Source organism: Bemisia tabaci, chromosome 5 (assembly GCF_918797505.1).
Source record: "Bemisia tabaci chromosome 5, PGI_BMITA_v3".
Lineage (NCBI taxonomy): Eukaryota > Metazoa > Arthropoda > Insecta > Hemiptera > Aleyrodidae > Bemisia > Bemisia tabaci.
Genome location: NC_092797.1, coordinates 47489605 through 48379875, shown reverse-complemented (window position 1 = coordinate 48379875; position 890271 = coordinate 47489605). Strand labels below are relative to the sequence as shown.

Here is an 890271-nt window from a genome sequence, read left to right as displayed (position 1 = left end):
TCGGACGATCCGTGATTCGTCGTTCCCCGACGAAGGAACGTAACACCATTCCGAGGTTGCAAAATTAGCTCGATTAATTCAATGTTTTAGGAGGCAGTACCCGAGCAATTTTTGTCCAAGTATGAGAACCGCAGAAAACTCCGTGAAAATTCCGGTCGGAATTGCCAAAAATCTACTGGTGACAATGTAATATGCGAGGGCAAAATTGGCAACATTGAAATTTGAAGTTCGGACGATCCGTGATTCGTCGTTCCCCGGCGAAGGAACGTGACCCAATTCCGAGGTTGCAAAATTAGCTCGATTAATTCAATGTTTTAGGAAACAGTACCCAAGCGATTTTTGTCCAAGTATGAGAACCACAGAAAACTCCGTGAAAATTCCGGTTGGAATTGCCAAAAATCTATGGTGACAATGTAATATGCGAGGGTAAACTTGGCAACATTGAAATTTACTTACGTTCTTTTGTGAGGAGTTCAACAACAGTATCCGCAGCACCGCAAGTCGGGAAATTGTTGCACGGTTGGATTACATTTTGCAATAAGGAACCACTATCTCTGGCTCTCCCATAAAAGCACTTTTCTGCATGGGGAAACCAATGGCATCTATGCTGTTGCTAAAATGAGCCAGAAATAGTGGTATCTCATTGCAAAATAAGGCCCAGTTAGAAATCTTGCGGTGAAATTCGGAGTTGCTGAAAAAATGGTTAAAAAACATTTTTCTTATTTGATTTTTAAAAGGAAATTGCGTTTTATTTAAGGACAAATTTTGTGCAGGTCAGCTCACGCAGCTTTTCCGCTAGATGCGCCGCGACCATAATCAGCGCTTTATCGCGGTTTTGCCACTTCGCATAGCACTTATCGAGTTCGTCCCTAAAATTGGCCTTTGCGGTGTCTTAAATCATTTATGGAAATACATACGAGTACATACAGCGCTCTCTGACAATTTGCAACACACATCCGCCAAGCCATCCTCCCAAAGCTCTCCAGGGAGTTAGCACTCCCTCATATCTTCACTCACGGAAATCACTCTTTAAAATCTCATGGAATAGGATGTGAACCATACCGTTACTTTATTTGCTAACAGGGAACGTGAATTTGAATTTTAAGCCTCAACTTTGACAAACTGAAACTTCAAATGGTCGTTCCTTAAAACGCAGCTTTTGAAACCGCAAATTCCAAATCGCCCTATACCTCTTCAAGAATTGGTACAAATGGACCGCGTTAGGCAGAACGGAAGCAAGCCACTCAACTATTGCCAAACTTAATTAGATCATTTACTTTTTTACAAGAAAACGGTCGTGCGGGTATTTGTGCAAATTTCAGTGAATTTTCTGCAAAGCACGAAGCAAATTCCTCAACATTTTCGAGGGAATCCGCTCTAACGTTCTCTTGTAAAAAAAAAAAATTCAGTTAAATTTGGCAATAGCTGATGTGGCTTGGTTCCTTTCTGTTGCACGCGGTCCAAAATGTCTCACCTCAGAGATTTCAGCGAATAGAGATCCTTTTTTCACGGGCATTCACGTTTAGCTTTTACCCTTATTGCCTAATATTTGGACTTCAATGGGCAATAGGGAACTATGATTTCTGGCTCATTTCAGAAACAAGCTATGCACCATTAGTTTCCCTATGCAGATAGCTGCTTTCGTGGGTGAGTCAGAAATTGTGGTTATCCGAATGGCCCGAGTCAGCCCTTTTAGAGATCCAAGAAACTTAAAGTTTCACTTTAGCGATCTCCAGTCATTATTACACTCCCAGAAAATTCACCGGCATGCACTGATACGAGCGGCAAACACGTTCTGAGATCTGAGATAGGTGTTGTAACCCATACGGTGCATTGCACATCTATGTGGGAGGACATCAATCATCACAGAAACGTGGCTACATTATTGACTGTTGTAACGGCACGTCTCTAGTGGGTGCATGCAGGGAAAATATGAGCGAACATGAAACCCGTTGTGGATGCAATAGTTATCGAATCCATGTTTTTTGGGTGAGAACTACAACTATACTCCATTTCCGTGTTTGAATACTTGTGTGGATTCAATGTTTAATTTATTAATCGCTCTGTTTTTGCGAAACTTGTTTCAAAATTACTGAGATTATTTTTTAAAAAATCGGGGGAAATTACGGGGTTTCAAACAATTTGTGTCGTGGAAGCTTTGAGAAATCCCATTCTCAAACACAGAATCAGGATTCTTGTTGAGTCTGCTGTAAAATTTTATTTTTTCGAACAGAAACAATTCCTTAAATCAGTAAAAAAAAAAAAAAAAAAAAATCACGATAAATGAATTGGAATGCTTTCACATTTTCCTATTTTAATGTAAGGCTGCGCCCTGTTTGATTCCGTTCCGGAAGACTCGCCTTTTTTTATCAGCGGTTGTACATAGTCCTAGCATCAAAATAATCGTCACTCTCAAATTATATAGTCGAGGAAATTCTTCTCAGTTCGATTCTGGACAATTTTAAAGTAGTGCCATGGGTTTCTACAGAAGTTCCAGATTATTGTTGTCGCCGTGACAAACATCGATAAAAGCACGGTTTATTTATCGTGCTATAAGCTCTGAGAGTTTCGACGATTATAATTACGGTTCTACCACTTCTTAGGATTCTACCAAAAGTCCAAAACTCTAAAATTCTGTAAAGCTTCATTTTTTTCCTGTTACTCGGAATATATCTATCAATGAAGAAAATCAAAAGAAAGGCTGACTAAAGCACAATAATTATGAACTATACGCCGTTCTTATGCTAAAGCACTTATAGCAAGTCAGAACTCTCGATCCAGATTTTCCAAAATTTGTCATTTTTCTCACGAAGAAACGTAACCGCATTTCAATGTCGCCAACTTTCCTCTCGCACATTGCATTTTTACCATGCAAATCTTAGACATTTGTGACCGAAAATTTTACCGTTTTTTCCTCTGATATCATGCAAGAACCAGAGAAATTTCGGAGACAAATTGCACGGGTATATTCTTGTAAAAAATTGAATAGTTTTCATCAATTTTGCAACTCTAGAATGCAGTTGTGTTTATTCGTGCTGGAAACGATGAATCATACGGTTTTATCGGCTAAACAAATCCTGGGCCCATCGGCTCTCCACACTTCTGGAGAGGTAAAAGGAATCCGTCCGTCTCGACGAGAGCGCCATAAATAAAAAACAATTATCAGAACATGTGTTCCCACTGCTTTGATCATCGCTAATCGATCGGAGGAACATACGCAAATGCCTCAAATTACCGGGCAAATTACGCACACCGGACACCGGCGTCTGGTAAACTTCGTCGTCTCAGACTGGACCGTTCCTTCCCTGCTGTCGCCCAATTATTCCCCTCCATAGCCTCCCCCTATCTCCTGCAACTGGCCATCAGTTTATGATTATCCTCGTCTTTTACCTAGAATGCACGTTTAATAAAGTCTCAGATTTTTAGGGCTCACTCTGCTGTCAGATTTTGCCTCTGTGTCAAAAGTTTCCGAGCATTTCTGAAAAACCGGGAAAGACCGTAATTGAAGAGCGTCGTGGATTAAACAGTTGAGTAACAATTGATATTTTGAAGTATATATGAATTGATGATTTAGGATGATTCTCATCCTAGAATAAAATTCGAGGAGAAAGTAACTCTAGAGCTCATTTATTCAACCGTGATATTCACACTTCTAGATCATTTGTGTCCGAAAAGATTCCGTGCAATCTTCCAATTTTCAACACGTTAGAAAGTTCCATCATGGGCTGCGTCGAAAATACAAATCAATTCGCGAACAAGGTCAGGTCTTAAATCTCCACAGATTTCTGAAAGTAATAGCTGTATTCATAGTCGTTTCATAATTTTCTATATGTGTTCTATTATTTCGCGTGCGGGAAGTTTAAATGTCCTTTTTATGTCAACTGCTATAACATTTACTTCTCACCATGGGTTATTATTGAAAATTCCCGACAATTACAACGCGTCCTGTGTGAAATTTTAATGAGAATGCATGTGCGGTAGTTCTTGAATTCTTGTCATGTCGTGTTGTACATTTCTTACCATATATTTTTTTAAAGTTCAAAACGCGTGATAGGACTGTATCAAGTTCGAAGTGGCTGAAATTGATCATCTCATGATCAGAAGGAGCACCTAATTTTCCACTATGGATTCAAAACACGCGATGCAACTATATCAACTCCAAAATGGCTCATATTGCATAGCTGCTGAATTGAAGGAGCACTCAATTTTCCACTATGGATTCAAAACACGCGATGCAACTATATCAACTCCAAAATGGCTCATATTGCATAGCTGCTGAATTGAAGGAGCACTCAATTTTCCACTATGGATTCAAAACCTGCGATGCAACTATATCAACTCCAAAATGGCTCATATTGCATAGCTGCTGAATTGAAGGAGCACTCAGTTTTTTACTCGGGCTTTCACCCGTATTGATCTCCAAGCAGCTCCTTTCCTTACGATGGTATGCTTAGTCGTTCTTTGTATGTTACGGCTTTCTTAATCAATGCAATTCTTCATTCGTCAAATTCATCAATCAATTCATTCATCAAATGATCTATTTAGATCGAAATTGGTTCGGAATTTGATCGTCTATTGAGGCTTTATGATACTATGTTTGGAGTCTTCTTAAAACCTCCAGTCATAACAACCATACAGAGCCTTCTAAGGGTAGTTGTTGTTTAAGGGACAACAGGCTGCGGATACAGCCCTGAAACTTCTCGAGCGTAACAGTGTTTTCTCTATTAAAGCAATAAAAATCTTCTCTGCGGCGCCTTCCTCAAATTTTCAGGGCTCCGGGCCCAATTTTGCAGCGGGGATCCGCTCCAAATCCGCGGTCGCGAGCCCTCCGCAACGCGCCACCGAGGACGTCGCGCCGGCCGGCACACGGGGCGCCAGGACCGCGCGGCTATTATTTAATTATGTTTTGCATACTTAATGTACTCGACATTAGCTCCGTGGCGCCCCGACAACCCCCCCCCCCTTCCCCGGCCACACCACCCCGCGAAAATTGTCCGCGCCGATTTTTATCGGCTACAAGGCGTCCGTCTTCTTAATGAGGACAACGTATAGAAAAAAAAGAAAAGGATTGAAACATTCTGAAAACTTCCTCCGGGCGCCGCTTATTATCCGACTAATCATTGTTATTAATCGTCGTTTGCCGTGTTTTTGTTTGGATACGATGTTGGGCGAGGATGAAGAAGCGTAAAAATTGATGGATTTTTTAGGGTTTTTTCACCATAACGGATCTGGTAAGTCACCGTTGTGGATTGAACTGTATCTTGCAAAAAGGAACTGATAAAATCCAAATGATACTAAAATTGTACTATATTTTCAACTGTGGAGCTACTATTTCCGACTCATTTTAGAAACGATAATAATTGGATTACATTTTGCAATATGGAACCACTATCTCTGGCTCTGCAAAAGCAACTTCCTGCATAGGGCAAGTAATGGCATATATGTTGTTTCTAAAATGAGCCTGCGAAATAATGGTTCCTTACTGCAAAACGTGGTCCAATCGTGCTAGTAGTTTCCCTACACGGATAATTCCTTACTGCAAAATGTAGGGCAATTAATTCTGCAAATTCTATGTCCATGTGATAAGTTACAACTCTTTTGGCGAATCAGAGCTGATATCACCATACAATGCTGCTAAGATTAGGCAACAAACATTGAACCATTATCATCAAAGAAAGACTCAAAGTTTGACAGCTTGTATTTTTGCGACTTTTTAGTCAAAATCTCTGTCTTGGCATATTCAACAGAAATTTCTGTTGATCCAACGGGAACTTTTACTCAGAGCTTTCATGTTTGTAGGACACGCTAGTATCAGTGACATGACGTTCTTTGCGCTATATCCCCATATAAAAATGTTCCGTTCTATTGTTATGCGTGAAAGCAGATAAAGCTCAAAGCGGAGTCGCAGTTACGATGAGATATGAATATTGTACTTTTTTATGACGTTGGGTAGGAGATATAGACGAAAAGTCAACGGTGGGAAAACTGAGGCTCTCTTTGAATGAAGAGGGTGAGTCATTTTTGAAAAAAAGGGAGACCAGTGGTATATGCGTGACTTTGAACCAAAAATGACAGCAAAAACATGGACCTTACATATTCAATGTCCAGCTTTGGTTCTCATTAGAAATGTCCTATTTCGGAGATCCAATGTATGAATCGTCAAAATCTCTGTCTCGGTATATTTAACAGAAATTCCTGTTGATCCGACGGGAACTTTTACTCACTGCTTTCATGTTTGTAGGGCACGCAAGAAATCGTGGCGTGGCGTGGCGAGCTTTGCGATACATCGATTGAACTGCCATTTAAACCCATGGGAAATGATCGATAAAGAGAGTGTTCGTTGCGAACACCCTAATAATCGATTTTTCACCACAGCTTCAAATAGAAAAGTATATTGATGGTCGATCATTCACTCCTCACCACTGGCTAGAATGTTTCTTCCTTTCAAAATTCCTCGATAATTTTGATCTTCCAACATCTAATTTTTTCCTAGTGTAAAAAAACACAAATATGACGTCTCGAATGCAGAGCAGGGCAGAAAAAATACGCGTCGGGGAACCCGTTCGGGATGGTTGGAAACCAGTTGCGAAACTGCCGCGCTTCCACAATTAATGACGTCATCCGATGCGGACCATTAAAACGCACTTAGTCGCCGTCCGAGACTAACCGCGACGCATCGATCAGCCGCGAATTACCTTCAGGTCTGCTCGCACAAAAATAAAATATAAATCGGTTTTCTTCTCGATGTGAGGGATGGATATGGATGAAAAATACAGTCTCACTTTTTGTAGGTCGGGAAGGGATTCGGACGCTCGTTTGTCCTTTTCTGTTGCGCAGTGGATAGATGGTTGGATCCTTGTCGAATGGCTTTGAGTCGGTAAATTTCTATCTTAGCAATGCTATGTATCGATGAAAATTATCGCTCAATTGTTATCAAATGATTTTAATCGACAAATCCCTTTAAAAGCAATGTTACTTATCGATCACTCGATAACAAGTTGATACAAATTTAAAAATCGAGGCGCAGGAAGAAAGAAAGTTACCACAACTTTGCGCTTAAACGGAATAAACCTTCGTTCTCATTACATTATTTTTGCACCTTAATTTTTAAAAATGAACATATTTATGCTAAAAGGAACTACAGTGGAAATCGGATATTACGACATAGCTTATAACGACATATCGGTTATAACGACCTGCGATTTGGACAGGCCCGCGACTGAGATCCCATTTATTCAATGTGCTTCAGTATCAGTTATAGCGACAATCGGATATAACGACCTTTGGTCGGTCCCTAAAAGGTCGTTGTATCCGATTTCCACTGTATGTGCATAGGGATTGCGTGTAACATAGTTCTTTTTAGCATAAATACGTCCATATTTGGATCGCGTTTAGCAGAAAGGGACCAGGCCACATAATTTTGCCAAATTTAACTGGCCAATTTGATTTTTTACAGGAGAACCAAGCTGTAGATTCTTTTGAACATTCCAAGGAATTTGCTTCGTACCATGCAGAATTTTCACTTAAATTTGCACAAAAAAACTAAACTGCCCGGTTAAATTTAGCAAAAGCAGATGTGGCTTCGTCCCTTTCTGCTTGACGCGGTCGACATTTTCCAGGAAATCCGCGATTTGTAGAATCGAAGGAGATTTGGATTGCAATTTGCAAAAAGGAACCAAGAGCATAGCAATGTTCCTAAGATTGTGCAACTTCTTTTGTCTAGGAAGAAAAACCTGATTGTCCATAACAATTTCTTTTTTACTTGCTGAGAACTGTACATTTAAGACAAAAATCACCATGTAAATTACATATTTTTTCATGATTTCAGTACTTTTATCGCAAAGGATGAAGTTGCACAGTTTTAGCATCGCACAGTGGATCGATTCCATTATAGAGGTCGGACATGAAATTTTTGACAAAAACTGCGAATTTTAATGTTCACTGCGTCAAATTTTGAAGTTCAAGGGGTGCTACTGAAAGAAAATTTTACGAGGAAACCAATGGAAGCGCATATATATATATATAGTCGCTTTATAACGCACTCTAGCGTTCTACGACACCCAAGCGCCACATATGCCTGTCTTCCCAGAGGTTATCGGGCAACTGACACCGCAACATCTCTTTGTCAACGCCCTGCCGCCAACCCTTTACGGGACGTCCCCGTCGCCTCTTCCCAGGTGGTACCCAATCCAAAACTTGTTTGGGCAACCTCTCCTCCGACATTCTTTGCACATGTCCATACCAGCATAACTGCCTGGACATGACGTCGTGCACGATATCTTTCTCAACCTTCATCACCTGGCGAATTCTCTCATTACGGACACGGTCCCGTCTCGAAATGCCGGCAGATCGCCGCCAAAAATCCATTTCAGTTGCCCTCAACATTTCTTGCGTTCTTTTCGTCAAAGGCCACACTTCACTACCATAGAGCACGATACTTTTAACGATGGCGTCATATATCCGGTGCTTGTTTGCCTTTGAGATGCTCTGATAGGAAGCACTTTTAGCACCTCCAAATTTGGCATAAACGGAGTTATGAGCGTTTAAAATTTCCAAATTTTGTCCGACCTCTCCTATTGACTCGATCCACTGTGCATCGTTGCAATGCTTCTGGTTCTTTTTCGCAAAATGCAATCCATCTAACAACGTATGAAGGCTAATACGGCGTCCTTCCTTAGCACGACAGAGTACAGCATCCTGACAAATGGAGCGAGAATCGCGGAAGGGCGGAACGGATGCAAATCGATAGATCGACGGGATCGGAAGGGACGAGCGTATATTAAGACATAATTTGACATTGTTAAAAGGTGCAAAATTACCTCGGAAGTCACTCGAGTGTAAAATCAAACAAAATAAAAAGATTAATGGACGGAAGGAGGGCGACCCCGTTGGGGTTTCGGTAGCACCGCCGTCTGACAGGTTATGGTTTAATTGAAAGCAGGAGTGTACTCAGCACCACCTCGCGCTCTTGTTTGGATTACCGCAGGGCTATTATCCCGCCAGGAGGGACGGCAGGGAGGCGGGGGGACGCGCAACTGTTGCCTGGAGGGTGCCTAGGGATATCCGATCTTAACCCTTTCCCTCTGCGTCTCGGCTATTAGCCGATGAAGAAACCGCGTGTCGTTCTCAAGAAAAACACCGTATGTACATTTGAATATTGCGAAATTTTCTCCCGATAGAATGTTTATTTTTGAGAGAAAATGAGGATATTTTCCCGATGATTTCAAAATACTTTAGATTAAATTGAGAATAAAATTTTCTAAAAAAATGGAATAAAAAAATTCACAAGATTCTTGGAAACTTTGTGTTTTATAAAAGGAAAATTGGCAACGCCTGAAGGATCTTACGGTGTTTTCCCTTAGCACGGTAGAATGGGCCCATAGTGTTTCGGCTGTCTCGTCTTTTTTTCTCGCGGTCTAATTGCGGCTGATGCTTTGGAGTGTCGATTTTTTTCCTCGTTTGTGTAAGTGAGGCTCATGTCATAATGTCTACGATTGAAGGAAGAGCGATTTTTTTTTCTTTGGATGTATGCGCTGGATATTTCGTTTCGACTTCAACTTTCTCTATGGTTATGAACTTACTCTCAAGTGCATTACACCTTGATAGTGTTTTACGATTGTTTGAGACATAAAAAGTCCTCAGTGAGCTAGTGAGCTAAAAAAGGTAGTTCCTCAAAGAAAATATAGTCCAATTGCCAAAATTTAAGATCATCTTCCTTGTGGTTCCTTATCGCAAAATATAAATGGTCTATACACAATTTCGGCCCAACAGAGCCGCGCACCTGCCATTTGGTCTTTACGGAGACTTTTGCGCTTTTTCCCAAAACAGAGGCTATTCGAAGCCGAGACTAGGCATTCCTTCAACAGCTTCCTTTTTGCATTTCGTTATCCATTTGAGTCAATAATGTCCAGGGCTGTATCCTAGTCCAACTGTACCGCGTTCAGCAGAAAGGAACCAAGCCTCATCAGCTATTGCCAAATTGAACGGTGCATTTCGACCGAATTTATAAGAAAGGCACCAACCCACATTTTCGAAAAAATGGTTTGAGTTCCACTAGTCGTATATTTCTTCCTGCCAAAAACTCAAAGTCGAGAAAAAAAATTAGTTTGTGAAAAGAGGGGTTCAAGTTTTTTTTACATTGAGCCTTATGGAGAAATAAAACTTCAAACCTCTTTTCCTCAGTTTCAATTTTATGAGGGATGGTTCCTTTCTGATAAATTCGGTCCATTTAATTTCTTACTCGAGAATGTGTTGTGCGGATGCTTTGGAAAATTTTGCGGCATTCGCATCGTAGTATGCAGAGATTTCAATAAAATTTGCACAAAAATCCGCACAATCGTTTTCATATAAAAAAGTAAATTACTCAATTGAATTTGGTAATAGCTGATGTGGCTTGGTTCCTCTCTGCATAACGCGATTCAACCGACAGTCAATCACAGAGACCATTGCGATTAAAATAACGCTTTTCAATATGCGCGATGAGTGGTGAGCCAGTACCATGTCGTCGTCAGGCGTAATTAAGCCGCGAATGTCAATTCCATTGGTGGCCGAGCCAAGCGCCACGAGGGGTCTCCTCGTTCCGGGGGGGGGGGTAGAGGGGGGGGATGGGGCGCATCACTCGGAACTTAATGACCGCGGAGTGGAGAGTGCGTTATCCGCGGGCCCGGGCAGGGCATCATCAGATGTGTTTTATTGCGCATTCGGTGGGGGCGCGGGGCGGGGGAAGGTGTAATAGCTCACCGATGTGCTCTCCACTCCGGGATTAATCACCGTTATTGAGTTATCGGCCCTCCACGCAGGAATTTCCCGGCCGCGCCGCGGTACCATCCCTTTCTGCGACCTTGTCGAGAACTGTGATCGTGTCATTTGATGCAAAGAGAGGCTGAGTGGTACGGAGCTATCTACATGGGTGTTAGAGAAAAAGATATGCGTGCAAGAAATCGCACACATAGTAAGAAAAAGTAACCAAAATCTTGTATTAATGTAGGAAGTAAAACGCGATGTACAAGCTGTTGGTTCATTTTTCTGGTGTTGGTTTTTCCTGTGTCAAATCGACAAAATGTGTGGGTTGAAGGGGCCAAATGCATGTTGAAATTTTCAACACGCAGATTTTCAACTTGAAAACCTGCGACCTCGTTCATATAATTGGACCGCGTTAAATAGAAAGGAACCAGGTCACATCAGCTATTGCCAAATTTAATAAGGCAATGTAATTTTTTACATGAAAACAGTTGTGCGGATTTTCGTGCAAATTTCAGTGAATTGTCTCCAGAGTGCGAAGCAAATTCCTTAAAATTTTCAATTGAATCCGCACAAACGTTCCCTCGTAGAAAATTAAATTGCCCAGTTAAATTTGGCAATAGCTGATACGACTTGGTTCCTTTTTGTTAGACACGGTCAAATTAATTGCTTGCCTCCAGGATCAAACCTAGAACACATCGGCGATAGTCCAATGCGCTAGCCACTCGCAAGTCTACACCTATGATCCTGGTGAGGAAAACAAGTGCATATAAGTTCGGTAGGACACTCTCTTCGTGATCCGATGTCTCAGAGTAGCCTACTGTTTGGGTCAATTCAACACAAAACTGTGTTGAGCAACCTAGTCCTTTGGGTCGACTTGACAAAAAAAGTAACACAAAGTAACACAGGGTTACATTAAACACGGAAAGTTTTAACTGGGCGCACAGTTAAAAATTCCCGCGTTTTGTGTTATTTTGTGTTACTTTTTTGTGTCAGATCAACACAAAGGACTTGGTTGCTCAACACAATTTTGTGTTAAATCGACCCAAACCGTATAGGTTACTCCGAGACATCGGATCACCGGAAAAAAGTGTCCTGCCGAACTTGTGAACTCCTGTTTTCCTCCCTATATTCAAAGTTCGCTATACTTGCGAGTATCAAGCGCGTTGGATTACAATGCATGCACCAATGTGATCCAGATCCAATCCTGGTGGCTGGCGACTAAATTTTGATGAGGTAGCAGCTTTTTAACAGTAAGATTTGTTCACCTCAACCCAAAGATTTGGTCGATTGTGGCCCACAGGGAAAACTGATACACAAAAAATCAGCCAACAGCGTGTGTTACTTCGCGTTTTACTTCTCATATTAACACAAGATTTTGATCACTTTTTTTTACTGTGATGAATGGTACCTTGATGGTACTTTTCGACTGGTGCTCTCGAATTGGACGTCAGAGAATGCGGTATGAAACGATATCTACAGGGGATTTTTTGAAAAAAGATGTGCGCGCAATAGTTTAGACGGGGTTTTCCGAATTGCATGTAAGAAGTGAACTGTCTGCATGGAATTTTTTTAGAAAAAAACCTATGTTACCGTCCCCGGGGAATAACAACTTAGTATTTAAAATTGAGCTCTTGGTCTTAAAGAATACAAGTGTGCTGTACAAAAAATTTGAGACGACAAACATCTCGAAATGTCAGACCAGACTGGAGCTATAGCCAGGGTCGGACTGACTCGCATCTGAGGGCGTAGACCCTTGGCTGGTTAAAGGGTCGTAATGTGATATTTCCTAATAGGGAATTCCCTACGTGGAGAGAGGTTCAGAAAGTTTTGGGAAAGCAGCACAAGTTTACGCTATTTTCAGGTTCAAAGTTTTTTAATCGTACAGAGTAAAAATTGCAAAATTGAAGTAACGAACAGACTTCTGAAATTAAAGACAGCATAAAAAATTAAAGCCACCAGACACATCGAGGCACCATTATTTCCAATAGAACCGAGCCAGTGTTGCGGTTTACCTGAGCTTGACTCGGGTCTGCAAATCCATCCTAAAAAGAATCGGACAAGAGCCTTAAAAAGAAGACAGGACGAGTATCAACACAGCCGAAGGTAGGAGGGATGTGTTCACGCCTCTTTTTTGACTTTTCTACCGAAGCTGAGCGATACCTCATTAACAGCATATAGCAGAGCATTGAGAGCTCACGCCTCGCCTCATTGCGCCTTCAATTTTCCAGACGCAGCACGGACGTCCATCAAGTACGAATAGTTGTATCTCTGCGCCGTCGTAAACGCGCATCTTTTCCCTGGCTTTATTTCCATATTGTGTTTGTTTCCGTTTGTCTTATTCGTAATGGTGCTTCAAGTGACTCTGTAAGTAACACAGCCGAAGGTAGGAGAGATGTGTTCGGGCCTCTTTTTTAACTTTTCTCCCGAATCTGAGCGACACCTCATTGACAGCATATAACAGAGCATTGAGAGCTCACGCTTCGCGTCAACGCGCTTTCAATTTTTCAGATACAGCACGGACGTCCATCAAGTACGAATAGTTGTATCTCTGCGCCGTCGTAAACGCACATCCTTTCCCTTGCTTTTATTTTTTCCATATTGTGTTTGTTTGCGTTTGTCTTATTCGTAATGGTGCTTCAAACTAGTAGCATAGAGCAGAGCACTATGCGAGTTCACGACTCACGCCATCGCGTCTTACATTTTTCACTTACACACACACACTATCACAATAGCAGGCCTCGCGCAAAAAAGTCAAAGTAATATAAAGAGTAGGAAGAAACGTTATTTTACTAATATAGTTCAAAAATATACGCATTTTCTTTCTTCCTTCCTTTTTCTAAAGTTCCAAGCATTGCTATGAAAAATGTTAAAACGGAGAAAAAACTTCGCCCTTGAAAAAGTAATGGCTATATATGGCTACGCAGCCGTGCATTGCCAAGGTAGAGAGGGGGTTTTCTCCTTCCTTAAAATGCACCTGCAGCATTAAAATTTTCAATTATTTCTACCACTTTGAGCTGATGGTTCCAAAATATGCGAGAGTCGCACCCTCTGGAGGAGAAGTCTCTTACGAAAACCTCCAGGGACTGGCGTTAACACTCGACTTGAACGGAGGCCCTCGGGCCGTTTCGCTCGGGTGCTACGAGGGTAAATGGGTTAGGAAAGGGGGGGGGAGTCTTCCGTGCTTCGACGCCAAATCACAATACAAGCAAAATGCTTTTGCTTGCTCCCTCTCCTGTCGACTAAAAACGTGGTTACTCACTCATGAAATCCACTATTCGGCTGCTACCATTGAGGCATTTTAACTGTGCTCCTCAGAGTGCTTTAATTTTAAGCAGCGTCGCCGCGTTGATAATGAAAATAGAGGAACTTAAATCGACTCGAATTTTCTCATCAATCCGATCGATCGCCTTGGATCCAATGGAATGGACCACTAGACAAGGTACGAATTTCAGCATTCTGATACATGTCTCTTTACCAAAATTTTACGTAAAATACGATGCACACAACGAAAATTACCGAAATTAACTCCTTCCGAAGATATTTAATGATTCTTGGTGCGTGAATTGAAACCACCCGCTCATGAAAACTCAATGCTCTACGTGATTCACATCGCGCGCTAAACGTTATCATGACAGTCTCTGCGATATAAAAATCTGGCAACCTCAACCTTGACGCTTTGGCTCAGCTGTGGCAAATTACTTATAGTTTGAAAAACACATGGTGGGAAATGAACATCGCTCGATTGAGAAGTTTGCTGAAACCGTTGTAGTGCGCAATTTGACTCACGTAGAGCTTTGAGTTTCTTGTGAGCGGGCAGTTCAAATTCCTCGTAACCAATATGAAATAAAAATGTTAATATCTCCGTTAGGAATTGGTTTCAGTAATTTTCGTTGCGCGAATCGTGTTTTACGTGAAATTCTGGTTAAGAAGCATATATCAGAATGCTTAAATTCGCACCTTGTCTAGTGGTCCATTGCTGACAGAAGTGCCACCAAAGGAACGACAGACCCATTCATCAGTACGGACCAATCATGGAGCTTTCCGCCGTATCCACAAATAAATCCGCCCCTAGAATAGACAAATTTTCACAAGTGGACTTGTTTGAAGTTTTTAACTTACTGCCAACCTCCTTTACAACAAAACTAGATTCCCTCCTGCCGCGCGCTCACAACCATTGTTTTTTTTCACGCTGCCAGCGGTGACGACTGCATCCAAAATTCTTGACTCGTAAAAAAGTGGATGGATGCAAACGTTGGCCAAAATTCATCGATCAACTAAATTCACTTATTGATATCAAAAATACACAAAAATAACCCGAATAATTAACTAAAAAATACAAGAAAAACAAGTAATCAAAGCTGAGAAACACAGAAACATAAAACGTAAAACTTTTGGGGTTGGTTTCGACCCTCCGTTCGACCAGGAAACAAAAATGTATAAAAAATTATTTACAAATTAAATACCTAGATCCTGATTTCGTGATAACGTGATTTCGTCACCTTCCAGGCAAAGTATCACAAGCGCCATGCGACGTTTAAAAATTTCCGCCGCCATTATATTTTTTTACAGAGAAATTGTTCAACGAAGCTGCCCGAAAATTACACCGAATTTTCTTTGTGCTGCCGATAAAATTTAGTGAAATTTTCGAACAGATTCAACCAACAATTTCTCAGTAAAAAAATAAAATGGCGGCGGAAATTTTTAAACGTCGCATGGCGCTTGTGATACTTTGCCTGGAAGGTGACGATTTGTTATCACGAAGTGGGCGTCTAGGTATTTGGTTGTTATATATTTTTTATATATTTAGGTTTTCTGGTAGATTTAAGGATTCGGGCCCATATAGGCGCAGTCTGTGTGTCGCATTCGCTGATTGTAGGTTAGAGAAACGGGCGAAAATCGAGCGAGTGCAATCGGGCAACAGCGACAGGGGTTCGAAACATTCAAACCCGAAATTTCCGCGGCATTTGAATAAACGCCTTCATTTGAATCACCCTTGCGTGAAACAGGAGCAACACTCCTATTGTCAGGTATCGGTTCTTAAAACGCCGAATCCTTAGCCTATCGGGATTATTGATCCTCTATTCAAATGACGTCACCGATCGTTATGCTTGGAGAGAGAGGACGAATATCGTCACCTCCCGGCCAAAGTATCAAAAGCGGCATTTTACCTTAATTTAATTATGAATGGTCTCTAAATAGCGAGATGCATTTACTTACGAATATATTAATTTTTTTTTTTAGAAGAAAAGTGTAGAAATATGAATAAAATGCAATGGACCACTAGACAAGGTACGAATTTAAGCAATCTGATACATGTTTCTTAACCAGAATGTTACGTAAAACACGATTCTTACAACGAAAATTACTGAAACCAACTTTTAACGAAGATATGAACGTTTTTATTACACATTGGTTACGAGGAATTTGAACTGCCCGCTCACAAGAAACTCAAAGCTCTATACGTGAGTCAAATCGCACACTACAACGGTTTCAGCGACCTTCTCAATCGAGCAATGTTCATTTCCCACCATGTGTTGTTCAAACTATAAGCAATTTGCTATAGCTGAGCCAAAGTGTCAAGATTGATCGAGGTTGCCAGATTTTTATATCGCAGAGACTGTCATGATAACGTTTAGCGCTCAATGTGAATCACGTAGAGCATTGAGTTTTCATGAGCGGGTGGTTTGAATTCACGCATTAAGAATCATTAAATATCTGCGTAAGGTATTGATTTCGGTAATTTTCGTTGTAAGAATCGTGTTTTACGTACAATTTTGGTTTAGAAACATGTATCAGAATGCTGAAATTCGTACCTTGTCCAGTGGTCCATTAAAGCTGATGCACTGTCGTATAACAATCGCCAAAGTTCGGCAACCGCCCTTCTTTCTGATTGTTTACAATTTTTGTTACAGCTACCCTCGGAACGACTTGCAGCTAAAATATTTTCGTTAGTAAATGCATATATCTAGTAAACGAACACCTTAATAATCGCTTTTTTACCATAGCTTCAAATGCGGAGATATCGATGATCAATCATTCACGCTTCGCCACTGTTGACGATATCACACAGCCGCACGGCAATTGAATCGAATTTCGTTGCGTTTAACTTTTTGTCCAACTTTTCGTCCGCTTTTGTCGGATGAAAAGTTGAATCATGTGAATTGGGTTTTACTCCGGTTGGTAATGTCTATCATCCTTGATCGTGAAAATTCGCCTATCTGGTTATGATCGCGAAAATTTGACTATTTTATTATGATTGCGAAAATTCGCTAATTTGAGTCTGATCGCAAAAATTTGCCCATTTGGTTCTCATGCGGTTTCATCATTAAAACTCATCAAGCGGCTAAAATTCAACATCGATAATCATTAATGAGCTCGAAGGATTAAATTCCCTCCATAATCCTTGCGTTGATTTGATCGAAAGTCAAAGCTTTTAGTCCGGAAATTCGTTATGCACTCGTCATTGAAGAGGCATCAATAACTTTCGAAGCCCGCTTTTTTTAAAACCTTTTATTCCTAACCTTACACTTAACCATGCACTTGATCATAACATATTCTCATATTACTGCTTTGCATTCATGTATTCATGGCGTGTCTATGAAAAAAGTGCTATTAAGAGCATTCTAATGGTTGCACCGATGACTTTTATGAGTTGAGTAGATAGTGAGAAAGGGGATAGCACGAGACATTTTCCTGAATTTGATGATCCTGCATACCCTCCGACCTTTTCATTTCCACATTCCTTCGGTTTCATACTCTTGCGCACTTATTTACTTCCTGCGACTGAAATGCATTTTGCGATCATATATTCTGAAGCACAAAACTCAACAAGTGCAGTGAGAGCCCAGATCACAATAAGGACGGGTCTTTTTTATTTAAGTGGGTCAAAGTCGGGAAGAACACTGTTTTCCTGAGGAAGAACGCCGTATAAACATCCGAGTTGCCAAATTTTGTCTCATAAAAGGTTTATTATTGAGGGAAGTTACGAACATTTTTACTCGAAATTCGGAGGAACTATAGGTGAGATCAAGGACAAAATTATCTTTAAAATTGGAAGGAAAATATTCATAAGTTCACTATGGATTTGTTTTGAATAAAAGGAAATTTGACAATGCCTCAAGGTTCATACGGCGTTTTCCCTTAGCTTATCGCCATGGGCAATCGCACAAGATTCCACTCGTATGCTGCCGTAGTGAGGAAGAACGCCGTATAAGCAGGGGTTGCCTAATTTTCCACGATAAAATCATAATTTTGAAGGGAAATTTTGGATATCTTTCGTACAATTTGTCAGAAAATTTCAATCGTAATTTGATCTAAAGTATGTGAAAATTTTCAGGAAAAATATTCATACTTGCTCTAAAAAATTAATGTTCTGGGAGGGGAACTTAGGCAACTCCTGAGGGTTCATAAGCCGTTTTCTTCTAGCACGGCATGGTGCTCCTTCAGGGTTACCATAATTTCCATAACCTCAAATTTCTTGACCTTTCCTAACTCCAAAATTGTCTAATTCTCTAACTTTTCCTGACCTTTAAACAATAGTTCCACCTAGTTTTTTCCTTTTTATTTTTTTTTATTTTTTATTTATCTATTTATTTATTTATTTTTGTACGTTTACTTTTGCTGAACCTTTGACAAAATTTTCTCGCTCGAGATGAAATTAGGGGAGAAAGGCATTCAGCAGTTGTTTTAAAAAATGACAAGCCTCAAAATGACCATACAGGGTACATAGAAGGGAAAACAGTTCGAACATCAGTGAAATGCTTTAGTAATTAGTAGATGTGCCAGAAATTGCCTTTTCGCACGAATTCCCTGAATTTTCCCTGAATTTCTCGATTTTCCAGACGGCCGGCAACCCGGTTCTGCTCATCGGAGCAACATTTTTCTATCGAAATCCAACGAGATGAGCATCGTTCCTCTATGCCGGAGCCTCCCTCTTATGAGCGATAGCGGTAAAAACAATTCGATGTGAGCCTTGAGACCCATAAGGTTACGTACTAATCACGTATCTAATTGAAATTTACATACGGCTGTCTCCCGTCGTATGCCTTTGCCTGGTTCTCAATACAAATTGAGCGCTTAAGCGAGAAGCCACGGGAGTCAAAGATAAATTATTTGCGTTGCCGAACAGGGTCGCATTCTATTTTCTACGGGGTGATTCAAAGTCAAACCTCCAAACTGCCCTATGGGTCAAAATTTGAATTTTTCCTTCAATGTTTTTTCGAAAAATGGTTTTTCAGGGGCTGCGGTTTCCCTCCCCCCCCCCCTTCCACCAAAGTTCTGGGAATTAAATATTTTTTCCTGCATGAATCAATATTCATGCAGGAAAAAATATTTAATTCCCAGAACTTTGGTGGAAGGGGGGGGGAGGGCTAAAGTAATGCACCAAATTTCATGAAAATGAATATGCATCCATATTTCGGTATGCTGAATGAGCCTGTTGTGGGGGGGGGCTAAAGTAATGCACCAAATTTCATGAAAATGAATATGCATCCATATTTCGGTATGCTGAATGAGCCTGTTGTAAACTTCAGCCGGAGCAAAAAGAAGTATTATTTCTCTTAGAAAATGGCTCAAGAATCACGATGAGCGAATCGAGAAAGTCTGCGAAAAATTATACACTGGGAAAATTATACACTCCTAACTTCATAATGTGCGTAAGAAATGTAGGTACGTTTCTTTTAAACTTCCAGCTTCAGAGACGATACTACGGCACAAGTGAACATTTCGAAAGAACAGTAGTTCTATCCACCCCTCACGCACTAGGGTGCCACACAATATTCAACATGCCTGACGCTTCCGCGCGCAAATCGTGAAAGAGCACCATGATCTTTACGCAAGGAAAATGTAAATATAAACATTCTTGTCACTTGTATTTTGACGAGTTGACGCTGTCCTGGAAGGAACGACTCCGCTTAAGAAATGCTCACATGGGCAGTGGTGTCAATTTGAAGCGGGAGGCTTAAAAAAAGCAGATGTTTTAAGTAGATTGTGGCATTAGAGGTGCTTTTCAGACGTTACCGATGCTCTCATCGTGAATTTTGAGCCATTTTCTAAAATCACTAACCATTATTTAGCCATTATTTTAGCATTATTCACTAACCATGTTTTAGCTGAAATTTACAATGGGTTCATTTGTTAGTGACATATGGGAAGTCAAAATATCAGTTAAAAGTGGGGGTTTTGGGGGTTACGTCTGGAGTCTTAGAATTAAAAATGCCAATAACTTGTGTTTTTGTTGTTGTTTTTTTTTTTGAGGAAGATGATTATTTACGAGCCTCATGAAACCGCAATTTTAACTGAGATTAAGTTTTGTCTAATGTCACACATTAATTCAGTGCTCACATCAACGAAATTCGGGGCAATGCATGTGCGAAAAATTCAGGAAAAACTATTTATTTCCCAAACTTGGGAAAGTGGAGAGCGCTAAAGCTCCCTTAAAAAGCACTTTTGGAAAAAAGTTCATGAAAGATAAAAGGCCTACTTTGATCAACAGAACACGTTCCTGCAGTTTGGCGGTTGGATCACCCTGTATAGCTCGACTGTATCGCGATGAACAACTATCGCACCACAGCACCACAGCTACACCCCCTCCCTCTCTTTCCTGCGGGAATGGTGCATATTGTAGGTACATACTTCTGAGTATGTACTAACTTGCACTGGACCCGATTCACTGACTTTCGAACGAAGATCCTCGTGTTAAATGCGTGTAAAGTCGACAAATAAATCCGCTCGGACCCGTATTGACTTGTTTGTGGTCAGATAGCGTGGTAGCGGGGTACGATCGGTTCATGATGAGAGGCATTTTTGCAAGTGGACACAGAATAAATGGACTGCATTTTGCAATTTGGAACTATAAATTCTGGCTCTTCTGGAAAAACACTTATGTGCATAGGGAAACTGATGGCACATACGTTGTTTTCCAACCTAGCTAGAATTTATGGTTCCAAATTGTAAAATGTAGTCCTAATAAAAGTCACGTTACGCGTGAGCTTCAAAGTTTTACGTGGAAAAAGTTTCTTGCAAGAAAAAATTTGAACATTTACCGTGTGTCGAGCAGTGAACGTTCAGATTTATCATTGCTTGCGAGTACGAAACGCTGAAAAAATACGGCATCATACGTTGAATCCACTTTATAAATTGCTATCATTCCATTCAGAATTTTATTTCGATGCTACCATCGTTTTCACATGAAAGGACGGGTGCCCATTAGGAAAATTCAAATGGCTTAAAAGAGGTTTTTATGGCTACGTGGTACTTTTTACTATGAGTACTTCAAGATCCTTGCTTTATTTGAAGATTGATATAGGAGGTATTAGGCTAATTTTTCGACATATTTGCGTAGTTTAGCTGTGAGCGAAATTGTGCTTGTTTTTTCCCGTCTGGCTACGTGATTACATTGAGCATACGAAATACCACGCAGAGAAACTTTCTTCAAAGAAACTTACAGAGTCATTACTTTCCTCATAGATCAATGTTTTATCAGGGGAAATTTTGCAACTCCTGCACTGAAAAAAGATTGGTAGAATTTACCATTCCCTCACGCTGTATTTCACACAAAGTGAAGGAATGGTAACTTCTACCAATCTTCAAGTCGATTTCGCCAGAGGAATGGTTACCTATACCACCAGCATATAGTAACGATTACCTTTCTTCTGGCAGAATTGACTCCAAATTGACGCCGTGAAAACAGCTTGAAGGAATGGTAAATTGTACCAATCTTCTTTTTCAGTGTGAAGGCACATACGACGTTTTTCCAAGCCCGGCAGAAAAGCCCGGCGCGGCAGCATTGACGGCTACGCGAGAAAGCTCCCCCCTTGGCAACAATGGCGTCGAAAAGACTTGGAAACAACTCGGAATAATTGTTTTGATTGATTGTAATGACACTCAGCGCGGCCGCTGAGAGGCGGCTCAGGGAACAGGTGTCTCAAAGACGAGTGCGTGGCCCGCTCGGAAACCATGCATTATATCGACGTCCCTCCCAAAGGCTGAAATCCTTACTCCATTGCAACTTGAGCCTTGGAGACCGTAGAGCCTTACGGAGGGCAGGGCTCAACTCCGAGTGGGGTTACGTCTTTCTGCCGTATGGCGCGGATAACCCGCGGCACGTAGGCCTCTAATGACAGCGCGGGCCGCTGGTCAGCGCGGAACCCATAGGCCACGGCCCGCGCACGTAGAGCGTGATCCCTATGAACCTTGGGTCTTGTGCTCTTGTGTCGGATCGCTGATGATAGCTTCCAACGGCCGGGGCCGGGCCCGCCCTCTCTTCTCGCCCGCCCGCTCCGCGGATTTCGTTCGGACGCCGCGGTGCTCGCCCCTCGCCGAATTGGCTTTCACCGGCGGGCAGGTCGGGACCGGGGTAGAGGATCTATGTGCGGAAATCATGGGCCGGATTCATAGTCGCTCTTTAAGGGGAGCCAGACACCCTATCTTCCCAATGTTAACGTTTGTACCATTTTTCTCAGGATCTACTGAACAAAAATTACTTCTCTTTTTTTTGTTTTGAACTTTGAGCCCTCCTGAACATTTTAACACGGGCTTTTTTTAAAATTTATAAATTTGAAATTTTGGTGAATTTTTGAAATTTTTTCGTTAGAAATCAAAGAATTTGGACATTTGAAATCAAATTTAAAAAAATGCAGCTCGAAATTTTGGAAAAGCTCGTGTTAAAATGTGCAGGAGAGTGCAAGGATTAGAACAAAACAAAGTTTTTGGAAATCGGTTCAGTAGATCCTGAGAAAAAGTTACATGAGTGCTGAAAAAATGTAGTTTTCGGGAAATGAGGAATTAAAAAAAAAACAGCAAAATCAGTTTTAATGTAATTAGTAGTGTATTTAGTAAACCTTCCCTCACTAAACAGCGCGTAACTTCAAAACTACTCATCAGATCAAGTAAAACTTGGTCTGAAATTAAACGTGAGGAGTAGGAGATTAAGATTAGCCAGAAAATAAAAAAAAACATTTTTTTTCAATTTTCAAGTGGCTGGCTCCCCTTAAACAGCTCCTTTCCCCAGAGGAGGCCCCAAATAGTTAACATTGTGACTGTGTGAGTTTTAGGAGATCGGTGGGCTGGCGTTTCCGCGCAAAATTTCCAATTTTGACATTTCCACGCAAAAACCTGATTGACATTTCCGCACAAGATCAGACGGTAAATTTTTTTGTCACGATTTGGCAACAGTGCGCAGATATTGAATCGTGTTTCTCTCAATCCACTTTAAAAAAAGTTTAGAAGAATTAGAGGGAAACATTTTACTAACCTATTGTTCATCGGAGATCGCTACATATCGATATATCGTTCTATTTCCCACAAACAGGACAAAATCTGTGGGGGCTTTACACCAAACACTTCAAACACCTTTTAAAAAAAAATAAGAAAGGTTTCGTTTACGTAGGTATAGTCCGGGTTTCTCTTTGTTGCGTTGCCAGGTCATTCACTCCTAGCTCTCGCCTCCGCGCTCCCGACGAAGTCGTAAAAATTTCTCAGGTCACCTCCCGATATTTTTGAAGCCTCATGAAATCCACTGGAGGCTCCAATAAGTAGTTTCCTTTTAATAGGGAGAGAGTCCTCAGGCTTTTGGCTTAACAAAATTTTAGGTAATATTTTTTCTAAGGGTTGTTTGGGAACACACATACCTACCTGAATAAAGACATATATTTAAAAAAAAAAAAAAAAAAAAAAAAAAAAAAAAAAACAGAGAAGAAACATTCACCAGATTTTTTTCAACGCTTTGAATGAGATTTTATGTGAGCCAACAGAGGCTGGCTTCCTTTCATCAATATTATCATTTATTCGTTTTTTATCAGTTCAATCCACCAGTGATCCGATTCGATGATCCTGCAGCAATCATTTACGTAAGGCGTATTTTCTGCAAACTTTGGGTCCTGGCTTCTGTTTTAACGTGTTTATAATGGACCGTAGGTTGATTTAACTTTCTGACCGAACTGTTTTCTAACGCTTCGTTCAAATAAATCACAAATTTATTGAGTTGCATTTGCTCGTAATATCTGTCATTCTATTGATTTTGTGCTCCGAATTTCTTGCGAAACTACAAACCTGATATCGAAACTTGGCTGTTTTAAAAACGCCTTCAATTGCGGTGTGATACCTCACGCATTCCGGAGAGTTCAAATAGTTGTATCATCGCGCCTTAGGAATGCGACGGAAGATTACAATTAAAATAGCCTTCATGCACGCTGGCCTTTTCGATTTCCGTTAACATTTTTGCAGTCGTCAATGCATAGCTAAAGTGCGCTTTAGCTAGAATTGTATTTAGCAAATGGGTAATTTTGATACCTAGGAAGATTATAAATAAACAAGTGGTAAAAAATGAAAACAAGACGACGGTTCGAACGTTTAGGCGTTCACCGTAGCACCTCGTCAATATGTAAAAGTGGTTTTCCGCGGACGGAAGAGAGCGGTGCAAGACGCTGTTGAACTAAACGTGGGGCGTAACTTAGGAAACATACATATATACAAGAAATTTCTTGTCATCATAGAGTAAAATATAGGGGTCATTAGTAAAGGGGTACTTTGTACCCAAAAATTTTTCTAGAACTACGACGACAAAAAATTTGAACGATTCTTGAAAGAATCATTAAATAAAAGTACTTTGCAGAGTTTTGAGACGAAAAGATATTAATTTCTCAAAGACAAGCCCACAGGCCTTACATAAAGTGGACAAAATGGGAGAGAAAAGGTAGAAATGGTGGTATTACATAAAGTGGACAAAATAGGAGAAAAAAGGTAGAAATGGTACATAAATAAAATTGAGAAACTAGGTATTGCTTCCCGCCACGAAGAATGGCGCCGATTCCCATGGAGCAGTGTGGGCCTTTATCAATGGATCCATTACTAACATGCCCGCTGCAAAACGACGGGAAAGAGCGTACGCTACTAACGTGGTGAACGCTCAACAAAATAATATGAGCTACGCAAAACGATTATCCGGATATCGGAACTTGGCTGTTTTGAAAACGCCTTCAAATGCAGCGTGATACCTCCCGCATTCCGGAGAGTTCAAATAGTCGTATCATTGCGCCTCAGAAATGCAACGGAAGATTACAATTAAAATAGCCTTCATGCACGCTGGCCTTTTCGATTTCCGTTAACATTTTTGCAGTCGTCAATGCATAGCTAAAGTGCGCATCAGCTAGAATTGTATATAGAAAATGGGTACTTTTTAAAGGAGGATTATAATTAAACAAGTGGTAAGAAATGAAAACAAAATAACATAAACTATGCAAAACGATTATCCGGATATCGGAACTTGGCTGTCTTGAAAACGCCTTCAAATACGGCGTGATACCTCACTCATTCCGGAGAGTTCAAATAGTCGTATCATTGCGCCTTAGGAATTCGACGGAAGATTAAAATGGAAATAGCCTCCATGCACGCTGGGCTTGTCGATTTCCGTTGACATTTTTGCAGTGGTGAATGCATAGCTGAAGTGCGCTCCAGCTATAATTATATTTAGCAAATGGGTGGTTTTAATACGTGAATTGAAAATAAACAAGTGGTAGGAAATAAAACATAATAATAGGAACTTTGGAAAACGATAATCCGAGTATCGGAACTCGGCTGTTTTGAAAACGCCTTCAAATGCGGTGTGATACCTCTCGCATTCTGGAGAGTTCAAATAGTCGTATCATTGCGCCTTAGAAATGCGACGGAAGATTACAATTAAAATAGCCCTCATGCACGCTGGCGTTTTCAATTTCCGTTAACATTTTTGCAGTCGTCAATGCATAGCTAAAGTGCGCTCCAGCTAGAATTATACATAGCACACGGGTAATTTTCACAGGAAGATTATAAATAAGCAAGTGCTTGAAATGCCTATAAACGCATGAAAAACCGTGAAAATACTTTACGCACTGCGCCAAACACAATGCGGTCGGCTCGTTCGGCTTGAAACGCATATTAGCGCCTTCAAGACCGTACGAATACTTCAAGCATCGCGCCAAACACAGTGCGGTCGGCGTAAAACGCAAATTAGCACATACAGGACTGTATGCGTACTTCACGCATTGCGCCTACACCGAGGTGGGCGCTTCATCGTCGAATACTCGTAATTTTTCGATGTTAGACCTACCACTCGCAATGTGCTTAATTTCTGACCAATCTACACCGCATGTGATATACACCAGTGTACACACAAATAAAATAAAAAATGAAAATTAGTGTTGAAAATAATGGTGTTTCCTCTCCTAAAAATAAAGGAACCTTGTCTTCATACCCTATCGCCAGAACAACTTTACTCTTTGATATTCGATTTCAGGTGAGAGCGTAAAAATCGAACTATCTGTTATGGCAACTTTCTATACTATAACGACCGAAAAAGACCGGGCACTTCAAGGTCTTTCTATTCGATTTCCACTGTATACGCGAAAGTATCACTATCGAATGGTTTCAATCGATAAATGGCATTGCTACAATATTGGTCGTCGAGGTCATTCGATAAAACGATTCGATAATACGGACGCTGAGGAGATGCGTAAATCAAAGGGACCGAGCCTGATGCGCATACGTTGGGCTCCGGAGCTGGTAATTAAGCATGTAGTGAGGATTTTGTCGTAAATAAATTGAGCTTCTCACCGGCATCGTACCGCATCCTGGGCTCCGCGGAAAGCATTGCCGTGATTATGCATGAAAATTTCATTTCGACGGTGAGCCCGTATTCAGAAACGCGTATCTTCGGTCGGCGGCGCACAATTGATCAGTCAACAGGAAAGTTCGGACAAAATTTGAAAATTTTAAATGGTTTTAACTCCGTTCATAAAAATATTTTAGGTTCGGGAAGTGATTCCATCGATTTCCTCGCGAAATTTTCTTCTCAAAAGGCACCTTGAAATTTAAAATGTGACGATACAAACATCGAAATTTGCCGTTTTAGTAAAAGATTTCATGACTCTCGAATTTACTCGATCCATTGTGCGGCGTTGCAGACTTCTGCCAAAGACCATTTTTTAAACCACGAACTCCTAAACGGACATGTCAAAATATGGAACTCTGAGGGCCCAAGAAGGCAGCCAACCTAACACGAAGAACACTGGAAATACCGGTGCCAAACTTCAGATTCCAGTATCGAACCAAAACGGCTAGAATGTTCACATATGAGCGTATTGAGCGTCTTTCCGCAAAAATGAGTAAATTGTATGCAGTCAACGCGAAGTTAAATTCACTGAAAAATAATTATCTTAAATTTGCCGCCAAAAAGTATTTGTTCTTAAATCAAGAATTTTGCTGCTTAGTTCAACTACTTTTTGGCTTAGACCAAGCATTCTTTATCTTGCACCAAGAAAAATTCACCTTGAATCAAGGTAAAAAAAATTCTTGGCAGCAAATTCAAGAATCATCATGCTTGAGCCAAGCACCTTTTTTTTCAGAATACGTGTTGAAACAAATGCGATAATGAATCATTCTGGTTATTTGCGGTGTTCATATGTCGGCTGCCTTTTTGGGCCCTGACAGCTCCATGGCCGAACCTCCAAAATGACCGAACTTTCCCCATAAAGGTACTCTGGTCATTTCTTGATAACTGCTCGGATTTTTCGTCTCCGTTTGAATGCTCCGTGAAAACCTTAACGCAAAACCACGTATCCCCGTCTGCGCCGTTGCAGACTTCTCGTCATAATTGAGGGGTTCGGAGGACAAGGCGCGTAAGTGCAATTTTTGACAAAATTGAGATATTAACGATTTCAAGTAAAACTAGTCTTAATGCATATTCTGTCTAAAATTTGCTCCCGAGGTCCAATTTTTAAGCGCACTGGGAAAAAAAAAACCACATTGGATCTAGAGTCCAGACTCTTGAAAACATTGACAAGAAAAAGGACTCTTGATTCAATCAGATTTAAGCTTAAATCAAAAGGAAATCCGCTCAAATTAAGAGGCTTGGTTCTTGATTCAAGCAAAAATCCGATTGAATCAAGAGTATTTTTTCTTGTCGATGTTTTCAAGAGTCTGGACTCTAGATCCAATGTGTTTTTTTTCCAGTGCGTCAAAAAGTCAGCTTGAACTTTCTTTCCGCCATAAGGTTCCATATAATTTCAAAACTTCAAACTGTCATTTCTCGAAACAGCAAAAACTACACTCATGCGCCTTTTCCTCTAAGCCCCTCAATTGGACCACATTTTGCAATTTGGAACTATAAATTCTAGCCCGGTTTAAAAACAACGTATGTGTCATTAGCTTCCCTGTGCACATAAGTGTTTTTTCCAGGAGAGCCAGACTTTACAGTTCCAAATTGCAAAATGTAGTCCAATTGATATATTTTCGGGAAAACTAGCGAATTTAATTTTTTGAGAACTTCCTTGATTTTTCTCCGACAACGTGAGAATGTTGATATGGGGGTTTTCCTGGAGTGGTCCCGGGAGCTGCGGATCCGCGGATCTGCGGCGAGTTCACACGGAGGCGAGGGGCCCAGCGGTCCCCCAGCGAGCGGGGTCGGCTCCCCCTACACAAATCACCCGGGCCCCTATTCGCGAGCGGGCCGGGGCCGGCGACTGAGCAACTGCCTTAATAGATTACCGGGCCCGTGATTTTTCACTGTTCTTAACTACCGCCTATCTTGATTTATCCCTGCCTCTATGCCTCCGCGGCTAATCAACAGATTTCTCATCGAACCGCCAAGCCACCCCGCACAGCCAGCTCATTATTGAAAATAAAAAATAAGGCTATAGCTGATGAAAGGAAAATTGGAGGAAAACAAGGGAGAGGGGAAACAAGGCTAAAACACTACAATGAAAACAGAAAAATTATGAGTGAAGTCACAAAAATGAGTTTCAGCGCAATATGGAAGCGGGAAAGGAAAGTGGTCAGCCCAGGCAGATACATTCTGTGACGCTTTTTTTATGATTTTTCATTTCTTATTGTTTTACTAATTTTATTATTTGTTATTCGTACTACACTTTATTGTTTAAGTTTTGAATATTCATTATAATGTTATGATTCGATTTTTCTGTAGAATAGTGTGGACTCTCTCCTGTTCTACCATACCGTTGCTTACAAAGTTCATGCAAAACGAAGAAGGTTAAAGATAATTCCACTGGTTTTCTCCAAGCATTTTTTTCAAGAAGCAACCCTTAAAACATTCTGATAAAATAAGCATTAGAATTTGCTGTTACAGTAAAAATTTAAAGTCCGACTTCTCCAAAAGTCTCGTTCCATTGTGCGCCGCGCCGATTCCCTCTCCACTGCGCGCAGTGCGCATGCACAGTCTAATTTTACTTACACTCTCCACGACCGTGGACCGATTCAATGGAGTGTACCATCACGTTACCGAAGAGAACAGACTTCCGAAAATCGACTTTCCTTCGAAATTTCTTCTTCTTCTTCTTCTGCCTTCTGACTAGGGCCGTGACCCTGTTTGTCTAGCCTCTAAAACAGTAATAACCAGTTGACCAATATAAATAAACCGTCGGGTTATTCCAATTTAAAAAAACCAGTAAGGGTGCAAAAATTGGCTTCATTTCAGACAGAACAACTCTTCAACAAAATTTCAAATGAGATTCCCTGAAAAATGGGAGTAAACATGAAAATACCCACAAGTTTTCAGGAAATTTCGTGTTTCGTCGAACAAACTTTTTGCAATGTCCGAAGGTTCATACAATTCATGTTGAGTTGGTGTCTGCACAGTAAAAAAGTACAATAATTTTGCACCCAAGTTGACTTTTGGGATCCCTTCGATCCCTTGCAATGGGCCCAGATAATCGATTCTTTAAATATCATATCAATTAGTAGCGAGGCGTGCTTTGTGATACATCGATTGATCTTCCTTTTAAACTTATTAAAAAGAATCGATAAACAGGGTGTTCGCGACGAACGCCTTAATAATCGATTCTTCACCATCGCACCAAATGGGGAAAAGTCGAAAATCGATCATTCACGTCTCGCCACCGGGATTCGATCGATCCATCGCACTTCGCAGAACGACACGCCACACTGGCAGGCGGTGGAAAGTGCGAAGTCGGAACGAAAAGAAATTACAGGTCTGGGCACCTCCATCCGCGGTATGAAACGCAGATTTACATCCAAATGGAATTGTTGAGATCAAAGGAATTTGGCATGGCAGCACCCACCGCCGGCGCAGCACGACGATTGTTGATCCAGTTCAATCTGAGCCCCCCCCCCCCCCCCCCCCCCCGTTCTTCTGTTATCCAGATTATTTGATCGTTTCACATTTGATGTGCAAATCACTGTCATTTGCTCAGATACTTGCGCGCTCAGGCAGGGTTGTCGAAAGCGCATCGAGGAAGTGTTCGTAAATTACGAAACGGCTTGTGGGGGGGAAGGGGGGCGCTAGCCTGCGTGACGCTGCGTTGCGACGGAGAGAGAGGGTCGCGTCGGTTCCAGCGTTAAATAAAAATTGAAATATGAGCCCTTTCGATGACAAAACTGTCAAAAAGGCAGGGTGAATAGGTGCATACGCTAACAGACCGAATGATGCATAACCAGATGAATGAATGAATATCACAAAGAATGAAATTTTGAAACTACTTTCGACTGGACATAATTTTTTAACTTCCGGATATTCAAAAATAATCACATGAATTAAATAAATTCTTTAATTCTTTCAACATCTCATGCTCAAAATTTGAAGGCACCATGCTCAAAACCGGAATAATTGATGGATTTCAACCATTAATCCTTCAATGACCTCATTTTTAGTTGCTTAGCAAAATTCAAAAACACATTCCTGTTATAATGCCTTTATTTTCAATTGGACTGCATTTTGCAGTAAGAAACTGCACTGTCGGGCTAATTATCATAAGACGCGTATGCCATTGGTTTCATTACACAGATACGTGATTTGACGAGCCAGAAATAGTACTCCCATATTGAAAAATGAAATGCAATTATCACTAGGTAAGTAATTAAAATTTTATCAGAAACTAATCGAACACTGTTTGATTTTCCTGACGAATTAATTCCTAGAAACTTCTTGAGCAATTAGTATCACTAAAACGACACGGTAAGTCAGTCGAAGATTTAAATCCATTACAAAGATCAATAAATGGGGAGGCAGTCTGTCTTGATTTTTTTTTTCTTTTGTGTGTTGCACTAGGTGGTTTTAAAACTTCCAGGGAAACACACAAATCAATTATTGTACATAGCTTTGAACTTGTAAGAGTCGGCTACCTGTGAGTTATCTTCTCGTCCTGGTTTTTCTTGAGTAATTCTTGTCATAAGCGATGTACATTTCGGAAAAATTACACCGCTTAAGACAAGAATTACTCAAGAAAAACCAGGACGAAGAGATAACTCGCAGGTAACCAATACCCAAACCTGGTAAAATGAAAAACCCATATAACTTGTGAGAGTCGCCTGAACCTTAAGTATCCTCAAAAAGACGCCCCACCAGCGCTGCACCGCACTACGCGCACTCCGTTTTGAGGAGCTCTCACTGTACACACGATATATGTAAAACAAATAGCAGGTCATCAAAAAATAAATGTAATGATGCAATATTACAGAATGAACTCCAAAGCGCTGAACCGCAATCAAAGTTGCCACTTTTCGTAAGAAATCACGCGAATTTACCCACTGTCCGTGGCAAGGGCATTGAATTCGTCATTTTCCGGAAAAAAGAATGTAATACTACACTTCAGTGGCGTAGAATTTCCTCATGTGAATTGTACTTTTACGAGGAAATAGGATGCACTTCCAACTGAAAATTTCACTGAATTTTCTTGAGATTACAGGAAAAAACAGCAACACTTGGAACAGAAATGACACGGTTACATTTCTGTAAATAATTAATTTTAAAAATGGAGGAAGCGGGAGAGGTGTTCCTCAAGTGCTTCAGAGAGGGGAGGGGTGGCAAGCAAAGTCGGCGAAAATACCTTCCCCAAACACAATCGTCATTTTCCCGGAAATTCTCAGGTTTTCTTTGACTTTTTAAAATTTTACAAACTGATTGCAGTAGACGCACGGGTCGTAAGACAGTATGTTGGAATTTTTTAGCCAACGTGTGATAAAAATCAGCATAAAGCCGAAATCTCAATACAGAGGGAAAGAGCTCGTACGAGCACAATTACCCTCAAAAAGATACGCTATTTTCAGCTTGATGCTGATTTTTAACGCACGTTGGCTAAAAAATTCCAACATACTGTTTTAAAGTTCCCTGACATATCCCGGTCTCCGCGGTATTCCCTGACCGTGGCAACCCTGATACTCCCGTAACGAATCCTGACCTCATCTTCAAGGGACCAGGAACCTCATCTTCAGGAACCTCATCTTCTTCTCAGTTCCTTCCCTGAACTCTCACAATCCGTACTTTTTCAGTGTCCTTGATATTTGCGAGCGATAGATACCATGGGAAGATAACTTTCCCTACATGGAAGATCAACATTCAGGGGCGAATTGGCAAGCGTGGAAAACCGGGAACCGGTTGGGGTGCTGCGTCCACGAAAGGTTTCTTCTCGTCGTGGAGAGCAGATTCGTCCGCTCTGTGGGGGTTGCAATCAATCTCGCTTTGCGTCGAGGGCAACCGGGTCTCCGGCTACTGACGGCCTCCTTTCGGTCGATAATCGAAAAACGAAAAAGAAAGAAGTTGCATTTCTCTTGGTCGTGGATTGATCGCCAGATATCAATCTCTACTTTCCGAATGCGAGCACACTGTATGGATTTACGCGGGGAAGAATTATTTACACAGAAAAAGACCTAAGTGCGGGCTTTGATTTACCGACAGGTTAGATCCTTGAATGATGCGGCGGATAGATCTTTCCCGTGGCGTTCGGTTGGTGAACTGTTGATTGCGTTTTTTTCTGCTTTAAAAAGAAAGAGGATGCAGCCAAACTGTTCTGGGTTGTTTGTGTGGATTGATTCAGTGACTATTCATCAATCCATGTAGTAGTTAGATAAAAATAAAACAGTAAAACCTATTGGCAAAGGTACCACTAAGTAGGTACTGATAGGTCTGTACTACACTGGAAAAAAAACACATTGGATCTAGAGTCCAGACTCTTGAAAAAATCGACAAGGAACAGGACTCTTGATTCAATCAGATTTAAGCTTAAATCAAAAGGAAATCTGCTCAAATTAAGAGGCTTGGTTCTTGATTTAAGCTTAAATCTGATTGAAGTCGAAGAAGTCGAGAAGTCGAGAAGTCGAGAAGTCGAAAGAGTTTTACCACGTGTTTCGCCCCATCCAACTTTTCTACTCTGTCTTAGAGTCTCCGAGTCGGCCGATGAGGGACCATGCTTTTTTCATTGTTGTGGCTGAGAGAGAGTTTTGAGGCTTCATGATTTGAGATTGGATCTGTGAAAAGGGACCTCATCTTCCGGAGAAACATTTCTGAAACTTTGAACTTTAAACGAAAAACGATCGCGGGAAGCGCCTGCAAAACTATTGATATACTCCAAGCACTGCACCGTCTCCCCGAGTCTGCGGCGGAATTTTATCGCTAGTCCCGCGCTCTCGGCTGTTGAGTCTTGACTCGCAAATCGTGCTAAGTTTCGAGGTGCGTAAGTAGACTGAAAAAAATTCTCTTGAGATATTATTTTGACGTAAAGCATCGTTTTTTGTCGAAAAAAATTGGGTTTTTCTTAGTTTAATCCGTGCGGATTCAACTCAACATCAGTTTTTTTAAGTTAAGAAAGCGTCGTTTTGCTATCGTTAAGTTTAAGTTAAAAAACTAAAACAAAACAACGTTTCTTTAACATAAAAAAAACTGACTAAAAGTGGAAAGCAGATTTTTTAAGCGAGATTGTGAAAAGCCCAAAGAATCACAGACGCAGATTGCGAGACGAGGGGAGAATTTTCGACTTTTTAATTTCCCACCTTAATTTTTAGCGATACCTCACACTTCTTCTTGTAGCAAACATTTTGCAATATCTTCCAAACGCTAACTTTTTAGGGATGAATAAAGTTTCAACTCACCGACGGTCTTCAGACGGTCGAAAAGCTCTCAGAATTCAAGAACTCCGATACATCCCTCTTCAAAAACGTCAGAACTCTCCTGCATTTCTCCCCAGATCACACGCCAGTCATAACGGAGATTTACCGAGTCGGATCCAGATCTCAGATAAGCCATGAAACCGAAAACAATGGCGCAATAACAGAAAACAAAGTTCAAGAAGACGATCCAAGTAACAGTAAATAACGAGTGTTAATGGGCGAGGGCACGGTCATTCGCAGGTGCTTAATAGCGGATTTATGGTTATTTTGAGGAGCTACTCTTTCCCGGCGCACAGTAGATCGAGTCAATTAGAGAGGTCGGTCACGAAATTTTTGACTAAAACTGCAAATTTTGATGTTTGATTCGTCACATTTTAAATTTTTTGGAGTGATTTGAGTAGCAAATTTCACGTGGGAGCCAATGGAACCATTTTTAAAATCTCAACTTTTTGATTTAACGGAGTTATAAGCGTTTAAAGTTTCCAAATTTTGTCCGACCTCTCCCATTGACTTGATCCACTGTGCGGCGCATCCCCATAACGTCAACAGCGGGAATAAACTTTAATGGGCCAGCGAGCTAATTGTAGGATCGCCGTCCATCATAAGGCAGATAGATGGTCGCGGAGATAGGTAGAACAATCAAGATATCCCGAATGGATGTCTCTATGGAGCTCGAAAATCTAGCGGGGAAGGAGCCACTAGTCGATGCTCCCTGATTCCGGCGCGAGAGCGCAGTGTATCAAGATACGAACTTGATAGTGTGCTCAACATGTCATTTTTAACAAGATGAAGTTATGTCTTTGGCATATAGTAACCGCCAATTAAAGGGTGCGCGGGGACATAAATAACGCTCCCGTTCTTTCTTCCTCCGGCGCGGGGGTTTTTCAATTTGATCCTAACCTCAAAACCGGCGGGAGGGGGGGGGGGGGAGACCTCCGGTCGTAAAGCCTCGCCCCCCCCCCCACCCGCCCCCGGGGGACAAATTTGAATAAGATTGTCGTACTTTGTGACACCGAAGTGCGCGCCGCGAAGCGTATAAATATTGTAGGTCGCTCGTAGCCTGATCCTATCTGCGGTGGCCGTTCCACTGTTGTGTTCTGCCGGGCTGAGGAAAAACGCCGTATGAGCCTTCAGGCGTTGCCAAATCTCCTTCGATAAATCACGAATTTCCGGGAGTATTTGTGAATATTTGTCTGCGAATTTTTCGGAGGGTTTCGCTCATAATTTGATGTAAAGCGCCTGAAAATTTCGAGGGAAAATATTCGTAATGTTTTTCAAAAATAAATATTTCCTGGGAGGCGATTTGGCAACATTCGAATGCTCATAGGCGTTTTTTCTCAGCACGGCAGTGTTGATGTCTCCGCTGGCTAATTGTCCGGTGAGTTATGGCGGAGCCGCCGGTTTCCCACACTCGGGCCCTGTGTTTTTCACACCAAATTTTCATATGCCTCCACATTTCGTGAGATTTACGGTCCCCCCCTCCTCCCCGTGCTGCCTTCCAGGAGTTTCCCTCGATCCGTTTATTAACCTAGGAAACACTTGTTCCCTTTTGTTTCCTCCCCCGATGACCCCCCCCCCTCCCGCGTGAATTATGGTCAGGAGCAACGAGAGGCTGTTAATGCTCGTACAGCTAGGTGGTACCGTGAGAGATGCGAGGTACCTTCTCGAAATTCGAGGTATCGATTTTCGACTTACGTGTGCTGTGTCTAACTGTATCGCATTCAGACGGAAACTTAAGTCATTTTGAGTTAAAGGAGAGAAAAAAGATGCTGGCAAATTCTCCCTTTTTTAAGTCCCAAGATCGGATATTTAAAAAAAAATAAAACAAAAAAGAAAGAAAGAAAAACAAGCAGGAAGCTCCAACGCATTCGCGTCGGAAAGCGGCTCTGGCGACGGTAGGTAGTTGTTACGCGTTTACGGTTTCCTTGGTAACCTTTGTTTGCTATCAGCTGATGTCGAGTAGTATGACTAGGAAGCTCCAACCACGGCATACTTCGAAAAAAGCGCGAAAACTTATAGATTTGAATTTTCAAATTTTAAACGTAAAGTACATTTTTTTCCAGTGCGAGATTAAAGCACAGACCCGTTTTGAATTATTGACAGTATCACCATGATTCCAAAAATACACTACACAACATAGCATTCGCTCACAGGAAAAAGATATCAATTAAAATAAAATCAGTCCCCCCTAAACAGCAGAAAATGGCGCCGATTCCCATCAACCAACACGCGGTCTCTCCAATGTAACATGGTCCGTTGATACTCCCCAGCTGGGACCGTCCGGAATAGCAGCTCTAGTGCAAGCACCAGAGCCGCTAAAAACCCTGGGCTTCAATTTCTTGGTGAAGGGAAGAAAATGGTCGAGTTCAAAATCCCTGTTTATGTTTTACGAAAAAGCATGATTAGGTGGAGCCCAAAAATCGTTCCCGAAAAGGTAAAGTCGGGAATTTTTTCACGGATATCAATTGAATCGGGACGTGCGAAAACCGCTAATGTCCATTTTTCCAGTCTCCGGTTTTTTTGAGTTGATAATACTTTTAAAGCGTCGATAAACCAAAGGGGTGATGAAAGGACTCGTTTTGGGGTTGAGGTAACCCGGAGACGAGTCTTAACGCCACTTTCGTGGTTGCATCCAACTTCAAAAAATATTAGTACCTAACTCAAAAAAACTGATGACTGGAAAAACGGACATTAGCGGTTACCGCACGTCCCGACTCAATTATATTTGTTGTAATTCATGACTAACCATGACTTCTGCTCGGGTTTACTTCGCGAGCACAAAAAAATGATATTTTTCCCAGGAGAACATTTTTTTTTCGAGATTGAAGTACTCAAAATGGAAAACCATAGTGCCACCATGTGAAAACCAAAGTCTATAGCTCCTCTTTTAGGCTGTTGATTTGATTTGGTGAACATTCTAATGTACCGCAGTTTTACTACGGAGACTTCCACTTTAAATGATGATTAACTCTAAATACAAGTCCTATTCCCTCGGATTTGATTTACTCATTGAAATCAAAATCGTCATAAATCATAAAAATCATCGTTGCGAACACAATGTTTATCGATATTTTTCCAAAGGTTTAAATGGCAGATCAATCGATACATTGCAAATCACGTTGCGACTTCAGACTTCCCTAAGGTTCGATATAAATCGAAGTTGGGCCGTGCGTCGATTTATTTCTGCGAGAAACGACTTCGGATTTCGATACATCGCGTGCTAAACTCGGAAGTCTGTTTTCTCCTTTAATCTTCAGGCAGATCTTCTCGCGTCACTTTCTCACCATCCCCCGTCGTCTACGTCTGAGTCGGTCTGCTTTTGCTCGGAACTCGGTTAATTTTGGCGGCACTTTTGCCAGATGGTGCTGAAAACTCGGCACTGTCCGCCACTTAAACCTATGTAAAATATCAAAATTTTATCACACAACCTAGCATTCTGGCAACCTTGTCCGGCATGTAACATGACGATCGTCTTTTGAGGCAGTATGGTCATGGGTACTTCGCATACGTAGTTGATGACTAGATTTCTGAACAGTGCAAAGGACGGACGCTTCTCACTACCGCAGTGAATGATCAATTGTCTATATTTTCCCATTTGAAGCTATAGTAAAGAATCGATCATAAAGGTGCTCGTTGCGAACACCCTGTTTATTGATCCTTTCCCATAGGTTTAAATGGCAGTTCAGTTGATATATGGATTGCATTTTGCAATAAGGAACCACTATTTCTAGCCCATTTTAGAAACAACAGACATGATATTGGTTTCCCTATACAGATATGTGCTTCTGTGGAAGAGCCAGAGATAGTGGTTCATTATTGCAAAATGTAGTCCATATCGCAGAGCACGCCACGCCACTGATTCTAGCGTGCCCTACAAACATGAAAGTAGTGAGAAAAAGCTCTCGTCGCATCAACAGGAATCTCTGTTAAATATGCCGAGACAGAGATTTGACGATTCATACAATGGATCTCCGACTTAGGACATTTCTATTGAGAACCAAAACTGGATATTGAACATGTAAGGTCCATGTTTTTGCTGTCATTTTTGGCTCAGTCACACATATACCACCGTTCTCCCTTTTTTTCAAAAATGACTTCCCTCTTCATTCAATGGGAGCTTCAGTTTTCCCACCGTTGACTTTTGGTCCATATTTCCTACCGAACGTCATAAAAAAGCACCATATTCATATCTCATCGCAACTGCGACTCCGCTTTGAGTTTTATCTGCTTTCACGCATAACAATGGGACGCAACATTTTTATACGGGGACATCTGCTAGTTTTAACATTCAAATCAGCTTCTGGCAGACGAGGAGACGACGTCTACAAGTCACGCATACGAAGCCATTTATGAAAGAACGACGAATGTGCAATGTGGACCGAGAGGGAGATCCGTCGCTTTTACGCAAAGGGTCTTGTACCCGAGGGAGTAGGCGTTCGCTAGGGTCAGTGCCAGGAGCCAATAACCGCAGGGCACTTCCACCGGAAAGGACCCAGAGGAAGTAAACAAATCATTGCGTTTGATCGATGCCTTTCCGGGATCCACCGTTCATCAGCTGCGGTCGGATGTCAGCGTCCATAGCGTTGATTGTTTCGTATGCGAAGAGCAATGGCCAACTCGGCGCGTGGAATCTTCAAATTGTCGCTCTCCCACGTTAGAACACATCTTAATTTCCTGGTGAGCCCCGTTTTATATGTAAATGCATGGTTTCCGCGGCTCATACGGAAAACGGGATACGCTCTTACGTTAAAGGGGCAAAGAAATGACAGGACGCAGCGTCTTCCTCTCTCCTCTTGATGGACTCTTATGGGAATCTTCGTCGAAGAAACTTGGGGATGCGTGGAAGTGAGTATCAAGATAACGTGACTTTCTTAAAGAGATGGTGCTCAATGGCGATATCTTATTTTAAATGTCCGATTAACCAAGGGTCTAATAAAAGCAAGGAGAAAAAAAGAGTAGCAGTTTGAAATGCGGGTCAAGTGGCAACCCCTACTTTTACGAGTCGTCTCCGATTGGCTGATCCGCCTGGTACCCTTTTTTTGAGGCCCTTGTGGAAAATAACGCGGGGTTCATTTTTCATCAAAATCTAACTCGAAAACGAGGGAAAATTATGCGTCGGAGATTTCAGAAATCAATTCTTCAGATTTTTCTGAAGAGATTGATGGGTAATACTAATACATGATACTTTTTTCTTAAAAAGGGACAAAGAATAAGTGTGGGTAGGAACCTTTGCACGAACAAGGGCGGATCAGAAATTAATAGGCCTCGCTGTGAACGGGCCCGAAATGTTCAAAAAATTCCAAAGCAAATTGATTGACAATACAACAGATAGGAGTGGATATTTTTAAACACCAGAAACGAGATATATGGTTAAAGAGTGCCATTGTTGATATGCGGATATGTGTCTAATTAACGAAAGCTTACGTGCACGTACACGGAAAAAACAAGACTAGTGTTGAGCACTACTGGCCGTTTAGTGGGGAGTAGTTGAGGGCTGGCGTCTAAGCGCTGTACAGCTCAACACCGGAAGGCAGTACAAGTGGGCACTGAACATGAGTAGTGCTAATCAGATGCCGCGAGACGTAGTTGCGCTTAACAGGTGTAAATTCACCCATGAGACGTCGGAGTCACGATAGCCTGGTGGTAACGCGCTGGTCTTCCACCGGCGCAACTCGAGTTCGATCCCAGGCGGAGGCGTTTCATATTTTACGCTCGCTCCAAAGTCACTTTAGGGCTTGACACTACTTCTTCCTTAGTGACCCAGCCTCGAGCTGTTTAGTGCCCAGCACTCCTCTGACTTGCTGGCTCCATTTGATCTAACCCTCGTTAGTGCCCAGCACTAACATGTAGGTCCCAACCCTAAGCTCGTTTTTTCCGTGTAGACTCGAATAAAACATTAAAATAATACTTCTCATCTTACCTAGGAAAAATCACGGCAGATTGTAAAAAAATTCACACTGAATCACACACATTAAATAATATAAGCAGTAAAAAACTTGCAACGTCACAAATTGAGGTGTGATTGTTTTTTTACCTCACCGTCGGCGAAGAGAAGATGTGTGCGTGCGCGCTCGAGTGTAATTTCATTTGTAATCGTCACCTTCTGCCATTAAGTCGAAGCGATGCTGTTCAAGGCGCTCTGAGCAACTATTCTGCCTCAGAAGTATTGCACAGTATCAGATGAAAATGAAGGCGCACTAACGTAATTTAATTGACTGATGTCGTCTCCAACTTTGTAGAGTCCTCCGGGGAATCTAAGGAAGCCGACTGGCAAAAAATCAACACTTTTTCAATGTTTTTATTAGACGATACATAATAAATTCGAAACTTCTAAAATTCGCGCGAATCGCGACACCAACTACGTAAGAAAATCGGAACTTTTTTTTAGCCCGAAGATCAACTCACCTCACCGCATGGCTGCACAATAGCGATTTAATGCGTAGATTAAGAACTTAAAAGACGAAACACCTTATTTTCACCTCAAAATCGCCGAAAAAAGGGAATTTTAATATCCATGAGACCGTGTATTTAATTTCAGTGACTTAGGATAATCGAGCACCGGAGGTTTTCCTTCAATTTCGCGTGATACCACAATCCTACTCCGGAGTTCGAATAGTTGCTCGCTTCATTTCCGCTCGTTAAAAAGTAAAAAATCGCACGAATTTCATACCCATATCGCGAAAAGTACGCAATATTTCCAGCAAATACCTTGAAATCTGAGAAATCGCCCGCTTTCCATCTCGGTATCGCATGAAATGCGATATTCGCTTGCTAGCGATTTTGTAAGAAAAATGAGTAGTTACGCGATCATCACCGTAAGATCGCGGCAAATACGCGGTTTTTCCAGTGGTTCAGTAAAGTCATTAAAAAATTACTCATTATTCACCTCACTATTGCGACATGTGGGAAAGTTTTCCAGCATTTAATTAAGAACTTAAAAGATCGCACAATTTTCACCTCAACATCGCGGAAGATAAACGATTAATAAACCGATGTAGTGATAATATTCATAAACGCTAGTAATTTTAGACAGGCCGAGAGCTATGATTATCCTTCAATTTCTCGTGATGCCACATTCCTACTCCGAAGTTCGAATAGTTGCTCGCTTCATTTTCGCTTGTTAAAAAATGAGAATTTTCCCGAATTTTATCTCCATATCTGGAGAGGTGGGTACACAATATTTCCAGTGGATTCCTTGAATCCTAAGAAATTATGCGTTATTCACCTCACTATCACGGCATGGACATGATTTTTCAGCGGTTGATTAAGGACGTTGAAGATCACACAATTTTCACCTCAATATCGCGGAGGATGGGCGATGCGACCATATATTTATAGAGTGATTTATAAATTTTTATTTTAATTTGAGGTAGGCGAAAAACTAAGCTTGTCTTTCAATTTCGCGTGATACCACATTCCTACTCCGGATTTCGAATAGTTGCTCGCTTCACTTTTTAATAAGCAGAAATGAAGCAAGCAACGCACATAACACAATACTGAAATATACTTCTCGCGATATGCAGATATTACTAGGAGCGGTAGCGACCCCGTCAAGCCTATAGAGATCTCCAACAACGAAAATGGGAGCCGCTACTGTATCTTACACGAACCCGTTCAACTTTTGCGTTATTTTGAGATATCTCCGCAAAAACTTAACGAAACTCAAAACCCTTTGCACTCTGGCAAGCATATTTTATTCCTCGCCTACAGGCGAAATTTGGAGCTGATTCATTACGCAGTTAATTACCTAATAATCCCTAATTGACTGCCGTTTTTTGGCCTAAAACTTACACCAATTCTCACTTTTTTATAAGCAGAAATGAAACAAGCAACGCACATAACACAATACTGAAATATACTTCTCGCGATATTCAGGTGAGACTCGCACAATTTCTCATTTTTTAACAAGCGGAAATGAAGCGAGCAACTATTCGAACTCCGGAGTAGGAACTTAGTATCACTCGAAATTGAAGGAAAATCTTAGCTTTCAACCTATTTGGAATTATGATGTTCAGGAATATTATGCTCGCCTCGATGTTGAGATCGCTTATTTTCCACTACGTTCAGCTAGAGCTAAGTGTCTTTGTAATTCCGTGGCTTGTATTTTGTCCACAGCACACGACACTTGGTTTTGGTTCTTTTTAGTTGCACGCGATTCTAAAGACAAATAAAGAGACTGCAGAATAAAATAAAATAAAAGAGAATAAATTGAATTGCTAATGAGGCACATGAAAATTTGAAAGCAATGGGCCTGTTGCATGCAAGAGATACAGCCGCGCGAATAGACTTTTTAGAGGTTAAATGACACGAAAATTACGATGGTCACATTAAAAAAGTCTGAAATACACTCCTTACTGCGCAATTTGCGTTGTTAGGAACGCGCTTTTTCAAATTTCCCGCGTCTGGGGGCAGTTTTCTAATCACCGGAAACGAGCAAACGGCAGGCTCGGTGATTTCCGGAAGATGCCGAGTCGTTGTTGTTGTTGTTGTTATTTTTTCCTTCAGTTTGTTTACAAACCCAACGTGATCTCTTATAGTGGTCCATATACGCTTTATGCGGTAACCAAATCGATCAACTTTTAAATATCCAACGCAATCCTTCTACATTTCATTTCACGATATCATGAGCTCCGATTTTTAGGTTATGTTGTCAGTTTTAGTTGACCGGAAATAGCCGCGAGTTGCCGTTAATTGTTTCCGTTAGAAAACTGCCCCCAGACGCGGGAAATTTGAAAAAGCGCGTTCCTAACAACACAAATTGCGCAGTAAGGAGTGTATTTCAGACTTTTTTAATGTGACCATCGTAATTTTCGTGTCATTTAACCTCTAAAAAGTCTATTCGCACGGCTGTATCTCTTGCATGCAACAGGCCCATTCACCAGAAACGGTGGTCCCAAAGACGAAGTTAAACCTGTAACAAAAAAAAGATGTTAGAATTAAAAATAAAATATTTTTTTAAAAAAATACATAATGTGCGTGTACACGGCTATGCGTTACTTTTAAGACTGAGCAAGCGTTCAGAATATTTTAAAGCTTGAGACACCACTATTTTAATATTTTAATGAAGACTACAGTCCCGCAGGATTGCCATCAATGCTCCCTCGCAGACTTCCTGTCATACTTCATTTTATTAAACAGAAAACTACTCAACGGCAATTCTTTAAAACTGCCGTGATTTTCCTTCTCTGTGCGAAGAAAATTCTGCAAAAACTTCAAGGAACGGTGTCAATTTGTTCTCCTTCAAAAAAATAACACAGAGGCAGAAATTTTCAGACACCGCAAACGAGATATGTGATTGCGGACTTACGCCGTCGATATGCAATACGGACATCCATCGAGTAGGAATAGCTATATGCGTGCGCCGTACCTTGATATCAACGCAAAATCGCCAGCGCCTCCAATTTCTTACCATGCAATACGGACATCCATCAAGTAGGTATAGTTGTATGCGTGCGCCGTACATTGACATCAACGCAAAGTCGCCAGCGCCTTCAATTTCTTACTATGCAATACGGACATCCATCAAGTAGGAATAGTTGTATGCGTGCGCCGTGCGTTCATGTCAACTGCGAACGTCGCGACAATGTCGTCCATTCAGTTTTTGAATATGCAATTCAGACATCCATAGAGCAGGAATAGTTGCATTTTTAGCGTGTAACAAGGTGCCTTTCAAAGTAAAAGCGCCACGCTTTCATGCAATTTTAGTGGTGAAAACATAAGGGAAAATGAAGTTCATATTGACGTTTCTATGATAAAAGAATTTAAATGCAGTTCAACTCTGCGAAATTTCCACCTGCAAATTGAACGTGCTTGTGCTAAAAAAAATATGTGCAATAGAGTTTGTGTACAGTATAAAATCTTTTAGCATGAATAAGTCCTATGGTTTTTCTAATGCGAAATTGTTGGGCGTTTTCAACTAGAAATTTCATCGATTTTCCACTGATTGTACGCCAAAAATAGCAGAATTTGGACGTAAATTGACTGTCATATTCGTTGAAGAAATTGAATCAATTTTGCAACGTTAGAATATGGTTACGTCCTTCCAGTGGCGAGGCGTGAATGATCGATTATCGATTTTACCTCATTTGAAGCAACGGTAAAAAATCGATTATTATGGTGCTCGTTGCGAACGCCCTGATAATCGATCTTTTTTCATATGATTAAACGGCATATCAATCGATTTATCGCAAAGCACGCCACGGCACTGGTCCTTTCACCTGAGAAGTATCAGAACCACCCACAAGAAAAAAATCCATCGGCGCATACGGAGGTTTGTTTTTCAGGAGAGCTCCTTTCGACAAGCTGTTATAATACTCTATAGGATTAATGGACTACATTTTGTATTTGGGAAATACAATATCTGGCTCATTTCAGAAACTACATTCGTGCTATTAGCTTCCTTATGGAGATAGGGGTTTTTGTGGGTAAGCAAAAATGTGTAGTTCCTGATTGCAAAATGCAGTTTAAATAATCTCGATCAGAGTTAACAACGAAAAACTGGAAAAAAAAAAAAAAAAAAAAAAAAAAAAAAAAAAATTGAAAAATAAATGAATAAAAAGATAAATAAAAAAAAGAAAATGAGAAAAAAAGGTTTACAAAAAACCCCTTTATATCACGAAAAGAAGAAAATTTACATTATAAAATCCCTTTAATGCGAGCCCCAGCGGTGATAGATTTAAACCTGTCACACTGCCGGTTTGGTTTGACGTTTTTGGGTGGGATTCACGCCAAAATTTAATAAATACGTCCTAATAATAGCTCAATCATCCAACAAAAGCGGGAAAAAGTTGGATGAAAAGTTGAACGCAAATAAATTTGATACAAATAGGTAGGTACCGTTGTCAGCAGGAGATATCGTTCTACGGATTGCGGGCTCGCGGAGAAACAGAGGAAAATGAAATCTCACATTTTTTCTCATTCTTCAACTTCTTAAAAATTCGAACTTGTCAGGTTTTGGGCAGCTTTAATTTGTTAATGGTAACCGTGCGTCTGGTTTAGCTTGACCAATGACCCTCTCTTCCACCAAATCTGGTATCAAACGCTACTGCGTCATGATCATCGCTCTCGTCGCAGTTTGTTCGAAGTTCGATCTGAAGAGTTCGTTGTTTTAAAACGCCTTCAAAAACGGCCACACGCAATAGATGTTACACCTAACCCGCAACGTCTACGAGGGAGGGTCCTACAAGGCTCCTCTTCAACTCAAAAATTCTTTCCTGCGCTGCGTATCTCCGTTTTTCCTGATGAGCACCGATTAGGGATCGAGACATCTAAACTGATCAAGAGTGTTAACGCATATGAATGCGACAAAACCTACAATGTGAAGCGTGACACGTACAAAAGATGCAACAACATATTGATTCCTGGCAACATATTTCCTTTTCGCCTCTGTACTTGAACGTTTCTGCCATGATTGTGAAGAGAGCAGTAAGTGCAAACATGTAGTTTTGAGAAAACGGGCTCAGAAGCTCCTGACCGGAAAATTTTATTGGAAGGAGCCTCTGTTCCCTGTCAAAATGCCACTAATCATCCAAAAGGCTCTTTTATTAAAAATCGTTTGGATGATCAAAAATCTACAGATTTTATTTCAATGGAGATGTTGCATGTGTGAGGGATTTGCGATTTGACCATTGATTCTTATGTAAAAGTTCGCGAGAAAGACGATGGTGCCACTGGTTTTCTCTGAAATTAACTCCCAAGCGCATAAAAGCTCTCAAGTTGAGGCCAAAATGGAGGGGATATCCCACGCTATCCTGAGAGTCCATATCTACATCAAGAAAAACTCTCCATGCAAAGATAGGAAGCAAATACATGGACAGGGCTGTCACTTTATTTGGGGACTCTAAAACTGGAAACACGACAACCCTGCTAATATATTTGCTCCCTATCTTTGCGTGGAGAGTTTGTTTTGATGTAGAGGTGGACTCTCACGGTAGGGTGGGATATCCCCTCCATTTTGGCCTCACTTTGAGAGCTTTTTTTGAGCTTGGGAGATGATTTCAGAGAAAACCAGTGGCACCATCGTGTTTCTCGTGAACTATTACCTACGTAAGAATCGATGGTCAAATCGCAAAGCCCTCACACATGCAACATCTCCATTACATAAAGAGGATATTACCTACTCATTTTCATGTTAGGCTAGTGCAAGATCCATGGATCTTGGGCTACTGTTAGGCAAGACAGCCGTAAAGGCTATCTTCTGCATACTTTCGTAGTTTCGTTCCGGATACACAACAAACACATTATCTGGTTAGAGTTTGGTAGAAGAAGGTGGCACTGTAGGTACATGAAAGCACTGTTTTCATTTGCTTTCTGATAATAAAAGGGCCGTATTAAGGGGGTGGCCACATGGGCTATGGCCCATGGCGGCAAATCTAAGGGGCGGCAAAAATTTGCAATTTTTCAAAGTGTAGGAATAAGTACATGGCTAAAGAGAGCAAAGTTAGAGTTTATAAAACGATTGTAAGACCTGTGCTGACTAACGCTGCGGAGACCCGGACAAACACGAAGCGCACTAAACAACAGTTCCTTTCCAGGAAGTCTGCAACGTAGCAATCCGAGGTACGCCTCGCGTTCCTTCTACTTCATTCTACCGTTAATATACTAGTGGATACAAAACTGCTCAGATCTACTTTATAATTTTTGAGGGGGGAAAAAATCGATTTTACTCTGCCATTTATTGTAATATCTACTCAAAGGACAAAAAACCTGCCGTGATAGCGGAGAGAGCAGTAGGTATGTGTCAAATTTTCGAAATCGAGTTTCCTTCTAAATTCGTCCAATCTCTTTTAGATGAAATCACTGAGGTAGCAAAATTCACCTTAATTGTATGAAAACAAGATATGAGAAAGCCGTAAGTGCACAAAAATGCATTAAGTGGCAGTAAGCAGCAGGCAGCAAGGCAGCAGTAAGTGGCATTATTCTTCATGGCCGGATTCACCTACTTGCCGCCCATGGGCCGCTTGTATTTTGCCGCCCCCTTCTCATTCGTTTTGAAACTCGATAAAAACCATCAAATGAATGTGTCAGCGGGGAAGGGGTGCATAAGACGCATTTACTCGTGATGAACACATTTTTTGGGAAATCCCTGTCAACACTACTAGCAAAAGTTCACGGAACTTAGCGCGAAAGTTAAGTTCCGTAAACCTATTGCATTGCCTATTGCCTCGTCCGATTTCTGTGTGGACAAGGCCTTCCATTCATAAGAAATGAACGAAAAAATAATGAAAGAACAAACATAAATGTGGATCAATGATTTTAACTTCCGCCGCCGCGCCGCGCAGACGGCACCGTGTTTGACGCAATGCGTGAAGTATTCATGCAGTCTTGTAGGCGCTATCCGTTTCACGCTGATGGCTTACCCTAGCCAATGATCAGACTAACAGAGCACGTTGAAAGTATTTGCTTAACTATGTTTGATCATGGAAAAAATTATCAGTTCGCAACATTAAATAACTTCTTCGAGGTTTTTAAAGACAAGGACAAAAGATAGAAGAAGAGAAAAAAATAAACAAATAAAATGGAACAGACTTTGCATTGTATTCACAAAAATTCCTACAATGTAGATAATACAAACCTCTTGAACTAAAGAGAAAAAAATGCAATAGTGTATTTCCTTCGGAAAATACACTAAAAGCTCAAAAAATGTGTGAGTGACCTTAGTTCACACAAAATGTTGTTAGAGGTACAAACTGCACGTCTTGAGATAAATAATTAGTATCCAAAGATAAAATGGATTACATTTTGCAATTGGGAACTCCGATTTTTGGCTCACTGTAGAAACAACCTATGTACCATAAATTTTCATATGCAGATAAGTGCTTTTAAAAATGAGTCAGAAATTGTAGTTCCTGATTGTAAAATGAAGGCCAAAAAGACGAATTTAACCAGAACTCTCCTTACTGGATTTCACGTTCTCTCCTGTTCAATTTTTCTACAAAAACTTTCGATGCATCTCTCTTAAATTATGAAGAATGTACTCGCAAGATTTGAAGTCTTGGCGTTGCTTGGTTTTTTGTTAAATAATAAATCATTAGAGAAAATTAGGCAATGTCTAATTTAGCTACCAATATCAGATATTGCCTAGCTACATTTCAGTCGACGTTTCTCTCACATTCTATTTTTTTTACAAAGATTTAAACTATACAACACTTTTAAACTTTCTAAGCATTTCTCCTAAATTATGAAGAATATACTCGCATAATGTCAAATCTTAGTGTTGCTTGGTTTTCTTTAAAAAATTAATAATAATAATTAGGACATTGTGGTTAGTTACATGTGACATTACCTAATTTGGTCTGATGATTAATTTTAAACAATACTGAGACTTGAGATTTTGTGAGTACATATTATCTTTACAATAAAAGAGATACTTATGCAAAAAATAGTTTCAATGGTGTCATGTAGTTTATTTCCCTGTAAAAAGAGTAGAAGGTAAGAAAACTGATCCGGTTAAGCCCGTCCAAATCATATTCATTTATGCGGTACATAACACAAAGTCAAAAAAAAAAAATTTTACACTAATTCTTGACTGAAAAAAGACAAGAAAGTTATAAGTTGAATTTAAAGCTTGACATGAACTGCCTTGCCTCAAACAGTATTTTAACCCTAAAACAATAAATAGAAAAGATAAAACTAAATTTAGTCAAAATGTTACTGTACGTCACATTTAAATGCAGTGTTCTAGTACGAATTTTAAAACATAGAGAGCATTCCAGTTATTAGACAAATAGCTAGAAAAATCTGGTCGCAGAGAATTTCTTGTAAGAAGACTTTGCAAACCATGCATTTCTATCCTTTTCGTGCCTTTGAAAGTTCTTATCAGCGTATGATTTCTTTGGAAAGCTATTTAAGATATAATTAGCAAGAAAATTCATGATATAAAAATCGTTAATCACTTATCTTTCTTTGGAATCGAAGCATGACTGCATCAAGTTATGCATTAACACAAAAAAAGGGTTTTCATAACACATCTTTAGAGAATTTTTTAGAGGGGGATAAGATGAGAAACACATTTAAAAAAGGAAGTAAAGGGATACATTTCAAGGCAGCGCACGTTTTCGAGTGGTGCAAACTTTGAATGAGTAACTGCAAGCAGAATTGAGATTTGAAACTGGCAAATCTGTTGAGTATGAGAAAGGGAGAACGAGGAGTGCAATCTCTTTGAATTGCATCTTCGGGTTACACTCCCTTGACATAGTAAAACGTTAAAAACGCTTTCATTTAAATGGGCTTATCAGCCACTGACAAATTTCAACGGTATAAAATTGATAAATAGAAATAGAACTATCAAATCATAAACTTTTGAAATAAAAAACAAGGCTGTACAAAATATTTACAGGGCTTCGGTGAAAATGAGCTGACTTGTCAACTTGAAAAAAAAAACCTAACATAAAAACAAAGATCAATTGTAAATTAATGATTTTATAAGAAAATTGTAGAAAAGTACGATTACATTGATTAAATTCATAGGTTTCGGCAACCAGGCAATTATAATCATTAATCTCCCTCCTCAAAAGAGAAATTTGAGGGCTCAACAATGATCAGATATTGCAGTGCTTTCTTCAGATGCACCCAAAAAGCCAACTACTTTCGACCTGCACAGCTAAAAAGCTAAGTACAGCAGAAATGGAAAACTTTAGACACCGGAAAAAACACAGGGGAAGCTAAAACTGATTCAATTTGAAAAATATAAACATTAATTGTCAACCAGGTCCAGCTGATCTAATCTCAAAAAAGTTTTTCAAAATACAGACAGGAAAATGAATTAATGGACATAGGATCTAAGAAAACTCTTATCTTAAAGCCTTAAATTTTTAAAATAAATAGAGCCTCCAAGAGGTAAAGGTAATAGAGTACGGCCCACCTCGGTTACTTTTAGACATGATAATTACAGATAAAAGAGGAACTGTTTAAATGCGCTCATTCTAACAAATCTGAAAAAAGAGCCATGGAGAGGTACTCATTATTATCACTTAGAGGAGAGTCGAGGGAGTCGTAGCCATGATCCGAATGAGAATCTGACATATCTTTACCAAACATATCTACTCCTAAGGTGTCCACGTCCATTTTCATGTCGGAACCCATCATTTCCATTTCAGCATCGTCTAGTTCAACTTTAAAGGTGGCATCAAAATTATTAACAACCTGATCACAGTATGCTTCGACACTACAATCTGAATAATCATGCTCCGCCTTAGGTGGCACAGTTTCTTCGGTACACGTCGAGACTTCTTCAACTAGACCAACATCTTCGACGATAATAACTGGAATGTCTACAATATTTTGCACCTCACTCAAGGAGCAATTTCTATCGATACTAATGACTGGTTTTGGTGAGGTAGGGGATAATTTTGGAAGTATCTTCGGTAGCCTTGCAACCACTTTCCTGGGTTTTGCTACAATTTTAGGCTCGGATACTTTTGGTGGCGCTTTTTCTATCCTCCTGAGTTGGATAGGATTCGTTTTGATTACATTATCTGCACCTATTTTAAAAGACTTACTTAAGGCATTGGATTTAAGGTTCGTTTTGTCTACATGAGGAACTGAACTATGTGAACTGCTATGTAAAATTTGATTGGAGGGAACAGTTGAGGTTTGATGCGGTGCATCAGGTGGTGGGTTTGCAGTTCGGGAATGCTTCGCCAAGTTCAAACAGGCTGTGGAACATCCGTCATTGCAACTGGGTTCCACGAGTTCTGATGTCGACCCCACCATTTCAGCTTTTTCGACTTCAGGAAGCTAGGGAAAAAAAGAACCAAAAATTATAAATAGGAACTTGTTAATAAGATAGAAGCTGTTGATTGTCTATCTCTTATGAAAAAGAGAGCCATTTTGAGGACATCAAAAGGGCATATAATTTTGTGACTCCAGGGGGAAAGAGCTATTAGGGAAGAAAATGTACAAATGGTATCTATGAAATCTTCACTTGAGCTTTAAAGTGACGAGGCAGCAAAATCTGCTTCAGTAAGTAAAAAAAATGGCTCAACCACTCCTCCAGCTACAGAAAAAATATTAAAAATTTCTTGAACACATGAGGAGTCTGACACAACTATCTCTAAAAATTCAGGAAACAGATGTTGGGAAAACATTTCTAAAGGGAGTTTAGTTACAACTATACCGAATCAAGTAATCTTGTAATCTCAAGAGTGGTACTAATAGGAAAAAAATATTATATTTGTCTCTCCTGAGAAATCTCAGCTTTGGTCAAAAACTGAAATTATTGCTGCTCCAGTAATTTATGAAAAAGCAATGCTGACGAATCAGGTTCCAATTCGTGCGATCATCTTCTTTAGAAAAGATCTAATGCAGATACAACGTAAGAAGAGTCTCATCCAAATTTCACAACCTTTCTCCAGCGTAATAATTGGGAAACATTTGATAACAGCTGGGAAAATTGAATTTTGGTCTGTCAATTAAAAACTTGTTAGTCTCTTATAAAATCAGTGTTGCCAAATCAATTTGGAATCTTGAGATTAAAGTGGTAACCTTAAATTCTGTAATTTATTTGACATAGATTGCTCTTCATCAACTTTTTTCTCAGGCAAGAATTACACGACTTCCATTTTCTGCGAAAGAATCCGATTTTCAGCATAGTATATTTTATGAGCAGTCCCAAACCCCAAATTGAGAATCACCAGAGACGCATCTCTAACACTATAAGGCTCCCTCATTCACTAAAATTTGGCGCAAATGATGCGGGAAAAGGATTGATTACCTGTTTCGATTCAGACGACATTGTAATAAGATCGTCTGCAAGGTTTTCAAGGAGGGTGAAGTCAATTGCGGGAGTGCTTTCGAGGAGCCAGTCCCATTCTTCTTTTGAGTTGACAATATCCAGGTCAGGTAGAGATAGAGGAGACAAAGGAGCCGACCTGCTTGAGACACCACGACTTCCTTCTGCGGAGGAGTGCTAGACACTGCGGGTCTTTGGGTGGTGTCACAAACAAGTTGGGGCGATGTCTCGCTCATCTCGAGCCTTTTATCACTCCCTGTTGCTTGATGTTTGCAGCTGCATTTGCTTTTTTCTGACTTCAGCTTCTCGATTTCTTTCAACAGCTCTCTGTTTCGAATTTTCGTTTTTTTAACATCACTTTCAAGCTCTTTATTCTGAAAACAAAAACCAGCAAATAAGGTCATAATTCTAACTTAAGGATCAACTCTTATCAGTGGCTGTGGAGAATAATTTTTATTTCTTTTCTGATGATTAAAAAAGTTGACGAGAGCCCTCAGAAAAAGGAAAGTTCAGACATGTTTCCGAGAGAAAATAATAAATGAGATCAAGCAGAATTAATAATAGGTAATCTTACTCATTTAGATTTGTTAAACACGCCACTAAGGACTTTTAAAATCCTTGATTTTTGCTCATTTCAGTTACCTCCTTTTTCTTTTCTTTTTATCATTTTTGTAATATTTTCAGTTTCAAATGTTTGTCATCTTCTTATTTTATCTTGTTTTCTTTTAATTAATGGATTGTTTCTGTGTAAAATGTAAATAAATAATTCACACTCATCAGCTTGAAAGCTTTGCATGAATGTGAAAAACTCCATTTTTCTGAAAACATCATGTAGGAAAAAAAATGGGAAAAAAAAACCTAAAAGACATACATAGAGGTTTAAATTGTCATTTGGCATTAAATGAAAGGGGGACAGAGGTAGAAGTTTTGGAGATATCCAAACATTTACAACAGCTTGGCAAGGCAAAGATTACCTTTTTAATTAGAAGGTCAACGGTATATTCTAACTGGTCCATCCTTGCTTTCTTCCGATCCCTTGAAACTTGAGCAGCTTCTCTATTCTTCAGTTTTCTGCAAGAATAAACGAAAGATCACAATTATTCACTGGCTCTGACATGAGAGTCCTCACTAGGTTTTAATAAAACAGACGTTTCTGGCAGAAATATCCATAATTATAGGCGAGTGCCATTTAGTTTCTTTTGGTAACTTCTTTTCTATCAGGACTATAATTAAATGTAGCCTCCCTAGGCAACCACTTTCATGACACAACTTTTAGAACTTCAATTCTGGAATTTACTACTTCAATCATGGCAAAATAAAAATTGCCATTGAGGTGATTTGTGCCAGGCACCAAAAACCAACTAGCAAGCAGTATATCCCATTAAAAGAGTAATTCAATCTGGGCAAATTACTACCTTTTCGGCAAAAAAAGAACAGTGGTTATTGCGGAGGTATAAGTCTGGGGACGAATCCTGTTTTCATTCCTCCGAATCCTCAATTTCTGTTTTGGAGAATAGATCTTCAGCCTTATGCGAGGGGCATCTAGTGAAATAATTATCGTAAATAGATACGAAGACAATAGATAAGTTGTAGCCTATAGGGAGTACCCTTCAAGGAGTGTATAACCAATACGTGAGGGGCGGAGCTTGTCTCGCCCTAACCCCCGAACTTGAGGATACAACTTAATACAGTAGTTTTTAAAATACAGGCTGTGATTAAGAAATATTTATTGTAGATCCACTGAGGGGGTGCCTCCGTTTGATGACTAGATGTCGTTGTTGGTTGATTGGCCTGATTAAATTTCCAAATAGTCCATGCTACTTAAATATGATGAAGCAGAGAGGAATCCTGTAAGGCACCATGGCGACCCCCAACTTGCCAACAATCTTTGTCCTAACCTGACCTTTACTCCTACTGGGGTATGAAACTTTTGGCAAAATGTAGGATTTACCAGTCTGAAATCTGCACATTATTGGTAAGAAATTACTTGGTGGCTCAAAAGTGACCAAACGTGAGGTCAAGCTGAATGTTGCGGCTAATATTCGGCCAATGTGCTATGAAGAGGACTGCGCAAAAGAGAAAATATATTCAAAGTGGAAACTCACTTCCGTAGGATTTTTTCTTCCAAAGATAAATGGTCCAAGCACCTTTTCCTGCCTCGCTTTTTAGGCTCTGAGCTTGACGACACACTGTCGTCATTGGAATATGTCGAAGCCGGAGACAGGATCATACTGGATCCGCTCGGGGAGCACAAGTAAATGGTCCCCTCGGACAATGTGCAAGCCATTGATTCGTCGATTCACCAAAACTGCATGAAAGAAAAGGGACAACACATAAAAAGGATTTCCGAATGGTAGATTATTCTAGAAAACCAATATGTGATCACACTCCAACTCACAGAACACTTCTAACATTGCACGGTATTTGTAAGACGGAGCACACTAATGAAAAATTTCACATGCAATCTTCACTGGTTCTTGAAAAAGAGTAAAGCAATCTGATGCAACAAGACGGGATTTCTTGCCAATACTTTCTCTATTCTCTGCCATTGTAAGTGGGACGTTCACATTCACGCTTGTCAAGTCGCAGGTTCAACGTAAGCAAATCGCCATCAGTTGACGTGGACAACACCCGCAGCGCCAACCTTGTCAGATAGTTACCTCGGTTTTCTTCAGGAAATGTTCAAACTTTTGACAAAGCTTACACTCAACATTATGCTTGAAATACACCTAAGCCTTAGTAATAAAAACCTCTCTGCAAAATAAAACTTTCAGGGCACATTTTTCAGTTTAATTAACGCTTAGTTTAATTTTGATCGTGAGATAGAATCTAAAGTGTTAAGTTTTTCTTAGCCGGTCTAACCTGATTCTATCGACCTTGAATCCTTGCTTGTGATTGGTCAGCCGTATTATCATTTATTTACAGAGATTGCATCATTCGCTAACTACTCTACCCCACTCGTTTTGATAAGAGGAAGGGGGTAGGGAGGGGGGAGGAGTACCGGGTATTTTAGAAAATTTCCTAGTTGAGAAGTCAACTCTTGTACGTAGGGAATTCTCAGATATGACGTCGATCATAGACGTTGATCGATCCAGTCCAGTGCTGCGCAGGTGAACATCTTTTCAAACATAAATGAGAGGAAGTTTAAGGAGAACGCAAAGCTGTGGAAATGACCGGTGGCAAAGTCAAGGAAGCGGGGGGTCGGAGCCCCGAAAACGTTATTTTTAGTGATTTTCAGGAATGTTTCACCCACAAACCCTAGAGATTGCATCATTCGCAACAAGACGGGAAGTTTGATTAGGAAAGGATCGAAGTTTGATTAGGAAAGGGCATGGGCGAAACTGGGAATTTTTTCGGAAGGGAGAGGGGCAGAGGGATTCTTGTGAAGAGAATCTAAGGGCACAGAGAGGCACCCTATCAAGGCGAGTCTAGGCATAAGCAAGTACAAGTATTGGGCGGGGGGGGGGGAGGAGGAGGAGGAGTACTTGCCTCTTCCCATGAAATTGGAGACTTAGCTGAATTTGTGTGTGAAATATTTGTAATGCGGTCTATTAGTTGATAAGAACAGCTTAAAATTCCTCCTAATGCGGCTCCATATCACAAAATTTTCCAGGAGAGTTCCCCGCTTACCCCTATGAAGCTAGAGAAGTCCCTCGAATCCCCTGCTTCCGGAGCTGAAAGGGTCCCGCAGATCCCTTAAGCAAGTTTCCCATGGATCTAAGGGGGGTTCCTCACAGGGCCGGATTTACCTACTTGCCGCCCATGGGCCGCCTATATTTTGCCGCCCCCTTCTCATTCGTTTTGAAACTCGACAAAAACCATCAAATGAACGTGCCAGCGGGGGAGGGGTGCATAAGACGCATTTACTCGTGTTGAACACATCTTTTGGGAAAGCCCTGTCAATACTACTAGCAAAAGTTTACGAAACTTTGCGCGAAAGTTAAGTTCCATAAACCTATCTCTGTGTGGACAATGCCTTCCATTCATAAGAAATGAACGAAAAAATTATGGAAGAACAAACATAAATGTGGTTCAATGATTTTAACTTCCGCCGCCGCGCCGAGCAGACCGCACCGTGTTGGACGCAATGCGTGAAGTATTCACGCAGTCTTGTAGGCGCTATGCGTTTCACGCTGACCGCACTGTGTTTGGCGCAATGCGTGAAGTATTCATGCATTCTTGTAGGCGCTATCCGTTTCACGCTGACCGCACTGTGTTTGATGCAATGCGTGAAGTATTCGTGCAGTCGTGTAGGCGCTAATATGTGTTACATGCCGATCGCCGCGCCGAGGGCTTCTCCTTTTCATCTCAAGTCCTCGTTATCATTTCTCTCTAGGTCGCGCCGTTCTAGGCCAAATTGCGTGTTTGGTTTTCCTCGTAACTCAACTTATTGAGGGTGCTGTCTCTTGTATCACTAAGAGACGACAAAATTAGAAATTACTATACTCTTAGGAAATAAGAGATTTTGTCGCCTTTTCTCGTTTGTAATTTTGTTTTTATAAATCCAATTTTTGTTTATACCTACACTTTCAAAATTTGCAAATTTCTGCCGCCCCTTAGACTTACCGCCATGGGCTGCGGCCCATGTGGCCACCCCCTTAATCCGGCCCTGGTTCCTCAACTTCAAGGGAATTGCCTCAGCTCAAAAAGAACGTGCTGATGGGCCTTCTTGAGAAAAGTTTAACTAAAATCATCCCTTATCCTGAAAATCTCCAGTCTATGGGGGGATGATTTTTCGAACTCGTCCGATCTTAGTCGGTGATGCCTCAAAGCACTCGTCTCGTCGTGGCCCTCAAAACGACCAACACTCACCTACCCGCTGAAACCACCCCTTATCTTGAGAAGCTCAAGTTCAAGGAGCGGATGATTTTTCGACCTGTCAGGCGCATTATAGGAACTGTTTTCGTTGAAGCGTTTTCGGTTTTCTGAAATTTCATGAAGTATTTCACGTGGAATATCAAAATTGTATTTTTCACGAGGCTTTGTCCACACGAGCGCGGTTCGCGGAACTTAGTTCGAGGAACTTGTTCCCGGAACAAGTTTTCAGCTGAACTAAAACTTATTCCTCCAAAACCCGGAACTTCCCCCGTACTCCGAGCTTCTACATAAGTTTCTTTAGATGTGAATTTGTTTGTTTTTGTTTATTACGTCCTTTACATGTCTTATTGACATTAATTTTTGTTACTTTGGCGGCCGTAATAATCTATTATTTTGCAATACTTGTACAGTTTTATTGAAGTTCCGGTTCCAGCTCCAGTTCGGGCGAACTCGTGTGGACAGCATGCCTCGTTAACAGGGTTGCCACAAAAATTTGGAAATGATTTTCCCTGACTTTTCCAGGTTTTCCCTGACGAAAAATGGAGAAATTGCCTGACTTTTGAGAACGCGCGCCATGATCGCACAGCCAAATTTACACCTTGCTAGCTACCATCGCACTAATATAGCGTCTCATTTGAAACACGCTTCAGCTAAGGAGTCAGAAATTAATTGTAGAACATTTGGAAATACTTAACTCTTGAATGCATTGCGAGATATGCCACTTCATCGCAATTTACATTGCGTTCAAAACCGAAATAAGAAAGATCTTAAGCAACTCGTGAAAATTGTCAATTTTTCCCTGACTTTTGGCTGTTTTTGGTCAAATTCCCTGACTTTTCCAGGTTTTCCAGAGCACTTTTTTTCCCCCTGACTTTTCCAGGTTTTCCCTGAATTCCCTGACCGTGGCAACCCTGTAAAAGGAATAAGTTCCGGGAACTAAGCAGTTCGAGGAATAAGTTCCGGGAACTAAACAGTTCGAGGAATAAGTTCCGCGAACTGCACTCGTGTGGACAGGGCCTGAGAGTTTGCCACCCTGATTCTGTGAGCGGCGCAACTGACAACTGACCCATGACAGGGAGGGCGGCGGGTCGGGCGATCAGTTGCGGAAACGACGCGCGGAGCAACTGACCCGGGCCAGGATTCTGTGAAATGCAACGCGAACGCGTCTCCCTCGTGAAAAAGATAAAGGCGTTTGTACTTTCCTCGGGGCGTCGCATCGGACGCAGCTTTTCCCCTACTCAACAAATTCAGGCGGCGATAAGGCTCCGATAACGGGCTGGCTCCGGCTGATTCTGATTCCGGCGTCGCGTCGAGTCCGGCGATCAGTTTTCGGCCCGCGTCCGGCGCCGCGCCCTAAAATGCCCGACAATGAGACCCTGTACTACAACGTCATCGACGCAGCGCGACGTCCCGGTCCCTTCCCGGTCCGCGCCATCCCGGTCCCTGTGGCGCCCCTCAAGAAGCGCAAGACCACCTTCCGCGAGTTCCTCCTGACCATCGTCATCCTCCTCACGTGCATCGCCAGCCTGGGGATCTGCGCCCAGCTCTACTGGGACGCCTACCTCCCGGTCCAGCGCCTCACCCATGACGTCAGGAAGCTCAGCGAGGAGCTCAGGAGGGCCCAGCAGCGCTCCGAGGAGAAGATCGCCGCCCTCCGCTCCGAGATACAGGTCCGTTTCAACTTCACCTCACCACCGGGCTCATTCTTGAAATTATTGGACGTATTTATGCTGAAAGGAACTGTGTGCAAGTGTAGGGCCTTGTCCACACGAGCGCGGTTCGCGGAACTCACAATCAGTTCGAGGAACTTGTTCTCGGAACAAGTTTTTAGCTGAGCTAAAATTTATTCCTCCCAAACCCGGAACTCCCCCCGTACGCCGAGCTTCTACATGTTTCTTTTGATGTGAATTTGCTTGTTTTTGTTTTTTACGTCCTTTACATATCTTGACATTTACTTATGTTTGTTACTTTGGCGGTCGTAATAATCTATTACTTTGCAATAATTATATAGTTTTACTGAAGTTCCGGTTCCAGTTCGGGCGAACTCGTGTGGACAGCATGCCTCGTTTCAAGGAATAAGTTTCGGGAACTCGAGCAGTTCGAGGAATAAGTTCCGTAAACTGCGGTCGTGTGGACAGGGCCTAGAGATGGGGTGTGCTCGTGCAAGCTGGATAAGAAACAATGTGAAAGTGTTCCTTTTAAGAAAATGGAAAAGAGGGATTTTCAATTAAATCCAAAGGAAGTGAGCGCTAACTCGTGAGCCGTGGGCATGTGACAAGGGCGTTGAGGACAGGGCTCATGAGTTAAAGACCGCCTCCCCGATCGTCGTCGCTCCTGTCGTTGCCGGTGACGTCACTGGCGCTTTATATTTCCCATTCATTCTTATGACCCGAGCACCAACGAGCACACCCCATCTTTCCACTTGCACACAGTTGCGTTTAGTATAAATACGTCCACTTGATAGACAACGCTATAAGCAGGGTTACCACAGTCAGGGAATGCCGGGGAAACCGGGAAATGTCAGGGAAAACGGCAGAATAGACATGCAAGATGTGATGCAGGAGGCAGGATACACGGTGAACCACAAGTTCGCCTTCAAATGCGAAATTGGCAACAATACTTGCAGGTAAAGGGAGCAGCGTCAGCGTCCAGGCGGCGTTAGACAAATTGCGTCGCACGTAATCGAAGGCACTTGAGATGGAACGCACTGATAATTGGTAACGTATTGCAAAAACAAGTAATCAACTTCGAGACGACCCTGATTAAATATGCACTTCGCTCTGAGAGCCTTGGAAACTCGATGCAATTTGACGTATTCACGTGCGGAGACTATTGCAAATGAACAGAATCAAAATGAATAACATAGCATGTAAACCCCACGCACATCTTTTTTTTATTTATTTATTTATTTCATTTTCACATGGTTCTTTTCACTTCCAACTCTCCTCGGCAAAAAAAAAGGGGCGACGGATGCAAACCCAAACGGTTGATTTCAAATTATTAAGTGCTAGACCTACTCAGTTAGAACTAGGATAGTGTACACAATTTGGGGGGCACGAAATAGTTCAGTTACTGACAACAGTAACAACACAGATTTGATATCTTAGATGTGTTGTAGGATTTTTTAAGTAAAGATTTGGATTGAACTACCTAACTCAGGATTTAGTCATCCCGTTTTTACTGATATTATTTAAGCTAAATCTTGGGCCGCCTCTCTGCTCCCCTTTAAAGAAGCCCCTGGTTATGAATATCAGACCAATTGAACGATAGCCTGGTTTCACTGGTGGACCTAATGCTCGTGGCATTAGTGAGATTTCATCATTAATTTTCCTCCATAAATAAATGAGTGACAAGAAAACCGCAACACCAAAAATTGAGATCCCTGAGTGTTCCTCCGGTTTCACCATCAAAATGCCCTCTTGTTAAAAAAAATTTTTAATGGGCACCTAAATATTTAAATTGTTTGCATTATAACAGAGTGAGCACTTTCCAAGCTAAAAGGCTAAAAATTTTGTTTTAAAATATTCTACTAACTACACACATAAATACATCCGTATTTTACTTGCTCTGGCTCCGTCAAGTAAGTAGTATGGCTGTATGTGTCAAAAACTAATTTTTTGAAGCGACGCCACATCAAAATCCCAATTTACCTGTGCTTACCCATGGTAAGGAACGAATTAATTAAAAAAGTATGTGTGATTTCAATTTTCAGAGGTTATCGAACAATAACAAAGAGGAAGAGATAGACGCTGAGTCAGAGGAGGTTGACCATAGTCTACCAATTGTGGAAGAGGACAGCAACTACAATGATCCTGTGGACTACGAGATTGAAGAAGTTGAGAATACAACTCAAAATGATCAAAGAATCCAGTTTCCAGAACAATTGTTGCCTAATTTTCCCCCGAAGACTCACAGGATTGTTGAAGTTGAGGAACTTTCTAATGAACGGAGACGTCGTTCAGCTCAATCAACGATGAGTAAAACAGAGAAACGAAGCCTGACTGGAAATAAAATGGACTCTGCATGCGAGAATAAAGATTGTGATGACTCCGAGATGGTAACAAAAATGAAGTTAGTAAAGTCTTTGAATACATACGTTTCAGGAACGGCTGCCTAAAGTATTGAATTACTTACTTAAAGGAGAGTGAAAGCATTATTGGGGACTTTTCTCTTTAAACCATGCTGAATTCTTACGGATAGACAGGGTATCAGTTTTACGATGAGATATTCTGAGGCTAAATTTCTGCCTCCAAGGCAATTTTTTCTTTTCATCGTTATTCCTAGGGCTGTTTAACAAGTATACAGGGTGAGCGAAAAGTCCCCGACCCCCCCTCTAACTTTTGAACGAATTGAGCTAGGGAAATGAAACTTTGGGAATGTTCCTATCTCAAAGGGGACCATCTTTTGGGGGGGTCAAAATTTTGGTCCCCCCCTCAGGGGGGGACGGGGGCCCCCCAACTTTTTTTTTTCAAATGGCAACCCCTATCTTGTGATACCTCATTCGAAAGAGCATAAAAAACTAAGAATTTTGGCGCAAACCGCAGATCAATATCTTAATTTTTGACCGAGTTATGGTAGGTCAAAGGTCAAATTTGACCTATTTTCAAAAAATCATAACTCCGGTTCAAATTATCGTAAAGAAAAAAATAAAACGGGAAAATTTACCAAATTGTGTCCGCTTTTAAGTAAAAATTGCAAAAATCAATTCGATTTAATTTTAAGGGGGGGCTCGGACCCCCAAATACGTCAATTCAAAGGTCATTCAATTCTCCCGCGAAATAAGCCAATTTCCCCTGGATTTGCCTCCACATTATCTCAGTAAGGTCAAAATCAGTTCAACATTACGTTGGCAAGTCCCCAAATTTCGGGAAAAGTTAAAAAAAACGAAATTTAAGGTAATTAAATTTGACCGTTTAAATATCATTTTTTTTGCCCCCCTGAGGGGGGGACCAAAATTTTGACCCCCCCAAAAGATGGTCCCCTTTGAGATAGGAACATTCCCAAAGTTTCATTTCCCTAGCTCAATTCGTTCAAAAGTTAGAGGGGGGGTCGGGGACTTTTCGCTCACCCTGTAGAATCCACAGGAAGTGGCAAAAAACATGTTGGAGAATTACACAGTTTTCAGAGTTTCCACATCATGCTTCATTTTTCAGAGGGGCAATTTTTACTTACTGAGGTCCTGATTTTCCACCTAGCTGGAACTCATAACTTTTCATAACTCTACATACGACCAATGTAAGTTGGAATTACCTACTAGATTCTATCTACAAAACTATCGAGTTAACTTTCTGGAAAAAGTTAGCAATTTCTTTCAATTGGTCATATAACCTTGAATCTTGTTTATTTTATGGAACAGACTTGCCAAAAAACAGGAATTAGACGATGGAAAGTTGACCAGTGACGATTCAAAAGGAGATGAAATGATGCTCCACAACTCAAATGAGCAAGAAAACTCAACTCATGAAAATTCAGAGCAGGTAAGGATTGAGCACCTTTTATTTTACTCTGAGGCGTAACTAACACGATCAAAATGACAGGAAATAAGTCCGAAGATAAAATTTATACTAATCTCATGATCCTCAAGTGATCATTGATTCAAAAACTATCCTATCAAGAAAAGAATTAGAACTCTACCAAGAACTTGATTCCCACTTAATCGATAATCAAATCTCATGCCTTTACTAAGCGGTGGCTGTTTGTCTAAAACGACTAAGGCCAAGTGACCTGCATCTAGAAAGCACAAGCTCTAAAAAAAAAAAATAATAATAATACTGCATCCTAATCATCCAAGTGTGAAATGATGTGAGCTAAGCTGAAGAATACCTTCAAAATCCATCACTTTTGCGTGAAAAGTCTCACAGTATATTTACTTCATTCCAGCAATCCTATCTTCCCTTTTCTTCATTTGTTTAGAGCATGAGCCCGCCGGTGAAGTTTACAAAAAGTAAGAAGGAGAAAGCAGGAAAGCGAAAACCAAAAGCTGAAATTGAAGACGAAGAGCTTCAAGAGGAGCCCCCAAAGGTCGATGAATCTGTTCTGGCCGCACACTTTGGTGGTCAAACATCCAAATATATTCATGGGAGGCATGGACATTATCTAGGTAGTGGTCTGATTATAATCTCTGAATATCTGAAAATATGAGACTTTATACCTCTAATGATTACATAATTTTACTTCAATCATAAGTAATAATCACATCAAATTTTTCTTCTTCTTTTTTTCATTTTCAATTTGATTGAAATCCAATCAAAGGAGTTCCAGATGTTTACTCTCATTTTCACTGAGAGAAGGAGTAGTTGTGAGTACAAAATAACTTCCTTGGCGATTTCCAGGCACAAGTTAGTTATATTTTGAAATTTTACAAATTTAAAGCAGCAATAACTTAAACAACTTAAGTAACTTTAACTTAAATAACTTAGGTAACAAACAGTAAAAGATCTCCATTGGTAACTTGTCATTTTAATCCACCATTTCATCACTATAACTGTTTTACACCGATTGATGAATTTTGATGGTCTTCTAATTAAATGAATGCATAATTTTGAAAAAATTTTCAGGGAATGGACACCTTTATCATCCAGGTGGTGTTTTTAGAGATTGGGAGCCAAGTCCATGGGTAAGGAGCTTATCGATGGACAAACATTTCCACTTAAAAGACAATGGAACGCTAATGGTTACTAAACCTGGCCTTTACTTCGTATACGCTCAGGTAAACTATTCAAAACAGCCAATTTGTTTCATACCTAGCCTACCCCCTAAACTCAATACTTTATGAAATATTTCTGTAATGGACTGAAATCAATTTGATTTAAAAGTTCAAGATTTTTCAAATTTCCAGACAAGTAAAGCTGAAAAACTCAGTCCAATTCTATGCTTAGTAAAGAAAGATAAAATCAAAGCATTTTCCCTTGTACTTCCATGCCAAGATTTTGATTACAAAAGATGTGACAAAAAACTTGAAAATCGAGCCTCACATTCATTGACCTTGAATATCAGGCCGATAAAGCCAAAAGGCGAGTAACCAGATCTTTGAATCACGAGAAATGATTAAATGAAATTTAACGCTTTTAAATGTTGTTTTATTTATGTTCTGTCTGGCAGATCTACTATTCAAATGCTCATAGCCTGAGTAGCTACCGCATGTACCGAAACAATGAACCAGTACTCCAATGCACGGTCGAGATGCACAACAAACCAGAAAAAACAAGGAATACATGTTTTGCTGCAGGCCTAGTGTATCTCAACGCTCGTGACCAGCTCTCACTGAGCGAAGTTGAAGGCGAAAGAGTAACTATTTTCGAGAAAACAAAGAGTTTTTTTGGCTTGTTCAGCATTAATCAAAATTAACACTATCAGCGAAATTGACAAAAATTATGCTACATATTTTTCAACAAAAAAATTGAGGGCGTAAAACTTAAATGGGCACAATGAAAAAAATTCACCAACACCTTAACATGTCAAATCATCTCTGCTTCCATATAGCTTACCTCAGAAATTACCAAACCTAGAATCATTAAAAGCGAACAACTGATTGCAGAGTGATGGAGATTTTGTGACTTTCATCTCCAGATAATCAGCGAGTTATCTTTGGACGCTGTGACTACTGAATCTCCGTAGTAAGAAAAGGCACATGAGAAGACTTCATCTGAGTGACCGTCCAGAATTTGAAGACAGTCATTTGTTGCTGTGTCCCAAAGACGGCAAGTGGTATCTTGAGATGCTGTTAGGACTAGACTACCGGCTGGATGAAAGCAAACCTATAGAAGATTAATACAAGTTAGTCAGCGCGTCTCTAGTCAAAGTAAAATTCTTAGAAGACTCAGAAAAAACAGGCATGACACAGACTTAAGCTAAAAGAGAGAACAAACAATCTTAAAAAATAAATTATTTGTTAGTTCAAATTTTTTGGGCTACTTTCTTGTATACAATTGGAATGGATTCACTCCAAATCAACCGCTTTATCAGACGTTCATTTAATTTCCTTTCATTTTCACTTCTTCAACGGATAAAATTAAAAACATCCTAACTTGAAAATGTTGTGAGTTTATTCTCGTTAATTGATGTTCTGATAATCACTGAAAGTTTCAAGGCATTACATTATTTAGATAGATTTTGAATACCAAAATAAAATATGTTCTTCATAGTGAGACACAGTACTAAAAGGATACGCTATTGAGAAAATTGTTTGTAAGACTTATCTTACCATTTTTCCTGCTCTTTTAATTTTTCTAAAGTTTTAAAAAAATTGTGTGCTTTGTTCATTTCTGGTTTTTCCCCATCTAAACGATCGAATAGGATATTGACGCAGATTTCAGCAGTCTCATGAAACTGCAGTTATTGTGAGACTACTCATTGTGAATTTCCGAAGAGCCAAATTTTCCGTGAAACTAATAATACTAATGTACAGAATACATACTGCACATGGGGCAACCTGTCTATTCAAATGACATGTGCATCCAACTGCAAGGGACAGTGTTGGTGGTTTATTGTTATTTATTATATTTTTCTGGTCATAACTAATGTTGTAGAAAACGGCAGCTCTCTCTGACAGAAAATTTTGGCAAAATTCAGTTTTTTTTTCTCTGTGTAGAAAAATTGTCAGATTAATCAGAAAATTAGTTTCCTTCAATAAAAAATGAATTTACTAGAAAAATTGTGAATATTTTTCTCTACATTTTTCACATAATACTATTGGCAATTTAATGTAAAATAGCTGCAAATTTCTAGGACAAATAGGCATAACTTTCCTCAAAGATACATGTTATATCCGGATAAATTTGGCAACTCTCAAATGTTCATACGGCATTCTTTCTTGGCACGGCAGGATAGATAGTTAGTAATAAATGAATAAATTTTATCTTAGCAAACTAATAATGCAACCTTTCCCAAAGTTTTTAGCAGTCACTATATACTCCCAAAGTTTAAAAAAAAATTTTGAAAAGGTCAGAGCTATTAAGAGCCGAAAATATAATACATACTTTTGACACCTCTCCCGAGTGACCACTGAAGACAGCCTCCTCTACAAAATCTCCGTTGGTCATATTGAAGATCCGAGCCGATGCATCACTGCTGGCTGTAGCTAAGTGAGTGCCTTTGGCATTGAAAGCAATATCCAGAACCTGAAAGGGAATTAAGGGATAAGTTAGGTTTCTCTGAGTTTTTGAGTTTTTAAGCCTGAAAAATGCTGTGCAAATGCAAAAAATAGCATAACCATAACATGAAAAAGGAAGTGTTGCATTCTCTGACAGTAGAGGGTGCTCACAAACATCATTGTGGAAGCTAATGAAAAAGTGAGGTATCAACTCACCTCGTCTGAGTGGGTGTTGATTGTATGAACGCAATTCATCATCCGTACATCCCAGAGTTTAACAGTCTTATCCATTGAGCTACTTGCAATCAGAGCTGCATTGAAGCTGAAAAGACAATTGCTAATTTCTTCGGAGTGGCCTTTGAAGGCTCCTTCGCACCTGAAAAACAAATGAAAATGGAATATCTCTAAATGAAAATTCTTTGATACACTGTAAAGCTAGATTAATCATTTTAAATACATCATCGACTGAATATACTAGAATTACTTTTTTTACAGCTATTTTTTAGTCATGTTTTATACACACAAAAAAAAAATATTTTAAGGAATTAAGAATACCTAAATTATTTCCCACTTGAGATGTATTTTCTTTTTCTCCTTTTTTTCTCTCTGTATTGTAGGTACATATCAAAGATGTCTATTTAAATCCTTAATTCTATTTTTTGGCTTTGATTTCCCTTTTGATTTGGAAATGTAAAAACGTCGACACGACACTAAACTATCATCTAGTTACTCGACTTATTCGCAGATAAAAGCCACACTTTAGTGTATTTATGGAGAATTATTTGAGGGAGAGGGTATACGAATCAATGGCCAAGGGGCAAGACCACGTAGATTCATTGCAGTATTTCAAAATTTCCACTCTTATTTTGTTTATTCAAAGAGAACCAGGCCATTTTTATGGCTTGAAATTTGTACAGAATATTCTGCTGACAGCAAAGAAAAAGTCACGGAAGTTTTCGAGAAATTCCATTGATTTATTCACTACAGAAAAAATAAGTTAAGCCGGGAAGTCTGCAATGTCAGAAACGAAGATATGTGGTTTTGGATTTTGGCGATCAAAATGTTAACAATTATTTTAGTGGAATTTACTTCCTCCAGGGATTGATGTTCTTTTTACAACTGGTTTGAAGAGTCACTGCTTGTAAGGTGAAAAGCAGACTACCAAAATTATTGACTTACTTTTTAGTTCGAGTATCCCATAGAAGAATTTTGCTATCAAAGGAGCCAGTTATGAGGTGTGAGCCACTACTGGAAAAGTCCAAAGCAACGACTTCACCATCATGTCCGAGCAGAGTTGCCAATTCCTGACCTGAAAAATACAATAAAAATTAAATGACGTGAGAAATTTTAAATTTTCCATTCTAATTGCAGGCGTTTTCACCAAATTCATCTGAGTCAAATACAAACTATGTAAATGCTAGCAGAGCTAGAATGCGTTTGTAGACTAAAATTCTGAATCATGCAACCCTAAATATTTTGAAAAGAAAAAATAAACTATGCAAATTTTCTTTGATGGTAGAAAAAGGTAGTGATACTTGATGTATTGCAAACAAGTTTATAATCAGTGAACAAAACAGCTGTGCACTTTTCATTTGATTTGTAAGAATGATGCAAGAATACATGGACCTACCAGTGATAACATCAAATACTCTTGCTGTTGAATCCATAGATATTGTTGCTACTGTTTCTTTTGAAGGGTTGAATTGTGCACCCACAACCTCCGCTGTATGTCCCCAAAAAGTGACTAAACAGTCGCCAGTAAATACGTTCCATAATTTGGCTGTCTTATCAAAAGACCCTGTTAGAGCTCGATCACTGTAATCAATTTCAAAAGCAAAGCCTGTTAAAAACCAGAACAATATGGAAGATAAAAAATCTACATGTTTCACTTTCAGATTTTTATGGCTTGTACCAATTTAACTGTTTTATAACATGTGAACTGGTAAAATTGATTTTGATAAAAAGCAAAATAATTCTCCCCACAAGAATTACCATCAAGTTTAAAAGAATAAAAAAAAAAATCCATGGCACTTGAGGACGGAAATAATACAGTAATTCAGGCGTCTCTCAAATAGTGCTAGTGAACCGATAGAAGTGAACCAAGTCTCAAATCGTAAGAAAAAAAATCCAAAATTTTGAAATTGAAGCAAACCTGAACCAACCATCCAGCTTGAGCCCCCAGAGGGTTTGCGCAGACTTGGTTGGTTGATAATTTGATATGTATCTTTTCAAAAAGAAAACTGACAAAAAATCTGCCTGAAATTTCTAGAGAATAGGTTTGAATGGGCAGAGACACATCACATGACCTTCACCGCATAAAAATAATTAGTTAATTGGTATTGAAAAAAAATGTGACAGGATTTGCTGTGTCTGTGTCGCTAACATATAAACAGAATTTGCCACATGCTACATAGAGCACATTTAAGTAAATGACACCTCATCTTTTCACTGAGCTAACTGAGCAGAATGAAGTCATACCTGAAAGGATTATTGAATGCTACAGAATAGACTACATTTTGATGTCCTTCCAAGGTAGTGATTACTTGCCCATCATCAACACTCCACACTTTGCAGAGTCGGTCATAACTTCCAGTCAGACACCTGCGGAGAAAAATACCGACTGGTAAAAAAAGACGATTATTATCAGCTATAACAAACATTATGCATCGGAAAAATGAAATGCAGAATTGGAGACAGGAGCAGTCTGACCCATGCTGCCAGTTGGTATTTGTTGGACCAAAAAGCTGAGCCAAAGAGCTCTTTTGATTAGAATTTTTTTACAACACAGAAACTAGCCAAAATTTTCAATTTTTCCTTCATCTATTGTTGAGAGGCTCCTGGTGGGCCACTTAAAATGCAAGACAATGATTCTCTGGGGACTCTTTAAGTCCTGAATATTGGGCAGACCATTCAGACCAAATTGCCTCTTTAAGCGGAACAACCTGATTGAACAGCCGGCTGATACTATTCCATTAATTGTTGAATTTACTGATTACATCCTTTATTATCTACTAATAAAGCCAAGGAGCCCCAGGAAATGTCAAAAAGGAAATTTCTTAATGGGCCTCAAAAAGCAAGATGAGTTATTTAGATCTACATAAGAACGACTGCAGTTTGTGTACGTATTCCAATGAGTTTCATAGGTAAATTCTCCATTGAATCACAGCTAATGTAAAACATCATGCACTCTTTGAGGACTGACTCAGGGGGAAAAATTTTGACAATGATGCTGTACCAGCTGTCTTGTAGGGGTGTTCAAACGAATTCTTGCCAGAACACTATTGATATCGTCTCTTATTGAAACTGGCAGCAGTACCGACAGTGGCGATGATATCGACAACAGCCGGCCTTATCGGATTTTTGAGAGCTCGCACTCAATGCATTGTTGCCCCGTGTGCCGGTTTATCAGATTGCCTGGCGCGGCGGCGCGTAAAATAGATGTACAAATGGCAACAGATTATTTTCGCCAGCTCCGAAAACTCTGATCGCAATCGGCAAGAGCGCTATTATTGTAACTTTTCCTTAACGGAACTGTTTCGGAAGCTTACCGACAACCGATGGAACAGCCCTAACTGTCTTGTATTAATTTGGGAAGCAAACTAAACACGTATCAACGGTGAAACTACCAAATCATGCATCTCGTTTGAGATGTTTTAGAATCTCCTCTCCCATTCTCTTTTTTTTTTTTTTTTTGAAGGGGAACAATTCCTCGAAATTTATCAGTGCTACTAATGAAGGGCCGCATTGCGTCTAGCACCACATTTTATTTTCTTGAGATAGTTTGAGTTTTTTAATTGATGAGACAGCCCCAATAAAGAGAAACTTACGTTTGATACCGAATTTAACACACAATCTCTCTTTTAAGGACTCAAGAGTCTAAAAATTGTGACTGTTTTAAAAAGCTTTCACTTACCTTCCACCTTCCTTGTCAAAACAAACATTGGTAAGAGGTAATAGATGAGCTTTGATGGTTTGGTGTTTAACAAAGGTTTTTTTGGTTGCGTCACATAGTCTCTGTTGTAGTTTGGATAAGGCTTTGATGAGAATTTCGGTGAGGTTTGGAGAGATGAGAGGCTCTTTCAGCATTATATTGCTTGCCAGTTCCTCCAGATTTGTCCTGAAGAGAAAGAAAGATCCAATGGTTAGAACGCTTTACATTTTCTCATTAATTCTGATATTTTCAACATTTTTACCTCAGCAAATGATAGGATTTATTAGAATGAGGAAAAATTTTTTTATGTAAACTCACTTTAAAAAACAAATTCACTAAGTCTAAGGTGACCTATAATTTGAAAAGAGACGTTTCTGGAGCTCCAAGTATTTTTTTCTTTTTATCAACTGCTCACTTGAAATGGAGCAATCTAAGTACCTCTATTGATAAAATACATATTTTTACTGACAATCCTCTCTGTTGAACTACAAATTTGAGCATTTCAAAGCGGCAAAAATGACCAATTGTAGAAATCAATGTTGTTGATTGAAAAATCAAACAAGCCATATTATTCTTACCGCACTGTTAAGTCAAGGAGATCAATCATTTTGGTTTTGTGCACACCACTTTGCAAATACTCGAGAGCTAATCCTGAAATCAATCAAAACTATTACAATTTGTCTTAAAAGAGAAAATATGAAAATGTGAATGAACTAAATTATCTCTCTCTCTCAAGACATGAGTATGTATTTTTTCCTTCTGCTACTAATCATCTAAGCTACATATTTTTGAAACAGGGATATTTTCCTCCGAGTCTTTTTGAGAAATTGAGGTCGAAAAAAAAGGATGCGGAATTAAAGCACATTTTGGCTATAATTTATCTCGTCAATTATGATTAAGAAAAAGCAGGTTTCGAACAGTAAATGTGAGAGCAAAATAGCATCATGATTTCAAGAGGTAAATCTGGGGAATAAAAAACCACGAACCACGGTTACATTCCTTATTGAAGGGTCTGAAGTGGTTTTTGTGCCTTCATTCAACATGCCCGGAGGCTTTTTGTGTTTTTTTTCTCCTTCTCTCAGAAAAAATTTAAAAGATAAAAACGGTATACGGGAAGTTACCTGGAGGATAGTAACGAAGGTTGAGTTTTTTCAGTTTCATTGATTCAAGTTATTTGGTAAAAAGTACATACGCTCTGTAAAGATGTTGCCACATGTTTCAAAAAGAAATGCACTGAAACAGTCTATTTAATTTCATTGAAATCAATGTGAAAGAGCTACATAAACAAAAATTGCATCAGAGGTCCATGAGGATAGTATATTGGAAACATGCCTCATTTAACAGATGGGTGATTCTGTGGTTACTTACTTCATCAACATGACCCATATCACCATGACGACGATCAGTTATTGAATTCAACAGGGCCATGACTTGATGCACTCTCTAAATTTCATCTTCTTTTAAATGTCACTTCAATAAATTGATTAACAGTAATGTTTCAAACTTTGGAATAATATCTGTGCTCATGAGAAAATGCTAAATGTTGTAAACTTAGAAAGAAAGTCAATTTGGAAAAGCAATGCACCATCGGTACTTCGTTGCTGAGGATTCCAATAAGTAAGATTGATTCTTATGTTATTATACTCATAGAACACATGAGGAATCTTTTGCGAGATGAATAAATTGGATGGAATTAGCCCAACTGCATTTCACAATGCCTGATTCTCTCTTGTGCTTTTAGGCAGAAAACTAAGCAACATTGAAATTTGAAATTTTGCGAGTACATTTCTCATAATCTAGAGTAAATTCACAGAAAATTTCAAGGCATTATGCATTTTAGCTCTTTGATAAAAAAAATAATATACATATATGAGAGAGCCGTTATAAATGCCGTTACACTGATTCTACTTGGTTTTGTCTGACTGTGATCAATATACACATACATATCGACTTTTCCTGCTTCGATTTTAGCCTTTTTTTTCCTCATGTTGTGTACATACGAACCTATACAAGGAGCAGCATATGTGCTTATAAAGAATCTGTAAAATTGCAATTTTTCATAGAAATTAACACATTTTTAAAAAAAAAAATGATTTGATTTGATTTACTGGACTTTGAATTACAAGTGAGTTCAAGGAAATAAGTCTTTAAACTGTTAAATATTTTTTACTTGTCTAATAGTATTTAACTATACTAGTGGTACTTCAATTCGGCAAGGAGGAGAGTAGTCAGAAAGTAGATCTTTCTACCAGAGACTTCAGAGGGCGTGGAACTGAGACATTAAAATGGACCGCCAGAGAGCTCTTTGTCACTATTCTCCCTCTTGAATTGTTTTCCCCTAGTCTCTTTGTTCTCTTTTTATTTTACTTTTTATTTAATTTAGCTTACTTTTTTGAATTTAACTTGTCTACACTTTCATTCTTTTCTGTCATGTATTAGGTCACTAGAGCTATTGTGAATTTGTTCTTTTTGATTAATTATTGCATAGGTTTTTGTTATCTATAAATGTGGACCATATGTTACTCAATGAATGAATTAATCAATTTTAACCAGAAAAATTGTGTGACCATAATTTTCTTGTATGTATTTATTTCCGTTTTTTTCTTCTTTTTTTGTGAAAATTAAAACTGCCCAATCAATGCTCTTTCTTCGTTTTTGCAAAATGCAATGCAAGTAACAGGGGTTCTATAAACATTCGTTCTTGACTTGAGTCAATTTTAAAAGCAATTTTTTATGTTTTTATGGACCTTGACCTCTTTTCTTTGCTTTAAAACCTTTTTCATAAGATCCAATAATTTGAGTAAATTATAGTAATAACTATTTATGAATGCATGGTAATGTCTTAAAAGGGTACCTGTTCTACGATGGATGAACAATATAAATTTGAAAAAAAAAACTCTTTTATAAATCGACTCAAAAGAACGGATGATTGAAGAACCATCCTGTTACCTGCGTTGCATTTTGCAAACATGAACAAAGAACATTAATTATGCTGTTTCAATTTTTACAAACAAAGTGAAAAAATACATTCACATGATTAAAAATAAAAATATTAAATTTAATTCCCAGTATTTTAGATACACAAACATTTGAAACTTGATTCATGAATTGAACAAACCTGAAGCGAATTCATTATGGAATATAACTTTATTGAAATAAAATCTGGAAGAACACACAAATAGAAAGAGACATAAAAACGATTATAAATGACAGATAAAGAAGGACGAACTCATCGGGGCAAAATGCCACACCTATTCATAACATTCGACATACCGAATTGAACGGCGATGCACTTATTTTCTCCCAAAATTTTGATCAATTCACACACAACAAATCGGATTTATTAAGCTCCCCATTTTAGAACTTTGTTTTGAACTAATTAAAAAAGATGCCATGATTAAGGATTTAAACATTGCACTTGGTGTTTTACTTTGGCTTTAAAAAATCCAAATTTATACTCAAGCATTTCCGCAGCAATATCTAGAAATACCAAATGTTTCCTTCACAAAACTCATCCTGTGGCTGCTGAGTAAATTCGAACTCTAGTCGAGACTCGTCCGATTAATAATTAAAATGTAAAAGTAAAAAATGAGATGATTTTGCCCTTGAAGAGCAAAAATCTATTCAAAATGTCAAAAGTAAATATCAAAAATGAAATAAATAGTGGATAAAAAAATTAAGAAAAGAGAAATCATCACTAAACGCGTAAATCTATTTCGACTTAAAAAAGAGAGAAAAGTGGAAGATCCACGATAAAAACATAAACTAAGTTTAGACTAAAGCTAATTTTAGACAAGAAAAAGTTGTATTGAGTAATTTTTTTCACTCCAAAATTTACCTACAGAGCTGAACTCGCGGAAAAAAAAAAAAAAAATACAGATGAGTTAAAAAAGTTGTCATCTTCACAATTGAGAGCCTATACTGGTATACATATTGATAAGTATATCATGCTTTAATTTCCTGCAACTTTGCTTGCGATTCTTGAGCTCAACAAGTTTTCATGCCTAGACGGCCGTTATAAAGGGACGTATCGGAGATTAGGACTTATTGAAGCACCAAAATATCGTACAAGGAAAAATTCAATAGATTTGTTTTAAAAAAGAAAGTGGATTTTGACTTCCTGATTCAGGACTAAATTGTAAAATACTAATCGAACAATGCTTTACTTACAAATTAAAGTCTGACATGGACTGATACACTATTGAATCAGCCTCAAAAATTACAGGAAACCAGTCATGGCATTTTAAAATGAACTTTTGAAATGTAACAGAGCAAGAAATGGAAGCTTTAACTTGAATAATCAAACAAATCTCAGGCTTCAGAAAAGAATATATTCTGTTTTACACATTGTTACATTCCTTTTTGTCGGCATGGTAATTACACCTAATTTAAAATAGGTTAAATGACTTCAATGGATAATTCAAAAAAATGCCGCAAAAAACTGTTTAAGGCTTAATTACCCTGCATCTACGGATCGCAAATACTTAAACTCTGTAAGAAGGGATGGATTGTAATTTGATTGCACTGCATAGGACTGAGGATATTTTTACAAAGAAAAATTTATCAGATGAGAAATACGTAAATGAATTACTATTTAGAGAGGCTGAGGAGGCTGGAAGAGAGGCTGCCAAAAAAGATGCTTGATTGGGTTCCTCCTGGGAGGAGACGTAGGGGACGCCCAGTGAGAGGTTGGCGACAGGGGGTGTTAAATGAGATAAGAGATTGTCAACTCCCTGATGACCTGTGGGAAGACCGAGCTTTGTGGCGATTAGGCGTCGCACAGCGCCAAAGAGCGCTATAAAAGCGACTCATATATATATATATAATTACTATTTAAAATTAGAACCGTACAGTTCAGCTTTAAAGAAAAATGGAATTTTTAAAAAACTGTAAATTTTTTTACCATCATTAATCAAGTGATATAGTTGTAAAATGCTAAACTCAAGCATAGTTTTCAAGGGTGAAAAACTGCCATGACAAGAAAAAATTAAAGAAAAATTGTTTAAACAGTTTATTTTTAGCGGAAGCTGAGGATACTTATTTGAGAACCAAAAAATTAATGATAAATAGGAATACCCAGCCTCAGTTTTTTTTTTTGGACACCAGCAGGTGGGTAATTTGATTTTTTCACCCAAACGAACACATTTAACGTGCCTAAAAAAATTATACCGATCAAAGTAGCAATGACCTTAGATGAAGGCATAATGCAATCTGCCCTGGTTCGTAACACATAGGAAAACCGGACATATTTTGAAGTCAGAAAAGTAAAAGCTTGGCTTCGATGATTAAAAAATTAATTTTTTTAATGAATTAGACTCCATTTCAAAGAAAAATTAGCTTCAAAATGTTGAAAACAAAGTATTTGTAGAGATGGTCTTGCCTGAGACGGCTACTCTCCATAAAGGAAGTTGGTTTCTGTTGATTGTACGCAAATGATTTTAATCAGTTTTCAACATGTGCGTATATTTGTACGTTGGGCGACAAAACTAAATGCTAAATGAAAATAAAGTAGACTGGTTTTCCTGAACTTGGATAATCTGATAATTCCTCATTGATTCAGTGCAGAATAAAAACAATACTTCCTCTACCCGCAAGGGGAGCGATAAAGTAAAAATATTTGACATTGGTAACAAGCACCTGCCGCTCAGTATCAACAAATTCTCTGAGATAACATAATCTTGTAATGAGGTAGGATTACTGACTTCGATCATTCTTAAAACGAAAAACTAGGCGATTATCCATGTTTCTTTTAGGTTTGCCAGGCTGTAGCAACTTTATAAGTTTAAGTCATGCAACAACAGTGGCGAAGTGTTAAAAAATTTCAGGAATCCAAATTTTCCTGACCAAAATGACAAAAATTTTTCTAGCTCATCCATAAAAAAACTACCAACAATTAAAACTAGAATAAAAGAGTAGCATTTCTTTTAAGATCGATTTCAAATGCTAGATTTTTCTTCTTCACTGCCAATAAAGCAAATTGCTTGCTTGCGATTTCAAAGATTGCACTAAAAAGTGATTAATGGAAATACTTTTTAAATATTTGACTGACATCTTTGTGTTGGAGATAAAATTATGACCTGACTTAGTCACATCTGTGCTGGCATTAGACTGACATCAATCATAACTGATCTTTCATGATTTCAATGACTTCAAGACAATGATTCCATGGTGAATATAAATTTTTATAATGATAGACAGAATTAACCTTGAAAGGTTAAGCAAGAATCGGGATTGATTTTTCAGGCAAAGTTTAAAAGTCAAACAATTTTTTAGATAAAAAATTGGTCTGAGTTTTTGCCCGTTAAACTTATCTCTTTTCCGCATCCACTTGATTCAAGTGATTAAGGAAACCAATATTTCAACGTCTAAAGTCAATACACGCATTACCTCAGATTGTGATTTGTAAATATCTGCTCATGTTTCAATTCTTTAAAAGAAATCTTACAACAGTTCCTATTGGAATTTTCTATGAAATTACTTCACTGTAAGAAAACATAGTGATTTGTTTTCCTTGAGGAAAATAAAACATAATCAGAGATTTTTAAACACTGCAATTGGACTGAGTTAAGCAGAAAGGAACCAACCCACATTTTGGAAAAAAATGAGTTATGAGTGGTTTTGAACTCAGCCACTGCTCTACTATCTATCGCCAAAAATTTAAAGTTTTTGTTGGAGCAAATTTTGCAGAAATTGAACTTGAAGTTTATGTTTTACATTGAGTCTTATGCAGGAGCCAAACTTTAAACCTCTTTTTCTCGGTTCGATCCCGATGTGGCTTGGTTCCTTTCTGTTTAACTCCGTCCAATTGAGATATGCATTTTCCGTACTTGGCCATTGATTTGGATAAAATTATTTTCTACTGTGGATTCAAAACCACTTTTGATTCAAAAGAAGAAATCGAATCTGTTCACTTTAATCGACTTTTCCTCAATCAACCCTATTCATTGAAAGTTTGCTCAACTGGTGGCAATACTAATATATGAATCTTGCCATTAACATTGCTCCAATCAACCCATATTTTACATGTTACTTTGCGTATATATTTTGACAAGTATTCTGATAACCCAGAATTGTCTATAACTGTAGGATTTTGGCCGCATTCTACATCACAGATGATCACTTTATCTGGCATGCGTATATTCAATGAATCATATTTACCAAGTCTTCAATAATCAAAGAAAATGTTTAACTTGAAACGGGAGCAATGCATTTAGGATGTAAGAAAAAGTAAGAGGAGTCTACTTGGTTTTAACAGCCCTTGATCGCAAGTTTTTCTTCGTATTCTGATCAACTTCGGGCAGCTCATTATCATCATCAGTGCCTCCGCGCTTTTCTGAAAATAAAAGATTATGAAATATTAGACAAAGAAAAAGAGAAAACAAAATTAAGTATTCTCGTGTAGTTTAGTTCACTTTAAGAGTGAAGCTGACTTAAAGAAATAAAAAATGCCTAACACAGCTCAAATATTTTGTGGATACTTGTTCAGTGTGACAGATAAGCTCAGACTTAATGCTTGTTACTTGAGTGGTTGTTAGGTTATAATAGTCATACAGGATTTCATTCCAGTATTGATGACTGAAAGCAAAAAATGCATACTTCCATTGCAATGCTTAAAAACCTCCGATCAAGTTTTATTTTCTTCAAGGAAAATTTAACTAAATACTTCCTTGCAATTTTGTGTGATTTTTGTTTTTAGAATGAGAGAAGAAAATTAACAGGACATTTCAATGAAGACTGTAGGTTAGTTTTTCTTCAAAGATATAAAACATCTGACAAAGTTCCAATCTGAGGTACACACTTTTTTACTTTAGATAGTCATCGATATTAATGGCCAGGGAAAATTACGGTCAAAAGACAGCAGCGTATTTGTAAAATATGAAAATACCTATGTGCGCCGGCAGTCTTTTAAACTAAAAAACAACTATTTTCCAGGGCTTCAAGAACCGTTTTTTTTTCCAGTTAAGAGTTTTTCCATTTGGGGTGCACAAGTTTAATTTTAAATTTACAAAAAGAGCATTAAAAAAAAGAGAATACATAATCTAGCAAAATACTTCAAATTAAAAAAATGTTTGCCGGATAAATATGATAAAAAAGAAATTATAGTTGATTTTACCATCCTTCTTCTTGGGCTTGCTGGCTTTCTTGGCAGGTGCTTTCTTGACAATAGTTGGTCTCCATTCTCTGAACTGCTTCAGCTGATCAGTGATGAAATGGAACATCAAGTATCCTTGCACGATACCGACAGACACAAGAGCTCCTAATCGCACTGGTGGGATATTGAAGTTACCGGAACCCAAATCCAAAACTTGGTTATCACTGAGAGCCAGTCCATACCAGAAGGTGAGGAATGACAGGATGAATGATCCAAGTCGCGCCAGGACGAAAACAACGTTTGAGACCAAGTAACCAACTGAAAAAACAAAGATACTCGACTTCAAGCTACTGTTTGAAAAATAAATATATGCACTGAGTCATAGTCATTGTGCAGTTTCCAGGACTTACTACAATTGAAAAAAGAAAAAAAAAGGAATTGTTGCAATGTTTATATGAAATACTTTTAGACACATGAGGAAGAATCAAAGCAGCTTAGAATCATAATAATCTCTGATTTCATTTCATTAATTTTAAAACTCTTTTGTGCTGCATAACCAATAATTCCATACAGTTTTCGTATCAAGTTCAACAACCCTCTTAGTTCCGAAATCCCAGCTGTTTCAACAAAAAATAGAAAAAAAGAGGTCATCTCTTTTTGTGAAGGAGGTCACGGAATTGTGAAAGCACATCTTTAATTTTTCTGTGGAAGGGGTAAAATTTTTCGCATGAAATTGTGGATAGCTTAGAAGAATGTGCACTCCTAGCTGCTTCTTACCTTTGCTTCCTTTTTCTTCTTTGTCACAGAAATCAATCAACCTCGCAACATGGAAGAAACCTTCAGACAAATGATGAAGCATTAGTAAGCAAATTCCAACGCGGTTGAAGCTGAAATCATATAGAAAAAGAATTGAATAAGAATTACAGGTTGACGAAGCTAAAAGTTACATTGACTAACAACCCTGACAAACTAATTAAATATTAGACAATATCCCCTCGACCCTCTAGATTTCTTTCCAACCTTGTCTATTAATTACTCATATTTCAGTTCTTCTTTACCCGAAGGTTTAGACCCTGAAAAAGGTTTGAAGGGAAGGAAAATAGCAGAACCTTCGCACTTCAATAACTCCTTGACGAAATGAGATTGGTGTCTTGATATTGAGATACAGTTTTCACTAAAAATCTTCTAAAATTGACAACTTTAAGATTTTGTAATTTAGAGGTTCAACTGTCAGGCGTGATTTCACGATTAATTAAGGAAATCATAGATGGAAATGTAAAAGTTTATAAATTCTTCTAGTGACTACTTATTTTTTATGATCCAAAAGTTGACAAACTAGATTCACTTGAAATGAAAAGTTCAGAGCTCTTATCTCACATTTTTTGTGTGAAATCTTGTTTACTTCATTGGAAAAAACATTTCTTATGAAAAATATAATTACTTTAGGAAATACGCAGCTGCAGAAAAGACTAAACCAGCTGTAGCATATCGAATTCGCTTGCCCATTTCTTCCCTTTTTGTCTTCTGGAAATAAAGTTCCGGGTAGCAGTGGAGCCAATACGCTATTTGAGACAGGAAGAAGAATTTTGTACTGAAACCCATACGAGAGTGTGGATATCCTTCCCATAGTGAAGAAATGTTGAAGATTAAATTTTCCCTGAAAACAAAATAAATTTATTAAATATCTCAAGAGAAAAAATATTAAAGCACACTAAAAAAAAACAATTAAAATGAATGATACAGCTGGATCAAAAAATTGCCGAGGGCTATTTACAACAAGAGATGGCAGTTTATTACAGAAAACTAGTAAGAGATCAATGAAATATATAAGTTATTATATTGTCTTTAGTCACAAAATTTTGCTTTAGCTTCAACATTAAAATTCGGAGAATACACAAGAAGAATGATAGCCACTTAGACAGTGATACAAAGGGTTATATTTCTATTCATGTATTGAATGAACTTACCACGATAATGATACTGAACTAAGTTCACAGTGATTTTGAAATGGTATGAGCTATACATTCACAGATTGAAATCCGTTAAAATTATGATTAATATAAAAACTTTCAAAATTACTTGAGCTGATTAGATACATTTTTCAGTTAAGTAGTCATTAATTTTCCTTTGTTCGTCGTTGCATTCTGGTAAAATTCAATGGGCCTGTTGCAAACTTTTGCTAGAGCAAAAAAAAGAGTTGTTACTCTCAGAAAGTGTCTCAAAAATCACGATGAGCGCATCGGCAAAGTCTGCAATGCACTCCTTACTTCACAATTTGTATGAGAAATTTGCGTTTTTTCGAGATTCCCGCCTCAAAAACAATACCACGGCAAAGGTGAACATTTCATTAGAAAAGTCATTCCATCCAACCCCTTCTCTAACAAAATGTTCACCTGTGCTGCAGTATCCTTTTTGAAGCTCAAAGCTTAAAAAAACGCAAAGCTCCTAAGCAAATTGCGAAGTTAGGAGTGCATTTCAGAGTTTACCGATGCGCTCATCGTGATTTTTGAGACATTATTTATAAGGAACGACTCTTACTTTTGCTCTAGCAAAAGTTTGCGACAGGCCCATTTGACAAGTTCTTTTTGTAACTCATCAAAATAAGAATCGCAATTGAATTTTGAGTTCTTGATACGTTTTGTAAATTGATCAAAGATACCTACTTCACAATGATATCAAGGCCCCAAAGGAATGATAGAAGGTAAAACACTGCAAGCTGGCCAGACTCATTGAATTTATTGTGTTTCAGTTTCGAAAGGTGGAGTTTCCTTGTTACTTTCTGAAATCATAAAAAAAAAAAAAAACAAAGTCATAAACAGAAGCTATCAAAATAAAACAGTTGGTGAGAGAAAAACTTGCATAGAGAGAGGACTTCGGTCATAAACAGCTTGCTGGGGTAAAGAAAAGTTCAGTGTGCGGAGCAAGGATTTTGTTACAGATGTCACAAATTCACTCTGAGACAAAGGGTAATTAAATCAATGTCTACAGAGCCTTGTGCAGCATATGTTGACAAAAATATCATCCGCTTGAAAATGGTAATTGACAGGAATATTGAATCATTTTTGTCCTGACATACTGGGCGTGATTCTAGAAAAGTTATTTTGCACTCTATCATTCACTGTGTGCTTTCTTCGGTGTAAGAAGCAATCCATGAAAGTTGCAAAAAAAATACATAAGTAATGGAAAAAACCACTAAGCAATAAATTGACAGGAATACCAAAATATCCACTGAAATAAAACCATATATGTATGTTAGAAAAAAAAAAGAAAATCAGGAACTTACATCCAAAATGTATTCTTGCCATATGGCATGAAGAATGATGATGATCAGGAAGTAGAAGAAAACAACACAAGCATCTTTCCAGCCATATGTGTACAAAATGGGTCCATTATCAAGGGGTTTAGCATCAGGTCCAACCTCCGCACTTGCATTGTGGCTTAGTCCAATAAACATGTAAGCCAATGGCGATGTAGCCTAGAATCACAGAGCAAAATTGAACATCCGTTGAGATTATACTTTCATCTAATGCGAAAGATTCAAAATTTTGCGAATGCTCCTCAAAAGATAAGGAGAGCATACCAAGAAAAGTTAACCATGGATGAATAAATTGGAAAAATGCATTGCCCACTTGAGGTAAAAGAAATTTTGATACATTTCCTCTAAAAACTAAGAGGCGATTCATTTCCTAGAGCAGAGGTTACATACACATCGAATACATGAGTGATCAAAGATTGTGGATCCAAATTTTTTCGACTAAATTTACAGTGTTACAAACTGCAATTTCATATTGGGATCGAGGTTCAACTTATTGAAGAGGTCCGAATAAGAGTTGGCGACGAAGCTGAGGAATATGGTACATTGCTTCATTTACTTGGTGAAAATTTCATCTCCACTCCTTCAAAAGTGGTAATTACTGTGCTCTCAGGATGACGAAAGGGGTGTATACTTTTACGTATGATGAAAACACTTTTACAGCTAAACAAATACTTAGTTTCTACGACAAAAAGTAAGCTGAGTTGTCGCTTCCTGATAGCACAGAACTTGTGATAGGTATGTTGATCTGATAGGACCCACAAAATAGTTGATAGACTACCCGTAAAGTGGCTCACTGACCGGCAGATCAAAAATGAGTAATTTTGTGTACTTAATTGCTAATTAAGACAATTTCTTGACTTGAGATAACACTTACTTGGACCATCAGACCTATGATAAACACCATAGCAACACACGAAAAAATGTCAGCATGATTTTGTATGACGAATTCGTGACTTAAAATAGGGGGATTTTTGGAAGTAGTTTTCCTTTTCAATCCCATTTTCACGGGAAAAGTTCAACTTTATGGATGAATTAAAAGAAACAGACACACGACACGAAAGTAAACCAACTCAATTCTGGCTACGTAGCCTGCAGATCCGGGTCCGTCCGGCCAACGTAACAAACGTAACGGCTGCAACGTCGCACAACGTTGAAGAACAAAGGATGCGCACCAAAAACCGGTGGTAGTTTTATGGCGCCAATTTTAAAATTCACAAACCCTTCCCGAGTATCGACATTCGACGGTGAGACTACCAGACCACGTACAGTATCTCGTTTGCGGTGTTTAAAGATTTCCGCTCCCATTTTATCTTTTTAAAGGAGAACAAATCAATATCATTTCTTGAAATTTTCACGGAGTTTTCTTTGCATAGAGAGAAAAAACCACAGACATTTTCAAGAATTAACGTTGAGTAGTTTTCCATTTAAAAAATAATGTAAGACAGGATGTCTACGACGTTGCAAATCGAGATACGTGGTCTGAAAGTTTCACAGTCAATATGTGGGCATCCTTTGAGTTAATTATTTTAAACCCTGTGCAAAATGAGTGGTGTCGTAGCAGGTAGAGTTCTCACATCATCTACTGATTTGGAATGAGACTGAAAATCTGCCGTTTTCATTTTTGCATTTAAATTGTGAGTGCAAGAGATAAATCGTGGAGTCTCTTTCTTTTCAGCTATGCTATTTTGGCGTTAATTCTCAAAGCTGGGTGGCTACCCACCTCTTTTAAGGGAGTTGCTACAGAGATACTGCTAGAGCTGACTCAGGGAATTTACTTTCTTTATGATGCTTGAAAGGAAATTCCATAATAAGTGATAGGTATCTTTTCTCTTTGCAGAAAAGAGAGAATAAGCAGTAACTAGATCACTTAGATTCCAAAATTTTCCCACAATTGAAATTTTAGGTAAAAGATCAATACTTAAACAGAATATCTCATGGTTTGGATTCACGACTTGAGGCTTTAAATTTTGAACAACTTTCAGCCAAGTTTGTAATTCCACTTTCATAGAACTTCCCTTACTGCTTTCTTTTTAACAAAGATGACTGAAAGTAATGCAGGGAATTTGAAAATATTGACCCTCTCAGAGTGACAGAACTTTACTTAAAAAGAAATTTCAGGAAGATTGAGCACTCCAGAATTTGTGTCTTCGCTTTATATATATGAAAAAAAATGTGCAGCTGCAATCCTACATTTCAAACTTTAACCTTTGTGAGTTCTAAAGCAATAAATATTTCTGAAAAAGCTTTTGGTGGTGATCACTGGATGTAGCGCTTAAAAAATGAATCGAACAATTAAAGAATTTCTCACACTTTTGCTTCATCCTTGCTGCCTTGCTGAAAAATCTATTAAAGTAATTTTTTGCACAACAGATGCAAAAAAAATTAAGAAAAGCTTGTTAGTGTCTGGTCGACCAACAGCACTTGTAAGAACTTATGTGTTCAATTGCTGATTTAGTGATTATCACCTGATCAAGTAATAAAGTTCTGCAGTAAATATAAAGTCAGATGAGGTCTACGAGGTCATAATAACTCATCAAGTCCAAAACATTAATTTGAAAATTCATGATTTAATTTTAACTAATGTCCACTTATTTAACAAAACTAATTTCAAAATTTACAAACAAGAAATTTACAATAAATAAAGTGCTTCATAAAAACTGTCCTCAATTTTGGCCACAAAAGGAGGCCATTAAACAATTATGACTACCGATATCTTTACAATTTATGTGACAGGACTAATACTCGGAGCCACATTAGATATGATAACCTGATAAAATGAGACAGTTGTTTTATCACTAGCACTAGGTGAAATATCAATTCCTAAAAATCTATAAATCAAATTTTATACAATATCTTGTTCGGATTATCTGATTCCAACAAATGACAAATGGTAATGAAAAACTATAGAGAAATTAAAGCCACTTCAAGTAGTTAGTGCAACTGATTTATCACTACTACGCAATGAGAAACAAAAAAATCATGAAAATCCTTGAAAACTTTTAAGTACGTTTTAAACACGGAAAACGCATGAAAAATCAATTTGATCTTACCTAACAAAGAACTCGAAAATAAATTGAAAGATGATCACAGCACAGCACAGCAGATAAACATTACAATCTAATTAAATAAAAAACAGTTCAGTCTCTCAAAGATGACCTAACCTGGACTAGAATCAAATGAGTCTTTTTTAGATGATACTGGAGAACTAAAAGAATCAGAGCTTGCCATTGGTCTATTTGTTCGCTGCACTTTAAAACCACGGGAGCCAAGATTCGCAGGTCCACCGGTTCGTAAACGCGGTCTCCCTGGGCCTCGTTTAACTACTATCATTCTAGCAGGCGGAATACCTGATTCGTTGACAGGATTTGGGAGAGATAAATCCAAGCCTCGATTTCTTTTTTGAGGAGGCCTTCCTCTTTTGCTACCTCTTTTAACAACAAGAGTGCTAGGATCAACGATGGTGTCTTCAAAATTGGGAACAATTGGACTTGCTGGGGACGAGTTGACTGATGTATCTAAATCGTTTTCGTCTCTGGATCCTTCTTTGCCAGCCTTCCTCTTTCTCTCTTTTTCCTTCAGCTGCTCTGCCTGCCTCCTCTCGGCCTGTTTCTGAAGGTATTTCTTCTCTAATTCTTCGTCGTCCAAAAGTAAAGAGACGACTTCTTTTGGTTTCAACGTGTCCGGCTTGAAGTTACCACCGCTGATGACCATCCTCTGGATTTCGCTTTTCTCTCTTGCGCGCTGCATGATTCTCTCCTCAATGGTCCCTTTGCAAATAAGTCTGTAGACAGTTACTTGTTTCGTCTGTCCGAGCCTGTGTGCTCGGTCCATGGCTTGTTGATCAACAGTTGGATTCCAGTCTGAGTCATAAAAAATGACCGTGTCAGCAGCTGTGAGGTTTATGCCAAGTCCACCTGCTCTTGTACTGAGCAGGAAAACAAAGATGTCGGAACGTGACTGAAAATCGGCAACCATGTCACGTCGTTCTGATATCTTTGACGAGCCATCCAACCGCATGTAGCTGTGTTTTCTAAACCACATGTATTCTTCAAGGAGGTCAATCATGCGGGTCATCTGCGAGTAGATCAAAACTCGATGACCTTGTTCCTTGAGTCGAGTTAGCAACTCGTTCAGGACAGTAAGTTTGCCTGCATCGGTGACAAGCGTTTGCTTGTTAGGAATTATGATATTGGACCAACCAGTATGTGGCGCGCTGCCAATGATACCTCCGATTTCAGTGTAGTGCAAGTTCATGTGTCTCTTCTTGAAGGCGTCCATAAGAGATGGACTTCCATACCACATGCATGCGTAACCTTCAGGAGTGTTGCAACGTTCATCCTGCAAACGGCACCAAGCAGCTGCTCTGCTACTGAAGTATAACGTCCATGGGGCTGTTTCAACCTAGAAATAAAAAAAATAAGGGACTAAAGTTATACCATAAAACATGATATAGTGCATTACTTTTGAAGCCTGGATTTAAGGAAAATGAATGGCTTGGAGGACAATTGCGATAAGTGTAGCTTTTGTTACTTCAAGAGATACGAGTTTAAAGTTTCGAAATTACGTGGAGCCTTATGGCGGAGAGAAAATTCAAACTCACTTTTTGATGCTTCAAAATTGGATTTTAGAGGTGAATTTCTCACAGAATTTATTTTAGCACTAGTTTTGGTTGAAATCATTAATACTTCAATTTTTTTTTAAAAACTGCACTTATCAAACTTGTCCTCCGGGCCCCTCAAATCAGTTAAAGACGAAAGGTGAAAGCGGAGTCTTATTACCTGCTTTTGCTTCCCTTCACTTTCAATAAATAGCAGAAAATTTTTTCTCAAAATTTTCGAGTGAATTTACCTTTAAAAATTCTTGCCACTCGGTTGTATCTCTTGCGTGCGACAAATCCATTGCAATCATATTATGTAAGAAAGAGTTGAAAACCGCTGTTGCTAAACAGCTGATGACGTAATTGTCTTCATTAAGAGCCATCAAGAAAAGAATGAGTTATCTTGTTTCATTTCTTCCTTTTTTTTCATTTTGGATTAAGCCAAGTATCAAAATAAATTTTCTCGATTTTATAATTCAATAATTAAGAATTGAACCTTTTCAGTCTCTTCTATCTGCGATATTGCTGCGATCTTTTGAATACCCTCTTTAAACCAATACCTGCGCAAATTTTACACCTGTTAAAATTATTTTAAAGATTTTGAAGTGTTAATATGGTTCACTAATTTTACCAATGGTGGGTTACATCGATTTTTTCTCTGTCGATGTTCATTTGATCTTGCAACTCAAAGTAGGTTGGCCAATTGGTAGTGGCAGTGTTAAACCTTGAGAAAGTCACTACTTTATTGACTGGAAATGATTTTAAAATTAACATCGCAACAGACCAGATATTAAGGTCTGAAATATTTGGTAATTGATTACCTTTATCACAGGTTCAAAGAGAAAAGCTGGTAGGTGAGTGGGGTGATCGGTGAGTATCTTCGGAGGGCGAGGATTGAAAGGAAACTCAGGCAGTAACTCCAGTTTTCCACTTTCAGGGACAGTCTGAAATAAGGTAAAATAAATTATTAGAGAGGAGATAATTGACCAAACTGCACGAGTTTTTAGGGCTGTGCGAGCCTGGTTTTTTGGATTCGAGCCGAGTTCGAGTATTTTTTCACTAAGTCGAGCCGAGTTCAAGCTTTTTCGAGCTTTGAAAATGACCTTCGAGCCGAGTCGAGCTCGAGTCGAGTTCGAGTAATTTCGAGTTTTAAAACGTGATTTAATCTATTTTCTACAACAAATAATTTCAAACAAGACTCATAATATGATATTAATAATTATTGACGATGACACACTAGGAAGGATTTACACTAAAATTACAAAATGTTTGGCAGTAACGCGTTAAAGTAACTTCCCGCGGTTTAATTTGAAAAGAGGACAAAACTTGGCAAGATGCGGCGTGGCGCGGCGTACATCAAAGGAACTTTGGGCGACACAAGTAAAGGCTTTAGAGCCCATTTATGCACGCAATTCGTGTCGCCGGCGGCAGTTGTTGCCGCGACGTTTTTTGGAATCGCGCGATTCCTATTTTTGTAGCCGCAGCACCTTTTTTCTGCCCTCGCGACACCGTTTTTCTGGAGCGCAAAAGGTCCAAAACACGTGCTCACTTTCAGTTTTCCAAGCGGCGGTCGCCGCCGCAGGTTGAAATTTGTCGCGCGCATAAATGCGCTCATATGACTCCGTGTAGTTACAAACCGCGCGCGCGGCAGGAAATCGCCGGGCGGTAGCGTGTTGGCGCTGCGGATGGTAGAAATTTGCCGACGAGACTCTGATGTTATTCAATCTTAAAATGATGGCAAAACTAACAATAGTTAAAGTATGATTGAAATGTTTGGAAGTTGGACTCTTTCGGCGTTTCCGGCTCAAAAAAACTCGAAATACTCGAAAAAACTCGTGTTGTTGACACTCGAGCCGAGTTCGAGTACTCGCTCGAACCTAACCTAACTTTCGAGCCGAGTCGAGTACTCGATACTCGGCTCGACTTGACTCGAAATTCGAGTACTCGCACAGCCCTAGTTTTTTTCCTTCCTAAATTTACAAAAGATAATCTAAGTCAAGCACCTAAAAAATCATATTTCTCATTAAAGTTTGAGAAAAATTAATGGAAAAATTGTTGGAAGAAAGAAAATATAATTAGTCGTACTGATATTTTCAAGATAAAGATCCAAATGGATAAAAGCATAATTCAATTTGAAAGCCATTAGGGATACTTATTTTTACGTATTTTTGAAAGAAAGGTGTTCAAAAGCTTCCAAAGGCTGGTTTAAAAACTATACACGTAGATTTATTACCGAATTAGGGTTGGCCTCTTGGAATTTTCGTGAACGTAAAACACGATGTTCCATTGTCTCAGGAATACAGTGGAGAGTTACGGTTTGGTGAGCAAAAACACATTTCCGCCCATTAGCTGCAGTAAATTGCAGCTCTGAAGCAAGATTTCTCTGTGGTAAAAGCGCAGACCACCTAGTCACAGCTTCTGGGTGCCAGTCATGTTGGAATTTTTGAAGAGTTTGAAAATTTCGCAAAATTTCAACAATGTGCAGCCACCTTTACAGAAAAATAATCAATTGATCAATATTTATGATGGAACAATGAACCCTTGACGTAGAAACAAGAAATCACTTGGCATGAAGTGTTAATCTCTATCATTGAGATCCTTTTTTTTCTTTTTCAAATAAATAATAATACAGGAATAATTTTGATAAAATCAAGAGGTACTTTACACTGAAATAATCTTCATTTGACCAAAATAATGAGTATACTTTAATGCTAACTCAGTCTAATCTCAAGATTTAAGGGTTGCAGTGTAAAAAAGTTGACAAAAAATTGAAACTGGCAATAAAAAGTGAAGTCACTGTATCAGCGAAAGCAATTTAGATACTAATTTTACTCTTCTTTAAAGTATTTCCAATTGGATACTGGAATTTTCTCCACAGTTGAACTGATATTTCTCTATAGGGTCCTGAATGCCAAAAACCATGAGTCAAGTAAAACAGGAAAAACTGTGCCGTTCAGCATCCGCTCAATCTTGAAAGCCCAAAAAGTGTATGGGTCTTAGAAATGGATATTAAAACTGGGCTCATAAGATTGAACGCCTGTTGAAAGGCACAATTTTTGTCCGTTTTTCTCCAGACTTAGATTTTAATGCTTCGGCCCTTGAGAAAAATATCAATTCGATTGCCATTGGAAATACCAAAGGTTAGTGCAATATCCTCCAACCGAAATATCCATTGACCAGATTCATCTTGAATAGACTGTAAACTTAATATTAATTATTAAGTGGCATAACAACCGGTTAGATATGCCCATTTTCCGTGAAGACAGACATGATGAGGGTTATCTGTGGACTCACCTGTATAGAATACCACCGACAGTGAGTTTATGCAATTCCATTGGTGAAATATCTATCAATCGACTGAATGCAGCAAAACTACTTTCGAATTGTTGCCTATCTGTACGCAAACGGATTAAACAAAAGATAAAAAATTAAAAATTTCATCAAATTTGAAAATAAAATCATAATTACGGAGCCAAAGGAATAAATACAGCTATGAATGCTGTAATGATAGAAACTGATGAAAAGATAAGGATTCTATGTGACTGTTGGAATTTTGTCATGAACCATCATAAGAAAAAAATTAAAGAGATTTTTTGGAAAATTGTTGCATGAATTTTGGAAGACTAGTACGTAATATTAGAATTTAAAATCTCGGTTTTTCTTTGCAAAGGGCAAGGGTGTAAAATTATCAAAGTTACAAACATAAATTGAAGACTTTAAATACCGTTAGGGGACTACACAAGTAAAATTATTTAAAAATTCTTTAAAAACACAAAGATAAAAACACACTCACTTGCGTAAAAATTGTTTAAAATAACCGAGACGCATTTCGGGACCTTAGCTCCCATCATCAGCCGCGACTCACGAGTCGCGGCGTCACGAGTCCGGAGTCGCGGCTGATGATGGGAGCTAAGGTCCCGAAACGCGTCCCGGTTATTTTAAACAATTTTTACGCAAGTGAGTGTGTTTTTATCTTTGTGTTTTTAAAGAATTTTTAAATAAATTGAAGAACCCCCCTATTTTGGTATATTTGTTACTGCTGCTAACAGCAAAATCATCACTGAATAATTGCATAGTCCGAACCTAGAGGCTGATTTGGGATGGAGATTAAGCGTGGTAAAGAGAAACACTGATTTACCTTCTTCAGAAAATATTGATTGATGCACATATTCCGGAGCGAAAATAGAAAGATGATTGAAGAGGAGATGCCTGAGACTGGGCACGGCTCGGATGAGTAAAGCTTCATCAAACACGATTTTTGGCACAACATAGTCTCCCACTCCAAATGATAGAGGAACTTTTGCTTCTCTGCGTTCAAAAAGTTCTGGATGATTACAGACCTGGGCAGATTTTGGAAGACATTATTATGTGCGAGTTTTGAGTTGGTCAGTTACACTAGGGAAACATTCATTTTTGGATATTTGCCTACACTATGTATTAAAAAAAAATAACCATGGCTGACCGATGGCTGAGTTTTTACATTTGATATTAATGGAAATATTGATCTTCGAAAAATGATTGATCAACGTCAGTATTGCATTCGATATATGATAATTTCCTTAAATAATGTTTGAGGTGCTCAAAGGTGGGAAGTTGATGTAAACTTTTCAACTGATAGTAGAATAGATAGGTGATAGGTCAAAAAAAAAAAAAAAAAAACAAATATGCAGTACTTTCAGATGAGCAAGCTAAAATCAATCTAATACCTCGTGATTTATTCACAAGAAAATTTGGGATTTACTTAAGTTTTTGGAGATAATGACTTTTTTTTTCCATTTTTTCTTTATTTTTTGTTACAACATTAAAGCAGTTCAAATAATTCTTTTGCGCTTGAAAAGCATCATAATCCACGTTGAATTATTTTCATTTCTTTCCTTCCAGACTGTCTTTTCTTAATGATGATGAAATTTGAAACACTCTTACACATAATTTGATTCATTCAAACAAACATATTTTTCACATTTTGTAGACCACTTCTCTAAATCCTTAACGCAAAATACATATTATTATCCTGATGCCCACAGGATGCAGAGTAGGGCTTTGCAAAATGAGTGCGTTCTGATACATTTTAATACCCATTGAAGTATTTTAAATATCATCATCTACAAAGTGTGCAATTTTTTGACCTTTAATTTGTACCTTATGTATCTTTTATAAATTCGAACTTTAATAAATATTTTTAATTTGCCAGATTCTGAAAGTGTTGGAATATCATTTACGAAATGGTATTAAGTTCTCCGTATTGACTTTTTAGGTACTTAAATGGGAGCACTGCGAACAGGCTAGTACAATTTAATTTACTTACTTTCCTAAATTGCATAACTAAATTCATCAGATTGGATGTGATGTTTTGAGACTGATAAGGTCCTGCCGAGTACAAAAGGTCCTCTATCCGAATTTTCTTCTTCAGTGCTGAAAATTCGGAAATAATTATTAGAATTTACGACAGGAACCAGGTAAATAAAATATTACAAAAATTATAATTTTTTGATGGATAGTTCCACAGTTTTTTTCATTTTCCTCGCTTGATCAGTGAAAAATTTGTGCCTTCGCTTTTAACATTTTTACGGAGGAAAATTTGATCGAGTAGGATACTAAAGTCACTTATTTCAAAAGAATAGTCTCCTTTTATTTCAATTTCTCTTTTTTTCTCTCTTTTTAATTTATTTGGAGAGTTTTAAAGTTAAATTCACTGTTAGACTTATTGCACAGATCCAAAATGTGCATATTAATCTCTAATTTGTATTTTTCAAACCATCCGATACAAAATTTCTGACTCTATATTTTCTACATTCAGAGGCCGGCCCAAACACCAAGGCTGCAGTAAAAGAGAGTAAGAGACATCCAAGGCCACACCCAGCTGACGGATTCCTTTCCCCATGTGCGCGTTTCTAGTGCCACAGCTAAATGCACCTGTATTTGTTGAAAATTTCCCCAAAATTCATTTTAAAAAATTTCATGTTTGGAGGCAGAATGAGTCGGTTGCGCTGATCACAAAATCGTGTTTTGATGCTTGATTCTTGTAGATTAGCAAAAAATAATAAGATCTACCCAAACCGCAACTTTCTACGTTCAATATTAACCGAGATATCGCCCTTTGAAAAGTCAGGTTTTTGACGTCATCCACCGCTGCTGTGATACCCTTAGTTTCTTCCTCTTTTGTTTGATTAGGGATGTAAAGGGTGCAATGCAAAACTTTAACGACGTTAAATGTAATCAAACTCAAGAAACAGGTGGATTTGCACTTTAAAGATCTTCTCATCAGGTAATAACGCTCTCGCCTTGAAGAGATTAGGCCGTCAGTTAGTCAGTTCACCTTAGTTTGTTTGCATTTAACGTCGTTGAAGTTTCGCTTTGCACCCTCTGCATCGCTGATTGAACAAAAAAGGAAGGAATCAAGGGTGTCACAGCAGCGGTGGATGATGTCAAAAACCTGACTTTTCAAAGGGCGATATCTCGGTTAATATTGAACATAGAAAGTTGCGGTTTGGACAGATCTTATTATTTTTAGCTAATCTACAAGAATCAAGCATCAAAACACGATTCTGTGACCAGTGCAACCAACCCATTACGACTAAAATGTGACATTTTATTAATTCTGAGCATGCAAAACTCTTCTGTAAATTTCAGAATGAAGAAAGTATGATAATAGTTTACAAACCATGATACAGCATTTTTTGTCTTGTTGTTAATGGACAATGGACCATAATCTCTATTTTGTCAGAAAGCTCATTTTCGACGTCCTTCTTAATCCGTCGCAACATGAAAGGTTTCAGTATTAAATGCAGCCTGGATAAGTGCTCTATAGAAAGAAAAGATAAAAATTAAAAAGTTACAGTACCACACGATCAAAAATCGGAATCATTTTTAATTTTGGTAGAAAATTTGTCCGTTATTAAAACGCTACAAAGGTCTTAAAGCAGGGCTGTTTTTTTTTTTTTTTTTTCAGAAAAAAGGTGGCAGTACATTATCTCAGACGCCATTTTCTTGTTCAACTTCTCTGCTGACTGAAAATTTGAAAAATCAGCATGGGACATGGCATACTAAAATGTAACAACAAAAATAAAAGCCTCTTCTTACGCAATTTTGACTTCCTGCGGGTTAATATATTTTATGTGTGTAAAAAAAGCCAATCGCCAATGTTTTATGAGAATTGGAGTGATTTTTCTTAGATTAACATAATTATTCTTTGAAGAATCATTTTGTAGTATCGCTTTATTTTCGAATTATCATTAATGTAACTAATAAAAATCTGAGACAATGCAATTTGCACTCAAGTTTCACCATCGGCACTAGTGGCAATTATGCAAATTTGCAACTTTGTTTTTCCTCCGTTTGAATCCATTGAAAATATCCATTTTAGGTGAGACAAGCTGCCTCACCGAGAAAGAAGGAAAAACAGTGCTGCTGACTTTCAAGGACCATCATCGATCGGCATATGCTTCCATATCTATGTATCACTCTAATTGCAAGTGAAGAAAAGAAAAAATATTTATAAGTTTTTCAAAATATAAATTTCAAGAAGTATGTTCCATACTTTCATCTATGCTGGCTTTGTTCTCTGCGTGGCTTTCGATATCCTTTGAGAACCACTCATTGAATTCATCATGAGAGTCAAACATGGTGGGCATGATGAAATGAAGGAGTGCCCACAATTCTGCCATACTGTTCTGGATTGGGGTGCCACTCAAAAGAAGCCGGTTTCGACAGCTGAACTCCAGAAGTAATTTCCACCGCATACTGAAATTGATATTGATTCATTGTAGAATATTTTAATGTTGAAGGGTGTCGTAGCGGAAGGAGATGCTGAGATCTCAAGAAAAGTGTTTCAAGTTGAAAAACTGCGACAGAGCTTTGGACACAAAGGAGCAATAATAATGGAAAAAGACCTCTAGTGATCAATTTTCTCTTGGAGTGAACCCTCCAGCTAGTTTTACAAAATGGGACTGATGCCTAAATTTCCTAAAGATGCCTCACAACTCCTTATATATCAATGGCTAATGTCAAGAAATAAGTGTCTTCATTCCAACAATTAAAAGTCTCCGATTAGGTATGCTTTAGTTTTTCAAAAGAGAACCAACCGAAGTATCTCCTGAATAAGATTGAAATACTCGTAGTTCAAGCTTTTCGGCGAGTGTGAGATGATTGTTAGGATCACAAAATAAGATTACAGTTCACACTCATTCAGAAACATAAGATGGTAATAGGGTTTTTGAAATCTTAGATGCTTTTGTTCTCTTACCTGCTGGAGCTTTTAATTGCTTGAGCTTCATCTAAGATTAAATATTGCCACTGAATTCGATTGAAATACTTGAAATCGGTGATGACTAGCTGGTAACTAGTTATGACTACATGGAAGCTTGCTTCCTGAGTGTGTAGATCTTTCTTGTCCCAAAACTGACGCAAGATTTTACGCTCCTGGAAAGAAAATACATGAGTAAAAAATCACCAGGAAATCGAATCAGAAATTACGAATGACTTTTGTTGAAATGACCATATGATCCTATTAATAATGTTATTGACTTCTAAGAGGCAATTTCAAATTGTTGCTTTCACTGCATTTAGTTGCAAATTTTGTATTATCAGCTATCAAGAAAAATGAACTTTAGAAACACACGGAATAAGCAATGTGTTGAAAAACAATCAATTGAGAAGAAAAAAAGAGTTGATATCTTAACATCTACACAGTACCATTGAACTGTTGGTTAAAAATTAATTTTTACTTCACTAAATGATGAAGTGCGAAGTGTGTTTTTCTACTGCCATTTGGTATCCAAAACTAGAAAGTGATGATGATCACCTTCCTTAAATACACTTCTCTAACTTGGAAGATCACCTCCGAAGTTAAGGATAGTTTTTAAAGAAGTTGCATAAATAAAAAAATGAAATTGTCATCTTTTTCTTCTTCTTCTTCTTCTAACTTATGAATAGGGCCATGACCCTGTTTGTCTAGCCTCTAAATTAGTAAATGAATATGATATGATGGCGATGAGAGAGATCACTTAATGCCCGGGGATGAAAGGCAGCTCTGTGCCCATCTCTTGGGCGGTCATCCGGGTTGCCTTTATAAAATTGTAAACATTAAAAATGAAAAGCCATACATTCAAAATTTTACGAGAATAATAATTGAACTTTAAAGGTCAGGCACATAGAGATGCTGAAATATACTTACTTGAGGACTACCCCAGTAAGGAACTACTTTAAAATCAGGTACAAAGCGTGACATCTCCTGCTGCCAATTGTGTAATGTTGATGCTGGGGAAATTATTAGAAATGGACCCCAGACAGCTGAAAAAAGGAAAAGAAATTTAAAAACTAGAGCTGTGCGATTAAGGATTTTTGAATTTGATTACAATTCAGTGGCGTGGCGTGCTTTGCGATTGATCAATTGATCTGCCATTAAAACCCATGAAAAAGGATGGAAATACAGGGCGTTCGCAACAAAAACCCTGATAATTGATTCTTTACCGCAGCTTCGAATGGGGAGATATCAATAATCAATCATTCACCAGAACACCAGAAATATCACTCATTGAGTGATTTAGCAGTTAAATTTTGAAAAATATGGAGTCATTTTAGAGCTGAGATTACACAAAGGCTAACGGTACATGTGATTGAATTCTTCATTATCTGACAGTTTGTGAGAAATGCAAGAGGAGACATTTCTTTTTGGATGACCCTCATAGTTGCAACAATTCAAAAAAATGGTCTAGACAAGGCACACAGCTGAGAGTTGCTAAACTTAACTTGTTAACTTTTCAGTCAAATTTTTCATGACTTGCTGCATTTTTTGACCATTTCGCATTTTCAAAAAATAATATAGCCTCTCACCGCAAATCATTATAAAATTGGAGTTTTAAGCGTAACAGACATACATAATTAGTTTAATAAGACAACCTATCATGAGATGCAATAGAACCTTTGATAGACGTAACTAAAGTCTATCCACTTACAGTATTTTTCAGCTATGTGACATAGAAAGGCAATGGACTGCACAGTTTTTCCTAGCCCCATCTCATCAGCAAGAATGCCGTTAATACCCTGAAACAGAACAAAAATCAGCATTAAACAAACAAAAAATATTTCACACTAGGACTAATTAGTTCAAGATTGCTATTAATAATAGAAAACTAATATCAGTTTGTTCAAATAGTCTTACTATCATGAATAGTACCGGAAAAAGAGGTTTCAAAAGGCGAATAGTGTTGAATCTTATACTTTCCGGCAATCTGACGGAGGGCTCACCTGGTCATAGAGATTAGCGATCCAATTCATTCCCTTCAACTGGTATCCTTTCAATGTGCCTTTGAACAGGGATGGCTGCGGCCTTTCTTCTTCTAGTTCTGGGTCAGGACGTGCATGTCCAAACTGGGCTGTCCTCTCCATTTCAGCTTTAACAACACCTTCTACATTTTCTTTGATTTTGGCCTTCAAGGTTTCGCTATAATCAAACATAAGAACTTCAATTAATGCAAGAAATTTTAAAAACAAATATGATCCAGTTATATACTTGACTACTTAGGTTAAAGAATGATTCCGTTGATTTTAGTAAATATAGGCACATGATAGATTCTCAGATCAGAAAGTATCGCATAGTTTTCACGGATAAAGTGAGAAAAGGCATAATTATACATTTTTTTAATGTTTCAATTCACAACAATTCATCTTCAAACAATTTTCCATGGAGAAGTTGAGTGTATTTAAATTTTGGATGAGTTACTCATTTTTCATAATTCCCAGTATCCAATCTGTAGTTCTGTTAAATCTTGTGTGCAAAAATCTGATCGACTGTGGCAAGTTCTGACATTGAGGAATTTTCTTAAAAGATGTCCTAAATTCTGAAATTATCAATTGATTGATCTACTGATGAATCATTCTCCTAAGAGCTATGAAACCACCTTAATGATATCATAGCAGTCACTTAACACTATAGAACAAACTGTCTGCGGGCTGAGCTTCATTTAATGCTTCACAAATGCATATTCATTCCTCAAAAGAATGAAACATGGATCAACAATTTAATTATAGGGGCCCATATTGAACACTGGAGATCAAAAGGAAATTGGTACAAAGTATGTGTACCTATCATAATCATCATATGCAGCTAAGCGTGGATTTTTCTCCTCGTCCAGCTGACTCAGGATACGAAGTTGCTCGTCTGAAGATGCACCCAACTTGCCGGACATAAAGTGGGCATACAATTCTGTTTGAGTGATTAAGAAGTTCAGTTTCCTCTGTTGCCTTTTAGCCTGGAAAAAAGCCAAATCAAATTGCAAGAAACATTATAATTTATACTACATTAACGGTAAATCTTCAATATTAAATGAACTAAAAGAAGCTAGAGAAAAATTAGTTTTGTTTTTAATTACTAAATTTCCTTTACATAAATGGACTGGATTTTACAATTCAGAACTAAAATTTTTAGCTCATCCGTAAAAACACTAAAAGACATAGGGAAACTAATGGTAGGTACATTGTTTCTAATCTGAGCCAAAAATTGTGGTTCTGAATGGCGATATCCAAAAATCCAAATATCCCCATCTTCAAAAAACTGTTAATACCTACCTCAGTATACTTCTTTTTACTTCTTCTGCAGGTATGGGAACTATTATCTATACATATATGATGATGATTATTTGAGAAGGATTGTGATAAAATTGTTTTAGTTTGATGGTAATTGAATGAACTCATAGATAAATTTCAATTTTCAAAGCATAAACCATACAAACAGAGTCGCAGTGATCTTATCCTTTATTTCAACAACTTGTCTCTTGTACTTATATTGTGTCATGTAGACACTATCATTTGTTCAAATATTAAGATAATGTCATCATGAGCACTTCCACTTTTAATAGCTGCCGTTCCATGTTCAATGTTCATTGCTGATATTCTATTTCCAACAAAAAGATTTCACACCTAATTTCTTGCTTCGACTGAATCAGACTTGAAAAGTTGAAGCAGATTCTTCAAATTTTGATAAAATGTAAGGAAAAGAGGGGCAAAAGGAGGAAGAAGCATTCTCAACCCACCTCCATTAATTCTACATCCATTTTCCTTTGTTCTTCAGCCTCTTTCTCCATTCGCTTCCTTGTTTCTCGTTCCACTCTATCATACCTTTTCCAGTAAGCTTGCATTTCTCTTGTCAAACGTTTAGTTCGCCAAATGATTTCTTTCATATTTTTCTGAGACTGAAAAGAAGACAAACAAAATAATGAATTCAAATTAAAGGTAGTATTTTTTAGACAACGAACAATTCATGAACACAGAGACGGAATAAAACAAATCTAGACGCTCAAAGTTTGCTCTAAAAAGACATGGCTGTTGCTAAATTTTATTGGATGGTAGTTATTTTTTCTAAGAGAATAATTTTATTGATTTGCATGAAAATTACAGGGAATTCTCTACAGACCACAGAGAAAATTCTCTGACAATTTTAAACAAGTTGGTGAAACTGTTCTCTTACTAACAAATCAATTTCACAATGAAATTCGGCAACAGGTAATGTTACTTGGTTCCATATCGGAAAACAAAGCTCAATATTATCCTCCAAACTTGGATCTTCTGCTGATTGCCCACTATCATGCAAATAATGGGTCGTTCATTAATAGAAGGCATTCAAACCTTGTGGTGACAGAAAAGCGCTTGGAATTGGATAAATCGCCAACACATTTGGTCAGTATGACAATGTTGTTACAAAAGAAAAAGGAAAAACTCCCTCTTTTCATAAGACCTTGGATCATTGTTGATAGATTTTTATTTTGCCTCATGACTTAGATCAGTAACATCTTGCGACCACTCTTCTGTCCGAGGTCAACTTTATAACATGTCTGTAGCAAAAAACATGCAAATAGTTTCTTTGAATTTCGAAGCTTAGATTTACTGAGATTATTTCAACGTATCTTAAATTCGTTATTTCAGAGGGAATAGTAACACTTACTTAAAATTTTTTGCAATTTTTTTTTTTCTAGTAGAGATTTGTTTATAATAGATGCATTTTTTGTGTTGTTGGTAAATATTGAAAACTAGATCAGAATATACAAAAATATTCTTTCACTTTTAAGTAACAGTGGCTTAAAAGCTTGATGTAATAAAAAAATTAAGTTGTGCTTTCACTTACTTGCATTGCTTTTTGCCGCCAATTCTTCATGCAGTACTGTGCAACTCTCCTGCAACTTGTCAGCATTTCTTTATGATTGTTCAAACGCGCTCTTTGGACCTAAAGAAAGAAAAGAAAGCGTAAAGAATAAAATAATAATATATATCAATACATTCTTAAAGTGTTCAGTGGATAGAGAAAAACCGAACAGTTTTATCGGAAAAATATTAATAAAAAGGTCTAAAGGATTTTAGATATGTTTGACCTGTGTCAAAATAAGATAAACTAAACCCAGGTTTAAGTCTGTTCCTGTGTCTTTGTTTTGTGAAACATTCCAGTGACTTTTCAATAATATTTTAGATTAAAAGTATTTGAATAAATCCTGAATGCGTAGAAAGTGTCTTGTTAAAATTAAAAGATAGATTTCTGAGGGCAAACATTATAAAAATGTCATAACAGAGAATTGATTAAGGCTCATCACATTATTAAGCTGATAGTTTATACAAAAAAATTTTCTTATTTCAAAATTATTGGATAACTTTCATTCAAAAAGTACGCATTCAAAAACCTCAAAAGAAAACTCATACTCGGTATTTAAATTTTGATAGGGGAGAATGCAATTACATTTGTTTAATTTAAAGTTCCTCTACTGTCTTAAAGTCATCAGTCTGAACTTATCTCTCCATACCTTTTCAAAAACCCGAATCAGTCATCAAAGTATAAAAAAAGTAGGAGTTCAGACGAGTAAACATCATTATTCATGACAGCGGATGAAAAAAGGGGAGAAAAACAGCTATTTACTCAAGATTTCCTTAATTTCACCCAAAAAGTAGAGACGACAGTTATTAGGTATCTTACCTTGCCAATCTCTTTTTTAGCCATTTGCGCCCAGATTTTCCTTCTCTTGATATTCATTGCTTCTGCTGTCTTGGCTGCTAAAAGTGCCTTTTTCTTCGATAATCTTGACTGTTTTGCTGCAGCAGCAAGAGCCTTTTTGGTTTTTGCATCTTTTCGCTTTTCCCTCATCTTTGCCTCCTGCAGAGCAATGTTTTAGAATTGGTACATAAATACATAGTGACAGAACAGAAAAATGGAAGGCTTCAGTTTCTCCGTATGATTGACAGGAAAATTATAATAAGAAAAACGACTGAAATGAAAAGTGTAGAGAGTTGTAAAAAGATAAAAAATGCACTAAAAATCTAGTCTTCAAGTAGTTTTTTGTTCAATTTTTTAAATTTTTAGATACTTTTTGAGCAGAAAAATTAATACCTTGAATTTTTTTTATTGCGCCGTTTTGTCAGTTGAGATGTGCAAATTTTAACCACGGCTGGACAAAAACTGTGTTAAAATTAAGTTATTCCAGAAATCTGTCTATATACTTACAAACACATGCTAAAAGCTTATTTGGTGTCAGGAAATAATATTATCACTCTTTGTTTAAATGCAATAGCAAAACCATTGTTACAAAGAACAAGTGCTTTTAAATTATTTGATTCTTGCAGGAGAGTTATTTGGTAAAATCCTACAACAAAATAATTAATTTGTCCTTCATAGACCAAAAAAAAGCAATAAAATAGCAATATAGCACTTCAGAGCTAATTTTTAGAAGCATGCAAAACGAAAACAGCATGAAACTGGTGGAAGCATGATCGTTTCCTGAGAATATGGAAGTTACTTGTAGTTTTGCAGCAAGTAATGTCAGAGAGGAAACAAAATTATACGTATAGAAATCAACTTGCTGAACTTACGTGAGCTGTTTCTTGTTTCTCATTGCCTTCTGATTTATTTGCTTTGTCTTTTTTGAAGCTCATTCTTTTTCGCTGCTTTTTCCCACTGGGAAATTCTGACTGGCGAGCTGGAAATTTATCATGATTAGCCAGAAAACCAGTGCTATAGTATTGGTAACGTAGCCGCTGAAATGAAACATTTCAAAATGAGGAAACAAATGATATAAAAACATATAAAAAAAGTTGTGGGACAAAGACCAATGCGATAAGCTTTGAGAACTGACTGGAATGCTAAGGAAAGCCCATTATAAATTTTATATGTATTTCATACTGTGAGCTCTCATCATTGAGGAAATGACTTTGAGTGCATGCACTTTCCATGAACTTCTGATTGCACAATAACATCTCCTGGTACAACAACTTGAACACAGATCTTAGTTTGAGGGTTTTCCATTTCAGATATCTGATTTTATATATTGTGGAAATAAATCATTTTAATACAAAAGACTTTCTTCTTAGAGCGAACAGTCATTACACCTACTCTGACATTCTATGGTTCACAAATTTCTTCTCATAAAATAGGAATCATTTGCAAAAATCGTTAAGTTTTCTTCTCGAATGATCTTGATCTAAGCATAGCATATAAGCACCAAGAAAAAATATATTTAGCTTTTCCTAAATAAAAATATTTCATTGAGGGAAAAAAAGGGGAAGTTAGCTTCACTTTAATGTTAATATTGGCTGTAATTTAAAATATGTAATTCAGATTGCCACACTATTAAGTCCACTTGGCATGTTTTATTTTTTTGAAGGAGAACTAACCATCAGTTTCTTTTGAAATCTTCTATGATTTTTTTTATTCTTTCTGACAAAAATCACCCAAGATTGGAGTGAAACATTTTAACTTTTGAAGAAAATGAAACATAACTAGTACATATGAATGTTGCAATCGACACACGCTTGATTTACATTTAGCCATAGATATGATGATTAGTCTTAGCATGGCAGTGCTAAATTACTCAATGATTCATTCATATATTGCTCAGAGAAAACCTCTCAGAAAAACCTTTCAACAGCTTCAAAAGCCCGCTCGTCAACTTGCCAGACAATTTTGAAGTGTAATAAAAGAGAATGTTTGATTGGCAGCACGAACAGAGATCTTGGATGGTAAGTAGGTAGTCTTGAAAGATTAAATAAGGGGAAAATATTTGTTTACTTTTGGATTTTTTTTGCGTTGAGCCAAAAGTTTTTTCTTGTATACGTGCATCTTCAACATCTCCTGCAAGTCCTCTTTTGTAATTGGGGTGTCTGAATCCGAATCTGAAGAATCAGATAATAGCACCGATCGTATCCAACTCCGTTCTTCGTCAACATTTGCTAAATTATACAGTCGTAACTTGTCACTGCGCTTCTCTGCAAACAAACCAGAAGGTAATCATTGAGTTTACAGGTGAGAAAAAGGAGGCTTTTAGGGTCGAGTAAACAAGTGAGGCGAAGGTAAAATCTTCACTTTGCAGATAGGCGGTATTTTTCCTTTCTATTATCTCTGATATCTTATTCTTACTTATTTTTCATTTATGGGCCATTTGCACAGTAATAGGATTATAAAATTGTCCCTTCTCTTTATATGTGAAAACAATAGACACAATTTAGGCTCGATTGCAGAAGACCCCGCACACCTCTTGTGGGAAAATGCACCACAATGGATTTTTAATTTTTTTATTGCATTCGATTCTCCTTAAGATGCTGATCAAAAATTTTCATTGCACCAACTTTCTGTGATGCACCGTTTTTGCAAAAAACGCCCGAGAATATTCAATTATTCGGCAGTAAAGAGTCAGATGGATTCCTCATTCCAGCACTCGAGTGAATGATCGGCTATGTGTCAACAAGGAAATCAGAGGAACTCCAGCACCGAGCGGCAGTCTCATCTTGGATTCCACAGGCCGTTTTGCTCGCCCATCCAAATCAGATTCTTGAGGAGCATAAGAACAGGAAAGTCGGAGAAAAACAGTGCACCTTAACCGGACGAGAGCGGGACGGAGATAGCCCCAGAGTCGGCGGGAACAGATACGAAGACAGACACGCGCTACGTTCTTAATAATTTACATCAGGCCTGTCCTCGGATGCTTTGTTCTTTTTGATTCTACATCGCCGAATAATTGAATCTTTTCGGGTGTTCTTTGCGAAAACGGTGCATCACAGAAAGTTGGCGCAATGATAACTTTTGATCAGCATCTTGAGGAAAATCGAATGCAATAAAATATTTAAAAATCCATCGTGGTGCACTTTCCCATAAAAGGTGTGCGGGGTCCTTTCCTCAATATTCTTTAGACTGAGGAGTAAAAAAGTGTAGTCAAACCTGATTTTGGGTAAAAATTCCCATTCCTAGCGCCATGAAGGACTTCCATTTCGATTGCTTTCCTGTCCACTTCAGAATCACTAGAGTCTCCATCGCTACTGTAAAGTCATCAAAATAAAATCAATCAAAATTTTTTCTCTTTTGAAGAGACTCTTTTTCCTCGACTCACAAGAGAGTCAGATTGTCAGATCGTGAGATTGGAGCAAAGGTACTAAGCTTGCTTTCAACTGAGAATCATTAGTATCACCTAAAATAATATCATCAACCTCAGTTTTTGGTTGAAGAGACAAGTTTCAGGATAAAGTTCCTTTGTTAAAGTTCAATTTTTATGCCAACATCTTACATTGATGATTCTTTTCAACGGAGTGCTGAATGCAGCTGCATTTGAGATTTGAGAGATAGAAATTTTGTGATAGGTACTCTTTTTATAAATCTCATCTTTGCATTACTCCGAGAACTTTTTCTGTAAAATTGAAGAGATCTCAGTGTAAGAAAAACTCAACAAGAAAAACTCTCAGTGTAAAAAGAGTACACTGTATCAAGGCAGGGTCCTGAGTTGAAGACCTTAAACCAATAACGGGCTAAGTACGAAAAAAATGAATATCGAGTTAGACCTCAAATAGCGGTCTGTACCATGGACAGCAACCCGTGAAGCGGACTGAGTGCCACGACAGAGGAGTGCAGAGTGCCCAATAGGTAGCTCTAGACGGTATGTGCCGGGCCATCTGAGGGAAATAAATGTTGAATAACTAAAACTTGACTTTTTGGCACTTAGCCCGTTATTGATTTAAGGTCTTCAGTTGAAGATTTGAAATACCAGCCGGATGCAGGAAATTTTTTCCCTCCAATTTTTTGTTTTTTTTTTAACTCTAAAAACAAGGCAAAGAAAAAAAGGTATCTACTGGAATTTGGCAAAATCTTAAGAGAAGAAAGAAGAGAAAAATGTAAGAACCAAAGCAAAAAGGGAAAGCTTTCCACCATCTTTTCCCTGTTCTGCAAAATGCTTTCCTCAATTCTCGTTCCTTAATTTCTTGCTTCTAGATGGGATACAGCTTGCTCTCCTCAAAGGGATCACTTCTTAAACCTCTACTTTCACTAACCTACAATTATGTACTTAACATATACTGGATTCCACTGCAAAAATCCTGCAGAACTTACTCGATTGGTTCATTGAAAATATTTTCCACATAGTTGAGGAATGGACCAACATCCAAGCTGTTGTGTAAATGCTGGAAGTGAAGGGGGGCTGCAGGTTCCGAATCATAATACATTTTACTGCCTTTAGTTACATATCAGTTCGATACAACCTAGAAACACAGAGAATACGCATTATCCAATGATCGTAGGCAGGTTTGGATAACCAAAAAGTTTTTCAGCAGGAATTGATGCAATTATCAGAGGAGAGGAATTCTTCAATGGACTTTGGTTTCGGAGAGTGTTTTCATGCTGCGACCTGTGTTCTTCTTAATTATTTTTTCTGTCAAGTTCTGTCGGACATTATAAAATTAATTCATATTGGCAGACATAACTTCCTCTGACATGTTTTAAAACCAATTTGGCAGACAAACCAGCTGATATATGATTGTTAAGTTCATGTGAGTACAAGTATTACAGAAATAATTTATTTAATGGTTATTAAACTGATATTTACATACGTGGAAACCCAAGCTTTTTAAATGCTGCTTCGAAAAATTCGAGCATGACCGGCAGTGTCAGAGGAAACTGCAATTTAGGGCCAGTTAGCTAGTAAGTAGTTATTGGATCCTCATCAGCAGGCATCATTCCAAACCCACTCAGTGATGCCTTGCATCTTTACGGGTGAATGCCTATCATTTCATTCAATAATCAGTGATCTTCACAGGTGGTTCAGACCATTACATTACGTTTAGAAGTCAAGGGAACTGAGCGGCATCAGATAAGTTTCCTGATGCTCCTTTTAAATTTGTGGTGTCTGCTCCTTGTAAATTACTGCTGAATCAATGACTGAAAATTAAACCCAATTTCGGATCAAGAATGTAGGAGTTTAAGCTTACTTACAAGCGAAATAGGTTTCCAGTTGATTTGAACTAAATGCTGCAGTGAATAGATTTGACCTAGGAGATCAGTCATGGATATGTGAATAAGAAAAAAATTACTGATCATAATATGAGGAATAAAACATAGCTAGACCGGAGGCACACCAAGTCAATGATCAAGAGGTTTATGCAGTCGAAACAATAAAATAAGGCTCCTTGAACATGAAACTTGCATGGAATGTAGAAATTAACTTACCACAAACATATGATAAATGAACCATAAAAAGAATGTCATAGGTTACTGAATGTCTAGTTGAAAGCAGCCTGCTGGAGTGCGTTAATTAAAAATTCAACCAAGGATTGGTCCATGACCAACGAAAAAAAAAAATTTTAGTAGCTCTAAATAGTAAACATAACCTGAAATTAATCCATAAACCGCAATTAAAAAAGTTGTAGTAAAGGGTGATCGCATTTGGATTTTGGCTGCTATCATGAAGATTTGTGACGTCAGGTGAGTACGGGTTTTGCCGTGCAATCAAACCGTAACGCGCGGCAGGTCGGGCGTACCCCTCCCCCCCCTCTCGATCTAAACGACGTCAAGGATTAAGCACTTTGAGAAGGAAAGAGGCGTTGAAAAGTTGCCACGAGCGCACCGGTAATCGACCGATGACCATTGACTATTCGGATGCTATCTCGTAGATTAGCGCGGGAATTTCGAAAAAAACAGTAGGATTGTAATTTTTAAAGTCGGAAATTAAAAAAATTTAAGTTGAGTGAAACATTAATTTTTTTTTTTTGTTGAAAAACATTAGTTGAACAGAATGCCACTAATTTATTAAAGAGCTGATGACCTAACCTAACCTAACCTAACCTAACCTAACCTAACCTAACCTAACCTAACCTAACCTAGCCTAACCTAACCTAACCTAACCTAACTTAACCTAACCTAACCTAACCTAACCTAACCTAACCGAACCTAACCGCTAAGTCAGTAAAAGTCGCTGATTTAGCTAACTATTTTCAATATTAAATTAATTGTTGTAAAAATGAGTTTTGACCTAACCGCTAAGTCAGTAAAAGTCGCTGATTGAGCTAACTATTTTCAATATTAAATTAATTGTTGTAAAAATGAGTTTTGTGACTTATTTGGACGAAGAATCATGATTGGGGGATTTTACAGATTGGAAAAAAAAAAAAAAAAAAATTTCCAGTGACGGGAAACGAACTCGGCATCCTCACTCTGGCAGGCGAGTGCTCTACCAATTGAGCCATCCGAAAGGTTGGATTAGCGCTGGAAATAAGTAGTATATAAGGGTAGCGTTATTGTTGTTGAAAAGAAGATGCATCGTTGACCGGTGACCGACGCGGATGGTTGCTGGGGATTCTGCAACTTTTCATGCCTCTTTCCTTCTCAAGAGTAAACATCGACGTGAAGAGGGTACGAAATGCGATATTTTTGCCTCTCTACAGTTTTCAACCAAATAGTTTGCGTTTTGGCTTTATTTGTTGTGTTCCCATAATCAAAATCTTTCAACCAGATTCCATGTGATGAGTGAAATACTTTGTGCCATTAAGTACTGAACTTCTTGTGAGTGGATTTTATTTGATTTTCGTCAGTGTTGAGGACAGAATCCAATAATTCAACCAAAACCGAATCTCATGTATGTATTTCTATGATCTCATCCACTTGTCTGCCATTCTCATTTGACTGGCAGCCTTTTACCAGTCAAAAGTTCTAAATATCTTCACTTGAAACCATTAAAGCCAGAACTCGCGGCGGTCTCTCTTAGGGCCGTTCCTGTCAAATCGGGTCTCAACTGCTAGTTGACGAACTACCAGTTAAAGGTAACTTCCAGTTCGACCTGAAGGAGAGTCTTGTCACTGATTTTCAACCTCTAGTTACTGAACAAAGACTACTTGCCAAATAGTGCATTAACATGATTTGTTCCCTCATATCCTTCATCAGGTTGTTTCTAATGTCTGGGAACCCTTGCCGAAAATTCAATTAGCAGTTGAACGAGAGGACAGAACAACCCCTGCAAAGAGGAGGGTGCGGGTGGCGGGGTCCGCAAACCGAGCCCAGGTAGTTAAATCAGGCTCTTTGTGAACCAGTGAAACGCGAAGAACCGGAACGAATGTTTTGTCTGAAGTCCTAGTTGAATCCTAACAGGCAGAAAAAGCACCAGTTGAAAATCAGCCCGTTAACAGCCTCTCAACCAGTAGTTGTAAATTGACAAGACACACCAACCTCTAGTTGAACCTTAACAGACAGTCAACTACTAGTTGAATGATTTGACAGGAACGGCCCTTACATGATTAGGTCGTAAGACAATATATACATAACCATCGCCTCCGTTCCAACAGTAAACTGGTTACAGTCAAAAAGTGCTGAGTAGGTATCCAACTTAATTCAATACGACAGTCTTAACATTTGAATCATTCCGTATCGATGCACTTCTTAAGCTGGTTCTGTCCAAATAATCTCTAGTATGTGTCTCAAACCCAGATAGGCGATTCTAAGACACATCTTAGTGTTCACAAGTAAAGTATGATGAGAGTACACAGGTGAATGTAGGCTACAGGTGAATTACATTTTGAAATCAGGTGTATGTCTGGTAGTCAAGATAAGACTAAGGTAGACTGGAGCAATCAGGTTGGTCAGCTGTGTTTAACAGATGACTGGTAACTGCATTGTAAGTTCTTCATCAGACTGAATATCTGATCAGTTATCAGCTAGCAAGGAGGTGCCTTTAGCCAATGAATTATTCGTCCGATGAAGGACTCGCGTCGTAGTTACAGGTCGCAATCTTATATCTCCCCTACTTCAGTCTATACTCACCTACCAGACAAGCACATAATCTCATTAGACGGCCTGCTGTTGTAGTGTTGTCCTTCTGTTTTTATAACTTGCACTCCTTCAGATGCCATTACCACAAGATAGATTGTGAAACTGTGTGTTAGGTTCATGGTCTGTGAGCTGGGTACTTTGCTTGGAGGGAGTAAACTTCTTTAAAACTAATCCTCCACCAAATCAAATTGGTTTCCAAGTAGATTCTGTTGCATAACATGGTAAAATTCGCCCAGGATGCCAATATCTGTTTCCTCTCAGTAGGTACAAGCTTTGAAAATTTATTTATTTTCCTCCTACATAGGTCTGAAAGATGCGGTGTTCAAACTTCAAACATCAGTGTTTATTGTTAACCATTCACAATGCACTGTACTTTAAAAATGTTACTATTTTAGCCCCAAATTAATTCATTGTAGTTAATTTATGTCGTTTATAGTTCTAATAGTTTATTACTTACTTTTCTGTTTCCAGTTCCAGCGCACTTCATCACCATGATGCCGAACCGGCCAAGTAAGTTTTATTTTTTTCAATCTCAAGTCATACTTATTAAAAATTTAATTTTGCTGTTTTGTGGTGTTTCTTCAGAAAAATTTCCTGGGTTTTCACTGTTACTATCGATCGGAAATAGCACAGACACCTTTTCTTCTAGCGGTAGTCTTATGTTTTCAAGCATCAGAGAAGTTTAGGGTCCCTTGATTTTTGATGGAATTAGCACCAAGGCGTTCTTAAAAATTACAGTTCTCCAAAATTTCCCAATAATCTATCATGATAGTTTTTTGGATAATTTTTGTTGTTTTTTTTCACTTCAAATATCTCATGAGAGATAATCTTGCGCTTTACCGTCCCTAAAGTCCCATCCCCCTTCCATCCGCAATCAAGTCTGCCCGAAAACAATCATTGTTTGAAACCATTAAACTTGGTCCATCTGGCCAGGGATCGAACCTGGGACCTCCGGATCATAGAGCAAGCGCTTCAATCACTACACCACAGGAGGCAGACAGTAATCTACATGTACTTTTATTTTTATTTGATTTATTTACCTTTTTTTTTTGCACTGAAAGTCATTAAAGTTACATCAATATCCCAACTCTGATCCTCAAAGGGGTAGGTACATAATTTCATAAGCTAACTTATCTAGGTACTTACGTATGCACTTCTGTAATGAAAAATACAATCCTTCTAAAAACTTTTAGTACGTTTTTATAAACAGAGTCAGATAAATTTTTTTAGATTATTTAAATGTTTTTTTAAAAAAAGGGAGACAGAAGATAGCAACGATCTTAAAAATGTAAGAAAAACACTGATTTATTTTAGCATGTCCTCCTGACTGCTATGTATTAAAAAATGTGCACTGTATACATGCTTGCGTTATCCTCTAAAAGATAAAGAGTACATAAAGTTCTAAAACGCTTACCGTTTGCCCCAATTTTGTGTTTTTGCCTCAAGGTGTTTGTCCAATTTTATGACATAATGTCTGATTTCCAAGAAAATGTGTAATTTCCCCCTCTTTTCCAAAATATTGAGCAAAAATAATTTTTAAAGAAATCATGTTCTACAAATGCTTCATTTTCCAAAAATTGTCTCATTTTCACCTCTGTTAAAGATTTTCCCCTTGTGTTTAGCTTAACTAACCGTTTTGTCCACTTATTTTTAGTGTATCAGGCTGGTAGAGACCCAGTCAAAGAAGAGCAGACCCTAATGTGGGCGCAAAACACCTACCTGAATGTTGAATCTGGGATCCATTCAGGAACAACAACTCAAGCCTCCTCGGTCATTGCTGGTAAAGAGATGGACACAGACCAACTCATGTTCGACTTAGATCATGAGTTCAATCAAGAAGGTAATCTCCAAAATGTTTCGTTACTACTGTTTTCTCCTGTAGTTTTCATCAAGGCTTTTGGGGAAAAGCAATGAAATTTTAATTTGGCAGAAAATCCAATGAAAAACTGAGAGTATTTTTATGAAAACTCAAATTAATGGGCCTGTTGCAAACTTTTGCTGGAGCAAAACTAAGAGTTGCTTCTTATAGATAATGCCTCAAAAATCACAATGAGCGCATCGGCAAAGTCTGAAATTCACTCATAACTTCACAATCTGCGCAAAAAATTTTCATTTTTTCAAGCTTCCTCCTTCAGAAAAGATACTTGCAGCACAGGTAATCATTTCGTCAGAGGAGTCGTTTCCAAGCGGGAAGCTAAAAAAACCGCAAATTTCTTACGCAGATTGTGAAGTTATGAGTGCATTTCAGACTTTGTCGATGCGCTCATCGTGATTTTTGAGGCATTATTTATAGGAAAAACTTTTATTTTTGCTCTACTCAGCGAAAGTTTGCAGCAGGCCCATTTGTCAAGCAACTACCATGAATAAGAATTGTAAGAGACTCGAATTACATTGTCAAGGCATGATGTACACTCAATCAGAAGCCAGAATTTAGTCGAGTGATTTTTCCAGAGACATTTGCTGGTCATTATGGTTTTTCACCATCTGAAACACTTGAATGTTTTTGAAGATGCGTTTTGTTAACGATACCTTCGATGTCTTATTTGATGCATTGATGATGTCATAAGTTAGATTAATTATTCTGATCAGAGCAATAAAAGTACAAGGGATGTCTCATAAATCTTGACAAATACATGTTTAAAAGTCTAAGGTACGAAATCTGGCACGCTTTTTAACTTCAAACTAAAAAAAATGCTTACTTCTGAAAATGAGTCTAAAAAATTATCTACAACATCTGATCTAATCTTTGTAATGTATAGTATGTCAGTTGGACCACAACCTTACACTGTGATAGATCACCTCAAGTCAACGAAATAGCTCCAAAAGAATAACAGCAAATAAAAGCCACACATATAGAACCACATCTGATAAGGGAAAGTGCATGTAATAAGTTCATGTTATTTGCAGTGTTTCCGAGCCAACCAACCAAGGAAGAGCAGACGCAAATGTGGGCGCAAAATTCCTACATGGTAGACTCGGGAATCCACTCAGGAGCGGCAACGCAGGCTCCATCCGTCGCAGCTGGAAAGGAAGGAGTCGACAATGATCAGCTTATGTTTGATCTTGATCTTGGGTTCACCCAAGACTTCACTCAGGATCAAGTCAATGGTAATTATTATTGCTTGAGTAATGCCTTCTGGCCAATTAATATAGTCATCCCTGATATCCTATCACAAGATGAACATTTTGAATCATCAGTTCAGCAATTAGGGGTCTACGTGTCGTTCCCTAATGCAGAATGAAAGTTGTTCGATTGTGCAAAAACTATTTACTTATTGCGAGGTCATTCCGAAGAGACAAGAAGTATTTTGGAAGTTTTATTTTTCTCAGTTTCTAGTAAATGCTCCCCTAATACAAAATCCATTATTCACCAAAAATTGATAATTTGGCCTCTAGTTTCTCATTGCATGAAGGTATGCAATTTTCAAAAATTGCTGAGATCCAGAAGCACTTTTTGTTTGAAAATGTTTCACAATTTTGCCTTTTAATAAGTGCAGTATACCGGACTCAATCTCTTTGTGAAAAATGAATGGTTCTCCATGGTTTAATGATGAAAATATTCCACAAAATGAACTAGACCACATTTTGTAATTAGGAACTACTATTTCTGGCTTAGTTTAGAAAAAACGTACATACCTTTTGTTTCTCTATGTACTTAGATGTTTTTACGATTAAGCCAGAATTTTTAGTCCCTAATCGTGGAATAAAGTCCAATTCATAGTTTTCAAGAAAGGAAGAATCTGCTTGTTAAGACTTGAAACATTTTAAACTAAAATTTATGTAAGAATATGTCGTCACCTTCCAGCCCAAGTATCACAAGTGCCATGCGACGTTTCAAAATTTCCGCCACTATTTTATTTTTTTATGGAGAAATTGTTCAATGAAGCTGTCTGAAAATCTCACTGAATTTTCTTTGTGCTGCCGATAAAATTCAGGAAAATTTTCCAACAGATTCAACCAACAATTTCTCTGCTAAAAAATAAAATGGTGGCGGAACTTTTGAAACATCGCATGATGCTTGTGATACTTTGGCCAGAAGGTGATGATGTGTCAATCCACTCTTTTCAATTGAAATATCATCAGCTGGAATTAAGTCATTGTGATTTTACTCAATAATTAAGATTTCAATTTTTTCCTAATTCGATTGAAATTTTTAGAAGTAAAACAACAGCTGAGTCAAACTGGCGGACAGCAGGTCAGAGGGGCCATGTTCCCTGAAACTTTGGAAGAAGGAATGCAGATTCCTTCCACGCAAATGGATCAAACGCGCCCAGCACCAGTTGAACACTCAGTTGGACCATCCCAAATGCTCAAGCATGCAATGAACAGCTTGATGAACAGTTATCAGGTATAGTTTGTCAGAGTGCATGTTATGTTTCGTTCACTAAATATTTTTGAACTTTCATCTCATGTCCTTTAATGAAAATGCAGCATCTGAGAACTTGATGTAACAGAGTTTCCCTCCAGCTAAAAAATTCTCCAGGTGTACGATGCCTCGCAAAGTCCTCAATTTTAGGTTCTCAAATCCTTTCAAGTTTTTGAGTTCTTGAACATTCGTTATTACCAATTGTTACCCTTTGAATATTTACCAATTTAACTGCAATGCTGAAATATACTTTAAAGTCCTAGAATTTTACAATATCTGCTTTAATCCATGACCTCTCCAAAAATTCATAATGTTATCTCTTTTTTTCGCAAAGAAAACATTTAGACTATCAAATAATGTGATATGTACATCATATGTATCAATGACTCAAGTCGATAAGTGCATATCTCAGATTACATCGTCGTAAGTCTACGCTCATGTTTTATTTTTTTAAAGGAATAACCAATGTATAGTTTCAACTGAAATTTGATATGACACTTCTCCACTCCTACGGAAAAATTACACAAAATTACAAAGAAGTATTTTGATTAGTTTTTTTATTGGTATATGGTTTTATAAAACCATTATTTGAGATTATTTAATATTGTATGTATCTTTCATACACGCTTCCTCTGACACAGGTTACAGAAAATTAAGTTGTAGGAAAAGGAAATCATTCCCAAGGTGCCTAATGTTTAAATTTTTTCAGCAAGTCCTTGAAAGTTGTCTATCATATCATATTAGATAAGGACATGCTGTCAAGGATTCGTTATCCTAGAAAAATAACCTATCTTCATATTATTTTTCCACTAATTGATGTATGTAGTTATTTTGATTCAGGTAAATTAAATTTAACAGAATTTGACTAATTTTAACTCAACTAGAATATGTTAAAACAAAGCAAAAAAGAAGCCCATCTTGTTAAATTGGAACCCATGAAAATGATCCTGAGTCTCACCAATCCCTATCATTCCTTATGAAAATGGCTTTGAAACCTCTATTGACATCCATAGAACATTAATAACAAGATTTTTGAAAGAAAGAATATACAGTCTCTGAAAGTGGAGGAAAAAAGAAGAATATTTGTAGTGATTTGATTTGGTTTCTTCCGCATATCCAATTGTATTATCATCCTCACCAAGCTATGCTGTTTTTTGTCCTCAGGATGACGCTGACGTAGCTACCCGTGCAATTCCTGAACTGACTAAGCTTTTGAATGATGAAGATCATGTTGTCGTTTCTCAGGCAGCTATCATGGTGCACCAGCTAACCAAGTCAGAAGCTTCAAAACATTCCGTCATGAATAATCCTCAGGTAGCTTCAGCTTTCAATATTTATTCATCACATAGAATTTCTCCGAAATGAAATTAGACATTAGCAAATAAACGCCAAGTTTTTTACGCTCAATACCAATTGAAATTTTGCCCTCAGGTAAACCTAATGATTGCAGGGTTGCCAGCAGTATGGAAAATTGGGAAAGTCAGGGAATTTACGGGGACTGGGAAAAGTCAGAGAATTTGCACAAAAAGTCAAGTAATTTAATGCGTTCGGCGTTTAGCAGAAGAGAGTGTAATTTAAAGGGGAAAAATTAAAGTGGAAATTGTATTCAAGTGTCCGGAAAGTCAAGGAATTCAAACATGTTGGAGTGGGGGAAAAGCAAAAATACTTGGGGGAAGTCAGAGAATTTGAAGATGAAGAAATTATGGCGACCTTGGATTGATATCATCCACAGCGGCAGTGGGCAAAATGGTTTCTTTTCTACAGCTTTAACGATCAGTGATGCACTCATGCACTGATTACTGGTGATGCTTGCAGGGTTACCACAGTCAGAGAATGCTGGGAAAACAGGCAAAGTTCAGGGAATTTTAAAGTCAGGAAAAATCGGGAAATGTCAGGGAAAAATTGTTTTGTCTACCTTATCCGCTTTTTAGAATGAGTTTGACATTCCAAACAATAGATTATGCATGAAAACTATTTCATATGATGTCTTTTTTACCATCTGCATTTTCTTCAATCATCAGAAAATTTTACCTAAATGTGGCAGGAAAATGCCAAGAAATATCATTCTCCAAATTCTGTGGCAACCTTGACAGTTGAATGTAAGGTAGAAGGAACCATGATATGTTTAGTATGAAATTAATGCATAAGTTTGAAATATCATACCATTGTACCGTAGTTAAAATATACTATATCATAATTTGAAATTTATACATAATATATTCAGCCAATAGAGCAAGAAAATCTAAGAAGTTTTCTAAAAATAATGTTAACCAGTTTTCCAAAAAAAAAAAAAAAAATGGAGTATGACATGAAGCTTGAAATATTGCAGATGAAGATACGCATTGTCGTTTTTTCAAATTCAGATTAGGAATAGATATTTAAACCATGAAAAGGTATATTCAGGATGTGGGAGTTAGTTTATTTGAGATTCTCTCTACAGTTTTCTGTCAGTTTCAAAGTTCCTTTTATCTATTTATTTATAATCATCTTAGTGTTAAATTTTTTGTGCTTTACTAAGATTATGTCACGATTTTCCCTTTTCAGATGGTGACAGCCCTTGTCCGAGCTGTATCCAACTCAAATGATTACGAAACCACCAAAGTTGCAGTTGGCGCTCTGCACAATCTGTCTCAACACCGCCAGGGTCTCTCAGCCATTTTTAAGAGTGGAGGGATCCCTGTGTTAGTCAAACTGTTGAGGTTTGTATATCAATTAATCTTTGTTAGTTTTTCCTTAATGCCTTGTCTCCATGGGACGTTTCATGTGATTTGTTCCAAGGAAAAATTTCACTTGCAAAGTTGGGAAAAATCTCACTTGCGAAGTTGGGAAAAATATTGAGGTAGTCAACACTTATGACAGTACCAAGCTGAGTCCTTGTGGGCTTCCAAGAGCAACCTAGGGAGAAGAAGAAGAAATTTTTAAACAGGAAAGAAGCCCAGGGATTTCATTCCTGCGATTTGAATTTTGGACAAATCCCATGAAACGTCCCTTATGGACAAGGTGTAAGCAAAGCAATGTAAGTTCTGATTCATCTCCTTTTGGCCACAACAGAAAGTCATCTCATCATTCCAAAATACGTAGTGTTGAGATCACTTGATCCATCAATAAATCATGGATAAAAAGAGAATGCTCATTGTAGATTGTTTCTTTTTTCTTTTCTTTTATTCAGAAATTTTATTTCCTTTTTTGGACGCTATTTTCATCACCCTCTTCTCTCTCATTGCTCTTCTTATACTTAAAAATAGTGGTTCAGTTCTCATAATATTTATTAACAATCACTCGAGAGTATTCTGCGCAGTATTTGAATATCTAGGAACTCCACAATTCTGTGAAGATTACTACTTGAGATGGAAACAAAATCCTGAAAATTGCGCTGTTGTAAGACCACATAACCTCTAAATGCATCTGCACTAGGCCTAGATCAGCGAGCTGATCGTTGTAATTGATAGACAAAACGAAACAAAGAAGACATATGGAGTATAAAGTGATCCTGATGGTTAAAATGGGCGGCTCTCATAGACTCAGGGAGAAAATAATGGACTAACTTTAGGGTCCCTCGTGGGTTGCTGTTAGTCTGTTACCTACCTCCTTTGTCCATTGCAACCCATTTATTGGATCCCTCCATATCCTGTATGTCTTCTTTGTCTATCAATTTCAACAATCAGCCCACAGATGTACATTCAGGCAGGGTGATGAATATGTACTTAGGTAGGAGTCACTTCAGCCACTGAAGTGAGCAAGATTTTTTCCTGTTCAAAACAGGATTTAATTCTCAAAAATTCTGAAAGATATTTTGATTCAATGAGGAACAGAATAACATGTGCAGCTTTGTTCCCTTTGGACTCCTGGGAAATAAATCAATACAGTAATGTATTTCATTCGGAAAATTCACTTAAAAAATATATTGCATTCATTGGATCTTGTGAGTCATCACTTCACGTGTTAGTAATTGAATTTCCCACTATTGCAGCGCTCCAGTAGAAAGTGTGCTGTTCTATGCCATCACAACCATTCACAACTTGCTTTTGCATCAAGAAGGATCAAAAATGGGTGTGCGACTCGCGGGTGGCATTCAGAAGATGGTCGCGCTCCTACAGCGGAACAATGTCAAGTTTTTGGCCATAGTCACGAATTGTTTGCAAATTCTAGCATGCGGGAATCAGGAAAGCAAGCTTATTATCTTTGCCTCAGGAGGACCCATCGAGTTGGTTCGGATAATGAGAAGTTACGACTATGAGAAGCTGCTTTGGATGACCTCTCGTGTATTGAAAGGTAAGAAATCATAAGAATAAATAACTTTAAATTTCGCATCGTCTGTGAGTGAATTTTTGTCAGGTCTTGGAAGAAGATAAATCCCATTATTTGGATTGTACTAGCCTAGCAATTAATATGCCAAAATTTTCCCTCTTTTTCAGTCCAATTCTTTTCTATTTTAATGTACTTACACGGTCGCCAGCAGTCTGGAAAACTGGTAAAATCGTTGAAAGTAAGGGAATTTGTGATTACTAAGAAAAGTCAGGGAATTCTTGGGGAATGCCAAGGATTTTCTGAAACATCTACTAATTACGAAAACATTCTGATCTTCCAACTTCGTACCCTTCTTGTCATTTTTAAGGCTTGTCATCTGTTAACCTGCTACTGAATGCCTTTATCCAACACTTGATCTTTAAATGAGGAAATTTTATCCGAAGTTTAGTGAAAAATAGCGCATTTCAAGAGAAAAAAAAGAAGGTGGAAATTTTGTTCCAGGTCAGGGAATTAGAATATTTTGGAGTCCAAGCAAAATAGTCAGGAAAAGTCAGGGAATTTGAAGATGAAAAAATTATGGCAACCTTGATTTATCGGAAGAGAAATCTCTGCAAAGTTTAAAATTTTCTAATGATTTCCTCCTGGAAATAGGTCCTGGAACAAGTTACCATCTCATCTCGCTAACTCCTCTCTTGTATTTTCTCAGTTTAAAAATTTTTTTAAAAGGGAAGGTGCTGAAATACTATGAAAATGTATTATATAGTACTTAGTTTTCTATTTTATCTTTACCTCTTACTTGTTGTTATTTTGTTTGTCTTCATTTAAGCTTTGTTTTTGTGCTATCTTATGTATTGTTCTCTTTTGTTTGGGCTTTAGCCCATTATGTGATAAATAAATAAATAAATTTCCCTGGCTTTGTTTCAGTTTTGTCTGTGTGTCCAACCAACAAACCGGCAATTGTGGAAGCTGGAGGCATGCAGGCTTTATCCATGCATCTCGGGCATCCCAGCATGAGGGTGGTCCAGGATTGTCTGTGGACACTACGGAATCTGTCAGACGCTGCCACAAATGTTGATGGCTTGCACGGGCTTCTCCAATCCCTTGTGCATCTCGTCGACAGCGATGATGTCAATGTTGTTACTTGTGCCGCTGGGATCCTGTCGAATCTTACCTGTAACAATCAGCGCAATAAGATGACTGTTTGTCAAGTTGGAGGAGTAGAGGCTCTAGTCCAAACAATCATGAATGCTGGGGACTGTGAAGATATCATTGACCCAGCGGTAAATTGATACAATTTTCTATTCTTAGTTGGTGCTGCCACCTATGTAAGAGGCTGCTGAGCCTTGTAATCTTTTGTTGCTGCAGCCCTTAGGTTGTAGTCCGTGGAAATTTCAGTAGCTTCTAAGCTTTTTTTTTCGGAGTTTGTGAGGAAGATCTGCTAAAAAATTGTGTCAAATCTCAGCCACAGCTGCAAATGTTTGTTCTATGAAATTTTCTTTTAGTCGGCTGAGGTGTAAAGTAAGCCAAAAAGTGCTTAAATTTTACAAGATAAAAGTGCGTGTTTTATTATTAGGGCATTTTTAGTTTACAATTTCTTTGATCTTGCTTTAAGAATCTTGCGGTATGAAATGATACACACCTGTACTGACTTGCAAGTAATCACTTGGCAAAGCTCATCAGTATTGATAAACCTTTTTCAGTTCTCTACCATGTTCTCTGTAGGTTTTGATATGAAAAACTTACTTGAGTTTTAATTTTTAACTCATTTTACTACTCATTTCAACAGTCCTGAATAATTCTGTCCTTCTTTTCTTGTCGTCTTCTTTAGTTCAGTTGTCAAACTTAATGAAATTCAAAGTTCGTTCAACACATATCTATTAAGTTATCTCGGAAAAATAAATGTCAAGCCGTCTCCAGTCTATGAAGATTAGAGCAGAGTTTTATTCATAGAAGAGATCAAGTGCTCATAGGTTAACATGTATTCTTCAGGAGACTTCTTTCAACTAATCAACCTGATAACCTATATTTTGAAGAAAAAAAATGCTCTGTGGTTTGTGAAAGTCAACCCATTTCATATCTCCGCTACTAAAGACCCACCTTAAATTTAGATTTTTGATATTAGAATTTCAATGGAGCTGTTATAGCAGATAATCTTTTCTTTTCACTAGATTTGTGCTTTACGGCATCTAACCTGCCGCCATGCAGATTGTGAGCTGGCCCAAAATGCTGTCCGCATGAACTATGGTATACCTGTCATAGTCAAGTTGTTGGAGCCAACTTCTAGTTGGTCATTGGTGAAAGCCGTTGTTGGACTGATTCGCAACTTAGCTCTCTGCCCAGCAAACCATGCAGCCCTTAAAGAGCATGGAACGCTGCAACAGTTGGCTCAGCTCCTCGTCCGTGCGCTAGAAGATAACCGTTATAGTGTAAGTTCTTATTTTAATCAAATATATTTGCCTGTATGTAAACGCCACTTTTTGCAGCGATAAATTGCTGGAAATCATCTTAGGGAGACAAGAACTTGCAAAACTCTCAGGACAATAGACAACTAATGAGAGTTAAAACTATGAAATGTCCTTTAAGTGTGCACCTGGAGGCAACTAACTTTTCGTCGCACAGATCATTAGTTGGTTCAAAATTCCCTCCTCATGAGCCAAGGTATTTGCGTCTTAGTCAAGTTTAACAATTAAAGTTGAGGATCTAATGTTTATCCCCTTTTTAACATGTCATATAAGTTTTTGTGATCTTTTTTTTCTTTTTTTCAGAGAGCTGAAATCGAAAATGTACAACGCACTGCTGCAGGAATTCTCTGTGACCTTACGACTGACAATGATGGTGCTGAAATGATCGAGCAGGAAGATGCCTCTGCTCTCCTTACCGAGTTGCTCCATTCATAATGGACCCCTAGATTGAGTACGAAATTAAACACCGCAAAATATGTTATCTTATCAAGATTTCATGAAGAACTTAATGGAACATGAACCATTTCCTAGTGCCACCCAAAAGTAAGAGACAAGCATTCTCCATGTACATCAATTCAAACTTCCTGCCCACTGGAAAAAAAGAGTTTACTTGAGTCAAATTAATCAAAAAATTAATATCAGCATATTTACGAGAAGAGACTTTTTTCCTTGTAGTGAATTAGTCTAGACAAATGTATGAGCTCTGTGATTTATAAAACAATCAAACGGTGACTAAATACAATCACTACCTCACAAAGAGGCTCTATATGAGTTAATTTTGGGAATTTTTTTTATGTTCTACTCCCTTTTATGTTCAATGCATGTTCTATGCTCCAATTTGTTCTGTTTGAAATATTCATGAGGAAATGTGTCTTGCGGAAGTCTAATTCTCTATCCTGTCTAATGGTTTACTGAGTTTTTCCTTAAGGTCAATGTCCTTCAAAAACTGAATAATGTGACTCTCAAGTGCCTTTCAAAGTATTAAAAATGTTATATACCTTAGATTAATTATAGGGTAAATTAGTAGAAATCGTTTATATTATTGATAAGTTTGCATAATCCGGTGAAAAAGAAGATGAAATTCCCTTTTGATTTGCATTTTTGTCTTGTGTAGTTATGATTTTGAAGTAAGACTTTTCGATTGCATTTTTTGCAATTATCGATTTGCCTGTTTACTTAGGCATCATTAAGTTATACTTAACATAAGTAATTATCTGTTTTATGATTCCTGAATGTTCAGTGAATTAATTGTTTCAGCATTTACTATACATTACTTTTTAGCAGAAGAAAGAAGTTTGATAACAATTGAACTACATTTTGCGAATTAGTAATTACAATTTTTGGCTCATTCCTTGAAACATTTAAGTGCATAGGGAAACTAATGGTATATACTTCATTTCAAAACTGAGCTCTAATTGTAGTTCCAAAAAGCAAATTGTAGTTCAATTGAGGCACAGGGTGCTAGAAGGACGCCTCTCAGTTTTGGTGTTTTTGGATCTCCATCGCTAATTTATGTCTCAGAGAAGAATCTATCGGGTGATTTTTCCAGAATTTTTTCTGTAGAATATTATAGAATCATGAAAAATATTCTGTCAAAACTTCATGAGTGGCATGCTTTCATTCACTTTCCTGACAGTGTACTTAAGCGGAGAAGCGTTCTTCTTGCACTCAGCACCTCAATTTTCAATTGATCATGGATTTTAGACTCTTTTGTAATCGAATAATTGAGAACCAGCATGAAGCATCAGTATAATTCAACTATAAAATATGAAAAAAGAAAAGATCTAAGTAATAAAAAATTTACCAACAGAAGTTAAATAACATCTCATATGACATGATCATGTTGACTGCCAGTGCTTTTATTTATTTTTTTGCAAATTCTGTGAGTTTTTGTAGGTCATTTTTTTGACTTGCCAGAATGAATATGATGACAAGGCAAATAACTGTTCTAGGAACATTTGCAAGACTTTGATATTTACTTGTTTTATTGTGTTTTTTCCGTTTTGCTGTATGGTCTCTGACAGCGTCCAAATCTAGTGACGTCAAGCAGAGACTCATATTTGGCTTTTACGCAATTGTTTTCAGGCATTACGACTGGTATCAGGCTGTCAAGTTCTTGATGAGTCTGAAAATTTTATTGTATCATAAATTGTTAAGAAAGTGTCAGAAATTCGCTGTTCAACTTTGAAATGAAACTTGTGATTCAGCCAAAATAAGACAGCAATTTTTTATCTATCATTTAGAGACTTCACGTCCTATTTTCGAGAAATCAGAAAATCTTTTACTCAAGAGCGTCAAAAAGTTGAAAGTTTTTGAATCATACAGAAATTTGTCACTCTGGGTGTGATGTTGTAAGAAGCAATTCTGGTATGTTGTAATGATCAAAAATACAGTCGCCGTATCTAGACTTTGTAAAGATCCTAGTAATTAAATTTCACACTTTTTCATTTGACTGCCTGTATATTTTTAGATTTACTGTCTAGAGGTAGGATTTCTGTGAGAATAAAAAAAGGAGCTTCTTTTTCCTGCTGAACGTGAAGAAAATTCAAGAAATTTATACATAATTCTCAAAGAATAACTGCAGGGAGGTATCTCATTATAAACCATTGAAAAATACTCGATTTTTTTCACACCTTAGTTTTAAATCATTTTGTTGGATTGGAAGCTAGAGAATCTGTGATAAATTTTATTCGCAAATTCTGAAAGAAAATATTCCAAGTGTAGTGATACGTTCAAGTGAGTCAAAATCTTATTCAACTTGTAGAACATATTATAGTGTTCCACTTAGATACCAGCCCCATGAAATCAAGAAATCAAATGTTTAGCAATATTAAGGAAATATTGACTGAAGGAAACTGGATTTCTCCCTCAATAATCTTAATAAATCAATCCCCGTGTTAACTCATCTTAAGGTTCTTTTTATGAAATTTTGATCTCAATTACTCATTTCTAAAATTTTATTTGTCAACAGTATTTTTGCATGGAAAGTTTAAGGAAAGGAGACGCTCTTAAAAATAAGGGACAAAATCAGGAGGGTAGTCAGGTCCTCTCTTGAAAAATTACACGTACTGATCCACTTCTAAATTATTTAGAATTTTCTCAGTGTTAATTTTTGTTTCAAGTCTTCATGAGAACTCATGGAACTTTCCCTTGTAAATTATATTCCCCCTCCATCCACATAGACTTTTCATGAGAGGGACAAATTCATGTTTTGACTGTTGTGAGAGCCAAACTTCCCTTATTTTCTGGCAGCCCCCAAGTCCATGGAGGAAGTTCCCTTCGTCAGATGAAATTTACAAAAATATCCTGAATTTTCTTTACGTTCTCAGATATTTTTTTCTGATTTTGTACTTATTTATTGTGTACCTAATACAGTTTTCAAACTTTTCTTTCAAGGAAAAGTTTGGATAAAGCTAGAATGGCATTGGAATGTTTGCCATTACTTCTTTGATGAGGAACTCTTTTACTGTGGATTCATCTTTTGTATTGTGAACCCAACAAGTAATTGAAGGCGATCAAAATTGTGCCAAAATTATGAATGACCGTACCCCTATTTTGGTAAGCAGGTCAGTGCTTCCTGAATGTTTTCGATCTCATTAAACCGGATCTTTCTTCTTCTCATCTAATTTTATCTCGTGCATTTTTTATGATAATTTCATCCTTTCATCTATTGTTAGGTATTTAATTCAATTTTATTTTTTAATAATAAAATATTATTGATAAGTATCTCTGATAGTACTTTTTTGTGAACCTCTCCTGTCTTGAATTGTATCACACAGTACTCAATGCTATATTTCGCTATGGAGTTTTTGATAATGAAAATACCCAAGTAGTATAGAATTAGATTGCAATTAATTTCAATTACATGGTATTGCTATTGTCCTGGAGTGCTGGTTGTTGCATGGGTGGGGTGGGGGATTCAAGAATCAATTGCATGGTAAAAGTAATTTATGTCACTGCCACGGAGTGTTATGTACATAACACAACATACCTATGTTTCCTATCTCGTAATTGAAGGGGCACCACTTACTGAAAATCGCAATGACATTGAAATAAATTGCTATTTTTCTGTTTTATGGAACTCGTTTTATTGATCGCTTAAATTCGGCGAATCGACGGTTTAAGTCCACAACTACGTAACTCGGTTTGAGACGTTGCAGACTCCCGGTCGTATTTCATTTTGTAAGTGGAAAACAATCCAACAGCAATTCTTAAAAACTGCCGTGATTTTTCTTCTCTCTGCGAAGGAAATGCTACGAATAAACCGTCAAGAAATGATGTCAATTTGTTCTCCTCAAAAAAAAAAAAATACGAGCGGCGATTTTCAAATACCGCAAACGAGGTACATGGTTGCGGACTTAAACCGTCGATATCACTGTTCAAGCGCTGATTAATTTTGCATCTTAAATTTTAATTTTATCCCCATATTTTCGTCGGATGACTTTCCAGGCAAAAAAACCAACGTTTGCTAGAGAAATCCTCACCCATGAAACCACAAGCTATTCCTCTATCTCTAAAAATACCTCAACTCACGAGCTAGTCCCCATGCGCATCGATTCCGCGCTGCGTCGCGCACACATTTCTCTATTTTTAAAACCGTGCCCCATCGTAGCCGGTCCATCCTCAAAAACTCACCGCCTCGTTACGTACAGAAATCAGAATTCCCAGCTAAATCTGACTCCGCTGCCTATGCAAACTGTCACTCCTTGGTCCGCCCGAGAAACTGGACCGGTAGTTTGTTGGGACACTAATCGCTAGATTCAACAGCAATGTAAGGGACTGTGTATTTATCCCTCCGGAGACCAGTGTAATATCCCTTAGGAGATGGACGGAAACCCTTCGCGAATCGTTGCTGCGGCTCGTGTGGGTGTGAATGGATCATCTTAAACTTCGGTGAAAGTAGGTGAATAACTAGGTGTCTTCTGCTACACCTCGCGCACCTCTGTTATCAATCGGTGCTCGGAAAAATGACGGTTCAGACTGCTTGGATAAGTGTTTTCCTACAGGTCATCGCTTCCGTTTCGGGGGTACCGGAGGTCATCAATTTAGGTGAGTGACCTAAATTAACCTCCCATTCACTGAACAAAATAGACGGTATATCTTGTACATGTATCATGTTTTTGTTTTGGTAATAGCCAGGTACGAGTATTGAGCGCGCCTGCGCACTAACAGGTTGCGCAAGTGAAATGAAGAATATGATGGATCTGAAATTTTGATGCGTTTCATGAGACTTTAAAATATTTCATTTTTTTAGGGGCCAGAGTATGCAACCTGCACTCGAAAACAATGCTAATGCCAAAAAGGTAGTAGTAGTCTAAATTTATCCTATTTTATGCTTGCAGGGGGACTATTTCATTCTACCGATGAAATTCAAAAAGTTGCATTCAAATGTGCGACCGAGATGGTTCAAAAGGATCCACATCTGCTGCCCAACACGACCATCCTGACACATATGTTGGACGTACCGCGGTATGACAGTTTCCAAGTCCAACTCAAAGGTAGGTATTAACAGCGAACTTTTTCGACGACTTTCGTACGTTTGTACAGCGTTTTTTCTCATAATTGGACCGAGTCCATCAGAAAGAAACCATAAACCCACGTTTTGAAAAAAAATTGAGTTAAGCATGTTTTTGAGTTTTACTAGTCGTATATATTCTCCTGCCAAAAACTCAAGTCGAAAAAAAGAATTAGTCTGTGTTATGAGGGGTTAAAATTTATTTTTTACATTGGGCCTCAGGGCCAGATTTAGGGGGTGGCCACATGGGCCGCGGCCCATGGCGGCAAATTTAGGGGGCGACAAATGTTGTAATTTTTTCATATGTAGGTATCAAGAAACAAATCTGAGTCAGAAAAAGAATTACAAGCGAGATAAGGCGAAAAAATCTCTCATTTCCTGACGGTTAAAGCATAGTAATTCCTAATTTGTTCGTCTTTCGGTGATACAAGAGACAGCGCCTTTCATCAGTCTAGTTGAGAGAGAATCCAAACACGCAAGTTGGCCTGAAGCGGCCGCGAACACATATTAGCGCCTACAAGACTCCATGAATACTTCACGCATTGCGTCAAACGTAATGCGGTCAGCAGCGGTTGGCGTGAAACGCAGAGCGCCTACAAGACCGTAGGGATACTTCACGCATTGCTCCAAACACTGTGCGGTTGGCGTGGTGGCGGTAATTAAAATCATTAAACCACATTCATGTTTACTCTTTCATAATTTGTTCGTTCATTTCTCAAATATGAAAGGCCTTGTCCACACAGGGATAGGTTTACGTGACTTAATTTTCGCGCAAAGTTCCGTGAACTTTTGCTAGTGTTGACAGGGCTTTCACAAAACGTGTGCCCAACACGAGTAAGCGCGTCTTATGCACCCCTCCTCCTCCGGCACGGTCACTTGATGGTTTGTATCGATGTTTCAAAGCGGATGAGAAGGGGCGGCAAAATACAGGCGGCCCATGGGCGGCAAGTCGGTAAAACCGGCCCTGTCGCGGGCCTTATGGAGAAATAAAACTTCAATCCTTTTTTTCTCAGTTTCAACTTTATGTGGGTTGGTTCCTTTCTGTTGAACTCTATCCAATGGTGTATGCTCCCCTCCTTTTTTGACAATCGGAAATGCCATTGGTTTTATGTGACCGGATAGGCGCCAAAATTATTTTCATGCCCTACGCACATCATTTTAAAATCGCGTGGGCTCCACTCATTTTTATTTCATAAATATTTCCTCCTCAAAATTTCACGAGAAAAACGACATCATATTCACAACTGGTATGTCTAGAAGTAAATTTTTTCACGAGATGTAAGTAAGTCTGCAGTCAACATTGGTCAAATCCTCAAATCGCAAAAATGAAAAAGACGTCAGTCGTATAGTCTAATATCCGTTTGATCTGCGTGATAAAAATACTTAAGGTATCTCGTTCAGGAGCTGATTTTTGATTTTCCTGTTGCAAGAAACGTTTTCTACGTAAGATTCTCGAGAGAAATCATGTGATGTCATTCACTAGTCCAGACCGTGTCAAATGACCGGCCTATTTGATTAATTTAATTCAATTTTTTGTAGTGTGCGAGCTGATGGGAAAAGGTATTTCGGCTGTTTTTGGACCACAGACAGGATCTACGTCATCAATCGTGCAATCCCTGTGTGACAACAAAGAAATCCCTCACGTTCAATCTCGATGGGACTACTATCAGCGACGCGGGTCCTGCCTAGTTAATCTTTACCCCCATCCATCTGTGCTCCTCAAGGTATGCAAAAAGAAATAATTCAATAACTCCATATCATGGGTATCCTTTCAATGGAGCCCTTGCAGGCGTGAGGGATTTGCGATTCAAGTACTTTTTCTTGCGTAAAAGTCTGCTAGAAACACGATGGCTTCCTTAGTTTTCTCTACAATCAACTCCGAAGCTCAGAAAAAGCTTTTAAAGTTGAGGCCGTAATGGAAGGGATATCCCACACTACTCTGAGAGTCCAGTCCACCTCCACGTCGAGACAAACTTTCCATGCAAAGATAAGGAGCAAATACATTAGCGGGGTTGCCATGTTTTCAGTTTTGGAATCCCCAAACCAGGAGGTGACCCTGAGCATGTATTTGCTCCCTATCTTTGCATGGAGAGTTTGACTTTATATAGAGGTGGACTCTCAAAGTAGCGTGGGTCCTTTACGGCCTCAATTTTGAGAGCTTTTTTTAAGCTTTGGAGTTGATTTCCGAAAAATCCCTTTGTGAAATCATCGTGCTCCTCGCGAAATTTTACATAGGAATCAGTACTCTAATCAAAATACTCTATGCAGTACTCTAATACAAATTCCTGCCACATGCAAGACTTTACTGAAAAAAATTCTTGAGATATTATTTTGACTCTAAGCGTAGTTTCTTGTCTACAAAATTTGTTGTTGTTTTGTTTTTTTAGTCAAATCTGTGTGGATTCAACTCAACATACTTTTTTTTTGAGTCCAAAAAGCGTCGTTTTTTATCGTTAAGTTTAAGTTAAAGAAACGAAAACAAAACAATTACGTTTCTTTAACTCAAAGAAACCAATTTTTGTCGACAAGTCGCTTTAAAGTCGAAATAATATCCTCCAGAAATTTTTTTTCAGTGCTTTATCATACAATAATCTAACAAAAAATAAGACTTTTAGCGGAAAATGTAAAAACAGCCACTTACTTCGTCTCAATACATTGGGTATGTACCTACTTTTGTATGGTACCTGTTCACTAGGTATTCATTTAAGTATCCACAGCTCGTGGCTTCACGCAACAAAACCGGTTCCATTTAACCATAAATTACAGGTGTTGTCTGGCTAAACCAGAAAAATTGGTGCGGCAAAATGCAAGAAATTTTACACTTTCCCTCCTATATTTATTTCAATTCAGTTTGAGCAATTTTAATGAAGAGTTGGCAAAGGTGAAAAATTTTGAGCCCGCATTCTCAGTAAAATTTGGGAGTGTTGCCATCCTGCGATACTGACCAACATTGAGGCCACTTTACGCTGAGTGAAAGGTAATTCAGTAGCCCGCTACTTACTGAAGATCTAACATTGAGGAAAAATTCTGAGTTTCCATTTTCAGTAAAATTTAGTATACTGGCCGACACCGACGGATGTTGAAGCTGCCTTACACTGAATGACATGAAAATCAGGCGATGTAACCAGTTACATTAATTTGTAAATAACCGTGCACGAAAGCAAATAATAAAATTAAGGCGAATAAGTTGCTTGCCTCAGAAATCGTAGCCACCCTCACAAAAGAGCCTTCTTAAAATTCATGGTTGCGAAATTTCCCCTCGCAAATTGCATTTTTACCAGGCAGGATCTGAATCTTTGGCATTGCTAACTGAAAATTTCACCGATTTTCCTCTGATCTCATGTAAAAATCAGAAAAAATTTAACAAAACTTACGCAGCTGTATAAAATTGAATTGCTTGAGTCAATTTGGCAACCTTGGAATGGAATTACGTTCCTTCATCAGGGAAACTACGAAATTAGAGCACTTCAGCGATATATCGAAATCTTAAGTATTGTCACACTATACCGTTCTGAAACAGGTAGACCAATTATTCATCAAATAGATCGTTTTTTAATTTTTTAGTTTAGAATTTTTCAACTCTGTCGCAACATTTCGTCACGTCATAATCTTTTGACAATCAGAACATGCTCCGAGTAAGTTCCAAAACAAGACTTTAATTGACTGATCTCAACTTATTTTTTGAGGTACCGGAGAATATTTGATTGTCCTGAATAATTTTGTATGATTTTTCGATCGGTTGGTTATAATCTCAGGATAGGTCGATTGTCTTTCAAATATTCGATTTTTTCACATTTTCAATTGCCATGACACTATCCTTTGAAGGCGGAAAGTGACTGTCCCTGTGGTTTTGGAACCCGTGAGGGCTGAGAGGTTACATGGAAATTGATAGAATTAAGAAAAACAGTCACATTTATATTATGGTGCTTCAAAGTGTCATCTTCTATTTTAATTTTTCGGAGGGAGGCCAACTAACATTATCGCTTATAATTAGGTACGTGGAAATAACCCTCAAATGGACAAGACAAATCGCAATGATTTTCGACTAGGGACGTTGGTTGGTTTCCTTCCAAAGAATTGAAATAAAAAATGAGGTTTTAAAACACCACAATTTGTATGAGACCGTTTTCCTTCACTCCGATATGACGATCAATTTTGAAGTCAGACTTGCGTGATGCGCAAAATATGATTAAATTTAGTACTTCTCCTTAAGAACTGCTGGCTAAAGAATTGGAATCGTAGTCACAGTTGGCGCCAGAATATTCACACCCAGCTTTGAAAACGCTGGAACTGAGACAAACTTTTTTCATGGACAGGGGATACATTCAGAATCTGTCTAGAAATGATCCATCCAGAGGATCTATAAATCTATTAGGGATCCTCACCTCTTCAGTAAGGATTCAATTGGGTAATGGGAAGCTGTGTGCTTAGGTAATCAGTTAGAAAAAGCGCGATTCCAAGCAGGCGCCAAAAGATATCCGATTCTAATCATAATTTAATTCCAAAGAAAACATTTTAACCTCTGAAAGAACACTGATGGCCCCTGAGTTTTGATCAAGCAGGTCAAAGTGGCCCCTACATTTGAGGGGCTCGGAGGACTCGGCGCATAAAAAGAAAAAAAGTTAAATTTAATTTTAATTTAGTTAATTTTTTAAAGTTAAAGTTTGCAGTTTTTGAAAAAAAATGAGATATTCGTCAACTCGACTAAAACTAGTTTGAAAGTATAGTCTACGAAAACTTCATGGCTAAAATCCAACTTTAATGCATCAAAAAGTGAGTTTAACTTCCTTTCTGCCACAAGGCTCTATGTACATTTACAACTTTAGTCGGGTTTTTTGAATTAGCAAAAACTGCATTTAAGCGCCTTGGCCTCCAAGCCCCTCATTTCTTCGTGGGCTTCGAATATTGATAACGACTTAAGTGCGTACCAAGATAATTTCGCGGATCGATTCGTACCATCATTCGCCACATCCACTAGTCCCAGAGTTATTTTAAAGCCAAGGCTGTTCACACTAGTTGGCAACACTCGGATTCGTCCTCCTCGATTTATTTAAACTTATCAGTGGCGTGGCGTATGAATTTCGATGTATCGATTGTTATGCCATTTAAACCTATGATAAAGAATCGATTATTAAGGTGTTCGCTGCAAACACCCTGTTTATCGATCCTTTTTCATAAGTTTAAATGGCATAACAATCGTTGTATCGCAAAGCACGCTACGCCACTGTAACTTATCGATATTTATCTAAACCGAATGCCACATCTTTTAGCATCCTCCGATACTGAAACCACCGTACACCGAAAGAAATGAACGGCGGCAGTAGCCCGCTACTTACTGAAGATCTGGCATTGTTGAAAAAAGGTGAACCCCTAATTTCAGTAAACTCTACTCACTTAACCACTCTTTTGATACTGAGCGACCCTCCACTATGCTGAATGACAAAAAAAATGGGGGAAAAGGGGGGGGGAATCAATGGCTCCTACATTCATACAGGGTGGGCCTAAAGTAACTGAAAAGTGTGTATAACTTTACAACAAAATGAGCTGAAGGGTTCCGGTTTGGACCATTGCTCATTGTGGCAAGGGGCTGATTTTTTCAGGGGGGCTCATTAATGTCCCCCCCCCCCCCTCGCGAACTGATGAGAAGCACATCCTCCGATTACTTAGCTATGAATGAAATAGTCGTGCTACGAATTTTAACCCGTAGATGGCCTCTTTGCGACTTTTCTAACAGGACTTATCAATTTTTGAAAATTGGTCCAATTGAACTTTAATCATGAATAACTCGGGAACAAAAAGTCGAATCGATCTCCGGTTTGCGCGGAAATTCTTGTTTTTTATCTTCTTTCTAACGACGTGTCACAAAGAGAGGGAGGTCACCATTTGAAAATCTCGAGTTGCCCCCCTGAAAAAATCAGCCCCTTGCCACAATGAGCAATGATCCAAACCGGGAGTGAATTATCTCATTTTGTTCTAAAGGTATAGACACTTCTCAGTTACTTTAGGCCCACCCTGTATATCAATTCATGGTAGCGAATAAGTAAATTAAAGCGCATGAGTAAGTTAAACCCAATATTTTGCTTGCCTCAGAAATGGAGGCGCTCCAATGATCCTTAGAAATCTTAGATATCCGGTGTGGTGTTGTCGCCTCACTACCACACTGCTCTATGCTCTAAGAGAGGCCGAACACTTGAGGAGGCGGTTGCAAGATCTGCTCATACGAGAAAATTCTGATTTTTAGAAACATGTATTTAGGGTTTTTTTTCGATAACTAGTTGCGTTTATAAAAGATGAGCGAATTTTCTCACGCTCTTGTATTACTTTTATTTGCTCTTGCTGTGCTCTACGGCACCCAACCGCGACTGATGGCGATCCCCTCCAATTAATTCATCTTATACTTTATTAATCTATACTAATAAAGCAGACTTCACGTTGATTGACTCACTCACTGACTGACTCACTCACTCACGTATCAGCGGATCTCGTGAACGGGAGGCCGTGTGACCCTGAGATTCCGCACTGGGATCCCTCTCTACCCCGAGGCGCCGGATAAGGGAGGATTTCGCGATCCGCCCGCCGGTTCGCGGGATATCGCGGTCCGCGTGGGTCGATTTTCCCGTAAGGACAACGGGTGCGAGAGAGAGTGCGAGCGAGATGGAGCGATTTCCGCGGCTCGCGCTCGAAGACAGCTGATTTTTATTACGTGTGTTCTTCTGGTGCGCGCAACGGGTGCGAGGAAGATGGAAGGAGTTCGGCGCCCAACGAGTGCGAGGAAGATGGAACGAGTTCTGCGTCGCGCTGTTGGAAACGCCGCGCCATGATTTTTGCGAGCTCCGACTCGTGCCTCCGTTGCCGGGCTACCCTCTCAGAGATGTGAAAATCTGGAAAATCTGTCTGTTCATTGGCATAGAATAAAGAGACTGACGTAGTCTTTTTATTCTATGGCATTGGTCTCCTCTGCGCACATTGCCGCTTGCTAGATTGAAGGCGTACTATACTGTGCTGACGGCTCGGTCACACTGCGCCTGTAGTCGCGGTGCTGACAGCGACAGCGGAGCAAACAGAACATCGCTCCGACATTCTTCACCTGCTTGAAATGAAGCGAGAAACTATTTGAACTCCGGAGTGGGTATGTGGTATCATACAAAATTGAAGGAAAATCATACGTTTTCGCCCATCCCAAGCAACAGATGTTTATGAGTTTTATGCGCACATTTACGTAGTCTTAATTGAGTCAGAAATTCGCGTGTATGCCACGATATTGATGTGAATAACTCGCAATTAATTATAATGATCTTAGAAATTCGCTAGGAACACGACGTATTTGCCGTGATATCGTGTAATTTCTAATTTGTTTTACAAAATCCCTGGAAAAATCAAGTTTTCTCCGCGATGTAGATGACAAACCCGCCATTGCTGAGAATTAAACGAAACCGCTGGTTAAATCCCGTAATTTTCGCGGCTGAAACTCACCAGCTAACTTCAATTAAACATTGAACTGACAAAAGTATCAAATCTTTATGAAAATAACCAACTTTTGATTGGGTATTTTTGATTATTACAATTATCATATGAGCTTACTGATGATCAGACCAAAATAGCAGCATACTACTAATTTTTACTTTTTTATCAAACCAGTGTGTCTCGCCAATTTTGAAATAGTAGACGATAATTCAGAAACACAATTAGTAACTGATCACTAATCACAGTGATTGCTGATGGTGGGGTTTTCCTGTGCGTAGCACGGGTTTCCTGCTAGTTTAAGAATATTTTCAAGAGATACACTTAATGCCTCTGGTTATAGACATATTTATAAAAAACGCATAGGACAATTTTGAAAGAATTTACATATGTTCTGAATAAAAAATAGACGATTTCGCAAAATCAATGTAATTTTCGCTCTGGCAAATAGGTACAAATTGCCGCTATTTTATTGAAGAAGTCCGGATTTAAGGCTTTCTTCTGTCACAACAGGAGAGCTGAATGTGGGAGCGTATCAAGAAGTGAGCCCCAAAAATAGGCTTTACATGATTTTTAAAACTGTCAATACCTGGGAAATATATCATTTATTAGAAAGTTGACATGCATACAGGGTGTCCCAAAAGTCCCTTCCACCCCCTCTAAAATTTTACCTAATTAATATTTTGAAACGAAACTTTGGGGATGTTCATCGATCGATGTAAGCTACTTTTGGGGCCCCCCAAAATTTTCGGGGCCCCCCGTGGGGAGGGGCTGCGGACCCCAACTTTTTTTTTCAAATGGCAACCCCTATCTTGTGATACCTCATTCGAAAGAGCATAAAAAACTAAGAATTTTGGCGCAAACCGCAGATCAATATCTTAATTTTTGACCGAGTTATGATAGGTCAAAGGTCAAATTTGACCTATTTTCAAAAAATCATAACTCCGGTTCAAATTATCGTAATGAAAAAAATAAAACGGGAAAATTTACCACATTGTAAGCACTTTTAAGGAAAAATCACAGAAATTACTTCAAACTAATTTTAAGGGGGGTTTCGGACCCCCAAATACGCCAATTCAAGGGTCATTCAATTTTCCCGCGAAATAAGCCAATTTCCCCCAGATTTGCCTCCACATTAGTTCAGTAAGGTCAAAATCAGTTCAACATTACGTTGGCAAGTCCCCAAATTTCGGGAAAAGTTAAAAAAAAAATTTAAACGGTCAAATTTAATCACCTTTAATTTCGTTTTTTTTTAACTTTTCCCAAAATTTGGGGACTTGCCAACGTAATGTTGAACTGATTTTGACCTTACTGAACTAATGTGGAGGCAAATCTGGGGGAAATTGGCTTATTTCGCGGGAAAATTGAATGACCCTTGAATTGGCGTATTTGGGGGTCCGAAACCCCCCTTAAAATTAGTTTGAAGTAATTTCTGTGATTTTTCCTTAAAAGTGCTTACAATGTGGTAAATTTTCCCGTTTTATTTTTTTCATTACGATAATTTGAACCGGAGTTATGATTTTTTGAAAATAGGTCAAATTTGACCTTTGACCTATCATAACTCGGTCAAAAATTAAGATATTGATCTGCGGTTTGCGCCAAAATTCTTAGTTTTTTATGCTCTTTCGAATGAGGTATCACAAGATAGGGGTTGCCATTTGAAAAAAAAAGTTGGGGTCCGCAGCCCCTCCCCACGGGGGGCCCCAAAAGTAGCTTACATCGATCGATGAACATCCCCAAAGTTTCGTTTCAAAATATTAATTAGGTAAAATTTTAGAGGGGGTGGAAGGGACTTTTGGGACACCCTGTATAACATGAAAAAGGAGAGAAACCATTTAATTGTAATTCGACAAACGGATGCAGACGTGACATTACATGAATTAAGTTTAATGAAATAACAAAATTGTACTTCAAATTGCGTTTATTTCATAGAATCTTTTTTTTTCTATTCCATATTTTTATACAATTCTATCATCAACAAATACTTTTTCATTCAAATTATACATTTTCTTCATTTTTTGAAAAAAAAAACAATTTTATTTCAACGGATTGCAATACTACAATTAACAATGTTTTGCACCCCTCTACATACAATAATATTTATACGCTAGGATTTATGTATAAACCAATAGTCGATAATCACTCAAGTTAAGAATGCACACAATTTAATACCCCCATTCATCTGTAATATATCTGTGTTTCATTATCATCAGTGCTAATTTTAAAATAGGTATCTTAAAGATAAGTACATACGAAAATTTTCTTTTATTAATAATGTCCAACAATCTTGTCAGAATTCTATAAAGTTTTATGCAAAGGAAAATTCTATAAAGTTTTATGCAAAGGAAAGCTCTGTAAGGCACAAAAAATTACAAAAATATGCTTGTATTTTAAATCGGATATTCAAGCAAGTTTGATAAGGAACGCAAAGCTTCTCCAAAATTATAGACATTTAAGTCATGGATTCAACGAGAAAAAGCGGCAGGGTTTTTCCGTGGGGTTGCCGGCAAGTGGGGGACGGTTCTTTTTGTAGTCCGCGCATTTACCGCGGCATGAGTGTATTTTCCGGAGGGTAGTGTCACATTGGGGAATGAAATCATTTACCCTACCCCTCTTGCCACAGATATGTTTCAAGAAACAGTTGCCCTTGGCTGCGCTATCCCCCCCCCCCCTCACCCGTAAAAACGGTAAATTGCAACTATAATGGAACGCGTTGGCCGATTTCGCTGAAATTCAATAGGCAACCAGTCTTAGTAGATATCTAACTACCATCACAACTTCAGCTCAAAATATTCATTTTTACTCGGAGTTATCGCGTGGACAAAATTAAACCTCCCCCCACTTTGACCCCTCGCTGTGCGAAAGTAATTAACGCATTCCGATTTTTTCTTCACAGTTTAAAAGTACTCTTATGGGACTATAAACCCCAGAAGTTTCGTTTCAAGAAACTTAAAAATTAACTGCCGCTCAACGCTTTGAAAACTGAAAAATCCTCACGCTGGCTGAAATACATACATACATACATACATACATACATACATACATACATATCGGCGAGAGAAGCCGCTTCATCTGCTGGCCCCTTCCTCCCCCTAACTGTCATAGCCGAGGACCTCAACAAGTACATCAAAAAAGAAATCGTCAAAAATTGGCAACAAGAGTGGACAGTGTATTGCCAACACAGAAATCCTCCAATGTCCGTATTCCCTCAACTTTCTGGTCTACCACGAGCAGATCAAGTAAAATTAACCCGGCTGTGCATTGGGCACACGTCTTTCACCCACCAATACATCATCAAGAAAGTCCAACCCCCGACCTGCATCTCTTGTAATGTCCCTCTCTCAGTTAAACATGTTTTAATAACTTGCCCCACATATCAACAATTAAGATCCAAAATTTTCCCTCCACTTTCTGACCTCCATACCATCCTTTCAAAGTATTTTCATGAAATCCCTCCCTTTTTTAAACGAATTAATCTCCAAATTTAATGTTTTCTTTCCTTGTCCATCTCCAAATTTAATGCATTCTTTCCTTGTCCTAAATTTTAATTTTCTACTACCCTTTTTGTGACTCCTACTTCTTAAATATTTAAATTATGTTTTTTTGACGATCTCTCCTCATCTACGGTGTTAATGGCTTCAATGTTAAAGCACCAAATAAATGTATTTACCAACCAACCATACATACACCCTTACATACATGCATACATACATACATACATACCAAAATTCTAAAACTCTTCACCTCTCTTAATTTAAAAATCTAAATTTTCGTTTATACTCCTATTTTCAAAATCATCTGTAAAGACGTTAATAGCCAGAAAATGAATGACATATATATTTGTGATCTACGACTCGAGATCGGTGCTCTTTACATGCTCCCCGGTCTAGGTCCCACCATGAGGGAGAACGCTATAGTGTATCTTTCCTTCAGAAAATACACTAAAAATGAAGGGATTGATATGGGATTTCCTTTAGAATTTATTTAAAAAAAGTGAAGCCTCAGGGCTTGATGTTTCTTTTCGTAAAGACATTTTTGCAAATGCGTTGCTTCTAGTTTCATGATTCAGTACTCCCGCAAAAATGAGCTAATTTTCGTTCGTGAAGATTAGGTAGGGATTAGATTATGGATAAACGAAAATGGGAGGAGCGGAAAAAAGAAGGACGCAGGTGAAGCTTTTCATTTCTTGCGTGAGAATCGTCAAAAACTATCAGTGTTTTATTCTTACATGAAACGTGCCAGGGAAAGGGGCAAGAGGCATTATATTTTGACTAAATTATTGACCCTTGTGTCTTACTACCAAAACCAGGACATATTTTGTCGGCGTTTAGCCGAGGGTAAAACCCTCGTTTCCACCGTCCACCACGAGGAGGAACCGACATCAGACGGCAACGCTTCCATCGTCCAACTTACAACTCCCATGGCATTACGTTAATTTGAAATTCAAAATTTTGAAGAAATTTTGAAGAAATTGAGAAGAAATTTTAAAAGACAAAGGCATGGGGCTCATGCCTTTGTTACACTCGAGACCGGATACCCTATAGCCGGTCCGGACCGACCAGTTTCCTCCTTAAGATCTCTTCTCCGTTCTGCTTTTTTCACACGGACCCCGCGCGAACGAAGCACAACGGATCTACTCAGTTCCTACGAGATCAGAGGTTTAGTCGAGTGAGATTTAGTAAGGATAACCAGTGACCTCTTCAAGATCTCATGCCATGAAGAGTTGGGTCGCCTCGAGGTCGCGCACCCTCACTCACAACAGTGAACAATTCGCCAATGACCGAATGCAGGGAACTCCTCTACCACCGTGCGATCCAGCAGTGAGACAACAAACTCGTAGCTGGATACTCTCTACAGAGATAGAGATTGCTGAAACTTTGTCCGGCTTGTTCGGCCCAGGAGAACAGAATACCCTAAGCCACGAGGCCCCGGAACCCTCGTGAAGTATTCGGCTCTCCTGCATCAAACCTACTTCATTCTGCAACATCGCCCCAACCACCAGCCCGTTTGAGAGGCGTCCGACCCTCCGGTTCCGACTTTGCCTGGTCTAAAGTGTCCCGGGGGGGATGACGGCTTTAGACTTAATGCGCAAGCATCGGCAGATACCGGAGGTTGACCAGAACAGGATTGCCAGGCTTCGATCGGTCACCCCTGCATTTGGTCGCTGACGAATCGCGCAAAGTCGGTCACAGATCGGGATTTTCAGACCACTGTGTACCGGTTGATCCTTGCACCTCGCGGTTCAAGGATATGGCCTAACTACTATCAGTGGTCCTCTGAAGATCATCATTCCCCTCAAGTTCCTCAGGTTCCGCTTGATCTCTTCCGTAAGCCAGGGATATGGGCTAAGAACCAAGGTAATAACGTACCAAGGTTCCGCTTGATCCAAGGCTGCAATGGATATGGCCTAACATCCAAGGTGTAAACAGCCTTGCTGCGCGCGGAGCAGGGCACCAAGGAAGCGGTTGATCCATGCCCGAGCGTATTAGGGATATGGGCTAACAACCAAGGTAATAACGTACCAAGGATGCGCTTGATCCTAAATTGCTCGTTACGATGTGTGAAGAGATATGGGCTAACAACCAGAGGCGAGGGAGGGTGCAGAATCACAACAGGTTTGCCGGCGTTTGGCACGGGTCGGAGACCCGCCCCAGGTCCACCACGAGGAGGCTCCGGCACCAGACCCTCCGCTCTCTCATTTTCAGTTCATCTCATCTCATTCTCATTTCATCTCGTTTCCACTTCATCTCGTTTCCACTTCATCTCGTTTTCACTTCATCTCGTTTTCAATTCATCTCGTTTTCAATTCATCTCATTTTCAACTCATCTCATTTTCAATTCATCTCATTTTCATATCATCACATTTTCATCTCTTTTTCATATCCTGTTCGTCTCTTTTTCATCTCATCTCATCTCCTTTTTGTCTCTTTTTCATCTCCTGTTCGTCTCCTTTTCGTCTCTTTTTCATCTCCTGTTCGTCTCCTTTTCGTATCCTTTCCGTCTCCTTTCCTTCTCCTTTCCGTCTCCTTTCCATCTCCTTTTCATCTCCTTTTCATCTCCTTTTCATCTCCTCTTCATCTCCTTTTCATCTCCTTTTCATCGCCTTTTCATCTCCTATTCATCCCCTTCTCATCTCCTTTTCATCCCCTTCTCATCTCCTTTTCGTCTCTTTTTCATCTCCTCTTCGTCTCCTGTTCGTCTCCTTTTCGTCTCCTTTCCGTCTCCTTTCCGTCTCCTTTCCGTCTCCTTTCCATCTCCTTTTCATCTCCTTTTCATCTCCTTTTCATCTCCTTTTCATCTCCTTTTCATCGCCTTTTCATCCCCTTCTCATCTCCTTTTCAGCCCCTTCTCATCTCCTTTTCATCTTCTTTTTATCTCCTTTTCATCTCCTTTTCGTATCCTTTCCATCTTCTTTTTATCTCCTTTTCATCTCCTTTTTATCTCCCACTCATCTCAATTCCATCCCCTTTTTACTTACTAATCATATCTTTTTCATTTTATCCCCTTTCCATCTCCTTCTAATCCCATTTTCCATTTCACCTCCTTTCCATCCCCTTTTCATCTCATTTTCCATATCAAATGCTTTGCTTCTCATATCCTTTCCATCTCCTTTTCATCTCCTTTTCATCCCTTTCTCATCTCCTTTTCGTCTCCTTTCCATCTTCTTTTTATCTCCTTTTCATCTCCTTTTTATCTCCTACTCATCTCAATTCCATTCCCTTTTTATTTACTAATCATATCTTTTTCATTTTATCCCCTTTCCATCTCCTTCTAATCCCATTTTCCATTTCACCTCGTTTCCATCCCCTTTTCATATCATTTTCCATATCAAATGCTTTGCTTCTCATCTCCTTTTCATCTCCTTTTCATCTCCTTATCATCTCCTTTTCGTATCCTTTCCATCTTCTTTTTATCTCCTTTTCATCTCCTTTTTATCTCCTACTCATCTCAATTCCATTCCCTTTTTATTTACTAATCATATCTTTTTCATTTTATCCCCTTTCCATCTCCTTCTAATCCCATTTTCCATTTCACCTCGTTTCCATCCCCTTTTCATATCATTTTCCATATCAAATGCTTTGCTTCTCATCTCCTTTTCATCTCCTTTTCATCTCCTTTTCATCTCCTTTTCATCTCCTTTTCATCTCCTTATCATCTCCTTTTCGTATCCTTTCCATCTTCTTTTTATCTCTTTTTCATCTCCTTTTTATCTCCTACTCATCTCAATTCCATCCCCTTTTTACTTACGAATCATATCTTTTTCATTTTATCCCCTTTCCATCTCCTTCTAATCCCATTTTCCATTTCACCTCCTTTCCATCCCCTTTTCATCTCATTTTCCATATCAAATGCTTTGCTTCTCATATCCTTTTCATCTCCTTTTCATCTCCTTTTCATCTCCTTTTCATCCCCTTTTCATCCCCTTCTCATCTCCTTTTCATCTCCTTTTCATCCCCTTTTCATCCCCTTTTCATCTCCTTTTCATCCCCTTTTCATCTCCTTTTCATCTCCTTTTCATCTCCTTTTCATCTCCTTTTCATCTCCTTTTCATCTCCTACTCATCTCAATTCCATCCCCTTTTTACTTACTAATCATACCTTTTTCATTTTATCCCTTTTTCATCTCCTTTTAATCTCATTTTTCATTCCACCTCCCTTCCATCCCCTTTCCATCTCATTTTCCATAGCACATGCTTTGCATCTCTTTTTCACTTGTCGGCGTTTAGCCGAGGGTAAAACCCTCGTTTCCACCGTCCACCACGAGGAGGAACCGACATCAGACGGCAACGCTTCCATCGTCCAACTTACAACTCCCATGGCATTACGTTAATTTGAAATTCAAAATTTTGAAGAAATTTTGAAGAAATTGAGAAGAAATTTTAAAAGACAAAGGCATGGGGCTCATGCCTTTGTTACACTCGAGATCGGATACCCTATAGCCGGTCCGGACCGACCAGTTTCCTCCTTAAGATCTCTTCTCCGTTCTGCTTTTTTCACACGGACCCCGCGCGAACGAAGCACAACGGATCTACTCAGTTCCTACGAGATCAGAGGTTTAGTCGAGTGAGATTTAGTAAGGATAACCAGTGACCTCTTCAAGATCTCATGCCATGAAGAGTTGGGTCGCCTCGAGGTCGCGCACCCTCACTCACAACAGTGAACAATTCGCCAATGACCGAATGCAGGGAACTCCTCTACCACCGTGCGATCCCGCAGCAGGACAACAAACTCGTAGCTGGATACTCTCTACAGAGATAGAGATTGCTGAAACTTTGTCCGGCTTGTTCGGCCCAGGAGAACAGAATACCCTGAGCCACGAGACCCCGGGACTCTCGTGAAGTATTCGGCTCGTCCTGCATCAAAACCTACTTCATTCTGCAACATCGCCCCAACCACCAGCCCGTTTGAGAGGCGTCCGACCCTCCGGTTCCGACTTTGCCTGGTCTAAAGTGTCCCGGGGGGATGACGGCTTTAGACTTAATGCGCAAGCATCGGCAGATACCGGAGGTTGACCGCAGAACAGGATTGCCAGGCTTCGATCGGTCACCCCTGCATTTGGTCACTGACGAATCGCGCAAAGTCGGTCACAGATCGGGATTTTCAGACCACTGTGTACCGGTTGATCCTTGCTCCTCGCGGTTCAAGGATATGGCCTAACTACTATCAGTGGTCCTCTGAAGATCATCATTCCCCTCAAGTTCCTCAGGTTCCGCTTGATCTCTTCCGTAAGCCAGGGATATGGGCTAAGAACCAAGGTAATAACGTACCAAGGTTCCGCTTGATCCAAGGCTGCAATGGATATGGCCTAACATCCAAGGTGTAAACAGCCTTGCTGCGCGCGGAGCAGGGCACCAAGGAAGCGGTTGATCCATGCCCGAGCGTATTAGGGATATGGGCTAACAACCAGGGTAATAACGTACCAAGGATGCGCTTGATCCTAAATTGCTCGTTACGATGTGTGAAGAGATATGGGCTAACAACCAGAGGCGAGGGAGGGTGCAGAATCACAACAGGTTTGCCGGCGTTTGGCACGGGTCGGAGACCCGCCCCAGGTCCACCACGAGGAGGCTCCGGCACCAGACCCTCAGCTCTCTCATTTTCATCTCATTTTCGTTTCATCTCATTTTCGTTTCATCTCATTATCGTTTCATCTCGTTTTCATCTCGTTTTCATCTCGTTTTCATCCCGTTTTCATCCCGTTTTCATCCCGTTTTCATCCCGTTTTCATCCCGTTTTCATCCCCTTTTCATCCCCTTTTCATCCCCTTTTCATCCCCTTTTCATCCCCTTTTCATCCCGTTTTCATCCCGTTTTCATCCCCTTTTTATCCCGTTTTCATCCCGTTTTCATCCCCTTTTCATCCCCTTTTCATCCCCTTTTCATCCCCTTTTCATCCCCTTTTCATCCCCTTTCCATCCCCTTTTCCATCTCATTATCATCTCATTCTCATTTCATCTCCTTTTCATCTCTTTTCCATCTCTTTTCCACCTCATCTCCTTTTCATCTCTTTTTTATCTCTATACCATCTATCCCTTTACCTATCTCTATACATATCTCTATACCCATCTCTACCTATCTCCCCTATCTCTATACCTTTTTATCTCATTTTCATTGCATTCCCTTTTATCTCATTTTCATCTCTTTTTCATCTCATCTTCTGTTCGTCTCCTTTTCATCTCTTTATTCGTGTCTTAGTGAGGGCATTTACATCCAAGTAATCACTTCCATTTTAGTTCGAATTCATACCAACAAGATGCAAATGATTCAATATTTATTTGAGCTACATTAAATAATTTTTCAATCAATTATAAATCTGCATACATATTAAATTTGGAAAGTCCTTTTTTTATTACCTCATCCATTTAAATAGGCAAAGAAAAATGTTGGCATTTGGAAATTTAATAAAATTGTATACGGTAAAGTAAAAACGTATGTGTACATGGGAGTAAAAGGGAGGTATAGATATTTTTATGAAGTTCAGATACTAGTTCAAATAAAGCACAGGCACCGATTAAATTTAATCAAATGCTTCAGTTTAAAGATGGCTCATTAACTTAGGCAAAAACGGTACCGCCACACAGTGGATCGAGTCTATTACAGCGGTCGGACATGAAATTTTTGACTAAACTGCAAATTTTGATGTTTGTATCGTCCCTTTTTAAATTTCAGGGGTGATTAAAGAAGATTTCACGAGAAAATCAATAGACCCACTTTTAGAGTCTCAAAGTTTTGTTTAAACAGAGTTATAAGCGTTTAAAGTTTCCAAATTTTGTCCGACCTCTCCTATTGACTCGATCCACTGTGCGCCATCTGCTGTAGGATTCGACGTGACATTATCAGGGGCTGCATTGATTGCAAATCAAATGAATTTCGAATGAAAATAACTTTAGATAATGGAGTCCGTCCTTTCTCATCCGTATATCCCCCATCATGTCTTACCCACAAGTATTCATAATTGAGTTGATATTGCTTTTGAGATGCTAAAAAGCGTAGCTTGCTCCGATGAGCAGTATGGCTAGGACATAGGTAAATAAGAGCACTGGACGTGCATTGCAACTCTAAATTGTACAGCTGAAATTGCTGTATATTTTCCTTTGATTCAAAAAATTGTTTCTATAAAATCTCCGGGCGAATTCAATAATTAATTTAGACGGTTTGCCATCTCTTCAATTTTTTGATCAGTAACAGTAATCTAATATACCCGGGGCAACACGAATATTGGCAGCACAGCCGACACGCATAACCATTTCACGGGTCTGCTCAGGCGACGCTACGGGGGCAAGCAAATGGACACCTTGGGTCTCAAGGGTATTACGACGAGAATATTGTTCAATTGCATCAAACTCTATTTTTAAACTTTCTCCTGCACTTTTAGTGTCTCAATTCCACTCTCTACGACGGAATCCCCCCCCCCCCCAGTAACTTTTTTCCTTATTCATCCTCTATTCTATGTAATAATTAATTTATGCTGGAGAAAGGGGCATTTTAACCCTAAAACAAAAATCGTATTGATGAAAAAGATAGGGGTAAGGAGCTGTAATTTATTGTTAGGAAAAATAACTACCAATTGTGCAACTATCATTACTAATTAAAAAGATGAGAAACGAAATGAAGATAATCATATGAAGTCACATGAATGGATGGGAGTTATTGGTGAAAGAGGAGGGTATAGAATTTTCGTGAGCATTGTGCGTTTGAATTATCAAGAAAAGTTAAGAAGAAAATAGTCCCATACCTACCCATTAGACCTAAACCCATCCACTCTTTAACAAAAACTAAACGGAAAAAAAACAGAGATGAGAAAGAGGTTTTAATTATTCGTCCCGACATCATGGACCCCTGCCAACTCAGACATATTTTATCTGCCGAAGGGGTTTCCTCTACCGCCCTCAGGCCTTGCCGTGCACCCGGGTCCTGGGTCATTGGTTTCGGCCTTCAACGGATGCCATGGCTGCCGACCGTCCAACGGAAGTGCAAGCACTACTGCGACCCCAAACCAAAAGCTGCGGTATCGTACGCCCCCGTTCTAATAATACTGGGCACTAGAATATTTAAAATCCCTGAGGGGGAGGGACTGAAAAGTAAAGTACGAAAGTTAATTGAATATTTGTTCTTTTCTACTTTCTCTCCATCCTGTTCTTCTTTCTTTTCTCCTTTTCTCTCGTTACTTCCTGCTCTTCTTCTCTCTTTTCTTCTCTCTTTTCATCTCTCTTTTCATCTCTCTTTTCATCTCTCTTTTCATCTCTCTTTTCATCTCTCTTTTCATCTCTCTTTTCATCTCTCTTTTCATCTCTCTTTTCATCTCTCTTTTCATCTCTCTTTTCATCTCTCTTTTCATCTCTCTTTTCATCTCTCTTTTCATCTCTCTTTTCATCTCTCTTTTCATCTCTCTTTTCATCTCTCTTTTCATCTCTCTTTTCATCTCTCTTTTCATCTCCCTTTTCATCTCTTTTATCATCTCTCTTTTCATCCCTCTTTTCATCTCTCCCCCTATCTTTTCTTCTCTCTTTTCATCTATACCCTTCTCTTTTTTCTCTCTTTTCTACTCTTTTTTTCTACCTCTTTTTCTTCTCTTTTTTTCTGCCTCTTTTTCTTCTCTTCTCTTCTCTTCTCTTCTCTTCTCTTCTCTTTTCTTCTCTTTTCTTCTCTTTTCTTCTCTTTTCTTCTCTTTTTTCTACCTCTTTTTCTTCTCTCGTCTTCTATCTCTTTTTCTTCCTCCTCTTCTCTAGCAGAATAAATCTCACTTAATTGAAAAAGTTTTTTGATGCAAGAGGCTACGCATGCAGAATCAATGGCAAATCTTGAGACGTCCAAGCGCTGCAAAATTTCTAAATTTATGTTCGAGAAAGGAGCATTGCAGCCCCAGAACGAAAATTGTATAAGTGAAATAATATATTGCTATGGAAATTATTTAACAAGGATGAAACTATCATTACTAATTTAAAAAAAGCGGAACGAAATGGAGATTGTCGATAGAATGTAGAATGAAGATAATAATATGACAAATTTCATTTTAAATTTTCTTTATTTTCCAAACGTAGAACACTCACGAAAACTTTAATCATCCCTCTTTCACCAATAACTCCCCTCCATTCAGATGACTTCGCACAATCGAAACGAGATACGCGGTCTAGTATAGGTTCACCTTCGTCGTTGGTTAGATTTATCCCTGCCGCTCAGGAATTTAAAACACTGAAATCTTTTTGATAACATTACTTTATTCCTAATTATGTAAAATTATATTTTGCAATGAGGAATTAATATTTTAGGCTCATTTTTAAAACAGCGCAAGTGTCATCAATGTTCTTATGTTCTTATGCAGAATGTGTGCTGCTTCTTCTTCTCTATCTTCCTTTTTGTCCAACCCTCCCTCTCCTTGCTATTTTTGTTCTTCATCGTTTCTCTCTTCTTCTAGTTCCTCTTACATCTTTACTTCTTCTCCCTCTTTTCTTTTTCTTGCTCTTGATCATCTTCTTTCTCTTTTCCTTCTTTTCCTTATTATCCTCTCTTTTATCTCTCTCTTTTCCTGTCTCTCTTTTCTCTCTTATTTACTCTCTTTGTCTTCCCTCTTTATTCTCTCCTTCCTCTTTTTCTTTGTAACTTTCCTCCTCTTTCTTTTCTTTTCTCTCTTATTCCCTTCCTTCTTTTCTCTCCCTTCCTTTCCCCCTCTTTCTCGCCCCCTCTCCTTTCATCGTTTTCTCTCACTTCGTCTTGCTCTCCTTTCTTTCCTCTCTTCTTCATGCTCCTCTCTCTCCTCTCTTGTCTTGCTTCTTCCTGATTTCCTTTCTCTTCTTTTCTTCCTATTCTTCACTCTCTTCTACCCATTCTTATCCCTTTCTTTTGTCTCTTTTTCTCCCTCCTCTTTCCATTCTTTTTCCTCTTCTTCTTCCTCTCTCAATTTAATTTTCTCTATACAGATAGGTGCATTTATGAATGATCCACAAATATTAGTTCCTTATTACATAATGTATATAGTCAATAGGATTCCCAGGAATAAAAACCCAGTAGCCAGTAATAAACTTCAGACACTAGTTATCACGCAGCCAATGAATGTAACCAAATGCATGATTCTCATTGAACGCTGTAGAAAAACAGGCAATCCATGCACGAGTCAAGAATTCGCCCGATTTAGTCGGCCATTAAATGTATGATTCAAAAATAATCAAGCTTATATTACAAAAAAAAAATAAAAAAAAAAAAAAATAATAAAAACTAATCAAGAATTAAAAAATCAACGAGTAACGAGAGCGTCAATTGAGGGGCTTGGAAGGCAAGTGGGATGTGTGCAGTTTTTGAAAAAATTGACATGTAAATGATTTCAACTAAAGCTAGTCTTGAAATGCACGGTGTGCAGATTTCACTCCTAAAATCCAATGTTTAAACAGAAAAAATTGAGTTCAAACTTTCTTGCCGCCATAAGGCTCCGTGTAATTTTGCACAATTAAACACGTATTCCTTGAAATAGTGAAAGCGGTTTTTTCGCAAGTGTCATCCAAGCCCCTTGCCTAAAAGAGGTCAATTTAATCAGTTTTTGAGATTCATGTGTTTACTGCTTTTTATCCCTCTTTTTTAAGTTTGCGTTCGCTGAATAATTGAGGCCTTAATTTTGATTTTTGTAAGTTCCAAAAATACCCTGCAATTTGGAGGGTATACAACCTGCACAGTTATTCATCAATGCAGTTTGTGTGAGCCTATTTGGGGAATGATGCTGAATATATTTGAATTTTTTCTTTCCTTTTGCCGCCATTGCGGAGAATTGGTTGACTTTGCTGAGGGAGGGTTTTTTTTTTTTAATTTTCCTCAGACTCGTTCATAGGTGAACAAAGTTAAAACAAAAGAAAATATATCGATTGTGACAAGAGCCCCGCCATGCTTTAATTCGTGTGGCTTGATGGAAGCCTTCAAGCTAAATTAGTCTAACTCCAAAATGTGGCCGATATAATAATATTTCTCTCACGATTCATTTCATTAGATAAAAAACATAAAAGTAAATGCTGCCGATGCAAAACTAACTATTGCTAAACTGAATGCTTCTGGGATTTAGTGAGTAAGTATTCGCTTTCGAAATCTTATGGATTTTGCGAGAAAATTGTGACATTGGCCCTCCTTCTTAGATTGGTCTCCGATGTGATATACGAAAATATTGAAATTTTTATGACGGGGGAATTTTTTTCCAAGTTTTAAACTTAAAAATTTAGGGTTTGGAGGTAGCACGATGGCATAAACCCATTTCTCGGTGAATTGATCTGCATTTTTAGTATGTTCTTCACCCGTCTGAACTGCGACTTTCCTAATATTTTCATGACCGAGAAAATTGTTTTGCTCCCGTTACGACTTTGCAAAGTTTTAAACTTCAAAATTAGAGATTTGACCATAAATGATTGCGTTTGGGCAAAAGATCTTGCAGAATTTTCTTCATTTGTGAGTAATTATACCAAATGTTTTAATGACTTATTCATTCGAAACTGTAAGGTTGCCTTGTTGCCGTTTTAATACATTTTTTTCCCAGATGAATGTACTTCATCCTGCTGCAACTGCAAATGCCAGTTTTTTCATTCGCTTTAGCAGCGTCTGGAGGATCATGGAGATAGGCTTGCGTAAACATGGAAAACTAAAACCCACCCATTCAAAGATGAATCGTAAATGAATGTATATTTTATCCAAAAAATCAGAATTGAAGGTCCGGGACTCGTCTTCCGTTCGCAGTGGGATTGGAGGCCCGAATCCAGGACTCTTCACCTTGAGAAAAACCTCAGAAATGTACATTTTACTGTACAGGAAAAACTAAAACCCACCTTTTCAAGGATAATTGGAGAGTAAACATGTGTATTTTACAGAAAAAAAGAAGAAGAAATCAGAATTGAAGGTTCGGGACTCGTCTTCCGTTCGCAGCGGGATTGGAGGCCCGAATCCAGGACTCTTCACCTTGAGAAAAACCTCAGAAATGTACATTTTACTGTACAGAAAAAACTAAAACCCACCTTTTCAAGGATAATTGGAGAGTAAACATGTGTATTTTACAGAAAAAAAGAAGAAGAAATCAGAATTGAAGGTCCGGGACTCGTCTCCCGTTCGCAGCGGGATTGGAGGCCCGTATCCAGGACTCTTCACCATGAGAAAAACCTCAGAGATGTACATTTTACTGCACAGGAAAAACTAAAACCCACCTTTTCAAGGATAATTAGAGAGTAAACATGTGTATTTTACAGAAAAAAAGAAGAAGAAATCAGAATTGAAGGTCCGGGACTCGTCTTCCGTTCGCAGCGGGATTGGAGGCCCAAATATCCAGGACTCTTCACCATGAGAAAAACCTCAGAAATGTACATTTTACTGTACAGGAAAAACTAAAACCCACCTTTTCAAGGATAATTGGAGAGTAAACATGTGTATTTTACAGAAAAAAAGAAGAAGAAATCAGAATTGAAGGTCCGGGACTCGTCTTCCGTTCGCAGCGGAATCGGAGGGCCCGAATCCAGGACGTTTCCTTCATAAGAGAATAATATTGTGATGAGAGAAAATGGACGTATATTTCGCGTGTTTCTGAGCAATGATTTAAAAATGAAAAACTTACATTTGAAATAAACATTCGATTCTGACAGCTCCATTTTCCAGAGAAAAAAACTGAGCACAACAAAAATTTAAGACAAGCTAATCTCCATGATCCGATCCCCCAGACGCTGCAAAAGCGAATGAAAAAACCGGCACTTGCAGTTGCAGCAGGATGAAGTACATTCATCCGGAAAAACATTATTAAAAAGGCAAGAAGGAAATCTTACAGTTTCGGATGGATAAATCAGTAAAATATTTGGTATAATTACTCATGAATAAAGAAAATTCTGTAAAATATCCCGCCCAAACGCCATCATTTATGGTCAAATCCCTAATTTTGATGTTTGAAACTTTGCAACGTCGTAACGGAGGCAAAACAATTTTCTCGGTCATGAAAATTATAGGATTGTCGTGCTTCAGACGCGAGAATTGCATACTAATAATGCAGATCAATTCACCGAGAAATGCGGGTCCATGCCATCGTGCTACCTCCAAACCCTAAGTTTTCAAGTTTAAAACTTGGCATCGTTGCAACGAAAGGTAAAACAATTTCCCGGTCATGAAAATTTCAATATTTACATATCTCATATCGGAGAATAACATACTAAACATTCAGACCAATCCAAGAAGCAGGGGGGCCAATGTCACAATTTTTTCGCAAAATCCATAATTATGAAGCGTAAAACTTTGCAACGTTGCAACGGGAGCAAAAGAATTTTCTCGGACATGAAAATTTCAGGACTGTCGTACCTCATACCGGAAAATAATGCTTTAAAAATTCAGATGAATCCAAAAAGAATTGGGGCAGGGGGGAATTTAATTGCCCAACATGAGCCTTTTTCCCCGAAAAAGACTAAAAACCCCCATGAAATCGCGATTATTTCTCCGGGAGCTCCAACAACCTGTTTCCAAATTGTGGTTTTTAGTATCTGGGAGATCTCCTCTTGACATTCCAGCTCAAATTTTTCGTTCATGACCAACTTCGTTTTAAACCCCCTTCAGGAGCACCGTGCCGAGTTTGGTAGTTTTCGAACTGAGAAATACAATTTTAGACAATGCGGGATGAAGTTAGACTGATTTTACTAAAATCCGCCCAAATGGCGATTGCTTGTATCGGTGGTGAGGAAGAATACTGTGCCAGCTCACTTTGAAAAATTTAGAGAATAGACAAATGGTCGATTCGTTCGCAATTAATTCTGAGAGCAGGAAGGAGTTGGAGAGATTTTACCGTGATGAAGCGATGATCCTTAAATTCAGGAACAGCTCTGATGCAAAATGAAACCTCTCAGTCCTCGCACACCGGCTTGACGAATGTTGGAGAGGCCACAAAATAATTACTGCAAAAGAAAGAAAAGAATGCTTTAATAGATAAATTCAACATAAAATTGTCCTAAATTTAATAATATCGTTCCCAAGGAGCATAGCGACGGTGAAACTACCAAACCACGTATCTCGTTTGCGGTGTTTAAAAATCTACGCTCGAATTTTACTTTTTTGAAGTAGACCAAATCAATATTATTCCTTGAAATTTTCACAGAATTTTCTCCGCATGAAGAGGAAAAATCACAGAAATTTTCAAAACTGGACGTTGAGTAGTTTTTCATTTAAAAAATAAAGTATGACAGGAAGTCTGCGACGTCGCAAACCGAGATACGTGGTTTGGTAGTTTCACCGTCGATAGAGCAACGGAACTTTGAAAGAATGGTACAAGTTAATGGAACAAACTGCAATTTTTTACAATTAGAATTGTACTATTTTTCCATCTTTTTGTTAATAAAGTCCCATTGTAAACTATCAAATATCTACGTGTAAGGCAGTTAGGCAATTTGCATAACAAAAAAAGTGCAACATGCCGCGATTTTATCCCACTAATTTCAATAAGAGAAGTCCTTTCAAATAGTGATTAGGCAACATAAGCAACACTCAGATCTGATAGCTGTAACTTCACCATGAAATTGCAATTTATTGGTACCTGTGCCGCTTCAATTGTAAATCACGCATTAACACTGCCCTCCTATTATGTATGCCCCTTGACGTCACGAAAATGTGTACGATCCCTATGACTCACAAAATAGAACTTTATACCGACCACAATGATGGCTCATCTTCGAACCGCAAAAAAATATGGGTCTCAACTTGGTCTCAACTAAGGTCTACTTTGTGGGAAAAAAATTGATTAGTTTTACAAATTCAATATAAAACTTGAGCAAACTTGTTAGATCTCCTTTCAGATCTCGCGTGCGAGGAAATATACGGACATTCACAAGCTGTGAATGATTGACCTGTTAAGAAAGAACCCAGTGTGTGGAAGGAAACGGGCTTTTACTACTGTGCGTCATTTAATTTTAAAATACTCCACGCGCGTCTAGAAGAACTTAACGTCGCAGGAAAAACTGAAAATATATAAATGTGTGAAAAATGAGGATGATTAATTATTACGGGACCGGTTTCTAAGTCCCATGTGCCCAGGCCATAATTTAAGGTGATTCGATGGACGCCATATTTTGTGTCAGAACGGCATGCGATATATCTTATCAATTGCGGTTCCATTTTTCAGCTATTCGTCATTTTTCTCCAATTTTGAGATCGCAATTCTGTTGTCAGGAGACTGAAGCACTCGCTTACCAATTTTAAGGAAGAAATTCAACGTAATATAGGCGTGGTTTTTTTAGAGAGAAAATATCGCATTCGAGGGCAGTTTCAATATCAGTATCGAATGCGATGTTTTCTCTCTAAAAAAACCACGCCTTTATTACGTTAAATTTCTTTGTTAAAATTGGTAAGTGAGTGCTTTAGTCTCCTGACAACAGAATTGCGATCTCAAAATTGGAGAAAAATGACGAGTAGCTGAAAAAATGGAACCAATTGATGCGATATATCGCATGCCGTTCTGACACAAAATATGGCGTCCATCGAATCACCTTAAACAGATTTTCTCTGAAATCCTGTTCTTCATCGACACTACATGCTTTCTATTTTCTAATACAAAGCATGGTTTGATTGATTTAAAGAATCCCTCTCTCATGAGGATCACAAGTATGTATTTCAAATTCCGAAAAATTGAACTATGCGTGTAAAACTATCGCGGGAAGTTTGCAAAACTGTAGTATACTTCAAGCATCGTGCCGCGCGACCCCCCCCCCCCCCCCCCCCGTGACAGTGGCACAAGGCGTGCGGCGCGCACAGTGGATCGAGTCAACTAGCAAGGTGAGACATGAAATTTTTTACTGAAACAGGAAATTTTGATGTTTATTCCGCCACATAGTAGATTGTAATGGTTGATTTAAGAAAAAAATTTCACGAGTAATGAAACTACTTTTAGAACCTCGAAGTTTTGCATAAACTGAGTTATAAGCGTTTTAAATTTCCTAATTTTTTCGATCTCGCCCATTGACTCGATCCACTGTGCGGCGGGACCCGATTTCTAGTCTCGATCTCGGCTCTTGACCCATCCAACTTTCCTACTCCTGCGTTAAAGTCTCTCAGTCAGCCGAAAAGAGATTCTCCTTTCTTTTGTGGATACGCAATTTTACCTATGTCAATGGGATTGCGTTTTGCAAAAAGGAACCACTAGCATTGCAATGTTGCTAAGATTGTGCAACTTCTTTTGTCTTGGAGGAAAAACCCGACTATCCATTAATAGTTTCTATTTTACTCGCTAAAAACTGTGAATTTAAGACAAAAATTACCATCTAAATTTCATAGTTTTTCACGATGTCCGCAATTTTACTGCAAAGGATGAAGTTGCACAATATTAGCATCATTGCAATGCTAGTGGTTCCTTTTTGCAAAATGCAGTCCAATGTATCACATAGTTTCGACCCATTCAACTTGATACTCCCGATTTGAAATCTGTGAGTCAGCGGAAAAGAGACCAAACTCTCTTTCATTGATGTGGATATGCGAGAAATTGTTGTTGCTTCATAATTGTGACCGGATCCGTGAGGGAGGATCTCATTTGTTGGAAGAAAATGTCCGAAAGTTAAAAAGCTTAAGGTTTGAACTTAGCGCGAAAAACGATCACTGGAAGCGCCTGCAAATCTGTAAGGATACTTCAAGCATCGCGAACTCTCTACCCGACCCGTTCCCTGTAGTCACGCTCTCGACTTTTGACTCCCGAATCGCGAATTGCGCCAAGTTCCGAAATACGCACGTCATTTGAAAATACGTAGGACAACGCGCAAACACAACATCGAACAGTGCACAAAAAAATGGTACAGGAAAAAAGTATTAAATTTTATATAATCTATGCAGTCGCTCATGATTTTGGCGTTTTATTAAGATAATTTGGCTTATAAGGTAGAATAAAACTTGCCCATAGCAAGGATTCCTTCCTTCCTCATGAGAGATACCAAACCTCCTAATGGACCACTAGACAAGGTACGAATTTCAGCATTCTGATACATGTTTCTCAACCAAAATTTCACGTAGAACACGATACGCACAACGAAAATTACCAAAATCAACTCCTGACGAAGATATTTAATGATTCTTGATGCGTGAATTCAAACCATCCGCTCATGAAAACTCAATGCTCTACGTGATTCACATCGCAGGCTAAATGTTTATCATGACAGTCTCTGCGATGTAAACATCTGCAACTTCAATCTTTATACTTTGGCTCAGCTATAGCAAATTACCAATAGTTTGAACAACACATGGTGGAAAATGAACATTGCTCGATTGAGAAGCTTGCTGAAACCGTTGTAGTGCGCGATTTGACTCACGTAGAGCTTTGAGTTTCTTGTGAGCGGGCAGTTCAAATTCCTCGTAATCAGTGCAAAATAAAAACGTTAATATCTTCGTTAGAAGTTGATTTCGGTAATTTTCGTAGTGTGAATCGTGTTCTACGTGAAATTCTGGTTAAGAAACATGTATCAGATTGCTTAAATTCGTACCTTGTCTAGTGGTCCATTCTTTGGATATTCGCCGGGGATTTAATTGGATCAAAACGGTTCATGCATGATAATTAGGGCATACTCGATTGGTTAATTTTGAAATTTTAGATTGGCAGGAGAAATTGAAATCATTAAATTGACCTCTCAGAAGATCGATGCGGTGAAGCTCTCTTTTTGATCTCAAGGAAATGTTTGGACATTTATGAGCTATGGGAGATGGCCAGAGTTTCACGGATGAAATGAAAGATATGAAATTTTCCGTGAAATATTTCATGAAATTTCACACAAAGTTGTGACAAATATGAAACATATTGGGGAGAGGCGGGCAACGTGGAACGGGCGGACAAAAGGGAATTTGGCCTTTTAAAAAAACCTGTCAGTCCTAAGGCGACTCTGGTGGTTGAAATTGAAACTAGAGAAGGTACCCATCTATTAGAAACTGTTTCTATGCAAAAAAACAACAACATAACCAATAAAAAATGACGGCAATAGAAAACCGGTCCTTCGAAATTTTTTTTCGCGCCCATGAAAACTTATGGGGCCAAGGGCAAAGTGGAATGGGCGGGTAAAGTGGAATATGGTCATTTTAAAAAATGTATTCATCCTGTGGTGCTTGAAATCGAAACTAGAGAGAACACTTATTCATTAGAAACTGTTTTTGTGCAAAAAGAAAAACATAAACAATAATGAATCACGAAAGTAACTAGCCGGCCCTTGCCAGATTTGGCCCGTGTTCGTGAGAGCTTGTTCGCATTTAGAAGTGTCAAATTGATAAATCCATGAATCTGACCTAATCAGTAATTGCTCTAGTTTCGATTTCAAAAACAAAATCTAACTAAATCGGCTTCTCCTTTTAATTATTAATACAATTTCAAGGGGCGGTGTCTCAAATTCCACTTTGCCCGACTTAAGTCGGGCAAAGTGGAATTTGGCCTCTTTTTTTTGTATCTAATTTTCTTGGCGCTTTTTGAAGACTCTTCCGGCTTCTTTTACCTTTTTTTGATAAAAAAGCGATGAAACTTCAATTATAAATAAACAGAATGTTTTAGGTAGTTGAGACAAATTTTCTGTAGCGCGTTAAAAAAAAGTGTTCCACTTTGCCCGGCTCTCCCCTTTTCAAGGGCTGAGTATGCAACACGCGCTAAAAATACCAAAAAGCAAAAAGCTGTCACCCTCTATTTAATTTTGCATTTCATTTCGAAAAATGTTAATCTTATCTTTCTGAAAAATCGTGGCATTTTTCCCATGAAATTTCAAGTTTTCATGAAAAATTGCAACCCTGGATGAACCCACCGAGAAAGAGCTCAGCTCAGCATGTGGGGGGGGGGGGGGGTTCTACCTTCCGTCACTTTATTTTAATTTTTTTCTCTTCGCGTTTAAAACAGTATACGTCATTAAAAAATCTCATAGTTATAAGAAAAATTGAAAATTTAAACATGTGAAAAATAATAATAAATAGGGGCCAGTCTCTAAGACGCCGACCGTGTGCTCAGGTCTAAGTTTTAAAGTCGATTCCCTTTGAAGGCCTGTTCTTCATCAACACTATGCTCTACTTGAAAAGGGCTTTTTAAAATCTCAAAACTGCTCTTTCTGAAAAGGGCTTGAGAGTAAATCAAAAGAAACAATCACCACCACCCCCCCCCACCTTTTCGGACCCATACGTCGTAAGCTATACGTGGCCACATCTCCTTCGAACATTTTTTTTCAATCTAGAGGCAAGTCAACTCAACATTCGTACAGTACGGTTCAGTACAGTACTCAACATGTATACATAAGGTAAAATGGCCTCCAAAACGATATAATCTAAATAGCTATCATGAAAGAATCAATGGAAAACAAAACTCGCACAATGACAACCGACACGAGTAACAAAATAGTAGCTCTCCACTGACTATGAAACTCACGGGATTAAAAAAATCTCTAGGGAACAAAAAGGATCCATCACCCTTCAGAGACTTTCAAGTCAGATACTGTTCCTACCGACGGTGAAACTACCAGATCACATATCTCGTTTCCTGCGTTTAAAGATCTCTGCTTCTATTTTATTGTTTTGAAGGAGAACAAATCAATATCATTTCTTGAAATTTTTGCAGCGTTTTCTCCGAACTGAGAAGAAAAAGCACGAAGTTTTCAAGAATTAACGTTAGTAGTTTTCCTTATAAAAAAAAGTATGAGAAGAAGTTTGCAACGTCGCAATTAAATGAAAGATGTAAGAGATCGATGTCTGGAAGTTTCATCGTCGATACGGAACAAAAGTAAAATCTTCGATGATTTGAGCAAGTGACTTACCAAATCAACACCACCGAAAGGTATCTGTAAGAGCAAAACGGTTTCCAGAACGACATCCTCAAACCAAATATCTCGTAAGTATCACGGAAAAAAGGGCTACCAAAAACTCATACAATGCCAACTGTCGCATAATAAAAAATAGTAATTCCACACATTATGAAACTTAGGCAATTACCGATTTTGACCACAAAAAAATAAAAAAATGAGTATCAAAATCGCATGCGCCTTTCCTAGCGGGACGAGGGACCACCGAACTTGACAAAAAATTAGATTAGGACTGAACCGTCACCTTCGATTTCACGCACTAGACTGTCGTCGTTCGTTTCACGTAATGTCTCCGACCAGTCTCTGGTGGGGTGGTAGGGGGCTGCCGACATCCGCTCGGCGAATCTCTGTCTGGCGACAGGACGGCGGGAAAATTCTCTCGTCGAGACTCGAATGAAATAGGAAATTGGTAGTGCAAAGAGGGCCGGGTGCAAAAGGGACAGAAACAGGAAAAACCCCAGCGCGGTTAGGTTCACTGCCGCGCCGAGCGGCAGTCTTATCTAGGATTCCCCGTGCCTTTTCGCTCGACCGTCCAAATCAGAGTCTTTCTCGCTCTCCCTCACGGAGATGGACGGAGTAGGGAGAGATGAACCGCGTCTAACAGAAAGGAGCCAAGCCACATCAGCTATTGCCAAATTTAACTGGGCGATTTAATTTTACACAAGAAAATGTTGGTGCGCATTCCTTCGAAAATTTTAAGGAATTTACTTCGCACTATGCAGAAATTCACGGAGTAAGGAGAGATGAATCGTTTCTAGCATAAAGGAACCAAGCCGCATCAGCTATTGCCAAATTTAACTGGTCGATTTAATTTTACACAAGAAAATGTTTGTGCGCATTCCTTCGAAATTTCTAGGAGTTCACAAAGCAGAAATTCACTGGCACCAAATCCGCACAGCCCTTTTCATGTAAAAAATGAAATTTCCCTAATTTCAGTTACTGATGTGCCTTGGTTCCTTTCTGCTTAAGGTGATTCGTCAAACTCAAAAGAAGTGGTCGAACTGGCATGCGATATATCGCATCTTTTAGGTCAAAAATCTCGGCAGATTTTGAATTTTCAGCAAAAAAAAGGACGATAGCCCCTGCGCATGAGCCTAAAGAATCATTCTAAACCCATAATCCTGCAAAATTCAGAGAAATAAAAGCAGGATATAGTGTTTGGAAGAAAACCTCGCCTTCAATTTAGCTATCGATTTCTGTATCGAATGCGAGGTTTTTTTTCCAAACACTATCCTGCTTTCATTTCTCTGAATTTTGCCGATTTTAGGGTTTAGAATGATTCTTTAGGCTCATGCGCAGGGGCTATCGTCCTTTTTTTTGCTGGAAATTCAAAATCTGCCGAGATTTTTGACCTAAAAGATGCGACATATCGCATGCCAGTTCGACCACTTCTTTTGAGTTTGTCAAATCACCTTAAGGTGATTCGATGGGCGCCATATTTTGTGTCAAAACGGCATGCGATATATCGCATCATTTGGCTCCATTTTTTTAGCTACTCGTCATTTTTCTCGAATTTTAAGATCGCAATATTCTGCTGTCAGGAGACTAAAGCACTCACTAACCAATTTCAACAAAGAAAGTCAACGTAATAAAGTCGTGGTTTTTTAGAGAGAAAATATCGCATTTGGGTGCAGTTTTGATATCAGTATCGAATAGCGATGTTTTCTCTCTAAAAATACCACGCCTTTGTTTTGTTGAATTTCTTTGTTAAAATTTGGTGAGTGCTTTAGTCTCCTGACAACAGAATTGCGATCTCAAAATTGTAGAAAAATGACGAGTAGCTGAAAAAATGGAACCAATCGATGCGATATATCGCATGCCGTTCTGACACAAAATATGGCGTCCGTCGAATCACCTTAAAAAAAATCGAGGAAAATCAAAGTGAACAATCGCCTCCCAGGTACTCTCAAATATGCTACACTCAACCACATCTCCCTCGATGAGCAAACATGTTTAGTGATACTGATACATAAGCAGCTGACTCACCAAATAAGAACTGCTGAAGGGTATGCATAGGCCAGAATGACTTCCAAAACGACATCCTCCGACCAAATATCACGAAAGTATCACTGGAAAAAAGGCCACCGAAAACTCAATTTAGAATTAGTCGGAAAAAAGCGTTTCAGAGTTATACGAGCGTTTTCACAGGAGCGGCGAAATACTACAGAGCTTGTCAGAAAAATCAGCTCCTCAAACTCACAAGCGTCGAATGAACTACCGTCTCTCTCGGTCTGCCGCCTCTGACTGATGCACGTCGCACGAAGCTTCACGTAGCGTCTCCAATCAGTCTGAGGGAGGGGACGATCAAAGGGGGGTGGTCACTGCGGATTCAGAATCATTTCAGATACGCCGACATCCGCTCGGCTGAATTTCGGGTGGCGACCGGCTGGCGGCAAGGCCCGAGTTGTCGGAGGAAATTCTCTTATCGAGGCTCGCAAAAGAAAGGGGAGTGGATAATACAAAAGAGGGAAACACATCGATGGTGAATCTACCGAGCCACGTGTCTCGCTTTGAGACGTTGAAGACTTCCTGTTATGCTTGATTTTTTAAATGGAAAACTACTCAACATCAATTCTTGATGTTTCCCGTGATTTTTCTTCTCCGTGCTATGAGAACTCTTTGAAAAATTCGAGAAATGATATTAATTTGTTCTCCTCCAAAAACATAAAATTGGAGCATTGGAAGCGGAGATTTTTGAACACTGCAAACGAGATATGTGGTCACTGGTGACTATGGTGGTTTCACCATCGACATGTATAACGTGGCGCAAGAACAGCAGACAAGGACGCTATTGCAACCTACACTGAAAAAAAAACACATTGGATCTAGAGTCCAGACTCTTAAAGACATCGACAAGAAGAAGTACTCCTGATTCAATCAGAATCTAGCTTAAATCAAGAACCAAGCCTCTTAATTTAAGCGGATTTCGTTTTGATTCGAGCAAAAATCCGATTGAATCAGGAGTATTTTTTCTTGTCAATGTTTTCAAGAGTCTGGATTCTAAATCCAATGTGTTTTTTTTTTTTTTTTTTTTTTTCAGTGTAATCCAAGAGGGTAGATAGAGTAAAATTGTGCGGAAGGGAGTAACTTTGCTGGAAAGGAAAATAAGGGAGCAGATCTATTACATGCAACAAATCTGCGAAATTTCTGTCAAACCATTGATAAATAGGCTTAAAAAAATTATGTTTTCAGTCTAATATGAGGGGACGGGGCGATCCGCCTCCGTTGCTCAAAAATGATTTGGAACGAAATTCAATGATTTTTTTTTCTTTTGGATTTTTACAAATACTCCAGATTAAGAATGTAGCTAAAATCATTCCCTACAATGTGAAAATCATAGAAGTTAAGCGTCACGCATAATAACTGAAGCGCGGAGCGCTGCGCTAGGGGGGGGGGGAGGGTGATTGGACCGCGAAGGAATCAAGAGGCGCAGCCCCCTCACTTTCAAAAGAATTGGAAAATCAAAGTCAGTTTGTCAACTTCCGAGGGTTCATACGGCGTTTTTCTTTAGCGAGACACGACGCCAACAAAGTCTTCAAGAAAAATTACTGTATTTTAATAGTTCTTAAGGAGATTCGATGGACGTCATTATTTTGTGTCAGAAAGGCATGCGATATATCGCATTCATTTGTTCCATTTTTTCAGCTACTCGTCATTTTTCTCCAATTTTGAGATCGCAGTTCTGTTGTCAGGAGACTAAAGCACTCACTTACCAATTTTTACATGCAACAATTTAAGGTGTGGTTTTTTAAGAGAGAAAACATCGCATTATACTGATATCGAAACTGCACTCGAATGCGATATTTCCTCTCTAAAACAAACCACGCCTTTATTTCGTTGAATATCTTTGTAAAAATTGGTAAGCGAGTGCTAAAGTCTCCTGACAACAGAGTTGCGATCTCAAAATTGGAGAAAAATGACGAGTAGCTGAAAAAATGGAACCAATTGATGCGATATATCACACGTCGTTCTGACACAAAATATGGCGTCCATCGAATCACCTTAAAATTCTAGAATTACAGATAACCCGTTGCCATGAGGATTCTGTAGGACAAAGTTAAGCTACAGTTCGATTGGGTATCGTCAGCCGACTGATTTTCTTTAAACTCCACCACGCGAAAAAAAGTAAACTTTGAAAAGTATCCGTGAGGGGTTTCTTGAAACAATTTCAACGGGTTTTGTAAGGACTCAAAGGGTTTTAAAGAGTCCTTTAAATAGTTATCAAAATAGAATCGTTATAGTCGGTGGAAATAAAGGTTAAACTGACTTTTTGAAGCTTAAAAATTGGAATTTGTGAGAGAATTTTTCACAGAATGTGCGTTAATATTAGTTTTACTTGAAATCATTAAAATCATTTTTTTCAAAAACCACACGTATGCGCCTTGTCCTCCGAGCCCTCAATTCCAAAACAGTGATGCAAAAATTAATTCTTACCATATAGACGCAATATCTTCATGTAGGGTATTCTCCAGCTCCGAGCGTTTGGTGTGAACTTTTGAAAGACAGAAAATTAGCAGAGGACAAGGTGGTTCAATTGATCACGTCACCGTTTTCATTCGCGGGAAAGTTTGATGAAAGGAATTTTTAAAATAACGCGCCGAACACACAACAAAACTGAATTCAATTACACGTTCTTCGCAGGCGGATTGGAGATATCATTTCCGTAGGCATAACACAGTACATTTCACAATGCTCTCATAATTTGAAGTTCAGAAATCTATATATTAGGTCTTCGAATTTCCTTATCCACTACAATCACTCTTACACCAACGGCTGCCAAATGACGACTGGTCGAACCGTAAGAAGCTCCAAGCACTCGAGTTTTTCGACCTGTTTTCTCCTGAGATAAGAATATGGCTTCAGTTTTGAATACATCCCTTCTTTTTGGGTTTCCCAGGTATAAGCGGCACAAGCACACAAAAGAAAATGCGCTTCCGCAAAGAGGATCATCGGTTTGCTAATAATATGAAGGGGCCTATCCTCCTATCTATCGCTCTCTACTCCTCTTATTCTCCCTTCAACTCTTACCTATTTCTGACCAAATGCCCGCTTGCCTGTCGTTATTTGTTTTCACCCGTGAAGGGGGTGAGGGGGTGGGGGTTCGTTCTCGAGTGCTAAGAGAAAGACGAATCTCTTCGGCTTATCTTCGCTGGGTTGACAACCTGATTGTTGAAACGTTGACTGGCTAGATCAAGGCTTTGTAAGACAAGACACAGCCGTATCTGCGCCGTGTAATATATCGATTTTCTATCTCGTCATGCCGATATTTTCAAAAATCAGGCTGCACGGAAAAAAAGTCGCTTGGATCTAGGGTTCAGACCCTTGAAAACAATGACGCAAGAAAAATACTCTTGATTATAATTCGAATTTTTGCTTGAATCAAAAGGAAAGTCGCTTAAATTAAGGGGCTTGGTTCTCGATTCAAGCGAAAATCCGATTGAATCAAGAGTCTTTTTTCTTGTCAATGTTTTTAAGAGTCCGTACTCTAGATCCAAGCGACTTTTTTCCCAGTGCGCTGGCTGGCACCATTTAATATGCAACTGTTCAAAAACTTCAACTGCAAACTGTGCGAAAACTGTGGTTTAAAGAAACTTTGCGCATATTTGACTTTTGAACAGGATCAATTAAAAATCGAGTTTAATGCAAGAAACTTATAAGTCTGTGTGGGCACCGAATACCATATGGAGTGTGCTTAATCCTTCGTTCACGTCAACCTTATTGCTCGAGAACTGATAGTTACTTACTCCATGTGTAATGATGAGGTAAAGAGATTTCATGATTTAATCTCTCTCTTTTTCACCTTTTCATCCATTTTTGTTCAAAAGCACTGGAAAAAAAACACATTGGATCTAGAGTCCAGAGTCTTGAATACGTTTACAAGAAAAAATACTCTTGATTCAATCAAATTTAAGCTTAAATCAAAAGGAAATCCGCTCAAATTAAGAGGCTGGGTTCTTGATTTAAGCTTAAATTTGATTAAATCAAGAGTATTGTTTCTTGTCGATGTTTTTAAGAGTCTGGACTCTAGATCCAATGTGTTTTTTTTCCAGTGAGTGGTATCTTTTAGAAATCTAGAGTAGGTATTTGATGTGCTATCACCTCGAAAACGAAGGAAAATCATTAGTTTTCACCGGTCTCAAAAATACTGACGTTTATGAATGTAGGTTTTATGCCTGCATCGTTAAATTCGAAAATCAAGCGCGCAACTATTCGAACTCTGCAGTAGGTTGGCAGTGGTATCACTTGAAAATGAAAGAAAATCTAAGCTTTTTACCGGTCTCAAAATACTAACGATTACGGGTTTTATGATCACATCAAATCAGAAATCAAGCGCGAAGCTTTTCAGACTCCGAAGTAGTATGAGATGTGGTATCACGCGACAATGAAGGAAACTCCTAGCTTTTCACCTTTCTAAAACTGACGTTTATGAATGTGCCCACTGCTCAGATCGTTGAATTCGGAAATCAAGCAAGCAACCATTCGAACTCCGAACTGGGTGGCTTCTAGGAAGCTTCCGTGCTTATCATTGGCGTGGCTGCTTTTCGATAAATCGATTTATCTGCAGTTAAGCCTAACAACTTAATAATCGATTCTTCACCATAGCTTCAAATGGGGAAATATCGATAATAGATCATTCACGCCTCGCCACTGGAACTCATTTTTCCTCATATTCCTCAGGCGCTGTTTGATGTTGTGGAGGCATGGAACTGGAAGAGTTTCACAATAATTTACGAGAACAATGACAGTATTTTGAAAGTGAGTGAGCTGTTAAAGATCCACGATAGCAAAGGCTATCCGGTCGTTCTCCGTCAACTGGACGCAGATGACAATCACAGGTATGTTTTTGAAGATATTGAGTCATCTATAATGCATGTATTTGCCTAATTTGTGGTAAATGTTCAATTTTAATTTAATGAACAGGGAAAGGAAGGGGACATTTCGTGTGAACAAGGGACATAGAAAGTTATGGCTAAAGTGCGAAATCACTCATCTCCGTTTGCTACGTTGCAGACTTCCTGTCATACTTTACATTTTCTTCAAAAAACTAATCAACGTAATTTGTTTTAAAGCTACCTAGATTAATTTGCTCTATGAGCAGAATATTCTGTATAATTTCAAATCCATTGAGTTGACTTGTTCCTCCTCGAAAAAATTAAATAGGAACGGAAATTTTGAAACCCTTTAATGCAGATACGTAGTTTCGCACCTTGGCCATCAAAAAGAACCATGGCATACCATTACTAAGACGTGATGACCTACCTATACCAGAGTATAGGGTCAAATGCGTCAACTTAAGCGGGCCGCGCACAGTACTGCCTGGAAGAAATACCCGAAACGCCTTCAAGTTTGTGTTTATGCAACATGGACATCCCTTGAGCACTAATAGTTACATCCAGGCATCAATATCATTGGTTCGGGACATTCATCGATCGAAATAAGAACTGGAGGCACCGTGCTTCCTTCCGTGTCCGTCCAACACGTAACGACTCAGTTTTTATGTTACAGTATACAGAAGGTGAGATCACAAAAGTATGAATCTCGTTTGCGGTGTTTAAACATCTTGGCTCGCATTTTATTTGAAGAGGAGAACAAGCCGACATCTGGGAGTTAGTTTTTTATTCCTGATTTGAGGAGCTTGGAGGACAAGTGGAATAAGTGCAGTTTTTGCTATTCTAAAAACTCCGTGTTTAAAGTTTCAAAATTACTTGGAGTCTCATTATGGGGGAAGGAAAGTTTAAACTCTCTTTTTGATGCTTAAAAATTGGATTTTAGTTATGAATTTTGCGCAAAGTATATACTTTTGGACTAATTTTTGTCGAAATCCCTTGTATTTTATTTTCTCAAAAATCGCTCTCATCCCGTTTGTCTTTCAATCCCCCCAAGTATGATGTTTCATATCATTCTTCAAGGCTCATTGTTTTCATTGTAGATTAAGTCCTCGTCTAATTTAGCATTTGAATTAACTTAAAATATCGATGTTCCCTGTGTTAATTCACTGATGTTGAATTTTTGTGCAGACCCGTATTGCGGCACGTTAAGGACTCGGGCGAGACTAACATAGTGCTTGACTGTTCGGACGAGAAGCTTCATGAAGTTCTGAAACAGGCGCAGCAAGTTGGACTCATGGGTTCAGAGCACAGTTTTATCGTTACATCTCTCGTGAGTATTTACCCCTCGCTACGAATAGTAATGTTGCCTTGGGTGTGAGGGTCTTCTCGGAGGGGGAGGAGGGCTTCAAATTTAGACCCGCACACCTAAATCACCCTTAAAGTAGTCTGTGGATGCTCTTCTTTGATATATGCTTCACTGGAAAAAAAAAACACATTGGATCTAGAGTCCAGACTCTCAAAATCATCGACAAGAAAAAATACTCTTGATTCAATCTGATTTAAGCTTAAATCAAGGACCAAGCCTCTTAATATGAGCGGATTTCCTTTTGATTTAAGCTTGAATCTGATTGAATCAAGAGTCCTTTTTCTTGTCAATGTTTTCAAGGTGGTTCCAGTGTTCCCCTTCTCTCCCAATCTCGGTTTTCTTCAATTATTTTTATTGAAATCAGTCTTGGCGGAAATTCGACTGTTTTTTCGTTTATACTAAATCATTTTCTCAATGTATCCAATGAAATATTCAAATTTTTTTTAAAAAAAAAACTGCAACAATTTTGCTCGAGGTTAAAATATTACAGAAGATGTATCGTAAAAATAGCTATATTTTTAGTTACTTTTACGGGAAAACACGAGAAACCCCATCTTGGAAACTGAGCCAAATTTTAAAGGAAAACGGTGTTAGAAAGTACAATTGGATTGCATTTTGCAAAAAGGAACCAAGAGCACTGCAGTGATGCAAAGATCGTGCAAATTCTTTTGCCTTGGAAGAAAAACCCGATTATCCATTAACGGTTTCTATTTTGCTCGCTAAAAACTGTAAATTTATGACAAAAATTCCGATGAGAAATTTCATATTTTTTCATGATTTCAGTATTTTTGTTTCGAAGGGTGAAGTTGCACAATCTTAGCATCATTGCTATGCTTCTGATTCCTTTTTACAAAATGCAATCGAATTATAAATACTATAATCGCACTTAAAGTTTTTAACTAATATTAGGGCGAAGAAAAGCCCTTGTGGGCTCACTGACCTTGTGATCAGCAAGCGTGTGTTCAAATGCTGAATTTCTAAGCCTGTCCAGCGGTCCTCTGATTTATTCTATGATTTCAGAATCTACACGCAATGGATCTGGAGCCTTTCCAGTACAGCGGAACCAACATCACTGGAATGCGGTTGTTCGACCCGGATGATCCCCAGGTTCAGAACGTGGTCAGATATTGGATCGATTCGGAGCTCAGCGAAGGCCGAATTTTGGACATGACCCCCGAGAAGCTCCCTGTACGTCCATAAAATAATTTTTATATTGTGTGAGTTTTCGTTTTTGCTTCAGCCTCTTACTTCGTTATTTTATACGGCCACTCGACTAGACCCCTTAATTTATTAGGAGAAAAGAACCAGTCCATTATTTGGACAACATTCTGAAATGGAGATGTTGCATGTGTGAGGGATTTGCGATTTGACCATTGATTCTTATGTAAAAATTCACGAGAAACACGATGTTGCCTCTGGTTTTCCCTGAAATCATCTCCCAAGCTCAAAAAAAAGCTCTCAAGTTGAGGCCAAAATGGAGGGGATATCCCACCCTACCCTGAGAGTCCAACTCTACATCAAAACAAACTCTCCATGCAAAGATAGAGAGCAAATACATCAGCAGTGATGCCGTGTTTTCAGTTTTGGAGTCCCCAAATAAAGTGGCAACCCTGCCAATGTATTTGCTCCCTATCTTTGCATGGAGAGTTTGTTTTGATGTAGAGGTGGACTCTCAGGGTAGGGTGGGATATCCCCTCCATTTTGGCCTCAACTTGTGAGCTTTTTTTGAGCTTGGGAGTTGATTTCAGAGAAAACCAGTGGCACCATCGGGTTTCTCGCGAACTTTTACATGAGAATCAATGGTCAAATCGCAAATCCCTCACACATGCAACATCTCCATTAGGAACTACCATTTTTGGCTCATTCGGTGAAACACATATTCGATGGAGAAATTAATGGTACATGTATTGTTTTTATTAGACTGAGCCAGAAATTATTGTTCCTTTTTGCAAACTGTCAACTACTTTGCCTATAACTCAGTTGTATCAACACCCCCCCCCCCCAAAAAAAAAAACTCACAGAATTCTTCAATAATGGATTAGCAGCCGTATTTAATTTTTAGTTTCGCATGCTTTTTTGTGCCCATCTAAAAATATTGAGCCAAAAATTAGTCACTCGTGTTGAGAGAAAAATTAAGAGCAAAAATTATGATATACTGCAATCGCGATACTAATCTTATTATTTTTAGCATGACACGTTGCTCATGATTTTTCTTTCATTGCCATCAATGAGTCGTGTACAGCCTCCTCCTCCCCCCCTTTTAATACTCACACCAGCTGCTCACAGTGTTTCTATTGTGGAAGCGGTATTTTCGTTGGTTTTAATTTTACTCTCCATCATAAGTTCTATGTTGAGAAGGTAAAAAAATCTTGAAATGATGCTGCTGATTTAGCATATGATATTTCTGAGGGGGGGGGGGGGGAGCAAGATAAATATCGTTCGGAGCCAGAAAAATGCGCCCTCTTTCTTCTTAGCATAGAAATAACTCATTTTCAGTAACTGATAAGATGCATCGCATTCTCTCGTGGCTCTCAATTCAACAACGTCACCAAAAATCTATCCCAGAAATCTTTTACGAACCAACTTTGTGTTTTTCGGAGAAAATTTTGTTCGTTGCAATGGGATGCACTGACATTAAAAGGAATGCGCTGTGCACCAGAATCTGCATTTTAGCACATGCGGTGGATGATGATTTTGCTTTACCCTTCAAATCCGCACTTTGGTTCATCCGGCGCACAGTGGATCATGGCAATTAGAGAAGTCGGACATGAAATTTTTGATTAAGGGGTGCTTCTTGAAGCTTTCACGAAAAAGCCGATGGAACCACTTGTAGAACTTCATAGTCTTGTATAACGGAGTTATAAGCGTTTAAAGTTTCCAAATTTTGTCCAACCTCTCTTATTGACTCGATCCACTGTGCTGCGACTGTACGCAGCTTATTCTTTCAGTACTTTCGCATATTCTTCCTCTTTTAGACAACATGCTCTCCTACGCTCCACTACATCCGATAGAGGCTAGAGCAAAGTTGACTTTATTTTTCTCCGTGACTATCCAACTGCTTTCTTCATCACCCCGCTGGTGTCATCTGCAAGGTATGCCATATTTGTATTAACACCTTTTTTCCAAGGTCGCTTCAAATTGGAACAGAGTATAGACACGAATCAGCAGAAAAGAACTATTCTGATAGAATTTTATTCTACCTACAGGTAGAGGCAGCGTTGATCCATGACGCGGTTCTCCTCTTCGCCAAGGCGTTTGAGCACTTGAACATGAGCGAGGAATTGGCGAGCGCACCGCTCCAGTGTGAGGAGGCCTCCAGCTGGGACCAAGGATACAGCGTTATCAACTATATGAAAGTTGTAAGTCCTTGAGCATTTCGTATATTTCAGCTACAGAAAAAGTAGAAAGTATTGAGAGGAGTTTGGCTGTTCTTCATCAAATAGGTACAACTCGCGGGCTTTAAACTTAAGGTGATTCGATGGACGCCATATTTTGTGTCAGAACGGCATGCGATATATCGCATCAATTGGTTCCATTTTTTCAGCTACTCGTTATTTTTCTCCAATTTTGAGATCGCAATTCTGTCGTCAGGAGACTAAAGCACTCACTCACCAATTTTAACGAAGAAATTCAACGTAATAAAGGCGTGGTTTTTTTAGAGAAAAAATATCGCATTCGAGTGCAGTTTCGTTATCAGTATCGAGTGCGATGTTTTCTCTCTGAAAAAACCACGCCTTCATTACGTTGAATTTATTTGTTAAAATTGGTAAGTGAGTGCTTTAGTCTCCTGACAACAGAATTGCGATCCCAAAATTGGGGGAAAATAACGAGTAGCTGAAAAAATGGAACCAATTGATGCGATATATCGCATGCCGTTCTGACACAAAATATGGCGTCCATCGAATCACCTTAACGTGCGCCTTCAATTTCGAAGGTGATGGAACTCGCACTACATTCGACGGGAATAAAGTTTGGTTGCAGGGGCTAAGCTTTGGCTCATGTTTATGAGCACATGCTAAACGTTTTCCGTTTAGATACAGCTATCTTCCGGTCATTGGATCCGAATTTCGTTTTTTTTACCGAAAACTTCGGATATCTGAACCAAAAACGCTCGGTGTTCAGTGATTACCTACTCAACTTTTGCCCGTGTTTGAGGCGAATTTGCGAAGTCATGGATTTGCACCTCGCAATATAACAAAGACACCATCCTTCAGAAAAGCGATCGGTGTTACGGAAAAGTTGTACGGAAAAGTACGCCATGGTGGTTTTTTGCATATTTTAACAATTTAAGCAGTTTTCTCTATCTTTCACTCGGTGTAAGGGTTTAACATGTAGTTTCCGAATCAGCTTAAGAATTATCTCTTTAAAACAGAACTGAGACACATAAAAACACGCATGTACGAAAAGTATTATGTAAACCTCAGGATGTCCAAAAGTCAGAACAAAGTGCTGATTTAAAACAGGATCCCTTCCCTTCAGCCCCAGTGGATCATGAAAGATCTATTAAAATTACCATGTACTCATAACAAAGTAATTGCACCTACAAGCACAGGGAATGAAATTAATAACAAAAATATAGTTTAGCGCACATCGTCATCTTCAAGCCGAAGTATGACAAGCGCCATGTGACGTTTTAAAACTTCCGCCACCATTTTATTTTTTTTTCCAGAGAAATTGTCGGTTGAATCCGTTTGAAAATTTCACTGAATTTTATCGGCAGCACAAAGAAAATCCGGTGAAATTTTCGGACAGCTTCGTTGAACAATTTCTCCGTGAAAAATTAAAATGGCGGCGGAAATTTTGAAAAGTCGCATGGCGTTTGTGATGCTTTGGCCGGATGGTGACGACATTATGAGAGAGAAAAAAGGGAGACGGCACCTAATTAACTTACTTAGGGGTAGCAACGGAAATACTTTGGTCTAAATTTTTTTTTTCTTTTTTCGTCCAGAACAAAGGGGGAAAAATCGGGGGCCTTAGGCGTGCGCCTAGCGCGCTTACATGGTAAATCCGGTCCTTGCTGGTCATGATGCTTGACTAATGGTCCATTAAACGTTGGGCGGACATTTGCGGTGGTGTGGGGGCGACAACGGAATGGAATTGAGATATGTTTGACAAGCACCCCGCGCCCCGTGCCCTGTCACGACGCACAGTGGATCGATTCAAGTAGAGACGTCGGACATGAAATTTTTTGACTAAAACTGAAAATTTTTATGTTTATTTCGTCAAATGTTGAATTTCGTGGGGTGCTTATAGGAGAAAATTTCACGAGAAAACCAATGGAGCCACTTTTAAAGCCTCAAAGTTTTGTATAAACGGAGTTACAAGCGTTTAAAGTTTCCAAATTTTGTCCGACGTCCCCTATTGGCTTGATCCACTGTGCGACGCAAACTAACGTGCTCGAGCCGGAGCAAATGCGCGACCGCGGAAACCGCAGTCAGGAAACTCGGAAACTTGCTTTCCGGCTCCCCGAACATCCCTCTCAGTTCATCCGCCCCAAGTCACGTTGCAGTCCCGGTTCTCCTCGAGTGGGGATCTTCGATTTTGACTAATCGATTTTCGTAATCGATAACCAGCCCAGTTTTGACGACCGATTGCCTCGATCAATCGAAATTTACTGATGAACAAATTTAATAATCAATTTTTATTTTATCTATTATTTGAGATCGGAAACTTCGTTTTTATTTTTAATTAATGCTCATGCAAAAGGTAAAGGACTTTCATCTCTACTTATGACTAGTATTATTTCAAAATTTTAATTTTTCGTGTAATTACATTTTTCAATAGTTAAACACTTAATTTATTACCTAATTTAATTGGTTATTTAATTCAAGGTACGAATTATAGCATTCTGATATAATGTTTCCTTCTCCAAATTTCATACAGAACACGATTTCTAGATCCAAAAGGGCCAATAGTAACTCCGAACCAAGATCATAATGTTTTAATTTAGCAACTCGTGAGAGTCGCCCTTAACTGGTCGCTGTCCTAAATGACAAGCCTTTTTTTACTCGTTTTTCCAGAGCGAGTTGATATGCAATTTGCGAGGGGTTTAGCAACATTGAAATGGAGTTACGTTTTTCGTGAGGAAAACAACAAATTGGACTGCATTTTGCACTTAGGAACTATAAAATCTAGCCCGGTTTAAAAACGACTTATGTGCCATTAGTTTCCCTATACACGTAAGCGTTTTTCCAGAAGAGCCAGAATTTATCGTTCCAAATTACAAAACGCAGTCCAATTGATCGATGGACCATTGAATCGCTCTCTGAAGTCGTCACCTTCCAGGCAAAGTATCACAAGCGCCATACGACGTTTAAAAATTTCCGCCGCCATTTTATTTCTTTACTGAGAAATTGTTGGTTGAATCTGTTTGGAAATTTCACTAAATTTTATCGGCAGCACATAGAAAATTCAGTGAAATTTTCGAACAGCTTCGTTGAACAATTTCTCTGTAAAAAAATAAAATGGCGGCGGAAATTTTTAAACGTCGCATGGCGCTTGTGATACTTTGCCTGGAAGGTGACGAAGTGCTGAAGATGCATGCTAAACGGAGAAAAAACAATATTGTCAACTAGTGAGAGCCGCTCCCGACTGATCGCCGGCCTAAATAACAAACTTTTCGTTCTGTTTTTTGCAGAGCGAGTTGAAAGGGTTGACCGGGCATATCGTGTTCGACCACGAGGGGTTCCGGACGAACATCCACCTGCAGCTGATCGAGCTGACGGACGAGGGGCTGATGCAGCTCGGGACGTGGAACACGAGCGAAGGTCTCCGCATCATCAAGGCCGAGGCAGATGAAGACGCCTCCGCAGCAGCCCAGACCGAGGATCTCCGCAACATGACCTTCATCGTCATCACTGCTCTCGTGAGTCCACAGTTGTTGAAAACACGCAGGACGTAATTCTAAAAGAGGGACGAGAGGTTGTCTCAGGGCTCATTGTAAGACCTCTGCGGGCCGATTATTGAAATTGATAGACAAAGCTATAGATGAAGAAGACATAAGAAGTATAGAGCGACCCAATCGGTTGTAACGGGTAGTTCTTATAGACTAAGGGAGAAAATGATGGACTAACTATCGGGTCTCTCGTGGGTTGCCGTTAGTTAGTCTATTACCCACGTCCTTTGTCCATTGCAATCACCCGCTTCCACCAATAGGATCCCTCCAAATCCCTTTTGTCGCCTTTGTCTATAGCTTTGTCTAAAAGTTTCAATAATCGGTCCGCTGGTCAGGTGCTTGTCAAACTGCAGCTTGATTGTTGAAATTGTGTGTTTGTCGGGTAGACATGGATGACATTGGTTAAAAGGCGGAGCGCGATTGGTCGGCAATGTCTTATCGCTGCTTTATCGTGCCTTTGTCAGGTGGAATGGACGACATACTGTCGGAAACTTAAGAGGTGCCGTTAGCTTGTCGTGAGTTCAACCCGACATAGGCACGACAAAGTAGTGATAAGACATAGCCGACCAATCACGCTCCACCTTTTAACCTATGTCATCTATGTCTACCCGATAAACACAAAATTTCAACAATCAGGCTGCTGGTGGTTTGAGCACCAGAGATATACGTGTGTACATGACTCCCGGTTTCCTTCAGGTCAAGTCCCGGTCAGCCTTTGTTCTGTCTCGCAAACCAGTAGTTAGGCTGATTAGCAGATTGACACCTGGTCAGAGTCTGACCACTGATTCGGTGACCAAAGGTTGACAAGAGATCTTACAAACGGTCCTTAAAGGTACCCCTTGCGGAGCGGAGCGGGGTCAAGAAACCGACTAAAATGTCATAGGTGATATTGGTCGGCCCTCAAGTCCACAGAGGGAACTTTTTCGGGGATGCAACTATTCATGTTCTGGGGAAGTCCGTGTTGCATCGATCAAATTGAAGGCGCTTTCGCTTTCTTTTTACCCTGTCAAAGATGCTGATGCGGAAGGCACGCCGTGCGTGGGTCATCAAATGACGAATGTTTTAAAGTACGAATTTGCCCTCACTTTAACAAATTTGAAAGAAAGCTTTGATGCCCTACTATTTCATACCGCATACTTAAATACACACCGGGGTATTTAGAATACTATCTTAACTCTGGTTTTTCGGCATTTTTACGTTTTTCTATGGTTGATAATGCCCAGGAAACTGGACGAAACATTCCGCATTTGTTTTTGATTTTTTGTTGTTCGGCCATGCGTAATTGCCTTATCTGTTCTGTGCTCTTCATTTAATATTTTTTTTTTTAATTTTTTTTTTTTTTTAACTTTTTGTTTTCGGTTCATTTCATAATACCATTAGATCTTTTTCAATCCGATGGAACGTCATTCACACTCCAACATCAACTCAACACATTGTTGGATTTGCTTACGTTACATGCAAATCTTGTGTCTATCCAATGAATTAAATTAAACTGTTTTTGCCGATAAATTTTGATGATGCATCCCTCGGTTAGGGTGCTGTAAAATTTTTCCTCCCTCTGTATTTTTACGATAGAATATACTTAACATTTTTGTGCGGGATTTTGACAATTAACGGTCAACCTTCCGAAAAGTAAAATAGGTTAAGACATGTGCAATGTAACAAATCTAGGTACAGAGTTTCATTGTTATACTATTCACGCACTTAATTTCTCGTGTGCATTGCATTAGATCTAGTCGAATGATTCACTTTAAACCTTGCCCTTATCTTTTGAAGCGCGATACGATTTTTCTTTCAACCCACTCACTTCATGCTGTTGTTGTTTCTTGGCGTAATTTACAGAAAACACCTAAGGAAAATATGGGGATTAAGAGAGGGATATCAGGATAAAATCCATTATTCATGTTAATTAAAAACTAGGATCGTTATATTTAAAATTACCGAAGCACCGCACCCGGTGTTGATTTTTACTGCCCTGTTCGGTCTCATTTTCATCCGTTATCGGGTTGCTGCAAAATAAGCGCAAAATTTTAATTGCAAGTGGGTGTCATGTTTATCTCCATCGCATTGGAACTTCATTTTTAGGGGGAAAAAACCAACGGTGAAGCTTCTTCAAGGGCTTTTTTGCAGGAGTGGATCTCGGAAGCTCTAATTTAATCTGATCTCTATTCTTACGGAATGGACCTTTCAAAACATCGAATTATTGCTTCCTTTGAAGGAAGGAAAGCTGGAAAATGGGTGTGAACAATCGAATGTCACGAAAACATGTTTTGACTAACAACATGAATTTGACCTCGTTTTGGACCGAGGGTACTATGCAATTTTTCAACTTGAAAATCAGTTTTTTCGCAGACATACGCTCAACATTATCATGCCCGTTTCAATTTAGGTACATCCTTGATTCTTAAATACAACACAAGAGCAGTGAAAATTTATGTTGGTAAAATAAAAATTTTAATGCATTTTGCCAGGAAAAATTATCTTTCCTTCCACTTTCGAGAAAACGCATAGAAAAGCGGAAAATATTTGATTTCACTTCCAAATGTTGTGGCTACCAGAAAATTTAGATATATACGCTCCCAACGAAAGCGAGTGAAGTTTCCTGTATTAGACTCATGATTCTGGCTTCTTCACCAAAACCGCTCACAATATGGACTTTTTTTTCCATTTTAGACGCCTCCGTACGGAATGCTGAAGGAGTCGAGCCACAAGCTGGAGGGCAACGATCGGTTCGAGGGCTACGGCATCGATTTGATCCACGAGCTGAGCCTCATGAGCGGTTTCAACTACACGTTCCGGATCCAGGCCGACAAGAGCAGCGGGAACCCGGACCCGCGGACCGGCCGATGGAGCGGTATGATCGGCGAAGTCCTCGAAGGGGTAACCGACTTTTATACCCACCAATTCACCATCCCTATTTGAGGGGCTTGGAGGAAAAGACGAATAAGTGCAGTTTTCGCTATCTCGAGACATACGTGTTTGGAGTTTTGAAATTACATGGATTCTTATTGCGGACGGAAAGTTCAAACTGGCTTTTTAATGCTTAAAAAACAGTTGGGATTCGGGAGCAAATTCTTTACAGAATATCCATTAGGACTAATTTTACTCGTAATCATTACTGTCTCAATTTTTCAAAAACTGCACTCATGCGCTTTGTCTTCCAAACCCCTCATTTTAGATCCCAAGTAGCGCTTTTCCAAGGAAAAGTTGCGATGAAGTTTCAATGGGACAGTTGCGCCGGTCACAGAATCGCGTTTTTAATCTTAATTCTTGCAGATCGGCTGGACATAACAAGATCTGTCCAGGCAGCACGCAGCAGCCCTTTACGTCCAATATTAACCGAGATATCAGACTTTGAAAAATGTATTTAATAACGTCATCCATCTCGGTAGTGTCGCCCTCGGTTCCTCCCACCTTGCTTTTATTTGCCAGGAAGACACATATTTTCACTGGTTACTCAACGCGAAAATCGGTCGAAAGCAAGGTAGAAGAAACCAAGGGTGCCATTACCGCGATGGATGACGTTAATAAACCAACTTTTTCAAAGCGTGATATCTTGGTTAATATAAGCTTGAAAAGTAGCTGTTTAACGGATCTTATTATTTCTTGCTGATATATTATATATCATATATAAGAATCAAGCATCAAAACACGATTCTGTGACTAGCGCAACCGACGCATTATTGAAACAATGTCACTGTGAAATTCGGACTTGAAAAACAAAAATTATGAGAAATCATTCTGAGCGTAAATAAAATGCCAATTTAGGCAAAACAGCAGTGATGCTAAGGACGGTCAAAATTTACTACATCAACATGCACGACGTTGTAACACCTTCGCTCGTAGCTTATTACTGTATGAAGAAAATTACCTTAATTCATTCTTAGCTATTGTAGAAAATTTTTCCGATTTGTGCACTGTTCATGACTCAAAAAATTTCATACTTGCTTATATTCGCTTGATTTTTGTGCTTCCAATCTTGATGTGTTTTTTCTTTCCATGTTTTTCAGCGAGCAGATTTGGCCATCGCTGATTTAACTATTACACGTGAGCGAGAGAGTGCAGCTGATTTTACGTTACCATTTATGAATCTAGGTATGTAATCCACTCATTTAAAAGTCAGTTTGTAAAATCCACTTTAAATATCCATCGAAAGATGTTTGTCAAAATATAGGATTTTATTTACAAGGTATGAGATTACCAAACCTTTTATGCCTGAAGTGGCTGAATATCACCGTGAAAAATCGCTGTAGACTTTGATTGAAGTTAAGACTTTTCGGTGAAATTTCATTCGTGAATTTTTACTCGATGACAGTTTCGGTACACGTTTGCAAATGATGGAAACGAGCATAACGAATTAGGATCGTAAAAACTAGTGTAGCGACATGTGTCGCAGGCAATTATCAACGGGTGGCTTTGCAATTGGTCATTGGCGCCTTCAATTTCGGTGATACTCTACGCTTTGCCGTGCAGTTAATTTAGTTGCCTATCCGATCTACATCCAACGAAGGACAGTGATTCCATACTACACGCTTATGCGAGTTTATAAGCTGCTGTCAGTTATTCGAGGAGCAAAAGGCGTCTACTTTAATTACAACATAATATTGATTATTTTCTATTTATTTTTTTACTCTAGAAGTCTATACTTATCCATTCATCACAGCTGCTTGTATATTGCGTACGATCGATTTTTGTTTACAGCACATGCATTGAAAGTTTACACGATAGAGATCTCGGTTAAGACTGTTTTTTCCTTTTCTTCCGTTTCAATTTTATTCACTCATGCATTCTTGAACTTCCACTCATTGTTCCCTCAGGAATCAGTATTCTGTATAAGAGTCCAACAAAATTGGCACCAAGCTTGTTCTCTTTCCTTTCACCATTCAGTAATGAAGTTTGGATTTACATGATAGCAGCATACGTTGGAGTTTCTGTTTTACTTTTTATCATGGCCAGGTATGTTTCCAAAAATTTCTCCTCTTCTCCCATTTATTTGATTGTGAACTTTTTTTCTCAAATACATAAGCTCTGGTTTTTCATGGCACAATCATCAAATAAGAGGAGTATAACAGAACTCCTATTTCCTACTCGTTAAACATGATCATTCCGAAACGAAATCCTTTAAACTCGGAAAATTCTGGGAAGAAAAGGTGGTGATAATTTGTCAACTTATGTGCAAATGTGTTGCTTCAAATAAGTGATAACTTATTTGAACCAACACATTTACTTTGAAGCAAGTTGCATTCAAAAGAATTGACGAAGGCGTGTTATTGTGGGTTCATCATTTTCCATGCTCGCTTGAAGTGAGTTACTATTAGTTTCTAGAATTGATGAGGAGAAAAAGTTCTCCAGTAAGAATAACACTTATTTTGCATTATTCAAGATTTTTACTTTCTCGCTCCCCTAGGGTAGAGAGGAAGTATTGTCATCCTCCAAGAAGAAGAAGAAAAAAAAAGTTGAAATTTCATCATTTTTTTTTACATTTAAAGAATAGATGCCGTTTGTATCAAATATAGTTTATTGATGTCTATTTTTCATTGGAAACTTTCAGGATCAGCCCTTATGAATGGAATAATCCTTACCCCTGTATCAAGGATCCCGAGGAACTAGAAAATCAATTCAGTCTTTTGAACTCATTCTGGTTCACTATTGGCTCTCTTATGCAACAAGGCTCTGAAATCGCGCCAATGTAAGTACATATTTTTTAAAGTCCTTGCAGTGAAGTTAAAATAGTTTATTGTACCCTTGATGTCGTCCCTTTTTTTTTAAAAAAAAAAAAATCAAAATTATTGATAATTACACAGAAAAAAATGTATCGCTGATTTAACAATTAAAATGTTAAAAAGTATGTCCGACATGTTTCAAATGGACATTTCTCATCAGTGGAAAGCTAACTTAACCACGGGGGCGGTTAAGTTAGCATTTTTTTATCGTAAAATCTACATTGAAACATGTCGGATACTTTTTTTAACTACAAAATTGTTTAATCAGTAATTTTATTTTTCCGTGTAATGTGTGTTTTTCCGCGTTTTTCCGCTCCGATTCGCCTGAAAAGCTCACGCTCCTTTTTATTGCAAAAAAATTTGAAAAATTAAATTTAAGTTTAATTTGTAATTATCCTCATTGCAGAGCTCCGTCAACGCGGATGGTGGCTGGCATCTGGTGGTTTTTCACGCTGATCATGGTTTCATCCTACACTGCTAACTTGGCCGCTTTCTTGACCGTGGAAGACTTGTCATTGCCCTTCAGGAATGTGGAGGAGCTCGCCAATCAAAATACGATAAAATACGGTGCTAAAGCTGGTGGATCAACAGCAAATTTTTTCCGGGTAAGTGCCCTCAAAATGACCCGTTCCACGACTTCTGACTTGCATTCAGTACAATATACACGGTGAGAACAGTCTAAAAGAGTCGAAAATTTACGCATTTCAAAACAACTAAACACGGTTCACCTCCAAAGGTTATCTTACAATTAAAGAATCGTGTTTTTTACATACGTGCTTACAGATTTTTTTAAAATTGACTTTTTTCTTCTATAAGGTTGTTTCCGAAAGTCTAAATTGTTTGTGCGAACTAAACTGTTTTTTCTTAGTTTTGATGCCGGCCATCGACCAAAATTCATGAAAACAGCTACCGGTTGCCCCCTTTAATTTTCAGCGCTAAATTTATCCATAGCCTAAAAAATATCGTGTTCTCAAGTTAAAGAAGGAATTCAGGGAGTTTTAGAGAGTCTTTGATCTGGAAGAGTAAAGACGATGGCGTTTCAGTCATTCTCTTGATAACTACAAACTGCGGGGGAAAAGATGCTAGTGGCAAGTTTCTAGATTTTTTTACACCCAATGCAATGGTGCTCGGAAAATAGAACCTCCATGGGCCAAGAAACCCATTTTCTACTCTGAGACATTCAAAATCCCTTGAAATCCCCTGAAATTCCCATTTAACTTGAGGTGTCGATGTTTTAGGGCCACGGGTAAATTTACAGCTAAACATCATGGAACCCAACTTTATCTAATGTTTTATTTATTTCAGCACCGTAAAAATATAGGGAGATTCGTGATTTTCCCTTAAATTTGAGTGGGGGGGGGGCGGGTGCAGTAACTCCAACTGAGAGTACTCTTGGGGGGGGGGGGGCTTCATAGAGATAAAAATTATTTTTTTGACAACGTATTTGTATAAAATAACTCCCACAATCTGACTGTTTACCGTAATTACTGGTTCTAAGAACCGGGACCCTTCGTCGCGTTACCGGGCAACTTGATCCTAAACACCACGTACGGTTTCCGCCTCCGGTCTTTGCCCAGCTCCCCTCGGCCCGGATACATCGACGGGAGGAAATTCAACTGATCGACCGTGAAGTACAAATAGCCGTCCTCCCCTACACTGAACCTCGACACGAAATTGATCCGTTTATCCCGAACGAGGAGCACCACCAAACCGGTTCGGGGGTCGTACACGAATATACCATCCTGCTCGAAGTTCCCGCCGTACACGAACCCCAGCGAGTCGGAGACTATAGCCGCCGACCATCCCTTCTCACCGAGGTTCCGTACCGAACCGACGATCTCGAGACCCGGCGTGAACCGGTTCCGGAGAAGATACGTTGGCACCGAGAAGAAGTAACGACCAGCCGGGGAGTAATAGAGCGTCTCAGTATCTGGTGACAACGCTAGGCCTCCGACTCCGATCGACACGAACTCCACGCCTACGATCTCCCCACTGGAGCTTCTACGTATCGTGTACACCGGGTCGCCGTAGATAAAGGGGACGAAGTAGGGGAACGCGGTGACCGAGAAATCTCGCTCCAGGACGCGCCAGGAATCGCCGGTCTCCAAGTCGATGACGACGAGGGCGTTGGCCCGGGTCCCGGGGCTCGCGTCGCCAATGTACGCGAAGCCGCGGGAGGTGTCGAAGCGCACGTCGGAGAAGTAGGAGATCGGCTTGGCCACGCTCGTCGGGAACGTGAAGACTCTGGTGATGGTGTCGTTGGTCAGGTCGATGGAGACGAGTTTCGGGCCGCCCGGTGAGGATTCTAGCATTACTCCGGCGTATGAGACTCGGCCGGTGTCCAGGACCCACAGGGTGTCTAGAAAGTCGATGACTATGGCCTGTACACCTGGGAACAGTGATCGAAAGGAGTAGAAATTGAACCATTGGTGAGAAGGAGCCAAGTGATTTGAGCTTAAACGGAGAAAAGATTCGACTTTTCTGCCCATCTCGAGTTTGTATCAAACGATTAAACCTTGCTATCAAAATATCAGTGTCAGGTGTTGTGATTGGCTGATTCGACGATGGACTAATCACAACATTTTAACTTGATATATCGATAGCGCGATTTGATCGTGTGACATTAGCTATGAAGAACAAAAGACGTACAAAGACATTGAAAAGGACAAACTGCAAGCTAGTCCAACTTTCTCGTTCTGAATTCTTTCTAATAATGTTTTTTTTTTTTTTTTTTAAGCTAAAACAAGTATAACTTCACTTAATTTTTGCCTAAATGTCACTTACAGGTACCTTTCGTTATATTGTTCAATCGACCCTTTACAAATACTAAACAAGCAGGAAGCTCCAACGCATTGGCGTCGGAGAGCGGCTCTGGGGGCAGTAGTTGTAGTCAAGAATGAGGGCCTAGACACATTTTGTCATTGATGTACAATCCGACAACTGTCGATTCAATCAACGAAAACGATTCAAACTGTCGAATCGCCCCAATGGCCACGATAGTTGTTAGACGTTTACGGTTTCCCTGGTAACCTTTGTTTGCTATCAGCTGATATCAAGTAACATGACTAGGAAGCTCCAACCCAGTGGTTAAAGCTTCCTTAACCGCGAAAACTTTAAAATTCAAATTTTCAAATTTTGAACGTAAAGTACATTTTTTCCATCACGAGATAAAAGCACAAACAAGTTTTGAATTGTTGACTGTATCACCATGATTCCAAAAATACAATACACAACATAGCATTGACTAACAATAAAACAGTATGCAATAAAATAAAGTCATGACAAGGAACATAGCCGAAAATGGCGCCGATTCCCATCAACCAACGCGCGGTCTCTACAATGTAACATGCTGCATTGATACTCCCCAGCTGGGACCGTCCGGAATAGCAGCTCTAGTGCAAGCACCAGAGCCGCTAAAAAAATGTTTTAACTTTTATTGATAAAACGAGACTATTAGGTATTAAACGTCAAAAATAATATGTAAAGTCGAATATTTTCAATATTCTCTATTGAACTATATAAACGTAAAAAAATAAAAGTATGAGGCCCGTTTACATCTCTTCTATCTTTGGTTGTATTGCTCACGCAGCCCTTGAGGCACCACCATCAATTAGACAAACGGAAACTAACACAGTATGTAAATATGTAGAGCAAGGGAAATGATGCGCTTTGATAACGGTGCAGAGATACAACTATTCGTACTTGACGGATGTCCGTGTCACATCTGCAAAATTGAAGGCGCGATGGTACAAGGCGTGAACACGGAATGCTCCGTTCTAAGATGCCAATGAGGTGTCATTCAGATTCGGGAGAAAAATTTAAAAATGAGTCCCTGTTACGTCTTTACTTTCTTCGCCTGTGTTAACACTCGATTGTTTCTTTTTTTCAATTTGATGTCTGATTCTTTTTTAGGATGTATTCGCAAAGCTCTATCTGAAGCTCGTATGCGCAAGCCCCATACTAGCCGCAAGGCATGTGTTTATAGTAAGCCTCTGGTCAATTGGACTGGTTTGGGCATTTAAGGGGTAACTTTCCATTTTCCATCTCATATAGTCATATATCCAGAAAACTGGGTCGAATTCCGTGATTTTTACATCGTCAGCACGTAACGATCTCGAAATGAGCCAGCTTTCTTCATTTAACCAAGGTTTCTCATTGATTAGAAACTTTAGATGGGTTTCGGCCTCATATTGCCCTGGAATCTACCCCTATTGATTCTGAAAATCATCTGTTCATCTTAACTTAAAATTGAAATAAATAAAATATAATAAAGTCAACAGGTGATGTGTGAAAATAATTATTTTGGAAAGATTTTCATGGTGGTATGTCAACATTTTTACCTAGAAAGTAGTTGGATAGACCCTTCGTTCGGGGGATTGGACCTGAGAAGTCTATGGAGCCGTTGGGTGGGTTGTTGATGGATGCGTTGGGGTAGGGCGTTTCGGAATCGAAAGTGGTGAGTTCTGAGACTTGGATTGCGTTGTTGGTTCCGTTGTTAGTATTCTGCGCGTCGAAGCCGGCCGGGTAGCAGGAGAACTTACGACCGGACGCGGATACGGCTATGCAAGCAGGGAACTGCCCGTAGAACAGGTGGACGATCTCCAAGCTGGAACTTTGCCCAAGGGGATCCTCAGGGATGTTGCATGTTGCCGTGGCGAAAAGTACGGCCAGGATGAGCATTATCGCGCGCACCGTCATTTTGTACAAAATCCCTGATATAACTTAAAAAAAAATTGTGTCTTGGAAAAATTCCACTCTCTAAAAAAACTAGAAAACTGAAGGAAGAAACTTAAGTTCACTTCGGCTTCTAAAATCGAATATGAGTACAGAAACTACAATGACTTCACCTCTAGACTTACAAGGAACACGCATCTAAACAAAGCGCTGAGTAAATTAAAAACGCTTCCAAGCTTCCAAGTTTTAAAACACGTTAAAAATAGTTTTCTGTGTTATCTTCTTTATTTTTCCTCCGAACAATGCACTCCACTATTCTTGCATCGTTTCCGAATTCCGATGACCGTGGCTTAGGTGACCAGGTCGTGTGTGGTTATGTAACAGTTTCCCTCTTCATATTTGGACTATTTCTACCAAACAGACCTATGTGGAGGTGAGAAATATGGGGTGTGCTCGTCGAAGCTGCATAAGAAGCAATGTAAAGTGGGCGTGATTCCTTTTGAAGAATTGGAAAAGCGGGATATTACATTCTATCAAAGAGACCTATGTGCCATCTGAATGCGGGATTCATGAGTCGCGGGCATGGCACGAGAGCGTTGTGAACAGGGCTCATGAGTTAATGCCCCCCGACGAAGATCGCGCCCCCGCTCGCGGGCTCGATCATTGCCGCTGACGTCACTGGCGCTTCATTATTCTCGTTCACTCTTACGGCCAGAGAACTATCGAGCACACCCCATATTTCTCACCTTCACATAGGTCTGTTTGGTAGAAATACGCCCATTTGTGAAATGTGCATGTCGTGACGGGAGGCGTTCTTCAACTTACATATTTGAGAGAAGTTTAAGTGGCAGCGTTACCTCTATCAGCAAAGCTTCAGGAAAAGCATTTAAAAATACATTGAAATTTATTTTTAAGGTGAGTCAAGAAATTGTTCAAAGGAAGTAATATTTGCACAATTCGTCATTGAAGTTTAATTTAGTTATATTAAATTTAGTTAAACTTAGTTTAACTCTTATCAGTTGATAGGTAATTAACATTTGTTCTGCCTTCACCTTCATATAAAGTCGTTTTGGAACTTCATAGGTACAAGAACCACTTCAATGATTGTTTAAAGGAAGTACACCTTTCTGTAAAAAACATAAGAAATTTTGATAGGTTACATAATAATTAAATAGAATTTCTCGTTAGGATGTACTTTTCTTAGTTGTATGCAAGAGTTAGGTAGACAATACTTATCAGGGTATCAGCACTATGTGTGAAAGAAAATGCCCAAGTTTTGATGGAGCTACGGCGTTGTTCCTGTGGACGACAGAACAGATCCACCAACCAGTGGCGTGGCGTGAATTGCGATATATCGATTGTTATGCCATTTAAACCTATGGAAAAAGATCGATTATCAGGGCGTTCGCAGCGAACACCTTAGTAATCGATTCTTTACCATAGCTTCAAATGGCGACATATCGATAATCGATCCTTCACGCCACGCCACTGCCACCAACTTATGAGAGTCCCTGCCGTCTTATGATGGAGATCATTATCTTCATCGTGAGACAGGAAAATGGACTTTTCCTGGTGGAAAATGGTCTCGGACGATGTAGAGTAGACATTATCTTCGCGATTCCTGCGAGAAAGAAAATGAATACGTGCGAGTGACCCACAACGTGTTGATCCCTGTTATGTGTTGTCTTTACTGTTTCCATGCTTGAACGTTCGCTGAAGCGTTTTTATTTTTATTTCATATACCAGTGGCGTGGCGTGCTTTGCGATATATCGATTGATCAGCCATATTTACCCATGAAAAAGCATCGATAAACAAGGTGTTTGCAACGAACATCTTAATGATCGATTCTTTACCATAGCTTCAAATGGCGAGATATCGATAATCGATTTTTCACGCCTTGCCGCTGTTTCATACCCTGGTATGTTTTCACATCTTTTGATTTTTTCTTTCGCATTGTAGTGCTGATTTGGACAATTTTGCTGCTGCCTAAGTTAAAAATATCATTGTATTCCACTTAGCACGTACATGTTCATACCCGTGGCGTGGCGTGAGTTGCGATGTATCGATTGTTCTACCATTTAAACCTATGGTAAAGAATCGATTATTAAGGTGTTCGCTGCGAACACCCTGTTTACCGATCCATTCCCATAGGTTTAAATGGCAGTACAATCGATATATCGCAAAGCACGCGACGCCACTGGTTCATACTTGAACGTGACGTACTTTTTGAATGAAGAATATATAGAAAAACTTCATTGGCAAGATTATGAAACTCTGCAATGAGTGGCAGCATTCAAATTATGTTGATCACTAGTTTATAAAAAAGCTGGCTCTGCGGTAAGTAAATTGTAATGAAGGAAAATAATTGTCAGGACGTGATGTATTCACTCAGTTTCATTTAAAACATTACACTGGAAAAAAAACACATTGGATCTAGAGTCCAGACTCTTGAAAACATTGACAAGAAAAAATACTCTTGATTCAATCAGAGTTTTGCTTAAATCAAAAGGAAATCCGCTCAAATTAAGAGGCTTGGTTCTTGATCTAAGCAAAAATCCGATTGAATCAAGAGTATTTTTTCTTGTCGATGTTTTTAAGAGTCTGGACTCTAGATCCAATGTGTTTTTTTTCCAGTGTACAGTTTGCAGCTAAAATGAAATGCAAAACTTTAATAACCTCCTTGAGAATCAAACGAAGTTGATGAATTGATAAAAATTTAGTTAAATTAAACTTTTAGTTAAAATGTTGCATTGATGTGTAATTTCTCTTGTTTGAATGAGTGAACTTTAACTTAGTAGTTCAAAGTTTGAGACATAGAATTGAATGGAAACAACATTAAAATTAAGGCGTGTTTCACTCTTCAACCAGGAAATTTTAAAAAATGTTTGGTTTCATTCCCATCACACGAGAATTAACATTTCGGTGTTCCGTCGTCATTCAGATGCTCTGAAAAAGAGTCAAATCCGTTTCTACAGTTTGAGCCGTCAAAGACGAAAGTATTGAAAGCAGCTACTACCGGATGAGAGACAGAAGAGGAACTCTGTTTTCTTCTCTTTCCAGGGTCCGTATTCAGAGAATTGAAAAGCCAAAAACTTACACGGAAATGCGCGTTTGTTACGGGAAACACAACTTCCTCTTTCAAGTGTGAGGCAGCAACTAAAGTTCTGCGATCCAGACCGGCCGACTACTCGACTTTTCTCTGCTACTTTCTCCCTGTCTATTTTTGTGCTCTTGGAAAAAACGTTCCATTATTTTCACACAGCATTCGTTTCATCATGACCCCTAGATATGTGATCTGTTCAGCTGTTCGCTTCCTCTCAAAACTTTGGTGTCATTGGGCGTTTCTACTGTCGTAAGGAAATGAAACAGTATGTTTTATGATAAATCAGGGAATTTTGCAATTATGAAAGACAGGGCTGAGTTCAGCGCCAAAAATTATGGGAGGCAGTTATTTTTCATACATTTTGGTCCATGAACGTCGACAAAATTGAGTAATTCAATGGTTTTCTCGAAAGCTTGGAGGCCCTGCGAGCTGATTATTGCCATTGATAGACAAAGCGATAGACCAAGGAGACACAGAGGAAAGGGAGCGACCCTGCCGATAAAAGCTGGCAGTTGCAATGGACAAAGGAGTTAAGTAATAGACTAACTATCGGCAACCCACGGGAGACCTTATAGTAGTCCATCATTTCCCCCTTAGTCTATAACAATCACTAATTTCAACCGATCGGATCACTTCATTTTTCCGTCGTCTTCTTTGTCTATTGCTTTGTCTAGCAATTTCAATAATCAGCCTGCTGGCCGTAACTCCCACTGAGGGCACCTTAGTAGAAAACTTCATGCAGAATTAGGTCGTATGTATTTAACTCTTACAACACGGCCCTGAGTCTTGGCGGTTTGACCGAGGGACCCTCTATACAGGGTGATCGAAAATTCCCGCACAACCAACACCTGCAGGCATCGCCCTTGTAACTTTGGATCTAATTGTGATAGAGACTTGCAATTTTGTGAGTATTCCTAGGTCAAAGGAAACAATGTTTGGGAAGCCCTAAAATGTTAAAGGTACCACCTTGAAAAGGGGCAAGAAACTCAGGAGTTACAGTGATGTTTTGGGACTTTTAGATCTCCCTGTACGTCATAAAACTTTGAAATTTTAATATAAAAATTACTGATGCAGGACTCAAACCACTCGACCTACCAGAGAATGTGGCAGTATATGGAGGCAAATCCAGAGGTCATGACTAACTCGAACCAAGAGGGCGTGGACAGAGTCGTGAACGAGGACTACGCTTTCCTGATGGAGTCGACCTCCATCGAATATGAGGTCGAGCGCAAGTGTCAACTGTCCCAAGTTGGAGGACTTCTCGATAACAAGGGCTATGGAATCGTCATGAGGAAAAGTAAGAACCAATTCTTTTGGAAATGGAATGCTTTTTAAAAAACTTCAATTGATAAGGAATGGGAAAACTCTGATAGCTGGACCGAGTTCTTCAGAAAGGAACCAACCCACATTTTCGAAAAAATTGAGTTAAGAATGCTTTTGAGTTCTACTCGTCATATATACTCTCCTGCCAAAAACTCTAATTCGAGAAAAAACAATTAGGCCGTCTTTAGGGGGGTTAAAGTTTATTTTCTACATTGATCCTACTGGAGAAATGAAATTTCGAACCTCTTTTTCTGAGTTTCAGTTTTATGTAAGTTGGTTCCTTTCTGTTAAACTCGGTCCAAATGTGATCATCTGGGAAAAAGAACTTTCGTTCCCGACGGCAAAGAGCCTCCTTCAGAACTAGGTCTTTTCTTTACCATTTTTCTGGAAACTTGAGAAAATTATCAACATCTGCGCGTCTTGGATGAAAACTTATCATGAGGAGATCTTCGAATGAAAGTTATTAACTTGAGCTCAAAACTGATTTTAGTACTGCAAAGTTACCTTTGCTGGTGTCTACATTATGCAGAATAGAAAAATCCCCTCTTACTTGTATTTAGAATATAAGCAATAAAAATAGAACGTATCTCTTAAAATTAGTCTCATGTATAAAGGGACTGTGTGTATAAGTAGCTTGCACAGTCGATATTTCAAAAGCTTGCCATTAATTTGATTCCATATGGTACTGAAGAAAGTTCTCCTCTAAAGAAGAAATTCCTTATTGTTGAGCTTAACAAGAAATTATTTTGGTCATAAAATTTAACTTTACCGATGCTCCTCCACGACCTTTCCAACGCTTTCAGTTTAATGTACTACAGTAAGTTTTAGATCCAGTAATAAAAAGCAAACGGACCACATTGAATTCAATTCGAATACATCTTTCAAATGACAACGAATAAAATATATTTGTGCATTCCAAATTAAATGCTCAGCTAATTAAATGCTTACATATTATGGTAACTTGAATGATACTAGGTTGATTTATGTGATTTTCTACTATCATAATATTTGAATTACAGATTCTTACTATCGAAATGTTTTGAGTTCCAACGTTTTGAGTCTGCAAGAAAAAGGAGTCTTGACGCAGCTGAAGAAAAAATGGTGGAAAGAGAAGCGAGGCGGTGGAGCTTGTCAGGTAAAGGAACCGAAGAAAATTTAATTTCTTGATTGAAAACTAATTTGAGATGCTTCTTACCTCAAAGTAAGTTTGCGACCAATCATTCCATTCGCCGCGCTATTAGTAGGTATGATCATTTCGATCTGAATCATTTCCGTCGATTGCGAGGTTTCTCGTTAATTGAGTGTAATTTCCAGGAAAACTGCTGGGTATTCATTGAAGAAAATCGAAGTAAATTAATTTCCCAGACTGGAGCAAAGACGCAGAAAAATCTTTGGCACGGTATTACATAGTTTACAGCAACTCTAATGAAAATTCATCGAGAAACGTCAAGCAATCTCTAATACAGTATTCTGACTATACTGATAGAAATCTTTGCTCCTCACAATCTTACGATTACTAACATTACCATTGAATATAGTAACAAAATTGAGCTCTCAAATGCAGATCCTCGTATCCGCAACTTATTTCTTCAGGTCTTCGACTTTAAGTACTATTCGTTTTAAGTAACGATTTGATCATGGAGATCTTTTGCTGCCGTCAACGTAGATAGCTCACACATAAATCGCCACATTTTTTGGGAAAATGAATGATTAGTCTGAAATTTGTATGCACCATGTTTTGGAAGCACTTGCAAGCAACTGTATGGACCAACATATTTAACAGGCCGCAAAAGTCATTGCAACTTTCCCCAAAAGTTTGATCGTTTCAACTAAGGCCACTAAGCGATTTGGTAGCACTAACTGAGGCAACTAAAATGTTGGCCATTCCGAATAAAGGGACTGGTTTGCTTAGTCTCCATTTTTATCAGGGATTAATATATACTGTGCGTATACTTTCTATTTAATGATCTCCGCTGTAACAGTTAAAAGTGGCCTCAATATGAAAATTCTCTCCGATCAATTTCCTAGACTTGGAAATAGATCTGAAAGTTCCAAACGTGGGAGTATACAGGTCGTATACCAACGCTCATTATTTTAGTCAGTGCGAATGTATAAACGAGGGATCAAAAGAGAAAGTGCGCAGTGTGCAAAGCTTTCACAAAAATCCAAGAGAGCTGACGCATTTTCAAAGCCTTTGTTTTGTTTTTCTGGGATCAAGAACACGAAATAATTGGGACCTTTATGTGGGTCACAGCATAACGTTCGCGAGACAAAAGACGTAATTTATCATCAGGTGACGCAACAAACTCCCTGAAAAAAGAATGTCAATAGGATCGGTAGAATAATAAGCGTATACTCATTCTTAAGGCTTGAAAACTCTTATTTGCATCATGCTTATGCATAATTCACGCTTAGGTACATGTGTACTTACCTCAAATTGTACTAACTATGAGACATTTAGTCACTTGCGCCTTTTAAAGAATGACAATGGGTCTCTTGCACTTAAGGGATATAGCTAACTAAGAAAACTCATTGTCGGTCAAATTTCACAAAAATCTCGTTAAGCACATTAAAAAGTTCTAAAATCCACTTTTTAACACACAATGTGCGTAGACTGTATTGTGATTTTTCAAATTTACCACATCCGCGGGTATTTTTTCTCATTGTTTCTGAATCCGCGAACTCATTATTGAAATTTATATACAGGGTGTCCCAGAACACCCGCACCAAGCCTTTTTTTCGGTCGGATTAGGTCGTAAAAAGTCAGGGACCGCGGGGCCGGAATAGGAAATCGACCCCTAGAAATCCGAATCTCATGGTCCCGAAACCCCCCAGCCCCCCTTGGGAGGTTAAAGGGGGTCACGATCCTAAAAGTCGGGGTTCCCGATAGAATTGCAATTCGTATGCATAATAATTGAAAATTAGGTACGGAAAATTTCACGTGAAATTGACCCCTAAAAATCCAAAATCGATCCACTTTAGGTCTAAAAATGATTCCTTACAGAGGGGAACAGTAGTTCCCTCCATTATTCCCTTTTGGTCGCGAAATTGACCTAGCTTCTCCGGAAAAAGATGGTACCACGGGTGATCGGGGAGGGGGGGGGGGCAGGGGAGCACTGAGACCATGAATTTCAGATTCCTTGATGTTAGTTCACTAGCATGCCATCGTTTTCCGCAGGATTTACGTCAGTTTAGCGATCGATGAGCAATTTATGGACGGGACACCGGCCCCCTCTTCAGGGGGAAACTTTTCGGCATTGAGTGGGTCAATTTGAACTGTCAGGCGTGTTTTAAAATTTAATTTTGTTGCTTTTCAATATGGATACCACGAATTCCCCCCCTGTACACGCCAAGGGGGGCTAGGGGGGCTTCGGGATTATGATAATTGGATTCCTTGTGGTTGATGCCCTGTTCAACACCGCGGTTCCTGACTTCGTGCGACCCAAACCAACGGAAAAAAGGCCTGGTACAGGTGGTCTGGGACACCCTGTATAATAACAGAAAGTAACCATTACTGGCCACAGTGTCAAACCATTTTAATGCGAATCAGTCACCCTTACAGCTGAATCACTAAATACAAAAAGGGCACATGTCCAGAAAACCAAATTGTTCAGGAGACATAAAAAACTGTTTATTTCGTGGTAGATATTTTTTTAAACATAACGACTTTCCAAAAATATCTACCACGAAATAAACAGTTTTTTGTGTCTCTTGAATAATTTGGTTTTCTGGACATGTGCCCTTTTTTTATGTAGTGATTCAGCTAGCATCGCTTTTTGTCAATAGCTGATAGGTCAAAAATATTTACGACATGAATCGATCGGAAACACGGAAACAACACAAGAATCACTCAGGTAACCTATCGCGCAGCAATTTCACCGAAATGAGAACTCTACGAGAATTTCAAATGCGGTGCAATCCCACTGTAAAAATGCAATTACTGAACATGAATATACAAATAAAACTTTCGACCTCGCTGTAACTATTAAGGTCACAAAACAACCTTTACAAAAACTCTTGTTGAAGATTTCCAAGACGGGTGACACGGTTATCAGGATAACTACGAAAAGAGTCTAAAATAAAAATTCAATCTTGTTAGAAGCTCAGATAGAACTGTGATACTCTTCCGAGGTTAAATTATTTTGTTTCTCAAGTGGAACATTCTAATGGTAAGCGATTAAATCTATACTTTTATTAAAGACAATCGGATCGAAAGCCACTGTATAAGGGTGCACAATACGTTTTTGAAAAACAAGCGTAAGGGAGCCAGAAGAACCTGATTCTTCCTATCTCCTAATTTCGCAGAGTGAGGAACAAGGGTTCGTATTTGCAAGCGAATCATGCATATATGTTCTTTTTTATATCATCTCCAAGTTGGTCTGATTTCCCTCGTTACGCAAACCATTCAGATTTTGGCGTTGTCTCCGGAGAGCGAAAGGGATCCTTTAACTTCAGTAGCTTTCAACGCATGTCGAGGCATAGTCGACGAATCAAAACAAGACTTATTTTACCTTTACGCGGTTGGACTGAATGCCGAACCCTCTTTCGAGGACTTTAATCAACGCTTGCATGAAGCTTCCATTAAAACCATTTTGATATCCCACCACACTCAACTGACCACTGCTGTCAATACCGATCATGGCAAAAATATCATATTCATTCTTAACGATATGAGAGAGCTGATGAGCTTAATTTTTTACTCAGTCTCCCAACCAGGACTCATGGAAGAAAACGGCGAAAACACGAAAAGTCTCAGATACAATAAAATGAGAACAGAACATCAGTCGAAAGGTACTTTACCTCTGTACTGCGTGACTGTAGATGGGCGTTCATTATGGACGGAAGGGGGAGAGCTAAGCAGTAAAGAGTTGAGACTATCATCAGCTGAATTGGAGCCCAATTCGCTTCTAAGCGATCGAGTGTTTAATGCAACTCGAGGTTTGTACATCAATAAAATTTGGAATTCTAGGAATTATCTAGTTTTCGTCTTGAAAAATTTCGACCCGATTCACAATCACGTGGCATATACAGCATTATTAAAAACGGGAAATGGAATGCAAAAGTACACTGTGGATACAGACCCGGTCGCTAGGCTGGTTTTCTGTTTCAAATTTTTTTGGCGCTTTTTTAAAGGACTAAGATCAGTCATTTGCCACTCGCAGGGTTGTGAAAGATATGATCCCTTCATGGAAAAACTCATCTCAACTGAAAGTGAGACCGATCAATATTTTTTCGACTTTTCTTGGAACGATATGCACGGAAAATCAATCAGCACATTCTACACTACATGTGAACGTAAAACTTGGATGCTTATTCCGTCTTCATCCTCAACCATTTTGGTTGGATCGGACGAAGCATTATTGAATGACTTAAATCGTACTATAAATTGCACATTGACGTACCCATCGTTTACGAATTACATGGAAGACCAATTCAAGCGTTACGGTACTGAGGCAGGCTTGAAATTCGACATAGACTTGCAGCCGTTTGAGTACGGACTAAGTTTAGAAGGAACTAATTACTCCAGGTATGATTTTTCAGTCAGCTTTGATACGAGATCTCTGTGCTTTGCAACTCCACATAGTGGTTTTATGTCACAAGGTCTAGTGATTTTCAAAAGCTTTTCGCCACTCGTATGGACTCTCATTTTCCTTACGATTCTTAGTTTCTGGATCATTCTGGGCACTTTCCATTACTTACAATGCAAAGTATTTTACTTCTTCTACCCAGACGCAGAAGTTGAAATTTACAGAAACTCATCTTCTCTGCTAACTGTTTACGCGTACGTCATGTGTGGTAGCCCAGCAAACCTACGCTTGGGCCATCTTTTGACGGAAAAAGCCCTCTTTATAATTTTCAGCTTTTCTGCATTCATCATAACTAATGCTTTCTTGGGTTGCATGACAACGCTTCTCAGTAAAAGAGTTCTGTATCCGGAATTAGATTCACTGAAAGCCTTGGAGGAATCAGAGCTGCTCATTCAAATAATGTATGGTGATGTTTCATTGGGAAAGGAAATGTTCTCTCTGCAAAACCAATCGGAGATTCTAAGTGCCAAATTGGTAGCTAATTTATACGCTTACGCTATAGCAGAATTCACGGAATTCATTCTTAATTATTTTAGTTTCATTGAGGATGATAGGTCCCATGCAGATTCTAATTTTACTAAAAATCGCATTGTGGAGATTGAGAAGAATATTCTCTCTATGGCTGCGATGGATGCTATGATGATCAGTGTACCATTCTCTTCCAACCGCAAAGAAAATGTCCTTGTAAAGCAAGGATTGCCCGTTAATATTGAGTATCATTTAATGCAAGAGTGCCTGATTACGTATCCGGTAATGATTCCATTCCTGAAAAATTCTTTCCTCTATGATAAATTGAATCGAATAATTTATCAAAATCTAGAAACTGGGCACACGAGAAGAATGATAGAGAAATTTGATACCTACGTAATGCCTTTTTCAGCTGAGGGTACAGGTGCAGAGGGTGGTGAGCCAAAGCCATATGATCTGAATGATTTACAGTCAGCTTTTATAGGGCTCATCCTTGGTTTATTTGCGAGTTTTCTCACCTTTGTAGGAGAAATTTTCACTGATATGTATCCAGACGCTGTCATTCTGAAATATGTAAAAACTTTAAAAGTTTTCTTGTTGCGCAAGGTGAAAATGGGCAGAGTGTAATCAATGTTAGGTATAGTAATGTATACATGAATGATAAAAAGCGGCTCATCTACTTTTGTAATAGTTCAAGGAAAAAACTCAGAAATGACCCAACATGTAAATAACAAGGTGGAAAAATGGTGCTGAGACCATACTATTTCGCGCGGCAAACAAAGCCAAGAAATTCCAAATATTTTTCAATTAGAGTGAAAAAAATTTTTCTCTAAGCGTATACCAGTACAAGACTGAGGGGGGTAAAAGACTAATTATTCTAGTTTCATTTATTAGAATGACTTCACTTCGGAATTCCATGCGGCAATCGGAACAGACATTGTCTTTGCGCCTAACTTTCGTGATCATGCCTATACAAATAGCTGCCGGGAAAATTATTGTAAACATTTGGGAACGTCAGAAGCTCGGAAAAAAGTTCAACACTTACAATGCAACACCATTCTGTGGGGAAAAATTGAGAAAAGTCTGTAGTTTTTCTGGTATTTAGGCAGAGGAATAAAATTGAGCCATCGTCTAGTACATATGGGGGTCCAAACTTGTAAAAAGGGACCCTAACTTTGCGGCTCCGGGCGCTGAGTTTTAACCATTCCAATACAGAACTTTAAAATCTCACCGCCAGGAGCCAAGATTCTCAGTTCTGGCTACCGAATTTCCACAATAATATCCAAAAATTGAGATATTGTAAAACTAATTTACGAAGGCTTTACCGGTGACTTTTCCAAGTATGGCGGAGGAGATATCGAGGCTTACAGAAATCGCTATGTTCAACTTCAAAAACTTTCAGGAAAATTCAGGTGAGCCGAATGTACTCTCTCCTCGTCAGAAAAGGAAGAATTAAAAATTACTGAACAAGTTCATTCATGCATGTTCGTTATGGAAGCGTACCAAGGAAGGAGCGCAATAAGACTTTCATGGCCATAATATGCCACTATTCTTCATGAGTGCAACCATGAAATTATTCCCGCAGCTGCTGAACGACCACGGAGGAAAATGCATGTCACACATATGTACAACGCGGTAGGAAAAGAAGACAAAGGGTACATGGAGCGATCCTATGAAAGCACGTTTTATAACGACACGCAAATTGGGAAGGTGCGAGATCTTACATGTGTCGCAATTAATTGTCCGTCGCGCGGAAAACCAGGGCGCCTTCACTTTTTTGTATATGCAACATCGACATCCATCGTGCAAGATTAGTGGTATTCTGACATCGTCGTGTATCTTTGCGTCGCATCATCTTCACACGGGTTGATCGAGGTACTAATAATGCTGATACGATTACTTTTATGCTTCATATAACATTGCTGCCATTTTACTGAGGAGAGAAGTAACGCCTTAATTTTCGGAGTCGAATTTCCTGCAAATTTCTACAGATTTAATTTAAATAAACTGACTGATTTAGCTACATCAACAAAAGTCACCTAATTTGTATAATGCATACAAAAGTTATAAGGAGTATTCAGTACGCTAAAATTGACGTCATTTCAGACAAAACCGTATTAAGTTCACATTGCCCGATGGCTGAAGTGCGAAACCACGTATTTCCGATTGTGACGTTGTAGAATTCCTGTCACTTATTTTTTTCTTTGAAAATCTAGTCAATGTAATTTTTTGAATCCTCTCTTGATTTTTCTTCGGAAATTCGCGGGAAATTCTATCTGAAATTGAAGCTAAAAAGTTATGGCTCGTTTCTTTTTGAACAAATGAAATAAAAACGGCAATTTTGAAACACCGCAATGGAGATACATTGTTTTTCACTTTGGCCATTGGCAACATGACACACTTTACACGGTAAATCAGAAATCATTGTAAGGTTACATACGTGAAGCAGCTTTCACAGGGCCAGAGGCAGATCCAGCAATTTGGCAACACCGGACTCCCTCCATTTACACCTATGTTAAATAATCGATTCTTGTCGGAGCACCTGGCCCTTCCAAGAATCGATACATTTTCATAGGCTTAAATGGAGAAAAACAATGTTGTCAATTCGCTGGATCCGGCAATGCACGGCGCAGCTGCTTCGCGCTCTGCGACGCCCAATCGCCATTATCACCCCCGATCCTCCCAGAGATCTTCAGGCAATTTGGCACCTCCTCATCTCCTCCTCCACCTTGTCGCCAACCTTTCGCAGGACGTCCACGCCGTCGCCTTTCGGGAGGAACCAAATCAAAAACCTGCTTGGGCAACCGATCGTCGATGATAAGGTTGCTGCAAGAAAAATTACTGTAAATTGGCTGCAAGGTTGACAACAATAAATATTTTTTACGCCTTATTTTAATGGTTCCATGGTGTGCTTTTCAGTCCAAAGATGGGGGAGAAGAAGATGCCACGGACGAAGGTTTGGACCTTGACAACGTCGGTGGAGTGTTCGTCGTCTTGGTGGCTGGTGTCGTCGTTGGAGTCGTCCTTGCACTTGTCGAGATGACGTGGCACTTATGGAGAGTCTCCGTCAACGAACATGTAAGAGAATCACTCATACGTAGTTAAAATTTCCGTCCTTATTGTAACTTTGCGTTACCTTTTTTTGAGGGGGGGGGGGGGGCGATCAACCAAAATGACTTGGTTGATCGACCTTTTTGGTTGAATCAACCGAGACCGACTACCACCGATGCGAGTCCAACAGCGATCCGATTATTGAATCTAAGTCGATACTTTTTTATTTTATTCTTTTCTTTTTCGTATTCATACATGAAGAGTCGAAAAAATTCGACCGTGGCACAGGTCAAGATGATACAAACAGGAATATCGACGGTGAAAGTCGGCATTCACATAACTCGGTTTGCGACGTCGCAGACTTCCTGTCATACTTTATTTTTTAAATGGAAAACTACTCAACGGCAATTCTTTAAAACTGTCATGATTTTTCTTCTCAATGCGAAGAAAATTCTGCAAAAACTTCAAGAAATAATATAAATTTGTTCTCCTTTAAAGAAATGACGTAGAGGCGGAGATTTTCAGACACCGCAAACGAGTTATGTGATTGCCGACTTGCACCGTCGATATATAAATTCGAACACTACAAATAGGATTGTATGATGACATATTTCAGTTTAGCACTATACTTCTGAGAATTCATTTACAGCAAGCCAAGATATAGCCCTAGCTTAACCATACAATATATCGCATTTCGGTGTCAGCGCGCGCTGATTTAAGCTTTCAATAATCGTCCCGCAGTGCAGGTTCAATCCTGGTGGATCGCTCCTGATTTTGAACGAGCAGGGTGCAAATTATCAACCTATAGATTTGGTCGATGTAACAAGAAAGAAATAATAAAAAAAAAAATTAATCGGTCTCTTAAGGTACTCAATTTTCTACTTTTGACACAAAATTTCGGTTTCTTTTTACTGCCAAGATAATGCAAGATTTACCGAAGATAATGCATAAAAAATAAGGTAAGTTTGAACCCATTTCGTGATGAATAATTACCCAATCAAAAGCATCCTTCCCTCTTCCCTCCGTTCCTTTATTTTTTCCCCTCTTCCTCCCGTATGCCCCGTATGCCCCCCGCTGGATCTTCATATGCCAGTACAAAGGACAATTTTGGTCAATATTGGTCGAAAGGTGAATGTTTACTTTATCTCGTCTTTTGATTATTTCATTGACTTTGTCTCCTTTATCACAGGTATCATTCAAGGATGAGATGATCGCTGAGTTGAAGTTTGTGGCCAAATTTCATGGATCCACAAAACCGGTTCGCCGGGCCATCAGAGGTAGCTCGCGAGCGTCCAGTGTCGATCACCCAAATTTTGAAAACGGCAACACTTATCAACATCATTTTGCCTTGGATGATTCTAAACAGCCTCTTGATTGAGGCTTCTCGCGTTGTGCAGCGAAGCCAGTGTTTGTAATTAATGATGTTGAAAATAAAATATGTTTGATTTTTTTTAATAACTTGCGGATTTCTCTCATTCTGCATTATCCAAAAAATCGTTGGTAGCAATTCAAAGTTTGAGAGCAAAAAGCGGGTAATGGTTCAATTGCGCTACTCATAGCATCGCGTTTATATTTAAGTATATACATCAGCGAAAAAGAATAAGATTTATTCGAACATCTATTTTCTCTGTAATATTAATGGAGATGTCGCCTTTAAAAAACACGACCTATGCCGTTAACCACCGCGGCTGTACCTACCATGGTTTCCTCCACCTTGGATTCATCATTTAATAATGCACAGGGTGTCCGGAATGGAAGTTACCGTGCTTAACTTTCAGGATCGATTTTTCGGCTCACAGTATGACTTTTTTCCTTACACATATGCCTGAAAACGCTTCATAAGTGAGCTATGCGCTTCCAAAGTTGCCATTTTTTTCCGAATTGATGAAACTCCTCGTGATTTTGTCGTAAGTCTCTGAAATTTTGTATGGAGTGGGGGGGGGGAGGTTAGCGTACTAATCATTTTTCGTATTTTCAAGGACGCACGTCTTTGAAAATTGACGTTACAAGCGTTCCCGAATTTTAATATTTTGATAAATTTGTTGGTAGATGATAGTTGTAAAAACAGATTACTGCACGTGAGAGAGCGAGAAAAATTAAGGGGAGGGGCACTGCACAAAATTGCTCACGAAGTTCCTTGCTGGGTAGGCAATTTTCACTGCAAGGACTGTAGAGAAGCATAGCGCATAGCAAAGGAAACCTATTGCTCACCTATCACGGTTCGTTTGAACCAAAGTTAAATGAAAAGTCGATGCACTCATGATTTCTCTTCAGAACCTTGAAGTATGATGTAAATACATTACTTTAAGACCAAAACGAAAATATTCTGTCGAGCTCTCGGAAAATAAGGCCGATTTAAAGGTTTTTAGCCCTGAATCGGCTGAAAATTGCTGATTACGGAGCAAATATCCAATAATTATGGCTGTACTCTTTGTTTTTTGAAGTTGCGGGGGCATCTAGGGTAGGAAAAGGCCTTTTTCTTCCTTCACCCCCCCCGCCCATCGCTCCCCCGCCCCCTTCCATAAAAAAACATTTACACCTATGCATATGCATTCGCTCAAATTGATATGAATGTCTTGCTAGTTTGAGTCGGTGGATTGAACACAAAGTAGAATACCGATGACCAAACTCGAAAATTGCACAATCGCTTATTGCAACGTTGCAGATTTCCTTCTATTATTTTTTACGGCCGAGAATTTTGCAGAATTTCAAGGAAAACTTCATTCGTTTTTTTTTTACAATGACATTAAAATTCAGTGGAAGTAATTCTCTCAAATCTTTCCTATGGTTCGTCTATAAATAAAGAAAGTAGAAAAATATACAAGCAGAAACTCTGAAACGTCGCAATAAAGATGCATTTAATATTTGAGTTTACCTTTCAATATTCCTTAAAATGTATTAAAAATACAGCACATATTTGAAGAAAAAATAGTCTTTTTCACGAAAATAGAGGGTTTATTATATTGAAAGCATTTGAATACTGTGAAAAGAAACAAAGGTCTCGGTTTTTATAGCGAGCAAGCCCCTGAGAGTGTCCATCAAGATTTTAAAGCCACATGGCTGAAATACGAAGTAGCAGAAACGAACCCTAACTACTTGACTCAATTGCTACGCGCAGTTTGCGAGTACAATTCACTGCATTTGTAATCTTGTGTGTATAATCATCTTTACTTAAAATTATACTAGTATGCATAATTATTTTTATAATTCCATCCTCAAATGATTTTATGCGATTTTTATATGATTTATGCTGCTTTGTCGTCCTGTATTCATTGTTTTCTTATATGCTTCCATTCACAGTAGATTTTATGCTTGATTGCTAAATTGCTTTTCTGCCATTCTAACGTGCGGTTTATGCTTTGCCATATTTTGTATTCAAATGCTTTCAATATAACTAACCCTCTATTTTCGTGAAAAAGACTATTTTTTCTTCAAATATGTGCTGTATTTTTAATACATTTTAAGGAATATTGAAAGGTAAACTCAAATATTAAATGCATCTTTATTGCGACGTTTCAGAGTTTCTGCTTGTATATTTTTCTACTTTCTTTATTTATAGACGAACCATAGGAAAGATTTGAGAGAATTACTTCCACTGAATTTTAATGTCATTGTAAAAAAAAAAAACGAATGAAGTTTTCCTTGAAATTCTGCAAAATTCTCGGCCGTAAAAAATAATAGAAGGAAATCTGCAACGTTGCAATAAGCGATTGTGCAATTTTCGAGTTTGGTCATCGGTATTCTACTTTGTGTTCAATCCACCGACTCAAACTAGCAAGACATTCATATCAATTTGAGCGAATGCATATGCATAGGTGTAAATGTTTTTTTATGGAAGGGGGCGGGGGAGCGATGGGCGGGGGGGGGGGTGAAGGAAGAAAAAGGCCTTTTCCTACCCTAGATGCCCCCGCAACTTCAAAAAACAAAGAGTACAGCCATAATTATTGGATATTTGCTCCGTAATCAGCAATTTTCAGCCGATTCAGGGCTAAAAACCTTTAAATCGGCCTTATTTTCCGAGAGCTCGACAGAATATTTTCGTTTTGGTCTTAAAGTAATGTATTTACATCATACTTCAAGGTTCTGAAGAGAAATCATGAGTGCATCGACTTTTCATTTAACTTTGGTTCAAACGAACCGTGCTATGAAGCGTTTTTGGGCACATGTGTATGGGGAAAAAAGTCATATTTAAAGCTGAAAAATCGATCCTGGAAGGTTAATACGTTCACTTCCGGATACCCTCTATAAATTGGCACTGAATGCTGCCCTTAAAACACTTCTTATACATAAATTTAATACATGAGCCATTGATATGAGAGCAGTTTTCAGGCAATTTCTGGCGAAAAACTCAGTTTCAAGCTCCGGATCGCAGCGAAAGTCGTGGCGACTTTCTTCTCAGAGAGATCGAAGTAAGTTACTTCGGCGGATTCATTTTCCATTTTTGTGGAAATTTCTGTGAGAGGATGAGGCTTCGTGGAAAAAGAGTACTACACCAAGCCAACACTACAGGTTGTTGCGAACTGGACGGCACGGATAGAAATCGATGGTACAGAATTGAATCCAATCAAAGCTAATTGGAAACTGATTGGCTTGATTAAATTATCTTTCCCCCGAGAGAGCTGTGTAATTAAAGTCGTCTGATCAGGGTTTTATTTGAATCCGATGGGCTTTATTTGCTTGTATCCTAAGCCTAAGATTGAAATTCATATTAAACAATAATTTGAGAAAAGCAACGAATCATCAAATAGGAAATAAAACTAAGGATGATACTTTTGTGTATGACGGATATATTTTCGTAGAATACGTCTGTGTAAGTTCTCGGCCAATTTCTTTAGATTAGTTGAATCAATCAGGCAAAAAACGTTCTTTCATCCGTAGGAAAGTTTTTCATGCGTTCATCGTGCTTTTAATGTGTTTATCGTGGAAGAAATGAATCTTTGCTGCTAATAGTAATTGCTGGTATGCCGCGCATTTTTGATACACTGTTAAAACTTTTGGAGTGAAAACCTGTGTTTGCAATTGTGTGGTCTATTAACTATTGTGTGATAGCGCCCAAAAACTCCGAATGAAACGAGTGGGGGGTAAAGTCTATTCTCTTTACGGAGTGACTTACACTATTACGGAGTGGAATCTACTCTTTTTGCGGAGTGTCATACGTTTTTATGGTTTTAATTTCGCTTTGGTCGCATTCATATCACTCTGGTTTTTTGGGCGCTCCATAGACTCAGGTGCCGAATTCCACTCCTCAATTTTTAACAGTTTACACATTCGCACATTCATTAAAACATCCAATATGTCTTATTTTAGTAATTTACGGAAAAACTCAAACTTTTATGAACACACAAGTATAACATACTTACAAGTAACGTACACATTCTATTAAACGTAAGATTACGCGGCTAAATCGAAAGAATACCTACTCTAAACAAGCAAATATTCCCTCGAGAATCCTAGTTTTAGAGCCTTGAGCCTTTGAATGTGCTTTTCGAAATGCACAAAAACATCGATGGCAACATCTCGTGCCCATATGCATTTTTCTCCGACACGTTAAAATAACGACAGCACGGTCGGTCATGATTCCGTGGCTTTCAGCTGCAGATTCTTGATCCCGAGGGTCCATTGCATACTATAGAGCATCCCGTACCGTCCCGTGCTATGACGTCACCGCACACTAGCCGATGATGCATGCATCTTGTTACCTTTACAGTATGTAGCGGTGGGGGCAAAAATGAAGTTTTGAGGAAATGAACCTGGTAGCATCCAAGCGGAAATTTCAACGGACGCACTCTCCATCTTCCGTGAAACCATCAATAATCCTCCGAAAGACTTTTGGAAGCGTGAACACGCTCTAATATGCAGTCACAACCGCAGAAATTTCAAAGGAAAACCGTCGAAACCAGCCGCCAGCATGAAGGCTACTTCAATTTTAATCCATCGTCGCAATGTAAGGCGCGACGATACAACTATTCGAACTCTCCGGAACGCGTGAGGTATCACGCTGTAATTGAAGGCGTTTTAAAAACTACCAACTTTCGATGTCGGTTTTGTCGTGTCTCGTGCTCTCGTGTCGCATAACGCTCAGTGCAAAATCAAGGGAACGGCTGATTTGACGCAATAATGCAATATTTTTGCACACATCGCCATTTTTTTATGTTTCATTTATAGCTTTTGTAATAGTTGAGAATGAGCAAGTTTGCGCAAAACGTCCTGAATGTATTTCCGTCCTGATCAAGCTTCTCAGACACATTATTTTCTGTATATTTTTACTGATATGAGTTCCTACTGTGTCGTTCTTATTTCTTATCACTTGTTTATTTTTAATCCTCATATGAAACTTACTTATTTGCTACATAAAATCCTAGCATGAACACTCTAGCTTTAATATGCAATCACAAATGCAGAAATATCAAAGGAAACCGTCTAAGCCAACCGTCAGAGCAGCGTGAAGGCTAGTTCAATTTTAATCTTTCGTCGCAATGGTAAGGCGCGACGATACAACTATTCGTACTCTCCGGAACGCGGGAGGTATCACGCCACAATTGAAGGCGTTTTCAAAACTGCCAAATTTCGATGTCGGGTTTGTCATGTCTCGTGTCGCATAAAACCTATAGAGCGCAAGATCAAGGGCACGACTGATTTTACGAGATAATGCAACTTTTTTGCGCACATCGCCATTTTTTAATGTTTTATTCATAGCTTTTGTTATAGTTAAGAATGAGCCAGTAATTTGCGCAAAACGCTCTGAATGCTTTTCAGTTCTAATCAAGCGTGTCGTTCTTATAGTCCTGGAATTGGATTGAAGATGCGAGATCGTGGAATTGAAGGCGCAATTCGACCACGGTAAGCCGAAAGGAATCAAGCCACACCAGCTATTGCCGCATTTAATTAGGCAATTCAAGTTTTTACATGCAAACGGTTGTACGGATTTTCGCGCAGATCTCCGTGAATTTTCTGCATAGTGCGAAGCAAATATCTTTTTTCAAAGGATTCCGCACAAACGTTCTCTTCTTACAAATTACATTGCCCAACTGAAAGAGATAGCTTAGGTGGCTTGGTTCCTTTCTGCTGAACGCAGTCCAATTGAAAACCGAATTTTCTCCAACAATCAGTAACCCACACGGAAAAAAAAGATTTCCTGAATTTAAGTAAACGCGTCTACTTGGATTTTTTACTTATTTCAAAACGGGTTTGACTTGGAAGAAACTAACGGGTTTCTTAATGTAAGACAACATGATTCGCTTGAAACAAGCGAATCGTGTTTTCTTAAGTAAAATAAACGTTGTTTTAAAATAAGCCAACTTTTGCTTGAATGAAGAAACCAGTTTCTTTAAAATTAGTAAACGGGGTGAACGCCTTCTGAGTCCGGCCGTTGCCTCTTTTTAAGTCAACAGCATGCTTGGTAGAAGAAAATCCGTTGTGTCGAAAGAAGAAACCGGTTTCCTCAAAATTAGTAAACGGGGCGAACGCCCTCAGCGGGGGAGGATGCAATAAGCCAGACGCTGTTGCCTTCTTTTAACCCAACAGCTTGCTTGGTAGAAGAAAACGGTTTCCTCAGAATTAGTAAACGGGGCGAACGCCCTCAGCGGGGGAGGATGCAATAAGCCAGACGCTGTTGCCTTCTTTTAACCCAACAGCTTGCTTGGTAGAAGAAAACGGTTTCCTCAGAATTAGTAAACGGGGCGAACGCCCTCAGCGGGGGAGGATGCAATAAGCCAGACGCTGTTGCCTTCTTTTAACCCAACAGCTTGCTTGGTAGAAGAAAACACGTTGTGTCGAAAGAAGAAAACGGTTACCTTAAAAGTAGTAAACGGAGTGAGTCCCTTCCGCGGGGAACGGATGCGGCATGGGACATGTGCGGTTGCCTACTTTCAATATAACATTTTGCTTCGAAGAAGAAACCAGTTTCCTTAAAATTAGTAAACCGGATGGTGACGCCTCCTATGAGAATGATACATGCAATTGCTACCAGATGCCGTTAGCATCTGCTTAAACCAACACCATTTATGACGGAATAAAAGGAGACGGAAGTTAAAAAATTAAGATGCCCATTATATTTGTCTACAAAATAATTGTTCTTTAGGGAGGAATTCATTTAATGTGTCCTTTGAGAAATCACTCATATGCTCGGCGTCGACAAAAAATTAAATAAATAAAGAAGTAAAGAAGGAGAGGAAGAGGAAATATTTGCGTTGTTTTAAATAGATCGGCACTGTGCATTTGAAGTTTTAATTTTTATTTTTAAATGAAGGGGGCCTCATAAAGAGGACTTAAATACTTAAGTAGATTGAAGCCGGGAGTTTTTTGCATTGCCTCAGTTCAGTTTCATCGGACAATGTATTTCCTCACACTAAAAAATCGCAATTTTTTTACTTATTTTCTTCCTTACTTTTCCTGTCCTGATGAATGAAAGATCCCTCGCAGATAGAATTAAAAAGGGTCAAATAAAATGCATGCTTATGCTAAGGGCCGAGGAAGAAATTAAAAAATGTGGAGAGAATCATACTTTTCAGCATGTCACCCACCAAGTTGGCAGATGAAGATAATCGAATAACTCTGCTGCTACGTAGTGTTTACATTGTTCAATATCGATTTTCCGGGTCCCTTTGATTTATGAACGCAACGATGGAGTGGATCGAAAACAAAATACAGTTTTTTCTGTATTTTCGAAAGGAATTTGCGATTGCAAAATTGTTGATATTTAAAACTTTGATTCATTTGTGTCCGGGGAAATTTTGGGTCGAAGGGCCTGTCGGGACCGATCTTTCCGCCCCCCCCCCCCTCCCTCCACAGTCTTGTACGGATACTCATAAGAGCTCAACATTTGTTACCGTAATTGAAGCATTTTACCCATTTACCTTGTTTCCCTGCAAAATAGGGTGGATCCAGCACTTCTTTACCACCTTCCTATCAACTTTATAGAGTGTAACGAAAATGAAGTGCAGCTATACAATAAAATATTAGAACGTCACGCGTGTGATTATGTAAACTGAGTAAAATATAAGAGTAATCGAAGATTGAACTTTTTTTATGAATAAATTGTGACTGTCCACGGAAAAAGATGCCTTAATCCAGAAAATCTCAAAGCTTATTTTTCAAATCTTATTTTTTAAAGTAAGGAATTAGAACTATTAATGTCTCTTTTATAGTGCTCACATTCTTCCTTTTCCGCCCGATGTGAATTAATTAGAACTATTGAATAGAACTATTAATATTCTAATTGAAATAGAAAAGTCTAATAAATGGTCCAGAATAGTCTTGAATATTATAATCGAATTGAATAGAACTAGTAATATTTAAAAAATGTAACAATCTCAGTCATCAAAAATAAAAAGTTATTGTGTTACAAACATTTTCGAAGAGTTTCATTCTTTATTCTTATTTTTTTAAAGTCAGCGATTCTTCAAGAAAAAATGAAGAGAGAAAATTTTAAAAAAGGCGCATTGCTTTAAATTCTTTTTAAAGAGATTAAAAATTAATATAAGATGGGAAAGAAACAAAAATAAACGTAAAAAAAGTGACAACAGTAACACGCGTATTTCTTTTTTGCTCCAAATTCATCTTTTCGGGTTCAAAAAATCTTAACCCATCAGGTCTCACGCATATTCACTATCACAATAATGGTGAGAGCCTAAGTCAATGACTTATATAGTGTAAATTCGGCCGACTTAGACATAAGCCCCGATGGCTAAGTAGGTAGGGTGTTAGGTTCGTAAACTGTAGGTCCCAGGTTCAAATCCCGATAGGTAGGCCAAAATTTGCAAGTCGGTACTTGCCATGTCGAGTCTTCGATACTTGCAGATATACAATTGAAAATTTTTTTCATCAAAAATTCGATAAATTAAACCATTTTTTGCTATTGTTGATCAATAATAATACATATGATATGGGTGCAGTGTGCATACCTGCAGTGACTATTTACTAAATTTAAAACAACAATTGGCTAGAAATAAGTAAACACGCCTGGGAGTTAGGCAACATCCATTCATGCCGGGCGTCCCCGTTTACTAATTCTAAGAAAACAGTTGGTTTCAATACAATAAACGCGCATTCCCGTCCAACACGCCGTTTACTAATTTTAAACAAACCATTAACTTGAAGCCAGTAAATGCACGTGGGAGTTACGCAACTGTTTCCTATTTCTAAGTAAACAGTTTACCTAGATCAATACGACGGATACTCACTTCAAACCAACGATAATTTCTTAAATTTAGGAAATATTTTCACGGCATGGGACGTTTCCTTTTTTTAAGTAAACGCTTTCTTCTTTTAAGGGGACGTGGAGCGTTGGATTGAGAAAACGCTATTTCTTGATCCAAGGTAACTCCGTTGTCTTAGTTCAAACCTCCGTTTCTTGTCGATACTTTTTAAGTATCCAGTTTACTTGGTCTAAGACGGCTTCGCCTTGTATTTAGGAAACATTTTTTTCAGTGCATTTGTAATTTCTTGAATGAGAACTGTTTTATTATTTCACCTTTTTCTCCCTCTTCTCTTTATCATCAGGCATTCAATATGAACCATAGTTTGACTGAGTTCATTAGAAAAGAATTAACCCACATTAGCTTGAAAATGAGAAAAATATGTTTGAAGTTCTATTCCTACATAAGACTCAATGTAGAAAATAAACTTTAACCCCTCTTTTTACAAACTAATTTTTTTTTCGAATTTGAGTTTTTGGCATGAGAAAATATACGGCTAGTGGAACTCAAAAACATTCTTATCTCAATTTTTTCGGAAATATGGGTTGGTTCGTTTCTGATGAACTTGGTCCAGTTGAGGATCGCCTGCCACCGAATTGTTTCCACACTGGGAAAAAAAAACACGTTGGATCTAGAGTCCAGCAGACTCCTGAAAACATCGACAAGAAAAAGTACTCTTGATTCAATCAGAATCTAGCTTAAATCAAGAACCAAGCCTCTTAATTTGAGCGGATTTCCTTTTGATCTAGGCAAAAATCTGATCGAATCAAGAGTATTTTTTCTTGTCAACGTTTTCAAGAGTCTAGACTCTAGATCCAATGTGTTTTTTTTTCTAGTGGCAGAATTGTTTCGAATGCAGTGTGGGCGCCACTAAAACATCGCAAGAGCAACGATTTTTTTCTCTATCCACGATCATGAGCCCTGGGCTTTAAGCTGCAGAACCCAGATCCCTAGGGTCCCTCGGAGCATCCCTTCCGGCCCTATGACGTCACGGGACGATGGTCGATGCACCCGGGCCGCGCGGGATTTCGAACTCCGCGGGACTCGACGCGGAGCGCATCGTGCAGTGCGGGTTGCCTAGCAACGCTTTTCGCGGCAACTCCGGATGCACCCCCGAGCGGCTGCGTGCGCCCTGCTCGGGGCAACCTACAACCTACTCCAAAGCGTCACGGGTTGAGCCTGATTTAGTGCCCCGCGTGACGTTCCGCCGAGCGTACCCCGTCACGTCGTCCTCCGCCGTTCCCGCCGACGCGACGCGACGTCCACGTGCTCGAGTGACCTCGCTGCCCGATGACCCCGCGACGCGAAACCACCGTCGCGATGACGTCATAGTTTACACTGATCCTTCCTAGCTGACCCTCATGAAATGACTTCGACTCATTCTTTAGATCAATGTTCATTTTTCTCGAGGACCATTTGACCCTTGATAATGGTCTCAAGAATGTGCGGCATGACGTTGTTTAGGTCGTTCTTCACGTCGGTGTCAAGATTGTGATTTCTACGGACCTTTTGAAAAATGTCGCCCCTTAAAATTGCATCGATTTATGACTAAAAGTGATTGATCTGAAATACAAAATGATTTAGAGTTTTTGTGGGGTTATTCGCGGAGTGATCATTGAACTCTTAATGTAGATTCTGATGATGTTATTTCTTGAGACCTACACCCACTACACCGTGCTTACGTGAAATTCCACCTTGAAAAAGGGCATTAACTTATGATTGAGGTTGATTGATCTGAGCACACGTTTTCTAAATGGGCCTAACTTTTGGGTTCTTGGATTCGCACGTTTTTCCCGAATTGACCCGTTAAAATTGACCTCATGATGGTAATAATAATATCATAACTATAACAGGACCTTCGCTGTATTATACTGAATTTGCAAATTTTGCGGTAAAAATTGCTTCAGATTATTTCAAAACCAATGTATGATTGTTTTGAGAAAAACTGTATCTTCCAGACGATTTTGGCTATTTTACCTTAAAATTCAGTTTTAAAACAACTATTCTCCTATTAATATCGGAATTTATCCATTTATCCATACTCCTTCCATTCTCAAACCGAATTTGAAATTTTTTTTATGAAAGTTGCACTAATTTGTGACCAATATCGATTGATATTCGCCACTGATTGATCCTTTCCAAAATGATTTAATTTATTGCTGTTTAGAATTCGTTTCAATAGTTCCCATAAACACTTCAATTCCGATTCAAATAATAGCAATACATATTGCAATAGTGCCAAGCACTCCAACAGTCCTCTCAAAAATGTCGCAAATTTAACCACAGATTTCATTGATTAAGGACCAAATATGATCTAACTGAAATTCTGGTCCTTCCAAAATAGTTTTAATCAACTCAAATTAAATTTAATTTGCGGATTGATATTTTGATATCGGCCTCAAAAATTGCACTCATCCGTGACAGTATTCACGTGATCATATATTTCGGTTGTGCGGTGCAGCCAGGAAAACTGCCAGGGTCTTAAGTACTTAGTGTTTTCCCATGAAATTTTAATATCCCAGCGTAACTGCACGCAATGCAGCCGTTTTTAGCTCGCGGTAAACTAATCGGTCGTTAAACATCAAATCCCTCGATCACATGCTTGCTTTTATTGGGTGTGAAACCGAGTCCCGCTTATTAAAGAGCGGCAGATTACCAGTCCAGGTGATAAACTTGACTCAATGGATCTTTTACAACTCGCAGCGTGTCCGAAGTAGTAATCCCCTCGCAAAGGTTCATCCTATTTGCGACGTAATTCACGGACGAAAGGTCTGCAGTCGCGCGTGAAAGTCTAATAGAGCGTAATTTTAGCGAGGGTTTTGATTCTTGTTTCGGTATTAGGTCACATAGGGGTTTCTGGCCAGCTCTGTTGATCGGCCGAAAATGCGATGGAGATCACAAAACGAGGTTCCCAGTTTTAATGAATGTTAATCTTCCAGCCCAGTCATCATTGATTAATTGAAACGAATAGGTTTTACGGGTGTGGTTATGCAATCCGGCATAAATATGCAGTTTTAAGCTGACCTATTTCCCTGAATTTAATATTTTGGATTTTTGCGTTACACAGTTTTTCATCGTATGTCGGTCGTTCATGTGAATTGTACAATTTTATTCAACTTTTATCACATGGATTCGAGGTGCGACTGGTTAACTCCTTCAAAATCATTTTTAGTGTCGCGCGTTCTTCATTGAAAACACGGCGGGGATACAGTTTTGTTAGCTCTTGAATTCATATACATCAGTAGGATTAATGGAGCATGCTGTGTCAAAGATCCACTAGTTGATTTCGGCGTGATTTGTGGTTCCGGTGTGATTTGTGGTTTCGGAGTGGTGGTGTTGCACACAAAAACATGAATTGCATTGCGTTAATCCTTGCACACTAATGCACTTATTGCCTTTTGAATATATTCTCTCGAGCTCTCTCTCGCCCACCTCATGCGATGATCTCCGACCTGAACAGCAGTTACCGCAAGCGGATTTATCGCTAACATCGTCTACAGGTAAATGAATTATTATTTATTTGCGCGTACTTTGTCCTCGAGGGGAAAAATACGTGATATAAAAACAATAGAGAGAACAAACTCAGTGAGCCAAAAATTACGTTATGATGGACTTGCTCGGCCAAGCATGACACGTGTTTATCCATACATGTACCATACTTCCGAGATCCATGCAGAGTTAATAAGACTGAAATCAACGGATTCAAACAGAACAGCCTAACTACACCAGGCGTTGCATAATGTTATTTTACGTGTTTTTGTATTTATGACCAGAAAGCGAAGCAACATTCTTACTTGAAAGTCATTTATCATATTGACACAATTATTATTATTGTTAAGTCTCAGAGAAGCAAAGTATATCAGCTTATTCTCATTTGTAGCATTGGAAGGTGTTATTGTTTGGATCCAGCTCAATATCGTGGAGAATCCCTAATGTGACGTTACCTAAATATCAGCCCTGTGAACCGAGAGGTTCAGTTGTACGAACCAATAAACTTTGGTTGACATCGAGGATGTTCCATGTTGACCAAAGTTTCTCGTCTCGTCGAAGTGAAGCACCGTAATGTCAACTAGAGTGGTCGGTTCGCTCGACTAAGAGCTCAGTTTTTTGGAACGAATAACGCTTTCTAAATCATTCGGTTCATAAAATTGAGGTTTCTTTCTTCGCGTGGTTACTTTTCCCTGAAAGCTGCCCAAAATTTGGAATATTTTCCACCCTTCCCTCTCAAAGCATGTGAAATACAAAATATCTGGCTTTGATGGATATCCAAGGAGTTTGGAGAACGTGTGATAAAATCTGACGGAGTTTCGCTGGATCTTGGAAAGTTTGAGGCAACTTTAACGATATTTCAAAGTTAAATCGTGAGAGGCAACTATAACGCTCCAGAGCTTTTTGCGTTCCTTCTGATGTAACCGCGGTTGCAATACGAGTGCAGCACGACTTTGCTCTCAGCGAAGAGGACACTGCATTAATCACTGAATACGATACAAGTTACTTTTAACACTTTCGTCGTACGGAAATATTCACAGGCGTTTTTTACCTAAGTTAAACTGTCTAGAAAATGTACTCGAACTTCACAGATTCTCAGAATTACATTTGTAATCTCTTCTAGGTCTAGAACAGTGGCGTGGCGTGCTTTGCGATATATCGAATGATCTGCCATTTAAAGCTATGGAAAATGATCGATAAATAGGGTGTTCGCATCGAACGCCGTAATAATCGATTATTTATCATAGCTTCGAATGGAGAAATGTCGATAATCGATCATTCACGCCTCGCCACTGGTGTAGAAGGCATCCTAAGCCGCTTTATTTCTAAAATGGACTCGTGTAATTGAATGAACGCCAGTTACACTGAAGAGAAAGTATAACGAATTTTACCAGAAGTATGATAAATTCTACCATGAGTCTACTTGATTTTTCACAGAGTAATACTGTAGGATGAGCTAACCAGTCATCTGGTACCACTCACCATACTTCTGGTGAATGCGAATTTACAGATACAGTATTTTCATGAAGTCTGTTGGTGATTTTCATACTCATATAGCTATAGTTAAAATAATTTGTTCTACTTTTGAATTTACTATAGTTGATCTAACCGAATTATCACTGTTCCTCAAACCATACTGCATGATGCAGGATGCATTTTGGATTTTGGATTTTACCTTTGTTTTTCTCCCGATCATGTTGTTGTAGATTTTAGTTGGCGATAGCTATTTCGATCATCAGAGCATCCTCAGGCCACATGGTAAACACTATTAAGTCACATGGTAGACACTGGTAAACTTATTAAAAACATATTAAAACTCATCAAAAACTTGTTAATTCTACGTTAATTTTTTTTTAAATGTGTTGTTTAATACGTTTTTTAACAAGTGTTTAATGAGTTTTAATATGTTTTTAATAAGTTTACCAGTTTCTACCGTAACTTAATAGTGTTTACCATGTGGCCTGAGGGTGATCTGATGATCGAAACAGCTATCGCCAACTAAAATCTACAACAACGTGATCGGGGGAAAAACAAAGTTAAAATCAAAAATCCAAAATGCATCCCGATAAAAAGAGCTTTAACTTCAAATTAAACAATAATTTATGGTAAGATGTTACAGAGCTTGCTATTTTCATTACTTATACTACTTTTTATTAATTTTTGTTACTCTGGATTATTTTAACCATGAGTCAGTGCACAATAGTAATAGACCGAGAGCTCATGACGATTCGTTCAACCGGAATAATATAAATTTGCCACCCACCTCATTCGAAGCGGATTTTGGTGTGTAAAAAGAAATGGGCGGTCTGGCAGGTCAAACCGGTTGCATTAAGAAAGTTTTAGGCCCCTAAAAAGCCCAAAAATTGCTCGGATTTTGACCGGAAACATATACACTTGAAATTGGGCTCATTTAACGCGGAAAACCTTCCTGATTAAGGATCAGTCGGTCTGGCAGCCGAAATCGGTTGCTTAAGGGCCGCCAGACCGGTTCAAAGTTGGAAAAAAAGTGCTCAAATTTCAACCGGAAACATATACATTTGATATTGGGCTCATTTAACGCGGAAAACCTTCCTGATTAAGGATCAGTCGGTCTGGCAGCCGAAATCGGTTGCTTAAGGACCGCCAGACCGAACTTTCTCCGGAAATTCTTGATTAGTTATATATATATAAGGTGGCTCAGACCTACTATTCCAGGCCTTTTTTCAAGGAAAACTGGTTTTGATGTTTTGAGAAGTGGTCAGTGGAATAGGGAATGGACCAAAAAGAATCCAAATTTCATATATTCAGGACCCCTCACGACCCTTTAGGGGGTATTTTTGGGGGGCCCCCCTTGTAACTAAAAATTGCGTTGAGAAACGTGGTCATTTAAGTTCAATGAGAATAGAGTCCACGCAAAAGTTCAATAAGTATGGAGTAAAAGAATATGCCGTCTCTCAATTTTCAATCAAATTAAAGACCCTCCAAAGAGAGGGGGGGGGGGGGGCTGCGGCTGGTGTTACCGTGCTTGAGCTCCCCACGATGAACACCAGTTTTCTTTCAAATGAACTAACATCCCTGGAAAAGCTGCAATTCTGAGCTATTATAGGGTAACTTTTCATGAAAAACACGATATTTTAGGTTTAAAAGACCTAAGAGGACTCCCCAAGGTCATGCGGGGAAAGGGCGCACTGCGCAAGCCCCGTTTGTCCTCTCCATGTCAAAAGCCTAACCTTAACTGTTCAAGAGAAACACGCATGTTGAGGTTTAAGATTCCCAAAGGGCTTTCCACAGTAGGATGTGTCTTTTTCGCAAAAGTTTCAAATAGTCCCGCTCCACCGGGTTTTCCCGGTGATGCCTGGCATTAGGATCGCCTACTAAAAATTGGAACTTGATTGGACAATTTTTGGACCTACCGATACACTTTAAATGCAAATTTGGATCCATAGGTCCAAAGATTTAAAAAAAAAAAATAGATAAATAAATTAATAAACCAAAAAACCAAAACTAGCTGAGTGAAAAACGTCGGTCATATGAACCAAACGTACGGTGTTCAATATCGGCCGTATTGTTCGGTGCTGTAGCCCTCCCGGTCCTGAGAACCGTATCCTCCGTTCATGTAACCGAGCACCCACACCGAACAGAACTAAGGAAAAAACTCGGTTGCATGAACTGAGGATGCGGTTCCCAGAACCAAGAGAGCGGTTACATGAACCGAAAAATACTGCCGGTGAACACGGTCGTGTGAACACCGTTCACACGACTGAACTTTTATTCTCAGCTGGTTCTGTACCGGTATGGCGGTGAAAATTGACGAAAATGGGGAGTTCTTGCGATTTTTTCTCTCTTCTCCAATCTCCTCTTCTTAATCGGAACGACTACAATAAGTATCTTATTATATTTTCCTAAGTTTGCAATAAAGCGAAGAATCGAAAACAAAGGGTTGTATTTAATCGTGGGTTTATGTGCCTCTCATGATATATGTATGAAGTTGACATATTGGTCTATATGACCAGCCTGAGATGACGTCCCTGCAGTAGGGTATGGCTCTTATCTAACAACAGCAGGGTGAATAATGGAATTTCCTAAGCAGCATCCCCTGGATCGGTATTATTTAATGTGAAGGACTGTAAAAAAATTGGAGTCCCTCACAGCAAGGTCACAATGATGCCGCAAACGGGGGAAAGTTCTCGCGCTTTAATTTGAGGAACCCGCATTCTTACGGTCTTTGCCGATTGGACAAGTGTTTACGTGGAAGCTGTAGATACTATCGACACCCATTATTTTTCATCATTTAACTCCGGTGCAGAGTAAAATATTTTAAGATACTCGTATCTGGTCTTGAATGATTACCTACCTCTCGAACGGCGGGATGAAATGACCTCAAAAACCGGATTTTAACAGCAGACATCCATTTTTTCGAAGTTTGCCCTCCCTATTGGCGAATTGAAAGTCTGAAGAAACATCATGGTCTTACACGTGCCACTAATTTTTGCGTAGCTTAAGAATATTGAAACAGATTTGGTCTCGGAATAGCAATTGCCCTCTCACGCGGTGGGCTGAGGCACACCTAAAATGCAATTGCCGCACTTAATACCACAAGAGTTGTCCTTAGTGTGAAACTTGTTATACATAATATAGAACAGAGCAGGAGCATGATATTATCATAATCTTTATCTCTTTAAGATAATACTTTTTATCAAAAAAGATGAGTTTACGGAAAGATTCGACACAATATCCTCCCCTAAGAGGTTCTTCCTCTCTCATCTTATGAGACATATTTAACACGTAAATACCAATGATACCAGCCCGTATGCTAGAGACTTTTGCTGCGGATTCACGTAAATAGAAAAAATGAACAGAACAAGCTGAAAAGTCTACAACGACCGATAAACTAACAATGATTAATGCTGTTTTTAGTGCAGAAATTGCGTTTTAAGTGTACCGATAGGTCCAAAAATTGTCCAATCAAGTTCCAATTTTTAGTAGGCGATCCTAATGCCAGGCATCACCGGGAAAACCCGGTGGAGCGGGACTATTTGAAACTTTTGCGAAAAAGACACATCCTACTGTGGAAAGCCCTTTGGGAATCTTAAACCTCAAAATGCGTGTTTCTCTTGAACAGTTAAGGTTAGGCTTTTGACATGGAGAGGACAAACGGGGCTTGCGCAGTGCGCCCTTTCCCCGCATGACCTTGGGGAGTCCTCTTAGGTCTTTTAAACCTAAAATATCGTGTTTTTCATGAAAAGTTACCTTATAATAGCTCAGAATTGCAGCTTTTCCAGGGATGTTAGTTCATTTGAAAGAAAACTGGTGTTCATCGTGGGGAGCTCAAGCACGGTAACACCAGCCGCAGCCCCCCCCCCCCCCTCTCTTTGGAGGGTCTTTAATTTGATTGAAAATTGAGAGACGGCATATTCTTTTACTCCATACTTATTGAACTTTTGCGTGGACTCTATTCTCATTGAACTTAAATGACCACGTTTCTCAACGCAATTTTTAGTTACAAGGGGGGCCCCCCAAAAATACCCCCTAAAGGGTCGTGAGGGGTCCTGAATATATGAAATTTGGATTCTTTTTGGTCCATTCCCTATTCCACTGACCACTTCTCAAAACATCAAAACCAGTTTTCCTTGAAAAAAGGCCTGGAATAGTAGGTCTGAGCCACCTTATATATATATAACTAATCAAGAATTTCCGGAGAAAGTTCGGTCTGGCGGTCCTTAAGCAACCGATTTCGGCTGCCAGACCGACTGATCCTTAATCAGGAAGGTTTTCCGCGTTAAATGAGCCCAATATCAAATGTATATGTTTCCGGTTGAAATTTGAGCACTTTTTTTCCAACTTTGAACCGGTCTGGCGGCCCTTAAGCAACCGATTTCGGCTGCCAGACCGACTGATCCTTAATCAGGAAGGTTTTCCGCGTTAAATGAGCCCAATTTCAAGTGTATATGTTTCCGGTCAAAATCCGAGCAATTTTTGGGCTTTTTAGGGGCCTAAAACTTTCTTAATGCAACCGGTTTGACCTGCCAGACCGCCCATTTCTTTTTACACACCAAAATCCGCTTCGAATGAGGTGGGTGGCAAATTTATATTATTCCGGTTGAACGAATCGTCATGAGCTCTCGGTCTATAACTCATGTTGTCTATTTGTCGTTCTCCAAACGGAAAAATCGTAACTACACACAAAAACATATTAAAACTTATTAAACACTTGTTAATTCTACGTTAATGTTTTTAAATTTGTTGTTTAATACGTTTTTTAACAAGTTTTTAATGAGTTTTAATATGTTTTTAATAAGTTTACCAGTGTCTACCATGTGACTTAATAGTGTTTACCATGTGGCCTGAGGATGATCTGATGATCGAAACAGCTATCGCCAACTGAAATCTACAACAACGTGATCGGAGGAAAAACAAAGGTAAAATCAAAAATCCAAATTCTTTTTTGTTTTTCTCCTCAGCTCCTTCCGTTTTTTCCCTCTCGGAGTGTAACTGTAGGTTTAAGTTTTGAGACGCGAAGCGTTTAAACGTCACCGCGTCTCTAATAAACCGGAACAGTTAACCCACCGAATCGCTCCTGCTCCAAGTGAGCGTTTCGCGCTCCGTCTTTTCTTCGCTAACACGTTTATTACTTTTTCCGCTGCCACTTACTCCCGCTCTTTTTATACCTTTATCTGTTTTCTCCTTCCCGTTTCACCCCTCGTCTCCTCTCTCCTTCTACCACGTTGCATTCGTGGCTCAATTTTTTCTGGTTAACGGGACAGGTACGTTTTTCAACCAGAATTTAATTTTGCCTCTAAAACTGCAGCGAAAGTCAGATTCGCGGTGAGCGCAGTCATTCGGATGGAACCTTTGTTTTCTGAAAGATAGGGTAGTCGCCTGAAATTTCAGACTTCTGTTTGAGTCTACAGTGCTAACCAAAACGATTATATTCATAAATAATTAGCCCTCCTTTCATAAATCCCCGAAAGTCGAATCATTCTGTAACACTTCATAACTGTAAAATTTGATCGAGAACCTTTTTTCAAGTAACTCCAAAAGTACGGTCTAAAAGATTTACCACATATCGATGGTGAAACTACCAAACCACGTATCTCGTTTGCGGTGTCTAAAAATCTCCGCTCTCATTTTATTTTTCTGGAGGAGAACAATTCAATATTATTCCTTGAAGTTTTAACAGAATTTTCTTCGCTCTGAGAAGAAAAATCACGGAAGTTTTCAAGAATTGACGTTGAGTACTTTCCCATTTAAAAATTAAAGTATGGCAGGAAGTCTGCGACGTCGCAAACCGAGATACGTGGTTTGGTAGTTTCACCGTCGATATTGTATTTTCCATTCACTTCACTATTTCCAATTGGCACTTGCACTTGGGTATTTGAAACTTATTTTACAATTTTGCAGCACACTTTAACTATGCAGCCACAGCTGCGAAAATGTCAAAAAGAAATCGACAAGGCAGAATAAAGGGTACTTCAATTTTAGTCTTCCGTCGCAATGGTAAGGCGCGACGATACAACTATTCGTGCTCTCCGGAACGCGGGAGGTATCACGCCATAATTGAAGGCGTTTTCAAAACTGCCAACTTTCGATGTCGGTTTTGTCGTGTCTCGTGCACTCGAGTCGCATAAAGCCTACCGCAAAATCAAGGGAACGACTGATTTGACGCAATAATGCAATATTTTTGCACACATCGCCATTTTTTAATGTTTCATTTATAGCTTTTGTAATAGTTGAGAATGAGCAAGTTTGCGCAAAACGTCCTGAATGCGTTTCCGTTCTAATCAAGCTTCTCATACACATTATTTTCTGTATATTTTTTACTGATATGAGTTCCTACTGTGTCGTTCTTATTTCTTATCACTTGTTTATTTTTAATCCTCCTATGAAACTTACTTATTTGCTACATACAATTCTAGCGTGAACACGCTTTAACATGCAGTCACAACCGCAGAAAAGTCAAAGGAAAACCGTCGAAGCCAGCCGCCAGCTTGAAGGCTACTTCAATTTTAATCTTTCGTCGCAATGGTAAGGCGCGACGATACAACTATTCGTACTCTCCGGAACGCGGGAGGTATCACGCCACAATTGAAGGCGTTTTAAAAACTGCCGAATTTGATGTCGGGTCTGTTTTTCATGTCGCATAAAGCCCAGAGCGTAAGATCAAGGGCACGACTGATTTTACGAGATAATGCAACTTTTTTGCGCACATCGCCATTTTTTTATGTTTCATTTATAGCTTTTGTAATAGTTGAGAATGAGCAAGTTTGCGCAAAACGTCCTGAATGTATTTCCGTCCTGATCAAGCTTCTCAGACACATTATTTTCTGTTTTTTATCATATGCTATTGCTGATTTGAGTTCCTACCGGGTCGTTCTTATTTCTAATCACTTGTTTATTTTTAATCCACCTATAAAAATTACTCATTTCCTACATACAGTTCCATACAGTTCTAGCGTGAACACGCTTTAATGCAGTCACAACAGCAGGAATGTCGAAGGAAAACCGTCGGAGCCATCCGCCGTCAGCGCGAAGGCTACTGCAATTTCAATCTTCCGTGGCAATGGTAAGGCGCGACGATACAACTATTCGTACTCTCCAGAACGCGTGAGGTATCACGCCACAATTGAAGGCGTTTTCAAAATTGCCATTTCGACGTCTATTTTATCATGTCGCACAATGTGCAGAGCACAAGATCAATGGAATGACTGATTTTACAAGATATTGCAACAGTTTTTCGGGCATCTCCCCGTTTTAATGTTTTATTTATAGCTTTTGTTCCAGTTGAGAATAAGCAAGTAATTTACAAAAAACGTCCTGGATGTGTTTCCGTTCTATTTAAGCTTTTTATAACTATTTTTTACTTTAGTTCCTTTACTTCTACTTTAAAAATAGGAGAAATAGGTGATGCATTTAAACTTGATGCGTCCAATCGTACAAATTAACAGAGCAACTCGTTACTTATTAGTTAGGACACTCAAGATAGCTCCTCGTCGAAAATTCCACCTATTAGAATCAGCTTCTTAAAATCCCATTCCTTAAAATTAATCTTCATATAAGTGGATCCTTTTTCTATCGTGAATAATCACTGAAAGCTGAACAGTCATAAACATCTGCTGGTAACTCATTCTGTGATATACCAGAACCCATTCCGTTTTTTCAACCCAAGTTTGAAAAAACGCGTATTTTGCACATTAAGCCGGTGCAAATCACAGAATTTTCAAAAGTGTTCGTTATTATTTGCAAACTCATTGACAAAGAATCACGATCTTTAAAGCAGAACGGGGGGCGGAAGGGTCGGAGAGCATGACGTAGTCTTACAAGGAAGTATGCAAACCTGCGTCAGAGGTTTGAGACAAGGGATGGAGTGGTCTAAAATTCAGACTTTCAACATGACATAATTAATGCATAGGTCATCGAACTTTTCCCATGGTCGGTCAAAACAATCATCGCTCCTCTAACGTAAGGGTGTTTCTCCATTTTTACATGAGCCCTGAAACGCAAATAGTTATATGTACAGTAGGGCTCCGATCAAAAAGCATTTACGCCCTTACGCCAGAACAGCAACGCCATATGTACCCCAAGAGCTACATCTGGAATGGATATGCCCTTTTAGAAACAACTCGTTTGTGCATCCTTTTCGCCTTTATTGGGGATGGGGGGTGAAAAATTTCTCCGAAAGACTGCACCCTCCAACCCTCTTCTGCCCTTCTCCTTGCGGCCCGAGCTATTGCGCATGGAAATTGAAATCTCAGCTGCACGCAAGGGTTTCATTATTAAACGTTTCAGAGCCGAGCCGAAGCCGGAACATCCGAGACGGATGCTCCGTCGAAAAGTAGCATATTGAATGGTCCCGATTTCTTTCAGCCGGAAACTCATCATCGTGGTAGCAAGTCAACAGTGATCGGAATTCGTTTGATCTGTAATTAATTTACGTCGATCGGATCCGGTGGATCGCATCGTTTAATCATCCCTTTTCCGCCTGAACGCGCCTCGTTTCAGCAAACTTTTCTGCTCCCGCTCCGACCCCCCCCCTCCCCGGGAGCCAGCTGAAAAAAAATCCGTCTTCCGTATTCTGCACACGTTTGCCGATGCTGACATCGAAACGCGCCGATTTTTAAATCCGTTCACGTGGATAAATGAACGTAGATATGCAAAAATAAAGTCTTGGGGTGGATTTCCAACGTCAGCGCAATGCATTCCAGTGGCGAGGGATGAATGGTTGATTATCGATATCTCTCCATTTGAAGCTATGGTAAAGAATCGATTATTGAGATGTTCGTCGCGAACACCCTGTTTTTCGATCCTTTTCCATAGGTTTAAATGACAGATCAATCGATATATCGCAAAGCACGCCACGCCACTCATGCATTCCGGATGCGAGCTACATATTTCAGATTTTAGCGATTAGATGGATTATTTTGGAAAAGTCGAGGTTTCAGGGTCGTACTCATGCTCGTTCCTTAAAGAGAACTTTTATTCAGAAGGTTCCATTTGGTTCACATTTTGATTGGGAGGTTTCAGGGAGTCCTCGAAATAGCATCATAAAAAGGACAATTTTTGCTAACCTTGGAAGAAACTCGGTGGTGAAATTTTGGCCATTGGTCCTTGATCGGGATTACAGTGATTTACCAATACAAGAAATACAAAATACGAATGAACTACACTGCAAGTTTGCAAATTTTATGGTAAGTTTGCGCCTACCTTATAAAGTTAATCAAACATGGTATTGTTGACATGGTTGGCATACCTTAAATTTGGTGAAATCATAGATATTTTCTCCCGTATTCTGAACTTTTGGGGTAAAGATGCGTTTCCGAAGTTATGCCGCTGATATTCATTCAAGGATAGCAAAAATTGTCCTTTCCATGATGCTGTTTTTGACTAGATGCACTTCATTTACGCACGTGTTTTTCTTTATTTCTCGGTACAGTACGATTTATTACAAAGCACAATTTGGCGACATTTCTCTCAGAATATGATAAGATCAAATTTTTATCAAAATCTGACTAACTATGCCGATCCATCAAACACTGTCAAAGTTGTGCAAATTGGTGGTGTTATTGGTGTATCAGACTTTCTAAACTTGATTAATTTGCAAGTTTCCGTATCAAGTTTGACGAATTCTGACCGGGGCTTTGCGATGAATCTACCGATTTGTCATTCAAATCTATAGAGAACAGTGGCGTGGCGTGCTTTGCGATATATCGATTGTTATGCCATTTAAACCTATGGAAAAGGATCGATAAATAGGGTGTTCGCAGCGAACACCTTAATAATCGATTCTTTACCATAGGTTTAAATGGCAGAACAATCGATATATCGCAATTCACGCCACGCCTCTGGTAGAGAACGATCGACTATCAGAGTATTCTCAAGAAACACCTTAATAATCGATTCTTAAGCACGGCTCCAAATGGTGAACACTGTCGAAATGAATAAGAAACAGATATCAGTTCACATGTTAAATTGGTTTTCCCGCCAATGGATTAGATTTGATCAGCCTTAAATGTACACGGTAAAACCTAAATTTCCTGTACACACGTAAAATTCCTGTTTCGAGTATTACTCTATAAGTACTATTATTGTGATGCGCAAACATCTCAATAAGAATAGGTACTGGTAGATCAACAACAAAAAGAGAAACCATATCACATGAGTTTTGGGGATGGAACACAAAAGCAAAGCCTTGGTTGAATCTGGGGTTCCTCGGGCTTTAAATTGTTATCTGTGCTGAATTTATAGGAATCTGTATCAAAATTTACACAGAGCATTTGGTGGTTTTTGTTCCCTGTTCCACTTCCTATCCTACGTAAACCGTAAATGTCACGCGGACAAAACTTTTTCTGTCAAGGTATGGATTTTTACATTATGTTATCGCTGTGCTTTAATTCATACCGTACCTGGTGGCCCATATCTTGACAAAGTTTAATGAATTTGTAGATTTAGTAGTACATAGTTTTTAAAAAAAATTAATCATATTCATGATCCTACAGTAATGTCCAATCGTGTAACAATAGAAGTTGTGCGAAATTAGAGTTTGCAGTGCAGCCGCCTTAACATGCCATTCTGCGGACACTACTGTGACAGTGCGAAAGTCAAAGCGCCTTCAACTTTGTGTGTATGCAACATGGACATCCCTCAGACACGAATAGTTGCATCCAGGCGTTATGTTCACTTTCTGGTTGGCACGACGCGACGCGACGGGACGCTCGAGTTAAAAGAGATAGAAACCTCTGCTCTTGGTTCTATTGCGATGGTTGGCTAAACGCAATAAACTGATTCAGTTGCTGCTTTTTTCAATGCACAATTCTTGTTTAATGGTTTAAATGTAAACAAAAATATAACCTCGTCGTGTTAACAGGGTTGAAACCAATTGAAACCAGGACGGTTGTGTCTCGGTTTCACAATAACAGCGTAGCGACAGCTCGTTTTTGTTTTTAATTTATTTTCCGGTTGAAAATGAAATTGTAATTATTTTGAAACGTTCCGGGTTTTGTTTATTCCTTTTTCTTTATTTGCAGCCTTTTCCCCAAATTAAGTTGTTCTTTTATTATAAAACCAGGACGGTCGAATGCGTCCTAGTGTTTTTCTCAGTCGGACTATATATTTTGCGATGATGGACTTCTCTTTTCGGCTCACTTTAGAAACGACATATGCACTAGTTTCCATGTAGATAGGTGCTCTTATGGATTAGCCGGGAATAGCAGTTCCTTGCAAAATGAATCCAATTGAAATTTCTTGTGTGGGATGGAACGTAAATTAATTAACGGTTTCTGAAAGACAAACGTGTTATGAGCTATCACCTTACATACTTTACGTAGATAATAAAACAACTTAATCGGCTCGAAACGATAATACAGAGACAACTTAAAATTGGACTTAGTCCCTTTACTTCAGATGAAAATTCCCAATTTAAAATAGGACTTAGTATAAATTTAAGCTGTTTCTGTATGTTACGTGGATATGTTGTCGCTCACCTTGGAATCGAAGGTGGGTGTCATTTCGATTGGCATCGATCAATCGAATAATAAAAACGAGAACCAATCGATAGCGATTAGATCGACAAAAAAATCCCGATGGAAACGCAGGATTGCACATCAAATCACGAATTTGTCGCTCAACTCAAGGCAAGGATTTGTCGATCGATTCTCGGGTTTGTCGATCCATCACAGATCGATAAACCTAATCGCAAGTATCGACCAGTCGCTGTCGATAGATTCACGCTTTCATTTTTCAATTCATACACATCGATCGAAGCGATACCCACCAATCAGAGCGATCGGACAGCGATACCTCGAACATCGAAAGAATGTAGCCGTTAAATCACTCTGCTGCAGCGTTTTTTTTCCATTCTCCGAACACAAGAATCCCGCTATCATGCAGTGTCCCATTCATCCCCGCGCCGAATTCAAGGGCCAGAGACACTCAACGCCGAAAGGGATTCCGGGCGTGTCCGAGCGGGAGAGGGGGCTCCGGGGGGGAGAAGGGGGGAGGGGCGGGGAGGCGACCGGTCGTTCCGCTTCACTCGAGCGAAGATGCTAAGTTATGGAACAGATTGCCACGGGAAGTGAGTGAAACTATTTCCCTGAGTATAAATTCTGGTAATCTAATTCGAACTTATTTTTTTCCGTCACTCGGCCGCACCGCGCCGTTAAGGCGCCCTCCCCGCGCCCTCAACGGGAAAGGGAGATTGACCCTGCGTCGCCCCCTCCGCCCTGCGCCCCTCCCGCCTACCACGGCGTGTCTCATCAGCTGCACACTTTTTCAGCTCCGTATCCAGCCCGGCACTAAGATTAAAAGACTAGGCGTAGTTGGAGCAGCGGCTGAAAATGCTCAGAGGTAAAAATGCGTGATCGATCTGCGGGCGCTGAGGTTTAGAGAATGTATCCTTCTTCCTTTGAGAAAGGAAGGGGTTGAGTTACAAAGAATCTGTGTAGGGCCAAATTGATTTTTTTCTTCTCCTTCCTTTTTTAAAGATCGCCTGTCCCTCACGATTTTTTTTTAAATTTAGTAAAATCAGTAAAATTTCTATAGAACATCGATTTCTAAATTTCAGGAAAACATTCCAAGTTGTATGTTGCAGATTTTCTATTATATGTTTATTTTTTCAAGGAAGATCGATCGACAAAAAAATAAAGTACAAAATTTAGAGTGTTTTTGCAAAGTCTAATTGCAAGGTCTAATGCTTGTCTAATTTTGCAAAAAAGAAAGAAAGAAAAAAAAAGGGGGGGGGGGTATCCAGGAAATTAAGTAAGACTTGAGGTAAATGCGAAAATTCCGAAATACCGGAACCGAGGTACGTGTCTTGATGATAAAATACAAGTAAGTTGTAAATTGTACATACGAAGTGACCATAATACACGGAAATAATTATAACTGTTATGCTTCTTGACGAGAATTTATATATTAAAGAGGGAAGAAGTGCTATAGACTGACCTTTTCACAAATCGTGTTAGTAAAAATTAAGTATTATTTTTAAGTAATTGAGCATACCCTGAAAAATATCCGAAATAATGATATTTTTTAAATTCTGTCAAAATGTTACACAAAATATCAAACCATTTATAGGTAGACGAAACTTTAATTTATGCAACTCTGGTAGAGCATGTTACAGGTAATGAAAAGGCGAAAGTCATGGTTGAGCAATTGAGCACCGAGGCAAGGATTGATTCTACACCAAGTGAGAGGCGTAATTTCCTCGTTTGCTCCCTCTATTTTTCTTATCGAATTCACTCATTTAACTATGCCGCGTGTTACGAACCCCGAAGCCTCAAGACAAGCCAATATCGCCATTCCTCAGCCAAAATTCGCCCCTAAAAACATCGATTTCAATGATAAAATCCAACGAACCCGCTAGGAGGCGGCAACACACCGGTAACTGTAATTAATACACGAAAGCGCGAGTTAATTCAAAGGAGCACGTGAAAAGGCCGCGGTGAAAAATACACGCGGTTATCGATTCGCGAACGGAATTCAAATTCGGGGAACCTTGCGTGTATCCGCTTCGAAACCACACCTATTACTCAAGGAGGTCTAAATTTGTCCGCGCATAATTCGTCGCTCCTCGCACGTAAGCGCGTAACTGGATTTTGGGATTAGCCCCAATGTCCGTATACCCCATGCTTCACGAGGCTCAAGCGCAAATGGGGGTACGTGCTTACGCCAAAGTAAATACGAATTCGTCGACCTTTTCCGCAAGACTATCAGACGGGGATCGTGTTAAAAAATTAGACTTTCGTGTTTCCGTTAGGTCTTACCCTGCGTGGGATAAATCGTCGCCTCTTTGACGTAAAGGCGTACCTCAATTTCAAAAAGAGCCCTAATTTACATATAAATCTATGCTTTCTAGGGCTCATGTGGAAATCGAGTTACGCCCTTACGTCTCAGAGGCGACGAAATAAAATATGGTCGAGTGTACTTCTGTATTACTGAGGAGAACGGTAATCCCAGGAATGAACTTTTGCGAGAATGGACAAAGAAGTCTCGGGGAGGAAAATTGTGTTTAATCGGTCCCTTATAATTGGATTCTATTTTGCCATGAGGAACCACAATCTTTGGCTCTTCCATAAAAGCACATTCCTGCATAGGGAAACCGATGGTTCATATTTTGTATCTAAAATGAGCCAGAGATTGTGTACCTTATTGCAAAATCTGGTCCAATTATAAAATTCGTCGTTTCTTGCACGAAGGAAGATTGGATCTTGCAAAATTGGCGCATAAAAATTAATTTTTAAACAAATTGACCGGTGCAATTTTTGTCCAAAATTGTACTAATTTTTGCAAGAGATCAGAGGAAAATTCATGGAAATTTTCAGGAGAAAATGCCGAAAATTGTCCTGATAAAAATGCAATTTGCGAAGGGTGATTTGGCAACATTGCAATGTAGTTACTTCTTTCGTAATGAAAACGACGAATTTTCAATCATCATCAAGCAGACTCTATAAGAAATTGGTTAGGTTACATAATACGATCATCATAACGGTAGCAATCATCATTACTGTAAGCTCTCAGATCCCCTGAATTTTCACTCTTTGTCACAGTTCGTGATACCGTCCCTCTGAGCCAATTTTCATGATTTTTCTACGAGCTGTGGGCAGATAATAGGCCCTGAGCCACTTTTTGCAATAAGGAATGACTAATTCTGGCTTATGCATAAAACAACCTATTTGCGTAGGCAAATTAATGGCACAAATTGGATTACATTTTGAACCAGTATCTCTGGCTCTCCCAAAAAACACATATCTGCATAGGGAAATCAATTGAATGTATGTTGTTTCTAAAATGAGCCGAGATAGTGGTTCTTTATCGCAAAATGTAATCCAATTATGATTCTAAAATGTGCCAGAAATAGTAGTACCCGATTGCCACCTCGTCCAGATGAGCTTGCTTTATTCAGATTTTGGAAATATCACCCAGGTTTCTGTAGACCAAATGATAAAGTCGTGAATTCTCCCATTTAAACAATGTAAATTTTCATTTTTTTCACAGTTCGTTCTCAATATTTATCAGGCAGATTTTTATGATTTCTCGATAGGGGCCAGCCCCCAGATGAGCCGAGTCCGCTCTATTCCAATTAAGTCACGGTAGGGGAAAGAGAGAATGCCTCCTAATATTTTCATTGAATTTCTACAAATCTCCTGTGGAGTGTTTGTTGATCCGAACTTTTTGAGACCAAGCCATGGACAAATTAAGTGGTCTTTTTGAGACTTTTTTAATTAATATAATCATGCATGCGGTTTTGAATAAAAAAAGAAAAGAAAATAATGATAAAATCTGAAATTTGACGTCAGAAAACGCTCTGAATTTAATTCGTTTGAGAATCTCATTAAGAAGTAGCTGAAAGGCTCTGAAAGCGGAAATGAAACACGGAAACACTAAAAGTGGAAGTAAAAAGAGCAAGTGCACCTGAGTGAACTTCATCTCGTCCCGTCTTGTTATGGTGGCTGATTTCCTACGAAAGTTTTTGGAAGACACCGTCTCTTCAGACTCGTTGGGACACTGTTTTCGAGACGAATTTCGATGAGACTCAGAATTAAGATTAGAAGCAGTCGCAAACGCGTTTTATTGGATAGAAAGGAGGGAATCTCTGTTAAAATTATTTACTTTTTTCTCTTCCCAGGTATATGCAATCCTCTCTCTCCCTAAATTTGACCAGGCACGGATGAAGGAACCTTAATTCAAAAACTCAAAATTTAGTCACCGATACCGGGGCAGTAGCGTCAGTAGCGGGCATCCATGGATGAGATTCCTACGTATATTTTCGAGGAGAAAAACGCCTTAAAATATAACTTTTTGAAGGTCATTGTCGTAATGTAGGCTTTTTTTCATAAGCTGTATGCTTTGTTCCACCAAGTATGGTGTAGCTCTTAATAAGTTGGAATTTTAAGACGCATATTGAGTTGAAATTTATTAACGTGGAACTTACTCAAGTGTTTCTCATGTTCATTAGAACTTCGATACATACGGCAAATACGAGGGAAATTCAAGTCAAGAGGTTTCAAAGAGCGCTTTACAATTCTTGCCGTAGTTCAATGTTCATTTAAGAAAAAAGTAACAAAATAATTGATAAAAAACAGGACTGCTTTACAATCTACATTAAACGAAATTAAAAGCGTGCCCACTTATGAATATTGAATAAGCAAGGTACGCTAAAAAAAAGGAGTTTTGCTTGGAAAATAGTCTTTGATTATGATCGTGCACGAAACAGAGGGTCTTTATGCACGATACACATTTTTCAGAAAGCGATTTTTTAAGGTCATTGTTGCCGTGTTAAAGAAAGAAACCGCATGAATATCTGAATATTGCCGAATTTCTCTCGATCAAAAGCTTAGAAAATTCGTGTTTCAACAAAAAGTGTCTGGCATCGTTTAAAGGATCATACGGCGTTCTTTCTTATCACGGCAGGATTCACTTCAGTAATTTAGTATCCCCAAGAATTTCTATGTATTCAAGTTCTTTCATTTTCCCCATAGGAGACGAACAGATACATTTTGCACCGAAACTTTTGAATCTAATACATGACGAGTAAAATCTGTAGAATTTGTCTTAAAATCGCAATTTTTTATGAACGAGCTTCGAACCATTGATACTCCGTTTTGTTTTGGAATTTCCTGAGGTGTATGGGTGTCGAAATATTCGTATTGTTCGATGGTGTATGGAGCTGAGCTTTTTGGCATTAAAGACCCGTGAGCGGTCATATTCGAGAATAGTATTAGAGGTTTCTTTTCGTCAGTAGACTCCAGCTAGGGAAATTGATTCGAATCGATACAATAATGCATTGTGCACCTGCACCGCATCATCGAGTGAAAAGAATAGAAAATAACTTTGGCGGATTGATCGATGGTTTGTGTCGCCAGCCCTGTCACTTCCTAGCGAGACAATCGATTGACAACACAAATGGATTGGTTATGGTATTGTGTGCCACTACCCCAATGATACCCATTCTTCCATTCTTCCGACTGCAGTTTCATGAAGGGAATAAAATGTGAATTTGATATTTTTCCTCTAAAATTTCAACATATACGATGTATTTGTGTATTTTAGGAGTATTTGATAAATTTGGTTCGAGATCAAAGTTTTCAAAGTTCCAAGTGGTTTCAAGATCAAAGTGTCTGAATTTTTGATATCTTTTGTCCGCACATGCGAGGTGATTGATTCTTAAGCAAATATATAGGCGCGTAATGGAGAATTTGCATGTACCGTCAAACGGGGCTACTTGGGACTACAGGCTAACATGGGACACTCGAGGGAATTTTCGCGTTGTTGTGTGTGGTAGCACTGTAATGTTTATTTTTGTTCTTCTGATGCCATAACCTCATTCTACATTACTCCGGCATGGCTGTTCATGACCAAGAAGAATTTTGAAACCCAAATAAGTATTTAAAAAAAAATATTTGTCTCTTTAATATTTTTTCGTCATATTTGAACACCGTTATACTTTCCTGGGGATCTCAGTACCTTTCCACCACATGCAAACTTCTTATATGTGAGTAAGTCACAAATGTGCCTCTGTTGATGGGGTCTGCTTCAGTTTTACAAAAATTTTCGTTTTCATCCCCAAAATTTCCAAAAAACCAAAAAACTAGGAATCGCTGGGTAACATGGGACACCCTATTTTCTCCTTTTTAGTGATATCGTTTCCATGTTTTCCAATTCTACCTTGCATTACAGACTAAGAGGGAGGACCTATTGGCAGTGCTTTTGAGATAAGAGATTTCCTGGGTTATATTCAGGTTTTTATCAGTTAAGTAGGTACTGATCTGTTTATGACAGGTATTTCGTAATTTTACAAGAAACATGGTCCGGACGTACAAAAGAAAACCAGGCTCTCGGGCATACAGAGACTTCTCACAGAACTCATTGAAGAAAGCTGTCAAAGCAATTCGAAAGGGTGCTTCTCTGCGTAAGAGGGTAAGACGTCAACAAAATTTGGAATTCCGAAATCAACCCTTAACAGACATATTCGCAATTTTTTGAAAGAATACTTTTCTTAATGCATACCTTTACTTACCTACTAAAGGTTGGTACCTACCTACTCAAACTGCCATAGGTGCCTCTTAGTTGATAACTTTGAAACGTTTTGACCTCAATATTAGCTTTAAGTTCCTCAAGGCTGTCATGCCATTTTTGTTTCCTACTTAATTCTTTAAAAGACTTGTTCAAATTTACCAAAATTGTATTATTTTATAGATAAATGTTCAATTTACTTTTTTAAAAATTCAGTTTACTGTCCCATGTTGCCCTGAAAGAGCCTAACATGGGCCAAACACTTGATTTTCATTCGTGTCCCAAGTTACCCCGAGTATCGGGGTAACTTGGGACAGTCGAAAATCGAAAAAAAAAAATATAAGGGGGGGGGGCATAAATTTTTTTTCCCTTTAAAATTCGATATGCGTACCAACGAACTACCTTTAGCACAAAAAAGTTTGGCAAAATAATGTATGGTTCGTTTTGGAGAAGCTTTTTTGTGCTAAAATCGTCCCAAGTAGCCCCGTTTGACGGTATCTGAACTTTGATGAGTTTTGTATTTAAATGGCAACTACTGATTGAGCTGAGCTCGTGATACCTTTGGTTCATGGATTGAACGATTACTGGAGGAAATATGACAAAATGATCTAATATGCTAAAATACATGAGTTTAAATGGGAAATTCCGCCAGGCGGCGTCATTAGGCGGTGCATTTTCTCACTTTGGAATCTATTCTCATACTAATTCCCTTATCAGAAGTAAACCATAAAAAATACTGCAAAATCAGCTCTTTAAGCAATCTCGGACGAAGCAATAAAAAAGATGCGTGCAAATCCATCATTTATTCATGTTTTATGAAGTAGTATATTTTAAGTTCCATGAACGTTCTTCCCTCCAATTTTCTTCGGCCAATCTTTTTAAAAAGCCCAGAACTAAGACTCTTGAGCCTCATGAAGCGGATTCCAAGAAAAGGGATTTGCAAGCCACGACTTGATTCAACGCCACTGCAATCCGAACTTTTCCGAAGTTGAACTCACGATCCAACACTTTCTAAGATCCAGAACTGGAGTAATTTGGTACACGTGTAGTTAGGGCGAGAGAAGTATTTCGCAGAACATTCAACGCATGCAGTACCGGGAAAAAGATCCGAGCATTGAGTCCTTTTTCGGAGAAACCGGAAGGTTATTTCTCATATTTTTCACACCGAAATCTCTCGCGAACTTTACGTGTTGTGTCGAGCACGCTCAGAGCAGTCATGTGTACGGTTAGGTAAACAGTGTGCTCCGGAGGTTTCGCGTACAGGAAGGATACATGACGGGAGCCAAAATTAATACTGGCACTTGGACGACTCTTCTCCAGTCACAGAGCGAAAAGTGAAGATGTTATTTAGCACTGGCGCCATAGAGAAAACGTAGCTTGAGCTGCAGTTAAATACATATTTCAGAAGAGCTACGTCCAAAGGGGCCCTCATCAAATAACGCATCAGTGACGTGGCATTTGGAAAGCTAAGGGGGCTGAAAATACCCAATTTTTCCAAGAAAGCGGAGAACTCGCCCTCTCTTTGTGATGATCTCGGTGTTGATCTTTTTTTTCTTACCGAGTGCTATCCAATATCCTCAATGATATTACTCAAAAGTGTTAAATTATAATTGCATCATGAGCAACCATATGCCGTTGTTCCCCCACGGAAAAAAGAGATAAGGGTTAAGTGCCAACTTCGACATTTCCAATTATTTTTGGTTTTGGTCCAATAAATTCGGTTACTAATCCAATTGATGCGGCACTGCCCCAACTTGAGTTGCAGCATTACCGAAATTAATTGGAAATGTCCAAATCATCCAACAAATTGGGGTAGTGCCACAATTTTAGGTAACCCCCAACACAACACGTGCGGACAAAAGAACGCAACTACATTTTAACGTTGCAACATTTCTACTCGCTAATATTGCACTTTTACCGGGAAACTGTTTAGTATCTCTAACTGAAAATTTCACTGATTTCTTTCTGATTGAACCAAAAAATCTGGCAAAAATGTAAACGGGAAGTGCATACTGTTAGATTTTTGTCAAAAATTGAATTGTTAGAGTCACTTTTTCAAAGTTGGAATGGAGTTGCGTCCTATCGTCGACGATAGGATTTAGGTGCACTGCGTCAGTACTGCCGTGTTAAGGAAAAACGTCGTATGAGCCTTCAGGCGTTGCCAAATTTCCTTCGATAAATCACGAATTTTCGGGAATATTTATGAACATTTCTCTCTCGATTTTTCAGGTAATTTCCTTCGTAATTTGATCTCAACAGTCAATAAAATTCAAGGAAAAATATTGATAACTTTTCTCAAAATAAACATTTTATCCGAGGCAGTTTGGCAACTCTCGAATGTTCATACGGCGTTCTTCCTTAGCAGAGAGTAGCTGGCAGCAGCACCGGCACAGGCACCGCGTTAGCTCGATCTTGGCTCAGCTGAGCGGTATCAGATGTTTCTTTTCACGTGGGGGCAAGAATATGAATTATGACAACTTATTTTCAGTGAACTTCGAATTTAAATGGATGCTCAAGTTTTGCTACAATTTTCAGAATATATGAGCAGGAGTCCTTTCCTGTCAATACCAAGGCAAAGCAACTGCCCTCGGTAAAAATACTCAAAACTTTTTTTTAAATATATGATCTATCCTCCGATTTTTGGAAGGTTCATTTTTTGTGAATTTTCAGTATTTTTTGTCTCATGATTCAGTTGCTGATATACAATGGAAAACGAAGAGAATGTAAAAGCAGCCCGAAACGGAAACGACAATCGAAAACACAGGAAAATGCGGAAACAAGGCTAAAATGCTGCAGTCTCATTTCAATACCAATTTCACAATACAACGCCGTTTGCTGGTTTTTATTTTAATTTATTTTTTATTTTTAATTCTATTTTAGCAGTTGATAATGGTGCCGTAAGGTACCGAAACGTCCTGCCTTTGTATTTTGTATTTTAGCCATGTTTCCGCATTTTCCTGTGTTTTCGATTGCTGATATACAGTTTCATGATACAGCTGCATGATACACCGCGCCGTGTGGCACAGTCGATTTTAATTCCCAACTTGGATTATTTTTTTTGACTCGTTCACATCTGGATTACATTTCGCAATAAGGAACTTCCATCTCCGATTCCTCCACGAAAACACTTTTCTACGAAGATAAACCAATGACATTATGTGTTGTTTCTAAAATGAGCCGGAAATAGTGGTCCCTCATTGCAAAATGTGTTCCTTTTAATGTAAATGGGCGTGAATTGGCCTCTCAACTTCAACACAAACAAGGAAAAGCACAAAAATGTCGCCCGAACTGCATGTAAGAAGACGAAAAAATTCCAAAAATTACAATAATTACTGTATAAAATTCGGGCTCTAATGAGGAATAGTACCTGACTAAACGAGGGGAAGTGTTCAGCTCAGGCGGATACATCATAATACTAAACTGGGGTCACGCCGAGGGATCTATAACGTTTTGGGTCTTTTTAGACCTTGTCTACTTGCCAGTGACAATGGTTTTGAAGTTAAGTTACATCCATTAGCCAACTTTTTTGTGTTTGAATGAGCACCAAGGTGTTGTATTGCATATTTATTAATCACTGAGGTACCTTTCGGCTTACGCCATCTTCGGAGTACAAATTCTTTGGAACATAAATATATTACAGTTTGTTTTACACAAGTTGTCACATGCTTAACAATATATTACATCGTGGACATCTCACGAAAAGTCTAATTTACGAGAAAGTCAAATAAGTTCAGAGCGTCACACCTTGAAAATCGTAAACATTTGAATCAGTTGATTGTGGCAGTGATTGGATTGTGTGATCCAAATGTTTACGATTTTCAAGGTGTGACGCTTTGAACTTATTTGACTTTCTCGTAATTTAGACTTTTCGTGAGATGCCCATGATGTAATATATTGTTTGTGACAACTTGTGTAAAACAAACTGTGATATACATAATGTTCCAAAGAATTTGTACTCCGAAGATGGCGTAAGCCGAAAGATACCTCAGTGATTAATAAATATTCAACACAACACCTTGGTTCTCATTCAAATACAAATAAAATGGTGTTGTTCAAATCAAACCTCATTAATCAAATTTTATGGGGAAAAATTATCTTAGGGGCCGTTCCTAAATACCTAACGCTTTAGGGGGAGGGGGTCGAGGAGAGTGTTACATCATTTTATTTACGTGTTACAGGATTGGGACTTACGCCACAAAAACGTTACAGGGCGTGGAGGGGGGGTCAAAAATGACGAAATAGTGCGTAGCGTATATTAGGGACGGCCCTAGAAGAAGGAGAAAAATATTATCGAGAGGAAAAATCCCATCTTCCAAGACATGCCGTTTAAAGCCACACTAGTTGCGACCAATCGGGAGGGCAACCACTCAGTCACACATATGCTGATACCGACAAGCGACATCCCACACGACCGTCTAAATCGATAAAAGCCCCGGCCGCAGCGCGGATCTTAAAGCGACAGCAAGAATCAATCGAGAAATATTGTCTCGGAGGGAAAAGAGGCTCTGCTGGTGACGGAAACAGTTTTCACCGGGGACCGAGCCGGGCGTGGGGGAAGCGAAGTTCGCGACGAATAGAAGAGGACGGTGGGGTTATTGTGGGGGCTGCCAGGGCCGCGGGGGTACGAGGGGGTGTTTTTTGTACTCGACCCGACTGGCCACTGGGGACATCATCAAAATCTCCGAGCTGAGACAGTCGGAGGGGAATCAAATTGTACATGACAGATTATTGAATGACTAACGGGTCCCTAGTCCCTGCGCGCGGCGGGACGGGGGCGTTCTTACCGGGACCTGCGAGACCCCTTCCTCCAGGGAGGAGAGGGGGCGGAACGGGGTTTACTGCCCCTCATCAGGTGTAATGGATGCTCGTATGGATATTTACTGAGCTATCCCTCTCTATTTGCCTTTTTTTCAAGGACTCCAGGTGGGTTTGAGCATGCGGGCTTATGGCGTGGAGGACAATTAGGTCGACCTAATCTCTGCCGGCAAAAAATATGCGCGGTGTTAAGTCGAGTTCTCGGGACCAGGAGAAAAAAAAAAGAGGAAAATCTCCCTATTTTTATCAAAAGTGTCTGCAATTTAGGACGGTGCTGTTATAAATAGGAAGTATTTATGCTAAATGGAACTATGTGCAAGTGGAAAGATGGGGTGTGCTCGTTAGTACTCGGACCATTGGAATGAATGGGAAATATAAAGCGCCAGTGACGTCATCGGCAACGACGGGAGCGACGACGATCGGGAAAGGGGTCTGTAACTCATGAGCCCTGTCCACAACGCTCTTGTCACATGCACACGGCTCACGAGTTAGCGCTCAGTTCCTTTTGATTTAATTGAAAATCCCGCTTTTCCATTTTCTCGAAATGAACTATATATCTACTTTTACATTGTTTCTTATCCAGCTTCCACGAGCACACCCAATCTTTCCACTCGTACAGTTCCATTCAGCATAAATAAGTCCAATAGAGAGTCCAATAGGAAAGTTTTGCCATCGAATATCATACACGTTTTTTTTTTTTTTTTTTTTTTTTTTTTTTTTTTTTTTTTTTATTTTAAAAAAAAGGATATTTAGCTTACTTAAATTTGCAAAACAAGAATCCAAAAAAATAACAGTAATTCGTTTTGCAAAAGGGGATACAAATTTCCGACTCATTCCAGAAACAATTTATGTGCCATCATTTGCCCCATGCAGATAAATGCTTTCACGTATTAGGCAGCAATAATATAATTTCTTCTGCGAAATTTTGTCGGACTGTTGTTCGCTGCTTTTGGATTAACGATAGCAACGATACAGTTTTGAATTTACCTTAGAAGGTCGATATCCGAAAGTTTGGATTATGATTTTTTTTCAGCCAATAAGATTAAATGGACGTGGGAAAAAACAAGAGAGAATCGTGCGAATCAACGAAATCCTGAAAACAAAAATGGAAAAGCGAGCAGTTCGGCTCGCGTAAAAAATGTCGGAAGAATAATTACCTTGGGGCTCGTTATTATTCTCCGTCGGGAGGACATATCTTCGTAAACATGTACTGCATGCGCATTGCGCATACTACATTTACAACATTTTTTAACGCAAGGGACTTTAATTAAAAGTATTGTGCTCTGGTGGTAGATAAAAACTTAGCTCTTCTCAGGCTCAGATGCACAGCGGAACATTGATAAAGTTCGTTCCCATCGACTGGGACAATGCAACTTTATAAAATTTCAAGAGATTAATTTTTCAAAACCACTTTCGGTGTATTAAAAATTACACCGGTCTCCGATGAATTCAACGAGCAAGCAAATTACAAATACAATTTTTGCATCGAGTAAGCATTGCCGTAGAACCTCCTAACTGCATGAGGAAACTATTGAAACATATACCGACGGTGAAAGTCCCAAACCACGTACCTCGTTCGCACAGTGGATCGAGTCAATTAGAGAGGTTGGACATGAAATGGATTGCATTTTGCAAAAAGGAACCATGAGCATTCCAATGTTGCTAAGTATGTGTAACTTACATTCTTTCAATGTAAATACCGAAATCATGGAATAAATTAAATTTACAAATGTAATTTTTGTCTTGAAGTTATAGTTAATTGGGATTGAAGATAAAATTTGTTTAGATAATCTGGTCAAATTTGCAAGGCAAACAAAGTTGCACAATCTTAGCGACATTATTGGAATGCTCTTGGTCCCTTTTTGCGAAATGCAATCCAAATGTTTGACTAAAACTGCAAATTTTGATGTTTATTTCGTCACATTTTAAACCTTAAGGGGGCTTCTAGAAGAAAATTTCATGAGGAAACCAATGGAATCACTTTTAGAACCTCAAAGTTTTGTATAAACGGAGTTATAAGCGTTTAAAGTTTCCAAAATCTGTCTGACCTCTCCTATTGACTCGGTCCAGTGCGCGACATTTAAAAATCTCCGCCTCTATTTTATTTTTTTAAGGAAAATCATTTCTTGCAGTTTTCACAGAATTTTCTTCGCACAGAGAAGAAGAATCATAGCAGTTTTTAAGAATTTCCAGTGGGTAGTTTTCCATTTAAAAAATAAAGTATGACAGGAAGTCTGCGCAACGTAGCAAACGGAGGTACTTACGTGGTTGCGGAATTCCCCTGTCGATATACGCTGTTTCTAAACATAACCAGAAATAGCGGTTTCTTAAGGTGATTTGACGGACGCCATATTTTGTGTCAGAACGACGTGCTATATATCTCATCGATTAGTTCTATTCTTTCAACTACTCGTCATTTTTCTCGAATTTTGAGATCGCAATTCTGTCGTCAGGAGACTCAAGAATCCACTTACCATTTTTGACGTACAAATTCAACATGACAAAGGCGTGGTTTTTTTTTAGAGGAAAAATATCGTATTCGTAGTTTCGATATCATCGTTAATTAGGTTAAAATTGGTACGTGAATTCTTTAGTCTCTTGACGAAAGAATTGCAATCTCAAAATTCGAGAAAAATGATGAGTATATCTGAAAAAAATGGAACCAATCGATGCTATGTATCACATGTCGTTCTGACACAAAATATGGCGTCCATCGAATCACCTGCAGGGTAAACGGAGGATGGCAGGATGGGGACAGGGCAGACAGACTTCAAATATGACGCAAAAGTCAACCATATTCAATCGCGAAAATTCGCCTACTTCAGAGCTTTCGATGCTCTTCCCAGAAAGCGACGAGATCGATAGTAAATAGCCTTATGTTTTCATATTTCACGGAGTGCTTCCTCGGTAAAACGGAGGTTTATTACTCAAGAAACGAAGGAATTATGGACGAATCGGGAGTGACAGTTCCCGCAATCTGTGCGGAGCAAAGGTTCAGCCAGCAATATCGCCCGAGGAAATCACGTCAGCACAATATGCCAGCTCCGAAAGAGTCGGGCCAGCCGTGTTACGGAAGAGAGCCGTAAGTGCCTTTCTGCATGAGCCACGGTTAGCACATCCTCTTATGGGTCTTAAGGCTCATCCAGGACTGCACTTACCGCTGTTTTCCGATACAGGGTAGCGTAAATGTGCGCGAGAATGTTACTCGATGCGATTCGAGCGTGCATGTCGTGAGCGCGCGTTAAGTCGCGAGGTGTGCTCTTGACGAGTCCCTCTTCGGTCCCCATCATCGGATCCGATCCGGATCGGGGGAGGTTTGATGCGAGACACTTTAGGGTTATCGAAACTTCGTGTCGTTTGCGATTGCGTCGAGGCATCAATTGCGAGAAGAGGAAATTTCGTAGCAGTTCCATCCGCGACCCGAACAACGGAAGCGGGGGAGGATGATTCGCATTCGTACTTGTATGGAAGGTCCGAATTATGAAAATATGCACTGGAAAAAAAACACATTGGATCTAGAGTCCAGACTCTTAAAAACATCGACAAGAAAAAGTACTCTTGATTCAATCGGATTTTTGCTTAAATCAAGAACCAAGCATCTTAATTTAAGCGGATTTCGTTTTGATTCAAGCAAAAATCTGATTGAATCAAGAGTATTTTTTCTTGTCAATGTTTTCAAGAGTCAGGACTCTAGATCCAATGTGTTTTTTCCCCAGTGTGGGCTGCATTTAGGAGCTACAGTTTCTGGCTCAGTTTAGCAACAAAGTATGTAACATTAATATTCCTATTCGCATAAGTGTTTTTACACATAGACCAGAAATTATAGTTCCGCACTGCAAAATGTCGGCTATTTGTGAAGGAGCAGGGTACGAAAGCCTTAAGGTGGAAACTCAAATTATATTCAGATGAAGCAGTTGGACTACATTTTGCAATAATTAGGGACTGTAGTTTCTTCGTGTCGAAGTTCAGAAACGTGTCGTTTGCGATTGCGTCGAGGCATCAATTACGAGAAGAGGAAATTTTGTAGCAGTTCCATCCGGTAAGATTATTCGCATTCGTGCTTGTATGGAAGCTCCGAAGCATGAAAATTTGGGCTGCATTTTGCAATTGAACCGGGACGTGCGAAAACCGCTAATGTCAATTTTTCCAGTCTTCGGTTTTTTGGGGTTGATATTGGAGTTGGAGTTGATATTGATATTTTTGGAGTTGGATGCAACCACGAAAGTGCCGTTAATACCCGTCTCCGGGTTACCTTAATTCCAAAATGAGTCCTCTCATCACGTTTATGGTTTTATCAACTCTTTAAAAATATTATCAACTCCAAAAAACTGAAGACTGGAAAAATGGACATTCGCGGTTTTCGCACACTCCGATTCAATTAGGAACTACAGTTTCTGGCTCAGTTTAGGAACAACGTATGTAGCATTGACTTCTCTGTGCACCTAAGTGTTTTTATAAAAAAAACTTCGGCCATATAAACCCAAAGTACAATGTTCAATATTGGCCGTATCGTTCGGTTCATGTAACCGCTCTCGCGGTTCTTGGAACCTTGTCTTCGATTCATGCAATCGAGCATTCAAACCGAACAGAACTAACTTAAAAGCTCGGTTGAATGAACTGAGAATACGGTTTCCAGAACCGAGAGAGCGGTCTCATGAACCGAATAATATGGCCGATATTGAACATACCGTACATTCGGTTCATATGACAGAACTTTTTTTCGCAGTGTGCGGATAAGCCAGAAATTGTAGGTCTCAATCGCATAATGCAGTCCGTCTCGACTACATTTTGCAAGAAGGAACTACAATTTTTGGCTCAGTTCCGAAACGATGTATATACCATTAGTTTCCCTAGGCGCATCAGTATTTTCACAGAGGGGCCAGAAATTACAGTTCCGAATCGCAAAGTGTCGACCATTTGTGAAGCAGCTGGGTAGAAAAGCCTTGAGGTGAAAACTCAAATTATATTCTTATGAAACAATTGGACTGCATTTTACAGTAATTAGCGACGACAGTTTCTGCCACAGTTTAGAAACAGCGTTTGCACCATTAGTTTCCCTATGCTCATTAGTGTTTTTAAGCTGAAGCCAGTAATCGTAGTTCTTAATTGCAAAATGGAGTCAAGTCGGGGTTAAAAATATTGATTTTCAGTTGCTGCCTCATAAAGAATCGCTAATACTCCCAAGAACGTTAGGTCAAAGTTTCAAGCCATAATTTGTATTATTCATGATGTTGTAAGTCTTAGACAGTGGTTTTTTAGAATTCACCGTTTTTGTCCTCAAACTTCAGGGTGCCCCCAAAAGGTCGATTTGCTTGATTTTGGGTGTTACTTGAGTCAAGTGCGATGCAGATTTTACCCCTCTATAAGCTGCGATGTCAATGTACAGGGTGTTAGAACAGAAGTTATCCATATTGAATATCTTATGAACGAATTTGAATATTGCAAAATGCCGGAACACCCCGGGGGCCCCGAAGTGCAAATGTGCCGAGCAGATAACTCCCCCTCCAGATAAGTGTTGAACAGATACGCGTTTTTCGATTCGAGTCCGTTCAAGGTACATAATTTCTTATGAGGCACCCTGTGTATCGTTCCTCCTGCACCACACTTGGTCCCTTTTTGTCCTGCAGCGTCACATTTCAAAAAACAAAAATACAGAAGGAAATATTCTATGATTTTGACATTATCTAGGGTGTATGAGACCCTTCCTTAAACTTTGCGGACCATACAACATGTTCCCTTTGTATTTTGTATTTTGTAGTGGTGCAGCGTAGTAATCCATTACGAGGATCTATAACCAGAAAATCATTGCAGAATTTCACTGTAATTCGGTAAGAATCGTTCCCTTAAACCCCTCTCAATCGCATCATAAATTGGACAGCAGAAAGGGACAAAGTCACATCAGCTTCTGCCAAATTCAATAGGGCAATCTAATTTTTTGCATGAAAACAAAAGTGCGGATTTTTTGCCAATCTCCATGAATTTTCTGCATAATACGAGGCAAATGCCTTAACAATTTCAAAAAAATCCGCAAAAAAAATATACTTTGTATAACACTGTACACAATACACATAATATATAATAATATAATACACATTGTATATAACAATTAAATTACTCAGTTAAATTTGGCAATAATTCCTGTGACTCGGTTCCTTTCTGCTAAACGGGGTCCAACTTTTGGGCGTCCCTTCAAAAAGGACCTTTTCAAGAAACGACAATGAATACGGCCATCAGAAGTGATTTTGATGAAGTCATGCTAACATTTAAATTCAGACTAATTGCAGGGTTTTTTTCTCAGAAGACCGTATTACGTCTGGTACACATTTATTCAAGAATCATCCTCTCGGTGTAAATGAAAGCAGTCCATGAAAAAAAGATAAGAAGATGAAAACTGAAACAAAAAATCTATGAAAAAGAGGACGAATGGCATCTATGTTTCCTTGGTGACGCGCATTGGACCCAAGCCGATAAAGTGTAGCCGAGAAAATTTCTTCCTGCATGCCCATCCCTGCTTCGGCTACAACCCCTTCAGCTCTCGCGAAACCAACCCTTCCGCTTGGAGTGGCTAACGCGGGGAGGGAAGTCGGGGGATGAAAACAAATATGCAGTGGTTGTAAATACTCCGTTCCATCCCGAAGGCATCCGCTGCACAAATGAACGTTCCACCCCTCCCCCGCCGAGGGAAACTGGAGAGACTGCAAAAACTGCATCTTTCTTTATGGGTTTCCAGGGAGATAAGATGATATTGTCGAAGGTGAAAGTTCCGCTGCATCTGGTGTAAACAATTTCAAACTACTCAATCGTAAGAGGAAGAGGCTGAAAAGCAAACTGTTTGTGAAAGAGCGTGTTGTCACCTAGTCATGGAGCAAGAGAATAAAAATAAGGACCCCCAACTCCCAATTTAAACTTGTGTTAAAAACCGTTACCGCACGACTGCAGTGAACCTGGTAGAGGGTGCGGTGAACTAACGCCACATCGGTCCACGATCGTACCTCTATAGTGGGGAGTATTCCATGCAATGTTCGTTGTAAATTTTACGATTCATTCTCTTGGTCCATAACCTGGTGTTTGACGGAAATTTTGGTGATAGCTGATGATATTTCGTCACCTTTCGGCCAAAGTGATACAAGCACCATGCGACATTTCAAAATTTCCGCCGTCATTTGATTTTTTTTCATAGAGAAATTATTCGACGAAGCTGTCCGAAAAGTTCACTGAATTTTCTTTGTGCTGCCGATGATATTCAGTGAAAGTTTCAAACAGATTCAACCAACAATTTTGCTATGAAAAAGTAAAATGGCGGCAGGAATTTTTAAACGTCACATGGCGCTTGTGATACTTGGGCCGGAAGAAGACGATTTCATTCTTATTCTTTTTTTTATCTATCTTCAAATAGGCCTAATTACGTTTCGACCATAAAAGCTCTCCGATGTCCCCTATCTCTACCGATATGGAACCAATTCCGATTTAAAACCAAAGCAAGCTGGCAATACAGATCCACTCATCACAAATTAATATAGTTAGCCACTTCAGCACTTTTGGTCAACTTTTTCGCACCTTCTTCTCTTCTGCTTCTGTTCTTTTCATTTTCATGTTCATTTTAATTCTTTCTACTTCAGAAATAAAAAGTGGTGTAAACCCGGTGTATGTAATAACAAAGTCAGAAAAAAACGTGTAAAAGACTCATGCAGTCTGTATAGAAACAGTATTTCGCTTGATGAAGTACATTAAAGAAAAAACGTAAGATATGAAAGCATAAGCCTCAAATGGGAATCATTTCTGTTCAACCCATAAGATGCCCAAAAATATTTTCTTACATGAAATCCCAAGTCGAGTTTACATCAATTGACCCGTACTTTAATACATTAATTTGATAGTTTTTGAAGTATTACGTCTCTTGGATCCTCGGCTGTGTTGCTCATGTATCCCTTCCTTGAAGCACTACTACAAATAAAAAAACGGAAACAAACACAGAATGGAAATAGAGCTATGGAAAGGTCGCGCGTCCATAACGGCGCAGAGATACAACTATTCGTGCTTGATGAATGCCCGTGTTGCGTCTGCAAAATTGAAGGCGCTATGGCGCGAGGCGTGAACTCGCAATGCTTCATCCCTATGCTGATGATGAGCCGTTACTTGATTCGTGCTTGATGGATATGGCAAAATTTGAATGCTCTTACGGTGTTCTCCCTCATAACGGTAGAATACCCAATGGCACTTAGGATGTTTCGAATTTCTCCTCCTCGTAAAACACTTGTAATATTCTGCCTTGAGGGGGAAAAGCTCGGCACAGAATTACAGAGAGGTGAATGCAGTGACGACGTCGCGGCACTTAAACACCGCGAAATGAGGAGAGCACGATGCCACCTGTAGAGACGACCCAATACCTAAACTGTCGTATTAAGGAAGAACGCTGCATGAGCCATCAGGTGTTGCCAAATTTCCTTCGACAAATCACGAATTTTCAGGAAAATCTGTGAATATTTCTCCTCCGATTTTTCAAAGAATTTTGTCCGTAATTCCAACTAAAAAGTCTGAAAATTTTAAGGACTAATATTCATAACTTTCCGCAGGAATGAGTATTTAATAGGAGGAAATTTGGCAACTCTCGAATGTACATACGGTGTTTTTCCTTAGGAAGGCAGAAAAGCCGCTTGGGGACCGCGAACGGTGCCATCGGTGGCGGAAAAAGGGAAAAGCGAGGAGGCTCGGCAGGAACGCAGCCGCTTTCCATTCCTTGCTTTATTAACATGTGTACTTCAAAGACTGAAAACGGCGGGAGACGCAAAATTATCCGCATCCACCACTGTTGGGCTGGCGCCTCCGAACACCCCCCTCCCCCCCGGTCCGATCACCATCACCCGTCGCCAGATTGGCTCGTAAAATGTGCATTTGAGAGCTGTTCATAGAGGGCGGCTGAGGAGCGCTGAAAACATTTTGCCTGGAGACATTATTTTGACTTACAGCGTCGATTCTTGTCGACAATTTTATTTTTTATTTTTTTTAAGGTAAATCCGTACGGTTCTAACCTATAGTCAATTATTTTTGGTTGAAGAAATATCGTTTTGTCATAGTTTTTAAAATTTAAACTTAACGATAAGAAAACGACGCATTTTTAGCTTTAAAAAAGTGATGCTCAGTTGAGTTCGGAAGGATTTAACTTTAAGAAAACCAAATTTTTTTGAAAAAAATTTTTTTGTTCAAAATTTAACGTAATTCGTGAACGGCCCCTTGTCGGATGCTGAAAATTAGGAATTTTTTAAAACGCCTTGGTAAATGGTCAATTGTTCCCTCTGAGTGTGAGATTATGAGTCTATTGCAAGGGTGGAGCTGAGAATTTTTTGGGGGAGGAGGGGGGGAGCAGAGAGGCAATTCATCGAGGTGGGTTAGGGGAAGCTGAAATAGGGGGTCTGGCAGCTTCCGCGGCTGCAAAGGATGGTCTGAGGGGACTTCTCGGTAAGGGCTTACTTGAAGCCTCCTTAGGAAAATTTTTAAAAAATTGTGTCGTTTCAGAAGCAATATTGGGGTTTGCATACCAAAAAATGTATTTAAAAAACAACTTCACAGATAAAAGATAAGCCGAACACTTCTTCATGAAAATTCCTCAGATTTTTCGGGAGAGGCCTAGTCACCAGGCAGAAAGAATCAATCTACCTCCATAATTTAAAAAACAGGAAGAGGGGATGGAATCTTGAGGGGAAGGAAGCCCCCTCTCAGCCCCCTATAGCTCTGCATTTCAACTTATAAAACTCCAAGTGAAATGCATACTTTGATTCATTTTCGAAAATTTGAGAAAATGCACCGCTTACTGACGTCATCTGGCGGCATCTCCCGTTTTTAAACGCATGTATTCCTGCAGATTAGATCATTTCGTCATAACTCCTCCAATAATTATTCAATTTATGAGCCAAGGGTATCCCCTTGCTCAGTTCCTTCGATGGTCTCCAATTCGATTCAAAATTCATCACATTTCAGACACCTTCAAATACTGCATTTGATCTCCAGCACATTTTTGGATTGCATTTTGCAAGTAGAAACCGAAAGCATTCCAATGTCGCTAGGATTATGCAACAAACATTTTTTGCAAATAATTTACTGACATCATGCAAGAAATAAAATTCAGAAAAAGGAATTTTTGTCTCGAGTTTATAGGTGATTCGGAGTAAAAATAAAACTTGTCTAGATGATCAGTTCATATTTGCATGGTAAAAAAAGTTGCTCAATCTTAGCAACATTGGAATACTCTTGGTTTCTTTCTGGAAAATTTTTTCCAGTTGTTCATATCGTGTAGGTATAAAATAAGGCACGCAATTCTCCAGAAAAATTCTCAGATTTTTGAGAGGAACCGAGTCATCAGGCAGGATTGATCTACCACCGTAACAGGAAAAAACAAAAAAATTAAAACAAATCAGGGCAAACTCAAGTGGAATCGTGGAGGGAGGAAAACTCTCTCCCAGTCCCCCATCGTTTCGCCTTTCAACTCATTAATTAGTTAAATTTTATGAGAAATTCATCGTTTTTTTTTATAAATTTTCATGTCCTAAATACCAACAAATTGAGAACTACTTATTAAAAACACATCCAATTTTGTATATCTGCACTTTTTGACTAAGTTCCTAATCATCATTTAACATCATTTGATTCCCAACAGATATTTACATTCAGCTATATTAGGGGAAACCCTGATTTTTTAGCGTGATATGGCAACCATCTCGATTCATCATCCACCCCGCTCAGCGAAAACGACGTATCCATGAAGGGTTAATATTGGAGCGGTGCGGTTTTTGCGTGGCGTGGCAGTCATGTCCTATGAAATATACCGCATTCCACGCGCTCCGGATTACTCCGGGCCGGGTTGCAAAGGGCCTAGTTTCGGGCAGAACCCAAAAAAGCAATATAGCAAATTAGGTCCCTTTACAACTCGCCGAGGCCGCGGGAGGAAAATGATTAAAGTTCGGTCTTCCTAAGTGTTGAAAAATGTCTGACGAACCGCCGCGCCACGCCGCGGTTGGATAACTTTACCCTTCACACCCCCCGCCCCCTCCTTGCAACCCCCCCTCCCTAGCGCTTGTATCTTTATATTCATCCGGAGAAAAACAAATATAGGAAGTATAAGTGCTAAATATTAATTTACGGAGGGGGTTTTTTCGCGAGGATGGTTAACCTTCTTCAGTGGATATTTTAAAGTAGTTTTCCTTGTCTATTCTTTTTTATTTTGCCGTGTAGACTATGGCTGTACGTCCAACAGCTGTGTTTTTCAAAAAATTGACTTGCCATCGTGATGAGTACATCCAACATCGATACAGTTAGTTAGTTAGTTAATATATTTTAAGACATTCAGCGTCACATGCTATTAACGTCTTTACAGAGAATTTTGAAAATGGGGGTATATACGAAAATTTAGATTTTTAAAGTAAGAGAGGCAAAGAGTTTCAGTTCGTTCATGCTGAATGTCTTTCGATATATCTACATTCGTAGATTGAGAATTTTTTCGAGTAACGCTATGTAACGTAACGAGTAATGTAACGAGTGCCATGTACCAACATGTGATAGTAATTTTACGATTTTAAATGCTTCAGTGATTGGATACCTCTGATGATGACGCAAAGTGTCAAAATGCATAAAGTAAATAAAAAAACCATTTTATGTGCTAATAATGAGTGTTTTTTTAATGATTCAAATCCAACACCTTGGCTGAACCCAAAATATACTATTAGCAACATTTAATTGAGGTACTACCACAGTTGATTGAAAATGTCCATATCATTCAACGACCTCTACCTCTCTTGCCCGTGTAGTCTACATCGATGCGGACACTGAAACGATTTCTCATCTCTTGTTGCAACGCTGTTAGTGGTGTTTATACGCAGGGCCATAAAAGGAAATTTGTTGCCGCGAAAATGGGCGAAGAGAGCAAACAAACGGGAGGTCTCATTTGCATGGCTGAAAAAAGATCCTTTTTACACTTTAACGGGCTTAAAAATGATAAAATATGTCGCCGATTCGGCTCCGGCTTGTTTACGGCTGCGTTCGTGGCAAATTTTAAATTTTCGCGGCGCCAAACGTCGTCGATGGCAGCGAGTCAGGGCGCGGCACACAGTGGCTCGAGTCAACAGGAGAGGCTGGACAAAATTTGTAGACTTTAAACGCCTATAACTCCGTTCATACAAAACTTTGAGGTTCTCAAAAAGGTTCAATTGGTTTCCTCGTGAAATTTTCTTCCAATAGCACCCATTGAAACTTAAAGTGCGACGAAATAAACATCAAAATTTGCAGCTTTATAGTCAAAAATGTCATGTCCGACCTCTCTAATTCGTCGTCTCCCGCACGAAGGAACGTAACTCCAATCCAAGGTTGCCAAATTGACTCCAACAATTAATTTATTTTACAAAAATGTAAGTGTGCAATTTATATCCAAATTTGTTTGATTTTTGCATGAAATCGGAAGAAAAGTCAGTGAAATTTTCAGTTAGAAATACCCAATACTTTCCTGGTTAAAATGCAATTTACGAAAGGAAATTTGGCAACATTGAAATGTAGTTACGTTCTTTCGTGCGGAAAACGACGAATTGACTCGATCCACTGTGCGGCACCCGCGGCACTTGGGGTGCTCTAATCCCTGTTTATGGTAATTACACGTGTTTGCGGAAAAGTTCACGGCCCTGTAGAAGATCGGTTGCCATTTTAAGACGTAATTTTCGGTCCTCTTTTTGTTCGGCTTCTAAAAACAGCGTGTAACTTTTTTGTATCGCAGAATTGCAGCTCCTCTCACAGTGGAGAGAAACTAGGTTTTTGGGGATCAAGAAATACTAAAGTTCAGCTCATTAATCAATGGAACATTGGATAAGGTGAGGAATAAAACATCTAAATACATCGATGGCCAAAGTGCGAAACCACGTTTTTTAATTGGACTACATTTTGTGATTCGGACCTATAACTTCTAGCTTAGTTTAGAAACAGCGTATGTACCATTAGTTCCCCTATGCACATAAGTGTTTTTACAGATGAGCTAGAAATTATAGATCCGAATTGCAAAACGTAGTCAAATTGGAGGATTTCAGAAATTCCGCTCTCCTTATATGTTTTCAAAGAGAAATAAGCCTTAATACCTAGCTTGAGATTTAAACAGAATACTCTCCCAAAAGAGAGACAAAAATTGCGTGAGTTTTCAAAGAAATATGTCGACTAGTTTTCTGTGGATGAAACAAATTGTTTTGGGAAGTCTGCAACTTCAAGGGAGGACGGAAACAAACGCAACGTGGGAATAGGGAAAGATAAAGGACACGCGTTGATGACGGCGCAGAGCTACAACTATTCGTGCTTGATGGATGTCCTTGTTGCATCTGCAAAATTGAAGGCGCTATGGCGCGAGGCGTGAACTCGCAATGCTCCGATCTATGCTGCCAATGAGGAGATTCTCAGGATCAAGGGAAAAGTTAAATAACAGGGCCCGATTACGTCTTGAAATCCGACCAAAAATCTTAAAATTTCACTATTTGACCCAAAGTAACGAAAATTTTCCTACCCAACATTTTAGCACATTGGATTGTGGTCTCTTTTTCCGTGAACGGTTACATATGAGAGAAGAACCCTGGGTCGGTAATAGTGATTCCATTGCGAATCGCGATTGACTAAAAATCATCATAACTACAGACAGATAGACAGACTAACGATATAGACTAACCAAGAAACTATATAACTAAGAAAATAACTATAGACAAAATAGGAAATCAAGCACCACAGCCCATGCTCTCTCATCAAAATTCCACGCAAAACACGTCGAACTTATCGAGAAATTTCAGAATGAACTTGAAAGTGATAAAAAGACGTTCGCAATGTACATTAAAAATAGAAGTGGCTCATTCACGTCCCACACATCGATGGGCAAAGTGTGGAGCCACGTAACTCCGTTTGCGACAATGCAGACATCTGTCATACTTTATTTTTCTCTAGAATACTAATCAGCGTAATTTTTTGAAAACTTTTTAGGTTTTTCTTCCCTATCAGCAGAATCTTCTGCATAAATTTTAAGCTATAAAATTAGCTTGTTTTCCTTTAAAAACAATGAAATCCGAGTGGAATTTTTGAAACATCGCAATAGGCTGACTATCTTTTCCGCACAAAGTACATTTGCGGTCATTTTTCCGATTATCGTTGCCGCACAAAATCATTTTCGCACGAATAATTTTCTGTAGTATATGGCAACGTCGAGGAAATTATGAGGCATATTTTAGAAAAATGAGTGAACAAAGATTGAAAAAATTATTTCTTACCTTACTCAGCAGTCCAACAGAGATCTTCAGGGTCCAGATTTTCGTCCATGAATTTTCCATTATTTTCATCTGCGTGCTTATACTTCAACTTATTCTTAATTCTTGATATTTCTTCCATAAATTATTGATCTAATTTGTGCGAAATTGATTTTGTGCGGCAACCAATGTTCGAAACTCACCATTGAGTTTTAGGAGCCATGTGGCGCATCAAGCCCGATTTTTACGCGCCACTGAAGATGTTTTAAGGGCTAAATTGACTTTTTGCCCATATGTTACGGCGCATTTAGTGAAAAGTTAGACGCATGATGTTTTCGTAACAGAATTAGTAAGTAGTTATAACTTGGGAAAAACAAAAGCACTAAGAATGAAATCGTGAAGAATAGGAAAAGCTTTCACTCGTAGTGCTGAAAATTCTGAGTTTTTTCTTAATTCAAATAAATTTGTTTTCCTTTTTTCTTGTGACTTCCTAAGAAAATCCAGATTTTTAGGGGGCAGTTTTTAGGGGCCACGTTGGCGCAGTGCCTTCATTTTTCAGGCGCCATGTCCGATTTTTTAGGCGCAATTGGCGCATTGGCCCCTGTGACTTTTGAACACTGGCGGCAACGATAATCGGAAAAATTACCACAAATGTACTTGGTGCGGAAAAGATATTCTGCCCCGCAGTGGATATGCAAGTACGTGTTATCGCACTTTGGTCGTCGTCATCCTTCATCGTAACTCACACCCAAAGCCATTAATATCTCAAAATCCAATTCTTCATATTCTCTCAGAGTCGGCATTGATAGCATTTTCATGAACCTCCAATGCACACCAAAATGTTTTATTTTTTCTCGGAGATGCGGTAAGCGTGGCAACGTGCGCGGAGGAGCAGCAACGCGACGTGTCTCAAGCGCAATGATTAATTACGAGGTTCCCTCATGTTACGTGCTACCGCTTTTTCCTCCGAATTTGTTTCACGTCGATGAAAAGGACGGACTTTGCACGTCCACGTCCACGTCGGAGACATCGCTGACCTAACGCCGGCCGCGCATTCAAAGCCCCGCTTGACCCCGATCGCAGGGCAGGACCCCATAATACGCCCGCCGAGGTCGCTTCATATCGACAAAGCTCTCCATCCGAGATCTTTGATACTGAAAACATCAGCGCATTAGAAAAATATCGTTTTTCAAAGAAAGGAAGATGGAGAATGGATGGAGGATAGAAGAAGAAGGAGTCGCGCTTCACACACTTGGACGTATTTCTACCAAACAGACCTATGTGCAAGTGAGAAATATGGGGTGTGCTCGTTAGTTCTCTTTGCGAAAGAGTGAATGAGAATAATAAAGCGCCAGTGACGTCAGCGGCAACGAACGAGCGCCGGCACAACGGGGAGGTCGTTGGAGGGAGTCTTTAACTCATGAGCCCTGTCCACAACGCTCTCTTGCCATGCCACTGGCTCATGACTCCCGCATTCAGTTGGCACATAGGTCTCTTTGATAGAATGTGAAATCCCGCTTTTCCAATTCTACAAAAGGAATCACGCCCACTTTTACATTGCTTCTTATGCAGCTTCCAAGAGCACACCCCATATTTCTCACCTCCACATACTAGGTCTGTTTGGTAGAAATACGTCCACTTGGCGCAAGAAACACGGAAAACACTGGAGGAGCGCTTTCGATAAGACTGCCGTGAGAGCGAAAAAAGCCGTTTAAAGGCGAAAATGAAGTTTTGAGAAAGTGGGCTCAGTAGCTTTGGAGTGGAAAATTTAATTGAAAGGAGCCTTCGTTCTTTGTTAAATTGGCACAAATTATCCGAAAGCCTCTAAAAATAGTTTGCATAAAATCGTTAGCCCAATTTGATTTCAATCATAAAAAAAGGATATTTATGCGTTTACATGTTAAGTTAGTGTTAGAAGAAACAAATTAATCGGCCCGAAACTTTGACAAACAAGCAACTTCAATTGGGACTAAGGCCGCAAATAATAAAAAGAACACATAAAATAAAATAAAACACTATGAGCCTCACCGCTGTTATTGTGAGACTCACAATACAGCCTCATACAGTCTCACAATAACAGCGGTGAGGCTCACACTGTCTTTCTTTTTAATTTTCTTTGTTTTGCCGGTTGAAAATGCGGGTGTGATTCCTGCGAAACGTCCTGGGCTTTTTATTTTATTTTATGTGTTCTTTTTATTATTTGCGGCCTTAGTCCCGATTCAAAGTTGTTTTTTTGTTAGTGTTAGGCACAACAGCCGTAAGTGCTATCTTTTGCATATATTCGTAGTTGCGTCTTGGACACACAACAAACACATTTTCAGGATAGAGATTAGCAGGAAAGGGCGGCATTTTACTTCAAAGGTCTGTTTTCACTATGGCTCTCTGTAAGAATAATGCTGGTTACGGCTGTCATGTCTGAAACTACGTCATTTTTTGCGCACTTAAGACGAATTTTGTTTTTTAGCCATTTCAGTGATTTCAGCTGAAAGAGACCAAACGAATTTTATAGGAAACTCGATTACAAAAATTTGACTGTTACGTCTCTATTCACTAATTACATAGATTTTATATGATATGATTTACGTCTCTTAACACTAACGCATACATTCATGTGAGCCTGTGCTTATATCTGAATGAGAAATAGTTCTTACACATTACTGCGCTGAGGAACAATTTTTCGTTCTAATACAGTTTTTTTTGGAGCAAAAGCTTTGTGATCTCATTCTGAAGTTTGAAAGCTCCGGGGGCTGTCCGACCCGACGAAGTTTTTCGCGAGACGTAAATTGTTAAACGGGAAAGTTGGCGAGACTCGAATCTTGGGAAGACTGTTGCATTGACAGAGCTTTGACTCGCGGTTTGTGAGAGCCTCTATTCAAAAGTATAATAGAGTGCGATTTAACTATTCCGTGGGGGTGTTAGAGTTGTTACAGCCCTCGGAACTTTTCCCGCAGAGGGCATCTTTAAAAAGTTCCTTCAGCAGACTTTTGCACACAATGGTTGTTGCCTTGTGCGGACTAACTCTGTATTCACTGAGAGGTCATGATGCTATAAGTAAATAAATACAAATTTCCAGATTTTCCTTAAAAGCATATGATAGAAGCTCGTAAGTGTTTCATTTCTATTTGATTTAACTTGATGTCTGCGACATCTCGACGGTGAAACTGCCAGACCACGTATCCCGGTTTTCGACGTTGTAGACTTCCTGTCATACATTACTGTTTAAAGGGAAAACTACTCAACGTCAATTGGATTACATTTTACGAGAAGGTACCGTAAGCCTAAGCATTCCAATGTCGCTAGGATTATTCAACTTTTTTTACCTTGCAAATATAAACTGATTATCTAAACAAATATTATCTTTACTCCCAATAAACTATAAATTCAATGCAAAAATTACCTTTTTAAATTTAATTTTTGCAAGAAATGTAAGTTGCACGATCCTAGCAAAGTTACAATGCTCTTGGTTTCTCTATGTGGTTGCCTGAACTATGCTGACGTGCTAAGTAAAAACGCCGTATGAGCATTCAAGTGTTGCCGAATTTCCTCTCAAGAAATACTGATTTTTGAAGAAAGTCATGAATGTTTTTCCTTGACATTTTCAGACGTTTAGATCAAATTATGACAGAAATCCTCTGAAAAATCGAAAGAGAAACGTTCACAATATGTCCTAAAAATAAGTGATTTTTCGAAGGAAATTTGGCAACGCCTGATGGCTCATACGGCGTTTTTCCTTAGCGCGGCAGTATGTAACTCCAACGACAACTTTCTGTAATTCTGCAACTCGAGCGCCAGCTTGAAGCACTTGAAGCAGCGATGTACCGCGTCCATCATTCTCGCATTTCTTCGACCGCGTTTTCATCTCGCGAACTAATAACCGAGGCACCAGGCAACTTGAGAAACGAATCATTTTCCGGGGCTAGGATTTTCTAATAAGCCCGTCGAGATTTGCGTAGGAAGTTGCGTTTTTATTGCATCCGACTTCCGTCAGTAAAAGTTCGAAACTTAATCCTTCCTTGGACGCCCGAAAGAAGCTCATCAAGTTTATATCGTCGCTCCTCTGGTGTGAAGCCGTATCTCTATTTTTACATGAGCCCCAGAACGCATTGATTTATATGTAAAGCAGGACTCATGTGGAGATTCAGAAACGCCATTACGTCAGGGGAGCGACGATATAAAAGGATTAAACCGGAATCAGCCTAAATGCATTTCACGATGCCAAATTTCCCCTCACAATTATTGTTTTACAAGGAAACTAAACTACATAATATCTGCAGTAAATTTACTTTCTTAAAACTTCACATCTTCTCCTTTAATTTGTTATATAAATAACAGACTGAGAATAACAACTTGATAGGAAGGAAACGAGTCTTCAAGAAGTGATTCATTAGTGAAAAAATCTTTTCTTCAATGGAAAAAAACACATTGGATCTAGAGTCCGGACTCTTGATAACATTGACAAGAAAAAATACTCTTGATTCAATCGGATTTTTGCTTGAATCATAACGAAATCCGCTTAAATTAAGCGGTTTGGTTCTTGATTTAAGCTAGATTCTGATTGAATCAAGAGTACTTTTTCTTGTCGATGTTTTTAAGAGTCTGGACTCTACATCCAATGATAAAATAGGAAATCAACGCTATATTTCTTGAAATGTTTACAGAGTGTTTCTCATGGAGGGAGGAAAAATCTGGTAAATTTCCAAGAAATGACGTTCAGAATTTTTCCATCCGAAAAATAAAAAAGAGATGCAGTTTGAACTTTGAGATTCTCTCCTCCTGGAACACGTTCGCAGAAAAGTGACGATTTTGTAACTGCGGAACATACGGTAACAAACGGTGCAATCACTTACCATAATGAAATCAGCGCCTTTCCAGAAACCTCTCTCACTACAAGGATCCTTCGTAAGGTTCTCGCTTTTCATCCCCATTCCCTTGGTTCCCCCCTATCCCCACCTATCCCCCCTACCCCCTCCCCCTTCCTCCTCCCGAGTAAATTCGCGATCATTCAAATCGACTCTAGACTCCAAGTGGCAACAGACTCTATCCGAACGCTCCTGACAATACCACCAGTGTAATTCAATGCTGTCCTGACCCCGTAACTAAATCTCAATCTTCTTCTAGAACTGAGGTCGGAGTTGAAAGTGTCAAGTCGCCTTCTGACAGCGCCATCAAAAAGTAACATATTTGAAATGCTGTTAAAATTTAAAATTTGCACGATTCGGTTTTCATTGATTTATAAATTATATTTTCTCTCAGAATTCACCTTGAAAGATGTTGTGCCAACTGCAAACGATCTGTTTAATGAACGTAACGTGCCGAATATTACACCTCAGTATCGATCGTTTTCTTTGAAACCAGTGCATATGATGAAAAATACTTATATTGAATGATGAAGATTACATCATCATTTTACCATCATGGGGAAAAAAGACATTATGTATGTCGATTGCCGAATTTCAAAATAACGGACATCCGTTTGCTTGGCTACCAGAAAAAAAGGACAAAAATTTTTTAAAAAAATAAAATTTTGTAATTTGCACGGAATAATCAGAGAATAAAGCCAAGAAGAGATGTACACAGGGTAATAATTTTTTGCGTGAAAAAAAAACAAACAAGCAAACAAAACAAGTAAAGCAGGGATTTCAAAAAATGAATCAGGAATCAGCCAACAACGGATGTTAAACTATGTCATACTAAGCAGCAAAACAGTTAACTCGAAACCCCGCTCAGGTCGAACATTTTTCCAGTTCCTAAACTATTTCGATGGTGAAACTACCAGACCAAGTATCAAGGCTTGCGACGTTGCAGACTTCCTATCTCATTTTATTTTTTAACTGCGAAACCAAATGTAAAACTCAGTGAAAACTTCGAGGAATGACATTGATTTGTTCTCCTTCAAACAAATAAAATGGGAGAAGAGATTTTCAAACACCGCAAGCGAGATAAGTGGTCTGGTACACTGAAAAAAAAGTAGTTAGCGTTGAGAACTAATTTGGTTGGTTCTCGCCAAGTAGAATCAAAATTAGGCTTCAGAACTAATTTATTGTACTGAAGCACCAATCAATTCGCTTCATACGCTGACTTGACTTTACTAGAGCGCGAACCAGAATTGGAAAACAGCACTAGCTGTAAAATTAGCGCTGTGGTAAGACAAATTCACCTTCGGGTCAAACTAATTCGCCCTCAACACTAACTGCCACATTGTCCGTTACATTTATTTAGTTTCGAAAAAGTGGCGTCGGTACAACAGCCTCAATCGCGTCAGCTCGTGAAAATAAATTAAAATGTGAAATTTCGGGCTCGTTTGACGATGTAAATACTCCCGGTATGATTTATAGTGTCCTCTCTTTCTTGAAAACGTTCGAAAGCAACATAAATAAACCTGTTAAGGTTAGAAATCGTCTGTTCAATTCAAAACGTAAACAAGCATGATATTCGTTGGAGTCGTCAATCTTCTATATTAAATTGCGATTAAAGCGTTCCGCGTTCAGTTTATATTTTTACGAAAATCTGTGAACTTACTGCTTACTTCTATAGTTCGTGTTCTCCCGTAATTTCAAAAGAATATCTCAAGTGTTCGGACGCCGACATCGGTTGGTCCAGTGGTTAGCGCAACTGATCACAGACCTAGATGTCCCGGGTTCGAATCCCGGCCTCGGTGGCAAGATTTGATGGTCTCAGATCTTGTCACCGTGGAGTGGCATGGATGTTTCTCTTCGTTTCTTCCTTCGTTTCTTCCTTTGTACTTCTGTTTCTACTGTTGTTGTAATCTTCCCATCATTTAGCGGTGGCTGTTTGTCTACACGACTAAGGCCAATGAACTATACCTAGAGTGCGCAAGCTCTCAAAAAAAAAAAAAAAAAAAAAAAAAAAAAAAATCTTCTTTTCCTGAAAGTATTGTCCAGTTATCATTCGCTAAGCCGTTTTCTCCTCTCTCAGTTTTGAGGTTAGGTTGACCCAACCCTACCGAATGCGAATTAGAGTAGCGGAATTAGTTTCCAGCACTAATAGTGGTTAGTGTACAGAAACCAAAAATCATGTGTGTCCAAATCACACAATTTGAGTTAGTGTATAGAAACCATTTTTAGTCATCTGACGCTAACTCATTTTTTTCAGTGTAGTTTCACCATCAATTTGCCTTAACGAGATTTCGCTGTGTATCAAAACGGTATTTAACGCAATTTACTATTATTTTTCCTTGAGATTTTCAGATATTTTAGATTAAAGTACGTACAATTGCCTTAAATTTTTGGAAAATAATATTCACAATTTTCCCAGTAATCTCTAATTTTATCGGAGGAAACTTGGCAACGTCTGAGGGCGCATACGGCGTTCTTCCTTAGCACGGCAGTGAAGCGCAGAGACCAAACTCAGAGAGGCGCGGATAATGCTGTTACCATTTCTCGTTTAAGCCATCGAGACATCTTCCGGCGAAGATGCTTCGATGGAGACAAAGTGACTTAAAACTTTGGCGCAAAGAAGTGTCAACTCCTCGCCAGCCGCTCCTAAACACAAGGGACAAGCGAGTGGTTTCTCTAAGCCGTTCTCTCAGTTGCAATTGCCACTGCTGATCAGTTTGTGTTAAATCGGATTTGTGTCCCACTTGTTCGTGGCTTTAAGCAAAATCCTTGTTGTTTAACTCAGAGTTGCGCATTCTCTCCTGGACTTCTTCATTTTTCTGGGTCAAACCTTTACAGCTTTAACAATAAGTATAAATACTAGAAAAATTGCAACATGTATGCATGGATACACAACTATTAGTGGGTAGTTGTTATACACGTTGCATCGGACAGTACTGAAGGCGCTCTACTTCTCTCCTACCTTTACGATCCTCGCTGTGACGGCCAGCTCTGACACGCTTTGTCATTCTCTTTCAACGCAAGAGAAAACCGATTGAAATCTAATGCTCGATCGTCGCTAGATGTGCTGAGTCTTGGCAACTCCTTATCAACTGTTCTTCCAAGTTTTCCCCCATCCACTAACAACTTAACATAAATAACGAGATAATTTTTTAATTATGGAGCAAATCTTACCATTTTTATTGATTGATTACAATATAACTAGATTATAATTGTATTGGTCGGAGGGTTGAAGAAGGTCTGTATAAGTAGCTGCTACATAGATGCCATGTTGTTCCAACAATATGTAAAAAAAATTACTGACGCAATACCGGGCTGCTACAGAAAAAACTCCAAATTTAGCACTCGCTGCATTCTGGAATTGCAAACATTTTCCTAAAACTAGTATCCACGGTTTCAAAGATGCTCGCAAAATCTGTGAGCGCACTGAAAAAAAATCTCGGTGTATTTACTAAGAAAAGGGTAAAATTACCAAGGATTCAGGGTTCTATTTGATCCCAGTTTCTTCTTGGTAAAATTATCATTTATAGAATTGGTAATTTTACCGAGAAATCTCGGTAAAATTATTGAACTTTCTCGGTAATTTTACTGGACCTTGGTAAAAACGCCAATATTTTTTATCGACTGTGGTAGAATTACCGAGATAAAATGGCAAAGTTACCGGGAATTGATTACCAATAAAAGTGGTATCCTTACCTGAAAAAAACAGTAAAAATATACCGGTTTTTAGGAAAGCTTACCAGTCCGTCTTGGTAAAATTACCAATAATTGGTAAAAAAGTGAGATGGTAAAGGTTGGTACCTTTACCATCTCACTTTTTATGGGCTTAATCTAAAGCATCTGTAAATACAGTGTTCAAAATTTTTCAAGTTTTACAAAACCATACAAGGTTCTTTAAATGACCTGTTAAAAACGTTTGAATAAAAATAGAGATATCTCTTTGAGGAAAAAGTGCTCATATGAGCTTTCCCCCCCCCCCGTATTTTCCAGTTTTCTGGATTTTAAACGCACGTTGGCTAAAAAATTCCAACTCACTGTCTTACTACTCGCGCGTCTACCGCGATCAGTTTGTATAAAAAATAGCCTTTTTACTACGAGAGTTTTAGCGGCTCTGGTGCTTGCACTAGAGCTGCTATTCCGGACGGTCCCAGCTGGGGAGTATCATTGGACCGTGTTACATTGGAGAGACCGCGCGTTGGTTAATGGGAATCGGCGCCATTTTCGGCTATGTTCCTTGTCATGACTTTATTTTGTTGCATATTGTTTTATTGTTAGCCAATGCTATGTTGTGTAGTGTATTTTTGGAATCATGGTGATACAGTCAATAATTCAAAACTTGTCTGTGCTTTAATCTCGTGATGGAAAAAATGTATTTTACGTTCAAAATTTGAAAATTTGAATTTTAAAGTTTTCGCGGTTAAGGAAGCTCCAACCACTGGGTTGGAGCTTCCTAGTCATATTACTCGATATCAGCTGATAGCAAACAAAGGTTACCAAGGAAACCGTAAACGTCTAATGCCGTCTGCCCACGTAGCAAATGGGAGGCGAAAATGGAAGTCATCAGTGCATCGTTGAGTGTTGACGCCCGATCCCATTTTCAGACATGTTCACACGTTTTGCTTGCAAAGAAAAAAGGCGGCAAATCAATTTTTATTATTGGACCAATGAGTGTTCTCCAATTTGAGTTTGTAAACATCGTGGTTTCTAGGTTAGGTTTTTGGCTGTGTGATAAATGATATTATGCCGTCTTTGATTTTGTTAAAATGACTCGATATATGTTATTTGATAAACGATTGGAGTTTTGATAAAGTAAGTTGATTTGAATTAAAAATTGTGTCCTTAAAAAATGGATGATGAGGTGATTTGGTTAACATGGGCATTTGTGGTACTTGCGGCGTATTGGGAGTTTGTATGGAAACGACGTGGCAGTAGTCCACACTTTTTACAAGAAACTATTTTGTACAAAGTTCTGTACAAATTTTACACTATTTATACAGTAATATAATACAAAAAAATTATGTACTTTATCACAACTCACATAGCTTCAAAACAAGATAGAAAATGATGGATGCTCAGCCCCGACACATCGATGATCGCGAAATTTGCGCGGCCCGCGCAATTTTCACGTTCAACACTCACCGATGCACTGATGACTTCCATTATCGCCTCCCATTTGCTACGTGGGCAGACGGCACACAACTACCGTGGCCATCGGGGCGATTATTGAAATGACATCGACTCTATGTCGCCGCTTACGACAAGACATATAGCCCTATCTTAAGCGTGTAATATATCGCAATTCGATATTCAAAACCATTACCTACAATTTCAGATATAAAAATGCAAATTTTTTGCAGCCTCGCTAAACGACTTATCAACCATGCATTCCAAAGTTTCTTATCACAGGGCTGTGAAAATATACAATCTAATAAATACAAAATAACCAAATATCTAAAAAGACAAAATTTCAGTTACAGTCAGTTTCAGTCTTATTGTTGCACAAACTAGTTATTTGACAAAAAAAGGAGATGATGACTCAATTGAAAGAAATTGGCGCCCAATCACAACGACAAGTTAAAAAAATACTGTGGGAGAGATTTTTTAGGATGCGGACCTCGAAAGAGCCTTGAAAATTAAAAGTATACAACAAGTGATAGTGCCATGCATCCTGCATATCAAGGGCCAATACACATTTATACACCGGCTACGTAAATCTGCTAAGTTACAAAACATGAATCGACAGTTGTCGGATTGTACATCAGTGACAAAATGTGTCTAGGCCCTCATTCTTGACTACAACTACTGTCGCCAGAGCCGCTCTCCGACGCGAATGCGTTGGAGCTTCCTGCTTGTTTTTTTTACATCAGAGCGCGAGTTTGAATCGAAGGTTCGTTTTGGTTTTTCGCCGGCCACAAAATGTGCAACGCGGGAGTTTTTGCTGACCACGAGAGACGTTGAACGATTCGTCACCCTCCTGACATAAGGACGTAACTACGTTTCGCGATGAGCCCTGTTTTCTATATAACTCAACACTTTCCCGGGCTCATCTCAGTGTGTAATTACGCCATTTCGTCAGCCGAGCGAGGGACTAACCGCAATAACTCCGCGCCAGAGGTGTCAGTTGCATGCTTGTATTTCCCTACTTCCTCTCGATTTAACTGTAAAATTTGTGAAATCTACCGAAAGAGGACAACATCCCTCTATTTCACCATTCATCTGTGGCGGATCATTAATATCTCCGAGCGTTTTTATGCATTACCTTAAAACCGCGAACTGCCAGTCTTTGTCTTCGTTAACGGCCGTCACCCGCACTCCCGCAGTCCTCGATGCTGAGCTAGGAAGGATGTGCTATGTTTAGGAAAATATAATTGATGTATGTGATATATCTCTAGTATAAACCCTTATAGCACACCGGAAAACGAGTTTTTTTTCAAAAAACAAAAAAAACAAACAAACAAAAAAAAACAGTTTCAAACGGTTGGAAATTTCAAGGAAAAGTATGCATAACAGTCTTCAGAAATAAGTATTTTCTGTTAGGTAATTTGGCAACATTCGAATGCTCATACGGCGTTCATTCTTAGCACGGCAGTATTTGGAGCTTCGTTTTTAAAATTTTCTGTCGAGTGCGAGGGACATTTTATTAACAGCATAGAGTGGAGCGTCGCGGTTCACAACTCGCGCCATCGCGCCTTCAATTTTGCAGATGCAACGCGGTCGACATCCATCAAGTACGAATAGTTGCATCTCTCCGCCGTGATCAACGCGCACTGAGTTTTGTCTTATTTTTGAAATTTGAGAGATTTGAGGGTTATGTTTGCTCAAAATATGCTACGGTGTGTCAAAATCAATAATCAGTTGTTTTTTTTTTGGGGGGGGGGGGGGGGGGTGTTTAGAGGTGTTTCAAGCGCCGTTGAGGGCGCTCGTCTAAAAGTGATGTTTTGGCGGGAGTTATGTCGTGGCAGGGAATTGTTTTGGACTACTAACTCTAGAAATCCCAAGCCGGATAAAAACCCGAATATCCCATCTGAGGGAGTCACAAATGGTGAATAAGGAGGAAAGAGGGATTAGAAAGCCCCAGTATGTTACCAATAAGGTAAAAATTTCGAATAAATGTTTCTTTCCGTCAAAAACAAAGAAATAATAAGATAATAATTCGAGAGCTACCAAAATTAATATATCGTAATACTGGCCCATTTGACCCAAATCGAGACTTTCCGTAAAGGTTTGGGCATCGAAGGGCTAAGACGCTGTACCGACTTAATTTGTATCGATCGCAAAAATACGGAGGACCGAAAGGCAGATTATCAAAAACGGAGATCAGTCTACCCGAGAGCTTGAAGACAATGAGAAGTGACAACTCTAAAAGGTTTATTATTAGATTAAAATTCCGATCAATAACTTTAAGGAAACCCGGGTTCCGAAACTCGTAACATGCAAACATTATTTGTCTGCTTATATCAGGGAACACGCCTACACTCTTTGCTCTTTAATTCGAGGAAAACAAAGCAGAAATGTCAGAGACAATTCTGGAACAAATAAGGTAATACCCAGAGGCGTTACGGTCAGTTACCCAGCCCATCATCAGTTGGATTTACAACGATTTTTGTAAAAAAATTATACAGATAAACATCAGTCAAAACCTGTTAGGCCAGAGAAAAACATTTCTTCAAGTAAAACAAAGAATTCTTTTCCTCTGGCCTTACAAGTATCGATTGATTCCTATATTTAATGTTCTTTTAAATTTGTTGTTTTTACGGTACATAATAGGCTGAGTAATCGACGAAACGTTTTGGGTTCTTAACCTAGGCGAACTTCTCTGTTTTCAGCTTTATTTTCATTATACGGTGAAACCACGTATCTCGTTTGCGGTGTTTTCAGATCTCCACTCAAATTTGATTTTTTCAAAGGAGAAGAAATCAACATAATTCTTTGAAGTTTTCACAGAATTTTCCAGGCACTGAGAAAAAAAATCACGACAGTTTTTAAAGACTGCTGTTGAGTAGTTTTCCAGTCAAAAAGTAAAGTATGACGGGAAGTCTGCAACGTCGAATACCAAGGTACGTGGTTTGAAAGTTTCACCGTCATTGGCTGCTCATAGTGCCTTTTTCACCAATGAATGCTGTTGAAATTGCGACAAAGGAACTACTTCAGGTGACTTGTGTTATCCAGCGGAGTCCAAGTAAATCGTCTCTTTAGGAACTGTTCTCAGATTCTCATTCAGCGCAGTTGAGCGTCTCATTAAACCGCGAGAAGAAACATTTATCTCATGATTAAATTTGAATAATAGGTTCGAGACTGCGAAATTTCAATTGAATCGCGAGACACCCCCTCCCACCCCTCCGAGGGGTGGGAGGGGGTGTCCTGTAGGGTGTCGCCGCTCGAAATCCGACTATTTTCCCGCAAAGTTTGTAGTCTGTGGACGGGAAGCGCATTAATTATCATCCGGAGTCAAGATGGATTTTCTTTGGCGCTTAGTTTGGCCCGAATAAAATTGAGTTTGAGCCAAGCTATTCAAGATGAATGTGTGCAGCAAACGTGACGTTTGTCCTTAATCGAGATTTTTTTCTCGCATTTCTTATCGATAGCGTTATCCTGACGCAAGCAGCCACCGCCAAAGTGAATTTTAGTGGAGAAACCATCACTCTCCATCGTCTTGAGGGAATGGTGATGCATCAAATGATGATTTACGGTTGGCAACCCAACTGCGCTGAAGTGTACACAAGATGCGGGGACGTATAATTTAAACCAGCTGCGGGTGCCGCTTTTCGCGTGAAAATTTGCCAGTCGTCCTGGACCCTTGCGAAATATGAAAAACTACAGGGTCGCGCATCCTTGCCGCCTCGTGGCCCAACCTAGAGGCCACTTTGCTCCGGTGAGTTGGTCTAAATAGATCGAGCTCATCTGGGGATTATCTGCCATCGATAGCCGCAAAATCATGAAAATTTGCTCGATGCATGAAAAAAACATAGAAAACATGAAAAAAACATATCATCCAACGAACCCTCATAGCGAGGGTTCGTTGGATGATATGGACTCTTTCAATTAATTCTGGTAGTACCCCAATGAATTGTAGCATTCCCTCAATTATATGCGGTTGTACCGTGAATGAAAAGATTGTAGAAATTAAGTGAGTTGTACTTTTAATTTGCAGACAAAATAACTGCAATTTTGTGGCTACGTAGAAATATTGCAGCGCATAATTGGTTTTTCATACCTTCGCTGTATTTATTGCACTTTTCTTCTTTTGCTGTCTCTTCTTTCCTCCTAATTTCCTCTTTCTTTGACGAGAGGAGAAGCTATGGCACCTATTTCCTCTTTCTTTGACGAGAGGAGAAGCTATGGCACCATGGTCCCTCCCCTGTGGCCGTCATTGCGCACTATACTCAAAAAATTCCGGAAAGTCCAAAAATGAAACCAAAATACAAAAATACTCCAGATTACAAGCTATTATTTCTAACCGTAAGAACCTAGTATCCTTAAAGTTGTCGCTCCACTGACGTACAAGGAAAAACACGGATTGCTGATTTAACAAATAAAATGTTATAAAAAACAAAAGTCCGACATGCTTCAAATGTACATTTCACAATAAAGGAATTTTTTGTTGTAAAATCTACATTGAAAAATGTCGGACTGGAGAATTTGCACGCAAATTTTTATTGCTTCATCCGAAAGTGCTTAAAGAGCTGATTTCATAATATTTTTTTATAATTTTTTTCTGATATGGGGAATAGTATAAAAATAGATTTTAAAAAGAGGAAATGCACCGCCTAGTGACGTCATCTGGCAGAATTTCCCATTTAAACACATGTATTTTAGCAGATTAGATCATTTTGTCATATCTGCTCCTATAATCGTTCAATTCATGAACCAAAGGTATCCTTGTGTTCAGTTCACTCAGTAGTTTCCACTCAAACACGAAATTCATCAAATTTCAGACACCTGCAAATTCTGTATTGTTAAATCAGCGATTTCAATTTTCCCGTGTAAGCACGCATATCCATTTCCACGTGATCCCTGTCATCCATATAACTTCATGCCCTCCGGAGCTTATTGTTCAATCGATATACGCTTGTACGTCAGCGGAACGACGAAGTATCCGTTTTCGATTGAGGAGCGCCTGTACGCTGCGGTTTTTTTCCGAAGCCGAAGACTTCATCGATCAGGGCGAGAGCCACCCTCAACAAGGCCCCGCTTGAGCTCGGCGTGGCGGTTGATTTCGTTTTGTTTGCCGACTCTAAGCCTCCGACTCGCCAAACAGATGTTACGCCTTTAATTCCTTCCATTATTTACATCAAATCGAACCCAACGGTGCGATGACCCGAGCTCAAGAGCGCGTGTCCCTCCGCGTTTTTAACTCGCCAATCGACGAGGGATCCCTTTGAGCTCATGGGCAAATTGCTCCTATTAACAATGGGCCTGTCGCAAACTTTTGCTAGAGCAAAAATAAGAGTTGTAACTCACAGAAAGTGTCTCAAAAATCACGATGAGCGCATCGGCAATGTCTGAAATGCACTCCTTACTTCACAATTTGAGTAAGATATTTGCGTTTTTTCGAGCTTCCCGCTTCAAAAACGATACCACAGGATAAGTGAACTTTTCGTTAGAGGAGTCATTCAATCGAACCCCTGCTCACAAGGATACTACGCAATATTCAACATAGCCGACACCAATCCGCCAAAACACACGATGATGCTAACCACCTGATAACAATCGGCGTGTTTAGATTCACATTTTTCTCGCATTGGTAGATATTCGCCTTGATTGATCTCGTGCTCTCCTCAACTTGCACGCGGAAGCGGCGGCCATGTTGAGCAGGGATTGAATGGAATCCAACGAAATGTTCACCTATGCTGTAGTATCCTTTTTGAGGCGGGAGTCTTAAAAAAACGCAAATTTCCGACGCAGATTGTGAAGTTAGAAGGCGCATTTCAGAGTTTGCCGATGCGCTCATCGTGATTTTTGAGACATTATCTTTAAGGAACAATTCTTATTTTTGCTCTAGCAAAAAATTGCAACAGGCCCATTGCGTCCTATGATGATGTCGGTTGGATTGAACTCAACATTTAATCAGTTGTTTTCAAAAGGGAACATGTCCATCCCTCGAAGAGTGTTAGTAGCATGTTCTGTTATGCAAGCCAAGGCTTATGCAAAAATGGACTTGTTCCCATTTGAAAACAACTGATTCAACTGCGCCAAATCTTTGAACTTTTAAGTCCAATTTATTGGAAGGAGAGACATATAGGTAAGATCTGGGTCCACTCTGATTGATATCCTCAACTAAATGACTTATTGCATCAATTTTGTCGTTTTCGGTTTCGTTTTGGGTTTAAAATTCCTCTAAACATGAGCCTGAAGCCTGGTGTTGGCGAGAAATGCGCGTTTTGCGGGTTTGCAGCCGAGTGCCAAAAATGTCTCATTTTTCGCTAAGTTCTCCCCTTCTAATCAAATTCGTGCATTAAGATGAAGTTTCGATGGAAATGTATCGCTTGTTATCGGTTTCACAACTTCAAAGTAAATATTAGCGCAATTTAACGTAATTCTAGACATTCCGCCTCGTAACGCACCCGTAACGCAAGTTCAATCCCTCCTCATTCTATAACGTTAAGTTTTGTTACGTTAAGTTTTGTATAACGTTAAGTCCATTGCACCTCCGCCAAAAAAGTTCTCAACCAGTGGCGAGGCGTGAATGATTGATTATCGATATGTCCCTATTTAAAGCTATGAAGAAGCGTGGATTTAAAGTGTTCATTGCCTACACCCTGTTTATCGATCCTCTCTCATAGGTTTAAATCTCAAATAAATCGATATACCGCACTGTGATGGGAAGAAAGAGCGGTGCGTTGTTGGGCTTGTGTACGTTTGGAGATTGACGTCAGAGCTTTCGAGTTTCATTGACTACAGCAGCATCTACGCGGCTTGGCCTCTGATCTCGAATGCTCGACCTTCTCTCCGGAGTATAAAAGCTCAACAGCGTACTGTATCGAGAGAGTGCCCAGCCAACTGATTCAATTCCTAGCTCGATTGGTCAGCTGGTTCCCCATTTCTCCCTACGTACAAACGTGGGGCGATTTCCCTTGCTCAACGGGACTCTCGTAGAGCGTAGCCACCTACGGGCAATCGTGGGTCGCTTCCCCCCCCTTCCCCAGCGTCGGAGAGCTTTTCTTGTATCTTCGCCCCGGAGAATAGTATGTGTAAACGTATATCATGAGATTCATCTTATTCACTCAGACCACTATACCTATTACCATGACAGCACTGAAAAAAAATTCTCGGCGTTTTTACCAAGGTCCGTTGGTACCTTTACCATCTCACTTCTTTTACCAATTTTTGGTAATTTTACTAAGACAGACTGGTAAGCTTACCTAAAAACCGGTATTTTTACTGTTTTTTTCAGGTAAGAATACCACTCTTATTTGTAATCAATTCCCGGTAACTTTGCCATTTTATCTCGGTAATTCTACCACAGTCGATAAAAAATATTGGCGTTTTTACCAAGGTCCAGTAAAATTACCGAGAAAGTTCCATAATTTTACCGAGATTTCTCGATAAAATTACCGATTCTATAAATGGTAATTTTACCAAGAAAAAACTGGGATCAGATAGAACCCTGAATTCTTGGTGATTTTACCCTTTTCTTAGTAAACACACCGAGATTTATTTTACAGTGCGCAAGACACGCCACGCCACTGTCCTTCGCATGTAAAGCTCATAGTGTAGGTAAGTTCCATTGAAGAATATCGAGGTGCATTCTCCTATGGCGCCTCGGAAGTGCGCAAGTGTTCATTTACTGATGAATGAATGCCACGTCGAGGTAACTTATGAATGAGCGCAGGTGGAGATGCTTTCACCGACGGCGCGTGTCAGCTTTCGTGGAAGTCCCGTCTCCCGCGCGCCCTTACCGAACCACCCCTTACCAAACCACCCCTCATCACCACCCCACTCCATTACGTGCGATTAATTAAGCGTTGGGTGGCCGGTGCCGAGACGGGATGAAAGAGAAGAGGACGGTGGAGTGGCGTTTACTCACGTTTCACTCATTCATCGTGATCCAAGTGTCATTCATATACACGCGTACATTACTGCCACAATTATCCAGATGAGCGATCTCGTTGTTCATTTTTTTCATTTTTGTTATAATAATTTGATTACATTTTGCAAAAAGGAGCCAAGAGCGTTCCAATGTCGCTAGGATTGTGCAACATACATTCGTTGCAGTAAAATTACTGAAATCACGCGACATATTAAATTATAAATAATTTTCGTCTTGAATTATAGTTCATTGGAAGAAAAGATAAATTTTTTTTCGATGACCAACCTATATTTGCGAGGGAAAAAAAGTTGCAGAATCTTAGCAACATTGGAATGCTCTGGGTTCCTTTTTGCAGAATGCAATTCAATAATTAGTATGTTACCTAAAAGAGCCCGGATCCCATTTTCTACATGATTGACAGAAGCGATAGCAGCACCTACTCCAGTCCTAGCACATGTTCATTCCTCAACTTTAGTTACAGCAGGAATTTTTTGATGATCCGATTTGAACCAAGAACTGGAAACATTGGATTAGTCTAACACTAGAAATAATGCGGTAGTAGAAACTGATCTTTGGTCTGAATTGAGCAGATGAACACCCAATTTTTTTTTTTATTTGAATAACTCAAGTTTTCGATTTTATTTTAAGGACCAAATTTCGGAAAGCTCATATTTCAAATTTTAACTTTGTCGTGGATTATTTTGAAAAAATCCGAATGCAGTCCTTGGATCAATCATTAGGGAATATTCGAGAATCGAAAATCCGAAACTCTTCCTCTAAAATGTTGAAATAAATTTGAAAGTACTGTTACCATTTTGAAACCGATTTCAATGTATCGATATCGATGGACAATATTGGCAAGAGCATACGTTTGCCCTAGTTTTAAGACCGCAGAAGATGATTTGCGGCATGAACATTCCCCAATTGATCATCTACAGACTGAAATTTGGATTTGCTCAAAATAATCCACCTAGAGGTTAAAATTTTAAATATACTGATCGTAACGGGAATGCATTGCACAAAAGCTGGAGGCTCAACGTAAGAGACAAGTTTTTAAGTTGCCCTCTTTTATCATACTGGACAGTTCACAGCTTCTCTGAAGGAGGAGAATTTAGCTTCCTAGTATTCTACCCTTACTCTAAGGAAGAACGTCGTATGAGCCCTCAGATGTTGCCAAATTTTCCTCGACAAATCACAAAATTTCAGGAGAATCTGTATTTCTTTTTCTTCCGATTTTTCAAAGAAGTATATTTGTAATTTTATCTAAAGTTTCTGAAAAGTTCTTCTTCTTCTTCTACCTTCTGACTAGGGCCGTGACCCTGTTTGTCTAGCCTCTAAATTATTATATAAATATGACAAATAACATATGATGGCGATGAGAGAGGGTTAATTCTCCGGGGATGAAAGGCAGCTCTGTGCCCATCTCTTGGGCGGTCGTCCGGGTTGTCTTTAGCTATGAGGTCATTATATTGATATTCGAATTGCCTAGCTGATAGCCTCTCGTGAATCTAACTGCATCGATGAAAATCTGAAAAGTTCAAAGAAAAATATTCATGGCTTTCCCTGAAATAAAATATTTTCCCAGATGAAATTTGGAAAAAATCGGATGCTCATACTGCGTTCTTACTTAGCACGGCAGTGTTCGACCCTCTACATCGAAACTCCTCGCTGAGTTGTGAAATCCATACCGACAAGGCGAAGACCGAAGAAGTGGCTTGAGTAGTTCAACGGACCATACCCGGGAGACCCCACCGTGCCACGCTTTTATTGTGCGAGGGCCGTCGGATTTCACGGGATATAAGGTTACCTATCCCTCAAAACACCACCGGTGGTGGCTCCAATTTCTAATTGTATTGACAAATTGGTTTCTTGCAAAGCTGCTAACGCCCCCTGTTCTACGTGGCACTTCAAGACGAACAACCGTTGCCAAGACTAAGCCTAATTTCCTTCTTCGCAACCCCAGCCTGTACTTCCGAGCTAAGGAAAAACGTCGTATGAACATACCATAGGTTTTTACATCTTGATTTCATTAACCAGTCATACACACGTATGCACTGATTACTCAACGTAAAAGCGAAAGAACTAAGGTGGACCACGGTACCACCGCGGTTATGCACTATCGCGGTGGATGTCATACACCGGTGCACAATCGAACGTGTCAATGGGGACAGTTGGACAAAATGTGTAAACTTTCAAAGCTTACTTCCGGTTATACAAAACTTAAGGTTTTAAAAGTGATTTCATTGGATTTATTGTAAAATTTTCTCTAAGAGACACCCTTTAAAATTCAAAATTTAATGAAATACAAATGAATAATTGCAGTTTTAGTAAAAAACATTACGTCCAACCTCTCCCATTGATTCAATCTACTGTGCAGCGCCGTGTTTTTCGATAGGCGATACCTCCGTCATATTATAGACGTAGACATTTAACGTTTGGCGTGGTAATTTTTGCTAATGTATGAGCTTTAACCATCAAAACAAATTGATGTTACTAGCGCAACTGACTTATTGATAAGGTGCCTTTTTTTCTCTGGAAAAAATTCTTCGCTGCATTCGTGCTTTTTTCTGCGAGGAGATCGAGAACGGAAGCCATGTTCACATACAACATTCCTCTGGTGACATATTAAGGTGCAATGCCGTTTCTCAATTCCCCATCGCGTTTCGCTCATAACGCGCAAAGATCCTAATATCGTCAGGAGCGGTGGCATCGCGGTAAATGACACTTAAGCCTCGCTTTCGGACAGATGTTATTTTTCTCGGTGAAATAAAACGATGCGAGCGTGTCAACGCTTTTGTTATTAAAATTTCGCTCACCCGTCGCAGCGACCTCGAAAACGAGTGAAAATGAAACCAAAACACGCTACCTCGGCTCGCGGCTGCACAGGTAATTTCGGCATAATGGCTATAGTTTCAATTAAAGTGAAGAATGCGCTTTATCGCTACCCCTCTCCACTCCAACTGCAAGTGTTTTTTTCTCCAAACGGCACTGCGAAACAGAGCAATGGGCGCTCTAATTAAATTTCAGGATTCAGTTCCCCATGGCAGTGCGCTTTACCTACCTCTCGTTTTTATATGAATGGATGAGTGTGCCTCACAATGGTATGTTGAATTAGGCGATACGTCAAGGCGGTAAAGTTATTATGGAGTCCAAGAGAAGTGAGCAACATTAAAATACATACGACCATGACGCATATTACTGCATTTTGACGGTAAAAATCCCAAACCGCTCATCTCGTTTGCGGTGTTTCAAAATCTCCGCGTCTGTTTTATTTTTTTCGAAGTGGCTATTCGTCGGTACGGTACCGACGGATAAATGGCTATTCGTCGGTACCGTACCGATGAATAAATAGCTATTCGTCGGTACCGTACCGATGAATAAATAGCTATTCGTCGGTACCGTACCGATGAATAAATAGCTATTCGTCGGTACCGTACCGATGAATAAATAGCTATTCGTCGGTACCGTACTTTGATTTTAGTACGTGAATTATATTAAATATATGATTTCTCAATAATATTTTGGTGGAAGTTAAGAGCTAAAAATTGGGTGAAAGATGGAAAAAAGACCCAACACGAGTTGTAAAGAAATATTCTCCAAATTTAATTAATGTATTTAATACTCTCACATAATACTGAAATGTACTACTCTGTCAAATAAATAATCATAATACTGAAATGCACTTCACTGCCAAATGAATCATCATAATACTGAAATGTACTACTCTGTCAAAAGAATCATCAAGAACGCTTCTTTTTTCGGGTGGTGGGGCCTTTAGTTTCATTTGCAGGTGTTTCTTCATCGAGTGAGAGGATACAAAAAGCATAGAAACCTCGCCGTCACTGTCTAACTCATAGTTAACGTCACCTCCCTTTTCTTCTACTTCTTCCAAAAAATTTGAAAGCATTAAAGCGTGATAAGGTGCCTCAGGGCTACACGGTTTATCGGCACTTAGTATCTCCGTGTGATTACAACAGAGCACCATAGATGGCGTTTGCTTGTCCATTCGGACCAATAAGGCTTGACAACACATTTTTATTAATTAATGTCGCCGATGCGGTACCGACGAATAGCCATTTATTATACATCGGTACGGTACCGACGAATAGCCATTTATTCATCGGTACGGTACCGACGAATAGCCATTTATCCGTCGGTACCGTACCGACGAATAGCCTCATCCTATTTTTTTTACAGGAGAACAAATTGACATTACTCCTTAGGTATTCTCAGAGTTTGCTTTGCACAGAGAGGGATAATCACGGAAGTTTTTATGAATTGACTCAGAGTAGTTCTCCATTTCAATATTAAATTGTGACAAGAGGTCTGCAACGTCGCAAATCGATGTATGTGGTTTGGGAGTTTCAGCATTGATTTGTTAAATGATTCTAATTTATCATTAAAAGTGCAAACATTTAGCGAGTCCCCTCAGGATGGGAAGTAAATGGGTATTCAAATTACATATTCACATAAATGAAGGAACTTTCAAATCGCTGTTACGTTTTCCGACTTTGTTTAATGTGTAGTTTCTTAATATTAAACTACGCAAAAATATGCACACTATCCTGTATAAATAAAATTGCACAAAGAACTTTAATGACAACTATCATACGTATCATACGAATAGGTAATAGTCTGTGAAAAGGACTATCAACATCAATAAAGTCAGTTGAAGTGATACGACTATATCAACGCCGGTGTAGTGCGGAGTATCATGCAAGATTGAAGGCGTTTTTAATGCCTCGGATGGAGCTGGCACGATTGAGTAGTTGAGCGCTAGCGTTGGGCTCTCTACAGCTTACATACGCGGCGAATTTCTTCTCGAACAGATCATTTTACCATCAATATTAGCAATAACGATGTGAATTTTTGATATTATTTTAATTTTAGGATAGTAAGGCTGTAAATAAAAACAACACCCACTTTAAAATAGCGCGTGTTCAATGTTTGTTTTGTTAAATGGTATATGTTTGAGGATTTGTAAGCTGAATCTAATTCTGTTAGACTTGAGATTCGAATCATTTCTAGATCACCCAAGAGCCAAAGTATAAGAAATTGAATACCGCGAGTTTTTTCATCCAAATTTCACGTAAAACACGATAAACAATAAAAATTTCCAAAGCACAATTCCGAATTCAAATTAGAAGTATGAATTTAGTATGTTCTAATTTTTTTGTGTTGCGCCTCCTGCATTCTACTGAACCGAGGTCCATTTGAATCAAAGTGGGCACTGAATAAACTTCAATGTGCCTACCCTATGCGAGCAGGAAGTTTAAAACTTACCGTTCAGTGCTTTTTTTGTAAAAAGACAAACGCTGATTACTCACTTGTGAGTCAGTATTTGACTCTTCGAGCATGTCTAACATAGCCTGCATAAAATTTTGATGAGGAAATAAATCTCTTGATTCTTACCCTATCTAAATAAGTGATCCACTCTGAAAGTACAAAGCCATCCTATGAAGAAACGCTGTATGAACATTCGAATACTGCCGAATTTCTTCAGATTAATTATTGATTTGTGAGAAAAGTCGTGAATAATTAATCTTGAACTTTTGGAAAACTGTTTTAAAAAAATTAAACGTAAAATTATCCGGAAGTGCCAAAGAAAAAACTTCAACAGTTTCCATAAAAGTTCATATTTAATCAAAGGGAACTGGGCAACGAACGAAATCTCTTACGGGGTTCTTCCTTAGCGCTGCAGTAACTTTTATAGTAACATAAAAATGCACCGGAACATTGACTTCCACGCCCTACTTTGTAAACAGCGGTTACAACTGAAATCCAAATGATCGACTCGAAGCCACGCAATCCAACCGACATCGGATGTCCCGCGACAGCAATAATATTTTCCGGAGGACGCTTGGCGGAATTTTATTTTCCTGCGCTCCGCACGTAGCATTTACGGCGTAAATTCATATCTATATCGCGGTCGTAGTCGAGTCCTAGACGGACTGATCACATTCCTCCCGCATGAGAAAGCGACAAGCGGAACGCGATAGTGCACGTAAGTCTTGCTACGTGGTGTATAAAATTTGCCCTCCATTCCACTACACTTCGCGGGTCGAATTGAGTGTCAGGCGGCTATTCAGAAATGAATAATCCGTTTTAAAAATTTCCCTTTGGAAAGTAAATAAATAAATAAATAGATAAATAGATAGATAAATAAATAAATAAATAGATAAATAAATAAATAAATAGATAAATAAATAAATAAATAAATAAATAAATAAGTAAGTAAGTAAGTAAGAAAAAAATCCTAAATAGAAGGAGATAATGCATTCCGACAAGTAAATTCGGCGTATGGAAAATGATCCTGGCCCATGTTTTAAGTTCCGAGGAAGAACCCAAAACGTTAGTATTTTTGTATTAAAAATGTATTGTCTAGCTCTATCGATTTTTATTTTCTAATCCACGTTTTTTCCTGATATCAGCATTTTTGCAACGCACCGGAAAAAAACACATTGGATCTAGAGTCCAGACTCTTGAAAACATTGACAAGAAAAAATCTCTTGATTCAATCGGATTTTTGCTTGAATGAAAATGAAATCCGCTTAAATTAAGAGGCTTAAGCTAGATTCTGATTGAGTCAAGAGTACTTTTTCATTTCGATGCTTTTAAGAGTCTGGACAAAATGTCATGTGTCTTTATCCAATGTGTTTTTTTCCAGTGCGGACCATGAGACAAGGTACAAATTTAAGCATTCTAATACATGTTTCTTATCCAGAATGTCATGTAAAACACGATCCTTGCATCAAAAATTACTGAAATTAACCCCTGACTGAGATATGAACGTTTTAATTTTACATTAGTTACGGGAAATTTGAATTGCCCGGTCACAAGAAACACAATACTCTACGTGAGTCAAATCGCGCACTACAACGGTTTCAGCAGTCTTCTCAATCAAACATGATTCCTTTCCCACCCTTCATAGTTTGCTATAGCTGAGCCAAAGCGTTAAGTGCCACAATTGAAGCGTTGGGTGCAGAAATGGCAAACTCGGAATGGAAATGGAAACTCGAGGCATTTCTTGGTTGCGGTGTTTCAGAATTTCCACCGCTAATTTTTCTTTTATAGAGGAATCTCTAGAGTGAATTTCCTGAAATTTTCAGTTTTTAGCATTGTAAAATCGTAAAGAAAATTCAGTGAAAGTTTTAACGAATCCCATTTGCTTTAAATATGATGGATGAACCGTTAACGGAGATCCTGAGAGATCACAATCATGAAATGCTCTTCCTGCACCCAGCGCTTCAATTGGACGTATTTCTATCGAACAGAACCATGTGCAGGTGAGAAATATGGGGTATGCTCTAGAAAGCTGCATAAGAAATAATGTAAAAGGGGGAGCGATTCCTTTTAAGGAATTGGAAAAGCGGGATTTTAAATTCAGCAAACAGAACTATATGCCAACTGAATGCGGAACTCATGAGCCGCGGGCATGGCAAGAGAGCGTTGTGGACAGGGCTCATGTGTTAATGACCACTGCGAATAGCCGCGACGACGGCATCCATCTCCGTCGACGTCACTGGCGCTTTATTATTCCCATTCATTCTTACGACCAGATAACTGACGAGCACACCCCATACTTCTCACCAGCACATAAATCTGTTTGATAGAAATACGTCCAATTCGAGGGGAATATACCTGACACTTCTTTTTTTCTGTTGAAGGGTAGAGAGGTCTAGGACCACTCCTCCCCCCATAGAGCGCCTACTTTTTGGGCGCCCATCGATGTCCAGCCTAATGTGCAAGAAATGCATATTCGGCCCTGCGGTCGCTGATTTTTTTAGTGTCGCTAAACGTAATCATCCCGTTGTTTGTGTTGCAGGGTCATGTGCGTGAAGAATGGGCGGGTGGTGTGCTGCGCGTACGAATTGGAGCTAGAGAGCTGTTTGGGCGGCGGCGGCGGGGGCGGCGGGGGCTCGGGCGGAGAGGAGGGGGCGGGCGACCGGGAGATGATCCTCGGGCGGAGCAACACGTGGCCGGTGGTCGTCAAGCTGGTCAGCGGGGACGCCCAGCCGCGCTCCCAGCTGGAGTGCGCCCACTGCGCCGCCGTCGCCGCCGCCGCCGAGGCCGCCGCGGCCGCCCGCGAGCGCCAGCAGCACGCCCCAGAGTCCGAGACGCCCCTCCTGGGCATCAGCTCGGACACCCACCCGGGCCTCGCCTTGGACCCCCGCAAGACGGCCACCCTCAACCGGCACTACTACCCCGAGGGTGGTTGGGGCTATGTAGTCGTCGCTTCCGCCGTCCTCGTCCACCTCCTCAACCACGGACTCCAGCTCTCCTTCGGCGTCCTCCTCCAGCCAACGGCCGCCAGGTTCAAGCACTCCGCCGTTGATGCAGGTCAGTCAAAGCTCATCAGTATCCTATTTGGACGTATTTCTATCAAACGGACCTAAACGCCATAGGGTGAGGAAGGTACACGGAAAAAACGAGTTTAGGGCTGGTACCTGCGCCGAAGGTCCCAGCCCTAACCGGGTAGGTAAAATTGCTTCACCTCCACCGCCATAAAAGCAGGCCCGGCGCGCGTAGAGCCCAAATCTACCTGCTCCAGGGTTCAGCCCTACCTGGTAAGAGCTAGACCCTGTCCAGGTAGGGCTGGGCCTTACCCGCGCAGGGCCTGCCCCTGTAGCGGTGGAGGTGAAGCAATTCTAGGGCCCAGCCTTAATCTCGTTTTTTCAGTGTAGAGGGGAGCTTGGACTGGCGACGGAACCAGGCGTCGGGCTCATTCCGTCCTATACTCGCAATGCTTTTCCATGGCGCTTAGGTCCGTTTGACAGAACGCGCTATCTGGGATTCTAAATTCCTCAAAAGGAACTCAAATTGGCGCTCAGTTCCGTTTGATAGAAATAGTCCATTTCATTAGCCTGAGGCACACGATCAAACGAAATTATCAAACTAGAGAGGTCACTGCGCCGTAGGTTTCCACGTGCCAATCAGGAATCTTTATGCCATGAAATTAGGTACGACAGTGCAGCGATTTGTAATTTGATGGCATAGAGATCTCTGATTGGTATTAGCGGAACCAGATAGAACTCTCACAAACTGATTCTAGTAGACGCACGAGTCGCACAGACAGTAAGTTGGAATTTTTAGCCAACGTGAGTTAAAATTCAGAAAACTGGAACCCTGATGACTTTGATGACATCGCCACATTGATGGCTTCATTTAATCGTGTGATCCAGGCAAATCACTTGAAGGATTCGTCCAAACATTACATTCATGGAGTACATTAGAGTCGCCATGTATACTGGAGCGACCATGAGGTCACATTTTGCAGCTGTTTTGATTTGAGCCCCTTGCGGGAATGCCGACCGTATACGCAGGTTCCTTGTGAGGTGTTCGGGTAAAAAATGCATTTCATAAAAACGGAGAGATCCGTAAATTTTTTAATTTTTACTATAATTAATCATTAAGTTTGAGTTTAAAAACGAGAGCAAAGCAACGCTTCTTTAATCAAGAAAACCGACTTTCAGTCAAATCCGCACGGATTTGAACTCAGGGAAACCAATTTTGTCGACAAAAAATCACGCTTTTAGTCAAAATAATATCTCAATAAATATTTTTTCCTAATGATGATCGATGGCAAGGAGATAAAAACCGCGGTTATTTGAACCTCCGAATCCACCATAAGCATTGTAAGAGCAACGATTCTTTTTTTCTATATGAATGCGAAAACAAATCAAATTTAGTTTGAAAAGGAAAATATTTTCACAGCTAAAGCAACCACCGTCTCGAATTTCCACAGCAATGTCGACGTATTTAAGCTGTTCTTCCGCTCAAATCCCTCGTTGTTGAAGACTGAATTTCGCGGGTACGGACGCTGAAATCGCTCGCAAATGTCGTGAGCCTAACAGCTTCCTTTGATCGGCATAATGTTTCCATTCCAATCGAGCTCTCTCGGTGAGACAGTTCGCTAAGCGAGGAGAGACCGCTTAGAATAAAGCCAAAATGAAGAGCATTAATGGAGAGGTAGTCAAGAGGGCCTCATCTGAATGCCATGTCACGGCAAGAATGGTTTTCAGAGATCCCTGGAATTGTCGCTCCCATAAATTAAAGTCTCTATTGATTGCTCAAGGTTCGAACTTCGGAAAAGACACGCTCGATGGAAAATGAATATAATCGACACGGTTGCCGATAGCCGATTAAGAATACAATTTTTCCAAATATCATTCTCGATCGTTCAAGAAGGCATGTTAAAAACTGTTGCTAAAACAAAAAGTATAGTTCCCAGGTTAGGAAATGACTCAAAAATTAGAATAATTACGTCCCGAAAGTCTGAAATTCACCTCCAACTTCACTATTTGCAACTTAGGGTTGCCTTGATACTTCAAACTTCAAAGCTCACTGGAAAGACTATTTAATCAAAATGTCCATGAAAATTACTTTATTGCCTGATATTTCCGAAGTAGATTTTTCTGATAATTTAAATAGCGGAATTTTGAATAAAAAAAAAAAAAAAAAAAAAAAAAAAAAAACTGCTTCCCACTTCATCCGTTTTCACATGTCTACGATCTGTGGCAATTTAGAGAAATCGAAATGAGAAAACGCAGATTTTCCTGAGAAACTCTTTACCACGGCAGTGTTTCATTGAGTTATAAAATAACACTTACTGCGGTACTTTTCTTTTGCTTCCTTCCTTTTTTTGGTTTTTTTTTCTGTTGTACACAAGAAAATATTAATTTGTGTTTACAAGGGCTATACAAACTATGATGGATCGTTTCTGATTGTTATGAAATCGTGTGGTCTTATTACACTCCTCGCGCCAAGTACCTTTTTCCTTGCCGTATAGCAGTTTATTCTTCTACAGCACCGCCGTTACTTTTTAGTTCATCGATCCAATTTTTCCGGGCACAAAACCAAGGCCCGCAAGCTCGAATGATGAGGTGGAAGTCATTGAATTCGTATCGAAGGAATGAGGTACCATCTTGAACGATTTTACCCTACATGGTAGTCAAATTTAAATTTTTCACTGTATTCATTCGGAAGCTTCTACGACAGTAAAGGAAAGAATTTGACAACAACGGAGCACGCTGTACAATGTTCTTTTCGCCTCCTCGAAATCTACATTAATTGACTCGACGAATCAAAACGTGTTTGCGAATACTCGTGAGAGCTCCTCACTATCATAACGCACCGAGGTTCAAAGGATCTCCTAGATTATAGGGGCACGTTGCTCCCGCTTTTCCCCGTCTCTTCCCACGACAAAATGTGTTGCACAAATACAATCTCCTCGACGCGTCCAACTAAAACCGATGCTGACAAGGGGAAGGCTGAGAATCTTCAATGAGGGCTCCACGCAGAGCAGCTGCGTTTTCAAACTGCGAGGCAAAAACGCCACATCGAGCATCATTATTTTCACATTTTTTTTCTGTTTCTTTAATCAATGTGCAGGGGCGGACTGGGTACAAAATCGTTGGTTGGGCGAAGCTAGCGCAGGGGTTTCAGGGGGGTCCGGGGGGCCTCCCCCGGAAAATTTTCTAAAAAGAGCCCCACCTAGATCAAATTTTAGGCGGTCTTAGCTTAAAAGATGTGAACAATTTGAGTGTTCAAAAAAGATGTACTTCACGTATTTACTTTACTTTTTCCTGAAACTGAAGAAATATTTTCTCTATCCTTCATAGTATTTTATATTCAGCGGGGCCTGGGTGCTCTTCCGGATTTCGAGGCCCCTTACACTCATTGCAGTTCAAGACTGGGGCTTGAGTGAATTTTTTTATATTTTTTTAAGCCCTCGTGGGGGCCCCAGATAGCTTTCTGGAGAATTGATAGTTGGGGATCCCCAACCGCCCACCCGGGCCAGTCCGCCCCTGTCAATGTGCTATAAATTGTGCAGCAAGAAAAACCAGAGATCAGTTGAGTCGAACTCAGACACAAGTTGAGATGGGTGTAGATTTCTTGGCTCGAGAATTGGAAATGAAAGGGCTTTGTCAAAGTGAAATGGCTCTTGATCTAGAAGGATACCCTAGGTAGGTTCAAGAGGCACTAGGTTTCTCAGGCGACACCTTAAAGACATTATAGAGCGGAGATTGCGAGTTCACGCCTCGCGCCTTCAAATTTGCAGATGCAATACGGATATCCATCGAGCACGAATAGTTGTATCTCTGCGCCGTCGTCACCGCGCATTCTTGCGTCTCTCCTTTTTGAAATTTTAGGAAAGTTAAGGTTGCGTTTTCTCAAAATATACAAGTACGTATGTGTTCAAATCAATGCTCCTTTTGAAGAAAGAAAGAAAAAAGTTTAAAGGTCTCTCAAGTCTCTCAAAGGGCGCACGTCCAACTATCTCTTCTGGAAACATAACATGTGGCGGATGAAGAGGGGGTAGTAAAGCTCTTGTATGCCACCAAAAAGGTGAAACTGTGACACAAAAAAGTATTTCTTACTTTAAAAAACGTAGAAATAAAAAGATAATACCTCAATTATAAAAATCAATGTATTTAAATGCGGGTCAATTTCACCCGATGCAGAAATTTTCGTATAAAAAAAGTCCTGGGCATCTGAGGGTTAAAACATGCGCGCGGCCCTAAAAACAACTATTCTGGAAAAAAAACAGGGTTTGAATCTTTTCGGAGCAGGGAAGTTTTCAAAGCAAGACATCTGAGGGGCTTAGAGGACAAGGCGCACAAGTGCCGTTCTTGAGATTTCAAGAAATACACGTCTAAAGTTTGAAAATTGCATGAAGCCTTAAGGCGGAAAGGAAGTTCGAACTCACTTTTTTATGCTTAAAAATTGAATTTTCTCGATGAATATTTCCCAGAATATGAATTTAAATTAGTTTTAGTAGAAATAATTGACATCCCATTTTTTTTTCAAAAATTGCGCTTATCCCACTTGTCCTCCAAACCCGTCATCTAATCAGAGATGGCCCACACTACCTTGCTAAAGAAAAGTGCCGTATGAATATTCGAGAGTTGCCAAATGTCCTTCGATGAAATTTTTATTTTTCAGAAAAGCTATGAGCATTTTTACTGTAGGTGAAATTGTGAACTAAATCATCTGAAAACAACGGAAGAGAAATGTTTACAAATCCCGAGAATTCGTGATTTACCAGAGGGAATTTAGCAACGCCTCAGGGTTTATACGGCGTTTTTCCTCAGCACGGCAGCATAGGCACGACGATTTCCAGGTTTCTGGAAGATTCACTGCAGAACAGGATGCACAAAAGAAGACAAAAAACCGGCCATCGGTGCTGATGGTGATTCTCTTTAATGCCTATTCAAATATCCGGCTCGATGAGGGTTCCAGAAGTTTTTCCCGGCGTCGAGAGAGCTTTCATCAAGGCTGAGTCATTTGAGGGAGCTTCTGCGTCATTAACTCGGGAAGGAGATACCTGAGGGAACAGCCACTCGATGGAGGTGCTCGAACAAGAGGCGCGTAACTCCTGCTAAGATTCTCCGGGCACTTACGCGGTTTTTGTATAGGAGGACGCGGCGCAGGCGGGAGATGGGGACATCACTCGGCTGGCGCGATTTTTGGTTCCATTAAGGAGGACGCGGATCCACCGCTGGGCGCTAACTCGGGAGGCGAGAAAGCACAAAAGAAGATGAATTACGCGTGTGGATTCTCGCCGAAACGCCCAGATTAGATTGTTCTAAGCCTCCGCTTGTTGTCGAATGTCACGAGGAATTCTGACGTATCGGCATGATCTTTTGACTATATTTTGAAACCAGGATCACTATTTCTGAGAAGTTGAATGCATTTACCTTGACTACCCGTTTAATTTACTCATGATGTTTATAATATGATCATTTTGAAGCTGTTACTTGGTCTATCATCTGCTGCCTGATTGTTGAAACTTTAGTTGGCTTTGTCGGCAAGATACAAGACGTAGCCCTATCTGCGCCGTGTAATATATCAATTTTCGATTCTTGTTTTGACGACATATATTTCAAGAACCAGGCTGCAGATATACTTAATCCTTACGACACTAGTCATGCTCACAAACACAGTATGATAGAATTACCTTAAAAATACATAGATACAAAAAAACGAAAATACTATTTTTTTTTTTTTTACGAGAATATAACTTCAACCAAGATACATAGACGACATAAATACTGTCCAATTCGATCGAAATCGATGATGTTACAAGGGCGGTGCTTCTGTTAAAGGTAGTAACTTTGTAAACATTTTTTGGTATTTCTGTATTTTCAGAATAATTTTATCATTTTGTGTTCATGGCGTGCGACTAGTGTCGTGAAGAATAAGTATACTTGAAGATAGAGCAAGGAAAATTCTCCAAAATGGTCATCGTATACACATCATAACCAACTCAAATATCAAGTAGTCAAGGTAAACCCATTCAGTTTTGCAGCAAAATGTTCCCCGATTAAGGAAAAATTCAATTATTAACCACTATTTTTGCTTCGTAACAGAAACAACGCAAGTGTCATTAATTTTCTCCCGGACATAGGTGGTTTTATGTTGAGCCATAAATAAAAATGTAGGCCGGAGGAAAGTGGAAGAGGAAATCGAAGGAAGTGCTTTCCGTAGTTCTTAAATGCTGCCTCTATGTTCATCTGATGCCACGAATAACAAGTGCCTTCAATTGACCGGATAGGCAAAATAACCTGCCCAGAAGTTAAAATAGTTATCTCCTCGACTCCTGAATCGTAACGCTTACTTTCGTGCAGTAAATAGATGTAATATCGTGATCCTTGCGAGTGTACTCTGCTTTGAGTAGTTGATTTCAAATGTGTTACGACGTTTGAAAATTTTACGAAATAACTAATGGTATATAAATTTGCGACTGACACGACGATGTCATAGGTCATACGTTACCTCTAAAATTAACTCTCAAGTTCAATGGGAAGTTCATGAAGCTGAGATTGTGTGAGCATCTCCGTCAACCGTGTGATAGAGGGTCCGAGTCCAATATCGATGGTGAAACTACACGGATTCGTGCAAAAAAAGCATAAATAAGAAAATATCAATTAAGTAAGAATTGCTCAATTAAAGACAGATCGTACGTATGGTACGAACTTTTAAACTAGTGGCGAGGCATGAATGATCGATTCTCAATATTTCTCCATTTGAGGCTATGTTCAAGAATTTACTTTTAATTGATGTCTGTTGCGAACACCCTGTTTATCGATCATTTCCCATAGGTTTAAACAGCAGATCAATCGATACATCCAAAACACGCCACGCCACACAATGGATCAAGTCAATTAGAGAGGTCGGACATGAAATTTTGACTTAAAATACAAAGGTAATGTAGGTGTGTATCGTGTAATGTATGTATGTTAATGTTTATTTTGTCACATTTTATATTTTACAAGATGCTTTTGGCAGAAAATTTCACGTGGAAACCAATAGAACCACTTTTAGAACTTCAAAGTTTTGTGTAAACGAAGTTTCAAGCGTTTAAATTTTTCACTATTTTGTCCGACCTCTCCTATTGACTCGATCCACTGTGCGCCACTAATAGGCGTCATGTATAGACGAGCCAATCAAATGTTTTTTTTATTTATTTTTTTCCATACATGCAGATTAAATTCTCTTGTTCGTCCCTGTACGCCCATTTTTCAGTAAGTGAAGAGAATGACCCTCTTGCATCACCCTCGAACGAATCGCCGGTTGATTTCAGCGCGTATCGCAGCCTTGCCTTTGCAGTGCGATCTCGAGCATGTTTTCTCGCGAAGGGTCGCGGTCAATAAAAGCCGGATCCTGGGTGCCTTCGTCATTAGCCTTAAGCAAAAGGGCACGACGACGGCGACCGTTATGCAAATGACATCATCGGCTTAAAAAATTAGCATCAGTGTCTGGAGCCCCGCTGGGGCCGCCGGGGTGGGGCGGGGGTGCACGTTAGGCGGGACGGTCGGAGCAAGCAAGCTGTTGTTGTGGGGGAATTAACAGTTAACACGATTCCTCGCGGGTGCAAAAGTTAACCTGGAACAGTGTAAATTCACGTCAATATGGCGTTAGGCGTTATTAATCCCAGTCCCAGCGGCTCCGGCCCCGGGGCCCCCGAGTGCGGCGGGAAATGCAATTTGCCCCTGCCGGAGCAGGTTTGCCAGACCAGGCTGGAAAAATAACAAAAGGTGTAACTGACGAGGTATCTAATGCCAAAACGACTGATGTTCTGTCTTTGATACATTGCGCATTCTACGTTGGAAGCCGTGCGCCGAAAGTCAATTTCGGTAAGGGAGGGGAGCAGCTAAGCTTGCCGTACCGTATTCCGCGAGGGTAAAATAAGGAGGTCAAATTTAATTTTGCGTAGGTCGCTCATTTGAATATTTTTCAATGAAAATAATTTTTTCAGTTATTTTTCAGCATTTTCTCTGTTATTTTCTGAAAAATTGGGGAGGAGAAGACAGTCTTAGCCAGATTCAAGTAATTCAAAAGGGGTAAGAGGTAATCTCAAGGATGTCTTACATGGGATAAGAGGGTGTTTAAAAGCCTTACGTGATACTTGCGTCGCCCCTCATAACATAAGTGCCGTGGCTTTTGAACAAATTCTGCCATTCGATCTAAGATTTTTCCAAAAAATTTTAATTTCTCATTATTTTGATATCTTTCATCTCAATCAACTTCACTGCATTCCGCAATAAAAAAAATTTTCCGGTGTTTCATATTTTTGATCGAAAACAGTAAGGAAAATTTTAAATTTTTAAGAGATCATAGAGAATACACTCACTCTTTTGACACCCGGAAGACAGATCCTATTTTTCTGTCAGGAAAATTAAATTTAACCGATGATGATGCAACGCACAATGGAGTAAAGCTGTTTATGAGTTTATCCACCTATTAATCAAGAGATAAGCACATCAATTTTGTCTACTTTTTGGATGAATATTTTAGATACTTAAAGAAACACATTGCAAAAATTTACAAACCAAAAATTGGTCGATCTTTCCCCATTAATATAAATGAGATAGGCGCGATCTATATTTCAACGTCACAAACCCGAGGGTTATGAGTTTATAGTGCAGGATTTATTTATTTGCAACCCATGACGGGAAAACATAATTTTAGTCCACAGAAGCGAGTTATATGGAGGAGCAATTTTTGTCTGAATCAAAAAAGGAATTGTGTCATTAACGGAATATTGTCTATTCTTCTGGTCCATGGTCAGTGGGACTGACTCGCTTCTTTGTTGCGCATTTAATTGAAATTTACGTTAGGAAATTGAAACCGGCTCCACCATTGTAGACCAGTAAAGTAGCAAAGGAAATAATGCGTTATACACTCATTTTCTCCGCATAATCTGTCACAAATTTTTGTTTCACATCGCTAGTTGTAAGAACGTTTTACAGATCCAGGGATGTTCCTATAGAAATTTTGAAACATGTCGAGATGAAGAATGCGATTTTGTGAAGGATAAATGAAGATGAGAATAAACACGAACTTCTTGGTAAAAATTACGAAATTATTTATTGTAACTCTCTATGCAACTCTTATCTGAACCATCACGATACGATAAATGACAAAATGTGAGGTTGTCTTGAAATGAAATGTTAAGGTTGGAGGAAACATAGACGCCTAAAAACGCCATAAGTGTAACGCATAACGCGTAACGCATAAGGCGCGGAGCGGTCAGAGCTCGCAGCAGTCTAACAACACGATCTTGTGCAGAAATAAAAGGGAGTCAAAGGAAAAGAAAGAAAATGAAGGTATTAATATCAATATATACTTTGACTGTGACTCTACTTCTGTTGACGTTATTTTATTTCAAAGTGAAAGGTTGTATTCATCCGTAACGAACTCTTGAAAAAAGAACCAGAAGATCTTGCAGAGTTCATTCATAGGAAAAGTGTGAGAGAACCGCAAAACTTCTGTTGCAATAGTGCAACTTCGAAATTCGAGAATGAGCTCCCGTCCAATAAATTTTTATGTTTCACCCGTGAGCTCGGGCGAAACGTTTCCTCCCCCTCTCATGGTTTTCCGTTTTGATAGCCTCCAGCGACGAAGGAAGATTATAGTTTATGAGGCATCAAAATTTTGCCCACAAGTTGCTAGTATCCTAACTTTTTTCCTAAATTTTTGGGCTTACGCCCTATTGAGATTAACACTGGAAAAAAAAATCGCTTGGATCTAGAGTCCAGACTCTCAATAACATTGACAAGAAAAAATACTCTTGATTCCAACGGATTTTTCCTTGAATCGAAGAGCCAAGCCTCCTGATTTAAGCGGATTTCCTTTCGATTCGAGCAAAAATCCCATTGAATCAAGAGTATTGTTCCTTGTCAATGTCTTTAATAGTCTGCAAGCTACTTTTTTACCAGTGAGCTTATAACTGTAGTTCCTAATTTCAAAATGTAGTTCGATTGCGGACTGTTCCGCCGCGAAGTGGCAATCGTGGCGGGTTTCAGGATTCGTCGCACTGTGCCAAATCCGCGCTGTAAATTACCGTTTCACATGTTACATCATTTCTCATCTACATCTTTCGCCGGCTTAATTTGCCGCCCCTTCCAGCCCCCGGTCGGCAACCCGCAACGCGGTGTTTTCCAGCCGACACTCCTCCTCATAATAGCTACACTCAGTACTCCCCATGCCGCGTATGTGAGCGCGCGGTTACCGCGGATCGCGCTAACGACCCGGATATTGTTCCCGCGTTTGCTTCTCAAATTAAGGCTCCGCAAGTCAAGACTTTTCCTCTCGGAGCACGAAGAAAAATCTTCGGTCACAGGGAGTAAAGTTCGGTGAACCTTCGATGCCTTTTCACCGTGGAGAATTTGTCTTGGAGCGGACTTTTTCTGAGGGGTGGAGAGGGGCACCTCGTCAAGGTGATCTAAAAGGGGGGAGTGAGTACGGAAGGACACCGCACTGAGAGGGGTCTGAAGGACTTAAAGCAATACACTGGAAAAAAAATCTCAGTGTATTTACTACGGAAAGGGTAAAATTACCAAGAATTCAGGGTTCTATTTGATCCCAGTTTTTTCTTGGTAAAATCACCATTTATGGAATTGGTAATTTTACCGAGAAATCTCGGTAAAATTATTGACTTTCTCGGTAATTTTACTGGACCCCGGTAAAAGTGCCAATATTTTTTATCGACTATGGTAGAATTACTATTTACAATTTTGGGTAAGTTTACTAGTCTGTCTTGGTGAAATTACCAATAATTGGTAAAAAAGCGGGATGGTAAAGGTCCCAACGGACCTTGATAAAAAGCCGAGCATTTTTTTTCAGTGTACGGAGTTTCGCTGGGCACCCCCGCAAAAAAATTTGTAGGACCTCCCCAATTTCCATCAAATTCCAAAACGAACCCCTCAACCCTTAACCCTTCTGCTCGCTCTCTTTTTCCGTCTGTCTTCTCTACTGCTCAATGTTTTTCTCTGTATACTTTAAATAGGGTAATCCTGCCCTTTTCAGGTAGAGTCCCATCTCCCCCCCTCTCTCTACTCATTAATTAGTGCCAGACAACCACTAAACCACCATCCATGAGTTTGGTGGTTTAAGATCATTAAACTCAGGTGGCCTGATCAGGTATTGAACCCAGGACCTCTTGATTATATAAAGCTAACGCTACGAAAGAAACTAATATAAAATCTTACGTGGTCCATGAGGATCTGATCTTCTACCGGAGGATTAAGTTTCCTCAATCACCCAACCCAAATAATCATTCCTATCAACCAATAGCCCCATTCATGATTTCGCAGGCTATGAACACTCTAATAAATAATATTATACTCTTCCCATGTTGAGGATATGTCGGGTTAATTGAATCGTACATATTTACCGAATATAAACGAAACTCTGTTTTTGATGAAATTAAATTAATTAGAGCCCATTTGAGTCATTTGTTGCTATATACACTCAATTAGAATAAAATAAATGAAAATACAGTCAAATTTGACCAGGAGGTTTATAGCTGCAGTTTACTCGATATCATGCCCATTATGCGAATGAAATATTATTATTTTTAAGAGTGATGGGCCTGCTAGCAGGATGAACACCGAAGAAAGTTTTGTCTTTTATCATGTGAAAATTGCCTAAGTTCATTCCATCGATTTTTGTGGAAAATTCGTCAATTCTTCGTAGAGGTAGCAACTGCGACGCAGATGTGGGATTATCATTCATCACTTGAAATCACTGTCCTCGGAAGCTTCTCCCATCAAATTGTGAAGCGGATATGCAACCCGGAAAATATTGCAGTCCCACCCGTCCGGAGTTGATTAGCATACAGGTTGCTTCAGAAGTGCGTTAAAAGTATTGTGATTTTAAAACATCCGGAAGTATGTGCTTGATTATTTGCACATTATTTTTTTAACATTTTGCGTTATTTTTTTTTTTAAAAAATTTTGAATGCATGGAAATTGTTTTTGATTTTAAAATTAGTTAACAATTATCATTATGACCGCGGACCTTGCTGATTATGTCACTTTAACTATGATCTGATGAAGCTAAACTGAAATTATGACCTTTTCTGTTGTATCTCCTTGTTTTATCGCAAGGTATCACTAACATCAGGATATACTTTTGGACCCACACTATTCAGTGGAAAAATCAATGCCGGAAACTATAGATTTTAAAATTAGAAAAAGGGCTCAAAATAATGATCGCTAATGAGATTCAGAACAAGATTGTCAGGCAGGTGCATTGAAGTACTATTTTTGAATCTTCTCACTTTGATCTACCCGCAGAATAGTGTGGTCCTGACAATATTTTATTATTTTGTTCCTTGCAGTATTTGGGCCACATATTTTGCGTTTTTTTCTTGGTTTGTTTAGTAGAATACTGAAAGGTTTTAAAATAAATGCACTTGAAACAATAAAGTAAACATGCAGACATAAATTAATTAATGAGATTTCCAAAAAAAACTTTCTACCTCACACGTTCAAATCACCAAAAAGCAAAAAGCTATACCGAAATACTCAAATTTTATATCTATGAGACAACAATTGAATCTCCGCAGAGAATTTGACAAAATACCGGATTGCTTTATCTGCCCTCAATATCAATACCTAAACCCTCTCTCTATCTATAGAAACGAGACTAAAAATTCACGGAGAACAGGATTTTCATGTCCCTCAGGATGATTGAAAATGCACTTGAAAACCTCTCGATAATTGCAGCCGTCTCGTATATGCTCAATACCGTGATAAACTTTCTGACCACTCTGTCCGCATATTTTAATCCGCGAGGATTATTCCAACCCCGAGCCTGCAAATGAAAATCACTTCCGGCCGTTGTGGATATTCCTGGAATTCGGATGAGAGGTGTCATTCTTTCGATGACATCTACAGCCCGCACCTCTGACAGAGACTCTAATTGGACCGATTATTTACGAAACCGTCGTGTTTAGGAAAACCGCCGTATAGCCATTCGGACGTTGCCAAAATTCCTGGGATAGAATATTTATTTTTAAGGAAATTTATAAATATAGCATATTTAATAATATAATTTTACTTTTTTCTTTTTATTCTACTTTTTCCGGTTAATAATTGTGTAGCGGGACACCGAAACGTCCTGCGTAATTTTGTGTTTTTTTTAGCCTTGTTTCCAATGTTTTTCGCTATTATCCTACTATTTCCGTTTTGGGCTGCCTTTGTGTGTCTTTGTTTCTAGGATAATATTTCCTTAGAATTCTCAGATTTGTCCAATAAAATTGCGTTTTCAAGGAAAATATGAGTCAAAAAGATAAACGAGATAGATTTCGTAAATCGGATAGAGTATCGCGTAAAAGCAGACGCGGATAGTACAACAACCATGTTACATTGGATTTACGATGCTTCAAACCGTTGGTCGTCACCTCAAACTCAGATGATGTCGTAAGCTTCGGGCAAATGAGATGGTTTCTTTACATTGATGAAACTTTAATCCTTATACGGATGCTCAAGCCGGGTCCAATTGTATTGAGGCATTGGGTGCAGAGAGAGCAATCCTCGGTTGTGACGTTCCAGAATTCCAGTGCTGATTTATATTCTTGATAGAAAAATATTAGGTGAATTTACTAAAATTTTAAGTTTCCAGCATTGTAAAATTACACCCATACAGAATATTCAGTAAAAGTCACAACAAATTACAGACATTTGCTTTGATCATACTGCAAACTTTGAGGCATCGCAACCAAGAGATATGAGCTTTCTGCACCCCCCCCCCAGGCCTGCTAAAAGCACGTGGCCTGCGGGTTATACGGGGCCGTTACATACGAGCTTAAGATATATTTTTACATATACATCTAAAAAAATACAGGCAGACATCAAATTGAAAAATATGAAAAAATCGAGTATCAAGGAATTTGCCTGGATAATATACCTTCAGAAATCCGAAACCTGTGGTCAAATGGTCAAGCTTGGGGAGGCATGTTGCTGGTACAAAAAGGCTTTAGGCGTGGGTCTACAAATAAATCCTGAAAAAAGAATCAGATATCAATTCGTAATAATAGATAATCGAATATTAACACAGGCGAGGAAAGGAGAGACGGTTATTGGCCACTTTTGAAAACTTTTCTCCCGAATCTGAGCGATACATCATTGGCAGCATAGAGCAGAGCATTGCGAGTTCACGCCTAGTGCCTTCAATTTTGCAGATGCAACACGGTCATCCATAAAGTACGAATAGTTGTATCTTTACGCCGTCGTCAACACGCATCCGTTCCTTTGCACAATTTCCATTTTGTGTTTGTTTTCTTCGGTCTTATTTGTAGTGTTGCTTCAAGGGATACGTGAGCAACACAGCCGATAATAGGAGATATGTATATGAACCTCTTTTTCAAATGTTTCTCCCGAATCTTAGCGACACCTTTGAGCGAAGCTTTCTGCGCTCACGCCTAATGTTATTGCGCCTTCAATTCTGCGGCTGCAACATGGACATCCATTAAGCATGAATAGTCGTATCTCTGCGCCGTCATCAGCGCGCGTTTAGGAGTCTCTGATTTCAGTATTTGGGAGAAATTGTCGTTAATACTGCTCAAAATATGCCATGATCTGCTCACATATATATCATTTAAAAAAAAAAAATGTTTAGAAGTCTCTTAAGTACCCTTAAGGGCGCATGACTAAAATTCGGTATTTTGTCGGGAAATGAGTCGTGTCAGCAAGGTCTGGGGGAATTGCATGTGAGGTGCTGGGTACAGAAAGGGCATTTCCTGGTTGCGAGGACTCAGAGTTTCCGTTAACATTTCATCCGCTATAATTAAAGTAAGTGCACGGACTTCGTTAAAACTTTTACCGAATTTTCATAATGATTTTACAATGCTGAAAACTAAATATTTCGGAAAATTTGCCGAATAGTTTCCTCTCTTAAATATAAATTGGACCGCGTTTAGCAGAAAGGAGCCAAGCCACATCAGCCATTGCCAAATTTAATGTGGCAATTAAATTTTTTACAAGAGAACGTTTGTGCGGATTCCTTCGAAAACCTTCCTTCGAAGGAATTGGCCTCGCACAATGCAGAAAATTCACTGAACTTTGGAAAAAAACCCGCTTAATCGTTCTTATGCTATGGTTACACGCTCATATTTCCATCAATTTCCGATCAAATGGTGACTGGTGCGCACCTTCTACCATCAAATTTCTGCGGCCTGCAAAAATTTGATGGTAGATGATGGAGCTGTGGGGCACATCCTTCATCTAATTTCCACACAACCGTGCTTATTTCATGCTTATTCCAATCAACACGCTGTTTTAATTAATTTTACTCATCAATCTAGATAACTCTCGACCGCCATCTTGGTCATCTTTTTGATCGGAATTTGACGGAAATTTGAGCGGGTAACCAGGCCATTATGTAAAAAATTAAATAACCCGGTTATATTTGGCAATAGCTGATGTGGCTTAGTTCCTTTCTGTTTAACGCGGTCCAATTAGCGGTCGAGATTCTGAAACACGAGACCAGAACTCTATCACAGAGCCGCACCGTTTCCCCGAGCTCGAAAAACGGAGATGGCTGCATTTCCCCGGTCCGGACAAGTGCTCCACGGCGGACGAGTTAAAATACAATATTTTTGCGTCTTGGCGAAAGTTTTTCACGCTGATGTAACGCAATCTGGGGCATGCACACGATTCCGGCTGCGGGAGTTAGCCGCGGCGAACGTCCTCTTTCCCTCTGTCGCGCGGGCTGCGTCCGTCGCAAAAAGCGGGGCCCCACGTCACAAGTCATTAGCGAAAGATTACGTGCATCAAAACTTGGGCGCAAAAAACCCGAGTCTTGGGCGAGGAGAGCGGGACCCTAATAAATTACCGCTTTGCTTGTTCATGCGATAAGGGATGGCGGGCGACGAAGGGGGATGATGCGAATGCGAGGACACAGGGCAACAATGAGTTATCACCTCCCAGAGTTTTCTGCCGGAAATGACGTCCCGGATCCCCAATTAATCCATTCTTCTTTGAGGAGCTTGTCTTGAAACCCTCCCGCTCACCCACGCCGATCCTTTGAACTTCGCCCGGAGAAAGAAGTCCCGCGCTCGCGGAAGAAAAATGGTGAGCTCGATGGTCCGAAGACAAATTATTTTATAGGTATATTGATCGGTGGTGAGGCGCGAATGATCGATTATCGATGTTTCCCGATTTGGAGCTGTGTTGAAGAATCGATTATTAAGGTGTTTTTTGTGGACACCCTGCTTATCGATCCTTTTCCATAGGTTTGAATGTCAGATCAATCGATATATCGCAAAGTATGCCGCACGTCACTGATATTGATAAGAACAAACTGTTAGATAAGAGGGAAGTAATGACGAATGGTATGCACTCGAGGTAGCTCGCTTTTATTTTTATTAAATTTTTCTTTTCGTGTGAGAAGAATTGAGGGCCTAACGCTGTTTTTGGTCTAAATTTGAGTACGACTCCTTTTTTGTGGAGTTGCTTAACTAAAGAATTGCGCAATTTTTTAAAGCAATCTATTTTCGCTAATTAGCGTTCTTAGCGTTCTTTTTTCCCTAGATTTGTGCTTAGCTCCTAGATTTTGGTGCTAACTATTAAATGAACTACATCTCGAAAGTAGGAACTATAATTTTCATCTCAGCTGAGAAACAACGTAGTTAGTTTCCCCATGCACATAGGTGTCTTATTGATGATCCAGAAATTGTAATTCCTACGTCCGAAATGAAGTTCAAACATAGTTCTCGTGGCTCATCGAGCAAGTCGAGCAGTCGAGCAGTCGAGCGGAGTGAAGGCTAATCGGTCGAACGCATCATGTAAGACGAGATCTTTCACTAGTCAGTTTAAAACTCACAAAGCTCGTAAGTCGTGCGGTTACGTGCTTTTGGAGATTCTTAGGGCTGCCTACACGGCTAATCGGTGGACCCCATCATGCGATTCGAGATTTTTCACTACTCAGTTTAAAACTCACAAAGCTCGTAAGTCGTGCGGTTACGTGCTTTTGGAGATTCTTAGGGCTGCCTACACGGCTAATCGGTGGACCGCATCATGCGATTCGAGATCTTTCACTGGTGAGTTTAAAACACACAAAGCCCGGAATCTGTTTGTTTACGAGCTTTCAGAGATTCCCGGTTGTGCAAACACGGCTAATCGGTGGATCGCATCATGCGTTTCGAGATCTTTCACTCGTGAGTTTAAAACACACAAAGCCCGGAATCTGTTTGTTTACGTGCTTTTAGAGATTCCCGGTGGTGCAAACACGGTTAATCGGTGGATCGCATCATGCGTTTCGAGATCTTTCACTCGTGAGTTTAAAACACACAAAGCCCGGAATCTGTGTGTTTACGTGCTATTAGAGATTCCCGGTGGTGCAAACACGGCTAATCGGTGGATCGCATCATGCGTTTCGAGATCTTTCACTTGTGAGTTTAAAACACACAAAGCCCGGAATCTGTGTGTTTACGTGCTTTTAGAGATTCCCAGTGGTGCAAACACGGCCTTTCCGTCGAACGCATCATGCGATTCGAGATCCTTCACTTGTGAGTTTAAAATACACAAAGCCCGGAATCTGTGTGTTTACGTGCTATAAGAGATTCCCAGTGGTGCAAACACGGCTAATCCGTCGAACGCATCATGCGATTCGAGATCTTTCACTGGTGAGTTTAAAACACACAAATCCCGGAATCTGTGTGTTTACGTGCTTTTAGAGATTCCCGGTGGTGCAAACACGGCTAATCGGTGGATCGCATCATGCGTTTCGAGATCATTCACTCGTGAGTTTAAAACACAAAAAGCCCGGAATCTGTGTGTTTACGTGCTATTAGAGATGCCCGTTGGTGCAAACACTGCTAATCGGTGGATCGCATCATGCGTTTCGAGATCTTTCACTCGTGAGTTTAAAACACACAAAGCCCGGAATCTGTGTGTTTACGTGCTATTAGAGATTCCCGGTGGTGCAAACACGGCTAATCGGTGGATCGCATCATGCGTTTCGAGATCTTTCACTCGTGAGTTTAAAACACCTAAAGCCCGGAATCTGTGTGTTTACGTGCTTTTAGAGTTTCCCGGTGGTGCAAACACGGCTAATCGGTGGATCGCATCATGCGTTTCGAGATCTTTCACTCGTGAGTTTAAAACACACAAAGCCCGGAATCTGTGTGTTTACGTGCTTTTAGAGATTCCCAGTGGTGCAAACACGGCCTTTCCGTCGAACGCATCATGCGATTCGAGATCCTTCACTTGTGAGTTTAAAAAACACAAAGCCCGGAATCTGTGTGTTTACGTATTTTTAGAGATTCCCAGTGGTGCAAACACGGCTAATCGGTGGATCGCATCATGCGTTTTGAGATCTTTCACTCGTGAGATTAAAACACACAAAGCCCGGAATCTGTGTGTTTACGTGCTTTTAGAGATTCCCAGTGGTGCAAACACGGCTAATCGGTGGATCGCATCATGCGTTTCGAGATCTTTCACTAGTGAGTTTAAAACACACAAAGCCCGGAATCTGTGTGTTTACGTGCTTTTAGAGTTTCCCGGTGGTGCAAACACGGCTAATCGGTGGATCTTGTCATGCGTTTCGAGATCTTTCACTCGTGAGTTTAAAGCACACAAAGCTCGGAATTTGTGTGTTTACGTGCTTTTAGAGATTCCCAGTGGTGCAAACACGGCTAATCCGTCGAACGCATCATGCGATTCGAGATCTTTCACTTGTGAGTTTAAAACACACAAAGCCCGGAATCTGTGTGTTTACGTGCTATTAGAGATTCCCGGTGGTGCAAACACGGCTAATCGGTGGATCGCATCATGCGTTTCGAGATCTTTCACTTGTGAGTTTAAAACACACAAAGCCCGGAATTTGTGTGTTTACTTGCTTTCAGAGTTTCCCAGTGGTGCAAACACGGCTAATCGGTGGATCGCATCATGCGTTTCGAGATCTTTCACTCGTGAGTTTAAAACACACAAAGCCCGGAATCTGTGTGTTTACGTGCTTTTAGAGATTCCCGGTGGTGCAAACACGGCTGATCGGTGGATCGCATCATGCAATTCGAGATTTTTCACTTTTGAGTTTAAAACACACAAAGCCCGGAATCTGTGTGTTTACGTGCTTTTAGAGATTCCCGGTGGTGCAAACACGGCTAATCGGTGGATCTTGTCATGCGTTTCGAGATCTTTCACTCGTGAGTTTAAGCACACAAAGCTCGGAATTTGTGTGTTTACGTGCTTTTAGAGATTCCCAGTGGTGCAAACACGGCTAATCCGTCGAACGCATCATGCGATTCGAGATCTTTCACTTGTGAGTTTAAAACACACAAAGCCCGGAATCTGTGTGTTTACGTGCTATTAGAGATTCCCGGTGGTGCAAACACGGCTAATCGGTGGATCGCATCATGCGTTTCGAGATCTTTCACTTGTGAGTTTAAAACACACAATGCCCGGAATTTGTGTTTTTACTTGCTTTCAGAGTTTCCCAGTGGTGCAAACACGGCTAATCGGTGGATCGCATCATGCGTTTCGAGATCTTTCACTCGTGAGTTTAAAACACACAAAGCCCGGAATCTGTGTGTTTACGTGCTTTTAGAGATTCTCGGTGGTGCAAACACGGCTGATCGGTGGATCGCATCATGCAATTCGAGATTTTTCACTTGTGAGTTTAAAACACACAAAGCCCGGAATCTGTTTGTTTACGTGCTTTTAGAGATTCCCGGTGGTGCAAACACGGTTAATCGGTGGATCGCATCATGCGTTTCGAGATCTTTCACTCTTGAGTTTAAAACACACAAAGCCCGGAATCTGTTTGTTTACGTGCTTTCAGAGATTCCCGGTTGTGCAAACACGGCTAATCGGTGGATCGTGAGCGCGCCGCCTTGGGGAGGGGGGAGAGAGGGGAAGATGTATCCAGCAAACGCTACGACTTTTTGCCCTCTAGTGGGGGTTGACAGAAACACGCACTTTTCGGGAGCCTCAGGAACCGGTAGCGACCCGGAGACCAGTCCTGCCTCGTCGCTTCCCAGCTCATCACCATTCCACTCTTCCTAGTCCCGTTCCAGTTTCGCCAGCGCTTCGACTTGCTCTTCGCTTTCCTCAGCCACTGCGCAGTCACAGCTTTAGCCTTGCCTTTTTGGATTTTTTGCTCTTCCAGCACCTTGGTCTTTTTCTTTGCTCATTTTTTCTCATCAGCATCCTGGTAAAGTTTATGATTTGCTCTCCACTCTCTCTCTCTCTCATTTTCTTTAGTTTTTAGCTATCACTCGAGACAGCACTTTGACGAGTGAGTAGTTCTGTTTTCTTTTACGCGCAATCACAGGTGTTTTGTGTTCTCATTCTCCCTCATTTGCATTACGCCGTCGCCGTGTAGTTAGCTTACGCCTTCTCACACTTGTGATGAGTTTTGAGTTATGTTTTTACGCCGTCGCCACGCCTTTTAGTATGCCTAGCTAAGCACCACATTTTGAGCCGCGGACATGTGAGTTTGCCATGGGGCTTCCGCCCCCCTACGCCTTGGACTTGGCCAGCCGCCATCCATTCTAGCCTTATTATCAGCATGTGAGTAGTTGTTGTATATTTTGCGGGGGGTATCCAGGTTAGGTTTAGTTTTCTCTTTCTCTAGTTTGCCATTTTCCTTCTTCTATTAGGTTTTTCGCCCTTTTACCCATAAAAGGTCGTGGTCCCTCGTGCCATTTTCTCTGCCATTTAGCCACTTTCTTCTCTTTCCTTCATTTTCTTCTCATGCCATTTAGAGGGTCGGATAGGGGCCACAGTCCCCCCGATTTCGACTTTCCTCATTGGTCCCTCGGGCCGGATTGCATTACAGTGCAATGAATCAGCTTAACAACGCCATGAGATTTTATCATTTTACCTTCAATCTTACTTGAAATTTTTCCATCGCCCTTAGCCTTAAGCACTTAGTATAGTTTATCTTTCAAATTCTCCTCTGCCATAACTCCTATTTTGGAGCATTAGTTATTACCTTAATTGTTTGGATGTGGAAAATTATTCTTTTGAATTTATTCTGGCCACGCATTAGAACAATTTTGTTCTGTAGACCTTTAGACATAACTAGGATCATAAGCATTTGCCATCGCCTCTCTTATTGCATGCTGGCTCACATTTTTTCATAATTTTAATTATTTAATTATGTTGCCACGCCACTCCAACAAGCCAGTTTGGCTTTAGCTCATCCTTAGTTGTGCCACGCTAAAGGCTGCCATGCCATTCTCTTTCGGCCCATGCCAAATTTTAGCTTTTAAGTTTAGATTAGTTAAGCTTAGATTTTAAGTTTGGCCGCCTCGCCACTACCCTTTTTGGGTTATGCATGCTTCAAAATTCTAGTTTTAAGTGTGCAGCCTTGCACTTTTCCTTTGGTCCACGCCAAATTTTAGTTTTTAAGTTTAGATTAGTTAAGCTTAGATTTTAAGTTTGGCCGCCTCGCCACTACCTTTTCTGGGTTATGCATGCTTCAAAATTCTAGTTTTAAGTGTGCAGCCTTGCACTTTTCCTTTGGTTCACGCCAAATTTTTAATTTTAAGTTTAGATTAGTTAAGCTTAGATTTTAAGTTTGGCCGCCTCGCCACTACCTTTTCTGGACTATGCATGCGTTAAAATTTTAGTTTTAAGTGTGCAGTCTTGCACTTTCTTTGGTCCATGCCAACCTCTAAATTTTAGTTTTAAGTCGGGCCGCCTTGCCACTTCATTTTCCAGTTCATGCCACCTTTCAAATTCTAGTTTAGAGCTGTGCAGTCTTGCACTGTCTTTGGGTCACGCCAGTTTTTTAAAAACTTAGATTTTAAGTTGTAAGCCTCGCCTTATCTCTTTGGTTACGCCAACTTTAATTTCTAGTTTTTAAGCTGTGCGCTACGCCTTTTCACTTTTGGTTTTCCCATCTTTAATTTTTAGATTTCAAGTTGGGCGCCTCTCCTTCTTTCTTGGTTCTTGACAGTTTCTAATATTTTGATTTTAAGCTGTGCGCCTCGCCTCTTCTCCTCTGGTTTTTCCCATCTTTAATTTACGGATTTAAGTTGGGCGCCTTGCCTTATCTCTTTGGTCATACCAGCTTTAATATTCAGATTTTAAGTTGGACCTCCTCGCCTTATCTCCCCTGGGTTTTGCCAACTTTTAATTTTCGATTTTAAGTTGTGCCGCCTTGCCTTATCTCTTTCTGGTTTTTTCCCAATTTGAAGTTTTAGATTTTAAATTGGGCGCCGTTCCTTCTTTCTTTTGGTTTTGCCAACTTTTAATTTTCGATTTTAAGTTGTGCCGCCTTGCCTTATCTCTTTCTGGTTTTTTCCCAACTTGAAGTTTTAGATTTTAAATTGGGCGCCTTTCCCTCTCTCTTTTGGTTTTGCCAACTTTAAATTTTAGATTTTGAGTTGTGCCGCCTTTCCTTTTCTCTTTTGGTTTTGCCAACTTTTAATTTTAGATTTTGAGTTGTGCCGCCTCGTCTTCTCTCTTTTGGTTTTGCCAACTTTTAATTATCGATTTTAAGTTGTGCCGCCTTGCCTTATCTCTTTCTGGTTTTTCCCAATTTGAAGTTTTAGATTTTAAATTGGGCGCCTTTCCTTCTTTCTTTTGGTTTTGCCAACTTTTAATTTTAGATTTTGAGTTGTGCCGCCTCGTCTTCTCTCTTTTGGTTTTGCCAACTTTTAATTATCGATTTTAAGTTGTGCCGCCTTGCCTTATCTCTTTCTGGTTTTTCCCAACTTGAAGTTTTAGATTTTAAATTGGGCGCCTTTCCTTCTCTCTTTTGGTTTTGCCAACTTTTAATTTTCGATTTTAAGTTGTGCCGCCTCGCCTTATCTCTTTCTGGTTTTTCCCAACTTGAGGTTTTAGATTTAAATTGGGCGCCTTTCCTTCTTTATTTTGGTTTTGCCAACTTTAATGTTAGGTTTTAGTTGTGCCGCCTTGCCATTCTCTTGTATGTTGTTGGAACGCCTTTTAGTTGAGGCATTAATTTGTGTTTCCAAGATACCTACCATTTGAAAAGTTTGATCATGCCTTATATCTGATCACGCTACCTTGCCATCCTTAATTTTAATCATGCCTTACATCTGATCATGCTACTGTACCATTCTTAGTTTTAATTATGCCAGTTTCATATTGCAATTACCATTTACTTACTTAGGGAAAAAAAAAAAAAAAAAAAAAAAAAAAAAAAAAAAAAAAAAAAAAAAAAAATCTTAGAAAACCCCAAAACATTCTTGCTGTCGCTTTATCTTTCTTGCCTTCAATTTTTACCTGGATACCCATAATATGCATTTCATTTCTCACATGCCGAGCTGCCTGTCCGAATGTAGGGGAGGCTCTCTCACTGTTATTGTCCGCGGCTTAAGCCGTCTCTTAAATTGTTACTTTGAACTTTCATACCGCATATATTTTAGTAATTTAAGTTAATGCCATTATTTTCCTTGTTGTCTGCCATTATTGCCATGCCAGTAAATTAGCTCCATTTGCCATTAGATTTTCCAACGCCATTTCTTTAGTTAAGTACATTCCTCGCCAGTTTTTTGCCACTAGCCTTAGCCATTACCACTATCAATTTAGTTTTGATTGAAAACTTTAAGAAATCCACGCCACTTGCATGAATCTTGATACAAACGCCAATTATTAGCCAGATAACCACGCAATTTACATTACTTAATTAGATATGCATGCCATCTAGTTAAGTTCAGTAGCCACGCTATAGTTTTTAGTTACTACGCCAAGGCATATAGTAAGCAGTACTTATTGCCACGCTAAGAGTCTTAGAATTTCTTTGGTATTATTTACTTTTGCCACGCTGCCTTTCTAAATTCTGAGCATTTCATACGCTGCAAATTTTGCAAAATTGCATACGCCTAGTTGTTGCCTGCAAATTAGTCACGCCAAACAGTATTGGAGTTGAGTTTTCACCTGCCTTGAGCTAGATTAGAATTTTAATGGTCACTATTTAGGTACGCAATCTTAGTAGTCCATTGTTTCTTATCACTGCGAATGCCTTGAAACAAGTTTAGTCATTTCACACCGGAGAATTCACAATCACCTGGCGCTTATGTTTTATAGTAATTGCCCAGTTTTATGATTTTATTTTGGTTTTGATTGATTTGCATGTTTCTCTCAACTTACAATAATCTTTCCATGCCTTTCTCTTCTCAATGTACATAAACTATGCAGTTTTGCCTCTGGCCTTCCTTCGATAACAAGAGTGTTCTTACGCCTTAACTATTTTGGGATTTTACGCATTCACCTTGTAAAATAGCACCGATTTCTGGCTTTCCTTCGCACAATTACTTATTGCCTTGCTGATTTTGAGTGAGTAGTGTAAATATTAGCCTGCTTGTTTGACTCTTAGTTACTAATTGATCGGTAAGTATGTCGGAACAAGAAAGGTTCTACAATGCCAATGATTTCAACTCTTCGCCACTGAATATGAACATAGATCCAGATGCTGAATCAACGCCACTACAACTTGAGATGAATCTCGCAAATTTGGACCCTGCTCTGAGAGCACCTGTCGCCACTCGCCATCGCTACTACCAAGCTGTATTGAACATTTTGGAAGAATCTCGGACGCTGAATCCTGAAAATTACTTCACTTTCGCACCCCAGATGCAAGAATTAAGCCGCCTTGCCCACGAATTTGATGTTTGGCAGTGTGAAATCACCCGTCTCAACCTGAATGTGGAGGAAGCAGATGCCGAAGCTGACACCGCAAACATTCAACGAAATTTTGATCGTGCCATGAAGTTAGCTCGCTTGCCATACTTAAAACTTTCAGAGGAAAATCGTCGGCAGAACGAGACAAAATCTCAGCAGGACCAGCAAACCTTGTTATCATCCATTTCAACCGCCGTCGCCCCGCCTACGCAAAAATCCACGCCGTCAGCAGCTAAGATTTTAGTCACGAGCTCGGAAGCCACGCCAAGGAGTCAGAAAGCCAAACCGAAAAATTCTTCGAATTCCAAGAAAAATAAAAATTCTTCAAACCAAACTTCTGAACAAAGCCAGTCTTGCCAATGTTGTGTAAGCACAAAGCCCAGTACAGACGCCTCCTCATCTCACCAGAACTCGCCGAGAATCAACCCAGCATCTGGCAGAGCATACTATTGTCAATGGTGCGAAGAAAATCACCCCTTGGTGCAATGTGACAAAATAAAATCTTTGACCGTCGCCCAACGCCGTACCCAAGTTAAAGCTGAGAGTAGATGTTGGGACTGCCTGTCCGTCAAACACCACTCCCGGTTGTGTCCCAGTACAAAACGATGTTTGCATCATCCGACAGAGAAACACAACACGCTCCTGTGCGAACATGTTCCTGCCGGAACCAGCCCCGCACCCGCCGTCGCCCAGACAGTTCCAGCCACAGCTCCTTCAGTAAACGCCGCGGTCAGCAGTTTCTCGCGACACTCTGGAGCCGACCCAACCATCTGCGTTGCCAAATCGCCGCCAACCGTAAATCTCCTACCTACTGCATTGGTTCAACTCCGAGCGGCATCCGGCACGCATCCCTCATGGGGGGGAGCTGACTAGTAGCCAACACCACGCCTTTTAACGCCTAATCAATGCAATCTCTTGCCTTTAAACGCCTTTTACACCACTTAACGCCTCATACATGTAATTTTTCCTTTTTCAGTCTTTGAGTTTGGAGCCTTTTCCGCCGTCGCCGTGTAGCCTTCGTAGTTAAAATGACTTATCGTCATTTTAAGGGGGGGAGAATGAGCGCGCCGCCTTGGGGAGGGGGGAGAGAGGGGAAGATGTATCCAGCAAACGCTACGACTTTTTGCCCTCTAGCGGGGGTTGACAGAAACACGCACTTTTCGGGAGCCTCAGGAACCGGTAGCGACCCGGAGACCAGTCCTGCCTCGTCGCTTCCCAGCTCATCACCATTCCACTCTTCCTAGTCCCGTTCCAGTTTCGCCAGCGCTTCGACTTGCTCTTCGCTTTCCTCAGCCACTGCGCAGTCACAGCTTTAGCCTTGCCTTTTTGGATTTTTTGCTCTTCCAGCACCTTGGTCTTTTTCTTTGCTCATTTTTTCTCATCACCATCCTGGTAAAGTTTATGATTTGCTCTCCACTCTCTCTCTCTCTCATTTTCTTTAGTTTTTAGCTATCACTCGAGACAGCACTTTGACGAGTGAGTAGTTCTGTTTTCTTTTACGCGCAATCACAGGTGTTTTGTGTTCTCATTCTCCCTCATTTGCATTACGCCGTCGCCGTGTAGTTAGCTTACGCCTTCTCACACTTGTGATGAGTTTTGAGTTATGTTTTTACGCCGTCGCCACGCCTTTTAGTATGCCTAGCTAAGCACCACATTTTGAGCCGCGGACATGTGAGTTTGCCATGGGGCTTCCGCCCCCCTACGCCTTGGACTTGGCCAGCCGCCATCCATTCTAGCCTTATTATCAGCATGTGAGTAGTTGTTGTATATTTTGCGGGGGGTATCCAGGTTAGGTTTAGTTTTCTCTTTCTCTAGTTTGCCATTTTCCTTCTTCTATTAGGTTTTTCGCCCTTTTACCCATAAAAGGTCGTGGTCCCTCGTGCCATTTTCTCTGCCATTTAGCCACTTTCTTCTCTTTCCTTCATTTTCTTCTCATGCCATTTAGAGGGTCGGATAGGGGCCGCAGTCCCCCCGATTTCGACTTTCCTCAGATCGCATCATGCGTTTCGAGATCTTTCACTCGTGAGTTTAAAACACACAAAGCCCGGAATCTGTTTGTTTACGTGCTTTTAGAGATTCCCGGTGGTGCAAACACGGTTAATCGGTGGATCGCATCATGCGTTTCGAGATCTTTCACTCGTGAGTTTAAAACACACAAAGCCCGGAATCTGTGTGTTTACGTGCTATTAGAGATTCCCGGTGGTGCAAACACGGCTAATCGGTGGATCGCATCATGCGTTTCGAGATCTTTCACTTGTGAGTTTAAAACACACAAAGCCCGGAATCTGTGTGTTTACGTGCTTTTAGAGATTCCCAGTGGTGCAAACACGGCCTTTCCGTCGAACGCATCATGCGATTCGAGATCCTTCACTTGTGAGTTTAAAAAACACAAAGCCCGGAATCTGTGTGTTTACGTGCTATAAGAGATTCCCAGTGGTGCAAACACGGCTAATCCGTCGAACGCATCATGCGATTCGAGATCCTTCACTGGTGAGTTTAAAACACACAAAGCCCGGAATCTGTGTGTTTACGTGCTTTTAGAGATTCCCGGTGGTGCAAACACGGCTAATCGGTGGATCGCATCATGCGTTTCGAGATCTTTCACTCGTGAGTTTAAAACACACAAAGCCCGGAATCTGTGTGTTTACGTGGTATTAGAGATTCCCGGTGGTGCAAACACGGCTAATCGGTGGATCGCATCATGCGTTTCGAGATATTTCACTCGTGAGTTTAAAGCACACAAAGCCCGGAATCTGTGTGTTTACGTGCTTTTAGAGATTCCCGGTGGTGCAAACACGGCTAATCGGTGGATCGCATCATGCGTTTCGAGATCTTTCACTGGTGAGTTTAAAACACACAAAGCCCGGAATTTGTGTGTTTACTTGCTTTCAGAGTTTCCCAGCGGTGCAATCACGGCTAATCGGTGGATCGCATCATGCGTTTCGAGATCTTTCACTCGTGAGTTTAAAACACACAAAGCCCGGAATTCGTGTGTTTACGTGCTTTTAGAGATTCCCGGTGGTGCAAACACGGCTAATCGGTGGATCGCATCATGCGTTTCGAGATCTTTCACTCGTGAGTTTAAAGCACACAAAGCCCGGAATCTGTGTGTTTACGTGGTATTAGAGATTCCCGGTGGTGCAAACACGGCTAATCGGTGGATCGCATCATGCGTGTCGAGATCTTTCACTCGTGAGTTTAAAACACACAAAGCCCGGAATTTGTGTGTTTACGTGCTTTTAGAGTTTCCCAGTGGTGCAAACAGGGTGCATATCTGTGCACGAGGAGATGAAGTGGATACAAAGGTGGGCTCTCACCGTAATTTAAGTTATCCCCCTAATTACGGCCTTAACTTAGAAAGCTTTTCCTGAGCTTGGGAATACGTAAACTAGAAAAGCCAATCGTGTTTCTCGCAAAATTCTACAGGAGAAACAGTGATGAACTCGCAAATATGTATTGCGTGCATAAGCTCCTTGCAAGTTTTCTCAGAGAGAAATCTAATAAGGGAAATATAAGCAGCACGACCTACACTACCATAAAAAGTAATAACGCCTTATGAACTATCGAGGGTTGTCAAATTTCCTTTTATAAAATGGTAATTTTTGCAGAAAGGGATTAATTTTATTTTTAAGATATGTTAGTATTTCCTTGAATTTCCAGGAACTTAGGGTGAAATTGCAAACATAATTATATGAAAAACTCCAAGAGAAATATTCAAGAGCACCAGGAAATTCGTGTTTTACCACAGAATATTTGGCAACGTCTGAACTTATGGCGTTTTTCCTTAGCACGGCAGTATTGGGTTTACGAGAAATTTTTCGTCATGTACTCATCGAGAGCTCTAAATTTACCCTTAAAGGCAGTCCGAGACTGTCTTTACACCTGGAAGTCTACGAATATTTTCCTCCAGGACACGGTTGCCTTTAGAGTTTGGGAGGCAAGCGACACGAAATCTAACTTAATCGAGTTGGAGCTTGCAGAAGCAGGACGTGAATAAATTTCGCCGGTCGCACCTCTCGCATGATGGATTAGCTCGTCACACCTCTGACCTAAGAGCCTAAGTGCACATTGAGATGAGCTCCAACGTTCGTGTAATGTCATGCTCCTCGAGGCTCACGCTATAATGAAGCTACGTTCTTACGATTCAGCTTTGACGCAGCGGCGTTAGCTTACGGCAGTTCGATGAGTGATCGACGGGTGCACTCCGCTTCATAGCCCAAGAACCGCGTAACAAGCAATAGGGTTTCCGAGCAGATGCGAGGTTTTTGCCGACCATACTCGGCTGATCTGTATGCGCAATTATTATGAGTCCGCGCACTTCTGCTTGAGAGTCAAAACTGCCGGGGGTTGAGATCAGAGTTGTGTCAACATCTTACGTCTTCGATCTCTGGTGAGTGAGCTTTTTGGGTTGCAATGGAAATAAGATCAATCAAAAGATCGGAGCGAAGCATTTCATATCGATCGCAAAATTCGGTGCGTTGAATCAAACGTTCGGTGCATGTGATCGAAGTTTTAAAATGAACCGAGCACGGAAAAAGGGATGTGGTTACGCGAATTGACCGTTCTCTTTTGCGCATAGTAAGTCTGTTCGAGAACCGAAAATTCAGTTGACATGGATCACCAAATTTTGGTTCCTACCAAAATGCCGCCCAATGGCGTCATAAAAAATACTGCGAGTGCAGCTCACTAAGCACTCTTAGATAAAGCAATAAGTCTTTTTCGTGAAAGTTCTCCCAATGTTACATTTGGCATGATGGAGAATTTGCAGGCACCTGAAATTTGATTAATTTCGTTTCCAAGTGCATGGAAACTTTTGAAGACGAGGGGTATCCTTGGCTCATAAACTGAACGATTATTAGAAGAAATATGACAAGATAACCTAATCTACTAAAATACATGTGTTTGATTGAGAAATTTTGCCAAATAACGCGTCAATAGGCGGTGCAATTTCTCAATTAAATCTTTTTCTATACTATTTCCCATATCAGAAAAAATTCTGAAAAATAACGCAAAATCAGATCTTTAACTATTTTCAGATGAAGCAATTAAAAATTTTGCAAATTCTCCATTATCGGATTCAGTTTTAAGTTTCGGAGGCTACGGTTGGTTACGTTCGCACTACGCCGTATTTTATGATTCGAAAAAAAAACCATTGATGACTTTATCCGGAGAAAATCTTAAGGTAGCGACATTGTTTCGAACGTATTTAGAGGCGGCTTAAAGAGGGTAGGAGCCCCGGAAAGCCTCGATAAGCCCCGGTAATGACTGCTTGTTTAATGCCGCCCGCCTCTTGCGTGAGGAGCTGCCAATAAAAAGACTGCAAGAGGAAGCTGCTCCCGAACCAAGTTTTAAAAGCAATCGCGATAAAAACCCCATAAAAGTGTGGCGGAGAAACCTGGTGAAACCACAAAAACTGCTTTTATGAGTGGTTTTGAAACAATCGGTCGTGCTGAAACGGAATGGATTCGCTCACCGTATGCCGTGGGGTTTTACAACTCGCAGAAAGTTCACTTCCATTCATACGCGCCGCGTTGCCTTGTCAGGTTCTACATGGGGTGTCCAATACGGGAAAAAACGGATTGCTGATTTAACAATTAAATTATTGAAAAATATGTCCCAAATGTTGGTCATATTTTTCAATATGGTAAAAAATCAATTATTAAGGTGTTCGCTGCGAATACTCTGTTAATCGATCATTTTCCAAAGGTTTAAATGACAGATCAATCGATATATCGCAAACCACGCCACGCCACTGGTGGAAAGCTAGTTTAGCTACCGGGGTGGTTCAATTAGCATTGGCTTTATTTCAAAGATCAACTCAAAAGCTATCGATTGAGACGAAGATCAACTTATGTGGTGAAAAATTGATAAAGTTATGACAGTTTGATCAGAAAAAAATTATTACCCCCTACCGTTTTCACTGGGAAAAAAACACATTGGATCTAGAGTCCAGACTCTTAAAAACATTGACAAGAAAAAATACTCTTGATTCAATCAGACTTAAGCTGAAATCAAGAACCAAGCCTCTTAATTTGAGCGGATTTCCTTTTGATTTAAGCTTAAATGTGCTTGAATCAAGAGTCCTTTTTCTTGTCAATGTTTTCAAAAGTCTGGACTCTAGATCCAATGTGTTTTTTCCCAGTGTTTGATGGAAACATTTTTTCGTCAAACGAAGTATCTGAAAGTAATTTTATTGGCACCATTTCACATGAAACAAGAAAAGAAACTCGAAGTTACCTGGCAGTACGGTCTAGGTAGAAAAGTGAACCGATGGAACACGATGGAACAAATGGGGGCACGTCTGATTATGTCGAGCGCAATCGTCCGCCGACTACCCCATTTTGTCTCACACGCCAGTTGATGGGAACGCACATTGCAAACGTGGTTAACGCAGCAATTTTTGGGTGATTTTAGTTCCGTTTTCGCCAATATTTTTAGATTAAGTCTCCACGGCTCCGAAGAGACTTAGAATTGTATGAAGAGGAACATTTTGTCACTCAGTAGTGTGTTGCTGAAGAATGCGCTCCGAGATTGAATATTTAAGTCAAAAGCAGAAATTGAGACGGAGGTTTAGAAGTTTTTCACAGTAATCCCTCCGGAGAAATTTGAAGAAACTTTGTTGAGCAAGTGGCAAGAGAATATGAACGAGTATATAAAGCCAATATCTTGAGAAGCAGAGCGATAATCTCAAGGAGTCGGAGGGAACTGAGGACGAGTCATGAGAAGGTAAGAAAAAATCCTCTCTAAAAACCGTACGGGGTCCCGATATTTTATTTACTCTAACTGTCATAACGTTCTCGATTTTTGACCAAATGAGTTGCTTCTGATCTCATTTAATAGCGTTTGAATTAATCATTAAAATGGAACCAAGGTCAAATTCCTACCTAGCTTAGTGTTTGAAGTACAGAAACAGAATCAATTCGGATACTTTTTTGACACCCTTTGCACGTTGGCCCTTTTACACGTTATTTGAATGAGAAGCAAAAATACTAGTCGCTACGCTATGGTAACTGTAGCGCTGTCTAACATGCCATTTTTTCGTGCCACATTCTTACATAGCACCATTTTAAAACTGGAAAAATGAAAATGTCATCTAATTGGTCTTCGACGTGGCAAGCACGAGGCGGTTTACACTTTTCGGCAAGTTTGCTTAAATTAGCTGACGTGTTTTCTTGAATGTTTCCGGTGCGTTGTGCAACTTCAGAACGCAGTTAAAATTCAGAACATTAGTGTAAGGAATGAAAATTGAACGTAAAGTTTGGAGCCCGAATCACTATGACGCCCTATTATATACGAAATGGGAGAGGTCTTCACACCGAAGGGAGTAATTGCGGGCGTCTACATACCCGGATTGAGAACTTCCAGGGAATATAGAGTGATGTTTTAAACCATGCCACAAAAATATGAAATTAAATACTTTCAAAAGTTACCATGCCCTTAAGAACCAGGGAACCTTTTTTACTCGTCATATTCTGGGCGTTTTGAGCAAAGTTTTTTTCAATAGTAGTAGATTTTAATTTTTAATATCATTACTTCAAGACCCTGGCTCATTCTTGAAGTTGTACCGCACGTTAAGCGTATCGAATTCGGTGCCCAAGATTGGGTCCATTTCTTGTTTTTTCCGAGAAGTCTCAAATTCTTGGGACTCAACTATGAACGGAAAGTATGCTACTTTGATCCTTCAAACATGCTATTACATCATATAACCTACATTACATTATAACTTCTTCCTCATGTAAGAAATATATTTACCTTCATAGATAAAATATATACTCACAAAAGATCAGAAAGAAAGAAATAAAAGATAGAATAAAGATAGAATTTGGTGTCAGGTTTCCTCGAAAAGGAATAAAAAATAGGAGACAATTAAGCAACGTTTGATGTAGGAGTCTAATTTCGGTTAATGCCACCTACTTTTCAGCTGTAATAAGGCGTGAATCATGTTGCATTAAAATCGCTATCAAACCATGTTCTCTCGTGATTTACCTTGAGGAAAAGCTCATTCGAGCACAATTGGATCGCATTTAGCAAAAAGGAACCAGCGCAATTACAGTGTTGTAAAAATGTTTGTCTTTTATAATTTTTATTAAAAATCTCCCAAAATAGCAAATAGTTTCCACTTCCCACCAAAAAATCGTTAATTTTAAAGGGAAATATTTGTGTAAATTTTAATACCGTACACATATTAAATATTTTTAAAAGAAAAAAGTTGCACGATTTTAAAAACACCGTAATCGCGCTGGTTCCTCTCTTCTAAATGTAATCGAATTTTTCCTCAAAAAGGGTTTCGTTAAAAAAAAATTGTTCTCGAACGAGCTTTATTCCTCTATCATGCGAATATCCGGTTTCATACCAACTTTGATGCACTCCTCGACCGTGCTAAGCAAGAACGCCGTAAATCCATCAAGATTTTCCCGCGTTTTTAGGAACTTAACTCTTTATAAAATAAAAATCGTTTCACCTGTGCACCTCAAATCAGGTTAAGTTCTTGATAGTATTTGCAAAAAAATTCAGTAAAAACATTGTCCCAAGGTACACAAGTTTTTCTGCTATGATACATAGTTTCCAAACAATGTATAATGGCGTTTACTTCGATTTTGTGTTCACTGGAAAAAAAAAACACATTGTATCTAGAGTCCAGAACCTTGAAAACATTGACAAGAAAAAATACTCTTGATTCAATCGGATTTTTGCTTGAATCAAGACGAAATCCGCTTAAATTAAGAGGCTTGGTTCTTGATTTAAGCTAGATTCTGATTGAACCAAGAGTACTTTTTCTTGTCGATGTTTTTAGGAGTTTGGACTCTGGATCCAATGTGTTTTTCATTTCCAGTGTTGCGGAGACTTGCTAAAACCCCTTTTCTATGTATTTCCTTCTCCAATTCCCGGCAACTTTTTCCCCCGCGTGAATGCGCCCGCATCCCCCAGAAATTCTGCGAAGTGATAGTTAGGATACCCACCCTCCGTTGGCAGATTTTTTAATAAAAGGAAAAGGGAGTCAACGACGAAGTTGGGTCGGCGCCGGGCGTGCTCACTGTGACTGTTGGAATAACTTTCTTAAGCGAGGCAAATATTTACCTACTCTGCACTTTCCGAAGGAGACTTCGTAGGCGTTTGTAATTAACAGCGTTCACCATCAAAGTGCACCTCGCGCTCCTTGCCGTATAATGAGTTTTCACCCTTTTTCTTTGATGAAAATGTCTTATGATGCCTTTGGAAATGAAACTTTCCACGGGGAGTGAGCGTGTTATTTTCATCATTTTCCCGCAGCATCCCGTTGCGTGAAAGCATAATCATTAGCTCACCGGAGCTCCGGGCTTAATTGCATTTCGGGGATCGAAGTAGTTCTAACCGCAAGGATAACTATGTGCGTCATGACGTGAGCCCTGGTATGCATGTATTCTTAGGGGTCTCGGGGCTCACGTCTCAATGCACATGGTTCCGTTTGATAGGAACACGTCCAACTGAAGGAAATAGCGACTGAATTTTGTATAATTTTGTGACTCAACTGTAGCCTCCTTTAATGGCTTATCAGGGACGGATTTAGCATATCGGGCCATTTTTATAGTCGCTCCTGATTATGCTCCCGTGCCACGGAAAAATGACGTATGAGCCTTTAGGCGTTGCCAAATCTCCGTTGATAAATCAAGAATTTTCGCGAAAATTTGTAACTATTTTTCTTCCAATTTTTCAGGTAATTTTGTTCGCAATTTTACCTGAAATTGTTGAAAATTTCTCTGAAAGATATTCATAAATTTTCTCAAAAATAAACATTTTATGGAAGGAAATTTGGCAACTCTCGAATGTTTAGACGGCATTTTCCCCTATAGCACAGCAGTGTACAACTCTGTAGTTTTTCCTGTACCACTTAAATCAGAGGGCTCGCGAAGCGCCCTCCGAGAGTTCGTCCTCGTAGCGGATAGGGGGCGGTTCCTCCTAGAGCACCCATATGTTTGCTAAACTAACTTCCTCATTCGTGACGCTCTGCAATATTGTTTAAAGTAATCATCAATTTTACTGATTTTTCCTTGTCTTTCATCTGTTTCAGGTAAGAGAATAACATAATTTTCATTTATTCTTACTCTGGAATTACAACGGTATTATGGTAAGTCAAATCATGAAACCGTTTTAAATGACATTGAAATTTTTTATTTTTTGAGGAAGCAAGTATACACGGCATTTGCAAAAGTGTTCGGGAAAAGTCGGATTTTACCAAATTAAATTTGGCAACTCACGAAGGTTCATACGGAGTTTTTTCCTTTGCATGGCAGTTAAGCGCCTTGTCCTCCAAGCCTTAAACGCGGGGGATTCAGTGTGTTCATCTGCTGGACGATTCTCGAGAGATGTTTGCACTGGGGCCGTACCCTGGGCGAACGATGTTGTTGTAAGTCCCTTGCGGTCTCGGCTTGTGTGGACTTGCAGTTGAAGGAGCAGCCATAACGAACTTTCCCGCACCTACGACATTTTGGTTTCCTGGCGCCCGGGCAAATCAGCTCTTTTTCGTTGTTGCTCAGACTCATAAAAGCGTCATACGCCATTTTGCAGTTCTCCTTTCCGTGGTCGTCTTTGAACACCCACAACCATGCGCATTGATCCTTGTTCCAGGGTTTGTTTTTGCAATCGTCTTGCGTATCATAACGTCTGAGGTTCGCCCGAAAAGCCTCCAGCTGCGCTAAGAATGCCGGATCTGGCTGCGGTGGTGCCTAAAAAAAAAAAAAAAAAACTTGCATTAAATTTGACTACAATCATGTGGACATCCGAGGAGACAAGGTCCGTCCTTTATGGAGCTCTCGCATGTGTGAGGAATTCGCGCTTTAAGTACAGAATCCTGTGTAAAATTGCTCGAGAAACACGATGGTGCCACTGGTTTTCTCTGACATCAACCCCAAAGCTCAAAAGCTGCTTTCAAAGTTAAGGCTGTAATGGAGGGGATACTCCACACTACCCTCAGAGTCAACTTCTATAAAGATAACTGTTTATGCAAAGATACGGAGCAAGTACAATAACAGGGTTGCCACTTTATTTGGGGACTACAAAACTGATAACACGGCAACCCTGTTAATGCATTTGCTCCCTATCTTTACATGGAGAGTTTCCTTAGATATATCGGTGGACTCATAGAATAGCGTGGGATATCCCCTCCCTTATACGGCCTCAACTTTAAGAGCTTTTTTGAGCTTTTGGGTTCCGCCGCGGAAAGAACCAGTGGCACCATCGTGTTTCCAGCGAAATTTTACGTAGGTAATGGTACTTAAATTGCAAATTCCTCACGCATGAAAGAGCTTCATTGACGAAAAAAAAAAAAAAAAAAAAAAAAAAAAAGGAACGATTTAGGGGAAGGAACCAATCGCGTCTCTCTATCACAAAAACGATTCTCGGTTGCATGCCCTTCAACAAACATTTGCACTCACGGACAATAACTACTGCGTAAACCAGTGTGACCAAAGTGTGCCGAAATGTGATAATGTCTGTGCAAGTCATGCGTGTGAAAAAATCACACTAAATGCTCGAATGAAAGAAAATGTCCACTATCGCTTTTGGTTTGTTTCTCTCTTGACCTTAAAACGGACCGCGTTTAGCAGATCGGAACCAAGCTGCATCAGCTATTGTCAAATTTAACTGGGCAATTTAATTTTGTACAAGAGAGCGTTTGTACGGATTTCTTTGAGAATTTTAAGGAATTTGCTTTGCACTATAAGCAGAAAAATCACTGACATTTTCTTAAAAATCCGCAAAACTATTTTCATTTAAAAAATTAAATTGCCAAATTAAATTTGGTAATTACTGATGTGGCTTGGTTCCTTTCTGCTTAACGCGGTCCAAATAGTTTTAGACGGGAGCGTCGCTCCGCCTACATTTACATTGGCGATCCTGACCGAAATTTTAGAGATATTCCTCCTTCTTAAATAAATTTTAGATTTTAGGACGTTCTTTGCTGTCATCGAAATTGAAAAAGAGTTATAACTCCGTGATCATTTTCTTACCGTTACTGTTGAAATTAGCAACAAAAGTTCTATGACCGCCAGATTGAGTCGCGTTGAAAACATTATAAAGTTTTCCTTCGATATTTTTTATTGTAAGAAACATTAAAATAAAATTTCAGATCTACGGAAAATTTTTAATACTGTTAAAAAGAAAAACCTTCATGATTAAAGTAAGATCTCACTGTAACGAACCTGTGCACTTTATTCACTCCAGAATAGAATCAACTTCTTTTATAGGGACTGCTTCTGTCATGTGCTTTGCGCGTGAAATTTTAAGTAAGTGCTTTTACTGAGGAAAATCGAGCCAAAAATGTCACATTAGACCGGAATTGTGACGGTTTGAAGCTCTCGTGAAAAAATAGAGCTCTGCAGAATTTTAATCTGATGCCACTTTTCGGGTATAATAATTTCAGGCACTAATTTCATAATTGATATGTATTATTCGATATGTTTTGTTACCCATCACAAAGGATGGGGTATAGAGAATTGGTGGATTACAACGCAATTAGAGAGGCGCTATCTATTGAACTAAACATAAAAAGGTAGAGAATTTTCGGTTGAAATCTGAAAATTCGATCGTTCGATTCAACCCAACATGATACTATAATCAATATGCCCGAGCGAAGTAATTTTTTTTCTTCTCAAACATTTTTTCCGATAATTTGTATTTTAAAGTAGTCCCCTGAAAAGCGAAAGCAATAGGGCAGGTCCAGGAGGCACAGAAAACGGGTGACACATTTTGGCAACAGTGTCTTTTGCTATTTGATGGCGTCTGCTTAAAATTGACGCAATTTCATCCAATGAGGAAGAAAGTTTGGTTTTTACTTATTTTTTGTTTCCAAAAAAAAGAGAAAAGCGACTCTTCCGGGGTTTTTTTTTATTGAGTTCTGCAAATTTCATTGATTCATGGTAAATGCACAAGTGGCATTTCAAAATGTGATATGGGGGGCTTACGTATTTCATAGTTGCTTTGACGTTAGCGGCGTTAGCCTTGATGCTGATGATAGCCTCTTGATGCTGGGACAGTGGCGAGGCGTGAATTATCGATTATCGATATTTCCCCATTTGAAGCTATGTTAAAGAATCGATTGTTAAGGTGTTCGTTGCGAGCACCCTGTTATTCGATTATTTTCCCTAGGTATAAATGACAGAGCAATCGATACATCGCACAGCACGCCACGCCACTGCCTGAGAACGGCAAAGCCGAGGCCCGTCGCTATCACCCACGCAATCAGAACTGAGCTCAACCAGCCGTAAAATCACTTTAAAACTTAAACCAATTCTTATACGACCTGAATTGCTGATTTTAAGAATTGGGAAAACTGACACAAATATTGACCTGTTGCTAACTTCCAACCGAGTAGAATGAGGAGTTATGGAGGAACGTAGTTCCAAAACTGAAAGCACACCTCGGAAAAATCTGAAATCTCCTCTCAACTTTTTAATTTGCGAAAAAATGACATTTCGAGCTTTCCGCGTCCGCTTAGCTTTTCGCTATGGCGAATATATAATTTGGACTATAATTTGTAATTTGGAACTATCTGGCTCATCCGTAAAAACACTTACGTACATATGGAAATTAATGGGACAATCGTTGTGTCTTCACTGAGCCAGAATCTGTAGTTCCTCTTTACAAAATTTCGTCCATTTGATTTAGATGAGTTAGCCCGATGCCACAACTCCATGTGCATCCAAAAAAGGCCGCCGCGCAACGCCGTCGTGTGACGCAAACACTGTTCCTCTAAAAAACCAAACAGCAGGAGTACCTCTACTTGTAGCTCTTAATTTGATGAAAAAGGAAGAGAGAATGTCGAATAAATTCCTTTCATGTTGTTTCTTTATAATTGAAAAACTGAGGCACATGACGGCGGCTGCTTTTAGTCTCAGGTGGACATGTAAACCTGGGGTAGGTACTTAACTCATCTGTATCAAATTATGTCGTTACCGTTCCATACTTTTTGAAAACCGGTTCGCATGGAGATCCTGAAGTGAAGAGTTAATTTCAGATTATCTATAGATGTTCTCTTTTTAAGCAGTATTCCTCAAAAACCAACTCTTCTTTTCGCTCTGATAAAAATTAGACACGGACCCGATATCCCTAAGAGTGCGTACTCGTGTAGTAACTGCCTCGCCACTTTCTTTTCCGAAGAAAGTGATTGGGTCCGGGAAAAATGGCCCTTTGCTTCCATTAGTCCATTTTTCTAAAGAGATGATCAATCTGTTCCCCGTAGTCCGACCGAAAATATAGTTCCGACATTTGGCGATCGAGTCCAATATTCGTTCGGCTTAGAGCACCTACGAAAAAAGAATATGAACTTGTCGAATTTGGAAACCTTAGGGACTAAAAGGACAGCCGAAATTTTGTGACCCTTGATCGTTCGTTACAGTGGCGTGGCGTGAATTGCGATTCATCGATTTTTATGCCATTTAAACCTATGGTAATGAATCGATTTTAAAGGTTTCGCTGCGAACACCCTGTTTATCGATCCTTTTCCATAGGTTTAAATGGCATAACAATCGATACATCGCAAAGCACGTCACGCCACCGGTTCGTTAACTGCCTACGACTACACTGCCGTGCGAATGGGAGAACGCCGTATGAATTTTGTACATTGCCAAATTTTTTTTTGAAAAATACAAATTTTCAGGGAAACTTGTGAAAATGTTCCGTCTAATTTTCCAGCGAATTTTCTTTGCGATGTAAACAGTAATATCAGAAGATTTCAAGTAGAAATATTCATTATTTGTCTCAAAAATAAATATTTTAAAAGGGGAAATTTGGCAACTTTCGGATGTTCATAACTGACGCATTTTGCGGCGTAATTAACTTGTCTACGATGGGATCCCTATAGCACTAAAGTGGTTCCGCCGAAAAATCGCTAGTATTTTTTGAATTGCTTTTAAACCTTGACCCTATTGAAACATTTTTTTGGCCTTCTCTTTACGCTGTTTCGTTCTGTTGATGGAAAGAGGATACATTTTCCTCGCAATACTGTGAGTTGCCTCTCTGCTGCCTATTTTTTCCAACGCGACGTTGAAATCTTTACAACACCCGAAAATTTTGCTGCTATACGATTTATTTGATTTCGTTCATCAGCAAGTATCATTTCTCTAAATACGAATAAACCACGGCGAATGAGGGTGTGGCTGAGACAGGGATACTTTTTTCAAATTTTTCGAGAAAACTCCGAAAATTGCAAAAAATTCTCGTTTATAAATGCATAATTGCATAGACGCCGAAGACTGAGGTACGCCATGCTTCTTTTCACAACGCAAATATCGGCCGATTTCAGTGAAACTTCATTAAAAAAGTCATATTATATAGCTAAAAAGTTATCAACTGCATTCTCAGTGTTTATTTGTCCAATTGGAGTGAAGGTCATAAAAAGAATGAATAATGACTCGAAAATTCCACACGGTTTTTTATTTCACATATTGCAAATATTCTTTCAAACGTATAAAATGTATTGTATGAGAAATAACCCATTGATCCTGACTTGTCTTCAAAGAAGTGACAGGGGATGCGGGTTTGTTTGATCTAATTAAGTAGTACGCGTTGGCGTTGTTAAGAGCACGTCATGCCGTTCTCGCCGGTCGAAAACGCCTTCAGTCTCGCGCGATACTTCACCGCCCACACCCGAGTTAAAATAGTTGTATCATAAAGTGTCGTGCAGGAATCCTCCGCGTTTCGAACATTCTTTCAGTATAATGTCTCGCATTTAGTCAGAAAAACATTTATGGAAACGGTTAGCATTATTTTTTGCCGCCGCGCCGTGAATTCGTCGTAGAAAAGATTATTTTTGACCATATAAACCAATCAGGGCTTGTTAGAATCTTAATAATATATACTGCAAATCTTTTAAACCGGATTTAGATATCTTGAAAAATTTTCTCAAAGTAGGCCACTCTCAGTTTTTTTTTTGACAGACATTAGGTATACTTAATGTATGAATTGGGAAATGCTGAGTATACGCCAGATTGAAACCAATTAAGTGTTTTTCAATTGATGCAAGCGTCAAAATTTGAAAAATGGGCTGCAATGGCTTGTTCTTTTGTTATTGCTTGCGTAAGCATGCAACTGCAAAGATGTAAGGGTTATGCTCCCACTAGTTATACAAACACAGTTAAATTCCTTACACAACGTGCGCTAATTTCCTGAATGAACCAGATGTTTTTTCCGTACAAAGAGTTAGATCACTACTCACTAATCAAGCACCATATTTAAAAAAAAATCCTACATAGGATTTTTGACTGGTGATTTTATCTCCGCTCTAAGTTAAACCCAACCGATTCAAAAATGGAATCAATAATGATGGCTAAACTAATTTCACTGGCGGTGTAATGCCGTTCTGATAATTATTTTGAGTTTCAGTCGTGCCACGCGTGGGTCACCAACCATCGGGTCTCGTTGTTTTCCGAATTTATTATTAATTATACTGCCGTGATAGCAAAGAGAGCATTAAGTGCATTTCTGCATGAGACATGGTTAGCACATGCTTTGATGTGTCTCGAGGTTCATCCCAGCGTGCACTTACTGCTCTCTTCGCTATCACGGCTGAATTATAGGGCCCGGATAAATTCCATACAGACTTAATGCGTTCCCGCGCAGAGAGTTCGAGGCTTTCATCGAATGGTATATTTGAATTTATACTTCTACTCGCCGCAATGGAAAGGGTCATTCAACCTCTGACCTTATCCCTCGGATTTCATTCCGAAGATAATGTGCTGGTATCTCTTCAATGCGAGTCAAGAGCACCGATTTAGTGACTTCTGAATGAAAAAACGCTATAAAACGTGCGGACTTTGTATCAACAAATTGCAGAACTTTTAAGTGTCCTGTGATAGATTTTTACCGAATTTTTGACCCCTCTTCAACCCCCCCTCCCCTGTAAGGCACCCGTGAAACAACATTTCACTCTTTTTCTTAATCTTGTACACTGAAAAAAAATATTGGTGAAACTTACCATTCCTTCACGCTGTATTTCACACAGCGTCAATTCAGAGTCAATCCTACCGGAGGAAAGGTATGAACGTTACTAGATATATTGGTATTGGTGACCATTCCCGTGGCAGCATCTACTTTGAATTCACGATGAGAAACAACTTAATCAGCCAAATACACACAATAAAATAAAAACTTAATTTGGGGAAAAGGCTGCAAAAAAACAACAAAGGATAAACAAAACCCGGAACGTTTCAAAATGGTAACAATTTCATTTTCAACCGGAAATAAATAAATATAAAAACGAGCCGTCGATACGCTGTTATTGCGAGACCGAGACTCTGAATTCACTCATTCTCTCTTGAATTCACGCTGTGTGAAATACAGCGTAAAGGAATAGTAAATTTTACCAATCTTTTTTTTTCAGTGTAAGACTTTCCTGCATGAGCCCGTTTCCCTCAACATTTTTTAGAAAATGAAGGAGAAAGCCTCAAAAATAGCTGGAAAATTAGAGTTTTGGGTAAATACTCGTATATAATTTTTTATGCTCCCGTTTGTCTCATTTTAATTTGCAATGGTGGTTCAAAGGCTACGTAAGCAACACAGTCGAAGATAGGAGAGACACTTTCGGGCCTTGTTTTTTAACTCTTCTCCCGAATCTGAGCGACATTTTAGTGGTAGCATAAAGCATAGCACTATGAGAGTTCACGCCTCGCGCCACCGCGCCTTCATTTTTTCAGATACATCTCAGACATCCATCGAGCACGAAGAGTTGTATCTCTGCGCCGTAATCAACGCGTATTCTTTCCATAACTCTTTTTCCATGTTGTACCGGTAAAGCAAGTTTCTCAGTTTGCGACGTTGCAGACTTCCTCTAATATTTTATTTTTTAAACGGAGAACTACTCAACGTTAATTTTTAAAAACTTCCGTGATTCTTCATCTCCGCGAAAAGTAAATTTCGAAAAAACTTCAAGGAATGATGTTGGTTTGTTCCTCTTTAAAAAATAAAATACGAGCGGAGACTTTTCAGCACCGCAAACGTGATCCGTTGCTCTTTAGTTTCACTGTCAATATACAACGTGTATGACATTTGATCGCTCGGGAATCAGTGGCTTGGAGTGAATTGCGATATATCGATTGACACGCCATTTAAACCTATGGAAAAGGATCGATTAACAGGGTGTTCGCAGCGAAAACCTTAATAATCGATTCTTTATTATAGGTTTAAATGGCATAACAATCGATGTATCGCAATTCACGCCACGCCACTGTCGGGAATAAATAAGTGATTGATCGACTCATAGATGCCCAAGCCGGGTAAAATTGACCCGAGGCTTGGTAAGAACACGTGCCCCGCGAATTGTATGAGGTCGGTACATACGAGCTTTAGATGCAACAGGTCTACAAGAGCATCATAAAAAAAAAGAATCGGACAGCAAATTGAAAAATAATTTTAAGAAAGAAAAAAATCGAGCGTCAAGGAATTTTTTTTAGCTTTAGACATAGGATCGTCTATAAATACACCCTCAAATGGATCAGACATCAAAAGGAAAAAGAAGAATAAACAAGCGGGAAAGTTCTAATACTGTCGTATTAGAAAAGCGCTCAGGTGTTAGTAAATGTATTTAGTGAAGAAAGGAAGTATAAACTCCGTCGACTTGGCTGGGAAATGGAAATAAAACACCAGCTGATAGCAAACAAAGGTTACCAAGGAAACCGTAAACGCGTTTTTTCGTTTCCCGAAAATGATAGCCACCGTTGAGCTCATCAGGCGTGTTTTTTTTTAAGGCTTCTTTTATTTTCAACGATCAATTTCGATAAGAATTACTCTACCGCTAAGGAAATTTCTTATAGACAAACGATCGTAACTCCCCGCGCATTACGTTAAAAGCATAAAATACGGTTATCACAGCTTTATTTACTTTAAAACTGGACCCCCCCCCCCCACTTGCACATCGATGAGCTGGTGCGCCATTTAAACGAATTAGCACTAGTATACTAGTATTCTAGAGGCAAGTCGAAATCAAAAGCGCGCCCTGAGCGCTTAAAACGAGTGCCGATACAGCCGAAGATAGGAGAGACGTGTTCGGATCTCATTTTTTAACATTTCTCGCAAATATGATCGATACCTTACTAGAAACATAAAGCGCAGCATAGAGGTTCGCGCTTCACGCCATGGCGCCTTCAATTTTGCAGATGCGACACGGACATCCATCAAGTACGAATAGTTGTATCTCTGCGCCGTCATCAGTGGCTTCCTCATCCTTGATTCATCTCCATATTGTGTTGAATCAGTTTGTTTTATTTGTGGTTGTGCTTCAAGGAATACGTGAGTAACACAACCGAAGATGAAAGAGACGTAATTCATAATCTTTTTTCAACTTTTCTCCCGAATCTGAGTCACACCTCGGTGGCTGCATAGCGCGGAGCATTGCAAGTTCACACCTCGCGCCATTGCGCCTTCAATTTTTCATATATGCAAGATGGACATCGATCAAGTACAAATAGTTGTATCTCTGCGCCGTCATCAGTGGCTTCCTTTCCCTTGATTCATCTCCATATTGTGTTGGATCAGTTCGACTTATATGTGGTGGTGCTTCAAGGACTACGTGAGTGACACAACCGAAGATGGAAGAGACATAATCCATGATCCATGATCGTTTTTCAACTTTCCTTCCGAATCTGAGTAACACCGCAGTGGCAGCATAACGCAGAGCATTGCAAGTTCGTACCTCGCGGCCTCGCGCCATCGCACATTGGATCTAGAGTCCAGACTCTTGAAAACATTGACAAGAAAAAGGACTCTTGATTCAATCAGTTTTAAGCTTAAATCAAAAGGAAATCCGCTCAAATTAAGAGGCTTGGTTCTTGATTTAAGCTTAAATCTGATTGAATCAAGAGTATTTTTTCTTGTCGATGTTTTCAAGAGTCTGGGCTCCAGATCCAATGCGGGGACCATTAGGAAGAGTGTTACAATCCAAAATTAAACCACTACAATACGTTACGAAATGTTACCCACGCTAGGCAAGAAAAAATCGATGGACAAAGTGCGAAACGATGTATCTTCATTGCGATGTTTTGAAATTTCTGCTCCAATTGTATTTCTTGATAAAAAACAAACAAAAAGTAAATAAAAATAAATAATATGAATGGATGAATTTAGGAAATAAGGCCCTATACTTCAAATTCCTCTTCAAGTTTATGATATTTCGTGAACAAATGAAGTTCGGTGTAGACCATAATGACAGTAGAAAGCTGCCGGGAAAGCTCGACTGAGGAAAACTGAGAACTGAAGTCGATAAGGCCTTCTTATTGTTAGACATCAAATTTTTATAACTAACATATTCTACTGACAGATTAATATTATCAACCCTCCGCAGACCGTATACAGGTGTTATTAGTGTAAAAGATTGAAGTCGGCTGGATACAAGACCCAGTTTTGCGATCTGTAAATTTTTATTAGTGACTCACTGTTGGCTTAACGTCCATAATGTCTCGTTTTATCGCACCAACAGTTTTTTTTCTTATCAGCGAAAAATAAAAAATGCGTGGACTTTTATGGTCGCCATATAGGCCCTAGAGATCTATGATAACCTGCACTCATATAGGGTGGAGCGAATTTGACCGCAAGAAAATTATATCAAGGTATTAAACCTTTATATTTATGGATTAAAAATATGGTCCCTGAAGAAGCAAGTTTCGCCACCCTGCCACATTCAATAATACGGCTCATGATTCATTATTGTAGGGCAGGGACTGAAACAAGCCAGTAGCGTGGCGTGAATTGCGATATATCGATTGTTATGTCATTTAAACTTATGGAAAAGGATCGATACGCAGGGTGATCGCAACGAACACCTTAATGATCGACTCTGTATACCATAGCCTCAAATGAGGAAATATCGAAAATCGATTAATCACGCCTCGCCACTGCAAGCTCAAATCTTTGGAGCTCAACTTCACATCGCCTGAAGTTCCATTGTCCTATGACCATCGACGGCCGAAGTTCAAAACCACGTATCTCTATTGCAGCGTTTCAAAATTTCAGCTACCATTTTAGTTCTCGAAGAGAAAGAAGCCAACTTCATGGCTTGATATTTAAACAGAATACTTTAGCAAAAGCGAAGAAAAATAAAGGAAGTTTTCAAGAATTCAAGTTGTCCATAGTTTTCCAAAAATATAATGAAGTATGACAGGAAGTCCACAACTTCGCAGACGTGTTTTCGAATTTTGGCTATCGACGTGATTGACAGATGGTATACACACATGTGGGATCTACTATAGCCACATTGTGAAGATGTTCACCATAGGCGTAGCTAAGTCATTTTGCTGGGAGGGCCTGGCCCCCACCACCTGGGGATAAGGAATACCCCCCATCTTAGGGGGGGGGGCTACGGGGGGCCTCCCCCCGAAAATTATTGAAATTTTAACTCTATTTGAGCGCATCTCGAGGCACTTGTGGCGCTAATCTTCCAACAATTTCTGCCTAAAAATCACCCAGCTTTATGCATTTCAAGGTAAAAATACTTTGAAATTGTTGCATTCAATAGGTTTTTCTATGTATAGGCATCCTCTCACGGGCCACGGCGACAGAGACTTACCGTTGAAGGAGGTGTTTTTGCACCATCCAGAATTTCTGGGGGGGGGGGCAGATGATACTATTTCCAATTCTGGGGGGGGGGGGGGCAGGCCCCCCTGGCCTCCCTTCCATACGCCTCTGATGTTCATCCTTGTAAAGGTCCTATTTTTAATATCTATATTTTAGGAGAACGAGGAAACGTGACACAGCGTCAGGCAGATCATGAACAATATATTCGATTTTACGAGGATTTTGGCAACGTCCAGAAAGTTAAAATCCTAAAATTATTCAGAATCAAAGAAAAATCATAACGTTTCGGAACGATTAGGTAACATTGAATCGTGGCCACCTTCAAATTTTCCATCATATTTTGGAAAAAAAATGTGAACATTGCTAAGCCAAGAAATGGAGCTTATTCTGCTGTGCTGGGGAAAACGCCGTAAGAGTCCTCAGTCGTTACCGAATTTCCTTCGATAAAATGCAAATTTGCAAGGAAACTTGTGGATATTTTTCTCCCAATTTTTTATGAAATGTCATTTCCAATTTAATCTTCTGTTCCTGAAACTTTCCAAGAAAAATATCCATAACTCTCCCAAACAATAAACAAATTAACATTTTATCGGCGGAAATTTGGCAACTCTCGATTTTTTCATACGGCGTTTTTTGTTAGCACGACAGTAATTTTAATGTTTAGAGGGATTCAAAAGTTTTGTTATGCCAGGAATTTTAGAACTTCCTTAAATTTAGCCAAGATTGAAGCATTTAATTTTTTCTAAATTTCTGGCAACTCAGAGTATCCTTGGCAAATGTGTTCTTTCCTTCGGAGAGTTTTGAGCTCTTGATAAGTGGGATAGATAGACTTAACTTCAATAAAAAATACAACTCTGTGAAAATTTCTAAAATTAGTAGGGAATAATTTAACACAAGAGCCCAAGCAAGGAAATTGTAAATTTTGTTGGTAGAAAAATAAATCCAGGGACGCACTTGTAATAGTATCTAATAATGTTTAAGGTAAAAGTTGTCATAGCACAAGACCTCGAAATTGGATCAAGGCAAAAACACAATAAAAATTCTGGACGTATCAATAATATCACACCTTCGAAAAAATCCTACAGGTAAATGCTTATAATCCCTTTTTAAGTTGTTACTTACTTCATTAGGCATTCAGGCGGATTAAGTTGTTTCATACTACTGATCTAAAAAAGTAAGTTGTGAGAGAAGTGGAGGGAGCAGCTGGAAAAACACTTGGAAAATGAGGAGAGAGTTTTCTTCGGTATGTTTTTCGTTCAACCCGGCAACAGCGCAACGCAAGATCGCGAGGTTCCTCCCCTCCCCTCCCCTCCACCCTTCCAAGGCCGCCCGCGGAGTCAGCCAGCGGCTAGCTCATGCAGGTCTCAGCTTGCACGCCATCAATCAGATTGAGATGTATTGTCGCTGTGGCCGCACGCGTCACTTTCCACGGTCCGCCAAAATTTCTATTTTCTAGTTTTCAATCGTGGATTTCTACTGTGAAGTGAGTGCATTTCTGTCTCATTATGTTTTCTTCCTTTTGTCACTGCATCGGGCTGCCTCTCAAGAACTCTCATCCCTCAGGTGTCAATGAATTCGTGCAATAACATCATCTTCAATTGTAAGTTTTTCCTAAGGATTAGTCATGTACATACTCAAAGTGTTTCTCCTGGTTCCATCTTGTTCGCCGGTCTCTAACTTGTTACCAATAGTATTTAGCTTAAATTAATGTTTGTCTGAAGACCACTGGTGGTTGTGGGCATCCATTAACTCTCACTTTTTAAACTTATTCAATTACTTTCCCACTCCATTGTGATGACGGCAGCTGCATTCATTTTCGTCCATGCCGCGTCCCTCATTTCAGCATTTTGGAAATTTTGGATCTCAACTTTGTAATTTGGGTAATTACCAGTGTTAGCTTACTCTTTGACGGTACATCACATGATTTACTCGTAGATTATTTAATGAATTCTCAAAGACTATTTACAGGGAACAGCAGATTGTTGGCTGTTTCGTTGTCTAATATGCAGATCATTTGGGACACTTTGCCACAGTGCAGTCAATGTATGGTTCTTCCAAGCTATTTTAATTGATTTTTTAATTTATTATGAATCCGATTTGAACTAAGTAAATCGTTCATGTTTGCATGTAAGTCCATCTGAAAGGCCATTTCGAAGTGATTCACAGGGAAGGTTCAGGTATGATGGAAGCCGCTGGCGCTTTCGCATTCAGGGTGATGCCTCCCTGAACTTTTTCGCCGCGTTGACCTTGGCGATTTATCCGACTCGCTCGACTAGCTTTCTCTTTCAGGGTGATGCCTCCCTCAGACCTCAACCCTTTTGCCATGCCGAAGCTTTTTACGTGGACCCAACTTTTTCTTCTATTTTAACTCGGAGATACGGTAAAAACTGAATGCATCCCTCGGAAGTTGTGAAGTAGAGGTGTGAATTTCCATTAATTGATTTTTATCATTTCGCACAAATGGAGGCGAACTCAAGATCACTATCTTTGATGATCTCAGTTGCAAGTCGTTCGCTAGTAGGTTTAGGTTCAGAAGTCGCGTCGGCCCCTGTTATCTCCCCTAGGAGGAGTTGTTTGTCCCGGTTGCATACAGTTGCCATGTCGCAGTCGCTTCGCAGCTCGCGGCATCCTTTGATCGTCCCCCCCCCCCCCCCAATTAATACTACTGTTCTAAGGAAAAACGCCGTATGACCCTTCAGGCGTTGCCAAATTTCCTCTCGCAAATCATTGATTCTCAGAAAAATTGTTGAATATTCTTCTGCCAATTTCTCAGAGAACTTCGTTTGTAATGTGGACGTATTTATGCTAAAAGGAACGATGTTGCATGGACACCCTATGCACATAGTTCTTCATAGCGTAAATACGTCCATTTGATCTACCGTGTCTGAAAACTCGTGATTTACCAAAGGAAATTTGGCAACGCCTATTGGTTCTTACGGCATTCTTCCTTAGCACGGCAGCACAGAAGCAAGCGACTTTCAGTCAGTGTATTAACATTTATTGTATTATTTGTTTCAGTTGTTTCTAATTTCTGTTGTGAATTGAATACACAATTATTTTTGATGGAGCTGCAAGCGAGTTATCGAAGCTAGTAAATACTTAGCAAATGGAAAAACTCTGAGTCCTCCTTGTGAAGCGAAAGTGTAAGTTTCCAGGTTTAAGCCAAGTATTTTCAACCCCAAATAGATAAACTTTGATTTTAGGGCCCTTGCGGACACAATTTGCGTTAAATTTCATTCGATTAATTTTCTAAAAAAAAACAATACTTATTCCAACGCAGACTGCCTGCCTGCCTCAAGTTGACCTCTGACTGCAGCAGTCATGGGAGCATATTTGATTATCTAAACCATTGGCTATTCTTGCAAGTTGGCAACACCGTATTCTCCTCCATTTAAATGATGTAAAATAATCGATTCTTGGTGATCACCTCAATCGATATTTTTAATTTATTTAAATGGAGAAAAAACAGTGTTGCTAACTTGCAGAATCGCCACTGATCTAAATGAATGGAGCACTGCATCGTCGTGGTCTGCAACTTTATGTTGTTGCCAAGATGAAAGTTATTATCACTTCTTCAAATCCAACACTGTAACCAGCAGATGATGTAGAGGGTACTAGATGGTTTACTAATTGATGCTCTAAGCCCCGAAATCGCTTATCAAGAAATGCTCGTGGCGAAAATCATTATCCACAGTTTTAAAACCAAGTGATAGGTAATGTTTCCATTTTGCAACCGATTTGAATCTATAGGTAGCTATAGATTGTCAATTGGGAACAGTATTTTTAACTGGGCTTTAAATTGGAAGATGATTCTCGGCAAGAACATTCCTGAATGTTTGATCTTGAGATCGTTTCGACTTTTTCAAAATATTCTATTCAATGGTCAAAATTTCAATCAATTGATCGCACTCAAAATCAGTGAAGTGGCGTGAATTGCGATGCATCGATTGCTATGCCATTTAAACCTATAACAAAGGATCAATAGACAAGGTGTTCGCAGCGAACACTTTCATAATCGATTTTTTACCAAAGGTTTAAATGGCTTAACAATCGATACATCGCAATTCTCACCACGCCACTGCTCGGAATGCATTGCGGCAAAGCCAAGGATCCAGCCCAAAGTCGCCTGAAGGAAGGGGGTGCATCTTCGACTGAAACACAGCCAAATTAGTGATAGAATAAAAAATAAAAATTGAGTCTTGACATCGCATTTTTAACAAGCCATACTCCAGGTACAGTTCTGCTTCAAATAAACAACACCCACTAGTGGTTTCAAAAAATTTATTTTCATATCGGTGCTCAAACCTTGAATTTTGTTGCATTGTCTTAAGTTTAGACGGAAAACTATGGACACTTTTGTAGTTGCCAGTGAAATAAAAAGTTAAATTATCACACATTTTTACCTTTTTCTTTCCTACTTTGAATTTTAACTTCAGCATAATTTCAGCAAGTTAATTGGTATCGAAACCAATTAAAGTACCATTTTATTTAATTACACACATTGTTTCAAATTGTGGTTCCCCTAGCTCTTGAGCGCTTTTCCTTGAAATTGTCTTTTCCATCACTTTTATCTCGCGTGGGTAGTGTAAGTCTCTTCAACGGAATAGAAATAGCTATCACTTTACTTTTCTGAAGTTCAACTTAAGCATGGATTGAGTATAGAATTATTACTCATTGAAAACAACCAAAGCCTCTACAGCACTTTGGAAAAAATGTGTTTTGGATGGAGAATCCAGACTTCAAAAAGTTGACAAGGAAAAATAATCTTGATTCAGCCGGATTTTTCCTTGGATCGAGATCGAGCCAAGCCTCTTATGTTTAGTTGAGTTCCTTTTGATTAAAGCCAAAATCTGATCAAATCAAGAATATATTTTCTTGTCAAATTGTATGAGAGTCTGGACTCTGGGTCCCAGAGTATTTTTTTCCGAAGTACATTTCATTTCCCTCTATTTTTTAGGTCTGATAATTGTTCCAAATTCAGACTTTCAGAGCTCTCTTTGTTTAAGATTTAAAGCTCTTTTTCGTCGAGACCTCACTTAGGGGGCGCGCCGCCTTTTGTGATCGGGCACGGCTTCTTCGTTACAGGCGAGGGATATAGATGAATTCCTCGATTTAGAATTGTCAGGTTTGATAGGACGTTTTTCCGTCGATATTTCTCGCGTGGAGGTGGTTTAAGTCTATTCATCAGAATACATATTTATTTTACTCCAGCAATATGCTCGTAACAAGCGAATGGGAGCAATCAAATGTCTTCTCCATCTGCAACTTTCGGAGACGTTGAAACGCCCGGGGGTTAAAGGCTGGACTTCGTCAATTTTTCTAGCGGTTTTAAGTGCAGTCACAGTGAATGGCGGCGTTTTCATCTGCTTGGGAGTTGGGTTTGCCTACCCATTTTCTTCAGTTCGTGTGCAGTTGGCCACTATGTTACCTCCAATGGCCCGTCTCCGAATTCAGTTGTTGTGTGGTGACAACTGTGATTAAGTTGTCACTTCTTTTCACCAGGTAATTAGTTTTTTTTTTTTTTTTTTTTTTTTTTTTTTTTTTTTTTTTTTGTACCTAGCGGCTCGAAACGCCCTGCCTTTGCAGTGTGTTTAAAATGTCAGCCGTGCTCACCTATATTTTTAACTTTTACACCTGTTTGTCTGACGATGAATGCTTTGAAAGCTTCGCGCTCGGGCACGCAGCTGATCACCAACGAAATGTTACCCTCGCATTTAAGCGCCGACGTCATCCCCTGTCAGGAGATAGTTTTCTCCAGGGGTGGCAGGGGGGACAGGAAATGAAGTCGGTTTTTTAATTCGGGTGAGCCAAGTATTCGATTAATCAAGTTGGCCGCGACAGGCAAAGGACTGTCAATTGGGGGGAATGTTGAAGTTCTTTCGAGATCTCTCTTTGAGATTTCTTGGAATTGTGGATGCACTTGAGTTACACCTTGTCTATTTCTGTGAAGTGAAGCAAATTTGATGATTTTGTCATGGGTGGAGGATGGGGGGGGGGGGTGAAAGGTGTCTGGTTTGTGACTCACGACGTGAAAAATCGAAGTCTCGATTGCCTTTTTTGGTTCCTCGGCAGAATCTATTTCACCGGTGACGAAGCCTCGACTGCCTTTTTTGGTTCTTCGGCAGAGTTTATTTCATCTGTGTTTGAAGTTGAAGAAAATGTTTGTAGCCTCGCGTCTTGCGCGTGGCGAGTAAAAAGGGGTTTTTTTCGACTCTGTTCTACGAATATTGTACGTTTTATAATATTCTACTTCTTCAATAATTTTTTTCCTTTTTTAATGTACCCATTTTTTCCCCAATATTTCTTTAAACATACCTATTCAACGGGGATGTAGTTCCAGGGCCTTCCGATTCGGTAAGTCCTACCAATGGGCCGGGTAGGTGAAGATTTCGTTTGAAACCTTGATCCTTGAACCTTAAACCTGAACTTGATCCTTTACCTTACCTTAACCTCAACCCAGTCTCTCTTTCCTCTCATCGGGGGATTTAGTTAGGTCTGACATTTGCATTTCTTACGCTGACTTACGTAGAACATCGTATTCGTAGCGTACTTGGCATTTCAATTTTTGCCAGGCTTTCATTCGTACACCAGCAGCTGAAAATGACCTCAACTCGCCACCTCTGTATTATTGAAATGACAGCCGATGGAAGCTGTCAAATGTCTCCACTCAAAAGAATGCGTAAGCCGTGAGAGGTAGGTGACCGGGATCTCTCTAAGCGCAAGTCTTTCAAATTCTAGTTGACTTTTCTCCCGTGTATTACTCACCCGGAGTGCGTCGGGTGTCACGATTAGGTACTCCACATGTCACACGCAAAATTTCCACTGCAACTTCACTCACTGGGGTTGAATGGAGATGTTGCATATGTGAGGGATTTGCGATTTGACCATTGATTCTTATGTAAAAGTTCGCGAGAAACACGATGGTGCCACTGGTTTTCTCTGAAATCATCTCCCAAGCTCAAAAAAAGCTCTCAAGTTGAGGCCAAAATGGAGGAGATATCCCAAGCTATCCTGAGAGTCCACCTCTACATCAAAACATACTCTCCATGCAAAGGTAGGGAGCAAATACATCAGCAGGGTTGCCACTTTATTTGGGGACTCCAAAACTGAAAACACGGCAACCCTCTTCGGCGTTCTTCCCTATTCCTCTTTCCTCCTCGGCGAGAGCGCGATTGTTACGGGCATCGTTTCGTCTGAAGATGCATTTACCAATATTGTTGATGATGTACATATTCACTGGAAAAAAAAACACATTGGATCTATAGTCCAGACTCTTAAAAACATCGATAAGAAAAAATACTCTTGATTCAATCGGATTTTTGCTTGAATAAAAACGAAATCCGCTTAAATTAAGAGGCTTGGTTCTTGATTTAAGCTTAAATCTGATTGAATCAAGAATATTTTTTCTTGTCAATGTTTTCAAGAGTCTGGACTCGAGATCCAATGTGTTTTTTTTCTTCAGTGTTTACCACATGGGTTCTTTGCGTGGTGAAAATTCCTGAAATCCACCAATTATTCTCAGTCAAACTTTCTCCGGCTTAATGATCAAAGAATCAAGTATAAATTCCGCGAAACATGTTGTATCTCAAATGGACTGCATTATGCAATTTGGACCTATAAATTCCGGCCCGGTTTAAAAACAACGTATGTGCCATCAGTTTCCCTATGCACATAAGTGTTTTTTCATATAGGTCCAAATTGCAAAATGTAGTCCAAATGATGTATTCCCAAGAAAAATCCATTTACCTTATTAGTCAAAGTGTGTGCATCAGCAGTTTCAAGTTACTGCTTTCATCAGCAGCAATTCTCTTGCAAGTCCAATTCTTCGATATTGACGAATTTTCGCGTGGAACTTCCCCGCTCATTTTATTGCAAGCTTCCCGGGTCCTCTTGATCCGTGGGCATCAGCATGGGCTGCGAGCAAAGGCCCCGACTTCGAAACCGTGGCGCCGAGCGTCATCCTCGGTTTGTGGGGGTGGAAGGATTTTGACCGAGAGTCACTTCCTAATTCCGAAGATATATTTTCAACTTCCTTCAGCAATCTTCTTCGCGCGAATCGTCGTTGCCTTGGAATGGAGATGTTGCATGTGTGAGGAACTTGCGATTTGACTGTTGCTTCTTATGTAAAAGTTCGCGAGAAACACTATGGTGCCACTGGTTTTCTCTGAAATCAACTCCCAAGCTCAACAAAAGCTCTCAAGTTGAGGCCAAAATGGAGCGGATATCCCGCCCTACCCTGAGAGTCCTCCTCTACATCAAGACAAACTCTCCATGCAAAGATAGGGAGCAAGAACATTAGCAGTGATGCCGTGTTTTCAGTTTTAGAGTCCCCAAATAAAGTGGCAGCCCTGTCAATGTATTTGCTCCCTATCTTTGCATGGAGAGTTTGTTTTGATGTAGAGGTGGACTCTCAGGATAGCTTGGGATATCCCCTCCATTTTGGCCTCAACTTGAGAGCTTTTTTTGAGCTTGCACGTGGGAGTTGATTTCAGAGAAAACCATCGTGTTTCTCGCGAACTTTTACATAAGAATCATTGGTCGAATCGCAAATTCCTCACACATGCAACATCTCCATTAGCCTGTTGGTAACCTCAGCTGGAGCATAATGAAGAGTTTTTTTCTTACAGAAAATGGTTCCTAAATCATGATGAGCACATCAGGAAAGTCTGACATACATTCCTAACTTCACAATCTGCGTGAGAAAAATGCGTACAATATCGTAAGGGGAAGGGGAGTCGTTCCATCTAGCCCTTACTTACTGTAGGCCGCTGTACAATATTCAGTAAGGCTGACGCCTCCGCGCCCCAATCGTGAGGAAACACTATCGTATTGTTTTTGAAGCGGGAAGCTCTCATAGCTTTCGCATATTTCTCACGCAGATTGTGAAGTAATGAGCGAGAGTCAGACTTTCCCGATTCCCTTATCGTGATTTTAGAACCATTTTCTACAAGAAATAACTCTTCTTTCCACTCTAGCTGAAGTTTTCAAGAGGCTCATTCCTTCAAACTTCTCTTGAGCCCCTCAAATCTTAGTTAAAAAATTGTGTAACGCATTCGGGAGGGAGGGGGGTCGAAAAGGGCGTTACACTATTTTTTCGTTTGTCGCTGAAAGATGGGAACATACGCCACACGGGGGATGGGGTGGGGGTAAACTGCCGGAAAAATACGTTACGTAATTGATAATACCTAGGATTTACCTAGGTATACCTAGGATAGGCAGTGGATTATCTCCACATCTTGTTCTTTCAGTATTTTGATCGGGCATCTTCCAGTGCACAAAACAGTCGGCCCCGCTTAATTGGGACACATCTGTCCCGGGCGGTTTTGTCCCGATAACGCGGGTGTCCCTAGGGTGCGTCAAAAAAAATGAAAGTCTGAAATGTTCCGCTCCCCAGGCGGCAATCGATGACGTTTGGTAAAAAAACATGTTTGCCAAAATTTGGGCCAATTTCAACCATTTTAAATGGTGCCAAAGGTCAATTTTGTGATGAAATTATGATATTTTGGTTTAGACCTCGATTTCGTACAAAAAACTCGATTTTACGCTGAAATCGTGCGTTTACGAGAAAAATGCCAAAGAACTCGACTTGTAGAGGATGAAATTTTACACTAGGGGGACGTCTTTGTAACCGATAAAAATCAAATTGAACTAGAAAAACTCAACTCGGTATTTATTTTTTTGGTCCTCAGAATTTCCGAGGTCTTACAAAGTAGAGGTTTAAAAGACTAATTTTTCACGAAAAGTAGTCGAAAGGGGGTATAAATGAACTGTAGGCAAGTGTTGAGGATGCAAATGTCATCAGAACTTCCTCAGTTTCAAAAAAAGTTCCAACAATTTTGCACAATCCTCCAAAAAGTGTACGGCTCGAGAAGCAGGATCGTGCTATAATAGTAAGGGGAAAGTGCGGTTTGACCGGGAAAAATTGCGTAACAAACTTTCCCTATGTAATCGTCATCAGTAGGTCCCCCTGAACAACTTCCTAAAAGTTAAAAATGGCCCGACCCCGGAACACCCCTCAAAAAAGTTAAAATTGAAAATGGCGGCCGTAATAAGAGGGTCCGGGAAATCGGTATTTTAAAATGCTCATTCTGTATCATCATGGTAGGTATCATTTCCTATGTAATTTTGGTCGTAAATTTCATTCAGGAATTCCACAAGGTCCTCCGGCCAAAGAAGGCGCTCCAAATCAAAGATGGCGGCCAAATGTGAAAGGCAGGAGGTTGCATTTTTTTAAATATTCACCGAAGGAACAAGGAATGTGAAGTGTCATTATTTTCATGTATTTATGGCCAAGAAACTTAAATTTGATGTTATAAACGTATTTAATAAAGGAAATTAAAGGAAACATACGACTACCGAGAGAAACGTAAGCTCAGAAGGGGCCTTGCGGAATTCATTTATGAAATCTACGACCAAAATTACATAGGAAATGATACCTAACATGATGAGACAGAATGAGCATTTTAAAATACCGATTTCCTGGACCCTCTTATTACGGCCGCCATTTTCAATTTTAACTTTTTTGAGGGGTGTTCCGGGGTCGGGCCATTTTTAACTTTTAGGAAGTTGTTCAGGGGGACCTACTGATGACGATTACATAGGGAAAGTTTGTTACGCAATTTTTCCCGGTCAAACCGCACTTTCCCCTTACTATTATAGCACGATCCTGCTTCTCGAGCCGTACACTTTTTGGAGGATTGTGCAAAATTGTTGGAACTTTTTTTGAAACTGAGGAAGTTCTGATGACATTTGCATCCTCAACACTTGCCTACAGTTCATTTATACCCCCTTTCGACTACTTTTCGTGAAAAATTAGTCTTTTAAACCTCTACTTTGTAAGACCTCGGAAATTCTGAGGACCAAAAAAATAAATACCGAGTTGAGTTTTTCTAGTTCAATTTGATTTTTATCGGTTACAAAGACGTCCCCCTAGTGTAAAATTTCATCCTCTACAAGTCGAGTTCTTTGGCATTTTTCTCGTAAACGCACGATTTCAGCGTAAAATCGAGTTTTTTGTACGAAATCGAGGTCTAAACCAAAATATCATAATTTCATCACAAAATTGACCTTTGGCACCATTTAAAATGGTTGAAATTGGCCCAAATTTTGGCAAACATGTTTTTTTACCAAACGTCATCGATTGCCGCCTGGGGAGCGGAACATTTCAGACTTTCATTTTTTTTGACGCACCCTAGGGTGTCCCGATAAAACGAAATTTTCCCAAAAACATCGAAAATAACGAGAAAATGGTCAATTTTTTTTTAAAATAACGAAAAACAACGTACCTTTGGCTGTAAATTATAGCTGTCGAGTCAAAAAGGAGTCCACTACTGTCTGCCTTTTGTTGTTGACGGATTTTTTTTTTTATAAAGTCGGAACATGCAGCCAGTTCTTGAACCATTTTATTGTATTACCAATTCCCGCGGGTAATCTATTCGCTTGAAAACAAGGGCGATGTGAATATTTTTTGACAAATTTTTGGGTGTGACGGGTGACCCTCAGCACCAAAAGTATACGTGTAAGAATAACTCAATTTTGAAGGCAATTCACAACATGATAAATTCGTCTGATTTAAATCCCGCGTTGAGTGTTGAGCTCGTCTCCGCTCCGTGATGCAACCGCTAATTATGATAATATGCACGTAAGTAATTGAAGGTAACATGAATCTCCTGCGGTCAGAAATGTCTTCCATGAAACTCGTCCATTTTAAGACGTCAAGTATTGAATCATGTTCCTCCAGAGTTTAATACTTAATTATGAATGACAAGTGACTAAAAAACGGCTCATGAACAACCCTTACCACATATATTACAACCGGTCGGAGGGCTCTCTTACTTAGCGCGGGGGGATTCGGATCGTTAAGCTGCTTTAAACAACTGAATATTCATTCTCGTCATCAAAGGCCAAAATGTATTAGTACGACTGGACCGGATATATTTTATTAAATGCCTCTGAATGATAACAAATTGTGTGTTTCAATTTTGACTTTTAAGTTTTATGCTGAATATTGACAGCACAAACCATATGTTGAAAGTTGAACTTGAGTTTTCTCATCTTTGTTTCACTGCCTCGTTGAGGCAGTGAATACATGCACGAGGCATGGATAAACATTATCGGTTAACAGTTAACCACTAATGACTTCGTTAACGTGACAATGAAAATAATTTGCCTGCAGAGAATATTTACAAAGTGTCATTTTTCTCTCCATGTCTCTTGTAAATGAGTTAATGAACTCATCCAGTTTCGTGAAAAAGTGAGCTTAGGAGAACTGGTGTAAAGTAATCGAGTTCCTTTCAGGCATCTCAGGTATGATGATCATTCTTCAGTAGCGTCTGATGAATTAAGTCGAACAGTTTAGAATTTGAATGGGCTACTTGCACATACCGTAAGACAGGAATCATTTCTGTCACAGACGTCACTTTACGCTTGAAAATCCTACCAACTTGGAATTACCTTTTTTTTTTAAAAAAATCTGAAAAATATACGAGCGGAAAGTTTTAAGTACCACCTTTATGTCCTATGATTTTTATTGAAATACCCTCATGTGCCTCAAAGTTGTATGCGAAAAGACACGTGTCACGGACGTCACCAGAAAAGCCATTACCCTCTGAAGAGCCTTTGCTTCACACGCAGAATCGTCAGAAACGGCTGATATTACCCCTAAATTTTTTTTCCTAACTTATGTAAAAGCGCGTCTAGTTCCCATGAATACCTTTTTTAGAAAAAAAAGTTCTCTCGAATATTGAATTTATTGGCACTTTTGTTATGTTATGAACGTCACATGCATTTTGTCACGAACGTAACTTAGTTGCAAAAAACGTATATCATAGGTACTGTTTTCTGTGCAAAACTATGATGATGAATGAATAATGACATTTCATTTTAACCGGTTCTGTGAGAAAACCGATCAAATGGTGATTTGCTCCTTTTTTTTAATCTTAAAAGAAGGGAAATAAGCAGTATGGGAGAGCGAACGTATAAGAACGCAGAAAATATAATTCAGTAGCAAAAAAATTATTTAACCTCGACGGCCTAGAGATCATAATTAACCGAATGAGAAATCAATATGCAAAGAAATCATATATTATTATACAAATTTTCTTACGGTAGATATACCTCTAAAATTGAACCAAAGAACTTTAATATTTGGGGTCAAAACACTACAACTTAATTTTTTCCTTTGTAATGTATCAAAGAAAACTTCGCCATTTTTGAAATGTTAAGGTTATAGATTTGAAATGCTTTCATAAATTACAGGATCATTAAAGCGCTCCCCTTCGGATTTGGTAAAAAACTAAAATCACGAGCTTGCGTATTTACTACGGTAAAGTGCGGCGAAGTCGCTGACTCATCTTCAACAAAATCGTCAGAAAGACGTATGGCGTATTGTTTCGTTAGCCCTAGATATTTAAAATAAGCGGTAAAGATTTTTTAATACAAAAGACAACTCATTAGTTTTCTTCTGACGGTTAGATTAATTTCACTGGTAAAAAAAACCTCTTGGACCAATGCCGCGGTGCATTGACTTAAGAGTCCAGTTTCTTGTCGCCGGATTGAAGAGTCTTGAACTCTTGTTTCAAGCGGATTTTGCATTGATTCAATTCAAAATCCGCTTGAAACAAGAGTCCAGACTCTTAAATCCGGCGACAAGAAACTGCACTCATGAACCAAGAGGTTTTTTTTACCAGTGTGCTGCATTCAAGTCTGCTGCCTGGAGAGTGGCTTTTCCTCTTAGGGCGGGCGTCGCGAACAAGTTTGGCTGGAAAAAAAATTAGCAGGAGATTCATAGAATAGGAGGAACAGGTTCTACATCAAATAGGTATTGATTTTTATAATAGGCGGCTTATACCGTGTGTTCCAGAGCACCGTTATTTTTTTATATTTTCGGAAACGGCCGAAAATGGTGCTTCCGGACGAAACGTGTAGGGGTTAATCAACCCCGAAGAACTCAATGAAAATATTTTCAGCTCCCCAAACACCCATTTTGAGGGGAATGCCCCCCGTTTCTCGCATATTTCAAGTTGGAAGGGTATGTGTTGACATGGGATTTAAATCGTATTGACGTATTGAAATTAATGTATCACGTATTAAATTGTAATAATGTATTGAAGATTAAGGTAACCGGTGAAAATCACCTTCTCGGTAATATTCTCAACTTTCAAACAAGCTAAAAGCCGCACATTTTGTTCTCGTCGAAAATATATTTGATTAATGGAACATACATTTTGTATAAAAAATGAAGAATGCGGTTCAGAAATATAGTATATTCGTCGTCTAGGGAGCGCCCCTCTTTATTCATCAGAAGATTTTTCTCGCTCCGTCGAAGAGTTCGACGCAGGAGGGTTGTCCTGGTGATGATGCTGCGGGGTCTCTAAGTAAAGGTGCAAGACTCCTTGCCATATGGGGGGGAGTCTTGAAGAAATAAAGAATACCCTTTATTTGTCCTGAAGATGCACAATTTGACAAAAAACAGCGTCAACTTCGACTCGGGTCAAAAACAGTGCTACTACACCGTAATACCAGTACTTCAGTCATATCTGCATGTCCATCAGAAATATCCAGTGTAAACTTTAAACGACGAAAGTATATGGGTGATTTCACGATAAGAGGAATAGTCGTGTCGCCGTGGGTTATGAACGACATAGGGCAAAACGATTGAAAACCAAATGAATTAATCAATAGGTATGATGTCTTTGAACCTATCCATGCTAAAAAATATGATAAATTATCATTATATTTAATAATATGAGACTTTAAAGGCCGAAAATGTCCGGTCGGTTACGCGTCGCCAACCCCGATTTTGAAGCAAAAGAGCAATTTGCGGTAACAAATCAGTACTGATCATGAACTCTTTGGCAATATTTGCTGAAAAGAGACTCTAATGTTCAAGAAAATTGCCAGTTTGAACTGAAATGTTTATTATTGAGCGAGAAAAGTCATTAGAAAGAGGTGTCGCCACATTTGGCGACAAATTTTTGCAGTTGTATTAAGTGCAGTGTTTATCTCGCCAGATGGAGTCAGGAGTTTCAAAACTGCCATCAAATTGTTCGCTGAAGTCTTCTCGACAAAACCATTACTGATAAGTCAGTTTTTTTTACAATGAAAACTTTAATTATTAAGAAAACCAGTGATTTTAAGGTGTGTAGCACTAATTCCTCACTACGCAAAAACCTCAATTTAATATTATTAAACTAAAAGGAAGTCTCCAAATTTTAGAAAACTTTTAAGGCAGCATTAATTCCACCTCATAACTCAAGAATTGCCAAGTTTCATCTTTTGTATCATCTTTTATCTCACATTTTCAAGTGTCGGTTACGCTGCGTCTGTTACGTAACCGACACAATTTGGCAGGGCCGCCATGTTTGCGTGGACCTCCGCAGCAGTCCCGCGGGAAGCGCTGATACCTGATTCAATGGCTTGTTTATCAATCACTTTAACTTTGCACTGAATCAAAATAAAGCGTGCCAAAGCTGGAAACAGGAAGTTTAATACCTTTAAAATGAGGTAATGAAATCCTGTTAAAATTGGTGCACTTTTATTTTTAAGGTATTTCACATTTAAACTATTCCTGTTATCGTGAAATCACCCATATGAAGAATTGAGAGTTTGTATATTACCCAGATCCTTAATGGCAGTGCCATGAGAAGGTGTTAATTTGAATACCGCGTTGAGTGTTGAGCTCGTCTCCTCTCCGTGATGGAAACAAAAATCATTGTTAAATGCCATTTGGGGGGTTCTTGAATAAATAAAGAATACCCTTTATTTGTTCTGAAGATGCACAATTTGGCAAACAACCGCGTCAACTTCGACTCGTGTCAAAAACAGTGCTACTACACTGTAATACCAGTACTTCAGTCATATCTTCATGTCCATCAGAAATATCCGCAGTAAAAACTTTAAACGACGAAAGAGTATGTGAAGAATTTAGAGTGTGTATATTACTCAGATCCTTAATGGCAGTGCCATGAGAAGGTGTTAATTTGAATACCGCGTTGAGTGTTGAGCTCGTCTCCACTCCGTGATGGAAACAAAAATCATTGTTAAATGCCATTTGAGGGGTTCTTGAATAAATAAAGAATACCCTTTATTTGTCCTGAAGATGTACAATTTGACAAACAACAGCGTCAACTTCGACTCGTGTCAAAAACAGTGCTGCTACATGCTACACCGTTAATACCAGTACTTCAGTCATATTATCTGCATGCCTATCAGAAATATTCAGTAAAAACTTTAAACGACGAAAGAGTATGAAGAATTTAGAGTGTGTATATTACTCAGATCCTTAATGACAGTGCCATGAGAAGGTGTTAATTTGAATACCGCGTTGAGTGTCGAGTTCGTCTCCACTCCTTGATGGAAACAAAAATCATCGTAAAATGCCATTTGGGGGGCTCTTGAATAAATAAAGAATACCCTTTATTTGTTCTGAAGATGCACAATTTGGCAAACAACCGCGTCAACTTCGACTCGTGTCAAAAACAGTGCTACTACACTGTAATACCAGTACTTCAGTCATATCTTCATGTCCATTAGAAATATCCGCAGTAAAAACTTTAAAAGACGAAAGAGTATGTGAAGAATTTAGAGTGTGTATATTACTCAGATCCTTAATGACAGTGCCATGAGAAGGTGTTAATTTGAATACCGCGTTGAGTGTCGAGTTCGTCTCCACTCCTTGATGGAAACAAAAATCATCGTAAAATGCCATTTGGGGGGTTCTTGAATAAATGAAGAATACCATTTATTTGTCCTGAAGATGTACAGTTTGACAAACAACAGCGTCAACTTCGATTCGTGTCTAAAACAGTGCTACTGCATGCTACACCGTTAATACCAGTACTTCAGTCATATTATCTGCATGCCTATCAGAAATATTCAGTAAAAACTTTAAACGACGAAAGAGTATGAAGAATTTAGAGTGTGTATATTACTCAGATCCTTAATGACAGTGCCATGAGAAGGTGTTAATTTGAATACCGCGTTGAGTGTCGAGTTCGTCTCCACTCCGTGATGGAAACATAAATCATCGTAAAACACACGTATTTTCTTTTGGTCATCCTAATGATTTGACGATTTCGCCATCCAGTTGCAACGTGGATCAAAGGATGTCTTGCCTGAAGGCGAGCGAAACTTGGGTACTTATGTTTCGCGGTTTTGTTTCGTGTGGAGTGGTAACGTCCTCGTTTACAACAACGTGGTCCTCTCCAAAGACGACCTTGTTAAGTATATCTTCGTTTTGGTTACCAAACTGCTTGCATGCAAACTGCCAGCACACCGCATTTCTTTTCCGCTTGATATACAGAATATACAATTTAATTCCGTGCGGAGATTTTATTTCCAGCAAAGAAGGTTTGCACACGAAAGAAGCATTCTGTAAAATTCGACGTGAAGAAGTGATCAGATATCAATGACTATGTTTCAAGATATGATTTTGAATACCGCGTTGAGTGTTGAGTTCGTCTCCGCTCCGTGATGCAAGGGCACCTATCATGGTGAAATACGGATGATTCAGTTTGACTTGACTCCCTAACTACCAGAACTATCGGGGCACTAGAGCTTCGTTTCGTGCCTGGAATCTGCGTGCTTGCAAAACCCGTAGGAAAGATCTCATGGTTTAAGAAGATACAAGAAATGAGCATGGGAGATAGCTTCAACGCTCGCTATCTGGGTGAATAAAGACGTGCGCATCAGGTGCTGAGAATTGGCGGCTCTTAAAAGGGCCCTCTTTTAAAGACGCACCGAAAAATCGTTGTGGCAGCATAAAAAAGAGGATAATAAGCGGTAATACAGTTCGTTACCTTTGCTGCTATAATCGCACTGTTATCCTGCACTGAAAAAAACATCTTAAATTTGCCGTCAAGAAGTATTTCTTCTTAAACCAAGAATTTTTCTGGTAAATATAAGCTACTTTTTTGCTTAACCCAAGCATTATTTTTCTTGTATCAAGAAAAAGCCAGCTTAAAGCAAGATTAAAAAAAATTCTTGGCGGCAATGCTGCTGAAATGGACGTGATAAACTGATCGCAATTTTAATGTGTGCTTTTTGTTTAAAAAAATGATTTTAAACATTTGATTTTGAACATTGATCAGAGTTTTTTTTTTTATTTATTTATTTCTTATTTTTATTAACAACATAACTATTATTAAATGTCACCACTACCAGTCCAATCTTCTGGTTGTTCTCTCCACTCCCCGTTCTCTCTACTCTAGCTGAAGTTTTGAACAGGCCCATTCCTTCAAACTTCTCTTGAGCTCCTCTTTTAGGGGCTGTTCAAAAATTATGTAACGCATCAGGGAATGAGGAGAGAGCCGGGGGGCCGCCCCGGAAAGTTATTAAAAAATGAAGCCGCAAGAACGCGATTTTAAACCATTTATCTCGGTAAGTTCAAAATCAGTGCAGCATTGCGTTTTCAAGTCTCCAAATTTTGGGCTACGATGATCAAGACGAAATTTAAGGAGATTAAATTTAACTTTTTAAATTTCAATTTCTTCTAAACAATCATAATTTCTCATACTTTTTAGCGTGGATAAGTTCAGGAACATTATTCCTATTGATTTATCAACTTGGTTCTCAACCGTCTTGTCCAAAGTCGTTAAAAAGCCACGGGGAGACGACTATTCCTTTTATCGTGAAATCACCCAGGTACCCACTACATCGATGGCAAACGAACAATACTGTCTGCCTGCAAACTGACGATTTTGCATAACGAAGAGAATACTTCGCAAATTTTGAAATTCTAAGGTTAGATTCACAATGCTTTACAGGGTCATTAAAGCGCTTCCATACAGATTTAGAAAAAACTAAAATCATGATCTTGCGTGTTTGATACCGTAAAATGCGGCAAAGTTGCTGACTAATTTTCAACAAAATTATCAGCTGGGCCGTATGGCGTATTCGTTCGTTAGCCCTAGATATTTAAAATGAGCAGTGAAGATTGTTCAATACAAAAGACAACTCACCAGCTTCCTTCTCAACGTTGATAATAGCGCGGGGCGTTAATATCCGCTCCTTCGATAGCAATCTTTCCAATGAGTGCTGCTTGAATCATTGATGCTGAAAAAAAATTAGCTTTTTAAAATAAGTGGCTCATAACGAGTAAAAATGTTCGCGGAAGCAGCGGTATACGCCAGTGTTTTCGCCGTGCTGGCGCATGGTGCGCAGACATACATTAGGAGAGGATGTTACTCCATATGTAACTGTTTGAAGTTCATATTCTTTGATGGGCTGAGATGGATCTTCGCGCCATGATATTCTCTGATATGGCCGATCCTCTGGATTGACTAAAATCTGACGGTACATCTTGCAAACATCTGCTGTGAAAACATAACGAGGAAACCTGAACAGAGTTAAAACTTGAATTATGTCTGTATGTAATTTTTCTCCCTTCAGAACCACATCATTTAATGCTTTGCCAGACATAGTTTTCATTGAAGCATCAAAAACCACTCGCATTTTTGAACTTGTGTTTGTTTGTTTCCATATCCCATGGTGGGGGATGTAATATTTGCCCTGACCTATTGAATCATTGTCTACTAATTTTTTATGTCCGAGCTCCTCATATTCCTCCATGAAGTCTTTGTATGCGTGTTTGAAGTCTGGATTTCCATTCAATCGATGTTCTTATATGATAAGTCGATTTTTTGCAAGACTATAAGAATCTCCAAGATTTATTTTGTCTTCGGTGAAGAGCATAGGGACTGAGAATCTGCCATCGCTGTTTCCTGAGTGATTTTCCATGAAAAGTCCCTCAGCTATGCAGTTCGGCGGCTTGAAGCTTCGTTTTACCCTTCAGGCAGCAGGCTAGATATTGTGCTGGAAAAAAAAATTAGTAGGATATTAGAAACAGGGTTTACGCCAAATAGGTATTGATTTATAGAGTCGGGGCTTTCAACGGGTTAAAATATATAAAATAAATATAGATGATTGTTAATACGCTTTTAATAGGTAATAAAACCTTGCATACTCGTTAATAAATGTCACAACACATTTCATTTCCATAAAAATGCGGCAAAGTCGCTGACTCATCTCCAACAAAATTGTCAGCTAGGCCGTATAGCGTATTGTGCCGTCAGCCCTAGATATTTAAAATAAGCAGTACAGATTGATTAGCACAAAAGACATCTTCTTGTTGGTGGCCGCTGTGATGGCTGAGAATATATCGGTAGCTTAAAGTTTCGTTCTTCCTTTCAAGCAATACGCTATAGATAGCGTGCACCGACGCAGAAACGGCGGTATTCTTTGATGCCACCTCCATATTGGTCTTGCCTGTAAACAAAACGGCAAGACATTATGCTGGAAGAATAAAATGAGTAGGGTATTAGGAAGAGGGTCTACGCCAAATAGGTACTGATTTTTAGAATAGGCGGCTCATTCCAAATAGTTATACTGCTGGTATTGTCCACATGTACGTTTTCATCGATTTTATGCATGTTAACTCTTCCATTAAATCTCTCAAGTACGTAGCCTCTCACTGCCTCTGGACACGCAATGTATTCTGCCTCATGTGCCGCTCAAACTCACAATCGGCTGTCGTCTCGAGCACCAAATAATGATCAAATCTTTTAATAAACGACTTTTCGAAAAGTACTAGACTATTTGTAAGCATTGAAAGTGTAAGTATAAGTATTGAAAAGTACCAGACGGATTGTAACATGAATAGGAACATCATATAGTCTTCCCCCGAATACAAATTTCTCATGACTGCAAGAGAAAGCCTTAATTTTTCTGTGCAACCCGCGTTACATGTGTGCACGGCCGAATCAAAGATCATGTAAATAATGAGTCCTCTCTCCAGAAAAACGACTCATCCTGTAGTTGATCTACGTGTTTCACAGTCCCCAGCTGTCGTCTCGAGCACCAAATAATGATCAAATCTTTTAATAAACGACTTTTCGAAAAGTACTAGACTATTTGTAAGCATTGAAAGTGTAAGTATAAGTATTGAAAAGTACCAGACGGATTGTAACATGAATAGGAACATCATATAGTCTTCCCCCGAATACAAATCTCTCATGACTGCAAGAGAAAGCCTTAATTTTTCTGTGCAACCCGCGTTACATGTGTGCACGGCCGAATCAAAGATCATGTAAATAATGAGTCCTCTCTCCAGAAAAACGACTCATCCTGTAGTTGATCTACGTGTTTCACTGTCCCCAACAAAGTCACTATCCGCGTACACTTCTATTTGCAACGGAAAACCCTGTATTTAGTCTATCCTAAAATCCGCCGCTCCGCGAAGGTAACGCAACGTGCGTTTCACATTGTTCACATGCGTCGTCAAAAGAGATTCAATATGTCGGCTCGCATAAGATACTGCGAACGCTATGTCCGGCCGCGTTTTGTTCGCGAGATACTGTAAACTTCCATGCCGACTGCTTGTCGATACGGAAACATCACTTCCCCGGTCCATTATCCTCGGGTCAACGTTTTCTATTGGAGTTTTCACTGGTTCAGACGCATCCATATTGTATTCTTCGAGCTTTTTTTGAACGTATGACCTCTGGGTTAAATCTATGCTATCTTCTGTTCTTTCAATTCCCAAATATTGCGATGGTTCCTGGTCAACCGTCACCTCAAATTCTTTTTAGAAGCGCGGCTTGGGTCAGAATGAAAATTACTCGTATTTAGATAATTTGTTGGAATTCATACAAATGCGCATGTAGTCCAGGCGCCTGGTAAGTCTACCTGGAATTTTGGGTACCCACGGGTCCCTGATTCCGTTTCTTCGAAGGAGCGCTTTCGTACGACCTGTGTTATCCTTATTTACTATTTTTCCCGGACACGTAAATAATCCTTCTTATATATATAGAGTCGCTTTATAACGCACTCTGGCGTTCTACGACACCCAAACGCCACATATGCCTGTCTTCCCAGAGGTTATCGGGCAACTGACACCGCAACATCTCTTCGTCAACGCCCTGCCGCCAACCCATTACGGGACGTCCCCGAAATAATCCTTCTTACATTTCAAATTACTGGGAAGCTGATTATGCAAAGGTAAAGGTTATCCCCAGATAAATCATATCTTACGGAACGAAAGCGTCAGAATATTTTGCTATTATTTTAAGGATGAGGCTATTCGTCGGTACGGTACCGACGGATAAATGGCTATTCGTCGGTACCGTACCGATGAATAAATGGCTATTCGTCGGTACCGTACCGATGAATGGCTATTCGTCGGTACCGCATGGGCGACATTAAGGTGATTCGATGGCCGCCATATTTTGTGTCAGAACGGCATGCGATATATCGCATCAATTGGTTCCATTTTTTCAGCAATTCGTCATTTTTCTCAAATTTTGAGATCGCAATTCTGTTGCGAGTAAAAATAAACAGTAAAAAATAAACAGTAATAAAACAGTAAAAATTCCGGTTTTTAGGTAAGCTTACCAGTCTATCTTGGTAAAACTACCAATAATTGGTAAAAAAAAAGTGAGATGGTAAAGGTACCAACGGACCGTGGTAAAAACGCCGAGAATTTTTTTTCAGTGCACGCAATTCAACAGTTATTTAAGTTCATTCAAGATGATTGAAAACATGGTAACAATCGCACCTCAATAGGTTTTCTTTACTCAAAAAATAGGAACTTTGAAAGAAAACCTCAAAAAAATGAAAGTTTACAAAGGTTGAAATTTTCACATGTAATCCATATGGGCAAGACGCAGCAGAAATGGAGATTGAGGTTAGTTATACTTGGGCTCCCACCCCCCTCCTGCCTTCAAAAACCGGCCCATGCGCGTTACGCAGGTTTGCTATCTCGCGGCCATTCTAGAGGTGTAGTTCGTTGACCACCAGCGAATCTTCGGTTCCTGTTACTGCCCCAACTAACAACGATCATAGTGCAGAGAGCTATTTCACCACTAGCGAATCTTCGGTTTCTGTTGCTGCTCCACCTGACGAAAATGTCAGTGCAGAGAGCTTCACGAAGCTAAAATTTAAGAGTAAAGTCATTTCACGAGGGCGACCTAAACTGCCAGCAAGATAACTTTGTTCCTTTAATCGCACCGTTGCCGACCGACAATCCGTGGAAAATCCCCCCGAAAAACGAAAACGAAAGAAAACACCTGCAAATGAAACTAAAGGCCCCACCACCCGAAAAAAGAAGCGTTCTTGATGATTCTTTTGACAGAGTAGTACATTTCAGTATTATGATGATTCATTTGACAGTGAAGTACATTTCAGTATTATGATTATTTATTTGACGGAGTAGTACATTTCAGTATTATGTGAGAGTATTAAATACATGAATTAAATTTGGAGAATATTTCTTTACAACTCGTGTTGGGTTTTTTTCCATCTTTCACCCAATTTTTAGCTCTTAACTTCCACCAAAATATTATCAAGAAATCATATCTTTAATATAATTTACGTACTAAAATCAAAGTATACGGTACCGACGAATAGCTATTTATTCATCGGTACGGTACCGACGAATAGCCATTTATCCGTCGGTACCGTACCGACGAATAGCCACTTCGTTATTTTAAAGGAAAAGGAGGAAATGACTGAGAGTTAAATTAGAAGGCATCTTTTAGAGAAGATAGTGTCTTTGTAACAGTACAAAATGATCTATACATAACAAATATATAAATGCAATAATTAATCCTAATTACTGTCTAGTAAATGATTATATACAGTAGGAACATTAGAAAATAAAATCGACATGTCAATCGACATGGAGTTAAAAAACCGATCAGGTTATCAGGGAAATAAAAGAATGATTGATAGTTCAATGTTAGTACAATTGTAGAGCATCTGTGAAAAAATTAGAGGAAAAAAAAATTGGAACGGGCAATTAATGCTTTCTAGTCTACTAACTGACTATTTAAAGATAAGACCAACAGAAAATAAAATGGACATGTCAATCGACATGGAGTTAAAAAATCGAACTGGTTATCAGGGAGCTAAAAGAATAATTGAGAATTCAATGTCACTACATATGATAAGCATTTGTAAAAAAAATTTGAGGAAAAATAAAATTGAAACAGGCAATTAATGATTTCTAGTCTTCTAATTGACTATATAAAGATAAGACAATCAGAAAATAAAATGGAGATGTAGTCTAGTAAATGCCAATATAAAGATAATTGTGCATAAAAACATGTAAATGTAGAAACATATTTGATCTTTATTGAGAGAATTCATTGCTAATGGGAAACGAAGTTAATGCCGTAGAAACACATATTCTTTACTGGCAAGTAGGCGATATCCTCGTTAGGAATGTTTTTGTTTCACGGGGAGAACGTATTTAATGCTGCGTATTGGCAATTAATGCTTCTTACGTGTGTTCCGCGAGGTTGGTCGCTGCAACTTCATGAGTTGATTCGTTTGTTTCAATATTCCTCGAGTCTCCGCCCTGCCTCTCACCTAAAATGGGAGCGAAATGGAAGGAAGTGTTCAGTTCCGAGAAAAAAAGTATAATGCAACTCAATCTTTAGCAGTTTACTCATCTTCACTTGTGAAAAAGGAATGGCTTTGTTACAGTGTGGCATCTTATATTATATCGGATTGTTTTGTTTAGCCACGAGCAGCCCTATCTTTTTGCTAGTGGAAAGAGTAATTGCTACATGTGCAGAAAAACATGTACGTGTAGAAACATAAATGATCTTATTTTGAGAATTTCATTACTAATGGGAAACGAAACTTATGTTGTAGAAACACATTTTCATTACTAGCAAGTAGGCGTTTTATTTTTCGGAAGGAATGTTTCTGTTACACGGGGAGAACGTATTTAATGCTGCGTATTGTTATTTTGAAATTCTTATCATTCTCCCAAATCATCCTAGTAATAAATTATTTTGCGGCATTCGAATGAGAAAGTAATTCTTTTTGTGAATAAATAAATCTACGTGTAAGTCTTTGAATTGCTTCTTACCCTTGTGCGCGTCCGATGGCAAATCTGATCGGGCGACTCTAAAACTGGCAGGCACTCGTATCCGCGCCCGGGCTGGGAACTATATGTGATGGTCTCAGTTTGAGAACAGTCAATCAGTGATTTTTCCTCATCGGAGTCAGTGGTGTCATCGGGCTTCTGCTCTCGCTCTGTTACAGTTGCAAAAGTTTCCGTTATGAGGACCGAAAACTCTGTGCTCATGACCTAAGTTCTGTTCTCACTCCAGAAAATTTCCACAAATATAATAAAAACGAAAGTGCAAGAGTCTTGTGATTAGAAGGCTGTCATAAGTACCGATCATTTTTAGCGTGTTTGCGTGCAACCTAGTTCTTTATAGCATACATACATAGCATACATACATTCAAATCCTGTTTTTCCTCTAGAAAACGCGAGGAGAATGAGAAGAAGTTTTAAGGTTTCCTTTTCGGAAATTTTCCGCAGGAAATCAGGGAAATCGTCGCTCCTTAAGGGCGTATCTCGATTTCTGCATGAGCCCCCGAAAGCATAGATTTATATGTAAAACAGGGCTCACGTTGAAATTGCGGTACGCCCTTACGTCAGAGGGACGACGAAACATCGGAAAATAAGAGGAATCGAGAATTCGCGTTAACACAATGGTTTCAGTCAATCCGGCCACGGTACAAAAATATTCCAACGGACGCTCAATCGGGTGACTGTAGGCGATGGCGCACAGCGGATCGAGTCAATCAGAGAGATGTCTGACATTAAATTTTTGACTAAAACTGCTAACTTTGATGTTTAATTTGTCACATTTTAAATTTCGAGGGATGCATCTGGAAGAAAATCAAGCGCGGAAATCAATGGAACCACTTCTAAAACCTCAAAGTTTTGCATAAACGCACGGAGACAAAATCTCGTGCGTGGGACCCGAATTTTAGGTCATATGGATCTCTGAAGTTTTTGGATTGAGAATCTGAAAAATTTGGGTCCAGCTGTCGAGGTTCGGATCACACATCTAGAACTCCAGTTCTTACCTCTGAAGTACAGCTCAGATGAGAGAACCGAAGTTGTTCGGATGTTTTTCCGAGTAACGTACTTCAGATGTAAGAACTGAGGTTTCAGATGTGTGATCCAAACCTCAGCAGCTGGACCTAAAGTGTTCAGATGCTCAATCCGAAAACTTCAGAGATCCATATGACCTGAACTTCGGGTCTCACGCACGAAGCTTTTTTCTCCGTGCGGAATGGATCACTAGACAAGGTACGAATTTAAGCATTCCGATACATGTTTCTTAACCAAAATTTCACGTAGAACACGAGTCGCGCAACGAAAATTACTGAAACCAACTCCTAACGAAGATATTAACCTTTTCATTTCACATTGGTTACGAGGAATTTGAACTGCCCGCTCACAAGAAACTCAAAGCTCTACTTGAGTCAAATTGCACACTAAAACGGTTTCAGCAAGCTTCTCAATTGAGCAATGTTCATTTCCCACTATGTGTTGTTCAAACTATAAGTAATTTGCTATAGCTGAGCCAAAGCATCAAGATTGAGGCTGCCAGATTTTTAAATCGCAGATACTGTCATGATAACGTTTAGCGTGCGATGTGAATCACGTAGAGCATTGAGTTTTCATGAGCGGAAGGTTTGAATTTACGCATCAAGAATAATTTAATATCTTCGTAAGGAATTGATTTCGGTAATTTTCGTTGTGCGCATCGTATTTTACGTAAAATTTTAGTTAAGAAACATGAATCAGAATGCTGAAATTTGTACCTTGTCTAGTGGTCCATTGTAAGTTCTTAGAGCTTCCAAATATTGTCCGACCTCTCCTATCGACTCGATCCAGTGTGCGGCGCAGAGTGAGAAGGTGGTGAAGGACGCCGAAAACGTCTTAATTTATTAATATCAGGGATGCGGTGGAACGCTTCTTTTCGCCTCCCACCCCCCGCTCGCTCAGCCGCCCCCGACATTGTTTCGCCGAAAACTCCCCCGGCAGATGCTTTTTTTGCACTCTCGGATCATCCCCGCAGCTCAACACTCCAACGGGCCCTCCAACGTTTTTTTAAATTTTTTATGGGGCGATGCATCACCGTTGTCCACCGGTCGCGCGAGGTTTTTTTGGATTGCTCACGCATGCGTTTCCGAAAGCTTCGCGTCAAAAATCACGGATATCTTTGAAAGCAATGATTCCTTTGATGACATAATTCAAGACATGTTATAGATCGCCTGAAAAAACCCTCGCCTCTATGACATCGTTACCGCACTTTGTAAGCTCTCTTCTGCAGAAAATTAATCTTATATTCCAAGTTACAAGCACCAACAGCAAGCAATTGATTGTCCTTGTTCATCAATGACCAGTGTAACCTGGAGTCTGACAAGTTGTTTAAATGCCTCTCTTTCCTGGAAAACCCACCAACCAATCATAGAAAGAAGACCAAGGCCGTAAAAAGGTGTTAATTGATCAGCCCATTGCGAAACACGGGAAAGTAAACTCGTACAACATGCATCAGAGCGTTTTCTGAAGTGAACTTCTCAAAAATGTTCTCGCTTAAACGGTTAAATTCAAACAACAAGCACCAAAATGTAAACAAATTCAATGCAATTATAAAAATTTCATAAAATTTTAGGTTTTTCTTAGTCCATAACAGGTTGAGATGTAAGTCTTGCAGTGCTGCTAGGATTGTGTTGGAGCCGCGGTCCCTCTTCTCCTTTATTTGACTCTTCATTCGTAGTCTGGTTATAAGCGAGTCGAGGTGCTTTATTCACAGCCATTTTAACAACAAACCGCAGGATTACTGAGCACGATTGAATAACAGCATATGATTACAGAGCTTGATTGAATTGCACTAAAATATAGTCCAAATGATTTCAAAATATTCAAAATCCCAAGCTCAGCGGATCCCTGGACGATTCACCTATGGATGTAGCCAAATCGAAACTAACGAATAAATCTTGTTCCTCGAGATGAAATGGTGAAGGTGTCGGAACTAAGAAATGGGTCAACTCGAGATGGAGCCTGCCGTGTGAGAGCATCTCCCGGTGTGGTTCTGATGAGCTAGGGGATGCAACCACCATACTTTACTCGCGGGTCCCCGTTCCCTTTTTTCTTCGCGAGGGGTGCAGGGACCCGCCGACCACCCTCGATTCCTTTGTCGCGGGTTCAGGCAAAATAGGGTGTCGTTACGCGGACCCCAGCGCCGATAGCTCAAGACGAGCGACCATAAATCCCGGCTCTGTGTCCTCAGGCCCGGGCGGACGCGGCGCACAATGGTCAAGAAATTGAGAATCTAAGGGAAGCAATCTACTTTTGAAGGTTCACTGGAAAAAAAAAAAACACATTGGCTCTAGAGTCCAGACTCTTAAAAACATCGACAAGAAAAAATACTCTTGATTCAATCAGATTTAAGCTTAATTTAAGCGGATTTCCCTTTGATTTCAGCTTATATCTGATTGAATCTAGAGTATTTTTTCTTGTCAATGTTTTCAAGAGTCTGGGCTCTACATCCAATGTGTTTTTTTTCCAGTGTTTGGTGAAATTTTGATTCAATTTGAAGTTTTCATTAACAGTAGGAATGCGATCTCATTATTTACCCTTTTATTTCAGACTTTTTTTTAGGTTTTTGAAATTTACTAGTATTTAAAAAAAAAAAAAAAAAATTTTGGTCAGAAGAGATAGTTTTGATTGATGAGTCAGTCTGTTGCTGTACACTCGATAAAAAACCATTGGATCGAGAGTCCAGACTCTTGAAAGCATCGACAAGAAAAAATACTCTTGATTCAATCAGATTTAAGCTTAAATCAAGTACCAAGCCTCTTAATTTGAGCGGATTTCCTTTTGATTTAAGCTTAAATCTGATTGAATCAAGAGTCCTTTTTCTTGTCAATGTTTTCTAGAGTCCGGACTCCAATTCCAATGTGTTTTTTTCCCAGTATTATTGCTGTAGAGATGGGGAGGGAGCCTGCCAATATTATACTCCCCCCTTGAACTCCAAGGGAGTTCAAGATTGTTCTTGATGGGTGGATCCTCGTGAAAAAATTGCTGGCTCTAGTGAACTAGAGGCAACCACGAAACAGGATGCTGGATAAATCCAGCATCTTGCTTCAGTCCAACATGCTCGCGCACATGGGGCACCTTGTGCGCGAGTCACGGCACTGGCACAACGTGCATCGTGCACGTGATCGCTCTTACATACCTTTTGGCCCGTCTATTGACAATTTCAAAACCAGTTTTTTCCTTAACCTGTAAATATTCCTCAATGAATTGGCTTGAAAAGAGGGCAATGCCATGCGGTCTGCCCTTACCACAGTATCGTCTGACTGGAAATATTAGCTTTTTCATACACTGTGTGCATGGTGTGGATATAAACACGGGGTACAGTTCATCGTCACTCCTCTTTTAGAGTGTAGCACCATCAATATTCACAAAAAATAAAGACAGGAGACAATTCTGGAGACATCTCTACAGTGCACGCAATTAGTGTCGTCGTAGTTCTCAAGTAGCCCACGCATCTATCAGCACTTGAAAAAAAAACCATATTGGATTTAGTGTCCAGACTCTTAAAAACATCGACAAGGAAAAGTACTCTTGATTCAATCAGAATCTAGCTTAAATCAAGTACCATGCCTCTTAATCTGAGCGGATTTCGTTTTCATTCAAGCCAAAATCCGATTGAATCAAGAGTATTTTTTCTTGGCATTATTTTCAAAAGTCTGGACTCAAGATCCAAAGAGGGATTTTCATAGGGGGATTTTTCCAGTGAGGGTTCAAAATAAGCCTGTGACTCTTTCTCTCGTGGTCATCTTTTAAACCAAACACAACGGCACGGGAACCTGATTCCGGGGGCATATACGCATATTCAGGTTGGGTTGCCGTAGAACTCCGGGCATGGTTCTAAGACGAGGAAAGGATTCACCTTTCTTTGAAGGAATAGAAGTCAAGGGCGAGGAAAAGGACTTTTGGGGGGCTCTTTCCATCGGAGACTCGACTGACAGGAAGAATTTTGACCTCTAGGATTTTTCGGATACTTCGGCCATGATCTCTCGATCTGATGGCAATCCCTAATTTTCATCGCAACTTATCGCTGGATGATGTTATTCGGCATATTTCTTGAACTTGTTCGAATTTGCGCGTTTTTTCTTCCGGATCTGGAGTCTCACAGAAACGATAGTACTTTCATCCGCGATGAGATTGAAAAACTTTTATATGAGACCTGTCTAACAACCGGGCGGGAAGACGCGGGAGGAAACGAAATTGCTGTCATCGTAAAGGGCGGAGCACTGGAAACAATACGAAGCCGCTGTAAAAGTGCGATCAAAGGTACTGCCCCGTTTAGCTGAGCTGTTAATCGTCGCTCGCCGCCCTCATAAATTCTACTCCCTTCTACTTTGTCGCCGCGTCCAAGTTGGTCTGATGCCGGTGAGTTATGACCCTGCATTTCGAAGACTTTGCCCCGGAGTAAATGATAAGTCAAAGATATCGGACGTTTGAAGTGGGGTATTATTGCTACTATGTTAGGACTTCCCTTAGTTCTCGCCAAAGCCCCGCAGCGTCCACCTAAATCTGCTTTGGCGCCCTGTAAGTGACCGTTTTGGCGCTACTCTCAGTGTGGAGCTGGATGAAGGAATTCTCAAAAGGATGAGCGTCGTTAAAATGATCAATATGGGCAGAATCGTTCTACATTATTTATTATTTACATATGGATTTCACTACTTCTTTGTTTTCTTTATCGGGAACTATGGTCACTTACTTTTCTTCCTTTTTCGCCCGATGCAAATTCGGTTGTCACTAGTTACACATTTATACTATGGCCATTTCGGCTTCAGCAGAAGCCATCATCAGGTATTTTTAAAAAAAACGAACAATGAAAACCAAAACAAAAAACCGAAGCTAAAAATTCCGCGTATTTATCGCCGGCGACGCGTCGCGATATTCATTTACGCGATATAGGTTTCACTTACATACATGGATACATAGCTGAAAACTTCTACAGCTGTTACCAAGTTTACGGACTGGCACCGGGAAAAAAACACATTTGATCTAGAGTCTAGACTCTTAAAAACATCGACAAGGAAAAATACTCTTGATTCAATCAGATTTAAGCTTAAATCAAGAACTAAGCCTCTTAATTTGAGCGGATTTCCTTTTGATATAAGCTTAAATCTGATTGAATCAAGATTATTTTTTTTCGTCAATGTTTTCAAGAGTCTGCAGGCCGATTATGAACGATCGAGTTCTGATCAATTTGAGGAGTTTCTGACAGATTTTAAGGCCTATCGATTTCCGATCGATTTCCAAAAAAAAAATATGGCTTCCAAGTGGAAGCGCCGTTTTTTGGACCACAGATCTAATAAATAAGAAAAGAATCAAGATAATAAAGACAGAATTACAATGAATAGTGAACAAATGATGATTTGTATTTCCGCCAGTTGGCATGCATCGGCATATATTTGTTTGTCTATTATTTCTTTTTTGTTTGTGAGGACTGTTTTAATATATGTACAAATTTTAGACCAATTATGTACAAATTTTAGACCAATGGATACATAGCTGAAAGCTCTTCTTTGTTTTACTAAGCTTTAGGGTGGTTCTTTCTTCTTACACATGTATTATCTATAGATTGAGATTCGTACTGGTTACATTATAAGCACATGCTCACACAGGCGCGGTTCTTTCCACTTACACATGTATTATCTGTAAATTGAGGTTTTTGGCGGGAAGGCGATTTCCCTCCACGAAAGCGACATTCGGCATACATACTATTACATTGGTTCAATTCAGTCATGGAGACTTATCAGCATACATGGGGTATTTTTTACAACAGTTTTATGATTATTACCCGGTGCTTTTTGTACCCGATCCTGTCTCATTCTTTATTAGCCCCTCTCCTTGCAAAGCACTACTTGCCTAAGCAGCAAGTTCATTTTCTTCGATGAAGTATTGGTTGTTTCTCTGCTTTGAATAAAAATCCATGTCTATTTTGGGTTCCTCTGAGGACTTCTCTGCCATTAATCCTGAAAATACATGCTGTCGAATCTGTCTGAGAACCTTGAAGGCGCACGTTTGCGAATAAGCCGCTTGGCACCTCCTCCAACGACCGCCACTGCCATTGCTGAGCGAATTTCAACATGGAACAGTTACTTCGCAGCTTATCGAAGCGTTCTACGGAGTAAGGAAACAATTCCGCGCGATTTGATGGCTATCTTAATTATTATTTTTCTGCTTCTTTCCCTGCCCCTCCTCGCCGCTGCTCATGCTTGGCTTGTGCAGTGGAACAGATAAGGGTGAGAATGGGAGCAATAAATCTCTCGTGCATATCCGGTTACGCATGGGCGAGTTGCCATGCCGGTCGAATAGGGGCCGGAAAGGTGGCTAGAGCCTTCCCGAGCACTTTTGTTGCGATGTGGCAACCTCGCGGTAAGCAGGAGGTCACAATGAAAATACCTTCACTTCATATTTTTCCCGGCAGGGCCAATATGGTTCCAGAGGCTCGGCGTACTAAGACCATTGCGTCTCGAACCGTGACGATTAATTTAAAACTTGTACGTAAACAGACTGCGCCCTGGAATAGTTGAAATAAGGGATTTTTATTCGGAAAAATAACCCATTCCGTTTTAGGACCGTTATTACTTCGCTCTTCCAAAATGCCCGTAATAGAGCGGAACGATTCTTCGATTTTCATAAATATCCATACATTTTAAGAAACGAAGGGATTTCTTGCATCTGTAGGATCTGCAGATTTATTGCGATCCTTGGGAAATGTCTCTTCGAGTGTTGGGATACGTCTCAAGTTCCATCTATAAAGTTTTTGAAATTCAGGAACTACCCTACCTCTTGAAAATAATTTAAATTAAATGCCTATTATAGTCGAGAAGATTTTTTCGAAGAACCTGTATAATTCATTTTGTTGAATTGTTGTAATTGTTCTGGGGAAAAAAATTATAATCGGCGTTTTACAGTCTTAGGAATAAAAAAGTAGTAACTATTACTTTTTATTTATAATTCCAACTCTTAAATAGAAGAAAATTCAAATTTCCCACTTAGTCGAGGAAATAAGAAGTGTGAAATGATGTGTCCCATCAAGGAAAGTATTTTGGCCCTAACTCTGGTCGAAAATTGACGTTCACGTCCGAACACGGGACAAATATTTTTTCAAATTTCTTGTAATTGTGAAGGGAGTTTTAATGTATCCTATGGCCTCTGAGGAACCTATCAATTTTTTAAAAAGACCCTCGGAGGACTGGAGGATCCTTCACTGTCCTTACTTTTCAAAATAAAGTTAGAACAGAAAAATGGGTATAAAAACGAGTAGATGGTTGTCCTACGGAACCCAATCCTTTTGGCGTTTTCAATCCGTGTTCTTGTCTGGACACATTTGGTGAAAAATTCGCAACTTTGACGAGCTGCAGCGGTGAAGGTAAAGGGGAGATTTTCATGGAACAAAAGTCATTTATTTTGACTCAAAATGCAAGTCAACTTCTGAACACCCTGCAGACATCCATGAGAGACGTTGTTGGCGCGCAGAAGCCTCGAAGTTGACGGACAGCTCATTCAGATCCCTTCGTATTCGCGCACAGTGTAAGCATGATGCCGAGAGAAATTTTCGATAGCGCATATGAATCGTCTCGTTTCGCGAGTCGAGAAACTTTCGCCCAAAGCTCGACTGAAGTCAGACATGCGTGAAACTAAGCGGAAAGCGGAACTTCACTGTATGATCTGCGGAACAAATGTTAAACCGACAAGAGGAACTACTCCGAAAAAATAGAATAAATAAATAAAACTCGCATCAAGCCATGCAACTGGACGGCGGAAACCCGCTCCGTGGCGTGGCGTGTCATGCGATGTATCGTTGTTTCCCTATCTGAACCTGTGGATAAGGATCGATCGACGGGGTGTTCGCAACGAGCACCTCGATAAGCGATTCTTTACCGTAGCTTCAAATGGGAAAATATCGATATCGGTCATTCAAGTCTCGCCATTGGCCGAGCTTCGTCCTCTGGAGACTTTTCTCGCATTCGTTCGGTTCCGAAAGACCTGCATTGGCGTGGCGTGTTTTGCGATTTATCGTTATTTCCCTATTTGAACCTATGGAAAAGGATCGATTTACAGGATGTTTGCAACGATCACCTTGATAAGCGATTCTTCACCATAGCTTCAATTGGGAAAAATCGAAATCGATCATTCACGATGCCTCGCCATCGGTTGTCTCGCGTTCGTTTGGGTCCGGAAGACCTATGCATTCTCTCTAAGACTCTTATTCTTAGAAAATATCGCAGAAGCTCGAAGAGGAGGTTCCTTCGGAGGTACTAACTCTTGCTCCTCCGGAACCGATTAATCACGATTTTGCAACTTAATGGGCGAGTTGCGCCGCTCATAGAATCGTGTTTTGATGCTTGATTCCTATGAATCAGTTGAAACTTTTAAGATCCGTCTAAACATCGACTTCCTGTGTTCGAAATGATCCGAGATATCGCGCTTTGAAACACTCAATTTATGATGTCATCCACCGCGGTAGCGACAGCCTTCATCTCTTCCACCTTGCCTCCATTAACTAGTGAGACACGACATTTGCAGCGTAAAACTCGAATGAAAGCAAAGTGGAAGAAACCACGGGTGTCACTACCGCGATGGATGACGTCATAAACCGAATCATTCAAAGCGCGATATCTCTTAGTATTGAACGCGGAAAGTTGTTGTTTGGACATTATTATTTCTAGCTGATCTATGAAGATCAAGCATCAGAACACGATTCTGGGACCAGCGTAACTGACCCCTCCTATTTTTGATGTCCATATTTCTTTCCTTTCTCTTCGAAGCACTCGGGAGTTTCAGAACTCACCTAAATCAAATCATCATAGAATGCCCTTGTTTCTCTCAAAAAATGTGACGCAGCAAAGTGAAATTATCCGCAAGGTAGAAACTCCACTGAAAAAAAAAAGTAGCTTGGATCAAGCATGATAATTCTTGAATTTGCCGCCAAGAATTTTCTTTATCTTGCTTTAAGCTGACTTTTTCTTGATTCAAGAAAAATAATGCTTGGGTTAAGCTAAAAAGTAGCTTATATTAACCAGCAAAATTTTTGATCTAAGAAGAAATACTTCTTAGCGGCAAATTTAAGATTCTTTTTTTTCCCAGTGTGATATTGTCAATGCATGTCAGTTACTAGCTAGAGTCCACGCTTAATGCTGCTTGTGGGTCCCTCTGCATACCTTATGTAAGTTTTCATGTTTCTCCTCTGCCCTGAAGAATCGTATGTCGTTTTTAATTAAATATTACGGGTTAGGTCCGCTAACGGTGCGACTGAGTACACGAGGAAGGTATTCAATTTGAATTAGCAAAGAGACATCTCAGATTGATTGCACGCAAAATACTATCATGATTTTCTTCGATTCTGGAAAGTTTCTCTTCTCTTTCCACTGGGCTAGTTTCTTACCTAAGACATAGTCGTGGCCGGACGCATGGCCACAATCCACTCGCTGAGAAGGCGAAACTCCGAGAGTCTGTAGCTGAAAAATACCTTTCCATCACCTGGGCCCAACTCCAGGGTGCTTCACCTTCTTTCTACACAGTTGCAAATTTCCACAAATTACCCTTTTTATTGTTTTAATCATACCTACATCGGATTCGGAGACCATTTTGTGGAATGATTTCTTAGGCGGTATCTTGGTATCCGAAATGTGACATATCCCTTTGAGTGACCGTTGTAGAGGAGGGAGGAAGCGGCGAGAATACAGCTATATTAGTATACCAGTAATACAGCAATGATGACGAGGACTTGAGATGATAAGGAGAAGCCGCGGCGCGGCGATCGGCATGTAACACATATCAGCGCCTACAAGACTGCACGATTACTTCACGCATTGCATAAAACACAGTGCGGTCATTGCGGTCAGCGTGAAACGGATAGCGCCTACAAGAATGCATGAATACTTCACGCATTGCGCCGAACATAGTGCGGTCAGCGTGAAATGCATGACGCAATAGAAGCCTGTGGAACATGATTCATGTAGTGAAAACCAGAAAATGAAAACCTAACTCAGAAAAGCAAGTCCCGAGGATGGGATTAACGAATCTCTGAACTGGGGAGGAGTCGGAGAGGTCCACTTCCCTGACACTTAATTTTAATTTTAAAGACGTCAGCCACCCGCACCCACGCCGTGAAACTTTCGAAATCCTGTTTATAGGTCTCGGAAACCGGCCATAAATTCGTGATTAAATAAACATTCCGTGCGACGAGGGAACAGAGCGTTATTCACTTCAACTTTATTTGCTTTGTTTTTGTTTTTTTTTTTTCGCCCTCTGCCACCCAAGTTTCCTCTCAGTCACCGTCAATCCGAGAGGAGTTTCAGAGAAAAGTTTCAATTTTGCTAACTTTTCTTGTCGGAATGGAATTACGGAAAACAACAGTTTTTTTCGTTATTATTCTCTCGTGCGCCTCCGATCATCATTTGTTTTTGCAAGAACCCGCCAAGTCGGAGACGTGGTAAATTTCTAGTTTCAAATGAATTGTGGAGCTGTATCGAGGTTTAAGATTACTCAGCGCTGATTTTAGGTGAGGAATGAATCGACTGTATTCAATTTATTCGGAGGCTGTTGGAAATCACTGAAGTTTCGTTTCCAGTCACTTGAAATTGTGATGAGGGCTCTATCTGGCGGAGTGGCAACCCCAAATGCGGGAAATGGAAACGCACGGTACAGCGGGCCGATTATTGAAATTAATAGGCAAAGCTATAGACAAAGAAAATAAACGGAATATGGAGGGATCCTATAAGTAGAGGCGGGTAGTTGGAATGTACAAAGGAGGATAAGCTAAAGACTGATTAACGGCAACCTATGTGAGACCCTACAGTCAGTCAATCATTTTCTCCTTCAGTCCATAGGAATCACCAATTTCAACCACACTGAAAAAAAAATCTCGGTGTTTTTACCAAGAAAAGGGTAAAATTACTGAGAATTCAGGGTAATATTTGATCCCTGTTTTTTCAGGGTAATATTACCATTTATGGAATTGGTAATTTTACCGAGAAATCTCAGTAAAATTACTGAACTTTCTCGGTAATTTTACTGAAGCAACCTGGTAAATATACCGAGCCATGGTAATTATACCGGGCTGAGCCGATTATTGTACCGCGTTCCTGGTAATTAGATATGCATACCCAACCTTCATGCCTCATAGAAAAGCTGGAATAAACATTGCTGCCTACTTCCAAGCTGAGGAGTTGGGCTACCCTGCACTTGAGACTCTTCGGCTCATTGTGATTCGATGAAGTCTCGACAATCCGCAGGTACTTACTATTATTGATTGATCACTTAAAATAAATACTCTTCAGCTACATCAAAGCAGTGCAAATTCTCAACACCGACTTTTCAGCCAAATAAATCAGACGGTTCAAAGTACTCGAATATGCAAGCGGCATGCTGGCTTACTCAATTTCACGTACCTGATAGGGAGATTTCCAGTTCTGGAAATTCCAGTAAATTAAGGACTGCTTCCAGAGTATCCACAGCCATTCATGTAGTTTCCACAAGACACAACAACTATAAATTCAGTAATTCACACATTCACAGAATTAAGAAAGCACGACCACGAGTTAGAGTAGAGTTACGAACGCGAATTTCCGTTAGCCGTAGAACAAAAGGAATGAACAATGGCGGTCGCAGATCGGACCCTCTTGACGTCACACGGCATCGGATTCACCCGTTTGCATGGGAAAGCATGTACCCTCTGCGCGTCACAGCCTAGAAAATGGCGGCTCAACTCGAAGTGCCACTACCTTTCTTTATTCGCCTTGGCCGTGGACCAACAAACCCTTGAGTACAATGTGGAAGATTTAGGTTAGTTTTGTTGCCGGCATTCCAAACCTCGAAGCGCCTTCAATTGTCTAACAAGCAATTTGTCCTGCACTAATCGAAATTCGAGACACACCTTGAAACTTTGATCATGGCATAATGAGTTCCTAAGTGAGATTCAAAAGGTAAATTTACCAATGAGAAAAGGTAAATTTACCAATGAGAAATGGTAAAATTATTGCGATGAAATGGTAAAGTTACCGGGATTTGATTACTATTAAAACGGGTTTTTTTACCAAGAAAAAATGGTAAAAATACACCTTTCTTGGTAAGTTTACTATTCATTCTTGGTAATAATACCAGGACTTGGTAAAAAAAATGAGATGGTAAATTTACCGACGGACCTTGGTAAAAATACCGAGATTTATTTTTCAGTGCAATAGGATTTTTTCTTCTCCTCTACGATCTTTTGTCCATGTCTTTGTCTATCAACTTCAATCGAAGAAATACTAAGTATGCAACTGGCACTTGGCACCACACGTGCGGATCTAAATTAACTACGGAGGGCGTTCGCCTTTTCCGCACAAAAAAGTGTTTTTTTTTCATTTCCGCACAAAATTTTTTCACCACAATTAATTCTTTTGCACAATGAGACAACGTTGCAAGAAAATACATAATTTTGAAAGAGAAATTGAGAAATGTTATCCTTACCTCTATTTCGGTGCCAAAAGCAGTCAATGAAAAATAGAAGAAATTGGGGTTTGGTCGATAAAAAGTTCCCAGACTCTATACTTCGAGAAAAAAGTAAAACCTGAGACCTGAAGCCAGTTTTTCAGTTTTAATATTTCTGCATTTTCATTAGATTGGTAGTAGTACGCATACTGTAGTTTAGGGATGGCATAAATTCGCCTCCACCACTACTGGCCCAAGTGAAACTTACATCCTCTTATAAAAACGCCGGGGAAAACTCTTCGGGCAGAATTGTGAGCTGCAGTTTCAAAATCTAGTAAAAGCTCTTGAAACGTTATATCCGCGTTTCCATCATGGTGGTGAGCTTCAGTGCGGAGGTGCTGAGATGCACCTCGCACCGGAGCTCCGACCTCTTGGGTCTCACGACGCCCCAGCCGTGCTGATTGTCAGCTCGCAGTGACTTGAGCTGATGACACTTGCCATCTCGAAAACTGACCCAGTAACGATTGCTTCATCGAAGGAAAAATAGCTTGACGACTCCTTTGCCTGCTGCAGCTGTTGCTTAACGTGTTGCTGAACGTTGCGTTTGGGTGTTTTTTGTGCGTCAGTACTTTTACGTAAAAAATGAAAAACTGATTATCAATACCCCACTTACCATCCAAGAGTCCTTAAACCCTAGGAATCACCCATTCAACCAATAGGATTTTTCCTTCTCTACGATTTTTTGTCCATGTGTTTGTATATCAACTTTAATCGAACAAATATTAAGTATGCTACCGGCACTTGGCACCATACGTGCGGATCTAAATTAACTACGGAGAGACGGTACTCACTTAATTTTGAGAATGAAAAAGTTCAGAGAAAGCAATTGTCTACGGTTTAGGACTGAAAACAGCAATTATTTACGTACTGAGGAGGTGAGGAGTGTTTGATGAGCACTCACTGAATTAAACAAACGGTGCGTTAAAATATTTCAAGCGTCTTTTAACCTTTTTCATATTTTTCTCTTCTCTACGGTGAGATACGGTGCTCACTTAATTTTGAGAATGAAAATGTTCAGAGAAAGCAATCTCCTGCTCGATTGCTGCGACCCACCAGCGATTGCTTCATCGAAGGAAAAATAGCTTGACGACTTTTTTGCCTGTATTCATTTACCACATCATCAATATCTAAATAGCTTTTTTTCAATTCTGCAAGGACGTGGTAAACGGTTAAGAAAAACAATTCTCTTACGGGCCCTTACTAATCGCCGAACGGCAAATGGCTTGGCCGAAGCAGAAGTAACTTCTTCTAAGTAACTGAGAATAGCTGAGTCCCAGCATCTGTTTGTTATCTGTCCCTTCCGCCACAAGCCGGACCGAAAGGAGCAAAAGGTCGGACATAGGGGTTTCGCCAATTTTGGATCCGGAGTGGGCACAAAGTGTTCCTATGGGTTGATACTAAACGAATCTGGCGTTTATTTTCTCCAATTTTTTCCTAGAGCTCCTCAAATGTGGCACATTCCGCTGTTTCTGGAATTGTCTCTCTCCGTCAAAATCTTTTTAACCCTTGTATTTTGTTATGTATGCATGTACATTTTGATGTTAGAAACATATTGTTGAGACTCCGTGGAACATTTTTCATCGGTATCAATTAAAACTATCTTTATTCTGAAGGCTGCCGTCTATCCCTAAGGTTACCCATTTCGTGAAGAAGAAAATCGAACTTTCAGGAAACTTTTACAAAATTCGCCGCATTTCGCCGAAAAATAAAGCATACGGCGTGATCAAGTAATCTTTTGAGAACAATAATCAGCCATATTTACCTGTTGCTGGGCGCAGATTCTTGAAAGTCATTGATTTTCGTCTGAAAAAGCCAGACGGCATTAGCGGGTCTCTCTCCGTCATAATCTTATCCATACGTTTATATTTTGTTGTGAAATTAACTCATGTAAATTTTCATCCTTGAGTCTAATTGTTGAAACTCTGCGGAACATTTTTCTTTGATAATAATTAAAATTATCTCAAATCTGAAGGCTACCACGTGCCTCTGAAGTTACCTATTTCAAAATGATGAAAATTGAACTTTAGGCAAGATTTTACAAAATTCGTCGGGATAGACTCGCGGTCATACCGAGTGTGAAGTGCTGCAACGCCTCTGCTCTACAGTCCTACTATAGTAACGAGACTTAAGGGCCTCGACAACCAAGAAAGTTACACTCACCATTCAGTTACGACATTTAAATTGCATATGTGTAACACATTCAACCGACGAGCACACCCCATTTTTTCACTCACCCATAAAGACTTTTATGTAACAATAGCGGATGCCGAGTTTTCACATTGTGAGAAAATCGCGTTTGAAGTTCTTGAAGCCTTGCACTTTGCCGCCCGTAGAACTGAGAGGATTGTTATGAAGATTTTCATGGAGAACAACTCTTCCTGTAAAAAACACGCGTTTTACGATATCATATAGACGGTGTAAGTCGGCAATCTTGTAACTCGTTTGCGGTGTCTGAAAATCTCCGCAACTATGTCGTTTTTTTAAAGGAGAACAAATTGACATCATTCCTTAAAGTTTTTGCTGAATTGTCTTCGCACAGAGAAGAAAAATCACGGCCGTTTCAAAGAATTGCCGTTGAGTAGTTTTCCGTTCAAAAATTGAAGTATGACTGGAAGTCTGCGATGTCGCAAACCGAGTTATGTGATTGCCGACTTACACCGTCGATATGCGTTTCACGGCGACCAGCGACCGCACGGTGTTAGGCGCAATGCGGGAAGTATTCGTGCACTCTTGAAGGCGCTACGCGAACCGGCGATCGTACTGCGCATTTGGCGCAATGCGTGAAGTATTCCTGCACTCTTGCAGGCGCTCATATGCGTCTGGCCCCGACCGGCGACCGTACTGTGACAGTCGATTTGCAAGTCATGCATAACAAATTCGATATCGGAAACAAACAGTTCATATCTCGCCGTCAAATTGCGCTGGAAGTCTGAAACTTTGCAAAGGCATTCTTGAGGGTTCCAGAATTCGAAAGAAGCGTTTTCATTAAATGTGGCGGATGTCAGCGATCGCTATTGTTACATACGTATAACTCTCCACATAGTTCCATTTAGCATGAATACGTCCGAATTGTTCCTTGATTTCGAGATATTTTCGATTAAAAATGAACCCCGTGTTATTTTCCGCAAGAGCCCCAGATAGCAGTGCTCCCATTTCTTGGAACTAATGCCGAATTTGAAACTTTCGAGATTTTGCCCGGAACTTTTGGAATTCGCGTAATGTTCCGGATCTTCTGCATTTTCCGGAACTTTTGCAAGATTATGAAAAGAATCCCGGAACTTTTGACGATCGTGCAGTGGGAGACATAGGAACAAAAACGCTCCAAATCCCGGAACTTGGAACATGATGGAACGGTAGCACTGTCAGATAGTGGGCACCAGGCGAATCAGCCTATTAGAGACGAATCCTCGACGTAGGGGGTGCCGCTCGGGTCGCAATTGATTTTGCGGCTCTTGTTTTCTCTATGGTTTAGGGTTCCACACTAACCCCCCCCCCCCCCCCCCCCCCCCCGGTTCGACGCGACGGAAAGCATGAAACGGTGTCTCGTGTTAATTTGCATAATTTTGCGGGTTGCATGAACTTGCTGCGCTCGTCATTACCATGCAAATGCAACTCTGCCATGAATCCTCGGAGTTGTCTCTTATCAAAACGACAAACATGTAATTAATGCGGATCAGCGCGGCATCGCACAGCGCTGAAGAAATCGACGGAATCGTTTTCCGGATTCCCGCGCGCCCCGCAAGCGACAGCGAAGGGCACAAGCTCGCGGACTGCAGGACGGCAGCAGGGTTTCGACGAGATCGGGAAGGGATAATACCAGTGGCGTGAATTGCGATATATCGATTGCTATGCCATTTAAACCTATGCTAAAGAATCGATTATTACGGTGTTCATTGCGAACACCCTCTTTATCGATCCTTTTCCATAGGTTTAAATGGCATCACAATCGACTTATCGCAATTCACACTACGCCACTGGATAATACTCTGCCGCACCAAGGAAGAACGCCCTATATGAACATTCTAGAGTTACCGAATTTCCTGCAATAAAATGTTCATTTGTGAGGAAAGTTGTGAATATTTTCCCTTGAAATTTTCAGGATTTTTTTTGGTGGAATTGCGAGCAAAATTATTTGCAAAATTTGAAGAAAAATATTCACAAGTTCGCCAGAAAATTCGTGTTTTATCGGAGGAAATTTTGCAACGCCTGAAGGTTCATATAGCGTTCTTCCCTCGTTCGGTAGTATTGACCGTTCTCGTTTAATTTTGCATGAACGCGTAAATCAGTTTTATCTCATCGCGAATACCATAAGCGCTGGCATCAATCTCACATCGACCGTGATAACCAAACATTTCTCGTGGAGCGTCCGAAAGTTCGAAAGCGCGATTCAGTAATTTTGGAAAAACGAGAAGATAGACAATCTGGATGAAGGTTTCCGTATCTCTGGTGTAATCCAAGGCAGAACGGTGTCCAGCTTCTAAACGCCGGTCCTCGTTTGGGAAGATGCGTACCAACGCCCGCCCTCGTGCAATTGTGCAAGTTTACTAATCGTTCGGAAACGTTACCCTTCTTCTTACGTGCGTGGCTTGAGCTTAAGAAATGCTTCCTGGCGAGTCGGAAATAATGAACCGATTTCTCACGGAAAATAGAATAAATTAAAATAATAAAATGATACAACTCTACTATGCTCCTTTTTTTTACAAGTAACAAAGTTATTTAAAGATTCCTCAAGTCAGAGCGAACAAAAAATGAAGAAAAGTAACTTATTAAAACCACTTACTATTGCATGTCTTAATCTTAATTTTTAAAAGATATTCTTATCAAGGCCTGTGTGTCAAAACGGAAATTTTGAAAAATTTAAACACACTTGCAGCAACTTGCGTGTGTCAATCATGAAAAAACATTCGTCGAATAGTGGTATCATCCCTGAAACTGTAGCGGTCGAATGCTCTGGTGAAGTCGAAGACATTAATCCCCATTATCCAGACCCGTGGCTTCAGTCACGGGCTTTCCGCTAGTATCGAATGTCGAGCTATCGAGTCATCGATGACAGAGCAATCGAGGAAGCAAAAGCGGAACGCTCTCCAGCTGCGAAGATTCGAGCGGGTTCCGCCAGATGGAACTCTCATCCAACTCGCTTTATCTGAATGGACTGCTCAACCCGCCAAGTGGCGCGATCACTTGCACTGCGGGCTCTTGGCGAACTTTTACGAGGCTTCCATTCAAGTAGAATACACTGGGTATTTTGCTCAGCGCAACCATGGAAGCAGGGGCGAACGGGCAGGTGGGGGAGCAGGAGCATTGGCTAGATATCCAGTGGGCCAGCCGATTTTTAAAAAAAATTTGGATGTGCTTGAAGTAGCTCAAAACTAAGAATACTGCCTTGAATATTTTTTGAGGGTGAACTTAAATGCTTCCTTTGTAAATCGGCCCTACTTGTCCTCAGGACAATCACACATTCATCATACACGAAAAGCGAGAGAGAAAAGTGGTCGTTTTTGGTCAAAATTCGGAAAACTGAATAACCGCATTGCGTCTAAAATTAATGAGGTTAAAAATAGAAATGTCCCACAGAACACGCGCGCTGTGTTTTGCCATCCAGTGGTCCCTTGTTTGGTTTCTCCTGAAACAGTTGAATCATTAGTTGAAAAAGTTGGTTTCCATAATAAAATTCCATAATGAAGAAAAGAAAGGATGCAGCTGTAAAAAAAAAATTTCAAAGGTGCCTATGCATTCTGAGGTTTTGAATTTATGCGCATTGCCATACTCCTCTATTATTTAAATGATCGAAATCTGGTCCTCCGTGTCGGTATTTTAGTTCGTGAAGCCCAATAACAACAGCCGTCTCCACGTCTCTCCATTTTAAAAAGTCAAGTAAAAGTAATTTTTTCATTTGCTGAGAAAATCCGGTTATTGGATTCCCGTTTAACCACTTGTCGAGAATCGAGCTTTGAGACTTTTTACTAGGTTTCAAGACTCAAAACTTGGGTCTGAAAATTGCCTAACTAACCTGTCTTACTTAAAACTGCCTCCAGTTATTATGAACACTGCCTGAACTATATTATACCTATTGTGCGATTGATTTTAATAAAATTTTGGTCTAGTCTTTGGAGAAAACACGGGAGGGGAGCGCTGACTCAGGCGCGGGGCGGCGTAGTCGTCTCAGCTGGAGAGGCAAGGGCCGGTGTAGTGATCGGACGCGGCGACTGGTGTGCCGTGGTATGTTTAGGCGACCGTGTCTCAGCTTCAGCCTCAGGTTCGGGCTCCTCTTTAGGTGACCGGGTCTCCGCTTCAGCCTCAGCTCGGCAGCACAGACAATCTGCGCTGAAGCTTCGTCGGGGACCGGTTTTAGGCAAAGTTAAGTGTTTGCCAATTGAGACGATAGCTCCGGCTCAGCTATTAAGGTTCGGGTTCCTCTTTAGGTGACCGGGTCTCCGCTTCAGCCTCAGCTTTGCAGCACAGGCAATCTGCGCTGAAGCTTCGTCGGGGATTGGTTTTAGGCAAAGTGATTGCCAACTGCGACAATAGCCCCGGCTCAGCTATTAAGGTTTGGGCTCCTCTTTAGGTGACCGGGTCTCCGCTTCAGCCTCAGCTCGGCATTACAGGAAATATGCGCTCAAGCATCGTCGGGGACCGGTTTTAGGCAAAGTGATTGCCAACTGCGACAGTAGCCCCGGCTCAGCTATTAAGTTTTGGGCTCCTCTTTAGGAGGGGGGCCAACTGTGACCGGGTCTCCGCTTCAGCCTCAGCTCGGCAGCACAGGCAATTTGCGCTGAAGTTTTGCCGGGGACCGGTTTTAGGCAAAGTGTTTGCCAACCGAGACAATAGCTCCGCCTCAGCTATACGAGTATGCCTAGACTCGGATGGCTGAGACGTATCGATCTTACCTCGGTTGGACATTATTACTTAAGGATTAATTTTTTGAATGTTCTAATATAGTATGTACCTCCATAATGTTAAAGTGTTAAATAATAGTAGCCAAGCTTTAAGTTTTAACGCTGACTATATTTCCTCGTAGCCATTCTAGGTCTAATCGTGATTTTTTATTTTGAAAACATCATGCGGCCTGAGTCTTCTGAGTCTTTTTACTTCTACGATAATTCGTTTCGAAATAACTCGTAACTTTTCATAATAAGTTTTAACTGATAAGTATAATGTCAAAAGGATGGGGGGAATTCGTACTAGGAGCTTTTTTTTGCAGGCGCCTCCTAACCTGACAGTTCGATGCAAACTCTCCCAATCAAATTGCGTCCCTGCAGAAACTCATTCGTTCCCAAATTAATTACTAAAGTTGACTGGTTCATATTTTATTATCGGCAAGAATTGCTGGCTGGTAGGGTGCCAAGACCATAGTTAGGTTTGTTACCAGAGACCGACGAATAACAGTTTGATACTGCTCCTGAGTTTCGTTTTGAAATTTTGCAGCCTCTGCGATCGACCAAACATACTTTTTTTTTTTTTTGTATATATCAGGGACACTCCCCTTCTATATTATTATCGTATTTAAATATTACATATATTACATAAGATAAGTATATAACATAAGATAAGTATTGTTAAAGATATTTAGGCATATAAATAACAACTTAATTACTTGATATACGATAAAAGGACGGCAAATATCAAGGATATATCCATCGCCCAGGGACCAAACATACTGTCCCCAAGAAATATTAACTTTTTCTGGCACACACTAATCTAGATAATACAACGATGAAACAAATAAAAACCGACCAGAACTTAAGTTTTAATCTTAGTAGTTACAGTGAAAGTGTAGTTTGTGAGTCGTTCGCAGTACAATTTCTTGTACATCCGTTTCTCCAAGAGTAATATATGTACGACACTCTATAGTGTATTATTAATCTTCAGCCTCTAAACAAACCTATTATGTGGGAGAATACCTACCTAGTTCGGTAATCAAGTAGGGAGCAGTATTTTAGAGTAATTTATGATACTGTTGTAATTTACTAATAATTAGCCTTTGTCTTGCCGAGTTTAGTAGCGGCGCTGAACACAATTCATCAAGTGCATCTGGTAAAATACAATTCAAAAGACATTAATAAGGGATCAAATGTATATCATATGGGTAATCAGCATCGTAGTCCTAGAAGTTCTGCATTTCTTCGTTTGATTTGTAGTAGAAATGTATTTCGTAGTAGAGTGAATCCCTGGCCCCTAATCTATTTGCTTTGTTACCAATTAATTCCATTTTTTACAAGCCTATACGAAAATAAAATATGTGTCATGTTACAAAATGCTGGGTATTCCTCACCCCTTGAAACATTGAAACCTCTTTCTTCCTCTCCATAATGCGGGGTATGATGGTGTAACTCGCAGGATTCCGGAAGTTTAAAAATCTGAGCAGTTTGGTTTAATTACTGGAACACTTTTTACACGCCCTCTTTATCGCCGTGATAATTTAATTAAGCTTGAAACTTTTCCAATTTAAAAAGCCGCGTTCGTCCTGCTCGATCAAATTAAGCAAATCGCCTCTCCGGCTGAAAAAGTCCTGAACGGATTCGAGCATCAAACTTCGTCCATTTTTATGTTTAATCACTCCTGGCTGCCAAACTTCCCGAAAATTGGTAGTTTTTCCCGCAGCGGGAATTTAATTTTATATCTTCGACCCATCGCACAAATTGCAGATTTTTCACGATGTTGGGACAATTCAAGGTGTTTGGATGTTTCTTGATGACTCTAGTATTGCTTGCGGGTATAGTTCGTCTGCGCAGGAAGAGAATTTGACTCTGCATGGCGCTTTCACTCAGTTTTTATCGAGAGCTTTGCGAGCCTTGGAATTTAAGATGAAACTGATGAATGATTATTACCAAGATTATATTTTTTACACCAATGCTCTGTCTTTATATCCACCAAGTTCATTTAAATACAGCTTATCAAATTCGACTATTCCAGGGCCCAGCCAGAATTTTCAAAGAGCACCACCATACTGTAAGACAAGAAATAAAAGTTGAAAAGCCTACCGACCCACTAGTTACATTTCTGTCAACCGTAAACGATATTTTACACACTTCAAACTGCCATTATGAAAAACCTGTAAAATCCTTGTAAGGTCTAATCTTCCCTAGAAGTGGATCGCTGTGTATTTACCAAGAAAAGGGTAAAATTACCACGAATTCAGCACTGAGAAAAAACCATGGCTTATAAACCTATTAGAGGTAAATATGGAACACCACTAATAGTAGTACCTCTACATATAATAATAGCACATATACCTTAGTTATGGTCTCTGTACCTTAATTAGGTACAGAGACCTTAGTATGGTTCACAGACCGAGAATCATTAGTTTATTTACGACTATTATAGGTGTTCCATATTTACCTCTAATAGGTTTATAAACCATAGCTTTTTCTCAGTGAGGGTTCTATTTGATCCCAGTTTTTTCTTGGTAAAATTACCACTCATGGAATTGGTAATTTTACCGAGAAGTCTCGGCAAAATTATCGGACTTTCTCGGTAAGTTTACTGGACCTCTGTAAAAACACCATTATTTTTTACCGACTTTGGTAGTATTACCGGGATAAAATGGCGAAGTTACCGGGAATAGATTACCAATAAAAGTGGTATTCTTACCTGAAAAAAAGAGTAACAATACCAGTTTTTAGGTAAGCTTACCAGTCTGTCGTGGTAAAATTACCAATAATTGGTATAAAAAAGTGAGATGGTGAAGGTACCAACGGACCTTGGTAAAAACGTCGAACATTTTTTTCAGTGCACGTACCCGGACAGAATCCAGGTTTCACGAACCCGCGTCGTTGCGAGCACCGCGGCAAGCCCCGCGCCGCGGGCCAGGTGCCGGGGGTGCACCCATGAACCCGTGATTGACGCGCACGCCGCCCGGCGCAGCGATCGGCCGACGAATCCGCCGGCTCATCCCGCTCCCGGCGCGGCCCGACGCGACGCTTCGCCGGATCACCGCGCCAGTCGTACGCGTCGTTTGTCATTTTTAACGACATCAAACGACCGCCAACGTCAACCACTTTGCCTTTTTATCAAATCCAACGTCGCGCCACGCCACGCCGGAGAGCCCACCCTCCCCCCCCCCCGGCCCCCTTCCGCGGCCGGCTACTTATTCCCTGATTAATGGTTTCGCCTGACCCCCCTCCCCCCCGGGAACTCGCAGACTCCCAGTCCATCAAGTCGCGCGCCAGCCCATTAATTTCTTTTTTTCCGCTTGTAAGTTTCGCCGTGGCAAATCGCTCGCTCTTCCCGGCTCCTCGCCACTTGCATAAAAGGAGAGGTTCCGGATGCAGCCAGCTCCGAACTGCCAGTGCTTCTTCTCCCGTTTTCCGGTGGGCTCTCCGAGGAGGATGGCGCTGCCCGGAATATTCGACATACTACGCTCGAATTGACTAGAATATTCCGCGACCTAATGATATTCTCTCGTTTTTATTTTCTCCCTCCATGCTGCTAATTTTCTTGTTTTGGCGGCGATATCCAATCTTCTCTGGGTTTATTCATTTATTTATTTATTTTTTTTTTTGGGGGGGGGGGTACTATTTTGCCACCAATTCCACCATGTATTATTGTTCCATCTTATCAATGCTTTTTTAAAATTTAAAAAGTACCAGACTAGGTCAACGTTTAAAAATGAAGTAAAATTTTAAAAATGAAGTAAAATTTTAAAAACTCACTAGTCAGCGAAATTACAGCAAAATTACCGTCCAACGCGCGTTTCGACCCGTTGGGTCATCATCAGGGCGCGACTCATGCTGTACTTATCAATGCTTAGTGGAGGCTCTATTTTTCTCCTCCTTACTTACTTAACTCCTACTACTTAACTTATTGGCGTAATTTTTGTTGATAGCAGTAAGAGATTCGCTGAGAACTACTCAGCAGCAAATGGAATTAGTGAGGCGCTTGAAAGACTGTTTCTATACCTCACTCAACCTGCTCTGTGTTCCCCGCTCCGGATTAAATTCCTCATTTGTCTCCTGAAGAAGCCACAAGTGAGATTTTTCCGTCAAAGACTTTTTCGACATGACTGGACCATAATCGTGAAATTGCGCGAGAGTTCACATACATACAGAGAAATAGGAGACTTCTAGGAAGTTTGGCGCCCCTGGAATTTGCCCTCCCCCTCACCCGCCAGACACATGGACCCTCTTCAAGGTATAATTCCAAGGAAAGCGTCGGGTATAACATATTTGATGGATTCGCCGGATAACAGCCCCGAAGTTAGCGACACAACCAAATTCAAACACAAGTACAAACGACCAAGAATGTACGTACTGGAAACACAAGGGCGGCTGTTTGGCGGCATACCCATGTAATTACACCCCCCCCCCCCCCCACCCCGGCTCTACAACATTGATTTAGTGCGAACTTGCAGCCTTGAAGTAAATTTTTTCAACCCCCTCCCCGAAACTGTTCAGATGCAATGATTGTAATAAGAGAGCCTAAGGACTGTCATTCGATAGGAATGACGCTCACTGCCCTTGATGAGCCAGCTGACATGGGTTCTCGCACGTGTGCGGCGCGACGAGGATCTTAGTTCATAGTCCTTGTAGATAATTTTGTGTAATTTTGTGTTGATACTTCTTGCAATTATGCAATGAATTTTTTATTGTTCTAATAATTTGGGTGGACCCAATTAAATGTTGAAACGTGTCCTTTGAGGATCTTAAGATCTCTACCCGTGGGTCTTGTTGGGAGAAAAAAATCCTGTGCTTGTGGCTCACGTTCAGGGTCCCGAAATGCTCATTGAACGGGTTGGGAAGGATTGCTCGGTTCGGCCCATTCAGATAAACTATGCAGCTGTCAATGAGAAAATCGGGACCCTGCTCGAACTCCACGTTATCGACATTGTAATAAAAACCCCATAGAAATGAGCAATAACTATCCTCAAAAGAGCTATTTAACAAATCAGGACTAATTATCACAGGAGGTCTTCCGCAACTTCTATCCGCTTGTCCTGTGAAGGATATGATTTCGTTCAGTTGATTTCCTAGTTCCACTTGTCTGTAAAAACATTTAAATGTGGTTAAAATTAATAACAGAAATCCACATAAAAAAATAAGGATTTACTATGCTCCTTTAATTTGAATAGAAACTATGCTTAGGAAGTATTTTATTTACTATCGGGATTCATCGTAAAGTTTAACTGTAAGCATGACGTTTGTACTTGAGTAGTTAACTGTCCTATCGTACGCTGTTATGACTTGGCCTACGATTAGACTTGAAAGTAGCAAATATATTATGAATAACTATAATGATGTTATTAATGATTAATAGTGGGGTTACACAATTGTATAATCGAAGAATCGTGTAGCGGCAATATACGAGGTCTGTTAGATTAGAAACCGGATTTTGGTCATAACTAGCCTACAATGCGTCCAAATTACGTTTTCTTGAGCTTTTCTGATAGCTGAAAATATATTTAAGAACGCTACGTTCACAAATTTGAAAAATTCTAATTAGCTTCGTTGGTATGTGGCTTGAAGTAAGGCAACCTCAAGGGTGTTTTGCGATTTTTATGTTTGACCGAACTTGTCTCTCTTTTTTCGGTCTTGCACAACATTTTTCAATCCACAAGGACGATTGGAGTTTCGTCTCCATATCATAGCCATACACTAAAGTATTGTCACCGAAAATTATCCTATCCAAAAATGTAGGATCATTGTTAGAACGTTCAAGCAGCTAAAGGTAATTTGACATTTGGTTGGATTTTCGTTCAACGGACAACAATCAAGGGGCAAGTGTACCTGAAACTCGATGCGTGTTTACATATTCTATCAAAATTGTATGTACAGAGCCTTCAGAAATATTACTCTGTTCAACTTTGTAAACTTTTCTTAGCATATACCAAAAGTTTCGGTACAAGGTATACCGAGATTAAAACATTTAATGTTGAATCTTTGCTCTGTCAGTGATCGCATGCTAAAATCGCAAAACGCACCTGACTTACTCGTATTCAAGATGACACAGAATAAACACTGATCAAAATAAACAAAATCTGTGAACGTAGCATTCTTAAGTATATTTCCAGCTATCAGGAAAGCTCAAGAAAACCTAATTTGGACGCACTGTGGGCTAGTTATGACCAAAATCCGGTTTCTAATCTAACAGACCTCGTAGTTCGTGAGTTCAAAATCGAGGCGCATCTCTCCCAACAACATAGATGGGTCCCAGCTGGGATCTCCGTTTGATAAGTAGTATAGTTTTTTGGATGGACATACTTTCGTGTTCGCTGTCTGATGATAATGTCCATTATATTCTGTAACAAACAAGAGGGGAAAACTTAAAATCTAGATTTTCCATCATCTGAGAAACTGCTACTACTGCCTGTATTCGTCTCTTTTACTACGAAGTTGCTGCTAGACTCTTTACATATTATATTAAATGAAACAATTTTTATAGGCACTTACATTAAACATACATTTAACCCCTGCCACGACAAACCAAGACAAATTCCGGAGATTCTACTTTTTACGATAGAACCATAAGTTCTTGTCAGGCCGCATCGAAATCCACACATAATTTCCGAAATACTAAGAATGCACGCTTTTCTATTATCCTTTATGAACTCTAAAACTCTAAGTGAATCTTTTATATTCTCTTTATATCGAAATTCCAAATCAACAATTCCTTTTTTGCAATTACTGCATCCATCATTTTCAAAATTACTATCAATGAATTTAATACCAATAGTTTAAATACCCTGTATAACCGTCGTTACCTGTTACTTGCATGCTCAGTTTTTAATTTAAATTTTACACTAATCAGTATTACCCCTGTTTGTCCAGTCATCGCTGTATCAGCCATGCTTTAAAGAAAAACTACTGATAACTGGAATAAAAGTTGATACACAGTTATGAAAGTTTCGATTTTTTCCGCGTTTGTCACAGAATTTTTTCTGGCGTTTGGAGTGGTCACCTATGCAGTGGCCTCCCAGGTTCTGCACGACCTTGTAAATCGTTGCTCGAAGAGGCTTCTCGAAAGTGTCTTGATAATCTTTCTGGTCATTTTTCCTATGCTCTTTTTTTTGTAATTCGTCAGGAACTTCTTTTCGGAAGATGGTTGATGCATTCCGCTTCGATGATTTGCCTCTCGTATGATCGGGTTTCTCCTAAAGACGAGCAAAAACGCTTGAATCGTATATATATATCCATAGATTTTTTGTACCGCAGCCTATGTACCTTCTCGCTGTCCATATAGAACTCGACAATCATGTGTATAAACGACTCAACAATCATGTGTAGCTCCATTACTGATGATGAACGTTCTCAGTTTTCGTAGCTTAATATGCTCAGGCCAGGCTCGTTTCCTATAGGTTTGCAACCGACACTTGAGGGAAATGAGAGCCAAGCCCTCTTCCTGAATTGTAGAAAGTCATTACTGACATGTTGACGAAAAGGACTTCCTTCAAATCTTCAGCATGCACCCAAGCTCACACAGTTCCGTGGGCCCATGTGATACGTCGCATCAAAGTTTGCGATAATCATGCATTTATTTCTAAAACTGTTCTAATGGGGCTGGGAGAAAATTAGGATACCTACCTAATTCTGTTTTTCCTTTCAACGTTCCGCCATCGCGCAGATGTAGCAGTATATGTCTCGGACATTACGGGAGAAGGGCCTTTTGGTTGTTTCCTTCGCTTGATTCTTGGTGTATGGTTGATTCACAACCATATTTTGCTGTATAACTATGCCCATGACTTATATATTATCCTCTGTATTATCCCATATCTGTCGACCATCTTGGGTCGACAGCAACAAAGTTCTTTCTAAACAATAAATGCAAAACCAGATTTTTCAGTGTGTCTGCCCATGACTCATGTGGGTCCGTTTTACGTCGACAGCAACAGTTATGAATGGCACTTCATCTTCTGGATCCACATCTCCTCGTGCAATGGCAAGTGCCTTCTCTGTTTCTCCTCATGAAGTTCTTCGATCAAGCTCCTTAATGAAAGAAGTCCATAAAATATGTTAAAATTTACTACAGTCACACAAAATTGATATGCTTCTTTAGCTGTTATTCACTATGAGGACTTAAATTGTGATTATAAATCTTAGGAAAGTAATACCTAATAATCTAGGGCCAAGACTATTTCGTCCCGCACTTTTTCCAGGCCGCTGCTGTTTAAATGCACCAAGTCCTTTCTGCCATCATAGAATGTGGCTTCAAAAAGTTCCACTAGAAGAATATCTGTTTCATCTATGAATGGAAGATAGGTACTTAGGACACTTACACTAAATTTATTGGTCCTTAAGGAACACTTAGAGATAAAATAGTTCAATTCATTAATGATTGAATTTACTTCAGCATGAATAATTGGAATAGGGGGATTCCTACAAATATAAATGTAAACAAAGTGCTTTTTCACTTCTTTCATTAGGAGCTTAAAATGATACTTAAAATTATACCTGTCCTTTCTAGCATTGTTTGTGCCTACCCACACAACACAAGTGGAGTTCTCCGGAATGGAATGATTTGCGGTGTGATTCTTTAAAATTTCGAGAGCTTCAGATGCGGAAGCACCACTCTTGGCCAAACTAAATACGGGAAAGGGGAAGACCTGGCTTTTCAACATCCTGACAGTCTGGCTGTCACCAATAAAATAGACCATCTTGATTTAGAGCTGGGTAACAAAAGGAAATAACCAAATATAAGATTTAACTGAAAAAGTAGTCAAAGGATTGCAACCTTTGAGATAAAATGTTCCAGTTTGGACCATCGCTCGTTGAGGGCAAGGGGTGGATTTAAATAGGGGGCTCGTTTAAATGCGGGGACTCGTCGAAATGCGTTCTGTTACGGCCTCTGGTTAGATTCATGTTCGTTGTAAGTGTTTTTGACAAATCTATTGGAGCTTCAGCATTAGATCTTGGCCAAAGTTTCCCGATGACCGGTAACCAGTGGCACTGCCATTTGAATCCCTAGTGCATGTCCGATAGGCGGTGATTCCACGACTTCGTTCGGCTCAAGAGGTGGTGCTACCTCAAGTGTGCACCCAACATTATATATATAATAATATATAATATATATATATGACGTCTGGATTAGTCAGCACAGGACCTTGGGGGCCGACATTCCAAGTAGATCCAGGTAACGGGTTGTTTTCATAAAAGTACTGTCTACTAGCCTGCGGAGTAGCGGGATCGGCTAAAAGAACAACCGTCGCTCTTAAGTTACTTAGAGTAACTAAGTAAGGGTTCGGACCGAAACCTGCTCGCTCAATGTCACCTTGAGGGTTGCAGACGGGTTGAGGTCTACCGTCTACATTAGCAATGGCGGGGCGACATTGTCTGTTGTCTACCAACATAGGAAGCGCATTAGCTGGCATCTCGACTACGTACTTTATATCACCAACTTGGACGGTACCAAGCTGATTAATTGCTGTTGCAATACACGAAAAGTTCTGTTGTTGACCCAGGATCAAGCTGAGGTTTTGCTCTTCGAAAGTTAAATCCATTTGCGGTCTGGAGTGTAACGGTGTAGATTTGAATCTTCTGCACATTATGACTTTAGCCCCAAATTGCGCGAGAGAGGCACGATAAACGGAAAATATCGTAACGTTCATAGGAGGCATTTTCAAATATTGAGCTTTCTTAAACGATTCAAGCGTTAAAAGACCAATTCCACGAGAAGTGACTGGTAACTCAGTGGCCTTACTGACAGTTGAAATTTGAAGTGAGTTGAAAATTTTATCTACGTCTGGTGTAAAGTAGAGCGACTTATCGAGTTGTTTCATCTTCTTGTTGAGAAAAGCCTCATTTTTCTTAGCTCGAAATTTGTCCTGGTGAGCTTGTTTTGAACTTTTGCCTTGACGCTTTGAGGATTGACCTTTCTTGGTCACGGGTACTTGGTTAACAGATTTATCTTCAGAGTCACTCATCTTGAGGATTCAGAAAACTTCGTCAGATCAACGAAAATCTATATATATATATTAGTTAGTTAGTTAGTTAATTTTATTTAACGACGATCAGCATCTAGGCTATTTACGTCGGGGACTAGGCAATTTTAAATTTTTAAATTTAGTTTCTTGAAGAGTTTTAAAATTTCTGTTACTACTATTGGACTATCCGAACACAAAGGGTGCATATTAAGAGGGAGGGAACTTCGAATTTTGTATATTACTATAACATTATACGTGCCAACGTTATATATACATAAGTGCTTGCGTGATTGTCGTGCCACAGACCTCTTGGCCAGCAAGCCCGGCTCTAAGATTCTTCACTACTTCGGCGCCGAAATGCGCGGAGCGTTATTTTACCATTTATTATCTTTTATTATTACACTGTTTAACACACGTCATTACACACACATTATCACACACGTTTTTGCCAATGATTTGAAGAAATTTCCGACTTTATTGCTTTTTTATGCCCTTCGCCGGTTTTAAGTAAGCATTAACTGGCACTCTCAAGTTATACTTTGAGACTCTTGAGAGTGTTTCCCATCAAAAACTCAAATTTCGATTTTTCACCCTTATTACTTCGTAAATATCGCTACGCAATGAAAGTAGCTTTGCATCGGATAGTACGTGTTCAGAAAAATACAATCATAATATAAAACATTTTAACTCGCATCACCAATTCTTTCCTCAACTTAAGTGTACGTATTCCGATACCTTAAATGATATATCAAGAAAGCATGGCCGCACTTTCAGGCTGTACAGATATCCCGTCCGCGTTCCGGGCTCATTGTCGGAGGCCGGAAGTTCCGGGCGTAGCATCCGGAGATATTCGGAGCTACGGCTCCAGCATTCGGATCTTTCGGCCTCTGAGCCCGGGACGGACGGTATGTCTTTTTGGCCCGTAACTCTTTTTTCAGGAGTTTGGATTGTAGCCGAGTGCTAGAAATAATGCAAAAATGTTTTAAAAAAACACTTACATTTTATTAACAATTTTATACCAAAGGTTTTCGAAGTGAACGCTTCATCGTCAGGGTCACAAAATCAATATCACAAAGGCCACAATTTAAATTTCAAAGAAGGTAACTTATTTCATCGATGTGTTGTGACTCGTTCATTGTCGGTGATTTCAAGCGAGATATGGCATTGTTGATTGTTTCGGTTCATGGTATTGAAAAATACCGTTTCCGGTGGTTGGACCAAAGGGTAGAAGAGGTCTTCTTGGCACACACAGCAGCTTCAATACAGCATGCCACATGTAGAAATTCCATTCTGGGAGGAGCTGAGAAATAATCGTGGTTGAATAAAATTTTGGGCTGATCAAGAAACCCTAAGGGTGGGATCCTCCTGCAGCCTGTGGCAAAGAAAAGTATATCTTCCAATGAGGTCTTCACCTCAGTCAATGTGGATTCTGACGAGATCTCCCCATATGTTGCTGAGCCATCACGACAGTCATCTAGGAACTCCATTCACCAGTCGATGATCTCCAATTCAATCATATAATCCCTTGTCCCTTCCTCAGACATTTGTATATGGAAGCAATTCTTGAAATCAGCTAGGAGAAACTGCGAGGTGCTTGCCTTTACCGGCCGGCAACGGTGTGGAAAAAATTGACCGCGGACAATTTTGTTACAATCGAGGAGACCGGGACATGAGACGTACGGAAGATCGGCGGCATGTTAGTATTTTCATGATGCAATCCAAAACAGGAACAAGTAGCTGCTGTCTATTTAATGCTGGTCATTCAGCAGATCACCATATTCATCATGGTGGAAGCAAACAGCCAGTTGTTTCTTACGCTGCTCAGGGAAGACGTCGACTGGGAAAGCTACCCGGACTATGGAAGCCAAGACCAGGAACCCAAAACGGGCACGGAAAACCTGCAGGAGCCCAAGCCTGAGGCGATAGACCTCCGGGAGGCCAACCAAATAGGAGAAACGGAGCAAAGGAAGAAGAAAAAGTCGAGACATGGCTCAAAAGCCAAGAACAGCAGGGATCGAAGGAGAGCGAGAGCCTTCTTCCAACGGCAAAGGACTCGACTTCAATGGATTCATGCTTCAAAAGGAGTATAACTTTCAAATAATTTTTCTTGTTTCTTTATGTTTTTACTCCATTGTTGTTTCTTGTAATAGGTTTTTTTTATGTTCAAATGGTTTTTAATTGTTTTATTATGTTCTTGAGTTTTAAGTGTGTTTTTTTTTTCTTTTTTATAACTCGACGGTGAAACTACCAAACCACGTATCTCGGTTTGCGACGTCGCAGACTTCCTGTCATACTTTATTTTTTAAATGAAAAACTACTTATCATCCAGTCTTGAAAATTTCTGTGATATTTCCTCTTTGTGCGGAGAAAATTCCGTGAAAATTTCAAGGAATGATATTGATTTGGTCTACTTCAAAAAAATAAAATGTGAGCGTAGATTTTTAAACACCGTAAACGAGATACGTGGTTTGGTAGTTTCACCGTCGAACTGTAGGTTGATAAGAACGGATAGGGGTACTAAGGACTCAAGACGAGGAATCACAAGCTCAGCTACATGACAGCGTGACCTGTGGATTACGGCAAACCTGGCATTCCCGACTTGGTCTACAAACTCAGCCTTAGTTTGGTGCGGAACAACCTGGCAGAGCACCCACGCATTCAGTGACGACTCCTTGTCTGGGCCGTGGCTTCATCCATCAATGGACATCCATCCAGGATGGGGTGCTGTTTTCGCCCTTCACCGTCCGGACTACAGCTTGCGCCTACCACGTGGAGCAGTGAGAGCACCCATGCTTCAATCAAACCGCTGCCAGCCTAGCTTACTTACTGCACTCCTACGAACAGCTCCAGTCCAGCCCTCCCGTACGAACTTGGAAGCCACCCCAATTGACTACACCTTGATGCATTGGATATCGTCGCCGCGAAGGGCTGCTCAGCCACAGCCGGATCTCTCCTCTCTGGTATCCCGCTCAAACCGTCAAGTCCCCGCTTCGTCACAGCCAATGGAGCCTCAAGACTGTGATTCTGAAGTCCTGGATTCTCCGTGTCCTCAATCCGACATGTTTTTTTTCTTCTCTCTTTTTAAAGTTTGTAAGGGTCTCGGAGCAGTCGGGGCGACTGCTATAAAGAAGGGCATGTTGTGACTCGTTCATTGTCGGTGATTTCAAGCGAGATATGGCATTGTTGATTGTTGATAGTTTGTGGCCGTGCACCTCGCTTGACGTCATTGGCATTGAGCGGGGCCTAGCGCTCGTCTTTATAAAAGGAAGCACCGTCTGTTCCGGGCTCGTCTAGTCTATTCGAGTTCATTATCTAGCTCACCAACACCTCGAGTTTGGTAGCCAGCCTGAGTGTGTCAGGAGAGCATACTGTAAGTAGCCTCTTAAGCAGCTAATACAAACGTCGCCATAGCACCTACGGTAGCCTCCTTATTCCAACCCCTAGTCCACAACAGATGGTAGCAATTGATAACCAGCTATTAGATCAGATCACTCTTAATAATCAAAACAATGTCAATGTATGTTCAGTACCTGTTTCTCATCAGAGATGGCAGTACATTTTATGTACAGGGGATTAGTTGCGAGATCTACCTCTTTTTGTACATTTAATAATTCTTTCCCTCTTTTTACTGCCTTAGTTATTTCATATTTTTCTAGGACGCCAAGCATTTTTCTGTTCCTGTTTTTGTGTAGAATTTTAATTTCTTTCATCATCTGATAATTTTCTGTTTTGATGTGCTTAAATACGTTCGAGGATGGAAGTGTCATGTGTTCATTAACTCTACAGTTGATTGAGCGCTCGGTTTTTCCGATCTTTTTTCAGCGTGGGAAATTTGGCAATTGGGAAGGCGAATACGGCGTTTTCCCTCAGCTCGGGAGTATGATCCATCGGCGGGGCCCGGGAGAGTGGCCCGCGGCCGGGCGTCCAATTAAAAGGCCCTGTGTCGAGCATGGGAGCATTCCGAGCGGAGCGGCGTTTCCCATTCTATCTGATAGCGCCACCGGCCGCATATTTCGCGTGGCCCCGGCCCCCATAAATCTGCCGATCCGCCGCACCGCCGCACAGTGGATCGAGTCAATCAGAGAGGTCATTCTTGACTATAACTGCAATTTTCGTGTTTATTTTGTCACATTTTAAATTTCAATGGGTGTATCTGGAAGAAAATTTTACGAGGAAACCGATGGAACCATTTCTAGAACCTCAAAGTTTTGTATACGCGGAGTAATAAGCGTTTAAAGTTTCCAAATCTTGTCCGACATCTCCTGTTGACTCGATCCACTGTGCGGCGCGGGTTCCGGGTCGTCCCCGACGGCCAGCCGCGCCGCAACGGATTCGGACCCGTTTGTTTTGTCAACGCGACGCCCGGACGCCCAGCGCCGACCGGGACCGGCTTCGCGCCGCGACGCCCGCCTTCGTTTCTCGGCTCCGCGGGAAAACCGCGAGGCAAGGTGTTTCAGTGCTCCTATCCAAAAGTTCCGGGATCCTGAACTTTTTTGACCCATTTTTAAATTGGTCCGATGGTTGCTGAGAATCGTTGCTGAATTTTGCACGTCACGCGCAAAATTTAGGCATCGGGCCGATGACTTCCACATTCAAGCCACATTCAGCTCCCACATTCAGCGTGTGATTGCGGTGTCAATCAAATCATGGTAATCGAAGCCTGTGTCTCGGAAAATTGGTGGGTGCAAGTTAGAAGCCACTTCCGTTTGCGGACTTAGCACTCCGCGTTGAAAAAACCCATAAAAATCACCCATCAAATTGTCTAGTGTATAATGTCCGGTGCAGACCTGCGTTATGATAGACCGGTACGTCATCAAATATTCGACGGTGAGTCTCTTCGGTGTTTTCCTGCGAGAGTTTTAATATGTGTCGGTGATTTCGGTTCCGTTTTACGGTCGAACAGCGATCGTCCCGCGGCCGTCTCTGTGTCAACCCTCACGTTTCGGTCATAAACTCCCGCGTACCCTCACGTATCGCCCACACCAAAGACACTTCCCGCAGTATGCCAGGAGGACTTGCTGAACCATTTCCAATTCTGGCATTATTGGATTCTTAGCAGAAATTTTCGGTTTCTCCTCCCGGCGTGCCTTTTATTACCTCGTCCTTGCTTTTCTGCTCGCGGCCCAGGCGAACACGGTGTTATCCTATTCAGCCGCGTTTGTAACCTCACACAGACCTCGACTTTCGCCATCATGGAATGTTACCAACGTGACGTCGCGCAATTGGCCTCCAGACAACGCATGAATTAAAGAAACAACTTATTCCGCCTGAAACGATAGTACAATTTCAAAATCAACATTAAGTGGGACTACGGCCGCACAGCGTAATGTACAAAACCCTTTTGAAAAAAAAAAAAAAAAAACACATTGGATCTAGAGTCCAGGCTCTTGAAAACATTGACCAGGAAAAATTCTCTTGATTCAATCGGATTTTTGCTTGAATCAAAACGAAATCCGCTTAAATTAAGAGGCTTGGTTCCTGATTTAAGCTAGATTCTGATTTAATCAAGAGTACTATTTCTTGTCGCTGTTTTTAAGAGTCTTGACTTTAGATCCAGCGTGTTTTTTTTTTTCCAGTGCAGTTTTGTTTCTTTTCAAGTTTTCTTGGTTCCCGATTGAAAGTGCACATGTGATACTGCGGAACTTGTCGGGGTTTTTATTTTAAGGTTTTTTTTGTGGCCTTAATCCCATTTTATGTTGATCTTACAAGAATTGAAGCTTTGCGTTAAATGTTGTACACTGGCATCAGTAGGTGGTTCTTATGCTTGGCAGAAGATGTTTCGGTCAGACTCTAAATTCGAAAGTAGAGGGGATATAAGAAGGGGATTTGAGAGACAGACTTAGGTCTTCCGGGGGCTATTGGATAAACATGGTAGTTTTTTCCCTACGCGAAGGCATGCTGCAGGCAGAACGCTAGCAAAATCAGCTACATTAATTCCTACACGCTGCATGTGTTTTTCACACCTCACTGGAAAAAAAAAACACACAGGATCTAGAGTCCAAACTCTTGAAAACATCGATAAGATAAAATACTTTTGATTCAATCAGATTTAAGGTTAAACTAAAAGGAAATCCGCTCAAATTAAGAGGCTTGGTTCTTGATTTACGCTTAAATCTGATTGAATCAAAAGTACTTTTTCTTGCCAATGTTTTCAAGAGTCTGGACTCTAGATCCAATGTGTTTTTTTCCAGTGCTTGCCATTGAACTTCTATTTTTTCTCGGTATAAGTACGTACAAGGTATGAATACATGTTCCTATCGATCAATTTGTATCGAATGTCCGATAATCGACCCGCGAAGATCGATCAGGACGGACGAAATGATCGGAGGAACTTCCCTGCAGCAACGCACATTTCTCCGGCATAGCGGATTTTAAACACGATCGCCACGGTTCGTCCATGCGTCCTTTCAGCGTTCCTTTTCATGTGCCTAATTTAATGATGCGCCGAATTGCGTCGTAATTTCTGCATTAGTTCAACTTAACGAACTAGTCTCGAGAAGCAGCTCAACGTAGTTATACATTGTCACGAAGAATTGGAACCGACGAGAATTTCATTGTGAAGATCACTCCACTCGTGGACCACGCTAAGTGCTCAATACAAGTCGTTGTCCCCGCCAGTGGCGTGGCGTGCTTTGCGATATATCGATTGATCTACCATTTGGATCTATGAAAAAGAATCGATAAATATAGGGTGTTCGCAGCGAACACCTTGATAATTGATTCTTTACTACAGCTTTAAATGGGGAAATATCGATAATCGATCATTCACGCCACGCCACTGGTCCCCGCGTTAGGCGTATGTAGCACGATGATTGCTCGCGGTTCTAGCTGCGGGCAATACAACCTCAACAATACAATACAACAGCTAAAGTTGGAAAGTTCAATTTTTATAGAATTATAGTGTACCGACTTAGTTTAAAGGAGCTGTCAAACAATAGAATATCATTAAAATATTAAGAAGTTTCTCACTAGTGAGAAGAAATTTTTCAATTCCGAAGCGTCTTGACCCACACTGGCCATCATCCGGGACGCAACTCACTTTAATATTAAATCGACTTTTTAATATTATACTAATATTTTATTGATTGAATTGTCAGGTAGGACAAAGATTGAATCATCTCCGAGTACCTTGACGTAGGCGTTGGGGTGGCCGAAGAAATCTAACATTGTGTGTACAATTAAAGAGAACGAAACCATGGGAACTTGCTTGTGTGAGCTTGCTTCTTATTGGGTTCGCCCCGAGCTGGGAGTAACTACTCCCTCGTAAAAGTGACCATGGTCACTCTCATAGAAATATAACTACTCTGTTGTCAGATTACTCCACATCATTTAGTAGTAAGAAAAATGTTTATAATATCCATTGTGATAGTTAACAATAAATAATAGAAAAACAAAAGTATTGTTTGGCCGTGCTCTAGTCTGGTTTACTTAACTAACTTTAAAATTTAGGGAGCTGTCTTTACAAGACTTTAGTAGTGACGGGTTTTTTTCCCCTTCTGGTCGGTCACTCTACTAGGTCCTTCGCTACCATAGTGTGAAGTGAGGCTGGCAGTATGTGTATTTCGCACAGCCACTACTACGTAACTGACTCACTACTCTTGGTTTCTGGTTTGTAATTTTGCCGTCAACATGCTGTTCCAAAAATACGCAATCGACTCAATGTTTTTGGTTTGAAAACTTTCCTTTAACGGCCCGCTCCAAAAATACTTAGGGTTCTAGGGCTCCAGGGTGAAGGGAGGTCCAAGAGATCGTGTCATCTTGCATTTACGTGTAAAACAAGAGGAAAATACGTCACTGAAGCGTTACGTGCGGGTCGAGGTGACACTCAAATCTGAAATCCAACGTTACTTATTCCACGAACCCGTAACCTCCCGAAGCTTTCGCACCGATCTCTTCTCGTCATGGTTGCATCGTCTCGTCATAAAACGACACCACCCGAGGCGCCCGACGGAAAATCGGGCGCCCCTTGAGATTCGTTGGCTCCGATTAGGGGGAAAATGTAAATGCGGACTTTTAATTTGTCTTGGCTCCGCCTCGCCCGGAGTCTGTTTTTGTTTCGAGACGAGCGGGGCTGCATCCATTGTTCCCGGCTTGATGCATTACTACGGAAACAAATCGGCCATTTATGGCACAATACATTTTACAATGACGCCGCTCGAACGGACAGCGGGGGAGGAGGGGGAAAAACTTTAAAGAAACCAAGAAAGCTCCCGTGATACAGGGTGATGCACACATAAGTTTGAAGAGGTACGAAGAGTTTTATCGTGTGAGCCAAAACGAGAACTTTTCGCGTATTTTTCTGAGGACTTTTCCTGTAAGAGCGTAATAGTCCCCCGAAGTTCGAGGAAAAAAAACAAACCGTGCTGACGTATCAAACACACCACAATCCTTCTTGAACTAGTTCTACATTCTTGAATTCTGAACCATAATCAATGGCTTGGTTTAGAAGCAACGCACATGCCGTTATTTTCCCTATGCACACATGTGTTTTTACGGATAGACTAGCAATGGCAGTTCTTGGTCGTAAAATGCAGTCCAAATATACGTAATTCTGCAATTAGGGACTGCAATTTCTGGCTTTAGATAAAAACACCTATCTGCCGAGGGTAACTAATTGAAGCTATGTTGAAACTGACGGATTGAATCGCTAAATATAGTTCAAATGATAATGTTTTGCGGGTTTAAGGAACGCCCATGAATGCGACCCTCATTCTTGAATCACCCTGTGTCGGGATATTGTACGCGGTTTCCGACCTCATTCTCGTATCCCGCCAATCCCGGTCCCTGTTCCCTGTTTCTTGACCCCCGATGCCGCGATCCCCGTATTACTAGCGAGCCCGAAAGTGAACAGATGCGCGGGCGGGGGCAGAGCGGGAGCGTGTAGCCATTCATGTAAACGGCGCGCAGCCCGAGCGGCGGGAGTCGTGAAGGTCCGTTTCGTTAACAACCCATTGAAAATCGGACATGCGGCACCGTGTTCGCCCGAACACGGTCGCCCGTTCGGGCCGGCACCGAACCGATGCGACACGACGCGACGCTCCCTGGAATTTCAGTAGCTTGCTACTGAACCCACACTGGAAAACAAACACATTGGATCTAGAGCCCAGACTCTTGAAAACATGGATAAGAAAAAGGACTCTTGATTCAATCAGATTTAAGCCTCAATCAAAAGGAAATCCGCTCAAATCAAGAGGCTTGGTTCTTGATTTAAGCTTAAATCTGATTGAGTTAAGAGTATTTTTTCTTGTCAATGTTTTCAAGAGTCATGACTCTAGATCCAATGTGTTTTTTTTCCAGTGATGAGAGAGAAATGAAAGATTGGAAAGTTCAGAGAAATATTTTATGAAATTTCACACGAAGGTGTGGTTGGGTAAGAATCAAGGTGGCATGAAACGTGCACTGGAAAAAAAAAACACATTGGATCCAGAGTCCAGACTCTTGAAAACATGGACAAGAAGAAGGACTCTTGATTCAATCAGATTTAAGCTTAAACCTAAAGGAAATCCGCTCAAATTAAGAGGCTTGGTTCTTGATTTAAGCTTAAATCTGATTGAATCAAGAGTATTTTTTTTTGTCGATGTTTTTAAGAGTCTGGACTCTTGATCCTATGTGTGTGTTTTTTTTTTCCCCCAGTGCACCAGTGGCGTGGCGTGATTTGCGATTTATCGATTAATCCACCATTTAAACCTGTGGAAAAGGATCTACAGACAGGGTGTTTGCAACGAACACCTTAATAATCGATTCTTTACTAGGACTCTACTAGTGAGGAGTAGAATTCAATTCAGACACTTTCTGAAACAAATGGATAATTTGTTAGTATACACACTAACTGTGGTTACGAAGTACTGAGACTTTCAGTCTACTAGTGCTTAGTAAGTAAGAATTAAAAAGGGACAATCAAAATTATTCATTCTTAATTCGTAATTTAAAATGAATTAAAATTGAAGGAATTAAAAATGAATAATCATTGATTATCCATTTATAGTTTCTAGTTACCACTAATTGCAGCGCCTATTTTCATTAATGTCACAGTGCTCTTGTAAACTATAAACAAGAATGAAGAGGAAATGATCTGTTTCGCGAAACTTAGAACGACTTGTTTGTACCGTTGACCTCTGCTTTTTCCCAGACTTTCCAGCGAGTAAAGTCTAACAGAGGGGGCAAAGAGATACGCATTGTCGCGTGATGGAGGAAAAACCACTCGAGCAGTCGGAAGTTGAAAATTCATTTTAATTGAATCCTTAATTACGTGGAAACTTTCAAGTTCCATCCTCTACAATATTTTCGTAAATGTCGTTCTGGAAAGAGGGAAAAGAATCTCGTGCCTTCAAGACATTTTGTTCCGAAGTTTTTTTCGGATTTACAATGTTTCAACAATTGAGGCATTATTCGATACAAGGGCGTATGAGACTTGCAATGCCACCAAGATTGTGGAACGTAGTTTTCTAGTGGCAAGCACTTTATCATTGGCAGATCCAGCAAATTGTCAACCTTGTTTTTCTCCATTTAAACCTATGGAAAGTTATCGATTCTCGGTGGGGCCAGGTGCCCTAACAAGAATCGATTATTTAACATAGGTTTAAACGGAGGGAATCCGATGTTGCCAAATTGCTGGATCCGCCTCTGCAATTTATCTCACCTTTCTGCTACGAATTTCGCCCCTAATTTGCACCGAGTTTTTACTCACAATCATGAGGTAGTTAGTCGACTGCGAATGGATTTCATCTGCCACAAACGCCGTAAACCATTACACGATTTGAGCAGCATTGCAAGCCTCTTACGCCATTTTTTAGCGAAAAATGCCCCGACTAACTTGTGTTTTATTTTCATATTTCTCAGTAAAATGCATCTTTGGCTAACTACCTGTTCATTCTTAATTTCAACAATTAATTTCGCAACGCAGGACTGATCTTACGGTGCTTTTTTTCCCACTACGACAGTTTACATCAGACCGATGTCTCCGCCACGCAGGTGAGAAACAGTCTCTCGGCTCAAATACATCCTCCCGTTCGTACGTCGACAGGAATTCGCGGTCAGTATCATTTTTTCATGATTTCATACCGCGATATGAACGCAAATAGCTGAGAAGCCGCCTCGCCGGGAAGTTTGTCTAAATTGTGACACGTCTTGCACATTAGCCTCATGACCACGCATGCCGCACGATGACAGTTGACCGCCCGGAATGGGGCTGTCTTCGCAAACTTTGTTTTTCCCATCCGCCGCACAACGTGCGAGGCAAGAGGAGAAGTCTGGAAAAAATTTGAAACCTCAAAAGCTCATAACTCCATCATTACAAAATGTAGAGGTCTGGAAAACGGTACCTTTGGTTTTTCGTATCTCGCAGAAAAACCTCTCAAACTTTAAAATCTAACGAAATGAACTTTTTGCAGTTTCGGTAAAAAAATTCATATTCGACCTCTCCTTTTGACTCGATCCGCACTGTGCGCCGCTCTATCCGCTCTTACTTGAAAGGTTCTGTTTGACGTGTTCAAGGTTCAAGTCAACATTAGGCATCCATACATTTTCGTGAGCTGTTTTAACCGTCGCTCCCGAGTGAAGATTTAACGAAATAACGATATCTTGACGGCTAACTTCCCGAAGTTTCCTCGTTCTAGCCCCCCCCCCCCCCTCGCGAGAAGGAGAGGTATGGCGGGGAGGAAGGAAACATGGAAGGTAACTGAAACGTAGGCATACCCTTCCCAACCTTTTTGGCCATAATTTGGCTTTTGCCTCCTGCCATTATACACTGATGAAAATACTTGTGTTCTTGTGTTACTTTTGGTTAATATAGGAAGTGAAACGTAAACCAACATAAACTTTGTGTATACAGTTTGCAGTGAATTTAGCGCAGAAAACCATGGAGAGACTCTCGAAATTATAACATAAGAAGTGAAACGTGAACCAACACAAAATTCGTGTGTACAGTTTGCAGTGAATTTAGGGCAGAAAGCAATGGAGAGACTTTTGAACTTGTCAACCGAACACCTCCACCAAAATTTTGTGTTTTGCCTCCCGTATTAACCAGATTTTTGTGTTGAAAATTCCCTGTGTAGCTGTGGCGCGAAATTTGACTCTCAACAACTTCGCGGTGTTGGCCGGAAACGAACACTGAAAAAAAAGGGTTTGGATTTTTGCCGGAATATCGGTGTACAACACCAACTCCGGATAGCTGATATGGCCCCAGCTAGTTATTTTGGATAGTAGGCAAACCCGATTTTGGTATCTACGCTGACTCGGAAGTTTAGCTAATATCTAAACTAGTTGGGCATAAATCTAAACCTGGTTTGGATCGCTAAATTGAAGCATCGGCAGCAAATTTTGGGGTTTGTAGCCAGGGGACAGTTGAAAAGAGCCCCCCAAAATGGATTATTTACGGAAATAATGTCTAAAACCGCGAAAAATATGGTCCACGAGACTTTTAGAGGCATATTTCTCGATATTTACGTGCAGAATTTTTTTGACCTATGTCGGGAATAGAACCTGGGACCTACCTAACCGAAGACAAGGATCCTACCTACTGAGTCATGCCGAGAACTTAACGATCGGGGACGAAAAACCCGCATTTAGCTTCCAATTGCTAGGACAACCAGGATATCTTGACCAATTTACAAAGCTTTTGTTCGATTTTTATTTTAATGCATTATTTTACTTCATTTTATTTTTTCACTTCATTATATTATTTTACGTCATTTCTTTTACTTCATTTTGTGTTTTTGGTTGATTTTCTTTAGACTTCAGGTATTTTATGTATTTACTTTATTTATTTATTGACTTTATTTTATTAATTTACTTTATTTTATTTATTTACTTAATATTATTAATTTACTTTATTTTATGAATTTACTTTATTTTATTTTTTACTTCATGGTATTTTTTTACTTTATTTATTTTTTTTTTTTAGGTAGGTGCTTCGTTTTATTTTTTTTTTCATTCAACAGGGATGAAAGTAATTGTTCCTCAAATTTTGTTATAATCAGCATTTCCTTACTCTCTCTAAAATAGGAAAAAATGATGTGAAGGTCTTAAATAAAAAAGATTAGCTTACAAGGGGGAAAGTGGATAGTCAAATTCTAAACACGCATTATTCCCTTATTATGCAGTTCCAAAAGGTCATACCAGAAAAAATCTTTTGCTCAGTTTCAAGGTATTTTTTGGTAAATGATAACAATCCTGGCACGGAATAAGAACCCAGTGTATGTAGACAACATAAAAATAATATCACTGAAATTATTGATTTTCGTTATGAATTCATTTAACAGGTACTTGTAAATTTAAATTGAATGTAGGACAAGCATCCATCAATTTTTTTATCATCAATCGATCAAAAAGGTACACTACCCACCCATTACAAATCTGATACCTAAACTCAAATCATTAAAATACAAGAAATCAGAGGATAACAGGGCTCTGGCTTTTCATCACCACATAATTCTCTGGAAATTAAAATTTTGGACATGCTAATGATGTAGCATTAAATGGATCGGTTCTTCTCCAGACTTCCAATCCTCTACTCTTGACTCCTGAATAATGGGCACAGAAAAACACAGCTTATAGGAAGACAAACCTGGAGTCATAACCGGTTCCATGAAAATGAAACATACTATTAATATTGTAACTGAAAATGGGGCTAGATATGTAAAGTTGCTAGTAGGTGTATATGTACTTAAGTACTTACGAACTTCTCCTCCGTGCTAATCATTGTTGTTCAGTTATCTGCAAAGTAAGTTCTGCAGGTTGGAAGTGTGGGTACATTGAAGGATATTCTGCTAACTGTCAAATTATAGTTCCGCAATTTAATTGCAGTAAAGAGCTAGAAACTATAATATTGAACTAAGCAGGTTTGATGGATCGATATTCTAGAGAAGATGGAGAAATGAGTTGAAATAAAATGATTTCAGGGCAGCCTTTGAAAGAATTCCTCCAGAACTAATCTCTGGTTGAGTCATATGAAGTGGTAAAACTTTGAACCTCTTTGCCTGAATTTGATTTTGATGCGACTTGGTACCTTCCTACAAAATACAGTCCATTTCATGGATATATTGGATACGCAGTGACTGTTATGAAAAACCAAGGCGGATAAAGAATGAAAATATATTTTGAGGTTAGCTTTAATGAAAAATAAACAATTGTGTTCTGGCGCTGAGCGGAGATGTAAATTGATTTCTAAGTTGTTATACGAAGTTAAAAATATTTCAGATGAGTTACCTGAGAAAAAATTGTCACCTTAAAATCTATGTGCCGCTGAAAGAAACCAAAATATTGAGCTTTGATACATACATGAGGTCCTGATTCTAATTACGAGCGACTCATAGATAGGTACACACTGTTACTATCCTATGTATTAAAACAATAACACCGATATCGAGCGATCAAATGATGATTTGGATAATGCTGATGTTTCTTGATTTAACAAACTGATGGTAAGAATCACTGTCAGACTAAAGTCCTCCGGTTTCATCGCGAATTCTTGTCACGCAGCACGCCGCTCGAACGAACAGATTAGTTAAACATCTACACTCTTGAACGAAGGAATACTGCCTTACTTGAAAGATTAAAGATCAGCAATAATGCTTTCAGATGTGTTTAGTTTAATGATTAAAGAATTAGTAACATAATACCTTGACTCACCCACCGGATGGTGTTATTGTTATCAGTTTCACAGTTTCTGTTGACATCAAGTCAACAGCACTGACTGACTGAGAGTTAAGTTCTACTGCATTCAGAGAGCGCCACTGATTCCGAGAATGAGCGGTGAATTTGAAATAGCACAGCACTTGAGATAATCAATTTTTATTACTTTTAATTCGTTAACCGACTCGATACGACCGACTCGCGACGCCATTAGCATTTCAACTGAGACTGAAAAAGTAACGGACTTTTTTAAACGCACGTGATTCGTCACTGCACCTGCCTAAACAGTTTGTGACGGTATATGGCCAGTTTGGATTATAGCCGAACTAGTTCAGCTACTACCTAGAAGTGGTTTAGATACAACATAAACTTTTAGGTTTGTGATGAATCTAAAATAGGGTTTAGATAGCACATAAACTTGGTTATGCTAGGAGCTCAAAGGTTTTGTTTCCTACTTCAAACAGTTTGCCTATTAGCCTAATCGCCGCTGAACTGACCAGTTCGGCTAAAATCTGACCCTTTTTTTTTTCAGTGAATATGACCGTCTGCTGTTGAAAAATGCGAAACAAATTAGTAATAGCAAATTCCTCAAGAAGGAGAATTCATTTAATTTCAGTGAGGTGGATGTTCGTTCAATTTTATTAGCAGCATATGCTCCTATTTGTTTTCGACCAAGACTGAAAAGTTGTTGGAATTGAAGTTTCGCGCCAAAGCTCCAGCGGCGGGAGCCGAAAGCCCAGTTTTGACGGATTCAGCCAATTGCTAACATTTCCATTTAAATCCATGAAAATCTATCGATTTTTGGAGGGGCCAGTTGCTCCGACAAGAATCGATTATTTAACATAGGTTTAAATGGAGGAAGCCCAGGGTTGCCAAATTGCTGGATCCGCCTCTGCTCGAAAAGAGCATAACTACGTTTCGCTTACCTCGAAGATCTTTTACCCCTTTCCAAATGCCAAGACTACCGTTCTGTGGCGGATTCACACGATCGATTATGCGGTGCCTGGATGTGTGCGATTAATCGAGACACCTATACTGCCGTGCCAAGGAAAAACGCCGTATGAGCCTTCAGGCGTTGCCAAATTTCCTCCGGCAAATCACTAATTTTCAGGAAATTTTTTGAATATTTTCTCACCTATTTCTCAGATAATTTTGTTTGTAATTTGATATAAATTTTCTGACAATTTCAAGGGCAAATATTCCCAACTTTCCTCTAAAGTAAACATTTTATCCAAGGAAATTTTGCAACTCTTGAATGTTGATATGGCGTTCTACCTTAGCACGGCAGTAAACGCTGCAGCCATACATCATCTACGAGGCATCTCGACGGACGTCTGGCACTGTGACTGTGGAGTCGATCCAAAGTGTCTTTCCATCATGCAGACTTTCTGCTCACATCTTAGATCAGATTCAATTACGCGCCAGGAGTACTTGTCAGAAATCTTCATCAACCTCAATGCAAGGTTATTGAGTCCGGATGCTTTATCGGAACTCTTATCTCGTCAGGTTCCTCAGCTCTGCGATTTATATAAACGTGTAGTCGCTTTTTTTCAGCATACGACCCCTCCTCGATGAGCTTGCCTCACACTTTACAGTTATTATCATAATTTCTTTCTTTTTTTCCTAAAAATATTACATTTTCTCTCACCTCTTCATCTCTCGGCCCAAACATAGTAGAAACAAAAAAAATCAACGATTACGAATCGATATAAAACACTCCAAACACGGGCAAAGAAGATAAGCTGCGGAGCCTTGGGTAAAACAGGAAAATATTGAGAATATTCCAGGTTTACTTGGAGAGCCTGGCATAGTCAGGGATTTCTTCCCCCAGAGCTGGCTTAGAGCTCTGCGGGCCGATTATTGAACTTGATATACAAAACTACAAACTGAGAAGACAGAGGATTTATAAAAATACCGTGGTGGAAGGAAACGGTTGCAATGGGCAAAGGAGGTAGGTAACACATCGACGAGGTACCTAATTAACGGCAACCCACTCGAGACCCTACAGTTATAGTCCATTATTTTCTTCCTTATTCTGTAGGAACCATCCGTTTCAACCAATAGGATTGCTCCATACTCCCTATCTCTGCTTTGTCTATAGCTTTGTCTATCGATTTCAACAATCAGCCCGCTACAGCTATTGGACCATATTCTGCGCCTTTTCAGTGGCCTGTTCAACGTTACGTTAAATTCGGTTCCTCAGTCGAATGGACCGCGTTTAACAGAAAGGAACCAAGCCACATCCGTTATTGCCTAATTTAATTGGGCAGTTAAATTTTTTATTTGAAAACTGGTACGGATTTTCGTGGAAATTTCAGCGAATTTTCTCTATGGTACGATGAAAATTCCCTAAAATTTTCAGAGGAAACCGCACGAACGTTCTTTCGTAAAAACTGAAATTTCCCAGTTAAATTTCGCAACAGCTGATGTGGCGTGGTTCCTTTTTGTTAAACGCGGTCCAAATGGACTGCATTTTGCAGTTTGGAACTATAACTTCAAGCCCGGTTTAAAAACAACGTATGTGCCATTATTTTCCCTATGCACTTAAGTGTTTTTCCAGAAGAGCCAGAATTTATAGATCCAAATTGCAAAATGCAGTCCAAATGGCAATACTTGCGTTGGACGTATGGACGTGCATTTCTGGCATACCGGTCTAGGGAGCGTTGCAAGTCAGGCACGTCCAAGATCTCATATGAAGTCATATTTCCGATCATTGCCGCGATCTGGGTTTATTAATGACTTACTGTACGGGATCCGAGCGATGTTCCGAACGCCGCCGCCGCCCGGAGCATAATAATTATTGGTAAGCTCTGCATTCATCAATTTCGCCGGCCGGAACAGCCAAGCGTCAAGAGGCTCGCGCATGTTCGAGTGCCCTTTGATTTTGAAGCCGGTCACCGCGCTAGAAGGAGATGTTGCGCGCTCTGGCCGGAATAGGAATTTCGCGTCTAAACGAGCAGTCTCAGCCGGGGGCGAATGAGGTGTCTTGAGCAATGTGGAAAATAATCGAAGCATGTCTTGGATGTAGCTTCAATCTTGTCGTATCACGAAGTTTCAGCAAAAATTGACGGTAGTGAACCTTCGGTAAGAAGATTTTGTCGCTCTTCTCCAAGTTGAAGCACTTAAATTCGTTTGCTATTAATAGTAGAAGACAATTTTCTGGAGTTGAGATGTTTAATGTTGACTCTCCCGACTAGGGATACCACCATTCAGCCACATTATGGGTCGTGATATTTTCATTCTGTTGGATCTTTACTCTGACGGGACCGAATAATTTCTTATTCTTTATTTTTATTTTTTTTATTTGTACAATGTCGTTTTTGACGAAAATAACGTCAAGCAAAATTGCGTGAAAATGAATTAGATTTTATTGCGGAAAAACCGACATGGTGCTCTTTCGCAAGAGACTAACGAACTAAAACTAACATGGCCGGACGTGAGTCTGAATCCACTCGTCGAGAAGGTGAAGCTCCCGGTTTTGTGTCTCCATCTGAAAAATACCTTTCCTCACTGATAAAAGGGTTTTATTTCATACTTCTTTCTTTATTCATCTTATTTAGTTCCACGTTGTTTTATCTCACTCGTGTAGGTATTTTTCAGCCAGAGCACAATTCCAGGGAGTTTCACCTTCTCTTCACATGGTTGCAAATTATCAATTATCCTTTTTGTTATTTTTACTCTAAACAACATACAAGCAACAAATTAGTACAAAATACACTCATAGACATCATTAAATGTCTTTTTACGCTTAATTTAACAGTAAGAAGACTTAAATGTGGTATCTATACATTTCAACCTAATTTAAGGAAGCGAAGAATGGAATTCAGCAGGAAATAGGGGATCTGACTTCAAACGTTATTATTCGCCGATCGGGTCAGCACTGTTTTTGCTGCCTCTACGATAGCCACCCCGGAAACTCCAATGCTTGAAACAAGCATTGTTGGCGTCGTTATCCTCTCCATCTTGCTTTGATGTAAGCATTGGAAATTCAGGAGACGGTTGAGTAGCTGCGTTGCTAAAGTCTCCGGAGAGCTCTCCGGAGTTACCCGGAGACGTAAACAACCGTTGTTTTGACTCCGGAGGAATCACCCGGAGACTTGCTACGTTATGCTACGTCAGTCTCCAAACTGCTCTTCAGCTCTCCGACCTCTGACGTAAGAATAGGCGTTTAGCATTCTCGCGCGTTTTTTTCTGCTTATGCAGTGAGTTAGTGAGTTTTAGAATTTTCAAATATTTAAAAGTCGGCTGCGGAGTACCGGATTACGACCCGCTCCACATACAACCATGATCTAACATGGGCCTCTCTGTCTTGGAGTGCAAAAGGCAAGTCGTCATCATTTTGATTCCAATCTCCGAGGATGACTGGCCGAATTGGCTCGTTATCTTCTAAAATAAGCGCTATGGCAGCATCGATGAAAGGCGTAATGCCTTCAAAAGCCATAATAAAAACAACTAAACTGAAACTTCACCTTGGAACATCCACTAAGCGACGATAACGAAAACGAAATTAATAAAGAAACTTAACCTGAAATTGAAGTGTAAACAAAACAGAATCCGGCGGACCCAACAACGCGGAGAGACTGGAGAGATGACGTCAACCCTCCGGGCAATTCTCCGAGACTCTCCGCTCCCAATCCGCCTGAGAGTTCTCCGGACACTGGAAAAAAAAGAATCTTAAATTTGCCGCCAAGAAGTATTTCTTCTTAAATAAAGAATTTTTCTAGTTAATATAAGCTACTTTTTTGCTTAACCCAAGCATTATTTTTCTTGTATCAAGAAAATGTCAGCTTAAAGCAAGAAAAAAAAATTTCTTGGCGGCCAATTCAAGAATCATCATGCTTGATCCAAGCTACTTTTTTTTCAGTGGAGAGTTCAGCAACGGAGCTATACGTAATTAGGTCTCATGGATTTTTTGGTGCGCTTTTCAACCCAGTTCCCCTAGTTATCACGTTTTTAGCTTTTTCCGGTGAGATTAAAGAGCAGCGCCGTTCCATAGAATGCAGTGTGTGGGGGTGAGTCCCTCTACCAGCTGAAAACCGTTGTATCAACCGTTCAACTGATTTAATGACAGAATACAGCGTAATTCATTATCAGGGGGGCATTCTCAGCGCCCGCATAAACCTCATTAATTACGGCCCTTCATGCGCCCATCACTACAAATGCTTACCTTTGACCGAGTGTCCGTTGTGTCATTTCATGTGTTCCTTTTACTGTTTCAGGTGAGTCAAACCTCATTGGCCGGTCTACAGACGATGAATTCAGGTTCCGCTCGTAAGTAGCCGTTATGAAATTACATAATGTGTAGACTCAGTAGAAAATTGAAAATTTTTTTGTAACCACTAAAAGGGATAAGGCATTGTTCCTCTGAATGACGAGAAAATTGCCAGCAGAACGGTATTTCGGTTGTGATTTTCTCATCCTTCTCCATCGCTGATGCTGAAGATTCGATCACAGTACTATAAGAATAAACGTCCCTTCGCGGGAATGCATAGTTGCATTCAAGACGCTTTTTTTTTTTTTTTTTTTTTTTTTTTTTTTGAGTTTTGTAGCTTCTATTCCTCTATATCATTTTGATAACGACGCTTGTTAACTATGCGCAGTATGCAGGGGTTCTTCCTACCTCAGGAGAAATCCCGGATAAAGCATAATGAGCCAATTCGAAGGATGTCAAGACTCTGACAGAGTATTCTTTATCTCCGTCCTTTACCTACCTCTCGGATTCATGGGACACCTCATTCGTCGCGGGTCGGTTCGCTGCGGTGTTATCACCCTGTGGATCTCTCGGAGCTTTGCACTTGCAGAGCTTTCGGGATCCCTCGAGGGGCCCACCGTCGTTATCTTTCGGAAGATCTGTTCAGTCAGGCGATCTTCATCATCACACATTTTTCGGGACCATATTCTACGGGTGGGCCAAAGAAAAATCGTAGGCGCTTGTCCACTGCAACGCAAGTTCATAAACCTTTTGAAATTTGATGGAGGCGTCAATCCCGTCGGAACGACGCCATGGTCGAACGCCAAAACCCACCGTTTAGCTCTTCTTTAATTTTTTGTTGTATGTCTTCACAAGACATATCTTTGCTCAGCTGGAGATCGCAGGACTCTTTTTTCATTCTTTGCTGTAGCCATCAATTTACATCGAATTCCCGTTTGAATTGTCTACTAGACGCTTGTCTCATCAGCCTTCTATCTTTTTTTTCTTCTTAGTTTTTTTTCCGTTCAAAAGGGCCTCCAAAAGATCCCTCCCAGGAGGGATCTAGAAGTGGTAGGAATTGGTCGGTGATCATTTGCTTCTTGGTGATATTATTCTTTTGGTGGCTGGTGCGGTTGTTCGTTTGATTCAAAGTGGAAATTAGCAATCGCCACGTACTTGCATCGACACATAAAACTTTATACGAAAATCTAGCAACCCGCTAATCCGAAAACGGGAAACTACAGTGGTATAACAAAATAACGACTTAATTTGGGGAAAAGGCTGTAAAAAAAAACAACAAACACTGGGAGAAAAAAAAACACATTGGATCTGGAGTCCAGACTCTTGAAAACATTGACAAGAAAAAGGACTCTTGATTCAATAAGATTTAAGCTTAAATCAATAGGAAATCCGCTCAAACTTAGTGGCTTGGTTCTTGATTTAAGCTTAAATCTGATTGGATCAAAGAACTTTGAACCTATGGAAACGTATCGATTCTTGGGGGGGGGGGGGCAGGTGCCCTGACAAGAATCGAGTATTTAACATAGTTTTAAACGGAGAGAATCCGGTGTTGCCAAATTGCTGGATCCGCCTCTGGTGGCGTCTGGAAATCAGCCCTGGGGACGTGGCGTGGAGGGAGCCCTGGTTCTAATGGGCGACGCACGGCGCGGTCGCGGAGGTCGGCGGAATGCAGTCAAATCAGTTAGTCGCAGCGCTCGCTGATAATTCCTGCTTAGCGCGTCGCTGCCGATCGATAAATTACCGATTTTCGACGGCTCCGGACGATAAATCATCTCGGCCGACGCGACGTCACGCCGCTCGTCGCTACTTTGCCATCTGGTCTCTTTACACGATGCGAACCTGGTGGGGTCTCGTGTTCGCAATGGTGGCCTTTTACGAGCAACACTCAGTGCACCCCATGAAGTGTAATATGATCAGGGGTGTCTACTGTACGGATGCTCGGAAAAAGCACGGATTTCGGGAGGTCGGCACGAAAAAACGGAAAAGGTACGGAAATTCGAGTTTTTCGTGATAAACTCAAGTGTGTAGCATTGCGGGAGTACGATTTCCGAACATGAAGGAGGAACTTTTTTTTTTTTTTTTTTTTTTTTTTTTTTTTTTTTTTTTTTTTTTTTTTTTTTTTTTTTTTTTTTTTTTTTTATTCATCAAGTTCCGGTTCGGTTCCTCTTGTTTTTTCGGTTTATTTCTTGGTCATTCTGTCACTTCTTGGTCATTCACTTTCCCAGTCCGAATATACGAATACAGTCAAAGATGCGTGTGATGTAAGGAGAAAGCAAGGATTTTTGAGAATTGCCAAAGAAAAGAAAGGAATTTTCGGGAAAGTAAGAAAGAGCGAGGAATTCGAATGACAGGCAGGGTATCAGTGTAGACACCCTGAATGTAGTCGTAATGTGGTTCTTCACCACTTAACTGAGGATTTGATAGTTGATACATCTTGCAGATAATTTCTGTATTTGTAGGATTTCTTGAGAATTTTCGAGGGTTATTTCGCGCAGAAGTAAGTCAGATTTTTGTACGTAAAAGTTCAGCATACACCTTGAAATATCTTCAGAACTTGAATGATTGATGCAATTTTCGGTCAAACTGTTGAAAATGTTCGGATTTTGCGATATTCCTTGAGAATTTCCCAGCATTATGTCCCGCTGTACACGTAAGTTGACCAGAGAACGTTTTGAGTATGACAACAACCTTAAATTGGATCTAATCATCCTAAATTGCATCGAATTTGAACCAAGGAAAAATGTTAGAAGTTTGGTTTCTCCTTGAGACTCAAAAATAAGGACGAAATTTAACGAATAATTGAAGGTTCCAAATAATTTTTCGGGACTGTAAAATTTCGATAGGGATTAAGTGTGAGGCCAGTAAAATTACTCCAGACTAATTTATCTCCGAAATGAAACTTCGCGCGCTACCGCTGATAACTCCGTCCATATTAAATATCAATGTAAGTATAATTGTACATTTTTGTTTATTGTCTGCACGACCCACGGTCCAAAGGTCACAAGGGAAGGGAGCTAGCGCGAGGGAGATGAAAACACGTGCTTTTATCGGTACGCTGAGATTAAAAAGACATAACGTCCATTCACGTCGACATTATTTGTCAATTTTACGAGGCTGCTCACGTCTGCTTGCGATTCTTACCGACCGGGGTGCTCATGAGAAATAAACTCGCGTGATATTAACATCTAACACCAGATGTTCAGCTCCGGTAGTGTAGTTGGCCATGTTTACAAACCAAATGGACGTATCTCTGCCAAACGGAACTATGCGCATTAAGACATGAGCCCTGAGACCCATGAGCATGTATTCGTAATAGGGTCTACGTCGTAATGCACACAGTTCCGTTTGGCAGAAATACGTCCAAATGAAGTTTCCCTTCCCTTTGCACCGGTATTATGATGTATCTAATGTTTTGCCCAGGCAATCGGCGGACATCGAACAAGTGCTTCTATGAAATGAAGACTTAACGTGCAGACGCGCCGCTTCGTTGCCATTTTTAAAGGAATAAAGTAAGAGGCGTACATAATTTTAGGCTTGAACATCGCACTTTGAGTAATATCTTACGCGTGTTTTCTCTGCTACTTTTCCGCGCGGACGAGATCGATCAAAGGATCTTCACAGCAATTGACTGATAAAATCGGTCCACATGGGCCCTCTGACCAACACAATTAACACAACCGAGCTCAATGTTGACGGTGGAAGCGAAACGTAAATCCTAGGTGTTAAACGTAAATATCTTTTCATGCAAATGCTGCTGCTGTTCTGAGACAAAATCATGGTTGAACAATGGCAATAATGTCGGGGCCAAAAAAAAAACACTCAAATCATGAGCTGAATATGATTTATTGAGCAAATGACATGCTCGAGCATGGCAAAAACAACGACTAACTGGAACAGGATCAGCCCCAGCCGGACCGGACTCTAATCAGCAAATTCTTGCATTTCTCCACTCCCGTCCTCCATCACCCCATGATGAAGTCATATGTGTAACAAATAATAATTCTTAAATGCGGTAGCGTTTATCAGTGTCATATTTTGTCACAATTTAAACTTATTTAGCGAAATACCTGTTTTTATATTGACAGTAACAATAATAACAGAATGACGCAGCACCTATACTTAGTTCCTTTAGTTGTTTCGGCAACTTATTATATTCCTCTATTCCCGAGTTAAAGATGTTCTTACATGTCAGTTCCAATTTACATATTTCCGTTTTTAGTATCATGTCAGTTTTTCTCCTAGTGGGGTACTTCGGACTACATCGTTCCACTTACGGCTCTCTTCGTCAGGGAGTATGGCAGTTGGTTCCCGTTGCCAAGAATAACTGGCAGCCCGTAAAAGAAGCATATCAGTTGGTTCCCGCGGCCGCGGTGGCTAAAACCGAAAATTGATCAGTTAGTTCCCGGGCAGTTTATACCTGCCAATTTAAGTTTTGACTATCGACCCGAAAAACATTTTTCTTCCCATTTCATGCAGACTTAGGACTGCCTACTTGAGACGTAAGTAGGTATGGTTAATTTTTTTTTTTTTTTTTTTATTTTTTATTTTATTTTATCTGGACTGGGGCTGAAATAAGGGATTGACTGGCTGAAAAATGTAACAGGGTTAAGATAGTTGTCTTTAAGTAGACTTCGGCGTTTTGATGACTTTCGCCATCACGGCAGTGTGTGTAGGCGGGTCGGCTGCACCTGAACCCGCGGCCGGTGCCGTCGGCGCCGTGGCGATACGGTAGGTCAGTGGTGCGGGCCGCGGCGGTGGCGGTCCGTTGGGGCAGGTCCGGGTCGGGGGTCGGGTGCCGCGCTCTCTGGCGTCCGAGGAGTTTTCCCGGCGAAGCGCGAAGGCGGAGGCCCACGAGGCGGCCGCGGCGTGGTTGGCTCAGTATCACGTGGGCCGCGTCTCATCGTACCGGCGTCGCGGCGCTCTCCGTGTCTTCGTCTTCCGTCGTCGCGAGCGTAAGTTTTTCCGCGAGAGGCGTCCGCTCTCCGAGTGATCGCAACGCGCCGACAACGTTTCGCAGCGAGACCCGAGGCTGTGTAATGTAATGATCGATCGATTCAATCTCCTAATCGAACAAGTTTTCCGAAATCTGACGCTCATGCCTATCAGAAAAACTTAATTTTTAACGAATTTCATTCCAATATTACTCAAATTTTTCGAAATTGACCTTATTTTGGCAGCGATAGCCGAGGCTGTGTAATGTAATGGTCGATCAATTCAATCTCCTAATCGAACGAGTTCTCCAAAATCTGACGCTCATGCTTATCAAAAAAACTTAATTTTTAACGAAGTTCATTCTAATATTACTCTAATTTTTCGAAATTAACCTTTTTTTGGCAGCGATATCAGAGGTTGTGTAATGATTGATTAATTCAATTTCCCAATCGAACGATTTCTCCAAAATCTGACGCTCATGTCTGTAAAAAAAAATTAATTTTTAACGAATTCCATCCCAATACTACTCAAATTTTTCGAAATTGACCTTTTTTTGCAGTGATATCGGAGGTGATGTAATGATTGATTAAATCAATATCCTAATTTAACGAGCTCTCTGAAATCTCTCGCTCATTAACGTAAATTTTAACGAATTTCATTGCAATTTTACTCAATTTTTTCGGAATTTACCTTTTTTTTTGGCAGCGATATCGGAGGTTGTGTAGTGATTGATTAATTCAATCTCCTATTCGAACGAGTTCTCAAAAATCTGACGCTTATGCCTATCAACAAAACTTAAATTCAACGAATTTCATTCCATTATTACTAAAATTTTTCGAAATTGACTTTTTTTTGGGGCAGCGATATCGGAGGTTGTGTAATGGTTGATTAAATCAATATCCTAACTTAACGAGTACTCTGAAATCTTACGCCTGTACCTATCAAAAAACTTAAATTTTAATGAATTTCATTCCAAGTTTACTCAAATTTTTCGAAAGTGACCTTCAGGTGTCTCGCTGCTATCCCTTTCACTTCCTTCCTGTTATGTTCTCACATTCAAGTACAATTCATCCGGTGATTGAGCAAATCGAAAGGGAAAATGCTTTACTCTAATTTTACAAATTACTTTTTACAATTACAATTTACCACGAAAACTTTAACGAAATCAAACTCTTAATACTCCAATCCCAGTCTTTTCCGTCCGAAATATTTTCCAACACAAGTACAATTCATTCATTTAATGAAAAATTCCACGAACGGAAGAACATTTTACTTTAATTTTGCGAAAATCTTTCAAAATCAACCTTTGCGTGTCTCGCTGCATCTCACCTTTTACCTCCCTGAAATTGTATATTAGAGTGAGATCCAACTTATTGTTCATTTAATTAAATATACGACGTAAAGAAGAATTTCTGCGATTCGTATCTGATAAATTAAATGCTAATTTATCAGCCAGTGATTCATCAGGAAGAAAGGAAAGAAGCGGTTCAATATTATGAATCCTGAGAAAGGCAACAAGAACCGACGAATCTAACAATTTTGTTTGTTTTGTTTTTTGAGCAATGAACATCAGTATTCGCCAATTTGTACGCATATTAGTAACTTGAAATTTCCACGTAGCAGTTAATTTTAAAACTTTCTTCTCTAATTTGAAACTTGCTCTAAGTATAAAAAACGGATTATGGTGCCGTAATTATCTTCCCATCCAACTCTCGAAGTCCATCTAACTGCTCTTGTCGTTTACCAAGTTTGGTTTCCGAAGAGAATTCTCCCGCGACTTTTGAAAAATCCGCCTGAAAATGATAAATTCGCACTGGATATGTGTTTAAAGGGCTTTGATACTGCAAAATCTAGCGTTGCTTGGGCTTTAGAGAACCCTTAATAAATAGAAATTTTTAATGGAATCAAGAAAAATTGCTTCAATAATTGAGATTTTCCCTCATTTTGGAAATATTTTACACGAATAGCTTCCGTGGTACGTCTCCCTGATATATTTCACATGATATACAGGGTGTACCAAAAGTCCGTCCCACCCCTGCTAACTTTTGAACGAATTGAGCTAGGGTAATGAAACTTTGGGAATGTTCCTATCTCAAAGAGGACCATCTTTTGGGGGGGTCAAAATTTTGGTCCCCCCTCAGGGGGGGCGCGGGGGGCCCCCAACTTTTTTTTTTCAAATGGCAACCCCTATCTTGTGATACATCATTCGATAGAGCATAAAAAACTAAGAATTTTGGCGCAAACCGCAGATCAATATCTTAATTTTTGACCGAGTTATGATAGGTCAAAGGTCAAATTTGACCTATTTTCAAAAAATCATAACTCCGGTTCAAATTAAGGTAAAGAAAAAAAATAAAACGAGAAAATTTACCAAATTGTGTCCGCTTTTAAGTAAAAATTTCAGAAATCACTTCGCTGTAATTTTAAGGGGGGGCTTGGACTCCCAAATACGTCAATTCAAAGGTCATTCAATTTTCCCACGAAATAAGCCAATTTCCTCTAGATTTGCCTCCACATTATCGCAGTAAAGTCAAAATCAGTTCAACATTACGATGGCAAGTCCCCAAATTTCGGGAAGAGTTAAAAAAACGAAATTTAAGGTGATTAAATTTGACCGTTTAAATTTCGTTTTTTTTTAACTTTTCCCGAAATTTGGGGACTTGCCATCGTAATGTTGAACTGATTTTGACTTTACTGCGATAATGTGGAGGCAAATCTAGGGGAAATTGCCTTTTTTCGCGGGAAAATTGAATGACCTTTGAATTGACGTATTTGGGGGTCCGAGCCCCCCCTTAAAATTACAGCGAAGTGATTTCTGCAATTTTTACTTAAAAGCGGACACAATTTGGTAAATTTTCTCGTTTTATTTTTTTTCTTTACCATAATTTGAACCGGAGTTATGATTTTTTGAAAATAGGTCAAATTTGACCTTTGACCTATCATAACTCGGTCAAAAATTAAGATATTGATCTGCGGTTTGCGCCAAAATTCTTAGTTTTTTATGTTCTATCGAATGATGTATCACAAGATAGGGGTTGCCATTTGAAAAAAAAAAGTTGGGGGCCCCCCGCGCCCCCCCTGAGGGGGGACCAAAATTTTGACCCCCCCAAAAGATGGTCCTCTTTGAGATAGGAACATTCCCAAAGTTTCATTACCCTAGCTCAATTCGTTCAAAAGTTAGCAGGGGTGGGACGGACTTTTGGTACACCCTGTATGTGACCAAAAAATAGAGGCACCTCTAAACGCTAGGGGTCATTATGAAATGATTTTATAGGCTAAGATGGCCTGGTGCTCGAGGTGATTTGGTGGCCCTAAAAAGGGCCGTTTTCAAAGGGTGCGGCGAGCAGGCGTCTCAGGTGTTGGCGAGACGGCTTCTTCATACGGCTGGTCAGGCGGCTAGTGCTTCGGTCTTCGGATGATTGATTCCTGTTTGTGCGCACCCGCTGATTATATAGCCGGCGGTAGGTGGGTCGCCGCCCAATCAGTGCGCGGGCAGGTAACCGCTAGTGGCGGAAGAGCCGCCACAGGATTCCCCTCGCTTCCAGACGGAGTCTGTGGTGGGGGTGTACAGTTTTGAAATAGTATCACCTCAGGTGGCTTCATCATCGGTGTTCGGCAAAAACAAAATCTGTGCGTACACCTTGCTGGCGGACTGGTGCAGCGCCAGAGATTGCGACAATGTCCGCAAGAAGTGCAGATTTGCGGGTGGAAAGATCTGTCGGCTTCGTAGCGGATGACTGGAGGTGCGTGCGCTAAAATCTCCGGTGGAACGAGCTGCAGGAATTTACGTTCCACCGTGAAGGTTGCTGCTTTGGGTTTGACCTTGGTTCCCGCGTTGGCAGGTAAACCGTTAGACACTCTGGGTTTTGCTGGTTTACGAGGCTGGTAAAGTGATTTTCTGTTTCGGCCGATAGTCAACCGAAATTGACGGGCGTACGTGGCGGGGGAGAAAGTCCGCGACTTTTGCCTGCTAGAGGTTGGCTGGGCAGGTAAAGGTGATGTTGCGTGCGGGCTTCTCCTTGGGACGAGATCCACGTGTAAGAAGGCGATGATTGATTCCTGATTGTGCGCACCGGCTGATTATATAGCCGGCGGCAGGTGGGTCGCCGCCCAATCAGTGCGCGGGCCTGACAGACAGTTCCCCCTCATACTTACTATCAGAGTTCCGACGGAAAAAATCTTGTTGTCATATAGGTAAATACGATTTCCATTGCTTCTTCAGCTGTTAATAGACAACTATGCGGGTTTCCTGGAGAATTTGGTGGCTGCTAGGATTGTTAATTAGTATCTCCGAAGCCTGGTTGTTATAGCTAAACTTAAAGCATTGGCTTCAACGCAACGCAAAACCAGAACCTTGGAGAGACCAGCGAACATCCATGAGAAAGTAAGTGAGGAGCAAGGTACCTAGCATTGTACATCCGTCTGGTTTTCACAACTACCGTTACTAGGGATTTCGGATTCAGATTCGCACATCAACCAGTAAGCTTTTCGCCCAATCATCTTGAGATAGAGGCAGCCATGCAAGGCGCAGCCAGGCAGTCCAATGCTCAATTCACTTAATCAACACAAATATTATCCTAACTTACAACAAAATGGCTTGTTTCTTCTCTAACAATGGAACCAGAAAGTGTTACTTTGAATGCGCAAGAAACTTCTTTGGTCGAGATGAAGAAACGTAAATGAAGAAATGAGTCCGGAACATCTCGACCAGGTACAGGCCGCTTTGTTTACATTAGGGGTCTGGAGTATCTCGCCGCAATTTCACTTGAAATCACCATGAACAGATCAACGGGGTAACTGATATCTGATTTTACGAAAAGGATAAATGATGGACGCGAACGAAAGTTCTTTTGTAGAGGTGAAGAAACGCTAACGCTGAGAAATTGAGTCTGGAACATCTCGACGAGGTCCGCTTTGTTTATGTCCGGACTATGTCGCCGTTTGTTTGTTTACATTAGGAGCTAGTTTGACACCGATGACAGACTTTGGTTTTTGATGAGAATTTGGTCTGGAATATCTGGGCCAAACGCAAAAACCCTAGGCACAGGGACTCGAGGTGAGCTATAAGTTTGATTTAAAAGAGGGGCCTTGAGGTGAGCTCCCTTTAAGCTCAGTTTCCACGATCGAAATGAGCGCATCGAAATGGGTCATCCAAGCAACTACTGAGAGTTGCCGATCAAATAGCATACGTGCCTCTAAGTTTGTTTTACTTTTTCTTTTTTTTTAATTTTTGTTTTGGGGGGGGGGGAGGAGGCGAAGTTTCTTTATACCTTGGACAAGTTCGTAACACCTGCCACGCTTAGTTTTTTCCGGCTCACATGGGAACGGAGGCGCAATTACTCTTTGCTTCCGGATAAATTTAAAAAAAAAAGCGGGAAAGTTATCGAGGCCTTCTGAAGAAGAACACAAGGGAGGGGGCGCTACCTCCTCCCAGAGGCGGACTGGCCCTAACCAGAGGGCGATCGCCCCCCTAATCGTTAACGGAGAGGGCTCTGCTAGGGGTCATTATGAAATGATTTGTATGGCCCCACCAGGAACACCCTGGATTTTTTCGAAGAATATCAGAGGGGGCCCTTCAGTGCTTCTTCTAAACTGAAATTTCCCCTTTTATATGAGAAGAGGCCTCCTCCATACTCATTTTGGTGGGGTCCACCTCTGGAAAATTTTTGAGCCCCCCCCCCCTCCTCCATGACACCAATGAGGCAGGGTATTACATAAATACCTGATGATACTAAGGTCGCGATATATGTGACCAAAAAATAGAGGCACCTCTAAACGCTAGGGGTCATTATGAAATGATTTTATAGGCTAAGATGGCCTGGTGCTCGAGGTGATTTGGTGGCCCTAAAAAGGGCCGTTTTCAAAGGGTGCGGCGAGCAGGCGTCTCAGGTGTTGGCGAGACGGCTTCTTCATACGGCTGGTCAGGCGGCTAGTGCTTCGGTCTCTGGATGATTGATACCTGTTTGTTGCGCACCCGCTGATTATATAGCCGGCGGTAGGTGGGTCGCCGCCCAATCAGTGCGCGGGCAGGTAACCGCTAGTGGCGGAAGAGCCGCCACAGGATTCCCCTCGCTTCCAGACGGAGTCTGTGGTGGGGGTGTACAGTTTTGAAATAGTATCACCTCAGGTGGCTTCATCATCGGTGTTCGGCAAAAACAAAATCTGTGCGTACACCTTGCTGGCGGACTGGTGCAGCGCCAGAGATTGCGACAATGTCCGCAAGAAGTGCAGATTTGCGGGTGGAAAGATCTGTCGGCTTCGTAGCGGATGACTGGAGGTGCGTGCGCTAAAATCTCCGGTGGAACGAGCTGCAGGAATTTACGTTCCACCGTGAAGGTTGCTGCTTTGGGTTTGACCTTGGTTCCCGCGTTGGCAGGTAAACCGTTAGACACTCTGGGTTTTGCTGGTTTACGAGGCTGGTAAAGTGATTTTCTGTTTCGGCCGATAGTCAACCGAAATTGACGGGCGTACGTGGCGGGGGAGAAAGTCCGCGACTTTTGCCTGCTAGAGGTTGGCTGGGCAGGTAAAGGTGATGTTGCGTGCGGGCTTCTCCTTGGGACGAGATCCACGTGTAAGAAGGCGATGATTGATTCCTGATTGTGCGCACCGGCTGATTATATAGCCGGCGGCAGGTGGGTCGCCGCCCAATCAGTGCGCGGGCCTGACAGACAGTTCCCCCTCATACTTACTATCAGAGTTCCGACGGAAAAAATCTTGTTGTCATATAGGTAAATACGATTTCCATTGCTTCTTCAGCTGTTAATAGACAACTATGCGGGTTTCCTGGAGAATTTGGTGGCTGCTAGGATTGTTAATTAGTATCTCCGAAGCCTGGTTGTTATAGCTAAACTTAAAGCATTGGCTTCAACGCAACGCAAAACCAGAACCTTGGAGAGACCAGCGAACATCCATGAGAAAGTAAGTGAGGAGCAAGGTACCTAGCATTGTACATCCGTCTGGTTTTCACAACTACCGTTACTAGGGATTTCGGATTCAGATTCGCACATCAACCAGTAAGCTTTTCGCCCAATCATCTTGAGATAGAGGCAGCCATGCAAGGCGCAGCCAGGCAGTCCAATGCTCAATTCACTTAATCAACACAAATATTATCCTAACTTACAACAAAATGGCTTGTTTCTTCTCTAACAATGGAACCAGAAAGTGTTACTTTGAATGCGCAAGAAACTTCTTTGGTCGAGATGAAGAAACGTAAATGAAGAAATGAGTCCGGAACATCTCGACCAGGTACAGGCCGCTTTGTTTACATTAGGGGTCTGGAGTATCTCGCCGCAATTTCACTTGAAATCACCATGAACAGATCAACGGGGTAACTGATATCTGATTTTACGAAAAGGATAAATGATGGACGCGAACGAAAGTTCTTTTGTAGAGGTGAAGAAACGCTAACGCTGAGAAATTGAGTCTGGAACATCTCGACGAGGTCCGCTTTGTTTATGTCCGGACTATGTCGCCGTTTGTTTGTTTACATTAGGAGCTAGTTTGACACCGATGACAGACTTTGGTTTTTGATGAGAATTTGGTCTGGAATATCTGGGCCAAACGCAAAAACCCTAGGCAAAGGGACTCGAGGTGAGCTATAAGTTTGATTTAAAAGAGGGGCCTTGAGGTGAGCTCCCTTTAAGCTCAGTTTCCACGATCGAAATGAGCGCATCGAAATGGGTCATCCAAGCAACTACTGAGAGTTGCCGATCAAATAGCATACGTGCCTCTAAGTTTGTTTTACTTTTTCTTTTTTTTTAATTTTTGTTTTGGGGGGGGGGGAGGAGGCGAAGTTTCTTTATACCTTGGACAAGTTCGTAACACCTGCCACGCTTAGTTTTTTCCGGCTCACATGGGAACGGAGGCGCAATTACTCTTTGCTTCCGGATAAATTTAAAAAAAAAAGCGGGAAAGTTATCGAGGCCTTCTGAAGAAGAACACAAGGGAGGGGGCGCTACCTCCTCCCAGAGGCGGACTGGCCCTAACCAGAGGGCGATCGCCCCCCTAATCGTTAACGGAGAGGGCTCTGCTAGGGGTCATTATGAAATGATTTGTATGGCCCCACCAGGAACACCCTGGATTTTTTCGAAGAATATCAGAGGGGGCCCTTCAGTGCTTCTTCTAAACTGAAATTTCCCCTTTTATATGAGAAGAGGCCTCCTCCATACTCATTTTGGTGGGGTCCACCTCTGGAAAATTTTTGAGCCCCCCCCCCCCCTCCTCCATGACACCAATGAGGCAGGGTATTACATAAATACCTGATGATACTAAGGTCGCGATATATGTGACCAAAAAATAGAGGCACCTCTAAACGCTAGGGGTCATTATGAAATGATTTTATAGGCTAAGATGGCCTGGTGCTCGAGGTGATTTGGTGGCCCTAAAAAGGGCCGTTTTCAAAGGGTGCGGCGAGCAGGCGTCTCAGGTGTTGGCGAGACGGCTTCTTCATACGGCTGGTCAGGCGGCTAGTGCTTCGGTCTCTGGATAATTGATACCTGTTTGTTGCGCACCCGCTGATTATATAGCCGGCGGTAGGTGGGTCGCCGCCCAATCAGTGCGCGGGCAGGTAACCGCTAGTGGCGGAAGAGCCGCCACAGGATTCCCCTCGCTTCCAGACGGAGTCTGTGGTGGGGGTGTACAGTTTTGAAATAGTATCACCTCAGGTGGCTTCATCATCGGTGTTCGGCAAAAACAAAATCTGTGCGTACACCTTGCTGGCGGACTGGTGCAGCGCCAGAGATTGCGACAATGTCCGCAAGAAGTGCAGATTTGCGGGTGGAAAGATCTGTCGGCTTCGTAGCGGATGACTGGAGGTGCGTGCGCTAAAATCTCCGGTGGAACGAGCTGCAGGAATTTACGTTCCACCGTGAAGGTTGCTGCTTTGGGTTTGACCTTGGTTCCCGCGTTGGCAGGTAAACCGTTAGACACTCTGGGTTTTGCTGGTTTACGAGGCTGGTAAAGTGATTTTCTGTTTCGGCCGATAGTCAACCGAAATTGACGGGCGTACGTGGCGGGGGAGAAAGTCCGCGACTTTTGCCTGCTAGAGGTTGGCTGGGCAGGTAAAGGTGATGTTGCGTGCGGGCTTCTCCTTGGGACGAGATCCACGTGTAAGAAGGCGATGATTGATTCCTGATTGTGCGCACCGGCTGATTATATAGCCGGCGGCAGGTGGGTCGCCGCCCAATCAGTGCGCGGGCCTGACAGACAGTTCCCCCTCATACTTACTATCAGAGTTCCGACGGAAAAAATCTTGTTGTCATATAGGTAAATACGATTTCCATTGCTTCTTCAGCTGTTAATAGACAACTATGCGGGTTTCCTGGAGAATTTGGTGGCTGCTAGGATTGTTAATTAGTATCTCCGAAGCCTGGTTGTTATAGCTAAACTTAAAGCATTGGCTTCAACGCAACGCAAAACCAGAACCTTGGAGAGACCAGCGAACATCCATGAGAAAGTAAGTGAGGAGCAAGGTACCTAGCATTGTACATCCGTCTGGTTTTCACAACTACCGTTACTAGGGATTTCGGATTCAGATTCGCACATCAACCAGTAAGCTTTTCGCCCAATCATCTTGAGATAGAGGCAGCCATGCAAGGCGCAGCCAGGCAGTCCAATGCTCAATTCACTTAATCAACACAAATATTATCCTAACTTACAACAAAATGGCTTGTTTCTTCTCTAACAATGGAACCAGAAAGTGTTACTTTGAATGCGCAAGAAACTTCTTTGGTCGAGATGAAGAAACGTAAATGAAGAAATGAGTCCGGAACATCTCGACCAGGTACAGGCCGCTTTGTTTACATTAGGGGTCTGGAGTATCTCGCCGCAATTTCACTTGAAATCACCATGAACAGATCAACGGGGTAACTGATATCTGATTTTACGAAAAGGATAAATGATGGACGCGAACGAAAGTTCTTTTGTAGAGGTGAAGAAACGCTAACGCTGAGAAATTGAGTCTGGAACATCTCGACGAGGTCCGCTTTGTTTATGTCCGGACTATGTCGCCGTTTGTTTGTTTACATTAGGAGCTAGTTTGACACCGATGACAGACTTTGGTTTTTGATGAGAATTTGGTCTGGAATATCTGGGCCAAACGCAAAAACCCTAGGCACAGGGACTCGAGGTGAGCTATAAGTTTGATTTAAAAGAGGGGCCTTGAGGTGAGCTCCCTTTAAGCTCAGTTTCCACGATCGAAATGAGCGCATCGAAATGGGTCATCCAAGCAACTACTGAGAGTTGCCGATCAAATAGCATACGTGCCTCTAAGTTTGTTTTACTTTTTCTTTTTTTTTAATTTTTGTTTTGGGGGGGGGGGGAGGAGGCGAAGTTTCTTTATACCTTGGACAAGTTCGTAACACCTGCCACGCTTAGTTTTTTCCGGCTCACATGGGAACGGAGGCGCAATTACTCTTTGCTTCCGGATAAATTTAAAAAAAAAAAGCGGGAAAGTTATCGAGGCCTTCTGAAGAAGAACACAAGGGAGGGGGCGCTACCTCCTCCCATAGGCGGACTGGCCCTAACCAGAGGGCGATCGCCCCCTAATCGTTAACGGAGAGGGCTCTGCTAGGGGTCATTATGAAATGATTTGTATGGCCCCACCAGGAACACCCTGGATTTTTTCGAAGAATATCAGAGGGGGCCCTTCAGTGCTTCTTCTAAACTGAAATTTCCCCTTTTATATGAGAAGAGGCCTCCTCCATACTCATTTTGGTGGGGTCCACCTCTGGAAAATTTTTGAGCCCCCCCCCCCCCCCCCCCTCCTCCATGACACCAATGAGGCAGGGTATTACATAAATACCTGATGATACTAAGGTCGCGATATACAGGGTGTACCAAAAGTCCGTCCCACCCCTGCTAACTTTTGAACGAATTGAGCTAGGGTAATGAAACTTTGGGAATGTTCCTATCTCAAAGAGGACCATCTTTTGGGGGGGTCAAAATTTTGGTCCCCCCTCAGGGGGGGCGCGGGGGGCCCCCAACTTTTTTTTTTCAAATGGCAACCCCTATCTTGTGATACATCATTCGATAGAGCATAAAAAACTAAGAATTTTGGCGCAAACCGCAGATCAATATCTTAATTTTTGACCGAGTTATGATAGGTCAAAGGTCAAATTTGACCTATTTTCAAAAAATCATAACTCCGGTTCAAATTATGGTAAAGAAAAAAAATAAAACGAGAAAATTTACCAAATTGTGTCCGCTTTTAAGTAAAAATTTCAGAAATCACTTCGCTGTAATTTTAAGGGGGGGCTTGGACTCCCAAATACGTCAATTCAAAGGTCATTCAATTTTCCACGAAATAAGCCAATTTCCTCTAGATTTGCCTCCACATTATCGCAGTAAAGTCAAAATCAGTTCAACATTACGATGGCAAGTCCCCAAATTTCGGGAAGAGTTAAAAAAACGAAATTTAAGGTGATTAAATTTGACCGTTTAAATTTCGTTTTTTTTTTAACTTTTCCCGAAATTTGGGGACTTGCCATCGTAATGTTGAACTGATTTTGACTTTACTGCGATAATGTGGAGGCAAATCTAGGGGAAATTGCCTTTTTTCGCGGGAAAATTGAATGACCTTTGAATTGACGTATTTGGGGGTCCGAGCCCCCCTTAAAATTACAGCGAAGTGATTTCTGCAATTTTTACTTAAAAGCGGACACAATTTGGTAAATTTTCTCGTTTTATTTTTTTTCTTTACCATAATTTGAACCGGAGTTATGATTTTTTGAAAATAGGTCAAATTTGACCTTTGACCTATCATAACTCGGTCAAAAATTAAGATATTGATCTGCGGTTTGCGCCAAAATTCTTAGTTTTTTATGTTCTATCGAATGATGTATCACAAGATAGGGGTTGCCATTTGAAAAAAAAAAGTTGGGGGCCCCCCGCGCCCCCCCTGAGGGGGGACCAAAATTTTGACCCCCCCAAAAGATGGTCCTCTTTGAGATAAGAACATTCCCAAAGTTTCATTACCCTAGCTCAATTCGTTCAAAAGTTAGCAGGGGTGGGACGGACTTTTGGTACACCCTGTATGATATCAACTATTATACACAGTCCAAAACTGATGAAGTACATGCCATCATTGTATGAGACTATTAATTTTGTCGTTATTTATGTTTTATCTTTACCGTATATGCGGAGGTCATGTCAGTACCAGTTGATAGAACTGAAGTCGAGAGTTACTGAGTTTATAGGCTTGCCTCAATGCAGAAAGTTCTGGAGCTTTTCTATTTTTGCCCCCCTTGTTTCTTCTTTTTTTCTCTCATTAAATTATTTTCCTTTTCTAATAAGACCACCCCTCAACACTAGATTGACAAAAATTAGACGAAGTGCGTTACGTACGGTGCTCAATTCCCTCTATGTTTCAATTTCATGTATAGATACTCAGCATCATTCTGTCCTTATTTTTTTTAAAAGGTAAAGCCATCCATTATTCAAGGGAAATTGATCGCAATCCGGATGGGGCTGCATTGCTCGGATTTGAATTAATAAACTGATCCATGCGAGGAAATTGGGCAATGTAAATGTATCGACCATCGTGTAATGGTTTTTCGCTTCTATTTTAATGTGATAGCGCTGTTCGGAACATCGCGTTAAACGCTTCACAACTACGTTGCCATCTTTATATTTATCTCTTCTCTTCTGGAAACGCGCTATTCCTCACGAACGTACTGCGCTTATGCTCACAATTTTGCTCAACGTAAACCATCGCAATATTGAGCTGGTAATTAGCCCATGCACCGCGTGCACACGTAATTTTCGCTTCATGCATTAGCCATAACAATGAATTTTCCAGCATAGGTTCATTAAACGATTTAGGTAATTAACGACATCCTTTTTCCGCAAAAGGTAGCTTTTCTGTTTTTTTTTGTCTATCGACGAGACAAGAACTTACACCACCAAAAAATTAAGGCATCCAAGGGTTTTCTGTTTTGACGTGGAAGTACGGAGAATTTTTCTTGTGCTTGCAGTCTCGCGTTAGGTAGAGAGATTTAAAGTCAGTTAATTTTATTGCTCAGAGTAGGTATCAGTTCCCAAGAAGTTACGACTATTAGATACAGCCTGATTTTGACTTTATTACACTCTCTTTCTCAGTTTCTTGGGCGTTTTATCACTTTCAGGCGTTCGGTATGTCTTTCAGTTATAATTCCCTTGTATGACTTCTGACAGTTCCTCTTGTTTCGCCTTCTACGCCGACCAAATTAGAAAGAGATATCGTGTACTATTCGGAAAAATATCCTACGGATATAGCTTCATCAATAAGCTGAAGTAACTGAGTGATACCGTGCGTGCTTTGTGTAAGTTTCCAGCGGATCAACAGCGCATACCTTAGTGGTTTTGCGTGCATTTTGTGACAAGTTTCGACTGTTTCAACCTCATCAATGGGAAATTCTAATGAAGTGAATTTTCTCTAGACGGTTTTCATTTTTAGCATTCCGTTGGTGCTCTTAAACTGGAATGCTCATGGGCAATTTTAACAGGTCCAAGTAAGAAAGTGATACCGAGCAAGTTCTTGAAAGTATTTAAGGATTTCATTCCTTATACGGCACACAATAACAAAGCAATCTGCACTGAATTTTGTGGAAAATCTCATGGATTAACGAGTAATAGCAATCATGTGATGAAGTGAATTTTTCCGGGAACTTTTTTAACATCGACTCTTCGTAATGATTGGCAATTGGTCAAGTGTAAGCCTTTAAGACCATCGAAACACGTCTAGAACTACGCGAATCACGAACAATCCGTGAAAGTGTTCCGCGGATTTACCTCTTACAAACTATAAGTTGGAAGTGAAGCGTCGCGCTTGAAAAAACTTCTAACCTTAATACTCTCTCAAGGTACAAGATTTCAACCTGGGCCATATTTCGTGAAAATATCCGACGGATTCATCCGTAATAACGGACAACAAGAATTAAGTGATGCAGTGAATTTTCTGGGGTAACATTATCATCCCTAGGTTCCTTACGGTGTCGGTAAAGTGAAATTGTAACCTCAATACTCTCTTAAGGTACAAAATTTCAACCTGGACTATATTTCGTGAAAATATCCGACGGATTTATCCATATAATACCGGACAACGAGAATTAAGTAATGCAGTGAATTTCCTGGGGTAACATTATCATCCCTAGGTTCCCTACGGTGTCGGTCAAGTGAAATTGTAACCCCAATACTCCCTCAAGGTACAAAATTTGAACGTGGACTATCTTTCGTGAAAATATCCGACGGATTTATCCACAATAACGGACAACGAGAATTAAGTGATGCAGTGAATTTCCTGTGGTAACATTATCATCCCTAGTTTTCCTACGGTGCCGGTCAAGTGAAATTACGCTCTCAAGGTACAAAATTTCAACCTGGACTACATTTCGTGAAAATATCCGACGGATTTATCCATAATAACGGACAACGAGAATTAAGTGATGCAGTGAATTTTCTGGGGTAACATTATCATCCCTAGTTTTCCTACGGTGCCGGTCAAGTGAAATTACTCTCTCAAGGTACAAAATTTCAACCTGGACTATATTTCGTGAAAATATCCGACGGATTCATCCATAATAACGGACAACAAGAATTTAGTGATGCAGTGAATTTCCTGGGGTAACATTATCATCCCTAGTTTTCCCACGGTGCCGGTCAAGTGAAATGTTACAAAATTGGAGAAGGAGCTTTCCGACAAGCTCGTCGACGATTTGAAGGAAGTCGCGCGGGTGGGGATCCCGTCGCCGGCGGACGCAGGTCGCGGGGTTCGGGGCGATGGCGTGGTGATGTGCTCACTGTCGCGGGCCCAGTCATGGCCGCTGCTGTGCCAGGCCGCGGCCCTGGGGCCGTGCACGGAGGCGCCGGCGCTCCCGCCGGGGGGCGGCCCCGGGGCGGGCGTCGGCGGCGGGGGCGCGGGCCCGGGGGCCGGGCCCCGCGGGGGCGCCAAGACCCCCGTGGAGGCCCGGCGGCTCCTCCGGCGGCACTACTACCCCGAGGGCGGCTGGGGCTGGGTCGTCGTCGTCTGCTGCGTCGCCGTCCACACCCTCAACCACGGGCTCCAGCTCTCCTTCGCCGTCCTGCTCCGGCCCACGGCTGAGCGCTTCAAGTCCGACGTCAACGATACAGGTAATCAGCATGATACTCCTAATGTTTCACCGGAAAAAAAACAATGGATCTAGAGCATGGTGTCTAGTTTCTTTAATTCCGGGGAAAACCGGAATTCATCAGGGAATGAAAATTTACCGGGAAAATCAGGAAATCTTTTCCAGAAACCGGAAATCTCTTCTTCAACCACCCAGGGATCATTTCGGAACATCCAGGAACATTTTTGAATTAAAATGTTGAATGTGCGCCAAAGAAATGGCTGATAGATTGATAAAGTCGATATTCATATCTGAAACTCTGGTAAATAGTATTCTTTTCACCAAGAATATCCCGGGAAAGTGGGTTGGCTCTATTTTATAAGCAATTGTTTTCATTTTGAAGACGTACTCATATTGTTTCTCATGGGAAGACAGTTGTTACCCATGTGCGAGAATTATCTGAATCGGAGGAATTTTTACATTTCGGAAACCCCCTAGGGTCTGGGGGCTTTTTGACCAGGGTATCAAGCTTTGGCGCATGCAGCGAAATAACTGTTTCCGCGCTCCTGTACGCTGGTTGTTGAAATTGATAGACAAAGGAATATGGAGGGATCCTTTTGGAGGAAGAGGGTGGTTGCAATGGACAAAGGAGGTAGGTAATAGACTGACTAACGGCAACCAACGAGAGATCTTATAGTTACCTAGTCCATTATTCTCCGTCTAAGTTTATATCAACCACCCGTTTCAACCGATAGGATCGCTCCATACTCCCTTTGTCTTCTTTGTCTATTGCTTTGTCTATCATTTCATCAATCAGCCCGCAGGACGAGGAATCTGAACCCGTATCATAATCAGCACTTCTCGTTTCAATATCTTTAATGGCGATGCCATTTGCTAGAAATTCGACACTGGCTTCCAGTGCTTGCGGCTGGATTTTTATCGGCACGATTTAACGACCTTCCCGAACACGAAATCAATCTCAGCATGAAGCTATCTCCATCGAAATAAAAGCAAGAATCATCCCGTCCGAGCTCATTATGTACGCTTTTTTACTTTCACAGTTCGCGAATCTTTTTTCAGGATGAGAATGAATCGCAAACAACTAATTGTTCGAGTGTCATTAAGAATCGCCGCCCAACGGATCGAGTGAACGGGAGAGGTCGATCAAAATTTGAAAACTTTAGACGCTTATAACTCCGTTCATACAAAACTTTGTGGTTCCAAAAGTGTTTTCATTTGTTCTCTCGTGAAATTCTCCTGTAGCAGCACCCCTTAAAATCTAAAATGTGACGAAACGAACATCAAAATTCGCAGTTTTAGTCAAGGATTTCTTGTTCGTCCTCTCCGATAGACTCGATCCACCGTGCGCCGGAGGGGAGGGTGCGGATTTCAATGTGGAGTAAAACTCTTTCAAGTATTTATTTTGTGATGGAGGCTCACTACTCATATCATGTTGGTACGTCGAGTATCAAGTTCATGGCTGTGGATTGGGATTTTTTGCCATGGAGATAGGTCCGTACTCATGGGGAATACATTTTTGATGTTTGACGTATTAACATTAAACTAAAATCAAGCACTGCCTAGATCAAGATGACTGAACCATCACCACCCTCTCGGCAAGATAGGCAGTAGACTTAAATACCTGTTAAAGAAATAAAATCTGTGACTTAACTGAAGCAGAACACCTTAATATTAACTAGAAACCAGGCACCTGACTCACGTACTCCAATTGCACCTCAACATAATTCATGCTAACCTACTTTTAAAATCGGTAAAATTTGAATTTTTAGAAGATAAGTACTAAAAAATGCTAAATAAAACTCGAAAATAATATCTAAATCAAATCAATAATTTGATTTGATTTGACGATTGATCACGGCGGAAAAGTTGGTGATGCCGCGCTGAATTTTGTCTTTCCCAAAGCCTGTTCTCTTCGCCTGACGAAGATGGCAGACACCGTGCTAGTGGCGGTACGGACCCGCCCACTAAATCAATCCGAGACCGAGCGGACTTCGGGCTCCTGTCTGGTGACATCAGTCAATGCACCTCAAATAAGCGTGCCACCAGATCTAAAATTAACATACAATCATGTTTTCGACCCCTCAAAGACACAGGAAGAAGTCTACAACACTGCTACCAAAAACTTGATAATAAAGCTCTTCAAAGGTTACAATGTAACAATATTAGCCTATGGACAGACCGGTTCGGGCAAGACCTATTCTATCGGCGCAGCTTATTCTGGTGAGAGCGGGACCGAAGGATCATCCTGAGGTCCATCCTGCAACTTCTATCATTTTATCACTGAGTCTAATTGCCCGGCTCATCATGCATGCGCATGTATGCCAAAAAATTGGGATAGTTCTTCTGAAGAATGGGAAGTACAGTTCTGCAATTGAAAAGTGTCTCACGGATTGTCAAACTCATCGTGATGAATCCAGATGTATAGGTGGACTTTTTCCGTCAGGGAAAAGCTGCTTCATGAGATCGCAGAGCTGCCTTATGGGACCGCAGTTCCGAAGGGATGCAGATGAGAAAAAGAGCGATCGGCCCCCTTTTTCTGGTTTTTCAATTTCCATCTCCAGTCTCTTAGTCTCTCTACACACGGCGATCCGCTTTTTTCACCGTATCCTTCCCATGTCTTCATTTCTCACTCCTTTGACCTTGGGCGAGGTACTCATTCATTCCATCCAGGAAAACCCTCCTCATCGCCGAATGAAAATTTGCATTGAGACTTTTAGGCCAAATGGAACTCCGCAAAATCTATAATTTCGACCTTCGAAGAGAAGACTGGTTGCGTCTCTACTCTTTTCTGCCATCGGGATTTGCAGGATGAGCAAGGTGGAGGCCAAATCTAGATTGAAACTATTTTAAAATTATCATTGCAACTGGTGAGGTACACTTCCATTTCTTATGGGAAAATCTGTGCGTTGATTCAACGAAAAGCTGTATTGAAACGTTTAGGCCAAATGGAACTTGGTAGTGGCCTGGAGGCCGTTAATCCTGTTTGTGGTCATCATTACTGTATCGGCGTGGCGTAAATTGCGATGTATCGATTGTTATGCCATTTAAAATTATGTCGAAGAATCGATTATTAAGGTGTTCGCTGCGAACACCCTGTTTATCGATCCTTTTCCATGGGTTTAAATGGCATAAAAATCGATATATCGCAAAGCACGCCACGCCACTGCATTACTGGCACGGGTGGTGCCGGATCCTCCGCCGCACAATGGATCGAATCAATCGGGAGGTCGGACATGCGAATTTTGACCAAAACTGTACATTTTGATGTTAATTCCGTCACATGATAAATTTTAAGGGGTGCTTCTAGAGGACAATTTCAATAGAAAACCTGTAGAACAACTTTTAAAACCTCTAAGTTTTGTACGAACAGAGTTCTAAGCTTTTAAACTTTCCAAATTCCGTCCGACCGCTGCAATGGATTCGATCCATCGTGCGGCGCTGGCGGTGGTGGTCGAACCAAACTCTTCGATAGAATTGATAATTTTTCTCTTAAGAATGTCATTAGCTGAAAAAAATGAACGGTATGGCCAAAGTGAGTCCTGAAGAGCAGCGTTGTTCGACTCACTTTATTTCGGGGAATCCTCGATTAATCGCATTTATGATTCGAATCCTCAAAGAGTGGGGAGTTGGCAACACCGAGAGGAGCGTCCGAGGACGTGATGAGTCGGAATTGCTGCAAAAAAGTGTTATGAAGTGCGGATCCGGTTATTGTTATTAACACCAGCGTTAAGTGACCATTAGTCACTTAACTTATTCTACCATCCATTTTTCATTTTTCTTGCGTTTGCCTCTACGCGGACTCTGAATTGTATCGTTCGTTGCGCACATACGCTTGAGTTTTGCTAATGGATTTTTTAAACATTCACTGTAAAAAAAAAAAAAAAACACTTTGGATCTTGAGTCCAGACTCTTGAAAACATTGACAATAGAAAATACTCTTGATTCAATCGGATTTTTGCTTGAATCAAAACGAAATCCGCTTTAATTAAGAGGTTCGGTTCTTGATTTAAACTAGATTCTGATTGAATGAAGAGTACTTTTTCTTGTTGATGTTTTTAAGAGTCAGTACTCTGGATCCAATTTGTTTTTTTTTTCCAGGGTTGCTTCATCCGCCTTCAGTTTCAGTTATATTCTTACATGTTGCTGTCAACTTTGCGCATTTTTGATTATAAGCTTCTTTCCTTCCGAACTTATATATATATATATATATGAGTCGCTTTTACAGCGCTCTTTGGCGCTTTACGACGCCTACTCGCCACAAAGCTCGATCTTCCCACAGGTCATCAGGGAGTTGACAATCTCTTATTTCATTTAACACCCCCTGTCGCCAACCTCTCACTGGGCGTCCCCTACGTCTCCTCCCAGGAGGAACCCAATCAAGCAACTTTTTTGGCAGCCTCTCTTCCGTCATCCTATTGACATGACCATACCAAACCTTTTTTTTTTATCTCGCCGCTGATAACACCATGGCTAACCCACGATGTTTGATAATGAAATGTTTCTACCTGTCGAAGCTTTTATTCACGTCTAAATAAATAGAATAAGAAGATCTTACTCACCTCTTTGATCGTGGTTTGTCAGGCAGTCCGAGCCCGGGGCTTAAACTCGACAATTGTTATCCAGTGACGGTATCAACTACATGTTGGTAAAAATTTTAACTCCGATCTGCTGTACGTTTCCGTGAGTAGTATTAAAGGAAAATGGGCGAACGAATATATAGAAGAATTGGTGCAAAAATTTTCATGTCTAAGCCACGATCAGTGATTGGAATGTGCTCGTTGGTTACTACCGGAAATGTCGGTTGTCGAAAACATCGAAAGCGACGATACCTCACATGCCATATAGGAGCACACATGCCCGTTTGACTTTCAGAAGGCGAAATTTGGCCGCCATCTTGCACTTAAGGGTCTTTCAGAAGTCGGAGTACATTTTTAAGCCCATATTTGAACTTTTCGACCAAAAATACATCGTAATTGACGTACATGAATGTTCGGCATTTTGCACTGGTGCCCCGGGTCGTACCGCGCATGCGCGCACTTCTCGTAGCAAAATTTGGCCGCCATCTTGGATCTAATTCCAGTTGAAATCCCAGAGCGAGCCTAAAATTAAGGCTGCTTTTTGGGAGGGCGAGGGGGCCTGCTGATCGTGCCCTCGCCTCAGCTTCAGACTTGCAGCAAAGGCAGTCTGCAGAGAAGCTGCGGCGAGGACCAGAATGTGGCAAAGTATCGACCATCCGCGAGGCTCGCATCTCTGAGACGTGCTGTTTCTCTCTCGGCTGGACATGGCTCCAGAGGCTCAGACTTGCAGCAAAGGCAGTCTGCAGAGAAGCTGCGGCGAGGACCAGAATGTGGCAAAGTATCGACCATCCGCGAGGCTCGGATCTCTGAGACGTGCTGTTTCTCTCTTGGCTGGACATGGCTCCAGAGGCTCAGACTTGCAGCAAAGGCAGTCTGCAGAGAAGCTGCGGCGAGGACCAGAATGTGGCAAAGTATCGACCATCCGCGAGGCTCGGATCTCTGAGACGACTGGTGAGCGGTGAATCCTCGTGCTCTTGAACACTCCCAACTTGTCCGGGGAGGAGGGACGGGCAGGTGGGTATCTCTGGTAAGACAGTAAGACTGTGTTGTTCGGAGGGGCTGTTGACGTGAGGGCTGGGGGGAGCCGGGTCTTCTACGTCATCTTGGCTCACTTGAGGGGTTTCTCGTGGAGGATATTCTTACCACCCCTTTGTGACTGCCCAATGGTCAGGGTGATACCTAACACGGACCTTTTTGTCGCTAATTTTCTTCATCAGTAGCATCATTTCGGGGTACTGTTCCTTGGTTCCTTCGTAAAAATCTTGCGACAATGAAATATCAATTCCTGAAACATCCGCAAATTCCCATTCTGGGGTGACCTTCGGGCTTGGCGCATTTCCTCCATTAGCTTCCACAGGATCGGGCTGGCGGATGGGTTCTTCTTCTTGTTGATGACGAATTGGGGCAGGATTTTCAGCAGCAGCATGAGGAGTAATTTCAGCGCCCTGAATTTCAGGATTTCTCGCAGAACCTCCATTAGCTTCCACAGGATCGGGCTGGCGGATAACGTGCTGTTTCTCTCTCGGCTGGACATGGCTCCAGAGGCTCAGACTTGCAGCAAAGGCAATCTGCAGGGAAGCTGCGGCGAGGACCAGTGGCAAAGTATCGACCATCCGCGAGGCTCGGATCTCTGAGACGTGCTGTTTCTCTCTGGGCTGGACATGGCTCCAGAGGCTCAGACTTGCAGCAAAGGCAGTCTGCAGAGAAGCTGCGGCGAGGACCAGAATGTGGCAAAGTATCGACCATCCGCGAGGCTCGGATCTCTGAGACGTGCTGTTTCTCTCTCGGCTGGACATGGCTCCAGAGGCTCAGACTTGCAGCAAAGGCAGTCTGCAGAGAAGCTGCGGCGAGGACCAGAATGTGGCAAAGTATCGACCATCCGCGAGGCTCGGATCTCTGAGACGTGCTGTTTCTCTCTTGGCTGGACATGGCTCCAGAGGCTCATGGACATGGCTCTTAAGGGTCTTAAAGAAGTCGGACTACATTTATAAGCTCATATTTGATTTTTTCGACCAAAAATACATAGTAATTGACCTACATGAATGTTCGGTATTTTGCACTGGAGCCCCGGGTCGTACCGCGCATGCGCGCACTTCTCGTAGCAAAATTTGGCCGCCATCTTAGTTTTAAGTGTCTTTAAGAAGTCGGAGTACATTTTGAAGCACATATTTGATTTTTCCGACCAAAAATACATAGTAATTGACGTACATGAATGTTCGGTATTTTGCACTGGAGCCTCGGGTCGCACCGCGCATGCGCGCACTCCTCGTTCGGCAGCGACGCGCGCGAAATCGTGCCCGCCGCCGCGGCCCCGCCCGGTCGTGATGCGCGAATGCAAATGGGACTCATAATCGCGCATGCGCTCCCCCGGCCCCCGCGCCCGGATAGCGCGATAGCGAGCAATCCGCAAATCTCCCGACGATACTTTATTGGGCTCCCGCGGATTACCGGAGCGGTCCAGGAGCCCTGCGAGCTTTGCGATCTATCGATTGCTATGCCATTTAAAGCTATCGAAATAGATCGATGTACAGGGTGTTTACAACGAACACCATAACAATCGATTTTTTATCGCAGCTGCAAACGGAAAATGTTGATAATCGATCGTTATTGCCTCGCTAGTGACCGCGGTGTGCTACCTCGTCCGATCGGGGACCCTTTTTCGGACGCGGGAACGTGACGTTGCTGGCCGCTTGGCGGTACGATTCTTCCAGAGTCGATTTTACAGTCGTTCTTGTAATCTGCTCCCTTCACGTGGAGCCATCCAGCGGGCTGATCGTTGAAATTGATAGACAAAGTGACTCAAAGAAGACGTAAATAGAAGTATGGAGCGATCCAATGGACCACTAGGCAAGGTACGAATTTAAGCAATCTGATACACTGAAAAAAAAGTGGAAGTGGGATTGACCATAATGGTATAGTAAAAAAAAATATGGTGATAAAAAGCCAAATAATGGTCGATTTAAGCATCTAGATGAAAGTGAGAATCATACTCGATATAAAAATTACCATACCCGGATTGTAAATATCAGTTAGGTGTGTCTATCCATCGTTTAGGTATTTCTCACCATCAGCTGGGTATTTTTTACCATACGATGAGTTAAAAGTATGGAATAACATGGTAACACTTGCGTTTGATATCTGTAGGCATCTGTATGCGACTGGTCATGGTGTTGGTAGGTTAAATTTACCATACTGGTATAGTCAGCGTGGTGAGAGCTCCCGCTTGACTGCGCTGCGGTCTGTGGTCCGCCATTTTTCGTTTGTCTGTTTGTCACTTATAAATTTATCACGTTGAGGGTCGGAGTCCGTGGCTGTGTTTTATTGATCCATATTAATCCATGTGAATCCACGCGTAATTTGCCCAAATTTGTGTTCGAATTGTCCCTAAAGGTACCGTCTTCTCTTCGAATCTATCTATATTGATCTGCCACATACATTTTCTGAGATTTTTTCGTTATTCGTATCGATCAATTTCTGGAGGTTAGGAGTTGCTACAATGAATCTGGCTTGCAAAGTGAAGGAATCCTGAAAATTTGAAAACCTTCGCAAAGTTGTTCTGCAATCCAGTGAATATCGGTTCTGTGTAAAGTCATTTCGAAAACATAAAAGTGCGGAAGTAATTTGAAAATAATCGACGAGAAGTGATTTTTGAATACTTCGTTCGTAGGTATATCTATATTCTTGTTAAAATTTTCGAAGCTCAACATACTCAGATGAAGAGACAAATGTGCGTGGGATTGATGTTTAACTGTAACTTTAAGCAAAATTTGGCAGCTTCTGCCCCACCGTGAACCGTGCGATTGGATTTTCATGTAGTGTCTTTTTGTGGGTATATTTTGAACTATCTATTTATTATATGCAATTAAATTTTCCGTGGATCTGATTTAGTCTGTAAATGATACCTTAACGCGAATAACAAGTATGGTTTTGGTATCATTTACTTGAAATCAGTGAAGCAATTATCTGCTATTTCTCGTTGAAACTGTCTTTAACTGCCATTGATTGTGTATGTAACGGAATTTCTAAAAGTAAGATGTAAGTAAAATATCCACGACTTTCATCAAAAGCATTTAATAATATAAGATGAGTGGATTTTAGAATCTACAAGGTTTGTCGCAGCATCTGGATGCTTGAAATTACCATACTAGTCAGTCGGGAACGCCACACTGGCACTGTGTCGCATAGTGTCAGCCGTATCGTGTTATTTACCATACCGGTATATTGGTAACTATGCTGCAGCTTCACTGTGTAAAAAATCAAGTAGACAGTATGGTAAATAACACCCAAACTCTGGTAAATCCCACCGATTATTTTTTTCAGTGTACATGTTTCTTAACCAGAATTTCACGTAGAACACGATTCACACTATGAAAATTACCGAAATCAACTTCTAACGAAGATATTAACGTTTTTATTTCGCACTTATTACGAGGAATTTGAACTGCCCGCTTACAAGAAACTCAAAGCTCTACGTGAGTCAAATCGCGCACTACAACGGTTTCAGCAAGCTTCTCAATCGAGCAATGTTCATTTCCCACCATGTGTTGTTCAAACTATCGGTAATTTGCTATAGCTGAGCCAAAGTGTCAAGATTGAAGTTGAAGATTCTTACATCGCAGAGACTGTCATGATAAACATTTAGCGCGCGATGTGAATCACGTGATGTGAACTCACGCGATGTGAGTCATGTGAATTCACGCACCAAGAATCATTAAATATCTTCGTCAGGAGTTGATTTTGGTAATTTTCGTTGTGCGTATCGTGTTCTACGTGAAATTTTGATTGAGAAACTTTTATCAGAATGCTGAAATTCGTACCTTGTCTAGTGGTCCATTGGTTGAAATGGGTGGTTCTCATAGACTAAGGAAGAAAATGATGGACTAACTACAGGGTCTCTCATCTCAAGGGTTGCCGTTAGTTAGTCAATTACTCGTTTCCTTTGTCTATTGCATCCATCGGCTTCTACCACACTGGTAAAAAAAACCTCCTGGACCAATGCCGCGGTGCATTGACTTAAGAGTGCAGTTTCTTGTCGCCGGATTTAAGACTCTTGAACTCTTGTTTCAAGCGGAATTTGCATTGAAACAAGAGTCCAGACTCTTAAATCCGGCGACAAGAAACTGCACTCTTGAACCAAGAGGTTTTTTTTACCAGTGCAGTAGGATCCCGCCGTATCCTTTTTATCATCCTGGTCCATCGCTTTGTCCACCAATTTTAACCATCAACCCGTTGAACCGTTTTTGCAGAAGGGTTGTACTGGGTCTGTTATAACTTTTTCCAGATAATAATGTACAACATGTAAATAGTATAGCCTCAACTCGCTCCGATTGATAACCCCAGGTTTTAACGATTATTAACACAATCAATGATCATAGTTAAAGTCATCAAATAGAACAATATCAATTTTCATGTTTAAGATTGGATATGAATCTTTGAATTCGTCGAAAAGAGTGAATTACCTAGTATATGCTCCGATGGACCCTGCAGAAATGTGAATTTGTAAGTCCTGTGGTAACTTTCCACACCATTCGCTGCCGGCCGAGTAAACTGATTAATCGACACGCGATCATGTCTTCGTCTTCATCGTTAGTCGAAGGAAATTAAGGTAATCGGCTCAGCCTTCCCTTGCATGGTAAGAGACTAGGTATATACTCCTAAAATTAGAATCGGAGGCACCTTTCTGAAGTAAGTACACAACAGAAATTGAGGGATTCTATCTTTTGAAGCCGATGGCTGCAAGGGCTACGAGGGACCAAGAAGATACGTACCTAGCAGTCCAACTAACGGTAACCCACGAAAGACCCGATGCTTAGTCCATTATTTTCCCTCTTGGTCTGCTCACCGAAAAAAAAGTGATCTTGATTTTACATTTTAGATGTAAAAAAAAGTGCGAGAACTTTTAAATGCTAAATTACCCGCCTCAGCAGTTAGTTTTACATCTTGGCATTGCTAAAGTAACAGCTGCCGCGGATAATCCAGCATATTATAAGTTCTCGCACACTTTCTTTACATTTAGAATGTTAAATCAACTTTACCTTTTTTCCGGTGCACTGTGGTGTACATCAAAAGCGTAAGTTAAACTTTCTAAAACAGCAGCCCGTGACAATGGTGATATCAAAAACATAGGAGGAAAAACGGGAAATAAGGCTAAAAATTACACCTATAAAACCCGAGACGTTTCGTCCCAAAAAGTGAGCCATTTTTAGCAAAAAAAAAATCTAAAAATTCTAATTAGAAACCTGCGCAGACTATGATGGCCGAGAAAATCTTAACAAAGACTAGATTAGAGAAAAAAAAACTGATAACACGAGGGTTATGGATGTCGGCACCGTTGTTCAGAAGACAGTTCGGAAAATCACTTAAAGACGGCAAACGCAAAGACGGTTTGTGGTGTGCATGGACCTCTTGGTCATCTACCGGCATCAACCAATATGATGGCTCCATTTACCCTCCGTCGATAAATTTCAATAATTAGCCTGCTGTTCCGGCAGACGCAAAGACGGTTTGTGGTGTGCATGGACCTCTTGGTCATCTACCGGCATCAACCAATATGATGGCTTCATTTATCCTCCGTCTTTTTTGTCTATAAATTTCAATAATTAGCCTGCTGTTCTTTTTGTTGAAAGTCTGTCCGAATCTCCCGCGAAGGGACCGCTGACGTCAAGGACGAGCGGATGCGATCCAGGTGACGCGCCGGGCCGGGACTGGACGCAGCGGTGAGGGTACGGATTTCATCCGGGTGACAGCGGACCACCTTGATTGATAAGTGGTCCCCCAGCCCGGAGTCGGTCCGCGGAGCATTGTTCGCGGTCGCGTCTCCCACGGGGCCGACGGAGGCATGCCCGCTGACGGCTTTAATGCCCGCCCGGAGACATCCATCTCGGCCAGGCGCCCGTCCGGCCCGTCCATCTGCATAGCAGCGTCGCCTCGCCCGCCGTCCCTCGCACCATGCTTTAATGAGCAACCAGGGTCCTACCGGAGGCTCGGGTCACCGATACGCAGAGACTCTGCGTCGCAGAGTCCGCGGCCGGTTCCATGGGTGCCTCCGCGTTGGCTTCTGATGAAAAGTTGTCCGCGGGCCGATTATTGAATTTGATAGACAAAGCTGTAGACGAGGAAAGCTGCGGCCGGTTCAATGTGTGCCCAGATCGACGGGTGCCTCCACGTTAGCTTCTGATGAAAAGTTGTCCGCGGGCCGATTATTGAATTTGATAGACAAAGCTGTAGACGAGGAAGGCCGCGGCCGGTTCAATGTGTGCCCAGATCGACGGGTACTTCCACGTTGGCTTCTGATGAAAAGTCGTCCGCGGGCCGATTATTGAATTTGATAGACAAAGCTGTCGACGAGGAAGGCCGCGGCGGCCGGTTCAATGTGTGCCCAGATCGACGGGTGCTTCCACGTTGGATTCTGATGAGAAGTTGCTTGCGATTGATAGACAAAGAAGTCCGCAACAGGTCCGATGGATTCCCGGATCCATGGATGCCTCCACGACGGGTTCTGATCAAAAGTTTTCTGCGGGCCGATTTTTGAAATTGATAGGCCAGGTTTTATACAAATAAGGCCACGGTCGGTTCAAAGTATGCCCAGATCAATGGGTGCCTCCACGTTGGATTCTGATGAAGAGTTGCCTGCGAATCAATCATTGAAATTGACAAAAGGGATCCTATTGGTTTGAAGCGGGTGGTTTTAATGGACAAAGGAGGTATCGTTAATGGACAAAGGAGGTATCGTTAATGGACAAAATAACGGCAACCCACGAGAGACCCTAAAATTAGTCCATCCTTTTTTCCCTTAGTCCACAGGAACCACTCTTTTCGACCAGTAGGATCGTTTTAAAGCGATCTTATGTTTACTTTGGCCATCAGTTTTTCTATCAATTTCAATTATCAGTCCGCTGATTTTCACAGTGGAGGCGCAGACACAAGGGAGTTTTTCGCCAGGAAAAACGCCGATTTGAAAGTCTGACAGTTCGAAGAATGCCGAAGTCTAAGAGTGACTTCATGCTTCTTAGCACAGAGGATACAACATGTTTCTCTTTGGGGTTTGCTTTTTTCATATGTTGTCACTTTTTCAAAGGAATACGTTTTTGGCGGCCACCTGACTGTGGCTTCACTTTTATCGAGCCAATTAAGAGGTGTGATGTCGCCCCCTCCTCCCTGCCTTTAAATTTTACGATTTTATACTGCTTCATCTTGTTCTACTATACGCTCATTGTGGTACGTTGATAGGAAATCAACTGGAAACTATCAATTTATTTCGTTTCTATAATACAATTTCAGCAATTAGTGTATCACCAGTTATGCGTGAAATAACGGAAGGTTGAGGTTGAGGCCTTCTTGTTCGATCAAAATTTGATAACTGGAAAATACGCTTGTCGGAATTATTAAAACTCGTTTAATACCCAAAAGAATCGTGCCATGCGAAGATTGGTGCGTTCATTTTTCCAGATTTAAGTTTTTTGTTTTATTCCTTTTTGTTTTATGTGTCAGGACTCGCTTTCGGGTCGGCTGTATGCCAATTATTACTTACAGTGCGCTTATGATCGCATCGCCCCTTAGGTAAAATTAAGTACCCTTTGCATGATGGAAGATGGAAAAAGTAACATAATTGACTCGACTGACACGGCAAAATTATCCTAATAGTAAATCCAACGTCCACAATTTCTTATCTGAAATTCCTGATACCCTGAGTAGAACTTAAAATTTACGTTGCTTTTACGATTGCATCGACCGCTGAGAAATTAGAAACACCCTAGAAGCAACAGATGATGGAGGAAATAACAATTCACTCGACTAAGTAAAATTATTCTATTAGTAAATCCAACGTCCATAATTTTTTTTAAAAATTCTCGCAATTGAACATGTGTTGCAAATTCTTTTGCTAATTTCACTAAACTCATGTGCGGAGCCATTTTTGCAAATTATAATAAAAATTAAAAATACAATTTCACAATCAAAACTCGGGAAGAAAAATCGCACGTCGAAATCACAATCAAAATGACCGGTGTTTTTCAATGCAACCGGAAACGGAAATTGAAAAATTACGCTAAGAAAAAAGCGTATGTGAAAATAGCCCCACTTTGTGTGCAATGTGAAAATTGTGGCACCAGAGTGCGCGAAATAACCGGTGTTTTTCAATGCGACCGGAAACGGAAATTGAAAAATTACGCTGAGAATAAAGCGTATGTGAAAATAGCCCCACTTTACGTGAACTCCGGAAACCATCTCGGCAAAGTAAATTTCATTCAAAATGTGTTTTTGATTGATTACGGGCATCGTATGTTCTTCTAAATAAGTTTAAATTAAGGAGCCCGAGTACCGAACTGCGTAGGGAGTACCGTTGATGGGTCTAAAAAGGAGCCCGAGTACCGAACCTCTTCCGAATTTTTAACAACAAAAAATGACATAAATGTCTCCCGTACGGAACAGGGGATCCTTATGTATTTTGAGGCGCTGATTTCGAAAATGACCTTCGTTTTTTTTCCGTCAACCTCCAATTTTCCGGAAAAGCCGATTTTACCCGGGAAAAAAATGGACCTGTCCCAACCCCAGAATTTTCCTAACTGCTGATGAACTGCGAGCGTTCGAAGCAGCAACCAGGGGATAAATGATAGCCAAAGGAATGGTCATCCAAAGAACTAGATTTATATTTCGCGGATTGGAAGTGTCGCACCTCGCCAATACGTCCAGGGTGGGATTGGTGTGATTTTGAGGAGGAGAACCCTCGTTATGTAAGAAACATTCTAAAACATACGTGTTGCATTTATTAGCAATTTTTATTAATACTTTTTTGGCATGTGGGATGGCACGTTATCGTTAACCCCTCTCAACACTTCTGCTTTGGGCTGTGGTTTCTTTTTTTTTTCTTTTTTTTGGTGTGTGTATGAGCTGTGCCACATTTTGCTTTTCTCCGAATATGAGAACTTCATAATACTTAGATGTAATGCTTGAACATGACACTTTCACATACTTTTAGAGAGAACTACATAATACTGCTGTGCTGAGCAAGAACACCGTAACTCCATCCAGATTTTCCCTCGTTTTTTGGAACTAAACACTTTATACAATGAAAACTGTTTCACCCATGCACCTCAAAATCTCTGGTTAAGTTCTCGATAGTATTTGCAAAATAATTCTGTTATAACACTGTCCCAAGGTACACAAGATTTTCCACTACGATACTTTGTTTCCAAAAATTGTAAAATGGCGTATACGGCGTTTTGCGTTGCACGGCAGAATAATGTGCCGCTATTGTGCACAGATATCTGTCGATAAAATCGAAGACCACTCGACTTTTTATGAAAATGGTATTGTCGAAAACGGCAAATCTTGTATAAAACTTGAAAAATTAAAACTAAATCTAACGTTTTCTACGGATCCAAAAGTTTCCTCGCGATGTGGCAAGCCTAACCCGGCCGGCCACGTATGGCGCGGCTGACAAAAGCGACCGGTGTCGCTTGGACACGGCATCAATAAATACCAGTCTCATTTTGGAATTGTCATGTTGTCATACACGTAACATGCGCAAAGTTGCATCCCCTCCCACCCCCTCTCGCGCAACTTTTTTTCCCCCATCTTCTTTCCCGATTGCCTATTCCAGTCTGCGATGTTACGGAAGACAGCAGTAACTCCGCGCCCGCGAGAAACCCCGAGCCCATATGAACACATCCTAACCACAGCTCAAGCTCGGGCGAAGATACTGCTCTCTTGCCGAAAACGGAACCTTCCGTGGAACCGCTCGGTGTGAGATATGAAGAAAACGCGCACGTTCGTCACCGGACAATGGAGGAGAGCAGTAAGCAACAGTGGCGTGGCGTGAATTGCGATATATCGATTGCTATGCCATTTAAACCTATGAAAAAAGATCGATTATCAGGGTGTTCGCAGCGGACACCTTAGTAATCGATTCTTTACCATAGCTTCAAATGGCGAGATATCGATAATCGATTATTCACGCCACGCCACTGGTAAGCAAGTGCGTCCCGGCGTGAGCCTCCGCGGCGCGGAAAAAAGTCCGACGCGAAAAATAAGGCCGAGGGATCGGCTTTTCGCTAATAGCCGGCCGCGGCTGACAATAAGGATTACCGACTTGATTCATGTATTTATTTATAGGATGACTCTACGCTGCATCGTAAATTTCGCTATTCATAAATTTCATAACTTGTTGAACGCGAGTGCTTGGATCACGGAGGACAGGAGTCGCGTACGTGGTACACGGCGAAGTCGCACCGCGTCCGACACCGAACATGCAAGCACAGCAAGACCGATCGATAACTTAATCACACTGTTCAACAAAAGTTCGGAAAAATGTCTCCCGTACGAAATAAGGTGACCCCTCTGTATTTTGAGGCGCTGAATCCGAAAATTACCTTCGTTTTTCTCCATCACCCTCCAATTTTTCAGAAAAGTCGATTTTACCCGAAAAATGGCCGTTTCCCGGGAAAAGTCGCTTTTCCGGAAAACTGAGAGGTGATAGGGATAAATGAAGGTCATTTTCAAACTTAGCGGCTCAAAATACATCGGATTTGATCTGACTCGTACTTCAGAAATTTTTTGCCTACATTTGGAGGGGACAACAGTCGTAAAAACACCAAATTTGCCCAAATAACTTGGTCCATTGTACGTCGCCTCATCAGTCACGATTATATGTTGAAAATACATTCGAAGCAGCCTCAAGATTATTTTATACCTCAAGTCAATGAATGATTGAAACGACAGCCATACGTACGAAGAATCTCTCAAGATTTGGCTCATGTAGTCATGTTTAGTGTCATTAAGAGTGCGTAATTTCGTAATTTTGTATGCCGGTATGATACACATAATTTTGCTCACAATTTAGCGACGGTGAAATCATCAGACCGGTTTGCGACGTTCCAGACTGCCTATTACGCTCTGTTTTGGAAATGGAAAACTGTACTCAATGTCCATTCTGGAAAACCTCCGTGATTTTCTTCTCTGTTCGAAGAAAATTCCGTGAAAACTTCAAGACATGATTTTGATTTGTTCTTTTTCAAAAGAAAAATGAAATGAGAGCGGAGATTTTTATACACCGATAAAGAGGCACGCCGTCTGGTAGTCTTACCGTCTATAGGTATGCAGGAATATTTCCTCTTTCAATTGGATTATGATTGACGGCGCAACTGAGCCATTGAGACGGGATCGGGAGCGAAATCACACAGAAAAATTTTCTGTTTCCGACGTCATTTTGTGTTATTTTGTTTGGTGTTAAATCAACCCCCAAACCACTTGGTTTGCTTAACACTGTTCTGTGTGAATTCGACCCAAAGCGCAGGCTACTCTCAGACATCGGATGACGACGAGAGTGTCCTGCCGGACTTATGTACTCTTGTTTTCCTCCCCATACTCAGAAGACGGAACTTGCGAGTTGCTAGCGCATTGGATTCTCACCGATGCGATCTAGGTCCGGTCGTGGAGCCTGGCGACTAATATTTAACGAGGTTGCAGATTTACATCACACAGATTTGGTCACCTCCACCAAAAGCTTTGGTCAATTTGACACAGGGAAAACTTAATACAAGGACAATGATCCAACAGCTTGTGTTACTTCGTATATTACTTCTTATATAATAAGGTGGAGAAATGGTGCTGGGTCCACACCATTTCGCGGGGAAAGCAAAGCCAAGAAGTTCCAAAAATTATTATTAGAGTCAAAATTGGACGTATTTCTATCAAACAGACCTACGTGCAGGTGAGAAATATGGGGTGTGCTCGCTAGTTCTCTGGCCGTAAGAATGAATGAGAATAATAAAGCGCCAGTGACGTCAGCGGCAATGATGGAGCCGAGGCGCGAGGGGGAGATCGTCGTCGGGGCGCTTTAGCTCATGAGCCCTGTCCACAACGCTCGCGGCTCATGAATCCCACATTCAGTTGGCACATAGGTCTTTTTGATAGAATGCAATGTCTCGCTTTTCCAATTCTTCAAAAGGAATCACGCCCAGCTTTACATTGACTCTTATGCAGATTTCTAGAGCACACCCCATATCCTTCACCTGCTCACGGTTCTGTTTGATAAAAATACGTCCAATTTTCTCTCTTCTAACTCCATTTCTCCACCATGTTTCATACAGTTCGGGCCTCTTCTCAGTGTTTTTTCCCTTCTTTTTTTTTCTTTTTTTTTCTTTTTTTCCATTTACTTCCTATATTAACACAAGATTTTGGTTCCTCTCTCTGACTGTGGAGGCAACCCACCAATAAAACCCCATCATGTATCGGCATCGAAAGTACGGTAGCAGGAGGAAAATGATCGACCCGCGCAGACAAGTTGATAAAGCGGGCCTGTCAACTGTGGCAGACAGAGTTGCTGCTCTGTTTCTGTCTGTTCGCAGGCGATTCTCGTCTGGATCCGTTGACGGGGCGGATCATTAGGCCGCAAGTGTTGGCGGGTACACGCGGAAGCAGTCGCGACGGTGGTTCCCGTGGGTGGCCGCCGAGCCCGCAGTGGCGAATATGGCACCGGCCAGACCTCGATGATGGATCGCGGGAAACGACCCCTCTGCGCTACCGCTCCGGATTCGGCTCCATCGCCAGCGGTGCGGATTCTCGCCGAATCGGTCGCGAATCGCTCGGCCTCCGCGCCACGGACGTTTCAATCGACTACTAGACAAGGTACGAATTTAAGCAATCTGATACATGTTTCTTAAGGTGATTCGATGGACGCTATATGTGTCAGAACGGCATGCGATGTATCGCATCAGTTGGTTCCATTTATTCAGCTACTAATCATTTTTCTCAAATTTTGAGATCGCAATTCTGGTGTCAGGAGACTAAAGCACTCGCTTACCAATTTCAACAAAGAAATTCAACGTAATAAAGGCGTGGTTTATTTCGAGAGAAAACATAGCATTCGATACTGATATCGAAACTGCTCTCGACAAACATTTTTCGGGCACTGCACTCGACAAACATTTTTCGGGCAAAAAATCCGGTCGAGGAAATTGACGTGTCACTTCCTTTTAATCAAGTATAAGATAGGCAAAAACCTTCGATGAATTCCCAAGGTCCACTAAGACTAATAATCATCAAAAAGTTCCAAAAACTTACTCGAAAGGAAAAAAATAAAATGAAAAATAAATCCCTTGCCAAAAATAAATTAAAAACCGACTTTGACATAAATCCCTCGAATGAACTCGAATGTATCGGTAGCAAGTAAAATGTGATCGACTGATAGCATTGCTCTTTCTACTCTTGAATCTGGATTTTCCGCCCAAAACAAATCGTCCGTAGAAATTCAACTTCAACTACAATGCCCGTTTGTCTTCTTTGTCTATAAATTGGAACTGTGTGCATTATGACTTGAGCCTTGTTATGTACGTATTCTCATGAAATTCATGGCTCTTGTCTTAATGTACATAGTTTCGTTTGGCAGAAGTACGTTCAATTTCAATTATCATCCCGCTAGAAATACCCCTGCCGTGCCCTGTTTTTGGTCACCTTATGGCGGTCGGCATGTTACAAGCAGTGAGAAACTGTATGAGTGAATGACCTCTCTATACATGAGTTTGGAACTTTGTCAGTATGTCATTGTTTTAACAATGCGAAATTCCCGCGATCAACAGCGATCGTCTTCAAGGGTCAATGACCCACCAGTGTGGAACTTGGTCAGTGTGCCATTGTGTCAGCATCAACACCAATCATTTTGAAGGGTCAATGACCAATGACCTACCAATGTATACATTTGTAACTCGGTCAGGGAGGCGTTTGGCTGGTGGTACAACCACTTCAGGGTTGCCAAGTTGGGTGATAAAATTGTATAATTTAAATTGGGGATGTGCTGCTTTTTCAGCAGTATCTACCAACTATGAGCCACTTTCATCGGAACGAAACTGATAGCGAATGATCTTATTCGGTTTTATTTGGAAGTGAGTCACTGTGTCACGAGGTGAATCCCTACTTTTAAGAGTGAATGACCTCATCGTAGTTTGTATACTATTAAAGGCCATTAAAGGTGAACTTGTCTGTCTATGATAGAAAACTACAAAAACCCTCAAAAACATTTTTCGGGCAAAAAATCCGGTCGAGGAAATTGACATGTCACTTCCTTTTAATCAAGTATAAGATAGGCAAAAACCTTTGATGAATTCTCAAGGTCCACTAAGACTAATAATCAACAAAAAGTTCCAAAAACTTACTCGAAAGGAAAAAAATAAAATGAAAAATAAATCCCTCGCCAAAAATAAATAGAAAACCGATTTTGAGATAATCCCTCGAATGAACTTGAAATCACAAAATCGGTCGAGGATGTCAACTGAAATTTTTCCCCCTTTAAGTATGAGCTCCGCAACAAGCGTGACTCGCTTGTACCTTTCCATATGAGAGCCGCACGAATTCATCTCTTCTTCTCTCCTCTCCTTCCGTCCATGGACAGAGGTCCAAATTTTTTCAGTTGACATCCTCGACCGATTTTGTGATTTCAAGTTCATTCGAGGGATTATCTCAAAATCGGTTTTTTATTTATTTTTGGCAATGGATTTATTTTTCATTTTTTTTTCCCTTTCGAGTAAGTTTTTGGAACTTTTTGATGATTATTAGTCTTAGTGGACCTTGGGAATTCATCGAAGGTTTTTGCCTATCTTATACTTGATTAAAAGGAAGTGACACGTCAATTTCCTAGACCGGATTTTTTGCCCGAAAAATGTTTTTGAGGGTTTTTGTAGTTTTCAATATTCAAATATCCTCAGTGTCTCCTGAGGAAAAGGTACATGAACTTACGAAGATTCTCACTTCCGTGCTTCGGAAGAACGCCGTATAAGCAACCAAGCGTTGCCGAATTACCTTTTATAAATCACAAATATTCAGGAAAATTATTGAATATTTTTCCTTCGATTTTTTTGAGGATCCACTCGTGACGTGTTCTAAAAAGTCTGCGAGTTGTAAAGAAAAATTATCATGATACCCCTGCACGATCTATATTTTCACGGAGAAAATTTCGCAAAATTCGAATGCTTATATGGCGTTTCTACTTAGCACGGCAGTACATGCCTCAGCATAAAGACAGGGGCTCCCCTCGAAGAAGCGATGATCTGCTGAATTAACTTTCTTGATATCCCGTCCTCGAGTGCGGTAGTTGCGGTTAGTCTCAACACGCGCGCTCCAAAGAAGATAACAAATTCGATTCGTTCAGCTAACCCCATCGAGACTTTAGAAAACAGCTTAGAAAATAATACCAAGAGTGTATGAAAATTATATTCAAGTTGATGATTAATCTCAAATTTAATCTTCAAAAAAAGCAGGCAGCACGAGAGACATGGAACGCTGCCTCAAATTAATGTCAGGAGAAGTGTCCGACACAGAATTATTCATAATTGGGGTTACAACACGAAACATCGTTTGATAGTCTGCCACCGATGGTAATAATTGGCGAATATATTTTTTAAACTCGGAGCCAGACGATCTGTTACGATCTTGCGAGTGTCTCATTTTGGTTTATTTAATAGGACAGATGGAGGGATTCTTTTAAATAATGGTTCGCACCGAAACGACAACGAAACCTAATTTTAGAGAATCAACGTGGTTCAATACTGTAAGATTAAAAATTTCAGAAATGATTCATTTTTGAACTACCGTTTTGCAGTTTAAAAATGAGATCCATGATTCATTCGGTAAAAGGACACAAAATTTGTGAACATCTAATATTAATTATTTTGAGTACAAATTATGAACGAGAACCTTTGATCCTATTAAAGTTTCTGCCAAAATAATATGAATGTATTTCAATTTAAGTATGTAGGAAGATTTTCTCTTAAAATAAGATTATAATCGAGAGCTGACATGTATGTATGAAAATTGATGGAAAAGAGACCTAATACTCCGGAAGATCATTTTTTCCAACTCTTTTCAAATGCCCTTGAACCATGTTTTTCGACCGTTTAAACGTTTTTGTCTCGTAACTGCGGTTTTGATAACCGCAGGGTGTCTACTGTACGGAAAAAGTACGGATACACTGAAAAATCACGGATTTTGGAAGTTCAGTACGAAAGTACGGATAAGGTATTTTCCGTCAAAAGGCACGGATTTTCGAAATTTTCGAAATGAACTCCAATATGTAGTTCCGGAGGTATGCAATGCCCTAATTTAATTCGTTTATCAAAATCCCGGTTCGATTCCTCGTGTTTTTTGGTTTTTTCCTTTGTCACTCCATCTTTTTACTCTCCACATCTAAAGCCAGTTAAAAATGCGCGTAAGGCAATGAAAATAGAAGGAAAAAGCAAGGATTTTTGAAAATTTTTTAAAAGGAAAAAAGAATTTTCGGGAAGTAAGGAAATATCAAGGAAAAGGTACTGTAAAAGCAAGAAAATTAAATGACAGGGTACAAGTGGACACTCTTTACCCCTTCTTCACTTTTCGAGCTTTCAAGATCAAAGTTGCGCCAAATTGCACAGATATTAGTTTCCCTAAGTGCATTTTCAAAAAAGGTCAGAACATTCTTCCGGAAGATATGGTATTTTCTCACGGATCTCGTCACAAATACGTGTTCTCGTTGTCTGAGCGCTCCTTCGTGTGTTGTTTGGTTCTTAGGCCTTGTCCACACGAGCGCAGTTCGCGGAACTTAGTTCGAGGATTTTGTTCCCGGAACAAGTTTTAGCTGATATAAAAACTTATTCCTCCAAAACCTGGAACTTCCCCCGTACTCCGAGCTTCTACATACGTTTCTTTTGATGTTAATTTGTTTGTGTTGAATTAAAGCGCACTCTGGATTATTAAATCGTTGAAAATACTATTGTACGCTGCATATTTTTACAGAGAATTTTTTCCTATGGGAGCAACGAATTACTGTCAAAAATTAGAGTAAAAAATCAAAATTTCAATTTAAGAAAAAATGTTTGACTATTTGCCTAGGCATTCTACAAAATGCCTGATTTGACTATTTGCCTTAGACAGCACTACCAAATAGCTAGAGAACGTCATGTGAAATGGAATGCACTTGCTCGCACCGGAAAAAAACACATTAGATCAAGAGTCCAGACTCTTAAAATCATCGACAAGAAAAAATACTCTTGATCCAATCAGATATAAACTTAAACCAAGAACCAAGCCTCTTAATTTGTGCGGATTTCCTTTTGATTTAAGCTTAAATCTAATTGAATCAAGAGTCCTTTTCCTTGTCAATGTTTTCAAGAGTCTGGACTCTACATCCAATGTGTTTTTTTTTTCCAGTGCGCTCGAAGCTGTCCAAACAAAACTTGGGCGATCAGGGCTCGGTGATCTCGCTCGCCGGATCTTGTGAGGATATCGTTATCCTTTCAAGGCGGTAATTAAGTTATACGTCAAGGCGCCCATGCCTCCCTTGCAAATCAATCGGCGGCCCTCGGGAGGACCCACGACGGATTTCGTACCCCTCCCGCGACTTGTGAGTTCTCGTGCCAGTGGCGTGGCGTGAATTGCGATGTATCGATTGTCATGCCATTTAAACCTATGGAAAAGGATCGATATACAGGGTGTTTGCAGCGAACACCTTAGTAATCGATTCTTTATTATAGGTTTAAATGGCAAAACGATCGATACATCGCAATTCGCGCCACGCCGATGTCTCGTGCGGTAGTTTGGCGAGCCTCCAGAACCCGACACGCTCGCGATCTGACGCACCTCCGCCGAGCGATAGAGAACGAGCCGAAGCCCAAGACTTAATATTTATCGACCGAACGAGTTAAAATCGCCGTTTTTAAATTCGCCCCGACCGGACCTCCTTGTTCGCGTCAGGCTCGGGAGATCCATATTCGCTGCGGATATGGCTGCGGTATTTGTGCGCTCGCATCAGTGATTGGCGCTGGCGTTTGTTCTCTAACGGACACGTTTATGCTAAAAGGGATTATGTGCCAGAAGAATGGAGGATTTGCATGCAAATTTTTTATTGCTTCATCTGAAAGTGCTCAAATAGCTGATCTCACAGATTTTTTTAATTTTTTATATTGATATGGGAAATGGTATGAAAATCGATTTAAAAGTGAGAAAATGCACCGCCTAGTGACGTCATCTGGCGGAACTTCCCATTTAAACACTTGTATTCTAGCGGATTAGATCATTTTGTCATATCTTCTTTAATAATTATTCATTACATGATCCAAGGGTATCCTCGTGTTCAGTCCACTCTGTAGTTTCCATTGAAACACGAAACTCATCAAATTTCAGTCAGCTGCTAAGTCTCTTTTAAGGAGTGTGCTCGTGGCGAGCTGGGTAAAAAACAATGTAAAAGTGGATATAGTTCCATTTGAGAAAATAGAAAAGCGGGATTTTACATTAAACCACAAGGAACTGAGCGGTAACTCGTGAGCCGTGGGCATATGGTAAGAATCTTGTGGACAGGGCTCATGCTCATGAGTTAAAGACTCTGCCCTAGTCCCTCGCGCGTCTTCGAGCCCGGTTCTCACCGCTGGCGTCACTGGCGCTTTATAATTCCCATTCATTCTTATGGCCCTCAACTAACGAGCGCACCCCATCTTGCCACTTGCACATAGTTCCATTTGCATAAATACCTCCTAATGCAATGACCGCGTTTAGCCGAAAGGAACCAAGCCACGTCAGCTATTCGGGCAATCATTTTACAACACTACGTTTGTGGCTACGTTGTGTGACTACGATCCCTTTGAAAATTTTAAGGAATTTGCCTCGTACTTTTTTGGGAATTCACTGAATTTGCACAAAAATCTTCACAACCGGTTTCGTGTAAAAAATTAATTTGCTCGAGTAGATCTGGCACTAGCTGATGTGACTCGGTTACTTTCTGCTTAACGCGGTCCCCCGCGTGGCGTGCTTCGCCATTTATCGATGTTTCCCCATTTGAAGCCGTGGTAAATAACCGATTATCAAGGTGTTAGCCGTGAACAACCCGTTTATCGATATCTTTTCATCGGTTGAAATGGCCGATCAATCGATACATCGCAAAGCACGCCACGCCACTGACGTTTATCCCCCCCCCCCCAACATTTGGCCCCTTCCCCGTTTCGATGGATTATTTACCAGTTGTACTGTTCTGCTACTAAGAAATTAGTTATCAGTAATGAAGATACTCAGTTATTTTTTTCTTTTCGAAAACCGACATTTTATATAAATGCAATTAGGGCACCTTAAAAATAGAATCGTTTCCTATCTATCTTTCTGTCTTTCCACCTTCTTCTCTTCGCCCTTGCATTGAAAATCCAGGTACATCCTTCCTGCCTTTGTTTGTCAACACGAGTATTCGAAACAATCGATAAAATTCAAATATTCACTGGTTGAAGAGGAATCTAACGGATCACCGTCAAAAGAAAAGAACATAATTTCAATTTTTATCACATTAAGGTACCTGTTGTGGAGCAGCATTCCATTCTGTTGCCCATCCTTGGGCTTGGGCATGAGGGGTATGGGTGTGGGCGCTTCTAAAATTTAATATTTTCCCGATAATCTCCCTCTCCGAATCACCGTTTACTGAAACAAAAATCATCACATACACATCGAACATTAGGGACTATGTGGTAAAACTAGTAAAATTGCTTCGATTAACTTCAGTGATCAAATCTTATCCTTATACAATTATTATTGTGTACAGCAAAACTGCTCTAGGTATTATTGGCGGAAGAAGAAAATCACCAGGCACCAAATTTTAACTTAATCTCCTCACGTATACGATTCCAATACAAATGGCAACCCTCTCAGCCTTCACCGAAATAATTTCAGAATTGATTCTCACATGCAAATCATTTGGAGGAAACTGTAAATGTAAAATTTCCTATGTATCTGAAAATATAATCGTCTTAAACACAGTTTTCCTTTAAGATGCATTCCATCAAAAAGCCCATTTTTAAAACTTTTCACTTGCATTTTAGCACATCCACTGTCTTGGTGTTCCTCGTTAGAAAAATAGATCAGCACGTGGAAATAGTTTAGGGAGAATCAAACCAATATGCCACTCAAGAAATTTAGGTAAACTATTTCACATTAAGTAAACACGGCTGGTTGAGAGAATTTCTCTTATTCTCCTCTTTGAAGTAGTTTTTTGCCTCACAAAGTTTACTGACTTCATTGACATTCAATGACTTTACTCGTCAATGTGCACAGCGAAGAATTCAAATTTTAACTATCCCCTGAGATACAACAACTTACAATTAAAATCAGGTAACTCTTCCATCACTTACATTATGCAGAGGGACAATGCTCTCGCAAATATGCCATAGTCACCTTTTTTTCATTCACTGTAGAGTGTTGCCTTTTCCGAATTTTGTAAGAGAACCCATTTGACTTCATTGGCATTCTATGTACCTATACTCGTTTGAAAGAAGTGTGGGTACTCCTTTAAAGGATATTAGCTAATCCCTTCTGGAGTTATTCTGTGCGGAATCAAGCAGTGGTTTTGCGAACATAACCGACTGAAAAACTTTGGATACTCTAAATATTTATTATTTAGACAGAAGTATAGTTTCTCAAGTCACCTCCTTAGTTTCGGCATCACCACATAACTTCGTTAGAAGGGGATAAACATTGTAGTATTTTCTTGCGAGTGCCTGTATTCAATTTTTTGTTTTTAAAATTTTGATAGAGGCATTTTCCTATCAAGGGGGGAAGAATTACATCAAGGAGGAACTTGATTTGTAATGAATCTGCATCCACCAATAATTAAGGCTAAATATCTTCTGTTATACTTGTAATTTCTGAAGTCTGCTGGTACTGAGCATGTGCAGGAAAAGTAAAAGTAACTAAAATAACCCACGAAAAACCCTCGAGAAGGGTAAAAAACCCCGTCAAAGATTAAAAAAATGAGAAGGGGGAAAAACATTTTAAAACTGCAAAAATTACCAAAAGAGAAAGGAAAAGTAACTCTCACTCTGTCTGCCTTTTCCGTTTCAACCCTCAAAATGTCTGATATCATTTGAGGTCAAGATTTTCTAAGTACAAGCATGCCCCTGAACTAAAACGAGTGAAATGCAGTTTATTCTGCTGAGAGTCCCCTTCAGTTGGTCTCTGACGCAACCAGCTCATCTTTGAAACAAATTTACCCGCCAAGTCGCTAATGCAAGGAGACATTGTTGGATTTGTTTCCTATACGGGAAGATACCAAGAGATAAACCAAGCAGTTCTCCTCTCACTTTCAAACCTCAAAATATTTGATATCTTTTGAAGTCACGATTTTTTACCATCCTCTAGTCTCACTTCATTTTCGTTTTACATTTTAGGGAAAAGAAATTCCTCCCTTATATATCAATGATACTCTCTAAGTGCGTAGTCTGAGCTACAAATATTGAAATAAAACGGTCGTTTGGATTTGTTTCCTACGGGAAGATGCCAAGAGATAAACCAAGCAGTTCTCCTCTCACTTTCAAACCTCAAAATATTTGATATCTTTTGAAGTCACGATTTTTTTACAATCCTCTAATCTCACTTCATTTTCGTTTTACATTTTAGGGAAAAGAAATTCCTCTCTTACACATCAATGATACTCTCTAAGCGCGTAGTCTGAGCTACAAATATTGAAATGAAACGGTTGTTAGTAGTGATACAGTAGATTCAAAAAGAAAAAAAAAAAGAAAAAAAAAAAAAAAAAAAAAAAAAAAAAAAAAAAGAACAAAAAAGAACAAAAAAGAAACAACCCATGGGTTCTCCCATCTTCTTCTCTCAACGACGAGTCTAAGGTCGACATTCGACAAGTTTTGTCAAAGTTTTAAGTCCAAGGTGTCAGTATAGCTTGTAATCGGAATCGTGTGGTTTGCACGCCTCTCGCGGGACATGTTTGCAACCAGTGGCGTGGCGTGAATGATCGATCATCGATATCTCGCCATTTGAAGCTATGGCAAAGAATCGATTACTAAGGTGTTCGCTGCGTACGCCCTGATAATCGATCTTTTTTCATAGGTTTGAATGGCGAATCAATCGATATATCACAAAGCACGCCACGCCACTGATTGCAACTCCGACACCGGGGCCTCTTTTCGAAGCTTCGCGCTGAAATTATGTCTATATTCAATAAAGCTGCGACTACATCCGATAGTCATCTAGATTATTTTGACTCATGCTGATCGTTCGACGAGCCAAAATACATTTAACTTGTTCATTCCTTCACTCATATGCAATGTCAACAGCGCTTATGAATCGTCGAAATTAGAAGAGAAGCGAATTTTGATGCAACTTGCCGTCCGTTATATATTTGCTAGTTTGTCTCGTGGCATCCCAAATGTTCTACGCTATATTAAGCTTGGATATTATTAACGTGGAATGTCGTGTAGGACGTCCGGACCAACAGCGGAATTACTTGCCTAAACGGTCATCGTTTCCTCACTAATTAACGGCTGGAGAGTTCGACGATGGCATTCGTCGCTCGGAGGATGTACGTAACGTATGGGTGTAAATGCTTATTGAGATGGCCCCTCTCGTCCGTATGACCCCATACCTTCTGAAGTTCGAATCATACATAAGGTACATTACTCACCGATATCGGCCACCGCGTTCCATAAAAGTGGCAATTTACTGTTTTAACGGGTGAGGGGGGGGGGGTATGAGTTGCGCAGCCAAGGAGAGCTGTTTCTTGAAACATATCTGTGGCAAGAGGTAAATGATTTCATTCCCCAATGTGACACTACCCTTCGGAAAATACACTCATGCCGCGGTAAATGCGCGGACTACAAAAAGAACCGTCCCCTACTTTTTTTTTCTCCTTTTTTCCCCCTTCTTTTTCTTCTCATTTTTTTTTCTTTTTTCTCAACTGTATCTCTAATTGTCATCAAACAGTACGGTGATGGAGGCACGTAAAGTGCACTCCTACTTAACCGTATCGTGTCGCAAGAGTCCCGGGAGTGGGTGGCTTGCCGTTGCGTCGATGGTCTGAGTTTTATGAACCCTTGATTACACCGGGGGGCTCGAAATAATATGCTCGTGGTGTGTTTCCACTTCTGAACCCAAACGCAGACCTAATTGGCCCGCTCTCAGCTTGTAAATTCAAATTGATCTTTCGGCATAGTTGCCAGTCGGGAGTATGAACCAATTTTTTTTCAAATAAAAATTATCTGAGAATGATCGCTACCATTAATTGCCGTGCGTGTTACTGTTTCGGCAGCCTTGCAGCCTAATTGCACGTCCGTCCACTCTCTAGTTTTACGATCGTATTCCTATTCGGAGAGAGGGAGAGCGAATTCACAGAAACACTCGCTTCCTTACCTTTGTCCGACGCTACCGTGTTTTATTTGATCGAGATAATCTCGAGGAACCTCCGCTAATACCGGCAAATCATTTATATTTAACCTAATCTGCGGGCTGATCGTTGAGATTGATAGACAAAGCTGTAGACAAAGAAGACAAAAAGTGAAGGGAAGGGGTCCTATTAGTGGAAGCGGGTGGTTGCATTGAAGAAAGGACTAAGGTAATAGACTAACTAACGGCAACCCCCGAGAGACCCAATAGTGAGTCCATCATTTACCACATTAGTATATAAGAATCACCCATTTCAACCAATCGGATCGCTCCATACTTCTTATGTCTTCTTAATCTATTGATTTATCTATCAATTTCATTACAGAGCCCATGCAAAGGTGCAGCAGCACCTTAAACACAAAATCCTGGCAATGATTAATAATGATTTTCATCGACTTTTTCGACTATTATCACTCTTACGCCAGGTGATCCTCACGTATTTATTTGCGTACTTTTCATCTCTGACCTTCAAAAAGGCATCCAATGAATTTAAAGGGGCCTTCCGGTCCATTGCTGCCATTTTTGGCTAGGGGTTTTTCCAATTTTACACAAATAGAACTCAACATATATTAAAAACCGTGCACATTTTTGAAAAGTACGTAAAAAAATACACAAGTAGTGATCCAAGAAACTTTCTCCTACGTTGCCAAATTCTCGAAAAAAATCTTCCCAAATAGCCAAAAATGGCAAAAATTAGATAAATTGCCAAGCCTAAGGTTTCAGAAAGTGGGGTACAACTTTAACATTGACGTGTGTGACAGCTCTTACCCATATACACAACAAATAAAAAAAGTACAGTTGTACCTGGATTCCCACGATGTGAAAATTGACCGGGATGTCATGTTTAGCTGCCTTTTTATGCTTGAAGGTAGCTCTGTTGAATGTTTTTTGACCTAAGTCACCCTCTTTAGGTGTGTATCACATGTAATTCTCTGTGTATTTTTCATTTTTGCCGTAAAAATGGCTACTTCTGAAACTTTCTTTAGATGGGAAGATGGATCAGGCCATTCAGGACCGTAATCTTCATGCAAGGGAAGCCATAGCCATGGCGAGTGGGATTCTTTGGGACCAAAGAATCTCCAGGGACAACAAAAAGAGGTTTTATAACTCGGTTGTCAAGCCTATACCATTTTCATCAGTGTATTCAAAAATATCTCCTGATATTTTCGAATTTACGCTGTCATGATCATTATCATCCAGAAAGTATTTCCTGAGTGGTGAAATTTTCCTTGGTTTTTTGGAAATAAAGACGTCCTAATCACTTCTGTCTCCATCGTCAGATGTCGACTCTTTGTTAGTTACTTCATACACTGGAGGCGGAGAGACAATGATACTTCGAGACGGTTTGATGAAGATGACAGTACTAGCTTTCGTATTACTCAAAAGAAAACTGCCATCAATTTCCTTCCCCGGTTCAGGATTAAAAGTTTCGAAGAACTTGCCACTAAATTTCATTAAAGTTATTTTGACAGAGCGGGTGATAAAATTTGCGTAAGTGTCATATATTTTATTCATGACTTCTTCATACGTCATTTGCTTAAATAGTTCTACCCCCTGGACAGATAACTTGTTATGGGCAATAGTTTGCCTCTCTCTACTTGTTAGAGGGAATTATTGATTGGATTTGTAGAGAAGAGTCATGCTTCGGTTAAATCTGGTTAGCTGAGGAGCAGGTGGCATTCGCTTCTTTCCACATGTGTTGTTGAATTTGAATCTCTTACCGGCCTGGTAATTTGAGGATTGGTTCAATGACGGACATTGGCTGGGCGACTGATGGTTGTAATTTGATGCAATCGGACTCAGGTTGGGGGTCTGACTTAAAGTTGGCGAAATTGGATTTTGCTAAGGCGACTGACTGTAAATTGATAAAGACGATCTCTGATTGGAAGGCTGATTCAAAATTGACAAAGATGGACTCTGCTTGGGCAACTGATTATAACCTGACAAAGACAATCTCTGATTGGACAAATGACTATTTGTAGAAGACTCATTGCCAGACAGACCCTGGTAGCTTGTAGACTGGTTACCGAGCGGACGGGAAAGAATTGAACCTGCAACAGAGAGAACAGGAAACAATGAAAAAGGAGAAAGCTTTTTCAGATCAAAAGAATTATTTCTGTTATTAGAAGTCATGGTCACTTACAGCTACAGAAGTTTTTTGTAGGATTCAATATTTATGGGGTCCTTGACGTGATAGTTGTCCTTTGTCATTCCTATCAGTCTGGCCAGGCACACTATGCGCATGCATGAACATGGCAATAACTAAACAATTTCAAATGGCGGCAAGGGTATGATTTGACTTCAGATTCGGAGTACGCAAAACAACGGTCTGGGTCGAGATTTCACACGGCCCCGTTTTGTATATGATGCTGTGTTTTTTGAGGGGAGTCTTTTCAAATTGTGTGGAGAGGCCGTGTGATATCTTGATCCAGACCGTTGTTTTGCGTAGTTAGAATCTGAAGTGAAATCATACCCTTGCCGCCATTTGAAATTTTTTAGTTGTAGCCCATTAAAGCCGCAAAATTTGGGGGGCACGGAACTCCCTTTTTTTGAGGAGGAAAATCTATCAACCGACACATTTAAATCAAAGGTCTTGATTTACGCTTTTTGAAAGTTTTTAGTTTTTTCAAATACGTTGATTAAGAAGCGCACAGCAGTCATTTGAAATCTTTCCCAAAAATCCCCCCCCCCCATAACTCAAAAAAGGCGACACTTACGGAAAAGCGTCAGGTGGAAAAGGTCCTTATTTTTTTACTTTCTGATGATATGTCAAGTGGAAAACCCTTGCTATTCCAAAATCAATCATCATTTCGATCAGAAACTTGATCGTTCGTAATCGGCCTGATGAAGAGCAACCATTACTTACCAAGTTGGCGGCTACTATTTTCCAAGTACTGATCCCGTTGACCGGCCCCTTCGATATTGAGGGGCGGTGCGAAATTATGTTCGACCCGGTTCTGAGGAAAATCTGCAAATCCTCTTGCATAAATATGTTGATGTTGCGGTGGCGGATTCCCCGCCGCATCTCCAGAATTTCTGGGGTAGCGATTCATGTCTTCTGAAATTTTTTACCGGAGCTGTCCAAAAGTAATAAATAGGTGTAGTGACAAAAGTTCATGGAATTTAAAGTTAGTAAAGTAAACTACAGAATGGCAGAAAAAAATATCAGCTTCAACAAAGTTAAGAAAATGAAAAAGTCTTTTTGAGATAACTACTTCAGATTTCTGCCTCACGTAAAAGGAGCAACTAAAGCTAGAGCTATTTGTAACAAGGTGGTAAAATAATGCTGCGTCCACATCATTTTGCAGGGAAAACAAAGCCAAAGAGTTCAAAAAGTTATCAATTAGAGTATATAAAACTTTCTTTTTATGCTCTAATGAATACCAGTACAAAACCGAGGGGGGGGGGGGATGTTCAGGTCAGTCAGTTTGCATTGGAATATTAAGTTGAGGTCACGCCGAGAGATCTATATCGATTTGGGTCTTTTTAGACCTCATCAGTAGATCACACTCGCCAGTGAACCCAACTTAGCATCCCACAAAATCCAAGATGGCATTAAAACGCCGTCATAGACTAGAATAGAGCTATAGAAATCATCAACAAATCATGAGTGGTGGTAGCCACCTCCAGACAAAATCTAAACACGGCAACAATGAAAGCGGTGTGAAAAGAGGAGGCAGCCGACCATAGGCACACCTAACTCAGGACTGAAAATGGATTTAGTTTGAACTCGAATTTATGGCAAACGACCGCGCTGACGATCCAACGATCTTGGTGTCTATGGACGCGGCTAAGTTAGGAGGACGGTTTATGAGTTCATTATGATCCATTGAGTTTTCAAAAAGTTATAGCTGTAAGCACTTAAAGCCCAAAAGGACGAAATCTTTACTTTACATGGGGCCATTTGGCGGGACAATTTGAATTTCAGGGTCCTGAGAAAGTCACTTTAGCTCCACGATAACGGTGAACCCTAGACTTACAAACGTGCAGGTATCTGCAGAATCGTGCTTACCGTGTAAGCTGCGTTTGACTTCATTATAACATTCTCCATGTTTTAGAAGAGGAAGTTGTCCCATTCTCCATAGGAAATGGCCGCAAGAGCTTTTCCATCCATACTTTCAGAAGCCAGATTCTGATCGAATCAAGAGTACTTTTTCTTGTCGACGGAGTCTGGACTCCAGATCCAAAGTGTTTTTCCCCAGTGTACTATAATTATGGTTATTTTCACTGAATAGTATAAATGTGTGAAAAATCAAGTAGACTTGCAGTAGATGTTATCAAAAAATTTTCTGTGTCCATAGGTCCGTTTAGCAGACGTACGTCCAAATATTATAATGCTCCGATTTGTGGCTGACGAAATACGGCCGATTCCGAATCAATGCTCCGGTAATATGCTAATATCACCGCTCTATTTTACGAGTGGATAGGTTACGGCCCAGCGGAACTAACGAGCGTGTTGAGCACCACCTCGTTAAGATTCGCGTAACAATGTGTACATACGCTGTTCCTGCGTCCCGCGGCAGAGCGAAGGAACTTAGTTGCAGCGCAGCTGCATTCTGACATTGTCGAGGCGCTAACAGCTTTGACTGAAGTGTGCCCTGCACCCCCGCTCGTAAAGCTGAGTCTCGGAGCTGTCCTTTTGATTGCCCGGCCGTAAATCGCCGGCGCACAGTGGAACAGCCCAGGAGCAGAGGTTTGACATGAATTCGTCGGCTAAAATTTCAAATTTCGATGTTTCTTCCGTCACAAATCCAATTCCAAGGGGTGTTTCTGAAAGGTAATTTCACGAAGAAACCAACGGAGCCACTGTTGTACTTTATCGTTTCGTATTTTCGCAAATGTAAGCTTTAAAAGTTCCCAGATTTCGTCCGAAGTTTTCGGATGACTCGGTCCGGTGTACGGCGATTCCGGACGCGGCAAAAAACGCGGCGCCCCGCAGTAAAACGCCGGTTAACAACCGCGGCGGCCGTTTCGGAATCCTGCATTGTTACGGAAGAGAGCCCCAAGTACAACATGTATGAGCCGCGGTTGGGACACGCTCTTATGCGTTTCGAGGTTCATCCCTGAGTGCACTTGTGCCTCTCTTTTGTAGCGCGGCAGAGGCGGTCTGCTTCCGGAGGGCACTCACAGGGACGGGGTTGTGAAGAGTCCAGTCACGACCAATGGTTCCTGCGTGCGTGGCAATCCTAGGGATTCGGCGCCGGCCAGGGGCCGTTAAGCAGTCGTTGCGATGTAAGAAGCTTCTTTCCTCTGGATTCCAGTTTGGAGGAACAGGATGTAATCGAAGAATCAATTTTCGGGGTCGTTGAATCGATGGATCAAATTTAAATGTCGATTATTTGCGGTGCTTCGTCTGGAAAAGCGATTTTTTCGTCGAATTTATATACATATGTGCAAGCCTTCGGTGAATCGAAAATTTGACATCATAACAGATTTCTCGTGAAAAAATACATAGCATATCAAGTTTAAATCTACATTCTGTAACATACAATTGGCGACAACTGAGGCACGATTCATAAGAGTTTTTAGACAGCGCTTAGCTTAATTTCTCGTTAATGTAGGAACGCGTCAATGTAAGAAATTAATTCCCAGACCTCATCACCTGGAGGTAGCTTATCGCTCGAGTTTCATCAATGACAAAATGAGAACACGTATATAGAAAATGTAGGATTATCCATTTTAAGTTTTTATTTTGAATTTATGAAAATCCAGACTGATGATTGTGAGTGTCACAATTGCGATAAATGTACAATAATAAATTAAAAATTATAGTTACATTTAAAATCACCTAAAATGCAATTTGCACTTATGAACTAAGTCTTTTAAATGCCTCAAACCAGAAAATTTTCAGAAAAGCTAGTCTCTATCAAAGGCGTAATGAGATTCAGCGATAAAATTACTTGTATCACGAGTTAGAAAGAAACATTATTGATCGAAATCTGGAACACGCACAATTGTGTTCTGATTTTTAAAGGGATAAGTAGCGCAACACAGAATTTGTCGAGCTGGCTGTGCAGCACCGTTACTACGAATATCATACTTATAAAATAACTTTTGACACTCGAATGAGTTTTTAGAACCCACAAATGGACCGCGGGGTTTGATCAGAAAGGAACTTCCATGATACTTCCAACTGATACCACATTTCAGTTGAGTTCGGATCAGTTGATAATTTCAGCTGACCCGATCTCTATTGATGTCTACTGATGCTCCGCGCCAAAACGCCGTTGACGAACTGATACGCGGGCAGGTGATCATTTTTAACAGGGATGACTTACAAAAGAGCCAAGTGCCGAATATTCTTACCCAAGCAGGAAGTCTGGAAGGGTTCTAAAAGCCGCAAACACCGCTCAGAAAGGGAACAGCGTGAGGTGGTACATTATCCTGTCCTCAGAGTTCATAGAACAGCACCCGAATTTGATTCAACTCTTCGACAAGAACAGTCTCCTCATTGTGCGAAATTGCGACGTGCCACCCCTTCCCGCCACTGATGAGCAGCTGGACTTCGTCTCCGAGATATTCCTCGACGACAGCCCATCGGCCAGGGTGTACCCACTCGCCATAAGCACGGACCACGTGGATACCAGTTTTGTCCCCCGGTTGATCCGTTACACTACCGTCAGATTATCGCGCAAGGTCTGGAAGGCAAGCGATATGCGCCCTGCCGTCGACGTTTCCAACCGAGAAGCCTTCCGTCGCCTCGTCACTCGCAGCTTTCAGTCGGAATGTTCTGACACGGGTGCCATTCTGCACCTGGTTACCTCCTGGCGGCAGGAGGTCCTAATGCGGACGGCGCTTGAGAATGGAACCGAGATTAACTGTAAATCGGAAGGAGGCGCAATGCTATTGCACCTATCGCTCTTGGCTCTCTTGGATAAGTGTCCCTTTGTGGTCATACAGCGACCTGTTTCATGTGGATGCCGTTCGGCTCAGTGCTGAAGCCAGAAGCTATTAAAAACAAACTAAAATAAAAAGAAAATAAACAATAATACAATTAAACATATAATAAAATTTAACAATAATCGATTAGTAAAAGAGCAACCAGATTAAAAGTTCAAAGTTGATCCAACTAATGTCAGTGTTTCCTCAAAATTCACCAAACAACCTACACTGTTAAAAAAAATTAGCTCAGAGCACGACCTATATAAGGAAGTCGCTCGGAAGTCACTCATCGCTCAGGGCCAATTTCCACGGAGTTGAAAACCTCCGACGTAAGTATGGAAATGCTGAGCTAAAGTAACTCAGGCATAAGGACGGCTGCGTCGCTGGCGACTGCCCTCCCCTTACCCCTGGCATCCGTCTCATACCCCGATCCGTTTCCCCCCTCCCTCTCCTCCCCTCCCTCTCCTCCCCTCCCTCTCCTCCCCTCCCTCTCCTCCCCTCCCTCTCCTCCCCTCCCTCTCCTCCCCTCCCTCTCCTCCCCTCCCTCTCCTCCCCTCCCTCTCCTCCCTCCCTCTCCTCCCTCCCTCTTCTGCCTTTCCCTTCCACCTGTAACTGCAATGTATGTTCTTTTTTTTTTGAAAAGATGTGAAGTTGTACTGCAAATCAAATCATGTTTGAGGAACTTTCGGGCCAATATCCCACAAATTCGGAGCCAAAGTGTTTTTTGAGTTGCAAACACGCGACGGAAAATCAATATTTGTCATAGCTGAACAGCTGTCTCCAGTAATTTCGAAAACGCTTTTAGACAAAGAAAAGTTTTATAGATATTAAGTATTTTGTGAACATAAATTCAGTGTAAGCTTAAAAAATAAATATACACGATAACAGAATTCTAACTTTACTGGACGCCACGCCATACCCATATAATCAGGCTTTGATGCCCAAAAGTATCATACGAGCTAAAAAGAATAAATGACAATTTCGTAGAATTATACTGCAAAATTTTATTCAATACACCTGAGGTTTTTCGGCATACAGTGCCGTCTCCAGACGCATAACGAACCTTCACCAAGGAAACTACAGATACTTGGCAAGGAAGTACAACTAAAAGCAAATAATCCATTAACGGGAGCAACATGATGGTTTTAAATAGGGAATAATCTAAATAAACTACCATGCACATGCAAATCAACAAGCGATAAGGAATGAAGCGATAAAAGAGAAAGAGATACAATTTTGCAGTATAATGATACGAAATATGTATTTTTCCTCTTAAACCTAGTTTCATAAAACTGCTGCCCTTACCGGCGTTTTCAAAATTCCTGGAGGTAGGCTATTCTACTAGGACGAATTTTTATTTTCCGTCGTGTTAGGAACTCAGCGAACACTTTGGTATGGGATCCATTGGGTATTATCCTGGCAAGCCTTCAAACAAAATTTAATTTGCTGTACACCTTCACGAGTCGCAACTAATCACTGTTCACGCAAAAGCCACTGGCTGGAGACTGACGCCGTCGCAGTCGTGAATTCCAGAATAAGATTGTAACGGCCAATGCGCGTTGATGATGCGCAGAAAATTATAGCTCTGTTTCTTCTTAAGTATCTTAAATCTGAGTGGAAAGTATCTCTCCCGAGCATATAGCTGTCTTTCCTGGAGTGACACATGCTACAAGGAGCTTCCCATGCCAGAGCGAGCTATCTAACTCACCGCAAAATTTTGTCACTCGATGCTCCAGGCAGGATAGCTCCATAATATTTCACTCAGGCCACTCAGGCCAGAATCATTTTTAACAGTGTAACTAATGTCAATGTTTTGCCTCTGTTTCAGGTAATATGGTCACTAAATTCGAACACAGTTGTATTCCAGGGTGCCAAGTGTTATCACCCTTGCTGTCTGAGTAAGTTCAAAAAATGTATTAAGTTTGAGGCAGAGTCGGGTTTTTTTGGTCAATATGAGTTACAGCATAATCCTGTCGTCAAAAAAATTGTGTAACTGTCATTGTCTGTGATTCATTTTTTATTTTTTATTTTTTTCAAACCTGATATTCTTACTGAATGAGAAGGTTGCCGTGGATTTCCATGGACGTATCTAGGAAATGACAAATGTTCATCGACAAAGGTCGCAATATTACAAAAAATTCAGTTGTTTAAAAAACACCGCGCATGATAGGTGGGCTTTCAGGAATAGTCTTTACGCTTTGTTTCCTCAAGCTGTGCTACCATGGTTATTACTGTATTTCTCATAATTTTAAATTACATTCGATGGAGTAGTGATTTGGGGCTGCTTTCTTCATCTTATGAGCGCGTTATAACATGTTTCACATGTTTTTTTGTTTACCAGTGTTGTGTTGCATGTTGTGCTGTATCCCGATTTTTCTGGAATGAATCCTGAAACCCTGAATTACTTTAAGTTTTCATACGTCATTTAATACACTTCTCATGTAAGATTAGTATTATGCAAAACTACCAGCAAGCGGTGAAGATTTTAAACCGCTGCAAGCGTGGTTTTTCCCCCATGCCCCATCACCGTTCACCGTGCCGTTTCACCGTTAAAATGGCTTATTCGTAAGGAAAAAGCTGCCGAAAGGAACGCAAAATTGATCGGGTCATACGATCAAGCATCATTAGTCGTGACGAATACGTCTGCTATCATTCTGGCGAAGTCAAGGTTCTGATTGGTTCTGTGAATACCAATAAGAGATCTTAATGTCATCAAATTACCAAAGCACTGATATCTGATAGGTGCGTAAACAAGTTGCGCAGTGAGCTCCCAACACAGTTACATATTTCCGTGTTTCACTCTGTGTTATTTTTTGTGTCAAATCAACCCAATAGACTTGTTTGCTCAACACACGTTGGGGTTTAATCGGCCCAAACCGCTACTCTGAGACATCGGATCATGAAGTTCTCGCCGAACGTATGTATCCTTCCCCGGGATAAGAGGTGGAGACTTACGTATTTTTGTTTTCCTCCCCTGGATCAGAGGTGGCGACTTGCGATTGGCTAGCGCATTGGACCGTCACCGATGTGACCCACGTTCGATCCTTGGAGCTGGAAACCAATTTGCAACGATGTTACAGATTTTCCAACGTGGATATTATTGGTCCCTTCAACCCAAAGGTTTATTCAATTTGACACAGGGAAATAACAACCATCAGTTTGGGGTACATCCAGTATGTACACAAGATTTTGGTTTACTTTCCTTACTGTGTAGTTAGAAAGCCTCATTTTGACCGTCTGACCCAGGCTTTTGATTACGGCCCCTGAGTTCCTACCAGAACGGCAAAATTTCATGAAAAACAAACTCTTGAAATTTCACGTTAAATATTTCATGGAACTTCGGAAAATGAAAAAAATTGAAACATACCGGTGCCTTTTCAAGTTTCGCAAAATGTAACAACAGTGACACCCTTCTATATTTGTGTTTTAGAGTGCGGGCTGCGTAATTTAGACCCTGAAAATATGAAATATATCACACTCTCGTGAAATTTTATAAAATATTTCACTGAACTTGACCTTTGAGCGTGAAGGAGTGTCGGAATTTCCTCTCGCAAATTCCACAAGCACTCGCCTTATCAAAGCCAGCTGGTTTATGGAGGCGAAAATGCACAGCGAAATTGCTGGCGTTCACCTCCTTACGGCAGACTTGGCATGTTTTTCTGCCTGCAAGAAGACAGATTACGTAATACGCTAATCTTTCATTTCTCTCTCACGTTTCATGCCACTCTGATTCTTACCCAACCACATCTTCGTGTGAAATTTCATAAAATATTTCCCTGAACTTTCCGATCTTTCATTTCTCTCTCACGTTTCAGCCAGCTGGATTCTTGCCCATCAAGGCAACGATGCACGCGGATAAATCCGCGAAGAATACTGCAAGCAATCAACCCCCGAACCCGACTACGGCGACGTCCAACTTCGTCAACTTTTTCCGAATCAAGCGGCGGCGCGCCGTTGCGGTCTCGGACTGGAAATTTAATAACGCATTCGTGTGCTAATACGGACACGATCAATTTAATATCTCGTTCGGGGCCCCGGTCCGCGGGCTCCGTAACGCGCGCATTTACATAGGGGACGGATACAGCTCGATTCCCGCCAAATCTCGAATAATCTGTTCCCATTCAGCCGCGGACAGCGGAACTTGAAGAACGTCGTTTTTCCCTCCCTCCCGACCCCGGGATGCACAACCGGAGCCGGGAAAGTTCGCTCGGACGGCGCGGCGCGTGTTGGTCGGTGTTGTTGCGGCTCGGACTGTTGCCGTTCGCAATCATGAGTAACTATCGCTGGATTTTTTATATTTATTTTACTTTTTTCTCCTCGGATTGCCGGATCGTTGGAGATCCGACGAATTTTTTGTGTTGTTGCGTCTCGAACTGCGGGCCGATTATTGAAATTGGTAGACTAAGCTATAGCCGCAGAAGACGTAGGAAACATGGAGCGGTTCTATCGGTTAGAAAGGGTAGTTTTATTGGGTTAGGTGGGGGATGCTAAGGGGGAAAATGATGGACTAACGAAAGGGTCCCTCGCGGGTCGCTGTAAGTTAAATTCCCTACCTCTCTTGTTCATTGGAATCTTCTGCTTTCACTAATAGGATTGCTATATTTTCAGTGGGTCCTCTTTGTGTATAGCTTTGTGTATCTATTTCAATGATCAGCCTGCTATTGCCTTTCGCAATCATGAGTGACTATCATCGGGGTTTTTTTCTTTTTCTGTTGCCTCCGCAATCATGAGTATCTATCATTGGGTTTTTTTTTAACTCAGTATTTTTATTTTTCTTTCCTCGGCGTGCCGGACGAATTTTCGAACTGAGGTACGGTTGTAAGGAACTGGAATGTTTGCTCGTCGAGTTCTAGCTGGGACTCCACGGATGGGTCCTTTCTGAAAGTGCGAGCATTACAGTTTTAAAACTTCAACATTTTCTAATTATTCAGTCTAATTATCAGTTATCATTTATATCTAAATCCTAGTGTATGTATATAAAGCGTATTAATTCTTCTTCGTTCATCCGTAGTGTTTTAATATAAATGTGGTGGTTCAAAGCAGTGTTTACCGCCTGCCGCATTTGGCTGTTGTTCGGTTATACACGTTTGAGGATACAAGCGGTGATCTTATTATGAAAGCGTATTAATTCTTCTTCATTCTTATTTTATTTATATATACTGAAGACACGTCTGGGGAAAGGAAGGCTGACACATTCAAAATTAAAACCGAGACGTTTCGTCCACATTCTCGGACATTTTCAATCGATAAAATAAAGATTAAAATACAGTCGTCTCTCAGACCGGAGTAGCGAGGCACTGACTGGTGATTATGTAATCACGGAGCTGGTAAACAGACTAAGAGATAATTAGAGGGATCTCTCCTCACACACACTAGTTGGACTTGTGTGGCTGGAAAAACTGATGGTAGGCAACACTAAGTTTTTCAACATCAGCCCGATAGTTACAAGTTCTATTGCTGTTTTTCATAATGCATATCATTTCCATTAAGGTTCTGACGTAGTCATTGGACTCACTACCTAAAACTTTAGTGTTTTTGACCGTTGTTATTTTCGTGCTGATGAAGCGCCGTATCTTCTTTTTTATCGTATTTGTGGCCATTAAGTCTTTTGGACAATTGCTGTTCAATGTAGATAGAATTGCAATTCAAACAATCTATTTGATAAACGACACAAGAGAGTTGTTGGGTAAGCCTTTTTGATTTTAAAGGGGACCAAAGGAACGAAAGATTCTTGTAGTTGGTGCTCACTACGGTAAAATTAAATTTCCGCAGCATGGATGAGATGTTCTCAGAGAGGAGCGGTACATTAGGTAAACTTATGACTTTCGATGGATCAATGGTGGGATTATTGCGAGAATTTGGGTTAGCATCGGTCAACCTTAGGGTTTTTATGACCGCATCAAAAGTCTTATAAATAAATTGAGAAGGGTAGCAGTTTTGTAAAAGTAGTAATTTCCCCTTTTGTATAGCCTCTGATCGTAAACTTTTGTCAGTTAGCCCGACCACTCGACGTGCTAAATTTAATACCACATTTTTCTTGAAAATAAATGGTTGTACGGACGCGAAATTGAGGTATCTGCCTGATGCTACAGGTTTCTGATACCATTTACAATGAATGAAGTGAGCTGATCGTAGTGAAGACATATCTAGAAAGTTGAGGCAGCCATCTTTTTCAACTTCCAGAGTGAACTGTATGGCAGGACATTGGTCGTTAAAAAATACATGGATATATTCAATGTCAGAATGATGAACACAAGCAAAAATATCATCATGATACCTTTTATATAAATAAATGAAGTAAGGTATGGCGTTATGGATATTGAGTTCAAGCTCCTCCATTACGATGCTAGCCAAAACTGCACTTACACTACCACCCATCGCAAGTCCCTGTATCTGGTGGTAAAAAGTTTCCTGAAATTGAAAAACGGTAGAAAAAATGCATGCACGTAACATGTAAAGAAACTGATCCTTTGGAACCGGGGAGTGTTGCTCAATTTCATCCCAACGATTATTAATACAGTCAATGGCTAAATCAACGCTGATATTGGTGCACATCGATGTAACGTCAAGTGATATTAGCCGAAAACCATCAGGGATATCTATACCATTGATTTCATTAAAAAACTGGAAAGAGTTATTAACATGATACTCCGAACGACCTACAATACTAGACAAAATCCTTGGGAAAAATTTTGGAGTTCATAATACGGTGAATTAATGGTACTGACAATAGGTCGCAAAGGGTTGCCAGGCTTGTGCAAATTACATACATACATAAAGCCGCTTTTATAGCGCCGCCTCGCGCTCTGCGACGCCCAATCGCCATTGCCGCCATTGCTTGTGCAATTTAACCGGGCCATGAATTCTGGAAACGACAGGTGCAGACAATTTCAGACCTTCTGTTGTATTTTTGGAGATGAATTTTTTGTCAACCCAACTTTTAAGAACGGTGTTAATTTTCCCTCTCTGAGCAGGTACAAGTGAGTTTTTTATGGGTTTGTAGGTTGAGGTGTCAGTGAGCATAACTTCCATTTTTTGAATGCAATCAGTTTTATCAATGATAACAGTTTTATTAGTCTTATCAGCACGTACTACCAGAATATGCTTATTCTTCTTAAGGAAAATGTGAGTAACGCGAATATCCTCCATGAACTTCTTGACAATAAAACACTCTTTAAATTTGTTGGTGGAAGAGGTATGCTAAAAGGAACGACCACCAACTTTCTTCACTTGGTTTTGGTAATTCATGATAATCTGACAAACATTGCTCCTCATCTGAGATACAAACGCCGGTAACTCAAATCTGACTTCAGATTCAATAGTGGTGATAATTTTTTCCAAGGGAACATGCCTAAACGGATCCTCTGAGTTAACATTAAAATAGGGAATTGAAAACAATGGCCCAAGGGAGAGAACACGGGTTGCGTACTCAGGCAGTTCACAACTAGAAATATTCTCAACATTTGGGTTGGCTGTTCTGCTCCGTGAACTTGTCTTTTGAAACATGCTTCATTTTGAAATGACGTAGCTCGCAGGAGGCTGTCATCATCATGAAAGATCACTTGTAAGTCCGGTGGCGATATTGATACATGTAAATATTCTCTCATGCCGGAAGTTGATGACAGTTGTTGATTTGTCCCTTTCGAGCAAGGGGGGGATAGGATTTCATTATGTGTTTTCCCCGCAAGTGTGGGCGGCTACAGTGGATCTTAATGTTTCTTTCTTTTTTTACCGTTTCGTCGTTCATCGCCTCTAAGCAGAGGTGAATCCAGCAATTTGGCAACATCGGATTTCTTCCATTTAGATCTATCTTGAGTAATCGATTCTTGTCGGAACACCTGGCCCCTGCAAGAATCGATATATTTCCTTTGAGTTTAAATGGAGAAAAACAATGTTGTCAAATTGCTGGATCTACCAGCGACTCCAAGACCGATATTCCGTTTTGTTTTACCGACGTCGAATCTTTCACATGAATTGCACTGAATCTAGCATATTCCCGATTTTTTCAGGTCGTCAGTGTCTCTTTCAATATTTCTGGAAAATTGTTATTATTATTGAAATTGAAATTATTAGAAAATGCCTGATTTATCGTCACATCAAAAAATTAATTAAAACGATATTTTGTCTGCGCACCTGTTTTTCAGTAATTTTCGTCCACGCGTTTTTTCGGCACGGGAGTTTTGGTACTCGTGCCAGTTGAGACCCAAAGTTAATTGGCCCACTTGTAAATACAAACGACAATTGCTCATGACGTTTTTGAATGAAAGTGTAAGATGTCTTGGAAGAATGAGGGTTCACTTGTTTTTTTGTTTTGTCTATCTGGTCCAACGGAAAATAATATATAGTTGAGACAGTAGTATAATTCCATGAGACAAAATTCTCTAAAACTCTGTACACCTCTTTGGTGTAACAAGATTTAATTATCTTTCAAGATTTTCCCACCTTGTTATACCTGAACTGGATAAACCTCTACATTTGCCTCAGCTACAGGCTCTTAGATTTTTCCAGTGTACGATGAGTATTTTGATTTATTTTGCGAGGAAAAATCTGTACTTTTAAAGGATTATGTCATTCTTAATACGTTCAATTTCGTATAATACTGTGCAACACCTCTGTTGTGAAATAGTTGCTTCAGGCGCCGCCGCACGGCGGGCGGGTGGTCAGCACGAAACACGCATTGGCGCCTTCAAACCTAAGTGGATACTTCAAGCATTGTGCAATGCGTGAAGTATCCACTTAGGTTTGTAGGCACCAGTGAGCGTCTCGTGCTGGCAGCGCGCCGCTCCGCTCTCTTAGGCTTTAATATTTATACTCGCATAGTCAGCGTTTTTTTAACTCAGGATTTTGAAATGTTTGCACACACTGCATTAATTATTCTCATTTAAAATTATGGGGGAAAATTATGTATCAATTTATCAAAGGAGGATAATAATATTATGTGTGTTTTTTAAATATTGGTGGTTCCGTGTCAAATTCAATGATTTTCAAAGCACTTTATTTTTCATTTTTACATTTTGTGCTTTTATTGTGCTGCAGCGAGGTGTACGCGCAACGGAACGCTCAAAATTTGACGTATTTGACTCTAAAAGATCGTCGCACAAATGAGTTAAAATTAAAGATTGCGTGCTCCTTGGTTTTTTTCCTTTTTAATTCATTTTTGCAGTTTCTATCGGCACAACTGCGGCTCATTGAGATTAATGTCCCTTGGGAAAGGTTTTACAAATATTTGTTAAGTTTTTTAAATATAAATGTTTTCAAAATGAAGTAAAAATTTCGTAAAGAAGAAATTGAGAAAATAAAAAAAAAAGTACCTATACACATATAGGGTGTATTGTACATCGAATATTTTAAGGATAGAAATACAACCAAATATTCACCAATGACAATTTAGCAAGTTGATTCAAAAGGAGAAAGTAATAGCATTTCAATTAGAAAATGAGCAACCATAACAACACTTCCTTCCCTTTCAATTTCTCATTTCCATATTTTCAATATAATTTTACATACCGACTAAAATAAAACGCTTGGACCAAGTCACCGTTGCTTATTTTACGTGGTGGGCGTAAATTACTGGACTAAAAAGGTGCGCGGACCAGAAATCGTTGGCGAAATGTCCTGAATTCGATATCCCTGGCTATTTTTAGCGTCCGATGCAGCATAGTTGCACCAGTCAGAGATACGGTTGACTCTACCGAAAGTGTTTTTGGAGCAACCTTACCTCTGGCTAGTGCAACTACTCGGAGAATATCTGGCGCCAAAATTAGCCAGGATTATACACTGACAAGAATATTTGTGTCCTTTAGTTACTTTTGGTAATAGGACGTGAAACACAAACCAATACAAACTTTGTGTTAATTTTGGAAACGCTGCGATGAATATAGCGCAGGAAATAACCAAGGAATTGGAAAAATGCATTCCCTGATTCCGACGCTGGTATCCACCACTCGTTTGAAAACTAGCCGGCATTTTCTCTTGAAATCGTCAACCGGAGGCTAGGGTTATTTTGTGTCTCGCGTAGTTACCACACTTTTGTGTTGAAATTTCTATCTGTGTAGTTTGGAATGTGATACTTTTTTTTTCAGTGTTGTATTCATGAAAAGTCCTTTGTGTGTGACATGTGCTGGCGTGGCTCAGTGAGGGTGTACTTGAAGTAGAAACAGATATTTCTCAGCGTTTTCACTGTTACAACACAGAGAAGCGGCCGGCCATGAAACGATCCGCGGTTTTCATCACCTCGTTTCCCTGAGTTTGGCTCTCCCTGGCGAAATTTTCCACGCGACGAACAGTCTACTTGCGGCGCTATTAATTGTGTAAGAAAACGGGACAGACCGCTCGAAGCCGCAGCGCCGAGGGCCGGAAGTTCGGCAAACACGGGAGAGTAAACACCGAATCAAGACGCCCGGCCCGGTACGAGTGTAATTCCTCCAAATCGTTGTCCCGTCCAAGGGAACGGAAATCTCGACGACCTTCACGGCGCACACCGTACAGGATGTCTACTGTACGGAAAAAGCACGGATATGTCGAAGGCAAATAGTTAAAAAAAGTCAAATATTCCTACTTAGATTGAAATTTTGACTTATTACCCTAATTTTGGGCAAAATAATTCGTTGCTACTGTAAGGAAACATTCTCTGTAAAAACATGCAGCATTCAGTAGTATTTTCAACGATCTCAAGATCCTGAATACGATAATGTATTATCACGAAATTCTCAGCACGTCATAATACATAGAATTTTTAGAATTTTAACATTTAAATATGCTAAATCCACGTATAAAGGACGGAATAAAGAGAATTTGCAGATTCGACGAGTTATTATTCCCAAAATATTGAAAACCCGTGAACTCCTCGCCATAAGCTTACAGGATTCCGTGAACTGTCAATATTTGACTACCGGCCCAGCGGGTCGATAGTTGAATCGTTATCGAATAACCTTGATCGATATATTGCATTGTGAAGATAGGGATTTATCGATCGAGATCATTCGATAACGATTCAACAATCGACCCGCAGGCATTCGATGAAATGCCTGATTTGACCAATTTCCGCCGACAGATACGCCGAAAAAGCACGGATTTCGGAAGGTCGGTATACGGAGGTACGGAATTTCGGTAAAAATAGGTACGGAAATTCGAGATGTCTGTGACACACTCTAGAAAGTAGCCTTGGTCGCATGCGATTTTCTAGCATAATCCATTAATCAGCATCCCGGATTCCTCGTGTTTTTCGGTTTATTCCTTCGTTATTCCACCATTCCACTTTCCCAGTCCGATTATATAGTTAAACATGCGTGTGAGTTACAGAAAAAGTAAGCAAAAGTTACGGAATATGCAAGGATTTTTGAGACTAGCCAAAAAAGGAATTTTCCGGAAAGCAAGGAAGTAGCGAGGAATAGGTACTGAAAAAGCAAGGAATTTGAATGACAGGGCACCAGCAGACTGTAGTATTTGACCGCAGAATCTGGTCATAATACCGCGTGCAGGCAAAGGAACTGAAATAACAGCAGCAAAACGTATATGCAACGGTCGGAATGGAGAATTTGCACGTGTCTGATTTTGATGAACTTCGTCCGTAAGTGGAAACTGCCGAGAGGCCTGAACGCGACGAGGATACCCTTAGTTTAAAAACCGAACCATTCCTGATGGAGATAGGACAAAATGATTTAATACGCCAAAATATGTGTTTTTAAATTCTTTTGATAGCAGAGTTGTTGCGAAATATTATCTGAGGGTTCTCATAATCAGCAGGATTTTCTTGTACGCAACAGCAGTTATCCACTACCCTTTCAATGATACATTACATTTTGTGAAGGAAATAGGCGATGTAGATGCTCATGTAAATTAAGATGAAAACATGAAAAATCGACTTTTAAATGAGCAATGGTGCCTGTTGACGTTGCTAGGATGAGCGTTTTCTCACTTCTAAATCTATGTTTACTCTATTTCCCGTATTACAAAAAAAATCATTCAAAACACCACGAAATTAGCTCTTTAGGTACTCTCAGATGAGGCGATGCAGATCGTGCATGCGAATTCTCCAGGAAAGTGTTATTTCTTGCTAAAAGAACGAACTAATGTGAACGTATCTGAAGAGACTAGTGATACGTATAATCGGAAAAATAAAAAGAAAAAAAAAACCCCTATGAATACAAGAAAACCCTAAGATATACAAATACTATCAGTCAAACGTAATGCGTAAGACATTTTAAGCTTTAAGATAGGCTTGGCCAGCTTTTGAGTGCACGTGACGAATTGTGCGGCATGACGTTCGGACGTACATGACACAACGCGTCGATTCGAGGGCCGGATCGGAAATATTGACACAGTCCGCGCCCGAAGAACACACTTTCTCAAGAGCCTCCAAATTGTCCAATATTTGAGGACCGGGCTTTTTTCGCGCGTTTTGCGTTGGGCCAGAAACCGAGGGTGAGAATCAGGGTTGGTTTCGTGGCGATTGTGAAAACTATCGTCGAGGAATTGCCCAGTGGCGAGGCGTCAATTATCGATAATCGCTATCTCCCAATGTTAATCTGTGATAAAGAATCGATTATTAAGGTGTTCGTTGCGAACCCCTTGTTTATCGATCCTTTTTCATAGGTTTAAATGGCCGATCAATCTATATATCGCTAGGCACGCCACGCCACGAGAGTTGCCGTCTTGGAAACGGGAAAGTGTTGATAGTCTTCCTGCAGATTTTTCCAGATCGATTGGACAATCGATCAATAGTTTGAAATTTCGAGAACACTGGAAGTGGTGAATTTTCTTCGAGGCAGGGTTGCCGAAGTCAGGGAAAACCTGGACATGTCAGGGAATTTTAAATAGACAGGGAAAATCTTGAAATGGCAGGGAGAAAAACGAAAGTGTTGTGGGAAACTTCTTAGTTTACTTTTATTAGCTCTTTAGCATGAATCCGACGTTTAAAACAACAAATTTTACCCAGAATCTATTTCAAATTTGGCCTTTTTGGCCTTTTGGCATACCTTCGACAGTTGTTATTGAATTTTACTCAAATCTGTCAGGGAATTTTATTTTCAAATTTTGTGGCAACCCTTTTTGAGGGGGTATTGGAATCCTCCTTTTCTTGTGATGAACTCCATCCGAGGGGGATTTCTAAACATTAAATCTTGCCGGAAAAGGAATCAAACATTTGTGCAAGCATTTGCTGCTCATCAGGAGCCTTCTACATTTTTTGTGATGAACTTCATTCGAGGAGAATTTCTAAACCTTAAATTCATGCGGACAAAGATTCCAAAATGTGTGCGGCAAGCAATTGTTGCTCATCAGGACTTCTTCTTCATTTTTTGTGATGAACTTCATTCGAGGAGAATTTCTTAACATTAAATTCATTCGGACAAGGAATCAAACATTTGTGCGGCAAGCAATTGTTGCTCCTCCTGGAAGTGCTTTGACAAAATTTTCGTTGGATGTGATGTATTTTTTTCAACTAAAACGGCACTTGCAAACGATCTCGTTACCCGTCTTTTGTTAAATGTTATTCTTCAGAAAAATCTAAGCCAACAGAGAAGAGTCAAGACTCGTTGGATTTTCCTCAAATCCCTCTGTTCAGAGCTTCGTTTAAATTGCACGTTAAGTTTTACTTTTCGTGGAATGAGGGGGGGGGGGGGGGCGAATTGAATCATCCTATTACTCTCGGGTCATTTCTCGTATGATGCTGGACAGTCCGCACGATCACGAATCGAATTTTTTCAAGAACAGTTTACAGAGCACTCCGATTGATACCGATGGAAGATTTAAAGTTTTCCTCGAGGAATTACGTTTAATGGGTCGACGAAGAATAAAATCCGTCGTCGATGGGATCTCATAGATCAAACTATTTAATAAATTGAACTTTAAATAGCTTCGTCGGGACCTGCAGAACGGACGTCAGCAGTGGCGTGGCGCGAATTGTGATGTATCGATTGTTATGCCATTGAAACCTATGAAAATGGATCGATAAACATGATGTTCGCAGCGAACGGCTTGATAATCGATTATTTACCATAGGTTTAAATGGCATAACAATCGATACATCGCAAGTCACGCCACTGGACGCCAGGGCAAGCCCGCCCCAGAGACATAAGGAAAAGACCTCTCAAACCTCGGAAGATTCGAAGTTAAGGGGCGGCAATTAAGAGATGAAAAATTACAAGGTGTTGATGAACCGTTTTGGGAGGGACGTACGATTCAAATCAATAACTACTTAATAAACGCTGAATATTTTTTATGGGATATCACGGCGTGAAAAGAGCTACGGGATGTTGTCCTGTTGGCGAATCTCATTCAAAGTAGTTTCGTGTTTTCAACGCGACTCGTGCTTTTATTTCACCGTTTAATTTGGCGTGCGCTCAATCGTTTGGACTCAAAAAATTACACCGATCGAATATGAGTTCGGCAGATAGGGCGCACGCTCAATTTTGCAACCGTCTTTCTCGGAACTTGGATCCTTGCGTTTGAACCCGTAAAAAAAGCACTGGCTCCATTGCGATTTTCCTGTGAGAGAAAACTGCACCCGAAAAAACGAAGGAGACATTCAAACTTTTCGGGAGATAGGATGACAAGAGATTGTAGTGAAGGAAAATACTGCGACGGAAATACGATTTAGGACGATCAAACGATCTAGCCCCCTGCAGCGCAGACTGGATCTCTTCCACTTTTGAAAAGACTGCTTTCAGCTGCGGGCCGATTATTGAAACTTATAGACAAAGCTTTAGACAAAGACGGCAAAAGGGATTTGGAGGGATCCTATTGGTGGAAGCAGGTGGTGGCAATGGACATAGGAGGTAGGTAATGGACTAACTAACGGCAAGCCACTGAAGACCCGACCGTTAGTCCATAATTTTCTTCCTTAGTCTATAAGAACCAACCATGTCAACCAATAGGATCGCTCCATACTCCCTATGTCTTCTTTTGTCTATAGCTTTGTCCATCAGTTTCAATAATCGGCCCGCTGCTCAAGGAGGAGCGTCTCCTCGTCTGAATTTGTAAAGGCGTCTGGAGCTATTCGTCGTCCACGCCTATCGCGCATAGATGACCATTCCTGCAGGCGGATGATTTACTCCCCTCATCTATTGACCTTGATAGATGCGGGCTGCGGATCTAAGAGACAGAAATTCCGAGCGATTCAGAACTAATTTCAATAGACCCAGCGATAGATCCACTGATTGATGCGGATCCCCCGGCCCTAAGGCAGTAGATGCGGTGACATCTATTAAAACTGTGCTTCTGATTGGCCGACTGGTACTGCCGCGGCGGGATTCGAACCCACCATCGCTCGGATTGGTAGCGACTGAATATCGACGCCGCTATCCTCTGCGCCACGGTAGCTGATAAGACGGAGTCGAGTAAAACACGATAAATGATCTATTCGGAGGTTAGGTTTCCTACGCGCTTCTTCTTCTTCACTCGGTGAATCAAGGTGTCTGATTGGTTAGAACGATTATTTTCATCTCAAAGCAATCGTTCAACACTGTATTCCAATTCTGCTGATCTATCGCTCATCCATCGGATAGAATCACAGTGTAGAATCACAAATAGTTTGATCATAGATGCGCGATAGATGAGATTTGCAGATCTATAGCCGAGATCTATGAAAGTAAATAATCAGCCTGCTGGAACCTCTCATTGTGTTTAAGTCACCGAACAACTTCAGCAGTTATTTTCACAACCCTTCTTCAAAAGCGGCAACGTCCGGAAGCTGTGTAAGCTCTTACCAGAATTCGTACATTTTCTACTTCCGTGAAGTATTTCAACCTAATAAAGCCTAAATTGTTCGTAAATAAATCTTTTATTCTGTTTAATAATTAATTTTGCATCCACGAATCCTGCCAGCGGACTGATTATTGAAATTGATAGACAAAGCGATAGACAAAGAAGACATAGAGAGTAAGAAGCGATCCTATAGGTGCAACCGGGTGGCTCTTATAGACAAAGGGAGAAATTGATGGACTAATTATCGGGTCTCTCGTGGGTTGCCGTTAGTTAGTCTATCACCCACGTCCTTTGTCCATTGCAACCACCCGCTTCCACCAATAGGATCCCTGCAAATCCCTTTTGTCTTCTTTGTCTATAGCTTTGTCTATCAATTTCAATAATCGACCCGCAGGAGTCGACTAAAGGAACGAATCGCGATTCCTCTCTAAATGTGAAGACAACGAAATTCTTACCCTCGTAAGCTATCCGAAACAAGATCCCGATCAGAAACCATGTCATGTGCGGGCTGATCGGTGAAATTTATAGACGAAGCTATGGACAAAGAAGATAAAGGGAGTAGAGAGCGATCCTGTTGGTTGCAACGAGTGGTTGTTGTATACCAGGGGAGAAGATAATGGACTAAGTAAAGGGTCTTTGGTGGGTTGCCGTTAACTAGTCGATTACTCACCTTCTTTGTCCATTGCAACCACCCATTTTCACCAATTACATCCCTGTATATGCCGTTTGTCTTCTTTGTCTATCGCTTGCCCACCAGCAGGCGTTGTTCTTCCCCGTAACTTGCCAAGATTCTTCATCACCCACGCTTCAAGTATACTTTAAAACGACACTCGTGACATCCATGTCAGAAAGAAACCAGTGGCGTGGCGTGCTTTGCGATCTGTCGATATTTTCCCATCAGTGGCGTGGCGTGCTTTGCGATATATCGATTGTTTTGTCATTTAAACCTATGGAAAAGGATCGATAAATAGAGTGTTCGCAGCGAACACCTTAATAATCGATTCTTTACCATAGGTTTAAATGGCAGAACAATCGATATATCGCAATTTACGCCACGCCACTGTTTCCCATTTGAAGTTATATGATGAATAATCGAGAATTAAGGTGTTCGCTGCGAACACTTTGTTTATCGATACTTTTCCATAGGTTTACATGACTGATCAATCGATATATCGCTAAGCACGCCACGCCACTGAAAGAAACACCGAAGACTCCAGCCGAGAATGTTTATCGCTAAAGTTTAGCTTTTAATTAGTCGACTGTGAACACATTTTTAAGGCGGTGAATCGCGATTCGGTAATGAAGCTGCAGCCAAGTTCGCACTCAAAGCGGAGCACGAGTAGCTTTTTTATTGTCTTTCTTTGCGCCATGAAAACGCTCTTTTCACGGATCATTTCCTGGCGGGTATTATTTTACGTTGTTTCTAACTGCAAGGCCTCAGAGCTCCTTTTTTTCCGTATTTCACACGTCAATGCTCAACCTCTTTGAAAGATAGTTTTAAAACCGGGAGTAGGACATTCGCAAGTAGAGGTTTGAATGTTAATCATTGAATCTAAATTTCTACTAAAAGTTGTTTTAGTGATATTTTTGTCTCAAAAATCAGGAGTCGTTTCCCCCCTATCTCCTTGTAACTACAGTCCCTTTATACTGAGAGTCAAGACAATTTGAATCCATTTCTGATTGGTTCCCGTATTTTAGGCCTCCACAGTGTCACAAACGGGAATAAAGATTACATTTGCACCAATTGCAAAGATTATAACCTGGAATGGACCAGGGAATTACGGGTTCGGCAAGGAACAAACGGAATGAGAGGAGGAACGGAGAAAGGCATTTGAGAATGGGCCGATCAAAGATTACGAAAAACGTTCAATTTCTGTAATCTTTATTCCCGTTTGTGACATCCATGAGCCGAATTGTCTTGACTCTCAGTATAAAGGGACTCTACTTGTAACTATAATTTTCTTCAAGGAATATTAGTAATTTGAACGCTATCTTGAAAATAGTAACCCACGAACAGAAAACGGCTGAATGGAGGGAAACTTTTCTCGACTGAAAATCGCAGTATCCCCCCTCTCAAGTAGATACTCCAGTTAATCATCGAATCTAAATTAGTACAAAGTTGTTTTAGTGATATTTTAGTCTCAAAAATTAGGAGTCGTTTCCCCCCTATCTCCTTGTAACTATAATTTGTTTCAAGGGATATTAGTAATTTGAACGCTTTCTTGAAAAAAGTAACCCGTGAACAGAAAACGGCTGAATGTAGGGGAACTTTTCTCGACTGAAAATCGAAGTATCCCCCCTCTCAAGTGGATACTCCAGGGATGAGAAATCCGTTGCGGTAAAGAGGAGACGTTCCGTCCCGACGCACTGTGGATCGAGTCAATCAGAAACGTTGGACATGAATTTTTGAACAAAATTGTAAATTTTGATGTTCGATTCGTCACATTTTAAATTTTTAGGGGTGCTTCTCGGAGAAAATTTCCCGAGAAATTCAATGGAGCCACTTTTTAAACCTCAACATTTTGTATGAATGGATCAGTTGGACTGCATTTTGCAAAAAGGAACCACTAGCATTCCAATGATGCTAAGATTGTGCAACTTCATCCTTTGCAATAAAATTGCGGAAATCGTGACAAACTATGAAATTTAGATGGTAATTTCTGTCTTGAATTCACAGTTTTTATCGAGTAAAATAGAAACTATTAATGGATAATCGGGTTTTTCCTCCAAGACAAAAGAAGTTGCACAATCTTAGCAACATTGCAATGCTAGTGGTTCCTTTTTGGAGAATGTAATCCAGTTATAAGCTTTTAAAGTTGCCGAGGTTTGTCCGACCTCCCCCATCGACTCGATCCACTGTGCGGGGGTGATGCGATCGGAACGGAACGGTCACGAGCTGAGGACGGAGACAAATTTGCGCCCCGGCACAAATGAAAATATTCATTTCGGGAGACATCTATTACGAACACGCGGCGGAACATCGGCTCGGTGCACACACGAGGTGCAAGCGAGGGCGTAACCGCGGAGACGTAATTTGAGCGGTGGCGAAGCGTGAACGATCGACAATCGATCTTTCCTATTTGAAGCTACGACGAAGAATCGATTGTCGAAGTGTTCAGTGCGAACACTCTGCTTATCGATCCTTTTCAACAGGTTTCAATGGGAGATCAATCGATGTATTGCCACGATCGATAATCGATCTTTCCTATTTGAAGCTACGACGAAGAATCGATTGTCGAAGTGTTCGTTGCGAACACTCTGCTTATCGATCCTTTTCAACAGGTTTCAATGGGAGATCAATCGATGTATCGCCGCTGAATTTGAGATGCGCCACCGCGCCGGGGACCCTCGCGGTCCCTCCGAATTTCGAACGCAGCTCACGGAGGGAAAAAGTGTGATGAAACACCACGGCCGGGAAAGGGACGTTGGTGTCCCTGCTGAAAGGTCTGCGGAGCGCGCTGTCCCGGCTATCGACTCATGCGCTCGCGGTCCCCTGCTTGGATTCTTGGATCCCTATCGAATGACTTCGATCGATAAGTAGCATTGCAAGATAGGGAAATATCGATCGAGTACATTCGATAATGATTTGATAATCGACCCGCTGTGTGCTTGTCAAGTTATCACCGAGGTGCTCTATCGTTGTGGGGCCGTATTCTCAGTTATTTCTACCAAAGCTCCTTTTCTCCAACTGAACATTATACCGGGTGTCCGTAAAGTAACTGAAAAGTGGGTATAATTTTTGAACAAAAAAAGATAGAAGGTCGCGGTTTGTGGCATTTTTACCGGGTGTCCGTAAAGTAACTGAAAAGTGGGTATAATTTTTGAACAAAAAAAGATAGAAGGTCGCGGTTTGTGGCATTCTTCATCATCCGGAGGGGGAAATTTTTTGATGGGGGGTTTTTCTTGGTGGACCCCCCTGGAGGGCCCCAAGGGGGGGCAACTTTCAAAATTCAAATAGCAACCCCCATTTTTTTAGACGTGGTTAAAAAGAACTTAAAAAGACAAGAAAAATGACGCAAATAAAATTAAAATCGGTTCACTTGTTCAAAAGTTACAGCCGGTCAAAATTTTAAATTGACCACTTTTCAAAAAATCACCGTTGAGCTCCACCGCACCGTTGTTTTGGATCTTCCAGGAATTTCCTTTCGACAGTCTCTGCTTCTCTCTCGAGTCGAAGCTCTTCCACATTAAATTTTTGAATCTCTCCAACGTTGTCGTACCTTTTCCTTAACCCCCTTTCGCCTCGTGATTGGGGTTTCAAGGTTCGGAGCTTACCATTAACCATGGTGGTTCTTATCTCATCTGAGAGGGTATGTAGGATATATATAACACCATAACACTATATACACACTATAACACACATTGCTCCCCGTATCGACAAGAGCATTATATGCATCATTAATTGACTCCGTCAGATTGTTTTCCATGCTTATTTTTAAATCTTGCATCTCTTGCATCTTGTAGAGCATGTCTCAGATGAAAGCATGCAGCTTTTGAGTACTCCGGCACCTTTGGCTGATCACTTGCCGATCAAGAAGAGGGGTCACCTGAGGGATTTGGACAGCTGCCATGTCCAAAAAAAAGCATTTATTGAAACCGGTGATAGAAAATAAAATCTATTTTTAAGCAAAAACACATCCATGGAGGGTGAAGAGTCACATAAATCCAAAACTGTAAGAAAAATGTAATCAAGAAGAGAAATTAAGCCACTTAAAAGGGGAAGTTGTTGTGGGGATCCTGTGTAAGTACCCACAACCAAATGTGTCCCCATAACCCTGGAAAAAAACCTGCACACGTCCTCACACCGACGGGCGCGCGTACGCACACCCTATACACTATACCACTAAACATATACAGGATTGTAACACTCATTCAGGAAATTCGATATAGTGTAAGGAATAATTGTTTTTAATGAATGGAAAAACCCCTTTCTCTGCAAAAGTTTATCCATTCCTCAAGAAATCCAAGAACTACTAAGAAATCAATGGTCAAATGGCTTGTCTGAAACAGAAGTCGCATTTCGATGAATTAAATTCACTGCAATCTAAAGAAAGAACTAAGAGTGCCACATCATATTGCAAAAATCACTTCAAGTATTCAATATTAATATTTCAACATTTTTTTCAACACACATTGGGATTCAAAAATAATGATAAAACAGAAAAATGGAAAAATATCTAAACATCATATACATTTTACGGGTAATGAAATATAGCCGGGTAATGTCGGCATTAACCAGTCCTCCTGGGTAATGTCTAAAAGTAGATTAAAAATACACATTTTTGGTGATTTGTGAGTGCAATAAGGGGTTTCAGGTTTGTATAATCAAATTGAAAAGACCTGAATAGTGTTCGGAGTTATTTATTTTCCATTTGAACAAGCTTTGTGAAGCGGTGCGGAAAAATTTTAATTTATTTTCAAAATTTATTCTAAAATTTTAAAATACGAAAATTAATTTTAAATAATGGAGATTTAAGATAAAAGTCATTCAATTTCTTCGGGTTATGTCGACATTACCGAGGAGGACTTCTTTTTTTTTTTTTCTAGTTGAGGGGGCCTTAACCTAACAGTCCATTCTACTGCCCCCTCTAACCGGCATCTTCGTCATTTGGCATCTTTTATTTTCTTATTTTCTTTTCTTCTGTTTATGTTCTTTTCTATTTTCTTACTTGTTTTGCTTCTATTGTGCTCCTCCTCAATCTCAGTGTGCCTTCGATTCTGTCTCTCTCCTAAGTCTCGTTGTGCCTTCCCTTCATTTGCTTCCTCTTCTATGGTTTTCTCTATCATTTTAGTTCGGTTTGCATCGCTCACGGCTAACTGAGTTGCTTGCGCCGCGAGGACATAGCACTTATAAAGACGTACCCTCGGCTATGCCGAGGGCGGGTTGAGGCTCGTGTCCCCCCAGGCCAGAGGGCTCGTGTCACAGCAGGCATATTCCCAATGGCTGTGTTTCCTGTCCTCTCGGCGAGGTTTGTGGCGGGGGGCGGAGCTCACAAGAGCCCGTGCTCGCCCTCAACCACACGTTTTCGGACGTCGCGCGCGTCCCGCCTCGGACGCGGCCTCGGGGGTGTTGCCGGACGCCCGGGATCCGGATCGTCCGGGTCGTCCGGATCGTTGTCGTCGTTGAAGTCGTCCGCTACGTCGAAGTCATTTCCAAGAGCCGGAAGAGGCGGAGTTATTTCCTCCGTCCGGTCCCTGGCCAGAGCTCTCCAAATCCAAGATGGAGCACGCGCAGCTCCGACCAGGAGGTCTTCTGGGATGGGGTCTATTTGTAGACTCCGTAACTCCTCCCTCGGTTCCGTGAAGGAGGGGCACGTCGTGAGTCCGTGGACGGAGTCAAGGACTCTGCAGTCCGGACGCAGTCCTTGAGCGGACTTACGGATTCGGACGAGGTGACAGCCGAATCCTCCGTGTCCGCTGAAGAACTGTGCCCAGTAGGGAGAGAAGCGGACGTCTGCTTGGAGGCGGGCCTGGATGTTTGGCGCGAAGGCCTTCGTTGTGGCCCCTTTTTCGCAGACGTCCCAGCGCTCTTGCCACATGTCTAGTGATACTGCATTTAGCGCTTCTTTAATGGATGACTTGGTATTGTCCTCCTTTATGAACTCCTGGCCGCCGTACATTGTTCTGCCTGTTCTTAGGCATTCGTCTAAGGCCGCCGCTGCTATTGCTCTTATACTGAGGGGGAGCTCTCCCGCTAAGACCGCGGCCGCTTCTGTTGAGAGGGTCTGATATGCTCCGAGGCACGTTATCATGCAGACCCTCTGGCCGCGGTCCAGGATGCGTTGGTAAGTTTGGAAAGCGCAGCGACGGCCCCATATCTCTACTCCGTAAAGTACGGCGGCTCCGCGGTAAGCCTGGAGAAGGGTTTTGGTGTTTACTTCGCACTTTAGAAGGAGGCCGCGGAGGACGAAGAAGAGTCTGATGGCTTTTCCTACGGCCTCCTTCATGTGTTCACCGAATCTTTGTCTTGGATCCAAGAAAATTCCCAAGTATCGACCCTTCGTTTCTTCCAGGGGTACCGCTTCGCCTCCGCTTGTAGCAGGTACAAGGTGTCATCCCTATTCAATGCCACCCTACTGGAAATGGGGATTATTAGTTTCTGATACTTTCTACAGTTATGGAGAGCGTTTTTTATCGTTCTCACAATTTTCGTCGACGAGATTAAATTCTGGACCGTATCCTTCGAGGATTGGAGGATTTCTCTCCAAGTATGGTGACCCTCGGGACACGAGCTGACTGGTGTGTCCCGAAGGCCATCCTCCAGGACTTCGACGTGCTGAACGACAGTTTGTGTAGACCCGCCCACTCTGAGAGATGATTTAACGCTGTCTGGGCCGTACCGCCGACGGATCTCCAGGTGCCTCCCTAGACTACGAGGAGGAGGTCATCCGCGTAGGCGACTATCTCGCAGTTTGGCACGGCCCAGTTCAAGAGGATTGTATCAGGTACCAAGGATCTGGACCCCGCACTGATCCTTGCGGGGTACCCAGGAGGACTGGTTAATGCCGACATTACCCTTAACATACATATAATTGAACAGGAAAACTTCAAAAAGAGATCAATACTTTGTGGGAAAACCTTGACTGTCGATCACCTCCTGTACCCTACGCTGCATCGACGTCACGTAGTTATATATACAGCCTGGATTATTTACCAGGTTTGTCCATCCTTGGCGAACATGCGCCCGAAGCTCCTCGCTTCTTTTCGGTTGTCCCATTCTCTGACCATTTTCCCCCAGACATTTTCAATGGGGTTCAGGTCCGGGCTGTATGGGGGATGCAGCTGGAGGTTGAGCTGGTGCTCGTGCAGCGTGAACCATTGTTTTGTTAAATTTGCCGTGTGCACCGACGAGTTGTCATGCATAAAGTCGACCCTCTCGTTGGGGAACATGGTATCAGTTTGGGGGACGAGCACTTCTTCTAAAATCGAGCGATTAATAATTAGCGAAGAAATAATTATAGAGAAGGAGAGGTAGAATAATATAATTTCCTCTATGGAGGGATCCCTTAATTACACACAAACGGCAGTTCGTAAAGATTCGGTATTTGTTAACCTGTTTCGTAGAAGCCGATAGTAATTTTATATTAATCATTAGCAATAGAGAAGGAGAGGTAGAATAATATATACATAAAGTAATATAGTTATTAATATTTAAGTGCTGACATAAAACAGCACTTAAATATATTAAATCTATAAGTAAAAAAAGATAGTAATCATTAGCAATAGAGAAGGAGAGGTAGAATAATATATATATTAATCATTAGCGATTATATGATTAATTAGCGATTATTATTCTCTCCGGGGCGTCCATATGGGGAGTGATTTTCTCAAGGGCCATTACACCTCCAGAGGTAATGCAAGCCCAAAATCCGGCGGTTACGTGGCCGCTCTTTGCATTTTGCAGGGAAATCTTCCTCCTGCATTAGCAGGAGGAAGATGGTGTATACAGGAGTGCAAAACCTAAAGTGCTGCAATGAAGAATTTGCAACCATGATCGTACAGTGTTGGCCCTGCAACTGTTCATTGTATACTACATACTGTTCATTGTATCTGCGGCACAAGAATGATGAGAGTAAAAACAAGTAAGAAATACAGGGAAGGGGAAGAAAGAGGAACCGACATAGTCGGCGACTGCTTAGGGTTTCGTCTGTTTAAATTTCGAGAAAAAAAATATTTAGCTACGCAACAGAAATGTCGAATTACGACTATTCCAAGCCCCACGCGAAGAGAACATTTTGGATTCATTCAACTCACCGCAGTTTTTGGACCTAAATAACAGAAATTGTCGGTCACAGAAACTGAGTTCGGGTTACCAAAGTTACCATCTAAATATACTTTTACCGCCCTTTCTTTGGTGATAACCTCGTAATAGTGTGGAAACTTTGCCGTGAAATTCTGAGTTCTCTTGGTGATATAGCGATACAATCTTTCTGGCGAATGCATTAAGAACCAAGCCACCTTTCTAGAGATGTTAAATTCCGACGAACGGAAAGGTAGGTCATCGACGTTAATTTTGAGTATCTCTCGTACATTGTCATATCTCTTCCTCAACCCTCTTTCCCCGCGGGATTGCGGTTTCAAGGTCGCCTTTCAAGGCGCCTCGTAGCTGCCACGTAGCACGTTATTGTAAATTCCTTTGTAACGGCTCCGACCAAACAATCATCTCATAGCATAAGGGATGCTTATGAGCAACCCCGCGGGTGGCGGGCTTTTGGTCCTGCCATTTGGACATGACCAGTTGCATAAGGTTTATTGGTGGAGAAGGTGCTGCGCGGTCGGTGCACACGAAGACCCCTTACCCAAGGTGGTCGACGCGTGCCCGTGCCCGTGGTGGCGGATTATGTTGCCGGTGCTCAAGTTTCGTTACAATATGAAAAAGGAACAACGCACATTGCATGCCCCACACGGAGGAGGAGCAACAAAGACCACACCCGCAGACACGATTCCCAAATTGCAGTATGATCGTCAACAGGTTCTATACGCCACTATATCCACCCTCTTTCGGGGATGTCGGAGAATGGTGGGTGCGATGATTGCTTACAAATAGTGTGTTGTAAGCGGAGGCATGATAATTCGAACGCACCTGCAAAGTATCACTTGAAGGTATCTGTTCTGGAGAACAGCCTGCATAGTCCCCGTAGAAGGTACTACCTGTAAGGAACAAAATCATAAATTAGAAGTTGAGGGGGGGTGCAGATTCTGTTTTCGAGGAATAATAAAAAGGTTCTGATGTATACTTTAATTACGATTAAGGGAATATATACAGGTCGAATGTCGAACGTTAATATAAGCCTTGTCATGAAGGAGTAACTTCGTTTTCCAATGTACGTATTGTTATTTAAATTGACGAGTAATATGAAAGTTGGAACCAGTATAAAATTGAAATCCATTAAGATACGAAGTTCGAATAACGTTTATATTCTGAATCACAAAACTACCTTAATAAATAATACAAAGGTTCTAATGTACACCTTAATTATGATTAAGGAAATACCACATGACCCCTGTTGCTCCAAAATTTTGGGGGCCACGACCTCCCAAAATTTTTGGGGCTAGCTTTGGAGAGCCGTAAGTCGAAAATGTCCAAGGGCAAGGGCACAGTAACAAACTTTTTTCGCGTAATAATTTCAGGCCGAAGTTAACATCGGGAGGCTATATGCGTCATGATTCCGTTTCTTATTTCTGATTTTGATTTCTATTTACCATGTTCGCTGGACTTGGATCACTCGTCGCACAACGCGTTGTGCCCGGAAGTGGAGTCGGTCTGCATCTTCGGCGGTGGACTGGGAAAAGCCGCAGAACCCTAAAAGAAAAAGAAAATTACAAAATTTTATATAAAGGTGGAATGTAGAGCGTAAATATAGATTAAAAGACAATTATAATGGGTTAGTAAATAGTCAGACTAATTATGTTTATAATATAAATATTATGAAAGTACTCTGCACACTGAGGTCTAGGAAAAAGTTTAAAAAATAAAATGTCTCAACTCATACATATACTTTCAATTATTTATCCTAAAGCACATATTTTTGACCCTCTTCGCTGAACCATTGGTGACAGGTAAACTTAAGGTTACTCTTTACTTACTCAGGTAACTCTTTCCATTTATTTTAATAATCTGAGATGACATTTAAGAAAATGGTTATTTCCTCCACTGAGAAAAAAAGTACGGTCAGGAGAACCGCAGTGCGTTAGCACGTACCGCACAGTACGGCCGATATTGAACACCGAATGTTTCGGTTTACACTACAGTATATCCTCGGTAGCTACTACCAGACTTCTCGGTTCGGGGTACCGAGATTCCCGATTCAGGGTACCGAACTCTCGGTTCCTGCTACCGAACTGCGATTTGCACAACCGGGGTGGTGCGGTTTGCGTTACCGACGTTTTTAGGGGTGCGCCGGTAAGGGTAGGGCGATGTGACGTAGCTGCTGGGGCAGGAGGGGGGGGCTCCGGATGGCCCCCCCTCCAATGACTGAATTTTTCAGTATTAGTAACAGCTATCATAAATTTTCGCTGCAACTACAAAAATAAATAGTTTCTTCATTCAAAAGAGATGAAGTTATATACAATTTTTTTCGCTACCGCACGCTAGTAGGGAGTGCCCATTTTTGGTACTCCTGACTGCCGTGTTTTTTCTCGTGGGGAGGGGGGGGGGGGGGCTAGGGTGCCCATTAATACATAATGTCGAGATATTTAATGAAAGGGGAGAGGGAGAGATGATTCCAAATTTCCCTCAATAGAGGAAAAGATCCTATGTACCCTCTGGAAGAGATGCAAAAATCCCCGTTGGTCTTGCTAAGACCAACAGGGATTTTTGCATCCCTCCCAGAGGATACATGGGATATTGTCTTCTATTGAGGGGAATTTGGAATCATCTCTCCCCCCCCCCCTTTCATTAAATCTCTCGACTTCATGTATTAATTTGCAATAATAAAGTCACATTGTTTATTTTAATACCTGAGAGAAGTTTAAATGAAAAATGAAGAGACCTCCCTCGGTCACTATTTGAGGCTAAAAAAGACATTCGGACCTTCAAAAGCGGGGCTCTTGTGTCATAATTTTGAAAATATTTAGTCAGACAGCACAGCAAATTTTAATCAAAATCGATGCCATGAAGCCTAAAATTTAATTTGGAAAATGATCTGGTGTTCGGCATGAAAAACAGTGCAGGGAGAGAACAAGCTGGTTATTAATTTTTCCTAATTTTCCTTAAATTCATTTTTTTTTTAAATTCCCAAGTAACTTCAGTTCCTCCCACTTTTGAATCGCTGATCGGTCGTTGTAGGTGCATATGTTGAAGGCAAATAGTCAAATCAGGCATTTGGTTGAATGCCTAGGCAAATGGTCAAATATTTTCACTTAGACTGAAATTCTGATTATATTACTAACTGTAGACAAAATAATGCTCTGATCATGTGGGAAGGAATTCTCTGTAGAAATTTGCTTCATACAATGATAAATACCTGAGTTATTTCTAGTCCTAGATTGCACATTTATCTCAAAATACACAGCATTTAATAAAATAAACTTATTTCACAATTTGGACAGCTGAAGAAATGTGAGGAGCATTTTTGAATAGGAAAGGCAATAACAGTCTGTACTTTAATGGATTTTCACACTTTAAATATTGGAAATTCGAGAGGTCTCTGTGAAAACATAAGAAACCTCGCAACATCTGAAAATTTGACAATCCGCCTAGGTATTTGATAAAATGCCTAATTTGACTATTTGCCTTTGACACAAACACATCTCTCTAAACAAGAATTAAGCACGATTGAAAAATAAAAAAAAATACCTCATTAGGTCTAGGAGCAATGATTGGTTCATGCAAGGAACAGAATCTCTATTCAAGTCAGTGAGAAAACTTGCTTGAAGAGAACTGATTAAAGATCACTCTCATGAAATACAAATACAAATTCTGCATACACCATTTTAAAACTTAAGTATCAAGAAAGGTTTACAGAACTGCACAACTTATTATAATATCTAGTTCTTGTTAGAATATGAAGTTGGATGGGCATAAGACATTCAATGTAGGTATGCTAAAACTAATTCTCCCTGCGAAGAGCACTAGAGTCGTTAATAAAATAAAATGTGAGAATATCCTGATCGGTCACAATTGCAGAGAACATGGATGGTGTTGAAACGGAGAATAAAATAAAACACTGACTCACCAGACAATTTTTGCGATTGAATCAGAAGGTATGAATTTTCTGCAGAGTTGGATGTGAATCTCTTGAGTACACTTCACTTTCTGGTTTGTTTTTTTTTTCATTCGCCTTTCATTAAATAATAGATGCACCACTGATTTTCATTTCAAAAATTATAAGATGAAAGTCCATATGTAGAGGTAACATGCATTTAAGCAACAACTCACTGTGCGCGCACCTGACAATAATTGCACAATCTTTAAGGTAAGAGCGTAAGCTTAAGTAGTGAGGCTGCAACTATTGGGTGAAATAGATGAATCAACACTGCTAAATTTTCAAACAAATACTGAGACTGCAAGATGCAGCTGAGTAATTTGTTTAAAAAGTCATACAGCTATCAATTACTCTTTAAGGAGGAAGATGTTTTGAGGTTATACCGATGGGCTCATGTATCTCTCTGAATCAGACTCCTATTAAATTCAGGAGAGCAGGTTCATCAAACAAGAAAACTAACTAAAAAGAACAAAGGGGATTACTGAAAACTGTAGGTGGGTACCTGAGAAACATATGTACTTCAATTGTTAGACAAAATCATTGGAACGAGACAAGCTGGATCTGTGACGTTCGGTTACGTGAGAAAAGCACACTCTGTAGAACTGATTCGGAAGAAGATAGTCTCCTTTTTGTATAGATACGTTAACATTCTCACTTCGTTACCATGGCTTTGGAAGAAATAGAAATCACAAATTACAACGAGTGCCGAACTTGATCCTGGAGGCACAAGGTTGATGAAACAAAGAGGTGCCTAAATGGACGTTCCTGAGTACTTTAAGTAACTGATAAGCCATGAGACACACAATTCAGAGTTTCAAATACAAAAACTCAGCACTGTTTTTTAATTATTCAGGGATATGAGAGTTGATTTGAGATAAAATGAAGCATTCGACACTGCACAAGCGTGGCTGATAACAAAGGAGGATGATCACAGAGAACAGAATTGATAGACGGTGCACATTTCTCACTCACCCAGCTCCAGCTGTCCAAATGTTGCCGGCTCGGACCACACGCGGCAAATTCAAATATCATTATACTTATATGCACTTGTGATTGAAATTATTCACTCCATTTCCACGATCGGATTCAAAGCCCACGCCATTCTCACGCATGGAAAGCTGGCACTCTGGTAGTAGCACCCAGCACGTCGGTTGCAATTACCATTTCGCCAACTACAACCGTGAGCTGTCCCCCTAACAACCTTTTTTTTTTCCGTGAAGGATTCACCACTCTACAATACACCTGTTCACGTATTGCTTTCACTTGCTTCAGTCTTGGTACAAACAAATGAGACTTACCTTGACACAACAACAATGCTATGCGATTTTTGGAGGGAAAGAGGCTCCGCTCGGGATTCCACTGCGCGCGCACAGCCAATGATATACCACAGAATCCGCGGGGTGATTTAAATTGACGCTCTTTTATTTCTTGAGCGCAATATTTAACACTTCAAAAGAATTATGTCTGGAAAAATTTGCAGTCACCAGTCCGTGGAAAACACTCACTTGCTCAAAGACGGTTAGAAACCGAACTTTAAATTTGTTCACCCGAACGTTTCCGATTTCACCCGAGTGAAAAGCCGAGATGTGCAGTAATGTGAACCGTACCACCGTGGAATTTTTTCCACGGAAGAACCTCGGTCAAGTAAGCCGCGGCCTCTCACGGCTCGGTTCGCACTCCCGCACCCTGCGGTTCACATGACCGAGAGTACGGTGCAGGTAACCGTATTACTGCGCACCGTACTCCTCGGTATAAATTATTGTACTTTTTTTCTCAGTGTCTGATCATTGAATATAGAAGTATTAATACCATTGTCTAGGTGAGGAAATCGCACACATTTTGGATCACTCCTCATAACGCCAACTCAAAAACTTAGAATCCAAGCGATTTTAATTTAGGTAAAGTATGGTGAGGTAACTACATTGAATCATTGGAATGCTGTGAAATATTAGTACTCTATCAATAGAATATTCGCACATCAGTGGAATTTCGTGATGAAGGAGGAGATTTCTAGTCATTTCTTTGATTTTTAAAAATTTTTCCACGCACAGATTCCGCCCGTCTGTTTCGGGAAGGAGGTCACCGAACACGTCAGAGCGCCAACCTGACACGACCATCCGTGCGAGCGGACGTTGGCCAAGGCGCGAAGCGGACAATAGAGCGCTATCACGCACGGAAGAAGATCCGATCCGTCCGCCGCGCCGGTGGATCCGAGCGGGAAAAAGCGAAATAAAACGAAATTGAATATTAAGATTTATTTGCAGACACGTGGGAGACACGATGTCGGTCGTTGATTGGAACTCCCTTGCGTTCCCCGGGGGGCGCCCTCTCCGAGTGGCAAATCGGTCCTCACGCGGGTGCGGGGCGGGGGGGGGAGGTATTTTCGATTCCCGAACCCCCTCTCCCGCTATAATCACTAGTTTTTTGCGAGCTGATGCTATAAAAGTGCGCTGCTCTTATCGGGGAGTTTGCTTGTTAACGTCCGCGCCCGGCCCGGGACCCGCCCTTGTCAGATCGCTCTTCGAACCGGGGCGAAGCGGCTCCTGAGAGATTGGTGCTGAAAAATGTCACGCACTGGAGAAAAAAGTCGCTTTTTTGGATGGTTTCTGCGATCTTTTGTAAATAGTAATTTAAAACATTTTTGTTAATTTTTCGGCGAAAAAGAAAGAAAGGAAAATCTGATATTGTCGCTGCTCTACACTGGAAAAAAAAAGTAGCTCGGATCTAGAGTCCGGACTCTTTAAAAATACTGACAAGAAAAAATACTCTTGCTTCGATAGGATTTTTCTTGAATCGAAAGGAAATCCGCTTAAATCAAGAGGCTCGGCTCTTCGAGTCAAGTAAAAAGCCGATTGAATCAAGAGTATTATTTTTTGTCAATGTTTTAAAGAGTCTGGACTCTAGATCCAAGCTCCTTTTTTTTCCTAAGTGGAGCAGCGACGATTTCAATTTTTCCTTTCTTTCTTTTTCGCCTAAAAATTAACAAAAACGTTTTAAAATACTATTTACCCAAGACCTCAGGAACCATCCCGAAAATCTTTAACTGACCCCCATCTCGTCGAGATGATGATGGTGGTGATAATGATGTGTTTCGGTCCAAGAAACCTGTGAGGAAACTTTTCCCTCCCCTGCCGGCGCAGCGAGAACTTCTCTGAAATCAAATTCTATAAACCTTCTTTTTTTGATCTCCACAAATTGCTTTTGAAGAGAAGAGAGTAACTAAAGAGTGAAAAACTAGGAAATTCGTCGGACTCCAAGACTGGTAAAACGTTACAAGTTTTCTTTTTATTCATCTAAGTTATAAAAATAAGGCAACACACAGATCACAGATTATCATGTAATTAAAACTATGTTTAGACTTGAAAATATAAAACAATACGCAGTCTCTCGCTCAGGGACAATTTTTTTGAAGAGAATATAAAGAGTAACAAAGGAGTGAAAAACTAGGAAATTCGTCGGACTCCAAGACTGGTAAAACGTTACAAGTTTTCTTTTTATTCATATAAGTTATAAAAATATTACTATATACGAAATATAAGATGAAATATAAATGAAATATAAGATATAAATATAAGATGAAGTGTTCAGTCAACCCACCATTGGTGTTCAGTTAACCTCCCCTGCGGTCTGTGGGGTTAACTCAACACTTTCCCTTTTTTGAAAATTAGTTATTAAGACCTACAACAAATTGAAAAATTTAGATTATGAATTTTTTTATGTTATTGTTCTATGAATTTTTTTATGTGCTAAACATAGCCTTCCTCACGATTTTGTTCTATCTATAACCAAACAATTTTGACAATTTTTCAAAAAAAAGGTGTCCAGTTTACCTCAGGCTACCCTAATCGACATAAAACGGATTGAAAGTTTTTTATCTTCAAGTTTGTATTGCCGGTGGTTCAGGTTTATTACTGGAGTCATAAATGATGGCCTCCTGAGTTTTGAAATTCATTTTCACCGTGATTATCATTATTATATTTTTTAAAAATTAAGAACATATGTTGTGTGTAGAATAAGGAAATATCGCCTGCGGCCACCTTTCTTCTTTCTCAGAGGCGGAAATTACCAATCCTTCTCCTTGCGTTCCATCAACTCTTCGTTTTTATCAAATTCCATGGATTCTGAAAATAGTGAATTGCGAGTTATTTCCCATAATCAAATTCTAAACATTTTTTTAACAGCATATTTTTATATTTTAAATACATATATTACAAAAATTTTGATTTTAAAACTGAAAAAGAAATGTTTTGTGTGGAATAACAGGAGCTATCGTCTGCGGCCACCCTTCTTCTTCCTTAGAGGCGGAAATTCTCTATCCTCCTCCTTACGGTCCATCAACTCTTCGTTTTTATCACATTCCATGGATTCTGAAAATAGTGGATTGCGAGCACTTTCCCAATATAAAATTCTAAACATTTTTTATTTTATTAGGCACATATTTTTATTTTTAATAATGAAAAAGAAATGTTGTTATTTTTAGAAAATATGTTATCATCGTTTGCGGCCACCTCGTTTCTTTTTTAGAGGCGGGAATGCTTTATCCTCTTCCTTACGTTCCAGTTTTTCTTTGTTTTCTTTCCCTCCCACAGAAAAACACATGAGACATCAGGGTGCGCTTTTACCACGTGGGTTACAGTCAGGACATCCCCCGCCTCAGTCAGTAGTTTGAAAAAACCAAACAACTCATCTAAATCAAACAATTGGACCGATCTATAGAATTCCATGAGTTCTATTAATAGTGGACTCTGTTCCTTTGTGGCCTAAGCCGGTGGGGCTTCTTCCACTGCTGGTGGAGTTTTTGATGGGGCCTGCGCCGAGGCGAGAGGCATTTGGGCTAGAGTCGGAGGTTGGGCTTTTGCCCGGGGTCCTTCGTGCCGGAGTTTCATACGGCCACTTTTGCGGCGTGTCCCCGTAAGGGTACCACGTTCCAGGAGGCAGCCCATCTGCAGGCGGACCGTATGGAGTCGGAGCATATGTAGGCACTCCATATCGGGGTGGACCATACGCAGGCTCTCCGTATCGGGGTGGACCATACGCAGGCACTCCATATCGGGTTGGACCATACGCAGGCAAAGCAGGTTCCCTCGGTGGAGGAGGTGGATTTGCTGCTTCAACTATCTGACTGATCACTTTTTCTTTCAAACCATTCATGAAGATGAAGAAGCACGAAATGACCATTGCTGGTACGTTGGTAACTTTTGATTCTATGAACTGCTTTTCAATATCTCCCTTTGAGCCTTTCGGGATTAGGCTGTCATATTTTCCGGTTCCTCTTCGCTCCCGGTCCCCATTACTTTCTGGGGTCTTGAATGCATTAATCACTAATTATCACGACAAAATCACGTACACATTGTTTTACTTCAATACAATTTTGAGCTGTGCAGTTACTTTGATTTTGCAAAAAACCTGCAGTAACATTAAAAATCAATGCTTAAAATAGCATTGATACGTATTGTTATATGGTGTTGACCCACCTATATCCGTTATTTTCTTACCTATGCCAGGAACTTTCAACATCATTTAAGTATGTTGAAAAGTGCACTATACATATTTATTTTGTCGTTTGTTGTCGTCTCAATAACCCCAAATTCTGAACATGACAATAGTGTTTATTTTTTCCAAGAAGAATAGCCACTTAGAACCTTGTGTATATTTCTTGTAGAATGTTTTATTTCGGATTCATAAATTCGATTCCAATTCGGGTTCTATTGCCGTCCTGAAAGGGACGGTTTATCATAAGCCGGTTCCAGTTCTCACTTCTACTTTTAGAGTATCTTATCAGGCGCACAACGCATCGTTCTGAATATCGCACCATACTTTTCCTCACGTTCATGTTTTTAACCCGTGTGTTTCAATGAAGGATCTTTGAACCTGCAGGTTAATTATTGGAATTGATCGGGACAGTGATAGACACAGAAGGCAAATGAAGGGCTTGGAGTAAAAAGCGCCATTTTCCATTTCTGTTTTTGCCATTTCGAGAAACGAATTTTTCACAGAATATGCAGTAAGACTAGTCTTACCGGAAATCACCATCTTAATTTTTTCGAAAACCATGCTTATGGGCCATGGCCACCAAGCCGCTCGAACAGAAATGAAACGAACCTTTTGGTGGAATTGAGTGGTTGCAACGGACACAAGACTCAATGAAAAGGCAAGCAACTCAATAGAGATCCTACAATTAGTCCATCATGTTCACCCCTTAGTATGTATAAACCACCCGCTTTCACCAATAAAATCGCCTCCATTTCCCTTTTTCGTCTTTGTCTATAGCTTCGTCTATCAATTTCAATAACACCTCAAGTTAACTCGATCTTCCGTAGCTTAAGGATTTTCCCAAAATACTCCAGGCCTCGGCCAATTTCCCTCGTTTTCCTTTTTTCAAGACGGAAGCATGGTCTCGGGGTGGTAAAGGAACAGGGGCGGGAAAATGGGGGTAGACAACCCGGAATAGATGCGCCTTGATCATTAATGCATCCCCCCGAAAAACGTGACGACGTCTCGATTCGGGAGATTTTCATAATTGGATGCTAAATAAAACTCTTCTTTCATCCCCGCCCACGATCCAATTTGACTGCGCTACTCTTTTCAGCTTCGCCCGATGATTTTAGCCTGCAACCTGCGCGGTTATCGCTCTCTTGTCAACATAACGAATATTTCGCGGCAAGAAGGTCAAAAATTGTCCATGAACCGCCATAAGTTTATGAGGAAAAATTTTTCTGTGGTGTATAATCAGAATAGGTTCACGAATTGAGAAGAGGTCTCACATTGTTTTTTTTTCTTTGTCTTTGTTTTTTTTATAAGGTCCGAGTGCCATAATTATCTTTTTTTCACCCGTGCATTAAAATCCTAGTTATTTAAAGTGGACATGATGAATGGACATTCACCTATGTAATTATTTGCGATGAACTTCGCCGAAATTTCATATTTTTGCCATCGGACCCGGCATGGTCTGCATTTAAGCACACCATAGTAGAAAGAAGTAAAATTTGATTCCAAATGTCACTGGATCGGGTCAGTGGATGAGGGCAAAATATTTGCCAAAAGCAGTTCTTATCTTCCCCATATTACGTTACGTGGTTGTATCCATGAGCATTTTCGATCGATTTTCAAGAACACCAATCTTCCTTCTCCATCGATATTTCTCATAAACGTTACTTAATTACGCATGCTTTTTAAATCGATGCAAAATCGGAAATTTCATGTACCCATTTATTCACTTCTTTTAAATGTCTTCTATTTAATTACCAGGAACGGGATACTAAATTATTGAATTAAATAACTAAAGGTACACGCATTGTGAGGGGCAGGAGGTTATTCTCTTGGGCGCTTTTCGGGTGGAAATCCCATCTTCCAGCAAGAACATTTTATAAAACACAATTATCATCATAGACGAAAGCAGTGTCACAATGCATTTTATAGCTCTGAAACAATAACTTTTCGTGTTTTTTTTTGAAGCAAACACTATAGAGATGTCGTTTACCAGCCTAATCACGATTTAACGATGGGTCGTAAGTTTCTTCCGCACCAGCGGGCTGATTATTGAAATTGGTAGACAAAGCGATAGACGAAGAAGAGACAGGGAGCATGGAGCGATCCCATTCTTTGAAACGGGTCGTCGTTGTCATAGACGATAAGGGGGAAAATAATAGACTAACTAAAAGGTCTCTCGTCGGTTACCGTTAGTTAGTGTATTACCTAACTTATTTGTCCATTGGTAATCAGTAATCACCCACTTCCACCATTAAGATCCCTCAATGTCCCTCTTCTCTCCTTTGTCTACAGGTTTGTCTCTAAATTTCAAAAATCAAATCGCAGAGGTCATTCCAAATTGTCCAACCTTGTACAGCCCTGCGCGACGCGGTGTTCTGTATCCTCATTGTAACATGTTAACGGGAAACTAAAAATACACATCAACATGCGAAGCGGGTTAAGGAGAGAAATAAGCCATGAAGGAGTAAACATGAAATGAATCCTTCGATTTGTTCCGAGTCACGACAAGAATGTGCTTCAACCCCCATAAAAAGTTGCCTTTTACAAATGACTGAAGTTTATCGCACGAGCGTCTTGATGACGAAAGCGGATGGTCATAACTTCCGATAGACTTATTTAATGGCAATCCACTGCCGTGGCGGTGATTTAGGTATAAATCGTCACAAGTCAGAAGGTTCGAAGTAAAAAGGAAAATATGTCACTTGCCCCCGGAGACAAAATAAAAACGTAATGGTTTGAATTCTAAACATGGTGCGGTAGCCCGATGCGCTCCAGCAGGGATGTTACCGGGATATCAGAATTCCTATGCATTCATTGTTCATTGATATCCTGTTACATCACATTGAATTCCAATCAGATACATCCTCATTAATTATGATGACTAAATTTACTAGTACTAAACGTTAAATTCTGAATTTAATAAATACTCGTCTTTTATCGAAACAAATCTGTATCAAATCAATTTTATCAATATCTAAAGAGACTTAGAAAGAGGCTTCAGTTAAGTTGGAAATCAGTAATTAGTTCGGCAATATTTGGAGCCCGCCAATCGGAACTGTTCCCTTTGAGCTAGCGATTCGGAGGAACTGTTGCTATGAAGGTACGGTGATCGTGGCTCTGAAAATTGGTTTTATTTTTAAAAAATTACGCCTATATATCTTTTTCTTTATCTGTGGAAAAAAATACTATCGTTGCAAGATTGGATCACGATCGGAGGCTGTCTTAACTCCAAATGCCCTTCCGGTGCTATCATCGAAAAGGAAGGCACTGTGCAGAGAGATGTTACCCGACTAATCATACTGGAGTGTTAAATTAATGTCGTGCAGTTGATGGAGATCTTATGTACATTTACGCGTAGATTGAAGAGCGAGTGGTACTGCAGGAGTTCACTCTGACTTCAATACATGAAACATCCTCGCGTAATGAGTATAGGATATCTCTTCGACATCGTCGCTGGTAGGTCGCCTAGCAAGCTGTAAGTCGCGTCCTGTTGTTAAGCTCTTGCATTCCAAAACTTAGTAACGTTCCCTCGAAGTGGGGTTCGGGCTTCATACTGAAGCACAGTTTAATTGGCGACGTGATCAGGGCATCTCAGCGCGATTCCATGTCGTTACTCGATAAAATTGAGGTAAAACTGAAAAAAGGAGTAGCATCTTATCCCCGCCAGTTTATTACCAGACCTTAATTTCTAAAACGGGCCAACCGTTTACATAGCCCCATAGCCTAAGACACAATTTTTCAAAAAATGAAGTATGAAAGACTGATTTGGAGGAAAATATCAGACATATCATATGGATTGCATTTTGCAAAAAGGAACCACTAGCATTAAAATGATGCTAAGAATGTGCATCTTCATCTTTTGCAATAACATTGCGGTAATCGTGAAAAACTATGAAATTTAGATGGTAATTTTTGTCTCGAATTTACAGTTTTTAGCGAGTAAAATAGAAACTATTAATGGATAATCGGGGTTTTCCTCCAAGACAACAGAAGTTGCACAATCTATGCAACATTGCAATGCTAGTGGTTCCTTTTTGCAAAATGCAATCCATATTTTAATTAGCGAGTTTCCGGTAAAAATGGCATATTGTTTTACTACTTCACAGTTAAGTAGCTTTTTGTGAGTGTTGGCGTGTGTGTACGTGAGTACTTTCGCCATCATCGGAGAGGTTTACCCATTTCCCGGCCAGAACCCCGAGGTAGTTCGTCATCGTCACCCACCGGCCATAAGGACGTAATTGCTTTTGTAGATGAGCCCTGTGGTCCATGTAAACCTATGATTTCCCGGGCTCATCGCTGAGTGTAGTTACGTCGTTGTGTCGGCCGAGCGACGAGTTGTTAGCGATACACACAAAATTCCATCTCCGCGGCAGAAAGTCAATTGTCCCGACGTAATAGCCCGAGTTCGATATTCTAATCAATCTCGATAGCACTAAACAAGGGGTGATTGTTAAGCTGCGTTGGGTTAATCTGATGAGGCTCGGATTATAATTGACCAGAAGTCGTCCCGCTCGGCTCGGTGTCCCGGCCAGTGGCGTGGCGTGAACAATCGATTATCGATATCTCGCCATTGGAAGCTTTGGTAAAGAATCGATTACTAAGGTCACCCCAACAATCGATCTTTTTCATAGGCTTGAGTGGCGTATCAATCGATATATCGCAAAGTACGCCGCGCCACTGGTCCCGGCGGTCGCGCGCCCGATCAATCGGCAGCGAACAGAAGCTCGGTTCAAAACGAATTCTCGAAAGCTTCAGAGGTCGATTAGCCGATGGTTCGATTAATCGATCGGTACGTGGGCCGTGCCTGAAAACCGTGACCAATGTGAAGATTCCAATCATCGATACCGAATTGATGTCCTCGGCGAGATAATTAAACACAGACTTTTAGGTGGACATCGACGCCATGTGTCCACCAGCGTTGCACTATCGTTTGTCTGTCATTGATGTCGTGTAACAACGACTGAAGTACTACTGGGCTAAGACTGAACGCCGCATGAACCACCAGGCAATTCCGAATCCCCTTCTATAGTTAGTATGGAAAATTTTGACTATAAGCTATAGATCGTGAAGTCGAGAAAAGTCTGCCAGGATGGGCTGGGCCCAAAAATGATGAATTACCTCCCTTTCTCCTTGCTTTATGGCTAGCTCCTCCTTTAGTTTTAACTTAACAGAGCACGTAGAGCACGTTTGTGCTTGGCGAATAGCCCAGGCGGCCTCGCAAAGGCTCCGGTCGACCAAGTAAACAATGTACACCCTGTAAAAAACGACACTTAACATTTCAGTAATAAACCTACTTATATTGTAATCTTAGGCAATCATAAAAGAACAGTTAAAAATTACCCTAGTCATCTCAGAATCTTTCATATTATTACCAGTTTAAGAAAAATAATATTCCATTTAAATGGATAATTTTTAGTGATTGAATCGTCAGGTTAGCACCAACCTCATATTTATTAAAATATTTATCAATTACAATTTTTGCAAAAATAAATGAAGATTTCAATAAAATGAGAACATAAAATTACGATTAACAATGATTAAGCTCGAAGATTGTAAGCTACTCTAATCGCTGAAGTGTCTTCGACCTCTCCAAAGGACCAAAGTGAGACGGCTTCACACAGGCGGTGGTCCACTTGGCGATATAGGCAACTGAGTAGGTACATTTTCCACTCCCGGTCAAGTGAATTCCATCCCTTGTCGGTTTAAATGTGAAAAACAGATATTAATAATGACAGGCTGCCTCATCCAGAATAGATTATTCATATGAAGAACTCAAATAAAAGAGAAAAGTGCTGCTACCTTACAAGCATGCACTGCCTTAGACTGCCTTAGATGAAGAGAAAAATCGGAGAGAAAAGAAACTTAAACGAAAAATAACGCATACAGAATAAAGAACAAAATAACAAAAGACGCAGACTCAGACTTGGACTTTGGACTGGAGACTCAGTACTCCTTTTAAGTCATTAATATAAACCAGAATCAATGTTTGTGCTAATCTGCTCCCTTGAGGTACCCCCTAATTCCACACATATTTCATCCGATAATTTTTCTACCTAGTTGACTGCCTGTTTCCTGTCAATCAGGTAATTTTAAAGCTCTCGGCAGGCGATGCTCCAAAGTTTCTGGTATATATTTTTTGTGCTGTTGGTGGAACTGAAAACATCGTCCATTCAAATTTCCGCCGGCTTATAAACAAACTTCGAAATGCACCTCACGACACTACCGGTCTTCTCGCCGACAAATTGAAGGTCCATATTGCCGTACCCAATTGCTAACAAGAAAGCGGGGTTGTGATCGTCGATGTTCTCCCTTCTTGCACGGTAAATTGTCAAGTTCGCTTTCAGGTTCCTCCGTCCAGCAACAGCTGTGGGGATGTCAAGAAGCACTAATTTATCGGTGGTAAGTCGTGGAAAACTGAAGCCACATACCGGTAGCTTCCAATCCTTGAACTGTTTCATTCTGGTGCAGTATCTATTGTCGCGGTGCTTCTGGTAGGTCATGACTTTCTTGGGAAGTTCCGGAAATGTTTTTGCATCTGCACTGAGCAACTTATGTGCTTCTGAATGAACGTGGCTATGCCTTCACTGGACGCCTCTCTAAGAATCAGAGCATCTTTCATCCAAAGTAGGACGTGGAAATGTTGGGTGGTAAGTCCTTGATATTCCCTTCGACAAGTATCGTGTATCACTTCTCCTAGCGGGCCGTCCTTAGACGCAGTCATGAAATTCATCATCGCTTTAAATTTCTGATCGCAAAAGCGAGTGTTAAAGCTAATTAAGTTTCAACCAGATATGTCTCCGCGGTAATAGAGTTCTAGCGCTAACATTGCGCTAAACACAGTGCGGCCGGCGTATAAACGTATATTAGCGCCTGCAAGACTGCAGGAATACTTCTTGCATTGCGCCAAACAGGGGTTGGCGTAAAGTCTATATTAGTGTCTACAAGACTGCCTGAATTCCTCTCGCCTTGTTCAAACGCAGTGCAGTCTGTCAGTTGGAGTGAAACGCATGTTAGTGCCAACAAGAATGCATGAATGCTGCAGGACTGCGTGTCATCATTCTTCACTTTCTGCCCTAGTTGTTACCATAATTAAAGGGAAAACATGTATCCTTATCGTAACGATTCAGAAACTGGGCTGATATTTAATTTCTCTTTGGCTACGTAAAAAGTATATTCCTGGTAAAAAAAAAACCTCATGGTTCAAGAGTGCAGTTTCTTGTCGCCGGATTTAAGAGTCTGGACTCTTGTTTCAAGCGGATTTTGAATTGAAATAATGCAAAATCCGCTTGAAACAAGAGTTCAAGACTCTTAAATCCGGCGACAAAAAACTGCACTCTTAAGTCAATGCACCGCGGCATTGGTCCAAGAGGTTTTTTTTTCCTTAATTTCTTAGACGAATAAATACACATTAGTCTTTCTACGAGTATTACAACTGGTTCATACATAATCTGTATGCGCTGAATCAATGAGTCTATCATTAATAATGCATCTCTACGACGGGGCTTGGACTTCCACCTCCGGATCTCCTTCTTCTTCGCCTAAAGCGTTGTAACAAACAATTGGAAGAGAGGAACATGTCTTGGTTTTGTCCAGAACATTTTCGTTGGTAGAAAAAGCTGAGGTGTTTTTTTGCGTTTTTTCAGTTAGTTGTTCATTTGTTGTGTAACGCATAAAAACTTACCATGGTGGACACCTTCATCCTGTAACGATGCTGTATTTTCAGCTGTGATTTGTAAGGCATCTCCCAAATTCTCCTTAAAACCAACCTGCTGCACGCCCCAAGTAAGCTTTCAAAGTCTGAAACCACATTAGCAAGCAGGTATATTAACATATGTACGCAATAATCAGTAAATCTGAACTGTATGTAAAATGATTAACAAATATCTCTCTTTGATTGGATTGAAAATGTGAAGAAGCTGCAGAGAGAAAATTTGAATTCATTCATTTTATCTGCCATTAAAAGCATCAAATTTAGTGGAAAGTTTGAAAAACAAGAAACCGGATTTAGAAGTAAAATCTGATAAGTTAGGTACCAAGTATGTTAGGCACCATTCAAGTTTTTATTTGCAACAAGTTATCAAGTTCTTTTTCAAATCACAATTAATTAATTCTAGATTATAATATTTGAGTAAGTCCTCTGCTTTCTTTTCAAATTTTTAAAATGTTGAATTATTACCTTCACTTGGCGCGTCAAAGCCCGATGGCTGTGGCTTCGGGGTTGAACTTTAGAGTTAATTCAACAGTTTTAAGGCCCGTAGATCAAGATGGAGCAGAGAGGAAGGAACTTATACCTATGCAGTTTGCAATTTTAGTCCGGTCAGTCTAGGAGTTGCCACTTGTTACTTCTCTAGTGAAATTTGTCTAGGAGTTCGTAATGATGCACGTTCTCTCAGAGTTTTTGCCTTGATTGATTATCGCGGAATCAATGAAAGTTCCGTGGTGGTTGGGTTTTTTGAGCCGTGCTGCGATTCATTCAGCAGACTGGCCGATGATGATAGCTCAGACAGCGCACATGGCGGAAAAAGCTCTGCGAAACGTAGTTATCGAAGCACACACCAGATCGCTCCACCGACTGAGCTTGGCTCAGTGTCGTTCACCCTTTCACCGCGAGGTAGCAGAGTGGGTACCGTCTTCTTGAGCCGCCGTCTCTTTCCAAGCAGTCTACTGTCGGTTGCTACTTCCGAGGAAGGGATTAAGGTCCAATTTATTTGAGAAAAGCTCAAGTTTTGCACGATGTTTGATTATTTTTCCTTCATGGCTGAAAGGGCAACATAATCACCAAGGGCTAAGAACCGATAAATTAAAAATCCCAACAAATTGAGATTACAAAAATGACAACTTTATCTCGCACTTAAAGCCTCTTCTGCGCCGTGTTGAAAATATCACCAAATTACATGTGATCTCAAGGTGACAAGTTTCCTATTAAGTAACAAAGATTAAAGTTCTATTTAAAATCCACGACTGAAGATGGTAAAAAGTGACTTAGAATCAGTACTCACAAAATGAAGGAAGTGGAAATAGAAGAATTAAATGATGAAAATTTAGATACTTGGGATATTTTGAGGAAGACGCAACACAAATTTTTGAAAACATTTTTCCTCCCTCAAAGAATGATTCAGTCATCCGTAACGGAACACCGCCGAACCCTCTCGTTATTTCTTTTTTTGCATTTTCTCAAGTGCACCTCAATCACGGAAAATGAAGCTTAAATAGGCAAATTGAGTTTTTTTAAAATCAGGAAAGAGATCTACATTCGTTAATCTTCTCATCAGTATTTTAGAAACATATTGAAAGATGTATCTATATGAGAAGGAACTTAATTTTATTCGTAGCCATGCCACCTCTCACTTATTATTCCAATCTATGTGCCACATGGTGCAAAGCTTTTCGATCTTCTTCTTCATTAGGACCTATAGTATTGAAAGAATCACGGAGAGCTTAGTAGTTCGCGATCCCCAATAAATGAAGAGCAATTACATAATAGTTAAGGTTCCATTAATTGAAAGGACGATTGTTCCATTTATTACAGGACTCAAGTACAAAAAGCGTGGAATGAATCTGACTACGGTGATATAGAAAGTCAGTGTCAGCTCCTCGTCTATCCATGTGTGTTTTAATGTTAATAACCATCTTGCAGGAAGAAAAGCGTCCTTCATATTGTACAGATATCGCTGAGAGTGTTGATTCACTTGAATTTCAAATGGCATCGCCCTCCATATTTTGTATGGTCGTCAAGATTATCTGACTGATCGTGAGCGTCTTTCGTCAACTTCCGGCCAAGTATCAAGCGCCGTGCAACGTTTAAAAATTTCTTCCGCCACTTAATTTTTTACAGAGAAATTGTTGGTTGAATCCGTTCGAAAATTTCACTGAATTTTCTTTGTGCTGCGAATGTAATTCAGTGAAATTTCTAAACTGATTCAACCAACAATTTCTCTGTGAAAAAACAAAGTGGCAGCGGAAATTTTGAAGTGTCTCCATGGCGCCTGTGATACTTTGGCCGGAAGGGGACGATGTGCCGACTCAAGGACCAGCCAAGCCGGTTCACCGGAGAGTATCTCATCGTCGATACGTGCTGTTGTTTTTGAGGTGTGATCTTTTTTATTCCCTAAAACTACCTCTATACGTTTTCTTTTCATTCTAATAACTTCAAAGTAATTATAAATTCGTACGTGGGGAGCTTATTACTTACTCTCAGTTGATGGTTCGATTTTGATCTTAGGTGTAACGCGGAACATTGAAAGTAGATTAGCGGTACTTACAGACTTACACTAACGCGCTAATATGTTCCGTTCACACTTGTTAAAGCTCATATCTACACGTAGACATCGCTACTGCAGTAAGGAATCAATAAAGTCCTATTCGCTTTATCCATGTATCTTGTTTTATATCGTCACTGTTGTCAAGTTACTGTATAATTGAGTTTCAGTTGTAGAGCAAGTCAGAGATTTATAGTTCGAATAACAAATTTTAGTTTATCATTAAGTAACTTTAGAAAATATTTTATATTACGCCCTTCCACAGACTATCTTTTCAAATAATACCTTCAGACAGGAAGGTGGATCAAGTAAAATAATATCAACTATTTTGAATGAATCCATCACAGGTATATTCGTCACCTTCCGACCAAAGTAACACAAGCGCCATGCGACACACCCCAATTTCCGCTACCATTTTATTTTTTCACAGAGATATTTCGCAGCTTGTTTTTCAAACAGTTACTGACTAGAGCAGTCGCTAAGACTTGGAAAATATGTAGAGAGGAGTCAACAAAAAGAAAAAATAAAGAATTCGAATTTTAAATTATGCAGGGTGTTATTCATATTTTCTGTAGTGGCTACGCTAGAAAAATAGGAAATGCGAATTTCAGAATGGGCCGATCAAAGATTACGAAAAACGTTCGATTTGTGTAATCTCTATTCCCTTTCGTGACTCCATGAGGGGTGTTGTCTTGACTCTCTGTATAAAGGGACTCAAGGTTTTGTATGCAACATAGTTCCTTTTAGCTTAAATACGTCCAAATTGACGTATCGCGGTCTTCGGTGAGGCCGAGAATGACCACCTCAGACTGTCAACGCCACCGCGTCAACGTCATCACGTCAACGTCGCCGCAGGGTGGAATTGCGAGTGGGGGGGGGGGGGGGGGGGGGCAAAAAACGGAGGAGGAGCCAGGCGCCTCGGCCGTCGCGCCGCATCTTCCCGATCCCGGCGGAAACAAACAAAAAGCGTTGCAGCGTGGAGATAAGCCGAAATTGTATCGATTAATTAAAACCGGAGTGACGGCTCTTGATACCCGCCGTTCGTCATTCCGGAGGAGGGCGGTTCCGCCGCGTCAAGGAAGAACGTCGTATCAGCTCCCGGACGTTGCCAAACCGCTGTGTTTAAAAATCATTTTTCACGGAAGAAAATGGATTGCTGATCAAACAATTGAAATGTTTAAAATTATGCTCGACTCGCTTTAAATGTATATTTTACACTAGTTAAAAGCTAATTTAACCCCGGAATTAGCATTTTGTTACTGTAAACCCTGCATTGAAACATGTGGGACACTTTTTTAATTTCAAAATTGTTAAATCAGCCATCCCATTTTTTCCGTGCTCCTGGATTATTTGGACGGATTTTAGCGGCCTAATTGCATTTCCCACTCCCTCATTTTCTCTAATCAGAGTGTCCTCCGGTCTGGAAAATCCGGAAATGATATACTGTTTTTATAGAGGCGGTCCGAAAGTACTGGAAAAAACGCGAATTCCGCAAGGATATTTGGAAATTATCCCACACACATACATATACCACATGTATTTCTCAAGACAGCCTATTTCAGCCGTCACAAGCCAGAAAATACCAAAATTTAACATCTATTTACGTGACAGTCAATTCTTGATATTATTCGTACCAAATAATTTAGTTTTAAGTCTTATTTTGAAGAACCTTTAGTTTCAAACTATAATAACGTGTAAAAACTGTCAGTTTTTTTTTTTATCAATTTTATCGGTCATATTTATCAAGATGTTATGCAAACTTTCTCTATCCGATTTTTCCAAATTTTTGACGCTTTTACTTTTCTACTACAGCCGTTTTGAGCAACCGCTCACCGTCAGGTGTTCGAAAAATTTCCAAAAAACCATAATTTTCATTCCATCATTTCTGCAAAGGAGGTTTGTAAAAACTGTATTGGTTTAATAAAAAGACTGTAAGATCACTTTCATGTTGTTGTGCATCTCTTTGCCGTATGAACTCGGATCCCGAAGAGGGTGTCGGAGAAGTGCAACGTTCTCGTCCATCATCGACTCGCGTAAACAGAGTGACGGTTTCGGTAACAGAGGGGGTTGGGGTTGGCGGGGAACTTAGTGTGTTGGTGAGTGTGGATTAATGTGCGAATGAGCGGCGGTAATGAAGCCACGGCGGCGCACAGTAGATCGAGTCAATCAGGAAGGTCGGCCATGAAAGTCTCGGCAAAAGTGAGGTTAAATAGCTTACCTTGGTGTACATATTTCTTCTGATAGTATCTGTTGCAGATGGAAACATCCCCAGCAACAAATTTTTTCGTCACATTTCAAATCTCAAGGGGTGGTGCTGGAAGAGAATGGACCACTAGACAAGGTACGAATTTCAGCATTCTGATACATGTTTCGTGACTAAAATTTCACGTAGAACACGATGCGCACAACGAAAATTACTGAAATCAACTCCTTACGAAGATATTCAATAATTTTGATGCGTGAATTCAAACCACCCGCTCATGAAAAACTCAATGCTCTACGTGATTCACATCGCTTGCTAAACGTTTATCATGACAGTCTCTGCGATATAAAAATCTGGCAACCTCAATCTTGACGCTTTGGCTCAGCTATAGCAAATTGCTTAAAGTTTGAACAAGACATGGTGGAAATGAACATTGCTCGATTGAGAAGATTGCTGAAACCTTTGTAGTGCGCGATTTGACTCGCGTAGAGCTTTGAGTTTCTTGTCAGCGGGCAGTTCAAATTCCTCTTAACCATTGTGAAATAAAAATGTTAATAGCTTCGTTAGGAGTTGGTTTCAGTAATTTTCGTTGCGCGAATCGTGTTCTACGTGAAATTCTGGTTAAGATACATGTATCAGAATGCTTAAATTCGCACCTTGTCTAGTGGTCCATTCTCGGCTAAACCTGCTAATTTTTTATCATTATTTCGTCACATTTCAAATCTCAAGGGGTGGTGCTGGAAGAGAATCTTACGAGGAAACCAGTGGAACCAATTTCGAAACCTCGAAGTTTTGTTTAAACGGAGTTACAAGCTTTTAAAGTTATACTGTATCTTGTCCACTTCTCTAATTGACCCGATCCATTGCGCGGCGGATCCAGCTCGCGGGTCGCCGAGCCGTCGTTAGCGGTGGCGGTTCCCGGTCCTGCCTGGCCAACTAAACTCTCATCACCTGAGCTCCGCGGTCGCCGCACAGTGGACCGAGTCAATCAGGGAGGTCGCACATGAAATTTTTGAATAAAACTCCAAATTTTGATGTTTATTTCATCCCATTTTAACTTTCAAGGGGTGTCATGAGAAGGAAATTTTATGAGGGGTCAAATGGAGCCACTTTTGGAACCTGAAAGTTTTGTATAAGCGGTGGTATAAGCTTTTAAAGCTCCCAAAGTTTGTCCGGCTTCACCTATTGACTCGATCCACTGTGCACCGGTCGTCGCGGCACCCTCTCTCACCCTCACGCGGTGATTAAATGCTCCTCCTGACTACCACATTCGTCTCATCCCCGAAACGCCAAGCGGCCCGTCTTACCACACCACCGCACCGCTGACTTCGACCGGAGTAAGCCGTTCAGTCAACGATCTCCCAGCTGGTTGTTGAAATAGATAGACAAAGCTGACCTAGGGAGTATGCAGCGATCCTATTTCTTGAGATGGGTGGTTCTTATAGACAAAGGGGATAAATGAGGGGCTTGGAGGACACGGCGCATAAGTGCAGTTTTCGAAAAAAATGAAATATTAACGATTCCAAGTAACAGAAGTCTTGACGTATATTCCATGGAAAATTCGCTCCCAAATTTAAATTATGGAGCATCAAAAAGTTAGTTTGAGCTTTCTTTCCGCCATAAAGATCTCGAAACTTCAAGCACCTATTTCTCCAAGTAGCAGCAACTGCACTTATGCGCCTTGTCCTCGAAGCCCCTCAAATGATGGGGTCTCTCGTGTGTTGCCGTTAGTTAGTCAATTACTTCATCTTTTGTCTATTGGAACTACTCTTCAACCGATAGGATCCCTCCGTATCCCTTTTGTTTTCTTTGTCGATAGCTTTGTCTATCAGATTCAACATGTTCGTACATGGTACGTTTTGTTTCCACAATCTTTCCCCCACCCCTCTCTTCCATGGCGAAAACCTGTTGCTAATAGTATCAAAATGCTGAGAACGTGACGGCTAAGGGACGATGAATTGGACTGCATTTTGCAATTTGGAACTATAAATTCTGGCTCCTCTGGAAAAACACTTATGTGCATTGGGAAACTAATGGCACATACGTTGTTTTTAAACCGGGCTACAATTTATAGTTCCAAATTGCAAAATGTAGTCCAATTACTATGAAGATGAAGAACTGAAGAGAAAATGTTGAAGCCTACTAAGCACCATTCGTAGGCCGATTATGTAAGTTGGGGAAATGAGAATAATGAAATAAAAAATTACGGGAAGTTCTTACTTCAAATAATGACTACGCATACAGACACCAAACAGCCTAGTGGCGGTGCGCTTTCGGGCTCGCACTGATGATAAACCATATTGAAATAGACGCATCAAGTGTTCTTTTTAATTCATCGACAAATGGACCACATTTTGCGATTCGGAACTATAATTTCTAGCTCAGTTTAGAAACAACGTATGTACCATTAGTTTCCCTATGCACATAAGTGTCTTTATAGATGAGCCAGAAATTATAATTCCGAATTGCAAAATGTGGTCTAAATGTGCTTTACAAAATATCTGAACCCATGTTCACGTGCTGGTTGGAAACCAGGCGGGAAATAAAGCCGATCTCACCGCGAACTGACTCCCGAATCAGGAATATATACATTTTTCTACCACATAAGTCTCACTCTGCACAGAAACCCGCTAAATTTGGGTTAGCGAAGGCTGAATTTTGCCGAATGTGATTAATTCGGATCGTAAAATGCTCATTCAATCGGTATAACGCAGATATACGTACCTACTTTCGATTTTTTCGATTGATGTCCCTTCGATTTATATCCGCTCTTCACTGCAATAAACAAACACGTAATATGATGCACCGTCTCTTTTAATGGCAGAAGACATCAATATCTTGGTGCGCGTATGACAGTCGGAAGTTATTACTTCTCAATAATATGTAAATGCATCATGTCAATGCGTCCCTAGCTCAACAGAAAAGATAATCCACCCTAAGTAGACGAGGTTTTTGACGTTTTGTTTTTTACAATGTTGTTACTCGCATGCACACATTGTTTCACATCTTTTGATTCGTCAATCGGACCCGGCAAGAACTCACGGCTCCCTCTCTTACCGTCATAAGGTCAGCCCGCACCGCGTTTTATGGTCCTCGGCCATCTTAAATCTACCGCTTTATCCGCACTGTTCCAGTAACTTTTGTTTTATTCGCCTTCCCCAACCCTCCTTGACGCGGTTTCATATTTCATAATTTGACCCGCTCGTAACCAGGAAACAGTTCATTCGGACTTTTTAATCAAGCGAGTGGTTTCTTTATGGGTGTTTTTTCCGAGTTCCCTTGCTCCAGTGTCAACCTTTTCTGTCGCGGATGGTCAAGGGTGGGTTTCGTACGATTGTTCCTTGCCGGGGGTCTGCATTCAACGAAAACTGCTCGAAGATCTACGCATGACGATACGGAATAACGGTGAGGAGATTACATGAGGAGGGATAACTGCATTAATATTTTTAAATCAGTCTCTGTTAAACTGCACTAAGTCGAACGTACCGTCAAGCGAGTTGCTTGTGTTGGTTGCATCTCCCTGTAGGTAAGGTACCTGGTCCCATTTTAAAGTTTTTAGCATCATCTTCCGTATCATCTTCGTCATAATCGAGACGTGCCTTTTTCGATAGCAAGTTGTATCTTTTCCCCAGGGATGCACGGGATCGTCAGTTGTAGCGCTCTAACAACGAAGTATCTATATTATAGGGAGAGTTCAGTAGGTAATGACACGAGGCATGAAATTCCAAGGTCAATCATTCTTCAAATAACTCAAGCGACCGAAATAAAAAACCGCCTAAACCAGTAGGAACTGTAATACTTGGTCGGTTTTTATTAATCGTTGGTTTTATCACAATGTGAACAAGTAATTATCGCTTTATTATTATTTCAGATGTCTGAAAATTTAGAACGGGTCGATTGAAATGGTTTATACTGTTTTTCGTGACTAAAGTCTCTTCTGCTTAAGCATTAAAATAGAATGACCGATTCAAATTGGCGATCATCTCGACCCAGGAATACTGCACTGGCTGTAAGTTGTTCACGGCGCCATGATGTGACTAATCGTGTTCCATGGATGTGCGTGTTGCATGTTCAAAAATTGAAGGCACTTTCGCTTTCCTCTCCTCTTCAGAAATGCATGGAAGTCATCTGATTAACCGAGTGCTTATAAAGAGAAACTAGGTTTTGCATCTTAATCCTTCCCCTTCAAAAAAAAAAAAAAAAAAAAAAAAAAAAAAGCGAGAAAGTTCTAATACTGTCGTATTAGAAAAGCGCTCAGGTGTTAGTAAATGTATTTAATGACGAAAGGACGTATAAACTCCGTCGACTTGGCTGGAAAATGGAAATAAAACATCAGCTGATAGCAAACAAAGGTTACCAAGGAAACCGTAAACGCGTATTGTCGTTTCCCGAAAATGAGCTCACCGTTGAGCCCGTGAGCTCATCAGGCGCGTTTTTTTTAGGCTTCATTTGAGTTCAACGATCAATTTCGATAAGAATTACTCTACCGCTAAGAAATTTTCTTATAGACAAACGATCGAAACTACCTGCGCATTACGTTAAAAGCATAAAATACAATTTTCACAGCTTTATTTATTTTAAAAATGGACCCCCCCCCCTCCCAAAAAAAAAGCCTACACATCGATGAGCTGGTGCGCCATTTAAACGCATTAGCACTAAAATACTAGTACTCAGAGGCAAGTCGAAATCAAAAAGCGCTGCCTATCGGCTGAGCGCTTAAAAATTGAACCTGTATATGGCTATTATCTTGCTACCTATGTTTGTGCGGCAAAATTTCCCTTTCATTCCAATTACGATTAAAGGCTTTCAAACGGCAATGAAAGGGTCAACACTGCAGAGAAAAACGTCTTAATTACTGAATTTTTACGGCAAAGATTCCTCCTCCTCCTCCCCCCCCCCCCCCGAATAGTTTGATCACTGGGCATCGGCGTGCTAAACGATGCGGAAAAATGTTCTGTCGTAACAAACATCATTTCTACCGGGCACTGTAGCCGTTATTCTTTTCCCACTCTTTGGCGTGGAATTAGTTTATAATTCATTCGAAAATCTCTTGATTCAGTTTTTTAAGTTGTTAACATGATTAATTTTTCCCTCCCCTTTTATGTTTATCCGATGAGGAAAAACTTGATGGGTTATTTGAGCTGACTATTTTTTGGGTTTGCACACAATTTTTTATCGAAACTTCCGCCTATTCTTTCCCGCGTGTTACTCATGATGGGTTGATCCGACGATGAAGGGGGTTGTCGCTTAGTAATCCGATAACCCTCGAAACTCGGAGGGAAAGTTATTCAAGGCCGATGAGTTCGACTTTTCAAGTGCCCGAAAGCCATTGTCCCTCAAGAGATCGCGTGCGCTCAACAGAAAGTTCAAAGTTTCTTTTCAAGTTCGCGTAGGCCGCTCCGCGCGGGCAAACTCTTTCTACCACTATCGCCGTTTCCTAATGTGAAGGCTCTTGCTGTAAACATGCTTTGTAAAAAAAAAAAAATAAAAAACAAAATAAGTCATTTCTATTTCCAGCAGAATGAGATGTTCAAAGTGCATTTCCTATGGAACTTCCCATGTTTTCACGAAGCACCCGAAACGACGGGCTCGGAAATGTCTCCCATTCATTCCAATAGTACTTATCCAACCGGATCTTATGTATAATTGACAATGAAACCTCTCTGAATGCACGGTTCAGATTTGAGTACAATACTTTACAACGTAAAAACTTAACAAATTTTGCTCCAACTGGTGAAGTCGTTGATTTTTCACGAATTTGGAGCTCCTTACTTTTAGGAGTCTTGATAAAATTGAATACTTCATGTAGAAGTATTACCCGGAACAAAAACTGCCAGAAGTTATCCCGAATGCGGTACTACCTCAATTTATTGGATGATATGAACATTTTAAATGCATCGTGGTAGTACCGCAACATATGGGTTGGCAGCCTTATTTATGGGGGGTATACGACATTCAGGTGGAAATGTCCGTATCATCCAACAACCTTGTGCTCTCTTTCCCCTTGTAATTTTGCCCTAAGAATTGAACCATTTGTGTGTGAAACCTAGAACACCGTGTATTCTTAAGAATGGCTTGTAAATTACATGATTTACATACAGCATCATAGCTTGAACATTTGGATCGTTAACCTAATTTATTGGGGTACCACCATATTAGTCGGAAATGTCCATTTCGTCCAACAATGTTGTGCTCTTTTTTCCCGTGTAAGTTTTCCCTAAGAATTGAACCATAGCGTTTTGTGTATCAAACCTAAAACACCGTGTATTCTTAAAAATGTCTCGTAAATTTAAATTACAGAGCCATAGTTCGAACATACGGGTTGCTAACCTAATTTATGGGGGTACCGCCATATTAGTTGGAAATGTCCATATCATCCAACAACCTCGTGCTCTTTTCTCTGTATATATTTCTAATTTGCCCTCAAGAATTGAACCGTCAAGTTTTGTGTGTGAAACCCGGGACACCCCGTATCCTCGGAAATCGCCGAAAAAAAATTCTCGGCGTTTTTACCAAGGTCCGTTTGTACCTTCACCATATGAAATTTTTTACCAATCATGGTAACTTAATCAAGACAGACTGGTAAGCTTACCTAAAAACCGGTATTTTTACAGTTTTTTTAGTTTTTTTTCCAGGTAAGAATACCACTTTTATTGGTAATCAATACCCGGTAACTTCGCCATTTTATCTCAGTAATTCTACCACAGACGATAAAAAATATTGGCGTTTTTACCAAGGTTCTGTAAAATTACCGAGAAATTTCAATAGTTTCACCGAGATTTCTCGGTAAAATTACCAATTCCATAAATAAATGGTAATTTTACCAAGAAAAACTGGGATCAAATAGAACCCTCAATTCTTGGTGTAATTTTACACTTTTCTTAGTAAATACACCCGAGATTTTTTTTTCAGTGTAGGCCGGAGCTCGAGCGGGCAACATGGTAGCCGGGGCCGTCATACGCGCAAGCTCAGACGACATGACGGCCGTCGGTGCGAATGCCTGTATGACAGGTCCCGAAAGTTGTCGGACGAGCCGTTGGAATCCTTTTTCCTGTCTGTCGTCGCGAGCGCGCCATCGGGTAGAGCACACGGTCTGACATCCCTGCGGCCGTAGGCTCTGCTCCTCCTCTATGCGGTCATTGCTTTATAATCATTTTTTCTCTGTTCTTATTGCCGCAATCTTTATATTGGACTGTCGACAGTTTTTTCTTGCATCTGTGGGTCAACAACTCTTCTTACGACCCTGGTTTTCCTTTTGCGCGCATCCGAGTGGAGCTCGCCACGGCCGCGTCGCTCGTGGCCGGAGCTTCGTTGCGAAAATCCGCCGCCGCACTGAAAAAAAAAAAATCTCGGTGTATTTACTAAGAAAAGGGTAAACTTACCAAGAATTCATGATTCTATTTGATCCCAGTTTTTTCTTGGCAAAATTACCATTAATTGAATTGGTAATTTTACCGAGAAATCTCGCTAAAATTATTGAACTTTCTCAGTGATTTTACTTTACCTTGGTAAAAATGCCAATATTTTTTATCGACTGTGGTAGAATTACCGAGATCAAATGGCAAAGTTACCGGGAATCGATTACGAATAAAAGTGGTATTCTCACCTGAAAAAAAAAACAGTAAAAATACCGGTTTTTAGGTAAGCTTACTAGTCTGTCTTGGTAAAATTACCAATAATTGGTAAAAAAGTGAGATGGTAAAGGTACCAACGGACCTTGGTAAAAACGCCGAGAATTTTTTTCAGTGCGTCTATAGAGACTTCGTGTTAGCGGCATTTTTGGCACCGACTGTAAATCTTGGTAGCTACCCTGCAAGAAAGACAAGAATATGTTCGATGTTTCCTCCGGGCGTGAGGAATTGATTGGATCGCGGTTTTTAAAAAGGAACCAGGAGCGTTCCAATGATGCTAAGATTGTGCAACTTGCATTATTTGGATCGCATTTTGCAAAAAGGAACCACTAGCGTTGCAATGTTGCTAAGATTGTGCAACTTCTTTTGTCTTGGAGGAAAAACCCGATTACACATTAATAGTCTCTATTTTACTCGCTAAAAACTGTAAATTTGAGACAAAAATTACCATCCAAATTGCATAGTTTTTCACGATTTCCGCAATTTTATTGCAAAAGATGAAGTTGCACAATCTTAGCATCATTGCAATGCTAGTGGTTCCTTTTTGCAAAATGCAATCCGACTGTCGTTGGCAAGACGGAGAATCCCGCGTAATATAATTACTGAAGTCATGCAAAACAAATAAATTTGTAAAGAATTACGTGCTTAGGACCCGAATTGAGGTTACATGGATCTCTGAAGTTTTCGGATCACGCATCCGAAAACTTGAGGTCCAACTGCCAAAGTTCGGGTCAGACATCCGAAGCTCTCGGTATGTACCGGAGTACTTCCGATGTGTGCATGGCCTAATCCCTTCGGTATGTTCGGCTCAAGTTTTCGGATGCGTGATCCGGAAACTTCAGAGATCCACATGACCTCAACTTCGGATCCCACGCACGAAGTTTTTTTCTCCGTGCAGAGGAAACGCCTTCATTGTGAAAAGATACTTCCCAGCTTCGACGCAGAGGCCGAATAGTTGCATCATTTAAAACCCGATCAAAAGTGTGGCAGCATGAGATTAGAAAGTAAATGCGATTAATTCAGATAGCTCTTGGTGAGCGTGTCAACGCAGAGGAAACGTTTCGGATGCGTGATCCGGAAACTTCAGAGATCCACATGACCTCAACTTCGGGTCCCACGCACGAAGTTTTTTTCTCCGTGTTTATCTATTGCGTTGTCTATTAGTTTCAATGATCAGCCCTTGGGTGAGGGATCTGCACCGCGGAGGTTCAAGATCTCACGACTGTATGCAACTGGTTCGTAATTTTGAAAAGGCAGCGTAAGCCGAGTTTATTGCCGGGCGAATTCGCGGCGCGCGCTCGGCTCATTTGCGGCGATAAATTTAAATTCAAGTGGGCGGCTACACCGGGCGGCGCGCCGTAAATCTCCGGGTCCCTTACGCCGGGTGCATCCACCCCAGGCGATTAAACCACGTCGTCGTCGACGGAAGCTCCCTCGTCGCCTCCGATCATGACGCGGAGGTTATGTTTGGAGAGTGCAACACATTTTGCAATAAGGAACCACTGTCTCTGTCTCTCGCGGAAAAAAATGAATTGCTGATTTAACAATTAAATTGCTGAAAAAAATAGCGACGGCACCGGAAAACAAAACACATTGGATCCAGAGTCCAGACTCTTGAAAACATTGGCAAGAAAAAATACTCTTGATTCAATCGGATTTAAGCTTAAATCCAAAGGAAATTCGCTCAAATTAAGAGGCTTGGTTCTTGATTTAAGCTAGATTCTCATTGAATCAAGAGTATTTTTTCTTGTCGATGTTTTTAAGAGTCTGGACCCTAGATTCAATGTGTTTTTTCTCCAGTGTGCAATGTTTCAATGTAGATTTTACAAGAAAAAAATTCTACTTTAACCACCCTCGTGGTTAAATTAGCTTACAACAGTGGCTAAAGTAACATTTTTTTTTCTTGTAAAATCTACGTTGAAATATTTCAATCACTTTTTTAGCAATTTAATTGTGAAATTAGCAATTTAATTTTTTTCCGTGTACTTTAAAAGCGCATATCTGCATAGGAAAACCAATGGCATGTGTGTTGTTTCTAAAATGGGCCAGCAGTTGTGGTTCCTCATTGCAAAACGTAATCCAGTTTAGAGAAAACGGGTTGCTACCGACTTTGCGTATGTGTACACGGAGATGGAAAATGTCGTGAAATTCATTCGTGACAAATTTCACAAATTTGTTTAAATTTTTTTTGGGATGCTCTTATGAAGCCACGAAACTCCTAGAAACAGTGATTCTAGATTTTGAACTGTTTCGTTTGGAGAGTGCGATACCAGTTTATAGCTAACGAGTCGTAACCAACGATTCTTTTTTTTTTTTAACGAGTTTCTGGCAGAAGAATATATACAACCATTGGAACTCAAAAACATTTTTAGCTCAATTTTTTCGGAAACATGGGTTGGTTTCTCGCTGATAAGCTCGATCCAAATTGAGGTAGTACCACAATTTTAGGGGTCCCGGCTTCCTTTTACTCGGTTTCTTGGGCTCTCCTTCGCGGGGCGGCGGGGGTGGTGGTGCCGCTGCTAGTCTCGTGAGGTACTCCGCCGTAAAATACTCCTGGCTGTACGTTGGTGTTGGCTTAGGTTTTGTTTGCTGCCGTTGAATGTACTTCATCAGCGAAATCTTTTTCTTTGGTAGTGGTGGGGGGCGGGGGGACGCTTCCTGCTCAATGGGTTGTGTGTGTGGGTTGTGTTGGTTGAGTGTTAAGGGTTCTTAACACTCCTTTTCTGTGTTGTTTAAAATAAGATTTTTCGAGTTACTCAATATTTTTGGAGGTAGTGCGACTGCCATTTCCGTTTCGTTCTTTGAGATAACTTTGAAAGTTATTAGTTTGGTTATTGCTTTCAGCCAAACATTATTATTGTCAGTCTTCCAGGGAGAATTTGCACACAAAAATTTTATTGCTTTATCTGAAAGTGCCAAATGAGCTGAGATCGCAGTATTTTTCATAATTTTTTTCTGACATGGGAAATTGGAGAAAAATTGATTTAAAAGTGAGAAAATATGCCGCCTTGTGACGTCATCCGGCGGCATTTCCCATTTAAACACATGTATTTTAGCAGAATCGATTATTTTGTTGTATCTCCGCTAATAATTGCTCAATTTATGAATTAAAGGTATCTTCGTGTTCAATTCACTCAGTAGATTCCACTTAAACACGAAATTCATCAAGTTTCAGACCCTTGCAAATTCTCCATTATTCAATAAAATTTTCCCTGAAATTTTCATTTGGAGTTATCTAGTCACCCGCATAGGCTTGTATTTGCACAGGCCGAACTGATACTTTCAAATGACTGTGGCAACGCCGCGTGGTCACTTTTCAAGAACTTTCAAGTGTATGGAGCTAAAACGAGCTGTAAGGAGCTGAGGGCAGTTTCCGATGAGGGACAGCTAATGACTCGGAAAACATTACATTAAGTTCCCCTCGGCGTGGTGCCGTAGTCTGGTAAACAGTCGTCCCAACACTCCAATCACCGAGTAATCACATCCCGGTATAGGGTGACTCGCAAAGCGGCCGGGGAGGAATGCACGCAGGAAAAGCTCATATTCCCTTGCGATTTATTTAACATCGCTGTTAGATTCGATCACACTAACTATTATCCACACGAAGTTAAAAATACGCGCTCGAAGTATCTTTGATAACTTTTTGCTGCCTAGAACACTAACGGCTTTTTTTTTTTTTTTTTTTTTTTTTTTTTTTTTTTTTTTTATTATTATTGTATCTCAGTATTGTACATAGTTAATACATAGTTAATATGTTTAATTAAATGAGTAGAATTAAGATTAGATAAGATTAAGTCATCTACTAGTTAAACTTAATATTAGATAGTATATACATGTATTATTAATTAAACATTTTGATAATAAAAAGTAATAGAAATAGATTGATTTTTTGCTGTAAGTTACAAATTTCTTAAATATTTATGTACCCGTGGTCCGAGACACGCCGGAATTACCCGAAGGTATATCATCGGCCGGGAAACACTAACCGCTTACGGCGTAGGTCCGTCATGAGATGAGAGTCACTAATGAATAGTAAATGACTGAACTAAATCAAGCAACTAGTGAACATGAATGAAGCAAGTAAATAATTATTATTATGAATAATAATTTGTGACCACTCAAAAACTCTTCCTCGTAAAAACTACAGCTACCAAGAGGAAACGTAGAAGCGAGAAAGAGGAAAGAAGTCTTTAGTGAAAATGAAAACTTCTATATTTTCTAAAATAAACAATGAGATCAAATGCTCACAAAGCACATATCACAGAGAAAGTTTAGTTCTTATCACAAGTACGAAATAAAGTTCCAGTTTCAAATTATTCGACCCTCATCACAATATTAGTGATACGGAAATTTTCAGGGACGTGAAAGGTATAATGATTTTCAGAGGTAACTGAATAGAAATAAAAGAGATGGTCCCACGAAGAGCTGATATGTTCACAATTTGGGGTGTTAGAACTTGATTTTCAGGAATAACGATGTTATGCTCTTGAGCTGTAAAAAGAAGGGGGAATGAGTGTTTAACTCAAGATGTATAAAAGGGTTTTCTACCCGGTTTGCTCCAGTTCGTATCACTGAAGTAAAATGAAAGTGATTAAAGCAAAATATGACTAACCTATGAAAATGGATCATAATGAAGTGTCCATCAAATTCCTACTTCTCATACGCTCAGTATCTCAGAGCCTGTCTCGAATTCAGGGCTGTTTTTTATCCTTGGATTGCAGTGGATCACAGTGAACGCGCAGGAACGGCGGGATCCGTCAAAACTTGTAATGGTTTGGGCCAAACAAGAAATGGGCCCAAAACTCTAGCCCTGCAGTCGTTTTGGGTTCCTAATACCGGGAGAAATCCTGTGAGTTGGAAATCAATAAAAAAAAAAGAAAATCCTTTTAATTACCTTTCCTACTCATCACATTATCTCGATCATGTACAGCCATAGATGACCCATTGGCACTCACAACTTCTACAGGAAAATATTTAGAAAATAGTCGCGCTTGTAAGAGGCTGTGCTGGAGCGACCTTTCTCCCCCACTACATTGATAATTATTCAAGTTGAACTGATCCATCATAAAACCGGAATTCGGGAAATTTAAGGCATGCACGTTTCAAATCCTATAGTTTTGTGTCCTTAATCCAAACTGTCGACTTTTTGACCGCACGAAGCTTTCCCCTGGAATCATCCGTATTTCAAATGCGAGTTTGCAGACACCCTATCGTTCAAGATACTCCGATAGAAATGTTTAATCAGAAACGTCTCAATCTGAAAAGAAGTTCTGCCAGATTCCTATACGCACCTTTCCGAAAATCGTATTACTGATACTAGTTCTCATTTAAGGGATTGGTTTTATTCTATACCCAGCGGCCGTCGTATCATGCAACGTTCAAACCCGCACTTAAATGTACATGGTTACAGAGAAACCTCCATCAAGCATCGATTCAATCTCTCCCCAGGATCTGATGACATTGTTCAACAGGAAGTGAACCTTCCATTATATCCTCTATGCCTTACTCGAACTTCAGAATGCTTAGCTCACGTCAATAGCTCATACATGGTCGTAGTTTGAGGCGCTTCAACTTGCAGCACGCGCCAATCCAAAGGAAGAGGCCGACCCGGGGGGGCAATTACTTTTGAGTCACCTTCGAAAGTTAGTCAAGGATTTTCTTGCAATGGTCTTCCAGCCGCATCTTTAATGGATTTAAGTAGAGCCGTTGATGGAAACCGTGCTCCAAGTTGATTGACAGCAAATCCAAGGAACCATATGACACACATGCAAAGGTTTCTCTTTTCGTGGCCAACATCTGTAACTGGTTCACTGCAGATCATGATTGGTTTATCTAAACTGTTAATTTAAACTGCCGAATCAGCAAATTCCGTCACTTGACACTCAGTATAAAGGGACTCTACTACCGACCAGAACTTAGATTGGCGAAAGTAAGGTGATAAAATCTTTGAGTCTAGCCAAATGTCACATGAATGAGCAATTTTTTTAAATCTTAAAATTGTATCGATCCATAGAATTTCACGCATTACACTGCTCCACCCTTCCAGTATCGAAATCATCTGTTGGGATACATCGTTTCTCTCTCGAAAGAGCGAAACTACATTTCAACGTGACCTAATTTTTTTCGCAAATTGCATTGTTACTATGAGAATTTTAACATTTCAACCCGAAAATGTCACTAATTTATCTTCTAAACTCTTGCACAGATCCGAAAATGTTTCAACAATAATTACACAAGTGCACGCTTCACTGGAGAGAAAAAAAAAAACACATTGGATCTAGAGTCCAGACTCTGGAAAACATTGACAAGAAAAAGGACTCTTGATTCAATCAGATTTAAGCTTAAATCAAGAACCAAGGCTCTTAATTTGAGCGGATTTCCTTTTGATTTTAGCTTAAATGAATCGGGAGTATTTTTCTTGTCGGTGTTTTTAATAGTCAGGACTCTAGATCCAATGTGTTTTTTTTACCAGTGTTGTAAAAAATCGAATCGTTTGCTCCAGTCTTGTTACCCTGGAATGGCGTTGTTCCTTCCTCCGGAAATCGATGAAATGCGTCCCCACCAGTTTCTATCAAATGCAGACGCATCGGCCTGAATTCATCGAGTTGGGATTGTAAAAACCGTCATCAAGGCGCGGTCCACGGTGTCCCTTGGGGAATACACAGCACACAGATAAAACACCGACTCCGGGTCAAGGAAGTGCATCCTGTATCGCGTGACGCGTCGATGATAAATGAAGGGGCGCCGAAGAGCCGCATTCGAAAGGAAGCCGCTCATTTTCGGCCGGCGCGGCGGCCCAATTTCGGTTCTTTGATGCGATCTGCCGTGTCCTGCCCATAGATGGCAGATTGTACGAGGGGTCACTTTCCTGAAGGGGCAATCTCAGCAGCTGACCACTTTTCCTAGTGGAGGGAAATCACCAATAAAACACACAACCAAAGGGCTGGGATGAAGCACTGGATAAAAAAACCGCATTGGATGTAGAGTCCAGACTCTTAAAAACATCGACAAGAAAAAATACTCTTGATTCAATCAGATTTAAGCTTAAATCAAAAGGAAATCCGCTCAAATTAATAGGCTTGGTTCTTGATTTAGGCTTAAATCTGATTGAATCAAGAGTCCTTTTCCTTGTTGATGTTTTCAAGAGTCGGGACTCTAGATCCAATGTGCTTTTTTTTCCAGTGAGGTGAAAAGTTATACTTACTTACTTACTTACTTACTTACTTACTAACGGCGCTACAGCCCTGGATCGGCTTGGGCCTCCATGACGATTCCCCTCCAAATCCCTCTATCTTTAATTTTTCAAGCCATCCTTTTATTTGCATTTTCTTCAGGTCCTGCTCAACTCCGTCTAGCCACCGAAGCCCAGGTTCTCCTCTCTTTCTTGCTGACAATATTTGTTATACTTTCCCATTTTGCTTGCTATCTCCATCATTTTTCCTAATTGCTTCATTGTTCTTACGATCCAGGTTGCCATTGAAATATCTTTGGCTTTACCATTTGTCTTTTTTTTCCGGTGATCCATACTCGTTTGGTCGATTTCTCCGTGGTGAAAAGTTATACCTATTGACAAATTCTTCGGAAATCGCAGATGCAGAATTGTGGACCTTATAAACTTGAGTATGAGAACTACATACTGGATACTCATCAAACGTTTGAGGATTAACATTAATGTTTTTTTTTACCCTAGATTGAAATCAATGTTAATTCTTAGTTTTAATACAATTATCACACGATCGGCATTTTGGGCATCAAATTGCCCATCGCCATGTACTACAAAAGCTTGAACTTCGAGCATGAGAACCAAATGCATATGATTATCACGAAACACAACAGGATTTTCATCGCAGTTTTTTTTTCCTACTCGTTGACTTCCTTTTTTGTTGTTATGGTTCGATCCTTGGTTCATATTTATCTTATGACTTCACGATGGTCATTTCGAATGTTCAATAACGCATCTTCAAGTGTAAAATTTCGCGACTATGACGCGCACGTCAAACAATAAAGCGATAAAACTGGACGGCTTGCCTTGTAACTGAACTTTTTTAAAAAAAAAAATTTAAGAGTGATTGACCGGCATACATGTTAGCATCTTGTTATTGATTGGTCTCACATTTCAGCATCTTTACGGTTGTGTCATGGCAAGTAGGTTTTTTTTCAATTAACCACGAAACGCGCTCTGGGTGGCGGTTTGCACCTCAGCGAAACCTTCCTCTGCCGCGGAAAGAGAAGTACCACCAGTACTTAGTAACGCTGTAGGTTTCTTTATTGCCATACCAGCTATGTTGTTATACCAGCCGAGGAGTTCGAAACCCAAGAAGTGTGACGGCATTATAATGTTTCAAGCAACTTTGTAACAACTTAATTTTTACTCGGAAACTTTCTAGTGTCACTGATACCTGTCATAAGCAACAACTATCGCACAGTGGCGAATGAGGCAATTTGCGTTGTCTTCGTACCTTGTAAAATTCTTAAACTTCAGGATTTATGAAACCGAGATCTTGATGCTTTGAAATATCAATGAGTGTACCTGCACCTTCTTTTCAGATTTTCAAGTTCATGAATATCTTTGACCATCGCGTAATCGCCCATTCACTCAATAGTCCGTCAATGGGTTTGTTGTGCCTGTCGTGGAATTGCGTTTCGATGGTTTTAACGTAGGGGTTTGCCTTCAACATCAACGGAGATATCGTCCTCGCCTGAAAGTATGGTACACGATACCTCTCCTAAGCTACTGGCTTCAAGTTTTTTCGCAATTCCCATGACAGCGGTTCTTAGCAACATGGAGCTGATATCACGGCGCAAAGACGGGCAACGCAATGTTGGGCTATTAAAAAATATTATGTGGAAGTCTTCTCCTGTGCCACCGTAACGAGATTATTTGTGTAGCCTTGGCAGATACACAAAAATCTGAGAAGTTCGAATTTAAGGGCATTCTAACCGCTGTCATCCTGAAAGCAACAATATCGGTTTCTTTGCAGGCTCTACTTTCCGAATTTCATCAGCTTCTCTATTTACTGGTTAAGGAAATAATATACTTCTCTCAATGAAAAAAATTAATATCGTCTATTGAGGCATCACAATAAAGAACAAAATAGCTTTACCAACCGTTTTTATAGACGCGCATTGTAAACTGGGGCCATTTTTAGACCCGTATTTACAAAACATGGAGTTCGCAAGTTTTACTGCCTAAAATTCATATATTCGTGTCCCCTTACCCCCAGGGGCACACTAAACCCCCCCCCCCCCCCCCTATTGTTCTCTTGCAAGATGTAGAGTATGCAACCACCAGTGCAGGATCATTGCCAGATGCATACCCTGCACTTAGCAGGTGCTCATTTGGTGGAGCACAGCATTGCAGGTGGAGAAATAGGAAAAGAACGACCATTTTTATGAGCCGCTGGGCCTGTTTTGACCCGGTTGAAGCGTATTTTGGTTGATGATCGGTCGAGCAAAAGTGCCGCGGTCGAGCAAACAGGGCGTTGTTGTTGTTGAAAGCAGTCGTCAGAATCCGACCAATCAGAGATGAGTTGCGAAGAGTTGCTCGGATCATAAGAAAATACGAGAAAGTCATCCCGGTTGTCGCTGCTCATACTTAAACCAGACTAGAAATTATTATTTTAATTATTAAACACAAAAAAATTAAACGTTTAAACTAACAAATGACAGGTTTGGCGTCTGGCGGTCTTTCTAATATATTTAGAGGTCAGGTATTCGGCATTGATGCTTGTTGAATGCCATCATTCCCATCGGGGTTACTCATGATCCTACTTTTTGTAGGGTTCACTTTTGGCTCCAACGTTTGCAAGAATTCCACCGTCCATCTGTCTGGTGAGTCCCGAAAAAGTTTGATCGCGTCAAAGCAAAATACGAAAATAGCATGATCCACCCATTTTGGTTCGACCGATCATCAACCAAAATACGCTTTTGGTAACTGTTTCGAAACGGAAGAACGGCAACGGCGGAGCGAAATCCGTTTCTTTAGCACGGTTTAGCTTCCGCGGAGAGCCTAATAAAACGGGGCCCGTAGCGCGGACCCTGATGGCGGTCACCGGATAAAATCAAGGGAATAAAGTGAAAAGAATTAGGGATGATAAGGGACCGCGCCTCGTCCAGCCCGTCCAATCCTCCCCTCTACTTCGTTTATGACGTGCTTCGAGCCTCCACCGCGAGCCTCTCGCTATCTCCGCAGCCTTCCCGTTCTCGGCCTCCGAATCGAGTGCTTCTCCGTAGAAACGACGTAAGGACCAGTGTACTGACGTGCCGAGGAAAAACGCTGTTTGAACCCCCAGGCGTTGCCAAATTTATTCAGATAAAATACGAATTTGCAGGATAGTATGTAAAGATTTTCAGGATAATACAGGGTTATGCAAAAGTCACACACCACTGGCCGTGAGGGGGGTGGCCATCGGAAATTTTTGAGTTCCCGCCCCCCTCCCCCCGAGGAGATCAAAAACTTGAAGGTACCTAAACAAGTTTCCCCCTTGATATGAGGGAAAACGTTTTAAACCGTAAATCGGTTTCATAATTAGAAATAAAGTTATGGCCAGTGGTGCGTGATTTTTGAATAACCTTGATTTTTGCTGTATGTAAATATTTTCAGGATATTATGTAAATATTTTCCCTCTAAATTATCGGCCAATTTGTACGCAATTTGATCTAAATTATCTTAAAATTTCATGGGAAAATATGCATAGTGTCCTCAAAAATACTTGTTTTATTGAATTTTTGGGAAATTTGGCAACTCTCGAATGTCCATACAGCGTTTTTCCTTAGCACGGCAGTGTACCTTACCAGGGAAAGGGTAGTCATAGGATTTTCATATCCTCGTTAAGTTGAGGCACCGTATTAGCGTCTATATAGTATTGCACAACTTGTCCAAATATGACCAAATATGCTGAATAATATATAATATATAAATAAAGAATCTGTGATGCATTTCAAGTACAGTCCATTAATAGAAGATGAGCATTACTTGCATCATGGAAAAATGGAACCGTGGTAACGAGGCACGAATGGGTACTACAAGACGTATGTAGAAAGAGACATTACACTTGCTGATTAGACAGAACTAAAAGGAACTACACATTGGAGACCTGTAAAAATTCTCCCAGCAACTAAAAGAAAAGTTTGAATTTATAAGCGTTATTACAAAACACGAGTCAATCAACATGCAAATCAGTCAATCTAGATTTTCGATTTTGTGTTTTTAATAACATCTTTGGTATGTTAAACAAATTGTCCAATATCCCTTTCCGATAGAATCGGCTATTTCAGGCCTGACGAAGTTTTTGGGATCGAGGAATTTGACGGATGTTGATTGCAGATGATTCGAAGTGGCGTAGTTTTAAGTCGTTTACGCTTCCACACTAAAATTTACTTGGAATTAAAATCTGATAAGTTTTATTGCGCAGATCAGACGTTAACAGTATGGACGCGATAAAGATAGTTTATCAGAAACCAATTTCATGGTATGAAGGAAGGCGGAAGAGTGCTCAGGTTAAATTCTATGTCTTCATTATGCCCCCTCAATTTTTGCAGTACGTTTGAAAAAATTAAACTTCTTTTCTCTCTTCAAACAGGATTAATTGAGGAGACTATGAATACATGTAAATAGGTGTGTCCTCAAAAGTTTCAAACCCTTTCTTACGGAATTGCACTTCTTTACCATTTGAAAATATTTTTTACACGAATTAAATTTAAGAATTACATACAAAGATTGTGACGAAAACTTTTTCAATTTTCTAACATTGAAGAGCAACTGCTTTTAGTTTAACCTCTACCTTCATATTTTCGGCGTTAATTACTTCGCATTCAAGGTACTTAGCGATAGGGTTGAGAAGCTTCTGAATTGAGAGATCCTCAAACAGTTCAAAAGGCCGCCCATTCATCGTGCAAATATTTACAACCATGTTTCTGAATTCTTCTTGGGACATTTCCAAACTATAAAATTCAAAGACCGAATATCACGACTTACCAATAGAATGTGATAACCCAAGTTAAAATACCTTTCTTTTTTTGAAAGATCGTGCTGAGCCGAGATTTCCGGTTCGCTGAGGAAGTTATTTTAACTGCTAACAGTTCTACTGTTTGTCTGTTATTTTTATAATCTTCGCCTACGTGAAAACTTTTGTCTGCATGCCTTTTTTTTTCTTTTTTCCCCGAAAGCTCTTCCGAACAAGGTATAGGTCAAGCAATTAATTTTTTGTATAATTTTAATTGCTGTATCATTCAGTCTTATGTGTTTTGAATTCTTGCAAAGGCAGACGTATTTACACCAACTAAGAGATAGCTTCGGCTGAAACTCAAATTAAGGTGACCCGATGGACGCCATATTTTGTGTCCAAACGACTCGCGATAAATCGCATCGTTCGGTTCCATATTTTTTCAGCTAGCACCTGCACTTGACTCTATTCAAATGCATTGTTGTCACTCATGTCTGATTGAAGATCCATCAGTTCATCTTTCGCAAGATTCAGGGCTGAGATGTTCCTTTTGTATTATTTCGTTATTACATAGATAAGCCATTTAGATTTTGGGAAGGTGCAATACTCAGTGACTAAGTTCCTGTCATATGCATTTGCCGACCGTGGATAGCAACATGACTTACGGTCAGCCAGGAGCCAAGGTTCTGCTATGATGCCCAGGTGACCGTCGCTAAATTTCACAACGTGCCGCATCTGAAATAAGTTGCTTAAACCTGCTCGTTTAGATAATTAACAGAGAGAGAGAGAGAGATAAAAAAAATTGAAACACGAAGAGAAAAAGCAGCTGGTGGATCAAGGTGATTCGATGGACACTATACATTTTGTGTGTGTTTGAGTGCAATAATCAAATCCGGAAGTAAGAATTGAAGTGCATACCGAACATATATACATTTTATTGACTATTGAACGCGATGACTCATTGAAAACGCCTCGACGCTAAAATCAAATTAAAATTGCGAATGAACGCATTCGCCTTTCCGCATTTTAGACCACGAGGTTCATCATCAGCCGCTACAGAGGCATCAGAAGAGGCTTCTACATTAATATTTAGTATTCTTCTAATTTTGCGTCAATTTTTTGCTCCATGGAGTCGACGCGGGAAAAATTCGAGAAAGTTCGTTACATTCCAGACCCGAACTCGAAAATCACGAAAACACGGCTATCTCGGACGAATTTCGGGCTGATATTCTTCTAATTTTGCGTCAATTTTTTGCTCCATGGAGTCGTGGAGACGTCAACTTAATTAAAACTAGTTTCAGCTCATATAAACATATTTGGAGTATTCCGATATGAAACGCACTTAACAAATTTTAGTCCGGAGATCGCTCCCGAGTCGAACTCCTTTATCCTATTATCCAGAAATCTGACGTTATTTATTGTTGTTCGCGAAACACTTGCATCGGAATCGGGCTGTAAATATTTTGGTACCTTTTTTCTAGGGGCGGAATCGGGCTATACATTTTTGGGACGGAATCGGATGGTGTGCTTTTGGGACGGAATCGGGATATCGTCACCTTCCAGGCAAAGTATCACAAGCGCCATGCGACGTTTAAAAATTTCCGCCACCATTTTATTTTTTTACAGAGAAATTTTCGGTTGAATCTGTTTGAAAATTTCACTGAATTTTATCGGCAGGACAAAAAAAATTCAGTGAAATTTCGGACAGTTTCGTTGAACAATTTCTCTGTAAAAAAATAGATTGGCGGCGGAAATTTTTAAACATCGCATGGCGCTTGTGATACTTTGACCGGAAGGTGACGATATCACCCTCGCCTCTCCACCACAGCCTTATCCACCATCGCGGCCTCCTCCTCGCTCTTAGAACCAAATAAGCAGATATTCTAGCAATCATTTAACTTATTACAACACTCATTCATTCAATTGGAACCCAAAACCAATTCAACCGACGAACCTCGTATCCTTCGAATTTTTCTTTCACCTTTTCTAACGGGAATGCTTGTGAACTTTCGATTAGGACCCCGTTTTTGATCCTGCGGAGACCGGATTGAGCGTTTTTGCAGGCAAAGACCCCCTACGAATGAGCAGGCGATCACAGAGCGGGAGTAGCTGGTGGAGCCTGAATGAAGCTCGCTCGGACTCCATGATTATACTCTGTTGCTCTCTCCTCTCCTCTACTCTTTGCACATCACATAATGGCGCCATGCACAAATTTCACTCTCGGAAAAAAATTAAACTGCTCAGCTCAGGGAATTGACCTTTATGATCGGGATTAAATTTCTAAAAGAGTCCAAACCAAGTACTAACCAGGGTAATTCTCAAAATTCTTTGGCAAGACATTTTTCTGATATAATTTAAGGATTACCTAAGGAGGGAAAATCTTTAGCATATCTGGCACAAGCTTGTGTGGGGGCCCCGCAGCGTTCTGAGGCATTGAAATCAAATTCTAAACGTACCTACTTACATTTTGAATTTTGATGGAAAATAAGGGAGGAGGGGCTTCATTTATATCTGAGCCATGGGGATGCCAGATGATGAGGGATGAGTTTGAGGATTTTTGCGCTCAGCAGAGATGTTTTCAGGAGCATTGGGGGAACTAGTTAGGAGGAGGGGGGGGGAGAAATATTACCCTCTCCTGACTTCAAGAAATATGAGGGCTTTTGCTAAGTTAGCTGTGTTGCTAGACTTTCATTGTGGAATTTGTAATTCTACCAAAAATATTTCCATGTGAAGATGAACCATCAAGCTAAAAATTTAACTCAGCATTCGCACAAATTTATAAATTTTTTTTGTGGCACAATGGTACAACTTCTGGGAAACATCCTGTTAAAGGTAACGAGGCACTTAGCATATTTCTTGAAAAATTTGCTAAAAAAATATCTTCGCACATTTCTGCTTTTGATAACTTATACCTACAAAAGTACATAACGATCCAAAAAGTGGTGAATTTTACCAGTCAGGCATCAAGGGGTGAAATATATGGGAGCATAAATATAGCATTAGGTACCTAAGATGACATTTGAATCAGTGAGTCGAAAATACACCAACTCGGAAAAAAAAATTTCAGGAAACACCTAAAACTTCCCAGCGGGCGAAGAAGTTAGTTTAAGAAAAACTTTTTTGGTGCCAAAGGACGCAAGAAGTACTCTAGAGACTTTAACGCACCAAGTTTCAGATACTGATTTTTCATTGTCTGCCCTGAAAAATTTATATTTTTTGACCTGAATAACGCTTGAATATTTATATAACTTGTTGGCACAAGGTATACCGAACCGAAAAAAGAAAACCGCATCGGATAGTCACCCGTTTCCCTTGATCGGCCAAAAATTGGTATTTCCAATGAAATTCTTCGATTCTTCCCTTTTCCTGTCGCCGTTTCGAGCACTTCCGATTGCAATTTCGAAATATCCTTTTGCGTGCAGATGCTTCTACTTATCCAGAAGTGTAACTAAACCGTAAAAAAGTGAAAATCGAAAAAAACCGTGTTGGAGTGTTTCCGAACTCACTGATTCATTTTACATTATTGGAAACATGATTATTTAGATAGATAAGGTGGGGAGACGGCAGACGATAGGATGGGTTAGAGTAGGTATTGGTTAGAGAGTGCTCGAACTGCTCTGAGTTCCCGTCGCGCCACGCAGCCATCTTGCCTGCTCATTCCGAGGGGGTCTTTGCCTGCAAAAAGTAAACATCCGGAGACCGTCCACCGGAATCCCCGTTTTCTAGGGTTTGAGCTTCGCGCGGACGGCCCCCCGGACCGTATCAGGGTCCTCCGTGTCCTGTCTGATTACGACGCGGCTTGGTGAGTCGGATTTGCTCAGGGTCTCAATACGCCCTGCTAGGTTAGTGGGCTGCTCGTTGAAGCCGTGGTTGTGGGAGAGCGGAAAACAAAAATAACGAAGAAGAAGTTTCGTGGAACTTTGCGTATACTGTTTGAAATGAAATAAAAATAGTGCACGAAATAAAACTCAGCAGAAACTAAGAATTTCGAAAAGGAGAGAAAGAAGCTCTCATTGTTCGTCACGCAACCTCCGGAAAAAGCAAGTCCTTCCCCCAAAAATGGCCGGTCCTCCTCTCTCCTAATGATCGTCGATTGTGGCGCTGTGCGCGGAGAAATTTGGAAGTGTGAAATTTGAATAAGAAGCGGGAAGTAATTGGAGGTGCTAACACGCCCTTTCACAACTTCCGCGAACGTGCTACGCGCGGTTTTACCGGTCTTCGTCGCCGTTGACCATTGGGTGGTCGACTCGTCCACCGCGCGTTTCACGTTCGCGACAGCCTGTTTTGCCTCGCCGAGTTGCTTTGTCTCCTTTTCGACAGACTTCTTTTGTTCTTCACTTTATTTCTCTAATTTCGCTATTCTGCTCGAAAGCTCATCTGTCATCGCTTTAATTTTGGTCTCGCTTTCGATCCTATTCCTCTCGGTTTCTGATCTGATAGATTCCTTTATCTCCGATAGGCTCTGCGAGAGCTTCAATTGGAAACCAGGGTCCACCGACGGTGGAAACATTGATTTTTTTTTTTTTTATCTTTTATTCAGTAACTTACAAAAAACATCATTGGTTTGTTCAGACCACACAAGTAGGTCTTTTTACAATTTTCCGTAACATTTAAGATAACTTAAAAATCTCTAAGCACTTTTGGGGTGGTATTAAATTGCTAGTTGCAAGTAAAAATAAATAAAGATTACAAATTGAGACGAAGATAAAATAGATACATACAAGTTAGAATGAATGAACACATTGGAAATATTGGAAACATTAAAATGAACTTCCGTTTCCTGCGCAAACTTGTCGCAGGAATAACCTATAATCCGTGCTCTCTCGTGGAGACGATAACTGGGGAAAATCCCAGAAGTTTCATTTCTGCGGCTCGAACTTTCGGAAAAATCCCTTGTGAACGTCGAAGGATGCCACAAGCTGCTGTTGTTGGCGAGATAGTAGAACGTTGTTGGGTTGAGTTTACGAACAGCCCAAGACATGATAGTAGTCACAAGGCCTACAAAACAATTAAACGCATTATATTCGATCACGCGATGCTACAATCACAAGCAAGCAATTGACAAATAAGAGAAACTTACCAAACACCACTATCTTAAACACATCCGCCAACTTTGTAACTTTGGTAACTTTCGCAGTTACAAATGTAATTTGAATGTAAAGGAATACCCAATGAGGGAAGGAAATAATGCAGAGAAAGAATGTTGGACGCAATTCTTTGACGTACCTTTTTGTTACAGTCGAAATGAATCTGGAGACGTGGCAACACAAATTCACCAGCTACACTTGAGTTTTTAAAGTTCTTGTTTGCGTCAATTTTTTTTCTTTTAATTAATCAGATATCCTTCGGCAGACGCTACGTTGGAGTACGATTTCTCTATCACTTTCACGAACAGATAACGGACGGAGCCTAGTACCGTCACAACGTGCCTAGCTCGTCGTCGTAAAGCACAAACAAAGTTTTAAATTCCCTCCATTAAGTGCGGCCACCGGGAACCCATTTTATCGCCACCTTTGTGACGATCAAGACTGTAAAAGTATTTACGCCGGGAAATAAATTGCGGTCACTTCGCTGCTCTTTGGAGATACGGATTTTACCTTATCTCATTCGCGAAAGTTAGGATTTCCTCCCCTCCTTTTTTTCGCAAGTTTAATTATCTTACCTCTAGAATTTTCAAAATGGCGCGTATCCTGCCTTGTTTTTTGACATCCTAGTGGTGTTCTGTATTGAGCCAGCGCGATAAAGTGTGGTACTTTTTCTTCTCCCAGGAGGATACTCAATATATGCACAGTATTAAGTTTTACACAATTATTTTCCCTTAAAATTGCCATTTTTTGGGAGGGAAGAAAGAAAAAATTGCTGTTCAGGGAGATTTTTCAGATAATTATGAAGAAGCATCATTTGTACCACTTTTTAATGGCACTGGTTCCGTTTCGCTAAATGCGATCCACGTAGCAACAAGTTAAATCAATAATCAACCAGTAATCGTAGACTTGGCAATTGAAAGTTCTATTAATGAATGTCACACTGTCGCCATTGAGGCAGTGACCGGAAAAATAGGAAAATTTACTTTTTGTTGTTATTGTTCAAACGGCTCCTGGAACTGCAGGAAATCTTCTTGAAGTTGCTCCAGTTGTATTGCTTGATTGTAAGCAGCTTTCATACCAACCTGGAATACTGCTGCTTCTGCTGTTGAATCATGGATTGCTGCTGTTGAATCACTGATTGCTGCTGCTCTTTAAATTGACCATGGAGCACCTGTTGTTCTAATGGTTCCTGGAACTGCTGGAAATGTTTCTGGAGTTGCTCCATTTGGATGTCCGATAAAAGATGTCATCTAGCACGACAGGATAAGACTTTTGACGATCACTACTGCACGTCAATGCAAAATTGCAAGGAGCCCTCATTAATCGCTCTGCGCTAAAGTGCGCTTGTTATTGTGTCCGACTCAGGAAATGAATTTTAAAAGAGCTGTCTACGATCTCAACTAGTTTCCGCGCGAGTGGTAGACGGACTTGTCTGTACTTTTAGGATTAATGATTCTCGCGAGAAACTTGGAAGTTCTGAGACGGGCGCATTGTTAGCTAGACATTTCTTCATCCTCCTCTCTCCGGATGCTAATTCGGAAACGAAATCATAGGAAACCCGATTTCGTGAACCTAATATCTGGTCTTTACCAATTTTTCAATTTTGTGCAGCACTAACTCCTCTTGATTTTCCGCGCTCTTTCACGTGCCGTGATCTGTTTTTACAAATATCTATTACCTAAAAAGCTATCGCAATTTTCGGTTCGGGAACGCTCGTGAAGTCATTTTCCGAAGACGTATGTTCTTGAAAACACGAACAATGAACAGCAGACCAATAAGTACCCCCTACTCAAAATTCCTTTGTTACTTGATCCAGTTACTTGAGACAAATTAACGAGAAGTCACATCGATTTGAAAGATGAAAATGGCAACTTTGGAAGCGCGTAGCTCAAGTAAGTATGTAGCGTTTTCGGGCATTTGTGTATGGCAAAAAATAGTCATATTTTGAGCCGAATAATCGAAGTATAATAAGAATAATGGAAGTTAAGTACGTTAACTTCCGGATACCCTGTCTATCAACGAAAACTTCTATTATCATCAACAACTCTTATTCAACGCACAACCTTCTTTTAACTAGTCTGGACTTCAAAAACTAATTTCTCTGATTAATTTGTCGCTATAACTCCATGCAAATTTCCAGTATCCGGCTACTGCTCTTAAATTTTCTTCTTTTAACTGGTTAGTCATCACCATCTGATTCCTTTTTATTCAGATCAATTAATCTGATTGTTTGAATGTTAAGTCAAAAAGGCACTGAATTCCTTGAGGAAGTGCCCCAAAAGAACGATTAAAGTACTGATTTTTGGCAAGCCACTCGTAGTTGACGCTTTTTCCGTCGTAAGAAGTTCTGGTTTTCGCGGGAGCCGTAGGTCGCGAGAGGCCCATCGACGGCGACTCGCGGCGGCGGGGCAAATAATCTCTATGTTTCAACTCATGCCTATGGATGGCTGTATATTCCTAAGCTACACTGGATAAAAACACATTGGATCTAGAGTCCAGACTCCTGAAAACATTGACAAGAAAAAAAGACTCTTGATTCAATCAGATTTAAGCTTAAATCAAAAGGAAATCCGCTCCTATTAAGAGGCTTGGTTCTTGATTTACGCTTAAATCTGATTGAATCAAGCGTATTTTTTCTTGTCGATGTTTTTAAGAGTCTGGACTCTAGATCCAATGTGTGTTTTTTTTCAGTGTACTAAATATAAAGGAACTAGGGGCTTATGGGGCTGCTTCGCAGCCCCTTATTTTTCCTGTACACTTTTCACTTTCACATGTTTTTTTTTTTTTTTTATTTATTTTCATTTAATTTTCTGTTTTGTCTTTGAATCGGGTCTAATTATTTTTTTGAGAGAATAAATATAACAAATGTTTTCAAAAATTGTAATTTTATTTAGTAAACTTTAAACTAAAATTTTGTTTTAATCTTCATACAAAATTATTTTTTAGGTTTTACATTTGTTTTCAAACTAATTTTAAAGAAGATTTTTTTTATTTTTTAAATACTTTGCTTTTTTTTTCGATTAAATTGTTGATTCTTCTTTTGCCATTTCTGTCCTGCTTTTCTTCCTATATTTCCTACAACTTTGCTCTTCTTCTTTCCTCCTTTTGTCTTTTCTTGTTTTGCTTCTTCTTTTTCTTCTTCAGTAGCTGTTCCTTCTGGTTCTTCTTCTTTTTCTGCTCCTGTTTTAACTTCATCTAATTTTTCCGCTTTTTCTTCTTCGTTTTTTCCATGTTCAGTCTGCTTTCTGGTTTCCGGGGAATGCAGCTGCATTCCGGATGCGTTAAGGGGTGGGAAGGAGGGAGGGACGGACTGAGAAACTGAAAAAAGTACGTTACGTAACGGTAAATATTAAATAAACTTACCTATATATGGATCCTTGAACTTTAAAGCAATAAGGTCCATCACCCGGAATATCAATTCGATTTACAGAGAAAGAGGCAAAAGCAACAGCACTATTATAATTTCTGATACGCTTTATGAAATTTGGAGAATATAAATACTCGGTAAAGAAATTAAGCCATTTTGGCAGCAGTTATTAAAATGACCATTGGACATTTCACCCTGAAAATGGCGAGCATCACAATGATGACAAATTATATTCATTGAACCGACTGAAAATTTGGTAACAGAATTTTCATCAAAGTTCTGATCATCAATTTTATACTTCCGAAATGAAGAAATGAAACTTTGATTTTCTATACTAATAACAGAGTTAAGTTCTTGCTTCACTAAACGAACATGCGAAGAATTCTGGAAAACGCGACCACGTTTTGGAGGACGACCGCCTCGGTCATTCAAAATTTCACTCATAACAACTGTTTTTAAAATTAAAATTAGTAAAAATTATTATTATTTTAACAAAATCATAACTGAAAAGTTCAATTTTTAAATTAAAAAAAATAAATCAGAAGAAAAAAGATGAAATGAAAATGGAAATTAATAATAAACATATTTATACACATTGAAAAGAAACAGCGTGAAAAGTTCTGATCGGAAATGAGAAAAAAAACTTGGAGGTTATTGCCTTAATGAGGAAAAATTGGCAATAGGAAAAAGATAAAAAGATGGAACCAATCATGAAAAACCGTAAAAAAAAAAAAACGCGGGAAAAGAAAAATGTAAGTTGATGGCAGTTGAGTGTTGGAAGTAACCACACTTAATGATGATTGTTGAACGAAAACAGCTGATAAAAAGACAGCAAACAGTAAAGTAAGATGCGTAGCAACAAAACTTTTCCGAAAAACAAAAAACAAAAAACCCCCACTTCCCCTCATCCAATTTATGAGTTTTTAGGGATTTAAAAATCGGGGACGAACCCCAGAAAATAATTTATAGTTTTCCCGAAGCATTGAGAACAACACCTTTCAAATGAACCAACGCCCCTCGCAATTAGTACAGTGGTTGATTCACAATTTCATTCTATTTTTCAAATTAAATATTAAGATAGGAGCCAAATAAACTGCTAAAAAAGAACTCAGAAAGAAGAAACCACCTCCGGACACACTGTAGTAGACATTCTGCTTTTCCCGTAAGAAGGAGCTCTGGTTTTCGCGGGAGCCACAGGTCGCTAGAGACCCATCGACGGCGATTCGCGGCGGCGGAGTAAATAATCTCTATGTTTCAACTCATGTCTATGAATGGCTGTATATTCCTAAGCTACCAAATAAAAATGAATAGGAGCCAAATAAACTGCTAAAAAATAAAACAGAAAGAAGAACCCACTGCCGGACACCCTGTAATAGACGTTCTGCTTTTCCCGCCCTGGAAAAAAAAGCACATTGGATCTAGAGTCCAGACTCATGAAAACATTGACAAGAAAAAATACTCTTGATTCAATCAGATTTAAGCTTAAATCAAAAGGAAATCCGCTCAAATTAAGAGGCTTGGTTCTTGATTTAAGCTTAAATCTGATTGAATCGAGCGTATTTTTTCTTGTCGATGTTTTTAAGAGTCTGGACTCAAGATCCAATGTGTGTTTTTTTTCCAGTGTACTAAATATAAAGGATTAGGAGCCAAATAAACTGCTGAAAAAGAAAACCGAAAGAAGAAACCACTTCCGGACACACTGTGCTTAGACATTCTGCTTTTCCCGCCCTGGAAAAAAAAGCACATTGGATCTTGAGTCCAGACTCATGAAAACATTGACAAGAAAAAATACTCATGATTTAATCGGATTTTTGCTAGAATCAGAACGAAATCCGCTCAAATTCAGAGGCTTGGGTCTTGATTTAAGCTAGATTCTGATTGAATCAAGAGTACTTTTTCTTGTCGCTGTTTTTAAGAGTCTGGACTCTATATCCAATGTGTGTTTTTTTCCAGTGTACTAAATAAACAGGAATAGGAGCCAAATTAACTGCTGAAAAAGAAAACCGAAAGAAGAAACCACTTCCGGACACACTGTGCTTAGACATTCTGCTTTTCCCGCCGTGGAAAAAAAAGCACATTGGATCTAGAGTCCAGACTCATGAAAACATTGACAAGAAAAAATACTCATGATTTAATCGGATTTTTGCTTGAATCAGAACGAAATCCGCTCAAATTCAGAGGCTTGGGTCTTGATTTAAGCTAGATTCTGATTGAATCAAGAGTACTTTTTCTTGTCGATGTTTTTAAGAGTCTGGACTCAATATCCAATGTGTGTTTTTTTCCAGTGTACTAAATAAACAGGAATAGGAGCCAAATTAACTGCTAAAAAAGAAAACAGAAAGAAGAAACCACTTCCGGACACCCTGTAGTGGACATTCTGATTTTCACTAGTAAAAAAAACCTCTTGGACCAATGCCGCATTGCATTGACTTAAGAGTGCAGTTTTTCGTCGCCGGATTTACTCTTGTTTCAAGCGGATTTTGCATTGATTCAAACGGATTTTGCATCGAAACAAGAGTCCAGACTCTTAAATCCGGCGACAAGAAACTGCACTCTTGAACCAAGAGGTTTTTCTTACCAGTGCTCCCGTGAGAAGGAGCTCTGGTTTTCGCGGGAGCCGCAGGTCGCGAAAGACCCACCGGCGGCGGCGGGGTCCTTGCGCGCGATCCTCGGCGGAGGCGGGCCGGGTTCTGGGAGCGATCTGGAGCAGCGGTTTCGGGCTCGTCGCCGGCCCCAAGACGCTGCGGACACGCCGAACCGCGAAACCGCGACCACGAGTCAGTCTGTGCGCGGCGGCCCCGTCTCCAAGATCATGTCGCTCCGGCCTCTCGTCTCCCGCGACGTCGTCCCGTGACGATCCGATCCTCCGTCGACGTGTTTTTGCGGTTTCCCGCTTGTGCCCGTTTTCCTCGCGCGCCTGTGTCTCTTGTGACGTCCTCCATCCCTCTCGTCCCTGTCACGATCCTTCGCCCCCGCTTTCTCGTAAATTACTATTCCCGGAAGCGTTCTTACCCGTAGGCAAAACTAGGATTAAAAGGACCCAGTTCAACAGAAAGGAACCAAGCCACATCAGATCGTCACCTTCCGGGCAAAGCATCACAAGCGCCATGCGATGTTTCAAAATTTCCGCTCCCATTTTATTTTTTTACAGAGAAATTTTCGGTTGAATTTGTTTGAGGATTTCACCGAATTGTATTGGCAGCACAAAGAAAATTCAGTGAAATTTTTCGACAGCTTCGTTGAACAATTTCTCTGTGAAGAAATAAAATGGCGGCGGAAATTTTGAAACGTCGCATGGCGCTTGTGATACTTTGCCCGGAAGGTGACGAGATATTGTCAAGTGTAACTGAGCAATTAAATTTTTTACGAGAGAACGTTTGTTTGGATTTCTTTGAAAATTTTAGGGAATTCGCTTCGTACCGTTGAGAGTTTTCGCTGAAATTTGCACGAAAATCCGCACAACCGTTTTCGTGTAAAAAATTGAATTGGCCAATTAAATTTAGCAACAGCTGATGTGGCTTGGTTCCTTTCTGTTTGACGCGGTCCAAAAGTATCCACATAATGGGGCTCAGTATCGATGGCCTTAGCGAAACCACGTACTTCCGTTGCAGTGTTTCTAAAGTTGAGTGGGGGAAAATGAATTTCTTGGATCAAGAGTCCACATTTTGATCTTTGACGAGAAATATACTCTTGATTCAGTCGTATTTTTGCTTGATTTGAGAGCCGAGCAAATAGTGCGCAATATCCACGGCTAAAGGCGAAACCACGTATTTCCGTTCGTATGTGTCAAAGTTTTTCTGGTAAAAAACCCCTTGGATCGATAGTCTAGACTTTGAACAAATTTGACGCAATTAAATTATTGGAATTTTGCTTGAATCGAGAGCCAAGCCTTTTAGTTGAAGCGGATTATCTTTTGATTCAAGCACAAATCCGACTGAATCAAAAGGATTTTTTGTTGTTTCATGTTTTGAGAGTCTTAACTCCGGAACCAAGGGACTGCATGCCTAGTGTGCCGTTCTTATTTTAATTCTTAAGAACTGACCAACCCCATAACAAAATAAATTCTGCTAGCCGAGAAGAATAACTAAGGAAGTTTTCAAGATACTGCACAGACTTCTTTCCTCAAGGGAAAAAGTATTATATGGACTGCATTTTGCAATTCGGAACTATAAATTCTGGCTCATCTGTAAAAACACTAATGTGCATAACGGACACTAATGGAACATACGTTGTTTTTGAACCGGGCTAGAATTTATAGTTCCAAATTGCAAAATGTAGTCCATATGGAGTCTGCAAAGTCGCAAACGTAGAAACGTGGTTTCGCCTCTTGGCCATCGATATGAATTCTGTATCAGTATAGGGGTCTTAAGCGATAAGAGTTGTATTTTTCATCATCTTGTGACAATTAAACTAACTCAACTAAAAGTATCGCTCAATGGTAACAATTTCACGCGTATCGAGTAAGGCTACCATTCGTTGAATCGCGTTGTGCGAAATTAGCTATCGTCCATTTGGTTAGCATTGAGCTTTTATGGATTGACAATACTTTTCAAGACTCGATACCACCATGAAAGTGTTGTGAAACTCGTATATGGGTTACATTTATCCCATAACTAAGCATCACAGTATGGTTATCAGTATATCGAATCTTGAAAAGTATAATCGCCCCTTAAAATAGCACAGATGAGAAAGGTGGTATCGTTTCTGTTTCTGTACTGTTTGAAACAATTTAACCAGCGACTTCTCATCATTATTCTCGTCGAATAACAGCAGCGCACTCCTTTTTTTAATTTTATTAATGGTTTTTTCCTCAGTATAGAGACTAGATATTTTAACTGCCCTCTAATATTTGAACCTTTTCATGAGAAACGGCGGTACTAAGAAATGCGTTTATTCGGTTGGTTTTTCTTGTTCTAAGAGGAACATTTGTTCCATCAAGAAAATGCTTCATTACGCCGATTGAAATTTTAATCGTGACAACCAAAGTCTCCCCCTCGCTATTATAATTTCTGAATCATGACCACCAGGTAGACCTCATTACGGGGAGTAGTTTTGGGTTATCACCACTACCATTTTACTCAGCGTAATGAATCGCTTGTTTCAGCGCTGCGAGTATTATCCTCAGCGTGACGCAAAACCGCGGAGACAACTCCTTTGTTGCAATACATTCGATGTGTATTGATGATTGCCCCACCGTTGAGCGATGTTTTGATCAAATGAGACTCAGTTTGATATACTTGCGTAACTAACTGAGTGCTCAACTTGGCGGATTTAAACCACCCTGCCACTTGGCTTGAATAGCAAGCAAGCTAGTACTCAGCTGTAAAATGACTCTGCGCCCATGTTCTGTATTTTTTTTTGCCGTAGTAGAAAGCGTGATTTCATTCCAGGAAGCTCTCTCTCAACGAAGCACCATAATAAATGCCCTCTCTTTATTTCTTGGTGTAAAAAAGTCCAACTTTCTCAAATTCCCTTCTAACTGAAAATATTTCTCATACAGACGTTTTTGTTTGGAATTTTTAAAGTAATTTTTCTTGAAACTATATCAGCAAACTATTCTTGAAGCTTTTTCATGACCTGCGTTTAACTCACCCTTATCGCTTGCAAAAGTGGGCTAATATCAGACCCCTTGGGGATGTACCCTTGTCGCACTTTAAGAAAATAAATGAATCGTGTCACTAATTTTCCTGCTCCTCCTACCCTACATATTTTAATCCTCGCACACCGCCATTTGTGTTCTTTTCCTGCCATTTTCAAAGTTGTATCCGTACCAATATTACAAGTATTTCCTTGCAGCTTAGAATTTCGTCCTAGCGTGTAATAGTTCGGTGCACTAGTGTACTTTTGTGCACAAAGTGGTGAACGTGACTATTGTGTTTTCGGTAGTGTTTCTATGCGTGAAATGTGTGTATCATCTCCGAATGACTTCGAGTGGATTTTCAACCCGGTTTAATTAGATCCACTGGAGTGATCAGGTTTGGAACCACGTGTAGATAAACCACGTGTTAACTCCCTCCAATAGGAGGTATCAGGGTAACGCAGATTGGTGTCAAACTAAGCGGTAGTCACAGAACATCGGACTAAGCTTCCTTATGACTGGAATCTTAATTCCGATTCCTCAGACTGAGTACAATTCAACTCTTAATTCTTGGTTGAACTTTTTCGTCATAATCTTGTCTAATTCGATAAGATTTTCCTTTTTTATTAATGGGTTCCCGTGGTAATAATTTTTACCAATGCCCATCCGAGCGCTTTAGTTGTGCAAAGCTCCTGTTGTCGACGAAAAATCCGCTTTCTCATTAATGAAAAATGTTCATTCCTTGACCCCCGAATCAGGATCAGCAGGCTTATTATTGAAACTGATAGACAAAGCGATTGACTTAAAACACAGCGGATTATGGGGCGATCCTATTGGCGGAAACGGGTCCTTGCAATGGATAAAGGAGGTAATGTGGTCACTGTACCAGCAACCGACATGAGACCGAACAGTTAGTATAAAATTGTCTCCCTTAGTCTATTAGAACCACCCGTTTCAACCAGAGTGGTCGATCCATATTCTCCATGTCTTCTTTGTTGTCTATAGCTTTATCTATAAACTTTAACAATCAGCCCGCAGGGCGCTGAATGATTTGCTCGTACGAACTTCCGTCATTTTGCATAACATTTATTCGCATATTCACTATCTTTATATCGCAGCCTAAGGCATGTAGGGTGCGAACAATTCTATGAATGATAGCAGGTGTGTGTGTGTGTCTCATCGGAACTTCGGGAATTTCTTCTGAAATGTCCAGAAAGAGACAGAGATATGGCTCGTGAAAGACATTTATGAATGCTTTTATGATTGACAAATCTTCGAAGAAAGATACGAATCCTTCGTCGGTGATCGCGATTGTAAACTTTCTACAATGTTAAAATATCCGTGAGATTCGTCGCAAAAAGTCCCGAATTTTTCGATAAAACTTCCTTTGCTTTACGGCAATTTTTCAGGCATTTGCTGTCTCGACTAATTCACACAAATATGTTTTATTTCTTCCTGGGGCATCCCAAACATGGAAGCTGGTCCAGCTTTCCATCATTAGAGGTTCTCGTAGCTTATTTACAATGTACCCTCCCGGATTTTCCAGGCGAGACAACCTCTTTTTTCCGTGTGTGTTGATTTGACTAGCGAAAGTTTTCCTTGGCCGGTATTACCTCACCAGAACTTTTTCTGATGCTTTAGAAGAGTTGCATCACAAATGAGGAACGATGTACTATCGACGAATTTAGTTTTGCGCATAGGCCGCTCCAAATCAAATGTAAACTGTGCGACGAGGCGCAGCGCGGCGTGGCGCGTTTCAAAGATATCGGGTGCTGATTGGACCTATCTCATCTCATGCCAACGAGGAAAACGGAGGCACATGAACAATTGACAAATCTGCTACTTTTTCAAGAAAATATCTCTCAGACAAGCATCTATAGGTGCAAACTATGATAGACAGCGCAACACCGCGGTCACTCGAAAATAGAGCTAAAATTTCATGAGGTGCAACTGATTTTCTCTCCTAGACGCCGCGCCGCGCCGAAAGGTTACATGGAGTTCTTTGGGACAAAGGCGTATGCGCGTATCCGCCCTTTTTCGGGAGAACGCGTTTTCTGAAATTGGATTCTTCCTATTTTCAGGAAATATACATAGTGTACTAAAAAGCCCCAACCCCCCTTTTTTTTACACAACGATCCACGTTATCTTGTAGGGATCATATAGAAATGTAGTCACAATGTTCCGTTTTTGCAAGTACACTCTCGAAGACTTAATCTTTCAAACTAATTAAATTTCGTGCGAAGATATGGGCTAGAATTAGCGCTATACACTTCTGAACTTTCAAATGCGACTTCCGCGGAACTACTTTTTTGAACACACGCCCTTGTTCCAAAGAACTCCTTAATTCAGGATATACTTTCTCGCGCAGGAAGTTTGAAAATGACGCAAAACTGGTCCGCTGCTGAATATGAAAGATTACACAAGTGTGCACCGAAAAAAAAGTTAATGCTTTAATAGCGAATTCTGATGTAATATTTAGCCCTGGGTCCAAGTATGACCTCCGTTTGTCCCTGTCTCTGCCATTTTCCAGGCGAATTGGGATTATTTAAAAATGAATTTTCGTAGGAAAAGATTTTCTGGAAATTAATGCATGATTGAGATAAACCGAAGTTATTCTTGAATTTTGGAGCCAAAGATACATGGACACTTGCCAGACAAGTATCGCATATCGCATGTCCAAAAAATATGCCTCCCTTTTTCTGATAACGAGGTTTTCCGGTCAAAATGGCATTATCCACCCACGAATCCTATATAAAACTGATCCATTGTTTTGAGTCCTGAAGGACAAAAAATCATTTTATTCAGATAGCTAATTTTGCTACTATATCTTTATTTTGTTTCTGACCCCGAATCGACGATTGTTTTTTCAACAACCCACTAATTTTCCGAAAGATCGAGTTTGGAACAAAAAAAAAAACAAAAAAAAAACAAAAAAAAACCTTATTTAGATGCCAAAATACGCATGTGTATAAAAATTCGGATTTCGAAAATATTGGTCAATGGTTTAAAAAAAATACGGCCATTCTCTGATTTAACAGCAAACATAGTTAAAGGAAGTTCCTCCATGAAGAACCTAGATCAAATAATTTTCATGCAATACATGTATCCTTTTGTATTTTTAGTTACTAGATCCAAAAATGACCTTATTCATCTCTATCAGACACCAGTTTCCTATTAAAATTAAACGTTCTTCGCATGTACGGACTGGCTCACATCTAAGAGCGTAGACCCTTGGCCGGTTAAGGGGGATGTAGTATTGTAGTATGATATTTCCCGAGGGGATGCACCCCCCTTACGCGGTGGGGGATCCAGAAAAGTTTGGCAAATCATCACAATTTCACGCTATTTTCAGGATCAAAGGTGATTGATAGCACAGAGAAAATTTTTAAAATTGAACGTGTTAAAGTAACTAACAGACTTGTGTACAACGAAAAAAAAAAGAGAACAAATCACAGCTACTAGACGCACCCAAGCTCCGTTATTTCTAGACGCATCGAAGCTCCCTTATTTCTAGAGAAACTGAGGCAGAGCTGGTGACCGATGGAAGCGATTTGCGAGGAAGGTGCAGTCATTTTAATGATATTTTCATCAACCCTTAAATGCTGAAGCCGGGTCAAATTGACTCGAGCCTTACTAACAAAACCTGCCCTGCAGATTGGACGGGGCCTGGTTCACGCGAGCTTTAGATATTGGTCTGCAAATCATTCCAAAAAAGAATCGGACATGGACCTGAAAAAAAAATCGAGTATCAACACAGCCGAAGACATGGAGAGACCTATTTGGGCCTCTGTTTTAACTTTTCTCCCGAATCTGAGCGACACCGATTTGGCAGCATATAGCGGAGCATTGCGAGTTCACGCCCCGGGTCATTGCGCCTTCAATTTTGCAGATGCAACACGGACATTCATCAAGCATGAATAGTCGTATCTCTGCGCCGTCTTCAACGCCCATCCTCTCCCTTGCTCCATTTCCACATTGTGTTGATTTCGTTTGTCTCATTTGTCGTGGTGCTTCAAAGGCTACGTGAGCAACACAGCTGAAGGTAGGAAAAACGTAATTCGGTCTCGCTATTTAACTTTTCTCTTGGATATGACTAACAGCATAGAGCAGAGCATTGCGAATTCACGCCTCACGACTCACGCCATCGCGCTTTTAATTTTTCATGTGCAATAAGGACAATGGACATCCATCTAGCACAAATAGTTGTATCGCATTTAGATACCTCATATTTTTTTAAATTTGATTTGAGTTAAATTTAAGGTTTCATCATAATTTTTGTTCTCCTCTTATTTTGCTATGCGTCACAGGGGCGCATACTCGGCGCGCCGTGGGAGCGTATATTTGACAGTAGTGGCAGGTCGGCCTTAGGGCCTGGTTCTTCGAAACAGCCCTTTTTTAAGGAAAACTTTGGTTTTCCTAAAAGTGTTGGAGAGAAACTACCTGTAGTCCTAATTGAACTCAGCGCTTAATTGCATTGGGATTACCCATAAACTTCTTGACGTTTGGTCAGAGGATGAAAAAGGAGAAATCTCATTTGCACTCCTAAGTTATGCAAGACAGACAGCTTTGAGTCCATCTGCGTTTCATTTTTTACGATTCGGAAACGGTCTACTTATTCTAGCAATAGCTACAAAATATTTGGGAAAATTTATTTTTAACGCCTAATTTTGAATGTATTGTAATCCTTGAATTTTTGTCTCATTTCCGATCTGCGAGGAGTAAAAACTTCGTCATGGCATCGCAAAGGTGTAAACTATTTGAACGGGGGAACTACATGTCATTTTGTAATACTATTTTATGAATCAAGAGTATTTTTCTTGTCCAATCTATAAGAGTCTGGACTTTGGATCCAACATACTTTTTTTCCATCCGAGGGAAAAAATTAAATAAGACTGAACATTTTGAAACCTTGCAACTGAGAGAAATCGATTCCAAGTTTGCTACTCCGCTTTGCTGACAAGTGAGAAAAACTATGGATTAAATGGAAACATTCACCCATCAGCCATTTTGTGAGGAGAGGTGGGTGAAAAGTTGATCTACTGGACTGGATGACACTATATTTCTACTCCAATTTGCTAACTATTATACTCCCTCTTACTGGCAATTACTAGCTGTTTCTGAGTATCATCAATTTTGCTGGATATTTTTTTTTTTAATGCGGGGCAAAGGTAAAATTGAAAATCTGTCAATGATATTACGATATTAACTTCCCGCAGAATTGCAGGAACATTTCATTCAGGATTCTTTCAATGAAATGGAGGAGAATGGGTGATAAAACGGTCATCAAAAAGCCTTATTTAAAGCGGTCATTTCCAATCTCGCCCTGATCTTCGAAATACTTTCAGGGTCGATAGAGAATCACTTTCCAAGTTCAAAATACTGACGATTTTTGAAATCAAACAATTACGGATAGCGGGGAAGGGGGGGGGCAAAGATAAATGTTCAAAGTCGCATATCTCGTGAACGGTTTGTCGTAAAGAGATGATCTTAGTCTCAAAATTTAGAGAAAACCACAAGCTTTCAGACAATGGTGACAAAATTGGGTCATTTTGAAAATGTCATCCATTCCTGTCACATTGCCGTAGTTCAAATTTTCAATTTTTAGTTGGGGCGGTACCTTTATATGTCACACCTAGACAAAATCATTCGTCAAAAATGACAATATCAGGATAAATGATTAATATGCAATGGATACAGGATAATCAAAGTTTTCGATCATAAAAAATCTATGTTTATCTTCAACGCTTCTCTGGGTAGAAATAAGAGAAAAAAAGAGGAATTGCTAATAAAAGCCTACTATTTGAGCTTTTTAAATTTAAGTCCATCCTAGAGAAATGATTTGAAAAAGAGTCACGATTTTTTAAGGTTGATGCAGCGAGCGTCAGCTGAGGCTAGTCCTGTAACATTCATGTGTCTCGATATTGTTCTTTTTTAATAATTTTCTTCGGAAATGAGCTAATGGGGTGTAAAAATGCATAACCTTGCAATTCGTAATCGCGATTTGGGGGCATTGGTGATCTTGGGACTCGGAACAAACTAGGTCCAAGTGTACCGCATCCACTTTGAAAAATCATATCTCTCCTCCAACTTGTTTTTCGAGGATGAACTTGTGCTTGTTTTAAAGCTTGAAAGGTCTACTTTCATCAGAAAATATTTTGATTACTTATTGTGCGATTCCTTCAACGTCTCAGCTGAAAATGTGAAAATTTGAGATACGGCAAGGCGGCAACAATGGATGAAATTTTCAAAATGGACCAATTTTTTAAACATTGCCTGAAAGCTGGTGGTTTTCTCTACATTTTGAGACCAAGCTCATCTTTTTACAACAAACCATTAGCGAGATATGCGAGTTTACATTTTTTACTTTGACTCCCCCCCCTCCGCCTCCCCCTTGATTGCCCGATTTAAAAAATCGTCATTGTTTAAGACTCGGGAGGTAATCCTCTATCAACTTTGAAAATATTTCGAAGATCAGGCCAAGGTTGAAAATGACCGATTTGGAATAAGGCCCTTTCTTCCTTGCTCTAGTCACAAGAACAAGTAGAGGCAAGTGAGAATTGGAATCGATGCGCGATACGTCATTACGAATCTTTGTTTACATTCCAAAGAGCCAAAAACGTAAATTCTCACGGTGAATGAGTGAAAATGTCTGTGTGTGTTTCATGTGCGTCTGTGTTAGTGACTCACAGAGGAACGAGTGCGTCTTCATGAGAGCGTTATCAGGCAACGCGCCGCGCCGTGCCGTCGCTAAATAGTCACCAGAGACTCTGCGCAAAACTAAATTCGTCGATAGTACCACCATATTGCACAAATGAGAAACGAAGAACCATCATATCGCTCAAATGACGAGTTTAGTATAGTAATTATTTCATTCGCTCAACAACTTCCCCTACTTAAGAGAAGTCATCAAAAATACCGGCATGAAAGAAAGTTAGCGCAGCATCTCTCATTTGCCCTGCCGTTTCTACAGCTTCAGCTCCAAGATGCTCCTTTTCGACTATTAAGTGGGTAATTCATCAGAAGTAACTTTAGACCTTCCCAAATGCTCTGAAGTTCTATGTTCATCCAGACTCGGTTGAACTGTAAACCATATTTTTCAGAACTCGAGTCAAAATGCTGACCATTTAATTGAACTTTTGATTGAAGGACAATCGGATAAAAACATACTCAATAATCATTTTTAGTAACACCTAGAGCTTATACAAATTATGCTGTTGGTCTTATATTTTTGTATAGAATCGTCCATTATCCGTCGTAAGGCATCATAGAATTCATTGATTCCTGAGATGGAAAGTTTTGATTTATATTAAGATGATCATTCTCGCTGTTCCGTCTCCGCGCCAAAAGGCAGCGGAAACTGGAAACAGTTTTTGCCTAAAAAGAAATCTGTGCGCCTTATTTGTTCATAACATTAATTGTTTATCTTGCAGTGTAAATTCAAAAAACGCGATGCAACTATATAAACTCCAAAGTGACTCAAATTGCATAGCCGCTGCATAAAAGGATCATTCCGTTTTTTATGAATACGCACTATGAGTTCAATGCCTTTTTGGCTTAGGTTGATCATGTTTTTTTTCCAGAGCTAGGAACATTTCCGAACATTTATATCTCACGTGTGAGTTAATGTCATGGAATTTTTTCATGTGTTTAACTCGCCGTGTACTCATTTCTGATGAGGGAACAGTCGGTAGAGTCGGTGTGGATACATGGGGTGGCGAATTCAAAAATCGACAGCAGTAGGTGCCAAACTCAAATACACATTTTCTCTCCCCCTAATTACCCGGCGAAACACCAGAGGCTTAAAATATTGAAAAGGCGAAGGAGGGGGTGTTAAAACCTCATCTATCATCGCGCCAAGAATCGGGGATGTTTACGCGTTGAGAACAGCGAGCATTAAGTGCGCGTTTAGCGCGGCCGAGCTCAACTTTTTTCGGCTATTCTGCTGTGTTGTAGAAGAACGCCGTATGAGCCTTCGGACGTTGCCAATTCCTGCGATAAACCACGAATTTTCTAAGAACCTTTTTTTTTAATTTTTATCCTCATCTCTTAGACTATCCTGTTCGCAACTCAACTGAACATCTAGAGTAAAATACTCAATATCGACCCCTAAAATGAACTTTTCATTGCGGGGAAATGGAACATTACATTGCTCATACGGCGTTTTCCCTTAGCAATTCCCGTGATAGAACACGAATTTTCGCTATATTTCTTGTACACATTTTCACGGTTAAAAAATTGAGTATTGAATAGCACGGATGAAACGTTCAAACGCTCGTTTTAAATTTTTCAAACTGACGACAGTCGAAAATTCAATAAAAGCCGCCCTAAATCTTCGGCGGCAGGAATCCGTGAGTGTTGCCAAGCCAATATATTTCGCCGTGCCGGTTCAGCCCAAACGCAGGATTTTAGTCTCAGGAGTTTACGGGAATGCGTTAACCCTCTATTGCATACATATACATATATGTAATTTAACTTATTTTCTTTTTTCAAAATTCTTTACGAGCGCAACAATGTTTCTGAATGCATCTATGGAAGCTCAAAGTTGAATTCTATTGGATATAAAGGACGGAACGCACCGCATTTTCGGTGTTTTCGCCAGCCACTGGAAAATAGCCTTTTGTATCCAGGGTCCAAAAACTTCTTTTGATTCAATTGGATTTTTGCTTGCGTCCAAAGGAAAGTCGTTTTAATTAAGAATCTTTGCTCTCTATTCAAGCCAAAATCCGATTTAATTTAAGAGAATTTTTTCTTGTCAAATTTTTTTTAGAGTCTGGACTCCAGATCCAAGAGACTTTTGTCCAGCGAGCGGGAAGTTCGTACTCATTAACTTAAATGGGAGAAATAACTTCTCATCGCCCTCGGTCTAGTCGACTTCGGACTTTCCTCAACGCGTTGAACATGCTCAACGCGGAACTTTAAGGAGAAAGCATGTGTTGTGGTGACTTGATTCTTACCTCAAACAGTGGTCCATTCCGCGTGGTTTATCCCGTTCAAAATAAGTTACGGGTGTCTCGCCTCGAAAGGAGAGTCGACGACGAAGCGGACGCATAGATCTGTTTACCCAACTCCGAGCCGGCGCGCAAATAAATAATACTATTTTAAGTTGGGGAAAAATATCCCCGTTTCGGGAGCCGGGTCTCGTAAGAGGATTGAAAGGCGAGGAGCCGGGCGGAGCAGTTAATTATGGGTTCGCGGAGATTGCAATCTGAAAAATGGTCACGAACCCAATGAAACTTAATCAATCCCGGCGGAGCGCGATATTGTTTGTGGAAACGCGGAAATGCGAAAACGCTCGCGTCGCTTATAATTCCGGCCATCAATCGGTGCCAGCGCCACACGGCCAGGAGTCGCAAGGATGACGCTCTCGCGGCGGCAAATTTAAAGAGGGTCATTTCGGGATTCACGCCCACCCCTCATCTTTTATCCTCCGAATGCTGGAGCACCCTTCTTGCTTGCACTCTCCCGCGCTTTTCTCTGATTTTTGAATAGTTAGTAAGATTTCTCGAGGTAATCTTCACCGGGAATGTACGAACATCAACAAACAAAAAATCAATCATCATCAACATTTACAACCAAAAAGATCATTTAAAACAAAAACAAAAAATCATTCAAACTAATCAACAAATCGTAATCATTTTGAACAAAAAATGGGCAAAATTGACAGGAAAGAAAGCAGAATAGAGTTACGAAAAAAACATCGCATTCGATTAAGTCATTGATTTCTGTATGGAATGCGAGGTTTTATTCCAAACACTATTCTGCTTTCATTTTTCTGAATTTTGCCCATTTTTCTGTTTGAAATGATTCTTTAAGCTCATGCGCAGGAGCCTTCGTCCTTTTTTTGGCTTTAAATTCAAAATCTTCCGTCATTGTTTTTTGACATGATCTATGCGGTGTATGGAATGCTAGTTGAACCGCGTGGGATAGCTCGAAGAATCACCTCAAGGCTTAAGTACTTTCTACAGATTGACTTTTTTCCATAAACCACACCATTTCCAAGAAAATCGATGATAAAATCGAACCGCAACGGTACCACCGCACGTTATAAAAAAAATTCGACACGCCCGAAATACAAACACCTCCTTTTTTCTCTATGATCTTGGTGTTTCATCTCTCCTCGTATTATAAGGGAGCTACTGCTCCCCCCCCCCCCCACCTCTTACCACCCCTAGTCACGTTGCCACTCACCCCGAAAGCAGTAAAAAAGGAAAAATGACAGCAGTTCTCAATGGGAATTCTTCAAAAAGATTTTCGGCTAACGACACCCGGACCCCAGTCACCCGATTAAGTCCCCCCCCCCCTCCATTCTTCCAAAAAAAGTCCTGGATATACATGCTTGGCCACCGCTAATCATTGCTGCGGAGTCTTCTACTGGCCAAATTCACCATCCCTTCGATGTTGAAAGGATGTGTTTCTCAGGTTTTTCTCCTACCAAGGCACACGTTTATACTATACTTAACCATAAACATGATTACCATTAAAAATAATTTCTTACGCATGGTTAGGGCCGATGCTACCACCTGTCATGGCGGGTTACCAGACTGAGATCGGATGTCTTCGTGCTTTTCCAAAGCTTTCTTCATGAGGGGGTTTTTCTGCGAACATAGGAGTTCACCATCCCTTCGTTGTTGAAAGGGTGTGTTTCTCAGCTTTTTCTCCTACTAAGGCACACGTTTATATTATACTTAACCATAAACATGATTACTATTAAAAATAATTTCTTACGCATGGTTAGGGCCGATGCTACCACCTGTCATGGCGGGTTACCAGACTGAGATCGGATGTCTTCGTGCTTTTCCAAAGCTTTCTTCATGAGGGGGTTCTTCTGTGAATATAGGAATTCACCATCCCTTTATTGTTGAAAGGGTGTGTTTCTCAGCTTTTTCTCCTACTAAGGCACACGTTTATATTATACTTAACCATAAACATGATTACTATTAAAAATAATTTCTTACGCATGGTTAGGGCCGATGCTACCACCTGTCATGGCGGGTTACCAGACTGAGATCGGATGTCTTCGTGCTTTTCCAAAGCTTTCTTCATGAGGGGGTTTTTCTGCGAACATAGGAGTTCACCATCCCTTCGTTGTTGAAAGGGTGTGTTTCTCAGGTTTTTCTCCTACTAAGGCACACGTTTATATTATACTTAACCATAAACATGATTACTATTAACAATAATTACTTACGCATGTTTAGGGCTGACGCCACCACCTGCCATGGCGGGTTCCCACATTGTGAACGGATATCCTCATGTTTCTCAAGCGATTTTTTCATGAGGGGGTTTTTCTGCGAACATTGGGGGAAAAAAAGAAATAGGTTAAAATGTGAATTCGATAGTCCCTCTTCGTAACTCAGGATTTATTAATCACACAGCTTGAGGTTCTGTGGTAAAAAAGGAATATGCGTGGATATGAATTTTTTTTCTTTTATTCCTTTACTCTTTTTTTCCTTCACTTCGGTACTTCCAGCGTCTTCTTGTACCCACTTGGGATCAACAGACAAAATTAGAGAGAGGGGAGCAACGATAGCTGGAGCCCTGTACGCGCGTCTGCCGATTTCAATAATTTTTCGTGCAAGGGAGTTCCTCATCATTTCCTCTATCTTGTAGTGAAGAGTTATCGTGCGGAACAACTCATTTAAAAGCTTAAAATGACTACATAAAATACTACTGTTTCTCTCACGTAGCCAGGGGCCACGGGATGGGGCTAAAGCCCCTCCTGGAATCGAAATCCTACCTCAGCGCACGCACTGTATGTCCACTATCTAATCAAACATTGTATCGATATACTATTCGTAGTAAAGTGATAAGAGAGCAAGAGACGCAATAGCCCGAATGCAGACAACAATAAAAACACACTAAATACACTAAAATACAAAAAACAAATGGGAATACAAGGCTATAGAGGATAAATAAACAACCAGGACGTTTCGGGCCAATTACATGCCCATTCTCAACTGGAACAAAAGCTAAAAAATGAAAATTAAAACAAGAAAATGAATATGCAACTGACCGAGGTATAGGAATCAGTGCAAACTGAAAAACAGAGCAAAGATGGACAGAGGGGCACACTAAAGTTTTTTTTGCACACTTTTGCAGTAAAGTGGACACACTTTACCTTTGAGTTTCTTTTAAAATTTTAGAACATCATTTTTTGCACGGACACCCTTAAAGTAATGATCGATAGCGACTTAACCGATAAGGGCCTTTTTTGGCCCCCCGTAGAGGGCCTCTCCTCCCCTTTAATCTGGAAATTCATGCGGGTTTTCCAAGGTGACTCCATGTAGTTCACGGAAATAATCATGATCTGTTCCATAGACCACTGAATACGTGTTAAATGCCGATTGCAGCTGAATCATTCGTTTCACTTCAAATCTTCGGCATGAAACGGATTCACCACGCTTTGAGGCATATTTCGGACCCCCCCCCCACCCATTTTTACCACCACTTATGAAACACCTAAGCGTTTTTCTTACTCAAACATATCAGATTTAATTTTATGATAATAAGGAATATTCACCAGTCGTTGCTTTACCATACATAATTCCTAAATTATGATAATTGTATATGTTTCCTCTAATTGGAAGTTACAATAAATAAAACTCTTCACAGAAAAAAAAAACAAAAAAAAAAAATCAGAGATATCTCGCCTGTTAAACTTTCAAAAAAAGCTGAAAGTATGCCTGCGCGGAATGTCGTTCTAGACCCTCCAAATCACACGGTTAATTTCCGCGTTTGCATACTTATAGCTTTAATATGAAGCTTGATATTTTATAAACGTAATATGTTGGGAGAAAATCAGCTGAACTTCACATGCAGACGTAATGAATCCTTTATCTATAACTTAAAATTTAAAGTGAATGCGGCACTGAAGCAAAATTCTTTCGATAGCAACGTAACGACGAGACCCAAGCTAAAAGAGATAAATGGCCTCTCGCACGTCTCTTGTTCACAACGCGGTGTGAGCTCTACGGGCACTCGAATGTAAAGCGTCTCAAATATGTAAGATATGCGACACGCACATCCATCGAGTACGTATAGTTGTATCCAAAGTATATTGTTAATCTGACGGATTGTACCAAAACCAGCCCAACAGCAATTCACGCCTATTTTCCTCCTGTTTCATTTTTTATTTCCAAAATTCCGAGCTTGCAAAAAAATATTTCAAGAAAGAATTAGGGGGCTACCAGTATTTACTCACCCTTCGAACATTCTACCACGTTTAACGACTTCGGTGCTGAACGGAACTGAAAGCTGAGGGAATATCTGGATTCGGCAAGCTTCAAGTTTTTGTTTTCGTCCGATTCGTTGTTCATTGCGGAAACAGTTGTTTTCGCTAGAACAGGGGTGTCGTAATCTGACCTTACTTACACAATAAATGGACATCATTGAAGTAATTTCCTTCATGCTGGGACCGTTTGTCGCATTTTACTTCTGAAATCGCGTTTAATACGTAAATCGTTGGTACTTAAATGGTAGCCCATCAGTATTATTGTTGTCCATTTTATACTTGGTCTTTTGAGATTTTATCAAATGGTAGCAATGTAAGGCTCTTTGATACTTCAGGTGTAAAAATGACGCAAGTTCCGTTCCAGATACTTTATGCAAAAGCCATTCTACATTTTTGCATTGTACATAATGTTTATCAGCGGAATAACAAGCCGTGCAACAAAGTCCTTTTCTCAGCCTCGCGAACAAACCCAAAAGCTCAAAGTCCCCAAAGCTTACTTTAATCGCTGGTCATGTCCGCCCGTTCAGGTATTCAGCTCCCAATCGGAATGTATGACCGTGACTAAAATGAGCGGTTTAGTAAGTAAAGTACGTATAAAGCACTTCCACCTTAGACCACACCACTCTCTTCCTTCTCTGTCTCATCCCCCGTTCGTTCTTCCTCCGTTTTTTACCAACTGCACCAGCGATATCTGTGTTTATGGCGCCCTGGTATTACCTTATGATTCATAGCTTCGCGATTTTATTGCAGCTTACAGTTATCCCTCTGCCTTCCCGCCCTCCCGGCGATCCACCCACCCCCTGCGTCCCTCCCCGAAGCTTATCTCGGCGTTGTAATGAAGGACTGCAGAAAAAAGCGGAAAAATTAAATCAATACTTTCCAATTATTCTGCTTTACAGCTCCCAATCAGTTCGGTTCAATATCAAGTTATTCAATAAAATTTTCCTCCCGCTAAAGGGTCGCCCCCCTCTCCTCACGTTACCCGCCTTTTGTTTTTCCACGAGTCGCTGCGTCGTTATAGCTTCTGCCGGGGATAACCGATTTTTTGGAATTAAAGAATGTTCCGTGGTTTATGGACCGACTTCATTTGTTTTAGGGGCTTCGGTGCAGTGATGTTTGATTAATCTGAGTATGTTTCCACCTTTAAATGTATACCCTCAACTTTATTGCTCCGTAAACATTGCCGAAAGTTAAAGTGGCTGTATCATTTATTTCTAACTAAATCTTTAAGCTATGAACTTACTAAAATTAATTAATTTATTTAACTTCAAAGGTTACTGTTTAAATTCAAGTTAACAATTCCTTATCTAATATTATTTTCCAGTAATCTTACTTCGTTACGACTTGTCTTAATTTATATTTGTTAGCTTAAATATTAAAATATTAAATATTTGTTGTCGAATAAACTTGGGGAAATTCTGTGGGGGTTTTCGACTTCCTGGTTAAAATCTCTTGTCGAAGATCCTCCTGAGCCCTCTCCATATTCCGGAGGAATAAGGCTATTTATCAGAGTGGCTCTTGATTCTGCCATAGCAGTCTTCATGGTGGTGATTTTCCCTTATTATGGCAAAGGCCGATCACCTGATCATTCTGATAAATCACAATGGGAGGTTGCATGAGGGGGCCTTCTTTTGGAATAGTCGGGGGCTGTGGTTGAAACGTTACAAACTCCACTTCCTTTCCCAAGTCTTGTTGCGTCAACCTCTGCGATGTTTGAGTTAGCTTCTCCTCCAGGAGATTTGAGACCAGAGTTGCAATTTGTGATAGTGCCGCCAACGATAGGGGCCCCGAATCTGAAACATGAGAGGAAGGAGAATTACTATTTCAGATTGTAGACTATTTTCCCCCATTTTGTAAAATGAGTTGGGCCATTATCATGGATCGGAGGGATAGATACCAATTTACATAAAATATTCTAATACTCATTTTGAACAGGGGTTACATAATGGACAGAGAATCACAAATTTAAGTTGGAAGTCTATAAATTCATTGACAGTAATTCACATTAAAGTCGATTGATGATTTCTAAATGGATTCCCTTATTGAAACGTTTATTTCCGTGAAAATATGATTTCTTCTTAAACGGTAATAATATTATGGAAAGGCGGCAAGATACACAATTTCCTCCCTGAATAAAAATTTCTCCTGTAATGCGTTTAGTATCTCCGTAGTCTTATTATGACTTTATTATAAGAGAAAACGATTTCTTACCTACTGCTTCCTTTTCAGTTCGTTTCTGGGATGTTGGTTCCGCCGTCGGTGGCTCTTTCGTTGGTGGTTCCTTTGTTGATGCTTCCTTGGTTGGTGGTTCCTGCCTTGTTCGTTGCTTCTTCTTTAGGGGTGTTGACGCTGCCTTTGGTCTATCACCTCTTGTTGGCTTCGGAAAAAAGATGTCAGAGGAATCATTATCACTTGATTCCTGAAGCGGAGGTGTTTCGTCGCCGCTGATCAGTGTTAATTTACCAACACCCTTGTAGATTTCGTCGACGGATAACTCACCTCTGGCCCGTTGTTGCTGAACGCGTTGTTTTAGTCGGCCCCTGCCGAATTTTACCAGGAATCCCGGATCAACTGGCGAGTATAAGGAATGTTTTTGTGAAATAAGGTGGCGCACCAACTTATAGTCGGTTCTTTCAAAAAATTCTGCGAAGGTGGCTGGGTGCCAGAGGGAACTGCGATTGGCCACATAGTAAACACAAATATTAGTTTTTCTTTAAATTTGATTAACTCCGATAAAAATAGGCAATCCCGACAGAATAAACCAAAATAGATAACAATGTGGCGGAAGATCTAAGTTCCCTATTTCAGGTTCCTTTTTCCCCATCATGACGCCGCGGCCTCGGTTCAGGGGGAATTTAAGCATATCAGAATATTTTCGCGCCTCTGATTGGAACTGCATATTCCAACCGGTGGCAGCACACATCGCCCTACCGAAGTTAATCCTCCCTCTGTGCTGAAGCAACAAGAAAAAAGGGGAAAAAAGGGAATACATTTTGGGGGCGAAAAAGTACCACTCCATTGCCGTGCTACGAAAAGATTCGTATATTTTTCATTTTTTTTTAGGAAGGTTTCATGAATAGTCTCTGTGAGATTGTTTTCTCTCGTCGGAAATCTAAACCGAAGAAATCAATCAGAGAAGTGTTCTACTCGGCTCTAATCCCCGCAAATTTGAAAAGCATTGAGCATGGATGTATGTGCCTAACCCTTCACTGGAAAAAAAAACACATTGGATCTAGAGTCCAGACTCTTTAAAACATCGACATGAAAAAGTACTATATATTGATTCGATCAGAATCTAGCTTAAATCAAGAACCAAGCCTCTTAATGTAAGCGGATCTCGTTTCGATTATTGATTCAAGCAAAAATCCGATTGAATCAAGAGCATTTTTCTTGTCAATGTTTTCAAGAGTCTGGACTCTAGATCCAATGTGAGTTTTTTTTTTTTTTTTTTTTTTTTCTCCAGTGTTGGTTTTCTATGGACAATAATTAACCGTATGTAAGCCAATAAACCAACAAAAAAAAATTAGAGAAGTGATTAGATCTTTGAAGCACTATGTGTATGTGTGGAGGATGACGGTAAACTCTGCAATGGATCTAGGACGTTTTTCTTCGGTTGATAGATTTCTAGCCTCCCATTTCCAATTTTCTCCGCCGTGTGGCGGGGGGGGGGGGGGGGGGCTGGATTAGAACCCTCCCCACCGTATCGCCCGCTGGCTTTGAGTCTCTGTGAGTCGCAGGGCATCCAATACTTTTAACGCCGTCGAGAACTTGTTGCTGCTGAATAAGTCCCTGGCGAGAAACAGCCGCTGCGGCTCCTTGTCAGATGCGCTTTTCGACAGGATTCCCGATTTTGATATCAATGCAGCCATTCATCATACTCAACGGGATGACGTCAACGCGCGGTTTCCAGCTGCGCGGCCGAGCCTTTGAGAGCTATCCGATCCCCGATCGATGCGACGGAGGCGACCGTTCGGACGTCAATCCGACGACGCACGAGAAAATATGCCGTACTACGGAAGAGAATCGTAAGTGCCATCGAATGTGAGCCGCGGTCAGCTCTTATTCGTATCCGCACCGGAGCTCATTTCAGGATGTACTTACGGCTCTCATCCGTCGTGTGGCAGAGATGACGTTCATGGCATCGTGAGAACGGGCTTACATGTACCTTTGTTCGGGGGAAGGGAGGGGTGATTCAGCGACTGTTCTGCCGTGCTGAGAAGAACACCGTATGAGCCCTCAGACGCTCCTAAATTTCCGTTGATAAATCACGAATTTACTAAGAAAATTGTGAATATATTTCGCCAGATTTTTCAGACCATCCTGCTCGCAGTTTAATCTAAAGTTTCTGAATGTTTCAAGGATAAATATGCATTTTTTTCTAAAAAAATTTAGGTTTTAACTTGAAAAATTTGACCAATACCCGAATGTTCATAATATGGTGTTTTTCATTAGTTCGGCAGTATTGCGATTATGTTCCTAGCTTGCCTGTTCGACGCGAATAAAACGTTCGCCCGTGAAAATCCTTATGTAGCACTTGTTTCTTTTTCGCATGGTATCTTGGAACTTGGAAAAACGGGAATCACCAGGTATTCAGGACAGAATGAGCAGTAAAAGTATAGTAAAATGATCCAAGTAAATAAGCTAACACTATAACAACTCTTTAGACATCTTCAATGGTTGTATATTTAGCCGTAAAAAGTATCCTCGACCCAAACAACTTGAGACTTGAAACATGTTAGCTGATAAAATTTTCCGACATTTTGTATTAAATTTCGGAGAAAAAGGCCAAAAAAATTGAAGAAAAGTATTCAGAATCTTCACGGCATTTTTTTACGAATGGCCGAGCGGATCAGGGCATGGTGGTTGGAAGTACGATGAGACTCGGCGGAAACGTTCTAATTCAGAAATGATTTGATTAATCATTACATTTGAACACACGATCTATTACGTCATGTAATACATTTTTGACTGTTGAATTTCAAAGGAAACATTACTAAAAATAGTTGTACTTCATCGGGAGTTAGAAGTAAATAATCTGCTGAGTAATGTTACTCGATCAAGAAAAGAACGACCTAATCAATATAGAATCGATACGGAGATGATTTTCTTTTTGATAACCAATTAAGAGGACGAATGTTATTACAGGGTGGCGTAGGTTATTCAAGATTTGTTTTCCTCCTAGAAAATTAATTTTCATCAAATTACCTTGAATGTCTCGCAGTCAGCTTTTATCACTGAGTACGACAAATTAACGGCATTTCAATCGATGAATTGTGAACTGTTAAGAATCCCTTCAGATTCAAATTGCTATCAAAACGTGGTCACTGTGAAGTAGGACAATGGTTGATCCTCCATGGCAATCGAAAATGAAAAGAGACCTTGCGATGTGAGGTGTTGAAAGTTTCATTCATTCCAAAACACGCATGGGCATGTAAATGACCACTACCCGGCCACTTACTAAGTGGTTTCAAGAGGGCTTACCGAAAAAACACGGGAGTGAAGCGATACGCGTTGCTTCACTCGACATAAACGATAGTAACTCCGTGCCTCAGGGTACGCCTTCTGCTAAAACAAAACCTTTCTTTTCCTGATGAGGAAGAATCAATCAGTTACTCCGTGGAATCAATCTTATATTGATTCCCGAATGATCGAGTCAATGGGATTGAAAGCTTAGTCCGGTATCGACCCCATCAATGAATCGCACTCCGCTTCGAGATCTTGAAAAGTGGGTGACCACTCGTGGACCGTTACCCGTGGTTTTATGGATCGCGCGCTCCTTGGATCATCGAGGTGAAATTAATTCAAAACCGACGAGACCCGCCGCCTAATTGTATCTCATTTGAGCTGAGATCTGCCCTCGTGTGCACATATGTCCCCCTGCAATACAAGGGCATAGCAACATTAAATGAAAACATGCAATCCCTCTTTTCTTCACGTATGCCACTACGTAAATTCAGGGTTATTCAAAAGTCACGCACCACTGGCCATGAGGGGGGTGGCCATTTGAAATTTTTGAAGTACCCCTCGCCCCCGAAGGGATCTAAAACTAGAAACTACCTATAAAACGTTTCCCCCTTGATATGAGGAAACGCGTCTTTAACCGCTAATCGATATCATTATTAGAACTAAAGTTATGGCCAGTGGTACGTGACTTTTGTATAACCCTCTTTACCTGAAAAAACAAGTATTGCAAAACGCAGGAAGCTAGAGAGAGTTTGAAAAAATAACGAAAACAAACAAGACCATCTTAATGGATTGGTAAGTTCAAAACTGCGCGTCAAAAATCTACTACTTCGAGAACAAAGCATGGACTTTTAAAATTGAAAAAAGGAACTTCTTCCCTTTTTTTTCAACTTGAATTTGCATAACTTTTCCCAAAAATACACGTTTTATCCAGGTTAATTTGACAACCTCGAGTGGTCATACGGCGCTTTTCCTCAGTACGGCAGCGCTAGTGCTGAAAAAGTATCGTAAACCTTTGATCGCACGCAACATATAGTTGAACGCATTTTTGCCTCACGGAACTATGTGCACTATGTTGTGAGCCCGGTTATGCATGTATTCATATGGGTCTCGGGGCTCATGTCTCAATGCACCTAGTTCCGTTTGGCGGAAATACTTCTAGTTGTATGTATGAACATCAGCAATGCGCAGTTTTCAAGGCCTACACAACCCTCTTCTACCCACAAGGTTAATGAGGGATAAACAGGGATGCCGATACTCAACGGTGCGCGGTCCCTTATCTTGATCCAACTTGTGACGGAAATATCATCGCTAAGTGGCATGGCAGGGTCAACTTCATGTTTCAACGGGAACTCGCCGACCGGTCAAAGCTGCCCAACCCCGTGCACGGAATCAAAATCAGCAGTGGCGTGGCGTGCTTTGCGATATATCGATTGATACGCCACTCAAACCTATGAAAAAAGGTCGATTATCAGGGTGTTCGCAGCGAACACCTTAGTAATCGATTCTTTACCATAGGTTTAAATGGCGCAACAATCGATACATCGTAATTCACGCCACGCCACTGAAAATCAGGCATCCGCGCTAGTGGAACGATGACTTGCAAATCCTCGGGAGTTCGGACGGAGTTCTTTCAACTCTTCAGGGTATGGACCAAGCTCCGCGGTCGCAATGCTTCGAACTTCGAGCAGGACGCTTAGGATAATCGAGAGCATTTTCGAGACACTATTTCGATCCATCGAGACTTCGATGAAGCGAAGCAGTATCCCAGGTATCATGGGTCGCCCTGGCTTGAGTGCATAGTTCCTCCGAATGTATTCTATGGAAACTGAAGAAAGCCCGCAGTCCGAATCATGTTGCAAGTTCTTTGCCGCGATTCTGCGGCGATCTGTATTGCCCATTTTCCGGTGAAATTTACCCGCTCCGCATTGTTCAGATGGGATTATCCAACACACGCTGAAAGAAAAAATAAAGAAAAAACGAAACCAATCTTAAATTTGCCGCCGAGAAGTATTTTTACCTGAAAAAGAATTTTTCTGCTCCATGTAAACTATTTTTCTGCTCTATGTAAACTATTTTTGTGCTAATGTTGCTTATTTTGCCACTTGACTCATTACGCTATATCGACTGCTATTACCACACAATGCCCAGTGACCTAAATCATCCTTAATGAAGTTGAAGTTAATTCAAGGAGCGGATTCAGGAGCCGCGGCAACGTGGTTAGCAGGTTGCGGGCCCCGGGTCCATGCCGCCGTGCTGAGGAAAAACGCCGTATGAGCCTTCAGGTGTTCTTGCCAAATTTCATCGGCAAATAGCTACTGGCTTTCTCTGAAATCAACTCCCAAGCTCAAAAAAAGCTCTCAAGTTGAGGCCAAAATGCAGGGGATATCCCACGCTATCCTGAGAGTCCACCGCTACATCAAGCCAAACTCTCCATGCAAAGATAGGGAACAAATACATTAGCAGGGTTGCCGTGTTTTCAGTTTTAGAGTCCCCAAATAAAGTGGCAGCTCTGTCAATGTATTTGCTCCCTATCTTTGCATGGGGAGTTTGTCTTGATGTAGAGGTGGACTCTCAGGATAGCGTGGGATATCCCCTCCATTTTGGCCTCAACTTGAGAGCTTTTTCTGAGCTTGGGAGTTGATTTCTGAGAAAACCAGTGGCATCATCGTGTTTCTCGCGAACTTTTACATAAGAATCAACAGTAAAATCGCTAATTCCTCACACATGCAACATCTCCATTTTGTTGGTGATTTGATCTACGTATAGTGATTGCAAATTTCAAGGAAAAATATTCATAATATGTCTCCAAAATAAACATTTCAACGAAGGGAATGTGGCAACTCTGGAATGTTGATACGGCGTTCTTCCTTAGCAGTGGGAGCCTGGGTCCGGGGCTCCGGGGTCCGGCGTATTCGCAATCGGTCATCTGGGCTATTCTCGGGCGCGGACTCTTGACTCTGACTCTGACTCGGCCCCTGTCCGCCGTGAAATAATGACTCCGTGTCCGACTCGGACTTCTTGACACCGCAGCCGCCGCCCCCCCCCCCCCCCCCCCCCGGGGGGGGGGGGGCAACGACAAACACAAGTGCCCGCCGCGACCTTTTCACACGGACCCCGAACCGGGACCCACCGACAAAATGCCACCGAACTTTCTACTTGTACCCGTTGTGTCGCGCCCAGCCCGCCCCCGCCTTCTCGGATGTCTCACTTCCAAGTTCCAAGCTGCTGTGGCGGGAAAAAGAACCCGCGAGTCAGAATTGGACCGCGCTAAACAGAAAGGAACCAAGCCACATTAGCTATTGCCGAATTTAACAGGGTGATTTCATTTTTTACGAGAGATCGTCTGCGCAGATTCCTTTGAAAATGTTAAGGAATTTGCTTTGTATTATGGAGAAAATTCAGTGGAATTTTCACAAAAATCCGCACAACCATTTTCATCTGAAAAATTAAATTGCCCGATTATATTTGGCAGTAGCTGATGTGGCTTGGTTCCTTTCTGTTTAACGCGGTCCAATTGTCGCTCCTCTGACGTAAGGTGGTTGCCACAGTCAGGGAAAATGTCAGGGAATTTTAAAAAGTCAGGGAAAACCTGGAAATGTCAGGAAAAATTAGTGAAGTGACATTCAATTCCTCTCTAGAATCGGTTTGACGTTTCGAACAACAAATGGTGCCCGAAAACGTTTTCAAAGCATGTATTTTTAAGCATCCGGCACATCCTCAATTGCCTGGGATTTTATTAAAATATGACATAGAGAAATCGGGTAAACGTTAGGAAATTTCATTTTCGTCGTTCTGCAGCAACCCTAAGAATAGGCTCTTTGAACCTGGGACTGTCGGGGAAAATGACGAAAATGTCAAAGCATGTATTTTAAGCATCCGGCACATCCTCAATTGTCAGGGAATTTCACTAAAATATGACAGAGAAATCGGGTAAACGTTAGGAAATTTCATTTTCTATATTCTGTAGCAACCCTAAGTACAGGCTCTCTAAACCTGGGAATGTCGGGGAAAATGACGATAATGTCATGGAAAACTCGTCAGGTCACATTTATTTGCATTCATGAGTGGGTTTGACGTTTTGAAGAACAAATTTTCCCTGAAAACTATTTCTAACCATGTCTTTTTACCAATCTGGCATTTACACAAACAAGCAGGGCCGGATTTACCTACTTGCCGCCCATGGATGGGCCGCCTGTATTTTGCCGCCCCCTTATTCTCATTCGTTTTGAAACATCAATAAAAACCATCAAGTGAACGTGCAGCGGTGAGGAGTGTATAAGACGCGTTTTGTTTACTCGTGTTAGACGCATTTTTTGCAAGCCCTGTCAACATTACAGCAAAAGTTCACGGAACTTTGCGCGAAAATTAAGTTCCGTAAACCTATCTGTCTGGACGAGGCCTTCTATTTCTAAGAAATGAACGAAAAAAATATATGAAAGAACAAACTGACCGCACTGTGTTTGGCGCAATGCGTGAAGCATTCCTACAGTCTTGTAGGCGCTATGCGTTTCACACAGACTGCTGCTGAACGCACTGTGTTTGACGCAATGCGTGCGGTATTCATGCAGTCTTGTAACGCAATGCGTGAAGTATTCATGCAGTCTTGTAGGCGCTAATACGTGTTACATGCCGACCGCCGCCGCGTCGAGGGCTTCTCCTTTTCATCTTAAGTCCTCGTCATCATTGCTCTCTGCGCCGCGACATTCCAGGCCAAATTGCGTGTTCCGTTCCTCTCTTTACTCGACCAATTAAAGGTGCTGTCTCTTATACTGACAAAAACGACAAAATTAGAAATTACTATACTCTCAGGAATTGGAGAACTCCAGGAGGATCCACCAATACTGCAGTTCGATCATCACCGCATTTTGGCCATCGTCCGAGGCGCGAAACCTTGATTTTTTATTTCGGATGCATCCGTCGACGAGACGGAGAATCCCGCGTGGCAGTTGTGCGAGGTTACGGTCAGCTCGCGGAAATGCAGCGGGGAAGGCGCGAGAAGAGATCCCGGCCACGGTGACCGACCCGGGCCCGAGCACGAGATGCATTCCTCCGGTAAATTGAAACGTTGCGCGGAAGGGTCCCCGCGTGGCAAGGAGCCTCCGTGCCCCCTCGCCCCCCTACAACGGGGCACCCACGGCGACAGCCCCCCCTTCCCGCATCACACAATGGGCACAGATTGTGTAATAGAGAACAACTCAAGGGGGCTACGCATGAGAAATGCATAATATTCAGTGGGTCTCAATAGTGGTTGAAGCGAACAAAAACCATTTTAAGCTCATCAGAAAAATTTTCAACCCCCCCGCCCCCCATTTTTTGGGCACAGATTGTGTAATAGAGAACAACTCAAGGGGGCTACGCTTGAGAAATGCATAATATTCAGTGGGCCTTTATAGTGGTTGAAGCGAACAAAAATCATTTTAAGCTCATCAGTAAAATTTTCAAACCCCCCCCCCCCCCCCGCCCTCCATTTTTTGGGCACAGATTGTGTAATAGAGAACAACTCAAGGCGGCTACGCATGAGCAATGTATAATATCGAGTGGGCCTTACTAGTGGTTGAAGCGATAAAAAAAAAACATTTTAAGCTCATCAGTGAAATTTTCAACCCCCCCGCCCCCCAATTTTTTTTTTCTTGTAAAGAACGGTTTGAAGCATTAGCAGTGATTTATGTATAAAGCCGTATCTGGAAAACGACGGATGACGCGGTTTTTAGGGAAAACAGCTTTGTTGACTGCACGAACCCTCAGAAGCAAATGTGCAAATGTTTAGACTCCGATCTCAATTCTCGAGTTGGAAATCAGACAAATGCTGTGTTATATGTACAAAAGGCGGATGTCATATCAACATTTGCCGTTCTTTCACATAACTAGTTGCAGATTGGTGTTTGTATTGATAAGCAAGAGATTGATAAGCTACGTTTCTTTAGTTGCCGTCCACAGCATAAACTCCCGTTACAGCTTCTGTATTTTTCTTCCATACATATCGCTCCAATACAAGAAAATCCAAAGCTTCATTTTGTAATTTTGAGTTTCTAAAGGCATCCCACAATCGACTCGAAAAAATGAAGGATGAATATTTGCTTGTTTTCTTGTTAAACAGTATGTTGTTAGAAAAAATCGGAAATTTGTCGAATGGATATACGGCGTTTTTACTGTGGTCGACAGTACGCAGAATCGCTGTGAGTATGTTGTCAGAAAACATCGGAAAATTGTCGAATGGAGATACGGCGTTTTTACTGTGGTCGACAGTACGCAGAATCGCTGTGAGTATGTTGTCAGAAAACATCGGAAAATTGTCGAATGGAGATACGGCGTTTTTACTGTGGTCGACAGTACGCGAAATCGCTGTGAGTATGTTGTCAGAAAACATCGGAAAATTGTCGAATGGAGATACGGCGTTTTTACTGTGGTCGACAGTACGCAGAATCGCTGTCTGCAGTATGTTGTTAGAAAAAAATGAGAAAATTGTCGAATGGAGATACGGCATTTTTACTTCGGTCGACAGTACGGGAAATCGCTATCCGAATGCGCTGGCGGATGAATAACTCCCAGAGGGTCATTTCCTGCGGGGAAATGAAAGGAGGGATGGACTCGCGGTATCCGCGCCTACCGTGCGCCGCGCTGCAAGACCCGGGGCCCGGCGAGTGCGGGCGACCGAAAGCAACAGGTTCTAATGAGAGATTAGTCAAACGGTCCCGAGGCCGGACGGGCGCAGCGCCCCGCGCCCCCGTCGGCCGGGCCCTGGAGCCGTGCCAGCCCCGAGATGTGCACTCGGCGGGCCCCGGGCCCGATGCATCACCCGCCCGCGACAATAGCGGTAAATTACGACGTGTTATGAGCCGGCAATTATCACTCTCGTCGCCCCATTTTTCATCCGTTTTTATGCGCCCCCTCCGCGCCCGTCGCCGGACAAATTCGCGCAAGTGTTCCGCCGAAGATCATAGGAGGCCAGCTCCGAGATTAGTCGCCCGCTGCGCCGCGGGCTCTTCCACCCGGTCGTAGCTCCGCCGCGTTGAAGTCTTCATTTCAGCCAGTATTTTAGCCACGCTGAAGAATCGATTATTAAAAAGTCTTCATTTCAGCCAGAGTCGTCGGCTATCAGTATTTTAGCCACTCTGAAGAATCGATTATTAAAAGTCTTCATTGAAGCCAGAGTCATCGGCTATCAGTATTTTAGCCACTCTGAAGAATCGATTATTAAAAAGTCTTCATTTCAGCCAGAGTCATCGGCTATCAGTATTTTAGCCACGCTGAAGAATCGAAGTCGTTTACTGCTATCACATTTTTTCCTCGGTTTTAATAGGAGATCAATCGGAATCCGACGTTCGTTTAAGAGACGTTCGTTTTCTTTGTGTATCGTTTCGTGTGGATTTCAACAACCAGCTCACTGAGCCGTATTTTCGTAAGAATTTGAATAGATAGGATGAGTTTTCCAACACCGGAATTCAGTAATGTCCCTTCGTCGCGAATAGGAGGACTGTATTTCGCAATACGGAATTACTAATCCTGGCTCAACTGTAAAATCACGTATTCGCGTAGGAATCATAATGGTATACGTAGGCTGTTTCTAAAACAATTCCGAAACGGTGGTTCCTCATTGCAAAATGCAGTCCAAGACGAAGTGACCCAAGTGAATCCTAACCTAGGACGTTATCCATCAATTTTCCCACCTGTTGCTGGACTGCCCGCCTCCTTCCCCTCGCACCAGTCCGCTCCCCGAACCGAATCCGGTCAAAACGGGAGAGCGTATTGATTTGTGGGCTTTTCTCAACCGTTCGTTACATTTGCCTCCGTTTGTGAAGTGACTGCAATCCTGAGGAAAAACGTCTTGTAGCCAATCGGGTGTTGCCAAATTTCTTATACGTTTAGGTATTTTTAAATGGATTACATTCTGCAACAAGGAACCACTATTTCTGGCTCTTCCATGAAAGCACGTATCTGAATGAGGAAATTAATTGCATATATGTTGTTTCTAAAATGAGCTGGAAATAGTGGTTCCTTATTGCAAAAAGTAATCCAAATAAGAAAATTGGAATATTATCATCTAGTTTTCCGCTCGGTAATGTCCTTTTCTCTCTTTCTCTCTGAGAAGATAATGGAACATATGGATAATGGAAATGCCTCCACGGGAAACGTTTGCGCCATTACATCAATGATACGATGAAAATCAGAGGCGACCACTTTAATTTGTTTATTTGGTTTGTCCTCAAGCTCCTTGCGTCTTTAATGCTTCACTCATTGCCCTTCTTTTCTTTGTTTTGTTAATCTTGAGTAGCGTATCAATATTGGTCGGCTATCACCAGAACCGATGACAATTGTGATAAATTGATGTGCTTTTTTCAGGACTTTAATCCCTGAAAGCGTCCAAAAGTATGAGAGGATTCAATGTTAACAAAAATAATAATTGTAGAAATGAGAATCACGTGCAGGGTTTTTCCAAGGTCAGGAATAATCAAAGTACTTACAAATCTTGTATCTAGAGAGAAATCCAAATTAATGGAAATTCAGTGAAATTGTGATTAATTGATGTGTGTTTTTTCAGGAGTTACACTGGAAAAAAACGCACTGGATCTAGAGTCCAGACTCTTGAAAACATTGACAAGAAAAAATACTCTTAATTCAATTGGATTTTTGCTTGAAGCAAAACGAAACCCGCTTAGATTAAGAGGCTTGGTTCTTGATTTAAGCTAGATTCTGATTGAATCAAGAGTACTTTTTCTTGTCGATGTTTTAAACAGTCTGGACTCTAAACCTAATGTGTTTTTTTTTTCCAGTGTAAGACCCTGATAGCATCCAAAATTATGAGGAGGTATTATAAAGCAACTATAAATGAAGAAATGAAAATCACGTGAAAGGTTTGTTCCTAGGTCAGGAAGGACCAAGTAGATTTAAAAATGTTAGATCTAGAAAATTACAAAAAATTCAACTTTTTACAGAATTTAGGGAACTAACATTTCTTCTCGAAAGAAATTCGGCAACTTTCGAGTGAGGATAAGATGTTTCTCCGTAGGAAGGCCTCGCAGCGCACACCTCCCGTATCACGAGATCTGTTGAATGCAGGTTCGACGGCGCTGCTCTCCGCGCCGTAATAATCGCTGTAATCTATTTTGCATAGGAGAATAATCCCGGAGCAGATTGAGTCGGGAGGGAAGAGTCGGTGCATTCGGAGCCGGAATTTATGGCGCGCTCAAGTTTTAAAGATTCCGAAACGGTTTCATACATATGTATTAAAGCACGCAAGAAACACATGATTTATTCACCTGCTCCGCTCGCCCTGTCTTCGGCTTCGCGAATCCGATTCGCGCGCTCACGTGCTCCGCGCCCCGAGAAAGAGTTCCGTTTTTCGGAGACTCCTTCCGAAACGGAACCAGACGCCCAGAAAAGCGAGACGCGGGCGAGGCTGTAGGCGGAGGCTCGGCCCGAACTTTTCGCAAGGATTTTTTCCGAGATCGTAGTTTTTGGGCAATTTTTCCCAGATATGTGACTTTGACAAATAAGCTAAACTTAGAAATCCCCTCATAAGAAGGCGACATCAGCATTAAACTTGAATATATTCTCTTTTATCCTTTATTTTTGGTGATCTCCCAGTTAAATAATACTACTGCACTGGAAAAAAAAACACATTGGTTCTGGAGTCCAAATTCTTGAAAACATTGACAAGAAAAAGGACTTTTGATTCAATCAGATATAAGCTTAAATCAAAAGAAAATCCGCTCAAATTAAGAGACTTGGTTCTTGATATAAGCTTACATTTGATTGAATCAAGAGTATTTTTTCTTGTCGATGTTTTTAAGAGTCTGGACTCTAGATCCAATGTGTTTTTTTTTTTCCAGTGTGTGGCTGCTGGCTGGTGCAGGATTCTGAGTACGTTGAATGAAGGATCGTTGAATCTTTATTTGAATGAAGCATTTAGCATTAAAAAGTTGACGTATCCCAGACGTAAGCAAAACTTGGAAGTGGTTTCGCTTCGAAGTTAAGAAAACGGTGCGGTGCGGTGGCTGCTTGCGCCTCTGTTGGCGTAGTCTCTTTTATTCTATAATTTGAATAATACGCGAACGACTGTTTTGATATATGAGACATTTGGCAACGACAACTCACGAAACTGAACAAACTCAATTTGCCAATCAAAGTTGACTGTCGTAATTTTTCAAAAATCATGTATGACTTTTTAAACCATAATTCAAGGTACTAAATGTAGATAACACTCGAAATGCAGAGTTTAAGTAGGTCCCGAGGATTCCGTCGAGTAAGACCGTATTTCTCGGTACCTCTCTGTGTACTGAATTCTTCTCCCCGGCAACGTACGTAACCAGAATTTTGCGGTGAATAGTTCGTTCTTTGCGGCGAAATTTTTGCACCGGAAGATTAAGAGTTCTCGAGTGTCGAGTGCAGCCGGGTAGTAATAGTAGGGGCAGTAAGAAGATAGAAATCATGATCAAAATATTGTCTCAATACCGCTAAAATGACTTTTGTCTCATTGCAGTATTTCTTAGGTTCCTAAAATTGTTAAGTCGTGTCCAGTAACCTTCCGCGTTGATGAGGATAATGACGCCAAAAAAAAAACGTCGATAAATATAATGCCTCGTTCGCAAATAATGCCGCCGATGCTTAGACTGTTTTACGACAGTCCTAAACTTTCGCGAGACTTGTTTTATTACGGATATTAATCTTCATATTTCGAAGATAATTTTTAGCAATTGTGCCGTTAAAAACGAACCCCTCGTCCGTCGTAGATTACCATAAATTAGTCCGCGCAAGCCATCAAAACGTTTATCCACGCAAGAGTGGAATATGTCCTTTAAGCAGGCGCCAATGCTGGCACTCTCCCTGTTACCTCGCAACCTTAAGTGTCATAAGTTAATGCTGTTCATCTTGTCTTTGGCTCTGTCATTTCAGTATTAAATTCGCCAAGTCATCGGAGCAGCGGTCACTTTGGCCGGTGACGCAAGCGAATTTCAGCGGCCGTGAGAGAAGATAATCGGTGCATCTGCCGACTGTTGACGTTGACGTTGCATTTTATGCCTCTGCGTATGGGCCGTTATGCATCCCCGTATAAGGGCGTGAAAAGAACGTCAAATGATCAGAACAGCGTCATAATGGACTCAACTCTCTCTCTCTCTTCCTCTCTCTAAAGCTCTCATCTCAGGAATCAGGCACGAGTCCAACGAAATAAAATTAGCCGCTTACACTTGGATCTTCACTGTAAAAAAATCCTAAAGGCCCAAAGGTTCTTCCGATGATTTTAAATGAAGGGTATGAATAACTTTCGGACTTTAAGGAGATAATCTTCAGTTTCTAAATTACGGAGGTCTTCAGAAAATGTGTCAAAATCTTGCGCCGTAAAGAAGTCAGCCAGGCCTGGAAAAAGTCAGATGAATATGCAAGTTTTTCAAATTTGTTTGTATAAACTTTTTGGTTAGATTTTGATCAATTATGCTCTTTAATTTAATCTTTTAACGTAGTTCCAATCTCGTTAAAAACCTTACAATTTTATTAACATTAATAAAATGAGGAATTGGCAGCTCCCTTCTGCGATACTTAATGACCATATGGCCACATGATATATGTTCATGTGACTATGGTTTCTGACCCGCTATAATGACATCAATCTGCGTTCCCTCTCCAGCGAACATCTACGAATTTCGCATCTCGAAAACGGGGTAGGAATGAGGGAGAATAAATGTTAAAAAATGGAATTCGAAGACGCGTTCCATCCTAAATAGGTTCCACGCCAATTAAGTTTCCTTACTTCTAGACCGTGACGGAAGAAACGTCATCCTAATTTTTCCATTTACTTTACATGTAAACGTGTCGGTACGACGGATGAAGAGTATTGCAATCCCACGCATACTCTTCTCTGATTTTGGCGCCAGTTATAAGAGAAGCTACACCAGCCAAGGCACGGTTGAGTCAACCGAAAGTGTGATTGGATCAACCCTATCTCTGTTTGGTTTAACTACCCTTATAAATGGCGCCGAAATCAGCCAGGAATTTAGTTGAGATTGTGATTCTGTTTATTCAGGGCAGATGATCTTCTGTCGTAGTCCTGTGGGCTGATTTTTGAAATTTATGGACAAAGCTATAGACAAAGAAGACAAAAAGGATTTGGAGGACTCCCACTGGAGGAAGCGGGTGGTTGCGATGGACGAAGTAGTTAGGTGATAGATTGAACGGTAACCGACATGAGACCCTTCAGTTAGTCCACCATGTTCCCCCTCAGTCCATGAGAACCCCCCATTTCAACCATTAGGATTGCTCCGCTACCGATGTCTTTTTTGTCTATCTCTTTGTCTATCAGTTTCATCAATCAGCCTGCACACTGAAAAAAACGGTATGCTGTTTTAGCACCTAGGATATCAAAAGTGTGTCCGGTGATCCTAAGATGCTGCCTTGATTGCCCGTGCAATTGAATTTGCATTTGCAGGATGTGAAGATAACTGCGGGGGCGGTAAAGACAGTATCTTGGGATCACCAGACACATTTTTGACTACATACACATACATATGAGTCGCTTTTACAGCGCTCTTTGGCGCTGTACGACGCCTAATCGCCACAAAGCTCGGTCTTCCCACAGGTCATCAGGGAGTTGACACTCCCTCATCTCATTTAACACCCCCTGTCGCCAACCTCTCACTGGGCGTCCCCCACGTCTCCTCCCAGGAGGAACCCAATCAAATCCCCCATCCCCGTCTCTTTGGCGCTGTACGACGCCTAATCGCCACAAAGCTCGGTCTTCCCACAGGTCATCAGGGAGTTGACACTCCCTCATCTCATTTAACACCCACTGTCGCCAACCTCTCACTGGGCGTCCCCCACGTCTCCTCCCAGGAGGAACCCAATCAAGCATCTTTTTTGGCAGCCTCTCTTCTGTCATCCTATTGACATGTTTGACTATCAGATGCTAAAACAGCATATTATTTTTTTCAGTGCGTAAGCTTATTTTTCGCTGACTTCCGGACGAGTTCCTTCCGGTATATAGATGGACTAGAAGTGCGAATCATCCGAGTGTGATTTTAATTCGGCGGATGCAGGAGGTCCTGGAACTGGGGGGTGTTGTGCGGGGGCCTCGGGGTGTGATGTGAAGTGGCCCCTCGTTTGATGTCTGATGGGAGCAGGAGGCTGGTGGCGGTGGGGGCCTCGGGCTCGGGGCTGTTCCGCTCTCGCTCGCTCCCGCACCTCTTCGCCTCGGACTCGGGGGTCGGGGTCTCGGGCGTCGGGAGCTTCAGCGACGGGCACTCCGGGCACTCCCACTCCCACTCGGGCGGCGCCTCCGCCAAGCTCCCCGGCGGCCTCGTCGCCGAGCTCCGCCAGCTCCTCACCCTAAAGCAGCACTACTACCCGGAGGGCGGCTGGGGCTGGGTCGTCGTCGTCTGCGCCCTCTTCGTCCAGATCCTCGCGCACGGGCTCCACCTCGGCGTCGGCATGCTCGTCCTCGAGATCACGCACCGGTTCCGCCAGGAGGCCGTACAAGCAGGTAATCAAACACTCTTTTTCGTCTTAATACACGGAGAAAAAAACTCGTGCGTGGGACCCGAAGTTTAGGTCATATGGATCTCTAAAGTTATCGGATTGAGCATCTGAACACTTTAGGTCTAGCTGTCGAGGTTCGGATCACACATCTGAAACTTCAGTTCTTACATCTGAAGTACTTCAGATGTGAGAACCGAAGTTTTTCGGTTGTGAGAACCGAAGTTTTTCGGATGTGAGAACTGAAGTTTCAGATGTGTGATCCGACCCTCGACGGCTAGACCTAAAGTGTTCAGATGCTCAATCCGAAAACTTTAGAGATCCATTTGACCTAATCTTCGGGTCCCACGCACGAAGTTTTTTTCTCCGTGATAGTTGGACCGCGTCAAGCAGTAAGGAACCCAGCTACATCAGCTCCTGTGTATTTAAATTTGGCACTTTAAGTTTTTACATGCCGGCCAGCGGGCCGATCATTGAAATTGATAGACAAAGCTGTGGACAAAGGAAACAAGAGAAATATGGAGAGATCCTATTGGTGGAAGCGGGTCGTTGCGATGGACAAAGGAGGTAGGCAAGAGACGAACTAACGGCAACCCACGAGAAACCCGACAGTTAGTCTATCATTTTCTCCCTTTGTCGATAGGAGCCACCCATTTCAACCAATATGATCGCTCCATACTCCCTATGTCTTCTTTGTCAATGGCTTTGTCCATCAATTTCAATAATCATTCCGCAGGTTGGCCTCGCGGTCAGCGCGCCTGACTCTGGACCAATAGGTCCCCGGTTCGAATATCGGTAGCGGCGAACACTTTTCAAGGAGCTCACGAGTGGATCTACAGAGACAGACTCCACTCCGCCTTAATCTCTGAAAATTTGAAAGCCTGGATCTTGAAAGTGTATGAACCCTAACTTGATGCTCATTTAAGTTGCAAAATCCTCAAATGGATTAGAAACGTCTATTAATTTTTTTTAAAAAAAAATTGTTCACATGCAATCGGTTTTAAAGATTTTTTCGCGGATTTTAGTGAATTTTTTCCGTAGTGCAAAGTGAATTGTTTATAATTTTTGAAGGAATCCGCACAAACTGTCTCTTGTAAAATATTAAATTGCCCAATAAAATTTGGCAATAACTAATGTGGCTTGGTTCCTTCCTTCTAAATGGGGTCCAATTGCATCTTGAAAGAGGCGGTCCAAATGTTTATATGTGTTTTAGATCGGTTTCATCGTGCAGATATGGTTCAGTCCAGTGTTGAAGCACTCCTTGCGCATGACACTTGATTAATTTATGAGTATGGAGTCGGATCTGACTGGGCCAAGAAAACGTAAGAACTGTAATCTCATAATGACAAGCACCCCTTACCTACGTAGCGGCAGGGAAGATGTTCACCCCATCAGCGCTTTCATCTAGCAATGGTTCCTGTAGGACTTTTACTAATGGCATATTCATAATCAATTACGCAGAGCCATATGGTGTACTGTTAAGTAACCCTGTCACAAAGTTCTCTTTGAACTCCCTATACTCGAAGAATTTTGTAAAAGCAACCGGTATTTTCATCGTCATCTCGCATGTCCCAAATTCCGGGAAACGAAAAGAAGTATCCTCATAGTTGAACGTGATCTTTGGCTGTTGTGTGAAGCCTATTCGAACATTACTGAGAACTAATAGGGGAGGGGGAGGAAGAAAATTCACCAATCCAACTGTACCATCTTATGCCAGGCTGCAGTATCTACATACAGTGCAATGATGCAAGCTCTGTACTCATTGGTGGTCATCAGCTTGGGTATTTTATACTGTAAAGTCGCTAACTTTTTTTTTTTTTTTTTTTTTTTTTTTGCCAAAATAGCCAGTTAGGCTTGCCATGGTCAGGGAATTTTAAAAGATCAGGGAGCACCTGGAAACGTCAAGGAAAATGACGAAAGTGTCTGGGAAAATTATTAGGTCACCTTTATGGAATACTTGGGATACCTTATGAATTACTTGTAGTTTATTTTATGGGTTTGACAATTCGAAGCACTGATTTTGGATGGAAACCATTTCAAATTACATCTTTTAAATCGTCTTGCGTATCCATGATTGTCACGGAATTTTACCCAAATGTGTCAGGGAAATCAGGGAAACGCCACGGAATTTCATTTTCTAAATCCTGTGGCAACCCTGGCGAAAGTGTATCGAACTTCAATAGCGCCAAATTCGTGACCGGCGAAAATTCGAAACGCATCGAACCACCGACCGGCTTCACTATGAGGCGAGTAAGGCGTTCTTGGCGACGCGCGACGCCGCACCAGAATCACCAAATGGGTGCACGTTAAGCGCGCAGCTGCACGGGGTCCTTCCACGGCCGCGACCAGCGCAGCGCACAGTGGATCGAGTCTTTCGGAGAGGTCGGACAAAATTCAGAAACTTTAAATGCTTTTAACACTCTGTTTATTCAAATGTTTGAGATTTTATAAGTGGTTCCAATAGTTTTTTCGTGAAATTTACTTTTAGGAGCACCCCTTAAAGTTTAAAATATGACGTAATTTACATCAAAATTCGCAGTTGTAGTGAACCATTTCTTGTTCGACCTCTCTGATTGACTCGATCCACCGTGCGGCGCGGCGCAACATTTAAATTTCAACGGGACCGTATACGCTCTTCGTCGGCGGGCCACGTTTTTTCGCGGTATGCGGTCGCTCCGAAATCAAATATTTTGCTCATGTTCCGTTCCGCCTATCTTGCGTGGGATCAGATTCATTAATATTTAGCAACCTGCCGGAGCCATTGTTTTCCCCACCGCACCGGTCGCGCGGCTCGGGTTACGGGCGCCAGCGAACGCGGATGACGGAAGGACTCGTCGCTGTGAGGATATTCTTTGACGGTTGGTATCGCCGGAGCGGTCCTCTTTTCAAAAGAGGAAATCTGAGTCGTCCTAAGCGCCACCAGATGTTGCTTATGGTCGTGTTCATAGCCGTCCCCAAAACAGCCTCACTCAGGGTTGCCACAGTCAGGGAAAACCGGGAAATGTCAGGAAAAATGACGAAAATGTCAGGGAAAATTTGTTCAATCACCTTCATTTGCTTTCTAGAATGGGTTTGAGGTTTCGAACAACAAATTTTGCCTGAAAACTAGTTTCAATTATGTCTTCTCAGCCATCCGTCACATCTTCAATTGTCAGGGAATTTCACCAAAATGTGTCAGGGAAATCAGGGAATACGTATGTATGTATGTATGTATAAGCCGCTTCCGCGCCGCTTATAAATTTTGCCTGAAAACTATTTTCAATTATGTCCTCTTAACCATCCGTCACATCTTCAATTGTCAGGGAATTTCACCAAAATGTGTCAGGGAAATCAGGGAAATGTCAGGGAATATCATTTTCTAAATTCTGTGGCAACTCTGCTCTTTCTCTAGGAGGCTCTATATGGTTTCAATCCTACACTGAGAAAAAACGTTCGGTCAAATGAACGGTAGATACGGTGTTCAATATCAGCCGGTATTTTGCCTGGTTTTGTGCATCTTGACGTGAAACGAAGATCAGAACCGTAATAGCCCTTATATTGGTTGGTGAAATAAGGATTCTTAGTGCGAGCAGATTTTACCTCGCACTGTCAATCGTTTGTCCTTCCCCCGATAACATCATCAGCCCTTTTTATGCCTATGAAGAATTTCTCGCGGTTGGACAGAAAAATCAACTGAGGCATCTCGGAGACGGGTGCAATGATCGCCTTCAGCAATCTCATACAAAATATCAAGAAGATACGCCAACCTCTTATTGATTTTTCGTTCTAGGCTATATGATTTCAGTCTGTTGTGAAAAAATTCTAGATGTCTAGTCGTGTTAATACCGCGCCATGAGGAAAATTCTGGAAGTAAGTTGCCCACGTTTTTGCACGCCACCAATAATACTCGTTTAAATTTGAGAAATGTTTGACAGCCTCCTTATTCTCTTTAAACTTGCGTAAGAAACCTTCTGTCTTTACGTTGATCTCATCAAACATAGTTTCATGAAGTTCACTAGATACATTGGTTCTTAAATTATCTTTCAAGTATTGAATGTAACTCCGTTATTCGATAGTATCTCATAAGATAACACCTTATTTCTCGCATTGACAACTGACAACACACATTGCGGCACTTCGTAAGGCGGAATTCATATGACAACTGACGAAGCAAATTCCACCACTTTGTAAGGCGGAAGTTAACTTCTCAAACTTTTTTTTTTTGTAAGTATCGACAAAAGCAGAAGCTTGCAAGAACCGACCGGAGCTGTGCCGGCCGGCGGCGTATCGCACTCGCTGATGAGCTACATCAACAATGGAGCCGTGTCCGAAGTTGATGCCAGCCCGCCAGCCCTGATGTTTGATGCTTGATCCTGATGCGTGAATGACAGCTAGATGAAGGATGGCTTGTGCCTCAAAACCGGATTCAAGAGTGCACGGTTGCGAAATTCTCCTCGACTTCTGTCATCAGCAGCCAACTCCTTGTCCACAATAAATAAATAATGATATATGTAACGTAAAATAATAAAAACAATGAAGAATCATCTAAAAATAAAATATATAATAATGCAGTGGAACAAAAACACATTGGATCTAGAGTCCAGACTGTTAAAAATATCGACAAGAAAAAGTACTCTTGATTCAATCAGAATCTAGCATTAAATTAAGAACCAAACCTCCTAATTTAAGCAAAAATTGATTTTGACTGATAGGTTTTGATTCAAGCAAAAATCCGATTGAATCGAGAGTATTTTTTCTTGTCAATGTTTTTAAGAGTCTGGACTCCAGATCCAATGTGTTTTTTTTTTCCACTTTACCATAGAACAAAGTAATACCGTAAAATAGTAATTTATCATAAAAAATACAAACAAATCTGGCTTATACCGTTCCGAGCTCAGCTCATAAAAGAAATAACTGGTGGAACACACCATTTTGTAGCTAGAGTTAGTTTGGTTCTGGACCAACTAGCGATTTTCTACTTTGGGTTGCAATCATTCCCATCTTTTCGAAAATTTTAGTCAATCCACCCAGAACAAAGCATACTTAGGGGGTCGCAATTTGTTTTATTTTTTGCAGCTTTAGGGCAATATAACGCCTTTATCTGTACTGGTATTATATTTTATTTGGTGTTCAGGTAATTTAACATGATTGTATTCATATTTTAAAAATTTCATTAATATGAAGGGGGAAACGGTATGATTGGTATCGGATGTCAAGAATATTTTGTTTCGGTTGGAATGAATGCAATCAAAGCACAGATGATCTCATGATGAATCCACGTCAAATCGCTATAATTGTAATGTTTTTCTAATGTCGGTTTCCCTACCCACCTGGCAACTGTTTTCGTGTCTACGATCTACTTTTTGATTCGTCCGGATTTTTAGACTTCTCCGAACTTAATATAATTAAAACTGAAACTCGCTCACTTTTTTTCAGCCGCAGCACAAATTAGGGATTGGTTGATTCCTTGCCTCAATATTTTTAACCCTACAGAGTGAGAAATGCATAGAACCATCAGCTGGCTTAAGTCGCGTAATTTTGAGATGTCAACAAAAGACAAAGATTCAGCTGGTTTAACTTGGAAAACAAACCTTAATTCATCAAAATTAATTGTTGCAAGGTTTTTGAGAAAGAAAGAAATAGATTTTTTGTCTACAACTAATATTTTGAAAATTTTTCCGATCACAGGAAAGCTAGAAATTTCGTGTAGTTCTGGATACAAAGTATATCCCTTTCAGTAGAATATAACCCATTAGGTGCTGGTCCTGTTTTCCAGACATTCAGGCTCTGTGGTTGTGAGGTCATACATGTTCAATTCTGACAAGAAACTTCGAAAAACTTAAGCACCTCCTTCCTGATGACCTTCTTCTTAAGTATCTTCTCCCGAAGTACCTTCTTAAGTATCTTTTCCTGGAGTATCTTCTTTCGCACAAATTTCGATGCTTTCTTGGCATGTCTATTTTCTGCATCACTGAGCTCAGATTCCTTCAGAGATGTTCGTTTCCGTTTTATAGAAGATTTATTTTCTACATCACTTAGATCACATGTATTTTATTTATGAAATCGTTCATTATGATTAGTAAGACCGTTTGAAATATGATTAATGTAAGAAGAGATTAGCCAAGGTGTTCTGTATGTATTTTGGCTTGCGAGCGTAACTGTTCTTTTGCGGCAGGAAAATTGCTGATGTCACGCTTCAGTATTTTTACTATTTCATGAAATGGCGAATTCAATTGTAGCACCGAACATATAGTCGCTATGGATTAACTATATACTGGTGGCTGGTGCTTTACACTTCTAGCTAGTGCAACTACTCTCATGGTTGCCGCGCCAAAATCCGTTAAAAGTATAGTCGAGATGGTGATACCTTTTTTTTTAGTGTTGTCACAGTGTCAACAAGACAATTTTTTCCTCATACTTTGAGGGAAGGGGGCGTGGACCCCAGGGAAAGCGTTTTTAGAATAAAAAATCATACCTTTAAAACGTCTTTTTTTGATCCAAAGAATCTTCTCCTTCAATATTCGTATTTAATCCTGGGACACTGTAGTATCGACATGACGTTAAGGTTACGGAACGGAGTTAATTATATTTCATCGTTCAGGAAACGACGACTCCCGTAATTCTGCCAAGTTCCGCCGAGTTCCGCCGGATTTTTTTCGCTCAATGTGGAATCTTGAACGGTAGGAATCTGCTCGATAACTCTGAAACGGCGCGAGGCGCCCGTTTAAAAATACCGATTAAACGATTGATTTCTTGGTGGAGGCGGGGAGAGCAGCGGCTGCGGTCGGCATTCGGCTCGAAATGAATAAGTTTTAATGGAGAATAAACAAGTCGGTAAATTATCGCGGGGAGCGTGTTACGCTCGACCCATTTCCAAGGAGACAAGAGCATCGAAAACTATGCCTTGACAGATGACTTTATTTCCCAGGTCAAGAATCCAGCGTTCCGCTTGAATTCGAGCGGCTCTTGCGTGAGTGAGTGTCGAGCATAAAGTAGCCTCAGAAAACTCCCGTGCTGAGCAGTAACGCCGCACAGTGGATCGAGCCAATCAGAGAAGTCGGATATGAAATTTTTGACTGAAACTGCGAAATTCGATTTGTTTTGTTACATTTAAAATTCCGAGGTGATTCCGGAAATTTTTGACTGAAACTGCAAATTTTGATGTGTATTTTATTACATTTTAAATATTAACAAGTGCTTCCAGTAGAAAATTTCACGAGGAAACCAATGGAACCTTTTTTTGGAACCTCAAAGTTTAGTGAATCGAGTCACTCAGAGAGATCGGACATGAAATTTTTGACTTAAACTGCCAAAATTCGATGTGTATTTTGTTACATTTCAAATGTTACGAGGTGCCTCCGGAAGAAAATTTCACGAGGAAACCAATGGAACCTTTTTTAGAACCTCAAAGTTTAGTGAATCGAGTCCATCAGAGAGATCGGACATGAAAATTTTGACCGAAACTGCAAAATTCGATGTGTATTTATTTATAGGTATTTGTTACATTTTAAATTTTACGAGGTGTTTCCGGAAGAAAATTTCACGAGGAAAGCAATGGAACCTTTCTTAGAACCTCACAGTTTTGTATAAACGGAGTTAAAAGCTTTTGAAGTTTTCAAATTTCGTCTGACATCTCCGATTGACTCAATCCAATGTGCGCCGTATGAACATCGTAGCCTAGCCCGATTTTTTTCGTTAAGGTGATTCGATGGACGCCATATTTTGTGTCAGAACGGCATGCGATATATCGCATCAATTGGTTCCATTATTTCAGCTACTCGTCATTTTTCTCCAATTTTGAGATCGCAATTCTGTTGTCAGGAGACTGAAGCAGTCACTTATCAATTTTAACAAAGAAATTCAACGTAATAAAGGCGTGGTTTTTTCAGAGAGAAAACATCGCATTCGAGTGCAATTTCGATATCAGTATCGAATGCGATGTTTTCTCTCTGAAAAAACCACACCTTTATTACGTTGAATTTCTTTGTTAAAATTGGTAAGTGAGTGCTTTAGTCTCCTGACAACAGAATTGCGATCTCAAAATTGGAGAAAAATGACGAGTAGCTGAAATAATGGAACCAATTGATGCGATATATCGCATGCTGTTCTGACACAAAATATGGCGTCCATCGAATCACCTTAATCACGCATTACATTCACAGAGATAATGAATTTTTGTTGGCGTCCAGGGTTTTTACTAGTTCGGAATATCCGGACATAGTAGTGTTTCTTTAAGGGCGCTCCGGGAGCATTGAAAAAGTACGGAAATTTCGCCAGGGGTTCCGGAATTTTTTCGCTGTCATGCCGCGCGTGTCTATAAAAATAGGCTGAAATGTCATAAATATCGGTTCAATTCTGTTTAGCTCGTACGGAATTACTTACGAATTGAACCGATAGTTTTTCAAAGGTATGATCAACATGACCGATTTCAAATTAGGCTTCTAAAAGAACATACATTTTTCGGAAATCGAAAATCGCCAACAAAGCGGATGGAACGGTTTTTCTTGTTTTTCTCGCATTAGCAATTTCGGGGCTTACTTGATTTGGAAGATAATCGGTTGAAACCTGTTTATTTCGCACGAAATTACAACTCGACGAGGCGTGAAAAAAGGTGCAGATCCGAGATTTCGCAACTGTCCCGCGAATTGATTCGGCTCCGCGGCGGCCTCTCGCGACGGGATGGGTTGAATTTAATTGAAGAGTCGTGTTTGTACCGCGGCGTGACAAATTCGTTCCGAACGTGGAACGTGGGCTCAGCGTGTGCCAAACTGATGGCTGATGGGCTCCAAATGGGCATCCGTGATTTATGGACGCCGCTTACCGGTTCCGCGCTCCACGCCTTTGTCACATCGAGCGCATTTGCGATTCTCGCTGGGTTTCGACCATTGAGACTCTTGTAAACCAATCGAAATATACCGAGGCAACCTACCGAGAATCGATTGTTTGCATTACATTGAAATGGAGGCAAAACAAAGTTCCGAATTTTACATTTAGAGCAGGGTTCAGATCGCCAGAGTGGGTATCGACCATGAGAACACGTGTAAAACAATCGAAATATACTGAGGCAGGCTGCCTCCTGTAGAATCGATTGTTTATACGTATTAGATTGAAATAGAGGGAATATGAAGTTCAGAAGGCTCACATCTCCAGAAAGGGTCTCGACCGTTAAGACACGCGTAAAACAATCGAAATATACTGAGGCACTGAGGCAGCCTCCCTCGTCTAGAATCGATTGTGTTCACGTCAGATTGAAATAGACGGAAAACAAAGTTCCGAATTTTGAGCGTTCACCACGTTAGTAGCACACGCTTTTTCCCGTCGTTTTGCTGCGAGTATGTTACTAATGGATCCATTGGTAAAGGCCCGCACTGCTCCAGGGAACCGGCGCCATTTTTCGTGCCGGGAAGCAATACCTAGTTTCTCAATTTTATTTATGAACCATTTCTACCTTTTTTCTCCTATTTTGTCCACTTTATGTAATGCCTGTAGGCTTGTCTTTGAGAAATTAATATCTTTACGTTTTAAAACTCTGCAACGTACACGGAGAAAAAAAACTCGTGCTTGGGACCCGAAGTTTAGGTCATATGGATCTCTGAAGTTTTCGTATCTGAACACATTAGGTCTAACTGTCGAGGTTCGGATCACACATCTGAAACTTAAGTTCTTACACCTGAAGTACTCCAGATGTGAGAACCGAAGTTTTTCGCATGAGAGAACCGAAGTTGTTCAGATTTGAAAACTGAAGTACTTCAGATGTAAGAACTGAAGTTTCAGATGTGTGATCCGAACCTCGACAGCTAGACCTAAAGTGTTCAGATGCTCAATCCGAAAACTTCAGAGATCCATATGACCTAAACTTCGGGTCCCACGCACGAGTTTTTTTTCTCCGTGTATACTTTTATTTATTGGCTCTTTCAAGCATCGTTCAAATTTTTAGTCGTTGGAAATCTTAAAAAAATTGTTGGGTACAATGTACCCCTTCACTACATGGGTAACCTAAAATGGGTACACCGGTCATATTGAGTTGGCTGTTCCACAAATTACGGAGAACGCATTCTTTTGTCGCGTTCCAATTTTTCGAGAAAAAATTCGCAACACGACATCGTCAACAAAGCTTGAACACTACTTGGAGAACACGAACGACTCGGCTAACTACCGTCGTTCCCAGTAATTAAATCGGGAAGAAGAAGCGCATTCCGCTGTCAACGGAGGTGAATGCGCGCGACGTCATTTAGCGGCTAGTTGTAAAAGCGAAATTATCATGCAATCAAAAGGGAGAGAAAAAGAGTTTACCCGCGCGTCACTTTATAGTGCCCCGTTTCCTTGTACGTCACTAACGATTATCGTTTCTTTGTTTGTTTCAGGTATGTAATGTTTGTTGAACTCCGTTCCGGTCCTTTGCCTCCTTCGAATAGGGTATGGAAACTTTTATTTATTCCCTAACCGGGCCAGTGTCATGTTCTTACCTATCTGATGCTTGTTCCTTCCTTATAGCGCAGTTGCTTACAAAATGAAATTGGAGTGTCGGACACTGTCGACGGGAAGAGGGACCTCAGTTCAGAAAAGTATGGCCGGAGAGCGATTATTGTCAAGTTGAGTGGGAAAATCGGTCTTTTCCAGAACTTTCAACTTGCGGACTCTCTGTCGCCCGAAGCTTTTGATGAATGGGTCCGTTACGCTGAGGAGGTACAGCCAATTGAGCTGATGTTCCGAAGGTCGAAGCTGCGTCGAAATTGCGATGAGCATATTAGATGAGACTGAAATTCTCTCCTCAATGCACCGTTTAATGAGTTATTTAGATGAAAGGCGTAACTGTTTTCAGGAAAGAAGTTTTCTTCATACTTCCACTTTTTTTAACCGATGCTGAACGACCAATTGTCAATAAATGGTGATGCGCACCACCATATCAATGCATATCTTTCCGTAAATTGTAAAATAAATGGTAAATGTTTAAAAAGGAGGAGTATCGTTAAGGGCCTTTTTTGGAGCCCATCCTGAAATCCCTCAACTCTGCGATTTTTTGGTCATTGAAGGTATTTATTCGATAGAATGCTTCATGTTTTGGTCAATTCCAGTTTATTTCGGGGTCCAACACTGGTCTAAACGTGGGTCTGAAGGCCAATTTTTGCGAATAATGCGGGTTTTGCTACATTCGACGCGCTGTTTAGAAGTCAAAGGCAAATTCGAAGATAACACAGAATTATGATACCAAGACATCTCTTTTTTAGTTAATTTACTACCTACCAGTGCCTTAAAATACACACACATTGATATTTAAAAGACACCATTTCGTTTAATGTATGTGGTCATTTTGTAATCTTGCATTTGGAATAATAGGAAACGAACAATTAGTAAATCCAATAATAAGTATAGATTCTCTTGCTTTGAAGGGGTCCATTTAGCAAAATTGTTCCGAACCGACCAAAAAAAAACACCTTCCGGTGGTTTTGGTACCTAAAGTGTCCTTGTGGTGAATAATTTTTTGCCATTTTTGGGCTTCTTCTTGCTGCCATACATACAATGAAAATGTTTTTATAAAGACATAAGTTAGTGTCCCCTTCGGCGTGTATGAAACAATCGACAAAAGTATGGGTGCTAAATAAATAAGATTCTCCGAGACTAAAAGACCGAATCGTATAACTTTGTTTTCTCGTCCAGTTGTAAGATCTTCTTTTCTACAAAAAGAAATCACTTCTCTCATGGCCTGAAACCCCAATAAAATGCTGATTATCATTCCGCGTGGAGGTAACGCTAAAAAATAACACTTCCACACAATCTTAAATAAGACATAACGTGTATTTCACGCATGTGTGCATTTGTAAGTATTCGGAAATTGCTCTGTAACAAAATGGGATCGTGTTAATGGGCAATTTCTTATTGCCACGACGAAAGTTTGTGTCACGCTGGACCACTTGGAACACGAGAAACGAATTAATTATACAGCAACAATACAGGACTACTGCTTTTTTGATACGGAAATGTATTTGAACTAAATACTATTTAGTCCAGGCTCAATATAATGAGAACGCGTTACATCGATGGAAGCACAGACAACCCTTCTAACTGAAAGATATTTTATTCCTGCCTACAGATAATACAAGACTTTGTCATACCGACACTGCAAATCAATCATGTAATGTATGTTATAGAAAAATTCAAATACTAATAACCACGTTAAAAATAATTCCACTTACGTTTTAAGCATCGTCAGTCATTTTGACATTAGCATCAACAGTTTCCCTGTCCGTGAATATATCATTTACGCTTGATGCTTTTAACTTGGGGAGGTATTCTATCTCTTGTCTATAAGAATTGTTAGGGCAACATGTTTGTTGAGGCTTCGAACCCTCATTGTCTCGTTTTCATGTAGAAAAAAAACCAATTTACATTTTCTGGGTACGTCCAGATTAACCATTTCATCAGATTCTTGCAGGACTAGCATCGTTTTAATATAACCGTTTATTTTTCCAGTATCTGTGATAGTATGGATTGGTTCTGTTCTGCAAGTCCTACATGACAAATGTGATTTGCGCACAGCAGCCGACGACTCTAGCGCCCACCTTGCATTGGCAATACCATCCGGATATGGCAATGGGGTTATACTGAATCCAAAAGTGGTAATCTTTAGGCGAAATATGGCAGCTCTACAGTTTCACCCTGATGACATTGGTGCATTCTCTGTGAACGAATAGCTCATTCAAGCCATCATCATTCTCATGTTCAGGCTTCACCCTGATGACATCGGTGCATTCTCTGTGAATGAATAGCTCATTCAAGCCATCATCATGCTCATGTTTAGCTGTGTAAGATTTGGCTTGTTTCAGCTGATATATTCCCATGGTGATTAGGCGTGGTTCTTCCAAAGTAAGCCGAGGAAAATCAATGAGACTATCTGAGTCAAGCTGATTCCATGTCGCTTTGCCTCTTGACCAGTGCTGCACTTTTTCTTGCAGTGGATTTTCATTTGTTGATAACCGCAACATTCTGTACACAAGAATAAAGATACAACTTAAAACGGGATGAAGGCCGCCCAAATAATAAAAAGAAACACATTAAATAAAATAAAAAACCCGGGACGTTTCGCAGGAATCACACCCGCATTTTCAGCCGGCAAAACAAGAAAATCAAAAGAAAGACACTGAGAGCCTCACCGTTGTTATTGTGAGACTGATAGTTGCAACCAAAATGAATGAACAACACTGAGAAAAAACTATGGTTTATAAACCTATTAGAGGTAAATATGGAACACCTATAATAGTCGTAAATAAACTAATGATTCTCGGTCTGTGAACCATACTAAGGTCTCTGTACCTAATTAAGGTACCCCGTACCATAACTAAGGTATATGTGCTATTATTATATGTAGAGGTACTACTATTAGTGGTGTTCCATATTTACCTCTAATAGGTTTATAAGCCATAGTTTTTTCTCAGTGAAGAGCAACTTGAAACAAAGCACATCGAAGCAGATATTAGTAAGGTGTTCCAGCTCCATCTAGGCTCGAAAGTGATAAATTCTACTGAGTCCATCCACATCAGTGCGGTAATTACAAACTGTATTTCTATTCTTGAGGATGTGAAACATCTCAAGTATAGGACCTTCGGAAAATAATGCTTCTCAAAGGTTAAAACTTTAGCCTCATTAAAGTCAAACCGATGATTTTTAGAGTCCTGATGGTGGTGTAAAGGCCGTTTTCTCCGCTTTATGGTACCGATGTGAGGATAATCTTTTTTTCAAAGTTTGTTTCGTCTGCCCGACGTACCCCGTTTCACAATCTCTGCATGGAATATAATACACTAATAATACACAAATAATAATAATAACACTAATTTTTACACAGTAATAGTAGAATTCTCATCTTCTTTGGTCTGAATGCGTTTATGATGCTGCATATAATGCTGACATAGTCTTCTATGTATGGAATCTGAGAATTTGGCATAATATGAGCCAAGGCCCTAAAAGTCTCATAATGGTATCCTGTTCATAGCTTCAACAACCCATCGCTCAGAGGTCACTAACCTGGACTCGTTGGCTGTCAGCAGTGTGTTGTTTTCTGTTCTACTCAAGGAACTGCGGCATTTTGACTATTTAGGTCTAAATCCTCCAAAAATCCCACTGCGTCTCGGAAGCCACGATCCATAATGATTACGTCTTCTTCCTTCAACTAGGGGGTTTTCAGCGGTCCAAAAGTGTTGGCTGCGGATGTTGATGGTGTTGTTATTTTTGAAGGTTGCTTCATAACTCCACAAAACTTTAGTGTGGAAGTTCGGAGCCTAGACAATTTTATCCCGCATCCGTTCGCAGTACGCCACTCGTCTGCGTTCATGGTATCCGGGATGGAGCTTTTCCTGGGTAGATGCGTGGAACGGTCGCGACTTTTCGTCCTTGGGATTCGGTATTCCATGATGGGATACACTTGTTCTTTTAAACTGTTTCTACTGGGAATAAATAAAAAAACATATTAGTTAGGTTTCTGCTTCCGCGTTCTAATCTTTTTTGGCGAAACTGCTTTAGGTAAACGAATAACTTGTTGCAAGTGAAAAGAACCACACGCGACATCAGAGTTCTTTTTCTGCGCCACCTCTTTGTAAAGCTGTTTCAACCGACGAACTTCAACCTTTTCCGTAATGTGATTATCATATTTTTCACTTACTGCTTGCTTCGTTCTTAAGTTCTTGCTTTCTTTGGAGGTTCCTTTACGACCTTTGGCCGTTTTTTTCGTTTCTTCACTAAATTTTTCTTGGCAGAAGACGATGAACCTGTTGAATCGGCATCTTCTCGCTCGGTAGGATCACTGAAGAACAACAACAAACATTAATGAAACATTAACAAGAAACATTAATGTCTATGCAGTGGATGCTACTACGAGTGGAAGAGTGGTAGTATTCTTCGCCTAAGAGGCCAACAGGGCGCAACTCCCTCTTTGTTTGACTCCTTCGGGATAAAGAAATTTCTTTCATTCCTCATGAAATTTTGCGTGGATTTCATTTTTCAACTTACCTTACCACATTTTGTCTCCGATTTCTAGATGCGGGGATCATACCCCCCAAAATAGCCCCCCCCCCCCCAAAGGGCGGTGGGGACCTTCCGAAAACATAAAATTCGAATTCCTTGGGGTCGATGCCCTTTCCAACCACCTTTCAACACTCAGAGACCACATTTTCTTCGAAAAAAGGCCTGCTATGGGTAGGTCTGAATATTTTCAGCTTTCATTTAAAATTCTTTAATAGCTGAATAAAACCATTAATATTATGGTCGGGTGTCAACTTGGGTAACAACATTTTCACTGCGCAAATCGTGCTCTACGTGAACTTCAAACGTACGAACAAACATTCATCGCAATTCCCTGGGGGAAATTCGGCAGCATTGGAATGCAGTTAAGTCCTTTCGTGCGGGGCACGACGACTTACGCGACCGTAAACGCTCGGATCCACGGCCCCGTGATTACCCCCCAACGGCCTCGCACGTAACTCGAACGCACAGCAGTCCCGCCGCACAAGGGATCAAGTCAATACGAGAGGCCGGACAATATTTGGAAATTTCAAGTGCTCATAACTCCGTTTATACACAATTTTGAGGTTCTACAAGTAGTTCCATTGGATTCCTCGTAAAAATGTCTTCTAGAAGCATCTTTTAAAATTCGAATTTTGATGAAATAAACATCAAAATTTGCAAGAATAGTCGTAAATTTTATGTCCGACCTCTCTAATTGACTCGACCCAGTGCGCGCCGGCCGTCATAACGTGCAACTCGAGAGCCCAATATCTTTCAGTAAACAGTTTTAGCCCCTCGGGGCGGGACGGTGGTGGGGGGGGGGGGAGATCCGCGGGGAGAGCGTGCCAACTTTCTGTCCAGCGAAAACAAACATTCGGACGTTCCACTCATAGTGATCCCTCTGTTGCGAACCCCCCCCCCCCCCCCGGTCTCCCAGCTCGCATACGCGGGGTAATGCACCATTTATTGGGCTCAACACGCCGACGAAAGTTAGTGATTACGGGGGCCACTCAGTTGTTCAAATGCGACACCGTTAATTCGTCGCAATATTTCGCTCCTGAGTAAGAGAAAGTAAATCATCCTCAATACGAAACAGTTTACATTCTGTGCCTCTACTCTGCTGTGCTGCTGGATGTCAGGAGGAGGAAGAATAGTAGAGGACTCAACTGGGTAATACTGGCAACTACCGGGCAATTTACGAAGTAGGAAAGTCGGAATTGAACACGGAAGTTTTTCGGTGTTAGTGATTGAACATTTCAGTCAAGCTTACTGAAAGTCGGTTCTAACTGAAAACTTTGGTCACTGAACCGACCTAAGAAGGTCAATCTGAATCTTAGTGGATCCTAAATTATTTGGCACTGAATGGTTGGATACAACGTTACGTTTGTCATTGCATTATTGAATTTTTAAAGAGTATTCAATTTTATTCAAAAGAGGACGGATTAACCGAGGAGAGAAAGCTGCTATAATCGTATAACGGGTCCTTTTTTTTTTTTTTTTTTTTTTTTTTTATTATTTGTACAAAAGTTATAATATGTACAGAATGTTTTTAGATGTAAGATACATCTTTAAAAAACTTGGGTTTAACTTATAAGATAAACTTATACTAGGTTACACACATGTATAACGGGTCCTGTGTTTCCCTCTTCCCCTTGGTATCTCTGGTGCAGAATGTGCTCAGCGCTACGGGCAAGCAAAATTCAAAACGCCTTCAATTTTTCGTATATGCAACGAGGACATCCATCGACCACGAATAGTTGCGTCAAGGCGTTAGCCTCAACTGGATGCAACTGACGCGATGCTGCGTTGAGGCTAACGCCTTGATACAATTATTCGTGGTCGATGGATGTCCTCGTTGCATACGCGAAGGATTGAAGGAGTTCTGTTCTTTTTCCCTCAGCGCAGATCCCGCACACTCACCACGGCATTCCGTGGGGAAGAGCGAGGAACACATAGAGGCTGGTGAATGTTAACATCAGTTTTATTCTACCTAGACGAGACAGAGTTGGTGTCAAGATTTGCAGGCACTTACTCAGGACTGCAGACTAGTCCTCTTTATGTCAATGAGAGACTTCTTCCTGTATTAGATTTTTTCTGAGGTGACTTCAAGCGTAGTCACGGCCTCGCCCCAATTTTTAAAGGGATTGTATTTTTTTTCTTTCAACGGCCTGGTTGGCTTGCCCAAAATTTTGGGCTTTGCTTCCTTATGGTAGATACTACCAGAGATCTAATAAATACTATTACAATTCCGGTTATTTTCACCATGTAACATCTCTGTGTTAAAAATCAAGCAGACTTGGATTGCATTTTGCAATAAGGAACCACTATACCTCTGGCTCTTCCATAAAATCACCTTTTTACGTAGGGAAAACAATGGCTTACATGTTGTTTCTAATTTAAGTGAGAAATAGTGGCTCCTTATTGTAAATTGGACCGCGTTTAACGGAAAGGAACTAAGCCACATCATTTATTGCCAAATTTAACTGGGCAAGTAAATTTTTTACGAGAAAAAATTTGTGCGGACTCCTTTGAAAATTTAAGGAATTTGCTTCGTACTATGGAGAAAATTCACTCTTTGCACGAAAATCCGCCCAACCGTTCTCTTGTAAAAAATTAATTAGCCCTATTAAATTTGGCAATAGCTGATGTGGCTTGGTTCCCTTCTGTTTAACGCGGTCCAATTGTAGTCCACTTATAGCAGGTGTTATCATACTTTTTTCGATGATTGCCTCTGCCGTCTTTCCATTTAATGACGACGCACCCTGTAGTTAAACTTAACTTGGGCCGACAGTAAAAATGCGTGACGTACGATATCGTATGACGAGGGATAACGAGGATCCGAACCCCCTTTTTTTCCCCCTGTCGACAGGGCTCGGGGTACCGTCCTGCATTCTGAGCAGGTCGGGAATGGGTGAATCGGGTGAAAAATGCGGAGTGCAGTTATTTCGCGGGGGACCGGGACAGTCTCGGGAACAGGTTCCGGGGCCCCTCACAATGGAATCGGTTTTAACGAGAAACCGGGACTGGTAACTTAGTTTCTTGGCGAGTGGCGAGTAAACAGAGGCAACCATCCTCAAAAGCGTAATGAGGTAAACGAAAATCGCCCGCTCCGTCACGTTGCCGACTCGAACCGTATTCCGGACCGGAAAGTCCAGTCTCTTTCAAGCTCTGTATCTGTCGAAGGCACATTATCAAACCAGGCATTTTATGAAATGCCCAGGCCGGTAGTCAGATTTTGACTGTTTACGGAAATCCGTAAATTTATGGCGAGGAGTTCGCGGGTTTTCAATATTTTGGGATAAATAACTCTTCCAATACACGAACTCTCCTTGTTCCTTCCTTTTTACATGCCTTTAGTGCATTTAAATGTTAAAATTTTAAATTTACTATATTCTATGACGTGCTGAAAAATTCATGATAAATGTGCACTCAGGCTCTTAAAATCGTTGAAAATACTATTGTATGCTGCATATTTTTACAGATAATTCCTTTTTACAGGAGCAACGAATTATTGTGTCTAAAATTAGGGTAAAATATCAAAATTTCAATCCAAGTATGAATATTTGACTATTTGCCCAGGCATTTGACAAAATGCCTGATTTGACTATTTGCCTTCGACATATCCACAATCGAGAGCGGATACAGTGTATCTTAAGCTGCTCTATACTGTGAAATTTTCTTTCAGAACTCGTAGCGCAGATTCTCTTAATTTTAAGTCATCGCCTAGGAGTCGAAAAATCGGTGTAAGCGAAAGCGCCTTCAATTTTGGAATGTGCAACACGCACTTCCGTAGAACACGAATAGTTGCATCAAGGCGTTATGGTCATCCCATTTGTCAGTCTAAGCCTTGGAGAACGGAAACGCTATTAATTCTTTGAGTGAGCGCCATGCGCATCTAAGATAATGAAAATCTAAGTTACATTTTAAAAACAACCGTATGTTTGTACACAAATATTTTAAGGTACGTGAAAGAGAAAGTTCAAAATTTATATCTATAGCCTGTAAATTGATGATACTTTAAGTTTCTTTCAAAACCTCGCGGATAATTTCTGAACTGACGTTCACCGAGCTACATTCGTCAATCAGCCTATGGATTGCATTCAAAATTATCGACTGGTGATGGCGTAATTTTCAGTCTTACGACCGCCCATCCCGCGGAGTGGCTGCCGAGTTCACGAAATGGGCGAGAACATCGGCCAGTTCGCGGACTGGGTAGCGGGGGTGACGTGTTCTCGGATGAGACAAAAAAGTCGCCCAGTTTCCGGATTGGGTAATGAGGGATGCATTTTTCTCGGCTTCTGCTGGAAGGATTATAAACTCATACCGACAATTAATTGTTCCCAAAATGAAAAAATCCTGTAGTAGCTCAACGGTCTTACAGTCTGACACTGTTCTATTAGCGGCTCTGGTGCTTGCACTAGAGCTGCTATTCCGGACGGTCCCAGCTGGGGAGTATCAACGGACCATGTTACATTGGAGAGACCGCGTGTTGGTTGATGGGAATCGGCGCCATTTTCTGCTGTTTAGGGGGGACTGATTTTATTTTAATTGATATCTTTTTCCTGTGAGCGAATGCTATGTTGTGTAGTGTATTTTTGGAATCATGGTGATACTGTCAATAATTCAAAACGGGTCTGTGCTTTAATCTCGCACTGGAAAAAATGTACTTTACGTTTAAAATTTGAAAATTCAAATCTATAAGTTTTCGCGCTTTTTTCGAAGAATGCCGTGGTTGGAGCTTCCTAGTCATACTACTCGACATCAGCTGATAGCAAACAAAGGTTACCAAGGAAACCGTAAACGCGTAACAACTACCTACCATCGCCAGAGCCGCTTTCCGACGCGAATGCGTTGGAGCTTCCTGCTTGTTTGTTTGTTCCGGTCGTAGGCTTTGCGACAGTTTCGACTTTGTTCGGGCTTGCTTGGATTGTCGGCAAAGAAAATTTTTATTTTTTTTATTTTGTTTTTTCATGAATGAGAAGGAAGTTCAGACGTGCTCGGACTGTCTGCAAATAAACTCTTTTTTTCACCAATAATAAGGGAAGACCCTCATCTTGTTTCTTACACAGACGAAAAAAATCGTGTTCCCGTGTTACTTTTGGTTAATGTAGGAATTGAAACACCAACCAACCCCAATTTTGTGTTGATTTTCGTATAGTTTGCGGTGAATTCTGCGAAAAAAACAACTAAGAGACCAGGAAATCCCAGAGTCAGCCGAAAGCTTGGATTACTTTCTGTATTACTTCGTGCACAGTGGCGAGGCGTGAACGATCTCGATCGTAGATATTATCCCATTGGAAACTATGGTAAAGAATTGAGTAATGTGGTTTTCATCGAAAAAACCCCGCTAATAGATCCTTTCTGTAGGTTTCTATGGCAGATCAATCGGAGTATCGCAAGCCATGCCGCTGTTCCCGTTTTAACCAAACTTATGTTTTGAGTTTTCTGTCGGTGCATGGAGAAAAAAAAACTCGTGCGTGGGACCCGAAGTTTAGGTCATATGGATCTCTGAAGTTTTCAGATTGAGCATCTGAACACTTCAGGTCCAGCTGCCGAAGTTCGGATCATATATCTGAAACTTCAGTTCTCACATCTGAAGTACTTCAGATGTGAGAACCGAAGTACTTTGGGATGTGAGAACCGAAGTACTTGGGATGTGAGAACCGTAGTACTTGGGATGTGAGAACCGAAGTACTTGGGATGTGAGAACCGAAGTACTTCGGATGTGAAAACCGAAGTACTTCGGATGTGAAAACCGAAGTACTTTAGATGTGAGAACTGAAGTTTCAGATGTGTGATCCGAATTTCGGCAGCTAGACCTGAAGTGTTCAGATGCTCAATCTGAAAACTTCCGAGATCCATATGACCTAAACTTCGGGTCCCACGCACGACTTTTTTTTCTCCGTATGTAGTTCATTTTGACGGCTACCGAGTCCTAAAAAAATAGCACTACTTCCCGCACAAGCAGGAGCACGACGGGTTTGGTCGAGAAGTATCCTATCCTCGGGAGCCCATGAGTCACCGAAAGAGGAGCGCGAAGACTGGGGGACCGGGTCGGGGAGTGGGTCCCGGGAGCGGGGCGTCGGTGTGTCGCGGTGGGTCCGGGCGGCGCGCGGGGGACCATGACCTAGGACTAGCGGTGATACCATATGGACGCGCGGCGGTGGCGGCAGCGGTCGCGGTTCAACGGCCGCGCCGTCCCGCTGACGCAGATGTGGACCGGCGGAGAGGCAAGGTCGCTAGCCCGCATACCGCCGCGGCCGAGCGCGAGGCGGATTGCGGCCCTCCGCGGCGCAGCGGGCCGCCGCCAGCGCCGAGCACGCACCGGTCCTCCCGTCCACTCCCACGTCCCCGCGCCGCCTTCCCGGGCCCCCCGCAAGTCCTCGCGCCGGGCTTCGGACCAGGAACAACGTTTCCAGGGACGATGAAAATTTCAAGGAAGCTATGCAAAATTTGAAAATAATGGAATTAGTCATAGAGGTGCCCGTCTGGCCGGATGCCACTGTGGAAGGTTTGTCACTGGGAAGAAAATTTTAAGAGCAATTCGTAAAAAAACTCGGTAAATCTTCAACGATTCTCTCTAAAGGATGAAAGGACGCCGAGGTTCGGACCAGGAACAACGTTTCCAGGGACGATATGGAAACTTAATGGAAGTTCTGCAAAACTTGAAAATAATAGAATTAGTCATAGAGGTGCCGGTCTGGCCGGATGCCACTGTGGAAGGTTTGTGACTGCACTGAAAAAAAAAGTAGCTCGGATCAAGCATGATGAATCTGAATTTGCCGCCAAGAAATGTTTGTTTCTTGCTTTAAGCTGACTTTTTCTTGATACAAGAAAAATAATGCTTGGGTTAAGCAAAAAAGTAGCGTATATTAACTGGAAAAATTCTTTATTTAAGAAGAAATACTTCACGGCGGCAAATTTAAGATTCTTTTTTTTTCCAGTGTGAGAAGAAAATTTTAAGAGCAAATCGTAAAAAACTCGGTAAATCTTCAACGATTCTTTGTAAAGGATGATGAAAGGAATTGGCCTCTGTGTCGTCGATTTCGCCGAAGTCAATGCTTTGGAGTTGGGAGTAGGAAGATCGTCCCCAGGCACTGGAAAAAAAAGGATCTTAAACTTGCCGCCAAGAAGTATTTCTTCTTAAATCAGGAATTTTTCTGGTTAATAAGCTACTTTTTTGCTTAACCAAAGCACTATTTTTCTTGTATCAAGAAAAAGTCAGCTTAAAACCAGGAAAAGGACGAGGTATATTCATAGGAAGCTCTGCGAAACTCCTTGAAACGAAGGGAGTAAGCCATTTTGAGTTTCCGGTTTGCTCAAGGTTTGCGACCGAGAGGAAAATTTTCAGAGACAAATTCTGTATATTTCAGTAAGCATTCGATGATTCCTTGAAAAGCATCCAAGGCCGTGTTGCCCGGCCTCCGAAAGTCATCGCGTCGGGGTTTGCACCGGGAAGAACATCCCGAGGGATACACAATGAACATTATGGACAACAATGAACAACATGGATTCAATAACATTAAAAGTAAAGACCAATATAAACTATTTCAAATGAAACCCTATTTACCCCTTTTCTTGTTCATTAGCATATATGCCAACACGCATAAGACTTCTTCAAAAATTGTTCTCCATGATACCTCAACTGAATTTCTTCGTAGAGGAAAACAATGCTCAGTGACAAATTTTCATTAAATAATAGCTGAATTTGAATTTCTCAGGATGAAGTACCCTGAACTTCTGCCTTTTGTATTCTTCTCAATGTCATTTTTCATTTGAAATCCATGTGGATAACATCTTGGAAGATTTTCAAAATTGGGAGGAAAAACACAAATCAGCACCAATTACTGTTGCTTCTAAAATCTTTCAAGGGATTAGCCACGAAAAATTCGATCGGATTTTTAAAAATATTTTTAGAGTGCTCAATTAACATTCCGTTTCCGGAACATTCGTGGAGCATTCGCTTTGTCCGAAACTTTTCCCATTTGTATGTCCATAGTATGTTCCCTGAATATTCGAAAAACTTTCTACGAGTGCTCGGAAAACGTTTGCATTTTTTAAATGAACATTCCTGGAACATTGATTGAACATGTGTGTGCTATCTGGGATTGCTATGAAATACCTGAGTGAAATAATTGTTTACATTAATTAACTTGTATGATTCGATAAATATATCTGTCCAATATTAAATAGTGATTTTTACCATGCCTCTGCAAAAATAAATACTTGCGTTCAATTACAGAGAAAGAATATCCATATCTATTAAAACAATTTTCAATGCCATTTTAAAACATGGTAATGTAAAATGTAGTCGAGACTCGTGAAACTTGCCTCGAGCTCTTATCTGGTAAAAGTAGCAAACATTACTTACGTATTGCATGTATAACTTTCTCCCTGAGTTTTGCTGCCATCTAAACAAAGAAATATAAAATGTAAGACCAATATACTGCCTCAAAACTACTTTCAATGAATTTAGTTCAAGAGCGCAATGCTACTTCGTACATTCTGATCGAAATCGGACAAATCATAAATATCCCAAATCATGAGATCGTAGTGTGAAAAGGGTTTATGAAATTAAGTGCTGATTTGAGGAATTTAAGCTTTAATACTGCGCCATAACGTGCGTAAAATAAGAATTAAAAATAAATTAATAAGAAGTGTGAGGGCCGGGCGGCGTTGCGAGATGGTACATTTAAATGTGAATTGTAAGGATGAGGGAAGGGCGGTGTTGTGTAATTGCGCAGAGAAAATATGGATTAAATTGTAAAAGTAGATAGTATTGGATGTTCCCCCTTCAATTTATGAGTGATTTTGTATAGTATTATATGTTGCATTGTATTTTGCCCCTCAAATTTGCGGGTGATACCTCAGTTTTGAGTAAGTAGCTCTATTAATTCACTAATCCAGGTTAAAAAAATGTCGGGTTTTACTCTCGTCGCGGTGACGTGTTTAAAAGCGCCGGAGGTAAATATCATCAAGAATACTGGTTTTTGAGGTTTTTCAAGTTCTAATAATTTAAGCAACTCAGCCAGAGTCTTCAACTAACACAGTTATGTGCAATTACGAATTTGGGCAGTTCGGTGCTTTCTCATAATAAAAACCACTAGTGCGGGCACAAGCTAAGATTTTTAATATTTTCATCAAACATGCATGCTTTTTGACTGTCATATTACTGCCTATAATGGCTGGGCGGTTTCGTGGTAAAAGGGCTTATTTACCAAAATGTTAAGGATACGATGATTCTCAGTGACCAAGATGATATAACATCATACAATTAATCTTCTTTTACGTGATTGAATTTCAGTAAGTATAATTTGACTAAACAATCAGTATACGATGCCGAGAGGAAGTAGTGTGCTTACCGGTTCTTTTTTTGGCGTCGGGTACATTTTCTTTTTCTTCTGCAGTAGGTAGTCAGAGTAAGGTCGTTTTCGCCCCAGCAACAAGATACATCAATAATCATTCAGTGATCATAAAATTGCTAATTGAATAGGTTCCGTATTATTGAGATTCACACTGTCGCCATCGAGGCAACGACCAGAAAAATAGGAAAATTTACTTGAGGCTCTTGTTGCTGCAGCTGTTGTTGCTGCTGCATCTGATGTCCTTGTTGTACATGTTCGTGTTGCAGCTGTTGTTGCAGCAGCTCGTGAGCTTCATTGAATTCTGCAAACTCGTTTGGATGTGTTCCTGCTGCCATAGCTTGAAAACAAAAACAAATAAAAATAAGAATAATTCAACAGCTGAGCTAAGTTTTTTCGCTCATAATATCATAAAAGGGCACTTCAGATGCCCATTTTTAGGTTTAGGTGTAACGAAGTAACCGTGCGTCAATAAGAAAACTACAAAACCTACAAGAAAAACGCGCTCAGTCGACTGACGATACGCAACTTGTTTTGCATGTGAAGCTCGTTCCTGATGAATTGGGAGTTGTGCGCGCAATCAGATTAGAACGAGCTTCATTTCGCCAAAATCTGCCCGTCTCTTTTTATTAAAATGATACTTCACCCCGAATGTACGTAATGCCGTCGTAAAAGTAGATATCCTAGAGAACATAATTATTATAAGCCCTTGTCTCAGATTGCCTACGGTCTCGTATTTGCGCTAGATAGAACGATAGGAAATTATTGGGGAGAAAGCATGAAATCACAGGCAATCGGGGATCTCAGAGAATTCAAGAGGAAATAACACCATTTTCAGAGCCTTCAGCAACCGGGAAAACTCTGGGAATTCAATTTCTCGAGGAAGAAACATTCAAACGGCAGGAAATCGTGGGAGTCTTTCAGACTGTATGTAACATTCAATTACTTCGTTGTAACTGTTCTTTAACTGATCTGTAAGAGACATTTTTACCTCGTCGATCCTTAATTCCCTCCTTGATCTCAAGTTTATTATCGATATTAGAAGTGCGATCATTCAGCGAGTACAAATGATAGAGAAAGTTTGAAAGATATCATACGATCAGTCTCGTTTCAGCGACCGCTTTGTTGCCTTGGCGGCCTCGCCAGCATCTCAGCTATTCATCAAACTCATCTTACAGCAAAAGATTTTCCTCAAAGTTTCTGTGAATTTTGTTCACATGTATAAAAGTATTCATAGAAAGTATCTGAGAGGTGTCATTGTCCTGTTACATGGAAAAACATGAAGATTTGGAAAATTCCCATGGAGATACGAATTTTTTCTCGACTCTGCTTTTCATGATATATTTGTACCTCACAAAATTTTATTGACAGTAGATCTTCTACATCACTAAAGATTTTTTTCGGAGGATAAAAATAACGTTTTCGCCCTAAAAAATTAAAATTAACGTAAAATAAAGCTCAGTGTTGATCAATAACGGTCGGATTGCAAAATCGAGCGGTTGTTTTCCTTGAAGAAAAATTGAACAGGGGTATGCATAGAAAAAATGCATTTCTGAGTTTTGCAACAATCTAATTTTTTCTACGTGCAAAGAAAATTAACGGACTATTTCGAAGAGATCTTTCATTTTTTACACTATATTTTGCAATAGGAATTACTAAATGTAAGAAAATTTTCAGAAAATTCCGAAGAGATTATTCACCCAGCTCTTAATATATTATGTACCCATATTTTGCAACCAGGAACTACTATTTTGTGCTAATCCACATAACGACCTATATACCCAGGAAAACCAATGGCACATATGTCGTTTCTTAATTACTTAGAAAACGTATCCCTAGTTTGCGAATTGTTGTCCATTTATTTAAGAAAGAACGGTAAAAAAAGTAAAATATGCTAACGACAGTATGAAATCATGCGTTTTTAAATTGAAGGCACCTCTGTGGGGACCGAAAAAGCGGTTCCTGTCCTTGAAATTCGGTCCCAATATGAACATCGTCAAACGAAGAGGCGGCGAAAAAAAAGCGAGGACCGGCGCACCGCACCGCACCGCACCGCTCCGTCCCGGAGATCTCGAGGGGATCCGGTACGAGGAGAGCAAAAAGAAGAAAGTAATGAGAGCGTGCAGAAACTTAGGAAAACACGGAAGTATTTTATTGTCGAATTGTCGTGATCGTCGGTGGGATGAAACCAATACGGGCGAATATTTCTCCGCGGTGTGCGCCGCGTGTCACGACCAGCGCGATAACTTGAATAAATACGTCGTTTCTCCGACGCAAGTTCCTACCTCCACCATAACTTGAACCCCGGAGGTCAGGGAATTATACCGGCCGAATGGCTCATCTCTGAAAGCTGTTAGGTCGGAGCGACGTGAATTCACGGCGGGTTTGAAATGCTAACGGGTGATTTGACTACGCCGATCGGTGTGTTCGGCACGTACGCTGTCAGTGCAACCTACGATAAAAAGTTGATAAATTAATGTAAATAAGGTTGCAGCACGGCGTTGCCGTTAGAAATGTGTCTCGAGATCTGTCCGAGGGGTAGACAACCAGGTCAAGATATTGGGAACTGATTGATGAAACGATGTACCATTGTTGACAGGTCCTCCATAGCCCTCTACGGGCCCCAGGACACCCCAAAGAAGCATTTTCAGCGAATAAATCGCGATAAATGTATAATGAGTTGCTTTTTTTACGATTTTTTTACGTTAAAACCTCTGGAATCATCAATAACTGAGCGATTATCCGCAATCTTGTCGTAATTACATATATATCTCCATATTTCGCGCTCAATGAATTAGAAATTTTATCTCTATTTATCGTGAGTTTTTCTTATATTTTTATCGTTTTTTATGAGTTTTTGTTCGCGATATTTGTATATTGATTTGCGCTTTTTACTATTTTTTGACGTTAAACTTCTGGAATCATCAACAACTGAGCGATTATCCCCAATCTCGTCGCAATTATATCGCCATAAAATCGCGCTCAATAGATTAGAAATTATATCTCTATCTATCATGAGTTTTTGTTATATTTTTATTGTTTTTTATAAGTATTTGTTTGCGATATTTGTATATTGATTTGCGTTTTTTACTATTTTTTGACGTTAAACTTCTAGAATCATCAACAACTGAGCGATTATCCCCGATCTCGTCGCAATCATATCTCCATAAAATCGCGCTCAATAGATTAGAAATTATATCTCTATTTATCATGAGTTTTTGTTTGATGGTATTGAGATGGATCGCTGTTGAGAAAATCGCAATTTTTAATTCGATAACACTGCAATAAATCGACATCGATTAAATCGCGATACCTTCGCCGATCAAATCGCAACTTACCGCGAGCATCGTTATTCGGGCTTTTATGTTTGATTTTCCCAAATTTTGCAGCCTTTTGAAAAGGTATTTATAGTGGGGACATGGCAACTATCAGAATTCGCCCGCCAAATCGAGCATATGCAACCCAGCCCACCGCGGGGTTAAAATAGTTGCATGTTGGGTCCGAACCCAACGTGGAATATACTTCCATGTATATGTGCACTTCTGATGAAATGCCTAATAGAACCAATTATTTTCCAGACGACGCAAGTGCCATAAACGTTTTCCGAGAATAACTGCATCATCACACATGCTGGTAATCTTTATTTATTCATGCTTTTAAACAAAAATTCATAATTGTAAAATGCTTGTTGTAAAAAATTGCAACGGTGACTCCCTCAGCATAAGAATGCGAAATTGTTAAATAAAATTTGCCGCATATACCTACTTCATTTGAAAAATAATCGGTCCAATTTAACTAATAGCCTGAGACAGGTCCAATATGTTCGGACGACAACCCAACGGCACATCCATACGGCCTCGTTAAGGAAGAACACCATATGAACCTGTAGACGTCGCCAAATCTCCGTCGATGAAGTAGGAATTTCCAAAAAAGCTTACGAAATTCATCCTTTCAATTTGATAGAGACATTCATGTACGCAATGTTGATGTGAAGTATCTGAAAATCTCGAGGAAAAATGTTCATAACTTTTCTCGGTAATAAATATTTTATTGGGGACAATTTGGCAACGTTTGAATGTACATTCGACGTTTTTCCTCAGCACGTCGGTACAGTTCCGCTCGCGGATAAGCAGTCAAGGCAGAGGATCGGATCAGCGCGCGCCGGGGGGGGGGGGTGTTACAGGTGGGGGGAGTGGGGGTGGGGGGAGGCAAAAAAAGTGAAACAATCGGTGGACAGTCGAGGATAAGCATAAGGGAATCCATCTCGCCGAGGACCAGGCGGAAGACGCGACTCCAGTGGCCTGGCGTGCTTTGCGATAAATCGATTGAACTGCCATATAAATCTATGGTAAAGGATCGATTAACAGGGTGTTCGCAGCGAGCACCTTAACAATCGATTCTTTACCATAGCTTCAAATGGCGAGATATCGATGATCGATCATTCACGCCTCGCCACGGCGCAAGTCGGAAAGCGAGGAGGGCAGTAGGTGTGTACCACGTTTGAATGTGGGTAAGAACATGAAAAATGTTTTAGTTTCGCCGCGAAATAGCCGAGCCCTGTTGCCAAATCGTGCGCGGGGCCCTCGAGATCCCCGGACGAAATCCGTGGTTCTAAGTGTCACTCAGGCGGCGAAGCCGCGAGACGGATCAACAGATGAACCGCTGGACGCTAAAACGACGTAAGTGCATTCTCCTTGTTGAACCCTAATCCCGCTAGTGATGCCTTAACCTCGGGGTTTATCGGAGAAGCGACTCGGTGGGTTTTCGCACGGATTCGGGCACTCGTCCGTGGCATCTTCCTCACATTAGCCCCCGGTTTTGTAAGTGCTGCCGCCCGCTAATTTCGAGACAATTAAAATAGTTGCGGTTGAAAGCGCGGCCGGTGCGTCGCTAATATGGGTTTTATTGGGTTCCGTACTTGCGAATGAACGGCGGGTAAATGCATTAGTCAGAGACAGGGTTGCAATTTTTCATTAAAAACAAAAGCCGAAATTTGACGTGAAATCTCTGAATTCTTTGGAAAATGAAAAAGTTGTGAGACAGTAGATTTTAACGATGTATTTTCATCTCCAACATTGTGTGACGAGTGAGTAATAAAGCAGAATATATTTCGGAATTTTCTGAGGTTGTATTTTGGCCATCCGATGTACACTGGAAAAAAAACCACATTTGATCTAGAGTCCAGACTCTTGATAACATCGGCAAGAAAAAATACTCTTGATTCAATCAGATTTAAGCTTAAATCAAGAGCCAAGCCTCTTAATTTGAGCGGATTTCCTTTTGATTTAAGCTTAAATCTGATTGAATCAAGAGTCTTTTTTCTTGTCAATGTTTTCAAGAGTCTGGACTCTAGATCCAATGTGTTTTTTTCCCAGTGTGCTGCAGAAGCTCAAACTTTCAAATTATTGGCAGTTTTTTCTTTTATGAGCCGCCGCAACGCGAATTCTGCGGAATTCAGTGGACGATTTCTGCTGAAGGTATCTGCAACATACATTCGATGACAATAACAAGGCAATAATTGAATATACTTACGAGACTGCGGTTTCTCCTCCGGCTCCACTACGTATATCTTCTCCATAGTTGAGACGTTAGAGTACTTATCATGGGGAGCTAACTCTCCCCTCGGGATGAGTGGTGTTACTCTTTCAATTCCTTTAGTTGTCTTGTATTTTCCTACGGGATCTGAATTGTAGTAAAAATTTGTCGGTTTTGTAGACAGAATCACGTTTGTCAAGGCAACGCGGCGTTGTGATAGCTCTTCAAAAGCCTTTACCATCCACTTCGAATCGCCATTACTTAGATAGTAAAGGTGGATCTTGTCGCCTTTGGGGCCCTTGGTAAGATTGAATCTTTTTCGAAGAAACCGTTCAACTTGGAGGACGCTCTGAAAACATATACACATTCCATGTAAAGGCACTAGAAAAAAAATCTTCCTGTCCGAAGCAATATTATCATAATGTATGAGATATAAAATAAGTGGAAAATTCCTTTTCGTCTAATCAACTAACGAAACGTTTCAAAGGGTACCATCATTTTAATTGTAGCCCTTTTACGTAATTAGGTAAACGTCTATTTATGTTACGCCAAAGTAAATTTACGTGCTATTTTGCCCTGAATTAAAATCTCATTGAAAAAACCGTAAATATTTTCAGAAGCGAAGGAAATATCAATGAAAAATGTAAAAAAACCGAGTGTCAATTATCTTAGTAAGTGTTGCAGGCCATACTGAACGGAATAAATACGTACCTTGACGATAACGTCATGACGATAGATAGTTGTGGTTGAGTTATCGACGCAAGAATAAAATCTCTCGCCGTCGTACCAAATATCGCCGACCTTGGAGCCGTCCAACTTCTTCTGAATAATTCTGTACTTAACACGTGGCACCATGGCTACCAAGTCCCGCCGAAGTGAAGGGACACGGAAGGTCTGCGAATTAAAGAATATTATATGGATCCACGATTCGTGTACGCACGCTATCAGATTCTTCGTAAATGCCTGCGTCACATACATATCCATAAAATCAGAGTTTGGCAACTGCTGAACTGTATGGCTGAAACAGAAAATAATAAAAAATAACATATAATTCCACGTACCACCGGACGCTACTCTGCAAAATCCCTCACGTCGATGAATAAAAAGATTAGGATTTATAATAATGTGTATATCAGAATGATGAATCACGTTTATCAAGAAAACTGTTTCCTAGAAATAAGTAATTATTTCTACAGAACAGAATCGTCTTCCTCCGGAAGAATAATCTTTTTACCGCAGAAAGGAATATGCTATCTGCAGAAAAGAACCTTTCTGGCGACGAGGAGTTCCCCATTGTAAGTTCGCCAGTTTTAAGGAAAGGAAGGTTGTCGTAAGGTGCATCGAATTGTTTATTACTTATGTTGCGGTGGGGGTATTTGCAGTAATTGTTTAATCCGACATAGTATACAGGCCTACCCAAAATTCACTGACGACCCCTGTAAGTTTATCTCAAAATTGAGAAAGAAGTTCGAATCTTTGGGAATGTTCCTCCGTCTAAAGGAGGAACATTTTGGTTATCTCAAAATTTTGAGCGGCTTCCTTAAGATGGGCCGGGGCTAAGCTTTTTTTTTTTAAATGGCAAACCCCCTTTGTATTACCTCATTCAAATTGATAGGATAAGAAATTTTTTATTCAACCCTCGATTGGAAAAAAAAGTTAAGGGCCCTAACCTTAGGGGGCCACCCCCCAAATTTTGGAGATGAAGAAATTGCTACTGTAGACGGAGGTAGATTCCCAAAGTATCAAACATCCATCTCAATTTTCGAAAAAGTTACAGGGGTGGTCAGTGCTCACCCCTGGAACTTTTGCTGGATTATCCATTCAGGACACATAACGTCACTGAGCATCCATTGGCGTAAGACCCCCAAATTGGGGCGTCGAGAGGCAGCCAATGGATTGGGGGCAACTTATTCCGGCGGTGGGCGTAAGCGATGACCATGTCCACCACCACTAAAACAAATAATTCCCGCTGTCGATTAAGGATTTGTACTCCTCCGACGTGGAAATATCTGATAACTTAATTTCCAACATGTTCTTGAAAACATATACGAATCCCTATAATTATGGAACCAAGCGACACCAAACCTAACCTAACCTAACCTAACATGAAGAATTTCTTTTCTTCAGAAAAGAATTTCTTTTCTCGGGAAAAGTAATCTTCTTACCGCAGAAAGGAATATGCTATCTGGAGAAAAGAAGCTTTCTGGCGGAGAGTTCTCCATTGTAAGTTCGCCACTTTTAAGGAAAGGAAAGTTGTCGTAAGGTGCAAGGAATTGTTTATTACTTATGTTGCGGTGGGGGTATTTGCAGTAATTGTTTAATCCGACATAGTATACAGGCCTACCCAAAATTCACTGACGACCCCTGTAACTTTATCTCAAAATTGAGAAAGAAGTTCGAATCTTTGGGAATGTTCCTCCGTCTAAAGGAGGAAGTTTTCGGTTATCTCAAAATTTTGAGCGGCTTCCTTAAGGGAGGCCGGGGCTAACCTTTTTTTTTTTAAATGGCAAACCCCCTTTGTATTACCTCATTGCACGGCGTTTAACGGAAAAGACCAAACAACATCTGCTATTGCCAAATTCAAGTGGGCAATTTATTTTTTGACGAGAGAACGTTTGTGCGGATTCCTTTGAAAATTTCAAGGAATTTACCTCGCACTATGGAGGAAATTACTGAAATTTGCACCAAAATCCGCACAGCCGTCGTTTTCATATAAAAAATTAAATTGCCCAATTAAATTTAGCATTAGTTGATGTGGCTTGGTTCCTATCTTGTCAACGCGGTCCAATCGGTAGTTCAGCAATATATATGTATAGAACACACCTTCCCGAGACTTTAAAATACTTGATCGCTTAGGAGCGTCACGGGAAGGGCGACACCAGCTACATAACCATCGGAGCCCAAATCTCAATTGCCTACGGTGCCAGTTGGACTGAGTTAAGCACAAAGGAACCAACCCACACTTTGGAAAAAATTGAGTTATGAGTGGTCTTGAACTCAACAACTGCTCTACTATCTATCGCCAAAAATTCAAAATTTTTGTTGGAGCAAATTTTGCAGAAATTGAACTTTGAGTTTAACTTTTACATTGAGGCTTATGCAGGAGCTAAACTTTAAGTCTCTTTTTCTCGGTTCGATCCCGATGTGGCTTGGTTCCTTTCCGTTTAACTCCGTCCAGTTGATCTGTTCTTACGGAAGGCCCGAGCTAGAGTACCTATATTGAGAGAGTATGGCCACTGGAGTTACCACCTCTGATTGGCTCAGCCATCTTAGGCTGAATGGAGCCCTTAGGACCCAAAAATGGCGGACGCCATAAAGTTAATGTAATGCAAAATGATTCAAAATGTAGTTCTCTTTGCCTATCGTAACGAGAACTTTACCCAAATGCACTATTGCGACTTTTTTACATATTTTTAAGGCTAATCGTGTACAATTTTTGAGAAAAATGAGCTTAGATGTAGTAAGGTTGGCAGCAAGTGCGGTTGGTGAAAACCGTCAAAAGTTGGCAATGTCCCCCCTCCCATCCTCAAAAACCAAAACAAAGCACCGCCATTTTTGGGTCCTAAGCCTCTCCATGGGACCCAGTGGCCATACTCTCTTAATATAGGTACTCTAGCCCGAGCCATCTTATTTCCTCAACGGTACGAACCACCACTCTCATAATCGATAGAAGATTCTACGGCAGCATAATCCTGAAGGTTTCCGGCAGAGGCCTCGGGGCAAAGCATACGCTAACTCAACCATCTCGAATAAAATATTTGACAACGTCTCCTCGGCGGCAACATGTCGTAATTTTCGCGGAATTTAAACGGCTTGCCGCACGAGTCGCCGTGCTGAATGCTTGAAAGTACATCTGAGTTTTCCTTCTGCACTAGAAGGTCAAGACCATCATCTGCACCAGATTTGGTGTTAATCTGGTAATTTCTAATGCGAATCAAAGGGCTCACCGCCGGGCTTCGGCGAGAATCGTCGCTGACGCATGAACGAACCAAACATACCGTTCGGAATATACCACAGCTTTCTTTGAAGTGGGACACAGCTGATTAGGCTATGTGCACCTGTACTTTGCTGCGCTGAGGAAAAAAGTCGTATGAATATTTGAGAATTGCCAAATTTCTTCGGCGAAAATTTCTATTTTTGAGGAAAGTTAATCAAATTTTTCCTCGGATTTTTCAGGAACTTTGGTGAAATCATACAAACAAAATTATCTGAAATATTGGGAGAAAAATATTCTTAAGTTACCAAGAAATTCGTTCTCTGTCAAAGGCAATTAGGCAGCGACCGAAGGTTCATACGGCGTTTTTCCTTAGCACGGCAGTACTGTTTCGCTACGGAAGATCGTCGTATGAGCAACGGTCGCTGCCAAATTGCCTTGTAAAAAGTGAAATTTTTTAGGGGAACTGCCGAATCTTATTCTCCTGATTTTGCCGAGAAATATATGCGCACTTTATTTCAGTGCACTCGAAAATCGCAGGGGAAACCATTAAAAACTTGCCTCAAAAATGAATATCTTACAGGGGATAATTTGGCAGCATTTGAATGCACATACGACGTTTTTCCGTTTTCAGCCCGGCTTTCCAGGTCTGGACAGCCAATAGTCGAATTTGACAGGGTACCTAATTTTCTTATTTTCAATAGTTCTTTTTTTCTCTCTCTATGGGGACTTTACAGAAGCTTTTGCTGCTCAATCATCAAGGTACAAAAAAACTAAGGGTTCGTCAGTGCCTTTTCAGTTATAGGGGACTTCTTAGACCATTTATAATTTTATGGTAGAAAAAAAAGTTTAAAAAAATTAAAAATTGCATCTAGATTAGAAACGAAGAAAGATTCTTACCCCGCTTTCAAAATGCTTAAGTATTTCTTAACTAACTTTACTTACAAGTGTTATACCCGGGACCGTCCGCGAGGACTCACATTGGGATATGCAGTTTTCCTTTTCGGTCAGATATGTTTTATTACCACCAGAGCTGTACTCTCCGTTGAATGGCATGACCCACCCAACGGACCATTGGGCCGCTGCCCAATTTTCACCCACTTATTCAAATTCTGATTGATTACTTTTTCCTTATGAACCGAAACACGAGAAGGCAATTCAACTCGTCTAGATTTATGCGAACACCGTTTCGCCGAGTGAGACAATTCAGACTGGACGTTGTGGCGGTGCCGCTTGAAACCCGAGTGAAAAATCGCTGAAAGTGGGTGCTCGATCGAGCTTCAGGAAGGGTCAGATCGGCGCCGGCAGTGACGACAGGCACGGAGGCCAGTGGCGTGGCGTGCTTTGTGGTATATCGATTGATTTGCCATTTAAACCTATGTTAAAGAATCGATTACTAGGGTGTTCGCTGCGAACACCCTAGTAATCGATCCTTTTCCATAGGTTTAAATGGCGTATCAATCGATATATCGCAAAGAACGCCGCGCCACTGACGGAGGCGGTCTCCGCAGTTCCTAAAACTCGATCTGGTAGCATCGGGCTCTGTTTGCGTGGAGGATTAGCAAAAATGAGTTTTGTGTCGGTTCGAATTGTCGCGAATCAACGAGGTAGTTATTGCGAACGCGCTGTTGTCACGTTCATCGCAGGGCTCTGTCGTTTGTTTCCGCGTCTCTTGGAATATAGGAACGAAATCTAAGGAATATTTTTCACTACGATGTGAAGTTTCTGATGGTTACTTTGAGGTTTTGTTGTAATTTTTGAAGCTGAGAAGTGGTCATGGAGGTAATAGACTGTCTAAGAACTGTCAAAGCTCCATGCAATATTTCCTTACAACTAAAAGGTAACGCATTTACACATTCACCGTATCACAAAAAGCACCTAAAATTTTAAGAATAATAAGTAAATAAAAGTAATCTTGATTTTCCTGGCCTTCAGTAATTTATTTTATGTTCTGTTTTTCCTGAAATGTCTCCTACTTTTGAATTCTGTCCGTCATTTGTCCGTGTTTTGTGCGTCTTCCTACTACCGCAGCCATTATTTTTTCATCTAATTTTACTTGTTGAAGTCAAATGATAAGAGGCGGAGACTCAATTTTATTGAGTGACGCGAAATTGTCAAGTTCAAAACAACAAAACAGGAAGATGCTTATAAGACGTGTTGGGCGTGTTGCCAGGCGACAGAGTTGCAGGCTGTTGTTTGAGGTTGGGTGTCACAACGGTTTACGATGCACGGACGTCATCAACTTGATGGCTGATGCTTTGTGGACAAGAGTTTTTAGGAGTTAATTTTTATCTGAGGAACATTTTTTACCAATGATGCAGGGTTGCCGGCGGTCTGGAAAACTGGCAAAATTAGGGAATTTAAGACGACCGAGAAAGTCAGGGAATTTCTGACACATCTACGTATCACTATCCACACGTAACAATGGAATTTTCATCCTCGTCATTTCTTAACCAGCGTCCGAACTCCCAGTCTGAATATTCTTGTTGAAGCATATTAGCTGTTTCAATGCGGGATGAATTTAATTGCTGTATCTGACTTTGATATCAGCTGATGAGCGAAAAAACTTTAAGCAAGAAATTTATTAAAATAGTTTTGGTTTATACATATTTCTTCTTTCACGTTCAACTTTCTGATGTTCAACATAACATTTTTGAATAACAAAAGAGAAAAGGAGGAGCCAATACGCTGAGAACATAATAATTTACTTACATTACTTTAGCCGAGGCCTTTCGGTTACACACAACCATCATCCAGGGCTCAAACTATAATTATATACACTACATAAATAAACCGAACTACAAACGTGCAAAAATCTAGCCTATAACTACTTGCTGAAAGAAGAATAAATTACACAGTTGGAATTACAGGAAAATACACAAATTAGAAAGCAAACATGTTCTGATATAACATATTTGAGTCAAACTTAATGATACCGTTTGCATCCGGCTGGTCGATGGGTTTGTCACCGAATCTCATTTCGAGCCCTCTTAACGGCCCTTTACGACCAAACTGCATAAGGATCATGAGGATCTGAAGTCAATATTGCTACGTGACCATTCGTGGCGAAATAATTCAACCATAACACGTCACTTTTCTTCATCTCCAATCAGTCTTCCCATTTTTTCTCTTAACCAAGCTAGAGCTAATCCAAGTCCAAAATTGGACTCGCATTGTGCATTCGAAGCATTAGTAATGGCCATTGCAACCGTGTTCATCGCTGAAGCCTAATTATTCATCGCTGCAGCAAATTCTTAAAGAAAGAATAATGATTAATCAAGCAATGCTTAGCTTGAAAAAAGCAGTAACCATACCCAATAGTCATTTATATCAGATTTTTCATTGCAGTCTTCTAGGCTTCCTCATGAAGGATTGCTAAAAGGAAAAGAAACATAATTCTAGTAAAATCAAAAAATTTATGATTATTTTTAAATAATAGGCGGTTAAACTTTTTTTTGCGGTGGTAATCGGTTTTTCTAAAATGGTTCAAATCACTTTGTATCACGCGTTGTAATTAATGGTATGCAGATTCTAAGCCCTGACGATGGCTGATAAGGTGTAAAAGCTATGAGCAATACAATGATCGCAGTTTTACAGAGCTTCGGTTTATTTATATTTTTCGTTTCACGTTCATTGTGGTGCGTTCAATACAACATTCTGAATTCAAACGAGGTGATCCCGTTTGCTTTCGACCGGTCGAAAGTTTCGCCACGAAAGCTCCGTATGAGGCTTCCTCATATAGGATTGCTGAAAGAAAAGAAAAATATGCTTCTAGTAAAATCAAAAACTTCATGATTATTTTTAAATAATAGGCGATTAAACAATTTCTTTGCGGTGGTAATCGGTTTTTCTAAAATGGTTTAAATCACTTTGTATCACGCGTAATTGTAATTAATGCTATGCAGATTCCAAGCTCTGACGATGACTGATAAGGTGTAAAAGCTATGAGCAATACAATTATCGCAGTTTTACAGAGCTTCGGTTTATTTATACAGGGTTATTCAAAAGTCACGCACCACTGGCCATAACCTCAGTTCTAAATAAGATATTGACTTGCGGTTTTTGACGATTTTCCTCATATCGAAGGGACAACTTTTTTAGGTACTTTCCGATTTTTGATCCCTTCGTGGGTAGGGGGGTGGGCCGGGTAACTCAAAAATTTCAAATGGCCACCCCTCTCATGGCCAGTGGTGCGTGATTTTTGAATAATCCTGTATTTTTTGTTTCATGTTCATTGTGGTGTTCAATACAACATTCTGAATTCAAACGAGGTGATCCCGTTTGCTTTCGACCTGTTAAAAGTTTCGCCACGAAAGCTCCTTGCGAGCCCTTTGAGCGGCCGTCGGCGACCAGGTTGCATCGTAGCGTGGTGTAATTGTCACGTCTCGCGAGTTACACGCTTCTCTTCTTACCAACCGGGCGCGTCACCGTCGCACAGTGGATCGAGCCAATAGGAGAGGTCGGACAAAATTTGGAAACTTTAAACGCTTATAACTCCGTTTATATAACACTTTGAGGTTCTGAAAGTGGTTTCGTTGGTCTCCTCGTATAATTTTCGTCTCAAAACACCCCTTAAAATTTAAATTGTGACGGAATAAACCTCAAAATTTGCAGTTTTAGTCAAAAATTTCATGTCCGACTTCTCTAACTGACTTGATCCACTGTGCGTCGCATCGTGGTCGATCCTACCGGGACTTCACCGCGCGTCCTCGTGCAGAGACAACTCTCAATTTCAAAAGAGGTCCTGGTGGTCATCCTCCTGATGCTCTGAAACGAAGTTTTTTTTTTTTTTTTGTTTGTTTGTTTGTTTGTTTGTTTATTTGCCGCTTCAAAAAGAATCGGTACAAAGAATTATATTTTATACAATGAATGAAAGAAAGGTAAATGTAAAAAAGAAGGGAAAGACAAAAGGACAAAAGCCTCTAAAACAAAAAATAACAAAGATAGGAGGCTAGATATTGAAAGGCTGGACTTCCGTTAAAAAAAGAAGATTCAGGATCCACTTGCGGCTCCGGGAATCGCCGGTTGGCGTACATCGGAAACGAAGTAAAAAACATTGTCGTGTATTAAGATTTTTCACCGAAGTTTACTCACTACTGCATCATCCAGAAGTTAAATGTAGAACCTCGTACAGGAACAACTCTCAATTCCAAAGGGGGTCCTGGTGGTCATCCTCCTGACGCTCTGAAACAAAGTCAAAAACATTGTCGTGTATTAAGATTTTTCACCGAAGTTTACTCATTACTGCATCATCCAGAAGTTAAATGTACAACCTCGCACAGGAACAACTTTCAATTTGAAAGGGGGTCCTGGTGGGCAACTGGTCATCCTCCTGGCGCTCTGAAACAAAGTTAAAAACATTGTCGTGTATTAAGATTTTTCACCGGAGTTTACTCATAACTGCATCATCCGGAAGTTAAATGTACAACCTCGCACAGGAACAACTCTCAATATGAAAGGGGGTCCTAGTGGTCATCCTCCTGACGCTCTGAAACAAAGTCAAAAACATTTTCGTGTATTAAGATTTTTCACCGAAGTTTACTCATTACTGCATCATCCAGAAGTTAAATGTACAACCTTGTACAGGAACAACTTTCAATTTCAAAGGGGGTCCTGCTGGTCATCCTCCTGGCGTTCTAAAACAAAGTTACAAACATTGTCGTGTTCTAAGATTTTTCACCGGAGTTACTCATTACTGCATCATCCAGAAGTTAAATGTATAACCTCGTACAGAAACAACTCTCAATTTCAAAGGGGGTCCTGGTGGTCATCCTCCTGGCGTTCTAAAACAAAGTTACAAACATTGTCGTGTTTTAAGATTTTTCACCGAAGTTTACTCATTACTGCATCATCCAGAAGTTAAATGTACAACCGGATCGGACGAATATAGCAGAGCGTTGTAAAGGTCCGTCATGTTTGCAATCCTGTTAGTTTTTCTCGTGCTATGCACCTCATATCTCCTAATATCTTTATTTTTGGACCCGCTGGCATCTTCACCTAATAGCCCAACCGGGACAGGAGCTACTTGAATTATGTCTGCTCCGTGAATTAGCACACGATGGACAGCAGGGGGCATATAGTACCATGGGTATACTTTGACACGTAGCCTTGCAGTTTCGATAGCAGATGATCTGAAAGACTCGACACTGATGGCAAATCCGCTGGAAAGTACAATTAGGATGGTTTCAAAGCGATGTGGGATGTTTTCATCCAAGCCTGTAATCTGTGCTACTCTCTCTGCATTTTTGAAAAATCTCCTAGCGGAGTTACCATCATTAGTGTTCCCACTATTCACTTTAGGGACATCGAGCAAGAGGCCCAGCTCCTGTTTGATTTCTGATTGTATGCTTTTTTTCTTATTCCTCACAATTAACTTATCTTCTTTACTACAAATTCGTCATTTCCTATTTTCTCTCTCTAGTCCTAGGCGATAAGCTACATGCAGCATACATTCAAGGGATCGAATATATGCGTGCAACGTCGAAAATCCAAATTAATAATAATAATATCAATAATATTTAATATCCAATCAATAATTTTTTTTGTTGCAAGGCCTCTTCATCACTTTGTCTATGTCATTCATCTCTTTTGGCGTAGCGCCGCAAATAGGGCAACTTTGTGTAGACGTATTTGCTAAGTCGCATAACATTTTTCCATCGATCATGGTACAAAAAAATTCGGGATAAACAACACAATCAGGAGCTGTGCCTCTGCTTATTCTGGTGGGATTAATTGCTTTTATCTGGTCTTTAACCTTCCCTATTTCGACTTGAGTGATCTCCTTACTTTCTGAGATGCGTAAAATTTTTATTGGCCGGCAAAATCGGACCGCACTTGGACGAGGATTTGTCCACGAAATTTCTTCGCTGATTCTATTGTTTAGTTGTATAGGGACTAAAGAAATAGAAAACAGCGAAGAATCGGAGGCATCCTGGTTTTTTTCGGACCACTTTTGCTTGTACAAAGAGTAGCCAGAACTACCATCCGCACCCCATTTGTACAGCAATTTGAGGTCCGAAGCCTCATTTTCATATCCGAGCATCTGAAAGATTCGGCTGGTTGTGTGATCCACAATACCCTGTTACGTAGATTCGGCACTAGTTTCGGTAATACGAATTGAGTCATTTGAAGGGTAGCACCTTTTTTTTGCCGCCTTTACTTGCTCATAAATTGGGTAAATATTTGCGTTGTGTCGTCGTGCTGATTGCTGAACTCGCTCATAAGTGACGTGAAAATCGCCCGTCAATAAATAAAGCCAAAGCTTCATCAGGAGTGTAGGGATGAAGCTCTGACTTTATCAATTGATTCTCTGTATCTTCCACTGACAACGCTGTTTCAATAGGAGTTTCAGAAATTTTACGAGCGAGACTGGCAGCATCTCTTTTACCCTCAATGTATAAGCTAGAAGAGGCCGCAAAACTGAGCTCCTCCGCAGTCGCTTGGTCCATAAGACTAGAAATTCTCCGGCGTTTTGCATCCACACTTAGGTCTGAAAATTCTTTTGACAGGAACAGGAACAACTCTCAATTTCAAAGGGGGTCCTGGTAGTCAACTGGTCATCCTCCTCGCGCTCTGAAACAAAATTAAAAACGTTGTCGTGTATTAAGATTTTTCACCGAAGTCTACTCATACTGCATCATCCAGAAGTTAAATGTACAACCTCGTACAGGAACAACTCTCAATTTTAAAGGGGGTCCTAGTGGTCATCCTCCTGGCGCTCTAAAACAAAGTATAAAGCACAAATAATATTTTTCACCGCAGTCTACCCATTACTGCACTATCCGGGAGTTAAATGTACAAACTTCAACCATGGGTCAAAATATGAATTTTGTACTTTTCTCCGAAAACGCTCCTCCTCGGAGCCATAGCCCCCCGAAGTCGGGAAACAGAGGTCACTGCATGTGCAAAGAAACGAAGCCAAAAGAGATCGCGGAGCAGGGGCCTCACCGTAAGTTAGTCTGAAGGAACCATTCCTTAAGAGGGATTTCACTTCTTCAACTGCTTATCTTGATGTTAACTCCGATGATTTGATTATGTGCCACTTAAAAACTTGTATAGAATTCTTCCCTCCTCGGAAAAAGTGGGTTAATATTGCCCCGATAATAGATGGGTTTTTTGAAGTTGGTGGAGTGACTTAACTGAAAGAAACGTATCCTTTATTCACATTCCTGTATTCGATGTTCCACCTCGGCTGTAAGTAGCTAATTATCTCTTTAATACTCATGTCCAGGGCCTTTTCAATAAAACTTATATCTAAGCCAGTAAGGGATGCCGAGAGAATGACTATATGTGTATTGGGCGAATTTCGAATCCATGGGCTTACTTCCAAGATGCGGGGTCTAAACTCCAACCCCCATGTAGGGATACAGTGGGATACAGCCGCATCTTATATGAAGCACACTTCTTTTTTACAAGTTTTGATACAATTTTCTAATCCCCCAACTAAACGTGATTTTTCGAGGGTCACCAAAAAGAAAATTGAATTTCCTTTTCTCAACTCATCCTTTAAATTACCTAAATCCAACGTCAAAGCCGTCTCCCCGAGATTAATTACTCGGACATTAGTGCATGCGAAATTTTGACTCTCGATATCAACGTGAACCTTGTTTTCCGCGTAAATCTATACTTGCAGGGGCTCATGAGAAAATACAGATACGCCCTTACCAGTGGCGTGGCGTGCTTTGCGATATATCGATTGATTCGCCATTCAAACCAATGAAAATAGATCGATCATCAGGGCGTTCGCAAGGAACACCTTAGTAATCGATCCTTTACCATAGCTTCAAATGGGGAAGTATCGATAATCGCTCCTTCACGCCACGCCACTGGCCCTTACGTCAGAGGGACGACGAACCGTCCGGTGGGTCAAAAGTGTCTTCAGCTCGAGATTTCACAAGCGGGAAAAATGATTTTTTAAAAAATTCATCCGGTCAATCAAAATTGACACCGTGTTGACCCACATCGAAAAACCCGATTAATGCGGAAAGCATGTACGTGCGCACGCCCTCGTGGTTCAAGCCCTTGCTTTTTAACGTGCCAAAAGCATCGGAACTGTCGGTCTGAAACGGTGCGATGCAGTGACTATTGAATAAAAATGCTATAAAATCAAATAAGGAATTAAAATAACGAGCAAATTTAAACACTATAAAGACCCGGAGATTGAACACGTAAACGCACCCTCTCTCCGTTTCACCCGCCAGCTCTTGTCTTCGTCCGGATTCAAATTATCATTTCATTCATAAAATTCCATCAGGAAAGTGTAGCGAAATCCTCCCACTCCCCTTCAACGGCCGTCGCTATTCTGCCGTGCTAAGAAAAAAACGGCGTATGAACATTCGAGAGTTGCCAAATTTCCTTCGATAACATGTTCATTTTTTAGGAAAGTGACGAATATTTTCCCTTGAAATTCTCAGGAACTTTAGGCGCGATTGCGTACGAAATTATCCGACAAGTCGGGAGGAAAATATTCACAAGTTTACCAGGAAATACGCGTTTTATCAAAGGAAATTTGGCAACGCCTGAAGGTTCATACGGCGTTTTTCCTTAGCGCGGCAGTATTGTTTCTGTAACATATCGACTCTGTTTTATTTACGTGCGTGGGAGGTTACGAGACGAACTTTCATCGCCCTCTGTTTGGAACGACGCGATTGTTCGCAACATATTTCTTTATGTGTGCCCAGTCGCTTGCCTCGCTTTCAATGGAACCTACTGGAGATCGCGCTTTGAGGGTGATGGTTTTGATCACAGCTCACGAATCTGATGGACGACCGACTCGTTTGGCAAGACAGCTCGCGGAAAAAAGGCTCAATATTACTGTGCTACGCAGGTATCTCTATCAGTGATCCATTTGTTTGCTGAGTTCGGTTTATGGCTTTCCATCGAACAAGTTTCCTCGCCAAAATTGAACTTCGCGAAGGTGCTAAAGGAAAGGAGAACAAAAGAGAAACTGGTCGAACGATAATTGTACATACGTTAATGTAGTTAACACATTACTGAAATGTTTACCCGTGAAGGAATCTAAAGTATTGACATTTTGAACATTTAAACATAATGATAGTTAAACATGTTTGTCACGGATGCAAATTTTTACCAGTAGATAAGGTCAGCGAATGTTTTCCTTGTACGGAATCCTTGTCTGATGATGGAACTCTCTAAAATGCTTTTCACTCAAATTCCCGAAAAGTAGAGTTATAGGCTCATTTCCGCCCTGAAGTATGGTACGATTGCCAAAAATGAAGTATGTATCTCATACGTTTTTTAACGGGTCTCAAGGGAGCTATCCAACAAATGTGAGATATGTCGGGGCCTGTAAATATGCATTAAAAATGCGTCCGGTACGTAACTTATGAATCGCGTAACTATAAATGGCGAATTCCTGTCTAAAATGATGACACGTGGAATCCAGAGTCAGATTGAAAACTGCATGCAACACTGACGCATTCTACGGAGACGCCGATTTTCTAAAGGGAGCGCATATGAACTGCACTCCGAATTTTTCAGTTTTTTCGTCTCGAAATTTTCGAACAAAAAAAAATAATAGTGCACGAAAATTATCACTGACACACATTTTCCTAAAACTGTGTTTCGTCATCAGGGTGTCTACAAGTCCGGAATTTCCGGAAAGTCCGGGAAAAGTGCTGATTTTTTAAGGGCGGTCCGGAAGTATACTAAAAAAGTGCGGAAATTCCACAAGAGGGTCCGGAATTTTTTAATTTTTTCGTCATTTTTGTCTAAATCGGAGCGAGAAATTCAAATTTTTTTAAACTTTTCGATTTTAGTCGAATGGAGGTACTGAAAAAGGACTGACTTTTTCTGTTGAGGGGGTACTGAATTTCTTGGAATTGCACTGATATAGTACTGTAAAAGTACTGATTTTTGGCCAGCCTGTTTTAGTAGACACCCTGACCATGTTTAAATCAAATCTGCCGAAAGTAATCAGGTATTCTCGTATCAGGGCTTCCGTTCGAGAAAAGAACCGTCGAATTCGAATTTCGAAAACCGCCTCGGAGACGGCACACGGCTCATCGCTCTCAGAACTGTCGATCTCCGCTCCTGAGCCGGGGGGTTTGGATCGGCGAGTTTCCGCGGTTCATCGCTGTGCGGCGTTGGGTTCGGCCGGTTGAGTGGACTACCTGTCTGGAATTGACAACCCGATTGCATCGATGGCACAATTAAACTCATGAGCGACGTGATCCTGTCTTCTGTCGAACGCTCATAAACTTGCCGACGGGTTGATACGACCGCAGTGTTGCCTGTGTCGCAATAATATTACTTCCGCCGCCTCCCACATTGTTGCCTAGAAGTATCCTTTTTGTAAATCTATACTTAAGCTCCGAGACCTCCTAATTTTGCGAAACTGGTAACGCTTAGTTCCAGCGTTCTACCGGGCCGATTTTCATGATTTTTGCGGCTATCGACGGGCAATTGCCTCTAGATAAGCCAACTCTTTTCAGATTTTCCAAATATGGCCCAGGTTTTTTTATATTACGTGGTAAAGTTGCGAATTCTCCCATTTAAACAATGTAAATTTATACTTTTTGTCATAGTTCGTTTGAGCGTTCTACCGGGCCGATTTCCATGATTTTTGCGTGAATCGACAGGTAATTGGCCCTAGATGAGCCCGCTGTAATCAGATTTTGGAAAAAGGATCCAGGTTTTTTTTAAAAACACGTTATAAAAGTGAGTGAGTTTACAGAATGCTCCGGTACTGCTACCGCTATGCGCGGGAGGATGCGCAGTGGTCGAGGAGGTTGCGCAGTAGATGGGTAGCCTGCGCATCAGCTCTACACTTATCTACACAAGATTCGTAACTGGAACCTCACGTCGAGCGGTGGCCGAGTCGTCTAAGACGTCGAGTGCGTCCACTTTGATCTCGGTGTGGGTTCGATCCCCGACTCATGGATTCATAAATAATGTCTGCCTATCGTCGCTAATCGTTTTACTGCAATATTTCATCAAGCAGTCATTCCAAAACGCGTCCTTTTAATTTTAAAGTAATTTCAAGTAAAGTTTAAAATTAAAGTATACCTCATATTGTAATTTTTTAGGGGAAAAATAAAACTAACACTGATAGGGGTAAAAATAGGGCCGCGAAGCGGCCCATTGATGGCGCGGAGCGCCTTCAGGGCGTTGGGCCGCGTAGCGGCCAGGGGGCGTAGCCCCCTAGTAATCTCATGAAAACAAAGCTAATTAGGCAAATATGCTGCACTTTTATATAGTGTCAAGGATCGGGAAGACCGAAATTCACCAGGGAATTAAACATTTTAGAAAAAATCAGGGAATCTAATCTAGAAACCGGGAATTTCTTCTTCTGCCGCATGGAGATCATTTAGTTTTCAAAATTTGCTGAAGTTTTAAGTACCTATTGTTATTGAGCTTGCCGTCGCAGCATAAGTCGATCAAAGCTTTGTCGATAAAAAAAAGTTCAATGGAGAATTTGTCGATGATAAAAATGTCGATCGAAAAAGTGTCGACCGAATCGATGTCGACTGAATAGCGTTTCGATTTTTCGATTGAACTGTATCGAGTGAACTGACCTCGATCGAAACGATGTCGCCGTGAAAATGGGGTTTTTTCAAGGATTTAAAATTGTTATTTTCGAGCGAAAATGTGGTGGTGTAAAGATTGTCGATCGAGTATATGTCGATAGAAAATACGTCAATAAAATCTACGTCGATGATAAATGTTTCGACTGAAAGTATGTCGATGAAAACAATTTCGATCAAATTGTGTCGATCGAAAGAGTACCGATTGAATCTATGTCGGTTGATTTGTGTTTTAATTTTTCGATCGAATTGTGTCGATGATTCTTGTACCCACCCCATCATGGACTTCTTGAATGACATATTCGACTAAAACATCCCAGAGCAGTCGCTGGAAACGTCGGTTTCTTACCAAAGAATGATCTTTTGAAAATCAGGAGACGTCAGAGAATGCGCATAGTCAATTCACTGAAAAAAAATATGCGTGGCTCAAGCATGATGATTATTGAATTTGCCGCCATTAATTTTTTATCTTTATCTACGCTGAATTTTCCTCGATACAAGATGAAAATGCTCGGGTTAAGCACAAAATAATTTTACATTTAGCAGCAAAATTCTTGATTCAGTAAAAAATACTTCTTGGCGGCAAATTTGAGATTCCATTAAAATTCTAGACACCGTGAATTGTTATGTAGTGAAACTACAAATAAATCGGGACGTGCGGAAACCGCTAATGTCCATGTTTCAAGTATTTTTGAGTTCATAATACTTTTCGGAGTTGGTTGCTACTACAGAAGTGGCGTTAAAACTTGTCTCTACGTTTTCTAAATCCCAACACGAGCCCTTTCATCACTTTTGTGGTTGTATCAACTCTTTAAAAGTATTATGAACTCGAAAAAACTTAAGACCGGAAATATGGAAATTAGCGGTTTTCGCACGTCCCGATTCTAATGTTATCTGCGAATGCATCTCGGGATGTCAGCCCATTTTCAGAGCAGTACAATTTTAGTGGAAAATCTACCCGTAAACGCTACATGATAGGTCAGTACTGGCGGAAAAATCCAAGACGCCTTCAATCCGTTGTATATGCAACGCGGACATCCTTCGAACACGAATAGTTGTATCAAGGCGTTGGCCTCAACGCAGCATCGCGTCCGTTGCAGCAACGTCGAAAGCCTGAATGCAACTCTTCGTGTTCGAAGGATGTCCGCGTTGCATATACGTCAATTTGAAGGAGTTTTGGATTTTTCTTACACGCAGCGCTATACGCATACTGGACACGTCATTCCATGCACGGTGCATCGCTGAATTTGGTTTGGAACAAAACATTTGATTCAGAACTTCAAGGAAAGCACCACTAGATGGTGCTTCAGAATCGTTCGTCAAAGCTACGTGAATAATAATCGCAAATTTCTGTTATTATAAAGGGGTTATTTCTTTCATGATAATTTTGTTTCTTTTAAGACAGGCCAATTTATAGCAAATAACGAACGCAGGAGCAGTGATCTCGGAAAGTCATTTTTAATCCGCAAGACGCCCCCCAAGAGGGAACGCTTAGCTCAACGCCGCTCTAGTATAAACTTTTTTTAACTTCCAGGCTAGAGATAAATTGATGGATTGAAGAAAATTGTTTAGTTTCATGTAAAACCATTCCTCTCCGTTTTTTCCTTCATGTCGTAATCCGCAAAGTCGAGCGTCCCGTCCCATGCGTCCTCTAAAATTATTTATAATACACATTTTTGTAGACGTTTCGAATTTTTCCGAAAGGAGAAAAATCCTCTCCAAGGAGAAAAAACCGCTGCTATCATCGTTTACCGACTCCTTTCTTCCACCCGTTTCCATTTGTACTTCAGTAATATGAAGAACCAACATATTTAATTTGAATAAGTAAACAGTTTTAAGTAAGATCTTTTACGATTGTTTTTAACCTTTTAAAAATGGGAGCCACTTTAACACCATGAAAATCTGTGTGAATAGCCCTATACTATTATTGTATCCGAGACATACTCCCAGGGTCCACGTTCCTCCAAATCTTTGTACAACAGATTAATTCTTGAAAACGGAAAAGAAGGCAGCTGCTGCACAGAAATTTTGACTTAGCTTAATATATCTCAAAATTTACTAATTTTGAGCCGGTGAACCAAAGATGAGAGATTTTTCTTGCGCTATACACTCTCATCTCGGAGCGCACGATTATTTCTCTATTATTTTTTCTTTGGTACAGAGAAGTAAGCTCTTTGAGGTAGGGCTATTGTACTAGTCAGGCTCTCACAAAATGACTGATGAAAATTGACGGAGTAATATTATTATTATTTATTAATCTTGGAAGGTACACAGGAATTCATCAATGTTGTAATAGGCACTATCTAACACTAGCCTTCTTATATGATTGAATAAAGCTTGATTATTATTGAATCGGAGGGAGTTCTTGACCCCTTTACCACCCCATCCCATATCTACCCTTATTTAAGGCTCAAGGCACCTGTAATGCGGGTGACTGGGGGTGGGGATGCAAGGGTAACACTTGGCGGCTGTGTCGCTAACCACTACATGATGGCAGTAGAGAGCACATCGACGGTGAAACTACCAAACCACGTATCTCGTTTGCGGTGTTTAAAAATCTACGCTCGCATTTTATTTTTTTGAAGTAGACCAAATCAATATCATTCCTTGAAATTTTCACAGAATTTTTTCCGCACGAAGAGGAAAAATCACAGAAATTTTCAAGACTGGACGTTAAGTAGTTTATCATTTAAAAAATAAAGTATGTCAGGAAGTCTGCGACGTCGCAAACCGAGATACGTGGTTTGGTAGTTTCACCGTCGACATGCAGCTTGTCAAACGTAACCGTTAGCAGGCGGACCCTAATCGCGTGCGTTTTCCCCGAATTTTGAATTTTGTGTGGGCATTCGGAGTTAATACCAGGCTACAATTTCTTGTTTAGGGGCATGCAAACTTAAACACAGCAACCATTCCTTGACAAAGCAGATGACTCACAAAATTCATGATTGCTTTCTAAACTTTTGAATGAAATCGCTGTAGCTGTTCGGCACTAAGATCACGGGTGATCAACACAGCCTCAGCGTTTGGAACACAAACATGGGATACAATGGGACATGAGTCTGTTGCACGCAAGTGGCACGACAAAGTTAATAGACTTTCTATGAGTTAAATCTCATGAATTTTTAAAAGGCATACTCGAAAGTCACGCTGAACACACACAACTGTGTTTTAGTTCACACAGACTTTATGAAGTAATGAACGATTGTTTTTACTCGGATTGAAACCATCACACATCCACGGTGCTCCTAAACGGGGTTTAAACCAGTGCGCGTAACGGTGGTTTCAGAATAGTTTTTATCTCTCTAAGGTCCCCAATCACTTTCACCCATGAAAATGTTTTCAGCTATCAATTCGGAACTATTTGCTGTATATTTAACCGCGTGGCAACATCGGGAAGAATCAAGCTAAGGCATAAAGATCCGAATCGAGGGGCAATTAAAGTAACCCTTTAATTGCGCTTTTTACTTCCCTTCGATTTCCCCACTAAGCCACCTATTTCCTTTAAATGCCCCCTCGAAGACCACCAGTAATGAAGTTCCAAATATGCGAAGACTCGAATCACAGGCCTCGACATTTTCCATTCGGAGACTTTAAACTTACACGTATCTCCTTTTAAAATCTGTTCCTGGAGTTTTTAAACTCTTGCGGTAAAGCCTGAGATTCATCTGAACCTACTAACACATGAGTATTTTTTTTTTTTTTTTTTTTTTTTTTTTTATATATCAGGGACATTCCCCTTCTATCTTTATTATCGGCATGAGTATATGTGGACTGCATTTTGTAATTTTAAATTCACAAAACGCATCTGTGTACCGTCAAATTTCACCCCGATGTATTTCAATGGCGGCTACCGGCGATATATCGACGGTGAAACTACCAAACCACGTATCTCGGTTTGCGACGTCGCAGACTTCCTGTCATACTTTATTTTTTAAATGAAAAACTACTTAACATCCAGTCTTGAAAATTTCTGTGATTTTTCCTCTTTGTGCGGAGAAAATTCCGTGAAAATTTCAAGGAATGATATTGATTTGGTCTACTTCAAAAAAATAATATGTGAGCGTAGATTTTTAAACACCGCAAACGAGATACGTGGTTTGGTAGTTTCACCGTCGATATGCAAAAGGGTCTTGCAGTTTCATGCATTTAAAGGCGATGCTCTCTGCATCTCGTCCTCGTCCCTTCACGCCATCAACCTCTCGGCGAGATGATGCACGGAATGCGACCACGTCTTGTTTTTTTACATGGAAAATTCATACTCCATCAAAATAAATTTGGCAGCGACCGCATATTCATACGGCGTTTTAACGGCAGAATAGGTGGACTCGTTTCGTTGGCTGTTACGGTTGCTCTCCGCGCGCCTGCTTGTAATTCAGCGTTAATCTGTCAACTTGCAACATTCGCTTATGTTTTCTCTTTACCCGGCGTGGCGTGCTTTGCGATCAGTGGCGTGGCGTGCTTTGCGATATATCGATTGTTATGCCATTGAAACCTATGGTAAAGAATCGATTATTAAGGTGTTCGCTGCGAACACCCTGATAATCGATCTTTTTTCATAGGTTTAAATGGCATAATAATCGATATATCGCAATTCACGCCACGCCACTGTTGCGATCTATCGATTTATCGGTCGTTTAAAGCTGCGGATAAAGATCGATGAACAGGGTGTTGAAAAAGCTGAACTGACAACTCGAGGCGGTCCAGAAAACGTGGAATGTGCTTCCGTAACTTCGACAAAATGTCGAGAGCTTTTTCAGCGAGGACTGACGCCAGAGACTTCCGATTTCACGCAGCTAGAATTTCGTCGATTTCATAGTTTTAATTTTTTGCAGCGTGGCATTTGCTAGAAGGGAAGCAATCGAAAAAATCATTAGATTTACCCCTTTATACCAGCAGTGTGAGTGTTGAAATCGGTAGACAAAGCGATAGACAAAGAAGACCAAAGGGATATGGAGGGATCCTATTGGTAGAAGCGGGTGGTTGCAATGGACGAAGACGATAGGTAATAGACAAATTAACAGCAACCCACGAGAGACCTTATTGTTTGTCGATCATTTTCTATCTTAGTTTATTGGAACCACCCATTTCAACCGATAGGACCGCTCCATCCTCCCTGTGCCCTCCATAATATATCTGTATTTTTGTCTGTCAATTTCAAGAATCAGCCCGCTGAGGGTTGATCACCCCTCTTCGAGAATGTCCTCCTCGGTAACACGGCTGGGGGGTCACCGCTCTCCTCTTTCGGGGGAATCATCCTCCATCCCTCAACGGGAGATACCCAACAAATTCGGCCCTCGGGGCCAGCTTGGCAACGTCGCGGCCGGAGGTTGAGGTCGGTGCGGAATAAACGTTGCAAACATATGCAGTTATATGCAGTTATGTGCAGCGGCTTTTAAATTTTACGAGGTGTCGGGAGCGAACGTCCCGCGGCGGCCCGTAACTCCCCATCCCCCCCTCCGGTTAGGGGGGGGGGCGACCGTTGAGCCCCGCCGTTGATCGCTGAATCACGGATTAGCCCGCGACGCACCGACAACGACACATCCTTTTCATTTTTCAAACTTTATTGCCCGCCACGCTTCCTCCCCGGCCTCAAATTTGCTCGCATGCATCGCCCCACCCCTCCACCCTGCCTCCGGTCACGAGATTTTCGTAGCGCGTAAAAGTTTATTCTGGCGTCAAGCGAATTAATTTTATCGCGCTGATGATATTCCAGCTGTCGGGACATTTTTGCGCCGGAGTCGCGCGGATGTTTACGCACCCTCTCGTCCGTCATTTTTTTTGTTTTTGTTTTTTTCCTACAGGGTTTTTTCATATTTTAGCCGATGTTTCAATCTTTTAGATTTTTACTAGCATCTTTACAACTTAGAATTCTGTAGAGAAGTTTTTGCCTCCATTTAGCAGCGTACACACTTGGAGAAAAGAAACACGGTTATTCGACGGTTACCACGGTAATAATGTCACACGGGATTCCACGGTACTGAAACCGTGGATTTTGGTAATGTTACTGATGAGCACAGTAGCATAACTATGCCTATAATAGTATGTCTCTGCCCACAATAATAGTACGGTGAACACGGTCATGTTCCCGTGCTCATCGTTACAAGAAAAAAAATCCGCGGTTCTACTACTGTGGAATCCCTTGTAACATTACTACCGTTGTAACGGTAGAATATCTGTGCTTTTTTCTCGATGTATGTTTTCTTATGGGAACAGTAATGTGAGTAATGTGACAGGTCATTTGCCAAAATTCTACAAAGTCTGAATCAGATTCATGTCACTCTGAAGTATAGGAATTTCAGTGAAGATTCTAAAAAAGAATATGAAAAAATAAATGAAAAAGAAAGAAAAATTCAGAGAGCTGCTACTACTACTCTTATAGCGCTACTATACTAGCCGCTCTTATAGCGCTTCTGTGCGCTCTGCGACAGTGCGACACCCAACGGCCACTGTCAGCAATGTTGCCAGAGCTCCTCCAGCAGATCGCATCGCCTCATATCCTGCCTTATTCCCTCAATCCACGATTTGGCAGGTTGTCCTCTACGTTTTCTGCCAGATAGCTTACCTGCTTTTATTACTTCTTCTTTTCTGCGAACTTAGATGATTTCTGAGGCTTCAGATGCAGTGCAACCCTCCGCTGTGAGAAGGAAGAGAACCTAAAAACAGATAAATCATTACGGTTTATCTCAATGAACCGTAGTTGTCTTGAAAGAAATTATACAAAAATGAATAAAAGAGGTAAAAACAAAGAAGCACGCAATCTTTTACTTTAACCCGATGCTTTTTTTTTACCCGTTTTGTAAATCGTTGTTTAAGAGTCAAATACGTCCAGTTTTGAGCATTTGATTGCGCGAACACCACGCTGCAGCACATTAAATGCACAAAATGTTAAAGAAAAATTAAAGTGCTTTGGAAATCATTAAATTTGACACGAAACCACCTAAATATTTACAAAACACACATTGTGTTTTCCTTTGTACATATTTTTTTTTGTTTTTTTTTTTTTCATTAATTTTGATGAGAATAATCCATGTAGAGTGTGCAAACATTTCAAAAGCATGAGTCGAAAAACGCTGACTCCGTGAGTTTAAATATTAGAGCCAAACACAGCGGCGTGCTACCAGCACGAAACGCGCATTGGCGCCTACAAACCTAACAGGGATACTTCACGCATTGCGCAATGCGTGAGGTATCCCTGTTGGGTTTGTAGGCGCCAATACGCGTGTCGCGCTCGACGCCCTCGCCCGCCGCGCCACGCTGCGGCGCTTCAAGCAACTGTTTCGCAACCAAGGTTTTGCACAGTATTATACAAAAATGAAGGCGGTCCAACATATTAAATATGACAGCCATACTTTAATAGTGCGGAGCTTTCCTCCCAAAATAAATCAAGATACTACGGTACAAAAAAAGAGCGGTTGTCCAAAAACTCACCAAGTCCTACCATTCGTATTTAATAACTTTAAGCATAATTTTTAAATTTCATTGAAGAAGAAAGTGACTTAATTTAGGCAGAAACATACTTGAGTATGCCGTCTCGAAGATTTTATTTTGAACCAAGAATAAAGTCGCTGAATGAAAGTGGTTGATGTAAGTGACTTTTCTTTATATATAAGTAGCTCTTCCTCTTTAAACAAGCATTATTTTCTTTATCAATTCATAAGGAAATCTTCTCTGCGGTAAATTTGAGCAAATCTCTGTAGAATTAAGTTATTTTTTCCGCCAATGAAGTTAAAAAATCATGCTTATAACGTTATTGAATACAGATCCTAGGACATGATAACTACCGTACTTTTTTTGTCGTCGTCACTCGATTTAATTTGTGAGGCAATTGCTCTTGGAAGGTGCCATCAATCATGATACGTTGATGTGCCTTCAATCTCGTATGATACTGTGCAACACCTCTACACTGAGAAAAAACTATGGTTTATAAACCTATTAGAGGTAAATATGGAACATCTATAATAGTCGTAAATAAACTAATGATTCTCGGTCTGTGAACCATACTAAGGTCTCTGTACCTAATTAAGGTACAGAGACCATAACTAAGGTATATGTGCTATTATTATATGTAGAGGTACTACTATTAGTGGTGTTCCATATTTACCACTAATAGGTTTATAAGCCATAGTTTTTTCTCAGTGTATGCCGACTTAGTAGCTAAGCACCGTGGTACGCCGGCGCCGCGCCGTCGCCAAGTTATTTTCGTACTCAGGAAAAATCTGAGAGCCTTTAGCTGAGGCAAATCAGAAGGTTCATCCGGTTCAGGTATGACAAATGGGATTTCCTTGAAAGACAATTAAGTCCTGTTGCACCAAAGAGGTGTAGAGAGTTGTTCCTCATAGAACTGACGCACCCCCATTTTTACCAAAAATTCCAATTATATATTTTTCTCCGTTGGACCGAACAAACAAAGAATAAAGAAGCAAACCCTCATTTTTCCGAGACATTATGCATTTTCATCCTGAAAAGTCGTAAGCTAATATCGTTTGTATTTACTTGTGGACCAATTAACTCGGGTCTCAATTGGTAAGTGGGCCGAAATTCCCCTGCCGAACAACCGCGTGCGGACGTAATACACTACTAGACAAAACAAGTGCGCGGCCAAATAATCGTTGACGAAATATTCTATAAACCTCTTCCCCTCTCTCAACTTTGCATTCGAATATGTAAGTTTTTGGGGGTCATGTTTTCTTTTCCTTTAAAGTTGTTTTTTCGATGAACGACTTGAACCTAATCGATATCAGTGTACTGACGGACTGAAAAGCGGGTGGGAAATAACACAGTCCGTCATATTCTCATGTCGACACGTCTGAGTTACGCCTTTCAAGTCTAGAAGAGAAAGTGTAGGTAAATGCAAAAAATGGTCAAACCTGATCATTTTTGAGTGAAAGACTAAGATTTTAATGCCTTTGCCCTTCCTCCACCAGAAACTTGTATGAGAATTGAGTAAGAAGCAGATCTGATCGCCCACAGAATAAATCGAGTCCAAAAAGCTAAATCATTTCAGCTCGTTGTATCAACGTCACGTCTACTCAAAATGTTGAGCCCCCAACTTCCTACTTTGCCATTTATGTGCTTGAATCACTATTGAACTATTGATCCTTTCAACAACGCAGCAAATTTTGATGTAACCACAACTTTCGTTTGCTTCCAAAGTTATGAGTCATCCTTTGCCCGGCTTCGATGTAGGGATCGAAACTCCGAATCCACGTTTTGTAAAATTTCCTTCCTATCGCTGAATGGAGATGTTGCATGTGTGAGGAATTTGCGATTTGACAGTTGATTCTCATGTAAAAGTCCGCGAGAAACACGATGGTGCCACTGGTTATCTCTTAAATTAACTCCAAAGCTCAAATAAAGCTCTCAAGTTGAGGCCAAAATGGAGGGGATATCTCACGCTATCCTGAGAGTCCACCTCTCCATCAAGACAAACTCTCCATGCAAAGATAGGGAGCAAATACATTGACAGGGCTGCCACTTTGTTTGGGGACTCCAAAACTGCAGTCTCGGCATCCCTGCTAATGTATTTGCTCCCTATCTCTGCATGGAGAGTTTTGATGTAGAAGTGGACTCTCAGGATAGCGTGGGATATCCCCTCCATTTTGGCCTCAACTTGAGGGCTGTTTTTGAGCTTGGGAGATGATTTCAGAGAAAACCAGTGGCACCATCGTGTTTCTCGCAAACTTTTCCCTAAGGATCAACAGTCAAATCGCAAATTCCTCACACATGCAAAATCTCCATTTTCATGTATACATTGCAATCATACATTAACATGTATTCGAAGATATTTACCTTTCTTAAATAATTTTCGATTTACTGATCACGTTTTTTGTAATCAACTTTATTTCTTAAAATACGGAATTTAATCATTAATATTTAAAAAAGAATGATTTCATCATACATTGACCCACACATTCTCGCCTTGAACTTATCAATTATACATTTAAAATCGAAATTCCTAAATATGCCTCGATTATTCAGTGTACAGAGCGTTAAGCCTAGGAGTCGTGAATTTTTTATTAATGCTCCGGAATCATTGAATCAGTTGACCATTCGACCAATCTCTTGAGACAGCCAAGAGGGAGCGGTCCAATCGTCGAGTTTTTATCGAACCATAGCCGCGATCGATTAATCGTTTTGCCAAGATGGAGATCCATTGATCAAACTCGTAATTCGATAACGATTGAACTCTCCAGGCAGAGCGGTGCGTCACGAAGGGCGCGATGGAAAGACGAGATGGCCATTTCGGAATTCGCGCCCGAGTCTCGGCGGTTGCGATTAGTCCCGCTCGGCTGCAGCACAAGTAAGCTCGACTTCATTCGTAGTTCCGAAGAGTGCCGCGAGAGAGCAGCTCACGTCCCGATTTTCTACGAAAGCTCAAAGCGCGAGTCGCGTGCAGCGCGGTATCAGTTTCTTTTCCTCGATTGTATCACATTATTTTCTACCTGCAATGATACATTGTTTCAATTTCAATTTTAAACATACATTGTCACTTTTCTTCCGTTTGAGAAAAATGTAACATATATTTAGGAATTCTCATAATACGTAAATGGTAGTAGCAACGGGATCACGGTAAATACCGGGCTTTCGGAGCAGCAACTTTGACGGTAGAATTTTTTTTCTCTGGGGGGAGGCCACAAGTCAATTATGATGAAAAAATGATTTAATAATTGCGTTACGCACTTGCGGTAAACTTTTTGAATCGTTTTCTCCCAAGATTTGCGATTTGCTTTCTTTCAATTTACTTCATTTCAAATGATCTCAATATTAATTTTGAATGACTAAATTCCAAACTTAAGGCAAAATCCAAGCAATATATATAGGTAGGTACTAGGAAAGCACCCAAGAAAAACGCTTCAAAAACAGTGGTCCAATTACAGTATAGGCTACGAGTTAGACAAGAAAGTCCAAGTCGTTATCTTTTCAGCCTTAATTAGTGCCAATAGAGCATTACAAAAATTATCCAATGCAAAGTCAAGACAAGATACAAATAAGTTTTCGCATTGGCAAAATATTAAAAGTTTAATAATCTCTGATGCAAGGCTTGGGAGTGAAGCACATTAGGTACCATAGCTTAAATATTTACAAAAGTAAGAACAAAAGAAAGAAAGAAAAAAAAAAAACATTAGAACACGGAACCGAACGATTGGCCAAAAGTGAATTCCAAAATCTAACAAAATTTTGAGGACAGATTGATAGTTAAACCTCGTTTCCATTAAAATGTCTTCCTTTGAAATCACTGAGATTCAATTGATTGATTCAGGCCCCTTTGGAGTCGCACAGTTTATTACAATAATTCCTTTTGCTATCGGCTCTTTCGATGCTCTTATTGCAAATGTAGTGAAGCTTGTTGTTGAAAAATATTGAACAAACCGATGTCAATATGTGCACTTCATGATCTCTGATGTTGTTTGCTGGTAGATTTGGTACAGCCAGAGAACTGAGAAGTGAACAGGCAGTTCAAATCATCTTAATGTAGGTCAATATAATCCTTACTCCATTCCAAAGAAGTTACTATCAATATCATTCTGGACTATATTATGCCTCCCCCTGTTGTCTTGGCAAATTTCTACGATACAAGAAACTTTACTTGCATTAAGAGAAGAACCATTTGCTTTCATGATGCGCATGTTCGTGTGCAACTGCAGATGTGTTTTGCGTGAATGTCTTTATGCACCGTTTTCATTTAAAAGTTTCGCTCCTAATAAAATGAAATAAATCAAAACTTAGAACAACGAAGAACATTATCACAATGCATGATTACAATAAACTAGAAAAATTTACTGATAAAATACAATTGAAGAATAACATGAGAAATAGTTACACATCGCCTAAAGACTAAACTATTAAGAGCAATAAAGTAAACAAATTAAAGGGAAACATTACCAGGAACGTGCAACCTACGTAAGTAAGTAAAATAAGAACTTAATTTGGGGAAAAGGCTGCAAAAAAAATACAACAACAACAACGGATAAATAAAAACCCCGGGACGTTTCAGAATAATAACGCTTCCTTTTTCAACCGAAAAAATAAAAATAAAAATGAGCCTTCGAATCGCTGTTATTCCGAGACCGAAACTCAACCTACATAACTAAACCTAATGGAACCAGAGCAGTAAGGCAACACAATCACCACCAGGTGCATGACCTAATCAGCCAGGGAGATTCAAAGATCGGAAGCTGCTACATTGCGCCGATTCCCAAAGAAGCTGATAGTAAATTGCGCCAATCTAGGAAAAAGCAGATGGTAAACTGCGCCAATTTCGAAAAGAGCACGGATGGAAAATTGCGCCGATTCTGCCGTATTTTGCAGTTTTTCAGAAGGACCTGACAACGCTGTTGATATTATGAATGTTTCACATAACACAGGCTTGGTACCGACAGATGAAAAAACTTTGTCTTGCATCTGGGTTTATGAAAAAAGATCAAGCGTCCAAAATTAGTAAGTGGCTTCATCACATTTTTGGACTGTTATATCTTGACCCCGACGAAGTTGAAAGCTGCTTTGTAGAAGATTTTATGACTGACTGTCCAAACGATGACAGAGTAAAGTTATTTTGTGACTACTTTGTAGACAATTTTCTATGATTCCACTTATTCTCCCTATTCATGGGCATGTGCATCTGCGGACACGTTCAGAACAACTAATTGTTGCGAATCTTTCCACAGCAAATTCGGTGACTACTTTTATTCGGCACATCCACAACCCACATTTACCCGCTTTTCTAGTGGCTCTACTAAATCATCAACTCGAGGTCTATATTAAAATTCAAAGTATTGAAATATTGCAAGTTTTGCGCAATAATTCATATTATCGAAAGTATCGACGTGAACTCACTCGGTATCAATTCGCGAAACGGGCATCATATCACTTCAATTCAGAGAAGAAATAAAGCGCAGGTAAGCTTGCATCTTAAGTTTCTTTTCAAATCACTTCACCAGTGTTGTCAAACCATCAATATTTTTAAAATCCACTAGGAACTGTCTTAGACGTAATCGGCGCAATTTTCTTTTTCCAATTTTTCGGGATCGGCGCAATTTACCGACTCCCATGGAGAATATTCGAAGTATCATTCATATGCTGCCTGTGCATTGGACCTCAAAGGTCACCAGTATGTTTTTTAAATCTAACTTTAATATTTTGCACCGTAACCCGAATGTACCTATGATCAACGTCAATACAATTAACGGCAACACAGATCACTTAAATCTTGCTCAAGATTCGACTTGAAGACTTCTCGCTTTGTGATCTGTTTCCCCGGTGAAACTTCGGCGGGAAAACTTACCGTGCAGTTCTGTCATTCCTACCTTATTTAAAGGACCATCAGGAGAAAATCAGGATTCGGACCAAAATACAAATGGTCGGCAATTTACCCGGGATAAATTTAATTTTATTACAGGTTCTCGCGACTCCTTCCGGGTGCAATATCATCGACGAAAATCGCCGGGAACGTGCACCGCTCAGAAATCGTCGCTCCACCAACGAACCAGCGTATGTCAATTTCGACGCGAGCCTTGTTTTACATATAAATCTATGCTTTCTGGAGCTCATGCGGAAATCGAGATTCGCCCTCCCGTCAGGGGAGCGACGAAATGTGACGCTGCACCTAACGTCCTCCCGGGTCCCCCGTCACTCTCTCCCAGTGGCGTGGTGTGCTTTGCGATATATCGATCGATCTGCCGTTCAAACCTATAGGAAAGGATCGATAGACAGGGTGTTCGCAGCGAACACCTTAACGATCGATTCTTCACCGTAGCTTCAAATTGAGAAATATCGATAATCGATCGTTCACGCCTCGCCCCTGCTCTCTCCTTTCCCTCAGCGGCAATCGGCGTCGTGTGGAGTTGGTCGTGAAGACGCTATTTAACGTCGCGGGAATTTGGCTGGCGTTCAAGCGGCAATAAAAAACGCGACTCGATTCCGTGAACCAGTGAACCCGATCAATAACTCGATCATAAAAACAGGTCTTTATTGTTCCTACTTCCCACTCCCCTGTCGGCGTCGCAACAGGCTACCTCCCCGCTCCCGACTCGAATCTGGGTACGCTCGACTCCGTTCAGATTGAGGCTCTTCGGAGGCTCACTGAAATCTGACGCATTGGCGGATCCAGCAAATTGGCAACGTTGCTTTTCTCCATTTAAACCTGTGGAAATGTATCGATTCTTAGAAGGGGCAAGTGCTCCGACTAGAATCGATTACTTAACATAGCTTTAAAGGGAGAAAATCCGGTGTTACCAAATTGCTGGATCCGCCTCTGATCTAACGGGCTTTTGCCAGCGGGCTGATTATTGAAATTAAACAAAGCTGTAGATAGATGATAAAGCACACGAAATCATAGCCCGAAAATACGCACACTGGAAAAAAAAAACACATTGGATCTAGAGTCTAGACTCTTGAAAACATTCCCAAGAAAAAGGACTCTTGATTCAATCAGATTTAAGCTTAAATCACAAGGAAATCCGCTGAATTTAATAGGCTTCGTTCTTGATTTAAGCTTAAATCTGATTGAATTAGGAGTATTTTTTCTTGTCGATGTTTTTAAGAGTCTGGAGTCTAGATCCAATGTGTTTTTTATTCCAGTGCATGGCTGACGCTTCCGCTCGCAAGCCATGACTCGTTAGGAAGCACCATGGTCTTTATCGACGCAAGAAAAGCGTAAATGCAAGGTTTACATTATGCTGATTAGATCCCCTCTCGTCGCGTGTGTTGTGGCGGGTTCGCGTCGGCCATGTTGAATATTGCGTAGCATCCTAGTGCGCATGGGTTGGATGGAACGACTCCTCTAACAGAATGTTCACCTGTGCCGTAGTATTGTTTCTGAAGCGGAAAGCTTGAAAAACGCAGATTTCTTATGCATGATTGTGAAGTTGGGAGCATAGTTCAGAATTTCTTGATGCGCTCATCTTGAGTTTTGAGACTTTTCTGCAAGAAACGACTCTAGTTTTTGCTCTATCTGAGGCCTTGTCCACACGAGCGCGGTTCGCGGAAATCAGTTCGTGGAAATTGTTCCCGGAACAAGTTTTAGCTGAGCTAAAAACTTATTCCTCCAAAACCCGGAACTTCCCCCGTACTCCGAGCTTTACATATGTTTCTTTTGATGTGAATTTGTTTGGTTTTTTTTTTTTTTTTTTTTTTTTTTTTTTTTTTTTTTTTTTTTTTTTTTTTTTTTTGTCCGTTATATGTCTTGACATTTATTTTTGTTACTTTGACGACCGTAATAATCTATTATTTTGCAATAATTTTACAGTTTTATTGAAGTTCCGGTTCCAGTTCGGGCGAACTCGTGTGGACAGGGCCTGAAGTTTGTAACAGGCTCATTTGTGAGCTTCGCGTTGCACATGTACCAGTCCATAATGTAGTAATTTATCGGATGCATTTGGTATCCTACGAGAGGTGGACATCGAACGCTGAAAGAATTTTCCACCTCCCCGCTCACCCCCCCCCCCCCCCCCCCTGGACTTGAGCCGCGGGCGAGGAGAATCGTTTAGGTGCGTTTATAATGGGCTTGATGGGCACCATAAATTAGGCGGAAGGCGGGGCGCGTGTCAGATGGGAGATAAAGAATTAAATGTGAAATGTCGAGACAGTTTTAATTGGCGCCCAAAATTGAGTGGGATCGAGCCCCCGGGATGCACGTTGCCAACGTCCCGTCCGGCGGGGGAGGCGAGGCTTTTTGGCCCGTCGCCGTAAGTTCAGTCGACACTACGGGAGTTGTCTGGAGACACCGAATGTAAATGAGACATTTGTACGTTTTCTCCATCACTGGAAAAAAAACCCCATTGGATCTAGAGTCAAGACTCGTGAAAACATTGACAAGAAAAAATACTCTTGATTCGATTGGATTTCTGCTTGAATCAAAACGCAATCCGCTTCAATTAAGAGGCTTGGTTTTTGATTTAAGCTAGATTCTGATTGAATCAAGAGTACTTTTTCTTGTCGGTGTTTTTAAGAGTCTGGACTCTAGATTCAATGTGTTTTTTTTTCCAGTGTTAACCGTGCTTCATCAATAAAATAGGACCTTTCAACCTGCGAACTTTGAAAACGAGTGCGGTTGTTTCAACGTATTAGAGAATGATATTTCAGAATGCACTACAAACATTTTGCGGAGCGCAAGCAAATGTATAACGTTCAGTGAACAATTTTTCTTATTAAATGCAGGACACAATGTGAGCCATGACATTTTCCCCTGGAGCTGGATACCTCATTCTGTTTCCTCACATTTTGAGTTTTTTTTTTTTTTCATGAATGTTTGGGGCGCAGCCTTGCGGATGATAATAGCATTCGCTCTCCACGAAAAAGGCTTCCTTTTCACAATTTAGTCCAGTTGTAAGCCCCCGTAAATTTTGGAGTCTCCGCCAATGCTCCAGTTGGAGCAGTAAATGTATATTATTAATATTTTACCCATATTTCAGTGTTCACATTTTACTATATTTCAACACTGCTATCTGTGCAGAGAAGAAATAACTGTGACCTTAATCTGCACGAGGCCAATCAGAATTGACGCAACACTAAAAAAAAAAACAATATTAGCCCAAGAAGTTAAAGTTGTTAACATTTCTTTTTTGTTAATACATTATGTCGTCTGTTTTCACTAATACTACCCAAAATGATTTTTTCTTATTCCTAATCATCTTACTTGTGGGGTTTCGTTTTCGTTTTTTCGGCGGCTACAGGTGGTCCAGCTAGGAGGAGAGGTTGATGCAGTGTGTACGAATGGAAAGGATAATGAGTGTTTTCAAATAAATTATGCGTAATTCTCTCTTCTTGCGACCCAAATTTGATGGCTGAATTACGTATACGATCAATGTACTCTTCAGAGTTAGGAGTCACTAGATTTCAGAACCCATGTGGGTATTCTATTCCACGTTGAACTAGACGGTCCGATAAAATCATACGCAAGGAAGCATGTATCTGAGCTCATTGGCGATAAAATGTTAATTTTCAGGGCGGGCTGAATTGACGGTTAATCTCTAAAGTGCCCGTTCAACGAGCTATGGAAAAGGGTAATAAAGAATAACAACCACCACTTACCCACTTCCCTCCTCCAGATCTTCTCCGCCCTTCGGTCTACATCGCCCTAAAGGGCTTCGCGTGAATATAGCTATAGCTAGCGTGGCCATGGAATCATTTTGCGTGACAACATCTCAGTCCAATGATTCTCCACACGCAACTTTGGATTTGCCAACACTTCAAACTTTGACCGAAAATAAAACTAGGTCGGAGAATAGAAGCCGGCATTATACCTATATGCGTGATATCGACCGAACGCGGGGTGGACTAAGAGGGAACAATTTTGCTGCTGCAACCAATACCATTTATCCATAATAGTTACACAAAAAATAATATAAATATATAATAAACAATACACATAAATACACACCCTAATTCACACAATAATACACAGTGCACTTTTGGCGTGACAAGGATTCCTAGAATTAAGAAACTCTGTGAAATATTGAATTTTCTCGGTATATAATTTGATTCTTGTTTTCTTACGAGAATTCATAAGAACTTTGAACTTTTGAAATGTATCTACATATTTTTAACACCCCAATGAATCTCTCCGCAAAATATCAACTTTCGTAAGTAGGTAACGTGTTACAGGAATTTCCATCAAATGCTGGGGATCCACGTGTCATTCGACGTTTTATCTTTACTTTTAAACAAGAATTCTTAAGAACTTTGAACTTTCGAAATGCATCTTCATATTTTTAACACCCCAGTGAATCACTCGGCAAAATATTTGTATCAACCTTCATTTGTTACGTGCTGCAAAAGTTTCCATCAAGGGCTCGGGATCCACGTAGTTATTCGACGCTTCAACTTTACTTTTTAAACAATAATCAATATTAACTTCTAACTCTTGAAATGTATCTACATATTTTTAACACCTCAATGAATCTCTCCGCAAAACATCAACTTTCGTAGATAACGTGCTACAGGAGTTTCCATCAAATGCTGGGGATCCACGTGGCATGATCGACGCTGTAAATGTCGAAGAGTCGGCCCATTCTTCGGCATCATTTTCATATTCTTCATGCATACGATCATATAGAGTGGTAACCAAACCCAATATAAAATGGAGTTCAGGAGGAGGTAAGATCCAAAAATAGTTCATTCTCGTTTTATAAAAATTGGGGGATGGACACAATTTTCAAAATGTTTAGCTTTTGTCACACGCATTGCGACACTCATCTGGCACCAAGTTGGGCCAGCCCGGCCCGGAATTTCTGATCGCGAACGATATTGTTGATCGTTTCGCGGCTCAATCCCGACTCTCTTCCAAGAGTGCGCTGCGAAACGCTAGGCTCCAAGGATATTGCAGCTGCTATATCGATGACTGCTTCATCAGTGCGAGATGGTCGCTAAATTTGTCTCCCTTTATTGTGAGTTGGGAGTAGATTTCCGGAGGATGACCTCGTGATCTGTTCAGTCTCCGAAAAACGTTGAACGACAAGTGCTCCCGGTCTTAATATGTGTCAAGATACAATCGAGCTGCTTTTCGGTAGTTGTCGTCAGCTTGTCCTAGCGTGATCAGCATGTCACGGGTCCCTTCATTGTTGTAAGACATCACCACGTTGAATAAAAGATAAAAGTGAAAAAAGCACGGTCTTGATAGTCAGAAAATTTTATGAAAACTTGAGACAGAACATTTGGGATGGCGATCCCTCCCAAACCATACGCTACCTACGTTGAACGAGTCGCAACAACGGTTGGCGGCGCGGCGCCCATTGATGCTGTGCCTTTTACACTTTTTAAACTTAAAACGAAGGCTTAAAACTCAGACTTACTCACAAGCAACACTCCCTGGGTAACCTGAAAACCTGGAACACTGACACAGGTTGATACATACACAAAATTTAAAACACGAAAACAAGTTGATTCAATATTGCACTGTTTTTGCCCAAAAAAAAGGGGGGGGGAATTTAGAGGTTTACTGAATCATCATATTTACCTATGTTTTTATGAGATACTTCAAATCAATTCGCATTGGCCGCTGCAGAAGGTATGTAGCTATACTATTTCATTAGTTCGATAAAATAAAGAGTAAAAGTTGACCAGTGCAAGATATATTCGGCGATAACCTCATAATTCATTGGTTACGATACAATTTACAGCGGAGAACCAAAGTTTCTGTTAGGTGCTGCCCACCGGACGAAGGAGACTGAACAATACAGAGTCATAGTATGACATTATTCCTTCACTCTTGTTTATCAAAAAGTACTCGCCTAACAAGTTTGGCCACTTCAAGAGTGCGGCACAAAATCAGCTGTTTCATTCCATCAGTGAAAATGCTAGGTGGCGGTAGCCACCCCGGCCCATAATAAATAAATATATACAAGAATTAATCCTCAGTCCCACCATGAAAGTGCGATTAAAACTCATTCGATGGAAACTTTGGATGACTGGAGGTGGCAGATCATTCGATGAGAAATTTGGATGACTGGAGGTGGCAGATTAATGAAATCGTCGATTAGCCTGCGTTTTAAAAATATTTCAGTTGCTAAAATATTACTACAGTCTTCCATATTGAAACTTGCAGAATGTAAGTTTTGTTATATCCCACTATTCTATTACATTAGCTCATAGAAATTGAAGTAGTTGTTGAACATTTTGTCTCCTTGGTGTTAAGTTCATCCACTCTCAGACAGCGGCAAAAAATCAACTGTCTTATGTTTACCATTGATTGAAAGTGAAAATGGAAACAAGAATACATTACAGCAGATTTCTGTTTGTACCTGATAGTGCGTAAACTTACTTAGGTACCATTGACTCAATAACAAATGCATTGGCAGGCGCAAAATCATAACAATGAAAATAATCAAATGATCTCATTATTTTTGATGAGGGGAGTTAAGAAAAAGTCAGAAAATAAAAGAGAAGAAAAGAGAACAAATTTTTACAGTAACTTTAGATTAGATTTTTTAAAAAAAAAAAAAACTCACAGGATCCACAGTCCTTTTGCTTGGATGACTTCCTGATTGGAGCAGGGATTGAGCATAGGAACAACAGTCTGAGTGTGATCCTGTATGCTGCTTCTGTAATGGAGAGAAAAAATTTAGTGGTCAAATTTTACTTAGATATCAAAGAGGTATCCTACAGATTACAGGTTTTAGAGGGAAAGAGATGACTCCATCTCTTGACTGTTAAAGGACAACAGATCTGTTATAGTAATGGACTAGAAGACAAAGTCCTAAGTCTTTTCACTATCAAATTCTAAGGGGTTTGAAAAATTGAAATTCAAACGATTTCAAGTAAAACTTGTCCTAAATTGATTTTGTTGAAATTCACAACTAAATTCTGATTTTTTACCATCCAGTAATGCAATTATACATGATTGGAGTAGCATTTGTGAATAATTTAATAAAGACTAACAAAGGAACCTTTTTACGGTGAAATATGCTTGCGCGAATGCACTTTATAACAATATCGGGGAAAATACATTTAGCAGCATTTATTGCAGCAATCTCGAAATCAAGAAGTAAAATTTTCGGAGAAAAGTGCCCGTCACATAAGTCGTGGCAGAGTTCTTGAATCGCAGACCAAAATTTTTCGTAATTTGCTCCCGATTTATCAGGTAAAAACCCGAACGCTACTTGATGATATATTCAATTTTTATAGACATGAAGGGTGTAAAGTTGATAAAAATTAGTTGGACTCACGTTAAAAGTGCCATCCGCTTAAGTTATGTCACTATTTTCAAGAAGGAACTGCAAGTTTGTTGTACACGTCACTATCACCATTCCATTTTTCACGAAAGAAAATGTATTGCCTCTGTTAGTTAAAACGACACTATCACAAACTTGTTCTAATGCTTGATCACGAGATTTCGGAATTACCGGGCGAATTTTTCTACGCTCTACATAAATTGCTGGCCGGAAACCTTTTATTGCTTTCGGTTCAAGGTTCAGATTTTCCTGTGTTATCAGGTTATTTTTGATAATTTTGCTTGGTTTCGAGCATAAACTTTCTGTAGCCTTCCGTTTACACACTTTTCTGACGGAGTCTCGTTTGATTTGCGCTTCGTCCATAGGTTCGTGGTTATGATTCGCTTTCAAATGCACTATTTCACTTTTTGCACTGTTCGTTTCGAGCAACGCTCTGCACTTTTTATTTGTACACTTCCACGATATATTTCCGGACTGCATGATGTGGTCCTCCCGGTACTTAAATTTGTTGAAAATCACCATGGGTTTATTCTGGTTCGAGGACGTAATTATAAAATCCATCGTGGCCGCTTCTACCACATCTGATAGCTGTACTGATTACTCATCCTTGGAAGCTCTCGCGTGCCTACCTGATAAGAGAGTTTCAAATATTCGGGGGAGTCTGGTCAGCAACGCCTGCGCTGTTGCCACATGAATAAAAGTAACAGAAATGCACCGTCTTTTACCTTGTCATTCCTCCTTGTCTTTTACCTCCTTGTCATTCGCGCATTCCTACCCCGAAAAAAAATTACCTGATCCCCTCCATTCGTGCAATCCTATCGTAGCCCTTTTTTAACAGTGTGGTTGCGTTTTGGACACACAACAAACACATTTCCAGGTCAGAAAGTGACAGAAGAGGGCGGCATTTGATTTGAAAGCACTTTTTTCACTGGCACAACAGGAGGCAGCAATGCCTCGGATACATACAGTTAACTTATGTCACAGTGCGTTAACCATGTTGAATCCAGCAAACGATAATTTTCACGGACTCTCATGAGAAATATCGTCACTTACCCCTGTCTTGCCTGAAAGTACGTCATTTTTGTCGTATGCCTCGTTTTGATACAATTATGATGAATTTTGCTGGTTTAGCTATTTCAATGATCTCATTTAAAAGAGACTCGAAATTTGAAGAAAACTCAATTTCGAAAATTTGTCACTTACCGCTCTTTCGCCATCACGGCAAACCGTACATTTGGTCCATACACGGATGGAAATGGATCGCTGGTTTAACAATTCAATTCCTAAAAATTTGTTGGACATGTTTCAAAGGTACATTTTACAATGGTAGGAAGCTTATTTAACCAGTGTAGGGGAGGGGGCGTTAAATCAGCATTTTCTTATTGTAAACTTACGTTGAAACATATTGGACATGTTTTTCAACTACCAAATTGTAAAATCAGCAATGGGCCTGTTGCATGCAAGAGATACAGCCGCGCGAATAGACTTTTCAGAGGTTTTTTTTTTTTTTTTTTTTTTTTTTTTTTTTTTTTTTTTTAATACATGCAGTTATGGCCGGATCTGTGTTGTAACAACGTATAATACCACAGGATTAGAAATGTAATCAGTCAGAGAGAGATTTGTCTTATTATATCTCATGACTTAGAGGTACCACTTCCTTTACCACCTTTCTTTTTCCCACCTCTGTACTTGGCCTGATCTGTGTACTTTTGACTTCTTTCTTGAATAGACCCTTTCAGAAGTCCTTCGGAGGTGGTCGGCTGGACCTGGAGATGGAGATCTGAGATTCCCACATCTTTGAGTTTTTCGACCAATCGGGTCACTGATGAGGAGAGATTTGCAACAGCTGCATCTGATCGTTTCAATTCACGGATGTTGTGCTTAATCTCTTGGAGATCAGATTCCACAACTGTCATCCTCGTGTGTAGCCTGTCGATCTCAATACCCACTAAATGTTGGTCGCCCATGAGCTTGTCTAGTAAGATTCGGAGGTGGTTTGTTGTGAGAGGGAGTGAATAATTGTGACAGTGTCTGCAATGGACACCTTCTGGGCAGACACCTCTTTCTTTGTAGTTTTGACACTCACTTCTTTTCAGAGGTTAAATGACACAAAAATTACGATGGTCACATTATAAAAGTCTGAAATACACTCCTTACTGCGCAATTTGCGTTGTTAAGAACGCGCTTTTTCAAATTTCCCGCGTCTGGGGACAGTTTTCTAATCACCGGAAACGAGCAAACGGCGGGCTCGGTGATTTCCGGAAGATGCCGAGTCGTTGTTGTTGTTGTTATTTTTTCCTTCAGTTTGTTTACAAACCCAACGTGATCTCTTATAGTGGTCCATATACGCTTTATGCGGTAACAAAATCGATCAACTTTTAAATATCCAACGCAATCCTTCTACATTTCATTTCACGATATAATGAGCTCCGATTTTGAGGTTACGTTGTCAGTTTTAGTTGACCGGAAATAGCCGCGAGTTGCCGTTAATTGTTTCCGTTAGAAAACTGCCACCAGACGCGAGAAATTTGAGAAAGCGCGTTCCTAACAATGCAAATTGCGCAGTAAGGAGTGTATTTCAGACTTTTTTAATGTGACCATCGTAATTTTCGTGTCATTTAACCGCTAAAAAGTCTATTCGCGCGGCTGTATCTCTTGCATGCAACAGGCCCATTTCATTTTTTTCTTTTCATGTGACCAAACTTCTTTTCTCGGTGTATAGTGTCTCGCTCATCCGTGACGTGTGCGCGGTGCCGGCGGAGCCGGCGCTCCAATTAGAGTGCTCGTACGAGACACGGAGTTGTCATACGCGCTCGGCTCCGCGAATCGTGGCCCATAACTCAGCGGCCAGTCACCAGTCGCGCCGACTGTATTAATAATCGCCCGTCCGCGGAACATCACTAACACCGGCTAATTACCATCATTTATTCCCCGCCACGGACCGCGGGGGAGGGTACCAGCCCCACGGATTTCCCATGCGAGGGGGGGGGGGTGTTTTATTAACTGCAAACGTTCAACGATCTCATAAACAGCGAATTTCACGACGGCTTTTTAAGTGGTCGCCGCTTTTGGCAATAAATCCTAGTGCACGTTATCGGGGTCCTTCCTCGGTGCATTACACTGCCGAGGTGATGATCGATTATCGATTTTCCCCCGTTTGAAGCTGTGGTAAAGAAACTATTATTATGGTGTTCGTTGCGAGCACATTGTTTATCGATCTTTTTCTATAGTTTTTAATGGTTGAACGATCGATCTATCGCTAAGCGCGACAGGTCACTGGTGCATTATCTTTCGCAAGCTCCACGCGTGGTTCTGAATAAGTTCGTTTGCGAGTCATGGTGGATCACCTTCGACCTCGTAACGATCATTGGCGGATCCAGCAAACTGGCATCATTTGCTTTCTACTTTTAAACCATGGAAATGTACCGGTGCTCCGACAGAATCGATCATTTAACTAAGGTTTCCAATAGAGGAAACCCGGTATGGCCAAATTGCTGAATCCGCCTCTGGTAACGGTTGAAATGTTGTGTGACTAATGCCCACGTGGTTCCGTTATTTCGCCGTTTAGTGCCTCTCTTCAAAATAATGACCAAAAGATCAGTTAACTTGTTTCGAGTAAAACTATTGAATATTGAATGACATAGTCATCAAATTAGTCTAAATAGTCGTTACATGTCATCAAACACTCCGCGCAGTGTTATTCAGTGCTACTGTACCGTAATCAATGAAATCTAAAGTGATAGATCAACAAAATTGGATATTTCATTAATTTCTAACTTTAATTTTCCTTTCTTGTTTTGAAACTCTGATGACAGTTGTAATGCCAACCCACCTTAGCTTGTTTCTCTAGCTGCAATATGTTGCATGATTAAGGATTTATATCTCATTTGTTCGTCTCGATATGAAGTGCCAATAATAATCGAAGCACTTGCTCCAGCTGTAGAGGCAGATTTCACGGCTTCAGTTTTAGTTTTCTTCATTATCCATTCGTTTTTTGGAGCCCCTCTATACGGACCCACTCCAGTCTAGTAGTTAAACCCCGAGCTTAGATTATGTCACGCGACGCGCAGCCGCCGCGCTGTGTTCCAGCGCCTTCATTTTTTCTTGCTAGGCAACGCGGACATCCGTCGAAGGCACTGCATGCTTCTAGGTTAAATCATGAATCATACAAAATATTCGGTATTTTCTAATCTGTGAGCCGCTGCATTGCAGTGTTTATTTTTAAAAAAAATTCGTATACTCGTCCGGATTTTGTTTTTAAGCAGTGCGCAAAATTAGTCCTAGAACCTAAAAATTCCGAGTTCCACGCCGAACTCTTCATGGACACCAGTCGTGCTTTGCGATATATCGATTGTTAAGCCATGTAAACCTATGGAAAAGGATCGATAAACAGGGTGTTCGCAGCGAACACCTTCATAATCGATTCTTTACCATAGGTTTAAATGGCATAACAATCGGTATATCGCAATTCGCGCCACGCCACTGATGGACACATACTGCTCTCTTAACGTAGAACTAACACATGTTCTAATGCTTGGGTCCTCTACCCGTTCATTTCCATTGTATCTAACAAGCAAATCTCTTCGTCATCTCATTTGACCGTGGTTTTTATCTTAACGCAAGGATCTCAATTCGAAGCTACGGCAAGCCTGGTCCGTCGCGAAATGATGCCGCGCTTTGGACTAACGTGTTATGAACCATTAAACGATGCCCAGTTTCCTCTGATTATACATCCAAAATCCGTGGAAAAAATGAGAAAGTTTGTCTTCAAATTTTTCAGACCATTTTGTTCTTACCTTAAGCAGGAATGTTTTTAGTTTAATCCGACGTGCCTAGCAAGAGCTATAGCTAGATAGTATCCGTCATCAAATTAAATCCACAAGGCTTTCTACGGAAATTAATCAATTTTCTCAGCCCTTAAACCACCAATTTAGCTCCTCTCTTAATAATTCTTCCCGTAGAAACAGCCTCAAAAACACCAACATGCCTACTAACTCTCTGAGCGATAGTGTCAACCAGCTTAGTGCAGATCAAGCACTAATTAAATATCTCCATGAGCAGAATTTACAACTCATTGCTCAAGTTAAAAATCTCACAGAACAGGTTCAAGCTTCAACTAAATCTCTGACTGAATTTGTTTGAGGGACATTGCCAACTCACCATCTACTTCTTTTGAGCCGCAGGCTTTCACTCTGATCTGTACATCCTCCTTCAAGACCTTGATTGTTTTCTGCAGTTTTTCATTTTCTTTTTCACATTCGCTCAGCTTCTTTTGTGGACTTGCGGTCCCGCTTGATTCTGGATATGTTCTGAAAAGTGTCAATTTCTAATGAGAGAAGATTGATGAAAAAGAAGCATCTCTAGAGTATTGAAACAGAACCATTGCAGAGAATACAGTCCCTAAAATATAAAACAAATGAACAGACTAAAACTGAAAACGGGAAAAGTAGTTAACCTGGTTAATTTTTACCTGTGTATCCTCATTGCTTCAGGTGTATGCGGTGGGAGTTCCTTGCAAAATCATTTTTTCTGCGTGCTGGACAATTTCCACCACGGTTAAAAAATCGTAATTTTTCTCCAAAATCACTTTTCTATGCGTCGAATTTTGGCAGCCCCCAAACTTTCTTACGGCGTATCTCCTCCGTTTGGCCGATACACCGCAAGCAAGACAAATATTTACGCCAGTTTACATAAATTAATAGAGTCGCCTGGCCGGCTGCCACGGGATTTTTTGTATCAATTAGTGGCGTCGTGCTGGCACCACTGCGTCCTCGGCCGCCCAACAGTTGGCAGACCTGCGACCTGCCCCCTCGGTCCCGCTGATGGATGTTTTTATACGGGCGTATTTTTCATAGTTGTTGTACTTTTGAAATGCAATTTGCATTCACGCTACGTCTTCATTTCGTTTTGCCGGCCGCAGCGAGTATTGTCCGGGGAATCGCACGTTCCGCCTTATTCCGCCGGGGAAGGCGTTTCGCTTGAAACACGGCTTTTCTAATTACTTCTCATATCTTACTCTATAGTCATGGAGTAACCCGTCGACCGCGGATGTTATTTTTCTACTCGACCGTCTTGAAGCTCGATGCATGCCTGCTCTTGAGATAAGGAATAAAGTTTCACGCGCATGTTCAGAATATTGTTGGATAAATCATCTAAATGATGCGTTCTTTGCTCACACGAGACGCAAATTAATGTTTATACGTTTGAATGATGAAAGAGCACTAAAAACACTATGAGCGCATCCAGAAAATTATAAATTTACCCCATAAGGTGATTGCCACGTAATATATGTGGTGTTTAGAATGGAGCGTCGCGTAATACGACAAAAAGTCGCTTGGATCTAGAGTTCAGACGCTTGAAAAAATACTCTTGATTCAATCAGATATTTGCTTACATCGAGAACCAAGTCTCTTAGTTTAAGCGGATTTCCTTTTGATTCAAGTAAAAATAGCAGATTGAATCAAGAGTATTTTTTCTTGTCATTGTTTTCAAGAGCCTGGACTCTAGAGCCAGAGCCAAGCGACTTTTTTCCCCAGTGAGAGTCTCGATATAGAAGGTATGGTCGTCCTTTCATATAGGCTATAGGGAGGAATCGATTTTATAGATGAGTTCTTCTTTTTGGCGCCTGAAACGGCGTTAGACTCCGTGTCGTTACTCAGGGGAGAGTAACTCAAATATCTGTAAGAAGGTCTACACAATAGGCAAATTTTCGCGAACGAATGTCATACGAAAAACGAATTGGTGTTTGTTTAGCGAGACGTAAACCTAACAGACGTTTCGACTAAAAACTGAGTTTTTTTCAGTCGTACTAATACCATATAAATTAAATAAATCGACTTGTTCTAAGTTCGGTAGTCTTTAATGTGTGAATATTGAAATTAGTTTAATTTTTATTTTATTATTCTGATTGGAAATGACTCAGTTTTGAGTCGAAACGTCAAGATTGTCATTGTTGTTTTTTTAGCATTATTTCCCGTCATTATTTCCTGCCTCCCCCTCCCCTTGTTTTGCTCTTGTCACCATTGTCTCAGGTTGCTTCGTTAAAATTTGTACCTATGGTCCTTTGAAGATGGAGAATTTATGGCAACTCTGCGATTTCACCGCATCCACAACAAAGAACGGGCAAAACATCGATATCTTCATCTCGGGTGTGATTCCCGCAGCGGACACAGTGGTTTGAGCTGTTAAAAGAATTTGGACCTAAAAATTTTTGGCGTTAATTTTAAATTTTGAAGTTTAATTCGTCTTAAATTCCATTTCAAGGGGTGTTCCTGATAGGACTCTTCACGAAAAAACCAGCAGAGCCATCCTTTGGCCTTTTTTGTTTCATATTTTTGAAAAAATGAGGTTCCAGCGGGGCGATTATTGAAATTGACAAACATAGCTATAGACATAGAAGGCAATAGGGATATGGAGGGAGCCTATTGGTGGAAGCGGGTGGTTGCAAAGGACCAAGGCAGTAGGTAATAAACTAACTAACGGCAACTCGCGAGAAACTCGACAGCTAGTCCATCATTTTCTCCTTTAGTCTATAAGAGCCACACATTTCAACCAATAAGATCGCTCCATACCCCCTATGTCTTCTTCGTCTACAGCTTTGTCTATCAATTTCAACGATCAGCCCGCAGATTCTGTCTGACTTCTCCCATCGACTCGGTCCAGAGCGCGGCGCGCCGAAAAAAAAAACCGCGGCGAGGCAATAAAGCGAGGCTCCGAAACGGTGCCCGGCCGCAACTTTTTAACGATAGTTTTATGTCGCGCGGGCCGGGAGCCTCTGCAACGGCTTTACAACCCTCCCGCAGCGGCAAGTGTCGCTAACGGCACCGAATTCGGACCATCGATCGGCGATAGTGAGAAACGGCCCCCGGCGCCCCGGCCGCGAGATTTTCGCGCTCCCCGCCCGGCGCCGGCTCCTCGGGGATCCGGAGGTGCTCGGGCCACGTTCGGCAACCCCGGGCCGGAACGACCGATAAGGCGCAGACCCTCCGCTCACTATTTATAGGATGTTTATGGGATGTATATTACGCTTTCTTTATGGTCGGCACAATTGTCAACGAAATTCCACTTCCGAGAGTCTCGCCCTCGACTAAGACAGAACGCCCTATGAACATTCGAGAGTTGCCGAATTTCCCTCGGTAAAATGTTTATTTTTGAAACGAACTGATGAATATTTTTCCTTGAAATTTTCAGGAGCTTTAGAAGAGATCGCGAACTAAATTATCTGAAAAATTGGAGCGGAATTATTCATTACTTTCCTCGAAAATAAGCACTTTATCGAAGGGAATTCGGCAACTTTCGAATGTTCATACGGCGTTTTTCCTTATAAGACGGCAGCGCAGTGGAGCCCAGATAGGGAGTCCATCTCGGCGGTCCGATCGCCGGATGATCTCTTCGCTGCTCGGCGCGGGTTCGAGCTGGGATGGTGGGGAATTTGAGAAGCGACTCGTTGGAGGCACGAGGGCTCCAGTTTGGTTACGAGGGACCCAAGTTCCCGCTTCCGCCCTTCCGTGCTTCGCGCTGCCGTGCAATGCCAAAACGACGTAAACGCCGTTTTAAAACGTTTGGAAACAATGTATCATAGTAGAAAAATGTGTGCACCGACGGACAACGTTTTTCTTGGTTTTTTCTTTGGTTCCAGCATGGATTATTTGGACTGAGTTAAGCAGAAAGGAACCAACCCACATTTTGGAAAAAATTGAGTTATGAGTGGTTTTGAACTCAACCACTGCTCCACTATCTATCGCCTAAAATTCAAAGTTTTTGTTGGAGCAAATTTTGCAGAGATTGAACTTGAAGTTTATCTTTTACGTTGAGTCTTATGCAGGAGCCAATCTTTAAACCTCTTTTTCTCGGTTCGATCCCGATGTGGCTTGTTTCCTTTCTGTTTAACTCCGTCCATTTATCCTTGGGTTGATGGGCTTCGCCGACAAGGGCCGTTTGACGGATGGCAACCGGAGGGTAAGGCTGTTGAAGAAGACGATATGGTCGTCACCCTCCACAACGCAACGGGGACAATTAATTGAGTTTTTCAGATTTGCGTTACGTATGTATCCTTCAAATTGGCGGAAAGTGGGTGTTCAATTGTCCTAAATCTGAAACACGAAAATAATATGGATTAGTAATGAAGTAGTTCCCGTGTTCCGCTGTCCTAAATCTGCAATCAAGATTAATATCGATTATTCTTTTTGGGTCCGTTGACCCTACTGTGTAAATTGCAACGACTTTCGATCTTCGAGTAAACATCAGCGAAGAAGCTACTCATTCTTCTGATCTCCGTTTAGCTCATCAGAGTTGTGATTCATCTGCCTCTCGGTGTTTTTTTTTTTTTTTTTTTTTTTTTTTTTTTCTTTTTGGGGGGGGGGAGGGCTGTCTGGCTTGGATGCTGTGTCTGTTGGCGCTGTCGCTTAGAGGGTAGTCTAAGGCCAGGCTAGCCTTAAGAACCGAATACATTTCCTAATTGCGGATTAATAGCAAGATAACTGAATAACATAATTTTTATGAGATTAAAAAGAAAGATTCAGTATGTAAAAAACATTCAATTTCAATACGGCTTCATTGCACGGATAATTAAGCATCGGGAAGTATCGTTCAAATTTTTAGCATAATTTAGAAAAAAACGAATGTTGGTTCAATACCATTGGTTGGCTCGGTCGTTTTCATTTTCTTTTATTGTTAGTTTCGCCTCCAGTTGATACACGTAAACAAAATAAAGAAATCACTGACAGAAAAAAGGTGGTTCGATTCGTTCATCACCAACGATGCCTCAGGTTTGGATCCGTGAGTCGAAATCTGGTATTAATTTTTTTATAGCAGACAAGAAATAAACCAAAATCATTAACCCAAGATTAATAGCTAATAATCCATAAACCCGACATTTTTTCAAAGGCACCGATCATCTGGACTTGTTTGAAAGAAGTAATCAGCCAAGAGATATGCGCATTTCAATGATGATTATGACCAGAAAAGGGATTCGATCATTTAATCCCGGCAAAATTTGGAATAAATGATTCGCAGTGATTGATAGCCATTCTGGAACACTGGCTCTTTATGAGACGCAACGCTTCGTAGGTCCGGTTGAGAACGGGTTCTACATTACGAGATTGATCAGACTGTTTCAAAAATGGGAATTTTCCACCAAGTCTGACTGTTGAGAAGTGATAAGGCGCGCATTGTTTTGCGAATATGTTCAGACTGTTGTGTGAGGTTACATATACTAGATAATTTTGAAACACTTTCGTTCTATTAAAACATTAATCTTGGAGTGGCAATACGCATAACACCTATCCTATATCTTAGTGTGGCAAAGTTTATAATGTACCCACATGCTTATCTGCCTTTGAGAGTGGCTTATGCAAATTCCGAGCGGGGAGGGTCTGAAAGCACATCATCGCCTTAAAACACTCCGATGAGAGTATGATAATGGAAAAATAATTCTAAAAAACAACATAAACTCTCGAAAGGAAAGGTAAAACACACTATCTTGTAAGTTTTACTGATAAGGAATGTTGGGTTTTTAAATTGACGCTCTAGAGTACACACACAAAATCGCTAAGTATATTCAGAAACAATTGAAGCCCTTACGAGTTTTGTCAGTTTTAGAAACGAAGGTCTTTGCCTTAGACAAAAAGCCTTTTGTCATTTTAAACCGTAAAACGGGACATGAACTTAGTAAAATGAAAATGAAACTAATGCATAAATCTCTCTTGCTTGAAAAAAAAAAAATTATTAAGTTTCAATTACGCTCGTAGACTTTGTTCTTAAAAATTGACTTGTAACGGCTCGGAAATACAGGACTTTTAGGAATAATTCTTTACCACATTGAATCCGCTCCGGGGAGAAAAACCTCATGATAATAATATCCTGCCCTTGCAATAAACAGCTTTTAACAATGTGAAGCGATTTATATTCAAAGCAAAGTGCTGGGCTTTTAGCATAAATTAGTGATTATTCACAAGTGGTTAATTTTATCTCTCGTCCATTTCATTTTTCAATGCATTATTCGTCACCCTCACCTTTCTATATGAAATCAGGCTCTGAAATTCACGGAGGGTTTCACATTAATTTATGCGTTGAGTCACCGGCTAAATTGCCCATTTCCTCTTTGAATGTCTATTTCAATCAACTCTCAAACCACGCCTGTCCTCTCTCAGACTTGGTAAAATTGTTTTCTGGCCCAGCAGCGATTCCACATTATCTATGAGGGTTTCGATTCCGCAAAAAGTTCCGTGTATTTCTCGGGGAAAACTCTCAAATTTCTCCTCTGTACGTCATATTGACGGTAGTTAAAATTATTTTCGGGATTTTTTTTTAGTTTGTCCGATGTTCAATAGTTTTATGATATTCAAACCAAAGATTTCTAAAGTAAAATTTTATCCTCCACAAATTTTGTCCACTCATGTTTAAAAACGTCCATGTTTAAAAAGGAGAATTAAATCTTTGGCTGAACATCAAGAAAGTGAAAAAAATCTATAGATAGATTCAAAAGAATAATACTTTTGTTGGACAAAATGACACAGAATGTATGAAAACACTTACAGATATTTGGTGTGATTCCAGACAGGGACGATGTTCCAACGGTTGCATGTAACTCATCCACACTTGCTCTCATTGCAGTGAACCCATTTCTTGATGGTTTGATTTTGACATGAATCAAACGTTCTTTTCCATCAGCTAAAAAATACAGGAGACCAAGTGTTAAGAAGTAAAAGCAGAATTGAAAATTCTCAATAATTATTTGAAAATTTTTCTAATTAACATACTAATAGAGATGCTAATCTGTGGATAATTTTGAATCCTGAACTTCATTATCTAAAAACAAATGAAAAAAAATACATTGAATCTAGAGTCCAGACTCTTGAAAACATTGACAAGGAAAATTTTTCTCGATTTAATCAGATTTAAGCTTAAATCAAGAACCAAGCCTCTTAAGCTTAAATCTGATTGAATCAAGAGTCCTTTTTCTTGTGAATGTTATCAAGAGTTGGACTGGAGAGCCAATGTGTTTTTTTCCAATGTAGAAACATCAACCGTGAACATAAAAACATCATTGCACATACTTTGTAATCCCTGAAAAATTAGAAAGAAAAAAAAGTTCTGGAAAAAACTTCGAATTGGAGTCAACTGATAAGATTAAAGAAATAACAAACAAGTGAAAAAAGGAAAAATATTACTTTAAAGGAAACCCATTCCGTATATTTTATTAGCACACACATTAAGGATTATTTAACGAACAACAGTTGCCAAATTTTGAACACGCTGCAATCAAGCACTGGAAAAAGAAACACATTGGATCTAGAGTCCAGACTCTCAAAAACATCGACAAGAAAAAATACTATTAATTCAATGAGATTTACGATTTGCCAAGCCTCTTAATTTGAGCGGATTTCCTTTTGATTTAAGCTTGAATCTGATTGAATCAAGAGTCCTTTTCCCTGTCAATGTTTTCAAGAGTCTGGACTCTAGATACAATGTGTTCTTTTTTCCAGTGAGGCGATTATTCCTGTGAAGTGTGATCCTTCTATGGTTAGTTGGTATCACCGTTGCCGACCAACTGACTGGGCGTCCATACACCGCGCAAAATCTTGTTAGCGCGATTCAAACATAGAGGAAAGTCAAGGAAATGACAAGGACAATGCACATAATTCGGAATCCCATAACAATAGCCGGGCGGCGCTTCAAAATTCGGAACAAGTCGGAAAGAGTTGAGCCGGCGAAAAGACGCCTTCGGGAAGATCACCCGTCTCGAGCGCGGATCCAGGAAATGCATCCCGGGCCCAGCTCGCCGCCTCCTCGCTTCCCGGGAATGATAAATAAAGTCAAATAAAACGGTTCCGATTCGGGCAACAAAGGAAAAATAAGAGACGGAAAACAACCTCCGTCCGGGGAGGGGGTGGTGGGGGGAAGGAAAACCCTACGGGAGCATTCGAAGAAACGATATTAGCTGCGCTCGCGGATTCGGCGGGCGAGGGGAGGGGGCCGAAGAGTTACGATTTGGACCGGGTCCACGAACAGACGAAGGTGATTCATCCAGGATTCAATGAGCGCTCCCGCGTAAGGAAAAACGGCATATCGACGGTGAAATTGCCAAACCACGTATCTCGTTTGCGGTGTTTAAAAATCTACGCTCACATTTGATTTTTTTGAAGTAGACCAAATCAATATCATTCCTTGAAATTTTCACAGAATTTTCTTCGCACGAAGAGGAAAAATCACAGAAATTCTCAAGACTGGACATTACGTAGTTTTTCATTTAAAAAATAAAGTATGACAGGAAGTCTGCGACGTCGCAAACCGAGATACGTGGTTTGGTAGTTTCACCATCGATATGAGCCTCCATACGCTGCCGAATTTCCTTCGATCAAAAATGTATTTTAAGGAAAATTCGTGATAGTGTATCAGGAAACCCCGAACTGGAGCTTTGTTAATATTTAAAAAGGCTTAAATTCTCACCTGCATGTCAAATCTTTAAAATAAGGCCACGCGTTTTCGTCCGTGCAAGATGGACATCATAAGTCGATATGTCGTTTTTCCCGGGGAAGACGGCAGAGCCAAGCGGTCCCGGTTACGGATACAGCACGCTAGTCGCGGCCGTCCTGCAACGCTGAACGTGTCCCGGTCCGACACGGGACGTGTACAGGAGAAACCGATCATCCACCCGGGATTTACACCGGGAGTTACGCGGTTTTTGCCGTGTATCGCCGGTAACAGCTCCTTACTCCTAGCGGAACACCACCCCTCGGCGGTGCGCGATAAATCGTCCCCCTCCCCCCTGGCACCGCCGTCGCAGAGGCGAGGCGTGAATGATCGATTTTCGATGTATCCCCATTTGAAGCTGTGCTAAAGAATCGATTATTAAGATGTTCGTTGCGAACACCCTGTTTATCGATCCTTTTCCTTAGGTTTAAACGGCTGGTATATCGATGAATCGCTAAGCTCGTCACGCCACTGTCCGTTCGCCAGATCAACGGAGGTTTCACCTGAGGGAGTACGCGCCCGCGAATTAGCGCACTGAGCTCCGTGTTCCGTAGTTTTTCAGATGTAAGGGCGTTAACTTATTTTCAAATGAACCCTGGTGTCCGTATAACTCAATGATTTCCCCGGCTCAAGTCGGAATTGAGATACGTCTTTGTGTTCGAGGATTGATGCCTTGTCTGTTGGGGCTTTTGGTTCGGAGCGATAAGTTACCTTCGGTGGCCAAGCCGCACTGGAAAAAAAAAAAAAAAAAAAAAAAAAAAAACACATTGGATCTGGAGTCCAGACTCTTGAAAACATTGACAAGAAAAAGGACTATTGATTCAATCAGATTTAAGCTTAAATCAAAAGGAAATCCGCTCAAATTAAGAGGCTCGGTTCTTGATTTAAGCTTAAATCTGATTGAATCAAGAGTATTTTTTCTTGTTGACGTTTTCGAGAATCTGGACTCTAGATCCAATGTGTTTTTTTTTCCAATGCGAGTCATCCCTAATATAATATGCTGTGTACTTTCTAAATTTTTCTTTTTACTAACAGAGCAGAATGATAGTATCGTCCTATGAAGTCTTTTAAAATTATCAAATAACATAGGTAATCATTAGCAAAGAAAACTTACTTTACAGAATTCTGGAGTTCTTACGTCTGAAACTGCTGGTACGGTATCAGCTTTATAACGTAGGGCTTAAAAAAATGTAAAAACAAATAATGTGCTAGCGTTATTTTTCTGTTGGTACAGTCCCAGAAATTGTTAGTGGTTATAGTTCGTGTTCGCAAGTGCCAGCAATTTGTTGACATTGAGACAGTGCTGGAATGAACCACTCCACAAGGCACTAAATTCTACATAAATTTTATTTAGAATACGATGAGATTATTAAAACGTCAAGTTGAATGGAAATTATTAGGTAGAAAGTAACGATTGTTGTCTAGCATTCGCACTTCCCGCTCGCAGAAAATCGTGAGTCTGATCCATTCAAATTGAGCCCTGAAGTAATTTTGGTGTATCTTCACATCTTAATTCCGGTAGAATTTCGGTAATAATCGTAGCTGTATTAAATAAATAGGGAATGGTAATACTTGTCAGATTGTAAGATGCATTTTTAAAACGCCATGCCGAAGGTAAATCGCTAAAAATCTGAATTCAGTTATTTTCAACCCGCACACTTTATCAACGACGCATGGAATGCCGTGGTCAGTATGTGTGCTCCGCGCTGAGGGGAAAAAATCTAAAACGCCTTCGATTTTTCGTATATACAACGAGGACAACCATCGACCACAAATAGTTGCATCCAGGCGGTAGCCTCGACGCCACATAGCATCCGTCTGAGAGGCGGCTGAAGCCTTGATGCAACTATTCGTGGTCGCAGGATGTCCTCGTTGCATAAACGATAAATTGAAGGCGTTTTGGATTTTGCGTGCCCGCAGCGCTATACTCATACTGCACGCGAGATACCACGGGGACGAGTGAAACAAAGGATCCGGTTAACGATTCTAGCAGTTTTCTCTCCTCGGTTGGTTCGTTCTCTTTTTTTTTAAATAATTCGAATACGTGGTATAAACTTAGTAACATTAACCTTTTATAGATGCCACGTAATTTACGATCTATTAATTTTCCCGTACACTAATTGTTTTATTCACAAAATTAAAGAACCCTTAAGTCAGAAGAGGAATGAACTGTGTGTGAATCTGAGCTTTAATCAACCGTTTAATTCTAAGTTGCGATTCATTTATGATTCGTAAAGTTTTTATGTATGAATGCCTTTCAATTCGCTCGGTTAAGCCGCTCGTCGTATATCCTTAAATTCTCAACAAAATATTCATTGACTTATTTTGTTGCTTTTGTTTCAGGTAATGCTCAAAATTTAGATGGACGTACACAATGATGATGACGCTTGTGAGTAACGACATTATGTACCTCTACCATCGGGTTTTTTTTATAACCTTGAATTTTTTCAATATCACAAGTGATTCCTTTTTTTTTCGTAGATAACAACTTTCATAAGAAAACTTTCAACTTCACACTATTCACTTTTCATATCTTCAAGCTTATTGAGCTTACACGCACTGTTGCAATATTATTGCACATTGATAATCTGAAATCGACGCATCGACTTTTTGCAAAACTTGTGTGACAGCTCATGAGAAATAGGAACTTAGTTGCTGTTGCAGCTTTTTCATCGGAGCCAATATCGTCAAATGAAATGAAAAAATTCGTTTTTATGTATTCGATGCAGAACTCTCTGAGTTAACTTGATGTGTGAATTACAGCTCTGGTATAAACTCCGCCACACTCTGCACTAGGAACCGAGACTCAGCTCTGACCTCTGCATTTCAGCTGCAGATATGCCGAAAGTTTACCCTAATATTCCATGCTTTCGGGAGGTTCACCGAATTTCGTTCGCCGAGACTGTAAATCTCGGCTCCAGGTACCGAGTCCACATTGGAAGATAAAACTTATTGGATCCTGAGTCCAGACTCTTAAAAACATCGACAAGAAAAAGTACTCTTGATTCAAGCAGATTTAAGCTTAAATCAAGAACCAAACCTCGCAATTTAAGCGGATTTTGTTTTGATTCAAGCAAAAATCCGTTTGAATCAAGAGTATTTTTTCTTGTCGATGTTTTCAAGAGTCTGGACTCTGGATCCAATGTTTTTTTTCCAGTGAATAAACATTAAAATTTAAAGTTTCAGAGCATTTGTTTCCTACTTTGACCTAAAGTTTCTGAAAAGTTCAGGGAAGAATAATCTTAATTTTTCCAAAAATCACTGGGGAAAAAAACACATTGGATCTAGAGTTCAGACTCTTGAAAACGTCGACAAGAAAACGTCCTCTTGATTCAATCAGAATCTAGCTCAAATCAAGAACCCAGCCTCTTAATTTAAGCGGATTTCGTTTTGATTCAAGCAAAAATCCGTTTGAATCAAGAGTATTTTTTCTTGTCAATGTTTTCGAGAGTCTGGACTCTAGACCCAATGTGTTTTTTTTTCCTGCGGATCTTCCTGAAGAAATGTTCACCGTGTAAATGTCAACTTTGTACCTCGGGACGTGGCAACGCGGAGCTCTCGAAACCCTCGAATCCAGAAACGATGCTCGATCGCCCACGAATTTGACACGGTTTCCGAGTCGGATGCGGCGGGCATCTTCGGCGGCGCCACCTCCCAAATTCCGCCTCGCAACGACAGACGACAGCCACAGGCCGATATTCAATTCACTTTTTACGAGCGGTCAACGATATCGTACGTTCCCGTCGAGCCCCAAGTCAGCCGCGCTAAGGGAAAACGTCGCATGAGCATTCGAATGTTGCCGTATTTCCTCCCCGAAAATATTCATCACCGGAAAAAAAACACATTGGATCTAGAGTCCGCTCTAGAAAACATTGACAAGAAAACATACTCTTAATTCAATCGGATTTTTGCTTGAATCAAAAGGGAATCCGCTTAAATTGCGAGGCTCGGTTCTCGATTTAAGCTAGATTCTGATCGAATCAAGAGTACTTTTTCTTGTCGATGTTTTTAAGCGTCTGAACTCTAGATCCAATGTGTTTTTTGGAAAAATTCAGATTATTCTTCCCTGAAACTTTCAGAAACTCCAGATCAAAATAGGAAACAAATGCTCTGAAAAATGGAAATGATGCATGTGTGAGGGATTCGCGATTTGACTGGTGATTCGTATGCAAAAATTGGCAAGAAACACGATTGGTGCCACTAGTTTTCCCTGAAGTCAACTCCCAAGCTCAAAAAAAGCTCTCAAGTTGATGCCCAAATGGAGGGGATATCCCACGCTATCCTGAGAACCTACCTCTACATCAAGACGAACTCTTCATGCGAAGATAGGGAGCAAATACATTGACAGGGTTACCACTTTATTTGGGGACTCCGAAACTGAAAACACGGCAACCCTCCTAATGGATTTGCTCCGTATCTTTGCATGGAGAGTTTGTCCTGATGTAGAGGCGGACTCTCCCCTAGGTGGTGAACCAATCCTAGAGGTGGGATATCCCCTCCAATTTGGCTTCAACTTGAGAGCTTTTTTTGAGCTTGGGAGTTGCTTTCAGAGAAAACCAGTGGCACCATCGTGTTTCTCGCGAACTTTTACATGAAAATCCATAGTTCTAATTGCAAATTCCTCACACATGCAACATCTCCATTAAGATTAATCCTCCCTGAAATTTTCAGAAACTTCCGATCAAAATGCGAACAACATGCTCTGTAAAATTGAAGGAAAAATATTCACAAATTCTACCGTAAATACATGCTGAGTCAAAGGAAATTTGGCAATATCTGAAGGCTCATACGTTGTTTTTCCTAAGCACGGCAAAAGTGTCGTCGCCCTCGCTTTGCGCCGACACCGAACCAGTTCCCGATCGGAACCGAACCGCCTCATCGCGTCGGCGTCGTCCCGCGAGAATGTCAATCGGGTCCAGCGACCAAGTTTCCAGTTGTCTTCCTGCTAAAATTTCTAGGAAGCCCTTCTTGTTCCTTCGAAAGGCGCATCATTGCGCTCAGGAATTTCGCCGAAATTTTTAGAGGGCTACTCACACGCGGAAGATAAGAGGTAGGGATTAAGTCCCAACTTTGACGTTTCCCTATAATTTTGGTAGTTTCCCAAATTAGTTGTTATTGTACCCCAATAAGTTAGGTTACTAACCCAAAATTTGCGGTACTATCCCAAATGGCCGTATTTCTGCCGAACGGAACTAAGTGCATTATGACGTGAGCCTTGTTATGCATATATTCTTATGGGCCTCAGGGCACATGCCGTGATGCACATAGTTTCGTTTGGCAGAAATACGTCCAAATTGAGTTGCGGTCCTGCCAAAATTGTTTGTAAGTGTCCTCATCATCCATCAAATTGAGGTAGTACCGTAATTATTATGAGGGATAATCCCAGATACTTTTTTTTTTTCTGTGCATGCATGATACCAAGGAGTTCTATTGCGGCTAAATTTCGATATTTCCTGATGTATTGTTCCCTATACGATCTCTTGAGCACCGTGAGCTTTTAAATATGAACTTCCTTTGTGTTGATTTCGAGAAAGCTGGTTCTGGAAAGGCTACTTTTACAGCACTAAAAATTGGTTGACTTCTTAATTTTGTTAATTTTATACAGATTTTGGAGAAAAATCTACATATTTCAGGCGGTAGGAACTCCTCATTTTTGGGAATATTCCCTCAAAGAGCACCAACCCTCAAGCTCTGAGTCGAAAAATGTAGCTGATTAAAAAGTTATGATATCAATCCTGAAGCTAGCCCAGAATTGATAAATGCAGCTAATGAAATGGCACACTATACAATTTATATATATTTACAGATTTAGTTTTGACTGCGAAATAAGTGAGATATGCCAAGTGAGCAAATGGTCAATCAAGTACAATCTAAGTATAATCGAAATACTTTTAGGATTTTACTGTACAAGCGTAAATGTGGAATTCATCACGCACCAGACAATTCGACTGCACAGCTGTTTTCATCAGTGGCAAATAAAAGCAGCTCCCTAAAGACAGACGCTGTAGACCGAAAATCGTGTAATGTGGAAGCGATTTGGAAAGCATGGCAATAATTTCGGCGCGAGATTCTGGACTTAAGCCACTGGCGTGTTTATGAGTCTAATGAGCTTCGATAATCCTGCCGAAACTCTTTGACGAGTCTCGCCTACGGCCGTCACTCCGCATTTCATCGCTTCGTCGCCAAAGGGCGTAACCGCATTTTAAAATAAACCCTGCCAACCGTACAACTCCATGATCTTCAGGGCTCATACGGGAGTGAAGTTGCGGTCTTACGTGGAAGGATTGGCGGTTTTTCGCCGATTTTCCGCATTCTCCCATCGTCTTCCCATTTTTCACGTCAAGATTAATGTTTCATCCTTTCATGTATCTTCCATCGACCGATCCCGCTAATGAATGCGTCAAAGCTTTTTTCAATACTCGCTTCCTCCACCGAAGATGGAGACAGTCCCATTTCGCCCGAGAGAAATTTCCGGGAAAAATTTTGCATCGGAGCCGACCGTGCAATGCAGCTTCGTTTGTACCCGGAATGAGCGTGCACTCTTACGAAAGGATATCCCGCGGAAAGTTATGAAGAATTTTGATCACTCATTTGACGCTAATACGCTTCTCGCAGTCAATAAATTCTTTTGCGGTTCAATTTATTTTCAATAGGTATTTTTCTCTGTTTATGGGCGTGTATTTAAGAAATTTAGTGACCCGCAAAACAAGGACGCAGAGGTGAAGTGTTGATGATGAGATCCCGAAATAGAACCTACACGACTATGTCCATTTTGGTAGTCGTCGGAGGTGTTGAACAGAAAGGTTGTCAGAGAAACACTTTTCCTCGTTCAAATTGTTCTTGCATGACATTCGCATTGTGTTTGGCATATTCGCCTGTCGTGATTTTTTAGCAATTTCTATATCGTTAGAAATTGTCCAATGGCTTTTGGAAAAAAATGTGTCGAACACACCGCATTATTTGATCATATTCAAACGCGACACTGCACCGGAAATACATATACTTGCATTTCGAAAAGGATATAACTTTTGAAGAAGTTCGTCCTCTCAATCCGCGGAACTTTTATTTGTCCGTCAAAATAATAGCGGAACTTCTTCCTTTATGTCCAGTTGTTCAAACCTTCCACAATTTTCACCGTAATTATGATTATTGAATTCTATTATAAAAAGAATATGCCTTTCCAACTAGCAAGGTCTTTAGGCCCTTCAGAAAATCATTCACTTCCGCATTTTTCAATAGCCCTCTTACGTCCAAGCGAAGGTTGTTGAACAACCTGATGGCAGTGCGGCATAAAAATAGATACCTCTTCTTCTTCTTTTTCATCTTCCTCTACGAGAGACCAGGGCATAGCCCTGTTTGTCAAGCCATCCAGTATGGAGCACAATAAAGTATGCAAATAGAAAATATCTATAAATATCTAAAAGTAAAGGACTCATCAAATCAATAAAAACAGCAATAAAATCTTCCATCATCCTCAGGAGAAGAGGATTGCTTTCCATTGCTAACCACTCAAAAAACTCAAGTTGGGATCTTAGAACGAGATTAAGAGAGATACAGACAGACACAAACGCAAATTTAATAATTTCAAATATAATACCTTTCTTTTACTTTCTTTAGAGAAAAACACAGCTCTCGGTTTCACAAAAATATGGTACAATACAAAAGGGTTGAGCACCGGTCTCAGGCCTCATCACAGTTACGAAAGAGAAAGGTAGTTTAACTACCGCGCTATGAGTTTCTAACCCGCTACTCAAGGACACGAAATAGAATGTTGAAAAAACTCACTCACACACATATACCTTTGATTTAAAATTACTCTTGCTAATTAATCGCTGCTCCACAACTAAACTGTGCTCATTGAGCTTACACTGTTAGCAGATTTTGGCAGCATCTTGGATTCCATTCCCTGGATTGTGCCATTTGGGTTTTCCGCGGTTATTTCTTTTCATCCATTCGGTCTACTTGCCAGAAGCAAATCCATCAATTTGGCATCACCGGATTTCCTCCTTTTGAACTTATGCTTAATAATCGACTTTTGTTGGAGTACTAGCGACTAGCCCCCTCCAAGATTCGATACATTTCCATAGGTTTAAATTGAGTAAAGATAATGTTGCCGATAGAAATGTTGCTTTTGTGAGAAATTTGCGATTGGGCTACTGATTCTTTTGTAAAAGTTCGCGAAAAACACGATGGTGCCACTGGTTTTCTCCAAAATCAACTCCCAAGCTCAAAAAAAGCTCGCAAGTTTAGGCCAAAATAGAGGATATTCCTCTCTATCCTGAGAGTTCACCTCTATATCTAGACAAAATCTCCATGCAAACATTTGGAGCAAATACATTAACTGGGCTGTCACTTTATTTGGGGACTCTACTGAAAACACGGCAACCCTGATAATGTATTTGCTCCTTATCTTTGCATGGGAAGTTTGTCTTGATGGAGAGGTGGACTCTCAGGATAGCGTGGGATGTCCCCTTCATTTTGGCCTCAACTTGAGAGCTTTTTTTTTGAGCTTGGAAGCTGATTTCAGAGAAAACCAGTGGCACCATCGTGTTTCTTGCGAACTTTTATATAAGAATCCATTTTCAAATCGCAAATTCCTCACACATGCAACATCTCCATTTCCTGGATTCGCTAATGCAGGTGCTCCGACCACATCCAAAATTTATTTATTTATTTATTTATTTATTTATTTATTTATTACATTTTGATACACGGGAGCCGTGAGGCTATAGTATAGGTCAATTCAGGTACAATAAAGTTTTTTTTTAATCAACTAAAAAGTATTAAATTTCTAAGATAACAATCCGAAAGCACAGAATATTGTTTACAAATTTCGAGAGAGGGCTAGAATTACCTCAGTAGTACGTCAAGAGAAGCAGAGTCAACTATTCAACCAGGAGGGTGGTCTGGGTTATACCATTCAGCAATTCATCGATACTGTAGAAAGCATTTTTTAAAACTTGTAAAACGTTTGACCCAATTCCGAACGGCGAAATTCAGCATCCTTGTTTTCGTTGTCAATCGGCGTGGAGCCGGCCGCGTCCGTCTCGGGCGGTAGGAGAAGTTAAGAGACCGAAATGAAGCCGTCGGACATTCCTACGGTCACCTCTGACGGACGAGGCTCGATAAATCTCGGCCGGGTGCGCGGACAAGTGAGCCTGGCCCGCGGTTTCTAATGGGACATTTTCATAACACGCGTCATTAGCGTCTCGTTAGCCGCAACGCGCAACGGTATTGCCCGACGCCCGACGCGCGCTTTTAATGGGCGCGCGCGCGCGGGTTCCTATTGTGCTCGCGCCGTTCCCATGATTTATTCGCCGACTCCGACACCCCGAAACGCCGGCTTTGACTCCCGCTCCCAGCCCGATAACCATCGAAGACGGCGCCGGTCCAGAAGCGCCCATGCCGGATGCTTGGAGGCTGAGGAGGGAGCCATTTGGGACACCTCTCCCTCCGAACATCGGAGGGGTTTACGAGGTTCAAGGGTGTTATGTGTAGTAGTGCGCACTGTACTACCGGGGGTGAAGCGGGGAGCTGTTGCAGATCAACGTTGACTTGCAGATCGACGTTTACTTCTTGTGCGGGTGGTTCGCTCCCGTCATCGATAATCCCGGGTTTCGGCACCAAATGAAATTTTGAAAGACTTTAACTAGTTGATTTTGTAGTTTTTTACCTTTTTATTTTTGTAGAAAAGTATAGATGTAAAAAGACAAAGGAAGATTTTTAAAGATTGAGCTTTTTTATAATGGAGATAATTTTTAGTACAGGAAAAGGGTAGACAGAGATTAAGACTGAAAATTTTGTAACTATAGCAACCAAGGGGAACCCGCTTCAGGGGGTTTTACGAGGCCTTTACGAGGGTTTACTCACATGATTTAAAAAAAAATAAAATAAAATAAGTAACAAAAGAAAAAACAACGGAGGATGTAAAAATTGAAGATTTCCGACTTTTTCCAGAGCTCTCTTCTACGAGGTTGTACGACAGCCCCTAGGTGGCAAGGAATATTTCAACTTCCACATCAAGACGCCTCTGTAGTTCGGATTCTTGAGGGGCCAGATGCTCTACCGGCACACTTGTCGAAGCATTTTCATCGGAGCCGAGGCAGCAGCTTGCTGAAAAGTTTGCATCCGCAACTTTCACTCATATTCTGTCGGAGCTCTGATCTCGGATTTTTGTGATTTTAGTGTGCGTGTGAAATCAGATTGGTAGTGTTTCCTTTGCTGTTCGAGATGAGCGCAGAACTCGCATGGCTTTGGGCCTTGTTTCTGTGCGAAACCATGGTAAAATGTTTTCATACTACCAACCGCGATTAACCCGCTCCGACCGTCATCGTGGCCCTCATCTCGACCCCGCTTGCAGAATCCACTGAACGGAGAGTGCAAGCAATGCACTGAGGATTAGAAGTCATAAGGCCAAAACCAACAGAAAATTACTTAAAATTATCATATTAGATTTCGATATATAAAGATCGATATCCTTCCTGTTATCCCGGTTTCTTAATATAGTTACATCCCGCTTTATTCATGACTATCCTGTATAGGTAAAATCCCTCCCTTTTATCCCGGTTATTATGAAGAAATCCCGTTTTATCCCAGTCAATACTGCTTTGGAACAAACGATTTATCGAAGATCGATACACAAAGATCGATATCCTTCCTGTTATCCCGGTTTATTAATATAGGTACATCCCGTTTTTCCAGGACTATCCTGAATAGGTAATATTCCTCCCTTTTATCCTGGTTAATTAGAAGAAATGCATCCCATTTTTATACGTGTCTATCTATCATTAATTCCTTTACGGAAGAATACATTTAAATTTCCCGGGGATTTTCAATGAAGTTTTCTGATTGGTTAATGAAAGACCAATGAGCATGCGAAATGACACGGACGTGCACACAAAAAATGCCTTATATTTTTTATTATAGTAAGATAAGTGTGATTTTTTTAAAAAGAAAAAAAAGAAAGAAAAATAAACCTAAATATATCGATGAAATTAACAACTTCAAACAATATTGTCATAGTTTTAGAATCAGCAGAATAATATAAAAAACGTATAAATATATAAGTCATGTTTTATAGGGTCCACATCGGACGATCTGTGGGAAAACGAGTCGGACAACGTCGAAACGGTGCGAATTGCAATGCTGCTAGATCAAAACGCATCGACCGACAGGACCCGGTATTTTACTGCACTAAGCTATTAGGTCTGCTACTGTCGGCCTCCTATCCATGTCCTTGGGTCATAATTCTAACTAGTTAGCTTGTCACCGGAGAAACATTTTTGTGGTCCCAATTTCATTTTCTATGACAAAATTGAACACCTCATAAAAATCTGCACAGAGCGAAGTATGATTTTAATTAATGTTCGTTTTGTAACGGTCCGAAAAATATCCTGAAGAATAATGGGGAAAGAAAGGGGGGGGGGGGGCTCGGGGACGCGAGACTCCGTTTTGACTAATGTGAAAACCGAGTGCGTTGCATTCTGTCATGGCCAAGCGACTTTTTTTCGGTTTTAGTAAGAGTTTAGCTTGTCCACAAAGTTTAACAAATTCCTCCAATTTGTGTAGATGCCCCGCAAAACCTCCTTCGGCATTGTAGACATGCATGCAGTTCAAAACACCTCTGTACAGCAGGTCCGCTGTCCGCGCAGGTCCGCTCTGCACAGCATGATCACACTATTTGCAACTTCGGGACCATAAAGTAAGTTGCAGATAGTGTATGAATCTTAGCATGTCCTTCGGATTGCATGAAGTAACCGCCAGTTTCTTCAATCGCATTTTTTTGGTGTAGGTGAGCATAACTTTTGATTATTCTCACTACCAGGGACGCTGTATACCTATACCTATACTTAATTCTTAATCACCCAAGCATGTCTGCTTTTCTGGATGAACTTGTCGGAGTTGTTCTATCTTGTCCTCTCTGTTTGTCGCGAGTGATGGGACGCACTGTCCATTATAATCGTACTGTTATTTTCAATGTTTGGAATGAGCGTGGTTGTTGAATTATAAATCAATTTTCGAGTTATGCGTGATCCATTTCTTCGTGATAATCATCGTTTTTTTTTTCGATTTAGACCCAAGTGGAGGAGCGTTCATCCAATCGTTCCCTACTTCTTCGTAAATATCGTGTTTATGATGACCTTCGCAGCGATACTTCGGTAATTTTTATTCGATTCTCCCGGATATTTCGATATATTGCGATGCGTACATTAAGGAAGTTGCAACAGCATTATTGTAGCCCTTTCCTCGTGCTTACGTCTAAATAATTGAAAATAGGAGAAATCAAGTTCGCCTTCAACTCCATGGATACAGTTTGAGCGGCTCTGGTGTTGAAATAGTTGTATCAGGCAATTTATTTTAACGTGTTTTGCGGAGGACGAGCGACGTTCGCTGTAATCTTCGGGTTTATAATGATCATCGCAGTGAAACGTCTATGATACTCCCCACGGAAGAAAAGAAAGAAAAAAAATTGAGATAGAGATTGAAATACGTCGCTCTCGCGTTCATTTCTGTATTTGGGTTCTTTGCAAGTTTCAGTCTCAGCTTCATGCATACACTTCACTGAGAAAAAACTATGGCTTATAAACCTATTAGAGGTAAATATGGAACACCACTAATAGTAGTACCTCTACATATAATAATAGCACATATACCTTAGTTATGGTACGGGGTACCTTAATTAGGTACAGAGACCTTAGTATGGTTCACAGACCGAGAATCATTAGTTTATTTACGACTATTATAGGTGTTCCATATTTACCTCTAATAGGTTTATAAACCATAGTTTTTTCTCAGTGTTGCGGTGCATTTAAATTTGGACCGCTGAATTTAAATTAGCCTATTTCTTTTTCAAATGAAAAGTTTCATGTAGGTATCTTATTTGTAAACAATAAGGGAAAATTTAGACACGATACCTTTTTTTAAATAAATTCTTTCTCCGGAAAGACTTATACACATGGAAAAAAACGGATCAAGGCTAACTTCTCCTTTGTATTTTTCTTTTGCCTTTGCACTCAGGGAAAAGTCAGTGAATTCAAGCGCCGGCGAACTGACAATTTTCCCCCCTCAGTCAGGGAATTTCGAAATTGGATTCAACTTGCAATCCTGCCAAAAAACACGGATGTTCTACTTGAAGGATACAACACGTCCGTTGTTTCTGCTTGCACGACTTTTGACGTCGTCAATATTTTGGCGTGAAGCCCGGGCGATATCCTTCGGCAAGGCGGGAACGTTGCTCACGAACGTTGAATGGCAGAACGGAATCACTAAAACAAACAGAAGGCGTACGAGTGGTAATGACAGATCTTTCAAAGCTGGACACGACTCGACTCCACTCCGCGCGCCTGGGCCCGATGAAAGCTCCAACATTCCACGATGTTGCCGAATTAATTGCTTCGTAATTTTTTTACAATTTTCCGGTCAGTGATCTCAACGAGGAGTAAATAGTACAACAGGTTTATGCAAATGACCAAAATGAAGCGTGACCTAAGAAAAATACACTTATTAACATGAAAGCGCTTTAGTGTATCACATTTGGCCTCCGGATCTTGGATTTTAAGAGTATACTGTTACTCTCGCCGTCACCAACTTTCAGGAGCCATCGGTTGAATGCGCTTCATTTTCAGCCCGCATTTTTCTTCAACTGAAACCTTTCAAATAATGGCAAAAGATGTGAACTTATTAAAGTGGCGCTTACGATTTGGTACCTGCTTGCCTTCATAACGACTGGTCGAACTTGACGAAAATCCCCACCAAGAAGAAAGTATTTTCCTCCAAATAGCTCATCATTCCTCATGATGTCTCTCAAAGTTACATCGAGTAGACTCAAGGCAATTTTAGGTATTATTGATGCCTCATCCCACATTAAAAAATCAACTTCCGTAAGTATTTTTTTTTTGTGAGATTTGTTGGTCTCACGACTTTTTCTGACGTCATCTGAAGGGGCAATTTAAGCGCTCGATGAGCAGTTTTCCCATCGAGCAACAAAATAGCAGCAATGCCTGTCCAGACAACACATATGCTTTTTTCCCCCAGATTTTTTTGATGATGGTATAAACACTTATACGGAAATGTTTTCCAGTTCCCCCAGGACCGTCTATAAAAAATATTTTTTGAGGCAGATGAGAATTTAAAAGGGCCTCAGAAACTATCGTAAAAATTTCATTTTGATCTTCATCCAACTGCGCAATCATTTGCAAGGCCAGTGTCAAATGCTCCTTATCATCCAAACCGTCTTCGAAAGCATCTGGTGTTTCCATGGTAAAGTCTATACCGAAATCATCGAAAGATCTATCCTGCCCATTCAAACGCAATTCTATTTCAGAGATTGCTCACCACTCCGTTGTACCTTCACATATTGCTTCCTTAAACTTATCCCAGACTGAGGGGGCGTTGAGATGTTTACATGTCAGAAGAAGATACACAAAAAAGGCTATTAAAGTATTTGGCATCATGGTGGAAATTGCCTGTGTCATTATTTCTTCTGCGTCCTTTTCTTCCACTCCAAAACCTATTGCATATGCAGCATCTTTAAAGGATGGATAAGAAATATTTTCAAACTTTTTAAGATCGTCGAAATTTGTAGCTCCCTTGACATTTTTCAGAAGAATTTTAAGAAAAAATCTTTCAGAATCCTTTGGCGAGACTGCTTGGAGGCGCGATATAATGCGATGATGGCGCGCTTCCTTTTTTTCCATTTTCTTTCTCCATCATTCCAGACGTAATGTTGTGGAATATCATTGTAATACAACTCTCTAGCTTGTGGGTCAGTTTCATTCAACTTGAAATAGGCAGTCAATCTTGTTGTCACTCGCTTTTCACTGACAGCTTCAGCCTCTTTACCTTCAATAAAACTGATAAATTGTTGACCAGGGAGATGCATAGGAAGGCGTATTGTCGCATGACTGGTGCCATGTGTTAGAAGTTCTACTTTTTGTTTTCCGGTGTGCCTTAGGTATTAGCTGGCTCCATTTGATCTAAACACTTATTTCTCAGCACTAAGTTGTTTTTTCCGTGAGTGGATCAAATATTAAAAAAACAGATGGACTCATTGTTAAAAATTACTAAAAGTTGAGTTCATTCATTGATTGTAAGTGTATCTCCATTTCAGCAGATTGACACAGAAACAGAGATGTCATGTGTTCTTTTATCCTACACTGGGGGGAAAAAAACACATTATGCATCATTTGGATCACGATTGAATCAAGAGTATTTTTTCTTGTCGATGTTTTTAAGAGTTTGGACTCCCGATGCAATGTGTTTTTTTTCCAGGGCGTATTATTTTCTATACACTGGGAAAAAAAACACATTGGATCTAGAGTCCAGACTCTTGAAAACATTGACAAGAAAAAATACTCTTGATTCAATCGGATTTAAGCTTAAATCAAAAGGAAATCCGCTCTAATTAAGAGTCTTGGTTCTTGATTTAAGTAAAAATCCGATTGAATCATGAGTATTCTTTCTTGTCGATGTTTTTAAGGGTCTGGACTCTAGATCCAATGTGTTTTTTTTCTTTTCCAGTGCGTATTATTTTCTATACACTGGAAAAAAAAACACATTGGATCTAGAGTCCAGACTCTTGAAAACATTAACAAGAAAAAAATACCCTTGATTCAATCGGATTTTTGCTCGAATCAAAACGAAATCCGCCTAAATGAAGAGGCTTGGTTCTTGATTTAAGCTAGATTCTGATTGAATCAAGAGTACTTTTTCTTGTCGATGTTTTTAAGAGTCTAGACTAGATCCAATGTGTTTTTTTTTTCTCTTTTTTTTTCTCTTTTTTTTTCTTTTTTTCCAGTTTACTTTCATTAGACTATCTGTAATTGTTGGCCGTTTAACACGTGAGGGTGTCAGGGACTCGGGGAGCCCGGCGCCGAGGCGAAGCGCGCGGGACGGCTTTCAACACGTGGTCGCGGCGGCGGGTATAACGGGTCCGGGACCGACTCCGGGCCCCCAAGCCGCGAACCGAGTCAGTGACTCGGCAGAGCCCGGCCCGCCAAGGTGTCATCTGCGCCGCGCCGCCCAGCAACGCGCAACCCGCGTCTTTCGCTCGCGTGGCCCCAAGGAAGTGCGCTCTGAGGATAGCGTCCCGCAGGATGCCCAAAGTGGATGTGTGATCAGCACCGCTCGCTGAAATCGGGGGTTTTTCGACCGGAGTCCACGATCCAAGTGCGATTGAAAATTTAGTTTTCAAATTTTGAATAAATCTTTTTTCCATGGCAAGCTAACAGAGCGGTCAGTTGGGAGATTTGAAAAATTAATAATTTTGGAGTGGTGACCGGTCAGCGAAGTCAGGGTTTTTTTCCACCCGTGCCACAATCCTAGTGCGATTGAAATTTGTTAAAGTTTTGAAAAATTATTTTCTACCCTTCCTTGACGGAAACCTAACAGAGCGGTCAGTTCGGTTAGGTTAAATTCAAAATCCCTGTAAGCAATGTCTCTGAAATATTTCAAAATTCTTCCAGCCGATACTCTGATGATAATCAGATATCTGTGCAAAATTTGATTTCAGGGAAAACAGATTACCAAAGGTGACCCTCGTGCGTAACGCGTATTTTATGGTGATTTGAACAATCACTTTTCACCGGCTGGTCGCTGGTCAGTGAAGTCGAGGTTTTTTTCGACCGGAGTCCACGATCCAAGTGCGATTGAAAATTTAGTTTTCAAATTTTGAAAAAATATTTTTTCCTTGTCAAGCTAATAGAGCGGTCAGTTGAGAGTTTTGAAAAATTACTAATTTTGCAGTGGTGACCGGTTGGTGGAATCGGGGTTTTTCGACCGGAGTCCACGATCCAAGTGCGATTGAAAATTTAGTTTTCAAATTTTGAAAAAAAAATTGTCCATGTCAAGCTAACAGAGCGGTCAGTCGGGTGATTTAAAAAATCACCAATTTTGCAGTGGTGGCCGGTCGGTGAAATCAGGGTTTTCTTTCCACCCGTGCCACGACCCCAGTGCAATTGAAATTTTTTAAGTTTTGAAAAATTATTTTTTACCCTTCCTTGATGGAAACCTAACAGAGCGGTCAGTTCGGTTTGGGTAAGCTCAAAATCCGGATACTCAATTTTTCTGAAATATTTCAACATTCTTCCAGCCGATTCTCTGATGATAATCAGATATCTCCTCAACATTAAATTTTAGGGAAAACAAATTACCAAAGTGGCCCTCGTGCGGAACGCATATTTTATGAAGATTTTAACTATCACCGTTTTCACCGGCTGATCAGTGAAGTTGAAGTTTTTTATGATCGGTGCCTCGGTCGACGCGCGATTGAAAAATTAGTTTTAAAATTTTAAAACATTAAAAACTCATCTGCAAATATTGAGGGACTAACGATTGTTCTCATTTGATACGCCAAACGAAGCTGTCGCAGTCAGGTAATGGAAATCAGAGGTGACTACAATACAAAATTGATACGGCTTGCGAGGCTTGAAAGTCCTCTGTTAGATGACTCAGTGATGAGGCATTTTAAGTTTCCCATTGTGTCACAAATATTTGGCGACTTATCAAAATTTTGAGCGTAGAAATTGACCGAAAAACGAATTCTAACTATGCATCACCGTGTCCGATAAAATTCTCCGCGAACAAAACTGGAAATATTTCGTAGAGAGCAAAATAAAGCACACTTGTTAGATAAACGTTGCGATCGTTTACACGCTAAGCCCTAAATGACTGCATTATTAAATTTGACTGATTGGCTTCACCTCAAGTCACTGCAAAATATAATCTGCATGAGCTGATAGCTCATACAATTTTAGTGTATTGAGGTGAAGATTCACTAAGCCGCATTCTGATTTTAACTATCGTTTTTCGATTTAAAATTATAAAATGCGCAGACGTGCTGTTTATGTCGATGCCTAGATTTCTAAAAAGTCAGCCCTGATCTGCAGTCATTCAGCAGTCATAAGCTTAAAAAATTGAATTTTTTCCTGATCCTTGCACCAAACCACCATCCTTACTTACCTCGTAAAAACCTTCAGGGCGGTAAAAAAAATTACGTACCTCACTCTTCTCTCCTAACTTTTTGGTGGTGGAAGATTAGTTCTCCCCGGTTGATGCGATCTTTGCCGAAAGTTTGAATTGCGTTTCGGAAAGTTTATCGAATATGATTGAGCAATCTGATTTTTATTTCTTCTCACTCAAATCGTTATCACTAAAATTATTTCGTTGAGCTCTGTCAAAGGAAAATGGGACTTGACAATTGGGTTCTTGTTTTCCTTCTTGCGTAATATCAACTCAAACAAATTATTCGCGTAATTATTCAAAGCAGAATAAAAGCATGGCAAAAGTTCATCCTTTGTGAAGGAAAAAAGTCTCCGAGTCTTGGGAGTTTATGTTCTACCTTGAGAAGCTAACGTAACCTGCACTCGCCCACCCTCCGAATGCCTCACTCAAGATTTCCTGTTCTCTTTTTAGAAACTAGTTAATTTTGATACGACATTATTTCTAAAGTTACGGTAATTTAAAATCTCCAGGGGGTCGGGATCCTCAGCGATTTGAATTAAACTTTCAAGGAACTGCTTTTGAGAAGCATTAAGTACACCCCTGTCTGCTCTGTTAGTTTGTGGGTAAATTAAAGTTTTTCCTCCGTGATTTTCGCCCTTTAAAGTGTGCAACCGGGAAGTTTCGCCTTCTACCGTATCAGGCCGTAATGGTATTCAAATTCTTCGTCCGGTTTGATTATCAGCCGAAATAAATTCACTCGGCCAACATTCGATAATAATTGATGTGCAACAGTATCTCCATCCATCTCAGTTCGCTAGCGGTGGAAATTTCGGGCTACTCTACGTATCTTATTTGAGTAAAACTGCTCGAAAGTCTTAGTGCATCGGTTTTGCTCTTTAATTGTCCGACAAATCTAGTGAATGTGCAAAAGTTTCGATTCGTATTTTTCCTCCTCCTTTATCCGGCACGCAATGCTGAGGATTGTTCAAAATTAGCTAAATTTATTTAAACATAAAGTAGTTAGCATTTTGAGTCGTGTCCTTAAAAAAGCGGAATGAATTCATCTACTTTCCTCCAGAAACGCGTGTGTTAAGTTATTTTATTGCAGGTCAAAAATCATCACGGTTCCCGGATGCAATGACGTGCGAAATTGAAAGTGAAGCGACCAAGCACTCGTCTTGGCACATTGATTTGTGACAAATAACCTTAGTCTTACTTTGTAACATTCGACTCAGGAATTTCTTTTTTATCGACTTACTCCTGTTCGGTGATTCGTTCCTGTTCTTCATTTTGTGTACGGCGTACACAGGATGATACCGGTTTATACGGGTTAATCCCATCTAAAAGTGCCTTTGTTTTACTGAATAATAATCTGAATGCCCAAAATTGAAAACGGAAAGGTGTGAATGTGAAGTGCCCGATAGGAAGGATCGTCCTCCTAGATAGTGAAAACGTGACTCAAAAGTCAAAAATAGCTGAAACTTAATTTTGAGTCTTCATTTCGCGCTGGTCTCGTTTTTCAATCTCTTCATTAGGAGGATTTATTAATGTTGCTGAGCCTTCTGCCCAATATGATACCGGTTGATACGGGGTGATCTAATCCGAAGACACCGCTGTCACACCAAGTAGTGATTCGAGTCCTCAAAATCTCTAACAAAATATGTGAACGTGAATGGTCGTATCCCTTTTTGACCACTACGATGCGCCCCTCCCCGAGTGGAACGCGGTGATCTAATCTGAAGACGCCAGTGTCAGACCATACAGTGATTCGAGTCCTCCAAATCGCAAGCAAAATATGTGAACGTGCAGGGACCTTTTTGACCACTACGATGCGCCCCTCCCCGAAAGGAACAGGGTGATCTAATCTGAAGACACCACTGTCATACCATATAGTGATTCGAGTCCTCAAAATTTGAAGCAAAATATGTGAACGTGCAGGGCCCTTTTTGACCAATACGATGCGCCCCTCCCCGAGTGGAGACGACCGTAATCCACCAGAGGGTTCTCTGTTTCAAGTGTTGGAATAAAAAAGTGTGAGGATGACTTGAGTCGGGGGCGTGCTTAGTGGTCGCGAAGATGAATCTGGACGACCCGGATTCGGGGTTGGCGACGTGCAGCGACCTGCCCTCGTGCAGCGAGGCGCTCTGCCCCTCGAAGCGCCCCTCGTCGTCGACCCTCCGACAGCACTACTACCCGGAGGGCGGCTGGGGGTGGTTCATCGTCCTCATCGCCGTCGCCGTGCAGGTCCTCAACCACGGCCTCCACACCGCCGTCGGCGTCCTCATGCCCGCCATGGAGAAGCGCTACCCCGGAGTCTCCCACGTCGAAACAGGTACTCTTTCACGAGATCTTGATACAGGGTTAATCAGAATTCACGCACCACTGGTCATAGGAGGGTGGCCATTTGAAATGTTTAAGTTGCCCCCCTCCCCCCAAGGGGATTAAAAACTGCGGAAAATACCTAAAAAAGTTTCCCCCTCGATATGCGGACAAACCTCTTAAACCGCAAATCGATATCATAATTAGAACTAAAGTTATGGCCAGTAGTGGTGCGTGACTTTTGAATAACCCTGTATGCTCATTGAAACTTTCATCAATTTGGACCACAAAGCCTCTTCAGCTATTCTCAAACTTAACTGGGCAGTTAAATGTTACAAGAGAGAACGTTTGTGCGAATTCCTTTGAACATTTCGGAGAAATTTACGATAATTTGCTCAAATCCACACTACTGTTTTCATGTAAAATTCTAAATTGCCCAATGAAATTTAAGTCACTTCAGATTTTCCCAAACTTAACCGGGCAATTTTTTTTTTTTTTTTTTTTTTATACGAGAGATTTTTGGTGCAGATTTTTTTTTGAAAATTTTGAAGAATTGACCTCGCATTGTGCAAAATATTCACCGAAATTTCCCCAAAAATCTGCACAGCCGTTTTCATGTACACTGAGAAAAAACTATGGTTTATAAACCTATTAGTGGTAAATATGGAACACCACTAATAGTAGTACCTCTACATATAATAATAGCACATATACCTTAGTTATGGTCTCTGTACCTTAATTAGGTACAGAGACCTTAGTATGGTTCACAGACCGAGAATCAGTAGTTTATTTACGACTATTATAGGTGTTCCATATTTACCTCTAATAGGTTTATAAACCATAGTTTTTTCTCAGTGTAAAATACTAAATTGTTCCGTTAAATTTAAGCTACCTCAGATATTCCCGAATTCAACTGGGCATTTCAATTTTCTATGAGAGATCGTTGTGTGGATTTTTCTGGAAATTTTAAGGAATTTGCTTCGCACTGTGCCAAAAAACTACCGAAATTTGCTCAAAAATTCGTACTACTGTTTTCGTGTAAAACATTAAATTGCGCAACTTTTGGCTTGGCTCCTTTCTGCGTAACGCGGGCCATTTAATCCTCTCAAAATTAATACATATGTAATCTACCCTGCGAAGGTAAGAAGCATTGCCTGCGAATGCTGTTCCCTAAAATGGAAAACATTTTGCAATTAGGAATTATCTTTTCTGCCTCGTTTTATAAACAACGTTTGTGCCATTTCTTTCCTAATCGTAAATTGTAGTCGAAATCGTCTTGCCAAGTTAATGGAAAGATCCCTTGACGTACAAGTTGTTCTTCTTAGTTGCGAACGATTCTATGCTAGAGGGAACTACATGAAAATGAATCATATCAAAAGGAACTATAGCACGCGCAAATCCTGTGCATATAGATCCTTTCGATTTTATTCATTCTCACCTGGAACTACATGGAAATGAATCATATCAAAAGGAACTGTAGTACGCGCAAATCCTATGCATATAGATCCTTTTGATTTCTTTCATTCTTACCGACCTCTATTTATAGCTCGAATATGACCGATATTTACTCGATTCTACCCACATTCAAATATTCCAATATTGACATTGGGGTATGTTTCAAAAGTTAGTATTTATTACCGCCCTCGCGCTAACGAGTAAGTAACTTAAAACAGGCGTGAGAAATTAAGTTCGCCTTCAATTCAATGGACGCAATTTGAGCGGCCCAGGAGTTAAAATAGTTGTATCACGCATTTTAAATTGGCTCGATGAGTGACTTTCGTCGTGAGCTTGGTGTTTTCAATTGCCGTCGATGCCCAATAACTTTTATTGGAACACATGTCACGAGGAACGTTGTCCAAATCCAGTGCGCATCGCGATCTAAAAGGAATTCTCTGGAAACATTTATTAGAAAAAAACAAAATCTTAAAAATAGCGTAAGAACGTAACAAAACTCCATTTCACCAAGGTGTCTATTTCTTATTAATTGTTTATCCTCTTTCTGCTGATGAAGTCGCTGAGTCGACAATAATGACAGATAATGAATTCGTCAATTTCTAACATTCTAACTTCCTTACCGTAACCTTTCAGTAGGGTCTAACACAAATCCTTCCTCGACGAAGCAATTTTTGATTGTTTCAATGCTAATTTCTTCGGCTATCAACTAGGAACTTAATTGCTTTCAGAGCGTTAATTCGTTCTACTTACATTGATTACGTTTGTATCAGGCTGAATTACATTCTCTCATACTTTGCCTTGTTGTTTTTAATGATTCTCATATCACAAGGCTGAATCTCAGATGCCGTATCATCAGGTAAAACTGTCCATTTCAACCGGCTTTGGGTCCCTAATAAGCGGGCATTTGTTTCTTACACCGGTTGTATGTGGAAGAGAATGTCTCAACGATTTCGGCCGAGAAAAAGAGGTTGCCGCGATTTACCTGCATCCCGGTAAATAAGTGAAACCATCTATATCGTGGTGGCTCACTTAGCCAGAACTCATCTGTAGAATGTTTAATGCACAAAAGTAACTCCCAAGGATGTTTTAGTCCAGCGATTTCAAGGTGTTTCTTAGGATTTGGATCTAAATTATGTGTATTTGTCACTGGAAAAAAAAAGAATCTTAAATTTGCCGCCAAGAAGTATTTCTTCTTAAATCAAGAATTTTTCTGGTTAATGTAAGCAACTTTTTGGCTTAACCCAAGCATTATTTTGCTTGTATCAAGGAAAAGTCAGCTTAAAGCAAGAAAAACAAAATTCTTGGCGGCAAATTCAAGAATCATCATGCTGGATCCAAGCTACTTTTTTTTTCAGTGTAAAAGGGTCGAGTATGGTTACCTTCCCTCTTTATTTTCGCACCTAATTATTCTAAGCATTTTCCTCCCTACGACCCAATTCAGTTAAAGTTACAAAAAATGTCAATTGACCGCTGATCGATAACTTTGCCTTATTCTAAACTATAATTAGATGCAGTTAATCCAAGAATTGAAAAAAAAAAAATGATGGAACAAGTATAGTGGGAGATTAACATCGAATTTTAATGCAAATTTTCAGGATGACGCGGTCGAAGAAAGTGACTTTGTCATTGTCAAGTCGATGCAAACGAGTCCTTTCACTCGCAACAGCGAGGAGTTTACTCGTTTTGGTCTTTTATTTTCAACTTGCGGGAATTTCGGACAGCACGGGATCAGATCTGAAATTTTAATGAGCACACTAGATTTTTCACGTGCATGTCAACTGTGTCAATGGCGTGGTATTCTTCGCGATGTGTCGATATTTCCTCCTTTAAACCTATGGAAAAGGATCGACTAACAGGGTGTTCGGAACGAACACCTTAATAATCGATTTTTCACCACAGTTTCGAAGGGGAAAAATCGGAAATCGACCATTCGCGCCTCGCCACTCACCGGTGTGAACGGTAAATTGCGCCGAGACGTTCCGACCGCTCTCAGCCAGAGATTTGAAATTGATATAACGTTCCCTTGAATTCGGCTCTGTCTGCTGAATCGAGCTACGTTGACACGGTCGCCAACTTTGGCAAAGTGCCTCCATATTTTCCGGACAATGCAAATTCACCTAATGCCTTATGATTTAAACACGGAAATAACTTCGAGAAAGTGGGGTTCATGCGCTTTAATCTTTTCGAGGGATCGCAAGGCTTTCATGTGGCTCGGTAATGTTTTACTTTTACAGCGGAGAACGGCCAAAAGAGAAGCGCTAAAATCTTTTCGATGCCCATGCATTTTATTCACCAGACCATTTGTAAGGGCTTAAAAATAAATAAACGAAGTTTGTGCTCCCACGCAATTTTTCTTTTTAAACCCGATGGCTACATAGCTAGAGATAAAGATAATCTCCTTGGCGCGAACCTGGTTTATTTGCTAGGTCTTGGCTGGTGAGAAAAGGGAAACGTCCTTTCTGTCAGGTCATTTCACAAATTTTGCATACGTATCCATAGCTGCCTATTTTATGATGCACTGAAATTGTTGTTAAGTCTGCGTCAAGCATTCCATATTGGCCTCGGCTTATCTTGGGACCTACTGATGTAACTTTCCTGAACAAGATTTTCAAAAGTCACGTTAATACAGAAATACGTACCACAGTACGAGCAATCTATACTATAAGCTCCAAGACCTCCTAATTTTGCGAAACTGGTAACGCTTAGTTCCAGCCTTCTACTGGGCCGATTTTTATGATTTTTGCGGCTATCGACGGGCAATTGTCTCTAAATAAGCCAACTCTTTTCAGATTTTCAAAATATGGCCCAGGTTTTTTTATATTACGTGGTAAAGTTGCGAATTCTCCCGTTTAAACAATGTAAATTTATACTTTTTGTCATAGTTCGTTTGAGCGTTCTACCGGGCCGATTTCTATGATTCTTGCGTAAATCGACAGGTAATAGGCCCTAGATGAGCCCGCTGTAATCAGATTTTGGAAAAAGGACCCAGGTTTCTTTAAAATCACGTTATAAAAGTGAGCGAGTTTACAGAATGCTCCGGTACTGCTACCGCTATGCGCGGGAGGATGCGCAGTGGTCGAGGAAGTTGCGCAGTAGATAGGTAGCCTGCGCATCAGCTCTACACTTATCTACACAAGATTCGCACGAGTGTCCTCTTGAGGTGTGGTGGCCGTGTCGTCAAAGACGTCGATTGCATCTACTATGAATTCGGTGTGGGTTCGATTCTCGACCCCTGGATTTTAATTTTTTCCTGACTACTATTGTTCATTGTTTTACTGCAATATTTCATCAAGCAGTCATTCCAAAACGCGTCCTTTTAATTTTAAAGTAATTTTAAGTAAAGTTTAAAATTAAAGTATACCTCATATCGTCATTTTTTAGGGGAAAGATAAAACTAACACTGATAGGAGGGTAAAAATAGGGCCGCAAAGCGGCCCATTGATGGCGCGGAGCGCCTTCAGGGGGTTGGGCCGCGTAGCGGCCAGGGGGCGTGGCCCCCTAGTTAAATATATTTGTAAATACATGAACAAAGGCAGTGATAGTGCAATTTTTAACATTGATTTTAGAATGAAACCGGAAGTAAAGATGAAGTACTAAGTTATAAGACCGGACGTTATATAATGGAGCAGCCTGGCGGATTTTGGGAGAGTGAGTGCGTTGTCCGTTCGGAGCACGGGGGCCAGCTAGTAAATAAATAAATGAATAAATAAATAAATAATTAAATAAATCACGAAATACATACCTAACCGCAATTGACATCGCCGGTAATCTTCTCATTTTGTTCTGTAAGGAATTAATTGAAAGAAAGATATGTTTTGAAACTGAGGCTATCGCTAAAGGCTCTTCGACTTGATAGTCATCATCAGAGCATAATTACGTTCGTCACTTGAATACAAAATGTAAAGTAATTTTTTCCCACACTGCATATTCATAATCCATCGTAACTATTACTAATAACATAATACAATAAACATACCACTGTAACTAAGACTCGCATGGAGTATTCATGTAATATATGATCATGAACAACTGATTATGCGATTATTTCACGAATTTTACCCAGTACTATCTTGTTTTTTCACTAGTACACAGCACTTCCGTATGTGTGAGTCACGCGCAATATCTATATAACTATCAATACCAATACCTATACATCTAAACGTGGGTACGTTTGGATATTTAGCATAAAATCCCCGTTTATTGCCGCGTTCGCGATTTCTAATTTTTCTAGCACGTTTCAGTTCGTGGTGTTCTCTGCTTTTATGTAATATTATGGCATTTTTATGATCTATCTCATGCTTCGTCTTATGCATATGCTTAAAATGCGTTAGATTTGCCCTTTTTCAAATGTTCCTTGACTCGACTTGTACAGAAATATCCACTACGATTATTTTTTTTCTTCGTTTTCTTCCAGGCCAATTTTCTTAGTTTTCCAATTTTTCCTTGTATTTTTTTCTGCACGGCAAAATATCTGTAAGAGGTTCTTACTGGAACTTGGATTTGCAGTCTCCGCTTATTTATTTCCATACCCACGAACACCTTCCAAATTGCCAAGGATGCGTAGAGATAATTCGAGAATGTAAGCAAAATCTCGAATGTAGGCTGGGCCCGGGGGGGGGGGGGGGGAGGGGAAGGAGGCAGAGGGGAGGGCCCATTCGCGGCGTAATAAAACCGGAGGGAGGAAACCACTGAAAGTAGTAAAACAGTTACGGCTGCAGCTAAAATTCCCCCGAAAAAAGTTGATTTTTCGCGCGGCGGACGTCCCGCGGAGCGCTCAGCGCCCCGGAACAAACGATCCATGCCCGGGTGCCGTTTTGACCCCGAAAACGATAAATTCCACAAATCTACCGAAAAACTCGTATCTCCCGTTGATTTTCATTGTAAGTTGGTGGTTTTACGACGGTAGGATTGATTCGTCCCCGAAGTGGCCCCGTCTGGCTGAGTTAGGCCATCATTCGGCGGAAACGCGGACGCCTGTCCGTTTACCACCCTTTTCTCGCCCTCGGGCGGTTGCCAGCGCGGAAAATCTCAATTTTCATCCGCTCTCGAGGGGTGATTTGAGCTTCAGAGTTGAGGACGAAAGTGCGATGTCCTCACCCCCAGCGAAAATTGCACGCCTCACTTAACCGAAATAGTCAGATTGACCTCACCTTGACTTTTTCTCAGCTTTTCTTCTTGTTTTAAGAGCTCAGCTGCACTGAAACAAAAAGTTACGGGCTACTATACATACCGTCCGCGTTCCGGGCTCAGAGGCCGAAAGTTCCGGGTGCTGGAGCCATAGTTGCGATTGCTCCGTCTGCCACGCCCGGAACTTTCGGCCTGTGAACCCGGAACGCGGACGGTATGTCTATACATATAATTCCGTGAGTTGAGAGTCCATGATTCTACCCCCTCTTCTTTGTCTGCGCACACCTTTCCAGAGCTCTTGACATCCTGCTCCATCAAAAGTTGAATCCAACATTGGACTTGATACTTACATACATTCCAGTCGCTTTACAGCGCGCCCGGGCGCTCTGCGACACCTAATCGCCACCCTTGCCTATCGATCCAGAGGTCATCTGGTAAATGGCATCTTGTGATTTCATCTTGAATGCCACCAATCCACGATTTTGCTGGGCGTCCCCTACGTCTTCTCCCAGGAGGAACCCATGGACTTGATACTTCACCTCCAAAATAGTTAGTTGCTTCACTAAATGTTTCGTATGCTGTTTGAACATATATTCTGCTTTCCGTTTGTTTTTATTGTTAGGGCTTATCCCCAAGAATTTGCATATTAGGGTATACATTGTGGAAGACTTATATTTTTCGGGTCGAAGAACATCTATTTCATTGATTTTATGGAAGAGGAGGGCATGGGCTAAGTTCTCCGTAGTCATCTAGAACGACCGGATTTCCCGTCCCGCAAAGTAAGCTTTTCCTTTTTCGCGTTTAACTACATTTTCCATCCTTTTTCTTGTCGCTGCAGGCTCTTTCGCAAAATTGGCCTCGCTCCGAACACTAGCAGCCATGGTAACGTTGGATTTCGTAGCCAACTTTGCAGGCACTTGCTTAGCCACAGCAATAGCCTCCTCTTTCATTGGCCAATTGTCAGTTTTTGTACGGCGGCGTACTTCGGTAGGGGCTGTTTTCGGGCTGGATCCTTGTAAATCCATCGCCACCTACTCTTATTGTTCTTCTTCTCTCTGTGTAAGAGGTTCGATATCAGGCAATACTGTAGAATGAACTCGTTCTCCCCTCAGTTGGATTGTTGGAGCTTGCGTTGCTCGTTGCAACTCTAATCTGCTGAATCGAAATTAATAGCAACTTTCAGACTTTACGGTTTTTCAATTTTCCCAAGGAGACAGTTAATGATCGGTTCACTCGACGGCACCGATAACCTATAGTGCCTCGAATCATCGTCTGTTGCAATTTGTTTGTTGCCTGCGTATAATAAATAATAAACTTTCTACGAATATCCTCCGTTATGCGATTGATCCGGTTTAAAAAGTTGGGAATAATAGTGTTTTCGGAGGGAATGACCTCGAAATTGAGAATTAAAATAAACGAAAAAAAAAAAGAAAAAAAAAAAAAGAAACGAAAAATAAATAAATGAGAAAACATAAATTAAAAAGAAAATAAGTAAAAAAAATAACTTAAAAAAATAAATAAAAAACATCAAACATAAATAAACCAACGATAATAAATAAAAACGATTAAAGATTAATAAATTTGAAATTAACGGAAATGGAGAGATGGGCATGCCAAGGGAAAAACTAATTTACCGAGACATCAAAAAATGCACGTGACCCTCCCATCCCACAATTTTAAACTTTTACAGCTAAAAAAATGAAAGCCGAAGACCTCAAATAGATTCCTCAATCCTTGAATTACTTTAGAATTTGAGAAGTTCAAACAAGTTACTGCGAATACATTTTATACACAAGTTTTGATCACCTCAATTAATTTGTTTTGAAACTGATTATTTCTCACCTAAAAAAGGTTTCTCAGCCATCGGAGAATCCCTTTTGATCCCTTCCAGGATTTGGGATTGAGCTGACGGGATTTCTGTCAAAAAACATAATTGAGAATTTGTACTTAAATTTGAAATTAAGGAAAATGGAGAGATGCATGCCAAGGGAAAAACTAATTTACACAGACATCAAAAAATGCATGTGACCCTCCTATCCCAAAATTGTAAACTTTTACATCCAGAAAAATTAAAGTTGAATACCTCAAATAGATTCCTTAATCCTTGAACCACCTTCGAATTTAAGGAGTTCAAACAAAGTACTGCGAATACAGTTTATACACAAGCATATGGACCTGTGTGTCTTTTAACCACTCAACTCCAGCGTAATTAAAGCTGTGTCCATAACTACAATGAATTCGTCGTATGTATCAACTAAGTTTGGCAGTTGCACCTCGTTGAAACATATCTTACTCTTAGGAAAGTAGATATTGGCCACTTTCAATTTAGGAGCACTTGTTCCAAAACCAAGTGGAGGAAAAGAACAGTACTTCTTCTATTGTGTGTTTCACATCCTTATTATATATCAAAGTTGTGTGTTAGGAGTCTACTATCTCAAATTTTCGAGGCGCTAGCCTGACTGCTTCGTCTCTAAAAAAAATAATCAAATCGTCCAAAATCTCATCATTGGGATCGCAAATTTCACAAATGTGCGATGCGGCAGCACTGAAACTTCACCTAAAAATCTCAAACTTGACCAAAATAGAACACTTAGACCACTTCAACCAAATAGAACACTTTTTTAACCAGAAAACGTATAAATTTTCAAGGTTCGACCCTTCCTTGGGACACCCAATGGATAGGTCAATTAGGCCACTCTTCCAAAGCTATTACTTTGATTGTACTGAAACCAACAGTCAAGAAAACCTGTGAACTAAACTGACTTACCGGATGAAACACTGTATGACGATCTCGGCGGTATAACTATGACTGCTCGAAGAGATGACCCGAGGCCATTATTTTTCGCCAACGGCCCTCGGATATTGTACTATTCTTTCCCTATCTTTGTTTCAATAACAAAAACCAAATTTTGGTCATGGGCAGTGGTATTGTTCTCATCAAACGAGGAAATTTTTGCGAGGGGTTATGCCGGTTAGGCTCATCCGCGCCTCAGAGAATAATGCTTACTTTTTCCGTATATGCAAAAGCCGTGCTTTGATTTTTTGCATAGATTCACATGAGCCTAATCAACTACCGACTTTTTCAGCTCCTCAAATTATTAGAAATTGGAGGGTTTTTTTTGTATTGGTCTGCTTCTCTCTCCCCAAATCCCAAGTTTCTACTGTCCAGTCCGGAGTTTAATCGCACCCATTCTACTTCTACTTAGCAACTGGTTCCCGGCGACGAATCTCTTTCCAGAACCCATCTTTGGGTTACTTCACTGGGAATCAAACTTCGGATATTCTGATAGTGTAGAGAGACAACCAGCGCTACAACTGCACGGAGAAAAAAAAACCTCGTGCGTGGGACCCGAAGTTTAGGTCATATGGATCTCTGAAGTTTTCAGATTGAGCATCTGAACACTTTAGATCTAGCTGTCGGGGTTTGGATCACACATTTGAAACTTCAGTTCTTTCACCTGAAGTACTTCAGATGGGAGAACCGAAGTTTTTCGGATGTGAGAACCGAAGTACTTCAGATGTAATAACTGAAGTTTTAGATGTGTGATCCGAACCTCGACAGCTAGATCTAATGTGTTCAGATGCTCAATCCGAAAACTTTAGAGATCCACATGACCTAAACTTCCGGTCCCACACACGAAGTTTTTTTCTCCGTGTGCTTTACCTTTTCTAACAATGCCGGATGCTGACTATGTTGAAAAAGCTTTTGCAAACTTTGGTTGCTCATTTGTTGATAGCACCTGCGATGCTACCACTCCAGTCGATGTGGTTATTCTCATTCTGCAAGAAGATTCATCTACCTTATATAATTTGGCTCGCAGATCGCAACTTTCAATCAAATTTGTTTTTTTCAGTTGAATATTCTTTTGTATTCAATGTCTTAGAATTTATCGACGATTTTAATAATTATTGCGTGTGTAAGTTTAAACCATCGGACAAAGTGGTTAAATGAGGAGATGATCAGTGGTGATCCTCGAAATTTGGCAACACTGGCCCATTCCCTTCATGATGCATGTAAATAATCATTTCCATATCTATCTAATCTAGATGAGACCGTCTAACACACAAATATTCGATTATTTGTAATGAAATAAATTGAGTGAATTCCGGTTCGCCAACTTGCAAAAATCGCTTCTGGGTATTCAACAGGAGGAAAAAGTATCTTAATACTAACTATACTCCTGACTGATTTTGGTGCCAGATATAAGAGTTGTTGAGTCTGCCGAAAGTATGGTCGGATCAACCATACCTCTCAACTAGTGCAACTACACTTATACCTGGCGCCAAAATCACCCAGGAGTATTGGTGGGATTGCGATACATTTTTCAGGAACATTGTGTATGGAGCTTGTTTCGTAGTAGATCCAACCTGTCAAACAGGACAAGCTCATTCGCGAAACTGATGAATTTCAAAGGATGAAAAAATTGAGGGATCAAAATTTCAGATTCCTTTAAAATATTTGCTCCGTCATTTGATTTACATTTACATTGCATACCGTAGAATTTTTTGAGAAATTAAATGGCAAGTAATGTAACCTAAAAATCAACTTGGAAACAATGCCGTTTTTTAAAGAATATCAGTCAAATAACTAATCAATTGGTCTTTGATATATTTATTTAAATTCGCTGAACATAAGCGAATAAAGTATTTCAGACAAGAGTAAATTATTTGAAGTGAAGACTCTTTGCTCTGGTGGTTTCAGAATGCACCAAAAAAATGCGGTCTAACCTTAACTTAGATCTATATTTTTATGAACGTAATTTTACCACAACTTCATTTCAGCCATAGAATACAATGCAGTTGCTGCAATTTCTGTGAAACCTCATAAAATCCATCGGTTTGTGTGATGCCTTCTTCCTTCACACGCATTTCAATTTTTGTATGCACATCATAGCCTCGATTTCCTCAGAACTGCGGAAAACGATAGGCTCAGTATGCTCCGTTAGCAAGCGACTAAATTTATTGTTTATGGACTGCGTTTTGCAAAAAGGAACCAAGAATATTCCAATGTTGCTGGGATTGTGCAACATACATGCTTTGCAATAGAATTACTAAAATAATGAAACAAATCAGATTTACGTAAGTAATTTTCGTCTTGAATTCATAGTTTATCGAAAGTAATGATACAATTTGTATCGGTGATCGGTTTTTATTTGCAGGGGGAAAAAAGTTGCACAATCTAAGCGACACTGGAATGCTTTTGGTTCCGTTTTGCAAATTGCAATCCATATATACTTTGGCCCGTTCTCGATGCCGGTAATGTGACTTCTCTTCACACCTGATGCGTCCTCTATGAAACTGATCGACGTTCAGCAAGGTGACTAAATCACCCGGAGCTTTGAGATCAGTTCCCAACCCCAATATTCGTACCATTGTCAAGCGGGTACGCGAACAGGACATACGGCTTTACTCTGCGATCGGTACCGGGGTAGGTGAGCGGCGTGTACATCAACTGGTTGACTACGAAATATATCGTGTCGTTGAGTAGAGCGAACCTATCCACGAAGTTGATCCTCGGATCGTGAACCAGGAGGGTGGCGAAACCTGTATCGGGTTTGTACATGGTGACCCCATCGTTCTCCGCCTGCCCCGCGTAAACGGTCATGTCGGTAGAGGAGGCGATACCGCCGGCGAAACCAACCTCGCCCTTATTCCTCACCGCCGAGGAGACGTCAGCCTCCGAGGCGTTCAGGTTGAGCAACGTCTCCGTGTCGATGCAGTACAGGAAGCGCGAAGCGAACGGGGACCAGTAGAGGGTCGACTTGTCGGACGATACGGTCACGCCGTCGACGCCGAACGTCGGGAAGATGGCGTCGATCGGGATCCCGGACCCGCTGTAGCGCTGCTGGTAAACCGGGCTGCCCCAGACCCAGCCGAGGAACCCGTTGACCGCCGTGACGGAGGGGTCGTAGTCCAGGCGGCGGTACTGCTCGCCCGTGAGCAGGAAGATGATGAGCAAGGCGTTAGGACCCCAAGCGCTACCATCCGACACGTAGGCGATTTGCCTGCCTTCGTCGATACACATGTCGAGGGGGTAACCGATAGCGGAGAGGACTCTCGGGTCGAAGGTGATGGTCTGGACGAGCGCGTCGTTGTTGTTGAGGTCGTAGATGACGATCTTGGGGCCGCCGGGGGTGGAGTCGGTGACGACGTTCTGGTACATGCAGCGCCCGGTATCGAGGACGTAGAGCTTGTCGTCTTTGTCGCAGATGACGGTCTGGACGCTGAGGAAGTGGTCCGGGTCGCCGACGGAGACGGGGAACGGGCCGGAGAAGTTGAGGCAGCCGCCCGGGGGGCTGTTGGTCTCCACGTCCGGCCAGGCGGTCTCCTCGTCGTAGGAGGTGAGCTCGCCGACCTGGAAGACGCTGTTGTTGCCGGTGTACGTGTTGTCGCCGTCGAGGCCGGACGGGAAGCAGGAGAACTTGCGGCCCGTGTTAGAGACGGCGATGCCCACCGGCCATTGGTTCTTGTAGAGGTGGACGATCTCCAGGTTGGGGTCTTGGGCTAGCGGATCCTCGATCACGGTCTCGTTATTCGTGGAGATCACCGCAGCGGGCAACGCGCATAGGATAACGACGAAAGCTCTGATCGTCATCCTGGAACCTGTTGGTCAAGGAAGGAAGAAATATACCGTGTGATTAGATTTGATATCCATCGATACGAATAGACAATGGGCCAGTCGCGCTGGTCACATAATCATGTTTTGATGATTGATTCATGCAGAATTGCTAAAAATAATAAGATCCGTCCAAATATCAATTTTCTATGTTCAATATTAACCTAGGTATTGCGTTTTTCAAATTTCGGGTTAGGACGTCATCCACCGCGGTTGTGAAATTCCTTGTTTCTCTCCAACATGCTTTCATTTTTCAGGGATGCACACATTTTCATGGGTTACTCAACGTGAAACTCGGAAGAAAGCAAGGTGAAAGGAACTTTTATATCAATTCTACAAAAATCAAGCATCAAAATTGCACGATTCTGTAACCAGCGCAACTGACCAATATATGGTACCCGGCAGAAGTAGATCACTGTTCTAGATGAGCGAGAATTTTTGACGGACACTAGATTCTCGGATGTAGCATTTTATAAAGACTTTCGACTAACATTAATTGTATCGATATAACCACTATATAGGTAATGAAGAAAGCTAGTGGATATTAGACAGACCAGCAATTTATAGAGTCTCAGGGGTAACGAAGCATTTTTAGAATTTCGATTCTTTAAATCAAAACATAACTTACCTTTAACGTATCATTGTTTGAATGCTTATTGCTGTAGACCTCTAAATTTCCGGAACTCCCTTACTTTTTCTCCAATTCAGCCTACAATATCACTTTTCCTTCCATCATATGAAGTTCCTATTTATACTACATCATCCCTGAAATTGCTTCCTACCTTTAAAATTGAATTCTAACCGGGGAAAGCTTAGGGTTTTTTCCAATTAGTGGACTTCGCTTAGATAATAAATACTTGATAATCTAATACTAATCTAGATATTTGTGCACTAGGTGCTCCAAAAATTCGACTTACGTGTATTCATCTTGTTTCTCTCGCCATAAATCTCTTACGAGAAAATTTACCTCAGAGTTGAGAAAATATTGCCAAATCAGCATAATTGGTTTTGCTCCACTTAGGTGGCAATCATTCCGTAACTACTAAGTCGCCAGGAAAATGATATTAAAATAATGAATTTATTTTTAAAATCAAATTTGAATCAATGTTCGTGGGATGAATAGTGGCCCAAAATTCTCAAGAAGCCTTCAAACTTCCCGTGCTTGAGTAAGGACCCTATACTTTTAAGCTCAAAAAGGAAGTGTAAGTTTGGACGCACATTCGCTTAAGCGCTCGGAACCTCGAATGACAGAACCAGAGCCAGTTTCAATAGGCCGAAGGAAAAAAAATTTTGAGCAGGATTAGAAATTAAAAAAAGTGCTTTGTCTGAAATTAAAAGGCTGCAACTCCAAGAGGAAGCGTTTTAGAAAAAAAAATTGCAGTACAAAAGCATCGTGACTTAGATGACGAACTTTTTCTTGCGTGAAGAGTTCAGTTTCGCTTTGTTGGAAACATTTTTTTGAGACAAGTTATAAGTTATGTTCTCCCAAACCTGCAAGAACATTTTTTAAAAAAATGATGAGCAAGAAAACAGACTTTAGTTGGTATACTTAGCGATCGAAAATATGAGGGAGTACCGTTAACTTGAAGCCCCTGTAAAATCTGTCGAATGTTAATAATTACGGGATTGTGTGCTCTTCACTTACCTAAAGTTGTAGACGTTGTTGAAGTTGTCACAACTTTAAATCGAATGATTTGTTACCACCAGCTTTATACTACTCCAAAACCCTTCAAAATCTCGCTCTTTTCCTCTGCACAGTTTCCCCGTTTTTGTGCTTTCAATTTTGGTACTTAGAGTATTGTTGTATGCCGGACATTGTTCGAATGAATGTCCCGAGATAACCTACATTTTGCACTATACAGAGGAAGTGCGTTCGGGTATCGATGCAGCGAGGAAACATGCTTCTGTTTTAGTTATTTGGTGTTGCAGTTTTTCTAAGCGCCCAGTAAAATTCTATCCCCTCTCTTATGTTAGTAATCAGAAAAGGTCTGGACACCTTTTGCTGCATTGCTGCTAGAGGCTGATGGATAAATTGGACTACATTTTGCAATTTGGAACTATAAATTCTAGCCCGGTTTTAAAACAACGTATGTGCCATTAGCTTCCCTATGCTCATAAGTGTTTTCGAGAGGAGCCAGAATTTTGGTTCCAAATATCAAAATGCAGTACAATTACTGATCGATGAACACTATTTTTCTCTGAGAAACTTCGCTCCTTGCATCTGGCTAACGACGCTGCAACCCAGCAAGAAAAAGTTATCTTGGAAAGGCAATCACTAGGCTGGACTTAAAATCGAGATCATTAAATTTTTTCTAGGCGAACAATATTACTATATAATAGCCTGGGTTTTCCTCTAAAGGAACGCCTTTCGAGAAATAATTTCTACTCTCCTTTGCATAGGTATAATAATAAGTTAAAACATGCCCTGAACAGACCAAGAAACAGCTCTGACTTCCAAAATAATTTAAAAATAAAGAAACGCAAATTTGCTTAAATTGTTACCCTGAATAATGGTAATAAATACATTAACACAATACAAACGTTTGTGACACTCTTGTCGTCACTTAGCGTAGACCGATGTTTAAGTCTGTGGTAAGGCCCACAGAGAAAACGGGGTTTCTCAATTGCCATTTGCGAAAAAAATTTGCGATGATTGGTTTTTGCTGACCTCGTGTGTGGATAGATGAATTAATACTTGCGATGACTCCAGGGAGAATTTGCGGCCAGTCAGATTGATCTGCGCTGGCGCGGCGTAGCATCGCATAATATTTCCAACGGTAGACCAGATTCTTTCAATGGCGCCGTTCATCCATGCTGCACTGCTGCATAGGGAAGGGATGGTGATTTTTTACTTCCGAGCTGCTTAAGAGTGTCTGAAACGTAAGTTGAGGCAAAACCAGGACCATTTTCCATATGACAATTTCTGATGGGCATCCGAAAATTGAACATGTTTCCATAAAAAATGCAGCAACGGTCGAGCGGTCAACGTATTTGACTGCCTGTACGTAAACAAAACGTGTGCTGTTACATGTAATTCCGAGCACATGTCGAACTGTAGATCCATTAGCAGTCGTTGCCGGTGGATGAGGTCCATGGGCGTCCGTGGACAATTTTGTGAAAATGGCGCCTGGAATTAAATGGGCTCTAATATGCCCATCTTTTTGGTGATCGTGCAATTTTTTGGCGAATTGGCAGCCTGGACAAGAGAGAACATAATAATCCTTTTTAATTTTTGTCTATATTACCCGAAGGTTGATTTCATCGCCCTTTTTCATAAACATTTTCACACCAGCTACAATATTACTGACCGTGACATGATCATGCATTTCTCTCTGATATTTCTCATACCCCATAAGTACTCCATGGTATTTGGGTGGCTTCGTACATAGAAAGAAACATCTTCATGTGATGCTAATCTTCCCATTATTTTTGACTTTATCCCATTTTTCCTCTGCACTATATAATCCGTGCCATTAACGTTTTCAAGGTGAAGTAGTGGTGCGTTAGTTTTCCTCAAGCCCCCATTAATGTTTACGATACGTTTATCCAGCGCTACTTGACTGTTTGTCTTTCTCTAGGTAAAAATGTAGTTTTCAACATTTTGTGCCGATCCCAAACCCGCGTTTAACACTTCAGGTATAGAACATAAAATGATCTATTAAGTTATCGTTGTGTAAATAGTAAAGATTAATGAGCATATATAGCTCAATTTTTCTGTACTCGCGGAATGTACATCCTTTTTCCTTAAATTTAAAAGAATTTTCAGAACATTTTAAAATCAGTTGGTGGTTCTTAGATAGATCTAAGCATCATTATGAACCTCGGTTACATGTCTTAAGAAGTTCCATGTCCTAATAGTCGATTATAAGATGTCTCTGATCTCTCCGGTCTGTATTGATATTATCCTTGTACATATTGTCGCAAGGAATGAATTGCTGCCGTTACTATTATGCATAAATTGAGCAGCATTTTACGATAAGGAACTACAAATTCTTGCTCAGGTCATTAAGTACGTATGTAGCATTACTTCCCTCTTGCACATACGTGTTTTTACGAATGAGCCAGTGATTGTAGTTCCTAACTGCAAAATGTAGTCCAATTATAGCTGATGCATTTTGTAGGTTCCTAAAACCAACAAATTGTTAGCAAATATTCTGCCATGCTAAGGAAAATGCCGTATGGACCTTCAGGCGTTGCCAAATTTCCTTTGATAAAACACGAATTTCCTGGTAAAATTCTAAATATTTTCCTTTCGATTTTTCAGATAACTTTGTACGCAATTTCACCTAAAGTCCCTGCTAATTTCAAGAGATAATAATCGTAAATTCACTCCCAATCAAACATATTATCGAAGGAAATTTGGCAAATCTCGAATGTTCATACGGCGTTCTTTCTTAGCACGGCGGAATTGTTGTTAGCTTTAACAAGTTGCTGAGAATCCGTGGTATGAGGTGTCTTTTATTTCGAGCTGCACTTACTGAGATCTTGAGTGACTTGTGTACCCTCTACCCTCTCCTACGAATTCCTGCTCTTGGGGCTCTCTGCATTCCATCTGCGTATCATCAAACGTCCGTTGACGTTACGGTCGATTACCGTCGACGATTATCAAAAATTTGACAATTACAGCTAAACGGCGAAAATTATAGAATATTCGGCACCATCTGGCACCTCCACTTGTTACCTATTCAAGCTCTCGAGCTGCCCGCTACGAACGGTGTGAATGGTGTGGGTACTGTTAAACACTCATTGTTAGTCGGCGCATCTTCGCGTAGCGAGCTTCCACCATCGACCGAGCGATCACTCTAGTGGCGTGGCGTGCTTTGCGATGTATCGATTGATCCGCCATATAAACCTATGGAAAAGGATCGATAGACAGAGTGTTCGCAACGAACACCTTAATAATCGATTCTTTACCATAGCTTCAAATGGTGAGATATCGATAATCGATCATTCACGCCTCGCCACCGGATCACTCTCGACAGCGAACGACTCATCGCAGAAATTTTTAAGCGCCACACCATCGCACTAAGGAAGAACGCCTTATGAGCATTCAGACTTTGCCAAATTTCCTTTGATAGAGTAGGAATTTTCTAGGAACCTCGTGGACATTTTTTCTTGAAATTTTCACAGAATATCACGCACAGTATAACATAATGTACCTGATAATTTCACGGAAAAATATCCACTAATTTTCTAGTACAAATAAATGATTCTTTGACAAGAAATTTGGCAACGTTTCAATGGTCATACGGTGTTTATCCTCAACGGCAGCACGGATAACCCTTCGGCATTTGCACAAGAGGCAAGGCATGGTGATTGATCGATTTTCGATATTGCCCCATGTGAAGCTATGGTAAAAGTCGATTATTAAGCGCGAACACCCTGTTAATCGATCCTTTTCCATATGTTTTAATGGCAGATCATTCGATCTATCGTAAAGCACGCCACGCCACTGATTTGCACTCTTTTTAAAAGAAACCGTTAGATCGTATCGACTTAGAATCGCCACTGCTCCGAGCGATCGGACGACGGGTATAATCGGTTTTGTATTGTTCCGCGTTACTTTGCTGCTCTCAACTCAGGGCGTACCGTTAATTTTGATGCCGCGTTTGTTTTCGGTATTGATGTTGAAAACACAGTGAACAGCGCACTTTAGGACTTCTGACAAAAAAATTCGGGTTATTGTTCGACGTAATGTAGAAGGCTCAACTTCAAAAATGTGTATCTCCATTGCAGAGTTTTAAAAGATTCGCATGCTATGTATTTTTTCGCAAGGGATGCAAGCAACTTTTTTAGATCGTATGTTTGATTTTCTTTCAGTAATGAGACCCTATCATTATCAGTCTCCCAATGGAATCCCTGGAAACTTTTAGATTCTCAACGAAAGTTAGATTTATTTAATATTACTACTGCTTCAACGAGATCAATGGATTTTTCGGTAGGTTCCCCTAGCTTGAATCTTACAGCTATTTTGAGCCAGTGCAGGTACGCGCACCAAAACCGAACTTATTTAACATTTTTTTAAAAATAAAATACAACATTTCTGAACCTTACAGCCGTTTCGAGCCATTGCTGGTGCGCGCGTCCCAACCGAACTTATTTAACATTTTCTTAAAAAAAAAATACAACTTTTCCGTCAAACCTATGACTATTTTCCTGCAAATTACATCCGCTTGGAACCAGAGGCGTTGCGCAGTGCACACATCGTTACCTTCCGGCCAAAATATCACAAGCGCCATGCGACGTTTCAAAACTTCCGCCGTCATTTTATTTTTTTACAGAGAAATTTTTGGTTGAATCTGTTCGAAAATTTCACTGAATTTTATCAGCAGCTCAAAGAAAATTCAGTGAAATTTTCGGACAGTTTCGTTGAAGAATTTCTCTGTAAAAAAATTATAACTGCGGCGGAGATTTTTTAACGTTGCATGGCGCTTGTGATACTTCGGCCGGAACACGCACATTCCACACTCCAGCCGACAGGGTTTGACGACATTCCAGCCGAACTTTTTCCACCTTGTCAAAACCGTGAGGGTTTCCAAATAATAGAACGTCCACTAGGATCCCTCACGCACTCTCGCTCACGGGGAACAGGGGAGCTGTTCCGAGCCCTCCTCATGCCTCAACCTCATTCCGTTTTCCGCTCCACCCTCGGCCACCGGGGGCGCGAAAGTATTTTATAAATCGGGGAGGAACGACCGAATCCCCGACGGGTATCCGGTCAGCACCCCCCCCTCCCTCTCTCCCCTTCCGCGGATCTCGAAGAGTGGCGTGCCGTGCTTCGCGATATATCGATTAACCTGTCATTCAAACCTATGGGAAAGGATCGATGAACAGGGTGTTCGCAACGATCATCTTAATGATCGAATCTTTATCATAGGTTTAAATGGGGGAAATATCGATGGTCGATCATTCACGCCTCACCATTGGATCCGGTCAGCATCCCCCCCCCCCCTCCCCTCGGACCCGGAACCCGAATCGACATCTGTTCGCGGCTCGGGCGCGAACGGAAGTGCAGTCATCGCCGACGAACAGTTTCCCCAAGTTATTTTCTCCTCGACTTTCACCCCCTCGCCCCCGGCTCGGGCCCCTTTATTTATTCGAAGTTATTATCATTTTTCTCGCCGATCCGCCGTGCTAAGCGAGCTGATAGCGAGTGTTTGTCTGCTTCGCAGCGCTCGGTGCCGAACTTGGCGAAGAATTAACCACAGGGCGTCTCGAAAGTATGCGGTATGAGATGGAGAGGTGTCGAAATCATTTTTGTTTTCACTGTGTAATGCACTGGAAAAGAAAACACATTGGATCTAAAGTCCAGACTCTTAAAAACATCAACAAGAAAAAATACTCTTGATTCAATCAGATTTAAGCTCAAATTAAAACGAAATCCGCTTAAATTAAGAGGCTTGGTTTTTGGTTTAAGCTAGATTCCGATTGAATCAAGCGTACTTTTTCTTGTCGATGTTTTTAAGAGTCTGGACTCTAGATCCGATGTGTTTTTTTTTTTTCCAGGGTGTTTAACGACGTCTGATTCTGTCTATCGACGGTGAAACTACCAAACCACGTATCTCGGTTTGCGACGTTGTATACTTCCTGTCATACTTCACTTCTTAAATTAAAAACCACTCAGCGTCAGTTCTTGAAAACTTTCATGATTTTTCCTCTTCGTGTAGGGAAAACTCTGCGAAAATTTCAAGGAATGATATTGATCTGGTTTTCTTCAAAAAAATAAAACGTGAGCGGAGATTTTCAAACACCGCAAACGAGGTACGTGGTTTGGTAGTTTCACCGTCGCTATGTCTTCGTATTCTTTCTTCTTCGACTTTTCTGACTTGCTAAGTAGTCCTCGTCCTTTAGAATCGGCTAGAATGGTGGTTCGGTAGACCTGGACCTGGAGCTGGTGAGATAGGGTTGATACATCATAAAGCCGATGCTGATATTCCTGCAAATCTGGATGCTCGAAGTATGAAAATTTCGGACCTTAACGTCCATCATTTAATACACATACACAAGGACACGTTTGGCGCAATGCGAGAAGTATTCATGCAGTCTTGTAGGCGCTAATGTGGCCCCGACGCCGACCGGACTGTTTGGCGCAATGCGTGCAGTATTCCTGAAGTCTTGCAGGCGCTAATATACGCTAAACGCCGGCCGCACTGAGTTTGGCGCGATTATTCAAACTCGCGTTAGAATAATCTTCAATTTCTCAATAATTTCGTTCTCTAAATTCAGTCACAACCCTGTTTTAACTTTATTCAGACTTCTGAAATTTATCATTGACATTTTCAGAATTCTTTTGAATCTGCTTTGAGGTTGTATTCTGTTTTTGACGGAAAGCTCCAAGGTCTTGTGACATTTTGGATTGACATTTGGACCATCCGTTGAAATATTGAGAAGTTTATTTAAATCCATCTCTGGAGCCCTGACCTAGATGCTTCCTACTAATTTTCAGCCTTGCACTCTCGAATGAACACGGAAGGGAAATACTTTGTGGTGACTTCTGGCTCGGTTGTGGACCAATATCTAATGCACAAGTCCATTTGTCTTACACACTTTTTTTAAAGAAATAAACAAATCTAATCAAATCCCCGAATAAAAAAATTTCTGAATAAATTATACACACAGAATTAAGTAGATTTTATCAAATTATAAAGTATCAAATATTTAAATAATTCAGTAAGTGGAATAAATGAAAATACTGACCAAAATCATTTTATATGTAGAATGCCTCCGATCGGAATGGCAGTTTTAGTCCGCTCACTTTCTAGACCCCCTACCGACACATCGGCGGAACACATTAAACACGTGGAAAATACGGCGGGTCTGGATCTGGTGTTTCCCGAAGTTCGATGCACAAGTCAAGAACTTGGACCGTAAATTCCGGATATGAGCGCATACTTTCTGTTTATTGCTTCGCAGTCCGAAGATGCTCCTTTTTTTACTTTTTATTGTTTGCACTTGGAAAGGAAGGATGTTGGACAAGTAAATCCGCGTTGATTCGTTCTTAATACCACCGGATTGTCCCTCGAATCTGGAGGTTCGAGAGAGAAGTTCCCTTTTTCACGCTTTAATGACTTCTGCTGTTACTTAGTGACAGTAACTCATTTACAATGAACTCGAACGATGGCCGTAGCTAAGTTTGCAGGAAACCACGGCTGAAAGTACACCGGAAATATGACTGTGATAATTTATTTTGCACTATAATGATAACACTTGTTTAAGCTAAGCTCCTTTCCTGACAGGTTGCATTATTACTTTTACTTTTCAGTGTTTTTTCTCCTCTTCTTTTTCTTTGAGATAGGAGCTTTCTGCAAAAAGCTCTAGATTCTAGAACATTAATCAACCTCGCTGTGAAGCAGCACCTAGCCTACTGCGATTTTAAAAGAGAGCCAGTTGGATAAGTAGAGTGTGTTTAGCAGAAAAGGACCAAGCCACATCAGATATCGCCAAACTGAACTGACCTACTACTTCTTTAGCAAGAGAGCGTATGTGCGGATTTTTCTGAAAAATTTGAGGATTTGCTTCCCACTATGCAGAAAATACACCAAAATTTTCAAAGAAAATCCACACAACCGTTTTCATGTAAAAAATTAAATTGCCCAATTAGGTCGCATTCAGCAAAAAGGAACCAACGCGATCGCAGTGTTTTCAAAACTGTGCCAACCTCTTCTTTTCTTTTATAAATACTCAATACACATATGTGCAGTATTAAAATATACACAATCATTTTCCTTTTAAATTGACAATCTTTTGGTGGGCTGCAAAATGATGACGAAATTTTTTAGATACTTATGGAGAAGCGACATTTTTACTACACTGTAATCGCTCTGGTTCCTTTTTGCTAAATGCGATCCAATTAATTTTGCGGCAATAGCTGATATGGCTTGGTTCCTCTCTGTTTAGTGCAGTCTAAGTATAGTATCCTCTACACGTTCCCTGGAACCATTTTTTGAAAGTTCCCACAACACAAATGTCCCGAATCGTTAACTTTTGAAACACCGCAGCCCGATGTATGAAATTTTTTCGCCACGCCGTAAAGACCATCCATTTTCCGTGCGAGATCGAGAGAATACCGTTAAGGACCCGGCGCGACGTGTAAATGGGCCCAATTCACGAAATCCGCCGCTGGCTCGCCGAACTAGGAGCAGGTGCGCCTCTTAATAAAACACCGGATCGACGCTCTACCAACGAAAGCGCGCAACCCGCTTACCACTCGAGCCCTGGGTACCGCAGGGTTATACGAGAGGATCGATTCATCTTATAGTGGACTTTTTCGGACGAAACGAGGCGTGATTCGGCAGTCCGGTCGACCCCGACGTGTTGCACCGCTGCATGCGGCGGCGTTTAATGAAGAGATCAATTTTTAATCAGGTCCCCGCATCCGTGGCACCTCCTTCACGTTCCCGGTGAAAGTTTATATCGAGTTCCTTCGTCCTCTTTCGGTAGTTACTTTGTTTCCCGGCAGATCGCGCTGTTGCCGCTCGGTGTCTTGTCTCTCGCGAGTTTTTCAGGTCGAAACACGGGGAAAAAACTTGTCTTGGATCCAGAGTCCAGCCTCACATAAAATTTGACTAGAAAAGATGCTCTTGATCCTATCGGATTTTTGCTTCATTCGAGAGCCAAGTCACTTAATGTATGTGGTTTTTTTTAATACCAACAAAGCCACTTAGAGTTCGTTCATCAAGAGTTGAGACAAAAATCTATATCTGTGTTTGGCTTTGAATCAACACCTCTCCAGAGCTTGTTCACGCATTCAGATGGCATCATTGATGAGACTTGAACAAGACTTTACTTTTGTCTCCACATGTATCACACACACACACACACTTTCCGCACTTTGTGTGTTTTAAACTCACAAGTGAAAGACCTCGAATCGCATGATGCGTTCGACCGATTAGCCGTGTTTGCACGACTGGGAATCTCCAAAAGCACGTAAACACACATAATTCGGGCTTTGTGTGTTTTAAACTCACACGTGAAAGATATCGAAACGCATGATGCGTCCGACCGAATAGCCGTGTTTGCACCACAGGGAATCTCCAAAAGCACGTAAACACACAAATTCCGGGCTTTGTGTGTTTTAAACTCACAAGTGAAAGATCTCGAATCGCATGATGTGATCCACCGATTAGCCGTGTTTGCGCGACTGGGAATCTCCAAAAGCTCGTAAACACACAAATTCCGGGCTTTGTGTGTTTTAAACTCACAAGTGAAAGATCTCGAATCGCATGATGTGATCCACCGATTAGCCGTGTTTGCGCGACTGGGAATCTCCAAAAGCACGTAAACACACATAATTCGGGCTTTGTGTGTTTTAAACTCACAAGTGAAAGATCTCGAAACGCATGATGCGTCCGACCGAATAGCCGTGTTTGCACCACAGGGAATCTCCAAAAGCTCGTAAACACACAAATTCCGGGCTTTGTGTGTTTTAAACTCACAAGTGAAAGATCTCGAATCGCATGATGTGATCCACCGATTAGCCGTGTTTGCGCGACTGGGAATCTCCAAAAGCACGTAAACACACATAATTCGGGCTTTGTGTGTTTTAAACTCACAAGTGAAAGATTTCGAATCGCATGATGTGATCCACCGATTAGCCGTGTTTGCGCGACTGGGAATCTCCAGAAGCTCGTAAACACACAAATTCCGGGCTTTGTGTGTTTTAAACTCACAAGTGAATGATCTAGAATTGCATGATGCGTTTGACCGAATAGCCGTGTTTGCACCACTGGGAATCTCATATAGCACGTTAACCACACATAATTCGGGCTTTGTATGTTCTAAACTCACAAGTGAAAGATCTCGAATCGCATGATGTGATTCACCGATTAGCCGTGTTTGCGCGACTGGGAATCTCCAGAAGCTCGTAAATACATACAAATTCCGGGCTTTGTGTGTTTTAAACTCACAAGTGAAAGATCTCGAATCGCATGATGCGTTCCACCGATTAGCCGTGTTTGCACCACTGGGAATCTCCAATATCCCGTGAACACACATAATCCGGGCTTTGTGTGTTCTAAACTCACAAGTGAAAGATCTCGAATCGCATGATGCGTTTTACCGAATAGCCGTGTTTGCACCACCGGGAATCTCCAAAAGCACCTAAACACACAAATTCGGGGCTTACCGGGAATGCCCAATAGGACGTAAACACACATAATCCAGGCTTTGTGCGTTTTAAAGTTACAAATGAAAGATCTCGAATCGCATTATGCGTTCAACCGAATAGCCGCGTTTGCACCCGTAGGAATTTCCAAAAGCACGCAAACACACCCTTACACACCCCCCCCTTGTGTGTGTTTGTTGCGTATTATGTGGCTATAGTCTTCAATTACCTCTTGTAAAATATTGAAATTCAGAGGCAAATCGCTTCACTTATAAGGTATATGTCAGTTTTAAAAATTCTCCTATTTACAACACAATAAATAAATTGAACAAAAGTGAGAGAAGGACGTCAATCCTTCTCGATTACCCTCCAGCTTGGTCTAGGAATGCGGCTTGGTTCCTTTCTACGCGGTCCGATTCTAACCGTTCTTTTTCCGAGCGAAGGATCCCTTCATTTCGCTCGGGCAAAAGTTCGCGACAAGCCGACTCCACCTCGGTCCGCGGCGGGCGGGTTACCTCGAGTCGAGGCAACAGGGTGATCCAGGAAAGGGCACGGAGCGACAACTCCCTCGTGGACGGAGGGCGGAGGGTGTAGGTCGCGTCTAGCGAGGGGACGCGGGCGGTTCAAACGGAAGGTGCGATGTTTTAAACTCGGAGTTATATACGCGCGTAATAAATATGAACAGGTTGTTACGACGCCGCGGTGGGGGTGGGGGAGGGAAGGCGGGGAGGGCGGGGGTCCCACCGCGAATTACCCGAATTACTAACCTCCGCCCGCTCTCGGCCGACCGGCGCGGTGAGCCACTCCAGCAGGGACGTTTCGTCGCCCCCCGGACGGAAGGGCGTATCTCTGTTTTTACACGAGCCCCCGCATGCGTTGAGTTATACGGGAAACAGGGCTCGCGTGGAAGTTGAGATACGGCCTTACGCCGATGGATCAGCGATTTGGAGAGTGGGCCAGGGCTGCCGATTCGAGTGGTGTTTCGGTGCGTCATTGTCCTTCGAATACGCTGGGTGAAGATCAAACCGATGAGAAAGCTATGCCGCACTGGGAAAAAAACCACGTTGGATCTAGAGTTCAGACTCTTGAAAACATTGACAAGAAGAAGGCTACTTCATTCAATCAGATTTAAGTTGAAATCTAAAGGAAATCCGCTCAAATTAAGAGGCTTGGTTCTTGACTTAAGCTTAATTCTGATTGAATCAATGGTAATTTTTCTTGTCGGTGTTTTTAAGAGTCTGGACTCTAGATCCAATGTGTTTTTTTTTTCCAGTGAACGATACTTCCTTACTGACGTTGAGATATGTTCGACGTAGCAGCCCTTGAGTACAGTTCTACTGCCAATTTTTGCGAATATGAATTAGCAACTTCCCCTCATCTATAAGTAAAAATGACGCTTAAAACTATACCAGGAATGGAGGTAAAACTGAGTGGACTGCTGTGCCAGTCGCCCAACTGACGATGAGATGTGTTCGACAAAGCAGTCTTTGAGTGCAATTTTACTGACCTTTTTGGCGAAAATGAACTAGTGACTTTGCCTCATCTTCAAGTACAAAATACGCTAGCTGAAAAATAAATTAGGTATGAAGTTATGCAAGATTGTCAGGACTAAGTATCAACACCGCTGAACCGATAATTTGGTTGAAAATGAGTTAGCGACTTTTCTGCATAACACAGTGTACAATACGCTCTTGCTGATGTTTACAGTTTTAAGATATTACCCAAGAGAGCGCTGTAATGACGCCGTAATTTACATGTGAATAAAATTTGGAAATCCAATCTTAAAATTACGAAAGTTTCTTTTTTTTACTGTACAATCGTCAGTTCGCCTTCGCAGGTATAGGTGGTATTGTTCCTCAGCGACCGTATTGTATGTCGGCACAGTACTCTCTTGAGTTCAAAATTTTAGAGGACGAGGAATCGGTTTAAAAATTAGAAACGCCTTCACTGTAAAAACATACCTCCTAGCGTGGCCTCAGAGGTCGAATAGTTGCATTGTTTAAAAACCAAGTCAACTGTGTGGCAGGACGTACGGAGGCCAAAAATACGCCTGGCTCTCTTAATAGTGGCGATGCATAAGGAACTCCTTCATTACGAAAAGATAACTCCTAGTGTGGCTGCAGAGGCCGAATAGTTGCATTACTTTAAGTCCCAATCAACAGTGTGGCAGCGCAGATACGTGAGTATTGCGGTTGGCTCAAATCATTGTCTGAGTGACGACGCATAAGAAACGCCTTCATTGAGAAAAGATACCTCCTAGCGTGGCCTCAGAGGCTGAATAGTTGCATTACTTCAAGTTTCAATCAATAGTGTATGGAAGTACGGGGTTCCACCCTCGAAAATCGTATTATTAAATTATGCTTGGCACTACAGTGTGTTCATGTCGAGTAAGTGTGGAAGTGTCGAGCTCAAGAAATTAATCATCTTAGCGGGACCATCACAAATTTTTGTGGAGACAAAAGGAGCTCCTTGAAACCTTTAAAACTTTGCGTACAAAGTTCCGTTATAGTTTCTTTGTTTTCTTTACAAGTATAGCCAATTCTTCGATACTCTTGTGTCCATTGAAATCTAATTATTCTCGACATCATAGTGTGTTTATGTCGGGTAAGTGTGGAAGTGTGGGGCTTAAAAAATTAATCTACTTGGCGGGATCATTACATAATTTTGTGAAGACTAAAGGCGCTCCTTGAAGCCTTTGAAACTTTGCTTAGAAAGTTCCGTTAAGTTCTTTTGTTTTCTTCACAAGTTTAGTCAATTCCTCGATACTCTTGTGTCCATTGTCGTCAACATCGTCAACTACCTGAAAATCTATTGTAAAATACAGAATTCAAGCGGCAATTCTGTAGTGGGCACTCTGAGTATCACGACGATTTCCAGAGTATCTTCATTCTCTTTCCTCCCGCAGAATAAACTGTCACGCTAGAAGCCGCGCGCACTCGACCCAGCCTAAACTTTTCGACTTGCACCTCGCGACATGAGGCTTGCTCATTCTAGATCTTCCTTAAAATGTATTCCAACGGTGAGGTTAAGACGTCATAGAATGCGATTTTCAAGATTGAGCGTGTAATTATCCGTCGATCAACGCTTATTTAGTGTATTTTGTTTGTGAAAAGTATACACAGAAAAGGAACTTGACTATCAATGATTCATTTGTAACCCTCCTGTTGCAAAGCATTTTGCTTGTGCTAGGTGAGACGCTCAATAGTAACCCTTCCTACCAATGTAACTGTAATTAAAATAATGGAAATAAACGATGGATACATCAAGAAAATAATTACATAAAACTACGAATTACTGTTACACCATTGTCCGATTCGTCCCAGACTAGTATGATTTTCTAATTGACATTAGTAGAATTCATCTCTCTGAAACGTGGTAAGTCAAGATGTCTGGCCAGAATGTTTCAGTTCATCGATCTCAAAGTGCCCCAGGATGTTGATTTTTTTGCCTTCTCTGCATCATTTAATTTTTCAGTCACTGCGAAATATGGTTTGAACTCAAAATTAAATAAAGCCAATCAGGAATCGGATAAAATAATCATATAGGAAATTCTAATTTAATCAAAAAACGAAACGAAAAAAAAAAATAAACACAATCACACGGGAGCAAATCTAACATATTGAAGTACTTATGGTTAAATAATAATTAAATTAGTAATTCTTAAATTCATAATCAAATAATTTAGTTCACTCTTTTCAGTCGCTAAGTCATCTGACATTGAAGCTTTTCTATTGTTTTTTCAATGATTTCATATGCATGGTTCTTCACATGTTTTTCATAACTGAAAAAGTTTTCTTTGCAATCTCATTCATTTACATATATAATAAAATCCAATCGCTGTGGAGTGTTTACATACCAAGAGTCTTGAATTTTTTGCCATTTAATTGATTTAAAATTGGGGATAGGGAAATGATGCCCCCAGACAGATGACGATGAAAAAGCTGCCTTATTATCTTCTCCATAAGTTTATTGGTTTCAGCCCAAATGCTACTCTGGCGTCATGTTGGACGTGGTATCCTCGAACGTCCCCAAACTTGGCTTATGTGCATCAAATGAAGATCCTGTTATTAAAATGCATCTTCTGATTTTTTCATTTAAATATATTTTTCCTCATCAGCTTTTCTGATCCATTGCGTATTCATTCTAATTGGTTCCTAATATCATTTCTGTCTTTTGGACAAACAAAAACTAACCTGTCTAAACTAAACTGTCTTGTCTACAAACAAGAATTAACCTTCCCTCGTCGCTGACCGCGGCAAAAAATTCGTCACGTGTTGATGACGTCAACGCGTGACGCGTGAGGCAACGTCAACTTGACGTTACAGAATTTACCCTATTTTGTAATCCTGGCCACTATCAAGGCAAGGTATACAGTGGTCTGGAAAGTCAGGGAATTCATATGGCAACCTGAAAAGTTATAGGGTATTCACGGCCAACTCGAAAATTCAGGGAATACACGGCAACCTCGAAACGTAAGGGAACACATGACAACTTTGAAAAGTTGGGGAATTCATTGGACATGCTAGATCATGTCGCAATAGTCAACATAATTAAAAGGAAAAAAAAATCGAAGCGATAGGTTTTTCGAAGTTCAGGGAATCGGAAACTTAAGGAACTATGGAAACCCTGCGGGGTTACTTGAGCTGATTTCAACAGTGTGATTACAATTCCATCGTAAAAATTTTTTTTGCCATCTTTCTAAACGAAAATCTATATTGATGAAATGTGTTTCTTGTTTCAGGTATGCCACGAGATTCCATAGTTTACTACCAAATATTTTACACTTTTTCCCGTCGAAAAAGTCCAACCGTAAGTTTTCAATTTTTTTTTTCAAATCCAAGAGCTCAGTCGCTTTCAGAACGTTTGCATTAGGTGCGTGGTATTCCTTAAATTATATAGCTTTCGGAGTTGTAATGCCACGAACTTCGATGATTTGCATTACGCGGAAAACGGAAATGCAAACTAAGTATATGTATTGTTTTTTTAGGGTGAAGCTGACAATGCAGGCAGAACATGGAATAAGTAATCCTCATATCGGCCTTAACGTTTAGAGCCATTAGTCCGTTATCAGTTTTTGTAAGTGAACAAAAAAGTAACTAACAACTAGTGAATGCATCTACGGAATATAGGTCGAAGAGATAGAGCGAGAATAACCAGCTAAATGTGGGGAAGCAACTCCAAGTACGATCCGCTCATCTTGAACAAATGTCGCGACAATGAAGAATCGCACAATATTTTTACACGCCTAATAGGTAAAGACGGATGTAACTAACTTTATAATTCAGAAACATTTAGTATAAGAGGGAATTAAATAGAAATAACATTTCTAAACACCTCTCAACACTTCCGCGAGATGTAGAATAAATATCAAACGTGATTTCCACGACCACCCGTAACTGGCTATTTGATCTGTTGTTTTAGATCGGACAAAGTCGGAGACTATGGACATGGATTATCATTTTTAAGGTTAAAGTTTTTGTAAAAATCTTCAATTATTCGATCGAGATCGGAAGCTGGGGAAAATTTTAACCCACTTCGCCACCGAGAAATTCTAAATCGGCCCATCCGTGTCCGAAACATTGACCCTCAAAGGCGGGGAACATTGTCCCCTTAAAAAATACTAACAACATCGGCTCCATTGGCCGGAAGGCTACAAAAAAAAATTATTTCACGGGCAATCGACTCCGAGAATATTGAACTCATTGTTTCCGCAGCCATGCAGCATTGTTTGAGGCTTCAATGTTTGGACGCGGGGGACCTTAATCGCTCTTTACCTTATTTCTGAGTCTTTACAGCTTCCGAAGTTGCTCTCTCTATGTTTATTATTGACAAAGTTTGTTTCTTTGACTATGTTTATATCGACTCTTCCAGTACAACGGTTTTTGTACTGTCGCCTTTGGCGCCTACTGGTTTCGGTTGAAGTGGAGAAACGTGGATTGGATGTAGACATTCTATTATAATTGCCTTGATGATTGGGTGGCAGAAAAATTTATTGACGCCAACGTTCGAAGTGTGACGGAAGCAAGGAATGAAGCCTATGTGGAGCAGCTCCTTTGCGTTGGACAATTGCTCCCCTTGTCAGATGAGCCGACAGTGATCGCTTTCAAAGGTGTTTCCCAACGGGCCAAAACTAACGTTATAAAATCTGCCATATTTTCCGGAATCTGGGAATCGGACAGAATTTTTCCACAGTTTAGGCACGCAGAAACTAGCTTGAAGGAGCTTGTTAGAAAATGAATGGTGACGGTAACGAATTCTTTTTTGGGCATCGCTTGTGAGGCCCTCCACTCCACAGTTCCACCCATATGCGGTAATCGCAAAGCCTGATCCCTCCTGCAACATTCTGCAAGCAGTAGAATGTGCACGTAAAATGCCTGCATTTTCTTTCCGCCTCCTGCACAAGCCCAAAAATTGAAACAACACACACTGTAACATTTATTTAAACGGTGGAAAATATATTTTACAAAATTTATTTCAAATTTAAGTTCCAAAAACTATATGCCAAGAACGACGGAGGAACTAAATTTAAAATCAGGACTTATATAAACACTAAATACAAGTAAAAGAACAATGAATCAATCTTCTTTTCTAAAGTATTCGACTTTTTGAAATAAGTAGAAATTAGTATAACTAAGAAAACTCTATCAATTGATCTGAAAGTCTGAAATTTGTGAAAGATGTTAAATATTGGGATTCGACGAATCCTAGAAATAAAACCTTTACGTTTAAAGTATATCAGTGAAATCATCAAAGAAAAAGGAAAAAAAGAGAATGAAACAACTATGTCAGTACATAGCACACGAAACTTAAGAACTAGATACATAGGCATTGTGCTGATCTGGAATTTTTTTTTTTTTTTTTTTTTTTTTTGTACAAAATTGAACAAGTGAACATATTTGACAGTTGAATTACGTCGAAGTATGTCAAAATTTCTTTCAAAGGTTACTTAATTTTGATCGGCAGTTTTTTCCTGTAACTGTGTCAAAATCAAGGGGAAAAAAACATAAATCCCTTCAATTGATACAAACGTTCTTCGATTTTGGAGTCTTTCAACGGGCGTTAAGGTTTGATGGACGGCTTCATTCTGTCGTTAATGCGGTATACTAACTTAACAGCCTCTCTTCTAGTAAATTCAGAAAAATTCACTTTTCGGATTTCTTTTCGAGCAAATTTGAAATTTTATAGCTTGCCCGAAAGCTCAAAGTTGTGGCTTTTCACCGATGTTTAACACAAAGTGAATCCAATCATTCATCAATTTTGTTGCCATTCTATTTGAGTGAATAACCTTAAACGATTCGCCATTATCGTTTCATCAAAACGGGTAAAAGTAAGGCGCGTCATGATGTTGCCTTTGCGCACTCCATGACTTTAAAAGGTTAACGTCTCATCCCATAGACCCGTAGAGCAAAAACCAACTGTTTTCGGTTTTCAATCGGATAGTTTCAAATAATGGACGAACTTGAAGCGTGTTAAACGAAGCAGAAGTAATGCGGACTATTGATAGGCCCAACGAAAAACCGGCGCTACTCAACCTTGACGTGAGCCCTGGAAAGCACAGAATCGAGACGAACGTAGAGCTCATCAGAAACGCAAGTTACGCGAAAGTCGAAAATTTTCGCGAAGCTCAAGATGAAAAGCCGCGTTTTTCCGTCCCGGAGTCGCGGAGGGAGGGCGTTAAGCTCGGGTGGGTTCCAACGGCCGCGTCGCACAGTGGATCGAGTCAATCAGCGAGGTCGGACATGAAATTTGTGACTAAAACTGCAAATTTTGATGTTTATTTTGTCATACTTTAACTTCTAAGGGGTGATTCTGGAAGAAAATTTCACGAGAAAACCAATGGAGCCACTTTTAAAACCTCAAATTTTCATATAAACGGAGTTATGAGCTTTTAAAGTTTCCAAAATTTGTCCGACTTCCCCAATTGACTCGTTCCATTGTGCGTCGTCGCGGTGCCGGGCAAACTTTCGAGGCCGCGTAAAAAGTCGTTTTTCGTGAAAGAGGCATCAGAAAGCGATTAAGTTCGCTTTGCACGGCTGTCGGCTTTTGTTTCCGCGAGTTCTGACCGCGGGAAGCCGGGACAGTGGCCATCATTAGTCACTCAACGTTCATTAACCGATGTGCCGCGAATGGTGAGCGTTGATCCCTCACGACAGGGGTGTGGCGAACATCCACCCCCGCCCCTCGCCGCCGCCGCCAAGGTCCCAGATTAATTAAATAAACTGTTTCTTCCACCGTATCAAGATCGCGGGGTATCTTCATTGCATCCCGATTTAGACCCTCCCGCGTCATATTTCCCCGTTCCCTGTCTCTCTGCGCTGTGCGTCGCTCCGCTCAGCAGAATAATATCGTTGCGTCGGAATGGTCTCTTAGATTTACGAAGGCTCTCTAAGTGATCGGGATTATGCCCGAGTGGTTTCAGGCAGGGGAGAAGATGGGGCAATTAAACATTGGAATAATTTAATGACGTTTACATGATTTAATTAATTCCTCTTATCTTTATATTTATTTATTTTTAATGCTGATTTATTGGTACGGCACTTGAATATTATGAAATTAAGTTTCTTATCTGAAAAGCTAGGCGGTTGAAAAGTGCACTGGAAAAAAGAAACACATTTGATCTTGAGTCCAGACTCTAGAAAACATTGACAAGAAATAGGACTCTTGATTCTATCAGATTTAAGCTTAAATCAAAAGGAAATCCGCTCAAATTAAGAGGCTTGGTTCTTGATTTAAGCTTAAATCTGATTGAATCAAGAGTATTTTTCCTTGTCGATGTTTTCAAGAGTCTGGACTCTAGATACAATGTGTTTTTTTTTCCAGTGTGGATAACGCTGTAGCTTTTTTGCTAACAAAAAATCTACGATAAAATTGTATCAAATCGAGAGAAATTGAAGTTTTTTCACGGTGGTTCGGTTTGGGGTGACGCTCCAGGAGGGGGATTTCAGAATCCTCATAGAATCCTTGTAGCGACCCACATGGATTTTTGTGTTTAAATCAATACTATCCAAATAATCGATCAGAATATGTAAGATCTACAGTAATTTTTATGAAAAAAGAAATACAAAAAAACAGGATTTAATATGTATGAACTCTAAAATTTCATGCGAACACTGGAAAAAAAAAAAAAAAAAAAAAAAAAAAAAAAAAACAACACACATTGGATCAAGAGTACAGACTCTTAATAACATCGACAAGAAAATGGACTCTTGATTCAATCAGATTTTTGTTTAAATCAAGAACCAAGCCTTTGAATTTGAGCGCATTTCCTTTTGATTGAAGCTCAAATCTGATTGAATCAAGAGTCCATTTTCTTGTTCATGTTTTTAAGAGTCTGGACTCTGGATCGAATGTGTGTTTTTTTTTTTTTTTTTTTTTTTTTTTTTTTTTTTTTTTCAGTGAGGAGGAGGAGGAGTCGGAACTTGTCCCACTGAGCGGGGGTCAAGCCGAGCCCTAAAGGGTCGTAAAAGGCCCCGCGTAAGTGTACTTTTCCCAAAGTACCTCGCGACTCCCTCGAAGGGCCGCATTTGAACGGCCTCAAAAGTCATGGAAGATCACGCAACCTCTTCGTATATTAATCATTTTGATGTTAATAATAGATAACCAAACAGGCGCAAAACATAGCTTCCTTCTTCGGGCCTCTCGAGAATCTGGCAACTCGGGAGTTTATCCCTCCCCCCCCCCCCCCGTATTGATGCTCGGTTTGTTTTTCCTCCTAATTAATGTTCTTTTTTCGCGTTAACGCATCTTTTGTTCGGTTTTCATTAATTTTTTCTCTCCTCCCCCGTTGAACGGTTATTGTGTTTTCAACGTCTAAGGCACAACATTGAAGGGAGGATTGTTGATGTAATGAATGAGAGGAGTTGACCTCGTTTCTTAAGCCCTGGAATTATAACCAGCGTCTTTCATACCAGCCAAGTTGTTTTATCGTGAAGGCCGAACGCCTTATTATTGATGAACCCTTGTCGTTCACGAATTCAATTTCGTTTTCAAGTACGCGGATGATAATCATATTGCTGATTTAATAATTTTGTAGCTAAAAAAAGTGTTTACGACATATTGCTGATTTAATAATTTTGTAGTTAAAAAAAGAGTTTACGACATTTTTCAATGTAGGTTTTTCAATAGAAATGCTAATTTAACCTCCTCCGTGGTTAAATCGGCTTTCCTCTACTGTAAAATGTACATTTGAAACATGTCCGACATATTTTTTTAATAATTCAATTGTAAAATCAGCAATTCATTTTCTCGTGTACTTTAACGTTTAAATAAAATCTCCGATATTATGTAACCTTCAGACTTTGTTCACTTAAAAATTCATTTTTTGTATGATATGAAATTTTTCCTGGAACCTCGCTCTGGAATACCTTTTTTCGAGTCGGTCAGCTGATCAACATTTCCGTTAGTTTTTGGTCTGTTAAAAGACAAATTAGTCGAATACTTACATACTGTTGCATTTCAGAAAAAAAGGAGTATTAGGTCTTTGGTGATATTGCCGAAAACTTGATGATGACCCAAAACCCCAAGATGCTTTAAAACTTCGACTTGTCTTTGATAATATCGTGAGCTAGGTGGGTTGGATGTGATTGTATCAAGGTATGTCGCCTGGGGTCTGTTGAAGTGTGGGCTTAGGAAGGCCGCGGTATCTCGCAGATAAATCGCCTGAAAACCACATAATAAAAAAAACTTCGAAAATATTTTGGGAAATGCCCCTAGACCCCCCTGTGTCCCCCTTTCAAAGTGACTGGATCCGCCCATGTGAATGAAGATTTTGAAACACCGCAAACTGGATACGCGTCATTTGGTTTCACTGTCTTGCCTCGTATCAAAATCCGCGGAGTGTCCGATTAAGTGAAAGGAAGGATGAAAAGGACGTAGTTATGCTAAAAGGAACTATATACATAGGGTTCCCGTGTTACATAGTTCCTTTTAGCATAAATACGTTCAAAAGAAGCAAGAATCCCAGGTGAAGCGGAGGAATATTATTATGAGGGGAGGGGCAGTGAGGATGGCTGGGAGGACTAGTTCATTGTTCCAGACCACGGTGCGTCGCGTCAGTGGTGGTGCTGCTATCGAGAAGAGGTTTGCAGCCTGTAATCTGCATAAATTTCAGTGCTCTACTCTCTCAAAGAGGCGTCTTACGTCTTGTTCCTAACGAAAGTCCGACCATGTCTTGCCCCAGTTTTTCGCCTCCAACGATCCATCATTGGAATCATCCTTCGGTCATAGCCTCTTGAGCGTCTGTATTTTGTCGTTCCCAGATGGAGTGACGCTAATACGCCTCGGAGTTGCGAAAATGCCCATTCTTTAATTGACATGGTCAAGATTTCCATCCCTCTCTTGTTCAGGTGTTTAAGATCTGCAATCATAAACGGTCCATCATCAGAATCATCTTTCGGTTATAACCTCTTCATCGTCCGTTTTCTGTCGTTCACTGGACAAAAAAACACATTGGATCTGGAGTCCAGACTCTTGAAAACATTGATAAGAAAAAGGACTCTTGATTCAATCAGATTTTAGCTTAAATCAATTGGAAATCCGCTCAAATTATGAGGCCTGGTTCTTGATTTAAGCAAAAATCCGATCGAATCAAAGAGTTCCTTTTCTTGTCGATGTTTTTAAGAGTCTGGAATCTAGATCCAATGTGTTTTTTTTTCCCAGTGTAGCTTGAGCACACCTAAATGGTGCGGTCAAAACTGCAATAGCGGCAAAGGAAAAGCGACAAGGCCAACGTGGAGGTTAATTAATCTTCCCCCACTGTGCTAAGGCGCAACGATACAACTATTCGTACTCTCCGGAATGCGTGAGGTATCACACCACAATTGAAGGCGTTTTCAAAACTACCATTTTTAAGGTTTTGGTTTTCAAATTTTACAGCGCAGTGTTTCCGATAAAAGACACACATTCATAACTTTAGATACGTTTAGGTCTCTTGTTCAGGTGCACAAGATCTGCAATCATATCTGCTGGTGCTTTGATGATCTGGAAACCTCTATTCCTGGCCTGTGAGGTGATCCGTTAATTTGCTCTTCCGATATCCTGAGCCGAAGGAGGTTTCTTCAGGATCACAGGGTGAGAAGAATGAGGATCACTTTTCGAAAAGAGTAAATCGCAACGGTGCCGATCAGTTCATTGCACACTGGGTAATAAAATATACAATTCTTTAGAAAATCTTTGGGCCCGAAGAGAATTACTAAATTCGAAGAACCCTAAGACGTATCGTCTTCGCTTGAGCAATCGGAAAACCTCTGAAGACGGCTGACTGTCGTGCTTCTAAACAAGGCCGGATCAATGATAACTTCGTGGTTGAACCTCATTTTGAAAAAAAACCATTATTCTGGGCTCGCCCAAGGATAATGTCACCAAGCTGAATTATTTTATCCTGAAACAAAGGTGACTCCTTGGCTAGACTGTCTTTGAATTTCATTAGCGTTAAGAATTAGAAAATGTAAAAAAAGAAGGTAAACTCAGACGTCTGTTACTTATTGAACTCATTACCACCCAAGTAGTGGAGTGCAAATAAAATATTGAATTTAATTGTTGAATATTGCAATGCATTAGGTTTCTCGGCCGAAATAAACGAAAGATAGGAGAGGGAGGGGGGAGGTGCAAACCACATAACACAAAACTCAAAAAAAGATCAAACGATGGTTTAGATTTTGGGTTGTAATTTATCACACAACACAGTATGAAATGAATTGGCCTAACTACAATGCTGTATGCGGTGCATTGGTATGGCCTACTTTTTCAAACTTTCATTAAATTAGGCCTTCGTAAGTAAACCTAGGAAAAATTACGGAACGAACTGAAATCGGAAGTATGTTGGTTACTCACTTGTTTCTCTTTGGACATGCTGTCTTGAGTGAACCGTGCACAGTTGAAGACAGTATCGCCCGGACAACTGGAAGATCGCAACATAGCGGGCAAAGATAGGAGGTTTTACGAGGCGGTCGTCAAGCTTTGTCGTCTCCTCGCACGCTCGAGAACGCACGAAATTCGGGGCTCACCGCCAAGCTGCAGTGGTAAGGAAGAACGCCGTATAAGCATTCGAATGTTGCCAAATTTCCTCTCAGAAAATACTTAATTTTGAGGGAAGTTATGAATGTTTTTCCTCGCAATTTTCAGACTTTTTAGACCAAATTAAGAGCATAATCCTCTGAAAAAACTGAGGAGAAACATTCACAAATTTTCCTGTAAATTCGTGATTTTTCAAAGGAAATTTGGCAACGCCTGGCGGCTCATACGGCGTTCTTCCTTAGCACGGCAGTGAGGGACTTCAGGGCGACGTCTAATCCAAAGTTCGAGCAGTGACAACAAGCCCGTGAAATGAGAGAGCTTCGCATCAGGCTATCGAATAGAATCGATTTTTCCCCAGCATCTCACACAGCGAAATGCGACTCAACGTGAACTTCGGTGAGGACACGCCCGCTTTACGTGGAGTTGTTGAAAATATCGATTCGATATATTTCCATTGTCTCTTACGGGGCACTCGCAGTTCGATATGGCCGACGCTGCTCCGTGCCCAACAGTGGCGTGGCGTGAATTGCGATGTATCGATTGTTATGCCTTTTAAACCTATGGTAAAGAATCGATAATTAAGGTGTTCGCTGCGAACACCCTGTTTATCGATCCTTTTCCACGTGTTTAAATGGCATAACAATCGATGTATCGCAGTTCACGCCACGCCACTGGTGCCCAAGCATTGCAGTCATCGGCGCGTGCGGGGTCGGAAGCCGGCTCTCAAATTTGAATCGGCTTAATCCGTTTTATGTCCTCTCCGCAAGATGCTCTCAAGAATTAAGACGTTCAGTTAAGGCACGCTTGATCCTCAGTCTGGGTTGATGGACTTGACCCTTCCGTCGCGGCCAAATTTACTTAGATACATTCGCCTGAGAGGTTATGCTTTATCAAATCCAGATCTCGTATGAGACATACACATTTAGTAAAAAAAAAACACATGCTACTTCGCCTCTGTAACGGGGGAGGGTGGGTTGTGCGGACTGATTCCCATTCTTGCCATTTCCGTTTTTTCCTCTCCTGCGGGGCGATTATTGAAATTGATGGACAAAGCGATACACGAAGAAGACATAGGGAGTATGGAGCGATCTTATTGGTTGACATGGATGGCTCTTATAGACTAAAGAAGAAAATGGTGAACTAACTGTCGGGTCTTTAGTGGGTTGCCGTTAGTTAGTCCATTACCTACCTCCTATGTCCATTGCCACCACCTGCTTCCACCAATAGGATCCCTCCAAATCCCTTTTGTCGTTTTTGTCTATAGCTTTGTCTATCAATTTCAATAATCGGCCCGCTGGCATATAATAGAGAACATGTTTGTTTAGTTTAAGTTCTGTATCTAGGTGAAAGTTTGGCAGCCATCTTTTACTTTAGGGGTGAGTTTTCACCAAAACGAGTAGCTCGTTTTGATATTGGGACTCTCGGCTTTTGCTTTTAATCATTCTGTCGGGTGACTTGATTAGACTATCTGCAACGGTCCCGAACCATGTGTAACTGGTCTGCTTAATTCACACGATGGCCATTTCGGACATTTGATCATGATCGATTGTATAATCTTCATTGGGAAAAACAAACGAGGTAAAACGAGGAGGAAGAAGAAAAATGGGATGAAGGATTAGTAACTAGGAAAGGGAAACGAACATGCAAGTGTATAAAGAAAAATTCAAACCCGTCATTTTCTTATAAAACTTATCATTTCTTTCTGATTTTTTCTATTTAGGGCTTCGGCTCGTTGGTGATGACAGCCGTCAATTTAAAAAAAAAAATAAATAAAAAAAAAAAAACCGCTCCGCTCCGTTCCTCGCTCCACTAGACCGTTTTTCGTTTGTATGCATGTTGCATACAAACAAAAAGCATGTTCACCTTCTTTTTTCCCCACATGTTCCTATACATGTCCTCTACATGTTCTTTCCCCATGTCCTCCTTCCGCTTTCCTCTCCTTTTTCCCCCATTAGAGAGGGCCCTCATCAGTTCCTCGACATGTTGTAATTCTTCACGGTTCAAATTGCCCTGATTTGCACCTACAATTATGAATGATTATGTTCAGATCTCTGGTGGTCTCTGGTTGCACAATACCAAAGCTTATACCTCAAGTGCTCAAAATGACGGCTGTTGTTGTCGATGCACTTTTGAAGGCAATTCGGAATTCCTTCCATGTCTTTGCCGAATTTTTGATAACTGATGGGATGCGCATGCAGCTCCGATGCGTTGTTTCATATCCTCAGGCGTGGTTGGTCTAGTCATGTGGACGATCTCTCGGATTCTGTCTTGCGGTAATTATCTCAGCAGGTTAAATTCGGAGATTTCGGTGGACAAGTTTATTGACCACCTCTGCCAGTCCATCGTCCTGGGAACTGATCATTCGAGATTGTTCAAGAAAGCAGAAAATAGTGAGCTGGACACCCATTATGTTGATACCAGCAACTGTTTCTCAGTTTTTCGGGAACTCTGCTTCGACCGTTAGCGTCGATGTGCCTACACAAATACAAAAAATAAATTTAAAAAAAAAAAATAGGTAATAACAATAAAAATGAAGTAATAAAAATAAATAAATAGTTAAAAATAACAAAATTAAAAGTACTAGTTAATAATAAATAATTATGATTAATAATTTTGTATAAAAGCTGTACCCGTCACAGAAACCTTTCTCAGCTTTGCCGCGGTTGTATATGGTAAACGAAAGGTTAACAAACGACAAAAATTTGGACTCTAATTTCTTTAAATACAGTAACGCTTGATTTCACAATCCAAGTCCAGGAAATGAATGAACCGACATTCGGGAGAAAATTATCAGGTGTTAGAGATTTTAGGCTACTTAAATTACATCGCCTCTCAGCAACCGTGGCGTGTCGCATTAGCAATATTGGTAATGATATACCAACGCGCTTGCGAATTTCGCAAAGGGGGGGGGGGGGGGGGGAAGGTGAAGGAACTAAAAAGGGAAAAAGGAGGGAATAAATAAGAATTACCGACTCCATTTACCTATTAGGGGGTGCTGTGGATTGAAAGTTCGAGGCAGATCCTCTGCTTTGAGTGTGTCGCTGCGACTCGTCATTTCCAAGATTATCGTTGGATAATTGCAAGTTGAGGAGCTGGGCATCAGTCGAATCATCGGAGGCTAGTCTGCTCTTTACTAAACTTCAAAAACACACAAGAAATTTCAGAAGTTATCTGTATCACCCATTCGTTCTGTGAGTAAATTCATCGCAGTACAACGTTCAGGACCAAATATTGAGATTATTCGTGCTAAAACATGCAACCGTTCGTGAAGTATGCGTGGCGCTCAGGCACAAAGCTACCCGCAACCAATGGCATGAGACTTCTCGCTCAAATCTTCCCGTCCAATCAAGAAAATCATGTTTAAACCCACAACTTCCTACCTTAATTTATTCAAGAATAAAGCTGTTATCCAAAGATTTGGTTGATCTGGACCCTCACAGTAAATCTCGGATGCAGTCATAAATTGCTATCTAGGAGCAACAGAGAAACCACAGAATTTCACCGTATTAAGTAGCTCTACTTTTGAAAAGATGAAAAACAATTGTAGAATATCTGATTTCAATTTATTTATTTTTATTTTTTTATGCTAGTTTTACTTATTATTAACGTCCTAGGTGCTTATCGAATAACGAATGCAGGAGCAGTGACCTCGGAGAAACATGTATGTGTCTAGACCACGAGACAAGCACTGTGTTTTTGACAACAAATCCAAGGAACCATATGACACATATGCAACATGGCTACAAGTGCCGAATGTCCGTGCGCCGGATTTGCAAGTGCAGTAGTATCCGAGAATCTTTTTTGTTTCATCCAGGTCTTCTTGACCATGAGTAGATTTATACGCATTGAATATTTGATGTCTCGTGGCGTTTTGGAACCTAGAGAAAACTCATACTCGCAAAAATCCTAGCTCATGAATGTTACGGTCGACCTGCAACTCTTCGTCGTCATTTCTTTGGAGTTTGTCTTGGATGTACGATCTGATTAGAGGATACGATCAGCAGATAATAAGATGGCTGATAAGGTAGAGCTGCAAGTTGGAGCGCCTAAATGGACATCTCTCTTCCTTGAGTCCAGTTAGTAATGATCGCTCTCTCCTCCATATTAGTGCGGTTCGGCTACCTTTGTTCCTTCTTCACTACACTAGCACACTGTTGTGTGCTTTTTTGTGACACTTAGCTCAACGCCAGTGTTGAGAACTATCATAACTTCCGAGCTCAATTTAAATTAATTTTAGGAAATACATGACGGGACAATGTAGCCATGATACCTTTTTGTGTTGTTTTATTACTTCATTTACAGCGAAGCGCTGAAATTTTCTGCTGGGATCGCGGAATTGGTGGAAGAATTGGGAAACAAGACAGAAATATTAATCTTACACATTTATAATTGTAATATTTGCATATTTTTATTATGATACTGCATATTTTAATTTTGATTGTAAGCAGGTGGTTAAATGTTAGAAATAATTGCAACTAAGAATCTGGAAATTTTAGTTGAGAAGGTGACGAGGATAAAATCGATTGCTTCTTTGGATAACATCATTACTAACATAGAAGAGTCTTTCTCTATATTTCTCCAGTTACAATCAGCGACTCTATGACTTCATCCAGGAATTGGTCAAAAATTTCACGCCGGGCCGTTTTTTCCTGCAAACGCGGGACATTTCCTCAAATCGCTTACTCAAGCGGGTTACAAACTTCTCAAATCATGGTAAATGCCACGTTAAACGAGCTAAAAGCCAAAAAATAAAATAATAATTACGTGTAATCAACTACCTCCGTGATGTTACACAACAAGCAATAGATCGAAATACAACTCACGAATAAATTTCCTCACAGCAGATGTTTCGACCGGAAGGACTAGGGTCAAATCACTCGCTATAGAGCGAATTTCCGCCTTTTTTATGTGCTTATCTTGATTTTCGTACGTGATTTTACCCAGGGAAGTTTGCTGTTTGGGGTCGTCTCCAGCGCGCAACGCACTTATTTCCCGTAAATATGGGGTATTTTTTATAGCATGTGATTTTCGGGCTTCGACTGACGGTCGAAACAAGGCAGCAATGCAGTTTTCGCCTCGATTTTGGACCGAAATGATTCCCAGTCGGGTGTTTAACGTTATTGCACGAACTCCTCCCCCGCCTCCCGAGTAATAACTCCGACCGTCACCTAACTGCGCTTCCGGCGATTCGACCCCCATCGCACCTCCTCCCATCCCCCGACCATCGAGCTTCAGGGTGCAGTTCGAGAAAAACGACGGGGTGAATTTCGGACGTGGTGCAATGCAGATCGTTTGTCTGGCGTCCTCGGAAGGAACGATCAGACCCGGACTTTTAAATTCAATTTAGGGGGTTTTCAATTCTCATTAATCCTGCCGTGCTTCCGTTTGCCTTCGAAGCACCTATTTCGGGCCGGTATTCCGAGGGATGCTCTCACAGTGGCATGGGACAAAAGAAACATGCGATAGATTGACTTCACCGCGGTGTGTCTCATTAATTAATTGCATAAAACACCCATCTCAGGAGTTTGGTGTGTAACCTGCATTAAAAAACACCTTTAATGGACCACTAGACAAGGTACGAATTTAAGCAATCTTATACATGTTTCTTATCCAGAATTTCGCGTAAAACACGATTTTCACAACGAAAATTACTAAATCCAACTCTTAACAAAGTTATTAACATTTTTATTACACATTGGTTACGAGGAATTTGAACTGCCCGCTCACAAGAAATTCAAATCTCCGCGTAAGTCAAATCGCACACAACAACGGTTTCAGCAAGCTTCTCAATCGAGCAATGTTCATTTCCCATCATGTGTTGTTCAAACTATTAGCAATTTGCTATAACTGAGCCAAAGCGTCAAGATTAAGGTTGCCAGATTTTTATATCGCAGAGACTGTCATGATAACGTTTAGCTCGCAATGTAAATCACGTAGAGCATTGAGTTTTCGTGAGCGAATGGTTTGAATTCACGCTCTAAGAATCATTAAATATCTTCGTAAGGTATTGATTTCGATAATTTTCGTTGTGCGCATCGTGTTCTACGTGAAACTTCGGTTAAGAAACATGAATCAAAATGCTGAAATTCGTACCTTGTCTAGTGGTCCATTGCGTATTCTATTGCTTCTTGGATTTGACCCTCCATCGAATACCTTGCCAAAGAAAGGCGCATTGCATCATGATCTTAATGTCCGTCTGCACTTTTAATTGGTATTTCTAACGGGGATCCTGTGGCTAAGCCATAACTTTAAGCGTAATCCACCATAATGACGAGATCTCTTGAACTCTTCTGATAGGGTATACGGTATACGCCTTTCTCTGTACTCCTCCCCAGTGAAGTGTGTTATCTGAATATAAGTAAAATAATGCCTCGGAAGAGTTAAAATGTGGGATGCAATTATGTCAACGTCCAAGGAGCTCGAATTGCATAGTAATCGAATTGAAGGAGAACTTGGTTTTTCTCAGTTCTGCGGTATCTTCAGAAACCGTTGCCTCTATCAGTGGCGTTTGATGCAAGTTTAAGTGGTACGTATGTTACGATTATTTCAACGTCCGGGTAGTTCGAATTGCACAGCTATCAAACTACACACATACTTACCATATTCCATTTGTATCGACTCTATTATGGACCTCCTCTCAAGTATTTGGCGTGAAGTTTCACGCTCGTGAATTTTAGGAGATTTTTCTATCCCGGGTGTCACTCTCCTCTCTTTCACTCCATTTCGAAATTTGGTAACCTACCTATTGAGTAATAGATGAGGGAGCTAAATTTTTTTATTATACCATCCCGAAAAAGTAGTTTGAACGACATCACGGACAAAAATTATTCCGGTGTATCCGGTGACAGCATGACAGCAGTTCGATTTCTGTGAGCTGAACTCTCGGATTGTTCCCCCCGTTGGAAGTTGGTTTCTGAGGACATCAATCTTAATGGCAGAAAAATAAAATTCAAGTATCTAAGTTATGAGCTTAGATCCTGGAGTTTCTTTATGAATATCTCAATCAAGTCCACCAATTCCATTTTACATTGTCGGTGAATTCCAGACTTTAATCATTAAGCTTTGAGCTGTAAATAATGAAGAATTCCCAAACTGACAACTCAGATCGTCATCACAATGCATTGATGCTAATTTTTAGGATATCTCTTCGTTTAACCACAACTTGTAGCGCAACTCAACCGAATTGTCTCTAGAATGAAGAACAGCCTGATCAGCCAAAGCACCTAATAAAATACCAACTTAATTTAGGGAAAGGCTGCAAAAGACAAGACAAACATACAAAAACCCGGAACGTTCCGAATTTAATTAAAATTTCATTATAAACCGGAAGAATAAAAATAAAACGAGTCGTCGATTCGCCGTTAGGGCGATACCGAGACTACTAGGACGTATTTCTATCAAACGGAACTATGTGCATTATGAAGTAAGCCCTATTATGCACATATTCTTATGAGTCTCAAGGCTCATATCTTAATGCACATAGTTCCGTTTGATAGAAATACGTCCAACTGTCTCAGTTTGCCTCACTTTTTTTAGCTACAGTGTTCGTTTTAAAGCACACTGGAAAAAAAACACACATTGGATCTAGAGTTCAGACTCTTGAAAACATTGACAAGAAAAAATACTCTTGATTCAATCGGATTTTTGCTTGAATCAAAACGAAATCCGCTTAAATTAAGAGGCTTGGTTCTTGATTGAAGCTAGATTCTGATTGAATCAAGAGTACTTTTTCTTGTCCATGTTTTTAAGAGTCAGGACTCAAGATCCAATTTGTTTTTTCCCCAGTGCAGGTATAATGTGATGCTTGATTAGCTTGATTTTTTTCCAAAAGTCACCAAATTAAAGGTGATCTGCAAAAAGTGTTGTTAAAAAAGACCGAGTGTTAACGATCCGACAACAACCGTGGAGGCAACCATTCGTAGTGCTCGGCGAATCCAACACTGGTCGCGGCGCCAACGTATTCAGATTGATCCTGGGTGTCGCTCTATCCCCTTCCGGACAGCATTCTTACACGTCATTAAAAGAACATCGGAACGGACAGTTTGACAGATATGATGTCATAAATTTGTCTAATGCGGTCGGCCCTCGCTCCTTTTTAGTCTAGGTTTTAGAAAAGACGAAAAATTGGTAGCTCGTAAATTGCGAGCCATTCAAAACACACCAGCGGACAAGCTGTGCACAAAGCCCTGCTATTTCTCCTTTATCACACAACGGGTCCGTTACGCTAGCCATTGACTGAGGTAAGGCCAGCACACCGAGAAACGTAACCGCAGTTATACGCCGTGAAAATATATCTTAGAGACCCCTGACTGCTGTTCTCTTATTAGTGCAATAGTTACTTCCGTCCCTAAATAACGTAACATTTAGGAATCATTACCAAAGGAGTCCAGCTATCGGTTTCTTAATCTCAACCCAATTTTTGAAAACCTTCCTAGCAAAGTGCTCACCCCGACATTCATCAATTATCATTTTGCGAATTTTATGCTAAAAAATTTGTTCATCAATCATCATCATCGGGCAAAAAGTAGCGTTGATCTCCGAGGTTAAGTTTCGCCCTTTCGAATTACATCACTTAGATTCTGAGTGAGGAGTCTCTCGAGCTACTCTGCATCACAACCGTTTACATTCACGCCGCGCCGCACGGTGGATCGAGCCAATAAGAGAAGTCGGACAAAATTTGGAAACTTTAAACGCTTATAACTCCGTTTATACAAAACTTGAGGTTCTTAAAGCGGTTTCATTGCTTTCCTCGTAAAATTTTCTTCCAAAAGCGCCCCTTGAAGTTTAAAATGTGACGAAATAAACATAAACATTTGCAGTTTTTGTCCAAACTTTCATGTTGAATTGAATCGATCCACTCTGCGCCAGTGCAGGTCGTGCACAAAAGACCTCTATACCTAATGTTCCGAACAAGCGAACTTGGTGCAAGATGCACATTTCAGCTTTGATTTTTTATCCAAGTTGTAAGGACACAATTAAGTAGCACCTTTTTTGAACGCCTGCCTGATGAGGACCTGGGTTTTCCTCGTCATCAGAGGATGTTTTCGCATAATCGGATATCACTGACGAGAGTTGTCGCGCAGGGTCATGAGTGACCCTCCCCTTTTCCCTGCAAACTCTCATCCTCGTTAGCAGCGAAATTTCCTCACACTAGTAGCGTGGCGTCCTTTGCGATATATCGATTTATCTGCCTGTTGAACAAATGATAAAGGATCGATTAACGGGGTGTTCGCAACGAACACCTTGATAATCGATTCTTTACCATAGTTTCAAATGGAGAAATATCGATAATCGATCATTCGCCATCGCCTCACACGTGCAGCGACCATTGAGGTTAGGCCCCGGGAAGCCCAACGTTCTAGTGCAATATTTCATTACAAATTTCGCGAATTTACAAAGCCTGGGGTCATTTTTTACCCCGCGGAACTTGTGGAGGGTTCAATGCGGGATGTTGAACTAATCGCCTGCTCGTCGTAACCTGTAACCATGCAATATGTTAACACTACTTTAGTTTTTTTGTCCCTAATCGATCAACTGAAATCCCCTCAGTCGAAAAACATTATTTGTCTTTTATCCCTCTGAAAGTTTCATATTCATTGATTTCGAAAATCGTTATGTATTTTCTCCGCTACCGCCAAATTCCACCTCTGAGGCCGAACATGAAAATGTTTAGGTTTACAGCCACTGAAAATCAGTTAACATGTGATTTTATTGTTTTGAAATTATTATTTTAACCGAGTCAAAAATTGTCACGCGTCCATAAATTTTACGACTGTGGGTATAGTGTAGCAATAAAATGGTTTATGGGGTTCGTTAATGTGGTGAAAACATCTGCAAGCTGTTTGCGTTGCCTCCTCCTTTTTTCCGACGGCATTTAAGTAGTGATATTCTTATGCGGAAAAAAAGGAAAGACTACAAACTTGAGCTTTTTTCCGAATTATTCGCGTGGATTAGATCAAGTACAAGGGTCATCCATAATGTAAGGTTCCCTACCTTGTATCTTGCGAACGAAAAGAGATAAATCAAATCGGTAAAAATACACATATTAGACATACTCTCAGCTTTAAAACAAGCTCAAATTTTTAAAAATTGGTCAAGAGGTTCGCGAGAAAACTTAATTTTACTTAGGCAATACCTCCTGTTGTCGCGTGCCAACCTCCGGGGTCAGGATGCGCGGAGAGACGATTATTTCAGACTCCGCTAATCGCCTCTAAACATCACATCAAAAAGGAATCTAAAAGTTTTCATTGAGTAGGTCATAACTTATTTTTTGACGTCATGCGAATACTTTTTGCGTTGGCCGCACATTTTAAATTAAAATTGGGAAAATTCGATCTTTCGGGAGCATTCCTCTATGGTGATCTGAATCAAGATATTTCTATGAAAATCCCTGAAGGTTTTGATCAAATTGATGGAAAAATTTGTCTACGTAAAAAATCGCTGACGGGCTGAAACTGTCTTCAATGCGGTGGAATCTTAAATTTTCGAATATGATCGAATATATCGAATACGATAAGTGTGATACATGCCAGGAAAGCTTCCCAGCACTAAAAAATTTACGAATACACATTTGTTGGCATTTGAAAAATGAAAAATCAAAACTTGCAAGTCCCAATTCTGAAATCAATGAAAAGAAAAATCGAGTGATTCGAAGTTCCAAGCAAGAAGAGTTCTGGTGTAAATTGTGCGGCAGGCTTTTTGAGCCAAGACATGGCTTAATAATGCATGAATATTGGCATAATGGTCATTATGATAACAGAAGGATTAAAGGTTTTACAAAGTCTGCGTGCAAAAAACCTCCCAAGCAACGAAACAAATGAAGGAGAAAAAAGAATCTTTCTTTCCATGTGAAGAAGAGTAAAGGAAAACAAATTCACAAAGTACAAAGTTCGCAATCAGGAGACAAAAGAATGGAAAAAACTGAGGTTGCCTCAACTAGAACTTCAGCAGAATGCCCTCCTAAGGACACAGTTCGCAGTACAACTACCCGTTCCAAACATACATTCCAATTGTCATCGTGCTCATATTGCGATGAAAAATTCATGTTTTGTTTCAACCAGAGATTACACATGGAAACCCACCCAATTAAGAAAGAAAAGGCACTTTTCTAGTGATTTTCGTTTCACACGTTGTCGCTCTTTTGGGTCCAAAGAGCTACATACATCGAGTTGTCTATACTCTCCATATAAATGGGCTCTCAACTCTAGACTGACCTATAAGAACAGATCTTGGGTGTATCCACGGGGAAACTTCCGAGTTTCCTACGACCTTGTGCGTCCACTATGGCGGGAACAGTAGATGTATACATAATCAGTTGAAATGTGATTCAATCCGATCAGCATCTTGATTCATTTCACGAAATCAACGGAAATTCATTCTAATGGGCCTGGACCCGTAGAAATGGATTTCAGTCGATTCCGTGAATTCGATCGATCTAGGACCGTTGTCCTGCATTTCTGCGTCGATTTGGGTCGAATAGACTTGACCGGCCCATTGTTATTCTATTTCGATGCAATCTGGGGATTGCGTGGAAATAGGAGAGCACCATCATTTCTATCAGAAACTTCATCGTTCGCAATCGGCCTGATGAACCGACCCTGTTCTCCACCTCGTAACAGAAGTCGTATCTGGATTATACGGTCTAGTGGGCTTTAACTGTTATTCTCATACTACTGGTACTTTGAGTACATATAAAATCATAGACCCGTGGCACATGATATAAATTGTGGGGCTCGTATGTAGTCATCAGGAATAATAATGGACCACTAGACAAGGTACGAATTTAAGCGATCTGATACATGTTTCCTAACCAGAATTTCACGTAGAAAACGATTCACACAACGAAAATTACTGAAACCAACTCCTAACGGAGATATTAACGTTTTTATTTCACATTGGTTACGAGGAATTTGAACTGCCCGCTCGCAAGAAACTCAAAGCTCTACGTGAGTCAAATCGCCCACTACAACGGTTTCAGCAAGCTTCTCAATCGAGCAATGTTCATTTTCCACCATGTGTTGTTCAAACTACTAGCAATTTGCTATCACTGTTAAAAATCGTTGATTCCGTCCGACGGAAAATCCGGAGTGAGAATGAACACGGGAGTGCGGTTCAGCGCGTAGGTGCTGAGACGGGCTGCATGTGAAGTCAAAGCACTCCGCACCGGAGCTGCAGTACGGCCTGGAGTCACGCGCACCTTCTCTCCCTCGCACTAGCGCTATATACTGTCTCTCCTCCCCTTTAAGCCTACCACTCTCAGAATGAAAATGAAAAATTTAAAGAGAAAAAAATAGAAAAAATAATAGAATAGTGGAGATAATAGAATAGTCGAAATTATGGTATAACAGAGACAAAAGAAAAGAAATAAAATAAAGTAAATCAAATATATGATAAAATGAAGTCAAAGACTAAATTGAAGTAAATAATTAGAGGGAGCAAGGAGATGAAGAAAATAATAAAATAAGGGAAACAACTAAATGATGTTAAAGAATAGAATGAATTTTAAGAGTAAAGTGAAGTCCAAAAATTATGATGAAGTTTTAAAAGAAATCACAGTAAATATAAAACAAAGTAAAGGAATGAGAAGTAAATAATTAAAGAGAAAAAAATGAAGTGCTTGAAAAAATAAAATAGAGTGAAGAAAAAATAGAGACAACAAGGAAATAAAACAAAGTAAAACGCTGAAATATAGTTAAAAAATATAGTAAAGTAAACTAAATGCACGACAAATCCAGGTAGATTGAAAATATTTTAGCGGCCCGTTCAAATCGACGTTAAATACCGTTTTTGTGTCATGTTCATGCATCGTTCGCTATAGCTCAATCGGTAGGGTCGTCGGTTAGTGTTAGGTACGTCCCGGGTTCCATTCCCAAAGTAGGTAGAAAATTTCTAACCTTCAAAATCGGTTTAATCACGTACCGATGGTTTCATTATTTTTATTTTTCATGGTTTCAAAAATTATTTCCACAATTAACCCCTTTCCGCCATGCCCTAGCTGCGAACCCCTAAATTTGCGGCTCCCGCGAATCCGTCCGGCGTCGGAGTGATTTCTATGCGTACGGCACCCAAAATCCGTCCAGCCGATTCTCCGTCGGAGTGACTCCTCGGTCCGGCGAAGTGAGGGCCCGTTCTTACTCGCGCTTGTGCTGAGTCTCACTCCGTTTTTTTTAACAGTGTAACTGAGCCAAAGCGTCAAGACTGAGGTTGCCAGATTTTTATATCGCAGAGACTGTCATGATAACGTTTAGCGCGCGATGTGAATCACGTAGAGCATTGAGTTTTCATGAGCGGGTGGTTTGAATTCACGCATCAAGAATCATTGAATATCTTCGTAAGTATTTAATTTCGGTAATTTTTGTTGTTTGCATCGTGTTCTACGTGAAATTTTAGTTACGAAACATGTATCAGAATGCTGAAATTCGTACCTTGTCTAGTGGCCCATTGCTTACGTACCAAGGCTAATTTCCGTATTATCTAGGGGTAGTGGTGGATTAAGGGCCTGCGGAGGAGGCGGAGCAGGAGCCGGCGGGTTACCGGCCGGCGGCGTCGTTGCTGACGCCGATTCTAAATCGTACATTCTTCTTTGATGGTCTGAAAAGTAAGAAATAAAGAAAAATTGTACCTGAGCTTTCTCAAAATTTCTCCATTCCGCGAGACAGTTTGCGGTTACGTTTATCATAAGTCACACATCGCTACGAGAACAGAGTGTGAGGCGCGTGACGCTTCGTTTTGACAACCCGAAATAACCCAGCGACAGTGTTAAGCTCGATGTTTGATGAAACATGGTCGTGCATCGATGGCAGATGGCTGCCCTGAATATCGTGACTCGGCTATCGAAAAAATGCAAAACAGGGGAAATTTTAAAACGCAATCCGGCCCGCTAAGCAGAAACACCTCAACTTCATCAGGAACAGCACGGCACGGCGTCGTTTTTGCCGAGAGCAACGGTCGACTAGAATCGTGTCGGGGGACCACGCAGCGAGCTGTTAATTAACGTAACGATGGTTGATGACAGTCACCTACGAGTGTTTGCCAGATTTTTAAGAATCGTGGTTGCTTCTAATACGGTGTTTCTCTCAACAGAGAGCGCTTCGTGCCGGCGCAAGTTTTGTATGAAAAAGGCAATGTTAGATTGCTAAAACCGAAAACTTCGATTACCCACACTGAAAAAAAAAGTAGCTTGGATCAAGCATGATAATTCTTGAATTTGCCGCCAAGAATTTTCTTTATCTTGCTTTAAGCTGACTTTTTCTTGATTCAAGAAAAATAATGCTTGGGTTAAGCAAAAAAGTAGCTCATATTAACCAGCAAAATTCTTGACTTAAGAAGCAATACTTCTTGGCGGCAAATTTAAGAATCGTTTTTTTCCAGTGCAAGCCAAAAACGCTGAAATGCAATAAGTTATGAAACAAATGGGTTTATAAGGCTAAAAACAGCATATGAACACAACCAGGATGTTTCAGGTCAATTATATGCTCATTGTCAACTGGAACAAAAGTTAAAATTTAACTTTATCCAACACTGGAAAAAAAAAACATTGGATCTTGAGTCCAGACTCTTGAAAACATCGACAAGAAAAAATACTCTTGATCCAATCAGATTTAAGCTTAACTCAAGAACCAAGCCTCTTAATTTGAGTGGATTTCTTTTTGATTTAAGCTTAAATCTGCTTGAATCAAGAGTCCTTTTTCTTGTCAATGTTTTCACGAGTCTGGACTCTAGATCCAATGTGTTTTTTTCAAGTGAAGTCAAGAAGATATGCAAGTAAGAGAAGTAAGTCAAAGAAAGTGAGAGATGTAAGGAGTTTCCAGACATTTCTTACTTCTCACACACGCTTGGAAATAAATGATACGTGATGATGAACGTAACTGTTGGTTCACCGACCAGAAAACACGTCGAAAATATAGGTGAGAACACGGAAGTGAGAATAACGCGCGGTTTCGTTCCAGACTCTGGCGCGCGTCCCAGCCGGCGATATAACTTAGGCGTCATCAATTATCGATCAGATTATGGACATAGTATTTATAGCCGGGAACATTCATCTCGGAAAGATGTAATAAATGGACGTTTTCCTATCAAACGGAACCATGTGCATTGAGACATGATCCCTGAGACCCATAAGAATACATGCATAACAGGGCTCACGTCATAATGTACGTAGTTCCGTTTGAAAGAAATACGTCCAAATTACATTCGTCAAACCCGTAAACAAGCAAATCGGATGCGCCGCCCGCCCATCGAACAACGACGCTGTCTCATTCTGTCTTTTTGGGAAAGAACGTCGTAGTGACACTCGGACGGTGTCACATTTTTTTCGATGAAGTGAAATTTTTTGGAAAAGTAGATTATTTTTGAAATTTGACGAAGAATTGCATTCCCTTTTTGATCGTGTACACTTAGGTCATTAAACAAAGAAACAATTTTTTAACGCATCTTAGTAATACAGGGTGAGCGAAAAGTCCCCGACCCCCCCTCTAACTTTTGAACGAATTGAGCTAGGGAAATGAAACTTTGGGAATGTTCCTATCTCAAAGGGGACCATCTTTTGGGGGGGTTAAAATTTTGGTTCCCCCCTCAGGGGGGGACGGGGGCCCCCCAACTTTTTTTTTTCAAATGGCAACCCCTATCTTGTGATACCTCATTCGAAAGAGCATAAAAAACTAAGAATTTTGGCGCAAACCGCAGATCAATATCTTGATTTTTGACCGAGTTATGATAGGTCAAAGGTCAAATTTGACCTATTTTCAAAAAATCATAACTCCGGTTCAAATTATCGTAAAGAAAAAAATGAAACGGGAAAATTTACCAAATTGTGTCCGCTTTTAAGTAAAAATTGCAAAAATCACTTCGATTCAATTTTAAGGGGGGGCTCGGACCCCCAAATACGTCAATTCAAAGGTCATTCAATTTTCCCGCGAAATAAGCCAATTTCCCCTGGATTTGCCTCCACATTATCTCAGTAAGGTCAAAATCAGTTCAAAATTACGTTGGCAAGTCCCCAAATTTCGGAAAAAGTTAAAAAAACGAAATTTAAGGTAATTAAATTTAACCGTTTGAATATCATTTTTTTTAAAACTTTTTCCGAAATTTGGGGACTTGCCAACGTAATTTTGAACTGATTTTGACCTTACTGAGATAATGTGGAGGCAAATCCAGGGGAAATTGGCTTATTTCGCGGGAAAATTGAATGACCTTTGAATTGACGTATTTGGGGGTCCGAGCCCCCCCTTAAAATTAAATCGAAGTGATTTTTGCAATTTTTACTTAAAAGCGGACACAATTTGGTAAATTTTCCCGTTTTATTTTTTTCTTTACGATAATTTGAACCGGAGTTATGATTTTTTGAAAATAGGTCAAATTTGACCTTTGACCTATCATAACTCGGTCAAAAATCAAGATATTGATCTGCGGTTTGCGCCAAAATTCTTAGTTTTTTATGCTCTTTCGAATGAGGTATCACAAGATAGGGGTTGCCATTTGAAAAAAAAAGTTGGGGGGCCCCCGTCCCCCCCTGAGGGGGGAACCAAAATTTTAACCCCCCCAAAAGATGGTCTCCTTTGAGATAGGAACATTCCCAAAGTTTCATTTCCCTAGCTCAATTCGTTCAAAAGTTAGGGGGGGGGGGGGTCGGGGACTTTTCGCTCACCCTGTATTTGATTTGGGTTCTGTTAAAGGTGCCGAAATGAAAGTAAATTTTACATGAAATGCGAAAAAGTTACCTTTTGGAACCAGTGCTGTCGCATGTCGCATCTACCGCACCTGTAACTGATTTGACAACATTCGCCCGTTATTTTGTATCTGGTGTAACTTTGGCTCATCCAACAGAATAAGTAAACATTTTCTGGAAAGTTCAAAGGATGAGTCATCACCTGTTTGAACATTTTAAAATAAATTTTTGGTGGGGATTTTTGCAATTACTTCCAGCGAATTTCAAATTTCAGACATACGTCTTCCGTTTAAAAGAAGGGAAGTAAAATTGAGACATTTTTAAGTACAACAGTAAGTAGATCCCATGTGAGGATCGGGAGTTTTTACACTTATTTTCGTTATTTAGATCAAACCTAGAAGCAAAACCTTCAAATAAAGGCTGAGACTTCAACCGAAGCTCTTTCTTTTCCAAAGTTTAAAACAGGAATCGCGTATGATAATCTATACCCTTCAGGAGTCCAAAAATGCAGAAAAGAGAGAATTGAAAATTTCGGATTTGTTCTGTAGCCAGACCGGTTCAAGTATTTATCTCGGGAAGGTTGGCAACCTTTGGATACTCTTACGGCGTTTTTCTTCAACACGGGAGCGCGGGACATAGTGCCAGGACAGTTATTTTTGTTCTGGCTTTCTGCACAAGAGCGTCGCGGGGATCTGATCGCTCCTATTTAAAATTTCGCAAAAAGGAAAGAGAAAATCTAAGGTGACGAGCGCAGAATATTGCTGGATGTCTCGAGACAGCGAAATCGAATTGTTGAAAGTTTCGCTCATTCCTCACGTATTCTAACACATCACAGATGTTAGAATACCTACTGGGAAATAGCCGTAACTAATTTTCTCAGGCGCATTTTGTTAATGGAGCCCGATGAAGTTCCAACACTACAGAAGGGGTCTTAAATTTTCGGTTCCAACCACTGTCCTCATCTCTACCATACGTTTTAAAGAGCGTCATTTTATTCATTAAGAGGATTCGTATGTTAAAAAATAGAAATGGCGGTATCTATAATCCTACATCAATCATTAGGGTGGATTAATAGTTTTTTTCCTCCTAGTATTCTCATTGCTTCGCTTTATCGCGAATATTAGTAATTTCGAGGGAAAACTTCGAAATGCCAAGCTTTGCATCAACCATCAATGAAATTTCACACTATAAGCAATAAACCTTAAAAGACTGAAAGCAGGTCCAGCAATTTCGTTCCTCCATGGGGTGGTTTGCACTGAAAAAAAGGTAGACGGTTATACAATTATTGAACTTTTCGGCGGCGCACACGCATTGGGTCCTGTTAAACCCCTTTCACCAGAATTAGGACCTCCAACCCCAAGGGGGGCTCCTACACGAATTGGATCCACGAATAAGATCGCTACTTTTTCCCACGTTGCCTTCTTTATTTGTAAATAGAAAATCGCATCTTGCGTGTTTTAATAATATAATATAAATAATTAATTAAAATATATACATTTCATACAAGAAATTTTCGGTCCCTAGACACGTTCATAAATGAAATGGAGTACCGGTTAAGATGAATTTCCGCTTAAGTCAAATTTTTTGTCGGTCTCGACACAATTCGACTTAGCGAGCTTTCACTGTAATTCTTCATAATATGCGTGTTCTGATATATCTTTTAATTAATTCTTTATATTTATCTATAACTCTATCGCTCAGGTTCAATAAACAGTCATGTTCATAGTATTTGTGGCGACTAAAGTCCCATCTCTCGCGGACGAACACCGTTGTCTAGAATTTTCAGTGTATTCCAAATCTCTAAGCGCAGAACCAGACCTGACCGTGATCCAGGACTTGACTCCGTTTTCCGGGCCAACCTTGTAATAGACTATTAAACTCGGAATCTTCCGCTTTCCGCTCGAGCGGTCTTGCTCGGAAGTTTTGTTTACAAATAAGAAGTACGCTGGCGGGGGAGGGGGGGGGGTGCGAGTTGCGGAGGGCGGGGCGGTAAAAAATTCCGGAATAAATTCTAAAAAGCTTTTAGCACTTAATCACTGCAACTATCTGATCCGGAATATCCCGGAGTAGATTTGAAGCCGTTCGTCCTCGCTTCCTCTTCCCTCTCCCGCTGTTAATAGGGCGGCTGACGCGACATGATGCATGGCACCTGCAATTTACTTCGCTGCGTCCCGTCTTGCATCCTCGGCGCGGCGTTATGCACTGTGCGGCTGGCTTTGCCTTGGAGATGTATACTCGGTCCTCGGTAATCTGGATACGAGCATGTTTCACATGTTACTGTTCAGGTTTATTCTTTTGCGAAAATCGAAGGATCAGTCTCTAGATTGGTCATCAAGACCATGACAATCAAGTTTTAAGCAAATTGCTCTATTTAAACATGGAAGTCTTAATTACCTCGGGTTTTGTTTATTTATTAAATCAGAACTAGATTTGACTATCACAATCACTTTGTAACGTTTTTCAAGTCAAGTTATAGGAAAAACCGTTAAACGAGGCTTTTGGTTGTTTGGTTTCTGAAAAGAATATAATAGTGAATTTCGTGAGTTTTCATTTAGTGTATTTTTAAACAATTCGAGTATTTCCACGCTTTATAAAGTAAAATTACTAGTATCAAGGGCGAGTGTCCATAAGGTACAATCCTTTTATAAATTTTTTTATTTGTATCGAGATCAAAATTTGAAATGGAACTACTCACAACCAATGTCACCTCATCTCCGTTCAGCCAATTGAAACCCACCAATGGGCGTCTGAACACTGAGCGCAGCGTTCCACGCGGATGAATCCGACAACTCCACCGCGAACCATTTAATTGATAGATCAACTTGATGTGCGGCCGATTATGCGTCGGCACGGTTGCCAGATCGTCCGAAGGAAGCCACACGCTCGGAGACAACAGTTGGGATACCTCAGCACACGTCGCACCCGTGCCCGTCGGTTAAACACCGCGGCCACTTAAAATGGAAAAGACTCCAAAAGTAAATTGGCCTCCTCTGCCGGGCCCCGCGGAAGCGTTAAAGTCGAGCGCGACGTTGCAAAATCACCGGACTAATTTTAAAATCATAGCTACCGTGTTTGGGGAAAACAGCGTAAAGGCGCTGGGGCGTTGCCAAGTTTCCCGCGGAAAAATATGAATTTTTGAGGATAATGAAGGCCGAATTCCCGATTACTCTGCAGTTTTAGTCGCCATTAAAATCTCTCAGAAATTGGAAAAAATTATGTCCACACTTTACCGTAAATTTGTATATTGTCCAAGTTAATTTGGCAACGTTTCAAGGCTCTTACGGCGTTCTTTCGTAGTATAGGAGAACGGGAGAGAGCGAGGGTTTTGCGTCGCAACTTAAGTGGTGAATCCGTTCTAGGCTGAACTGGGGCATTAGCCGACGAATATGATACCCTAATCAGTCGGCGAAGACGCGAATAACAACGATTTAATGGATGGATCGTTTGACTGAGAGGGCGCCATTTGCGTCATGTTCCCTCCACCTTTTTCCTCCTTCTTCCTCTCTTTTATCATAACAACGGCTTCCGGAGAGTGGGAAAAAAATCTCGGCTGAGCTTGGAGGGAAACACGCACATATTCCAGTGACGGTCAGAGATGGCTTTAGTGTTAAAAATTTTACTGCACGGAAAAAAGAAGAGGTAGGAGTTAAGTCCCAACTGTTGGATGATATGGACATTCCCAATTAATTGTGGTAATAACCCGATTAATTGTAGTAGTATCCCAATTAATTGTGGTAGTATCCCGATAAATTAGGTTACTAACCCAAATGTTGCGGTACTACCCCAACTTGAGTTGCGGTGCTACCAAAATTAATTGGAAACGTCCATATCATCCAACAAATTGGGGTAGTACCACAATTTTTGGGGATAAACCCTAACACTTTTTTTCCGTGTGATGTGATCACACAGTGAAATAGAAGAACTTCATAAAGAATGAAGTATGACACTCTAGTTATCAAGAAAAGTACGTTTAAAAAATTATGTCACTGTAACGTTTACGCTACTTCAGCGTCATTTAATGTGCAACCGCTTTTCTTATGTTTAGTATAGCAATTCAACCGTCAAGACTCATCATTGGACCAATTACATTGACAATGCATTTTAATAATAGTAATATTTTTAATCTTTCTCTCGTGCAGAGTACATGTACCGGCATTGTGACAGTTCCGCCTCATTTATAAGATACGGTTTGTGCACATGTATTCATTATTCCAGCTCGAGGAATTCGTTTGTTGAATATGAACATATTTCAATTATCAATAATTTTGTCTATTTTATGAAAGATGGCTCCGATGGTGATTGATTTCTTGTCGAAACATTTGTGTGATTCTCTTACTTATTCGTTCTCTCTTAGTACTTTACTCAGTTTACTTTGTGTGGTCTCATAACTGTGTTGTGCATTTTCCTCTTTATTGTGCATACATTATTTTTAGCAGTTTTCGATAGTTGAGTACAATAGTAGCTGAGATAGTTCAAATGTGTTGGTTCTTACTATAATTATGACCGCGAGTCGCCTCCTTTTAATTTTGAAACTACAAGTTTCGCTCTCTTTTGCAAACTAAAAATTTCGTTTACTTTAATTGTATTAACCATAATATTTTTCGCAGCCGGAAGTGTGTGTTGTCCTAATTTGGGCCCCAAGGTATGCATAAAATGGCATAATCTTACTCTCCGCGCAATGTTAAGTACAGGGCCGGATTTACCAACTTGCTGTCCATGGGCCGCCTGTATTTTGCCGCCCCCTCACATTCGTTTTGAAACATCGATACAAGCCATCAAGTGAACGTGCCGGAGGAATAGGGGTGCATAAGACGTGTTTACTCGTGTTGGGCACATTTTTTGTGAAAACCCTGTCAACACTAGCAGAAGTTCACGGAACTTTGCGCGAAAATTAAGTTCCGTAAACCTATCTCTGTGTGGACGAGACCTGTCATTTATACACTGAAAAAACGAGATTAGGGCTGGGCCCTAGAATTGCTTCACCTCCACCGCCACAGGGGCAGGCCCTGCGGGGGTAAGGCCCAGCCCTACCTGGACAGGGTGCAGCTCTTACCAGGTAGGGCTGAACCCTGAAGTAGGTAGATTTGGGCTCTACGCGCGCCGGGCCTGCCCCTATGGCGGTGGAGGTGAAGCAATTTTACCTACCCGGTTAGGGCTGGGACCTTCGGTGCAGGTACCGGCCCTAAACTCGTTTTTTCCGTGTAAGAAAAGAACGAAATAATTATGAAAGAATTAACATGAATGTGGTTTTATGATTTTAATTTCCACCACCGCGCCAACCGCACTGTGTTTGGCGCAATGCTTGAAGTATCCCTGCAGTCTTGTAGGCGCTATGCGTTTCACGCCGACCCGTGCTGACCGCACTACGTTTGATGCAGTGCGTGAAGTATTCATGGAGTATTGTAGGCACTAATATGTGTTTCATGCTGACCGGCGCGCCGAGGGCTTTCCATCTCAAATCCTCGTCATCATTGCTCTCTGCGCCGCTCCAGGCCGAATTGCATGTTTGGTTTCTCTCTCAACTAGACTAATGAAAGGCGCTGTCTCTTGTATCGTCGAAAAACGAACAAATTAGAAATTACCATTCTTTAACTCTCAGAAAAATAGAGATTTTTTCGCCTTTTCTCGTTTGTAATTTTTTTTTTTTTTTTTTTGAATCAGATTTTTTTCTTGATACCTAAATTTGAAAAAATTACAGAATTTGCCGCCATGGGCCGCGGCCCATGTAGCCTCCCCCTTAATCCGGTCCTGAACTCTACCCGACCATGCATTCCAACCATAAGTGAATAGTAACAATCGCCTACGGCACCTGCTGAACGTGGATTTCAGCCTACACGTCTTCAAGTTTCTGAGTGGTCTCGCGTCGAAAGAAGCGATCATGTGCCCGTCCAAATGAGCCCTGGGGCACGGAGGATCATTCGCGTTTTGCGTCTCACTTAAATTCCAGCACGTTCCGATTGAAACACACGGCTTCAATTAATCGGCAGCCAGTCTGGAAGCGTTGGTATTTTTTACTGCTTTCGGGTGGCCGTTGATTGATGGATCCCCGAATCGGCGCACAGTGAATCAAGTCAACAGGAGAGGTCGGACAAAATTTGGAAACTTTAAACGCTTATAACTCCGTTTTTACAAAAGTGTGAGGTTCTGAAAGTGGTTCCACTGATTTCCTCGTGGAATTTTCAGCAACAGGCACCCATTGAAAGTCAAAATGTGACGAAATAAACATCATAATTCGCAGTTTTAGTTAGAAATTTTATGTCCAACCTCTCTGATTGACTCGATCCAGTGTGCGGCGGTCATCGGCCAAATGCGTGGACGAATTCGAGTTCCCCTCATTCTTCGCCATCTCGACCACTTTCTTCCGCCACCAACTGCCCGCTGTCCAGTGGCCGTGCATCTGCCTCGCAAAGTTCCCGCGGTTGCCAAATGTACCTTCAAAGTGCCCGAATGTTAACAGTTTCGGCCGATTTTTGGGGAAATGTGCTCAGGAATTTTCTGATGGGTTGATCTCCGAATTTTTCTTGCTGTTAACATTAAGATTTATGTCCGACGATGTGGCTGATCACGCTGATGGTTTCCGCTTTGCACCGAATATTGGGTGTTTCTCTTTCAATATCACTCCTCCTCCACTCATTTTTTCCTGATTTGAATCTTTTTTGAACAGCGTTTAAAACTACTGGTGCTAGGTCACGACCTCTTTTCGTGGCCTTTGTGTCCTCGAAAGGGACTGCCCCTAAAATTAGTTTTTTTGACCAATGGTTCCAGAACTAGTAGAAGCTTGCTGAATATTTGAAATTCTTCATCTGCATACGAGCTGCTCGGAAAACCTATGGTAACAGCAGTCATATCGAAATGTATTATAATGAACAGTGCATTTTTCTTGTTTTTATTAGGAATACATAATTAAGTGGTTCTTGCAGAGAGGGGATGGAAAGGAAGCCGTTAAAGCATTCTTTGCAATTTTGATAAAAACAGTTGAATTGATTTTTTCCAGAAGTAGCCTCATTTAAGTACCTTGGCCTCAAATCCACATGATATGTTATAGCTCATGTGTTGGCTCTAAGACCCAGTGGTTGGGCCAAATAAAAATGACGTTAGTGGAAAGATTGAATTATTTGATGCATTTCATTAAATAATAGGTTTGTAATGTACAAGGAGTGTCACTTAATTTACTTAAAAATCAGGGAATTTCTTGAAAATATCAGGAAAATCCCAAAATAAATTTTAGTAGACACCCTGGATGTGCAAATTTTGAGTTTCGTGCGGAGCTCCCAATGACTAGCACCCTGGGTCCCCGAGCGTTGATCCGGCCGTGATCACGAAAGTTGCAACCGTGCTTGAGAAGAGGTCCCCTGTCCCTTTTCACGACTTGGCAACGCAGCTTGTTTCCTCTTTGGTCGATTTCTTCGGACTTATTCGTGAGAGCTGAATGACGGACGAGAATTGATGTGACAAGCGCCGCGCCGAATTTGGTCATGACCTCAACGGGACCTAAAACACCCTCTCGGCCGATCGAAAATTATTTCCGGCCTCGGGAGGTGTTTTGAAGAGGAAATGTTCAATTGCGCGGGTTAGCTTCGCCTGACGCGTGATCGATTTTTGACGGTCGAGTTTCATCATGAGTCACAAATATTACGATGTGCTCCAAACCAAAGTCCCCGGCGAATAACTCAAAGTTACTCGTCGCCATCGTAACATGACGTTATCAAGCAAATTTTCAAAAGTGAGTCTGGTCGACTTTTTCAACCAGATAGGCAGGGTTGCAAATAGCAGTAGAAAAACAGCTCTCCTGGAGTCCAGAATTAAACCCCATCGCTTGTTAAATTTTGGCCGACGGTTCTTTCCATCAAAAGTCAGTGCACCCCTGATATTTAAACTGCATTTTGCAATAGCGAACTATAATTTTCGGGTCATTATTCAAACAACGTGTGTGTTATTAATTTAAAAACATAATTGAAAAGTACCCGAATTGAGTCAAATTTTGAAAAATAATATTCGCAACTTTCTCAGTGATCGGTTTTTATCGGAGGAAATTCGTCAACGTCGCTGCGCGTCATACTGCGCTCAGAGCAGGTTTTTAATACTGCCATGCTAATAAAGAAGAACGCCGTATGAACATTCGGAAGTTGCAAAATTTCCTTCAATAAAACATGTATTTTCGACACCATTCATGCATCCTTTTCCTTGAAATTGTCAGATGTTTTAGATTGAATTGCGTTCAAATTGTCTGAAAATGTTGAAAAATAATTTTCAGAATCTTCCAAGTAAATTCTGTTTTTATCGAAAGAATCTTGGCAACGTCTGAAGGCTCATACGGCGTTTTTCTTTAGCACAGCAGTGGAGCTGGTGAGATTGAGTTGATACATCATGTAGCCGATGCCGATATTCCTGCAAATCTGAACGTCCAAGTATAAACATTTCGGACCTTACCGTCCATCATTCATGCACGTACACAAGGATTGAATTTTAAACACGTTATTTTAAATAATACAATGTTTCCATACCGCGCCCTTTCCGCAGATCTCGTTGACCGCAGATGTCTGTACAGACTCAAGTCATCGCTCTTTCCAAGATGTTCGAATCGTTAACACCGCCTTCTTATTCACGTTTGGAGCAATGCGAGAAGTTTTCATGCAGTCTTGTAGGCGCTAATATGACCCCGACGCCGACCGGACTGTTTGCCGCAATGCGTGCAGTATTCCTGAAGTCGCGCAGGCGCTAGTAAGTTTAACGCCGGCCGCACTGAGTTCGGCGCGATTATTCAAACTCGCTTTAGAATAATCGCGACATCTAATAATAGAGCTTAAAAGGCCTATTTTGTGTTACGACGCCGTATGAGCATTCCACCGTTGCCTCGTTTCTCCCGATTAATCATGTTTTTGATATTTTATGCGTTACGTTCAAAGTGTCTGAAAATTTTGAAAAATAATGTTCGCAATTTTCTCAGTGAAATCGGTTTTTATTGGAGGAAATTTGGCAACGTCCAAAGGCTCTCAAATTGCCGTGTTAAGGAAGAACGTCTTATAAACCTCCAGATATTGCCATATTTCCTTTAATAAAACCTTCATTTACCAGGTAAATCGTGAATTTTTCTTCAATTTCTTCAGACGATATCGTTCGCAATTTCGTCTAAAATGTTTGGAAATTTCACGGAAAAATACGCATAATCGTTCAGAAAATACACACTGGAAAAAAACCACTTTGGATCTAGAGTCCAGACTCTTGAAAACAATTACAAGAAAAAGGACTCATGATTCAATCAGATTTAAGCTTAAATCAAAAGGAAATCCGCCCAAATTAAGAGGCTTGGTTCTTGATTTAAGCATAGATCTGATTGAATCAAGAGTATTTTTTCTTGTCGATGTTTTTAAGAATCTGGACTCCAGATCAAATCGTTTCTTTTCCAGTGCATGTTTTAATACGGATCAATTTGGCAACTCTCGAATGTTCATACGGCGTTCTTCCATAGCACAGCACACTGGAAAAAAAACCCCCTTGGTTCAAGAGTAGCAAAATCCGCTTGAAACAAGAGTCCAGACTCTTGTTTCAAGCAACAATGCGGCGACAAGAAACTGCACTCTTAAGTCAATGCAATGCGGCAGTGGTCCAAGAGGTTTTTTTTTTACCAGTGCAGTATTGGAAACTCGCTGAGAGCGCAGTATGACGCGCAGCGAACATATCTCGAGCGAGTAACTGGCAACTCTCGAATGTTCATACGGCGTTCTTCCTCAGCACGACAGTATCGGAAACTCGCTCAGAGCGCAGTATGACGCGCAGCTATAACATATCTCGAGCGAGTAACTCACCTGTTGTTCCTCGCGCTGGGTTGTTTCCGAGTGCCGGGGTGGATGCATATATCACCAGATCCCGTCAGGAATGTGTGTCGGGCAGTCTGCACGCCGGCGTGCATATCTTAGAGCAGAGCGACCGGGCTCCAGGAGCAAGGACAGAGCCCGAGCCATCGACGCGGTGTCGTCTTCCCGCCGCGAAAAGAGGACCCGATGAAGCGTCCGCGCGCGGGAGTCGCGGGTTTCCCGTCGTCCGCGCGGCAGCAGCGAGCCCGAGCGCCCGGCTAGCGGGAGCCAAGCACGGCCCACTTTTTGAAGCTCACACAACACACAATCCGGGCTTGTTTTGGATCCGAGAGCGGGGCCCCAAGCCCTCGGCCATTCCGTTCGGCGTTGCCTCGTTTTCCGCTTCGGTGAAATAGTTCGATGTCAAATCTATGATTCTCTCTGCGGGCTGATCGTTGAAATTGATGGACAAAGTTATAGACTAAGGAAGCATCCTGCAGCCTGATTGTTGAAATTCTGTGTTTGTTGGGACGACATAGATGACATAGGTTAAAAGGCGGAGCGTGATTAGTCGGCTATGTCTTATCGCTGCTTTATCGTGCCTTTGTCAGGTGGAATGATCGACATACTGTCGGAAACTTAAGAGGTGCCGTTAGCTTGTCGAGAGGTCAACCCGACATAGGCACGACAAAGCAGCGATAAGACATAGCCGACCAATCACGCTTCGCCTTTTAACCTATGTCATCTATGTCGTCCTGACAAACAAAAAATTTCAACAATCAGGCTGCGCTGCGGGCCGATTATTGAAACTCATAGACAAAGCTATGGACAATGACGACCAAAGGGATTTGGAGGTATCCTATTGGTGGAGGCAGGTGGTGAAAATAGACATAGGAGATAGGTAATGGACTAACTAACGGCACTCCACTAAAGACCCGACAGTCAGTCCATCATTTTCTTCCTTAGTCTATGAGAACCAACCATGTCAACCAATAGGATCGGATCGCTCCATACTCCTTATGTCTTCTGTGTCCATCGCTTTGTCCATCAGTTACAATAATCAGCCCGCACAGAGTATGAGGGGATCCATTCGGTTGAAATAAGTGGTGCCTGTAAACTGAGGGAGAAAATGATTGACCATCTATTGGTTCCCTCGTGGGTTGTCGTTAGCTAGTCTATTACCTACCTCCTTTGTCCATTACAACCACCTACATACGATTCGACCCAATATTCATATGAAAGTCACCAAACGTGTTTTGATTTAGTGAAAAATTTTTACTACGTATGATACTCACATTTATGAATGATGTCCATAAATGTTCCACAAATTCGCCGAACAGGGGTCATCTTATTTAGTAGACAGTTGAACAACAGCGCGGTTACGAAGTACCTATCCTGGTTAAACTCTTCTTTTCAATTTCAGCTTTATCACTGCACGATCCATCATGCTCCGGGCATTTTATTGCCTTTGCGAAACTGCTGGATCATTTCATGTAACCTAGATTTTCTTCCGCCATTTACGGATTTGAACCTCGATTTTATCGGCCAGGTCGTAACTACCATTGGTTCGAAATTTTACAACAACGTACCGTGGAGAATCTGCAGTGTCGCACAGTACAGTATCTGCCGTGCTCACAGTTTTTGTGTCGTATTTTTCACGCTTGACTGAACGGCAATTTTTAATGGGGTGAAACAGCTCCCATCTGGAGATAGTCATCACAAGTGAGCGGCAATGGTATCAAAAGCTTCAAATGGAAAACTTATTAGGCAGCCTACTGAGTAGGAATCAGCATTTGTAATGGAGAGACGGATGACCGTTTTCGTTGTGGACTTGTTAGAAGAGGAAGACAAAAAGTAATTTAACTGATATACAGAAAACAAGAGTTCTAACCTTACTCAATAGGTAAACCTAACCCAATACAATTCCCATTGTCACCTTCCGCTTTTTTTTTATACAGCACTACCGTCTTGTAGTCGTCGTGTGGCCATCATGCCATCTCGGTGGCCGCTAAGTCCCCCCCCCCCCCCCCAAGCACCTTCGCAGCATTATTATGATTTTTTTTTATTACATCACCGACCATTGGTGAATCACAACATTGTCATCACATTTCAAAATAATAAATCTATTCTTCATGATGTCAGGAGCAATTGACGGCTAAGTATGGTACTAGACACTCCCTGTTTATACTTACAATTTATTCGACAGCTTGTTTTGGTTCATAGAATCAAACGCCCTAATGAAGCCTTACATATTACCTACGATTCACATTTTTTGAGATGATGATTTTGAATGAATGGAGTGGTCAAAACAAAATAATTTCGCAGCTTGTTGGAACACTCCAGTGCCTGAATTTTAGGAAAGATTAATACGTGAAAGGAGCTAGCCGAAGAGCCGCGATCCGAGGAAGCAAGAGGAAAGGTCAGGACGGAGAATTCCCACGAAAGTGGAGGCGGTCAGCAGGACGGCTCCGCTGCCAATTAACGGCGTTGAACGGGAACCTTCCCGGGGGTCGACCCGTCCTCTTCTCCGGTCCCTCGCGCAAGTCTTCCGATGTAGCGTCCGCTGATTTTAAGGTAAGCGCTCTTGCTCGCATGTTAAGGAAGAACGCCGTATGAACATTCAAGAGTTGCCAAATTTCCTTAGGTAAGATGTTTATTTTTAAGTAAAGTTATTCATGTTTTTCCCTTGTAATTCTCAGGAACTTTAGGTAAGATTGCAAACAAAATTTTCTGAAAAATTGAAAGAAATATATTTACAAATTTTCCCGAAAATTCGTGATTTACCAACCGAAATTTGGCAACGCCGGAAGGTTCATACGGCGTTTTTCCTTAGCACGGCGGATGTCGCGGCGTGCGCTGACTGGCAATTTCGCACGACGACGCCACGGTCCATCACCTTCTTCTCATCCTCCATGTTGCAGCATCTGCCGTGTCGAGGAACAGCGTCGTATGAGCTTTCAGACGTTGCCAGATTTCCTTTGACAAATCACGAATTTTGAGGGAAATTAAAGAATATTTTTCCGTCGATTTTTCAGAGAACGTTTGTCGTAATTTTTACATAAATATCGGAAGATTTCAAGGAAAACTAATCATGACTACCTTCAAGAATACACGATCATTCGCGAAGGACTTGGCAACATTGGAATGTTCATACAGCGTTTTTCCTCAGCACGGCAAAGCTCGTCAGTGACGTAGGTAACGCTGTCGGGCATGTTCGTCGCTCCTCTGACGTAAGGGCGTATCTCGATTTCCTTATGAGCCCTGGAAAGCACAGAGTTATATGGACAGCAGGGTTCACGTGGAAATTGAGATACGCCCTTACGTCAGAGGAGCGACGTGTTGACGGACACTTTGACGCTATAGTATGTTCCACCTCGAATCCGGGGCTTCGTTTTTCCCTGCTCTTTGACTTCGTGTTTGCACGTTGTTCTCGTCCACAGACAAAAAGAGACCCTCCAATGGATCACTAGACAAGGTACGAATTTCAGCACTCTGATACATGTTTCTTAATCAAAATTCACGTAGAACACGACGCGGACAACGAAAATTACCGAAAGCAACTCCTTACGATGATATTTAATAGTTCTCGATGCGTAAATTCAAACCACCCGCTCATGAAAACTCAATGCTCTACGTGATTCACATCACGCGCTAAACGTTATCATGACAGTCTCTGCGATATAAAAATCTGGCAATCTCCATCTTGACGCTTTGGCTCATATAGCAAATTGCTCATAGTTTGAACAACTTATGGTGGGAAATGAACATTGCTCGATTGAGAAGCTTGCTGAAACCGTTGTAGTGGGCGATTTGACTTATGTAGAGCTTTGAGTTTCTTGTGAGCGGGCAGTTCAAATTCCTCGTAACCAATGTGAAATAAAAACGTTAATATCTTCGTTAAGAGTTGGTTTCAGTAATTTTCGTTGCGTGAATCGTGTTCTACGCGAAATTCTGGTTAAGAAACATGTATCAGATTCCTTAAATTCATACCTTGTCAAGTGGTCCATTGCATCTTACCGACCAGTGGAAACTGTTATTTTCGAGGATTCAACACCTTCCTTTGGACGGTTCGGTGTGGCGTTTGCGGATTCTCATGTTTTGATGGTGGCAATTAAGGACGTTCGCAATTTGTTTAAGTGTCCCGCAAAAGTGGACTTACGTACAAATGCGAGGTAGTGGAACGTTATGTCGAGCGCTTTTGTGAATGCTGTATGTCTCACTTTTATAAAATCAATATGAATTTGGCTGCTTTAGCTATTTTAGCGCTTTAGCGCTACAAGAGATTCGACAAAATTTGAAGGAAACACGATCTCGAAAATTTGACACCTCACCTAACTGCTCTTTTCGCTATCACGGCAAAATAGTTGTGTCCGTGCAAAGAAAAGCACGAACAATCCTAATATCTCGAAGGCAGCCTTCACATTCGTGTAAAAAATCACTTTTTCCGGGTTTGGATAGCTGCAAGAGGTAGTGAAAAATGTCCTGCACTCGGGGAGGCACCCACGTAGAAATAATTCGGACGATGTTCCCGCGGAAACTCGCGAGTCGGCGGATCGAGCCGGTTCCGCAAAAGCTCATCGGAGATAAATTGCGCCGCTTCCAAGATCTGGGCGCGAAAAGCTCCAGCAGAGAGCTCCGACCTCTCGGAGCTAATTTTTAATTGTCTGCGGTGCACCGCGTTCCCGCCGTCATGCGGGTTGCTTCACTCAGGAGCCGCGATGATCTCTCTCGGCAAGTGCCGAGTTGCCGCTTGCAGTCATGAATCGATTGCAGAACAACTGGAGGCAGAATAAGCAGTGACGTCTTATTAAGTTCTTGCTTAATAATGTGGTAGTAGTCATTTTTTTCGAGGTACACAGGTAAAACGAAAGTGGAAGCTTACCCTCGATCACACATTCGCCACTTAGTAGTGGAACTTCAGATAATTGTTACGATGGCCAATTCGGAGTACTTAATCCTCCATCATCAGGTGTTGTTTGCTCCAAACTTAAGGATGAAAATGCCTCAGATTAGTCACATGGTGACACGTCATATCCGAAACCGAAATACTAAAAAACCAAAAACTAAGAAACTAAAACCGAAAAACTCCTTCTGAAAGCTGCTTCTGTTGCTGAAAGTTCTTGCTTGTTCTTGAATGTATAGAATTTTCAGGTCCTCGATCGAATATCCTTGGATCTTGAGAAATCGCCATAATTTACTTGATAGCTAAGGAGGCAAATGAGGAAAAATACAGAACATGAGAAGTATATACAGGGTTATTTCAAAATCACGCACCACTTGCCATGAGGGGGGGTGACCATTTGAAATTCTTGAGTTGCCCCTCGTTCCTTCCTTCTTTTGAGGGGATCAAAAACTGGAAAGTACCTAAAAAATCCCACCCCCATATGAGGGAAAACGCCACAAACCGCGAGGTAATCTTAATTGGACGTATTTCTATCAAACGGAAGTAAGCGCCAATTTGAGTTCCTTTTGAGGAATTTAGAATCCCGAATAGCGCGGTCTGTCAAACGGACCTATATAAGCGTCATGGAAAAGCATTGCGAGTATAGGACGGAATAAGCCGGACGCCCGATTTCGCCGCCAATCCAAGCCCCCCCCCCCCCCTCCTCTACCTTCCTCACCCTATGGCGCTTAGGTCCATGCATTTGATAGAAATACGTCCAATTACAACTAAAGTTATGGCCGGTGGGGCGTGACTTTTGAAAAAACCTGTGTGATATCAAAGAATAGCAAAAATTTAATATCCAATTGGATTTTGCATATTTCTTTCAAATAGATGATCAGCATATTGAAGATTCGATTGTTTCCTTTCCGTCTCTGATGAAATCTTTGAACATTTTGTATGCGTCGTCTTTACGTCACATTTGCATCAAAATTGACTAGTTATAGAGAATAGAGGTACGGAAAGAGGATATTCCCATTTCCTTTGTAAACCTAAATACCTCCAAAAAAAGAAGAAAAAAAGGAGGTCCCTGGAAGTATGTGAATTTATTGGAATTCTTTGATTTTGCTTATCAGAATGCCTTGAAAAGCCATCCATTTTCTTCTTAAAAGCTGTCAAAAACTCCACTCCTGACAGAAAACCGAATCGATCACCTATTTTACCACCCGCAAATCAGGTTTTTCCTTTTCCACATATCTCATTTTTTTGACCTGTTTTCTGTGTGTTTTATTGTAGCATATCTTGGATTGAGGTTTTTCTTGTCTTTGGTATTTTTGGTTTTGGAAGGATCCCCAAAATTCTGAGGAGTCTATTTGAACTTCTTTTGAATAGAGGCTCATCCATGGTCGGGCAACCGGGAAGGGGGCGCAAGTGTGCCGGTATCGGATGCGACGCGGGCTTTGACGCTTCGTGCTTTGCTGAACACGGGCGCAAATCGCGCTCCTAAATTTATTCGCGACATGTGCGAGTGCGACTGCCAGTGTGTGTGTTTGTGCGAGCGAGCCAGCGTGTCCCGTCATCGCCGCAATTGTAAACTAACGCAATTAAAATTCCTTCGAGCGAAAACAAGGCAGTCTTACAATACGACCGCCGCCGCCCCCCAGCTCCGGACCCCCGCTGGCTCCGGCCCCTGGCGACCTTCCGCCCAATTCGCCAGACCTCTGACCCCGGGTCCATTTCCAGCTCCGTCCCCGCGCACATACACTAATTTTCCCACCAGCGTTGCGCATTCGGAAAATATTGCACTGGAAAAAAACACATTGGATCTAGAGTCCAGACTCTTGAAAACATTGACAAGAAAAAAATATTCTTGATCCAATCGGATTTTTGCTTGAATCAAAACGAAATCCGCTTAAATTAAGTGGCTTGGTTTTCGATTTAAGCTAGATTCTGATTGAATCAAGAGTACTTTTTCTTGTCGATGTTTTTAAGAGTCTGGACTCTAGATCCAATGTGTTCTTTTTTTTTTCCTCCAGTGTGGGGGAAATTGACTTATCCCTGTTTTAATTTGCTGATAGTGGGCCAAATTTCAAGCCTTAAACTCAGTTGAAAATTTTGGAGTGTAATTCCATATGTTCTATGTAGCGCCCAAAACCCCCCGAATGATATGAAGGTGGACATTAAAAAAAGAGGTCACCCTTCTCTAAGCTATGCTATTGTATGGCGCGCACCAAGTATTGAATTTCTACTTTTCACTTATTGAAAAAAACACTAAGAAGTGGCCCGAACTGTATGTAACAAGGTGGAGCGTTTTGACTCTAATTTTAATTTTTGGAATTTCTTGGCTTTGTTTCCCCGCGAAATGGTACGGACCTAGCACCATTTCTCCACCTTTACACTTAGTAAAGTAAAATGATTGCAATAGTTTACTGGTAAATGCAAATTATAAGGATGCTCTTTGAATGTGAAACTGCGCGGATATCTTAGTTTTTCGCATCTATTATCATGGCAACTTGTTAAAAGTAAGCATATTTTTCCGTAAACAATGGATCGTATACGGTACGAAAAAGTAACCGATATTTCGTGTTAAAATGGGAAGTAAAACACAAAAAAAAAAAAAAACCCCTAGCCCTCAGTTGATTCTTGAGTTTCCCAGCCTGGCCATTGTTTTCTGCGCTAAACTCACCGCAAACTGTAGCAAAGTCAACCTAAGATTTGGGTTGGTTCGTGTTTCACTTCCTATTTTAACCAAAAGTAACACAAGAACCCCAACATTTTTCTCAGCGTATAATAACCGTCCGAAAAGGGAGTCTACGATGATTGTATAGTTCTGTAAATCTCGATTATCGTATAGACCGTTATTGTATTGAAGGATTTACGAGGCAAATACTGAAACCTACTTTTAGACTGTGTTGCATCTACTTACCTCGAGCAAATAACCAGAAATCAATCGTGAGCAGTTTCTTTGAATAACTAGTTTCATTAATAATCAAAGGGTCCCGAACGAAAGGGGCTTTTTTTCGGGTCGAGGAAAAGCGTAACATCAACTTCAAGAGGTATAAAAATTCCGGCGTCAAGAAATGTCAGTTAGACGTCAGCCGCCTTTCATTTTATGTCAATAAGTTCATTAATCATAAGCTGGAAATTGAAATTTCTCTCTCCTACATCAATCGTGCTTTCGGCGCGTGATCAACGTGAAATTACTCCCGGCACTTACTGAATAATTCAGAAGCCTCCAATTTCGACGGGTGAAGGAGTACATGTGTGTTTTGGCGTCAATTTTTTGATGGATGGGGCTCGGACCGAACAAAACTTGGGACGTCAAGTTGCTCACCGCTTGCTAACACGAAGGACAATAGCGATCGCTGAAAGGATAGGAATAACTTTCATCGGAAACATGTTTCGGTGAAGGTTTTTTGTCGCAGGCTGCGAATTCGGCAAGGCTGCTCGGTGGCGTCTTAAAATCTTGAGATTACCAATGAGAATTGTCTTAATTGAGAAAATTCTATCGGTATCTCAAAGTAGATATAAATTAATTCCCATGATTTCAGAGTTCTATTTTAGACGTACCCAATACATGTTCATTTTGAGAACCGAAAACTTGCCGTGCAATTATTCCTATTTGAATCAGTGAGAACGATAACACACATTATTAAAAAAAAAAAAAAAAAAACATTGGATCCAGAGTCTAGACCCTCGAAAACATTGACAAGAAAAAATACTATCGATTCAATCAGATTTTTGCTTAAATCAAAAGAAAATCCGCTCAAATTAAGAGGCTTAGTTCTTGATTTAAGCAAAAATCCGATTGAATCAAGAGTACTTTTTTTTGTCGATGTTTTTATGAGTCTGGACTCTAGATCCAATGTGTTTTTTTTCCAGTGCACCAACTCGAAAAAAATGAACATAATCAAGACACATAAAAAACTGCACAGTAGGTGAAGAAGTCAGTCTAAGAAACAGATTTTGATGCCGAAAGACAAGTACTTGAAGATACTTTAAAGGTCCAAGTTGGGACAGAAGCGCTAACTTCAGTGACCTTTATAAGAATCGACTGTCTTCAATGAAAATTGAGCACTTCCGAGTCACCGAGTTGGTGTGTTTTCGTACTCACCGATTCATTCATTAACGATGCGTACGTTAAACAAACAATCATCTAATCGCAATTGTTTTCGCTTGTTACAGGTAATTTGTCATGCATCTCCTTTGGATTTATTATTGAGGCTGTCAAGTAAGTTGGCATTTTTCATTCTTTTCTTATAGCGTGCGTTCCTATGTGTACAGGAATCTGCGGTGTGGAAAACTATATCCATTTTTGATAAATGTTGCTCCTTCGAAAGCGTGAAATGAGATTGTAAAGTCAGACGATAAACCTTGAGTAGCATCTCACTCGAGAGTTACACCTTCTCAGTAGGGCAGGATATGCGACACGTGCGAAATATTTGATCAAATTGAACCTTCCTACCAGTGTACATACCTCTGCGTCATTCTGTATCTCAAGCCATCACATTGCTCTGCGGGCTGTCGGTTGAAATCGACATACAAATCCATAGACAAAGAAGATAAAGAGAGTATGGAGCGATTCTATTGTTTGAAATGGTTTGTTCCTATAGACTTCAGGGATGAAATGATGGTCTTTCGCTCGGTGCCGTTACCTAAGTAGCGGTACCTATGTTCTTTGTCCATTGCATCCACCCGCTTCCACCAATAGCATTCCTCCATTTCCCTTCTGTCTTCTTTGTCTATAGCTCTGTCCGTCAATTTCAAGAATTAGCTTGCTGCTGATTGACAAGTTGTGACGGCACTGCAGTATGGGTTCTTGTATTTTGCGCGTTTTCTGCAAACGAAATTCATCATGCGCGGGTAAAGACGTTAATCTTGTTGTGTTTACCACGAGTGCAGCCAAGTTCTCGCAATAGACGTAGTGAAAACATCAGGATAGAGAGGATGAGAAGCTATTTTTATCCCTCTTTCCTGCAGGGAATATTAAAATTAAAGTTACTTCGCACTACTCGTTGCACGAATGTTAATTTTATAGCGGAACTTATTGCGCAACTTCCCAAGGAGACACTGTAAATAAATATGAGCAACATTCTCGTAAAAGATCGACTGCATCAACTTGCGCAGGGTTGCAAACTTAAAATGAAAACTTGGTTTCCCTTCAAACGATGCTGAGTGAAGAGCTGCCGTAGAGAAAAAAACTAGAAGATCGTATTTTGAGAATTCGTACGGACCTACGTCATCAATACCAACAAGACGCCAATGAAGGTTTTATAAGGAATGAAAGGGTGGAATTTCAACCCAGGTGTTTTTTAAATCCTTTTCTTGTGCCTCTTGAAAAATCGAATGCCAGAATTCTTACGGAAATTTTATTTGCAAATCAATTAGCGGATGATGGGTGAATTGATAAATTTATTTTTAAAAAAATGGTGCTAAATTCTTGAACGGATTAACCCAGTTTCTGCCACCGGTGGTGAAATTGGTAACGAGAAGCTTCTTAACGATTCTCGAGCTCGTAATGAGACTTAAACGTTCATAATAACTTTACTAACGTCAATTGAAAACGGTCATGTCTCATCTATGAATTGAATTTTGAAAACAATTACTGTATTCTCCTCAAGAGGAGATCATTGAAATCGGAGGTGCGCATTTTTCAGTGGCGAGGCGTGAATGATCGATCATCGATAATCTCCCATTTGAAGCTACGGCGAAGAATCGATCATTAATACGTTCACTGCGAACACCCTGTTAATCGATTCTTTTCCATGTGATTAAATGGCAGATGACTCGATATACCACAAAGCACGCCTCGTAACTGGCATTTTTCGACTTGAGCCTCTTCCATTCCAAGGTGAAACGTAACGTTTTGAGCGGAACATCGTGATGGAGATGTTGCATGTGTGAGGAATTTGCGATTTGATTATTGATTCTTATATAAAAGTTCGCGAAAAACACGATGGTGCCACTAGTTTTCTCTGAAATCAACTCCCAAGCTCAAAAGGAGCTCTATTGAGTTGACGCCAAAATGGAGGGGATATCCCACGCTATATATCCTGAGAGTCCACCTCTACATCAAGACGAACTCTCCATGCAAAGATAGGGAGCTAATACATTAGCAGTGATGCAGTGTTTTCAGTTTTAGAGTCTCCAAATAAAGCGGCAGCTCTGTCAATGTATTTGCTCCCTATTTTTGCATGGAGAGTTCGTCTTGATGTAGAAGGAGTCGACAGGATAGCGTGGGATATCCCCTCCATTTTCGCGTCAACTTGAGAGCTTTTTTTGAGCTTGGGAGTTGATTTCAGAGAAAACCAGTGGCACCATCGTGTTTCTCGCGAACTTTTACATAAGACTCAATGGTCAAATCGCAAATCCCTCACACATGCAACATCTCCATTGGGCTTTCTAGCGGGCAGAAAATCCACATTTCCTGTTTACTTTGACAACGGCGGTGGGGCTAGGATGTGAGCGCGGCGATTTGCGACGAGATTACGGGGATCCGACACTGGGGCAGGATTTTCCGGAAGTTACCGAGGCCCCCCGAAGTCGGCTCTCGCCCTCCGCTGAAGTGCAGGCAAGGAGAAAGTTGAAAAAAGTTCGAAAAGCGCCATTAAGCTCCATCCCCACTGTCGCACTTAAAATTAAACGTTGCGCTCCTGCACGTTAAGCTCGACGCTCGAATAACCCGCGATGCCCTTTTGCCGACTTTGAACTCCGAGGGACTTTTCTCGACAGGTTGTAAGTTGTAACTGTTCGATTCGAGGACTCTCGCACCATTGTACCGAGAACACGCGATCGTTTTATAGTGCCGTGCTAAGGAGAAACGACGTATGAACCTTCTGGCGCTGCCAAATTTTCTTTGATATAACATGGATTTCCTAGTAAACTTTTGAATATTTTCCTTCTAATTTGTCAGTTAATTTTGTTCGCAATTTCACCTAAAGTCACTCAAAGAAAAACATTCATAACTATCTTCTAAAACAAACATTTAATTGAACGAAATTTGGCAACTCTTGAATGTTCATACGGCGTATGAGCCTTCAGGCACTGCCAAATTTCCTTGGATCAACTACGACTTTTCAAGGAAATTGTTGGATATATTTCAGAAAATGTTGTCCACAATTTATCTGAAAACTTCTGAGCAAAATATGCATAACTTATCTCAAAAATACGTGTTTCATTCGAGACATTTGGCAACTCTCGCATATTCCTGCAAATCTGGTCGTTCAAAGCATGAAAATTTCGGACCACAACGTCCATCATTTCATACACATACACAAGGATTTAATTTTAAACACGTCATTTTAAATATTAGAATGTTTCCATACCGCACCCTTTCCGATGATTTCGATGACCCCAGATGTTTGCACAGACTCAAGTCATCGCCCTTTCCAAGATGTTCGAATCGTTAACACCATCTTCTGTTTCACGTTTGCCGCAATGCGAGAAGTATTCATGCAGTCTTGTAGGCGCTAATATGGCCCCGACGCCGACAGGACTGTTTGGCGCAATGCGGGCAGTATTCGTGAAGTCGTGCAGGCGCTAATATACGTTAAACGCCGGCCGCACTGATTGTGAGTTTGGCGCGATTATTCAAACTCGCGTTAGAATAATCGCGGCAGAGCTTAAAAGGCCTATTTTGTGTTACGACGCCGCATGAGCATTCTAACGTTGCCTCGTTTCTCCCGATTAATTATGTTTTACCTCATTTATCATCAAAAGGTCAGACATCGATGACTTGTCAACACACTAACCTAAACTAGCGTTAACATAAAACTGCGTTTCTTTTCCAACTGTGTCCTGTTTTCCAGAATTTTGTTTATCTTGATTTAAGCTGAATTTTTCTTGATACAAGAAAATAATATATTGAGTTAAGCAAACAAGTAGTTTGTATTAAGCAGCAAATTCTTGTTTCAAGCATATTTAATTCCGGGCGGCAATTTTAAGATTCTTTTTTTTTTTTTTTTTTTCAGTGATAGATCGTTGAACGATCACAAAGCTCGGAAAGTGAAAAATGAGTAACGTTATTAACCTGGTCCATTCCCGGAGCGTCCGTTGATTGCCGGTGGCTTGGGAGGCAGCGGGAGAACCCGGAAGGAAATCAATCTTAATTGCGGGGATAATTCATTAACGGAGGAATTCGGGGGTGCAAGAATGCGCGTGGCCCGGTGAGATGCCGCGGGAGAGGTTTGAATAGCGGGCTCACTGATAGAATGCATCGTTGCCGCTTTTTTATCAAAATTAACCTTAATTAAAATTATACGAAACCAGTCCGTTGGAATGGAAAACAAAAACTCCGGTTGTGGAAGCCGTACTGACGGGCTGTATAGACATACCGCCTGCGTTACGGGTTCAGATGCCAAAAGTTCCGGGCGTAGCACCCGGAGCAACCGAAGCTACAGCTCCAGCGCCTGGATTCGGTCTTTGAGCCCGGAACGGACGGTATGGCTACATAGCCCGTAACTTTTTTTTCTCAGTGTAAAAATATAGCTTTTTATTTATATTATAAGGCTTTTGGCGTTTCCGTCATCTTCAGAGCCTACACCTACACGGGCACTTCTTCCACTTCACTGTCAGACAAATCATTTAGAATTACTGACGCTTCTGGACTATTTGGTTTAGGTTCAGGAATTGATACAGATTCAGGTATAAATTGACTTGTTGTTACTGTCACTGAGTCGACTCTTTTTTTCGACTGGGACATATTCTTCGATATCATTTTCGTATGCCACTTGAATGCGTGTGTAAATAATATCTGTAAGATACAAATAAACTTAAATCTGGGACAAACTCACCGGTATCTGAAAAAACATCAAAAACACACTAAAATACAAAAAACAAATGGGTGTACAAGGCTAAAGGAGGCATATATATATATAACAAACAGGACGTTTCGGGCCAATGAATCAGAAAAAATATATAACCATTTTACTCCGGGTTGATCGTTGAAATTGACAGATAAAGGTAAAATGCAGCGATTCTCTAGGTGGAAACGGGTATATTTTTTATGGACATAGAGGAAAAATGATGGTTTAACTCCAGGATCGCTCAGTCGCTCTTGGATTGCCGTCGGTTAGTCTATTAATTCCCTCTTTTGTCTATTGCAATCACCCATTTCTACCAAGAGGTTCGCACCACTTTTCCTATAGCTTTGTCCATCAATTTCAGTATTCAGCCTGCTGAACGACATTGACCAAGCTTAACTGAGAGAAGTCTTACATCTAGGTCAAAGCGAGAAAAGAGGTTTAAAGCCTTATCCATCTATAAGACTCAACTATGAAGATTAAGTGAACCACGTTTAGCAGAAATAATCCTAGTTACAGCAACTATTGCTAAATTTAACTGCGTAATTAATATGTTGCATAAAAACGGTTGTGCGGCTTGTTTTCTACAAATTCCAGTGAATTTTCTACATAGTTCAAAGCAAACTCTTTAAATTCCTAAAAACATCCGAACAAACGTTCTCTCGCAAAAAAATAAATTGCCCGATTAAATTTGGCAATAACTGATTTGGCTTGGTTCCTTCCTTCTCAACGCGATCCAATTGACCTTGGAACCCTGGTAGCGCGGTGCGGAAACCAACTTTAGCCGGAGAGCTTCGACGCGGTTTGGCCAAGGGGTGGTTTCGGTTTAAAGATGAACGGGCACCCGGCCGACACGTGGTTGCGGCCCGGTGATTTTGATCTCACGGATCGTTGCGTGAGTGACACCGGCTCCGACACCCGGAGCCGAACTTGAATCCGGGTCAACAATTAATAAAAGAGCCACGTTTGACGCCGAGTTACGCCGCGATGATTGATGCGCTTCAATATGTGATCGCCGCTGCCAAATCGTATTGCCAGCCGAAAGACAAGAAGGGATCCGCAGGGATTTTTGACGTATTGCCACGCTGCCACGCTAAGGAAGAACGCCGTATGAGCCTTTAAACATTGCTGTACACCGGAAAAAAAACACATTGGATCTTGAGTCCAGACTCTTGAAAACATTGACAAGAAAAAATGCCTTATACTGGATTTGGTCACTATTCTGGATAACGAATTTTCTGAAACTATATTGGTATACTGAATAGTGTGCGCACGAAATTTCTACTTTTTTTTAAAAAAATTAAAATTGTATTTTTTCGAATTTTTGTTTGTTTTGAACCTCATAACTCTAGTTCAGCTCATTTTCAGTCCTGAGAGTCACTACTGAACGGAGAACATAATAAGCGTTTCCAAATATGACTTACGTTACATGTTGTTCTGTGGAAGAACGGCCAAATATGACCTTCCGTGTTTCTAATATTTCTCGATTTTAATAATTTCCAATGACATTTCAGTCGCTTAGGCTTTAGGGCTTAGATTAACTTAAGTTACCACCTGCAAACCTGTATTCTGACCCATAGGAAATTCACACTCAACTGAAATATTCAACCATTGTTTCCCACTACACACTGGAAAAAAACACGTTGGATCTAGAGTCCAGACTCTTAAAAACATCGACAAGAAAAAATACTCTTGATTCAATCGGATTTAAGCTTAAATCAAGAACAAAGCCTCTTAATTTGAGCGGATGTCCTTTTAATTTAAGCTTAAATCTGATTAAATCAAGAGTCCTTTTCCTTGTCAATGTTTTCAAGAGTCTGGACTCTAGATCCAATGTGTTTTTTTTTTTCCAGTACAGGCTGATTCAATCGGATTTTTGCCTAAATCAAGAACAAAGCCTCTTAATTTCAGCGGATGTCCTTTTAATTTAAGCTTAAATCTCATTGAATCAAGAGTATTTTTTCTTGTCAATGTTTTCAAGAGTCTGGACTCTTGATCCAATGTGTTTTTTTTTTTCTAGTACAGGCTTTTCTTCGGATTTTGCTATTTTTCCACCCAACTCCTCAATTTAACTGGATTAAAAAAGCATCATCGTCTTCAAGGAACCAAGAACCCCGAGGCCCAAGTGGATTACTCGTAAATAAGCCCGGTCGATACCTACCGGGCGTCCGCCGAAATCGTTACAGAGCCTCCGTGGACCGGAGTTGCCGCGAACTTAAGCCCCGAACGTATCGCCTAATCAAGTTAATAATCTCCAGTCATTAATTAATGAAAACTTAGTAGCTCTGTCGAAGCGAGAACTCGGAGGCCCTCCGGAAGGGGAGTTCCGGAGCCCGGATCCCCGTAATTCAAACTATCGGCAAAAACCGGGAAAAAAACCCCGGGGAGGGGATCCGTGATGAATAGCGCAACTTGCAAACTCACCCCCTGCTCCCCGCGCTCATCCCTTCAACCCTTTCGGAATTTAATTTACGGGGTAATTCGATTGTTTACCAGTGTTGGGCGCATCCCTCCTGGCCAGGATTTGTTGCTCTCCCCGGATTCGATCCGCGCTGGTTCGTTTCTCCGGGTATTTTATGAGTCTCAATTAGCGACGTATTCATTACTTCATTTTTGGTCGCTTCATTCTTTGTCTATTAGCTTTCACCCGTCCGCAAATGCGTTGTGCGGCCGCTCGGTGCTCGGAACTTTATTGCTCCTCTGGCGAAGGTTCTCGTTCGACAAAGGCAGCTTTCTGCAGTATTTCGATGGACTTGCTCACAGAATCAGCCTTAACTGTTTGGTTATCAGTCATCATTAGACGAATCTGAGCTTTGACCTCAGAAAATACCTTTCCCATTGCTCGCAACGCGTTTTGTTGTTTTATCTTTGATGAAGAGGAAATGATGCAACTTGTAATGTAGTCAGGCTGATTCTATGCAAATCCATCAATCTTCCAATTCATTTTATTGGAAAACCTGTCGATCGATCAATTGACAGGTCTGGTTGGCTGAGTTCTTCCATTAGTAGCACAGTACTCGGAGCCCTACTTTAGGAACTTCACGAGCGTTACGTATTTCAATCATTTTCAACGAAAATGTTTTAGTTTTTCACGAGTAATATCAGCAACATTGTGGTTTGAAAATTTTCCGAGTATATTTTGTGTTCTCCGGGGGAAATTTACAAAAACAAGGATCAAGGCGATTGGTTGCACAGTGTATAGCTTTTGCTGAACATAAATTAATATGGAAGAAAATTAGGCCAACGTGAAATATAGTTAGGGATTTCAAGTAAATTCGTCCAATTTTCTAACTTTCATGTTTTACTTCTCATTTTCATCGACGCGGTTGGATTTTTTTTCCCCCTACCCTGTATTCTACCTTAAAACTTTATGAGTAAATTCTTTTTACTCGAGAAAATGTCCATTAATCCACAACAAATCCAGCGTTAAGATTTCATAAGGATCAGGCAATATATTAACAGTCTGCAAATCAAGAATTTGGATGTCTTTCATTCCATCGTGGCGTTTCTTTTTAAAAATTTCAATGGGTGTTACTCCAGAGGCCCGAGCTATTTTACCGGCGGATTTTGAGATAAATTACGAGGTATTACATGATCGGGGTGAACTGATGATTATGGTGTGATACACATTACGCGCCGCCCACAGCATGAAAAGTGTTCATTCCATAAAGCGTCTGACTATTAAAATCCGCAATATCGAACATGAACTGAAAGAAAACGTTGAAATTGATTTTTAAGGGTCCATGCAAAATATCAGCGGTTTCAAATTTCAAAATTTCATGGTACGGTGCAACGTAGGCGAGAGAATTCAATACAGCAATCAATTTTTCCGATCCGAATTTTTTGCACATATACGCTGAAACTCCGATTTGGATGGGCGAATAATATGACCGAGGTCTGACTGCTGAAATTGCAGAGTGAGAAATCGCGTTGACTTTTTTTTGGAACTTCGGTTTATTCCTCTTAACTGTTTTGTTATCTAGAATAATAATATGAATTAAGGAGCTTCAGAGACTCTGGAATGTCTGATTCTGCGTTTTTAAAAAAATAACCAAACCAAACCAATCGGTGATTTTCGACATCTGTAATTCGTGTGATTTAATTGCAAAAAGTGCACATAGAATGAGGGCGCGGGGGGAGGGGCGAGGGTGGGGGATTTTTTCATAGCCGAGGGTCACTGGTACCAAGGGGGGCATATGCAAACCATTTTCGGAATTTTTTTTTTTCACTTCCAACGGCGTTACAGCGATTTTTACAGCGTACGAAATTTTACGTACTTTTAAAACGAAGATTACTCATTCTGTCGAAAACCCTAAAATAAGTGACATTTTGGGGGGGAAAACGCGTTTTCCCGCCTTTTTTTAAGACGGCGGCCATTTCCGGGCAAAATTTTTGTTGGCAAACATCAGACTCGGATTCAGCGACCAAAATTATCTGAATTCGTCTTACTTTATTCTCCTCAGATTTTCGCAAAGTAGACCCCTTTTTGGGGCCAGATTGACTGGACTACTTGTAAAGAAATAAAATATGAAAAGAAATCTGGCAATGTCTAATTCAGTTAAACCGTCTCTGGCTAAAGTCGTCCAAATTTAAAGAGGGCCGCGAAGTCAAAAATCGAAGACTCGCGTGCCTACCGCCGCCCACGAACTTGGAATTTTCGGGACCCTCCGAACTCTCCCCGGTTCGGAATTAAGAGAATTATTGAATTTTAAAACAGCAAGGTGCGGAAGATTAAGTCAACGCGTGACTCCGAGAGAACGAAATGCGTGGCGGCCACATCGGAATCGAGGAGCTCAGCTCTTCGTACAATGAGTTTCATGGTGCTGTTGGGCGTGAAAGACAAGTGGCATCAACGTTTGGAATATGGGGATGATCATAGTTGCCAGCTCGCATTTAGAATCAGCAATTTTCTACATTACAATTCAATGCAATTGTGTGAGCTTTGTGCAACAGTTTGGCAACCTCGGGGGTGAATGAGTTGTAAATAAGCTCCTACAAGCGCGTGGGAGCCCGTTTATCGTTGAAGAGCCGCCTTTGCCAATTCGAGCCTCGAGTGGACGGATTTATCGAAAATCAGCCTGACATTAGACGTTGCCTGAGTCTTTTCTCTCGTGCTTCATATCTTGAATTTAAAGCTTGTGAAAGTACTAGGCTGGAATATGTGTAACTTGCCTTGGTTTTTGAAGGAAAATTCACAGAAAGTTCCGAGGCGTTCTTCTATTTGGTTCTCTTCTCGCTTTTTTCAAACAGGAATCCAAGTAATACCGAAACTTGTTTTGTGATTATATCTATGGTATCTCCTTTGCGGTATTTTAAAATCTCTGCTGTCAATGTATTTTTTCGAAGTGGAACAAATTAAGTTTATAGCTTATAAATGCTTGAATATTCTACTGACAGAGTAGAAAAATCACGCAAGTTTTCAAGAAATTACGTAGACTAGTTTTTCAAGGGAAAAATAAAGCATGACCGGAAGTACACAATATTGCAAACGCTGATACATAGTCTCGCACCGAAGCCATGGAATTATTCTGCATGATGATCGAGGATAAATTGATCAAACTTTTAAATGCCTGAAGTAGTTTTTTCTGTTTAAAAAAAAAATGCAAAATTAAACACGAGAGAAAATTAGACGAGAGATGCTGATTGGCTGATTCGGTTCAATCTGTATAAGTCATGCTATAGTCTGCATACAACTATTCGTGCTCAATGGATGTGCATGTTGCATTAACTAGAAGTTGAAGGCGCTCTGCATTTTAGTGTCCACACTGAGAACTTGAAGTGCATTGCAAAAAAAAGTATTAATTGCAAGTTGAGGCAACGTAAAATGCAGTAAGTTTCAGTCCGGTTGATTATGGTTGAATTCATTCAAGTAGCACTTAATTTAAAATAAAAAACACCCAAACCTTTATATCTTCACGAATTTTAACATTCCATCCAATATTTATCATTTTTGTGGATCGATGTAATTGGACTGTTTATTGATGAAGAGATACAAATACCTAAATGGATACGAAGATAAGTTTATTCTCAAGCGGGTACGAAACCAAGCGATGGTTAGTTAAATTCCAACCGCAGTGATGGGTTTCGAGAATTTGTCGCGGGTAAAATTGGCGTTCCCTTATTTCATAAGGAAAACTGGCACATATCTTGTTGCCATTTTTACCCCTTTAATAGCCTGTTTAGTCTACCGAACGACGTCTAGTCGGCAAATTTGTGCGCGAAATTCTCATAAGGAAAATCGCGGACCCGTTAATCGACAAAGGATTGCCGAAACGTGGGATTCCAAAATGAAACGCTTTTATACCGTTCGAATTAGAAGTAACCGCTTGCCTGCATTTCTTCTCCACTCGTCCTCTTTACTGGTCGAATGATTGGTGTCGTAATGGTTTCTTTTGCTTATCCGTCAAATCAAACGCCTTAAAGAACCTCAGTTTAAGTGATCGTGATGGTTTTTTTGCTCATCCCTCGAACCAAACGCCTTAAAGAACCTTAGTTTAAGTGAACGGAAATGGCAATCTTCCATTTCAGCTCTGGACTTCAATTTGCGCTTTGCTTTATTGTTTCTGCAATTGAATCGGTCAGTTACAAAAGAACTCAAGCGCCAAAAGTAAGAATTCGAGAAAAATTGTAATAACCTTTTAATTGCGACCCCTTAAAAATCTAAATTAGTATGCAATTTAAAACGGGTTGGCTCAACAAGTTTCCCCCTCGTTTTCTCATATTTTTATCTGACGCTCGAGCCCTTATCTAACTGACCAATTCAACCAGCTTTTAACATAGCAAATCGTTTGAATTGCTTATCACACATTTTAACATACCTTTTTAAAATGCAGCATCTTCAAGAAAGTACAAATATATGCTGATAGAGGACAACATCACATATAAAACCATTTAATATCATACTGCGCAGTAAAAACCTGCGTAGTTACGTACTAAAAACATTATCCGCATCCGTATACTTTGAAACATAGTTTAAGGATGCATAAACCACGGATCACGAAATCACGCGTGTACCTCATTCCAGCACTGTTGCCGGACCTCCTTTTCTTATCGAAACTATGTATTAAATAACGTATCTTTACCTTAAATGGGCTACATTTTGCAATTGAGGAGCTTTCCGGAAAAAGGGCACATAGCAAAAAATCGCGTGTAAGAAAAACGCATTTTAAGTTTCTATCATTACTTTTTGGGCACTGACGGCATCTTTCATCGCAGCTTGGACTCCCGATCTAGAACGTAAGTCACAGTCAGTGGCCTTAGAGTAATGATAGAAACTTCAAATGCATTTATTTCAAACGCGATTTTTTGCTATGAGCCCTTTTTCCAGAAAGCTCCTCAATTACGAATTAAAATTTCCGGCTCGGTATCGAAACAACTGATGTTCCATCAGGCTTTATTACACAGGCCGTCCCCAAATTCCGTAACGCTCAATGGGCTGGGGAGGGGGTCGAAGAGAGCGTTACGATATCAACTTTTTTACGGATGAGCCAGAAATTGTAGTTCTTCATTGAAAAATACTGTTCAAACCAGTGGCGTGGCGTGCTTTGCGATATATCGATTGTTATACCATTTAAACCTATGGAAAAGGATCGATAAACAGGGTGTTCGCAGCGAACACCTTAATAATCAATTCTGTACCATGGGTTTAAATGGCATAACAATCGATATATCGCAATTCACGCCACGCCACTGGTTCAAACGGTCTCACCTTACCCTTGGAAGGTCACATGCATGGAGGGAGGCGTAATGGATGTGTTGTTTCAGAAACAGAACGAAGCTGCCTGTGCTTTTTCTTTGAAAAAACGTGGATTTTATCCTTCTCTGTGGCGGGAATTGAACTCAGTCAGACGGGCGCTTCCCGTTCCGGTCTCGTTCAATTTAGTCGGGTCTCGTTCTGCGGGCACCGACTTCGATCCGGAGTTGGCACCGCGCCAAGATCAATTAAATATTGGCGCGCGGCGAAAACACATTGTTTAGATTATTTTCATTTTCATCTCATTTAGCGCCCATCTCCGCTCGACGCTCGGTGGGGAACCGGCAGGTTAATGCGGAACCAGAACTGTGCAGGAGAAATACCACGTTTAGTGAAGAGAAACCAAGTCACATCAGTTATTGCGAAATTTAACTCAGCAATTTTATATTTTATAAGAGAACGCTTGTGCGGATTCCTTTGAAAAGTTTAAGGAGTTTCTTTGGACTGTGCGAAAAATTCACTGAAATTTGCACGAAAATCCGCATAGCCCGTATTCTTGTAAAAAAAATTAAATTAATATGCCCAATTAAAGTGGGCAATAGCTGATGGGGCTTGGTTGCTCTCTACTTAATGCGGTCCATTGGGCTGCGTAGTTTAGGAAAGACGACTTATAAACATTTAGATTTGTGAAACCTCAGCCAACATATTTATTTTGCAGATTACTTTCAAGTATTCTTCATTGCAATTTTCAGACACTTTAGATTAACGTGTGATTACAATTGTGTGAAAGTTTCAACGAGAAATGCACATGAAATCTAATAAAAATTCAGCTTTGAACATAAGTCCCTGTGAACATCCATGAGTTCATGCATGCCGTTCTTCTTGTGGACGGCGCAGCACACTGAGAAAAAACTATGGCTTATAAACCTATTAGTGGTAAATATGGAACACCACTAATAGTAGTACCTCTACATATAATAATAGCACATATACCTTAGTTATGGTCTCTGTACCTTAATTAGGTACAGAGACCTTAGTATGGTTCACAGACCGAGAATCATTAGTTTATTTACGACTATTATAGGTGTTCCATATTTACCTCTAATAGGTTTATAAACCATAGTTTTTTCTCAGTGCATAGCGCGGGCTAATGTTGCACTGTTGCAGTCAGATCGTGCCTTATGTTTCGAAAAACAAAATCTTCGTCAAGGGGCCGTCCCTAGATTTCGTAACGCTCTTGAGGAAGAGGGCAGTCAAGGAGAGCGTTATTCCATTTTGTTCTCACGTGTTTAAGGATAGATCTACGTCTCGAAAGCGTTACAAGGGGGTAGGAGGGAGGATCAATAATGCGGAAAAAAGCGTTAAGTAATTCAGGGGCGGCCCCCTATATTGCACCTAGAAACCAGCAGTTCGGAGATCCTATTATTTTTGGATAGTCTGTAAGCTTAAACCATCACAATGCGGTTCTGGCTGATGTAAATATTGATCCATTAAAAGTAGTTAGTCGTTACGTTCGTACATTTTGTCAAGCATATATTGATTCGTTTTCCGTCAGAATATCACTATCGGCAGACAATTCGCCTTTTAGCAAGCAAATACTCTCTTCCGCTTTTCTCGGTGAATATTAATGAAAGTCCACAGTGCGACACATCAAGCGTTTCACGAAACTGACAAGCACAACCCTCGCTTGTTTACCTAAACGGAGCTGGCGGCAAAAAGCGACGGCGATTTGGTTGGCTGGTGACATTTATACTGATTGTTAAGGCGCACCGAGCTGTCACAATTAATCAGATTTCATGGTATGTCATACCTAAATAGCGTGACTTCTGACTTCTGACTCCTGCCGTTGAACTCATATGGGTTACTTCGTTTGATGGCCCATAGTCTCGTATCGCGAATGTAAGGGCCGTATTTGTAATCGTTCCCCAAGAGGGATTATTAGGGGAGGTTTAAGGATATCCTTAAGGTATCACCATCAAATGTGCTTACATCCCGTTAAATTCACCCGTATAACTCTTGAAATTGATTCTTCATAAGGATTGCTATGACTTCCCATAGCAAAAAAGAAAAATACGTGAGAAGAAATTCCATGGTTTTGACGTACCAGATAGGGATGATACTTACCTACAAATTTCTTAACGGCCAAATTTGTTCTTCTTGAGGTATTTTTAATTTTTCCTAGCAGCAAATCATTGTAATTCTTTTGAAGGATCTGTTTCCAAAGTTATACTGATGAATTTTGTTTTTTTAAATTTTGGAGATAAGGGAGAACAATGGTGCATCACAACGGCATACACTTCAGAACACTGCCTTTATTAAGAATAGAATCCATGACATTTGTAGATTTTATCAATCATTACCAAAAGGAAGAATCGTATGGCTCAGTCCCTCATAAAGGATGAACTTCAGTTCTGTTCGCTCTCACGTTCAAGACCTCACTTCGATGAATTTCGAAATCAGAAGACTATTTTCGCGACTACAAGGTATTTGGATTTTCCAAAACTATCATAATCTTAAACTATGATGAACTATGATAGGCTTGACTATTTAAAATGTCCCAAATCAACCGAAAATAACGTAACGCACCAAAAGTAAGAGACGAGACAAGATAAGCAAGCATTAGACACCCCGGACTTCAAATACGGAATAAGTGCGCGGTGATTTCAATTCTTCCTTTTTTTGAATGGAGTATCAGTCCTCTTTTTTCAGCACAGTAATAACCCTTTTTTTGGTCTCACGTTAATGCTCTGCAAATGAGCAGGTGGCCAAAACTGTCAAAAAAACCCTGTAAAATACTAAGTGGTATCTAACTCGAATCCACGAAAAAGCTCTCTCGCGAATTTCTGTTGCCATCGAATTATTTTCGCAGCCCAGCAGTGGCGTGGCGTGCTTTGCGATGTATCAATTTACACGCCATTCAGACCTATCAAAAAAGATTGATTAACAGGTTGCTAGCAACGAGTACCTTAATAATCGATTCTTTACTATATGTTTAAATAGCGAGATGTCGATATGCCTCGCCACCTCAGCCCGGTACTTCTCCGAGGGCACCACCAGACGGTGCTCGATTAAAACCCCGTTTAAACCCGAAATCCTCTCGTGATGTGACAGACTAATAAACGCGGATTTAATGGTGATGCGGAGCCGCTTAAAACCAGTGGTGTGAATAATCGATTATCGATATCTCGCCACTTGAAGCTATGGTAAAGAATCGATTACTAAGGTGTTCGCTGCGAACACCCTGATAATCGATCTTTTTTCATGGGTTTAAATGGCAAAACAATCGATATATCGCAATTCACGCCACGCCACTGCTTAAAACGTCGCTTCGTAGATGTAAAGGAGTACCCGAATCCCAAGATGAACCGTATCGAACACGAAATTCAACGCTTTCCGGGGGCCACCTCAAAATCGAGTTACGTCCTAACTCGAGAGGCGGATGGTTCCGGTCCGTGTTGCGAGTTGAAAGATGAGCTGTTGAGCGTATAATTAATAATTAATAGTCTATAAACGCCCCCGTGTCGGATCAGGCGCGAACTCGAAACTCGCGAGGGCCGCGCTTCTGCGAGCGGGACATTAATAATTCGTTAATTTTGCGAGCGGGCGGCACGGCGTGATGTATATCATTCGGCTCGGAGCATGTGCCGTAATGGAGTGCGTTATCGGGCGAATTTTCAGGTAAATGGATAAATTGAGTGGCGAGTTTGTTAGAATAGGGCTCTTTCGTGCCTGCTCACATGGGTGAATGGAGCATTAAATTTGAGCATCGTTTAGCAATAAAAGAGCCAATGGTCACGGATTTATTAAAGCGAAAAATTTTGAAATTTCATGCTACGGAGGCTCTTTACGAAGCAGAATTAAATTTGAGCATCGTTTAGCAAGAAAGAGCCAATGGTCACGAATTTAGTAAGGCGAAAAATTTTGAAATTTCATGCTACGGAGGTTCTTCACGAAGCAGAAGTAAATTTGAGCATCGTTTAGCAAGAAAGAGCCAATGGTCACGGATTTGGTCAGGCGAAAAGTAAATTTTGAAATTTTATGCTACGGAGGTTCTTCACGAAGCAGAAATACCTAGTTGAAGAAGATGTATCAAACATTATGGAGGCCGAAATTGACATCCCTCCGCCAAAACTTGAAACTCCTTGCAAATTTGCAGCATATGATATGTATTTTTCAGGCAAATTTTGACTTTGGCCGTACTCGCTTTACTTGCCCTTAGATAAAGACGTAAACATGGCGTAACTTAAACAAGGTCAAAATTAAAGACTATTTGTTTTTTATCGCTGTTTCAACGTAATTTAACACTGGAAGCGGTTTTAGGACATTTTGTCAACTATTTTTTGTCCGCGTACCTTTTTTGTCCAGTAGTTTACGCCCACACGTAAAATAAGCAATAGCGACTTGGTCCAAGCGTTATATTTTAGTCGGTATGTAACATTTTATTGACAATATGAAATTGAGAGAGAAGGAGGTGTTGTTATGGTTGTTCATTTTCTAAATGGAATGTTACTTTCTCCTTTTGATTCATCTTTTTAAATTGTCATTGGTGAATATAAGGTTTTATTTCTGTCCTTAAAATATTCGATGCACAATATACCTCACATATGTATAGGTACTTTTTTTATTTTTTTAATATTTATTACCCCATTTTGTAAACATTTATATTTTTAAAACGTGACAAATATTTGTAAAACCTTTTCCAAGCGATGGCATTGATATTAATCTCAATGAGCCGCAGTTGTGCCAAAAGAAACTGCAAAAATGAATCAAAGAGGGAAAAAAACCAAGAAGCACGCAATTTTTACTTTTAACCCATCTTTTTTTTACTTTTTACTATTTTTTAACTAACGGAGTGTGCAAACATTTCAAAATCATCACTTAAAAAACGCTGACTATACGAGTATAAATATTAGAGCCTAACAGAGCGGAGCCGCGGAGCGCTGTGAGAGGCTCACTGACGACTACAAACCTAAGTGGATACACCACGCATTGCACAGTGCTTGAAGTATCCACTTAGGTTTGTAGGCGCCAGTGAGCCTCTCGCGCTGGCAGCACACCGCTGCGAGTTTCGAGCTAACCGCCCGCCCGCCGTGCGGCGGCGCCGCGAAGCAAGTATTTCACAACAGAGGTGCTGCACAGTATCATACGAAATTGAACGTATTAAGAATAGCAGGCATCCTTTAAAAGTATAGATCTTTCCTTGCAAAATAAATTAAGATACACAGGAAAAATCTAAGAGCCTTTAGCTGAGGCAAATCAAGAGGTTCATCCGGTTCAAGTATAACAAGGTGGGAATTTCTTGAAAGATAATTAAGTCCTCGCCATTTACTATACCACGTACTCTTACTTGTTCCTTGTGATCGTTCTCTGAAATATCGGCTTTTTTATGCCACAAATCAAATTCGGTTGCCTTTGGAATCTTCAGGAAACGATCCCTTCGGATCGTACTTCACACCCGTATGGTCATTCTGACGAATGACCATAAATGGACCGCGTTTAGCAGAAAGCTACCAAGCCGAACGAGCTGTCGTCAAAAACTAGGCAATTCAATTTTTTACATGAAGACTAATGCGCGGATTTTTTTGCAAATTTTAAGTGAATTTTCTGCCAGTACGAAGCAAATGTCTTAAAAATTCTAAAAAAAAAATCCGCATAAACGCTCTCTTGTAAAAAATTAAATTGTTCAGTTAAGGCCATAGCTGATGTGGCTTGGTCCGATTCTGCTAAATGCTGTCCACATTTAGTTGAAAAACTTCAGACTTTCTTATATCGCACCATGAATACTCGGAAAACAACAACAAAATGCAATTAGCAAATGCCATACAAATAAAAAAATATTCGCACAGACGCTCTTCTGTAAAGAATTAAAATGTTCAGTTATGTCTTTAGCTGATGTGGCTTGGTTCCATTCTGCTGAATGCTGTCCACATTTCGTTAAAAAACCTCAGACTTTCTTGTATCGCATCATGAATACTCGGTAAACAACACCAAAATGCAATTTTGAAGCCGCCGGATCGTAAGTGCGTGCATAACGTTCGTATTTTATGTTTTGTGCGCGCCCGCATTCCAATACCATCGAACGAGCATATTTACCCAGAGTGCCAACATTTGATGCCGTAAAGTCGGTATTAGCGCCGTGCACAACAACACCGAGACATTTGTAATCTGCAAAAGCTCCCGATTAAACCGATTCACGGTTGCCAAGTTGCGGGATCAAGCAGTGGCGTGGCGTGAATTGCGATGTATCGCTTGTTATGCCATTTAAACCTATGGTAAAGAATCGATTATTAAGGTGCTCGCTGCGAACACCCTGTTTATCGATTTTTTTTCCATAGATTTAAATGGCGTATCAATCGATAAATCGCAAAGCGCGCCACGCCACTGGGATTAAGGTCCTATTATTCCAAGGATTTATACGACGCTTATTCTGTCGTGTTACGGAGGAACGCCGCATGAACATTTGAAAGTTGTCAAATTTCCCCGGAAAAAACATGTGTTTTTGACGAAAGTCATGAACTTTTTTCCTTGAAATTTTCAGATACTCTAGGTTGTTTCGCGAAAAAAATTGTCTGAAAATTTGAAGGGAAAATACTTAAAATTTTCCTACTGAATTCATTTTTTTATCGAAAGAAATTTGGCAACGTCTGGAGGCTCATACGGCGTTTTTTCTTTGCACGGCATTACTCTCCGTACCGTTACACGATCTCGAGAGGATTAAAAAATGAAACCCTCTCCCCTGCCAGGAAGACAAATGCAGCTGGGTGCCCGGTCGATTGGTCATGCCGCGGCTTTAACCGTCAAAAAGGTAGTCCGCAAATCGGAATCGCCTATCTCCGCTGTGACGTGGGCCCTATCTCCGCACGTATTTGCGGACCGCAGGGCGAAGATTACGGTGGAGTTCGATTTAAACACGTCCGAATAAACATCGAAGGCATTACAATTAAACGCTCCACAATTTATTTTCTCGCGGAATGCCGATGTGGCTCCGCCTTCATTCAGTGCCGAGGAGTATTTTTCTTCCGAGGCTAGAGGTTTCCTCTTTCTTCTAAATTGCATTGCTTGCGGTGGTTTTTTTTCTGCCAGGGCTCGATATTTCATACCGAGATGAAACGCTTTCCCCGAGTTCATAGAATGGAAGTGTTTGAAATAGCCTTCGCTTTGGTCTCCTCATTGTCTTCAAGTTAAACGGTACTTAATAAGCATTTCTTACTCGGAGAGAATGTCTTTCAGGAACCCCGCATTCGCAATGTTATTTATGTAATGGATTAAAGGAATAATTAATTTCGGAAGTCAACGTTCTTTTTTGCCTAACGATGTCTGATGAATGTCGGGTTGAGTACTTTGCTAGGCTAGTTCTTGCGAATTTGGTCAGGATCGATGAACCAATTGGACGTAGTTCTGCCAAACGGAACTATAAGCATGAATACATGAGCCTTGAGATCCATAAGAATGTATGCATAGCGGGGCTCACGTCGTAATGCACATAGTTCCGTTTGGCAGAAATACGTTTACTTGCTCAACTCAGTCGTCATCACTCATCATTAGGCAAATCTGAGTGTTCACTCCCTAAAGTAACATTTTCAACAATAGGATGAGAGCATAGTGATGGGTCTCTAAAATATATTTCCATGTGTTAGTAACCAAAGAAGTTATTTACAGTATTTCGACTTTGGATCAATTACTTTACTCTACTCGATTTGAGCTTGCAATGGAGAAAGTTGCACGTATGTGATTATTTCTCTCACGTCTAAGCATGTGTGGTTAAAATACCTACCTTAACAGCCACCACACTTTTTAACTCGATAACTACTTTTGAAAGCTAGAAAATCAGGTCTGATGGGGAACAAATTTGGCCACTTTGAAACAGATTTTTCCGAAAAGACGTTACTTACATTTATTATGTAAGCTCCTTGGTTAAAATTAGTGAGGGAGCAAATATTGTTAATTATTGAGGTAGTTAATGTAACATCACTTGTCAGATGATCCTATGATCGAACTAAGTACTATCTTTATCTTCTTCGCATGCTGGACCTCAGGCTCCAACTTGAGCAAAGAGTTGAAGAATTCTACGACCATCCAAAGGCTCAACTTCAGCAAATTACGACTATCAGTCTTTAAATACCTGTTTTTGGTGCCATTCTCGCGATTAACTAAAGATGTATCACAATTTTTGCACAATCAATTTGTAAATTCTGTGGAAATCAAGAAAGAGCCTTTTTGGTTCATTCAATGAAAATAACTCCACAAAGAAAAACCTCACAAAGGAATTTTCTCCGCTGAAAATCGATAACTTTTTTTCAATGATGAACTGTCTGGTTCCATCCAGTGTCACCGTTGTCTGTCAGAGTTTCTGTAACGCCCGCATTCCGCCTAACACCGCCCTTCTCAACGAAATTTCCATCGAGTATTAATACACTCGATCAGGGCGCGGGCGTGCTGAAAGACATCCAAAACCGAATTTGCGGAGTCGCCTACGTTCAATGCAGGATCCATCGGAAAGATTGCTCCACCGAAGAGGAGAGAACACCCGCCTCCAGACCGTGGAGGCGTCGCGTCGGTCGTCTGTGGAGGTGCCAAAATCATGCTGAATTCATGAATGGAGCCCGCCTCGCTGGGGAGAAATTTTAAGGGGGTTTCGTTGAAATCGCATGTACGCCCTGCCACGCAGAGACGTGCCGTGCTGTAAGAAAACTATAACGTTGCCGATAGAGAGACAGAATAACTCACCTTCCTAAGGTTCCGAATTCGATGACAATTGTATTGCTCGCTCACTGGAAACTAAAACACATTGGATCTAGAGTCCAGACTCTTAAAAACATCGACAAGAAAAAGTACCCTTGATTCAATCAGAATCAAGCTAAAATCAAGAACCAAGCCTCATAATTTAAGCGGATTTCGTTTTGATTCAAGCAAAAATCCGATTGAATCAAGAGTATTTTTTCTTGTCGATGTTTTTAAGAGTTTGGACTCAAGTTCCAATGTGTTTTTTTCCAGTGTAGCTCTCTCAATCACCTAGTTTTTTTTTTTTTTTTTTTTTTTTGTAGTTCTTCCGGGAGAAAAAGTGGCGAATCTTATCGAAGATATGACAATTTAAGCATCTTGTTCCACCGGCTGTGGTAAACTAAAGTCGGGGGTTTCGATTTCCATCCGTTTCGCGCTACCACCCCAAACATGGGGTGGGTTTCGGCCAGATGGTCATCTAGGTGGTTAAACTATCATCTGTTGGTTTGGGCTCTAATTTTGAAAAAAGCTTTGATCAGAAGCTGGCTAGGGAGATCGGGGATCGAAGTCGAGCCGACCAACTAAACTAAACTCACGGCTGCATATCTGCCCGCATGCCACCGGAATCATCCCTATTGAGGGATATCTCTCCGGCTGCAACACTGTTAGGTGTTGAGGAGTTGGAACTGTACTTCATTTTTAACCTGAGAACTTTAGTGATGTAAAGGTGGATTTTATCCCAACATTCCTTGGATTCAAACATATAAGACATAATATTTTCAGAAGAAATGGTGCTTTTTAACCTGTTCTCTAAGTCTGTTTTAAGTTCCGTAACCGAGCTACAGCCGAAAAAAGCATGTTCCGGTGTATCCTCGGCAGATAGGCATAGGGCGCAGAGAGAGCAATCACCTAGTTGAAAAGCAAATTTTCTCCTTTGTAATTTCAACTGCATACGTAAAACGACGTTTAAGTTTACGTTACGTTTTACGTTTTCTCCGTGGACACACCACGGAGAATTGGCGGCGCTTCGAGTCCCTCCCGGGCCTCCCCACCACCAAATCATAGAGGCATATCGAGGAAAATCTCCATAAAAATTTAAATTATTTCAACCTGTAAGAAATTTCAATTTTTTTTTTGTTACCGCAAGAAAAAATCAGAAAAAAATCAGCGAGGATATGACTATTGAAATCCAGCAACATGGCATTGGCCAGTATGATTGACTCTCTGACTTCCTCTAAGACTCCAGCCAATGCAACATTATAGCAGAACTTGAACGATCATACATCGAGGAAAATGTTTAAATTAATGCAGAACTTATTAGGAATTAATAAACAAATAAAATTTGAAACTGTAATGCTTCCTCTAAGAAATACTGAACAGTAAATGGCCCCATCATAAAGAATGCCAATTGGCGAAATAGACTCGAAAGGCACCAGCATGTGTTAAACGGTGCTGTCGCTGCAGGACTCCAGCCAATGCCAAATTCTAGCAGAACTTAAATAATCATACACCGCGGAAAATCTTTAAATAAAAGCAGAACCTATTTGGAAATACTTTTTTTTTAACTAGCCCTCAAGAGCTAATCTTATCTGCTCGTAAACCAGCTTGAGCCAATCCCTAACCTGTTATTGTATATTTAACAATTCCCTTACCAATCCCTACAGGCCAAACTCCTTCCACCTGTAACATCTCGGTAGAAGTTCACCATCCCCCCTCCCCAGTTATCTCTTTGGAATTTCATTAATTCATTTCCTACCTTATTTCTAAAAGCTCCCAAATGCAGTTCCTCCCATTTCTCACTACCAAACAATGTATAATCTCTCAATCCCTTAAAGAATAGTATACTGTCTACATCCCTAGCATCGTTGTATTTCAACTCTAAATTTCTTCCATTTCTCCCATCTAATATCTCCAATAACTCAACAAATAACTAAACAAATACTACAACAATATAAATAACTAACAATAACTAAACAAATAAAATTTGAAACTGTAATGAAATAATACCCTGCCGCCAAAGTAACACAGATGCATCTTAGTAAGAATAGATTAAATGAAAACTGTACTATTGGGATCGACTGTTACATAGGTGACAACTGCTGCATCGGTGTCGACTATTACATCGGTGTCTACTGTTGAATTGGAGTAAATCTCGCCTCTAGTATGTAAGGAAATTAAACACTGCCATACCATAGTAACACATATCATCAAACAAAAATATAGTAATTGAATTCAATGACTGTATCAGCCTCACCATCGAGCACTGTACCAGTCTTCGTCACCTCTTAATTTTTGATTGACGAAATGGAGACAGTTTCATCGCAACTCCTGCTCAAAAAGATGTCCATTTTTTTCTTGGCAGTAGTACAATCGATTTTCAAATTCCTCGCGTACGTTAGCCAACATTTCAGGTGTGATTTTGGCACATTCATCAACGACTTGTTGTCTGAAGTCTTCCAAATCGCATGGCGGAAGACCATACTTTCAAGATGACCCCGCAGGAAGAAATCAAGAGGAGTGAGATCTGGGGATCTTGCCGGCCATTCAATTGTCCCTCAGAGTCCAATCCAGTGTTGTGGAAAACTTTGATGTAGAAAGTTGCGAACTTGTAAGGCGAAATGTAGAGGGGCGCCATCCTGCTGGAACCACGGGTCGTAGTCCTCATCAGAATCTTCATTTGCCTTGATTATTTTCGGCACGGTTGTTTCCTCAAGTCCCTTATCGTCCAATCCAATGCTGTGGAAAACTTTTATGTAGAAACTTTGATTGCGAACTTGTAAGGCGAAATGTAGAGAGGCGCCATCCTGCTGGAACCACGGGTCGTAGTCCTCATCAGAATCTTCGTTTGCCTTGATTATTTTCGGCACGGTTGTTTCTTCAAGTCCCTTATCGTCCAATCCAATGTTGTGGAAAACTTTTATGTAGAAACTTTGATTGCGAACTTGTAAGGCGAAATGAAGAGGGGAGCCATCCTGCTGGAACCATGGGTCGTAGTCCTCATCAGAATCTTCATTTGCCTTGATTATTTTCAGCACGGTTGTTTCTTCAAGCATAGTTAGATAGGTTTCCGCTTTTAAGTTACCGGGAATAAAAAACCGGACCGATAAGCTTGTTACCGAGAATGCCGCACCAAACATTTAATGTTTGTGGGAATTGCGTGTGACATTCTCTGCCCACATGTGGATTTTCTGTGGACCAATACCGGCAGTTGTGCCTGTTGACGATACCTTTTAAAAAATAAGTCGATTCCTCACCGAAGCAAGTGTCTTTCACGAAATCTGGATCATCATCAATCATTTCCAGGATTTTCTCACACAACTGGAGACGCAGATCTGGATCATCTTCGTGAATTTCTTGAATCAGTTTTATTTTGTATGGACGGAAGGAATTCCTGGCGTCTGAGCTATCGCCGAATTATTTCCCGAGATACTTAATGTCGCTCAGCCACCCTTGATCGGTTGTTGCGAATTCTGGACAAAGTTCGTCCAATCGTCAATTTCTTCATCTGCGACATCGATTTCGGCCGCCCCGAGCGTTGTGCATCTTTCACCGAATGGTATCAAGTGTTTCTGCAGTTCCTCCTCCCTCTCGAGTGTGGGTGGTGAGAGCTTCGAGATCTTGAAATGGAAACGTGCTGGAGGTTGTTGGGGTTTTCAACAGAAATGATTTTAACTTAATTTCCTTCCTTTCCACAGCTCTGTTCTTTTCCTTCGCTTCCTCGCTCGCCACTACCTCTGTAAATTGATTACCCATTTTCGCTAATCTCTCTGATACCTCCGTATAATGTATCCTCTGGTGCTTCGTGTTCTCCTCAATCGTTCTTTCTGTAGTTCCCTTCTCTTGAGTGTGGTTGGTGAGAGCTTCGAGATCTGCAATGAAACGTGGTGGAGGTTGTTGGGTTTTTCACCAGAAATGATTTATAACTTCTTCTGCAGTTCCCTTCTCTTGAGTGTGGGTGGTGAGATCTTCGAGATCTGAAATGGAAACGTGCTGGAGGTTGTTGGGTTTTTCACCAGAAATGATAATAACTTCTTCTGCAGTTCCCTTCTCTTGAGTGTGGGTGGTGAGAGCTTCGAGATCGGAAATGGAAACGTGCTGGAGGTTGTTGTTGTTGTCCGCGTCATTTAAATTACTTTTGATTTCAACACAACTATTAACGATAAACCCCGACACTAAAAAACCAACATGAAGAGCCACGCTTAAATGTCAGGATCCTCCGACGGTTCCGACAGTCCTGAAAAGTCAACTAAGATTACTAATCCAATTCCACAACAATACATTTCCATGACTCACCGAGATCCACCTCGTTCTGCCATCGTCGAGGCGGCACTCGAGCGAATGGCACGTATGGCGGATCGTCTGGGCCATGGTGTTTACGACGAACGTTGCCGAGTCGTAGAAATGCCCTCCTTTGTTCCGGCATGTCGAGACGCCTCTTGTGTTCACGTACACTGTTCGGTCTCCTCGATTTTTCACCGAGAGGATATACCCTTCGCGGGTTACGTTTAGGATTCTCTTGTAGAGCTGGGGATGGTTTTTCGCGAAGTCCGCTTCTTGCGGGGAGAGTGTCGACGCAGTCGTCGCCTGGGCCTCCTGGTGACAGACAGACAGACAGACAGACAGACAGACAGAAAGGAAGTTTTCAAGACGGAAAGTCGCAATGTTTTGTGAACGTGCTACGGGCAGGAAAACAATTCACGAAAGAATACTCCGAAAGGATAGTATCGTTCTGCTCCTCAATTGATTCCGTATATGAATACATTCCACATGTTGTGGATTGCTCGGCTGCCATCCGTGGCAAAATTTTGATTTTTGAACAATTTTTATGCTTTGTTCGGTCGAAAGCTCCTTTACAAAAACCTGGAAATCGAACGGTTGAATTAGTCAATATATATATAATACTAAGACTTAAGATGCAAATGATGCACACATGATACACACACTGATACACAGTACACACACATGATACATGATACACTTTCGCTTGACTGTTACTTTGCAAACTGAATATGATTCGAAGTGAAGGATTTTTCATTCACTCACCTGGTGGTTCTCTTTCGTCAAAATATTCAAGGCTTTCAGGGGTTTCCTTTTCCTGTACGGGTTCTGGGGCCGTCTCTTCGTGAATTATTTCGATTACGGGTCCTGGGGCCGTCTCTGCGTGAGTCATTTCGATTACGGGTTCTGGGGACGTCTTTAAAATTCTATTTTTAAATTTGCAAATGTGACACTCTCTCTTTCTCAACGCCCCCCAATCGCTCAGACGACTCCTAAAATACAAGAAACAATTTTCCATTCCAATTATTTTTTTTTTTAAATTTTCCGAATCAATTACATATTAATAAGCGGTTCAGTGGAATTATAAAAATACATAAATATTTTTACCTTCTTTCATTCCCTCCTATTTCATAATGAATCTTTTCTGAAGGATTTTCCTTCTTTTGGCTTTCATTTTTAGGTGAGTGGTGAATTTCTGCTGTAACAGCTAATTTTGACTTCTTTTGCTGCGGGGATGCATCAGTGTCAATTTTCCTTTTCTGTGAAGTGGCAGATCCTTCATTTCTGAAATTAAAAAATAAAAACTATAGTAAATGACTTTCGAAGGAAACTGGACTTTCGAGGAATCGTCGTTCTTTTTCGTGTGATTCTGAAGTGTGATTTCCACCATGCCTACCGCATACATAAATACCTACGTTCAATTACAGAGAGAAAAAAAAATCTATATCTATCAAAAACAATTATCAATGCCATTTTAAAATATGGTATTGTAAAATATTGTCAAGACTCGTGAAACTTGCCTCGAGCTCTCATCTGGTAAAAGTAGCAAACATTACTTACTTATTCCTCTTACAAGCTGCCTCAGCTCCTGAATCATCTTAATAAAGAAATAAAAAATGTAAGACCAATAGGTACTGTCTTAAAGCTACTTTTAATGAATTTAGTTGTAATGAAGCTACTTTTAATGAATTTAGTTGTAAGGAAAAGAGACGCCTTCGACTATCAGTATAATTGAAAGTAAGTACATTTAATTTCAGAGAAAAAAATATCTACATTTGTGCAAAACAAGTTTCAAAGCCATTTTAAAATATGGTAATGAAAATTATAGACTAGACGAGCTGTGAAATCTGTCTAGGGCTCTTAACTGCAGGTAAAAGTAGCAAACATTACTTATATAAACTGCGAAAGAGGTCCTCTTGCACGGAGCTTGGTTTTTTTATAACTTCTTGAAGTGGTTTAGATGTAAGGAAGGTAAATACGGTGAATAAGTATGAAAAATTACTGTTCTGGTGAAATACAACATTTCTTCGCCCAAAGTCGCAAAATTTAAGGCAAGTGTGCTCATCACTCTTCTTGGAATCGAGTTTATTGTGTATTATGTCGTAACAAACGAGAAAATTTGACCAAATGCAGTTGATCATACAGCGTTGTTTCTCACCACACTGAGGGGCGCACTCTCGAGAGGCGAAACTGAAATCGCCTTCCGGCAGTGCCATCTCCGATGACTTTCGTGGAACGAAACACAACCCTGCGAAGGCATTCCGACGTCTCCCGAACGAAGAAACGCACCTCTATTCCAGTGTTGCCAACTTAACTACAAGAATTAATTTGTTTTATAAAAATTTATACGTGCAATTTTCTCCCATAATTTTCTGATTTTTGAACGAATTCTGAGGAAAAATCGGTGAAATTTTTAGTTAGAAACGCCCAACATTTTCCGGTCAATATGCAGTCGGCGAGGGGAAATTCGGCAACATTGGAAATTGAGTTACGTGGTTTCGCGATTGGGAACGACGAATTGTCAGCGCGGCGAGGGAGGCTCTGTCACCAACCCGTGGGCGTCCAGGAGACGCGGAGAATCGAGAATTGAAAGTTGCGGGGTTGAAGCCTCCCCCTCCCCCCGCCCTTCCAGCCTACGCTCGCTAAGCGCACCTGTTCCGCGCGCGCGAGGCGAGGGGGAGAATGGGGGCAACTTTCCCGATAAATTATGAATGAAAAGTACTTTAAAAGGGAACCTCCATTCAAAGTTGAGTATTATTTCTTTATTTACATATTTTTTCTGGGTCCTCCGCGTTGCGTGGGCGCCGCCGCCACCCTGACAATACCTATTTCAGTTAATGCTCCCCGAACTTTCTCAATACGCTATTAGTTTAATTTCGTCGTCCCTCCGGCGGAAGGGCGCACCTCGATTTCCGCATGAGCCCCAGAAAGCATGGGTTTGTATGTAAAACAGGGCTCACGCAGAAATCCAGGTACGGCCTTATGTCGGAGGGACGACGATTTGTGAGAGGAAGACGCACGACGAGAGAGGCGTTCGACGCGACGCGACGCCCCGACGATGCTGCCATCTCGCGGATGATCTCGCATTTTTCAAGTTCGTTGAATGTCGAGTATCTTTCTTAGTTTTATTTGGTTACGTCTTATTGTGTGCAGAAACGAAAAGCCAATGTAAAAGACACGTTCTTTTACAAATAAATAGATGATACTAGGCCCTGTCCACATGGTCGCGGTTCGACGAACTCATTCGACGAACTGCTCAGTTTCCCGAAACTTATTCGTGAAAACGAGGGATGCTGTCCTTACGAGTTCGCCGACCTGGAGCCGGAACTTCCGTGAAACTATACAATTATTGCAAAGTAATAGGTTACTACGGCCGCGAGAGTAACGAAAACAAGACGTAAAGGACGTAAAAAACCAAAACAAACGAATTCACGAGAAACTTGCTTAGAAGCTCGGAGTACGGGGGAAGTTCCGGGGCTTGGAGGAATAAGTTTTAGCTCAGCTAAAAGGTGTTCCGGTAACAAGTTCCGCGTACCACGCTCGTGTGAACAAGGGCCTAGTAATAACAAGAGATATGGTAGACTTATGCAATACATTTTATTAATTACATTCACATATTCCTCACCGAATCTTTTCGGCACTGCAGGGTCCGCAGGTGCCATCTTCAGAGCTTACATATTAAATACATAAAACTACCAAAAATACCAAATTTAGACAGCAGGAAACTACACTATAATATGTACATGTTGAACGAAAATAATACATTCTTCCAACATGTACGTATCTTGGTGTACTTTTTGCTGGCTATGCATGTTTGGTATTTTTGCCCTTTTATAATGATATTATGTATTTAATGTTAGCAATAAAGAAATTGTTACTGTTGCACGATGAGCGGATTTTATTTTAGGGGTTCATGTTCAATGGTCTCAATTCAAAACTTTTTGCCTTAAGTTAATACTGGGATTCTCTCGAGGAACTCCCGACACACCACAGAAGTCTGCCATACTCAAAAAAAAAAAAAAAAGGGCGTCAGTGATTAACTTTTCGGGATAAGTCTCTGGTCTCTAAATTATCTGGACTCAAATGAAGTCCTTTTCCGAGAGTGATAGGGTTATGAACTTTATAGTGCCTTTACAATGATCAAAGTAAACGAAGGAACGAGAATCAACACGATTCTTCCATTTCGTAGTCGATAGTCGGACCAGGGAGGTCAGAGAAAACTAGCTCATCAGTTTTAATTTATACAATTTTAAAGAGTACAACTGAAACACGCTCGCGGTGAATAACATGCTTTAGGAGTCCCAGCGGAATTGAGACCGCTAATCTGCAACTCTTTTGAATATAAATAACCAAATTAAAAAAAGAAAAAAAAGGGAACCAATTCCAATCGAACGGAACCAATGAACAACTCGAGCGGCGAATAATCGCCGTGAAACCAGTTTGGAAAGCTGAAATTTGTTGAGCTGCCAGGCGAACATCGCAAATGAACCGTGCCAGCGGTGGCGGTGGGAGGGGGGAGAGGGTGGCGCCATGGGATGATGGATGCGGGAAATGTGCGGAAGGAGTTAAATTGGCGAAAATCGGCGACAAAAATGTTAATATTGACGCGTTGACGGCGCAAAAAACCGCCGAACGACGTGACGGGACCCGCTCGCGGAATTAGCGGCGAATAATTAAAAAGTAGCGGCGCAGGAAACCGAACCGCAACCGGTTGCCGGTTTTGGCGGGAATTCCGCGATTTTGCGAGTGCCCAACGAAGGAATCGTCGGGGTTTTTTTTGCCGGAAGGCAGGCGGTTGTGATTTACGATGACGCCATCCGGGGGACCCGCCTTGCGCTTCTGAATGCTTTTGCATTTATGACACGAACGCGCCGGTTTAATTGTCGTAACTTCCCTAAGCGAGGATTAATAATTGAAAAGTGGAAATTTAAAACATCCCGAGCGCTATCGGGTATTGCTAAAATTGTGCATCTGCTTCTCTATATTATTTCACGTTTATCTAAGCAGGGTGCGTAGCATCAGGAAAAACCAGTAAATATCAGGAATTTCGGCCAATCAGGAAAAAATCAAGAAAATCTGAAAAATCCGACGTTTTATCAGGAATTTTTCCTACGCGAATCTCCTCAGCGGAGAAGTCTTATTGCTTTTTGCCTACCGTGCCAGGAGTAGTCGCGTCGATGTTTACTTGCGTTTTTATAATTTATACTAGTTTCTAATCATAACAATTTTTTCAGAAAATTTAGTTTCCGCATGCGTTTATGCAATAAAAATAGTTTTTACGAGAAAAATCAGGAAAATATCAGGAATTTTCAAGATGCAAAAATCAGGAATTTTTTATGAAATATCAGGAAAAATCAGGAACATATCAGGATTTTTCAAAATTAAAAAATACCCGACACCCTGCTAAGGATGTACCATGCATCACTGGTAAAAAATAACCTCTTGGACCAATGCCGCGGTGCATTGACTTAAGAGTGCAGTTTCTTGTCGCCGGATTTAAGAGTCTTGAACTCTTGTTTCAAGCGGATTTTGCATTGATTCAATTAAAAATCCGCTTGAAACAAGAGTCCAGACTCTTAAATCCGGCGACAAGAAACTGCACTCTTGAACCAAGAGGTTTTTTTACCAATGCTAGGTGGAAATCTAAAGTTTTTACATGGAACATTTTGAAATCTATTCCCCAATTTTTCACTTGTTCTCCTAAGGGTATCTTACAATTATAGACTTCAAGCCGTCGCTTGCCTTGACATATTTTTGCGTTCTTCAGTCGAAATGTTCTTGAAATTTAAATGGTACTAAGTAAATAATTGTAAGTTTCTCGTTGCACTGAAACTTTTCTCCGAGGACGAATTTAATAGACCACACATTTGTTCCCGAAAATTAAATCGTTAAAATATGAAAATGAGTTGAACACTTGATTGTTCCATCAACGATGCCGTAGCCCTTTCCAGCCAAGGATCGACAAGTGTTTCGGTGAGGAGTGTAAGATATTTGTTTTTCTTTGTCCTATGAGCCTGATTCAAATTGCCAAGATACCATAAAAACGGCAACGGCAACCAGAATATAAATAGACCCTTAAGCAAGTATTTACAATTTCAAGTTCTAGAGGGACTAAAATAGCGGCAAGTCCTCCCACTCACTTCAGCGGAACGCCTGGTGTTAATAAATGAATATTAGCGACTTGAAAACATTACACAAAAATAGCTCGAACAATTCAACGAAATTAAACTCAAGAAAATAGGTAAGCGTTGTTAAAAATAAACAGCAAAATGTGAGGAACGTTTCAGGGTGGATTCAACCCTCTTGTTAATCAGGAATCAATGAGCGACCTGCGGGCTGATTATCGAAATTGATAGACAAAGCTATTTACAAAGAAGACATAGAGAAGATGGTTCGATGCCAATGGTTGTAACGGGTGGTTTTTATAGACCAGGAGGGAAAATGATAGACTACCTACTGGGTCTCTCTTACGTTGCTGTTTTAAGTCTATTACTTACCTCCTTTGTCCATTGCAACCACCCGCTTCCACAAATAGGCTCGCTTTATTTTCAGTTTGCCTTCTTTGTCCATCGCTTTGTCTATCAATTTCAACAATTGGGCTACTAGTGGTGACTTCCAGCAAGGATCATAACGAGCAGAAGTCTTCACCCTGAAACGGTAGTATACCACATTAAAAGTATTTAACGTGGAACTTACGATAAAATCGTTTTAGAAACAAAATTGCCACTGTAGCATGTTTCACATGTTATTCGTGTACATAATTTCTTGTAAAACAACTTACTGAATGCAGATCTCTCGGTGTTTTTAGCAAGCGTGAGACAGGAAACACCAGCATCATCACAATCGCTGAATTGCCCAGGAAATTATGCATTATGCATCGCACCCAATATCAGCACCCCAGAGCCAAAAGGTACCTAATGCTACTGTTTGGGTAGAGGCCCAGAATAAAATAAAAAATGAGAAAAGAAAATACTAAGTAATTTTGAAGAGTGGACTGTATTTGATTTTAATTTGTGAAAGACTACAAGGCCGCGCGGGCAGCAACCGTGATTGCCGCGTCGCGCTGCAGCGCATAATAATGACGTAAAGTAAAGTAATACAAGGTTTGATTATAATATAAATGAATAATATAAAATAAATAAAATAAAATCCGTGCTTAAACAGCTACTTCATTTTTGGCCTTTCGAGATATCGGGGGAAACCACGCGTCTACCCATTAATTCCAATGTGAATCGCAATTTTGAAATTCTGTATCTCATAATCAGCGCCAGATAGGACCACCAAATTTTCTACACAGACAGAACCGTTATCAGAGAGTCGGAAACGCCATTAACTCGATTTTTCCAAAAATGTAAGTCATACAAGTATGAGAAGTCTCGTATTGATTGTCAGGGTTGGTGAATTGGTGATACGATTGAAACGTGCAATGGAGCTACTGTCCATTTTACCACCCAACGGACCATAGTACAAACGCAGCTCTGATTGGCTTCGAATGCTAAAAGCCGCGGTTTTATCATGCTGGTGGTAAGAATGAAGTCCTTAAAACTTATGTAATCTCTCCTTAACACGTTCCGCGCTCCAATGAACATTCCAAGTTTTCGTTCCAATTGCATGCAGCCTACTGCGGTATGGAGTACTGTAATATTTTTTAAGTCAAAATTCTTTACCTTTCAAGCAATCCTTCAGGCACCTTTCGCATATTTTGATAGGATAGATATATGGGGTAACTTTACATTTATGGTGAAAGATATGTAAGTTCTCGGGAATAGTTTGTGATTCTATCGTCAAATCACTGTTAAAGGTAGATAATAGTTTGCCTTCTACTTTCCCGAAGATTCTCCGTGTGATATATGTTCTAAAGTAGTTTTTCTGGATGGACTTCTTGATGTTGATGAGAGTAAGGATGGTTCTACATCTTTTACAATGACTCGTCTCACTAAACGTTGAAACGGTACATAGATGGTTTCACTTTTTAGTTGTCTTAAATTTGTAGATACTACTACTATAGATTCTTGGCTTGTTGAGGGGTTGAGAATTCAATGTGTACGTTATCTCTGTTAACTTAACGTACAGAACGTCTATTAAGTTATATAACGTGTATAAGGAAAGTTTATTATCCAGTAGTTTCCCAGTTAGCATGGAGTGCTTGATTCCAAGATAACCCTGATTATCTCTCATCAAAACTATAAATGGACCAAAGCTATCTACCGATCTATATGCCTCCATTGCCACAAACCCAAGATCTATCTATACACCCAAATCTTGGCTCCTCGGACTTAGGACATATCTCAGTTTCCACGTGAGCCTTGTTCTCCGTTTAACTCGATGATTTTCGCGGCTCATGCGGAAATAGAGATCCTCCCTCATAATAATAGTGATTGGAATATCTGTAACACTACATAACAGTAAGAACCTCTTACCTCTGAGTTGTACTGATGTTTACAGTAGGGGTTGTAGATGATGATATACTAGATGATGCAATTGGACTAGCCATCGTCTTTTGAGACGGGTGTCTGTCTACAGTAGGGGTTGTAGATGATGATATACTAGATGATGGAACAATTTTAGCCATCGTCTTTTGCGACGGGTGTCTGAAAAATAAATTGAGGATTTGCAAATTGCGAAATACTGACGAATCACTACAGCATGTTGACAACTAAATTTATCAGGGATATTATCATGTTCGCTGCCACAGCTACGCGACGAAATACGGTCCGCTCTAAAAAGTTCCGGGGGCATCTTCACGCGGACAAAGCGTTCGGACGCGACCAAAATTCCGGGGGGAAAAACCCCTCGTCGAGGCCGGCGTCTTTATCTCCATGCAATCTCAGTTATTAGGCCAGGTTCCGCGGCTGCGGCGGCGCTGGCGACGGGCAGTAAATTACCGCTCTGAAGCGGCTGAAAGCTTCAAGGGGGCGCCCCTCCCCCCGGATGAAGTGCTCCCATACATCCAAGACTCCCCCGTTATCAACCCCCGAAATTCCGCGCCATTTTTCCCCGCCAAGTCAATTCATAAAGTTATGAATTTCCTCCCGCCGCGGCGCAAGGCGAAACTTTTTCCGCCGATAATTTGTCAACTCTCCAGATACAAAATACAATTTATGCCTCATTCACCGCCGCCGGAGCCCTTGTTTCGGGCGCGGGGCCGCGCGGGTTGTATAACTCGCAGGCGCCGATTACTTACCCCCGCCCGGCCCGGGCCCGGGCGGGGATACTTGTTATTCCGCCGGGAGGGTCGCGCCGCTCGCCGAGGGAGATAAAAAAGGGACCTGGAGCCGCTAGATCTATTTCAGATGCGGCTGATAGCATCTATAAAGTCATTCCCGAAACTTCCGGCAGTTCTGGACTCGTGTCCCGCAAGGGTCGCGTCCCGCGGGGTGGTTTTCGGTGCACCCTGATCAGCGTGCTTTCCGATATATCGATTGATCTGTCGTTTAAAGCTGTGGACAAGTATCGATAAGCAGGGCGTTTGCGACAAACACCTTAATAATCGATTCTTTACCCCAGCTTTAGATGGGAAATTATGGAAAATCGATCATTCATGCCTCTTAACTGACCCCGATCGTGTTCTTTCCAGAATGCCGAAGAGGATGAGATCCGGGGGATGTCCAATTCGGAAGAGAATACTTTAAATGAAAAATGGGTTTATAATTCAATGAGTATGAATAACGTGCCCAAATATGAAGATGTCAAGTACGCTAAATTTAACTAAATTTTCATTTTATTATCAAATTAAATATCGTGAAATCATTAAGTTGGTCACGGAGAAAAAGAACCTCTTGCTCTTATAATGCTCATGTACTTTTTTTAAATTTTTGTTTCGTTCTATCATTCATTGAGATGTTTTCCGCTTGTTTCAGGTAATTGAACATTCTGATGAGATTATTACGAGAAAATCGAAAGTACTTCCTAAGGTTGGTTTAACTTGTACAACGGATTCCTGGCCAGGTAATTGACGGCGAAAAATCATTTCGTTCACTTTCAGAATTCAAAGCAAGTGACAAGACCATTAATGCTAAACGCTTTGATTGCCGCTTTGTGAGGTTTATTCATATTCTCTACAACCAACAACAGTTGTATCTTCAGATTTCGTTCAAGCGCTTAAGTAAGAACGTGTGGTTTCTAAAACCATTGGGCTTGAGTTCTATCATCAAAAAGAGATTTGAAATAATGACATGAATAGTCGTGTTCGGATAAGATATCAAATCGTGAAATTTTTGCAGCAGTAGATTTCTTCTATCTATTCAAGGAATATCATGTAAGCAATTCAAGAATGAAGTTGAAAGGTTTCTTTCCGAAGAGAATGATTTAGAACTGGGGCGCTTTTCTGCTTACGTTGGAAAAGCACCGCTTCCCCAAAGCGAGGATAATTCAATGAGAAAATGTTATACAGGAGTTTGAACCACTACACAAGTCGTTAAATTGGTAAAATTTAACAAATTTTAAAAAATTTACACAAATTTTTAAGAAACTTCTAAAAAAAAAAAACAAACTTAAAAGCACTCGCTTGCATAAAATTGTAATTTTGAAGTTTTTTTTTAATTGGTTGACTTAATATGACTTCTGTGTTCAGGGGAGTGACGTATCCTCGAGAATATGTTCTTGTTTTCAAATGCACCAGTCGACTCCATATTCTTTGACGTGAGTTGATGAGAAAATGTTATACAGGAGTTTAAACCGCTACAGAAGTCGTTAAATTGGTAAAATTTAAAAAAAATTCTACCAGGATAATTCGATGTTGGTGACTTACATAGAATTAAAGTTACCATCCATAACTTCACATAGATTTTTTACTGCAAGGCAGAATTTGTGGTTAAAATAAGCCACAATTATAGATGACAGTCGCTGCTGGAGAATATTTTCTCGCCAATACTTCCGAATTGAAGGCGAAGTAACGTCTCTGTATCTCCTCCATGTCAAGCCTGCCTCAGCTATATTTTCAGTAAATAACATCAGTGGTATAGAAACGGAACTTTTAAATTTCAAACATACTTGGTTTTTTAATATCAAGCCGTGTTAAAATCATTATTCCCGGACGAAGGAACTTAATTCTATTTTAAGGTTGTAAAATTTTTTGAAGCGGAGTGTACCCGTACAATTCTTGTTGAAAATTTGTCTGATTTTTGCATGAGGTCAGAGGAAAAAGCAGTTATATTTCAGATGAAAATGCCCAAAATTCTCCTCGTAAAATTGCAATTAGCATGGGGAAATTTGGCGAGATTGAAATGGACCACATTTCGCAATTAGAAACTATAATTTCTACATCATTTTAAAAACAGCGTATGCATCATAAGTTTTTCTACACTTATAAGCATTTTCACAGTTGAACCAGAAATTATTGTTCCTAATTTCAAAATGTAGTCCAAATGTATTTACGTTCGTTCATGATAGAAACAATGACCTGTCGTCTTCTTTCCTTTGAGTGAGGTGGAACGCAATCATCGAATTCTAATTCAAGGGTTCGGAAAATTCCTACGCACTTGGGCCATGACTCCATTCAATGTGGATTCAGGATATCACTCTCCTTTACCTTGCAGTTCGCGAAGTGGACTTATTCATGGTAAAAGGAACTAAGTTCCATGTAGAGCTTACGCACGTAGTTCCTTTTATCTTAAGGACGTTCCTTTTATCTTTCAAGCCATTCGACTTCGGTTCATATGCAAGGAGGGAGGAGTTAGTGGTCCCAACCCGTGACAAACCGTCTTATGAATTATGTAAATTTCAAAGCCACACCGCAACACGGCGACCTCTTATCTATCGAGATCGGGCCACAATAAATCGAGTAACTCAATTTGCAGCGAAATAAATCGCAGGTTCTTCTGACATCGCCGTCGATTTATCGAACTCGGTCACCTCTAGTATTCAATTTGCCGAATTTAATATCCCCAGTTGAGTTCCTATTGGTATCCGTTCGTGCGCCACCAGTGGTGTCACATTGTGGATTGTATAACAGGTTAACAAGTCTGGGATTCTGGGATTCTTGCAGCTAAACTGGTGCATGTGATCGAAAAGCCGACAACATCTGAAATAGATCCACCGGCCACCTAACTTCAGAAGGGGACCAAACCAGTTCAGCGTGTCAATAGCATCGAGGAGGGCTAATCACTGAAAAAAAATTCTCGGCGTTTTTACCAAGGTCCGTTGGTACCTTTACCATCTCACTTTTTTTTACCAATTATTGGTAATTTTACCAAGACAGACTGGTAAGCTTACCCGAAAACCGGTATTTTTACTGTTTTTTTTTGCAGGTAAGAATACCACTTTTATTAGTAATCAATTCCCGGTAACTTTGCCATTTTATCTCGGTAATTTTACCACGGTCGATAAAAAGTATCGGCGTTTTTACCGGGGTCCAGTAAAATTACCGAGAAAGTCAATAATTTTACCGAGATTTCTCGGTAAAATTACCGATTCCATGAATGGTAATTTTACCAAGAAAAAACTGGGATCAAATAGAACCCTGAATTATTGGTAATTTTACCCTTTTCTTAGTAAATATACCGAGATTTTTTTCTCAGTGATCTGCCTCGCTAAGGAAGAATGCCGTATAAACATTTGAGAGTTGCCAAATTTTCCTGGATGAAACCTGTATTTTTGAGGAAAGTTACGCACCTGTTACCTTGAAATTTTCTCATATTTTAGATTAAATTGCGAATAAAATTATTCGAAATATTTGAGGAAAAATATTCACGATTTTCCGACCAAATTTGCTTTTTATCAAAGGAAATATGTCAACGTCTGAAGGCTCATACGGCGTTCTTCCTTAGCATGACACTAATAGTGACTTCCTCGTTGTCGCAAAGTGGTCCCGTCGGTCCCACTAGCGCACCGATCTCCAGGCCCACAACGTCGCTCCTCTGACGAAATGGCGTATCTTGGATTTCTGCATGAGCCCCAGAAAGCATGGGTTCACATAGGGCTCTCACGGATTGTGATACGCTCTTACGTCAGAGGCGCGACGATATTTGGCGACCTTGCTTCTTTCGGAGGTAATTTCGGTCCATTCAGAGCTTTTTGGTCATGTGTGTAAGCTCCGTTGGCTCCATGATTTTTCGTTTCGTCATCGGTCGTGTACAATGAATCGCAAGTGACATGTTACCGGAAAAGCTCCTAAATTGGGCATAACCTAAATGAGGTGCAGACGGTGCTCAATGAGAGGGTGGAGGGATGGTTTACTTAATTCCACAGTTTAAGTGAGAACAGTGGTAAATAGGGGTAATCCACGTAACGAGTTGCCCACTAGTAGGGCCGGGGGAATGTAGATTTCGGCGCAAAAAATAAGGGAGCATGGGTGCAACTATGAGAATTTTCTGTGGGGGGGCACAGGAGGACATCGAATCTGGGATAAGGGGGGCCTGGGCAGGGGCGGATTTCCGTAAGTTCCGATACCCGGATTATTGTTTTGCATAGTTCATATTCTTTTGTTTTATTCCGTACCACTTGTTTATTTATAATCCTCGTATAGAAATTACCAATTTGCTATATACAATTCTAGCTGAAGCGCACTCAAGCTATGCATTCATGACTGCAAAAATATCAAAGGAAATCGAAATAGCCAGCATGCATGAAGGCTATTTCAATTGTAATCTCCCGTCGCATTTCTAAGGCGCAATGATACAACTATTTGAACTCTCCGGAATGCGTGAGGTATCACGCCGCATTTGAAGGCGTTTTCAAAACAGCCAAGTTCCGATACCCGGATTATCGTTTTGCATAGTTCATATTCCTTTGTTTTATTCCGTACCAATTGTTTATTTATAATCCTCGTATACAAACCACCCATTTGTTAAATACATTTCTAGCTGGAGCGAGGGGCGGATTTCCCACAAGGCAGACCAAGGCAGCTACCTAGGGGCGCGAAGTTTTGAGGGGCGCAAAATTTTGAGACACGTGCATGCTTATTTAAGGGTTGTAGAATTGAAATCGGCAAAAAAATTTAAGGACGAAGATAGAGGCGCGCGAAAAGAAGAATATCTGTGAATCTGTCCTTGTCTACTGATAAGGTCCGCGCCCCCTCTGCATTGCGTGTTTAGTCTCGATGTCGCGCCTTTGTTTTTTACTTTTTTCAACTTTTTGCCGCCTTTGTTTAATTTTACTATGTTTTAATTCTCTATACTTTTGATAAGTATGATAGCACAAGAGGATTTTGAGCTATCAAATTTTTCTCTGAAATAACCAAAAAGTAGCTTTAAATTACATTAAATAAATACCCGATTTTAAACATTTTCTGGGGGAGGACCCCCGGCCCCCCTCTTGACTGGGGGATACCCCGCGACTCCCCACGCGGTCGTCCGTTCTGCGAGGGGCGTGACTGTGAGATTTGCCTGGGAGCGCTAAAAAGGTAAATCCGTCCCTGGGAGGGACTCCCTCAGCCGCAAAGGCGGGGTCCGGGGGGCCTCCCCCGGAGCGTCCTTGAAAATTGGAACGTCTTGAGAGCAATTTTAAGCCATTCTCAAAGACAGATTAGATGGAATGAAATATTACTTATGACAGAAATTTTGGTTACTTGTTTCTGAAAATATCATATCTTACTTTAGGTTTTAATTTAATTAATCTTAATTTAACTCTCACGGAAACAAGTATTGCGCTAAAATGAGTGAAAAACCTTAACCGAATACAGTCAAACTCCATTTCACGTTCCTTACTTGGAGGAAACTGCTCTCTTTGCGAGAAATTTTCATGTTTGATTGAATATATTAGGATTAAGCTCATATATAATCCAATTCCTATGCCTTTTACCTCAAAGCTAATTAGTAGCTTGGGTCCTCAAAATTTTTTGGAAGGGGCCGAGTAGAGTTGTGGGGGGGGGGTCGCCCCCCCCCTATTTCCGTCCATGCAAGGGTATTAAGACCACGATCACTTTTGTAGTCTTGTTTGTGGGAATACGGCCGGGTAGCAGGACTGATCTGATGTTTCCCAAGTGTTTTCAATAATGAAGCTGAGATAGCTTTTTAAAGCCGAAAGAACTGTCTTGGCTGTGGTGTCATTGCCGATGCTGTGATAAAGTATGATGAGATGTGACTCTTTAAATGATTGCAAACAACACCCAGTAAACAACATTGCACAACATTGCACAGCATTGCACGGAACCAGAATGAAATCTAAATGATGTAGATCGACGTTTTTAAAACGCCCTGACACGTGCAAGAAAGATGCAACCGAGGCAAGCGTTCTTTTTTAATAACTAGAGAAACTCTTTTTGCGTGCTATTATCGTAATTGAGAATGTGTGTACACCAAAATACGCCAAGTTAAAGTTTTAAAATTTATTACCTTGAATGCATCTCAGGCTTAGGTAACCCATCGTTAGCAAGATTCAAAACAAAACATATCGATCGGGATTGAAACAAATAATGATCACAATGCATACTTACTCGGTAAAAAATGGTGACATTTAAATTAGTAACAAGTAGTAAATAGGAAACAAGAAAACAAAACGAATTCAAACCTTATTCACAAGGAAAATCACGAAGTATGTAAAATAGTATTAAGAGAGGCAAGAGTAAAACAAACTGAAGTGTACTAGGGGAAAATAAAGGATAGGCAATATGCAAAGCACTGTAGTTTAGAGTGATTATAATCTAATGCATAAGTCCGTCAGACTTAAAATGCTCCTTTGTAAATCTATCTGAGCGTTTAACAGAGGGATGTTATGGGTAACCAGGTGGGGTGCCCAATTCTATCATCGGAATACTGAGAGAGAATACTGAAGAGATTGCTGCAATCATTACCTTCACTCTTTCAATATTCTTCATTATTTTTTTTATTATATTTATTTATTCATTTTTATTGAACATTGCTCGTCTTATTTCAATAGATTCTAACACATTAAGGATTTTATCGTCCTTGTTTTTATGCAAATAATTAAATTAGTATGAATATCATAAAAAGTATGGGTTAGAATCTTTCAAGTAAAGGTATACGTTTAAATGGAGATCTTTCTTGTGCTCTTTCAAACGCTTCTTTTAACTGCGAGCAGTTTTTACAATGTACTGAGCATCACAGTCATTACAGGTCATAGCCTACACATTTAAAGTACTAAAATATCATCATCTGTTCTTTTTTATCGTTCTTTTGTACTGACCAAGAAAAGTTATTGTTTTGGTCAATTTCTGTCGAAAAATTGCTCCTCAAGCATCTCGTGAAATGTTGCTTAAGGCGTGGTGAACTCTAGCTGTAAGAAACTGGTTCGGAAATTTTATTAAAAGTTCCTTGAAACGGGTATTTTCAGTAGCAGGGGAAACGTGGGCTTCTTCGCTGAAAATGTCCATTTCTTTCAAGTACTGCATGCTTTCTTCGAAAAAACTTTCCCGGCAGTTGGCAGCTTTAAACTCGTACCGTTGGTATACTCTAAATGTTCTTTCTGCGCAGGTTTTCAATCTGTATGTCCCGATATAGAATCGGCCCTTTCCTCTTCTCTGGACCTGGTTTCGAATGTATTTTCAGACAATCCTCATGTTTAATTATTTTATTTTTCTTTAACGCGTAAGCTGTGTACCCTGTCATGTATTCTGCCACACTTTGAGAGAAAAGTGAAAGCTAAGGCAGTGTTGTGTTCAGATAATTACGATCATTAGCAACAGCTTTGAAAGAAGGGTAAATTTTTATGGTGGTGCCATCATTTTTTCTTTTTTCTGGGAGTTTTACCTCAGGATATATTTTGCGTTCCTCATGCAGGGTTCTTCGTTTCAGGAGTTTCCTGTCTGGTTTTTCTTGCTCACCAACAGAGCTACAGTTAGCTGCAGTATATAAAGCTTCATCCACTTGGGCAACAAGGCTTTTTCTGCAAGTATAGCGAAATTCCAAGGGTGTAGAGTTTGTTCTGTGCCCGACACAAGGTCTGATGGTACAGGAAAAAAGTTCCAAGTGATCTTGGCTGATTCTGCGAGCAAACAACTACTCCATTGTTGCATTTGGACCCCACACAAGATCCTCTGCAAAACCCAATATGCTCCTAAAGCTTGGAATAAAACCCATCAGTCCAGTATTTTTTGGGACTTAAGAACCTGTATTCTAGTCACTAAATATGGGGATACAAATAAAACTTGCGAATGTTTCAAGAGCCAACTACTTTTGTCCTCAGAACATCTTCATAACTTAGGTAAAAATACACGTGCTCAATTTTCTGAGTTATTTTTGCGAATATTGATTGGAATTATTTAATTTTCAAAATTCATGGTTTGCCTACCCACGAGGGGGAAAAAAAAACAAGAAAATTTTCACTCTAGTAGAGCTACAAAATACTATAAACACTAAAAATGGTGGTAAAAACAAGAAATAAATAAACTATAGTTACATTACAATTCTACTAAGCGTCTAATATTTTTCCATTAGAATTCTTAAATTATTAACTTCACCAGTCGACACTGCCTTGAGGATATCCTTTAGTCCTCTTCATTCTGGAACTTATTATTCTGATACACTCCTGAAACTGCGATTTACAAACCTATCTTTTAATCGCACCATAACTTTGTCTGAGATCAATATTTAGCGGCACTAACGATTATTCCGACGTCTTCATCTGTTTTTTCTTTTGTAGCTATCTCGAATACGGCCAGAAGGTGATTTTTCCAAAATTCTCTGCCCTGTGCAGGGTTTGGTTGATGAAAGGGCGGCGGCTGGTAACGGAGGGGCATTCGTGGCTGGCTGTTCATAAGAGAGTTGTGCGGACGGAAGGGCAGCTGGTTAGGGGTATACTAAAAGTGTGTAGCCATCTCGAATACGGCCAGAAGGTGATTTTTCCAAAATTCTCTGCCCTGTGCGCCAGGGCAAACACCAGAGAAACGTTAGGTACATAGCCTCGTAATTGATGTAAAGCATAGTAGTAAGTGGAGGCTTCTTTATATGGGAGGAGGCAAAACACGAGAGGGATGAACTTTCCCATGAATTTGATTAATATGCTAAAAACTTGATAAAATCGCTTGAGACAGCTATAAAATGCACCATCTACATAAAGTTTATATATTATAGTTAAGTTATACTTATAGATTAATTAAGCTTTAAAAGACATCTATCTATGTCTATAAGCGACCTTTGTACAAGTTTAATTCGTGCAAATAAAATAAAAACAAAACCATCTACATAAATATTTACGGCATTTTTTAATGCTAACAAGTTCGTCAGACAAGTGAAAATTAAGATATTTTTTTCACTGTTTTGATGATATAAAAAGTCTTCCCCCTGTTTTGTTGTAGTATTTGTGAAGAAGTAGTGGTGATAAGTAGGTAGTTCATTGCTGCACCAGTTTTCTGAGGCACTCGAAGAGCTAAAAAGTTCCACTCTCGACCAACTCAACAGGGATTTCACCTGGACCCAACAAAGGTGGCGGTCCAATCGGCGAAGTAACGAGCTCATCAGGTATGAACTATGCAGCGATATGACTGCAAAAATGAAGAGGAAGAGGAAGATGCATATAAGGACGAATATATCTCGGTCCATAGGGAGAATTACAAACGTGACGGCTAAGCTAAGAGGATGAAAACACGAACGAGCTTGGCACACGTCACTTGGACTGGGAATCACTAGACAGGAATCACTTGGACCAGATCAAAATACGAACAAAACTACTAATCCTTTGTTTTCTTTATCGGGAACTACGCGATTGACTTACTTACTTTCTTTTTCGCCCGATGAATTTTTCGGTTGTCACTATTTAAACTTAAACGATGGCCATTTCGGCTTCTGTGGAAGCCATCATCAGGTAATTGATAACTAATAACGAAAATAAAACAAAAACCGAAGCAAAAGACGTTAAGAATTCCATGTATTATCGCCGGCGACGCGTCGCGATACAACTCTCGCGAACAAAACTCTCTGAAAAATTGGAAGAAAAATATTTATAATGGACCACTAGACAAGGTACGAATTTAAGCGATCTGATACATGCTTCTTAACCAGAATTTCACGTGGCAAACGATTCACACAATGAAAATTACGGAAACCAACTCCTAACGAAGATATTAACGTTTTTATTTCACATTGGTTACGAGGAATTTGAACTGCCCGCTCACAAGAAACTCAAAGCTCTACGTGAGTCAAATCGCCCACTACAACGGTTTCAGCAAGCTTCTCAATCGAGCAATGTTCATTTCCCATCATGTGTTGTTCAAACTATTAGCAATTTGCTATAACTGAGCCAAAGCGTCAATATTGAGGTTGCCAGATTTTTATATCGCAGGGACTGTCATGATAACGTTTAGCGCGCGATGTGAATCACGTAGAGCATTGTGTTTTCATGAGCGGATGGTTTGAATTCACGCATTAAGAATCATTAAATATCTTCGTAAGGAGTTAATTTCGGTAATTTTCGTTGTGTGCATCGTGTTTTACGTAAAATTTTGGTTAAGAAACATGTATCAGAATGCTGAAATTCGTACCTTATCTAGTGGTCCATTTTACCGGGGAATTCGTGTTTTAGCAAAGACGATTTGGCAACGCCTGAAGGTTTATACGGCGTTTTTTCTTAGGACGGCAGAGTATTCCCACGTGTGAAATGTGTGAGAGGATTTCGTCTTTCATTCTTTTATAACTCGTAGTATGCAAAATACGCGTCGAGCGATCGAGGCTCCCCGCGGAGAGCGATTTTGTTAGCGTAAAAGAAAAGGAAAGTGGAGGTAAATGACAGAAGAGCTTAAGCTTTGGAGGATCAGCATTTTTCTTTTTCTCAGAGGAGGTTTTTTACTCGGCCGTATCACGCAGAGGAAAAAATGATGACAAATGATCGGGAAAGATCCCCCAACTCTAAACACGTCCGATTCGTCAAGTCGTCGCCGACTGACATATAGGCGTAACTGTATATTGAGATGAGCCTGGAAAAGCATTGAGTTGTATGGATGACAGGGTTCATTGCGGAGTGCAGTTACGCCCTTATGTCAGCCGAGCGACGAAGTGTGGAGGGCTCAGGAGAAGAGACACAGCACCTCGGAGAATTTTTCGGGAAGGAACGTGCCTAAATTAGAAATTAGCTGCCTACCGTAGACGGAAAAAATTTAGCTTGATTTTTGGAAAATGCGTCTTGGTTTATCTCTCATTTTGGAGACAAAATATGAGATAGTCATAGGTCAAAAATGATCCTGTCGCGCGAAATTTCGGTCACTGTGTAGTGCGTGGTGTAAAATTCTAATCGATGTCACAATAAAAAGCATCATTTTTTCAGAAACTTGAAAGTCTGTAAAGGTACAGTATAATTTTAAAAAAATGCAATAAAATTGGTTATAACATCTTGCAATGTAAGAAAGATATAACCACTTAAATATACATATGAATTTGAATGGCATATATTTTCGTGATCTACGACCCGTGATCGGTACTGATCGTAGCTCTTCACAAGATCTCAGATGTGGGTCCGACATCACGGGAGAATCCGATTGTGTATTCTTTTCGGAAAAATACATATGAATTTGAATGGCATATATTTTCGTGATCTACGACCCGTGATCGGTACTGATCGTAGCTCTTCACAAGATCTCAGATGTGGGTCCGACATCACGGGAGAATCCGATTGTGTATTCTCTTCGGAAAATACACCACTAATAATGTCCTTTAATGCTCTCACATTAGTCTCTTAGAGTTACACGGCCCACAAATTTTATGATGTCTGTTTTTATTGAAAACGTAAATCTGAGGAATTTGTAATAAAAAGCCAAGCGTAAAATTTTTAGCATGGTTTTGAAAGTCATACATTAAAGATATGGAGTCATTAATTCATGAGCCTGCCAAGTTCAAGGTGAGCTGAGCCATCTTACAAATCAGTTCGAAAAATTGAGAAAAGCTATATTGTTCGAGAGCATTTAAAGAATTCTCTCATTTTTCTTCCGTCGAAAGTATCGCTGCCACTGAAGAACTTTCTTCGGCCGCGAAGGAATAAAATGTCTCCATCACTGTTCCTGGATTATCTGCGAATATACATATTTTATGAGACGTCCAGTGACAGATCGCCGTGTTTTCTGTCAGTGAGCAAAATTTCGCTCAAGATTCCACCCGATCAAACGTCAACTTGATCTCATAAGTTTCGCAAGAAATTTGTTCAGGCGTGAATGAAATCCGAATTGATGCAAATTTGCTGCCCGGTTGCCAAGTTTTTGAAGGAATATTGAAATTAAGAAGGGCATCGAACAGGGTGAAGAATTGAAAAACTAAGCACCGCAGTACATCGCGTTCCTTCTGAAAATTTCACGTAGAATTCGGTTAGTGGATTGAAAAATTCCGAATCAGCTCTTATTCTTGGAATGAGAGTTTTTTGTTTTCAAACATTCGGAAGGTAATGTGAATTGGAACTAGTAACGATAGATTACTCACTAAATAAAAACTAATTCTGCTCAGTCATAATAGGTACTACTAATCGCAAACTAACTCCCGTGTGCTCTAAAATGAAAATTTTTTTTCCGAGCCCCGATTGTTATTGACAACTTGCACAATTCTTATGAAACAAAGAACCAGAAGATACCATCGAAACAAGGCCTTAGTTATTCCCCGAAAACGTGAGTTTGGTTTTGTAAACTGAACTGACCTAAATTTATAATTTCTTCTTGTTTCGTTTTACGGACGAGAAGTTTGAGTTTACTGATTTTGAGGCAAGCTTTATACCATGATTCCTCTCTCTTTAGTTGAAGATGAGAAATTTAAAACTTTCTTATGAAAAAAAGAACAAGAAGATACCATCGAAACAAGGCCTTAGTTATTCCCCGAAAACGTGAGTTTGGTTTTATAAACTGAACTGACCTAAATTTATAATTTCTTCTTGTTTCGTTTTACGGACGAGAAGTTTGAGTTTACTGATCTAGGCAAGCTTTATACCATGATTCCTCTCTCTTAAGTTGAAGATGGGGAATTTAAAACTTTGAAAGCTCCATCAGATCCCGTTAAATTTGTATAGCTGTCTCTCTTTCAGTGGATACTCAAGAACTGAGAATATCAATGCTTTTCATGAAGGTCAAGCACAGATTCATGTATAATCGTGCATCAATTTTCAACGGATTAAGGACATTTTCGTTCTCAACGGCGAGAAACACATGCAAAGTCATACAATCAACAGTAACTACCTTATGGCGTTTATCAGGTTTCAATTTGTATTCCTCAGTTCACTATGGACCATGTGTTTTGCGTGAAATTGTGACAAGAAAAAGCCATGTTTTGTCGCTCTATATTTCTAACTGTGCATGTCCATTTGGCCATTGATTGAATAATTAGTCACCAAAATACTTCTCGGCCATGCACAATGTGGCGCCCGCGAATAGTCAGTTTCGCACGCGATTACGGTCGCGTCCGTCTGGTTCGTAAATTAAGACGCTCAACGCGAAAATAATCAAATCTAAATCCCGAATTCCTTCATAAATTATCCCCCAAATCGGAATCCGACCGTTTCAAACGTCGATCTGTCGCTGCGGTAGCGGGGTCAGAATCGCCGTTGGTGGGCTTGCAATGTCACCACAACTAGGACAAATTTTTAAGGTTTTGAAAGCCTTTCGAGGAGTCGGTTTTTGGAGTTTTCGGGTAATAATCGTTACAAATAATGCGCAATTGAAGTATCAGACTATGTATGATTAAGAGGCCCTCTTGTCATGCAATGCTATCGAGATTGAGCAATTTTGAAAATATACCTCAGCATTTCTAATCCTCTTCGTATACAGGGTTATTCAAAAGTCACACACCATTGGCCATAACTTTAGTTCTAATTATGATATCGACTTGCGGTTTAAGACGTTTTTCCTCATATCGAGGGGGAAACTTTTCTAGGTACTTTCCAGGTTTTGTTCCCCTCGGGGGCCCGGGGGCAACTCAAAAATTTTAAATGGCCATCCCCCTCATGGCCAGTGGTGCGTGACTTTTGAATAACCCTGTATATTCGAACGTACTTGTACGAAAGTGAAAAAAACTGTTCAAAATTGTGGATCGCGTCAATCAGAGAAGTCGGATTTGAAGTTCCTGCCTAAAATCGCAAATTTTGATGCTTAATTCGTCACATTTTAAATATATCGGGTGCTTTTAGAAGCAAATTTCACGAGAAAATCAATGGAGCCACTTTTTGTACCTCAAAGTTTTTTGTGAACGGAGTTATTAGCTTTTAAAGTTTCCAAATGTTGTCCGACCTCTCCTGTTGACTCGATCCACTGCGCGACGTGAACTTTCGCGGGTGGCTTCTGAGCCGGAAAGCTCGGAGCTCGAATGCCTAGCTCTCGGCGTATGAAAGCGCGGCGGTAGGCGGGCGACGGGGGCGGGGGAGGGGAGCCAATGAGTGATGAGCGACGACTAGCGAAGGAGTAAACCAATAAGCGATAACTTACAAGTGCTCGCGATGTTTCCGATCCGGGTACAAATTACTGACCGCACTCCCGTTTAATTATTCGCCTGCGCGTGCTTAATCGCGCCATCGCTCTCCACGCCGGCTCCTCCGGACCCTCGCGATTGCGATCTCGCGTCCATGTTGTCGGATTTTTTCCTCGCACCGTCGAGAATAGGGCCTTGTTTCCACGAGCCGTTTCACGAGATTTGTCCCAGGGAAAAATCCCACTTACGAAGTCGGGAAAAATATTGAGTTAATCAACATTTTTCCCAGTACCAAGTATGGTACTTGTATCCCTAGGACCCACCGAGAGAAGAAGAAGAAGTGAAAACGAATTATGCGATATTTTATTCATTACTGCATTGTTCATGTTTGTTTGGTTAAAATAATGTGTCTGATTGTCAATTGAGTGCAATTATTATTTTAATCCCGGTTAAATACTCGACTATAACTAATTTATCTTCCCGCGCAAACTAGTCGCAGGACTGTATAAGCCCCTTCCCGTGGAGACGGTAACTGGGAAAAATCCCAGAAGTTTCATTCCTGCGATTCGAACTTGGGACAAATCCCATGAAAACGTCCCGTGGAGACAAGGCCTAATAAGATTCTGTTCCTGCATCGATGAGAAGTCGAGTCTATGGATCCGTAGGTAGAGTCGAATCAGTGGCGTGGCGTGCTTTGCGATACATCGATTGATTTTCCATTTAAACTTATGGGAAAGGATCGATAGACAAGGTGTTCGCAGCGGACACCTCAATAATCGATTATTTACCACTGCATCAAATGGGGAAATATCGATAGATCGCAAAGCACGCCACGTCACTGGTCGAACCGTCGTTTCCTGGACGAAGGAACGTAACGGTTTCGGACATTTTGTCAACGATTTTTTGTCCGCGCACCTTTTTTGCCCAGTAGTTTACGCACGTAAAATAAGCAACAGTGACTTGGTCCAAGCGTCATATTTTAGTCGGTATGTAAAATTATATTGACAATATGGAAATTAGAAATTGAGAAAGAAAGAGGTGTTGTTATGGTTGCTCATCTGCTAAATGGAATGTTATTGCTTTCTCCTTTCGAATCATCTTTTTAAATTGTCCTTGCGCCGGACTTTTCGGCGCGGGTGATACGGCACAGGATTGTTCGGCGCGGAATTGTTCGGCGCAGGATTTTTCGGCGCACGTGCTATACTTTTAAGAATACAAAAAGGGACTGCTTACCTTATTTTCCAGAGCGATTTCCAGTCAGATTATTCTGGAGACAGGAGGACAAAGAAAGTGGAAGTTGTGGGTGTGGTTGACGAAAAATTCCAAGGATTTGCTACATAAATTGTAGCATAATTGTCTTGCATAATTGTCAACTCGACCTAGCCAAGTGTCTTCAAAGTAGTCAAGGAGGGGGTCTACCTCAGCAGCATTTTCTTCAAAAAATGTACTCTCTACGCTTCTCTCTTCATCTCATACGCTTCTTGGGCAGCTTCTACAGGCACAAATACTATAGCTGCAAGTTGACGAATATTAAGGGCAAATTCTGGGTCTGATGCATAACGATGCTGAAAACCCAAACTTTGAATTTTCGCCAATTAGCTTGGCCAAAATGAAAAAAGCATCCTCTGACTAAACATTGTAGAAATACAACTTTAATAGAATTTATCACCGCTTTTTCGAAATCAATCATGATTGAGACGGGGGACATTCCTGAAAGTGACTGGGCTAGAGCCCTAAATAATTTTGTTTACGTCTCATCTGTTTTGTTTGTTAACAAAGCAAAATCAAGAGGAAGACAAGTGTTATACTTGATGCCGTGGATAAGTGATCAGTGCGACGAGGTATGAGGTGCCAGATTTACCGTCTATTGAAACACACCGAATATTCCGTGCGCCGAAAAGTCCGGGAACCATTTGTAAAACACCTCCCAAGCGACATGAATCTCAATAAGCCGCAGTTGTGCCGACAGAAATTGCAAAAATCAATAAAAGAGGGGAAAAAACCAAGAAGCACGCAATCTTTAGTTTTAACCCATTTGTACATCGATCTTTTAGAGTCAAATACGTCAAATTTGAGCGTTTGGTTGCGCGTACACCTCGCTGCAGCACAGTAACAGCGCAAAATGTAAGAAAAAAAAAATTAAAGTGCTTTGGAAATCATTAAATTTGACACGGAACCACCAATATTTAAAAAGAACACATAATATTATTATTCTCCTTTGATAAATTGATACATATGTATTTTTTCCCCATCAATTTAAATGAGAATAATCAATGCAGAGTGTGGAAACATTTCAAAATTATGAGTTAAAAAACGCTGACTATGCGAGTATAAATATTAAAGCCTAACAGAGCGGAGCGGTGTGCTGCCAGCGCGAGAGGCTCACTGGCGCCTACAAACCTAAGTGGATACTTCACGCATTGCACAATGCTTGAAGTATCCACTTAGGTTTGTAGGCGCCAATGCGCGTTTCACGCTGGCTGACCGAGATCGAGAGTTTTTAGAAAGGGAAAAAGGAAAAGGGAAAAGGGTTTTTCAGAAAATCCGTTATTTCCTGTGATGAAAACTTTTTGGTCCATAATTTTCGTTTCAATACACTGCAGTCGCTTAGTTCGTTTACGTTCATCTGAGAAAAACAACATGTTTTAGATGTAGTTTTAAGCTTAATTAGCCACTCATTCTCTCCGGGTTAGTTTTCTCCTTTTTTTTATTTTCCTTGTTTACCGTGTTCAGGCATTTGAGGCGCCTCATGAGGTTATGCTGTACAGCATCGACTCGTAGCTTCAGCATCAATGCCGTATGCCCAGGTAGCGGCCGTTCGGGCATACGGCTCCGAGCCTGATGCGCTCAACCTGCCGGCCGCCGGCTTCGGGCATTGAAGCCCGATGCTGGAGAGCCGACCGAGCCAGCCTCAAGCGCTGATGCTGAGGTTTGATGCTGGCTCTACGGCCTCAATTTTCAGACCCGCCACCCAGCTTAATTACCGACGGGGCTGTCCCAGAAGACCGCGACCCTCGGACTCGGCGATGAATTCGCGGAACACCCCTTTGTCTTGGCGGCGGCCCACGCCTCGCCGAGAAGTTCTAAGAAGTGGACGCCGAGGAAGGGTGTTAGCCGACCGGCAGCCGGGCCCGGGGCGCTGGCGTCCGACGCGTCTGCTAATTGAAGCCGCTAATTTTGATGCTGGACTCAGCATCAAAACTGATGCAGCATCAGAAAAGGAGCCGGGAGTCGGCTTCACCAGGTGAAGCCGCCTCAACGGCATATGCGCTCCCCCGGCGCACTGATCGAAGCGGCATGAAAGTCCGCGCCGGGCCTCCGCCTCGCGCGCCGATGCGGCTCCGTTTATGATGCTCCCTCAAACCTCAGCTCTAAATCCCTGACCGTGTTCACCATTTTCCCTTTTACGGGCCACTGACCTTAAGAGGTAAAACAGCAGAAATCCTTCTTGCAACGACAGAATCGTACGATGAAAGGCAGGATTTAATGCACTATACGTTTTAATATAATAAGGACTAATACAGGAACCTTGATGCTCATACTTGTTTTATTTACTTACACATAGTACATGCAGTGGTGGGAGCCGAAGCTTTTCGAACGTCTAGCGTTCATCATCAGGGCTAGCATACGTAGTAACAGCGAAAGGGCACAATAACAAACAACAAGCACTAATAATCTGCATCATGCGCAAAATTGAATTACTTGGCTCAAACAGTAAATAGCAAAAGTTTGTAGCTGTACAGGTAAGAAAGGAGAGAGAGAGTTGACAAGTGATAAGAGCTGTTTACATACTGCATGAAGAATTACGTTTTATTCGCACTCTCTCGCGAGGCTTAATATCCAGAAATCAAATATTATACGTTAAATCGGGCAACGTTGGTCAAGTGTTAAGGGCTCGTTTAAGTGGCAATTGGCGTGCGCGGGGGGCTTAACGAGGACGCAACCTTGATTCGGTGCTCGATTGCTCATTTGGATGACCAAGCTTCAAATTGGCCGAGGACACATTAACTCATGAGCTCTCCTCTTACACGTTACATATTGTAAATGTGGCTCATGAGTTGGGGAGCTCCAGGGGTGGGCCGCGCCTGGACTCCTGTTTATGTAATGAGTGCACGCAATTAATACCGTTAGTTTAACTACAGGTAGTTGAACCCGCTCAACCTCAACCTTCAACCCTCGCACGCGCTCCGCTGGGCCTTTTTATCGCCTCCACCGTGGGGTTTTTATCGGCGGCAGATGAATTTTCACGAAAGGAACTATCTGGTGACTCGCGCGCTTTGATGACATCCAAAATGTACCTGGAACGCCGTTCTTTATTTATTTACTATATTTACGTACATGAGAGCCCCATTATTGGAACTATGGCACAAGTCCAAAATCACAGGGAATTACAATATGCAATAATTAAAAATATAAATTACTATTGAAAATGTTAAATTGAGTGGTGGTTGGTAGAATGGTATTCAACACCTGAAGTCAGAAATTCGTTTAAATCATAAAATGCATCGGTTAAGAGGAGATTTCGAAGTAAATTGAAGTTCTTAAGGTGATTCGATGGACGCCACATTTTGTGGCAGAACGACTTGCGATATGTCGCATCGATTGGTTCCATTTATTCAGCTACTTGTAATTTTTCTCCAATTTTGAGATCGCAATTTTGTTATCAAGAGACTGAAGAATTCACTTACCGGTTTTGACAAACAAATTCAACGACGTAAAGGTGTGGTTTTTTCAAAGGAAAACTATCGCATTCGAGTGCAGTTTCGATATCAGTATCGAATGTGATTATTTTCCTCTGAAAAAATCACGCACTCAATTCGTTGAATTTGTTTACCAAAATTGGTGAGTGAATCCTTTAGTCTCCTGACAAAAGAATTGCGATCTGAAAATTCGAGAAAAATTATGAGTGGTTGAAAAATAGAACCAATCGTTGCGATGTATCGCAAGTCGTTCTGACACAAAATATGGCGTCCATCAAATCACCGTAAATCCTAGATGGCCAGGCAGGGTCCTGGTTCGCACGCGCATATACTAGAAAATATTTGTAATTCTTTCTCCCCCATCTTTCCCAATTTGATTATACTCGGGAGAAAGGAAATAAAAATGTGCCACGTGCTCCTGAATCGCCTGAAAAAAGGCGTAATTGCCCCTTAAAAATGAGTGAAAATTGACGAAGCCTGTCAGTCGGCAGAATGTTCATCTTCTTGGATATAGTATATGCTTGAATCTAATGAGACGTTGACATCGCTATCTGCTGCCCATCCATGGCACTCACACTTACACAAAATATAATGAAGCAAGCTACGTAAAATGGAAATGCTTTTTTTTACGTTTTTATGATTATTTTGAAAAATAATGCTTTGGTCTGAAACGCTGTAGTTACAAGGTATATATAACTGCAGACATGGCGCCCGTTCCGGGTTCAAAGGCGTCGAAAGTTCTGGGTCCCTGGTGTTTCGGCTATAGCCGTTGCTCCGAACGGAGAACCTGAAACAGTCAAAGGCACGGCACCCAAACCCGGAACAAAAGGTATGCCTATTTAGTCCGTAGCTACAGGGATCAGAGTCGAAGTCTGCCCCCCCCCTTCCCCCCGGTTTCTTGTTCATTAAAAATTCAGTACATAAACCAAGAAACGAACAGAGATAAAATGATCTCAATGTGTACTGGCAAATTTGAAAACATGTGATTCTCTAAAATATTGTCACCAGTCAAACACGCCTTCAGTTTTGCGCGATACTCCACGGCTCGCACTAGAGTTAAAATACTTGTATCATAAATATTGCCGTGCAGAGTCCTCCGATATTGGAACATTCATGAAGTAAACTGCCTCGCATTTAGTCGGAAAAACCTTCATGGAAACCGCTAGCTTTACACATGTTTTCTCTCTTACGAACCACAGATATTAGTTTCTAATTGCAAAATGTAGTCCATTTGTAGCCTTTGCGTCCAACGTATCACTCGAAACATTCGAACCCAACAATCTTTCCAAAGTTGGCTACAAAACCTAGTTAAAACCTCGAGCAGTTAATCAAACCCGAAGAATCCTCTCCGTCCAGCGGGTGGAGAAAATAGCTCTCCATTCATCCAGGATCGAACTAATAACTGGAAATCCAACTCACGGGCGTGGATCCGAGAATCCCCGATACGACCGTATCAATCTCCTCTCCGATCCCATCTCGCCCCAATTTTCGAACCGATCCCGCTTTCCATACGCTCAAACTGCACTCAATTAAAGCGAATCTCTGCCGTGCTAAGGGAGAACGCCGTATGAACATTCGAGAGTTGCCAAGTTTCTTTTGATAAAATGTTTATTTTTGAGGAAAATTATTAACATTTTTCCTTGATATTTTCAGGAACTTTAGACCAGAATACGAACAAAATCCTCTGAAAAATCGGAAGAAAAATATTCACAAGTTTACCAGGAAATTCGAGTTTTATCGAAGGATATTTGGCAACGCCTGAAGGTTCATACGGCGTTCTTCCTTAGCACGGCAGATCGGGCTCGGAGCCTCGCTCGAACGTGAGCATTTGTAAACGTCGCAGGAGCAATCCGAAACCAAGTCCGCTCATTAGAGATATCCTTGGTTTTTGTACCCCGGCGCGACTCGGACTATTAATTCCAGTGGCGTGGCGTGCTTTGCGACCTATCGATATTTCCCCATTTGAAGCCGTGACAAAAAATCGATTTTTAAGGTGTTCGCTGCGAACACCCTGTTAATCGATACTTTTCTATAGGTTTAAATGGTTGATCAATCGATATACCGCAAAGCACGCCACGCCACTGATTAATTCCCCTTCCCGCCGGCAGAGTCCGCGTTTCCGCGTTTTTTCAATGAGCCGTGTCGGGTGTACCTCTCTATGTTCTCCAGGGCTCGAGTGAGAATGGAGTTAAGTCCTTTTGTAGGCGGGTAGACTATTTATTTCGGTACGTTTTTGGGATATCCCGAAGGCAGTCGAGAACAGAGCCATTTCTAGTGCAGGCGTTTAATTTACGCCTTGCGGTGAAATTTTAGTATTCTGGAGGTGGACGAAGGCCGCACTCGATCAGTTATAAGCTCGAAATTCTGGGCTTTTCAGATGAGGAACTATATTTTCGGAAGCTTGGCTATTCGAAGGGTTCTTTTTAGGGGTATTTTGCGCTGCCAGTACCTTGGTATTGCGGCCGGCATTGGAATTTGAGGAGGGCGACGAGCTGGAATTGCCTGTGAAAGGGTTATCAACGATTCTGGCACACTCTGACTTAATAAATGATAACAACTCTGCCAGCATAACTTGAGATGCCGAGCATACCTTGAAATTTTGTAAATATAACCATGCTTGCACTCACATGTTATGAAGCTTAAGAACTTTTAAGTGACAGCTTAGAAAAAGGGTTTCTGGGGGTAGCTGACACATCAAGCTCCATCTTTTTTTTTTTTTTTTTTTTTTTTTTTTTTTTTTTTGATGCTAAAAATAATAGATAGTTTTATTTAGTTTTAAATCATGGCGTAGGAACAGCAATTTTTTATTGATTTGATACACATTTTGATAAATTTAGAAAAATCTCCTGCAAAAAAATTTAAATTACAACGGAATCGCCTCTCTTGCAAAATGTTTCCTCACATTATGTGCTTGGCTCTTCGCAAGCGAATGCCACCTCACTGCGTTCCTCCTCCGTCCATTCTGAAAAGTCTCTTTGGCGCAGGCACTTTATGAATTTGACGAACACGTCTGTACGTAACTTGCTCAATCTTCATCTGAAGATGCCTCCTGAAGGTTGCGCCGAGCTGCAGAAGCATCGAGGGAAACAGCAGCCTCCAGTGCCGACTGAATTTTTATCAGTTTCCCATTGATATACTGCTGCTGCACGACTCCCAGCGCGGCCTCTTCACTGGAGGTCTCGTTGAGCAGCAATTGCAGCACTGAGTTGGCGGAGACTGTGGTGGGACGGGAGAACAGGGTACCAAAGGCTCGGGCAAACTCAACAAGGGCGGATAGCCTCGAGAAGGGAGCCTTGGGGAGGGCGGGGGGAACCGTGGATGGCCCGGCATGGAAGACGGCGCTTCGTAACCCGCAGGCAGGGATGGGGTTAGGACGGCGTCTGCGAAGTCCTTCGTAGTCCGGCGGCGGTTGGCAGAAGGGAGCTGGTCTCTTTAGAGATCTAAACATTTCAGCAAACATGTGCTGGGAAGGGGGGTTGGGGCCGCTCACGGAGGGAGCAGGGCGCCCCGCCCAAATTCAAAGATTCTTGATGCCGTATCCCGCTACATAGAGATTGCGAAGTCAGTTGATCCTCAAGCCACAAATGTGCTTCGAATATCTATGCTACGTCATTTTCCCCGTGATTTGCTCGTGAATTTCGTCTCTTGAAAGTACTGATAAAAAGCTAAATTTTTTTCTTACGAGGTACTGAAAAAGTACTGCAAACGCTAATATTATCTGCCAGCCAGTTGCATTAGACACCCTATTTATGCAACACAAGAATCCCGATATGGGAAGTGGGCAGTTTCGAAAACGCCTTCAATTGTGGCGTGATACCTCACGCATTCCGGAGAGTACGAATAGTTGTAACGTTGCGCCTTAGCCCTTAGCACAGTGGGGGAAGATTAATATTGAAGTAGCCTCCACGTTGGCCTCGTCGGTTTTCCTTTGCCGCTATTGCAGTTTTGACCGTACCATTTAAGTGTGCTCAATCTAGGGTTGTATTCAACATTTGGATGATTTTTATAGAAAACCCTTGATAGAAATTCTCATTGGTTCTATTGCCTAAACGTATCTAAAGTTACACTAGGAAAAAAACACATTGGATCTAGAGTCCAGACTCTTATAAACATCGAAAAGAAAAAATACTCTCCATTCAATCAGATTTAAGCTTAAATCAAGAACCGAGCCTCTTAATTTGAGCGGATTTCCTTTTGATTTAAGCTTAAATCTGATTGATTCAAGAGTCCTTTTTCTTGACAATGTTTTCAAGAGTCTGGACTCTAGATCCAATGTGTTTTTTTTCAGTGTATGAATATGTGTCTTTTGTCGGAAACACTGCGCTGTAAAATTTGAAAACCGAGGCCTTAAAAATGGTAGTTTTGAAAACGCCTTCAATTGTGGCGTGATACCTCTCGCATTCCGAAGAGTACGGTTGGCCTTGTCGGTTTTCCTTTCCCGCTACTACAGTTTTGACCGCATAATTTAATTGTACTCAAGCTAGGAATGTATTTGTATCACTTTATTCACTAATCTATATTATTCAATTGATTTCTCTGATTTTAAGTCAATTACTTTTCTAAAAGAAACTTGTCGGTGACTTTAAAAAACACCATCCGTAGACGTTTTGATTTTGAAAATGATGGATTTTTGTACGCAAATCATATGTTAAGGAGTGGATATCAGACATTTATAATGTCCTTTAACGGTAGTTTAGGATCTGTTGTGTGCAACAAGCCTATTCTTTGGAAAATCAAGAAAAATCGACTAAAGAATCCGGAATTTTTAATTACCAAGTGAGAGGGAAGTCAGAGATCCTGACATTATACTGAACTTGCAACCCTGACAGTCTCGACGTTGGTGGTTTGAAGATCCGCAGTTTCAGGTCGATTGTTGAATCGTTATCGAAATTGAAAAAAAAAAACAAATCTTTTTATATATCGATTACATATCACGTAATGTAATATATCGATTAAGGTTAATCGAAATGGATTCAAGAATTGACCCGTGAGGATCGGTTGCAGGACGCAGGCCACCATGCTCTCTCTCTAAGGAAAAACGCCTTAGGAGCCTTCAGACGTTGTTAAATTTCCTCCGATAGAACTCGAATTTTTAGGTAAATTTACGGATATTTTCCCACGAATTCCTCAGAAAATTCGAGTCGCAATTAAGGCTACAGTCCCCGAAAATTTCAAAGGAAAATATCCGTAATTTTCCCCGTAAGTGAATGTTTTCTACGGTGAAATATGGCAACGTCCGGATGTTCATGCGGCGTTTTCGCTTAGCACGGCCGCATGCACCCGGTTTCTCCTGAGGTCTATTTACGAGTGACTTAGAGCAATCGATCATAGCTGATTAATTTGCCTCGTTAACTTAGATGCTGCGGCGCTCGCTCCATTTGCGATTGAACTGCCCTCTGCGCCCCTCCCCTCCCCACCCCCCACCATCCCGAAGCTCTTGAACTTTTGAAAGGAGCGAAGGCTTTTGTGCTGACCGCAAGAACCTCGCATTTCCGTCGCGGGTCTCACGCCGGGCGAGAACCTACTATCTCCTTGATTACCATCAATTTGCAACCACCTTGTCACTTCGTACTTGTTCTCGTTTTCCGAGAAAGCGTCGGGGCCTGCGACGATGCACAGGGTGCTCGTCGTAATTGAACAACTTGAATCGGGAATATAATATAGAACAAACATATAACATAAGATAAATAGCCCGGAATAAAAGTAAATAAAATTGTTGGACAGTAAGCTAAAAGGCAGCCACACGTGCGTTTTAAAAATAAAGTATTATCAAAAATCATTACGAAAAAACAAAAATAATCAACAAACGAAAAATAAACCAGTAATTAAACTAAACAACTTATGTGATTAGAGGCGTACAAAAGAATAAAAAACTGAGCACTATTGAGGGTTGTTTAAATGAAGATATTTGTGATGGATGTTGTTGATTCCTGATATGCAGTGAGGCCTAACAGAGATAACTCCTTCGTGAAGCTTCTTTCATCCGATCATACATTTCATACAACAAGGTCCTAAAATTTAAGAAACTACAGACAGAGAGTTGAAAGAAAAGCAAACATAACACTCACCCCACAGTAATATTTGAATATTACTCTCCATGAACTTGAATTTTTCTGACTTCCTTTCTGCTGCTACCCTGCAAGGTTATTTAGTTACAGGCACTTTGAGCGAACAATTTATCAAAAATTCGAAGACACAAATCTCGGGCATTCTGACAGGCTTATCTGATTTCAAATATAATGACGCAGTCTTGATCATGCTGAAGTCAGGGTTGGTTCAGCTTGAACTTTCATAATGTGTTTTCAAAAACGTGCCTGATTCATTCCGTTCTCGCCAAACCAGTGGGCCAACTTCCAAAGTGAGACAGCACACATAATCTTGGTTCGTGCATTCAGTAAGTTCGGTACAAAACCGGGGGATGGTGGATAGTTCGATGCACCATACGAGGCAGCCAACTGATCGGGCGAGAACGGAACTTTAACTTAGATTTAGATTTGCGACCTTTAGATCTCTAGATGGAAGCGTGGGATGGATCAAGAAAGACGTTGACTTAGAGAATGAAATTACTGTATTAAAGGTCACTTAATTGAACACACATATCACATATCGAAATTGCACATAATACATAATCACATAGTTACAGTTTTCGGAGTTCAGAGCAAGGTAGAAGTCAGGAACTTAGACGATTAGAGGAACGCCGGAAATCAGCCAGGCAATTAGAAAAATGACAATTTTGCAACAGGATAACTAGAGACTCGAAACGAGGAACTATACTGCACAACTGGGAACTTGGATTGATAATTGGACTACATTTTGCAATTTGGAACTATAAATTCTAGCCCGGTTTAAAAACAACGTATGTGCCATTAGTTTCCCTATACACATACGTATTTTTCCAGAGGAGCCTGAATTTATAGTTCCAAATTGCAAAATGCAGTCCAATTGCCTTTCGGATCAGTTTGTAGTGATGATCATCAGTCGCACGGCGTTTTTCCTGTGTAGGTATAGGATCGCTGTGAGGTCGCGTGTGTCTGCAAACGATTCACAATGGTCGGCAACGGACGCTCTGTTAAATAGGGCCTGAATTTGAAAGCTGTGTGCGTTTCGTTTCGTGTAGCAGCCTCACAAGGCGACCCGGCGATGGGATAACGAGGATCGGCGTCCAGAATCCAGATACGTCGCGTGAGGATGTCCCAGTCCCAGCGCCCTGCCAACGACACGCATTATCCCCGGGAGCAGCGTGGATTGCGATGTATCGATTGTTATGCCATTTAAACCTATGGTCAAGAATCGATTATTACGGTGTTCGCTGCGAACACCCTGTTTATCGATCCTTTCCCATAGGTTTAAATGGCATAACAATCGATGTATCGCAAAGCACGCCACGCCACTCCCCGGGAGTACCGCGGCCGTATCTTCGATTGTATCACGACTCCGCCACTTACCGCCAGCAATTACTGAACGAAAGCCAAAGGCCTCGTGTACACTACCGCTTCCCCGCTTTAACTCGCCACGGTAATGTCAGGATGTAAGGCGGAGTAGACTCATGGACAGAAAAAAGATACAGCACCACGCCGCCATGTCACCGGAAAGAGCGGTAAAGCTCAGTAGAAGGGCATTCGCGGATCCAGCGATTCGGCATCGTCGCATTTCCTCCATTTAAACCTGTGGAAATGTATCGATTCGGGAGGGGGGGGGTTGAGGTGCTCCGACCAGAATCGATTGTTCAGCAACAGCCGTATACAGTCTTGTGAGTGCTAATGTGCGTTTCACGCCGACCAGGGTGTGCCTGGCGCAATGCGTGAAGTATTTTCACAGTCTTGTAGGCGCTAATATGCGTTTTAAGCCGACCGAGCGACCGTACTCACGGTACTGCTTGTCTCGAACTGGGACCGTTGTGTCCAACTCGGAAGCAGCCTCGGGTGTAATAATATTTTTTCGTCCACGTCGATCTTCAGTTTCATGCTCACTTTCTTTACCACGTGCATTTCGTGGTAGCACTGCCTCTATCTCATGAATCAATCATAATTTAGATTTAGATTTTTAGTTTAAGCAAGTTTATTCAGGCTGGCAACAATAGGACCAACTGGTCCTCTCTTCCTTGTGGCCAGCAAAACACATTCAATGCATACAATATAATAAACTACATCTGACAATATTTGCAAAAACAAACAAAAACTTCTTAAAACAAAGAGAAACATTAACTTCTAGGGCTGAACATACTTTGACAACTTCAGGGAAAATATAGAAAAGATCAATGAATGGACAGTAGATATAATACACAATAAATATAAATGTAAGTAGGTAAGAAAGTAAATAATATATAATAAATCATTATATCTACTTAACAAAAATGATTTTACATCTCTTCTAAAAATATTTAAATTATCCTCTTCTCTACATGATATGGGCAAACAATTGAGATCCTAATTGAAGAAACTAAAAAGGATTTATTAGAGATATCAGTTCTATGAGGAAGAACCTGGTATGGAACACTGCGAGGGGCAAGTCGACCTGTTTTGACCCATTAATAATTCCGTCGTCATAATTCGACGACAACGGAAAGGAAAATAAAAAAAGACAATGAGTGGGCAAAAATTTACGTCATATAAGACATAGTGGCAGTAAGTCGACATTATTTTGCGAGAGAGCTGTACTGCTATCTTGAAGTTGGGTATGGTGGTACCTTTTTCTGTCGGGTTCCAACCTTTTGAAACGCGATTATTGCATGTCCAAAACGTAATCACGCACACATGCAAACGATATCACCATCTGCTGTTTTGCTCAACATTAAATAACAATGTTTTTTATAATAAAACTGAAAATAAAATCATGCGATTGCATCCGAACAATATCAATAAGAGTATTGGATGACTGTTGAAAATTTTTACGCAGATCGGAGGAACCATTCAATGAAATGTTTCACTCGAACGCTATCAGATCCATTTCTTGTGACTTCATTCTTGCTTACTCTGAGACTCTCCGTAGGAACATACGACAATGTAGTGCTTCAATTCTTCCGAACTAGGTCTCTTTTTTTCCTGTGTGAGGGCATTTCCTCCGCACTTTTTCATTCTATCAACCTGAAAACTTCCCTGTTTTACTAGGAGAGACAGCTCGAGCCCCACGAAAATGATCGAGCATAAATCCACCTCAACTTTCGTCCTCGGCGAGTATTCTGCCATCCTAAGAAAAAACGACCTATAAACTTCCAGACGTTGCCACGTCTCCCTTCAATGAATAAAGAATTTATTGGGAAGATTGTGAATATTTTTCTTCAACTTTTTCAGACAATTTTGTTCAGTGTCTAATCTAAAATATCTGAAAATTTCAAGGGAAGATATACAAAACTTTCTTCTAAAATACATGTTTTATCCGGTGAAATTTGGCAACTCTCGATTGTTCTCACGGCGTTCTTCCTCAGCATGGCAGTATTCTATTATCCTCGCCCGAGAACAAGATCTCAATCATGCTGAGGAAAGTCTCCTGAGGTGGCAAGCAATGGCGAGGCGTGAATGACCGATTATCGGCATTTCCCCATTTGAAGCTATGGTAAAAGATCGATTATCAAGGTGTTCGTTGCGAACACCCTGTTTATCGATCCTTTCCCATAGGTTTAAATGGTAGGTCGATCGATATATCGCAACACGCCACGCCACCGGTGGGAAGTAGGCTAAGCCGAAGAGAGGATAAGGAAAGGGCCCCATGAATGGCTCGACATATTTTTTCATGCTAAACTGACGACCGGAGCGGAGTAAAGACACTGAAAAATTATGGGGGTGGAAACGGCCGGAATTTGACGCGCGACAAATTCGAACGCATATTTTCTTAGTCGGGTTGTTGCTTGGGTTTCAATGAAGCGTCCCTCCCTCGCCCGCGAGGGATGATTTTGATACCAAATAAGCGCGCGCGAATGGAATTGGAGGCGTCGGAGGAACATTTTGCAGGGACATCAACGCAAAATGATATATTCGGCGATTTCGCTGACATACGAACGGCGCACAGTGGATCGAGTCAATAGGAGAGGTCGGACAAAATTTGGAAACTTTAAACGCTCATAACTCCATTTATACAAAATTTTGAGGTTCTAAAAGTGGTTCCATTGGTTTCCTCGTAAAATTTTCTACAAGAAGCACCCCTTAAAGTTTAAAATGTGACGAAATAGATATAAAAAATTGCAGTTTTAGTCAAAAATTTCATGTCCGACCTCCGTAATTGACTCGATTTACTGTGCGGCGGCTCCGAGCTTCGATAAGTAATTTCCTTGGGTTTCGTCTCCTTATTTAATACTTTCAAATTGCAGAGTCCATTACGTCAGCACTGTAGAGGCGGTTTAGTGGGCTATTAGTTTTGGTTTTCGAAGTGCGTTCCATTCCTTTCCTTCCTCGAACAGTGGCGTGGCGTGCTTTGCGATATATCGGTTGATCTGTCATTTAACCCTATGGAAAAAGATCGATGAACAGAGTGCTCGCAACGACCACCTTAATAATCGACTCTTTACGACAGCTTCAAATGGGTATGTATCGATAATCGATTATTCAAGCCTCGCGACTGTTCTCGGACTGCTTGTATTGAGCATCTCTTCGATGTTTTTCTACATACAGGGTTATTCAAAAGTTACGCACCTCTGGTCATGAGGAGGGGTGGCTATTTGAAATGTTATAGTACCCCCCGACCCGAGGGGATCAAAATCGGAAAGTACCTAATAAAGTTTCCCCAAAAATATACTAAAAAGACCCATTTGTTTTTAACCACTGTCGGATGTGAAGGCCCAAGTAATGTAAACGATTTAGGTAACAGTATTAAACTTGTTTGTTATTTTAAATTAGAGTATTTCAACGTATCGTCGATTGTATAAGAAAATTAAGAGCTAACGTATACGAATAATTGCATTTGGCGAGTTGCTGGCAGCGTGAGAAGACCCATTAAAGTTGCAAGCCTATAGTTACTGCTCGTTATCCGTAGGGATAAAGGGATATTTAAGAGTATAGCTTGCCGTCTGGCATCAAAATTGGTGTGTTCTTGAAAAGATCTTCTTCTTCTTCTTCTACTAACGACTAGGGCATGGCCCTGTTTGTCAAGCCTTCGAGTGCCAAGCACAAAATATTAAAAAATTAATAATTATCTGTAAAGATTCGTCAAGTCAATAAAACAAATAGCAACAGGAACATTCAATCATCTTCAGGAGAAGAGAGCCAGCTTTGTGCCCATCTCTTAGGCGGTCGTCCAGGCAGTCTTTTTACATTAGAATAATGAAAAGGAAAAAGACTATAGTCTGGGAGATAGTCTCGCCAGACACATTATACTGGAAAGGAAAAAGACTATAGTCCGGGAGATAGTCTCGCCAGACACATTACATGAAATTCATTGACTCTAATATATACATTAGAATACTGAAAAGGAAAATGTACAATAACACTGAACAATAACACTGAAACATGGAACAATACACTGCGTTTCTGTGAAACTCCGTACACTTATTGTACATACTCAGTGTGATGAGTGAGTTCTCATATGGTTTCGAAGAGTTGCTGTGACTGCGAATGTTTTCTTGCATATTTTACACTCACAGGGTCTCTCCCCAGTGTGGGTACGCGCATGATTTCTAAGAGTACTGCTGTGCCGGAACATTCTTCCACACTCTCCACAGGAGAACGGCATTTTATCGATGTGGATACGCCAATGCACATGGAGGTTCCCCACTGTTGTTGCCCTTCTGCCGCATTGTTCACAGCGAAGTGGATCTTTCTCTTCTCCCTATGGGTTGTCCAGTCATACAAACTTTTGCCAGTCTCTCTTCATCCATTCTGTCAACGTGCTCCGACCACATCTTTCTCCTCATCCTAGTCCACTTGGCTACATCTTGCACATCCGTTAAAGTCTGGTACCGAGGCTTCTTTTTGCTTCTTTGAGCAGATTGTGTGTTTTTACCGGCGGCAGGTTGCTAGCCTCGCTAGCCTAAAAGATACTCGCAGAAATCAATTCAGTTGATCTGAAGGTGTTTGTGGAGGGCGCATCGTCGTTATGATGGTCCAGGCGCAGTCTATCAACGCACGCGATAAACATGAATCAAACTTGAAAAGTCCAAGCAGAAGGCGTATCCTCCTTCTTCCATTAAACGGAGAAAATCATATGAAAGATCCCTGACTCATAGTGTTTTCAAACGTTCCTTCGTACCTGCACTAGTTCCAATCGATTTGGATTTATTGTCTTCAAGTGGATTTTTCTGACCCAGTGGATTACAGATTTGAGCAAGTTGGTGAGTGTTGTTTGCTCATTTTCTATTTTATTGAGCATGTCTGCATGACCCAAATATCATGTGCTCTCATTGGGACGCTTGTCTCCTTTCCCCTATAATTTTCCATGGCACCGGAAAATCAGGAGCAGGGAAATCATGAGCAAGGAGAAGACAGCCAAGGAAATTGTAACCAGGGAAATCATAGCCAAGGAAATCACAGCCAAGGAAATCATAGCCAAGGAAATCATAAGCAAGGAAAAAATTCGTTGCAATTTTCCATGGACCAAGGAAATCAAAAGCAAGGAAATAGCAAGGAACATTTTTAGTAGGGGGTTCTTGTGAGTGTTCCGCTTGTGGTAGGTTCGGTTTTTCGCGGAGGCGGAGGCCGCACTCAGGATTGAGCGAACTGTCGTCTCCTGTCCGTCTGAAACGAAGTAACATTGTTCATGACGCCTCATTCGTGGAGATCCTTTCCAATGTAAATGGGGGTGTCAGTTTCCAACATCTTTTCGATAATTGGCTGAGCAATACATCCTTCGAGAAGAATGTGATGCATGGGTCTGCCCCAAATGTGTCTAACCTTTGGATCAGCACGTAAGACTAACTGACATCTTGCATCATCCATCATCACATTGTCATCATCATCATTCTCATCATCATCATTCTAACTACTTATCCTTTTTGTGTTTTATTGACGTTCCTCAAAGGGTCCAAAAAAAAAAGTTTAGGGGAAGAAAACGGAGAAAATATCCCGCAAATCGTTACAAACTGAAACTTACGGAGGGAGGAGTTGCCGGGATTGGTAAAAATATTTTCGGAAATCATTAAACTCGCCATAAATTGCAAACAAAAAAGCAAACTTTTCAAGCTTATGAACTGAACCTCGCGCCAAAATAGTGAATCAATCATTAATGAGAATTCTGTTGCTCCTGAGTTGAGCTTATGTGGTCTCCTCAATAGGTATAAAGGAAAATAAGAAATGAATGATACAGAGTGTATGACTTTGATTTAAAGGATTTGCATATGATTTACAATTACTCAAAGAAGAATTTAGTTGATGGAAAGAGGAAGTACTTTTTATCATTTAGTATATTTTCACAATATTCGTTTGAGCAGTTCTTGCAGAGGAGAGTGCAGGAAAGCTTTGATTTGAAGCAGGAACATTTCTTATGGCATCCGTTTTTACAGCCGCACCTGACAAGATCCGTACAAGCTTCCCAGATGGAGGGCGAGGTGGACCAAACTGGGGTCCATCTTTCAGTACTCAGTTTCCAACCCCAGTCTTCGGGCTCTGGAATTTTCTCATCTTTTGAGCAGGCACGCCCCCAAACTTTCCCTGCTTGATACGCAGCGCGGAGAGCGTTTAAGGCATCAAGAGTTGGGGGCAATTTCGAATGAACCTTTTCATTGAAGTGAACAAATTTTGTCCTACTCTATTCACAGATTCCTGATCACCACCGCTGTAGTATAGACAAATGACGTAACTCTCCAAAAGTTGTAAAACGTTTTCTGGCAACGATGGTGTAGTGATGGGGAGCGATAAAAATTCGAAGGCGTCTGTTAATTGCTTCCGGAAAAGAATTCCGTACGTCCCAGGCAGACGGTTTACCTTTCGTTGAAAATGATGAAGTCGCATCTGACCCAGTGAACGCGTGAAAACAAAAAAACTTCCAGGGCAGTTTCTGGTGTAGTTGATTTAGGTACACAGCAAAAATCAGCAATTTCATAGTAAATCAATAAAAACACATCTCACATTTTGAACAATACATACACAATATCAAAGTATTATTTTATTATTGTATAATTTGTATATATTGAACGAAGCATCGAGCCATAATGTCATGTATGAATCAATGAAAATGTTAAAATAAATTCAGTCTCCTCAAAACTAAGTTGATTACTCAATTGTATAGAGTTAAATTTCGAGATATGCTGAGACCAGCAGCATTATCTTACATATAATAACACAATATTTTACCATAGTTTTTCCCTAAAGTTAATAGACAAAGCTCTCTGTTTACCGAACAAGCTACCATAGAATACAGAATAGGAATAAATAATTTTTAGTCCATCTCACAAGCCCCCCAAAACAAACAAATTACATAAACCTACAAAAATGTATGATAGTATTCGGTAATTAAATACTTGATGACAGTTTAAAATGAAATAATATGAAATATTGAAATATGAGTTTAATAGTTGACGATGACCAATGATGTTTCGATATTTGCTCACTGTAAGGCTACCTGAAAGTGAGCTCAAGAGACGGCCGAAATGATCTTGGGATATGAAGATATTTCGAAGCGGCAAAAAATGGGAGACATGCCATAAACAAGCGAATGGGTTTTACGAAGCAGTAAATATATTAAGTTACAATACTTCGACAAGAGCCGCGGACTTACTCACTCAACATAAAGATTTGATTGGTTATAAAACTCGCATAAACCGAGGCCGCGCAAAAACAAGGAAGGAGCCAAATTTTATGGCTGTTTAAGTAACCACCTAACGGGAGACCGCGTCCCGCTAAAACGCACCTATGGAGATCGTAAAGCGAGGATTATTACGAGAATAAACGCAATTTGTCCACGAGTTTTATTGTTCAGGCTCATTAGAGGACGATATTTGGCGCAGATTCCGGACGAAAACATTGTTTTCGCTGGCTTTACAGGCTCTTATCAAAGCAGATTCTTATCGCCCAGGTTTTGGTTCTCGGCGTTGGTGTCTTTTCGTTCTCCTCTTTTTGTCATTTTGGCGATTTTTTCATATTTTCTAATGCGAATTGCTATCTTGCGCCTCTTACACTGAAAAAAAATCTCTGTGTATTTACTCAGAAAAGGGTAAAATTACCGAAAATTCAGGGTTCTATTTGATCCCAGTTTTTTTTTGGTAAAATTACCATTTATGGAATTGGTAAATTTAATTGAACTTTCTCGGTAATTTTACTGGACCTTGGTAAAAACGCCAATATTTTTTATCGACTATGATAGAATTACCGAGATAAAATGGCAAAGTTACCGGGAATTGATTACCAATAAAAGTGGTAATTTTACCTGGAAAAAGCAGTAAAAATACCGGTTTTTAGGGAAGTTTACCAGTCTGTCTTGGTAAAATTACCAATAATTGGTAAAAAAAGTGAGATGGTAAAGGTACCAACGGACCTTGGTAAAAACGCCGAGAATTTTTTTTCAGTGTACGAAGAGTGAAAGATTACGTTTCGGAGATGATGGCTACGAAAGTTAGTGCTTTCTTAGCGTGATCGATAACGTCGTTTTCCACGAGAAAGCACTGAACTACATCGCAGTGTCGCAAACTTTCCTCTTGGCAATTTTTTTTTGTTTTTACCAGGAGGCTTTTAGGCATTTCTCATTGAAAATCGTCCTTATTTCATCACTAATAGCACAAAAAAATCTAAAAAGTTTTGGACAGAAATCAGAGGGTCGCATTCCTCCAGAACATTGATTTGTATCAGTCAATTGGGCATCCTTGGAATGGGATTATGTCTTTTCGTCTGGAAAGAACAATGTGCAGTAAGTGTGCAGATTATGTGTTTTTGAACTTAATAAAAGGAAAAGTAAATAGAGACGCTAGAAACACAGGAGATCTAATGGACAAGACAAGAGCTTTTCCTCAGTTTTTGCCCCTGAGGAAAATCAAGAAAAATGTGCAGTTACATTCAAAATCAGCCTACCTGCATTATAATTTTACTAAGTTCTTATGCTTTATTTTTTCTTCTGGCAAGCCACTGACGTTCTCTGATGGGCGAATTGATGGACCAATCAGAGCAAAGATATCAACGTTCACCAAAAATCGGCTTAGCTTCTTTGACCGTAGTAAGATTTTTCCTAGCAGGAGAGTCTAAGAACCATTCCACATCAGTGCTTTAAAATTGCGTGAGCAAGGTCTTTATACTGTTAAGGGAAACTCACAGAAAGTTTCAGAACGCGCCCCCAAGTTTTCGGGTAGGAGTCCAACATGGCAGAGAAAGTAAGGCAACATGAAGTGCAATCAGGCTATCTTGCGACTAAAGTCATCTGTGTGTCCCTCATCCGTTGTAAATAAAGGAGGCTTATCAGAGGGACTTTCTTCGGGAGTAAAGTGACGATTGTATCGTTGTGGGAGAGTGGCCTCGGAAAAGGGGGAGTTTTATCTTAAATTAAAGGATAACGAAAAAATCTTCATGCATGGCAAACGCCAAACTCACATGGTCTACATTTTCCACTCCTTTAAGCGCACACAATGCCTCACGGAGAGGAAAATTTTCCTGCTTGTAGCTTTAACATCACAGAACAGGCTTTTTGACGGTACGCAAGTTTTGTGGCAGCGCATGAGAATTTGCTCTCTGTCCTTTCTTTTTTCCCTGTTTTTCTTTTTTCAACTATTCATTGTAAACACACTTTTCAATCTCGCTTGATATTCTTAACATGTCTAGAAAATGTGTTCCCTAATCAGTTTTTTGCGTCATCTGTCATCTTCCTGTCCTGTTACATACGAGATAAACATCATACCTTGCATTTCATAAAATCCTTTAAGGATTTTTAAACTCTTTTTACATATTTTGAATGGATCGCCCTTTCAACTGAAGTGAGCCAACTCAATTACACTCTTAAAGAAACGTGCATCTTTCATATTTATCTAAAAAAAAGTCTTGAACAGCAAACTGTTAGTGTTTTCCTACCACTAAATTATTAATTTTAAAGGGAGCAATCGTTTAAATCGTATTATTATACTGTAGCCATATTTAGTATATATCAGTAGTATAAAAGAAGTTACACAGTTTTGAAAACACTGTAATCGAGTTGGTTTCTTACAGTCCAAATTGGATCTGAAATTTAAGAGACAAGGTGGTCGGCTTCCTTAGCCCCTTCATATTTTTCGTTTAGAAGGATGATGAAGAACTCTCAAATAGGCTGCGTTCAATTTTTTTTATTTCATTTTTTCAGAGAGGAACAAAGCAACATCAGATGTTGCCAAATTTAACCGGACTTTATTTATTTACATGAAAACTGTTGTGCGGATCTGTGTGCCAATTTCAGTGAATTTTCCGCATAGTACGAAGTGAATTCCTTAAATTTTTCAACGGAATCCGCACGAACGTTCTCGTGTTAAAAATTAAATTTCTCTGTTAAATTTGACAACATCTGATGTGGCTTGGTTCCTTTCTGCATAATCCGGTCCAAATCTAAAGCTGCTGATGCGATTGCTCAGTATTTTACTTGATTTTTCCTCCTCACGAAGTATTTTCTCCTCTTCTTGATCCCCCAAACATGCATGTGGGTGAACTCCTATGTTTCGGTCAAGAGCTGTAAGTGTCCTTTGACAAACCAACTTCTGAACGGGAAAGGGGGACTAGACGAGAGAAAAGGGGGCGAATAGTTTGGCACCAACTGCTGTCCTTGATTAGTGTTAAACCATTATCTTTATAGGTGACATCCGGCTTTGTCTTTTCTCATATCGTTGTGGCAAGAGGTCGGACGCTTGACTGGCTGCAGTGACGTAGATAAAATATAGATCTTGTTGTCTTAAAGAAGAAAGAACTTCTTTCACACTCAAACGTACAACCTGTTTCTTGTTTTACACAACCAAAAAATTGATTGCAGGAGAAATATATAATTTTACTGCTTGTAAATAAAAAATTAGGAAACAAAATAAGAGTAATTAAAAACTCTCATTAAGTTCATTGCAATGAAGTTTATCGAGTAAAATACTCATAACTTTCGCAAAAAGTGGTCGTTTAATCCGAAGAAATTTGTAAAATTCGAATTTTCATACGGGATTCTTCTTTAACATTTAGGTGCGTTCGTGATAGAATCCAGTGAAAAAATCTCCGTTGTCTATCACAAACGCACCACACATGAATTGCCGATGAGGCAAGGTGTAGGTGGTTCGCGTCAAGCAGAAAAGAACCAAGCCACATCAGCTATAGCCAAATGTTAGTGGAAACATTTTTTTTAGTGAAAACGGTTGTGCGGCGAGTGCGAATTCTAGTGACTTTTCCGCATAGCACGAAGGTAGGTAATCCCTAACCATTTTCAAAGGAATCCCCTTAAACTTTCTCGTGTACAAAATTAAATTGCCCATTGTTAAACTTGGCAATAGCTGACGTGGCTTGGTTCCTTTCTGCTAAACGCGGTCCAAGTATCGCTGTTTTCTGACTTCTCATTGATATGATCACGGCGAGTGTCACATTAGAACATCGTGATCGATAAGCGATAATGACATCCTAATTTTGGCACGAGCTTCGGGTGACAGTGTATCCTAATATGATCAAAAGTTCATTAGAAAAGTCTCCTTCTTTCCTGTCGCCAACTGCTGTCCATTCCTTGCCGACGTGCACGACATGAGGAAGTCATTCACAATTCCGGCCACACGAAAGTCAAATTACGTACGCCATGTCGCGTCGAGACATTCAAACTCGTTTGGGATTTCACGTACAATGATCCCCTCGCAACCGGTCCACACACGCAACTGATTCTAAATATAAACTCATCGGACTGTAAGGTTTTAGGGAGATTCCATGACCATTCAAACAGTTGAGAAGAGATCCGCCGTTGTTTTAGGATTTTCGAATCAAATATACCCAATCTCTTCAGATCTATGTAAAGAATTAGACGGTTGACTCTGTTAGGTAAGGTTTTTGCGTTTCAGGAACTCCGATTTGGACTCATCCTTCAGTTTCACTGTTGTCAGGTCCAGCGCTTGGATCGTTGAATCGTTATTGAATGACTTTGACCGATTACTACCGAATAGTGGCGTGGCGTGATTTGCGATAAATCGAAGGGTCTGTCGATTAAACCTATGGAAAAGGATCAATATACAGGGTGCTCGCACGTGCCGGTGGGAGAGGGGTGTATGAGACGCGTTTACTCGTGTTGGGCACATTTTTGTGAAAGCCCCGTCAACACTAACAAAAGTTCACGGAACTTTTCGCGAAAGTTAAGTTCCGTAAACCCATCCCTGTTTGGACAAGGCCTTCCATTTATAACAAACGAACGAAAAAATTATGAAAGAACAAACATAAATGTGGTTTAACAGTTTTAACTTCCGCCGCTGCGCCGACCGCACTGTGTTTGGCGCAATGCGTGAAGTATTCATGCAGTCTTGTAGGCGCTATGTGTTTCTCGCTGACCGCAATGTTTGACGCAATGCGTGAATTCTCATCCAGTCTTGTAGGCGCTATGCGTTTCATGCCGACCGCCGCGCCGAGGGCTTGTCCTTTTCATCTCAGTCCTCGTCATCATTGCCCTCTGCACCGCTCCGCTCAAGGTCTAATTGCGTGTTTGGTTTCTCTCTTAACTCGACTAATTCAATATGTTGTCTCTTGTATCACCGAAAGACGACAAAATTAGAAATTAATATACTTTTACTCTTAGGAAATGAGAGATTTTATCGCCTTTTCTCGTTTGTAATTTATTTTCTGGATCCGATTTTTCCCTCTTTTCTTTGATACCTACATTAAAAAAAATTGCAAAATTTGACGCCCCCTACATTTTGCCGCCATAGGCCGCGGCCCATTGGGCCACCCCCTTCATCCGGCCGTGGGAGTACTTTTTGTCGAAGTAAGGAGTTCAGCGACTCGTCTCTCGGAAAATTTTAAGAAAAATTCATTTCATTTAGGTCTAATCTCATCCCGTGAGAATTTTTTCCATGGATTTTTTTTTAATCAAATTTGTAGAATGTGGATGAAAAAAATGTCATCAATTTAACTTTTTGTGGTATTGAGACAAAATTGCATCGTGCGTGCACAGAGTGCAGATTTGAACTTCTTTCGGTTCAACGGTCCAAAAACAGTAATTTTCTACGTTCAGTATCAGCCGAGTTATCGTGTTTTGAAAATTTCGGTCTAAGACGTCATCCGCACCGCAGTAGCGACACTCTTGATTTCTTGCACCTTGCTTTTATTTGAGGTTCACATTGAGTAACAGTGTAAATGTGTCTCTACCAAACTGACGAAAGCAAGGTGGAAGAAACCAAAGGTGGCACTATCGGGGCGGATGACGTCATAAACCGAATTTTTCAAAGCACGATATCTCGGTTAAAATTAAACGGAGAAAGGTGCTGCTCGGACAGATCTAATTATCTTTAGCTAATCTACCAGAACCAAGCGTCAAAACACAACTTCATGACCAGCGTTACTGATCCATCGCAAAACTGAATCCAAGCATTCAGTTCGTCGCATCAAGTTTTTGTTCTCGTTGCAGCCCTGAGGTTCCTTTTCTCGTGGTCGCTCACATATCAGACGTCAAGGTATCCTCCAAGCTCGGCCGGGGCAGGAGCAACCGGCGGGTGATTGCAATTAACATGCGGTGAACTTTGCGAACACTTGCCGTTAAATGATAATCAAAAGTCGTTGCGCGGTGCCCTCGCGGAGGCCACGCCCCCTCGTCGGACGCCGATTACCCGGGGTGATCGCATCGGGGACCGTGAATAGGGCCCTCCCATCTTTGATAGTCAATTAAAAGCTGCGTCTGTCTTCGTCCCTCGCCGCACAGACGAACGAGTCGACGAGCCTCTTGTAAACTTTTCACATTCACTTGAAAAAAAGACGTCTAAAATCAGGATTAAGAAAGCGGCACAGGACCCTACAGTGGCAATCCCGCTTTGTGCTGATTCCCGTAACTGTCCCATAAATTGCAGGAAAACGAGAACATATAGCTGGACACAATTCAAGGTTTTTTTTAAAAACTAGGGCTTCGCCCCCTGGCCGTTCCGCGGCCCAACCCCCTCGTAGATTCTATCATTTTATGAATAGAACATAACTTGATTCTTTTTAATACATTATTGTTTTGATTTTCAAGAACACTACTATAGTTTTTTAGATCCTTATCTATTCATTATTTAGTTAGCTAAACACTTACTTTCAGTAATTACACAATTTCCCAAGAGACCTTATTCAAAATCGGCGTGTTTGGTCCCCTCGGGGGAATCGTGTCATATTTTTGGGGGCTGATAGAGGGCCATCTAAGAAGCCCAAAAATGGTCGGTTTTTGCCCTAAACCCCAGGGAAAAGGGGAGACGGAGGGTCAAAAGTCCAAATTTTTTAATGCTTGTAACTTTTGAATGGTAAAAGTTATTGCAATTTTCTTTTTTGCGTTGGATATAGCGTATAAAAAGACGATTACAGGAATAAACCGTAATTTATTATTCACAGACATACTTACTTTTTTGATTCAGGATTGCACTTAGCGCTGCTCACGCTGAAAACAGAAAATGTCTGAAAGTGTGTTGAAGTTAGGGCTGTGTTTCAGACTTTGAAAATGCGCTTTTCGTGATTTTTGAGCCATTTCCTATCTTAGGATCCTTTTTGCTCCAGTTGAAGTTAGTAACAGGCCCATTGGAGAAGTTGAACGAAATATGGAAACTTCAATAGGTCTGAAATATGTTAATGTGGAATGTAACTTTACAAAAATCTGGTTTTTGCGTACGGTTTCCCCCCAAAAGCACACTGTATAACTTCAAATGTGACAAAATTAGAGTAATATTTCCAGTTTTAGTCTAATTTTTCACGTTCGATTACCTTGGAAGGTTTGTTACACTGTGCGCCGGCTCCACAGATACCTCCCAGCGGACCCGCACGGCGACAGTCGCTGCGCTGATCGGTCTACAATCAAAGGCGCCGTCAAGCCGGGCTTCAGGCACTCTGTAAATCTGTGACTAAACCTAGTGCCTTATTCAGGAGATTTCCACCGCTTTTGAAATGTAATGGACCACTAGACAAGGTACAAATTTCAGCATTCTGATACATGTTTCTTCACCAAAATTTCATGTAAAACACGATGCGCACAACGAAATTACCGAAATCAACTCCTTCTGAAGATATTTGATGAATCTTGGTGCGTGAATTGAAACCACCCGCTCATGAAAACTCAATGCTCTACGTGATTCACACCTGCGCTAAACATTATCATGACAGTCTCTGCGATATAAAAATCTAGCAACCTGAGTCTTGACGCTTTGGCTTAGCTATAGCAAATTGCTTATAGTTTGAACAACACATGGTGGGAAATGAACATTGCTCGATTGAGAAGCTTGCTGAAACCGTCGCAGTGCGCGATTTGACTCACGTAGAGCTCTGAGTTTCTTGTGAGCGGGCAGTTCAAATTCCTCGTAACCAATGTGAAATAAAAACGATAATATCTTCGGTAGGAGTTGGTTTCAGTAATTTTCGTTGTGCGAATTGTGTTTTACGTGAAATTCTGGATAAGAAACTTGTATCAGATTGCTTGAATTCGTACCTTGTCCAGTGGTCCATTGTAAAAGTTCAGTACCTCCAAATTAAAGAATGAACTATCATTTTAAAAGCTGACTCCTCTTTCTCGATCTCTTTCTAGTTTTAAGTAGTTAAAAATATATGGACTATATTTTGCAATAAAGAACTACCATATCTGGCTCATTTTAGAAACAAAATATCTGCCATTAAGTCCTTTCTGCAGACAGATAGGTACTTTCACAAATGAGCTACAAATAGTAGATTCTCTTTATTTCATCCTTTCTTCACAAGAGAGAATTGAACCGATGCTTTCCTTGCCAGAATTTTCCTAAAAGAAAAGGTTATTAATGTAATTATTTGAATTTATTTTATGACAGTTGCAGATTTTATGGATTTTATGTTAAAGTTTTTACGTTATTTGGTCCTTTTAATTTGATTTCTTACTTTGTAATGTTTTCCATTTCAAACTTGAAAAAAATTATCCAGACTCTTGCTTTGCTGTCTTCATAAGAACTCAGAATTGGAATAAAAAACAAGCCTTACCTGATACTAATGTGCATAAGGGTAGAGGAAGAAACGCCTGTTTGTCCCTTTGACCAACCATAGAATATCCTTTACCGAACTGGTCTGTAAAGAGCGTTGAACACATTTTACTTGCTGAGGAATTAATGTCTCTGCATCGGAGCAGCTCTACTTGATTTACATCGCGCGCTAATAACGATATCATAAACGTCTCTGCGATAAAAAAAAATCTGGCAACCTCAATCTTGACACTTTGGCTCAGCTATAGCAAATTACTTGTAGTTTGAAAAACACATGGTGGGAAATGAACATTGACAACTAGACACATTATTTTAACCAAACAAACTTGAACAATGGAGTAATCAACAAAATATAGCACAATTCGTTTACAATTCTTCTTCTTCTCACAGTGGGTCCTAAGGGTAAAAGGACCATACTTGGTACTGGGAAAAATATTGATTAACTCAATATTTTTCCCCAATTTCGTAAGTGGGATTTTTCCCTGGGACAAATCTCGTGAAACGGCCCGTGGAGACAAGGCCCAACAGAATGCTTAAATTCGTACCTTGTCTAGCGGTCCATTTCACGACTGTCAAGTTGAAAAGCGATTTATTTCTGAAGCTCCTTCATTTTCGCAGCTTTCTCCCAGTCCGAGTATTTCTATAAATTGGTGCAAGCAGGATCGCCGCGAGTCGTAACTTGTAATCATCCGCGCGCACACGCTCCATACCCGGTTACAAAACAGACGCGGATAACACCGAACAACACTACACCGTAAACAAACACGGCTCACGTTATCGGATCGAAAAATGACGAGGGAAGCGGAACATATTTTTTCTCTAATGGGCGCACTAAAGATGGAGGAAGACAGGTTGAGAGACCGAAAAATACGAAAATCGTCTCGACTTATGACGGGGCGATTCAATTTCCTCGAGCCATTGGCGTCCCTCGACGCCCCCGGGCTCCCCGTTTACGCCACTTCTGGGTTTACTTGACTCACTTGGGTCATTAGTTCTTCTCGATTTAAGACACATCCTAGTTCGTTTGCCCCTCCCCCCTCCCCTCCGGTTCCCTCGGTCTTCTGCTCCGTATCTCATGCGTTAAAGGCCAGATTAACTTCCACGCGTCCTCTTCGCGAAGCACACGAGGGTCAATAGGCTTGTGATAGTGGCAGTTCAAGGGAGCGGAGACGGAGGGGAGGGTTGGGGGGGGTGGGTTTCGAGTGGGCGGCATCCGTGGGCGCAAAATGTCAACGACTGAAATTGTAAAATCCGCCCGTTGGAAGGTTTCCGCGCTCTGGGAAAACATCCGTACATTTTGGGAAGAATACGCCGCGGTCTTGGCTTATTCACTGGGGAAAAAAAACACGTTGGATCTAGAGTCCAGACTCTTAAAAACATCGGAAAGAAAAAATACTCTTGATTCAATCAGATTTTTGCTTAAATAAAGAACCAAGCCTCTTAATTTGAGCGGATTTCCTTTTGATTTAAGCTAGATTCTGATTGAATCAAGAGTACTTTTTCTTGTCAATGTTTTCAAGAGTCTGGACTCTAGATCTAATGTGTTTTTTTTTTTTTTTTTTAAAGTGTTCATAACTGAGATTCATCTATAGTCGTATTCTGAGGGGAAATTTGTTTTGAGTAGTTCTGAATACCTTTAGTCGAAGTTTTTTTCTCCTGCTAAAAATTAAAAGTTGTTGACAACAATGTCAATAGATCAGCTGCCCTCTAGGCTGAGCCCTCTTGTATTTGTGTGCCTAGTTCAGTTAACCATTATACAGGGTTATTCAAAAGTCACGCACCACTGGCCATAACTTTAGTTCTAATTAAGATATCGATTTGCGGTTTGTGACGTTTTTCCTCGTATTGAGAAGGAAACTTTTTTAGGTTCTTTCCAGTTTTTGACTCCCTCAGGGGGGGGGGGGGGTTGCAAATCAAACATTTCAAATGGCCACCTCCCTCATGGCCAGTGGTGCGTGACTTTTGAATAACCCTGTATCTCTTACTGTTCACCTAGTGAGTATTCTTGTTTTACGGAACAAAAGTTGAGCCAAACACTTAAAACGTGAAACTAATCGTTAAGCTTTTTCCCTTTAAATTGAAACATATAGAGGTGTAAATTTTTAAATCTTTCCTTTCGGTTCAAACTTAATGCGACTCATCCGGTTTTCTTAAACTCGGCTAAACTGGATGTATACGCAAGTCGCGCAAATGTAATTGACATGTTTTTTGCTCCCTTCGCGGATTGCACCGATGAAAATATTTGTGTTCTTGAGTTACTTTTGATTAATATAAGAACATAAAATAACACAAATTTTGTGTTGAAGTAGGTACAGTTTGCGGTGAATTTAGCGCAGAAAATGGACGGGAGACTGGAAAAATGCATTCCTCCGATTTCAACGTTGGTAGTCAGTAGTCAACACTCGTTTCTTATCAAATTTCTACGAGAAAACTAGCCGGCATTTTCTCCTGAAATTGTCAACCACAAAGGGTTATTTTGTGTTTTACTTCCTGTATTAACCAAACTTTTGGGGTGAAATTTTTCTCCGTGTGAATCAAATACAAGTCGCAGCCGCACAAACGGCAGGGCGTGAAGAATTATTATGTTTGCGTCCATTGAATCGCCTTCATTTGAAAATATGGGCCAAACTAACTCCTGAGATCACTAATAGTGGTATCCTCAGAACGAGTATTTATCGCTTTAAAAGTATGTAGAACTCAGACCATAACGTATTGACGCCAAGGTGAGGGAATGCACGTTTGCTCTTTTTAATTCCGTCACTTTATGGGCCGCTTTTACGGCGCGCTGGGCGCTCTGCGACGCCTACCCTCCACAGGAATCTGTCATGGTAAAGATCCTTCGGAAGCTCCATCGCCCCATCTCTTTACGGATGCCCTCTCCACCGTTTGGCCAGTCGCCTACCTGCGGGCCGATTATTGAAACTGATAGACAAAGCTATAGACAAAGACGACAAAAGGGATTCGGAGGGATCCTATTGGTGGAAGCGGGTGGTGGCAATGGACATAGGAGGTAGGTAATGGACTAACTAACGGCAACCCACCAAAGACCCGACGGTTAGTCCATCATTTTCTTCCTTAGTCTATAGGAACCAACCAAGTCAACCAATAGGATCGCTCCATACTCCCCATGTCTTCTTTGTCTATCGCTTTGTCTATCAGTTTCAATAATCGGCCCGCTGGGGGGACCCACTCCAACAGCCAACACCTTCTTCGGCAACCTGGTAACAGTCATTCTGTGTGCCGCCGATAAAATTCAGTGAAATTTACAAGCAGATTCAATCAACAATTTCTGTTTAAAAAGTAAAATGGCGGTGGAAATTTTGAAACGTTACATGGCGCTTGTGATTATTTGTCCGGAAGGTGGCAATTTATTGTGTCTGTTCATACGGTATGAAAATGCTGTGTTGATACCGGTGTACTTGTATTGTTTGGGCGATGTCTTATTCTATTGTGTGGGTTGTTGCAGGATGGCTGGGGGCCATGTCGACGGCGGTGGCGCTGTTGCTGTCTCCGGTGACGTTGGCGTTCTGTCGGCGCAAGTCCACCCGGCTCACGGCCGTCATGGGCGGCCTCGTCACCGCGCTCGGATGCCTCTTCACCTCCTTCGCCACCCAGTTCCATCAACTCTTCTTCAGCTACGGCACCGTCATCGGTAAGACTTACCATTTACTTGAAATTTTCCCCATAAATTCTGCCCAGTCCCCAGCGGACTCATTGTTGAAATGTATATGTCGCAGGCAATTGGCAATCGCCGGCAATTTACAAGCCAGTGGTGAATAATTATAGAAAATCATAAAATTCAAAAATATAAGAAGAAGGTTAGAGTGCTGATTATGTTGCCTATGATGTGAGTAGATCTATCCTTAAAAACATGGCAGGAATATACACACTCAGAAGAGCTTGCAGTGAACTCCGTGACATTAGTTGGGTTGAGATCGGACAGGCAACTAAACTAACATCGTGACAAAGCGTAGAGTATCACAAAAAATGAAGGCGCTTCAAGCCGAGCTCATATTTTTGAAGACCATAACCTTAAAAATTGCATTATGCCGATGCGCATTATTGCGATTTATTGAAACAACGTGTGAACCGCTTGCAAATTGCCGGCGATTGCTAATTGCCTGCGACATATCGACGGTGAAACTACCAAACCACGTATCTCGGTTGCGGTGTTTAAAAATCTACGCTCCCATTTTATTTTTTTAAAGTAGACCAAATCAATATCATTCCTTGAAATTTTCACAGAATTTTCTCCGCACGAAGAGGAAAAATCACAGAAATTTTCAAGACTGGACGTTCAGTGGTTATTCATATAAAAAATAAAGTATGACAGGAAGTCTGCGACGTCGCAAACCGAGATACGTGGTTTGGTAGTTTCACCGTCGATATAGACAATTAAACTATAGACCAAGACAAAAGGGATTAGAAGGGATCCTATTGGTGGAACAGGGTGTCTACAAGACCGGAAAGTCCGGGAATAGTCCTGATTTCTTTAGGGCGCTCCGGAAGTACTGAAAAAGTGCGGAAATTTCGCCGTAAGAAGGTCCGGAATTTTTTCATATTTGTTGCAATTTGAGCGGGAAATTCAAATTTTTCGAATGTCGTCAATTGGAGGTACTGCAAAAGTACTGAATTTTTCTGTCAAGGAGGTACTGCCTTTCTGGGGAATGTACTGAAAAAGTGCTGTAAAAGTACTGAATTTGGCCAGTCTGTTTGAGTAGACACCCTGTGGAAGTGGATGCTTGCATTGGACAAAGGAGGTAGGTAATAGACTGACTAACGGCAATCCACGAGATACACTATTAATAGTCCGTCGTTTACCCCCTCAGTCTATAAGAACCACGAATTTCAACCAATAGGATCGCTTCATACTCCCTATGACTTTTGTGTCTTCAGCTTTGTCTATCAATTTCAACAAACAGCCCACAATGATGAGGTGTGCATTAAAGGACTTCCTAGTATGTTCCCTCCTCAAAATTTAAAGAGGGAAACGAACGGGTCTCAGGACTTGGGTGAAACAGTCAGACGCAGGAGTTTGTTTTATGGGTCAAAATAAGACTTCTTTGTCGTATAATGTTTCTTCCAAAAGTGCCCCCAGTCGGAACTACGCCCCCCCCCCCCCCAAAAAAAAAATAAAGAGGAAAAAATAATTCGGAAAGTAAATCGTTTTCCTGAATTTTGGCAACGGTTGTAAACCAAATCTCACGAACATTTGCACTCCATTGTACTTTTATGCCCTGTATTCGTTTATGATCTAAAAAAATCGAAATCTCAATTTTAAAAGAGGGGGTTAGGGGATGACTCGGCTCCTGCAGTCTGGCCGTTTAACCATGGATCACCCTGTAAACAATCCTAGCTTGAGCACACTTTAACTATGCAGTTAAAAATCCAAAAATTCCGAAGGGAAACCGTGAAGGCTACTTCAATTTTAATCTACCAATCGCATTGCTAAGGCGCAACGATACAACTATTCGTACTCTGCGGAATGCGTGAGGTATCACGCCACATTTGCAGGCGTTTTCAAAACTGCCAAGTTTCGATACAGGGATTGTCGTTTCGTACAACATAGGGAGCGCAAGATCAATGGAATGATAGATCTTACGAGCCAACGCAACAGTTGAGTGGACATTGCCTTCTTTTAATTTTTTCATTAAAATGTATAAAAATGTATCCGTCCCTGAGTTTAGATCTTTGTTAGTGTTCTGGTTAGTTTCTGAGTCAGTTACTTGATCTAATCCTTGGTCAGTAGTTAGGTCTGTTTGCTGGTCAGTGTTACTTTCGTCTCTGAATGAGAGATTGTATGTACTGTGGCTAGAGCTACTATCCATGCTGGCGAGACTCCGGACGTTTGGTGTCTGAAAATTGGTTTCAATGTGTTTAAAAAGCGTAAATATTTGAAACGAAAACACAGCCACGACGTTTCGCTAAAAGCACACAATTAACTCAAACAAAAGCAATAAATAAAACATCTACACAAGGAGATGTGCTCAGAGCCATTGCACTAGCCCGTGAGTCATTTCATTGATATTTTACTCGAAACTTAATACGAAACGACAATTTCTGAATGGAAACTCGGCGGTTTTGAAAACGCCTTCAATTGTGGCGTGATACTTCACGCTTTCCGGAGAGTACGAATAGTTGTATCATTGCGCCGTACAAGAAAGTACAGTACAAAATTTGTTTAAAAAACGTAAATACTTGAAACGAAAACACAGCCAGGACGTTTCGCTAATAGCACACAATAAACTCGAACAAAAGCAATAAATAAAACATCTACACAAGGAGATGTGCTCAGAACTATTGCACTAGCCCGTAAGTCATTTCATTGATCTTTTACTCGGAACTTAATATGAAAAGACAATCCTGGTACGGAAACTTGACGGTTTTGAAAACGCCTTCAATTGTGGCGTGATACTTCACGCTTTCCGGAGAGTACGAATAGTTGATCATTGCGCCTTACCGATGGGACGGAAGATTAAAATTAAAGAAGCCTCTACGCATGCTGTCCTCGGCAGTTTTACTTTCACATGTTTGCAGTTGTGAAAGTTTGCTTAAGCTAAAATTGTATTAACATACATTTAAATTGTACTAATAGCAATAAAATACAAAAATACAAATAAGTACAGTATAAATGTGATTGAAAGGTAGAATAGAATGAAAAAAACATTTAGGACGTTTCGCGCAAATTACACGCTTCCTCTCAAGTAAACAAATGCTTTAAATAAAAACTTTACTCAAGGAGATATGCGCGAAACTATTTCATTACTCCGTAAGACCAGTCTTGATCTTGCGCACCGAATGTTATGCGAAACGATAATCTCGGTATCGAAACTCGGCGGTTTTGAAATCGCCTTTATTTGTAGCGTGATACCTCACGCATTCCGAAGAGTACGAATAGTTGTATGGTTGCGCCTTACCATTGCTATGGAAGATTAAAAATGCGAAGTAGCCTCAACGGCCACGCTGCGCTGGCCTTATCAAACTATCTATTACGAGAAATTGGTCCGCCTACGTTTCTCCTCAGCTGGGCAAAAATCGAATGTCACTGAGAAAATATGCTACAATCGGAAAACGCTAGATTTAGCCGGTGACGTCTAGAAACAGTTCAAAGATGAGTTGGATTACCTTTACAACAAGAAACTACTGTCTTTGGCTCTCCCGTAAAAGCTCATATCTGCAAAGGGGAATCAATGTCGTGTATGTTGTTTCTAAAAAGGGTCAGTGAAAGTGCTTCCTTATCGCAAAATGGATTACATTTTGCAATAAGGAATCACTATCTCTGGCCCATTTCAGAAACAACACAAATGCCATTGGTTTCCCAATGCAGATATGTGCTTTCATGGGAGAGCCAGAGATAGTGGTTCCTTATTGCAAAATGCAATCCAAATGTAATCCAGTTGCTAATAGTGAGGTGCCGCCTCGCGAATGAAGCCGGAAATAGGCGAAAAAATCATGAAGTAGCCAAAAGTAGCTGGAAATAAGTAAATGTGCCCACGACGAAGCAAAAATGGCCTTTGGAAAAAGCTTCCAAAGAACATACGAATCCTGCCGTTAATTTGGGGAGGAGAGAGGGTGTCGTCAAAACAGAGAATTGTTACGGAACTAACATTACTCGAGATTAGGGTCGAAGTCACCATGATCTCAGGTTTCAGTGCTCAACAACAGAGTCTGTTGATTCTAAGACTTGAGCTGCATGCTGCAAGGATTATAATGTTGATGTCTTTGAACCAGAATCCATCCAACTGCATTACACATTGCCCAATATCTCCTCATGTAGCATTTGTCTAATAGGAAACTTCGCAACATGTGTCTCGAACTTTATTAATCGATTCTGTATCATAGCTTCAAATGGGGAAGTATCCACAATCGATCATACACGCCACGCGACTGAGTCGAATACAGATACGATTCCATATGATCATTGCAACTGCGTTACTACAAATCGCAAATCGGTAATGCTACATTTGAAGACGAAATCTGTGTCCGACAATGAAATAAAATTCGATATCAAGAGCCAAAATACTTCGTCCCTACTTCCGCGTCTCCTCTTATCCCTTGATCGTTTTTACCGGGGCGTTCCTTTCTAGCACGCTATACTTCCCTCTAAATAAGAACGCCGTATGAGCCAACAGACGTTGCCAAATTTCCTTCGACGAATCACGAATTTGAAGGGAAATTTGTGAACATTTCGCCTCCGATTTTTCAGAGGATTTCGTCCGTAATTTGATCTGAAAAGCCTGGGAAATTCCAGGAAAAATAGTCATAACTGTCTGCAAAAATGGCTATTTTCTAAAAAGAAATTTGGCAACATTCTAATGCTCATACGGCGTTTTTACTTAGCACCGCAGTATAGCTTCAGCGAAGTCGTCCACCTTTACAAACGAGGGAACAAACAGAACTAGTCGTCTCGCCTCGGACAGAAAGACGTAACTCCTTTTTAACGTGAGCCGTGAAAAACGTGGAGTCGTCGCGCTGACGCAACCGATTTCGAAGAGCACTTACGTCTTTCTGTCGACTGCCAGCGTCGGTAGCGAGCACTCGAATTTCAGTGTCGCCGTCGCGATGTCCTTTGCCCGCTCTCGGGTGCTGCACCCCCCTCCCCCCCCCCCCCCTCGAGGATTTTTATGTGCATGCGAATCATGCGATGCGAGAGTGAATCGTCTGCGTCACAGCGATACCCTTCCGTAATGGCTCCCCCTCCCCCCCCCCCCCCTTTGTTCCGCTCCCGAAACGCAAATGCTTCCTGACGCACTAAAACAACATAAATTACACGGGCTTGTCTTGCCGTCGTTGTGGCCACGTTTGGCGGAAAAATCGCCCGGTTTTTTCGTTTCTGTGACATGCGGGCTTGTGATGCTGCGAAACCTCCGCGGACCACATTTTGCCTTCAAGGGCCGTCCTTAAACTCCGTAACACTGGAAAAAAAAAAACACATTGGATCTAGAGTCCAAACTCTTAAAAACATCGACTAGAAAAAGTACTCTTGATTCAATCAGAATCTAGCTTAAATCTTGAACCAAGCCTCTTAGTTTATGCGGATTTTCGTTTTTATTCAAGCAAAAATCCGATTGAATCAAGAGTATTTTTTCTTGTCAATGTTTTCAAGAGTCTGGACTCTAGATCCAATGTGTTTTTTTTTTTCCAGCGAACGCTCTAGGGGAGAGGGGGTCAAAAAGTGCGTTGTTACGCCATTTTGTTTTTACGTGTTGAAGTATAGGGACCTCGTCACAAAAGCGTCACAGGGGGAGGGGGTGGCGTCAAAAATGCGGGAAAAGTTCATCACGTAATTTAGGGACTGCCCATTAGGAATCACAATTTCCGGCTCATTTTAGAAACAACACGTGGGGCAATAGTGTCCCTATGCAGATTAGTGTTTTTATCAACTTACGAGCCAGAAATTTTAGCTCCTTGTCGCAAAATGCAGTTCATATATCCTTGAATAGGTCAATTGCGCTAGTCACAGAATCGTGTTTTGATTAAATAAAATCGTAGATCCGCAGCCGAAAATAATAAAGCTGACTGAAGTGGTCAGCTGGGAGTCATCAGTGACGTGGCTTGCTTTGCGATATATCGATTGATCTGCCATTTAATATAGCTTCAAATGGGGAAATATCGATAATCGATCATTCACCCCTCGCCACTGTAACTAATGTAGTATCGTCCTCTCCAGCAGATTGCACGGGGAAACGACGGCATTCGCCGCGAATCTTCGCCATCGTCTGAAGTGCCAGAACCCGCCGAAACGATCGAATCGGCTTGAAATAAAATACGGGACCGTTAATCGGCTTGTCAAAAGTCAATCCGATTTGCAACGAAAATACGCTTATTAATATCCGTGCTCGAAGGAGAGGTCCATAAGTTTCGATTGCACATCTTACGCTCCGAGGATATGATGAAGCGAGGCAACGAACACACCAGTGGCGTGGCGTATACTTTGCCATCCTATCGATATCTCCCCATTTGAAGCAATGGTAAAGTATCGATTTCTAAAATGTTCGTTGCAAACACCCTGTTTATCGATCCTTTTTCATAGGTTTAAATGGCAAATCAATTGATATATCGCACAGCACGCCCCACCACTGGCAACACATCTGTCTTGAATTCTTACAGAATATTACTGCGGTCTAAAGCAGGAACGCTTCATCTTCATTCCGAGTAGTCTATTTTTCCTCGAACAAAACGATCCGTATCACGAGGATACTGCCGCGCTAAGGAAAAACGCCGTAAAAACATTCACGAGTTGCCAAATTTCTGCGGAAAAATGTGTATTTTGTAGGAAAGTCCAGCTTATTGTTTCCTAGAAATTTTTCAGATATTTAAGATTGAATTGCGGACGAAATTGCCTGAAAAAGTTGAATGTTGAAAATTTTCACGGTAAAATTTTTTTTATTGAAGGACATATGGCAACGTCTGAGGGCTCATACGACGTTCCTCCTTAGCACGGCAGAAAACCTTATTACTTTCTTGCTTCCATTTCTCTGGACGAATGTCAATGTCGCAATAGAGTAATTTTTAAAAACAAATGAAAAATGAACCAACGCCAGTTTCCATGCATTTGAGCACTTATTTGTCAAAAAAAGAAGCGGAAAGCCAAGAATGAAGCCGTGGTGTTACTGCTTTGAAAGGAAGATTAGGAAAGAGAGTTGAAGGAAAATATCCTTCTTGGCGCAACAGTGCCACTCAACAATTTCAAGTTACTAAACAAATCATACATTTTTAAGCTCTTAGTTTTTATTTGTTTTACTCACTTGTTATAAACGATACTAAAAAGTAGTCTTTTTATGGTGATCGTTTTAGGGATTGCGGAGGCCTTCATTGGTGCTTCAGATGCGGAATTTTTAGTGTGGAACCACGGTAATAAACCGAGTTAACAGTCAGTTAAAGGATTTTATCGGCAGAAGCTGATAAAGAAACCCGGAAAAGGTTCTTGAATAAAGAATATCAGGAGAAGTCGGGGAAAGCCGTGAAACTTGCAGTCGTAAAACGGAGATTTTTTCACCGTTCGGTTTTTCCCAAAGGAGGCACATCTTTAACGGGCTACAAAGTTTCAAGCCCTTAAAGACTGCTCTTCCCGACATTGTCGTTCGAAAGTGTTTACATCACGAGAAAAATTTCTTTTACTCTCGTTTTTTGTGGCGCGCAGGTTTAACTGCTAGATTAATGAATTATAGTGTAATTCCTGTAACCGAAATCTCGTTTTGCATACGAACGAGTGAGCAAATAGCTACCTTACGCCTTAATAGGCCTCAAAAATGGTATAAATCCAAGCACTACGTAAAACGTGTTCTTCTCAACATTGATTCTCCTCAAAAAAACGAATCACAAAACAGAGAGACTTGCAATCAACTTCTAAATTGTAAGTAACATCGGTAAAATGGAAAAAATACAAATAACGTCACTCGCATAACTTAATTTCCATTTGATGCGTGTCGAAAACGTTTGAAGATCCCGTCCAGGAATTGATTTTCGATCTTTCCGTCGTGTGTGAATCGATTAATTTCTACGTAAGACTTTGAAGAGAAACATGCGCGGTATGTTTCTACTTTAGACCTTCTCTAAAGACTCGTTGTAACGTTTCAAAGCGCTTATCCTTTCTAACGCAAAAATGACAAGGAATGACCGTCAAATAACACACGGATTTTATTTTAACACCATCTGCTTATCCATTATAATCATTTCGAGCGTCAGGCAATGCTCCTCCAACACAAAACTGAACCAGCAGACAAGGTACGGATTGAAGCATTTTGATTTCGATGAGCAAAAAGATGCTAGAACTAAAATGATGCATAAAGAACCAAGCCCAAAATGGAGATTGGCTGCAGTTCGTGGAAAAGAAATGAAACGAAGGAACCATTGGTGAAAGATCAATGGGACGTATTCCTGCCAAACGGAATCTATGTGCGTCACGACGTGAGCCCTGTTATGCATATATTCTTATGGTTCTCAGGGCTCATGTCTAAACGCACGTAGTTCCGTTTGGCAGAAATACGTCCAATTTGACCTCGATCAACTATTTCAACACCGCGGAGATCAAATTGCATATCCGATCAATTGAAGGAAAAATTCTCGCCATCGGGTCTTTGGCTATGTATGAGTCTAGTTTGTACCGTAACGTGTATTGAAGCAAGATTGCCTTGATTTCTTGCAACTGTTTAACTCCCCGGAGATCAAATTGCATAACCGATCAAATGAAGGAAAATGTTACTCCATCCGGTGGCCGGTCAAGTATCAGGGTTTAAGACCAGTAAACAAAGTTCAAATTCACGCATTCTGATGTATGTTTCTGAACCAAAAAATCATGCAAAACACCATTCGCGCAACGAAATTTACTGAAACTAACTCCTCACCAGGATATTGAATGTTCCTTGATGCGTAAATTTAAACCTCTCGTTCATGAAAAAACTACAGTCTGCGTGAGTCAAATCGCGCACTATACGTTACCATAGCAGCCTCTGCGGTATGAAAATATATCAACCTCAATTTCGGCGCTTCGGCTCAGTTGTTGCATGTCGCTTAAACGTTGAACAACACAAGATGGGGAGGCAACATTGCTCGATTAAGAAGCTTACCAAAACTCTTGCAGTGAGCAATGTGTTTCAAGAAGGCTATTGTCTTTTTCTTTTGAGCGGGGAATTCAAAACTGTAACCAATGTAAATTTAAAACGTTAACATCTCAGGTGGGTGGATTCTGTAGATTTTCATTTTGGGAATTTTTTTTTCCCTTCAAAAAAATTTACAGTAGGTAATCCACAAAGCATTTATTAGAAGTATATACTATGTAGAATCATATTTAAGAGGAGGGGTCAACTTCTGTAGGGCCAATTTTTTTTTTTTGCTTGTAAGTAAACGAAAAAAGTCTACTTTGTCAACTCCAGCCAGACTCATTTCACATCCTGTATTATTACTTGCAAGGCTTCTTGTCCTTCAACTTAAGGTTTTTTATTGCTATTTTCAAGTAAGAGAAGTCAAGTGAAATAAAAAAATGTAGGATAATACTTTACAATGACTTACAAATTGTCCATTTTTGGAATTTCAGTACGGAAAAGGCTTAATAGTTCTGAATAAGGAAAACACACTTTGATTTTAATCCCCTAAGAAAAAAAACCATCGAAGATACTGAAAATGGCATTAAAACTCTCAATGATACCCCTTAATTAAACTAATCTCTCATAAAACCGATTTGCTTCTAAAGAAAAATAGTACTTTACAGCCGTTTTTTCACCGAAGGCCGTGAGTTTGGAACAGGTAGAACGGAGTTGACATAGATGAAATACAAAAACCGAAGTTATTTGAAAAAATAACGATTATTTAACTAAAGTCTAAAATCTAATGAACTGGACCAAACAATTTGAACAAAAATATTACACGAATTCAAATAAAGACTCAGTTTTTACAACGTTAAACGTCATTGTGCCGAGTCGACAAGGTCGATTGACAAGACGAAATTACAAAACAAAGTTATTTGAAAAAATACGAAATTTTTATCATAAGACGAAATCTAATGAACTTGAACAAACATAGAGCAAAAATATTACACGAATGTCAAATAAAGCTCAGTTTTACAACGTTAAACGCCATTGGGCCGGAATCGATAAGGTCGGAGTTGACAGAAATGAAATTACAAAAGAAAGTTATTTGAAAAAATAACAAATATTTTACTAAAGACTGAACTCTAATGAACTGGGACAAACAATTGAACAAAAATATTACACGAATGTCAAATAAGAGCTATGTTTTACAATGTTAAACGTCATTGGGCCGGAGTTGACATAGGTGAAATTATAAGACAAAGTTTTTTGAAAAAATAACGAATATTTAACTAAAGACTGAAATCTAATGAACTGGAACAAACAATTGAACAAAAATATTACACGAATGTCGAATAAAGTTCAGCTTAATAACGTTAAACGTCATTGGGCCGGAGTTGACAAGGTCGGAGTTGACGCGGCCGGAGTTGACATTTGAGTGTTTTTCGCGGGAAAGAAAGTGTCCACGATGCAGAATACAAACAAAACCGATTGTTTTGAGGTTCGATCGTGCAGGTACATCATATACTGAATTATATCACTGGCGCCACTTCCCCAGTATGAAATTTTAACATAAATGGAGTTGACAGTTTCAAATTACCATTTTTAGAAATCCAAATATTTGATGCAGAAAAGGTTTACTTATGTTTATCAAAGCAGTGTTTCCGATAGCCCGGGACCTCCAACTCTTGAAAAAACACCATCACGATGGCTACCCTGCGCGCGCACTATCAGCTATTTGCTCCGGAATGTGCGAAAATAGCTCCGCCGGAGTTGACACCAAAGCTAGCGACACAACTTTCTATGTATGGTGCACGTTCCCCTGACTTTTAAATAGTTTTCTAACAATTTTTCAGTAGACCCCATCTATTCAACAATTTAAATAAAGCATCAAAATTGTGCAGGACTCCGCCAAAAAGTCAGCAGAACAGTTCTTGTGTTCGAATTTAGCCTGGCGACATTAGCCGGAGTTGACATTTGCACTATTAAAAAAATTCCCGAAAGTATGCTTCGGCATTTAAAGTAGATTTAACAATTTTTTAAGATTGCCAAGACCTACCGAAGTGTAAAAAAAAATAAGTTAGACATATTCCGTAGATTACCGCCTCGAAATCATCCGGCGACAGCAAAATGAAAATCTACAGAAATCCACCCAGGTAGAGGTTGATTTCAGTAATTTCCGTTGCGCGAATCGTGTTTCACGTAAAGGTTGGATATGAAACAAGTAGCCAAGTGCTTAAATTTGTGCCTTGTCTACCGGTCCATTTCAACCCTCACAACAATTCGTAGGAAACTTCGCGGAGCGATATCGCGAATTCGCGATTATGCACGATTTGGCATTCCTACGGCGTCGTCCAGTCCCAAAATTCCCGACCGACATAATCCGATGATAAATGGTTTATGATGACCATAAACAAATCTAGCGCGTTTTTAATTAGTTCGATATCCGGCCATGAACATCGTTATTGCACTCCACGGTGAAAAATCTCTATCTTTCTGTCTCGGTAATTGTACATACTAGAGAGCCTTTATGACCGAACAGTGTCTACTCATGTTAACGTTGTTGGATTGTTAGAACTATTTAACCTCTGGAAAAATGCACGCTCTTTCCTGTGATTGTCCTAAGATTTTCCCTGTCAAATTCCTGGTACAGAGAGGTGCACTAAATGTGTGCACTTAGGGTGTCCGTAAAAATACCATGAATTACACATACTTGGCGACGTTGACATTGGTTTATTCTGTTGGGTTGTTAACATCTTCATTTGCTTTTCCTGTTATTTACTGAACATGGATATCGCTTTTTAGAAAACTCTGAGCGACTTGGCGCATTTCTATTGAATTCAGCTCGTTTAATTCACTTTTCCCTCCCGCAGTAGTCCTAGAATCTTCTCAAAATTGGATCTCATTTTGCGGAAAGGAACCAAGCGCATTCCAATGTTGCTAGGATTTGCAACTTTCGTTCTTTGCAATGAATCCACTTAAATCATGCAAAACATTCTTACAAAGGCAATTCCGGTCTAGAATGTATAGTTCATCGAGAGTAAAAATAAAACTTGTTTGGATGATCAATTTATGTTTTCAAGCCGAAAAAATTTGCAGAATTTCAGCGAAATTAATGTAGAATGCTCCTGGTTTCTTTTTTGCAAAGTGCAATCCAATCGATACGAGCAGTCAGTGGCGTGGCGTGAATTGCGATATATCGATTGTTATGCCATTTAAACCTATGAAAAAAGATCGATTATCAGGGTGTTCGCAGCGAACACCTTAGTAATCGATTCTTTACCATAGTTTCAAATGGCGAGATACCGATAATCGATTATTCACGCCACGCCACTGACGAGCAGCGCCTCTGCGAAATGAAATTGTCAGTAAAAAGATGATAGCCTCTGCGTTTATGCGCGGAAATCTAAAGTGTGCACTTGATGTCCATATTCGTGGCTTTTAGCCTCCTTGGATATGTTTATGTGCGTGTATGATCAGTAACAAGATGACTTTATTACTACCAGGGATGCGATCATCCGGAAAACTATTTCCTCGCCGATTAGATCAGATGAAAGATTGAATGGATGGTTCATAGACCATTGATCAACCTGTTACTCGCCTCCGCTACGTTAAGAGTGGTCATGGATAAGCACCTGTTTATCGATGTATTTTTTCTCCTCGGAAGCCGGGAACTAAGATTCCCTCGATAAAACGTCCGATGAAATATGATGATCTTATGCAAACGCGCGACCCTCTAGCCTTTGCCAACTCATAAAATTTGAATTTGAAAAAAACGCGGCAAAGTTGCCGCGTTTTTCCCTCGCAACTTTCTTCTTACGAAACTTTTGAAAAATTCACGGGTTTTGCCTTTAATGCGCTCTGCGGCTCCTTGCAATTTCATAATCTTTGACGGCAGAACTGTGTTTTAATTCCTCGAAACAATGGACTGATTCAGTGATTACGTCAATCGATATAATATCAAAATCTTGGTTTATACCAAAACAAACTAACATAATCTCATGTTGAGGTTAATTTAATGTTATTAGTTGAAGTAACTTAGCAAACCGTCATTTCTGTCGCGATTCCCGCGTTAATCTAAAATTTTCGGATTTTCTTATATTCTGCCTCATGGAGGCTCTGAAAAAGAAATGAATTTTCCTTTCGAGGAGGTACTGAACTTTCTCAGGAAGTACTGTAAAAGTACATTTTTTAGTTATCCAATGCCAGTAGGCACCTTAGGATCGTCATTCGACTTGAGATTTTTGGAACATCATGGATGAATTCATCATTTGAATGGGTCAGTTGCGCTGGTCACAGAATCGTATTTTGATGCTTAAACCTTGTAGATTAGCTTAAAATAATGAAACCTGTCCAAACATCAACTTTTACGTTGAATATTAACCGAGATATCGTGCCTTGAAAAACTCTATTTATAACGTCATCAACCGAGGCGGTACATACCATGTATGCACTACCGCGGTGGATGACGTCAAAAACCCGACTTTTTAAAGGGCGATATCTTTGTTAATATTAAACGTAGAAAGTTGCTGTTTGAACAGATCTGAACATTATTACCTAATCTACAGGAATCAAGCATCAAAACACGATTCTGTTACCAACGCAACTGGCCCATTCCAGTAGACACCCTGTTTCCTTCTCTCCTTTGAGCCCTTAGAATCGTTCTTCCACTCGAGATTTTTGAGACCACGAATGAATTAATCATTTGAATTATGGAGCATTTTCATTTTTCGGACGCACGTATTTTAGATCGGTAGAGTTTAGCCCTTAGAATCGTTCTTCGACTCAAGATTTTTAAGACCACGGATGAAATCATCGTTTGAATTAAGGAACATTTTCATTTTTTGGACGCACGTATTTTAGATCGGTAGAGTTTAGCCCTTAGAATCGTTCTTCGACTCAAGATTTTTGAGACCACGGATGAATTCATCGTTTGAATTATGGAGCATTTTCATTTTTTGGACCCACGTATTTTAGACCGGTGGAGTTGAGCCCATAGCATCGTTCTTCGACTCGAGATTTTTGAGACCACGGATGAATCCATCGTTTTCATTTTTTGGACGCACGTATTTTAGACTGGTGGAGTTGGGCCCTTAGAATCGTTCTTTTGAGACCACGGATGAATTCATCGTTTGAATTATGGAGCATTTTCGTTTTTTGGACGCACGTATTTTAGACCGGTGGAGGGCGGTTCATCCGTGGAACACCCTGTACACCCCCAATATTTCAACTATGATTCGGCAGCGGGGTCTGTATTTGAAGACCCGTCTCGACGCGCGGCATGGCGATGTAACTTGTTGCGAAAAGCAGAGCTGCCGGGAGGGGGAGGGGGTGGAGGATCATAGATAAATGTCTGCGGGCACTCATCCCCGTGTACACACGTACATATACGAAGCGCATAAAAACACACATAAATCGGCTCTACGCTCGCGACGCGCACCAAGCCAAACCGATCGCCCCGACCCCGGTCCTCGGGGCACCGCTGGCGCTCCCGCTGCACCGGGTTCGCGGAAAACCCCGCTCGGGGAAAACGCCGCACCGACTTCCGGCATTGCCGAATTTCACCCGAGGAAATAAATCTCCAGGGAATGGAGAATTTGCATGCATATATTTTATTGCTTCATCCGAAAGTGTTTAAAAAGCTGATTTTACACTATTTTTTAGAACTTTTTTTTTTTAAATACAGGGTTATTCAAAAGTCAAGCACCACTGGCCATAATTTTAGTTCTAACTATGATATAGATTTGCGGTTCAAGATGTGTTTCCTCATATCTAGGGGGAAACTTTTCTAGGTACTTTCCAGTTTTTGATCCCCTCGGGGGGCCGAGCACCTCAAAAATTTCAAATGGCCACTCCCCTCATGGCCGGTGGTGCGAGACTTGTGAATAACCCTGTATGAGAAATAGTTTAAAAATAGGTTTAAAAGTGAGAAAATGCACCGCCTAGTGACGTCATCTGACGGAATTTTCCATTTAAACACACGTATCTTAGCAGATTAGATCATTTTGTCATATCTGTTCGAATAATTGTTCAATTCATGAACCAAGGGTTATCCTCGTGTTCGGTTCACCCTTTAGTTTCAACTTCAACACGAAATTCATCAAATTGCAGACACCTGCAAATTCTATATTATAGTATTTCCTTTTGTCAAATGAGGAGCTTGGAGGATATGACGCATAATTCGTCACCTTTCGGCCAAAGTATCACAAGCGCCATGCGACATTTAAAAATTTCAGCCGCCATTATACTTTTTTTTTTTTAAAGAAAAATTGTTCAAAGAAGCTGTCCGAAAATTTTATTGAATTTTCTCTGTGCTGCCGATTAAATGTAATGAAATTTTCGAACAGATTCAACCGACACTTTCTCTGTTAAAAAAAAAATGAGGGCGGAAATTTGTAAACGGCGCATGGCGCTTGTGATACTTTCACTGGAATGTGACGAAGTGCCGTTTTGGTATTTCGAAAAATTCGTGTTTGAAATTTCATAAAATTATATTTCAAGGATCCTTCTGGCAGAAAGAAGGTTCAAACTGACTATTTGATGCTTAAAAATTGAAATTTGGGAGCGAATTTTTCTTAGAATATTAATTTTTTCCTCGAAATCATCAATATCTCCAATTTTTTCAAAAACTGTACTTTTCCGATTAATCCTCCAAGCCCCTTAATTTTTTCTTATCAAGAAGAAAGTGGTGAGTTGCACCGATCAAATAGACACATGTCGACGGTGAAACACGTATCCCGTTTGCCGCGTTTCAAAACTCCGCTCTCTTTTTATTTTATTTATTATTATTATTTATTATTTTATTTTATTTTTTTTTTTTTGAAGGAGAAAAAATCAAGATTACTCCTTGAAGTTTTCGCAGAATGTTCTTCGCACAGAGAGGAGAAATCGAGGAGGTTTTAAAGAATTGAGGGGCTCGGAGGACAAAGCGTACAAGTATAACAAGTTGCAAAATCATGCCACAGAGCAAAGATTCTATTTTCAAAAACGCAATAAACACGTTGTTACGATTTCGAAACGCTGTGCTTAAGAGGGTTAAGATTGTTCTTTGAGGATTCCGCAAAATTTTCCTCATGCGGTGAAGAAAACTCAAGGAGGTTTTTCAGAACTGACGTTGAATAATTCTCCATTTAAAAAATCAAGTATGGCAGGAAGTCTGCAACGTCGCAAACCGAGGTACGTGGTCTGGTAGTTTCACCGTTGATACGGTCCTTGCGATGGGTGTGACAATTGAACGAGCGAGTATAAAATTGAAGGATAAAATTGAGGTGTGAGCATAACATTGAGAACAGAACTTCAGTTCGGCGAGCCGGGGTTTAACTCAACGAATCGAAGAACTTTCGGTTCACGAGGAAATTGTTCCACATTGACAGAATTTTTTCGGTTCTCTGAACTAATACCCCTGATCCTTGAATCGAAGTTCAACTTGTCAACTGGAGAGGCCGGTTTGCTCGACTGAAGGCTGTAGCCCTCTGCGGGCTGATTTTGTAAATTATCAGACAAAGCGATAGACAAAGAAGACACAAGGAGTCCTATTGGTTGAAAAGGGTGGTTCGTATAGACTAAGCGAGAAAAAGATGGACTAACTATAGGGTATCTCGTGGGTTGCCGTTAGTTAGTCTATTACCTACCTCCTTTGTCTATCGCAACCACCCGCTCTAACTAACAGGATCCCTCCGTATCCCTTATTTCTCCTTTGTGTTTAGCTTTTCTATCAATTTCAACAAGCGGGCTGATAATTGAAATTGATGGACAGGGCGATAGACAAAAGCGATCCGTTGAAAATAAAACGATCGTATTGGAGGAAGTGGATGGTTCCAATGTACATGGAAGGAGAGTAATAGACTAACTAAGAGCACCCCGCGAGAGACCTTGTAGTTGGTCCATTATTTTCCCCCTAAGTCTATAACTGCCCTTTTCAACCAATAGGATCGCTTCATGTTCCCTAAGTCTTCTTCGTCCATTTCAATAATCAGCCCTCTGATCTAAAAAGCGCCCGCTGAACTATTGAGCTCATATGACCGAGGTTTTCCGTCGGATGGAATTTACTTCATAATTTGATCAATGGTGTTTGAGTTTGAAAACTTGATTTTAAAATCGGGGATTTCCGCTTTCAGAATCGTAACCTGGCTTAAAGGGATCTTGGAGGAAAGATGGCTGAGTTTTATTTGTTTCCAGATCACGGAGAAAATTCTAACTTTTCCCAAACGAATCCAAGGAGAGGCTAACGTTTCCAGACGGTAACTCCCAGAAGTCAGAAAACTTTTCTTTGGAAAGCGGAAAATTTTTCAACGGAAATCAGGGAATTTTTCTTTGAAGTCTTGGAAGTTTCCCGGGAACAAGGGAATTTTTTTCCGAGGATCAGATAATTTTTCAATGAAAATCAGGAAACCTCTTAAAGCCGGGACATTTTTTAATGAAAATCGCCAAAAATAGCAGAGTTTTTCAGGGAAGTCAACCACTGATCTCAGGCAATTTACCCCCGAAAATGAGGAAATCATGAAGGAATGAAAAAATGAAACAATTAAGAAAGATTTTTCTTAAGATATTATTTTGATTTAAAGAGTTCGTTATTTCTTGTCGGTAAAGGTTTTTTGGAGCTGAGAAAGCCTCGTTTTGCTATATCGTTGAGTTAAAACTAAAAATTCAACAACAAAACAACGAATCTTGCAGTAAAAAAAACTGATTTGAAGTCAAACCCGCGCGGATCTAACAAAAAAAACAAATGCCAAAGTTTGTCGACGAGAAACGACGCTTTTAGTCCGAATAATATCTCAAGTAAAATTTTCTCACCGGACATTTTACACCCCACACTGGAAAAAAAAAAAACTCATTGGATCTAGAGTCCAGACTCATATAAACATAGACAAGAAAAAATACTCTTGATTCAATCAGATTTAAGCTTAAATCAAGAACCAAGCCTCTTAATTTGATCGGATTTCCTTTTGATTTAAGCTTAAATCTGATTGAATCAAGAGTCCTTTTTTTCGTCAATGTTTTCAAGAGTCTGGATTCTAGATCCAATGTGTTGTTTCCCCAGTGCATGTCTGATGTATACCTTACCCAAAAATCAAGAAGTAAAATATCCACTCATCCTCTCAAAAATAAAATTCATTCGGGGGAAATTCGACAACATCCGAAAGCTCATACGACTTTCTTTCTCAGATCGACCGCGGTTGGGGGGGGGGGGGGGGGGGGGGGCTGGGGTTCAGTGCGCCCCGGATCGGATCGAAGCGGGAACTTGGCCGAGTATCGGAAATAAATCTTGTACGTCATTGAGATACCTCCTCACCGAGTCACCGCTATCGTCCCCGGAGCAGTGGAGCGCCACTTTAATTTTATTCCTCGATTATAAGTACATTACGCGTAAGTGCTCCATCCACCACTCGAATATTCAACGGAAGTCACGATAGTTTAATCCCTCCGCCCCGCCCTCTTCGTCGAGCGGAGAGTTGAGCTTTGAGCTTTGGAAAATGGACCACTAGACAAGGTACGAATTTCAGCATTCTGATAAAGGTTTCTTGACTTAAATTTCACGGAGAATACGATGCGCACAACAGAAATTACCGAAATCAACTCCTTACGAAGATATTTAATGATTCCTGATGCGTAAATTCGAACCACCCGCTCATTAAAACTCAATGCTCTACGTGATTCACATCGCGCGCTGAACGTTATCATGACAGTCTCTGCGATAAAAAAATCTGGCAACCTCAATCTTGACGCTTTGGCTCAGCTGTAGCAAATTGCTAATAGTTTGAACAACACATGGTGGGAAATGAACATTGCTCGATTGAGAAGCTTGCTGAAACCGTTGGTTGTAGTACACGATTTGACTCACGTAGAGCTTTGAGTTTCTTGTGAGCGGGCAATTCAAATTCCTCGTAACCAATGTGAAATAAAAACGTTGATATCTTCGTTAGGAGTTAGTTTCAGTAATATTCGTTGAGCTAATCGTGTTCTACGTGAAATTCTGGTTAAAAAACATGTATCAGATTGCCTAAATTCGTACCTTGTCCAGCGGTCCATTGCGATTATTCTCGAAAGCTCCTCTGTAACGTAATGGTATGAGCCAGCGATGCTCTACTTAACGCGGACCCGACGGTTTCAGGACATTTTGTCAACGATTTTTTGTCCGCGCACCTTTTTTGTCCAGATGTATACGCCCACACATAAAATAAGCATTAGTGACTTGGTCCAAGCGTTATATTTTAGTCGGTACGTAAAATTATATTGACAATATGGAAATGAGAAATTGAGAGAGAAGGAGGTGTTGTTATGGTTGCTCATTTTCTAAATGAAATGTTATTACTTTCTCCTTTTGAATCATCTTCTTAAATTGTCATTGGCGAATATTTGGTTTTATTTCTATCCTTAAAATATTCGATGTACAATATACCTTATCTATGTATAGGTACTTTTTTATGTTTTTAATTTTTTTCTCTACGAAATTATTACTTCATTTTGAAAACATTCATATTTTTAATACGTAACAGATATTTGTAAAACCTTTTCGAAGCGACATTAATCTCAATGAGCCGCGGTTGTGCCGATAGAAACTGCAAAAATGAATAAAAGAGGGGGAAAAAACCAAGAAGCACCCAATCTTCAGTTTAAACCCATTTGTACATCGATTTTTTAGAGTCAAATACGTCAAATTTTGAGCGTCTGGATGCGCGTACACCTCGCTGCAGCACAATAAAAGCACAAAATGTAAAAGAAAAAATTAAATTGATTTGGTAATCATTAAATTTGACACGGAACCACCAATATTTAAAAAAACACACACATTATATTATTATTCTCCTTTGATAAATTGATACATATTTTTTCCCCATCAATTTAAATGAGACTAATCAATGCAGAGTGTGCAAACATTTCCAAATCCTGAGTTAAAAAACGCTGACTATGCGAGTATAAATATCAAAGCCTAACAGAGCGGAGCGGCGTGCTGCCAGCGCGAGAGGCTCACTGGCGCCTACAAACCTAAGTGGATACTTCACGCATTCCACAATGCTTGAAGTATCCACTTAGGTTTGAAGGCGCCAATGCGCGTTTCGAGCTGGTCACCCGCCCTCCGTGCGGCGGCGCCTGAAGCAACTATTTCACAACAGAGGTGTTGCACAGTATTATACGAAATTGAACATATTAAGAATGTCAGGCATCCTTTAAAAGTACAGATCTTTCCTCGCAAAATAAATCAATTTGCTTATCGTACAAAGGAAAAATCTAAAGACCTTTAGCTGCGATATATCGAAATTAGGATCAGCCAAGATTTTGATTTTTTGCGATTTCAAGTCTACACGTACCATAGAATCACCTCTTGTAAACCGTCTTTGGGTACAATTTTGTGGATTTTTCACCCCCTAATCCCTCTCAACCTTTAATTAAAGAAATCAATCCCGGTCTGAGGATTAATCGTATTATGGCAATCGTAAAAGTTACTATTATTTTGGAAGTATAACCCAGCTAATTATATCTGATTAGGTCACGACGTGAACCACTTAGTTTTATTTGAATTTTCCTATTTTTACGCGGACTCAATGCCCAACTTTTCGTCGTCCAAGTTGTTTCATACACGATGTTTTAAAGAGAGAAAATGTGTAAAGAAATCATCCAACCCCAAAGATATTGTTTACTGGCACATTCCCAAGCGCTTGCGGAAGGAAGCAAGGTTCGGAAAACACCCAATTCTTACTTGGCTGTTAGTTCTTTTTGACATCGGGCACACATGTAGCCGTCTCTAACCCTACCCAGGAAACACGAAGACAGTCCGAATTTCAACGAAATACCACGAAAGTCATCTCAAAAGTATCAAATATTTAATGTTCATTCGAAGAACACAGGAAAATGCTAAAATACGAAATACGAAGGCAAGACGTTTGGGTACCTTACGGCACCATTATCAACTGCTAAAATAGGACTAAAAATAAAAAATAAATTAAATTAAAATCCAACAAATGGCGTTACAAGGTGAAATTGGTATTGGAATGAGACTGCAGCAATAACAGAATAATCAAGGCACGAAATACAACAAACAGCGGAAAACGAGAGAAAACTGATCACCGATTATTGAGAAAGTGAATTGCAACGGGCGGCCGCCAAGTGGCAGTTCACGGCGCGCAAAACAAGCCGAAATAGATCGAGCTTCGACGATTAGATTGAGCGGCAATTACAAACGGAATCCTGATTTCTCCGGATTTCAATCATTTTTCTTATTAACCTTGGATAATAATTTTTCTCATGGCACAAAATCCTCACGTTTTCGAAATCAAGCTTATGTTGTAATTGGTCTTCAGGATTGTGTAAAGCTGTCACCTCCCTCCTATTATACTTGTGTCCATTTAAGCGTTTGGCCGAATGTTGTTTTGTTTGGCCGATGTATGAAATGTCGCAATTGGCACACGGAATCTGGCATACCACACCACCAGATTGCAGTTTAGGTGTGTCAGACTTGAGTTTTGACATTAGGAACTCAAGGGTATAATACTTACAATGGACAACTTTATAACCAAAATATTTGAGAAAACAAGCCAAATTTTCCGATAGAGAAGGTACTTTTTTTTTTTTTTTTTTTTTTTTTTTTTTTTTTTTTTTTTTTTGGGGGGGGGGGTGTCAGACTCCGCGCAAAGGTGAGGAAATTCAGACTTTTTTCAATGAGTGCGAAAATTGAAGTCATTTTAGCCCTCTCGTCCAACACCCATCATATTTTAGTTAAAATTAGGAAACTAACATGCAAGCCGACAGCGCTGTACTTGGCATACACGCGCGCGATATGAAAGGATGTGATTTTAATTTAGTAAAATTGAGTTTTACCACACCCTCCTCGATCGACTTTTAAATTCTTTGGCTTCCTTTCTCAAGGCGAGAAAATGCTTTGCGCAGAACTTTTTACCGATTTCATTTATCTTCATCATTAGTTCGGAACTAAATCAGGAAATCATACATTTTGAAGGACTCTTGCACACAGAGAGAAAAGTTACCACAAAATTGTTGTTATCACGGGAAGTGAGACACAAAATAAGCCAAACCTTCGGTTGTCTATGGGGGTTTCTGGTCTCTCGATTGCTTTCGCTGCACTAAATTCTCCGGAAACTGTACGAACATCAACACCAAAGAGTTGGTTCGTATTTCATTCACTGGAAAAAAAACACATTGGATCTAGAGTCCAGACTCTTGAAAACATCGAAAAGAAAAAGGACTCTTGATTCAATCAGATTTAAGCTTAAATCAAAAGGAAATCCGCTCAAATTAAGAGGCTTGGTTCTTGATTTAAGCTTAAATCTGAATGAATCAAGAGTATTTTTTCTTGTTGATGTCTTTAAGAGTCTGCACTCTAGATCCAATGTGTTTTTTTTTTCAGTGTTTCTTATATTAACAAAAAGGAGATAACATAAGAATACAAATATTTTTATCGATGTGTAAAGCCCAAAAGTGAAATCTTGAGGTCCGGTCTTTTGGAATGTATTAATTTTTCTCTCCATTTTCCAGGTGTTGGTGTTGGACTAACGCGTGACTGTTCGACGTTGATGGTGGCGCAATATTTCAAACGACGCCGAGAATTCGTCGAGATTTTCATCGTATCTGGCAGTGGGCTTGGTATAGCCGTAATGTCTGCCTTCATCAAAGGTGCCATCAGGTAAGAGGAAAGCGAGCTGTTTTTGAGTAGACCGCGTTAAGCAGAAGGAAACCACGTCACTTCTGCCATTACCAAATTCAATCGGATGATCTATTTTTTAATGGAAGAGGTGTAGCGCAGATTATTTTGAAAATGTCACGGGATAACCTCTGTCAAATTTTCCGAGATTTCCAAAATAATCCGTACAACCACTCTCCTGTAAAAAATAAATTGGCAATGGCTGATGTAACTTAGTGCTTTTCCTGCTTAACACGGTTCAGTTCTTAAATTACCTGGAACATTTGAGGGGCTTGGAGGACAAGACGCCTACAATTGTTGCTATTTCGAGAAATACGTGTTTGAAGTTTGGAAATGACATTGCTCCTTATGGCGGAAAGAAAGTTCAAACTAACTTTTTGATGCTTAAAAATTGAAATTTGGGAGCGAATTTTTCACAGAACATGCATTAAGGCCAAATCAATTGAAACATACAGTACATAGAGTCGTAATGTAAGTGGTAGAGCTGGCGCCACTTGTGAGCATTTTCCAGGTCCCGAATTCCGAGACTCCTGTGCGACGCCGGGTCACTTTTCCGATACACGATCGATTGTTGTCGATACATGGGTACCCGATAGGAATAGGAATACGATAGGAAGATAGGAATTACCACGTTTTCCACACCGCCATTTTGGATCGAACATGTATCGAAAAAGTGACCGAAGCTCGGCGCACACCGGGCACGGAACTCGTCGAGCAGAACATGCACTGGAAAAAAAAACATTGGATCTTGAGTCCAGACTCTTGAAAACATTGACAAGAAAAAATACTCTTGATTCAATCGGATTTTTGCTTGAATCGAAACGAAATCCGCTTACATTTAGAGGCGTGGTTCTTGATTTAAGCTAGATTCTGATTGAATCAAGAGTACTTTTACTTGTCGATGTTTTTAAGAGTCTGGACTTTAGGTCCAATGTGTTTTTTTTCCAGTGTGGCGCCAGCTCTCCCATTTACATTACGACTCTATGTACTCTATGAATTGAAATAATCAATATCTCAATTTGTAAAATTTGTTCAAAAACTGAACTTATGCGCCTTGTCATCCAAGCCTCTCATTTGAAGTATTCGCACGAAAGCTCAAGATAAAAAATAGAAGAGAAAATTTACTCCGGAAAGATAAAAAAAAATTCCACGAAAGAGGGAGAGATTGGTGGTTTTTTAATGATCTCAGAGTGGATTTCAGTATAAACCTCATCGCAGCGGGGTCCGAAATAAATGAGACGGAAGAATTGAATATTCTAGACTTGATGTTGTGCACAATAGGGTGTCTGATTAGTGCTGAATAATGTATTCCGATCCCGTGCAAATTCAGCGCCTTTCAAACTGCGCGCCTTTGTAGTCGTACCCGCGCCACCTTCCCGCAATAACCGTCTTGCCTTTGCCATTTAAATGCAGTTGAATGAGAGGTCGCAGATACGGCGACTTTAAGGAGAAAATCAACGAAGGGGAGAGAGAGAGAGAGAGAGAGAGAGAGGGGAAAAAACAAAGCGAAATGGCTTTTACGAGTCCCTGAAGCGGATCAAGGGACCACTAGAGAGGATCAGGAATCGAGCAGCACAATACTGAAGAAAAAAACCCTATGAGCATTCACGCGTTGCCATATTTCCTTCGATTAAAAACAAAACTGGAAAAATTCTAAATGTTTTTCCCCCAATTTTTCAGACAATTTTGTACCCGATTTGATCTTTAATATCTGAAAATTCCAAGGAAAATCACACATAACATTCTTCGAGAATACATGTTTCCTTCGCAGAAATTTGGCAACTTTCGAATGTTCATACGGCGTTTTTCCGTAGCATGGTATAGAATAGTGCTCTCGTCAAAATTTCACTAAGAGGACGTTGGACTTACTGGAAAAGTTGAAGGTCAAATGGCAAATACTTGAGGTCAACGTTCATTATTACTCTATATAATTTTTAAATAAATTAGTCTGTTCTAACTGCATGCTCTGGAAAACAAACCTGATTCAAAGTAATTCAAACTAATCGGCAGTTTAAAATGAATGTATCCCTCAAACGACCTCTAGGGTTTCATTCGCATTTATAACGGGTTTGTTAAGTTTCTATTCGAAGGAGACAATTCGTCGTCTCCCGGACGGAAGAACGTAACTCCATTCCAATGTTGCCAAATTTCCCCTGTCAAATTGCCTATTAATCAAGAGAATCTTGGGCATTTCTGACTGAAAATTTCCCTGATTTTTCTCTAGATCCCAAGCAAAAAACAGAGATATTTTGGATAAAAATTGCTTACGTACATGTATGTATCATAAGTTCATTGTTTGAGTCAATTTGGCAACCTTGGAGTGGAGTTACGTTCCTTCGTGCCGGAGACGACGAATTTATTCTTTTGCATGAATTTCTAATCATTGAAGTTTATCTTAAATTTTGAAGTTTACAATATATCTACGATGTCTCACGCGAAATTGCAGGTGAAAACATACCACGACACAAATGGCACAGATCGCGATTAATTGTCATTTACATGGTGAAATTATTTTTATTGTGCCGGAGTGTTGTGTATATTGTCTATTCAATGATTGAAGGGGTTCCTTTGATCAAAATTTATCACAATAAATTGAAAATAAGTTGCCATTTTTTTTGGATTGCTCAAATTTCTCAACCCTAGAGCTTATTTCATTGATCGTTTAAAATCGACATTTTAACTAAATGATGTCGAAGTAAGTATTGTAATTTTATGGTGAAAAAATTGCCGTTTTACTGCATTGAATTGCAAAATTCTACCAATATTTTTGTTGCACCACTCGGGGTACTCGGTTTTAATCTTGACTCGTGATGCATTTATATTATTGGCGCAGGCTCTCAAAAATATTACAAATCCGTTCCAGTGGGCTGATTCTTGAAATCGATAGGCAAAGCAATAGACGCAAATGACAGAGAGAAATGGGGTGATTCTATCGGTATAAGTGGATTTTTGCTACGGACAAAGGAAGTGCGTCTTAGACTAACTAACGGTAACCGACGAGATATGCATCATCAAGTTAGTCCATCATTTTCCCCTTAGTTCGTAAGAACTGCTCGTTTCAACCAACCAATAGGATTGCTCCTTATTCCCTGTGTCTTCTTTGTTTATCACTTTGTCCATCAATTTCAATAATCAGTCCACAGAAGAAATAAACCATTAAAACACAGCCGTCCACGTCAAGATGAACGACTTAATCTGGACAGAATAATTTCGATGAAACCGTGTGCGGCCCGCGTCTCAAGCTGAAGAGACAAAGTCGCTTAGCGCATTTTCACAATAAGCGCCGCGCCGTTGCAAAGTACTCGATGTCGCGTCCGGGGTGGCAGGAGGTGGAAGGAAGGAATTCGAAACTCGCTGAGGATCACATCCGAAAACGGCCAAAGCCTCTCATAAATCATTCATAAACACCCGTGTCGGTGACTCAATTTCGCGAGCCGAGCGGTGAGCACCCAACAGACAGCCTAAATTTCGTCACGTGCGTGTTCAGGAATTACCATATTTTCTAGTTCGAGACTGTTTTCTGAGATGAAGTACAAAATTCGCCTTTACAAGGGGTTGATTTACAGGAAGGGGAGGGGAGGGTGCTCAGGCAAGGCTCACCCTCGGCGAGTTAGTTGAGCCCTGCAAAATTTCTGATGTATCGTATTTTCAGGGGTAACAATGGTAACATGCCAGGTATCGTTAGCGCTGAGTTGAGAGAGGATTCCACCTCGTCAGGATTTTTCGGCAAATTCAAAATTTTAGTTTTCAGGACAAAAATTCCAATAAAATATCGACATTTTTCGACCAAGAACTCTGTGTAATTGTTTACGTGTCTATCAGAATGAGGTGATCATAAAATGACTCGGAAGCCGAGGGTTTCAGAAGAGTTTTGAGGCAATTTTGATGTCTAAAAAAAATCGTTTGAATTCGTTCCAACACTTAAATCGTTTCCTCGAACTGAGAACTGATTTTTAAAAAATGGAAATCAATCAAGTTATATTCCTGACAATAATACAGTCAAAAATTTGTCAGGCTGTGAAATCTGCAATATTTTTCGCAATTTTACGGTACCGTGCTAGTGAAATCCCTTCCGAGATATTCTGAGTTGAAAAATCCAAACTGTACATAAATTTCGCTAAATGGAGGGAGTTTATCAGCTTGCCACCGCGCGAACTCACCCGTGAGAATTAAAGTAAGATTCTTAGCCCTTAAAATTTCGCGATCACTATAAAAACTTTTAATAAGCAGGATAAAGTAAGAGATACTCTACGTCGTCGGCACCTCTATCAATGCAATATGATTTTTGACCTCGTGCACGCTAATTTGTAATCGACATGCCAGTGCCAGCTGTCTGCTGCAGGACCTTACATGAAAGTTAATTTGGTAGATTTGATGAATATGTATAGGTTATAGGACATTTCTTCAACGATTTTTTGTCCGCGCACCTGTATTTTCCAGTAATTTACGTCCACGCGTTTTTTCGGCACGGGAGTTTTGGTCCACGTGCCGGTTGAGACCCAAAGTTAATCGGCCCACATGTAAATACAAACAACCATTGCTCACGACGTTTTTGGATGAAAATGTATAATGTCTTGGAAGAATGAAGGTTTGTTTGTTTTTTTTGTTTTGTCTGTTGGGTCCAACGGAGAATAATATATAGTTGAGAGCTTTGGTAAAAATGGGGGAGCGTCAATTCCATGAGACAAAATTCACTAAAACTCTCTACACCTCTTTGGTGTAACAGAACTTAATTATCTTTCAAGAAATTCCCACCTTGTTATACCTGGACCGGATAAACCTCTATATTTGCCTCAGCTAAAGGCTCTTAGATTTTTCCTGGGTACGATAAGTATCTTGATTTATTTTGCGAGGAAAGATCTGTACTTTTAAAGGATGCCTGTCATTCTTCATACGCTCAATTTCGTATGATACTGTGCATCACCTCTGTTGTGAAATAGTTTCTTCAGGGGCCGTCGCACGGCGCGGCGGGCGGGCGGCCAGCGCGGAACGCGCATTGGCGCCTACAAACCTAAGTGGATACTTCAAGCATTGTGCAATGCGTGAAGTATCCACTTAGGTTTGTAGGCGCCAGTGAGCCTCTCGCGCCGGCAGCACGCCGGCCGCGCCGCTCCGCTCTGTTAGGCTTTAATATTTATACTGGCATAGTCAGCGTTTTTTAACTCATGATTTTGAAATGTTTGCACACTCTGCATTGATTATTCTCATTTAAATTGATGGAAAAAAAATATGTTTCTATGTATCAAAGGAGAGTAATAATATAATGTGTTTTTTAAATATTGGTGGTTCCGTGTCAAATTTAATGATTACCAAATCACTTTAATTTTTTTTTTTTACATTTTGTGTTTTTATTGTGCTGCAGCGAGGCGTACGCGCAACCAAACGCTCAAAATTTGACGTATTTGACTCTAAAAGATCTATGTACTAATGGGTTAAAACTGAAGATTGCGATTGCGTGCTTCTTGGTTTTTTCCCCTCTTTTATTCATTTTTTCAGTTTCTATCGGCACAACCGAGGCTCATTGAGATTAATGTCGCTTGGAAAAGGTTTTACAAATATTTACCACGTTTTAGTAAACACACAAAAATAGAAGAAATTCACAATTTATGTATTTTACGAAACATGAAGAGGAACCGGTGTTTTTCAATATCTTTCATAAATTTCTGAAATTTCGCGCGAAATTTCAAGATTTTATTTTTCATGAAATATTGCAACCCTGCAGTTGCATCTCTCTCGCTGGTCTCGCCTTCTTACCAACAGGAGAAATGCTGCTGTTTCAGTGGTGTCATCGAAAAGAGGCTCTTCATGTTTAACATTGTTCATTGGTATGGAGTGTAGCCAAGTGCTAGAAATAACGTAGCATTTTCTTTTAAAAAAACACATTTTATTAATAAACTTTGACCGAAGCTTTTCGAAGCAAGCGCTTCATCGTCAGAGTCACAATGGCCACAATTTAGGTAATTTCAACATTTGATCTATTAATGTGTTATCAATTGTTACCACTGAAATCTGTTACCTTGTTTGAAATTACCCAAATTATGGCCTTTTTGATGTATACTTAGTGACCCTGACGATGAAGCGCTTGCTTCGAAAAGCCTCGGTCAAGTTTTTTAATAAAATGTGTCTTTTTTTAAAGAAAATGTTAAATTATTTCTAGCACTTGGCTACACTCCACACCAATATATTCAGTGCTACTATCTTTTAGACATTGTGTAATACAATGTTCGCTGAACTTGAACATTTTTGACGCGATCTCATTCCGAATTTCATTTGAAATTTCAATGGAGATGTTGCATGTGTGAGGAATTTGCGATTTGACTGTTGGTTCTTGTGTAAAAGTTCGCGAGAAACACGGTGGTGCCACTGGTTTTCTCTGAAATCAACTCTCAAGCTCAAAAAAAAGCTCTCAAGTTGATGCCAAAATGGAGGGGATATCCCACGCTACCCTGAGAGTCCACCTCTACATCAAGACAAACTCTCCATGCGAAGATAGGGAGAAAACACATTGACAGGGGTGCCACTTTATTTGGGGACTCTAAAACTGAAAACATGACATCCTGCTAATGTATTTGCTCCCTATCTTTACAAGGAGAGTTTGTTTTGATGTAGAGGTGGACTCTCGGGATAGCGTGGGATATCCCTTCCATTTTGGCCTCAACTTGAGAGCTTTTTTTGAGCTTGAGAGTTGATTTCAGAGAAAACCAGTGGCACCACCGTGTTTCTCGCGAACTTTTACACAGGAACTACAGTCAAATCGCAAATTCCTCACACATGCAACATCTCCATCGAAATTTCAAATGAAATTCGGAATGAGCCCGCGTCAAAAATGTTCAAGTCCAGCGAACATTGTATTGCACGATGTCTAAAAGATAGTAGCACTGAGTATATTGGTATGGAGTGAAGCCAAGCGCTAGAAATAATTTAACATTTTCTCTAAAAAAAGACACATTTTATTAAAAAACTTGACCGAGGCTTTTCGAAGCAAGCGCTTCATCGTCAGGGTCACTCAGTATACATCAAAAAGGCCATAATTTAGGTAATTTCAAACAAGGTAACAGATTTCAGTGGTAACAATCGATAACACATTAATAGATCAAATGTTGAAATTACCTAAATTGTGGCCATAGTGACTCTGACGATGAAGCGCTTGCTTCGAAAAGCTTCGGTCAAAGTTGATTAATAAAATGTGTTTTTTTTTAAAGAAATTGCTACGTTATTTCTAGCACTTGGCTACACTCCATACCAATGAAAAATGTTAAACATGAAGAGTCTCTGTTCGATGAAACCACTGAAGCAGCAGCATTTCTCCTGTTGGTAAGAAGACGAGACCAGCGAGAGAGATGCAACTGCAGGGTTGCAATATTTCATGAAAAATAAAATCGCGAAATTTCAGAAATTTATGAAAGATATTGAAAAACACCGGTTCATCTTCGTGTTTCGTAAAATACATAAATTGTGAATTTCTTCTATTTTTGCGTGTTTACTAAAACGTGGTAAATATTTGTAAAACCTTTTCCAAGCGACATTAATCTCAATGAGCCGCGGTTGTGCCGATAGAAACTGCAAAAATGAAGAAAAGAGGGGAAAAAACCAAGAAGCACGCAATCGCAATCTTTAGTTTTAACTTTTTCTTGAAAAACTTTAACATTTTCTTGAAAAACAGACACATTTTATTAAAAAATTTTCATTGACACGTTACAATTTTCATTATTTCAATTGACACAATGATTTAAACTGTTGCAGCGCGATCGGCTGGCGTTTGGGTCTGCAACTGGTAACGGTGACGGTGTTCCTGACGTTCTTCCTGGGGACGTGTTACCGCTCGGCGTCCCTGTACCACCCCCAGCGGCGGGCCATCCTCCACCTCAAGAACCAGAAGCGGAAGATCAAGGACAAGAACAAGAGGGACGACAAACCGCCCTTCTTTGATTTCAGCACTCTCCGCAGCAAAACAGTCAGGATCCTCCTCATCTCGACTGGCATCAGTGCCTTCGGCATCAACACGCCCATCTTCTACTTGGTGAGTGACCAGCAGGCCGATTATTGAAGTTAATAGACAAAGCTATAGACAAAGAAGACAAAAGAGATTTGGAGAGAGCCTATCATGAAACTTTCAGGATATCATCTTTACCTATAGAAGGTTCAATTTCGCAAGTGAGCCCAAAATTCTGAGGCCATGGGGGCCGGGGGGGCAGGGGGCCCTGATTTCGCTATGTTTTGCCGAATTTTCGCGTTGGATCATCGTGAGAACGCCGTTAACAATGTAAAATGTGATCAAAACCTGTGTAAACGTCATTAATAGGTTCTCTCAAACAGTATCCTAAAATGCTAGCACTGTCCGATCCCGGAGCACCCCTCAAAATGCCTAAAATTCAAAATGGCGCCCATAATAAGGCCTCTGGAATATCGGTATTTTCACTTGTGCATATCCTGTCATGCGAGGTATCGTTTTCCATGTAATTTTGGTCGCAGATTTCATATTTGAAGTCAAAACAACCCCCCGGTCAAAATTGGTGCCCCCAATCCAAGATGGCGTCCAGATTTGAAAGGCAGGAGGGTGCATTTTTTTAACTTTTACGCGATAAGGCAAGTGATATGTCATTTCCTATGTAATTTTGGTCGTAGATTTCATTACTGAAGTCAAAACAGTCCTCCGGTCAAAATTGGTGCCTCAAATCCAAGATGGTGGCCAAATTTTAAAGGCAGGAGGGTGCATTTTTTCAAATTTTTACGTGATAAGGCAAGTGATATGTCATTTCCTGTGTAATTTTGGTGGTACATTTCATTATTGAAGTCAAAAAAGCCCCCCGGTCAAAATTGGTGCCCGAAGTCTAAGATGTCGGCCAAATTTGAAAGGCAGGAGTGTGAATTTTTATGAGAAAAATAATCACGTGAGATGACAAGAGAGGTAGGTATCAATTCATACGCATTTTTAGTCAACAAAACGAATCTAAATGAAATGTAAAAAAAATCTTTTACACAAAAATGAAATGAGATAATCAAGAGTGATTTGCCATCCATGGCTGACAAGTGAAAAATGATGAGCCACTAATAGTGAGGTGTCTATGCTGGTTACTGCACAAAAACTCTGAACTCAATTTCAAGGAGCTTCATCCTATTTTAAGTGATTTGCCTCCAGCTTCCGGAATCCCCGCTTAAAATTATCCGGTGTAATTGTAAGAAAGGGAGTGACACCATGCTGTACCACCAAGAAAATAATATTTTCGTTCTTAGACTCATGCAGAAGTTCTGAAGACTCCAACTGTAAAAACTTACAGAACCGTAGGAGGAAGATCCTGAAGAGCCTCACTGGGAATGTGAATCAGCATGTGTTGATTAGGATTTTCTCCTATACTGACTGGAGAGGGTACGGCAGGTGCGTCGCGTGAAATGTCCTTATCTTTATTGAGAAATTATATGGGCTTAAAAATGAATAAAATAGCTCATTATAGATGCTCCTGTTAACATCATTCCTACCGTGGACGGCCAAACTGATCACCCTCTTAATTATCTCGTATCATTTTTGTGTAAAAGATTTTTTTTACATTTCATTTAGATTCGTTTTGTTGACTAAAAATGCGTATGAATTGATACCTACCTCTCTTGTCATCTCACGTGATTATTTTTCTCATAAAAATTCACACTCCTGCCTTTCAAATTTGGCCGACATCTTAGACTTCGGGCACCAATTTTGACCGGGGGCTTTTTTGACTTCAATAATGAAATGTACGACCAAAATTACATAGGAAATGACATATCACTTGCCTTATCACGTAAAAATTTGAAAAAATGCACCCTCCTGCCTTTAAAATTTGGCCACCATCTTGGATTTGAGGCACCAATTTTGACCGGAGGACTGTTTTGACTTCAGTAATGAAATCTACGACCAAAATTACATAGGAAATGACATATCACTTGCCTTATCGCGTAAAAGTTTAAAAAATGCACCCTCCTGCCTTTCAAATCTGGACGCCATCTTGGATTGGGGGCACCAATTTTGACCGGGGGGTTGTTTTGACTTCAAATATGAAATCTGCGACCAAAATTACATGGAAAACGATACCTCACATGACAGGATATGCACAAGTGAAAATACCGATATTCCAGAGGCCTTATTATGGGCGCCATTTTGAATTTTAGGCATTTTGAGGGGTGCTCCGGGATCGGACAGTGCTAGCATTTTAGGATACTGTTTGAGAGAACCTATTAATGACGTTTACACAGGTTTTGATCACATTTTACATTGTTAACGGCGTTCTCACGATGATCCAACGCGAAAATTCGGCAAAACTGGTGGAAGCGCGGGTGGTTGCAATGGATAAAGGAGGTAGGTAATAGACTAACTTACGGCAACTCGCGAGAGACCCGACTGTTAGTCTATCATTTTCTTTCTTTGTCTATAGGAACCACCCATGTCAACCAATAGGATCGCTCCGTACTCCCTATGTCTTCTTTGTCTATAACTTTGTCCATCAATTTCAATAATCAGTCCGCAGGGTGTCTACAAGTCCGGAAATAGCACTGATTTTTTAAGGGCGGTCCGGAAGTACTGAAAAAGTGCAGATATTCCGCAAGAAGGTCCCGATTTTTTTTCATTTCGTTTGTCAATTTTGCTACAATTCGAGCGAGGAATTCAAATTTTGGAAATTGTTTGAAACTCGTAAAATTGACGTACTGAAGAAGTTCTGAATTTTTCTGCTGAGGGGGTACTAAATTTTTTGGGGATGTACTGAAAAAGTACTGCTGTAAATGTAAAAGTACTGCTTTTTGGACAGCCTGTATTAGTAGACACCCTATTTATTCGACACAAGAGTCCCGTCAGTTGGCAGTTACGAAAACGCCTAGTATCGTTGCGCCTGTTGTTTGTTTTGCGGAACTTTAGGATCACGTTGAAGTCGTCACGTCCGATCGTAGTCGGTGATACGTCAAAGAACTCGTATCGTCGTGGCCTTCAAAACAACCTGTTTTCACCTACCCTCTAAAACCACCCCTTATCCGAAAAATCTCAAGTTCAAGGGGGACGATTTTCCAACCTGTCAGGCTCATTAGGCGCAATTGTTTTCACAGAAACGATTAGTCGAAATCTACCTCTCGTTTCCACTGTGGCTGGAAAGCGTTGTTGATGATTTATTGAAGATTTGAGGATGTGCTTTTCTCTATGTTCTCAGGCACACCAAGTGGAGGAAGACGGCCTGGGGGACTCGGCGCTGCTGCTGCAGACGTACCTGGGCCTGGCGTGGGCGGTGGGGTGCGTGGCGTTCGGGGTGGTGGTGGTGCACAACTCGGTGGAGTGCCGGATCGCGCGGCAGTACCTCTGCCAGGCGGCCGTCTTCATGTGCGGCGTCTCCATCCTGGCCCTGACCACCGTCCAGGGCAACAAGTACGGCTACGTCCTCTTCGTCTGGATCTACGGCATCTTCTGCGGCGGCTACCACTACTCCCTCAAGATGTACACCTACGAGCGGGTCCGAGCCCGCAACTTCGCTCGCACCTGGGGCTTCGTCCAGTGCTCGCAGGCCATACCCATCGCCCTCGGGGTCCCTATCTCTGGTGAGTAGACCTCCTGTCCTGCCGTCCTGAGACAGAGCCAGGGTGTCTGAAAGTCAAGAATTTCCGGAAAGACCGGAAATAGCACTCATTTTTCAAGGGCGGTCCGGAAGTACTGAAAAAGTGCGGAAAATTTGCAAGAGAGTCCAGTTTTTTTCATTTTTGTCGTAATTTGAGCGGAAAATTCAAGTTTCTGAAATTTTTCGAATTTCGTCAGTTGAAGGTACTGAAAAAGTGCTGAATTTTTCTGTTGAGGAGGTACTGAATTTCTTGGGAATGTACCGAAAAAGTACTGTAAAATTACTGATTTTTGGTCTGCCTGTTTTCGTAGACACCCTGCAGAACGCCGCGCCGTATGAACATTCGAGAGTTTCCATATTTCCTTCGTAAAACGTTTATTTTGGAGGAAAATTATGAATATTTTTCCTTAAAATTTTCAGGAACTTCAGTTGCAATTGCGAGCACAATTAACTGAAAAATTGGAGGGTAAATATTCATAAGTTTAACCGAAAATTTATGATTTGCCAGGATTGCTTCTTTTATTGATACTTGTGGAGAATGGACCAGCCATTGAATGAGGATTGCCACTTTTTATGAATAAAGTAGGTTTTATATGAATGAAACTGAAAAACAAAAAAAAACTGGAGAATTTTCCATTTTCTAGTGGAAAAATAATTACTTTGCCTCACTGACTATTTTTGAGTTTCTAATGCCTCCTCCAAGGAAAGCAGGTACGGTTATAGGACATTTCGTCAACGATTTTTTGTCCGCGCACCTGTTTTATCCAGTAATTTACGTCCACGCGTTTTTTCGGCACGGGAGTTTTGGTTCACGTGCCAAAATATACTGTTATAATACTGTGCAACACCTCTGTTGTGAAATAGTTGCTTCAGGCGCCGCCGCACGGCGGGCGGCCAGCAAGAAACGCGCACTGGCGCCTACAAACCTAAGTGGATACTTCAAGCATTGTGCAATGCGTGAAGTATCCACTTAGGTTTGTAGGCGCCAGTGAGCCTCTCGCGCTGGCAGCACGTCTCTCCGCTCTGTTGGCTTTAATATTTATACTCGCATAGTCAGCGGTTTTTAACTCATGATTTTGAAATGTTAACACACTCTGCATTGATTATTCTCATTTAAATTGATGGGAAAAAAATATGTATCAATTTATCAAAGGAGAATAATAATATGTATAATGTGTGTTTTTTGAATATTGGTGGTTCCGTGTCAAATTTAATGATTTCCAAAGCACTTTACTTTTTCTTTTACATTTTGTGCTTTTATTGTGCTACAGCGAGGTGTAAGCGCAACGAAACGCAAAAAATTTGATGTATTTGACTCTAAAAGATTGATGTACAAATGGGTTAAAACTAAAGATTGCGAGCTTTTTGGGTTTTTTTCCTAGAAATAAAACCTAATATTCACCAATGACAATTTAGAAAGATGATTCAAAAGGAGAAAGAAAGTAATAACATTTCATTTAGAGAATGAGCAACCATAACAACACCTCCTTCTCTCTCAATTTCTCATTTTCATATTGTCAATATAATTTTACATAACGACTAAAATATAACGCTTGGACCAAGTCACTGTTGCTTATTTTACATGTGGGCGTAAACTACTGGACAAAAAAGGTGCGCGGACAAAAAATCGTTGAAAAATGTCCTGAAACCGTAGGTACCACACATAAATCTTCAATCTGTACGGAGAAATCTCCCTCCCCCCTCCCTCCACCCCCCAAAAATTGTAATGATACCCAATGTTTAAATTTTGAAATGAAAATGAGAACCTGACGACTTGAACTTGCAACCTGCTGCTTGAAAAGTTCATGAAATTTTTACCATGATGACTGCTGAACAACAGCAGATAAGTTATCATCCTTCCATTTTAGATATCAGTCATGATGAAAGTTCAAGAGTGCTTCTCCTAGCTTTTCAAGACTTACCTCTGCAAAATGATGTAAAGCTGTGCTTTGTTGGTGCTCGCTAATTTTATAACCCTTGTGATCTCTGATATTTTCAGGCTACATAAATGTGGGGTGTGGCGGAAAGACTGGTTATTATTTTAGTTCAACCTGCGTTATTGTAGGAAGCTTATCGTTATTTTTCATCGACTTACATCGGCGGAGCCTGGCGCGGCATAAACACAACGACTCGGGAGTCAAGAAACTCTGCGTCTCAGAAGCCTGTCCGCAGAGAAGACGCCTCTCTTTTACTGCCGAACCAGAAGAGCTTGTCGTTGTCGAGCAACCACCAGTTGGTATGTTTTTCAATAATTTTTTGGTGAAATACATACCTTTCGATCAAGATCGACCTCCTCACCAAAAATTGTGTTCACTCAATTATAGGCACAATTTTGACTGTCTTTATCAACTTCTTACAATTAAATTACAAATAATATAATTCGAATTGGTCAATTTACCAATATATGTGATGAAAGCGCATTTATATTTCAACTAAAAGAATAAAAACCATAATTTAATCTTATATATTTATGGTAGTCTTGAGTACTGATGATTCTCTTTAAACAAAAATTTAAGAGTGATAATTTCAGTTAGAATACCTAGATATTCACTAAAGATCCTAGACTCCGTAAGAAAATTCAAGCTGTCTGCTGACACTGTGATAATTATCTATACATTTTAATTTTCATGTTTGTGAATTTCGTTGTACTCTTTTAAGACTATCATCATTTTTTTCTTCTGATTTCTCCTTGAAAAGCCGCATGCTTTGGAGTTTCTTATTCAGAAAGTTACTAATGAAATCCACCGATGGCTCAACTTAGAACTCTTGCATCTTCATTTACGATGTTGCAAACCACCTAATATACCTACATTATTTTTCAATAAAGATTTTTTTTTTTAAACTCGCATCACTCTTAAGAAGAAATTTTTTTTAACTCACAAGATCTCTGTATGATGAATATTCTGTTACAAATTTTTAAAAAAAAACTTTCCTCATTCTTGTATGAATGAATAGAGGGAAGGTTTGTAAACGCTGCGACAAGATCTTTGTTTTTAGGTTTGGGCATGAAAATTTGTGTTTTTGATTATTTTCAAGCAATCAGTAACCAGTTATTATTTTTAATTGTTGTTTTAGCTGGAGCCCAGTCTGGAGACAAGCCAGAGCTGACATGTATCTCTGAGGAAGGTATTGCGGACATGGATCTGCCTGACAATATCCTCGACGATCTAGATTATATTGGAGACTGCATTACCTCTTGTAATAAAGTAGAAAATTTCCTAATGTTAAGTGAATATGAGAATAATTTAATAGCCGAAATGCCCTATATAATGGACAAAAAAGGGCGGCGCTGGTCTCTGGCTAAGCAGTCAGAGGAGGACCCCACCAAAACTAAATGGCGACGTATTCCCGCCCCAAGCAGTAGGCTTATTACAGTTATAGATGAGGCTTCTGTTTAACAGAGCCGCCATTTGTAAATAGTTGTTTCAGATGTTAAAATTAATTGATTAATTTATTCCTTTATTTTATTTGATCCAGTTATATTTGAATCCTGTAGGTAGGCAATTAATTGTTCGGCGTGATTCAGATGTTTTTCATTCTTCCTTTCTCACTTCCTCTTGAGAACTTGGTTCAAGGACTGACAAAGGTGACATGAAAAAATTAGCTTGGATCAAGCTTCACCTTAAGGTACTTGAATATTAAAACCAGTACACTTGATACCAATTACTTTCATTCACACAGTGACTTAATCATGTATATTGAGATTCTTTTTCTCTTTCCACTTAGTGGAAGGAAAGTCATAAACTTTGCTATTCCTTAAAATTGATGTGTGTATCACAGTATGTTAAAAACTAACACTTGTTAAATACAGCATTCTCTCCCTGTAACAACAACAGTTAAAAAAAAAATGGCTATAATTAAAGAGACGTCTGGTCCATATACCGATGTAATTTTGTTGATCGTCGCTTGTTATGACGAAAATTTCTCTATATCAAAAAATCATTCTGCTCACTGCCAATTTGTTGTAGGGAAGGTGTATTGTTCCTACGCTTGGGAGTAGAGGAGGAAGAATGCCATCAGCCAGTGACTATTCACAACTTTTTTTTTTTGACTCCCAGTTGTTTTCTTTTTTTTTAAAGTAAAACGGTTTTAATGCCTAGTATCAGTGACTTTCAATCCAGCAAAAATAATTTCAAACTTTAGGATAATGTGAATGCGTCGCTTATTTTTACTTTTTCCTGCCAAAGATTATATACGAAGAGAGTCACCCGAATTTGGTTTTATGTATTAAGGAAAACCACAAGCCATTGTAATTCATAAGTTTAAGTAAAAAAATAGTGTATTTCGGAAAATACACTAAAACGCATTATTTTTAAACGTCCTGCCAAAGCGAAAAAAAAAAAAAAGAACTGCCAAGGATTTTTGTAACTTTTGATACATAGGTACCTAATTATTTGGAACTTATAAATCTGTAAGTTGAAGTTTCACTGTCTCCCTGTTCATGTTCCAATCTGCCGGTACTAATGAAAAATCTTTCATGATGTAACCATAAGATACAGCAAGGTTTTTTTTATCCGTAGAACGCATTATCTGCAAACATATGTAGCGTTTTACTGAAATGCATGGAACAGGGTGGACTACTGCAGTGGACCGAGATATAAGAAAAAAAAACCCGGTTCACTGCGATCCTCAATGGTTTGGCCAAAAAAAAAACCCAGTGCCCTATTTATCGTCCGTATTACTGTCTATATTACTGTCAGAATATTCTTAAATCCTCAAGGAAGGAAGACTGAAGCATTTAGTTTCAAATACTCAAGTTAATTTTAACATTCATTGAAGAATTACATGCTTATTACGTATCAGAATTCTACCCTCAGCTATCATGGTGCACCATGTTGTGAAATTTGTAAGTACTGAATACTTTTACAATACAACCTAATTTAAAACGAGGCCTGCAAATATGTTCTTGAACTGGAAATTTATAGTATAAATAAGATCAGTAGGGTTTGTATGGAATTCTTATATCTTCCATTAATGAAAGAACACCATTGTCCTGACAGGTGCCTATGTCACGTTAAGGGTATTTTTAAATTGCAATGGACCACTTAACAAGGTATTTTATTACTTGTTCACCACTATAAATGTGCTCTTATCGAAATGTCAAGTAGAACACGGTAGATGCATCAAAACATTCTAAATCCTGCCCATAAGTGAGAAATATTTTGTCGTTGTCAATTCACATTTTCCGCTCTTTAAAAGAACCTAAGGAGTAAAACTGAGTATTAAACTAATTTTGGTGTATTTTGCGATTTCCTGTGTGGTGACTTTTTTTGTTTTGAGTCTTAAAATGCTGTGTATCAGAGGAAAAAGAAAAGTGAATGAAACCAAACTCCAGTTATTTGCCTGGTGTGAAGGTTGTTCTCCATCGCTGATTTGACGTTCGTTGATGATGGATTCTTGTGAGAGGCAGATTTAAATTTAGTGTTTATAATGGAAGCTACTAGTGTTGATTTTTGACTCATTGGTTAGTTTTGGAAGTTTTTGATGTGTTCAACGTGTTTTTAAATGAAATTTTAATGAGGAATCAAGTCTTTTGAAGGTCTAATTCTTATGTTGTCTTAAGGTCTTTTCATTGTAACATCTCGTTATAATGCACTGTGTCCAAAGAAAATTAAAAGTACATGCAATGTTATATCATCAACATGGAATTTTGAGTTAATTTATAAAATAACGTGTTTTTCTCTCTTTTAATTTATTTATTTTTTTCTGTTATCTCCGATGATTATTTTTTAAAAACAGTATTATTATGTTACGTTCTCCTTATATATTATGATTTAATTAATAAATGGCTGCCAAAATACTGATTTGATTCGTTATGAAATCTATCCTGGATACATGCCTCCCCCCTCCCCCTTCTACTTCTTTAGAATTGAAGACCGTCAATAAAGTCTTCGCAGATGTCCAAAAACCTCTTTGAGTACTCATCATGATCTGGAGTGAATTCACAGAAAGTTTAAAGGCCTTATTAAGGTTTTCTATCAGTTTTCTATCAAAAAATTAAAGCGTGAAAGAAAATCAGGCAACTGGAAATGCTATTTGGCTGATTCTGTCAAATCTGTCTATTTCAGTGGGAAAAAAAGAAAAAATGTATCAAAATGACTTCAGTTGTCTGACTTTAACTAATGATGTCAACTTCCTTCATCTATTTATTGCTATAAGAATTTAAACGCAAAAAACAGGACAGATATTTCACTAATCAATTTTATTAATTAGATAAAAATCAAGAAATAAGATACAATATAACCATTTTAAATCAACAAATTCAGACAAATTGGTACGACACCCGAAGGCTGATTAAGGAAATTTATAGACCATGAAGACATAGCGAGTATGAAGAGATCCTATTAGTTGAAACAGGTGATTCTCATAGACTAAAGGAGAAAATAATGGAGTAGCTATGGGGTCTCTCTACGGTTGCCGATAATCTGTCTAATCCCTAGCTCCTGTGTCCATTAAAACCACCCGCTTCCACCATTTGACCACCAACCACCATTCCACCATTTTCGTTTATAGATTTGTCAATCAATTTCAATAATCCGCCCGCTGATCCAGTCATGAAGCTTTAATATTGCTGATATTTTATAGAAAAATTAGGTCAAACCCCCACTGGTTGTGACAAAATTCTTCCAAGAAATGTGTCAATCTCTTTCAGTTCAACAGAATCATTGAGATTAATTTTTCACACATCCATTGAAGCACACGAAAGAGAGCGTTGCTCTTGATGTTGAATGATAAAAAGGCTCTTCATGATTTGGGCAGGTGTTCCACCAAATGTTTTAAAAGCTAAAAAATATTTTATATTCAAGCTCAGCAGAAAAATGTCTAAAATAAGGAGAAAAAGAGAGTAAGCTTAGGTACATACGTTAAGATTTCGCTACACAACCTTATTGTTAATTATCACAATGAAATCAGTGTTGTTCCGGATGCATGAAGGAAGGAACAGTGATTTCAACTGACTTCAATTAACTGAAAAACTTAATACTATTCGAAAAAATTTAGCAGATTTCTAAAACCTTGCCAGAACACTCCTCCATTTAAAAGAGTAAAATTAAAGATTGAAGACCTTCCCTGTCGAGAGGAGTGCAAGATCACTATTCAATGCAGTCTCCTTTAGAGACAACTTCAAATACTTTTTGAAATTATTAGTCTCACAGTGGTGTTAATTAATTTCATTTACAGGCGGAAACTCTCAGAAAATTTTAATTCCTTTTTGAGCACAGTTACTTTACACACAAGCCGAAAAAAAGTTCATCCTTATTGCGTGAATACTAATTAATTATTCATAAAAAGCGGCTTAGAGGTACAAGAAAGAACTATATTAAATTGTACTAATGTTACAGTTGCAAAAATTCAACTGATAGTTTCATTCTAAATATTATGTTCAGAAATTTATTGAGTGATCCAATTTGATCAGAGTAGATATTGAGCACTATTCAAATATAATAAAGATATGATGATTGGTGACTTTGACCAAAATGCTCAAACGTTCAGGATTTGCGCCCTCTAAGGCACTGGATGTTTGACATTCCATGGAAAAAGGTCGGCAGATTTCTTACAAGAAACAGTTTCTGTTCATTCTCATCAAATTAAATGTTAAAATACGAAAATTAGTTTAGTTGTTTGACAGAAACGCCTCTGACAGCACCAGGAGGCAACTGCGCCAAAAGCAAGTTCATTCACTTTCATCCAGGGAGAAAGTAAAAATTAACTTTATTGATACTGAGCTTTTAAGCAAAATGGCTTAAAAAATTAAAATCACCCTCTAAAGGATTGTTTTTTTACTTAAAAATATCATAACTTCATGTCATGGCTAGGGTTAATATTTTGCTCCAAAATCCTTTTGAAACAATCTTTCCCATTGGCTACCAAAATCTGCACTTCGACTTTTGGGGCAAGACGTGACAAGGGTCACTTTTTCTGTGGAACATTGTTCTTTACAATAATTCAAAATTTGAAGAGGTGAAATTACATTAAATTCAAAGGATTTAAAATTCCTGACTTCAGTTATTTTTCCTCAGTTTTTTTTTAAGATTCGTTTTACAAAAAATAACATGAAATAAGTGAAGTATTTTCACTTTTTAATGATAAAGTCAATCATTGAACTTGATGAGTTACCATTGTATTTGATGAGAGATAAATAAAGGACTTCCTTCCGGTAAAAATATTTTTGAATAACCTGAAAATATGTAGGTCTCTTCAATCTAAAAATAATGTTTCCCACGCACTAATTCTACGACTTTCCAGGCTGAGGCACTGTCAAAGGCGTTTTTGATTAGGCTGTCACGAAAATTCTAGAAAACTGACAGAACAGTTTGGAATCAAACTTGAAATGGCTGACTTGAGCTTGAAACTGAAATAACGGTTCATTGTTCCTGACCCTTTTTGATTCTGATTCAATTGGAAACTTCCTTAAATGAGACTTAACCGACCGAAAGAACTTCACCTCCACATTACTTGTTTTAAGACCTAGATAGCTTCCTTTGTAATAATTTTCAGAGTAAAAAGGTAAGTCCGACTTTAAAACTCTCGGATCATTCAAAACTAAAATTCCAAATAAGTGATAAGGAAGGAATTGTACAGATGCAAACTTTTGCCTGATCAAGCAAAAAAAAAATTCACAGCATAGATGCTCACAAGGGATAAATTTTCCAAGAGTAAGGTAACGATAAAAGACATTACGGGCGCACAGCTCATTGATTCCAACCTCCCATGTTACTGCTACGAGTCAAGAATATCCCTAGTGCTGGGTAAATTTCCCTTTTATTTTGCCAGGTTTGTTTAAAAATTTATGGATTCTTTCAAGTTTCTCTGACAGTTGCAGTTACAGCTAATCTTTAGGGCAAAATAATAAGATTCACCGATTCTTACAGTCATGATCGAACAGACTGGGGGCCAGATTTTGTAGCAAAAATTATGTTTTAGGGATGGATTTTTAAAACATTTTCTAAGAGAGGACTCCCTGGTACCCCATTTCTAATGAGTATTCCGTACCTTCCAAACATTAGTGCGAATTAGGCAATGACATTAATCGAGGCATTTAACTGCCTATCTGACTCTTCTTTCAGTTGTAAATAAAATTTTATAGAGATAACTACATAGGAGAAGGTTTTTAACAAACCTGGAGAGAGTAAGCTGGAACTTAACTTAGGGTGTCCGGGATGAGACAAACGATAAATCGCTTATAAAATAACACAGCTTCAATGAACAATGAATGTGGAGAGAATCATGGGAGTTCGAGTAAGTCTTTGGCCTTGTAATGTGCTTGCACTCGATCATAAACGATGTTGGTTACTTGTAACATGGCCGGTAATCCTGCAAGAGCTGTGGCGGCTTTTTCTTTGCACACCTGTGAAAATATACAAAGAACAATGAGCTTTTTTCAAAAGGAAGGTGCTTTCTTGAAGATATTTGAATGTTTTACTCATTGCCTTAATTGAGATGGACCACTAGACAAGATGCAAACTTAAGCAATATGATAAGTGTCCCTCATTAAGATTTCATGTAGAACACGATTTTTACAATAAAAATAACTGAAAAAAACCCCTAACAAAGATATCAACATTTCGCGATGTATCATGCAAACTCCCCACTCATCAAAAAACAAAAATCTAGTTGGCTTAAATTGCACGGTAAACATTACTGAGACAATCTTTCCAGTAAGAAAATATGACTACCTAAATATCGGCACTTTGGTTAAGCTATTGCATGTTGTTTACTTTTTGAACAACACAGGGTGAAGAATGAACACTGCTAATAGAGAAACCTGTCAAAACTGTTCTGGCTTGTTATTTAATTCAAGTAAACTCTTGTTTTTCTTGTGGGCAGGAAATTCAAATTTTTGTAACCAATGCTAAATAAAAACAGTAATATCTTGGTTGTGAGTTACTATTAGTGATTTCTGTTGCGTGAATTAAGTTCTACATAAAATTTTGAAGAGGAAACAATGTCGGAATGCTTAAATTTGTACATTGTCTAAAGGTCCAATAACATTTGCAATTAAGGAAAGTGTGAGGCAATTTTTTTGTAACCTCCAATGGCATGCATCAACACTAGGTATTTATATAAATTATTAGTTTACATAAATTCAGAGACTTTAAAGAGCATTACAAACCCTGCTGCAGGGTCTAATGAAAAATTCACAGTAAGGAAATATTTACATTTATTTTCATGGCAAAAGGCTTCTCAGATATTCATAACACATAGCAGATTTTTAGTGTACTGTCCACACCGGACAGACCTCCTGATAAAGGACTTGATGAATGTAATTCATTGGTGAAGAAGATAATAATACTCACCCTTTGAAGTAATACTTTTTGTGTGGGTAAAGTGTACATGGCTATATATGCACCCTGTCTGATAAAAAAAGAGTGGTATGATGCCAGAGTTTTGGTATACGCTTCTCGCCCAATTGAACTAGTTGAATCATCTGGATTTAATTTTCCCAATTTTTCTAAAAATGTTCGAATGAAATCTGTAAAAATTTGACAATATTTTGTAAGACAAGATGCAAGATTATAAGTCATAAATACTTTGGGCAGTACAAAAATATAAGTTGTGTGGAATGGAGTTCGCGATTTATATATTTAAGCTGGAATTTTTCTCATGGAAAAGGCTTTGCACATTAACTAAGAGAATCGATGCTAATTAGATTCCATTATCAATTGACATGATGTTCTTTACAATCTCCTGAGCACTTAAATTAGGCTTCACAAATTGAACTTTTGATGTGTCAACTTCATGACTACAAAGGCTGAAAAAGGGATTTTAACACTTTTACATGAATTTTCTAGGGAAAATGTTTCAACACTAGATTGAGGATTGAAGAGGGCTATCCTTCCCTTGCCAGACATGGCTATAAGCCAAACACACACCCTCACATTCCTGCATTTCTTTGCTGAAAAGAACCAACATTCAGTGCCCGATGCATCAATGCAACTTTCTTTTAGAAAACCCGTCTTGAAACACTTAAAGCAATTTTGAGCCCCAATTTTTTCAAAACTGGCACATGTGAAGTTTGCTTTATAAAACTTAATAACAATCTCATGGAGTTGTATAGAAAATCATAGAAAATGATGACAAAATCTAGCCGTTGTCAAATTCCTAAGTTGTATGCACAGGATTCTTTGATCTTGCTCATCATGGAACATGGAAGATAATAAACATTACATAGGTAGTCCAACAGAGTGCTTTAGTAGATATTAACCATAAAATTTCCAAACAACACAACTCAATTACAGTGTTTCAACTTTAATTTCAATATTTCTTCAAATTTTCAATTTTTTTGGAGAACAAATCAACATTTAATATCGAAATTTTCAGGAAATGTTCTATACACTAAGAAGAAAAACAATGGAAGTCATCAAGGAGCAATGCTAACTAGTTTACCCCTGAAAAAAGAAGAGAGCAAGAATTTTGCGCTGCCTGTAACTGAGAAACGTCTTTTGCGTGTTTCTTGGATAATATATTTTTTTAAAACTTCCTTTGTGGATGGATCCAGTCTGTCAAGTAATATCTGGAGCAAATTCTTACAGCATGCCTAAATTTTTGGATTTTTCAAAAAAGAGGATTTTTGATTCTTTGACTCCTGAACACAGATGTAATTTTGAAAGAAATAACACAAAAATATTTTTTTTCTTTTTAAAATTATTATTAGTTTCATTACCTAAGCCTCTGTGCAATCGCAGTAAGGTCCTGCTACCAGAGGTATAGTCCTTTTTTACGAGTAAGTTTTGAGTAGTTTCAAAATCAGTCATCGTGAATAGAGTTGCAAAATCGTCTCTTTGTTCACCATTTCTTAAGTCTTCTAGCACCTTAATTTTTTCACTTATTTCTGAGCTTACAAACGAGAACATGGAACCCATTAAATCACAAAATCTGAAAAGGATAAAAAATAAAAAAAATTAGAACACATCCGCACTGATACATACTTTAAGGTGGTGACTGGGGATTTGAATGGATAAAATACAAACGATTCCCAGTAATTCAACAGAGTACATACTTTGATATTAGTAATTGAGCCACTTGAAATTGGCTGACAGGAAGCGGGAATGGTGGGACACTTGTGGACGATTTATTTACTTTTGGCTTGATTATCTTATGAGATTATGTGATAGGTCAATGAATATCGGCTAATGCTTTCCTTCAACTGAACGTCTTAAGAATTATCAATTTTCAATTTCTATTTCTTGTGCTATTCCTCCAACAATGACCAATTTTAAATGACAGAAGTAGCCAGATATTTGAGCAAATAGAGAATTGTTCCTGTGTTTACCGCCATTTCAAATTCACCAGGCCCCCAATTGTTGGGCAATCAAGGGCGAAAATTGCATTTAAAATGAGGCTTCAGCGCCTAACAACTCGGAGCAAAGGCCAAACCTTATGCCTAAGAAAGTCATAGGCAATCAACCTGCGACAAATTCTTGAAGCAGTGACAGCGTACTACTATCAACATAGAAGCAGTTCTTGACAGGAACAAAAATTAAGCAAAACGAATGGTCAGATAATTAGTGGGGGGGGAGGTGTACTGCAGATTTTTTGTATACTATCATACATAGTACATCTGCAAAAAATATGCGGCTCCTAACAAGTTGTGGATGACTCCAAAAATTTTATCTGGGAGTAAGTACCATATAAACTGAGTTCAATTACAATCACACTTACTTTATTAATTCTTTGAATCCTTCTAAGTATTGGTCTAGATCAACATCTTCTGCCCCAACCAGCGAGGCTTTAAAAATATCGCGGACACGATCCAAATCAAAAATGCACTCATGTTCCTTACTATCCAACACAGCGCAGCTCATACTTCCTAAAAAGAATAAAAACAAAATTTTTAACATGATGCAAATAAAGAGAGTGGCAAAGAGACTTAAGGGAAGGCAAAATACTACTATATTCTGGTGAGATAAAAACTGAGCAAGTCATGGATACATATGCCCATTGGAAGAGCGGCTTTTTTTGACCAGGAAGCAACATGGTGAGTAATGTATGATTTTCAAGTGGGTTTCAATAATCCAAAGAGATAAAATTTTATTTGACGCACTTTAGTGAGAAACTCATGGAGCACTGAAGAGGATACTTGTGATAGCTTCTGATCTGTATGATAACTGATGAGCCTCAAAGTATATGAAGTACAGAGAATTCCTCGGAGCAAGAATCAGTTACAATCTCAGCTTCAAAATTTCCTCACTCTACAGAAACATCAAAAGTACGCGTTAAGCAAAAAAACTTGAAAAAATTCAGTGTTTTTTTCATCTTGTTTATCGGATAGAAAAGAAAAGATATCTACTCAACCAAGAAATTCCTTACAAGCTTAAGGAATTCCACGAAGCCTTGCGCAAGCCAGACTCGCACAGCCCGGAGCATTTCCTGCACCCCTGGACCAGTGCTCAAGCTTTGAAAGACAATTGACAAGAGTGCCTTTACTATTAACACGGACCTTTATGAAAAAGTACCTCAAGTATACCTGAATAAATAAGATACGCATAACTATTAAGTTTCTTTTTTCCTCTTGTTTTTTTTTTATTGTTACTTGAACATTGTTACCTAGTCACACCCTGTAAAAGACATTTGGGTTATAAAGTCGAGTAACTTCAGAATTCACATTGTTTCCTGTTAATATGTGTATAGTGGATAAAAAGAGTTACATTTTTACAGGAAGCAGGCTAAAATTACTTTTTAAATGAAGTCAAATACTAGTTAAATGAGTCTCGGGTGTTTCGTTGATAATGGGTATTTTGAGAAACTTTTCAAGAGCTCAATAACAGCTCTCAGAGAAATCCTATAAAAAGCGTCAACCTCTATGTGTGCTTGGTTCTTAATACTGCTGTCATTAAAATGTAAAACAAAATTCTCCCTTGGAGTAGAATTTTTCAAGGTTATTACAATGAATACGGCTTGGTAGATGGATCAAGCAGAGCATATTTAGAGTGTTAAAATCAGCCTCAACATACAATTAAGTGTCTTAGATGCATACCTTGAGTGCTATGCCAGGTAACATGCACAAGGAAACCACTTGCACTTTCTCTCGGGGATCATTGTAAGTAAGGGGTCCTTTACATCCTCCCTCACAAGTACAAAGTTTAATATTATTACCCTGTAGCCTGGAATTCCAATACACAGCTCGTCAAATAGTAATCAAAGGTGCTGGCTTGGTGACTGTGACTAAAGCCCTACTTAGATTTAGACCAAATGAAAGTGATGACGAGTACACCGTGTATGCACTCGTTAAGGGTTGAACTACCATGACAGGTGCATTTGAACTCCAGTTCAGGCACTGAGGATACGTGAAGAATAAAAATTGGTGATATTCGGTGTATGTTCTTGCGGTGAAAATTGTCATTTACTGGAGGGCAAATTGTGATGAATCAACAAGACTACGTACCAGATTCCAGAATTCTGCTCTCTGATAACAAAGGCTTGGCTAGTTCGAGAGAGTTCCTAGAATAGTAACTGATTCTGGCGCTACCAATATATTTCTAGGGAAAATCTCACATTAAATGCACACGAATTAGGATTAATCAATTATTGAATATGAATACTTGGAAATTTTGGCTACATACTTAATTGCTAATTAGTTGATGATAAGATAACCTCATTTTCGTGTTGACAACGATCAGTAAACAAAACAAATCTCAATTTTCCCCCGTACCAACCTTTGGAGATCCTCGCAAAAATGTTTCTTTTTAGTTGGTCAATAAAAATAATGATTCAGCGAGTTCAGTTGTTCTATTTTAGCATGAGTTTTTAATAAATATTTATAATGAGCTATTTTGCAGCTTAAGACGTTTTTTTCTTATCCTCAACATTTCCTGATTATTAATGTTCTGCGATTTCATATTTGGTGCTACAAAATATTCTCACAGTCGTCCTACCTGCTCTGCGCAAAAGAAAATTTACAACTTCTGCGCATATTTCTAGAGCAGTCAGCCAATCACAGCTCTGGAAAGTTGCTTTGAAAAGAGAAATCAAAATTCGTAAACGTTTTTCTTCTGACACAAACAAGACACAACACACAACACCACGACGTACGAAGACAAGATAGCGGAACGCGTGATTTTAAAAATTATCATGGATTTATCAGTAATTTTAATTTGATCTCGCAGCATTATACATCCTCGTGCCTTACCTCTCTAGCTAAAGTAATCATTTGTAGGTGTTCAGCAAGTGTTGTTGTAAGTAATGCAGCCTCTAACTCAAGATCCAATTCCATCTGGTTTTCCAAGAATCTGAAATCACGCCAAGTCCGAAAAAGCATCCCAGCCTCATCTCTTGCTTGCAGCGCCGGTGACTACCTACTTCGTAAGTCTCTCTGCCTCATGAATGATGAAACTCTAAGATTTATCCACCATCATCCCTCAATCTTCAATTTTGCCTTCATTTAATGCATCTCTTCAGCCACATGAGACATTGAGGCTTGACACCTTTTCTGAAGCACATGTCATGCTGTATCTCTCTCTGCACTTGAAAGTTTTTGTAGAAAGCTTATAGTTCTCTACCCAATGTACCTAAATCAGATTTTTTAACAGTCCATTTAGTCAGCTACTATTAGTATAATTTCATCAATCATTGTTGACGTCGGTACTTATTTGCCTTCATGCACACTGCGGCCTCGTATTCATTGTTAAATTGATGAAACAAGATTAGTAGTGTGTAAGCACAGACCAAACATCTCCTCTTGTCAAATGGACTGTTGCTTTGCTTTGAGGGATACAACCCGTGGCTTCTAAGCTGCCTGAAATCTACTTATATGAACTATGAATAGTAATACCTCTCTGCTCATTGAGACGTATTTAGAAAAATTAAGTACATGACTGCAATCTTTCTAACCCTACATTTTTCAAATTTTGGCAAAAATGAAACGAACAGAATGGCTAACTCTAGTTGATGGTTTGTGGAATTGAGCTCTTGCGAGCCACAGAAATTTGTGATTTTAGTACTGTTGCTTGCTCATATAAAATTTCACAAGATACCTTTATATATGATGGTGCCACTTGTTTTCTCTGAAAGAAACGCCAATGCTCAAAAAGAGCTCTCTAAGTTGAGGCCTTAATCGAAAGGATTGCTTAGGTTATGATGAGAGTCCACCTCTGTACCCAGCCAAACTTTCATCGCACAGACAGAGAGCTAATACCTACATTAACAGAGTTGTTGTGGTCAGCCTTGCAGTACTTGCCTTCAGGGTTAACCCTGGTAATATATTTTAACCCATTAATAAATAAACAATATTTGCAGAATTTTGCATTACGTAGACGTGTAATATGAGCCCCAGACTACCATTATTCAATGCAAAACCGAAGAGAAAATTAAAGGAAAGAGACAAAATTATTTTCTACTAATCCTTAAATTTTTACATTACTGTATAGATAATTGTTACATTGTCGTAAATGGTAATTTCAGTACTCTTTACTAACTTGTCTTTTTCAGCTCAGCGGTCGAGAGTTTGTGCAATGAGTCACAGTCGAAATAGAAGTGAAGCAAAGTTGGCAAAATATTTATATGATGCTGTCGAAGCCACAGATACAAGGTACCCAGTTTTTAGCATGTTATATTCTATCAAACATCAAAAGAGTGTTTTCTTGGATCCAGTCCTTCTAATTTCACAACCGGGTTCCCTGGCAATGGGCCTGTTGCAAACTTTTGCTTGAGCAAAAATAAGAGTTGTCTCTTCTAGGAAATGGCTCAAAAATCATGATGAGCGCATCAACAAAACCTAAAATCCACCCCTAACTTCACAACCTGCGAAAGACATTTGCGTTTTTTTAGCTTCCCGCTTCAAAAGCAATACTTCTGCACAGTTGGACTTTTCCCTAAAAGAGTTGTTTCTTCCAACCTCTGTGCAGTAGGATATTGTATAATATTCAACCATTGCCTATGAGAATGGAGAGGCCATAACTACTTGGTTCCGTGACAGTTTGCAGTCAAGTTTGCAACAGGCCCATTTACACGAAACACCTTGAAGTTTTGCGGTTGTTAAGTCTCCTAACGACTAGACTATTAAGTTTTCTCCTGAAATTGAAATCCTACCTCAATAAAAGTACAGAATTTTCTATTATTTCTTAGTCCATGCTCACAGCTTCGTTCAATGCAAAAGAAATTTGTGGTCATATAGTTGTTTGTATAGTAGTGATTGAAACAGTTACACCGACTGGAGAGTCATTGAGGTAAATTATTTTATCTCCAGTAGTTTGTTAATCTCTTCTGATAGAGTTATCTTTTTACTAATCTATTTTATTTCCTGATCTGTCATTTGTTTCTTAATCTGTTAATTTTGATTTCCAGACAAATATTTATCTTCTTGCGTGACGGGAAAGCCAACCCAAACTTCATTCTTGACCAGTATGGCATTTCTCCATTTCATTTTGTTATCGGAAACGAGTCAAAGAAGTTTGCCTTTGAAGCAACAAAATTAATGCTGCTCTATGGAGCTGACCCTAATGTTCGGTAATATTCTCTGAACAGTTCTCTCAGTGTGCCTTTTTTAGTGATCTGTTTTTTTCTTCATCTAAATTCATCGTTCTTTGTATATTTCTTCAACTTTTAGAGAATCATTGAAATAATGCCCAGTGACAGGAGGAGAGACTTTTTCTTCCATATACTCTTCATCCTTATCTTTGCCTGCTTATTCATCGCCTATGTGTATATTTGTGTGTTCCTTCTATATTTGTTTGATCAGTAATAAATTAAAGTGAGGAACTAGGAGTTAATTTAACCATAATTTTCATTAGTTCAATAGACTTGTTTAGAAAATAACAGACTTTTTAATTTTGCACGTGGTGAAAATGAGCTTATTCCATTTGTTACGCTGCAAAAACACTAATTTGGCATTCCTGCAAAATAAATGTAAGTACAAGTAAATTATCATCACTGCCCTCCTCATTTCTTATGACATCAATCAGCAAAAAAATAAGCAAAAGTCCTGAAGGAAATTTCACACAAGAATTGAAAACCTCCCAGGAAAAGGGGTGTCTGTAAAAAGTTTCTACATATTTCAAGATAAGTTGTTGTGTTTAAGTTTTGGTTCAGTCACAAAATCTTTTTGTGTTTGCAATTAAACTAGCAAAAACCAGTTTCCTTTTTACACATACCTGAGGTTGAACAAACATGGAAACTTCAATTATGAACTGCTTGCTGCAATCGTAACTTAACTGCAATACTCTTTTCTTTTAGCAAGGTCTTCAATGGGCTTTTAGACAAGGTATACAAATTTAAGCATTTTGAAACTTGCTTTCTCTCCAAAATCACAAAGAAAATGAATTGCATAACTGGAATTTTAAAAATCAACTCCTCGCCGAGAACAGTGTTGAAATTAACATTGGTTCAAAGGAAAAAATACAAATGATGTCATTTGTGTAATCCAGCTTCCATTTGAACTGCATTTTGCAATTTGAAGCTATAAATTCTGTCCCATCTGAAAAAACACGTATGTGCATAGGGAAACTAATGGCACATAAGTTGTTTTTAAACCGAGCCGGAATTTTTAGTTCCTAATTGCAAAATGTAGTCCATTTGATCTGTGTTAGATACACCTGTTGATATCTCATTTAGGAGTTGATTTCTGAACTTCCTGTTGTGTGAATTATTTTCCACGTAAAATTTTGAAGAGAAATAATGTAGATTGTTTTTCTAGTTCATATTTAGGAGAGTTCCAGAGTGAGTACAAGTCAGTCTGCCATGATTCACTAGTCATTTTTTTTCAGCAGATGAGTCATCTAGTGTCAGCGTATACTTCAGAAGTCAATTTTCCTTATTTGGAGGAGTATTAATATTGAAATTTTCCAACTAAAAATTCAAATTATACTCCATAAGTTCTCCGCTGATCCCCTCTTTCTACTTTCAGGTCTGAAGATGGGCTAACACCTGTTCATGTTGCAACAGTATGGAACCGTACCGCCATTCTCCACCAGTTACTGAAAGCAGGAGGCGATCCATTTCTCCGTGACGATGACAACAAAACTGCTGTGGATTATGCTGTTGAGGGTGGCTTGACCAAGGCACTTCAGATTATCAACTTTCATGTATCGCAGGCTTCCCCGTCAAGTAACGAAAATTGCTCTGACTCTTCGCCCCATTATACCCTCACCCTAGGTCACTGTCCCTTTTTTCCTTTTTCATTTCCTTGGGTGGATAACTACACGATCTAATTGCAAAGCAATAATTGGGTCACTTTGCCAGTTTTAGTAATGAAATTATTGAAGCACTGCAAAGTGCTGTCTTTGCTTGCCAGCATCAGCAATACTCACCAACTTGGTGAAATGGAAAAAGCAAATTGAATTACGTACAGTATACTTACTTGGGAACTTTAAGCAATTTTGTCGGGTGCCTGTGACAATAGCTAGAATGCGATAACCGGAACACTCAAATTTTTTGTAAAAACTTTTTCTTACCGATTTTTCTAAAATTGTTGATACTTCTTACACTACGGCCGTTTCGAGCAACCGTTCTTCGTCAGGTGTTAAAAACTTATAAAAACTAGAATTATGATGCGCTTTCGCGAATGCAGACGTTGATACCGAATTACTCGCGATCGCAAAAGCGCATTATAATTTTAGTTTTTATAAATTCTTAACACCTGACGATGAGCGGTTGCTCGAAACGGCCGTAATGTAAGAAGTACCAACAATTTTAGAAAAATCGGTAAGAAAAAGTTTTCACAAAAATTTGATAAAGTATGGCCGATAAAGTTAACAAAAGAAGTGAACCCCAACACTGTTATTTTCCACCCTTTTTCTTTGTAGTGAATGCATGAATTTTCTTTGCCATATAATTACCCTGTTATGAATGGAAGGTTAGTGGCTGGATCAAAGAAGAGAGGATATACATTTTCTTATTCTGAAAATGTGTTGATTGGCGGAGCTAACTGTCTGAAAACATGCGCTTGTTGAATTTTCATCTCATGTCAAGTATGTATCTTCTAAAAATATGGAAAACCTTGATTCCTTGCCTTCTTCTTATGTTCGGGTTTTTTTTGAAGGAGTGTGTACAATTATCTTGTCTTTTTCCTGCATGAGGTGTGTGTCAAATGTATGGTTAAATTTCTCATCACTTTTTCCTTAAAATCTCCTATATCTGTACAGAACTTATGCAACCAAAAATACATGTAATGACAATCCATTCTTACCATGGGTTTTGGCTCAATAGTTTACTTCTTATAGAGCATTTCTTAGGTGGTAACAGCTTTAGACCAACATGCGAAGATATATTCAATTTTTATGGGTCATGTAGATGTTGCAATCCATTAGTGTAGGACAGAGCAGTCGAAATTTGAAAAATTATGCTAGTGGTCCTGCTAGACTTGGTAGATTGAAAACTGTTAAATATTGAAAAGATAATTCATGAAACATAATTGTATAAGTGAAAGACTTTGTACCTAAAAGACTCGTCATAATTTTTACAGAAAAATAGCAAGTTTTTTGGCATCCAAAATATGAATATATGTTGTTTCTCGGAACATATGAATATGTTGTTTTTTAAGAAAAAGAAACAAAAACTTGGAAGAATGAATAACACAAATACTTGATAAAAGTAGGAGGATCTGTGCAATGTGCAAGTTTTTGAGCTCTTATAATTCCAAGAACCAAGGGGATTCCCCCACAGAATAAAATGTGCTAAATTGCATACACATTTGCAACAATGGAGTCAGTCTTTGATCATTGTCATGAAACACCCAATTTTAGACGTTGATTTTTTAATGTTGCAGAAAAAGTTTACTTGTATCGCAATGATGTCAAGGCTGAGTACAGTGCTCAACCTACGCAGAACAAACAATTACAAGAACAAAGAAGGAACAAGAGGCAAGAAGAAGTGTTTCGCTGTCCAACCGATTGGTCAAGTTCCGAGACATCAGGCTCAGATGTTAGTGTTACACATCGTATCACTGTACCTCCTAATGGAAACATCCAGATTGAAAGCATAGTCAAGTCAGACGATGATAAATCTGTCAGACACAACGCGGTGAGTATACATACATTCAACTGTTTTTTGTAAAATCTTGGTGGAAATATTAACTGCTATTATTGATTAAGTGTACTGCTGGGGAGTTTGAGAAATACGGCCCTTTAGACTTTGAAAAATTTTGTCTCCTCAGTTTTGAAGATATAAGATGAAAAAAAAGAAAAAAAAATAAAGTTGATCCATACCCCTCTAAGAGGTGGTAATGTTTCAGTGTAGGAGTTCAAAAATACTTGGAGTAAAAAACTCATAGGAAGGACCTTCAGTTTTAAACAGAATCCTTAGCAGCTGGGAAAACTCAAGAAATTTAATGTGGCTGGAATTTATTTAAGTCCTCAGAGCATTTGGGGAAAAACCCTGAAAATAGCAAATTATGGCTCTTGTCAGTGATGACTGTAAAAAATTTAAAGTTTCAGATGCCTGAATGATTTTAACGCTATCTAGATCTCATTTTTTCTTTTCCTGAGCAATCACATACCAATTTTTACTATCTTACCGTGTTGTTTTATAGTTATCTCAGGAATTTAACCCTTTCGTTTTTACTTAAGCTCAGAGCTCCTAGTAGTTCTTTCACGTAGTTTTGGCTAAATAGGATGACAATGATCTGGTCTAATTTATGTGTAGCACCTTCTAACTTCTCCAAGAAAATCTGTCAGGTGCTTCTCTACACACTATGTTGTTTCCCAGGCAAAAAAACGTAATTACATTTTAAGGTGGCATTTCCTCTTGCAAATTGTATTATTATTTGGAAACTGTTAAGTGTTGTCAACTAAGATTTTACTGATTTTCTTTTTTTACCTGCAACAGCAGAATTTTATACCAAAATTGCACTGCAATGTTCTTGTAAAAAATTGAACATTTTCAGTCAATTTTGCAACCTTGGAATAGAGTTACGTTCCTTCATCCGGGAAACAAAGACCATAACACTTAGTTTCACTTTCATATAGTTCCTAATCTTTTTTTGTTTCATTACAGGTACAAGACAGCAATATTCAGCGTACTATTTTGACTTATCTGCAAGATTGTCAAGTCTATGAATGTGTTGTCCCAAGCGTTGGTGACCGCACTCCAGAACAAAGGTCCCACTCCTCCACCCCAAGCCACAAAACTCCATCAGCCGTAAACTTCACCTCCCTCTGTAATAACTTAGCTAAAGAATTACATGAAAAACTGCTACCGCCTCAGTCCACCAGTTGCGCTTACAACGTATCAAATGAGAACCATGATTTGTATCAGACTTGTCTGACAGGGTCCGAGAAGAGTAGAAGCCATGATCCGTGCCACAGTAGTGGGGTCATCACACCATGCTTAAGTCCTCAGAGGAATCAGAAAAAATGTGTCAGGAATATTTTTATGAACAAGTGCAATGACGCCAGTCCTAGTCTGTGTGTGAATAGTCATAATATCCCCAGAAATTTTGCGCAGAGAAGTGTTTGCGAGCATTGTGAAGACATTCTGTGCAACAACTTTAAAATTGTATGTTACCATTTGTGCGATTCGCAGGCTGTTACCAATCGAGTCAATCCTGAGTGTAGCTGTTCTGCACAACAAGGGAAACAAAATGGACAGGAATTTTGTGGCATTAATAGTGAGAAGAGCCTAGCCGGTTTTGAAAAGATCTCAAAAAACGAAAGATCTAAGGCTCATTCTGCTTCAAATTTTACTGCCGATGTGTCTGCACCTCCTCTAGATTCCGTTGATTCCAGTGACCGCTGTGATAATAGTGCACCTAAAAATCAAACGCACTCTCCGAGTACACCCAACAACAAAAAATCCAAACAGGGCTCTAGTTTCTTGAAGAACAGAGCCAAACTAGAAAAGGCTTTTTTAAGGTGCCTTCGAATTAATCAAGTCAATGAACCCAACACAAAACAAGCTGATCCTACTAAGATATCGACTGTTGGAAGTCCAAGTTTGATCAAACATCGCATCAACATCAGTAGTAATGAAATTAAATCATCAGAAATACCTCCAACACAGCAATTTCAAACAAACAATGTGATCGCGAACAACAGATCTTGTACAACACCTTCTAAAGTCACCACTTGCGTTAGAGACTCTGTCATTGATGAAAGACGCCAGTTATTGCATATTGAAGTATCTAATAATGACAAGTCGGAAAATTATGCCACGACAGATCCAAGCTCTCCTAAGAAGTGCAATATTTGTGACTACCTTGACGAATCTCAAGAAACTGAACCTCTCATGCTCACAGCATGCGACGGTCACTCTTGTTCGGGAACGCAAGGTAATCGATTTTCTCTGCCTGTTTCTGCGTCACCTATTAAGTTAGATAACTATGTAGAACTTCACTCTGCTCCAACCAAGAATGATGAAGAAGAAAAACAACAGCCAAGCCCTAAACTTGATAATCCTGTAAAGTCAAGCTCTACGTTCGAAACTGTGATCAAAGTATTGTCTAAAGATTCATCATCCTCAGATAATAATGAAACCTGTGATGTTCCTAAAAATCCTGGGTCTTTGGAGAGCCTAACGTACATATCAGACATGCAAGCTGCCAATCAGACTAATGATTCTCACGTGTCGAGTCATGATGGAAGAAAATCGGATGATTTGACTAATAGTATGGATGTTGCATTTTGCCTATCTGCAATTCCTGAAAATGACTCAGCCGTAAAAGAAGAGGTGGGTGCTCAGTCAGGGGGTAGAAATTCTTGCCTATCAGAATTTAGCGACGTTTTTTTCAGTTCCTCTGAAAGGGGCTCTGTATGTTGTGACAAATTACCGAGTCCTAACTCTGAGAAAGAAGAGCCGGCTCCTGGTCGTGCATCATCTTCAGACTATTTCTCTCCCCATGAATTGACACGGTCTTATTGGACTTCAGACGAAGAGCCAAGTTTCCTTGATCCAACAGGTAGAAAGGAAATGGTAGAGGCAGTGAGCTGGAGGAAGTGTGGTGGCAGTTCGGAGAATAAGGATGTGTGTGGCTTTGATGGGATCTTAATAACCTCAGATGACGAACCAACTTCAAAAGACGGGTCCAAATTTAATGTGTGCGAAGAGTACAAATATGTTGACAAGGAGAAGGACATAGTCTTCCGAGAAACTCGCTTCAAATCCAGCACTGTCAGGTAAGATTCTTTAAATTATTGCAGATGTTTGTAAGGTATTAAAACGAGGAAATCATGAGATTGTCTCAAAAAAAGACTCAAGTAAAAACAGCTAATATTTGAAAAGTCAGCATTATTTTTGATGTCTCAATGTCACGTTTCTGCTGAAGAATCGACTTTCAAGTTATTGTATTCGGCACTCACTCTATATCACCAGTTTTGTTTGCCTATTTCAGTAATTTAAAATGTTGAAGTGTTCAGTTTGACCTCTTAAAATTGAAGCGAAAATTAGCAAGTGATTTTCCGGTTATAATTTTGAATCAGCATGGAGGGATGATGAGGTCAAATTCATTCAATTGATCTTCATCCAGAGATTTTTGAATCAAGAGAAAATTGCTCAGCAGTCCTAAAACCTAATAAAACTCTTGCCTTTTTTTATTCCTTCATCCACATCACTCCAATAATATCTAGTAAAGTGATACAAAATTATCCGTACGTTGGATCTTACGAACTATTCTTATGCGAAGGATCTTGTTGCTGTTCGTGATCAAAATTCATGTGTATCGTTAAAGATCTGCTTTTCCAAGCAATTGTTTTTGACGCATGTTTGATCTTATCATAACTTTTAAAATATTGAACTGAAATAGGGACAAGTTTGAATGATTATTGATTTGAAGTACTTATTTTTATACATTTGCTTTTAATAAGAACTCAATGCTTCGAAGCAAAGCACAGCAATACTTGAGTTTGCTTTGAAACTTCACGAAAAATAAAAATGGTTTGTGCAACTATAAGTTTGGAAATCAATTTCTGATGTTGTGTAATTAATATTAGTGAAATGCAAGGCGCATGATATCATTCATACTTTGTCATTTCCTTGATGTTATAACTTGTCAAACCATTCATTTTCAAACTTGTGGCCGCCTAAAAGGTTGTCAACATCAAATTTGAAGAGAAACTATAAGATGCAGCCATTCAATGCAAATCTTGTCTTGTGGCCTTTTGTTACTTTTCTTCTTTTATCTATCTTTGTTCTCTAGTTCTTGCTCTCCTGTAACTTAGAGTGTAACTTTAGGATTTCCTCCCTTCCAGGCAATGAAATCTCTCAAGCAGTATGAGTAAAACAGCAACTTTCATCGTGACGAGATGTTCCTTTATTCTTGCTCTCACTCTCATTTCAAGCATCCTTTGTAACAGAGTAGAAAGTCAAATGTAATCAACAGAATTTCTCTTTTTTATATACTATTTCTTTTCTTTTTTTTATCCAGACTTTTCATCTTCATCTATCTTAAAAATACATACATCTAAGGAATTCCTCTACGGATTGTTTCCTTTCGTTTTTCTATCAAGAGCTCTGGGCCCAAATATTGTTGGCTGCGGTTGTCTGCAAGTTGCAAAACCCAGCTTCTAAATTGGACTAAAAGTCGGGAATTTTTTTATTCTAAACTCAAGTTGTACGCAAGTTGAGCTTTTTTTCCAGCTGGCTCTAGCCTTCCTTAGTTCCTCAACAGAGCAAACCATTATCAGCAAACAAGTAACAAGGTCAATATTCTTGCCTCAACTTGCAGCTGACCGCATACCTGTCAACGAAATTTGGGCTCCTCATGTATCCCTCAACTTTATTGCAATAACACTTTCTTCATTTTATATTTTAAAAAAAAATTGCACTTTATCTACCTTCTTTAGTAATGTATGTCTATGTACGATCCTCTGACATCAGCAGCAGTTATATGTTACTGTTTGAAATTTCTTCCATCCATGTCTTGCATGTGTTTCTTTTCACTAACTGTAATCTCTTCATTTTTCTGTTATTTGCTGCAATTTTCTGTTTAATTTCTTTCTCTCATTCCTTGTGAAAAATTGTATTTCGTACTTAAAATTTGTATTTTCGAAATACATAAAGTATTACCTTTTTCTTTCCCCCTTAAGCAACTTTCCTTATCTATTCCTGAAAATATCCCCAAAGTTTTCCGTGGACGAATTTAACCAAATCCATTTTGAGTTCTCAATATCATGACAAAACAGATCCACTTTCATTCTAAATAATGCACCCAGTTTAGTTTTATTTTTATTCTCCTTTAGTTTAGATCATTATTTTTTCTGATTTTTGTTCTTTTCTTTTTTTTTACTTTCACCACCTCTTTAGTTACCTCTTCAGTAGCTTCAGAGGAACAGTTAAAGGGCGTAAGGTGCTGACTCAAGGTTTCTTGCGGCTTTTTCGTGGCTCCAAAAAATCAACCTCATCTTGATTTTCTCCTTTTTTTTTTTCAGATTGATCTGTGTGTCTTAGTTACCTATCCTTAGTATTATGTATAAAAACATTGACTTTTGCTGCTTGAGCCGTACATTTCAATTCAAGGAATTTTAAATGCCATTCCTTAGAGAAGTCATGTATTGAAAACATCAACTTAAAAACTATTCTCTCCTTAACACTTCAAAATTTTAGTTTTGGAGGGAAAAGAGAAGTCCTAAGCATATGGCATAAAATAGATGTTAGCCCTGAAAACACTGGATATAAACTATTTACGATTCATGGGTTTGGCTCAGCTGCAATTTTCATTGAAAATACCCAGATTGTGTGAAACCTTCTACAGAACTGTTGTGATTCTCTGTAAATCTATTGCTGCCATGAACCAATGGACAGGATATATATTTACGAGTAAAACTGTTCATTATATCTTCTCATTGTGATTTAATGCAGTCTGGAGAACACATTTTAAATTTCTATAACATCCTCGAATTGAATAATTAATGTTTAATTTGTTCAAATCCACACATCAGGAAGTCTCTTCATGTCGAATTGCAAACTGAAGTAATCTTTTACATTGATTTTCAATGAAGGAAAATGTTTTGCCTTATTGCTTCCCTTGCCGTTGGTTTATTCAGCATCAAAATCAGTGCCTTTTAATTAGTGTATTACAGTTACCTACTTATTTTGTAGTACGAGCTTTCCCACCTCAGGTTTACGTTCCAAGTTCAGCAATTCATAGAACTGCAAACACTCTTCTTTAAAAAATGTCTTTATGGTTTGCTGTACCCTACTTTAAGATCTTTTCCGTATTTCTGTTTGTAACCTTTCCCAAGGAAACAACTTACCTCTTGTGTCACACTTTCTCTCTCTCTGACATGTTGTGTATCCCACCAAATTGTCTTATCGTTTGTTGATGTACAGGAGGGGGGGGGGGGAGAAGGAAAAAATAGAACATTTTATTAATTGAAGCAAGTTCAAGCTCCTGTGTTCCCATCTCAAGTACAAAATCCAGGGCTAATCTTTCCTTTTTATACCAGAAAAAATGTATGTTCCATTGTTCTACGTCATACGAGAGATATAAGACTGTGAAGAAAAAATTATTCGTTTTGATCTCCTACTTTAAATCAAATAATTACTGATCTATACAGATTATTGATAGGCATTTGCAGGTCTAGCAAGTTTGCAACATTGTTTCCCCTCCATTTAAACCTACAGAAATGAATCGATTCTCAAAGTGGCCAGCTGCTCCATCAAGAATTGATCATTCAACACAAAGCTTAAATGGAGGATAGCTAGTGCTGCCAATCTGCCTCTGTTGATGGCTGTGTGCAGACAGTCAAAAAGTAGCTTAAGCTTAGTAAATTCTTTTTTTGGGGGGGAAGAGGGGAGTGGAGGAAGGCATAAAGGTGCTAAATTAGGTAAACTTTAAATGATGTTAAATGTCAGAGTTTCAAATGGAGAAAATCTCATTAAATATTAAAAACCTATGAAAAGAAACCTTGTGCAGATTTCAAATTATTGCGTCACGATGTAAAAATCTAATTTCATCATGCACTTTTAAAGAACTTTTTTTCTGTTTTTCAAAAAATGTTGGCTGTTTGGAAATTGGTATGTTTCTTTTTATTTCTTTCGTCAGGATCATATACTTTAGTTGAACAAGTTATCATTTTGTGAGAAAAATCCCCTACTAAATTAAATCATTTTAACGTTACCAATGATAAAATGTCATGAAAAACATAAAAGAAAATTTGCTATATACATACTTTCTGTGTCCAAGGTCTGGTCATTTAATAATGTATGTATTTTAAACAAATTATGTATTTTAATTTATTCAAATTTTGTAAGTATGATTTTTCGCAGAATTCCAGTCATAATGCTCTTTTTTTTCTTTTTCTTTTTCTAACTTTTGTGCTTAAAGTTTGTTTTGTGATTTGTAGGTGAACTTTAATTTCTTTCTTCTAATTTCATTTTTAACTAGTATTTAATTTTAAAAAGAAAAAAACCCATTAATTTTCGTAAAATATTTCCATAGAGTGTTATTAGTATCGACGTAAATTTCAAATCTTATGGATCTGATTGATCTAATTGAATTGAGTCAACTAGAAATCTCTTTATAGTGACAGCGCTTCCCTTTGAAATAGTAGGAGTACCATTTAAAACAAAAAGTTTTCCTGTTTAAACGAGAATTCTCGTCCAAGTATTATTAATTGGAGTTTCTATTGATGCAGCAGAATTTTTTCTCCCAGTTTATAGATAGCTACACCCCAGATTTTTTTATTCTCACAATTCGTTTACTGTTCATTGTAGTTTTTGTCCAAGTGATCATAGAAAATCAATTTTTTTTTTCAAAAGTCTTTCTAAGTTCAAAATATTTTTTAAATTATTTCAAAAGATCTAAATCCTGAAACAAAGTATGTATACTGTCTATCTAGCACATGAATAACTTGGTATCTTTATCCATAAATTTCATGATGTGTTTAGTTTTACAAAGTTCATGATCTCAAAGCTTTGTTTAATGAGAAAATGTCAAGACAAAATCTGACATTTGTGATCATTAATTAGAATTAGTCAGGTGTTCCTCATATCACTTCCTAATTTTTGATTTCTGGAAATTATGGTATGATTTATTTGTAGAGAGACTGACAGTTATACGAGAACAACTGTATTTTTTTTTCTTGCTCATGCTTTCTAGATTCTTTTTCTTTTTCAAGTGTACTGTAGTTACATAGTATTTTTTTTACCTCCCTGTTTTGTTTTGTCATTGTGTTTTGTATTTTCAAACTGAACAATACATGTGTCCTGTTGTAAGCAATTACATTTTATTTTCAACTCATCACAATTTTCATCAGAGACAAGAGACCCTCCACTAGTATCTTGGCCTTGGTGGAAGATTTTACTTTCGGGACTTCAGAATTTTACTGTTGACTTACCTACATGGTTGATGTTCAACAATGTTTTGACAGTTTCGTTTTGCGAACAAGCCGAAAATGGCCAAAGTTTGGGAAACTTATTTGGCTCATGACGTCACCCGAAGCCCATCATCCACCATGTAGGTAGGTCAACTGCCGAAATTAGGGTGATGACTGTTGCTCCCTTATAACTGTCCATAAGGAACCGTTAAATCCCCGAAAGTAAAAGCTTCCTCCTGTCGCCAAGAGGCCAGTTGAGGGTCTCTTGTCTCTGATTTTCACACACCATTCACAATCTTTCTACCCCTTCCGCACTCTTTTCTTGTTGCATGCTTTCTACAATTAATCATTTCTTCAATCACTAATTTTCTTCGGTTCTATAAAGATTTTTTTGCTGGTCTAACATGACAATCATTAGCCTTGTGCAATGCTTGAAGGTAAAATTTTATCTTCGCCTTAATTCCTCGAAAGAAAGAAAAGAAAAAACAAAGGAGGGAAATTAATGTAGCCCACTACGATTAGCTCAAGTTACAGTTTCTCAATATTAAGTTTAAAACTTTTTGCAATAATTTAACTGCTTCAACTTTGATTTTAAAGACCCCATTAAGGAGGAGGTGATCATTCTACAATGTGTATGGAAGGTTTTAATCACTCTGGTCTAAACCTTATCTTATCAGCTTAGTTCATTTACTTTTCTTTGTTCCCCCAACCTCACCCTCCAAGGTCCATTACTCATTTGTTAAATTACTCAGTAATGTTTCAGTGCTTCTAATCAAAATGACATTCAATCTTGACTTGTAAGTTTCAGTACATATTTCATATAATTAACTTAAACTGGTGCAGCCCCTTTATTTTATGAAGGAGTTTTAGTCTAATTTATTGGAGAATCATGGCAGCCAACACTAAATTTTTAATTCGGAAACTTGTACTTTATTGCCCCAATGACTAATGTCATTGTAATGGCACAGGTGAACATTACCAAATTAGATGATGTTACAGTGATATTGTAACTTCAACTCTTATTATTCTCTATTTGGTGATATAAAAATCCCCCCAAGATCTGCTCCCATAAAAGATGTTACATTGATACTGTAACTACAAATGATTTACCATAATTGAGATTCTTATGAAAATGAATCATTGTAAATTAAATCAATGAATATATACCATAATCTAATTGAATACACGTTTTGTGAACGTCAATAGAAGCTATAGAACACACCTTAATTTGTCAAAAAAATGTATGCATTATTTGAACAGGTTTCAGGAAGTTAATTTCTATGCTAGAATATTGATTTCACGGTGCAAATTATTCCTCAAATTTAAAAAAAAAAGTCACACTCATGTTTAGAGAATATTTTTTAATTATCTAATGCATATATATTCAAAACTTTCAACATTTTGAACATTTTGAACATTCACCCAGCTGTTAATTGATAAACGATTTTATTTTCCCTGTGAATACAATTTTAATCAGGTGTTTTCAATATCTTCTTTCATAATTCATGACTGTTAATGAGGATAGGGACCTCAGTCCACACAAAATTGAATGATTGACCCACATTTTACAAGAAAAAACCAAGTACTGTAAAATAACTTTTTGATCCATTGATGATTGCTGCAAAATATCCGAGATTGAAGACAAAAAATTGTGCAAGAAAACTTCAGACTTTTCAGAATAGTCACGGACTCATTTTCAACCGATAAAAAGGAAGAATAATGAGTCGTCGAATTTCTGTCAATTGGCTTTTTTGCAAAATTTTTTGCCTTTGATCTTTTGTATTTTGCAGCTGCCGTCCCCTGGATTAAGTTGTCATTTTACTGTGTTTTTTGACTGATTAAGTTGTGTTTCTTTCTGAGAAAACACTTTCTCCGGCTCATTTCAGAAACACTGTATGCACCCTCAATTTCTGCATGAAGATGGATGCTTTCATCAATCAGCCAGAAATGGTTGTTCCTTTTTGCAAAATATAGTCTAGTTGCTATCTGAGTATAGAGGAGTGTCTTATCAAAATGCCTAACAAAACTGAAGTAATGGAGGCTGGAAGTTAGAAAATCAAAAATAGATTTTAGAAAAAGTTACTCAAAATTATAATCTACTATGTTCTAAGCACCACATTGCCAGATTGTCATGCAATTTTATGCCTATTATAACTTTAACTAAATTGTTGACCACTTACTCTATAGAACTTGCGAGAGTTTTCTGTTGAAATCTCAAAATCAGATTTTTCGATCCAAGTGGATCGAAATTGCTCTGCTTACTGAAAATGTAGCAGCCTCATTTGCATTTTGTTACTAAAATCAGATCTTTTTTTGTCTGATAAATTTGTTTACTGTATGTAATGAATAGTTTCATACTTCAATGATTGTTTTGAGAGCCTTTTTTCATGTTCATATTTATCTTGCAGATTATCAGCTTTAAGTGGATTTGGAAATCTCTCCCCAACAGAGAATGAAAGGAAGACACACGAACTCAGTGATGAAGGTAATTTTTACCTCTTTTCCTTATACCTATAGCTCAAGGGTTTCCATAGATGAAGGATATCATGGACAAAAAAGTTGAGGGACGTTTTTGTAATTTTGAGAAAAACAGTCTTGAGTACCTGCACAAAACTACCAACTGCAGTAGATTCATTAGCAAAGAAAAGAGTTCTTGCCTTCATGAGTTTTACTTGAAACGATGAAATCTTAATTTTTTTTAAAAAAAAAATGCTAATTATCTCTTTTATTCATGTAGCCCTTCCAATAATTACATGTTCAATAATAGATGCGAGTCTGGATTAATCTAACGGAAGAGGCAAACCGATGAAGAGTAACTCAATAACTTCTTATCCTTGAGGTATCAAGGACAACCTACTTCCAACTTTACCAACCATATGGTTGATGAAATGCGTATCTCAATTGCAATGTCTCAAAATCTTTGATAATGTTTTATTTCCTTCAAGAAAAATCCAAGTATATCCTTGCAATTTTGTGTGATATTTTTGGAATGAGTGAAATAAATTCACAGGAAATTTTAATAAAAATAATTGTTTATAGTTTTCCTATTAAAAAATATAACATGAGGGTAGACTTACAATGTTGCAATCTGACGTACGTATTTTTCGACTATATTCATTGATTTAAAAGTGCAAATGATTGATCAGGGTCAAAGTATTCAATCTCAGATGCAGAATGGTCTGTAATGTATAGATGACAAAAAATTAGCATCATGCACAATTTTTTCTCCTTGAGTTTTCTACCAAGGCGTCGATCTTAAAATTGAATTTAACTGGTTTCAGACTCCTCAGAATCTGTGTCATCAGTATCATCACTAACATATGACACTGATACATTACGTTTGGAGCTGAAGCAAAAAGGTTATGTCCCTGGTCCAATCACATTTACGACGAAGAGACTCTACTTGCGGAAGCTGAAAAGGATAAATCGAAAAAAATCAGAGGTGTTATGTGATTCTGGAGTCATTGTTCAAAATCCAGGTAAGTGATTTCTGCCATAAAATGCATTTTTCCCTGTTAATTTTTATTCTCAAAGCACAGTCAAAATTGTTATTGATCGTTTTCCGTAAGTAATTTTTGAATAGCTTCATGATTAGTTAAGCAACTACATCAACAAAAGCAGCTCTTACAATGCTTACTGGCGCCTAGCGACACCTTGATAGCTTGAGACACCTCTACACTGAGTTAATCGCTCACCCAAACTTTGCCCAGTCTTTGATCTGATAAACCTTTTGATCAGTGTTTGATTTTAGGAGGTAACTGTATTCTTAATTCCGTGATTGGATCCATGATCATTGCATTAGTAGCATTCTTCATTGTTTTGTCCCATAAAATATTGGTGGTCATACTACAGAAATTTGTATCCGGATTGCCTGTTTTAAAATTTCCCATTTTACTCTTCTGAAGAATACTATTAAATGTATACATTAGAAATATTAGTGAAAATAGAAAAGAGGGAAAGTGTTTTGTGTTTTGATGGTATCGGATTATATATCAGCAAAAAGTAATAAAATCTATCTAAACACCAAGTTTCCATATCCAGTATCAATAACAAAACCGCCTTTCAGAAAACATTATGTCTGACGTTATCCACCGCTGGGGTGCATACCTTGGTTTCTTCCATCTTGGTTTAATCGGTATTTTTAGTCAAGCTACCAGTGCAAATATGTGTATCATCAATTGGCGTATCCAAGTTGCAAGATATTATGGTAGCTGCTGTGGTGGATGATGTTAGAATCTAGACGTTTGATAGATCTCAATATTTTTTGCTAATTCTTACAAGCTTAAACCATCAAAACACTAGTCTGTGACCAGCGCATCTGACATGTCCCAAAAAATATAAATTATGACAGAAATTCGTAACTTTGTCAACTGTTAAATGATTATTGCAATCATCATTCCAGGAATTTTAGTCTCAAATAGTTTCCATCCCCTGTGTTTCAGAATCATTCAGCCATGAAGTGGACAGAACTATCAATCAACCTGATGATAAGGAGTGGCAGAATTTACTGCAAAGTTGGTCTCATCTCGAAATTAAAATGAGTTCATACTTTGAGACACCCACTCGTCATGCCAAGTGGCGAGGTGGAATTTCGAAATGCTCCTTCACTTATCTCTTACTGGATCCTCGAGTCACGGAAAACTTGCCTGCCAGATCTCAGAATATGGCCACTTTAGAAGTTTGGTCTACATTTCTGAAAGCAATATTCTATGTTGGTAAAGGGAAGCGGTCAAGGCCATATGCCCATTTGTATGAAGCAGTCAAGTTTTGGAATGATGGAACTTCTAGCAATAGTGAAAAGGTATGTGACCAAACGTATTCGTCCTCTGTTTGAGCTCTGATCAGTGTGCTGATTTTCTCTAGGCCCTCTGGCTTATTTTTTGTGAAACACTCAGAATGCAACATATTCACACCTTTGGCAAAGCTCCATATTTTTTAACAATTCAAACAATTCTTGTGAACTTAAAAGATTTCAATCAAATGTGCAATTCGCAAAATCTTCAAAAATATGAATGTGCTATGCTGTAGAGCTGAGCCTTCTCCGTTGCTCCAACCAGAGGAGGCTCTTAAAAAAAAATTAGTTTTTTTAATATTGAATTAATGACGCTGTCGCAGATGAGGGTGAAATTAGAAGGATTTCCATCTATTGCGTACTAAAAAAAGGGAAGAAAATTGTAAGAGAACGAAGAGTGATAATGAACTTTAAGGGCCAAAAGGTGTGAATTGTATTAGAAATTCAGATTTACACAATTTTACAAAATAATGTTGTAACGGGGGGGGGGGGGGGGGATGAAATGATCCATACACGTAACGCAAAATGGTAGAGCTGATCTATATCTCGATACAAAATGCAACAGTATACATAAGATGCACTGGCTAGATGCTCCTATACTCGCTGCCTCGAAGATACGACGTCGCGCCGCGAATATCGAGAGTATATATCTTGTAACGTCCGATCGAGCTATGACGTCGGAGGCGTGATTGCAAGGTAATCGGCGTTCCAAGATAGATGTTCTAAACATCATCATGCTCGTCTGAGCTTGCACTTGCGAAAGCGATGGCTTTTGGGCTGAAGGAGCTAGAAAGCATAATGGAATGCGGCCCTAGAAACGTAAGTGATATGGCCCCATTCTATTACAATGTCACACAAAGAAAGCTGAAAGGCAAAACTTGGATTCCGAGCTCCAAGGGTTGCTGGTGGAAAAAGACCTCAAAAAACATGCAGCTCATGTTTTTATGGACTTGTTGACGTCACCAGTGGTGAACATTCTCCATGATTGGCTTGCTGTTGGTAACCAGTGGAGCTATCAGTTGCAACTCTGGTCACTAAATTCACGGTTGATGGCTGGATGATACCTAAGTTGGAAAGCTATCAGTTGCAGGTCTGGTCATTAAATTCACGGTTGATGACTGGATGCTACCAAAGTTGGAACTGAAGTTGAAATTCGAAAAGTGACCAAATCCAGCCAATACCAATGATCAGAAGAAAAATATATGAAATAGGGAAATTGAGAGAAAAGCAGGTTGCAGTGCGCACTTGCGGCAGATGCTAACTTAGGGGTTCTTTTCTCCCATAAAATATTCAACACAACTAAGACTTTAATTTCAAGAGTTTGGCCAAAAAAAAAAAAGAACCTTGCAATGAACTCTTGATAACATAAATTCTTAAATGATGTATTTATGATAGTGATAGAGTACAAAACCTCTGTCACGGTATTGACTTTTAAAAATCTAACGTTTGAATCTGTTTCTGTTCTTCTTCCAGACGCAACACATTCTAAACCTCTGGAAGTCAAATCATGGTGTGATTTGCTTGAATGTATTCCAAAACATAATGCCTGTCGAAGCGTTAACGCGAGAGGCAGCTATGATCGAGGCTCTAGGTGTCAAGAATTTGAAAAATGAAAAACATGGAGAATACTATGGCCCTTGCACTTCATGGTCTCAGAAACAAAAATGCCAACTTGGATGCTTCCTTCTCTACCGAGCTTTAATTGTGTTCCTTGCTGATGGTGAACGGCAACTGAAGCCGTACGATGTTGAATAAGCAATTAAATAGCTCACAATATCCTGAATGATCGAATTGCGTTCATCACCTTGCAATCAATACATTTTGACATGGTGCTTTAATGAAAGAACCAAAAATTATTAAAGAAAATTTATATCAATCCCTGTATCTATAAAAAATTAGCTGTTAAGAAACTAATAAGACTGTAATAACTGACTGCCCCTGCTCTAGACGTGTGGTAAACAAAAATATAAAAAAGAAAATTCTTAGAGAACCTCCCTGTAAGCATAAGGAAAGTTGCATTAAAGTTTTGAAAAATTAATTCCACCTAAACTGGACCTTGACAGGCAACGAGGCTCTATTTTACTCGTAGCATTGAAAATTAGCAAAAATAAAAAAGGAAGAATCTTTTGTATTAAACAAAATGAAATTGTAAAATTTCAATGGCACAACGTCCAAATGAAATGCCAGTTTCAAGGAAATGACTAAAAAGCACATCAATGACACTTTTAATGTCACCGAGCATTTCTCCTAATCAGGAAAAATATTTTTCATCAAACCGTACTTTGGTGTACATAATTTAGTGCCTATGTAATCTCAAATTTGATATCTTTCCATGTAAATGAATAATTTGAAATATGTAATAGATTTTAGTTAGGCTCCATGAGAAAAGCATATTTTCCAATAAATGCCAAGTTCTTATAACTTGTCTCCAATTAAAAGATGACAAATTTTAATTGTAAAATGCCTCAAACTGTATTCGTCTGCATCTTGTTTTAATTAATTGCAAAATTTCAATCGAGGAAGATCAAAAATTCCTCTTTGGTAAGGCACGAGGATGTTTGTATCAGAAGGCTGCAGAGACATTGCTCCGCAGGCCACAAGTTCAAAGGAAAAAAGTGCCTGCCGATGTATCCTATCACTCTTATTACTTGTGTCGTTGCTAAATATTTAAAGCCATTGATAAAATCACTGATCTCAAATTGAAAGTCTTAGAATAATTTATTTTTAAAACAATGGACTGCTAACAAATACTTGGTACCTGATGAGTTGCAAAGAAAATATTACCAATGAAATATATGCTACAAATTAAAGTTTGCTGTAATCAGTAATAACAATATTTTGAGACTTGTATGGAATGAACTTAACCTGAAAGATTTATTTCTTTTCTTTTTTAATTTTTCTTTACTGTGTATTATTTAAAGTAGACCTCTCCTCATTTTTCAATTGACAATTCAATACCTTAATGGAGATTTCGCGCTTGTTCTGTCAACTCAGCAGGTAGCTTTGAAAAAATAAGAAAAATTTAGTGTCCAATAACACATAGCTAGTGCCTTTGAAAAGTCCTCAATTATTCCTGGCAAATTATGAAACTCTGCCGTTTATTTCAAGAAGTGTCTATTGGTGTGAAGTACTGAAGAAAGTATTTTCATCTTCACCAGCAACATTCTACATCCCTTTTTACTTTGTAATTCTGATCTCCGAACTAGCTTTTGTGGCAATAGAGAGAAAGGATGTATTTAATTTTCTTGATGAAGCATTTGGGATGTGAATTGAAATTTGATGAAGGTAATATATTTTATTACTGAAAAACTTGCTTAATTTTTGTTTGTAAAAGCTATCCTTGTTTTATGATCAATATTTCCTACCTGAGAAATTTTTCTTTTCTTTTTAAATTTTATTTTTGTCTTTAGATCTCTTGTACAATGTTTTGCTGATTTCCCCGTACAATTATTAAGTATAATTTTAAATTTATTTGTTTCATTTCTCTCCTGAATTTATGTGTCAAATTGTATTTTGCATCAAGAGATTGATGCAACAGTTGGTGTTTTCATGTCCAGTATAATTAAATAAATCAGCAACATCAAAAAAAACTTTCTTACATGAAAAATTCCCAACCTTTTACAAGTATGTTACCTCTGTCAAATAAATGGTCTCAGGCATTATATTAAGTAGGTATAAATTGTTCGCACATGTCTGAAAAAAATAATCAAGTGCTTCAGTTTTAAACTTTGTATCTGTTTTAACTGAAAATGATATCAACGGATACATACTTTCAATTTTCTTTTAGACTTTGTTTAACGTTTCAGTCATCGCTTTGTCTGAAGAAATCAAAATATCCAAATTACGTGTAATTGACTCCCCTGTAGATTTTTATTGCTGTTACTGTCAATTTAACTTTTGAAAAAGAAGAAAAAATTGAGTTCCAATCAAGTGATCAAAGTATTTTTCCCACAGAAAGTGTAATTTTTGTGTTACCTGAAATTTTGTATCATTTGGCTATCACGAGGACAAGTTGATTCTTAATGCTCAATTAGTTGTATCTGTTAACTGCCTTGTAGTAAATACATATAATTTTTCAAAAATATTTCTCTCTGCTTATTTCAGAAACCTCATCATCAAGTAATTTTAAACACCTTTGTAAAGCTCAATTTCCCGATAGTTGACTTCTCATATCGACGGTGAAAGTCGGCAATCACATAACTCGTTTGCAGTGCCTGAAAATCTCCGCCTCTACGTCATTTTTTTGAAGGAGAGCAAATTGACATTATTTCTTGGAAGTTTTTGCAGAATTTTCTTCGCATTGAGAAGAAAAATCATGACAGTTTTAAAGAATTGCCGTTGAGTAGTTTTCCATTATAAAGTATTACAGGAAGTCTGCGACGTCGCAAATCGAGTTATGTGATCGCCGACTTGCACCGTCGATATGTAATTTGAGGCAAAGAATCGATGGCGCATGGTCCGATGACCCTGCAGAGGTCCCTGATTTGCACTGGCACGGCGTGTTTTGCGATATATCGATTGAGCTGCCATTTAAACCTATGGAAAAGGATCGATAAACAGGGTGTTTGCAACGGGTATTATACCGCCAGATCGAGATAAAAAATCCAGTTGATCCTCAAGCCACCTCTGAGTTTCGTATTTCCTGGCTACGTCATTTTTCTCGTGACTTGCGACAATTTTCGAATCTCGTCACTTGGACGTATCAAAAAAGTATTGAATTTTTCTGCTTATGAGGCACTAAATTTTTTGGGAAAGTACTGAATACGTGGAGCAAAAATACTTAATATTTGCCAGCCAGTTTTAATATACACCCTATTTATGCAACACAAGAATCCTGTTGGTCAGCAGTTTTGAAAACGCCTTCAATTGAGGCGTGATACCTCACGCATTCCAAAGAGTACGAATAGTTGTATCGTTGCGCCTTAGCACAGTGGGGGAAGATTTATTTGCCTCCACGTTGGCCTTGTCGGTTTTCCTTTGCCGCTATTGTAGTTTTGACCGCATAGTTTAAGTTTGCTCAAGCTAGGATTGTAATTAGCGATCGGTTAATTCTTTTAACCGATTCGGAAGAATTTTGATTCCGTTGTATTTCCCATCTATTATCCTGTTTTATTGTTAATTTGAGTTCCTTTTGGAACTCAAATCAACAATGAAGTACAAGAAAATACAGTATAAATATGTATGAAAGCTAAAATAGATCGAAAACCCATCCAAAAAAATTACACACTCATTATTAACTGGACAAAAAATTAAAACAAGGAGATGTGCGCATAACTGTTGCACTAGCTCGTAAGATCAGTCATTCCATTTATATCATGCTCCAAATTAAAAGCGACAAGCGAATCCCGATATGGAAAGTTGGAAGTTTCGAAAACTCCTTCAATTAAAGCGTGATACCTCACGCATTCCGGAGAGTACGAATAGTTGTATCGTTGCGCCTTAGCAATGCGATGGAAGATTGAAATTGAAGCAGCCTCCACGCTTTTCGCTTGTCGCTTTTCCTTTGCCGCTGTAGGAGTTTTGACCGCAAAGTTTAAGTGTGCTCAAGCTAGGATTGTATTTAGCGAATGGATAATCTTAATCCTTATGGAAGAATTAAAAATAAACAAGCGGTAGGAAATACGACGGCATAAAGGAACTCAAATTAACAATATAAAATACAGGAAAGAACAATAAAAATGTGTATTAGGGCTGAAATAGAACGAAAACACATTTGAGAAAATTACACACTCATTATGAAGTGGATCGCAGGCTTCAGACAAAAAATTAAAACAAGATGTGCGTATAAATAACTGTTGCACTAGTTCGTCAAGATCGGTCATTCCATTTATCTCATGATCCAAATTAAAAACGACAAGCGAATCTCGATATGGAAAGTTGGCAGTTTCGAAAACGCCTTCAGTTGAGGCGTGATACCTCACGCATCCCAAAAAGTACGAATAGTTGTATCATCGCGCCTTAGAAATGCGATGGAAGCTTAAAATTGAAATACCCTCCACGCCACGCTGGCCTTGTCTGGTTTTCTTTGCCTCTATTGCAGTTTATAACGCATAATTCAAGTGTGCTCAAACTAGGATTGTATATTGCAAATGCGGATGATTCTTATAGAATAATTAAAAACAAACACGCTGTAAGGAATATAATTAAATAATAAGAACTCAAGTCAACAATCAACTTGAAGGTACCAAAACAGTACTAAATTATCATTGCTTATGAGGTAGGTACTAAATATTTTGGAAATTTACTGAAAAATTACTGTAGAAGTACTTAATTTTTGCCAGCCAGTTTCAGTAGACACCCTGTGCGTAGCGTGAGGTGTAGAATCGATTCCATGGTCTCAATTCCAGCGGATCAATTTTTAGGCGGCGTTTTTTATGGATAGCGCGAAGCGACGGACTCGCGGAGCTTTTCCGACTAGAAAATCGCATTCAGCGGGTCATATCCAATAATGCGAGCTTGCTTGGTTTACTTCAAACTTCAAACCAAGATATCAAAAATAATTGATCACTAATCATTCAATCAAAAATCCAAGAAAAGGTAGAAACTCAGAAATTCTAAGACCATAAGTGAAAACTAATCTTTTCATTCAAAGGAGGGGTATCGTTAAGGGCCTTTTTTGGGCCCACCCTGAAATTCCTCAACTCCGCGATTTTTTGGTCATTGAAGGTCTATATTTTACGGAATGCATAATGGT

General features: G+C 40.3%; 10 protein-coding genes and 1 long non-coding RNA gene across 27 annotated transcripts; 6 read left to right on the top strand and 5 right to left on the bottom strand.

Annotated features, from left to right (window-relative positions):
• Positions 1–47150: 47150 nt before the first annotated feature.
• Positions 47151–53985, bottom strand: LOC109032137 (X box binding protein 1). 2 transcript variants are annotated; one of them, XM_019044124.2, is made up of 4 exons: positions 53470–53985; positions 52339–52435; positions 51347–51738; positions 50207–50370 (listed from the first exon to the last, which is right to left on the bottom strand). In XM_019044124.2, the coding sequence occupies exons 1-4, from the start codon at positions 53649–53651 to the stop codon at positions 50280–50282; spliced, it is 762 nt and encodes a 253-aa protein (XP_018899669.2). In that variant the 5' UTR covers positions 53652–53985; the 3' UTR covers positions 50207–50279. The 2 variants fall into 2 exon arrangements, with proteins under 2 accessions (XP_018899661.2, XP_018899669.2); XM_019044116.2 differs by lacking the exons at positions 52339–52435; positions 53470–53985 and having other exon boundaries at positions 47151–50370; positions 51347–51573.
• A 3485-nt stretch (positions 53986–57470) lies between these two features.
• Positions 57471–65743, top strand: egr (TNF superfamily member 12 eiger). The gene is made up of 6 exons (XM_019043154.2): positions 57471–57852; positions 59895–60253; positions 61539–61659; positions 62096–62282; positions 62740–62891; positions 63284–65743. The coding sequence occupies exons 1-6, from the start codon at positions 57541–57543 to the stop codon at positions 63527–63529; spliced, it is 1377 nt and encodes a 458-aa protein (XP_018898699.2). The 5' UTR covers positions 57471–57540; the 3' UTR covers positions 63530–65743.
• On the bottom strand, positions 63742–72195 carry LOC109030607 (uncharacterized). The gene is made up of 8 exons (XM_072300774.1): positions 69783–72195; positions 69187–69390; positions 67752–67874; positions 66904–67088; positions 66453–66582; positions 65490–65649; positions 65161–65301; positions 63742–63939 (listed from the first exon to the last, which is right to left on the bottom strand). Exons 1-8 carry the CDS (start codon positions 69809–69811, stop codon positions 63742–63744), a joined length of 1170 nt encoding a protein of 389 aa, XP_072156875.1. The 5' UTR covers positions 69812–72195.
• A 137-nt stretch (positions 72196–72332) lies between these two features.
• TRAM (translocating chain-associated membrane protein 1) lies at positions 72333–81733 on the bottom strand. Its single transcript, XM_019043164.2, has 7 exons — positions 81487–81733; positions 80580–80771; positions 79960–80075; positions 78738–78953; positions 78074–78183; positions 77318–77614; positions 72333–76537 (listed from the first exon to the last, which is right to left on the bottom strand). The coding sequence occupies exons 1-7, from the start codon at positions 81610–81612 to the stop codon at positions 76443–76445; spliced, it is 1152 nt and encodes a 383-aa protein (XP_018898709.1). The 5' UTR covers positions 81613–81733; the 3' UTR covers positions 72333–76442.
• Positions 81734–83159: 1426 nt separating this feature from the next.
• Ino80 (chromatin-remodeling ATPase INO80) lies at positions 83160–104850 on the bottom strand. The gene is made up of 21 exons (XM_019044463.2): positions 104666–104850; positions 103553–103701; positions 102395–102492; positions 101249–101445; positions 100054–100218; positions 99164–99340; positions 98327–98425; positions 97239–97397; positions 96292–96458; positions 95455–95650; positions 95163–95250; positions 94382–94497; positions 93452–93627; positions 92747–92949; positions 91871–92011; positions 90515–90621; positions 89348–89549; positions 88504–88603; positions 87443–87698; positions 86031–86153; positions 83160–85013 (listed from the first exon to the last, which is right to left on the bottom strand). Exons 2-21 carry the CDS (start codon positions 103663–103665, stop codon positions 83769–83771), a joined length of 4128 nt encoding a protein of 1375 aa, XP_018900008.2. The 5' UTR covers positions 103666–103701; positions 104666–104850; the 3' UTR covers positions 83160–83768.
• Positions 104851–105857: 1007 nt separating this feature from the next.
• LOC109032601 (armadillo segment polarity protein-like) lies at positions 105858–122059 on the top strand. Of its 3 annotated transcripts, none has more exons than XM_072300849.1 (11): positions 105858–106070; positions 107729–107767; positions 108912–109097; positions 110165–110365; positions 111415–111605; positions 112788–112937; positions 114168–114322; positions 115594–115895; positions 116796–117151; positions 118040–118297; positions 118637–122059. In XM_072300849.1, the coding sequence occupies exons 2-11, from the start codon at positions 107749–107751 to the stop codon at positions 118766–118768; spliced, it is 1950 nt and encodes a 649-aa protein (XP_072156950.1). In that variant the 5' UTR covers positions 105858–106070; positions 107729–107748; the 3' UTR covers positions 118769–122059. The 3 variants fall into 3 exon arrangements, with proteins under 3 accessions (XP_072156950.1, XP_072156952.1, XP_072156951.1); XM_072300850.1 differs by lacking the exon at positions 105858–106070 and adding an exon at positions 106783–106801; XM_072300851.1 differs by lacking the exon at positions 110165–110365 and having other exon boundaries at positions 105860–106070.
• A 960-nt stretch (positions 122060–123019) lies between these two features.
• LOC109032450 (glutamate receptor ionotropic, kainate 3) lies at positions 123020–195069 on the top strand. The gene is made up of 17 exons (XM_072300848.1): positions 123020–123382; positions 123676–123831; positions 125388–125572; positions 161268–161425; positions 162608–162749; positions 163806–163973; positions 165992–166144; positions 169423–169650; positions 172354–172560; positions 173691–173775; positions 174498–174636; positions 175232–175369; positions 175810–176008; positions 184256–184478; positions 185524–185639; positions 193480–193638; positions 194801–195069. Exons 1-17 carry the CDS (start codon positions 123301–123303, stop codon positions 194987–194989), a joined length of 2727 nt encoding a protein of 908 aa, XP_072156949.1. The 5' UTR covers positions 123020–123300; the 3' UTR covers positions 194990–195069.
• A 9936-nt stretch (positions 195070–205005) lies between these two features.
• Positions 205006–855405, top strand: LOC109030941 (monocarboxylate transporter 2). Of its 9 annotated transcripts, none has more exons than XM_072300844.1 (9): positions 205006–205633; positions 206980–207307; positions 271557–272071; positions 815321–815506; positions 837873–838020; positions 845782–846058; positions 849207–849588; positions 851605–851841; positions 852681–855405. In XM_072300844.1, the coding sequence occupies exons 3-9, from the start codon at positions 271561–271563 to the stop codon at positions 853001–853003; spliced, it is 2064 nt and encodes a 687-aa protein (XP_072156945.1). In that variant the 5' UTR covers positions 205006–205633; positions 206980–207307; positions 271557–271560; the 3' UTR covers positions 853004–855405. The 9 variants fall into 9 exon arrangements, with proteins under 9 accessions (XP_072156945.1, XP_018897763.2, XP_018897772.2 ...); XM_019042186.2 differs by lacking the exons at positions 205006–205633; positions 206980–207307; positions 271557–272071 and adding exons at positions 525995–526252; positions 529067–529245; positions 560467–561013; XM_019042195.2 differs by lacking the exons at positions 205006–205633; positions 206980–207307; positions 271557–272071 and adding exons at positions 525995–526284; positions 529067–529245; positions 560467–561013.
• LOC140224674 (uncharacterized) lies at positions 319513–321422 on the top strand. The gene is made up of 2 exons (XR_011899925.1): positions 319513–319759; positions 321178–321422. It is a non-coding gene; the product is annotated as an uncharacterized lncRNA (long non-coding RNA).
• A 383-nt stretch (positions 855406–855788) lies between the features above and the next one.
• Positions 855789–865029, bottom strand: LOC109031646 (ceramide-1-phosphate transfer protein). Of its 4 annotated transcripts, none has more exons than XM_019043305.2 (5): positions 864733–865029; positions 862266–862413; positions 861268–861479; positions 859901–860076; positions 855789–858951 (listed from the first exon to the last, which is right to left on the bottom strand). In XM_019043305.2, the coding sequence occupies exons 2-5, from the start codon at positions 862406–862408 to the stop codon at positions 858829–858831; spliced, it is 654 nt and encodes a 217-aa protein (XP_018898850.2). In that variant the 5' UTR covers positions 862409–862413; positions 864733–865029; the 3' UTR covers positions 855789–858828. The 4 variants fall into 4 exon arrangements, with proteins under 4 accessions (XP_018898850.2, XP_018898846.2, XP_018898860.2 ...); XM_019043301.2 differs by lacking the exon at positions 864733–865029 and adding an exon at positions 863989–864160; XM_019043315.2 differs by lacking the exon at positions 864733–865029 and adding an exon at positions 862914–863048.
• Positions 865030–865973: 944 nt separating this feature from the next.
• Positions 865974–887446, top strand: LOC109031634 (uncharacterized). 3 transcript variants are annotated; one of them, XM_019043271.2, is made up of 9 exons: positions 865974–866130; positions 866886–867047; positions 868444–868643; positions 870304–870557; positions 871530–873646; positions 881194–881270; positions 882067–882264; positions 883228–883586; positions 885051–887446. In XM_019043271.2, exons 1-9 carry the CDS (start codon positions 865991–865993, stop codon positions 885330–885332), a joined length of 3789 nt encoding a protein of 1262 aa, XP_018898816.2. In that variant the 5' UTR covers positions 865974–865990; the 3' UTR covers positions 885333–887446. The 3 variants fall into 3 exon arrangements, with proteins under 3 accessions (XP_018898816.2, XP_018898808.2, XP_018898826.2); XM_019043263.2 differs by having other exon boundaries at positions 868444–868691; XM_019043281.2 differs by lacking the exons at positions 865974–866130; positions 866886–867047 and adding an exon at positions 867067–867446 and having other exon boundaries at positions 868444–868691.
• The last annotated feature ends 2825 nt before the right edge of the window (positions 887447–890271 follow it).

Coding starts and splice junctions, on each gene's coding strand:
- LOC109032137 (XM_019044116.2), bottom strand. CDS start 51,367: ATGTCGTCTGAATCGAAACAG. Junction 50,371..51,346: donor TGTCGTCTGAATCGAAACAG/GTAATCAATCCT, acceptor TTTTTTCCCTAG/CTTCCTGAAGTCGAAAAAGC.
- egr (XM_019043154.2), top strand. CDS start 57,541: ATGCCCGACAATGAGACCCTGTACTACAACGTCATCGACGCAGCGCGA. Junction 57,853..59,894: donor CCCTCCGCTCCGAGATACAG/GTCCGTTTCAAC, acceptor TTCAATTTTCAG/AGGTTATCGAACAATAACAA. Junction 61,660..62,095: donor CTCATGAAAATTCAGAGCAG/GTAAGGATTGAG, acceptor TCATTTGTTTAG/AGCATGAGCCCGCCGGTGAA.
- LOC109030607 (XM_072300774.1), bottom strand. CDS start 69,811: ATGATTGATCTCCTTGACTTAACAGTGCG. Junction 67,089..67,751: donor GCATTCAATAATCCTTTCAG/GTATGACTTCAT, acceptor AATTGATTACAG/TGATCGAGCTCTAACAGGGT. Junction 63,940..65,160: donor ACTCGGGAGAGGTGTCAAAA/GTATGTATTATA, acceptor AATCTTCTATAG/GTTTGCTTTCATCCAGCCGG.
- TRAM (XM_019043164.2), bottom strand. CDS start 81,612: ATGGGATTGAAAAGGAAAACTACTTCCAAAAATCCCCCTATTTTAAGT. Junction 78,954..79,959: donor GGCCTTGATATCATTGTGAA/GTAGGTATCTTT, acceptor TTTTGTTTTCAG/GGAAAATTTAATCTTCAACA. Junction 77,615..78,073: donor AGAAGAAAAAGGAAGCAAAG/GTAAGAAGCAGC, acceptor TTGTTTTTTCAG/TTGGTTACTTGGTCTCAAAC.
- Ino80 (XM_019044463.2), bottom strand. CDS start 103,665: ATGTATTATGATTCGGAACCTGCAGCCCCCCTTCACTTCCAGCATTTA. Junction 99,341..100,053: donor AGAAACAAGAAACAGCTCAC/GTAAGTTCAGCA, acceptor ATTGCTCTGCAG/GAGGCAAAGATGAGGGAAAA. Junction 93,628..94,381: donor CTTACTGGGGTAGTCCTCAA/GTAAGTATATTT, acceptor TTTTCTTTCCAG/GAGCGTAAAATCTTGCGTCA.
- LOC109032601 (XM_072300849.1), top strand. Junction 112,938..114,167: donor CCGTCATGAATAATCCTCAG/GTAGCTTCAGCT, acceptor TTCCCTTTTCAG/ATGGTGACAGCCCTTGTCCG. Junction 114,323..115,593: donor GTGTTAGTCAAACTGTTGAG/GTTTGTATATCA, acceptor CCACTATTGCAG/CGCTCCAGTAGAAAGTGTGC.
- LOC109032450 (XM_072300848.1), top strand. CDS start 123,301: ATGACGGTTCAGACTGCTTGGATAAGTGTTTTCCTACAGGTCATCGCT. Junction 123,383..123,675: donor ACCGGAGGTCATCAATTTAG/GTGAGTGACCTA, acceptor TTATGCTTGCAG/GGGGACTATTTCATTCTACC. Junction 184,479..185,523: donor TGGAATCGTCATGAGGAAAA/GTAAGAACCAAT, acceptor TTTGAATTACAG/ATTCTTACTATCGAAATGTT.
- LOC109030941 (XM_072300844.1), top strand. CDS start 271,561: ATGTGCGTGAAGAATGGGCGGGTGGTGTGCTGCGCGTACGAATTGGAG. Junction 815,507..837,872: donor CAGCTACGGCACCGTCATCG/GTAAGACTTACC, acceptor TCCATTTTCCAG/GTGTTGGTGTTGGACTAACG. Junction 849,589..851,604: donor CCTCGGGGTCCCTATCTCTG/GTGAGTAGACCT, acceptor TGATATTTTCAG/GCTACATAAATGTGGGGTGT.
- LOC109031646 (XM_019043293.2), bottom strand. CDS start 862,444: ATGTTAAAAATTTTGTTTTTATTCTTTTTAGGAAGTATGAGCTGCGCT. Junction 861,480..862,265: donor GGATTCAAAGAATTAATAAA/GTAAGTGTGATT, acceptor TATCCTTTTCAG/ATTTTGTGATTTAATGGGTT. Junction 860,077..861,267: donor GCGATTGCACAGAGGCTTAG/GTAATGAAACTA, acceptor AAATTTTTACAG/ATTTCATTCGAACATTTTTA.
- LOC109031634 (XM_019043263.2), top strand. CDS start 865,991: ATGGTAATTTCAGTACTCTTTACTAACTTGTCTTTTTCAGCTCAGCGG. Junction 867,048..868,443: donor GGAGCTGACCCTAATGTTCG/GTAATATTCTCT, acceptor TTCTACTTTCAG/GTCTGAAGATGGGCTAACAC. Junction 883,587..885,050: donor CTTCTAGCAATAGTGAAAAG/GTATGTGACCAA, acceptor TTCTTCTTCCAG/ACGCAACACATTCTAAACCT.